Source organism: Lycorma delicatula, chromosome 10, assembly GCF_047948215.1.
Source record: "Lycorma delicatula isolate Av1 chromosome 10, ASM4794821v1, whole genome shotgun sequence".
NCBI classification, from domain to species: Eukaryota; Metazoa; Arthropoda; class Insecta; order Hemiptera; family Fulgoridae; genus Lycorma; species Lycorma delicatula.
This window is the reverse complement of record NC_134464.1, coordinates 9,428,578-10,541,492: the sequence shown is the minus strand read 5'-3', so window position 1 is coordinate 10,541,492 and position 1,112,915 is coordinate 9,428,578. Positions and strand designations below refer to the sequence as shown.

The following is a 1,112,915-nucleotide window of genomic DNA, read 5'->3' as shown; positions in this document are numbered from 1 at the left end:
GAACCGAATGAACAGCACACGAACGAATATTCTAAAGATTATAATCCTTTTTCAGTTACATTAAACTGTAATTTAGATTTTGGATCCATCATACATAACCACTTCCTCGCGAAGAAATGTATCAGATTCTAGAAAGTTTAATGCTTGCAACTGACTAGAAAGGTATTAGCCAGTATTATACATTTATTATAGATTAACATGGTTTGCTCTATCCAATAAACACTTGCCGATAATATTTTTGTAAAGAGAAATGTCCTTTCATTGGACTACAGGCAACCCTTACCATATACCCATATAGTCCATATCGGCACATTCTTGGGTCTTATATACCCTGTAAGACTAAAAATGAGGAAGAAGAAATGAATATTAAAAGAAGTTTGCCCAGTGATAAAGAATAGACCCACGAAGGTGTAGTAGCAAGAAATATAAAACTGCACAAATAGAACTAGGTTTCTATTGACTATGCAGTACCAATGAGAAGTATTGCAAAAGTTGACTGATTTGCACAGTGCTGGTACTTGTATCCGTGTTGTATGCATCTTAAGCAAAATGTAGTATTAAGTTTAATTTGAATACTGTTTTGCACCATAATAAAACCTTAAGAATGTCATCATTAAATATTTACTATGCCTACTCAAAATCCTATAACTATAAAATCACCTATTAAGGTTCCCCCCAAAAAAATCAGAATGAGTTTTCAGAATACAACAATGGGCAGTTAAATCATTGTTTGGCACCCATAATTGTGAGTCATGTAGATAAATATTTATTAATTAAAATTGTTAACTTATGCATGTGTTTATATTTATGAATATGCAATCTTTGCTAAAAAGAGAATGGTCACTAATTCTTAAAAAATAACAATATTCACCTTTACCAAACCAGTAAACAGGACGTTTTCATGTAACCCACCATAATTATTTGGCTTATAAGAAAGATCCTTATCATGCCTCCATTGTTATTTTTGTAATAAATTACAGAACCATTTAGAACATCTTACTGTAATTTATTTTAAAATAAAACAAAAAGAATTTTCTTTGCAGAAGCAATAATATTATTCTGTTGATGAATTTTTAAATAATACTAATTAAAAAAGTTGTAAAAATCCTGAATTTTTGGCTTTTTATTTGACATGTACATAACTATTTGCTCAAACAATTTGTCATTAACATCAGAACTGAAATTTATTTTGCTGTTATTTTATATGACTAGTATCTTCATGAATTTACTTCAATATTAAAGTTTGCATATACTAATTATAAAAATTATAAAATTGTTTATAAAAATTACTATAAAAGATAAATAGAAGTAGGATTAATTGTTATAAATTAGAAGTAGGATTAATCATTATGACTGTAATTTAAATAAACCAAATAGTACAGAATATTGGGAAAAGACGTATCTTACCATAATTTTTCATGAAATTACTTTCATAGGATCCAGCATGATTGACATTCATGAGTGAGGATGGGGGATCCTGCAAAAGTACTTTAATGAAAAATTAAGGTAAGATTTGTTATCTCAATATTCTTTACATTGTTGTTTATTTAATAGAATTTAAATATAGTTTAGCAGTACAGAGGACAATATGAATCTTAAAAAGATTAATTTCACCAAAATAAAATGTATTTTATAGTATTTACATTGAATTTTGTTTAATTTTTCATTATGGATTGCATTTTTTCTCATTTATTTCTCTGTTTATTAATATATATCAGTACAAATGATCAACATTGTTGTTATGATTTATGAAACCAGTTCTGTACAAGAAGATCCTACAAAATATTGATCTCTGAAAAAAGGGCTTCAACATACTTTATTAAAAACTAAATTTTGTAACTTTGAACAAACTTTAGAATATTGTTTTAGGCATTAATTTCGTTAGAAAAGATAAAACTTCTAGTTCATTAACCACAGTTTTTGTAAATATTTGAAATTGTTTTTGGTGGATAATTTGAATATTTCAGTGAACAATATCTCAAAATAAGATATTTCTGTATATGCCCTTTTTACAACTATCTCTTCATTTGATGTATAATTCCTAGATAGTTCACATTGTTATTCTAATACACAGTGGCAGCTCGCATATAGGCACTGTGGAACTGCAGCATCCCCTATTTCCAATTGATATTATCGATAACGTGAGTCCTTTTGTATTTAGTTCTTTCTTTATACTTGTACAAAATATAATCCTTAAGCTTAATGTCAGTAGTCATCCCCCAGTTTACAAAAAAATACTTTGTATGGAACTGTGCGCCTCACAGTTCCAGCAGTGTGGTGTTTGGCTGTTGTGCACATGTGCACATAGGAAGCTGCACACAAGGCTACGAGGGAGAGAGAGCACTGTCGCTTCTGCAGTGCTAACCTTGGGATGCTGGTGGAAGTTATTTCTTTTACTCTGCAAGTGTATGGAACATTTCTTGTTTGTTTCCTTTTCTAGTTTAGTTGGTGGAAGGAATGTGGAAGTGGTTTAGTCATTTATTCAGTAGTGATAAGATGGCAGAAAACAAGAGCTCTTTGATTGCCCAATCTGTCCAAAAACACATGCTGGAAGGGCGAAAAAAAAGGTAATTAATAAAAACTAATTATGCATTTGTTTCTGTGTACATAGAGATTTAAATTAAGCACTACTGGACTGTAGTGTTTTTAAGGAGACATTTTATTAAGTTATTATCTAATAATGCTAAAAAATAGTATTGGCATTTTATTATTTATTTGGTTAAACTGTGCACCATATTGTTAAATGTTACAAAGTGTAGAATTAGACTATTATCCTGCTTACAGCTATTCTATTTGATTCATTTTTTTCTTTTCAGTTCTTTTATTTTACAGAAACTTCAACCATGGCCTTGAAAAGGCCCAGAAAAAAATTTTCTGGAGGAGCTGCGCTAATTTTAGCTATGAGCTATCACTGCTAATGATTAACTCTGAGCTTGTATTTAGACTTCTCTATCTTTCCTGGATGGCAATAATGATTTTTTTTTGGTCTCTCTATTTTTATTAAAATTGAACCCACTTATAAGAGACTATAAGTAAATTTAACAATATTCACATGAAGAAAGGTTCCCATCAAGATCCTTCAAAAAAATAAATGCAAGTCAAATAGTTCACATATCATAAGAAAACCATATAAAAAATTGGGGTCCAATAATATGAATAACTTAATAAGAAACAAAATTATATCACAATCAAAAGAAAATGAAAAACAAAACAGTACCGCAGTAATATGTCAAAGAGAAAATAATAAAAGTAGGCTTTCCATGAAGTAATCGAGATGATGCTCACCACTCAGGGATCCAACCCAAGAAACACGTAGACTCTCCCAGGTCTAGCACATGAAGTTGTTTCAGATGCCTTACATCCTTACTATTATTGAGAAGATTCAGAGCTAGATAGTTCGCATGATTGCTTAATCTCTGCTTGTATTTAGAGCTGAACCTTTCAATTTCTTCTCAAACATTAGGTAATCCTAGATAATCATGACTTCCCATGTTTCTCCATGGTGCCAATGATATGGTTCTCACCAACTTACTCTGTAAACATTCCTTCATTTCGATTTTGCTACTGTTTGTTGTGCCCTGTAATTGAATGCAGTATATCCAAATCAGTTTAAGAATAAATTTCTACATTAATAGTTTGTTGGATAAGAATAACTGCTAACTCTTGCCTACCAGCCAGTATAGCTCCTTAAACCTGATGTCTAGCTATTTTCCTTTTTCCCTCTTCCACATAAGACGACGATCAAGGTGTAGCCCAAGGTATCATACAGGGTTTGTGAGTGGAATGAAAATGCCATCTAGGTGGATTCATGAATCACCTCTCCTTACTGTAAATGCTACATAACTCAATTTGGTTCGATTTACTGTCATTCTCCATTTAGTCAGCCACATGCTGATTAGGTCTAACACTGATTGGTGCTTAGCCAAGGCTTGATTTGGGTCTTCATCTTCAGCCAGGATCATCAGCAAACAAACAGTGTTGTGGTCCAGAACCAGAAGGTCTTCAGTGAACACTGAGTATAATATGGTTTCCAAAACAGAGTCTTGAGGAACCTTGGGTTTAATATCAAAGAATTCTTGATTGTACTCAACCTGGGAAAAACATCCATCCAGGTAGCCATTCAGGACTAGGTAGACCGGTTGAGGAAAGCTATTTTTTAGCTTATGAAACTGACTAGGCAGCCACACCTTGTCAAAGGCCTGCTGAATATTCAAAAAAGTTGCTAAGCAGAACTTCTCCTCCTTTAGGCACTTGGTGATGATATAATAGCCTTGTGGATTTGTTCAATAGTAGAATGTCCACTTCTGAAGTCAAACAAATGATATGGAATCATTTTTTATTTCTCTAAAATAGACTACAGTCTCCAAAGAAACAGATTTTCAGACAGAATTGGTAGAAGGCTTACAGGCTTGTAGGAAGATACATTGTGTGTAGGTTTACCTGGTTTCAGATCATCACCATTTGTGATACCTTCCACTCTGATGGGACGCACATTGTACGAAGGATGCCATTGAAGAGGTATGTTATGTACTGGATCTCCATGAATGGAAGCATAACTACCATTTTATTAGTAATCAAGTAAAATCCTGGAGTTTCTTTTTATATTGCCCCCTCTTGATAACCTGCAGTACCTCCAATGAGGAGAAAGGCCAAATTGGAAGACTTAATGGAATTGAGCTGTCCAAGAATTCAATTATTTGCTCCTCATCAGGACCTTGTACTTCAAATGGGAAAAACATTACTCAGACATTCAGAAAAAAATACATTGGTCTTTCTATCTGTCGCTCCTACAAGCCATTCATGGGAATGAAAGCTTTTCATGGCTTTCCACATTGACTACACCTTTATCTGAGGAGGAAAGATTCTGACGATAGTTTTTGAAAGTCTCATTTTTAATGGGCTTCAGCAATTTTTTAACCTGCATGCAGTTCTGCTAAGAGATGTTCTATCTAGGCTTTCTGCAGCATTGCCACCTCTTCCTAAGTTGCCTCTTTGCAGTAATAAGGTCTATCAGCTCCCTTGAATAATCCATGCCTATCCTTCCTCCATATCTTTCCTCAGGTGTCAAGCGCCAGGCACTTTCTTTCATGAAAAAGGTTAGGTGTTGTGTCGCATAATCAATATCCCCTGAACACTGCAATGGGACAGGTAGTACTTGCTCCTCTTCCTTCCAGTTTTGATACAGGTCCCACTTGATCTTGTTATTATGAAAGGCAGGCGACTTCCTCTTTTTTATCACCATTGTGCTTATGGTGAGTAGAACAGGAATGGACTGAGATTTATTAACAACTATTCTCAACCGATGTCTAAGAGCGATTTGCCCGAGGTGATTTAAAAGTTTAGTGAGTATGGCACCTTCGTTTTGTCCGATGGCCAATACATAGGTTGCAACCCCTGAGATTACATTTAAGTGGAGATTGAGAATGCAACTCTTCAATATCCTTCCTCGAGTGGTTGAAAGTCGAGTGCCCCATAGAACATGCTGTACGTTCTATTCTCCCGCAATAAAACGTGGATCTAACGTAGCGGAACTCTGTAAATAAATCATTTGTGATTACATTTCGAGGTGGACAGTTGATGTCCCTATAGCAACCTTGAGGAATCTTCTCATCAGCAGAGTTTGGTTACTCAACTTGGTGAGTAAGCTATCGTCCATCTGCTGTACCACGAATTCTATGTTTTTGGATAGTTTCCCTAGTTTATCCTAAGTATCCCACAGCAGCATAGGACCGGGAAGATTACTTGAATCGGCACCAAGTAACTAACTCTTGTCCTAGTGCTGGAAAATTACAATAATATTTTTTTAAATTTTTTCCATTAAGTCTAGTACACACCGTTTAACATAGTTTGCGGTATCGTTGCAAACAAGTAAATAATAAAACAATAAGTGAAAAACAAGGGTAATTTAACTTATTATTTGCAATATCAGTTAAAAGTATAATTAAATTAAATAATTACACGTTCATATACATATTTTTTAAAAAAATGAATGCCTTTTTTATTAATCTAATCATTAAACTGCACGCATTTAGCTTGTTGGCTGCTAAGAAATACTGAGGTAAATATTTTTTCATCATGATGTTGGCATTCTGGTAGTGATTAACGAAGAACACCTGATCGCTTCGGGGATTATTATTGTGTCATGATGGCTGTTGATAGCTGGTTTCGGTTTTTTATTTTTATAAATTTTGTTTTGTATTGCGCTGCTGTACGAACTGCGATTTCATCAAATACTTTATTCATCAAGGAAGATGATATTGCAACAAGATCTCCAGCGGTGTTTAATATTGGTTCACAGGACATAAAAACTGATTCGGCTGATCATCATTTAAATAAGAGAGATGCTTACTTACCAGTGCAATCGCATAACAATATCACCGTACAGGTAATTGTAATTAAAGTTTTAGTAGATTTATTTTATTGTTGTTCGTGTACAAATTGTATTTCTTATATATATTAGATGAAATATAACTGCGCAAATGTTAGACTTTTATTGATTTTTACATCGTTCATTAAAGAGATGTTTTAATATTGCGTAAGATAGATAGTAAATAATTATTTAAATGATTTTTGAAAGCGTGCTATTAGTTCTAGACCATTTTTTAAAATTATTTAATGTATTTTTATTTAGAATTGTTTGTTTATGAAAGTTGCCTTTTACGTTTGCAGTCAGTCGAATAAGAGGTACATAGAGTGCTTTTAGTCTGTTTTATAGTTTTACATTGTGTAATCCTTCAGGAGCAAGGATAGATAGTTTATTGAAAATTAGTATCTTCTTGTTTCTGTACACAGTTAATTTAGTATATTCTTGTTGCTGTGCACTGTTGAAAATTAGTATATTCTTGTTGCTGTTCACTGAGTAGGTGCTTAATCAATAATTTTAAAACTACTGAAACGTTAATAGTAAATTAAAATTGAGTTTTATCAAATTTGTAATGAAGTAGTGAAATAGGTTTACCATTTCATGTATAATATGATTCAATTGAATATTCATGATTATTTAAATATGTGTTCAATTCTGGCAATCAGACCCATCTCCAATTTCATATCAAGAATGTCATCTAGTATTTGACATTTCATCTGGTGTTCTGTTTCAGTTTATTTATTTGCTGTAAAATAATTCAAGTTTTATGTATATTAATATGGTAAAAAATATGGAGATTGATCACAGAGGGGTCATTTCCTCAACTTACATCATTAGGTATGAGGCTGCTTAAGTATTAAATAAATACACAGGGTTACAATATATGAAATGTTATAATAACTAAAACATTGTAGAAGTAATCGATCATTTACTATTAAATGATTTTTTAAAATCTTAGCTAGGAGACAGTAGCTACTCAAAAATTTTTATTCAGTAGGCTTCTCATTTTAGTATTATTTTCATTAGGACAATATCTATGTAACTATCAAACTCCCAATAGTGACCAAAACAAAAATGGAGTAAGAATATTAAATTATTTATCTTCTGTAATTTACGTGATATATATTAAGCTGTAACTTGTCAAGTTAATAAATAATGGTTATATTTCTGTATTAATCAAAATTTGACAGAAAATAGCTTACTCATTTAAATAATTATGGGGTATTCCATTTTAATTAAACAAATGATCAGTGCATCACTATTTTTGATTTTGATAATATTTGGATATGGTAACTACCTCCTTGTAGTGTCCAAAAAATATTTAAAATAAACTTTTTTCTTGGGTAATAGACTATTTTCTAACAGGTAAAAACATTCATTTTTGTCACTTTTTCCATGAGCTGTAGCATTCTTATTTTACATCGTACAGAGGGTCAAAAAGGACTTTTTGGAAAGAGAAAAGATGGAACTTCGTCTTGATGTACTCAAAATTCATTTTATTACATACCAAATCCTGTAATGTTTACTGAAGTTAGGTTTAAAAATTGTTTTTTTCAAATTTTGGGCTCAAAATAAATAATGAAGGGTGTAGGTTAACAACACGCCTGCTTTCTATTATTTATTAGGTATTAGTAGTAGTACTTATAAAAAAAATTGGACTGTTACCAAGTGTCTTTCATTAAAAAAAATGGCCACCAAATCATAAGATTTTGAAAACGTCTCATTTTTGGGGTCCAAAAACCACATGTGAGAGAGATGGCAAAAATCTGAAATGTTTACAGCAGTAAAAGTACCTTAAAACCAGCAGTTTATACTTTAAAATCATATAAAATATTTTGTTATTTGAAGAGGTTTAAAAGTAATAAAGCCAACAAAACTGCTAAAAACACCATGCCTTTTGACTGTAAATATGGTATCCAAAAATACTGATATTATGTATTTTTTCAGATTATAAAAATTACAGCTAAACTCATTAGAATGAATAAATTGTAAATTAATAAATAGACAATTACAGAATGATAATTCAAATACATTAACAAGTTGTACAATTCACTTTTATTTTATTTTACTCCTGCTAATGAAAGTTATGAGTATCTTGCACTATCTTATCTAATCTTGCACTTTTTGATAACAAACTTAACTAACATAACTTAGTGCTCCTGCTGTTATTTTATTGAGTAGAACTGATAAGTCCTCATTCATCTTTGGTGTAATGTTGTGTCCTCTTCCAGTAGTTGATATAAAAAGCTGTGAAGGCGTAAGAATCTTTAAAATATTTTCCAGTTGAACCCACGTTTGATTATCCCTCAATGATTTCTTGAATGAAGTACCAGGACCCTGCAGATGGAAAAAGTGTATTCGATATTCCTCTTCATTTTCATGTATTTTGACTTAAATGACTTTACCTAACCACCACTCGCCATCTTATACACAGCAGACGTAATTTTTAGTTTTGGTAAACCTATAAAGCATCAGAAACACTAATTTCCTTGTGTACCGATACTCATGTAAATATTTCTGGTTCAGAGGTTGCCTGGATTTGGTTCAGAATACATTTCTGACTTGTTAGAACATAACTGTGAAACGTTCTTGTTTCTGGGACTGATGTGATTACCTGGTAATATATTCTTAAGTCTCTTGAACATATTTATTAGAGCAGAAAATAAGTGTTATATTTTTAATATTATTTTTGCAATAATTGTAGATTTCAGAAGGCATAACCATTTGATTGTTGACTGTCTGTTTAAGGCTTGCTTTAATCACAGTCCTTCCACACATGGTCCTTTTCCATGGTATGAGGCAAAAAATGCCATTCAGCTGCGATTTCAAAATCTTCTTGATGGTAGCACAAATTTATGAAATTTTATTTGTTTTTATAATGGGCTGAGAAGCCATTAGAAAAAAAATTGTTAACTTGTGGTAACAGTGTTTTTACTTAATTTATAACTTGCTTTTGGAAGCAGAATGATGTAGTATTGTGCTTGCTAATCACATAGTAGCTTTGACTTTGTAATTTTCCTTCTTTTTTAAAATATATGTGAGAAATGGATGAACTGTGGCATAAGATTTTGATCACTGATATGACTGGATTTCATCCTGTATCACAAAAGGAAAATTTTGAGAGAAGTCTCATTACAATACATTCATGCTCCAACAAGTTTTCCTTTTTAATGTTTAGGAAATTAGCTTGTTTCTTTGCAACAAAATGATGTCTTTTTAGATTATTTAAATTTTCAGTAAGTTTATCTAAGTACTCTTGAAATGGAAGAATTTGAGTAGTTAGTTCACAACGGTCAACAGAAACTCAATGTTTGAAGTTAGTTTCAGTATCAAAATCATCCCAGCTCTGTTTCAGTAACCTGAGCAATTCATTAGTACTTGGACATTTTTCACATTGTGACAGCATGCACGTTTCATTTTATAATATCACATGCCATGGTTGAAAGAAGAATTTTATAATCAAATTTAATTTTTACAGCAGATAATAACATGAGTTTTACAGTTTGGTGGGTGACACACACACCAAACACACACAGAGAGAGAGAGAGATAGAGTGAGTGAGTACCTTACTCACTAGCAGAACACAAAATTTAGGTCTTAAATCAGCAAATTCTGCTGTGCTCATAATTCTGGTAAAAATCTTTGTTTACTAATTAGATTATGTAATTGCATTAAGCTTGTTGTCGGCGGCTGGGTTGTCTGGGCCTACACATTTTTGTGTGTGAGTCACTGTGCTGTTGCCTTGGCAATGCAGCTGCTGATAAGCAACTCTAATTACCATTCTAGAGTGCAAGTTAATGTTTCACAAAGATCAGACGTATGCACTCCACAAGGAAGTTTTTTCATTGTTCAATAAGTTAAGGTGTTTTCTTTTTTGTATAATTAAACATTGTGAATTTCACATTCTCTTTTCATTGTGTACCAATATCTTATTCCGTAGATTCGGTCGGGATTAACTAGCAATTTACAGTCCACTTAATTTAATTTACTATTTTTAAACATTCTTAGGTTAACAATTTTGGGCACATTTAATAACATTTTCATCAGTTATATAATTGGGTTTCTTTTTGCCAATTTGTGGCAAAATTCCACTTGTTTTAACTAATTGTTTGGATTGACGGACGAAATACTGACTAACTAAACTCTTTTTGAATGCTCCAGCTGCTTGGTAATAAACTTAAAATATTAATTTTTTCCTGGGTTGATGTAACTGTTTACTGTTAATGATTAATTCTTAATATACTTACCTAAGTCAGCATAATTTGGTGGTACTAAACTGGTTTCTTCTGTAGAAATATTTAAATCAAAGGAATCATTTAATTTACTGGTAATTGACTCGGCCATTTTTGTAACTTTATATTTTAAAATTGGTTCCTTTGCACTGTTCGATAATTTTAATGCCAAGTGCTGAACGACCTTTTTTCACAGACTTGACTATAACACATTGAGGCTCAAATATATCTTGACATTCCAGTTCGCTTTCTGTATAATCTTGTGTTTTTGTATTTTGTTTTGTGTAAGTATTTTGTACGCAGTGCTCTGCGAATTAATTTTAAATTTGGATTGCTTGTGTTGAAAGTATTAGATATTTCCAAAAGAGATTTCTTAACCAGTTCAGTGTGATAGCTAAATGGGTCAGAGCGACTTCTCCAATTAATATGAAAATATTTATCTAAATGTTTGATTTTTTGAAGAGTACAGATAATTTTTGTTTCAGTACATCCACTTCTTAAAATATCAATGTTATTTACTGTTTAGTAAACTCTAAAATATCATGCAGTATTGAAGTTATATTGTAACTGATATAAGATATATTGTATTGTCAATTTGTGACTTACTGTTTCAGTGTGAATGTCAATTAAAACTCCATAATCTGTTTTTATAAAATGCAAGGATTCTTACAATAATTGTACACTTAGTATAAATTATAATACTACGATATGCACTTCACTTTGCCTTATCCCAGTTTCTACAGCTAAATAAAAATTTACCTAATTAATAAAATAAAAAATAAAAGATATCACGTAAAAGAGAAGTTCACTGCTAATAAAATTACTTTATAAACAAGTGTACATTACCTAACCACAGTATTAACACTAGCAACAGTACAACATATCACATTGAAATCAAAAACAGTATCTGAGCCTTAAGTAATGTTTAGATTCAGGATTACACAAACATTCATGTCCATGCATGTCTATTCATTTTCATGTTTAAACATGAGTTTGTCTGTATTAGTCATACTTAAGTAACAAACTATCTAGAATATAAGCTTTCTCATTATAGACATATCATCAAAATATATTGTATAGTAGGCCTACATTATCATTTGAAAAAATACATGCTGTGAATTTTTTGGATACATTGTTCACTGTTAGAAGGAACAGTGTTTATTTTTTTTTAGTGGGTTTGATGGCACATTACTTGTTAACCCCATTGAGTAACAAAATAAATTTTATATGGTTTTAAAGTATATAAATAGAACTTACTGCTGTAAACATTTTAGATTTTTGCCAGCTAACCCACATGTAATTTTTGGGCCCCAAAAGTGAGACATTTTCAAAATCTTATGATTTGGTGGCCATTTTTTAATGAAGGACACTTGGTAACAGTCCAATTTTTTTTGTAATGGTACTACTAGTACCTAAGAGTTAAAAGGTAAAAAACAGGCATGTTACCATAAGCCCTTCATTATTTTTTTGGACCCAGAATTTGAAAAACAATTTTTAAATGTAACTTCAGTAACCATTACAAGATTTGGTTGTATAAGAAAATGAATTTTGAGTACACCAAGATGAATTTCCAAATTTACTCTTTCCAAAAAGCTGTTTTTGACCCTCTGTACGATGTAAAATAAGAATGCTCATGGAAAAAGTGATCAAGAATGCTAAAGAAAAATTTTTTTTTAAATATAAAAATGTTTGCCCACTATAAGGTGGGTATTTATCATATACTAAATATTATCAAAATCAAAAATAGTGTTTGCAAAAAATTGATTTCGTTTACTATTACCATTTTCAACATCCTACCTTTGAAACTGGATTTTCTGCGGTGGCTGCTTTGAAGACAAAATATAGATCTCAACTAAATATAGAAAAAGATCTCAGTTCTAATATTAAACCTTCCTTCGAAAAACATTGCTCTGCAAGACAGGCCCAAGGGAGTCACTGATAATACTGGTAGACAAAAAACATTTTTTTATTTCTCTAAGTTTGATACCATTTCTTGAATTGATTTTTTGCGTACATTACAGATCTGTAAATACAATTTTTCTATCACTCATAGTTTTTATTTAAATTACGCTTCAAGAAAAATAAGGGAAAGTATAGTTAAAATCTGTGAAATTAAAAATTTGCATGGCCATACCTATGTTAGAATGATTTTGCTGATGCTTTTCTTTTATAAATAGCCTCAGGCACATCCTGAATTGATGTCAAACAGTAATCAAGTAGCATGTTAGTATTCCGTTTCCCTTTATAGCGGCTTTCCAACACTGAAATGTCTTGGTGGAAACTTTCACCATGTTCGTCACTTATGTCTCCGAGGTTGCCCGGGAAAAAATGCAGATGTGAGTTGAGGAAATGTATTTTCAAAGACATTACATCCCACAGCCCTGTATGAAGTAAGAAGTTGATTAACAATATCGTGGTAATTGTCGGATTTTTGTTTGCCGAGAAAGTTTTTGCAAACTTCTTTAAATGAAGGCCCAAGCTGTAGTTTCTATATTATTTAGCATCGAGTTAAATACATCATCTTTGACCAACTCTGTTATTTGAGAATCAACAAATGTTTTTTCTTTAATTTTTCCTTCACTTACATTTGGAAATTTATGCCTGATGTACAAAAATCCTGGACTGTCCTTCTTCATTGCTTTTAACAAATTTTTCATTAGTTCTAACTTGATATGGAGAGGGGTAAAAATATTTTTTTGGATTCAACTAAGGGCTCATGAATAATATTTTTCCCATTTGAAGTTGTCTTGTTTCTTCCACTCTTTGGTAACATAATATTTATCCCTTGCTCGGCTGTCCCATTCACAAAGAAAACACATGTACGTAGAATAGCCTAACTGCATGCCTAACAAAATAGCTATAACTTTCGAATCACTACATATGTTCCAGCTATGTTTTTTATAATTTATTTTTCAAGAATGTCTTTCATCACATTGTATGTCTCTTTCAAATTAATACCATAAGCGATTGGTATCAAAGGATATTTGTTAGTATTGTGTAGTAGAACCGTATCGGCTACTGCAGAGGGTTGGAAAATTATTATTGAGACTGAAAAAGGCACGCAAACATGATTTAACATTCTTTTTTGACATTAAAAGCACAGTTCACCGTTTGCAACTGCAGGGCAAGCAGGCGACCACTTAATTCTTAAATTCATCAGATTTTTCTGAAATATGTGAGAAAGAAGAAATTTGTTTTTTGTTTGCGGTTTCTTCACCATAACAATGTGCTAACCCATAGTCACCGCTAATCCATGAGTTTTGTGTAAAACATATGCCCACCATCATGTTTGACTACCATCATATCATCTGACCTAGCTCCTGCTGAACTTTTTTAATTTTTGTCTACTTCCAAAAGTGAAAGTGTTATTAACAGGACAATATATTTTAGACAGTAGAGTCCATAAAATAAATTTCATTCGTGAAAGAAAATTCAAAATAGCTTCCAGAACGCCTCAAAAGCTATTCCAGAACTGTTCATTCCACAACTCCTAGAAGTTGAAGGGATGTTAGTTGTATTTTTGTATACAGCGGGAAGGTGATTAATTATATAATGCTATAAATATTCAGTAAATTTTTTTTAGAAAACCGGTTATTTTTTTGAACAGATGTTATGTGTAAGCGCATATATGTTGCACGTTTGCAAGTAATTGTGTTCAATTTCAATCTTAAAAATAATTTATTGAAGAATACTGTAGCTTATCTTTAATTGTTATTGAAACTGTTTGCTTTTTATGAATATAATGATTATAGGTTTGTATTTATATAATGCTTGGAAAACATCTATTATCATTTTATACAATGTTCTTATCATTATATTTAATATGCGCGTTATTTTCTTTATGTTTTAATGTGTATTTTAACTTTCTATCTCTTTGTTACATCATTAGTTTATTGTCAGAAACGTTTTGTTTCTCATCGATCCTAATAAAATTTACATACTGTGATTTCTAAACATTGAAATGTTGTTATGGTTGATGTAACTGTACATGGGGAAAATTATTTTGATTCTTATCTTTAAAATAGGTTTATGAAGTAATCTGTTAAATTTTTTTTATATAATACTATTTTATGTAGACTTTTCACACTTGAATTTCACTTACCTCTCAAAACACTTATGAAGATATATTGACTGGGTTATATTATCCTTATGGGAACAGAATATTTAATTGTATGTTTGATTTTGTACATCTTAATTTAATTTTTTATATGCAAAATTTCAGCTTTGGGTTTGAGAGAGTGAAAAATGTGAAAAATATTGCAATATAGTGACGCTTCATGGATTTAGCTTTTAAAATTAATTTTCTTTTACTCTTGTTTACAGTATATTAAATATGTACTCAGATATTTGTTGGTTTGCATAAATCTATTTTCATTGAAATTTTATACTTGTGGTTCTCCTTTACTTTATATTTGCAATATTTCTTGTGATTATTACTTTCATGTATTAATATTAATTGAAAATGTGTGCAATATTCAAATTTAATATTAATTGACACTGCTGTAATCAAGGCTTTTCTGATTTTATTTGAGTCCTCCAGGAGCAGCAGTTCATTGTTTTTAAATGGAAACAATCTTACACGATAAAATTTACTTTATGACTTAAATTTTCATGGATATTGGCAATCTTCCAGAAGATCTTTTTGGAGTTACCAATTATGGCTTAGTTTTTATTATATTGTTGGTAGCTCTGTTATTAACAGTTAGGAAATTGTTAGTTTATTTTTAAATAATATATTTGAACTCTATTGTTATTATTTTTGTGTAATTGGTGATTTCTTACGGTTTTTGACCTGAAAAATTGAATAAAATTGGGCCCAGAACAGTAACTAAAGTAATTTTGGAGAAACCTGGGGTGACCAATAAATTAGAGTAAAAAATTCTGTACAAAACTTGTAGAAAATTTAATTCTGAAAAAAAATAGGTCTAACATAAGTTGAATAAAACAAAGAAAACTTAGAAAAATTTTATTTAGGAACTGTACACTAGACCAAAGTGCATTATATGTACCGGTTAATAATAAATGTTAAAAAATGAACCTGCCATTTTTAACACATTTCTTGGCATGCTTATGTACTGCTTTTGCTTCCCTTTGTAGTACTTCAGGGCTATCCTTAAGTTGCCCAGCCGCACCCATAATGCAGACAGTTAATTCCTCACAAGTATGTATTCTTGTTTTATATAAATACTTTTCATCCATTTCTAGACACAAAAATCGAAAGAGTTACGTTAGGCGCTCTTGGTGGCCAGGAATGTGAATCTCCATGACCAATCCATTTCTCAGGGAAATAATGATACATATGCTGCACCATACATTGACGCTAAATTGTTGTTGAAAATGTCTTCTACCTTTTCATGAGGATTTACTTCTGCCCTTGTATGCTCATCGCATAAGTTGTTGAGCCATTTTGAGTGAAATTTATCTCTTCAGAAAACTAAATGTACTTTTACAGTTGTCGATTTGTATTCCACCAGTTGCAGAACACCAAGCGAAGCGGACTGTCTGCTTGGTGTAGATGTTGAACCGGCTGCTTATGATAAGGATAAAAAACTTGTTTTAAGTTTCTTCCAAACCATTGAATGCAAAACTTTGATCCTCTTAAAAAGTCATTGTGTACTGATGCCTGACTGTGCTGAACTACATCGATGTTAATTTAATCGATAACAGCATCGTGTTAGACTGATCGCTTGTAGCTGGCATTACCATTATACACAACTAAAATGAATACCGTATCAACCTATTCATGTATAGTAAATAAGTACTGCATTGCTTCAGTAGCAAACCGATCATGTTCAAACTAAAATTCAAAGAAAACCTTTGCTAATGACAACACAGTTAACAGTACCTGATATACGTTTTTACTCTACGTACCTTACAGAATGATTTAAACACTAATACAGTATTGCACATTGTTGATCGGTTATTTTATTTCCAAGTTTGAAGTAATAATTTTTCAAATAATTTATCGTGTTTCTGTTCAAATTTAGTTTTTGTGTATTGAGACATTAAATAAGTACTTATCTTAGAAATTTAGTAATGTACAGTTTCTAAATAAAATTCAATTTTTTCTAAGTTTTCTTTATTTTATTCAGCTCATCTTACATAATTTTGTTCATTATTGATTTCTCTACAAGTTTTGTTTAAAAGTTGTAGATGTTTATTACCCATTTAATACGATTATTTATGTCAAACATAAAAAGAAACAGGATTTTTTAGCCAAATTTATTGATTTTCACTCAGATTTCTCAAAAAACTACTGCAGATACAGTGTGTGACCTTTTTATTTGATTTTTCAGGCAAGAAATCGTTAGAGATCATTAATTATGTCTTGAGTAACATCCTAAAAATGTTAGTACGACCTCATTTCATTGGGGTAACTGAAATCGGAGTGAAATCTTTCAGTAGACGTAACTTGCAAATTAATCATTTTAGGATATATGTTTATATAAACTTACGGAAAAGCGTATACTTTTTCCTTTATTTTTAACTGTAGAATAGGTTATGAAAGTCCTGGGAAGAACTTCGTGATACATTCTGGAGATAACATTTGCTATGAAAAATTCACTGAATACACCTCTACTGATTTGAAGCAAAGCGTGTAAAATACAGTTTCATATAATGGCAGGAGTACTTTAATTTGCTGTTTTACACTTTCTGTTTCAATCTTGTTACGATTATGACTCGTGTAAAGGAAGTTAGTTATAAGAGCCACTCTCTTTGAGCTTAATCGTGTTCACTATACAACCGGTTATTCTGATGAACCGAGTGAAGATGTAATGTTTGGTACCGAATATAAACTTTTTTTTTTGGGTGCTGATATATGTATGCAACAGTATATTTGGTTTAGTGTTGAAGACAATGGGAAATCACCTTCCTAGAAAGCCTGACATGGCATAATTGTTCTTAGAAATGTGTACGCGCGCGTGCTAGATGTTTTTAAGCAATTAATATTATTTTTATTGTGATTTTTTATATATTTACTAACGACAACAGTGTTATTTTATTTAATCTCATAACATTTGAGTTGTTGAAATCCTGTTTTCAGTATCTTTATTTAATGAATTTAAATTTTAACCGTGAATTGCAAATTGATTTTCAGTCTATTAAAAATGTCTCTTGCCATCTGCAATTTTTTTCGCTTGAAAAATTTTTATTTTATATCCATGTTCCACGTATCGGTGAAGTAGGTACAAATCGGAAGTTATTTAAAACCGGTTCAGCTTGTGTGGAATTACACTGTTAATAACTCATTCATGCTTATCGATAAAAAACATTCTTTTAAAAAAATAACAAAACTGTTGTTTAAAAATGAATTACTCTTAAGATATAATTAGATTATTATACTAATTAATTTTTTCTTGATAATACATTGAAATTATCTGAATCATTTTTTAATTTATAATTGTTTGGAAATATGATTCCTCGGTGACATTGATTATTGTGAGTAGAATTATCTTTGAATTTGTGGTTACTTGTTTTTTGTTATTTTTATATTTAAAAAAGATTTGTGGTTTAAATTTCTCTGTTATAAAATGACTTGTGGTTTTTTCTTCTTAAAGTAATTATGATTTCATTAGAAATTCATCAAACCATTGTTTATGATTCATGAAACTATACTTTTAAAAGTTTTGCCGTGCAGTATTTTTAAAATTGTCCTTGGATAATTACACTGGTGTTTTGTTAAGTTTTTTTTTTTAATATTATTTTAAATGATTACTTATATTATTGTTGTTTTAATAATAGTCTAATGTTACTATTATAATATACTTGACTGTTATTTTATATTATCAGATACTGATAATTTACTATCTAATATGTTTATGGTTGTCAATAATTAATTGAGTTATACATACAGGAAAACATGAAATATAATTATTTAATAAATAATTTTTTTTAAATATTGTATTGCAGTGAATTTATGATTATTTTATCTAAGGAAACATGAGATTTTCTTTGTATTAAAAAAAAAAAAAATAATAAAAATGTTAAAAGTGGTAATATTGTTATTACTCTTAATTTTTTCTCAGTTAATGTATTGACAATGCAAGATTGCACATTTTTCTGCCTTTTTTCAATAAAATATTAGCAATTTTGTAAAATTTCCTTGGTTTTTTTTGAATGACTTCCTCTAATTTATAATTGGTTTATTGTAACAATTCACATAGTATTTTTAACTTTAAAATTTGTAAAAACACTCTGTATTTAACGGTTTATGGTATTTTTATCATTTTTCCTATCAGACCAACCAGCATTTTGCTTATTGTATATTAAATACCCACGTATATTTATATGACATAGAGCCCCCACAAGCATATGTGCTTCATCACAAGTATTATTTATTCGTGTTTATTAAACAGAATTTACATGTGTTTTTATAAATGTTCACTTAAAACTTAGTAATCGCTATGTCATTCTGAGTAATTCTTTTACTGCTGTATTTACTGAATTATGAAGTTTAAGGTATTGTTTTTACAGACTATAATCCAATAAATAAAATAAAAATATTATTTACTGCTTTTTCCTTTAAAAAAATTCTCTCGGCGCTTTCGCAGTGCTTCTCTGCTTTTTTATATTTAAAAAAAAAATCTTTTTTTTTATTTATGTGATGAAGCGGTGAGTACCACGAAAGAGCTAATGTGAAAGAATTTTGAAAGAAATAAGTAGTAAGTGATATTTTTATCTTATTTATTTGATAATAATCATTACGTAATGATAGGATGGTAAACTACACATTAATTAAAATTTTTACCGACAATTCTGTTACCGAGTAAGAAGTAAGTCTAAAAACCAATATTTCATATTTTACAGCTTCATCTTAGTATTTTGAGTCGACAAATCATGTCAGTCAGTAAGTCAATAGAGTCAGTCGGTGAATAGTTGTGAATTAAATTTATAAATAGGCAGAATTTGATTTTAATATTTCATTTATTAAAATCTTGAGATATCAGAGATTTAATAAAAATTTGTTAATCATTTTTCATTTATCCCAGTTACATAATTTTTCAAGGTAATTTTAAATACAAAAACTGTTACGGTTGTAGACGACTTGGTGTGACGCGAATCATAAGTCTCAAAGCAAAGCGGTTCTCAAAAACAAGTACCGTGTCAGGTTTTCTAGAGAAAGCGAAGAGTGAAGTTACATTTAACTTCTTCACCTTGCTGTATATACTGCACGCATATCAACATGTGACATCCAAAAGTTCTATATTCCTTACGTGTATTTTCTGGGAGTAGGATTGCAGCACGGAAAACTAATTCCCAGTTATGAAATTTAATTTTGTCATCCGAGGAGATTTGAAATGAAACTGAAAGACGAATTAGAAATTCCAAGTAAAAAGAGGATATTAACTGTCCAGATGGATTTTTTGAAAAGTTGTCACATTTACAGTAGCGTGCGAGAAACAAGGGATTACAAACAGGTTAGATGAGTCTGGGAATATTATGCGGGATATTGAAAGAATATAAAATTATACGGCCATTTGTGAAGGATAAATGGAAGTAAATGTCCTAATGAAATGTTAAGTAGAATTTCATCGGAAAGAAGACTAGAATGCCCTAAGAAATTTTGTGAAGGCCATGAAGAAAGAGTTTTAAAAGAGAATAATCGTAAAGATAAACAAAAAGGCATTTAAGGTACGAGAAGTGGCACGATTGAACTGTACAACTTGCAAAGAAAAAAAAATTTTCCAATGTATGGCGTTAAGAAATTCAAATTAAATCCATTTTCAACAATAAAAGGAAATATTGTATTTATTCTTCCTGTTGAAAAACAGTGTTACAAAAGATACTGTCTGCTCAAATATTCATCCTGTTGTATTTTTCTGTTTTCTTTTCCACGTAGTAATTTTTAGAATTGTCGTTGTAGTCTTTTGTCGCTATATAAATTCTATTATTTTCATTTGATTTTCTTTTTTTCAAGTACTAAGTTTTACGCGTTAATTTATTTTATTAAAATATTTTCCCCTATATTTATCATACTTTAGTAAAAAATTTATTTGTAAGAACAAAAGAGAAATAAATATTGATAGAGAAATACAGAAAGAGGGACAGGTGGGATCGGAAGATATTAAAGAAAAATTTATGATGTATAGTTAACTATTCATACTATAATTTTTTTCTATACGATTTACTTTTTTATTATTTTTAAATTGATTATATTCTAGGAAGCTCTACATTCCCTAATCGGTAAGTGGAAAACTACATTGTGTACTAACAAACAAAAATAACAATGACTGTATCATTAAATTTTTTAATAACATTTTGATAAAATTGGTTTGCTTTACTTATTTAATGATTTTTATTGTGAAACAAATTCTGTTTATATATATATGTATATATTTACTTTTGGATCTATTATTATTCAACCGATTTAAAACTAAAATGTTTGAATAAGTTTAATTAATTTTTATTTGTTTATTCCGTATCGTTTTCGATTATTTAATACGGATTATTATTTGTATACAATTTTGCTTATTTACCCTACTGTGGAGGAACGTAGGTAGGAATATTTTTTTATTGTAATATGTATATTTTATTTTTTACGTTTATCATCAAAAATTCCTGACGATGTTTATTCATAAATCATGAAACAGGACCCATTTGTTTGTATGCTTCCCTCTCTCCGTGTGTGTGTGTGTTTTTTTTCTTAATTTCATGATTATAACCAAGCTGACATTATTTAGTTACCTGTAGATATTAATGACAATAAAGAAATTAATAAATTTTTGTTTACACTTGCCTGTCTTTTTACCGGTGAATGTAAAAATGTAGAAAAAAGGAATTAAAAAAAGCATAAAGTTTGAGTTTTTATTCGTGTAAAAAGCGCTGTCTATTTTGCTATTTTTTTCTGTTTTATACGTAATCGACAGGTCTTTAATGCTTTTTGTCGTTAGACATTTGACTGTATTTGTTTTTCTGTACAGTTTTTCATAGATTTCAAGCAACGGTGGTTTTCAAGTGAACTCTTATTATTTTTTTAACCAAATGGACTAATAGTACTCGCTTTTGTGTTTCTCGGTAGTAGCTTGTTTTCATAGGGCAATATCCATATTGTTGGCTTATCCGTATTTTAAATAATTCTAAAAACTTTTCAAGTCGATCTCCATGACAACCGGTAGCGTCTCGACCTTATATTTGGAAAATCTTGTTGGAATTTTTTATACTCTATAAAATGTGTCTATTCCGTATTTCCACACACAAGCTTGTCGTGAACCGATTAAAGAAAAAAAATCTAGTAGTTGTAATTTGTTACGATATGGTGCTGACTTCTGAATATTGAAATTAAAATATCGAACAAGATAATTTTTTACTTTCTTCCAGTGATTTTTTTAAATTGTAATTTTTTTTAAAAGTTTATTTTATTACATTCTATCCTTATTTTCTTCAAACCAAATTAATTAAAACAAAACCCTGAATGTCTGAATATGTGTTCTGCTGTACTTGCTCATTTTACAAGATATTACCACAAATATCTCTATTTTCTAATTAGCCTTAAAAACCTCTAATTTTCACTAATCACGTCCTTACATCATGCAGAGAAATTGTACAAAAAATATTGTTTATATAGTTTTATTATAGTTGTACAAATATAGTCTTGCTTACTTCATCTATGGGAACTGCTTTATTAAATATGACGTCAGTCTTTTGTTTCTTTTCTATTTTCAGGTTGTCGTTCCCTAAAATATTTTACCCGACTGCTTTATTACTTAGCTTAATCAGAAATAGCTTAACTATGCTTTATTATTAACTTAACACTATTTTGAAGTATTACCAAAATAAGCAGATCGTATACTACTTGACAGATTTTAGCTATTATTATTATTAAATTCATTGTTAAATTGATTTCTACTGAATTCAGTCGTGGTAGTCAGGATAGGTTGTAAATACAGTATGTTTTTATACCTTTCATATTTGAAGATTGTCTTTATGTGCTCATTATAAAACTGTGTGATTTTTTCCTGCATATTTATATTTTATTTGTAGATTGTTATTCTACCTGCAGTTGGCTTTTGTCATCGGTTGTTAGGAATAGATGTTTCATACTCTTTACCAGTAATTAATCTTTTTACAATTACAAGTTTAAAAAATTATTTTTTTTTTGTCTGTAGAATCTGTTATGTGCTGTTCAGGGATTAGTAGTTGTATTTCCATGTCTGTCTGCCACCCCCCCCCCCTTCTCTCTCTATCAGTGTGTGTGTGTGTTTCACTCTTTCACACTATAATAGTTCTTGTTGGCAGATCTTTGATTATTCTTTAACCTTAGTTTCTGAAATTAAAATAAAAGTGTTGCATTATGAAGTTCTTCCAGTAAATACTTTGAGTGTGGGAGCTATTATAATTGATACGATACCCCGAACAGTGATTTTTTGTTATAAATTCCCTATAACTACCGGAAAATATCTTTAAGAAGTTTGTATTTCAGATTCAGATTTAAATAAATATATTTTGCTTACATCAAAGACTATTATGGTTGTTTTGTAATGTAAAATCTGAAAGTTTGATTTTATTTTTTTTAACTTATAGAAATTAGATCGTTTATTCAACTTTATATAAAATTATCTGACTAATTTTTCTCTCTGTCTCTCTCTCTCTCTATATATATATATATATATATGCGTGTGTGTGTGTGTGTATGTGTTTGCCCACACGCGCATATTTTCATCAATTTTGATTAACATCTCTAAAAACAAAAACAAAAATGTTTAATACCCATGGCTATATGCCGATCGTAAAAAAACTAAATAGATTTAAATGTTAACGGTTTTTAAATTTTTTGTCAAAATCGAGTAGAGTGAAAAAACTTAGCGATAGCACAATAAATAATAATAACAATAATTCGTTTTGAATTTTTTCAACTGTTCACCCCAGTGATTAACTTCAAGAAAGTCAGCTTTGTCATCGGTGTAAGAGATTACTTCACATTCATCGTAAAGATTATTAATTTGCAGCGTAAATAAAAAAGGGCTCAGTATACCACCTTGGAGGACACTACTTTCTACTGTCATTTCGGTGCTGAAATTTTTACCGATTGTTGTTTTCTGTGTTCTTTTAGAGAGGTAGGTTTTAAGCAACTTATGGCCATCGCCTCTAAAACCTAATCCCTGCTGTGTTTTTTATATGATACGATCTAATGTTTCAAACGGCTTAGTGAGATCACTAAAATTATCAGTGAAAATGATGCGTTTGCATATTCCATTAACTTTGCCAAGGTGTCTGTTATTGAAGAATTTTGTCTAAATCCAAATTTTCTTTTATTTAAAATAGTGTATTTATCTATAAATTCTAACATCCTATTTTTTATGCGACTTCAACTATTTTAGTGAGGTTTTTTATCCGTTTAAATATTTACAGTGTCCCATATAGTTTTGCTGATGTTTTTCCCTATCGATAGTTTTTTATTGCAAAATTTGAGTCCAGCTGGTTTTATTATTCCAATTAATTTATTTTTGTATTTTCCTCCGTTCGTTAATTTGTTTATTCAGTATCGTTATTTTTTATTGCCCTTTTATACATATCATCTCTTATTTTAATAGAGTTGCAAATACAATTTGTTTTCCGGTTTATTTTTATCATATTGTTACATTGTACCTTCACCCTGGGATCTCTGTTAGTGAACATTTTCCTTATATAAACTACCATCGTTAGTAATTTACTAATAACCGGGAAACGATCGCTCAAGAGTATTACAGAAATGTACTTACGTTAGTTTTTGGGAAGATAAAATTCAGTTTTAAAATGAAAAAAAAATTCGTAAAGTAAAATCACCGATAATTTTTACCATTATTATGAAGACAATTAACTTGTTAACTTGTTGACCTGTACTGTTAACTTGTCGGCTTCCATGGCGCGAGTGATAGCATCTCATCTGGAGGTCCCAGGTTCAAATCCCGCTTAGGCATGCCATTTTCACACGCTATAAAATTGCCATTTCATCTCATCCTCTGAAGGAATATCTAACTGTGGTGCTGGAGGCTAAAAAAACACTTTATTAATAATTACACCATCGATAACAAAAACAATCTGTTACTATGTTGAAATTATTTATTTTATGCCGTGTAAGTTATGTAATCGGCAAACAAAAACCAGAGCTGATGTAAATAAATTGAAACGAATAATTTATTTCATAAATAAATCGTATTATTGAATTTGATGTGTTAGTCTGTCGGATGAATTTTACATATTACCCGTTAAAGAATTATTTGGAATTAATATGCAAATTTAAATTTGTATTATAAGTATTATTTACAATTTATATGAATAGATTTAAGTTTTTAGCTGAATTAGGCCTCCCTATAATTTCTTAAATCTATTGCGATCTTTTTTATTGGAGATGTAATACTTCTAATAACACTAGAAAAAAATTAACTTTCTCTTACAATAGGGTTTTTTTTTGTCTTGCGATAGGATGCAATTTTTGTTTTTACTTGTAGGATGTGGAATATATATTATACATAGATGAAATCGATATAATGTTATTTGCAATACTGTAAACAAGAAGGAATGTGTACATTTCACAGAAAAACTATGTGCGCCGAAAGTGTTCTGACTAAACTATTACACAAAATAGGCTAATATTTACAAAAGAATGGCGTATAACTTATGTTATCTAAAACGTATTTGTAAGTATGCCGTTCGACTTGTACAATTTAAAAAAAAATTTAGTTATATATTGTAGTATTCATGATACTCTAAAATACACATATCTAACTAAGATACACAAAAATCTTGAGAACTTTTCTTTTCTGGAATTTTTTTATAGTATTTAAAACTGATAATTTGAAAATTTTGATAAATAACTTTCGTAGGAGATAATGAGAATTTGTTAGTTTTTTGCACGATTTAAAACTCGTCTATATTAGTAGTACGAAAATGGGGGTACGGCCACCGGAAATGACGTCATCCAAGATGGCTACAGTCCGCCATCTTTGAAGATGGTGGTGGTCGGCCATCTTGGATTGTGACGTCGGTGGCACCGTAGCCCGCAGTCTTTCCAACCTGTTTTTTAAGACGTTCCTCGAGGCGACGAGAACCTTGTCGTCGTCTTCGCCTCGACGCGGACGTTCCTCGAGGAAGATCTGAGCCGTCGTAGTCGTTGCACCACGAGGCGTCGCCCGCCCCGCTCGAGGTCTTCGTTGCGGCTCGTGCACCGGGAGGAGGTGTCTGCTGCGCGTGTGTTTCCGCGCATGCGTCAGCGGAGCGACGTTAAGAGAGATGTTTACCGTGCGGGATGCGGCGCTCGACTGACGAACCGTCCGGCCTACGCGTGACTTTTTTCCTTATGAACAGGAAAACAGAAATGAATTGCGGAAACACCTGCTTATCAACAGCACGAACTTGTTTTGACATCCTTATGACCCCTCACATCCGCTCGACTCCGATTAAAAAAAAAATCTTTTCTTTATAAAACAGGAAAACACCTGCTTATCTATTGTCCACACACATCCGCTCAATTTTTTAACAACTATTTTTCCTTATACATATTATCGGTTCACACATACACACATACTTCCTTATCTGTAAATAAAAGAAAAATAAATAGTTGCATTTCCACACCACCCACGAGGTAGCAACCGCGGCGCATTGAGATTTTTTTTAACGAGTAATCTCTCCCCTAGAGGTCTATAAAACACTCAACTATATATCTTAAGAAATGTCTTCATGATACTTCTTTAAAGACCGGGATGTTATGAACGACAAATTCAGATGATGAGTAATGATAAACTTGCACAAGAAAGCACATCTATATGAAACAAAAAATCCCATTTAATAAAGATAACTCTAATTTATGTATGCGATACCCGCCTTCTTATGCAAGCTTATCATTACTCATCATCTGCGTTTGTCGTTTATAGCATCACGCTCTTGTAAAGAAGTAAAGAAATAATGTTTCGCATACATAAACGTAATATTAGAAACTTGCACGCATATGTCTATCGTACCACTCCCCGTTTTTTTTAAAATACCTAAAATTTGTAAAACACTCTCCTCACCATTTATAACACAATTGATAGTGGATAAATCCAATATCATATCGTGTCACGGGCCTTGGAACCACTACATTCAATAAGTGCAATTAAATATTGTTTTAAAACAATAGTTATTTACAACTTATTGTATGGGGGTTTAAAGTGTTTCTGTTTTGTGTGTAGTTTGTGTTAAGTGTTGTAGTCGTTAAAAGGACTATTTACACATTACATGTCCACTACGATCACGTATTCTGCCAATCCACCAAATATATAATTATCTAATGCCATCGACAATTCAAATACATCTTCTTCTTCAATATTCGGATAAGTCCAAACACAAATGACATAAAACTTTTGCGGTACCAACGCACTATATCGTTTTAAAAATTGATACGTTTGATCTTTCTTTATGGTGCTTTCATCCGAATAATAGTAAATTTCTCTATTATGCGTTAGAATAGTATTAAGAGTTGTTTGCCAGCTTATTGCTTGTAACGACTGAACACCAGTAGTATAATTCCCGCACTTTTCTTTTCTTGATAGACATAACAAACGCTAGTAGTGAACACTGTAAGGTCTGATAAGTGAATGAAAGTTACAATTTCCACACCACCCATGAGGTATGTTACATGGCGCGTTGAGATTTTTTTAACGAGTGATAGCTCTCCCCGAGAGGCCTATAAACACTCGACGTATAGTTTTACAAACTTACTTTTAAATCTTCAGTAAAGCCGTTTTCTTTCATTCCGTAATAAGTTAATTTCATCGAATGATATCTTACAATGATCATTTCGTCATCGGTAAATCTATTTGTATATTTCAGTGGTAAATAGATTCGAAAGCAACAAAGTTCATCCGCTTCGGTGTCGTACAATATAGCGCAAATACGATACTCATATAAAGGTGTAAATACCTTTCTCATATCCAGCTGTACGTAGTCTACTCCGACATGAAGATCGGACAACTTTTTCCACGGTATTTTCTTGAGAAAACAATCTTCATCGTTGAAAGCGTTAACAAATGATATGGCATCCATCATCACACCCGCAGAGCTTACACTCAAATGACTGGTTAACGATAATTCCATGTAGAAATTTATGTCCCCTCCACACCCCTCAGCAATTTTGCAATGTAATCGGTAGAGTTCGTTACCATCGATAACTCTACAGGCAAACGGATTTTTCCATAACACTTCGTATTTATTTGCACGTACCATAGCGTACATTCTTTTTACGTTTTCAATAATCAAATCGCACGAACACAAGTATTCTGATAGTCCACGTCCGGAATAGTCGAATTTCTTACAATCGATAGCATGTGTTTTATCATCACCACCACCACAGTGAACAGAGTGAGTGACAAGCATCATAAAACTGTATTTACAAATATACGATGCAATAAACTTCAATTCGTTAACCGAATCGGTAAAAGTCTTCTCCATCGCTAATACAAATCCGATAATTTTTTACAGAAAAACAATATCTCATTGTAATCGTTCAAGTTACAATTGGTCTTTGCGATTCTTTCGTTAAGTTTTTTTATTTCTTTTGTCAAAAATATGTAATATCACACTCGCTCACCACAATCCAATCAATCATATCTGTCAGTTCATTTTCAATATCTTTAATGTGTGTATTGACCGGTATTCCTAAAACTACAGTATTTGGTAAAGTCTCAGTTTCTGTAATTATTGAAATCGGAAATCAACCCTAGTATATCCTTTAAATGCGTCAGATTTGTTATCGGACTAATCGGTAAGAAAGTCACCATCCATGTGGACACTTCCATCGTTAAGGCTTGAATGATTGTCTACTGCTTTGTGGTTTTGTATTATACCTTACCCCTTACCACAACCACTATAACGAATATAATGTCTACACATTCCGTCTACGGTATCGATTTTTAAACTGTCTAAATATTCTTTTAATCTGTTGTAAAGTTCAGCGTAAGTAGCATCGTAATTAAAACCACTCTAACGGTATTGAAACGGTGTACGTCTGCGGTTATACTTGTTGCGTGTAGAAACGCAGCGGTTGTAAGTTTCATAAGATGACGCAACGTTCTTACGCGTCGATTCGGAAAAAATCTAATCGTCCACACCGATGCGGCTATATTGACATCCATCGCTAAACTGCGGATGGAATTGTACATCGGGAGGTCTTTAAATCTGGTTACGTTTCCACACCACCCACGAGGTAGTAACTGTGGCGCGGTAAGATTTTTTTTTACATGAGTGAAATCTCTCCCCAGTAGGCCTACTGTAAAACACTAGAATCTTTTTTTTATATTTTTTTAATATTTGTTTTGCAATTTTTTGTAACTGATTGAGTGCAAGCATAAATAATATTCCTGGCATAAAACCAAGATTGAAGGCTATAACTATAAATGAGATCTCTAACCAAAGATGTTGATTCATCAACATCTTGCAGCAGACTGAGCTCTACAGCGGTTCTCGACATAGAACATGTTCAAACAAAATCGGTACGTTTTCCCTGATGTAGTCTTGACAACGAGTTGAGTGGTGATGCACATCCATCCTTTCGTTACACCAACAACATTTTACACACAATTAGTTAAAGAATAGTAATAACCGTTTTTTGCCAATTCTTTTTTTTCTGCGTTTGTGTTCACAAACGAACGCAATCGATCGGCTTCCCTCACAAGATCCATTGACTTTTTACACAACTTCAACCACTCCATGTAGAAACAACCGGAGTGTAGCGCACATTTTCCACTCGCCTTGTGCGCGGTGTGGTACAGACAATTTACGATAAAGTTTAATTTCGGTTTCGGTGCGTCGTCCGGTATCTGACGAACATCGTTATGAAACCGACGCAAAAATTCCACTTTCTCCAGCCCTTTGGTGTATATTGTGGCAAACTGCGAACATAACCCCTTCATGATATCGTCGTTGTATACGACTTCGCCGTAATTCCAATCGATTTTGTGAAAATTATATCATCGCTGCTGCATCCACAATCTTCCATCACCGCGTCACTGCATCTTCAAAACTTGAAGGACACGCAGGATTCCGGTGGTGATACTTCTCGACGTCCGAAATGCCTTTAATTCCCTCAGCTGGGACTCCATTTTCTGGGCGCTGAGGGGTTGGGGTGTGAGCGGCTATCTTAGGAGGATGTTGGAAGACTATCTTAACGATAGGAAGCTGGTATACAAGCTAGGTGACTCTGATCTCTGGTTCCGGTCCACGTGTGGGATGCCCAGAGCCCCAGATATGGAATATCGTGTACGATTAATTCCTCCGGTTGCGATACCCACAGGGTGTCACCCCTATCGTCTACGCTGATGCTTTAGCTCTGGTTGTGTTAAGAAAGACCGAAGAGGAGGTGACACGTGCCGCGAATGTCTCTCGCAATGGTCGGTGAGAGTGAATGGCCGAGGTGGGACTCCATCTGTCCTGCGATAAATCTCTCAATGGCGGGAAGGCGGCGACTGGATGCCTTTCCCGATTTCGATGGAGGGAGCGATGGTCCAATCACGAGAGGCCGCCAGATATCTTGGAGTGTGGCTGGACCGTAGGCGGTCATTCACTCGTCACATCGAGGCGGTGATGAGAAAGCTGGATAGACTGTCAAGAATTTGGTTAAGTTACTATCGAACGTTGGACGGCCTCGTTTCTCGAAGAGGAGGCTGTACGCGCAAGTGGCGAACTCAGTTCTTTATGGTGCGCCAGTGTGGAAGATAGCTGTGGAGATAGGGCGTAACAGTAGACTGTTGGAGGAAGTATAGCGCCGTGGCGTCGGCATACGCCTGTGTCTCGGACGGTGCTGGTGGTGACTGGGATGCCGCCACTGCAGCAGCTGGTGGCGGCTCGTGCGCAAATTTATCAGGATGTGTCTAAGAACAATGCCAACACAGCTGTCTACCGGGATTGGCGAGCCAGGCGAGATGCATCCACGAAAGGGAGGTGGACGCATTGTTTGATCGCGCACATTGAGCCGAGAGGAAGTTTGGTGAACTGGGATTCTGGCTAACACAATTCCTGACCGGCCATGGGGTCTTTTTTCATACCACTGGCGACGAAGAAGAGCTGAAGACCCCTACTGCCGAGACTTAGACACGCGAGAACACGTGATATTCCAGTAGCCGCAGTGTGACGAGGAACGCCACGCCTGTACTGCCGTAAATGAACATCTCAAGGTGGGGACCATCGTTGGAATGATGTTACGAAGTTCGGTGGACGTCGACACTGTGACGGGGTTTATGTCGGAAATACTACAATTGAAATATCGGGAAGCGAGGGGGTGAGGGACAGCTACGTACGGAACTGCCGTTCGCCCGTGCTTTCATGCGGGTCGGTGGTGATGAAGTGCGGGGACTCTGGAGCCCCTGAGCTAAAAGACAGTCCCGCCGGGGCCGTCCCTCCGGAGGTGTCCCCGTTAGAGGCGAAGCACAAAGGACCGAGTCCTGGTTGCTGGGTGATGGAGGCCGGGAACGGCCTAGCCGGCCCCGACATTTCCCTCGTCTGGCGACTAGAGGTAAAGGCACCTCCCAGAACCGTGTTCATGCTGAATTGGGGGTCTGGTTCCAGGAGGTAGGGGGGGAAAAGCATTAGTTATGCGGATAACATGTTGATGACAGCTAATGGTATTTTGAGATTGACAAAAATTGATGGAGAAGCTGAGTGTAGTTACTCAAAAATGTGGTTTAATAATTAACGAAAAAAAACAGAGTTTAACATGGTCGGTAAAAAGAATATCAAATATGGTGGTAGATTTAATGATAATACTGTTTGAAGAGAGTGCTGCAAATAACTAATATGTGTAATAATGATTAGCAAGAAATAAGAACACAGATAGAAATGGCGAGGGCTGTATTTGCTGAAGTGAAGAACTTACTATGGGATAGAAATTTAAAATAGATACGCCTAATACATTTTGAGAAATTGTTTATTATTTTCCCAGTTCTAGTTCATAGGATAAAGAAACCATAAAGGAATAATATAAACCTTGAAGGAGTAATATGTTGATGGTATACATGTTGTCTGTTTGAATTATGGATCTACTGGCACATGAGGAAAATATCAGGGACCAACAGTAAGGAACTGTCCCAGATGAATAAGGAATTTGAATAGATTATAATGTTAAAAAGGAAGAGATTTGAATACTTTGGACGTACTGTGCGAAGAGAAAACTATGATGTGCTACACTGATTGCACTAGGGAAAATATTTAGTGTTTGGAGTGCGGACAAATTTTGTAGTCGCATAATCTGCTTGAACGGTTTAATTTTAATTTTTTTCCATAGATCTATTTAGAGCAGCTGTTTCCAAAAAAAGAATTACCATTTATGTTGGACAACCTGCATTAGAAGATGACACTGAATGAAAGATATATTAGTTAAGACATAGAACAGAAGGGTCTAATGCAATGATTCTCAATCTTTTTAGCTCCATGATCCCCAAAAAGTAAAAAAAAAAAAAATTATGAATATTTTTCTAACCCCAACCCCAACTTAATGAAGCTTAGTTAGTTACTAAACTTATGGACTTACTGATTGGACTAAGCTTATACTTGATCGATAGATGCAGAACGATAGATTAATTCTTTCTTATTGAACGATGGATCATACACATTTGTATCATCATCAGGACATCTTCGTGCATCAATCTATTGTTGTGTTTATCATTCCTACCTCTACATCTTAACTGGCACATTTCCAAAAACATATTTTTTAAGTGATCACAGACTGGTTGTTATCTTGGTTGGTAATAGTGATTTGCTTCAGAGTCAGCTAGACAGATGGGTGGTTGGGAAGGCAGACTGGAATTTGTACAAAGACTCTTTTAGCCAATATGGTGAAACTGGCTATGCAATTCACTGACTTTGCAAGTTTGCACATCTGATACTCAACAGTGCAAGTAAATATATCCCTCTAACCATCTGGAAAAACCAAGGCGGCCTACAGTTCCTTGGTGGAATGAAGAATGCAGGAGGGCATTAAGGGATTGTCACAGGGCTTTGTGTAATTTCAGTCGTAGGCCTACAACAGGAATATGTTGCGCCTACTGCAATGCAGGAGCTGTGTGCCGTTGAGTGTTTCTGTGTGCTAAGTTGAAATCATGGCTAAACTATGTCAATAATGTTTCTTGGCCAACTGCATCATTGGTTGTTTGGAGAAGAGTACAGAGCATGTGTGGATAGGACAATCACCACCATCAATTGGACTAGAAAGCTTCCTCGGTACCACAATTGATGTAACAAACTCGTTTGGTTACACTTTTAGGTCAGTTTCATTAACATCATACTACTGTCCTGAATTCATGAGGTATAAGTTGTAGATAGAAAATGTGCCTTTTGTTCTTGGAGATTTGTAAAATGAATTAGGCATTCCTTTTTCTTTTGATGAACTAAGGTATGCCTTAAAAAAATAGCCGTGACACTTCCCTTGGAAATGTTAATATCAGGTTCAGTATGTTACCTCACCTCTGTAGTAGTGCATTACATCTTTTGTCTATTTACAACAAAATATTTTGTGACGAGGTGTTTCCAGATTTTTGGTCAGAAGCATTGGCGACTCCCATCACCAGTATTTTTACCATGCCCATCAAGTTATCTTATATCTGTGACTAGTACTCTGTGCAAGTTGATGGAATGAATGATAAACCGTCTTCTAGTGTAGTGCCTTGAGAGAAATGCTCTAATTGTCCCCAAACAAAGCAGTTTCCGCCAAGGTAGATCGGCTATCAATCATATAGTTGTTCTGAAATCTGAAATTTAAACTTCCTATTTTGCTGACGCTTGGTTATGGTATTTTTTGATATGCAAAAGGCATACGATATGGCTTGAAGAAAAAAGAAATCCTATATACACTGCATGAATGGAGTGTATAAGAAAATATTGCATTAATCAGGGGTTTCTTCAGTAGTCAGCTCTTTCAAGTTCGAGTGGATTGACGATATCCAAAAGTTTCACTCTAGAAAATGAAATGCCACACGGAAGTGCCCAAAGTGTTACCTTATTTGTTATAGCCATAAATAGTATAACAAACTGCATGCGAAAACCTGTGATGGGTTCTTTATTTGTTGATTTTTTAATTTACGTCACATCTAGAACTTAAGCTACTTCAAAATACAATAACCCATTTAGAATTATGGTTAAAACGACTGGATTCATATTCTTTGGAGAAAACAAAATGCATCTGCTTTTCATGCTTGAGGGAAGATACTGACCCTCTACTGTTGTTTACATGGTGATCCAGTTGAACCATGCACACAGGTTAGATTTTTAGGAGTTTGGTTTGACCAATGATTATCGTGGTTAACACATTCAAAGGAACTGAAGGTAAAATGTTTGAAAATGCTGGACATGCTGAGAGTTTTATCTGACTCTCGGGGATCTGATCAAGTGCGCATGTTGGGCTTCTACTGAGCTCCAGTCTGTTCCCACTTGGACTACGGCTGCATGGCTTATTCATCTGCTTGGTCCACCACTTTTAGAATGTTGGATGAATGAATTTAAGTCTGCTGGTGGAAAGTGGGGAGCCATCCCTTTGGAATCAACGCAGTCAAGTGATCTGCACTTACATAGCTCATATTAATGCACAACGAAATCATCCATTTAATATAATTGATGGATAATACAAATAATATTAAATTTAATTAGTAACATTTAGACATTTACTTGCTCAGATTCCATGAATGCCTTACAAGTGATTAGTGACATGTACTCCAGACACCCTATTGTCTGTAAGGTTCAGTGTGTTATTTCCCAAATGACTCAACATAAAATTGTGAGCTTCTGCTGTATCCCCAGCCATATTAGAATTTAAGGCAATGAGCACACTGATGGTGCGGCAAAAGAGACTTGCTTCCAGCCTCCTTTCACCAGTTGGATTGTTTTGAACGGTTTTGTGAGGAGGGTGGTTCATGATGAGTGATAAAGTGAATGGAATGCTACCATAAGCAATAAAATCACCCAATTAAGAACACTTTGTCACCATGTAGCTCCTCATGCATAAATAACCGTGTAGGAGGTTATTATTTGCTGTTTGCGAATAGGGCACACTAGACTCGCTCATGGATATTTGATGACTCAAACAGATGCACCTGTTTGTGCTTGCTGTGACTGCCAACTAACGGTGCACCACATCCTTGTGGATTGTATTTGTTATGTGGCATTGCATTGCAAGTTTAAACTGGGGGCTAACATGTGAACTATGCTAGGGAATCTTTGTTATATTAAAAATATGCACCTGAGTTATGATATCTTCATTATAGTTGTTTGTCGAACTTATATATACAAAATTTTTCTATTATAAGGTATAAGTCTTTACAATTACCTAAAGTCTCTATTAAAAAAGAAAAACCATGTGTACACATCTGTTATATATTTCAATAAACCTCTGAATACTTTTAAAATTTTGATATCAAGAAATGATAGAAAAAATAGAGAATTGGCTCAGAATTAATAAATTACTTGAAGACTTCAGGTTTTTTTTTGTAAATTGGTAGTAGATAGTTCTCACATACAATTGTAAAGTGAACTAGAAAATTCTATTTCGATAGATTCACTTAGTATATAGATTAAGTATTAATAGTTAAGTTGCTAGAATTGTTTGTGATATTAAGTTTTTTATAAATCGTGCTGCATACAGATGTCCATGTGATCTTTGCAGGATAAATATGTAATTTATATATATATATATATATATATATATATATATATAACCTGGTTTAATAAATAAATAATTGAATTGAAAAAGAAGCTGTTGTGGTATTGCCCAATGTTCTTGTTGATCATGTACATGTTAAAATTTAACCCCCAGCAATTAAATTTTTAATTTAATATTAGCCTTACCACCTTAATTTTTCAAAAGTAAATTATTGAATATTTTATATTGAATTTTCTATTGTAAAAGCCGTATGAAATTTACCTCTTTCAAACAGCATTATTTTGGGCTACTTGAATAAAATGTTTACTTTTTTAAAATTTATAAATACCGCTTTAATAAAATTGAAAATTGTAGTTTCCCTCATGGTGTTTCATTTATAAATTATTAATTTAAAAAAGTTTAAAAAATAAAAATGTTTATACTTTTAAATAATATCTCTGATAATTATTTAAAGCTGATTGGTTCTGATGCATTCTCATCAGCGAAAATTAATAAAATGAATTTAAGATGAATCGAAACAAAAGTTTGAAAAGCTCTAAAAGTTTTTTTGATTATATTCTTTTAAAAAATAAAATCATAATACCATAACTAATTATCCAACCTGCTCGAAGATAAAGCACCCCTCCTATATCTCCCTATCTTCTTAAATTGATTTTTTATTTAAATTTCATTGAAACAATCTTCTTAATACGTAGATTAATGCATTATAATTTTTGTGTAAGCAATTGAAGTATAGAACAGATCGCTGATGATACTTTTAAATATGTGATTGGTACTTAGAATATTTTGTGATGAAAGTAGAAAGTCGCAAAATATGGAGGTACTTTTTTACTAATAGCAATACATTTTCTTTGTTGTGAGTGAGAGGGAGGTGGGGAGAGAATGTATAGCTTGTTGAATTACAGAAATATTAAAAAAAAAGATTTTCATATTGTTAAGTTTTAGTTGGAAATACAAGTATTTTCATGTATTAAACATTTGCTCTATTTATGTAGGTCAAAGTGTTCAGTTCAGATTTATTGAAGTTATTTTTTCTCTACTTAATGAATATTCTTTCCTGATTGTATTATTCAGTTACTCAGCTTTGTCTTCCTTTTGTTTTATAGGCATAACATTGCAATTTTTGGAAACTCATTTCTTGCAGTTAAACTATTATGTAATTTTCTAAAATAAAAGTATTATTTTCCTTTTTTTCATGATATGTAATTTTTGTTTGTAGAAGTAAATTTTGAACTGTTCCAGTAAAAAAATGTTAATTTTTCTACTTGTACAGATGATTAGTATTTTAGTAATCACCTTTTAGTTTATAAACTACACTGACACTGTTATTATGTATTATGTTTTGCCATAATTTTTTTTTCAATTGTAGCTTATCTATATGTATTGGTGCCCTTTAAAAAGCAAAATAAATAAAACCATTTTAAAAATTTTCTTCAATATTATTAATCCATCCTTATGTATAATAAATAATACCGAGAAAAAAATTTTAAATTTATTTTATTTCTTTTTTGATTTTTAAAGGGCATTACAAATAGACATGTTATATAGTTATTTATAAACTGACATTGAAAAGCATATAATGCCTGTTGAACTAGTGAAGCAGTAATAGATAAAGACAGCTGTGATCAGTGTGGGTGTGTTTGTGGAGATTGCTTGTCATCTGTAACAGTTATTTAATTAAGTAATCTGTTCCCTCACACTCATGTACTTTGATCCTCTCCCGTTTTTATTCTATTATAAAGCATTTTAGTATTAAGAGGATTTTCATTGTAATACTGTATGTTTTTTGTACTATATTTAGTTTTGATGGGAAAGAAAGAATCTCAATATCTGTTTAATAAAAAAAAAAGTCTGACAAGAAAGTTGTTTTACATGAAAAAAGTTAAAAAAAAATTCAAAAACTTGATAAAAAAATTTTTTGTAGAGGTGGGAGGGAGATGGAAATGCATTTACGCACAAACTGTTGGGCTCCCACTGATTGTCTAGTCAAACTGTCATCAGTAGATTACTGGCTGAAACCACCTCCCTTTCTACCAGGACTCGACCTGGAACCGTTCTACACATTACTTAGGTCAAACCCTCCTATCCTAACCTGAGAAGGTCCTAGTTTTCACTTGGCTCAGACTGTTGATGCTGCCCTTCTTGATCCTGAGAATGCCCCCGATGAATCGGGCCACATTCACCCAGCTGCTCAGGTTATGAAGCATCATCGCAACCATGTTGTGGGGGCCCAGTGCTCTAAGATCAGCCTCTAGTGTCCCTCGATCTGTCACCCACTGAAATAATTATAATCAAAAAAATCTATTTTTAGGGAAGAGGAGAATTTTTTAAAGCGGTAAGGTAAGCATGTACACATGCACTGAGCTTAATATAAAGTGGAATTATGTTTGTAAAATTTTGAGAAAATTGATCCCAAATAAGCTCTTCTCCATCCCCTGGAGACGCTGACTCCAAACTTTTAACAACAAATTGCCTTATATACATGAATGTTCCAAATTTCATCAAAATCGCTTATCCAGTCAAAAGTCATTAAGCTTCAAACACACGTACATATGAACATTTCCCTCACTTTTTTGGGGGGGGTCTGTGGGTCATTAAATGTTGAGAAATGCAAAAAACCCATATCCCATTTTTGATTAATTACTATACTTTACTTCTTGCAGTATACTCTAGAGCTATGATGCCAGGAAAATATAAATGATTTTGTGTGTGCATACGCACATGTATTTTAAACAAAGTAAATAATTGTTTAGAATCTTAAGCTACAACCTCAACAGTTCTTTTTCTCTTAGGTTTTTTATTTTTTTGTAGTACTACCTCACGACTGCTGTCCTGGTAAAAATTCAGCGATTGATTTCATCTCAGGCTGACCATATCTGAGAGCACAATTTAATCAGATATTGATAAAAAAAGTATATTAACTTATAAATAATAATAATTATTTGCCATGTATTAGGAATATCGTTGTATGTGTGATAGCTTCCCAACTCCGGGTCGGTTATTTTATATTGGGATAGCACTAATTGGAGGTGCTATATACTAATTGAAATTCTTTCTTGGATAGTAAACCATATCCTTGATTCTGTGATGAAGTAACAATTACTCCCCTGTTAAACTGCACAAGTACCAAGGATGTAGTAACTCTACTGTTCCTCACATCCTTAGCACAGTTCCAGTATCTGGACAAAAACTGCAGGATACTTCTCAGAGGAAGAAGATAAAGAGAAAAGTGGAATGTGTATATAGTGAGGTTGAAAATAAAAATTTTCTATTCACTTTTTTACTGTGAAGTTATTTCTTTCTTTTTTAGTTGTCATCAGTAAATCATGCATCTGGAATGTATTACCTGTAAGTAAATAAAACATATAATTGTACTTGTTATTCTGCAGATGATTACTTGTTTGAAAATTGTTTATGAAGATAATTTAATGAGCTACAATTAGTCCATTTTTTTTTTTATATATTAATAAATCATGTCAAGAACAGGAAGATACCATATAGATAAAAAAGGGGTAACTTTACTTCCCTTATTATACTGACTATTCATTCCTAACTTTATCTTTTCACTTCCACTTTATCTTCTTGTTTGTTATTATAAATATTGATCTTTGTAATTTTTATTTCAGGTGTACCAACTTAATGATACTCATCAACAGTTGATGGTACATTGGGCCGGTGAAGGTTCAAAAGTAATAATATGTTTAGCAAGAGATCCTATGGCAGAAGAAACTCGTAAATCTTCTGCAGTTTATATATCGTACGATTATGGGGACACATTCATCAATAAAACAGAGACATTTAAATTATCATCATCTGGAAGCGATCAGTCAAAAACATCATCTGGTCATGAAAGTGGTGGTAACCCTGTTTATGCTACAGTTAATAAATTTTATAATCATCCAAAATTTAATAGCCATGTAAGTGATTTAATTTGTATGTTTATGTATAAGCTTTTTCTCATAGCATGTGTATTTTTACTTAGGTACAAGGGTAATTAAATAAGTAAACAGATAAGTACATGTGGGTGTGAAACATGTTTTATTAGTTAAGTGTGAAGATCAGTAAAATTAGTAGTACAAAGCTGAACCCACCGGGTTGGTTTAGTGGTGAACGCGTCTTCCCAAATCATCTGATTTGGAAATTGAGAGTTCCAGCATTCAAGTCCTAGTAAAGCCAGTTATTTTTACACGGATTTGAATACTAGATCGTGGATACCGGTGTTCTTTGGTGGTTGGGTTTCAATTAACTAAAAATTTCAGGAATGGTCGAACTGAGAATGTACAAGTCTACACTTCATTTACACTCATACATATCATCCTCATTCATCCCCTGAGGAATTGTCTAAACGGTAGTTACTGGAGGCTAAACAGGAAAAAGAAAGTATATATTTAAGAAGGTAGTACAAAGCTGTGCACACAGTCACAGTGCATTTCAGTAGATGAAATTGTAAATTGGAAGTTATAAAAATAGTGATGTTTCACTGAACAAACATTCCAAATGGTATGAATTGCATGAACAAGTTGAGTTTTTACATATAGGTAAACAGTTTTTAAAATTGTTGATGAAGCGTTTATCAGATAGAGGGTGTTAACAGAAATTTTTGAAAACAATATGGAACAAATGATTTTAAACAGTTGCTGACTTTTTTTAGAAGAATTGATATGAGAATACACTATTAATGTTTGTGGAGGATGTGAAATTATCTATCATTATAAGAGGAGTTAAACTGATTGAATCCTGTATGATTTGTGCAACAAATGTCGCTGCAATACTTGTCAAACAGTCAACGAGTGGACTTATCTGGGCTCTGTTAAGATTCTGTTGGATTTTCCAAAAGTTGCATTTGCATCTTTTTTTAAATACTGCTTTTTCCAACCTGTTAGCCAGTAAATGTAAGAGCTAAGACTTGCCTTGTAAAAAATTTAAAACCGTGAAGTTTTACTGCTGTTGTCATTCCTTTTTAGCACTGTAAGCAGTGAATTTTAAAACATTAAGAATACCAGAGCAAAAGTTAAAATAGAACACTGTGAAAAATTTGAAGTGGAAATATATATTTTGTTTTATAATTTCAAAGTAACAGAAAAAATTCTAGAACAAAATATTACTTAGTTTATTATAGTCTTTACAACCGGTATTTTTCAGCTCCATAATGTCAATATCATTATTTTTATACTCCATTGTCTGTTTCATTAAAGTCTAATTCATTATTTTAAATGTATTCCTATACTTCCCCAGCAGAAAAATTCTGAAATATTGACATAATAAAATAAAAAGAAAGAATTGAATATAGAAAATTTTATAACGCATGTTCACAACCACAAATTATTCTTTGCACTTGTGTAAATTGTGAAGTGGATATGGCAGCATCTTATATTTAAAGTTACTGTTTATTTTTAACACTTGTATGGTTTTAATTTATGCACAAAAATAATTATTTCAATAACTTAGGTCTATTGAATAAAGCAACTTTAAAATATTGGACTTGTTTCAGCTGTAATATTTATCATGCTCTTAGGCAGACCACAGCTGAAATAAAAAAATAATACATTGATTAATTTTACACAAAAAATTTTAAATATTGTTTTAAAGAAAATTAATTAAATTATATATCTGGGTTCTCTTGCCTATATTAATGTTTAATACAAGTTATGTAAATATAATTTAATACTGTTTTGTTATTTTTTAATTATTTATATTAATTAAGTATGTATCTTAAAATATTTATGATTCTTTATTAATTTATTGTCTTGTAATTTCTTTCTTCTTGTAATAAAAACTAATGAATCATAAGTGCAAAAAGTAATGCATATGCTATTTTCTAAATTTATTACCATATTCTTTGATGATTAGATAAAATTTAAGATTAAATAAAAATAATATAAATTAAAACATAAATGTTTATGTAAGTTTGGTTTAAAATTATCCCTAAATAAATACTAGTTTATTTTTTTATGATTAGATAATGATAAAAATGTTAATATTATTACTATAAAAATTATTATTATTATTATTATTATCATCATCTCATTTCGGCCTCTGGCCCCAGACACAGACTGTCTTGTTCTGAGTTATTTCTATTCTTGGGTTGAGAAGTTCTGAAAGTAATAATAATAATAATTTTCCATTTCCCATTTAGGTAGATTTATTTTCTACTCTATTTAATATATTGCCATCTTTTTGACCTATTTTTGGTGCTGCTTCTGTACTTGGCCATTTTCAGTCTAACAGTCTGTGGTGTCCTACCTCGAAACTCGTCTGGTAGCTCATTGCTATCTCAGCCAGTCTGGGGCCTGACTATGTGCTGTGTAGGAATAGTCTGGTTTTTCTTTTGCAGTACAGCTAAAAGGACAATTTCTTAGAGTTTGACCTAATCATCCCTAAATTTTTTGTTGGATAGTTTCACCTTTCCCTGTTGGTTTATAACATCCCCATTAAGTTGTGAGGTCAAACCTGTTTTTCAATGCTCTGGCAGGTCAGCGAAGTAACCTTTTTATTTCTACTGGCATTTGGCCAAAAGTTAGATTTTTTGATTTTAAAATTTTTTATGCCAATTTTAGTTTAGTTCTTAGCTTAGATTTTTGGATTTTGACATTATGGCTCCAATGAGTTTAAGGTGTCCAGAATGAGATAAAGGACTTTTATGGAAAGCAGAATTAGCTTCCTTGCAAGAACTGCAATGAAATGTTTCATGAGCCTTGCATTGGTGTCAGGAATGAATAGCTTGAATTTTTTTTTTGGTGAAGGTGGCAAGACGAAGTGCATGTGTATGGATGATTGCAAAAATGAGCCCAAAAATGCTGGAATCTCTATATCAGGAAATAGGTTGAAAAAAACTGTTGAAGAGATTGAGAATGAAGGAAGTAGTTGTTCCATTTTAATGAAGTGCAGTTGTATTGACATTTGCCTTTGTTTGTTAGCTTAAAAGAAGAGTTAAATAGAAAAATTTAGTTATATAGAATTATAGCTATATAAGAGTTAAATAGAAAAGTTTGACTACACTTCCCTCTCTGACAGTAGTAATTGAATAGTTCATTAAAGAGAAAAGAAGTTTGAAAGATAAAATGACTCAGCTGATGGAAAGTAAATCAGCTATGAATGGTAATCAAGAGACTGGGCATATGATAGGAGATAATGGAAGAGATGGGGAATGGAAGGCCAAGAGGAAAGAAAGAGTTGAATTACCAGACTAATGAGGTAGACTGATGTGTCTGATGAATAAAAAGACAAAATTCCAGGTCACTCTTGACATAAATAATGAGTTAATACTCGCATTGAGGAAAATACATCAATGATAGAGAATAAAGTGTGGACTAAGATTCTTGGCCAAAAGTTAAAAGACTAAAACTCATTCTCCAAAATCAAAAAGTAGGAAGAAGGCAATTGTAGGAAAAGGTGTGATGAATGACTACTAGTAAAGCCCCATGAGAAAACTTTGTACAAGATTTGGGCTAGATGTTACACATGACAAGGAATTAGTTGAGACAGACGCTGAGGTTGAGCCTGTGACCTGCATGAAACTAAAAACTAAGCATGTGGAATACAGCTCATTCCACGAATTACTCTCCATGGATAATTATGATAAGGAGGCTTCTGCTGTCATTTGGCAGCAGAAGAGGAGTTCTGGGGCTTCCTTACAGCAAGTTAGCACCAGAGTATTTATCAGAATGATAATATGAAGGGTTTTCCAGGAGGATGTTGAGGAAAGTCACATTAACGGACCATGAAGACTTAAGGATGATATATCAGAAAGTGTGTGGGCTTCGAATTAAACAGGAGTTTCTTGCATTGGTATTTGGAGCTTTGTACGATGTAATAGCCATGATTGAGTTAGCATTTAATGAAAATTTGCTTACATCTGAGTATTTTCCTAGTAGATGGAGTTTATATCGTGCAGACAAGGATTATGTGAGAACCATTAAAAAAACATGATGGCAGCGCTTTGCTGGCAGTTAGGTTGTCGGTTCTGAGTTGTAGAAGGAAGGACTTAGAACTTATTGCAGAATGTGTGGAGTGAAAATTAAAGCTAAGGACAGCTGTAATTTTTTATTAGGAAATCACTACTTCAGCCTAGATACCCTTCCAGATGTATTATCAAAATATTTTGATTTGCTGAAAGAAGCAGTATAGCTAACACAAGCTGTTGAATTTTAATCATGGGTGATTTTATTGTTTCAAATGTATTGGTAATTACTGAAGTACATCCTCTAATGCACATTACTACATTCGGAGAAAAGCAGTAGTAATGTTGATTTTATGGATGATCTGAGCTTGTGCCAGTATAATGTCTCCAAACCAAGAAGAGGAAAATTGTTTCTTTTTCTTGTCCTTTCAATTATAGCTGTCTCTAAGGATCTTGAAGATGATGGATGATAGCTTTTGATGCTCCATATGATTCTCTTGTGATTGTTGTACAATTTGAAGAAGTTGTAACCGATAGTGCAAGAGAAATGTGGATTGGATTATAAGAGAGGAAACTATTATGGGTTATGTTTGACTGTGAAATATCTTGACTTGCTTGTGATTTATGTTGCTGTTTTTGTAAATGAAACTGCAGATATTTTTTTTAGTATTGCTTGGTAATAATTTACAGATGCATATATTCCCTGGAGAAAGGTTTGAATAGGTAAATACCCTTCCTGCTTCCCTGTAGAATTGATTAACTGGTTGAAGAAGAAAAAAGAATGTACTTATGAAATAAAAGAGAATTGGAAGGGAAAATGGTTTATGCAGTCTTCATGAAGTTGAGAAAGAAACTTAAGAAGTTGCTAAATACTGATCTTCAGAGGCATATTGATGAAGTAGAAAATGAAGTTTCTATGAAGCCATCTAATTTTTTTCAAGTGTCAACTCCTTGAAAGAAGCGAGATGCACTTGACCGATAAGAATAAACCATGGAATAGTAACAGACAAGAAGAAAATAAATAATGAATTAGGAAGATTTTTTGAATTGGTTCACCAAGCTGAGACATTGGCTATTAACCCTGAGGTTGAAGGAATGCAATGGGATATTGAGTTACCGAAAGTCAATGTGAACAGTGTGATTAAGACAATTGGCAAGTTGGGACTGCTTGCAGCCACCAGTTAATATTCAGTCTTATACAATTAAAGGTTTATGCGAGTTTGAATTTGTAGCACCTGTTCTTATACTTATAATATTATATGAGTTTAGAGAAAGGTATCTTTTTGAAAAGCTGGAAGTTAGCATTAGTTTCTCCTGTGCCAAAGAAAACTGATTTGCACAGTGTTAATAATTATCGGCCAGTATCTGTACTGTGCATTGTACTTCTAAAATATTTGAGAAGATTGTCCACAGACATTTGTATGACAAACTCAGTGGTGCCATTGACAACAGACAACAAAGATTTATGGAAAAGAGGTCTACTGTAACTAATTTGAATCATTTGTTGCCTATAAACTTACGAACAGAAAACAGCAGATGCATTTTATTTTGATTTCCATAAGGCCTTTGATCCAGTTCTGTGTATAATATTGCTTAGAAAACTTGCTGGAGAAGTGCTAGAATGGATAAGGTCTTATTTGGAAAGGAGAATGTTCAGAATCAAGGTGCCCAGAGAGCTATCTGATGAATAGAGTGCTGTCTCTGTAGTCCCATAAGAGTCCAATTTGGGACCATTATTTTTTATTTTATTTATCAGTGACGGTTACTTTGAATATTAAGAATAATATACTTTTGTTTGCTGATGATTTTAAGATTTACAGTAGCGTGAATAATACTGCAGACAAAAAAATATTACAGGAAGATGTAGATCGAGTTTATAAACGGTCAATTGATAACAAGATGCCCTTAAACCCCAATAAAACAGTTGCGATGACATACGGTAGGAAGGTACTGATTGTTGAATATCGGTACTGGATTACTAGTAAAAATATTAGGTGAGCGACCAGTATCCACAATCTGGATGTGCTTTTTGATACCAAATTATTATTGTTTATTGGCCATGTTGATAATACTGTCCCTGAGGCACTAGGAATTTAGGACTACTTTTTTGAGTGGCAATACAATTTTGAATGGCAGATACTCTATTAAGATTATATTAAACCATTGTGAGATCCATTATAGAGTATTGCACCACAATGTGAAATTAATTACAAGCTTGACTGTGCTACAAATAAGAAACGATTGCTATCAGCACTGTATTATTGAGGTTTGTATGAAAGGAGTCCATCATAGAAGAAGATTGTCAAACGTTGGCCATCTTCACTGTACAAAAGGAAAGGGTTGCATATAACATAATATTTATATATAAAATGTTTAATGGTTATGTCATTGTTGATATTTTGAAGATTGGAATTTGGATCCAAAACATAAATGGAAGAAAAAGGGACTCACTCCTCCATCCATGAAGATACTGGAGAACTGAGCCCACTTGAGAAATGTCTCTGAAATTAATGTAATGTACATAGACAGAGTGGATATATTTAATTCAAGATTCATGAGTTCAAGAGTAGGCTGCTTGACAAAATTAAAAAAGAAAATTGAATAGTAGTAGCATAGAATAATTTATTTTTCACTATTTTTGTTTCTTTAGGTAAGTGATTTTTTTTTTGAGTATAGTTTTTTTCTAGTATAATTTTGTTGCTAGTATCCCAATAGGTCAAATGTAGTAGTTAAGGTTTTCAAGTGCTCTACTGCACTTGCTTCTTCATTAGTTAGGCACGTCACTTTAGGTACTCTTTCATGGATGTTGGGATAACTATAATAAGGGTGATGTGGAGACCATCCAAAATACAATTTTTTTTTTCTTGTGGGGTTTTGGGTATCAATTGCTGTGGTCATTAGCACTTTTCCCAAACAAAAGAAAACGTTTTTCCTCATCCAGAAAACCCCAAAAGAACACAAGATGAAAAGAGTGTATAGGGCCTTGCCACTCAAAAGCACATATCCATTTCTAATGAAATGTTGTCAAGACTAACAAAACAGCTGCAAAATTATATAATTATTAAAAAAAAACTCATCTTTCATTAAATTCTTCAAAATCTTGTAGAACTATTTACATTCTTATATTCTATCATCTAAGTTTACACTTGACCATATTTTTTTCTTCTTTTTTCAATCTGCTTGAAGGCTTCGACATCAAAATTCCAAGGAATTTGTGAGGCCTTGAAGAAAAACTCTTATAATATCAAAATTATAAACATGTATTTTTTTCTCAAAACATATCTATATTACATTACATGTACTTTAAATCATTGAGGAATATATTTATATAAGTATTTAATTATTTATGGTAAGAATTAAAATTTACTTTAAAAAAAAAACCTTTTTACAAAATTCCATAATTTTTTCTTACAAAATAGTATACAGTTATTTTTTACAAAAAAATTAAATTACAACAAAAAAAAAACTAAAAATTTATTCTTTAACAAACAACTTATCTAACTTCAACCGAACATTGGTAGCTTCCTCTCATTTGTGATTTTATAATAACAATCAATTTGCTTATCTTGCCCATGCTTTAATCTTCATTTGGGTCAATCTCTAAAGTGAGATCTTTCACTTCTTCAATTGTTTTGAGCAATTCCTCAAGTTTTTTGACTAAATCTTTTCTTTGAGTGTGATTTCCGTTTCTTCTACTTCCTTTGCATCTTCTTCCTCATATGCCTGTTGATTTTCAATTTCAAGATCATCTTTGCTTAGTTCTTCTGAATGTGATTCCAATAATTCTCTAAATCGTGAATCTCCTTCTTCAAAGCCGAGGTTTCTTTGTAATGTAGCAAGTTCATCAATAACGTCACCGACTGGAATATTGAAATCACCGAAGTTGTTTGCACATTCAGGCAAAAAATTTGGCCAGACTGCTGTCATGCAGCTGTCTGTAACTTCTTCCCAAGGCTCGTGAATGTTTTTAACTACTTGTTTAATTTCAAGATTTTTTCCAAAATCTTCTAGAGTGATTGCATTATCTTCAGTTATAACTTGAATTGCTCGGGTAAAAGTTCTTCGCATGTAGTATACTGTTGCCGAATTTCTTCGACAGCACGTGGCACCTTAAAACCTCATGGCAGCCCTGAAAAGTGATGTTTGATATTGAAGTGATAGCCCTGAAAAGGGCCATTTGTATATTTTATGAGGTACCCCTGAGAAGGGCTACCAGAGTCCGGATGCTGGTCTCCAATGATGTCGGCTTGGCTGTAGTTGGGGAGTTGCAGCTCATCTGTTGGAATCGGACCCTCAGCTGCAACTGGGTCCCCATTATAGCATGGCAGTGGTGGCCCCTAGAGCAACCCATTTTCAATAAGTATACCCGTTTTCTTGAATTATTTTCTTTAACGTTTCAGGATATTTGGCTGCTGCAACTTTTCAGCACCTGCTGCTACGCCTGTAAGCTTAACATTTTTTAAGTCTGATCAACCTTTAAAATTTTGCAGTCAGCCCTTACTTGCATTAAGTATTGCAGTATTCCCTTGTTGTTTATTTTCTGTAAGTAAAGAAAAAAGGCTCAAAGCTTTGATTTTTATATTGTGTCCATCAATAGGAATCTCCTTTTGATTACAATCTGCTAACCAAACAATTAGCAAATTTTCCATTTCAATTATTAATGGGCTGCTAATTTCTGGTGTATTGCATACATAAAGATAAAGATGCAATTCTGTGTTTTTCTTGGTAAACGCTAGCTCTGTTTAAAACTGCACATCTTGTGGATTATCAAAGCCTAATGCTCTGCATATGTTTCCTTTGGATTCCCCATTATCAAATCGTTTAAAAATTTCAAGTTTTGTATCCATCTGATGAGTTATTATTTATTAATTTTTTTCATGTCCATTTCTGTAAAGGGTAATTCTTAAATATAAACCTTATTGATGGGTTGTTGTTAAGCAGAAGTAAGAGTGACATACGTCTGCAGACATAGAGTACTGGAGAGGAACTGAAGGCAAAGCTGACTGTATGTAAAATAAAAAAATATTTGTGAAATCTATAAGAAAAGTCTCCAGAAAAATCTGTTATATAATTTTTTAATAACAAAAAAATATAATTTTCAAATATGTAGTGATAAATATATTGCGTATAATTTTAAAAGTAAACAAAATTATTGCTAAATATGTAATAGTAAAGACTGGAAGTACTCTCTCCTCCACTGATTATTGTTAATGAAATCATAGATAAGAAATTATTACAGTATCTGTTGGGTCGTGTCTTTTATATTGTTTAAATTATTATTATCTTTATGTTTTCGTTATTTAAAATGTTATCTATATATGTTATGCTATATATCTATTTTCATAAGATATTATTTAAAATGATGCATTTAATACTTTCATAGAAAATATAATTTAACATGGTTTAAAATTATAAAATTTTGTGAAATCTTTCATTTTCATTATTTTATTAATTTTTAAAACTTGTTGGCTTATAAAGCATACGTAAAGCTTCCCGACTACATAATCAGAAAAATAAAATACAATATTAAAAATTGAGTATGCTCAAAAAAAGAAATTACTATTAGAAATTTCCTTAATACCAGTTGGCATATAACACATTTGCTAAGTTACCCATTATTTAATCAAATAATATATATGATACTGTAATATGGCTATCACATATTTAGGTAGTTGCTACTCACACCAAATTTATTGATAAATAAAAATTACAAACGAATTAAAAATATAACAATTAGATGATGAATGTTGTTAACAGAATTAAAAAATAATAAATTTATTGCAGTACTGTAATCGTAGACTACAATTCCTGAGATTCAGTTGCCAATGCTTCAGAGGGTTTGCAAAAAAGATTTTAACTTGTTGAAGCACACTAAACAAATTTAGTATTACATATATTAAAGATGGTTTCAAATTTTCTTTTTGTGCATTAATAAAGGGATTCCTTTAGTACACGTTATTAATCAGAATGAATTAGATTTTTAGAATTTATTTTGGAAATAAAGAAACAAGGATGCCAAAAATAATTATGAAAGAAAGCTATGTAATAGGAGAAAGAAGAAAGGAAGAAAGAAAAAAGAATGACCCAAGATCAGATGAATGGTCCATGTATCCAAAGACTTGGGCCAGAATGGCTGTGCATAGGTGGGAGGAGATTGGCTAACAACCAGGAGAAAATGTCAGAAAGTGGGCAGAGATTCATCAAGGGTGGTATTGCCAATAAGAAGAATAAAAAAAAGAAAAAGCTGTAGAATGTAATTTTTGTAAAACAAATGGCTGTCGGTAAAAGAATTTCAGTTTGCTTTTTGTTTGGTTTTTAAATCGTACCAACTTGACTTAAAAATTCACCAATTTTTTTTTACGAATATACAACTTTGAAAACAATATTATCCTCAAAAACCATTGAAAAAATTTTACTTAAAATTTAAATTTAAATGGTCATTTTAATTGTAAAACAAATATGATCTTGCAACAAAAGTATGTATAAAAAAATAATTATGTTGTTGAATAAACTGTAATTAAACAAGTACTTTTACAGAGGGTTTTAAAATAGAATAAAAACAGTAAAAAAGTACTAACAGCTGTTTTTGTTTTAGGTGACCCAAATAAAAACTTAAAATTTATTTAAAAACATCTAAACTTGAGTTCAAATGAATTTCAATCAAAATGGCCATATGTGTTTAAATTTTCAGTAAAATTTATGTTAAGTGTTTTTTTCCAGTTTATGAATTGTTTAAATTCTTTATTTATAATTTTGTAAATAGGCAATGGCTGCTGGAGTCAGCTGACAGTCGCAGTTAATTTATTGAACTAATCGTTGCAATTTAACTATTTCTGTATCTAGTGACCACATTAATGTTTAAACCTACCTAATGAAAAAGAAAATGACTAATTTAATTATGAATCGCATATTGTAATTGCATACTGGACATGCAATCTAGGTAAAAGCTTAAAATATGTAACAAGTATTGATTATAATATAATAATTGTAATTGTACATTCTGTATGTTTTAATATAATTATTGAGATTAAATATTATTTGTTACAGTGTGTTTTTGTTGATAAAATCCACAATGCTATTTTTACAACATCAGATTATGGTAAAACAATTCAGCAGATCAGTCTTCAGTTTTCACCTGTAGAAATACTTTTTCATCCTGAAAGTCCTTTACAGTTTCTTATACCTGATAATTCTAAAACTGTGAGTATGTTCTTATTATTTTACATAAATTTTATTATATAATCTAATACTTTAAAAAGTGGTTTTTTGTATCGCTAATAATAATGTTTGAGTATATAATGAATTTCTTTTATTAGATCAACCAAAGTACAGAATAAATAAAGAAGGATGATTTACCTTATTCCATTATATATGCGGGAGCGCTTTTGCAATTTACTCGCATTATCAGCTACGTTATATATTCATCTCAAATTGCATTACTTACTTATATTTACTTGTATTACATACTTATATTATATTTTACTTCATAAAATATAATAAATATCTTGCATTTATTTATTTTATATAAAATTTAAATCCTTTAATCTTTTTATTATTTTTTTTTATTTTATACTTTTATTCAATTAAATTGTAAAAATTTTACATATGTAAAAATATGACAGCAACACATAAATCAAAGAATAATTTTAAGTAAAGCAGTTATGCATGTTTTTAACCTAGTGAAGGATGTGTCTGAGGTCCTGGAAGAACTGCAGGACAAGAAGGAAATGCCTAGACAAATATATCCAGACTGCTAGAATGGACTTGACTACACTTCAGGGGATCCTCAAGACAGGGACTTTTGAGGATGTTAAAGAGGTGTTACTTAATCGGTGGCCAATCAGATATTTGAACAGACTACTGAAGAGACAGGCTTCCCAGATGAGGAATATACTAGGGCCAAGGTATATATTCTGGATTCAAGTTGTGATACAACCAGCCCTTTTGCGGCCCAGGTGTGTTCGGTGTCCCCTGGAACTAGGATAAAGCTCAAGCAGGGTGCATTCAGCTCTTGCACAGTAGTAAGAAATGTCTGCTGTTGAGATTCTTGGAGAATGCGAGCTTTTGGATACTGGCAACACTTATGTTCTTGTCGTTGAAGGAGATGATCTTGAGATAGCTGATTGCCTTTTGCAGAGGTTGGATAAGACATATCTGGCTGAGAACCATAGTCTGGTATCCACTACAACCAACGGCAAGCTTGGGATTATAGCCAAGAATATAATAAAATTTTGGGCCCATCGTAAGTAGTTGATTGTGCAGTATATCTCTCTGGTGAAGCACGTGGACCTACTGTACGGTCCAGCCAAAGTCCTCTACAGTGATAGTTAGACAGCAGGGGGTGACCCATGCCGAACTACTGTGCAGTGTCAAGATGTCGGTGGGTGAGGATATGGCCAAAAGCATTCTCTCCATCACACATGGCCAGGGGGAAGACATGGAGGTACAACTCTTGGGGGGACTAAGGTGTCTGAGAGCCTTAAAGAGCGCATTATGTTGCAGACACATAGTATAGTATAGTATAGTATAGTATGGTTATAGAGAAAGGGCCATATCCAGGAGGGCAATATTACATATAAAAAGATTTGGATGCCGAAGTTTGTGATAAAGTCTTGTGTGCTGTTAAGACGGCCTTGGGGGACAAGCTTGCTGCTAGAGTCAACTCCCTGAGGCCAGCATATGGCATGAGTCAGAATGCCACAGTGGTGATGACATTGCCGAAGCAAACAAACTGGCTGCTGCTCGCTGTATTTTGGTGGGTTGGCAGTCTTGTCGAGTTGATTTAAAAAACCAAATCCTTACTGTTATTGTTAAATTGTCTTTTTTTTCTAGACATTTACTAGAAATTGGCTCAAATTAAAGGTAGAACTAGGTGTGGGGTTCATGCTTCCGCGAACTTGGTTAGCTAGTTCAGAGGGCAATGATCTAGGACATTCAAGATGTCCGGATAAGACCTACAGAGAAGGCAAAAGCTGAGTTTAAAAATCACTGATGTAAATGTCAACCGAGACATTTACATCGATGGCATTTCGAGGCGTGACTTATTATTATGAGATGTAAAAAGTTAGAGGGTGAAAGACAATTCCTGTTGTTAAAGTCCATCAGGGCTTTGAACGTGGGGGGGGGGGAATGGTGGCGACCAGAAGCATCACAAGGTGGGTGTCTTCCCCTATGGGGTTGAGATGTAAGGGCACAGCATAGCTAGATCTCACGGGGTCACCTTGGGAGTTAGCCATGGCACCCGCTGAAGCTGCGCAATGCTCTGGCACAGGACCAGCCTCAGTAGAAAGGGTAGGGGAAAAAAGTTAAATGGACAACACGCATAATTTTTTTTACTTGAAATTATATTTATTTGATTTTGATTTGAATTTTTAATTTTAATTTGATTTTATGCCTTGACATAAACTTTTTACTATTTAATTTAATGATTATAATTAATTTTTAAGTATTGTTTTAATTTTTAATTTAACTGAATAAAAGTATAAAATAAAAAGATTAAAGGTTTAAATTTTAAATTAAATAAATAAATGCATGATGTGTTATTATATTTTACGAAGTTTTTAATGTAATTTGAGATAAATTTTTAATGCAGCTGATGATGCGAGTAAATCGCAAAAGTTCTCCTGCATTTATACTGGAATAAGGTGGTAAGTCATCCTATTTTATTTATTCTGTACTTCGGTTGATCTAATAAAATAAATATATTTGTACAGGTGATTCAAAGAAACGGGAAATTTTGAAAGTTGTGTTGATAGTAGTGGGCAATTGGTACCACTTGATAAGTGGCGCCAGCCTCTCTAACCTAACCTGCCATTTAGTTGTCATGTACCCTTGGAGTGGTGCGCAATGTGTATTTGCTATCAAAGCGTTTTACAAAAACAATTACAGTGGATAATTTCACCGTCATTTTAATCTGGGACGGCACGACCGTGTTCCATCAGCACATGCAATTAAAACATGGATATCTAATTTTGAGGAAATTCAGCAATGAAAAAGTTCATTGAAGTTCAATGAAAAAGTTCAGCAATGAAGTTCGGCAATGAAAAAGAAACCTCCAGGCCGTGAGCCGTACACCACAGAATGTTCAAGCTTTACAAGATGCTGTCACACGAAGTCCATATCAGTCAATCCGTTGTCTCTCAGCATCTTTACAATTGCATAGTTCAAGTGTTCGAAGAATGTTAGTGAAGGACTTGGAATACCATCCATACAAGTTGCAGATCGTCCAGGAACTGAAACCAAACGATGCAGTTGTGCGAGCAAAATTCTGTAATGTAATGCTTCAGAAGATAAATGATAAAGAGTTTGTTTACGAACTGTGGATGTCAGACAAAGCGCATTTCCACCTCAGTGGATTTGTTAACAAGCAAAATTTCAGATACTGGCCACAAGAAAATCCTACGCAGCTACACCAGCGTCCGTTGAACAGCAGAAAGTGACCGTGTGGTGTGCTATGTCATCTTATGGTGTTATAGGCCCTTATTTTTTCGAGGATGACAACGGTCTTGCGATTACAGTGACGTCGGCTCGCTACGTAGCCGTGCTTGAAACCTTTGTTGTGGAACAACAAAAGAGATTTCCACCAATTCTTAACACAGCCTGGTTTCAACAAGATGGAGCAACGCCACATACTGCACGAATATCGATGGCAGCTGTACGCCGATTGTTTAGACAACATGTCATTTCACGAAATGATGACATTAGATGGCCTCCCAGATCGCCTGATCTCTCAGCTTGCGATTACTTTTTGTGGGGTCACCTTAAAAGCAAAGTGTTCCACAGTAGACCTGCTACAACGGAAGAACTGAAGGCAAAGATCCAAGAAGCAATTGCGGAAATTCCAGTTGAGATGTTACGTCAAATCATGAACAATTTAACGAAGAGACTTCGTGAGTGTTTACGTAGAAGAGGAGGTCATCTGGAAGATATCATCTTTAAAAAATAAACTAAAATGTATGTATCCTAAAATGGCAATATTTGTACAATTACATGAAATAAAATTCATTCTCTAAAAAAATTGTTCATTGTTATTCAATTTTTAAAATTTCCCGTTTCTTTGAATCACCTGTATATAGTACAGAGGATTCTTAAAAGAATTGATTTAAAAATAATAATAATAATGAATTTCAGAGTATTTTTGTGAAATGTGTTAAAATTAGTAATATTCCAATAAACCAATTACATAAAATTATGAATGAGTGGTGATAATTACAGTTAATGAATTTATAAAATTTTAAGTTTAAAGTTCATAAATTGTTTGTTATATTTGTTACTTGTGTTATCTTGGTTATTCCCACTATTATTAATTTATTAATCATGAATATTATTTCCATGTTTCATTGTTTATGTATGACTCATTCTGTGTAAAGTTCTAATTATGTAATAAATTGATTTTGTTCCATATAATTCTTTAACTTCTTATCTAAATCAAACCTTAATGAATACCTTTTTAAATTTGTATATATATATATAATTCTTTATTTTGAATAGTTGTTACTTATATTTTTTTTAAATTTAGTGTCATTTCATACATGTTATATAAAATATAATCTTATCTTTTATTATTAATAAATTTATTAATGTAATAATAAATATCATATCTTATCTTTTATTAATGTAATATGCTTTCTTCTATGTAACTGAATAACAGAAGCTCGTATTATATATTTATTCTCTTTGTAATTAAAACACTGTGGCTATTTAATAAAATTAATTTAATGTTGATATGCTACCAAGGCAGTTAATAATAATCGTAAAAAATATTAAATTCAAACATTTTCCATATTTTAATATTTACACTTTTTCCCCTCTACTTTCCCATATTCCTGTTTATGCTTTGAGGCATTGAAAGAAATTTCAATATTTCACTGGGAATGTTGTCTGTGTCTGCACGCGCACATAGTTGTGTTACTTAATATTCAACATAACAGAGGAGAGAGAACTATTAAAAAATTAACATAAATTTTTTGAAAGCAGTATATTTTACTTAAAATTTGTGATCTTTGTCTTTCTTTTAACATTTTATTATACAGGGCGTTTCATAATGTTCTTCGGAGTTTTGAAAATTCATTAACAAAAAACTATTTCACTCATAAGAATAAAATAAGTACTGTACAAAAGAGTACTTAAAATAGTTTTTTCCACATATACTAGTCAGTTAGTAAACCATTTGCTCACTAGACATCAACAGTAGAGAAAATGGCTGCCACGGGAAGCGAGAAGTCGTTATGTTTGTTAGAATTTCACTTGTCAAAGTCAGTAATTTCTGTGCAACGTGCGTTCGGTTGAAATTTCATAAGGAGCCACCAAGTGACAATTCAATTCGTGCATGGTATAAAAAATTCAGTGAAACTGGTTGCTTGTGCAAGCGAAAATCAACTGGTCGTCCATCAGCCTCAGAAGTCAATGTCAAATGTGTGCGTGCAAGTTTCATTCGCAGCCCATCAAAATCGACTGCGATTGCAGGCAGAGAATTAGGAATTCCGAAAACAACAGTGTGGAGAGTTCTCCGTAAACGTTTATTATGCAAACCGTACCATCTTCAGTTAATCCAGTGCCCTTCTGATGGAGATAAAACACGTAGGCTTGATTTTTGTTTACAGTTACAGGAAAAAATGTTGTTAGATGAAGGTTTTGTAAACAAGATAATTTTCAGCGATGAAGCTACTTTCCATATTAGCGGCAAAGTAAACCGTCATAACGTGCGAGTTTGGGGAACTGAAAACCCACACGCTTATGTGAAACACATTCGGGATTCTCTGAAAGTAAACGGTTTTTGTGCGATCTCTAGTGAGGCAGTGTATGGGCCGTTCTTTTTTATGGAAATAACAGCAACCGGCATGATATACCAGGATATGTTACAATTATGGCTTATGCCTCAGCTATTCAACAACTTCATTTTCCAGCAAGATGGTTGTCCTGTCCATTTTCATCATGAGGTTTGACAGTACCTTAACACAACATTACCTCGGCGCTGGATAGAACATGCATCTGAAGAAGACCAACACATTATGCTGTGGTCACCAAGATCACCAGACCTCATGCCATGTGATTTCTTTCTCTGGGGTTACATGAAAGGTAAGGTGTTTATCCCACCAGTGCCGCACGATATCGCTGAGCTAAAGGATCGCATAATCAATGCAATCAACTCTATCAAAAATGACATGTTAGAATGAGTTTGGCAAGAGCTAGACTTTCTTGTTGATGTGTGCCGTGTGTCACCAGAGGAGCACATATTGAACATTTATAGATTTTAACAAAAACTGTTTGAGTCCCTGCATCACCTCGTACAACTTTCATTTAGGTAAGTGAAATACTTTTTTTGTACTGAATTTTTGTAACTCCTAAGAACATTATGAAACACTCTGTATAAAACATATAGAGAGTGGTACAAAAGTCACTTGCCACCTGTTTATAAAAGTAATGAATTTATTTTATTTTATTTATTACAGACACTACTTACAATTATATTTTATGTTGAAATGTTTTCCATCTTCATTAATACATTTTTGTAGTCTTTTGGGAACACTGTTACACACTATGGCAAAGTTCTCTATTTGTACCCAAATCATTTATGAGTCCCGGTACCGCGTAATTTTTGAGCATGTTCAAGTATTTATCTCCTGTCACTGTTCCTTCAAAAAAGTGTGGTCCAAGTATGCTAAAAGTTATCGCCCCCCCCCCCAAACACTCACACCTGAGTTTTTTCTAACAAAAGATGTTGGTTTTCAGTATGCCAGTAAGTGCAGTTATGTCTATTAACTTGTCCACTTAACTTAAAATTGGTCTCATCAGACCACTCACTTTGAATGAATAACTCCGGATCTTGTTTCTGTTTGTTGTTAAGCATCAATTCACAAAACTGAAGATGTCAATCTGGGTCATCCTCAAGTAGCCCATAAAGTTAACGTGGAATGTAAACTTTACATTTATGTTCATGTAACATTCTTTGTAAGGACCTTCATGATAACTCTAGATCAGAATCTAATCATCTTTCTTGTTCATTTTCATGGACTTTAGTCATTGCTAAACATTTGTAGTCATCGCACAATTAATTTTCCTCTGTTGTGACTGTCATTGGGTGGCCAGATCTTGGTGGATCCATAATGTTGTTCAAATTTATCTTGTATGTCATACACTGTGTGTCTAGAGGGAGGGTTTGATGTAAAATGTTACCACACTCATTAATAACTGTAGTAGCATCACTTTTATAAAAAGTTTTTAAAGCGAAAATCCTTTCTTTGTTCATTAACATCGTTCACAGAAAACGAAATCGGTCACTACAGCTCACTTCAGTACACTGAAATACAGATCTAGACAGTTAGTTGTGTTTGTCATTGTATTGCCAACTTGACTGCTGAATTATCAACATTTTGTAATACCAACATCATGGACTCAAATTAGTTATTATTATTTTACTATTGTTAATTTTTTGCTATTTGTAATTATTTTTTAGCTAGTGTCAAGTGACTTTTGCGCCACTCTGTATGTGTAATATATATATATATATAGTGTCGCCGATTGGCTTTGACGGCACATGGCACTTAATAACCTTATAGTAGCCCTGAGAAGGGCTGTTGTCATAAAATGGGTTCAACAGCTTGTAATTCATAACCATGTGGTGGCCCTGAAAAGGGCTGTTTTCTGCGTTAGCTCTGAGAAGAGCTGTTGGGTCTGGAAGCTGGTCTTCGGTGAAGTCAGGGAGTTGCAGCTTGTCTATTGAAGTCAGACCAAGCTTCCCCTCAGCAGCAGTTGGGTCCTCACTACAGTGTGGCAGTGGTGGCTCCCAGAGCCCTGTAATGTCGGGTCGGCATTGGTCATCCTTTGCCAGCACGACTGAGGCAGTTATCCTCGAGCTATCCCACGCTGGGCCAGCTTCTGCTGCTGAGTCCGCCGGCCAGGGCGATTGAAGCTTGGTGAGCTAGAGCAGTAAGGTAGTGTCTGCATCCGCCGGTTCCCTTGGTGGGCTGGACAGGTCTCCTGTTTCGGCGGGGATGTTGGCATCAGCAGGGAGGTCCCACATTGAGGTGGCCAAGGAACTTCTTCTGTCTTCTTCCATCTTCTTCTTCTTGGTCTTCTCCAGGTGGTGGTCGACAATGAATTGAAAATTCACTCTCATGCACGCTCTTTTATTGGAGCTTGGGAGTGATAGGGCCGCTATTGTGGGAGAACTGCGCAGTTATCTGTGTGGTGGTAGTTGACGCTTGTATCAGCGCATACGTATACTGTGCACCAGCTCACATCTGAGCTGCTACCATGTTCATCCACCAATATTAAATTAGGCTTATCTGTGGTAACTATATACATACATTTTATTTATTATGTATATTTTATTTTATTTTCTATGTTTTTGTTTTTTTTTAAATTTATTAATATAAAAATCTATTAACACAGTTTTCTTTGGTCGGTAGGGTTTAGTTAACAGGACTATCTGAGAAGTTGTCAATAAGGAACAAGACAAACTCCAATAGTGATTGATTGTACAATGACAGAATGTACTCTTAAAAATAAAATAGAGTAGTTTACAACTTAAAGTATTACACCGTTAAATTTATGTTACATATTTTTAAATCTTTATATTATTAGTAACGTATATAATTTTTTTTTTATGTATAGTTAATTTCAGTATTATTTAGTAAATTTAAAGTTGCGTAAACTGATGAAAAACAGATCCTGTATGGTTTAATGTCCCCTTCCATTACCATTTCTGTATACTCCATCCATTTTCCGTAGATAGGTACCTTGAGAATTGTATCTGCCACTATCCTGAGATAATGGCTTTGACTATGGGACTCTCTGAAGAATCTTCTATTTGGTGGGTTACACAAAAAGCTAAAATAATGTTTGATTGGTTTTCAGGTAAATTTGTTGCTTTTAACCCCTAAAATCTAATCTGATTTATACAGTATTGTATACCGAGAGAGTACTACAAGCAAGTACTTTGATATTGTTAAAATGCGCAGAATTGTAACAGTATTTCATAATTATGAAGAATACTTCAAGTTAACATTGTGACTTTATTTACTGTGAATTCACTTGCAACATTTTAATTGTATCTACTTCTGTTGAAACTAACAAAACTTCACCAAAATAGTTTACATGTTGTCGAGTCAGTGTTTGATTCAAGGTATATGTAAAATGTTTTTGTTAAATGTTTTACATTTTTTTTTTTTTTTGTAATTTAAAGAAATTAGAAAAGCCTTGAATATTTTAAACACTTTTTTCTAGTTTGGTCCAAAAACGATAAAACAATGCAGTATGATAAAATGTAGAGTGCATTTCAAAAGAATAAAAATATTCCAGCTATTGAAGATTATCATTTTGTGTTTTTTTTTTGTTTATAGTTATGGTCGACACAAGATTTTGGGAGATCATGGGATCAAGTGGAAATGAATGTTAAGTCGTATTTTTGGGTAATGATGAGCGACGGTGATAAAACTATACCGAAGCTCGTTGTAGAAAGACAAGAACCATCTAATGAAAGCACTGTTATAGTTGTATCAGATAGCAGGGAATTTGAACATACTAGACCGCTAGTTCTGATCGATAAGGTTCAAGATTTTCAGGTTAAAGGGAACTTCATGTTTGCTACAAAAAAAGCCGATGAGGTAACTCCAATTGCTTTTATATTTTTATAGTTATTAGTAACCTTTATAACAGTTTTGTTTCTCAGATTGATATTTGTTGCAGTTGAGTCATATACAAATCATTTTCTTTTTTTTGGTTTTGATGTTGGCTTTGCATAGACTGTTATGGCCATTAGCTACTAATAAAATGTCTTAGTAAGTATAGAAATGACACTTGTCATTATTTTATAATTAGTGATTTTCAGAGACTGATTTGTTTTGTATGGTTTTGGCAGTTAAATCTTTAATCATGATTACGTTCTCTTTAGTTTTCTAGAACATTTTTCCTTTAAATGTTAGACTTATTGTAGAATAATTAAATTATGTACTAGGGATGCAGGTTTTTTTTTAACATCGCATTCGCAATAACTTTTCTAATTTATAATTGTACTTTTTTAATTTATGCTTAACTTTATTTGTTAGCATTTTTCAGAACCTAAATATTCTGGTTTATTTATAATAAAAAATGTAAAAAGTAACCACAACTCGTTTTCTAAATAACTGCAAATGCCCTTCTGTAGTAACATCTTTTCAAAACCATGAGCATTCATTCTCATCCTTTATTAACGTCACAGTTCTTGGTTATTGCTGTTGATAGTGCTCATCTTAAACCAATTGGAAATCTGTTTAATATGTGATAATTTAAATTTTTTCGATGCTATGATTGTTCATCAGTATACTGTTCTTATCAGATTTAGAGTGTGTGTATTTTTATATTGTTTTAGCGTATACGAATATATATAGTTAGCATACAGCACGTAACTTGTGGTTTACAAGCTATATGTAAAGTTTTTGTGTGCAGTACGACTTTGCGATGACACGGTTAAAAATAATGCGATTACGATTATAGTGCAGATAGAAGAAGGATGTTTCCTAAAAAAAGGAGTTATCAGATTAAAAAAAAATTTCTGCATTTTAGTTGATATATAGAAATGCATTTTAACTACGTATAGATATTTAGTAATAAATTAGAACAGAATGTATTGACATGTATGCCAATACATTTAACTTAGTGAAATTACATTTAGCTGTAAAAAAAAATATGAACTCCAAGTAAACAGAAATAACTTCCTACTTTTTCAAAGAACTTTCTTAAATCTAAGTGTTAAGTTATATATTGAAATGTGTAATGTTAATGTAGTAATGTGTTCTAATAAAGTATTATTGTTTATTACTTTACGGTATTTTAAATTAAAATTATCTACTGGAGTATTGTATTTTCAATTAAGGTATAAAGGAAAGTGCTTAAAAGTCTAAAATTACCATAGTTTACTGTTTCAAAAAAAAAAAAAACTAAAAATGAAATCCAGTTACAGAAATGTAAGTAGTGTACAGTGCATACTTGGTATTGTATTTTTATTTCTCTTCATTTTATTTTATCCCGTAATATTCCCATGTGTAACATTCAGTAATTTTTTAACTGTGTTAACAATAGTAAATCAGTTGGTATTATTTTTTTAAATTTATCTCTTTATCTTCAAAATAATGCACTTGGCCTATAATGCAGGTATAACAATTGCCTACAGATAGCCGCATTATAGCAGGGTTGTACTATATTTGGATTTGTTCTGTTTGTGTGAGATGATTTGTAAGATTGATTTTCTTGTCTGAATTGCTTGTATGTATATATATTGTGTCTGTGGTATCTGACTGAATGTACATTTGAGTTACACAATATTATATAAATATTGCACTTTAGTTTGTACTAAAGTGCGTAGTCCATTCAGTTCAGTTTAATTTCTACGACCTACAATATTTATTGTTATTTACTTGTTATCTTATTTATGGTTTTAAAAGAATATAATAACCTTGTATATAATATTGGAAATTGTTGTATGAATTCTTGTAGATATAGATATATGTTATTATATATAGATAGATGTAAATTATTTAGTACATTTTAGGGGTTAATGAAAAGTGAAGAAAACAGTATAGTGCACATTGATATTTTTCAAACGAATAGGTATTAACAGTTACTGATCTAATGATAGTACAGTTAATGATGTATAACAGGGGGGGGGGGAGATTGTCAGTTGAGCAATGGTTGCCGTGCAGGAGAAAGTGATGTGTTACAATCATTTTCATACGATAGTTCATGAGAAATTAAAATTTTCAACTAAATGCATGAATTTAGTGTAGGGGTAGCGCATGGGGGTAGGTCATATCAAATTCTGACACTGTAGTGCTGTATTGTCATCGAAGTTACATACGTGTACCAAATTTCATTGATTTTCATACGACAGATCAAAAGATATAGCAGTTGCAAGATTTGATTGTAACTAAAGCAAGTTAAATAAAAGCATATAATAAACATGTTAATAGAAAGTTAATTGGACTATTCTTCTTCGCTGAGCCAACAGTTACTAGTGCTAGTTATCTAGACATGTTTCGGGAGTATGCAGTACTACAAATTGAACATCGGCAACCCAACGTTTACTTCTAACAAGATGGCATACATGCTAAGGACTGTCTTCATGAACAATTTCCTCAATGTTGGATCAACCATGATGGACTGATTCCCTGGCCACCCTCAATCCCCTGATGTTATGCCAATCGATTTCTTTTCTTGGTGGTTTGTGAGGCAGGATGTATGCAACAAAGGTTGTTAGTATCAATGAACTGAAAAGAAGAATTGAAGGTGCAATTAATGGAATAACTCCAGATGTTCTTTGTAATGTGTGGCATGAAATTGAAGTGTTGTTGAACATTTTACGCTCGCATAAGGTTTATAAGGCTCATTTGGAACTTGCTTAAAGTTAATAAGTGTTTTAAATAAAACTGTTTGAAATGTCTTGTTCAACAATAAAACTCGCATGTAGGTTGTTATTTTTTTTATTATTTTTTTATTAACACCTAAGATGCGCTGAATAATTTATGAATCTGTGACACTCTTCTGAATAAATAATTATTGCATAATATAATGCGTTTAATTGTCAGATAATGAGGTGTTATAATAGAGATTTTTTTGTGATTAATTCACTACATAATCTGAAGCTTTTTTGTATTGTATGAAAAATACCATCCCTGACAGATGCTGCTTTTCTGTCATGGAGACCAGTAGATTATTGCAATACTTCACAATAAAGATAAGCTTGGTAAAAATAATTATGAATGTCTAAAGTTATCAATCCATTGTGTATGAGAGTCAGATGAGAAGCACTCTAGTATATGGCTGATGCTACATTAGGTTAATCAGGATCTTTGATTTTTATTTTTCTACCTTCCTTATACAATTATCATTGTACTTAACAAATGTTCAGTACTTTTAAAATACATCCATAAAATGTGTATAAAATTTCAGACGTCTTATTAATTTTTGGTCCTGCTGTGAACTTCTGAAACTTTGTTGTCTGGTATTTTCACACGTTTAATGGTAATGTAAGTTTTATGAATAATTCAATGTTTCCATTATTATTCGTACATTGGTATATAAATTTATTACATTTGAATACTTTACTTTTTCAGCATTTCATCATACTTAATAACAACTTTGGATGTAGTAAACTCCAATTATTACATATTTACAGAGAAAATATATAAAAATATTTAAACTCATTAGATTGGTATCAGTTGTTATTCAGGTAGATAACGATTAAAAATCCCACCAACTTCTCTTTACCATGATTAATGTAAAATATTAAATATATTAAAAATAGACAATATAAAAATGTCATTAGTATTGAAGAGTTGATTGCGAACTTTTGTAATCATAATGATTAAGTCTTTGATTATATAGAACTGAATATAAAATAAAAGTAAGTGGTAAAATTTCAGTCTATTATTAATAGGTAACTATTAATCTGTTATTAATCAGTAAATGTTTAAAAAGTATATTTTTTTGTAGTACAGAAAAATTACTTAGATTATTGATCAGGATAAAAAATAAAATAAACAAGTGAATGCTTGAGGCAGATATGCTACCTCACTTGTGAAACGGTTAGACCATGTAGCAGGGGCATATAAATCCCTTGGCAGAAAGTGAGTTAACAGATATTTTGGAGATTATATACTTAATAGAATTTCTATGCCCGAGTTTGTTTCGCTATATTGTTTAAATGTTCATTTTGATTTCTTCATTAAATCTTTTTTGTCTATTTATTATTATTCTTTTTTTATATTTCAATGAGCTTTTTTATCCAGTATGTTAAATATTTTTGTTTTAGAAAAATTTGGATCTGTATGTTCGTTACAAGGATGGTCCATTCACACGAGCAATATTTCAGTCTGAATTAGATAGACGTGGTTTTCATATTGTAGATGCAACCGATTCTAGATTGTTTGTTGCTGTGAGTCATACCGAAAAGTTAGCTAATTTATATGTAAGTAAAATGGACTCTACAAATGATATTAAATTTGGATTATCCCTTGAACGGATCTTTTGTTATTTTCATGAAAAAATGTGGAAAAATACTTGGCTCAGGTAAATCTCCATTTATTAAAATTATCTTTATCATTATATCAAAACCTATTTTGGTGTAGAATTTTTCAATTATTTAAATATATTTAAAACCGCATCTACTACATTTTTAAGATTTTAAATGATGTAGCATTAAGTATTTTGATGTCTTTAATGAAAATTCTGCATTATTTAAAACATAACTTGACATGAAATACTTCAGTTTTGATTTTCTTAATTTATATTAAATTTTTTTCTGTTTTTGTCTAGGCTTTATTTTTATTTAGAGATATTTTTAGTTTTAATATATATTCTAATCCATAATTTTTATGCAATCAGAAGAATTTAATCGGATTAGGTACAACATATTAAAAATCAAAGGCCCACTCTGTTATTCATATTTTCTCTACTCTGATTAACGATTGCAATGGTCAAGTAGTAGTGGGGTTTGTAGAGGAGAGTTGGGAGCCTTACAGAAAAAATCTTCACGTATTGTTAGGAAAATAGTACAGGTATTTTAGTAGGATATTAACAGAAAATTGCAAAAGTAAAAATGAAATAAAAAGTAGAATAGTGATGGCTGGGAATGACTTGTTTATAAACAATTTTAAAAAAAAATTGTTTATAAAGTATCTTTGAATTAGATTGAAGAAGCATCTTGTGGTTTTATGTTTAGAATGTGTTTCTGCATGGATTTTCAGATTGTATTCTGCATGTATCTAGGTAGACATTAAGAAAAAGGACAAGAAAGACACTAAGACATCAAAGTAGAAAGACAGGAGATGTTTAAAATATAATCTTATGAAGGTTGTTGGAGAAGATTAAATGGATGAACAGTGAAAATTGAGATGTCGTGAAAGTAAATAGAATAGAATGAACGTTTCAGTGTAGGAAATCTAATAGGTACATGTCATGAGGAGGATTGATTAAAAAAAAGCGCTAGAAGAATCACAAAAGGTGCAGTATAGAGACTGGAAGAGTAAATATACTGATGATCTAAAAGAAAATGGGAATGGGAATGTAGCCTCTTGATCATAGACCCTCTGATTGTAAATTGTGATGATTATTATGTCATCTTGCTCAGTAAAAATCAGTAATGGGTTTTATATTACACACCGCATTATTGTTAAAATCATCATTGTGCTTTAGAGTGCACAATTTATCTTAAAATATGTAACGTATGTGAGGTGTAAGAAAAAATTTAATAAATCATATTTCCACATATGAATCACTGAGTAAGCGACTTCAAACAGAACTGAGCCACTTGAACTGCAGTAATTTGAGTGTCACATTGAATCTTGATACTATTAGTGCCTCTATTGGTCATGTATGTTACTACTTTTGTCTGTAGCTGCTGAATACAATCTGTTCATATTTCAGTGCAGTATAGTTCTTTGCAGTTGTATTTTTCTCAAATACTCCATTTGATTGATGTAGGGTTACTATGCTGGAAGCTGTATTCTGGTATGAATGTTGCTGGTATTGAAGCTGTATGCTGGAATGCTGGTGCATTCTGTATTCTTTCAAGAAACTTGCCAAATATTTGCAGAATAATTACCAAATACTAGTATTCCAACAGTAGCATATATGATTTGGTTAAAAAATGGTGTATATTGGGACTAGTTATAAATACAAAATGAATAGGCTACCTTCCATTAGGATCCTATAGGCCATAGCTGATATTCAAAGAAGAATATCTGCCAGTCAAAAGAAATCTACACACAAGTTATCACAACAAATTTATTTAAAATACACATCTTGCTATAAGATTCTTCATGATTTAAATTTTAAATTGTATTGTATAACAACTGTGCAACAATTTAAGAAAACAGGCAAACTGAATGTCTTAATTTTTGTGAATAGCTTCTCAAAAACATTGTCATTGGACAGTTAAACCCGATGCTATATTTCATGTCAGATGAGATACAGTTTCATTTATCTGAGCGTTTAACTTTCACAACACCGTGTATTGGATGACTGAAAGTTCTCTCCAGATGTTGAGTATCCACTTCATGATGAGAAAATCAGTGTATGGTGTGCTGTTTTTGGTAACCGTATAGCAAAACCAACATTTTTTTACTAATCAATACAGATGAGTATTGTACAGTTTTCAAAATATTCTGCACTCGGTTAATAGATCATAAAAAAGAGTGTGGCTCCAAGTCATAACAACATGTCGCACAAAAGTGCATCACTGTGCAGTGTTCTTGCATTGAAAACATCATTTCAAAAATATTGGAATCTAAATATTAAAATTTTTTTATATATATACTTTTTTCAAACATTTACTACTGTACCATAATGTAATTTAAACAAGTATAATATTGCAGCCATTTGTTATAGTCAGAATATAAAGGTAAGAAAACTCTTACCTAATTAGTGCTTTCAGAGTTTACTCTGTCTTCAGCAGTCAAATATAAAAAAAGACTCATATTTTTATTAATTGTTTTAAACAATTATATAACACCAGATACAGTCAGAATAAAAAAAAAATATATATATATATATATAAAATTCTGCTATCGAAAAGTGTTTTTAGAAAAAAAAATTAATATTTATATTAGAAACAGTTCAAGAACATAAAAATTGTCACAAATTTTAATCCTCTAGCTTATACATTTTTTTTTATTATTTCAGTGATGTTGTAGAAAACTCATTTACTGATTTACATAAGGTTAATGGACTTAAAGGAATATATATAGCATCACAAGTCGTAGCTAATTTTCAAGAATACAATGGTCATAGTCACGAATACAGTACTAATATCAGTCCTGAACATTTAACAACGCTGATAACATTTGATTGGGGTGGAGAATGGCATACATTAAACCCACCAAAATATGATCACAAAGGCCAGCCTATTGACTGCAAAAAAGTAAGAGTAAAATTTATTAATTTTAATTCAATTTCATTTGAAATGTTGGAAAATTAATTTTTTTCTATATCCATGCTTATTTTGTTATTAATGAAACTGATTGAGTTCTACTTATGGCTTACTGTTATTGGGTTTGAAATTTGTTTGCTCACGTTTTATTTGATTGACTTATCAAAGTTAAGAAATTCAGATAAAGAATAATTTTGAGTATTTTTGCTTAATAGTAAAAAATTTTAAATAAACAACATTACTTTTTGTTTGTAATAATTAGTATTTTATTAATAAATTAGTAATGAATAAAGACAATACCTCACAGTGATACAAAATAAAGTTGTATGTGGTTGTAAGTGCATTGGTAGAATGGATAACTATTTAGGATTATTTACTAAAATGCAAGATTTGCAAGCGGTGAGAATGTAAAGAAAAATGATTTCTAAGCATTGAATGGCTGGCTTGAATGCTTGAATATACAACACATCAAATTGAATAGCGTTTGTATGTGGCCAATAACAATGACAATAGTAACGTCTTTGTAATTGAAGGTATGGTTTGAAAGACATGTATAAGTAATGAAACTGGGTTATTTTATAGCTAAACTCTGTTAAATGAATTTGATAATTTAATAACCCGTTTATATTTTTTTGAAATTTATGTTATTTTTCAATTCACTAGATTTTTTTAAATGGTTGTGTTTTTTAGTTTTTGGTAATAAATTCTTATTTACTTTTTAGCACTGAATCCAAAAATAACTTTCATTTTTACTTACTTGTACAAAGTAAAGGAAGTACTGATCATGTGATCATAAAAAATTTTGGTTTTCAGATTTCAATGGAAATATCCATTTTGACCATCCCTGAATCCATTTTGAATAGTTTTGGCATGACATTTGTACATACTAACATGGGTGTACATAGGTATCTCGCATAACTCGAGAATGATTAGCCGTAGGATGTTGAAATTTTAGATTTAGGAGTGTTATAACATCTAGTTCTGCACCTCCCATTTTGATTGCAATCAACCTGGACCAAAAGTGTCCAAAAACGCCCAAAATCCAAAACATTTGGATTTGAAACATTGAGAGCTTTTCAGCGATGTATCATAAGTGGTACTTAATTCTCATTGGTTCCAAAGTTATAGTCAAATAAAATTTTAATTAATGAAATATTTGGTTCTTAGCAGGAAAAGGCATTTCGGTTCAATCCGACTTCAGCTCCTTTTTTTTAAATTTAAATGTATTGATTTATTAATACTGTGATTATAAAAATTATAAAATATAATTGTATTTTATAAGATATAAAATATTATTAACCTGTGATTGTAAAAAGATTTTTACAATAAATAATTCAATAATAACAATTAAAAAAAAAATAATGAAAAAATATCAGAAGTTTTTAATGAAATAAAACTTTACATACTTTTCATTTTTTTTAAATGTGTATATGTAATTTAATAGGCATTCAAGGAAGTCATGTTGTGTCCACATCAGATTTTTTTGCATCACATCAGGATTTTTTGCAAATTGCAAACACAAGATACAATAAAATAGATATAAAATGTTTTTTTTTTTTTTTTTTAATATAATAAATTAATATTATATATTCACTTTTTTTACTTATGCTATGCATTCTTATAGCTAAACAGTCGATTGGTCTGAAGAGGTGGTCAGGGAGGGTATTTGATCCATTAATTTCTAATGAAAATTGCCACAAAATAAGCCTAATTTCTATTATAGTGCATTTTTAAATTAATTTATTTAATTCATTTTTATGATGTATGTCGTCATGTCTTGGGAAACCACTCCCCTTCTTTATTTAACTTAATGGCAAAGTATGTAAAATACTTAGTTTTATTCCACGTGTTGAAGTTTCTTTGGACAGCTTATTCTTTGCTTCATGCTTTTCCTTCTACGTTCTCTATAGCGTTCATTTCAGTATAACATCCAGCAGTAGTAGTCCATTTTCCTTAATACCTCCTATCCATTTCTTTCAAACCTGATGAAATCTCTCACCATCTCTTCGCTAATGGCACCCAGATTTTCAGGAAAATAGTTTGCATGTGAACTCAGGAAGTGAACCTCCAAGCTTATGGAACAACCTAAATTTTTGTACTTCTGCAGCATGTTTTCAATGATGGATTTGAATTTCAGATCCTTCTTATCGCCCAGAAACTCTCAAAATCACATCTTTGAGAAGTTTTCTAATTTCAGGACCAGTAAAGACATACTCTTTTAGTTTGGCAATTGATAAAACTGGAAATCGGTCACAGATGTATTTAAAACATTTACCTTCTTTTGGTAAGTCTTTGACAAATTGCTTCATCAAGCCTAACTTCACATGCAGAGAGGTAGAAGGAGAACTTTTATTCAGATCTATGAGAGCTTTTTTGAAGCACATTTTTGGTTCCAGGTTCTAATGAAGCTGTTTTTGGCCAATCCTTCCTTATTCAATGATTTTCTGTTTCTGCTATCCCATTTACACAAAAACAAGAAAACTTTGTTTGTATGGCCTCCTTGATGTCCTAGGAGCATCTTTATTACTTTGAGGTTGCCACACATAATTCACTGATGTATTTAATTTTATTGAGATTATATTGAGATAATTTCAAATTATTGTAACTTTCTTTTAAATGGACAGAATGTCCGAAATGTATTGACAGATAAGTATTCCCATTATGAAAAAAGGGCAACTTTGAGGCTTCTTTTCTGATGAATTTATTAACAGTCCAATTGGTACTTTCATATGGAATGTTAAATCGAGTCAAAAGTTCTTGTAGATCAGTGCAGAAAACTAATTCTCCTTCTTCAAAAAAATGTAAAAAATCTCACGAGTTTTATACATTTTTCAGATGGAAACTATTAAAATTGAAATAGGTGCCAAAATTGTGTATATCCCTTCAGGAAAGTGTTGATGTAAAATCTAAAATAGAGGTACAACGCACTACATCTGTTGTACCTTCCATTGACATAAAAAAGGTTAGTGAAACGTTTAGGATAAAAACTTTAATATCTTCTAGATCTTTTGCACTTCAGTTCATAATACCTTTAAGAAGAGACGTTACAGTCCAATCCATCCCTAGAAGACACATAGTTATAAAGGAGGAGGAGAAGGAAGATTTGGCGTGGACAATATTGTAGAGAAGATTTGATAACTTTGGTGTGAAGAAAACCCTTCTCTCTGTACCTGAACTGGGAAAATGAGGTGCCAGCTGCTAGCAGTTTCTTCTCTTTAAGCTCTCTCTGAATCAAAATTCTGAATTAATTTTAGGCAGATATAAGTCTAAACCAAATCGTTCACTTCAGATTGTGAATAAAACTCTGCTGCATAGCTATCTTCAGGTTTTTACTCCTTTATGTTATCTTCATTTAAATCACTTGTGGAACCGTCAATTTCAGGTAAATTTTGTGATGGAATTTACGCCTGGACCATGAGAAACCGGACATAAAGTGGATGGCATATTTGGATCTCTTTTTTTATTCTTCAAATTGAAACCATGAACACCAGTTGAACAAAAGCAGCAATCATTGGTGTGATTTCGTGGCTCTTGCCACACCATTGGAACTCCAAATTTGAACCCTTCTTGTTCATCCTTTGACCACCATCTAAGTCCTTTAACACATTCATAGCAAACATAGCAGGGTGCCTAAGTTTTGTCTTGATCTCCTATTTTTACTCCAAAATACATAAGGTACACTTGTCGAATGAAACATGTTATATTTCTTTTTTGCCTTTCCACCATTGACTCACCACATGTAACAAAAATAATCTGCAGAGTTTTTGCAGCCTCTTGAAGCCATTTTGAAAACATCAAGTTTGCTTTATGGTCTGAAAATTTATTTTCCACTGACACAAACATGTATGATTACAGAGGACAGAAAAATACTCGATTTACACCAGCTGATGGTTGAAACAACTTTAATAGTATTTGCATGGTGCATGAGTGGTGCAGATAGCTGCCAATAAGCATGTTACATCTTGTTTAGTCTGGTCATAATCTATTGGCCAAGCTGTCGACTCCATGCATTCACTGAGCAATGGATAGCCAACTCTCCCACCCTCATCATCTTCAACTCGCTCTTCTCTTCAGATCACTCATCTGTTTAGCTATAAGAATGCATAGTATAAGCGAAAAAAGTAAATATATTATATTTATTATAAAAAATGTTTTATGTATATTTTATAGTAATACATTTTTGCAATTTTTTACAAATTTTGAAATTTGCAATTTACAAAACAGCCTGACATGATGTAAACAAATTAAGGTTATTTTTGAATTTAGTAATAAAAAATAAATAGGAATTAATTATCAAAATTTAAAAAACATTCCACAACCCAAATTTTTCAACCTATGTTATTTTAACAGGTGATTTCTATTAACAATTGATTAAAGTACAGTTTTGCTTATTTGTTTTTACAATCCCATTTATATAAGGCTATTTAAAATAGAAACCTCCTAAATTGAAATTTTTCTTTTAATATTGATTTCCATTTTAGAAAGACTTTTCTGTTGAATCGTTTAACCAGACCTTTTGTTAATGAAAAGGTCCATTTACTATTGGTTTACTTTTACTATTAGTTTACTTATTATTAAGTGTATGATAAGATTGTTTCTTTATATTTCATAAAATATGAAATTACATCATATTTCATTTGAAAATCAAGAAAAGTTGTGAACTTATAATTTTTTTTATTTTCAGGAAGAAGGTTGTTCGCTACATTTATCACAGGATTTTGCAAAACTATTTCCTGTTACAAAATCTGTACCGATATTGTCATCAAAATCAGCACCAGGTTTAATTATGGCTACTGGAGTTATCGGTAAATCTCTAAAAGGGCACGCAGGAGTGTTTCTAAGTAGAGATGCTGGTCTTACCTGGCATCAGGTAATCAAAAATTGTTTTTTGAAAGAAAAAATTTATTTCTTCAAGTATATTATAATTATTCAATTATAATAAATTCTGTGTACAATTTTAATATACATTCATGTTAGTTTAATTGTAAGAATTGTTGTGGATAAATGATATCAGAAAAGAACTTTGCTTTAGTACTTTTAAATTAAATACCAACACTATTTACTAGGAGCTCCTGAAACTAATCCATAATATTAGGGCAAGTCAAAAAGTAAATCGAAATTCAGAAAAATCAATATATGTATTTGTACTTACATAAAAGATATATGCATTATTTTTCAACATAATCCCCTCCAACTTTTGTGCACTTAATTAGTCTTTTTATGAGCTTTTGAATTCCTTCCTGAATAAAAGTTTTTGGTTTGGTGTGCAGAAAATTTTTCACCGCTTCTATGGTCCTCTTTGTCAGATCGATAATGATTTCCTCACAACTCTTCTTTTTTAATGAGCCAAAAAGATGAGAATCGCCTGGAGCCAGGTTCAGATTGTATGGAGGGTGGTCCAGCAGCTCAAAACAGAGATATTGAAGGAAAAGGACTGTTTTTTTGGTCATCTGAGATCAAGTGTTATCCTGAAGCAAGATCACACCTTTAGAAAGTTTACTAAATTTTTTGGATTTGATTTTTTGCATTAATAAACGCAGCAGCTTACAGTAGTTGTCACTATTTATTGATTGACCTTTAGGTGTGAAGTTGACCATAAGTGAACCTTCCATATCCCAGAATATCGCCATCATCACCTTTCCTGCAGACATTTGAGTTTAGAACTTTTTTGAAATGAAGGATGTCTCCACACTAAACTTTGTTGCTTACTGTCAGGTTGGTTGCTGTCAGTGATGGACACATGTCTCATCAGTGGTTATTATTCACTTTAGAAATGAGTCTCCACCTTTGTAATGTTTCAAAAGCTTCTGGGAAATTTTCAAATGATTCTCTTTGTGGATGCTGATCAATTGATGTGGAACCCAGAGAGCACAGAATTTCAAAAGTTTAAAGTATCGTGGATGATTGTAAATGCTGAGCCGTGGCTTAAATTCAACTCACTTGCAATGTCATCAACTGTAATTCGTCGATTACTGAGAATCAACTGCTTAAATGTTATTAGTCTTTGAGATGAAAGTCCTACCGCCGCTGTTCATCACAGAGAGAAATTCTACCTTTTTTTAAAGTGATCAATCCATTTGTAGATCTTGCTTCCACTCAAACAACTCTCTCCATGTTGCTGCTGCATTTGACAAATAGTCTCTGTTGGTTTCACCCCTTCTGAACTGAGGAAACATATAACTGCTAGAATTTCTTTCGTGGAGCAATCAGAAAAAGGATCACTCATTTTAAACACAATCACAAATAGCCAACAATGAAAAAAAAAGTAAAGTAAAAGTATTGACTTTTAATGAACAGCTGAGATTATGAGTTATAGCAGAATAATCATTGCTGCCACATATGTGATTGGGAGGGAAATCAAGATTTCCCTTTACTTTTTGACTTATCCTTGTACTATGAATCCATTATCCGTCATAATCTAATCACAATATAAATGTTTTTCTTTCACTATTAAATTTCTTTAGCTAACATATTAGTTCTGCAGCTTATTTGTTACAGTGAAGTTAATTTTGACTTACTTTACAGCCGATGGGTGATTAACTTATGTCTTCCCTCATTAAAAATTTTTTCATAAAAACCGTTAGGATATATTTCTTTCAACAAAGATTAAGATTTCAGATTTATTATGTAGAATTTCATTGGTAATTTATTACAGTAGGAATGTTGGGTTATTAATGCTATAAAAATGTAACAAATATAGATATTTGTATATACTTGCATATATATAAACACAATGAAGCATATGATGTTATACTAATATTCAGTTCACAAATATTAATAGTAATAGAAAAATATTAACAAATATTTTTAGTTTACAAATATTAATAGTAATTAGAAATAATTTTTTCTGTAAAACATTTTTATTCGACAGCATTTTCAAATAATAAAGAATTATATATTGATCAATTAATCTGATGAATCTATAGATTATTGTCTGTTTAGCAGTTATATAAAATAGAAATGCTGAGATAAATGAGTTTAAAGTCTTTTAATTTCTATGAATTAGTATATATAAATTTCATTTGGATGGTAATTTATCTTTTTCCGGTTACTTTCCTTAAAAAAAAAAAGTCGATAACCATTATTGTAATAAATGTAATCTTCATGTACTCTTGTGTAAAAAAATGTTCATTTCCTAGAAATTTTCAGAATTATTTGTAAAATAGCTTTTCATTGAAATTTTGTTATACAACGAAAGTTATTCATTAACTACAGAAATAAGCTTTTATGTCTGCTCCAAAAACATTGACTTTAGACTGAAAGTAAATTATGTCAGTCGCAAATAAAAGGTATGCTTATAAAAAGGTAGCTGATTATAATAAAATAACAGTGGTCTTTGTGTTATAAAGTAATAAAATTCAGTTTTAATACTAAAGCTTATAATTCCTCTACAAAGAACATTCTTAAGAATGTTTCCACCTATGCATCCACATTAGAATGTTTTCAGATACTTTTTTACTTCCTTGTATGAAGTAAAGGGAAGTATTGTGACTGCAAACAATTTCAGATTTCAATGGAAATATCCATTTTGATTATCTCTGAATCCATTCTGAGTAGTTTTAGTGTAAAGTCAGTACATACGTATGTATACATCATACATACGTATCTCACTTAACTCAAAAACAATTAGCCGTAGGATGTTGAAATTTTGGATTTAGGACTGTTATAACATCTATTTGTGCATTTCCCTTTGATTGCAATTGACTGTACCAAAAAAAAGCCCAAAATCCAAAACATTTGGATTTTGGACTTTTTCTTAACTGCAGTAATAAGCCCTCATTGAGAGATTTTCAACTATATATAGTAAGTGGTACTTATTTTCATTGGTTCCAGAGTTATAGAAATATTTGGATCTTACTAGGGGAAGGCACATTGGTTCAATTTGACTTCTTCTCCTTCTCCTTTCTTTTTTTTAACTTTTCTTTTTTTTTCGTTTAAATATATTGGTTTATTAATAATTATTAACCTCTGATTGTAAAAAAAAATTGCCATAAATAATAACTCTATAACAAAAGAAAAAAATAAATAAATAAAACATATCAGAAGTTTTTAATGAAATAAAATGTTATGTACTCTTCATTTAAAAAAAATGTGTATGTAAATAGGCATATAAGGAAGTCTTGTGGTGTCCACATCAGATTTTTGTATTTTTGAAATATCTTTAAAAAAATATAGTATTCCGCTAGGTACAATGTTTATTTTAAAATGTTTGTTTTTCAATTAAATTGAAGAAAATTCTATTCTGAATTTTGTGTAGAATTTATATAGAAATATTCTGAATAATATTTCATGTGGAAATTGTTTCAAATTTTATTTGCTTTATTTCTTCCCTCCTAAAATTTTTGACTAAAATTAATCTACATCATGTAAATAAAAAGCTGTCCACACACAAGGGTATGCCCTTCATACCCTTTTCAATGCAAAGTTCAAAATATGCTTCATCTGACATCATTTGACAAATTACATCCTGTTTCTTCTGCACTAGGGATGAAGTTGCTTGCAGATAGGTTTTCTTGTAATAAAATCTCAATCTGACTTCTCCAGCAACAGTTGGATTTTTTATAGATGATAACTTAGTTGCGTGCCAAACATCTTGGACTAAAATCAGCAGCACTCCTTACATTCTTAGAATTCTTTGTTATATACATACTGCACACTTTCTTAGCTTTTATGTAAAAGCTGTTGTGAGAAATTTCTCCTGCTACGTGATGGTATGGTGAACAGATACCATCTCTTTCAGTATTGATGTGTCAGCTAAGCAATTGTTGTTGTATGACAACAGATTTAACATTTTTGAAAACCGTTAATCAGGTTAATCCACCAGAAGAACAATCGCATTATATAATTTTGAAACAATTCTCAGTCCATCTTCTTTTGTATCTTTATAAATACTTTATTGTTAACTGTGAAAATTATATTCCTGTAATGAGGTAATGTTGGAAAGATCATTAATTAAAAAATAAGTGCAAAATAGGGATAAAAGTTGGATCCTCGTGGAACACTTGAGAAGCTGTGATGATAATAATCATATTCATTATATCCCCTTTGAAATATGTATTGATTGCGATACTGCAATTAGTTTTAGACAGATTGAAGGCTATTTGGACAGAAAATTATTTTACAAAGTTTATTAGTTAAAATTCTATGGGAAACAGTACTGAAGGCTTTTAGATGTTAGTACAGGCTACTAATTTGACTTTATTCCTGCGGTTAAGGATCTCAGACGACACTTCAAAAGAGATTTATGAGGTTAGTTAATACTGGCTGATAAAATTTAAATCTATGTGTATTGATTCATTTTTAGCTTTAAACAGTTTTAAGTGTTTTTTCATTTATATTTCAGTTTTTTTTTAATCTAAATTTTCAGGTTTTGAATGAATACTATCTTTTTAATTTTGGTGACCATGGTGGTGTATTGACAGCAGTAAAATATTTTAAATCGTTTGGTGAAACAAATCGTATGTACTATTCAACTGATGAAGGAGAAATGTGGAAACCATTAACACTTACAGATGAAGATTTAAGAATATACGGTTTAATGACTGAACCTGGTGAAAATACAACTATATTTACTCTTTTTGGTTCAGCTCTTAATGAACATCGTTGGTTGATTATTAAAGTCGATCTGGTTAATGCTTTTGGTAAGATTTGTTAAATTTTAATAAAAAATATATATAAATGTACTTATATTGTCTTGTGTTCTTAGAAAAATTTAAGCGATTCTGAGTTTGTTTTATAAGAAAGAATCTAGGATTTTGATGGGTTCCATCAAGATGAGACTCATCACCAGTGGGGATATAAGAAAGTACATGGTTTTTATGAGTCTGTACTTTCTTATGATGTTTGTATTTTCATTTGCACTTGTCAAATTTAAAAAAAATGGATAACCTAAAAATTATCATTCAGAATACTTCATTTTATTCATTGCGCTTTTCTCTTCTTAATATTTCCGGTAGATCTGTGGTTCAAAACGATGTATATCTAAAGAATGACATGACATGATTTCATGTTTGTTAATTGCTGGTATGTTCTGTAAAAGATTTTTTTTTTTGTTACGCTTTATTGTTAATTGAAAATAATGAGGCAAAATGTTACTCGGCTTCTAATAATATGTAACGATTATTTCAAGTATTTAATTGTTAACATTTATTATTAACAGTATTGTACATCTTGATGTACAGTAATATTTGAAATACATTTAAGAAACTGTCTAGGAGAAATTTGAAAAGTGTACTTTTAATATAGTATTTGCCAAGTCATATTCCAAATCTGTCTGTGTAGAGCTGTTCTGTTGACATAACTGGAAGAAAATTCATTTTCTCCCAGAAAATTTTCATTTCTGGGAGAAATGAATTTTCATTTCGTAATTCTATGGCTGCTAAGTAGGATAGGAATAGAGAAATTTAGCTAGGTTTCAATAATTTATTCTTCCAAACTACTGCACAAATGACAGATCAAATCTCCATCTTCGAAAGGAAAAAAATAGATCCTGCACGCTATTCAGCTAATTTGCAAACTTCAAGAAGTCATCACGGAATTACTGACTTCTAAAAGTATCACAACTCTCTTACCTCCACAGCTATTTTTTTGCCTCCATAGCTATTTTGGTTTTTAATTAATGAATGATTCTTATTAAAATATTACATTGTTAGCATAAGTTTTTGTTTTAACCTGGCCATTTTACAGAGTGCATACAAATAGCATAATATGTAATAATGTGGGTGCCGAGTTTATTTTCATCTACTATTTTTTTATTTTGTTCTCAAAATTCTTTGCTTTACTTTTTTTTTGAATAAAAAATTGTTTAATGTCTGTATTTTTCAGCCAATCAAAAATGAAGGTTTTACTTGCGTTGTGTTTAAGTCTTGCTTTATTATTGTTAATTTTTATTAAAAGTATGTGGCAGATAATTGTAAATAAAGATATAATAATGAATAAATAATTAAGATAATTGTGCTACTTTAAGAAATATGCACTGCATGTATTTGTTGTAATTGGTTGAGGTTACTGCTATGCCACTGCCACAGCCCTTAATTCATTCATTGCATTAATTCAAATTCTGTTTGACAAATTTCTCATTAATCATCAATAATATCTTACAAATTAAAGCTAATGTATGTGCTTTTATGTGCATACATGTTTGCCTTGAAAAATAAAATTAATTTTTTATATAAAATTTACATACTAATAGCGTGAGTAAAAATTGGAAATTGTAATATTAATTTTTAATATCTTTTAACGTTTTCAGCTTACAATTGTAGTAAAGATGATTATAAGTTTTGGTCACCTAGTAGTGCCACTGGTCCAAGGATGCCTTGTATTATGGGTAGAAAAGAAACGTATGAAAGACGGAATCCACATTCTAATTGTTATAATGGTTTAGATTATGATAGACCGATTAAAATGGAAATATGTCAGTGTGATTTTGAAGACTATGAATGGTAAAAATTTATGTATTATGTATATTTTATTTATTAGATTTTTTCATAAATTATTTTCATATCTAATTTTGTACCTGTTGTATATTGATTATAGATACAAGTTCTATATGTATAAAGTTAATATAAATCAATTTTCCTTTATGGATCTCCTTTTTTGTGTGATTAACTCTGACAGGAAATAACTGTTACAGATAGGATTAATAAACATATATAAGTATTTCAGTTAATTCCAGGAAAACTATGCAGCAGATATAAAGAGCCTAATTACTTAAAAAAGTGTAAATAGTGATTCAGTAATGCACAACCTTACAATACACATTAGGCACTTTTTCAAAGCAAATCACACAATGTCATTATTTGTTGTACATGATGTACCTCTTGGTTTTCATATGTGTTATACATCCATCCAAGTATTTGTCTTAATTATTTTATTGTATGGAGTCCTTGACTCCATGAGTGTGCTATACAGTATTTAAATATATATATATATTCTCTGTAGATTCATAGAATGCTATTTACTTAATATAGTAGGTAAAACTGTAAAACAGACAGTTTTAAAATTGTAATAATTTGTTTTACCTTCACACTTAAAAAGTAATTTTTATCACAGATTGTCAGTTTGTTTAACAGCATTTAGCTGTACCTTAAGACAATCTAAGTTTGAACAATATTTCCGAAAGTAGCTACCTTTTTGATTCATATGTTTTTCAGATTGATTATTTGTTCTCTTTTACCATATTGTTATGTCCACAAGAATTCCAATAACTTTTTGACAATTTTTTAAGTCCTTCATTGTTTTGCAGAGTTGGGTCAATAAATACTTTTCACTTTAAATATCATTGTAAGAAATAATTGCATGCTGTGGAATGCAATGATCTTCCAGGCCAAGGAATATTGCCTTTTCTAGAAATAACTTTGTAACAGAAATAATCATTTAACTGCACTCATTGATCACCTAACTATCTGATCCTGTTGAAACCATGAGAGTTTGATTGATTTCAAGTTTCTTCGCTTTTTAAAGAGACCAAAATTCTTTAAAAATTTAGACATATCACTCTGGCATGACAGTAGTTTCATTCTCCTCAAAGAAATATAAATAGATTATTCCATAGGATGATGTACTCATTTCCATAGGGAAATGCTTTGCCGAAAAGTGACTTTAGCACTGTGTAATGGTTCTTGAACATTTCATTAGGGTTGTTTGACACCCGATACTGTAAGTTTAGTTTATTTACATATTAATGTAATGGAAATGTGGTGACTCTTCACTCATAAGCATTTAGTGAATACCATATTTGTTAATGCAAAATTGAAAGGTTGGTGGCAAAAAATCACATGATTAGAATAATTTAATGCCTTCACTACTTAAATTGTATTTATTACACATTTAAATCCTTAGGAATCTTTCAAACATTGATGTTTAACAAATGGAGTGAAATCAGCTGATGACAGACAGGCTTCATGTCTTTATATCTTGTAACCATTATAAATTTTGACTTAAATTAAGCTCATAAGGCTTAATTAAATTGGTTAATGTATTTGTATTTTGTACATTTTATTTTATAAATTTCATAATACGTTGATGGACGATTTCTAAACGCAAAAGTTAAATTGATTTATTCAAAGACAGACTGTGGATAATTGCGGCATGATTCATTACTTATCACAAATTCTTTCTTAAAATAAAATTTTATCATAGTATGACATCATGCTTGGAAATAAAAGAAACGTTTTCCATGGAAAGCATTACGTTAGTGTGCATACACGTACTCACACAGACTGTATAATTCTGAGAAATGGTGGTGGGCTTAGACCAGTGAGACCATCAGAAAGACGCAGTTATGTGTTGGAATTCATCGCGATGATGAGTGCAGTGACTATGTTAAAGAAAAACTGTTTTTGAGATTTATAATCTATATTTTATATGGTATACAGGTATGAGAAACTAATATTAAAAGCCTCTCCATAAAAACATTTCATGGATCCATTAGAAAATTGCTTATCCGTTGACTTTTAAAAGAAATTTTTTTTTAAATTATTAAAATTGTAACATGTTACAATGAAAATTACATTCAAAATTATAATTAGAATTATTTTTGAATTGGCCAATTCCTTAGTACTAAAGTATTAATAAGATATTTTGTAAAATTCTGGTATGTACAAGTAGGTAAGTAATAGTGGTTCTAAGAATTCAAGTAGACTAATTATGGGTATTCTAAGTCAAACGTGTTTATTGTTTGTCATTTTTTTTATTTTTATAAATAATGTATAATTATTCATTGCTGTTAGTAACATTTTTTGATGTGTTGAGTTATTGTAACAGAGCAACCTAAACAGTATAGTCTTTAGTACATTGTTTCACAAATCCCAACAATAGTAAGTTCATTTTTTATTCATTAAAAATTAATTCTTTAAAAATTTTATTTATGTGTATAATTTAAATTTGATGTTTTATAAGAAGCTTACAAAATGGTGTCTGAATTGGGACCAGAAGCTTACAATTTCTTCTTACATTCCTCTGTTTATCTGGAGGTTTCTTGTTTGGTGCTGTACTAGCTTATTCAGAATTCTGTACCTAGACTTTATTTGCACGGGCTACAGCACCAAATGTTTGCGATGGGTATTTCAAAATGATGACAAAATAACCTTTTATAACTTTAAAACTATTGTTATTTTTTTAACAATGTTTTAATTGCAAACACCCATCCAATGCTTCATCATAATTAAATGCTTTTATAAAAGGATTTCTGCAGTTTTTGATGATAGGAGTATTAAATGTATTAAAAGGGTTTCTGCAGTTTTTGATGATAATATAAATATATTTATATAGGGAAAAATTATTATTCTGTTCATTATTTTTTAATAATATTAATTAAAACCAAACAATGAAACTCACTTTATCTTTATCCTGATCAACATGTATATAAATATGTGCTCAAAATAATTTTCGTTAGCAGTTTCTGAACTTTAAATTATTTTATAGTAATTTCTTAGATTATTTTGATATTTATTATTTATATATTATTTATTATTTTTATAGTTATTTCTTAGATTATTTCATGTGTTGGTGTTTAAATAATTAATATATAGGCGTTAAACAATTTTTTTTTTATTTTATGTAATTAAATATACTAATTTATAAATCTTATATTGATGTAATCCATGTAATATATTTTTATGCACTGAACAGAGTAAAGATTTATTTACAAAACTTTTTTAGGAAATAGTTTTTGAGATTGTGAATTCAGTAATGATAGATGATTTAGTGGAAAAATTAAATTAAAGAATTTTTAAAAACCATTTTTTTGCTGTGCCAGAATTACCTTACAAACATTTTTAAATTCCTGTACTTCTCAATAATTATTTATGAAATTTTGACTTTGGTTAACAAAAATTGTGTGGTGAATGCTGTAAATAATAATAGTTATACTTAAATAAAAATGTTAGCTTCAGTCGAAATGTTTTGCAGTGCGATCAAAATGGAGATAAATTTCTTTACCAGATTGTTATTGGAGATGCGGCCTGTGTATCATATTCTAATGTTGAATATTATCTAATTTAGAGAGGTAAATCACTAACATGGTGTCAGCTTTGACCAAACCCAACCACCTTGTCTTGTGTCATATCTTGGCTACTTGCCGTAGCAGTAGTCATCCCTCTCTTATTACAATTTTTATGACTAATGAATGATGTAAAAAATTTCACATTGAACTTAAATTTTTTGTAAAACTTTTATTTTAAAATTCAGAAATGATGCAGCTAAAATGAGATACAGTTACTTAATGTGAAGATTAAACTGATGTTTTTGTCGAAGAAGTTTTACATTCATTCTGCAAACACAGTAGACTTCTTTACATAGCGTTTAATAAGTATTGCTTTTTAGCTAATTTATAATAAATATTTTACCTTCTTTACTTTTTAATATATTAATGATAATTTTTTAACAATTTAAACATCTAGTTTAAATTATTACTTCCAGATATTTTTGGACTTTTATATACATATATTTTCTTTTTTACAGTGATTTTAGATTTTATCGTAAAGTAGCATCTCCAATATGTATCCATAATAAATCAATGGATGATCCTTATGCTGTACCATCTACTTGTAAACCTGGTGAATTTTATAATCGTACCAAGGGTTATAGACCAATAGAGGAGGATGTTTGTCAAGGTGGAGATGAAAGAAAATTTCTTCCTGATAGACTTCCATGTCCATATGGGTAATTTTCCTTGGCAATTTTTAATGTCAGATTATTTTATTAAGCAGTGGATAAATTCTAATAGTGTGTTCTGAATGGAGTTATAATTTGATTGATTAACTTTGCTAATTAAAAATTACTGAAGAATCGCATATATTTTATTGTTATTAAATATCTGTTTATTGTTTTTGTACAAACACGTTCGAAAATAAATTTCTGTGTAACTCTACTTGAATGTTCAGGTAACTTAAATGTGATAATTCATCTGATTTTTTTTGTTAATAATAATGATGATGATGATGACTTAACTTTTGACCCTGTTTTTTCAACCTTTAACCAAAATAATTTATTTAATTTGTTTACATTATCTTTTTGTATGTATTTTAATTACAATAATTGAAAAAAAATTTTGGTTATTTCTGATGACAACTTTTACTCCTTTTATCAAAATAACTGATCTTTTTTTGGTTAATTAAAGAAAAATCATAAAATTAGATTTTTAAGAATGTAATTTATTAATAGGAAAAATATGATCTTCAGCTAGAGTATTCTATCATAAGATATTAAAGCCTTTTTAAAAGGTAAAAAAATATGTTCTTTAAAAGAATTAAAATAAATTTAAGTAAAATTATTTTTAATTTTAATTGTTAAAATTCTTCTTGAAGAAATTAATCCTACCTTGTGTTGACATGGATGAATTGTGAAACATATTATATGATGATGGAAACCTTGGTGCTGGCAAATCTCCGGAGCTGAGCATCTGTCCCTTTCATCGAAAGGTTCTAGGTTCAAATCTAAGTCAAACGTAGTTTTTTTTTTATATACCATAAAATTCATCTTCTATACATAATTGTAATTGTGTAGTCACCCAAAACCAAATAAAATAATAGATGATATAACAATAATACATACTTTAATAAATTAGAGTAAATAAACAATGAAGCATTATATTTACATTTGTTTCTAAATATACCAGTAACACATCCTTTATTTACAATCTTATTATTTTGTATATATATATATATATATATATATTATTAATATATATATAAATATTTGAATATTATATAAATATAAATATATTTGACCCAGCCAATGTACGAGCTTGTGATGTCACGAGTAGACAGAATATTACTACTCAGCCTGAAAACATCAACTCCGCATATCAAATCGAAGTATTACTTTTTAACATATTGTAAGCGGTAATAACTAACATATTTACATTTACTAATTATAAACAATATGTAATTAATTCTTTTATAATCTTTATTGGTACTAAATTATTAATTTTTAATAATAAACAAAAGTTGTCTTGTATTTTCTTCGTGGATCTAATTCAAACTTCTAGCAAGTTCACCATCCTCGTAAAAAAATCACTGTGAATTTCATTTTCACTTCACTTTGAGTCTACACGTACAATATAATGTTTTATCATTTCATCTATCAGTGGTTCCAGCTTTTCATACTCATTTTCAATATTTTTTTTTTTTCACAATAGGGTTTCCAGTCATTTTCATTCATGGAATTAATTTTCAACGTAGTTAATTTTTCAACATTTCTGAAAGAAAATGTTGAAAATTTTGCCACATGTTTTTTTATGGCTGACCATAACTTCTCAATCAGATTCAAATCATGATGGTTGGTACAGTGGGAGTCTAAGATCACAATGCCATATTTTTTCAAAAGTACTTCCAAGTGATATTTTTGTACTTTAGTTTCATGTAACTTTACTAATTCATATAACTGGTTTCAGCATATTTGAACTACACGGAATATGGGTTTTCTCCAGCCAATCGATCGTATCTTTTCTTCCCAAGTTAGAATTTGGCACTTTATCAATACCTGTATTATGGTAAGGGGTGTTATCAACAATTACTATTGTCATTGGTAGAAGATTTGGAATCAATTTTTCATGTGTCCATTTCATGAAATGTTGTCATGGTAGCCACTTTTCAAACTGGCTTTCCAAGTTAACTAATGCGTTCGGAATTAAACCAGTTTGTCCTCCAGCATGAGTTACCACTAAACGGTCACCTTTATTAATCAGCACATGAAGTCCTTCAGCAATACCATCAGACCACGACTTTGTCAACAATGCAAACTTAAAACTTACGTTTCATCCAAATAAACAATTCTAACATTGCCTTGTCTGTACTTAGCCATTGCCTGCAAATATTCAATTCTCTTCCACCTGATATTGGATTTTTTCAATTGAAAGTTTTCTTTTATTTTCAGTTTTACGCCATTTGAAACCTAACTCTTTCAAAATAACAGCTAAAGTTGATTCACTGCCTTTAAAATCAATAGATGACTGAAGTTCTTGACTTATTTTTTTAAAAGTAGTTAATTCATTCTTCTTTGAATGAAATTCATTAACTGTTCTTTTTAGTACACCTAAATCAAAACTGTTCAATCCACTGACACGTTTCGAACATCGTTCATACTTTTTTGGCGTGCTGAAAGAAAACGATTGGGATGTTGATTAAAGAATCATGTCTTTTTTTCTCTTCTGAGGTTTTGAACCTGTGTTCTTGATATCTCACCACCAGCAGCAGCAGTTCTTTCTTCTCGTTTTTGAATGCCAATTATATATTTGTCGTCAGTTAATTTATCTACTTTAAGAGCTTTTTTCATAAAATCATGATAGCCAACAAGTTCTGTAAATAAAGTAATAAAACTTGTTCAGAAAAACATTTTATTTGCAATCCAATTATACATGGACTCAATTATACCTTGGGTAGCTACGCAACGCTTTTTCTACTCTTCATAGCAATGTTGGAATTCAGAAACCGGAATATCCTTCAGATGGTTGGTTCCTTTTTTTTATATTTTCTGCAGTTTCAAAATGGTGTCCTTTGAGGTGTTTTTTTAAAAACTCAGGAACAGGAAAAAGTCACAGGGACGGGTAAGGTGGTTGAGGAACTACAGAAATGTTTTGCTTTGGCAGAAACTCATTAGTTGAGAGTGCAGTGTGACAAGGTGCATTTTCATGATGCAGCATTTAGTTGTCTTTAATGGCTGATCCCACTTGGGTAACACTTTTCCGCAGTCTTTCAAGAATTTCTCAGTAAACATATTAATTTACAATCTGTCCTATAGGCAAAAACTCCTTATGGACAATGCCATTATTACCGAAGAAACAAATAAGGATGGTTCTGATTTTTGATTTGCTCATTTTTGCTTTTTTGAGACGTGTTGAATTTGAAGTGCACCACTCCTTGCTCTGGCATTTTGTTTCTGGGTCATACTCAAATATCCAACATTCATCACCAGTAATAACATTTTTTTAGAAAATCAGGATTAGATTCAGTTTGCCCTAGAAATTTGCAGGACACTTCCACCTTGTTGTTTTTCTGTTCAACAGTGAGGTTTTTAGAACCAATCTTGCAGAAACTTTTTTCATGTCCAATTCATTTTTCAAAATTTGATGGACTATGGTATGGTTCAAATTCAATTGTTCTGCAGGCATTCTGACAATTAGTCGCCGGTCGTAACATATCAGGTCTCTGGTTCGCTCAATACTTTACTGTGAACCCGGAGGTTAAAAAAAAAAACTCTACTAGTTAACTGAATGTTTGTAAGACATGTACACAGAAAATCAGTGTGTTTTCTGACTGCAAAATAGTGATGGTATCAGAATTTTTAACTTATTACTGATTTTATTGTTAGTATATTAAAATTATTTTTTTATTATTTTTATTTGTATATAGTTTTATTTTAATTTGCTTCTTAATTTATTTCTGTTTCTTATTTATTTCTTAATTCGCTTTCTCAGTAAAATTTTAGATTAAAATGAGTTTATATATTTAAAAATGGAAATACACATAGCTTGAAGCATCATTCTCTTATTAATAGAATTTTCTTCAAAATTTAAAAAAATAAATACTACGACTGATCCTATTAATAGATTTGATAACGATGAATTTGATCATTGATGATCAATCTTTACTTTGCAACATTATATCCTATTTTTGTAAATCATTCTGATCAGTAAAGGATCTAAACCTCATAAAAAATATGTTTATCTTATTACAAAAAGAAATACTGCACATAATGGTGCTCTGACTGCCAGGTGTGACTTTACGTAGAACGATATTTTAAAATCTAAATCCAATTTTCTTCTTTTTTTTTATAGAGATTATTCAAAATAAAGAAAACGTTTTTAAATTTTGGCCCTGAAGATCTTATTTACGTAATAATAAATTGACACGTATGACATTACTAATTAATCAATATTAATACTGCTAGACAGTATTTATACTGAAATTGTTTTTCAATAGTATTCAAATACCAATGAAATCCAACTGAAAAATTGTAGGAAAAATAGCGCAGTACTAAATTGTTTTATTTAATCAATTAACTGAATCATAAGGGAAATTGAGAATCTTAATGAGAATGGCATTATCAATTTCAATCATTGGTGTGAATGACAGTATGTGCAAGCTCACTTATCAGTTTAATATCTCATTTTTACCCAAAAATCAATTGCTGAAACTAACGGGCTGAAATTTAAGAAAAACTTGTTATTTTTATTTGGATTTGAATACTGAAATTATTAATACGCATTAGTGCTTAGAATTCACTTAAATCTTATCACCTGGTTGACCTGAGCAGAATTTGACAACCCGTTTAAATATAATCGATTGCTGCTTGTCATGAGGCAGTGTAATCATTAAAAATAAAAATGATTGTATCTTAGAAGCCAAAACACTGGATATTCAAAACACTAGATGACAAAATGCAATATTAAAAAGAATGTTGAACAGTTAGAAGTGACAGAGATGTAAATACACTTATTTACATGTACAAAAAAAAGAAGGAAAGAGTTGAATACATAAAACAATACAGAGACTTATAAAATTTGTTAAGAGATGATTAAAAAAGAGAAAAGGAAATAAAAAATTGTTGTAAAATAATATGGAGTTTGAACTGAAAAAGCATTTTGTGAAGTGTTAAGTTTGATTATGTGTGTTATGTTTTGTGTGGATGCAAAATTTTATACTAAGGAAGAGGGTCAAAAAAGACTGGAATTCAGATTTTAAATTTATTGTGAAAATCAAGTCAATAAATATGATGAAAAATTAAGAAGTTACAACAGAAACTTTCAGAACAATTCTGAATATGAAAGTCATATCGACCCAAACTTAGCTTGAATGGAGAAGGATTAATTAAAACAATTCGAGAAGGATCGATAGAAAGTGCAAACAATAGAAGATAAAAAAGAGCTGAAACTGTAAACAATCTAAAACAAAATATTTCTTATATTTTCTTGTATTCTAAAATATATTCTTATATTTACCTGAAAATAGAAAAGAGTAGAAATGAGCATAGGATTTGGCTGAAGGCAGATCAACATATGATTGACAATAAATGAAGAACACATGAAAAAAGAAAAGCAATAAGTTCTTGTTAATTTAATTTTCTTTTTACGTGCATTATGTTGAATACTTAAATTCAAAAAAATTTAATTTATTTAAAACTAAGAATAACCATTGCATAACTTCATTTAGTGGATGTAAGGATAACATATAAGATCTCTCTTGAAATAAGACCATTGATCATTTATTGTTCCTGAATTTTAAATTTATGGTCACTGTTTCCTGTTGCATTCAAATTGAAATATACTAAAATATTACTTGAATGTTGTGGCAGTGCTTACTACGCACATCTGAGACTAGCATATTAATTCACAAAAATGTTTTCAAAAATCTTGTGCTGTTTATATATTGTGAGCTTAGTAGTCAATTTTAGAAATTACTGCATTAAGAGATTCATATGTAAGATAGCACATTTCATCTTGGTACCATTATATTATTTTTTTTTAATAATATGAATTTCTTTTCTTTTTCAGCGAAAAGAAAGAATTTATGCTTGTCGCTCAGAAAAATAGAATCATCCGTTTTGATTTAGCAAATCCTATAATGGAAGTTCTACCATTACCCAAACTAAAGAATGTTGTTGCTATTGAATTTGATATGAGAAATAATTGTGTATATTGGGCAGATATTGGTAATAGTACTATTCAGGTGAGTGAACTTTTTGACATTCTTAAGTGTAATTCATTTTGTTTTAGAAAGTTATAATAATTATTATATAACAAACTTAGATAAATATCACTCACACTTATATACTTGCATAAATTTTGTTCAAAAGATATCCGACTGCATAATCGGGAAATGGCTTAACTGTTGGTTTCCAATCAACTGCCAGCTAAAGGTACTGCTACATCTTTGAGGTGCAACAATGAATTCTGGTTCTAGGAATAAGGGTCCTGCTAAAACCGGGAAATAACACAATTGACCAATAATTTTTCGAATGTAAGGAGTGTTTTTCATTGTCACGGTGCAATTACTAATTGTCAGACTCTCATATGATCGGTCGTTCATACAAGACTATCTCAAAAATCTGCAGAACCTCATTATAATAGCATTTGTCAGTTAAAGTTTTAGCAGTAACAAATTATTAAAGTCCATACCTTGTTAACACATTCACTGCAGTACAGTGCATATATGTGCTGTAATAGGGAGATGCCATGTGCTTGCCTTTGCGTAATTCAAGTACAATGTGGAACGGTAAGTTATGTAACTTAACTCTCGTGCTGTATGGACCTCATTATTGCGATATTGTACTTGACAACTGTGCATTATGGCACATAATGTGCTATATGTAATGAATATTCTATTTTTCTTTATAACTAAAAAATTTTAAACGATTTTATAGTCTTAAGGTACCTCTCAGAAGATATGCACCGTAATGCATAGTGGGTAATTACTGTACGGCATCATTGTTACCTGTACAGCAAGATGGTTAGGCTCCCCATTTTATTTGCTGCAGCAAACATGTTAATATATCCAGACTTTTAGCTTGTTGATTGTGTGTAGCCACTGTGATCAACAGTTTCATGATTTTGTAAGCCAATAAACCGATTTTTAATTTGTATAACCTCTACTTCATCGTTGCCAAAATCCTGGCAAATTTTATGATTTATTTCATGTGGAATAGAACCAAGGTTTTAACAAACTTGAGGTAATATTATTCATTGTTGCACACAAAGTAAAAATTAGACTTGCACATATTAACCCTTCAGGCAGGGAGCATGTGAATGTCATGCACATGTTAAGTTGTATGTATTGGCGGGTGGACATGACAGTCTCGCAGCGCGCAGTGCTTGCTTCAAAACTTCATAACACTGCCATCTCATAATGTGTATTTGAACAACTGGCTCTGTGTTATCACGAGGCTTCGTTCTTCCCCTCCATGTTTTTATAGCTGCATAGGATTGCATATCGGTGATGAAATAACGATTTTGTTATTGTACAAAGTTGGATGCTCTTCTTTCAGTCAGTTGCGTCAGCTGTGAGTAAATGAAAATGGTCGGGTCAAGCACATCGCGTAATCTTACATCGGAACAAATTATTGAATGTTTAGATGAGATGTGTGACAGTAACATTAGAATATCTGATAGTGACGAAAGTGATGAAGATTTGTGTGTAATGAAAATAAAGAAGATTCTGAACAGAGTAGTGGTGATTTTTTTTTGTCTTCAGTCATTTGACTGGTTTGATCCAGCTCTCCAAGATTCCCTATCTAGTGCTAGTCGTTTCATTTCAGTATACCCTCTACATCCTACATCCCTAACAATTTGTTTTACATATTCCAAACGTGGCCTGCCTACACAATTTTTTCCTTCTACCTGTCCTTCCAATATTAAAGCGACTATTCCACGATGCCTTAGTATGTGGCCTATAAGTCTGTCTCTTCTTTTAACTATATTTTTCCAAATGCTTCTTTCTTCATCTATTTGCCGCAATACTTCTTCATTTGTCACTTTATCCACCCATCTGATTTTTAACATTCTCCTATAGCACCGCATTTCAAAAGCTTCTAATCTTTTCTTCTCAGATACTCCGATTGTCCAAGTTTCACTTCCATATAGGCTCATGTCATCAGGTATTCTTAGATGCTAAGAGGAAGTCATGGGCAATATATGTAAACAGTCTCATGCACTACTGTGTCTACTGTGTGGAAAAAGATCTGAGCAGTTTGCAGATCACCAAAACATCTTTCTCAGAATCATTCATGAAGGAGAACTCCTTTCATCATCTTCTGCAATGGCAATTACCTTAGCAGATTCTTTCCACTCGGTGTCTCTCGCTTCATCATACACTAATGAATTTCAGAGGTACAAGATACACATGGAAGTATTATCTTTAAACATTGGTGATTTGGTTGGTTAATTAAATGCTCCATTCACATTCAGTGAATTGTCACACGCACTTAAAAATATCATGTAACTTCTTCACTGGACCTGACAACATTAGTCTCTGTATGCTCACATATCTTCCCAATGCAGTGCTAAAACACCTATTGTGTATTTATAATGGTTTATTCTCCGCACGTGTCTTCCCATCTGTCTGTTCAGAAACCATTGTTGTACCAATACTGAAATCTGGTAAAGATAAAGCATGCTCCTCAAGCTACCACCCAGTCTCCTTGACAAGCATTTTATGCAAAGCGATGGAGAGAATGCTGAACCATAGGCTTACAGGTACTTAGATATGGACTTTTATCTTTAGAACAATGTGGTTTCTACCACGGACAATGTTCCAGTGACCATTTAGTGTCACTGAAAACAGCTATTCAAAACGCTTTCCTACTCCTCCAGCATCTCATCGCTATCTTCTTTGATATTAGGATACTGCTGGCTATGTGCTATTCTTAACACCCATAAGAATGGGGAATCAAGAGCAATATGTTTGCTTTTATTAGGGGTTTGTTAAAGGACTGAACTTTCTTGTACAGTCTTTTCTCACCTGCAGGACCCTTTTATTCCGAGAGCAAATCACTATCTCCTGATTTTAAGTTTCTAGGTTTATTTTTTTGATAGCCATTTTACATGGATCAAACACATCAAACAATTAAAAACAAAATATTAAAAACTTCTATATATGCTGCATGTCCTGAGCAACACCAATTGGGGAGTTGATTGGTCAATTACGTTAGCGTTTTTATTATTCCTTAGTTCGTTCCCATTTAGATTATGCTTGTGTTGCATGCTCTTCAGCGTGTCATACTGTGCTTAAAATGCTGGATACTGTACATCATGCTTTCCTCTGTCTTGCTACAGGTGCCGTTAGTTCAAGCCCTGTCATAAGCATACTTGTTGACTATGGTGAGCCATCACTTTTGAATAGACGGGACCAGCTTTTAGCATCTTAAAGCACATCCGAATCTCCCAAATTTTAATGCAGTCCTTGCAAATCCTTATTTACATAGGTATGAGGACCATCCACATTATACAACACGTATGGGAATTCATACCCAGCATTTACTACACCTTTTAAATTTTAACATACTTTCTATTTTTCAATTTATCTTTGTTCATATCCTCTGTGGATGATCAACCCTATAGAATTTAATTTTGACCTTAGCATACATAATAAAAAATCAACAGTTCTGCTTGTCTTTCAGCAAATATTTTGTCATTCATTTTCTCTCTTAAGACAAATCCACATGCAGTGGTCTTCACAGATAGATGAAAACAGAATACCATAGGATGCACATTCGTAGTTAAAGACCAAACCTGTATGTATGGTCTACCTGTTATTACAATTGTCTTTACTTCTGAACTGTACGCTATCAATAAGGCTTTGAATATCATTAATCCAAAATACTGACATATCCTTTTTTATAGTGACTCGTGTAGTGCACTCCAAGCTTTAGAAGATTTGTACTCAGAACATTCTATTGTCACCAAAATTAATAATGCAGTTGCTGAATTGAATTATTGCAACACACAAGTGAGTTTCTGCTGGATTCCTATCCACGTGGGTATTCTAGGTAATGCAACTTGCAGATTCCGCTATTAAAGACACATGTAGTCGACCTCCCTTTACCACTTGTGTTGCTACTTCTGACTTTATTAGTTGTATAAAACACTTCTAGCAAAGCGGGCAAGGTGATTGGATAGAGTAGATAACAAACTAAACTCTGGCACATTAAAGATTCTGTGTTGTCATGGGTCTCCTCATAACAAAAAAATTTGTCAATTTTATGGTCTGCTGTCAATTGCGGTTAGGACATACCATAATCATACACGGATATCTCATGTCAGCAGAAAACTGCCTCTGCAGAAAAACTGCAACTGCCTCTTGACTGTAAGCACATCCTTGTGGATTGTATATGTTATGCAGCCTTGCATCGTACATTTAAATGTCCAGAACATTCATTGAATCCTGGGCAATAATAAGGAAATTTTAGACTGGGTGTTGCTGTTTTCAGAAAGTATTAAGTGTATACAAAATTTAATATTATGATATTTTTTTTTTTCTATTGATGAAAAATTTATCTTAACGTATTTGTTTTTCATTTTTCAGTTAATTGTTATGATTTATATATATATATATATTTTATTCTGTTATCCTAGAAGGGACTTTACACCTTTCTTGGACTTGTTAAATTTTATATATGTTTATTAAGATTTTATATCTATATTTTTGTTTTTTTATCTTTCCTTTTAAATAAATTTACCTTATTAAGGGATTCCTACTGTGATGTTAGTTTTTAGTGATAATTTATGTTTGTTATTAGTTGTAAGTTTTAGTTTTTATTTATTGCTTTAGTTTTTAACATAGTTTCAGTTTTTATATTAGTTCTTAGTCTTCTAAGAAGGGGCCCTTTACACATCTCTCAGACTTTGTTAAATTATATTTATTTTTAGTTAAACTATTTTTTTATGTTTACGCTTATTTTTAATTTTATGTTTACAGTTGTGATATTAATTTTAAATGTGTTTTAAAAAAATTTTTAGCTGTGATATTAGTCATAAGTTTTTAATTTTGTAGTTTTTAGGCTAGTTCTAGTTTTTGTAATTTTTTTGTAAAATATTTTTACAAATTAATCATTAATAATCATTACTAAATTATTGATTTTGTGTGTATCGATCGTAGTCTTTTCATATTTAAAACTGAAATAGTTCCTTATCTTTGTTTTGAAGTTCTGCTATTTTACAATGCAGAAAGTCAAACACATATGCATAATAAAAAAAAAAAAACATGTTACATGGTGATAACTTACATTACTATGTCGACCTATATCTACTTTCACATATTATTTATAAAAATATCTGATAAAAATTAAACCGTGATTTTTAAAAAAAATGTATTTATGTTGTTTTATTTTTCTTATCTCAGAGACAATGTTTATCAGATGGTGAAAGTTCGGTTGAAACTTTAGTCAGATATGGTTTAATGTCAATTGAAGGAATGTCATTCGACTGGATTACAAACATGTTATATTTTGTCGATGGACTTAGAGCTAGAATTGAAGTGATTCGCACTGATATTAATCACTCAGGTCGTTTTAGACGTACTGTTCTCAGTAATGATGTTCTGCAAAAACCTCGTGGGATAGCTGTACACCCGATGGCAGGGTAAGTTTTTTTTATAATAAAGAATTTTAATCAACAAAAAAATTACTTACTGTGGTTTGTTTGTTATGAAACTTTGTCAGTTAGTGAGCTTGCTTGCTTTTATAAACTACAAAGCATAGTCTAGATTCTTACATGGCTTGTTGGTTACCACTGAATATACCATATTAAGGAATGATTCTTGAAATGGGCCAGCATCTAATTAGTTGGAAGTCCCTAAATGATTGATAATAACCCGAACAGCAGAAACTAACATATTGCTTGTTGCGTTTTGACTACTAATGTGTAGTTGAAAAACAGTCCGTGCTAATAATAATTCTGTCTCCTATTTTTTTTTTTTTGTAGTGACATATTCGACTATCCTCTCGAGTAAAATATATTTGAGGCAGAGTTATCCAGCTACCAGAATTTCCAGTGGAGGGCTTCTGAAAAATAAATAATAAGAAATATGACATGTTTTTTATATCAGAATGTATTTAAGTAAAAGTAGTAACCTAATAGTTCAATAGTGTTTGCACTAGCGACCAGTCAGAGTGTAATTAACGTAAAAAAATAATAAATAATTATATAGAAATAGTAATGACTTGAAAGATAAAATAGTAATGCTCCAATAACACAGCAAGAGAATTATTTTAGTTGGGATAAATTTAAAGCCCTAGGTTTGAATAATACTAAACTTATAATATCTCAGCTTTATTAGCAGAAGATGAAGATATAAAGAAGTATATATATATATATATATATATATATTTGAAAAAAACAGATCTTATAATAAGGTAAAAGATAATGAAAATTTTTTTATAATGGGGTGTACATACAACATTGTGATTTTTCCCTTAGTATGTGACCACATCAAAGAAACAAAGGAGAAAAACTACAGCTTCTAATTACAAACTTATAGTTTCAAATACCTTTTTTAAAAATTATAAAAATTACTGATCAGGAGTTACAACATTTTATTAGACTTTTTTCTTAGAATAGTTGGTAGTCTGACTGATTTTTTGCTGTTCTTTATTTTCATTTAACCTCAACAGAATTATTACTACATCCTAAACTACCTGGTTTTTAAATTTTATTGTCTTAATTTATAACCCGTTGATGTTGTTAGCATCTACAAGACTATATTATACTTAATTCTCTCTTAGTTATTTGTACAGTAATAGGCCAAATTATATACTGCCAACCGTACCCACTAGACATAATAACAGTTTCATTTTAAGATATAACTTGAAGTTTGACAAAAAAAATTGGAATGTAGACAAAGTAAAAGAAAATAATATTTTTTGAAGTAAAGGAAAAGGATGTGAAGTATAGTGCTGATTGTAAAGACTGTATGTACATAACAGCTGTCAAAGCATCCTATTTTTGTTGGTTATTGTTATACTTGTTTTTAAACAGTGTTGATAGAATAATATTGTTTTTACAGTCAAAATAATTATTACACCATCATGCAATATGCTCTCTCTATTGGCCTGAAAATAATGAGTCTCTTGTTTACTACAGGGTGATTCAAAGAAACGGGAAATTTTGAAAGTTGTGTTGATAGCCGTGGGCGATTGGTACCACTTGATAAGTGGCGCCAGCCTCTCTAACCTAACCTGCCATTTAGTTGTCATGGATCCTTGGAGTGGTGCGCAATGTGCATTGCTATCAAAGCGTTTTACAAAAACAATGACAGTGTGGAGGGAGCGCGTAGAGAATTTCGCCGTCATTTTAATCTGGGACGGCATGACCGTGTTCCATCGGCACATGCAATTAAAACATGGATATCTAATTTTGAGAAAACCGGTTCGACAATGAAAAAGAAACCTCCAGGCCGTGAGCAAACCATCCGTACACCACAGAATGTTCAAGCTTTACAAGATGCTGTCACACGAGGTCCACATCGGTCAATCTGTCGTCTCTCAGCATCTTTACAATCGCATAGTTCAATTGTTCGAAGAATGTTAGTGAAGTACTTGCAATACCATCCGTACAAGTTGCAGATCGTCCAGGAACTGAAACCGAACGATGCAGTTGTGCGAGCACAATTCTGTAATGTAATGCTTCAGAAGATAAATGATAACGAAGTTATAACGAGTTTGTTCAGGAACTGTGGATGTCAGATGAAATGCATTTCCACCTCAGTGGATTTGTTAACGAGCAAAATTTCAGATACTGGGCACAAGAAAATCCTACGCAGCTACACCAGCATCCGTTGAACAGCCAGAAAGTGACCGTGTGGTGGGCTATGTCATCTTACAGTGTTGTAGGCCCTTATTTTTTTGAGGATGACAACGGTCTTGCGATTACAGTGACGTCGGCTCTTTACGTAGCCATGCTTGTTGAAACCTTTGTTGTGGAACAACAAAAGAGATTTCCACAGATTCTTAACACAACCTGATTTCAACAAGACGGAGCAACGTCACTTACTGCACGAATATCAATGGCAGCTGTACGCCAATTGTTTGGACAACATGTCATTTCACGAAATGGTGACATTAGATGGCCTCCCAGATCGGCTGATCTCTCAGCTTGCGATTACTTTTTGCGGAGTCACCTTAAAAGCAAAGTGTTCCACAGTAGACCTGCTACAACGGAAGAACTGAAGACAAAGATCCGAGAAGCAATTGCGGAAATTCCAGTTGAGATGTTAGTCAAACCATGAACAATTTAACGAAGAGACTTCGTGAGTGTTTACATAGAAGAGGAGGTCACCTGGAAGATGTCATCTTCAAAAAATAAACTAAAATGTATGTATCCTAAAATGGCAACATTTGACTACTACATGAAATAAAATTTTTCTAAAAAAAATGTTCATTAACGTTATTTAATTTTTTAAATTTCCCGTTTCTTTGAATCACCCTGTATTATTATGAACCGTAAAATGTAGACAATCAACATGAATTCATGTTTTGACTTTATTTTTATTTATTATGAATGTTTTTGTTTAGTAAAAATAACAATTTTATTATACGCTAAATTAACGATAGATAAGAAAATGATAAAAACTTACTGTGACAGTTTGTCAAAAAGTGATTTTGACACTGATAGGAATGTGTGGATACTTCTCTTGAAGAACAAACTTCATCAATTTTCGAGTTGCAAATTAAACTGAAATTTTGTCTAATGTTCACTTCTAAAGCAGGAAGGATACTGAAAATGAGATCAGTCAAACATTAAAACGGGATAAAGTAGCCAATATTAGTGAGAAGTAATTCATGCAATGTAACTTAGTGTAATGTTTAGTATTCAGTTTTTAAAAAAATTGTAATATTGAAAGTATTCACAGAGATCACCAAATTAAAAATTGTTGAGTAGTTTTTTTTGCAAATAGCATGCATAAAGTGACCCTAGTATTGAGTGACTGACACAAATCATTTAGTGTAAATTGTATTTCTTTATGTGTGTAATAAAATTGATACAAAAAAAATAATAAATATTACTATTACTTTTCAGATTATTATTTTGGACCGATTGGTCAGTATCAAACCCAAGCTTAAGTCGATCTAATTTAGATGGAACAAATGTTAAACGATTGTTTACCAGTCCAACTGTTATGTGGCCTAATGGAGTGACAATTGATTTTATTGCTGAACGTATATATTGGGTGGATGCTCGTGAAGATTACATTGCCAGTGCCGATTTAGATGGAAGACACTTTCATAAAATTATTTCCAATGATGTAAGTTACTCAGTTTTGTTTATTTACTTAGTTTTACAAACTTTATTTAGAAATTATTAGTTTATATTCTGTATGTATAGTTTTGATTTATTAATTCTGGGTCTTACTACGTCTTATGACAGTTGACAATGGCTTAAACAAATTTTGTAATTACCAAATTTATAAGGTGGGGCAGAAACAATTGGATGATTTAAAACTTGAAAGTAAATGTTAATTGCAAACAAAATACTAAATATGTACACCTTGTAAAAAACAAGGACAAGCATTTAATTTTCAACGTAAGTTTTAAAGATAACCATTCAATTGACCACCATTAGCAATAAGGCACACATCTCTGCACGTTGTTCATGACTTTCTTCAGCTAATCCGCTGGAATTTTACATGAATTTATGCTCAGGTGAAATCTTTCATTCCTTTATGCGTAAGATAGGTTGCTATAAATCCTCTCTTTTAAATGACCTTGTAGGAAAAAATCACATGCTGATAAATCAGGTGAACGGGGAGGCCAATGCAACTTCTCCGAAACACGAGATTACATGTTGGGGAAACATTTCTCTGATGACTGCCATGGAATTTCAGCTGTGTGTGCAGTAGCACCGTCCTATTCGAACCGCACCAAGCATATGTCAACATGATGCCAACAGAAGTTTGTTATGGAGAAACATTTCTAACAGCACCACATCTGATGTAATCATAACAGACTGATCATTAGCAGTCTCAAAAAAGTATGGCCCAGTCACTCCAAATGCACTAACATCACACCACACTTGTTTAACTTTCTGCACTGAACAATGGCTTCTCAGGCAACGTGCAAGAATTTTTTTTTGGCCAATATCTGAAATTCTGCTTGTTAGCACATTAATTTAAATGAAAGAGTGCTTCATCAGACATTAGCTAGTGGTCCGACAATTGCAGAATTTCTTTTCAATTAATTGCAGAAATAGCCTAAAAAAGTCAATCTGATGATTCAAATTGTGCAGATGGAGTTGTTATACTACTTGCATTTTATAGGGATGGCATTAAATCCACATGTAAGATGCGTCCAACAGTTCTACGGGTTGAGTGTAAGACAGTTAAATGGTGACAAGTAGAACACTGAGGAGTATGCTGAAACACTTCTGCCATTCTCCTTACATTTTCTGGGCTGCGCACACTTTGAGGGTGACCAGGCGGCTTCTTGTTGACAATGGATGCATTAGATCTGAATTGCCTGACTTTATTCAATGTAAAATCAGATGTACAAGATGTACGATCATACAAATATTCATGTACACTGCCTGATCATTATCCACTTTTGCTGACAATAAAGAAAGTGCAGGAAACTTGGAAAGAAAATCAAGGAAAGATTTCTTATATAAATTACAAATAATCTAGTAAACAAGGATAATATCTTGATTGGAGTAAAATTCTTTATGAACTGAAATAACTTTAAATAACCTTATAGATAAAATTACAAGTAATCAAATTTTCAACCAAAGAAAAAGGAGAAGAATAAAGAAACAAAAACCTAGGAATAAGTTGATTAATAGTGCAACTGTGAAATCACATTCAGCTATAGAGATGCTATACATAATAATTGAAAAAAAATCCAAAAAATAATATATTGAAAAATGAATATAAAAAAATACTAAAATTTTGATTGAAGTTATTGAAAAAGCTAGGGCAGCTTATGAACAAAAACAGGTTTCTGAAAAGTGTTCAAATAAAAAATATTCATAGAATTTTATAAAGGAAAAGTGAAATGGAACTGATTGTAATAAAATCCTTAATGAAACACCTGATTATTTTATTGAAAACAATGATAAATTAATTGGGGAAAAACCTTTAGCTGATCACATAAATAGGTTTTTACAAATATTGGAAAATAATTACGAGCTATTTCATAACTTGTAACTAAAATAACAATTATTATATATTATATAATAATTGTTATTATTATAACTAAAAAAAATAAATATTATAATTGTATAATATGAGTATAATAAATATTATACGTAAAAATGTAAATGAGGGACATCCATGTAGAGCCACTTTTCTAGATCTGGCCAAGGCTTTCAATATGGTGGATCACAAAATACTCTCAGATAAATTATATTGCTATGGTATAAGAGGTATAGCGCTAGAATTGATTAGGAATTATGTCGCAAGTAGAAAACAATGTTCCAAATTTGAAGATTCAGGTAACTTCTACTTTAGAAATAATTGGTCTATTTCAAGGCTCCATTCGTGACCTTTACTTTAAATATATAGGTAAAACTATATTTGATTTTGGTATATATGAAAAATAATATTCCAGTCAACATATATGTACATATTAAAAATGAAAGACTGCAAAGGGTAGTAAGTTGTAAATATTTAGGATAATTGTAGAATGTAATATGAGATTGAATAGTCAAATAGATAATCTATAAAAGAAAATGGAATGCTTATTATTTAATGCAAAATTAAAAATTTATCTCTGCGCATTCATTATTAATGATGTGTGATGCTTTTATTGATAGCGTAGTATCTTATAGCATAATTGCATGGGTGGAGCTTATTAAATTGTTTTTTCTCCTTTATTGCACTTGCAAAAAAGTTACTTAAATTCGTTTTATCTAAAAGTAAAGAAGGAGAATTAATTACCTTTAAATATATAAAAAATTAAATTAGAATGTTTAGTGCATTATTTTAACGAGTTGAAGCAAAAATATATTGAGTGAACTTGTATTACTAGAAATAAACTGTCTTAATTTCTCTATAATAATTAATAGAGTATATATTTTAAAAGTAGTTACATTAAATCAGAGATTAATCAATCAACTTCCAGCTTACTTAAAGAAATCGTAAGTGTACAAGACAAATGATGATCAGTAAGATTAAAGAATGGTGAAAATAATTTAAAAAATAAAATCTTCACAGAGGAAATGAATTTTTGTGTAACCTGGATGACTGCTTAGTAAATTATAAATAATTTTCTTAGTTTATAATTATTTTATTTTATATTTTAGTTTTAGTTACTGTATTACCAACTTACATAAAGGTTACAGTTACATAAAGGTAAACAGTTACATAAAGGTAAACTTACATAAAGGTACAGTTACCTCTTTAGGATTTTATACTACTATAAAATATATAAAATTTTTGAGAATAAATAAAATAATATCCCATTTAGCAAGTTTAAAACTGTATGTGAGGTTTAAACTGCTCGTCTTTGATAAATAACATTGTTGATATGTCACAAAACACGCGGATGATGAGATGACACTGTTATAAGATTGTACAAATTATCTAAATAATCCTAATCTCATACAAAGAGTTCATATAAAGCAGATTTCTTGATTTACTTCATCTTACTAATGAGTAGATTTCTAACTAATCAGTTGCTCACGAATCATGAGACTTAAAAATTTTCTACATAAACTGCTCTGTTATTTGGTTGCTGTTGTAATGAATGTGATATGGTATTACAGAAAAACAAAATAAAATTTATTGATTACAATACTATTTGTACATCAGTTTGACCAATTTGTTTATTTAAGTTTATTGAAGATTATAATTGCCTTTTTCAAATTACATGAATATTGTTCTTCCATTTTTTGAATCTAAGAGCTAATGATGTGCAGCTCCTTATTCAGTGTAGTTTACGTTGGCATTGTCTTAAAAAGATTAGGAAACCTGTGAGAAGAAAGACAGTTTAATAAATGTAAAGTATAACAAAAATGTGTTTTTATTTCTGTTTCCAATTAAACAGTCCTCCTTTTTCTTTTTTTTTTACAAATCTTGTTTCTTAACAGTGTTTATATTGTTTTCAAATCTTTATTCTTATTTCAGGAGAGAGTTGCACATCCTTTTGGTGTTGCTGTATTTAAAGATAATATGTACTGGGATGATTGGAAACTGCAGTCTGTATTTGTTGGTGATAAAGATCATGGTGTAAGCATTGAAATTATCGCCAATTCTTTACAGAGTTTGATGGATATCAAGGTATGATTATATTGACAGTGATTTATACTTGCACATTTATTTTTTTAAGCATTAATCTCTTTTTGTCCATAATTTTAATTAAATATATATATATATGCAGATTAAAGTAATTAATTTAGTTATTTTTTAGATTTTCATTTACATTATATTAATTTCATGTTTTTCTTATCTAGGTATATGCTCATAGTGTTCAAGAAGGTAATAATACATGTGGTAACAAACACAATGCTTGTTCACATTTGTGTTTTGCTTTACCAGATAATAAGCATAGATGTTTGTGCCCAGATGATATGGTACAAAGTGGTAATTCATGTTTATGTGAAGGAAACGTTAAGCCATTTGCAAACAATACTTGCCCATTAGGTGAGTAGAAACTTGCCTTTTGTTCTCATATTAAATTAAATTTATTAAATTTTTTTTAACTGTGTAAAGAGTAGTTGTTTAAGGTTTTAAACTGTTTTTTCTCATCGTTTTTCTTTAACTAATAATGTTAATGCCCTTGAGAAACTGAACATAGAGATAGGGAAACTGCAACAGATGTTTTTAGATTTAAATAATCATCTATGGGAACAGTTTTATTAAATGTGCATTAGCTATTGGTTTATACCCTTACTTTACATCCTTTAATTTTCAGAATCTGCTCTTTAAAATATTCTATAGTGTTTTATATAATTTCTTTTGCTTCACATTGCAAAAATAATAGGCAGGTAGCGTCTGTTTTGGTATTTTATCAGTTCAAAGTGACCCTTATTTCTTCAACCATTTAGTAATGTAGTGTGGAAAGAACTATTATGTTTGTAAAAGTTTTTTTTGATCAATTTTTTCTCTTCTGCATTCTTTCGATTTTGCGATTCTTTCGATCTATTATACTTTATTGATATTTTTTTTTTTTACTCAACTTCTAATTCTTAAATTCTTTATAATTTTATTTACAGTAATAAATCAAAAATAAAGTGAAAGAGTAACTCTTAAGTTTTTCTCTAAACGTATTCAATTCGAGCAAGTTTTGCCATGTAGCAATCATTTAACCGATATAAAAGTTCATCACTGGCATGTCTGGAGTAATAGAAGCAACAACTGCTTCAATCCTGTGTCTCAAATCAGGTAGATCAGTAGGTTGCATAGGCATACACAGGATCTTTTGTAAAACCCCAAAGGAGAAAATCGTTTTTTGTTCAGATCAGGTGACCTTGAAGAACACCATAAAAAAGCTTGTCATTGTATCCATGCTGACTGATCTTTTGGTAGGGGAAAACCTCATTCAAACAATTGCATAAGAGTTATGCTGGTGAGGACTTGCATCATCTTTTTACCTGATAAAATTCTCTTGTAGATCTTACATTCTAGGAAAGAGCCTGTGAGCTGCATATCCAAGAAACTCCTATTATACTTGCTTCAGTGAAAAATAACAGCCCTTAAAATCGCCTTCGTTATATCGCACTTAAAACATTTAATTTTTGGAATCCCTTTTGCATTGTTATATTTCGCTGAGATTTTCTGATCCCAGATAGGAACATTATGCTTGTTAACTTTTATATAGTGTCAACTCATCATTAAAGAAATTTGGTATGTGTAACACAGTCGACTGCTTCAAAGCCTGTAATAGTAGTAAATAGTACGGAAACATATGTTAACATTTCCTTAAAACTTTTCACTCTCTCATTGCTGGAATTACTAGTTCACAGCTGACTTCCTTAACTGATTTTTTAGGACTTTGCAGGCAAGATGCCCTATTAATTCACCATTTTCTTCAGACATCACAGTTGTCCTGTACTTTTCCCTTTTCTCAGACATCCGGTCATTTCAGACAGATTATGTCATTGAAGAATGTTATCACCATTAAATTTTCCACAGAGCAACATTTAGCAAACTGGAAAGCACAAAAGGCTTTCTGTTCAGAAGTCACAATATTTGCTAGTGATGCTGTCATTGGTTTGCTTGGCATTTCTCTTGCCACCACCCCAATCAGTCGTCCTAAAGCATAAGAAAGCATGCTTGCCACGAATGGCAACTGAGCCTCAAACAGTTTAGTAACCTGTATCCTAACATAGCTCCTAGAGCTTACCTAATAGCGTGGTGCCATACACCATCGGTTTATGTGTTCTCACCAGTCACGTGTCATATATTTGCTAAAATGGGTAGGCGCACTTCATCAACTACTAACAATATATATGACATCCGTAATAAAATTTATTTTGTTTAGGCAGCAATTTACTGTCACGCCTAGGTCACCAAGTACCTGTCCACCATTTTATAGCGATTGGAGCTATAATAATTGGCTGGTGGTCAGCCATACTCTTGGTTAGCTTCCCAAGGCAATGGAGTCTTTTCCTTAAGAAAACTAAGGATGCCGGTTGAAGAAAGTAACTGCATCTAGGAACTCCCACACGGTCTGACAATGCGGGTGTTGCCAATTGACTCGCTGCTTGTGAGTGGCCAATTTTTCCCTTTACCTGTAAGTTTCACAATGGCCCAGTCTCTGCCCCCCCCCCCCCAAGAGCAGGGTAGTCAAACATCAGATGTTCATTTGACTGAACCTCTCCACAGATGCACAGCTCATCAGTTGCCAGGCAGAACTGAAACAGATATTGGTTCAAGTTAGCATGGTTGGTGAGCACCCAGGCACATGTTGCCCTTAAAAATGAGCTTGAGGCATACCATCCCCCCAAATCCTGTATAAACTTGTACAAGGATCTTCCCTTAGTTGTGGTGTCCCACTCCAGCTGTCATGCTTCCATCGCAAGTTTCTGCAGCCTCTTCCGCAGGTGGGAGATGGGCAACTGAACGAAATTTAGATTCAGTGCATTGTTATCACCATTCCGCCCCAGTACTGGCCCGTCTCATAACCACATCCCAAATACCTCAGACAATGGGTTTCCTAGAGTCATTCCACAACCAGCCTATCAAGCAACTTTCCAATTACCAGCAAGAGGCTGATGGGTCGATAACTGCCCACCTCTCTAGGATCCTTTCCTAGTTTTTAGATCACTCTCACAAAAGCCACTTTCCAACAAGTCGGGAAGCAACCCCAGCTTAGGCACCCCAAGAACAGCCTGCCAAGTGGCTCTCTTATGACAGATGGCAGATAGAATAGTATATCCAGGTCAAGTTGGTTAATCCCCAGTGCCTTTTTCAAGTGCCATTCAAGAAACCACTCGGTCTGTGTCAACGGGATCCGCAGTCTGTACGCCAGGAAGGCCATAGGCCCCGACCTCTGCTTCACCCTCTGGAGCATCTGGAAACAGAGTATCCAGGAATGTTGCCACAGATGTTAAAGTGTGGTCACGACCATCAAACACTGGACAGCACGTGTAATGGCTTTGGCCGATAACATGATTTTGCGAGCTGCCAGGGGTTGCACTGCAACTCGCGAATGGAGTCTGGCTTCCTTGATTGCATGAACATACTCATTACGGGCGTGTCAGTAGATCCACAGACCCTCAGCGCACAGGGGCCCCCCCTGTTAATCCCCTAATATGTATTATTAACATGTCATCCCTTAACAGGGGTTAAGGGGTGACACTGGTATCGTCTCCTAGCAGACCTAACTCTTGTGTGCAGCATGCTAAGGTCAGAGGACCAGCACTTTTTCCCGGGTTTCCACCTGTATTTAACAGATGGCTCCCCGGAAGCAGTGGTCATGACGGCTCCAGGCACTCTTCGATCGGCAGACTGGTCACTACGTAAGGGTGCGTCCACTGCCAGAGGCCACCGTAGACTCTCTCTCTCTCTCTCTCTCTCTCTCTCTATATATATATATATATTATTCAATTAAATATTAACCACCTAAAACTCAGTATATTTAACTCAGTATATTAGCACAGTGGTCAATATGTCAGTGTTAAAATATTAATATATGTAAATCTATTTTATTGAAATCAATATTTTTAAGATTTACATTATTTCTCTGTATTGTTAAATTATATTTAAATTTGAGTTAATAAAATAAACCGCTTATTACAGAATATTGACATAGGACTCATCTTACGTTAATTTTTCATGATAATACTTTTGTAAGATCATGCATCCACAGTCATGATTGAAATAATTCTGTGTTTCTTATTAAAAATGTAAAAATTAAAATACTAGAATATGAAAATTGCTAATTAATTTACATGAGTGTAGCTATCTGTTGCAGTTTTTATAAGATTGTCTCACTCAAACATTCTTTGATGGTTTATTAAATTGAAATTTTGTTTGTATTTACATATATAATATTTTTGTAATATATTATTTTTATGTCATCTTTATTATTTTCTAAATTTGTATTAATATCAGAAATAGAAAGTTTATAGTTTATTAAATAGTCGTAATACAGTATCTAATAATACAAGTGAGTCCATAAAATAATAGTGGGATTTTAAATGGTTATATCTCTGGAACAAAGCATTGTATAGAGATGAACTGTACGTTAAATGAAAGAAAAACACTCCAAGTTTATGTGTGTGAAAGCTAGTACGTGTGCATTATGTTCCCAGTATGTGCAAGCAGCACATGCACCTTTGTCATCATGTTTGCGGTGCAGAGAAAGGTTCAGTGTGTTGTGCCTTACTATGTTTAAGTCATTTACACATCGTAGGTGTGAGTTCCGAGTTGTGTACAGTGAAATAACATTTAGCAAATTGGACTAACAACTCAGGAACAGGCAGCCTACTGAGGCAAACATGTCTATCCAAGACATATCACTTCATCAGACGGCGATGGCCATCCTGGGCATTGGTGTTTGATAAAGTGACTAAACCAGTGCTAACAAGTTTCATGCATAGCCCAAAGAATCCATGTGGACGTGTTCTGGGTAGTTGGGCATTCCTAAAACAACTGTTCATAATGTATTAAAAAGACAGTTACGTTTCACTGCATATAAAATTCAGATGTTACAACAACTTTATCCAAAAGACACAGTGAAACAATTTGGTTTTGCTGTATATATTTTGACTAGGTTAAAGCAGGGTGATGATATTTTAGACTAGTTTATTTTCAGTGATGAAACAGTGTTTCGTGTTTCTGGACGATTACATAGGCAGGGAATGTTCATGTGTGGGCTACTGAACCTCCACTTGCCATTATTGAACATCAGCGTGACAGTGAAAAAGTAAATGTGTGGTGCACTATTGGACAATATAGACTTATTGACCCCTTCTTTTTTTCTGAAAAAGACAAAGAGGGAACATCTTCCTGGATATGCTAGAAGGGTATACAGCACCCCAAATATTGGAAAATTCTATTTTCTGGTTAGACGTAGCTCCTCCACATTTTGCCGCAATTGTGCAGGATATTCTTAATGAAAAATTTCCTCAGACTGAATATTGTCTTCACGTCTGCAGGGCAACTAAGGGAGATCAAAATCTACCAATCACGTAAATAACTTAGAGCTGTTTCTCTTTTATTTAACATACAGTTCATCACTCAACAATGCTATGTTCTGAAGCTATAACAATTTAAAACCCCAATATTATTTTATGGGCACACTGTATAACAATTTATAAAAAAATCAAATTACCCTTGGTCTCATAAAATTAACACACAAATATGATTAATAGATCAATCAAATACACACATATTATCAAAGAAAAGTTAAATAATAGAATAAGCATCATAAAACATAAAGCATAATGCAGTAAAAATATATGCATAAAGTATTTATACATTAATAATATCATTGAAAACATTACTAAAACTTACAATAAAGAAATATTTAAACCAGCATCTAAACATAATAATTGTGTAATAAAATGTTCAAAAAACAAAAATAATAAAATAAACAATCTATGTGGAATTTATAAAATTAAATTAATGATTATGATGCTATTTATATAGGGAAAACAAATAGATACTTTAAAACTAGATTTCTTGAACATTATTAAAATTACAATAATAATAAAAAATTAGTTTTATCTAACATGGCAGACCACCTAATAAGCTATAAAAATTATATTTCTGATATAAACATAAATTTAGAAATATAGTATAAATTAATAAAGATGATATAACATTAAATTTACTAGAAAAATATTACATACATGTAATAGAGACAAAATTTCAATTTGATAAACAATCAGACAGAGTTTGAGGGAGATGGTCTTTTAAAAAACTGCAACAAGTAGCAGCACTCATTTAAATTAATATGCAGTTTTCATTATTTTAGTATTTTTATTATGCAATAACTGAATTATTTTAGTCGTAACTGAGGATGCAGAATTACGCAAAAGTCCTGTCATGGAAAATTAAGGTAAAATGTGTCTTATCTCAATATTCTGTACTAGGTGATTTATTTTATTTATTTATTTCACTCCTTTTGGTTTTTGGGCAGTGGGAGACAACTCAAAAATTTCAAATGAAACAATTGGTCATTTGATATATCATTTTAAAGAGCTCAAAGGGATGAGAAAAATGATACAACTAAGATTAAATTCTGATTTCCCAATCCAAAATGTGACCAACAATATTTGTTAAAGAGAGCTAGAGAGCTATATTTTGTTATATGCGCTACTTGAATTTTTTTTTTGGGGTGAATTTTCTCTTTGGAAATCTTCTCCGATAAGAGAGGCTAACCCAGTAAACCCTTATTTTATAGTGTTCGGCCTTCAGGCACGAGGGGGCAGGGGCGATTAAAAAATTTTAAATGGGACATATGGTCAAATGATACCTTGCTTTAAAGGTCTTAGCGAGACAAGCAAAACTATATCAAAGAAACTAAATTCTGACAACCATAAATGTCAATATGTTAATTAAAAACTGAAAAAATTAATTATTAAAATTTTTTTAAATACTTCTTTTAATTAAACTTACAATCTTGAATTTTTTTGGGATAAGCTCTCCCAAAAAAAATCTCATCTGCCTACACAAATAGCAGTGTTGAGCACACACTGACTAAAAATCCCCTCCCCCTCAGCAATACGCGAAGACTTCACCCTCTGTAAAGCATATCTTGATCTCTGATGGTGGAGTCCCACAAGAATCAACAGGAAATACTCATCCATTTAAAAAAAATTAATTTACTAATTTTTAACATTTAATTTTATTCCATAAGAAACTTTTAAAAAAGTAATTTTTATTTCATAAGTTGGCAATGTCTTGCAACAGCTGATTGACAATTAAACAAAGTTAGGTTACATTTCTCATCTAAAATGTGACCAGTGTATTGAAATTTTTCTATTAAATTTGTGACTGCATTCCTGGAAATTGTATAACAATGCAGTGCAGTAAATGAATTAGCTGTTCTTTTGTATGTTTTTATTTCCCCAAATAAAAATACTATTTCTACTCTTCCTTGAATTGAAAAAAACCATTGTTTTTAAGGTAATCAAGAGTTCTAAAGTTGAAATCCTAGTAAAGGCAGTTACTTTTATACTTATTTGAATACTAGATCATGGACACCAGAGTTCTCTGATGGTTGGGTTTCAACTAACCACACACCTCAGGAATGGTCGACCTGAGACTGTACAAGACTACGCTTCATTTACATTCATACATATCATCCTCTGAAGGTTGTTCATACATATCATACCTTATGCTGGTTCCAGAGGTTCAGAAAAAGAGAGGTTACATATTTCAAAATTTATATTGTAGATTTTGTGATGTAGCATACGGATGTTAAAGTGTAACTGCATTAGTGTTATTTTTAGATGAAATTTTGTATTTTTTATTAGCAAGCTTAAAAAAGTTTAAATTACAAAAAAGAGAAATAAAGAGAAAGGTCAAAAAAGGAAGAGTAGAAATTGTATTTTTATTTGGAAAAATAAAAACATACAAAGGAACAGCTAATTCATTTAATGCGCGGCAACCTTGTACAATTTCCAGGAATGCAGTCAGAAATTTAATAGAAACATTCCAACGTTTTAGTAGCATTTTAGATAATAAAAAGCCTGGCCGACTCAGTATAAATGAAGTTATTGAAGATGGTATGTTAATGGTATGAAGTTATTGAAGATGGTATGATAAGATGGTATTGGAGAAATTTCTGTTAATAATAAAAAATCGACAGTAGTGATTACAAAAAAAAATAATTTTTTGTGGTGGTCAGAGCATAAGTATTAAAAAACATAAATACCATCCATATAATATTTAATTAGTACAAGAATTTATTGAAGATGATTTTGATAGGAGTGTTGAATTCAGTAAAATTTTGACATTAACAGCAAGAACTATTTCTTGCTTTTAACATATCATTCATTGATGAAGACTCTTTTACTTTTTATGAGGTATGTTAACAGGAATAATAGTAGGTATTAGTCCAAAATAACCTTTACTGTTATTGCAAAAGTCATACCCACAATCAAGAGCAGTTAAATATATGGGTTGAAATAATAGGCTACACACATCTCGTACCATTTGTCATTAATGGTAACTTAGATGCTGTTATGTACTATGCTTAGCTGAACAAACAGATAATTCCAGCTCTTGACAATTTGATTGAGATAGCTTGTAGACTAAACAGACAACCTTTATTCATTAGGGAAGATGTGTTTTTTTCAGTTAGATGGTGCTCCTTCACACTGCTTGCAGTGAGAAGTGCATTGAACCAGCAGTTTAAAAATCATTGGGTGGGTCAACATAGTATTGAATGGCCAGCCAGGTCACCTGACCTGAATCCACTTGATTTTTTTCCTGTGGGGGCATTTAATGTTGTTTATAGTTCAGCCAATTTCTCTTGAAGAATTACGGGAATGCATTGAGGTAGAATGTAGGAAGATTTCACCAGACATTTTTCTGAATGCAAAAGAAGCGTTTGAGCGGCATCTGTATTACTGCATGGAGAAATAGGGAGGGCAAAGTTTGAACATTTAATATGAGAGAAGAAGCAATAATAGTTTTTAACTGGAATAATTTTATTATGCAATATTTTTAATTCATGAGATTATGGGACTTCTTTTTAAATAAAAGATAAAATTAATTACACATGAAAAAGTAATTAAATTGCAAACTGTTATTTACTTAAATTAAATAAAATTCTTCAAGACTGTAAGCTTAATTAAAAGAAGTATTTGAAAAAGTTTAATAGTTCATTTTTTCAATATTTAGTTAACGTAGTGACATTTATGGTCACCAGTTTTGTTTAAATAGTCAGAATTTAATTCTTTCATATGGTTTTGCTTGTCTCACAAATACCTTTAAAACAACTTATCATATCACATGACCATAGTCCCATGTAAAACTTTTGAGCCACCCACCCCTGAAAGCTGAAACTCTAATTATGGCTTACCGAGTTAACCTCTCTTATCAGAGAAGATCTCCAAAGAAAGAATCGGGATACCTTAAGCAACAATAAAACTGAAGTGAATCGTACAATAACCGTAATTCTAGCTATCTGAAACAGACACATTGTTGGTCGCCATTTTGGATTGACGGCCAACAATTTAGTTTTAATTGTATCATTTTTCTCGTCTCGTTGAGCTCTTTAAAGTGATATACCATTGGTCCACTTAAAATTTTTGAGTCGCCTACCACGAGAAGAAGTGAAATTTACATTCATTATAGTAGCCCCCTGGTACAAGGAAGAATTCCACGTCCAGTTATTTCATTTATAAAAATGGTTGGACAGGTGGTTTAAATTACTTTTCAGCCACCAGTATATATTTTAAATGCTCATTGTATTATTTTCTTTTATTCCAGTTGATATAACCTGTCCATCAATTCATTTTAAATGCCATAACAGCTTATGTATACCTAAGGATTGGAAATGCGATGGAGATAACGACTGCGGTGATGGATCTGATGAAGTAAGTTCAATTACATTTATGCTTTGATGCTGGAGGGACAGGTAGATGGGAAAAATCGTGCAGGCAGGCAATGTTTGGAATATGTAAAACAAATTGTTAAGGACGTAGGATGTAGGGGGTATACTGAAATGTAACAACTAGCACTAGATATTCAGCTTCATTTGTTTTCTTTGTCCTCTTACTTAATGAAATCATCTCCTGTCATCATCTTTCTTCTTATTTGTTATTGAACCAGCTGATCTAATTATTGTTAGAATTAATTATATTGAATTTACTTTCCTTTAAGATGTATTAGCAACAACATTACTAAATCTTTATTGTTCTAGCTATACATATTCAATATATCTTTAAAATTTGAATAAATGTGAACTTAACAAACATAAATTATTATAACACATTGCATTGTTTAATTAATGAAGTGTAAATTTTGAAAATAAACAAAGGAGGTGATTATTAATAACTGGTTATGTGGCATTACTTATGGTAAACAGTTTACATAACCAACGATTTGCCGCATGGCTGAAATTGTTGTACATTAGATAGAGAATCTTGGAGAGTTGCATCAAACCAGTCAAATGATTGAAGACAAGAAAAATTAATTTAAATGATTTATCAGGTTAATGTGTTATTTAATTTCATAATGTTAAGGAATTTACTATTATATCTTCCTATTCTAGATTTTCTTTTTATTTCATACATAATATCAACATGGTCATTGAAAAGTATCGGTAAGAAAAAAAATATTGAAAATTAACTATATCATCAACTGTATTTAGTCTTATTCCTTTCCCATAACAATTTTTGTTTTCTTTGCATCGGGTTTCAAGGCACTTTTATCCCAGTATGTGTCATTATAATGTTGTAGTGAAGTTACATTAAATTTTTAACATCATTGTTATCATATTTTTACATCATAAAGATATAATGATGACCATAATTTAAAAAATGACTATATGAGTAGTATGAAAATAATTAATTTATATTTGTAATTTTAAAAAAAATATATATATGTGTGTGTGTGTGTGTGTGTGTGTGTGTGTGTGTGTGTGTGTACATAATAATAAATTATTTAACTATAAAATAAAATTTGAAGAAAATAAGCTTAAAAAGAAGGAGAATCAGCTTACAGTATAGCCACTTCATCAAACAAATGTTTGGTGAATTCTCCAATATGCTTTTGAGAGCCTACAGCCACTCATATGGTAAACACAAGTACCTAATTGATGGGCTCTGTTCTCTAATCTTTAATTTACTGATGAATAAGCTTAAATTTGAATTTAAATTTAAAAAAATTAATTTCATTTTTTTAAATTAATCATTTGTTCTGTCTACATGTATTTTATGATGCTATACTTACTTAAAATTAAAATATCAGACTAAAATTATGAAAGAAATGGATTTTGAAGGTTTTTAAGAAGAATATATCTATTTGTATTATGTTGATGCTAAATTAGTCCAAATGCGCTGAATCTCAGTAAATGGAATTGTACTGAATATATATTTTAAAAAACCATAAATTCGCTTGGTATTAAATTATTAATATTTTATTAAAAATAAAATAAACCAAGCGAATTTATGGTTTTCAGGGTTTTGATATATTTATGGTTATATAATTTATGGTTTTCAATTTGATAAATATTTATGTTCCAAGAGTAGTTTAAACATAATTTCCTATTAAAGTAAATAATGTAATTAATACCTAAATCATGTCTTGATCTAAATTGAAGTTAACTATGGAGATTTTATACAATAAGCTTAGATAAAGACATTTACTTGGCTGATAATTGACACATTCAAATTTATAATATGTTTTAGATGTATTCTTTTTTTGCTAATATTTCATTAGCACTGTAACTTAACATCTGCACATTTTCACAAATGAATTTACTATTATTTTTCTACAATAAATTATTTGCTAGCATATCTTGTGTGGAGAGATCAGCAATATTAGTGTTTTATTGTTTTCCTGAGGGCAAAATATGTATGTGTTCTTATTTCGTATGAAATAAGAACACATTAGGTATTTATCTTGTTTACATTGTGTAACTAATGAAAAGATTGAAGTATAAATATTCTGCATCTATTTTAATACGCATTATCAGAGTGAAATAGTTAATTTATCTTAAATGAAAATTAAAATCTTACAATAACAGAAATACTTATATTTAAAATCTTATTTTCAATTCGGGTGAGATCGGATAAAAAAATTTCACGATCATATACTATAATGAACATGTGATTGAATTTTTAACAGCAGAAATAGTTTATTGATATTCATTATCATCTAAAAACCATTACGATGATGAAATTGTTGATCAAAGTACTGCAAGTAGGCAGGTGATAAAATTTTGCGTTAAAGAACCCAATAAAGGAAATCTCAAGGATGAAACTCACAACCATCATTGGTTTCTATGACCGATGAGAAACACTTCCCCTTTAGTGGTTATTGATTATATCTCTTAAGAAATTGTATTTCTTAAATTTTGCATATGCTTATTTTCTTAATATGCACTATTACCTATCTGTTTTCACTGATTATTTAACAAGCAAAATGGGCATATAGTTAAGAGATTTTAAGTAAAGGTTTTGTAGATGGTTTTTGAATGTCTTCCTATTTTCCATTTTGTGTTATAGTTTTGAGGTTTTTTTATAGAACCGACAAAAAGTGTTTGTAAATTTAAAAAAAAATCATTTATAGATTTTATTACATTACCTTATACCTATTAAACAAATAGAATTTTATTAAAAGTTAATAACAGATAAATATGCTCCAGGTTTTTACTTTTTTAATCCTATAGAACTGACCCCGACCATTCCTTTCAACACATTAATAAAAATACAGACTTAGTAATTAAATGTTGAGAACCATATTTGGTACTCTGGTAGAATATCAAAGAATCTTGATTAAAATAAAATTAAAAAAAATACATTTTTCAATAATATTAAATTTTCTTAAGGGACTGTTATACTCTAGATTAAAACAAAATAACTTATGAAATGATTGAAGTATTTTTTTTATTTAAACAAACATCCAGTTTAGCTTTTACCAGATTTTCTTTCTTTTAGATGACTTGATCAAATATGGGAGGATGAATTTTCCACACTAAGATAAGGCTTTTAAAAATATGAACTATTAAAAAATTAAAATGGCAACCAAAACATAAAACTTTCTTAATCCACAGTACGTTAGATGAGATTAAGCTAACGTAACTTATGTCTGTTTATATGTTACATTTTATTTCTGTATTAAATTTAAAGTTTTCTAATTATTTTTAGTTCATTATTTCTTACTTATTTGTGATTTTAATTTTTTTAGTTGAATTGCCAAATCACAACATGTTCACCAGAACAGTTCCAATGCAAAGCTGGTACGTGTATACCGCAATATTGGCGATGCGATATTGATCTGGATTGTCCTGATGGAAGCGATGAAGTTAATTGCAGTAAGTTTTTAGTTATTTTCCAATAAATATATAAATGTTATTAACATTGTATTAGTTTTAGAATATTTAGTTATAAGATTTTTTTCTTTTTCTTCTAATTCGATTAGTTGCTCGTATGCTGATGAGTTAGTTCCTGTTTCTGCTCGTTAGTAAAGAAAAAATAAGTTAGACATTTGAAAGGAATTAAAGAAAAATAAATATAGTAAGCTAAAATTATATTTAATTTATTAATTAAAATTTATTCATTTTTATAGAAGTTCGTGTATAATATTAAAATTATGAAATTCACGCCTAGTTTAAAAATAAACAATCATCCTTGATCGACAGTCCAACATAAGAGAAAGTCTGGCATTTGCCAATAGATATCTCAAATGCTAATTAGATTTTTATAAAACCTTGTATGAGATACAGTCTGCTGTAACGTGTACAGTTCACGAGAGTAATAGTGTAGTACAAAGCAAGTCCAGCATCTGATGTTAATACTCATGATCTTTGCGCAAGATATAAAGGAGGAGAATATAGAGAGGGTGATCAACCCGAGTTTTAGCACATTGAAAAACCAGTGATATTAGTGTTTTATTGTTTTCCTGAGGGCAAAGTATATATCCCTTAATAATATTTTTAATTTATTTGTTTACCTAGTTTGCTTTACTCGTGTGTATATTATTATTTATCTGAATAAGCATCAGTTTTTAATTTTGATTTTTACAGCATATCCTACTTGTACTAATCTTCAATTCCAGTGTAATAATAAAAGGTGTATATCAAAACGTTGGGTGTGTGATGGCGAAGATGATTGCAGGGATGGTTCGGATGAATTAAATTGTACAACTCCTCAAACATCAAAAGAAACTTGTAAAAGTAGTATGTATACAAATTATATTAAATTATATTGTACAATTTATGTTAGATTTGTATGCACACAATGTGCAGAATGCTGCACTTTTTTTTCTTTTTTTTTTTAGTTCAAGATTCCATCACTAAATTTGGTTTATTGATTTTGTTGACCGAGTTAATTGCAGTTCTTAAGTCTTTAAAAAAATAATAAAAAAATTCTTATTATGGTAATATTATTTTACCATAAAAATTTATGTATTTAATGATTATTTAACAGTTCTTAGACAGCTGGAAAGTTAAGAAATGATTTAGGTTTGAATGATGTAAGAAAATTTAAAAAATTAGTGACATGTTACTTTACAACTAAATACAAAGTATTTAAATTAAATTGCACGTCATAATGAACAGAAATTTGCTAATTTTATTGCAAACATAAATAAAATTACAAAAAGGAAGTTTTTAAAATACTTCAAATTTCATTAAAACTGATATAAATCAAGGTTTTCAGTTAAGACATGTTGAAATTAGAACAAATTCAGTCGTGTCTTAAACTTAAGATTAAAGAAATTGCAGTTGTAAGATAAAAATCTTTATTAAATGTCTAGAATGGGTTTACCAGTAACCAGTCATGCATATTTTTAGCAATGGCTTCTCTGGCTTTTAGTAAAAATTTATAAAAAATTCTTACTAAGCCATTACTTTTTAAATAAGTGTATGGCAGATAGGATCAGATCTTGTCTATATATGTTGTAAGTTGAGTTACCCCAATTCCTCCTGGTACCAAATAAATTAGTGTTTTACTGTTTTCCTGAGGGCAAAATGTGTAACCCTTAATAATATTTTTAATCTGTTTATTTACCTACAATTTGCTTTACTTGTGTGTATATTATTTATCTGAATAAACATCAGTTTTATTCCAAATTTTATTTATTCTCAAGGTATCCTCCATCCAAAATAAAAAAATAATTGTGCAAAGGTTGTTTAAAAATTTTGAGCTTTAACTCATTTTTCCCTTAAGTCATATCTAAAAGTCATCACAGTTGTAAATTATAAAACATTTTTCCTTCAAGATGAGAAAAGAACATATAAAATTTGAAATAAGCTCCTGTATATACATAATATGTTCAAAAATTATTAAACTTTTTCTAAAAAAAATTTGATTAAATAATTACTGCATAGTCTTCTTCATCAAAGTATTTTCATATCCGTTAAGCACACTGTTCCTAATATCCTTTCCGCTTTCAGAAACTGTTCAGGAATGCACTTTTCAAAAGAGCTTTCAAGATGTTTGCCTATTTTTTTATGGAGTCTATTTTCTCAAATCTGTTCTTTTAATGGCAATGTTAATTTTTGAAATAAAAAAGTAGGTCAGTTTTCCAGACCAGGTGAAGGATGACACTGAATGAATTTTTGTACAAAACTCGCAAATAGACAAACAGACAAGGCCTTGCAGATGGTGAAAGTTTCAGATTTTTTTCCTTTCATTCCTATGGAGATGCCTTACAACTTTTAGAATAGAAATGGAAACTGGATTGTCTGTACTGAAGATAGAAACTCATAAGAAACAATTCCTTTGGTGTCAAAAACTGACTGAACGTCACTGTTCAAATGATATTTGCACGCCTTTTTCAGTCTCTGTAACGATTTTCCTTCTTGTATCAAAAGTTGTTTTTGGATTACTCCATGTCAAATCAACACAGTTTTATTACTTTTTTTTTACCTCACCATCTCAGTATGTAATGAAATTTTGTACATAGGTAGTTCCCATATAGACTAAGAAAAATGCTAAATTTTATTCTATTATACCCACCTGAATAAAAAATATGAATATGTAAAGTTTTCAGAAATTGCTTAAAATCGCACAACAGCAAATTCGTTAAATATTAATTAATAGCTTCTCTCCTAATTAAATTAAAGACATGTGAATGGTGTCATTTTGTAGCTTTTTATTGCTTTTTCTATGACATGTAACATATTATAGGTTTCATGAAAAATATTTCCAATAAGAAATTTTAATTTCAGATTTTGGAAAAACACATTCTCAAAATTTTTAATTAAATTATGGTAAATAGGCTTACATTATTGTTAAATAATATACAAAATTTGAATGTGGGAGGATAATGGGTTCATTGTCAAAATAATTTAAAACGAATAAGACAAAATTTCAACTTTTATATAAATTACACTCGGCAGGAAAAAAATATTTTATAATAATATTAAATAAAAATTTGTAAAGAGGATTAAAATTATTTTCAGTTAATCTTAGTAATTGTATTTGCATAGTGCTTTAAAATTTAAAATACAACTAGGTCTACAGCAATTGTAACTGTACAAGACTACACTTCATTTACATACATACATATCATCCTCACTCATCCTCTGAAAATACTATCTTACGGTGGTTCCGGAGGCTAAACAGAAAAAGAAAATATACCTGAGAAGAGTTGATAGCTTCTGAAAGCAGTTTCACTGTCAGTGGCGATAGCTGAAATCCGAGCAAAATCTTTCATTAGCTGTAACTCGCAAACAAAGCACTTTAGGACATATGTTTATGTGAACTTATTCCATTATTTTTATGAGTAGAATAGTTTATGTAAGTCCCAGGAGAACTTAATGATACACCTTGCATAAATAGAGTGTGAGAGAGAAAATGTAAATTTAACATAGTAATATCTTTTCATTAATTAACATATTTAACTAGTATTAAGACACACACACACACACACTAAAAAAAATTAGATTTTTAAAACTTATACTTAGGTGGGAGGAGAATAGCCAAATTATATTTTTAGCTATTTTCATTCAGTTCTAACTACAAATTTTCTACCATAAACTTTTTAAAGAAGTTGATTACAGAGAGAAGTTAGTGTTACTTTAAAATGTGCTAAAAAGAATTTCAAGCATGCCAAATGAACATTTTTATTATATCTATTGAAACTTGCACATTCATCACACAATTATCAGTTAATAGATTTTGTTAACACACTCAAAGCTAAAGCACTTATTTTGAAATGTTTTGCTACACTTTTTATATATACATAACCATGTAGGCAAGAATTTGTAAGTAAAACCATTCGATCATTCTGCATCACTGCAACACAAAAAATGAAATTAACATTTTAAGTAAAAGAATCGGCCTGTAATTTTTAATAAATTTTCATTGCTAAAATAGGTGATACATTCCGTTGTGATACTGGTGAGTGTATACCAATGACATGGCAATGTGATGGTGAAAAAGATTGCCCAGATAACTCCGATGAGAAAAGTTGTGCTACTACATCTTGTCAGTCATGGCAGTTCAAGGTATTTATTTATATTTAAAATAATTTAGGTGTTGTTAATATTTACTAACGTAATTTATTCTTATTTTTAGTTCGGATTAAAAATAAAACCGGTAGTAGTGATCTTCCTTCTAAATTTAAGCCCTCTTCCAGTTATGAAATTTAAAAGTAAATTTATCCTTACACCTTAATTATTCGCCTATGTAATGAAAGTAATTTTAAAATGTTCTGAACAGTTTTGTTAAACCTGTAACAAGTTTGTAAAATTTGATGTGTTCCCAAGAGCATTGTTATGATATAAAATGTAGTTAAAAACATTTCATGTGGCAATATAAATAATATTGTATAGTATTTTAAGCAACAACAAAATTTGTGAACTTCCTAGTACTTTGATAAAGGTTGAAGATCATCTCATCTTGGTAATAACTCATCGATACAACAAGCACAAATGTGAAATCTCCATACCGTTTAAGTTTGGATCAGTGACAAAAGGAAAAACCATCTTTTTTCTGGGTAAAATCAAAATACTCCTTGATTTTTAATATTAAAATTTGTAGAATTTTTCTAAATGAACCAAGCCACCAGATTTTTATTGAATCAATGAAAACAAGATTTTTCAGTTTCAAAAATCATTCAGGCCATTATTTTTACTCCATTATATAGGTGAAATTGTGAACGATAGGAAGAGGTTTATTAAAAGCCCACTTATAACTTTCTGAAGCAGGCCCAAACTTTTTATATCGTTTGACTGGAGGTTCTATTGTACTATACTCATAAATCACTATCGCTAAAATTATCTTCATCAGATATTTCAGTATCACTATCGGCTAATTCTGAATTGAAATCAAATAAAAATATTTGTGTTTACCGAGAAAAGAGATCGGTCAGATTAGAGAACAACAAGCAACAACCGCTTGAGTTCATTGACAAAAAATTACTTTATTCAACTGTAACTACATTTTAATAATAGAATACAGTTGGCAACTCATCTTGGCAGGAATTCAAACAGATAATGTGTGTATAATAAGTGTACTTGTGTTTATACAGTGTTTTGAAAGTTTTATCCCAGTAAACTCATGTTCAATGTGTGGTCAGCCAAGTTGGCTTTTTTTAAGTATACTTGGGTTTGGTAGTTAAAGGTTTAAATAAAAAAACTAACAATTTATTAGCAGAAACAAGGAGTAAAATGTCAATGAAGGTCCTTTAGAAAGAAAGTTTTACACGGTCTATCTGTGAGGTAAGTTTATTTATAAAAAAACAATATCATACTACTAAATTCCGTCATATAAAATCCTACCTGTGATTCCATTCATATTCTCAAACTAGATTGTAACTCCTGATCATCAAAGCAGAATCAAGATGGAAGCCGTTTCTCTTCATGAAGTGGTTATTACTGAAGGTGTTAGGTCAGGGCTGTAAGGAGGATGATCAGCTGCTTGAATTGTCTTAATATTACTTTTGAACATTTTCCTTTTTTACATTTTTAATTTCTTATTAGATGCTATAGAATTGATTGTGATGTTATTTTCCAAGAAATTCCTATATTGTTCCAAAAGACATTGGCGTGGTTTTCCATCGTTATCTCCACTTCTCGTCATTTAAATCATAAGTTATTTATGGAATAAACTAGCTCTACCCGCCACGCTTCGCTGTGGCACATTGTGGTTGCATGGATGAGAAATGAGATACAAAACAAAGCATACGTTTCATAGAAGTTTAATTTTGCAATACTTGTGGATATACAATATTTTTTGTTTTTCCACTGTCTGCGTAGATATAAAGGCTATCTGGTTTGCCGATTCAGGAACACGCAACATACAGTTGCCCATGTGAGAAGCAATCTGCATCTAAACCACACAATTCTAAAGATTGACCTTGAGCTTTATTGATTGTGATTGCAAATGCCAATCGAATTGGGAATTGCAATCTTTTAAATTAAAATGGTGTATCGGTCGGGATTATGGGTATTCGAGGAATGAGAACATCTTCACCTTTGAAAGGCCCCATTAAAATCGTTGCTTCCACTACATTATTCATCAATTTCTTAACTGCAAGTCGCGTGCTGTTGCAGTTTTGGCTGATTAATATTCCGCAACAGGATAATTGTCATTTTTTGATCGAACCGTTGCTAGAATCAATCTGAGGAATGTTTTCTCAGTTCCTCCTGGCGCATCCAAGAAGAAGGTCCCCCCAACTCCATCATCTTTCTGTTTACTTTCTGTTTACGCGTTAATTTGGGAATGTTTAATTGACTGAACAATTAATAATTTGGGAATGTTTAATTGGGATTGGACATATGACTGAAGATCACCAATGTTGTAACTCTGTTCACGGCGTAAATCTACATCAAATGAAGCAATCGCAGCTCGGGTGGGTGCTGGCATTCCCAATTGACTAAGAACTTTATTTGCAATAGTTAAGCACTTGTCTTCAATATTTATCAATGCTTCGTTGTAAATGCCTTCTGTAAATTCCATGGTCATATTGGTATTTTCTAGGCGTACTTTATGCAAAATATCCTCACCCATATGCGATCGATATCTTTCCCATAACTCTGTGGGAGATGAAGGGAAGCAAGCGGTCAATATAATTGCAAATAATGCGCGAATTTGGTGTGTATGTGCAGTGTTGCACGCGTCATTAATACATATATCCCACTGTTGGTCGTTTTCTAATAAATTCAGAGCTTGGTGAAAGGCGCAGCTCAATCACGACACGATCACACAAAAGTACCTCGATTAAAGTGAATATTTAATTCAGATTGTATAATAATCTGAATCAGATGCAAGTGGATACGTTTCTTTTTTTTTTTTGTTAATAAACAATGTAATTAGGAACAGATATTGTTTCACATGTGACTGCGGTTGTCGTTAGCTAGTATGGTGAGTGTTCCCCTCACTTCTGGCAGATGGGGCGGTCACTGATACACAGCTGACCGTTAAAATAACTGTTTTCTCGCGGTCGTGGGTATGTGACTGATGCGAAAAATAGATAAAAACAATCTTTGATGCTGGTTATATATTGTGCTAAAATTTGAGCTCAATCGGTGCAGAACATTTTGAGTTTTTGAAGCATACACAAACGAACTTAACATTTTTATATATAAAGATTTGTGGGCTACAAAAAAAAGCCCTTAATTCGTGCAAAAAATACATCATTTAAATGCTTACAAAAGCAGAGTAATGTTTACAAATTACAGAATAATCAAACAGCATTGATTTCAGATGTTAAACTGCTAACGTAAGTAGAAGTTGTGCTGCTTCAGTGTACAATGTGATTCTCGAGTATGAATCTACTAATGAATTACGGTCTCCAAAGAAAACAAAACCCCGCAGGTCAATTGAGAAAAAGGTGAGATTTTGATAGAAACGCGATTCGTAAAAATATTACACGAATTTGAATTATTTAGAAATAGTTTAGCGGTGTATTATGTCCTTTGGAAGAGAATTCGGTTATTGTCTTCGACAACGCTTCTTATCATTAAACGAAAAGAATTCCAGCCGTGTTATATTAAAACAATGATATCAAAATGTGGCTTAGTTCAAAAGGAATAATTTTTGAAGAGGTTTAAGTTAATGTTCAATCATTACAAAGGGTTTCGTGTATTAAAAGTAATTAAAGTCTGTATAAAATTGGTTTGACACACAACGCCATATTGGTAAGTCGTGTTTTTATTCGGCTCTTAAGGAATATGTTTGCCGGCCTCCATGGCGCGAGTGGTAACGTCTCGGACTTTAATCCGGTGGTTTCGAGTTGGAATCCTGGTCAGGCATGGCATTTTCATAAGCTATAAATCATTCATATCATCATCTGAAGCAATGCATAACGGTGGTTTCGGAGGTTAGAAAAAACAAAAAAAAACGAATACTTAGTTGTGTGGTTTCAGTGTTACTATTTGTGAATTTTGTTCTTTGCTTTTACATAGCAAAGAACGCTAAATGACCAAAAAACGATTGTTTGGTCATATATATATATATATATATATATATATATATATATGTAAAAAAATAACCTAACAAAAAATTTTTGGTCATTATGTAGGGATATTATTTTCTGTGTATTTGGTTATTTCGACTTTTTTTATTTGCATAGTCTTAAGTCTATCTGGGATATAAGAAAGTTAGGTGTTTTAATTTACTTACTTACTATAAGTCATCCTTCTTGGTGGCTTTTCTTTTTGTTTTGGTGTTTTTTTTTTTTAATAAAATACAGATGTTTTAGCTGTTAAATATAATTCAAAGAAATTTGTTACTTAATCAGTTGTGATTTTTTTTACATTGGCAACGGCCATACGGGCTCTTTGTGATTGGTCGTTGTGTTTGACAGCAGCCATCTTGCATTGATCTGATTGGTTTTCCTTTGTTTACATTTCCATCTGATTTATTAGTCTCTTATTTATTAAAAAAAAGTACAAATTAAAAATAGATAGATAGATTTATTAAAAATAAATGAAAACAATCTTTGATGGGGGTTATATATCGTGCTAAAATTTGAGCTCAATCGGTGCAGAACATTTTGAGTTTTTGAAGCCGTACACAAATGAACTTAACATTTTTATATATATAGATTATATTGTGTTCTTGGTGTGTTGATTTAATTATAAGTTTGATTAAAGCTAAATTTTTAGTGTTAGTCAATTTCAATCTATATATAAAGTGTGCATGTTATTAATAAAAATAATTTTAATTTTGTTTTCTTTTATAGTGTAAAAAAAATAACCGATGTATATTTGATTCATGGGTTTGTGATGGTGAATCAGACTGTGGTCCTGATGATAATAGTGATGAGGACAATTGTACAACTCCTCCACCTCCATCTACACGGCCACCACCTGGACCATTTGATCATATTGGGGTTTGTTATTTATTACTAAATATAATTATAAGTAAGATAGTTTTAATCTCATCTTGTGGTTTTTTTTTTAATCGATGTTTCACCTGCTGTTACATTTTAGATCCAGTTAAAATCTAAAATGGATTTAAATGTAATTTAATAAATCTAATAATTTTGATTTTTCATTTATATCTTTATGGACTAATGACTTGGAGGCAAACGTCAGAATCTAAAAGAGTATGTTGTTGAGTATTTTAAATAAAAGGGAGATCTGCGTAATAGGTATATATTTTTAATAATATTTAATATGTTTTCAAGAAACTTATTTTCTAAAATGAACTCTATTTATATGTTTACTTATTTCAATTGGATTATTGTAATTAACTCTTTTTGTACTATAATATTATTGTGACCTTTTTTCTACACTAAACTTGAATTACATGTTTTAATTATTTAATGTTAAGTTTGATGATGTTCATAATTCAGAAATGGCCAGTGCCAATAATAAGATTTACTGTAGTTTATTGTCTAAGTTAATGACATTTGTTCATTGCTAATTTTTCAATATTACAGCATATGTCAGTAATGCAATAGTTTACCAGTCATACTATGTTTATTGATTTTATGTTTTTCTAAGTATATAATTGTAAATAAGGTGTTTTATGTTCTCTTGTTTTCAGGCTTTGTTAAATTGTAGATTTTAAAAATGTGTATTTGAAAAATGTAAATTCATGTATTTTCTCATTTAATATCATTACTGATATGCTGTTTTCAGCTGATATTTCTTATATAGAATTAAGTTAAGTTTATTTCATAATTTCTTTTAATTTTTTAAGGTTATGATTTATCATAAGTTCAGTTGTTTTCTTTCTAATTAAAGTCCAATTTCTTTTGGCAAATACAAGCTGTGTGTTCTTTTATTTTTTGTTAACTTTACCCAACAGTTTATGTTGTCTTAATTTTTTTTTTTTTGTAGTTATTTAGTTTACATAACGTGTAAGTTATGTTTAATATTTACACAACTTTTGCATTTTGTTTTGCTAATTTTTTTCAATCTTTCAGTTTTAGTTCATTTTTGTCGTGTTCTAATTTGCGTATTTTTGTTCTGTTTTTCTTGGAAGCTGTAGATTTTGTATTTTTGTATCTAAACATTTCTTTTCTATCTAGTTCTTTTAGTTTTTCTTACATTTCTTTAAACTGATTAGGTTTCCTTTTAAGTTTTTGGAAGTAGTTAAATATTTTCTTGATTAATCTATTTTTACTTATTCTTTTTAAAGAAGCATAATTTCTTTTCTAAACAAAATGTAATTTGCTTTTTGCTATGATTATATAGTTTCTAGGATTTGGTAAAAGTAGATCAATATTCATGCAGTAAATTCTTTTTATGTATTTTAAAATTTATTAGTTTAATTTTGCAATCTAATTATTAACATAGGAGGCGATCACAAAATTCTACAATCTACAGCAGAAAGCGATGTTATGTTCTTGTTTCATTAGTATTTTTGTAGAGAGAAAAATAAAACAATTAAAATATTAAATAGATATATATTATCGAAAACACAATATTAACTATTGCTGTAAAAAATATTTAATATTTTTTTCTTCTGTATAATAACAATTTTTATAATATTTAGTGTTAATTTATTGATTATATTTTTTCATACAGTCTTGTAATAGCAACTTTACGTTTAAATGTGAAGATGGAACATGTATACCATTATGGTGGAAATGTGATGATGTAAAAGACTGTAATGATGGATCTGATGAATTTGGTTGTGAAAAACCAAGTGAGGATAAAGGACAAAAAAGTAACAACAGTTCAACAGTTCTACTAATATGTCAAGCAAGACAATTCCAGTGTAATAGTGGTATGATAATTTATTTTTTATTTATGAATTTATTAACTCAATAATTTTTTTTTATTATTAAGGAGCATTCAAATCTAAATATAGTTCATTATATATTCAAAAAGTAATTTAAAATAAGTAAATTACACACAGTTACTTTTCAGCATATTCTCCCTCCTTTTCAATGCACGGAAGGTATTTTTAAGATTGTTTCTGATTCTTTCAGAAAAGATTTCTGTGTCTGCTGACAGGCCCACTCTTGATGAACAGCTTTAGTGACTTCACTGGAAAAAAGCTTTTTACCCCCTTGAGCCTTTTATGCGTCCACATGTGAAGGACAGTGGGTGCGAGGTCTGTATTATAGTGCAGATTTTGTTGATTAGTCCACTTTAATTCACAGATTGTAGCCATTGTATAAACAGCACATGAGGGCATACATTATCTTATAAAAAAACAGATGGAATGTTGACTTTTTTACATTAGTTTTGGATAGCTATTTTTACTGACCATTCTGTAAATTTCTGTAATACTCTGTTTTTGTAGAACACTGCTCTATTAGGAAAATGGATGTATGTAATAGCCTGCATATTCCAAAAGAATGAAGCCATAATTTTTCCTACTGAAAAAGTGGTTTCTGTTTTTTTCAGTTTCAGAGATGAAAGATGTCACCATAATCTTTTACTTTTTAGAGCAAAATAGTGAATTCGGGTTTCATCAGTAGTGGCAGTACACTGTAAAAACTCATTGCACTATTCTTCATATGGTTCTTGTTTACGCCGTTTGGAGTAAAGTTGTTTTTATTTTCAGTAATGTTTTTTGTATTTATCTTATCTGCTGTGGTCGCAATGTTTCATAAAAGCAATTTCTATTTAACCACGTTAATTTTTAACTGTTTTTTGTTAGCTCATTTTAATATTGTCAAGTTCCTAGAAATATACATTTCTTTGTCTGCGATCATTTCCTGTACTTGTTCATATTTCAGTATCTTTACTGAAATATATAAATAGCTTACATAACTCTTTTAATGGTCTGTTTGCTTATAATATTAATTTTTCGATATGTTGTTTCTTACCCAAACTTCCCGTCTATGCTAATTTTCTTTGTCTTACCAATACCAGCACACTAGCTCTTGTTATCAACACATACACTCTCGTCGGTTTATTGCCTTCTTTGTTACCCCCTCTACTCTTCACGCCATCATTTTCTTCAGTCCAGACCAGACTTTTACTTTTGTAATGTGCGGACCCAGGACTCGGTCTTTTCTCTATCTCTTAATGTTGCAGTTCAAATTTGACTCTCACCATTTGTGGACCGTTCTCTTTCCCTCTCGTACAACGCTGTCCAGATTAGACTTTCGTAGTATGCTGACCCAGGACTCGGTCTTCTCTCTATCTTCGTACAGTTGCTGTCCAGAACAGACTTTCTTGGTGTGTTGACCTATGGACTTACTTCACTTCTTTACTTCGTACAACGCAGTCCAGAATAGACCAGTTATTCTTCAAATTCACTATATTTCGTTTTTCCTGAAAGTGCTTCAATTACTACAAGCTGTCAATTCTGTCAACGCCGAATTTTCTCCAGCTTCTTATTACAATTTCAGCGAAGCAGAATTTCTTCAAACTCGTTTCTACACATTTCAGACGCCCAGTCTTGCTCAACCTCGAAGCCACACTCTCACCACTGTATTTCTGATACACCACGGCGGACCACGCCCAGGAATTTACTGTATGTATTAGTTTTACCTTCATTTACGAGTTCGTCGTTTACTAATATTGGTGTGCTACAGGCAAGTTTAATTTTCATCATTTATTACGTTAAACAGTTATTTTATCATTAATATTTGTGGAACATTCCGTTCATCGTGCATTACGCATTTCAATTTCATGTTTAATTTAAAAAACCATTTATTCACTTAAGTACAGTCACGACAGGTTACTTACATAAGATTGTGTCATTGTTCAGCTGCAACCTTATATCTTGTTAATCGCCGAGATTAATCCATTTCTATTCATGAACTGTGTTCATTACTGCTGTAAAATTAACCTAAAACAATTTGTTCCTTATGTGCAATTATGTTTTAGGACTTTGTAATTTATATTTTTCAAGGAAGCTTACTAGCAAAGGAACTCTATTTATATGTTTATTAATTTCAATTGGATTATTGTAATTAACTCTTTTTGTACTAGAATATTATTGTGTCCTTTTTTTACATTAAACTAGAATTACATGTATTAATTATTTAACATTAAGTTTGTTGATGTTCTTAATTCAGAAAAGGCCAGTGCTAATTAAGATTTATTGCAATTTATTTTTTGTAAGCTAATCACATCTGTTCACTGCTAATTTTCGTATTACAGTATATGTTAGTAGTGCTACTGTTTTCCAGTTCCACTTTCTATTGATGTTATGTTTTAAGTATCTAATTTGAAAATAAGGTTTTTTTATGTTCTCTTGTTTTCAGGCTTTGTTAAATTGTGTATTTAAAAAATGTATATTCATGTATTTTTGCATTTAACATCATTGTTCATATGTTGATTCAGCTGATATTTTAAGTATCATTAAATTATGTCAATTTCATAATTTCTTTTTAGTTTTTAAGGTTATAATTTAACATAAGTTCAGTTGTTTTCTTTCTCAATTAAAATCCAATTTCTTTTGGCAAATACGAGCTGTGTTTTTTTAGTTAACTTTACCCAACAGTTCTAACAATATGTTAGCCACATGCAGGCATGTCTGCTTGCATTCATCCTTTAGCATTCATAGAATCCAACATCCGCATAAATTAATTTTTCATTAATTAAGTTGATTTCTGATACAGCTTTCGATACTGCTGACACTGACATTGTAGAAGCAATATTCCGCATTGTAATTCGACAATCATTTTGAATAAATGTGTTAATCTTGTCAGCCATTTTTTTCTGTTGATGACATTTTCAGATACCAAGACTGTGCGGTGATTCATTCTTGATATATCAGCCATCTTCAAAAAAAGTTTCATTTATAAATCTTTATGTTTACGTTTGTCAAAATTTTCTTTTGTAAGAAGTTTTATATTAATAGTATATTATTATAGTGTCCACACTTGGATGCACTTCTTTTTTACTCACACTCGTAGACAAACAGCATATAACAACTGGATGCTGATAGGTTTGCTTGTTTCTGCTTATCAGATAGAGCTAACAGCTACTACTTCTGTTTATTTTATTTGACACCAAATTGAAATTTGAGCATTCCTCGTATAATATTGTTAATAAATAAACCAACTAATATAATAAAATGAAGCTCACTATTTCTGACATAGTATTCCATTCCTTTAGATGGTTTTAAGTCTTTGAAAAAAAAATAGTTTGATTTTTAATTATTATTAATGCAGTAATTATATTTAACGTAAAAAAATTAGTAAATAATTTTTTTTTAATCTCATTAATTATTAAATTTGTAATTTGTTTCTTTAATTATTATTTTTATCATGTTACTGGTATTACAGTTACTTTATTAATAATTAAATGTTAATTATAAAATATAAAATTAAAAAATTTTTAATATAAAAATAAATCTAGACTGAAAAAATAAGGTCTTTCTCAGTGTTCTGTTTAATACTTGTTTAGATGGTTCATATTTCAATGCCAATATTTATAATTATTAGAATGGAGTGAATTCGTGTTAATTAAAAATATAATGCAAATGTATTTTTTTATGTTCTCTATTTAAAAAAAAAAAAAGTTGCTTTTAATGCTTAAATTACATATTTAGACACTAGTAATTGTTATTTTTTCTTTTGTTGTTTAACCTCTGGGACCACCGTTTGGTATTGTTTCAGAGAATTAGATGAATTATTTGTAGTGTGTGTGAAAATGCCATGCCTGACTGGGATTCGAACCCAGGACCTCCAGATGAAAGGCCAAGACACTATCACTCACGTCACAGAGCCTGGCTAAGTAATTAGCCGGCCTCAGTTACTTGCTGAAAATGTACTCACCATGTGGCTAGGAGCAGGAGCATTTTTCTCTTATGTTTTTTCAATTGCTGGAATCATTTTTGGGATTCTCCTATGTGATTGTTGTCCAAGCCAAGCAGCAGTTTTTATTTCATTTAATGCTTGTTACAGAAAAGCCTTCTTTTGAGTTATTTTTCATAAATGGGGAAAAAGGAAAAGTACACAGAGTGAGATCAGGCTAGAAGGGAAGGCAAGAAACAACTCCTATCTTTTATTTTTTTTGACAAATCCTGTTGCAGATTGAGATAAGAGTGTTGTGGTGTAGAAATCAATCGCTGCACATTTTTTTTGGGTGTCTTTTTCACACATTCTTAACACCCTCTAACAGATCCAGGTAGTAGAAGTGCTGGCTTACTATCAATCCAGGAAGAATTAATTATCTGTTAAAAAACAATCCTTTTCTATTAAAAAAAAATCAACATTGTCTTCACATTTGGTCAAACTTGCTCTCCTTTTTTTATCTCAGCAAAAATTCAGTTATTTTCACAGATTTGATTTTTGTTTGACTTCAGGGTCATAACTATAGCACCATTTCTCATCCCTGGTACTTTTTTTTTTTAATTTTCTGTTATAATTTTCTAGCACGAATTAATTCCTAAGGTACATAAATCAATTCAGAAATTTTTTTAATCGGCTGATAATCTTCATAGCTTGTAATGCGATTATTCAGGTGACATTCTCTATCCTATTTTAAAAATGAAAGCCACTCACAGAATTGTTTTTAACTTAAACATTTTTACTTAAAAGCAGCTTGAAGCATTAGTGCTTTTTCAACAGTGAAATACTTTCCATATTTTTCTGATAGTGTTCTTAAGAATAAAAAAATTAAATCTAAGTTATGTTGTTCGTTATGAAGAGATATAAAAAAAATCACAGATTTTCAAGCACCAAGAAAGACCAGTGCTGAATACTTCATGAACTACTGTACATAGAGCAACACTTGTAGTCAGATGAGAGCAGAATACTGTAGGCTTTCTACTTCTAGTGGTGGTATCTTTAATTGTGTCTAGATTGCTTCCCAATTATACATTCTAGCTTTTTTGATGTCCTTGTACGTGTGCGCACATGCATGTGTGTATGTATGTATGTAATATTTAAGTTTAATAACTCAAACGATATTGTGTTTCTTATCTAATTGTGTTCTATTTCATATTTAAGGTATTTGTATACCAGATTCATGGGTTTGTGATGGAATTAAAGACTGTGATAAAGGTGAAGATGAAGCACATTGTTCCAAAAAACTAGAATGTCGTCCTGATCAAAGTAAATTTCGTTGCAGAAAAGATGGCTCTTGTATTTCACTATCATTAGTATGCGATGGAATTAAGCAATGTCCTGATGGATCTGATGAACTATTATGTGGTACTAGAGCACCTCCTGTCAGTAAGTATAGTTTTTAGTTTTTCTTTATTTAAGTTTATTTTTATTACTATTTTAGGAAACTTTTATTTAAGAGTTGTTTTAACTCAAAAGAGCAAAAAAGAAAAAAATATTCTATTTGTATAAAATTCAAAATTAGAAAATGTTTATATTGTTTAATTATCACTATCACTCCAGAAGTTCTTCAGAGTAGTAACATTGACATTGTTTCTGCTCGGAAACATTTAAATTTAATTGTTCTGAACCTCAAATTATTGTTAGGTCTACTAAATATCCTGAATAAAAAAAGGCTTTAATATCATTACTCTATTATGAAGCAGTAATATCTGATGTACGTAGGAAAACTTAACAAATTCACAAAAAGTACACATTAACAGGTTAATACTTTATGATAAATAAATAAATACACCCTTCAAATCAACTTAATTATACATTATAAAGATCATGTTAGGAATTGTTGGTTTGCTATTCCACAAGTAAAAAGAACTGCTTCAACATTTCTGTTTGGTCAAGAGAACCATGGCAAAAATTTCAGAACAGTATTTCAAAATATAAAAAAATAAATAAATAAAAATGAGAAGTTATGTTTGTATTATATATAACAATAATTATTTTATTAAATAGATCAGTGATATAACTATAGATGATAAATAAATGGAATCAGTACATAAAAAAATAAAATTAATTACTAAATGTTGAGTATGTATTTAAGTATGTATGAGGCCCTGAGCAAGAAGGTTTCTACCTTTTTTACCCCGCTCTCCCCAATTACTTTAACTTTTTCCTGATTTCTACATTAACATCTTAACTAAAATTCTATACAGAAGAATTGAGAGGAGAGTGGAAGAAGTGTTAGGAGAAGACCAATTTGGTTTCAGGAAAAGTATAGGGACAAGGGAAGCAATTTTAGGCATCAGATTAATAGTAGAAGGAAGATTAAAGAAAAACAAACCAACATTCTTGGCATTTATAGACATAGAAAAGGCATTCGATAACGTAGACTGGAATAAAATGTTCAGAATTTTAAAAAAATTAGGGTTCAAATACAGAGATAGAAGAACAATTGCTGACGTTTACAGGAACCAAACGGCAACATAAGAAGAACATAAGAATGTTCTTCAATTGAAGAACATAAGAAAGAAGCCGTAATAAGAAAGGGAGTCCGACAAGGATGTTCCCTATCCCCGTTGCTTTTTAATCTTTACATAGAACTAGCAGTTAATGATGTTAAAGAAAAATGTAGATTCAGAGTAACAGTACAAGGTGAAAAGATAATGTTGCTACGATTTGCTGATGATATAGTAATTCTAGCTAAGAGTAAAAAGGATTTAGAAGGAAAAAATTGTGTAGGCAGGCCACGTTTGGAATATGTAGAACAAATTGTTAGGGATGTAGGATGTAGGGGGTATACTAAAATGAAACGACTAGCACTAGATAGGGAATCTTGGAGAGCTGCATCAAACCAGTCGAATGACTGAAGACAAAAAAAAAACATTATTAGTTCTTTGGGTTCAGCTTACCTTGCTGATTTCTATCTGAAATCAGTGTAGATTTTCTTTTCTTTTCTAATGATATCAGTATGAAGCCAGTGTATACTTTGTATCTAATGGGGGAGCTGCCTACAGACCGAATGTGGGTTTTTGTTCCTGTTTGTGTTTGCTGTACAATAAGCCTAATTGCTAACTTCCTGCTGGGTAAAGCCACTCTTCAAAGTCCCCCATCCACCCAATAGATTCAAGTTTATATAATCAGTAAAAACCACATTACCAGAATAATATTGTGTCTACATAAAAAATCTTTTAATTTTATTGTTAATAAATAATTTATTGATGTGTAGGTTTAAATATTATTCTGTATAACTCAAAAATAGTTGTTTTATTTAATTAGATTCAATTGTTTTTTCTATAATTGATCATTCGTAAATAAATAATCAGTTTTTATGTCTGTGAATATGTGCTTACAGGTTCACACACAACATGTACATTTACTAATTGATTATGGTTCCTATATTTATTTTATCTTCATTTTGTGTTAAAACAGGTCCTGCTAATCCAAGTTGTAGTGTTGGAATGTTCCCTTGTGATGGTAATCATTGTCTACCTTTGTCTCAACTGTGTGATGGACAAACTGACTGTTTTGATGAAAGTGATGAAAAGAACTGCCAGAATAGTACAAGAATTTACCAGGTAATTGTTAGTAATAGTACATTATACACTGAGCCTAAATGATAGCCACTAATGCACAAGTGCTAAGTAATTACCTCACTCGCAAGGCTAGTGTCATAAACTTCATGAGTGCATAATAGAGAATTGCGTACCAGTTTTTTTTTATATGTCTTAGGAAATATTGGGATTACTGATTTAAATCTATGTTTATGTAAATCATTGTTTATGGAATATCTAATTTTTCAAAAAATATAGAATTTAATATATTTCTCCTCTTATTTATTTATTATGTAAAATATTGCAACATACACAGCTATAGAATATCAGGATTGGTCTTTTGATCCATGTAAATATTACGTATTGTGCAATCGTTAAAATTTATTTGTGGAAATAATCCTCCTTGCATACTAGTTGATGTAGACTGTGCATGTACATTAAAGTTATTTCTTTTTTTTGACAAAATCAAATATTTTATTCAATACTTCAATTTTATTTTTAATTGACGTCTATATGCCCTTCAACCACTGTTGTTCATTTAACTAACCAGTAACAATTAACATTTAACTGACATTTTACTGACCAGTAACATTATAGTTGCAAAGCTTCCTTAAAAACAATGACCTGTGTATGTGTTTGCGTCTGGAAGACTCAGATATATACGTATTTACTTACCTGTATTTCAAATTTTATTAATGCCAACATTTTGCACAGTGCATTTTCCTTCCGTGTTTAAAAAGAAGGCAGAACTGTTACACTCCTTAGGACATAAGTTTAAGTACTTCGTACACATATTTTAATAATTCCCTGTGGCGACATTTAATTTTTGTATTCAGCACAGTAATTAGAAGTGCTGATCCAAGATCCTTTATATCATTAAATTTTATTGTGCAATACTTGTCTTCAACACGCTCCCATTATCCTAAAGTCCTGGAAAAAAGTAAATAGAATTCAAATCTTTTGTGAAATTACCAGATTAGAAAGAATCTATGGATATATTTAATAAATATTTAGTAAGTTTGTGTTAAATTAAAAATAAAAAAGTTTCATCAGCTTGATTTGAACCTCTGCGTCTGACCTGAGCTAACATCGAAAGCAGGATGGTAGCGGTCCAGCGTCTTAACCAACCATTCAGACAACTTGACCGCTGGCATCTGCTCCATAAAACAGACTTTATATTATAAATCAATGATAGCCTCCACTAGAGAATTTCAGCCTAATTGAAGAATAGAATTGTAGCCTAATTATAACATTTTTCAGACAAAGAAATTTAAAATAATTATAATTCATTACCTGAGTACTACAAACAAATATTAAAATTACTAAATAAATAAGTAAACCGTTTATAAGCATGTAATTAAAACATTTCTGTAAAAAAAATACAATGTGTTTAAAATAACAGAAGTATTGAATGTCTTAAAGTTCTGTTTGGTAATGACACTCATGATACAGGTTCCAGCCGCATAATTCAAATGTTATAATACAGATGTAGAAAAAACAATTTAAATTGTAAAATTTAATCTGTTATAGTAAGAGTCGTGCTCAACAGTTCTTCAAAGTAGATTTTAAACCATAGAATATGCAAAAACTGTTTACGAAAATTTATAATTATATAACTTCAGTTAAATAAAGTTTACTAGATTTCCATTACAGTAATGTTGAACGTAGATGTCATTTTCAGATTTTGTTATAATTATAACCATTCTAAAAATATCTTTTAGATAATCCCAATCTAAAATAGAAAGTTATTAAAAAGTATAAATCTGTGAATTTACCAATCTGAGATTTCCCTCGATGATCTGTGATCATCGTGGGCAATCTGATTGTTATTAGACTTACTTGCTGAAAACATTTTAACACATTCGCTGCTGCTGATAAAATAGGGAACTTGACCATCTTGCTGTACATGCAACTATGATGGCTGTATATTAATTACCCGCTGTGCATTAGAACACATATTGGCCCTTCCTGAGGTTTTGTACTGTGCGTGCAGTTTTTATACGGATTTACTCTATATGCTGAACTATTTGACCTTGAATTTTCATTCTATATACATTTGTGCAATATCACATGTTACACTGTTTTTTAATCTCTTTCTGACAATTTTATTTCCTTTTCAATTATTTTTATCATAAGTTGTTCAGTAAATTATTCAATAAAACATTCATAATATTAATTAATCTTATAAATGCTGGTTTTTATTTATAAATTAAATTAATTATATTATGTCACCTAATCCATTACTCTCTGTTTTAATTTGTTATCTTATTATTTCTAAATGAAATGTGTAGAAATTTTTCTTTTAAAAAAACATCCATTCAAATGTATATATTAATAGTATAAACACTAGACATTAAATTTGTTTCCAGATAATTGGGTCTGAATCACTTCACATAATATGCTTGCTTGTAAACATCATCCAAATCATTAAATATAATAAATTGATATATTTTCAACTTGATTATAAATAGACATAAATAAGAATATGTATATAAGAACTGTTTCAACTAGTTAGTTCACATGTTTTCTGAGAGACATCGTAGACTATAAAGTCGTTTTAAAATATTTTTAGTTAAAAAGAAAAAGAAAATATTCATTACAAACGGCACATTATGGGCCATAGTGCACAGTCGTCAAGTACAATATGGCAACAATGGGGCCTGTATAGCAGAGAGCTAAGTTAAATACTTAACATTTTGCACTGAACTGGAATTACACAAAAGAAGACAAACACACAGCAACTCCCTGTTATGGCATATATATGCGCCGTACCACAGTGAATGTGTTAATAATTTTTTCCCCTTTGTTATTTGTAATAAATATAGTTATACACATTCATTTTTTATTGTTTCATATTGTTTACTTAAATCCTTTTTTTCAATTTTTCATTATTTTTTTTTTTAATACTAATTCCCTCAGTATCTACTGGTGATTGAATAACAATCGAAATGATCATGTAGTGTTACATTTAAAATAAATTTTTATAATTGCTTTTATAGTATTTTCTTGTTTCAAATATATTTGTTTTGTTGTATTATTGATACCGATTACATCTTACAATTTTATTGTGACTAAAATTTTATTTTATATGTTAAGTTATTATTTATATATTTTTATGCGCATCTGTTGTATTGAATTACAAGGTAATTTTAACCACAGAATTAAATCACAATATTATTTGTGTTCAAAGAATGAGGTATACTAAACAGTTAATAGAATAAAATAATTGAGAATGCTCAAGAACCATTGATGCAAAGTAAAAATTTAACATTATAAGTTCAACCCCGCCGGGTTGGTCTAGTGGTGAACGCATTTTCCCAAATCAGCTGATTTGGAAAGTCGAGAGTTCCAGTGTTTAAGTCCTAGTTAAGTCAGATATTTTTACACGGATTTGAATACTAGATCCTGGATACCGGTGTTCTTTAGCGGTTGGGTTTCAATTAACCACACATCTCAGGAATAGTTGAACTGAGACTGTACAAGACTTGCACTTCATTTACACTCATACATATCATCCTCTGAAGTATTATCTGAACGGTAGTTACCGGAGGCTAAACAGGAAAAAGAAAAAGCATTATAAGTTCATTTTGATCGTTGATAATAGTCATCATCATTAAGTTATAAAGCAAGTAATAAATGTAGGTTTCATAATACCCTTAATAAAGCAATACATCTAAATATTCATCTATTTATAATTATTAGTTTACTTTATGCTTTCAGTTAAATCTGCCTATAGAAAAATTGTATAATTTATTCGTTTTCAATATTTATATTATATAAACCAAGAAATGTTTTTTTTTTCAATTGCTTTCAATTTACCTATTTACTTATTAAATAAATAATATTTATTTTGTGTTTTATGTGTATTTATATTTTTTTCTACTAATCTTATAACTATTGATGATAATTTGTAACAATTAAAGTTCACATTTTTATTGTTTTAGTTTTTATATAATCAGTTGTTGAGTGATCTCTTTTATTTGTTTGTAATTTTTGGGATTTTTAAATCAAATTTTATGTTCAAAATTATTAATATCTAGGCCATGTATACTTTCTGAAATAAATTACTTCAGTTCACTGAAGTTTAATGTACAAATCTGAATGAAGTAAATCTGATAAGAATAATAATTGATGTATATTTCAAAATGCAATTTACAGTTAAAATATTACAGTACCAATAAACATGAACCAGTTCTGATATAAGTGGCTTATGTCTTGAACCTCAGAATTATTTTTGAAAAATTTTCTACATTTAGAAGTATTTGATTTATGTCCTATTAGATATTTGATTCATTCATAAACAGTATATTATGGTTAAATAGTAGAATGTATTTTGCATTGTTTCTGTCTCAATCTTTATATGTTGGGTATGTTGGCTTAAAACGCTCAAAGTAAAATAGAATCTGACAGAGTTACTATCTTTTTAAATAACATGCCTATTAAACAGCTAACCCCTTTTACAATAAAATTAAGATATTGCTTGCAAGGTCGAACATCACTTGGATCTCAGCAGGTTTGGTGTAGCAATAGGCAGCATTATATTAGGCTATGTAAATTTTATTAGATTATATATTATACTTGCTGATAACAATATGAACAATGTAAGAAATACTTGATTTTTTTAAACTATTTTTTTATACAAAATTATTGTTACATTATTTATATTTGTAAAAAACTATGTAACTTTTCTATTTTATTAATTCATTTCTTTTAATTAATAACAGGTTCAAAGTATCGGTGTCGATCAGCCAAGCATTACATCGACAAGTCTGAGAGTATTTTGGTGGATCCAGTCACCACAAACCATTAAGTTTGAATTTTTGCCATCATATAGTCTAGCACCTCCTGCTCATGAAAAGTGGACCAATCATACGTCTTGGATAAATGATACCAATTTCCAATTCACTGGATTAAATCCATACACCAAGTACAATGTTACTGTTTATTCAAGAGTAATTGGTGAAAATGTTGTTCACCCTCCAGCTAAATATATCATTGTTTCTACCGGTGAAGGAAGTAAGTTACTGATATTATTTTTTATTATTAAATTACTAGGCTATTTGGGTTGCTCAGGCGCTTGTTCCTGGACCTCCAAGTTTCTGACCTTAACTCTACACTTGCATATAACTTGATAATAATGATCTGAATAATATTTGGCTTTTATTCTGTTATTTATCTGCCTGCCCAAGTAAAAAAAAAAAAAAAAAATGGAAATTAAATACATGTAATTTAATTTTAATTGACGAGGTGATTACAAAATGGCTACCCTTCTTTCATGAAAATGCCAAATATTAAAAAATGTAATGACAAAAGACTTTAAAATTTTACGTAGTTTTTTCTTTAGTACAATTCATTTTTAGCAAGAAAAGAATTTTTTTCTGTTGTGACTAGGAGTAGGACCCTAGGTAAAATTTTAGAATAAACTATGAGTGCTATCCTTCTCTGAGATAAAACATATTCCCTCTTGTAAAATTTAGTTTAATTCCCTTTGTCATTTTGATGGAGTACATGTTTATGTATGTATTTTGAAGGAGCTCCTAAAAAGTAACATGCACTTACTAATAATTCACAAGTAGAAAAAGGTATTTAAATGAAACACAAAAGGAATGTAGTTTTCAACATAGTCACTGTTTTCAATTATATATTTCTCCTGATGATCAGTTTTCTCATACCATCAATGAAGAATTGTAATGATCTTTCCTTGATCTGTGACCTCACTCCATCTTAATTTCAACATCTGTAGAATAATAAATATCCTTAAAGTCCTATTTGAGATGCAAGAAGTGAAAATCACAATATGCCAAATCCATTGTTTTTATGAAGGTTCAGATTTCAGTTTTACAATTTCAGCAGCAGCATGCAATTTATAGGCAGTTAATCATTGTCATATTGAAGGATTATTAACACAGTAGATTATTTAACATGACATCTCCAGTGTTTTAATATCTTTGTGGAAATTTAGTAGCTTTCAGCTACTTCATCATAATGTGTTAGACTCCCAGAACGCATAGAATTTTACAAAGGATCTAGTTCTGAATTGCTTGATCATCCACCTGTTCACAAGAGTTTCATCCCGCTTGAACAATAAAAAGTTCACTTTTTCGGCTATTTAAAATTTAATTACCACACATCATTTTAAATGGATTGACATAGGAGGTACACTCCACGACAAAAGCTATGAAAACTATGGAACAAGTTCATGGCAAACAAAAAGTAAATGGAGTTCAACAGGGAATGTAACTACAAAATGGCATCATGGTCTACACTGAACAATGTGTTGTTACATGTTACTTTGAATTACTTACAGACCGTCCCTAGTATTTAGCAGGGCTTCAATTACAAATTATGGCTTTATCTGATTAGCATCTTAACCCCTATCTGGGCTAGGTTATTTTGATACACCTAGTATAATTTTTGTATATTGTTTTATTGAAAATGCGACTTAATTACTGTTGTTGAATGTTAATTGTGATTTGTTCAAAATTGAAATATTCTAGAAGATTTTTTTAACAAAATGTTTTATTTTTCTGTAGTTTTTGTAGTTTTTTTTTCAGGTTACAAATTCTTTACACTACCAATTTTTCAAAATTCTGTTTATAAAGTTACAAACAGAATTTAAATCACAAATTTTAAATCATAAATTTAGTCTTACGTGTGTAAGTGTACAGTTGTACTGTTTTAGCTTTAAGGAAAAAATGAGGGAAAATATTAGGCTAGTTATAACTTGAAAACAACAGATTCTGGGCAGTTATATAAATCTTATATTTTTTTTTAAGCAGAGGAATATTACTGTAGTTTAGCATGAATTTCATGTTGTATATAGTCTGATACAGTGTTCAGAAAATGTTCTGTAACATGCAATATGTTACTTTTGCTCCTTGTAAAATTCATGCATAGTCTTGAAAATAAGGATTTATTCACTTTTAAAGATGAACATTTAAAAATTATTTATTATTTAAAAATTTTTGATAACTTAAAAGAATCTTTTAATCATTGTTATAAGAAATAATTTTGCTAACTAATGACCATAGCAGTTGATGCCAGATTTTTTTGTTGATCTACAATATCTTAAAAATAATTGAATGTTGGATTGCTCTCACTTAAGTATATAATTGATTTTTTTATCAATCTATTGTTTAGCCAGTACTTAATCTAAACAGTTACATGCAACAGTGATAATAAAGCAGCATCTGAAAGAAATCACTTCATATATTGTCACATTCGCTGATCTGATAGTTTATTTTAAATTATCTGTAATAACAATTTATAAATTTAAATAAATCAATTTTACAAAACAAACAAGTATAGGTTCAACTGAAACATTACACGGTTTGGCTTGATGTAATTTCAGTATTCACTAAGTGAAGAGCTAACAAAACAAACTTCATAAACTTTGTAATTATGTTCTAGTGCAACAAAAAAACAGGAGCGTTCTTGTAGAGCATTTGAACAAGGTTTGAGTATTCAGGCAAGGTACTGTTACACTTTTATATTACAATTATACAAGGTACTATTGCACAATTATATATTCTTACACTGTAGTCAAATAAAGCAACTAATTAGCCAAACAAAAGTTATTTCTAATAGAACTCTGTTATTTGTGATATATATTATTATACCATCAAAGTGAATATGATTATCATAAGTTTTTGTGAATAAAGTAATCATAAAGTACATTTTGTTATCATTTAACTTCTTCCTTTCTTTATCCACGAAATACTTATTGTATTTGTAATACTTTGATATATTTTTTTATAGAACCAGATGCTCCATGGAATGTGACTGTAACACAGAAAACTGATAAACAAGTTGAAGTTTCTTGGAGACCACCTCATCAAACAAACGGTGAAATAAAAGAGTACATAATTTTTGTTTTACCTCCTATACCTCCAATACAAAGAACTGTTGACGGTTCAAAAACATCAGCTGTTATAGGGTCTTATTTTGTTGCTAATATGACATACTCTTTCTGGGTAAGTTTTCATTTTATTTTTTTTAATTTTATCCTAATGTTTCTTTACTGATGTTTTTTTTTAAATTTGAGGATGCTTTTAGATGTACATTTATCCATTTAAATTTTTAAATAGTAGTTGCTAAAAATCATTTTACCTTCATATTTGTGTTCTATAAAAATTTGAAGCAAAAAAGTTTTCACTTCAACGGCTTGCTTTTTTATTAATTTCAGTAAAAATTGATTTTTGTCTTTTACTATTTATATTTACAATTGCATGTAATTTCATCAGAAACTTTTTTTTTTTGGAAATTCCTTGCTTCATCTTGCGAGGATGAATAGGTTCTTGTGATTTACAAACAGTAGATAAAAAAGAAATGATAAAAGTTTTAGTAAACGATTTAAATATTCAGGTGAGGTAATTATATTCTATTACACTGTAGTCAAATAAAACAACTAATTAGCCAAACAAAAATTACTTTAACAGAACTCTGTGTTATATGTGTATGAAGTTTGTTCCAAAAGTAAGTGTACTGATTTTTTACTTAATTATCTATTTGACTAACCTGAAATTACAAGTTATATTCTTCAAAGTATGACCCTTGGGAAGTTGCAAGTGTTTCCAGCGTATCTTCAACTGTTCTTAGCAGTAACTGAAGACATTTTCCTTAAGTGTGTGTAGCTCATTGGTTACAGTTTATTTTTTTTTATGTTTTCCATCGTCCTGAAATGATGACCGTTCAACTTCAGTTTCAACATAAGGAAGAGTTAGAAATTACATGGAGGTAGATCTGGGCTGTGGAGTTAGGAGATTGTTTTTCTTTGTCAGAAATTCTGGAACCGAAAGCAAAGTGTGAGCTGGTGTGTTATCATGGTGCAGCACCCAATCATGTGCAATGTCTTCCAGACTTGCTGGACCTGTTTTTGAAGTTTTCCAAGACATCTTTGTAAAAGGCGCTATTAACTCTCTGTCCTGGCAGTACAAATTCTTTGTGCACAATGCACAGCTCGCACCACTTTCACATTTTCATCATTTGTTGACGAGGGTTGTCTTCCAACGTTTTCTCAGCCCTCTTTGAAAGATTTGTGCCACTCAAAAACCATAGTTCTCAATAGAGTGACATCTCCATAAGCTTTGGTTAAAGAATCAGATGTTTCTGTGGCAGATTTGTTGAGTTTCACAAAAAATTTGATAGCGTAACATTGTTCAGTATTTTCCTCTATCGCAAATGTAATGAGGTTATAATACACAAACAGCGGTAGTGTGCAACTGACTCAACCGATCCAGTTGGAACAAGTATGCACCTGCAGCCAAGTTCACTACCATCGCGCTGTTATACATCAAGGACGTTTTACATAACCTGTTCATACATAGGAAAATCAATACACTTCTGGGGCAAACCTTGTGTGTGTGTGTTTATGTATGTTTGTGTGTGTGTGTATATATATATATATATATATCGCCAAAGAGAATGTGATTATCATAATAAGTTTTTGTGAATAAAGTAATCATAGTACATTTTAATTACTTCTTTTCCAAATACTATATATATTTACTATATAATACTATAAATACTATATAATACTATATTTCTTTTAGAATCAGATTCTTTTCTTTCTTTTTCCTGTTTAGCCTCCGGTAACTACCGTTTAGATAATTCTTCAGTTGATGCATGAGGATGATATGTATGAGTGTAAATGAAGTGTAGTCTTGTACATTCACAGTTCGACCACTCCTGAGATGTGTAGTTAATTGAAACCCAGCCACCAAAGAACACCGGTATCCACGATCTAGTTATTCAAATCCGTGTAAAAATAACTGGCTTTACTAGGACTTGAACGCTGGAACTCCCGACTTCCAAATCAGCTGATTTGGGAAGACGCGTTAACCACTAGATCAACCCGGTGGGTTAGAATCAGATGTCCTATGGAATGCAGTTGTAACATAAACTGATAAAAAAGTTGAAGTATCTTGGAAAACACTTCATCAAATAAACGGTGAAATAAAAGACGGATAATCAATGTAGGAAACTGGCATAAGTGCTCTATGCATAATGCTGGGCTCAATGTATAGACCTTAGGGGTGATTATATTGAAAAATAAATCAAAATGTATCAGAAAAGTGTTGTTGTCTTATCCAGGCCTGAAACTTTTAACCCTGCCATCATATTTTATTGTCTATAATATTTTCTTCACAGATTAAAGCTGTTGTGTTAAGACAGAAAGAAACTTGATCTTTAGAATGCCAGTTATATTTAATGATCGTTAGATTTATTTAGATTATAACTTAAAGAAAATTTATAATTTTGTATCGCTACGTGACAGGCTCTTCCTGTATCTCTGTACTGCAAAATTCCATTGACAATAACAGACTTCAGCTATGCTTTGGGTTCTGTCTACATCAGTTTCTATATAAGTAAACAATATTGTAACAAACAGTTTATCCTCATATGTAAAAATAAACTACGCCAAAACATTAAAAGTTTTAAATCTTTATGGGTTGATCATCCCTTTCCTCGAATAGTCTGTTTTTTATCCTTAATTCCTCCTATCCTGAATAGTTATTGTAGAAATCAGATTGGCTACTGTATCTGCTACATCTGTGAGGCTGAAAAGAACAGTATCTAATGGACCATGTGTGTCTTTAGTGAGATGACAAATCTATAAAAATAGAATATGGTTTGGGGGAAAATCTTCCAAAAAAAAAGAAGATATCCTATCCATGGGTCATACAGAGTCCAACTAATAATTCAGATGCTGATCCAGTAAAGCCAGGCTTATTCGTTTTACAGTGTATTAATTAAATTAAATGAAACAGCTGTTCATTAAATGTTGTCAAAAATTAAACATTGATGATTACACTTGTGTTAAAATTATTCCTCATACGTTTTTTATTATTTATTGCATTACTCATTAATATTTCTATTGTATGATCAAAAAAGAAAATGCTTACCACAGATTTTTTTTTCAAATAAATTGTAACTCACAACAATAATAGGAAAGAACAAGGTTTAATGATTCAAATTTTTTTTCTATTAAGTGGTTTTTAAAGTATATAATCATTGAAATTCAGATGTAATAATTAGGAATTTATATTGTTTTAACAGGTTGTTGCTAAGAATAGTCAGTTTACATCAAACAATTCACAATTGACTACTTTAATATTTGACAGCATTATTAATGGCGTCAGTGATCTTGTAGCTGATGAAATCAAGGAAAATGAAGTTACACTGTCATGGCAGCCGATTAAAAATATTGATGGTTATAATGTTAAACCAGTTGTGCTACTTCCATATCCACAGCATCTTGGTAATATGACTACAAAGAATACAATTAAAGGTATTGTATATTAATATTGTTAAATAAAATTTTAAAATTTATTTAATATAACATGAGATAACTTCACCTTCTCCCTGAACCTTCTGTTTGAATTAGTGATGATAAGATAATTATTCTCTATTTGGTAATGTTTATGACATCACATTCTTATCTTTTTCAACAATAGTAACAGCAGTGTGTTTGTATTACATCATTGTAGTTAAAATGTCCATTATTGAACCACATACAAATGTCACACTTACTTTAAAAATTACCATTAAAAGATATTGTCGCTTGAAAAATCCAAATAGTGGTAGTGAAATTCCATTGAATAAAACACAGTTATTTCAATGAAGATAATAATTTGAATGATGATTTTATAGTAGATACCCATCTACCACAAAGTATGACAACATTAAGCATGCGCAAAGGAATAGAAAGAAATCTGTTAAGGAACAAGAATATTAGAAGTTTCATACCAGTAGAAAGTTTCTACATTATTCCTCTTCCATAACGATCTGAAAATCCAATGTGTTTAATACATTGTTCTAAAAGTGCTTTGTGAACAAGTACGTGACATAATGTAATATTTACAAGCGTCCACTATATCTCCTGACTCAACACCAGGTAATTTTTAGTTGTGTCCTTCCTTGAAATTGGCTTTAAAAGTAAAATAATGCAAGGATGTCATGCCATGTATATCATCACAGAAACTACAAAGTAACTGAAGGATTTTCTTATAATATGTATTATACAAGGTTTGATAAAAATAACGTTGAATTTTAGTTTCTCTCAAAAAATCTTTATTTATTCATCAATACTTATTTTGTCACCTTCAAAGTACTCCCCTTCAGATATAATAAATTTGTACCGGCACTTTTCCAATCTTGAACCACTTCTGGAACACAATTTTTGGTATGGTGTTTAGCTTCTTTAGCGATTCTGTCTTTATCTCTTCAATATTGGCAAACTGTCCTTTCATGGTTCTTTTCAACTTTGGGAATAGGAAGTCATAAGGGATCATGTCCAGCAAATTCAGAAGCTTAGGCATTGTAATGGTGTTGTTTTAGGCTAAATATTCATAAAAAAGCTGTGAAGTGTGATCAGGTATATTGTGGTGCAATTGCCATGAATTGTTTTGCTACAAATTCGGGCGTTTTCTTTTGACTGCTTCATGCAAAAGGTGTAGAACTTCCAGTTAGTACTCATTGACCGTGGCAAGAACTCATGATACACTAAGCCATTAAAATCGAGGAACACAGTGATCACAGGTTCTGATCCAGCACCTTCACATTCGATCAAACTTAACAAGCTTTTTTTTCAGTCTTGACCCTTCAGGAAGCTTCCATTAGGAAGATTGAACCTTAGTTTTGTCATCATACCCATACACCTATGTTTCACCACCAGTTATGATCCATTTGAGTAGTTCTGGTTTGTTGTTCACTCCTGAGCAGTATTTATTCAGCATTGCTTTTGGTCGAAATTCAACAGTTTTGGAACAAATTTTGCTGCCATTTGTTTTACATCCAAAACATCTGAAAAAATTACTTGGCATGAGCCAAATGATGTGCCAACATCAGCAACCTCTCTGATAGTGATTTGGCAATTGTCCATAATAATTTTCTTCACTTTTTCAACATTATCAGTGGTTGTTGATGTGCTGGGATGTTCAGGATGCTCATCATCTTCAATGTCTTCACGGTCCTCTTGGAAATGTTTTTACCACTTGTAAATGCTTGTTTTATTCATAGAAGAATCACCAAAAACAACATTTTCAATGTGGTGCTGCACTTTATTCCATTCTTAAAACAAAGTGTAATACAAATTCTTTGTTCAAACTCCCTTTTTCCCCAAGTTAAATATCACCAGCCATACTAAAATGCTTGTAGCCTTTTCGAAAGTCAACAATAAACTAAGCATTCAATACGATTACCAATGTGAATATAAGTTAGAGACAAGTATACAAACACAAAAAAAACTTTAATTCCATTTATTTTTCATAAATATGTATTTTTCTCGTAAATGTTTTTTAAACCTTAATTAATGATGAAAAAAGTGTGTAGCTACCAAAGAGAATGACTAAAGGAAATGTTATAGAAAAATCTTTACTTCATTTTTTGTTAATAGTATAAAATTTGTTCTTTTATCCATTCTTAACTAAAATCTTTGGTAGGCTTGACATTTTTCACACATTTCAAAATTCATCTTAATAAAGTGACTGATCAAGCATTAAGGTTATTGCTACTTAGAAAGTAAATATTGTATACCAGTCTTATAAAATTACTGTCAGGAATTTTTTGAAGTTACCTCTTGACTTTATAAAACTTCATACAGTAAAAACTCCTCAAAACATGGTTTGATTGGACCAAATAAGAAATCTGTTTTGAAGAGGTTTCTGTTGTGCAGGTTTTATTAAAAATCAAGCTAATTTGTAGCGAGATCATGTGGAAAGAATTATTTAAATATAAAATGAAATTAGACAATAATGTATGTTAGGAATATTCCTAAAAACTTATGTACGGTATATAGACTACATTATTCACTAGTTTTTAAAAATTGTAAAACTGTAATAGGTAGTTACATATTATACCGTTTAAATTTTGACTTAGCAGAATAGTACTGAAAACTGTTTTCATTCACAGATATTTCACAATTATAAATTATAGAACACATATTTATATCTTCAAGTTAGTTATATTTCACTTGAAAGTTATAGTAAAAAAATTAAAAATATACTTAGCCTATAATACCGTATGATTTATTCTAAAATAAAATAATTTTCTAAAATGTTTTAAAACTAATCTAGCCCTATATTTCAAAATCGAACAATCAAAACACGAAACTAGAACTAACAATTAATGCTCATGACAAAATGAAAACTGCTTCCAATGACAGTGTTCACAGCACTTAATAAAATTATCCTCATTGGTATATGTACAAATACTAAGAAACAATTAACTTGTTGACAAAATACAGCCCATGGATTGTTTATATAAGCTGTCACCTGCTTTTATACTTTATTAATGACAGTTGGCTTATAGGCTGGAAGTAGGAGCCATAAGTGTGTTAACATATTTGTGCTAAACAAAAATTAGTCATTTCCTGCTTTTATTATTTCACTAATCATGGTTTGTGTGTGCACAAACTGTGTTTTAATCACTATTTTATTACAGGCTGTTGTGTTTTTTATTTCCTTGACATCTTATGGGATAAATTTAATATGTGAAATTAAAAGTAAAATCCATGTTTCTTTTTCACTTCCCTATTACAAAATTTTCCATCTTTAGTTCATTTCTATTAGAATAAATTGGGACTTGGAAAACTGTATGTTTTGAGAAGGTTTCACTGTTAAAATATTGTGAAATTAGTTATCTTAAAAGCTTGTAATATGTTTATTTTTTAAGATAGTAAAATGAATAAATAAATTAGTTAATAGTTTTAAAGAAATAACATTCTTATCATATATATCCATAAGACTTTAAGTCCATCTGGCACGATAACATCGGACACTCCAAGTGACATGTACTGTTGTACTATCAAAAAATTATGTTTTTTAACTAATAGTTTTTCAGTACAAAGAAAGAGCTAAAATAAAAATATCACAACAGTTGTGTAAGAAGTTATATAGTATTCTGGGAAAAGTATTCTGTGAAAGTTGAAACAGAAAGTTAGCCAAAAGAATTAAAACTACTACTCACTTAGAACTGGCTGACACTTGAAATTATAGATATCAGGAGTGGAAAGGAAATCATGTGTTGGTGGCTTGGCAATGGAATTTCCTCTCCATCATTCTTGTATTATAAACAGCAGCCTTTAATTTTGGGGAAACTATAAAAAAATTCTATGAGAAATTTAAATTGTGAGTGGATGGATGGGTGTGTGTGTGTGTGTGTTGTTTCACTTAATAGCAAAGAATTTATTTAAATTGCTGAAGAATTTTTCAAAAATTGAAAACATCTTTAACTATAGTAAAACACATAAGAAACGAACAAAATGTTGAAAGATTGCATTTTTTTCAGTTTTGAAGGCTCTATTTGATCAGTTACCTGGAGCGATTACATTGTTCAGAGATGAGACACCTGAGATCGGTAACAGGCTGTAATCATTAGTAAAGTGTAATATTTATATTACATTTTATATATATTTTATATTATATATTTATGTATGGAGATATATATCCTACAGACCACTGAGCCTTCTCAATACCATGGGGAAGGCAGTAGAAAAAATGTTGGCCAGCCGCATCATCAGAGAAGTGGAAGAGGGTGTAGGTATTAGCAATAATCAGTTCGGTTTCTGGAAGGGGCGATCCACAATACATGCAATTCAAAAAGTAATGGACTGGGCACTAGAGAAAGGAGAGGATGCTATGGTGCAGAAGAGTATAAGCCCATATTTGCAAAGACAAGTAAGGGAGTACCTCTCGAACAGAAGCTGTCTGGTGGAAGCACAGGAAGAGATATTAAGATTTGATTTGTATGGCAGGGTGCCACAGAGCTCAATATTGGGTCCATTATTATGGGTCCTGGCGTTTGACAGGATATTACAAATGAGGTGTCCATGTGGAGTGCAGGTATTGGCCTACGCCGATGATTTGGCAATTATCGTAGAGGGTAAGACAATCAATGAGGTTCAGGAGAAGGCGAATATAACATTAGGGATCATCAGTAGTTGGATAGCAGAACGTGGTTTAGAGATAGCTACGGATAAAATCAGATTCTTAATGTTTACAGGGAGAAGACAATTAGAATCTCCGCTCATTACTTTAAATGGACAGGCGATAGCAGAAACCCATGCAGGTTAATACTTGGGCATTACCCTAGATAAAAGCTGCCGTTTTACGCAACATATCATAAATGTTTGTAATAAAGCAGAGATAATGACAAAGAGCCTTAATGTCATTATGTCTAATAAGAGAGCTCCTAGGCCATCAAAGAGGAGAGTTATCGCATCTACAGTGGTATCATCAATATTGTATGCGGTGCCAGTGTGGTGGCCATCGGTGGAAATAAAGAGAAATCTTTGCAGACTTACTGGGGTGCATAGGAGACTGTTGCTGGGGGTGGGGTTTCAGCCTACAGAACGGTCTCATATGATGCGCTGTGTGTTTTGTCTGGGGTCCCCCCTATAGACTTAATGGCATTAAGTAGGGTAGAGAGAATGCAGAGGATAGAAGTACATGAAACTAAAAATAGACTAAGGACAAGGTGGCAAAATAGATGAAGGGAGCAGGGGACCGCCAAGCGAATGGTTTTTAGGGATAGTGATAGGGAAGGGCGGACAGCCCCAGTGGTGAGGGTCGGCATGCTGAGGTGTGCCGGCTTCTAGGATCCATTGGGGACTCCATGGGAAATTAGGATTAGATGAAATAAATTTAAAATAAAAGAGAAAAGACCCGACACCACATCAAGACAAATCAAGGTATGGCGTGGTGTCAGAAAAGAGGACAAAAAACAAGATAAGCACTCAAAAGAGCTGACTGGTGAGCCGACCTGCCATGCCGGACATACAGCCGGTAGACAGGAAGGCTCGTTAGAGTATAGCAGACACTCCCCTAGGAGGCGTTATACCAACCAGTCGGACCGGCCCAGGGGAGTAGAGTGAAAAAAAAAAACAATTTATATTTGTGAAGAACTTTAATATACATTATTTGAATGAGAAAATGAAAGAGTATTGGAGGCAGTAGTTCAGTCACAATTATGAATGGTATACCAGATGTTGTACCTTATATTTGATGGAAAAGATGACCATTGAATTAGGGGAGTAAAATTAAAAATCTATCGATTTTGATAATCCTTTTTTATTAAAATAAAAAAGTAAGCATAAAAGTTAATTGGATAAAAATAATTATTATCCTTAAAATACTTAATGCTCTGTTTTTATGAAAATGCTTGGACAGTTCAGCAGCATCACCAGCTTTTTTTATTATTCCAATTGGTAAAAAAAACTATTTTGTATCTGTTTTCAGTTACCAACTTAGCATCTGGAACGCAGTATGTATTTGAAGTTAGTGCATTCCGAAAGAAATACGAAGGTAGAGCTACTACACTAGTTCTAAGAACCAAAGGTAATTTAAGAATCCTTTTTTAGAGTATTTTATTTATTCTTTTGAAAATAAATATATCAAATGACTTTATGGGGTTGAAATTTTTTTAAGTTATTCTATTTCAAGTTTTTAGCGGCTTGAAATATGATGAAAGTCCAATAACAGATTAGCAGTTTGAAATCGTGTCTTCTTTAAGATCGACTATTTTCAACCGTGTATAATTGAGAATCCCAGATACCGAATTAAAAATGGATAATTTGGATGTTAACATGTTGTAACTAAGGGATGCTCAAATCTAATTTAAAAAGGCTTTAATTAGATCATATTAAAGGGCTTAACACAGATGATCGGTAATAATAGTAACCGATCCAATACTTTATAAATAAAAATAAATGTGTATATATATTTAATATTATTCAAAATATAAACCACCAAAACACAGTAATTAAGTTTCCAGCAGTTGTTTTTCAAAGTTTCAAATGAACTTTCATGACAATTCTTTGCTGTAATAAAACATCGTTTTTTTGGCAAAACAAAAAAAAAAGATGTTATCCAAACAAAGGCCACAGCCAGACTAATATGTCTAAAGAAACTGGAGTGGCAACAATGGAAAGAGAAGGCTTCATGCTACATACCTGTTGGTCACATAAATTTGGTGCATGTGCACTTCTTCTGTAGCAGCATTAGTCTCGTTATTTAATAGCCACACCTCGTATGTTTATATGATGATTTAAATATTTCTTTATTGTAAGTTTTAGTAATGCTTACAATGATATTATTAGAATATAAATACGTTACATATATGTTTTCACTTTTTGTGTCGTATTGGTTGTAAGATTCCAATAGTGATTTCACTTTTTTTGTAAATTGTTGTATTATTAGATGTAGGTTCTCTATTTACTGATATATTTCAATTTGGTTGTCCTTGTTTATTTCAATATTGACATCTAAATAATTTAATATTCTATTGTCTATTTCAAATGTGAATTTCATATATACAGTATGATTACAAATTGCACAGCAATCTCTCAGGAGATTATTCTATAGCCAAAAATAAGAAGAAGTTCATATAAAACATAGGTCAGAAAACAGTTTGTTAGTGGGTTTCAGCTCACAAAATATTTAGTCCTGCTTTCTGCTCACTCCCGTGAAATTAATCCGTACTAAAACTCTACAGATATAAATTGATTGATAAATTTGATGCTTCCTTGTGGGTTTTGATCCAAGAAATTGAATAAAAGTTATCCCAGACTTCTATTTCATATAAGTTTTTAAAAAAGTGGGGTATACCGTGAAAACATTTTGTCATAAAGTACACTTTTTTTAATTTTGAAGTAAAATAACTGTTAATCTACCGATAAACAAATAAAAATTTCTAGTTCACTTCGTAGAGAATTTAATTCTGAGAAAATGGAAATAAATAACGTTTATTAAAATTAAACACAAATTTGAGAAGTTCAAAACACATAAACTGAATTGGAAAAGTAATATTTTAAATAGAACAATTTTCATCAATGTTTGAATAAGATAATGTAAATAAAAACAAATAGAGAACTTATCAATAACAAAAAAATGGATAAAAAGTAGATTAAGAAAAAAATTATATTGGGTTTTTTTCTAAAAATGATTAAATATTAAAATGGTTTCTTGATAAAGCTGCTAACATTTCTTCAAAGCAGTTGCTCAGTGTGGCCGTCATTCTGTTTAATGCATATTTCAGCTGGAATATATATATATTGTTGGTATAATAAATATATATATATATATATATATATGGTGTATCACTAAGTTCTCCTGAGACTTTGATATAACCTATTCTACTCGTAAAAATAATTGAAAAAGTTCATATAAACATATGTCTTAAAATGCAAGTTACGGCTAGTGAAAGATTGCACTTTGGTTTGTAAGCTTCTGACCAAAACGATCCCAGTTCGGGCACCATTTTGTAAGCTTCTATTTCTACACAAAAAAATAAACACATATAAAACAAACTCTTTTGCTTAGTAGATGTTTGACTCAGAACACCCATTATTAATCTACTTGAAACTAGTAAGAACCCTTATCATTTATCTACTTGAACTTTGATATTTGCATATCAGAATTTTACAAATCATCTTATTAGTACTTATACTAATATGGAATTGGCCAATCAGAAATTAATTCTAGTTATAATTTTGAGTATAATTTATCATTTTAACAAGTATCATTTTTAATAGTTCTTTATTGAATAGTCTACGGATTAGTACTGTTTTAATGGATCCATTGAAGTATTTTTGCGGAGAAGCCTTTAATAATAATTTCTTATACCTGTATCCAGAATAAAACATAAATTGCAAATCTCCTGAACAGTTTACCAAACAAAGTCGCTGCACTCAAGCTCACACCGATGAATCTGAACATAAACTTCATCTTATCGATGGTCTTCCAGTCTAACCCCACCACCATTCCTGAGCATTACTCAGTCTATGTGAATGCGTGTAGCACACTAACATAACGCTTTCTTTGGGAAAAGTTTGTTCCCTTTGCGAGCATGATGTCATACTACGATAAATTTTATTTTTAGCAAGAATGTGCGATAAGAATTCAATCATCAAAGAATAATTTATTCTTATCAAATTATCCCGTGATTATCCACAATCAGCCTTCTCTTAATAAAAACATTTAAACCTCACATTTTAAATCATCCATCAACGTAATACAACATTTTTAAATAAAAAGTATATAATACAAACAAAGTAACCAACTTCATTAAGCCCTATGCGCCTATTTTAGTCTTAATTTATAGTGGTTACAGATTTCAGCTAATTTATAGTGGTTACAGATTTCAGCTGTCCTGGTGAATCTGGTTGTACTGAAATTTTAGGACATTAATTAACGATCAGAATTAGGGATTTTTATTTCTTATAGTTTTTGATCTGAAAAATCGAATAAATAGGTCCCAGAACCATATCTGCAGCAGGTTTTGAGAAATGTGGAGTGAAAACCAATAAATTGGGTAAAACTTTGTTTTTTATGTTAGACATGCAATAACTTTATTATGGGTAGTAAATACTTACTTTCAATAACTTTATCACGAGTATTTATGGGTAGTAAACATATAAAACTTTAAAACAGAAAACTTGATTTAATTCTGAACAAAAAGACGTAAGATAGGTTGAGTAAAACAAAGAAAAGTTAGAAAAATATGAATTTATTTATAAACTGTAAATTACTACATTTGTAAGAAACTACTTATTAAAAAATACACTAAATAAACAAAAATCAAATTCTTTTTTGGTGATGTGAAAATTCTTTTAAAACAAGATTTACTGATAAATATTGCTGTTAAATTTTTTTTTAAATCTGGAAATTACAATAAAATTGTAAAATAAATAAATAAAAGATACTTTTAGTTTTATCCTTATCATAAATAGCCAGTTCAACATCTACACCTAGGAGACAGTCTGCTTTGCTTGGAGTACTGCAACTGGTGGAATACAAATCAACAACTCTGCAAGTATGTTCTTGTTGCTGAGGCAAATTTCACTTGAGATTGTGTTAACAACTTATACAATGAGCATACATAGACAGATAGATCCTCATGAAATGGTATAAGGCAATTTTCAATACCAATTTAGCATCAATATATGGTGTGGCCTTCTTCACAATCAGCTGTTTCCACTGTTTATATTACTTGGCTGCTTGAAGATGTTCCTCTCTAGTGCTGGTTTGTAAGCTTCTGACCAAAAAGATCCCGGTTCGGGCACCATTTTGTAAGCTATTTCTACACAAAAAAATTTACAAAAATAAAATACTAATTTTTCAAGACTTTAAAAGAAAAAATGAATTTTACTAATGTTGGGATTTGCGAAGCAATGTACTTAAGACTATGCTGCTTGCGACAAAGTATACTTCCAGCACGATATGATGCACTTCTCCATTTCTCCTGTGCTGTTTCCACTCATTTAAATCATCATTTCTCTACGAAATGGATTGGTTGTGGAGGGGCCGACATTCCTGGCTATCAAGACCACCTTGTTTTAATTTTTGTTATTCTATTAGGTTTTGTATTTTATATTCATGTTTTCCAGGCATTTTTATTTAATTTTTAATTCTGGATTTCTAAAGTTTAGTTTTTTTGAAACTTGAACATACATTGTGTTGGGATGATGATAACGCCAAAGCGTTTTTCACCCAGAAAAAAGTCAAGTAAAAAAAATTAAGATCATCTGATCTAATACATTTAGATTTTTTCATCTGGATATGGAGGAAAAATATTGTATACAAAACAAATATACATTCTCTTGAGGAATAAATTATAGATGCGGCTTAAACATACAGCATACACCTTATGGATGCAGCTGAGCAACTTAAGGACAACCTTAGAGAACTAAAAAGAGCAACAAAACCAGCACAGAACCATGTCAAGAAATGTTTTGAAAATGGCTGGCAGACTCATCTTTGAACATTTATTGTAAACTGATACGTATAATGCGCTTTAGTCTAAAGTACTGTTTTAAATAAAATTTAAATTCTAACTTTACTTTTTTTTCTTTTCTTTTATGTGTTTAATGCCCATTTATCAAAGTTATTGAACATCAATCATAAAAACTGGTTTTTATCCCAATTTATTGGTTTTCACCCCATATTTCTCAAAAGTTACTGCAGATACAGTTATGAGATATATTTTATTCTATTTTTCAGTTCAAAAACCATAAGAAATCTTTAATTCGATTGCTTAATTAACGCTCAAAAAATGTTCAGTGTGACCATTTCATCGGGGTAGCTGAAATTTGAGTGAAATCTTTCACTAGCCGTAACCCACAAATGAGACATTTTAGGATGTGTATTATATGTACTTTTTCCATTATTTTCACAAGTAGTATAGGTTATAAAAGTCCCAGTAGAACTTTATGATACTCTGTTATATGTAATTAAATTAGACTAAAAGTAAATCTTTTCAATTCACCATAGTACAGAATCTCATAATATTTCTTACCTTATTATTACTTCTTCATTTGTACAACAAAAGCGCTTTTGAGGATTTTCCCTCATCGTCAGTTTATTAAAAACTTTAAAACTACACATTAAAAATTAAGATTAAGATTGAGATTACATTAAATTAAGATGAAGATTACCATTATTAAAATTAAGTTAAATTAAAAACTTTAAAATTACACATTAAAAATTAGGATAATTATGCATTCAAAAATTAAACATACAATAACATAAAATATTTTCAAATGTCACATGCCTGTGGCCAGCCATTACATACAGTACTGTACTCAAGAGTACAGTCTTTATGTAGTGGCTTAAAAAGTGTTATGTTATTAGGAATGTTTAATATTTAATTTTAATTTTTGACTGCATGTTTTACACTATTATGCAATAATTTTAATTTTTAATGTGTAATTTTAAAGTTTTTAGTCAACTGACGATGAGGTAAGATATGAACAACAATAAAGGAAGAATTGATTTTATGATTTTACTAAATTAATATATACAAATATATAGTTATATTTTTAATTGAAAATATTTTTTGTAGGTGAGCAGTTACCTACAGTTCCTGGACTTCAATTACAACTACTAAAAGACCATGGCACTTGGGTTAAACTTGCCTGGAATCCTCCAGTACTACCAAGTAATTTTAATAAAAAAGATGTACAATGGAAATATGGAGTTTATTATAATGTTAATTTTAAAGACTTATTTTCTGGTAATTATTATTTTAATTTTACCTTGAGTGTATTAACCTATCTTTATTGTAGTGATAATTAAGGAAAAGTATCAGAGGAAGAATATTAAATGGATGGCATACATTTTTTATTGTAATTTGCAACATGGTATTATAACGTATTTTCTTTTAATTTATCTATCTATATTTCTTATTAATACATATGAATGGAAAGTAGGCTTTATGATAAACGGCAGATGATAAAAATGATGTCTATAAATAAATATTTTATGATTTAGAATTACAGAATAGCAACTGGTAAATCACCAAAATGTTATATTTAAAATCATTCACCATGAATCAAATCTGTATGCGTTTGCTTACTGTGCTGTTATTATCTGTTTGTTGGCATAAAAAATATTAATGGTCAGTCTTACACTACCTTTTTCTATGTAAATCTGTCTCTCTCTCTCTCTCTCTCTCTCTCTCTCTTTATCTCTCTCTCTCTCTCTCTCTCTCTCTCTCTCTCTCTCTCTCTCTCTCTCTCGCTCTCTCTCGCTCTCTCTCTCTCTCTCTCTCTCTATCTCTCTCTCTCACTCTCTCTCTCTCTCTCTCTCTCTCTCTCTCTCTGCTCCCCCCCCTCCCTTTTTTTTTAATAAATAAATCAAAGCATTCATATACATTTCTTTTTCTTAAGTTTCAATACGTGCATTTTGTTAATAAGCTATCACTTCTTAGCTAGAATAGTGAAAGATGAGTCCTTCAAATCGGAAGCTGTTTTAGAAATTTTACTTAATATTTCTCTCTTGAGGTAGCAGCTTGAAAAGCAGATTGTTCATAGTCTTTAAATTTACTGGTCCTGCAGCGCTTCCTACAGTTCCATGAATATTTATATGTATTATATTTACAATGGGACTAAAAAGAAGGCTTGGGACACAGAAATGTATGGAGACAGTGATGACATACAGGACCTGCCACCATGCAGATCACCAGATGATAATGGCCATAACTAATCATATAAAAATAAAAATGCCATCCATTTTTATCTTTGTACAGATTTAATTAATTATTAATTTGAAGCCCAGCAAAAATGTTTGACTTTGAATTCTATTACTGGATTCAAATTTTAATAAAACCCATTTGACTAACTTATTCAAAATGTGTTTATATCAGAAAGTAATCTAGCTATAAAATTTCACCAAAATCCTCCCTCAAGCTCAGAAACACCAGTTAAAAAATACAAAAACGTAATTGAGCCTTCTGATGATTCCTTTATAAAATCAGTAAATAAAAGAAGTATTTAATTTAAGTAACTCATTACTTTCTTTTTTCTTTTTGAATTTCTTTAGAACTTTTCACTGAAAAAAGAAATTGAATTTAAATTTGGATTTTATTTGGATTGTAAATAAAATGTTATTATGTAATACAATCACATGAAGATTAAAATATTGGGATTCTTTCTCTGAAAATACTGTTCGTTTGGTCTTATGCTCTCAAAAATATAAATATTAAATTAAAATCATATATGTGTTTCTCACCCGGTCTCTTTTTTTTTTGCACTTTTCTGAAAAATTATTAAGGAAGATTCAACTCTGGCAAAAGTAATGTGATGCATTCACGCAAAACAACAACATTTGTAAAATAAGGATTTGACCAGAAAAACATCTTTTTGTTGTTCTTTTTGTTTTTTTTTCAATTTCAATACATAATCTGTAGTGTCTTGTTGATTAATCTGTAGTGTCTTGCTGGGTCAGCTAACCGACCCTGCCATCAAATTGGGACTATGATCCATTAAAAATGTAGTAGAGTTGGGATTTGTCCCAAATATTTAATCACAAGCAGACGATCATATTTCATAATAGACATCACAGGGAATTTTAGCTCAATATATATGAAGAATTTTTTTAAATCTCTATCTATAGGCATAACTACGAGAGTGAATCAAATATAAACTGTAATTTTTTTTTAAAGATTTATTGATTAATAATATACACAATGCATACTTCATCATTTCTCTATATAGTCTCCTGCACGATCAACACACTTTTGCCAATGATTTGGAACTTGAAGATCAGTCATCACAATTGGTAGTCATCACACGCTTCTCAACATCTTCATTGTTTTCGAATCATTCCCCTCCAAGCAATTCTTTCAAGGGCACAAACAAAAAATAGCGACAGGAAGACAAATCTGAACTGTAGGGTGGGTGGGTGAGGGTTTCCCATTGCATTTTTTTTTTTCAATTTATCCCTTGTCAAAATCACAGTGTGTAGCCTGCCATTGTCATGGAGAAGGATGACATTTCTGATGGGCATACACTGTCTTTTGTGTTTTGGTAGGCAGCTTTTGTTGACTGTAGCAGCTGGTAATAGTAAGCCGCATTCACCATTTGTTGATTATGGAGAAAATCAATGAGTAGAACTCCCCTTGAGTAAAATCATTACAAGAATGTTTCCGGCTGACAGATTGGTTTTGGCCTTCATTGGGCAGCCCTCATCCTTCCTTCACCACTCCTTATACTCCGGAATCACCATTTTTGAGATTATAATGATGGACTCATGTCTCATCACATATGACGATGCGCCTCAAAAAAACATCCCCTTGCCAAAATCGATTCGGAAGTCTTCATAGAGTGACGATTCCGGTCACCACACCACCACCCCCATTCCTAGCCCTAATGAGCTTTAACGGAGGTTGTCTTTTGACCCTCTAACTTTTTACACCTCATAGTAATAAGCCAGGCCTCGTTGGGATGCCACCAATCTAAATGCCTCGATAGATATTTACATCAGTGAATTATGACTCGGCCTTTGCCTTCGCTGTAGACTTCTTTCGGACATCATGACTGTTCTACTTCACTGCCCTCTGAACTAGCTAACCGAGTACACAGAAGCACGAACCCCGTGCCTAGTTCTACATTTTAATTGAGCTATTGTGAATGAATGTCTCATAATACAAGACAATCAGTAAATACACACAATAAGAAATGTTCGCAACAACAGAATTTATTCCTAGTTCCCTTAGTGAACTCAACTTTATAGTTCAAACCTCTAGTTAATTACAACTATGGACTCCGGTCTGGTCCACCAAGGAGAGGAGGACAGATCTCCTACTCCCACTAGCCAAGATGATCAGTGATAATGGATTGAGAACTCCCATAGCTGTGATACCCGCTTCTGACACGATTTCTTCAACAGTGAACCTGCTATCATCTTTGATAAGCTATCAAATGACACAGATGTTGTCAGCTGTGAGACTTGACCTTGGGTGTCGATCATGACTCATTTTTTACATCACCCACCCTTAAATTGTCTGGCCTGCATATACACTCAGTTTAGGGCCGGGGTAGCATCCCAAACTGAGTACCTTTAAATGAGTTAAAATTTTTACGGGTTTAATGCCTTCATTAGTTAAAAACTTTATGATTATACGTTGTGCAACAGATGACAAAACCTCTTAATCATTCATGGCCGTACCGATGACAGAACAGAGTGGAGGAGCTAACCAGGTGGGTTCCCCCTCTCTAACACATCGAACATTAACCTCCCAACTCATCATCCAGTTCGGAACTGCTTGCTGCATAGAATAGCAAAATTACCATTTAAATTTGATTCACTCTTATATGTTTTCAAAATAAGAGGTATTTCAATGTCGTCACATATTTATACTTTTGAAACAAATAGCACATGCAAGCATGTTTATTAGTATCTATAGTCATCTTTTTCAACAATAATAAAGTCATGTGTTACTGTGCAAAACCTAATTGAAATGAGTGCTAAAATGAGAAGTTAGTGCGGGAAGCAATTTATTAACAAAAAAAGTAAATCTGCTGTTGAAATTCATAACGGAGTTGCTATATTTACAAATCTAATTTTAAGCACGAAGTTAAAATTAGAAAATTGTATCATAAGTTTTGTTAAGGTAGAACTTTTATCACAATAATGAATGTAGCAATCTTCATCTGCGATTACAAATAAATTTATAGAAAAGCGAACAAAACAAAAACTGGCAAAAAGTAATGATTTATAGTATTACAATTATCAAATGAATTTTTTAATGTTTCACATCCAGATATTTGTAAAGTTTTAATGAAAAACTGGATTACAGAACGTTGTGTGTCAGATGAGTGCCAAAAATGTTGACAGATACGAACAAGGAAAAATGTCTTCTTGCAGCATTACCAGAATGAAAGGATGAACTGCTTAACTAACTATATTGTAATCGTATATTGTAATATGAGACTTGGATATCACTCGCTAATGTTTAAACAAACCATTAATTGATGTAATGATACAGCATTCATCATCTCCGAGATCCAAGAAGCTTAAACAAGAATATTCACATAGGAAGCTTATAGGTACCTAAGTTTTGGGTAACTAAGAGTTACTGTTTTTTCGTTTCTTTGTAATACTATACTGTAAATGGCCATTTATATAGTGAAAATCTTTGCAGACTTTGAAATGCTATTCAGAAAAAAAAACATGAGAAAACAGTACATACAATTTTGTTTCTACATAACAAAATAGTTCAAGAATTATAATGAGTTTGCTGGGAAATCTTTTTGGGAAACATTCATCTTACATTCCCAGCCTTGCACCTAGCAGTTCCCACTTGCTTGCAGGAAAATTTTACAAAAATAGAGTAATAAAACTAGAAGAATGATGTGAAATTGTGTTTAGTTAAAGATGACTTTGTGGAGAAATAGTACACACATATAATTTTATTTTAGTGTAATACTTTTTCTGTCACTCACTTTTATATTAATATTAAAATGTGACCCTTATTTTAAAAAACCTTGCTTCCTGTAATGTGTTTGGCAAATGAGGTGAAAAAACCATTCTGTTGAGGCCAAGCCTAAGGGAAATAAATTACCAAAATTAACTAAAGTAATTTTTAAAACATTTGAGAAGCTTCAGAACAGACAAATTAAAAATGGAAAATGTTTGTGCATAATTTGTAATTACTGTATTTATTCAAGTACCACCCGCACTTTTTTCTTGGAATTGGAGAGAAAAAATAAGGCTGCGGGCTTACTTGAAACATAGCCTTTAGCCAGGATAATTTATGTAAAGTAAATGTTTTCTTAGAAGTACCTAAATTCAATCACATAAATATAGTTACATTAGGCTTTCATTTATCAATACCGGATGCCGCTTATACAGAATACATCCTTAATTATTATCATCCTATTCATATTATCGATAGGAACGAAGTTACAGTATTTTTATAAAACTGATTCATTCTGTATAGGCTGCATCCGGTTCTAATGACACTACATTACGGTATCAGTTTCCCATCATCGTCTTGTCTATTCGCCACAGTCATTGTACTGTTTGTATATGTGGACGGTTATGTGCATTTTATCTGTTTAGTTTATCTTGTAAAGTTTAATACGGTGATTTATTTTAATTACGGCATTAAAATGAGTACAAAAGGACAGCGTCTACAATCTTTTACAGTAAATGAAAAACTGCGCATTATAGTAGAGGCTGAAAAAATTGGAAATTGTGTGGAAGGAAAAAAATTTGACATAGATGAAAGCCGCATTCGAGACTGGTGTAAGAAGAAACAACTTGTGTGAAAGGCACTGGTAATAAAAGGGCTTTTTGAGGCTAAAACCAAAATACACAGACATAGAAATAAAAATTGTATGACTGTTATGGAAAAAAGGAAATGCAATTATGCTGTCACAACAGAAATGTGTCAATCATATGCTCGTGAAATCGCTAAATCATTGAATAAAGTTGATTTTAAAGATGAAAGACAACCATTTCTCAACGACTTCCAGACGCTTATGAACAAAAAATATTACATTTTCACAAATATATAATAAATCTTAAAAAACATAGAGGCTATTTGCCTTCTCAAATAGGAAATGCTGATCAAACTCCCATATATTTTGAAATGCCATTTGACAAAACTGTAAACAAAAAAGGTGAAAAAGTGTTACAATTCGCACTGGTGGTAATGAAAAACAAAGGTGTAGTGTTATGCTTTGCATTACTTCTGATGGATCAAAATTACCTCCGTATATTGTTTTTAAAAGAAAAACTCTTTCTACCTACAGGTAAATGAAGTTATTATCAGGGCACAGTTATTATCAGGTTGGATGGACGAAACCATAATTTTAGATTGGATCAGGTGTGTATGGCAAAAGCGATCAAGAGATTTACTTAAAAAAAATACCGATTTGCTAGTAATGGATAGTTGTCGGGGGCATACTACTGATAAAGTGAAAGATATTTTAAAAAAGGCTATGACAGATAAAGTAATAATTCCAGGCAGATTGACATCTCTATTGCAACCACTAGATGTCTGCATTAATAAACCATTCAAATCTGCATTAAAACAACTGTGCAGTAAATGGATGGCTGATGAAAATTTCTTTCTCACACCTACAGGAAGAGTCAAACGCCCAGATTTGTGTTTGGATAAAAGATGCTTGGGAAGGTATTTCCACGGAATTAGTAAGGAAAAGTTTAAAAAAATGAGGTATATCTAATAACTAGATGGTAGTGAAGACGATCACCTTTGGCAGAGCGACGTGGAGACTACCTGTAACTCTTCTACAGACATTGACAGCGACAGTGACTAATTAAAAATAAAATCCCATATTAAAAAGTGTATTGAAATGATCCTTTTCAACATGATACTTTCTTTTCGTTTTACTGGCCTACTGATTGTGAACTAAACTAGTACTTACGGTAATTAATTATTAATGTAATATTAATATTGTAATTTAAATGAATGAATTAAATGCTTTACTTTCTGAATATTTTTGTATTTACGTATTTTTTTGTCATATCTGTTGCACTTTAAAATACCGGTATATACTCGATTTTTTTTTTTTTTTTTTTAGATTTTCGGTCCAGAAAATCGAGGTGCGGGGCTTATTCGGAGGTGGGGGGTAGTCGAATAAATACGGTATTTGATTTCAGATTTTTTTGTAGTTTAAATTTTCCTTTTTGTTAAACTTTTATTTAATATTATCAATTAATTTTAATTTATAGGTCCTGGTTTAACTACAACAAATTTATCAACTACAGTAAAAGATTTGGCTGCTTGTGAAGAATACATATTTGATGTCGGTCTGGTTGGTCCATACGGACCTGGCCCATTATCATCTGAACCATTTGTTGTTATGACACAATTTAGTACCAAAGCAGCACCTAAAAACTTAACAGTATACACACCCTCATGGAATGTTTCTTTGATGGAAATAAGTTGGTCATCTTCATGTAAAGTTATGCAGGATGCTGTGTCGTACATTGTAAGTTGTTAATCAGTTTATTGTATTAGAGTTTAATATTTGTTGTTTTTTTTTTCAAAATGTACCATATGTTGGATGTTTTGATAATTGTGATTTAAATGAGGCTACTTTGGTATTTGTGAGTTTAAATCTGCATTTATTTTTACCACATATTTTGTTCATTATAACTTTGAAAATATTGTATTTATTTAATAATAATAATAAATTTTAATAGAAATATTATATGAAAGCTTTTTATGAAATATTATATCTATATATACTTGCACTAGTTCAAATATATATTAGCATAAAATTAAGTTTTTTCAAACATTATTTTTTGTTATCAATATAAAACTGAAAACAATACACAAACAAAACATAAGCTAGTATATGCACTTAATGTAATAACTTCTGTAATGTTATGTAGCACTTAAAATATTTGATTCAGTACAGTCACGAGCAAATATTTGAATTTTGAATAAATATAATAAAATATTTGTTTACAACTTTTCATTTAAATTTCTAAACTAATGCCATTTCAGTTGAAATAATGAGCATTAAAAGTGAAAAGATCAGGACAATCTGAGTTAGATATTTCACTGATTTAGATATTTTTAAGTTAACTATCTGGTTTCAATTTTGATTGCTGCCTATCTGTTACCAAAAGATGTATGCATTTTACAGTTGTAGTGATTTTAACTCACTATTTTTAAAATATATATACTATCTTTAAAATCACTATTAAAAATACTAATTTTGTATACTTTAAAGTTCATTTATTTGTCAATTAATATTGTTATGGTTGTTATTTCTTCATTTATTATGTATCAGCTTATTATATATACGCTGTTTCTCCGATAACTACTGATAATGATGAATCAAATAACCATCTAGTTTTAGATTTTAAGTAAAAATTTGTAAAATTATCGAACTGTTGTTTTTTTTTAAATTTATTTCAATAACCTTTTGGCATAACTTTTTATATTTATATAAATCAAAGGTATTGAAAATTGAACACAATGTTTGGGCGTTATTTCACATTACCCGTTCAACACGTGTTGTTAGTTCAGTTGTTTAATTATAACTCGATTGTAAATGGTAATCTTGAGTCGATGCTGATGAACCGATCATTAAAATTTACATATTGTGACCGAGTCGTGATCTCTCAACCCGCTTCACAGAAAGTACCACCCTAATGACATCAGCACGATTTTATGGCTTTCATATATTTTATATTTGTGGGTGGGAAAACATATTAAAACTACTTAATTTTTTTTGTAGATTACCGTGACTGAAATGAATTTAGGTTTCGAGTCTTCTGTTACACTTCATCCGACCAAAAATATAACCATGACGCATAGAATGGAAACGCATCCGGGTGGACAATATAAAATATGTGTATCGACAGATGTTGAAGGAGCACAGACTGGACCATGTGTGGAACATTATGCTATTCAGTTACCAATACCTCATCAGCTACAAGTATTGCCGGAAAAGAATGGAAATTACTTTTTCATCTGGAAAGAACCAGATTTACCTGCTAGTTTACAATCAAAGAAGTAGGTTATGTTCTTTCTTCAACTTTTTATTGTTAGGGAATGTATTAAGATAGTTGATTTTATTCTGTTTTCTTCATATTATATTTTTATAAAGATAAATTAAAAAAATATATTTTGGACTCTTAATTGATTGTCTAGTAAATAATATTGTGCTTTATTATGTGCTAATGCAGTATTTTTCATTCTATTATTTACCTCTATTCTCAGTGCTTAGATAAGTTTTTACTTTTGCTTATTAGTAGTTTTAAAGTAATGAAATAAAGTTAAAATTTTGTTATAATTTAATAGATTAGTTTTTTAAAATATTTTATGAGACTGAAATAAGCTTTGTATTTAAGTTTAATAAAAGATAGTAAAATTCTGTATTTATTACTGTAAATTAAGTAATAAGATTTATTAAGTAAATAAGTTGATTAGTTTAACAATTATTTTAATTAAAATAATATTTATATCTTTATTTAGCATTCAAACCCACTCTTCATATTTTATATTAATTTTAATAAAAATGTGATGCTCAGGTGAGAGTTATTAATTTTTCCTTTCATTTATTAATGAAAATAAGGTTTTCTGCTAGTTCCCCTAACATTCTTTGTATTGATTAGGCGTTTCAGATTAACAGTGTAATAACTTTATCTCTTGAGTATTTTCTGGGGACAGATCACTGAATACCTTACTCGTCAAACCGCTCCTCAAAAATTATTGCCACGTCTGGAAATAAATCATGTCACTGAACTCACCAATCTCCTAGCTGTGTAACTGAGTCACCCTATCGTTTGTTTTAATTGATTGAGGTTTCTCCACTGTTTGAGCAGGGGAGAAATTCTTTATTCATTTGAAATCATTTGATGAGATGTTAACAGCATTCTCATCAATCCTTTTAGCTTGCTGTTGAATTTTGTTAGTTCTGTTTGTCACCAGTACTTGTTTATCCATATAGTAGAAATAAGATTCATACTCCTAATCATATTGAGAAATCTAAATAAGAGAATTCTAAATTGAGATATCATTCTCAATTCTAAAATGAGAAATCTAAATTGAGAATATCTTGTTTTAAGATTTAAAATTCAACTTACTTAACTTAATCAACATCATTTGATGCTTATTCCGCTTGAGTTTTATGAGAATCCATATGTAAATCCGTATGAAGAAACTTGTAACGCTGGTATCCAGCAAGCCGAGTGAACTAAACAACAATAGACATCCCATTGGGGCTACATAGCATCGCAGCTCTTAGGTTGTCTTATGTTCAAGTGTTATATTCCTTTATTTAGACTTTTTGTTCACTAATTAACATTTCTTCAGAATTCTGCAACTAAACTTGAATAGCTGGAACTAATGGAATTATATTATTCTTACAGTTATTGAACTGCCTGAAAACAGCTGTTGTACATCTGTACACTTTCATCATTTTGTTTAACCCTTTAATTTCAAACGCATCCTATTCACCTATGTAATGTTCCTTCATAACTAAATGCCATAATAAAAATTTATTGTTTCCAAATATTACCATACCCAATGTTACTAGAAAAAACTATATTTGTGGAATGGCCGGTTTCAATGAGTTAGCTAAACATTACTTTACTTAACTGCTAAATAAATCGTTACTTCTCAGTTAAGCCTTGAAAGCCTAACAAATCTCGCAACAGCATTTATATAAATAGTTGTCTTTTTTTACTATTTATTGAGCTTATAGAACCGCTCAACCTCTAGAACTGTATATTTCATTAACTACTAGTGTAATTATTATAACTGTTTTTAGTTTAATATCAATCTGTCTTAAAATTAATTATTAGCCTTACACATTTAAGAGAAGCCATTTAACTTAAAAATATTTACCCGTGCCAGTAGACCATTATTAGAGATACTGGTACCTAGTATTTGATTTTATTTTATTTGATTTAGTTTTGTCATTATTACTTAGATCATTTAAAGTATTACAACTATTGCAGAGTTAAAATATTTTGAAGTATCTGTCTTTTGAAGTAACAGTCAACTATTCAGGGCTATCCATCTGTAGCTTTGCTTGGAGCAGTTGGCATTTAATTTTGGCAGTAACAATTTATACTACTTAAAATTGTAATTAAAGAAAAATAACACTACACTGAATTTAAACATTAAATTTTACTTTGTGCTGTATGCTTTAGCATTTATTAACGGTTGTTCTGTAATAGTCAACACAATTTTAAATCAAAAAAGCACAAATTTATTTATGAATACAGAATATGCCAAATCAGATATAATTTTGAATTTTTCTGATTAAAAATACAACTATACAACTGTATTCATACTGTAAGTGCACATGAGAAAACATGTAGCATGATGTACTGACTAATTACTCTGTTAACACATTTTCATTTTCTAATGGCCACCACTTTTCCATCTCATGCTTCATTCAGTCAAATAGACCATTCTGTCTACCAACTGCCACCGCATTAATTTTCTTAACCAAAATTTCTTAAATTTTATTCAGACTGTTAAACATACTTATTTATGTATTTTTAATAAAATGAATGATGTTAACTGAATTATGTTGCAGTTCAGTGTTATATAATTTTCTAACGTTAAAAACATATAAAAACTTGCTTTAAGCTGTAATATAATTGTATTTTTAACCTTGTAGTGACCAATATAACGAATAAAGAATAGTCTTGTCAAACGATTATACGTGTGTATTTTAATGATGATGTATGAAATATAAAAATATCTTTATGTTTTGTATTAGAAATATTTTCAGTATTTAGGAGGAGCTTAGTTAGTTCCTCTGCTTTGTTCTGTCAGTACTGCCATGAGTGAGTAAGAGGTTTGTCATCTGTTGCACAAAGAATAAAGTTTTTAACTAATGAAGGTATTAAATCCAAAGAAATTTTAACTTGTTCAAAGGTACAGTTTGGGAATGCTACACTGTCCCAGAACTGAGTGTATATGTGGGCCAGACAATTTAAGGGCAGGCGAGAAAATGTAAAGAACGAAACTCATGATTGACGCCCGAGATCAAGTCTCACAGCTGACAACATCCATGCCTTTTAAGAGCTTATCAAAGGTGATCAGTATATTGTTGAAGAAATCATGTCAGAAGTGGGTGTTAGTTGTGGGAGAGCTCAATCCATTATCACTAATCATCTTGACTTTAGAAAAATTAGTGCTTGATGGATTGTGAGGTTGTTGACTGAAAATCAAAAACAAGTCAGGTTGGAGTTCTGTGCGAGACTTCTGAATCGATTTTGGCAAGAAGGGGATGATTTTTTGAGATGCATTGTCACATGTGATGAGACATGGGTCTATCATTACAATCAAAAATGGTGAGTAAGGAGTGGTGAAGGAAAGATTATGACCGCTGCCCAGTAAAGGCCAAAACTCACCTGTCAGCCGAAAAAGTTCTTGCAACGATTTTTTTTTGAGTCAAGGGGAGATTTACTCATTGATTTTTCTTTAAAATTAACGAACAGTGAATGTGACTTACTATTGCCAGGAGCTACAGTCAACAACAGCCCCCTACCAAAACAAAAGATAGAGTATGCTCACCAGAGATGTTGTCCTTCTCCATGAACCGCACAAGGGATAAATTGGAAAAAATGCACTGGGAACCCTTACCCACTCTCCCTATAGTCCAGATTTGTCCTTCTGTGACTATTTTCTGTTTGCTCCCTTGAAAGATTCTCTTGGAGGGGAACGATTAGAAAACAATGAATACATTGAGAAGCGTAGTGCAATTGGTTGATGACTCATCCTCAAAATTTTTATGAACAAGGAATATTCAAACTTCCAAATTGTTGGAAAAAGTGTTTTTACTTGAATGATTCAGCCAATTGAATACATCATTTTTTAAAGCAACTGTTTAAATAAAATAGGATCGGCTTCTTCATTTGTTTTGTCATTATCATTATTGCATTCTCCCCCTACCAATTGTAAACATTCTTAATTTCAGCATCATCTAGCAGTAGTTTGTTTCTCGTTCACTTTTAAATAAAAAATGAAAACTTCTGAAACAATTTTACTAATTTGGTTATCTTTTCACGATGTGCTTTCAACAATGGAAATTTCTCCTCTTTTAATAGCTTCTGGCTGTAATTTTCTCCAACAGTAATGTAATGTTTTAAACTGCATTTGTCTACACCCTACAGAGATTATTTTATGTTCACATTGCTATCTGCAATTGAAAAATTGTTTCTTCATCCACATATATTTGTTTATCATGTGTTATATATCAAATATTCTTTATGAACACAAAAATGAAATATATTGAACCATCAGTACAGTAAAAGTAAAAGATTTATTTGCTTATTAATATTAATAAAAAAGATTTATAGAATATTTTTCCTACTGTAAAGGAATTTTCTTTTCATGTATATTTAACACATTCACCCTAACCACATAAGTTAAGGAAATGTTTGAAATAATTTTGTTGAAAAAAATATAATCTGGATTTAGTAACGCAAAAATCACGTTCTCTAAATTTTGGAAGTTAATAGTTACTCCAGATCTGAGTGCAGCTATACTTTTTTTTTGTCAAATTTTTTTGTATTTTGTAAAAATATGCATTCATATTAAATACAATCTATATTAGATTGTAAGGATTACAATAGGTAATTTATTTTTAAGCCACTCTATTGTTTATTAAAATTTTTTTAAATTTGGTGATTTATTGCCTGGAGTTAAAACTGGAAGTGGTGTTCAAAATCTGTTTGTCTTTTGGTGTTTCTTATATCAGTTAATGTTTATCAAAAGTTAAAATCACATGATATATTGTGATGTAGCTTTTTATTTTTTGAAAGGAATGATTTCAAGACCATAGAACTTATGTAATTCTTTAATTCAATGACCTTTTAAAACAGTTTACATCAGCCTTTGAACGATATTTTTACCAGTATAATATACCTATTGTAATTAAGGAATTAGTATACCAGAACTTAGAAATGTCTTATCATGTTGATGTTACCAGATATTTACTTACCGGATGCTATATAGTTTTAATTAAATAAAAACCATTTACGCATTCTAAAATATTAAATTCATATTTATTTTGTTTAAATGTGCAGTATATATTTGCTCAGACTATTTGGATTCTTACAATTTCATGGAATCTTTGTATGTTTTTTATGTTCTAAAGGTATTTTCTTTTAACAGGATTCATTATGTTCTGCTGGTGTCTGACGGGCTAGATGTTGATAAAGATACTGCTACAAAATATCAGACAAATGCTTCACAATTCTTCTTAAATAATTTAAGTCCAGGTATCCACTCATTTGCCTTACAACTCGTATCGAATAACTATACATCAGCTTTATCTGAAATAGTCTCTTTGGATGTTTCTCAAGGTATGTGTATTCGTTTTAATTTATCTTAATAGAATATCAAATGTTAATAATAAAAAACAGATGAAAAATAGATTCACAGAAACATTCTGTTCAAATAAAATAACTTCAGAAAACTAGAACTGTTTACAAAAAGTAAAAATAATCACAGCAGTACAGGATAGTTAAGTATATCTTTTGGCATTTCACAACACTATCAGCAATTGAAAAATTTTTTCTTCATCCACATAATGTTTTATTTTTATATCATGTTTTCTATATCATCAAGTATGTTATATGAACACAAAAATAATATAATGAAAAGGAGGTCAGCTCGACCTCCTTTTGTAGGGGTTAGTAGTTTGAGGTTTGGTCAAACCAGTTAAGATATAACTGGTAGTCACTTGTAGTCATATAATATTCTCCATTATGTTTTCATGTCTAACAACACAAACTGGCCTGGTGATCCGTAGAAGTAACAAGCTGTAACTCATTACATGAATTAGGATTGTGATTTCCTAATTGTCTCGTATCAAGTTAGCTGCATTAAATATCTAGATAATGATGTATAACCTATCAGTTAGTGATTATAAATAAATTTAAAAACAAAGCTGGATGAAGATCAGTGTACCCAATATTCTTAACTTGAGTATTATATATAAAGATGTTCATTCATTGAATGTGGTTTTGGCCTTTAACCTTTTATCTTATTTCACAGTACATCTTGAGAATATTGAGGTGGTGTTGAACCATCAGCTTGCAGGAGTACAAAAAAAAAAGAAAAATAATCATTAAAAATCATACTTCACATAAAGCAAGATGCCTGATTAAAGGATTACTTTGGTATTGGTACAGTTTATTTTCTTATCCAGAACCTTGTAATTGTTAATATTTTCTTTTTGTATTTATATTTACTTTTATTAATTCTTATATTACAAGATGATTGTTTATTAATCAAGAAGTTAAAAAAAAAAGTGTAGCAGGGAAGCATCTGTCTCCTTCCACAGTTAATAAGTATTTTTTATTTATATCTATAACTGTAGTATTATACTGGTGGTATAGCATGTATTTGAAAAGATTAGAACTACTGATAAAGTTATTTAAACTTAAATTATTAAATTTAGCCTGAAAGAAAAGAAATTTAATTAAATGTATACTATTTAAGTTAAATTAGGCTGCAGATAATCAGTTTTATTAAATGACTCGAAAGAGAAAGGAAGGAATTTACATCCCTACATTTTAAAATTTATAAATGTTGGATTCATTTTTATTAACGTATTTGGCTGATGAAGTAGCAATTGCTACAAAAGCACCATAAAGATATTTCTTAAATAAATGTGTTTACTAAAAATTTTTTTTTCTAAATTTTGCAGATGCATGGGGATCTTCAATATTGAAAGACAAAAATGTCGTTTCATTGGGAATACCTGTAATGCTGATTATGGCAGCATTAGGTTCTGCACTTCTGTTTTACATTTACAGACATCGTAGACTGCAGAATAATTTTACAAATTTCGCTAATAGCCATTACAATTCACGTTCAGGTTCTGCTACTTTTACACAGAGTGACCCACTTGGTAAGTAGTGTCAATTTGTACTCTTTTTTCTTTCATGTCAGTTTTCTAAATATATTTTATACTTTCTTAAATTATGTTTTAACACAATATTGTTTCAATGCATATTTAAATCTTTTAAAATTTTATTTCGTTTCCGTAGGTATTTGAAAGTATGTTATAGCTTCTGTTAAGGGTATGTTGTAATTTGTCGTATTCAAAATTTAAAATTCATTAATTCAAACTATTGAAAAGTAATGTCTATGTTCATTATTTTGTGTCGTATTATTTGTGCAAAATGTTTTTCTGTTGTATGTAATATTTTATTATCCCATTGGATTTTGTATTTTTTTTTTTACAAAATTGCCCCTGAATGATTAAGGACATAGGATAAATAACCCAGGAATATTTAATTTTAAATAAATCATATCCTGAAAATCATCAGTGTTTTAAGAACTTGTGATCCTCCATATTGCTTTACATTATTTATTACCTTGTCCCAATACTTTTATATTAACATTATCAGTTTTTGTTTGACTTTACCACAAAATATAAAACACAACATAAATCCATTCTGATCTCCCTGTGTCTACTGATGAAAGAATTTGTACAGTGTAAGAAGGTTCTTCTTTTTAGGGACATGTTTCAGTTTATTCCAACAGAAGAATGAATATTCTGATGCATAAAATATTAAATGGTGATTTAGTAGCTGGTTTTCGAATTCTACAAATTAAAATTTTCTAAAATATGATTTCTAAAAGAACAAAAATGAAAGAGGAGTTATTCATTCTTTTTAACTTTTCATATTCTGTTGATCATATTATTAAGCAAGAAGGAAGATAGTTTTTTTTCTTATGCATATATATTTGGTGAGATTAGTAAGAGTGGTTTACTTTCCAAGAGCTTTGAAAAACTCGATCTCTATTTTGTACAAAGACATTTTATAAATCCATAATAATACAAAGGTTCTTAGAAAACTCAGATGAATTACTTAATACATCTGAGTTGAAAAATCAGGGTTGTGAGGTCTCTAAAACAGTAATGGCCGTCTAATTTTTTGTAAAATTTTCTATACAGTTTTTGTGTTTGGCAGTATTGCAGTGCTTATACATCAGAGTTGTTTCCCACACTTACGATAAGAGTTCTTTGAACATCTTGAAACAACACCGATGTATTCAATAAGAGAAAAAATTCAATAAATAGTAAAGGGGCAGCTGTTTATTCTTACAGTAGTTTATATAACTGGATTCTTTGATTACGAAATAGTTGAATATCATATATCAAGCCCATCTTGCTCTTTAAGCACTGAAGATCCCCAATGCAAAACATATGAGGGCTATTTGGAAATTTCTTGGACTGACATAGAAAACACAAGATTTTACTGAAATTTTTTATTATTTTTCAACATAGCCACCTAGCAATATGATACATTTTGACTAGTGATTTTTCAACTTTATAATACCCTCAGTGTAATACAATTCATCCAACTCTGAAAAATGAGCAGTTGTCTTGATTTGACTTCATCATTTGAATTGCTTTTACATACCTCAAAGCATGATACAAAATATAGTGGACAGTCTAACAAGATGTTTGCAATGTCAGCAAGCTCATGTACCTTCAGTCGGCGATCATTTAATATGACATTGTGCTTTTTTGTGGCTATTTCATTGGGCATAGCGGTTTTTGGGCATCCCAAGCGTTTATTTTGTATGGATGTATGACATTTAAATTCAGCAACCTGATTTTTTACCGCCAGAAACAACTGAGAAAACTCCTTTAAAGGCGAATCTAACATTTTTCTATTTTTTTGTTTTTGCAATATTTCATTATAGATTATAATCATCTCTTTATAAAGCTTAATGTCATTTGCTTTTTAAATAGCATACAATACAACATACTATCGTATACGTACAACTTTCATCTAATAAATCTCCTAGTAACATGGCATTATATAATGGGGATTTTTTAACCTTGATCTCCGACTTGTACAGAACTTTCTTAATTCCCCATAGTATTACTTTCATTTTACAATTATTTATGTAACTTTACATAATTTCAGATGAAGAAGATTCTCCGGTAATTCGTGGATTTTCTGATGATGAACCATTGGTTATCGCTTAAACTGAACGAAGGCTTTATTTCATCTAGAGATGCTGCCTCATTGTTGCTGTGATATGTTTATGAAACAAACAATGTTTCCTCTATTATTATTTCCTAGTAATATTGATCTTTTTTTTTAATTTTTTAGAGACTTTATTTTATAGAACTGAGATAACATTTATAAATTACAAATCGCACGACATTTAACTTTTTTTTTTTTATTTTACTAAATGTATTTTGTGCTTTTTTATTATCAAAAAATGTTTTGCTAAATAATTTTTATAGGTTTAAAAAATACAATAAAAGCTAAATAAATGAATAGTTCTATTTTATACACATTTTTTTAGCTTTGTGTTTTATTCTCATCATAATGAAAACGTTGTTAAATTTATATATGATAAAATGTAAATTATTTAGGAAAAAAAGGAAGGAAAAACATTTTTTGTTCTAGTGAAAATTTTCGTAGAACATTATTTTACAATAAACCTTACAACAACACCTTTTGAGTATTTAATAGAAACGTATTTGACTTAATGTGTAAGCTTTTTTTTTTTTTATTATTATTATTATTAAATAACTATTTTTTGTACTGATGTTTATAAGAAAAATATTGTTTATATTATTATTTGGTTTCTTTTAATATTATGACCTAATTTATCATTTCAAGAAAGAAAATGTTTAATTAGCATTAATTAAAGAGTTGTGTTGTACTCTTGTAAAGACATTTATTTTTCGTAAGTTATTTCTATTCAATATTTATAAATTTGACCCGCCGGGTTGGTCTAGTGGTTAACGCGTCTTCCAAAATCAGCTGATTTGGGAGTCGAGAGTTACAGCGTTCAAGTCCTAGTAAAGCCAGTTATTTTTACACGGATTTGAATACTAGATCGTGGATACCGGTGTTCTTTGGTGGTTGGGTTTCAATTAACCACACATCTCAGGAATGGTCGAACTGAGAATGTACAAGACTACACTTCATTTACACTCATACATATCATCCTCATTCATCCTCTGAAGAATTATCTAAACGGTAGTTACCGGAGGCTAAACAGGAAAAAGAAAGGTTAGAATATTTATAAATTTAGAATATAAACTTTTTTTTTGTTACGGATATCTTTATTTTAGTTATGAACAATGCGTAATATAAAAGTTCCTGGACCGATTAAATAAAATTAAGTTTTCCTTTGGTCACATAGTTTCCATCTTTTGTCAAAAATATTAGCCATCTTTTAAATTGGATATACCAATCGATTATGTTTTTGTTATGATTGAAATTATAGTCATTCATTGTAATTCAAGTTATCAATGTATACTTGCATTTACAGTAATATCATCTTCATCTTGATGAAGTTATAAGAGTAAATATTGTCTAGACTGGAGAATTTTTTCTAGTATCAAAAACCGCTCTACTTTCAGCTCGGTTTAAACAGAAGTGTTGTTATATAATAAAATCCATCTTGCTACTTTGGAATTACATTGTTCTTAAGTATGTCAAATGTTGCTGTAAAATTATGTACCTACTAACCTACCCGATAAAATAAATTGTCTTCAGATATTACCCTCTATTATCAAAAATATATAATAAACTACCATCGACTTCTTGTTTGTTGTATTAACTCTATATCTGTTTATATGACAACAGATATGTGTGGTGCGATGATAATTATTCGTTTAACCAGAATCAAATCTGAGACCAATAAGCCAGCATAATTTTTAAATTAACTGTACCTCATATTTTTTCTGTTGTAGAGTAATTTGTATCGCGATAAAAATGCTTAATCACTTGCTTTTGAAGTGCGTAATTCAATTAAAATGTATGCCTATAGTTTTATTTCTTGATTCTTTTTTAAAATATTTCAGTCTCATATTTTTTGCAAAATTTAATGGCTATAATTACAGGTATCTTCAAGACTAAAAAAAACATGGTTATTGCTTTTCCGAAGCAATCTGTTGTTAAAATACTTTGCGATATCAACAGACCTGAAATTTTTTATTATACTTTGTAATTGTTATTAGTAATGTTAATATGATATTAGAATTGAATATAAATGGTTAACTATGGATTACACTGTACATTAGTACATATTATATAAAGTTATAGATCCGTTGGATATTTATATTAAATTTTGTATTATTAAAAGATTGTGTTTAAATTTTTAGCTGTATATTGAGGACTTGTTTAGTATTTTTTATTATATTTATTTAATATTTTATTTTCATATTTAGTAAAATTTATACAGTTTAGTATTGTTAACTCATTCAAGATATGCGATTATAACGTAGCATTATTTAACGGTAATTATTTATTATTTTAACAATACATTTGTCGGTCGCTGTTAGTATAATTAATTTATATTTATTTAGATTCTTAGATTAATATAGTATAATTCCAAAGAGTTAATTCTTTTATGTAACATTGTTATTTATCTTTTATTAATTATTCAGGTGGAATAAATTTTTAAGATTTTTTAATATGTTAACCAATTTTATGGGAAAAATAATTATAATAATTATATTATTTACCTACCCTTTGTTGAGTATCATGTAAATTTTTTTATACCCCCTTACGTATTCATTAATTAAATATTTTTATTCTGAAATGATATAATTTATTTCTCATCGTTAAAATAATATTTATAATTTATATTCATCATCATGTCGGATGCTACTTTTAATAATTCATTCCTAAATAAAAAATATTCTTACTTAGTTTACCTGATCTCCACTATTTTCTTCAGAATAGCCTGTTTTGATTTAGGCATAATGTTTAGAATATTTTTCCTTTATTTTCATGTTCTGGAAGAGAAAACTGTAAGAGTAACAGGTATTTTAGAGGCAGATTTTCATGATTTTAACCAAAGTTTTTTTTCAAATTGATAGTTGATTAACAAAGTACAGCAGTAAACCAGTTCATTCGTTAAATTATTACTATCTTTTTAATTCTTTTGGATTTTAAATCCAAAAGTACATTATTTGGTTCAAAAAATTGCAAATCGGCACTAGCAGGAAAAATTTATCAAAAATACTTCCCTCTGTCCAGGTCATTTTCTCCACAATATACTTATAACCCAAATTTTAACACAAGTGATGACAAAGTAAGAAGGTCTGGATCGTCAAGGACTCTACTGTAATTTAATATATTACATTTTGTAATTTAGTAGGCTCCAACTATCAGCATTCTGTAATATGTTGAGATTGTACCAGTTAGTACTGCAATATCTGAAACATTATTTGAATTATTCTTACACATTTCTCAATTATTTTTATCTCTATATTAAATTTTCCGTTGCATTCTTATTTTAAACCTGCTCTAACATTACTTGTTTTTTACATAAAGTACTTTTCATCTGTCCAGAAATCAGTCTTGCCGATCTAAAAAAAAAATTATTTACATTCTTAATTTTTTAACATTCATTATTTTATATTCGAATTATAAGCAAATAAAGTATAGTCCACTTAACATCTAAAAATAAGCTTATTTTAAAATGTTTGTTATTGTAATTTAATTCTGACACAATTCCTGCCAAGCATATGTAATTTTTACATCATTTTATTAATGTCATCTTTCTCTTTAAAAATCCTTGTGGGAATAAATTCAAGGTTGTAATAGTTTACAATAATTCTTTTATGCACATAAAATCCGATTATCCGTCTGTGTTATAAAATAACTGTATATATAATATTCCATATTTACAAAATAAATTGGTCAAGAAATAATATTGGTAAATTATAAATCTGTTTTTGATTAAAAAATAATTGTGTATGTATCTTTAAAAATTGTTTTTTATATTTAAGCGGTATTAATACTCTTGTTTTCTATCTTTGATTAAAAACATTCTATCCTTGATAGCAGTAATAAATACTACATTTAAAATATAAATCAATATGTTTGTTTTTTTTTTTAATTAGTTTTTCTTAATTTTTATAAATGTAATTCTGTAGTACGTATTACAAGAAATTTTTAATAAAATAAATAACATGAAAGTATTTTTTTAAATATATTTTATGTGTATACTAAGTCATATGATGTCGGTTCTTTTTAGATTAAAATCTATTGTAATTTATGTAATATTTAGTTTGTTATTGGTTACAAATTTATGTGAATATAAATATTATGTATTAATTTTGTTAATAGTAGAAAATAATATGGTTTAAATGATTACCATTCCGTGCTATTTTTTGTGTTATGAATTTTAATTGTTTATTATTGTTCTCAATTTTAATTAGTTTTATGATTAAAAAAAAATGAATAATATTTTTTTTTGTTTTCTGCTTTCATTTGTCTTTTAATCTTCATTAATAGTTCTCTACCTCGAGGCTGTTCTCTTGCCATTTGATTTCTTCTCAATTCTCTTTTTTTTCCATTAAAGTGTATTAGTTGCTGGTAGCTCTGATTTCCGTAATATGTTAATTCTCTAATCCTACATAAATTTGTTGTCAGATACTTTCACACACTGTACAATTCTAGGGATGGTTTAAAGTTTTCTTTAAGGAAGCGTGGCTGTTCAGGAGATTAGTGTTGGGAAGAAAAGCAATTTTTTGCATTATGTTTATGCTGATAAACTTAAAATTGCTAGTTAGTAATGCACTGCTACTCCAGTAGATAAAAATACCCTGTCTCCTGAGTATTGTTAGCAGGATAGATTGATCTTTTAAGTATTCCTTTGGATGAGATTATCCATCTTGCAGTCCCTCTGTGGGTAGATTACCCCCTTTTTCTTAACCTTGATTTTTTGTTAGATCAGCCCATCATGCTAAAGATGTACCCTTTAAAGTTAAATTATGCTTGAAAAAATCCAGCTGAGATGCTTGTCAGTTAAAACCATGCGTCCTAATCCTTCCTTATCACCTACAGCACCACTGAAGTTGCAAGTTAACCTGTACCGCTAGCTCTCCCATTACTATGATTTTGCAAGGTGTGTACAAAAGCACCTGATAGGTTGTGAAAAAAACTCTTTTTTCACAACCTGTCAGGTTGTGAAGCCACTTATCGAGTGGTTTCTAAGAATCCGAGTAGTCTGCTTGTGACATTGTGCACTTAACACAGCAATCGTCCCTACTGGACATTTTACATGTCCTCTTTAGGAGTGGCTATAAGATGCGCTGGTACCCGAATTGGTACCCTTTCAGCTTATGGAACATCCTCAAAACCTGGTGAATGTGAGGAAACTGTGCTTGACCAATAAATCCTGGACTAGATACAATGAATGAGTCAAAAAAGAAGTCAACATCACTTTAATTTTACCTCATTCTTGTTTTAGTTTCTCTGGTTTTGGAGATTATAATTAAGACAGCTTTGGTTTTCTGCATCATTATAGTACACAAAAAATTCATTAACACTTATTACGGTTGATCCTCCCCAGCATGTTCAGAGCAGTACCTAAATGAATCTTTCTGTTCAAAACAAAATAACTTTGCACAAATGTCTTGCCGAACCCATCCATTAAAATCATGTGACTGGAATGAAAATCTGGGGGGTTAACTCCAGTATTGTTGCAGTTGCTTTTTTGTTCAGCCAACAATTTTCCATTATCAAATTGTGTAGGTATAAACAAAATTTAAACTTTGAATTGCAACCAGACACTGGTCACTCAAATGATGTTCTGTCATTCAGTATTACTGTTATATTGATAAGTATTTGTAATTGACAAGATTTTAACTGAATTTCATCAGGAAAGTTGTTCAATGCATTCTTTCATTATGCACAAAATGAAAATGCGTCAGCAAACATCTATAACATTAACACATAATTACTGACATGCTCTATGAGTTTACAAAACAAAAATCATGCATGCACACAAGACGCTAATGCTGTATACTATGAAGTTTTACCACTCACATTCAAATATTTTTCTAGAAGAAAAATATGATCAGATACTTTTTGAACAAACCTTAAATTGTACTAGCTTTTACTCTATTGTACTACTCACTTATTTACTCATATATATTGTACGTGCACTTAATTTAAAATAAATCATTTGAATTAATTAATATATATATATATATATATATATATATACATAAAATTATGCAACCATCATACTGGTATAATTAGTGATGATCATGTTAATTTTAAAAAACTTTCAAATCTTCCACCATGAACATTGGGCCTCCTCAACCATGAGGTGAGGAAAAATATGATTCCCTCTACATCAAATAACCCAGGCCCATCTGAGTTTTCAGTTGAAAGAATAATAAATCATGTGATCTGTTATTATTCTATGTTGGAAAGATGTAATATTTTGCGGATCAAAGAATAACTAAAACCTTATAAAATTTATGAAATATTAATGCAGACATATGGACCAGATGGCTTTAAAATCAAGATTTTTCTAATACATTGGCATGCTATAAAAGCATAACAACTTTGTTTGATGTTTAGGAATTTTACTCTGAAGAAAATATTCATCTCAGTGAACAATAGCATTTTGTACTGGTATTGTTCTCATCAGTTGTTTAGCGAGCAACTGTTACTGCTGATTGTTTTACGGAAACTGTGAAATCTTCATATATCACTCAAAAAAACAAAATATCCAGTTTACACGTTCATATGGAATCATTCGTAGCTTTATTTTTAAATAATGAAATATGTGCGTGCACTCAAAATGTTATAATCTGTAACTTAGGAATAGTATTTTAATAACAAAAGATAAATATAATTGTAGAATATATTGTTAACTTTAGATTAAATTTTTTTATGGTCCATTTTATTTTCCTTTGTATGTTAAGCAACTAATTAATATAATTTAATATTTTTTCAGCCTCTGCAAAGTACAGAATTTAGAGAACACTTACCTTTACTTTTTTATGTTCATCAAAATGTTTTGATGAACATAAAAAAGTAAAGTTAAGAGTGTTCTCTAATTCTGTACTTTGCAGAGGTTGAAAAAAAAAATTATATATAGAATATATTGCATCTTTAAATTTGTATATATAGAAGCAAATTTGTAGCAAACTTATATTAACTTGTATTTTGGTGTACTTTTAGATGGTTTTTATTGATTAATAAATATAGCACATCAGCCAATATGTACAATACAAAATTATACTTTTATATACAATAAGTAAAACTTTATTGTTATATTTAACCCAAAACCGTCATATACAAAATTACTTGATGAAATATGTAAGGAAACACTTCCATAATAGGCAAGCCATTCTCTATAATAACAAGCATTTTGTGTTTATTCTCTTCAGTAAGCTAAACATACTGTTGCACATCAGCATGTACAATAATAATAGCCATAAGTAACAAATTAATACACTGCTTCCCCTTCTGCTGAAACTGAAGAGATTAATTATTCAACCTCCATTGAGAAGAGAAAGTTAAGAATATTTTTCATGTATTGTGAATCTAAAATTCTTTTAATTCTTGTTCTATTGATCACCACTCTGAATGGCTAATAAAGCTGATTTTAATGTATTCTTGTAAAACACAGTTTTTAAAAAAATAATATATTAAATTTTAAACAGGCTATTTTATACTTTTATTATATACTAATGAAAATGACAAGTAGAGCATATAAAAATTTTTCACAGTCTCAGAATTACCTGGTACAAGGTACAGGGAATGGTCCTAATTTGCTCATTTAGCACTGAATGTGATACTCAAGTTAAAATAACAGCTTGCAAGTTACTGAATAAATAAATAATAACTCTGGTCAATAAGGGTTTTGATATAATTTTGGTTTATTCTGATGTATTTTTTGATGCTGAAAACAAATATAATCTCAGAATTTGTCCTAGGGCTTAATTTTTTTTATTACTCAAATATTGAATGTAATGAAAGAAATTTTATTTTTTCCATGAAGACTAAAGGCTTGTAAAGATTAGGTGTGAGACAATGTTTGTATTAATAAATTAATATGACTAAACGTTAAGATAAACAACTTGCAGTAGAATAATTTGGAGTGACTAATAGGTTTTACATCATACAGTGACATTAATACTAACTGCTTATTATAACTCATTCTTTCTAGAAGAAATAAATTTATTACAGTAATTTGATTTAATTAATAATTGTTTGTTAATTACAACATAATCAATAAAGCCATTTAATAAGCATTTTTAACATGGATTACCGTGATCAAAGAATCTGTTCTGGCTTTTATGTCAGTACCATCACAAGTTTTTTGGCCTTTTTTATAGACTATATTATTTATCTTGAGAATCATACATAATTTTTTTGTATTGTTAATAATTCATATAAAAATATGTTACTGTACAGGGTGTAATATTTAAAAGAGGGGCCACATCACTTAGTTTAATCTATAAATAGTTAGATGTACTCTGTCTATTTCCTGAATGTCATTGTTAATGTTTGTCTTCAATTCTTGCAGCATGTGGTGGATGGCTCCTATAAACAATTTCTTTAGCCCTCACAGAACAAAATCTTGTCTAGTAAGATCGAGGTATCCTTGTGGCCACAATCCTTCAGAAATGATTCTTCTGCCAAAAGTCCTGTAGCATCTCAATAGTACTGCGAGCTGTATAGCAAGTGGCGCTGTTACCTCTAATTAAGTTCTTGAACTGTTGACAGTAATGAACTCTTTCAGCATTAGTTAGTTCATGGAAAACCTCCAAATGATATGGATATCATTTCAGCATTCTCCTCATTGCAGTGTGGCCTGAACGTAGTAAAATGTTCCTTTTCCAGCTTAGTCTGTGCAGAGATTTATGAGATCTCGTAATTGCTGCTTTAATGTCCTAAACGGCCTGCGTCGTTAAAACTAGACCTTTAATCTAACACCAAACCTGTTTCACGAAATTTTTTAACTAACTTCTGAATAACATTTTTCACTGTACATCCTTTTCAAATTTCTCCCTAAATTTTCCCCAACACAAGATGAGATTTCATCTCTAAATAAGTTTCCATCATGAATACACATTCTTCAACAGTTAACTGCATTTTTACAAATAGCAACACATAATTGTGCAACCTTGTTCAAGAACCAATACTCAAACCTGCAGGCAATAAACAGTCTTCCCCACTTCAGCTTCAGTCATACTAACATCTTCCACATTATTTTACCTACCTCATACCAATTTTTGCATTTAAATATAAACTACTGAGTGATGGGGGCCCTTTTTAAGTATAACACCTGTATAAATCTTGCTAACAATTTTTTCTATGTGTATATATTTTTTCTATATATGTGGGTAAATTACTTTAAATTTCAAAGAAGAAATATTACTACTTCATTTAAAAAATCATATGAACTCTATTTTGGGTGTAAATTAAGAGATTACAACAAATCTTGACCCCTCATACCTACCTGATTTTACTAATCAAGCTAGCCAAGTGGAGACCCACAACATATGCCTTCTGCGCTCTTCCTATTGTACAGAGAGGCCTAAAGACTACTCAACAAACTGTTATTCTTGTACAAGAAAAATTAAAGGTTTCATAAGTAGAGTCAAAAGATCTGTTATATATATTCCTACCTTCAGCCGTAAGACCTAAGCTACACGGTAAAGAGTTACCTCTTCCAGTTCCACCAAAAACATTGAAGAAAATGTTGACGATGAAAAGATTATGGTAATTTAGAAAGTAATCTGATACAGATTTCCAAGATGGGAACACAGAACCCTAAAAAATCAAAAGAAGAATTTTCTGTTGGACCCAGACATACAAGTTAAAAATGAAGCAGACTTTAAAAGAAGTTTAAATGAATCTGAGAAAGCATCATGGGTGAATGAACTTCTCGGAAATTATAAAAAGTAAGGATGCAATTTGCCTCAAAAAATACACATGTTGCATTAATATTTGAACTTTTTTTACCTAACTTGGTGATGAATATTGTGATGCTTTCACCAGAATTTATCAATGATTAACACAAATTACCAGGGAAAACTGCGCCTGAATATGCTTACCAGTTACTGCAAAATACTAAACAGTCATTCCATATGCTGAATACAAGTGAAAATTAAGGAAAATCAAATATTAGGATACATAATTCCCAAAAAAATCAGGCCTCCTTTAAATCTTTATTACTAAAAAAAATCCCTGCCTTCCATGCAATTTTGATTTCCAGATTTGAAATTGGCGCAAAAAAATACTTAGACATACCTTATTGAATGTACATAATAGAAAAGCAATTTTTTTTTTTGTAATCCAGTGTAACTTTTACATCATTTATGCGTAGTTTATCACTGTCATGATGAAAGTGCAATCAGGAAACTGGAAAAAATTTTAAAACAAGAGTAAATACAGTATATAAAACTATAACTTATTTTAACAAGTTTGATCCGATTTTGAGTATATATCAAATATTAAGGTTGTTTATATCATTGAATATGTTGATTCTATTTTGTTGTGAAAGGCTTTTAAGTCCTCATTGTATCATTTGCATTGCATCCTATATTAATAATGTAGAACATTGTGCAATCTGAAAGTATGTATATATATTACGGGGATATTGTATCTAGTCCTCACAGAAAAATTTCAGGTTGTGTATAATCTTAATTTTGAAATGTGAAGAAATTTTGCTTTTGTAATAAAATTTGGTTTGTTTATAATTTCTGAAATGTAATACTTTCATATGTGTTAGTCTTTAAAAAAGGAGTGTGTTTCTGTTTCTTAATAATAATATTGTATAGATTTATTATGTCGAGCATTTTGGTAATTTATGATGAAGCGTATAGGAATGTTAGACCGGCTTGATAAACAGTGATTCAAGAAGACATGCTTAAACAACCATTTTTGCCGTTTTTGTAGAATGTTTTGAATATTGGTGTTTTGTGTAGTTTGGATCTTTTCTTAATGCTATTATGATATTTTTGGGAATGTAATCAAATACGTTATTACTTAACGTCAAAGTGTTAATAATGATTTGTGTTATTTTTTTTGGTGACAAGAGTGATATAATTTGTTTTTTTGTTAAAAGTTTTTGGTTTTATGAGTTCTAGTAGTTTGGGTGACTTTTTGTATAGTTATGATGGATGTATCTTATTTTGTCAGGTGCTAATGAATTTTAACACCTGTACTTGTGAGGCCATTAATGAATCGATGGCAATTTTCCTAAAAATCTGATTATTTCCTGATTAGTTAAATCATTATATTAAAATTATATTTTTTGAAATGAAAAACTGAATAAATTTTTAAATGAAACATTTTTTAATTAATTATTTCCAAATGTTTAAGGCTATCTTGTAACCATCTCTAGTAACTGGTGTTATTACTGTTCTCAGTTTTACGTCATTCCATTTATGACAAAAATTCTTGAAGTGATTCACTCCAGCTTAAAAACCCTGTTTCATTTCCTCCCGAATAAAATTAAATAACACGACACGATCTCAAGTGGAATAATTTTATTAATGTTTCATGTAATAAATTGTAATTTAATAGTATTGAAAATTTTACAATAAAATAAAATATTAAAATCATGGAAATATAATTTTTTTTTTTACTTGAGTTATTTGACTGGCTTGATGCAGCTCTCCAAGATTCCCTATCTAGCTAGTCATTTCATTTCGGTATACCCCCCTACATCCTACATCCCTAAAAATTTGTTTTACATATTCCAAACATTGCCTGCCTACACAATTTCTTCCTTCTACCTGTCCCTGCAATATTAAAACGACAATTCCGGGATGCCTTAATATGTGGCCTATAAATCTGTCTCTTCTTTTAGCTATGTTTTTCCAAATGCTTCTTTCTTCATCTATTTGCCACAACACCACTTCATTTGTCACTTTATCCACCCGTCTGATTTTTATCATTCTCCTGTAGCACTGCATTTCAAAAGCTTTCTAATCTTTTCTTCTCAGATACTCCGATCTTCCAAGTTTCACTTCCATATAAAGCGACACTCCGAACATTACTTTCAAAAATCTTTACCTGACATTTAAATTAATTTTTGATGTAAAGAAATTATATTTCTGACTGAAGGCTCGTTTCGCCTGTGCTATTCGGCACTTTATATCGCTCCTGCTTCGTCCTCTTTAGTAATTCTAATTCCCAAATAACAAAATTCTTTTACCTCCATAATCTTTTCTCCTCCTATTTTCACATTCAGTGGACCATCTTTGTTATTTCTACTACATTTCATTACTTTCGTTTTGTTCTTATTTATTTTCATGCATTAGTTTTTGCGTAGGACTTCATCCATGCCATTCATTATTTCATTTAAATTGTTTTTACTCTCAGTTAGATTTTATCATCAGCAAATCATAGCATCTTTATCTTTTCACCTTGTACTGTTACTCCGGATCTAAATTGTTCTTTAACATCATTAACTGCTAGTTCTATGTAAAGATGAAAAAGCAACAGGTATAGAGAACATCCTTGTCGGACTCCCTTTATTATTACGGCTTCTTTCTTATGTTCTTCAATTATTCCTGTCGCTGCAATTGTTCTTCTATCTCTGTATTTGAACCCTAATTTTTTTAAAATGCTGAACATTTTATTCCAGTCTACGTTATCGAATGCCTTTTCTAGGTCTATAAATGCCAAGTATATTGGTTTGTTTTTCTTTAATCTTCCTTCTACTATTAATCTGAGCCCTAAAATTGCTTCCATTGTCCCTATATTTTTTCTGAAACCAAATTGGTCTTCCCCTAACACTTCTTCCACTCTCCTCTGAATTCTTCTGTACAGAATTCTAGTTAAGATTTTTTATGCTGACTAATTAAGCTAGTTGTTCTATACTCTTCACATGTATCTGCTCCTGCTCTCTTTGGTATCATGACTATAACACTTTTTTTGAAGTCTGACAGAACTTCCCCTTTTTCATAAATATTACACACCGGTTTGTATAATCTATCAATTGCGTTCTCACCTGCACTGCACAGTAATTCTGCAGGTATTCTGTCTATTTTGATACCTTACAGTATCGCCTGCCTTTTTCCAAGTGTATATTCTTCTATTATGAATTTTAAATTGGGTGTTGACAATTTCTAAATTATACTTCATGCAAAACTCTATAAGTCGCTGCCCTCTTTCATTCCTTTTGCTCAGCCCGTATTCACCCACCATAATTCCTTCCTTGGCTTTTCCAATGCTTGCATTCCAATCTCCAACTATTATTAAACTTTCATCTCCTTTTATGTGTTTAATTGCTTCATCAATTTCTTCGTATACACACTCTACCTCATCATCATCATGGGCGCTTGTAGGGATATAGATGTTTACAATGGTTGTCTGTTTAGGTTTTGATTTTATCCTTATTACAATGATTCTGTCATTATGCATTTTGAAATACTCTACTCTCTTCCCTATCTACTTGTTCATTACGAAACCTACTCCTGCCTGCTTGTTATTTGAAGCCGAGTTAATTATTCTAAAATCACCTGACCAAAAGTCATTTTCCTCTTCCCATCAAACCTCACTAATTCCTATTACATCTACATTTATCCTATCCATTTCCCTCTTTAAATTTTCTAACCTACCAACCTTTTTTAAACTTCTAACATTCCACGCTCTGACTTGTAGAATGTTATTTTTTAATTTTCTCGTGACCCCTTCCTTAGTAGTTCTCACCTGGAGATCCAAACAGGGGACTATTTTACCAAGGAAGGTGCCTCCATCATTGCTATATGAAAATGCAGAGAGCAACATTTTCTTGGAAAAGAAAGCAACTGTAGTTTTCCATTGCTTTCAGCTGCGCAGTACTCAGAGGACTGAGTGATGATGTTGTGGCCGTTTAAGTCGTTCTGACCTACATACGCCCTTAACAACTACTGAAAGAGCTTCTGCCCTCTTTCAGGAATCATTCCTTAGTCTGGCTCTCAACAGATACCTCTCCGATATGGTTGCACCTTCGGTACAGCTACTTGGTATCATTGAGCAATCAAGTCCCCTCACCAACAGCAAGGTCTCATGATTCATAGAGGGAGGAAAATATAATAAATAATATTGGAAAATAATTTTTATATTAAAACAGATATTGTAATTAACTAGTCATTGTTGTAAATGTAAATAAAAACTAATACCCAATTTGTCTTTTGCTATTGACCAAGTGAATACATCGATCTGTGCTGTACAAGTTAATTATTTTGTACCATTATCTTATTCACTATGGCAGTTAATGTAAATCATAATAATACTTACTTAGAAGTGGTTGATGATTGATATGCATTTAATGTATGGTTTTACATGTAAAATCCTTGAGGCGAGATGGTTATAACAAAAACATTTTCCCAATCAAGTGATTACTTCTCACACAATGTTTCCAACCATTCATAGATAGCTCAGAGACACAAGAAGCTTAAAACCTGGAAAATCAAGATGATCACATTTAATACCTGCATTCAAGGAGGATGTGTTAGATGAAATATCTAACAATCTCAAAAAAATTACAGAGAGCTGGCTTTGGAGTTCAGTGTTAGTAATGCAACAATTTGAAGGTTTTGAACAAGCAGTAACTCAATTTCTATCACTTAACATTGAGTATAAGCTATTTTACCTCAAGATTTTGCCATCTTCGGCTATGCCAGTGTGGCTTATCCGGAACTGTACTAATCTGAATTTTTTGAGGGATGTTTTCTTTACCGATGAAGCTGAATTTACAAGTTCGGACCATTCTTAACATGGACATGTGGTGAATTGAATACCCTCATGTAATTTCATGGAACTGTCACCAATATCAGTTTTATGTAAACATTTGGGCTGGTATTCTGTGTGGTTTGTCTGTTTTTTACCTAAAGCGCTTAATAGTAAAAGATATTTACATTTCTTGATGGCTCATCTTCCACTTTTACATGAAGATTTGTCACTAAACATACAACAAAATGAGGTTCATAATGGATGGGGCTCCAGCTCATTACAGATTGCAAGTTCAAGATCACCTAAATGAAGCATATTCATGCCCAGTAGCAAGGTCTCCTGATCTCAATCCTCTTGACTTTTCTTATAGGGCCATTTAAAGACATTCATATAAAACTACCCTGTAGGTACCATAGAAGAATTGGGAATGGCATTGAGAGGATTTGTCAGACACCTTGGCATCTTTGAAAAAGAGTCCAGCAGTTGATGAAAAAACACCTGGATGGATATATTTTGAATGAGGACTATCACTTTGAACAGCTACCTTAGTTTCTTTTATTAATACTTTATTATCAGTTACAATTTATTGTTGTTAAATAAATTTTAAATGGAAAAAACAGTTTGTATAAAAACCAGTGTCTGTTCATTAAATAAAAGTAAAAATACAAATTATTTTTCAATATTAATATTATTATTATATTTTCATATTTCAATAATATTTTATTTTATGCATTATTATCATTATTAAATTATTATAATTTAATTTTATTCAGGAGGAAATGAAAACTGGATTTTTAATCTAGAGTGGCTCACTTCAAGAATTTTTGCCGTAACTTTGTTATGTATGAACAGAATTGAATAAATAAGATGTCATTTCCTGTCATAAAACGCTTATCAGTTTTTGAATAATATATCTTTGCAACCACTGGTTTATTAAATTGTTAATAATTAAAAAGTTGACATGGCCGCCATTTTGAAAAGAAATGAGAGAGATCAGGTTCATTGCTTTTAAACAAGTAACATTCTAGGTACTGTAGTAAAATAAAAATACAAAATAATAGATAGCCCATGAACTAAGTGTTTCTGGACATATTTTGATATAAGTTTTTAATTTATTTGATTTTTTTTATGTGGGAGACCATTTTCAGAATTCTTGAAACAGTTTTTATAAACAGTACTAATCACTGATCCAGTATAAAAATAGTTTTTAAAAGTCTGCAAATTGTTTTTGTAACAAAGTAACAGTTTTGTTAAAAAAATATTTTATAAGTTATCTGGATAGTCTTACAAGAGGTAAAACTTTCTCTATAACAAATTAAAATTAATAAATAACCATAAGAAAAGTAAGGCTTGAAGTATACAACATAAAATGAATGCATATGGAGCGAATTAAAAACCATATCCTTTTTTAATCGGTTTAAACAAGTACTTTTTCAGAGACCCTCTCAAAACCTACTTCATTGAGACTTTTCAAGACCAAAGTATCTAAAATTCTTTTTTAGCTTTTGTTTTCTTAAATTAAAATGTAAAAAAAGAACTTTCAAACTTATTTTTTTTAAACTTTTCTATTTGAAATTATAGATTCAGATAGATGTGTATGTCAATATTGTGGGGCTATAGACATGCCTGTACGTGTGAAATTTCAATACATTCGATGGAAGAAGGAGAGACGGCTCTGCTGCAACATCACTGAGCCACTCGACAAGGGATACATTTGTGGGGTGGGTGCTCCTCTCAGAGTCCGGTTGGAATGCTCTGTCCATGATGTGTTACATTCTAAGAGGGAAGAAGATCGGTATGGATGTGTCTCCACTTGAGGGAGGTGGACAGCTGAGGCATTGGGGGTCCTTTGGGGTTGCCTCTGTCAAAGAAGCTGTCAGGACTCCACTGAACTCGGACAGAGAACAACCACAGTGTAGATGGGTGTGCAAGTGTGAGTGAAGCAAGTAATGTTTGAATGCAGTCGAGCCTTACTGTTCATTATTCTTTCAGGAAACAGGCTTCTAAGTTGCGTGAGGCTTTGGACTACTTAAGTTCAACGCCTGAAATGGAATACAGGTTCGTTCAAGTCTAGTGGCTAAGACATCTACGCTCTTTAAGTCTTGTCTTATGTCTGAGTAGTAGATTGCCTGGTCACCGGGCTGGGAATCATTGTGGTTTACATTCTGTGCGGCATGGCTTTTCATCTCCTAACGTCTGGCGGCATGTTACGAGTGATGCCGAAAATGGCTTATCGATCCGGGTCGGTTTGTCTGCAACCCGACATAATCACGTATGTTGTGGTATCTGCGAGCAGATTTTTTGGCCACCGCCTACGTAAAACCAAAAAAAGAAAGATTTGATATTCCTTACTATTTGTATCGATTTAAAAGTAATGTTGAAGTAGCAATCTATCGACTTATCGAACTGTTAACGCTAATTTCAATATCGATTGAGTGAGATTATTTGTTAGTAATTCAGTTGCTGCACTTGTTTGCTATATTGACGTTAATAATTTAAAATTCATTTAATTTGAGAAGTAATGCCGCCTTGAACATATTGTGCCGTGAATTATTAGACATGTTATCATATATCGTGTCGTATCACCCATACAGTGATACTTGAAAAACTAATTATCTTAGGCGTAAGTAATGTTTGTGTAATGTTAAAAGAAGGATATTACTAGTAGTGTTGAAGTAAATAACCGTTTAGAAAAAGAATTTTACCAATCGTGTTGTTACTTGAGGAAAATCAATTTGTTTTGATGGATAAAACTGATCTTAACTCGATATTTCTAGGAGAGGTTAGTAACGTAACTGTTAATTGTAAGCTGATATAAACATTTTTCGACTTTATTTATGGTTGATCTGATGTAAAATCCATACACACTGTTTGATTGGTGATTGTGTTTTAGTGTAATGATTGCATTGTTTGTTGTTCTCAAAACTAAATATATCAGATTTTTAACATTTTTTAGCTATATTCTGTATTGATGTATTTGGTTTTTATTTTTTTTATGGTGTGTGTACATATACAAATTTAGTGTTGAGTATTCTATAGTGTGTGGTTTTCTCGTAAAATGGGTGTGTTGAATAGGCTGTGGTTAATACTGATGAAAGCAGATAATTGATGTGAGGTTGGGTAATTTGAGGTTTTATGAATGAGAATTACTGTATTTGTCATTTCTGATTTTCTGTATATTTTGTTGAAAATTCTTTATGGTGAGCTCAAGAAAATTTATATGTTTATTGTGTTCATAAAACTCTTTTTTTTATTGTTGAACAATAAAATTCAATTTGTAGGCTGTTTTGTTTATTTAACTATAAGCAAGACACACCAAACCTAATACAAAGTAGTAGTGTAGTTTTAAATAAAAATTCAGTGAGAATTTCAAAAACCTCTTCAGAAAAATATTGTCAACATTTATAAATCGCCACACAAATCAGAAATCTACTAACATTAACAAACTTGATGTTACATACACATATACAGAGAGAGTGGGGAGACTTCATTTTAGCATACTTGAACATTATGTTGTATATAAACAAACAAAAAAACAAATATACCAAATGTACAATCAATTTAAATCACACACACACACACACTTCATCCTCATTCTTAATACATAACTAGCCTTCAATGCCTTCTTCTAAGTCATCATCTTCTGATTCACTTTTTTGAGAGGGTTGCCATTGCAATGAACTACATTCCGTCAATTAACTCTTTAGCTGCGCAGTTTGACTCTTAGGAGACTGGATTAAATAAATGAGCTGTGAAGTGAATTGGACGCACACATGTCTTAATTCTTTCACAAAAATATTTTTGAAAAATGGTTTTGTTACACACTTGAGGAAAGCTGTTTAGTAAAAAACCAATAAAATCTTTTTATACATTCTTTAAAATACTATACAATTTGTGAATTAACTATTTCTCACCATCCAGAAAAAGAATTTCATTGCTTATTGGTTTTAACAATAAAGTTATTTTTTCTACACGAACCCATTTTACCAGGAAGCTTTAATGATATGTAGTTTTTGTTTATACTTCCCAAAGTAGCTTTGACCCTTTCTGCTTTCCTGCTAGTTAAATGTAAAGTATGATCAAGGGACACATTAAAATGCTGTGCATTTTTCTCTTGAGCAATTTCAAAAGCTTTTTCTAAATTTCTGGCATTACCTCTCATCAATACCAAAAATTTTATGGACTTGTCTAGGATGTCTTGAATATGAGAACTGAGGTAGTTGGAATTGTGCCTTCTGTTTTCTTCTGCATTCACCAACTTACTGAAGACAGGCTTCAGACATACTGATGTGGAAATCTTGAAATTGAAAATACCTTCATTATGAATGTTGCTCCAATCAATTCTTCTAGCAATTCTTCAGATGTGTCGATGACATTCTGAACATCAACCCAACCCATCATACATTTGCACTGCGCATCTAAGAGAATAGTAGATAATGACTTCCTTTTTGGTGGTATGAATGAAGGCCTCAAATACTGAAAACATTTCCTTAAATAGCTTGTGCTCAAAAGTTTCTAATGGTGTTCCAGTAATGTATATAACTTGTGGCCATCATAATGTTTGCTTTCACCTGAAACTAATAATTTATATTAGTAAACTGACTACTCTAGAGCATGGTGCCTTCACGATAAACAATATTAATTTGGGACCCCAAAAACCTCACACTTTGGCAAGAAATATTAACTTCCCTCTTTGTTAGGTGGATATACAAGAGTGTAAGAATAAATATAAATTTAGTGGTGGACCCATGTCACAAGTGAATAAAAGGATAGGGGACTTCTGCTCCTTGATGTAGATAGAGTTATGTCCTTAGGTTCCTCGACATCCGCATCTTCCTTACTGAGTGCAGGTGATTTTAAATGTTTATTCATATATATAAAAATTGTTGTTTTGAATCTATTCTTATTTAGAAACATTTTCAAACGAGTGTTTTTTCGAAGCATTCTTCTGAAGGTAACATATGCCCGCAGTACCTTAAAAGATACCAAAATAAGTTAGCATAACATTGTTTAGCATAAATGTTGTTGAATATGTGATAAATGAATCATATGTTGTGTTTGGTAAATTTGTGTTTATGTTGTCTATGCCATATGTATATATAATTTTAGTCTTCATAAAATAATCAAAAGGTACACAGTAACGCATCAATAACTGGATATTAACTATTATAATTTGATTAACTATTTTAATGTAATAATTTAAAAAAATTAATTCCAGTGGTTATTCATACAACTACTCTAACAGATATAACATTCAAACCATAAATTAACCTTTATGGTGGATGAATTACCAATTCATCAATTACATCAATTAAAAATTTAGGATTGTTCACTATATTTGTAACTTGCCTACACTGTTGGGTAAAATTAACCATTAATAATGATATATGAAGTTCTTACCTGCATATAAACACCTCTTTTTTGTTCATTACTATTGTTTTGAAGTATTCCCATACAGATTTCTTAAAAAAATGTGGAGCAAAGAACTGTTGAGCACAAATTTAAAGACAATATACATGAAACTACTAATCGCACTTGAATTTAAACAACCAAGTTATCTGTATGAGGCAACCTGCTAACCAGCAAAGATACTGACATCGCATCTTGATAAACGCCTCAATTTTGGAAGCGACTCAATTTACTGACAAAAATGTATGAAATTATAAATTACTGACTGAACTGGTGTAGTTATGCAATCATCGTATTGATCACTAGTACCGTTTAAGTAGTAGAATGATACAAGGGGTAAGGGTTTGGGGTTGACACTGGCAGGTGTAGGATTCAGACAGCAGGACTTATTTACATGTTTACCTAAGGGGATGGTACCTGGATTGGTTACTACATTTTTATGAATGGCTCTAAACAATAATCCTACCCTGTTTTCAATCTAAGTGCATTTTCACTTTTTATTGTCAATTCATTTTCATTCATTTATCTAGATGGTCAGAGTTGTATTCTTTATGTCTGGGTAGATAGGACCTGAAAATCATATCATAAGTGAAAGATATACGTATATAAGCTATGTGTACATAGCTTAAGTAAATTTATTGAAACTAACATCAATGTGCATCTAGGCTAAAAAAATTATAAAAACAATTCCCAATTTTTTTTTGAGAATATTCCCAATAAATAGATTCCTTCTCAGGAATATTCCTTATACATGTCAGGTACCAGAATGCCCTCGTTCTACCTTGGAAAAAGATTACCAATGCAGTGACACTAATCAACATGGCTGTCACTAAATAAACTAATTGGCGCTTGAAAACTCGAAAACCTGCATGGGATCTGGCTCGAAAGCTTATAAAGGAGGATCTGAATGTCAAACAACAATGGCAGATCGCATGGGATGAAAACTATAATTGCTACTGGATAGAGGCAGGCCATGTGCAAATGCCAATCAAAAAATTTAGTGTACCGAGATGATAATGATACAGACTTAATTGCATAAGAACTGGGCACGGTTGATATAATTACCGTATGAACAAATGGGGTTTGTCACCTACGGTTAGTTGTGAGTACGGTAAGTCACTCCAAACTGTTGAACATCTAATTAAGTACTATTCATAGCAAGCATCAGGGAGATCCACAAGATGTTTATTGTGTTACCCCACCTGGAGTCAAGTGGATGAAAATATTAAATGTCAGTTTGTAGCTATACTGAAATCTGTAATTATATATATATGATGTATACTTTCCTATTATAATTTTGTTTGAATGTTTACTTATAATATTTTGGACACAGCACATCTACGTATCATATGATAAATAAATAATGATCTGACAGCCCATCTTTGTATGTTAAAAACTCATTCTGACTTAAAGGAACCCCTAAGAGAAATTATACTTTAGACAGAATATATATATAAAAAAATAGATATTTAATAATGATGAGAAGCCTAATATTTTAATAAGGTGTTTAAAAAAAACAGTTTGGTTTAGTGTTGCTTCAAAGTAATCAGTTTATTAATCAAACAAGACTTATCAATCACCCCTCATATGACCATTGATTGTTTTTGTGTTTATAATTTCCTAATGTCATATCTAATTATAAAAGCAATGTCAATTTTTCTAACATTACAGATTATAAACATTGTGCTAATTGTTAATAAATTTATGATTAATAGTTGTAAATGGAAATTTACAATCCTATTTTATTACATTCACTTTTACTTTTTTTGTTGCATTTTAAAGTTGTAATTTAATTATTTAATAAATAAATAAAAACTATTAGTTAATGCTCATTTCCTTAGTTCCTAAGGCAAATAGATGGAGTTGTATAATCAATTTATTTTCCCTACAGCTACACAAAAAAAAAGATAATTTATATTTAATACCTAAGTATAAATACAGTTAAGCATTTATTTTTTAAATATTAACTGCTAAAGTAAATAACCAATATTAGGTACAACATTACATTAGGTTTCAACATTAGGTACTTTGGTATAATAATAGATGCTTTACGCAGCATATTTTAACTTTGTGATCTAGAAGAACCAATTAGTTTAATATGGTGATAAATGTTGGTTGTTATTCTACAACATAAATATTAGCTACATTTAACAGCTATGTTTTATTTCAGCAGTTTATTTTTTCCAGATTCAGGTTGACTATTCATATACAGTTCCATTAATTAAACCCAAATGAGTAAATTATATTGTTAACATGTTCGTTTAAATCCAGATCAATGTAAATATTAATTTACTGTAATTTTAGTTTTGAAATTAGTGCTGTAAATCAGCTATTGTACTAGTCAAGACATTACTTGAGGATTGCAGATGTTTTGAAACCATCAGGTTGTTACAAGTGCAGTTATCTTGTTGTCTTGGACTCCATGTTACTATTAGTAGTTTAGTAAGTATATTATATGGTTTTTATGAAAAATAAAAGGTATGTTCAGATAATTATTTTTTCTGGATGTAAGCTACTCTTGACTTTTGATTTAGTTTTCTGTTTTGTTAATAAATTAATTTGCATTTCTAATTAATTTTTTTTTTAATATTATTTCCAAAAATGTTAAACAAAAATTAAATAAATAACAAAGATACAAAACTTTACTAAGCTTTAACTATCAACTTAAGAAATAATAAATAAAACAATATAAACTAAAAGTAAATAAATTGATAAACAGTATTTTTCTTAACTCTTTTGATTCCTATTCTCTGTAGAAAATATAGTTAGAAAGTACTTACTCGAAAAAGCCTTTGCGCAGAAAAGAAATTTTTCCTTGTTAGTTTGATAATTTATTTAACACTGAAGTTATCCTCATAACTCTGTAATATAATTCAAGTCTTCAATTTCTTATACTGATAGTGTTTTCCGTATTGTAATATTGAAATGATAATTTTATGAATTAATTGATGCGTTTTGTTCATTTGCGTGAACAATAATTAACAAACATATTTTTCGTTTACTTACAGATAAAAAAATTAATAAAGCTTAATGATTTATTTTGTTTGACCTTTAAGTGGAATTCTATCTTTTATAAAAATATAGATAAGATTGTTTTTTGTTAATTATAAACAAGATTGTTTATAATCTTAATTATAAGATTGTTTTATGTTATTATCGCGATTGCGTTCTGTGAATGGAGTGATGCTCTAATTTCTAATTACCACAATATTTTTATTACTATTTTTTTACATAATGAATCTTTGTTCATTGTTATAAAATATTATTTCATCCACAAGGAAAAGAACGTACAGCTATTTCAAAATAATCATAATCCAGAGTTACATTTTTTGGACACTTTTACAAATGTTCTGTTTGGTTTTTAGACCCAAAGAGTCATTTCATTTATGTGTTTTGACTGTTTTATTTCAAAATTTATTTTAATCTTTTGTTTACCACTTGTAAAAAACAACTAACTCCTGTCCTAAGATTGAGAGCCTAGCTGCTGGCAACAGTGTCTGTCTCCGGGTTGTGGTTAGGGAAGAGGCCATTAGTATGATGGTCAGCTGTGAATAAAGGGATAATCTGATTAAGCAGTTACAATTGCGACAGTCAAGGATAGTATCTGAGGCATGGTGAGATACTGCTCAAGGAGGATGACCAGTGCACCTACAAAATACTGTATGTTAAAAAGGATGCCATGACAGGGCAAGTATCAATTTCTGGGTGCCTTGTTTAGCTGGACAGTATGATAATAAGACACGTTTTCTAGTACAATGAAACAATTGTTTGGCTGGTTAGGTATTAATTTTTCTTGCAGCCACTTTTCAAAATTTTCAGTATTCATCTGGCCATGATAATCCCCAGATGCTTTTTCTGCCTGAAAAACGAGTTCTGCTTCGGTTATGAAGCCACTTTTTGTGCCAACATGAACAATTAGTTTGTTTGCACAACTATGATTTGCAGTTATGCCCACGACTCCATTAGTTTACCAACATTTTCCAAACATAAGGTTGTTGTCCACCCATGTTTCATCAATGTTGACAATAGTTCTTCTGAGTTCTCTTTGACATTTAATGGACTGGAGATACCAAGCGTGCCAGTTCACAGTATCTGGTATTTCTATCAAAATCTATCTCATATTTTGACACCTTTTACATTTGAACCCCATTTTTCTACAATTCTTCTGAATGTATCCATACTCCAAGGAAAATTAATCACTTCACGAACAAATGACCACAATTTTTGTGCTGTAGGAACTATTTTTTTGTTTGTGTAGAAATTTACTATTAAATTACGAATTACATTTCTATCGAATTCATCGATGGATGATGATGTTTATATTTTGGTCTCTTTTTCCCTGGAGTTGTAAGAACACTTTCTCCTGCTTCTAAATCTTCCTTCCATATCTTGCATATTGTTCGCTCATGAACTCCAGTATATGTTGATGCTCTCAGAATTCTCTGAATGGGATGCTCAATTTTACACTCGCTATACTCCTCATCGCACTTATATATAACCCTACAGATTATTTCTCGAGCTTCACTATGTACTGTTTGTCCTCATTTCCGTTTGGAATTCATTTTTTTTAAAAAGCAATAATTTAAAGAATTGCTAGTTATGAAAAAATGTGTTTTTGTAGCTATTAACTAAAATATTTATACAACATAAATAAAGATATACAATAAAACTTTACTATTTAAGAAAAAATAACTTTATTAAAATAACACTATGCAGAACTAAATGAATAAAAACTGCCGGAGTAAAAACATCTCAATGAACAATATATGGCTGCAATCCTATAAATAAACTGTTGGTAAGAAACATTCTTGTATTGAATTTTAAAAAAATCAACAAACCACAGTATTAAGCCTAACCTCTCTTCTGGTGGAATGCACCGCCCCCATTTAGTGTTTTGCTTTGTAAGTTCTGGTCTTAGATTAGGTTAGGTTAGGCTAGGTAATTCCACTAAAAATTCAAATTCACGGACACTCGTTCAAAAATAGTTGATGAACTTAATTGAATCTTTCAATTTATTAAGTATTGTATGGACTTCTCCTTCCTCTTCTTTACACCTGTATAAATTATGAACATGGTTTTTCTGTTTTAAAAAACCTTTTCACAATAGGTTTTTACTTTTTTTGTTTTCTTCTGTTGTTCTTCTTTTACGACCTCATAAGCAACAGGCAATAATTACGTCCTCTTCGTCTTTATCCATGACACTATGTTTCTGTCTAGAAACGAGAGAGTACTAGTGAGCTAAAAGAAAATCAAGATGGAAGGAATATGTGCACAGTGTTTCAATAACAGAAATCGGAGTTCAGTACAAGCACATTATATGTGTAAATTGGGACAGTCAAAGACAGTTACGACACATTAGCGGTACAGTACACACACAGTACTACATGTTTAAATACAGCTTTAAGGAGTGGTACGTCACTGTAGTCCAGCAAACTGAAATCAGAAGTTGTTTATTTTCTCAACGCATGGAGTAAGAAATATACCATTTTTATGTGTTTTAACAAAGAATTTGGTATGGGTAATGCCGCTACAACTGATTGGAAAATTTCTGTGAGGGAACTGTTTGCGGACATGTTACTCTATAAACCAGTAATAATAGGCAGGAATGAGCTGAACGTGGAAATAGACAGTTTTTTTTTCAAGGCAAAAATATAGTGTGGGTACGGTTTTACTTTACCAGTTGTTTTTTGTAGGAATTTGCAGAGAAACAAAAGATTGTTTCGAGTATGTTCACAATCAAATGAAAAACACATTACTAACTGTTATAAAGGAGTGTATTAGACTTGAGATAATTATAATTTGTGATTGTTGGCTGAGTTACGATGATATTATTAATCGTGGTCCATTGGTATTGATATAAATTAATTATATAATAATTTCCACATACCAACATTTTTATTATTATGTCTGAGCACTTTCAGATATTAATCCATCATCAGGAACATTTATATGTTATGGATTATAATTATTTCCTTCACAAATTAATATATTAAATGAATTTTGAATTTTTTAAATACAACAATTGAAAGCTTCATACCGACATGACGGACAACATTAACATTATTTTTACCTTTTGACGGTCAATTGCATTTATAATTTTTGTTTTTAAAAAATTCAAAATTCATTTAATATATTAATTTGTGAAGGATGTAATTATAATCCATAACGCATAAATGTTCCTGATGATGGCTTAATATCCAAAAGTGCTCGGACATAATAATAAAAATAAGTCGGTAAGTGGAAATTATATAATTAATTAGCAATGATAAACCTAATCTAAAAGGTTTCAATTTTTTTAAATTAAACTCTTAATCACTCAATTATCTTTTGGAAACCAATTACTAGAGCGTATATAACTTGTGCAGAGTTTATGGACAGTAGCAAAAATGCAGAATCACAAGGAGTGCGGTACATCGAGATCTACACTAGACTCTTATGTATACGATTTCATTTAGCACCAACAGAACATCAACAGGGATCAGTTTAATGAAATTTTTCAGGATATCATCCTGTTTTTGGTCTGTAACAGAGAATGTAAGTAAGACTTATTTTTTTAGTATAAGTCGGTTATTAACTATACTTTTGTTTTAGAATAATGCAGCCTTTTTTTTTTGGACAAATTGTAACTTTTTGAGATCTGTTTTTGTTAGAAGCATAGAATGATTATTGCATAATTTTTATATTATATGATTTGCAGGTTTCAAATGTTCATAATTATGGTGCATTCATTAAAATTCCTGGTAAATCTGTACAAGGAATGGTACACAAGAGTCAGCTGTCTAGTGTGATGGTTAATGATGCGACTGATGTTCTTCAGAAAGGTGACAGAGTCTGGTGTAAAATAATTAGCATCTCGGTAAGTGTTGTCATATTTTCATTGAAATCTATTTAATGAATTTATTTTATTCATTTAAATTTATTTCATCAGTTAGAGTGAAAAAGGACCCTAAAATACTGCTAAAAATTAATTACTTAATCAGAATAAAAAGAGCCCCTAAAAGTAATATAGGATAGACCATTTCCTCTAGTAGGGGTCTAACTGTATGAAAAATTTATGTATACATAAAACAAGGTCTTTAAATCGAATTTAAAAAAATATCCCAAATATTATTAAAATTCTTATTTTTAAAATTGTTGAGCTCCTTCTCCCCCTGCAGCTCTTAGAAACCAAGGAGATGATTATTGAGTGAAAAGGTAGTTATAATGGAATAATAAATGCTTACATTTTGCATCAACCGTTAGAAAATTAAGACGGATATAGGAATTTTTTGAACAAACTATGCAGTTTATTATCAATATTCGAGGGAGGTCCAAAAAGTAATGAAACTAATTTTCGCAGGGAAATTTTAATTGTGCAAAGTGGCAATTCAGAATGCATACAAGTATCTAGATCTGTTGATTATGTTCCATACCAACTTCTTATTGATTATTGTAGTATTGAGTGTTAGTAATCGTTCACAGAAACGTTTGTCAGGTTTCTACCATGGAAAAAAAATGATGAAAAGCACAATTCATTTTTGTGTCAGTTTAAAAAAATCAGCTTTTGAAACATGTGAAATGTTGAAAGAAACATTCAGTGAGGAGAGTGTGTACATGTTTTCGTTGGAATACCACATTTTCGGCTTGTTGGGAGAGTGTGAAAGACATGACAAGTGCGGGTTGACCAAGCATGTCAATTAACAACATTATGGCAAACACAGTGAGCTTCATCATCTGAAAAAAACTTTGTATCAGTGTGTGACAGTTGGGGGAACTGCTACACATTTTAAAATGTATCTTAAATTTTAAAAGTATCTAAATAATCTTAAGTGAACAGATACAAATGATACATTGCGTGTCATTGGGTTCCATGGCTCTTAAAGCTTAACCAAATAGAGTACCATGTATTCTCCGAAGAATTGTTGGTTCACTACAAGAAGGAAGGAACACACTTTTTGCATAATGTGGTAACCATTGACAAGTCTTGGATGTTCCATTGTGACCCTGAGATGAAACAACAAAGTTCCCAAAGCTCAACTTCACCACCACCATGAAAAGTGAAAGCTTCACACAGCACAGTTGAAGTGATAATGATCATCTGTTTTGATGATGAAGGATTCATTAATCCTCATGTTCAGATAGTCTGCGAATTTCTGAATGGAAAAGATTAAAACAGTTCCCCGCCCACCATATGCACAGATCTAGTTCCTTGCACCTCTGGCTGTTCCCAGAAATGAAGAAGGACCTGAAAGGGCAAAAATTTGAGATGAATGTAGAGGGCGTGGAGGCAAAATGCAAAGTGGTTTTGAAAGATGGATGTCAAATCTGAAAAGTGGATCCAGCTCTGGAAGTAGTGTGTTGTACTTAAGGGGAGACTATTTTGAAAAGAAATATGTAAATCTAGATTTAGAAAAAGTTTTTCCGGACTCCACATGCTGTCTCATTACTTTTTGGACCACCTGCATTAACATAAGTTTCAGTGTAATAAATCTACATTGCTTAGACAAAGAGGTTAGGAGAAACAATTATTTATTTTACAAAAAATTATACTAAAAAAAGTCTGAATCTTCTACAGTAACAGGTGAGTGAACCATATCTTTTGTAGTCTAAGTGAACCAGGGGAAAATGATTCCAGCAATAGTGAAAAACCAAAAGAAATAATTATAGAGAAAAAAAAATAAAAATCCTAAAAGCAAAAGAGGGAGGCTTAAGTAAAACCGTAGATTTTAATCTGTTTTAGTGATAGTAATTTTAGTATTTTACTAAAAAAATATGATTATTAAACATATTAATTGTTAATAGATTAAACATTTAACATTTTTGTTGAAAAATAATAATGAAAATATCAAAAATTGAGAAAAAGATTATATGAAACATCTTTAATAAGAACTATTGGCGGTAGGCAATCTCATTATTTTTTTATTTTTGTCTTCAGGCATTTGACTGGTTCCATGCAGCTCTCCAAGATTCCCTATCTAGTGCTAGTTGTTTCATTTCAGTATACATCCTATATCCTTAACAATTTTTTTTACATATTCCAAACGTTGCCTGCCTGAACAATTTTTTCCTTCTACCTGTCCCTCCCCCTATGCAACTATTCCAGGATGCCCTAATATGAGGCCTGTAAGTCTGTCTCTTCTTTTAACTATATTTTTCCAAATTCTTCTTTTTCATCGATTTGCCGCAACACCTCTTCATTTGTCACTTTATCCAACCATCTGATTTTTAACATTCTCCTGTAGCACAACATTTCTAAAGCTTCTAATCTTTTCTTTTAATGTACTCCAATCGTCCAAGTTTCACTTCCTTATAAAGCGACACTCCAAACATATACTTTGAAAAATCTCTTCCTGACGTTTAAATTAATTTTTGATGTAAGCAAATTATATTTCTGAATGAAAGCTCCTTTCACCTGTGCTGTTCAGCATTTTATAACACTCCTGCTTCGTCCATCTTTAGTAATTCTACTTCCCAAATAACAAAATTCTACATCCATAATCTTTTCTCTTCCTATGTTTACATTCAATGTAAAAATCTTTGTTATTTCTACTACATTTCATTAATTTCGTTTTGTTCTAGTTTATTTTCATGCGATAGTTCTTGCGTAGGACTTCATCTATGCCATTCATTGTTCCTTCTAAATCCTCTTTACTCTCAGCTAGAATTACTATATCATCAGCAAATCATACCATCTTTATCTTTTCACCTTGTACTGTTACTCCAGACCTAAATTATTCTTAACATCCTTAACTGCTAGTTCTATGTAAAGATTAAAAAGTAACGGGTATAGGGAACATCCTTGTCGAAATCCCTTTCTTACTACGGTTTCTTTCTTATGTTCTTCAATTATTACCCTTGTGTTTGATTCCTGTAAATGTTAGCAATTGTTCTTCTATCTCTGTATTTGAAACCTAATTTTTTTAAAATGCTGAACATTTTATTCCAGTCTATGTTATCGAATGCCTTTTCTAGGTCTATAAATGCCAAGTATATTGGTTTGTTTTTTTTTAATCCTCCTACTATTAACCTGAGCACTAAAATTTCTCCCCTCGTCCCTACACTTTTCCTGAAATCAAATTGGTCTTCCCCTAACACTTCTTCCACTCTCCTCTGAATTCTTCTGTACAGAATTCTAGTTAAGATTCCACATTCACATGTGGAATCTTTTAACATACTGAAGGATGTCTATTTTTCATTTCCAAGCTCTAATGTCCCCAGTTTTTGAGTAACTACTGTTAACTTATGACAGATCTGGGTACGGTAATCTATATTAACAGAATGCATCGGGCCATATTATAATTTCTTTATTAATATTTGCTCAAAAATCCATTCATTCTTCAATTTGTTTTATTTATGTTAATCATGATTTTTAATAAATGATTAGAATCATCTTTTTTTAATAATGATTAATACATACCGCCTAAGTTTGAAGTTTAAGCGTGGGAATTTGGAATGGAAATTTTTAGGGAATAAAAGATGCCATGCCTGACTGGGATTTGAACCCAGCATCTTCCAGATGAAAGGCTAAGTTGCTACCACAAACTTGATCACAAAATATTGAGGTCGGTAGATTATATTAATGTAACGGTGAATAAAAAATTACCTACACCTTTTGTTCTTCAATTTATTTACACAAAGGTAGGGGTTCAACATGTACATCATTTTTCTACATAGTCACCTCCCTTGTCAATGCAAGTCCTCTGGTTCACAAGCATATGTATTCGTTTGAAGAATGTTTTTGGTTGGTTATGAAGCCATTTTTACACTGTTTCCTGAACATCATAAGTCTGTAGAAAATTGACGACCTCGCAAAGCATCCTTGAACAGCCTAAATAGATGAAAGTCAGAGGGAGCAAGATCTGAACTGTAGGGCAGATGTTCCAGTTCCTCAAAATTCAACTTGTAGAAGGTTGGAGAGGTATGGCTGCGGGTATTGCCTTACAACAGCACCTTCTTTGATAATAGACTTTACAGAAGCTGACCTTGTCGTGAATGATTTGATGGGCAAAATCATGACTGATGTTCAAATAATATGCTACCTCATTGAGGTAACTCACCTATTCGTCAGAACCGTACCTTGAGTTTGCTGAATCTTGTCGTCTGGTGGAGGTTGATGGGCACCTTACTCCCTTTTCATGCATCACACTCATCTGAGCATTAAACTTCTCTATCCATGAGAAAACACTTTTTCATGATAAAGCACTGTCCTCATATTGTGATAAAAGTCTATGATGAATTTCATCCCCTTTCACACCCTCCAACTAGAGAAATTGGATCACTGCTCATTGTTCCTCCTTCGTGCAAACTGCTAGTGGAGTGAACATGTTTACACTGTAGTAGTTAGAAGGCAGATAATGCGATCGGGATCAAATTTTACACATGTGATCGCAGTTGTACCAACTCTAAGTTTGCGTGCACAGAAGGCAGTATGAAGCTGTGTTATGGTGAAAATATGGATAATTTTTGATTTGCTCTTGTATTAGTATAAACACATTTTATTCATTTATTTTTAAATAATTAATATGGACGTTAATCACTTCTAGTTTTTTTTTATAATGGTTTCTTTTTTGATACCACTCTGATCAAAATTTTATCACAGTTTCCTTAGGTAAATGCTGAGGCAGTTTCTTTTTTTATTTGTGGAGTAACATGTATTCCTGATCTTGAAATGATCTATATAATCTATATAATTAGTACGGATGAGAATAATAAATTTAATTATTGTATTTTTATTTATATCATAATTTTATCTTTACAAGTAGCTCTTTACGGTTTATTATATTCTTGACTCTTGATGGCTCTAAATACGGCCCAATAATCTAATTAATTTAATAAAAATTTTACTGTTAACCTTTTTTTATTGACTTATTTTTTTAAAACATTGTGATTTAAGTCTTATCAAACTATCCAATTTTTAAAACAGCCTAATACCATATTTTTATTTATGGTTTTCTTGTTATTGATTTTAGTATTAGTGTTATGCCTGAAAAAAGTTTTTTTTAATGAATTTATGAAAATATATTGTATGTTTTATCATATCATAAGAATAATTACACAATTATACAATTTCTTTTAAGTAGCAATTTATAATGATGCAAATAATTTTATTTATGTTTAGGATGATGGGAAAATAGCTTTATCTATGAAGGTTGTTAATCAAGGAACTGGAAAGGATTTGGATCCTACTGGAGTACAAATACAGTGAGTAAAATTTGTTTATAAATTATAATTACAAGTATCTTTCTCTTAATACATGTAAAAATCTTTAGATTTTTGTTATCCCAATACCTGAAAACCGATTCATTGTAAAAAAAATTTATTCTGAAAACTTGATAAATATTTCTTATTTCTCTTAAACTACTTACCTCATTATACTACTTCAATATACCCTCGTCGTATTCTTCTACTGCCAGTCCATTTAGCCACTGATTAACAACATTTTTAAGTTCATCGCCACCCATGAATTGCTTACTGCTCAAAAATTCTTTCAATCTTCCAAACATGGTAATCAGATGGAGCTAAGTCTGGATTATATGATTGGTGATTGTAAATTTCCAATCCAAATGTTCTCAGTAAATCACGTGTTGAACCTGCAACATGTGGATGTGCATTATCATGCAACAAGACCATGCCATCAGTCAGCCACCCTTGTTGGCAATTTTAAATGGCACGCTGTAACTTACGTAGAGTTTTGCAGTAGGCTTCTGCATTTATAGTCGTTCCAAATGGCATGAAATCAATCAGTAGCATGCCAAACCAACCCTAAAAGACTGTGGCCATCAGTTTGCGTCCAAATAGCTGTGGCTGGTCAAGCAACAAAGGTCATTTGTTGGTCTGGTTGGTGATTGAGGATGATACCATTCACTTGACTGCCGTTTTCTTTCTGGTGTATAATACGAAATCCACATTTCATTGTCAGTAACAATTGAATTAAGGAATTCATTACCGTTTTCTGTGTAGTGCATCAAAAATTCCAAAGCAGATCTTATTCAGATTTTTTTTGATGTTCTGTTAAGACATGTGGCATCCAACGTACACAAACCTTTCTGAAGCTTAAATGGTTGTGAACAATGCAACCGATAACAGCTTTTAAAACATCAGGAAAAAGAAGGACCATGTTGGAAATCGTTGAGCGATGATCTTGACTGATTTCATCATAGATACGTTTCAACAAGTCCTCTGTGATTATCGAGGGCCTCCCTGAATGTTCTTCATAATGCACATTAATTCTGTTATTTTTAAACCTTTTACACTATTTTCGGATGTTTCTTTCATTCATTATATTACCACTGTACAAAGCAACCAACTGCCTATGAATTTAAGCCAGCTTAACGTTTTGATGGTTTAAAAAATATATGAATCCATGTATTTCACAGTCGGTGGCAACATTGATTGTCCTATTCATTTTATAACGTAATAACTCACACGTAATCAAAAATACTACAGCACGACAACTTGCAGATAACAATGCAGTGTGTTCATTACTAGCTTGGCCATGAACGACGCAGGTTCGCTAACCTTAAGGAGAGAAATTTCCCAGCGGTCTGTACTTAGAGATATCCCTAGTACATAAATGGAATAAGGTTATGCATTTTTTTTTTGAGACTGGTTTGTCTGGCATTCCTCCCATCACCACCCACCCCATTCGGTCACCCTAAAGCATAAGACCGAATGTCGTGCCACAAATGGCTACTGTGCCTCAAAGCTGTTTAGCAACCAATATCCTAATTGGCTTCTAGAGCTTACCTAACTGCATAAGCGAAATAAGCATGGTGCCCTACACCACTCGCTTGTATGTCCCACCGCTCGATATGAATAGTCACCGCCAAGTAACGGGGAGATTGGAGTGGTGATGATTACTACCTTACATATCATGCTTCATGTTTATGCTGCTAATAGATGACTAATCATGGTGTGCTAATGTTTCAGAGAACAATAGTATAGCAGTAACATGCGGGCTGATCATCCAAGCTTTTCGTGATTCATGAATTTTGGATGGAAATGGAGAATATACTTTTATCAGCAAATTGTAATAGATTTTGTGTGTGTTTCATTAAATGTATTACACTCTGTAAAAAATTGTCAGGTGACTGGAGTAAATTATTCAGATCATCTGCCCATTATCATGATACTTTAAGTTGTGTAAAAATAGACAAAGAAGTCTAATCACTTTTATCAAAGTATATGTGATCAAAAATTGATACCAAATACTATAAAAAAGGTAGGGAGAGGAAGTAGTGGCGGTTCCATATAATGCTATAAACATTTTTTATATGTGATGCAGCTTGTTATAAATGGGTAATGTGATATCATACAGAGGAAAAATGATTTTATGAGTGTAAGAAAACTGTAAGGTTTTCAGATTATGCAATATTTCAGAGAGAATAATAATTTAGTTAAGAAGAAATTTTGGAAGGCGAATAAAGGTATAAAATTTTACTTCAGAAAAACAGAAATCTCATGTTACAATTAACAAAAGAGTTGCAAAATGTAAAGAACTTGTGTAAATCTATATCTGTCTAAAAATCTGATTTAGACACTACATGACTTCCTTGTACGCCTATTAAATCACATACACAATTTTTTTTTTATTTTTTAATGTACATAAAATTTTATTTCATTAATAACTAATGATATTTTTTCACTTTTTTTTTATTGTTATTATTGAATTATTATTGTAAAACATTTTTTATAATCAGAGGTTAATAATTATTAATAAATCAATATATTTAAATTTAAAAAAAAAAAAGTAAAAAAAGGGTCAGATTCGAACTGTGATGTACTTCCCATTGTAAGATTTAAATATTTCATTAATTAAAATTTTATTTGGCTAAAACTCTGGAACCAGTGAAAATACGACTAAGTACTTATGATATATCATTGAAAAGCTTTCAATGAGGGCTTATTGAAATAAGAAAAAGGGCTTATAGTTAAGAAAAAGTCCAAAATCCAATTTTTATTTTGATTTTGGGCTTTTTTTTGACACTTTTGGTTCAGTTGATTGCAATCAAAAGGGGAAGTGCACAACTAGATGTTACAACAGTCCTAATCCAAAATTTCAACATCCTATGGCTAATCATTTTTGAGTTATGCGAGATACATATGTATGTACAGACATCATGTCAAAATTAGTCAAAATGGATATTTCCTTTGAAATCTTAAAACCAAAATTTTTCGAAATCACAATAGTTTCTTTACTTTGTACAAGGAAGTAAAAATATATTTTCTTAGTACTTTTAAAGATTTATGTTTTCTTAGCTACAAAAGTAGTATCTTCTTTTTCTGGATCTTATTTATTGTACTTATTACATATAAAATTAAAAGAACTTAAATTTTGTAATAATTTGAAAGTTGTATTTTTCTGTTTTGTCTGATAAAATAAACACATTTATTATTATTATTTTTTAATTATTTTGTAATTTAAAAGTATGAAACTGATGATTTAGTTGTACTTCTCTGATCAATGTAGATTTTACATTCTATAATTTAGTGTAACATTTACTTACTTTAAATCACTGAAACTGAGAACTTTGGGTTTCAATGTTAAGGAACATTAAACTTCTACATTTAGTTCATCTTTAAATTATTTTTCTATTCATTCGATATAGCAGTTCATGTATTCTTCAAAAGCTCTGAACTGCAGAACTTTCGTAGATAAAACATCAGGGATATCTGAAATATATTTTACATCTTGAGACAAAATAAAAAATTAAATAGAAATTCAATGAGATAATAAGTTTAGATATAAGTTTAGTGACAAAAAAAATAGTAAAAAAGTAATAATAGATAAAATATTTATGTAAAAATAACAAAAAAGTAATAATAGATAAAATATTTATGTAAAAATAACAAAAAAGTAATAATAGATAAAATAGTTATCTAAAAATCATCTTAATTGATAAATACTATGTAAAAAATAATTTAAAAAATACTCCACAGTAATAAAAAAAATGAGCTTGTTGTTCTTTATTTATTTTATTTTTAACTATTTATTCATAATTTTGAAACTTCCACAATATTTTCAAAAATGTGTAAATAATTTTAAAGAAATGTAAAAAACCTCTTAATTACAAATATACATTAAACTGAACTCTGAAAGAACATACATAAACAACTAAAGCTGCCACAAATAACCATTTTGTTAGTCATTTTCAAAGACATATGAAAGATTTTTTTTATCAAAATTGTTCTGTGAATATTCTAAAATGAAAATTAGAATTAGTAGTATCATGCTGAATTATTCATAATCAATATCAATAAAATATTTTTCTTTTTTGTATGGATATATATTTCTGTAAAATGTAATTTTTAGTTTTAAATTTTTTTAAGTCAGGATGAACTAAAAAGAAAGGAGAAACCTAATCAAAATCGTAGAAAAGCGATAGAGTTAGGTGCTATTCTTGATACGACTTGCACCAAATGTGGAACAAGAGGTCACTTATCTAAGGATTGTTTTAAGGTAATTGAACACAGCTTTTTATTTTCATGTTGTTCTGTTTTCTATTTTTTTTTTTGTGTATGTAATATTGTTTATAAATGACATACTCTAGTATATTTTTATTTACAAGAAATCATGTAACCAGTTTTTAAATTATTATTAAACACTTTTACTCCAGTCTTGTGTATTTCAGTTTATTTCTCTGATAGGGCTAGAAAGCTCTTGGAAGTTTTGTTCTTATAATATACCGCTCAGAATCATCTCTACTATGTTATAATAATACTGTTTGTTTCTTGCCTTTTGTATACTTTTTTACCATTTTTTTGTATACTTTTTTACCATTTTTATGTATTTCTTGGAATTGTTTTTTATTTATATTTTATTAATTACTTTTTAATAGTGAAATTTAATTGTTTTTATTAGTTTCTGAGAAATTAAAAATTGCGAATGGAAATTTGAATTAAATAAAATTATACTTATAATTTTTCTAATTGTATTAATTTGTATTATTTGCATATTTTTCTTGGTGGGCATCTTTCTCAGTAAATTTTCTAGTATTTCTAGAAATAACACTTGTTACATAAGTATTTACCAAGTGTACAAAAAAGAATATTGAGGTTTTAATTTGTTATATCTCTTGGATGAGATATAACATTATATGCCTAACATTTACTTTAAATCATTGAAACTGAGAACTTTAGGTTCCAGTACTAAGGAACATCATTAAATTATATATTTAGTTAATCTTTATGTTATACTATTCATTCAATGTAGCAGCAGTCATGTATTTTTCAGAAGCACTGCGAAATGCAGAAAACTTTCAAAGGTAATACGTCAAGGATATCTGAAATATATTTTGCGTTCCAAGTTAAAATAAAAAGTAAAAATTCAGAAGATTAAAGTGACAAAAAAATAATAATAGATTAAATAATTATGTAAAACTCATCTTAATTGATAAATATGAAGTAAAAACGTAACAAAATACTTATCTAAAAAGGTAATAAAATATGGCTTTATTTTTGTGATGTTCTGTCATATGATATTTTTGTTTGTTTTATGTAATACTCTTTATAAATTACATACCTTGGTGTATTTTTATTCATAACCAATTATTAAACACTTTCATTGGTGTGCTTGCAGAACTCTGGGTATGGTATCACTACATCTGCAATCATAATTGTCGGTTTAAGGCTAGAATCAAAGAGTTTGCTAAATGTGAATCCGCATTCCGTAGAAAGTTAAATTGTGATTTTTCCAAGTGACGGTAACATTTCATCTTAGTGAAAAAGTAAACACATAATATCCGTATCTGGGAGGGGTTAGAAAATCCCCATGAACTGTTACGATGTAAAGGGGACTTCCCAAAATTAAATGTTTTTTGTTATATCCTGACAGCAAGCTTACAGGCCATTCTTTTTTGCTTAAGCAACCATAACAGGAGTTGCTTATCGGGACATGCAGCATACCTTTTTTTCTTCAGTTGCAAGATGGACCAAAGAATTTTATTTGATAACAAGGTGGTGCACCTCCTCACTGGCATAACTCTGTATAGAATCGCTTGAATGAAATTTTCCCCGCCCGCTGGGTCGATTACCATGGACTCGATAACAGAACTTGTTTACAGTGACCTCCAAGATCATCTGATTGACCCTATGTGATTTTTTCCTTTGAAGTTTTATAAAGGCTTATGTATGCGCCTTTGCTACCTACTTATCTACCCAATTTGAGGCACAGGATTGAAGCAATTGTTCTTTCCATTACTCAAGATATACCGCTTAAAGTACAGGTGAAATCTCCTATGTAATGAGTGCTGCGAACCAAAGATACTCTCATTGAACACTTGTAGGAAAATACTGTAAGTTATTTTTTTCATTTTATTTGCGATTCATTACAGTAAGAGATTCTGCTTTAAAACCCTGATATTCTTTATTGTACACCCTGTACAATGATAAACATTAACATATGGCTGTGTTTCCTAAACGTTTAAGATACACGATTCTCTTGATTTCTTATTAATTAGTTGCAACTTCCCTCTCTATATATGTACACACATACACAAGAGTTTATGTTAATTTTGTTTGTATGTACATATTTTTATAAAATTTGAGTAAATAAATTTTTAGTAGTTCTCTATTGTCTGTCGCTATCAAACTGGATGAACATAGTCTGCTGATCAAAGTTTTTTATATACAATCACTGAATGCCTAGAACATTTAAGAACAAAAACGCAGAATATTTTAGAACAATCAGTACATATTGAGTATGAAATGTAAGCGGGTATTGTTTTGTCAGAGTATTTTCTTGAAAATACAGACAATCTGCACTGTGCACCAGGAGGTGTGATGATGCTATAATGTGGAATATGTAGCGTGCATTATTGATTATTAAAATTGATATAATACTAATCTCAGACAATGTACAAGAAAAAATGTATAGAGATGCTGCTATTAGAACGTTAATAAAACCACAGTAAATCAAAATTTCTGAGGTGTTTGGATCCTCCAGTGGTCAGTTTGAGAACTACTGATTTTTGGATTAGAATATACCGTGTATATTTTTCTCATTATTCAGCTCAACAGGGGCTGGACTGATGAGCTCATTTTGAAATACATTATTGTTTTATGATTCAACAAAAGTTGGCTTAAGATTGAACTACCTGTAATTAGGCTTATAGTCTGATGCAACTGTAACATTGAATGTAGGTGTAGACTTGAGATAATTAAAAAATTTTGAGTCTCATATTTTATTTTAATGTTTCTTTTAACTGGACAAAAGTAGTGGATTTGTGGAATGTTGTAAAGAATACATGACTGTCATCCTGAAAAACCAATTTTTTTTTGGCATTTATCTTAAAAAATAAATAATAATAGAATCCTGTAATTATTTACTGCCTGCTCTTTTAAAAGTACATTGTAAAAGATGTTAGTTTATATTGAAGCATTTAATGTATATTTATGTTCTTTTTTCTTTTAGACTCCTGATGGTAAAACATATGAACTTATACCGGAGGATGACAATGATTGTGTTATTGATAACAGTGTGACTATTACATCAGATCCTGGTTCTGGAATAGTTAAAGATAAAAAAAGAAAGAAGAAAAAAGATAAAAAATCAAGAGATAAAGATAAAGCTAAAAAGAAAAAGAAAAAATCAAAAAAAAAAAGAAAATACTCATCTTCAAGCGATTCAAGTTCTGAGGTTCAAATCTTTTCATTTCATCTAATAGAATATCTAATAATATCATTATATGAAAGTTCTTTCTGAAACAATCTAATTACTTGTACTTATCTTTTTTTGTGTTTTAATTTAAATTAAAAAGGTAACTGATGTCCTCTGAACTATTTAATTAATTATAGATTTTTTATCTAAGCCTGCCTCGCATCTCAAAACTGAATCTATCTAGAGCATACATCAGACTGATGGTTACTTACAGAGGCAAGGTGTAGACATTAAATACCTAATTACATGAAATAATTGAAGTTACATGTAAAGTAGTGACTATAGCATGTATACCTGAAAACTAGAAATGTAAATATAATTAATGCGATAATATAATTAATGCAATTACTACAAATAATATTAGTGACCAACAGTTTCATATTGCCATGGAAGTGATTCAGCTTCAGAAATAAAATATTCAGAAAATATACCCTTATTGAATTAGTATCTTTGCCTTCCCACCTAGTTCGGTGTGGTTGGTAAATTTCAGATTATTTTTTTCCTAGTTTTGGATAGGAGCTATTCGAATTGAATTTAAAAAAAAATTATTATGTTTATAACAGACACCCATGAAAGTACAGACACTAAAAATAAAGAAGACCAGAAAACGAAGAAAACCACGAAACTGACTGGCAATCATCAATTTTGAAAACGGTTTCATCTGGTGTAACAAAGAAATTGAGGATGTAGCATCCTACATCCTCCATTTACTATGAATTAGATTCTAAAATGATAAAATTCATGGAATCTTTTAACCAAAGCTGAAATTAATATGCAAAATGATCGCCATTTATCATTTTTTATAAACCTTTTGCCTTCCTTATTGTCACTTACTGATGACCAGACCTTGGAATTTCAGTCAGCTGGTTAAACATTTGTTATAAAGAATTAAAAGAAACACAGTGTCACAATCAGACATTTTTCCACCATAAACTTCCGCACAACCCCAACCTTACAACTACAATCTTCTACTTAACAAAATATGAACTATTAATGCAAAATGCAGATCAATTTACTCAGCCAAGTACCCAATGTTTTACTCAGATAAATACTGTAGTTGCTGATAGTCCTAAATCGCTGTCAGTGCCATCACCGATTTCTAGCACAAATCAGGACACTAATTATACACATATTGATTTATCTTCATTGTCATTTTTTTCATACAGTTGATTTACATTTTCCAGTTTATCTAAATGATTATATTTTTCTTGATTTTTATGATTTAAATTAATTTTCTTTTTTCTTATCATAGAGTTGTTCCATTTCAATTATTAAACCTGTAAAGAAAAATAAAATTTATGTTGAAGAGATTAATAAAACAATCTTACCTTAAGGATATTGACAATCTTTCTTCTGTAGATATGCTCCTTCTCATAATTGTATCCTGTCTTGTTAAATCATTCCTCACTCTACTTAACAGGAAATGAAATGAAGCCTGAGACGTTTGGAAATAGTTAAAGAATTCCAACTCATCATTTCTAAGTCTACACATTAATGTTCGGAAAACGCCGAAACTATACCTTTGCTTCAAAATAGGATGTACCTAGTATTTTTTACTTTATTTCTTACATTTTTTGACAACCACAATAGCAATACAAAAGAAAAATGTGTTTATATTATTAACATCCATCTTCCACGATCTCACAACCATGCATGATGAAGAATGTGTGAAGGAAAACCGATTGTGTGTAAACACAGCATTCGATTAGGCAAAATAAATGATATTTGATAAACCTAACTGAAACTGTATTATGTGAATTGACCCATACTTATGATCAGGGAGGAAAGAGGAATTTTTCAATATAATAAAAAACATTTTTCAATTAAAAATAAACCATGGTAAAAAAAAACCAATATATAACCAAGCCAAAGCTCATTCATAAGATTTTTACATTAATTTTTAAAGAACTTACTTAATCAACAATAAACATGATTTTTACACTTCAATGAAAATGCTAAAATATGATTTTTTTTTGCCTTTTATGTACATACTATTTCAGTCTCTAAAACTTCAACAAATTATTTTTTTAGAAAGTGCAATTTATACATGTTAAAATATTGTTCCCTATCTGTACCCTCATAAGGTTTCAGGTCATTCTTCCAATATTTTGGCAAAGGTGATACTTTAAAAAAAAAATTAGTGAATTCATATTCTCTTGCAGTATTGAAATTAATTTTTTTCACATTAATAAACAGTTTTGGTGCAGAAATTCAAAATTTTAATTCTTATAAAACTTTGAGTTGTTAAAAAGAAAAGGGAAGTTAGTTAAAAACAAAATTCACTTCAAAATATTCCTTCGATAGCCTATTCCATACAAGTAAGAGCATGATTTCCACGAGTTGAAGGTAGTCACCAGTGATCAGTACCTTTCATTATATTATCAGAGATATGAAGCTTGTAAATATGCATTAACTTTTTTTAAGAATACTACATCACAATTAAAGTAAGTAATTTTAACTCGTTTTTAATAAATAATCCAATTTTATAAAATAAATAATTTTAAATTATTTCATAGCTCAAGGTTATGTGAAACCCATTTGTTTTGGTGTTGTGGAGAAATACCATTTATGTGCCTCCCACAAGTGGGGGAGAATCGGACTCGCACGGGTTTGGCTAGATGTTATTTAGAGTCTACGTATGCTCGCACCCTATCGACTAAAAACTTCTAGTTCACCGTTTCTCCCCATCCGAGGTCAGATCAGTAGTTAAGCATAGCACAACCTCGGGAGTGCCTTTGAGCTCGGGAGCTCAAGAGTCCCTGTGCCTTATCGCCATCACCCATCTGCACAAGTGCAGATGAACGATGGCTTTGCAGAGGAGGGCTTTCTTTCACCCCTTCCCTCTCCAGTCCAATTCTTCACCTGGTCTCATGACTTTTTTCATGGCATCAGTATATAACCTTTTTTTTATCCCCCTACTCCCCTGGGCCAGACATACAGTTAAGTAAAACTCACCCCAGAGGAGTGTCCTTTACTCTAAGGGGCCTCCCCGCTTATCTAGGTTTTTATCTAGGTCAGATAAAAACTCGTCTCACCAAACCTTCTATTATATCATATTCTTAAATTAGGAATTAATCTCCTCATCCATCCAGCCTTGATACCCAAGTTCCATCTGTCTTGGCATACTCCTAATGTTTCATTTCTACCTTCAGCACTGTCACTGCCTTCATACTTACGGGCTCACTCAGAACCAAAAGGTGTATGGGAGGAGTCCTGGCCAGTACATATCCCGCGTCATAAGAAGCCGTACGATATGCTGCCACCACACCTAACAAGGCTGTTGGATGAATTCTCTCTAGTCTGACTCAGTCCCTCTGTATACCAACTACATCCTTCCAAACAGGGATGGCATATAACATAATGGAAGAAACCGTTGACATAATGGCTTGACATTTAGACACCTGCGGTGCAACCTGTGAAGTCATCAGATGACTTATTGCCTTAAGAGTCCTTTCAGCCCTTTCACAGCACTCCAAAACGTATTCGCTGAACCATAGTGACTTGTCAATTGTCACACACCAAGATATACTTCACCTTAAAGCTTTCTTGTATGCTGTAATTCCTGATCACCAACCTGATGAGATCAACTCTACTTTTCCCTGTTATGGAAACATACCGACACTTATCAAGAGTAAGTTCCAGACCGTGGTCTCAACCATAAATGGATCAAGTCAAGTGCAGCATTGCCCCTGTGCAGGATCTTCTGCTCCGTCCTCCCACTAATCATAAGGACTAAATCGTCCGCATAAGCAATTGACTTCGTATGCTGCAGCAACCAAACACCCAACATGTCGTCAAAAACAATGTCCCAAAGGAGGGGGCCCAACACTGATCCCTGTGGGACTCCCCAACATCTGGAAACTGAAAAACCCTTCCAAAGTATCCGTCTTGATCCATCTGTCATTTAAATAATCACAGACTTGCTTAATCAGTGCTAATCAGACTTGCTTAATTTATTAATGCCCTTATTTACCAGGGCAGACATTATAACATCCCAAGGTACGTAACACGTTCCGAATATCCAAGAACACCAAAACAGGGATACCCCTCGTCCTCCATGTGCCTTGTCTAACATTCTTAGCGCAGTGCACCACTCGTGATACAGCTTGAATCTGCCTGGCACAAAACCATATTGATTTTCATGTATACCACCTTCTCTGTTGAGCTCCTCCATGATTCTTGACGCCAACAACCTCTCAGCAACTTTACCCAAATTTTTAAGGAGACATAACGGTCTGAACCCTCCGGCCATGTCATCAGCATCACCTTTGAGAAGGAAGACAAGCCTTCCAAGAGGCTGGTAAAGTTCCACCTTCCAGTTCTTTATTGAAAATGTCTACTATGGCCCATGGTACCCTATTGATTAGGCCCTTTAGAACCTTGGCTGGGATTCCGTCCGGCCCCAGACTTTTCACATTCCCCAGCCTATTTATCGCCATGATAACTTCATCAACAGTATATCTTCTCTCAAAAACTGGAGGGCCAACTATTCTTCGTTCGACACAAGGGAAGAGTTTCCACCTCACACTTCGCCCTATTCATCGTCAATATAGGGAGGCGCCTACCAAATCTCTTCATCACAATCTGATAGGCCCCCCCCCCCCCGGGGATCCCTATCCAAATCCTCGCACAGATATGCATCCATTTTTTGCGCTTTACTGTCTTAATCTCGTAATTGAGGGCACTTCTGCGATCTCTATAATCTCAAGCAGCCTCAACATACTTCGCCCTATCGACACAACCACTGCATACGTCTCCGGTTGGATTGTAACTCCCTTCGCATCTGCGCAATTCTTGGGGTCCACCAATATACCAGCTTGAAACCCTTGATTCTTCATCTTGAACCGTGCAATCTCATCTTTGATAATCTCTTGAAGTCCCTCTGGAGTTAAATTCAATTGAAAAATCACTCTCTCTGCTACTCTGTTTACAACCATGTCCACCTGCCAGTTGGACAGACGGAACAGCAGGCCACCAACCCTCACTTTCAGTGACATCTTGCAACTCAATTGACATGGCTAGATGATCGCTAGCAATATCCTCCGTTAGCACCTTCAAGGAGCAAAGCTCCCGATCCCACCAACCATCCAAAATAACGAGATCAAGGACTGAAGAGTGTCCCCTAGCCATGTACGTGGGAATACCATCGTTTAAGCAATATAATCCATGCACATGCATCAAATCCGTAAGGATCTCTACCCGCCTGTTAGTGACAGTGCAGCTGTCACTATTATCTTGCAATTGAAGTCACCCAATATTATGACCTTTCTTCTTGCTCGAGCGACCAGTTCATGTAATCTATTCATGAACTCCGCATAACAGGGAATGTCACAATTTGGACTAATGTACACCCTGACAAGTATAGCCGGACCTGACTCCAAGGCTATCAAGCCGTCTCCTCTCTCTGCCAGTCTCCAACAAACTCTACCACCAACATCATGGATGGCAACATCACCATTTCTATCTGCACACCAGCCATTGCCAGACGCAACATACTTGTTCGGCTCAGACGTGATGATAAAATCAACATCCATCCATTTAGCCAGCTCCTAGGTCAAATCATGCGAGAGAGGGCTAAGATTAGCATTCGTTAAAAGTAATTAATCATCTTTTCCTGACTGGCAGCCTAAGCCTCTGCTGCGAAGACCAACACCTCTAACATTCACACGACAGTCGACCTTAAAATGACCGTCCTTGCCACATTCAAAACAGGCCCTGTGGCTCACCAACCAACATCTATGACATATTTCTATATCTTCACTGAGGGCAATTCTACATGAAACCCATCCAATCTTCAGTCTCAGTTTCTGCGCTAAGTGATCTGCCAGCTTAGCAGGAACTAACATAGAGGCCACCTTGGTGCTGCCAAATACAGGCCTTATAGTGAACTGCTGGAGTTGCACCAGCTCCGGACCTGCAGCTGCCCTGACAGCCGTAGTAATGTCCTCCATGGAGAGCTCATCGATGACCCGATTAATTATTTTCTTTGTGTGCACCCTATTCGTACAGTTCACCTTGACACCTTCAATCCCAGCAACTATCTTCCTCTACAGATCCTTCGCAATCCGTATATGACCTGGTCTCAGTCTTCTCTGATCCTAAATCTCCCCCGGTGACGCCGATTGCTCATAAGAGACTGCCCACATCAGCAAGCTGAAGTAATCGTTCCAAAAGCGTTACGAACATCCAGTAATATCATTATGGATATTCTCCTCATCCACTGCATCTCTTGTTTAACAAAGATGGCTCAAGTCACAAATTTCTGCAGAGCTTGCAGCATTGACCTGCCTCGTCAAAACCCATACTGATTTTCTTGTATTCCAGTCCCTGTTCCAAGTTCTTCTATAATATGGGATGCAAGTATTCCCTCGACTGCCTTGGCCATATTATTTATAAGACAAAGCAACCAGTAATCAGTATTGTCTTCATCTCCTGTATGTTTTGGTAAAAAGACCAATCTCGAGTCTTTCCAACATCTTGGAAAACATTTATGCTCTAGCTCATAGTTAGCAATGTCAGTCATTTCCCATGGAACTTTCTTAACAATACCTTATTAACACCATTGAAGGTATCCCGTTGGGTCCGAGGCTCTCCTTATCTCTAAGTTTTAAAATGGCTGCCATAACCTCATCTTGTGTGAAACTTTTACGCTCACAATCAATTATTTCAGACAAACCACTGTCGTGAGGACAGGAAAGCACCTGCCAAGCCTTTTTGTGACTATTTTTATTTTAAATTACAGGCAGTCACGTAAAAGTAAAATTGTTAAGAATGTACTTAATGTGTTGTAAAATTTTCATACTTAGTAATAATGTTTTTGTTAGTTTTTTTGGTGGATAATATGTATGATGGATTTAGTGATTTGACAAACTTTCAAAATTCCTTGTCCTCCACTATTGTAAAGGTTAGAAATCTAAAATGAATAAATCAAGTAAATGATTTCAGTGATTTTTTTAGCAGATACCTTTTGAAATAACTGCAGATGACGCCCAATTACAGGGTTTTCTTTTCTACTTTTTTTACGGTTACTACATCCTTGCATTTCGGTTATTATTACCATCAAAATGGAGTTAAAAAAGTAATTATATCCCACATAATGACTTCCCACATTCATAAACACAGTATTCTTTTCTTGTTTCTCCATGCTTCTTTTTGTTATTATTTTTTTTAATTTTTCTATTCAAATTTTAAATTAAAATAACTAACTTCAAAAATCTATACTACAAAATAAAAAATTAATTTTTCACTGCTTTGTTTTTTGTAATTTTTGTGTATGTGTACAATTAAATGTTAATAAAAATGTTGACAATTATTTTTTAATTTGATATCAGCTTCTAAATATAACTATTAATAGAAAAAGATATTGCTTTTTTCTTCACATTGCAGTTTTTTTTATGTTTCTATCAAAATTTTCTAACTATTTTAGAGCCATCTTTCAAGCCTTATGTTTCCATAAAACTACAGATGTACAATTTCTTTTTTTTTTTAGATTACTTTGTTTCTTATATACAAACCAAAAAATATTTCTTTAATGTTTTATAACATTTAGTAATAGTTTCCACCATAATTTATTGAATTTTTTTATATCAACATTACTTATTGAATTGAAATAGTTATTATTTAAAACTTTATTATTCATGTAATATATTTATGTTTTTTTTTGTTAATTTTTTGTAAAAATATAATTTTATTAAATTAATTATGTATCAAGATATCTCTTTGGTGTGATTACAGTTCAGTTGCTCTATTTAGAAATTCGTTTATGAATGCTGTTAGCATGAGAATAGAGTAGCAGTACCCTTCATCAGTATGTCTCTCTTACACACACATATGTAATCTCTCACACACACACACTTACTCATTCTCTCTCACTCACTCACTCACTGCTACTCTACTGCTACTGCATTCTTTAGAACTCTATTCTCTTTGTGGGCAAACAGTATTGATATTTCTATATTATTGATATGTTGATTATGTTTAATTTATATGATTTTAGTTGTAATGCAATTTTTGTTTATGTGTAATATTTACTTTGTTACAGGACTCTAGTTCAGAACAATCTTCAAAAAAACAAAAATTAGTTGAAAAATTAAAAGCAAATAAAAAACGTTAATAAATAAAGTATTTTAAGTAAGTACTTGCAGAGTTTTATTGTATATTTTTTCTGTTGTTGATACTCTTAACATGCTTTTTAAGCAAAGTACTTTATACAAAATCAATTTGTGTCCATACAGACATTATGTAGTCTTTGTAAAAGTTATAGGAAATTTTAAAGCTAGTTTTTGATTTGATGAAAGAATACGATGTCAGATTCATCTAAAAAAACAATGTGTCTGCTTCCAGATCATCTGACTTATTATGAAACGTATTGCATACTGGTATGTAACAGAAACAAATGTCATAAAAGCACTGGGTGCTTTTTTCTTGTCTCATTCCCCTACTACCAACATTCCAAAATTCATTGACCCACTCTTATTTTGTCAGTCGCCTTTGTTATAGAATCAAATACATTTGCTACATCAATGCATAGGTGTGCAGCGATTGAATTTTTATTTAATAGCAGAACAAGCGAACGCTAGTAACATTCAGTCATTTAAAAGCCATTTATGATAATGAAAAATGGCAGAGCATGCAGTGCCAGAGCTGCTGTGGTTTGCCAGAATCAAAAAAAATTTGGTTGAGCATACAAACTGTATCCTCAAAACTGTAACATCAATGTGTACAATACTTGACAAGATTTGAAATTCACATGATATAAAATTCATGACTCAGCAACCATGGATATCCTATGACACATAATTTTTGAATAGGCATAGTTAAAATAATGAATTTTAAAAACTAGCAATTTAAAAGAATCACAACGTTAAACTTACTTTTGCCTGCTACTATTTCAAACATGCTTCTAATATTTCTATTTTTCAAATGCTAATTTCTTACCATATTAAAGGTTTTGAAAACCTTCAGGCAGTTGTGGGGGGATGCTTGAAATAAATTTTAACTTTAATCCACTTTGTATACAAAGTAGCAGGTACAAACACTCTGAAAGATTGTTAACATCAAAATTGTCCTCAGGCAATTTTGAGCAAATCAGATGTGGTACAACTGGCGATTAACTGTCAGAATGATTGCAGAACAATTGAATTTGAACCATACCACAGTCCATCAAATTTTGACAAACGAATTGGACATGAAAAATGTTTGTGCAACATTGGTCCCAGAAAATCCTCACTGTTGGAAAAGAAAAACAACAGGGTGGAAGTGTGCCACGATCTTCTAGGGCAAATTGAAACTGATCTTGATTTTCTAAAAAATGTTATTACTGGTGCTGAATCTTGGATATTTGAGTACGACCCAGAAACAAAACGCCAGAGCAAGCAGGTAGCACACTTCAAACTCACCACATCCCAAAAAAGCAAAAATGAGCAAATCAAAACCACGCTAATTTGTTTCTTTAATAGTAATGGCATTGTCTATAAGCAGTTTTTTTGCCTCCAGTACGGACTGTAAATCAATATGTTTACCAAAAAATTCTTGAAAGACTGTGGAAAAGAGTTCTCCACGTGACCAGCCATCAAATATTACAGGATGCTGCATCATGAAAATGCACCTTGTCACACTGCACTCTTAATTAATGAGGTTTTGGCAAAGAAAAACATTCCTGTAGTTCCTCAACCACCTTATTCTTCTGACCTGTGTCCTGCAACGTTTCCCATTCCCGACTAAAAAATTACCTCAAAGAACACCATTTTAGAACAGTAAAAAACAAAAAAAACAAAAATGTAACCGACCATCTGAGCTAGTGACAAATAAAAAAATTAATACATATTAATAATGCTGAATTCAAATTTTTTGACTGCAGTAGTTTGCTATGGAAAACATAAAATGCCATTACTCTCAGAGAAATCTACTCTGACTGAAGTCTCTTGTACCTCAGCTGCATTACTTACACAAAGCCTAAGAAAAACTGGTGATGGATAGAATACTAACAAATTAATATATACCTGCTTCATTTGTGAAACAATGTTATAAACACTGCTTCAACTTGACGATGGAAGATTATTTTTTTAATTAATATAATTTTATTTCTTTTTCAAATATATTTTCACTACCAGTGTATTTATAAGCTGTGTTTATCATATATTGATAAATATTATTTTTGCTAGACCATAAATAGATAGAATTTCTATGTATATTGAGTGATTTTTTTTTTGTGCATACGTCTTGTTTTACTAACATTATAGTTAAAATCTTTTAAGGAAAGGGAAAAGAAGAAGACATATTTCACGTGTTAAATACAAAATAAAATGTGATAGTTTGTGAATAATATATCTAGAGAAAACAAACAGTAATTTTAATTTATATATTAATTTAATTACATATTAATTTAAATAAATACATTTTTTATTCTGATCAATACATAATAATACATTACATACAGTATGTATATTGTCACATGTTCACAGCTTGATTAGGATTTTGAGAGACTGGCAATTTAGAATGTTAGTATTTAGTTAGTTATTTTAATTTATTGGTTTAAAATGTTCATAATTAAAACCAGACAAATTAAAAATAATATCAATAATGATAATAATAAGTGACAATTAATGAACACAAGTACTAATATAGTAATTATAATCACAATAATCATCAGGATAATAGTACTAATAATAGTAATAAATGATAATATTCCATGTTGATAATAACAAATCAAACAAATAATGAATAATATAGTACATGACATAATACATAACATAATCAAAACATTAAACATGACAAAAACATAGCATAATACATAACATAATTAACAAAGAATAAGAATCAAGATATTACACATCAAATAGGTGATAAATGTCAATAGTAAATAATAAATATAGATTTCACACAAGACAGAGTTCAAAATAAATAATTGCTTGGAATTTATTCCAGGTAGATAAATAGAAAACTAGAATTCAGGCCCATTAACAAAAGAAACCGCTAGTCTTAACCCTATTTAACCACTAGTTTTATATTAACAAACAATCGTATAAAATTCACTTGCAGATACCTTTGCTATCTACCCTAACAGTTTATGAATGAAATTTATTACATTATTTGTTTCACTTATAGTTTTATAGTAACTTACTCGTGGTATCACCATAGTCGTTTTGAACTTAATTCAAGGCTCTCCTCACCGGACTGATGTCTCAGACTCACACCTGTGACTCTTCTTGCTGTACTGGTTTGCAGAATTCTGCTGAACTCACTGAACTGACATCGTAACATCTCACAGGACAAAACTGAAGTTAAGTAATAGCTTTCACAGCTATTTATACTTCTAGCCTCTACCTGCCAGACTGGACCCAACTTGTAGCATGAGAACGATGGCTTTTATTCCCAGGAATTCCATAATCAGATCCGGTAGCTTTTCTTATGGTACAGCAAGGGTTTACTGTTTATCAGTGGGCAGTAAAACAAAGACAATTGTTAAACAGACCTATTCTTTACAAAAAGGGTTCTCCTTTTTATCCCTTTCTGGATTTCTCCAATTATATTTTCTATTACTTTCATAATAATTGGTAGAAATCTTTTTCTAAGGCCTGCTATACCGATTTGTTACAATATTATATCAGGTACGGGGAGATATGCTACTCCATAGATAAAAAAAAACAGCCGCAACATTTACTGGATGAATCTAGCTTTGAAGATAAAACCTTTAAAACTAAATTAGCCTCCTAATTAATTAATTAATTAGCCATCTAAGGGAATTCAGTTATAAAAACTTGGAAAATTATATTACAGGTGGGTATTTTAATCAACAATTGGATCTGTAACCATGATTATATCCAGTTTTATTTTCTATTAAGTTTCCATGAAATAATTTGGAAACTGATTCTAATGTTTAAAATAAGGAAAAAAGTTCATACAAACAAACATATGTCCAAAAATGCTTTGTTACTGAGTTACAGCTAGCGAAATATTTTGCCCAGATTTCAGTTCCCCTGGTGAAATTAGGTCATACTGAAATTTTTAAGGCATTATATGATGGGAAAACTTGATAAAACAGGCCCCAGCACTGTATCCCCTGTAGTTTTTCATAGTAGCTAATGTAAAACAGAAAACTTCAGTGACAAAAAATTCGTGACAAATTGACTAATAAATGCTATCAAAACTTTTAGAGAATATAATTCTGAGAAAATTTTTGTAATAAAGCTTATGAAAAACAAATCAACTTTTATTAATAAACACAAAACTTAACAGAAAAATGTTATGAAATTGTAAAAATTAAAACAGCTGATTTTAGTGCTAGTAGTTCCAAACTGTTAAATATTTTGTGGAATTTTTAATAATTTTTAAGAAAATGGTACCTTTCTGCCCTCATATTTCATCTGAAAGTCATCCAATACATTGTAATGAATGGGAAAACATTCTTCAGATAATACAGTGTAGTTCTATGACCACATGAAGAATTTCAATTTTCCATGAATGATTTTCAATGAACTTTTGGAGTAACATGTTCAACAATCATTTAATAATAGGCCCTTTCATACTAGAAAAATGTCGCAATAAGAAATTTTCTGGAATTTTTAAACAATGAATTTCTCACAATGCTAGAAAATTTCGCTGGCAAAATGAATTGAAATGTATTATCAGTTTCATTTAGACCAACAAATTTAGACAGTTCACCAAAATAAGACATTTCTTAGATGAAAAATTTACTGTTTAATGGATTGTATGTAGAGGGCTGGAATTGGCTTCTGGATCTTACTCACTTGGATTACTGTTTATGGGGATGGAGGAAATGCGAAGTGTACAAGCAGAAAATAAACACACGAGATAAACTGATCGTACACATTCTCAATGCTGTTGCCCTCATCAAGGAATACAAAGAAATTATTAAGTTGGCAACAGAAAATGTAAGGAAATGAGTTGAAAAGTGCATTGATGTGATTGGTGGAATTTTCAAACATTTATTGTAAATCGATACAGTAAAAACATTACAGGTAGTATTTTTTTAAAAGTAAATTAAAAGTATTATAATTTTTCAAAGGCCTAAATTTATTGTGTTGAAAACATGTTTTTAATTTTTACAAATTCATAACATTTTTCTGTTACGGGAGTACAGTTCTGGGATTTTATTAGATTCTTCAGGTGAAAAAACATAAGAAACCAGCAAATAAAGCCTTATTTGAAACTGAAATCTGGGCAAAATTATTACATTTTTCTTCTGAATCACTGTATTATTTTTTTTTTTTTAATTTAACAGTGATATAAGAAGGAAAGTGCTATCTGCATGGATGAAGTATTTTACTGGTTTGGTTATTTATAGAATTTATAGAAAAACATAACAGTATATTTTAATTAAAAAATTGTATTAAAACATGGTCTTGAGCAATTCAGTACAATACTGAGCCAAGAAATAATCCTTTGGATTGACTCTTCTTTGTTTTTACTCTCCTCTTATCCTAAATTCTTTCTGTTTTGATTAAATACAAAAGAATTGCGTTATCCAGTCATAGCTGCTCCATTTTTATTTAAGCTTCACAAGACCCAGTGACTCTGCATGTCTGCAGAACAGTCCAAGGACTCCAGATATATTTGGATAGGATGTTTCCTATCAGGGGTTATGCAGAAGGCCAAAACAGTGGCTGAGGTGCCTCCTGATATATATTAGTATTTCTAATTAAAAAAAAGAATGAAATAATTACACATAATTTAGCATATATTACGATAATAATATTAAGAAAAAACACATATTCGCGTATTTTATTAAAACACTACATTTACAATAACAAAATTTTTTTCTGTAAATTTGGAAATATTGTAAATTCTGCAAATGTTAAAATTGTAATAGTTTTTATTCGGACATATTACCAATTAGAATTATGTGCTACAACATCCATTGTAAATATGCCAACTGTCCAATTAGGTATTTCTCCATCAGAATAATTTCGATGAAATCTGAAATTTTGGATACGGATAATTTTAATTAAATTTCATTAATTACAATATTACTAATTTTAATTTACAAATTGTATTATTTATTTAAGAACATTTTTAATAACTCATAACTAGAAATATAGTTTGGTTTTGTAAAAAAGTTCAACTTTAGTTTTCATACAAGCATTTTTAGCAAACTGTGATGGAATTGCCTCTTTTCCAATTGTGTATAAATGCTCTCAATTGCGAGCCAATGGTGTTGTGTAATGACAAGGTTTCTTTTTTTAAATGATTACTTTAGGATTTTTGATTTTTCAGTTGCAGTAGGTATTCTGAAATCAAACAAATGTTCAAATGAACAAAGTTCTAGACAGTTTTCTCTTCAACACTCCAGCTCATTGCTTGACAACATTTTTATAAGGGCCGTGAGCAATTAAATGGATGAATTACCTAATGTAAATGGTGTGGGACTTACGGGTATTGGAGATGGTTCACTCACAAAATGAGGGAAAGAGAAGGTAATCACAACATTTTTGTTTTGAACCTGAAGGTAGGAAGTACTTGCCATAGTACTTACTCTTTTAGCAGAAGATTCTATTTTCTACAATCTTCAGATTTTGCTTCTTTCCAGATTGTAAATATTACTTACTAACACTGAAACACGACCAACATTTAACTCGCCATATTTTGAGAAACTACTACTAGGTAAATGCTACATAAGACTTATTACCTTTTAATCAATTATTATTAATATTACACCGGTTGTTGCACAGATAATTTTGGCTTATTCTTATGTATTTTTTGTTGCTTAAAATGAATGTGACCTCAAAATTTGCCCTGAGGGCTTAATTCTTTTAAAATTGTTATTCTTAAATAATTAGCAGATAAAATTTATTTTCTCTATTAAGACTAAATGCTTGTAAAGATTTACTACATTGTTTATGTTAATAATTAAATATGAATGTTTGAAAATAATTTGGAGGCAGAACGCATATGACTAATATGGTACTACGTCATAGAATGATACTAACTATTATGGCTCTTCCTTCTAGGAAAAAAAATTTATCACAGTGATTTGATTTAATTAATAATAGCCTTTATCAATGACATAAGAATTGGTATAGACATTTTGATCACTATTTTTAGTGTGGAATAACTAATTAGAGAATTTGTTTTGTGGAAATGCCTCACAAGTTTGGTCTTTTGTCTTATTCCTAATTGATTTAGACTAATATTATTTTTCATGTGCTTCATCATATATTTTTTTGTATATTGTTAGTAATTTATATAAAAATACCCCATAGTTGTATAATTCAACCTAATAATTTTCACTATATGTGTGGTGAATTAACTTTTAAATCTCAAAGAAATATTATTCCTTTGGTTAAAAAAAAATCATTAAACTATTTTGGGTGTAAAATAGGAGACCAGCTTAAGTCTTGGTTCCCTCATATCTTCTTTAATTCATGTATAACTTTACTAAGCACCTGGCTAAGTAAGAAGCCACAACCTATGCCTTTTGCTGTTCCTATTTTATGAAGAGAGCCTAAGGACCGCTTGTGGCTTACTGTTATTTTTGTATCATAAAAATAAAAGGCATCATAAGTAATTTCAGAAATATGTTGCATATTCTTGTCTTTCGTCAGCCATAAGAATTATTCCACGCAGTGAAGAGTTACCTGTTAGTATTCCATCATACATATGGAGCACAGAAGAAAATGTTAACAATGAAGAAGGCTATGATGATGATTTAGAAAGTAATTATGAAGAGTATCCAGATTTCCAAGGTGAGAGCACTGAACCTTGCAATATTACTTGAGCAGAATTTAATGAACTACTTTTTGATCTTAATTGTCTAAAATCCAGTCAAGTTTACTGTCTTCAATGTTAAAAGGCAGAAAAATGGCACTAAAATATGTTTTTTCTGTGTTAGGGAGCAAGAATTTCAGCACCTGTTCTTACAAGATATAATATACTGCAGTAATGTAAATTCTTTATTGCATTTGCTAGGACAGCATCACAATCCTATGGAATGGAGACTGCTTACAATCTCTAAAATAGGTTTGAAAATCATTCTCCTTCTTAATGAAAATGAGAAACCATCAATTCCTTGTGCTTTTGCACTACAAATGAAGGAGACATGATAATATATTTTTGCTGACCATAAAACAGTATGGAAAGTATTCTTAACCCATATGGTATACTGTTTCCTACGCAGGTGGGAGAGTACAAGCAGGATAAAACACATTAAAGAAGACTGAACAAAGAGAGAAGCACTCATAACAAAGAAAAAATGTAATTGTCAAGTTCTTGTGAATCCAAAGATTGTATATTTTCCAACATTACTCATAAAACTTGGTTTGAAAAAAATTGTCAAAACAATGGATCATTATGGTCGTTTCTTTAAGAAAAAGTTGCCTGTTCAACGAGTCGAAAATCAAAGATTTGAACCACAGATATACAAGCTAATGAAGGATTCGGACTTGAGAGAAGTTTGATAAATCTGCATTTCAAAATATTATTAATCATTCATTCCTGAGCAAAAAGAATACTAAGAATTATATAAAATTAGTGAATTAATTTATTAAAAAGCATCAAAAACTGAGATACAATTTGCCTCTAAAAATACACACACATATTGCATTTACAGACTTTTTCCCACCATTGTGATGAGACTTTTGTGATGTAATTGAAAAGCACAGTGAATGCTTTCACCAGAATATATCGATGATGGAAACATGCCACCATGAAAAATGGAGCCCAAATATGCTTGCAGATTATTACTGGAAACTAAAAAGGGACATTTGAGAAGGCTGAATACAGGAGAGGACTAAAACATAAATATTGGGTAAGGTAATATACTGTAGGCTATCAATTCCTTAAAAATGAAGGTTTTCTTTAAATCCAATGTTACTAAAAAAAGCCCTGCTATTCATTCAATTTTTGTTTGTAGATTTGAAATTGATGAAAAAATACTATAACACCTTAATAAATGCATGTAACAAAAAAAAATTTTTCATAGACCTATTAGTTTTTTTTTAATGCCAAATTACCATTATATCATTTTTTTAAACAAAAGTTTATACTTTGGTTCAATATTCAATCAATTTAATGGGTCAAGTGAATAAACATAACTAGTAGTTATTAGGACTGGTTAGAGCTTGAATTTTTCTGGATGTCTAGTTATTATTTAAGAGAGTCTTGAATAAAGAGAAGAAACTTCTTCTTGGTAGTAGTAATTCTGTAAAGTAGTTTCCTGTATGGAAACTATCCTTAACAAAGACCTATAAGCATTTAAAAAAGTGAAAAAGTGCAAAAAGATTTGAAAGCCAGTGTTAAGTTTTCAGCCATCGTGTTTTTACTGGAAATAATACATTGTAGGTCTCTACCTCAAAAAACAAGGTTGAGATTTTGTTCATTTCGTAGGCAATTCTGGCACCAGGATCAAAATAGTGGAGAATGTTGATATTCACCAACCTACTGCGTGTAAAACTATGGACTTTATGATAGAGCAGATCATTGCAAAATCACACAAGCAGGAATAAACAATACTAAGATTTTATGTTAGAGACGCTCCCATTTGAAAACAGTAATCAGGGCTTTAGATTGTACTCACAGGTAGAATTCTTGAAGCTACAATTATTCAGAGAGAGAATCCATTAGTATACAAACTATGGGGATCGTTCAATAATAAAGAGAAATGGCAACAGCAGAAAAGCAATTTAATAGAATAATCTGCTATGTGTTGTTCAAGTTGCCTTAAAAATACCAGTTGTTTCATAGAATTTTCATTATTATAACCTCTTTTGTTTATTTCAAAATGTCATCTACTATGAATGTGTACCATGGAGGAACAGCACACTGTAATAATATTTTTATTTTCTAGAGTTGTAAAATTGTTTGAAATGCTTTCTCTATATTAAAATATTATGGTTAAAAGAGTGTATTAATCCACCATTTTTACAAGTGGATTTAATAGTTTAAATCAGGCAGAAGAAGAAGACTAATTGATTTTTATCACAGCAGAAGCCCAGTAGAAGTTTTGATGATGCTTTGCAAAATTGCCTTAATGATATTATTATCAAGAACAGACAAATAAAAATTTTGGAAATTCTTGAAATTTGTTATGCAAATATAGCCATTATTCATTCCATAAAAAAAAATTATTGAAAAACGTTTTCAAGGTGGATTCTAAGAGGTTCAATCGACTCGAAATTACAGACACCACAGTTCACATTTGTACAGAATTTGAACTTTGGTTATTTAGTGAAAGGTAATGCTTTTTAAATCATATTATTCATCAGTTTGAGCCAGAATCCGAGCATCATATTGAATGGATCTGTCTGACCCACCAGAAAAAATTCAAAACCTACACTTCAACTGGTAAAGTATTGTTAATAGTGTTTTGGCACTGTAAAGGCCCAGTTTATTGTGATTATTTGATAGAATTCTTGACAAATAAAATTATTAAAACTACTTTTTTTTATGGTATGAATTTGTTTAATTATGTTCTTTATCATGAACTTTTGCAGCTTCTGCTCTTGTGTTTTACAGCTGAACTAAAATAATGAAAAAAATATTGCAAATTAAACTGGCAAAAAACAAAATAAACCCTAACATTTGTCAAACAAATACAATACTCCAGAAATACACAAGCTAAACTGTTCAGGTAGTACACAAAGTTTTATGAATTTTCAGTGAATCACAACCACCAACCAGTGAAGCCAACAATCTTTCATAAAATTAAAATACATATGTAAAAAAGAATCAAATTTGAGTAATATAAAATAAATAATAAAATATAACACTGATTTCCAGCAGACTGATTCTGTACGGGTACTCTCATTATATCTGAGAAAGGCCCTTTTAATTACTTATGCCGGAACTAAAATTCAGTGTGCTATTGCTGTTAGGGAAAGTTACCCAAAGAGAGCTAGAAAATAATATTTCACTCGCTAAAAATATTTATTTTGATTTAGTCTGTTTTATTGAGTTATGATTTTTTATAAAAAAAAGTAATTTTTCACCTTTTATTTACCTTGTTAGTATGTTAAATACTAAAATTCTATTTAATTTTCTTTTTTCTTTGTGCATTATCCTCTTCAATGCAATGTACAGTATGTCGACATCACAAAACCTTTTTTCTGGAATATTAAAAGAAAATTAAAAGTATTTTACACGATAAATTAAATGGTATACTCTTAAATAGTAAAAGAGTTAAAAAAGAATAAAGCAGTAGGAATTATGATAACTCACTGGGTTGATGTAGTGGTCAACTCATCATCGCAACCTCCTGATTTTCAAAGTTGAGAGTTCTAAGGCTATGGCCACACAAGTGTTTTTCAAATCCAAACGTGCGTGTTTTTTTAATGCGAGCTCAGTTGTTTGTTTGGTCTCTCCAATACAACATGAATCCACATTCAATAAATAAAAATGCTGTGAATATGTTAAAATGCTTTATTAATTGTTCACCAACAATGTTGTTGACGTCAAAGAATGTACTGGGTACATTCTAAGTGACAGTTCAGTAAAGGGAAAATTTACACTTCTACACAGTAAGGAAAGGAAAGCACTGGAGGAAAGGATACCTAGACAAGTATTTTTGAGTATTATAGAATATCCATATTTCATTTGAAACACTACTATCTAAGGTTGAAGATCAATTAGAAAAACTGATACTGTAATGCGGGACTGTATAAGTACAGAAGAAAAGTTAACAGTAACTTTAAGCTGAGTGTAATTTTTTACAATGCAGTTTATTTTTCATAAAATTACAATTATCGGCTAATTTTGTTGATTAAGAAAGGACAAAACTGAATCATCATGTTCTTCATAAAACTGTTTATCTGCTGTTGATGATGCCATCGACATTGCTAATGACGATGATAGGGTGCTGTTAACAGAGGGTGGGTGGAGTTGATATGGAAGTCTTATCGCATGAATTAGGATTCGGATTACTGTATGTCTGAATAAGTTGCATGAATTGAATTTGAAACTGAAGTTTGTCACGATTTCATATTTTTTTATACGTGACAAGTGTTATATCAAACATTTCATCTGGGTCCACACAGCCAGCTGTGCAAGAGCGGAAGGCAATCGGTGATCAATATGAAAAAAGGGCAAATTTCACTCATTGCTAGTGGACAATTGATGGCAAACAAATTATAAAACCGTGGGGTTCAGGGAGTGAATATTTTTAACTACAAGAAGTTTTTTCTATTGTGTTAATGGCTGAAGTTGATTCTAACGATTGTTTCTGATATATTGATGTAGGATCTTTTGACCATGAAGGAGACTCAAATTTATTGAAAACAATTGAGCTATGTAAAAAAGTTACCAACAAACTTTAAACTTGACTAGACAACCAATGTCCTATGTTTTTGTAGCTGACAAAGTTTTTGCTATGTGTGAATATGTGATGCTGTATCCTGCAAGGAAATTGAATTGGCAGCAAAGAGTTTATAACTATAGGCTGTACAGAGCATGGCATTGCGTTGAATGTGGATTTGGCATATTAGCAAATAAATGGCGCATTCTTCATCGACAAATCAGTGTTAGTATTAATATGGCTCACATCATTATCCAAGCATGCTGTATGCTTCACAATTTTGAAGACATTCTGTCAAGCCCATTACAAAGTATTCCTGCAATTGGAACAAGTGGAAACAACATTGAAGTTGAAACCAGAGACAGTTTCAAAAGTTACTTCTGTTCTGCAGGCTCAATGCCCTGACAAAATTGTTATTGTACCATTGCAGCAGAGAAACTTTATTGAGTCAAGTACACAATACAAGCTACTAACTACTAAAAGGAATAATTTTGGTATCAAATTTTTTAAATTGTGAACTAGTAAGTTTTGTATAATGCCTCTAGTAGATTATAACTACCTCTAATTACAACATAGTTTATGTGATTTGTAACTTAAAAATAAAATTTAATTTGTATTACTACTTATCAACATTAGATCTTGTGTTTTCGTCCATCTAGTCCCATCTCTCACCAATAATATACTTAGTTACAGCCATCCAAGCATATCTTTTCAGTTCACCGTTTTTGAAATCATTATGCCATGTATCATAAAGATATGGGTATTTTTCAATTTCAAATAAGCTCACTATCCAAGTGGTATTCCATGATAGATTTATTTAAAATATCAAAAACTAAAGAAAAGAACATGAATATAGCTAAAATAGAAAATGTGATCTGCAGCGAAGTGTTTTCACGTGTGTATGACCAGCCACTGAGCTTGAAAAATAGGTCTGGTTGTATTCACCAGTGAACAACCTTGAGAACACGACAGTCGAGTCCCACGCCAGCGGAAAAACAAATTACATCTGACCATGTCTATGCTACAACAGCTAGTCTATATTTTGGGTTTGTTTTCACACTGCGTTTTGGTTTGAAAAAACTTGTGTGTCCATAGCCTAAAGTTCAAATCCTAGTAAAGGCAGTTAATTTTGTACAGATTTAAATACTAGTTCGTATATACCAATGTTCTTTGGTGATTGGGTTTCAAATAACCATACATCTCAGGAATGGTCAACCTGAAACTGTGCAAGACTACACTCTTATTCATATTAGAGTACTACCTCTGAAGTAATACCTTATGGTGGTTCCAGAGACTAAATAGAAAAAGAGAGAATAGAAATTATGATGCAGTCTCTGAATTATATGTTTTCTAGAAGTAGGACAGAACAAGCTTTATAGTATGATTAAAACATTAATATGCAAAATGTATGAAACTATAGGAGTCCTTGAGATTTAAAAGAAAAAAAAACAATTAATTGTTTCTATACAAAAGAAGGCAGCAGCATCTAAAACTTAACTATTAATGCCCTATCAGTCTATGGTGATATACAATGAAATGAAAATACAAGTAAGGATAGTTTACAGACGAATAGAAAATGAAGACCAGTTTGGTTTTTGGATACAAGGGAGGCACTCAAACTGATCTTAAGTTTAATAGTCGGTCGTAAAGAAATAAAATTAATTTATACGTCAATAAGACTGTAACGTCATGTACATAAGATGTTTATGACCATTATCTAATAGCATAATAACATAATAATTTTTAATTTAAAAATATGAATATACATTTGAATTTGAGTTAACATCTTATGGGAAATCCCTGATGATGGAGTAATGGCTCCAAAAGTACTCGGATATATATTTTTAAAATTGTTGATAAGTGGAACTTTAATTTTTATAATTGTATTAATACCAACGGTGTCAAATGCATAGTAAATTACTTTACTTTTACTTAATTTACTAATCTTATTAGACAGTATTTTATTTTTACAAACCATTTTTCATATTTGCCATCATACGTATATTTATTGGTGTTATAGCTTTTATGTTGTTGTGATCAAGTGCGATGTGTTGTTTCAATATTTCTGGCCATGTTAATGTGACTTCTTGTCTCAGTTTTTGTAAAGCTTCCTTTGTTAACAATCCTTGAAGTTCATCAAATTTATTTTCAGAAATTAAATGTGTTATTGTGACTACTGCCTGTAATAAAGTTATAAATTTAATTATAAAATTATATTTCATAATTATTTTTATTAATATTACCATTTTTTTTAAAAAGAGATCTTCATAAACAAATTTATATATATATATTGTCAAACCAAATTTCAGGCTTTGAAATTTGGTTCGACTTCACCAGTGTCATAATCAAGTATTTTTTTTACAAAGTCTAGTTAATACAAGTAATCTGGAGACTGTGAAGGTAATTTCTGATAACTACAGGGAACAGAAAAATCTATAGTACTGTATAAATGACCTGACATTAAAACTATCAATATATTTTCAGCGTATCATCACTGTATGTATCCATCACTGTTCAAAGTATATTTTAACTGTGTGGCTCAACCTCCACCCCCACCACAACATTCATAAAAATAATTTATTTATAATTTATTTCCAAACTACATTTTAATTCTTTTAAATTATTCCCAGGCGGTTCAATGGCAACTTTTAATCCCCAGGAAAGCCTAAAGTAATAAAAAAATTAAATATTTGGTTTGTCTGCTAATTGAAGAACTAAAGTAAAGCAAAAATATTTAGTAAATTCTTAAGCACATAATTACCATTAAAGCAAAACTAATATTTTATTAAAAATTAGATGCAATAAACATTTCAGAGATTAAAAAAACAGTAGCATAGAAACTCAAATGTGCCAGAATATTTATTGAAAGATAAATATTACATACATTCCTAATATGAAAATTCTGTAAGATTGTGGTAATAAAATCTGAATAAAACTTTAAAAAATATTTTGTATGTGTGTATATATATATATATATATATTTTCAAATGCGAAATTTGAAAGTGATGAGTCCTGAAATTGGCATCACTATAACACAACTATATGAGGGAATAATTAAATGCCATCATCATTATTCTAATAAAAGTGACAGGATGTTCTTTATTAGTATACTTATTTATATTTGTGAATTATTAATATGTGCACATTAAGTAAGTGCATTTAAAAAGTAACTATACACCTGTCATACATTAATACAACATTACCTAATACTAATTTACCTTACAGTTCCTGGTGGTTGGGATAGTTTTCTCAATAACCATTATTTCGAGAGTCTGGAGAAGTAGGTGGCTGCAAGTCCTTAAAAATGATTAAATTTACAAAAATTTCTTGCAGTAATTTCATGAATTGCCTGGCATTAGTATGGGGTCACAAAGTCGTGTTTGTAATTAATTAATTAATTTCACCCTCGGTTAGCTCTCTCATGAACTGGTGAATGATTTTGCTGTAATGAACTAAATTTATTGTTTCTGAGAGGAATATTGGGTTAATTTCTTTTTTTCTCCTGGATAATGCAATTCATATCCCAATTTCCTGGTCATGTAGAGGAATTGCATATAGCAAATAGGTTGCTGGAAACCATACATCTGAATTCTGTGCATATAAATACCCTGATAAATCGAACCATGCCTTATCGGTAAAGAAAACATTGTTCAAAATATTGTCAGAATTGTCTACTAGAGATGTTAAAAGCATTCAAGTATTGAATTTTCTATCCACAGTCTGTGACAATAACTTTTAATCCAATTTAACTTTACATGAGACCAGACAAAGCTTCTTATGAACTGCCTTTGTGTAGTTGCAACACCAATGTTTTTTTGTCAGGCCACCTTTTGCATGGACTCGCTGAGCCAACATTACATAGCTGCTGATACAGCTTCTTTTTTTTTTTTGAAAGAAGCATTTGGAAAAGTTAAGTTAATAAAAGACTAGTTAGCTTGGCATTTCTCCCACCACTACCCCATTCAGTCGCCCTAAAGCATAAGACCGAATGTCTGTGCTACAAACGGCTACTTAGCCTTGAAACAGTTTAGCGATCAGTGTCCTAACTAGCTCCTAGAGCTAACCTATAAGCATGGTACCATATAACATTCACTTGTGTGTCCCTCCGCCCACTTGTCATATATCACTAGAATGGGTAGGCGCACCCCGTCAACTACTAAAACATATATGACTATCTCAATAATTAAATTTAATAATTAAATTAAATTTATCTCATAAATAAATTTATAATAATAATCAATTAAATTTATCTCATCAAAGACAAGAATTCGCTGCCACGCCTACGCTGCTGAATGCCAGCAAGTACCTGTCCACCATTGAAGAACTTGCAGCCTTAATGTAGCAGGTAGCCAGCCATATCTCTAGGTTAGCTTCCTACAGCAGTGTGGTAGGAGTCTTTCTCCTACCACATTGCTGTAGGAGCTACCAAATCTAACAGAAAATTGATGTTTCACAAATCCTGTCTACTAACCATTCTTACGAAAAACATATTCAACAAGAAATATTTGCCATTCTAAAGTTAACACCATTCTGAATGCACACAAAAAGACAGTTTCAATTGTTCGGAGGCAACGAACAAACAATGAAAAACCAAACACACTTCTCACCTTAAGGTCACCAGTCTGAGTGGCTTGCAGAAGCAAATTGCATACAATGAGGATTACCAACCTTTGCAAAATACATTATTTGCAGCGAATGTACAATATTACATTCCCTCAACATGTAACTGTTTTTTTTTTTTTTTTTAGCCTCTGGGACCACCGTTAGGTATTCCTTCAGAGAATGAGATGAGATGGCAATTTTGTAGTGTGTGAAAATGCCATGCCTGACCAGGATTCGAACTCGGGACCTCTGAATGAAAGTCTGAGATGCTACCACTCACACCATGTAGGCGGCATATAATCGTGTTTATATAGATGTATAGTTACTTTTTGAATGCCCTATATAAACAGCTGATGTTGAGATCCCCATAAAGTGTTAACACTAGCAAGTAAGAAAAATTTACTTTATCTTGCTATTATTAATAATAAAAAAAATGTATGTATGAAAAGTGATTATTTTTTCTCTTTTATTTTATTTTGTAACTGCTTTCTTTTGTTTTTTTTAAAAATGTATTTTAGTCCTGTTACGGCTTCATTAATCTTACTGAAGAGTGTTCTTCACCATCAGCTGTAATAAAAAATTAAAATTAGCTAATAAGAAGATAAAAAGATGACTGGACCTGTCTTATTGCTGTCCAGTTGAATGATGTTATAAATAAGATGCTGTATTTATTGTTATTAGAACTTATTTTGGTGGAGGGTAGCAGCTATCTGAATTAGTTGACTAGCTTTGAAATGCATTCATTTGTTTATGATGTCTTCTTTAAATCTGAATTTGTGAGCATTTATATAAAAGTTTTTTCCTTTATTTTTAAACAGGTTTTATTTTCGTTACTGCTATTATGTGCATTTATTATGTCTTGAAAAATTTAAGTGTATGTTATGATTCTTTTCTGAAACCTGATTAGCGTTATTTGAATGTAAGATTCCATAATTATGTGCTCTCAGATATTCTTCAAATGTTTTTTTCATTTTGTTTTCCTAACCAAAAAACTTTTAAATGTTTTCCTTAAGTTTTGAGTATATAATATAAATTAATGAACACTTCACTCATGTGATATGCTTTGTTTTACAATGATTAATTTTATCTTATCGTGATCTTCCTAATTTTAAATAAAAAATTTAAAGAGCATAACTATTTTGAACAAGTACAATATTCTTACATTAAAACACATGCACAAAACCCATCGGTGTAATAGAAGCAAAGTAGAAATAACATGTATCACTGAGTCAGTAAACAGTAGAATAATAGTATGATCTCCAACTGAAAACACAAGTAATCCAGGGAAAATGTCATAGGAGATAGAATGAAACAAGTAGGTAGCAAAACAAAACAAAAATTCAATTTAATTTTATAAATTACAAAAAAATAAATGTTTCCAACAAGGGAGGTGTGACTTATCCACTGCTGAAAATGAGGCTTGCAGTAGAAAATTTGTTAATCACTAATTTAACTAATTTATTTATGTACATACCTGTTTTGCTCCTCTAATAAATTCTTCTTCACTAAATTCTGGATCCCAAAAGTAGTTCAGTTTTCTGAAACGCCATTTCATTTTGGCCCATAATACTGGATTTGGGAAACGCACTAATAATAATGATTGACTAGGAGAACACTGAATCCTTTGTAATGTAGTAGAAAAGTATTTATTTCCTTTATAGCTGCATATTTGAAATTTGTTTGCATCGATACAGAAACACCTAGTATTTATATGTATATTTAACTGAGGATTATTTAAAATATTATTTTTTACATTATAATAACAAAACTGTTTGTAACATTCTGAGATTAAGTTGCATGTGCTCAAAAATTTGTTTGACTGTGAAGAAACATTTAAAATTTGGGAAATTAAGAATAAAAAACTCATTATTGATTCAACATAATTGTACACTTATTTTTCATGATTAAATTTTTATTGATCATAATTTTGCAATGAATAGTAGTATGGTATGATTCAATAAACGTTTTGAGTTTTTTATTTTGGTTGTTTGTTCTATTAAAATTTTGTTCATAAGAATTTTTATTTAAACACAAGAAGAGATGCGAGTGAACGAGAATTCTAATATCCTAATTATATGTCAAATTTCGTAATTACTTACAAATTTAAAATTCGCGGGTACAAAAGTATATTTTAGAAATCTAATTATTATACTATCCCTCAATTTTGATCTTATGTTTATTAAAATGAATTATTTTTCTAGGTTAAACAGAAGCAGCTGTTAAATTGAGAAAAATTGTATTATTTTGTTTTTCAGTAGTTTCAGTCGAAATGTCAAATTTGTAGTGAATTGTTTGATGTATTTCTTAAAAATACATTGCGTTTTTGTTTTCATTTTTTTTTTTAATTTATAAATTGATCTTGCTAACAAAAAATTTTAAACACGACTAAGTAAAAATTCATTGCACGATTATTTTCGTTTGTTGGTACTACGAAATTTATACTATTCGGCTTGACATGTATGTTTATTGTATGTTTGTTTTTATTTTGTGTTAGGTTTTTTGTTTGTTCTTGTTTAGTGATTTTTCACGGTGTAAAATGATAGACAGTAAAATAAATTAGTAAGCGTTATCTTATAATTGTTGAAAACATTAATTGTGTATGTTATTTTTTTTTTAGTGATAATTAGCAGTTTATTAGGATTGCCTTATTCCCAGGTGTACTGCACGAGTTCTCTACTAGATCTCTTTGGTAACAACTGCATATATTATCACATAAAATATCCTAATTACTATAAAAAATTGATGTAGTTTAATGTACGAATTGCTTCGCATTAAAGTGATCGGAAAGTTGGTACTTGATTTCTCAGTTCGTGAGATTAGCGATTTCATTACTAACGTTAGACGTTAGTAGGAAAAGCGTTTTTTGCTACTGTTTTATCGCTTTAAGTAGAATTTCTGTTTTGAAGTAAATCAATTAATATAATTGCAAATTAATCGTAATAATTGTTTCTAAGCATACTGTAGATCCTAATGCCTTTATTAATTTTGTTTACTTTTTGAGTTAAGTAATTTTAATGAAGTCGATGTAAATTGTTATTATTACATACGAAAAACATGGTAACGTTTAAGGTTTTGTATTTTCATTTATCAAGAATAGTCACTTATAAAGAATTTGATTTAAGTATTTTATAGCTGCTTTGGGTGATGTGTACAAAATCAGATAATCACCATTACAGTGCAGCTTAAGTAAATATAACTCTTAGAATTACAGGAGTTCTCTGGCAAAACTTTGTTGAAAAAAGCCAATTAACTATATTAAAATTACCAGAATAAGTTATAAACTATGTTGAGAAGATGCAATATTATTGGCTGCAGTTATAATTGTTACATTGTCAAAAGATGTTAATGTTGTTAAAATTGAATAAAAAGTTTATATTTCATTGTTGTTTCATAATTTTTCTTAGTTGAAAAATGATTTTGTACAAAACATGATAAATTACCAAAAAAGTCATGCGTGGAGGATTTTAGGTTAGGATATTGTCATAAATTTTCTGCAGGGACATTTGCTAAAAATCTTCAGTTCTCAATTAATAAAAGTTAAATTTAAGTCATACCTTGTTAATAAGGATACCAAATAAATGGATATTATGATAGTGTATTTAAGAAAAGTATTTTAATGTAAAATGAATGTTTGGTTTTGTAGACCATCATATTTTAAAAGTTCTATCTGTCAACACAGTGGTTCATGTTTCAATGATACCATGTTTTTTTTTACCTGTATTTTCTATAAGATTCATTGCACAGTATAAAAATCTTCTCAAAAAATAATTCAGTTTTGCAAAATTGGCATGATTTAACTGTTACATATATTCCATTTATTATTTATTGTATGAGATTCTGCACAAACTTCATTCGGTAGAGTGGTTTTGGGGTTAGCCATTGACTGTTCATTTTATTACTATATTTCTTTCAGTTACCTACATTGTGGATTCTAAGATTAAATTTCATTTTCTAGTTTTGTTTGTATTAAAAAATTAACAGTAAATTAGTCATTTTGTTATGTAGTTATTTTATAATATTAATAATTTGGTTTAATGTCATTTTCCTGTAATCTGTTTTGTTTCCACTTTGAACATTAATGATTTTTTTCTTTACTGGAGTTCCTTTGTTTATTTATTTTTCACTCTTTGTATATTATATTCCAGATTAAATCAATTTTGATTCTTAAGTTTTATAGATATTTTGTTGTTACAGTATTTTACGATCATTGTTTCATACAACATAAATGTCTTTTGTGACTATCTGGGTAGAATAGTGCTTCAACCAGTAACATTACCTACATTTTTGGTGTTTAATTTTGATAGGATATAATTCATATTCATCTATTTTGACTTTTAGAAGGGAATTTAAAGGAAGAATCTGTAAACTTAAGTAATAAATGCAACTTTTTGTATTTCATCCTTCTTCTGTTATGCTAATGTTTATACACATGTTGATGTCTATGTCTGATAGATTGCACCATAAAGATACCAACTTATGATGTAAACATTTAAAATTTAAGATAAGGTTAGGTTGGTTTATGATCTCTTTTTATAAAGAAGTATCTATAATTTGACATCTATTTGCATTTTATAGATGGATTTTTCTTTTGAACAGAGTATTTTTTATAAAATTTTTCATTTTGTTTAATATTTATTCTTGTAATATTTAGATGTGTTACTTTTATAGACGTAAAGTTTCACAGTACTCTTAGATTAAGATCTCCTAACTCAAGTTAGTTGTTTGCGATCAAGTTACGATACAATTTATTATTTAAAAATTTGGATCAATAAGGTTTATCTTAATTCAAACCTAAAATGATAGATTGTTAGCTGCTTGAAGTACATTCTTTTTATATCTGTATGTAGGTATGGAAAAATATATTTTCAATATTAACAGATTCATTAACTATTAATTTTTTTAAATTAATTTAGATGTACAAAAGTCATCTGAAACTGTTTTATTTTAATGTTTAATCGATAAAACTTTTCAAATAAATAACTTTATGACATCGACTGAAAAATAAAGCTGTTTGCTCATGTTTACTGGAAACTAGGATGAATCCCTAGTTTATGGAATATGTTGTGTTGAAATGATCCTCATAATTATTAAATAAGAGGTAACGTTTGAATATTTTTAGAGCTTCAAATGTACCGATCCTATCCTTTATTTTGCCTATATGTCTGTTTATCTGCAATAGCAATGAAATTACAGTATGAAGAGTCATGAGATTGGAATCTAATCTGTCAAATATTTTCATTCACTATACAATGTATTCCGTCATTTTAGGGATGCTCTTGTATGCTAACCGACTTGTAATTGTTTTTTGTTACTGTTACATTAATATAGATGTGTATTGTAAAAAAATATGTATATGTACGTATAAATGTGTATATATATATATATATATATATATATATATATATATATGTGTCACATTATATTCCGAGTGTCATTCATAAGTCATTCGGCCAATTTTCACTGGCGATTGCTTGCTTTGTTCTTTGTAACATTAAATTTAAAAGGTCTCCAAATTGTAAGCAAAATAATATAAGATCACTTACTACTTCTAATTGTTTCCAGACAATATTTTTAAATGTTTATCATACGGAGGTAAAAATAGAGTTTTTGATGTAACAGATAACAAATTAAAACCCTTTTGTTCTTTCTTATTTTGTGTGTTAATTAAACATAAAATTCAATTAATAAAATACTATATATTGTAATAAGTATACAGAATTAAAATTTGAGTATAGCGGCGAGGGGGAGGAATCCAACTGTTATGAAAAGAGATGAGTCGAAACAGCAAATTTCTACTTTCTATAAATTCAAAATTAACTTACTGATAATAAAATTTATTTAAAATAAAACAATCTTTCATTAAAATAATATTGATTTTACGACTATTTAATCAAACCAGAAGTGAATAATATTTTGAAATTGACGTTTTAAACATTTCTATTACCTTAATCTTAAAAGTATCATAACTTGTAATACTCACCCAGAATATGTGTTATTTACATGGAAAGAAATACCTCTGCAAAAAATGGAGGTACTTACGTATTAACGCCACCGCAGCTACAGCTTTATTTAAAAACAAAGTAGTCAATCGGATTTCGGTGGATTAACATTAATTGAATTTCGGTGCTATAACATTAAGGTTATATTATTAATAACCATAATGTTGTATATATTATGCATATTTAATGTTAATTATAAAAGGTTAGCGAGCGAAGCGAGCGTAGGTTATATTTAGTTAGGTTATTTTGATATATATACTATTTGTCAGTACACGAAGTCAACAACCTAAAGCTGTAGCTGCGGTGGCGTTAATACGTAAGTACCAAAATGGACCCGTCAGATGGCGCTGGGGTTCAGATTTTTGGAAAAATTGTATTTACGGACCGATTTGGCCCATATTCAGAATATATATTAGTTATGCGAAAATATTTTTACAAAAACTATACCCGCTAGGTGGCGCCGGTGTCGAGATATTTACAAACAGACTTTCTTATAAGGCAATGTATATATATAAAAGGCAATGTTCGTATGTGTCCGCTATAAACTGAAATACTACCGGACCAATTTACGCGCGGGTTTTTGGAAAGCGGTCCGCGTTGTCCGGAGAAGGTTTAAAGCAACTGATATCCTCAATCTGACCAGTAGAAAGAAAGTCAGGATGATTTTGAACCAACTACTGTTTTTAGTGAGTAGTTTGAATTAAATCCGATAGGTAGTGCAGTTTTGACAATTGGATTTATTTACATTCTGAAATTTATGAAGTGAGAGGTTAAATTTTGTGATGTTCCGTAATGTTCAGGTTTTTAATGTTTTATCAAACTTTCAATTGTGCTCATTTAATATATATATATACTCAAATCTAGCAGTAGCGAAGCATTGCCGGGTCTCCTAATTTTATATAAATTACGTATAGTATAATTTATATAATATATAAATGGAAAATCATTTATATATTTTTTAGTCGTTGTTAATACATCAGTTTGTTACCGTTTATTGATATCATCTAATACAGTATTTTAAAACTTTTACATTAAGGTTTTACAGAATCGGTTTTCTTTTTCTTACACGTATTCTCATAATTAAATTTTGTTCGGCACACAAAAATCTGGTATTAGTTTTGAAGATCATACCTCCCTACCGCAGTACAATAATGAAGATGAAAGACTGAACAGAGGCAAAACGTATAAGCTTCAGTGTTTTGAAATTATAAATCCTCTGTAACGCCACAAATATATACATCGTATTTCTAAGCTTACAATTTAAATTGTTAATATGTATGCTCCATCCGTTTAATATTTTTGCTATTTGAAATTCTTAAGTATTTTATTTTTTTAACGCCAAGCGACTGTAAATTTTAATATTATCGCTACTTTCTCTTAGTTCCCTGAGGAATAGAGAATTCACAAGTTTCCGATCTGCCGATGACATTTCTGATCGGTGGCATCTCGCGTACAGGCGCTGTGGAACTGCAACACTCCCTATTTCCACTTGATATTATCGATAACATTTAATATAACGAGTTCTTTTTTTCTTTAATTCTTTCTTTATACTTGTACAATATAATAATCATTAAGCGTAATGTCAGTAGCCATCTCCCAGTTCATGAAAAAGATGCAAAAATCTTTGTACGGAACTGTGCGCTTCGCAGTTCCAGCGGCGTGGTGTTTGGCTGTTGTGCGCATGCGAACATTGGAAGCGGCACACGATGCTGCGAGGGAGAGAGCACTGTCGCTCTCGCAGTGCCGACCCTGGCGTGCTGGTGGAAGATACTCCGCGTGTGTCTGGAACGTTCCTTGTTCGTTGTCTTTTCTAGTTTAGTCGGTGGAAGGAATATGAAAGCGGTTTAGTTGTTTTTTCAATAGCGATCAGAAGGTGGTGGAAAGCAAGGGCTCTTTGATTGCAAAATCTGTCCAAAAACACGCTGGAAGAGCGAAAGAGATGGTAATTAGTAAAAACTAATTATGCATTTGTTTCTGTGTACATAGAAATCTAAATTAAGTTCCGTTGGACTACAGTGTTTTTAAACGGACAGTTTATTAAGTTATTATCTAATAATAATAAAAAATATTATCTATATTGACATTTTATTATTTATTCGGTTAAACCGTGTACCGTATTCTTGAATGTGATAAAGTGTAGAATTAAATTATTATCCTGCTTCCAGCAATTTAATCGAATAGAATTATTTGATTAAATTTTTTTCGGTTCTTTTATTTTACAAACACTTTAACGTAGCCTTGAAAAGGCTTAGAAAAAGTTTTCTGGAGCAGCACCCTTACTGAATTTAGCTACGAGCCGCCACCGTTTCCATTTCGTTCCCATTTCTCAAAAACCCAAATACGGGTAAATTAATGTACGATCCGACCTCTGAATCTCAAGTATTTTAATGTTTACATCATCTCCAAGCAACGCGCTGAGTCGAAAGCCTCGACTCTACGTTCAAGAAACTGCCTATGCCTTCTGCTTTGCGTTCAATATATCGTAATGTAACAATTTAATCGCATTCCGGGTGCTCCCAGCACTTAAACCCTTACTCGTCGCTTGGACCGGTTGAATTTTCTCTTTGTATTCTTTGATTTGTTTCTCAACAATTTTTTCTATTATTTTTGCTATATTAGAAACGCGTCTGTATCTGTGTTTTTTAACTCTTTATTTAGCGTTATTATAACAGACCTCTTTAATATGTTAGGGAATATTCCTGAACTTATCGCATTTAAATATTCCGAAGTTTATTTAGTCGAAGAACTTCACGATGATAAATTCAATTGCAGCTATGTTGTGAAATAAATATTTTGTTTAAATTGTAATAGCCGACGTCCAAGCAGATCCTAATTTAATGAATAAGGTCTTTAAGGTTAATGAATTTGTAAAAGGCGCGATCTCATTTATGCGCAAGGTCAAGGTGAAGCGACATAATTATTCATGTTAGTCGGATATAATTCTACGCTGCTGATATCAGAAAACGTAACAAAATTGTTGTATCGTCTTTTTATGAAGTATTTTTTGTTGTTATCAAAAATAATAACGAATAAGATATTTTTTATTTATAAAAAACTATTCCTAGCGACCGATCTATAATGTTTAACTTTTATTACGGCAGTCGAATTGAATTTACGCGCTACAGTTATCGAATTAGTTTTATCTTGTGATCGAATCGCTAGTAGATTTTGTATCGCGGTTTTTTCTTTTAGTGTTGAGGCTATAGTATTATCGGTGACAATGTTTGTGATTCTCTAACCGCTTTGTTGATTTAGTTTTAGAACTTAATGTAGTCGTGCAGTATTTTAATTATCATCAGCAGCGGCAGATCTTATTCGATAAAAACTCAAATACCGTTTCGGTTTTTATATAAATACCATTCGGGATGTATTCTCTGGACGGTGTTACAGGCACGGTAACCGTTTCAGTCAATCCCGGTAAAGAAGTCGTTGCTCCACCGGTTATTGTAAAGTATCGGCATGGCGATCGGCTATCGATAATGTAGTTGCCCTGAAATCTGTTGTTCAAAACGTCTTCCTACTTCGCCAACGCTAGGTTGGAGAGGAATGCTAAATAAACTGCACGATTGGGCTATACAAGGAAATCCTCTTGCATTTATTATTAAAGCACTCGGTCCTTTTCAGTTGGAACGACGATATCGAAACGTTTCACACTAAAAAACGTAGAATCACATGGAAGTGTCCTAAGCGTTACTTTATTTGCCATAAGTAGTATAACAAACTGCATGCGAAAACTCGTTATGTGTTCTTTATTTGTCGATGGTTTCTCAGTTTACGTAACATCTAGAACTTTTAACTGCTAGTGAGTGGCTGCTCAAAAATACAATAACCCGTTTAGAGTCGTGGTGTAAAACGACTGGAATAACGTTTTCTCCGGAGAAAACGAAACGCATCTGTTTTTTCACGTTTGAGGGAAAATACTGAACTTCAAGTGGTTTTACGTGGTGAACGGGTTGAAGCACGCACAAGGGTTAGATCTTTAGGAATGCGGTTTGACCGACGACTAACGTACGTACGCATTTAAAGGAGCTGAAGGTAAAATGTTTAAAAGTGTCGGACAACTGAGAGTTTTATGTAATACTCGATGGAGAGCTGGTGAGTATGCGTGTTGCGCTTCTACATAGCTCTTGTCCGTTCCCGCTTGGACAGCGGCTGTGCGGCTTATTTCTTCCGCTCGTAGAATGTTAGATTCAATCCATCATTCATACATCCGTCTTGCTACAGGTGCTTTTCGTTCAACCTCTGTGTCTAAGTCTGCCGGTGGAAAGCGGTAAGCAATCCTTTTCGAACAGACGGAATCAAATGATCTGCACTTTGTAGCTCGTATTAAAGCGCAACGAACTCATATAACATTTGATGCACTGTTTTCTAACCAACATCCGATTCGATACCAAGAACAGGCGAGATCTGTTGTTCCACTAGGTATCAGAGCTCACCGCCTTTTCTTAGCTCTAAATGTACAGTTGCCTCAAGTCCTTACTGTGGTTCAATGTTGTTACCCCCCCTTGGCGGCTTTTTCTAGCTAATTACTTCTTTGATTTTTGTCAGTATCATAAAAAGAACACAAATCCGGTTATCTTACAAAACGAATTTTATAATATTATAAATACCGTGATTCTTGAAGCTATAGTTTTTACGGACGGCTCTAGGAAACGTTAATTGTGTCGGTTGTGGTTTTGTGGTTGGCAACAGAACATATGTGTTTGGCTTCCCCAGCATCACCAGTGTTTTCGTTGCAGAACTGTATGCCATTAATACCGGCCTTACATATAATTAGCGTAAAGTTTCGACATGTTTTTGTTTGTTCAAATTCCACGAGTGCCTTACAGGCGATTAATGACGTGTACTCTAGATACCCTATTGTCTGTGAGATTCAGTGTGTTATTTCGCTAATAAATCACCGCATTACCACAATGAGCTTCTGCTGGATCCCAGCCGTATTGGGATTTTAGGCAATGAGCGCGCTGATAGTGCGGCAAAGGTGGCTTGACTTCAGCTTCCTTTCACGATTCGCGTGAAAGGTGTTCTTCAGAGGTTCCTGAAGAACACCTTCTGTTTTCCTGAAGAGGGGAAGGTTCATGATGAGTGGCGAAGTGAATGTGGTGCCATTTCTAACAGTAAACTTCACCCGATTAATCGTGGAACTCCTCGTGCAGAAATAACCGTCCAGAAGTTATTATCTGCTGTTTGCGAATAGGTCACACTAGGCTCACTCATGGATATCTGATGATTTAAACAGATGCACCAGTTCTTGCTCGCCGCGACTGCCGACTAACAGTGCATCACATTCTTGTGGATTGTATCTGATAAGCGGCGTTACTTCGCGAATTTAAACCGGGGGCTAACATGCGATCTATTCTAGGGAACAATGAAATGTTTTTGTATGTTTATGGTTTCTTAGGGCCGTCCGTTTATACTCGAATATTAAAATTATTGTAGTGTGTTTCAGCTATTCTTGCCAATTGACGTATAGCAGTTGGAGATTTTATTATTTTAATTGAGATATAAAACGTGATATATCTTTGTTAATTACAGCAACTATATCGTGTCCAGGCGATGATAACGCGGAAGCTTTTTTCGCTCAGAAAAAACAAAAAAACAAAAAACTGCTGATAGAGGTGGCTGACACAATTTCTACGGTAAGGTTAATCTAAGGTCTATCTAAGGTTAAAAGGATAAACAGTTACGAAAGGGAGCAGGTAGAGGAAAAGGCCGGTTGATTTGAAGACTATCCTTGACTGCGAGGGCCAATATTTGTTAGTGTTTGTGAAATTTAATTTCAGCCGATTGTCTTGTAGGAATCCGAGCTAATTTGAACTGTTAATGTAAGTATTTAATTTTTTATGCGAGTGATTTTACGGTAAGTATTTGCAAATATTATTGAGCGTTTAACATTTTAAAATAAAATTTATTTCCTAAGAAAAAAAACATCGGCAAGAAAACATCAGAGTAGGCGTCTTTAAAAAAAATTTAAATCGTGATCTCAGATGTTTATAAATTTTTTTTTACTGGTTGAAACAATTTTTTCAAAATTAATTTTTTTCACCAAAAATGTAACGTGTAGTAGGGGCTTCAGCTATAAGGAGAACATCACCGAATCGGTTTTATTTGTTCCAGCTTTTCGGCAGGTTCATATAACAGGACCGCTCTATTAAACCGTTTAAGTATTAAACAGTAATTCAAATCCACACTAATAGTACGGGTGTAGCGGTTATCTAGACCCGTAGAATTCCGTGGGTCAAATTAAGACCTGCAAAATTCCGTGGAAGAACGGGCTTAGGAGGAGAGAAAGAAATGGATAATGAAAAAAAATTATTAATATCCACCGGAGAAACATCGTAAAATGAGACAAACAAATCCCTTTCAGAGAAATGATTGATAATAATTCGAATTTATTTAAAAGAAATGATCTTTTTGGTACTCGTTAAAATCGTGTAGAATCCAGTTTTATTATAATTTTCTGATTGTTGTCATTCATATACTGATTTCTCAAGGATTATTTGTTGAAAATGATTTCAATTAAACAGTTTTGATAGTATTCTTTATCAGTTTAATAATACGGCGGTCGCCTTTTAAGCTTTTACAAACGATCACTAGATGGCGCTATTGAGATGTGACATTATTATTGTTGTAAGATTTAACTTTTTTTCGCTGCGACAATGGCAGCTCAGAAAACGGCCGATTGGTTTGTCTACAGTGAGTGTTTAGAAAAAAAGCAGTTTTATGAAAAACTGGAAATTGCACGTGACGTTTTTACAATTCAGTAAGGGCCTAACTCAACAGCATTGCCTAGATTCGCTTCGTTCACCTTTTGGTAGTGAATCACCATCAGAAAAGACTATTTATAATCGGTTTGGAGAATTATGTCGTGTTCGTGGTTCCGTGAGGAATAAATTTCGTGAAGGTCGACCAAAGTCAGTTGTTCCAAAAAACATCGGTGCTGTGCGCAAAATGCTTGAAGAAAATCGGCGTGCGACTTACTTTGAGATAGAGGTTTCCTTATCGAAGACTACGGTACATTCGATTTTGCACGACTATTTAGTTCTGAAAACGATCTGTTCCCGGTGGATTCCGCATAATCTGACCGAAGCTCAAAACAGGTTCGCGTCAACGCTCAAAAAATTATTCCGAGGAAATGTAAAAATCCGTACACGATATCTTAACAGGAGACGAATCTTGGGTATTCGTACGAGCCGGAAACTAAGCGACCGTCAACTGTTTGTTTAGGTGTTTCAAAAGAACCGAATCCGAAAAAATAGGTTCTTTCGCAAAGCAATTCAAAGAAAATGATCGCATGTTTCTTCGGTTATCCCCTGGACGTGTAGCGACTATCGCTTTAGAGGGTCTAAGAACAGTTAATTCTGAACGGTATACGACCATTTGTTTGCGAGAAGTTATCGATGAATTCAGGAAAAACAACCGAAAACGTCGCATCATTCTTCATTATGACAATGCCGCTCTCACACAGCACGTCAAGCAGTTAATTATTTGACGGAGAAAAACACTGAATTAGTGTTTCATTGTCCGTATTCACCTGATTTATCGCCTAACGACTTCTTTTTGTTCCGGAATGTCAAACGAAATACGCGTGGACGGCCATTTTCATCGCCTCAAGAAGGTGTTGAATCCTTCCAACACCGTGTTTGTGAGGTACCGACTTCAGAGTGGTAAAAATATTTCGAGAATTAGTTCGAACGCTAGCGAAAGTGTATAAATCTTAAAGGGAATATTTTAATAAACAGTAAAACAATTTGTACTAAAAACCTTTTGTCTTTCATTGTTTTTGCAAAAACTTAAAAGGTAGCCCTCGTATATTGTGCTCCTAGGCGGTGGACAAGAGCATTTTCCCATTTATTTACTATTATCGTAAAAGCTTACTAAAGTTTTTTGTTGTAATATTTGTTAAACTTTAGTAACGATATTATAATTTAAAATATTAGATCTACAGTTTTCTTTGTTATCATTCAACTAACAGTGTTCGGGAGTTTCTGTTATCAGTGTGACTGAGCAGTTTATCTGCCGATTATGGAATTATCAAGTTAGTAAATAAGTCTATTATTTAAAAAGGAGGTTTTCAAAAAAGATAAAATGTTTTTCGTTTCGTTTATTAGATTTTATTGTTTATTTAAGACATATCTTTTTTTTTGTCTTCAGTCATTTGACTGGTTTGATGCAGCTCTCCAAGATTCCCTATCTAGTGCTAGTCGTTTCATTTCAGTATACCCTCTACATCCTACATCCCCAACAATTTGTTTTACATACTCCAAACGTGGCCTGCCTACACAATTTTTCCCTTCTACCTGTCCTTCCAATATTAAAGCGACTATTCCAGGATGCCTTAGTATGTGGCCTATAAGTCTGTCTCTTCTTTTAACTATATTTTTCCAAATGCTTCTTTCTTCATCTATTTGCCGCAATACCTCTTCATTTGTCACTTTATCCACCCATCTGATTTTTAACATTCTCCTATAGCACCGCATTTCAAAAGCTTCTAATCTTTTCTTCTCAGATACTCCGATCGTCCAAGTTTCACTTCCATATAAAGCGACACTCCAAACATACACTTTCAAAAATCTTTTCCTGACATTTAAATTAATTTTTGATGTAAACAAATTATATTTCTTACTGAAGGCTCGTTTAGCTTGTGCTATTCGGCATTTTATATCGCTCCTGCTTCGTCCATCTTTAGTAATTTTACTTCCCAAATAACAAAATTCTTCTACCTCCATAATCTTTTCTCCTCCTATTTTCACATTCAGCGGTCCATCTTTGTTATTTCTACTACATTTCATTCCTTTTGTTTTGTTCTTGTTTATTTTCATGCGATAGTTCTTGCGTAGGACTTCATCTATGCCGTTAATTGTTTCTTCTAAATCCTTTTTATTCTCGGCTAGAATTACTATATCATCAGCAAATCGTAGCACCTTTATCTTTTCACCTTGTACTGTTACTCCGAATCTAAATTGTTCTTTAACATCATTAACTGCTAGTTCCATGTAAAGATTAAAAAGTAACGGAGATAGGGAACATCCTTGTCGGACTCCCTTTCTTATTAGGGCTTCTTTCTTATGTTCTTCAATTGTTATTGTTGCTGTTTGGTTCCTGTACATGTTAGCAATTGTTCTATCTCTGTATTTGAACCCTAATTTTTTTAAAATGCTGAACATTTTATTCCAGTCTACGTTATCGAAAGCCTTTTCTAGGTCTATAAACGCCAAGTATGTCGGTTTGTTTTTCTTTAATCTTCCTTCTACTATTAATCTGAGGCCTAAAATTGCTTCCCTTGTCCCTATACTTTTCCTGAAACCAAATTGGTCTTCTCCTAACACTTCTTCCACTCTCCTCTCAATTCTTCTGTATAAAATTCTAGTTAAGATTTTTGATGCATGACTAGTTAAACTAATTGTTCTGTATTCTTCACATTTATCTGCCCCTGCTTTCTTTGGTATCATAACTATAACACTTTTTTTGAAGTCTGATGGAAATTCCCCATTTTCATAAATATTACACACCAGTTTGTATAATCTATCAATCGCTTCCTCACCTGCACTGCGCAGTAATTCTACAGGTATTCCGTTTATTCCAGGAGCCTTTCTGCCATTTCAATCTTTTAATGCTCTCTTAAATTCAGATCTCAGTATTGTTTCTCCCATTTCATCCTCCTCAACTTCCTCTTCTTCCTCTATAACACCATTTTCTAATTCATTTCCACCGTATAACTCTTCAATATATTCCACCCATCTATCGACTTTACCAGACATTTAACTTTACTTTATAAGACATATCAGTGAATATAAATTGCTGACAAAATAAGGAATCTGTATCGTCTTACGAAAATTCGACGATTTTTAAACACGAATTGTTATATTTTACTTTATTAACCTGTGAATAAACCGTCATATTTTTAAATGATGATTACCAAAACCGTTCGTGGGCTAAAAATTACTTTATCGTTTATTAATTACAAATTATTTATTACGCTTTTTGTGTATTTTGTTCATTTTTTATCACGGTTTGATAAGTTAAAAGGTTATAGGTAATGTATTTTTTTTTTCTTTTTACGATGAAGTAAAAAAACATTAATATATTTTTTTGCCGGTTTTAAAAATTAAATTAAGCTTATCACTTATCGTGTTTATTCGGAAATAACATAAAATGTGATATCGTCACCTTATTTGGTAAATCTAATTAACGCGTCGAATTATTATCAATCAGACGATAAGGTTTTATTAAATCGTTTATTTATTACATTATTATCTATACGGGCTATAAGTCACTGATACTTTATCGTCGGTATGTTGTACTAAATTTGATTTCATAAGCCACTTTTCAGCTCGTGGAGACTACAGATCAAAAGAGCACAACGTTTTGTAAATAGAGTTCAACATACTACTGGGTTTTTGTTGGATTGTGTTTTAGTATGAAATTTACGGTAAAAATTGTAGTTAACATTCTGATATTCCTTACAGAAAGAAGAAAAAATATTTTGTTATATTTGTTATATTATTGTTTAAATTTTAAATTTATTATTTAATTTGCCAAAATTTATACAGTGTTTATGAATCCATGCGAACCGCAAAATAACTATTAACGAGAAGAGTAATTAAATTATATACAAGAAACTAAGCAGACTATATTTTTTCCCACCCTCATGTCACAATAAATGTTCAAAACGTATTCCTTGAAGCGTCGTTTCGTTTCTTAAGTTCAGTGCAACTTTCCTTATAGTCGGTACACCTATGTTAGGATGGTGTCTTCGATATTTTCTTTCAGTTTGCACAAAGTATATGGGTACTTGAAAACAGTATCTTTCAGACGGCTTCCGTAAATAAAAATCTGTTAGTGACAGATTCGGGACCGTGGAAGCCAGAGTAAGCGGAAAATTGCTCGGTTATCGAAAACTCATTTAACTACATACTCAAATCGGCAGCTTCCAATGTAGCACCGTCTCGATGCTCGGTCTTCGGTTTCAAGCGGGGCGACAAAATTTGTAACGATTTATGAAAACGTTCTGCGGTTAATATTTCTATAAAAAAATCAAACCGACCGTTTGAGAATTCAGTAAGTCTTTCGGAATAAGTGTAAAAAACTCCTTTCTCTATTTTTTGGTATTCTATTTTTTACACATTCTTTTAATGTATCTGGAAAGATGAAACTACGCTTCACTTGAATAAAAAATTGCCCTAACGCATCGCCTCGAATCAAGACACCGAAAGAAAAATATTAGCTTTATTTGGTATTGCGCTACCGGAAAAATTACCCTTGAAAAACATTTGGCATTCGAAGTAAGGCCTAGCAGTTAAATAGCGTCCAATAAATTTTCGTTGGAGTGCTGAAAACGACGCGCTTGCTGTACTGCTGTGACACTACTAATAGTCGGAGGGACGACGGGCCACATGATCTATCGGTTTTGTCAGGTACAGGCTAGTCTAAGCAAAATATCTGCCTTGCACGGAACCCTTTTAACAGCAAACATACAAGTATAGGATCGGCGTCTATTTTCGGTCGCGTGAGTATTTACGCGCTGCAAAACTGTTAATGACGGGTAGAATTACAGGTGTTTTTTTTTTGTACAACAGTCTTGCGAATAAAAAAAAATGTTAAGAGAACATCGGACAAAAGAATAAGAAACGGTGAAAAGACTGTTTACAACGGTTGGACGCAATCGCTTGACAAACAGCGGTGCAAAGTCCCCAGCTCTATTTGCTCGTACATTCCTATGTCGTTTTATGATTTACTTATAAAATGTCTAAAGCGGGAACGCAATAAGATCGTATGCCGAAAGGCTTTATCGAATGAGAATCCGTAGACCGCTTATTTATTTGTAGAAATAAAATTTATTCCTTCATATTTGATCGTAAAAAAATGCCTCCTTCTCTACGGTAAAACAACCGTTGGCACCATCATAAACAAATCACGGTAGCATGTATGATTTTTATTTATTTTTTTTTTTTTTGAAAATTCAGTTCTAATACTTATTGAACCGAAAAACAGAGAATTTTCAACAAAAAAACAATTTTTAATACGACTAAAGAAAGAAATACTGTTGTGAAAAATAGTATCGAATGAAAAACTGAACCGGTATCGATCGATGAGTCCGTTCAGTGTTTTTTTTTTTATTAGTCGATGATCAGTGTTTTTTTTTTTATTAGTCGATAATATTTTTCCTAATTAAATTTTATTCTTACATAAAATTAAAATATAAATAAACAAAAAATAAATATCTGAAATTATATCGATCAAATAAATGAAGTTTATTTTTACACGTCTCATTTTCCTTATTTAAACGTGTGCGTATATCAATATACCGTGTGTTTAAAAAGCGACACAAACTTATGAAAAAATGTTTCCTTCTTTTGTTGTTTAGCAAAAACGGGTTATGCAATACAGCACAGTATATTCATTGTGTCCCGATACATTAGATGTGCCAGTTACGTCTACACCCGGAATGCCTTCACAGCAAAGTACGCTGTGGATGCACCAAGCAAGTCCTCTATGAAGCGGCTGTACGACCAAGGGTGCAGAATACGTCCGAATGCCCGAACGAGGTTGGGGGGAAATTGAGGCTGGGCTAGGGAAATTTTGGCCGGGAAGAAATCCACAAACAATCTTTTCGGTAAGGAAAAAATAATTATTTTGGGGAAAAATTGAAAGGTTTGTCTACTAAGGAACGTTTGCGCGGAGCGCGCAGGTAAGAAATGAATGGGAACAAAGGTCAGCCTAATCGGTTTGTTTACGATATACACGCACAAGGTGTGTTGTCCTCTTTCTGCTGCAAGTCGGGCAAGGATCCTATTTAATCTTCACCGCACTAAATATCATACGGCCAAGCCGCCGATACGATGTTTTTGTGCCGGCTGATGAACGGCAGTTTCTGATTCTTGACTGGCCACAAACAGCTGGTGTTCTGATACTTTCTTTAGGTATTAATAATTATTATCGTACCGGTGTGCAAATTTTGTTAGTTTCATACAAATGATGTTATGCAAGCGATAACAACTAAATCATATTAAACCGTATTATACAAAAGTACTCAATGCATAGGTATTACTACTAATTACTATTCTTAACTAAAACTACTTACCGAAATTCGAAATCGGTCTTTGTCAGTAAAATGCGCACGATGTGATGACTCATTTGTTTGTTTCCATTTTCATTGCGTAGATGTGGGTGGAGCGATGGGGTTATACGTTCGTCTGTCGCGACCTGTCATCTCATACCTCTCGCTTCGACCCCGTCAGTTTATGAGTAGCGAGTGGACTAGGCAAACCCACCGGGTCGGTCTAGTGGTGAACGCGTCTTCCCAAATCAACCGATTTGGAAGTCGAAGAGTTCCAGCGTTCAAGTCCTAGTAAAGCCAGCTATTTTTACACGGATTTGAATACTAGATCGCGGATACCGGTGTTCTTTCGTTGTTGGGTTTCAATTAACCACACATCTCAGGAACGGTCGAACTGAGAACGTACAAGACTACACTTCATTTACACTCATACATATCATCCTCATTCATCCTCTGAAGAATTATCTAAACGGTAGTTACCGGAGGCTAAACAGGAAAAGGAAAGGAGCGGACTAGGCAACTTATTCTTATTTTTCCGTCGCGGTTGTTTATTACTCTGATGTTGAAATTTATGTAGTATGTCGTGTTTCGTAATATTTTGAGTAGTGATTGTGGTAGGTATTTGGAACTAAAACTAATTAAACGTAACATTTAACTTTATAATTACCACTTAAGTATTAGTTTAAGTAATACTTTTGAACATAATGAAAATGGTAATAATCAAGTTTTTTTTTTTTTTTTTAAGTAAGGTGAAATATTATGTTATAAATATTTAGCTTAATCAGGTATTTACCTACGTACCTATATATTTTCAATTTTCACTTCATTGACAGTCTGTGTAATTATGTTGTAATAATATTGTATTATGTTTCTACTAAAATTTTCTTTGCGTAGAAGTTAATAAGAAAGCAGGATGATGGCACGGTTGAATTTCTATAATTCCATTTTATTATCGCATTATTTGTTTATTCACCATCACAAAATATAATATTTGAACGGTCAGGTGCTGCAAAATTTGTATCTTCAACACAACAGTATTTGAAATATCTATATATTTCAGTAGACAATAAACGTGGGTAAATGAGCAGTAGGTGTAGCAAGGGAAGGTGTGAGTAGCCTTTCAGATAAAATCTTAGCGATGTAAAATTTAACAGTTTAGCAACTTGCAATCGTTATTGTAATAATGTTACTGTTTATTAACGAGTTCGAATATTCTTGTACTCTAGTTCTATTGAATTAGAACGTTGAAATAATTTCAAGCGAACTTATAAAGTGACAGCGGTAACAAATTTAGAAAGGATGGAGAATTCTTCGGCTTTGTACAAAGAAGAAAGAAGATTTTTGCCAAACGATTCAAAGAAAAAGACACGATAAGTTGATTTTTTAAAATTAGTATCTATTATGAAATTTAAAGGACGATTATAGGTTACTTTTCGAAATACATTTTAAGAACGACATTGCTCGATCAGATCGGATCAGCAAGCTTAAAATTATAAAATATTTGAAATAATTTTAAAACGATTCGGAAAAATGAGATGCCAACGGATGGTAAAAGCAGTACTATCAATTTCTTGAAATCTGATAGGTATTATTTTATTTACGTCGGTATAAATAAAACGAAACGTTTTTTGTTTTACTCGTTTGTATCGAAGTATTACTCTGTGAAATTGCGGTCGGCATTGTTGCAGTTAACAGACAATTGTAAAATAGTATGTAAATTTCACTTCCAGTAGCTTATTGATGTCGTGTAATATTATGTTATTAAATAATAACAGGATAAGTGTTATTAAATTGCCTTGAAGTGTAGTCCGGTAGAATATATGCGATGTAGCATTACAGATCGTATATGTTGTAATACCGTTTTACTATTGCTAAAATTTGATAAATTAGCTTTGAAACTGTATATTTTCGTCATCGTTTACTTTCGCTTAAAAGAATTCGTGAAATCTCAAGAAAAAAGTTTAACGACCTTCGACCGCTCGTTTTACGATCGATTTATTGTATCGCAAAAACGATCGGACCTGTTACTTTACGGATTACATTTTAGAAGTCAGGCATTACTCGACGTACATTTCACCTCCCGGTTTGGAGTTTTTTGCGATCCCGTTTAGGAAACGTATTCCTGAACGGTTCCGCAAAAAGAAACGCCACCTCAATCGAGTTTTATAACGAAGAGGCGCCGGGCCCCACCGGGATTGAAGAAAAGAGAGGGTAGGCGACGGGGACGATCGACGTACAAAAGGACCGCCTCCTTTTGGGATCGAGTTGTATTATTTGTTACGGTCATGCTTAGCCGTTCAGGGGCACGGTTTATACGAATTTCACGTAATTAATCCGGATTAAATATTTTTTTTTTGTGCCGGCTGTTCAAAAGTCGTGCGATTCAAAACTTTTAAGTCGTACAATCGATTTAAATAAATCGATATGTAAATAACAAAATGTGTTTAATGTAACCTGTTTAATTTAATTTTTTTTTTTAGATCGGAATCTGTAATAATTGTTGAAAAACGTTCACCGTACGCTCCTGTAGAAGCATCCCACTTGGTTATTAATAGCGTTTTTAAATATGTTTTTGCAACTTTTCAAAACGCAGCTGCGGTTTCAAAAAACATAGAAAAATTTGTCGATATGTAATCGAAGACCTGCGAAAGTATTGTTATTTTTCAAATTTGACGGTCATAAAAAATTCACGGTTTAAGCTGCTGTATTTATCTTCAGGCTGTAAAAAACACAAAAAAACAGTAAATTTAATTATATCGTGATAAATATGTTTGTTTACACCGGTGTTTAAAAAACTGTTTCTGTTAAACGTTTTTTGGGAAATCGGCTTTGTATTTGCACCATTTTAAATTCAGGTTTCAGTTTAAATGGAACCCCGCATAATTTTTGCATAAAACTTTATCACGGCACGTTTTCAATGCGACTGAAACCGCTTCAGTCACATAATTTACCTTTTAACCTTTTAACCTCTTGAACGTTACTGATTTTGTACGGTCGTAATTTTCGGTAGCGTTCTCTTGTAACTATTGCTTTAATAAAACCAAAGACTGTACACGATAATTTTGTAGGAAACTGCGACAGCCGATTTATGAACATCGATCGCTTTGGCCGTCGGCAAGAACAAACTTGTGTATTATCTTCTCCAGCTATTTTTGTGAAACCGATCGAGTAAGTGTTTTATATACTAGATTTATTCGGCGAATTATTATCAGGAAACGTATTTCCAGGTGATTCGTTCATCTTTATAAAAAAATTCATTAGAAAAAGATGTTCTAAAAGAAAACTTTATCTGTCTAATAAAAAAAGTCATTTTATACCAGGGGATCGACAAAGGTTGTGTAGTCTGCCGTTAGCGAATATCATGCGGGCGAGATGTCGCACGTTACAAATTTTCCGAGGGCGCTAAACAATGACGGTGGAAAGAGAACGTCTGTGTTAGGTCAAAAAACAACAAAACTCGTTCATTATGATCGTACACAGTAAGTTCTGCCTTTTAACTGCGATGACATTGAAATCCGTAGTACATATATGGACGATAAATTCCCGTCGTATTACAAACATCTATTTTAATTAATTACAAATGTCTGTTTTATTCGAGGATTGTGTGGCACCCGAAGAAAAAATTTCGGCATCGCCTATCGCGTTAAAATAATTTCTTTTCTTATTACTGGAGAGTAGTACATAAATAGCCGCGGTCTACTCTCGGGTATTAGCGAATAACCGTTATCGAAGTTAAGTATTAAATCTATTAACTATATTGTACATCAAAAAGTTATTTTTAATCGAACACGAGAGCTACTTTAACGATATAAGGAAATTACGGGAAGTATCAAAAATTTAAAAGTTTAATTGGAAATAGAAGAAAATGGAAAAGGACACGCTACAAGGGACCCGCCTCAGGACAGATGATGATGATGATGAGGACAGTAGCTGAAATCTGTACGAATTGCTTGACTTACGCTATTGTAATTTTTCTAACGGGAAAGATTAAAACTGAAATGAATTCGGTATTCAACGGTATCGTTTAAAAATTTAATGTAGACGGCGAACGAGATGTATTTACTCGATCGATGTCGTAATACATGTTTAACCTTTGACATCGGTTAACCTAACCTTAAAAGATAACAAAAGGATGAATGTAATGAACCGCGATAATAAATTAGTCCAATTTTACGTTATTTATTATCGGGCTAACCGTAATTTTAATGAATGAAGAATTCAGTTCTCATTCAGCAGTAAGATTATCGCCGGAGTTATAAATTAAAATTTAAAAAAAAAAAGAAACCGTCGTCATATTACAGGAATTAAATTAATAATTATAAATTCTAATGAACACGTGAAACGATGCAGTAAATTCGATTCTAAATATAAAAAAAAAACTACAAAATAATTCACTATTCAGAAGGCGTTAATAAAAATTATTTGAGCACGTTTTTTACTCGTCGAACGGGATGCAGAAAATTGAGATTTTTAAAACTCTTTAATTAATAATATTTAAATATCCTTCGAGATTAATATATTTTCTCTAAACACGATTCATAGTTACGAGTCCCAAACAATGAAAGGCCGTTTATATGTTTAGAAAGTGTTAGCAAATATATGTATGTTATTTTTTTCGCCGATTTTAATGATGTTCTTTATCCTCTTGAGTTTTCTGCTTATCTTTTACCTCGACATGTATCTAAAATATCGTATTTTACATCCTCAATTATTTGTTTGATGTTGTTCTTCTGGCAAAATTTCGCAGATTTTTCCTTTTATTTGTCTCTGTCATTGAATTAACTGCGAGTAAACTTTAATGTCGTCGATATAGAAATCTAGTGAATAGGTTATGAAAGTCCTGGGAGAACTTCGTCATACACACCCTCTGTATATATGCATATGTGTATGTACATGTACACGCATATGTGTATATATATATATACACACAGGTATTTTTCTTGTTACATTCTCTTTATAAAATTTAACTTAATTTATTAATTTTCCATTTGTTTTCATTTTATATTTATTTCATTTTAAATTTTAATTTTATTCGTACTTTCGTTTAGTTGCAATGTTAAAAGAGTTTCTAACCGTTTTATAAATTAGAAATATTTACTTTTGCTACAGCAGTCTCCGGTTATTTACCGATTTATTATCAGATAAAGCGCAAAATCACAGTACGCTAATTCGTTTTGCGGTAGGTGTAGTTGTATTTCGATTCGTGAAACATGTTTGTACGAGTTAATTCGTGCAGTTTCAGTTCAACGGTGCATTTTTCCGAAATTAAATGTATTTAGCACGATTCACGTAAATGCGAAATTTATCACGACATAACGAGGTCGTTGTGTGATAAAGTTGAACGACGGCGCTGTAATAAGAGCAGTTGTGTCGTATCGAGATGAAATTATGAAAGTAAAAGCGGTTGGATAATCGCGGTTTACCGTTAGAGGAAGTAATATTTTGAAGATGAAGCGGGAAAAACGGTTGAAGTTAAGTTTTTTAGCCTGAAATACCAGGTCGACCGCGTTTGCTCGTAGCAATAGATTTTCGGCAATGCCGTGAGAGGGTAAGATTTTTTAAGAATCGCATACAATTGATTAGGTTAAATATCGGCTGGTTTATTAGTTCAGTCGGACTGTGAATGTTATGCATTCGATTCCTCGACTTGTATAATTTATTGCGGGTAAGTACAACGGTTAGCTTGCCGAATTCACGATCGAATCCTGATAAGACTAAATAAAAAATAAATTAAAATTTATAACAACGATGGAAATACGGCTTGCGGGTGGATTCTGTAAAATATCCTAACGATATTGTGTAGTATGAAAACAGAGTTGAAAAAGGCATCGTTTAAAAATTCCTGTGAAGTTTCTTTTTTTGAAAACCGCGTCTTAACTTTGTAATTAATTTTTAAGCGACCTCGCCAACTTAATTTTATCAAATAAATGAACGTTTTATTTTTTTTTTAAATCAATCTTGCTTAAGTTTTTTGATTTTACGATAATTTACTAGTAGTTTCCTCGCCGACTTTATATTAGTTATAAAAACTGCTGGTAAAAATGCTAAAAAATATTAACTATATTTTCTTACGTTTCAAGATAACCTATAGAGTAAAGTTTAAAAAAATAATTATTAACGTTCATTCGTATACTTTGTAAAGATTTTACATCTTAATTCTTTACTCGAAAATAATCCATAAAAAATAATTCTCGTCGTTCGTTTATTTTCAATTCGATTTTTTTTTTCTTTACGGTGACTGACGTTTGTACTACTGGATTAATATAAAATAAATAAATGACGTGTATATATCTACTTTATAAAACTTTTCGAGAATCCTAAAAAAAATATTCTTTTAAATCGAGGGAAAAATCGAAAGAAAAGATATAAGTTATTAGAGACGTGTACATTTTTTTTATATATGAAAAAAAATTTGTGATGAAATTAAAAATTCCACCAAATAATATAGGAATAACTTGCGACATGAACAGCCCATGAGAAAAGAATGTTAGTAGGAGGCGTGTTCGTGTGAAGATTTCTTTTTCGTTAAACGGACTCGACGATGACAACAAACATAACCCAGACGTAGGTAACCGACCGAACCGCTCGTCTCGATTTTGCTAGAGATGTATTTCATAACGTCGTAGTGTAAAATACGTTTGTGGTGGGCGAGCGAGCCGTACGAAGAAGGGGACGGGTGAAGAAGAAATCGGTAGTAAGAACCTCCCTCATCAGAGAACGGAAATAAACTTTGCAATTGATTTCGGCCGGAGAGTAAGATAGAAATAGTTTATATAAAAGACGGAATGAGGATGTAGAAGAGGACGGGTAGAAAATACCGTTAAGGAAGAGAGGAAAGTGCCAGAACGAGTAAACGAGAAAGAGCGAGAGAGTGTTAACGATTCGTGGGGGGAAATGGTAGAAGGAACGTCCTGCCAAGGTAGACATCTGTCCTCGTTTACCGTATGAAAACGCTCCGTTTCTTCTTTTTAACCGACCGTCATCCTTTACCCTCTACTTCATAGCGAAGAGCGATCTAATGTAACCTCGGTATTTTTTTTTTACGTTATCTTTTACTATGTATTCTTTCTTTGTTACTCGTTCGCTTACCTCTGTTCTAAACACGTCTTCTTTCTTAGGGGTTAAGCGTCGAGCGATACTAGATAACTAAATTAATCGGGCTTAGCGACCGCAAAAGATAAATTAACATTATGTAAAAGGAGAGATAAATATTAAAAATTAAAAAACGCGAATACAAAAAAAAATTCTTTGTTCTTTAATATAGGATAATTAAAGAGCGTGCGGGTGAAAATGTTGTATATAATATTTGTACGTATTTTAATTTTGTTTTCAAATTTTTTAGATTTATTTATACATATAAAACATATTTATAGCCTATGACATTCTGGATAACGAGGGATTCCGACGCAGAGTCGTACACTAAATCGATTTAGTGTACGACTAAATCGATTTAGTTCCACCGCAGCCGTTGAGCTGCTGCGGTGGAACAAACGTACAACCTACATACCTTACACTCCTCTTTGGGCGGTCGTGTAATCTATCTATTTTGTTAATAAAAATAAATTTTCCTTTCTTTTTTATTTTTCCGTTTAGATAACGCCATAGCAGAGCTGTAGCTTTAGAAGGGAAAGTATTGTAATCGGTCCGATTTGGGCATATGCGCCTTTCACTGTATCTTCACGTTGTGACGCCTAAGGAACCCAAGAAACCAAAAAACCGGATGGAAATTTTCCGGTCGTTAATTTTTGTATGTACGTATTCGGTGTTGGCCTCTAAATCACCTTGTATCTCCAGAACTACTAGACCGAATTTCACCGAACTTAGTCGTATTACTTCTACATACGGGGCATTGATTCCGTTAAATTTTCAACTTAAAAGGTCAAGGGGGTGAGGCTGTAGAGCATGGTATACAGCAGACACATTTGTTAACGATTAAAAAATAACAATATCTGCAATACGAATTCTATTCCACCGCAAAAAAATGCTATTGTAGTCGTCTGATATGTTGTGACGTCACAGGTGAGCGGTAGCATTAAATAAATGAATTAAAGTCGTGAAATTAAATCAGTTTAGTCAGCGCCGACCGTCGCTGCTAGTGTCGCCGCACCCGCCCAAATTAAAACCCTTAGGAGCGCGCGGGCTTTATTTAGAATCGAATTAATTAAACGAAAAAATTTTGTATTTAAATAAAACGATAAATATTTTAAATTAAGATCAGAAATTACTCACAGTTGTAGGGCTTTCTTGTGACGGGAAAGCGGTGTCGCTTTATTACAACTGTGTTGTCAGCTTTTTTTGGGCAGTAGTAATTTTATTACTACAGTGCGTTCGGAAACTCGCTGTGCAGTATTCTTTAGAACTATGTGGGCATTTGTTCTATCGACGTTAGGTTAGTTGCCGTGCGGGTTCGTTTGGTGTTGCTCGCTAATGAACCAAGACGTCGGTTGTTGAGTTGCGATTGAACGTGCTTCGTTTATCGGAATCAATAGTCGCGAGAAAGGTAAACTGTTCTTTTGGCAGAGACGCATTTTTATCGTCTAACGTCTTTCGTGAATGCGACAGGTATACGTACCGATTTAATGAAGCGCAGGTTTTCTGAAAAGTTTCCGAATACTCCTGTTCCTCGCCGAAATGCAGTTTGAACTCTTATCAAAAAATCTCGGGCGACAGGCTCTGTTGAAGACGCCGATCGAAGCGGAGGACCGCCTAAACTAAACGAACAAAAGTCGCTTGATACTTCGGATGCTGTGGCCGAAAGTCCATCAAAGTCGACGCATAAGTGAGCGCAGCATAAGATATGGGACTTGCTACCGTAAATAAAGCGATACGAAAAGATCTGAAACTTTTCCTCTACAAAGCGATGCGTGTGCAAAACCGAAACGTACATATCGCGCCAAAAGAATAAATTATTGTCAACGGTTTAAACGTTTTATCGACAAACGTTCCGTAGGTACCCTCGACGTTACTTTTTTTACAGATCTGGGAAGATATATTAATTCATGAAATACACGACTGCGGTCGACAACTAACCTCCGTGAATTACACGTACAATCTTTACGCCGAGTGAAAATTTGAGTCCGGATCGGTGCGAGTAGAAATTGCATTGTGGATCCGATCGTTTTTAAAAGTATCTTTTAATAGCGATGCTTATTGTGCTCTTTAACAAACTTTATTATTAGTCGGTTAACATGAATGGAAATCAATCACGGTCGGTTCCAACAAGATGGCGCTACAGCGCACACAGCTATCAGATCGATGACCTTTTTACGAAATTTCTTTGGCGGATGAATCATTTCGAGGGCCCAAACGGACTCACCCAGATTACTTTCTGTGGAGGACAGCGAAACGAGAAGCGTATCGCAGCAGACCACGCACGATTGGCGAACTAAAAACCGCAATAACGGCATACGTACCAGACATTCTACTACATCAGCCGGTTAAAGTGTTTGAAAACTAATTGAATCGTGTACAGTGTTCTATTGTTGTAGGTCTTTTTCAACACCTTTTATAAACTATCCCGGTTATTGTAATTCTGTTTCTATAAAATGATAAAATAAAAATACTAAGTAATAATTAAGAAAGTTTTAAAAGAGAAAATAAGCGATCGCATTGGGACCTCGGTTATTGTGCGCGATGAGAAGATCTGATCGTAAGAAAGGTTTTGAGCGTTTAATATATCTTAAACTGCAGCTGTAAATATCTTAGGACTTTATTCTTTTGCCGGTTAATATTTTTTAACAAAGAACGATTAATCGCATCAAAATTAATACGTCCATTCGACTCGGAAATACTTAGTCGCGTGAGTAACAGTTCAAATTGCGAATGTATACTAGCTATAAAACTCTTAGCGAAAGCGAAAACCAATATGGCGACCGACGGACAACATTTTTTCGATTGGAATTAAAGAATAAAAGATTTTTAAATCTTACTATTATATAGTTACGTAAAAAATATTTCACGGAGTTAAAAATTACATCGGCTTGCGTATTTGTTTTCACCGTGAAAGCCTTGAACGGTTACATTTAGGAAGAAGTACTCGACAATAAAAAGAAAGTCGAAAAAACGGAAGTGAATTAAAAAACGCCGTCGTTGTACTTATAATGCTTAGGGGAAAATAAGTGAAATCCCCTTTTTAAAGTTATTTGTAGCTCTATTGATTTCAGAGATCTTAATGATCACAGTTGAAATTAACCCCTCCGTAATGTACACAGCATCCGAAAAATTAAAGATTAATAAATATTATATATAAAATAAGATGCATTAAACGGTGAGTATTTGTTTTACTGTTTTTCGGGATTTCGTAATCATCTAAGAACAAGTTTTTTCTTCCCTTCCGTTCAGACAGTATCTAATGGCTTACCGGCTCGCCTTTACTACACTTACTTTGTACAATTACGTTATTTTATAAAACAGCGGTATTATTCTACGAAATAAATATTCTTTGTTTGTTATTTTAATTCATTCTGTAGAACTTATTACTACAGAGTTCACTCTTTCTGAATTAAATGGGACGTGAGGATTTTATTAGCCGGTGGTAGTAAAGCGAGTCGATAACTTACGCGAATTCGTAATGCGCTTAATACAGTCACAGAGATTTGTTTAGGCTTGTTTACTTAGTTGTCTCAAAATAAAATACAAATAAATAAAATCGAATATAATGGAAATTAGCCTAATACGGCTAATCTCCTGATACGACTGATTCTAATTTAATATAAACGGTACATAAAACGGTGTAATTTAGTTAAACCTTTGTTTTCCTTATTTCTTTGTACTCTGTGTAATACGTTGCAATTACAATACATACAGCGTCTGGGAAACGTTTAAGGACACCGTGAAAAAAAAATTAAGTTTTCTCCGAGTACTTTTTAAAAAAAAAATTAAATGTCATAAAGAACCGTCTTACAGTCGGTAATCAATGTGGCTTACGTTGACACTTCGGACCACCTTCACACGATCTGACCTCGAGTCGATCGATCTCCTGCATCCGTCGACAGTGACTTCTCGCCACGACGCAGCAATATTCTGCTTCAAATCTTCCTTTGAGATGAGCTTCCTCTTGGCCAGCTCGACTGCCGTAGAGTTCTGTAGGTTCTCTAAGGGATTAAGGTCCGGCGTACGTGCCGGCCACGGTAGCAGTTCAATACTTTTATCTTTTGAACCGGTCTGCCGTAAAGCGACTCCGGCGATAGGAAGCGTTTTCTTGCTGAAAAGATAATTCTCTCCCATCAGCCCGGTCGCTGAAAGAGGAGGAAATAATGGTTTCCTCCGATATTTGCACGTACCTTTGGCTACCGAGTGATCCATCAATAATGTACAGTTTTCCAGCGCCTTCATAGGTAATGCACCCCCAGATCTTTGTCGCTTCACTTCCAGCTTGAACGGCAAGTACTATGCAGGATGGCAGAAACCTTTCTGTTCGAGTGCACCTTTGCCGTCTTTGATGCTATTCTAATGTGCTTTCATATGAAAAAACACATCTTTGCCAGGATTCTTTCATCCGATTACGCATCTCGTAACATCTCATTCGCCTGATCTTAGCTAGTTTATTAAGCATAGGTTTACTAAAGCCTACGTAAGACATCGACCCGGCATCTCTCAGACGACGGCCTAGGGTTTCAGCATGTCAAACTAGCTCTTCGATCTTGTTTACGATTTTACGGTCAATTCTTGTTGAGGTTGGTCTAGGCCTACCCTTACGGGAAGCATCAAGGACGGTACCGGTTGTTTTAAGTTTTTTACCGCCAGTTCCAGGCAGGTTTTCAACATTCCAAGTTTTTCTGCAATCTGTCTATAGTTTGTCACTCTTCCACATCCCCACAATCTGCTACTTAATCGGTATTCGCTGACGTTTGGTCTGTTTTTAGATTTTTAAGCAAAGAAATTAGAAACCTAAAACACGCTTACAGTAAAATTCACAGCAGACAATGAAAAGCGGTGGGAATCAGCTGTTTAGCCAGTTCTACCGACTTCTCAGGTCATGATTGAATTGGTATGGCAGTGTTGACATTAGAACTTAGAACAGCGTTTTTTTTTGTGCAAAAAGAGCTGAAAAAGATACGTTCAGGGTCGTTACCAAGATCTCATACGTGTTTAAAAAATAAGGAGATTGGTCTAAGGTTAAGGTGTCTTTCCTGCAAGCCTGTACACATAACCAAAATCCATTAGTGTAGGTGTACCCGTTCTAGAGTAGTAATTTAAAAAAAATTAGATTTCGGCTTACATTTTACGCACTTAAAACAGACAAATTGCAATGAAATCACTTCTACAAAAGATAAAGAGGTGAATTTGTGGTTAAGAAAAAGTACTTATTTTCACGGTTATTTGACTAATGTCTAGCATTGCAAAAGTATTGTTTTAGCAAAAGTATAAGGACAGGAAGAAGTAATATGTAATTTAGGGGGTTTCCTTAACATTTTGATAGACACTGTATATATATATATATATATATATATATATATATATACACACATTATGTGCGGGTCTTTCAGTCTGTGGTACCTATCAACGGGAAGCGGTTACACATATAGACTATATTGATCTGAGTTCGTGTGCGTACAGGAGTGGAAGGCGATGTAGTAATACCGATTCACAAAATAAGAGTACCAGTAGTCCTACTGGAGCCGCATTAGTGTGTAAATCAATGCCTCTATGAAAATCTTAAACGCAAGTAATTAATTTAACAGATTACTGCCGTTTTCCCGTTCGTGTTTCATGCATCTGAATTTCCTCTCTTTTCGTCTTCTTTTTTCTGTCCCTATGCGTTCCGGATGTTGGCAGCCACCTTGAATTTTTTAGATTCTTTGGATTTTTTAGCGATTCGTCAACTACCGACGCCTCTCTTTCCGGGTATCTTTCCCTGCTGAATTTCCTGCAGTTGATGGTGTCTGCTTCTGTTTCTCATAATACGACCGAGGTATCGGAGCTTTCTTGTTTTCACAGCGCTCAAGACTTTATTCTTTTTCTTGTTGCGAAAGAACTTGCGTTTGTAACGCGATCTGTCCATGGCACCCTCACATCCTTCGATAGAGCTACATCTCAAAGGCTTCTAATTTTTCATTTAGCGATCCTTTCGGTGTTCACGTTTCAACTCCGTAACACAGATCGGAGAACACATAGCAGCGAAGTAATCGCATTTTTGTGGTCGATGTTGTGGTCAGGGATTTCAGGTAGGTTTCCCATTCTGTCGAACAAATTTTTATCTTTTCCAATTCTAGACTTCAATTACTCGGTATCATCCCGCCGGTCGTTAACAACGGTTCGGGGATATTTGTACTAATGTACTCGTTCGACTTACCGGTGACCGTAAGTTTCGTTTTATTTATATTATGTCAGGACCGTATTCGTGACCGGTCGTTGTTTTTCTGTCGATGATTTATTGTACACTCATCCTTTTTAATAGGTAAAAAACACACGCCGTCGGGCACGAATACGGGTGGCTAGTTCTGTTGAAATGTAAGCAGGCCGTCTTATAATATTACGTGTCTTCGTAACTCGTTAACGTCATAATAAAAAGCACAAATTACACGTTTAATGCGGGGTTTCATTGAATCTGGGTTCTGTCGGATACTTATGTACATTCAGATTCCGGGTCGGGCGATGAATTTCTATAAGGAATTTTGACTCTTCCGAATCCGGAGTGAAAAGCACTTACCTGTTACGTTATATATTTCAACCCGTCTTCACAAAATAGTCGATCGGTAACATCGCCTACTCGGATAGAAGTCTACCGATGCTTTGTAGGCCGGATGGACGCTCACCGTTCAAGAGGGGTTTTGAGATGCGCCTTTTCACGGGGTTATTTATCACCTTTGACATCGTTTATCACCTGTATAGATCGTCATTCATCTTCTTTTCCTTTACCCTCGGTCCTTTCCCGGTGGTTTTTTGTGTCTTTACCGGAGATGCTCGTCGTATCCTTATCCTTATAGGTGAAATTTGTCGGATAGAAATTCAGCTTATACGTCTTTTGTCTATATTCAAACCTTTGCCTGCCCCGTTTAAGTTTTTATCATCTGCGCTTCCTACTTAAACGACTTATCCCGATTAAATTATCGACTTAGTTATTTCTGTCATAAGAATTCGCTTCTCGGACGTATTTTCCTCCGAATCTTCATGAAACTATGTCAAACTCGATCCGTTGGATTTTTATTAAACCTCATCTGACACCGATTTTATATGCCGCTCTGTATTTAGTCTTTCCTGTTCACGTTACCTTGTACTTCAACCTGCACCGTAATTCAAAAAAATCTGTTAACCGCTGTTTGTCGCCGGTTAAATTTATTCCGTAAACTTTTAAACGAGGGTAAATTTTACTATTTTAAGAAAGGAATTTCGGTTTTTATTATGACGTAAGAAGTTTTACATTTTTGTGATAACATTTTTTGTATTTCTTTATTTTCCGGTGTAATTATTTTCTTTTTTTTTAAGTCATTTCTCCAACGAGTTAGGCGTAATGTTGTTCCTATCGAATCGACATTAAATGTGCCCCTTTCTTTTTTTTTATCTTTTACTTTACGGTTTTTCACGTGAAAATTACCGTATCTATAACTTTAGCTCATGAATACTATCTCGCATCGTTGTCTCTGTGTCGGCCCTAGGCGACACCCTGTTCAGTCGAGGTACGCTGTAAACTACTGTTCTAGAAAAAGGTAAATGATGATGGAGCTCGGCTGATCTGATAGTATTCGCGGGGTTTTTTTATACGTATGTGTTCGCTAACCTTTATACCTCGGGTTCTTTTATATAATGTTTTGAAAAGAAAATACTTGAAAAAAATGATTCTTTTTTTATCCCTGCGTGAAAAATACTTGCCGATCAAATCTTATTTTCATAGTAAAATATCAGTATTCAAACCGTTGTTATTTTCATCGATGGATTTTGTGTTTTACATAAAGTACGTGAATAAATTATTACCCAATTTTTTTTGAATTTATAAGTCTATTCGTTTTACATTTATTCTCTACGATGGCATTTACATTATGATGAATTACAGTTTTCTCTATTCTCTATGATGGCCGGTTAGGTAATTATTGAAATAAAATTTTTAAATATAATTATTTTTTTTACTTTCCCATCTAGATAGCGCTGTAGCTCACGAAGGAAAAGTTTTGTAATCGGTCCGATTTGGGCATATGCGGTTTTCACCGGTTCTTGACGTTTTGATACCTAAGCGACCCGAAAAAACGGGATGGAAATTTTCTAGATATTTATATTCGTATGTACATATATTTTGGTGTTGGCCTCTAAATAACTGCAGAACTATCGGACCGATTTTTATCAAACTTTGTCAGATTACTTCTGTATATGGGGCATTGATAAATTTTCAACTTAAAAGGTCAAAGGGGTGAGACTGTAGAGTGAGGTCACCCTCGGTATCATGAGATTTCGCCTAATTAAGGTCGTAGTTTTCTTAGACGCATTTGATAACGATTAAAAAATAACTATATTTGCAAAAAATATTTTTTTCAAAATAGCACCCCCACCACAAAAAATGCTTTTGTAGTCGTTTGCTATGTTGTGATATCACATGTGAGCGGTAGAAGTAAATTAATGAATTACATTCAAAGCGTCCTAGAATTGTGTTGTCGGTTTTTTTTAAACAAAGAATTATTTGTCGATTTAAAAAGTTTAATTTACGAATAATCAATTATATGAGAATTTGAGATAAAATTTTATTAAAGAGAAAAAAAATGATCGATAACATTTTCTTAGTGGTTATTGCATTCGCGATTAAGACCGTTTTAAGATAATTTACACGATGAAAGGTGTCAGTTAAAATTGTAACGAGCTTGATTTTACTCCTCTCTCTTTTTCGCGAATTTCATTATTTTCTTCTCAGTTAATACGAATCTCATTTTTAATGTTCTAGTACTTATTAATTTGAAATATTCATTATATTGACTGGGATGATGAAATTTGTGACAGAAGTTTAATATCTCTCCATCTCTCTCTTTCTCTCTCTCTCTCTCTCTCTAACTCTACGCGCGCGTGTGTGTTAAATAGTAAATTTAAAATTTATATTTTGGAAAAATTGTATAATATCGTTTCTTAAGTTCTTACGTTAACAATTTGTTGGGGTAATAGTATTAGGGTGAAAACCATACAACTACTTTGGCTTCAGTTGTTTTTGCCGATGTCCTTTCACACCGTTTTAAAATAATTATTTCAAACGATTATTTTACGTTAACTTAGTTTATCGTCGTATGTTTTCGGTAGCGACATAAAAACAGAGTGAATTTTTTGTAATTTGAAATCTATACGTCTCGGACGAAATACTCATAATTATAGTTATTACTTCTATTTAACTTAAATTAATAAATTTTTCATCTGACGTTGTAATTTCTTGTTTTCCTGTGAATCTCCTTTATTTTTCGGGGTCGTGGGGGTGAAGAAACAGATAGTATGTTGCGTTATATTTTAGGAATGTTTACGAGGCCGGCCGTTACTTGATAAACTTTAGCGTAGGGTTTCTTCTGCTACTACCGGACAAAACATCGCGGGTCGGTTCGTAACAAATAATCCTCCGCTCAATAGATCTAAATCGGACTTCCTCTGACCGACAGATCGCGCTAAAGATGCGCTGACACGGGTCTTTACGTTTACAAATTAGGTCCGTCTGACGATTTCGAAAAAGAAGGGATGAAAATTAAGGAAAAGGGGAAGATCGACGACGAGTAACTCGTTGCACGAGACAAACGACCTACCGTAAGGAAAACTCAAGAGTTGTTTCGAACCGCGGATGTTTATCTCGAAAGATATCGAGTAATTTTTTACTCTAACGGATGGGAGCATCCTGACCCGTAGGGAAAGACACCCCCGCCTCCACCCCGTCCGAACCTAGCCGTTACGGGCTTTACCGGAGATCACCTTCAAAATCTCGGAATTTGGCATTTTAGTCGGCTTCAGCCAGGATGCCACCGATGCGAATGCCGCAAGTTACATTCCCGTCGGCGTACTACTATCTATAAAGAACTCGTAACAAAATACCGAGTCTTAAACAAGACCGAATGGACTAAATTACACGAAAGGAACCGAACTACCTACCCGAAATAGGTATAGTTGAGTCCAGCACGCGACGTCAACGAATGGGAGAAGGCCGTAACCGTTCGACGGTTTTACATCGACCGGCTTGTACTGCGGTGCAATAAAAACTGATGTTTCTCCAAAATTAAAGAGTCAGTCGAGTACGGTATTCTTTGCCGTTATAGCAGACAATCGTCTCGATTTATTTAGATTTCCGATCGAATCGAAAGAAAAAATAAAAAGAATATTGCTCTTTCTTGCGTTTGTTTTTATTCTTTTCGTTTTTGAAAATGACCTTTTCACGCCGGATTTAGCGACAGAAGATGTCGCTAGTATTTTGAAAAGTACCATTCATTATACCTTTTAACTGTTTGGGGCTGTTAGCAAAGTGATTATTTGTCAGCTGATTTTCGTATACTGGTTTGTTGTTTCTCGTTTCGTATTTAAGTGTGCTGTCTATCTCGTGGTTTTGAGTCGATAAAATATTTATTTAAAAAAACAAAATGTATACGTACAAATAAAATCGAAATATAGTGTTTTATTTACGTCTTGACATATTTTACGGCGGTTAGCTGTGGTGTTCACCGAACAAAAAAAAAAACAGTTTAGGTTATGTCTTGTTTCAAAAATCTAAAAAAACATTTTTATATTTAAAATTATTTACGACTGTGTTAACGATGCAAACTTAAACAGAAAACAAGTAGCGATATAAACTTCTGAAACGGGTTTGATTTATATTAATCGCTTTTATTTTTTCATAAATTTTAATCGACAGTTATTTTTGGCTACCGTTATTTACCGCTTAAGTCCCACTAAAATAAAAAAACTTTGCTTCAAAACGGCAAGAAGACTGGAAGAAAACAAAATTAGTGAGTATTTAAAAGAAATTCCTACCGAGTCTGACCGTGGAATGTCGGATGTCAGCGACTAAGATCCATCTTTTTAGCCGCGCAAAAGTCATAAATAAAAAGCATAAACTTTTCTGACATTTTATTTTGTGTTTGTTCAGAAAATAATTCCTTTATTGAAGATATACAAGTTTTTTAATTGTAAGGCCTTCGTCAGAAACGGTTAAATTATCTAAAATTTAGAAGACAGTTGTTTGACGCTCTCGTGGATAAAAAGATAGTTAAATTAGCGGTACGAAAAGACCAAGGAAGTTGTCACAGTAAGGCATCAGAAAGCTTATATAGTCGATATCGGTCTAAAGTCAGCATTACACATGCCTGAATATTCGACAATAAAGCGATGTAGCCCGTTGCAGTACGAAAGCAAAACCTGTACGATCGATTCGGAGTTGTTGTGCGTGTAATGTTGCTTTTGACTTGAAAAAGACAAGTGCTGTTTTCAGTTGATTCATCAGAGTTAAAAATTGTCTTTTTTCATATTTTTACTTAAATTGTTATATTGTTAGAAAGAATTTTCAAGAATAAAATAAATGTCTTTCGATTATTGTCATTTTAATGTGAACATTTCATTTTTTGCTAGTTGTACTAATCTAATGTAGTTACTTATACGGATTTGAATACTGAATGTTGGATACCGGTGTTCTTTGGCGGTCGGATTTCAATTAACCACACATCTCAGGAACGGTCGACCTGAGACTACAGTGCTGCATTTCATTTACGTTCGTACATATCTTCCTCTGAAGTAATACCTTACGGTGGTTTCGGAGGTCAAAACAGAAAAATACATAAAAAAGAGAGAATTATACTAATCTCAGAAGGCGGTTAGCGACACTAAACACCACTCACGTATTTTTACTAAGTTAATATTTGCTTGTTGGTCAGCCAAACCGGCCGCATTTGAAGCTAAAATTTCAGGCCGGCCGGATCGATTGTACTTTTATTTTCAGCGTGAATCGTCTTTTAAATAATTTATAGTAAAAGAGAATTTAAGACTTTTTGAAAAATATGTACTTTGTGCAAATAAGGTCGCTAAAATATATTAGCTCTGCGCCTCAAAGAGTTACGAGCTTCAAGAACTTTTGCATCCGGTTTTAAACTTTTCATTCGTTCACTTCATGCTAATTACAGAATTAGATCGCAGTAAGTATCATCAAGCGTTTGAATAGTCGAAAGAAATTCGACTATATTCGAGGGTATATATTGTAGAAGGGGAAAAAGGAAAAAGGGAAATGTTAAATTTTGTGAAGTTCCGTAATGTCCATTTTGTTAATGTTTATCAAACTTTCAATTGCGTTCATTTAATGTATATATATATATATATATATATATACTCAAATCTAGCAATAGCGAAGAATTGCCAGGTCTGCTAGTATATATATATATATTGCAACTATGCTAGACTGTTAATATAATGAAGAGTAAAGCATAAGGACGTCACGAGAAATCGTGTCTCAAAGGAAAGGCGCTACAGCTATTTTCGTGCCTCTGTGAACTAAAGGCAGCAAAGCGGTTCGGGTCCGACCTCTCTCCTCTTTTTTATCTCCCCTTCTATCAGTTTTCTCATTCCTTTCTATCTCTCCGTCGTATCGTACCCCTTTATTCTCTTTTAAGAAACATACCTTATATTTTTCATAAGAATTTCCCTCCCATTTTTTTAATACACTCTTCGTCTTTCTCTTAACTTTCTATATAATAATTAACCGGCCTCTTTGATATTTTAGTAGATAAAATGGTGGAAAGAGGAACTCTGACGGCCGAGCTCACCTCTAAGAGTTTTTTTTTTTTTATGATAAAAACCGGTTAGTTTAAATCTCTATATAGTTTACATAATAAAAATTTGATTTCAAATTTATTTCTGGATAACTTATATTTAATGTTTCGGTTTTTTTTAAAATCTTTTGCGCATATTAAAATGATGATGATTATAAAAATCATCGTTATTAAATTATTTTAATTTATTATACGATAACATTATTAAAATTATTCCATTTCAAATCGTATCGAGTAAATGAAAACTGTTTTTTTAATCTAGAGTGACTCGCTTCAAGAATTTTGAAACGTATTGAGAGATCAGCTTCATTATTTTTGTCCAAGTTAACCTCTACGTACGCTAGTAGTAAACGAAATTTCACCTCGATCGGATCTGCCATTCCTGAGAAATAAATAGTTATGGATAGACGGTAAATATATATATATACTAGTATTAGTTTATCCGATGTACTCTTATTAGATAAAAACTGCTTTTTTCATTTTCATGAATGTATGGTTACATCTATTTTGATTTTTTCTTTTCGTGGGTTCCTTTACACATCAATAATGGTTCTTTTATTTTTCTTCTTTTTTGTTAACTGCTCCTTTGAAAATTATATTTTGTGTCTTTGTGTTTTGTTTTTTATTAATCGTTTATAATAAGATTTCTTGTTTAAAAGAATGATGTATTTCGTCCATATTATGGTAATAATAATAAGAGTTTTACAAATAGAATCCGAAAAAGTATAGCTAGCCCACCATTTTAGAAACACTCTGTATACGTATCTAAATTTTTTAATATATTTTTTATTTTATAGCGGTAACGAGCATTTATTATTATCATTACCGTTATAGTCTTTAATGTATTTTTCCTTCGGAATTGATGTATAATGCAGTTACTACGATTATTTAGTAATCGTATTTCACAGGAAGTTTTTTGTAAATTGTTTGAAAAATTGCTTCGAGTTAATGTAGAAGAAAATAAGTTTTTGGTTACGGTTCCACAGAACGGTCTTTTCTTCATTATTTATTACACTCCATTTGCAATAAATGGAAATAAGGTGCGTTCAACTTTCTACAATTACGCTTGTTATTACGAGCGAATTAGAAACTCTGACGTAACGCAGTCGAACACGGTCGGACAAATTACATTTTCGTTTCTACGGTAGTTAGTTATCGTCCAACCCGGAGGTTGGGGAGTAGAAGTGCCCCTGCATTTCCTGTGTATAGGCAAATTCTGTACGCATACAATCGTTTATTGCCTAACCTGTAATTGGAAGGGGTTTGACTGAATCCCTAGACGCGTATACGTCGGTTCATATTTCGTAGGATGTTATTTTATTTCTCAAAATATTAGGAAATAAATTTAATTTTTTTTTTTTTACAGTCGAATTAAATTTTATATCGAATAATTCTTTTATCTGTATATCCGTTTTTATTGTCGTATTTTGTATTTCAGTTCCTCTTTTTATTTTCTAATATTATAAAATTATTACATTTTATTTCTAGGGTCATTGTTATCCGATATTGTTCTCTAATATTTCCAAGCGTTGTTTGGTAAATCGTTTCATAATTATTTTAATATTATCTTCACGTTTCTTTTTCTTAATCGTTTCATTGCCGTTATCAATATCACCGTTCGGGTTATTTTTATTTTGAATTATTTAGTACCTCCTCCAAAGAACGGGGTCCCGATGTTAGAAAGACTTGAATATCTTTTCTCCTTGATTTTTAAAATAGCTAATTTTTAAGGAAATGTTTCTGTTATTTAGCGGTTTTTGTTAACGCTCGATGGATTAATTTTGGTTTTTGTTGTTTATATTAATGCTGAGAATCGCGTGATGTTTCGTGAAATACTTTTAGAAGTGTTCTGTTGACTGTCTTTAGAAACAGTTTTTTTTTCAAGTTATAGACGTCATAAAAATTTACTCCATATTTTACAGTTAAAGATCACTTTGGCGAAATTAATGATTTTATCTAAAAATTCGGTTGGAAATTCAGGTAATGTACTAAAAAATTTGCAATTTTCATAATAATAAATAATGTAATGAAAATCTCCTTTGTTGGTACGCGACTGTAATTTAATTCAAATGTCACATTCTACCCTTTACTATTTACGATTGAAAACAAACTAATATTTATAAAAATGCTGCAGACGGCCGTTTGACCGTTCGAAGAGTTGAGATTTAGAAAAAGTATTTATTTTAGCGAAAATAAGACTAAACACTCGAGAATATTTTTCATTAAAATCGTTAAAGTCCTTATCTTAGTAAATAAACTCTTTAACAAAACTACCTGTGGTTCCAAACACACGAACAGGTATGCGGTATCTGTGCCGACCTCCGGGGCGCGAACGGTAGCGTATTGGCCTTTCATACGGAGGTCCCGGGTTCGAATCCCGGTCAGGCACGGTACTTTCACACTCTACAAAGTTGTAATTTCATCTCGTCCTCTGAAGCTATACCTAACGGTGATCTCGGAGGAAACGTCTAAAAGTCTTCCTATAGCGTTTTGTAACTGGAATTCGCTTATAATCGAGAACTTTGACTTTGGAATAAATTGAAGCGCAATGTATTCTTCCCCCGAACGTTAACGTTAAAAGTTACGTCTTATGTGCATAAAGAACATACTTTTTTCTGATCTGAAATCGAAGTAGAGAGCAGTCGATTCGCGCTTTGAAAAACCGCTACACTGTATTTGCCTTCTCGTTTATAAATAGTTATTTTCAGTATAGCTTAATTCCTTATATAAAGTTCTTGTAGTGCCGATCAATAAAATTCTGTTTACAGCGGCTAATCGCGGTATATCAAACGCTTTTTCAGAATCGCTTCGTATTTTATCTAACGGATGAAATATGTCCTACATCTTCGAAGTCGTACATATTATAATTTTTGTCCGTTCGTCGTAGAACTACATTTCCTTTTTAAGCTTTTCTACCGGATAATACGCGGATATCTACCGCAGATATAAGATATTTTCTTATATATTTTGATATACTCGGAAACAGGCAGCAAGATTCCAAATGATTCTGTGTTCAGGTGGGTAATTTGAAAGTCCGAAAACATTTAACCGCAATGGAGATGCTAATAGATGTGTTGTTCTTTGGCGTTCTTATTTTACATATCACGGTTCCGGTTTTTATTAAAGAATTAAGAGAATTATTTTGTAATAAATAAAATCCATTGAAAATATTGTACGAATTATCGAGCGATTTATGTTTTTTTTCTTTGCAGAATAAAAAAAAAATGAATAGACCGTTAATTCAATATTATAAATCGAATGTTTGGTAAATTTTATGATCTTCTGAAAATTTGTTTAAAAGAAAAGAGAAAATTCAGTAGGGATGGAATCGATTTTCAAAGAAGCGATTGAAAATTATTGCTTACTGGTAAATCAAAGCGATTTTGCAGCGCCTTAAAAAATACGAATTCTACTAAAATACATAAATAAAAAAAATATTTCGTGTTATTTGTCGATATTACATTTCAGTCACATTGGTGTAGTTTAAGGTTTTTTTTTCTTCTTAATATAAAAATAGAATTTTATTAAATTAGCTAATCGCCTTGACGTTTCAAGTATAAAAGGTTTTATAAAATATTTGTAAATGTGCATTGAAAACCAAAGTTGCTTTTGATATTCAATAAATTACTGTTTTTTTTTTTGTATTTGGAAAAATTAATAATTAATTATTTTGTCGTAATCTTCGTTTTATTTGTACATTGATCAATCTGTATAGATTACGTCCTTTTGTTTTTTAGGAAACTTGGTTTTTAAATATAATATAAATTTTCGGGTTTTACGTTAAAAAACGTATGAAAATCATAATTTGCAATAGGTGCAATATCTTTCATAATACAATTACGTTTTTATTAGTACATGTGCAATATTTTTTTTATGCCACAGCCATTGAACCGAGTTTGACAGAAGTGCCAAATAATATTTTCGTGTAACATTTTATAATCATAAATAATTTACGAGGCTCTTCAACAGTTAAAGATCTTTCTTTAACTATAGTAATTAATTAATTAATGAAGTAAAATTATAATTTTTCGATGATAATAAAACCAACGCTACCTTTCAATGTAATTCCCGGCTATATTTAGATACTTCCCATCTTAATATGAGCTCTTTCATTACTGTAGTAAAGAATTGTCTATCTCATTATCTGAACCGTTCTTGAACCACCTGTTGTTGCATAGATGCCGCGTAAAAACTCTTGAGACGAACGAACAAAAAACATCTGGCGGTGCGAGATCTTGACCGTAAGGTGGATGCCGGCAACATTTACTCCGCCTACAATTTCATAGCTTTCCGTGTCTTTTGTACGGCGGGCGGGCGTTATGCCTTTTGAGATAGAACCTGGTTGTTTACTCGTTATTGTGGGTTTCACCTTTTTCTCGCAGGTCACAGTAGTACTCGTCGTCGATTGTACGTTACCTTCCAAGTCCTTTCGATTTAAATCGGTTCGTATTTAAAAATTTTATCGCTCGAAATTTTATCGCTCGCTTACAGTTCTGATGTACAATTTCATTACCGTAAACGGCTTTTAGACGACGATGAATATCAGTAGCAATCGCTTTTTCCGCTGTTAAAAATTCAATTACCGCACGTCGTTTTAGACGCATTGACTATAGGCGTATTCGACTTCATATCGTTGGAAAATATCAGAAAATGAGTGGGGGCGGGTCAACGAGTTTTGGAATATTAATATTAGCAGAAATAAACTATAAGATTGCAGCACCGATCGCTTAATGCGACGTTTTGTTCTCCCGTTAAGTTTCAGTATGCGTTTCATTTCAGTCGCTCTTCGTATTTGAATTCTAAACGGTAGTACGCAGAGACGATTTACGTGTACTTAGTACGTACGTGTGTAATACTAATATCTTTTCCTATGAAACATCCGTTGGCTATACAAAATTACAAATCTCTGACGTAAGTGGATATCGGCTAAAAGTTGAGCTTATTAATTTTCCTTAATACTATAATGTAAGCCGTAACGTTATACTTTAATTTTTTGTTAGTTTTTTCTTCTCGCGGGTGATTTTATCGCCTTTCGTAGAACTTAATGTTATGTTGCTCGATTGATCTTTCTCTAGCGGGGTTAGAATCGAATGTTTTATCTCTCCCCGATCTAACTGGGATAATACAACGTAAAATAATATTTAACAGTCGTCCGTTTCATCTTATCAAATTTGTATAGTTATTTAAAATTTATCGATAAATGTATAATAATAATAATATGTGTAAGTATTTTATAGATATTGTTTTCTAAACAAACGTATCGATTTGTAATCGTGTGTTATAAAGTAGTCAATTTCATCGCGTTGGCAACAAGGAATTTATTCCTAAGCGAGAAATCCTCTGAGTTTGAAATATAAACGTACATTTTTTACGAGTTCTTGCTTCCGACTTTGTAGAACGCTTTTTTTAATTTTCTTGGCACTAGTTTCTTTGTAACCTATATATACCGTAATTCTTAGTCAAACCTGGCTGGATTGATCGATCGAGTGACTGGAATCGGTGTAATTCCTAATTCGCTTGGTGAAACATTTTCTTTTGTGATATTTTATAGAGTTCGTTTATCGTGATCTTTCTGAAAGGAAAAGTAAATTAAAGGGAATAAGGGCACAGGATAAAATTATTTTCATTTTTGAAATCGCTTATTCAGTTACGTATATTGGTTGGCAATCGCTCAGTGAATCTGTCTTTTTTTTTTTTTAATTTTTTATCTTCCTGACTCTTTATCCCGCCTCTATCCTATCTGCCTCTTCGTTGACTGCTAGCATATACTCGTACACGCACACGCGTGTTACGTATCTTTGTACTTTTATATAGAAAAACATTTACGTATAATTTTTTGTTTGTAGAAAAAAACTTCGATACGGCGGTTTTGAATTTGTAATTGATTTACTCGTCATGTGAAAAAGAAAGGGTTTTGTCCGATAAATTTAATTACGAACTCACGGTACCGTTTTGTAGCTTTTTATAAAAAGAATACTCTTTAATTGAGTTTAGAAATAATTCAATCTTTCTTCTTTGTACTATACCGTTTGATTTTTTAGGTATATTTTAACTCTGTTTCCCTTTATGTAGAAAACAAGTTTTCTACATGTCTATTATAAGAGTGCAATCTATATTCTTTTGTACTTTACGATCTTGTACGGTGAAACTATTTTTGCATAGCGAGGGCGTGGATCTCGCTCTGTACAAGTTTTTAGGAAACCAGATCGATTGACGAGTGAAACCCTTGATACAAGAAATTGAACCCGAGATTAATCGTTTAATAATCCTAGGTAAAGTTTTTGTTTGTCATATTACTAAAACAAAGCAAAAATATCGATTTAAATGCGATTTTTCATTCTTCTATTAATAAACGAGTGAATATCCGTTTATATCGAGGGTCGTTCGGGAAGTTGTCTCTGACAAACAGAAACATTTTTCAGATTTATTTATCAACGCCTTTACATTTAGATCAACGACTTTCCAACTATTTAATACCTCAGTGTAATACGATTTATTCAGTTCTGCAAAATAAGCGGTCGAATCAGCAGCGACCTGTTTATTTGAACTGAATCTTCGTCCAGCGAGCCATTTCTACAGGTTTGAGAAGAGGAAACGTCGCTGGAAGTCAAATCCGACGAATAAGAACCGCTTCGAAAGGTAGTTGGTGGAGCTTTGCAAACAACCCGATTGTGTAGAGATGCATTATAGTGGTTTAAGAGCCTTCTCTTTTTGGTCAAATGTGGACGTTTAGCCTGAATAGCAATGTTCAATCGGTCCAGTAATGAAGTATAATACTCACCGATGACGGGGTCCTTACTTTTTCCAGATTATCTTTACAAAGCACCAGGAAAGCGTAAAAAACCCGTAGCCTTGACTTTTCGACGGAACAATTTTCGCTTTCTATGTTGTGCTTTCACTCGCTACCACCCGCTATCGGTTCCCCGGCGTGTAATGATGAATCCGTGTTTCATTTACTGCGATAAAATATCGAAGAAACTCGGTGAAATCACTTTCAGTAGCGTATTGGCCTTTCATACGGAGGTCCCGGGTTCGAATCCCGGTCAGGCACGGTACTTTCACACTCTACAAAGTTGTAATTTCATCTCGTCCTCTGAAGCTATACCTAACGGTGATCTCGGAGGAAACGTCTAAAAGTCTTCCTATAGCGTTTTGTAACTGGAATTCGCTTATAATCGAGAACTTTGACTTTGGAATAAATTGAAGCGCAATGTATTCTTCCCCCGAACGTTAACGTTAAAAGTTACGTCTTATGTGCATAAAGAACATACTTTTTTCTGATCTGAAATCGAAGTAGAGAGCAGTCGATTCGCGCTTTGAAAAACCGCTACACTGTATTTGCCTTCTCGTTTATAAATAGTTATTTTCAGTATAGCTTAATTCCTTATATAAAGTTCTTGTAGTGCCGATCAATAAAATTCTGTTTACAGCGGCTAATCGCGGTATATCAAACGCTTTTTCAGAATCGCTTCGTATTTTATCTAACGGATGAAATATGTCCTACATCTTCGAAGTCGTACATATTATAATTTTTGTCCGTTCGTCGTAGAACTACATTTCCTTTTTAAGCTTTTCTACCGGATAATACGCGGATATCTACCGCAGATATAAGATATTTTCTTATATATTTTGATATACTCGGAAACAGGCAGCAAGATTCCAAATGATTCTGTGTTCAGGTGGGTAATTTGAAAGTCCGAAAACATTTAACCGCAATGGAGATGCTAATAGATGTGTTGTTCTTTGGCGTTCTTATTTTACATATCACGGTTCCGGTTTTTATTAAAGAATTAAGAGAATTATTTTGTAATAAATAAAATCCATTGAAAATATTGTACGAATTATCGAGCGATTTATGTTTTTTTTCTTTGCAGAATAAAAAAAAAATGAATAGACCGTTAATTCAATATTATAAATCGAATGTTTGGTAAATTTTATGATCTTCTGAAAATTTGTTTAAAAGAAAAGAGAAAATTCAGTAGGGATGGAATCGATTTTCAAAGAAGCGATTGAAAATTATTGCTTACTGGTAAATCAAAGCGATTTTGCAGCGCCTTAAAAAATACGAATTCTACTAAAATACATAAATAAAAAAAATATTTCGTGTTATTTGTCGATATTACATTTCAGTCACATTGGTGTAGTTTAAGGTTTTTTTTTCTTCTTAATATAAAAATAGAATTTTATTAAATTAGCTAATCGCCTTGACGTTTCAAGTATAAAAGGTTTTATAAAATATTTGTAAATGTGCATTGAAAACCAAAGTTGCTTTTGATATTCAATAAATTACTGTTTTTTTTTTTGTATTTGGAAAAATTAATAATTAATTATTTTGTCGTAATCTTCGTTTTATTTGTACATTGATCAATCTGTATAGATTACGTCCTTTTGTTTTTTAGGAAACTTGGTTTTTAAATATAATATAAATTTTCGGGTTTTACGTTAAAAAACGTATGAAAATCATAATTTGCAATAGGTGCAATATCTTTCATAATACAATTACGTTTTTATTAGTACATGTGCAATATTTTTTTTATGCCACAGCCATTGAACCGAGTTTGACAGAAGTGCCAAATAATATTTTCGTGTAACATTTTATAATCATAAATAATTTACGAGGCTCTTCAACAGTTAAAGATCTTTCTTTAACTATAGTAATTAATTAATTAATGAAGTAAAATTATAATTTTTCGATGATAATAAAACCAACGCTACCTTTCAATGTAATTCCCGGCTATATTTAGATACTTCCCATCTTAATATGAGCTCTTTCATTACTGTAGTAAAGAATTGTCTATCTCATTATCTGAACCGTTCTTGAACCACCTGTTGTTGCATAGATGCCGCGTAAAAACTCTTGAGACGAACGAACAAAAAACATCTGGCGGTGCGAGATCTTGACCGTAAGGTGGATGCCGGCAACATTTACTCCGCCTACAATTTCATAGCTTTCCGTGTCTTTTGTACGGCGGGCGGGCGTTATGCCTTTTGAGATAGAACCTGGTTGTTTACTCGTTATTGTGGGTTTCACCTTTTTCTCGCAGGTCACAGTAGTACTCGTCGTCGATTGTACGTTACCTTCCAAGTCCTTTCGATTTAAATCGGTTCGTATTTAAAAATTTTATCGCTCGAAATTTTATCGCTCGCTTACAGTTCTGATGTACAATTTCATTACCGTAAACGGCTTTTAGACGACGATGAATATCAGTAGCAATCGCTTTTTCCGCTGTTAAAAATTCAATTACCGCACGTCGTTTTAGACGCATTGACTATAGGCGTATTCGACTTCATATCGTTGGAAAATATCAGAAAATGAGTGGGGGCGGGTCAACGAGTTTTGGAATATTAATATTAGCAGAAATAAACTATAAGATTGCAGCACCGATCGCTTAATGCGACGTTTTGTTCTCCCGTTAAGTTTCAGTATGCGTTTCATTTCAGTCGCTCTTCGTATTTGAATTCTAAACGGTAGTACGCAGAGACGATTTACGTGTACTTAGTACGTACGTGTGTAATACTAATATCTTTTCCTATGAAACATCCGTTGGCTATACAAAATTACAAATCTCTGACGTAAGTGGATATCGGCTAAAAGTTGAGCTTATTAATTTTCCTTAATACTATAATGTAAGCCGTAACGTTATACTTTAATTTTTTGTTAGTTTTTTCTTCTCGCGGGTGATTTTATCGCCTTTCGTAGAACTTAATGTTATGTTGCTCGATTGATCTTTCTCTAGCGGGGTTAGAATCGAATGTTTTATCTCTCCCCGATCTAACTGGGATAATACAACGTAAAATAATATTTAACAGTCGTCCGTTTCATCTTATCAAATTTGTATAGTTATTTAAAATTTATCGATAAATGTATAATAATAATAATATGTGTAAGTATTTTATAGATATTGTTTTCTAAACAAACGTATCGATTTGTAATCGTGTGTTATAAAGTAGTCAATTTCATCGCGTTGGCAACAAGGAATTTATTCCTAAGCGAGAAATCCTCTGAGTTTGAAATATAAACGTACATTTTTTACGAGTTCTTGCTTCCGACTTTGTAGAACGCTTTTTTTAATTTTCTTGGCACTAGTTTCTTTGTAACCTATATATACCGTAATTCTTAGTCAAACCTGGCTGGATTGATCGATCGAGTGACTGGAATCGGTGTAATTCCTAATTCGCTTGGTGAAACATTTTCTTTTGTGATATTTTATAGAGTTCGTTTATCGTGATCTTTCTGAAAGGAAAAGTAAATTAAAGGGAATAAGGGCACAGGATAAAATTATTTTCATTTTTGAAATCGCTTATTCAGTTACGTATATTGGTTGGCAATCGCTCAGTGAATCTGTCTTTTTTTTTTTTTAATTTTTTATCTTCCTGACTCTTTATCCCGCCTCTATCCTATCTGCCTCTTCGTTGACTGCTAGCATATACTCGTACACGCACACGCGTGTTACGTATCTTTGTACTTTTATATAGAAAAACATTTACGTATAATTTTTTGTTTGTAGAAAAAAACTTCGATACGGCGGTTTTGAATTTGTAATTGATTTACTCGTCATGTGAAAAAGAAAGGGTTTTGTCCGATAAATTTAATTACGAACTCACGGTACCGTTTTGTAGCTTTTTATAAAAAGAATACTCTTTAATTGAGTTTAGAAATAATTCAATCTTTCTTCTTTGTACTATACCGTTTGATTTTTTAGGTATATTTTAACTCTGTTTCCCTTTATGTAGAAAACAAGTTTTCTACATGTCTATTATAAGAGTGCAATCTATATTCTTTTGTACTTTACGATCTTGTACGGTGAAACTATTTTTGCATAGCGAGGGCGTGGATCTCGCTCTGTACAAGTTTTTAGGAAACCAGATCGATTGACGAGTGAAACCCTTGATACAAGAAATTGAACCCGAGATTAATCGTTTAATAATCCTAGGTAAAGTTTTTGTTTGTCATATTACTAAAACAAAGCAAAAATATCGATTTAAATGCGATTTTTCATTCTTCTATTAATAAACGAGTGAATATCCGTTTATATCGAGGGTCGTTCGGGAAGTTGTCTCTGACAAACAGAAACATTTTTCAGATTTATTTATCAACGCCTTTACATTTAGATCAACGACTTTCCAACTATTTAATACCTCAGTGTAATACGATTTATTCAGTTCTGCAAAATAAGCGGTCGAATCAGCAGCGACCTGTTTATTTGAACTGAATCTTCGTCCAGCGAGCCATTTCTACAGGTTTGAGAAGAGGAAACGTCGCTGGAAGTCAAATCCGACGAATAAGAACCGCTTCGAAAGGTAGTTGGTGGAGCTTTGCAAACAACCCGATTGTGTAGAGATGCATTATAGTGGTTTAAGAGCCTTCTCTTTTTGGTCAAATGTGGACGTTTAGCCTGAATAGCAATGTTCAATCGGTCCAGTAATGAAGTATAATACTCACCGATGACGGGGTCCTTACTTTTTCCAGATTATCTTTACAAAGCACCAGGAAAGCGTAAAAAACCCGTAGCCTTGACTTTTCGACGGAACAATTTTCGCTTTCTATGTTGTGCTTTCACTCGCTACCACCCGCTATCGGTTCCCCGGCGTGTAATGATGAATCCGTGTTTCATTTACTGCGATAAAATATCGAAGAAACTCGGTGAAATCGCGGTTAAAGATAGTACCGCGATCATGTAATACACCATAGTGGATTTGTGTGACGATTTCATCGTTCATAACGAGTTTTTTTGCTTCCTGAGCGTTCTTCATTTGAATGGACGTACGATCGCGTTTAATTTCAGCAGTTCACCTTTTTACCTTCGAAATCGAAGGGGAAGAATCTGTTAAAGTGAGATATTAGGTTTTTTAACGGTTCGAATTTCAGTTTTATCCGTTTTTGAGAAATAATCAAAACTTGTTTGCTTTACTCGATCGCCACAAAATAGCGACGGAATGCACGCGTCTGAAACTTTGCAGCACGCCATTTCAAGGATCATACTCGGCAAATATCGTACTCGTTTGGTCATTCCTGTCCGTCTTTGCACCGGGCCGAGAACATCCCGAACGACCCTGATATTAAACACAACCATGATTTGTTAAAATACCTGACCGGTGTTCAATTTAATGTGACATTAAGTTAATAAAATTAGCTGTAATTATATTCGCTATAAAATTATCACAATATTTGATATTTCCGCTAGGATTATCGTAATTGATTTGAGTGTTATTTTTTTACCCTTCCTAAAAACATTTATAATTGACGCGTTTCGGAATACCGCCATTCTCAAAACTTCGTTTAGCACTGAGTCTTCCTGAGTCGAGATCATCGAATAAATTGCGATGTTAAGCTCCTCTTACTCCTTCTACTCGTAACTACTCGTTGACCTCTGCTCGTAAAATTTCAAGATCTCCAGCCACGTAAAGTCAGTCTATTTAGTTATCATTGTCTTTGATTCGCGGTAAAGATCTAACCGTAACATCTGTCTCACCTCCATCATTAAAACACGTGTATTTTGTATGTTACAATAAAATAAATAGGTTAAAGGGACTTACGAGTATATTAATTGAAAATTCAGTACGCGATCACATATGCCGGTTTGTTGCTTCTTAACTTTACGGTAGTATTGCTAATCGTCAAGAAATGCGTTTTAATAAACCTTTTCCTACGGCTGTATTATAATGTTTGAATTACGCGGCTGGACGTGTATCATAAAGAGGGTCACTGTGAAAAAGAGATTTTCATTACGATTCAGGTGTCCAACCGATCAGGATCTACGAGTCAACTGGAGGACTCGTAGTGAGTGGAAAATAGTTGCTGGCTTCCTTCGCTTCCTCGCCCTGAGCAGGACCGCCGAAGGAATTTAGTAGGTGTTAGGAACCTGGGTGGCTAGGGACCGCCTGGGCAGTTGACTGGCCGAAGGTAGGCGCTTAGGCAGCGTGCCTCGGTTAGAAGGATTGTGGTATGCATTGAATCAGGCTGTCGGCGGAGTTGCGGCCGTTGTCGGTGGGCCGGACTATTCTTGCCCGGCGGGTGCGGTTGCGCTCCGACGAGGGCGTTTTTGAGCCGAAATCACTGTCGTCGGGGCTTCTCTGGGTGCTGCTCAGGCGGTACGTAGGGGAGTCTCGACGGCAATTGCGAAAGATGGTGAATGTCACGCGGGACTCCGCGATGGCGCTGTGCGGGGGTAGGTGTTAAATCTCCTCTTCCGGGCGGACCGGAGCGGAGTCAGATAGTAACTCATTTTGAGTATTAAGCGGGGTTCTTAAGGGAACTAGGTCTAAATTTCGATGTACAAACTTTAGTGGGAAGTTTATAATGAGGTTGTTAGTGCGGATCTGAGACATTCAGAAAGTGGCTCTTTATAGTAGGATCTAGGCGCGGGGTCTTCTTTCCGCGGTTCGGTTTCCTAGCTTAGTTCTTGAGGGCGACGTGGTAGCTGCAGGTGTCCGTTGTCTTCATTCTGAAGGCATAAACACGTAAATCTATCTCGGGGTGAACTTTTACCGATGTAGATGTCCCTCGGGGCATCTGCATCGGTGGCATCTCAGCGGGGCCTAGACTGAAAGCTGTGTGGCACAATCAGTTTGAGGGCGAGAAGAAGTCCTCCGTTAAAGCCACTGCTGGCTAGGAACGGAGGGGGTGGTGTAGCGACCGGACACGCTACGAGGTGGATTCTTCTCCCCTCGGGGGGGAATCGAGATGTTCAACCGATCAGATCGGGCGTGGTGGTGCGGCGACCGGATGCGTCTCAAGGCGGATGTCTTCCTATACGGGGTTGGGATGTTAACCGATCAAACGCCTGCTCTTTTCAACCGCTGACCGATCATAAGCGGGTATTGTTTAATGTATTAGCTATTTTTTTTTGTTTTTTTTACTTTGATTTTAATCCTATTTATAGTTAGGAAGCAGAGGATAATTTGAAAGTACGCCGATAAATAACAAAATTTCTATATTATACAGTTTATCGTTTTGTTAATTACGTCAGATTCAGAGGAAGAAATATCTAACAGCGATCGACATTAAGAAAATGCAGAAATATTGTTAGGTCTCATTTCCTCCTTATTTATGATAAACAATGTAACCCTTTCTTCTTACTTGTGTAAGCCATACAAATACGTTAATCTAAGTTGAGTTCAACAGCTGTTATAATATAATTTTTTTTTTACAAATACTGTTAAGTATTACGCTGTGTTTAACGAAGTAAAACAAATGAGTTGTTAAAATATATTAAAAAAAATGTATTTAAAGTGATTTCAATTCTGTTGTAAAATGTAACTTAAAACTGTGAATCTAAGTTTAATATTATTTACATAATAATAATTAACCTAAATAATATAGAAAAGTTACTGATACTATAAGTACCTTAATGTATCTAAATCTGTTATAATAAAAATACCAATTAATCACAGTAACAAGGTGTTTATTGAAAATATTACTGAACCAGCGGCATATGTTTAGAATTCTGGAAAGTGCAGTAAGGCACACGTTCGAACACTTATTGAAAAATATTCCGTAAACAATATTTTCTACCATTGATTTTAATCAATCCCAATATTTTCTGATCCGTGGAAAAATACGGTATGCAACTCTCTATAATGGCCATTAATGATGGTTTTTTTTTTTATATCAGATATTATAAGTTTATTATAAGTAAAGTAAGCTTATTATAAGTTTGTGATCGGAAGCGACTGGGCTCTTTGTTGCTGACAGATGGCCGATATTCCTAGCCGTTTTTGGCGTAAATCAAATTCGTACTTTCTTATTCCTTTGTTTCTTCCTTTCAAAAAAAAAAAAAATTAACTGTCTTTATTGAGAACTGAAACGGGAATATTTTTTGAAGATTGCCTAACAATTAAAAAAATAAATAAGAATAATAAACGACTAATATAATTATGTTGATTAATATACCTGAAAGCTATTCTTTTTTATGTAAATGTTCTATGAACTTTTCAATGTTGAAATTAAACTGCGCAGAAAATAAGCGAAAACGGTTACTGTTAACGCATAAATTACTGTAACCGGTTACAGATTTCATTAAAATAAATTTCTTTTCTTTCCTGACGCGGGTTAAAGTATCGGTAACTCTAAGTGTAATTAGTTCGTCAGCGTTTCAATAGCTTATTCGACTTAAGTCGGCCCGTTTATTAAATTACATTTTTTGAACCGATTATCTAGCAGAAGTACGAAGGCGAAAGGTATCTGAATGTTATACTCGTAATCAATTTTACCCCGACTCGGAATATAGTACAGTATTATTATCGTTGTATTAGATTATTATTATTCAAAGTTCGTTCTACAAATGTCATAATTTCTTAATAGAAATAGAAATTAATTAACGTTTCCGTTATATAGAATTAATTAAAACGCGTAGAATTAATTAATGTAATTTTCCTCGTTCAAGTGATTTAATTTAATATATAACACGGGTAAAACATTACCAGGCGTGCAAAGATCAAATAATTTGCCGATTCGACCTTTTCTCATTCATTCTGTGTGTGTGTATGTGCGCGCGCGGATTTGTTTGAATATAATGATTACATTTTCTGTATGATTTTTCATCCTTTTTCAATCGATTGTTTGTTTAAAAATATTTTTCTTCATTACCTTATAGTATTTTTTAATTACGTTTCTTTTCTTCGTTTCGTTTTTCGTTATACGTGTTTCTTACATTTTCTATTCGTTTTTTTTCTCTTATATTCAGTAATATATTACTACTGTAAGTTTGCATTTGTTTAATTTCTTTTGTTTTCAGTGTATAGCCTTTTTTTTCAAGAATTGAGTCGGTCTTCTTTGTTTTTTTTTCTTTTATATATGCATACATTCTTTTATATTTTTGCTTTTTTTTATAAAATTATCTTCTATTTTAATGTTTTTTAAGTGTATCCCGTTGTTAAAATAAGTAGTTGTTTAAAAAAAATATATCTTATTTTACCTACGGAACAAAAAATATTTTGTAATTTTTACGTTGTAAAGTGAATTGTCCGGAGATAAAATTAAAAAGGGTTGAAGTTAATAAATTGGATGAGGCAACTTTTTTTTTTTTAATATTTCGTTTTATCTGTTCGGCCAGTTTTATCCCCGACAAACTTCCTTCCGTCGTTCTACTAACAATATTTACTTTTTATTCCCATTTCATTGTTATATAAACCGTAATTAGGATTTTTTTACCGCCTCATCAGTTATTTGGATTAAATGGTTCGATCCTTCTTTCCATTCTTTTGGTGTCGGTAACATATTCACTTAGTCGTAAAAAAATCGGTAGTTTTCTCTTTTGTATACGATCGTCTTTGGTATTCTTTGCGGCTTTCATCCGTCTGTAATAAAAAAGAATTACATCGACATGTTTTAATATGTACTTCGCAGATTATTTAACGTGATTCGCTTCTTCTTCTATTCGCCGTAACCCGGTTAACTATTCTTCAGAAGCCTCTGTTGTTTCGCAGAAGCTTTTGTACTTTGTGAAGTTCCTATTACCCGTGTTTCCGTTAAAATAAATTATTACTCTAAAGTTTCAAAGCGTAAATCGATGTATAGCAGTTCTATCGGGATGGCAGAAGTACTAAACTAAAAGGGATAGTATACCGTGATAGAATATCAAACGTAATTAGAAGCCGTTTGCCGATCCAGTAATCCATCCCCACGTTGCCCGTCTGCTGAGCTTTCTAAAATTTAATGAATAGTGAAATAAATACGCTACAATAAAAAAAAATATTTTTAAAAAATTTATTTATTAAAGTTTTATATTTGATTTCTAGCCGGTTTTTTCCTTGTAAATGAAATCGCTGATCGGTTGCAATAATCTATTTTTGACAACTTCCTTGTTTTATTATGACCGAACGTATTTTTGAATTTTTATGAAAGTTTTGCAAACTATTTCTTGCCTTTATTCGGAATGACGAATTATAATGTTTTTTTTGCCGTTTTAAACTTGACTTGTATAATGGAAGAGAAGTTTCCGTCCACAAGCCGCAGTCGATATACATTAAAACGTGACTTATTGCTGACGGTCCCGCACCGTTTTTAGTTTGTCGTTTGGATACTCTACGTTTTACTCGGTCTTTAAGTTTTACCCGGTTCTTATTCCGCTGTGCGACGCGTTGACTTTATGTCTATATTATAAAAAATATTTATATCTGTGTACGTTAGCCTATTTTTAATAATTCTCCTTCCGGACATCTTATTTACTAGCAGTTTGGGATAAAAACCCGTGCGGATTCCTTTTTCCGTCAGTGATATGCAGTGTCCCTGGAAAGAGCGATCTAGATGTCGCTTATAAAGTTAGATTATTTCTGGCATCAGCAAAACCTTCCGCAGTCGATTACCACCGACAATTCCGTTTTATACCATATTTTGAGGTTACGTTAAATAAATTTTGTTACAACCCGATTCCTAAAAGGTCAGTGCGACACGAACGAAGTCGATGTTTATAATATTACTAGATTAGAATTATTTCAGTAAAATTTTAAACGTTCATTATCGAATGCTTTCTTCAGATCTACAAATGCCGTCTTATTTCTTTTCCTGTTTAGAATCCGGTAATTACCTTTCAGATAATACTTCAGAGGATGAATGAGGGTGATATGTATGACTGTAAATGAAGTGTTGTCTTGTATAGTCTCGGTTCGACCGTTCCTGAGTTGTGCGGTTAATTGAAACCGAACCACCTAAGAACCCCGGTATCCACGATCTCGCATTCAAATCCGTATAAAAGTAACTGCCTTTTCTAGGACTTGAACGCCGTAATTCTCGATTTCCAAATCAGCTGATTTGGGAAGACGCGTTCACCGCTAGACCAACCCGATGGCTTACAAATGCGCCTAGATAATTTTATTATTTTGCAATTCTGTACTCTTTGAACGATACGGCAATTAAAATCGCGTCCCCTGTATTCGTGCACTTTCTGAAACCGACCTGTCTTCATCTAATATACAGTTTATTACATTCTAATTATTTCCGTGCAGATAATAAATGTTAACGGTTAATCAACTCTTACAGTATAAGTAAGATCAATCGTACGTACTTGTTGGTAAATAGTTTATTATAATTCTAAATATATTATACTTTACTGACGAGGTTTTTTTTAATCAGGTGTTGGTAAAATACGGCAAACTTTTAAAAGCTTTTCGACCGTTGAACCTGAAAAAAGGAAATTTAACACCCGGTACTACCTCGAAACAGTCTATTTCTTCGTTACGAGCGACCGTTTAACGTTCTTTCCGGCTATTTTCAAAAGCGGTCTACTGCACCTCGTAATTACCTTCTCGGTGGCAGTGAACACTACAAAGATCTATTTTTCGGTATGAGACTACTAGTCGGGGATGTTATCTATGCCATTTTGGAAACTAGGTGCCGGTAATTTAATATTTTTCACACCTAGATCAAAAATGGCCCTCGGTACATCGCCGAGTAATGATCTCGCAGTAAAAAAATAGATGTTTGTGAGTTAAAATCATTTGCTAAATTATATTTTTTTTATTTTTAGTGTTCCATTGTCGAGCTGCTATTTAAGAGGTACTGTAGATCGTATCCGTGAATAATATTAAATTTTGGTATAGAAAATACTGATGGATTTTCATAGCCCGATGTTTTTTACTTTAAAATGTTTGTTTTTTAATGTTTTTTTAAAAATTATTTGCCGCAACTACTTTTATCAAGATTGAATTACTTTCCTTGATAATAACAATTTTTTGATATTTTATTTAGATATTCGCATCTTTAAGCTATTCTGTACTATTATAAATAATACTAGTTTGTGAAGGTAATTAATTTACTTACGTAATTTATGAACGCTTTAGCTAAAAGTTATTAAGCTATAACTTGTATCGAGAGAAATTTCTTGGAACATCGTGAATCAAAATGCTTTAGTACAGCTTTACGATGAATTAAATGTGCATTTGTATGTGTGGGTGTTCTGCATCCGGCTTAGATACACATATTTTATAGCGAGTGTGTGTGTGTGTGTGTTCGGCGTGTACTGTTTTATATCTGCTGGTCGCCTAAGCCAAATTGGTGCGCGAATATTTTGGATGCTTTATCGACTGGATTCACCGACCGCATTCTCTTCCATACCTCTACAAAAGACGGTCAGGTGGTATTGAAGTTTCCCCACAACTAATATTCTGATTTCGCTCTCGTTTATCACTTCCCATATCTGTGTTTGTGGCTGTTTTTAACGTAAAAAATATTTTGTCTATTTACTCATTTTTTTGTTCGAATGAGTTTTTGCCTCGTACATATGATTTTAACAGATTCTAAAAATATTACCTGACATTCATTCGCCTGCGGCACAAAAACATTTAATAAATTAAAATTTGTAGTACGCTTTATTTTTAAACGCGATTATATATTTAATTAGATTTTATTTTTAAAATCCCTTTGGTGGCTGTAACCGATATTGTTCATTTGCTTTTTTCGATTTTCGTCCGTTAAAGGACCGCGTATCCACTTTCATTTCTTCTCTTAATGGTTTTACACATATTTTCATTCTTCCTTGTGGCGTGTTTCTCTTTTTTCTTGTGTTCATTTTGCTTCTTGTTTTTTGGGAGGGGGTTCGTTTTGGAATCCTTTTATGTTTCCGATCATTTTACTGAATGTTTCTCTATTTTTAATATATTCTTTCTTTTTTTTTTTCTTAAACCTTTAGAAGTATCTTTGGGACTAATCCGATTTAGTTCCGACTTTTTATTTGAAAAGCGGTCGAATATTTTCTTTGTTAATTTATTATTACCCAGCGGTGGTCGTTCGGTGGTAAAATCGTCGTCAGCTAATTTTCGAAGTCGAAAGTTCTGAAGTTCAAATCTTAATAAAGGTAAGTTACTACGGATTTGAATACTAAACAGCAGTTAAAGATGTACTTTATCGGTCGGAGTTCAGTTAAACACACATCTCAGTAGAGGTCGGCCTGAATCTGTACAAGACACCTCGTTTACAATTAGCCACTCATAAGCGGCGAGTCAGTGTGGCGTGAGCCGCACTGTCGAACCGTGTAAGAGTTCTTCCTTGATGCATTTTCATTGTTCAACCGTCTTCAATAATAGTTTCCTTAAGGGAGGACTCTAACCGCATTGCTGGAAGAAGCTACCCTTGAGTAATGATCGACCATCGATCTGTAGCTCCAAGCAGCTATAAAGGATTGGCAGGTACTTTCTGGCATACATTGACCAAGGCGCGGCAGCGAATTGCTGTCATTATTTAATTAAATCGACCAGATAATTGTTTTAATTTATGTCGCTTATATCGTATTTTATTATAAGACGGGGTGCGCCTACCAATTTAGAAAATATATGACATATTGGACACAAAAGCAACTGTGTAAAGATCGTGCTTATACCGTTCACGCAATTAGGTTAGCTGCAGGAGCTATTAGGAACTAGGTCGCTTAAACTGTTTCAATGTACTTCGAGACACGGACATTCGGTCTCATGTTTTAGGGCGAGCGGCTGGGGTGCGATGGCGGGAGAAACCCCAGTGCATTGCATCTGTATTCAAATATTTGATTATTATTATTATAATAATGTCTCTCATCCGGTTTTGTTGTTTTAAGTTAGATTTTCAATATTGTTTTTTTATTTTGCTCTTTGCGTACAGAATAGACGTTTTACATTAAGCTAATTTTTAATTGCTTTCGATAGTAATATTGCGTCCGGGCGCTAATAACGACACTTTGTTGTGCCCGCAGGAAAAAATCTTTTTTCCAGCTTAATTAACAGTGATGCACCAGCTGGCGGGGGACGCGAAGACATTTTAACATAACTATAGACTATTTGTATTTTTAATAACAGGAAAATACGCGATTTTTTTTTCAGATTTTGATCGTTTCTTCTTCAATGCTTTTGGATATACTTCATCAGCGGTTCTGTAGCACCCATTAATCGGTAAGTTGATGTTATGTTTTTACTTTTAGTTTTTGAGTTGAAAGTATTTTGCGAGTTCCTTCCGGTGTGTGTTGTTTGTTTTTCCCAGTGATACCGTTGAACTTGGTCTGTGAACCGTTTAGAATCCTGAGCAGATAATTAACCCGATAAACGAAACTCATTTTTCTTTATTTTGCATATACGGTCCGCTGAGGGGTTGAAATTTCTTCCGACACCTGCAACACAATTCTAGGAAGGAAATCCTCTGGCAACAGTTTTCATCAAAGGAAGTACTCGGGTGACATTTTACAGCATTACCTATTACAGTATTAATTTTAGTTCCACGATGCAAAATCATTGATCAGTAATGTCTTGTTTTTTCTCTGGGTAGACATTTCATGATTTCCTGAGGAATTATGAACTGTTCCTAGAGGGGGGGATTTTGGAATACTCACGCATTTCGAGAGGAGTAGTCTAGTTTCGTCGTCTCTCTGCGAATCCTTTTCTGCTGTAGATTTTTTATCTTATCCCAACCCTACGTAAGGGGTATCAGTTTGCTCGTGATGAACAATCTTAGAGTTTTCATCGTTTTGCTTAAGCTACCAAACGCTTTTGATCGGGATCGCCTAAATTAACAACACTTGTTTATATTTTTTTACTTTTCCTCTATAAATGCCGTTAGAAAACTCGTTTTGTATGTTTATTTCATTTGTTTACTTTTTTATATGCCTGTTCCTTCAATATTTATCGATGTGGCCTTCTAGTTTTAGTTTTTAAAGAAAATATTTTGTAAATTCGTTTTCCGATTTACTTAAATAATAGGATATATTAATTTATATTTTGAAATAACGATGTGATTTCTAATCTGTCGCTCCGCATTTCCCCGCTTTTATTTATTTTATTATTAACTACGTGCTAATAATAATAACTATAATAAAAAATCTGGTTGAATTTTGTTTTAATTATGTTGTAAAAGAATGTACCTTACAATAATTTTACATCCCCAAATTTATCGTTTAAAAAGAGTTACTCTCTCTTTTTATATGTATAAAACCTTTTAATTTAAAGTTATTTTCATTTTCTTTCGGTTTAATCGTTTTAATCCGACCTTTTAAAACGCATTAGACTTGTAGTAGTAGTAGTAGTGTTACTAATAAATGTACTCTTTTGTTTCTTCTGTTCGTCTAATGTAAAAAAAACAAAAAAGAAGAAAAAAGTACTAGAGCGCATAAAAAACAGCGAGGCTTCAACTCTTTGGACTACTTAACAGCACGACACAATATTAAAATGTCTTTCTTGTTTCGACGGATTAGGGGCTTTATTTAGTAAAAATAGGATAGTAGTATCGGGTCGCCTTTGAAGACATTTTAAACGAATACAGCCGCGTGAAGCGTAGGACGTGTACTTTATGCTTGTATATACAACAGGGTAAATCGCGTTCTTTAAGTCGGTGTTAACTCGCCTCGTGACTTTGTCGCATTTTAACCGACCTACGAACCGAGCAAATGAAAGGTGGAACGATCGGAAAAGAGCGATGGAGAACGAAGAAAAAGAAGCTCATTTGGCTAAGTGCTTCCCTCAATCGTTCCCGTTCTCTACAGTCTTTAGTCTCTAAACGAAAGAAGAGTAGAAAAAATGAAAGGAAAAAGAAAGCGATAAAGAACGAAAGGGCGACGGAGGAGGGATTTTACGAACTAAGTCGCCAGACAAAATTCTCCTTCTACCCTCGCACCTCGCCCGCGCTGCGAACTCGACTCGTACCCCGGCGCTTTTTCACGATCGAGTGTTATCGAATTAACGACTTAATCGACGGGTCGATAACTTTAATGCGCTCATTCAAAAGATAGAAATGAAGATATATGCCGATAAAAGAGTGAAAAGAGCGAGAAAGAAAGGTTAGGTTCAATAAAATATATTTAACGAAAAACTGCCGTACTTAAGGACATTCCTTATTTTTTATCGTTTTTTAACCTATTCCGAACTGTTACATTAAGCGGTAGCGTGTAAATTATAAATGGGACTAAAAGTGTGACTTATTTCACGATCGCATTGGTAATTTGCGATAATTCTTTTTTTTCAAAATAATTCTAAAAAAAGTAAGGATGCAAATAATATTCTAGGATGTATGCGACATCTGCTCATCAAACTGTGACCTCAAAAACGTCGAGCATTAATCGATTTCTCAGTATTTCGTCTCTTTGTCGCTTACTTTTATTTCTTATATTCCTCCACTTCCGCTTTTAAATTACTCTTATCGCTTTTCAAAAACTCCCTTAATATGGAGTAAATTGTTCAAGAGTCGGCAAATCTATACTGTATAGGAAAAGTAAAGAACGTCGCATATACGAGCCGTTACTGTGGCAAAAACGTTCCTTTTATATCCTTCTCATCAGCAAGGCTAATTTCCAATCAAAGCTAATCCTGAAGATGTGTAAACGTGAGCGCTAACCTATCGTTTAAATGTAACAATTAAAGTTGTATATTATGTTTTCATTGTTCTGGTTTTCCTTATGCAGAATCGTAATATCTATTTATGTTTCGTCCAAAAACCGCCTGTTTTTATTTAAAATCAAATAAATACTGTTCAGCAGACGGTAATATTTAATTTTTTACAAAAAACACTCTATCCTCTTTTCTTCTGGCATTTTTTCTGGAAGATCCTAAAAATCGGTCGACGATTAACAGGAAAGTCGGTTGTTTTATCGCTAAACATTTTAAACAGATTAAAATTTAACGCTGTTCTTAGTGATAAATTTTAATATTATTTTTAACGTTAAGACGTTATTTAACGCAATGTATTTAATTATTTTCTTACCTAAATAAAAAAGGAATTGTATATCGATTTGTTAAACCGGTAAAAAGTTAATAATTTGCAAAAAATCAATATTGTAATAAAGTTTTGTCTGATTTGTTTTAAAGTATCGTAAACTGCAGTATAATATTTCGCGTTAAACTGCCGACCCCTATCCTGTAACCTCTGATATACAAGATTTTATAAAGTTTTTTTTTTTTTAATTTTAAACGCCTGATTGTGTAATTTCAGAGGAAAGACAATTTAACACCGACTAAATAGAGTACGAATCTGAAAGAATGTATATTTAATTAATTTTGCACGATCTTGACAAAAATATCGCTAATTCTGTATAATAATTTAAATCGCCGACAATAATATACTAAGCCAAATAAAGATTTGATTAAGCGTTATACGGCAGCTACCGGATCCCTTAAGGAATTTTCGACCGACTGGTGTCCTCTAAACGCAGACGGCAAATGAAGTTTCTCACGGAGATGTGCCTTACTGATTTCTTCTGCAACGCAGAATTTTTAACTTAAAGAAGCTCGTTTTTTAAAACTGTCACCCTTCGTTCTTCCACGCTGTCCTTTAACGAATTTTAACGAGGAAACGTGTACGATTCGAATCGATAACATGCCGAAGATCGGCTGAAACCAAGCCTCGTTTGTTACCGGGATTCATACCCGGTAGGAGTACAGAAGCCGAAAGATATGATTACAGCATTTTAAAGCTGTAATTGAACGATTTTTAATAAATATTACTATTAATATTAATATTTAATATATATAATATAAGGTTAACCGTTATAGGTCCTTTGTGTACAGCTTAGAAGCAGAAGACTTCCGTTATATAGGTCGACTGCAGCCTACACTACCGTACCTAGGATCGATCACAGGATATCGCTTCAAATTTCACGATTATGTATGAACTGTTTCGGTGTGGTCGCTCGTAAAAAATTATTATCAGCGCTCGTGATGATAAGTAATAAAAATAAATTACGCGATTGTGTAATAAATTAAATAAATATATTGTGTAATATCTTGATAACGACTGTGTAATTTCACTAGCCACCATTGGTTTCCGCGTACGAAAAATATTCGACATCGTGTAGAATATAAATTGTGAAATCAAATCGCATACCCGCGGTGTATCGCCGGAAGTATTTTATCTTAACGTATATTATCAGAATTGATGAATTTTTACGTAAATTGTATTTATGAATATATTCTAAGTACTGGAAATTTCATTAACCGATGTGCTTCAGGGTGTCTGGTACGCGTCACAGTACGAAAAACATTGTACTATTTTTACTTCCTTGTACGAAGTAAAGGACGTATTGGGATCGCGAAAAATTTCGGTTTTCAGATTTCAATGGAAATATCCATTTTGACTAGTTGCGGCGTGATGTCTGTGCGTATGAATCTATCTCGCATAACTCAAAAACGATTAGCCGTAGACTGGTGAAATTTTGGATTTAGGACTGTTTTAAGATCTAGTTTTGCACCTGCCCCTTTGATTCCAATCGACTGAGCCAAAAGCATCCAAAATAATTTAGATTTTTTACTTTTTCTTAACTGCAGTAATAAGCCCTCATCGAAAGCTTTTCAACGATATATCATAAGCGGTATTTATTTTCATCGGTTCCACAGTTATAGCCAAATTAAATTTTAATTTACGAAATATTTGGATCTTACAAGGGAAAAGCACATCGGTTCGAATCAGACTTCATCTCTTTTTTTCTTTTTTAATCTAAACATATTGATTTATTAATAATTATTAACCTGTGATTGTAAAAAAACTTTTACGATAAATAATAATTCAGTAATAATAATAAAAATAACAAAAAATGAAATAATTGTTTTAGTACATGAAATAAATTCTATGTACTTTTTATTTTTAAAAATGTATGTAATTTAGTAGGCGTACAAAGAAGTCATGTGGTGTCTTTATCAGATTTTTCCTTTTCTTCAAAAATTTGTGAAAAGTTGTTTTCTAAAAAATATATATAGGAAATTTCATTGTTAAAGTGAGTATATACATATATATATATATATATATATATATATATATATATATATATATATAATTATATAATTTATACATATATAAATTACATTAAATACATTTTATAATTTATACATATATATATATATATATATATATATATATATATATAATTTTTTTTTTTTTTTAAGCGGTCGATAAATCTGTTAACGCGAACGATTTGTCATATATTTGTTATTAGTAATTCCAACCACGAGTGTGAAATTTTTTTTACAAATTCTTATTAAAACGTTGTAAGAATATAATAAGCTGTTACCCGTCGATCTGATTTGTTATTTTTAACTTGCTCGAGTAATACAAAGAATCGGTAACTGATCATTCGGTTATGCAGCTTCAACTGTGTTTGGAATTTTAATTTCGAGAATTATGTATGTGCAGTATAATATGTATTTTCTTTCTTTACGATTAACGAAACTATATTCTGAACGATAACAAATACGTATTCTACGATATTGTAAATTTTCAAGTAAGAAGTTATTTAGTCGGTCATGTTTATTATTAAAAGAGTGCCGCGCGCTTCTTTTGTTTACCGTAAAATTCAAACTTCGAGTACGTTCTTATCTTTTTAGTCGTAATTTATTAATTTTTAACACGGGGTATCGTATTTATAATTATTTATTTGTAAGCGACAAACATCGAACGCGTGATAGTACCGTAAACCCTATTTACGAAACGTTTTTCTATGCGAGTAACGTACTGTTATTCTTAATCGTTCTTCGTCGGCTTGTCTTAGTTTTAAGATGGTGTTACTTAAACTCGGTTTTTGTTGAGGTATCTTATTTTCGTAATTAATTACCCCTAGTATAATATCAAATAAATCCTTCTCCCCCGCTTTTCATTTCTTTCGTTTTACGTACACGGTACCCTTAGCGTTTTAATTCTATTTATATTTCGTATACCGTTATAATTTATCTCGGTGTAATTGAAAATTTATCGAACCTTCATTTTATTTACTAATAACCGACTGCCATTTTTTCGTAGGGGATTCAGGGTAGGTGCGATGAAGGGGAAGTTTGCCGCTAGCGGTCTGAAGTGCGCTCTTGTCGCTCACTGTCACTGTAAGTCGCTATACATTAGATGCTTCAGTCTATTACGTTTTACAATATCTGTAAATCTAACGTTCATCTCGGTGACACCGTTCTCCTTCTCAAACGCTATCGCTTACTTCACGCTACGTTCGTTTTCAGTAACGTATTTTATCATTTTCTCAACGGCTACTTTTTTTACGTAAATCTATTAAGTAGATTATTAAAGAAAAAAAAAGGACATAGCGAAAGGATTATGCCGGTTATATCTACGCGTAATGAGGTCTAGGTCCGTTGCACCTGAACTCGGTGTTTATGGTATAGCTATTGGTATACGACAACATAATTTTTGTTAACACCTAAACCTACTTCGGTTAATTATGATAAAAAGAAATTCCGTTTTACAGTTTAATTTTCTCTTTATTAATTAAGTTACGTTTTAAAGCTGTACTTACTAAATTCAGTTCGAAGCGATCGAGGTCTTATCGTTTTAAAACTAATCGTTTATTTTTATTGTATTCGGATGTTATGTATTTCTGTTCTTTTTATCGTCGTATCGTTCATGTTTATGAAACTATTTTTGGACAGCATTCAACCGAATGTCCTGCGTTCTTAACATCGATCCTTATCGTCTTTAATTTCGTTATGTCTTCTTTCTTGTCTTTTGTTTTTCTCTGCGTCGTCATCGGCTGAAAATAATTTTATCTACGGTACGTCTCAACAGTATCGTTTTCATCTTCCCATTTCCCTCTTTAACACGTTCTGCTTCTCTCTATTCTTCTCGGTTTGTCCTGGATTCTAATTTTGTGCATCGCGTTTTCTGTTCTGCTTTTTTACAACATTCCAAAACGTTTTAAGTGTTACGGTACGATAAAAGTTTCAACTCGCTGTAGAGGCACAAGTTGAATTTAGGGTTTTCTAATTGCTCTTTAAACGGATCGATGTTTCTGCGAGAAAATCTTACGTCCCGTTAAGGTGATTGTTGGTATTCCGATCATCGATGACAAATTGTAACCGGAATGTGAAAAAACAAAAAAATTCTTAACAGGTTAAATATTGTGCACGGATTGTATTTTTTGTGTAGGTTGATATTTAAAATAGTATATACACAAATAAGACATCGGATGTTCCGACTGAAACCCTGCAGTATTTACAGACATTTAATTTATTATATTACGCAAATAAATGATAGAAACTTACTTTTATTTACACAATGCTTGAATACGTTTCAACAAATTTGAAACGGCACGCCGAATAAGAACCGAAAGAGCGATCGCGTTTGCAAATTCAGTTCTAGGATATGAGATTGTTTTTGGGAACGGATCCTTACATTACAGCCCACAAATAAAAATTTATCGCTTTAAGATATATTTATTTGATCGTACATGTAGCCGCCTAGATGAGTAAGATCTCTCTGTAATGTTCCTGCTCCCGAAAATTTTACGCAACAACGTTAGCGAAACGTTAACGGTGTGCGCCGTTCGGTACATTTTTGTTACGCTCCAGCAATTTCTTCCTCTTAAAGACGGCCGATGAAAGGATAAACGATTTCATCGGAGTAACTTTCTAAGTTAACGTTATTCCAGTGAACTATATACTCTGAGATTTGTGTTTGTTGACCGGTTTTTTTAACTCCGTACTAAACGATCGGTAACTTCATTCGACTTTTCTTTCGACCGGGTCGATGATCTTCCGGATTCGGATACGTCTTTGACAGATTCGGAACTTACCTACGGAGTTTCGCACGGCGTCGCGTTGTGAAACATCGATGTCCGGAAATATATGCCGATACATTTCCTTCGCCTACTTTGTTTACTCAGCGCCACAACGAAGCACGCTTTCGACCAAAAAAAATAAATAATTAAAAATACGACGTTTAAGTGTTAAAATTATCGGCGCACATTAGGAAAAAAACTAAAAATAAGCCCCGACGGTGTTACGTCAGTGAAACACGGAAAACTGCTTTCAAGAGTAAGCGTACTGTAATCGATAGACAAGTTAAATCGTATTTTATCGATCGAAATCCGAATGCTTTTGTTTAGGTGCTTGGCTAGGGATGCAGAAATGTTTAAACAGTTAAACCGTTTTCAATCGTTAACGCTTTTAGATCCCCAACGAAAGTAAAATCCAAAAAAATAATCGATTTATAAGAAAGGAGACGGTCCTTAATAAAAATAAGTACATGGGTTCGATTTTCAGTTTACGAGTATAGTTTAGTAGAAATAGCCCTGAACAGGATGGAAATGTTGATAGAAAGTCAAGGTTAACGGAGTTTTTTTAAGTTTCCGGATACGTAATGTAAATTTAGGAATTTTAGAAAATACGTATCACGTTTAATTTACACATATGGTGTAGAAAAATAACATATTGATTTTAATTTTTATATATATATATATATTGTTCAATGCATATTAAATGCTCAGAATCCCATAAAAAATTTAAAAGCAAGTAGAACCATAGTTAGTTATTTTCACTGTGTGTAAAAATTCTTTTTTTTTAGAGAATAACATTTTTTTACATTACACTTAATAACATCCTCTATCTTTTTTATTTCCCGTATAACAAATTTATTAAGCTGAATGATTTTCTATCGCGTTGTTATGATACTTCTAATATATACATGTATATATTCACGTCAATGCATTTATTTTCAATACTCTGTTTATGCAATATAAATATTGTAAAAAAAAAGTCATTAGATATACTAATAAAGCAGACATGCTACATTAAAGAAAAAATAAAAATTCGTACTTATGTCGATGAAGGTAAAATTTGATGGTATGATCGATAAATAAATTACAAATATAAAATTTAAAAGATTTTATTAACTACTTGAAAACTGAAACGAAGGTATTTTCAAAGAAAAGTACGACATTTCTTTCAATCCCACTGTGTTATTGGGTGGAAGAAAAGGAATTTACTTTACGTTTTGAGACATAACGAGTAAGAAAATACAATTCACTTAAAATATAATTTCCATATATATATATATATATATATATATATATATATATATATATATATACCGGATGACATGTAAATATGAAAACCGTTTTATACTGCGTATCTGGAAGGTATTTGGAAGCAGAATAAAATGGGGTTCTACATAGTTTAAAAAAGTCTGCATTATGGTCGGTTTTTAATGTTTTTAAACAAGATGGTGGATATGATACGTATTTCAAAATTTTGCGAGAAAAACAATGGTGAAACCCATCTTTCTTTGCCTTTGCTGCTTTCTTTCTTTAGGCTTCTTTAATGCCTTTGTTAACGAGTTATAATTCAAAGTTGCAATGACGGAAAAATCTTGTTAACAATAAAACGAGGTAAAACGCGCTCCATGAACAATTTTATTGCGTTTTACATTGCAACACCGAACTTGAATGCAATGAAACGCCGAACTTGAAACAGTGCTATAATGTTGATAATAATGAACAATTACTAATAACACTGATAAAAAAAAAAATTGGAACGGAAATTCAAGTAGGTGAATTTAGAATGTACTTTTTATGCCGAATCGTATTCTTCATCATTCTCAGATTTTTAGTTAAGGCCCTTTAAAATATTGGGAAACTTCTTAAATAATGGAATACAAAAAAATATAATAATGATTACAATTAAAATTCCTACCTTTATTTTGCAGACATTTACGTTTATCTCTATTCCCTTTTTCTTATTTTCCTTTTGCGTTCGGTGAAGTCATCTCTTTATCATCCAGCAGTAGTCGTCGTAAATTCATCCCGTTTGCCTTGATAACGTTGTTCCGTCTGCAATATATCTTGGTGAAACCTTTCTTCTTGTTCGTCGCTGATGTCACCCGTTTAAAGGGGAAAAGTCCAAATCAGAATGTAAAAAATGAATTTTGAAACGCATTCTGCAGCCTAAATTTTTGTACTTCACCAAGTGTTCGTTTGTAAGCCGATCGTGGTTTTGAGCTTTTGTTGTTTCCAAGAAAGCCAGTAACGACATATTTGAATGACTTCCGGCTGCTAGTTCATTAGGATTCAGTTTGCTGTCGATTGTATTTTCACGAATTAATTTTTCTTATTTGTGGCCCGATGAATATTCCCTCTTTTAATTTGGTTTCGCTAAATCGTGATAAACCTCAGCTAAATATTTAAAGCCGTCTCCCGTCTTCGTATACCGGTCTAGTTTTACGGATAGAGATGATAAAATAATATGATCTGCTTCGACAAGGGGAATACTGACAACATTTTCCTTTCCTGGGGTAAACTGATTTCTTTTTGGCCAGTCTTTTATAGTGTTTATCTGTAGCCTGACTATCCCGCAACCACGAGAAAGACATATATTTTGTAAAGCCACTCTGGAGACTGAGAAGAAGCTCTATTGCTTTCAGGTCAGCAATGATTCACCATGAGTGTTCATCATAATAATAGCTTTTAACATTTTTTACATTTTTTCTTTGTTGCTTTTATTTCTACAGCATGTGCTACCGGTATAGAAGAAAACTTATTCGAGTTATTCAACTGCACTGCCTTTAACTTATTTTTGACGAGCTCTCTAAATAAACCCCCATCGTGAATAACATATTCAATGTCTGATCCGGTTCAGACATTAGCCCTCTAACATCGTGGCAGAAATAAATTAAACCATCTCTTCTAAATTATTTGAGTAAATTTTCGTTTCGATTTCTGTACACTGGAATTATAGTATCCTCTTTTAATAAATTGCATTCTCTCCTGCGTGTTGTTTCGACAATTCATCGATCGAGCCTTGTGGGGAATCAGAAATTTCTTTCCGATAAGTTGGAACAATTGAAATAGGTAAATGAACACCGTGAAGTACCGGTCTTATAGATGAACGAACATTCGGTTATGCGATACTGCTTTTATTGTTTGAATTGAAACCGGTAACGTTTGTTAACCAAAAATAATATTGATCATAATGATTAGTAGGCTTTCGCCAAATCATAGGTCTCTTTTTTCCCCCGTTAACCACCGGGTTAAACATGGTAGCACTTGATGCTTGCTATACGTGGAGCCCAGGATATATCTTGGTCTTCTAAGGGACGGTCAAAATAATGTTTGTCGGCAGTTTTCGGCAGATTCGATACTGGATTTCGTGGTGAATTTTCCTCAGACGTAACAAAAAATATTTGGAGAATTTTTACAAGACCGATTTTTATTCACTGAAAAATTCTGAACGATTTATTCGATGAAGTAAACTGAAATATTACACAAATACTAACTTAATTATAAAAATAATTAAATTTTAATTTATAAATATTTAATTACGTAAAATACTTCATAAAATTATTTCACCGTGGAGTGCAATAAAACACAGTGCGAAACACACACACACACACACACACACACACACACACACACACACACACACACACACACACACACACACACACACACACACACACACACACACACACACACACACACACACACACACACACACACACACACACACACACACACACACACACACACACACACACACACACACACACACACACACACACACACACACACACACACTGTTCTGTAAGAAAAATCTTTTTGTTTTTATGACAGTTGTGGTATAAAAATATTTCACTAAATTTACGGCATCGCTTATGAAATAATCTTTTATATGCGTATGATAAACCACTACCGCAACTAAAGAACACAGCAAGTCATACCAAGAACTGAACTGATACTGAAGAAAATTTTATCTCGTTGAATTACACGCTGACACGTGTGTATATGTCTGGCTTGACATGAAATGACATCGTTCGACTGCTGTGTATCAAATATAGCTATTCAGCACGCATCGCAATATAAATCAGATGTGAATAAGCAATCGTACAGACGTACTAACTTATTTGTAGTGTTTGTTCTGCGAATGATGGAACAAATAAATTTAAGGCGTTGTAACTTAAGAACGTTACGTGATGGCTTGTTTCGTAATACATATTGAGATTCACCATCAGAATACTATATAGAAGACCTATACTCCCTTTTCAAATTTTATGTTGACCGATGTAATTAAACAAATTAAACGGCTACATCAACCGATATTATTTTTTAAATAAAAATTATCTTCCGGTGTTAATATCAGTCTACCAGAATTCCAGACTTGTCCCCTCTGGATTACTCTTTTTTGGGTACCTGAAACATAATGTTTACAAAAAAAACCTGCAGACATTGACGAATCTGCGCGTGTCACGAATCAAACACGATACAAGTTATAAACGGATATTACTTGAGGTTATCATACTGCCGAGCTGGGAACGGAACGGAACGCTAAAGTGGCGGGAATATCACCATTTCTCCCTACGAATCGCAGAACCTGGACAATGTCCCTTGCTGCTGCATGATTCTGTAATCGGGCGTGTTTCAAGGGTTTTCTTTTAATGTCGGTTACAGGTTTTAAATTTTATTTCTGGACGGATTTGGTGATTTCCGTTCTTATCCGTTTGGACCAGCATTCTCAATTTATTATGGGAGATTAAGCTTTTGAGCCTGATGCTCCCGGCGTGATTCTCCTTCAGACCGTCCGCTGAAGTCCTTTCGGTACTAGCACTTTATGGGCTAGCAGGAATACGCCAAATCGGAGCCCTAGTTGATTGGAGGGAGCAATGCGGCGCCCCCTTCTCCGGAGGGAATCGCATATGCTGGTTTAATTAAATTGTAAGTTTTTAAGGAGTGTGGATAAAGGGTTATAGATCTTCATCTTCGTCTTCTGCGGCCGCCCTTCACGTTGCTACTCTGCCGGGCTCTTCTTCCGGACTCGTCCGTCTGCCGAGCTGTAGAGGGGAAGCATTTTGAACATTTATTTAAAATTTAAAAATAACTATTGTAATATCTGAAGTAATTATCGGTTGTATAATATTAATTACAATAATTTAATTTTCTTATAAACAGAAAATATATTTCAATATTTTAAATAAATAAAAAGGTTATACTCTTTTATTTTTCTCATAATATGTAGTTCAAATGCCGATTGACTTGTTAGAATAATCGTGTACTATTTGGAAATACGACTCGTTTCTTAAATAGCTATGTATATCGTTAAATTAAATTATATCCCAAAAAACGGATGAAAGTTTAACATTTTGATGTTTGTCTGTGTTTGAGCCTCAGCAGCATTAAAGAACACTAATCACTCGGCCAAAACAGCTGGCAAAGTATTAATATTGCATTCATATATAAAGATAATAACAGTATAAGTTCATGTATACTCGTATAAGTTAATACAGTGCATTTCTACAAAACCGTGAATAAATTTCACGTGCGTTTTTAATTTATAGCTTTTTCAACGACCTTGAAGTGCTGTGACACGGTAAAATTCTTACTATTAAATAAATAGTAACGTCAATATTCAAGATTCATGGAACCGCACACGTAGTAATCGTAAAAATTTTTATTTTATTTGTAACGCTGCCTTTTCCCGATAGCTTTAGAAACTCGCTTCATAATAACGGTAAAAAATAGTGAACGGGTTTATTTTACTCCCTCTATCGTTTTTCTCTTATGCTATACGTTTCAGTGAAATGAAGTCTGAAAAACTTATCCGTTTTTAACTTTTAAATCTATTTCCTGACTTCCTTTAATTTGTCTCATTTTAACTAAATTATATACCTAACGTTTTGTTAATTTCTCAATTTCTTTAACATTTTATAGGTATTTTTTAAAAATACTTTTCGATGCTGATATAATTTCTACATTTTTAAAGCCTGTTTTAACGAGGAGTTTTTTAATTGTACGGTTCAATTATTAGATTCATTCTTTATTAAATTTTGTATTTTTCTATTTCTGTTTGATATATTTCTATTTTTCTTTATATTTAATGTATATTTGTATACAACAAATTTTCTATTGTATTTTTTTTTTTGTAAATTTTGTTTAAATTTTGTATTGTTTAAAGTTCCATGTTCTTCTCTTATCCGGTTATAGAATTTTAATATACCTTTTCGATTTGTTTTTTATAATCAAGATTTATCACGAAGTTCCCCTGGGACATTCATAACCTATTCTACTCGTAAAAATAATGGAAAAACATATATCGTAAAAGGCTTCGTTTGCTAGTTACGGTTAGTGAAAGATTTCGCTCGGATTTCAGCTACCCCCGGGGAAATAATAACCCCCTGGGTCATAGTAAAATTTTTAGAGCGTTAATTAAGGGGCCGAATTAATGATTTCTCATGGTGTTTTACCTGAAAAATTGAATAGAATAGATCCCAGAACAGTTTTATTAGGTTTTGAGAAATGCGGGGTAAAACCCTGTTTTCGATGTTTGTTGGGCAATAACTTTGTTAAATGCGTTATAAACACGTAAAACTTTTACACAAAACTGTAGAGAATTTAATTTTGAACAAAATGTTAAATTGAATAAAACAAAGAAACGTTGCCCAAATTTGAATTTTATTTAGAAACTGTACACTTGACAAAAGTGCATTGTACGTACGAATTTGTAATAAATGTTCAAAAATGATCCGCCGTTTTCAACAAATTTCTAGACACGCTTCTGTACTGCTTTTGTTGCTCTTTTTAGTTCATGAGGGTCCTTAAGTTGCTCAGCCGCATCCATAATGCGTACAATAAATTCCTCACGAGAATGTATTTTTGTTTCGTATATATTATTTTTTACCCGTCCCCAGAAGCAAAAAAATGTAAAGGTGTTAGATCAGGTGATCTTGGCGGCCAGGAATGTGGACCTCCACGACCGATCCGTTTCTCAGGGAAATGATGATTTAAGTGCGAGTGGGAATGGCACAAGAGAAGCGGAGAGGCGCGCCATCTTGCTAGAAATATACTTTGCGTCTCATTACTATAGGAATATCTTCAATCGACTGCGGCAATTCTTTTTGAAGAAAGTGCAAGTAGACTTCAACATTTAAGCGGCCAGGTAATACGAACGGTCCAAACGGCCGATTGCGTAAAAAGGTCGCACCGTACGTTGACGGTAAATCGGTATTGAGAAGTTGACAGTTCTCATCACCACCGTTTCACGAGAATTTACTTCTACCCGTGTATGCTTATTGCGTAAGTTGTTGACGCTATCTCGAATGAAATTTGCCTCGTCGGTAGACAAAACGTATTTGTAGAGTAGTCGATTTGTATTTCACTAGTTGCAGGACTCCAAGAGAAGCGGACCGTCTCCCGGGTGTAGATGTTGAACTGGCTGTTTACGATAAGGATAAAATTTGTTTTAAGTATCCTCCAAACCGTAGAAAGACGTCGTGTACTGACACCTAGACTTCGCTAAACCGCATCGATAATAATTTATACAATAACAGCGTCGTGTTGGACAGATCGTTCGTAGCCGGTACGAATACTAGGTAGTGAACCTGTTTCCCGAAGATTGCGAAAAGTCGCCTAATTGTTTTCGGATCTGAAATGCTACGATTCGGAAAAGGTATTTCATATTCTACTGCAGTAACTGTTGCATTACCATTACACACACCCAAAATGAATAACGTATCAGCGTATTCCTCTGTTGTAAATAAGTACGGGATTACTTCAATGGTAAACCGTTCACGTTCAAACTAAAATTCACAAGCTACTGTAGATACGGTTCTGGGACCTATTAATTACGGCCCTTTAATTAACGTCCTAAAAATTACTGTACGACCACATTTCGCGGGGGTAGCGGGGGTATTGAAATATTTCATTAGCCGTAACTCGTAAACGAAGCATTTATGGACATATGTTTATATGAACTTTATACATTATTTTCACGAGTAGAATAGATTATGAAAGTCTTTGGAGAACTTCGTGATACACCTGTATATCGGTCCTACAATTTATTTTTTATCTACTTTTCTAAGAAAATTACGTTATTACTTTCGGTTGCATGGTTTGATAAGGGGTGGGGGTGAAAAAAATTAATTTTCTCTACTTTTCGAAGTATGAGGAATACCAAAATACCATTCGCTTAAATTTTGGTTTCCTTATATATATATATATATATTTGTAGTAGATATGATGAAGTAGTGTATCTGAGTTGTGCATGTGAAAATTTGATGAAAATTTTTTTCGTTAGTACACAGGTTGATAAATGAAGATACGAATCAAATGTCAGGACATGTTTTTGAAATGAAAATAAAAAAAACGTTCGTGTAAACATTGGTCAGAAAGCGCTTACTTTTTGAGTTATAGCTTCGCGGGAAAATTTCGCTGTGATCCTTCGACGGTAAAATAAGATAGTACTCAATTTATTTCAAGTTAAATTAAGGGGTAAATTTGACGGTTTCACATATGGTTTTTAACTAAACGATTGAATAAAACAGGTCCTACAGCTGTATTCTGTATTTCTAGTAATTTGTGAAAAAATGATTGTGTTTTGTCTAGTAATTTTTGGGAAAATTATTGTAAAATTACTAAGCAAAATTACTACAAAATTATTTTTTTAGAAATGTAAGTAACGTCAACTTAACGTGATAGAATATTTAAGAAACTCTTTTTATTAAAAACAAAACAGACCGAAACATGGCAGAAAAATATCGCACTATAATTTTAAACCGAAATAAGAATCGTTTCAATATCGGACAATATGTAAAAACGCGCGTATATAAAAAATAAATAAATAGAATCCTATTACAAACTAACTGTTACGAGTACATTAATTGTTCAAAATATCTTCCAGAGTTTATTGAATATTCGGCTGCATTTAAAATTCCTCGGGCGATTCTTCTTAATGTATCAGGATTGTTTCGTATAATTTAAACATTCCATTCCTGATTTAACTTACGAGCTGTTGAAAACGAAGCGTTTCCGGACCCACGTTTATATGAATGTTTCTATTTGTTTTCGCTCTTAGAACACGTCCTCAAATTCTTTCGTTTCTTCGTGAGACGCCTGGTATCAGTTACTGTTGTAACGAGTGCGAAAGCTAGTAAAAATACCCTACAAAGAAATAAAAAAAATGTTATGACTATTATATATAAAATGAAAACAACATTATTTAAAAGTAAGATCTCGAAGACGACTACCGTAGGAACACGAATTTGAGCCAGCTCTTCTCGAATCTGTTGTGTTAGAGCCTGGAGGGTGCGTGTTGGTGATATTTCAAAAAAGGTGTGATTTCAAGTAACCTAAAAAAAGTCATATCCAGACATATGTAGTGATCTTCCGGGCCAAGGAATGTCCATTTCTTTGAGATGACAAGATTAAGAAACGGTTCTCTCACAGCTGCCGTGGAAGCTGTTGAAATACGGTTGTAGTACAATTTTATTGAATTAATGCGTTTCGATCTACACGAGTACGAGTTAATTAGGGTCGAAGAAAGTTTTCTAACGCTAACGTAGCTTTGCAAATTTACCGAAACCACACGCCAGTTGCCGTCCTCAAAGAAATCTAATCCTTAATTTTAAACGATCAGATGGCACACCAGAGACTGCCCCTTCGTCACTACGGTGTGGATATTCGTTTAGACTTAGGGAATCTTTACCTACCAAAGAAGCCCGAAAGTTAAAAATGAGGCTCGGTTTTCATCAAAAGATCGTTAGAAACTGTACGTTCAACGTCGTTAAGTGCGTGCACGATCTGAATCTAATACGGATGGGTCTACAGATCTTGGCGTAAAATTCTCCTTACGCTGAATTCAGAAGTACCTAGTGACACTGCGTGCCGTCGCCATCGACCCGCTTCGTCTAGAGCATCCTCCACTCTCGCAACGTTACGCTTTGAGTTCTAATTTTCAGTGTAGAACCCTTATCGTCGAATTTTTTATCGAGTTATCAGAAAACGCCTGAAACACTCGCTCCGCGGCCAAGAAATCGTTACTATTTTTATAATAGAAAAACAACAAAACCATATGCGCATCGCTTCACGATTCATTCACGACCGTACGATAAAACAAGATACGACAGGCCGTAACCGGTATCGCCGAATAACCTGATTCACCTCCTCGCTTATTAAATTCGAGTTTTTAGTCTTGTATTTGACCGACAAACAAGAAAAATTATAAAATATACCCTGTTACTGTCCGATTATTAATACTTTTTCATTGTTTTTGCCAATTTTGACCGATTTTTCATGTAATGCGTTTTGAAGTAGCGCTGACGGGTAAGGTTTACCTTCCCGTGCGGTAAAGTGATGGTTCGAAACCCGATCGAACCGGTTATACTTATAACAGTAACCGCTCCCGTATATTGTCCCCGGCCGCAACCGCACTTTGGATTTTAATTAACAACGCATCTGGCTCGGATCAACGAGTTACAAGCTTACTCATCGCACGAATAAGGGAAGGAAGGCAGTCGCTTACCGGCTCCCGAAACGAGAAAGCACATTTGATATCTGGAGACTTTCAGACTGTTATACGAATCGAATAAAAAATAAAGGCGTTTGTATTACGAACGGTCATTTTTAAACATAAAAAAATAAACGAGTATGAAAATGTAAATAGTAATGAAAGATAATTATTACTACGTAGTGGACGATTAAATCAGATCGGGAGATGTACAGTAATTCAAGCGAGTATATAATTCATCTGTATTTTACCGTATCAGCAAAGGTCCATATCGTTATCTTTGTTATCTGGTTTTTTTGTAACGTTAGTTCTTCTTGCGTTTCTGTAATAGTTCATTTGAACGGATTTTTCCTTTCGAATACCATTTTATTCCCGTCGATTTAAAGGTCGCTTTTAATTACTGTTCGTATTATCTTTTTTAACTTTAACTCTCGAACACGCAAGTGAGTTTCTGCTGGATCCCTAGCCACGTGGGAATTCCGGGTAATGAACGTGCGGATTCCGCTGCTAAAGACGCATGTAGCCGACCGTCTTTCATCGCTCGTGTTACTTACGAGAAAGATGGAAAGGTGACTGCGAATAAACTGCGATACATCGAGGGTACTGTGCTGGCACACAGCTCTTCAATCCAGAATAACCGTCCAGAGGAGGGTTATTATTTGCCGTTTGCGAATAGGGCATACTTAATCTTGCACATGGACGCCTAATGAGTCAGACCGATGCACCCGTTTGTGTTCGCTGCTATTGCCGACTAACGATTCACCTCATCCTTGTGGACTGTTTGTTTCGCGGTATTGTGCCGTAAAATTAGGAGCTAACATCCAAGGTATTCTAGGAAACAATACGATGATGCTATCTTAAGGTCGTGCAACTGGATTCGACTATTTAATAACTATTGAAATATATTTTGTAATATTTTATTATCTTTGTTCCGGGCGATGACGACGCGAAAGCGTTTTTCGCCCTCCTAAAAAAAAAATTTAACTTATCTGAACGAGCTAGTTTTTTGTTTGTTTATTTTTTTAAATTCTTAAACGAATTAGTTACGTCTTAGAAAACGATTGAAACTTGGAAAATCGTTCGTTCAGACGCATTAATCAGGCAAAGATAAGGAAAAGCGGTTTCTATAATTATTAGGAAGGTTTTTCGTTTTTGCAGGGATGTAAAATAATGTTAAGTTAAATACTAGTAAACGTTTATTTTGTTTAATTATTTGTTTTTTTAAAGCCGCTGGCGAAATGAAAATCACCGGTTAACAGAAAAGTAATCGGGAGTAAAGTAAAGGCGATCTGATGTTTTGTACCGTTAATCGAAGCGAATTCTAAGTTTCGAACTCATCGCAAAGGTACAATTCCACTTCTTAATTTTGCGATAGTTTATTTAAACGTAGTTTAAAAAATCATTTTTTACGCTTTCATTGTGATTTATCGGGTATACCTCGTAAATACGTCCCTTATCCGTAAAACGGAACCGTATCGTTTGACGTATTCGCACCTGCGTATGCTGTCGCAAGATTTTGGATTTACGACGTAAATCTTATATTATCGTTTATGACGTTACGGACTTCAGTTTTTTTGTTTCTGTTTGTCGACTGTTTTATCTTTTTCCTTACACGACTATTTACTTTAGCTTCTCCGTAACGCGTATAGAAAAGAAATTTCATTGTAAATATCGAACAGGTACCCCGTACCCGCCCGTCGCGGTTTCAAATATCTTTCTTGAAATTTATGCGTTTGTACCGAGTAACAACAGTAGCGGGCTAACAAAACGACACATCGATTCCACCTTATCCCTCCCCCTTTTCAATAGTATTTGTATGTTTTTCTATCTTTGTACACTTCTCTCTCTCCTTTTTATCTTCGTATCCCATTCCTTTCGCGATATCTCTTTCTCTGTACCTTGACAGCAGCTACCGGCGCCCTGGAATCTTTTTTATCCGGTGCCTCGCTGCTGTTACTTCTGCTTCTGAATTCGACGACTCCTTTCGTTTCGTGCAGGAAAAATAACGTTGAACCTTTTACGTTAGAGTTTTAAGACTTGCTGAATTTACGACTCGTTTTCCTCGTTGTATTTTGTAACAAGAGCGTGTTTCATCTCTTCGGTTCTCCGTAACATAACAAACGTTCCCGTCGCTCTTCTTCTGATAGATATTATATATTTCTTCATCGATATATTTTTTTTATTTTTGTCGTTTTTATTGTATTTCATTTTTTCTTTATTCTTTCGCCTTCTGCTATCTTAGTCGTGTAAAAACGTTTCGCTCTATATAATTGTATCGGTTATAAGAAATACTTTCTTTGGAGATTTCAAGCCGAATTCATTTTTTAGTTTAAATTTAACGTGTACGCTATTTTTATGCTTTGCAATCGTCAAATTTCGATCGTTCTCAAATTTTATTACACCATCGTTACGGGTTTAAAATTTTCTTAAAAAATTTTTTGTCGCTATTTTGTTATTTATTAATTTAAAAAAAAAGATATATACTCTGGACCTTCATTATAACGACCTAACAATTTCTAGAGAACGAGCCTTATCATTTCACAGCCGTATTTTTGCATATAGATCGGGTAGTTTGGGATTCGATTCCCGGCTTGGGCCTGACATTTTTTTCCCTCGTTTAATCTTTCTCGTTATAGTTTATAGTGTAAAAGGAAAATTCTCCTTAATTGAATTTTTTTTTAGGTGAAGTTAAACGAGTCTGCAAGTTCCAGACGGTCGTACGATTATTCGGTTTTCACCGGATAAATTTTTCTTTTTTGGGTTTATACGTTCTCTATAGTTTCTGTTACCAGTAGAGACCTGCTACGTAGACGTCGAATATCAGACGAGGTGGTTTTTCGCTTTCCTTTTGTAGTTTAATATTTTAGGTCCGATCGACGGCCGAAATGTATATGCGCTTGCGACTTCATCTAACGTTTGGATTTCTTGTAATCCGACTCGACTTCTAAATCAATTAACCGTCCTTCGCTAACGTAGAACATCTTCGGTTTCAGTTCGCCGTTATTTCTACGCTTCGACGACGATTTACAGAAATAGTTCATCGGTCGTGACGTACTTACAAGCAGACGGTGTGCATAGATAATTCGCTCGGGTGAAATTTGTTTTTACTTCCGGTCTACAAATTTTTATTTATTCCACCGAAGTTAGTAATTTACCAAGAAGCTAAAGCCACGTAAAAACCTATAAAAATAATTGCAGATCATTTATCGCTGTGGATAATGACGATACGAGAAATCTTTGCCTAATTTGCGTCGAGATAAAAACTTTTGGAACGACTCAGGCGACATAATAAACAGTTTTTTATATTCGCTCATAAATTACATTCTTAGCTTGTCGGGCGTAGGTCGTAATTCTGCTTGACCGATGTTCACATTAAAGATAAACGTTTCAAAATCGATAGCGTACTAATTGATTCTATTTAAACGATAAATTCGCCATAAGAGCTAAGGAAATTTAACAGTTTTTTAATCGATCTTATTAATTCGGTGATATTTTTTATAAAGTAACGTAGATTAGGCTGTACGAGACGTAGAAAATCCAAGAAATAGGGTTTCCTTAACGCCGTTCCGGCGCATTCCGTTACAAATTAAAATAATTTATCATATTTTTACTTGCTTTATTTTAACTCGCAATATGTTTGTCCTGAAATCTTGCATCCTTAATTTAACATACTTGCTGACATTGCCGATCGATGAAATTTTTCATAGTTGCTAAGGTCGGGTGACAATACAATATTCTATTATTTCTTTTGCAAACATCTTCCCGGACGGGGGTAAATTTGTAAAATGTATATAAGCGACAAAAAAAGTTTTGTTAATTTACAATTGTATTAAATTTTCACTATTTCGTTACTTTGTTCGGTAGATTTTCGACTGAAAATTGGTTTGATATTTTTTTAAATTTCAATATATGATGTTATCTTTTGAAACCCAGATTAACCTACTGATTAAACCCGTGCAATGTATGATAATAATTTGATTAAAGTATAATGCAAGTTTATAAAAATGTTTTAATATTTAAATTTATTTAGATTATTAACGTCGAGAAAGTTTTAATTTTATTTTAGCGGCAGTTATTACTAGAAGTTATTTGATGCTATTTTTAACTGAAACAGCCCGAATTTACTGATTATAAATAATTTCTCATCGACCGTTTTTTTTAGTTTAATTTTTCGTTCGATGTTTGCGACATTGGTCGCTGATATCTCAAAAACCAGAATATAAAAACCGGTTGGTTTTTTTTTTATTTATCTCGCCCGGTTTTTATTAAAATTGTGTAACATGATCGTATTGCCGTTTACGAAATTCAAAATCGGACTTAAGATGGCGGACTGAAATTTAAAACCTTTTGTAAAATAGTATTTTTCTAGTCGCGCGTATAAAATATACGTCAGCATCTTTTTTTATCATCCTGTTGTATCTTCGATTTTGCAATATGAAGGTGATTCAGATTTTTTTTAAACGCTATGTAGTTGTAATAATTTGTTTAAATTTTTTTTCGGTAATCCTACCCTACTAAACGGCACTTGTATATATTTCTGTGTGTGCGCCCCCCTTACCTTAGCACTGGAATCTACCGATCGCTAGCGGAAAATCCGGATTCGTTAGTATCAGTTTCTATAGTTAAATTTCTAATTTAATTTTCGTTATAACAGTTTTCATCATTCAAAGAAAAACATTTTTACACAAGAGGTAATCGGTTTTGGCCATCTAATAATCCCATTCCGAGACGCCGCCCGCCATGGCAATCCGCGCGGAGGGGCTAGTTGCGGAGGCGTGCCGTAGGCACGCCCTGCAGCTAGTAACTTCTGATAAAGTATCTGTCAGAGTTTAGAAAGCTGTAAATACATAGATGCCCGGTAGTTCTACCTGGGTTGTACGAAGTAGCGTTGGCACTGCAAATAGTACGGTAGAGGGGATAGTGTACCGCGACACTATATTAGTATTAAATAATAAAAGCCGGTCACCGGCGAACCGCACCCACCCTACGTGTCGATTGAGCTTTATAAACATTAGCGAACAATACGCGTAGATGTATGTTGACGACCCGACGCTTGATTTTTCATTATGCTTCTCTTACGGTGTTAATTGTCGAGTTACTTAAATATTCCTTTGAAACGTTCTAAATGTAATAACACGGTCTGTTTCATCTATTTTTCTGAAATAAATGTACCGATAATTTGTAAAGATCATTTTTCAAAAAGTCATTCCGTTATTAATCGAAATATTAATACCGGATCGGACCCGAGGTGAAATAACAGCGTATATATGGTTTTTTGTTTTATTTAACTTTTTTACGTGTAGGTAGTACCGTATTTGAATAGAAGTGTTTTTAAAAAAATCTATCGAGTCTTATTAAATTACATAAGTTATTAAATTCGATGAGTTTTGTTAAAGCGTATTTACGATGTAAAAATTATAATTTAATTTTAAAATTAAATTCAAAAAACGTAATCTTTGTGTGTAAATCAAATTAAATAAAACGAGCCTACATTCTTTCATATTTTTCCTCGTTAATTATGAAACGTTTTTTGCATTTTTAAATATTTGTGCGTATTAAAAGTCGTCTTAACTGTATTTTATAAATTGAAAACTACCGGTTTTTTTTGACGGTGGATAACGTTTACCGATGATCGCCACATCGTTCGATCATCGCGAAAGATGTCCTTCGGCTAAAAGGTGTGGCGATGTACATATATCGTCGTTTTAGTGCAGAAAGGGAGAACATTAGTCTGTTAATTTATATAATATCTGTCCCGGATTTTGTTATGATGGTGAAATCGAAATCGGTAAAGCGCCTACGGTAGACGACAAGAGCCACTTTCGTCGAGAGTAAGGAGTGCGAAGGTGTCACTTGTAGAGCCGAATACGGTTCGCGTTTCAATCGGTTTGGCGTACGGATATGCGACCGTATGTTTATGCCCGTGACAGCGAAGACGACAGGAAACCGTTTCGCTTCTCGTTTTTCTTAGTCGCCTGACTCGGGTCGTCTGTTTTCCTGAAAACTGTTATTTAATTTTCGGGAACGATTACACGTCAGGTTGCTAAAACCGATACGTTTACGGTAGTTAACGTACAATATTTGATGATTAACGCGTGTAGGAAATAATTAATTGTTTTACGGGCGCCGCCAAGTAACGGCGAGCTTGGAGTGGCGACGATTAGTAACCGACTTACATGCATCTTGTTTACGCTACTAAGAGACGACTAATTATGGTGTGTCGTTGTTTCAGAGAACGATAGTACAGCAGTAAACGTGCGGACCGATCATCCAAGCTCGCCGTTACACGGTGGCTACTGCATGTCTGTTCTGTTTTAGAGCGGGTAAATAACATTTATATTTATTTTCGTTTATTATATTCGCTGTACAGCGAAGCTACCGTATATCTTTTTATAGCAAATATATTTCCCCTAAAACTATGGATCATCAGTTTGAGTAGCGGCTCGCGTATAGGCACTGTGGAACTGCAGCACCCCCTATTTCCACTTGATGTTATCGGTAACATTTAAGATAACGAGTCGGTTTTTATTTAATTCTTTCTTTATGCTTGTACAATAAGTAATCCTTAAGCTTAATGTCAGTAGCCATCACCGGTAAAAAAAGATACATAAACCTTGCATGAAACTGTGCGCTTCACAGTCCCAGCGCCGTGGTGTTTGGTGTTGTACGCATGCGCACATAGGAAGCTGCACGTAAGGCTGCAAAAGAGCACTGTCGCTTCCGCAGGACTGACCCTGACGTGCTGGTGGAAGATAGTTTTTTTTTACTCCGCGTGTGTATGGAACGTTGCTTGCTCGTTCTCTTTTCTAGTTTAGTCGGTTGAAAGAATATGAAAGCGGTTTAGTTGTTTTATCAGTAGCGATCAGAAGATGGCGGAAACAAAGGGAAACAAACTCTTTAATTGCCAAATCTGTCCAAAAACACGCTGGAAGAGCGAAAGAGAAGGTAATTAGTAAAAACCAATTACGTATTTGTTTCTGTGTACATTGAAATTTAAAATAAACACCGTTGGACTATAGTGTTTTTAAGCGGAAATTTTATTAAGTTATTATCTAATAATACCAAAAAATATTATCTGTGTTGACATTTTATTATTTATTCGGTTAAACCGAATACGATTTTTAAGCACAATTGCTTAAAAATCGCATACCGTATTGTTGAATGCGATAAAGTGTAGAATTAGATTCTTATCCTGCTTCTAGCTATTTCATTTGATTAATTTTTTCGGTTCTTTTATTTTACAGAAAACTTTAACCGTGGCCTTGAAAAGGCCCAGAAAAAAATTTTGTGGAGGAGCACTCCGACTAATTTTAGCTACGAGCCGCCACTGATCGTTTTTTAAATGATGTAAAACCCCAAACTCTTTTCGATCGATTGATATTCGGTTCCCGGTTTTGGAAACGTGAAAGTTTATTTGTTTATTTCATACAAAGACAATAATAGTAATCGATTAAATACATGAAATAAACTTTATGTGTGCTACTTTAACTGGGAATCTGTTTTTGGTCGTTTAATGGAGCGAATAAAATTTTCAATGTAACAGGTCGAGATAGAACTTGCCGGTCGTAACGCGTGGTACGTCTAACGATCGCTTTTGAAAACGTTTATTAAATTTTGATAAATTTTGTTAAAAACGTTAGACGAATTAAAAGACCAAATATAATAACAGCGGTAAAGTGAAAAATTTTTACGATGACGATTAAGTCCTTTTCGTATATAAATATTTTTCCTCGTAAAACTTTACTAAAATCCGGTTTAAACAAACGAGATATCGTTATGTATTTTGAGCTAACTCTTATTTGGCAAATTTTCAACGTGTACTTGTTTCACAGAGTTGTACAGAACCTGTGCGGCTGGTGATGTCAACGTACTTGGTTGTATTCCTCCCTTCCAAAGTATTACCGCTGACTTTAGCCGTATTGTTCCTTTTTTATTCTAGCAATGTTAACTAATAAAAAATATATATAAATTAGTATTAGTAGTAATCTGAGCGCAAAGCGCAAAACAAAAATTATATTTAAAATTTTCATAAATGTGAATTCAGATAACCGTTGATCAGAACTATTGTCTATCCGGCCCCCTGAGATGTCGACGTAACGTCATAACCTTGGTGAGACAGTATCTTGAAAATACAAAATTCTCGAATTAATTTTTTTTTTAAATTTATCGCAAAATATTTTCAAATTTTAAAAAACATGCCTGTTTGTTGTACCAGATATTATGGTAGACCTAACATTTTGTGTCGTTTTCTTTCTACTTTCATCAGTTAAAGAGGCAGTATTTATAATTCTTATATTAAGCTGCGTACCTTTGTTTGTACTTTTTCGTATTATGAAATTCATCGTAATCGTTAAAAAACTACAGTTTTTCTACTAACTTTTTACAAAAACAAATGAACCTAATATTAAAAAAGTATTAATTTTTAAGATAACGGGTTTAATTTGAATATTGTTAAATTAAGCTCTTGTAGAATTAGAGAGAGAAATTAAACTTAATTTTAAGGTCGCGGTTGTTAGATCATCGATTCGTTTTACTAACGATACTAGTAACTCAGTTTAACGCATGTAGCACAGCTGTAGACATATTTTACTCAGGACATTTAGAAAGAATTCGTGCTCTGCGGCTACCTTTTCTTACTTTTACCGATTAACATTACTCGTGTGTTAATTCCTAAAGTAAACTTTAAAGAAATAGTTTTTAACTATATCTTTTTTATTCCTCGAGAAAATTTATAAATATGTGGTTTAATCTAAGAAAATTAAATTGTGTTCTTAATCGATAAAAATACAACGAATCGACTGCGTAGTAAATTATCGGACGTACGACTGTCGTTCACTAATTAAAGTGACAAACAGCGTAAAAACTATTAAATAGAATAACTGAAACAGTGTTACGTCCAAGTCGACACCCGTAGCATAGAAAATATCAGCTGTTGGAAAAGATTTCCGTTATTATAACATTTATTTTCTGAAGATGTAAAACCGGCCGAAATACACTCCCGAATGTTAAGTCGGTAAAAATAATCGTTAAAAAATGTACTATCCGTGCGTATGTTTACACGAATCGAACGATTTAAGTCGGGCAGAATAAAGTGATATCGATTTTCATCGTCCCCGAAAACCGGTGGAAGTTTCTATTTACGCTTTGCAAAATCACATTAAAGAACTTATTCTGCGTAAAAGTGTTGCAGTACCCGTCTTACATTTGCGATTCCTCTTAATCAGATTTTTTTTTAGTCTTCTGAAAGAGTTTGTACGTGGCACCGTATTCGGAAATAATGAGCGGTTCAAGAACGGCTCATAGTCTGAGGTCCGATTCTTTACTACCGGAATAAGAAAGCTCACAGAAAACTTGGAAGAAGTGCGTAAATGTAACACTCCTGTAGAAAAGTTTCGTTGTTATTGAATAAATTATAATTTTTGTACAGTCTTTGGGTCTCTAATTATCGAACGACCTTGTTATTACGTACGGAGCGTGTCGTAAACGCGCATTTAATCGTCCAGAAATTTTATTACAAATTAATTTTTTTTTTAAAATAAGATATAATTCAGCTTTTTAACAGGTTATTACGTAAAACTATTACCTATTAATATTTCTTATTTATCTTTAAAAGGATTTAAATATTATCAAAACTGAGTACGTACACATTTCTAGAGCGCGTTTCTTCTTACGTCGTTATTTATTATCTAACAACCGTTGGAGTTCCCATACACGATCAGTTCCGATCGTGTATGTACGAGGTGTGATCAAAAAATACGGTGAATAATTTTTTATTAAAAAAAAGTAATAAGGTTACATAGAATTCGATTTAATCTCCTTCAAAGTACTGTCCTTGGCTAGCAATGCAATTATCCCAACGTTGACTCCATGACTGGAGGCATTTCTGGAAGGCGTCTTTCAGAAGGGCTTTCAGCTGCTCGGACGTGGCTCTCTCAATGTCAGCAACGGTGTCAAAACGTTTTCCTTTAAGCACAGTATTCATTTTTGGGAAGAGCCAAAAGTCGCACGGTGCCAAATCCGGTGAGTATGGCGAATGTGGACAGACAGGAACAATTTTTCGGCCAAAAACTCGCGAACGAGAAGCGAGTGCACATTTTCAACTGTTTTTGAGGTTACTGGACGTCCCGCACGCTGCTCGTCTTCAACAGACTCATATCCGTTTTTAAATCGGTCATACCGCTTGTACACAGTCTTCAAACTTACCGCATTGTCGCCGTACACCGATTCTAACATTTCGTGAGCTTCTTTTGCAACTTAAAACAAAACTTAATGTTAATGCGTCGTTCAAAATCCATGTTGCGCGACAGACACGATAAACACAACCTCACTCTAGCGGCTCTGGCAGCTGACTGACAAGCTCGAACGTGTTACAACTTGTCCCTGCCTGTCTCAGTCGATCACGCTGTAGGACAAATTACAGTATATGGATCTAGCATCGGCAGTTGCCGCTATAAAAATTCATTCACCGTATTTTTTTATCACACCTCGTATGTTGTGCTTCTAACGAGCTCTAGTCCGTTCCCGATTAAACTACGGCTGTGTGATTTATTATTTGTCGGCGCGGGTCATCCCATCGCACTAAAAATGCTCGACGCAGTCCATCTTATTCATCCGTCTTGCCACGGGTGCTTTTCGCTCTAGCCCCGTCGTAAGTCTGCTGGTGGACGGTGGTGGGCCATTTCTTTGGAACAGACGGAAGCAAACGATACGCTTCTACATGGCTCGTCTTAAAGCACAACCAATTCATCAGACCTTTGATGCGGTATTCTTGAAGCAGCGTGCTAATCGATTCCAGGAACAGCCGAGATCTACTGCTCCGCTACGCGTCAGAGCTCAACGACGGTCTTTACTGTCGGTCCATGTTATATTTCCCTCCTTTGCAGCCTTCTCTCGTTAATTACCGGTTCGATCTTTGTCGGTACGATAAAAAGAACCCCGATCCGGTTATCTTGCAAAACGAATTATACGGTATTATAAATAGCGTGAATCCTGATATTACAGGTTTGTCTGTATAACAGGCAACTCTAGAAACATTAATTCTGTCGGTTGTGGTTTTGTGGTTGGTAACAGAACATACGTATTTGGTCTTCCCAGCATCACCGGTATTTTCGTTGCAGAGCTGTATGACATTACCAAGGACTTACATTTGGTTGGGCCAAAATTTCCACGTGTTCTTGTTTCCTCAGGTTCCATAAGCGACTTACAGGCAATAATTGATGTACCCTGTTGTTTGTGAGATTCAGTGTGTCATTTCGCAAATAACTAGACGTAACACAACAGAAACCTTCTGCTGGATCCCCAGCCATATAGGAATTTCAGGCGATGAGCGCGCGGACAGTGCGACAAAAGAGGCTTGTTTGCAACCTACGTTTACCAATCGCGTCGCTTAAAACGATCTTGTTGTTTCCTGAAGAGGGTAGTTCATAATAAGCGATAAAGCTAGTGACAGTAAACTTCACCCGTTAACAACAGTGTTTTACCGTGGAGCTCCTTGTGCAGAAATAACCGTCGGGAGGAGCTTATGATCTGCCGTTTGCGAATGGAGCATACTAGGCTCACTCGTGGATATCTGATGACTCAAACAGATGCACCAGTTTGTGCTCGCTGTGACTGCCAACTAAGAGCGCACCGCATCCTTGTGAATTGTATCTGTAATGCGGCATTGCCTCGCAAATTTAAACAAGGGGCTAGCATGCCAACTATTCTAGGAGTAATGAAACGAAGTTAGCTTATGTTTTAGGATTCGTTAGGGCCGTCATTTTATATTCATTTTTGGAATTACTGTGTTTCAGCTATTTATATCATTTGCAGTAAAGCAGATGGTAATTTTATTATCTTAATCAGATATGTAGCGCGATATATCTTTGTGTTTTTATTTTGATCTTAGCATACGCTACAGTTCTTTTCATTTTAAGATGTATTTTAGTTGTTTTTCAAGACGTTTTTGTTTTTAATTAATTTTCAACCGTGAAGTTTTAATATTTAGTTTTTTAAAACGCATACATCGTCTTCAATTACTTTGACAAAGCGACTATTGGGTTTGAAGTTTTCCATCCGATCCCTAATCTGTGCGTATATAGCGTGAAGAGCGGATCGAAGCCGTTCCGATATATCATACAGGTACGATAAGTTTTAGTATATCGGAAAAAACAGTTGCGACACGTAAATCAAAATGTTTGCAGTTCTGAAGCGATAAAAAAAAATTATAAATCGTTTGTCAGACAACATTTTAATCAAGTAGTTAACGGCTTTCCTTGAGAACAGTAACGTTCAGTATTCTTCTAGTTTCTTTTTTTACGAGTAATTTGTGGAGAAACTTGTCGCTTGCGTTTTCGTGGGCTGCTGAGCCGATATACAATAACAGGTTAAGTAAACGTTTTGAAGCGGTAAAACTTAAAACATGTTCTATCGTAAATTATAAATTATAAAATACCAAAACGAGTAGCTTTTAGCGACGGTTCGATCGAGCTTCATGTCGTTGTGACGGGCAATAATATTCCGCGGTTACGCCCAAATCGTATCTATTAATCCGGATAGCTTGTATTTGATCCGTTACAAAGTCAGATTTTCGCGTATTATTAGTTTAGTAAAATTAGATATCGAATCGAGGGAGTTGACGTTTTTAATTTAGTTTTACTAGCCCGTTAAAATTATAGCGAATCCTAGCGAATAGTTTAACGTTTATAGCATCGATAGAGGATGAAAATTGTAAAAATTACAACGTATAAACATCGTAACTCGGTTTTATCGTATCGTCGTATATAATAAACCCTGACTAAATCTGTAAGGATTCTGTAAGCTTTGAGATTTAACAAAAATGTTTTCCGACAGTAGTTATACTGCCCTTCCACTCCCTCACCCTTTTTAGATTAACCTTCGAGTTGGAACCCTAGAATTTTAATCAGCGAGTAGGACTAAACATATTAAACGAAATTCAACGGCTCTTAATTACTCCGTTTTGCATCCTTTTTTGTTCTATTTTCATCGTTCTATACGGCTTCTTAATAAAAATATCCCGTTGGGAAAAGTCAAACTACGAGGTAGTTCTGGCTTAATAGAGATCTTCGCCGAGGAAAGTATCCGTTTTCTTTTTACTTTTATCGGATAACATTCTAGAATAACGGGCTCTTTCGTGAAGCTCCTATATAATCGTATAATCATCTTCGGGTGTACTGAAGTTTAGAATCGTGTATTTGTTAAACGCCACAACCGAACGGTTGTAGACGAGTCGCTAGTCGTTTGTGTTCGTAGATTTTTTGAAAGTAACGAACTTCCGTTTCACGCTTACTAGAAAAGCTAGAAAAACCTCGTTCCCCTTCTTCTTTATCGATCCAATTGTATATTTATATTTACCACATTATACCGGTGACATTCATCTCTACATGAGACACAAGCGGTTATATACTGAATAAGCGTTATTATTCTTAGAAGTAATAACACCGTATGCGACCTTTGTATATATATATATATATATATATATATATATATATATGTCGGAGAATAAAGTACAGTGGAGTATCTTCCGACAAAACGATGAGAATATCCTTTAGAATATCTGTATTTTTAGTAGTTTTAAGAAATGTACTATTATTTGTAATATTTTGTAAAATAAGGTTTAAATTGTTTTATTGCGGTAGGCTTAGGCCTAGGTAGGCACACGGTTGTCAACGTAGTCGGGATCCCAGGACGATAGGGGTATCATAAAATTAATAAGGAAAAGGAAATATGCAGTAGGCATATTATTTGAGAATATTGAGAAAAGGCAGTCTTGCTTTGGAACCCAGATCGAACAGACGTCCTGGTGATCGCGAATTCGTTATTTCCCTGAGCCTCGGTCTATCGCAAGTTGTTTTAATATTATTTGAATTCTAAATTAAATTAATCTTATATTATAATTCGTGTACTACTGAGTTATTGATAAGTGATAATTATCATTTGTAATTATTTCATTGTACGAGTTATCTACTCATTTTTATTAATTGAACTTTATTTTAATCTTATATATTCTCCACTTGTAATAATAAAAATGAGTGAAACACAAAACGTTGAATCCCTGACAAATCTCCTCGCCTCTCCGACATATATATAAAACTTGGTGTTTTGTATGTTACAACCGTAAGAAATATACGTAATCGTAAACATCGATAATCTTCAAGCGTTCTTCATTACCGGGTGTTAAACGACTATTATTTTTTGGACGTATAGGTAATCTAAGATTTGGAAAGCGACTGCAAAAAAAAAATCATTTACTTTAATCGAACGTAAGCGCCCGAATTAAATTATAAATACCATCCGACGGTGGATTTGATTTAAAATTCGAGCCGATATCAGACTAGAATTCAACTTTGCAAAGCGGTGTTCGTTAAATAAATATTAAATGTCCGGTGCGCCTTTTCGTTCACGTTTCTTAAATTATGAAATACGTGACGAAGATGAACGATTCGAATAATGAAAATCGTAATAAATAAGTCGTATATTTAAAAAAAGCATTAATTTTGTTTATTAGTAATTATATAGCGACTCGAAGCGGACGGATAACGTAGGCCTAATGTATAAGATTATTATTTTGACCCGACCTCAAAACATGCCGTCTCTTATTTAATTTCTCGTTTAAACTAGATATCCTTATAACATATTGTAACCGTTAACGTTAATCAAACGATTAATTTTAAAATAAAGAACGCTTCACAAAATAGAAAGTGACACAGAGAGAGATAGAACGCTGCTAGGAGAATGATAAAATACACGTAAGGCACGCGCGCGCGCGTGTATACACACAGAGTGAATGAATAAGAAAGTGACATCGAGAATAACTAAATGAGAAAGGAAGGGGAATTCGAGCGAGATATACAAAACGAAAGGAAAAACATACAAAGATAATAAACCACGAAAGGGGAAAAAAGAGGCTGTTCAATTTCAACCGCTATCTTCCTATTTTAATATATATTTTTACTATTAAGACGGTGATAAAATATATTAGACAGCGCGCATAGATGAAAACACAGCCCGACCTAAAACTTGGTTATCAATTTTAACGGGAAAGCTTATAAAACTCGCGCCGGTTCGATTCTAAGTCCTTTTTTATTCGCACAGGCGGTTTTTTGAAAGAGAATTAAATTCTTTAGTCGAATTAAATCGCAGTATTTTAACCGATTCTGTTTAACTCTCATAGTTCCCGGTAATTACAATCTGCCGGTTTCAGAAAAAAAAATCGGTTTCATTTTTTACATTTAGTTTTACGGATAGTAACGGCGTTCAGTTTATTACAACGAAATTAAATTAGCAAAAGCGGGAAAGCGAGGTTCATCATCTTACGATTTATCTGCCCGGAAATAGATTTCTTGTTTTCCACTCTCTCTATTTCCAACAAAAATCGTAAGATCCTGATCGCTTCCGTTTTTTTTTCAAAATTCCCTTTAATTAAAGTACAGAACGGAATTTACGATCATAATTTAGTGTCGTTAGGTTTAACCGATGTCAAAGACGATCTTAAAATATCGGCATTGAATATATTAGCGTTAGCGTAATTAGCGATATTACAATGTTAGTAATATTTATCGAATATTAAGTTTTTCGATAATGTTAATAATATACGCTTAATGTAATAACGCGTAACGTATTACCATTATCACAGACGATGAATCGTGATCGTAATTTCCGTTCTGTAGTTTAATTAAAGGTGGTTTGAAAGGAAACGGAAGCGATCAGGATCTTACGAATTTTGTTTATTTTTATTTCCGGGCAGATAAATCGTAAGATGATGAACCTCGCTTTTCCGCTTTTGCTAATTTAATCTCGTTGAATATCTCAATTTCTTAGATTCGTAATAAAATTTCGAGGATATACTTCCAATATATTCCCCCATTTCCCCCTTTTTTAAAATTGAAGAGGAAAACAGACTGTAAAAGTAATCTTATCGAAAATCAACCTAACATTATTTAATATTGTTGTGAGAAAGACACGATGCTGTACGGTAGTAGAACGATCTAAAAAAAAAAACGGTAGGCTTAAAAAAGAGTAAACTGAAAGCGTTAGGTATTTAACGAGCAATCGCTGACAAACTAAATATGATTATGACGTAAGGAGCGACGGGTGTTGTGTGTTTAACTGCACAGCAGCGGTACGGTAAAAGAAAATTTCCCCTCCGGTTGCACCTCTCCATCACGCTTGTCAAAGAAAGCAGTCGCCTTTCAGATACGGAAAATTAAAAAAAAAAAAACGGTTCACCGTGCCTTTCTTAGTAATAGCAAGTAACCTTAATAAAGAATTTCATAAAAATTTGAAAACTGTTATGCCGTACCGAATCGTATGCGCAAACGGATGAACGCGAAAAAGTCGAATTACAACAGAACTTTGCTTCGCTCGTTCGTTTATATTTAGTAAATCCTAACTGATTTTTCCATTTATTTTAAGAAGATGAATTACGAAATATAAAGTGCGTCTTGCGATTTAAAAGAAAAAAAGAAATCGGTTTGTAATATTATATTTAAAAAAAAAAAAAATCAGAAGGCCCGACTTTTCCCGATAAGCATCTTTAGGGCTATTTATACAGCCGCCATAAATGCAACAAGAATTCCCGGATCGTTCCGTTGCCGGATCCGCTGTGACCGATCTAAACGTATTAAGGATTCCGTAGATGCCAAAACCCATATATAATATAAAATTATATATATACCAAGGAGAAGATTGTATTTTGAGAAACCCCCGAATCAAAATAGATATGCCGGCCGCAGAAGTGCTTGACTGCTTCATTTCGTTGATGCCAATTTTGTTCAAAGTTTTGCATATCTCGAAGCATTTTTACTTGAATGACGAGCGTTCAGTACGCCTGTAAAACTCACAAAATAAAAACCAATTTTTAAAAAATACGATGTATTTGATTTATTTGCAAATCGAATGAATAAAATCATCCTTTGGTTAATTTAATTATCGATTTATTCTTTTTTAATAGGCATTTTGACTTTTCATTATTTGATCGATTTTTGACTTTTGTATACCAGAGTTGTTCGGAAAGTTGTCTGCCTGACACAGACTTGGGGAGAGTATGACCAAATGACTGTTATTTATATGTATTGTCCTTTAAAGGGCGGCATACTGCGAAGTTTCAGACGCGTGCGTTTAGTGGCGATAGAAATACGAGTAAAGCAAATAAGGTTTGATAATTTTTTAAAAATGGATAAAATTGAAATTCGACCTGTTATAAATCTTAATTTTTTGAATGGTTTAACCCCGTCGGACGTAGAAAAAGAATGAGATTTCAATTTAACAGATTCTTTCCCTTCGATTTAGACGTAAAAAAAAGCAAGCTGATGAATTTAAATGCGGTCGGATATCCGTTAACGACGATGAACGCTCAGGACGCTCAAAAACCGCTATGATTGACGAAATCGTCACAAAGAGTCACGATGCCGTTTTAATTAATCGCCGACCGAAGGTTCAGGAGTCTGCCGTTACGTCAGATATCACGTAGACCGTGCTACTATATTTTTCACAATGTTTTGGATATAAAAATCTTTCCGTTTGATGGGTGCCGCGTCTTTCAACAGTCGACTCGAAATGAATTCGATTGAACACTTTTCGAGGGTGTTTAGACTTAAACGCGATTCCGCTTAGATTCTTCGACGAATTTATAACAGTAGATGAACCACGCGTTCACAATTATACGCCAGTGCCGTATAAAAGAAAAGCATAAAAAATTGATAGTTAGATGTTTTAATGAAGTCGCTATCTTGTTTTTCAGATTATTTTATAATTTTCCAGTTCGTAATATACTGCCAACGGCCATACCAAGTTGTATACACCGGTTCTCGTCTGAGCTCCTAATATATGATTTTCAACTTTTATACACTACTTGGCAAAAGAAAGGATTGCCGAGGGTATTTAGGGTGCCACTTGAGCGTTCCCGCTTTTCTTCTGTACTTGGTAAGTTTTAAGTTTTGTTGTTGGTTTGTTTTGTTGTAATTGTCTGTTAAACTCACTCTTTTGCCGCCGGGTAGGTAGTGGATTTCAGTTCCTTTTCATAATTTGTTTACTCCGTCTTGTTCGAGACTAGCGTGAGATTTTTTTTCTGTTAGGGATAGTAGTACACCGATGGGAATTTCACATGCTGCATTCGCATCGGTGGCATCCTGACTGAGGCAGGAACAAGGCTGAGAGATACCTTTTGCGGAGGTTTTGGAGATGACCTCCGGTAAAGCCCATAAGGGCTAGGTACGGTGGCGTGGCGATCGCAACTGTCACATGGTGGGTGTCTTCCCCTGCGGGATCAGCTCCTAATAAATCGGGTGATGGATGACGCCTTTTACATATCGTATGAAGAATGATTTGAAACGTACGGTGGTTATTTGCAGGCTTGATGTTATCGGGTCGACCTTTGATTTACGAGAAAACTGGAAAACCAGGCCTAGCGGAGTACAGCAGAGGAGTTTATAACGTTTTTGGGTTTGGAGAGAATTGCTGAGACGGGCGTTTAGGATATTCTGACTCCCGTTTGGGCTTTTCCTCCTTTTATGATTTTGCGTTTATCTGTTTTAGATTTGTTTTCGTTCGTGGGATTTTTGTGGTGTTCGGTAGGGCTATTGTTTCGTTTTTATTATTTTGGTCTTTTTGAATCACGATTCGTCACAAGTTTTGAATCACAAGTTCGTTTTTTGGGTTTTGTTCGTTTATTTTGTGTATAAAGTGATTTATCGGTCTATGACGCCGGTGGAAATGATATTGCGGCATTTGCATCGATGGCATCCTTACAGAGGCCGCGCTAATAAATGAGAGATGTCAGTCGGTGTGAGGGTCTGAAGATGAATTCCGGTAAAGCCCATCAGGGCTAGTTACGGAGGGGGTGGCGTGGCGACCGGAATCGTCACATGGCGGATCCAGTCAGCTCCTAATAAATATATTTATTTATGATTTGAAAAACCTGTGTATACTTAATCTCCAAGGTAAGAGTAATTTATAAAAATCGTAATCGTTCTGTTAACTTATTCTGGATAATAATTCAGGGATTTGGTTAGCTTTCATTAATATATCTGTAATTCTTCGAAAACGACTCAAATATTTTCTGTGTATGCGGGTCATTTGATGGTATTAAATTTTGTAAAAAATTGTAAAGGTGTAATTTTTCCCCCATTTTTGTAATTTTTGTTTAGCGGTCGTAAAAAATTGAGCTTTTTTATACGATGGAAGTAGTTAAGCTATTTAAAATTTTTAAGTCATCCGAATCTAGGAACGGGGTTCTTCATTATTAATTCTAAATAACTTTTTCTGTCCTATCTCGAAAACCTGACGACCTGAAGATTTGAAATTCAACAGAAATATTTGGCTATATGTATAATAGCTTTGACCTGATTTTCAACCCCATCGTGCAAGGAGGAATCACGGTATCCATTTTCATTATTCGTTTTTAATTCTTTTATAGTAAACTATATATTTTTTTTTTTTTTTTTTTTTTTTTAATAACTACGCGACAAATCAAGCTGACTTATTGATCTAAATAATTACTTAAAAATATTAGGTTTATAAAACTTTAATTTTCAAGATCGAAAGTCCAACTGAATCTTGTATTTATGTGGACGAAACGAAAACTTTTTTTTTAATTACTTAAACAATTAAAAATTTTCTAATAATTTTGAACTCTTTATAATTTCGTAATACTTTTTATTCTTTTTTCAAGTTGTCCCTCCTATTAAGCTGTCGAACAAGGAGGACAGCGGAACTCAATTTTTTTGTTAAAAGATATAATTTTTACACGATTGTTTAAAAAGGAGTGTAATGTTTCTAGGGTGTATATATGTTTGTATGTTTGTACCACCGTAGCAGCCCAACGGCCAAACCGATTTAGATGTATGAACGCGCGATGGAATCCTGGACGTTACTGGAAGTATCATAGTCTACATAAATTTATTTATGTTTATGTTTAGAGATTTTAAAAATTTCAAGAAAAATTTGCACAAAATTGTCACACGCACGCTCTTCAAGTATCCTACGAGGTGCGACAATAAAGTAATGAGACTGAGTTTTCTTTGCAAGATATGGCAACCCTGCAGCTTGCGTAGGCACACTATCTTTGACCTTGGTCTATAAGCTACTTCTAGTCCAAGCGGCACATTGATGCAACTGCTCAGTCGTGAGTTATGCTGTAATAAGTAAACACGTGTTTGTGTCCCTCGTCACAGCTTTTTGGACATCTTGTGTTGTTTGAAAATGGTATCCCTAAACCGCCATTTTGACTCTTGGAAATAGAAAAAATTCGCACGGAGCGATGTCTGGTGAATAAGGTGGCTGTGATAGTACTGAAATTTGTTTTGAGGTTAAAAATTGCTGTACTGACAGAGCAGTATGGGATTGCGCATTATCGTGATGCAGAATCCAATTATCAGCAATGTCGGCACGGACACGAAGAACTCGTTTACGAAGTCTTTCTAAAATTTCTTTGTAGAAATATCGGTTAACTGTTTGTCCAGAAGGCACCCGCTCTTTATGAACAATTCTCTTGGAATCGAAGAAGCACACAAGCATGCATTTCACTTTTGACTTTGATATGCGAGCCTTTTTTTGGTCTGGATGATCCCTTTGAGCTCCATTCCGAACTTTGGCGTTTTGTCTCTGGATCGTATTGAAAAAACCAACCTTCATCACCAGTGATAACACGGCTCAACAAATCCGGATTGATTTCCGTTTGCTTTAACAGATCGGCTGCCACATTTTTCCGTGTTTCTCGCTGTTGTTGTGTGAGATTTTTGGGGACCATTTTTGCACAAATCTTTCTCATACCAATGTCATACCATCTTCAGTTAATATTAGACGAACCGTTTATCGATTGATGTTGAGTTCTTCTGCAATCATTTTCACGGATAATCTTCGATTAGATCGTACGATTGCACGCACCCTGGTCAAGTTGACATCTGTCCGTGAGGTTGATGGTCGTCCACTGCGGTCTTCAACTTCAACATTCGTTCTGCCTTCACTAAAAATTTTATGCCGCCGAAAAACTTGAGCTCTTGACATAACTTCCTCTCCAAAAGCCTTCTGAAGCTTACCGTAAGTTGTCGTCGCGTTTTCACCCGATTTAACGCAAAAAGAGATGGCATACCGTTGCGCAATATTTTGCGGTTTCATTTCTGTGACGAGAGACACAAACACGTGTTCACTTATTACAGCACAACTCATGACTGAGCAGTTGCATCAATGTGCCGCTTGGACTAGAAGTAGCTTATAGATCAAGGCCAAAGATGGTATGCCTACGCAAGCTGCAGGGTTGCCACATCTTGCAAAGAAAAATCAGTCTCATTACTTTATTGTCGCACCTCGTATATTAAAGTGCAATATTTGTCAGCAATGTTTTTTCGGCAGTCGTGTTCTTTAATTTTCAATATTTATCCCTTGTTTTTAGAAATTACGCTATAATAAATACAGTATTATTATGATGATAAAAAATTTAAAAAGTTGGGAACCAACTTTAATTAGAGTTGTTTTTCTCTCCATTATACTTCTAATATTTTATAATTTTTGAGTTAAAACGACATTTGATCAGTGGGGTCAAGCCGAACCCACATTTTTTTAATGAAAATTAAAATTTTTCGGATTGATCTCTGTATAAATAAGTTAATATTAAAAAATGTTACGGCGTATTCAAAATAAAAATCGGTCGAGGGCAGAACCGGGGAAGTTATGCGATCCTTTACCGGATGTTTCTTTAGATCTGTTGCGTTACAACCCGACAAACGTACGAGTATTTCCTATATAAAAAAATCTCCTTAAAGATGTAAAAAAATACGAAATAGTTATTTAGATTTGCATAAAAAATCCTTTTAACTTTTTTTGTGCGGATTGTTTTATTTTATATACTATCTTCTGCATCACTTCTCTTTCTCCGACAATAATCGTAATTGATATCTCAAACTGTATTGTATTTTAAAGTATAATGATTTAACTTTTAACTTTTCTGTGTACAAATAGAAAAACGGAATAGAGATTATAGTTCGAAATCGATTTCGGTCGATAAATCTTTTAACCGTATTTGCCGCATTACGTAAAACGAATTCTAAGCGAAACTTCCGATCCCGGTAAAAGATATATTTTATCTGTGTAATACGATTTATTAGTTTGTGAGTACGGAACGGGAAAGACGAACTACTTTCATTTCTGAAAACGTCCTTAACAAAAACTATTTCCTTGGTACACAACGAACCAAATTTTCAAATTCCTCTACGTATGATAGCGTTCATCAAATCTCTTTTCCCCGATCCTTCTTAGCATTTTATACTTTGTTGCGATTTTCGACTAGTAGTTGACGTTTAGAATTTCCCGTTAAATCTCCATTTCTATGTTTACCGTGTATTTATCATTTTTCTTTCGTATATTCTTACGGCATTTTTCAAATAGGCCCTTAAAAATACAGTTGAAAATTGCAAAACTTTAATAAATTTTGTACACGATTTAAACATATTGATTTCACAATCATATCACAGTCGCTCAAATAGAAACATTATTTAATTTTAACCACAACGATTCAAAAATTTACAAACAAAAATGGAAATTTTATTTAGTACTGAAAAATTGTTGTCCTAAATCACGGGTGTATTAAAAGGTTACAGCGCTATTTGGTGAGCGGAACATCATCTTCGTTTTGGGGAGCGTGACTTACCGATGGGGGAATTGTACAAAGGTAACGGGATATCTATAGTTTCATTCTTCATTTCCCGTTTAAACGTGGCGTTGGATGCTTATTATTTTTAATTACGGATAACTTATTTTTGGGAAAATTTTTATATCGGATCGCCGTCTGTTATGTTTCAGGTATGGCGCGTAACTAATAAAATACTTTTTTTTTAAACGATCAATTTACCGCATAAGCTTGAACTTATAATCAGTGCAAATGTTGAATCGTATGAGAAATGACGCGTCTGATCAGGATTCAAACCGGGGATCTTTTGGATGAAAAGCTGAGACGCATCCGCCACAGAAAGTCGGCAGTTCTGTTATTGCTATGTCCTTCATCCACAGTTATCTTTGAGAAGAAGACTTTTGTGTGTCCATTCGCATGTGTGTGTATATAATTTACGATCAGAACAATTCTTTCTTATCTTTAACATTTCTACTAGAAAATTCCTCTCCATTCGAATTTTCTTTAAAGCTCTTAAATTTTTACCTAATTTTATAATTTCAACGTCCATAATGATATGAAAATTACAGTATTACAAGAATAACCGTTTTAATCTGACTTTCTTTCCTAGCAATAAATTTATGTGATTCACAGTTTTTGGCGATACATATTTAGTTTCTACCAAAGAAAATATCAGCGAATTTTAATGTTTTTATTTTTTCATTTTTTTTAGTTAATCCGTTCTTGATTTTATCGTTCGTTCCTTAATTTGAAATTAAGTTATTTTAAGAACACCGTATCTTGTTTCGCTCTCTACAACAAATAAGGTTAACGATTTTCTGAGGTTTTATGCGAGCCCTTAATGTAGGGTGAGCAACATAAAACTGAACCCGTAACGAAACCGTTTCAGAATAGGTAGGTTAGGCGGAGTGAAATTTTATGAACGATACGGATAAATTAAATAAGTAAAATATAAAATTTAAATGGTGCATTTATTTACCTTATCGTTACAAAAGGTGTTCTAAACGTTTACCTTGGGCATCGATGCACTTTTGTACTCGACTGATGTTATTGAGAGTCGTCTGACTCTAAACGTTGTTGTCATTTGCGTTGATTTCTCGTTGAATATTCACCTTCAGTTCATCAGTATTGTGTGGATTAAATTCATAAATTCTATGCTTTAAGTAGCCCCCAAAGGAAAAACTCGCAAGTAGACAATTCTTGGGAACGTGGAGGCCACCGTCCTCTGCTGACAGCTTCTTCATTTGTGAAAGCTGCATGAACGCGATTCAGTGTCACGTTTGATGTGTGATACGTTCCTCCGTGTTGTTGAATTCCGCATAGAATTCTTCAAAAATTGTGAGGTAAACTTATGTATTGACAGTCCTGTCAAAAAGTATTGGTTCCACTATAGGATTACCGGAAGCAGCACACCAAACATCAATTCTCTCATCGTGTAGTGAACGCTCGAATATCTGTGAGGATTCCTCGCCATCCGATACCTGGTGTTCTGCGAATTAATACGGGATAAATGAAAGCGTGCCTCGTCTGACATGAAATACGACATCGTTAATCTGTCCACCAAAATGTTTTCGAGAATCCAGTTGCGATAATGAAGTCGTTTCGATTTGTCTGTCTCCTTCAGTTGATGCACAGTTGTAACGCGGTTTTTGAAAGCCTACCGCGGTTTCTTGAAGAATTTTACGACAAGATGTGTACTTAGCATCAGATTGTTGAGATAAATTTCGTAGTGAATTTTTGGACCGGCAGTAATTCTTTCAATATCGGCAATGGCCTGAGGAGTCCTAACGGAAGGTTGCCTACTTTGTCTTACATTTGAAACCGAACCGGTTATACGCCATTTTTTAACTACTTGACGTGATTTTTCAAACGATCTCAACTATAGCTATCCTCTCCTGAATTGAATAAGGTATTTTACACAAACACAACTTTTTTTTCCTGTTTAGCCTCCGGAACTACCTTTCAGGCATTACTTCAGAGGATGATTGAGGATGATATATATGAGTGTAAATGAGTCTTGTACAGTCTCAATTCGACCGTTCCTGAGATGTGTGTTTAATTGAAACCCGACCACCAAAGAACACCAATATCCACGATGTAGTATTCAAATCCGTATAAAAGTAACTCCCTTTACTAGGACGTGAACGCTGAACTTTCGACTTCCAAATCAGCTGATTTGACGAAACGCGTTCATCACTAAACCAAACCGGTGGGTTTACACCACTCGCAATACTGCACTGACGCGTAACCACCTGACAAACGGCAGCCACAGTCAGTAGTAACATATACATCGACTAGTCGCGCTAATTGTGTGGAGTCTTTCGTAATAGTGTTGGGTAGCGGTTTCATTACGGGTTCGGTTTTATATTATTTACCTTTTATAATAATATACGGTCGTCTACAATCGTTAGCCCCTAATTACAGAATATACTTCTTGATCCGGTAGATAAGAAATTCATTAGGTTTATTTGTCGAGCGTCAGATCTACGATTAGATATCGCTTTACGTAATTAAAATTACCGATTTAAAGTTAGTAAAAAATCAGGAATACGTCGATCGCTATTGTTTTAAAGCCGGATTTAAAAAAAATAAGAAATACACGTTTAACAATAAATTCACACTTTGTTTGACGCGTAGAAATAATAAAACATACATTGTTTTGGGAATGTGGAAACGGATTACAGTTTCCTTTTAGCAGTAAAACTAGTACGTTATATTAGATATACAAAAATGAACAGACAGAAGCGAGAGACATAACGTATAAACTGTACACAGCTTGCGGATTATACGATCTAATCGGTAAAGGCGTGCTCATCGAATAGGAATTTGGCTACATCCAAAATGATCTCCGCGTGATTGTACCGCTCGGTTATTCGGTCTAACCCGATCGTGATGAAAATTTTGATGTGCTAAAATAACCCCTCACGTTTGCAAACTATGTTATACTCTATATTCCGAGTGAAATACATAGTTTGATCGTATTACTTTTACGATACTGTACGGCCAATGATATTGTATTTACCGTTGTAATTTATCTGTCCGACCGATTCTATTAGGATTTTATGTTAACCGACTGTATTAATAATACTTACGTTACATTAAACGTTTGAAATCTGTTTATTTTTTTTATAATACTCGTATATAAAGTTTTCCGATTAATAAATGTAGACAATTATCTAATATTTTAAGATTGATGTTTTTCTTAGTAAAACAATTCGAATGTTTGTTTCTCTTTTCTTACAAGACGAACGACTAAGAAAGTTATTAATAAAACTTATTACTCTCTTTGCTGTAATAAATAAAAAGAAAAGATTACAGTACCTACGATAACAGTATATAATAAAAAAAGAATAGTAATAAGAAAGTATATAATCTATAATTTCATTGTTTTTTAATTAATATTCAGAATAAGCGATTATGAGAGTCGTTCGTTAATTAAAGAAACAAACGATCTCCGTGACGGAGTAGTCGCGTCTCGGCCTTTCATCCGGAGGTTCCTGGTTCGAATCCCGGCCAGGTATGGCATTTTTCACACGCTACAAAATTCCATTTCGATATCCCACGTACAGGCTCCAAGCTTATGAGGCGATAAAAAAGATTAGTAGAATAGACTGAAACTATCTGACGTTAAAATTGGCGCCCCGATGTAGAAAATATCAGCTGTTAGAAAAGGATTTCGTTATTACAACTTCTTTTGTTTATTTCAAAATTTCGGTTCCGCTTTTAACTGCGTCCTGTGATAGATATTTATTTTTTGACGTTGTAAAACGGCTGAAATTCACTTGCGGATGTAAAACATGTATTAACTGTGCGGACAGTCTGAATCGAGCGGAGGAACTGCCACCTTTATTCATCGTAGCGGAAGGCCGGTGGAAGTTTCGATTGACGCTTTTCTAAATCGCATTAATCATCTTACTCGCGAGGACAGACAACGTAAAAATTTGGAAAATTGCATTAAACTTTTAAATTAATATAACTTAGTTTTTTAATCTAATAAATCGATGTACTTTACGGTATTTCACATTTAGTGGAATTTCTTTCTTCCGATGTAGAGATGAAAAGTAGTATCTCTTAAATAACCACCGTTTTCCTGTCTGCAAATCCTGGATCTTTCTACTAGATTTTCCATAACGGCTTGCAGTATCTCTGGCTGTAATCCCTGAATCTCCTGACGAATATTGCTCTTCAATTCGATAATTGTACAAGGCTTACGGGCCAATACTCGGCCCTTATAAATAACTCCAAAAAAAATATGGTGTCATGAGATTGAAGGAACGCTGCTTTCAAGGAAAATCAGTGTCCCTGGAAATGATTCTTTCTGCAAAAATTGCCCTCACCGTTTGCACAGATGCTGACCCCTCAGTGCGCTGCGGTCCTGTCTTCGAGGTATATTTTCACCGCATTCGAGGTATATTCTCCACTGCCGAGAACAAAATCTTTCTCCGCGTTACTCGATATCTATCGCCCGTTACCGATGCAGAGTTACGGCTGATAGATACCCTCACCGTCATCCTCGAAGTACTTTTATTTTCTGAAACGTTACCCTGCACCAAATGGTGAATTAAAACCGATACAGATCCCATTGACGAACGAATCTAGGATTTTCTTAGTGTAAAATCTGGTGTTTTATCGTTTACGAAGTCGTTTCATCCCCGCGAATAGCTTATGAATTAAGTTCAAATGTTCTTCAGCCTGTTCTTCGACACTGGCAGAATAGCTCAGACGTTCCTGATTATCTCTCTGTTTTAGTCGCTATACAAGATCTTGATCGGAAAGAAAATTTAACCGAATTAGTTTGAGAAGGTTTATTGAATTTTTTAAATATAAAGTGACTTTTGACTCTCCCGGTAGTGTTTAGCGCGATATTTGCAGTCGACTCTTGTATTGCGGGTCGCTGTTTTTTTTTTTAAAACGACGCTGTAATCTTCTTTCCAGAAAATGGTAGCGATTTTTAACACTTTTATTAAAATTAATTATTAACACCCACTGCCATTTTTGTTAGTTCTGTAAGTATGTTCACAGAGGAGTTATCTCTTTCTTTAAAACGGAAATTTATTTTAACAAGTCGTTAAATCCTCATAGATATATTTTTACTACACGTAGTCGTGTAAAACGAAATATTCTGCTGGTATTGCAATGTATCGGTAATACCGTATCGGTTATTACCGTATTTGAGTGTATTTAAAAATTTAGATTATACGAGGATAAGTCAATTGTAATCCGCAATGTAGTTATAAATTTTATTGCGATACAAATAGGAAACTTACATGTACATTATTTTTAAACATAGTCTCCTTGCATTTTAACGCACTTGGTCCATCGTTGCACAAGCTTCCTGATGCCCTCATAAAAGAAGGGTTTCTGTTGAGCTGCGAGCCAGGAATGCACCGCTTCTTTAACTGTTTCGTCCGAGGTAAATCGACAGCCCCTTACTGCCTCATTGAGTGGACCAAGCAAGTGGTAGTCAGAAAGGGCAACATCAGGACTATACGAAGGATGTGAGCCGGTACTTTAAAGTTGAGTTTCTGGAACGTTTCAGCAGTGCGGGCAACAGTATGTGGACGGGCATTGTCGTGCAACAACACAACACAACACCTTTTGAAAGCAGTTCTCGGCGTTTGCTTCGAATTGCAGGCTTCAGCTTGGCAGTAAGTATCTCACTGTAACGCGCACTGTTTATTGTCGTGCCCCTTTCCTCATAATGTTCCATTACTGGGCCTTGTGAATCCCAAAAAACCGTTAGCATCAGTTTTCCTGCGGACGGTTGGGTGTGGAACGTTTTTTTTTCACGGCGAATTTGGATGTTTCCATTCCATACTTTGCCGTTTACTCTCCGGCTCGTAATGATGGATCTGTGTTTCGTCACCCGTGATGATTCTATCTAAGAGGATGTGCCGTTCGTTACCGTAGCGATCCAAATGTTTTTGGCAGATGTCCAAGCGCGTTTGTTTATGCGACTGTGCGAGTTGTTTTGAGACCCGTCTTGCACAGACTTTATGAAACCCAAGTCTGTTGTGGATGATTTCGTAGGCAGAACCGTGACTAATTTGTTGACGGTGTGCCACTTCATCGATAGTCCGTCTAAGAAAACCATGTCACGTGCACACTCAATGTTTTCGTTATTTGTAGCGGTAAACGGTCGTCCGGCTCTTTCATCGTGCGTAACACTTTTGAGACCGTTTTTGAATTTTTCAATCCATTCGTATACGCTCTGTTGCGGCAACACACTGTTCCCGTACTGTACCGAAAGTCTTCGATGAATTTCAGCCCCTGATACACCTTCGGATCGCAAAACGGGTCGCTAAAGATTGCTATTCTTTGCTGCAAACAGAAAGCGGAGCAGCCATGGTTAACGGCTGGGCAGTGATAATGGACCTAACCTAGCAGCATCAAACTGCACAGACTTAGCACTTAAACCACGCATGCGTCATCTACGCAACACGACAGTACTACCAACATAAATAAAAATGTAACTACTCGTAAATTGCGGATAATAATTGACTTTCCTTCGTATATTATATTTTAATTATTTAAATTAAATGTATTATTTCCCTAAGCCAACAGTCGGGTTCCAATTTCAGTCGTTCATCAATTATATTTAATTTTTATCGTTTATTGTGTTTTTATTTCCTAGTGGAAGGTACTGATTTTTAATATTAGTAATATATTTTATATTTTTGTAATATTTGTTTATTTTGTTCAGTGTGATCAACATACTTTATTAAATTTTTATTCTTGTAAATTTTCCTGAAAGAATATTTCTTATTTAAGTTTTTGTTTGCCGTGCCTACGTAGAATTTTTTTTGGAATTGTACTCCCGTACTATGTTTTTTTTTTTTTTTTATATCTGCTATATTAGAATAAGATTTGTCGTTATTGAAATTACAAATTTTTTTTTTGTAGTTTTAAACATAATTATAGATTTTATTATTTTTAAAAGAACTTTATATGATATTAGGTTGATTTGTTTCGTTACGTGTACGCATGTCGGTCTTTTTTTTTGAGCCGATAATAATTTACCCTTGGATGAAGAGGTTTCTGCATTTTGAAACAAGTTGTTGAATAATAAAGATTTAAAAATATAATAATATTATTAAAAAGCTGGCTGATAACTTTCTTTCAGCGAAAATAAAAATTATAACGATTACTTGAAGATACGGACTCCTGTTTCCTAGAAAGGGTCTTTACTCTCGATTTTTTTTTGTCTCGGTGTCTTGGTATCTTTTCAGAAAAATCGTACTTTTCTCTAGATTCCTTCTTCGTTTTGCGTTCTTGGATGTAGTTCGGATCTCGAGGATTCCGGAATCCAACGGGCCGGTGCATCTCAGGCGGTATACGCTTACGAAACTGTTTGTATACAATACGGATGGTGAGTTTCACTTCCCGTAGTCGTCGATAAAACCCGCCGATAATGATCGGCGGGGATCTAGCTGAAAACGCTTACTTCAGCCGGGTTACTTCTAAAAATCAAAAAATTTTGAGAATGAAGATGTCCTAAGTGAAAATTAAGGAAAAAGTTGGTCCTTTTCATTACGTATGGAAAATCAGTTTCTCATCGTACTCGTATAATTGAGCGGTCAACGTTAAATCTTTAATCGGTAACGTGCAAATTATATATTATGCAATCCTGGTCGTCGGATGATGTCTGCAGTACGTTCGAATCATTGAATAAGCCTTACGGAATAAACCGCTTAACTCTTCGTTTCCTTTATCCCCTGGAACGGCGAGTTAAGTTAATCTTCTCAGCACAATAATTCCTGAGGATCATTTTACCGTTTACGGAATACTTATATTTAATTGCATGTTATATTCATTAAATGTTATTACATATAAAAGGCGCGTATATTTTTCTTTTTAAATCGCTTGCGCTAAACCTTTCCTCGTGTGAATAGTTCAACATAAACCGATTCAAATTTTATATTATAATCGATGAAGCGTTTTTGAGAAATTCAGTTTAGAATTTTGGAAAAACAGTAGTTGTTTCTGTAAAGGTTTTTTTATTACGAAGAAAATAAGATTGAGGGAAATCGCTATGTTTGTATACTTTTTCTCACATTTTCCGATTCAGTCTTCTGTATAACACCGATTTTTACGATAATTAAAGTAAATTTTTTTTACAGTGGCCGAACTGTATCTGTAGTAATCTGCATCATGTAACGATGATTTCATACGGTCCCTTAAATTCCTTATGAAATCATCAAATTGATCCCTTAAGCTCCAAAAATTTCAGTATCGATAAATTTTACCCTAAAAGCGAAAATTTTTGCGAGCTGTTACTCGAAAACGAAGCGTTTCGGGATTCATAATTGTATGAACCTGTTTTTTTTTACTCGTTAAAATGTCATGAATTTATTCCCCTTTCATTTTGACTGAGACGTTTTGATAAAGTCAAATAATCTTTTAAAATTATTTGTTTACGTTTTTAATAATTTTGTTTTATATTTCATTATCAGATTTTCCTCGTAAGAATTATTGTGACATTATTTTAAATATTACTAAAAATGTTAGTTTTTTTTTTTAATTTAATGAAACTAGGATGTAGGCGTAGAGTATGTTTTTACTGTATATTCATTTTGGTGTATAAGTCGAATAATTTTAATGCGGGAATGCTTTTATGATGTACTGTGCCAGAATTAATAATACAGTAGAGTATAATTATAATAATAATAATAATAAAAACAAAAAAGGAAAAGGAAAAATCCCGTATGTCCATCCCTTTTTTTAATTAAAATGTCTCGAGCTTTTTTTTTAATCGTAATATTTTGTTTTGTATGAAAGTTTTACATTTTTAATTTTTTTTTTTTTGTATCGCTTAGTTGTTGTATCTGTATTAAAGTACATATTCTTCCCTGGTACTCATCCCTATCTCTCTGCTTTCCTACGCGCGTTCACATGCGTATAAGACTGTGTAGTTCTTTCGTGTTTCACATCGTAATTTTTTTTCTATTACTGTTGTCCTTTCGATATTTCAAAATCGTTTTATTATTTTGTTTTATGCTTTGATATTTCCAATCTGATCAAAATTGGATAAATGACTACTTTTCAAATAATTCCCTTTTTTCTTGGAAATGGTAATATCATCATTGTACATTGTGTAAAATAAAAAACGGAAATTGACAATCTGCTTGCGTAAAAACAAATATATATATTTTTTTTTTCAACACACAAAGGATGATATTAAAGTATGGAAACGGCTTCAATTTTAAATCCGAGTGATACCAGGAGGTAGAAACAAGTACGGATTTGTATTGTTAGAAAATTACAACTTTATAAGGTTATGATATTTTTTCCGCTATATTGAATCCGTCACATCGAATCGAACTTCTTTTTAAAGGATGGTGGAGATATGATGCGTGATTTTAATGTAAAGTTTTGCTAGAAAAACGATCGCGAAAACCGTTTCTCGATGAACGCCTTCGTTTTCGAGTTACAAGGAATGAAAGTTGCAAAAACGGAAAAAGTCGGCGTAATAATAAAACCGAGTAAAACGCCCCGTAGTAACTTTTTTATTTGGTATTAGCTACAGAATTACATCCGATAACCATCTGTAAACAGTTAAAATTGGAATTAACGGCCCAAACATTTATAACAGCCTTCAGAATTATAAGCGTTTCTGATAACAGTAATGCACAATTAATTAATAATTTGCAGCATTATTGTAACTTAAATGGCTAGTGGGTAGACTGATATTATGATATTATTTACGTTAATAATTACAGTATTTAATTTTTTAAATCTGTTTAAATGTTTTCAATTTGAAATTACTTAATACGATAAATTTTGGAAAAAATTAAAACCGTTTAATACATTTTGAAATTTACAAAACGTATTACAAATTTATAGCGGTATATCAACTGTTACTTTACGACAATGCAACCTTTATTACGTTCAAACAATGCCTGTTACTAAATTCTCATTTTGTCTTACGTTAATACATTACACGTACCAGTACAGTATTTGATTGTCTCTAAATTAATTACTTATTTATTGTTTGTCGTCCTTACAGAATTAAGTTGTAGCGATCAAAATTTGTCCGGTGCAAATTTTATTATTATTATTTTCGTTTATCCGTTTTAATTTGATCAAATAACAGTGCAGCTTAAAAGTGAAACCGAAAGAATAACTTTATTGATGTTCTGTTGAAACAGTACGTTACCTTTAAAAAAAGATTTTAAAACGGCGAACCAATAAGTAAATCGACTGTAACCAAAAACCAAGATAGTACGATTTGAAGAAACCGTTTATTTTAAGAAATCGTCCTCGCAACTGTATACAAAAAGCCGCCACTAATAATGTAAAATCCACCGAGAAAGGTTTGAGAATACCTTTTAATCGCCCTTCACGATAAATCTGAGGATTCTCGGGAATCGATACTCTACTTCTTTGGTATTAAACGAGTCCAGAAAAATGAAACCGCGCTTATTCTGTCTAAAACAAAATACGGCCCAAAACCCGCATATTATCTTGAATGAAACGTTTGAACCGTCTACAGAAAATTCATTAATTATCTTTATAAAAATGTATTTTTCTGCGCGTGTATAATTATTACCGCAGATATATTTAATTATGTTCTTTTTGTAATTATATATAAATAGTTGAAATCGATCTCATCCGACACGTTCCAGGTTTAAATGTCGGTCAGACACGGCATTCTTCATTCGCTACAAAATGTCCATTCTACGGACTTCGACCTCATCTGGTGAATTTAATCGTAAATTGAAGCGACTCAAAAAAATTGAACAGATCGATTGCACTGAAAAGGAAAAATAATTTTTTCCAGGTCTTCCTCAATACGACTTTTTAAACATATTTATTGAAGTCGACGCCAGATTTCAAGCAAATTTCATAATCCGCATTTGTTGCACTCGTAGGTCATTTAAAAATTCAAACTTGCAGAAAAATATTTTTTCCTTTCCGGTGCGGCTAAAAAAAAAATCATTTTATTTTATTTTTAATTTTTTTAGTCGGGTAAAATTTAAAACAACATTTTATTTTACTCTTTTTGGTTTTGTATCTTTATTAAACATGAAATACGAGTAGGCCTACAAAACGGACTGCTTGTAAGAGAAGAGTGCATTATCATGCACAACAAGTTGGTTTTTTGTTTTTCCATCGGTTGAAAACAACTAAACAGTGAACCGGAGCCGCGGCTGGCAAATCAAAAAAAAAAAAAAAATCATCAAAATTGTACCTGTCATCAAAAGAATTATACCTGGACAAACTTAAATTATATGACATATTTAGTTTCTGTCACGAAGTTCTTCCGGGACGTTTAATAACTATTCTACTCTTGAAAATAATGGACAAAGTTCGTATAAACATATGTCCTAAAGTTCTTCGTTTGTCAATTACGGCTGTGAAAAATTTCGCTCGGACTTCAGCTACCCGGTGAAATGAGGTCGTACCGAAATTTTTAGGACGTTAATAAGAGCCAAAATTAGTGATTTCTTAAGGTTTGTGACCTGAAAATCGAATAAAATAAGTCCTAGAAACGCATCTGCAGCAATTTTTCAGAAATCTGGGGTGAAAACCGATAAATTGGGGTAAAAAACCCCTTTTTTTTTACGTTTGACTGTAACCTGCGACCTTTGACTGCTTTTTATGTTTGATTTTAAATGTAGGTCGTAGAGTTTGCATCGACAACTCGAAAAGTGTGTGCAGGCGTATTATCGCGGTGAAGGAGCATATTCTTATCGGCCGCTGTGGACGTTTAGCCTGAACGGTAGTGAGGCGTAATACTCCCTGATAATGGTCCTTCCTTTTTCCAGATAGTCTATGAGCATCGCACCGTGAGACTCCAGAAAAACCGTCGCCGTGACTTTTCTTGCGCGGAACCATTTTCGCTAACTATGACACTTTTTCACTTGTTTGCTCCTATTTTTTGGACTGCTATCGGTCTCCGGTTTTAATGGTGAATGTACGTTTCATTTTCTGTAATAAAAACGTCGAAGAAACTCGACGGAATCCCGTTGAAATAAATTTAAACACCCTTCAGAAGCGTTTAGTCGAATGCGTTTTCGGAAAAAATTTAACCGAATTTTAAGATTAAATATTTTGATTATTAAAGTAAATAATATCGATCGACTTAGGCGTTTAATTTGTTGCGGTGTTGCAAAACATTAGTTAATTATTAGAGTTCGGGCTATTAATTCCAACATTAATTATTTAAAGTTTGTCATCGGATGTAATTCTGTAGGTAATACGAAATAAAAAAGTTACTAAGGGGCGTTTTACTACCGTTTATCGGTTTTATTATAACCGCGATTTCGTTTTTTCACGTTTGCTTGCTTACAAACGAAGATATACGGTTTACGACATCGTTTCTCGTACAATTTTACATTAAAATCATATCTCCGCCGATGTGATTCGATGCGGCGGAAAAAGTCAAATACAACTTATAAAAGAATAATTTTGTAGCATTGTAGATCCGCACTTGTTTCTACCTCCTAGTATCCCTAAGTTTTGAAATAGGAAGCCGTTTCCAAACTTTAATATCGCTCTGTATAAATTTATATATATATATATATATATATATATATATATATATTAAATGTAATTAATTAAAACTGTAACCTGCTTGTAATTGTTTACGTTGTAGTTCTTTTTTTTCTGTAAATTGAACTTTCTTTCTGTTTTTCTCTTTTGCGAGTTTCACTAGTTCGTTTCTTTTTCTGTTACTCTTAAAAAGCGATTGTATTTACAAGTTTATCCCCTGAGACTTTTCTTCTTAGCGCAGAATGAGATTTTTAAAGCAAATTAAAGACGTTTTGTTCTGAACAGATGCCGTTAAATAGGCGTGTACCTTTAGATTCTTGTCGTAAAATTCGTTTCATACCGTGTACATTTACACCGGTAGCATCGAATTTTAATAATAATTATATTTCTATTGTATCAATAAGAGATCTCGTTTTTAGAGTCTTAGCTCCTGTTTTTTGTAATATTCCATATTATTGAGTTTTATTTTATATATTTTTTGTGGTACTTTAATTAACGATTTAACATTTTTATTATTTTTTTCTTAAATTATGACCGTGTAATGTAGGTAATTAATCGGCTATTCTCGCCTGAATACCTATTATTACTATTATCTATTTTACCGTATTAGATTTTTTTGGTGGGGGAGGAGACAACACTGTCGTTAAACTGAAGGAGTGATCGATAAATAAGTACGACTACGGTGAAATAAATTAAAATAGTACACGATATAAAAAGAATATCAGTCTCTTGCCAATATTTGAAACTTGAGACCGACCGATTAAGACACCGTTTCTGTGAGGTTATTTAAACCTTATGAAAATTCGGGTGTATAACGAAATTTATAGAAAATTATTAACTAAAAACGATCGTTTTGAAGGAAAGCTCATTTGTTGTTTTAATAAATTTGTAATATTTTTCTAAGTTCTACGAACGATCTTATTGATATTTTCTGATTTTTGCGTACAGCTTAAAGCTTACAACTTTTCCCGGCGAGATGTGAAGCGAAATAAATATTAAATTAAAGGATATTTACGTCAAAATTTCATAACCGTATCGGTTGACTATTTGACACGAGTAAAACAAGTCGTTTTCAAATATCGCATAGCTATCCGTAAGAATAACAAATATTCCCTACCAGGGTTACTAGGAGAAACGAAGAGAAACTTGATTTCCGTCTCGCCTTCTTCGATGATCAAGTATCAGCTCGCGATAAGCTCGCAGAAATACGGGCAATTTTCAGCCTATTGGCGATGCTTTCATTCCGGGACTGGATATTTAATTTAAATTACAAAGCCGCTCGAGAATAGTTTTAAACATTGTAAAGCGACAGATCGCTAACCTGTATTATTTTCGGAAATATCCGACCGAACGTTGAGAAAAATCCTACCGTTCGTCGTTTATTGTTCTGTCGAGTTCTATCGGAGGATTTCTTTTTTGATCGATGAACGATCTGTACGAATCTACAGATCATTTTTTATTCTTTATGGAATTAAGTGTGAAATTTACATTATTTTCTATTACTCGGGTTTCTCTGCTTTTATAAAAACATCTGTTGTGGGCACCTGTCTTTTTATTTGTCCGGCGATTTCGTCGTATCCTTTTATTTTATTCCTCGACAAGTTTTCCCGATTTAAAAAAATTCGTCCTCGTTCGAAGGCGATATTGAATTTTTTATACCAATTTTTATTTATTAAAAGTTGCAATGTAGCGAGAATCGATTTAAAATACGATTACATTATGCACGAGTGTTATATATTTTTTTTTTTTTAGAACAGACAGTTTGACCTTTTTCCGTTCTCTTTAATTCTTATTCTTATTCTTTATTCTTGAAACTCTTTAACGACTGCGAAAATCGGAGTGATGACGAGGGAGGAAATGTTGATGAAGAATGGAAGGGTGGGCATGAGTTTTAACCTTTTTTTTTCTGAATAATTTAACATTATTCATACTTCTATTACTGAATATTTTATTTTATTAAAATAGTGAAAAATGATGATTAATATTTCAAATTAAATAGCTTTGTGTACTTGCGCGTGCGCGCGCGATCACACACACACACACACACACACACACACACAGAGAGAGAGAGAGAGAGAGAGAGAGAGAGAGAGAGAGAGAGAGAGAGAGAGAGAGAGAGAGAGAGAGAGAGAGAGAGAGAGAGAGAGAGAGAGAGAGAGAGAGAGAGAGAGAGAGAGAGAGAGAGAGAGAGGGGGAGAGGGAGAGGGAGTGGGAGAGGGAGAGGGAGAGGGAGAGGGAGAGGGAGAGGGAGAGAGAGAGAGAGAGAGAGAGAGAGAGAGTTTGTGTGTGTGTGTGTGTGTGTGTGTGTGTGTGTGTGTGTGTGTGTGTGTGTGTGTGTGTGTGTGTGTGTGTGTGTGTGTCCTGGTAGATTTTGGCCAAATTTAAGGAACTACAAATTAAAATAAACAAAAAAAAGTTTATTTGGACAAAAGCCTTAACTCGCTTCATTTTCCCTCTGAACATTTTGTCAATTTTTATCAATAAAGATTTATATCTTAAGAACAGATCGAGGTATTTTAATCGTTACCTTTGAAAATTCCAAAAAGGCTGTATTTAAATTTTTTAAATTATTAATACATACATAAACGTTACTTTTATTGAATTTCGCACTAATAGACAAAAAGTAAACCAGTTTACCGTAAACAAAATGACGCGCCTTATTTCTTCAAATTTGTTGATAAATCGCTGAGCTTGAAAACAGGGCTCAAAATTGTCAGACCGCCTATATAAAATGTCTTTGTCATTTGGTAAGGGACATGATATCCGTGTCATTTAATCGCGAAGAGGGAATTCTTAATAGATGAATCGTAAAAACGCGAAGGTTCAAGGTTCAGCTAAGGTTCAAATCCTAGTAAAGGTTACTTTTATACGGATTTGAATACTAGATCTTGGATGCCGGTGTTCTTTGGCGGTCGGGTTACAGTTAACCACATATCTCAGGGGAACGGTCGACCTCAGACTGTACAAGACTTCACTTCATTTACACTCATACATATCGTCCTCGTTCATCCTTCAAGTAATACCTTACGGTGGTTCCGGAGGCTAAACAGAAAAAGAGAAAGAAGTCTCTTAAGCGCCTTTTTTCTATTAGCTGCTGCTAGTATATTATGAACGCTTTAAATTAATGAACGGAGTAATTTTAATGTTAGGAAAATTAGATCCAGCCGGTGAATATATTTACAAAAAAAAATCTTCATAATAGTGTGAAAATATCATGTAAATCATTTTTTACGAATAAAATTTTGGAATTTAACTTTGTAAAGAAATGTGAAGTAAGACTGAATATCATGATCTTTTTTGGTAGCGGCGGCAAGCTGGTATACAGTAATATATTTGACTCTGTAAAATAGGCAACTGGAAACAACTTAAATCCTCACTTTCGTCATTAAGCCTGACAGGAAGCTCTCGTTTTTTTACTTTTTTTATCGTTTTCAGGAACGACTTTAGGAGATATGTGAACTCGTTTCGGGTAGACAACTGTTACCCGCTTAATATACGTAGAACAAAAAACTCTTTTCAGTTTTGTATTAACTAATCAAAAATTATTAAAATATGTAATTGTTTTTTATCTTATTACAAGTTAATAAAAATCAGAAGGATCCCTTTAGAGAAATTTGCAAACTTGAAAGACTATGCTAATCGCATTACGTTTTTTTGTTATCGACTTTGAAGAAAGATAAAAAATCAGTAGTCTGTTTACAATGCAATTAGAAATCAGTCGCTTAATTTTGTAATATTTTCCTCATTTTTCTGAAAAATTAATAAGTTTTACGATTAAGCGATTTTCCAGTTTTAGGTAATTCGAAAGAATCTATTTTCAGTTAGAAATTCTTTACTTATAAAAGTTACAAACAAAGGAGAATAGCGGTACGTCCATTGTAATAGATGGATTGGAAAGTCGGATATGATAATCAAAGTAATTAAAGAAATTATTATTTTTTAAATAGTTACTACAGACGTTCAGAGAGGATTTGTATCGTTACAATTAGGTATTGAAGCGACTGTGTAGAACAATGAGGGACTGTGATCGTCGGAAACTATTATCGATAAAATAATTGAATTTCATCTATCATCCGTTTGTTTAGTTAATCATCGGTTCTGATTTATTGAATGAGGATAAAAGTTATTTTACTTTTGTATCGAATGGAACGACCGACTGTTATTGAGATTTTATTGAAACGAACAGATTTAAAATTAATATTCGGTTTATCGATAAATTCTGAAAGTTCAAAGAGGGTTAATGTTATACGAAAATTAAAAGTACGACGATACGCTAACCTACGACTATAAGAGTAATAAATATAATAATAAAGCGTTGCTAAAAACTGAAGGATCATCTTTTAGTTTCTAAAGTAGCAATATTTGCAAATTTCTTGAATTCAAATGCGATCAAAAAAAAAATTTTTGACGTTTTATATTAATCTTCTATCGGATGAACTATATTATAAATACAGTTTAGTAAGTTAGGGTAATAACAGTAAGAGTAACCTCATAATACAGTAAAAGCCGACCACTTCATTGTAAGACTGGATAATAAGGACAGTATTACGTTATTTTTATCGCACGAATACATTCCATTTTTAAAACTAATACAGTCACTTTTTATAGCTTACAAGAAAAGCTAATATTTTTTCCAGTGAAGTGTTAAGTCACCGCGTTGGTTATCCGATTAGAAACTAAAAGAATGTTCAAATTCCATTTCGCAAAAATAAACTATTACAAGGGGGCTACCGTTCTTCAGTTTTTCTGTCTTCTCTCAGGCTTTGTGCGCTTTATCTGTTTGCGGGCACGTGCATATACGTAGCGATTAACGAAAAGTAATACAAACTAGTCGTTTTAACAAAAGAGAAATTATATGTTTACAGAATTTTAATAAATTTTATACTGTAAGTGAATTTCTCAGTAATTTCTAACAGAATTACGGGTTCCTGTTGTAATTAAATCGTAAATACGCCTGCATATCCAGAAAGTGAAATGTGAAACGTTTCTGGCGCTTTTACCTTGACTTCTAGGATCGAAGAACTTTTGTTTTGTGTTCATTCATTCACAGTGTTTTTCCATTAGGGCATGTCCTACCACGGCTGTGCTCCCCACCTTCTTCTATACTTTGCTAAACTCTTTTTTTCAGCATATTTTCGCTTTTCCATAATCCCGTCCGTCGTTTAAAATTTTGTCCTTTTCTCTCATTCACCGAGCCTTTTATCGCATCCAGTAAGAAATACCTTCTTCTACGACGACCTAGCCGGTTCCTTTTCTTATATTCAATCGCATTTAGCGTTTTCCTGTTCTTTCCGATTCTCCTTAATACTTCTTCATTTGTTACGCGGTCTTGCCGTCTAACATTTATCGTTCTGCACCACATCCGCATCACGAAAGCCTTAATTCGTTTTCTATCTGCGTTTCTCAACGTCCATATTTCAGCTCCGTAGAGCATTACACGCCAAGTAAAACGTTTCATTAATCTTAACTTTCCGGACGTATTAAAGTCTTCCCTTATTAAACGGCCGCTTACTTCTTGATTTCTCGTTTTAATTTCTGCCGGGCATGTCAGGCCGTCGGTTATAAAGCTCCCTAAGTAGTAAAATTTCTTCACCCGCTCTAAAATTTCATTTCCTATCTTAATTTCAATCCTCGCCTCTTTTCCACCTAATGCAGTATATTTTGTCGTCTTTTTGTTTATCCTCATACCCCGACTTTCGCAAGATTCATTTTAATCGTCGAGCATTTCTTTTAGTTTACTTGCACTCTTCGCCAGTACCGCCATGTCATCAGCAAAAACATTCTCTTCTTTTCCGATCATTATTCCTCTTTGCCATTCAGACAGCATTTAACTATTTCTTCCAGATATATACTTAACACGGTTGGTGACATGCAGCATTCCTGCCTTACGCCTCTTCCAACCACCGTATTGGCATTTCGTCTCCTACCCTCACTTTTATTCTCTGGTTATATTACAGCTCTTTTATTAGGCGCCTCTCTTTCCAGTAAACCGCGCTTCTCTCCAAAATTAGCAGTAATTTATCCCATCTAACTCTGTCAAACGCATTTTCTAGGTTCAAATCCCGAAAGAGTTTTGAGATTCACGGAATGAAAATACGGTAAAAATATCATTTTGCGAGCGGTAAATTCGTAAAATTCCACGCTTCCTAAACGCTAATTTACAGTTTCTCTCGCCGGTTATAAATTGGAAAAAAGTTGGAAATTCTGATCAAAACAACGACTTAATTAACGAAATCGCTTTTATTTTTGGTACTAAAAAATTGTAAAGAAAAATAAAACACCAAATACGTTGACTTTATAATCTACAAATAAATCTTGCTTGTAACGTTCAGTAAATATTAAATCCCTCTAGTTTCTTATTTCTAAATCCCTCATCTTTCCAAATATTAAAACCAAGTCCTACGTTACGTATACTCGTAATAAATGTCATCGGTTTTGAGTTAAAATGATTATTTATTCTTTTATTTGGAAATCCAATGCGTTGTCGGTTACGGTATCGTGATTTGTCAAAACGCATTGTTCTGTGAAAGGTTTTATGTACGACTCGTTATGACCGATATAAAACGTGTTTTTGTGGTCGGTGTTAACGACGTTCACTACCGCGGTCGTTAAAAACTGGGTGCGTTCAGATAGGTCAGTTTCTTTTTAAATTGTGATCGGTTTCAAAACTGTGAATTGCGATCGGTTGGAATTTAGTAAATTCAGATCGGTCAGTTCGTTTAACTGTAGTAATCGGTGGAAGGCTATTTTCCGATCGACCAAATGTATACGTACATTTTTTAAGAAGGTGCCTCATCATACCGGTTTTTTTTTTGTCTTCAGTCATTTGACTGGTTTGATGCAGCTCTCCAAGATTCCCTATCTAGTGCTAGTCGTTTAGTCGTTTCATTTCAGTATACCCTCTACATCCTACATCCCCAACAATTTGTTTTACATACTCCAAACGTGGCCTGCCTACACAATTTTTCCCTTCTACCTGTCCTTCCAATATTAAAGCGACTATTCCAGGATGCCTTAGTATGTGGCCTATAAGTCTGTCTCTTCTTTTAACTATATTTTTCCAAATGCTTCTTCTTCATCTATTTGCCGCAACACCTCTTCATTTGTCACTTTATCCACCCATCTGATTTTTAACATTCTCCTATAGCACCGCATTTCAAAAGCTTCTAATCTTTTCTTCTCAGATACTCTGCATACCGGTTGGAAACCGGTTTACTCGGATAAGAGTTTCGTGTCGAGAATCGTGAAACCTAAATGATATTTTATTAGATGTGATATTGTATCGGGGTGTGTTTCGTCATCGGTAATAATTTCTCCGTTTAGGTTTATGAGGATCCTCTAATTGTAAGCTTTAAAATTAAAAATTCTAATTGGAGTATTTAGGAATATTACCGTATTTATTTGAGTCGCTTCTAGTTCGCTCCTAGGCTTCAAGGTTCTTGAATATGAAGTGGAAGATTACTAGAAAGTTGTTTGATACGGATTCTTTATAGATCAGAAAGGGGTATAAAGTTTATTACATTTCTCGTGGTTTATTTTATTTAACAATAAAGTCGATTCCATTTTCAGGATGAATCACAAGTTCTCACGAGACTTCTGATAAACTATTCTATTCGTGAAACTAGTGGAAAAAGTTTGTATTAAATTCTTAAATTAAATGTCGTATTAAATATCCTTAAATTCTTCGATTATCAATTACGGCCGGTGAAAGATTTCGCTCGGATTTCGGATACCCCGATGAAATGAGTCGTACTGAGATTTTTAAGCCGTTAATTAAGAAACAGAATTAGTGATTTATTATGGTTTTTGACCTGAAAAATCGAATAAAATAGATCCCAGAACCGTATCTCCAGCAGCTTTTAAGAAATCGGAAAGGAAAACGAATAAATTGGGATGGATAAAAACCCTGTTTTTTGTGTGATGTACAATACCTGTTAAACGGGAAATAAAAACGTAAAATATTTAAACAAAACTTGTAGAAAATTAAATTCAGAACAAAATGGTATAAGGTAATTGAATAAGACAAAAAAAAAATTGGAAACACTTCACTAGACTAAATTGCATTATACGTACCGTTCTACAATAAATGTTCAAAAATAAGCACGCCATTTTCAACACGTTTCTTGGCGTGCATCTGTACTGCTTTTGTTGCCCTTTTTAGTTCCTCAGGGCTGTCCTTAAATTGCTCAGCCGCATCCATAATTCGGACAATCGATTCTTCACGAGAAATTATTTTCGTTTTGTATACGATATTTTTCATCCATCACCAGATGCAAATCTAAAGGTGTCAGTCGTCAATCTTGGTGGCCAGGAACGTGTACATTTTATCAATTTCTCAGGGAAATGAAATTTAAGCGAGTGGAGACGGCAGAAGAGAAGCGGCGAGACGCGCCATCGTCCGGGAAGTATACTTTGCGTCTCAGCACTAGAGTAACATCTTCAAGCAGCTGCCGCAATTCTTTTTGAAGAAAGTGCAAGTAGACGTCGGCATTTAAGCGGTCAGGTTATATGAACGGTCCAGACAGCTGTTTGTGAAAAAGGCCGCGCCATAAATCGACGGTAAATCGGTGTTGAAAATTGTCTTCCACCGTCTCACGAGGATTTGCCCGTATACGCTCATCGCGTTAGTTGTTGTGGACGTCATCTCGAGTGAAATTTGCCTCGTCGGTAAACAAAATATACTTCTAGAGTTTTTTTTTTTTCTTTTTTTTTTTTTATCTTATTAAACACCCCAAGGCAACCAGCCTCCGCCCGTTAGGACATAGCATGGTCGCCTTGCAGTGCCGTGGCAGCAGTCTCTGCCCACCCTATCTGCCTCCTGACGGAGGGTCTCCCGCCGGGGTCCCCAAAGCCTCTTCAGGGTGAGCCAACCGCCTCAACCGGGCAGCCAACTCCCCCCTCTTCAATGGGGCTACCCTCCCCGTCCCTAGCCTACATGTAGCCGGCACGCCTTCCGCGTACCGCTACCCCCACCAATGCCATCATCGGGGAGCTCCGACTCCATCATATGGGGCCAGAACACCCTAGGCAATAAGGCTACCCCTCCCTGGTCCCTAATCGTCGCCACGATTCATCCCCTGCCTCCAGAATTTTTTGAGGCTTTTTTTTTTTTTTTTTTTTTTTACAGTGCTCCCCCAGCACTGTATGAGCACTATGTGACACAATATTACAATGAAATAACACAATTCCAATAATTACAATAATAACACAAATTACAATTTCACACATTCCAACGATTCACAATACCATCCACACTAGTGTTACGGGGCTGAGCCCCGTATCCAGACGTCACCATACCACTGCTTGGCGCCGTTCCGCTCCATACGGCACTGATGTCTTCAATCACTCATAACATTCACGCAGACAAAATTAATCAAAAAACCAAAAACTTAAAACTATCATCCTTGCGACGCCGACCATTTCTCCTCAGAGGCGTGCACGCAGCCGAGGGGGCTCCTCCTTGGCCTTCGTATCCATTATGGCGTGAGCCAGGTCCGCCATCTCTTGCCACTCCTGCCGGCTCCTGATCATCCGCCTGACCGCGTCGTCGGGTGAGAACGCCGTCAGCCTTCTCCTTATACTTCTAGAGTTGTCGATTTGTATCCTAACGCTTGCAGAACTCCAAGCGAAGCGGACCATCCCTTGGATGTAGATGTTGAATTGGCTGTTTACGATAAGCATAAAACTTGTTTAAGTGTCCTCCAAACCGTAGAAACATGTCGTGTACTGACGCCTGGACTGCGTTGAACTGTATCGATATTAATTTCATCAACAACAGACTCGTGTTGGACAGATCGTTCGTAGCCGGTTCGAACACTAGGTAGTGAACCTGTTTTCTGAAGATTGCGAAACGTCTCGCTAACCGTTTTGGGATCTGGAATCCTGCTATTCGTAAAACGTATCTCATATTCTATTGCGGCAGCTGTAGCCTTACCATTACACACACACCCAAAATGAATACCGTAATAGCGTATTCCTTTGTTTTAAATAAATACGGCATTACTTCAATCGCAAACCGATCGCATTCAAATTAAAATTCACAGAAATTCTTCTCTAACGATAGTACTGTTCATCCTACCCGATACACTTAATATACCGCACAGAATGATTTAAACAGTAATACGGTATCGACCGTTGTTGATTAGATGTTATTTTATTGCCATCTGTGTAACAGTAAGTTTTAAAACAGTTTATTTTTGTGATTAATAAAAGAATTATATTATTTTACCATTTTTGTGTAATTTTTATATTTTTTAACAGCAATTTTTAACAGTATATTTTGTTTTTACAAATTTTTTACATCACCAAAAAATAATTTGATTTTTCTTTGCATTAAATAAATACTTTTCTGACAAATGTAGTAATGTACTCTTTCTAAATAAAATTCGAATTTTTCTAACCTTTCTTTGTTTCATTTAAATTATTTTACACCATTTTGTTCAGAATTAAATTCTCCGCAAGTTTTGTTTAAATATTTTATGCGTTTATTACCTATTACCCGCTTAAAAAGTTAGTGTAAGTCAAACATAAAAAGGCATGGTTCTTCACCTCCGTTTATTGGTTTTCACCCGAGATTTCTGAAAACCTACCGCAGATACTGTTCTGGGATCTATTTTATTCGATTTTTCTAGTCAAAATCCTTAAGAAATCACTAATTCTGCCCTTAAATAACGTTCTGAAAATTTCAATTAGACTTCATTTCACCGAGGTTGCTGAAATCCGAGCGATTCTTTCACTAGCCGTAACTCGCAAACGCAGCATTTTAGGACATAAATTTGTAATCAAGTTTTTCCATTATTATCACGAGTATAATAGGTTCTGAAAGCCCCGGGAGAACTTCGTGTTAACCCTACATATTTTCAATACGGCTGTTTTCGGATTTAAAATTTATTTCCTCCTTGAAATTCGTTAGTTGATTATTTATCATCGGTTTATGCGATCCCTCGACTAAATAATTAATATAATATAGTTTTAGATTTATTTTACGACTGTTTTTATCAGTATTTACGATAATTTTCTGAACTTGTCCGGGCCGCTTTGTGAACCTGATTCTTATCGGTATCTAGGTATTTTGTATATTTCCGTGTGATTTTAAATTGAAGCGTAATTAAGCGGCAAATTAAGCTTTGCCGCTTGTTATGTTTACCTTTCTGTTTTACGTCTCGTTTAAAAATATGTAAGACGTGCGTGTGTTAGTACGTAAACTTTTGAACCGGCAACAACTGGGTTAACGCCCGATTATCACCGTTAAAATGAAAGATGAATTTTTTAGCTTATGAAAATGCCTCGTCTGAAAGGGGTGAAAGGCAGAAGCTGCAACCACTCCGCAACGGAGAAAATATTGTTATTATTATTAAAAAAATTATCGCAACTAAATTTTACTTAATGTTATTTGGAATTTCGCGAAGGAACCGAACTCTGGATACGGGAAATCTTACGTCTTCCCATTAATAAATAGATCTCCCAAATATCGTCAGTTCACTTTAAAATTTCTTAACTTAGTTTCGCTATCGATGATCTTAAAAAGGTCGAATTCATTTCAGGCATTTTTCGACATACGTTTCACAAGCTTAAGCCCGGTAAAATCTGAGTTGAGAACGGGAATTTTAATCGATTAAGAATTTATCGTTTGAATCGACTACAAATGTCGTACTGTTAAATATCAAAAAAGCGATAAAAAATTTAGGGAATTCCTTATTCATCCCCAAACGCACGGAAAAACCCCGTTATTTCGGTACTACCTCGAAAACGAATATTTTTTGTTATAAAAAGAATTACGAAATTTCTGTTTATTTGAGAGTGCCGCGTTCAGTTTAGTAGAAAAATTAACCGTCAGAAAAAGGAAACTTTTCACGTAAGCCAGTATTTTTTTTTTATTTAATCGTAAACTAACAATCCTCTCCAAAAAAATACTTGCCGCAAAAATGAAAAGCTTATTATTATTAAATTCAATCGAAAATCCTTTGTAATGCAGTAATGCAGGAGGATTTTTGAAATCAGGTGACCAGTAATGCGTAGAAGAGATAAATTTATTTTTAAATAAGTTTATATTTTATTTAAAATATAAATTAAGAAATATCAAATATGTCTAGGTCATATTTTAAGACGCATCAAAGTTTAAATAAATCGGTTATTTTATGTCTGTTTAAAAGTGTAGGGAAAGGGAAAAATTGGAATAAATAAAACAGACAAATTTACTATGCCGCTTTACTTTTCGGACTGAAATTATTTATATATATTGTAGTATATTATACTTTAAACCGTAATAATCTGCGTACTTGAAAATATCGACGATGGGTAGCGATCGTGTATGAATAAATATAATATTTAGAACCGATAGTCACCGCTTTCAAAACGATGCGGATTTCATCGAAAAAGAATATTGAAATTTTGTTCCTTTAAAAAACGAATTAAATTACTTCGTTTGTAAACAGAACGAAGTACGAAGTTAACCTTGAGGGTTAACCTAAATCGATAAACGATAACCGATGGCGACACGCATTAATCACGAATCACGGATGTCGCTTAGGTTTCCCCCGTCACGAAATTATTGCCGAGCCGATAACACGCGATCTCCCTTGATGCGACTACTCGTGACATCGCCCGAAATCCGCGGCGCGTTTCTCGTAGGAACGGTTAGATAATTAGGTTGTTCACGTTTTACTTCGTCTTCGTGAAACTTTTCCCTAAGTACTGTAACCGTTTTACCTTTCTTATATGTTCTTTACGCTTCGGTCACTAGGTTTATTAAGTCGAGCAGTGGTGAAACAGTGGAATTACCTCGTCGTTCGCTGATCTCCCTGCAAACACCGCTTTGGATATCGGTAATAGAGTTAGATTATTTGTGACGACGCCTAAACGTTTCACGGTCAGTTTAAACTGACGATTCCGTTTTTTATTGTAACCTCCAATTTTATAGTTAAATTTGATTCTCGAGCGCGGTGTGGTATCTTGACATTCGGTGAACGACTAGTGTTAATCTTTAAGTAATTTAATTTAAATTAATCGTCTTTATTCAAACTTCCATCGTAATAAATGGTTTTCTCTGAAAATAAATTTCAACCGTTACCGCGTATGTTCGGTGTTAAATTCTTAATTTTTTTTAAAAGTGGATTGTTTTTAGCTCCAAAATGTATTTTAAAGTACGTTTATAGTATCTAACGCAGAATTTAAAAAAATTAAATAATTTTAATTTTTTAAGTCGTAATATAAGTGGCTCGATACTTTGCGACTTTCTGTTGTGCGATAATTTTTTATATTCAACGTAATTACTAAATCGATATCGTATATGTGTTTTATGTATTTCCATTTTTGTCTTGTACACATCCCCGTACGACTACATCAACTAAACCTGGATATCGTATTAGTTCATCGGGGTAAAAATAATATTCACGTTTTTATTCGCAGAAATCGGATTAAATTTTAACCTCTATACGAATTTTGCAGATATTCGGCTACATTTTTCCCACCTGTTTTATAATCGATGATTGTTTTATTTTACGATTAATTAAACAAATCTAGGAAAATTAATAAAATTTTGATAAGTTTGGCGTTAATAAATCCGTCGAGTTATCGATGCGACAGTGTACTCGATACTTTACACGAGCTTCGTTATCGTAATTAATTTGCTCTTGCGTGTTTTTTTTTTAAAGATAGGATTTATGAAACGGAAGATACATTTTATTAGTTTCTTCTCGTCGCACAAATCCGCCCTACCGACTTCATTCATCTGTTACAACAGTTAACTGTTCTGTTCTATCGTATTAGGCTGTGACGGTAGTCGTTTAAAGGCGTTTATAGGCGATGCAGACGAGTATGTTGTTATTCGGCGATCTAAATATACATCGAACGAAGCCGCTCCTACGACTCCTGATATCGACGTGAAAAATGGACTGCGGTAACGGTTAATACTAATGCTAATGGCCTGGCAGAGATAAGGACCATTCATGCTATAAATCGCTTGTTTATGTGTTGTAATGTTTATTATTGGATAAATACAGTTCTCGGACGGTTTGCGTTCATCGCAGTACGCTTCAGTCTACCCCCTGTTTTCATTACTATCATTATTATTATTATTATACCAGCCTGTGCTGTTATAATATTATTGTTATTATTTTAGCCGGTATAGGTAGTTTTGCGGTAAACCTATTGTACCGCTTAACCGGTGGCGATAAAGTTGTATTAGTCGATGTTGAAAGGAAGTATAACATTTAAATAAATGATACCTTCTAAATAATCGGGATATTTTTTTTTACCTACAGATTTACAAGTCTATTTTCGTTTACAGTCCGTATCGTGTTTTTTCTAACCTTAATTTCGTTATCTGAATTCTATCCTAATTAAAAAAATGTCGTTTTTTTATATTCAGCGAGCGACACGAAAACGTGACGATTTTTAAAATGAAATAAAAAATACAAATTTAATTAACCTAATTACGTTTTAAAATGCACACAGTATAGAAGTAAATAGTCGCATACTGATCGGACTAGAGTACGTGCCGGCCGTGCAAAATGTTTTCCTTTAGAAATCATCTTTTTTTGGTAAACATCTACCTACTGTCTTTGTCCTTTTGGAAATGCGGGCTGTTGCTCCATTCTGCTAAAATCGCGCTACTTAAGGTCGAATACCCGTGACGAAGCGTTTCAGCAGCAAGGAGATTTTCTAACGTCTTTGTGTACCGGTTAGAATTGACCGTCATCGCTTGCCCTTCGTTCCTCTTCAAAAAAATAAAAGCTTACGACACCAAGATTTGCCTGACGGTTATAAGCGGCCTGTGAAGAGGACGCAAGCGAAGCGGCTTACGATTCGTAGCGGGCCGGCAACGAAAATTTTTTCTGTTGACTGCGTCCGATAAATGAAAATACGCTTCCTCGCGTCGGTACACAAGTTAATAATATTTGTTTAAAATGTCACTCGCTTTTCTTTGACGGACTAACTTAGGCGTTGGAACCGTCATATGAATGAAAGTAGAAATCCTTGTGTCGAATTCTTTTGAAATCGCTGCAAGATAAGCGTAGGGCCTCAGCGCGTGCTTTCTGGTCGAGCGCTGAGGGATCCTCAACATCGCCTGCCTGACTGACAATATTTGAACGAATTATCATGGAGCACCCCGGACCTGGTGATTTGTTGTTTTTTTTTTTGGTTTTTTTTGCAGAAGCGGAATTTGAAAATTTGTGAACTACAACTTTACCGTATTGCGGCTAGGAACGGCACCGTGAATATTGAAATGCCGACGGAATAATCGCCGTATAATATCAACCTAATTTCTATTTTAAAAATACGTTTCTGCTACGAACGCGCGGTGTAGAGCAGTTGGTCGCTTTTGTTACCGATACGGCATCTGATATGCAAGGTCATATCCGTTTCAATTCCCGCCTATATGTCAGTGTCGCCAACTTATTTTACTTTGTACCTGCGACTCGTCCTTCAGTTATAGATATTTCGTAATAAGCCGGAATAATTATACGAGTTTGTTAAGCGTAATATTTTTCATGTAGGCTCTCACATTATACTACCGGTCGACGTATATCTTTGCCGATGAGTTTGAAACTTTTTGAGAATACTTTCTTTTTTTTGTAGGGGTAGATATTGCAATGCGGATGAAAATTTTATAGCGTATGAAAAATGACATGATTGACCGGTATTTGTACCCCGAGATCTTAAAGAAATGAAAAGCTTAGACGCTCCTACTCCGCCGCGTTGGTCGACAATATTATTCACTCATAGGTTTGCTTTCAACCTATGTAATTTTATTTCATTATATAATATTACATAATAATAAAATGAAATTTACATTAAATGAAGTAGTCTATCTATATCTATACTAGTATACAGGCTGTCCCATATAAAACGCAACCCAACCTTATATTGATAGGTATTGAAATAATAAAAAGGCATGTGTAAATGTGCCTTATTGTGTAAATGTGTTTATTATTACCATCCATTACTTTACATCTACCTTACCTTACAGTAAATGTTGGAAGTGGCCGCCATCTTCTTGAATACAAGCCTCGATTCTTCTTACAGCGTTTCTTGCAACTTTTTTCAAAGTTTGTGGCTGGATATTTAATACAGCTTGTTCAATATTGACTTTCAATTGTTCAAGTGTTTTTTCTTTGAGGTAACCCCGTAGAAAAAAATCTGCCGAAGATCTGGAGATCTTGGTGGCCACAAGCCTCGACCGATAACACGATTACCAAAGAATTCCTCGACGAAATCAGAAGTTGAACCTGCGTAGTGGGATGTCGCACCGTCATGTTGTAGCCGGCAGTGTCTGTCTTCCTCTTCCAAGAGTGCGATGAACCGAAATAAAATATCCTGATATCGTTCTGCATTAATGGTGTACTCGAAAAAAATAGGACCGATTATTTTCTTCCGCGATATCGCGCACCACACGCCCGACTTCTGCGGGTGTAATTGTTTTTCGTGATAAAAGTGGGGATTTTCGGCGCTCCAAATTTTACTGTTTTGGCTGTTTACGTAGCCGTCCAAATGAAACCGTGTTTCATCTGTGAAAAATAACGAATCCGTAACATTAATTCCCTCGCCCAGAAATCGACGGAACCGTTGACAATATTGTAGCCGTTTTTCTTTGTCGGGCTCAAGAAGTCGATGAACCGTTTGAATTCGATAAGGTCGTAATTGTAATCGTTTGGTCGCCCGATGAACGGTTGATTTAGACAAATTAATTTCAGCTGACAAACGTCTGATAAATTTATTTGGCGAGGCGAGTAATCGGTCTTTGATTTCAGTGACTGTATCTGTATTCAACACTGACGTAGATCTTTTGTGTTCCTTGTTATTAACAGAACCGGTCTCTCTAAATTTTGCGACTAACCTTAATACTGATGTTTTTTTAGGAGCCGGTTTATCTGGGTACTTATTGCGAAACAAATCTTGCACTGCAACCGCTGATTTCGTACTGAACTACGACTCGACAATGAAAACAAGTTCATCTAGCGAAAACACCATCTTGTCTCTAGCGATACACTGAACGTTATGATTGCATTGTTATTACTATCGGTAGTGTTCTACTGCGTCGCCGCGATGTTCATATGTTGAACGAGTCCATCTCAGTAACGAGTAAGGGAGTAAGCTTTACTTTTGAAATTTCATGGATGAGTGATTGATGGGTTGCGTTTTATATGGGACACCTGTATAAAAAGGACCAGGGTTTTTGTTGTTCAGGATAAACAAAAACTGCCCGATCAATCGCAACCAAATTTTTACCCTTGTTTCTTAGCATAAATGAGAAGGTTTATAGATATATTTCATCTCGAAAATTTTCGAAAGAAAAAATATATATAGATATATATTTATATAGCAGTGGAGATTTTCCGGTTGAAGCACAAACTTTAATGAATTGTGCGAGCTGGGTTTGAACTAAATGATTATGAATATCTACAAACCGATTTCTATATTTTTTTAAATTCCGAGTTTCAATGGTTTAAATGGATTTTGGATTTTTTTTTGAAACCCTGTAATTTTTTTAACTTCTCGGTAACAAATGAAGAAATCAACCTGAGTTTTGGTGAGTGTAATCTTCACGTCAGTAAGCCAAATTCTAGATTTTTGAAATTCAATCTTGAAAGCGGATGAGGAAAGGTAAAAAAATTTTGAACAATGATTGTAAATTTTCCCAATCCCGACTACAGTAAATGAGATATTCAGTAGTTTGGGCTTGCAAATACTCTTCAGATAAATATTTAAAAACCGTTTTTGTTCTTTTTAATTCCGATTTGTGTAGGGGTGCGAAGGTGGCTGCCTGGCCGTGGTAACGGCGCTGTGGCTCAGTAACACAGCCGTTACTGTATGTGTGACTTGTGACTGACTGCACCTGCCTCCGGTTACTTGATTAAAAAACAGAAAATAAAAAGATTGACCTCTACGGGAATCACAAGTAACCATATAGCGCAGGCTAAGCTGTTACGGGGAGCTAGTGTTTGTGTGTATATATATATATATATATAATGTACACAACATTCCAACATCCCTGTCGCATCTTCGCCGGCGCTGTATGGTTACTTGCGTTTCCCTTCGCGAACAGGAGATATTTAGCCGGTCAGGACTAGCTTCGCTCGCCTATCCCGTCGGCAAAAATGGAAAAAACAATTTATTTTTTTTACACTTTAAGCTACTAAATTAAAAAAATTTCCGAAAATGGTTTATAGCTATTTATCTGAAGAATATTTGCTGCAAGTCCAGATCGAGTGACTATCTCGTTTAGTATAGTCGGATACGAGGAAAATTAGCGATAATTATTCGAATTTTTTCCTTCTTCATCCCTTTCAAAATAGAATTTAAAAAAATATAGAAATTGATTTTTAGATATTCAAGTGAAGATTACACACGTCGATAATCAAGTTGATATCATCATTTGTTATCGAGAAATTAATAAAATTAGTAAAATAATTCAAAAAATCGTATAATTTAATGTCGCCCTATTTTAACCCTTTAAACGCGAAATTTCAAAAAGATTTTCACGGTGTGCACTTACACCGTAAGAAGAACATGTTTACATATTTTCATCTTTTACTGGGCGTTTTGAAGAGTTTTGCTGAGCGTTGATTTTGAATCGGTCACAACATGTTCTTTTATATATATGTGATGGGGTTATCTACTGAACGATCTTACTTATTATTTTTAATCGTACTACCTGGACCTTATCAACATTGTTCCGCTTGAGCAACATGTTGGCCGTACCTCGCGTTATTCTGTTAGACGTGTTTTGCCCTACGGCCGGAGGAATATTTAACCTTTACAATCGATTAATATCGGCTGTTGAACGCATCCAGTCCGGTCTGGATTACCAATTTGTTAGTCCTTTCTTCACAGGTGATCGCTTAAAAAAGTTTGGGATGACATTTTTCATTACGGCTTTAGTCGATCTTCTTTCATTTCCTCTGTTGCTTATAACGCAAATAAGAACGAGGTATTCTCTTCGGTATTCTTCTACCGTTTACGCAGGACATCACGACTTCGTAGCCGTGAAACAGATACTTTGAAACGAAAGAATACTGTGACCTTCTTTATAGAAAAAAAACGTCTTGCAAGGATTTTACTGGTGTTGAGATCGTACCTGTGATTTGAAGAATTAAGCTGCGTATCGATCATACCGGTACAAACATTAAAGGTGGCTCTTGCGTAACACTAAAGCGAAATTACATTAGCGATACTGTTAGTTCACCTTCCCAGGTCGATTCGGCAAATTTTTAAACTGTGCTTTTTAATTTTATTTTTGCGCGGTTTCATTGTATTTTTTTTTATTCGGTTTTCTACATTCGTAACCGAGGTGAACCGGAAATACTTAGGTTTACGGTTATAATTAAGTAGACTTTCTGATGTTGGGATTTTTCATTTCGTACTTAGAACGGGTTGCTGATAAATTTTAGATTAAAACGGAAGCGAGAACGACGGTTACAAGTAATTTCTGACTAGCCGTCGGCGTAGTATCGCCGATATAAAGATTAAACAAGAGCGATGCAAGTACTGATCCTTGAGAAAACCGTTTTTAATTTTGTCGGTTACTGATTTTTTCAACAAGGTCGTCAGCGAATCGCCTGTTAGATATCGTTTGATATTAATTCCGGCCGATGTCCTATATCGGATAACCCTTAGGATTTTTGGAAGTAAACATGTTATATCGACAGAGGGGTTTATTTTTTTTTTATTTTTTTGTATTCGTTTCAGATCCTAATTTAGCGTCTTGGCGTCGAAGCGTTTTCTATAATCGCTAGACCGACACGGTTTCTCTCCTCTCGAAATGTATTCTATCGATAATTCATCGACTTGACTTCTGCAAATCAAGTAATCTTGCTCGTTGTCCGCGCTTGGTTTTGACGTTTTTCGTCTTACAGATCATTTTTCAAGTAATAGCTGTTACGGTCGGGAACGGTTATTTATTTATTTTATTTTTATTTTTTAAGATAAGCCGGTTACGAGCGTGTGTACGGTTACTGCAAAGAGGATGAGATATTTAAAAAAGAAATAAAAGTAAATAATTGCCGGTTTAAATATTGCGGCAAGATAGCTACTGAAAAGTAATAACTTAATTTTCATTGTTAAAAACGTTTTATCTTTTATTTACATTTTCAAATATCGGATAAGAAGAATGAAAAAAGCTATAACGAGACGCTAAAACGGGTATATTTCTAGAAACTTTTTTTGGATGTTTTACATCGCATAAATTCTGTCTGATTAAAAATTCGTAAAATGCGTTCTTTTTTTCTTTACTATATAGAAATGCTAAAACGGAAATACACGGCTAATCAAAAACGCTGTCTGGAGATAAAATAAAGCCGATCGGTTTTTTTATGTTTAAGATAAGAGTGCAGGCTCATCGAATAACGAAGTTAATATATCGCGTTAAATAACAATCGGTATTATCGTAATCGTCGGTAGTAATTTTCAATATTAGATTTCTTGTAATCTACGCGCGTTTTTTTTATTGAATCCGGTAAAGAGTAAACTAGGTTCTGGTATAATCGGCGTAGTGGATCGTGTAGTGAAGCCGATAAAGAAAAAAAGGATCGAGGAAAAGAGATAGTCGAGGAGATAAGGTAATCTACCCTCGTAGGATCCGCAGTTGGAGGTAAAACAACCCCGACTACAGGAAAACAGTAAATTGATGGGCCGTCGGTTAATTCGCTACATACGGTTAAATTTTTAGAAAATAATTAACGTTTGAATATAATCATCGGGTATTTACGAATATAAATAGTAATTAGTATTTCAGAATTAAAGATTTATCGCGGAATGGAAATTATTGGAGAGTAATCTTTATCCGGTTAAATGACCGACTATAAAGATCATTTAAAACGTTTTTTTTTTTTTTTTTATTGAATATGTAAATCTTACACGATTTTACTTTTTTTACGTAACAAATACTTCCTTTTAAAAAAACGAAAAAGAATTTAAAAAATATATTTAGCCGTAAATATAACCTCGTGTAAAATATTTAAGTCGAGTAGAAAAATGAATATATACTAGCGACAAAGAAGAGTGATAAAAAAAAGCGGCTAAAAAAATGTGCGCACGATAGGAAAAATGATGAGATAGGACAAACAAGTAGCAGCGCAATAAAACATAAAATAAATCAATATAAATATGGTAGGGAGAAAATGTTGGAAAAATATGAGCAGGTATTCGTTTTCCCCTTTTATATCGGGTACGAACTGTAGATGCAACATACATTTTGTTATAAAATACTTGTAGCGTAATATATTGTATGCGAATTCATAAATAAATATATGTCACAGTACGTTTTATGGAAAGAATTTTGATGGCGCTTTTTCAGATATGTTTATACAATATATATTATATATAAAATATTCGATCTTTTATAATACTTTGTTGATAGTTGTGATTGATGAATGCATGAAATGTAGTAAATAGTTAAATATTAAAAAATGTATTATTTCTACTACTCGTTTAATACGAATAAAAATTAATTCTGCGTTTAACTCTTGGGTGGTTATTGAAGTTGCTGTTCTAGCTGTGTTGTTCGAATCCGATTAAATTTATGATAGTAATCTTTTTTTTTTGTTTTATTGCGGATTAGATCCGGACTTACCCGTTAGGTAATTAAGTTGTTAAGATCGATTGTGCATCGATTGGTCAGCGGAAAAGACCAGAGTAGTCGGCCCTACAAAGTGATAAGATGATCAAAACTGCTCGGTCTACAGGTTCCGACGTAGTCGATCTAATATGATTAGACGCACAGGCACGCGTCCCTCGGACGAACAGACAAACAAATAGTGTCGGATAGTAGGTTGAGCATCAAAGGAAGAAGGTAAAAATCGTCTACTCTCGGAGGATCCACAACGGTCAAATGCTACAACCGAAGAAAAATTCCATTCGACGGTTACCCGCTACGCTTACAATCTCTCAAGAGATAAGGATATTTTTACCCAGACGGATCAGCATATTTCTGCTGTGTGACGTGTTCGTCGGCGCGGGTCGCCGTTCGTTTGGCTGCGGGTGCGTTTCGTTCGGGCCTTGTGGTGGGTTTGCTGTAGCCGTCTCTTTCGAGCGGACAAGATCAGGCCATTCTGTCAGTTGTGCTTTTGTGATCGGCGATAGGACATACATGTTTGGCCTTCCCAGTATCGCCACCCGTGTTTTCGTCGCGGACCTTATCGAGATTATCAAGACCTTAAATATACTTAGCTCGATTTTACCTGTTTTCTGAAGAGTGTGGTCGGTGATGAGCGGCAGAGTGAATGGAATGCTACCAGTTAAGGAGACTGTGTTACCCTGGAGCTCTTCATATAGGAATAACCGTTGTGAGGAGGTTATTATTTGCCGTTTGCGAGGCTCACTCGTGGATATCTAATGACCGATGCGCTCGTTTATGTTCATTGCGACCGCCGACTGACGGTACACCGCATACTTGTGGACTGTGTTTGTTATACGACATCACGTCGGTAGTTTAGGGGCTAGAAACATACAAAAAATTTCAGGGGACAATGAATCAATCTCATCTAATGTGTTACGATTTCGTATAGCCGTAAATCTGGTTCGAAAATTTGATTAGAATTAATTTGACTTTGCCTTTTGACGTTCAGCAGTTTCATTGTTTTATGTAAAATTTTTAATAAATTTTTTATTTTGATTTTAAAATGAATGCTTCAGAGGATGAATGAGGATGATATGTATGAGTGTAAATGAACTGTAGTCTTGTACAGTCTCAGTTCGACCATACCTTAGATGTGTGGTTAATTGAAACCCAACCACCAAAGAACACCGGCATCCACGATCTAGTATTCAAGTCCGTGTTAAAAATAGCTGGCTTTACTAGGACTTGAACGCTGGAACTCTCGACTTCCAGATCATCTGATTTGGGAAGACGCGTTCACCACTAGACCAACCCGGCGGGTAGGTTATGTGATCTCTCTCTTTTTCCTGTTTAGCCTCCGGTAACTACCGTTTAGATAATTCTTCAGAGGATGAATGAGGATGATATGTATGAGTGTAAATGAAGTGTAGTCTTGTACATTCCTCAGTTCGACCGTTCCTGAGATGTGTGGTTAATTGAAACCCAACCACCGAAGAACATCGGTATCCACGATCTAGTATTCAAATCCGTGTAAAAATAACTGGCTTTACTAGGACTTGAACGCTGTAACTCTCGACTTCCAAATCAGCTGATTTGGGAAGACGCGTTAACCACTAGACCGATCCGGTGGGTTAGGTTATGTGATCTCTTTTCTTTTTCCTGTTTAGCCTCCGGTAACTACCGTTTTTAGATAATACTTCAGAGGATGAATGAGGATGATATGCATGAGCGTAAATGAAGTGTGGTCTTGTTCGACCAATCCTGAGATGTGTACTCACACTTTTGAGTTTGAGATAGCTCCCGCTTCCTTCACATCGTCTATATTATTTAATCGTCGTATATACATACTAAACAAAGTTTAGGATAAGCAGCGTCCTGTCGTACGCCACATTCTAGGTTAAACCGCTTAATATATGTACTAGTAGTTTATTTTCTTAGCTGTATTCTGATTCAAGTACATAGTCGTTTCTTTGACTTTGTAATATTTCTATCGGTTAATCTTATTTGGAACGGTAAATGTCTATTAAGCGTACGCTGAAATACATACTGAAAGGAGAATGAGATATAAAGAATAATTAATAATGAAAAGGGGATGGATGAGCGGTAAGAAAGGTCGATCTACCCTCAGAAGAACCAGAGTGCGACATAAACAACTCCACCCCTGAGAAAAACTAAAGCGCTTCTCCGGGCGCTAGACACCTGACTTTCATAATCCTTTCATAGTTTTTTTTTGTACGATTTCGACTTATTGATTTGATCTTAAAAGAATTACTTTTCTTTAAAAAAATCATTTTCCGCTCGAGAATAATTTTCAAAGTTTCTGAGATTCAAGAAGTAATATTCTTTACTTAAATTTCGTTAAATCCTTTTAACTTTTTATTTTTTCAGTCGATCGGTTTATATAGTTTTTAGTATATTTTAAATGAGGCATTACGAAGTGAAAATTGTTTTCAACCTTTCCTTTCTCGCTGAGAAAATGTGAAAATTTTAAAGATTTTTTTTTTTTTTTTTTAAACTTATGATTACTTAAAAGCGTATATCTTGAACCTTACTAAAGAAAATCAAACAATAATGTTCTTAATTTTAACCTCTCGCTAAAGGATGGATTAAGTTTCAGCTATATAAAAATTCCGGGCAAGTTAGTAATTTTGCCGGAATTTTTTATTATTATGTCGAGCGCGTGCGCGCTCACACACACACACACACACATATATGTATATATGTATGTGCACTGTATAAAAGTTATGTTACGTACATTATATTTTATACTAGCACACCCAATGCTTCGCTATTGCTAGATTTGAGTATATATATAAAATTAAATGAAGACAATTGAAATTATGGTAAAACATTAACAAAATTTAACCTTTCCCTTTTACCCTTCACTTCTTTTCCCTTTTCCCATTTTCATTTGTACAATATTCTCTTTCACTTTCCCTATATATAAATAGTAGGTATATACAAACACGCGCGTTTTCGAATGCAACGTTTTATCAAAATTTCAAAGCGATCGGTGAAGAACTTTCGGAGATTTAGGATTTTGAAGAAGCGTACATTTACATTTTTATTTTTATACATAAACTATAATCCGATATATACTCGTGTGTGTGTGTGTGTATGTATATATATATATATATTCGTACTTTTACTTTTAACTATCCGTATGTATAAACGATATATGCGTGTAAGTTAGAAATTAAGTAATAAAAGGAATTATGTTGACCGAGTTAAACATTATATTAGTACGTGTGTGTGCCTGCACGCGTGCATGCACATGCTCGTGCGTTTCGTGATCGTGTCCTGAACAAACGGTGCCTTACAACAAGTAGAAGAGGCAAGCTTTACACGGTTCTGTCGGTCGGTAGGAGCTCCTGTAATTGAAAACGTGACGTTAGAAAGAGAAAAACTTACGAAACGATGTTAGACAGACACTGCGGTTCTGTACGTGCGTGAGCGTGTAGTTTGTTTCTGTGTAGAAAAGTGTGTGTGTGTGTGTGTGCGTATTATTGATGTAATTTTACATCAACTAATTTTGCTTGTGTGTGTATGTGAAGTTGATGTTCCATGTTGTTCTGGTCCTCTGATATTATTTACCTTGTCCGTTTCCATTTCGTTTGATCACGCGTGCGAAAGTGCGTACGGAATTTACGACACACGTTACATTGTCTGTGTGTAGTGTACGGTATATTCTACACGGAATGTCATTATTGATTCCGGATAAAATGCCTAGCGCGAAAGACAACACAACCTTTGTGTTCAACTACAAGCCAAAAGACAAATCTTACTGAAGATCGTTGTATTATTTACATTAATGAAGTTCAAAGGTTGGTTTTCACTACTCGCTTTGTATTGTAATGTAGTATTCTGTACAGGGTGGCTTTTACATATGAGAAGCGACAGATCAGTACTACTTGAGTATTGATACTTGAGTATCATCGACCTGTAAAGGAACTGTTTTATTCATACTTATTTGTAGATTCGCTTACAGTAAGGTACATATAACTTGACAGACGTGATTGTTTAAGGAATTATTTGTTAAAATATTGAATAAATATTTTTAAAAAATTAGAATAAACAGTATATTTGATGTATCGGTTATAATCAGTAAAATATAAACCTGTGAAAATATAAAATCACACCAAATACAGCTTTACTTGTGTGAGCGTAATATGTTACGAAATTTTAAATTTGGACATTATAAATACTCTACTTTGTTTTTTAGGTCAGAAAGAAAATATTGCTGTGTCTTGTTAAATAGCAATGCCGAAATGATTTTTGATCGACTAACACGAAACCTACTTGTATATCGTTTTGAAATTAATATTTGTTCTCAAATATGAGCGTCCATTGCCAAATGTGTTCAAGGAAAATTGAGAATTAAAGTGGTTTGTGATCGTCATCTATATTCCTGCACATCAGGATATTACTTAATGGAATACCGATCAGAAATGATGCTTTGATGACCTCAAGTATATATAGTCCGTTCGAAAAGTAACGATATACCTGTCATGCACTAGTACAACAATATTTACGTCGACTTACCTTAGATTAGTTGTTGGAAAAGGTCCCCGCGAACATCCAAACATATCTGCACGCGTCCCGCAGACTCATGTCGATCGTGTGGAATTTCTTCGTGAAATCACGTATAGCAGATGTCATTTCCTGGAGGTTGTGGGAATTTCCTCGATAAACATTTTTTTCAGAAGTTAAACACCGGTGGGCGTAAGCTCGAACAACGAGGTGGCTACAAACCCTTTTCGGAGGCTTTTCGATCTCCTAATCGAAAGACAGGCATTCTATTTCGTAGACTGCCGGGCTGTATTCGCGATAAAACCTCTTGTTGAATCCAAACATTATTTTCGTTCTCGGTTAGCTCTTTCATGAATCTGGGAATGATTTTACATTAACGAGCTGAATTTATATTTCCTGGAAAAATATTGGGCCGAAAAAACCATTCGCAGTCTTGAGAATTCGCTTCCACAGTCTTATATGACATTTGAACCGTTTTCACTTTACATCGGATGAGACTGAACTTCTTACTACTGTTTTTTTTTGAAGTTGCAACACCGATGTTCTGCTGTCGGACCGATTTTCGTAGTCTCGACTTGTCGAGACTACATTTAGAGCAGCTGTTACGTCTTGTATCTTTATATCGAGTTGTGAAGGTTTACCTCTTAACTCGTAGTGTTTTACCGATCTCGTCTAAATTTCTCTTGCACTTTTTCGATTGGGAACCGATGAACCTGGCAATCTAACGGAAAATTGGTCTTTCACCGACTGAGGGTACTCCCCGTACTCAAGGAAGACGAATTTAACGAGAAATATTCGATGTTTTAAATTTAACACCGTCCTGAGCCTGCACGGAAAGGCACGTTCTCAATCGGTCAAAGACAATAAATACGTCTCTAAGTCACCGGCCTGACTGGCTCGCGGAAGCAAACTGCACACAACCCGCGATTATCAGCTTTGCAAAAAACGTTACTCGCAGCACACGGAATAAAATCCCTTTACATATGACCTTATTTATATAGGTGTATTATTGTTACTTTCCGAGAGTACTGAATATACCGCACTCCCAACGCAAGATTATCGTAACTCAAAAATTTACGTTTTCCGGTTCTCTCCTGTATTAGTAATCACACTTCAGTATCTTTTCAGTGCAAGAGTATCGCATTTCTACAATTATTAGAATTCATTAAGAAATAAAGATGCGGAATTATATTTCTTTAACTTAATTGAAATGAACTATACACAACTAAAGTACGGTAAAAATTCAATCCCTTTTTTCTCAAAATTCAGTTTTGTTTAAGAAAGCGATATAAATAAAGGAATTTTCTATCGGGTACATAACAACTACTTTTTTCTTTGAGGGTTGTACTTAAGTTTTCTTTTTATCTTAATAAAATCTTCTCATTTAAAGGATTTTAGGATAAAGTATTTAAAGGATTTTAACGTAAGAAGCAATTCGTTCAGGTTTATCCTTCCGCTTTTTCTATAACCTCTAAAATAAATTACCCTGATATTTTAACTGTATTTGAAGCCGTACTCGACTCTAATATACGTAGATAGACACTTCAGCTGTTAGGCTTATTGCACATTTGTCTTACGAAGTGTGTGAGAAAAGTAATGAGACTGACTTTTTACTTACCAAAGTTTTTATTTTTTTCAAACAACAATATTATCCCCTTCAAAGTAGTTCCCTTGGGCAGCTATACACCGGCGGAGTCGTTGTTCCTACTCCTGATACTAGCGCTGGAAGGCTTTAACTGGTAGGGCTTTTAACCGGTCGGTCACAGTCTTTTGAATGTTTTCCAGAGTTCCAGAATGACGTCCTTTTAAGACACGTTTCAATTTCGGGAAAAGGAACTCAAATCAGGTTAATAGAGGGGGGGTTGAGGAACCGTAGGAATGCGTTTTGAGGTCAAAAATTCCCTGATGGAAATGGCCGTGTGACACGGGGCATTGTCACGATGAAGCATCCACTTGTCTGCAACGTCTGGTCTCACGCGAATCACTCTTTTCCTGAGCCTTTCAAGGACACCTTTGTAAAACACTTGGTTGACGGTTTGTCCTGGTGGAACAAATTCTTTATGCACGATCCTACTGTCAAAAAAGCAAATCAGCACGGTTTTGATCTTTGATTTGCTCATTCGACATTTTTTCGGTCTAGGAGATGACGGAGTATACCACTCTTCGCTTTGCCGCTTTGTTTCAGGATCGTACTCAAATATCCAGGATTCATCAACTGTGATCACACGATTGAAGAATTCTTGGTCATTTTCAATCCTCTCAAGAAGATCAACGCACCCGTTTCTTCGATTGTCCTTCTGTTCCGTTGTGAGGTTTTTCGGCACCAATTTCGCACAAACCTTTCGCATGTACAAATCATCTGTACGGTGTTTAAATTTAACTGTTCACTCGTCATTCTTACTGTTAAACGACGGTCTGATCTTACAAGAACCATCACACGCTCAACGTTTTTGTCAGATTTTGAAGTCGAAGGTCTCCCTGAGCTAGGTTGATCTTCAACGTGTTCTCGGCCTTCCAAAAAGATTTGTGCCAGCGGAAAACTTGCGCTCTTGATAAGCAATGTTCCCCATAGGCTTTTTTGAACTTTTCAGAGGTCACACTCGCGGATTCCCCAAGTTTAACACAAAACTTGATCGCACAACGTCGTTCTAAATTCCGATGCTCCGTTTTCGTAACACACAACAAAAACACAACTTCACTGATGGCGCTGTCAAAAATAACGTGTTCGCTGAACGGAGTTGAAACTCGTACTGAGCATGCGGAAGGGATAAACAAATCGGTCTAGCACAGACCGGTAGACACAGCGTTGCCAGATCGCTCGCAGTGTTACCAATCTCATTACATTTCTCACACACCTCGTACAGTAAAGTATTCGAATCGTCAACAGTCAGTGCCTTCTGACAAGATCACAACGACGATCTACCTACATATTTCGCCATTCTCATCGTTAACGTTGCAGAGTTTGACGTACACTAGCAGAATTCATAACTGAGAAAAAGCGATCAAGGTTAAGGAAAACGGATAACCGGTGAGAAATAAAGATGAGGCAGAGGTACGCAATAAACAGTTCCCGCTTAGCAGGTCTCGTACTGGGAACGTGAATATAGTCCTTTCAGAGTTTCTCCGATGATCGAACCCATCGCAGTGTACATGATATCATCCCGACTTTTCATTACAGAAACGACTGTATAGTGATTATCTTTACTGTCGCATAAAATTTTTAACCGATGCCTTTTGTGTTTAGTCGCTTTATATGCGCCCTAAGCGAGATAAGACGGGAATGTATAACAAGAAATTAATTTGCTTATTTCTTTGATAAATAATTTTATTTTATACATCCTGTCTATTTAATAAAAATAAAAATATTGCTATAATTAATAAAAAAAATGTCGTGGATCTAAATATTCGAATATCTCTTATATAATTTTGTATGCGGTAATGTGTTGTGTCGATGTCCGTTTCTATTTTTTCCGATAAGGGTTGAATCTCGAGTATAAAAATAAGAAAAGAAGAAAGTAATGGAGAAATTAAATACGCTTATAAAAAAGCACGGTTCGTTGGTTTGCTGTGTGTGCTCACAGTTTTAGTTTGAAAAACACGTACAACCTATACAGTAAATAGAAGGGGCGTGAGGCTACTTGCAGAATATTGCTTATCTTTTTTCACAATTAATTTTTGTTTGCATAAACGAAAGGATTGTGTTGAATAAATGCTTCGGATTAATCGTATCAGCTATGCTTCTTCAATATTATTATTTTTAAATTTATTAATATATTTATACATACCGGAAAGGTTTTAATAAAACCTCGCAGACCTTAGAGGCTTGATCACTATCCCGATTTTAATTATGACGATATTCCTAATTGAGGTTAAGATATTAATAAAGAAAAAAAATTATTCCTTTACTTAATTATATTTCAATTACCATATTATATATAATTATTATATTGCCATGGTAACAAAAAAGATCTCCCAGATCTGTACCCAAATCATCTAACCTTATCTGTAAAATCTTTAATATTTTTTAGTTTATTGTTATTATTATTATTATTATTATTATTATTATTATTATTGTAATTAGCTTAAAATAGCATATTTAGCGAACTTTTATGAGTTTTTATCGTTTATTTTGGCTGTAGATACTGGATTGTCGGAAGTTAAAAAATATGCCTTCAAGGGAGAGCACTACCTTTCTTATTTTTCAAAGTATTTTAAAAGAATGAGAATATCTCGGTCCTCTGAAACAGATGAAGTGCGTGATTCTCGATTAGAGCGCTACGCCCAGACTCGAACAGTAGCTTCGTGTACAACAGGAGCATATCAGAGCTTCTACGTCAGGAACGAGGGAAACGTTGGAAAATAATCGTTATTTATCGGTATCATTGTCACAAACGTGAAAAAAAGAACGCAGCGGGGGTCCCAAGGGCGGAGCCCTGACCGGCTAGTTTTTATTAGCGATGCCATATCCGAAGGTGTTGACGCTAATGATTGTTTGACCTGTAACCTATCTATATTATTTTAATCCTTTAAAAATACAGCCGAAAAAAATAACCCGTACCTATCCCCACAATAAATAAAGTTTTTATATACGTATCTTTGTTAATGCCGGGTTATTTTTACTAGCGTTATTCATCATGATCTCGGGTATTTGAATTATCGCTTGCCGTTGCGGTTTCATTCTTTAATTACGATTGAGATTGCGTTTTATTCATTTTTTTGTCTGGGAAAGTATTTATTTTCCTGAGAGTCTTTGTATAATTATTTTATATTATTAATAACCATTTTTACTGTTAGGTTATCAGACGGTAATTTTTTTATTATTTTTTTGTAAAATAAATATTATTAGGACGATAACATTATCTGGAAGGGTAAATATTTACAAAGGGAGTTTTTATTTTTCAGTAATTTTGTAATATTGTCTTTAATGTGCTATAAGGTTCATTTTACGATATCTTTTTGGCGAAGTTGAATTTTCCCGATTACGTTAGTCTTTTTACCGTTTTTATAAATTAACTTAGAACCTTTTCTTTTTAACGAAGCGGTCGGTAACATTAGTACATACTGATTTTGCGATTAATTGTTGACGTTCGGTTTAATGAAAGTGTTATATCAATTTTAGGTACACTTTCATCGATTACCTTTCCTTTGACGGGTCATCAAACGATAGCCTTCTACGAATATCTCTCTCTCTCTATCCGGTATCATTTTCCAAACTTTTTCATGACATGACGTATATTTACCTACATGTTTTACCGTCTGTCACTAGTTCTTTACCTTCTTTCTTTAATGAAATCCTTTGGAAACGGTTGTTTTCATCTGCGTCCAAAACAATTCGTTCCTTCATTCGTCATTCACTCGATTCGTCCACATTTCTGCGCCGACAGTTAATTTCTATAATCGTCCTCTCATTACATTTAATTAAATTTTTATTAATTTTTTTTTCTCTTTTAGGTGAGCGGATGAAATTAAACCAAGCAAACGAAGTTTTATTTGTAAGTAAAGCGATCTACGTAATTGTTTTTATTTTATCAGAATTTGATCGTCATGACTGTTCGATCATTCTAAATTTAATTTTTTGTACGATTTATAGTAACTACTTTTGAACCGAAAAATCGATTTCATCTAAACGTTTACCGGATTTTTGTTTGAACTTTAGCGACTAAGTTAGCAGATTATCGATGAAACGCATAGTCGTAATTAAACCGAGATCTATTCTAAAGCGTTTCCAAAAATTTCCATCTACATTAGTTTTTCTTTCGTCTTCATTTTTGTAGCGACAAACAATTTTTACGGTCGTAATAAAATAAGAAAAAAATTAAACCGGCAAATTTCATTTGCAAAACCGAATATTTCTGCGTCTTTTTAAACCCGATTTCATTTTAAACTGCATTTGAACCGATAAGTTGATGTAAATAGAAGCTATCATAAATTTAATGGAAATAAAGGTACAAGATCGTAAATTTTGTATGTCGGCCAGATTTGTAATTTTTCGCCGCGAGCATTATATATTGTTGCGTTTCGTATAAAAACTGAAGCGAAAATCAGTTATTTCGATTTAGCCTACCGTTTAGATTTACGTCCACCTTATAGTTCTTGCGAGATTATATGAGAGCAACAAAACCTATTTTAAGCAAACTTTAAAAATGAACTTATATTTTAATCAGACTTTATATTTTGATCGATACAAATATTTTTAGAATTTATATATTGAAACGTTGTTCGTAGAAAATTTTTTTTATTTAAAAATTCCCTCTCTATTGTATGAGGTTTTATCGGGAGAAATATGCGAAAGACGTACTATGAAAAGAATGAAAGCAAAAACTACCCGAAACTATATTTATAAAAAACCTTTTTTTTATTTTTGATCGAGAGTTAGTTTAAAAATTGCGAAAGTTTTTTTTTTACTTCTCCACGTAACCTCCTTTTAAGTCTATACAATTAGTCAAGCGGTTTTCTCCGTCGACGTTATAGTACGATTTATCCAAGTCTTCAAAAGAGACAAATGTTTCAGCGATTACTTCATCGTTCCGCGTAAAGCGAAGTCGTTTCGCTTCAACATTGCAACAAGTTATTTCTTCTTATTTGGAAATATGTAAAGATCCGTTGGTGCCGAATCCGACGAATAGGAGGCGGGTTGGAAAAGAAGTTTGTATCGGGATTCGAACGACTTTGCTTTCGCGTTCGTAAAAGGCGAGCCAGCATAACGACCTTATTTTTCGTAAAATGCCCGATCGTTACCTGAACAGCCATCCGGAAAGTTCAGCGTCGTTTGCCTCATACGATCGTTCCGAAAACAACCGAATATTTGTAAACCTTTTTTTCGTAATATATCTGGCTCGACTGTAATTTCCTGAGCGATTTTGCCTTTCAAAAAGTCATGTTCTATAGCTACATAAATTCTGTTTTGTTCATGTTTTTTCACAAACTACAATATTCGATCGATTCTAATAGAATTACGAATTCTATTAATGGGATGACATCAAGTATGCTCCGCTAGGTGAATATACTCCTGGCGGAGACGTGGAAAATTAATAATTACCCGACAGATGATGTACTTCGAACCCCTATCAATCGACTACGCAAGACCTATCGAATCCCTGGAATATATATTGAGTCGATATCGTAAAGTTTTTTTTTAATCAGGTTCTGGCGCGCTTCATTCTTTTTAATGTCCACAATTATTTAATAAAATAATTAGAAAAATCATCCGATTTAAATCGACAAGAGATAATTTTTAGCTGATAATCTTCATTAATTTTATTTTCAAAAAAAAAATTGTTCGACCTCAAAGAATATAAACCTAAAATTATATGCTCTTGCTGTTTAATTCGGTGAGATTCAACCGTTCTATTTGTATAACTAAAATCCATACGTGCTGCGTAACAAGCATATTTAGAGGAAAACGTATACAATATTGAAAGTAATTGAATTTGTGCACCATTAGCCGTTCGGATAAATTTAAATACCCTTTTATTAATGAATTATTTCTGTTACTTCTATTTAAAGAGATTTTGTAATTATATTTTAGTTTTTAATATGTACATTATCTTGTTTGCCGTCACATTGTAACGTTTACATTTGCAGTACTATTTAGTTATAATTACATTTAGTGTCAGATTAATGTCAGATATATTTCGTACTATATTTTGTATGTTTGCATAACTTCTATATTTTAGTTTTTAAATTAAATTATAAATTCGGTTACATGAAGTTTCACAACTCGTAAGTCGATGATTTTATTTTCAGTGGCGTTATTAATAGACCGTACATGTAAATGTAGATTATTAACTATTGTATTAAATATTCTTTCTACAGTCAATTAAAAATTGTATTTTTAATCGTGAGTATATAAAGGTCGGATAATATTAAAAAAATTAAATCACCGGGTTTGTTTATAATGTATGCTGTACTTCCTTTAGCAACCGACATGCTTTGGCGGTTAATGTTAGCTCAATTTGTAAGCCGGTTCAGCATTTCAAGTTGAATCGATTATTCCATCCGCCATAAGATTTCGCAAGCTGGTGAGATCGTTCCTTTAGAGCGATCCTATTCCTTTCCTGAAGTGGCTTTTGAATTTGTAGAGGAATAGCGATTCTCACGACTTACGTTTAAACCGATCGACGATATGCCGTCTTCATTTCGGTAGTAATTCTCCACGTCCCGAAGAATTACGGATATAAGAAACATCTGCTTCTTAAGAAAATAACTCGAAATGTGTGTTTTTTGGACGGGGGCTTGTCATCTTGTGTTGCGGCTTCTCCGCGGATAGTTCGTACTTTCTTTATATCCAACGTTCTTCCGTGAATCCCTCTTTTCTTGTTTCGGGTTCTGCGGGTGTAAATCGGATCCTGTCTCTAGAACGCCTGGATTATTTAGCCGGTGTGTCTTATGTGCGATCGCGGTAGCTAAAGATGTTTGTTTAACGATCCGGCGACATTATTTATTTTTCGATAGATGCACGTTGAACGTAACGATTACGAATCCTCTGAACTCCTCGCAAAAAACAAACCGCATAAGGCAAAATTTTTTCTACACTTGTTTTATAAATTTCTGTATATTTTTTTATTCTAACGCCATTAATAGTTCTACTGGTGTTTTTTTACCCGGTATTTAATCTACACACCATATACCGTTACCGTTCAGTAAATTTTGGAAATTTTGAACTCTCCATCAATATTTCTTCGTGTAAGCTGTTGTAAACTCAAAAACGATTAGCCGTAGTATGTTCAAATTTTGGATTTAGGACTGTTGTAATATCCAGTTGAGCACCTCCCCTTTTCATTGCAATCGCCTGAACCAAAAGTGTCCAAAAAAGCCCAAAATCAAAAAAAAAATTGGATCTTGGACTTTTTCTTAACTGCAGCAATAAGCCCTCATTGAGAGATTTTCAACAATATATCATAAGTGGGTGGTACTTATTTTCATCGGTTCCAGAGTTGTAGCCAAATAAAATTTTAATTAATGAAATATTTGGATCTTAGGGGAAGGCTTATCGGTTCGAATCAGACTTTATCTCCTTTTTTTTATTTAAATATTTTGATTTATTAATAATTATTAACTCGTAATTATAAAAAAATTTACAATAAGTAATCAATTAAAAATAAAACTATATAAAATCTGAAGTTATTAATGAAATAAAATTTTATGTACTTTTAAAAATGTGTATATGTAATAGATTTGGTGAAACTGATTATTTAATATTAATTGAAAATTATAATTTAGATTCTTTTTTTTTTTTTGGATTTTCTAGTTTAATTTCTTTTTAATTTTATTTAATTATTCTGGAATTTCTGTTTAATTTTATGTACATTAAAGTTAACTACGGAGTAACTGAAAAATAGACCTTCACAAGAACATATACACTGAGGCATACATGCCCGATCTTTAACAAATTTCAAAAAAATCTTATTTTCTAGTTTATTCTTATTCCCTGATATTATCGGACAATATTCTCCCTAAGTCGGAGTTGATCATCATTTCGTTTATTTGTTTTTTGTTGCCAATCATTTAATCGCTTTTTGGTGTGATATGATTCTTCTGATTTTAATTTGTGTACACGTTCTTTAGTTTTCAAATTTTCTCTATCTTTATAACGTCATCATCATCTGTTAATCTTTTTATTCTTTCTTTCTTTGCAAAATTTTCTTCCTTTTTTCGTTTTCCTTTAACTTTTTTTTAATTTAAATATATTGATTTATTAATAATTATAAAATTACCTCTGATTGTAAAAAAAATTTGACAATAAATAATAATTCAATAATAACAATTAAAAAAAAATCACAAGTTATTAGTGAAATAACATTTTATGTAATTTTTTCAAAATGTATATGTGTAATTTATAGGCGTACAAGTAAGTCCTGGTGTCCACATCAGATTTTTAATATTTTATTGGTTTTTTGGATAAAAAAATGGTATTCTTCAAAAAATTTATATTTCAAAAATCTCCTTAGTTCAAAGTGAACTAACGACTCCTTCAGTCCTCAAATATAAACTATAGTCCCAGTTTCCAATAGTTTTCTTGGTAGCCACATCCCCAGCGATATCTGGCACCCATCGAGACCTAGCAGCAGAGCATACGTTAGGTTCAGTGGCAACAACAAAGTTGTACTCTCCAGTGTTAGCTGTCTTCTCCACCAAGTCATGGGAGAGGAGGCTTCGATGGTTATTGATTAATAAGACTAGGCATCGCGTTTCATTCCGCGTTCAGTGCCTCCGGTGCGGTGATTTAGGCTACGGCAATCCAGACATTTGGATGCCTCTCTGCATTCCCGGATACTGTGTCTAGCGCCACCGCAGTTATAACAGAGATTGGTTCTGTCCGGGCCCTTACAGTCTCTACTACCGTGTCCGGTGCCCCAATAACGTTAGCAGCGCTCTCCTTCTACGCGAATGTAAGTCCTACAATGGACCCAACCAACTCGTAGTCTTGAAGCCACCGGCTTTGTGGCGCCTCTATGTGTCGTGATGTCGGTGGCGTTTTTAGTGTCACCGTACGCTTTCCTGAAAGAGGTGACCTAGAACGTTTCCTACACACCGACAACTCTGGAGACCGCTTCTCTCACCTCCTTTTCGGTCGTGTCTACGTCGAGGTCCTTAATATGGACCGCAGTCCTTCTGTTACCCCTAGAACGTAGGCCCACCTGAAGTTCTGCCGCCCGATGTCTCAGAAGAGTGGTGAGTTCTCCTGTCTTCTGCGCCCCTTCTATCCTCACCTCTAATTCTTCATTTCGGCCTTTCCGAAGGGAAAGGACCTCGCCTGCCTCTTCCTGGTTGACTTTGTTTTTCATTGTTCTCAACAGGTCGGTGTATGTCTTTCCCTCGACCTTAATAACGATAGTCTTACTATCAGTTACCGATAATGTGCCCCTCCTGGTTGAAGTCGATCTTGAGCGAGCCCGAACCGAGTCCCCCGATCTGGACAGGACTATCTTCGGAAGCTCCTTCTCTTTTCCGGTCAGATATATGATCGGTTTCCTTATAGTTGTAGCCACAGGTCCCGGCGGAAGCACGAAGACCGGAACCCCGGTTTTCACCACGACTCGTTTCAAGTTTAGGTTAGCCCTAGGAGCTAGTTAGGACACCGGTCGCTAAACTGATTCGAGGCTCAGTAGCGCCGTTCGTGGCACAGACATTCGGTCTTACGCTTTAGGGCGACCGAATGGGTTGGTTGCGGGTGAAATGCCAAGCAAACCGATTTACATAAAAATTATTTTTTTTAAATTCTTGAAACTGCATCGTGAAACTTTATCTTAAAAATTAAAAAAATTAAACGGTTCTAATTTTATCTTTATTTAAGAAACTTACTTTTTTATTCGGTTACATGAAGTTATACGTAAATTTTAATGATTTTACACAAATAAAATTATATATTTTAAAATCGATTATTTTATGTTTGTTAAATTCTAACTCAAATTTAATACTCTGGTTTTTTATTTTATTTATCGATTTATTTTTTTTTAGGAAGATTCTCTGGCGGTCGTTTAGTAAATTTCTTTCGGATAACAACAGAATAATATATTTAATAAAGTTATATCGGCACGTACAGGATTTAAAAATATCTTTGTTTCATGGTTTCTTAGTGTATGTATTTATAGTCATTTTTATATTTTAAAATATTCTAATTAAAAAATTTTACGGAAAATTTCAGTTGAATAATTTCTCACGTTCCAGACGCTCGCTAATAGTCTTTCAGTTTCCATTTCTTATTATTCTTCTTCAGATATTGTATTTGAAGGTTATTTGCGTTTCTTGTGAACTGCTCTTTCCATACGGCAATTGTATTTGCAGCCTTACATATATTTTTAATTATAATAGAAATTAAAAAAAAATAAAATAAAACCGTCTTCTTCTCTTTTTAACTTTCGTTCCGAAATTAAGATTTTGGCGCCGATTATAAAAATTGGAGATTTAAGGAAGAATTGATAGTTTTAATTTATTTTGAAGCGGGTATAATTTTTCCTTAGTTTATTTTTCATCTTATCCGTTTCGTTTCATTATTGAATAGGCTATTTATTAATTACCCTCCGGTCAGATGTTATAAAAAGATCTTATTTTATAGCAACGTAGCGTATGCACGTTGCACGATGGAATATTTGCGACCCAGATCCTCCAGCGGCCGTGCACAGTTGTAGGATAATATTGTAACGAGTGATCGAGAGAACGGTGTAAAAAATTCAGTTTAGGGGAACGAATGTGCAAGACGAGAAAGGTAGAGGGCGACGATCCATTACGACGGTTGAAGTCGTTGAAAAAATTGAAGACGCCGTTCGTGGTAAACGCCGCTTGACGATTATTGAAATCTGTGTAAACTTTCCTCAAATTTCAAGGTCTACACTTTACAGAATTTTTACAGACAGATTAGGTTTTCCTAAGTACTGCGCACGACGGGTACCGAAACGGCCTAACAGATGCCCGTAAAAGAAAAAGGATAGGAAATTTACTGACTTTTCTTCAGCGATATCAGAATAAGGGAAGCGAATTTGTTGACCCTAGGAACGAGACATCGATATCGAAACAAAAGAACAGTTCAAACAGTAGAGGCAAACATTTCCTGAACAAGCCAAAAAAATTCGAACAAAATAATGTCGACTATCTTTTTTAAGTACAATAGAGGAATTTTTGTCGGCAGAAGACGGGGTACAATGCAAACGTCAAAATCCTGACAAAGCTTAGAGAGGGAATAAACGGCTAGGGATATTGACGAAGGGGATCGTTACTAAAGATGGGCCTCATACCAAAGATGTGCTAAATAAGTTTAAGCGGAAAATCTTTCACCGTCTCCTTACAGCCCTGATTTGGCTACGCCTGGCTTTCTATCCGGTCATAAAATTAAAGAATTAGCTGGCTACTCGATTCTTCAAAACCGATGATAAACACACGGACGGATACTTTTTCGGCGTTATTCTTTGAAGTGGGGATAGACAAGTCTTATCACGATAAGACACAGACATGAATTTAGTCGGGCACTGTGTCCAGAAATATTTTATAATACATAAGCTATAACGCTTACGTATTGTAAATTCTTTTTAATTATTAATATTGCTCGTGCGAGTTTATGTATATATATTCACAGAATATTTGAAATGTTTTCTACGAATAAACGGATTAATGTTTCACAGTACTAGGTAAAGTATTTATGAATTAGGAAAGATAATTTAATTAAGGGAGAAAGAAATTTAAATTAAATCGGTATTTTCATATACAAAAGGAAGAGATTTTGGAATGAAGGGTTGTTTGCTTGAGGGAGGGTAATGAACTCGTATACTCGTGTCATTTTGATGAGGAAGTCGTTTTAAATACGTTTTGCGTCCGCAACATATATTCTTCTTCCGTCCGGTTGTATTCTATCTTACATGAATACAACTCTGATGAAATTTATCCTCTTCGCTTGCATTAAGTTTTATACGTATTATCAACTACATCAGAGAAACTTTAGCTTTAAATTCTTAAATAAATTCATTACTGAGATTTGAAACAATTTCGGTGTTAAATATATTAAACCGGGATTTCTAATACGTATATATATATATATATATATATATATATATATATATATATATATATATATATATATAGAGAGAGAGAGAGAGAGAGTGATATTGAGAGAGTGTATATCAATTCTACCTGTTTTGCATATTGCACAAAGCTTGCTAGCCAGCTTGCCGTCTGGTTAACATTAAAGTGTTAAGCTTTGTGGGCTGGTTGATGAAGTTGGGTGGATATCCTTTCTCTAATGACACTTTTCTCTTCCCTCTCTCTCGCTAGTTTTACGTCCCTCTTACTTTTCATTCCCTGTTTCTCTTTTTCCCTTTCTCTTAATCCTCTTTGTGATGAGGAATAGCGGCCGGTGACCGTACTGCATTATATGAGCTTCCGTGTACGCATTCGCTTACCGTCGTAGCATTAAATAAATATTTCTATATCTACTGTTACAGTTCCAACTATTTTGGGTTTTTACGTTATGTTCTCAAAATATATTACATTTTATTTATTAGATAATATCCCTTTTTTTCGTTTTTTCCCCTAAAACGATTTACAGATGCCTAAATTTCGCTCGACGCGATAAAAGAACGTATTTATATAAAAAAAAAGATTTCTTCTAAAAAGTTCCCGAGTTATTTCCCTTTCCTCCTGAAATCACCTTGATATAAAAGTTCCTACATACGGACGATTTTAGTTTTCTTTTTACATTATTGGATCGTAATGATAAATAGTGTAATGTTATTGCGATATTTTAATTATTTTGAGGAGTAAATTTAAGAAAATGGTATGCACATTACAGTATTGCAGAGAACTTTAGCTCACGCCCGGTGGCAGTTTTTTTTTACCTTTTTCAGTGCATTACGTTTCTTACATTTACGAATTGTAAGGTTTTTCATTTAAGTTTCTTGCTAACGGTTTTTCATTGCGCAATATTTTTCCTTTTATAGGCTTACACAATTTTAAATAAAAACTAGAAAGAAATAAACAACGTAGATACGTAAAATTAAATTTACATTTTAGAGAAAAAACAATACGCGGCTGGTCTTTAAATGTTAGATGTTTGAAGTCGGCGCAAAAATTAGTGATTAAGAAATTTTATGGGTTTTTTAATTGGCGATAACTTAAAAAATTACGTATGCAGAGAATTGAAAAAAAATATTTAACCTTTCATACTTAGTTGCTTCTTCTGGTAATCTATTATTATTGTATCTAGATTTTGTTTAATGGTAATGCCATTGTCATTCAGAAGCGCTGTTTTGGTCCTAGGACATTTGAATCGGCGATTATTTATAAGATATAGAAGTATAAAATATTTGGGTTTGATTAACCTACTTTAAAAGCACGTAAAAATATATTATTTCGCGTATATAATAAAAAAATATATATATTGTTAATATTTCTAAGAAAATATGACAGCGTAAATAAATCTCCGACTTGCATTATCATTTAAAAACAATATATAAGGTGTTTCTGGTTTCTTTGTTAAGTTTAAGCACTTCAGGATAAGAATAAGCGGCTTTGTATCGTTACCCCTATTTTTCTTCAAGAGTTGAACACATTAGTTCTCTTATTTTTTTTTTTTATAATGTGACTTATATATAATTGTAGAAATTCTTTTAAGGCAAAATCTTTATTTTGTTTTAATATAACTGAAATATATTTTTAATGTAGATTTGATTTTGTTTGCGATTTTTTACACATCTTTTTCATTTAGCCGTATAAAAAAGAAGGTGCCTAATTTGAAATATACATCGTAAAATAAATAAATTCATAATGGCATCGTAATAAAAATATTGCATCTTAATGTTTGTGTCGGTTTGGAACGGTTTTATCGCTGTAAAATGTAATAGGATTGAGTTTATGACAATAAATTTCCATAGCTGTTAAGATAAGTATATTAAAGCCAGTAGTTTACGTTTCTATTAATTTTATTTGTAGAACGTGTTATTTATAAAATTCTTAATTTAACGCGTTAAAAATATTATTAATGATAAAATCGACTGTGGATATTCTCTGTATTCCAAATGATATTAATCGTAAATTTATCAAAGAGTTGTCGTTGAGTGAAGAAAGTGTGCTTCATTCTGTCGTTTCTCGACAGAAAGGACGCATTAATACTGTTGTGTAACGCCACCTATCTATTACAGTCTTTCACGTTTACGACTGTAACTCGTGTAAAGCACCTAACGTACAAGGGACCTAATTTGTGTTTCTTTTTACGAGAGGAATATTAATTATAAAGGTTCTTTCATTTTCAGCGCAAAAAGATGTTCAATATCAACCAATTTTTTTTTTTGAAGCTCATAACTTTGCATTATGTTTGAAAAACAATATCTTTCATACGGCACCCGCTGCTCTTCTTGACATAGCCAAGTCTATCGAGCAAATTTTGCGTGACTTTCGCACAAATCACCTTGAATTCCACTAATAACGCTTCGAATATTTACTTTTAAGTCATCAGTCGTCGGTGATTTGTCGCTATAGACTTGTAACTGAACATTACCTAAGATAAAAAAGTCTTAAGGGAGTCGCACGATCTCGGTAATAGATTGACGTTTTGACATTACCGTATCGTGAAATTATCGAATCGCCAATTTTTGACGCAACAATTGAATTGTTTCAGCAGCTGTATGGGATTTGGCACAACCCTGTTGAAACAACGATAGATTCAAATTAATATTTTCCAAATTTACAAACAAAAGATTACGAATCATAGCCCATCACCGTTCACTACAGCATTTCCTTGCTCATTTTCGAAAACAAAAATGGTCCGATGATGCCACCAATCCATAAACCACACCTAGCAGTGATTATTGCGGTTGTAATAGTCCCTGTTGAATCATTTACGGATCGGAATCATCCCAAATACAGCGATTTTCTTGTTTATAAAGCCGTCGAGCTAATAATGTACCTCATTTGAAAAAAAGATAATTAATTTGTATGAAAATTTGAATTCGCTTCGAGCTGCTGTAGAGTCCGATCAGCAATCCGTCTACGTAATGGACGATGGTTCCGCGGCTTTAATTCTTAAGTTAGTTAAATCTTAAACGGATATAGACTAAGATCTGAATTCCAAAATTCGCCGCGTTGTTGTTGAAGAACGGCCGATTCTTGTGAACGATGTGAAACCGAAAAATTTCGTTTTTAACGAACTCTACTGCAGCAATATTCTCTTGACTCGTTGCATTTCTTTTGCGAATCGGTGTTTCAATATCAAGAGGAGAAAATTGTCTTCAAATCGTTTACCGAACGATGAAATGTGCGTTAGTTTGGCCTATTGTGCTCACCGTGTATTCCGAAGTGCACATGATACGTTGCTGTAACAGATTCCATATTTTGCTAATAAATTTTTATAATTTCTAAACGTTGTTACGCGTGTAGCGTTCCTTGATAATTTATCGTAAACTGAAACAAATGACGCTTGAAAAATATTTTGTTAAAAATCAACGTCGCTACCACAATCTGTAGATTTTTTGCGCTCGATTTGAGAGACTCCTTATAATCGGTTCCTTCGTAACATCTATATCTTTCGTTGGATTTGGCCGGTTCATCCCAAAAATTACCGGTTTCAGCGCGTAATATTCGACATGCTGAAGATTAAATCGGGAAAAGGGGTAAAGTTTTAGAAAAAGTTGTTTGTAATGAGATAGATTGATTTATTTTCGGAGGAACAGGAATACTAATCGAGTAAACTCGCCCGGAAGAGAGCCGAAAAGAGTTTTCCGAGCGGCCGGCGCTTGTTTCACTTATTGTTCTTCGGGAAATCGGGATCTCTTTATGAAATTATTTGAAAAAGTAGATGACTTTACTTAAAAGTTATTGTTCTTTTAGAACCGGAAATCGTACGGTTTTTATACGTATAACATTTTCATCTGTTTCATGTAATATTTGTTTTTAATGCGTTCTGCGTGTTTCTTGTGAAGATTGTTTTCGTCCCTTTTTATTTATCCGAGAAAGGGAAGTACGCTAATCGGATAAAAGTTTGTACTTCGGGTTTTGTTACTGATCTTGATTTTTCCACGATTCCTCTGACCAAAAAAAAAAAAAAAATTCTTTCTGAATAATTTTAAACGACGCGTATGTTTGTGTATTTTGTGTCTTCCTGTTTCTGCTCGATAACAAAATGGACCGATACAGATAAAATTTGGTACGTTGATTTCTACTTACGGAGCAACGATGCGATTAATATTAGTCGTAATCGGTCAAGAGGGCAGGGACATTGTACTCAAATTTTTTCTCGTAATTTAATGCTCCTTACACAGGTAAGATACTTTCTGATGTTATTTGGACTTATTCATCCTTCATAAAGGAACGGATGCAAAATGTTTTTCCTTTTTGTCCGTTTCCGTACTCGGTCAAATTCATGTACCGATAAGATGATTTCATTAGATGAATATATCACTTAAGTTATACGTTCAGGAAAGGGCGATAGTAAGCCTAAGTCGTTTGGTTTTTTTTTCACCCGTTTTAATAAAATGTTGTACTCTGACTTTCAACGTTGCTCGTTGATGCCGTCTAACTTTGGGAAGAGGAGATACGGTCACCGTAAAACGTACGGTTCCAACTTTCTTAGCAGTAGTCTCCTGACCCGCCGGATTGGTCTGGTGGTGAACGTTTTCGCAAATCAGCTGATTTTGAAGTCGAGAGTTCCAACGTTCAAATCCTAGTAAAGACAGTTACTTTTATACGGATTTGAATATTAGATCGTGATACCGGTGTTCTTTGGCGGTTGGGTTTCCGTTAAACACGCATTTCATAAACGGTCGACTTGAGACCGTACAAGACTGCACTTCACTTACAATCGTGCATATTATCCTCGTTCGACCTTCAGGTGATTCCCGGAGGCTAAATAGGAAAAAAAAGTACTCACCCGAGGGTAAAGACCACGGTAGGCAGAATCGCATAACGTTCTCGGTATCGCCGGGAAAGTTATGAAAATCTGCCTGCATTTCTTCACCGTATGTCGTCGGTCTGAGACCGATAAAATAACGTACACCACCGAAACCGTACTCTACAAAAAACACCCGATAATAAATTATAGCGTTCCGATCAGCGATGTCCAATCAAAAAAGAACGATACTAGTTGTTATGGTGAATGTAATAACGTTCCTGTAAAATAATTTCTATATATATATATATATATATAGTAAATATATTTTTATATTTTCTACGTTAAACGATCATTGAAATAAATTGAAAAATAAAATTACGTTCAAAAAACCGTTTAAAAAATTCTTAGGCTACTTAAGATCTCAATTTAAACGGAATGAATTTTTCGTGTAAACGAAAAATAGCTTCTCCTTAAGATGCTTACTTAACTCTTTATGTATTAATCTAAAAAGGCTCTCTTATCATATTACATATATATAAACCTACACACAGAGTGTTCCACGAGGAAACTGACCTACTTCACAGGTGTATTTCTGTCATCTAAATAATGTAAAACGTTCACGTAAACGTAGATCTGGAAACGTTTCCTTAGCGAGTTACGGCTGGCGAAATATTTCGCCCGGAATTCAGCTCTCCCTGGTAAAATGAAGTCGTACTGAAATCTTTAGGATTTTTATTTTCCAGAATTCTATCTCCAGTAGTTTTCATGATATCCAAAGTAAAAATGAAACATTTGTCATCTGAAAACCATTTTTTTAGGTGTGCAATACAATAACTTTGTTAAATGACTAATAAATGCGTAAAATTTATTAACGAAACTTGTAGAGAATTTAATTCTAAAAATAGTGATGTAAATAATTCCGATAAAAATCAAATAAACGATTTAAAAAATCTAATTTTACCGAAGGGGAAACAGAACATAAATTAAATGAAATGACTTATTCTGGAATCCGGTTAATCGGACCATTTATTTTTAAAAATCACCTTGCTGGTATCTTGTACAAAGATTTTTTACAAACTGAATCGCCAGTTCTGCTAGAAGATGTACTTCTTGAAGGAAGGCGACAAATGCTACTTCGACGTAACTGTGCACCATCTCGTTATTCACAAGGCGCTAGACAGTATTTAAACTTAAGTTTTCCGGACAGATTGTTCGGTCGAGATGGGACAATTTATTGGCCTCCGTCTCCCGATTTACATCGCTTGGACTATTACCTTTGGGATCGTTTAAAGGAACTCTTTTACGTAGAAAAAGCTAATTACTAAAAGTTATACTATTGGAAAAGCTCCCGTTGATGTTATACTTGCACTAGATTTTGCATAAACTATCAAGGAGATCGTTTTGAAATGTATCTATAATGTATAAAAATTAAATGCAATAATTTTTTTTTAATATACTGAAATATAAGCCGTTTTCTAGTCATTTCATTTATTTTTTGTTTGCACAAACAGATGCTGCGTAAAGCATAATCGCCTCGCACACCTTTATACAAACTTTTCATCGTATTAAAATTTAGACCCCGGTCGGGATGGACCACCCTTCGAATTCCGAAGAAGGCATCGCACGTCTTCTTAGGGACATTCTGAAAGTACTCCTTGATTCTGAAATTCTCATCAAGGAATACGCCCAAACATCGTGGCGACATAACAAATAGGATGGTCGCTCATCGAAACGGGCTCGCCGTGTAGCGGCCAAACGGCCCTTCAGCAGCGTCATCGTGATGGTGTTTTCAGGGCTAAATACAGTTTTGTGTTGATTTCTTCACACCTCTGGTACTTTACACGCTTGAGTCGCCCGTGTATTCGACCTCGTTCCGCGAGTCTCCTTGACCGGCATAAGCGATGACACGACATCCACTGGGCGACCTCATCCGCACGACAGAGTCAAAATCCACAATCCACAAGCATAGGTACCAGCACACTGCCTTGGGGACATCCCTTGGACAGCAGCATCCTGACCCCCATAGGGGAAGACAACCACCATGTGACGGTTTCGGTCGCCACATCATCCCTTCCGTACGTAGCCCTTACGGCCTTTACCGAAAGTCATCTTCAGTAACTCTGCGATGACATCTTTCAGTCTAGCCTCAACCAGGATGCCGCCTATGCGAATGCCACAAGCGGCATTCCTTATCGGTGTACTACTAAGTAACGTAAACTCCAAACAAAACACATCTAGCCAAGTCTCAAACAAGACCGAATGACTTTCTAAGAACGAAGGAACTGAACTCTCCCTACCCGAAAGGTAAAAACGAGTTCGACTTGCAACGAATCGTAAAACGCAACACAAAAACACTAAGAAAACGTAACAATGAAGATAAATAATAATGTAACTTAACGGTAACGTAAAACATAACTAACGAAAAACAAACAAATTGGTTAACGTTTATTTTTTTGATATGGCGATGAAGATTCAGGGATCTGCAAATTCATGTTATTCCTTTCTAAACAATACTCCACCGACGATAAGCGTGCTCGGTATCTTCTGGACGATCGGGTTTTCAAATATTTCGAAAATATGTACGAATTCTTTCTCTCGTTCTTTAAGTTTGATTTCTTTTTATTTCCTGTAATATTTTTATCGATCTTGCTTTTTACTTTTCCGTTTATAAACTATTCAAAATACTTTTCGGTTTACCGTCCGTTAACGGTTCGCCCGATTTTTTTCACGTTTCGTCTTCGTGACCTTCAACTCATTTTATTTGGCTCCGACAATATCAGTCGATAAAGATTAGTTCGTGATAATTGTACTCGTATTATCGTTTGACGCGTGGATAAGACGCTGCTCGCCTGCATTCTACGACCGGATGGAATTGCGTTTTACTGCGTTAAGTCGATTTCGTCTGACATTTTTAACAATATATATGTGATTCGATAGAAATACACGAGTTATAAGTTGTAAAACGAGACGCAAGTGAAATTCGGTACGATGAACGCAGAACAGGTGATGTATACAGGTAAAGAATTATTTAAAAAGCAAAAACTTATTAAAAACGTTTTCCGATTTGCCTGATACATATTAAAATATGTCAGTATTTATAAAGAAAAAAATATTTAATTACTTTATATATTTAATCCTTTCTGTAATTATCGATCGGTAAATGCACACTTTTATTCACCAAAATATAAGTAAGTAATCGCTATTCCTGTTCGATATTTACTTTACTCATCTAGTTATTACATATCGGTAATTGCTGATTTTTATTCGTAAATTCTATTCTGGAAAGTAATCGGCGTTTTTGACTGAAGGTGGCGCTGGAGAGATCGGTCGGTACGAAATTCGTTATCTGGTGATAAACCAAGGTTGTTCTTGAATCCGGAAATGTTCTCTCCCGGTTCGATCACGCGTTTGTAACAACGTGTGAGCGGGCGCTGTAAATAATGTAAAATATTTAAAGAGTAATCGATCGAGCGTATTTGTACGCTTTAGGCCGATCATCTGGAACGTATTTTTTCAGAAAGTATGTATTTCTGTTATATAGAGTTCAACGAGTAATAGAAAGCGAACGGCAACAACAAACGTAAAGTCGAGTAAAATTTACATTTAAAATTTTTTCAGGTTTTTTGATTTTTGGCGAAATATTAAGAGCAAATTTTTTTTTTTTGTCTTCAGTCATGTGACTGGTTTGATGCAGCTTTCCAAGATTCCCTATCTAGTGCTAGTCGTTTCATTTCAGTATACCCTCTACATCCTACATCCCCAACAATTTGTTTTACATATTCCAATCGTGGCCTGCCTACACAATTTTTCCCTTCTACCTGTCCTTCCAATATTAAAGCGACTATTCCAGGATGCCTTAGTATGTGGCCTATAAGTCTGTCTCTTCTTTTAACTATATTTTTCCAAATGCTACTTTCTTCATCTATTTGCCGCAATACCTCTTCATTTGTCACTTTATCCACCCATCTGATTTTTAACATTCTCCTATAGCACCGCATTTCAAAAGCTTCTAATCTTTTCTTCTCAGATACTCCGATCGTCCAAGTTTCACTTCCATATAAAGCGACACTCCAAACATACACTTTCAAAAATCTTTTCCTGACATTTAAATTCATTTTTGATGTAAACAAATTATATTTCTTACTGAAGGCTCGTTTAGCTTGTGCTATTCGGCATTTTATATCGCTCCTGCTTCGTCCATCTTTAGTAATTTTACTTCCCAAATAACAAAATTCTTCTACCTCCATAATCTTTTCTCCTCCTATTTTCACATTCAGCGGTCCATCTTTGTTATTTCTACTACATTTCATTACTTTTGTTTTGTTCTTGTTTATTTTCATGCGATAGTTTTTGCGTAGGATTCTATGCCGTTCATTGTTTCTTCTAAATCCTTTTTACTCTCGGCTAGAATTACTATATCATCAGCAAATCGTAGCATCTTTATCTTTTCACCTTGTACTGTTACTCCGAATCTAAATTGTTCTTTAACATCATTAACTGCTAGTTCCATGTAAAGATTAAAAAGTAACGGCGATAGGGAACATCCTTGTCGGACTCCATTTCTTATTAGGGCTTCTTTCTTATGTTCTTCAATTGTTATGGTTGCTGTTTGGTTCCTGTACATGTTAGCAATTGTTCTTCTATCTCTGTATTTGAACCCTAATTTTTTTAAAATGCTGAACATTTTATTCCAGTCTACGTTATCGAAAGCCTTTTCTAGGTCTATAAACGCCAAGTATGTTGGTTTGTTTTTCTTTAATCTTCCTTCTACTATTAATCTGAGGCCTAAAATTGCTTCCCTTGTCCCTATACTTTTGCTGAAACCAAATTGGTCTTCTCCTAACACTTCTTCCACTCTCCTCTCAATTCTTCTGTATAGAATTCTAGTTAAGATTTTTGATGCATGACTAGTTAAACTAATTGTTCTGTATTCTTCACATTTATCTGCCCCTGCTTTCTTTGGTATCATAACTATAACACTTTTTTTGAAGTCTGATGGAAATTCCCCATTTTCATAAATATTACTCACCAGTTTGTATAATCTATCAATCGCTTCCTCACCTGCACTGCGCAGTAATTCTACAGGTATTCCGTCTATTCCAGGAGCGTTTCTGCCATTTAAATCTTTTAATGCTCTCTTAAATTCAGATCTCAGTATTGTTTCTCCCATTTCATCCTCCTCAACTTCCTCTTCTTCCTCTATAACACCATTTTCTAATTCATTTCCTCCGTATTAAGAGCAAATATCGGATTGTAAAAACGGCAAAAAAAAATGTTGTTTTTTGTCGTGCGATATGACCTGATTTCCTAACTTTTTTACTTAATTATTCAAAATATAATCAATTTTGTGAAATTGTTTATTTTTCACTCGTTGCATTTTCAGTGTTTTTTTAACTCCGAACATTTAAGAACAAAATTGAAGGATTATAAAACGAAATATTACACTTAAATAAACACCTTGTCTTGTTTTTTTTTCTGTTTATTACGTTACAAGAGTAATTGTAACTGACGTGTAATCTTATTTTTATTTATTAGTTGAAAATTTTTATTTTCCTTCCTTTACGTACGTTTTTTTTAACTGTGCGTGCTACGAGAAACCGAACGTTATAAACTTTTAAGAATATGTTTTTGTGTACGTATTTGCGCGCGTGCGTAATATGAAGCGTACGTAAAAATACTTAACGCTCACCAGCAAGCACCCTGTGATATTTCAAACGGCTACATTTCGGAGTATTTCTTCTTTTTTCGTCTCGCTCCATTACACAAACATTTATTATTCACGCGCTATCTGTTTCATAATGTAAAGTTCTCACCTTTTGTACTTTTAATGATTTTCCAATTACAATTTTACTTCGAAAAATGTCGTTCAGATCGTATTTCCTCGGAACGTGAATTTACATCGGTTAATGCCATTTTCCTTTCTGTTTTAAAACACATAGTGCTCGAATAAGCCATAAATAAAGGCGTACTTTTTTGGAGATATTTTGAAAAATGTTACTTCGGGTAAGGTTTTGCTGCTCGTTCGTATTTTGTTGACAGAGTACCGCTTCAAAACCACGTGTGATGTTATACTTGGTCGAAGATAAAAATAATTAGCGTTCAGTACGTTAATATGTACATAAACAAAATTGAAAACGCGAATAAAGCCAGATAAAATAAAAACGTAGCAAAACATCTAAATAAATTGAAGGCGAAAAATAACAAATTTTAATGAAGTAGAAATTTGCGAGGGTTTATCTGATAGATGATAAAATCAATATTTTCCTTTTTTGTAATTTTCAGAATATTAAAAAATGTTCTGAGAAAGCTTCGTCCAGTTTTTTTTTTTTGTTATTATTATTAATAAAAAAACTAAATTTACTTTAAAATCTGAACTTTAAAAAAAAGCTTTTTTCTCTGTTATAATCGAGATCATAGCCGATCCGAGAACTTTTACTAAACCGTATAACCGTGTATAAAATCTTTTACTTTATTTCTCAATTATTCTTACGGCACGTCTAACGTTGAACGTTATGAACGTTCATTAACGTTGCCGGAATATCATCAGCATATTAGTTGTCTCGCATCGATAATTTCTAAAATAATTTTAAATTATCAAATACTTTTTTTATATAAATTATTACGTAGAATAAGGTAAGAAACACATCGCCGATCTCCGTGGGGGAGCGGTAGCGTCTCAGCCTTTCGTCTGAAGGTCTTGGGTACGAATTCCGGTCAGGCAGAAGTCTTTGTATTGTAAGAATAAAAATTTAAACCCGTAAAATTTTTAACCGGTTTTTTAAGTCTCTTTTCATTTTACAATTAAACGTACGCATAAGCTTATATAAAATTCGTTTGCGTTTTTGTAATAAAATCTAATTTCTCTATGTTCGTGAAAATTTTTCAACGAACATATGTGATATTTAATTAAAACGTTGAAGCTTGTTGAATTATAAAAGACTGTTTATCATCGGCGATACAATTTAAAAACCATAATAACCTATGCGACTTAAAGAAGGTTTACTTATTTATATAAGTAAAATTATCTACCTTATGAATTTGAGGTGATGGTTTAATCGGATAAAAAATATAAATTTTCAAATGATATACTCGTTTTACCTCGACAGTATATTCCTAAAAAAATAATAAATAAAGTATTGAAAGTAATCAGAGTATTTAAAATTCAGTAAGATAATAATATAAAACCCATCGATAAAGTAACGTACTAAAAATACAATTTATTCGTAAAATAAGGTATAATTATAATTAACTGTGAGACAATTATTTGCTCACTGTTCCAGTTATGCCTGTGAAGGAAATGTGTGTTTTTGGGCGCTGCTATCTGTAATTTAATTTAAATTTATATTATAAGACGCGTAACCGCAAAAGCGTGTACGCGGTTTTATATTGTGTTATAATGTATTTAAATACGATACGCCGATGATGATCCTAATTTCCGTCGAAAGGCCTAAGTAAGCCGCATCGATATGCGTGTATAGATTAAAAATATTGAATAATTTTAAGAATTGCTTCGTGTAATTAAAAAATTAATACGAGATTCGTTCGTAAAAATCCATCAGATTTCATTGTAAATATTAAATAAATATATGTATATAAATTTTTTCCCTAATAAAAAATAAATATTTCTCAAGAGCTTTTACTTTTAATTAATTAAATACATTTTTTGTAATAGTAAATTTAAAATATTCGCTTTTATATAAGTATTTCCCTTGAAAACCCCGTTTTCTATAGAAACAACTTTTTTACAACGAATTTTTGTTTTTTACTTATTTGATGAAAATTATAACTTTCGTTCGGATGGGACGATAAAGACAGTTTTTCTATTAAAAATTAATCTTTTCTTCCTAAACGTTTGATAAATAAACTTCTTTTTAAAAAGGTTTTATACGCGGAGATAGATATATATTTTCGAACGGAAAAGATTTTTTTTACGAAAGCGAATTTGTTTTTACGTTTATTCTCAAAAAAAATGTATAAAGTTGTTTACACGGAGAGCTTTACAAAAGTACCTATTTCTTTTTTTAAATCATTAGGACGATCGAAAATATTTATTAAAAAAATTTCATTGTAAAAACGCGATCTGTGCGGTAATCCAGGTTTAGTTTCGTTTATGTAGAATACGCTCCGATTCACTGCAGCAGAACGACGAGGCAAAATCATCAGCCTGAAAATCTTAACAAAAGTATATTCCTATTCCGTAAAAATGCATCTATTTATTGTAAATATTTATTCGTTCAACAAAACCTGCAGTATAAAACAAGGTACACATTCGTGTATTTAAAATATATGAAAAAAGATTTGTTTTCATTGAAATATAAATATTTAATTAATTTTGTTTTCGGTAAGCGGAAGATTTCTTGAATTATTTTCATAAAACTTGTCAAGAATATTTGTTTCTTATTGGAATTTGTACATCTCATCGAAAAAGCAAGAGTTAATTTTAAATAGTTGTTTCTATAGATGTGAAACTTTCAACGGAAACACTTTGTTATATTTAACTAGAACAAATTATTATAATTGAAAACTTATTCTTATTATATTAAAAGGCGATTAAGTCGCTACTTTTAGAAGCGCTTGTCTCTTCCAGAAAGTAGTAAATAATTATTCTCCTCGGTTTCTAAGCCGTTTTTTGTGCGGCCTTGTTGACCCGCTTGTCGTTGCCGGGTGAAAATTCTTCGAAAGGAAAAAAATGTGACGGTACGAGATAGAGACTTTGAGGTAAATGTGACGGAATCTGCCACCCCGGCTTTCGAATATCTTTCCGTGTCTTTTAAACGGTAAGGGTGCGGGCGTTATCGTACAGCTTTGAATTCGGGTGTGTTTATGATTTTGAGTCGAAATTTCGGAACCTTCCTCCGACATGTTTGGCAATAATGCAACTTTCACGGATAACGGAACGGGCCAGTGCCGACACCTGCTCCGTAAATTTTAACGATTATCGAAATTTATATGCGCTTTTCCTTGCGAAGAAGATCATAAATGCGATTTTGGAAAGATCAGTCAAAACTTCCACCGGTCTTCAAATGTTCGATCCGATCACGAACGTTTTCACGGTTAATAAACCTTTCACCGTACCGCTCTTACAACATCTGCGAATAAATTTCGCAGCTAGCTGTTCTTGCACGGTACATGTTTCAAGCGGAACCGACATTTTGGAATAAATAAAATCGGTTATAATAATGGAAATTTTTTCAAACGGCTGACATTTTCTACGTCAAGGATGGGGATTTGCACGGCAGCCCCTTGTAATTTATTCTATTAAATAGTTATTCCGCTGTTGCCGTTTGGTTCTTTTAATTAAACTATTGAACGACCCTCGTAAAAAAAGATAAAATGAGACGAGTGATTTATTTAACTTCTGATAAGGGTTTTTTTGTAGGAATTACATCCGTATTCATTTTTAAATGTAAAAAAAAAAAAATAGTGTAACATTTCCTGTCTCGAACGCATAGACTGGTGTTTAATTTCCTTACACCCTCTTTAATACAAACAAGCAGCAGATACGTCGGCTTGTATACTCACAGTCGCTGTTATTCCTGTGTATTTGCTACGTATTACATTTATAAAGCAATAACGGGTATAAAATAGGAAGTTTGAAACGTTCGTCCGGTTCAGACTCGTACATTATTAAGGATAATTGACAAATATTACGCTTCAAACGTTTAAATAATCGTATAATTAAACCTTCTTCAGCTTTAACTTATATCACGGATTTACATTATAAAAAAGAAGTGTATTTTATTTATAAAATTAAACGTTAAAAAATGTAACGGTTTTATAAAAATTTGTTTTTTAATTTTTTACTTTTTCGCTTTAAGGCGGAGAAAGGATTTCAATAAATCTCATTGTCGACTTCGGTCTCTCATCCGTAAATTCATTTGAACCGATTCTAATGGTCCTTGAATTATTAATAATTGTAAAAACTTATGTACGGAATAAATCAAACGGAAAACACGAAAGGTTTGTTTGTTTCCGCCGGCTAAATATTTTTCTAGACCGAGTAAAACATGACTGCTATGCTAAATAAAGGGTTATTTAATATCGTTATCTGGTGATAGTTTTCATTTCAGAGAATTTGCTTCTGCGTTTGTACGTGCAAGGTGTATAATTAAAACTGAAGCTTTTCGAATATGCAAAAAGTTTATTTTGTGAAGGATAAAAAAAAAATTACGGGAAAAAATGATTAAAAGTGAAAATAATATTTTTCATGATCGATCGCACGCTGCTTTCATTTCTAGTAAAGGTTCTTTGATTTTCTGATACGTCATTCAACCGATCGGGTACAAAGAATCGCTCGACTTGTGCTCCGTGTTACAAGCTTTTCCTTTTTTAATAACCACCTTCCCGTTAATTGTATTCTTGATTTCTCCTTTCCAGATTTAGTTCTACGGATTTCGGTCGATCTTCTAATTTTATGTTGAGCGCACGGGTCTCGTGCGTTTAGTTGCTTTTCCTGTGTAGTTTCGTTTCCTTTTCCCGACAGATTCGGTTAAAGTAAAGAACCTAACGGTTAAAGTACCTCCTAAAATACTGTTTATACAAAATCCCCCTAAAATGTAATACAAAATACAAAGTAAACGTGGAAGAATTATATTTATTCTTTGGAAGTATCCTATTAATATTTCCTTAGTAGTCTTAAAAAACATAAGTTCATATTTAACACCGACGGTTCTTTTTTGGGGGAGGTTATATTATTAACGGTAGAAAAAATCAAAACAAGGATCGCTTACAAAATCGCACACTAACTGGGCGAGTGTTACTGAGGGTGGATTATTTTCAGTGCGCTTAGGCTGAAATTTATTACATCTGTCAAGCGATCGACAGAGAACCGTTCCTGTTGTAATGTGTGATCTGACTACACGGTGACTTCGGTACTGTGCAGCAGGGGTGCAGAATATGTCCGAACGCCCAAACGAAGTTCAGGGAAAATTGAGGCTGGGCTGGGGAAATTTTGGCCGAGGAAAATCCACAAACAACTTTTTTTATAATGAAAAAATAATTATTTGAGGGAAAAATTAAAAGGTTTGTCTACTGAGGGACGTTTAGCTTAGAGCGAGCAGATGAAAAATAAATGAGAACTAAGGTCAATCTAATCGGTTTTTTACGATACACACACACACACACACACACACATACACAAATTGTGTTGTCTGCTTTCTGCTGCAAGTCGAGCAGGGTTCCTATGTAATCTTCCCCGCACAAAATATCATACGGCCGAGCCGCCGGTTGATGAATGGCAGTTTCCTGATTCTTGACTAGCTACAAACAGGTGGTGTTCTAATACTTTCTTTAGGTATTAATAATTATTATGGTACCGGTGTGCAAATTTTGTTAGCTTCATAAAAATGATATTATTCAAGCGATAACAACTAAATCATATTAAACCGTATTATACAAAAGTACTTAATACATAGGTATTACTACGAGGGTAATTTCTTTTCAAGGCCAGATCGATCACGAAATTAAAACCACAGTGAAAATAAAAAATTGTTTATTTGTAACAAGTACTTACATAGTAAGGCTATTTCTCTACATAGTCGCCACTCCGATTTAGGCATTTGTCGTAGCGTGGTACCAACTTTCCATTACCCTCGTCATAGAACGGAGCTGCCTGTGTTTTCAGTATGGTGGGTGAATAAGAATAACCAGAGAGGAATGTTGTCATCAGGCATTGTCTTTCTCCATGAGAATCGTCGGCCGCACACTGCAGCTGTAACAAAGAAGCTCCTGCAACGTTTTCGTCGGGAAGTGTTTGATCACCCACCATACAGCCCGGACTTGGCTCCATCCGATTTTCACCTCTTTGAACACATGAAATGCTGGCTAGGAGGACAACATTTTGGGACAGACATCGAGCTGCAGACCGGCGTAGAAACATGGCTGAAAACACAGGCGGCTCCGTTCTATGACGAGGGTATTGGAAAGTTGGTACCACGCTACCACTAATGTCTAAATCGGAATGGCGACTATGTAGAGAAATAGCCTTACTATGTAAGTACTTGTTACAAATAAAATTTTTTTATTTTCACTGTGGTTTTAATTTCGTGACCGATCGGAACTTGAAAAAAAATAATCCTCGTAATTACTATTCTTAACTTAAAACTATTTACCGAAATTCGAAATCGGTCTTTATCAGTAAAATGCGTACGTTTTGTTGACTCATTTGTTTGTTTCCTTTTTCATTGCGTAGATGTGGGAGGAGGGATGGGGTTATACGTTCGCCTGTCGCGACCTATCATCTCATACCTCTCGCTTAGAACCCGTCAGTTTATGAGTAGCGAGTGGACTTGGTAACTTATTCTTGTTTTTTCCGTCGCGGTTGTTTATTACTGTGACTTTTAAGTTTATGTAGTATATCGTGTTTCTAATATTTTCAGTAGCGATTGTGGTAGGTAATCGGAACTAAAAATAATTAAACGTAACATTTCACTTTATATTTACCACTTAAGTAATAGTTCAAGTAATACTTTTAAATATAATAAAAATAAATATAATAATCAAGTTTTATGTTTTCGTAATTGAGTGGTAAACTACTACTTTAATCAGGTACTTACCTACCTACCTACTATATATTTTCAATTTTCACCTCATTGATTGCGTGTGTAATTATTATCATTTGTATTTATCTATAATTCAGTGTAATTGCCTGTACCGTAGTACTATAAAATATAGTCTGTTTCTTTAAGTGCACAATGTCAACTTTCAAAAAGTAAATAACATGTCAGTTGTGCGTTTTGTGAATGGCGTGGAAGAAGAGACAAACTTTCAGGTCACGTCTCATCGAAACAAATGATCGAGGGAGCATTTCTGGATTTTTCGAACAATTGAATGTGACAAGTGGTATTGAACCTGAACCTGTACCGATAACAGATCCTGAACAATCGGAGGAAGATGTTAAATCTTGTGGATCTGATGATGAGCCATCTAAACGAAAAAAATAAAGTTTGATGAACAATCAGCCAACCATCCTATAGAACTATCAAAACGTTCTTGCTCAGAATCCTCTTATGCGGCTTTTTTTTTAAAGAAGTGAATGCGATTATGAACAGAAGTTATCTGATATAGTATCAGCTTTAACAAGTCTAAATGAAAAGTTTGATGCTGTACTCCCTGTAATTAAGCAGGATAAATCCAAACCAGAACACTACACCTGATGAAAATACTTTCAGAAATTACATATTCCAGAGCACACCATCTTGTCGGAAACACAACTCTGCAGAAAACAGCAAAGTTCTCAATCGCGTCAAAGTAGACTTGTCCTGTCACGTGGACTTCTTGAATAAAAAACGGACCGATAACGTTATTTTTGTGCAATCCTAACCAGTCATTGACTTTCGGTGTGTCCGTTTCATTTTTAATTACTGGATGTGGGTCTTCGATAACCCAAATTCCCGCACATTTGAAAGTTCGCCTCGCCGCTAAATAACAACGAATCATGATAATTTGGATTGTTTCCGACACGGTGCCTTACCTCTGCGGCAAACTGATAACGTAGGCGGCGATCATTTTGTTTAATGTGATGAAAGAGTTTTAACCTTTACGTTCGCAAACGGAGCAGCTTGTGAACAGTGGAAAGAAGAATTTGTAGTTCGTAATTAGGCCGCTTAATCTACTTTCCAGGACTGGCAGCGAATGCATCGTTTAAACGATCCACAGTCACTGAAACTTTTGGATAATTTCCATTTTGTGAAACCGAGCTTCTTCAAGTCTCTCTTAAAATCGTATCCCGCTGACGAATAGACTTGGATGTAGGAGGATCGATAATCCATTCGGTTCTACACGCCGTTGAACACCCGTAACCGATTGAAACTCCGCTGACCAAACCGCACAGTCGTGGATTCCACATCTCGATAGACTTACTGCTGACTACAGTCGTGTTGCGAGTCGGCTTGCTGCGCGTGAGTATTCCGCTGACGTTGAGAGTATACAGAAGAAATCTTGGACATATTTACTGTCGATTGAGCCTACGTTTGAGAAATTACGACGACTTGTTTTATAAAGGTCGTTTCTTTCGGATACGTTTAGCCAGGACATTCTGTATTGGCACGGTTAATACGCTTTTTGCCGTTCTGGTGTAACATTATGTGCGTGAATTTCGACCTGTTTTACACCTTCAGAAAATAAAAATCTTATCGTAACACGCTGTTCTTCCCGCGGTACACGTTTCAAGCGGAACTTAATTTTTGAAATAAACATAAAAAAATTATAATGTATCTATCTTCTAAGAGCTTTTTTTTCGTCAGCGGATACCGACTTGAGCGTCAGACAGTTTCAAATTTAATATTCTGTTAAGTAGCTTTTTGCCCGTTAGTAATTTTATTTCCTTGTACGAAGTAAAGGAAATAATGTGAGGGCGAAAGATTCCGATTTTCAGATTTCAACAGAAATATCCATTTTACCATCCCTGAATCCATTTTGACTAATTTCGGCGTGACGTTTGTACGTACCTATGTAATCTCTCGTAATTAAAAAAACGATTAGCCGTAGGATATTGAAATTTGGATTTAGGACTGTTGTAACATTTAGTTGTGCACCTCCCCTTTTGATTGCAATCGACTGAACCGAAAGTGTCTAAAAAACGCAAAATCCAAAACAATTTGGATTTTGGACTTTTTCTTAACTGCGGTAAGCCCTCATTCAGAGCTTTTCTACGATATATCGTAAGCGGTACTTCTTTTCATCGGTTCCAGAGTTACAGCCGATTAAAATCTTAATAAAATATTTGGATCTTACAAGAAGGCACATCTGTTGGAATCTGACTTCGTCCCCTTATAATTTTTTTAACTTTTTTTAAATTTAAATATATTGATTTATTAATAATTATTAGCCTCCGATTGTAAAAAAAATTACGATAAATAATAATTTAGTAGAACTATAAAAAGAAAAAAATATCAGAAGTTATTATTGAAATAAAATCTTATGTACTTTCCATTTAAAAAAAATGTGTGCATGTAATTTAATAGCCCTGCAAGGAAGTCTGATGTGTGGTGTCCAAATCAGATTTTTTTCGTTAATTTTTAAACTACCCTAGTATATGTGATTTCTCAACGTTTAATAGCGTTAAAGAATAGAAATATAAAATAATTAATATTTGATTATTTAAGGCTAAATTAATAGCTTACTTGTTTTCGTGAAATTAAAAATTAAAAAATAAACTGTAAGCTTAAAATAATTATAATGCGATATGTATTTTTATTATCGAACGATGCGATGAGTTAAAGAATATAATAGCGAGAAAAAAGGTTAACTTTCGGTTACGTGAAAGGATAAATTTAAGGGATAAGGGGATATTTTAAGGATTAAAGAAGAAATAGTCATAATTAATACGATTACTTTCATTAAGTTGCTCCTTGTGTTACCGCCGCTACTTTTACTTGTTTGCCTGCTCTCGTTCGGTTCGGTGCTGCTTACTACCGTTAGATCAGTTTTGAAAGAAAAACCATTAGAGAGCAAAGTTAAAAGTTTATCGTCTTCTCTTTCTTTTCTTTTATACTTCAACAGATGATTAAAAAAGTTTATAATATTAAAGTTTCAGATGGAAACTGTCGCATCCGCATAAGATGATGCCGCTCAAAATTCTTCACTTGTTTGGATTTACAGTGCGTTTTAACTTTTTATATCCCTCAACTGCGAGCGAAACTGTTTGAAACATACATTCTCCTTTCCTATTATATAGCTTCAATAACCCGTACAATACGATACGAACCTTCTCATCATCCGATCTTTTTATTTTCAAGTACTATTGTCTATATATATATATGTTGATTGTATGTATACTTTAATCTCTCTAGTTTAAATTAAACCGTCTTATAAAGTTATAAATCTATCATATTACAGATTGAATTTAATTTATTATACAGCGAATGGAATTCTGTAAATAAATATTTCATTCTGATATATTTTCAAATAATACATTGTACGGATCTGGTTTTAAGAACGAATATGTACGCTTGTGTCACGGACAAAAACATAATTGCTATATTCCAGATCAGTTTCCCTTTAAGTATCAAAAAACAATTTAGAAAATCACGATCGATAACATTTCAAAGTAAAAAATTAATAAATATAAAAAGGTATGTTTTTTATATTAAAAAAATAGCGATGCACTATTTGAAATTAAAAAATCAATGAAATCGGCTACGAATAAAACAAAAGTTTTTGAAAGCGTTAGTACTCTTCACTATATATAATTTGCAGTGTTATTGATAATATCACGTATTTTTTTTATATGTCGCATTTTTATGTATAGGGTAAATAGTGAAGTTTTGTAATAGGGGTTGACAAAGAAGTAATTTCGGGTTTCACAAATAAATAGCTTTATATTTGTTTTGAAGACTTCTGTCAACGTTTAATTTTTTTCTTTTAGCATTTGATATCTTTCTCGTTTAGCATAATTTAAGTAAATTACGCTTAATTTGGTTTTCCCCCTCCAATTTAGGTCAAACATGGAGGGCAAAAAGAACATTTACATCGTATTTGACATTTCCGTGAACGCAAGAAAGGTGTTGTGACTCGTGAAGAGATATGTTAAATCTCTTTGTTGATCTCCTAATAGAACGCGCGTGTCAGAATCGTTTTACAAAATTCCGTTCTCGAGATTTTTCACTCTAGGATGACCGACGTTCAGGTCGATCTTCTGAAGTCGATGAACGCCAAATCAAAGATATAATTGAATCTGGTGGTCGTGTAATTTTGTGAGAGATTACAGACAGATAAAATGACTTGGATTCGTTAAGAAGCTCGATACTTGGGTCGGTGTGAATCGAAACAGATCCGTTTAACACGACTAATCAATATTTGCGATACGCAATCAAAACGCAATGAAGTCGACCGTTTTTGAAACGAATCATCATCGGTGATGAAAACCGGATCGTCTACGATTTCGATCAAAAACGATCACGGTCCAGGGGTGATGAACCGGCACAAGCCGTATCGAAAGCTGAATCGCATAAAAAAAGATCGTGCTGTCAATTCGTTGGGATTGCAAAGGTGTTGCGATTTTCAGCCGCTTCCAAGGAACCAAACGATCGGTTCAGATGTTTACTGTCGACAGGTAGTAAACCTGGAAGAAGGAATCGAAGAAAAACAGCCAAAATATGCAAATCGCTAAGGAATTCTGATTCACCAGGCAAAGCAAGGCCTCACCGGGAAGCGATATCTCATTCCCCATATATCACCATCAGATGACCATTTTATTTCGAAATTTTAACTCTTTGAACGGTAAAACCTTCACTGATAACGATGATGACATGAAACTGTACTCGGTTCAATTTTTTTCTGATAGGGACCAGAGGATTTCTGAGCGCGGAATCATGACTAGATGGCAAAAAGTTATCGGACAAAATGGAAAATATATATCTGATTAAAGTTTATTTTTTTAATAAAAAAGTTGAGTTTTATTTCGCACTACAAGAACGAAATTACTTTCTTGCCAACTCTTAATCTTGTGTAAAAGTCCATTTTTCACGTTGTTATTTTCGTATTGACACGCTGTATATTTTGACTCTAAAACAATTTAAATTTTAATTTTCTCGTAAGGATCCGCTTAATTTCATTTACTTATCACTCCATTCTTAAAATTTATCGGCCGTTAATAATTTATTATATATATATATATATATACACAGGATGTTTATAAAACCACAAGAATTCAGGGGATTATCCCCTGCAACGAAATTTAAAAAAAACTCTATCATCATGTATCCGGAAACGCTTAGATTTTTTTTTTAAACTCCCCCAAGACGACCAGCCCACGCTAAAAACCTTAACACAGTCGCCCTGACAGTTTCATGTCAGCGCAATCTGCTCTCCCTAGCTCGTCAGAACTCGGACATCCCATCGGGGTCTCCCGTGCCTCCTCGAAAACATACTGACCACATCTTCCGGTGGTCAGAATGTTCCGCAGGAGTGCTACCCTTCCCGTCCCTATTATACCTGATCCAGACATACATTTCGCTTGCCCTTCAGTTACGCGTCCCCCCATACACACCTCGAGGGCCCCCCCATGCCATCATCGGGGAACTCCGACCCACCCGCTCTTGCGCGTGAGTAGGCCCGAACACTGTTGGCATAGAGGCTGCCTCCCTGGCCCCTACGCATCAAGGTGGGCTTGTACCTGTCCTCGATCCCCCACGCATTCCCATGACCCCTCATTACTTGTTGCGCCATATCTCCCTCGGCGTCAGCGGTAGAGCACCGCACACAATATCCCCCCACTCCATGTCCATCGGTATATCCGGCAGCATATTCCAACAACAACATGAGCAAAGATACATAATACAATCGTAAATTCCTAACAAAGTACATTAACAACTACAAAAAATAAAACGCATTTCGACGCCTCTGATGACATCGAGGGCCGTCTGCACGTCAAGGGGGTTCCTCCTCCTTCTTCGCTGATAGTACGAGACGAGCCAGTCTCTCTACCTCCCTCCATGCATTCTCACTCTGGAGCATGTGTCTGACAACGTTATCTGGTGTTACGGCCACCGGAATCTGACGTCTCTCGTTCTCCCACCTGACACAGTCGAACCAGGTGTGTTGTTCGGCTGTGTCAGCTGTCGCACAGTACCTGCAACCCGCCGTTGAGTGAGGCAGTATCCAACTTCACCATCCTTACGTCCCATCCAAGCACTCACGTCCGGAATCAGACGCATAGTTCACCGTCCTACCTGGCTCGCCTCCCACCGTTGCTGCCAGATGGCCATGATCTGCGCCCTTGCATTCTCTTTTTTTACTCCTTCAAACCGCAAGCATTGTTCCTCCACCAATAGGTCTATTTGCGGCGTTCCCGTAATGACGCAGATCGCGTCATAGGAGACCGTCCTGTAGGCACATGTCACCCGCAGAAGCAGTCTCCTATGAGTGGCCTCCAGCTTCATCCTGTACTTCTGAACCGCCACTGCCATTTCCATGCAGGGGCCGCATACAATAGGATTGATGTTACGGTTGCAGCTATGACTCGTCGACGTTTCTCTCGTGGTCCTAATGTGTTCGCCATCAGCCTCTAGATAGCCTTAAGCTGCTGTCCTTCTTTATTGCTTCCTCTACATCAGGTCCGAATGAACGGTGCTTGTCCATTCAGACCCCGAGGCATTTGGCCCTCGAGACTTGGCTTACCTCTGCGCCATCTCCCTTAGCTGGCGTCGACCTGCAAGCACCAGCGCCTCCGACTTTTCTGGTGCGATTTGCAGACCGTGCACCATCGCCAAGGCAATGTTTCCCTTGGCCTCCACCAGCCTCTCGTCCCTTCCTTTGATCAGTAAGGCCAGGTCGTCGGCGAACCCGAAGACTTCGACCCCCTCCGGATAAGCCTGGCAAAGAACTCCATCATATGTGATGTTCCACAAAAGAGGGCCTAGCACAGAGTCTTGCGTGACCCCCGCTAGCATCCGTTCGCCGGTATCTGTGAACGTGCACACTTCCCTGTCACTTAAGTAGTTACTAATGATCGCTTGAAGTTGTCCGGAGACTCCTTTCGCCCTCAACGCCTGCACGATGACCTCCCATGGCAGGCTGTTGAAGGTGTTCCGGACATCCAACAGTATCAGGGCCGGGATTGCTCTTGTCTGCCGCGTACCATTTGTTGTTGCGTCGACAGAGTACATCACCTCACGAATTGCGTGGACCGCTGACAAGGCCTTTCGGAATCCAAATTGACGAGGAGAGAGGCAGGCCCCTTTGCTCCTGTAACTCTGCCGAGAGCCGCCTTTCCACGACACGTTCATACATTTTGCCCGGTGTACTGAGTAAGCACACTGGACGGAAGGATCCTGGCTGGTTTGCGTTCCTCCCCGGCTTGGGTAGAAGTACCAAGCGTGCCTTCTTCCAGCATGATGGGAAAGCACCCCGCGTGAAGGCCTGGTTAAAACAGTCCATCACCGTCTACGGGAATGCCCCCACCACCATCTTAGAATTCCCCTGGAATTCTATCCGGTCCCGGACTTTTCTTGGGGTTGAGCGCTGCCGCTGCTCCCTCCAGATCCTGAAGCGAGATCGTCTGCCACTCGACGGCCGGTAGTCTGGGGAAGAGTGATTCCACTATTCCGTCGATCTGCTCACGTGGGATGACTGGCAGTCTCCTTTCCAGCTTTTTGGTGACAAGCTTATACGCTTGTCCCCAAGGATCTTCTTACAGCTGGTCAAGGAGAAACTTCCACGACTCACTCTTCGCCCTCTAAATCTCTCGCCTCAGAGGCTTCTCAGACACCTGTGAAAGAGGACAGCCATTTTGAACAGCTACTGTAGTTTCTTTTATTATCTGATACAATAATTTATTGTTAATAAATTTTAGTTGAAAAAAAATCAGTTTGTTTATTAACCGGTGTCTGTTCGTTAAACGAAAAACATGTAATGCAAGTTATTTTTCAGTATAATAATTTAAAATTTTCATGATTTATTACTCCATAACATTAATAAAATTATTCCGGTTGAAATCGTGTCGAGTTATTAAATTTTATTCGGTTGGAAATGAAAACTGTTTTTTTAATCTAAAGTGATTCGCTTCAAAAAGGTTTGCTATAACTACGTTTTTGAACGGATTTTAATAAATAAGGTGTCATTTTCTTCGTCGTGAAACGCTTAACATTTTTTTAAATAATAATATAACGGTTTAGATAAATCAGGTTAAAAGAGAATAAAAATTAAAAAGTTTACATTGCCGCCATTTTGAAACGGATTGAGATATCAGGTTCATTATTTTTATTCAAATACACCCTCAGGTACCCCTATCAGTAAAGGAAGTTTTCCCCTAGCATTAGGAGAAAAACTTTTAGTACCCTAGCATTATATGAAATTTCAGTGCGATACGATTAACCGTTTCTGAGAAATTAATTTTTTATGTTAAAAATAGAAAATGGCGGTTAGCCGGTAAAGTAAGGGTTTCCGAAGATATGTTAAAGTTTTTTTCTTAATATCGATAATAAAAAAACAAACCCCTTAATTCTTGAAACGGTCTATAAACAACTTGTACATATATATCACGTTGATAGGACTTAATACAACATAAATGTAAGTTAAGTATTAATATAAATTAGCCAGAAAAAGAATAAAAAAAACATTATTACAATTATCCTCTCTCTCTCTCTCTCTCTCTCTCTCCCTCTGGCTCTCTGTATATATATATATTTTTTCTTTATAATAATAAAAATATAATTATGTATATAATTTTTATTTTATTTTTACTAGAAAAAAATAATCCGTATGGATGAAGAAATTTTTAATGGCAAATTATTTTATATTACATAGTTGTTTACAATTCAGTTGCATTCATGAATAAGCAGTGTGTGTATGTGTTCACGCACACACAATAATTATAATTTGCATCTTTCACAACAAAAAGAATATGTTAAGTTATTGTTTTACATTTCCTGTCCCAATCTTTCTTATGACTGTTACATACCCATCTACTGTACCTTTACATATGTAAGTGTAGCGACTGTTATGTGTGGTCTCCGGAGTGGTAAATGTGTCGCTGTAGAATGTCGGTGGGCGTGGTATTTCATATGGAACCGTGCAATTCTTACTTTCCCGGATATAGTTGTGTTGCTGCCATTTTCCCGCCCTAGCTGCAACGGGAAAGTATGTAGATCGGTCCGAAATTTCTGTGCAGGGTTTTTTTTTTGTTAATGTCGACGTTTCATTTCTTGAAACAAAAGAAAAAACAACCCTCATAAAAATATATTTATGGGCATTGACGATATTAAATTTTGGACAAAATTAAAAACGGGGAGTAGTAATTTTCGCCTTTTAAACAGTTTTTGTCCGTATCACAAAAAAATCGTTGACCAAAAAAAATTTTAATTCGATATCAATGTAATACCTATTTATCGCATAAACTCTTCACAGATATTTTTTTTATGATTTCAAATCGAACCAAACTATTTTACTGAACGTTTTGATTTTTTTTGCAGTACTCTTAATACTGCATAATTAATCGATTAATTTTTAAAACCCGTATTTGGCGTATTTGAAATAAAAATCTGCAAAGGGCAAAGCCGGGAAAGTTATGAAACCATTTTCCATTGATTAACCCACCGGGTTTTTTTTTTTTTTTTTTTTTTTTTTTTTTTTTTTTTTTATTCCCACCTACTCCTCTGGAACGGATCTACAATCAAGTCTGACTCGCGCCAGAGGAGTGTCCTTTACTCTAGCTCGCCTCCCCGCCCGCCGGCTGTATGTCCGGCACGGCAGGTGGTCAGTTCACCGGTTAGCTCTTTTATTTCGTAGGTGGAAATTCCACCTACGACAAGCCGTCATCAGCGAGCGGTTTCTTCTTGACGAGCTTCCTCATCTTTCTTCTTTTTTATAACTACGGTTATAAACGACGAGATCACATTAAAGTTATCCTCGTTAAGTAGCATTTTATCCACCACATTCTCCGTATATAATGGCCCTATACGTCTTACACAGGATTGCCTGCTTTCAGTCCAACGGTTACATTCAAATACTACATGTTCAGGGGAATCATATGCCCCACAGTAAGGACAGTTGTTGTTATCTACCCTTAGTCTTGCACATAAATAGGACCTGAACGACCCATGCCCTGTAAAAAATTGCGTTATCCAGTAATTTATGTCCCCGAACTTACTTTCTATCCATGGTCGGATCAAAGGTATCAAACGATGTGTCCATCGTCCCGTCTTGGGTACATCCCAACGATGTTGCCAATTACGCAGCATCTCTTCATATGCTTCTTTAGAAGGTTTTCCAAACCCACCTTTAGAAGGTTTTACTAACCCACCGGGTTGGTTTCAATTAACCACACATCTCAGGAACGGTCGACCTGGACTGTACAAGATTACACTTCATTTACACTCATACATATCATCCTCTGAAGAATTATCTAAACGGTAGTTACCGGAGGCTAAACAGGAAAAATAAAAGCTTTTCATAGATTAATCTATACAAATTATAACTTTTTAATAAAAGCCATTAAAACCATTCAAGTCAAGTGGAACCGTGGCTTTTTTAAAATTCTCAATTAATACGCTTGAGTTTATCGTTCATTTTAAAATATAATTAATGACTAAAAAATATTTATAAAAAATACTTATTTAATTAATAAAATGTTATATATTATTATTAGCCGGTTTGTATCCGATCTATTCTGAGGTGCGGCGTAGGCGTGGTTGTTGATAATTGGTCCAAGTATACGTACTATTTATTATTTTGTTAAATTTTTAATTAAATTTCACCATTTCAATTTCTTTAATCGATATTAATTGTGTTTATTGATAATTTGGGTGAATTTAAATTAATGGAATTTTTAATCTGTGCATAGGTCGCTTATTTCGGTTAATAATAAAAAAAATTATCAAAATTTCCTTTCGTTTCGAATTTTCAATTCCAGAAGATAGTCTTAAAATAATTATTAATTATATGAAGTAACAACTGTAATTACGGGAATTTTCTATATGCCTTAATAAATTATTTGATAATTTTGTTATATGAAGTTGTTCTTGGCTAAAATTGAAACGTTTGGATATTTATAATTCTCTGTCTGTCTGTCTGTGTCTGTCTGTCTGTCTCTGTCTCTGTCTCTGGCTCTGTCTCTGTCTCTCTCTCTCTCTCTCTCTCTCTCTCTCTCTCTCTCTCTCTGCCTCTCTCTCTCTCTCTCTCTCTCTCTCTCTCTCTCTCTCTCTCTCTCTCTCTCTCTCTCTCTCTCTCTCTCTCTCTCTGTGTGTGTGTGTGTGTGTGTGTGTGTGTGTGTGTGTGTGTGTGTGTGTGTGTGTGTGTGTGTGTGTGTGTGTGTGTGTGTGTGTGTGTGTGTGTGTGTGTGTGTGTGTGTGTGTGTGTGTGTGTCGTAATGTGAGAGATATCAACATGTGCTTCAGTAGTTACAACGAAAAATGTTTGCTGAATTTCTTATTTTTTTTAAGCGGTGATGCGTTTGGCCGTTGCCAATGAACCTTTTTAAATAGAAATCCATAAGGTGTTGGAAGTCAGTTCAAGGTCATAGAGTGAATTATGTAATATATTTACGTTTTTTAATATTTCCATTAAGTTATAAAATTTATTAAAATATTATTCTGACATTTTGTATAAGTTTATTACTATTAAAATATAATTTAATTTCGTCTTTTTCCTTTCTCTTTCTTCTTAACTCTCCATTTTATTTTCGAGACGTTAGGATATACCGATAGAATATTTTACCATGTATATTTTTTTTATAATAATATTTCCAAGGTAGTCGATTTTATGTATATTCATATTAGACTGTGCTTCATTTATTATTGTTACTTTTGTAATTTATAACCAGCTTAACTTACTTTTACATGTTTCTTCATATTTTACTTTTATGTTGAATTTTCTTTTTGAAATTCTCTTGTTAAACTGTCATTTCGTTTTAATTTTTTTTTAAACTTCTGTAGAGAAGTATTTTAACAATTTATCTTTCGGTTAAGAAACAAATTATAAATTATCGGTTGACCCTAGCCTAGCCCTGTTAATATAGCGTACTTGCTCGCTCACCAACGCATCGAGTTAGATATATATAACATCGGATTTCATTATTATTAAATGGACGGTAACTTTTATTACTATTATCATTATTATTAATTTGTTTATTTTATAGCATTGTAGTAATTTCGGGCTGGCATTTCCCATACGCTACAAATTTCCATCGAACTAATGACCGTAGAAGTAAAAAAACAAACATATACGATAATAATAGTAATTAATTATTTATATTTTAAATCTGAGATAGTCTACGTTAATTAAATATCGCATTACGTAAGAATAATTCGGTAACTTCAGACTGTGAATAAAAACGTTTATGTGTGTTAATTATTTTTTAGTTTCAGACCGGTTATATTTTACTGCAGGATGACTTTTAGTATGACGCTAGACTGCTAAAGAAAAATTTATAGGGGTGAAAAAATTGATTCCAGACCGTAAAACCTTTAATTGAAAGATTAAGTGTTGTTTGTATTTCAGAAAAGGGACACAATCGGTATCTACTTTTTTTTAAACCGAAATATAAAAGATAAACGATCGATTTAATTAAAATATGTAATATGGAAAATATGTAAGCGGTATTACAACGTTGGTTCTTAAAAGAATTCGGTTATAGAAAACTACGTTAAAATCAATATTTACCAAACGCACATAGATGAAGAATAAATAAAAAATAAAAAAAATTAGTACGTCACTAATGGCGTAGAGAATAACGGTCGGAGGCTTAACAGCCCTCTTCTGACTTATTTCGTCCTTAGCGTCCTCCGTCGAAAGATATACATATCGATTAGATAATAATAAGTTATTAGAAAAAGAAGTACGTGACACTTTTCGTTTTACACAGCTTCGGTACCGTCTACTACGGCAGAGTAGTCGATTGCGAATCCGTGATATCGCTATCAGTCTCGCTCTCTGAAAACATTGCTGGATCGTTGACAATATTAATTCCTAATCGACCTACGGCGCCACATTTTTCTCGGATCTCTGCTCGATTAATTAACAGGCCCTCATTTGCTATTAATTTGTAAACTGTAAAACCGACAGCCGATCCGTAAATACGTATCGCACTGTAGGCTATAGATTTCATTAGGTGTTGCTTTAGAGGAATGAAACGGCAATTTTGTAGCGCGTGAAAATAGGCGCCTGACCGGGATTCGAACCCGGGATGGAGAAACGTGGTGGCCGAAACGCCACTACTCGCGCCACAGAGCCCGGGGTAGGCTATAGGTTACTTCTGAACGATCTGTTATAAAAACGCATGTCTTATAAAACGTAAAATATTATTTGTAATAAAATAACCAGGATGCGGTCGTTTCATATAATAAAATCTACTCTCGACTATTTCTCTTTCAACGAAATAAATATATAATTATACCAAGAGCTTAAAAAAACAACTTAATGGTGCAGCATTAGCTGAAATAAATAATAAATTCTTTTATAAAAAGAAATAAAATAAAACTTAAAAAAAAGGTAAAAACACAAAGGTAATAAACAAGAAATTCTTTTCAAATTTTGACGGTTTTTTCAAGTTGCTCGTAAAAAAAGTTGAAGAATTTTATGATTATGATTATTGCCGTTTTTGCGCTCTGATTTTCTTGTTTATAATAATTTCCTTATAAAAATTATGAAAAAAAGTAAAAGATTTCCGTTGAAAACAAAACCCGTTTATAACAAAAACTAAAGGTTCGAAATATAAGTCTATAAAAACAATAAATATACGAAATCCGGGTCAAATATTTAATACCGGTCGTGAAGAATAGGAGATAATTTTTAATTACCGTGTAAGTTACGTAGAATGTGGAAATATTCTTTTTGAAGGTCGTTCAATAATTAAAAATTATTATTTAATCCGTAACGTGAAATTTAACGCTATTTTTCAACATTATGGTGACTACCGGTTAGGGATTTCATTTTCTGCGAGTTTTCTTTACCGGTAGACAGTATCAACGAAAAAAATCTTGATTTTCCGTGATCGGCATTGTAAGATGGATGCGGGATCACTTCCCTACCCGATTTTGGAATAGCTTCCCGTGTCTTTCGAGCAAAATGAGATCGGGCATTATCAAACAGAAGAATTTCTTTTTTTGAGATAGAACCAGGACATTTCCTCTTTATTGAGCGTGTCACAATAATCGCTGTTGATTGTAAGTTCTTCCAAATAATCGCAATATATTTGGCGTTTATGACACCAAAACACCGGCTGTCTCGTACATTTTGAATTTGTCCTTGGCGGTTAAATTCGGATGTTTCCATTCCGTACTTTGATGTTTGTATTCCGGCTCAAACTGATGAATCCGAGTTTGATCGGAAGTTATTCGTATTATGCGATCTAACAAAGAATTAGTTTCGGTTAAAAAACGTCGGTTAAGTTTAGCAAAAATGCGATTTCGGTTGTCAGCGGTTTTAAGTTGACCGCTCAGAAACCACTTCGAACACGTTTTGCGGTAATTCAGCTTATCGTTGATAATCGAGCGGAGAGTGGCGGTATTCGAACTACAGATTTCCCTTATATCCCAAATTTTTACGCGTCTGTTCTCGCGAATAAGATTTACTAATATGATTTTGAAAAAGCGTCGATCGAAAGTTCCGTCGGTCTTCAACAACGATGAAAATTCGTGACGCTTTCTCTTCTCGATTTAAACGGTTTGATCCTCTTATAAATATTTGCACGATTAATACGCTTTTTACCGAACTTTTAAATTACCCGCGAATGAATTTCGGGCGTTTTACTCTTTCAGAAAATAAAAATCTAACCGCAGAAATAAACGAATTAATTGAATAAACGAATAATTAAACTTTTTTCGAACAGCCGATAGTTTTTCTATCGGTGGTGTCGATTTGAACGTCAGATAATTTCAGTGAATTCTGTTAAATAGCTGCTTATTCCCCGTCGTCATTTATCTCTAATTATAGATGATCCTTGTAATGTGGAGAAAAATTACTTTAAATGTAATATTAGTTCGTTTCAAGTAGCATTAACGGTGACGGTTTACCTCATAAAGTGTACAGAAACAGAGAAACTTTAGTACGGGAGAACAAGATGATTTTTTTTGTACGAAAATATCTTTTTTTTTTAAATCGTTAAAAAAGTATATATCTTTCATTTCGGTAGTAGTGTCTGCCTTTCATCTGGACAGTTTATAATTCAGATCCCGTTAACTACCTTTTTTTTGATAAACTATTAAGTATTTTATAACGTAATTCCAAGTGGAAGTGTTTTACGTTATGTGATAATTTCTCGTTTAAAAAAAAATGTATAACTATCTTTTTTTATGTATGACATTTTATGTTATTTAATTTTTTATATTATTTTGAAATCCGGTTTTTACTCTTTCACTCGTTATCCTTTTTAATAGATATCAAGTAATACTCGATTTTTTTACGAAAGGCAAATGCAATTACCTTCCGCTAATCTGTTCTCTCGTAATCGTTAAGTACGATCCGTTATTTTAGGGGTTATGCGTCAAATAGAAGTAGTGAAAATACCGCGTATATATTTGTGATAATCCAAGGACGTGAGAGGTTTAATTCAAAGACTACGTAAATACCTGGCGATTCAAAACGGACTTCTCAATTTTAAAAACGTATAAAATTTATTTAAATAACCTACAAATTCGTTTGATGTGTCATTTCATAGCAAAATACATCAAGTTTTGACTCGCAAAGTTCATTAGTATCGAATTCGGATACCAGCGCTGTCACCAGTGTTGTTGAAGGACGGATATATTTATTGGTGCGAAACGCGCTTGCTGTGCGTTTTGGTTTCAGATCTGCAGTTCAACGTAATTTTCAACGTAGAGAGTACGGTAGGGAGCCTCGTGGTAGGCATATAATTTACTCTCGGCGCCAAACCTTCTTCGAGAGGGCTTTTATTCCCTTACCAAACGAAGACTGTTCGGTCCGTTCTTCTTCTAAGAGGTAACCGTAAACTGTATCGTTTATCTCGACGCGCTTCAAAATTTTCTAATTCCTCAGTTAGACGGTGATAAGCAAGATGGACGCCATTACTACCGCTTAGAAGTCCGAGATTTTCTTGACACTCGATTTCCAGGTCGGTGAATCGGTCGTGAAGATCCGATCGCTAGACCACCTCGCTCCCCAGATTCGACTCCGCCAATATTTTCTTCCGGGGCTTCATTAAAGACGGGGTTTATTTATCGCTTTTGCCTGTCGATCTTGTTGAGCTAAGTCTTCGAATTAACGTCGCACTGCAGTCGTAACGCCCGACATCCCGGCTGAAATGAAATGGACTTCAGATCGGATGTATGTCGCATTACAAACGGAAGCCATATCGAACCGAAGTGAATAGCGGATGACAGACTTGATGTGTTTTTCTATGAAATGAGATCTCAACCGAATCTGTAACTTAAATCCTAAACGTTTCATTTACTACTAATTAGGTAGGTATTTTTTTAATAAAATATAAAAAATTGAATATTTTATCCGACGGGTGACGTATGACGCGGTATATTTATTTTTAACTCCAATATATATTTCATATATTTATGTAATTCCAGAAATGCCGAACTGAATTTCACGAATAGGTATCGAATGACTTTTACCGAAAACAAAAAAGAGCACTCCCAGGAATCGTTATAATGTCGATCGATTACAGTTTTAATTATTTAGATGGTCTATTCAACGTTCCGTAACAGGCTTAAACGGATTTCATTTTTATTGCCAATTTATTGAACTTTTAATTATGCCGAGCGATTCAAAAAGGACTTCGAAACTTTAAAAGCGTATAAAAATCTATTCCGATAACTTACAGATTCGGTTGAGATCTTTTTAAAGACTGAAACTCGGTAATTCCCTCCACTATCATCGAATAGGTGGGCTAAATTCCACCGTAAGAAACATTTTTGGTCTTCGTTTTTTTACATTAATTACAGCTTTTTTCTTACTTAAAATATCCGGTAACTGCAAATATGAACTGTTTCCACCAGAAAGCGGAACGAATTCGGATACCGAAAGATCCATTCTCAATATTTTATTCATCACCTAGCCACTACCCGTTTGAATAAACCTTTCGAAAGATTCGTTAATTTTATCATACGCTTGCAAAATAAACTGTTCCGTCGATAAATTTACTGTATTTTGTTGCTTTATATGAAATATTTTAGGGGTGGGAATTCCCACCACCTTATTTTGACGCATTAAAGAATCATTAACCCCGAAAATGTTGTTAAAGATTGCGGCTGAAGAATCCCCGACTAATGATGATGACGTCATCAACAGGCTATAAGTATGTCACAATAAAATACATACGTAACAAACTACGATCTGTGATGCAGAACCTAAACGTATATTTTCGATGACGAATATGTGTTTAATGAGGAATTTACATAGTAGAAGAGTGGATTTACTGAAAAATACTGAAAATATATGGAGTAGTGGATACTGAAAATATGTGGTGAAAGAGGGGGTTTAAAAATACGGTCTCCCTTGGATGTGATAGCAAATGATTTTTTTTTATACATTAAATTACGAACTGCGGCAACTGATGCAGAACCTAAACATTTCATACTACTCTAATTGTAGTGTTTTTTATAATTAAAAAAAAAATTGGTATTTTTTCAGCAATTATGTTAAGTGCTATTTTTTAAACGTCATAATTACGGTTTTTTTTTATCTGTGCATTAAGTTATTTATCCACAAAAAATGATATTGAAGTGTTTTTATTTTGTAAAACTTTCTTAGTCATATTACGTCAATTGTTGCAGTATTTTTTTTTCTTTTCCTTTCTTTTTGATAAACATTATATTAACTAATATTATAATTGATGTCTCTAGCGGGGTACATTCAGCAAATAAAAAACGCAATTTTTTTTAGTTAATACTTTTATTTAATTTCTTTTTGAAGCACTCCGTTTCCTAAAAATAGAAATTTACATATATATCCGTCGGAATACTCTAAAATAATTAGTATTACAATAAAATACAGTACAGGAATTATATTAATAAATGAAGAGATTTTGTTATTCCATTTCCTTTGTGTATTTATGTAAAAAGTCATACGTGTCTGTACGCTTATATGACCTATAAAATTCAAGAACTTTGCTCTTACTGAAAGTGTTAGATCTGAAAAAGAGTAAAACTTTATACAGAATTTTGTTTTCTTTACGATTTTGAAGAGACATGTTCTTTCCATTAGAGGCATCATCTGCGTATATGTTTTATTTTGAAACGACGAGAGAGACTGAGATTTTATTTACGAGTTGTAAAGTTTCTTTTATTAGTATTTATTAGTTTGAATGTATAATCTTATGTTATTTTGCATATATATATATACTGTACACTTATATTTTTTTACAAGATGTACATTAAATTATATTTTTTGATTCGTTTATTAAAAAGAGAAATTACTAATTTATTTTCCGATTATGTCGGTAGAATACGGGTTGAAACATTTCAGGTGTCACGTTAATTTTTATCGGGCGTACAAAATGAAACTGTGAACCGGTCTTTACAACATTTAACGTACTATATTGAAATTAAAGTGATTGAAACGGGACTAATATTTACTATAATTAATTTTAATTTACAGGCGGTGTTCGATATGGCCACTGGTGCGCCTGAACACCTTTCATCAAATTTGAAAATACACGGAAATGCGTGAACTTTTTAACAAATTCAGTTATTTTATTAAAAGATAAACAATAAATTTCAGTCTAGTTGTAGCCGCTACAGTTTTATTTTTACTCTACACGTATTAATATTTAAAATTATTTATAATAAAACTTTTATCGATGCTGCTTTTACAAAAGTGTTAGCTGTTTTCGTTCGAGTAAAAAATGGACGCAAAATAATAAAATATTATGCAGAATTTTATTATTGTTACTATTATTATTATTATTTTTAACTTCGTTATTATTACCGCTTTTTCTGGTTACTGCCACCCTTTGCTGTTGTATTTAATGTTTTTAATATGTAAATTATCTTGCTAACTAGTAATTTAACAGTTAACCTCACCCACGGCTTTTCATGTTTCTTTTGTGATGTCGTACAAATAAATTTAACTCCAATAGTAATTGTAGATTATAGGTTAATCGTATTTTATATACATAAATTGCCGTTAATATTAGAAATTTCCGCTTTTTTGAAAATTAATTCTGTAAGCAACAATGACGTAAGAAATTTGACGCTAATTTTCACGTTAAGCTTCAAAAATTAATCTACATCCATTATGTTAACGTTAAGAAATATCGTTTTTCTTATTTTTCTCTCGGCGATCGTCACGAATCGGAAGGATAAATTTATAATAAAAATCTTAAAAATAAATTTATAATCGCAGAAAATAACATTTACTGGGTCAAATACCGATTAAAACTGACCTTTTTAATGAATTTTTTATTCACGTTTTTAATTTTTATATACTTTTGAAAACGGTACGATGATTATGTATGTAGTGACCGCTACGAAAGTGCTCACGGGTAATTTTTTTTTAATCCATCCTATTTTATGCATAATTACAAATCGGTCGAATGAGAAATTACGAAAAAAAATAAACTGTTTTATTACGTAAAATAAACTTATCGCCGACGAGGGTAAGAAGTTTTTGAGAAATAAACTGACGCTGAACTTTCAGCCGATTTCGAATAGCTCATCGTCAGATATCACGTGAACGTAGTCGCCGGCTTGAAAAGGAATCGTGACAAAATAGAGTCTATATTACTTATAAGAGTATTTATCAACAATAGAAAAAGTATTAAATTCGGCATTCGGATGTTAAACCAATAGGTGTGTTTATTAACTTTATTTATTTATTCGTTTCAATTTTACCGCTTAAATTGAAACCTTTGCCGCAATCGAGTTTGACATCTTTGGTTAAAAATTATATTTTTAATGGTATTACGATTCTGAATCGATTGTTAGTTTTTTTTTTGTTTAATTCATGTTTACAAATTTTATTAGTTTGTTTTTTTTTCAGGTACGATGAATATCTTTCTTGTAATTCTTCCTATCGCATTTTTTAAGGTAGGATGAATTTATTATTAATTAATATTGATAATTATTGTAAGATTATTAGAAAATGAGCGTATCATTTTGTTTATTTTTTCCGTCACCTCAAGCGATTTAAAAGTAAACTACATTCGGTATCGCTTCTTACTTGTAACCCTAATGCGAAAACTTCGATCAGAATTCCTAAAAATGATTACCTAAATAATAATTACGAAGATTCTTTGAAGAAATTTTGTATTAAATTTTTTGTTAAAATAACGGGTTATAACCGGTAGATCGCCAAAAAATGTTCCTTTCAAAAAGAAATGAGCTCTGATTTAAAATTTTAGCCGCTGTTCAGAATTTTAGGAGTCGTTTAAAATAGCTTCGGCGGTTCTTCCTTGATGCTCGGACAAAGAAAAAATCGACTCGAGTTAAAAGGTTAATTTTTGTCTCCGTAATAATAATAAGGATATTTTATTATTTTTAAAATAAATAATAAAATAATAAAAATAATGATCTCTCACGAGATATTGATTCCGATATTTTTCAGAAAGTTCCATATATACACGAATCTGCGTACAAAATTTCATCCGAATCGGTTTATTCAGTCAAACGTTATTTAGCTTCAAACACGACGACACATGTACGAACATTGCTCTCTGTGTTTTATTTTTGTTTTTCGGTGTCCCTGGGTCATGAAACGTCGAGGAATGAAAAAAACTTTTACCCCATTTTTTGATTAATTATCATACTTTCTTGCTTGCGGGATAGCTCTATAATTTGTTTCGCGAAAGCATAACGTATGATGATTTAATTTAATTTAGACTCGTTTTCCAAATTTATCGCTATTTTAAGTCAATGATACTTTCACGCAAACTGTTTGCTCGCTTCCCGTGCTTTTTTTCTCGTTTGATTACCCGCTTAAATTAATGTTGTGTTATTACTCCCGATGTAGTCTTTGGCTTGTTCCCGTATCAATTCTATCGGGATAAAATTGCAACGGTATGGAGGAAGACGCAATACGACACATTCTTTTTTTGATTTTATCTTCTTTTTTTTTGTCTTCAGTCATTTGACTGGTTTGATGCAGCTCTCCAAGATTCCCTATCTAGTGCTAGTCGTTTCATTTCAGTATACTCTCTACATCCTACATCCCTAACAATTTGTTTTACATATTCCAAACGTGGCCTGCCTACACAATTTTTCCCTTCTACCTGTCCTTCCAAAATTAAAGCGACTATTCCAGGATGCCTTAGTATGTGGCCTATAAGTCTGTCTCTTCTTTTAACTATATTTTTCCAAATGCTTCTTTCTTCACCTATTTGCCGCAATACCTCTTCATTTGTCACTTTATCCACCCATCTGATTTTTAACATTCTCCTATAGCACCGCATTTCAAAAGCTTCTAATCTTTTCTTCTCAGATACTCCGATCGTCCAAGTTTCACTTCCATATAAAGCGACACTCCAAACATAGACTTTCAAAAATCTTTTCCTGACGTTTAAATTCATTTTTGATGTAAACAAATTATATTTCTTACTGAAGGCTCGTTTAGCTTGTGCTATTCGGCATTTTATATCGCTCCTGCTTCGTCCAGTATATCGATTAGTATACTTACTATCTTACTATCGATTAGTATGCTTCGACGAGTATATCGATTTTTTTGGGAAGTAATTCTACTTCCCAAATAACAAAATTCCTCTACCTCCATAATTCTTCTTCTCCTCCTTTTTTCACATTCAGTGGTCCATCTTTGTTATTTCTACTACATTTCATTACTTTTGTTTTGTTCTTGTTTATTTTCACGCGTTAGTTCTTGGGTAGGACTTCATGTATGCCGTTCATTGTTTCTTCTAAAACCTTTTTACTCTCGGCTAGAATTACTATATCATCAGCAAATCGTAGCATCTTTATCTTTTCACCTTGTACTGTTACTCCGAATCTAAATTGTTCTTTAACATCATTAACTGCTAGTTCCATGTAAAGATTAAAAAGTAACGGAGATAGGGAACATCCTTGTCGGACTCCCTTTCTTATTAGGGCTTCTTTCTTATGTTCTTCAATTGTTATTGTTGCTGTTTGGTTCCTGTACATGTTAGCAATTGTTCTTCTATCTCTGTATTTGAACCCTAATTTTTTTAAAATGCTGAACATTTTATTCCAGTCTACGTTATCGAATGCCTTTTCTAGGTCTATAAACGCCAAGTATGTTGGTTTGTTTTTCTTTAATCTTCCTTCTACTATTAATCTGAGGCCTAAAATTGCTTCCCTTGTCCCTATACTTTTCCTGAAACCATGATTGAAACCGTGATTTTATCTACTTGATGAATATGTTTTTTAACCGATTTTACTATTTTAAAACTTTTACTTTCGACATACCTTCGGTATACGCAATTTACCGAATTAACAATTACGCATACCTTCGGTATACGAAGGTATGCGCTTCCACCCGACAATCATTCAGATTTTCGGGTGGAAGCGTTTGAAATTTATTCACTTTTCAGACAACGGTGCTGCTGCGCATTATCCATTACTATGAAGATCCTTCGGCAACAATTTCGACAATTTTTTTAAACCGCTCCATAAATTAGTCACCGTTCAGTTCATCGCGATATTCTCGGGAAGGTAAGATAAACCACCGTTCAAAAATCCGCTTTCATTTCCAACTTTCGTTACTATTAATCGTTTACCTTTTCCAGCCGGGATGAAGATCCCGGCTGGAAAAGCCTTATGTTCTCCTTATTTCTGTATTCACCCCCCCCCCGTACCTTTTCCTTTACATGTCCCGCATTAACTCAAGCGTGAACTAAATAGTAAATCGTGTTACACTGTTCACGAAACCGCTTAATTTCCCTACGCCGCGAAATAATATGTTCGCGTTCAATCGATAAAGAATTATTTCTTTGTTGACGCGAAACAAAAATTCATCGATTTTAAAAAAGATCTAATGTACTTTTGTACTTTTAGAAAAATACGGCGTTTCAAAATCTGTATTCACGTCATTTAGTAATTTTTTTTAGCCAGGAAGCTCGTTATTGAAATAACACGAATAAACTTTTTTTGGTAGAGGTTTTAATAAAATCGTGTAACTTTCCAATCATTTTCATGTAGTTTTGAGTCTTTTTTTGATTCTTTATTATATTAAAAGTTATTATTTCCCTAACGCCTGTCGTAGTATCTGCTTACCGAGCGGCGTCTCTCGCTACAGTTTTACCTTGTTCTTAGGTTTTACGAGTATATCGATCGTTGTCGATTATTTTTTTTCGGAGATACTTTTAGGGTTTTCCCGGTTTACGTTTCGCTACAGAATCGCTCGTCTTTAAAAGCCGATCGGCATGAAAACACAGGCTAAATTATATAATTAATGAAAATAACGCCGAATAAAACCGTTAATAATAATGAAAGATAAAACTGTCGTACCGTACAGAGTATCACAACGTAGATTGAAATACATTCTTTCGTAGAACCGAATACGGGTAATTTTGTGAAGCGTTATAAATGACGTTATCGTTATTAAACGTCAAACAAAGGCTGAACAAGATTTTTAATCGCTCATCATGACATGTTACGACGCCAGACAAGCGATAGCTTACGGTACATTATTATACGCATAAAGCAGTAATTTCACCTGCAGGTCGGAGCGACACAATGATTCGGTCAAAACTGCTGAGATATTACTCATAAATGCTGAATTCATACATATTTATATATGCAGCACCGTTTCCTGACAAGGACTTCAGTGCTGTGTTGCCGGAACAGTAATACAAGTAAATGTTTTTTTTTTTTCCACCTAAAGAAGTAATCTGTTAATACAACGGTCTCAGTTCCCAACCATAAATGTAACCGTACTATATTTCCGCCAGTGAAACGCGGTTAGGGATAAAAAATTTCTTCATCAGAAACAGAGAAAGATTTTTGTTTCTGTCTCTTTCTGTATATATATATATTGTTATAAACAAAACAAACCATTTACAAACAGCTCCGACAACATACTCCAGTACACATTTTATAGCACAATAATAATCTCGTGGGTGCTGGTGACTGCAACTAGCTGGATTTTTCTTTGCAGGAGTTTATCAATTTTTTTTTTAAATTATAAAGGCGAACCTCTTCAGTTAAGCATTTTTTTCATAATATTTATCCATTGAGAATTTCTTTTTATAGAGATTTATGTAAATCCACAGATGAAAAGGTATAGAATTTATAACTTTAGGAAAAGAAAGTTAACTTTAGTTTTATTTTAAAATGTAAATTTGTTACACGGGATATGTTCATATGAGTTTTGTTGAAGAATCTTTTCTTTGTAGTTAACTCATTATATTGAAATGAGTTATTAAATAAATCTTTATAATAAATGTTCTTATTTTATCCTGTTTCATAACTACTGTTAATTTATCAATTAATAATTAATATGAGAGCGCCCTGTCAGAGGTGTTACGCATTTTAGACATTTGTATATAGTGCTTTCTTATTGCATTATTTTGTTAAAATTATTTATTGACAGCGTAATAAAAATTATCGTTGAATGTTATATTGTACTGTAATTTTCCGGCTGTTGACATATGTCCGGCCGTAAGATGTGTGCGTAATTATTGTTTTTCTCGAAGAATAAACCGTCATTGTCGATTGTTTATTATTTATTTGTTTTTATTTTAGTTAATTTTTCTATATTTTAAGTTTTTCGTAACGTTTACTGATGATGATCGATTTCCACGGGATTTCTCCCGCCACCACCGCATTCGGTCGCCCTAAAGCATAAGCCGAATGTCTGTGCCGCAAACAGCTACTGAGTCACGAATCAGTTTAGCGACCGGTGTCCTAACCAGCTCCTAGAGCCAACCTAATTAATTGCGTGAGCGAACTACTTCGTGTCCCACCGCTCACTTGTCATATGTTTTAAAATGGATAGGCGCACCCCGTCAACTACTAAAATATATGTTACATTCGATAAATTAAATTTATGTCGCAAGACAGCAATTCGCTGCCACGCCTAGGTCGTTGGATGCCAGCAAGTACATGTCCGCCAATATTAAAGCGCTTGGAGATTTAATTGGCCGATGGACAGTCATAACTCTCGGGTAGCTTCCCACAGCAGCGAAATAGGAGGATTCTTTCCCTTAAATAAACTACTGACGCCGGTTGAACAAAGCAACGGCATCAAGGAACACCCACACGGTCCGACAATGCGGCTCACGCCACATTGACTCGTCGCTTGTGAGCGGTCAATTTTCCCCTTGACCTCTAAGTTCCAGGGTGGCCTTAGTTCTGGTCCCCCCCAAGAGCTGGTCAGTCGAACATCAGATATGTTCGTTCGACAGGACTTCCCCGCAGACACACAGCTCATCAGCTGTCAGGCGGAACCGAAACAAATATCGGTTAAAGTACGCGTGGTTGGAGAGCACCTGGGCACCGTTGCCCTTAAAAACGAAGGAGAGGCATATCATCCCCCTAAGCCCTGTATGAATCTATACGTATTACTGATGATGAAACGATCATCATTAGTAGCCATCAAAATCGCTATCCGAGTTAAGATTTTAACCCACCGGGTTGGTCTAGCGGTGAACTCGTCATCGCAAATCAGCTGTTTTGAAGTCGAGAGTTCTAAGATTTAAACCCTTGTAAAAGCAGTGAATTTTATACGGAATAGAACACTAGTTCGTGGATACCGGTGTCGTTTGGCGGTTTGATTTCAATTTACCACAATTCTCAGGAACGTTCGACGCGAGATTGTAGAAGACTACTCTTCATTCACATTCATACATTTCATCCCCTGAAGTAATACCTTTCGTTGGTTCCGGTAACTAAACAGAGAAAAAATTACTCTTCTGTTTATACATATTTTATATATATATATATATATCCTAATAATATTAAAATTTTCGTGTGCATATTTTTTCTGTTTGGTCGGTCAAATATAAACTGGTCTTTTGTTTTAACATTTATTAATACAGAATAAAAAAAAAATATTTATTCCTTTTCACGCAGTCTCCCTGAAGTTATATACCCTTTTCGAACGTGTGAGGGAGATTGTAGATCGCTTCTACATTAAACGTTTGAAGACGTATGACGAGCATATTCCACAAGAACTCTTCTCTTTCGTTGTAGTTTTGGCATCGATCTCCTTATACTACCTATTTGAACGGCCCAAGCAAAAACAAATTACAGGAAGATAAATGTGGAGTGTGCGGGGATGTTCTAAGAAAGTTTCCCGGTATTTTCATCCGGTTTATCCGGAGCCCTGACACTGTGTGAGGCCTGGCTTTATCGTAAAAGAGAATCGCATCGCTGATCTAAAGGCTCCGGCTGACAACGTCTTTTGTTCCTGTAGGCGACTTTCCGTTTGTCCAAGAGCTGATAGCAGTAAGCGTCAGTCACAGTACGAATTTCATGGAGAAAATAGAGGACCGATACACCTTTCTAGTTAGAAAAGACGGTTCCGATGACTTTTTCGGCTGACGGACGTGTTTTCGACTTACAGAAAAAGACTCCTAGCTACTACGCCGTTGTATATTTGCCGATTTCGACTCGAGAGTAAAGCGATGGATCCACGTCCCGTTATATGTTACCGTTTGATGCGAATGATTATTTCCGTCTCGTCGAAATCGATTCGGTAGCCTCTGACAAATTTCCCGTAAAGCACGTTTCTGATTTCAGGCCGAAATTCTTGGAATCTGCCTCGCTCAGACTGCGAATCCCTAAACGCTTTGAGACAAGGAGCGGACAGTTTCACGACCGCTACAAACTTACGAAGCGATTTCATCGAGCGTGAGCTGCCGATCGTCCTCGGCGAAGCAAATGATCTAACGAATGTTGTCATCCGTTATACTTTTCCCGAACGCCGATTGCGGTTCTCATTTTATGTAGCTTCACGTCTACCTTTAAATTTTCTTACCCGGTCGTAGAGTGGGCTGCGTGACGCGTCATATCTCCGTACTACGAACGCAACCCAGAAAAAATTTCAGACGATCTGTTGCCCTCATTCGTGAGAAGCGGTATTGCCGACAATAGACCTCTCTTCGTTTTTACGCGATGCTACCGATCGGAAAGACACAAAAGGGCGAGGCGGCTTAAACGTCCATCCCTTTCCCGCATCTTTTTCGCCGACTTCCCTCCGCACCAACCCGTACGTGTTCGTGCGCGAACCGTGCAGACAAAAGTCCGGTTTAAATTTGACTGTTCCTCGCGTGTACCGATTATCATTTTAAACGATTCTTCTAATAGCTTTTTATAGAATAATAAATATAGTTTTGGGCGTAATTCCATTATCGAGTGACGATTATGGCTTAAAGAGAGGAATTGTCGTAAATTAAATCGTCATTTTTCGAGCGGTGGTAATTCGCGTAGATGACAAAATCACGTGCCGTTAAGATCTGTATGATTCCCCGAAATGAAATCTTTAAAAATTTACTTAATTTGTATTTAATTAAAAAAAAAATTATATACTTTTATAATAATCCGATGGCATTTTGAATATACGGAAGTAATCGTATATAGAAGACTGAAGTATGCGTAATCTTTTGTAGCGTGTGCTAATTATAACGTACCGTATACGTAATTAAAGTTAATGTAATGTTCAGTAGAAAAAACTAAAGCGGATGACTTGTTATCACGAATTAATGTTGTAAATTTACTTGTGTCATCTCGATTGATCTCGAATTATCTTTTTTATTTATCTTATAGGAATCGCGCGTAAACAATAAACTTGAAGAAAAAAATTAACTACGCGTAACAACTTACAAGATTGAAATCTTAATTTTTCTAACTTTTAATCGTTTTGAGTGCATTTTATATTTAGAAATGATTACGAAGTTAAAGATTAAACGCGTTCTTTTGTTTAGACATTTTCTTATAAGCTTTTTATTAGAAGATTTGGCTTTATACTGTCGCATGCCGAGAATGAAATTTAGCAGGTAATGAAAATTAAAACAAATATTATTTACTGTAAACAACGGTGATACTACTGATATTCGACTTCATTCGAGTTGCCTTCCTTAAGTTTCTGGGGAAAGTTTTTTTTTACTATCCGCGCGAGGAATTTCGATAAACGATTTACGGGCGATAAAAGTATTAAAATCTAACATTTGAAATAGTTTTAACGTGAAACGTTTTTTGAAAATTTAAGTAACGGTTAATTTTCAGGATAATAAATAAGATCTGTTTCTTAGAAGAACACTGGATAGTTCGGTTCCTCGATTTATAAATTGTTAAAGCTTCTTTCCCGGGTTAATGGTGAGCGTGAAGGGTCAGAGCGCAATTTATTTTTTTGTCGGATTTTATCTACGCAGATCCTTTTGCGTTTGTTGGTGGAAGTCGATTTGGCGTTTTCAAGATCGCGAAACGGAGAAAAGGTTAAATATTGTTAAAAAATAATTTCAGAATATTTAAATTGTCAACTGCGATTAAAATTTATATAATTTAGTTTTATTATTATTTAATTCACCGTAAAACGAAAAATTGCCGGTAAATAAAAATACCTTCATTTACCGTCTAATTAAATCCCCTAAGTATATCGTTCAATCACACTCGCTACCGTTATTTTCATTTTCTTGATACCAACCCGTTTGGAAATTTGATTCGTTTACATTTCGGATCGTAAAATTAGTATCTGACAGTTTCTTGATGTTATTCTAGATTTTCTATTAAGTTAATAAATAAATTAATAGAAATAAATAAATATTCTTCGTTTAGCTTTTAATTAGTTTACGTGTACATGCATCGAGCGGCTGTAAAATTTAGTCGTATTTCGAGAACGATAACTCGATAAAAGTCTTTCAACAGCCATTACTTTTTAAGTTTTAGCTATCGATCGAACGATCTTATCCGTACGGACACCGACTGTAATTATATCACAAAACGGTTTAAACAACAGCTTAGGTTTCCGTTTCCAAAACACTTTTTATCGTTCCTGAACAGACCGGGTATTCATTTCTACGACCCTTTTTGTAGGTATAACTTCCAAGCGTATATATAAAGCGTTCTCCGGTTAACTGATTTTCACTTATCGATCCTGTCAGTCACACCTTTTTTTATATCTCTTGTATTAGATGTAAATTAAATAAATTTTAATATCTTTTAAATTACTCGCACTCGATTTATTTGAAAGACGGTTTGGGTAAAATTGTTCGCGGATTATTGTAGTGCAAAATTATATTCAGTCGTACGGGATATGCTTGTAATCGATAAAGCGGTCGGTCATTTAGTTATTTTAAACGCGTAGGCGTAATTTTAGTAGGCGTACTACGGTTCGTAGGCGATTGAACAACGTTTAGATGGGGAACGTTGTCCTACCGACTTCTTTTACGAATTAAACCAACTTTAGAATACCGAAAATGCAGAAATTTTGTTTTAAAATGTCTTTTTATTTTATTCGGATAAAAATGTTTTCACGCCGATTATAGATTAATATTATAAAGTTAATATTTTGCTTAACGTATGTAAATTTAATTTTATAATATAATTTTCCATCTTTTCTTGCTTTTAGTTTTAACAAAATGTTCTTCTTTGTTAGTTTCTTGACTGTTTGTTATACATTTATTGTACAGTTCTATCTTCAGTAGGATTATTAAACTTAAAAACCTTTATTTAAAACGAAGTAAATGTAAAAATTATATATATATATTAAACTTTATTGTGATTAAAATCTTTATTATTATTAGTTTTGTTATTATTTAATTCAACATTAAATAAAAGAATGCTGGTAAATATTTTCATAGACTGTCTAATTAAATCGCGTAAGTACGATGTTGAATCGCATCCGTTGTTTTCATTTTCGTGATGAATGTTTTCTTTTTACTCAGTAGTCGATACATATTTACTTGGTAATCTAGTTCACTCTTTTACAGACTCTTAAGATTCGTGGCTCTCTTGATTTTCGAGCAAATAGATGCGACACGCACACGATTGTATTTGGAAGTAAATATAAACGTGAAAGTTCCACCGGATAAACAAGCATTTAACGTTAAATAAATATTAACTTTTTCTGAGAAACCGAATGAAAGAAGTCTGCTATCGAAGCGAATGCATTTTTATCAGCGGACAAGGTTTCACTTTTTTCGTAACGCGCTTATTATATTTACTTGTAACGCGAGTGGTCGATAATAAATTTTAATTTTTTACGCGTTTATTTTTTAAAATATCTATCTTTTATTGATTTTTATTGAAAAATTGAAATCTTTTTATAAATTTATCTCGCGGTTATCGTATTACTGCTCTCTTGTATAACGTGATTTTACTATGCGACTATAGTGATTTTTTTACAGTCAGCGACTCTAAAATATCACTACACGGAAAATTTGGATTTAAAATTGGACACGCTGTCTGTTTAATGTAGATATTTAATGTATCGATACTGTTCGCCGAATCATTATGCGGCCGAGGATGATTCTGTACGATGTATCGAGCACCTTAACAGAAACTCAGCTACTGGAGGCTATACGAGTGCAGAACACGACCCTGTCTGCAGAAGATTTCCAGAAGTCATTGAAGATCGCTTTCCGGACTGGGAAGAACTGACACATTACGTATTGGAATGTGACAAAGCCTTACGGACGGTGTTCCTGGAAACAGGTAGAATTTTCATAGACTATCAGGCCTGTAAGGTCAGGGATTTTGTACGAGCCACTCGATGCTTCAAATGTTCCGGTCTTGGCCATACGGCCAAGCAATGCAAATCAGCAGAATTGTGTACACACTGTGGTGGTGAAGGTCATAAAAGCGCCGACTGTCCGGTCCGGAAATCTAATGGAAAACCGACGTGTATAAACTGTCGGAGACTGAAGAAGCCCGATAGCCACAGCTGCTTAAGCATGGATTGCCCGGCATATAAGCGGGCACGAGAGTTGCTAATAATGCGTACAGATGTTTAAAGTTGGACAGGTCAACCTCGGCCGGTCATACTGTAGTCAGGTGGAGTTAGAGCGTTTGGCAGACGCATTTGGGCTGGATGCCCTATTGGTGCAAGTACCCAATGTTGTGTGTGAGAAGGTCACAGAGTTCACGCGTTCTTGGAACGCTGTATGTGTATCTGGGGCGGTAATGTCAGTGGTATTTGTGCGACGGAAACACCGGACCCTGAGGCTGGATGCCGTTTCCTCTATCCATCACGCCTGTGTGAAGATTTGTTTGTCGGGCTGCGAGTTTATCCTAGTGTCATCATATTTTCAATATGCTGATCCTGTGGAGGACCACCTGCGACGTTGGGATGAGATTCTCAGGGCGTTCCCTACTGAACCGTTACTGATCGGTGCGGATGTAAACGCAAAGTCTGGGCAATGGTACGCACCAGTGACAGACCTTCGAGGTCGTGCAGTGGAAGAATACGTAATGCGGAATGGCCTACAAATTTTGAATAGAGATGGTCAACTACCAACCTACAGAGGGCACGTACGACTATTTCAAAGCACGAATATTGACATCACGCTGGTTCGAGGTGCTTTAAACGTTCAACACTAGAGAGTTTCGGACGAATCATCTAGCGATCACCGCCTGATCATGTTTGAGTAGAAATGCAAGGTGTACATGACACAGCACGTCGATTGGCGGAGCCTGGCCGCTATATTTTGGGGCGTGCTGATTGGACGAGGTACGGGTCACGTTTACGGCGGGGTCTACAGGATTGGAGGAGGCGTTTCCGGGACCTCGACGTGGACGCGGCCGCCCTGGAATTTGGAAGAACGATGGTGACAGCGGCAGATGCAGCAATACCAAGATGCACAGGCGGGGAACGGCTTTCCAAGTGGTGGACGACAGAATTTTCCCAATTGAGATTGGCAGTACGCCGTGCACGGCGCCCGGCCCAGCGGGCGCGTGACCAAGATGAACGGTTGCACCTATTCAACATCTACAGGCGAACGTGTAACAAATATCGGGCCCGAGTGCGTGAAGCACGACAAGATTCTTGGAGGCACTTTGTGTCAGAACAAGGGCAAAGAGATCCTTGGGGTCTGGTTTACAGAATAACCTTCGGTAAAGAGAAGAGGGAGCAAGTCTTTTCTGGACTGCAAACGCCAATCGGCGTAGAAACTAACTTGGAGAAGGTGTTGCGACTGTTTCTCGAGGGCCTACTGCCTGACGATACCTTGGAAGGTGAGACGGCGTACCATGGCCGAATTCGCCAGGAGCTGGCCTCGTTGACTCTTACAGACAGGTCAGAGATGATAACTGAAGAAGAATTACTGGAGGCGTTATATTCCATGCGCCGAGGCAGGGCCCCGGGCTTGATAACATAACGGTTGATTTGTTACAGAAGTCAGTTCCGTATTGTTTGGAAGACCTGCTCTATTTAAATAACGCCGTTCTGAGTGTATCTCGGCTGCCTAAGTGTTGAAAATTAGGAAAGCTGGTAGTCTTATATAAAGGCTCGGGGAAAGACCCCTCGCTAGTAAAGTCATACAGACCACTGACGTTGCTGTCTTCGATCGGGAAGCTTTTCGAACGGATACTGTATTTCCGGGTTTCGGCCCGTTTCTACAGCAATAATAGCCTTAGCAGGCAGCAGTTTGGATTCCGTCGCGGTTCCCGCCTGGGTGCGGAGTCGTGGCTTACGCAGACGATGCGTTATTATTGGTGTCTGGCACTTCTCGTGTGGAGTTGGAAAGAAAGGCTGGAAGAGTGTGCCGTCAATTGGTAGTATGGGCAGAGCAACATAAGCTCGAATTCAATTACGAGAAGTCCACGGCGATGATGCTGAAGGGTAGGTTCCACCCTGGCCGGAGGCCCGTCGACCATCTCGGCGGGCGGCGTTTGCGGTTTGTGGACTGCCAAAGGTACTTGGGTGTGCTCTTGGATGATCGAGGGACTTTTAAAGACCGCTTCCGGTCGGTTGGAAGTAAAGCCTGCGCCGCGTTTAACAGCTTGCGGCGGGTGTCTGGCTCGAAGTGGGGCCTGGATTTTAGAGCTCTGAGGATCCTATATTTGGGCCTATTCGAATCAATTATATTGTACGCCTCGTCAATACGGGCAACCAGACTAGAACTGCAATATTACCGCAGTATGTTGAACCGGTCTCAGCGCTTGGCGCTATCGGCATCGACTAAGGCATATCGCACGGTATCAGGAAAGGCGTTGACGGTGATTGCGGGAGTAAAGCCACTAGACATCAAGGCTTGGGAGAGGACCGAGAAGTACCGCTTAAAGAAAGCAGGAATTTATACAACAGAAGCAGCAAGAGGTGTCGAGCTCGAAGGCTACGAGAGGTGGCAGCAAAGGCGGGATGCCGCAACAGTGGGGCGGCATACCTACAATATCTTTCCTGACGTTCGGCGCCGGTGTGTGAGTTGTAATATGCGACCGGACCGTGAACTGACTCAGGTGCTCTCGGGGCACGGCGACTTCCGAGCGAAGCTTTACTCCTTCCGCTTGGGGGCTGACCCAAATTGTCAGGAATGTGGGCAGCCGGAGACGGTGTCTCACGTTTTACATGACTGTGTGCGATATGCCTACGCCAGGGACAGGTTGCTCCGTGACCTTCAGCGGCTCGAACTCAACTACGATCTTCCGGCTTTGATGTTTTCATCTGCCGGATTAAAGGTGTTTCGAACATTCTTGAAAAGCGTCTTCCAGGATAGGTAGGTCGGACAGCCCGGCTGGTTAGGGTTGTATGGCCCACCTGGGTCATGCCTCCTGCCTGAGCCAGCCGGGACTCCGCACAGGGTAGGGCGGCCCACGATTGAAGATCGTCAACAGAGATTGTGAGCAGAGCATGCAAGGGTTCCGCGGATCGTCGGCGATAGGACGTTTGAGGCTGATTAGAAGCCGATCACGTTGAAAAAGACGACCGGGTTGGCATTTGTGTGCCGGTCCGAGAATCTGCCGATGAAGCCGGAGGGAAACCGAGGAAGGCTGAGGGGGGGACATCTTAGCCTGGAGAATGCCTTTACGGCGTAAAAATTCCGAGGGCTTTTGAGGACTGCAGGCGAAGGCTTCGGCCTAGGAACTGCGGGGGTGGTGAGCTACCGGAATAGCTCAAGGTGGGTGCCTCTTAAACAAAATTAAAGATGTTCGCCGAATCATGTAATGTAGATAAATTTTTCATTCTAAAAAAAAAAAAATCAATAAAAACTCGAGTCGTTCGGGAAGTTCTCCGTCCGACACTAAAAATACGCAAGTATGACGGAACGACTGTGATATTGATCAACTGTGATCCTTTAGATGGTGTGCTACGAAGTTCACACGCCTGCGTTTGGTTGTTTCTTTGCGGCCACCTAGCGAAGCAAAAACGTTTTCACATGTTCTGAAAAACGGGTAAAATTTATTTTCGAACCGTTATAAAGTACTTTTTTTAAGAAGGTTTAATCCTGACGGACGTAGAAAAAGAGGTAGATTCCACGATGAAGGATTCTTCCCGACCAAAACGCATTCGACTGAACGCTTATCGAAGCCGTTTCGATTTATTTAAACGCTTTTACGCCGAGTTTGTGTCGTGTTTTATAATAGCAGATGAAACATTGATTCTCCGCTATACAGTAGAGAACAGGGGTGGGAAAAGGTTTTGGAGAAATCGAAAACGGTTCCTTTGCAGGAAAAATCATGGATGTGGCCTTTTTCTGGGAATCTGGTGGTGCGGTGGTCTCGGACTACCTGCAAAAAGACAGTACCATCACCGGGGAGTATTTACGCTTCTTCACTGGACCCGTTGACGGGCTGAACGTCCACGTCTGACCAAAAAGATAATGCTCCTTCAACACGATAATGCGCCTGCACATACGCCTCGGTTTGTCAGGTCAGAATTTTAGATCGCCGTATTCGTCGGATTTGGATTAATTTCTCTTCCCAAACCTGGAAAAATTACTCCCCGGACGACGGTTCGCTTCAAACGATGAGGTCACAGTCGAGTTAATCGCTTATTTTGTAGAGTTGGATCCGGCATTATCCTGACGGTATTTGCAAGGTATTACGTTTAAAAATTAAAAAAACTAATTTCTGAAAAACGTGTCTTCTTTGTCGGATCGGCCCTCGTGCATACGTAAAATAATCGTTCGAATCGATTCATTATTTTAAGAAAATATCTGTTTATATGAATCGCATGCCCGTTCGTTAAACGTACCGATGGTTTACGTATAAAAATATATTTTTTTATTATCTCGTTCGGATATTTGAAGTTCGGTTTACTGAACTTCAAATTTGTATTTATCTTGATAGACAGTCGTGACTATAGCAGGGCCGGGAATGTAAAGCATTCATCTGAGTATACGACAATAATTTTCATTCAACAAAAAAAAATCTGGAGGGGAAATATTCACAAAATTATCTGTAGGGTATTATAAATATTACTACCATTGTAGTTAATATATTCTCTTATTGTCTAAATAAATGTGCGATTACATCGTCAGTAAAAAGAAGTTATAATTGCGGTAATAAATAATGTTCATGCATTACGAGCGCGCGCGTGTTCTCATACGCGATTACATTGTACGTTTAGAATAAAAGAATAATATCGTCTTGTACTATTAAGAAATAAAAGTATAGCGTGACTTAAGTCATCTCCTATTTATATTCTTTTCTTGTTTGTTAAAATAATAATTTTATTTTTTTTTGTTCTTTGTACAATACTTTGTCGAGAAATACTGTTGTAACTTTTCTTGCGTTTTAATACACTTAAATTTTTACTTCCTTGTACAAACTAAAGTAAGTATTGTCATCGCGAAAAATTTCGGTTTCAAATTTCAACGGAGATATCCATTTTGACCATCCTTGAAGCCATTTTGACTAATTTCGGCGTATCGTCTGTATGTTTCTCGCGTAACTCAAAAACGTTTAGCCGTAGTACGTTGAAATTTTGGATTTAGGACTGTTGCAACATATCTAGTTATGCACCTCCCCTTTTGATTGCAATCGATCAAAAGCGTCCGAAAAAACCTTTTGAACTTTTTGTTAACTGCAGTAATAAGCCCTCATCGAGAGGTTTTCAACAATATATCATAAACGGTACTTATTTTTATCGGTTCCAGAGTTATAGCCAAATAAAATTTTATTTAATGAAATATTTGGATCTTACAAGGGAAGGCACATCGGTTCGAATCAGACTTCATCTCTTTATTTAACGTTTTTTTTTTTTTTTTAATTTAAATATATTGATTTATTAATAATTATTAACCCGTGATTGTAAAAAAATTTTGCAATAAATAATTATTAAATAAAAAAAAATTAAAAAAATCTAGAATTACCAATGAACTAAAATTTACAATAATAAGTAATTCAATAATAATTAAAAAAAAAAAAAAAAAAACCAAATGAAATCTGAAGTTATTAATGAAATAAAATGTTATGTGCTTTTAAAAATGTGTTTAGGTAATTAAATAAAGCTTTATTACATATGTGTATGTGTAATAGATTTGGTGAAACATCTGATCATTTAATATTAATTGAAAATTATAATTTAGAATCGTATTATTTTTGGATTTTTTACTTTAATTTTATCTACATTAAAGTTAATTACGCAGCGACTGAAAAATAGACCCCCACAAGAACAACATTATACACTGAAGCATACGCGCCCGATTTTTGATAAATTCCAAAAAATTCTTATCCTTTAGTTCATTACTTCTCTTATATATTCTCCCTAAGACGTAGTTGATCGTCATTTCGTTTATTTGTTTTTTGTTGCCGTTCATTTAATCCTTGTTTGGTTTGATATAATTCTTCTGATCCTAATTTGTGTACACGTTTTCTCTAGTTTTTAAATTTTCTCTCTCTTTATATTCATCATCCTCTCTTAATCGTTTTGTTCTTTTCTTGGTCTTAACGTTTTCTTCCCCTTTATATTTATAGTCTTCTCTTAATGTTTTTATTCTTTCTTTGTTTGCAACATTTTCTTCTTTTCCTTAAGTTTAATTTTTTTTAAATTTATATATATTGATTTATTAATAATTATTAACCTCTGATTGTAAAAAAAAATATGAAAAAATCAGAAGTTATTAGTGAAATAACAGTTTATGTACTTTTAAAAATGCGCGTATGTAATTTAATAGACGTACAAGGAAGTCATGGTGTCCACATCAGAATTTTTCTTTGTAAATTCTTAGCGATATTGACTTAATCAATTTGAACCTTACCAACCGACCGCCTTTTTGTGTTACCGGTAAAACTATTTTTGTTGTGTATTATAGATCCGATTAAAATTTACTAAAAGAAAGAAATATTTATTAGAATTTGGATGTTTGCATGTCTGATCTACGTTTTGTTTTTTTATCGGTATAGTTTATCGGTTAAATGTGCGCATCAGTTTAGTTTTAAAACGAGTTGTAAATTGCTTTCCGAGTTTTATTATACCGTATCGATCCTATTGTTGGCTGATGAACTGGAAAGTTAAAAACGAATATTTTTATTTCGTTCATCTTAATTTTTTTTTTCATTTCGCTAAACGATTTAATATTAATATTTTATTTAAAAGTTTTTGTTATTATTAAGGAAGCTATTTTCCCGAATGATTTTCATATCGATAATTATTGTAAATAAATTAATACTGCGTTTAACGGTAATGTAGTCTGAAGCGTGTGATTTAATCCGCATAGATTTGTGACATTTATGTCATTTACTCTGTTTTCTTATATTTTTTAATGTTATTATCGAGTTACGTATTTATTTATGTAATTTGAACCGGCATCGTCAAACTTTATCGATATTACTTTCTTGTTGCCGTTTTATTTAATATTAGTGTTTACACCAATGCGTAAAGCAGTTTTAATTCAACTTGGTATTTAACTTATTTTCCTCTAAAATTTAACAGTATTTCGGTGTAATGAATATTTCAATTATAAATAAGAAATTTTTCATACGCTGGGATTTATATATTCCATTCAACATATATATTTATTTACGCTCAGCTGATTTTTTCATTTACGCCTTCAGTATTGATTATTTATTAAGATTTAACTATATCATTTCATGTTTTTATATCTTAAATGGTAATAAGAAGCGCTTTTAATTAAAACAAAAGAAAATCATCTTTTGGATTGTTGTATTGTTTTCTTTTCGCATATTAAAACCGTGTTCTATCAGTACACTTCAGTCTTATGTATAAGACACTACGCGATGTAAAAAACTCTCTTGTTACGTTCTCTCTAAAATTGTTAAGCTTTCTTGTTAAAAAATTATACGTTTCAATTAATTCTGAAGTATCTTATGTTACGTTTTAATACTCGTGAATCTTTTATTGTGTGAACTCTGCTAATATTCTGTCAGGTTATAATCCGTATGAATTATTGTAATATTCTCTGTTATGTTATAATACGTGAATCTAAGTTGTATTTCAAAAATTCTTTAAATATTATGTTTGTGATTTTTCTTCTTTATAATTGTACGCTTCATAAAAATCAAAGGAATTCATGTCGACGTATATAAAATTCACGATTGTGAGATTACATTCTGTGCAAGTTAACAGCAAAATATTAATGTTTTTCGTCCTACAGTAATTGTCATTTCATTCTGTAAAAAATAAAGTCCAATATTCTTTTGGCAAATACGAGCTATGTATAATTTTATTTTATGTAACTTGCCCCAACAATTAGTTTAACCGAAAATTTAGGAACATTTTTAATTAATCACTTTCTTCCGCTTTAATTAGTTTTTGTTTTTTAGTAAAAATATATTTATAATATATAAATATTATAAATATTGGAAGGACAGGTAGAAGGGAAAAATTGTGTAGGCAGGCCACGTTTGGAGTATGTAAAACAAATTGTTGGGGATGTAGGATGTAGAGAGTATACTGAAATGAAACGACTAGCACTAGATAGGGAATCTTGGAGAGCTGCATCAAACCAGTCAAATGACAAGAAGACAAAAAAAAAAAAAAAATATAAGTAAAAGAAAATCTAATATTATCACCGATTATGGTAAGCGGAATATTATTTTATTAAAGAAGATATCTTCCAAAAGATTACGCTAATCCAAGTTCTTTAAACGTATTTTCATTACGATACAGGCGAGCTTGGAGTGGCGATGATTACTACCCGACGTAAAAACATGTTTCTCGCTCTTAGTAATCCCCCTTACCAAATAATTGATTTACTTTTAACAAACGAATGCAACAATTTTGAAATGAAATACAGTCTGCTAATTCTGTACTGTACATTGTAAAATGTAATAACGGATGACAGAATATTATCTATCGCTAATTACACAGTAAATATTGCGGTATACGGTTATTACTGTAACTTTAATTACTAACCGGAAAATGAATTATCCATTTAATTCCTCGGCTAAAACGCTCTCTTCGCTGTTATCACTATCTTCAGTGTAATCGTCCTATTATCGCTGTCACTACATAAAGAGTCGAGAAAGATTCTGTCAGAGATTCTATTAACCAGGCTCCGATATTCACTTACGATTTTTTAACCTTTTCCCGCTAAGATTTCCAGCGTTCTCGACACTCATCGAATTCATTTTATCTTCACACAGTTTCCTGCACTTCTGACATCTTAAACGTTGCGTTGTGGCTGTCGTTTTACCTCTGACTGTACCATCTCTATTGGATTTAATTCGGGATTTTAAGGTGGAAGCCGCAGAATTGATGCCCGCTTCTTTCTAATAATTCGTCAAATCGGTATCGTTTTCTGTAACGTTTGTTCGACTTCTTAACTCGTTCATATAATGTGTTTTAAGCGTTTGAGACGTAAATGGAATATGATGTTTCTGTAGCAAAGTGTCACGTCTTGATTCTTGTTTGATGACGCAGGAAGTTTTTCAGAAACTGTATTATGATACGTAGTTTTATCAATCACTACTACAGACTCGGGAGGGCGGTTAGGAACTAATTTTTCTTCGGTCCATTTCAAATAATTTTTGTTATTCATGCTATTATAGTAATCATCACTTTTTGATTTGGCCGTCCTGGTTAACATTGCGTTTGCAATAAACGCAATCACTTCATCGCCTTCGGTATAAAGTATAGTTAAGCGTTCACCTTTATTTATCGGTAAATCAAGTCCTGCACCGCTGTCGTCAGCCCGTGATTTTGCCGTCGAATGAGAGGATAAAACAGGATTCATCTAAGTATTGTACGATCGCCCGGTTATGTTTTTTTTAAATCGCCGATTGCCTGCAAATATGAAATCCTTTTAATGTCGTGTTTTTCGATTAAAATTTACCCTTCGTTTTCTGTTTTGCGCCGCTTGAAACTTAATTCTTTCAAAATTCTTCTTAAACTAATTTCAATGCCGTAAATTAATTTCAATTTCAATCTTTACAGAATTTGTTAATTGTTGGCAGCTCCCCATCGTCGAGTGAAATTTATTCACAGGCGGCACACCTTTAACAATATCATCTAATCCGGTAAACGGTTAAGTACGTTTCTTTTTCTTTTTCGGATGATGAACGAACATTGTGGGTCCTCGGATCGAAGGGCTATTTTTTTATTTTCTCAGGTTTTGAACCTGAGTCCCGGAAATTCAGCTGCAGTTCTCTCTTCACAATTTTGTCTAGCGATTAAAAGCTTGTAATTTTTTAATTTTCCTACAGCTAAAGATTCTTTCTGCGTGAAATCGCACACGTTGTTTACAATTTCGCGCGTCTGTCTTCGAAGTTTTTTACCTTTTTCGACGGACTTAAATTCAGCCGTAACTATTCACACGTGAACGAACTACTGCATTGATCGATTACGTAAAAAAATACACGTCACACGCCAAAAGAACCGTACCGAGAGGCGCTACCGCAGAACTGAACTTTATATATGTGGAAAAGCGAAAGAGAAACAAAAATAGAATAAAATTAAAATAATTGTTTTTTATTTGAAACATGTTGTCGTTTTTTAATACTGTGAACACACAAAAATGCATCGCTTCGTAATCAAGAGTTGCATTTTTTTATGCTACTGACTAATCGTGGTATGTCGATGATTCAGGGAAAAATAGTACGAGTATATCGCTGACGCGCTGACTGATTGTACAAGGTCGCCGTTACGCGGCGGCTACTGTAAGTTTCTATATTACTCTGTCCTTTTGTTGTATGTAATTTTGTGTATGTAATATATCAAATGCGGATCCGTAGTACGCTATGGCATCCCCTACACCGATCTTAACATCACTCAGCGACTTCTCCTCACCGCAACAGCACACAATCACATAGTTTGCAACGACTTGCACCGTATCTAATTATGACGTCGCTATTATAGTAACGAAATAGTCGGGGTACGTTGTTGTAACAAAATTATTTTGTTCAGGATGTATATGAAATTATTTATTTATTTCTTGAAAGTACATGTTTTTTTTAAGTACGTTAAATTAAGGTGTTGCTATAAATAAGCAGTAACTATGACGTAATACAAAAGTATATGAAACGAGTTGTTTATTTATTATAGGCTATAATGTAAGCGATTTGTATCGAAGGATATTTGTTACCGTTGTGTAGTTGAACCACTTTTAAACTATGCTCGGACGAATCTATGAAAAGGCGCCAGTCATCAGGTTTATGAACTCGTCTTACGTGCAACATGAGCTCATCGATATTTGTGCAATAAACCAACTTATTTTCATCTATAAAGTAGTGAGAAAGTTCTTTTTGTCGGCTTGGAAAGCCCGACATTTTTTTTATTTTTATGAAGTAAATTTTTCAACCTTGCAGTCTTGATCGTAACAGTTCTGCTGGATTTTTTGATAAATTTATATCTTTAACAGAGTCATTTAATTCACCTTGTGATATAAGATGTGGCTTATTGGAAGATAATTTAAAACCAAAATCATTGTTGTCTTCAGTACTGCCTGATTCTTCATCGCTGCTTTCGAAACGTGCATTCACAGGTGACTCAGGAACTGGAATAATTTCACTGTGAGGTACAGGCTTGATTGCAGATTGCAACGAAGGATATTTTACAGTACGTTTAGATATTTTAGAAATTCCAGGCACACTTGTTAAACAAAAGTAACAATCGGTTACATGATCCTTTGGTTCACGCCAAACCGTAGATACACCAAATGTACCTTTCAACCATCCTCTTAAATATACAGAACAATTAGTGCTCACTACATGAGGAGTCCGTGTCTTATCCTGATCACCAATTTTACACAGAAAGTGCAAATGATATACTTTTTTAATTAACGAAGTAATGTTTTTTCTATTTGATTTTACGGTAAACTCGCCAGATACATAACAAAAGGCATCATTTAGACAATTTCGAGGCATTGAAAGACACTGCACTGTTAACAAACTTAAGACGGTAATAAGACTGAACAAAATTATTCATTCCTAACTCCAGTGCTTAATACAAACAACACAGCTGTGTTTTCAGCTACATGTTTTGGCCTGCACAGACATGATTAATCTCCTCCATGAAGGCTCACTCTTCAGTATTAGATATGATGTAGTAATATGTGACTACGATATGATTTAATTTTTTGTCTAGTACTGTTTATTTATAGCTTACAAATTATATTAACAAAGTTAAACGAAAAAAAATGAGCTAACAAAATACAATACAGGAGCTCAAAATGCTAATTATATGTTGAAAAATGAAAAAATAAATCCTTTAATTAAAATTTACATTTTTAAAAAAAATGGCGGGTGATAGAAAGATGCTGAATTCATATTCGTTTTCAGCATAAAAAAAAAAAAATTAAAATTATGTATTGCATATTAGGAAACAAAAATGATGTTTATCACTGTTATTAATAGATTGCCTCTGTGTAGTAAACCTGCAAACTGTTCAAACACATTTTACTTATTATATTAATAAGGGTAAATGTTTACAAAATCACATATTTCCGTATGTTTTTTAACTAAGCCAGTTACTGAATATTGAAAAAGATATTTAAATTTTCTGTGCTGCAAGAAATTAGAACGAAATAAACTAATCAAAATCGTGCGTTTGCTTATCGGATGATTGAATGAATAAAATCTGCTTCTTTTTTTTTGTTTTTACTTAAATCAAGTAGAGTACTGAAATAGTTTTAACTGCCTGCGGTCCACCTTGCTAAATATAGAAATGTTCAATACATATAATAAGGAAATGATAAGTTCGATTAGCAATAAAAATCAATTGCCGTATGAAAATTAATTAAATTACATACCCTTTATTTTTCAGCTTCTGCTAAATACTCTAACCTACGAATTTTAATAACTAATTTACAAATTTCTATTGACTAAAATGACACTCTAGGTTAATTAAATTCACGGTGTTTGTCAATAGACACATTCTGGGCGTTGATTATGGTTAACTGGTATTTCTCCCGCCACCACCCCATTCGGTGGCCCTAAAGCATAGACCAAATGTCAGTGCCAAGATACGGCTACTGCTCCTCTAAAACAGTTTAGCGACCTCGTTACCTAGCGTCAGCGGATTAAGCAGGGTGCTATTAACCATCCGCTTATCTGTCCCTACCGCTCACTTGTCAAACTAAATCTAGATCGGGGAGGCGCACCCCTTGTTATTAATTACTATAAGTCATTAAAGTTAATAATATAAAAGACAGCAATTTAGGCTGTCACGCCTCGGTTGCTGTATGCCAGCTAGTGCCTGTCTATCATTTAAAGCGCTTGGAGCTTGTATCTGGCTGGTGGCCGGCCATTATCTCAGGAAAATCTTCCCACAGCGGCGCTATAGGATTCAGTATAACCCAGATTAATTTAAAAAAACTCTAGCGATGACGGTTGAACTTCGCAACCTCATCGAAGAACTCCCACACGGTCCGACAATGCGGCTCTCGCTACATTGACTCGCCGTTTATGAGCGGGCCAGTTTTCCCCCTGACCTCTAAGTTCCAGGGTGGCCCGGTCTATGCCCCCCCCCCCCAAGAGCAGGGCAGTCGAACATCAAATGCTGGGCGTTGATTAATTTAACTTATATTTATTCAAAATATTCCTGTTTTCTTTTGTCAGATTAGAAAAAACCTTTTCATTGTTAGTGAAAGTAGATCGCATCCGTTATGTTGTGAGATTCTCGGTGGAAAAGTTATGTCGATCGACCGAGCAAGCCGTAGTCTCATTTCGATTTCAGCTTCTGTCATTTTATCTACGAGTATTCTGTATTTATAACCCAAGTTTCAAACGTGTTTTCAATCTTATGCGATTTTCCTTTCTTTGCTATTTAGGCGGAACGGCGAATTCGTAATAATTTTTCATAGGATGTTGGGATTCAAAATGGCGCCTGTTATTTTAATTAGATATACCGTAAACAAATGGGGTATAACACCGCCAAACGTGACGCGGCCGATTTCTGAAGTCAAGATTTTTATTTAGCGTGTATTCGTAAGGTCTTCGCATTTTTTTCGGTCTTGTTGCCTGATCTTCTCTCTGGACTATTTCCTACAAGGCGATGCCAAAAAATTAATTACAGTCCCTTATAATATTAACTAAAAAAAAAATGTTTATAAAATACAAAACCGTTCGGGGTGAAACATCTTGAAACGTTACGTTTGTTTACTTACCTGGACCTACAAAATAATCGACTAGAAGTAATCGACTAGAAGATGCAAGACCCTGTTTTAACTCGACATTTTGGCATTTAGTCTAGTTGTGCGTTTGCGTCTCAGTTACGTCCGAATTGTTTTGTAGTTGTGTTGTGATGTTTGTGTAGTGATTTTTTATAAAAGTTTCGTTTCAAAATGACTGCACCTGTATTTCGTAGAACAGGAAGACGATGGAGAGAATATACGGTCTGTTTTTCCCTTCTGACGTACTTTGCTATTTTCTGTTTGTCTGCAAAGGGTACGCGTTAAATACTTCACTCTTATGTTCTCCTACTATCGTCCGGCGTCGTGACTTCTATCGATGAGTTATTAAATGTTTTACCCCTTACGTTTGTTTTCGATATGGTCTATTTGTAGTTTTCTCATCGACACCTTATTTATTAAGAAGTTAAAAAATATAAAAACTGTAAAAAAACGTGGGGCTCCTCGACGGCCATCGATCGTTGACGTGCACTTATCTTAGAATATTCCGTATGATATCGCTAATAAGATACGATAATTCGTGGCACCGGATAAACCTTCTACGATCGATTAATTATTATCGTCGATGCTTAATTCCGTTTTGTATTTTGTTTTAATTTTCACTTTCGTAGAGTTCGCTGGGCGATTGCAATCTTATTTATTTACAGTTTCTTCGCGAACTTTGTCTCATAATAAAGATCGCTGGCCTTATCCAGCGATTAAAGATCGCTGGCTTCTATTTTCAAGGCGAGCCGTTGGAGATGTTTTTCTAGCAGAATGATAAAATACATTTCTAAACGACCTACGTTTGGGTATCACTGTCGGAATTTCAAAAAAATCGTACTATTAGTTTCTCTCGGTTAACAGTAAAATGTGTAACTCTTTAAAGGCGTTAAATTACAAACTGTAACTTAAATTTGATTAATATATATTTGGTAAATTATTCTACCGTATTGCGTTTGATAAATAAAGTAAGTGGCGCTGGTAAATGTTTCGGTTTATTTTCTGTTGTAAACGTGTTTGCATCCTATTAAAGCTTTATATTGTACGTACTAACACTTGACGTTTGCTTTTATACCATTCGTTTAACTTTTAACGTAAGCTGACTGTTTGTAATTTTGTATATTTATAGTAAGTATATTTATAGTAATTTTGTATATTTGTAATTTTGTATATTAATCTTGTGTAGGCAGTTCTAATTGAATGATGTAAAGTTATAGAAAATGCCACTTTTTATAATTCCATTCTTCTCTCCTTGTGTTATATACGCGCGCGCACACACACACACACACACACACACACACACACACAGACACACAGACAGACACACACACATAGACACACAGACACACACAGATAGACACACATAGACACACAGAGACACACAGACACAGAGAGACACACAGACACACACAGAGACACACAGAGACACAGAGAGACACACAGAGAGATACACATAGAGACACACAGAGAGACACACAGAGAGATACACATAGAGACACACAGAGAGACGCAGAGAGAGACACACACAGAGACACACAGAGAGACACACACACAGAGACTCACACAGAGAGACACACACAGACACACAGAGAGAGACAGAGTAGATTAAATAAAATTCTCTTTTATAATCTCGTTTGATTGACTTAAAAGTAGTTCTAAATAAAAGAAACTTTTTTATTTTTCAATTTGTTACACGTACCTTTTTTATAAGAATTATCATTTGATTGAATTGAATTTTTACCGAATAGTTTTTCGAAAAGTTTTTAATATTATTTATTCCATCGATGGAAAACTAATTTTAAACAGTTTATTCGCGTAAACAATTACTTTTTATATCCGATACGGTTTCTCTTTCCTTGAAAATTTTTCAGCTTATGTTTGAAATTCTATTAAATAAAATGTTTCTGGAAAAAGAATTTCCAATATACTAAGTGTTAAAATTGCGTAATGAAATTTTGTTTTATCTTCTTCGATGTACGTTAACGATACTTTTTTTTTATTTAGTTTTATTAGGATGTAACTTTCTTTATCCACAAATTTCTCTTCTTTATTATAAATAAATAAATATACATATATAAAAAAAAACGGAAGAAAAATATATTTGAAAACTAACAATGTTATTTTAAACTGGCTAAGTTCCAACTAATCTACGTCGAGCTATCGAAGTAGCTGTATTTTAATTCAAATGGAAAAGATTTTCCTTGAATTTAATGAATAACAAAAACCTCTTACTGTGTGCGCGCGCTCACGCGTGTTTGGCGGCAGCTGAAACAGATTTTTCTGCGTATAAAAATCTTAAGCTTCATTCGCACATCTTAAAACGCGCATCTTTGTCTTTAAATTCCGTTATTTTATTTTACCTTTTTTCTTATTTGTTCTTAAGAGGGTTTTTTAAATTTATTATCTTTATGCAATCCCTTCCGATACCGTGCCAACGTATGGAGGATTCAGTTAGTTACGAAGGATTTGGTTTTCCGTATTTTGATTGTATATATTTACTAACAATTTAATAAGCAGCGGGCGGCTGAAGGGGGAGAACTGATATTTCTTCCTTATTGATGTTTTCCTCGATCGATTTTATCGCGACGAATCATTATACGTATTTTTAATCGTAACCGGGAAGCTATTTTTATGAAGAGCTGCGAAAAGGTAACGTACGCTCAAACTGGAAAAAGATATTCAAACGAAACAAAAAAAGACGTGAAATTACATTATGTCGGCTAAAACTTATTTTTACTTTTCCGGTTAAGCCGCAATCTACAGCTATACATTACCTTCCAACGGCGATTCGCTCTTCTCATCCCGGTTGTCTTTTTTTATCCGCGACGTCACTCCGTCGTTCTTCACTTTATCAACGTTGTGAAATTAACGCCGTTACGGTTCCTTGCAGCGCACCAAAATCCGTGAGAACGGTGAATTTGGAGCGGGTGTGAATACCGTGATTTCACAAGGTGGACGATATACAGGCCTACAGCGTTATCTGTTAAATCGATGCGCGATGCGAAAGTCGCTTTGATTCGCTTCGTTTATTTTCTTTCGACGATTCTCATCGGTCGACCGCTGCGAGGTTCATCCTTATTGAGCGCTTTATCAGCTCTGTGAACGAAATTTTATTTCCCGCCTGTTTAAATAGTTCGATGAAAAGTTTCGTCGTCGTAAACGAATGACTGTCGGTAGAGTTTACTTTTTCGGCCGTTAATAATTCGATCGCTGCACGGTAACATCCAACAGAAGCTAACTACGAATAAACTGAATTCAACGAGGCTAGGAATGTTTCTATCTGCGGCGGCCGGGGGAATCAATCTTGCTACAACACGGTAGCAGATGTCGCCCTTACGATATTTTATTCTTCCGTACGCCCGTCCGTTAACGTATCAGCTATACCCCTCATATTTTTACATAGAGAAAGTATATAATTGAAAACAAATTGATCGCGGTTTAAAAGAATATTTTTCTTATTCTGTATCTATTTTCATTTCCTATTTTATGAATTGTTAAAACGTTCATTATAATTACGTATTTTTTAATTAAAAACAATATTTTTTTAAATATTATGTATGTACAGGTGATTCAAAGAAACGGGAAATTTTGAAAGTTGTGTTAGTAGCCGTGGGCGATTGGTACCACTTGATAAGTGGCGCCAGCCTCTCTAACCTAACCTGCCATTTAGTTGTCGTGGATCTTTGGAGCGGTGCGCAACGTGCATTAGCTCTCAAAGCGTTTTACAAAAACAATGACAGTGTGGAGGGAGCGCGTAGAGAATGTCGCCGTCATTTTAATCTGGGACGGCACGACCGTGTTCCATCAGCACGTGCAATTAAAACACGGATATCTAATTTTGAGGAAACCGGTTCGGCAATGAAAAAGAAACGTTTTGTTTCAAGCTTTACAAGATGCTGTCACACGAAGTCCACATCGGTCAATCCGTCGTCTCTCAGCATCTTTACAGTCGCATAGTTGAAGCGTTCGAAGAATGTTAGTGAAGGACTTGCAATACCATCCGTACAAGTTGCAGATCGTTCAGGAACTGAAACCGAACGATGCAGTTGTGCGAGCACAATTCTGTAATGTAATGCTTCAAAAGATAAACGATAACGAAGAGTTTGTTCACGAACTGCGGATGTCAGACGAAGCGCATTTCCACCTCAGTGGATTTGTTAAGGAGCAAAATTTCAGATACCGGGCCCAAGAAACTACGCAGCTACACCAGCGTCCGTTGCACAGCCAGAAAGTGACCGTGTCGTGTTCTATGTCATCTTACGGTGTTATAGGCCCTTATTTTTTTGAGGATGACAACGGTCTTGCGATTACAGCGACGTCGGCTCGTTACGTAGCCGTGGTTGAAACCTTTGTTGTGGAACAACAAAATAGATTTCCACCGATTCTTAAGACAGCCTGGTTTCAACAAGACGGAGCAACGTCACATACTGCACGAATATCGATGGCAGCTGTACGCCGATTGTTTGGACAACGTGTCATTTCACGAAAGGTGACATTAGATGGCCTCCCAGATCGCCCGATCTCTCAGCTTGCGATTACTTTTTGCATGGTCACCTTAAAAGCAATGTGTTCCACAGTAAATCTGCTACAACGGAATAACTGAAGGCAAAGATCCGAGAAGCAATTGCGGAAATTCCAGTCGAGATGTTCCGTCAAACCACGAACAGTTTAACGAAGAGACTTCGTGAGTGTTTACGTAGAAGAGGAGGTCACCTGGAAGATGTCGTCTTTAAAAAATAAACTAAAATGTATGTATCCTAAAATGGCAACATTTGTACAATTACATGAAATAAAATTCATTTTCTAAAAAAAGTTTTCATTGAATTTCCCGTTTCTTTGAATCACTCTGTATTAGTAACGGTAGTGGGGCTTTGTATTCGTACTTACAAGAGCGGTAAATAAAAATGAAAAAAATATTCTATTTTAATAGCTAAGATACTCGTACAATATAAGCGTGGAAGTGAATATAATAGAAATTAAAATGTTATGTGAATAGTTAAAAAAAATGTTTTATCTTTATATAACTATTTATATAAAGGTTAAACAATTTTTTTTACATCCGATCTATTTATAGCTACTTAGTTAAGTTATCGTTGTTATGAAATCATTACAGGCTCCTTTTTAAAACACAGCTAGTTGTATGATTTAAAAGAAATACGAGAAATTTAATATAACATTGTAAATTACGTAAGATCGTTTATCAGTTAGGTTGCGCTCAGTTTTTTCAATAAAAAAAACACCCCGCAAATTTTATAAGCCAAATGGAACAGCCCCATCAAAAAACGGTGACATTCTATTTTAATCGATTATAATAAATTTAAATCGTTATAGATACTTATTAATTAATATATATATATATATTTCTATCGTGTTATTATTTAGAAATTTTAAAACGTTTGAGTTAATAAAGAGAACAACTTTCTCGACTTTATGGATTGAAGTTCCTCTTTCCATCAAAAACGTATTTAAAAAATAAAAAGTTTCAAGTTTTATTTTAAAAAGAAATTCAGAGTTACGACCAATAACTGAAATTCATCACCCTTCCCTTTTCTTTTGATATGCTCATCAAATAAAATCGAGAGACGTAAATGAGATTATATTTAGTGAAAACCGGCTGCGATTGAAATTGGAATAATATGAAAAATCGGAGGAAGGCTTGTTTAAAACAAAAACTTTTTTCAAATATTTTACCTCTACCGAAGAGACGATTTAAATATCCCTTCCACACATTTATAGAGTTTTCGCCGTCCTCTTATCCTCCTTACTTCCTCTGAGCATTAAAAAAATGTAGTAGCGTGAACGTCTCGCGTACAGAAGCCAGGTCTTAATCAAATTTATTACGTATACGTTAACGCGGTTCAAAGATACGACTCTTCTTATGTTTATGTAAAATAAATTATTAGATAGTTAAAATTATTATAAAATGAGACGTAAGCAACCCCAGAATATATTTTATAGATAATTATCAAATCATAATAGAGTTAATGAAAACCAATGTGTCGATTAAATTTTGTATATTTGAAATTAAGAGGTTTTTGTCAAAAAAAATTTTTCTTGCGATTATTACTTATCAAAAATGCAATAAAACACATTACTTCCATATTTTGGGCATTGATGCCGTTAGCTTTTAAACGTAAAAGCCCAAAGGGCTGAGGCTGTAGAGCTAGGTCACCCTCATGGTCATGTTTTTCTAAGGCGCATTTGTTAACGATTAAAAAATAACAATTTTTACAAACTTTCTTATTAAGTAAAATATCGAATTTGTTTAAATTTCTTACTATTCTTTGGATAAGGGCCTAAAACTTATCTAAGTAACGTTTTTTGCTATAACCAAACATTGGCCCGACGGATGAAAAAAATGGTGTTTCGAAGACAAAAAAAACCTTAATAGGCACAGTATCGAATCGGTTTAAGATGGTCGTTAGTCCTCTAAAAATTCCCTAAAACGTTTTTCTTAAACAATTTTTTGTATGACCAACCATTAAGGCAAGGAATGACCAAAATATCGCTGTAATTGTAAGAATATGGCGCTTGTCGTAACCTGAACACGTGAAAATTTTTCACACGCAACCGTTATCGTATTTTGTAAATTTGAAGTTTTTGTTAACTTTAAGGCGGAAATCTTTTTTATCCCCCTACTTAGCACCGGTGAAATCTACCTCCGCCTTCTGGCGTACCGAAAAGGATTTTTTTAATTTTATCGTAATACAATTACTGAAATGTATTAAAAAGTAAAAAATACCGTAAAAAAGTGTTAAAAGAAAGAAAATCACAAACAAATGTTACTTAAGTAAAACATTAAAATTTTGTATAATTATTTTATTTTATTTCGTATTCATATATGCACATTTATTCAATAAAATTTAAATAAAGAAAGAAGTTTTTAAAATTGAAATGGTGTTAAAATCCATAATTTTTCATTAGTAATACGGCATTAAAAAAGAGCATTGTTAAAAATCGAACAAACTAAAGAGGTATTTAAAATTTAAATGGATTAAAATATGTAATTTTTCATTAGTGGTACGGTATTTAAAAAAAATACAGAATTAAAAACTAAGAAGGTATTTAAAATTTAAATGGATTGAAATAATAATATTTCATCGGTGATACGGTATTTAAAAATTAAAGAGACAGAATTAAAAACCAAACAAACTAAGAGGTATTTAAAATTTAAAGTCCACCAACGATTTAATAACTTATAAAAAGATTAAAAAGAGAGACGAAGGTAAATATTTAATTAATAATTTTTATCATATTTTACAATATTTATTTTACATTTTAATTATATTTATTGATAATATCAAAAAAAAATATATAAAAAAATAATAGTTACTATTATTAAATTAAAAATTATTAAAAATAATAAATAAATAAAACGATGTCGTACGTTTAAAAGATACTAGCAGACCCAGCAATGCTTCGCTATTGCTACGTATATATATATATATATATAGTTTTTAAATGAACGCAATTGAAAATTTGATAAAAAAATTAAAAACTGAACATCACAAATTTTACCTTACACTTATTCTCCTTCCCCTTTTCCTTTTCCAACTTCTCTCTTTCATCCTTTTCCCTCAGTTCTCTTCCAGTTTCCTTTTTACCCTTTCCCGTTTTCCCCATTTTCTTTCCACCTTTTCCCCGTTTTCCATTTTTCCCTTTTGCCCGTGCGTAAATAGGTCCATTAGTTTTTTGGTCTTTACCGGACACACATACGAACATCCGTTATATATATATATATATATATATATATATATATATATTAGAATAAAAGTCTGTTTGTATATTTGTTTGTTTGTTTCGTAAATATCTCGACACCGGCCCCACCTGGCGGGTATAGTTTTAAATTGTAGGAGTAGTTTATTTTTACTCTTAGACGTAGATGTTGCTAAAACGTATCGACATTCCGTTGTATTTCTGTATTATTGTTACTTTTATCGATTAAATTAGCGAGTCGAGTTTTTAATATCCGGCTAAAGAAACCCGGTACAGGATCTACCGCTTTTATACGAGTACTTAGGCATTCATTCGTGTTTCTCAGAGTAGACGTGTATCTGAAAAAAAAAACTATGTTTTATATTATGCTATACATCAGCTTTTTGCCCGTTCAATTCTTTCTTTATCTGTTTAGTCTCCGGAACCATCGTAAGGTGCGACTTCATAGGATGATATGTGTGAATGAAGTGTAGTTTTGTACAGTTTCAGGTCGACCGTTCCTGAGATGTGTGGTTAACTGAAACCCGACCGCCAAAGAACACCGGGATCCACGATCTAGTATTCAAATCCGTATAAAAGTAACTGTCTTTCAATTATTATCTATATATTATTTGCGGTGTCCTTCAAATATTTGTTTTTTTGTTTGTTTCCTTAAATGATTTTTTCACAGACTCCTACCTAATTGCGGAACGAAAATTTCCAAAACCCGATTTGGTCGATTTTAACTGGCGAATTTCGCGACTAAATTCCTTCAGATTTTAACGGGTTGTTTGCCGTAGCTATACGTGTAGACTTGCCGAACTTAAAATGTCTCAACTTTTATAGTTTTTAACGGTGTTTTTTATTAAGTCCTGCCGACTCCGCAGTTACAAATCTTGAAAATATGCGATACAGTCAAATCGCTTCGTTTTAAGTTCGATGTAATAAATAAATAGAATATGTTCAGATAAGTTTAGGATGAGTATTTTTTTTAATAGATTGGTCATTTGTTAAATAAGAATCAGGTAGGATGGTCGGTGGTGCGTGAAGGGGACACGACATCGCTAAATTATGCGTGCCACGTGGAATATCGATAAGTTGCAGAGGATACAACTCGCATTAGTACTTCACCTGTTTTTAAAAACAGGTCGTTCTGAAAATCAGCTTAACAGATACAAAAAACCTTCATTGGTTTTTCGTTTTATAACGAAAAACCGCTTTCCTCAACACCCCTAACGCGTGGACAAAAGATCAATCGGTAGGTAAGGATTTTCAAATACAGCCTATTTTGATGAAAAATTTCCTGTACTATATTTTACGTTTATTACCAAGCACCTGAGGCATTCAAAAAATTCAAAATGTGTTTACTGTTAGTCACTATGTAGCCCGTCAATTCAAACAATTAGTTAAAACAAATGGAATTTTGGCACAAATTGGCAAAAAGAAACCCGATCACGTAATCGATAAAAATGTTATTAAATATGCTAGATTTTTACCAGAATGATGCCAGGCAAGAAAGATTGTTTCTGTGTATGACAGGCTGACGGGAAAAAAATTAATATCCAAAAAAGGCTTATCTTATGTAAGAAAGAATTGTACAAGCCTTCAAAGAAAAACACAATCTAAAGTTTGGTTTTTCAAAATTTGCTGATTTAAGACCTAAATTTTGTGTTCTGGCTGGTGGGTAGGTACTCATTGTGTGTGTGTGTGTGTGTGTGTGTGTGTGTGTGTGTGTGTGTGTGTGTGTGTGTGTGTGTGTGTGTGTGTGTGTGTGTGTGTGTGTGTGTGTGTGTGTGTGTGTGTGTGTGTGTGTGTGTGTGTGTGTGTGTGTGTGTGTGTGTGTGTGTGTGTGTGTGTGTGTGTGTGTGTGTGTGTGTGTGTGTGTGTGTGTGTGTGTGTGTGTGTGTGTGTGTGTGTGTGTGTGTGTGTGTGTGTGTGTGTGAAAATCAAAAAATGAAATTTGATTATAAAATTCTCCTTTCAACCACGGAAAGTGCTATAGATTTTGAAGTGTGCATGTTATATCACAGTGTGAAAAATGTCCAGGCAGTAATGAAGTGCTCAGATTACTGCAAGAGAGCTGGGATGATTTTCATATTGAAATTATCTTCAAACAGTCGTTTTCTGAACTTTGTGTACTAACTACTCAAATTCTTCCATCTCAAGAAAAAAAAACAAAACGTGTTTCAGACGGGAAAAAATGAATATTCGGAAACTTGATTTTTTTATTTAAAAAATGTGTGGTTATTTAAGATACAGAAAGGTATACTTTCAGTAAGCTTCGTCAGAGTTAAATTAATTTTACGGAAATGAAAAATAAAAAACAAACGACTTTTCGCATTTTTCTCCGAAATTTTGAGCCTGTTAAAAAGTGACTTCTACGAAAGTTGTAGAATTTTGCACGATCTACAACTTTTATTGGATACTTTTTTTGACGTCAATTTTCGCCGGAAATCGTAATACCATTTTTCACCCTTTTTAACCCTCCACTATCCTCACTCACGCATGTATTTTTTTTACGTTTATTATAAGTTCCTTTACCATTTCCACTTATAAAAGTCCTGGTAACAATTTTTTCCCCCTCTAAATGAGTTATTTCGATCGGTACCGATCGGCTAGTCAATACCGAACGGCTGCATAAAATCTTTATAATATTTATTGAAAAACAAAAAAAAATGGAAATGAAATTTATAAAGTAAACACTAAATATGTAAAACATTTTCTATATTGAAAAAAAAATTTCCGTACTACAATGGGATAATTAACATGAATAACGAACGAATTATAAACGAAAAATAACACAGAAAATTTAGAAGACAGAAAAAAATTTAGCACAGAAAATTTATTCCGTAATTTAGAAGACCTGCCGGGCAGCAAACAAGGTTAATACCGTTTACAGTAACTCTATTTGGGGATTTCATGATTTTTATTTCAGGCTACTTAAATGTTTCATACGATTTCAATAACGAGCAAGATAATTCCAGCCAGAGTTATAGCGGTACAATGGTAACGCAGCGGTACTATTGTTACTGTAGCCGGGGAGATCGGCATTGTTCAGCGGCGACTAGACCGGTTTCGAACACGTGCCCGATTCACAACATTTTCACATTTTCACACTTTCACAAGCTACAGCTCCAAAACGATAAGTCGTACAAGAAAATTGTTTAAATAAAACTCGTCTGTTTTTTTGAGATTAACAACGTTTCCAAATGCAATACAGACGAAAAATAATTTTTTCCGATGAAAAAAACCGAAAAACTCGTTTTTTACAACTTCAGCGCCACCTAGTATTTCAATTTAAAATTATACGGCATTACTTAAAACACATTAATTGTAGAGGAGAATGTCTTCTACATTTTTTGTTTGTAAAAATTTTCTCTAAAATGCATAGATTCAGAGAAAAACGCATTTCAAAAACGTTTAGAGTTTCTCAAAAATCTGTAGGAGGTGGGATGTTAAAAATCTGGGAGTTAAGCTTCCCTCATCACCCCTAACATATGGAAAAAACATCAATCGGTAGGGAAGGATTTTCAAATAAAAATACAAATTGACTGAAGTAATATTAATTTTTTCTGGGTTGATGTAACTGTTTTCATTTTAACTTCTGGTTTCTTATGTAGAAATATTTAAACCAAACGAATCCTTTAATTTACCGGTAACCGAGTCGGTTATTTTTGTAAATTTATATTTTAAAATCGGTTCCTATACACCGTTCGATAATTTTTGAATCTTAACGGGGAAAATGCCAAGTACTGAACAACCTTTTTTCACCGACAAATATATCTTGACATTCCGGTTCGTTTTTTGTATCATATGGTTGTTGTGTTTTGTTTAAGCATTTTGTACACAGCGCTCTGTCTGGAATTAATTTTAATTTGGATTGCTTGTTGAAAGTGTCAAAGATATTTCTCGAAGAGATTTCTTATCCGGTTTAGTGCGACAGCTAAACGGGTCAGACCCCGACCTTTCCCGTTAATATAAAAATATTTATCTAAATATTTGGTTTTATAAGAAGTACAGATATTTTTTGTTTCACTACATCCGCTTCTTAAAGATATCAATGTTATTTGCTGTTCAGTAAACTCAAAAATATCGTGCAATACTGAAGATAAGTCAATTTGTGACATTCCGTTTCAGTGTGAATGCAAATCTAACTTTCCATAACGTGGCTTTTTATAAAATGCAAGGGTTTTAACAGTTATAAAACAATATAAATTATAAAACTACCAATTGTACCTCACGTTTTCTTATTCCACTTCTCTACAGCTGAAATAATCTCTGTAATTAATAAAATTAGATATCGCATAAAAGAGAAGTTCACTGCTAAGAAAATTACTGTATAAACAAGTGTACATACCTAACCACAATATTGACACTAGCAACAGTACGACACATCACATTGAAATCAAAACAGTAACTGTGTCTCCTACAATATTTACATTCAGGATTACGCAAACATTCTTGTCCATGCGTGTCTGTTCACTTTCGTGTTTAAACATGAGTTTTTATCTCATAGACATATAAAAATATTTTTTATACAGGCCTACATTATTATCGGAAAAAATACGCTGTGGTTTTTTCGGATACATTGTTCACGGTTAGAAGGAACATGTTAGCGGTTTTGATGGCTTCATTACTCGTCAACCCCTTCGAGTAACAAAATAGATTTTATGTGGTTTTAAAGTACATAAAACTTCCTTACTGCTGTAAACATTTCAGATTTTTGCCACCCGTCCCACACGTGATTTTTGGGCACCAAAACTGAGACGTTTTTAAAATCTTACGATTTGACAGCCATATTTTTTTTTGACGAAGGACACTCGGCAACAGTCCAATTTTTTTATAAGTACTACTAGTACCTAAGAGTTAAAAGGTAAAAAACAGACTTCTTACTCTAAGTCCTTCGTTATTTATTTTGAGCCCAAAATTTGAAAAAAAAAAAAAAAACAATTTGTAAAGGTAACTTCAGTAAAGAAGATTATTACAACATTTGGTTATGTAACAACATGAATTTTTAGTACACTAAGATGTAGTTTCATCTTTACTCTTTCAAAAAGTCCTTTTTGACCCTCTGTATGATGTAAAATAACAATGCTACAGTTCATGGAAAAAGTGACGAAAATAGCTGTTTTTACCTGTTGGCGAAAATACTCTTCTGAAGAAAAAGTTTTTTAAAAATATAAAAAAATAATTTTTGGCACTAGAAGGCGGGTAGTTATCATATACCAAATATCATCAAAATCAAAAATAGCGATGCGATAAGTTTTGAAAATTTGTTGAATTAAAATGGAATACCTTTTATACGTTATTAAATATTATGGAAAAAAGAAAATTAAAATTACTTTCCCTGAATTGCAGTAATTATTAGTATTTATAATTATGTATAGTGGCAGTTACTTATTATAAAAAAAAAAATTGCATTTGTTATGTACGTATCAGTGTGTATGGCCTATATTTGTTATAAATTTAGACGGGTATTGCACCAGTAAAAATTAACTTTTGTTTTATTTTTAAATAGTATGTTACTAAATATAGCCTATACTTACGTAAGCGGATTTAAAAAAAAAATGTACTTCTATTAGTGTATATACACATTGATTCGGATGGAAAGCGAAAATAATTTGGGAATTCTAGAGCTCGAAATAAGGAAAAATCTCATACAAACATTTGTCCGAAAACGCTTTGTTATCGAGTTCCAGGTGACGAAAGATTTCTGTTTCCCCGTCGAAAGGAGTTTTTACTGAAATTTTTAAGGCGTTATTTAAGGGGTAACTGTTTTGGTCTCTTACGTTGTTCGACTTGAAAAATTGAATAAAAGAGGCCCTAGAACTGTACGTAACGTAGTTTCATATCGACCGTAAAACGGACATTTTTTTAGGTTTGAAGTACATTAACATTGTTAAATTACTAAAAAAAATCTTTTTGAGAATTTAATTTTGAGAAAATCGATGGAATAAGTGTACGACAAAAAATCAACTTTTATTATTAAAAACAAAACAATATATATGACGTATACATGTCGTGAGTGTTCATAATCAACGCCCGGCAAAAACTTCTGAAAATAAATTTAAAGAAAAGTTTAAAGAAAATAAATTCAGAGTTGACAATTTGAAGATAAAGTCAGAGTTTAAAGGGTTAAAATTAATTTTGGAATTTTTTTTGAAACCCGGCTATTTTTTTTGTTTCTTTGTAACAAATGAAGGTATCAACTTGATATTTGTTGTGTGTAATCTTCTTGTAAATATCTACAAACCTATTTTCAGATTTTTCGAAAATTCTACCCTAAAAGGATAAAGAAGGTAAAAAAATGTTGAACAATGATGGAACATTTTGTACATTTCCGATACTAAACAAGATATTCACCCTAAATACTCGATAAATATATATAAAACGGTTTTTTTATTTTATTATTTTTTTTATTTCTTATTAGTACTTCGATGTACGACGCGGCGGCTCAACCGAGACAGCCGCTGCCCCTGTTAACTATATGTGCGACGCGACTGGCTGCACCTACCCCTAATAAACATAAAATAAATAAACTGACCGCGACGGGAAACGCAAGTAACCATAATACCGCGGGCGAAGCTTTGATAGGGATGCTAGTTAATATTTAATCTTTTTTTCCAACACTTTACGAATTTAATTTGTCTGTTAGTGTAGTAAGATACATTAATATAATTAATCGTTAAAATATTCATAATAATTATCAGAATTATGTGCAAGCACGGTGTGCCAAATGCTATAATTATTCAACAAAGAGGGATTAATCAATTTCTTTTCTTTGTCAACAATTAATCGGCGGTTTATTTGTATCACCAGCAGGAAACCCAAATACAATTTTTAAAAAAACACAACATTAAATTTTAAACTTTAAAACAGGACCGACAATAATTTACATATCAAACGAAGTTAAAATACTGAAAATCTTAAAAAATATAACAACTTAATGTATTTATTTTTTATTAAAAAAGTAAAAAATGTAATACTTTTCAACTTTTGTTAAATCTGTACTTTTTAAAATCGACGCCTAATTAAAACCGAGTACCTTTCAATAACCGATTAAATTAGATTTAAAAAAATTAAATAAACGATTAAAGAATTTGTGTATTTTTTTTTACAGTTTTAGGTCGTTTATATTTTTTTAAATATTATTATAAAAAACTGCTTTTATTTAAAAAATAAAAAAGGCAAAATTTGCAAAACCTGCGTATAAATTAAAGCAGTCAAGAAATGGAAGACTTAAAATCGATTCAAAGAGATTGTTACCGAGCGTGAGCTCAGCCTCTTCTACAGAATTCCGTTGCATATAATATTCTTTCATATTTAGTTTTCTTACCGTTATTATTCAAGTTTAGAATGAAAATACTTTTGTTGTCGAGCAGTATGCCATTAATATGCTGCAAAAATTCAAAATTTTGAGCAATTTTGATTTATCTTTCAAAATCGAAAGATAAATCGGAAAATATTTACAATTAGCTACTACTGTACGCAAGATAATTTTTCCGCTTACGTTAACCCGCAGAAACTTACTATAAGATCATCACAGCAAATTACTGAGTAAAAGAAAAATCAAGGAAATCGATGCTTTTAGTCGAGATCAATCCTTGAACGTAGTATAGGCTTACACGGAATCGAACCTCTTCTGTTTTTCGAGGTCGATTTAATAATTAGAATAAAACATTTTGCGCTTTTTATTTATTTTTGTGACATGCTGCACGTCCTGGGAGGAGTCGGCCAAATTTAAGACGCTGATTAGGACGTCAAAATAAACGAAAATGTTCACGCGGGCAAATGACCTATCTCGCGTCATTCTCTCTCTGTCCGTCAATTTGTTTTTTTCCGATAAAAGTTTATTTCCTAAGAACGATTCGAGATACTTTAATGAAGTTTGATATACGAGGGACGATCAGAAAGTAAGTTACATCCCCTCTATGAAACCAGCGCGTATTTATAAGACAATTTTTTATCTATAAGACAATTTTATAAGACCACATATTATCTATTTTTCGACATAATAACCAAGTTTTTCTAAACGCTTTTCATACCTTGCGATAAGTTTTTTATTCCGCTCTCGTTAAAATTTCGTCCAGTTTCTTTCAACCGTTTAAGGAACGCTTCCCAGTTCATCATTCCAGGTCTCCCCTCCCAGGTCTCGCTTCAGAGGACCAAACAGGTGGAAGTCGCAGGGTGCAAGGTCAGGGCTGTAAGGCGGATGAGACCGCACTTACCGCTTGAATTTTTGCAGCTCCTTTGTCGCATTTGTGAACTCGTTTGTCACACGTGCCGAATGAGGAGTAGCATTGTCGCGAAGAAAAACGACCCCGTCGCTGAATCTTTCGGGTCTTCGATCTTTAATGACTTTACGAATTTTTTTTTAACATCTCACAGTAAGATTCGCCGTTGATTGTAGCTCCTCTGAGTATAAATTCACCGTAAACAATTTCCTCAGAATAAAAAAAGGCTGTCGGCGTAACCTTTCGAACGCGCGGGAATGTTTTCACTTGTTTTGGCCGCAGCGAATTTTTGTTTCCGTTCGTGTGATACTCGTTCAGTCTCAGGACTGTAATGAGGCGCCCAGCTCTCATCCACTGTGATGATTTATTTCAAAAGCTGTGGACGGTCCTGGAATAACGTTAAAAAAAAGAGCAGACGCAAAACATTGTTGTTTGTGGTTGTCGGTCTCAGACGTTTGGCACCGTTTTGTGGTCGTGGTGCGTGACGTTGAATTCTCACCGTATACCTCAACAACTTGGCGATAAATTTCAGGATTGTAATTTTTTGCCCGCAAAAATCGGACCGCTGAATGCACTTCTAATCTGGACGAAACTCCTAGAGGACACGCCATATTGACAACGGCACCACACACGTACTGAATTTCATACAGAATTGCTGCTGGGGGATCGTGAAAACAACACAACCGGTCCTGCCGCTTCTAGACATTTAAATATCTCTTTCAGTTCAAGAACACGGGAAGGGTGTAAATTATTTTTTGATCCACCTCTCTTGCGTGTGCCCGACGTCATCTCGTAACAATAAATAAATTAGAAAATTTTCCTTCAAAAATTCCAAAATGGCGGCCGTTAAAATTCTTTAATCGCTGACAGCGCCTTAAATATTAGGTTTATCTAATTATATACAATTTTTAACCTTTTATAGTGAATAAAATGACACCTCGTTTATTATAAACGGCTGAAATCGTTAAACTGGATCGCAAAAATCATGCGAGCTCATAATTTTGCATTCTGTTATAGTAATGAAAATCATTGTAAATTATTTTTAATTCGATTAGTGAAAAGATTGAAAACAGGAACGCACGTGAACGTTTTTGTTTCGATGTACTGAAACGATCTGTTAAATTAGGCCAACTCTTTCGGGACATTCTGTGTACAGGATGTCCCGTATTAGCGTTTTTGATTGCAGCCGGTCGGCCGACTGACTCGTAATAAGGAGTGTCTCCGTTAGGACGACGTTGGACTAAGTCCAACGGCCTCGTGTGAGGAAATGATAGGACGGTATCGCTCTCGTTTGACACCCTTAAGGCCGAAGAACCGCTTAGTCGGTCGACGTCAGTAAAATATACGAGGAATATACTTTCGCGGAGGCCATCCAAAGTACGATGCTAGGACTGACAAGCCGCGCCAGATTTAACGTTAGATCGGCTGTTGACAACGTAAAAATAATGAGGTAGGTAGCCGGTGCGTTAACCGACGATCGATAGCGGTCGTGGCACTAAGAGAATGACAGAGGAGTTTTACGTTATATTTTTCCAGCATCTTTCTGCGATATGCGTAATCGTATTTCCCATAAGCTAAAAGAAACGGGTTCGAGTAAACATTTCTATGAAATCAAACCTTAAATGAATATATCTTGAGCGTAAAAAATTTACGCTGTATCTCTAGAAATGTTTCCATCTCGACATCGCGTACAAAAGTTTTAAACTTTAACTCTTAAATAAGGCTTCATTACCTCCTAACCGTCTAATAAGTTATAAAAATTTATCTTACCCGTATAATTCATGATTTAGAAAATACATACATGCAATTAATAAGAAGTAAATATAAACAATTATATAAGGTTTAAAAATCCTTGAATTACAAAATAGAAACGATTTTGTATTGATTTGAGAAACTTTGTAATGATATAAAATTTTTTTTTCAGTGGTATTTACGCGATAAAATTTGAGATAATATATTTTTTTATAACCTAAAACCTTAATAGAGCTCCAAAGTTATCAGCGAATACAGAATTTCGAAATTATATTTTTATGTTTTTAAAGTTGAGGATCTCAGAAAATTTCTAAAAAATAAAAATTAGGGGTGTTTCATTCTATTTGGCAGTACAGTACTGTTGTATAACGTCTGGGAAAGGAAAATCCGTGGTTTATTTAATGCGTATTATCTTTTTACGTAATTGTTGCTTAGAAATAAATTAAAAAGATAATATTATTCTGTCGCTCAGAAACAATGAAAATCAACAGACTACCGACAAATTTCACGGTCTTTCTATTTTTAAAATGATAATTATATTTTACATCGCTTATTAGTTTAACTGAAATTTTTATAAGCAGGGTTATACTGTATACAAGTAAAACAGATTTAAACTTCCTTTAAATCTTCGTTAATAACGGGTTTAAAATGATTTAAAGATTTTTCTGTTTTCTGTTAACTTATTAAATTTTTCTGATTAATGTAGTTCTGTTTTCAACCGCCCTTGATTAATTTTCCGAGTCGAATAATTATTTTTTTTAGATTTTTAAAATGTAAATAAATTTTTATTTATTATCTTATACTTTATTCGTATTCTGTTGGATTATTATTCCTTTTGTGTCATGTATTCAGTAATTATGCTGATATTTTCACGTAGACCTTGTTCCGATTAATTCTTTTTTTTTGTAGCGTTTTTTAATTAGCAGGAATTTAGAAATATGTTTTTAATTTGGCATCGTAGTCTGAAACGTTAGGAGGGTTTCCTGCTTTTCTGTGATTCATTAGTTTCGTGGTAATACGTCCTATAGTTTGAAATGAGGGTTTATGAGGAAAAGGACGGGGAAGGTACGGTAGGTGTGTTAAAGAGCGGGAGAGACGGTTCGTAGGAGGAGTGATTTGGAGCGGTCTGTGCCTTCCTTCCGCGCCTACTTCGCTTCGTCGCGAAGATAGCGTTAATGGGAGAGAACGGTACGTACGAAACGAGAAAGGTTTTGTTCAGGGGTTAGTAGTATTGTATTGTTGTGATGAAGGGGAGAGCGGTCGGTCGTTCTGGTAAAGGGGTATTTACGGGGAGGGAGATTTTGCTCGATTGTCTGGAGAAGCAATCAACACCATGCGTGTATAAAACTTGTCTCCTCTACCCGCCTGTTCTTCGTCTCACCCTTCGCGGTATTTTTTAATTTTTTATAATCTTTAATTCTTATATATTACCGCCGCGTTTATACGTAGAACGTTTTGTACCGGACTTTCGTTAATAATTGTTTTGCTGCGGTATTTAATGCGTGAAAAAATAAAAATTGATGTGTAAATTATTATACGTTATTTTAATGTCGGGGAATTTTTAACCGGTGCGTTGGCAATCCTGTGAAGAGGGCTTGTGGGAGTTGTCTTCATGCTCTGTGCTATCAGTTCAGTCTGGATCGTTGTAGGTGTGAGTTATTCTCGATGTCTGTTATTTCCTTTCGTGTGTATGTTCATAACGTCTGTACGATGTACATTATTATATAATATTTACTTTTTTTATAGTCTTATTTATAATTTTGTGTATTTTTTAGAGTATACATTGATTGATCGACGAGGTAAGTGTTATTATTTTTTTATTCAGATTGCGTATATTTTTATCCAAATTCTAGTATAAAATGATAAAACTGTAAAATCTATTATGTATTTGTTACGCTTATTTTTAAGAGCGCTACTCAACGACTGTGTTTCTTTAACATTATTATTTTATCTCGTAAGGTGAAATGCGATGTGTTTACCCCTTCATAATATCGACTGATCCGGGCCGGTCGTATGATTTTTCTTATAAACTAATAAGGAACCGGAATAATTAAAAATATTTTTGTTATCGGCGTAATACATCCGATACAGTCTGTTAGAGCCACTGTTAAGAAGCGCGCCGTGACATGTTAAATGTGAAGGTAACGTGATAACATAGGATACTTAAAACGTTCAGTAACTGTTAATTCCTTCTCATTGTAATCGTCATTTTATTCGAGTGTTAGCCTCGATTAAATGTTTTAATTACCTTAAACGTTGTAAAATTTATTTTATATCGTTTAAATTCTTATCGGAATCGTCGGTGAACAGTTCGATGTTGAAAATTCGGTAAATTAAGTTAATTTTGCGCTGCCGTTTTCTGAACTTTTAAGTTATCGCTTAGTAATCTTCTTAACGGGATAGGATGTACGTAATGAAAATAAAATATTATGTTTTTTAACTTTCCAAATAATTACTCCTCATTAGTAAGTTAAAAATCAGATTAATAATAATAATAATAATAATAATAATAATAATAATAATAATAAACAAATAAATAATCCTACAAATACCTTGTTTACAGTACGTGCTGTATTCACGTCGTTCTTGAACGATACAAGTCGAAAAAGAGAAGTTACATAGTCGTACCCGCATATTTTCGTGAATCCAAATCGGCTATTCCCGTTCGGAGACAATTTACGACTAAATATCGCAAGCGACTACCGCAAAGAGTGTCGTTGCACGGTACAATCGTTTCATTGAAACAGGTTGTGTATCGCGTAGAACGTTACGTCAGGTATTCTGAAGCGGCAGATATTCATTCGTATTCCAGGTAAATCGACGGCACGCGCCAACTTAGAATGAAGTATTCCTAGGGTTGCAGTACGGAGGGTTTCGCGTAATCGACTGTCATTTAAATCCTACAAATTACAAGCGACAGAAGGTGTGAATGAAGGCGATAAAGAAAAACGAATTTTGTGTAAACAAAATCGGGTCTGAAGATCTTAGTAAGAGACTGAATATCGTAATAAAACTGTGTTTAGTGAAGATGCTACCTTTCGTACCGGCGGGAAAGTGAATCGACATAATGTTCGGATACTTATCGAATTAAAGATAAAATTTTGCGAGTGTTCATACAGTATTGACAGATACTTAAAATTTTATTTCTTTTGAATACGATGATAAAGTAAATGTACCCTTTGCGACTGCTTTTTAACGTATCCTGAATTTACTTCCGTGTAATACGGTTTTAATAAATGTTATCGGATAATAATGTCGGTTAATAATACGCCTGTTATTGGATATTTAATTAATGTTTTCTCACGTTTCTCGCCTAATTTCGGCAAGGTTTTTATTTATCATCCATTTTCCGTGTAGTAGCTATTTCGGTCATCAGTGGTTTTCCTTTGAAAAAAAAAACAGCTTTTTGGCTTGATAAGCTAAATAAGGAAAACTGTTTAATAATGAAATGTACAATAACACGTCGCGGATGAATTGATTACGGAAAAAAAATCTAATTATATATTACACAAGTGCGAATGATGTTCAGTAATTCTTCCGAGAAAATAAATTAATCTGTACATTTTCTCACCGTAAACACACTAGCTGTTAACAAAGGCTTATGTTATAATAACATTGGTGCAATATTTTACCGTCTACAGTTATTAATTTTGTTATTAAATATTTATATTAAAATAACATTTTGCTCCCGTTATTTTACTAATTACTTTAAATTACCAAATTTAATTTTATTCGGCTTATTAGAATCTATAAATTTTTTATGCAATGGCTGCTACTAGCAAAACGGCATACAACCGAAAAACAGTTCCTCCTCCCCCCCGAAATCGGGCGAGAACAATGGAAGAGTTATATATGTATAAAAATTTTTTGTTTTGTAGGTCGAGTGAAAAACACCTCTTGTAAAATCGAATCTATTAAAAAGTAGTCAAAAAAGAGTCTGTTTTTCTTCGCGTTAAGAATGTAATTTTATCTTTATGTATTTTATCGTTTTTATCGTTTTTCCTCGTACAAAGCGAGTTAAACTCATCGTCAAAGCGGTATCCAGACCGCTAATTTGCACCGATCGTTACGGCATATTTCTTCTTATAATATTTTATCCGAGAAATTTTGTCGAACGCTTCTGTTAACGGTTCGTGTACATTTTAAAAATTAATTAAAGAATCAAATTTTATGATTTTTTTTCAGAAGGAAAGTCGTTTTCGATCGGGGATTAAACTAAACCGTTTTCATTTTTGTCCCCTTATTGACCTTCAAGCATGTCGGTGAAGCTAACAGCGACAGCGTAACCGGAGATAAAAATGATTTTGCTTGTTCGTCCTTAAATTATACCAAGGTTGTTTTTATTTATATAGAGTAGGCGCCTGTCTGATAAAATATCGCCTTCATATTAGATGACTTTGATTTCTTTCTTTTTCTTATTTATTTCTATTTAATGAATGCGAAGTTTGAAGATAAATGCGGCGTCTTATTTTCTGTACACCGTAGTTCATGTCTTCCCGGTTCCATTTCTCATCGTATCCGTAATATATAGTAGGAAATTTTATCGTAGCGCGCTTATCTACGGTATTTAACTTTCCTTCCTCTTTTTAAAAGAGGTGATAATAAGCCCCTTTTATTCTTATCGAACGTTTCTCTTTTTAGATAAATACAGGAAATTTTTAATAAAGCTATTGACAGACGTCGAAAGAACCGACGGGATCGTCTACAGTTTTATTTTTTTTCTTCGGTAAAAAGTTAACGCCAGATTACATCTACCACCCTCCTCGTATATGTACTTCCTTTCATAATGAACGATGGATTTTCGTACCGTGTGATAAACGACAGGCGTGACCGGGATTCGAACGAAGGACGTACCGAATGAAAGACGAGAAGGACACCACCCTAATATGGAGGTCGGCTTTATACTGATGAATCGCTGGAACCCGACGATTTTTAAATTGTAAATTAAAAATAGTTTCTTACGTAATTGCACTAAATTAGTGCCGTTTGATGGCGTAGCGCCATTTTTTAAATAGCATATCTATCAAACGCCCTCCCGTCATTTGTTAAGCGCTTTTGCAGACTGTCAAATCGTTACGCGCACCGTATTGTCGGGCACGGGTCGATATCTTGAGTTCGTTAACTCCTTAGGTTAACAAACGAAGATTGTAGACTCGAGATAACCCAGAGAAAATACTCGCGTACCAAAGGCCTAGAAAACGTGTCGGTCGCTGAACATCTGTGAAAATTACTCGATTTTGGAAACGTATCTCGAACCACCGTTAGGGATGCTTCGGTAGTTCGAGCTGTTGTTCCAGCGCATTGAAGACGATCCCTCTGTGATGCGGTTCAGGCTCTGTAACATCGCCGTATACCGATCAGAAATGACCACACGTCTTGCTCCTCATCTTAAACATAAATTAAGAGCCTCTGATTCCAAAATTTTCAGTGGCGCATCGGACTGTGGAGACTCATATGAAGCCGCTTTGGGGATTCATATCGGATAGAAACAAAAATTTTGAGGGGGTTGTTCGTTTCCGGTGTTCATTACGACGGATAAATGAGATAGCGCTTCTGTACTCGTTATCAAAATCTTTTTACCGGTTAACAAATTAGGATAATTTCTGCAAAATTTCGCCCGATTTGCTTTATCAAGCTCGCGTTGTTGTTTTATACGGGGGAAACTTCAGATCTTTATGAGGCATTCTTTTGATACTAGTGTAAGATAAACGAAGGAATATAGCAGGTGCTTTTTCGTAGAGGTCTGAGGGCTCTTATCGCCTGCCTTAATCTGTTGATATTTAGAGCGGTTCTCACGGTGTAGTTTTTTCCACGCACAATTACAACCGATAACACAATTACACGTTTTATTTTTAATAGTTATAATAATAAAAAATAAAAAAATCAAAAAATCTAAGTACCCTCTGTAGACAAACCCGTGTCGACGGTTAACATTACAGTAATATTTTATAAAGTAAAACAGAAATTCTGAGATACAATGCCAGCCGTTTAAACAACCGTAACGATTTATAAATATTGTAATCCTAAAGTAGTAATTTCTTTATTATTTTCTTCAGTAATTAGAAAAGAATAATAATTTTTCAATTTCATCGATTTCTTGTAACCGTACAAATAACAGAGCATTGTATTTTCCAGTTTCTCGATTCCTTTATATTATCAGGTAACAAATTGTACACCTTCGGACCCACAAACGATTAAAAATGTCTATACAGTTCCAGATTTGGCAAAGTTAACACAAATTCATCGTTCCTACTTAAATTGCTTTTGACATGTGTGTGCGTTACTCTATACATATTACAACTTCTATGAAAGATTTTTAGAACTCTAAAACCATACAAACATCTTTAGGACAATGCATTAAGTTTTTTTAAAAAGTGGAGAATATATTATCTTAACTTATAATATACATTATGTCGGTTCTGTCAAAACGTAGTTGTACAAAAATTCTTTAAGAAATAAAATTTATATATACTTAATGCGATTTCTTTTTTTATTTAATTTATATGTTCCTTCCAAGACGGATTGACATCTAAAGTTACTCCCAGATACTTAACCGAATTTACTTGCTGTATACGAGTAAAGTTTGGCATGTTTGTATTGCAGTTTAATTTGTGATATTTTATGCCGTATAACATTTGTGGCAAACATTTTTATTGAATAATTGTATAAAATTAGTCTTCATTACATTTAAACTTAAGCCGTTTTTTTTATTAACCATCGCCTAATTCTCCTAAGTTGTTCTTCAGATCTTGCCTTATTTCATATACACTTTGTTTCGAAATTTGCAGCAGCGGCCGCATCGGAACTTGTTTTCTCACAAGTTACCTTTCGGGATAGAACGGCACTATGACGTGAATATTGAAATTCCGACGGAATAACCGCTGCCTAATCGCAACCGAAACACCGTTTGAAAAATATTTCCATTGCGTAACGCGACGTACTCCATCGCTATGCATGGTCACGTTCAGGATTGCCGATTGTACACTTCACTGCGAGTGAGGTGTACGCAGTGGTTTTTTGTGATAGTTTATCGTAGTTTGTATTTCTTCGGTTATATCGATATACCGTTACAGATTTTCATTGTAGGTCTTTCCTTTTTTGTAAATATTTTAAATAACAATAAGGTATAAAAAAAATTTAAACGGTTTACAAGTTTTATTATTTAGTACGTTGTCATTAATTCTTTATACATTTAACGTCTTGTTAGTCACAATTAAAAGTTTTTTTGTTGATGTCCTCATACTTGTGTAATGAGAGATCTACATCGATATCGACCGAGTAATACTGTTTGAGTTTTCTATTAACAATAATTGTCCGAAGATTCGTTGTAGGATATTCATCTGAACCGTTAACTTCTAAGGATTGTCATATATATATATATATATATTGTTTTCGGCTAGATAATATAAGGACGGTTGGTCTGTCTTGTAAGATAATAAGATATAATTTGTTCCTTCCTGCACGAAATCAATATTTCATCTTTAATTTGTGGTAACTATGCAGGATTGCCGGCCTCCGTGGCCCGAGTGGTAGCGTCTCGACCTTTCATCCGGAGGTCCGGGATTCGAATCCCGGACAGGCACGGATGACATTTTCATACACGCTACAAAATCGTTCATCTCATCCTGTGAAGCGATACCTAACGGTGGTCCTGGAGGTTAAACAAGAAAAAACTATACAGGACTATTTATGTATTGTTCCTTAACGAAATAATTTTTTAGTTCTCGGTGCATTTAAATATTCCATCGAGATTCTTTCCCTTTTCAATATTTTCAAACGTCTCCAATGCGTATCGCTAAAATATATATAAAACGTAATATCGCTAATATTATATGAGTTGCGTTATATCTGAACCTATTAATTCGAAACATAATAATGGAAATAGAGGTTGATTTTCTTTTATTCCTCAATAAATTATTTTAATTGTGTTATTTTAATTCATTACTTACATTTTCTTAAAAAAAAAAAAATAACATTAAAGAAAAAGAACTCGTTTTCACGCAACACAAATTTTACACCGTAAATGTGAAACGCGTAAAAAATTAAAATAAAAAACTTATTAACTTAGCTTTGCCGTTATTCTCATAAAGTTTCGGCGTTTATCGAAAGTAGATTTTACAGTTGCTGGCTGTTTTTCGTGTAAATAAAAATTTTCACTATGTTATAAGTGCCATAACCTTTGTGTTGTAGGGTATTTGATACGAGCCGCAACTAACTCGCTTAAACTATCTTGAGAATAGCAAGAATCACAAGCCAGGGTTACCGAGGAAAGCGAGAAATTTAGCGGATACCCGTTTACGTGTTTGCTGAACCTAAAGCACCGTGTAGAGGTGCTTTTTTACTGATGAATTAGCAATTTATCGCAGTTCGCGTATCAGAAATATTTTATTTTCGGCAAAACAAAATCCTTATTACGCGACAAAGTCGTAAAGAGATTCATCGCACGTCATGATACGGGCTGGAATGAAAGCTAGTCGTTTGTTTGGTCCTTATTTGTTTCACGGGCCAGTGAGTAAACAAACTTATTTAGAGAGTTGGAAGCACGATTAATACCACAGCTTCAAGTGAAGGATCCCATGGAACAAGCGCGAAGCTTCTTCACGCTTTGCTCTATCAGTCCGCGCGTTTCTGAACGAAAAATTTCCAGGATATTGGTTCGGCCGCGGTACTGCAGCGTCAGCGGCTCCGTTATTACGGCCATACCAGACAATTCATTATGGGAAATTACTAAAGCACACGTAACTGCACATCTACCCCACAAATGAAAAATTGCGTGACGCTGTGAGGGACGCCTTCTGTTACGTAATGCCAGAAATGCTCCGTCGCATGTCACAGAGGACGTGGCGACGTATAGAATTGTGCGTGCAACATGAAGACGAACAGACAGACCCGCTGGACCATTAAAATGTATATTATGTGTAAGTGAATAATAAATAAAATAATAAATAGTAAAATATTTCATTATTATATCGCATTTTTCATTTATATCGTTACAAATTTTTGTACTTTCTGTTATTCCCCCCAATTTTTTTAATATTTTTCATTATGATGCGTTTTGAAAATGCTTAAAATATGATGATATTCCTTCATTTTGGGATGGAGGAACCGTTTTTTATAATCGGGAGAATCACAGAAAAGACCCAGGCGTTGTTTAGAAATACCGATTACTGTATAGTTAAGATTCGAAATATTACAGCATCGATTACTTACATCGTGTTGTCGATCAGTCCACATCATGTTCTCAAGTGACATTAGTTTCTCTTATTATAAAAGCCGATACGAAAGAAAAAGCGATCCGGTTTCATCAAGATAGAGGAATCGTTCGTAAGACCAGAATATATAAGTAGAAACACGAAATGCGTGAAAATTCATGTAAAAAATGATCGTCGGGTATGTAAAAAGCAAAAGCGCCGTGAAGAAAAACCGATCAGAAACATTTCACTGTGATTCATAGCCGGAAATTCGTCGACCCGGATATTGGTGCTGATACCCGACGGATTGAAGAAAGCCTTTGGAAAAACGCGAAGAGTCGCAACAAACGTTAATCGGGTAACCACCGTCCTATGATTCATTCATATTTGTGTGAATTCACGTTGCGTCGTCGTAGATACCGGGATGAGGAATATTGAAAGACGTTTCGATTGTTTTTGAAAATGAATTATTTGCCTGGGTTTTTAAATTATTTAAATAATCAAAACACGATCGTTAATTAGTTGAGGTTAGCGTGCGTAGGTTACATTTGGTTAGATTATATTTATAAAATAAATAAATGGTTACAAAATCGGATTATTTCTCCAACCTGGTTATTATTATTATCAATATTTCCCGCTGCTTGAGTTATTTGTAGGCGAAAGACTTGCAAACTTTTAGGGAGGGAGAAACGAAAAAGTACCTGTTTTTCTGATCGAAAGTTGATTTCTACAATTAAAAATGCGTTTCCCCACCGAAATTGACATCGATAATTAAATTTCGTGCAAATATGGAGGAATTGGATTATTTTTTTTAACCGACTTATCCCAAACGTAACACTTATGAATTATTTTTAGGCTGAATCCAGTGGCGGATGGAAAGTTGAAATTACTGACGGACACAGTAGGTTCGGAAATTTTTTTTCATTCGTGTTCCTTTTCAGCGGCCCTTATATTAGGGCTTTTGGCGGTGGTAAACCTGTATCTGATGACTCTGACACTGGATATCTAACTTATAAATCGATCGAGATAGAAGTTTTAATTTTATACGTTTGATTAATGTAAATTGTAATTTTGCTACGCTCCAGTGAATAAAAGCTTGCTGAAAACTGTTCGGTATTCGACAGCGTCTATTCGTAGTAATATTGTTGGGCGGCGAAACGTTATACGATAGTATGTAATATTAATTGCGTAATAATTAGTAATATGTTGTGTTTGTGTTACATTATTATTTATTTTCAATGAAAGTATCTTAATTAAATTGACCTAGACCCTAATCGCATTATTTCTTAAATACCATTCGATGCTGCGTTATGAACTAAGTGTTTTGTTTATTGTAAACTTTATTATCGCCTTAGTGATAACAATGTAGTTACGATGTAAAAATAATAAAAACGTTAATGTTTCGTGCGGTCTGTATTTTTGTCGGATGTGAACGAAACTTAATAACTTGTTTCGTAAATCGGTTTGTTTATTTTACTCGTAGATAAAATTTTCTGTCGGGTTGCTAGACTGCATTTCATTACTGACAATTTTTCTTCGATAAAATCGAGTAAAATTTTAAAAAGTTCCGGTTTGACCGTTTTTAATTTAGTTGTTTTATTCCTGTGTGAAGTGTGAAAAAAAATCTAAAGTTTTAATATGTTTTTATGCGAATTAAATACCCCGTGTATATATTATTAAACGGGTAAAACTAATCTTTTCTCGTAATCTTTGGCTTAATTTTACAATTTTTGGAAGAACTATGTTCCAGTTACAGATCGTTTTTTTCCCTTAAAGTAACTATGTCGGGCAGACATTTGTTACAATAGTACAAGTTGTACCTGTGACCGCACAAGACTACATTTCATTTACATTCCTACATATCATCCTCTGAAGTAATACTTTACGGTGGTTCCGGAGGCTAAACAGAAAAAAGAGAGTAAGAAAATGTGTAGAGTAATTAAAAGTAAGCGTTTTACAAAGGGGACAAAATGGTACTTTAAAGAAAAAATATATTTTTTAACTATCACATTGTAATGTGCTACTCCTGCTAGTAAGACAAGGTGCCGGCTTATCAGGTTTTATTTCTACATCGTCGCTCTGCGCTCTTCTTCGAAATAGTCATTTTTTATTTTAATGTATCTCTTCATCCACCCTGCTTTCTTAATCAAGAAAGAAAACAAGGAAACGTTTGTTTCCTTATTCACGTTTATTAAATTGTTTAAAATTAAATTGTGTGTGTGTGTGTGTGAGAGAGAGAAGAGAAGAACGAACAGGACTTTGCTTCTTTAGGTTGTACTTTTCGACCTTTCATAGTCCAAAAACGTAGAACTTAGTTTCGGGCTAACACCTTTCCCCCTTATACTATACTGCTGGGCAAGTAAGAAAGCCGTTTTTCTTATTTTTTCCGTTAATTAATTGACTTAATTGTGTATTGAAATTAAATTGCGTAAAGAGAGAGAGAGAGAGAGAGAGAGAGAGATTAAATATAATTGATTTTTAACTTTATCTTAAAACGAGTTATTCAGTTCTGCTTTAAAAGTGTAGACGTAGTAGGTTAGTACTGTATGCTGTAATAGATTTTTTAATATATCAGAAATTTATTTTTATTCTGTTTTAATGCATATTTTATTTTTATTAATAAGAATTCGTTATTTATACAACATACTGCTGTATTTAAGTCATCGTTAACAGTTTCACTTGTAAAACTAGTTACTTTAAAATATAAAATCGTACTAAAGAAATCGCACACTGATCATTTAAACACATAAAAATGACAATAAAAAATTTATTAAAATTATGAAACAGAGCATTCGGAAAGTCGCCGTGCACTATGCTTTAGAATTGTGGTTGCATTCCGTTCTTTCAGCGTTTGGTCGGTTGCTCTGTGGATTCTTTGGGCGTAAGTCAGTAATAAACCAAGACGTCAGTTGTTGAGTTGTGATTGAACGTGCTTCGTTGCGTGTTGTTTCAATATTTGGAGAGAAACGTAATGGTTCTTTGGTAGAAGAACGCGTTTTCACGTTTAAGACGTCTGTCGTGAACGCGACAAGTATTCTGATTTTGTGAAACACTTGTTTCTGAAAAGTTTCCAAATACTCCTTTTCCTCGCCGCAATGCAGTTCGAAATATTATCGGTAGATTTCGGGGAACAGACTCTGTTGAAGACCACCTAAACTAAACGAACAAAAGCCGTTTGATATGGATGCTACGGCCGAAAGTCCATCGAGATGTAAGACTTGCTACCGCACGTAAAGCTGGAAGAAAAGAAAAGAACTGAAACTTTTCCCCTACAAAGTAATGTAATGTGCGTTCAAGAACTGAATCCTACAGATCGTGCCAAAAGACTAAATTATTGTAAATTCCGTTGGTATTCTCGGCATTCGTTGTCTCATACGGGAGGGTATATCGATTCACAAAATACAGGCCTGTGGTCGACAACTTAACTCCCGTGAATTACGCGAACAATCTTTACACGAAGCGAAAATTGGAGTCTTGATGCGATAAGAAGCAAATTGTCGGTCTATCTTTTTTAAAAATATAGTGATCGTCATCGTGCTGTTTTAACAAACTGCATCGGTCGGTCGACAGAAGTGAAAATCAGTCTAGGTTATTTCCAAACAAGATGGCACCACAGCGCACGCAGCTATTAGGTCAGTGACATTTTTACGAAATGTCTTTGGTGAACTAATCACTTCGAAGGTTTTGTGGCCTGCACGATCGCCTGATCTGACTCCCCCAGATTAAGTTTTACGGTGAGGGGGGGAAAATTGCGAAAAAATTGACTAACTAAAAACCGCAATAACAGCGGCATACGTACGAGACATTCCAGTACATCAGCTTGTTAAAGTGTTTGAAAACAAATAGAAATGTGTGTATTGTTGTATAGATGTTGGAGGGGGTCATTTTCATCAGTTTTTATAAACTATTCCAGTCATTATTATATCCGTTTCTATAAAATAATGAAATCTAAATACAAAGTAATAATTGAGAAAGTTTTGTCCTTACACTTCTGTAATTCCAGTGCACAGCAACTTTCTAAACGCTCTGTACATTCAAGTTCACTCGAATTATATATAGTTATCTTAATTTATGTTATTATTCTTGTATAAATTAAATTATGTAATAAACTTTCTGGATCTGTTTTATGCTTTTCCTTAGTTACTCTTAATGCGTAAGTAAGTTACGAGTCAACCGACGAATATAATCGAAATCGATGAATTTGCGTGACGTAATTGGAGGTCATATTAGGTCACCAGGGAAAATCGATGGAGTTTTATTATTTTGTACGTCTGTTAATTCTTAAAACAGATCCATTTACGGTTATTTTAATGAATTATTAGATTTCTTACGCAGTTAAAAATTCTTGCTAATCGCTGAAATATTAATTAAACATTATTTACGGTTTTATTTTGTGACGATTATGTTATCAGAAATCTAGTAACCGTTTCATTTTTGTAAATCTTTGGAGGTTTTATCTGAATTTTTATACATTTTTATATTCACTATTCAATTTTTGTGGAAGTCCTTTATCCTTAAATTACCATCGCGCGCGCAGTAAAAATATATAAGTTATAAATATATAACGTTGTTTCTTTTTAGTTATTTTAAATATTTTTTTATTTCATTTACACTATATATATATATATATATATATATATATATATATTTTAATTTCTTACAATTGGTACATAGATATCTTGTTTGAATTGGTGATTTTTTGATCGGTAAAAATTTATCTGATCTTTGTCCATGAAAAATTAAAAAAAGTTATCAGTTTGTAAACTGTTTGGTGTAATTTTTTTTCCATACCAGACAGAAATAATAGACATAATCTAACTACGTCATAAATCAGAGAATGCGATCGGGATTTACAAACGTTCAAACTGTTGCTGGGATCTTCCGACTAGTTCAAAATATTTTATTTCTATATGTTAAAAACCCGCGTCAAAGTCGAAACTCATATTTTTGTCCTGTTTATGTCGGTTATTTAAAAAACTAAGCCTTAGAAAATACTCAAAACGTAAAAATCCATTTATATTTAACTTTTAAATATTAATAGCGATTAAATTCTGCGACGATAAAATATTTTTTAGATTCTTTGTAGAGTTAATTTTATTTTACGCTTAGGACTTAAATATTCATTTTTATTACGGCAATTTGTGTCTTCAGTTTATTTAAGTAATATTTTATTTTTACTGTGAAGGAAACGAAAAAAAATTATTGTATAACACTTCTGTGAACGTCTTGTAATCTCATTCTCATACTTATGAAATCATATGTAATTTTCCTTAGATAAAATGTTTTAGGTTTTGCCTAATAAAACGTAATTTAATTACAGTTATTAATCGTCCGAAAAAAGTTTCGAAAATTTAAACCGCCTCCTTTTAAAAATTATTAAATCGTTAAAGAAGTTCTGCTAATATCGAAGAAAACGTCAGTTTAAATATATTTACAGAGTATTAGTAGAATATTTAATTCAGTTCGTTAAAAATATATTTCTGTTTAATAAAAATAAAGAAAAAATTGTTGCCGGGTACAAAGATACGCGTTTTTAGCGCTAAGCTTATGGAAAACTTTTACCTATATTAATTACTCCAATCGATTCCTTAATGTTATGCTTTTGTGTTAAACTGTATACTCTAATGTATACGATACCGTGAAAGACTCATTTCTTGCAAATGTCGATATTCTCCGGTGAATGTCGACGCATCGGTAAAAGGCCAAAATACTTGCTTTGCTTATTCGGATCATGTCGACAAACACAGATAAGATCTGGTTGGTGTCAAAACGGTAACTAGAAATTAAGTAAAAATAACTTATACCGATCTCTAAGGTAAACAGATTACGAGAAACCCTCGAAACTTTAAATTTAAGCCAAACATAACCTACGCTCGTCGCAGGTCTCTAACCTCGTCTAATTAGCGTTAAATATACAAATTATATATGTTATTCTGCAACATTGGAGACGATAAATCAAATTCACCGCATTCAACTTGCTCTGATGGTGAAAGTGGAACGAAGATATTTTTATAAAAAAATTGAACAAAGAGCAAATCATCTGACAGCTTTTGTATTGTTATCGTTCATCCTCGGATTAACGTATTCTGTATATCCTGATTGGTCCTTTAAATTTATTAAATGCTGAAAATTTGATTTACTTGTTATAAATGCGATGAATTTGATCAAACGCCTCCGATGTCGGAGATTAACATATAATAGACGATTTTAGCGAGCGTAGGTCATGTTTGGCTGAAATTTAAACTTCCTGTTTTTGACTAGGGTTTCCCGTAATCTATTTGAGATATCGGGTATCGGGTGGTTTGTGTTTTAATTTCTAGTTAATGTTTCTAGCCCCACCGGTGCTTATCTGTGTTCATCGACATATACCGACGAAGGTCCGAATAATCAAATATTTCGGTCTTTTACCGATACGTCGACATTCACCGGACAATATCGACATTTGCCAGATATCTGTCTTTCCGGGTAACATACACACGAACTGTGGCCGAAATGTAATTCACGGTTGTTCATAAGTCCGAAATATAAATATATATATATATATATATATATATATATATATATATATATATATATATATATGATATACTCGTAGTGTGTCAATAGAATTTTTGTTGGAGGCCAAGAAATAATGAAAATAAAATTTTAAGTAATTTTCGTACGAAATATTTTTCGTAATTTTGATTGAAGATTCGTTTCCAATCAGTGGATGACACTTTATAAAAGTTGATGTGGAATCTATAAACAGAATTAGTCAATCGGTGTTTCGTGCAACATAGGCGATATTCTGATAATAATTTGTTCGTCGGTGGTGAGTGAGAATGCGCGAGCCTTGTTTAAACTAGTTTAAATGAACAGGTTAGTTTTAGCTTTGCAGTTATAAAAGTTAACTTATCCGTACTGTGTAATATCCGTATATTGTTAATTTACTATTATTTGCCTGTAATCTACGCTTTATCGTAGAATTTAGAGATTTAACTCTGCGATAGAAGGAATGTTTTAATTAAAGAAGGTACATTTGCATTACGCAGTTCGTATTAACTAGAACTGTTAATCCGGCGATGAAATCCTTTGATGTATGCTTATAATGTACGATATGAATATGATATATATGTTATTTATGTATAACAGCGTTTATTTTCGACTAAATGATATTTTAATTAAAACTTATCCAATTATCAAATTAATCTGATATCGTTCTAATTTTTATTTGCTTTCATGAATCGAATGTTATTCTTTTTTGAAAAAATGAAGTTGTAATTTTTGTTATCTTTTACTTATAATCGTATTTTAATTAAAGCGATACTTTAATAATAAAACAAATTTATATTTATTTGAAAATGATTGCCGGTCGTTATTTTGTGGTAATTTAATTCATTCATTCGAGTTTTAATTAATTTTGTTTTGAATTATACCTGATGAAATTTGTTTAACGTTAAAGTTAATTAATTACGGTGTAATTTTTTTATCGTGAAATGTTAGTTGCCCTAATTTCTCTTCCTCATTTTGATACCGTGTTGCTAAATAATTAAATAAATACGTTTACTCCTAAAAAGATAATCATCCTGAAGTAAATTTTAATTAAATTTTTTCTATGAAAGTAAATAAAAATAGCTTTTTAGTTTTTTATGCGCGCCTTAATGGTTTTTATGTTAAATGAAAAGGAAATCGGAAAATTTGATCGATCTTTTTTTACGTGTGAAATTTCATTTTTCTCTGTAAATAGCTGTTCTTATTTGCCCTGCTGTTATGAAATATAATACAGGGAATTTTTTTTTATCGTTTAAAAAATAATTCTACAAAAATATATATATATATATGCAGGTTAGCGAAAATTTATCCGACCCTGAATAATCCACATAATCGGGAAATTTGCTTTTTATGTCGGCACTAATGAGCGGGTCGGTAACGCTCGACCTCGTAGCAGTAACATGTTTATAACGATCAAGTATTCTATCTATTTTGTATCTGTGCAGGTTCTCTGTAAAAGGCTATCGTGCGTTTATTCTTGAAAGTCATATTAAATCTTTTTTAAATTGCCGGGAATACTTTGCCGTAATTCTTACTCGATCAAACGTACTCTGTAATTCAATATTATTTCAACGGTGTTATTCTTTTTAGAGAAACCGGTGGATGTACGAAAACGGTTCGGCCCACAGTTTTAAATGACGAATTTTTAGAACGTTGTCCTGACATGCTTTTGAACGATCGCCTCAAAAGTCAACGGGAAGGCTGTCTCAGTCGATCGGAATTTCATACGGGAGTGTCTGCAAAATCATAAAGCAACAAAAATTACTTCCGTAAAGTATTCATGTCGTACGAAATAGCAAGAACCCTATGGCGGAAAGACTCGATTATTGCAAAACGGTTTATGCGTTTTGTTCGCGCCGATATTCAGATCTTGGATACATTTTCTTTAGTGACGAAGCAAGGTTTCATCTAAGCGTCTCTGTAAACCGGGAGAACACCAGTGCGGGAGTGCAGAGAACCACGTTGTCACGTTTTCCACGAGACTGTGTTTCGTTCGGGAAAGATCGGGGTTTGGCGCGCAATTTCACGTAATAGGATGGCGGGTACGAAATTTTTCAAACGTTATAACTGTTATAACATCCAAACGTTATAACTGACTTGAAAGCGCCGCTAGAAGAAAGGTAATGCGATCGCGGCAACTCGGTGCAACACCCTGGAAGTTGCTGCTGGTCGGTTACATTTGTAAAAATTGATTCCATTCAAGAAGCTACATTAATCTCTTAAGAAAATAACCGAAGTTTATTTTTTTGGTCTTTTATCATTAATTTTACAAATTATCGGTCCGTGTCCCCTTCAAAGCGCTCCGCTTCCATTCACACACTTTTTCCAACGGAATTTCCACTTCGGGAAGCAGTCCTGGGTATCTTCATTTGGAATGGCTTTTAAAAGTCTGTGACGAATTTACTTTAATGTCATCAAAAGTTTCAAAACGGCGTCCTTTCATCACTGATTTTAATTTCGGAAAAAAAAGAAAATCATAAGAAACCAGGTCTTGCGGGTAGACAGGCCGAGGGAGGAAAGTCGTCTGATTTTTGGCACAAACTGACGAATTGAAAAAATCTGATTGTGAGGGCGTATCATCGTGTTGCAGGAACACGTGGCGAGAAGTTGTCTCGCCACAACTCTGGTCTCTTTTTGCGGATTTTTTCACGTAATCCAAGATGTACAATTCCATAAATCGAAAAAACGGAGAGCATCACTTTGACATCGGATAGATACTGATGTGCTTTCTTCGGGCATGGAGATCCTTCGTATATCCATTGCGATAATTGAACTTTTGTCTCGATGTCGTAGCCGTAATCCCGGATTTCGTCTCCCGTCATGATCCTCGAAATGAATGTTTCATTGTCACGGGCTTGTTGAAAAAGTTGCCGGTAAACGTCCATTCTATGATGTTTCTGCTGTTCGATCAACGACGAACAAATTTTGCTGCGACTCGATGCACGTTCAATTTTTCAGTCAAAATGTCACACGGCATGATCCAATCGAGATGCTAACCTCTTGCGAGTTGTTCTGACAGTCAATCGGCGATTTGCACGCACCAGATCGTCGTTTTATTGAACGTGGGTGTCATCGGTTGAAGTCGAAAGCCTTCTTGGTCGAGGGTCGTATTCGATCGACTGACGACCGCGTTTAAATCGTGAAAACCATCAGTAACATTGATATTTCACCATTTGTAACCCAGAGCATCATTTTCGTGCGCTTGTTTGAAAATCTGAAACGTTCTCCACCGAAACTTCCAAAAGTTGAAATTTTTCGTGTGAAAGTATTCCCCAGATTCACGTAAAACTTTACGTTGTATCGTTGCAACGATCGAAAATCGCACATAACAATTCGCTACTGACACTTAGACACGTTGCACTCAAATAACACGAAAATTAAACGAGATATCAAGTCATTGCTGCCGACCGCACGTCACTAAATCTCCGTTGTCGCGTAATTAAAAATTTTCTTCCCTCGAAGAAGAAAATTCCTCCCTCCAGGTAACGGTTAACCGTGCGTGTTATTAAGGCGTTTTACAACGATTACGTGAAAAAATCCGCAAAAAGAGATCACAGGTGTGGCGAGACAACTCATTGTTCCTGCAACACGACGATGCGTCCCCACACTCAACTTCTTTCGGTTCGTCAGTTTATGCCGAAAATCAGATGATTGTCCTCCCTCAGTCTCCCTACCCACAAGACCATTTTTTTCCGAAATTAAAATCGGTGATGAAAGGTCGCCGTTTTGAACCTTTGAGATGAGATTAAAGTAAATTCTTCACAGACCTTTAAAGGACATTTCAAATGAAGATATTCAGGACTTATTCCCGAAGTGGAAGGGACAAGAAACAATAATTTGTAAAATTAATAATTAAGACTAAAAAAATAAAGTTCAGTTATTTTCTGAACAGACCTCGTAACTATTGTTATCTGCAATGTGACGTACCACTGTACATATAGCACTAGAAACCGTGCTTTTTTTGAAAGCTCACTCCAAATCCGTTAAATTCAATATACGTTTCGATTATTTAATTTTATTTACCGATTTATTTACTATTTTCTGATTAGCATCGCTTTCAAAACGCTCTTCTTTGAATCGTTATGTGCACTTCCCGTCCCGTATAAAGATTTCTCGATGTCAAGAATTTTTGTTGGTTTATTGCGGATTTGTTTTGTTAGACACCTATTTGATCAGCGTTAAGGATATAAGGACTTCTTTTAGCGACTTGAGCCCTTGAAGTATTTCTGTTTGCCTGTAGACTTTTCCGGGGATTCCTATACGCTGGCTAAACCTTGTTTTTAGTAAACGCGGGTTAAGGCGATATTAAATGTAATATAAACATTTTAGCGTGTTTTTTAATTATAATTTATTGTGTACTTCTTTATTTTTCCTGTTTAGCCTCTCCGGTAACTACCGTTTAGATAATTCTTCAGAGGATGAATGAGGATGATATGTACGAGTGTAAATGAAGTGTAGTCTTGTACATTCTCAGTTCGACCGTTCCTGAGATGTGTGGTTAATTGAAACCCGACCGCCAAAGAACACCGGTTTCCACTATCTAGTACTCAAATCCGTGTAAAAATACCTGGCTTTACTTGGACTTGAACGCTGTAACTCTCGACTTCCAAATCAGCTGATTTGGGAAGACGCGTTAACCACTAGACCAACCCGGTGGGTTAATTTATTCTGTACTGCAGGCAGTTATATGCAATGTTAATATCAATTTTTTTGTATGTAGATTTTAAATTAATTAAAGACTAACAAGATTTAAGAATACCTATAGGAAAATTCCTTGATTACCATCAAAATTATCCGGCTATTAACGTTCGTCGCTAGCTTGTAGGTTTTTATGAACCGAAACGTCTTTTAATAATTTTATTTCTCTTTCCTTTTTTTACATTTAGCGACCACAATTATTCTTAATCTATCTTAAACGTAGGACGTGTTCGATGTTACTGAGTATTCGATTATTTTTAATTTAGGTTAAGCTTTTGCGGTAGCTATATGTTTTTTTTATTCAGTTTGTAACAGATTCTATTATTAAAAAGCGTTTCTAAAGTTATAAACATATGATCGGTGCTTAAAACCGTTTTCGTACTTTTGTGACTTACTGGAAGAAAAATCCAAATTAGTGCGATTGCTTAATAATTCTTGCATTTAAGAACGATTATGAATAAAACAAAGGAATTTATTGCGGTTTTAGATAAAATATGAAGTGGTGATTTGTGTTTTTTTTTTTTTTTTAATAAGCTTAGTAATCTTACTAAATGATGAATGGTTTATTTTAAAAGTATATTTTTTAGTTTTATTATTTTCAATTTAGTAATAAATAGTTAACGAATTCATCCGCTACCAAACCGGAAAACCTCGTCTTATAACCGCATTCTTTTGAAATGACGTTGCATCTTTATCCTCCAAGAAACTAATTATAATTTACTACACAGCGAGATACGTTGTGAAGGTAGTCGATTCATCTTTTTTCTTAAGAATTCGTTAATCTTATAACATTGTCAAATTTTTTTTTTTTTTTTGTTAAGATTTTATTGTAAAATCTAATGATCGGAACAATGTATATGTAGTAATTTTATATTGACACCTTGTGAAACTATCAAGTTAAATACGGAATTTATAAATAATTAGGAAAGGAACATTTTGTTTCAATCGGGAAAAATAATCTGCTGTTTAATTTTAAAAGGTCTGCACTTCAAGCTTCGTAACACTGGATTGGATATTCGAGTCCTTATTTTACCGGTGTAGGTTAATTAATTACTAACCCGTTAGCGTTTATTGCGACAGTGAAGCGCGCAATCTTGAAGGAGCGAGCCTGAAGTAGGCACTTGACGTTCGTACCTGTGTGTTGATAACTCTTACGCGTTCATATTGTGTACTTAATAATATAATAAGTTCGGTTATCAGACTCGCGTTCATCGAGTGCGGTTGTAAAAATTAAAAATCGAGTAAATAATAAATAATTTCTGATTATTAGTTAATTAAATTATTTTTAGTAATGTTTTTAAAAATTATTGGCCGATTAAAGTTTTTCAATTAATCTTTTTAGAAGTTATCTTTATAATTAGTTGCAACAGTCGCCTAAATTTACGTATATTTTGTGCTATACGATATGAATAAAGTCGATTAAAGGACCCAGTAGAAACAACGGTTGATAAAACTACGTTTTCTGTTGAAGCCAGGCTTTATTTGACAGCATTTTATATTTTTTTAAATAGTGTATTAATTTGTTTTAAATTATTTAGTGACGGATAGCATTTAGCGACTAAGCGTTCCGGGTAGTTGGACATGAGGAGAATCTATCGACGTCGTTTTGGAAACGTTTGAATTATTTTTCCTTGTCGGTTCCCGTAGCCGAATACCGTGCAGGCTGAATTATTTTTCATAAAGACCCTCGGTCTAAAAGCCGATATTTCTTTCCTTCAGGTCGAGTTCCTTAGGTCTCATTTTTATCGTGTTTTTTCGATCGTAGCCGCTGTCCCCTGTAAGGCGTAGTAGTTGCTGTATTTGAGTGCGGTCTGGTATTAAATATCTGTTTTTTTATAAATACTCTTAGAATAAAAGTATTCTTCTTGTTAAATATTTCGGAAAAATATATTTTTTCACTTTGCCGTGTAAAGCTTTATTTCTGCCCAAACGTTTGGTTGTCGGGGTTTTTTGTAAATGTGAATTTTTAAGACCCTCTTAGTCCTAAAAACGCATAAAATGTTAGAGATTTGTACATACGTACATACTGCATTAAATATAAGACAAACTTAAAAAAATGGGCGTGGTAATTTTTGACTTTCAGTTTTTCAGTCAGTTTTTGACTTTTTATATACTTATCGTAGAAAATTGAGCTTAGTAAGGCGGAAGTATGAAGTTATTTAAAATTCCAAGATTTCAGTAGATTAGATTTACTGTCAGGGGGGGCGATATCAACATTATTTCTGTACAGTTTTTATTTCGTATCTGGAAAATCCTTTTACCCAAAGAGTTGAAATTTGGCACAAATATTTGTCTTTATTTATCCCAGCATCGACCCCATCGGACATGGGAGCTTTACGATAGACATTTGTTGGTTTTTTTTTAAATAGATAGTAAATATAATCTTTTTTTGCCTTCTTGGAAAACATGGCACCAAATCGGGCTGACTTAATTAAAGTAACTATGTACTTTAATAAAAGACTTTTAAGCCGAAAAAAGGTTGCTTAAGTATGATCCGTACTAAAAGTATACATTTTTTAAAGTTAAATTTTCAAGATTAAAAATCCAACTGTTTTTAGTATTATTAATATAGACGACACGGGAACAAGGAGTCTCCTGATTTTGCTTTTTTGTTTCTGGTAACATTAAAATGCGGTTTAAAAGCGGTTTGACTAAGAATTTTTTTAAATTATCTTTTATCCGTATCATCCGATGGATTTGGATTATAGGGCCGTCAGTGAATCTGTGTTTTAATTTTTCTCACTTTTGACTTCTGAGTTTTGACTTTTGATTTCGAGATTTTTTCTATAGAACGACAAATCGAACCGTTATTGAGCGATGAAGTAGCTAGAGAAACGTTTTTTTTTAAATATTCGGCTGTTTCTTTTGATTTAAATGTTGAAGAAACATAGGTCCTTATATTGTAAAAGGAGAGTAAGTAACCTTTAGTCAAGATTTTATACAGAAGGATGCAATTTATTTTTATTCTTTAGTAGGAGTTTTTTTATTCGGCTAAGAGAATTTTTATCAAACTTGAAGATTTACAGCAACCATTTTCAATCTGAACAGTACAGAAAAGGAAGACAGATCGGTCTAGCGTTGGAAGAATACAAATTGAATTATCTGCTAAAAATAATACTCTGTTATAAATTTGAAGGTTATAACGATGTTGAACGGCCCGGAAGTTATACCGAGAGGCCTGATATCAGTTAAAGAAAGATAAAAATTTTAATTTCATTGATTTGTGTTCGTATTAGGGTTAAACGAAATACTGATAAGTATATTAGATCTTTGACTGTGAAACGTTTAAGGCGAAAAAATCGAGACTGTTGATGATTAGTTGTCGGTAAGTTTACTGTCAATATATAAGTAGTGTTCATTTCATTATAATGAACCCGGCAGTGCTTCTCTATTGTCAGAATGTTTACCGCAATCAAACCTCACCTATCTCACCGTATAAATAAATGTCCTGAAACTTCTTTTTCTAAATTTAATGTCGTTGTATATATCGTCTATATCGATTGTCATTATCTATATCGATCGTCGACTATTTCAGTATCGATTTACTCAGACAGTTATATGCGATTAAATTGTTAACATTATGGAACTAATAACACGTTAACGTTCCCGGGACAAATAATAATAATAAATAGTGAAATTTTCAGCGAAATCGGTTAAGTAGTTTTTGAGTTACTAGGGCACACGCAAAACGAAGACAGTCTTTTATTTATATAGATAATTTGTCTTCAAAATAAAAAGAAAGTAACCCTTTCTGACTAATTTTCAATCTTACGTTTACGTCTTTGTGAACAAAAAAATAAATAAAAGTATTCCGATAAAATTTTAATTTCAAGAAAAACCGATAAATAATACAGGAAGAAACTACTCGTTAAATTTCACTTATTTAAAAATATAAGTGTAAAAAAGACTAATAAAAAATACGGTATTACAAATTTAAAAAAACAAAATCATCGGTTTATTTTATAAATAAATCTATTTAAAAACTAATGTATAATATAAAAATCGTACGTAATTTTATACCGTAATAAAATAATACATTAAACAATTCGGTCCCACGCACTCGCACAAACATAACTAACTATCTTACTCTCAGAGAACGCGGTAAAAATAAATGTTCTTATTAAAGATATGTAAAAATAAAACGCAAAAATCACCCAAATAAAAATGTAATTAGACTTTTTTATGTGTATATTTTTAAATAAGTGTAATTTAATGAGAAGTCTTTCTGTATAAATAAAAGTATGTGCCTGAATTACTGCCCTTTTCTCATTTTTCTCGCAAAAGTTTGTTGTTTTGTTTTCCAGTTACCGGGAGAAAAAAAGAAAAAAACCGAACTTATTACACCAAAATTAAAAAAAAAAATTCAATACAAAAGTTCATTTTTTAGTAATAGCTACTTCGCGTCGGTGGGGAGGGGGAGTCGTTAATCTTTTTTAAATTAAAAATTATTATAATGAAAAACTACGATTATTACGTTGAATACTAATTTATAATTCTATATAAAAAATTTAGATTAATTATCTTCCACCGGTATTCAATTGTTATCTTTAACAGCTGTCCAGAATGTTGTGCAAGTGATAATTTCAGTACTTTTCTCAGCGACATTTAATTCCATTGATACATTAAAATATTCCCGAGTTTCGTTTTCATTCCTTCAAAATAACGGTTACTTGTAGATTTATCTTTACGTATTCAGAAAATGTGTAATTTAATATTTTAAATTACGGAAAAACCGTAGCTTAAAAATTCTTAAATCGGGAGAGAGTTCTAATGAGAAAAAAGATATACAATTTTTTAATATTTTTTTGCAAGTTTTCGTTGTGTTAAAGTCAAGTTAGGTTAAAATAGTATTTAAAAAACGTGCTATTTCTTAATTTATTTAAACGAGCTTTAAATTTAATGTAACGAGGTTTTAATGTATTAAACGAGTTGTCTTTTTCTTCATTTGTTTGAGGACGCATTTTAATAGTGAAATGAAATCATATAGGTTATAAAATAAGAAAAATCTTATTATCAAACGAATGATAGAGCGACAAGTATTAAATTACACAGCAGTTATTTGAAAATTCGGTAATGGAATTAAAGTAAGTAGTATGTTGTAAAGGGTAAGAAAGCGTTCTAATCCTACTGATACACGTAATTAATTTTCTTTTGTCGCTTGCTGCGGTTATCGTAGTAACTGCAACGTATTACGATAAATTACCGTTTTATTTGAACGTTTACAAAATTATTCTTACACGAGTTATCCGATTAGATGCCTCGTTATATTGCAGTTTACGGCTTATAATTAGTCATTAATCGGTTTTTAGCTATAAAAAATAGAATAAAAGAAATACTCGGAAGAATTTTCCGTTATTATTATTTTCTCTTTTAAATATTAGTTTTCTTTTAGATCATTTGTATTTTTAAAACCTCGTGTATTTAGATCATTTGTATTTTTATTACATCGTGTTTTTCTTTCGCACCTTCATCTTTTCAAATTAATTTTTTAAAATTATTTTTGATTTTATTTCTTATTTGTCTATTTATAATCGTGACGTGCATATTTTTAATAGTTGTTTATTTGATCGTTGTTGTGTACCTTAGTTTAAAAGTGTCACCGGCATGATGAGCGTTCCATAATAGCCAGCACTCCATTTCGTTGGTTCAGTTAGCGTCGGCCTTAGGGCATTATTTGGACTAATAGATTATATTTTTAAACGAACCGGCTGGGAATAGAACACTTTACTTCTGAGATTATGCGTTCGATCTCTTAATATTCCTATAAATCAATGTACATGACGAGTACACAAAAAATTATACGATATTTCGGAAATTTTTACGTATTGTAGCTTTATTTAAACGATACTTGCGGGGTAGCTGCACTCCTTGTTTGCGTATTTGGTTCTGCTAGCGCTCGATCTGTTGATCGTCCTATTTTATTTAAAAGTCAATTACGCTTTGCTAGTGCACTTCTTCGATACAATTTTTGTTTAATTCGTCTGTTTATTGTCGATTTTTCATTTTATTACGTTATAATTTACCTAAATTTCTGTTATACCATTTATCTTAGTCCATTTCGGTTAATATCAGATGACTTTTGATGGCGGTGATCCTCATCAGATCTTTTGAACACGTAAGGAAATGTATTCGTATTTTTATTTACAATTACGTAGATAGATCCGACGATCTAAGAAGTGCAACCGAATCCTCCAGGAAAGTTCCGACAGATTTTCCGTACCGTGTGTTTCTATTATTGTTCGTTATTTTCAGGAGGGAAAATGGCTACACGTAACAATTATTTAAGACGGTAAAAAACATAGTAGTCGATTAGTAATCTGTAGCGTTTACTCTGGTTAAAAATTCCTCCATCTCCAGGCGATGTAGACGGAATGGGACTACCCGGAGGGAATTTAATTTATAAAACATAGCCTTACTCGTAGACGTTCATACTTTACAGTATTATTACAGCGAAATCGCTCTACTTCTACGAATTGTATTTAGATATAGTTTTATTAATCGATAGCCGTCTTTGTTAGGTAGATTTTCTAGATTCAAGAATGTGGTAACGACCTCGTTAGTCCCCCAAACATTTTTAACGAATGTTTATCCTCACCTCTAGTTAGAATATTGCTTATAAATTCCTACTGTTTGGCCGAGAGAAACAACATACTGTTTTAATTTGACTTTAAGCTTTCCGATTTAAAAAAAAACAAAACAGCAATTAATAATGTTTCTTGCTATGAAGCGGAAAACGAGTTTAAAAAAAAATATTTAGTCGATTCTTCGTTTCAGTTTTCGGCTAATATCTTTGTTACGTGCGGTAGAACGAAGGTTTCCACCGCAAAACCGTCGCTTAGCAGATCGAATATGTGGCCCCTTCCGTTTCTGAGGTCCCTTACAGTTTGCCATCTGTCTCTATGCTGCGGGTTTTAATTCATCTTAAACCCGTCATTGGTCTTTCAAGATCTTTCAGCTGCTTCCTCCTACCGCTTGTTAAAAACAGTTTCCATTCGGACACCTTATTTACAAAAAAAGAGACGAATAAAGGGAAAGAAAAAATAAATGCAAATTTAAATTAAGGATCTTATTGACAGTCGTATATAATCGATGGCCGCATCCCTGAAAACAGTGCTTATCGTAACTAATCCGGTAAGATGTTTTTTTGCGCTGGCTAAACCTTCCAGAATTAATTGCGATCGAAAATACCCGTTTTAAATTTCACATTTTTTCACTTCGTTCGTTTAGAGTGCGCTTTGTTGCTTGTAGTGAATACTTCCGTATCTTCATGTGTTGATCGTCAACCGTCTTCGGAACCGTTTGCGAATCCTAATTTGTAAAGGTCTGCTTTCTAATTTCTTAATAAAAATTCTTTTTTATTGTAGTGTACATTTTAACCGGTAAGTGCAGAATTATTGATAAAGTAATACGCTGCTTCCATCCTAAAAATATTCAAAAATGTACCCCGATATTCCGAAGATTTGCATACGAGAGGAGCGCGTACTGTGTTGACAGGTGAGGATCTTCAGCTTTTTTTTTTTTTTTTATTAGGATGATTTGCTTATTGTTGCGGTTCGTGTATGGAGGTAGATCGTTTTTGTTTTTTACCGTGTAGTTTCTTTCCTTATCGTTAATCCCGTCTTCCTGATTTTTTTTTTTTTTGTTCTGAGAATACGGTTTAGACCCTGTTCCCATTTAGAAGATAAGTATATTTAATATACCTTATGTGTGGCTACGGCTCCGTCTGTCGATCTTTACTATTTGAACAATATGTTAACTATGTAATCGGCGAATCGAAACAATAATTCGCTAAATCTTAAAATTTATCAAACTTCATAAAACGATAAAAAATTTTAAATAAAAAAATAAATATAATTAAATCAAAACGAACTGAAAAAAATATTCTTTTCTATTAAAACGTAAACACAAAGTAATAAGGACACTACCAGCAAAGCAAAAAGCTTGTGCGCTAGCATAGAGTACAATTCAGTCAAATTATAAAAAAAAAAGCGTCACTACAATTAAAATAAGGTAAAATAATAGTAAAGTCAACACCGTTGAATAAGTTAATTATAAAAACGGTGTGACGATACCGCTAAGTATAATATTGAAAAAAACATAATTATAAAAAAGGTGATTATCTTAAACGTAAGAATTATCTAAAAGAGAAATGTAATTTCTTCATTTATTCCCAACCTTAGCAAAATAAAGAAAAAAATATACTGTTATGCTTAATTCACCCCGTAATTTTTTCGAGTCAAAGATCTACTAATATTTAATAGTAGTAATAAACTAAACAGGGGTGAGATTAGTTAAAATGTTACTGCGCACAGAAAGTGCGGGGAACAAATAACTATAGGGCAAACGCAAATTGTATGAAGTAGTATGCGAACAGAAAATATATTTATTATTACTTATAAAAATTATTAAATTTTTCAGATAACGTCGTGAGTTAAATCATTAAAATCATCAAAAAAGTTCATCGCCCGCATATTGCCGCGGTCTACCAAGTGCTGCCGTATTAAAGCTATTTTGTATTATCTAAAGCACCGCCCCAGACTCTTATTCCGCACTGGCGAACGGATCGAGTATATGCAAAATAAGTAGTCTTAATGATGTTAACGTCATTAAGTTTATCGATTTTATATAACTTAACATTTAAATACTTCAAGTTATTACACGTATTATGTATGCGAGTGTTCCGTTTCAGATATAGGTCGATAAAAACTCTTTAAGCGTTTGATTTTTTGTAACAGTTTCCGAAGGATAGCGCCACGATGCACGTCTCAACGCATAAATATTATTTTCAATGAGCTCACGTAGGTGGAAGAGTGAATTTTAATGATATTATCACAGCTATCTGCCCGTAGCGGTTGTCCATTTTTATTCGGTGAGAAGGTAATGCGTACACCTTTTTTATAATTTAGGGTAAGAATTCGTTTAACCCGCGATACTACTTATGTCAGTCCTAATTCTGTATAACGTGTAACCTCTTCCGACGAAGAACTGCAGAAAGTGTGTTCGGCACAGGAAGTAATTTATTTATATAAATTAAAAATTTCTGTCTGTTTAATAAGCTTTACGGCTGAAGCGCCTCTCGCGTAAAGTTGATTTTGTAATTCCTCCTTAGTGAATAGATTAAAAGTCAGACAGAATGGCGTTATCGCTAGTCTGAGAAAGTAAAACGTACATACTTATACCGGAATATAATTAAAGAAAAGTTACATTCCTTTTCGCATCTCGATTTACCGCATTCGCATTTGTGTAAATGAAATGCGTTCGTTCGCAAAAAATATTTTATTTCAAATTTTTACAGTACTTTTACTAACTGTAAATGACATATTATGTTACGTCGGTGAGCGTTATTTTTTCAGTACGTATTATTACATCTATAATTTTTATTAATATTAAAAAAATTCTGCAACCTGAACGGCATTTTTAATTTCAAAATACTTCGTGTAATATATAGACGGTACACGATTAAGTTAGCCCTGTTTTTACCTCTTAAAAATGTAATAAATTCATATTTTATTTAAGAAAAACACAATCGAGTATTAAAAAATGGCCGCGTGTTTTAAATTCACGGAATAATTAAGGTTATTATTAGTTCTCATTTTTTTATTTATTTGTTTCAACAACTGATGTTACTACTGAAAGTGCTTGATTTATTATAAAATTTGTAAATAAATTTGAAAAATAAAAGAGGCGAACGTGTAGTGACAGTTACTCTTGTTATATTATCTTGTTTTACGTGAAATTTTAGACTCGATTTTAAACGTAAAACATGTAAATGTTCTTGTAATATGTAAATTCAAAAGGACACCGGCCGGTTTTGCAGAGTCGTGTTGCGGTTGAAGCTTTTCTCTTTTGAAAATATACGGTGAATGGTTTTGTCAGGAATCAAAATTTAAACTTTTAAATCCGCTGTGAAACTAAACCGCCGGTCTCTCACTTCTTTCCTTTAATCCTTAAATTCCCGTTTCCATTACTATAGCGTGTAATTTTGTAAGCCGTTACTAACTCGATAAATAGATTTGACGGGTAATTCGATATCGCTCTTGCGGTTAAAAGGTTATTTCTTCGTTGAATACGGCGTTTAATTATTATATTCTCTCCCTTTCGTTTAATTAATCCTTTCAGTTTAATTAATCGATACTTTTTCTTTTTTTCGTTGCGGTTATTTTATTTATTTTTTTTCAAGCCGATTTTTTATGAATAAAACATGTAAAATTTAAACGTCTCTAACTTCACGCGTAGACGAATATATATATATATATATATATATATACGATGTATCGATGTGTGCTTGCATTACAGTATATTTTTATTACGTACAAATACCGGTGTTTTAAATCGAATACGATTTATGAACTGTATGAGCTACGGGGTTATGTGAAAACCTACATTCCCGTACGGTGATTAGGGATGAAGAGCTGTATAAATATTACCTACAAATATTTTTATTTGTTTGGATTAGGTTAGGGAAAACGTAATATAAACGATTCTGTTCCTGTTTGGACTCTTATAGCAACAAGATAGCAAAGAGGAACCTCTAACCGTTTCGTAGTCGGATCTTCCTTTAACCGAACCGCACTAATATCTAGGATTCAGTAACTGAAATCGGATCCACAACCGCGATAAGAATTCTTCTAGTCGAAACCCGCAGAACGTCTTGAAGAAGAGATCTAAAACGTATACGAAGTTCGGTAAACAATACTACGGCATACGACTCGGCTGTGCCTTATAGCCGTTCTTGCCGAATTTAACTTACTTTCTATTTCGCTCGTACAGTATCCCTCTAACTATTTGTTGACGGTTTCGGTGGTTCAGGCTGAAAAGCGGTAACGCGTCACGTTCACGAAACGTGAATGCTGCCTACGATTTGACTGCAACGATTGGCGTTTCTTTAAATATCAGTGCGACTCCCAATAAGAAGAGCGATCTACACTATTGTAGACGACTAAGAAGTATCCTCTCCACCTTGTCGCTTGAGTTCGCGCGTTTGTAAATGAACGTTATGAAAATACATCCGGCAACATCGTTATACGTCTGAAGTACGCCTTATTCTTAGTTTGTAGGCGCTGAGGAGCACTACAAGAGGCCCCTCTCCGTAGGATAAGGGAAAGAGGTAGTTGTGAGAGAATTACGATTCGTCTACAGAAGGACAACGAATAAAATCATCTGGCATTTTACCTGTAGATATTTGGCGGTATCTTCATCCAGAATGAAACCAGTACGTTACTGATTATTTTGTATCGGTTCAAATATATTATTCAAAATTTCTTTCCGTTACGCGTATTTGAAAGTCACTCGAGAAAAAGGCTTTCGTTTCGGTAACGAAAACCCACGTTGATATTCATAATTATGTTTCGTGTATCCACGTGAAGGTTGCGCATAAAATATCTATTGTTTTTTTTTTTTATGTAATCGATTAAAGTCCTTTATACGCAGATCGCGTTGTTCATCATTTTTGTGCTTCTTTCGCGTTATGTAGTCAAAAATATTCGAGGTAAACCCTCCCCACCCATCTTCCCCGCCGACCAACTTGTTTATTATTGTTATTGGATAATGGATTAATAAAAAATCCGTTATTATAAAATAGAAACTGAATATCAGTCTCGTGATTGGAAATACAATTATTTGTTAATAAATATTTTCTTCGGTAAGGACAATCAGCTGTATAGTAAAATTGTCTTGTAACAGACAGATTTTTACCCCAAAATAACTAAGGGTTGTATCCGGTTTTAAACGAAGCATTGTATAAATCGATATAATTTGGTCGTCCTATATATATATAAATAAATCGTATTCGTTGTTTTGAGGAATTATCATTTATTTCTGTCTCACTCTCTCATGCCTTCACGAGCACACAACTCACTCGCACACACATAACACACTACTCGCTTAATAAATCAATGTAATAATTTGGCCAGGGCGTAAAACTTGCTCGTTATATAAGGTGTTTGTTATAGGTTTCATCTTTTACACACACACGCGCACACATACACACACACATACATACATACATACATACATACATACATACATACACACATACACACACACACACATACAAAATAAAAAAATTATTTCAAAGAATGAACGAAAATTATTAAATGATTCATGTCAATAAAAAAAAAAATTACGAACCGTTAGTGTAAATTGGTTTTGAGAATATATTTATAAAAATTGAAGGAGATTTTAAAAATTTATTTTCGTAAAAACTCATCGCTAGAGTAGCTAGCTTAATATTGGCTTTAATAAAAGAAGCGTTCATTTATTTTTAAATAAAATAGTGAAGATCTATTTAAGGATTTTTTTAGAAGAACGAAAGTAATTTGCATTTAATTCGACGCAAACTTTATATCCTTAATCTGGCTAAATTTCAATGATTTCTTTTTATTCCTTTTGAAAATTTTAGATAAGGTGGTGGTAAGTTCTTTTTTCGTTTATAATTTTATTTATTTTTTTTTTTCGTATTATTGTCGGATTATTATTGTTTATTGTGTTGTTTGTGCTACTTTTAAAAGTGTATTTTCATTACATTTAATTTTATTTAACTATATTAATACATTTTCCCCTTTTTTTTCAGTCGAGTGTTTACCTAAGATGTTAAAATCAAGTTAATAAAATTTCATATGTAAGTAAAATTATTTTTGTTTAATTACTGCTTGAATAAAAATTAATCGATTCTTTTTTTTAAATCGCTGTATTTTATGAGATCAGACTTTGTCCGTTTAAATTTTAAATATGTTTATTAAAAAAAAAAATTTGCGTTTGAGAACAAATTTAGACATTAATTAACGAATTGCGTATTGAAGTTTAAAAATAATAATAACTAAGGATTTATTTTTACCTCGTTAAATTGTAAACATGTACGTTCCGTACTCGTGCTTTATATAAATATAGTTCAAAATAGTATACCTTATATGCAAGTCTTTTACCTTTCTAAGTTTTTCGTTTTCTTCATGGCGATTTCTAAAAAAGATTGTGACTGTATTTGAATATTATAAACGTTATCGGTAATTTCACTTACCTCCAAAAAACTTGGAACCTTCTGCATCGTCATTAAAACTTTCATTACTCTTTTCGGCTAATCTTCGTGCAAATATTACATTAGAAAATAATTTGTCGGATATTCAAAACGCGTTGCTAAGATAAATTTTCATTCGGGTTAATATTTTTAACTTTTGAGCTCGACGCGATGTTTTAAGTTTTTTAAGCTTCATTGACAGTATTCATTGTGTGCTTCTGCAAGTACCGAGTAATAAAACGGTGGTGGAAGTTTTACCTATTAACATTATTATTATCATAACGCCTTAGGATCTTGTCGGCAGGAATAAAAATTTTAATTTCGAAATCGTTCGATGTTCTGCCGACGTACAGGAAGAAAACGTTAGCGTACGAAACAGAAACCGAATATAGTAAATAAATATATCAAGAAGGCGCTTCATTGATCCCTGAGAAACGCCGCTATGAATTTTTTCCTCGCCTTTAATTCGTATAATCTAAAACCCTTGTTAATAAAAATCACGTGTTCGTATCGTACGAGGATAAAAAGAAAATTAATCTTTTTAATACTTTTATTTAAAATCTTATTAACAGAATTAGAAAAAATCTTGCTACGACACACGCGGTTGCTCTAACGAAAACAATGTTATTCGTAGCGGCTGAAAACATAATTTTTATCCTCTAATTGTAACAAAAATTAAACTTATATTTAATAATATAGTTTTTAATTTCGTGGATGGTAATTTTGACTAGATTTGTTCAAGCGTAAAAGGAGATGAATCTTTTACGCGGTATCTAATTTGAAATTATATATTAATACAGTCTTATCGGCACCTCGTTTGATTATAATCGACTTAGAATTACATCAGTAGTAATAACTGAAAATTAGATTTGTTAAAAAAAAAGAAGAAAACAATTAGATTTTTCAACAGAATACAACTTAATCCCGTTATAATAAATTGTACGCTTTGCTATAGGTTAAAAAATAAAACGATTCTAAAAGACAGAATTTGTTGTAAAAAATTATTTAGGATATTCAATAATTGTTGTATCGTGCGATACAACCGTTGCGTGTCATTCGCGTTAATTGATTTGTGCGATTATATCAACCGCGGTACGATTAGAAATTGTAACGGAAGCGTATTTTCTCGTAGGCCGAGACATTGTGGTGTATTACGTTGAAATAGTTTTCATGTCTGGTTTTGAAGAGCCGGTTTTTTTTTATTGTTGTTATTTGAGGCATTTCATTCGTAAATGTAAAAATACGATTACAATATTTTGGATGTATTATTGGAGGAGATGCGTAATATTTTTAAATAAAAGTTTATATTTTACGTTTAGTATTTTCGGCTTGAGCGATACCGAAGGCTTAATAATATTTATAATTGTGTCTTTTAATTATTAAATATGATCTACTCGATTCGATAATTTTTGAATCGTTAATTAATTTATTTAATTTAATAGACGATATTGATTGTGACGAATTTGTTGTAATTTAACATTTATTAATTTAGTATGGAATCAACAATAATGTTTTATTAATTCGGTTCCGCTTTATATAGTATGGACTGACCCGATTATTTTATAACAGCGGTTCAATAATTTTATTTTTATCGTAGATTTAACGGAAAGTTTAATTATTGTTATACGTAAAATATTTATTCGTATTAACCCGATTTTTGATCCCAGTCTTTATGTTTGTTCGTACACGAACGTTAAACAAATTAGTTTCCGACCGGAACAAAATTAGAGGTTCAGATAATTTGTTTTCATTTTGTATTTACCAACACCTAACGTAAAAAAAAAAAAATAATAAAACGCAAACTTCTACATCGGTGTATGTTATGACAACTAAGATTTTACGTGAGATAGCGGTGAAGGTGCGGAGTCGGCGGCGACTTGAAACGTGTTTTCGTGCGGTTATTTCTCAATGAAACGGTCTCCTGCGTGAACATTTTTCGGGCGTGTTAGGCGATAGTTGTACGTTTTTAATATTACCCTTAAGAGAATTACGAAAGCTATTTTGTTTTTATTTATTTATTCTTTTTATCGATTCACCAAACTCGAAGCTGCGCATGAGGATATGAAATGGAAATTTACGTAGCGTATGAAAAATGACACGCCTGACCGGGACCTGCCGATTAGATATACTAATTATTATTTTCATAAATTTTTAAAACCGTTAATTCATCCGACTTTAAATTATATTACGGAGATTTAATTTGTTAAAGGAGAGCTCCACTAAAATTAAAGATGAGACTGAATATTTTATACGGTTAGCGTTTTATTGTCGGGTTAGTAATAAGTAGCGTACTATGAAACCCACCACCTGGTACGCCCAAGTAGCGTACTCGGACGTCCGGTATAGTGTACCGGCAAATATTACGGATTTCATCTTCTAATTTACCTCCTCGCGGCTGAAAAAGCTGTTTTAATGTTTCTTCTGATATTTTCAAATTTACGTTAGCTTAAAAAAAATACATCGGTACAGATTAAAATTTCCACTAAGTAGAGATCGTTCCCGTTCGGTTTCATCAAACGACGACTGAAATAATTTTTTTTTAAGAGTGTATTTTCGTTTTTTTTTTTACCAAAACGGTAACGGTACAGTCTTACCGATCGTTTTTACAAAATAAGATTTCTACGTAAATAAATTTTCTTTAAAGATTAAGAATTTTTCTACAGCGTATGTCGTTATTCACCTCTTTTGTTAAAGCTAATATTTCGTAACGTAATAGATAAAAGAGTTCTGCTCGAAGAAAAAGAAGTTGGGCGGGGACGGTAACGGTATTTCGCATTGAATTTGAACGTTCAAACGATGGAGAAAGCGGACTGGAGGGTCTCCTATAATTCAATCATTAATCGTTTGATATTGGTGGGATTTTACTTTCGTACAAAAATTTGGTACGCTCCCCTTTTATTAAAAATAATGAAACGGGTATCTTTGCGTTTTCAAAGAAAAGGCTAAATACCAATTTTCATATTCGTAAACTTCTTTCGGTTTCCTATATTTACATGAAAAAATTTACCGTCCCCCGAATCTGATTTCTGAAAAATTGTGAAAGATGTATCGGTTGTTTTTAAAAAAAGAACCTAAATACTAATAATGTTTTTTATAGAATTATATGCTCTTCCCGTTCATCCTCATATACGTGGAGTTTTCCAACACACTTCCTCAGCGGGTACGTACGATGTACCCTTCAAAATTCACCCGTTTAGATAAGGCGGTTCGAGCAGTACATCGATAAGACGGTCAAATGAAACGTATCGGTCGTATTTATACGTTCAAACTTAATATACTACTTTATTTTTTAAATATTGAGGGCGTAATTAAAACAAAAAAAAATGCAATCTGCGGTAATCCAAAATTAAAAGAAATATCGCCCTCAGTTACTGTTACCGTTCTGTTATTTTCGTATGCGGCGGCCACCGTAGTTACAACTTTACTGTTTGCAGATTGCAAAAACGTGCCGTATTTAATAAAAACAGAAACCTTTTGAAGCAGAACTACTTTGTAAAAATTCAAAATATTCTGCCGGAGCCGTTTTTAACTAAACTAATCGCCGAATTCGAAGTTTGGCGTTTAAATTTTATTACCGTTTTGATTTGCTCGTTAATCCTTTATGTAGTATATATATTAATTATTTCAATCGAGTTACGTTAATTAAATTTTAACAATTATTACTCGTATTTATTATTTATGAATTTAGACGTGCGTTATCATTATAACGAAGGGGAGTTGTTAATAATACAATTTTTTAATAGGTCGATGTGTTACGACTGTAGTAATTTAATTATTTTTGACGTTCAGTGTACTCTGCAGTATTTTTATATCCCTTTTGCTATTAGTTTGTCTGTATAAACGGAACGGCTCTTACCGTTTTAATTAAGTTATTTATTGTTATCGATTTAGCGATCGTTATTTTTATAAATTACAGTCGTACGTATAAATAAATATAATACTTTCTATCGGAATACGTATAATGTATATTATAAAAAGGGTGAACGAATCCTACTTTTTTTAAATTTGTTTTCAAATAATTTCCTCTTTTATATATTTTGGAATTTAATTATTAAAATACGCACTAGTAATAGTTTTTACGATAGGTAAGAAATTTAAAAATCCGATAACAAAGTTGTACTCCGCTTTATAATGTTTACTTGTTACCGAATGCGCTTGTAACAAACGGAAAAGCCACTTAGCTAGCCTATAACAGACCGTATAATAAAAATGAATTAGCGGCCAGTAACGGGTCGGACTGAGTTTTTATTTTTAAGAAAAAAGTTCAGTGATAACAGTTAATAGACTTTATTAACGTACATTTTTTATCATTTCTTGCGGGTTTTATTTTTATTTAAAGCCGAAACGTATAATATAATATATATATTTTTAAGAATATATTTTAGTAAAGTAATTTCTTTTTCTGCTTTATTAGCTTCGTTAACTATTTTTATGCAAGTCTTTATTAATCGACTATGGATTTTGTAAAAAAAAGTACATATGTATTTATTTAATTTTAGAAAATATTAAAACTCGCAATTTTTATTTATTATTTAAATTATTGAAAAAAATGAAGTATTCTCTCCGCTATTATTTCACCTCTTCGTTTGTTAAATGTCTTTGAATTAGAGTCGAACGGTGTGAAGTATTTTCTTACTTAATATGTCCTCACGCGTACGGACCGAGTCCCGTTAAACATTACCCTTTTTTTCTTATCGTGTCGTAGATTTTTGTTTTCCACGTAAATTTTTGTGTCGCTTCTTTCTCTTTTCCAATATTTTATATCTCCTTTTATTGTCCGGGGTGAACATCATCTCTGCGTATCGGCATTCCGGTTCGATAACTATTGTAGCGTCTTAATTTTTGTTTTTTATAGACGTCTTTTTTTTATTTTTGTATATATCCTTCGTCGAACGAAATGCTAGTTCCGTTTTTTCTAGTTCTGGTTTTGTTAGTTTCTTTGTCCGGTCGGTTTTTTTTTGTATTATTTCTTTTAGATGGTTAAATTTTTCTACAATTGATCTTTGCGTATATATAGTTCCGTTTACGATACAGGATTATTATTAATACGAGTACTTTTCTATTCGTGCTCGTATTTTTAAGTATAAATTATAATTACCTGATATTTATTATCGCTTTTCTATTGAAAAATTCTGTTTATTTTTTAACCGTATTTAAAAAATGAAGTCGAAGATAATCTTTTGTTAGTCTACCGTATTAAAATCATCCGCCATTAATTCGTTTAAATATCGATGCGATGACAATAATTTCAGATTTTAAATTTATATATTTTTAAGCGTTATTTTTTTGTCTTTTAACCTATTTTATGTCGTAATTTTTTCGACTTCGGTTTCAATAAAAAAGTATTCGTGGATTTAAAATTATTAAAAAAGAGAGTATACGTTATATTACGATGAGCTTTGTAACAAAAAGGTTATAATAATAAATAAATCGATCAAAGAACTTCGAGCACAGTGGAGGCTTACAAAAAAAATTAAATCACGGATGCAACTTTGACTTTTCCGTTTTATTCAATTTGTTTTTATCTCAAAATACGTCGCTAGTTTTTTAAACCGATTACAGTGAAAAAGAAGGTTCTCAATTCTACTTTAATGTGATTTTTTTTTTTTTTTTACGTATTTCAAGCCTATTCTTCATTAAATAGATAAAAAAGAAAGCGGTTTTCACGACCGAAGATATGTTTCCTTTTTTTGTCATCGTCTCTTAGCATCCTGTTATGAGAGGGCAATTGTACTTACCGTGATCTAATTCCTTTATTTAGAGTATGTTTTTGCAAATATTCATAAGAATTAATTACAATTTTAACGGTAACAAAATGTAGAATAATAAAAAATCGGCTATTTTTCAGGATTGTAAAGCAAAAGCGTACGCTCAGTAGCATTCTTCGCCTCGATTTTCTTTTATCGATAGGTAAGTTTATCGTTTTACGTTTCGTACAGTAAGTTTTCATGCGAGCAGCGGTTTTGCATTCTTATTAATATTTATGATACGAATAAAAAATAGAAATGAAATTAAAATCGATTTAAAAAAAAAATTGTGAAGTAATACAAACACTTAAAAAAGAGATTGATTATCAAACTATATTTTTTAAATTCTTAATTAAATTTAAACTTCTGTAATCAGCGAAAGGTCTAGACGCTTTTTTCGTAAACATTAATCCTTTACTTTATTATATTTCTATCACCACGGCAATAGAAATATAATAAGAGATTCGATTTTCCTTTAACGATTACTTCTGTAAAGTATTTAATATTCGCATTATTTTAGTTAGTATTATTCTGTCATTTATTATTTTTTTTCAAGTATACTTCTTCTTCGTAGTTTCCTCTTCTGTTTTATTATTTTTTTTGTACGTAACGTCATCTTTCAGTATTAATTTTCTTCTTCTTCCTTTCATGTAGTTTTTTCAATCTTTTTCTTGACGATGCATTGCCGCTAAGCGTAGCTGGGTTTCACGAGAAAGAAACCGAAGAGCGGGGATCAACGACTGAAGGTTGAAGGAGCATATAAACGCGAAAATTTCTCAAAACCACGAGGATAACGAACGAGTGGGGTTCTAAGGGGCGTTGTTTCCTGCTTAGATGGTCGGGCGAATATATAAATTATAATAATAATTAATCGATTTATTATGTGAAAAATATTATTACTAAATAATAACGTAATCGATTTTGATTCTCATTAGTGCGATTGGTGTTTCGACAATAATTCGTTTGATAGTAAGTAATAGTTATACTTTCTTACAGTTTTTTCTTTATGCCTCCGTTGACGCCTGCTGTCTCAGTATCGTTTATCAGTTTAGTGATGGTGTGGATCAGCCCTTCGATGGAGAGGGTATATCTTGTACGAATCATAGTATACAGCCTATTTCACGTAAATGAATAATTGTTATTCTTGTATCCGTGTGAGGCAAACGAAAGTTTTATTTTCGTATAACGTTATCGTTCGAGTAAAAGTTATTTTATCGAGCGGGTATCGCGTCATCTAATCTGATAATAAAAGAAAAGCAAAGGGGCTGCGATAGTCCTCTATTTTTTCGATAAGAGTCGCATCTGATTCGTACAATATTGTTTGTACTTGTGTTTCTCAAAACGTAAAATATTACAATTATTGAATTAACTCCCGCTAACTAGGCGGGAGGATTCTACTTCTTAAACCGTATAACAGCTGTCCCCGTTCTTCTAACGCTGTTCTCTCGTACTGTTTCACCGCTCGTACGAGAACTTGAGACAGATATGTATGTTTCAGTCAGGTGGAATGTTACTGTTGGTGGCGCGTGGGTTTGGTATGCGACCGGCTCGATCTCTACTATCTTATGTAGCAACTCGTTCTACTATCGAAAACAGGAAAGCCCTTGAGCGGGTTAATGAAATTATCAGCGTGTAATACGCTACGTTTATTCTCCACTTATATTTACGTTAATTTATTAAATTTTAAATAATTTTATTAAATATATCGTAATAATAAACCGTTCTCAGTATATTTATTTTGTTACTTACATACGCGAGTTATTACTTTTTTCGAGATTATTTTCAATTTCCTCTTCTCGTACGTTTTTTCGTACTTAGTTTATAAGAAAGGTTGTCGCTACTAGTAAATATGATCCCCAACTTAGTGACAAATTTTTTACGTAATCCTCCGTGTTCGAGTTCAATTCGGCTTTATATGTCAGGAATCGGAGATATAAATCCTTCAGATAGCTGCTGATGATATAGATTTAACTTTTTATAAAATTTTCTGCGGTTTGTAGTACTTAGGACAGATTCGATTAATTTTGTTGAAAATCTGTTATTGAAAATGGTAATACGTCTATTTATGTTGAAATTTATGGGAATTTTACTCGTGCGCGATTTTTTACGTTATAACTAGTATTTGTAGAGGATTCGATTTAATTCTCAATAATAAGAACGAACGACCAAACAAGCGTATGAAGAAGAGTTAGGAGCGAATCGGTTTTCCCGATGTCTACATCAGCGAGTCGAATATGCTATTACAAATCAGAATTCCAAGACCACCGAATTACAGTTTATGTTCAAATCTTCGCTCTTGTTTTATCCCGTGTAACGGATCGATAATTAACTTAGTAACTCGGAGAAAAAACTCGGAATAGGACCGCTTTTATCTCGTATGCTTTTCATATGATATATGGTTTCAGCCCTAAGAAAGACTGCGAGGAAATATGTAAAACATAAAATTAATGTAATTATTGGGTAAATACGAATATATCTTGAATCACATATTATCCTTAATCTGAAACTATATATATTTTAACGAAAATACCATAACAATAGAATACCTCTACAAAATTGTTTGTTAAAAAAGAATCTCGTTCCTCACACCTCCAATACAAACATTTTACCGTTTTATAAGAATTTCCTTTTCGCTGCTTCAACTTTACTATTTCCCTTTTTTTTATTTTGCGTAAAAAAAGATCGGTTGTACGATGTTAAAGTGTATTAAAATTTACCGCAGATTTTAGAGGAATTCAGAAACTGTAGTAATAGTATCAATATGTTTTAATATAGAAATTTTTTATTTTAAATTTGGAAGTTACTTCGTGAGGATTTATTTAATCGTTCTGTATTTAGCGACATTGTTCGGTTTTTTTTAAATCTGTACTGTAATACTGCAGCAGATTTTTGTAAAAGTAATTAATATTTAAAAAAAAGTTTTTTCAAATTAAATAAATGATAATCATATTTATTACTCTAAAAATATATCAACTCTTAAAATAACTCGCTTTAAAATCTATCTACAATCCATTTTTATTATCAATTCGGTAATGTTTACTTTGCTCGTATATGTTAGGTTATCGATACAAAAAGTTTGTCGATATTTAACTTTTTATAAAATCCAAAAAAATTCATTTCTATTTAAAAGTATTCAGTTGCGTCGCGGCATCGTTACGAAACTGTATTTCCATCTCTATTCGGTAACCGAATATATGCGCACACATACATAATCGGGAGGCATTGGGCAATATGTTGAGAAAATACCCCGTCTCCCTTCATTTTTCTTCTCTTCGCCGTTTTATGTTTTTCCAATAAAAAATTATAAGAATGAATTGTATGAAATTTGGTGTACATGACCGTCAACGTCTTCAAAATGTTACCTTTAAAAATTGGAAATTGTCTGCCATAAACATTTTTTCATCATTAATAGCTCCGTATATATTCACGATTTCAACCGTGTTTCAGCCGTTTAAAAAAGAATTTGAACAAATAGATGTCGTTTTGACGACTATTTATATAGCTAGAACAACGTTATCGGAACGCAGATAACCCTCGTGTTTTCCACGAGACTAATTACGTTTAGAAAAGGGTCGGACTTTAGGGCCCGATTTCTCAAAAGAAAATAGTCGGTCCAACATTTTTTACGCAAACGGTAAAATTTACACCTTAACGGCAGATCGTAAACGACTACATAGTTGCTAGAAGATAAATGCGATTGCCGGTTGCAGCAAGACTGGTACGACAGCCTGTGTAGCGAATAACACAATATTGGGACGCTAGACGAGTGCTTTGATGAGAAATTAATTTCCTGTTGTCTACGCCCACCTAGGTCGCCAGATTTATCTCCCGCGGATGTTTTCTTCAGAGTTATTTAGAAGAAAAGGTTTTAATAATCGTCGCGCAATCGATCGACTCAAACGTTACGCCGAAGTCGAAATATTCCGTATCAGAGTACAACTATTAAAAAAAGAGGATGCTAACATGAAGAAACTTGTTGATGTCTACAAACGGAGAACATTTCGAAGATATATAACAAAATTACTATTATCTATGAAATTATTTAATATTTATTAGAATTTAATATAAAAGTGTTTTTTATATACAGGTTTCCACGTGTTTTTTCCGTACGGGTTGCGTTACTTTTCGTTCGCTTTGTATAAAATTTTATGTAGAATTTAAGAATTTTGATCGGCAAACTCTTAAATGTCATGTAAAATTTAGGTGTTTATGTTTAAAATAACAATTTTGCGACGGGATGTTTTAGCGATCGTAATATTTACTTAACCGTTTTAAATTTAATAACAAAGTTGGAAGTTGTAATCGGTTGCCTTTAGCGCATTAATTTTGGAATGTAATATATTAAAAAAGTTAATAGGTTCGTACGCAATATCAGCGATTTTAGTTTATTTTTTCTGTTACGTTTCCAATAGATTAATTATATTAAATGTAATCGCAGTTATGTAATTATTATTTTCTCTTTGCGTTTCGATATGGATCGGAGTTTAGCTTTGCAGTTACCTCGTAGTACTGCACGGTATATCTATACAGACGGATATGGACGTTGTTGATTTCTGCGGTTTATATCATGCTAATGGATAGAAGGGAGTTTGGAGGTCGGTGGTTTGAGGTTTAACTATTATCATCGGTTTGAACTCGTAGTAACCAGTAACATTTCTCTAATGACAATGTATATCGGTCAGTTTCAGTAGCTTATCGACCAGCTCGCTATACGGGTGGTCATTGATCCGTGCAATTTTAGTTTGTATTTTGTAACGGTTCGCTTTTTACGCTTTTACTTGACCGTATAACTTTTAATTTTAAAGAAAATTTTTATCGGTTACTAAGTGTAGTTTCGTTCTTATTATTTTTATGATTTTATTTAAGCTTTTTCCAAAAGCTTCGAATACCTTGCGTGAAAATAGAGATTCAATATTAGTTAATATAAAATATATGTGTGTATATATGTTACCGAGTTAAATTAACTTTGGTTTAAACTATTTCAAAAATAGAAAATCTTTATCCTACATAAACAGAACAACTTGTAAGATGATAAAAATGAATTCAAAAACTTTTTCCTTAGAAAAGCAAAAAATTAAATTAAAGCATTGAAGTTTTTTTTATGAGTAGGTGCTACTTAAATGCTACCGTTCATACGAAAAATGCGTTTGGATGAAATCCATAATCTAAAACTTGTAATAAAAAAAAAAAAATGAGTGCTGGAATACTTCATCAAGAGTGTTACAGATCGTGGCAAGGCTCTCTGGAACGTTGAATATTTATAATTATTGTTTTAACGTTCTAATTAATTTTCTTAAATTTGCACGTAACAATATCTAAAATATTAGAAATCAATATATTGCTGCAATATCAAGAAGCGACTAGAAAAAAAAGTAATTTTTCATTTAGGAAATCTAAACGAGTTATTTTTGGAAAAATATGTAAGACGGTACCGTGAGATGCAGTTTCCTGGACAGCATAAACAAGAAATCGTCGAAATCGGTACGTCTGATAAAGAATTAGGTTTTTTGAACAAATAAACCGTACGGGTTTAATTTATAACCTCTCCTTCGATTGAAATCATATCGAATTCAGAAGTCTCCTTAGAGAATTTTTTACGTATGCAAAAATTAATTCTCTCGCTGTACGTATAATAGCTGTTAAATTAATGTTTCTTAAACTATTTTTTAAGACTCGTTACTTTACACTGACGGTTGTAATTTTAGTCATTATAAATAAAAAAGGGATTTTTTGTTTAATTACAAAAAAAAAGCTATTAGAAAGGACTTACCATTTTGTAAGGGGTGTAATTAACAAAAAAAGAAAGAAAAAACAACAGAACTTTTCGTTAATCTTATTTATTGCACAATTCTTAAAGTCTAAATTTGTGCAATATTATTAAAGTTTCTTAATTCTGTCTGGAAGAAGTTTTTCTATCGGCTGCGTTCAGCTTTCAACGCCTGTTCGTTAAAAAAAAAAAAAAAAATGTTACCGCTTAAAGTTCCTTCGCCAATCTAAGTAAGTTATTATCGGATAGATCTCTGTCGTTCCTAGTCGACGGTAAGGCCTTATTTTCATTTGAATTGACGGAGAATGGTCGTAAGAGGTTGATTTAATTTCGAACTAAGCTATTATTCTTCCGGTTTAAGAATATCGTACCTTGTTTTCTGAAGAAATAATTTTTCTGTACAGTAAAGAGTAGTCTATATGATTTTATTGCGTACTTGTTTTCTTCGCTTCAGGTATTAAGTATTAATCCGACTAATATTGCCGTTCACGATAATGTTGTTGAATAAAATCTTGAATTAGTCGAGTCGAAGACGCTGAACATTTTTTTCTTGTACTCTAGTCTAATCTAATTATTCTTATCGTATAAAGATAATAAAAATACATTTCAAATGTAGATAATATCCAAATATTACAAATAAATGAAAAAAATACATGCGTGATAAAAAAAAACCACGAAAATATAAATAATTAAGCAGATTTGGAAAATGATAGTTAGGGAATTAGTAAGATAAGATTAAAATTGACGATACCAATAGATATTATCTACCCAAATTATAACAGCAGCACAATACTTCACTTTATCGAGGTTATAAACATTCCTCTATCTGTCTGTCATGTCATCTCGCTACAGTATTTAAGAGATATGTCTTTTTCGTTTGCTCCGATAACCGCGAAAATTACTGAACCGACATTACAAAATTCTAACTAGCTTTCTTATGTCCACCCCCACGGAATGTTGGTCGCATTTCAAACCTTATCGATCTCATTACTGTATAAATCATAATTAATTAACTTGAACTTGCCCTTTGCCTACCATTATCGACTTTTTGAGACATTATACTACACAACTACACCCACTCGCTTGCGTGTCCCACCGCTCACTTGTCATGTATTACTAAAATGGGTAGGCGCACCCCGTCTACGTACTGAAATATATGATTTGTCGATAAATTAAAATTTATTCCGTCAAGGGAAGAATGGATATAAGTAAAGATAAGTTACATTTATACGGATTTGAATACTAGACTGTGGATACCGTGGTATTTTTGTTTTCGGGGGTAAATTAACCGCACATCTCAGAACGGTCGGTCCGAATCTTTATATCTCATTTACGTTATCCTCGTCTCATTGGGCCGTGGAATCTCTTATTCTTCACTAATTGAACAGATTGCAACGTCGTAAAACAGAAAAATACTGAAAATTTCCTATTTGTAAGCCCTTCATTGAAAAAATTGGAGATTGTTAATTACATTTTGTTTTTTTAAACTTATTTCTGTGTTTAACACTGTAAAAATTAAAAGACGATATGGAACTCTGTCATTTTTACTGCTACTGGTTTTGTTGTAAAGTTTATTACCAAAGCGTAACTCTGGTTAAGCTCACGTGATGTGTGATCGAGTAATGTACGAAAATAATTTTTTTTTCTTTTAATATATTGAAGGTAATTTTATTTCACTAATAACTTCTGATAATTTTTGCGTATTTTGTTTTTATTGTTATTGTTGAATTATTTATTGTAAAAACTATTTTACAATCACAGGTTAATAAATCAATATATTTAAATTAATGAAAAAAGAAAATGAAGTTTTATTTGGCTATAACTGTAGAACGACTGAAAATAATAACCGCTTCTGATATATCGTTGTAAAGCTCTCAACGGGGACTTGACATTTTTGGTCAAGTCGATTGCAATTAAAAGGGGAGGTGCAAAACTAGATGTTACAACAATCTTAAATCCAAAATTTCAACATCCTAATCGTTTTTGAGTTATGCGAGATGCATACGTCACGCCGAAATAGTCAAAATGGAGATTTCCTTTGAAATGTGAAAACCGAAATTTTTCACGATCATATTACTTCCTTTACTTCGTACAAGTTAGTAGAATATATATATATATATATATATATATATATATATATATATATATATATATATATATATATATATATATATATAAACAAAATCACATTTTTTTTAAAACAATTAGTCGCTTTAAAAATGTATTTCTATTAGAACTATATTTTAACTCCTTATTATCGTATTTGAATTCAGCAGTTGAAATCTCCCTTTGATAAATTATAATAGACGATTCTATAATAGTCGATCCTACTGTAACGAGGAATACTCATCTTTAGACGGTGGTTGTTTAGGCAAGAGCAGGGCTCAGCTATTGTACTACACGGATTACTACATTACTTTCCAACTTGTGAAACTAAATTTCACCGACTGAAATCTACAGTTTTCTGTATGTATCCGTTAGAGTAAAAGTTTTGATTTGGGATTCGCTTTAATTGCTCTATTAAAGATTTAAACATTTTTAATATATCAAGCCGTATTATTAACGTTTAATTCTAACGTCGAGTACTGTTTATGAAAAGTTTTTAAACTGTTATTGTCCAAAAGAATGTTATCGGACGGTCGGGCCGTTTTGAAATTGTAATTTGACCGAATCTGTATGATATTCGGTCAATAAAATTTACCCAGCCGTTGCGTATAAACAGTGGCGGCCCGTATCTAAATTTAGTGGCGGTGCTGCTGCAGAAAATATTTTTGTGGGTCTTCAAGGCCACTGTTAAAGTTTTCAAAAAATAGAGGAACGGAAAAAATTAATCGAGTAGAATAACCGGAAGCAGGATAATACTCTAATTCTACACTAATCACATTGAAGAATACGGTAAACGGTTTTTAAGCACATTATACTTAAAAGCCGTATTCGATTTAACCGATAAAATAATAAACTGTCAATATAGATAATATTTTTTGGTATATTAGATAATAACTTAATAAAATATCCGCTTAAAAACATTATAGTCCAACGGTGCTTAATTTAAATTTCTATGTACACAGAAACAAATACGAAATTAGATTTTACTAATTACCTTCTCTTTCGCCCTTGTTTTCCGTCATCTTCTGATCGCTAATGAATAAAAAAAAAAACTAATGGCTTCTTATCCCTTTACCGACTAAACTAGAAAAGGTAACGAACAAGGAACGTTCCGTACACACGCGGAGTAAAAAAAAAACTACCTTCCACCAGCAAACGCCAGGGTCGGCGCAATGCGGGAGTGACAGTGGTCTCTCTTCCTCGCAGCCTTGCGTGCAGCTTCCTATTTGCGCATGCGCCAACAGCCAAACACCACGCCGCTGGGACTGTGAAGCGCACAGTTCCGTACAAAGATTTTCGTATCTTTTTCATAAACCGGGGAACGGCTACTGACATTAAGCTTAAGGATTGTATAAGTATAAAGGAATTAAAGAAAAGAGATTCGTATTAGACGTTATCGATAGTAAGTGGAAGTAGGGGATGCTTCAGTTCCAGAGTGCCTGTACGCGAGCCGCTACTGCGTACAAATTCAGCGAGAAGGTCGCATAACATTGTCAGTCGGTAAACTTATGAACCATTCTTTCTCAAAGCGGGCGACAACACCCCCTTGTGGGCACTGGAGGAGACCTTCAGGGGGCGGTAGGAGTCCCACGGAAAATTGGGGACGTTCTGGTAGTTTAAGGAGGCGATGGCCGATTAAAAAAAGGCAAAAATTATGTTTTTCTGTTTTTAAGTGTAAATTCGAGCTTGTTATTAACAAACTCGTTAAAGCGCGACAGATTCATTCTTCACATTAATGTAAGTGTAATGTGTCAGTCGAAAGCTTTGTTTTAATTATCGTGTTATTCTATCGAATACGTTATGACTATCGTCGTTATATAAGTATATAGATACAATTGTAATTTTTTTGAATGTGGGTTTTAGTTGCTCTCACTTAAAATGAAAGTTTCAATTCAAAAATGTGATATGCCGCGTTTAAAAATTTATTGCAGTTGCTGTTTTTAACAGTTGCAATTATTATTTTTAACAGGTGGTAAGATTAAGCCGTTTGCGGGGCGCTAGAAAACGTTTGATTCTCAGTGTGGGCGGTGGAAGAAACGTTAGAGAATCAATGCTATAAACTGTCGCGTAAAATTCCGTAGGGCAGTATAAAAATAATATCTCTACAAGCTGTTAGACCGAATTTACCCAAATTTGATTTTTATTTATTTTTCTCCTTATAAACAGATTTTCGTCGGTTTTGTTTATTGTATTGTCGTTTTATTGTTTTTCGTATTTTTTAAAAATATTGAATACTATTGTTACTTTTAGATATTCTGAAGCATTTATTATATTTTTTACGACGGTATTTTTGTTATCGTTTTATTTTTATTTTTCCTTAATCCCGTCGAACGTTTACTTTTTTGTCATACCGCACCTTCATTATTTTTAGTATTGAATTGTTCTGTTATCTATCGTCGACCAAAAACAATGAATAAGCTTTATTTATGAATAAATAATGGATTTTAATTTTTAAATGAGTAGTATTCATCGTTTTTAAAGATGTGTTATTTACTAAAAGCCGACATTATTTATAAGTCTACTGTCAAAATTTAATTATTTATTTCTTTTCTTCCTGATTCTGTTCCTGTTTCAAACAGGTTGATTGTTACGTAATTTTTCCCTTAAAATCTTTGGGTTTTTAATAACTACATCCAGATTAATGTTTAGTCTACGATAAGACTTGTTGAAAAAATATATATACAAGTCTTATCACGAAGTTCTCTCGGGACTTTCCTAACCTATTCTGCTCGTGAAAATAATGCAAAAGTTCATATATTCGTGTGTCCGAAAACGCTTCGTTTGCGAGGTACGACTAATGAAAAATTTCATTCGGATTTCAGTTTCCGGTGAAATGAGGTCTTACTGAAATTTTTAGGACGTTAATTATGGTGCAAAGTAGCGATTTTTTGTTTGTTTTTGATCTAAAAAATGGAATAAAATAGGTCCGAGAAGCTTATCTGCAATCGTTTTTGAGAAATAGGGTGAAAACCAAAAAATTGGGGTAACAAATCCTTTTTTTTTAATTTTGACGGACAGTAACTTTGTTAAAGGGTAATAAACATGTAAAACGTTTAAACAAAACTTGTAGAGAGTTTAATTCTGAACAAAATGGTATTTTTCTTCTCTTCTCACAAAACGTTCACGACTAGCATCGAATCCTTGTGGATTAAGCATACTGTTTCTTGAATTCGTTTTTACGATCCGGTACTCTTCGATTTGGATAATTTTGCCGATCCATTTTTATTTACTTACTTATTTAACTTTCCAAATGAAAACAAATTTGTGGTATCACAAGTTGAGGGTGATACAACTGAACAATAACAGAACGAACACCGCACAAATGAATTTTCAAAAAAAAATTAAAATTTATACTGTCGCTGAGAAAAAGGTAAAACAATCTTTATTCCGTTGTATTTAGAGAACATAATGAAAAAAGAATAAAATCTATTCGACGGATGGAATAACAGAATTAGATTGATAAATGTTACCCTAAAATTTTGATAAGGATTGAAAAATGTTGTCAGTCTAATAACTCCTAACAAAAAATCGATAGTTCGAAAACAAACGCGTTTTTTAAAAAAGGTTATCCGTTTCTAGTTTGATTGCTTGATAGTTACTTAATGGAACGTTTACTTACTGTTATTGTTCATTTTTCTCATTACTTTTTTTCACTTAGTCGATTGGATTTTCAAAGATCTTCCTCGATGCCGGTATTTCAAATATCTCAATCTTACGGCTTTTACACAACATTTTTACTGTACATTTTCCGCTGCCTATTGCGATCTTATTGTAACAGATGATTTTATATCCTTGCAAATGGTTTTGATTGGCGTCACTTCTATTATTCTTTTCTTATTTTTGGTAAAGGTTCGTTTTGTTAATTTTATTTGGAATGTGAATAATTATTTTATTCATTTTAATATTCACATTATATATAATTAAAAATTGGTCCAAAAATCTTTTCTTTTTTTTCAGCTAATTCTCGCATGTTTGAGTTTTATTATAACTTACTAAAAATCAACCTTTTTTTTACATGTGATTCAATATTTACCCTTATTTTTTTTTAAATTAATTTATTTGCCTCGTAGAGCGATTGCAAATAATAATTTACTACGTAGTGTCTTGTTAAAATTACTTAAGTCGTATGAAGACGCAACTTCTCTATTAACGTAAATGACTAGCGTGTCTTATCCTACTTTCCGACTTGTCTGCTTAAAGTTTATATTAGTTACAACTTGTAACCTACGCTTAAGCCAACGCCGTAAACTAAAATTTTGATTTTATGCCTTTTAATTTTGTAAATTTAATTATTACAGGCCCCGAAACGATATTACTTCTGAAAAAAAAGAAAGAAAATGCTTCTGCAGATGTAGATGGAGCTCTTTGTAGAAATTTAAAAAAAAACTTTTCTGCTAAAGTTATTTTACTATGTTCTTTTAACTAGTTTAACGTAGAATACTTGTCAAATAGACACCGCCAGCTTATCTATATTCTCTTTTCAAAGTACAGCGCCGCCAAATTATACATCCATTTGTTGACTACATTTATGAACTCATCTTTGCGAGGTATCGTGCAGCCAGCCGATTTTTCAGTTTTGTGAGCAATTGAAAATGCAGAATGTGCATTTTCGGTGATTTTTTTTCCGTTCACCTTATAGCCGTTATCAGTGGGACGGTAAAAAATCTGCCTTTTGTACTTGCTTAGTACATCCTTAATATGAGGCTGTACGTTGTCGTAAAAAAAACCCGATCCCTTCGTTAGCACCCATCGTGTTTATTTTGTATATCTATCCTAAAATTTGTCAACGTTTCGCAACAAACTTTACGGTTATTGTCGTAAAAATCCCGATTCACACTGGCCATCTTTTTTTTGGGCGTGCTCGGCGATTGTGCACACATCCACTCGCACGCTTCATTTAAGTCGTTAGTGATGATCGAATATCGTCTGGAATTCATTTTGTCATGAACGTTCGTTTTACCCTTTTAAGAACATTTCACGGTTTTTTTTTGTACGATTCTTTCGTTCGTCGTAGTAGCGATTTTGGTTATTCATTTACATTATCGGTATGAATTTCAGCCGGTATCGCGTTTTGAATGACCGAAAACGTTACTCCTGACAAAATTTCACTGCCGACGACAACATTGATTTAAAAACTTTTCGTGACGCATAATTGATCATAGCGAGGCTTGGAAAGCGGTAGATCGTGGTAAATCGGTCAGTCTTAGACGTGAATATGGAGGGTACGAGAAAGGTCCAAATTTCAGCATCGCTAGATCGTCAGCTATTGCACGCGATGTTTGTTGCCGAGCGATATCATGTTCCTAAAACATCTGGTCTGTGGATCGTCGAATACGGTACGCTCATTTCCTAAACCGGTGGTTCCCAGATTTTTCCGAGCCGCGGCGCCCTTTTTCAGTTAAAATGTTTCCATAGCGTCCCACCCTAATTAAAAGTATGGCAGCTCATAAGTAAGAGATAAACGTAAATAAAACTCGTATACCTTCATTATTTTTTTACTTTATTAACTTTAAATTAATAACGATCAATTTCTTTGTTCAATTAATTATGATGAAGCATTTACAATATTTCGCGGCGGCGTCTGTGTGAAGAAGCCGCGGCGCACAGTTTGTGAATCGCTGTCCTAAGCTATTTTAACGTCTCTATATTCGCACAGAATTTAGTCGACCAGGCTTCCAGCAATCTATGATGTATACGCGATTGGAATTGCAGAACCCTTGTCAAGAGATTTTGTATTGAGGGTTTTGAATTTTTTTCTGTGACGAACCCTTATGTCGTTATTCCGTCTGCTGTTTATATTACGGATAGCAATGATGCACCCTAGTTTCACCCATCTCCCGTCAGAATATCCAAAAGGAAGTCGTGTTTCTCGTCACGATTACGTTTCAGAAGCCTTTCACAACATTTCTTTATTTATGGTTTTTTTCTTTTCTGCGAGTTTGCGTGCAACCGCCGGGAACAGATTTTTTACGGGAAGTTCAGTCGTGCGATAATGTCCTACTCGTTCTTCCGATAGGCCTATCTTGAGGGCAATGTTTTGTCGTGTGACGCGACGATCTTTTCTCGTTTCTTTGAGTTGTTAAAAATTCAGTCATTGTACGTTGTTTCAGACGCTTTGATATAGCACGCGTACTCGATTCCATAACGATTGCTAATGACAGAAAATGAGAGGGCGCGGATCCACCTGTTTTGGAAGTTAGTAGAAAGGTGATTAACATTACGACATTTTATTCTTTTTATTCTTTAAGTTCCTTGTATTTAACAGCAAGACGACAGCCGCTTACCGCTTTGAGACATTTTGTTTCTCCCGTTACGTTCCGGTATTTATTACACTTCAGCCTCGTATAATTAGTGAAAACGACGATTAAAACGGTTTTCTTTTACTTTCTTTATCGATTTTACTGTTATATTAGAGCCCCCGATTCCAAAAGCTTGGTAATCGTAAAAGCTAATAGCGAACGATTCCTTCATTCCGTTTACCTTGAACATCATTACTTTCAGAAAAGGTAACTTGTTACAATCATAGATAAGTCTGCAACGGTCTATCTAAAGCGACCACGTAGCATAACTGTTAATGAGGGAAATCATGCGTTATTAATATATTACTTTAGTAAACCTACGGGAAAATTAAAGCAGTATAATATTAAAAAATAATGGAATAAAATAGTAAAAAAAAATTAATTAAAATATTTATTCCGTTTAACTCTTTGTCCTTTTTGATAAACTATGTTAATTTTTATTTATATTTTTTATATATTTTAGTTTTAATTTGGAATTTTCGGGTAGAACATATTTATTGTAAATTTTATTGTTCGGTTTTTATCGATTTCCATTAAAAAATTTAGGTTGGTCGGTGTGGAAATCTGTGGAAATGTTGTAAAGAATTTTTCAGCGAGCCAAATGGGAGGGGAACTCTGTTTTCCGTGTTTCTTTGTTAATATATGTATAATCCGTATCGTGGATTAGTTTTTTTACTGTCTCACTTGTTTCTTTCACCAACGCTTCTTTCCTTCATCTAATCTTCCTCTTTTCCCTCCCCCCTGGAGGATCTCTCGTGATATTTTTTAAGGTTTAATTAATCTCGGTTTTTTTCTAGGAAACCGGATATCTGTGGCGCGGTTAACGTCTCTGTTAATCTACTTTGAAAATGATGTTTCAGTGTTCTAAGTCGATTATTTATCTGGTGTGTCTGTGCGAGTATTAGGTAGCGTACGCGGGTAAAATACATCTACATTGTTTGTATAAACGTTTGATGTTAGGAAAGGAAATTACTTATAATTTATTAAATTAATGAATTAATTTAACGGTATTAATTGAAATTGAAATGTTTTATTTAAATACATACAGTATAACCAAATTAAACTTTATTAAGTAAGGAAATAATCAAGTATTAATATAAATAAAAGCGTATCGGCAAAGTAAGAAACCCTGTGAGCTGAAGTAATTAAATTTACATTTATTTATGTTTTTTAAAATTTGTAAAATTCTTAAAATTTGACTGCGAAATTGGAAAAACATCGTTTACAACAATAAAGAAAAATAAAACGTAAATATTGATGAATAATTAATATAAAGATCAATAAATAAATTGATTTTTCTACAAACATTAAAAAAGAAAGATTTAATACTACAACAGTTAATAATACTGACTGGCAAAAACTTCAGATATTTTCAATATTTAATATATGTATAAATAATAATAAGACATATTTTACTTAAAAATATTGCCTTTATTAGTTTCTTGGGTTAACCGATCAACTATACAGACTTATAAATTAAATGCAGTACGGTTTCGCTTAGAATTCTCTAAGCTTTCTCAAGTGACAATACACATTCATACTCACACATACAAAATTCTCTTACATACTAATAAATTAACCGGTCTTAATATTTAATATACAAGAAAATGTTGTATGATATGTGGATGAATGTTTATTGTCACCTGAGGAAACCTTAGAGAATTCTAAGTGAAACGTTGTGCATTTAATTTTTAAGTTTGTATAGTTGATCGGTTAACCCAAGTAAAATATTATATATATATAACGAATCTGCAATCTGATTTTTAAACTAAATACATCTTTGGTCGATTAGTTTTTAACTTAAAATTATTTGGCTCATACGGTTGTGAAGCATAAATGGCATTTGACAGAAGTTTGATTTTTTCTAAATATATTGTCGTTTACTTTTTCTAAAAGTGATGATGCTTTATTGATTTTAAACATTACTAGTTCCATAAATATTAATTTTGTACAATTATGTTTTATTTGATAAAATATTAATTTTTTCATTGTGAACAAAATAACCTCATTTGTTCAAATAGTTTGATAAACATCTTTAAAGTGCATCGTAAAAATTAAAAAATATGCAAATAATTTTGTACCTGTTTTGTTATTATTATTATTATGATTATCAACCATAATAATAGCAGAAATCATTATTGATTATATTTATTCGTTAGCGAAGGATGTAAAAACGCACAAAATTCTCAGATCGCTTCATTTTTGCAATTTTCAAATTTTATTTAACAATTTCAGCTTATCAAACGATTTGAACAAATGAAATGAAATTTTGTTCGCAGTAAAAGGCTTTGAAACGTAATTCTGTAAAATATACGAAGCTATTAATGATTAAAATAATTTTTCAAAGGTAAGATTGCGATAGGAATTTATTGTACAGAATATCGGGTATGTATTTGTACACCGAGTTTATTAAAATATCGAAATCCGTTTTTAAGTTATAAACGTTCATTGAAAATATCCATAACGGGCGGAGGGAAATTGAAGCGTGATAGTGTATTTTTCAAATTAACATTTTGTTTATTTTCATGTCCCGAATCAGAACTTTAAGTCTGACCGACACCTCCCCGTGCATTCTGTATAAGTTGAAGGAAAAGGACTTTGTTCTTCAGCGAATCTTTTAAAATTTCGGATTATTGTATTATATTAAATAAATAACGGCGATTTATTTCTGCGGTATGTATATTAAATTTAAAATTAAATCGTATGTTAAATGTACTAGATCTCTTTTTTCTATAGTTTTAATATTTTCAAAAAGAAATGATTAAAACAAAATGAATGATCGAACGACCGAGAATTCATTATTCAAACAAATTTTTTAATAAAGAAATCAATGTACCGTAAAGAAATAAATTACAAAATTGTCCAGTTCTGTTCTGAAATAAAATTAATGATCGAAATTTTCCTTTAACAAAAGGATTAAAAAAATAAGTTATATCGCTAAGATATTAACGAAATTATTGTGCGTGACACTAATATTAGTGTATATTATTATTATTATTTTTACAATCGGAGGTTAATAATTATTAATAAATAAATTATTTAGATTAAAAAAAAGTTAAAAAAAGGAAATTGAAAAAAGGAAGAAAATGTTGCAAAAAAAGAAAGAATAGAAATATTAAGAGAAGATGATAAATATAAAAAAGAGAATGTTAAAACCAAAGAAAGAATAAAAACATTAAGAGAAATTATAAATAAAAAGAGGAAGAAAACGTTAAGACCAGGGAAGGAATAAAAAGATTAAGAGACGATGATGAATATAACCAGAGAGAAAATTTGAATACTAGAGAAAATGTATACAAAAATTAAGATCTGAAGAATTACATCAAACCGAAGAGCGATTAAATGATCGGCAACAAAAAACAAATGAACGAAATGATGATCAACTGTGACTTAGGGAGAATATTAAAAAATAAAATATTAAAACTAAAAAATAAGAATTTTTTACAATTTGTTAAAGATTGGGCATGTATGCTTCAGTGTGTATGTTCTTGTGACGGCTTATTTTTCAATCACTCTAGTTAACTTTAATGTAGATAAAATTAAACAGAAATTCCAGAATGATTAAATAAAATTAAACTAGAAAATCCAAAAATAATACGGTTTTAAACTATAATTTTCAATTAATATTAAATAATCAGATGTCACAAATGCATTACATATAATAATGCCTATTAAATTACACATTTTTTAAAGTACTTAATTTTTTTTTTACAATCACGGGTTAATCTATATAAATAAAAATGTAAAAGTTCGTTTGTTCAAAATCTTAAATCTCCGGAAGTTCTTCACCGATTGCTTTGAAATTTTGACAACGTTGTATTCGAATACGTGCGCGTTTTTATATACCTAAGATGTCATACCTGTGACAGGTAAAAACCAGATTTTTTTTGAAAAACAGCGCTATCTGTTTTGATGTAAAAGCTACACGCGGTATACTAAATATTTTACGATTCAATTTCAGTTTTTCCGATATGTGTGTCCGCTATAGACTAAAAAACTACTGGACCGATTTACGCGCGGGGAAAAAAGGAGAAAGGGAAAAATTTAAAAAGGTAAAAGGGAAGAAGTGGGAAAATGGAAAAAACGGGGAAAGGAGAAAAAAGAAAATGCGGAAGGGAAATAAGGGAAAGAGCGATGGAGGAGAGAAAGGGAAGGAAAGAGGGAAAAGGGAAAGAATAAATTTTGTGAAGTTCCGTAATGTTCATTTTGTTAATGTTTCAAACTTTCAATTGTGTTCATTTAATCTGTTCATTTAAACACAAATATCTAACAAGTATACATATACTCAAATCTAGAAATAGCGAAGCATTGCCGGGTCTGCTTGTTATTAATAAATCAATATATTTAAATGAAAAAAAAAGGAGATGAAGCCTGATTCGAACCGATGTACCTTCTGATAATAGCCAGATATTTCATTAATTACAATTTCATTTGGTTGTAACTCTAGACTAATGAAAATAAGTACCACTTATGACACATCTTTGAAAAGCTTTCAATGAGGAGTTATTACTGCAGTGGAGAAGAAGTCCAAAATCCAAACTGTTTTGAGGTTTTGGGCTGTTTTGGACACTTTTGGTTCAGTTGATTCAATCAAAAGGGGAGGTGCACGTATAGATGTTAAATAGTCCTAAATCCAAAATTTCAACATCGTACGGCTAATAGTTTTTGAGTTATACGAGATACATACGAACGTACAGACGTCATGCCGAAACTACTAAAAATGGATATTTCCGTTGAGATCTGAAAACCGAAATTTTTCGCGTTCACAATACTTCCTTTACTTCGTATAAGGAAATAAAAATCTCTAAAAGTTTAGTCGTTTGAAATCATTAAAAATATTTTTAGAATATTCAAGCCAGTTAAATGGAAGTAAAAAAAAAAACGCTGCTCCAATTTAAATTAAAAAAAAAAAAAAATGGTTATTTGAGGTAAGGTGTTAGGTCCCCGAAATAAATTACACAGGACCGGTTTCATTTTCTACTTGTAACCGGTTTGTTCTCTGACATTTACTTACAGTATATGTAACTTAACGACAGCCAAAGATCGTTAATAGCAAGAAAGATTTGTACGAAAGGGTGTTCTGTGATGCGTTGCACCGATTGCAACTCTGCTAAAGTATGAATCAAGACGATTCCTCGAATTTCCTCAGCGGTACTTATTCGGCCGTTTTGCACCTCAACTTTTCTATTTTTAGATATGCGTACGACTCCCGGTTCTACGTGTGATTGATGTATTCGAAACCGGGTATAGTACTTGTTGTGTTACAATATGTTCGCCGCGAATCGTATTTAATCTTGCATCCTTAGTTGCGTTAAGTTAATCGCGATTATTATCTTCCCGAAGAACGTGTCAGGAATAATACGCGAGCATGACCTTTTTGTCTGTTTGAAAACGTCGCCGAATATCCACTGATATGGATAAAGGCGACCTACGTTACTTTTCCGTTTCGTAAAAAGCGTAGATTCCCTCTATGAACCTGTCGCCGCCAATTTTTGAAAGGGTTGTCGATGTAACGATGATTCGCATATCTCGTATCGTGTAATTCGAGTTGAAACTGTATGCGCGATAATCTCCAGCGGTTTTTTTTTTACCGTTCAGTACCTAATGTATCCTCGTTTCAACATGTAGAATTGGAATTCATTATTTTTTAAACCGGTTCGCTGTTTGTACGTTTAGATTTGTACAACAAGATTACCATTTTAATTCGATTGTTATGGCAAAACCAAGTAACACCTGTTAATGGATATGTACCGAAATAATGTTACTTACAAAGGTTTTTGTAGATATGTTCTACGATTAATTTTCTTGAAAATTTAGATAAATTTCATCCTCGGTAGGAAAATCATTAAAAGAGATTCCATCGGTTTTGGGCAGAACCATCTTAAAAAAAAAATCTCTACAAAAGTTTTTAAGAGTTTCGCGTTCTTTATTTGGCTCGAGAACGGTAAGTTATTTTGTGGGTGTGAGTATCGCCTGAAACGTAGAGATGAAAGAAAAAATATTTCAAATGATATAAACAAAACGTATTTAAATGATCGTTTATCGTTTATTTTTATCGTTATCGTTTATCTCTCTTTGAGCTCGATATTTAATAAAGGGTTCTGTCGTCTTAAGCCTGTTTAAGTTTAAATTTTTTACAATAAAAAGTAAAGGTTATATCCATACAGAAACTAGCCTTATTGTATAATCGGCTGGAATGTAATATAACAGATAATTGAATATTAAATAAGCTCTGTATAGAATATCTATATCCTAATTGCGTTCATGACGGCTATTATTTTATATTCTGTTCAGTAGTCAACAGTGTACAATGTTTCTAAATTTGTTTTTCTTGTGAATTTATATTAAGTTAAGTATTTATTTGTTTTAAGCGACAATTTAATTTTTAAATACAATTATCCTGGCGTGCAAGTAGATTCCGCCCGTAAATGAATAAATACGGCGTAAAAGTACATTTCATTTACTACAAAAATTTACTTTTAATAATTCTCCTACTTACCGTTTACAAATGCACATTCCTTCTGACGGTGAAAAACTTTTTTTCTCATTCCGTCAATGAAGAATGCTGTCGGTTTTCCGTGATAACAACCTCAGTTTGACTCCTAGAGGATTACACCCACCGTGTGACCGGTCAGACCGTCATGCCACCCCCTCCTTACCTAGCCCTTAGGGGCTTTACCGGAGGTCATCTTCATGGTCTCAAGACGCATCTCATCTGGCCGCTCTCAAGATGCCACAAGCGACATTCATATCGGTGTACCGCGCCTAGCTCGGAACCACAATCGTAAGTAATCTTAAACAGGGCCACCTCACTGATCTGATGCAATCGCTGCCCTAACCGGTGTTAGGGATGAGTTCAGCACACGACTCAGGCGTTCAACTTACCCCTAAAATAACAAACTAAATAAACCGAATATACAAATAAAACTTAATCTACCCGTAATACAAAATACTACTTAAAACCGAATAGGTCACAAAGGAGCCTGCCTCCGTGGCGCGAGGAGTGGTAGCGTCTCGGCCTTTCATCCGGAGGTCCCGGGTTCGAATCCCGGTCGGGCGTGGCATTTTCACACACGCAACAAATCATTTAATCTCATCCTCTGAAGCGATGCCTAACGGTGGACCCAGAGTTAAAAAAAAGTCAAAAAGGAAAAAGAAGAAGTGCGGACGGGCATAAACATAAAGTAAACAAATCGCATAAAAACTAAAAACTTATAGTAAAATTACAATAAACTTATAACAAAACACTAAACGCAAAAATTAACTAACCAAAACTAAAGTAACAGCATAAGAAATCTACACTAATACTTATTAAAATCAACTAAACATAACCTTAATACCTAAGCGAAACAAAATAAAAGTAACAGTTATAGCAGAATAATTAAATCTATCAAGACATCAAAAATAACATAACTCGTAAAACATAATCTTAAAAAACAAAACGCAATCGATAAATCAACAAAACGAAACAAATACCCCGAGGCCATGAAAACATTTAACTTTATATATCCTAACCGCCTATATATCTATTCTGCCGCTCAAAAGTTCCCGCTCACGCTTTTACGCGGGACATTTCTCGGAACGGCAATCGCCGGCTTCCGGACTCGGAAGCCGGCGAATCACGAAGCAGTTTATGCAGGTAGTAGGAGGACCACAGTTCTTCCTGACAATTTTTCGCCAGATGCCCGTCTTTACCGCAGAAAGAACAAAGTTCCTTCTCCTTGCAAACCCTGGCTACGTGACCAAGGCCCTGACATCCAAAACATCGACCGACATTTAAATAATCATTAATTTTACACGACTGATATTCTATAAAAAATTACTACCGGTTTCTAGGAATTTTGTTAGCAATTGCTTCTCGCTTTCAACTGCATAATGCACCGCATTACATTCTCTGCGGCCAGCCTGGAATACCACCTTAAAAAGACTCACAAATTGTTCTTTATCCGTATTCTCTTACTGCGTCAACACCGATGTATTCCTACCTTCTCACCGATATCTTGTGGAAAGTCGTATACAATCATCCGTGGCCTCGATACCTTTATCACAGTCGTGATGGGATATTTATTTATCGCTTCGTTATTTCCGATTCCTTTCTCGGTTTCATTATCATTAGCCTCGATTCTTACATCTTTCGGGTTGTCCCGAACACTAACGATCCTCAGTCCTTTTTTCCTAGCTATATACGGCCTATATATACAGCCCTATATTATACAGCTATATATATTTCCTGGCTATATATACAGCCCTATGGCTTTTACGTTAGTATCACTGTCAATATCAATATCATCAGGTTTCTGAGCCTTCATAACTTCTGCTACCGTTCCGTCTGCGCCGTTTTAGTCATCTGTTGTTCTCCCGTACCAGCCCTGAAACCCTCTACGTATAGTCTGTCAACACGCTTGACTGTTAAAAGGTGTAAAAATCGTAGCATCCTCATTCGTATCCTTATATACGTTGCACTCCTCTCCCTAACGTTCTTTTAGTCGCTACGAACTCCTCAACCTCATTACAGAGTGTTGAACATCCCGATCACCTCTATCACCGCGTTTCCCAAGGTCACTTCGGATGAAGACAATCGCGCTTCCAGATCTTTCGCAGCCGCTACTTCAACCTTTCTGGCTTTCATCGGTGATTCTATCTGTTTAGACCGGCTGGTTAGGACAGAATAGTTCCTCCATCAATTCTAGGTCTAAATCTACATCAAGACCCTGTGCGCATTTTTTCTCCTTTTCCCTCGCTTCTGTTTCCTCCTCCTTTTGCCTCATTTCCCTCTCCATTCACCTGCATTGCCTATTATGCTTCGCTTGTATTTTCGACTCTTTTGCAGTTTTTCCGTCTGGGTGTCCTTTCGCCACAAATAGCCAGACGAACGCGGTCCCTCGTCCGATTCTACTTCACTACTCGTACTACTCGTATTAAATAAATATAAACAACTAAATGAAGATCTATCGATCACAAAAAATGAAAACAAATCTTAACAGCCGATCCTATAGAGGTAAACAAAATAATCAACCGATCAAAATGCCAATATGGTTTTATGTTTATTGTAGCAACCGCATTGTTAGGCGGTTGCTACAATAAACAAAAAGATAATAACAAAATCTAAAATACATATTTATAAAACCCAAAAACAAAAACTATCATCAAACAACAAAAGAAACCGATAATAACACGAAACCCAAAATAACCAAGACTGCTTAGGCCGCCTTGGATAAAACGAACAAATCCAAACTAAAAATAACATAAAACACAACGAAAACCAATAACTAACATAAACTATAAACACCCAACAGTGAACAAATAAAACAAGAACCTAAAATAACTAATAACCTACTAAACAAAAATTAACTAATTAGAGCATCCAAAAAACCGTCCACTCTGACCGCAGTTGAGAGTTGAATTCATTAATAATCTCACTTCGTCCTTCAGTTCATCATCCGTGGTGAATTCAATACCCTTAATATCCCTTTCTAGTTGCGGAAAGAAGTGTAAGTTGAAGGGTCCAAAACCGGTGATTATGAATGATGCGGTAAGGGTTCAAATTCATCTTTACAAGAGCTTCTGCATCACCCGCCGCGAACAGATTTTAGGGTAGCTCAGTGGTGAAACAATGTATCCCGCTCCAAGTACCAGACGTACTCGACTTACAGAAAATGGGAGAACGTGAGTAAACAAATTTTGCAATGTCGGTAGCAGGATAATGAAACAAGGTGGCTGCACCAATCGCTTTGTGCGTCATTTTGTTGTATCGTTTATTACATTTCAGCTGCCCCTCATTCACGATTCGGTTAAATTTATCCAAAAAAAAACCACGGAGTCAACATTTTTGGCTATAGCTATACATTTTTTTTTTTTTTTGTTATGCGGTAGGTTAATGGAATCGGGGACAGATTAAATGTAACTTTAAGAAATACGCTTTATTTTATAAGCAGTTTTTATGCAGGATCTTTTTGAATGGATTTCAAAAATAGGTCGTCAGATTTTGTTTTTTTAAAAGCGGTAAAAATAATGTTATCTGAATTCGGTTTACAAATACCGAATTCAAGAAAATTTTATTAACAGAAAAAAAAGTGCTGTTGAGATTATTTAATAATAATAATAATAATACCTTTATTTTTGGAGGCAAAAAACGGGAGATTACACCTTTTCCCATTTCACCAAATTTACCCGCTCCAAAGATCGAGCTGGTTTTCTCATCGTTTAAAATGTGCGCCTTTAAATATGAAAATTTATGCTGATTTTTATCGACCGATGCCTGTGTTTTATTTTGTTTGTTTTTTTATCGCCTGATTTAAAGCATTCCTGAATTCAAAGTCCGTAAAAATCATGTCCAGTTATTACACGGCATTAAATTATATCTGAGAAATATGTGAAAAGGTTTATGAAAGCGCTTTACATTTATTAATAATGATGATAGTCACTACTTTCTTAGAATTATACAATTTAGTTGTCATAACTTAACGTGTTTGTATTTTACATTTATTTGATTATCGATTTATGCGTTAAAATTTAATTTCGTGTAAATATTGGTTCGATTGGATTTAATATTTTAAATGCAATTTTTATGTTTTTCTTACGTTTATTGTAAGGATATTTTTCTGTTACGTAATGAGTTTTTCATTTCTTGTCTATCTGTGTTTTTACTTTTCTATCGTTTCTGTACTTCATTTATATTTTACTCTAGAAAAAAATTAATTAAAATATTTATGTTATTTTTGTTTAGTTTAATAAATAACCGATCTTCGTGGCGGAACGGTCGCGTATCAGTCTTTCATCGAGATTTTGGATTCGATTCCCGGTTTTTTTTTTTTTACCTGCTACAAAAAAAAAGCTTCATTTTATTATCGTCGGCATGCAGCTGTTGCAGGGCATCGGCCAGAAGAAAACGAATTTTAGAAACTTAATCGCCGTTGGGTTTCCGTTTAAGTCGACTATACACATTTAACGTATTAATTCGTTGTTCTGAGAGAACAAATTGTAGATATTTAATTTAAAAAAAAAAAGATTAATAAATAATTTTTAACGTTTCTGACAGTTAATTTCATGTGAATTAGTAATCGGTAAATGTCGATCGCTAGCCTATTAACACAACTATTTTGTAAATATTCCGTAGCGATGCGACATTGTTTCCGGTAAAATAATTTGTTGTTTACTGGCTGCAGTAAATCCGAATCGTGTACGTATCGGTTAGTGTGATCGTTTTTTGGCGACACCCTTCTCGCTAATTGTTCTCCTCCCCCACCCTATAAATAAACTAAAATAAGCATCGGTATTTCACGCACGTAATTTTGGTCCTGTCAAATACCGATGTAGAAACCGTTCGTAAGTTATGTCGCGCTACTAGACGAGAGAATTCGGAACTTAATTATATTTTGTGACAGGTCAGGGAGGGATTTTATTCCTTGTCAACACTTCTGCTCGTGTCGGTTTCTCGAATCCGAAAAACAAAATTACTTGAAACTGGACGAGGTTAATTTAAAAGTATTTAAAATATACGCACGTTCTTTTCACCGACTTCAGTGAATACAGTACGCGTAATTAATTGTTCGTCGAAGAAAAAGAAACATTAAATTCTTACTATAAATCGTTCACAATCATTTTTACCATCGAGATGCCGTAGAGCATCTGCGGTCAAGCGGTTCCAGCCCGTATTGCTTTCTCTGAAAGTAATGCGGAGAAGTTGCGCACTAGCCGTTTCGAAAAATTAGTTCGTAATAATATATCTTTGTGGAATTTTTACGACTAACTGTTGAAAAAGAGTTGTGTGTTCATTAAATAATTCTAAAACGATCGTCTCATTTTTCTGGGATTATTTTCGAGGTAATGTGATTTAATTTAATGTTTTGTTGGAGGATCTGCTACGCGATTTTTTTTTTATAACGAAGCCTTTAATAATGGATGATTAAATTCTGTTAACTCTAGTGTAAGATTCGATGGTTGTTTAGCGTTTAAGTCTGTGTAAATTAAGAATGGTTTTTTATTATGTGCATACTTTCGTGTTCAAGTGAACATCCCGACAGAAAGTGTTCGGTTGAACCGATTAAGTAATATTATTTGCGGAATATTCTTTTCACCCAGAGAGGTTTTACAAGTACAACGTGGAGAAGAATAATTCTGTATTTATATGTTGGAGAAAGTTTTATAAAGCAAATTATGTGCCGCTTACAGACCGATAATAAAGGAAGAATCTTGGCGCCCAGTTTTCAGGGAAGAGTATCAAAAAATTTGACTATTTTCATAATTTTTTATTTATATTTTCTTTTTAGCTTTTACTCTTATTAAGTTAACGTACCGCATCCGAAAACCCTTACCGGATTTCTTTATTACCTTCGGTATTTTAACATCTTCGCAGCGGTTCGGTAATTAAAAATGATTCTGCAGATAAACAGTAATCGTGATACAGAGTTTATAATTTACTTTACAGATTATAAAAGAATATTTTACAGTTTGTGTAGAGAAGAAAACGGGCAATGCCGAGAATTTACTAGGCAAGTAGTCTAAAGATGAAAAATTTGAACAGATCTCGCTTCATGACGGTCGCGTTGTTACAGATTCGTTTGCAGATACATTTACCGATTATTTGATTAACAGCGATCTTATTCGTATAAATATCCTAATACATCGGGAACGATTACTTGTCTAAGACTTAACCTGTACGATTTATCTCGCTGTTGATGGCAATGCAGGTATTTCCATATTAAAATCTTTTTTAAATATATGCAGTATGAGAATCGATTATATTCCGTGTGGTTTTCTTTTAAAGTACACAGAGTTAAAATCCCTTCTGTACGCATTATTGTCAACGGCTCCTTCTGTAAGATTGCGGTCATAAAACCACTATTTAAGAAAGGCGATAAAACAAACCTTTTTAATTACAGACATATTTATGTCAGATAGCGATTTTTTTCAAAGATTGTGAAAAAAGATTTTCTGACACGAGGGTTGAACGTCTTAAACGAGTACAGAACTACAGTTCGCCGACAACTCGGTTTTAAAAAGAACGTTTCACACGTCAGCTTATTTCAGATTTCAATGTAATGTTTTTAGTTGTATTGATGAGGACGACTTTATCGCAGCAGCGTTTTATGACGAGCAAAGGTTTTCGATTTGATGGATCGTTAAATGTTAACCGATAAACTCTAGCCTTGGGATTTTAGGAATTACCACTCTGTATCTGATGTTTTTTTTTTTTGGAAAATCGAAAACGAAAATTAAAGTAAAAATTTAACATCTGTAAAGTTATGCTGATGGTTGCTTAAAACGAAGGTAAAGTGAAGAAATTCGTATGCCGGGGAGTAAAATCGGCTCTATTTTGTTTATTTTATATGCGAACGATTTTATGGCTTCCATATAAGGATAAGGATTGCCGGATTTCTATGTGTGCGAAAAGACATTTCTCCCTAATCGTTGCCGACAAAACTCATATACGATATAAACTTCGGTCAACAAATGAAATAATTTACATTTCGAACCGCCTCTTGTTTAACTAAATAAATCGATTGTCATGATATCTGCGGTAAATTCTAGAAATAATACGATTAAAAAGCTTTCTCAATCTTAATGAAGTAACTTCGTTTTAAGTTTTAGGAATCGTTATCTATTCGTTGTTTTAGTGGAATAACGCGTTGAACAAATAGGACAACATATATATTTATATGTTGTCATTTATATGTTTACATTTACATTTATATTTATTACATATTTATTTTTCAATGTAATCCTCGTTTACACCGACACACTTTTCCCAACGTTTGACAAAGTTTTGCTTTCGGTCACTGAAAATTTCCGGTTGTCTTTCTCGGACCCAAGTGACCACAACTTCCTTCCCTTACTCATCTTACTCATTACACCTGGGGAAAAGTGGAAGTCGCACGGAACCAAATCCGGCTTGTTTGGCGGATGCGGAATAGGCTAAACTTCAGTTTGCGCGGTACCCATCGTGCACAGATTTTACGGTAACCCGATTGCTCGACAATATGGCCTATTAGTTCTTTAGATATGCCTGACTGAATATAGCGATGCGTTTCTGAACGATTCGCCGGTCACTTTGAAGAAAATCGTCTACCTCCTCTTTCGATGTTTCTCGTGAGTCACAGAAACTGGTCGCCCGCTATGAGGTGCGTCCTCAATTGTCGCTTTACCAGCTTCACATTCGCGAAATTTCAACGTCCACCTATTCAGAGTACGCCTGTCAACAGTTTCACAACCGTAAACCGCTTTTAAACGTTGAAAAATATTGGTAGGATTCATACTTTCTGCCATTAAAAATTCGATCACTGCGCGCTGTTTTAACCTTGTAGATATATTGGCCGAACTCGACTCCATTTTAACTGTTACTGAAAACAAACCGGTTAACGGATTTGAACGCATTATCGCAAGTTTGTAGAGGGGGATTGTAGCTATCATGTGCTGCCACGCCCAACTCGATAATACCTTTTCTCTCCGTGTAGCACGCTATTGTGTAAAACCTATCAGCCGACCCTCGTATTTGCTTTGAACATTGCGGTCTAGTTGCAATTTAACTGTTTTAAAGACGATTTATTACTTTCCCGGATATATACTGTAATCACATTTTACAGCTTACAATACACAATATAAGGGAAAGTATACTAATCGGGCCAAATTTTGCACGTCGAAGGTTTTGCAGATCTTGACGTTCATTAGTTCCTCTAATAACATTTACGTATGTATTTTATGTCGATCTGTTTTTCCTTGATTATTTCAGATCGGATGGACCGATCGGGATGAAATTTGTTACGATGATTTCTGTACATCGGATATTAATGTAATTAATTTTAATCATATTAGGTCAAGGGATTACAATTATGGACCTCATCTGTCCTGTATTTTGTAACGTTCCTGAAAGTTATCAAAAATATTTCCTCATAATTAAATCAGGTAGCTATCGTACTTCTGATGGTGTTTGATCTTCCCATAAAGTAGTGGGGGGAAGAACCCTCTTTTCTATTTTGACACTTCGGGATTGAAATTCACATTCTTGTAGTAATCAGCTGTTTCCATTGCGTTAATATATCACTTTGGTTGTCTGGTTTTTTTTTTTGCTACTTTCTATCGCACGTAACGTGTAATCTTTGGAACAATTTATATGAATAATATGGAATTGTGAAACTCCAAAAATGGGCTGCAAGAGGTATGCCGAGTTTGCGTTTTAGTAGGGCCCCTTGCGCTAACCGCTGCATATTTTCACAATGCGTATCCTTTTTACGTATAAATTTTACAACTATTTTATAGTAATAAATCGGTGTTTATGTGTAGCTGTCTTCCACAATTTAATCTGAGTAAATGCAGTAGGCACCGCGATTTCGCAAGAATTTAAAAAAAAAAAACCCTTACCATTTTGGTTTTATATTTATATAATTTTAATAATTGCCGACGGATGCTCACGAGCTACCGCGAAACCTAAGAAAGATTTTTAAAAGTTTCTCAATTGAAATTACTTGATTCGCTTCATATTCCGTGGAACAACTCTTTGGTTGCTCCTGAATCGGTATTTTAAAATAATCTTATGTTAAGCGTTTCTGTCTTGATCGTTATTATTTTAATTAAATGCACTTAAAATTGTTTTTACGCCCCATCATTTCTCGTTGACATTATTTTAAACGGATAAGTAAAATAAAAAAGAAAGAAAATATTACATATTTTTATATAACTATTGACATCGCGGGGGTGATGTTTTAATAAGGTTTGTTATGAATATCGATAAATCCTTATTATTATTACATCACCGTTCATTATACAGCTACACCCTATGCTGTTATGCTATTTTTGGGTGTGACATCATCTCTTTTCAGATAGCCTGGAGCCGCAGTTATGTTAGGTATCTAAAGGTACACAAAAATTTATTAGAAATGACCGTGAAAATATAAGAAAAAAATATTACAAAAAAACTTTACTGTAAACGCTGCAAACTCGCTAAATTCTTTAATAGTAATTGTAAATTATCGAGAGAAAAAATTTTATTAAATAAAATGAAAATGCGCTTTGAAAATATTTTCGCGACATCCTGTAATGCCTGTTTAAAACGTTCGCTTTTAAAACGTTTAAAACGCTTTTCCGGAAGTTCCCTCGCTTTTGTATTTTCCGCATTAGTACTTCCTCTCTAATCCTTTTCATTACTTCCTCCTTATTTAATTTAACCGTTCTTTTCCATATACGAATATCAAAACTCATCGTTCACGCTTCACTCCGATACAACAAGACCTTCCTTACTTAGCATTTGGCTAATCTCTTCCTTAAAGTTAAGTCCAGATTTTTACCGAATATTAATTTCCGCGTTCTTATTGAAGGCTTCCTTTGTTATCGCTATTTTTTCTTTTATTTCTATTCCGCTCTTCCACTCTTCTGTCACCATAGTTCCGGAATATACGTTCTTTTTTCGGTCGTTCTTACCGCTAAATCCTCTTTTTTATTTACTTCCGTTACTTTAGTTTTTTCTCTTATATTTATTTTTATTCCTTCCTCCAGGGTCGTTAAAAATCTTTGAAGCGCGCTCGCGCGTATGCGTTTGTGCGCGCCATCATCTGGAATTACTATAGCGTCAATAAACATAATGCATTTTGTTTTTCGTACTCCTTTATTTATTCCTTTTTCACTTGCAATTTATTTCTTATGAAATCTTCGTTACAAATGTTAAAACAGTGTCGATGACAGGCACATCCTTGCGTGACGTCTCCACTTAATTTTATTCTGTAATAGTCCGGTATGTAAATATAAAATATCTATTTTTAAATAATTATTTTAGTTACAGTGTAGTATCAAATTTTCATAAATAATTTGATCGATGTAAACTCCTTTATCTTTATTGTTATTTTAATTGTTATTCTTTTTATATCGGTTATATATTTTTTTTTACGTTTGATTAATACGAGCTGATCGTATCTGTGCGATAGATGTTTCCTGTTTTTCTTTACTTAGAGTGTACGCACGTCCAATGTGCAAAATTATTATGTTTTACGCGTACGGTTTTATTTTATTAATTTTTTTTACCTGACAAATATGTCATATGAACGCTAATTTTGTATTCAAATCTCATAGAACGTCGTACGTATTATTCTGTCAGCTTATGAACGTGACTAATTTACGTACTCATTACTAGTTTACACGACGGGGTAATAATGAATCTGTGAAACCTCAATTTTCGCTCCTGCGTCTTTCCCTCGCTGTTCTTTCGATTTCTTCTCCTCTCTGATAAAAATTAATCGGTCTTCTTCTTCCTTTTTTTATCTTATATATATAATTTTAGTCACGGTTAGGTTTTTAAAGTTACGAATTGGCATTGAACGATTGATCGACTGAAAAATTATCCGATTAAATTTATCTTATTTTTATTATTCTTTTCGTTCGAAACGGTAATTATATAATTTTTTTATAAAATTATGTATGAATCGCTGACATCTTATCGATATAAAAAAATATCAGTTGAGAAGACAAAAATAATAAATACATAAGAAAGAAAAGAATACGTACAAAGAAAAAAATAGAAAAATAACATTATTTGTACGATTCGGTTATTTAACTGAATTTATGTAGAAGGATGGATTTAAAAAATCAGCGCCAGTAGATAAAAATAGAAAAAGCGTATGGAATAATGAAAAACAAAATTCTGCTTATCAAAAAAACTTGAAAATTGGACATTTTAATACAATAATAAAACGAAAGAGTTTAATGCAAACGAGTCCTGTAACGTGAAAACAAACACGGAAAATTTAGAGAAGGAAAGGAGTATACAAACAAATTTAAATTTACAAACGACAATGACATATCAAAATATATAAAAAACAAAAAACGGACCGTTGGAAAAGCGAAGATTGATATATTTGCTTTACACCTTGTCAGAATGAGTCAAAACAGGTCAACTATCTACACTACATTTCTGTTAACTATCTACATTTTTTTTCTGTTATAGGAAAACAGAAATGAACTAGATTAAAGGAATTAAAAAAAAATATTAAAAATAGAGACTGCTTTAAAACCACGAAATTGTTGTTAGAGTGTTTCTAAGAATAAAAGACCAGGAAAGAAAATCCGAGAAATGAAGCGGTCGGAAGAACCCAAAGAACAACATGCGGAGAGAATGAATTGAAGGAGATCGGAACGTGGTCCTAAAGTGGCCAAAATCAAAAGAGAAAAAGGAACTAAAAGAAGTAGTTTTATAACCAAAATGAAAAAAAAAAAATTAAAAAAAAACTATTAGAAAGAATAAAAGTAATTGAATGAAAGTATTCTCTTTTTTTTAATACAGAGTGGCGCACGAAATGATCAACATTTGGTTTTGTTAAAAAATATTTATTTTAATGACAATATAGAAAAGTAAAATACAAAGTGTTTACAGTAACCTGGAGATGATGTTCTGCTTATCACATGTTCAATATGACATAACGTCTAGTAACTTCTTCACCACGAACTCCTATGTTTTTAATAATTCGACGACACATATCCTCGCTTATCTCTTTGTTTTACGCTTCAGTGATCAGCACTCGCTGTTCCATCACTGTACGAGGATATTTAAGGAAATCGTTTTCCTTTAGAAATCCTTTAGAAAAATTCAAATCAGGACTGTTCGGGGGACAGTTCAGTCCGCACGCAAAACGATTAGGAAATCGGTTTGATATGACATTTCCTTTTAATATTAATATTAATATTGTGCAATATTAATTGTGTGCAGTCAGGCCCATCCTGCATGACCACTCGTTTTCTAATCGAAACCCTTTAGCAAGAAGCTGAGGAACAACATTGTTACGCAGTATGTTTAGATAACGTTCACTGTTCAGTGTCTGTTCAATAAAGAATGGCCCTATTATCCCGTGGCTTGAGATAGCGCCCCGAACGGTATTCATTGAATGTGATGCACCTTTTAAGAAGCGCGTGTAGGTTTTGGTAGTCCTAAAGCACACTTTGTTTATTAACAACCGTCTAGGTGAAAACGTGCCTCGTTTGAAAACCAAACATCGTTCAACAATACGTCTCTGTTTACAGTCCGTTAAGCGAATTGCATTCTTTGATGTTTGTTGTCGACCGTTAATTTAGGCAGTACTGTTATTTTGTACGGATACAAATGCAAATCGATTTTAAAAATTTGCTGCAGAGATCGCATAGAGATCCCGAGTTGTGATGCCGCTTTTCTTGATTTGTCGGGACTCCTCAGCAACGCTGCTCTGACAGCTTCGACATTCTGTGAAGAACGAACATCGGCAGGCCGTTCGCGCTTACTCTCTAACGCTGAACCGCCGCTAAATTTTTCGTAAAGTCTACGTATTGTTTTAAATGAGGGCGACCACCGAGTTTGAAAATTTTCACGAAACCGTCTTATTGTAACCACCACGCTTTTCGTTTCGTTAAAAAACAACACTGTTCAACAGTTCGGTCAGTCTTCCTTTGTTAGCCATCTTGGATACGCAAACGGCGCATTCGGAAAGAGAAGCTAATATTCGTCAACTGCTCTCTTTTCTTCCAACATAAAACGCATTAATTATTAACCTAAAGAATTATTGCCAATAATGCCGGATAATTTCGTGCACCACCCTGTGTTTTATAAAGGATACCGAAAAATTGAGACAAAAGTAGGGCGCGTCTTATATTAGCTTTTAATTCAGTCTTAAAAATATTTATAAGAAAGAAATACAAATCAATTACTTTTTTCAGCGAAGCACAAGTAATATATATATATATATACACAAAAAAAAAACAAATTAATTATACTTATCAGTTAAAGCCAAACGAAATTCGATTTATTAACCCCTGACTTGAAAAAAAAAAATATCAGCCCTGAACTATAGTGTTATTTTGACCCTATCAAGAGTTTACACCATTAAAATCAAGAGAACCATTAAGATATCTACGGTGACATAAAACATTTATTAACGTTACCAAGTTCTCTTAAATAAAATCAATTAATCTCTTTCTTTCTAAGCTACAAAAAGAAGAGAAAAAAATTCCTTCGAGCTATATATATAAAACCTATCCAATATCTAACAAAAATAGACGACTGAATTTCATTTAACAAGGGTTTTTGGAGTGTGTGTGTGTGTGTGTGTGTGTGTGTGTGTGTGTGTGTGTGTGTGTGTGTGTGTGTGTACATTGTGAAAATGCGAGAAGAACTTTTGATGATAAAAAAAAATTATTTAATTATAAATAAATAATTCGTAATAACTTTTTCAGAGAATAAAATAAAAAGCGTTTTCGCATAATCTAGAACGAAATAAGAGTTACATAATTCAATTATATAGAAAAAGGTAACTAACTTATTTAATAAGAGTCGAAACGAAAAGTACGGTACGTAAATAAAATTATTTTTAAAAAGTTTACAAAACGTTATATATCTTTTGCTATTTTTAATTCCGTAAGAAAAGAATAAAGTAAATAATTATTAAATAAATAATGAAATTTTATTAACAGAATTATCGTGAAGAAAATTAGATTACGATCTCTAACGGAATTACGTTCCGCGGTACAATTTACCCCCGATATATTTTTATAAAGGATCAGGTTCGGAATATACAACTCGCACTTAATTTGGAATTTGTATAATAACGTTCTATTATCTTTTCTCTTTCTATCTGAAAAATAAATTGCAAATAATTAGATCAAATTTTATGAATTTATTTTACGATCCGTTTTTTTTAATACGATGAAAATAATGATGTACAAATTTTTAGTAATCTTTCCTTTCTTTTTTTTGTTATATGAATATCGGTCATCGATAGCTCTGATCGTTGGCCCGTTGGAAATCGGTAGCGTATGAAAAGATGCCGTGCCTGACCGGGATTCGAACCGGTACCTCAGCACGGCGCGGCGACAGTCATTTGCACGGCGTAAATATCGATCGGTATCGGTGTAACAAAAATTTACGCGTACGCTGTTAGAATAATACGCAAAGCTATAACTGATTTAACTTTAATACTCGTCGTTAAACACGAAAGAACGTTTTATTATTTACCTGCCTAGCGATTCGTTGTTAGAAATGGAACGATAATTATCGTAGTCGTCTTCAAATATTTCTTTATGATTTGACGATACCAAAAATATTTTGAAAATTTAAAAGCGATAAAAGTTATTCTTAGGTATTATAATAAATAAAATTGCACTTTACTAGTAAAAATCCACTTTATACAGCCATTCATTACGGCGGTTTTTTTTTACCTTAAATATTCTAAGCCGGACTGTAAACTTCACAGAATGATCCTTCTTTATCACCGGTTCTCCTTCCGTTCTCCTGTATCCTTTTTTTTTTGCATTCTGTGAACATAAATCTGACCCGTCTTAGATCTTTGCGAAGGATGCCGTGACTTTTCTAACAGCCGGTACGAGTACAATCTAGGTTTTATCTAGGAGGGTTGTGAACCGACTCGAGGGAATCCGTTTTCTGTTCGACGGTTACAGAATAAGACTAATGACGGGAAAAAAATACGTTACCTCTTTACCAAGTGTCATCATCTATCATTTTTCTAAAAAAATAACCGACTGTGTGAAATAATCAAATAAAGTAAAATAGAATTTATTTTTTCCCGATAATTATAAAATAATGGTTAATATATTTGCCAAAAATGTAGTATTTTACAAAAAATAAATGTATAGAGATTTTATTAAGATTATATAAGTATTTTTTCAAATGTCGATTTGGTAATTAATTTACGATTTAAAAAAAAAAATTGTTTACAGGTGCCAGAAATACGTATCAAAAAAATTATTAAAATTAGGGTGAAACTTTTATCAGAATTACAGATTTATTTTAAATTTAACAAATTCACCGTAAAAATGTTAATATTTTGGTGAAAAGAAAAAAAAATTGATAACGGTATTATCGAATGGTAAAAAAAGTACGCGTATTTTGTTTTCTCAAATCTATTATACTAATTATTATATCTAAAATATGAATTCGTACTCTTCGATTCCAGATCTTCTGAGAAGATATTTGCGAAAGCCAAACGCTTGATTTTAATTCAATTTTCCCCTTCCTAGATTACCGATCCTATATTCTGATTTTGTAGTACTGTGTTCCACAATCTAATTATTTTTTATAAGATACAATTTTTGAATATTGGTGATAGGCCAGTTCCTTTCTGAATCCGGATTTGATTGCCAAAGGTTCCTTTTAATGTAAAATTAAATATACTTGCCTTTTGTAAATTTTTCAGAATGAAATTTTTACGTCGCGTTTATTTAAAATATGGAAGCGAGTTGAGTTGTACGATTTCTTTGGCTAACGAAAGAAAGCTGTGTTTGAGTTGTTAAGAGGCTATTTGACTAATAAATAAATCATATAATGAGGGTCCATTACGATACACGTGTTCAACCGATAAAAAGCCTACTCTTTTCAACCGCTGACCGTGATCAGTTTGTTTGTTGAGCAAGATTTTTAGAATTTTTTGTTCCGTCTGGTTACCGTTAATAATGGATTTTGACAAATTTTGTCTTAAAGTTTTAAATTTGGTCGATGACAATTTAACAAAGTAAATTTACGCTTAACAAATCGTGGTTTTTCCCGACAGTTTGTTTTGTTTTACCGCATTTTTCTAGGTAAATATTGCGGATACAATTCTGGGACTTTTTTCAATTTTTCATAAAATTGCTAATAAAACCTTTAATCTAATTTTGCTTAATAATTTGATTCCGTAAAATGTTAAGTAGTATTATTTGACCTTTAGAGCAGAAATCTGGGCGAGACGTTTCGCCGACGTTAATTCGAAAAGACGTTTTTTAAGCTGTGTTCGTATTGTGTTTTTTTCGTTATTTTCATGAAGAATAATACGCCTACATAGTTTATACGTGGTGTGTGAGAAAAGTAATAAGATTGGTAACACTGCGAGCGATCTGGCAACGCTCTGTCTACCGGTTTGTTCATCCCTTCCACATGCTCAGTACGAGTTTCAACTCTGTTCAGCCGACACATTATTTTTGACAGGGTCATCAGTGAAGTTGTGCGTTACGAAAATGGAGCGTTGGAATTTAGAGAAACGTTGTGCGATCAAGTTTTGCGTTAAACTCGGGAAACATACGTACCTATGGGGAAAAGTTTTCCGCCGGCACAAATCATTTTTGGAAGGCCGAGAACACGTTGAAGATCAACCTCGCTCAGGGAGCCCTTCGACTTCAAAATCTGACGAAAACGTCGAGCGTGTGACGGTTCTTGTGAGATCAGACCGTCGTTTAACAGTAAGGATGATGAGTGAACGGTTAAATTTAAACGCGTTCACCGTACATCAAATTTTGACAGACGATTTGGACAAGCGGAAGGTTTGTGCGAAATCGGTGCCGAAAAACCTCACAACGGAACAGAAAGACAATCGAAGAAACGTATTTTTGTCTTCTCTCTTCTTCCTCGGCGTTCGTTATTGTAAACAGTTTTTACTCTCTTTTGGAACCGGTTGTACTCTAATTTTTTTGGCCGATGTGTTATTTTCAGTATTGATGTGATTTTTATATCTTTTGGACCCTCCTAATCCATCGGTTTCCACTTTTCTTGTTTATTTATCTCCAAAACATTTTTTGATTTATCTCTTCGTAATTTTTCTTTAATTAGTCGCGTATAAGACATGTTTCTCGGTTATTTAGTTCGTTTGTTCGTCGGATCTGATTTTACTCGTATATTCTTTTTTCTATTTCGGTTGTACTATTTTTGTGAGAATTCTTCTTACTTTTGTTTTTAAAACGCTTAATTTAATTTCTTATGAAAATTAGGAACTCAAATTACAAGTAGCGTCTTAACTTTGTATTTTTAGATGAAATTTTTTTGGAGCTGCAGATTTTGCTACAGAGTTTGTAGAGTAATTAGATTTTTATTTTTCTGTTTTCTCTAGCCGGTTTGATTATTTATTATATATTCGATGATTTCATACAGATATTAAAATTTTTAACTCGATTGATTATTGATATTTTTTATGTGCGAAGGGGGGCTATTTTTAGCGGTTATCATACATTTCTTTACTTTGAGAATGTTTGTTATTCCGTTTTCGCGGCAATTTCTTTTTAATTTTCCCTGTGCCATTTCCAGACCGTCAGCAAAAATGTATTCAAGCAAAAAAAATTTTTACATATATATATATATTATTATTATTATGCTTTTACGGCCAACATGGGACCACTTAAGTCAATTTTAGTTGGATCTTTTCTGAGAAAAGCGTGTTATTTTACTCTTTCGAGCTGCCCAGTATTTCTTCATCCGTTCAGATCTTGCTTTCTTTTCTTCATCCGTAAACACCCTCTTCGTTGTATTTTGTCGTTTGTCTGTCTTTTGTTTAAATCTAATGCTTTTATCTTTTAGCTTTGTAATTTTTCCAGTTTTATTCTGTAGGTCGGTCAGGGAAATTCCCAATTCTTTCATATCTTCTCTAATTTCTTTGATCCATCCTACTTCTAGCTTTTGGAACCAGAGCTTTTCAATGATATTTCTTGACGGTCTTGTTTGCGGTGTCCTTATGAGATGACCGAAGAAAGAGATTCTTTTTTTCCGCATAGTATCAGTAACAGGCTCTATTTCTCGATACACCACCTCATTTGGCACAACCCACCATTTGCCTTCTTTTTGGTGTTTTTTATCGATACACGTTCTGACAATTCTCCTCTCTATTTTCAGAATTTTTTCAATTCGGTTTTTCTGAGTGATTTTGAAAAGGGTCTCGCTTCCGTAGGTGACTTCTGGCTGTACTACAGTTTTATAATGTTTAAGTTTTGTTTTAGCAGAAAGGCATTTTTTGTTGTATGTTCACCGAGTTAATTTTTGGGATTTAATCATTTTATTTGTCCTGTTTTGCCATGTCACTTTTTCATTTAAATTATAAGTTATTATTTCCCCTAGATATTTAAATTGTTTTACTATTTTAATTTTCTGATTGTTTACCGTAATGCGCTCTATTACCAGAGGATCTATGGCCATTAGTTCAGTTTTTTCGAAAGAGATATGAAGCCCTATCTTTTGTGCTAGGTTTTGAAGGCTCATGATTTGTGTTTTGGCTTCTTGAATATTATTTGCTAAAAGAGCGAGGTCATCTGCAAATCCTAGGCAATTTAGAGTGATGGAGTTTTTCTTAGTACCCATTTTTATATTTTTGGGATTTATTTCATACCATTTTCTCATGACAAATTCGAGGGCGCAGTTAAAAAGTAGTGGTGAGAGGCCGTCTCCTTGCCTCAATCCAGTTTTTATGTAGAAGGGTTGAGAGAGTTCACCTCTGAATTTCACTCTGGACTGGGTATTGGTTAAAGTTAATTTTATCATGTTTACGAGTTTAGGGTGAAGGCCCAGGTTTCTCAGAATATTCAGCATGGATGGTCGGTGTATACAATCATAGGCCCTTTTAAAGTCGACGAAGGTGATTATTAGTTGTTTTTTCCGTCTTTTATATAAGTCCATCATAAGTTTTACGGATATTATTTGCTCCGGGCAACCTCTCCATGGCCTAAATCCCCCTTGGTATTTCCCAAGTTCCAGTTCAAGTTGGTCTTTGCATCGGTTGTACATATATATATATATATATATATATATATATATATATATATAAAAAAGGTATTTTTTACCTTTTCTCTAGTATAAGTGATTTCAACTTAACTTCGATAAAAAGCTGTATATACTCGTAGAACGATATGTAAAGAGACAATTTAAAATCATGAATTTTTATTTTTTCCTTCAACAAATTTCATGTCGTTTCAGCAGTTATTGCGATGACCTCATTTAAAAAAAAGAAGAAGCAGCAGGTATCTCCGTTACCAGGTATCTGAATTAAAATAATTTTTACAACGTTAATTGTAATTCGCAGATTTTCGTGGTGGAGTGGTAGCGTGTCTCTGCCTTTTATTCGATAGGTAGTGAGTTCGAATCCCCATCAAAATTGGGGTTTTTCACACACAAAAAAAGTTTTTTCATCGTTAGCTGTAATCGGACGGTTACCGTGCAGTTTCTTAAAAAAAAAAGAAACATAAATAATTGTTATTTATTTACATGAAGGTCGACATCGTAAAATAATAATAATAATATTAATAGGGATAAAATGTAAGAATTAAAAATCAGTTTTTTTTTAATTTTCTTAAATAAGGGTTAATTTTATGACTGTAAATACTGTACGATAGTGACGACAAAAAAATTTACAGGTTTTCGAAAAAAATATTTTACATAATTTTTTATTTTTTACACTTTCCAAGTATTAACGCGAGGAAAAAAAAACTTATAGTTTTTTATATACACCTTATACAAACAGCAAATTCGTCCTTATATATATATATAATACATTGCTTTCTGCAAGAAGTTGATATTTATCAGTAATCCGAATGTGTTTTAATTGTAGATTTGCGATTATTTTTATAAAGTAAGGTAAAATTACCCGCGTTACTTCTTATTCGGTATTTTTTTTAACGGATTTCAAAAAACGGGTAAGTTTTCCATTCTATTCGTATTAGATTTTGTGGATCTTTAATACACTTTGTTCAAGCATCACTTTTCACCTGATCAGCCGATTTCAACGGGTTTTTTTTTGTTGAAGTTTTGCAGTTATGGTATGAGGTTTTCCACGTAACTTTAAAATCGGAGTAAAACCGATTATTATATTATAGTGTAGCATCGGGTTAAGCGATACTAAGCGCATAAAGACACGGTAATGTTAGTAGGCTATTTAAAATGATTTATTTAATAACCCGTACGCCTGTGTTCCTAGCCTACTCTTTGTAACGGTAAGGTTTCTTCCGGAACGTTTTTTCGTTACATTGTGAAGCGATAATATCGATAGACTCCGTTTGCCTTGGTCTGTAACCGGATAAACGTGCAAATACATCGTTACATTGTACAAAGAATAGCGACGGATCGAGTAAGTTGGCGCTCTAAGGATTTCCGATCGACGGCTTGCAAATAAATATAGAAACTAAACGATAAATCTTTTATTTTTTTGATAATTTAATTATTTTAGCGCTTATTGTTTTTAAATAGATTATTGTATCGTCTTATCATATAGATACGGAAAAAATCTGCAAATACGGCACTTGATTTACGGTAATTTCCATACCGTTAACGTGCGTTTACCGTCGGCCATATTCAAAGACGATTCGAATGTCCCCGGAAATCCAGATACCATGACGGACCCTCATCTCGTAATCTGAATTGTATTTCGTAATTCTGGGGTTTAAAGTTTCTAAGATATTACTTTTAATTTGGCTACGAAGATTTTTTTGCGTGTAGAAATAAGTTCCACCTAGTTTTTATATAATTATTATTACGTTAACCAAACTTTTCCTTTGTTTTTGTAGGCTACACGATAAGTAAAAACGAGGTGAAATGTAAAATAATGTTATTATTGCTAACGGTTACGTCGGAATTGCGTATTTTAACACAGTATAATATATATATATACTCACTCGGACTGTGGAGAAGAGAGATAGGGGTGCGTTTCGATTGTGTTTATGTTTGAAATGCAATTAACTGTTTTGAGTACGCTCCTAACTTGTTTCGTATGTAAACTGTTAAAACATTGAATAATGTTGTTATGAGTATAGTTAACGATTATTGTGCGCTCTTTATTTAAAATATCCTGCAGTTAGCGCTTATTATTAATACTTTTTTACACGCTTTCAGTAGTGGTTTTTTTTTTGTTTCAATAAACATTAAAGTAAATTACAATATTCGGTTGCGCTTTTAAACGATTAATCGTTTAATATTTTTTTTTTTTTTAGTTCTTTGCAATATTATGTGATTTGTTTGGTACGTGTTTGATTTTTCTCAAATTTACATAAATAATTTGAGAAAAATTATTACTGTTGATTCTTGAGATAAAACCGTCTCGATAGCGGACGTTTTTATCGCGTACGGTAGAGAAGCAATCGTCTTTGTTCCGTAGCGTATTTTGCCGCACGAATTCGGACTGCGGGTCCAAATGATGCCGTGCCGTACGCGGTGAAGCTTTTTCGTCACTTTTCACCGCTCCAAACGCGTTCATTTTTTTAAAATACGGGCTCTAGTCCCGGTATCAATAAAATTATACGTACGACTGACTGTGTGTGCGAATCCCGCTTTAAATAATACGCGTGATTTTTTTAGTAAACGGAATAATACGTTTTATTAATATCGTGATGTTTTTTGGTTTGTATGACCGACCTAACTGATTAATAGGTGACATTTTTTGGGTTTACAGATATTTTGATGCGATAAGTTCGGTCTCATTTCATCAAAAATAATTTGTATTAAAACGTATTTCAAATAATACGGGTTATGATGTTTTTTTTTAAATTCATTTTCTCTACAAGTTAAGATTGTTGACGTGCTTTTTGATTTGGAAAAAAACGCAAGTTTTTAATCGTCATATTCTTTATTATTATTTAGAGAGATAGTTCTGTATTTTTTTTTTAATTACAAGCTAGATTATAATTGGAGGCAACATTCACAGTCATCGGCTCTAGTCCATGACAAGCCACCATTGTCACTCGGCCGGGTGTGGTATTGTTATATTGTCGCGCGTGCGCAATCGTTACTTGCCGTAGCCATCTCACCGATATATTTGGAAACTACATCGTTATTTCTGCTTTGAGTATTTGAATGTGTGATATAAGAGACAATACGTACATGCAGTCCGGCGATCTAGCTCTTCCCTCCCTGCCCGATTATATATATACACACACACACACACATACACACACACACATACACACACACACACACACAATCGCGGGTAAAACAATCAATTACTCGAGTAATCCGTAAAATTACGACAAACGTCGAATCGGTAGTCCATTTCTTCCCACACACGAATCACCGTTTTTGGTTATTAAATTCACTTTAACGATTCGATTTCGCAGATGTTGAAGAGGAGTAGGCGTAGGTGGTAGCACCTCCACAGATAATATTCTAGTGACTTTAGAGGTCACTTAAGATGAACAAGATCCCCTCTTATCCTCCCCCTCCGATCCGTTGTTCTGGAATCGTGACGTTCAGGTACCTGGTGGTGGGCGATTTATTCGGTTTCAGATGCAGATATTTTTTAATACGGTTGTTGTGGAATTCTAACTTCTCTGCTTGGGGATTTCCTAGGGCCGAGTTCGAAAGCGGTTCGGATACCTCAACACTTTCATCTGACGTGCGAGGATGACCGATGCTTTTCGGCTTTGCATATGCAACCGTCTTCTACGAACTTCTTGTATCGATTGTAAATCTGTTTATGACGAGGCGGATGTTTTTTTTACCTTACAATAAAATGCACGCTGCACTGAAACATTGGATTTACTCTTTGCGTACTCCAGCACGCAAAATGACTTTTCCTGCGGCGTCGTCATTTTCTGGTAAACAAACCGCATGGCTGCTGTAGGCATCGGATAGAACTAATTAAAAGTTTGAACTTTCCTTTATTCGGTGATATTATCACACGTGTCTCTATTGTCGTTCGATAGAAATAAATATTTAAAATACGCTCCTTTTTGAATAACCCCATATATATGTAACTTTTTTATTTCATTAACGGTTTTCTTTTTTCAAATTATTATTTTTAGATTGTTATTTAGAATTGCGATTTATATCGCGCTAAGAAGGTATATTTACACGCACAAAAATCGCTTTTACCGATCGGAACTTAAAATGAGTACACGAAATTTTTCACGTGAAGCATTTTTATCCTTCTTTTTCCGAATGTAGCGTTATTTCCCGGGATCCGCTTCTGTTACTTTTCCTCCAGAACGTGAACAGATTTATTTATTTTCCGATTAAACTTTTGGGTTTCGCTTAATGATAGTAGATTTTTATTTGTCTTACACGCTTGCTCCTGAAGATCTTGAAAAAATTCGCTACGGACACTTTATCAGCCGTGTTTATTGTGTCGCTGACCGTAGCGGTATTTTAAATGTTAAAAACAGGTGTTCGTTCGCTGTAATGAGGCGATAAGTACTGCATTGTTTTTGCAACTCCATTGAAGGATACCTTTCGCACGTTTTACTTACAGTTGGAGGAGATTTCAACCGTTACACCATCATTTGTTGATAAAAAACAGTTGATCAATACGACATTTATGTTGTAGCGCACATTTTAATCGATCTTCAACAGAAATAAATCGCGCTACCAAATATCCCTATATAAAATAAAAAATCTTATCAAAATTGTATATAAAATAAACTGTAATTAAGTTGTATTATTTTATTTTAATTGAATGCTTTCCCCAAACTTTTATTCCTTCCTCCAATTTTCTAGTGTAAAGTGTATTATTGAAATTAAAAAAAAAAAAGAAGCTTATTCTACGTAATTAAGTTTATTGTAGTAAATTATGTAATAGTTTCCTCTTACCAACAATGTTTTATAGTAATGTTCGAGCGCTTTCGGATTATTAATCCATCCTCAGGAACAGTCATGTAATATACATTATAACTATTTACTTCACATTAATTAAATTAATTTTATAAAAATATAAATATAAAGGTCGATCGTGAAAAGGTAAAATAAACGTTATTCGTCATGTCAGTACGAAGGTCTCAATCGTTACATTCATTAGTATGAAGCGGTATAACCGACCTAAGAATCAAAATTATTGTTTAATATTTGTTTGAATAATACATCGTTTTCAAATTTCGTTTGTTCGTGTATTTAATTTTTATTATTTAAGAATATATAATATTTTTCAATAATATTGTTTTATAAAGGTGGAAATTGGAATATTCAAGAATATTAATAAAATTATCCGGGTTGTAATTACGATTATTTTCTAAGATATGTCTAGCAAATTTGGATCGTTCTTTTATTTCCTTTATTTATACAATTGATGTGTTCGTTAATTCTATTCGAAAAAGATCGGTTAGTCATACACCGATGTATTCCAGATCGCAATTTGCGCATTTTAAACTTCATACCCCCTGTTATTTATATAGTTAATTATTTTGTTATTCGTTGTGTATGCAGTTTTTAATTCAAAATATTTAAATATTAAATTTTTTGTAATTTATATTGTATTCAGTTTTAGCATCTTTGTATCTGTTATTATTATTATTATTTTATAGTTTCGTATTATTTAATATATAAATATTATTTTTCATTTTAGTATATAATTTATTTATTAGGTTTTCATTTTATCCATTAGTTACGTTTGTTATCATTTATTTCGATGTTTATTTTTTAATATTTTATATATTATAATTTAATGTAATTATTTAACGAGTTCATTCGATTATTTTATCTTCTTCATTAAATTGTTGATCGTATATGATTAATATGTCATCCACACATCTTCTATACGTTAAAATTTTACGTTCATTAAATATACGATGTGGATTATCGTTCTCTAATTCATTCGTGAAAATCTTAGCTAAAATAGCTGAAAGTAGTGATCCCATAACGAGACCTTTCTCTCGCCGGTGTAATTCATTAATATAGAGAGCTGTGATATGCGAAGTAAATAATTATAATGTACATTACATGGTTGTTCCTGAGGATGGATTAATAATCCGAAAGCGCTCGAACATTACTATTAAAGATTGTTGGTAAGTGGAAAACTATTATATACATCATTTATTTATTAATACCGACGGGCCGTGCTTAATAAAATTAATTTATTGTAATTATCCAAAAAAGTTTTGCAAACTTTGATTTATTAGTATTATTTTTGTTTATGATATTTATATGTCTGTTTAAGTGAATATTCCATTCCTTTCGTTATTCCGTGAGTATTGCGAGTGAAAAATTTAGTAGTAGATGCGAGGGGCTCCGATTTTCGTAAATATTGAACATTGTTCTAACAAAAATAAAAATAGGGATTGTAATACCGTTTAATAATACGTTGTGGTGTAATCGTGCGTACCTAATATCTTTTTAATTTTAATAAAACGTTGTGAAGAGCTTTTTCCAAGTAATCTTGTCGACGGTATTCTGTGAAATCAAGCCCCGTGAATTATATAACGGAGGTAAATAATATTGTAACTAGATCATTTTAAATGGTTTATCTCATTTTTTTTTTTATTCTGTAATAGGATTTTCCTTTATAAGTTTCCGTGAGTTGTATATTTCCATTTTTTGTCGAACGATATTTGTTCCTTTAAAGTAACTGAAATAAAGTTCTTTGTTTTTTATGTATAAGAAACAGAAGTATTGTATTTTCTAATACGTCGAAAGCGTGTGTGTTGGACACGAGTAGAAAATAGATATCTATGTAGTAAATTAACAAAGGTAAAACTATATTAAATTTTTGTTTTATAAAAGAATTCGCATAGCTTTGTTATTTGATGTTCATCGATCTGTTAAATCATTTTTGTTAAAAGATTTTATTTCTTCTCGTTGTTAAGGCTAGTATATTATTTTTGTGTGCGTGTGTGTTTTTTTTCTTTCTGAAACGTAATATATACAATGCTACAAAGAGTATGATTATTCCCAGACGACAACGACGTTGGACCGTGTAAGGATAAGCGTTATCTCTACGAGCGTACCTTGGAGTTAGCGTGTGCACGTGTGTTTGTATGTGCCTGAAGCTACCTCTCTGAAACGCCCTTTTCTTTATATCTCGTACTAGTTCTCTTAAACCTTTAAGCAGTAAACTTTATTGTAGATGTGTGTATATATACATATATATATATATATATATATATACACACAAGCACGTGCATTTGTGTGTAGTTTATTTCCTCAAACCTTAGGATAAGAAAGGAAAAATAACGAATAATGTTCTCTTTATTCCAGTATAACAATGTCGACACCTTATTTCTATTTTTAAAAATTATTATTGCTAAAAAGAACAGGCTAGAGAAATAAAATATATTTCCATTAAACTAATATCTTTTAAGAAAAGTATAAAGTAATATTCAAGAACAACAAAAAAAGGAATGCCTTCTTAAATTTAAATAAGTAAGAAAATTGGTAAAAACTGATAGACCGTTTTTGAAATTTAATTATGTAAAATGTACAACCGTGTATTTACTTTGATCGTTAAACATTACTTTTTAATGAAATACCGAGGGATGTATTTTCTAAATACTTAAAGAATGATAATAATTCATACCTCAACAAAAATATCAATCAAACATTACAAACGAGAACGTTTATCTGTGTTAATTTAAAAAAGAAGTAAATAAATAATAAAAATTACGGTTACTAATAATTATGAAGTATCGTTGTTTTAATGTTCGTTGGAAAAAACCGGTCCGTTCTATTTGAATAGTAATATTGTTAATCAAATTTTTTTTTTTTTAATCAAGTATCGTATGAATTTTCGTGGAATAGTGTTGAAACTACGCGTAAGGTCTAATCTATTTGAATCGACCGTTTGCCGGGTAAGTCACGAAAGAAGTTTCTAGATTGTAACAGCGTTCTGGGGGTAGTTTCGGGGTACCGAACGTTATCGTATGACGCACTGTGCGTGCTTTCTTCGGTGCCCCCGATAGAATTGCAAATTAAAGGACGAAAACTAAGGGCGTCCGGTGTAGCCAAAGATGAGGCTAATTCTATAATACGGGAATTATGGAAAGTGGCACGAGCGGGTTCAGCAGTGGCCGCACGGACAAGAAGAATTATCCCGGACCTGGATGCTTGGCTCTCATGGTGAATTAGATTACCGCACAACGCAACTCATGTCGGGACATGGTGCGTTTGAACAATACCTGCACAGGTTTTGCAGGAGAGAGTCACCGATCTGTTGTTACTGCGATGCGGTTGACGATGCCGAACACGCTATTTTTGAGTGCAGACGATGCGAGGAACAACGTATAAATGCAGGACTGATGCGTACCCGACCGGAGCAGCTCTCGTAGTGGCTCTTGGCTATGTCCAGAAACCGGAATAATTTTGCAATATTTGCAAGAACAGTTATCAGAATAAAAGAAGATGAGGCAAGACGACTGGGATACTGAAGGGTGTAGCTTATAGTAGGGCTGGGCGGACAGCCCCGTTCCTGAGGGCTCACATGCCCTGGTGTGCGGGTTCCCGTGTTGGAGCGGGGACTCCTGGGGTCCGTTAGGTGCGAATGAATGAAAAGACCGAGACCCGGCCGGCGGTGTGGGTTCCCGGATACGCTTTGGCGGCTTCGGCTCCTGCGCCGTCGGTTTGAGGCTGGCAAATGGAAAGACCGAGACCCGGTCTCCGGCGGGGGGAGGGCTGGGAACGGCATAGCCGGGCCTGCTTCTTACGTTGGAGATTAGAGGCAGGCGATTAAAAGATCAGGAAAGGACACGTTCCCGAGTCGAGTATACTTAATTGGATGTCCGGCTCGGGGATGTAGGGGGAAAAAAAAAAGATTGTAACAGCGTAGTACTCGAGAGTCTTGCTTCAGTCGTAGCTTTTTACCGATGTTTCTCTATTGTATCGTTACTGGTAATCTGGTCTCGGTGTTTTCGGGATTTTGGTTCATTTTATTTTCGTTCCAAATTCGTAGTAGTTTCATCGTCGCTCATCTTTCAAGTTATACGATACAGTTCGTGTAGCCTAAAACACGATAATAATATTTGATTTATTTTGAGGTTAGTACAGGTACTTTTCGATTGAATCTAAACCGGAATTGATTATTTTGCGAAGAGTTACACTATTACAGTCGGTAAATTGTTTGAATAAGAAAGGCTTATTTCATAGCTTATAATTTTTTTTCTTTTTTGTTGAAAAACGAGCTGTTTATCGGTCGATGAAAAATATTTAAAAGGACGAGTCCTTTTTAAAATTTTACGATAATCGAATAACTGAGAAATTTATATCCTTGAAAATTCAACGTCGATTTCAATACTCTAAAACTATGTTTTTTTAATAATCCATAAATAAGATAAAGCTTCAACGGTGATCTCGAGACAAACGGTCGCGCCTACCGGTTAGGCTTAGTAACGTCGATGTAAAGCCACGATTGGATGGGAAGTTTCCCAGCACCGCCTAATATCACAAGATATTGTCACGAGTTAAAGTACTGTCCGTCTCCGTCTGTATTACATCTCTCTATTACTCTCTCCTTCAGTAACTGATCCGACTCGTTTGTAACTAACAGCGAGCATTTTTCACGCTTTACATTTTTATTATTTTATTTTACACACATTTGTGAATACAGCTAAGCGCCGCATACCAGAGCAATCGCAAGAATAAATAACACCCATTACAGAATAAATATATATATATATATATATATATATATATATATATTCTAACGTGATTGTTTTTATTTTTTTTTTTTTAACTTTCTGATTACTAAAGAAAATTAAATTTACAAAAATTAATAATTTATGAAAAAGAAAGGACGGAACGATCAAAGATTATACATTGGGCGAAAGTATGATAAATGAGAATTCCTAAAGGTATATTCATTCAACCCTAAAACGATACTAGCCCGTCCCGTCAAATATTGTTGTAATAAAAAGAGGATCGTACTTAAAAGAGGTGATACTATCGAAGAACGTAAGAATGAAGCCGTAATAAGAAAGGGAGTCCGACATGGGTGTTCCCTACCCCGTTTACTTTTTAATCTTTACATTGAACTAGCGGTTAATGATTTTAAAGAACAATGTAGGTCCGGAGTAACGGCGGAAAGTGAAGAGATAGATGCTACGATTTCCTGATGATATAGCAATTCTTGCCGAGAGTAAAAAGGATTTAGAAGAAACACCAATCAGCGGCCATGATGTCCTACGCAAGAACTACCGCATGAAAATAAACAAGAACAAAACAAAAGTAATGAAATGCGATATTAATGTAGATGGACCGCTGAATATAAAAATAGGAAAAGAAAAGATTACGGAGGTAGAATTTTCTTATTTGGGAAGTAAAATTACTAAAGATGGACGAAGCAGGTCCGAAATAAAATTCCGAATAGCACAGGCGAAACGAGCTTTCGATCGGATATAATTTGCTTACGTTAAAAGTTAATTTATACGTCAGGAAAACGTTTTGGAAAGTATATGCTAAACTTTGTGCAGGCGTGCAACGTTTGGAATATGTAAAACAAATTCTTAGGGATGTAGGTTGTAGGGGCAATATCGAAATAAAACGACCGGCACTAGATAGGGAATCTTGGAAAGCAGCGTGAAACCGGTCGAATGACTCAAGACCAAAAAAAATAAAGCGGGAAGTTTTTCGTTTTAACCTGTCCTACTCGTTTGTCGATATAATGGAAAACAAGGTCTGGTATTAAAAGAGGCGCATAAGAATTTATATTTATCCTTTGATATGTTTTCGTAGGTTTCACCGTCGATTACTCTTCGCTAAATACAAGGTCATCTGTATTTCAGTAGCTTAGATTAAGGTAATTTTGAGAAATAATGTCTAACGCTGAAAACACCGACCGTATAAGTTTGCGTAAGAGTTACTTTAAGCGCTCTCATCAGTCTCTGTATTGTTTCCGATGCTTGTTTCTTTGTCTGCTATGTTTTCTGTCGGATAAAAAGAGGTGTATTATGTGGAATGCCGAGTTGAAAATAATTCTATTCGACTTGCATTTCGACCTGCGTATGAAAACAGTATATGACGTTTTATCGGATCGAAGAAACAGGATCTGTTCTGAAACAGAAACCGCCAACGAAGGCCACCGATGTCAGAAGAAAGGTTTAAATGAATTAGACGCTCTACAATCAGTAGTCTTCAATTCTAATTATTATCGCTTGTAGAAGCCTGAGTTTTGGAATCTTTAACCGAGGTACAGATTCGTTCGTAAAAGCTTGTATTCGGTCGCTTAATTGTACTTCTATAGGAAATAAAACTACCGTATATATTGCGTTCTTGAAATTTCAGACAAAATTACTGAATTTGAATCGTTTTTACGAACGAGCTATTTTTAACGGGTGAGAAGTTTATGATAGACACGGTTGACGGATACTGCGATCTGAAAACCGACATATAATTTTTGAAAAAACACGCGATAACTTAAATTAATGTTTGATGTGGGTTTAATGAAGTCTCGTGTAATCGGGCCTTTTTTCCTTGAAAAAAAAGAAGTATTATTGAAATCTTTAAAAGTTAAAGTTAAAAAAAATATACGGAGACTCAAATCCGAGACGTCTCCATCGTAAGACCGGATCGGTTGTTGTCGCTGCTGTGACGGTATTTAGTAGTAACTAGAATCGTTCGAAAATCTTTAAATGGAGTTTATTCGGAGACCAAACTTAGTTGAAATTTGACATTTTGAACTTAAAATAGGGACCCTCCTTCTACTACCGTTCAAAAGGGCATCGATAAACTCAGTAGCTCATCCGCCGCCTGCCCTCAACGGTTGTGCTTTAGCGATGTAGGCGGTGTGAGACTCTTCATGCTGTCCTAAATTTTCATAAAATAAAATCTCAACATGTCTTTTTTTAATAAATGTATACTTATCATAAAAAAAAAATAATAATATAATTAGTATTTTTCAGTACTGTAACGTTTTAAAAAATATTTTTATTTCGTTCACAAGTTCCCGTTACAGTATCCAGACGGTTCAAATCTTTTCCGTTTCTTTTGATATATATTTATTTGTGAACGGTAACAAGATGAATTCGCTCCAGACTTTTAAATATGTTTTTAGGTATACTAATATTAAATTTATCGTATCGTTATACTCAGAGAATGAATTTTATTGTACTCTTATACAAGTTACAAAATAATACAGGAGTTTAAAAGATAACGTTTATATCTGGTTTCATCCTTTTTTTAAATACGCAAAATTTAGTACTAATTTAAAGTAAACTCGTTTAATTCAACATTCTTCACTTTGTCTGTTCTTTTCAGAGGAATACTTTAAGAACGATTTGTTGGAATAACCCGTAAAAAGTTTATTACGTTCAAATCCCATTACGAAAAAAACTCCATTTATGCATGCGGTCGATTAATTTCTTAATCGGATTAAATAAATTATTCTACAGACAAGCACTTAACTCTGCCCGTTTACAGTAAATATGCGTTGCAAAAGTTTTAAAGAGTGAAAAAATTTAAGCAGAAATTAAAAATCGTGAATCGTTTCTGAATCCCTTCAAGTAAACCGGCATATTTTGCATAACGAGTATTCCAAATCGTTGTTCTGTACTCAAGCATAGTTCTTCAAATTAAGTATATTGTAAGTAATTCAGTGCGATTCATTTACTAGTGTGTATATATATATATATATATATATATATATATATATCCTCATATTTGTTTTTAAAGGGCGGAAGATTTCATTTTTCAATGCGAGAAACAATAGTAATTTTGGTCGCATTTAATATCCGTTAACATCAGTTAACCAATTCAAGATACGTTTATATATAAAATTCAGGAAAAAATAAACGATTTGGTCGCTTCTGTTAGTCATATAACATAAATATATCGACATTAAACTTCTGACAGTTGTACGCAAGAATAAAACATGCAGATTTAAAAATTAATAGCACGCGATTTAATTTTACGCTTAACAATTAAAAGACTGGCATTTCAAGCTTCTACTCGTATTATGTAATATTTTATCGCGTTTAATTATATTGTACTTAATTGCTGCGCGACGTTATAACTATTTATTTTTATTCTCGTTTGTTTATTTATACTTGGATCAGAAAGCAAGCGGAAAGTATCGCATTGAAATAAGAATAAATACCGACACTTGACAATATATTGTGACAAATTAACAAACGGGATGAATTTAATATGTATACCGAATACACCCATCTACCACGCGCACTCGTGTAAGACGAACACCCAGATTTGGATAATTAAAGAGGTATATTTTTGGCATTTTATTAACATAATCACCGTAAAAGATTGAACGTACAAAAAACAGTATTTGTTATTTGCATAACGTCCGTAAATCGGTCTAGTCTGTATTGTAAATATTTATTTATAGAAATGACAGTAGATATGTATATATATTTTCTGTTATCACTGCTCGAGTTTCCGTCATCCTTAGAATTGCATATCTTTTTGACTTTTTTTAACTAGTTTTTCACTCGTTCTGTTGTGCTGTAGACCAGGGGTCGGCAACGCGATGCCTGCGGGTGCCATGGCGCCCTCGATGAGATTTTTATTCGCCTTCGCTATATTACACAACTACTAAGCCCGATAACCGTATCGGCTTCGCGCGTATATAAGACAATATAATGCCTAAGCTCGGTGTCAACAAATAACAATCAAGGTCGTACATTGACACACTTGCTACTTAGCGCGTAGGAATGTTCTGGCTTGTGATAAATTTGGTAATACGTTACAGTATTCTGAGCGCTTCCTATTTTGTGTGTTATTATTGTCGACTATATTTTATTATTTACGTGTTATTAGTAACATATCACGCAAGATAGTCGCGCTTTTTACTATCAAATACGTATCTTTCTGGTTAAACAGATTTTATAAATAATACATCGTAAATAAAGAAAAAGAATTTATTGTTTTAATGTCGACTGGGAAAAACAGTTTTGTTTCATCGACTTAAAGACAAATGTATCAGCCTGTTGTATAAAAACAATAGTGTGGCGCCCCCAATAACTTTGGAAATTATTTTGCGCCCTTACCGACGAAAAGGTTGCCGACTTCTGCTGTAGACGAAACTTTTACCTAGTGAGCGGTCGTTGTCACAATGAAACTGATCGTAAGTTGACCGCAGAATGATCGGTTAAAATGTTTTCTTATGATATAAGAATAGTCTATCCGTGAGAAAAATGCAAACAGCGCCCAATATGTCTGGCGCCGCCACGTCGTAGATAAGAGTTTAATTTTCTAATGGTCACGGCAAGTTTGTTTTATCAAAATCAGGTTATTTCTCGGGTTGTAGGCTTGTAGGCTTGTAGCCGTAACAAAGTGGTGTGTGTTACAATTCTATATATATATATATATATATATTATTATTATTATTATTATTATGCTTTTACGGCCAACATGGGACCACTTAAGTCAATTTTAGTTGGATCTTTTCTGAGAAAAGCGTGTTATTTTACTCTTTCGAGCTGCCCAGTATTTCTTCATCCGTTCAGATCTTGCTTTCTTTTCTTCATCCGTAAACACCCTCTTCGTTGTATTTTGTCGTTTGTCTGTCTTTTGTTTAAATCTAATGCTTTTATCTTTTAGCTTTGTAATTTTTCCAGTTTTATTCTGTAGGTCGGTCAGGGAAATTCCCAATTCTTTCATATCTTCTCTAATTTCTTTGATCCATCCTACTTCTAGCTTTTGGAACCAGAGCTTTTCAATGATATTTCTTGACAGTCTTGTTTGCGGTGTCCTTATGAGATGACCGAAGAAAGAGATTCTTTTTTCCCGCATAGTATCAGTAACAGGGTCTATTTCTCGATACACCACCTCATTTGGCACAATCCACCATCGGCCTTCTTTTTGGTGTTTTTTATCGATACACGTTCTGACAATTCTCCTCTCTATTTTCAGAATTTTTTCAATTCGGTTTTTCTGAGTGATTTTGAAAAGTGTCTCGCTTCCGTAGGTGACTTCTGGCTGTACTACAGTTTTATAATGTTTAAGTTTTGTTTTAGCAGAAAGGCATTTTTTGTTATATGTTGACCGAGTTAATTTTTGGGATTTAATCATTTTATTTGTCCTGATTTGCCATGTCACTTTTTCATTTAAATTATAAGTTATTATTTCCCCTAGATATTTAAATTGTTTTACTATTTTAATTTTCTGATTGTTTACCGTGATGCGCTCTATTACCAGAGGATCTATGGCCATTAGTTCAGTTTTTTCGAAAGAGATATGAAGCCCTATCTTTTGTGCTAGGTTTTGAAGGCTCATGATTTGTGTTTTGGCTTCTTGAATATTATTTGCTAAAAGAGCGAGGTCATCTGCAAATCCTAGGCAATTTAGAGTGATGGAGTTTTTCTTAGTACCCATTTTTATATTTTTGGGATTTATTTCATACCATTTTCTCATGACAAATTCAAGGGCGCAGTTAAAAAGGAGTGGTGAGAGGCCGTCTCCTTGCCTCAATCCAGTTTTTATGTAGAAGGGTTGAGAGAGTTCACCTCTGAATTTCACTCTGGACTGGGTATTGGTTAAAGTTAATTTTATCATGTTTACGAGTTTAGGGTGAAGGCCCAGGTTTCTCAGAATATTCAGCATGGATGGTCGGTGTATACAATCATAGGCCCTTTTAAAGTCGACGAAGGTGATTATTAGTTGTTTTTTCCGTCTTTTATATAAGTCCATCATAAGTTTTAAGGATATTATTTGCTCCGGGCAACCTCTCCATGGCCTAAATCCCCCTTGGTATTCCCCATATATATATATATATATATATATATATATATATAAAGTTTAATGACTAAACATATATTCATTATCTTTATTGTTTCGTAAGGTTACCGCATATTAGACCGTTAAACGTAAAACGACTAATTTACGCAGCGTTTTGTACTAAATTTATAATGTGAAACATACAAGATAAACAGAAAATTACTAAAAAAAGAAATAAAAATGTTATCCCGGGAAACGGTGAACAAATACGCAACGATTTCATAATGGATGGAAAAGTACGACCAAAAAAAATTCTTTTTCAATTGTTTCTTGTTTGTACAAATAGGTCTTATTCGTATTATCGATTGAATGATTGAATTTATCTTAATAGAATATAATCTATTATCGCTTTATTTTAATGTGTGATTGCATACTGTATTAGGATTAGCCGTAGATTCTATAGTACTGGAGTAGATAGTGCAAGTCGTACGAGCTGCCCAGTTTATAAGACGTCTAATATTATTCAGTTTTATAACCCAAACGTTGATAGAACTTTACTCGCATTTTATCGTGGATTTTTTCTAATATAAATGTGTTTAAATCCCGCTGAACTAAGGAGGCGTATCATTCGTTTAAAATTACTCGTATACAAAAAAACTATTGATTTCGAGTTACGGCTATTAATAAACGCTTAAAAATTTAAATGCACGATACGTTGAATGTAGTTCATTAGGCTAAATTTATGATTTTAGATGCAATTCTACATTAGATATTAAAAAAATCGATTCCGATGTGGTGTAGATAAAAGGTAACGAAACAGATGCTCGCGTAAAAAAGTCGAAATTAGCAAACGTTTTTTCTGGGCGGTTTCTAGATGTCTCGAAAATTACACGATCTGTAATTAAAAGAGGAACTCGGTCGATAATGTTTTACCCGTAAAAACAGTGCTAGGACAAGGCCGGATCGGATTCGTACGCCATTTAGTAGCGGGGATGGAAATAAGTACGATTTAGGATCGACTAAATGAAGAAAAAAAGTATATGGAGAAAATAATCGCCACAAGTTGACAGATTTTTTCTACGGGTCAACAGTTTTCTGGTTTGATGTTATATTCCATTTATTATTTGTTTTCAGCGTGTATATCTTTTAATGCCGTATTTTCAGTAAATTCTACATCCTCGATTATCTCTTTCGTATTTTTGTCTTTCATCTAATTCCATCTTTTTCTTTCTGTACAGGTCTTGTTTCTTTATCTTCTACACATTCCCCTCGAGGGGTCGACGGGAATGTGTAGAACTTACTCTTTAAAACTTTGGGGGTTGATCTTTGTACGGCTCTGTCCTCGGCGGCTTTTCTTTCCCACTGTACACCGAACTTTTGAACGTTTTACACCGTACAGATACGTAACACCAAGAACACTACGCAAATTACGACATATACCCTTATACAACATCCTGCACTGTTTCTTCTTACATTTAAACTCGGTAGTGTTGCGACACCTTACGAAATGCAGTCGTAAACCAAGGTGTGCCGGCGGTTGGACTGCTCTACGTAGAGTCTTGAACGATATCCTCTGGGCCCAACTTAATAGTAAAATATACATAATTTAAATGGTGACAAGTCCCGCCAACAAAATATAAAAACATCAGATTTGTAGTCGTTTGGAATAATCAGAAGGCGGCTCCGTTCATAAGGTCTCGCCTTTCCTTATAGATAAGGTAGTAACGGGTTGAAGTATTTCCCCCGGCAAAGGGAAAATTGACATCGATACGATAGATACTTTTAGTGACTAGCAGAGTCGATCGCTCTTACATCTGACAAGTATAGGCGGTTTAAATATCAGTGCGGTATCCACAAAACCTTGAGTTTGAATACCAGCCGAGGAATAATTTTTGCCGCGATCTTCTGGTGGTTTACATTAATGAGGTTGTCGATGAGCTTGGTCCCGTGGCACTGTACAGGTCAAAAGAATAATGAAACGTTAGAGGGGGGATGAAAAAATGTATTCCTCCCTTATATTAACGTTAAACTTATTTGCCCGTTAGAATACGACAGTTCTTCCTCAAACCACGGCGATGTTTTCAGAGTCAAAGATATGGCCCCGGTATAACTTTTTGCTCGAACTGCAAGATGCGCTCGATACGCGAAAGAAGGTACAATGAGATACGAGTGCCAAGAGGAAGAAAAATATGCTAACTGTGGGAAAACACATTCAGCCTGTTCACGAGACGTATTTTATATATGTATATATGCATACCGTACAAGTGTACAGCCGAGTTAATAAAAATTAGAGAAGTGTACGAAATTAATTACGGGCTAATTAAGTTATTTGTTCCTTTTGTAGAAGAAGTTCTCTTGTTCCTGTAGTAACTTTCTTTCGGATAAAATTTTTGTTTTTTTTAAATAAAAGGACATTTTATTTGTCGCATACACCGTTTGAAAATAGTTTTTGTTATCATTTCTAGCTATTGGATTGTTGCAGCGTAATGGTGTGCGGCGTTAAATTATTCTTATGTTTAAAAAGATTTTCAGTCGTAACGACATCTTTTATTAGCGTTATTCGTACATTTACGATTAGATTAAGTTTTCGTAGACAAAGTATAAGTTTCTCGTGTTTGCGTGAAACTTTTATTATATTTAACTTGTAGTTTTAGTAAACAACACGAAACCGATAAGTTAATTTAAGTTTAAACTAGACAAATTATGTTGATTTTGTACGGTTCTGCTAACACAGTAAACCTCAGAGTACTGAGAACGATTCTCAAAGACAAACCGTACAAAAAGATAGTAAATAAATTTATATATGTATATTTCTATTTTTCATAATTTAATCTAATCTACAACGATAACAGTTAGGTGTTTTATTAATTTAAAGTTTATATATCATAAGCTAATAAATTTACCTGCGGTAATTGTTTTTAGCCGTTTCATAAGTTTAATCGTTTTTTTAGCGTTCATAAATGCATTCAAATAATTATTATGTACTATATTTCGACTTTTTTCTTCCTTGTACGAAGTAGAAGGCGGTATTGTAATCCCGAAAAATTTCGGTTTTCAGATTTCAACGGAAATATCCATTTTGACATCCCTGAGTCCATTTTGATTAGTTTCGGTGCAACGTCAGTACGTACGTACGTATCTCGTATAACTCAAAAACGATTAGCCGTAGAACGTTGAAATTTTGGATTTAGAACTGTTGTAACAAGGGAGTACTTCCTTGTTCTGGCTTACAAGTAAGTCGTGCGGTGTCCCATCAGATTTTTTAAGGCTGTATAATTAAGGATTAGAGTAAGTCGGTTTCTAATTTATTTCGGTCCTCAACAATTTATAACATTTTATTTCGATAGTTTTGCGGGTTTTCTAACATTCGTCTTTTTATTTGAAGGGAAAATTTTAAGCGTTTATTAAGTACAAATTACGTCTCTGTTATTAGTTTTAAAATGGAAAAATTAATTATTTTTATAATTAAAAAATTTGCTGAAGAAGTTTTCTTTCTAAATATTAAATTTAAGATACAAAAATGTATTTAATACATTAATTTATCATTTTATTCCCTTTAATGTTTTATTTGTTTTCATCAAAATTGTACCGACGAATTGCTCGCATTGCAGTTTTATTTATCGGTTAATTCTAAAAATAAAATCCGGTATAAAAAAATATACGTATATAAATTATTCGAACGAATCCTTTGTAACGTTAAAAGAGGATAAGTAAATGCAGAATGTAATTTAACGCGTTTGATTATATCACTTGGTTAACAACACGTGTATTGCATGTGAATGTTATGCAAACGTAGGAATTCGTACGTTAATGCGATGGTAGTCGCTTAGAGATTAATTTTTGATATTTTAATTAAATGTGCTTTGTACTTCATTTTTTGTGCATAATCTGTTGTATTAAATTATGTTTTTTTTCTTTTTTATAGGTGAGTAATTAAAGATTACCCGAGATAATAATATCATACTGTAAGTAAGCTGCACTATGTTATCTTAATATAATGTTGTATTTATTTTTATTCGATAATAATATGACGCCTACGTTTTATTAATTAAACACGAAGGGAAATTTAGTTAAATGTAAAGAAATTAATTCTTTTAAAATATTAATTTGTGTAATTTTTGGTTGAACCTACAGTTTAGTCCGTTAAAAAGATTGGACGAATACCTTCCCCTTTTTTAGAGAACTTGACAAAACTAAAACTGTGCGGGGGGAGGAATTAGATCGATAAAGCTTGCGATTTGTGGCAGTAATGTATGTAATCACGGAATATAACGAACCCGAAGAGAAACATTTCCTCAGTCTAATTTTTTATAATTAAAAAAATTTAAAAACCTGGAAAATAGTTCCACAACTTTCCCGTCTTGCTGTTGACAAATTAAAAAAAAAATACTCTATGGATTTTAAATATTAAACTTAATTATTCATTATTTAGAGATAAGTGCAAAAAGATAAAAACGGTCAGTAAAAAAATTTCTTCCAATTTGACTCCCCTTCATCAATTGGCGTTTTTACCTTAAACATTATGCAGTATTAGAAATATAATTGAGAAAAAAAACTATAATTCGTAGTAAAATATTTTGGTTCCCGTCGACCCCCTTGACCAAATGACGTTATCATCAAAATTATAAAGTATAATTGCTAAAAGTCTTACCCGCTTGTCGGTGCGGGTGGTGGTGTAGACTGAAAATTATGCGGTCTGATAATTTTCTTTCCTACGAAAATTCTGTTTTCACGCATAATGTTTGCGATTCAATTAAACGATTTCAGCTACACCTTAAATGTCTCGACTCTGGTGTCATTTTGTTGATAATAAAAAGCCGAACATTTTTTCTACTAAAACATAACTCGTAAAATTAATATTTACGGACGGAACAGTTGATGATTAAAATATTTAATGACAACTATCTTTTTAATTTCCAAAAGTAAAATATTCAAACTATTTTTTTTTTTTTTTTGTAGATGTTGGATATATGTAGACCAAATTTCATTAAATATATATGTTATCCGTTATTAAATGTACATTTTCATTGATAAAGCATAAAATGGTGGATAGATGGGAAAAGAAACAAGATTTGGGCATTTGTCCGCGTGAAATTGTTAAGCTTATTTTTGATGTCCTGATTCGGTCTCTTACGTGCAGCGAAGGCGGGAACCGTGATGTCCTCACGTCGAAAATCAGGCCAAAGCTGGGATTCTTGTAGCTTTATTTTAACTTTTTTGTTAAAGGGTTTTCGAGGTACAAGATAAAAACCGTTTAGATACAATTTTGATTATTCCCCACCCCTAAATCCGACCGACTTAAAAACTTTGAAATTTTATGTAGCCTAATAAGTACTGACATCTCATTTTGTACGACCGCTCTACAAAATACAAAATGGCAAAAACTACTCTATCCCTTTTCTTAGTTTTATGTAAAATTTAACGCTATCAATACCTATATATAAAACATTTGTGTAGCATTTTCATAGAATTTATGTCCAGGCAATCCAAAATATTAATCAAAATACAGAGCGACACACGTAGGTACGTACTTTCATACATTTGCAGGAAATTTCTACGGTTTTTTTTTGGACATTGGTGTAACGTCGACGTTCGTAAAATCCTGACATCCAAATTTTGAATCGATCTGTATATTTTCGCTTTACAGCTGCTACATAGCGCGAATAGAACTACAACCAGGAAGTTAATGAACGCGGTTTTCTTGCAGGAAGAGAATTTAGTTTCTAAACAAGCAGTATAAAAATCAAAATAATAAAATATGACCGAAAAGAGGATAATGATTAAATAAACAGGAGTACAATATACTAGACGCAAAGAATTTCGTGATTTAGGTGTAATACAGTATGACAAGTGGTAGCTGAAGTTTTAGAAAAAACATTATTATCAAACGCGTATAAACTAAAAAAAGATTTAATGTAAAAAATAAGTCCGCTTGTATCAAATAGATCTTAGTATTAGATAAAAATCTTGACTTTTTTTTTTGTTAATTGTAGTGCGTTACGGTAATGAAACGTGGACGATTGGAAAAGAGAACTTTGAAGTGCTTTTTCATACGATATTGAAAATTAGATGGGTCGATAAAAAATAAGAAATGAATATATTTTAATTGAAAAATTGACTAAGAGAGAAATTTTTAGTCAAATCCTGTAAAGAGATAAACTAAGGTGGAGCACGTATTAAGCTATTTCGGTTTAATTTGGATATGTATAATAAAAAAATGGCGTTGAAGGGCAGCAGTCTGTGCGACGGCGGAATTCATTATCTCCTAGACGGAAGAAGTTCAAACAAGAACGTTCGGTAAAGAAGCTTACGGCTACTGGTTTTTTTTTTTTTGAGGGGCAAAAAGGGTGTTTTACTTGTCGAATTTAGCGATCGCGGAACTATTGTGAGTGGCGATACGTTTTGCGAAACGCTAAAAAATCAGAAAGAAGATCTGTAGAAAAACCCAACCGCTTGGGATGCTATCCGGCGAGAGTTTGCTTTTGCGTGACGATGGTCGGCCTCAGACGGTGAGGCGATTCGAAAAATTTCGTTTAAAAATCTTCAGTAGCCCACCTTATAGGACCTGACTTACTTCCAGGAGATTTTTTTCTTCGCCGTAAACAGCGGCCTTCATCGTAAATGTTTCACGATGACGAGGAATTTCAAAACGGCGTTACTGGGCGGTTTAAGTCTGGCGATGGAATATCTTGACGAGGGATTGGAGAAGCGAGCGAAACGTTATGAAAAATGTGTTTTAGTTAGAGGCAGTTAATTAAAATCGTAGTAAATATAGCTTTTATGTCTTAAATAATTTAAAATTTTTAAATTTTGTTTTTTTTTTCAAAAACGGACTCTACTTTTAAAAAGTCACGCCTGATATATTGAAGAGTAAAAAAATCAGCTGAAAACTGAAAGGTCGGAAAATAATATCGAACACGTCAGTTGATAGAACCGAAAACTAATCGCGTTGCCCTCAATTTTTCACTTTATGATGTCATTTTGCAGCGTTAAATTTGTAAATAATTCGGATGCTATTGAATTTCGTAGACATTTTTGAATGAAATGAAAATTAAACACGATAGAAGAACGAACTGTGAGCGTACAAATTTTAAATGTTACAAATAATTAATACGATAGTGATATTAATTAATTAATTTAATTATAGTCATCGGATGGAAGTATTTGAATATTTTTTACAGAGTTCAGTAGAAATGCTTAACATTATAATGTTTCTTACGTTGTTTTACTAATAGTTTTTTTTTAATTTATAAAAATTGTAAGTAACAAAAGCAGAAACGTGACCGTGTAATGTTATTGAAGTCGTATATTAAAGAGAGATCGAGAGAGAGAGAGAGAGAGAGAAAAATAAATAAATAAAAAATAAATAAATAAAAATAAATAAATAGAGAGAGAGAGAGAGAGAGAGAGAGAGAGAGAGAGAGAGAGAGAGAGAGAGAGAGTTAAATAAAACGTTTTATTCCATTTAGCGTCTAAACAAAAACTATTTCGTACTTTCAAATTAAAATGGAATTGTATATATGCCGTTGACATGTTACGTTTCTTAAATTTCTTGTCGGCTGTTATCGAGGTATAAACTCGCAAACGAAGCCGTTCGTCCGATATCTTATCGTTAAAAATAATATTTAAAGGGAATTCCTTAAATATTATCTCGTACGACAATTTTCTTGGTTTCTAACCAAAACTAAAAAATTTCCACGGGAGTTAGCGATCCATATTTATACTTTTTTTCGCTAATTAAGGAATGTTTATAATAATTATGTATAGTTAAAAGAACGGTTTTCATAGTCGAAATCTAGCTTATGTTAGACTTGAATCGCTAAAAGTGTAGGAAATATCTAGCACCTGTTCAACTTCAGATTAGGGAATACGTTAATTAGAGTGAACTTTTAGTCGCTCTTTTAAAAGATCAATTTAGAAATATTAAGCTTAGTATTAAAGGAGTAGTTATTTAAATGTTGTAATCCTAACTGGAAAGAGATATTACGATAAAAAAAAGTCTTAAGGCATCATTTTATCGATACGTTTTACCTAACCGGAACAGGTATGTTGTGTTTAGATAAGCGAAACATCCCTTTCCGGTTTCCAGCTCTCGACAACTCTCCTTCGACATCTTCAGGAGTTATTCGTCAGTGTTATATTTCCCCCCTTTTTTACTAACGATCCGCTTAGAGAATTTGATTTCAATTTCCTAGCCGTTTGGAAAATCAAGGAATCTGTGATGACCGATTCGTTGATTTTTCTACTTAATCAAGCGTGTCTTACGAACAAAGAGAACTTAAAGACAGGTTTTACGAACGAAAACAAAGAAAAAGTTTCATATAAACATAGGTCCGGAAAAGCCTCTTTTTCTAGTTTACAGCTTGCGTAAAACATTCGATTCTAAAAAAATTGAATAAAACAAGTTTTAGAATTGCGTCTTTAGTACTGTAAAACATAAGAAATTGGTGTCTGCAAATTTTTTCTTTTTAATTTGGCGAAAATAACTTATTAAGTAACCGATAAACAAAATAAATTTTGCTGCAGATTTAGAGAGAACTTAATTTTGAGAAAATTGTGTAATAACGTCAATCGAAATAAAATATCGGTTATAAAAAATAAAAGGTATTAAATACAGATTTTCTTTCCTTCATTGTTCACATTATATTCCTCTCGATTAAGTTACAACTAAAAAACAGTCGTTTTTAAAGAAAATATATTTGCCTTTAACTCTAGTTTCGGATAAGCTATAAGACTAAAACGAACTGTCTGTCGCATTTTACGGTACCCCTTTTCGTGCAATACTTGAACTATTACTTCGGTTTTTGCGATTTAATTTTTTGCCCGAATGACGGGAGAAGAAACTCCTGTTATAATTTTAAAAAGTTTTTTTATGAGTTTTGCTCAGTTTCATTCGCTTTAATTTTCATCTTAAAAACATTTTCGCGAAAAACGGATTCTTATATTGCACACCTTAAAAAACAGCGATTGTGATACGAAGCTGGATTTTTTGAGCAAAGAAAGATTAGAAAAGTTATTTCAAGTGTTTCATTTCCCTCCCTTTCGATTTTTTGCTAAGAATCGTCGGGAGTACAATTTTAACGGGAGTAAAACATTTCTGTCAAAAGAGGAACGGTTTTAATTTTTTTGTCGTTATCGTTTCTTTTCTTTTTGTAACGCGTTTAAATCTAAAAATTTATTTTTCGTCAAGACGATGCGGCGGCTTATCCGCAAGTATTTCAAAGGCAGAGAAGAAAAAACAGTGGACTTTCTAATATTTTATTCGTGTTGTCTAGTTAAAATAATTTTTTTGAATTACGGTGTTAGTGTTATGTAATCCCGTATAAAGACAAAAATACAGATAAAGGAACAGAACAGCAGTCACAGGGCGAGTTAATGGCTTTCGTTTAAGTTTTATGTAAAAGGTTAACGCGAAAATAAAACAGAGTTACTTTAATTTTATAAAATACGCTACGAAAAAATTATGTCGCTTTCCTGCCGACGCAACTGTGGCGCAAAAAGTAACAATAAACAGTCGATATCTCGAGACAGATTTACCCGATTACTCGGGATATCTCGATGACCCGATAAATGAAATACCAAAATAAAATTCGGTTATTTCTAAATTTCACTCTCTGAGACAGCGTGAAACAACACGCTATCGCTCGATAAATGGTACTGAAAAATATGACAGTTCTCCGTTTTAGTCTTATCGCACATCCGAAGTCGGAGTTAAACGGATAAATTTATTCGAACAACCCCGATGATATTTTAATAAAAATACTGAAAAAGGATCAATCAAATCGGTTCAGCAGTTGTTGATTCTAAAACGGAGACGATAGGTACGTAAATTTACATACATTCAAACGTATAACGAAAATTTCGACTTACGTATAAACGATTTTATCAAAAATCGTAAATAATAATAATACTATACTTGACAAAAGGTTATTTATGGAAATTTTGTGTAATTTTGCCTTTGGTTCTTTGAAAAATTTATAATATATAAAAAACTTAGAAAAATGTAACTGTTAATAATTTTTAATAGTTTTAAATGTATCGGTGGGTTCTTAAACGTCTCCTACAAACAGATACAAAAACCTTATTGATCGGATCGTAATTAGAGGAGTGTGAGAAAAGTAATGTGAGACTGACTTGTCACTTACCAAAGTTTTTATTTTTTTAAACAACAATATTATCCCGTTCAAAGTAGTTCCCTTGGGCAGCTATACACCGGCGGAGTCGTTCCTACTCCTGGTAGCAGCACTGAAAGACTTCAACTGGTAGGGCTTTTAACTGGTCGGTCACAGTCTTTTGAATGTTCTCCGGAGTTCCAAAATGACGTCCTTATAAGACGAGTTTCAATTTCGGGAAAAGGAAAAAGTCACAAGGACTCAAATCGGGTGAATGATGAACCGTAGGAATGCGTTTTGAGGTTAAACAATTCCCTGATGGAAATGGCCGTATGACACGGGGCATTGTTACGATGAAGCATCCACTTGTCTGCAACGTCTGGTCTCACGCGAATCACTCTTTCCCTGAGCCATTCAAGGACACCTTTGTAAAACACTTGGTTGACAGTTTGTCCTGGAGGAACAAATTCTTTATGTACGATACTCCTACTGTCAAAAAAGCAAATCGGCACGGATTTGATCTTTGATTTGCTCATTCGACATTTTTTCCGTCGAGGATGTGACGGAGTGTGCCACTCTTCGCTTTGCCGCTTTGTTTCAGGATCATACTCAAATATCCAGGATTCATCCCCTGTGATCACACGATTGAAGAATTCTTGGTCGTTGTCAATCCTCTCAAGAAGATCAACGCACACGTTTCTTCGATTGTTCCGTTGTGAGGTTTTTCGGCACCAACTTCGCACAAACATTCCGCATGTCCAAATCGTCTGTCAACATTTGATGTACGGTAAAAGCGTTTAAATTTAACTGTTCAGTCGTCATCCTTATTGTTAAACGACGGTCTGATCTCACAAAAACCTCACACGCTCAACGTTTTCGTCCAATTTTGAAGTCGAAGGTCTCCCTGAGCGAGGTTGATCTTCAACGTGTTCTCGGCTTTCCAAAAATGATTTGCGCCAGCGGAAAACTTGCGCTCTTGATAAGCAATGTTTCTCATAGGCCTGTTTCAACTTTACAAAGGTCACACTCGTGGTGTTGAAAACTCGTACCGATCATGTGGAAGGGATGAACAAACCGGTCTAGCACAGACCGGTAGTCACAGCGTTGCCAGATCGCTCGCAGTGTTACCCCCATCCCATTAATTTTCTTACACACCTCGTATATAGTACTTCCCCGACCGTATCACCTTTTGGACGAGTAGTTTGCCTCACATGTAAAATATAAATTGTTAAAGTTTAACTGTGGTCTGTTAATGATATAAGCACCATTTCTTGGTAATGTTTACTTTATTATTATTTTTTTTTTTTATTTATATGTTGTCTTTCACGATGGAATTTTAGCTTTTATCAATAATTTTAGTTGTTTTATTATTATTATTGAAAAATATTGTGAAGCGGAATGAAATTAGGATTTAGGAATTTAAATTAATTACAGCCGAGAAAGATTACTTGGGTAAAAATATAGTTAAATATTTACGGGTGTAGAATAATACGTAATATTTTTATTATAAAAACTGTAAGATTTATTTTACAGTTACGAGATATCGTTGTAATTTTTATATTATCTTTATATTTACAAATTATTCGAGTAACATAATTATCATAATTATTATATTACCGACGTCTCGGAATATATCGGATTCACAGAGGACATCCTAATCGATACTCAAATGCCATGAAGAAATTAAACCTCGCTTTTTCGGTCGACTGTTGTCTTAACAGCGTTCATTGGAGTAACGCAGATTCGCATGTAATCGAACAGAAACCCATTAATTTACCGCGCCTAACAGTACGGCGTGATGTATGTTTTTAGAGAGATCGTCGGACCGTTCTTCTTCGAGAGGACTGTCGTCGGGGCATCTCTTATTTAACGAACGCTACAAAATGACATTATTCCTGCTGCACGTAGCTTTTTTTGTCGATGAAGTTGTAATTTCAACAATATGGGACCCCGCTCCGCTATCATCACGACCGAATTTCTTGACTTTTTCCTGAACTATAGATAAGACAAAAAGGAAGCGCTTCGTAATCTAAAACTCCAAATTTGACAAATTTCGCGGATGTCAAATTTGGAAATTTGACATCCGCGGATTTATATCTTCGGAATGTCGCTATGTATTCTACAAAGCCGAGGAACCGCAGCGGCCGAGATGGCAAATCGACAATGCAGTAGTTATCACGCGACAGTTAGCACGTCTCTGTGTATTAAACCGTTGATGTTAACGGCGGTAATTTTGAATATTTTTAGGTTCAAGTTAAAACAACACCGGCTTCACGTATCGGTTTACTGGAAATTAGATATAACTCTTCGAAACCGTGCATATATTTTTTTGAGACGCTTGCGGTTTAATATATCGCCCTTTTCTTGTAAAACGGTACAGCCGACTTGATTATTTGTCATTATTGCGGTCGGTCGGACTTCAGCCGATTGTAAATCGTTATCTGCTTGATATAAAGAACGTATAAAACATTTACGATTTATTTTGTATAGTTATATCGCGAGAGAATGCGTTTGTTTCGCAGTATATTCTCAAATTTTGAATTATTTTCATTATTTTTTACGTGCGGCTTAAAAATGTCCTAGTTTAAAAAAACCCAGATGTTTGTTTATTAAGAATAAAATTCTTATCTTATAATTTTACATTAAAAAAAGGAAACGAATGTTTTTGCGGCATCTGTAATTTTATCGCGTTACTTATATTTTACGACCTGTATTTTTTGTTATTACTCCGCAAGCGCAAAATATGTTTTATATCTTATTAAAAGAAAAATTCTACCGATCGTGCAAAGCCGGACGCTTATTTATAGGTCCCGACTGAATTATTTAGCCGCACGATTTATTTTGCAGAGATACGAATTATCTCCGGTCAATCAGCAGATCGTAAGTAAAAGTTACGAGGTTGTTACTGAGGTACTAGTTTGAGAGAAATTAGCCGAACAAATTTTTTTTTTTAAATAGCTGCACTACTTTTACCGATTTAGGTCGTATTTTGTCAGGCCCATCTTGTGTATTTTACTGTTAAAGAAGAAAATAAAACAGAGTTTTTTTTTAAGGTTTACATTTATCTTATCTAAAAAAAAAAACTTTGCATTAGATTATTTTTACTATTTCAATCGTTTTAATTTTTAAAAACGTTCGTATTTTATTAAAAAATAATTTACTGTAGCGGCCAATGTTTCTGTTGTGTATATATTACTGTGAAATTTCCTCGTAATTGTTGAATGTGTTTTACGTTAATATTAAAACCCTTTTTTACTTAAATCTATTTATATCGGAACTTTAAACAGCGTTTACGTTCGATAAAGCGGTTTTAAAACAGGTCGACGCCCGACTTAAGAAATCTACCGCAAGCAGCCTTCCCGTATTTAAAGTTTCTTCCTATTTAGGTGTCGACGTTCTTAGACGTTGGAATTAAGAATTTTAAGATAAATACACTTAAAAAAATAACGTTTTAAACGCGTTACTAATTAAGAGAGTTGCCGCTTGACTGTTTTATTGTTATATATTAGAAAATAAGATTACGCTCAAAAGCCTTTTACCAAATTTCTAAAATTAAATGGCTATTTTAATCGTTATTCAATTATCGTAACTATATAAGGAAAAAGCGTATAATTTAATAAATAAACGAAAGAGAATAAATAATCGTTTAAAAAGATTAATTAATGAATACGTAGAATTAAAGTAACATAAAAAAGGAGGTCATTTAGCAGTGTTTTTTTTAGAAAAAAGAATAAAAATACAAAAGACTTGTCGTTTTAAATAATTCAAATATGAAGCGTAAAAAAAAAACAATCCTCCGATTAAGACTGCCCAAAACTCGGCTTAATGGTTGCTTTTAATAAAGGTTGAACGGATAAGTTTATCTCGAGCGAGTTTATATCTTTAGACGGATCAAAGAGCGTCCTCGTCTGTGAACAAAATTTAAAGGAGGGGATAATTGTTTAATATTCCTACGATAAGAAATATATTTAAAATTCAAAAAGAAAGTTATATCGTCCCCCGATCCTGGTTTACCGTAAAGTGCCTGCAAAACTATTAAATAATTTTTCCGACCGTCTAATTCCTGTCTATTTGTGTGAGCGTGGGTGTGTCCGTAAACTAATTTCTGGGCGATGCCGCTCTACGGCAGATTTCTGTATTTACAACGAGCTAAATATTCGTTTATCTAGTTTTTTATTTTCTTTTAGTTTGTCTTATCTTAAACTGCTATTGTGCGCGCTGATTTGGAGAGCGTAGTTTCTTCTTTAGCGTCCCAGAGGTCAGAGGCTTATTTTCTAGACGTAGAAAACCGGTCAAGTTAAATTTTTCGAAATATTTTTTACTGTGGAGGGCGATTTGCAATTTTTAAATATCGATCCTTCTTCTCTATTGTCTTGGATTAAAGTTGTTTTACCGCATTGCTAAATTTTTATTTTTTTTTTTGTGAAGTCGATTTTTTTTTTTTTGTCTTCAGTCATTTGACTGGTTTGATGCAGCTCTCCAAGATTCCCTATCTAGTGCTAGTCGTTTCATTTCAGTATACCCTCTACATCCTAGATCCCCAACAATTTGTTTTACATACTCCAAACGTGGCCTGCCTACACAATTTTTCCCTTCTACCTGTCCTTCCAATATTAAAGGGACTATTCCAGGATGCCTTAGTATGTGGCCTATAAATCTGTCTCTTCTTTTAACTATATTTTTCCAAATGCTTCTTTCTTCATCTATTTGCCGCAATACCTCTTCATTTGTCACTTTATCCACCCGTTTGATTTTTAACATTCTCCTATAGCACCGCATTTCAAAAGCTTCTAATCTTTTCTTCTCAGATACTCCGATCGTCCAAGTTTCACTTCCATATAAAGCGACACTCCAAACGTACACTTTCAAAAATCTTTTCCTGACATTTAAATTAATTTTTGATGTAAACAAATTATATTTCTTACTGAAGGCTCGTTTAGCTTGTGCTATTCGGCATTTTATATCGCTCCTGCTTCGTCCATCTTTAGTAATTTTACTTCCCAAATAACAAAATTCTTCTACCTCCATAATCTTTTCTCCTCCTATTTTCACATTCAGCGGTCCATCTTTGTTATTTCTACTACATTTCATTACTTTTGTTTTGTTCTTGTTTATTTTCACGCGATAGTTCTTGCGTAGGACTTCATCTATGCCGTTCATTGTTTCTTCTAAATCCTTTTTACTTTCGAAGTCGATTATCTATCTAGAAAAATCATTGAATTCAGTTCTGTTTTTAATAAAATTAATTTCGCCGCAGTATACTTCTATATCGAGCGGCCATTAAAAACTTCCGGCAACAAAACATAGCCTCAACTAGTCCGTACGGTGGAAATCCAACATTAAATATGTATACCGCCATTAAAAACTAAAACTTCAAAATTTTGACACGTATACCTTTTCTTTGCAATGTGCGATTCTTTTTGGGCGATTCTGTTGGGGTATTTCATTATTAAGTTTAATTTTCGAAGGTTTTATTCCAACTTTGTTATTATTATTATTTACAGTATATTCGATGATGAATATTAAGATAAATTATTGTAATTAATTGTAAAAGTTCAGTAGTATAAATCGGAGAGAGAGAGCTTTAACAAGACTGTTTATCGAGTATTAGTGTCGGTAAGTAAGAGAAAGAAAAATTGTAAGAGATATTTTAAAGGAGAATGACAGAGATCGGTACCGGATTGTTGTTTGATGATATAATGGTTATACGGTTGGTTTATGGTAGTTTTCGGGGGTGTATAGTGGTGGCATAATAGCGATAGCAGGTGCACTAATGAGATGTAATCACCTCGGCTCGTTAGGCGTACAAACGCATCCTCTTATCGTGTCGTTCCTCTCATTCTCTCCTGCCCCCTTTTATAAAACTTACTCTCCACCCTTTTAGCTTGTTATTATCTACCCTTACTTATTTTTACGCTGCTATTCCTGACGGGCGCACCTCTTATTCGTTCTCTTCAACGCTTAAAGCGGAACGACGCGACTAGTAGACTTGGGTGTTTTTCTTCCGACCTGTGTTCTCCTTCGGCTTCCCCTTCCTACTTCCCCCGTCACGGTGTACGCTCGACCTGATCTACTCTCGATGCTGTGTGCCGCTAAACAAAGGGTTCCTTCCTGTATTCTCACACAATAAAATTCAAACTATTCCAGAGATGTTATCCATCCCCTTTTTCTTTGTACGTTCCTCTGTACACAACCTCTGCATACCGTTCAACCTCTTGCATTTCTACTCTTCCTCTGTTCTTAGCGCCGAGACGCAATACTGTTCTGATTTTCTGCTTAACTTCCTTTTACTCTTTAACTCTTTCTCCACTAATTTTCATCGTGTAATATCGACGATGTCTTTTTCTTTCTTTCCTCTGGTTACTCGTTTAAGTACAAAAGGAGGTTGTTGTCTTTATTATTATAAATTCCAACATCGTTGGAATCATTATAAAAGATTTTTGTTTTACTATTGTGTGTCTGTGTGTGTGAGCAAACCGCGCGCGCGCGCGCGCGGTTTGCTCTTGTCAACATTCTTTGTTTATTAATGCATACCTTTCGCTATTAACAGCTATTAATGTGGTTCTTTACTGTGTATTATTTGTCATTTATTGCACTCTTTTAGCTTATTTATCATTTACAGTTACGATTTGTGTTTGGAATATTGTCATTATTTTATAAAGTAAAATTATTTAATCGTTTTATTGTGTTTTACACATTCTGTTGATCCACGGATGTAAAACTCTTAAGATGTAATGACGGTTTACCTTACACAAACGAAGGAAGCAGCTGCCACGATCGAGAAATTCATATTAAATATCTGGAAAAATTCTGGAATATCATTCGAATCGGCGAAGATTATGTAAATCGATTCATTGAAGTTAAATCAATTATTGTTCTATTAATTTCCGCCCTGATTAAGGCGTGAACCATATCTGATTACCTATAAATCCAAACGATCATACTGAATATTTGATAATTAAATAATTTTTTTTTTTCATTTTTTGTTCCTAAATCTTAAAATATACGTTTCATTATATTTTAATTATCTGTCTTTTGAGTTCTTGGTAGACATTTCCTATTAGATCGTCTATATTTTTGTTATTACCGGCCTGACGTTTCTTTGCTTCTCTTACTTCTGATCCTTCTTAGCCCAATTTTAATCGGTTCTTCTCCTTTCACGATTTGTGCCCGCCGTTCAGCTCTTCTGTTCATTACTTTAATTTTTCTTCCCTGCCACCCGGAACCAGACCCCCAATTAATCATGAACACGGTTCCGGGAAGCGCCTTTTGCTCTAGTCGTCAGACGAGGGAAATGCCAGGCCCGGCTATGCCGTACATGCACGGGCGAACGGCAACTCCGTACGGAGCTGTCCCTCACCCCCCTCGCTTCCCGATATTTCATTTGCAGTATTCCCGACACAAACTCTGTCGTAGTGAAGTCCACCGAACTTCATAACATCGTTCCAACGATGGTTCCCATTTCGAGATGCCCAGTTACGGCAGTACAGTCGCGGCGGTCCTCGTCCCACCGCGGGCACTGGAATATCACGTGTTCCGGCGTGTCTAATTCCCGACAGTAGGGGCAGAAGCGGTCTTTCGACCGCAAAGGTATGAACGATTGACGACCCCATGGCCGGTCAGGAATCGTGTCAGCCAGAATCCCATTTCGCTAAACTTCCTCCCGACCCACGGCTCAATGTCCGCGATCAAACGATGCGTCCATCTCCCTTCCGTCGACGCATCCTACCTGGCTTGCCAATCCTTGTAGACAGTTGTGTTGCATCGTTTTAGACACACCCTGTTAAACTTGCGCACGAGCCGTTACCAGCTGCTGAAGTGGCGGCATCCTAATCACCAGTAACACCGCCTCAGTCAAGTCAGAGGCGTATGCCGACGCCACTGTAAGATCCATACGGCGCTGTACTCCCTCCAACAGTCTTCTGTTATGCCCTACCGCCGTGGCTCTCTTCCACATTGGGGCGCCGTAAAGAAGAATTGAGTTCGCCACATGCGCGAACAGCTTCCTCTTCGACGTACCCTCCAACGTTCGATAGCAACTTTATCAAGTTCTTGACAGTCTGCCCGTTTTCTCACTCACCGTCTGCACGTGACGAGCGAACGACCGCCTATGGTCTAACCACTCTCTAACTTACTTGGCGGCCTCTCGAAATTGGACCATCGCTCCCTCCCGCGAAATCGGGAAAGGCAGGAATCGCCGCCTTCGCGCCAGTGGGACAAAGAGATTTATCGCAGGACAGGTGGAGTCCAACCCCGGTCATCCACTCACCGACCATCGCGATAGCGGCATTCGCGGCACTTGTCACCTCCTCTTCGGTCTTTACCACCACCACCAGGGCTAATTATTTTAATTACCTCGATTTTCGTTCACTTTACTTTTTCATTTTTCAAACAGTCTCTTCTTTTAATTTTCTTCATGCCTGTACATTATTAATGGCTTCCAGCTCTTCTTTTTTGCATGCGTACACAAGTACACTCTAAAATGTTACATCTTAACAAGATTCTTTCTTTAATCGACTCCATTTTACTACGTAATAACTGATTATCTGTATTTAACGCTTTCTTATGAAATGCATAATTTAATTTTCATTTCGTTTTTACTTTTCCGGTCAAATGTTCACGCGGTATGTATCGGAAAAAATGGAAGTTTAAGATGGGAAAATAAAGGAATAAATTAAGAAACCAACGATCGGAAAAGAAAGGTAAAAGTTTAAAAATATTAGAAGAAGAAAGGTTAATCGGATTGGATACCGGTTGAGAAGATAATGTGTATTGAAGACTGCGAGAGAAGAGAAAATAAGAAGGAGGTATCAGAAGATTCAATTGAGATTAGAGGAAGGTACGATTAGACTGAAAGATCGGACCAGAATCGTGTAGCATGGAGAATCGCAAAGCGAGAACCTACCAAAAAGATGAACACGATCGAGTCATTAATAAATATTCACATTTCGTTACATATTTTATAAATATGTAATTTTTTCTTTCGCCGATTTTTCAAAAGGTGGCCAATAAATGAAAAACCGTGACTCTAAAATCGTTCAAACTGACGATGAGAATGAGAAAGGTTAGTTATTTCACAATAAGGTTCAGTAGTGAAAAGAAATTATATAATTGTGACCGGGGAGTAAATAATACACTACACCGCACTCGATATCTTATGAAGCAAAGCGATTTAAAGTTCATTGCCAAAGATACAACGCGACAGTCTTGTTACATTTTCATATTCTCTTTTTTAACAGACATAGCTTGTTAAAATTTACTATTTATTAGATCGTTAAATATAAATTAGTATATTTAGAATCTACTCTTATTTGATTAATAATCTGGAAACAAAATCTAATCCTGCCCGGGCGTTTGTATATTAATTTAAAATTACGCTGAGGTTTTTTTTGCAAATGTACTTGTATTTTATTTTACTGTATGTTTACATTTTATTTATAAAACCGATTGAAAATAAAAAAGACTTCATTTTAACATTTAAAAATTTATTGCCTTTACTTTACGTTGGACTTATTGAATAGAAGTAAACTTTGTTTTAAAACTATTGCTTCGTTATACACTGGAGAGTTAAGAGTTAGGTATATCGGATTTAACGATTCGACTACGACAGAAAAGCAACTCTAGAACATATTTATTTAGGTAAAACTTTTCTTTTTTTTTAATAAGATTTACCTGTATGTTTTCTTTTTATTAAAATAAATTTTGTTCGTGTATTGTTTTTTAAATGTAATTACATAATAATCAACAACAGAAGAAAATAAAAATAAAAATTTTAGTAATAAAGTATTATATTAAGTCTTAAAAAAAAGCCGGTATCAGGCGTTACAAGGTAATCAAAACCAGAAGGTCTGTACGCATCAGATGAATGAATCTTCAGTCTGAAATCAAATGAAGTAAATGCTATAAAAAGAATGATAAAGGAAAATCTCCAGAAAAGTCCTAGGACCGATAAAAATAGGTGAAAACGAATACAAATTCAGAAATTATAAAGGTTTTTACAAATACAACGAAACTGAAAAAATATCAGATACTATTACAAAAACAAGAGCGAAATTCTTCGGCCACCTTATGAATACGAATGATAACAGGTTCGCAGAATAAATCTTCAACCGCATTTACAACAAAAAGAACGGAAATCAACGGATATCAGCGGATCTGAAAAGCCTAAATGAAATGAAAAACCCTGAAGAAATAGTATAAGATAGAACGACGTTCAGGTTGAACCTAACATCGATCTATATGCCTTCACCAAAACAGTCTTCGGCTTGGATTTTGCTTGAATATCGTCGCCAAGAGAAGGAGAAAAAGAAAGGAAAGAATGAAGAACTATTGAAAAATCAGGACAGATTATGACCAGAAGAAAGAGAAATGAATGGTAAAAGTTCACTTCACGTGGTCCTCAGTCTGTCAAACCGGGAAAAAAAATATTACATGTGCCAGCCGGCCCGTCTATCCAGAACCTGAATCCTCGGGCTCAGGTCAGCTCAGGCGAATCCCGAAGCCACCTCAAGGGCTTCTCGGGGCAAGGGGCCTATCCCACGGCCGCTTAGGTCGCCATTCCTAATTTTCCAGTGGGATCGGTGCCCTGGACACCCGGAGAGCTTGCTTCGGTCGCTATTCCCATCTACGCATAGGGCTACACTCCCTGGACCCAGCATTATTCTTTATCCTCACGGTTATGAAATTAATACCGATAAATAATAATTATAGTATTCAGGCTTTATAGAAATTTGAAAAAGAAATTAATTACAAAAGATTTATTCCAGCTTTTGTGGATGAAAAAAAGATAGAATTAAACGTGAGGTAACTAAAGTAGATATACACCTTTGGCGACGAAAAATTCATAATTTATTTTTTCGCCATGTTGGCAGAAATATAATGAAGTAAAACGATTAATCTATTTTTCCTTAATGAATATCGTTAATTCATCTTCCTAGGGGCTAAAAACATAATGAATATTTTTAATATCTTAACTTTCAAGGGAACAGGGGCTTGGTCACCCTTACATGGTGCAACACGAATGTATCCTGCAAATTTGAAGTATTCGGTTTGATGGTTCTCGCGTGGTACGATAATAAACAAGCTGTAAAATTTATATATATATATATATTTCCCAGTAACCGTGATCTGTTAGATGGAGAGTATACCTGATTCATGCAAAAGTTAGCCTTAAACCTACTAACAAATACCCCGTTTGAATTTTGAAAATCGGACGATTGTTTGCAGAGATATTATAAGAGCACCCCACTGCACCTACCAAAACAGCCCTTCAGGGGCACCTCGTTTGTTATCGGTTGATTGTGATGATTCGTCTAGCCTCCCACGAGGTGTTCGCATACCTCACCACTAGCTTGCCGTGATTAGTTTATCAGTGTTTACAGATTTGATTATGAAACGGTTTTGCTTTTTTTTAATTTGGTCTTTAAAGTTCATCAGAAATGTAAACGAGAAAGGACTTAATATATAAATGAAAATTTCGTCGAAGTAATTTATTTACTCTCATACAATGCGGTAACTTACGTATTTTTTCTTAATGTCGTCTCTTACTGTGCGAATGTATCTTTATCAGCGCTCAGTAATTTTTTTTGATACCGCAACAGAAAATTGTTTTGCATTCTGAATCCTCCTTAAAGTGTTCACCGATTACCTCCTCGTTAAAATCTGATAGCTTCCCTCTTAGGGAAGCTAAGATTCTCAAGCGGGTCGAACAGGTAATAGTTCGAGGCACGAAACTCAGAAGTGAAATAGCACATCCCACATTAGCCGTCAGCGTTTGTGTCCCTGAAGAGAGAGAGAGAGAGAGCGCGAGCAACGTGATGGAAAATATTGTCCTGCAGGAAACGACTTGAAATGTTGTGGAAGTTGCCCGAAAAAACTGTTAATTCTTTTCCTACGTATGAATTTGATTTTGTTTTATCGGTTAAATTTATAGATTGAATTTCTCCATTACATATTTGCTGGTTTTGAATCAGGAATGAAATAGTATACCCACTTTTATTACTGTTTATTTAAGCCCCCTCTCTCTCTCTCTCTCTCTCTCCCTTGTTCCTTTTCATACCACTACAAAAATCACGTGAGGCAATCGAATCTTTTTTTTGTTTTGGTCAGGCTGTATCAGTCGGTGAACTTGTTTAGGTCTAGCATTCGTAATTGTGAGATCTCTTCTATTATTATAGGTTTTTTTCATAACATTATTTTCCGATTTTCTATAATATGATCTTTACGTCTGTCTTGATTGAGGTTCTATCTCTGATTGAGGTTCTTGCCTATAAGCTTTCAGTTCATTTTCAACTCGCTCAGGATTCTTTAAGTGACGCGAGTCGCTCATCCACTCTAGACTAAGACCCGGCTATTTACATTTATTCCCAAATTAATTTTTTAGTTTTCTACGAATGTGATAGAGTATGATTTAAAATCACACGTTTTGTCTGATATTTTCCGTCGTAAGACAACATTTTTAATACTGTATAAAGAGTAAATCTATGCGTTAGGTTTGACGGTCGCCTATTCGACCGTCAGTCGACAGCTTGAGGTAATTCCTAATTCATTTAATCCCGCGTTATTATAAATTTATCTTTCGGTCATTAATCGCAATTTCTTTTTTAAATCTTACATATTACAGTAAAGGGACGCACGTTGACAGATTATTGATTTTAGCTGACTATTACAGCGACGAGGGAATAGTATTTTGTTGGGTTTTTCTTAATAAATAATAAAATATTGTGCAGCTTATATATTTTTTTTTTTTGTCTTCAGTCATTTGACTGGTTTGATGCAGCTCTCCAAGATTCCCTATCTAGTGCTAGTCGTTTCATTTCAGTATACCCTCTACATCCTACATCCCTAACAATGTGTTTTACATATTCCAAACGTGGCCTGCCTACACAATTTTTCCCTTCTATCTGTCCTTCCAATATTAAAGCAACTATTCCAGGATGCCTTAGTATGTGGCCTATAAGTCTGTCTCTTCTTTTAACTATATTTTTCCGAATGCTTCTTTCTTCATCTATTTGCCGCAATACCTCTTCATTTGTCACTTTATCCACCCATCTGATTTTTAACATTCTCCTATAACACCGCATTTCAAATGTATCTTTTCTTCTCAGATACTCCGATCGTCCAAGTTTCACTTCCATATAAAGCGACACACCAAACATACACTTTCAATAATCTTTTCCTGACATTTAAATTAATTTTTTATAAACAAATTATATTTCTGACTGAAGGCTCGTTTCGCTTGTGCTATTCGGAATTTTATATCGCTCCTGCTTCGTCCATCTTTAGTAATTCTACCTCCCAAATAAGAAAATTCTTCTACCTCTATAATCTTTTCTCCTCCTATTTTCACATTCAGCGGTCCATCTTTGTTATTTCTACTACATTTCATTACTTTTGTTTTGTTCTTGTTTATTTTCATGCGATAGTTCTTGCGTTGGACTTCATCTATGCCGTTCATTGTTTCTTCTAAATCCTTTTTACTCTCGGCTAGAATTACTATATCATCGGCAAATCGTAGCATCCTTATCTTTTCACCTTGTACTGTTACTCCGAATCTAAATTGTTCTTTAACATCATTAACTGCTAGTTCCATGTAAAGATTAAAAAGTAACTGAGATAGGGAACATCCTTGTCGGACTCCCTTTCTTATTACGGCTTCTTTCTTATGTTATTCAATTGTTACTGTTGCTGTTTGGTTCCTGTACATGTTAGCAATTGTTCTTCTATCTCTGTATTTGAACCCTAATTTTTTTTAAATGCTGAACATTTTATTCCAGTCTACGTTATCGAATGCCTTTTCTAGGTCTATAAACGCCAAGTACGTCGGTTTGTTTTTCTTTAATCTTCCTTCTACTATTAATCTGAGGCCTAAAATTGCTTCCCTTGTCCCTATACTTTTCCTGAAACCAAATTGGTCTTCTCCTAACACTTCCTCCACTCTCCTCTCAATTCTTCTGTATAGAATTCTAGTTAAGATTTTTGATGCACGACTAGTTAAACTAATTGTTCTGTATTCTTCACATTTATCTGCCCCTGCTTTCTTTGGTATCATAACTATAACACTTTTTTTGAAGTCTGATGGAAATTCTACATTTTCATAAATATTACACACCAGTTTGTATAATCTATCAATCGCTTCCTCACCTGCACTGCGCAGTAATTCTACAGATATTCCGTCTATTCCAGGAGACTTTCTGCCATTTAAATCTTTTAATGCTCTCTTAAATTCAGATCTCAGTATTGTTTCTCCCACTACATCCTCTTCAACTTCTTCTTCTTCCTCTATAACACCTTCATTTTTTCCGTATAACTCTTCAATATATTCCACCCATCTATCGACTTTACCTTTAGTATTATATATTGGTGTACAAACTTTGTTTAACACATTATTAGATTTTAATTTATGTACCCCAAAATTTTCCTTAACTTTCCTGTATGCTCCGTCTATTTTACCAATGTTCATTTCTCTTTCCACTTCTGAACACTTTTCTTTAATCCACTCTTCTTTCGCCAGTTTGCACTTCCTGTTTATAGCATTTCTTAATTGCCGATAGTTCCTTTTACTTTCTTCATCATTAGCATTCTTATATTTTCTACGTTCATCCATCAGCTGCAATATATCGTCTGAAACCCAAGGTTTTCTACCGATTCTCTTTATTCCGCCTAAGTTTGCTTCTGCTGATTTAAGAATTTCCTTTTTAACATTCTCCCATTCTTCTTCTACATTTTCTACCTTATCTTTTTTACTCAGACCTCTTGCGATGTCCTCCTCAAAAATCTTCTTTACCTCCTCTTCCTCAAGCTTCTCTAAATTCCACCGATTCATCTGACACCTTTTCTTCAGGTTTTTAAACCCCAATCTACATTTCATTATCACCAAATTATGGTCGCTATCAATGTCTGCTCCAGGGTAAGTTTTGCAGTCAACGAGTTGATTTCTAAATCTTTGCTTAACCATGATATAATCTATCTGATACCTTGCAGTATCGCCTGGCTTTTTCCAAGTGTATATTCTTCTATTATGATTTTTAAATTGGGTGTTGGCAATTACTAAATTATACTTCGTGCAAAACTCTATAAGTCGGTCCCCTCTTTCATTCCTTTTGCCCAGCCCGTATTCATCCACTATATTTCCTTCCTTGCCTTTTCCAATGCTTGCATTCCAATCTCCAACTATTATTAAATTTTCATCTCCTTTTATTTGTTTAATTGCTTCATCAATCTCTTCGTATACACACTCTACCTCATCATCATCATACGCGCTTGTAGGCATATAGACGTTAACAACCGTTGTCGGTTTAAGTTTTGATTTTATCCTTATTACAATGATTCTTTCGCTATGCGTCTTGAAATACTCCACTCTCCTCCCTATCTTCTTGTTCATCAGGAAACCTACTCCTGCCTGCCCATTATTTGACGCTGAGTTAATTACTCTAAAATTACCTGCCTAAAAGTCGCCTTCCTCTTCCCACCGAACATCACTAATTCCTACTATTTCCACCATCCTACCCATTTCCCTTTTTAAATTTTCTAGCCTACCAACCTTTTTCAAGCTTCTAACATTCCACGCTCCGACTCGTAGAATGTTATTTTTTAGTTTTCTGGTGACCCCTTCCTTAGTAGTCCCCACCCGGAGATCCGAACGGGGGACTATTTTACCTCCGGAATATTTTACCAAGGAAGGGGCCTCCATTATTGTTGTGTGAAAATGCAGAGCCACATTTTCTTGGAAAAAAAAACAGCTGTAGTTTTCCATTGCTTTCAGCTGCGCAGTACTCAGAGGACTGAGTGATGTTGATATGGTCGTTTAAGTCGTCCTGACTTACGCCCCTAACAACTAGTGAAAGAGCTGCTGCTCTCTTTCAGAAATCATTCCTTAGTCTGGCTCTCAACAGATACCTCTCCGATATGGTTGCACCTTTGGTCCAACTACTCTGTATCCCTGAGCACTCAAGCCCCCTCACCAACGGCAAGGTCTCATGATTCATAGCGGTGGGCAGCTTATATATCTTCAGTAAATTTATAGATATCAGATTTTATATATTGTAAGAAGAGTAATTTTAGGCGACGTAAATTGATTTTGTGAAAGAAAATAATATAAAGATAGTTATTATAAAATCTTAACGGTTAACGTTAAATTAAATTTACATCCAAGTAAATGAGAGCTTGTAGTATCTTGCACCGTTGAATTTTGTACGACGTACGATTCTTAAGAATACCAACTAAAAAGCACGTTAATAGTTTTAAGTGTCAGACAGAGTGTTGCCTATTAAATGAAAAGATCCCGTTTTTAAAAAATGTTAAATCACCACACTACATTTTCTGTTCAGGCGTGTTTGATTACAGCGATCGGTAGGTGAGAAAGAAGAGCTACCGCTTCTGATGACCGGTTCAGATAAGTATTTGTTCAAACAGTCGTGCTTGCTTTTCATTCATTATAAGAGTAGAACGTGAAAATTCTTCTGTTTCTACTCAAACCTCCCTTTCATAACCGTAAATCGCTGGTATTTATCTGTGCTACGAGTTTTATACGTCGGTTTAAAAAAAATATATCGAATTATAAGGTTTTTAAATTTAAGTATTTTGTTGTATGGTTTATCTGTATTTATGCGTTATTTCATGAACCGAGCTTCACGCAAAAGCGCGACCATGTACTACTTTTTAAATACCAAACTTATCCGGTGATTAATACGGTTTTAATGATGTCGATCAAATATTAGTGTTTTATGGTTTTTTTTTTTACATACGGTGTTTATAAAAACAGTTTCAGGAATGCAGGGGTTGGTCTCCCGCATCGAAATAAAGAAAAACATTATTAGGTATATATTTCCGGAAACGCTTAGTTTATCTATCAGCCGTCAGCCATTTTCTATTTTTATCATAAAAATCAGTTTCTCTGGAACATCTAATCGTATCGAGCTGAAATTTCGTATACTGCTAGGGTACCTAGAGGTTTATCCGTATAAAAATTATTAATCTGATCTCTCAGTCCATTTTTTAAAACAGCGTCCATGTAAGATTTCTAATCGTTAAATTTTTGACAACCGCCGGTTTATTTAAATTTTAGTTATTACAAAAAACGTTAAGCGTTGTATGACAAAGAAAATGACGTCTTATTTATCCAAATCGTCGGTAAATAACTAAAGTTACGGCAAAAATTCTCGAGTATTTTTTTTTTTAAAGCGAGTTTATTTTTCGATTTGAGACTACACCAAGCTCACGCGTAATTAAAAAAAAATTAAGGGGAAAGAGTAAAATTGTAACGTTTAATGGATATTGAAAAACAAGAATTACGATGTAAAAAACATTTCACTACAATACTTGACCAAAATGGCGACAATTTAATATATTTTTACCGGTAGTTTTAAAAGCGACCTACAGTAAATTCCACGTAGAGCTCTCGTGCCTAAAAGTCGATCGTTTTGCTATTATAGTTTGTGTTTGATTGTCGTGTAGTTATTTAAGAGTTAATGTAGACCGCTTTTGAAACCAGCTGGGTAAAACAATAAACTACCGCCGTTTTGATTAGGCGCGCAGCCCGATGATTTTTTTACATCAAAATTGTTTTATCGTGTTTGTTAAAGTGATGCGTCAGAGTCCTACCCTTTCTTCCGTTTAAAATTTTTTAATTCCTTCGGAGGGCTTCATAAGGGTTTGAAGTTGTGGTGGTCTCGTACTGAAAAAAGTAAAATTTCACGATAGGAGAATTTGCTAAATTTCATTTTTCTATGTTCAGCGGTCGGATAATTATTTAAGGGCCGTCATATTTTATGATCTACACGCGCGCGCGTACACACACACACACACACACACACACACACACACACATATTCCATTGTTTCTAGACAGTACGTGTAGTACCGTCGGTGTCACTGTAAGTATAAACTGTACCAGAGTTATTTTAACAAAAGTAGTTATATAATCTTCATAAAAAATCCGATCGATCGGAGTTGTGAGCGATGAATTTCTCTGATACGATATTTCGATAGGTTCAGTGCAGTATAATGCTACGCTACTGATTTTATGTTAGTACTGTAAACTCGGCGTGAGATTATTATTATTATTATTCTTTTTAATAGTAAATAATATTAATCGACATGTTTATGTTAAACGGTTTTCTTGCCGCATCTTATACAGAGCGATCCGTACATGAATGCGATGTAGCGTTATGTTTTTATTTTTGTTAGCGGATTAAATGTTTTTAAAATATTATCGCTATAAAACTTTTTTGTACTTTATAATTATTATATATGAAGTATTTACGCGTACTTTTATCTTCAGCAAGTTAACGTACAGAATCATTCTTGTGTTGTTTTTTTACGGATGAGCTAAGTAAAAGTACACAGGAAATTTTTGTGTACTCTACATTTTTTTATTCAAGCCGGGAAAACTTTCTTAAAATGTTTTTTTCTCATTCTTTTATGAAACACTTATTTACGGGTCGGTTATCTCCTTTACGTTATATCGCTTTAGAATACACAAATTTTAGATTTTGTTTTTTTCTTTATTCCATTAACGATGCCCTCGGTTTAATAATCTCATTTAAGTTAAAAAAGATATATATATATATATATATATATATATATAGTATTTACAATGTATTATGAAACATGAAAAACAAAAATAGCTTAGTTAAGGACGCTGTGAATTCTGTTTTAATTTGAATAAACGAATTAAATGTTTAATAATGCGAATAAATCTCGTTTTAAAAGTACAGTAGCCATGTCGGCAGAAAAGTTTAATTTAATCGCTCGCGATTAAAATACCCTATGTAATGTATAAATATGGAAGGAACATCTGCTTCGATAACAATTTGTCCGTATCTTACAAACTGACAGAACGTTATGATTTATGTAACAAATGAGCTTTTAAAATTATTTACGCGGCCGTTTATTTATGTATATTTAGATCCGTACGCGTTTCATATCATCCGATTTTGAGAAAATACTTTTTGTACTTTTGTTTGTATATTTATTTTTTTTTTTAATAAGGGATTGTTAATAAAACGGGAGATAAATGGAAGTGTTGATTACAAATTCTATTTTAATAACGTCAGATATATTTTAATTATAGTTGACATTATAATTACAGTTTATCTTGGCCGTTTATTTTTTTGTTTTGTTTACTTAACTGCAATAATTCATCGCCAGTACTTCCCTAAATAAATATGAAATCTTTATTATTATTGTTTTTTTTTTTAAATTAAGATTAATTTCCTTTTACATTTTGTTAATAAATACGTCTTCTTCTTTTTCCTGTTTAGCCTCCGGTAACTACCGTTTAGATAATACTTCAGAGGATGAATGAGGATGATATGTATGAGTGTAAATGAAGTGTAGTTTTGTACAGGCTCAGGTCGACCATTCCTGAGAGGTGTGGTTAATTGAAACCCGACCGCCAAAGAACACCGGTATTCACGATCTAGTATTCAAATCCATGTAAAAATATCTGGCTTTACTAGGACTTGAACGCTGTAACTTTCGACTTCCAAATCTCAGCTGATTTGGGAAGACGCGTTAACCACTAGACCATGTTAATAAATACTCTCTCTTTTTCCTGTTTAGCCTCCGGTAACTACCGTTTAGATAATACTTCAGAGGATGAATGAGGATGATATGTATGAGTGTAAATGAAGTGTAGTTTTGTACAGGCTCAGGTCGACCATTCCTGAGAGGTGTGGTTAATTGAAACCCGACCGCCAAAGAACACCGGTATTCACGATCTAGTATTCAAATCCATGTAAAAATATCTGGCTTTACTAGGACTTGAACGCTGTAACTTTCGACTTCCAAATCTCAGCTGATTTGGGAAGACGCGTTAACCACTAGACCATGTTAATAAATACTCTCTCTTTTTCCTGTTTAGCCTCCGGTAACTACCGTTTAGATAATACTTCAGAGGATGAATGAGGATGATATGTATGAGTGTAAATGAAGTGTAGTTTTGTACAGGCTCAGGTCGACCATTCCTGAGAGGTGTGGTTAATTGAAACCCGACCGCCAAAGAGCACCGGTATTCACGATCTAGTATTCAAATCCATGTAAAAATATCTGGCTTTACTAGGACTTGAACGCTGTAACTTTCGACTTCCAAATCTCAGCTGATTTGGGAAGACGCGTTAACCACTAGACCATGTTAATAAATACTCTCTCTTTTTCCTGTTTAGCCTCCGGTAACTACCGTTTAGATAATACTTCAGAGGATGAATGAGGATGATATGTATGAGTGTAAATGAAGTGTAGTTTTGTACAGGCTCAGGTCGACCATTCCTGAGAGGTGTGGTTAATTGAAACCCGACCGCCAAAGAACACCGGTATTCACGATCTAGTATTCAAATCCATGTAAAAATATCTGGCTTTACTAGGACTTGAACGCTGTAACTTTCGACTTCCAAATCTCAGCTGATTTGGGAAGACGCGTTAACCACTAGACCATGTTAATAAATACTCTCTCTTTTTCCTGTTTAGCCTCCGGTAACTACCGTTTAGATAATACTTCAGAGGATGAATGAGGATGATATGTATGAGTGTAAATGAAGTGTAGTTTTGTACAGGCTCAGGTCGACCATTCCTGAGAGGTGTGGTTAATTGAAACCCGACCGCCAAAGAACACCGGTATTCACGATCTAGTATTCAAATCCATGTAAAAATATCTGGCTTTACTAGGACTTGAACGCTGTAACTTTCGACTTCCAAATCTCAGCTGATTTGGGAAGACGCGTTAACCACTAGACCATGTTAATAAATACTCTCTCTTTTTCCTGTTTAGCCTCCGGTAACTACCGTTTAGATAATACTTCAGAGGATGAATGAGGATGATATGTATGAGTGTAAATGAAGTGTAGTTTTGTACAGGCTCAGGTCGACCATTCCTGAGAGGTGTGGTTAATTGAAACCCGACCGCCAAAGAACACCGGTATTCACGATCTAGTATTCAAATCCATGTAAAAATATCTGGCTTTACTAGGACTTGAACGCTGTAACTTTCGACTTCCAAATCAGCTGATTTGGGAAGACGCGTTAATCACTAGACCATGTTAATAAATACTCTCTCTTTTTCCTGTTTAGCCTCCGGTAACTACCGTTTAGATAATACTTCAGAGGATGAATGAGGATGATATGTATGAGTGTAAATGAAGTGTAGTTTTGTACAGGCTCAGGTCGACCATTCCTGAGAGGTGTGGTTAATTGAAACCCGACCGCCAAAGAACACCGGTATTCACGATCTAGTATTCAAATCCATGTAAAAATATCTGGCTTTACTAGGACTTGAACGCTGTAACTTTCGACTTCCAAATCTCAGCTGATTTGGGAAGACGCGTTAACCACTAGACCATGTTAATAAATACTCTCTCTTTTTCCTGTTTAGCCTCCGGTAACTACCGTTTAGATAATACTTCAGAGGATGAATGAGGATGATATGTATGAGTGTAAATGAAGTGTAGTTTTGTACAGGCTCAGGTCGACCATTCCTGAGAGGTGTGGTTAATTGAAACCCGACCGCCAAAGAACACCGGTATTCACGATCTAGTATTCAAATCCATGTAAAAATATCTGGCTTTACTAGGACTTGAACGCTGTAACTTTCGACTTCCAAATCTCAGCTGATTTGGGAAGACGCGTTAACCACTAGACCATGTTAATAAATACTCTCTCTTTTTCCTGTTTAGCCTCCGGTAACTACCGTTTAGATAATACTTCAGAGGATGAATGAGGATGATATGTATGAGTGTAAATGAAGTGTAGTTTTGTACAGGCTCAGGTCGACCATTCCTGAGAGGTGTGGTTAATTGAAACCCGACCGCCAAAGAACACCGGTATTCACGATCTAGTATTCAAATCCATGTAAAAATATCTGGCTTTACTAGGACTTGAACGCTGTAACTTTCGACTTCCAAATCTCAGCTGATTTGGGAAGACGCGTTAACCACTAGACCATGTTAATAAATACTCTCTCTTTTTCCTGTTTAGCCTCCGGTAACTACCGTTTAGATAATACTTCAGAGGATGAATGAGGATGATATGTATGAGTGTAAATGAAGTGTAGTTTTGTACAGGCTCAGGTCGACCATTCCTGAGAGGTGTGGTTAATTGAAACCCGACCGCCAAAGAACACCGGTATTCACGATCTAGTATTCAAATCCATGTAAAAATATCTGGCTTTACTAGGACTTGAACGCTGTAACTTTCGACTTCCAAATCAGCTGATTTGGGAAGACGCGTTAATCACTAGACCATGTTAATAAATACTCTCTCTTTTTCCTGTTTAGCCTCCGGTAACTACCGTTTAGATAATACTTCAGAGGATGAATGAGGATGATATGTATGAGTGTAAATGAAGTGTAGTCTTGTACATTCTCAGTTCGACTATTCCTGAGATGTGTGGTTAATTGAAACCCAACCACCAAAGAACACCGGTATCCACGATCTAGTATTCAAATCCGTGTAAAAATAACTGGCTTTACTAGGACTTGAACGGTGGAACTCTCGGCTTCCAAATCAGCTGATTTGGAAAGACGCGTTCACCACTATACCAACCCGGTGGGTTAATAAATACTAAATGTTTCTTAACGTACGTGCACATACCAAGTAAAACTATAGCACAGTCGATAAATAAAGCATCCTCGGTCCGCGCACGCGTTAGAATTTTGTAGAAAAATCTGTTTCCCCTATTTCAAATACAGCCGCAGTGTGAAATGTTGCTCGTATGTGAAGAATTGTTGTAATCTAGTTACTGTTGGCAACGGCCGACTGAGATTTTACATTGAAAAGATATTGCTGGATTATTAGTTTAGCGTTTAATCCGCGTTTCAGTTACTGTTTTTTTTTTTCTTAATTAAAACTCATCTCTTGCTGTCTTTTTCCTCGTTTTACCGTTTGTGAACGTAGTACATTTAAGTGGCGTAGATCGAGAATAAAGCGCAGTTATGGAAGTAGATAAATATTTTAAAGCTAAACGATTTATTAAACTTTGTCATACAGAAAAAATTTCAAGTTATAACTTATGTTTATCGAAAGTAATTCAGTAGTATTTCACAGCCAAACGAATAATGGATTTTTACACTTTGATATTTTTTTAATCGTTCCATCTGTTATACTCACTCGTACATAGTATTAGACGGGTCGATGAACAGTAGAAGCCTGTATATATGTTACCGATGAATTAAGCTTCGATTAGGTTTACTACAGTTCATCAGACGAAGATTTACGCCGTTTTATGATACGTCAATCGATGTAGGCTGCAGAACCGGAATGATTTTCATTTATACTTACAGTCGGATCAAGCCACACCTTAAAGTAAATAATTTTTTTATGGCCTCTCATCCCCTACCTTTCATCCTAGCCGCTGTGAATAAACCTACTATAAGCAAGAAAACGGAACGACCTAACAAAGAGTAGAAGAAGTGCGATAGAACAATCAGAAAAAACTTTAATATGTCGCAGTTTCCTAACAATCGACGTGTAAAACACCCTAACATTTATACTCGTAATTATGAACAAATGTTAGCTAACTAATACAAAAAAATTTAAATATAAATAAAAACATATATTCGGACAAGTAAATTTAAAAACAAGCAGGTAGTTTCAAATAAAAATGTAATAATAATTCTTGTAAGTGTAAATTTCTTGCATATACTTTAAAAACAACATCGTCATTAATAGACAGGCGAAGAAGTATCTTACTACATGCTATCGACGTATTTAACCAAAAATCTGCCGGCACAGGGGATTCCACCAGATGGTCACCTGCTCAGTTCAATGGCTGTCGGCACTTCCGTGACAGCCAATAGGTTATGTCGTATACTGGCAACGTACGATACTATGTAAACTGGCAAAGTCAAATCCACCTCCACGTAATCGTCGATTGCCTTAAACAGGAACAGAATATCCTTAATTTTCTTCTTCTGAAGACGCAGTCGCGATATGCTTGTAATCATCGACTTATGAAGCAAGGCTAGTTCGCGTATTTAATGTAGATTAAATAGGAATCTTTTTTGTACCGCCTGTAACTGTTTATACAAATAGTAGTTATCACCGTTCCTCCCCGCCGAGCAATACTCCAAAATCAGTCTAACTGGTTCTTCATGCAAATGCAATACGGTCTTAACACTTTTGAATCGTCTAGCCGTTCTGTAAAGTAATACTAGGTTCCTTCCTTTAACCCACCGGGTCGGTCTAGTGGTTAACGCGTCTTCCCAAATCAGCTGATTTGGAAGTCGAGAGTTACAGCGTTCAAGTCCTAGTAAAGCCAGATATTTTTACACGGATTTGAATACTAGTTCGTGGATACCGGTGTTCTTTGGCGGTCGGGTTTCAATTAACCACACATCTCAGGAATGGTCGAACTGAGAATGTACAAGACACTTCATTTACACTCATACATATCATCCTCTGAAGAATTATCTAAACGGTAGTTACCGGAGGCAAAACAGGGAAAAGAAAGAAAGAAAGGTTCCTTCGAGCCTTAGAAATGATCTGATCCACGTGTTTTGTGAAATTCAACTTCGAATCAAAGGTAACGCCCATTCCATAAACACAATCGACACGACGAATCACCTTATCTTCTATTTTATAGTTGTATTTCAGACGTAGTTTTTCTAGAAAGGTTGCAATATTTCCTCCTCCTTGGACTTAATATTAACAGAAAGTTCAAATTTCTGCTCGTTCTAAACGCCTAGAACGGCAGAATCAAAAATACCAGAAGACCGTGTATCAGTAGACATTACCTTATCGAAGTGTTTATCTGGGCCGATAAGATGAAAAAACTATACTCTTCTTTCTTGGTTTTCAGCTTAATACAAAAAACCTCAACGCTTAATGATTATCTCATCGGATTTGTAACATCAGATGAAGTAGAAAGGAATTTATATTATTTATATATAAATTCATCAGTTCCCACACGGGATTCAGGGTGAAAGATTTTACCGCATAGGCCTTTACAAGGTAATCTCTGCCGCTTGCCGTAAAACGGTTTACCGCATCTAACTTTACCAAAAAGCGTCTTGGAAAGAGCCATCACGTCTAGGTAATACATAGTCCTATATCTAAGTACTAAACCGATTTAAAACTTAACGTTAAATTAAAACTTAAAAACGAATTGAAATTAAAAATTTCTTGTGGTATTTAGTTTTACCGGTATCTGTATGAGAATAACTCGACCTGCGGCCACAGGTAGAAGAAAGGGATCTCTTCCCTGACCTGCGTCAGATCTATTGCATTTGACCTCACGACCTTCCTGAATACGAGAGCAGATGGTAATAGCTGCTCTTCTTGTTCGTTCTTTGCGGAACCTGTTAGACTCCGACACTTTAGACGGTAATAGCTGGACCAACAAAGTAAGGATGGAGATTTGTAAGAAACGGCTGAACGAAATCAAACCGTGAAACGTTGGTTATTTTAACCGTTTTCTGAAAAAAAAAACAAAAAAAAACAGAGAGCTTGTTTCACTGGCAATATTTCAACCCGCTGCCTAGCCCCATACCGGCTGAGTCTAACCCACCGGGTTGCTTTAGTGGTGAATACGTTTTCGCAAATCAGCCGATTTGGAAGTCGAGAGTTCCAACGTTCAAATCCTAGTAAAGGCGGTTACTTTTATACCGATTTGAATACTAGATCGTGGATACCCGTATTTTTTGATGATTAGGTTTTAATTAACCACACGTCTCAGAAACGGTCGACCCGAAACTGCAAGACTACACTTCACTTACCCTCATACATATCATCCTCTGAAGTAATACCTGACGGTGATTTCCGGAGGCTGCACAGGAAAAACAAGACCGACCGACTCGGTCGGTCTTGTTATCGGATATATCCGCTGACTCAGCGGATAAGTCCACTGCTCAACTCAACAAAGAGGTAGGACGCACTGACATCGGGTGATAAACGGCCTGCTGAGCAGAACTGTCTAATACGGAGAAAAGGATGATAGATGTAACAGAAGTGTGGCGAAAACCTAGCCGACGATTTATCAGGTCTAAAGGTGTTATTAGTATTATTATCTCTATCAACGCTTCTCAAACCAATCAGGCGGTTGAAAAGAACAGTAGTCGGTGCCTGGGGCCAGAAACCGAGAAGCTATAATAATAAGCCTTTATTATAAGTTTTTACACTAACAATTGCCGACAAAATAGATACGTCATTACGTACAAAATAATATAACTAAAACAAAAGTTCTGCTTTTTCTAATAGTAAAAAATATACTTTACGTGAAAAAATTTAGGCCTTCTTCTGAGAAAGTTTTGGTCCTTTGCGGTTACCAGCCGTACCTTGACTTTAGAGTTCACTAGTTTCCACTCCGTCCGCTCACACCTTTTCCTCCGATGTATATTCCGGAAGATGTCCGTCACAATCTCCCCTTATCCGGTCGGGTATTAATGCATGTTGTAAAACATCCTGTTTATCGGGACCAGACGTCCAGTATTCAGGAGGAATCTGTCGCGATTCCATCCAATAAAGCGATTACCATCGCTTTATTCCGAAGAGAAGAAGTGTGTGTTGCTATCGGTCTTCTTAAGCTAAAGAATAATTATCCCTATATATTAGGCTCTTGAAACATACGATTCCGAATCGTCTGGGAGCAGTATTTAGGGAGGTGTGGGTATTGCTGATCGGGATCGGAAGCGTCACTCGTTGGAGAAAGAGGGCCGGATACGACAACCGAGATTTGGGAATGCACAGCAAGTCTTAAAGCGGAAGTTCTCCTGCGGGGTTATCCTGTTCCGTTTTGCGATAAATAAATATCACATACACGCTTAAAAACGAACGGGGATACCGGTTATTCTGTTTTTGACTTTTATCATAATTCTGTTATTTGCTAACTTCCGTGGCGGAGAGGTAGCGTCTTAACCTTTCATCGAATCGGTCCTGGGTTTTAAATCGTGATCGAGCACGGTATTTTTCGTAGGCCACAAAATTAACATTCCGTATTTGCACGCGAACGCTTCGAAATTTATTTGCTGCTTTAATCATCAAAAAAATTTCACGATTTCAAAAAATATCGTGCGGCTTTAATATTTAATTGAATTGTTCGTTTAAGAATTTTCTTTGACCAAACGTTCACGTGCATACACTTTCTCTTTCCTTCTATTAATTTTTAAACGCAAATCTATCGTAATTTAAACTGCGTTGCGGTTGTGAGGTATTTCTCGTTTCGCTTTTTATTAATCGATTTATTGTTTTTAGTTAAACTATTTAAACAAAAATGTAAATGTTCGTTTGTTCAAAATCGTAAATCTCCGATTGTTGTTCGCAGATTGCTTTGAAATTTTGACATAACGTTGCATTCGAATACGCGAGTGGTTTTATATACCTACTATTTATATACTTAAGATATCACACCTGTGATAGGTAAAAAGATGCTTTTTTGAAAAACAGCGCATAAATCAACACACGTTATACTAAATATTTTACGATTCTATTTCAATCTTTCCGATATATAGTTCCCCTATAAACTACAAAACTACTGGACCGATTTATGCGCGGAGAGAAAGGGAAGAAGGGGAAAAGGAAATGGAAAGGGGAAAACAGAAAAAATAAAAGGGGAAAGGGAAATAAGGGAATGAGAAACGGGGGAAGAAAATGGGGGAAAGGGAATATAGTAAAAACGAAAAAGGGGAAAAAAGGAGAAAGGGTAAAAGGGAAAGGTTAAATTTTGTAAAGTTCCGTAATGTTCATTTTGTTAATGTTTTATGAGACTTGTATTCATTTAATCTATATATATATATATATATATATAGCATTTCCGGGTTTGTTAGTCTTTCATAATCTAGGAATTTTATGAACTGTAATAATATGTAATATAATAGGATGTTGTTTACTGCTAACTTGAATTTACAAGGCATCCGAGTATGTAGCTACACAGTTGCACCTTGTAAGTTTATTTTTGTAATTAACATAAAGTATACGTTAATTATTCGGTTCAGAGAATTACATGTTTGCAGTACTCAGAAATTATATCTAATTTAGTGTACCTCGGGTGGTTGTAGTCCAAAGTTCATCGCTATTTCTTTTGACAGTATTATGTGAAATGAGACTGTGGCCGTTTAGTTTATCTAAATTAAGACTCGATAAGTCTTGTTATACCGTTCGTTATGGAGTTAACCAGTATTAAAGTAGTTGTTTGGTTTGAACAGAGTGAATCACGGGGGATACGTTTCAACATTCGTAAAGGCTACGAAACGGTACAGAAGAGCGAAAATGTTTAAAGAAGCTTTACCGAAAGGAAAAAGCCGTGAATATAATCTCCGACGGAAATGCTTACCGAGGCATCCTTATCTGTGAAATGCTTACGTGTGGCATCCTGACAGAGGCCTAGCCGATAACTGCGATATCGGTGTCTGTCGATAAGACGCCCTCCGGTAAAGCCCATCATTGGCTGTTGACGGAGGTGGTGTTAGGGCGAACGGAACGGTCACATCCCCCTGGGCGTAAGGATGATCAGAAGTTGCGTGTACAAAAAAAGAGAAGAAAATCGCGTTTCCCGCGATTGGTTTTTTGCAATGTAAATGACGCGTTACTTGTAATACAAATTAAAAAAAAAAAAACAAAAAAAAAACAATCTAAAACAGAACAGGCATTATTTTTTTTAACGACTTTGTTATAAAGTTGTACCATGTCGGGTGGTTTCTTTCGTCGGCCAGACTATAATGAATAAAACGTACAGTAACTTTGAAAAATAGGTAAACAATGGATGTGTTTATTCTTTGTTTTAATATTAATAATTAAAACTTTAATATTTAAGAAACGAAGTATTTCTATTGCCGTATACGTTGATAAGATCTCGTGTGTAATATTTTTTTAAATTTTAAGCGTGATTGTACAATCTTGTAACAAAAAGCAGAAGCTTAGGGAGGGGAATTAATGTTTTACGGTGGCGAGTCGTATCTTTCGATCGGCATTTAATTCTGTATACAAAAAACCGTTAGCATAGTTGTACTCGACGAAAGATTTTATTAATTCATATGTCGGCGTATGCGCGCGTGTTAATGATTGTAGTGTTCTGTTGGTCTCTGAACGGAGAGAAATCTGGTAGAAAGAGAAGCTGGGGAATGGCGAATGTCGATTTGATTTACTGGCGTTCTGAGATTTTAGCAGGATCACCAATGTTTAGTACATAAAAACGTCGATAAATTATTTTAAAACTACATTTTTTAATTTTATTTCTTTTATTTTCTCCCTCACTTTTCTGTTCTTTTTTTAGTTGTTTATTATCTTGCCGTCCGTTTGCTGCAGTTAATGAACCGGGTTAAAATTATTGCTCTATAGAGGTGAGAATAAGAAAATACTGTTTTGTCTTACCGGCGTAAAACTTCGTTTTGTGGTTTTCCACCGATCGAAGCCAAATATTACGATGAGAAGCTCTCGTATTTAATAGTTTGTGCGAACTCTTTATTGAGCGGGGATGTTAAAGAAACTTTTCGATAATATCTGAAAAACTCCGAAGATGAAATATTTTAAATGATATCCGTTCATCCTAAGCCGCCGTCTATATTCGGCGCGGAACGAAGAAAAAAGGAATGAATGTCACCTACTTTCCCGTGATTATTTTTCGATGATTGTTGGCGGGATTCCATTTTATTTTTACATTTACATTTCCCTGGCGAACACCTTATTAATCGTTTTAATACCGGGTTATATCTATGCCGGTATTTACATATTTTTACTTGCGCTTTTAAAGGGGAGAAAATTGAGGGGTAATCTTAACTCTAAAATCATTTTTTTTTTTTTTTTTTTTTAGTTAACGTTTTGTATGGAAATTTCGTTACTAAAATTTGTATTCAAGAAACTGAAGATAAAGGTAAATACTGTTTGAGTAATTTTTAATCTAGCTGTACTGTACTTTTGCGTGAAGTTTACAAATATTTCCTAACAAATAATCATTTTTTATTGCCGTTATTAAATTTCGATATTTTTAGGCTAACGATTTATGATATATGAGCCTTTTTTTCTTAGAATGATAGATTTTTACTTCCCTGTACGAGGTAAAGGAAATATTGTGATCGCGAAAAATTTAAGTTTTCAGATTTCAACGGAAATATTTATTTTGACCATCCCTGAATCCATTTTGACTAATTTCAGTGTATCTCGCGTAACTCAAAAACGATTAGCTGTGGGATGTTGAAATTTTGGATTTAGGACTGCTGTAACATCTAGTTATGCACCTCCCCTTTTGATTGCAATCGACTGAACCAAAAGCGACCAAAAAAGCCCAAAACCATTGGGTTTTGGACTTTTACTTAACCGCAGTAATAAGCCCTCATTGACAGTTTTTCAACGATATATCGTAATCGGTCATTATTTTCATCGGTTCCAGAGTTATAGCCAAATAACATTTTAATTAATGAATATTTGAATCTTACAAGGGGAAAGCACATCGTTTCAAATCCGACCTCATCACTTTTTTTTTTTTTATTTACATAAAATGATATTTTAATAATTATTAACTTCTGATTGTAATAATTCAATAATAACAATAAAATATTAAAAAATATCAGAATTTATTAGTGAAATAAAATTTTATGTACTTTTCATTTAAAAAAAATGTGGATATGTAATTTAATAGGCGTACAAGGAAGTTCTGTGGTATCCACATTAGATTTGTTTCATTTACAAATAAAAAAAGTTGTTTTATTTTTTAAACGTTTAATGAGAAAGTACGTACACGCAATTATAAACAACGATTAGTTCGTCACTCGTGAAATAAAATGAATTTTCGTTTATTATGTAAAAAAAGGTTTTTATTTTTATTTCATTCATAGTTATGTTATCTATTTTAATTAATAAATGTTACCAACCTATGTTTGTATTTTGTAAAATTTTAATGTTTAATTAAATTAAAAATTTAGTTGTAAATTTGTTTATTACTGTCGTATTTAATCGTTAATACGAGTATATGAATTTAGTTACGGCCCAGCGATCGTATGATCTGTTTAGTTTTATCTGGTAATGTATTTTGTATATTCTATGCTGCAGTAAGGACGCTCTTATATCGTACAATAATACTTGTATATTTACTATTATCTCTATTCTTAGGCTAATAAATTAAAACGTTCATTCGTTAATCAGTAATCGTTTTACAAATTTTGCCAATCTGCAGACGACCGCATGTCATACCATCGTGAACAGTCTTATATTATTTTAATATATATGTCTATTTTATAATATATATTTTTTTGTGTTACTTTTATATATTTTGCGTTATTAAAATCCTTTATTGTTACTAAATAAAAATATATTATTGTTTCGTGTTCTTGATCGTCGTTAATTTGTTACTTTGTTATTATTGTAAAGGGTTGAAATTCGTTAAGCTTTGACATTGATCGGCAAAAGTACGTACGATTAAACAGTGATATTTGTTACCGAGGGAGTAACGAGGTGTTCACGACGTATTATTATTACATTTTAGTCAAGGACAATGACATCACAAATAAATGGTGGTGACGTTCACTTTGCGTGCGCTATGGAAATCGATTGCGGCTTTCATCGATTATTCTATCCTTTTAATCGCTTTTAATATAAATTTGACGTAGTATAATAGCATTTTCTTTATGAAACGTTTACTGAACTATTTTGTCTTTAACTTAGGATTCGATTTACGGTATTAAACTTTTGAAAAGATTAACGTCTTTATAATTAAGAATAACGTCTTATAATTGATACCGAGATGTTAATGCTGCGACGATTTGTAGTAGTGCTGAAATACTGAAGCAGGAGATAATATGTATCGGGTAAAAATTTCACGGTAGAGGGAATATCATGTTTCGAGATTATATACGTTTTTTGTTTTCCGTACTTTATTACTTCCTTGGTTTGTTTCTGTGTCGTTCGTTTATCTTCCTTTATTTTACGTTTTTCCGAGGGTCGTTCAATAATTTAAGAGACAGATGATGTAGAAAAATTATTATTTATTCGTCGACGATGAATGCTACGTTTTGACGTCGTACAAAATTGTGTCCTGCTCACGGTGCCGCGTAAAGATTCTTTGAAAGGACCGAACTAAAAAATGCCCGATGCTTCAAAATCGAGACGTTAAAGTGGATGTGTATTCACATCACGACCCGCATTTCAGTAATTAACCTTTCCTTTTCAGCGTTAAGGAGGCGAATGTTATCTTGCAGAAGAATTACGCGTTTTGAGAGAGAAAAAAGATTTTTCCTCCTTATCGCGAGTTTCACCTCGTTATTTTCTAGTACGTCACAGCAGTACTCGCTGTTGATTGTACGACTGTTTTCCAAATAAACGCGATAAATCGGGCCTTGATAGTCCTAAGACACCTTTAGCATCACATTACCGGGTGACGAGAGTAGGTCTTGAATATTTTCGGACGCGAACTCGGATGTACTCGCTCGATATTCTGAGGCTCGGCACGATGAATTTTAGTGTCGTCACAAATTATACCTCCCGCTAAAACCGTCGTTTAAGTTTTTGACGAATGCGAATGTGTTGAGCGTCTTTGTGACCCACCTCAACACACGTTTTAGCGTATTGCAGGATATAATGAAACGGACAGTGCCGATACTCGCACTGCAATCTCAGTAACTTCCAAACTTTTACGCGCCTTTCCTTGCGATTTTGGAAAGCCTCAGTCCAAACTTCCACCGGTCTTCCGCTAAGTATCTGCGATACTTGTTTTGCGCGATTTAAACTGTTTAATACACTTATAAGAATGTACTCGGTTAATAGGCTTTTTACCGTACCGTTTTAACATCCGTAAAATTTTTTTACACCTTAAGAAAATAAAAATCGTAGCGCAGTTCGTCTTCTCCTCGGTGCGTGTTTAAAGCGGAACCGCCATTTTGAAATAAACAAAAGAGGTTATAATAATGGAGATTCTTCTCGAACAGCCGTATTTTCTACGTCAGCGTTGCCGATTTGAACTCCTGGTTAAAGGTTTCAGTTTATTATTTTAAATATTTTTCTAGTTTCTGTTTGACTTTTTAATCGTTGAACTATCCTGTTGCATTACATTCCTTTTTTTGTTTATTTATCTTTTATTGCTGTACAGAACTTGAAATTCTTATATTTCACGTTAATTTAGACGAATTTCTTTAAATATACTTTCGATTAGGGCTTTATATTATCCGCCGATCGTAGAACTTAAGGAAGTAGTTACTAATTTAACATTTAACACTGTTTTATAGTAGTTTTTTAAATTCAAAATTTTTGTTGCAGAAACCTTGGAACGTAGTAACAAGTTTGCTAAGGCCCATTTAACGCACACTAATTCCTCACTTGCGTGTTTTTATGATCGTATTTTCAAGTCGTTCCATGATAAAAAAAAAAGTGAAGCGTTAAAATGCGATTATTTATTTCATTTGCAAATTAATCCTGTTGAATATTGAATTCTGTAGACCTTACAGAATCATAAAAAAATTCAATCCTCTTGCCTGTCTACGTACCGTATTTCAGAATTTATTTCAGTATTTCAAACTTTGATCGTCTTTTATCGTTTTTTTTTATGTGAGAAATATAGATAGACGTTTATAAAAAAAAAAACGCCTCTTTTTAATTGCTGTAATTTCCCAAACAAATAGAAATAGAAGTTTAAATAAGCCTGACATAACCTTTGTTAAAAAATTGTCTATTGATTTTTTCACAGACTTCAACAAAAAAAAAAAGAACGGCGAGAAGGTTGCAATTCCAACTCGAGATCTTCTTATTGCCTGATGTCGTTGTTACGTTATATGTTTTTTTCACACCAAAATTCAAGATAATTAGTTGTAAAGTAAGAATAAAAAAATGTACATATTAATACATTCCAGAGCCCTTCAGATAGCGTCTGGTAGCGATCGCTTCAAATCGCTTCTCAGCTTTGTTTCGTATTTGTATTAAGACGCAAATTTCTCGCTTTTTGTATTCGTTAGATATTTATTCTTCTAGGGTTTATCCGTATTTAAATTATAATAAAATTAAAAAGTAGAAATATATTTAAAAAATCTTTTTTCAGTCATTTATATAATTTGATAACGATTTTAAATAATAAAATTATTTGCGCTTTCATGATTCTGTACATCTAAAAACACGTTTTAATAGGTGTAATGAATGCATCTGTAAACGCGCGACATAACCATCGATTGGCAGGACAAAATGTCGTTGATTACAATGATTGCCAGGGAGGGTATCGAGGAACCCCTACCGTTAAAATACAAAAAAAAAGTACAAAAAAGAATATCTGGCTTTAAAGCTGTTTAATACAGTATCTTTAAATTTGACTTGCAGTAATTAATCGCAAGTAAAATGAAAGACTAACAGTTTTTCTTTGTAGGTGTCCAATACTTTTTGCGTCTTTTCTCACGCGGCACGCATCCAACCGATAGGAGAATTCGTTCCGTACTTTAACCGGCTATGTTAGTGGCAACTGCTCGATTCGGGTAGATCGGTAGAAATCGGAGATACGTACACAAGATTTTTATAAACCTCAAAGGAAAAAAAAATCACATGCGGTCAGACCGGGTGACGTTGAAGACCGCGATGACAGATGACCTTGCAGCTTGTCCTGATGACAAGCTCTGTCATCAGGACCGTGCCGACTGATCCAGAGATCAGGAAAAACGTCATTCAACCGATTCAGTAGACTTATCTTGATGCCAAATATAATTTTCTGGTCGATTTTCTAGTTGAGGAAAGAGCCGTATACGCAATGTATCCAAATAAGGGACTTCTGTTACGCTCGCTTCAACAAAAAAGAACGCCCAGTGAACTCGCCGTCGGATATCGCGTAGAAAACATAGTAGCATAGAATCTTCAACTCCTGCTGTAATCAACCCCCACCATTTTACAGTAGGAGTTGAGGTTTCTATTCACGAGCGCTGATTGGTCGAGAGCCTCAGGCCTCTTTCACGACATCGACCGCCACTTACCAGTTAAATTCTCACCACGAAAGCGTCTATCAACTACAAAAAACAGACCAAAAGACGACTCTGTTTTCTTCAATAATCGATTCCAATATATTACAGCCGGAGTTTAGGTTTCTATTCACGAGCGCCGATTTGTCGATTCTCCCCCAACCACTTTACACTCATATACGAGTAAATTATTCAATCTATTGAATAAGTTACACGTATACTGGATTAATCTTCTTTAGTATATTTGAATAAGTTACTCAACTTCTAGATAAATCTTTTAATGGGTTGATCCCGCTTTCGCTGAAAGTAATGATGTCCGATTTTTTAAAAAAATAATTAAAAAGTGATTAAAACTGTTAACCGTGTGGTAAAAAGCACATTTTCATTTTATTTCAGCATCAATTTTAAAAATATGTTGTGAAAAGGGCGTAAATTAAGAACGGGTAGACTTGGGCGGATGAAACTACTGCCAATCGATTCAAAAAATTGGGAAGTACCCTTTTGCCTTTCAAAAGCGTTTCAAAATCGCGTTAGAATTGAGCTAGAATGTACCGTTTTCTCGTGAAAAATAACCTGAGGTTCTCGACCAATCGGCGCTCGTGAATAAAAACCTCAACTCCTACTGTAAAATGGTGGGTGGTGATTACAGCAGGAGTTGAGGTTTCTATACTACTAAACATTTAATTTCGGAGAGTCCCTTTCGTATCGTAAGTGTTTACAGGGGTTTTCTGACCTCCAGATAAGAACATTAACTTTTCCACTAAGGTGAAACGTCGACTCGTCGCTTAATACAATACGATCAAGAAATTCGTCGTTTTTATGCTCCAACATTCCGATCGCGACGTGAACACGCACAGCGCAGTCGGTGCATTACACACCGGCATCGCTAGTTCGCGGCCGGATGCGACTAGTTCTGTTTCGTAACAGATTTTTTGGGACCGAGCAGGAAAGACTCCCTGTCACGTTCAACATAACATTTTCTTCTGACACCCTTCGTCGTCCTCCGTACTCCTCTTCACTTTACACACACATCCGGTCGTTTCAAAATCATAACGTCATCGACGAATGTTTTAGTCGCTCGGAGAATAACGATTAAACTTTTTACAAAAAGGAAATCGAACTGTAACTACAGATTCGCATTTAGCGAACTGCAAAACACAGAAGGCTTTTTGTTAAGGGATAGTCATCTTCGGTATCGGGGTTGTGAAGCGGAAAAATAGGGAATCTAACTACGATCGTGCGCACAACTAAAACCGTCCGCTTTGCTCTACGACGATTCTAGCCTTAAATCAACATTGTACACTTCATCCGAGAAATATTATAACGAATTAAAACTCCGAAATTATTTTTTTTTACACCCCATATATGTCCGACAGAGGTTCGAAGTGTATCCTCCTGCACATTTAAAGTTTTTAAAAGGAATATCCCTCGATTTTTTTATTTATTTTGCGAAACGTTTAAATTTAAATCCGACAATTCTTCAGTTAAAAGAGTTAACTGAAAATTTTCGTAGCGTTTATTTTCAATCTTTTTTTTTTTTTACCGACAACAATTTTATAATTTCTGTAGAAATTACGGAATGAAATGACTCGGATGGAAATCCTGTTCTCCACGGTCGTCGATCGGCTGGAATCTATTGTCTCATGTCTCGGTAAAACAGCAGGTAATATTTCCCTTTGTTTTACTGGTCGGCACGATAAATACCGAGTTTTTCACGAAGAAACTGAAAGCGCTTCAGGACGTGTTCTACGACTGAAAAAGAAAAAGATTTACAGAAACTTGATCCAGAAACGCTTAGTTTACAGTCGAAGGTTAGCAAGATATTTCCTCTCATTTTAGCTCCAAGGTAAAATAAAGTCGTACTGAAATTGTTGCTACTTAAATTGATAGGTAAATGCGATGGTTTTTTGACCAAAAAAATTTAATAAAGGAGGTTCTAGAAGTGTACCTCTTGTAACTTTCCAAAACAATTATTGTTAAAAAAGACTGACGTCCTAAATCACACACATATGTCCATGTGATACACATAATGAACGTGTGTGTGTGTGTGTGTGTGTGTGTGTGTGTGTGAGTGTGTAATGAATTTATTCCATAATCGTAATCTGATCATTACTACATTTCAATTTTTCTTCCTTATATTTTGTCAGCTGTTTTTTTATGTATATTTTCAAATAGATAGGTAGGGTATTTAAATCTGTTATCGATTTCTAACATTCAGTTTTCTTTTTTACATTAGACAAAATGCATTTATTTTCTTTAATTTATTTGTGTAATTAATTATTTGTAAATGTTCCTGAAATTTTTATTTTTAAATTTCAGTTTACATTTTATAACTACGTTTTTAATAAAATAAAAATGATTTATTTGTAATAAAACTTGCGCTTGTAATAATAAAACATGGAATTTGTAATAAAACAAGTAAAATGCGGAGAGTGAAATTGTGAAAAAAGCTGTTATAGGAATGGAAAACAGCGATTAAAAGTAGATTATATGAAATGAATGCTGCATTTTTACAAAAAAGAAAACCTTACTTTGAATTAAATTTATGCTATTTTAATTTAAAAAAAAACCTTTTAGCCGCGAACCTCTTCCACTATCTGTCTGTATCATTTACATCGTTCTACTGTGATTTTGTTACGTATAGTTTATATCTCTTTATCGGAGGAACACGTTATTTGTGTAGGATTATATTATATAAAATATTCTGTTGCGTCGTCTTTCACGTGTTTGTAGATCGTGCGGTCTCTTAGTATCTTATCTTCTTACCTTCGCGTGCCTGTCACTTTAGCCGGTAAAATTTATCCTGTGCTTGTAACAAGAGTAGACCTATCTAGTAACTATAATCTTTTGTACACACATGAACCCCGTCCTATGAGAATGTAATAAAATTATAAATAACTTTATAAATTTAGTTATACAGGACTCCTGAAGGATTAAAAAAGCAGCGATAGTATTCTTTAAGACGTCATTCGTTTTTAATGTTACGTAATCGAATCGTATCGTACGATTATACCTCCGTCTTATACGGGTCAGAGAAAATTACTAATTGAATTATTAAATCTATATCGATTATAACATTCTATTATAAAATAAAACGTCAGAAATATATAATACTAAGTAGTCAGTCGATTCTGGAGAAGTGATTTTCGTCGAAGAAAATAAATATTTTATTCGGATCTTTAAATAATAATCGGTTAGGAACAGATAGGTTTTACTTTCTGCAGACAAAAAATGAAGATCTGCCGCAGAATTTGGAGTATGAAGCAAAGGAAACCGTACTAAAAGCTTGATCAAAGTAGCGTTACCAAAAAAAAAAAAAAACAAGTGCATCCATATTAAAAAATAATAAATGCGTTAAATAAGATGAATAACAATTTAATTGAAGGCGTTAATAGAGGAAATTATTGCACACTTTTAACAAAAATGTAGAAAATAAAAATAAATATGTAAAAAGGTTTTTAATATAATTTAAAAAATAATTTAAAACAGAGTAGTTTAAGTTCTGTAAAAAATACACATTTTTATTTCCTTATACGAAGTAAAGGAAGTATTGTGATGGCGAAAAATTTCGGTTTTCAGATTTCAACGGAAATATCCATTTTGACGTCTGTGCGCACCTACGTATGTATTTCGCACAACTGAAAAACGATTAGCCGTGGGATGTTGAAGTTTTGAATTTAGGATCGTTGTAACATCTATTTGTGCACCTCTCCTTTTGTCCAAATAAAAACCCAAAGTCCAAAACAATTTGGATGTTGGACTTTATCTTAACCGCACTCATCGACAGCTTTTTAACGATATATCATAAGCGGCACTTATTTTCATCGGTTTCAGAATTTTGTCCAAATAAAATTTTAATCGACGAGATATTTGGATCTTAACAGGGGAAGGCGCATCGGTTTGAATCAGATTTCATCTCCTTTTTTTTAATTTAAGTATATATTTTATTTTTTTAACCTCCGGGACCACCGTTAGGGATGAGTTGAATAACAATTTTTGTAGCGTGTGATAATGCCGTGTCTGACCCGGATTCGAACCTGGGACCTCCGGATGAAAGGCCGAGACGCTACCACTCGCGCCACGGAGGCCGGTAATTTTAATATATTGATTATTAATAATTATTAATTCTCATTGTAAAAACAAAATTACGATAAATAATAATTTAATAATAACAATAAAAAAAAAAAAAAATATTACAAATTATTAACGAAATAAAATTTTATGTACTTTTCATTAAAAAAAAAATGTGTATATGTAATTTAATAGGCGTACAAGGAAGTGATGCGGTTTCCACATCAGTTTTATTTAAAACTCGGTTATCATCGGTGTGGGAGAACGAGTTTTACAATCTTATAAGGTTGAAATTGAATTCCTACCTTTAAAAATAAATAATACAAAATTTTAAATATACCGGTATATATTTAAAAACTGAAAACGGAAAAATAAAAAAAAGGTTTCATTTTGTGCGCCTAATGTAGCAATGCTTATTACATCCCGTTTTTCTATATTGATAATATTTTGTGACTGTTTAAAGGAGTTCCAAGAGATGGTATTGTTGTACGAGTATTTTAAGTGGGAATTTACGGGGTGCAAATCTTATAATATATTTCTACCTAATTATACATATAATTTTAAAATAGCATCTTTTTATTTCGTTTAACGAATCGTATAAAATTTAAAGTTTTTGCAGTATTTTAAGATTCATTTTTGAAACGTATATATTAATTAATAAAACGCCGTTTAAAATATACGTCTCATTTATATTTTTATTATTTTTTTATTGTACTTCTGTTTTCTGTTTATTGTTTTCTGTTTGTTTTCTGTACTTCTTGTATCGGAAATATTGAAATTTATGCTAAACTGAATCAAAATATCATTACGATTATTATAAATAGCGGTAATAGTCTTTTACTTTATGGAATTTAATTTTACGATACGTTAGTTTTATTCATTCCAGTGTTATTATTTTTCGGTTCTTGTATATTAAACGGAAGGAAATATCGACAAAAGACCGCGTTTGAGGATAGAATGTCTTTTATTTCTCGACGATTACAGATCGTGATTATTTCCCAGAAAATATTTGAATACCTTACCCGGCGATATAAATTTATTTTTATATAATAATTTAACTTAAAATCTACCTACTTTTATTCGTTAATTATTTTATATATGTAAAATATAAATAAATGTTTTATTTATACAGGAAATTATAAAGATCGGTCAAAATTTTGTGTATGGGTTTTTTGTTGTTGTAAATGTCGACGTTTATTGATATTTCAAATTCTTTCGGATGTAGGGATGGGAGACATTCGACGTTATTTTTTAACGGTTTTGCCTCTATCAAGAAAATCAGTTGACCGAAATATTTTTAATTGACTCTGAGATTTGGATTTATATATACCGGTTGTCCCAGGAAGTGGTATTCGCTTTTGATATAGTTTAGTATAGTAGTGCATTCCCCCCGCCGATTCTATTAAAACTTTAGAGACCTATTAACAACGATTTTCAAGGATTAAAACGAGATTATTATTAGAAATTTTATAATTAAAAACAGTTAGATAATAATTAGTCATCGTTATGATTAATTATTAACTTCTTTTATTTAATTTGAACAGCTGTTTACAATACATCATCTGTTTTTAATCATTTTTACCGGCTATTTTGTAATGAATAAAAAGCGTGGTTTATTTGAAAGTTGCCATTGTTTCTGTAAATCCTAGAAGGTTGACATTTTCACAGAACGTTTTTAGAACCTTCGGTAATAGGTCTCTAAAGTTTCAATAGAATCGATGGGAGGGGAAATGAGCGAATGATACTGTGTGTGTGTGTGTGTGTGTGTGTGTGTGTGTGTGTGTGTGTGTGTGTGTGTGTGTGTGTGTGTGTGTGTGTGTGTGTGTGTGTGTGTGTGTGTGTGTGTGTGTGTGTGTGTGTGTGTGTGTGTGTGTGTGTGTGTGTGTGTGTGTGTGTGTGTGTGTGTGTGTGTGTGTGTGTGTGTGTGTGTGTGTGTGTGTGTGTGTGTGTGTGTGTGTGTGTGTGTGTGTGTGTGTGTGTGTGTGTGTGTGTGTGTGTGTGTGTGTGTGTGTGTGTGTGTGTGTGTGTGTGTGTGTGTGTGTGTGTGTGTGTGTGCGCGCGCGCGCGCGTGTGTGTGTGTGTGTGTGTGTGTGTGTGTGTGTGTGTGTGTGTGTGTGTGTGTGTGTGTGTGTGAATCAATAAATTAATAAATAAATCAATAAATTTCATAAAATTAGGTCGATTTATTCAAGTAAATGATTACTCCAATTAGTAAATTTTAATTTTCTGTATTTAGTATTACTGTAGACGATGAGGGAACGTTTTTTAAAAAGGAGTAGTTGAACGTGACTTAGATTTAAAAGATTTTTTGTATTTCTTTTTAATTTATTTGTTTTTCAAGTTGTGGAAATTTTGTTGTACGTGGTAGTAGCTGTCGATCAATTAGGTCAAACAAGAACGAAATTCTTTTTGCTAAAAATTTAACTCGAAAATGTTATACCAATGTTAATATTGAAAAATTTTTAAGGTAGAAATATCAAATCGGACCCAATCCAAATCGTTTTACTGCAAGTTTTCAGTTTTTCGCCAAATTCTTGGTCAAATCAATAAAAATAGTATTTTCACTGATATTATTAATAGTCATTTGTTTTAATAATTATTTTATTTGTTGAAATTAATTTAAATGCGGTTTCATTTTTACGTTTGTAAAAGTCGAACGATAATATTAATATTTTTCAAATTTATTTAGAAATAGATATTAACAATTTTATTTCTATTTTTAAAAATTTGTTGAACGTAAGGAACAGCGCCGGGTAAATTTTTAGTACAGTCTTTTGCTGGTCTTTTATTCCTGTCTGAATTGCACGTGCTTAAATCGTAGTCGTTTCCAAGAATCACTAGCACCGTTACTACGCTTACTAAAAAGCTTTGCTATCATTATTTCGCACCCTCTAAGCCGAAACTGTATTCGAACAAAAACTAAGAAATTAATCGATATTTTTGTTACGTATAAATAAATAAATAGTAGACTATTATAGTACGCGGATATGTTTCATTGTGAAATTATTTAACGCGTAGATTCTTTATCGTATTAGTTTAGTGCGCTTGTTAAAACTAATATTCATCCGTTATAAGTCATTTTAAACTAACGGTTACAGGAACTTCACTATTATACGTTGATTACCTTTATGTACTTCGTTAACGTAGAGGTAATCGCCGGGTGTAATGTTGTACACGAAATTTAATTTAATTTTATATGTATATAGGTCTAGTGGAGGTATATGCATCGTATAACTTAAATAACGACGAGTTGTTTGCTTATTGTGTCGGTAATAACTAAATATATTCATGAAAATTAGATTTTAGAACTCTAAGTAATATATATATATATATGTGTGTGTGTGTATATAAGCTTTTACGTAAAGCTTATAAAGCATTTTTAAAGAGTGCTCTGTCAGAAGTTTGATTACTATGTTGGTAGGTAACGTTTAATTTTAATGTAGTTATTCTAAAGTTTTCGGATAAATAATTAAATACGTTTTAATTTTTACGTTTTACGGGATTGTTATTTAATTTTTTTTGTATTTTGTTTCGGTAAAGCTCTATTAATTAGTTAGAAATTCGTATAATTGTCTCTCTGTACAGTTTATGCGGCTGAAAAATTACTATTAAATTTTTGGTAATTTTTTATGCGTTCGTTGTAATGTTTTCATTACGCTTTAAAGAATAAATCTAATATCTGTGTTTTATAAAATAGTTTTTTGTTGTTATTTCCGATTCGTTTGTCTACATTAAAAGGTGTAACGCTCGGACTTTGATGTTTTTAAGAAGTAGACGTTCTGATTTCACAAAGAGAAGACAAAATTTAAGTGAAAACGACTGGTACAAATATTGAAGCGCTTTATTTTCATCTCCGATGTGAGATTTGTGATTTCATATAGCATAGGGATTGATTAGTCGCTCTGTAAAGAATCCTGTACCTGTTCTAAGAGGACTTTATAATTTGTCGGTAGAGAAACGGTTTTTATGTACCGTATATTCTGATACCAAGAAACGGAAAATCATCGATCGTTAATCTTACCGTCCAGGTAAAATTTCCCCGATCTCCCGAAGCTGTTTTATCCAGTTTGGATATTTAAAAACGATCTTTTTAAATAATCGCTTTATTAACTGTTCGGTATTGTCGTATTTATTTTAGTAAATAAGACCTTATACCCGCTATTGTAGACAGTTCTCATAAGGTAAGGCACTTGCTATAAATTTCTTGCGATATAATTTATTCATCTTTTTATTTACAAAGATCACCGCTTTATCCCTGATGTTATAACGGTTTGGTTTTATTTTCACTTTATAATTTAGCTTTTCAGTATGAACGTAAAAGATTTCTTTTAATTTAGTAACTATTTGTCATTGAAATGTCTTATTATTTGGCAGGAGTACGGCGAAAGCACTTGATTGTAGTTAATAGGATATAATTATAATTAATTCTAGTTAATAGGGAATATTTTTGAAATTTTTGTATTCCATTTTATAAGTTTAGTAAAAAATTGTCACAAGCAAGTACTTCTTTCGGTTTTTTTATAATTACGGATTTTTTGAAAACAAATTTTAATAAGAATTATAAAAACTTTGTTTGTTGCCGGTAAAATGTATTTGTGTAGATTTATTTTGTTAAAGTGAATATTTTTAACGCTTCCTTGCGTTTCTATTTACGAATGTGCAATGTTAACTGTTAAAATACGAGTAAGAAGTAATTTATTCCTAAAAACATCTAAACAATTCGCTTGTTTAAAATCAAGTAGAATAGAACTTGCTTTTTAATCTACTTAAATATCTACTAGAAACGTTTAGTAATTATCACGCTAAACGATTTTTTTTTGTATCTTTGACGGTCGCCGTTTATATTCATTTTAAAAGTTTCGTTTAAATTTAAAAGTTTTAAAATTTTGTTTTGTTACCCGGTAAAATTCTATTTAAATAAAAATGTAAACGTTCGTTTGTTTAAAATCTTAAATCTCCGAAAATTCTTCACCGATTGCTTTGAAATTTTGACACAACGTTGCATTCGAATACGCGCATTTTTATATACGTAAGATGTCACGCCTGCTAAAAGTAAAACATGCGTTTTTTGAAGAACAGCTCTATGTGTAGGACGTAAAAGCAACAGACGGTATGCTAAATATTTTACGATTCCATTTCAGTGTTTCCGATATGTGTGTCCGTTATCGACTAAAAAACTACTGGACCTATTTACGACCGGAGAAAGGGAAGAAAGGGAAAAACGAAAAAGGTAAAAATGGAAAAAAGAAAAGGGGGAAACGGGTAAAATGAAATGGAAAAGTTAAGGATAAAAAAGAGGAAAGAGGAAGGCGGAAGGGAAATAGGGAAAGAAAAATTGTGGAAGGGAAGGGAAAGGGAATATATTAAAAATGAAAATGGAAAAAAGGAAAACGGGAAAAGGGAGAAAGGGTTAAAGGTAAAGGTTAAATTTTGTGAATTTCTATAATGTCCATTTTGTTAATGTTTTATCAAACTTTCAATTGTGTTTATTTAATATATATATATATATATATATATAACTTAGTAAAAAAGATTTTCAATCGCCTGCGACCATCCCCGACGGCAGGTAGTGCAATCGTTACTGCCGGCGGTACTTTTTAATTACGTACGTCTATTTATTTATTTTATTCTAATGTAAACCTCGTAATATCTTGATCCGGTGAGCGATAAGCAACCCTACCGACGGCCCGATGAGGTGAGGATGATACGGACGACGTAAGTGAGGTGTAGTCTTGTACAGATTCAGGCCGATTTCAGAGACGTGTTGTTAGTTAATCCCCGACCACCAAAGTGCACCAGTATCCGCCGTCTTTTATTCAAATCCGTATAAGAGCAACTAACTTTACTTACAAACTTATTAAAAACGAGATCGAAAAGCACTGCTTATTTGAATTTTGTATTCGTTTGCTAGCTGTAAAGACTTAATACGGCTAGAACGAAATATATTTATAATTTAATAAACATTCTAAATAAACCGTCCCTCACCATTTTACATACGCGGTTAAAAACGATCGAACATATGGTCGATTTACACGTAATAGTAAATGAAAGACCCGCGTATTTGTTGAAATAAAACTAATTATAGAGCGTAATAATAATTTAATATGTATATTTTATCAAACCGGTTTAAAAAAAATCTGACCTGCCGTATGCGTAATATTGCAATTGCACAGTAATAAAGCTGTGACCTCGAGCTTGAATCTCGAACAAACCCCTCTCCCTTTTCCCCTTCTAGTATGCAAATTGGCCACGTCCTTTACTTTGCCACTGCCATTGCTATCTATTCCACGTTATAATATATTCTGGTCTATTGCAGAGAGCCAGCCCTCTATTTGTGTGAGTGTGTAGTTAAGTGCATTACTACCCAGTAGCTCTGTGTCTACATAAATATATAGAGGAATCCGGTTTGATGTTTCGGTCATGCCCCAGTATTATTATTCACTGTGGTATTTATACTGCTTTCATGGCGTCATGTTCAAAATATTTGTGTTACATTTCCTTAATTTATTTTGAGATCACATACACACACACACACACACACACACACATATCTATATATATATAATGTTTCTATTGTACTTTTTATTAGCATACATGTACTGATCTATTATCGTTTCAGTTACTTTTATTATCTGTTCCCTCATAGTGTGTAGTCTTGTAAACCGCTTTCCTAGGGGTTTTTTTTGTAAGTGAATGTATTTGTCAGTCTAACATGCTGGAATATTCTCCCTAAGAGATTATTCGATATTAATTGATGTTTTTTACTAAGGGTTACTTTCAGAGAGGAAGAGGTGCCTCTAGTTCGAATGGTACAGATGATTCCCAGTCCTGACTGTTTCGATCCAAAAGAGGATCGAAAGGCAATAATTACAGGTCGGTTGACTTTTATCTTGATTTGATTTCCTCGAGTATAAGATTGTCTAGAAATCCTAGTCGATAGGATGATTTACTGAAGGTTGAAAGGGCAACGTGGCAGGTAAATGAAAAAAAAAAAACAAATATATATATTTACCAAACATTAAATATGTACATACATATATATACAGATGTTAAAAAAATTATATACATTGATTTTATCAAAGACTCTAATTAAACCTTTTTTTGAAGGTTTTTTTTTTAAAACAGAATTTTTTGGAATTTAATCTATCGTTTTACTATTCACGATAAAAAGCAAACATTCCGCTTTTTTCAACCGGCTTTCTCTCTGATGGAATTATTTGTCTTAATCTCAATATTTTATAACGAAGGATCTAAAAAATAAAATTTTATAGAAAGGCTTTATCGGAATTATTTCCCCGATTTTTTTTTCTTTTTCTGTACCGTCAAAATTTACAGTTTTATTTAGAAAGTATGCGAAAAATCAATCTTTCCTCAAAAACATTTTTCGAAGATTACTCGACGGTTATTGGGAGAGCTTTCTTAATAATCTACATAACTATTTTACAGTTTTTATTTTAAAAAAAGCCCGACAAGTTATGTTATCGAATCTCCTTGCGATATGGAATCCATAATGGCTGTATCTTCCTCCCTGTCTCTTTTATCGATTGTAACCGAAATTGGATGACATCGTTGTACAAAATTTCATAAAAATATTTTAATCCGGTATGAAGGTATGAAAACAGTAACTGAAACGTCTTATCGTTCCTCACCGGCGAATGAAATCGCCAAAATATATAACCGAAGAGATACACTAATGTAATGGAATCATCTAATTAGTACAAGAACGTGACTTTGAGAGTACAGAGACGACAGAAAAGAAAAAGCGTTTACGCGGTTTGATTAAGAACTAAAATACCATCTGAAAGTATTTTACTTCACGAGCGTTAAATTACGTGACAAAATTTTGTTGGTACTGCTACTGTAAAGTCCGAAATTCTCTGCCTCCTTGTACGATTGCGACCAAAACAACGTCATCGTTACATCACGTACAGAAATCATCGCCGAATTTCATCGGTGTCGATCCGCCTAGTCTGAAATATTAAGCAAAAAACAGGCGAACATATGTACTTCGTTCACGAATTTTTCCACGCTAACTTGATCTTCTTTCGGATTAGATGGGGATTATGAAATGTCAAGATCTGAAAAATCTGACGTGTAAAATTTGGCCCGATTAGCTAGCGTACTTTCTTTTATATAGTATATTGTGTAGGTAAATAGTAATAAACTACATAGCCAGGGAAGTACACATGCCGTCCCCGGCCTCCGTGGCGCGAGTGGTATCGTCTTGGCCTTTTATCCGGAGGTCCCGGGTTCGAATCCCGGTCAGGCATGGGATTTTCACACACGCTACAGCAAATCATTCATCTCATCCTCTGAAGCGATATCTTACGGCGGTCCCGGAGGTTAAAAAAAGGAAGTAAACATCTGTACGATTGTTTAGTTATTTTTTTAATTTGTAATACCGAAAAGTATTTTTTTATTTTTTAAGAAAAGAGCCGTGACTGTTTTCAAACATGTTAATATAGGTATTTAATATTTGTGAAAGTTTTGTAATTCGTGAAATTTAGGTTATTTGTTAGTAATCTATTAACATAATAGTTTTTATAACCCCCTTTTTTACACTTCAACGTTATTATTCGGTTTATTTTTACATGGAAGTTAAGTAATATATACCATCATTGTTAAATTATTTGGGGACCGTTAATTAACATAACATATTTCTAAGATATCCTTTAGTGTCCTGCGTTTTATCAGAAATACCATTCACGGAAATAATTGTAAATCACAGAAAAAAACTAGCAAAAATCATCAAGAACGGAAAAAATTGTTTTATTTCAGCTATTTATGGAAACGACATCACGGCTGTTTCGATTTATTTTGTGTATTTATTTATTTATATATTTTACATTATTATTATTTATATATCTTTTTCCTCCACCGGTCAGTGTTGGATTATATAGAAAATTTAATTTCTAGCTATCCAATACTTCATTCTTTCACTGTGCCGCTTTCTCCTTTTTCCGACCGCTGTAGATTAGCGCATTCTTTCTTCGCCTTCTGGATCCCTTTGAATTTTTTCCTAAGCACCCTTCTGTCTTTTAAATCCGTCACGTTTACGTTTGCTACCTTTAGGTCGACTTTAACTTGCTTGAACCGTTGAACGTTCGTGTTGTGACCGTTATTATACTTGTCATAAATTCTCTTCGTAACCCTGTTTGAATCCATTCTTGTCAGATGTCAGTAGAATGGCCGGTCTTCGCTTCCGTGATTTCACCTTGGCTTTTCCTTAGTATCAGTCTTTCAGCAAGTACCAGTTTATTCTCCGTGGTTCAGAGCTACGCATTCTGCGGCGTATAAAATTCCTGGTCGGATTACCGTCGTATAGCGCCTGATCGTGCCCATTCTTGACAGCCGATTCTTGATGTGCACGTCCTTCACCAGGCCTTAGAATTTTAGAATCTTATTGTTCTTGACGATGTTTGCTTCTCTTTCCTTTCCATTCGGTCGGATAACTTAATTTATTTATATTTTATGTATTTTTTATATATCTGATTTATTTTTTAAATAGATTTAAAAAAAATTAAAACAACTTAAAAAGAAAAGCCCCAAAATGTAAAAAGAAAAATCGTAAATATTTTTCATATTTTCCTTTAAATTTTAACTTCTAGAAATCGGTTCCAAATTAAAGATCTACTAAAATAACAAAAACATTATCGATATTTATTTTGGATGATTACGTAAAAGGAAAAAAACGAAATTTAAATAGTTTGAAAAATAGTGTAGGATGTTTTGTTTTTCTTTCGAAGTCAGATTTATTATATATATATATTTTTTTTTTAATTTGATAGGTCTACAAAAAACTATGTCTATCGGCAAAGAATTCCTCTTGCAGTAAATACAAACTCTCTCTCGATGAAAATAATTAAAAGAATGCAGCGATACGACGAAAACAAAAGCGTTATTATTGATATTACTTAAGTTTAGAAAGCGTAAACGCATAAATAGTACTGCGACAGGATATTGTAGTTATCGGATACCAATCGCTGATCCGGTAATACACCACCTTTCACGTCAGCTGAATATTACCGAGCCTCAGCTAAGGCTGTCCTGAATACCGGGTGTGTGTGTAGTTTATGAATGTATGTTCAAAAATTCTAATAGTCTGTAAATCTTCATTCTATAATATCCAGTACTACTGCGACAGGATATTGTAGTTACTGGATACCAATCGCTGATCCGGTAATACACCACCTTTCACGTCAGCTGAATATTACCGAGCCTCAGCTAAGGCTGTCCTGAATACCGGGTGTGTGTGTAGTTTATGAATGTATGTTCAAAAATTCTAATAGTCTGTAAATCTTCATTCTATAATATCCAGTACTACGCGATGAAAATTATCTTCATACTGTGTATTTAAACCGTAAAAGTTTTTTTAAAGAAATCTTTTACGTTATCTGCAGCAGTTTACAACCGGCTTTCAGAGAGTACCTTCCTTTACAAAATAGAAATTATAATATCGAAGCCGGTCAATTTTCGTACGATGTTAGGGTTGAAGATGTATAAAAATAAGATACTGTTCGAGTCGAAATCGCGTATCTCTCATTACAGTCGATAAAAACATGGAATAATTTATACTTTTATAAAACGTGGAGCATTTTTTGTTTGGTTTTTAAGAAGTTTCAGTAAAGGTTTTTTTTTAATCTTGGCGTTATTATCTGTCGGTCGTTGCTTTGCTGTAAACCGTAAACAAAGAACGGCTAAAACGAGTACGGTCCGTGACACGTGATATTCAGCAATCTGAACTACAATAAACCTCAAGAACCTAACGGTTTTAACTCGACAAAATGCTCGAGAGATATACTGCGATTTTATATTTTGTGTTTTGCACCCGTTTGTTTTATTTATTCCACATGGTGGAAGTCGCATGGAAGAGATAAATAATTGTGCGCGTCAGTAACATTCCTTCTTTCGTCCAGTAATTTCAACGGCGTTCGTTATTCGATTAAAAATTGTTAATAGTAAATTTGAAATAATTCATTATGTTATTAGGCAGATTTCATAGGAAAGCTACTTATTGTAACTGATACCGTGATTCCACCTCTGGAAAATTTCGACATATCTTCGCGTTTCACATCCCCCAGATCTCAAAACCACCGTCAGTTCAAAAGTTTATATATAATATAAACATATATATATTTACTGCCATATTATATAATTCACTTTTTTGTGGACACGTTTACTGCCGTAATCTTGCGCCAATCACTTTCAAATTGATACATAAAAAATTTTAACGACCTAAAATCTTGATTGAGTTCGTTAATGGACAAAATCGGACCATGTGGACGGAAATGGGAGTGTTTTTCGAAAAAAAAAACAAAATATCGCGCTACCTTTTTTATTAAGTAAAATATCGAATTCGTTTAAAGTTCCTATGATTCTATGGATAAGGACTTAAAAAGTATGTAGGTAAAGTTTTTCGATATCACCAAACATTGGCTCAGGGATTAAAAAAAAAATGGGGTTTTGAAGACAAAAAACATCATATCTCCCTTAATAAGCACAGTATCGAATCGTTTCAAAGTGGTCGTTAGTCCTCTAAACGTTACCTAAAACCTTTGTCTGAAACAATTTTTGGTATGACCAACCCTTATGGCAAGGGACGACCAAAATTTTGCAGGAATTGTAAGAAGATGGGGCTTGCCGTACGCTAAACATTTGAAACTTTTTTCACGTGCAACCAATGACGTATTGAGTAAATTTGAAGTTTTTCTTAACTTTAAGATGGAAATCTTTTTTAGCACCGATAAAATCTCTCTCCGCCTTCTGGTGTGCCGAAAAGGATTTTTTTTTTAATTTTGTTTATTTTCCGTATTTGAAATTTTATTCTGTTTTTGAGAACTATTAGTAAAAAGTTACGTTAAGTTTCCTTGTTAAAGAGAGACCTGGTATTATTATTAATCTTTTATAACGGTAATGGGATCGAATATGCTTTTCGTTTAACATAAGTATTCGCCTAACTATTGTTAAAAAGTTTTTCTTGAAGTGCTAGTTACCCCGTATATTTACTTATAAAGTACTAGTTACACTTCTCCCTTTACTGCAGTCGTGTACTCCCGATATAACCAGGTACCGGATAAGAAAACTGGAATACTCTGTCGAACTCATCCCGTAAGTTTTACTTCCTTTGTTTTAAGTACAGCTTTACTTCGTTTTGCTAAGAGCATTATCGCATAACAGACGAAATATAAACGTTGAAACTTTAATATAATTAGAAATGCGATGTTTCTTTTAATTTTTAAACGACTGTTTTCAGCGAGTTTTATTTTAAATATTTTATGTTAGAAAAATCAACGAAAAATAAAAGAAGTAGAATTTTAATAGATTTTAAATTTTAATAGACCTATATTAATTTTCATCTTTAAATTATTTTAAGACTTGTTCTAAAGGTAATAAACTTTTTATTTCTTTTATTTTAGATTTCCTTCTCGAGTTATAGCTTATGAAAAATTTCACCCGGACGCCTGCTTCAAAAGTAAAATGAAGCTGTCCTGTAATGTTTGCAATTTAAATTAAGCGGTAAGTTCTACAATCGTATGGTTTTTGATCAGAAAATTGAAAGAAACAGGTCCCATAACTGTATCACCAGCAGTAATTATTTTTAGGAGATTATTATAAAACAATGCATCGGGTGGGAAAACAGATTTGTTTTAGGTTTGACGTACGATAACTTGTATTCGTTGAAGGATTTGAGAGAGTTTAATTCTGAGAAAATCTATTAACGTGAAAATTGGTTTAAAAAATTTGACTTTTATTAAAACGAAACGCGACATAAAAATACTGTATTTAATTTTTTAACCGAAGCAGTAATCACTTCAACATTGGAAAATATCTAGAAACAAAATCAGTTATTAAATATGAATACAAATAAAAATTAAATAAGACGATAGCTTAATAGCATCACATTCAAAACCCCAGTTTTTCCACCCCCTCGGCCAATGGTTGGTCACATAAAAAAAATTTACTTACATAATTTTTAGGCCCTTTTTCAAAGAACCATAGATACTTTCGATATTTTACTTAATAAAACAGTTATAGCAATATTTTTATTTTTGTAAAAGCTCCCTTATTTCCACCCCTGTGGTCCGATTTTGGCTGTTAACGAACTCGACCGAGATTGTGAGTCGAATTTTTTATGGAACAAATTGAAAGTCAGTGGCGCAAAATTACTGCAGTTATCATGTCCGCAAGAAAGTGAAATATATATATAAACTTTTGAACTAACGGTGGTTTTGGGGTCTGGGGGATGTGAAACGCGAGGGTATGTTGAGATTTTCGATCTCAACATATCCTCGCGTTTCGTCGATCGAAGTCGATCATTAGTGGTACCCGTTACCATAGGTTACGTTTTTATAAAATCTACCTAACAAACGAGCATTAGTGGGAGAAAAACGAGTATAGGATGTAATTGAAATCATGGATTACAAAAAGTACAAATTTTTAAAATTTGGCGAGCGTAGCAAACAAGAGAGGCATAGTCTCCTAGTTTGTTATTTCATAAAAAAGCTGGAAAAACTCCATTTGTGGTGGCGTGATTCGTAAGCTCGAAGGTGGCAATAATATTAATACGGTAAAACAGCGTTATTCAACCTTGGCGTCGCGAAAATAGCCTACAACTTTACACGGAAACAATAATGAAATCGTTTTATGAGAAAAAATAATCATTTATTATAAACATTTCACTTACATTTATAAATTTACTGTAAAGAAAATAAATTAATGAGATGGTTTCGTTTGTTTTTCGTTTAAAAGTTTCTACCCGCGTGGATATCCAGGTTAGAAATGGACAAAAGGAAATTATTTTCAAATGATAAAATACGATTCTTATGTTTAGTCTAGCGTAACCGTAGACGAAAAATCCGATTAATATTTTCAACGCTTCTATAACTAAATTTCCATATTCACTTAGAAAAGCAAGCCAAAGCGTATCTAAATCTTCAGATGTGAGTTGTAGTTGTCAAAATTTTACCGGCACTCATTTCGATAAGCCGGTCGTGAATCTCAACCGGCCAACGTTTTCACTAATCGGATTCAGTATCCGTCTCTTCGAGAAATCATTTTTATCATCCGGGAAATATTACACCAACTGAATTTTTAGTTCACTCGAATGCATCTTCACGCTATCCGAACTGTGATGAATAAATAGTGTCTTCTTCATCCAAATTTTTCTCATTATAATTGAAAGCGAGTGGAAACGTGTATCAAAAAAGACGAAAAATTCAGATATCAAGCTTCTTAGTGAAAACGTGAACTTTGTGTGTCATTAATAAAATGTTTTTATCACGTCCTTTAAAATCTCATTTAAGTCGTTTAAACGCGAAAATACATCGGCTAAGTAAGCCAACAGCAACATAAGCTGTAAAAATAATGAGAATGGCGTTTATTTTTCCTGAAAAAATATTAATTCATCTCGCGATTCCAATAATCGGGTTAACACTTTCCTTGCAATAACCATCCGTTTCGATCAAAAAACCATACGATTGGAACGATGCAGTTCCCAAGATTCCCTACCTAGTACCAGTCGTTTCATTTAGGTATCCCTCCTACATCTTACACTCCTAACAACTTGCTTAACATATTTCAAACGTTGCCTGCCTGCACAATTTTTCCCATCTACCTGTCTATCACCAATATCAAAGCGCCTATTCCAGGACGCCTTAAGATGCGGCCTGGAGTCTTTCTCTTCTTTTAGCTAAATTTTTCCAATCGCTTCTTTCTTCATGGATTAGCCGCAAACCTCTTCATTTATCACTTTATCCACCCGTCTGACTTTTAAACATTTTCCTGTAGCACCGCATTTCAAAATCTTCTAATCGTTTCTTCTCGGGTAGTCTGAACGTTCCAAGTTTCACTTTCTGTTAATGCTACATATATTATATACTTTCAAAAATACTTTCCAGATGTTTAAATTAACTTTTGATGTAAGCAAATTATATTTCTGACTGAAAGCTCGTATCGTCTGTGCTGTTCGGCATTTTATATCGCTCCTGCTTCGTCCATCTTTAGTAATTCTACTTCCCAAAAACGAAAATTATCCTACCACCGTAAGGTGGTAGAAGAAGAAGATCCGAACAGGGGACTAGTTTGCCTCCGGAATATTTTACCAAGGAAGGCGTCACCATCTGTGTTACATGAAAATGCAGAGGGCTTCCATTTTCTTGGAAAAACACGGCTGTAGTTTTCATTGCTTTCAGCTGCGTAGTACTTGGAAGATTGAGTGATGTTGTTATAGCCGTTTACATCTTCCTGTACGCCCTTAACACCTTAAGAGAGCTGCTGCCCTCTTTCAGGAACCGTTCCTTAGTGTGGCTATCAACAGATTCCACTCCGATATGGATGTACCTTCGGTCCGGCAACTCTGTATCACTGAGGATTCAAGCCCCCTCACCGTCGGCAAAATTAGTGTAGTATATTAAATAGAGTTTTAATCTAATTTATTAATTTCAACAAAAAAATTGTCGATTATCTTTGAGCCACGTTAAGATAAAACTTTATCTTCTGAATTAGGCGGCTAGGGGTCGTGTTAATAAGATTGGTGTTAATATATCTTATTTGCTAGCGTTCGGTGATTATATTAGAAAATAAAATCTTATACTTCTTCAGGCCGCTATTTATAAAGGTACAGACAACATTCCGTATCATCACCTCGAGACTGTTCGTACATCTACTCGTATAAATACATCTTAATAAATCTGTCATATTATCTTTTAGGATTGAATTATTATGTTATTTGTATTTGCTGAATTACTACCGTAACTTCATTATAACCGCAAAGACGAAAGTTTAAAGAGGTCGGTTTGCAAGATCTTGGCGGCCTATTCACATCACCCTTTTGTGACATTACACGTCCAGGGAATCTCGTACGCAGAAAACGCGATGTTTTCTCTTGTTGTCTGGCACGTTGCGCCAACTTGTTGAAAATAAATATCAATAGTTTCAATTTCATTTATTTGAGGCGATCCAATGTCTTTTCATCGCTTGTTGAAAAGTTCAGTCGAAACCGCAGAAAGATTTACGAGCTTTATGATGCTTTTGTTAACGGTCGTTTTAATACTAAATTTTTATGATTTCAAATACGCTTTTCTTGCGAAAGCGGGGTCGTGGTTAGATTTGTACACTATTCAACTTTCTGTATAAAAAGGTTTACCTGAAACAAACAAATAACATTTGTATTTATAGTCGTTTAAAATTCTAAACCCATTTTTTGAACGCCCTGTAACGGTAAAATATTGCGTAGTAAATGTGCAATATTTTTGTTTTTCGAAAATATTTGCATATTTTCGAAAAAGATTTAGTCCATCGTATTTTAATTAATAAACTGAAAGTTTACGGTAACGCAAAATAAAATGTTATAAATGACTTCCCCGCTTCACAAAATTATATTACGGTATTAAGATTCGAGTAGCTCGATTCCTTTTTTTAACGGCAGCAAATAGAAATTGATTTTCGATAAATATATTATGGAAGTTGTTCGTTACAAACACACTTCTCCTATATTGTATGTATATAGAAGATATCTTTGAAAGATGGTGGTAAGATAGCGATGATGAAAAGAGTAGCGTGTAAAAGGGAAAAAAGGGACAAGGTGGGTTAGACGATCTGTCCTTTTCCTTATAAGTGACGACAGGTCCTCCGTCGCCCTTTTCCCAGATTTTTTCAATTATCTCCATCGCTTCTGTTGTTGCTGCCGGGGTTTCTATCCTTTTGTATACTCTTTCTCTCTGATATACTTTCAGTCAACAGTTTCCATTAAGTTTAAAGGTCTTCTTGTTCGTCCTCTTTATCTTCTTCATCGTCTTCTTGTTTTTTTTTTTTTTTTAGTTTTTTTCGTCTCTTCTCGCATTAGGTTTTTATCCTATTGGATCATTTAAAAGCACCGGTTGAATTTCAGTTATTGCCTCTTTCGTAAATCTTTTTATTCTCTTCGGTAAAGACTACAAATTACTTTTACAGATTTAAACATTTTTAGTACTTTATTTCCTATCTCTATTTATATTTTACCATCGATGAATTTAGTAATTTTCTTTCCATCGGATCTGTTTTTTTACCGAAAGATAAGCTAAGAAAAGAAAGAGAAAGGAACGAATACGATAAAATTTGTTTGTGAATAAAAAAAGTAAATAAGTAAATAAATTTCTCGCAATAGATAGATCCACTTCACTCTTTCTACTGATAAATGTATAATGTAGATAACTTTATCTTACAATGTATTAAATAATTTCAGTATGTTCTGAATATACACCGATAATAACATGAATCCAATCGGTCGTTTGGTAAACGATAAATCGAAAAAACGTACGCATCTGTCTTCATAATACCTTTTTCATTACAAAAACTTCCTCTAGTGGTAATTTCAAAACAAGTAGAAGTTTAAGTGAAAAATTAAGTAGTTTTAATAGACGATATGAAAATATCGTCTGTAGTGTATCGATGTACAGCTTAACGTCGGTTTAATATTTAAAGTATTTTCGCATGAAATTTAAATAAAAATAACCTGAAAAATTAAGGTTTGTTCGCTTTTTCAAATTAAATTACCTTAATTTTATCGATTATGAATGGTGGAGTAAAGGAAACGCATGTTTTTCATTACTCAATAACTTCGGGGTTTTTAATTATTGAAAAAAGTTTTACATTAAATAATATTTTTTGTTGCATTTTTGAAATCAACTTAATTAAGTTCGGAAAATAATGTCAGTAAGATGACCTTCTTCTCGGACGTAAATTCGGAGTTTCTCTCCTCAAACCTCTGCGCGGATTCTCCAACATTACATTCTACAGAGCTTCAATTTATTGACGAATGGGAATTTTCAGCTTTTCGATTGCGTGTGGCTTGTTCACGTACGATCTTGATTTCAGGTAGCCCCACAAAAAAAGTCACAAATCGATGGAGAGCGTGTAGGAGTCGAGAAACATCGCCGAATCGTGAAACCATTTGTCCAGGAAACATTTGTCGAACCGCTTTAATCGATTGTCTCACCGTGTGAGCTGTGGCACCATCCTACTGGAACCGCATTTATCTCATGTTCACCCGATGCCTTTCATTTCTGGACTCAGGAAGTTTTTTAACTGTCGATGTAGCTCGCTGATATCACTAACTTCGGTTTTCTTCTCTTCAAAAATGTAAGGACCAGCAATCCCTATCTTGGAGATAGTGTACCGCACCGTTATTTTTGAGCTGTGGAGAGATTTTTGGTGTAGTTCACGCGGGTTTTCCGACGCCCAGTACCGACAGACAGTTCTGTACATTAACGTAGCCATCCAGATGGAAACGGGCTTCATCAATCATAATTTTTGGAGCGTTTGCATATTCCGTAAAAATGGAAAGTCACAAAATAATTCTTTCTATTGCACAAAATTCCTTTCAGTTAGCTGCTGGACGATAATTATACGGATGAAATTTGAGATCACCGTGTAAGATGCGATGAAGCGAACGACGTGATATACCCAGCGCTACAGCCTAGTGGATCGTTTCGGACTAGCAAGAACTGCCGTTCTACGCTGTCTACGTTTACCGGAGTTCCGGACTGAACGGGGAAGGCCAGGTGGTTTTTTCTTCATCACAGATCCAGTACTTCTAAACGCTTCAACCCGTCGGTGCATGGTGTTTCGATCTGGAACTTCACCTCGACATTAAAATTTCGACGGAAAAGACGTTGAACTGTGACCGCAGAATCACGGTTTCAAAAATACCGCTCGACAGCAAACGCGCGATGATCTACGCTCCAATGCTTCATAACGACTGAAACTGCGTAGTCTGAGCTGTCCGCCAGAGGTCGCCGAAGGTCAATATTCCCACATCCCGCTGTGTACTAGCGGTTTCAAATATATGCGTTTCCTCTTCTCCACCCTATGTAAATAATCTAGAATATTTCCACATTCCAGAGATCCTTAACTCACGTTTTTATTAGTAGTCTCATCGTTTCGTTTCTCCGTATTATATTTGCTACTTTCAACAAAATGCAGATTTTTCATATTTACGCTTCTTTTTCTGCTTGTAATTTTGGCTACCGATCAAGAGTGGGAGGAAAATATGAACCTTATGTCAAAATTTTACTTAAAAGGTAGGTAAATTTTCCACATAATTAATTACCACTCGGGTAGTTAAAATATTTTCTGATGGCGTTCGGTCTTATTCAAACCTCCACCAAGCGGTGAAAAAACACATTTATTTTTTTAAACTGTCACATTTTCGTTCCGATCGGGTTATTCCATTACATCGGTTTGTCGGTTTGGTTTTGTATTCGGGCAAATTCAGTCAGCGGTGGGTGTTCATACGCTTACCTTTTTTTACTTGATATCTCAGATATTTCAGATTTTTATGAAATGTTGTAGATGCTTTTTGATCTTGGTTACAATCGGTCAGTAGCGGAAAGATACGGATTTTATGGATTCCCTTTCTCAAAATCATAAAAAACAAAATTTAATTTACCAAAAAGTACGAAAGGTTTTTTTATAATACTGTCTCCTCGTATACCTTTATACAGAATATTCAGATTATAAGCGTGAAGAGAGTTACTCAGAAGTTTGTTAAAAATTTCATCATACGTGTTCGATGTTAGAGTAGAAACGTGTCCGACACAGGTCAGTTTTATTAATGATGCAGGTCGTACAGAACATTAAAGCGGCAGTTTCAAGATCTCGTAAATCTTTGCGGAAACTACGGAGAGAAAAAAACATTCATTAGGTTCAGCCCACACTGCGGTGAGGAAATGCTGAACCGTTATCGTTATCGGATGCAGGTTTTCCACGAGCCAACTAATACCGATCGGGCCACCCGCACGCAAGAGTCGGAACTACCCGATGATGGTACGGGTTACCCTCAAGCTGTTAAGAGGACCGGTCGCGTCGGGTAAACACCGGACGTGCGAAACGCACATCCTGTGCGTTTCGCACGTCCAGCGAAACGCACTGGTGCTTCGTAGGTTAGAGACGGGAAGGGCAACTCTCCAGCCGAGGGATGGCTAGCTGTCCAGAAGGGGAAGTCGGCGTGTCCTGATGACGGTAGGGAGATCCCGGTGGGATGCCTTTACAGGGGTCTTGACAGGGAGGTAGGGCAAGCTTCTGCCAGGACACCCTGAGGTAACCGAGTGATGCCTAATTGCAGGATCGGTTGCCTTAGGGGTGTTTAAATCATAAACAACCAAAAAAACTAATACCGATTATGCTGAAAGAATATACTACTTGAACGGTTCAACAACTTCATTACAGGCAACATCAGTATTTTAGATTGAGTGTTTTCGTAGATGATCGTGGTTTCACCTCTGTATGTTAACAGTCGGAACTACCGGAACTGGAGTACTAAAAACCCGCACAGTTTCTTTGAATTTTCCCTACACCCACGTAAATAGGCGTATGGTGTGCGGGTTGAAGGCGACGAATGTAGGACCTTGTTTTTTTTTAAAAACTGGATGTCGCCGTCTAACAAGAAATTATCCAACAGTTCATACTCCTACTGCAAGCGGATGTGCGTGACTTGATCGCAACGAATGTAGGACCTTGTTTTTTTTTAAAAACTGGATGTCGCCGTCTAACAAGAAATTATCCAACAGTTCATACTCCTACTGCAAGCGGATGTGCGTGACTTGATCGCAACCGGACAGCGCCACTCGCTTTACAGCTCGCACTATTATGGAGATGCTGCAGGATTTTTTCGATAGAAAAATCATTTCTATAGGATTTTGGCCACCAAGATCTCCTGATCGGACTAGTTCAGACGTCTTTCTGTGGGGTTACTTAAAAGAAATCGTTTATAGGAGCGATCCACGCGCCTGCAGGAGTTGACAACAAACATTGCCGATGCCGTCCAGAAAATAGGCAGGATACAGCTAACAGAGTATCCAGGAACACGGTCAATAACCCACCGGGTTGGTCTAGTGGTAAACGCGTCTTCCCAAATCAGCTGATTTGGAAGTCGAAGTTACAGCGTTCAGGTCCTAGTAAAGGCGGTTACTTTTATACGGATTTAAATACTAGAGCGTGGATACCGGTGTTCTTTAGTGGTCGGGTTTCAATCAAACACACATGTCCTGACGCTTCACTGTCAGGAGGACAGTGAAGGCTCCCGGAAATACCTGAACGGTAATTCCCGGAGGCTAAACAGAAAAAAGGAACACGGTCAAACGCGTTGACAAGTGCAAGCGAAAAAGTGGACGGACATCGTTTTCAACCGCCCATAAATTATTACATAAGTGTTCACCGGTAAACTATTATTTATAGACTAAACTAAGTGACGGGGGTCTCTTTTAAGACGAACGCCTGCATTTAGTGTTTTTCTGAATTTTCCGCCCGCTGGTCTGTCGAGGGCGAAGTATTCGGTAATTTGAGTTTTCCGGCAAAGCCTGGAACGCCGAATTATTATTTTTTATTTTTTCATTTACTTATTTTTTTATGTATACCTTTTTAGTATTTTCTGACGATCGATCGAAACGGCGATCAGCTTTATTTTTTAAAGAAAACTTTTATTAAGTTTAACAAGCGGTAATCTTGGTATCCGACAAAATGAAGTTAAATTAAGTAAATTTATACTAACTTTATTCACGTTATTTATAACTTTTTCGCCTAATCGATTTCTTCAAAACAGTATCCGAAATTAAATTTACAATTTATCCTAAGGTTTACAGATTATCGGGGGTTTTTTATTCTAAATTGAAGAATCTTTCTGTCTCTCTCTCTCTCTCTCTCATATATATATATATATATATATATATATATATGGACAGGAAAAGAAGGAGACATGGCTTTGGAATGAGCTTTGGGATTCAAAATCTCGGAGTAGGAAAGAAAAAGATATGACTTTTAGAATATTAAAATGCTTCTAAGAAAAATAAGTTAGGATATTGATCGTAGAAATGTAGGGACATAATGTAATAGATGTAGGGAATCGGGTAGTGAGGTGGGGAAGAATTTGGCGTAGATGAAGATTACGGTTATGGTGGGAGGTTTCAAAGAGTGGATTGAGGTCGGTAAAATTACGATATTGAAGGGCAGAAGGGTAAATGAAAGAAAAGAAATAAGAAAATGCGGTGGTGGTTTAGAGACGGCCTTTAGTTATTCACTTTTTTATTCTATTTTTCTTATTTTCTCTATTAACGAAATCGTGTTAGAAATTACGGGTATACAGTATATTAAAAAAAAATCGTTTGGTTTTTGTAATTTAAAAAAAGAATCGTTTAAAGTTATTCTTTTAAATCGCTTATTATCTTATTTATTACTATTTCTATAAAAACGAGAGAATCATTTTCTTTTAGTGTAATGAAAGTAATTTCGATTAGGATAAAACACAAAATTTACTTTTTACCGGAGTTACCTTTTACTAGTATATTGAATACAGCAAAATGATGTTTGCTAAACTAACGAAAATTTAAGTCATTAGTTATTTGTTTTTCTACGCTCATCGTCTTTGCTACATCGTGTAAAAAATAATAAATGAAAGCTCATTATATTTACTAAAAAAAACAAGTAATATTAAGTGAAAAGAGCACTGAAAAATCTAAAAATCAATATATATCAGAATATTGGAAAAGTGGAAAATTTTAAATATTTATAAGAATGGGTCGGTTGGAAAAGCGTGCGATCGAATGCAGAATATAAAATTCGCGTTTCAATTAACAGGACGCATAAAAAAATTACTCTATTGAAACGCTAAAATTAAACATAACAAAATTGTAAAACTTGCCATGTACGCGGTGAAAAGATAGAAACTTAAAGTAATTCCCAATAAAGATCCGTATAATAAAATAGTAAGACTTCACACGAAGGAAAAAAATTAGGTTCACGGTTATCTCCTCAGAATGAATAACAACAATAGATTTACGCTTCGTAAATTTTAGAAAAAGAAAGAGCAAACAGTTCAAACACTCTGAAGAAAATCTAGCCGAATTAAGCGTAACAGTAGTAACCATTAAGACAGAAACACAAAAAATAATGAAAATAATAAACACAAAATAATGAATACCGAAGATTCTACTATAAACTGAAGTCAAAACGTGGACAAAATTCCAAAACAAAAGAAATTCGTGTCCGAAAAAATGAAATCTTACTGAGGAAAGAAAGCCAGAACGCGTAAGAAACGGACCTTAACTAAGATGGGTGATTCGGGGAAAAAAATAAAAGGTAATATTTTGCTATAAATAAAATTTATAACAATTTTTAAAATTCTTATTTAGCGTATAACAGTCGGTGATTATCTGTATTACATTTGTAAAGGTTTCTAAAAATATCCAACACCGACGACCTAAAATGTTGTTAGAGATTTGACGTAAAAGAGACATTTCTTAAACCCGTATATCGATTGTAGAATTAATAATCATTTCACGTGAGATTCTTTGAAATGCACGAAGTTTACAGCTCTATAATTGATCTTTACTCTGTTCATCGCAGTTTAATAGGCTATTTATTACTGTAAACATTGGCTGGAACTGCTTTTAGCTTGGGTAATTTATATGTATCCATGACCTTAGAAAAAAGTAGGACGTATGGTAGAGTTTAAAAATTAATTTATCCCTTTTATAGAGAAACAGTACATTATATAGAGAGCCGGGAAGTCGCCGTACCCCTATAGTTAACGAAAAATATTCGAGTTAGGATGTGTGTTTAGAACGGTATTTTCGTTGGGATCTGTTGGCAACAGTTTTTTTACAACATCATACACCGAGGAAAATACAGTGGTGCTAAAATCGCTGACACGAGTAGTTTCAGCGTCGAAGAGCGGTTAATGACAAACGTTTGGGTTCATGAAAGACAACATGCGATTCAAACAATGAAGCTAATTAGCGGTATATTTCGGCAACGCTTTAATAAGCCGATCACGTAAAGCAACAATGTCGGCTTGGGAAAGAGGTGCGTTTGAATCGGGCAGTGTTAAAGATACACCGCGGAGCGGAAGAAAGTTAACAGGGTTAGAAACACGTGTTGCTGTTGCAGTTTCCATTGAACAATCGCCGATGAAATCGACTCGTAAACGGCCGGCTGAACTTCGTATACCGCGGACGACGATGCAAAACCGTATGGAAAAGGACTTTGAGTGTTAGGTCGTTTCGTCCGATGTTCATCGATGAACTCTCAGATGCAGACACAGAACGTCGCGCTGCATCCTGCCGGGCTTTATTAGAAAAATTCCTCGTTGCAGCGCAAGTAGATATAGTAGATCGGCACAGGAGCCAATCAGACAGCAGCATTTTGACTGTACATTAAAGAACAGCCAATCAGAGAGCAGCACATGATTTATGCGTGATTCTAGAGAAAAGTCGCATATTATGCCGCCTTTTAAGGCAAATTCACATATTTCGTACCCTTTTGCGAGCATCATTTTCTCACTTATGATTCTTTAATGCATCTAAAACCGACGCTCTAAATCGTAAATTCAGTTTAATTTATATAAAAATAGGAATGAATGACCTACATACAGATAAATTTATCATCAAGGCCGCTGTTAGATAATTTAATTTTTGTTTACATTGACGTTGAAAGTATTTTATTTTTTTGTTAAAGTGCATGTATATGAATTTATTTGTACCGCAAATCTGCAGGAGCAGTAAAGAAATAGATTCTGGGAATCCCCGTCAGATTATTATGTACAATAAAAAATCTTAAGTGAGAGGGAATCCCCATCATATTTAGATACATTAAAGAATCATAAGTGAGAAAATGATACTCCCAAAAGAGCGTGAAATATGTGAATTTGCCTGTAAAAAGCTGCATAATGTGTTACTTTTCTCACGTGCTGCTCTCTATTTGGTTGTTCTTTAATGTACAGTCAAAATATTGATTGCTCTTTGGCGCCTTTGCGTCAATACCCGATCTATATCTACTAGCGTACAGTGGAAAAACACATTTTACTGACGAATGTGTAATCTATCGCAGTTCGCCTGTCAGAAATATGCTATTTTTGGCGAAAGAAAATCATTATTTCGCAAAAGAAACCTACCACTTGTCATAATACGGACCGGAATGACAGTTCGTCATTTGTTTGGTTCTTATTTTTTTGACGGGCCACAAACCTATTTAGAGATATTGGAGGCCCGGTTAATATCACAGCTTCAAGAGAAGGATCTCGTGGAACGAGTACGGCTGCAGCAGGATGGAGCACCTACAAGTTTTACTCTATCAGTCGCACGATTCTGAATGAAAAATTTCCAGGACGTTGGATCGGTCGCGCTACTCCAGCGTCAGCTGTTCCGTTATCACGGCCACCACGAAGTACCGATCTCATCACATCAGACAATTCATTACGTGGAATTATCAAGGCACACGTATCTGCACGTCTACCCCACAAATGAAAAATCGCGAGACGCTGTGAGGGACGCCTTTCGTAACGTAACAGATATAGAATTTTGGGTCCAACATGACAGCGAACACACAGACCCTCTGGATGATTAAAATAATTACTCTGTATCAAGCGAGTAAATAAAATAGTTCATTATTATATCGCATTTTTCATTTATAACTCATTACAAATCTTTGATTTTAACTTTAGAGGGGGGTACGGTGACTTACTAGCCACTCTGTACAATACGAGAAGACTTTTATAATTTTGTTAAATAAATTACGTAACTCATTCATTTTTAGTGGCCAGTAACCTTTGAATTTGTTATTAGATTGTATGTTTTTCAAAAATATAAACCTTGCAAGTAACACGATGGTGGTTATACAAGGGGAGAAGTAATTAAGGCTGATATTACAAAAATGTTATTACACGAAATTTAAAGAAATAAAATCGCTTACTTTATTTCTGATCGGGGTCTTTTTACAACTTGTTTGTGTTACTTCTATACCTTTATTAGCCAGCTACTGCTTGTAATACTTTTTCTTTATATACTACTTTCCGTTACAAAATTAATAACTATATTAAATAACTATCGTTCATAACAGAACAATGAATTTGTACTTTAAACACTTTTAAATATTTTATAATAAATAATCGGATCATATTAATTATTTACAACTCGTCCGATTATCCCTATAATTTATATTATGTGCCCGAGTACTATTTTTTATGGCTATTTGGTGTATTTAATCGTGTTCTAATTAACTCCTTACTTCTGAGCGGATATACATTTTTTTTACTACTTCCTCCCTGCAGCCGACTGGCAGCACGTTTTTCTCGAGCGATATCTATTAAAATGTTTAGAACTTAAATTATCATATCGTATTATATAAATTATCGTAGGGGCTCGGATCACATTTATGGCGTATATGGTTTTGATAGAAATGAATTCTGTCTAACGTTTCTCTACGACGTAATCGGTTATTTAGAATTGTAAATTCAAAATTTTTTGACAAAAATCGTATTTACTAATTCGCCGTATGATAATATCTGTACGATTTTAATTTAAATAAAATTCCTTGAAATGTAACGATAACGATTCCCGTCCACGATATTTCATTTTTTTATATTAATTATTGTTATAGTTTAACATGAAAGTTAACTATTTCAATATACGATTATATTGAATTTTTTTTCTTTTAAATTTAGCTATTTAAAAAGATATAATAATTTTAGACGTCCAGCCGTTGTGGTTTAAGTCGTCGTCGCAAACGGTGGATTTTCGAAATCGAATGTTCTGAAGTTCAAATCCTAGTAAAGGTTAATCGCTTTTATACGGATTTGAATAATAAGCAGTGGATACCGGTGGTTGGGGTTCAATTAACCACACGTCTCAAGGATGTCGGCCTGAGTCTGTAAAACACTACATCTCATTTACATGTCATAATATCTTCATCTTCATCTCACTGGACCACAGGGGGGTTTCCTATAGGTCACAGATTGCAACTTTCACATTAGGAAATTTTTTTTTTATTAGGTATGTATTAAATTTTTGCGTATTAATATTGTGGTACTCGACCGGGCGATCCTTGGATAGTTGTTGCAAAAGTTAGTTTAAAAGGCTGTTATTTATAACGATAACAAAAAATATATTTCAAAAACAGCTAATATCTTGTTCTCGTGTAGCTTTACAGATTGAGTTTTTTTAATATATATATATATATATATATATATATATATGGAATACATCGCCTTCATTCTCTTAGTCTGATGTTGGTTTTCTTTGGGTGTAATATTTGTAAATATTAACTTTGTCGTGTGTATATCGGTATATGAATTACATTCTGCTGTTTAAAAAAAAAACTGTTCAAAATATATTTTAAAACAGGTGGGAACCTACCTCCTCATCAGTGATGTCTGACGTCTCAAGAAATAAAGTTTACAAAACAAAGTTTCGATATTGTTTGCCAGCTACTGCACTAAGATTAATTTTACCGCTGATTAAATCTACAATAAATTACGATCGACTATCCGGTTTGTTACTTTATTCGTTTTTATTTATAAAGCTCAAGTTTAAACTTAAATTTAGTAAAAAGGTTAGCGAGGTTTTCTGTTAACAAAATCACTAATAGTATCATATTGTTAGGCGAATTAAATTTATTCGGATGCCGGTTTGAAGTATCTGTTGCTGTATAGATTGAACGCGTAAAACACGTATATATTTCGTTATCTTTGTTCGTAAGTTTAAAAGAAATCGGACAAAATACGGTATAGCGCATCTTATATTTTATCTCAATTCTCTCCGTCCAGACACAATTATATAAGTGAACGGTTCTTATATATTTAAAATATGCGTATATGAAAAAAATATATAGCATATAACCCGTAAAATTACGTTTATAAGTTATAGTTATGTATAAGGTATATTGCTATTTCAGATAAGACGTACAAATTTGATATTTACGCCTCATTTGCTCGATGTTAGAAGGAAATTGATTTTTAGAAAAAAAGGTGTACCGGTGTCTATCGGGTACGGTAGATCGAGAAAGGGGAAAAATATATATGAAAGGCTGTGGTTTTATACCGGAAAGGAGCGAGAACAGTTTTTTGGCCTTTACCTCCGCCTCAAATTTCTCTCTTTCGTTTCCTACCTCTTCCGGTCGCCAATAAAACGACGACGTTGAAAATTAAGTTATGAATAATAGTTTTTGAACTTTGACTTTTCCCCTTATTTTTTAAGTTCGGTAGGATTAGGGTCGGGATATTAACCATATTATATATATATATATAAAATATATCCACGTTATATCCCGACTTAGAAAGGTTATATAAAAATAAAAAGAAGGAAAAGGAATAATAGTACGTGCATGTCCATATACTGGTATTTTTAATGCGTTCAGATAAGTTTATTTTATACATTGTCCTCGAGAGTGCTCTGTTATTTCAAAATATGTTTAGAAAATGATCAGTTTTATTAATATATTTTATTTCATTTTTAGAAATTTACTTAATATCGATTTTGTTTAGTTCTTTTTTTGTTTTTACAATCTTGCTTAGTATAAGAAAAAATATTACATTAACAGATGGATCGTATACTACGAGTATATGTTTATTTTTTAATATTAATCGATCGGAATACAATATCGTTATCACTAGGGATGAGTTTTTTTTTAACGTATTGCAGGCTATTGTCCTAGAACGATTAGGAAACGTATCCTTACATTAAACTCATTACACCAACCGATCGGTTTTTTTTTTAAACCCCATCGCATAGGAAACAGTCTCAGACCGGTTACATAAAATCTCTGCCTCTATAAAAACCACCCAAATACCAAAGATATTGTAACTAGACTGATTCTCCGCGCTCTTAATACGGATCCGTTGGACATCTTACCGGAAGTGACAGAAAGTGTGTAGCGCAGAAAATCACCAAGGGAATAAAAGGATCAAGAATAAAAGAAAAGAATATATAATGATGAAAGTCGATCTACCCGCAAAGCGAATAAATAATCCTTGCCGAAGAAAAATCCAATCTCCATCCAGTAACCGGCATCTATTCTCCCTGTAATTCTTCGAGAGATTAAAGTATTTTTACCCAAACGGGAAAAGAACGTTGTTAACCTCTTTTGCTTTTAACTATTTAAATGTAATATGTAACGAATTATTTGTATTTTAAATTTTAAACGGTTAGGTTAAAGCGTCGTTAAAGAAGGTCCAGATTTTGTAGAATAGAAATTTTCAAACTAAACTATTTATTCGTCATTATTCAGATGCGAACTGGAAGATATTATGTCGATTACGTTTCAGAAAATCCTTTTTTTTATTTTCCCCCCGTCTGTTTTATTTTTTCAAGAAATTACTTACGATATGCTGAAAGGATGCTAACAACCTTTTTTTATTTTTTCGTTGATTCTTGGTAGTGTTGTTCTGTAAATACCAAAGATAAGAAATTAATTTTATCGAATTAAAAAACTGGATAAACGATTTAATCGTATTTTAAAATGCTACTGTAGCCTCTTTAATCGTTTTACATTTTCTTTTCAGGCCGCCGGTTCAACTATTGTTTTATTCTAACAAAGAGATTAAAACTTTGTTTCTAAAACTATTAGTGAGCAAAAGTAAATTTTCATTGAGGATTTTAACAGATGTCATTGAACTGTTTTACGAATATTTTGACCGGTAGGTATTCAGTATTTGTTTAATGATGTTATGTTACTGTTTTGACAAGTAAAAACAAAAAAAATTGATGTAACTATTATATATGTTTGCTCACTGAATTCATTAACATATATTTTACTGTACTTACTATTTTTTTTTTTTTTTTTTTTTAATTTTGAAGCGCGACATTCGAATTAACCATTTTTCCTTGGAGAACTGAAGCACAATCATTTTTTTTTTTTACGAAAATTTGACTTCCAAAGCAGCTTTGATTTATTATATATTTCTACTATAAATTGCAGAAAGACGTGGTAATTTTATCGGAAAAAGATTCCCCCTGTTTTATTTTCACTTAGAGATAACATCCATATTCAGAAAGAAGGAGCAGATCATAAATATTTATTTTAGACAGATATGATACATTACTGAACGGAAGGAAGTTCAAAGTTTTATTTTATGTTTTCAACACGAGCACCATTTGTTATGCGACAAGCGTCGAATCGATAGTCCATTTCTTGCCACACACGAATTACCCGGTCCGTGGTTATTGAATTCACCGCTGTAACAATTCGATCGTTACAGTGAAGTGTATTCGATCGTTCATATTTGAAGAGTAGCACGTAGACGGTACAAACACGTCTTATTTTATGTACCCTCGCAGATAAAAATCTCAAGGGCTAAGAGCCGGTAACCTTGGAGGCCACTTAAGATGATGAAAATCATGTTGCCCACCTCTTTCAGTCCATCGTCCTGCAGTGCCTGAAGTAACTGCAACTTATATGACTTGCTTCCTCTGCTTGTGGATTTTGTAGGGTTATGTTCGAAAGCTGTTCGGATCCGCTCAACATTATCACCTGACGTACGAGGACGACCGTTGCTTTCCCCTTTGCGTATGCAACCATCTGCAAATTTTTTCTACCGTTAGTTAATCTGTTTACGACAAGGCGGCTCTTTGTTGAATTAACATTGAAATGCACGCTGCACTGAAGCAACGGATTCACTCTTTGCATACTGCAGCACTTTTCCTGTGACGTCGAAGTTTTCTCGTAAACAAACCACAACGCCGCTGTAGGTATCGAATGGAATCGACTTTAAACTTTCCTCTATTCAGCTATATATCATACGTGTCTCTACCTATTGTCGTTCATCGGGAATAAATATTTAAAATCTGTTCCTTCTTTTTGAATAACCCTATATTTAATCCGGAGTATCGAATAGAATTAAGAGGTTTGTGCCTAGCGTTAAGGAAGAGGTAGCCAAATTGGGCTTGATGCGTGGAGTTAAAATACGAACGATGAGGAAGATATTGAGGAACCGGATCGAGGATTTCGAGATGCGGGTATGTAGAAGGATGGAGAAAAAAACGGATAAAGCGAGGAAGTAATAAACCGGATTAAAGAAGAAAATGCACCTATGCGGGAAGTACAAAAAAAGAAAAGGCGTGCGATTAAACGATGCGGTAGGGTGTGTGATTAAAAGGAGTGGAATCATAGCGATTGCACCGGAAGGGTCGGTAGAAGAAGAAAGGAAGCGATGGAGAAAAAGGATGAAATCAATAGGTCAGATGATTATAGGGGGGATGAAGGAGAAGGTTTGGAAAATAAATTTATGGATACAGTGCTGGAGTAATGAACTGCCGCAAGACAAAACACCAGGCGATGATGTTAGAATACAAATTTTCGTAAATTTTCTTTCGGATAGAATTTTATTATCCTATATGTTTCTCTCCGTATCAAAAGAACTTAACCACGTTTTCTTATGCCCGACAGCAGCTCCTGGGTGATTCTGCTGCTTGGCCGTTTCATTCTAAATTTGAGACTGTTTGTAGAAGTTTGAGACTATTCCTGAAAAAATAAAATTCTTGATATTTATTTCCAGACGGTTAATAGCGATTTTTATTCATAAATATAAATAAATAAAATTTTATTCTGATTCTGTGTGATCTAACTTAAGTTTTTTTACCGTTTTAAGATTTTGACTGTTTCGAGCAAAAGTGTGTATTTTGATCGTTTCTTACTTTCAAGTTTAAAATTTGTGTTAATAAGTGATACGCGTAGCTTTATATTGTTTTATTAAGGATATTATAAGTTTATGTGATTGTAGGCAGCTCCCTTGTACTGTGCTTGTCTCCATTCTCTTCTTTTCATAGATCAGATATTAAATTCTTGATCGATCCTATTTCCTTTTAGATTATGTCGAGGGATCGTATGTGTTTTTTAGGTAATTTTATTTTTATGCACGTGTAGATTCTAATTTTACGGTTTCGCGATATTGTATAAAACTTCCATCGCTTTATCATCATTATTGTTTCCGTTTATTTTATCGCCGTTTTACTGTGTCGTATCTTTTGTTATTTGTCGAATGACAGTTTCGAATATATTAGAAGGAAGTAGGAAGAAAGAAAAAAAGATGAAACAAAGATCGCGTAAGGAATTTCGAGAACGTGTGTAGGAAGAGAACGAACGAGTGTGTGAATGCATATATGTTTGTGGTAAACTGCAATTGCGATAGAGAAGCGTTAATTTTTTCCAAGGTTATAGCGATTTGAAAATTATATTTTAACGAAATTTCAAGGTTTACGGTTTACAAAGTCATTTTAAACAGCAAAATGTTTTGCATATTAAACAAGATTGAACGTTTTTACGGTCGTTCTTTTATCCGTTAGCCTTTGGTTATGAGGCGCTTTAACTTTTATATTAAATTTAAATTTTAAAACTTGAATCTTATTTTTTATAGTTAGTTTATTTTCTTAAGATCTGAGGAAACCTTTACCTTATTTTGATCGTAATTAATTAATAGCTTTATTTTTTGACAAAAAGATGTAATATTTTTTGCATATAACTTAGGCTTTTATTTCCAGTTTGCTTGCGTGTAAGAATTTTCTTATCGATCGCCAAAGTAAGATTAACGTCAGTAAAATTTGTTATATTTACTTTGTTTTCGGATTTAACAAATCGTATAAATTCTTACCGTTTTCCGTTATCGCGAGTAACACTTGTACGTCTGTCATTTTTAATAAAAAATATAAATGTTTGAATATTTTTTTTAGCATATCATCGAAACCCTTTCATTTTTTAAGATGTTTTATATTTAACGTATAAATGTTATTATAGGTTAGATGTTATACGTTTCCTGATGAGTAGGGCCTTTTTTTTTTAGTCTGAGGAAAGGCGTAAATCTTTCTCCGTACAATCTCTCTTCTAACTTCTTTTGTATTTATTATGCGTGTAAATAAATTGAATTATAAGCTTGCAATAAACAAAGTTGTTTTCACAAAGAAATTTTTCGTTATTCATTCAGTGTTTCTTGTAGAGCGGAACATCGCCTTCATTTCGGTAGGCGTGACATGCAGATCGACAGTTCGTGGAGATTGCAATAGGAGACCGCTGCTCTCTCCTCATTTTCCTCAGTAAGCCTAACCGTGAGTACCTGGTATTTTTTTTTTGAGATGGCTGTGCCGATTTCGGGAACGATCTGTGGCCTGTAGCCTCACTTTAGATCGCCTACAATACAACATTTTTGGTTGTGGCACCTAGTATTGTACTCTACATCAAGTTCCAAAAGTTAATCTTTTTTTTTTTTTAGATTCTAAACATTATTACTGGATTTTGGATAATTTTCCTAATGTTCTCTTTTTTGTGTTGTTATATAAAATTATAAAGTACCAAAATCGTGCCGAAAGAAAAATGTCTTCTTTGATGGAACAGGTGTTATTATTCATTTTCGTCCAGCTATTATTTTATCGTTACCCGGAACTAACCGGGTGTCCGTAAAATATCCTTACAATTTTAATTGTAAATTGCACAAATTAGCGTCTGGTTTTATTTAAATGTATCAGAAATTTGAACGGATGGGAGTTTTTACATAATTGTACATGACGCGTGAAGCCGCTTGGACGTGATTCACTCGGTAGTCGTGAATCTTGAGGAGACGGCTAAGTCTAAGTAAGTAAGCTAAACGATTTATACAAACGAAATTAAATCCGCTATTCGCACGTAAGATTAGAACTTGATATAACAAACCGTTGCCGTCACGGCCTTTCGCATTCGGGTTTATTATATTAAATTATATGAATGTACACTGGAAGGATTACAGTCGGCCGAGTTCAACCGATGAAAATATATAACGAGTGCGAGTCATTTTTTTCGAAGTCAAAACTAATACGAAAAGTACGGTGCGAGTTAATCGTGTGCTAGCGAAGTTTAATAGGCATTTTTCGAAACTTCAGATTATAATGGAAATCGCATAAGATTGTAGGATTTAATATTAACCATTTTCATCGTTCGGATGACCGTAAGTTTCATTTGAAGAAAACCTTTTGTCTGTCTATCAACCGAGATGAATAAACAAAACGTTCGAATCTCTAGCTTCGAAAAGCTTGCTTATCATGCTGAATAAAAAGTGATATTTTATGCGGTGTTGTTGTTACATGTTAACAGACGGTCGTTTTTCTTTCATGAACAAAATATGCCCCACCACATTGAGCTTTAATAGTACGCGCATTTCTGAATAATAAATTTCCTAATAAATTTTTTGGTTTGCTTGTGTGTGTTGTTGACGTTTAAGTATTTACTAGTTTACTATTCAGGTTGAAAATTTAAAAATGAGAAACATTATTAGATTTGATGTCGAATTATTCGTAATTTTTTAGAAGCGACTGAATACCTTTAAAACGTTATACGCGTTCCCACATTGCGGGAGCGTTTGAAAAACAAATAAAGTGTCAGGAATTATAAAAATATTTTTTTTTTTTTTTTTTTTTTTTTGTCTTCAGTCATTTGACTGGTTTGATGCAGCTCTCCCTATCTAGTGCTAGTCGTTTCATTTCAGTATACCCTCTACATCCTACATCCCCAACAATTTGTTTTACATACTCCAAACGTGGCCTGCCTACACAATTTTTCCCTTCTACCTGTCCTTCCAATATTAAAGCGACTATTCCAGGATGCCTTAATATGTGGCCTATAAGTCTGTCTCTTCTTTTAACTATATTTTTCCAAATGCTTCTTTCTTCATCTATTTGCCGCAATACCTCTTCATTTGTCACTTTATCCACCCATCTGATTTTTAACATTCTCCTATAGCACCACATTTCAAAAGCTTCTAATCTTTTCTTCTCAGATACTCCGATTGTCCAAGTTTCACTTCCATATAAAGCGACACTCCAAACATACACTTTCAAAAATCTTTTCCTGACATTTAAATTAATTTTTGATGTAAACAAATTATATTTCTTACTGAAGGCTTGTTTAGCTTGTGCTATTCGGCATTTTATATCGCTCCTGCTTCGTCCATCTTTAGTAATTTTACTTCCCAAATAACAAAATTCTTCTACCTCCATAATCTTTTCTCCTTCTATTTTCACATTCAGCGGTCCATCTTTGTTATTTCTACTACATTTCATTACTTTTGTTTTGTTCTTGTTTATTTTCATGCGATAGTTCTTGCGTAGGACTTCATCTATGCCGTTCATTGTTTCTTCTAAATCCTTTTTACTCTCGGCTAGAATTACTATATCATCAGCAAATCGTAGCATCTTTATCTTTTCACCTTGTACTGTTACTCCGAATCTAAATCGTTCTTTAACATCATTAACTGCTAGTTCCATGTAAAGATTAAAAAGTAACGGAGATAGGGAACATCCTTGTCGGACTCCCTTTCTTATTAGGGCTTCTTTCTTATGTTCTTCAATTGTTATTGTTGCTGTTTGGTTCCTGTACATGTTAGCAATTGTTCTTCTATCTCTGTATTTGAACCCTGATTTTTTTAAAATGTTGAACATTTTATTCCAGTCTACGTTATCGAAAGCCTTTTCTAGGTCTATAAACGCCAAGTATGTTGGTTTGTTTTTCTTTAATCTTCCTTCTACTATTAATCTGAGGCCTAAAATTGCTTCCCTTGTCCCTATACTTTTCCTGAAACCAAATTGGTCTTCTCCTAACACTTCTTCCACTCTCCTCTCAATTCTTCTGTATAAAATTCTAGTTAAGATTTTTGATGCATGACTAGTTAAACTAATTGTTCTGTATTCTTCACATTTATCTGCCCCTGCTTTCTTTGGTATCATAACTATAACACTTTTTTTGAAGTCTGATGGGAATTCCCCATTTTCATAAATATTACACACCAGTTTGTACAATCTATCAATCGCTTCCTCACCTGCACTGCGCAGTAATTCTACAGGTATTCCGTCTATTCCAGGAGCCTTTCTGCCATTTAAATCTTTTAATGCTCTCTTAAATTCAGATCTCAGTATTGTTTCTCCCATTTCATCCTCCTCAACTTCCTCTTCTTCCTCTATAACACCATTTTCTAATTCATTTCCTCCGTATAACTCTTCAATATATTCCACCCATCTATCGACTTTACCTTTCGTATTATATATTGGTGTACCATCTTTGTTTAACACATTATTCGATTTTAATTTATGTACCCCAAAATTTTCCTTAACTTTCCTGTATGCTCCGTCTATTTTACCAATGTTCATTTCTCTTTCCACTTCTGAACACTTTTCTTTAATCCACTCTTCTTTCACCAGTTTGCACTTCCTGTTTATAGCATTTCTTAATTTCCGATAGTTCCTTTTACTTTCTTCATCACTAGCATTCTTATATTTTCTACGTTCATCCATCAGCTGCAATATATCGTCTGAAACCCAAGGTTTTCTACCGGTTCTCTTTATTCCGCCTAAGTTTGCTTCTGCTGATTTAAGAATTTCCTTTTTAACATTCTCCCATTCTTCTTCTACATTTTCTACCTTATCTTTTTTATTCAGACCTCTTGCGATGTCCTCCTCAAAAATCTTCTTTACCTCCTCTTCCTCAAGCTTCTCTAAATTCCACCGATTCATCTGACACCTTTTCTTCAGGTTTTTAAACCCCAATCTACATTTCATTATCACCAAATTATGGTCGCTATCAATGTCTGCTCCAGGGTAAGTTTTGCAGTCAACGAGTTGATTTCTAAATCTTTGCTTAACCATGATATAATCTATCTGATACCTTCCAGTATCGCCTGGCTTTTTCCAAGTGTATATTCTTCTATTATGATTTTTAAATTGGGTGTTGGCAATTACTAAATTATACTTCGTGCAAAATTCTATAAGTCGGTCCCCTCTTTCATTCCTTTTGCCCAGCCCGTATTCACCCACTATATTTCCTTCCTTGCCTTTTCCAATGCTTGCATTCCAATCTCCAACTATTATTAAATTTTCATCTCCTTTTACGTGTTTAATTGCTTCATCAATCTCTTCGTATACACACTCTACCTCATCATCATCATGGGCGCTTGTAGGCATATAGACGTTAACAATCGTTGTCGGTTTAGGTTTTGATTTTATCCTTATTACAATGATTCTATCGCTATGCGTTTTGAAATACTCCACTCTCCTCCCTATCTTCTTGTTCATCACGAAACCTACTCCTGCCTGCCCATTATTTGACGCTGAGTTAATTACTCTAAAATCACCTGACCAAAAGTCGCCTTCCTCTTCCCACCGAACCTCACTAATTCCTACTATATCCACATTTGTCCTACCCATTTCCCTTTTTAAATTTTCTAGCCTACCAACCTTTTTCAAGCTTCTAACATTCCACGCTCCGACTCGTAAATATATCCGACTCGTAAAAATATTTTAAATTCTCAAATCGGATTAAACTTTTTACAAAAAAAAAATCTCCCTGTTTTCTACATACTAGACAGTTAGATTTACAATCTTGAAAATTAAACTTTATAACAATCGTTATTTTAAGTACGGACCCCGTTTAGCTAGCCCCGTTGTTATTTGGGGCTTTTACGTTTATAAGGCCCGAATAAATTCACCAAAGCTAAAAAAAAATTATAGTTTACTAAAATAAAATATTGGGTTTGCTGATGCCACCTTGTCCTTTGGAGCCGAAAATCAGGGCAAAGTTAAGATATACTATACTAATATATATATCTCCAAAATTTCAACATTTTTGCTCAACAGGTTTTCGAAGATTGAGGCAAAATGTATTTAACTGTAAAAAATCTAACCGCTTAACTCATCGATGTAAATCTTTGGAATTTTAAATACCTTAAGTACTTTCTACTTTCTGGTTCTAAAGATTAATTTTCTACGACCGGTTTACAAAAAGTCAAAAATTGAAAGTAGCGAAAAACTAGCCTTCGCTTTCTTAATTTTATCCAAAATTTAATGTCATCAGTGCCCCGCATATAGAAATTTTTCGAGCCGTCTTCCAAGAAATTATGTCGAACCGTTTTTGCCAGATACTAATCAAAATACACGTTCTTGCGTAATTACAGCTTTCAGAAATTTCCACGACTTTTTTACGCTGTTGCAGCAGCAATAGCCCTATATTCGGGAAGGTAAAAAGACAGACCTGTATTTTATATATCCCGTATTCTAGATTCGTAACACTATACGGGCATCGCGTAACTGACTGTAACAATATTGAGAATCAAACAAAACAAATTACGCTTACCAAAACACTATGTTTAAAATAAACCTAGTTTCTTCTTTTCCAAATTTTGCAGTCGCGTTGTATATTTTATTTAATGCTGTTGCTCGGTTAGTTAAAACATTTTGTGTTTACACGATCTGTTGTTATACGAGTGGTTATTTTGTAGCCGTTGATTAATTTACTAAATTTCAAACACTACGTTTTAGTCGAGCGTTTTATAAACAAACTTTTGTTTTTATGTCAGTGAAAAGCACAAATGTATTACATTTTATTTATGTAAGTACAAGTGGTTATTTAAATATATATGCGTATGCATAAATAAATATATTTTAATTTTCAAGGTTTATTTTGATGTTATTAAATAAATACAGTCAGCTTTCATTAAATTTGAAGTTAAATTACGATCTTGGTTTACTCTGTTTATTTGATTTTAATTCTCGATGATTATTATACAAATATAATAATCTTATACATATCTTTATATATAAAAATGTTAAGTTCGTTTGTGTACGCTTCAAAAACTCAAAATGTTCTGCACCGATTGAGCTCAAATTTTAGCACGATATATAACCCGCATCAAAGATTGTTTTTATCTATTTTTCGCATCGGCCACATACCCGCGACCGCGAGAAAACAGTTTTTTCTAACGGTCAGCTGTGTAACAGTGACTGCGCCATCTGCCGGAAGCGAGGGGAACACTCGCCATACTAGCTAACGACAACCGCAGGTCACATGTGAAAGAAACAATACCTGTTCCCAATTACATTGTTTATTAACAGAAAAAAAACCTATCCACTTGCTTCTGATTCAGATTATTATACAATCTGAATTAAATATTCACTTTAATCGAGGTACTTTTGTGTGATCGTGTCGTAATTGAGCTGCGCCTTTCACCAAATCGTAAGTAGAGTCTATGTTTTATATGAGAGATGGTCAGAAAAAATATTAATTTTTTATAATTATTATTTCATTTAACTAATATTTTGCTTATTTATTTAAATTCATGTATTTAGTTAATATTATTAATTTTTAGCCACTTTTCAATATTGTCTGTCCTGTGTCTCATTGTTGTCGAGCTGCAGCTATGAGAACCATGAGAGATAGGTGAAAAAAGTTTAAATAAATTTTTTTGGCCTTTTCAAAATGAACATTTTTCATTATTAAACTTTTTGTCCTTTCTGTCGTGGTTTTCAACCTAGAGCTGTGGAGCCATAAGAAGTTATAATCTTATCCCTTCCTTCTATTCCAGTGAGAACCGAAATATTGCCTCGCAGAAAATCGAATTTGGGCCGTCGCACTCGCCACACAGAGGGATCAGGCTTTCGAATATGACTGAGGAAGAGCGGGCATCCGTACGAAAGAGGAACAGACTAATCACCATCCAGATACGTAACGTGGAACCGGCAGAAAGACGAGCAGCCAGGCTTGAGGGTGCACGATTGCGAGCCCGTCAGTCGCGTTCTGCAGCAACAGATTTGGTTCGTTCTCAACGGAATGAACGCGACAGGTTGAGGATAGCTGATACACGAACCCAAAGAAGAGCTGATCTGAATCTGCAATACAATCGTCTTGCGTTCCGGTACAATCCAGCTGTTGATTATAGTTCAAGTCGGCATGTTGTCATTGGCCAGATGAGTCATGTCTGTACCTACTGCCAGACTTTAATAATGAAACGAAAGGGATATGTTGCGCCGGCGGAAAAATCAAATCGGCTCAACTTGATGCACCACCAGAGCCATTGAAAACTCTACTTGCTGGATCTACCGCTGAATCGAAGCATTTCCTACCGAACATCAGGAAATATAACTCTTACTTCCAAATGACGAAATCGTGACGACTCAATTCATGCCAACTTTTAAAATCAAAGGGCAAATATATCACAAAGCTGGCTCCCTGCTCCCGTTCTCAGATAGTGACCATAAATAAATTCCTTCAAATGTACTTCATCGGTGATGATAGAGATGAAGTCGACCGATGCACATTGTGGAATACATACCTCGCTAAGAAGATCCATTATTTCGCAGCTACAGAAGCTCCTTCATGAAAGGAACAATTTGGTGCGTTTGTTCAAAACGGCAATTTATATGATGCCATCAGATACCCACAAGATTGTCATTCACGCAGACGAAACGCCCGCTGGAGAACATGTCCGGAGATATAATGCTCCAACTATAGACGAAGTAGCGATTGTCATAGTTGGAGATCAGTTCCAACCTAGAGATATTGTTCTCCATCGAAGAAACGATCAATTGATAAACGTCGCAGAAACTTCGCTGTGACACAGCGAAGCGTGGCAGGGTACAGCTAGTATATATATATATATATATATATATATATATATAGATTAAATGAACGCAATTGAAAGTTTGATAAAATATTAACAAAAAAGAACATTACGAAACTTCACGAAATTTAACCTTTCTCATTTCCCACTTTCATTTTTATCATTTTCCTTTTCGCACCTTTCCCGTTCCTCAACCCATTTTTCTTTCCCATATTTCCCCTTCACCTTTTCTTTTTTTTCTCCTTTCGATTTCCTTTTCCCCGCGCCTAAATCGGTGTAGTAGTTTTTTAGTCTATAGCGGATACACGTATCGGAAACATTGAAATGGAATCGTAAAATATTTAGTGTAGCGTTTGTTGCTTTTACGTCCAACAGATAGCGCTATTTTAAAAAAAAAGGATGTTTCTACCTAAAAGGAAACTAAAAGATGTCACAGGTGTGACATCTTAGCCATATAAATAGTATGTATATAAAAATACGCGCGTATTCGAATGCAACGTTGTGTCAGAATTTCAAAGCAATCTGTGAAGAACTTTCGGAGATTTAAGATTTTGAACGAACATTTACATTTTTATTTATATAAATATATATATTCTCAAAAAAAGCTTTTTTATACACTAATTAAAATTCTTTTAAGTAATAGAGCTGAATTCAAGCAAAGCTTTGAAAATTTTAAGAAATCCATTACTTTTTCACGTTTGATAGAGTAGTCAAAATTGCTAATCGATTTTAATAATTATTTTGTTTGCGCTAATGACAAATTTTTCCTTTTTTATTAAAACTTGTGAAGTATTTTTTAACATTTATAGAATATCTATCAGCCGTTTGATTTTCAAAAATAATTTATCGTTCTTAACATTACGTTTATCGATTGGAAAAGCTATAAAAATCACTTATTGTTTAAAAGAGTTAATACAGGTGGTTTTTTTCTTTCAAAAAAAAAAATATATATATATATATATATATATATAATTAACTTGACACTGATCGGTCTAAAAACATTTATTAATTTTTATTTTCCTAAAAAAATGATTATACCAATTTTTAAACAACAAAAATCAGAAGTGATAAAATTTCTTCTACGCCACTTTTACGCTATATTTTAAAGTGGTGTGATTTTTTTTTTACCAAAATGCTCGAGGTAAATTTATTCTGTAACTCAAAAATTTATTTGTTTCAATAGTACGGTTAATATTCAATTGATGATTTATTTATTTCTAAATAAAATGATGACTGTCTTTTAAAACGTAATTTTATCCGAACGAAAAATTAAAAAGTTATTTCTGACTCGTAAATTGGGATATTATTAATTAAATACAAGCGCTTGAAAAGCAGATTTCAGTAATTTATTTATTATAAATAAAAAAGTCAGTACATAATTTATGATCATTATACAGGGTCATTCACGGGAACCGGATGTTTTTGAAGTGGGTTGTACTCGGGTGTTCGTGGTGGGAGGAGCACGTGGCTGGTGTCTGACGTTTCCTTTGTTCATAGCATTTACATTTTAGTCGTTGAGATGGAGCCGTGGAGCTAGACTAACGCCTGTACGCGTATGACAGTTTTGTGCGAAATGACGAATCCGTAACTGCTGTTCACCGAGATTTCCGCCGTCAGTTTAATATCCATCGTAATGCAAGTGTCCCTTCTCGTAACAGAATATCGCCACGGGTAAACAACCTTCGAACAAGCGGTTCAATTTGAAGAAAAAACCACCGGGTCCCCGACGAACCGCTAGCACTCCGGAGAACATCGAACGAGTAAGGGAAGCCATTGTGAGAAGCCCACGCCGCTCTATTCAGAGGCATTCAGCAGCGCTTCAAATGAGTACAAGTACGGTAAGACGAATTCTGCATACAGACCTGCATTTCCATCCTTACAAGATAGCCGTCGTGCAGCAGTTAAACGAGCAAGATTTCAAGCAGCGATTACAATTTTGTCGACAAATGCTTACCGTTTTTGAAGAAAATGAAAATTTGTTATTGTTAATGAGTGAGGAAGCCCATTTTCGAATGGCGAATGGCGAATGACGAATGGCTTCGTCAACAAACAGAATTGCCGGTATCGGGAAGAAAGAGACCCACATCGGAAAGGTCCAATAGGAAAGGTCGGTGTTATTGGACCATATTTGTTTGAAGAAAATTACGGTGCCGTAACTGTAACAGCCGATCGTTACATTGCGATGTTGAATACGTTTTTCATCCCCGAGTTACGAAACCGGGGAATCGATTTTCAAAATGTGTTATTCCAGCAGGATGGAGCTACAGCGCACACAGCGAGGGCAACGATGGCTGTTCTCCGTAACTTGTTTCCGGGACGGATCGTTTCCAGATTCGGCGACATTCCTTGGCCGCCTCGTTCCCCCGACTTGAGTAGTTGTGATTTTTTTCAGCGGGGGTTTCTGAAATCGCATGTGTACGGCAATAAACCGCGTACATTGGAGGACCTAAAGATCGCAATTCGTCATCACGTCACCCAGATTGATGTAGACATGCTGCAAAGAATTGAGGCCAACTACCGTGAAAGGCTACAACAATGTATTGCCCAAAATGAGCATCACTTGCCGGACATAATTTTTCGTTCACGTGTAAGTAACAAATGCTTTGATGTAACAAGTGTTTCAGTACCAATAAAACTTTTTTAAAATAAATATTCAATTTTTTATGATTATTTAAAAAAAAACATCCGGTTCCCGTGAATGACCCTGTATTAATCACGTCAGGAATGAGTATATTATATATGTATATTTACACACCTGTATGGGCTACCGGGAGTTTGTTTTAAAATGCAAACGAGCAAAAATATTTTTTACAAACGTTATTACAGTAACCTTCCTATTGTGTTTTTATAATCGGCTGATATAACTTTCTATTTCTTTTTTTGTGATCGATCGCTTATTTTTCGTCATCTGTGTTTTTTATTAAAAAGAAACTGTTTTGAACACGGAAGAAAGGATTTTTATCGTGGAAAATTATTTTAAGACTACTAAATTTTTTGTTTTGTGCCTAGAAGCTTTTTTTTGATTGCAGATGCCGGGTAAGAATGTACTACATAAATCTTAAATTCATCGTTTGGTGAAGAAATGTAGAGGGGCCGGTTCCGTTTGCGATCAGAGACGTAGCAGGAAACTACAGTAGTTAATGACAAAACATCGGAAGATGCTGTTGTAAGTTTTTTAAACTCTCCTAACAAATTGTTACCAAAATTTACGCAAGAAAAAGGAATATCTCTGTTTAATTCCTTTAAAGCTACCCGGTTACTTAACTTCAATCCTTACCGAATCGATGTGTCGCGTGAATTACACCGGGTTGATTATGCCGCTGGGCTCCACTACTGTCGACGGTTTAATCGGTTTGTTCGGGAAAGCATTAAAATGTTGGATAATGTATCTTTTTCAGATTACGCGTGGTTAAGAACGATTCGTGGTTTCCACGAGACGGAGCCGCATGTCACACGACAAGAGCGACAACGGACCTTTAGAAAAATTTCTTTGGTGAAAGAATAATATCGAGCGGTTTATGGCCGGCTGGATCACATGATCTTTCCCCTGCAGATTTTTTCTGCGGGATGTCTAAAAGATTGTGTATTCAGAAATAATCGCACGTCGAAGAACTGAAAGCCTACATAACTCGATAATTACGAGAAGTTGGAAGAGGTACGCTTCGAAAGGTCGCACGGAATATAAAAAACAGGGTTATGGCTTGCGTCGATGAAAACGGTGGACACTTTCCATATTTGTTGTAAACCGTTTGATCTCGATATTGTTTCGCATAAATAATTGGAATATTTATGATTAATCTTATTAAATATAGCTCGTTATTTTTTTTTAAATCGGGTCGCGTTTTATAACAACTCCTGTTATGTACTCCGCGGATAAAAAAAGAACCTGGAGAGATCGAGGAAAAAGATCGTAAATGTTTGTAGATTTAGTCGAAAACCGTTCTCTTGTCTGATGTGGTAGTGACGTTTTATATATTTTTTTTTACGCGTTTAACCTCCGGGTCCACCGTTAAGTATTGCTTCAGAGGATGAAATGAATGATTTGTAGCGCGTGTGAAAATGTCATGTGTGACCGGGATTCGAACCCGGAACCTCCGGAAGCCTGGTTATAGCGAAAATTACACATTCTTTAATGAACGGACGAATTAACATTTTTATTTAAATTTCGGTCTACCCGATTCATACTTTTGGGCGCCGAACAACGATCTGGCAGATCAAACTGATATCTTGAGAATTTTTCTGATTTTTTGTGGTAGCAACAAGACATTATATTATTATACAATAGGCCAGAGTAGACCAGAAGTAATCGTAATAAATATTAGATAATGATGAAAAGCTTAGCGTTTCATTAAGGCGCTTCAAAGTAAAACAGTTAGGTTTGATGTAAACGAATTCAATTCCATCATTCGTATACTATCGTTATCGTTAACGGAAATTTTACTTATGCGATTAACAGTGTTACGTGTACCTGAGAAACACATTACAACGATTCTGTTACGGTATATGGTTTTGTAACGATTATTTACGTAAGCTGTTTATAAAAGTTACGATTACAATATCATTTATTAAACATAATCTTCGAAATATATATATACATATATATATATATATTTTTTTAATTAGTTACCATTAGTTTTTAAGTAATTTAAGTTGGATTTTAATTTTAAATACCGAAAATTCTTTAAAAATATAGTTTGAAATAGGTACTGAAATAAAAGGAAAAACTGAAATGTGTTTCAGTAAATGAGTTGAGGAAATGAGTTTCAGTATTGATTTTCCAACGTTTCAAACTTTTAAAGATTTATAGTGTAGAGTAGCAGCACGCATATTTAAATTTTCTGCGACTCGCCGATAAAATATCTACGGCATTCCGATAAACGTAGCGGATATATAATTATTTATTTCACAGTAATTTGTAATATTTAAACCGATATTGTTTTTTCGTATTTCTTAAAGTTAGAATACAGACGACAAACTGTTACAGTGGGTCGACGTTTACACCCATCGTAACAACCTGCAACGTTTGGAGTGAATTAACGGGATTATTTTCTATATTAAAAACTCCCTTTCTGCACGCCGGAAGGCGGAGGAAGATTTCACCGGTGCCAAGTAGGGGATAAAAAAAATTTCCACCTTAAAGTTAAGAAAAACTTCAAATTTACTCGATACAACGGTTGCATGTGAAAAAAGTTTCACTTGTTTAGCGTACGACAAGCCCCATTTTACAATTCCAGAAACTTTTTGGTCATCCCTTGCCGTAAGGGTTGATAATATCAATCATCAATAATATCAAAGTCAAAAGTTTTATGTAAGTTTACAGGATTAACGACAACTTTAAATCTATTCGATACTGTGCCTATTAAGGAAGGTACGATTGTTTTGTGTCCTCGAAACCCCATTTTTCATCCTTTGGGCCAATGGTTGGCGATATACGTTTACTTACGCCCTTATCCAAGGAATAGTAAAAACTTTAAAAGAATTCCATATTTTACTTAATAAGAAAGTTATAGCGATATTGTGGTTTTTTCAAAAAAGGCCCCCATTGCCACCCCCATGGACCGATTTTTCCCATTAACGAACTCGACCGAGATTTTGGGTCGTTATATCTTATGTATCAATTTGAAAGTGATTGGCGCAAAAATAAAGCAGTAATCGTGTCCACAAGAAGGTAAAATATACTCGCGCGTGTGTGTGTGTGTATGTAAACTTTCGAGCTAACGGTGGTTTTAGTGTCTGGGGTATGTGAAACGCGAAGATATGTCGAAATTTTCCGGATGTCGAATCGTGGTACTCATTACAACAGGTAGCTTTCTTATGAAATCTACCTAAAAATAGAACCGTCCAGAAAGTAATAGCTCTTGATATTTTTTTAAAAATTAATAGACATTTTTATTCAAATTTTGGCTGCCGATAAAATATTCCTTCACGACCGACAATTTGAGAAACTGGACTAGAGGTGATACAGTCTGTTTATTAGTAATCTATGGAAAAAAAACTACGTAATAGTATTTTTCAAGTCATTTCCAGAACGATATTCGTTTTATTCGTCTCCGTATTATACTATCGATAATTTAAGAGACAACGACGGGAAAAATTATTTACTCGATGACGATGAAACTAACAATACTTTTCGACATAATCCCCTGCTAAAGTTAGGCATTTTTCCTGTCTTTGTGTTACCTTTCTTATTCCGGCAGAAAATAATTTTTCATTTCGATGTTTGAGCCGTTGTTGTGGCGCCTGCTTGACCCGATGATTCGGCCGGTTTTTTTAACACCGGAAAATAAAATATTATCACGGAACGCTATTCTTCCACGGCGGTCGTTTCAAGCGGAGTTGACATCTTGAAATAATCAAAAGAGATTGTAACAACGGAAATGTTTTTTAACCGCTGATGCGTTCCGTGTGAGAACTGCCTACGTAAACGTCTGAGTTCTAGTTTAATCTATTAATCAGTTTTTGCAGCAGTTGCCATTTATCTCTTGAATTATTGAACTGCTACGCGTCTTTATTTATTTATTTTTTAAGTTATTTATGTAATTAATATTTGGATGTAACTTTATTAGATTGTTTATGTACAGTCGGTCCTGTAATTGTGTGGAATATATGTAACTATACGTCTGCGCTATAACCGATGAAAATGATTTTGTATATCTAGTACATCTTTATTTACTCAGAACTGGTAATGTTCTTGTTACGAGTTGTATTTTAGTTGCGTTTAGTAATTTTATATATATATAAACACTGGAACATATATATATATTTCCTAGGCTCAACAGGTGGGGATGTCTGGTTAATTAAAACACTGTAACAAATGATGACTGAGAGTTACAAAAAAACGCTGAAATTCAACAGTCGGCACGATGTCTAAATCTGTAAAGAGCTCTTAAAACACAAAAGGCAAGCGTTTAATCTTTTTATCGTCCGTACGCAATCTGTTAAATACGTAAAAATATCTGAACCGTATTTATATTTAGTTTAAGTATTGTGAAAAAGTAGTGGGAATTTTTTTTTACGTATATCCTTTGTTAAACCTGTGAAAGTAACGGTGTTACCTAATTATAGATTATCATAATTTTTTTTTAACACCTGTGTGATGTATTCATCTCTTTTCCTTTGTTACAGAATAGGCGCCAGTCAGGTCGGTTCGTCTAGAATCGTCTTCAAACCCGGCATTGTATTACTTCTTTGTTAAAAGTAAGGAAATATGACGTTCACTTTTTCTTATTATGTGTTTGTTTTTCGTGTGCGTCTGTAGGAAAAAAGCGTGTTTGAGGAAGCGAGAGAAATTAAATGTCATTGTGTTATTATAAGATTTTTTTTAAAAGTTTCATTGTATTTCAAAATAAATACGTTTCCTTCGTAAATAGATTTTCCTGTTTCATTTCTTTGTGTTTATATATTTATTATAGCGAATCAGTTGTATTTGCTTTTCTTTTTATTGTCGCCGTCGATCAATGTTATTTATATCTATTTCAGAAAACAAAAAAAATCTTGTTTTTGTACACGAAAATTTGAGTATTTGTTATTCGTATAGGAAATGCCCGTGCTTGTTTAAATTTTATCGATAATAAATTTAATATCAAATATCCGATCGCAAACCCATCGCTTATTCACAATAACACGACTACTGGACTGCCTGGATTACGTTGTACGCGCATAGCTTACTTGTATAAGCTACACCGGGTTTAACCTGTTGAACTCAAAATCATGAAGTATCTTAATTTAAAAATGAAAAAACTTTAGTTAATTTTTTCTTTTAATTTATAAAAATCCTAATAAACTACGAATATTTCTCTTCGTTTCCTACTGCGGAAGGAGTGTTTGAAGATAGCGCATTTGGTCGATGATGTTACTATTATTCTACATTCTTTTATTATTATTATTATTATTATGCTTTTACGGCCAACATGGGACCACTTAAGTCAATTTTAGTTGGATCTTTTCTGAGAAAAGCGTGTTATTTTACTCTTTCGAGCTGCCCAGTATTTCTTCATCCGTTCAGATCTTGCTTTCTTTTCTTCATCCGTAAACACCCTCTTCGTTGTATTTTGTCGTTTGTCTGTCTTTTGTTTAAATCTAATGCTTTGTAATTTTTCCAGTTTTATTCTGTAGGTCGGTCAGGGAAATTCCCAATTCTTTCATATCTTCTCTAATTTCTTTGATCCATCCTACTTCTAGCTTTTGGAACCAGAGCTTTTCAATGATATTTCTTGACGGTCTTGTTTGCGGTGTCCTTATGAGATGACCGAAGAAAGAGATTCTTTTTTTCCGCATAGTATCAGTAAGAGGCTCTATTTCTCGATACACCACCTCATTTGGCACAATCCACCATCGGCCTTCTTTTTGGTGTTTTTTATTGATACACGTTCTGACAATTCTCCTCTCTATTTTCAGAATTTTTTCAATTCGGTTTTTCTGAGTGATTTTGAAAAGAGTCTCGCTTCCGTAGGTGACTTCTGGCTGTACTACAGTTTTATAATGTTTAAGTTTTGTTTTAGCAGAAAGGCATTTTTTGTTATATGTTGACCGAGTTAATTTTTGGGATTTAATCATTTTATTTGTCCTGTTTTGCCATGTCACTTTTTCATTTAAATTATAAGTTATTATTTCCCCTAGATATTTAAATTGTTTTACTATTTTAATTTTCTGATTGTTTACCGTAATGCGCTCTATTACCAGAGGATCTATGGCCATTAGTTCAGTTTTTTCGAAAGAGATATGAAGCCCTATCTTTTGTGCTAGGTTTTGAAGGCTCATGATTTGTGTTTTGGCTTCTTGAATATTATTTGCTAAAAGAGCGAGGTCATCTGCAAATCCTAGGCAATTTAGTGCGATGGAGTTTTTCTTAGTACCCATTTTTATATTTTTGGGATTTATTTCATACCATTTTCTCATGACAAATTCAAGGGCGCAGTTAAAAAGGAGTGGTGAGAGGCCGTCTCCTTGCCTCAATCCAGTTTTTATGTAGAAGGGTTGAGAGAGTTTACCTCTGAATTTCACTCTGGACTGGGTATTGGTTAAAGTTAATTTTATCATGTTTACGAGTTTAGGGTGAAGGCCCAGGTTTCTCAGAATATTCAGCATGGATGGTCGGTGTATACAATCATAGGCCCTTTTAAAGTCGACGAAGGTGATTATTAGTTGTTTTTTCCGTCTTTTATATAAATCCATCATAAGTTTTAGGGATATTATTTGCTCCGGGCAACCTCTCCATGGCCTAAATCCCCCTTGGTATTCCCCAACATTCTTTATATATATGAATATGTATATGTATATATATTTTAATTTTGTAAATTTAAATTAATTTTTAAAAACTTTCTTTTGATTACCTATATTAAGGAAAATAAAAAAACATATTATTAAAAATACCTACTTTACTTTGTCATAAACTACTTGTGTCAAGCAGGGCACGTTTTGATAAATAATCTTTAGAACTACAAATGCAAAAGTGGTATTTTCTATTTTCTTTATTTATATATATAAATATCAGTTACCATTTTCGACGAAGTGTTTATGGTTTTACAATTTGACCTGAAAAATATGGATTAGTTATTTAATTAAAACAAAAACTATTTTTCCAAAATTACAGCAAGAATTTTGTTATGAAATGTTTAAAAACGGGAGTTCTTTTATATATTAATTAATTTAATTTGAGCTTCAAAATTCAAACAAATTATTCCTTTTCTGTTTATGAAAAGTAAATAAATTAACTAAGTAGAGTACACTTCCATCTTCGACGATGGAATCTAAAGATTAAATTAAAGAAAAAAATCAGTTTTAGTCATTTTATTTAACGACTAATGCATACATTTGTATTCATATTATATAACCCGCTATAAATTATTGTTTTAATTATAGGATAATTTTCGGACCTTTTTTCACCGATACACATCCTCCAATTTTCATTTGTTTGTTTTATAAAGTAGAGGAATTTAAAAAAATTCTGTACAAACGGTAATATTAGAATAATTTTAAAATTACGTTTGAGATTCAAGCGCTTAATCGGTTAAAGATTTTGATCCTAATATAAAATATTTGAAGAAGTGATAAAGCGCTTGAGATTATTCGCTTAGATGATTTATACTCCGTTTTTAATAGTAATTCCCTTGAATTTATTTTAAATTTATTGCCGTTAAGTTTTACAATTCATTTAACCGGCTTTTCTCTTTATCTCTTAATAAATGTTCAAAATATTTTAAATTAAAAAAATTACGTTCATTAATTTCTGTACGAGAAATCTTTGTTAGTTATTCTGTAACATTATTTATTTATAAAACTAAATTATAGCGGTAGTAACATCACCTGTAACGGCCTTATATTATAATTATATAATTTAAGTAACTATTATTAACGTAAAAATAACTGGAGGTTTAACTCTACTGTTAGAACAATCCGAACCGAGGTTTAAGCCGCCATTGAGGATAGCTCGAAACTTCTTCCGGCTAATATAAGGAGATCTACCTGTACGAGGTAGAGTAATTTTTTTTCCCTAGAAAGGAAGCGGACAGTATAATACCGCGTTGATTCTCTTGATTATATGATGACGCCTATAATTTTCTGGGTTTCTAAAAGAACGATCTCACGGATTGAGAGTGAGTAGGTGCTTCCGGTGTAACGGTTTAGGGCGTGTGGCTAAGGTGTGTAAAGGAAAGGAACTTTGATCTTGTAGTGATGATGGAGTCGTCAAGTGAAGGATTGCCCATCAGGCAGAGAGGAGGTTTCCGGTCTGTATTAACTATACTAGCGTTGGGAAGTCTGCGTTACACGATTGTAGATCGGATGGATGTCCCGCGTACGTGCGTGCGCGGGATATGTTGCGTAGCAAAATTGATTTTTAGACGTATAGCTACGTGGGTCACAGCCTTGGGCCTCTGCAGTTGTTTCTTGTTGTGCAATTGTTTGTTTTTCGGTTGTTGATTACTTGTTTAAAGATCGTTTAGGTTTCAGTCGGTTTCTGTTCTGATTTGTTTTTGTTGTGGGTTATAGAATAAGCTTTTGGTGTATTAGTGCTTAGTTAGCTGTTTTTGTTGTTTTGTTTGGGTTTATGTTTGTTTTTGTTAATGTGTGGTATTTTTGTAGTTCGTTGTTTTTAGGATTTTGTTGTATCGGTGTAATCGGTGTTGTTTAGTTGTTGCACGCCCGTCGGCATTGCGTGTTTGGGTCGTTTCATCGTAGGGTGGGTTTCGCTGATCGGCTCAATCGGTAAGGTCTTGTTTAAGACTTGTGTTAACAGTAGGATCTGTATAGGCGTCTTACACCGATGGGAATGTCGTGTTTAGGTCATCGGCGATATCATGACTGCTTACATGCCGGTCTTCCTCGACTTTTTCCAGAATATCATTCACTTTTTCTGCGATCGCACTTTTCTGATCCGCTGAGAGGAGCATCTTGGACATCGAAATTTCCAGAATGAAAGCGATCGAATCGTCTTTTGACTTCTGCTTTTATCATACCCTTACGGGTACAAATTTCTTCACAGGCTTCTGCAGCATTATTTGATGTACTATCTATGATCTGACTTAAAAATTTAGTAAAACTTTATAGTATAATTCTGAGGTGCGCTAAATTAATACCTCATCTCCCGTTATTAAGTTATTTTAATGTCATGTTAATTTTTTGAATTTATTTTGTTAATTTGTTTATACCTTTTATAAAAGTTATACTATTTTCTTTATTTATCGTGATGATTTTTAGAGAAATTAATTAAATTAATGGCATGCAGGACCTATAACTGATGTAACCGCTGTTATTTCAATAGAATAAGCGGCTAGTAATCTGCGACTTGACGCGTACCGAAACATATTACGAATGATCTTTGCAAATAACTAAAACTTAACAAAAGAAATCATTCGTCAACTTTAGATTAACTTAACTGAGGTTACCGACACTAAATTAACCGAGTAAATACACAGTATGCTAGTCACGGAGTGAAATAAAAGCGGTGGCCGTATGCATTTATAGAAAATTCTTTTCATAGTGCTTTGGTTTTTCCTTCGTTCCTAAGAAACAAAATTTCACGAGGGGCGTTATGGAATTGCGCATGCGCTTTAATCACGATAACTAAACGATACAATGCACGATAACGATCGGATACAGGCTGTAACAAGGATCTTCTGTTGTGACGTATACTGTTTATTTGGATTCTGTCTGATGTTAATACACCGATCGATGGTATTTTTGATGTAGTTTCTAACGTATACGTATTTTGCCCGCATTCTTATTCGGCCGTCTTATTAGTCCCGCGTTTATGAATTCGGTCTGCATACCTCGTCTTAGATTCGCCCGGTTTTCATCTTCCTGGCGAATTCATATCTTGTATTATGTCGGACCATCGACTATCCTTTATTTCTCCGATCATTATAGTCGGTTCTACCTTAACCGCTGTTTGAACGTGTAAGTTATTTACATATTTGTATCCTTATTATATATTCACCGCCTTATTTATTATGATCTTTTTTTGGTCGATTATCCGGGTGTGGGCAGCGATCCTACGATGATCTGGAATTCTACTAATCTAGGAGAACGTGATCGGATGAATTTAGGACGGGTTCCGTGTATTTCGTCTGATTCACGAACGACATTCGGTAGAGAAGTAACCGATTCCATATCCTCGCCGACTCTCCAGCTCGAATCAATACTCTGGCTTCCGCACCTTAATCGAATTGTAAGCCGTTTATTCACAATGCTTATAGAAAGAGATAAACTTTTCTAAAATTGATCTATCCGATTAGCTTGAGAGAAAATTAAAACATTTTGACGTAGTATTAGATTTGGCATTCCACGTAATCGTCTTTACTATCAAGAAAGTGGATTATTGTAGATAAATTTCCCGTCGTTATTTTTAATTCCGATATTAAACGTGCATAACAATTTCATGGATAACAATAAAATGTAGAAAAAAATTTTAATCGGTCAGCAATTAAAACAAAATGAAGCTGACGAGACGATGATAAAACAATGGCCGTACAACTGTATAGTCAAAACAAACCTTTAATACGTTAATCAGTTTGTAAAAATGCGCTATATATTCCGCACATTTTTCCCAAAATGATAGGTTCTGATAAATTGTAAGCAAGAGTAATAGATATTTTGAAATTTTGTACGATTACTAATTTTAGCAAACCGGGTGGCCGGGATCGTAAAAGTAGATATTTTGATTTAAATTTCTAGCCGTTGTTTATGTCTTTTTTATTATATTATTAAACGCGTTTGACGACATTATTTCGGTACGAAAAGCGTATTTGACCTACCGTATCGATGTAGCGGTGAACGCGTCTTCCCAAATCAGCCGATTTGGAAGTCGTGAGTTCCAGCGTTCAAGTCCTAGTAAAGTCGACTATTTTTATACGGATTTGAATACCAGATCGTGGTTACCGGTGTTGTTTGGTGGTTGGATTTAAATTAACCACACATCTCAGGAACGGTCAAACTGAGACTGTTCAAGACTACACTTCATTTACACTCGTACATATCATCCTCTGAAGGATTATCTGAACTGTAATTACCGGAGGCTAAACAGGAAGATGAAAGAATGAAAAGCGATACGTCGGCACACATTTAATTATTTTATCTCGTTTGCGTTTCAATAATTTAAGTGAAGATGGAAATAATAAATATATGACGTACAGAAATGCGATCTCTACGAATTCCTAGAAAGACATGCCTCTTAATTCGATATATTCTTCTAAATTTATAGACTGTGATTAGTTGCGATAAAATTTTGCGGAATACTGCTCTGTCCCCCCGTAATTGGTTTTTGAGTGCGGTCGTAAATCGAGCCCGCAACCGTGTCGTTGCAGGCTCAACTGCAGGAAAACCCTCCTGCAATATATTTTATAAATTAAATTAAATTACAGTAATTGAATAATCGGATACTGCACTGCGTAAAAAAACACGTGTACTACAGCGTTAATACCACGCGTACGTTTCCTTCTGTAGCTATGTTTAGCTGTAGATAAGTTTCTAGTAGATCTATTTCATCGACATTAATCAAATCAAAGGTGCTGAATTTTCGTCTTCCTTTTTTTGTTTATATAACATTTTAGGGTAATCCGAACGGCTGTAGCGGTAGTACTTGCAGTTTCATCTAATATTTTAACGTTGTATTAGCCGATCCGTGTTTTAAACTTAGATTAAACCTACCTTTAGAACGCTTTGTTTCTTTAACGTTTGAATTTTTAACTTCAAAGAAGTAGTATCTGGTAAAGATAAATACGAGATTATTACGTTTGATAGTTAATCTGTACCGTCAAATTTTGTTTCTACTTCAGGTATTTGATTTTTATAACAATTGTTATTTTTTCGGCAGAATTTTTTCTTTCAAGTATTTGTTTATTTATATAATATTATTACTTACAGTCGAACGAGATAATTCAATTTTCCGATCAGTCTATTTGCTTTTACAGCGAATTCTCTTATTTAAAAATTTCGTGTTACTTTAAAAGGTAATCGCCTTCCTTAAATGGTTCTTTTCGAAGATTTTTTTTTTGTTGTTACATTTATATAATTAAATCCTTATATACCGACAAATATATATATTTATTAATTTAATAATGCCCGTAATTTTTTTATTTACGAAAGTTAATAATTAGGATGAATGCAACAATAACGTAAAATTAAATAACCAAGAGCGATATGATTTTCGTCCACGCTTTATCTAATTGTCGTTTCCTTTTTTCCCCGATTAAGGTTGTTTTGCCGCATCTTTAAATTTATGATTTTTTTCTGTTCGGTATTGCTTTTGGATGTCAACAGTCGGGGACCGTTTGAATTTTACATCTGTTATAATCATTTTGTGGAAGTTTGCAGACGTATGAACATCGTACTGTTATCTTTTCTTTTAAAAGTTTGTTCACGGGCGGGATTATCTATTCCGTTTGTTTAAGCTATCTTTGTCTTTGTTGAGATAAGTTTTATCTACTCGACCTACAGAAGTGGGGTGCATCGATTGCGACGGATTGTCTAAATTAGCTCTTTGATTGATTTAGACGTTTCTCTCTTCTGTTTTACGCTTCTGTTGAAATTATCCGAAATTACTATTTTTTTGTGTGTTTTCTATATGTATTTTTTATTCGTATTCTAAAATCCCGGCCAACAATATCGTTAAGTATATATATATATATATATATATATATATATATATATATATATATACCGTTTATTTTTCAAATTATACTTTATCACGTAGTACATCTTTTTATATTACTACATATTTTATTGTAAATATTTAACTTTTTTCCGTAGGAGCGAATTAGCAGCATCCTTCTTCAGTGGAGAGTTAAGTTAACGGTAGCGCGATTGAAAAAAGTTATCTTGACCGTGTAATCGAATAATTATCTCATTTACGTTGCGTTTGAATCGATTTATTTTGAACGGTTGAACCCCGGTTTTCATAAAATCTTTAATCTTTTTTAATTACGCGATGATAAGATCATATTTTGAAAATTAGTATGAAACAAAACGAAAGTAAAGGTCGGAAATAAATATGACTTTAATGGAAATAAAGTAAATAATTATTAAAAAAAAGTCTTGACAAGTAAATCGTTTAACCCACCGGGTTGGTCTAGTGGTTAACGCGTCTTCCCAAATCAGCTGATTTGGAAGTCGAGAGTTACAGCGTTCAAGTACTAGTAAAGCCAGATATTTTAAGTGGATTTGAATACTAGATCGTGGATACCGGTGTTCTTTGGTGGTTGGGTTTCAATTAACCACAAATCTCAGGAACGGTCGAACTGAGAATGTACAAGACTACACTTCATTTACACTCATACATATCATCCTCATTCATCCTCTGAGAATTATCTAATCGGTAGTTGCCGGAGGTTAAACAGGAAAAAGAAAGGGCAAGTAAATCGAAAAAAATAATATCGGTTTATTTGTGCGATGGCAAACATCTTTTTCAGAAATTTACTTAAAATTTTAACGTAAATGGGCCATTTCGATTTTTAAACATTATCGTATACACTGCAGCACCCTGCGTCGAGTGAATTATTTCCCTTTTGAAGCTATTTTATGTTGTAAACGTTAGATACGAAACGCTAAAATACGAGTATTTTTATCTCTTTTGATAATAACAGTTAAAAATAAAAAAAAAGACAATTCACTGTAATCGTTTGTTTTTTAGGGTATCTCATTAGAAGCGTAAATTTAGTTAGATTATTATTATTTGTATTTATTTTACATTTATTTTTTAATCTTTAACCCCGGCAATGATTTCCAACTACTCGTATTGTGGTGTTTCCAAGTACTGTTTATTTGCCAATTAATACGTTTTATTACCGTTTCCTTGTTTTATATATATACCAGACGATGAAAGAGTTTAGATCTTAGTAACAATTTTTGTAAAAGATTTTAGAATGTTATCTTCCTTTCTATTATATTCTTTAAGGAATATAAAAAAATTACTTATCTAAAGGTTTGATATTAATAGTATATTATATAATCGTTTTAAAATAATATATAGATTAATTCCAATTTTATTGTTGAGAATTTTTTTTATTTCTGTTTGGCCTGTATCAAAAATTTATCTTTTTCATTAGCGAATTACAACGTCATCCGATGATTAAAGACAGAAATGACCGTAGAAAAATGATTTATTCCATAACAACGATTCATAACGCTACTTTTCAACGTAATACCCGGTTACATAGATGCGCCCTTGTGCCGTCTATCCGTTATCTTTATATACTCCAACAAATTTCAGCCTTTTCTCATTCAAACATTTACTTTACATCCTTCGAATAATGCGTCGTTTTTTTGCAAAGCTTCAGTCGAAATATTTACCGGTTTCCGCCGTGAAGAAAATCGATTTAAACTGTTAATCCGATTATAAAATTACGCAAAGTTAAACATATTTCACCATACCGGTGTAACATCTAGGAATGAATTTCGGCTTTTTTATACCTTGACAATATATAAATCTTATCGCATCGCTCTGTTCTGCCCGGTATACGTTTCAAATATAGCAGACATTTTGAAATAAACGTTAAAGATTATAAATAATGGAAATAAGCTTTTCTAGCACTTCATATTTTCTATGTTATAGATGTCGACTTTGATGTCATACTCTTTCAGTTATTCCATTTAGTCGTTTTTCCCCTCTTTCCATTTGTCTGTTTAATTATTGTACCGTTCTCGATTTTCTGTTATGAAGTTGTTATACGTATTTGTGTGTTTTACGATGATATTCTTAATTCGTGCTAGCACGTCTACCTACTTGTATTTAATTAATTTGACTTAAACACAAATGGATATCAATTATTGTTAATAGTTAAAAAATTAATTGCCTTTCTGTGCGTGAAAACTCGCATTTTTTTATATAAATGAGATTTATAATTTTGTTTCACATTTATGTAGACGGTAAAATAGCTTTATTCATAGATTATGATATTTTTCATCGGTTGTAAAATTTTCTCCCGCAGTTTGAAAAACTATATCTGAAATAGTCCAGTAAAACCTTTCTTTCAATTATGAACTCTCTACGTACGTATTAAAATGCTGTTACACAGCGTGCGTCGAAAAGAATGACCGGATTCAAACATATATTTCGTAATAAAAATGTGTTAGAATTACAAGACAAATTACCTGTTATTAAAAAACGTTTAAAATTTCACTTCACGAGTTATAATGTTGTATGTGCCTTCCATCTACTGCACAGGCCATCAAGACGATGTCTGAATTCTTCCGCAACGTGTTGCATACGTTCTGTTGTTCCAGAAGTAGATCCTGGTTTTCAGCTCATCCAAATCGTCAGGTAATGGAAGGACGTATGTGAACATTTTGTTTCACATATCCCCACAAGGAAAAGTCACAAAGTGTAATGTCCGAGAATCATGGGAAATTTCAAGTCGAGTCTTGGTTTCCCGTACGCCCTATCCAGCGTCGAGAAAATATTTCATAAAGAAACCGAGAAACTCGGTTTCACTGATTTTGAGGGGCCCAATTAGTTTTGGAAAAAGCTACTACTGCAGCATCTCAAGATAAGAATGGCCTTTTTACATTATTAAAAAAAAAATCCATAAATTGTAAATGAAACCGCGAAAAAAACACTAACGTTTGGTGAATCTTGCTCCTGCTGTACATCGTCGTGTGGATTATCGAAATTCAATATGCGAATATCTTGACGTGAAATTTTACCGCTTAAATTAAAAGTTGCTTCATCGCTAAAAATTAACCACGATACTAACCTATCGTATTCCATATCGGCCAAGAACGTATTAGAGAAATCTTCACTTTTTTTTTGTCACTTACTTGAAGATTTTGTATCGGCTGTAATCGGTAAATCGGTATGGCCTCTGAAACGCAAGAGTCGTGTTAATACACGTTAAGAAGTCATATGAGACCCACCCGGTTGGTCTAGTGGTGAACGCGTCTTCGCAAATCAGCTTACTTCGAAGTCGAGAGTTTTAAGGTTCCAATCCTAGTAAAGGCAGTTACTTTTACATGGATTTGATTACTAGATAAATCGTGGACACCGGTGTTCTTTGGCGGTTGGGTTTCAATTAACCACACATCTCAGAAACGGTCGACCTGAGACTGTACAAGACTGCACTTCATTTACACTCATACATATCCTCATTCATCCTCTGAAGTAATCGTGACAGTGGTTGTGGAGGTTAAACAAAGAAAGAAACAGTCATATGAGGGATCACAAGTTCTGGGCAAGAGAACGTGTTCTCTTGCCGGCTGAATTCAACAGGCCGAAGAGCCTGTAAACACCCCGATTCTTCAAGTCGTTTATACTAACGACGAGTGTTTTTAGCCGATTTGGATCGATCCTAAACACTTTCGAAACACGCCGAACCGTTATTACGGACTCTGTGTTGCTAAATTGTAAAACACAAAACGCCTTGTGTTGCATAGATGCATGTTATTTGAAACTGTAGAACGCGCACTTTCAAATAGGGTAAATTTCATTCGCCGTCGGCCAGTGGCGTTTGCACAGTTATCTAATGGGTTTTTCATTATTTAGATATTTATAAATTGCGTGCCGTGTTAAGAAAATAATCTCAAACGTTTATAAAATAATTGTTCTATAAGGACATTGACACTAACAGTACAAGTAAGTAGGTAAACTTCGGTCGAAATTTCTCAGACAAACCTTTCTAAATAAAAACCAATACGTATTAAGTTCATAAATTGTCCCGTAATTAAAAAAACCTATGGACCCGGTTTTAGCAACCCCATTCTAGGAGGAGTGTTTAAGTTTAAATTTGAATTTGGCGCCAAATAAAAGAAGCAAAAGCCGATGTCGGTAGGTCTGTGGGATGAACTGTCTGGAGCAGCGCTAACCTGTTCCGGTCGTTCAGCATCCGACTGTTATATGCTATTTATTTACAAATATGAGCCAAAAAAAGCATCCAAACTTGGAACAGGGTATTATTATAATATTTTCTACAAATGAGAACGTAAAACCGTCAAAGACTTGTGAAAGGATTTTAAAGGACAGTTCGATGGAGAAACACTGACAAACATAAGCGTCTATAAATGGGGTGAATCTCTTGAAGTCGGTCGAGAATTTATAAAGAATTAACCGCACTATCGCCGTCTGAAAACATTGAAACAGAAGAAATGACCAGTAGGGTTAACACATTCAAAATAACGTAGAATTATAGTGCGGAATTTTGCTTCTACACTCAAACATCATTGTCGAGGCAGACCGCATTGTCGTATAGGAAATCAACTTAATTACCGGAAGTATGCGCACATTGGATTCCACGAGTGCTAAAGTACGAATCCAAACGGTTAATTTTCTCGTGGCTCACACATTTTCAGCAATATGAAGAAAAGGACGATGAATTTTTACAGTCTATTATCTCTACAAATGAAACTCCGATACGAAATTTTACCCCGGAAAGAAAATCGTTGCGACGGAGACATCTTCGATTTCTGAAACCGAAAATAGCAAAAACAGTTTTATACCGATCGTTCTACTCATGGATTTCCTGCTATAAACGCCGAATATTAATCAAATTTACTGAACGGTTCGGTAAAAACAGCCGTCCGAAACAAGCGGAAACACGTCGACATTCCGCCTGTATTTTGCAGGATAATTTGCGCATCCATACGACCGCTTTTATGACGGCTATAATCCGTGAATTAACTGAACTATCTACGAGGTAAAACGTTTTGTTGCAGTAAAGAAGAAATTAATGCCGTTCGAAAGTGGATTCGTCTCCGACCACAGGAATTTTTTTCCGAAGTGATGTGGAAGCTACCCGAAAAATGCACCTGTGCGTTAAAATTCAACGTAGTTGAAAAATAACCGTGTGTAATTAACATATTTTACGTTACTTTTTCAATAAATAAGAAATTATATTTTAAATTTGAAGGCTGGCTGCTCTAATTTTGTAATCTATTCCATAAAAAAAGAAGTATAGTAAAAACCAATGTGTTACCGGAAATGCTCTTTCGCGTAGGAATTTAAATATAGAATTTAATAAATAGCAAAAGAAGACTGTGATCGCTACCCGTCTTTAAATTGCTCTGAATTGAACTTTCTTTCTTTTTGCTAAAAATGCTAGCGATCGTTACATCTTAATCCTTACCGAATTATTAAATGAACAATACATTTTTTCATATTTAAATTTAAATTGTTACTTCCACGCTAAATAAGGACCTGTATTTTACGAACGATTTGTGCTTATTATAAATGATAGTTTAAGATAAAATAATTAAAGTTCGGTTTTCTCCCGATTATGCTTTCATACAAGCGCCTAACTTTTTCATACTCGTACGGAACGGTTTTTTGTTGGAACTGAATTCATCAATTTTTTTTCCCAGTTTGCCAAGTTATAAGTATTTGAAAAGGATGTTAAAATTTTAGGCTATTTATTTTCAATTTACCTTCTGAGTTTTATTATTAAAGGCGATAAATGTTCGAAAATATGATTTACGGTTACTTTTTGGTAATTAACTTTTAACACCCGACATCGTCAATTAATAAATAATCTTTCGGTTATCGGTTTTATTTACGCTTTTAGTAATTAACGCTTTTAGTGTCTTTTATAGCCGATTATTTTACGATAATGAGAAATGAATATTACGACGTTTTAAACGTTCGTGTCTAAACGCGAATTCTCAACCGGAACCTTCCGAGCGAGAAAGATGAGAGACGCTAGCTTTCCGGCGCGGTCACCAAAGATGTTTGAGGTTATGTTCAGCGTGTGTGCTTTTTTTTTTTGTTGAAACGTTGAAGATGAGATAAGAAGACGCGTATTCGCTCGATAAGAATGTGCGTAGAAAGGTTATGAGCGGTAGGCGTATTACCTAGGCTGTGGTTCCGCGAGCTGTATTTTTACAGTTTGTACGATATAATTTACGGCGAGAAATAGACTCGCTGTCGGTAAGTGGAACTGACTTCACGCGCTGCGTGTTGCAACGGCAGTAACAATAGGCGTAAGACTACCGACATCATACTGCCGCAGAGTAGACGTGTTCCAGGGATAGTTTGTTGCCGAGTCCTGGTTCCAAGCGCTGTAAGTTACTACTGCACTTTCACCTATTCGTGCTCCCGTACGATCCGGTTGGATTATATTTAATTATTTCCATTTGCATAATTAATTAGGATTTGTTGTTTTTTAACCCGGTTTATTGTCGGGTAATAAAGTATAACGTAATTAAAACGATTGCAATCGTATAAATCTGACAGTTTGCTGTAAATATAATTCGATCGCGCAAAAACTACGACACCGAATTTTTTTTATTTTCTTTGTTCTTTTATTAAAAAAAACTTCTTTTTTTAGGCTCCATTGTTACAAGTACGCGTGCGAAGCCGCGGGTAGCTCCTAGTTAATAATTTTTATACACCGATCTGTACAACGACTCTCCTCGATGCGTTGTGTGGTAAATTATTTTTCACGGAACCAAGCATCTAGTAATTCTAGTAGCAAATTACCGCTTGTAGCAAATTAAGCGCTGTGCATGGAGCCATTTCTTTTCAACAGCCAAATCTAGCTGAAGTTTCGCTTGTATGTGCCGTAATTTACAGCTCGTGGAACCCCGACCTTAGACGGCTGATTTTTATTACTTCTAGTTTATGGGCCGTTTGAATAATTTTGATCGTGCTTGACGAATATAAGAAAACAGATGGCGTTTTATCCCGTGTTGAACGCTAACGTAATGTGCTTTCTTAGCGATTATTCGGTCGTGTATATATTAAAAAAGAAAAAAAAACGAGTAACAAATTATCGTGAATTGTTTTCACTCGTGTATAGTAAAAACTTTACTTCGATGTAAATTTTTTGTTGTATTTTTAACATAGTAATAAAGCATATTTATTACATATTTAAGAAGAGTACAAAAAAAAAGAAGCGATTTGTTATTTTATTTTAACGCTTTTCCTGAGTATAAGAACAGACATAAAAATTTAAATAGTTAAACGGAAAGGGTAGACTAGCTTTTGTATGTGACAAGGGTTGACAAATTGTACACAAGAAACGGTAGCGAACTACCAAAAGCGGTTTTTGCTATGCAGTAGTAGACTAAAAGACATAGATAAATGAGAGCACGACGAAAAATCTTTTTATCTTCTTCACGGACCGTATGTGGGAGAATATACACACACAGACACAAATGTGTAAATATACATTTGTAGAAGGGAAAAATCAAAACACAAGCTAAAAAATAGTACCCGAATATACGTGTAGAACGGTAATGTTTGTACATCGATATAATATCTCAATCCCTCGCATCAATATTCAAACACAAACAAACATGCGTGGGTGCACATTGATCATATTTTAACACATACACAAACGTGAACGTAGAGTCTGTCTGTTAGAAATAAAATAAAAATTTATTATTAATAAATCACTCTCTACTTGTCACATAATTTATTATTATTTCTCGTTAAATCCTTTCATTAAAAAAAATAATAAAAAAGCAAAACGAACGTTCGACGTATCTAAGGTGTGATCTTTAAATTTTATTACTACTTTTTCACCTTATATTAAATGTAGAAAAAATTATTTAAAAATAAAAAATATTTGATGCGATAAGCCAAAACAAATCTATAAAATTTCATTTAATTCGTATTTCAAAATTAAATATTTTGAGGTAAATTATTAAAATTTTGTCTATTTAATATGTTTTTTAAAAGGTTTCTAGTTTAATATTGTATTAACCCCGCTTGATTTTAGAGAACATAAAAAATTACAAAAAAACGTTCAAATGTTTTTGTTTTAGCGAATTTTTAACGAGTTTAATAACGATATTAATTTTAACATTTTTGCAATTTTGGTTCATCAGTCTTATCAATTTTCATCTTACAGCAGAAAAACAGAAATAAATCGGAGAAAATTTAATAAGCTTTGGATTTTCACTGACCTGTTTTTCTATATATAATAAATAGCTTTCTCGAAAAAGGGTAGAATTTATTAAACATAAACACTAAAAACTTCTGTCTTCGTTTATCGTTATTACAGACGACAAACAATGATTTTTATAAATCAATATTTTTTTGTTATTTTGTAATAAAAAAGAAATAAAAATAGTCCCGTTTATCATTTACTTTCAGGGAGGTAAATTTATCATATCCTTAAAAAGTAAGAAATATTCTGGTAGAGTTAAGAGTGCAGAATGGTGGTATATGTTACGGTGAAAACTGGAAAGTTGACCGAATTGTTAGGTCATTATGCGACGGCTGCACATACAATACCGTGCGTGTTAATTAATATCTGTGACAATTTCACACATATCGAGTTTAAGTAAACATTGATGTAAAATAAGTTTGGCTTTAAATACCTCGATAAGAATTTACTTAAATGTATGCGATTACGTAAATATCAACTGCCTAAAAAATAATAAAAATCTAAACCGAAACTAAACAATAATCCCCTGTAAATACTTGCTGCTAAAGTTGGAGCGACTAGAAAATTTAACTGTGCGTAATTGTACAGAATACAATCGCCTTGCGGCCGGTTCAGATTCTTCTTTAGTTAATTGAAATTTGAATTCGTATGAGTCGATGATTGTATGACATTGTTTTATAGTTCCTACGTACGCAAAAAAAATTCTGTCGACATTAACATTGCCGATATAAAATTTAGTCCTAATTTTTGCCGGTAGAAAATGCGTATTTTAAAATATTTTCTTCAACTTCAAAAATACGTAAGAATTATCTAAAATTATCGTTGTAACGTAACTCTTGCAGAACGGTGTTGCTTATTATAATGTTTACAATGAGATATTTAAATCGGTGTTACAAACAAATATTTTAACTTTCGCTTAAATTGCTTGTATTTCGTGGAATCAAATACAACAAATCCAAATAAGTTTTTTTTTAAATTGAATTTTTCAAGCGCATAAACAGTTTTTGTAATAAATATTGTAGACGAAATTCACGGCTGAATAAGCTTTAAAACGACGATCCCTATTTCAAATTTGTATTTTCGCGGAATAATCTGTTGAAAAATGACAACGGTCTAAAGTTTTTAGATATTAAACGGTTTAAAATATCGTATCGTTTTCTTCCTTAGTAGGTAATAGCAGCATCTTCTTCGGTTGAGTCAACTACCAGTAGCGCGGTTGAAAAAGGAGTAATCTTAAGCTTATAATTTAATAATATATTCGAATTATGTTGTTTTTTTTGTTGCGGTTATCGTCTTAAATCGATGTAAATGCAAACTCCCCTCTGTTATTTCGGAAAGATTCGGCGAAACCCGATTGTGAGCTTCTGCTCACAATCGGGTATGGGAATGCCCAGACGTATTGGAATTTAAAACAATGTGCGCGCTGAAGCGTGGCAAAAGAAGCTTGTTGCAGCCTCCTTTCACTAATCGCGTTGTTTAGAACGATCTTGTATGTTGGCTGAAGAGGGTGGTTCGTATTAAGCAGCAGAATGAATGCAATGCTACCGTCAACAATAAACTTCGTCCAGTTCAGGACACCGTCACCGAGGAGCTCTTAATGCAGGAATAACCGTCGAGAGGAGGTTACTATTTGCCGTTTGCGAACGGGGCACATGCGTGGAAATCTCATGACTCAGACCGTTGCACCCGTGTTTGTTCGCTGCGACTGCCAGGTAACGGTGTACCGTATCCTTGTGGACTGTGTCTGTTGTGCGGCATTGCGTCGTAAATTTAAATTAGAGGCTGACATCGGAAATATTTAAGGAAACGGTGTGACGATGTTATCGAACGTATTACGGTTTCTTAAGACTTTGCATCTCTTATTTAAATAGAATAGTTTCTATCAAAACCATTACGCTCAGCTGTTTTTTTTTTTTTTTTTTTGTCTTCAGTCATTTGACTGGTTTGATGCAGCTCTCCAAGATTCCCTATCTAGTGCTAGTCGTTTCATTTCAGTATACCCTCTACATCCTACATCCCCAACAATTTGTTTTACATACTCCAAACGTGGCCTGCCTACACAATTTTTCCCTTCTACCTGTCCTTCCGGTATTAAAGCGACTATTCCAGGATGCCTTAGTATGTGGCCTATAAGTCTGTCTCTTCTTTTAACTATATTTTTCCAAACGCTTCTTTCTTCATCTATTTGCCGCAATACCTCTTCATTTGTCACTTTATCCACCCATCTGATTTTTAACATTCTCCTATAGCACCGCATTTCAAAAGCTTCTAATCTTTTCTTCTCAGATACTCCGATCGTCCAAGTTTCACTTCCATATAAAGCGACACTCCAAACATACACTTTCAAAAATCTTTTCCTGACATTTAAATTAATTTTTGATGAAAACAAATTATATTTCTTACTGAAGGCTCGTTTAGCTTGTGCTATTCGGCATTTTATATCGCTCCTGCTTCGTCCATCTTTAGTAATTTTACTTCCCAAATAACAAAATTCTTCTACCTCCATAATCTTTTCTCCTCCTATTTTCACATTCAGCGGTCCATCTTTGTTATTTCTACTACATTTCATTCCTTTTGTTTTGTTCTTGTTTATTTTCATGCGATAGTTCTTGGGTAGGACTTCATCTATGCCGTTCATTGTTTCTTCTAAATCCTTTTTACTCTCGGCTAGAATTACTATATCATCAGCAAATCGTAGCACCTTTATCTTTTCACCTTGTACTGTTACTCCGAATCTAAATTGTTCTTTAACATCATTAACTGCTAGTTCCATGTAAAGATTAAAAAGTAACGGAGATAGGGAACATCCTTGTCGGACTCCCTTTCTTATTAGGGCTTCTTTCTTATGTTCTTCAATTGTTATTGTTGCTGTTTGGTTCCTGTACATGTTAGCAATTGTTCTTCTATCTCTGTATTTGAACCCTAATTTTTTTTAAATGCTGAACATTTTATTCCAGTCTACGTTATCGAAAGCCTTTTCTAGGTCTATAAACGCCAAGTATGTTGGTTTGTTTTTCTTTAATCTTCCTTCTACTATTAATCTGAGGCCTAAAATTGATTCCCTTGTCCCTATACTTTTCCAGAAACCAAATTGGTCTTCTCCTAACACTTCTTCCACTCTCTTCTCAATTCTTCTGTATAAAATTCTAGTTAAGATTTTTGATGCATGGCTAGTTAAACTGATTGTTCTGTATTCTTCACATTTATCTGCCCCTGCTTTCTTTGGCATCATAACTATAACACTTTTTTTGAAGTCTGATGGAAATTCCCCATTTTCATAAATATTACACACCAGTTTGTATAATCTATCGATCGCTTCCTCACCTGCACTGCGCAGTAATTCTACAGGTATTCCGTCTATTCCAGGAGCCTTTCTGCCATTTAAATCTTTTAATGCTCTCTTAAATTCAGATCTCAGTATTGTTTCTCCCATTTCATCCTCCTCAACTTCCTCTTCTTCCTCTATAACACCATTTTCTAATTCATTTATTATTTATTATTTATCATTCATTCATACAGCTCAGCTGTATATTTAATAAAATTCATTCTCTGCTATAAGTCTCCTGATTAAGCGGCACTTGGTTTTGTAAACCGTTCCATAAAAGCCGCCAACTTACGTTGCAGCGAGTAAAAAGGAACGATATTTTATCGTTCGTAATGTCGATATTATATCTGACATCGAGTCTACCTTTTCGGTATATAAGAAGTGTAGTTACGAATTAATTTTAAATTCAAATGTTAGTACGTGTATTTATTTTCCGATTCGTAACTTCTTTGATATTGTTTAATTCTTTTTCACGTTTTCAATACGATAAAAAGTATCGACTTCTTAAAACCAAACTCGTAATTAATATTGAAATTTTCTTCTTATAGCTTTTATTTCAAGATTATCGCGAAAGATTAATCGTTAAGTTGAAAATCGTGTTGTTTTATCTATAAACCTGTTATCTTTATGTAATCCTTTACTTTACTTTCCTGCTTATAATGTCTACTCGTATCAGTTGAAAATTTTACCCAATATTTTCACGTTCAGTTGTACAACTCTAGAAAATAATGTGCGTCGACGTAGACTTTTACAGTTTATCGTGGAATTACGTGAAACAGTTCGGTTTAGTTTCTTGTACAGTAATGAGAAAAAATTAAAACGTTTAAAAAAATCCCACTCTGCCAAGATGTCGGCAGATATGAGTTAGTAGTTTACATTGATGCGTGAAAGAATACTTGCTATTGACGTTCGGCGTTGGCCGGTCGGGGAGCTCTTGCCAAAATTCAATCGCGTGAAAATCTAATCTAAAAGTAGATTACAATTTCGGATATTTAATACCTGAAAACTTTCCTTTTTAAGGAATAACAAATCATTCGGAGAAAATCGCAATCAAATCGGTCAGTTTATTCTAGTCACATGCGAACAAAGAATTCAATTCTGGTCGAAATACGAGGTGCGACAATAAACTAATGAGACTGATCTTTGTTTGCAAGATGTGGCAACCCTGCAGCTTGCGTAGGCACACTATCTTTGACCTTGGTCTAAAAGCTACTTCTAGTCCAAGCGGCACATTGATGCAACTGCTCGGTCGTGAGTTGTGCTGTAATAAGTGAACACGTGTTTGTGTCTCTCGTCACAGAAATGAAACCGCAAAATATTGCGCGACGGTATGCCGTTTCTTTTTGCGTTAAATCGAGTGAAAACGTGACGACAACTTACGGTAATCTTCAGAAGGCTTTTGGAGAGGAGATTATGTCAAGAGCTCCTTATGTCAAGTTTTTCGGTGGCATAAAATTTTTAGTAAAGGCAGAACGAATGTTGAAGATGAAGACCGCAGTGGACGACCGTCAACCTCACGGACAGATGTCAACTTGGCCAGGGTGCCTGAAATCGTACGATCTGATCGAAGATTATCCGTGAAAATGATCGCAGAAGAAGTTACTATTAGACGGTTCGTCTAATATTAACTGAAGATCTTGGTATGAGAAAGATTTGTGCAAAAATGGTCCCCAAAAATCTCAAACAACAGCGAGAAACAGGGAAAAATTTGGCAGCCGATCTGTTAGAGCAAACGGAAATCGATCCAGATTTGTTGAGCCGTGTTATCATTGGCGATGAAGGTTGGTTTTTTCAATACGATCTAGAGACAGAACGCCAAAGTTCGCAATGGTGCTCAAAGGGATCACCCAGACCAAAAAAAGCTCGCATGTCAAAGTCAAAAGTGAAACGCATACTTTTGTGCTTCTTCGATTCCAAGGGAATTGTTCATAAAGAGCGGGTGCCTCCTGGACAAACAGTTAACCGATATTTCTACAAAGAAATTTTAGAAAGACTTCGTAAACGAGTTCTTCGTGTCCGTGCCGACATTGCTGATAATTGGATTCTGCATCACGATAATGCGCAATCCCATACTGCTCTGTCAGTACAGCAATTTTTAACCTCAAAACAAATTTCAGTACTATCACAGCCACCTTATTCACCAGATATCGCTCCGTGCGACTTTTTTCTATTTCCAAGAGTCAAAATGGCGGTTAAGGGACGCCATTTTCAAACAACACAAGATGTCTAAAAAGGTGTGACGAGGGTCTTGGAGGATATTACAGAAGATGAGTTCCAGAAATGTTACCATCAATGGCATAAGCGCTGGAATAAGTATGTGCAATCAGAGGGGAACTACTTTGAAGGAGACAATACTAAACATGACTAAAACGGTAAGCAACATTTGTTTTCACATCAGTCTCATTACTTTATTGTCGAACCTCGTATGTTAAGCAATCTAGCGGTCGGTCATCGAACGTAAAAAATAAAAACCTTTTTTAGATCACTTTAAATCTCTCCGGAGAGAGATTTCATGTAATCCGTAAAGTAAGCTAATCGTTCGTGTAAGTTCTTCGTAAATTTATCATTAAATTTGGTACATTGCTCAATAATTATTGATAAAATTTACAACAAAAAAAAAATTATAGTAATTTAATTGAAAATTATTTTCAAAAATTACAAAAGTTTATTATAATCTTACTACGCCTTATACAAGCTCGCAGACGCGTTCGAATTATTAAAAATAAACACGTTAGTGCTGGGTAATCAATTTTTTATGCTTTAGATTATAATCGCAAATTAAATTTACCGATTTGGCAACAACCGTACGTTTACGGAACCGTTCAGTTCTGTATCAAAACATCGTGTAAATATCCTGAATTTGCGCGTTTTAAATTATTTACTTTGTTACTCGATAATAAAAAAATGAAATGGGATTTAATTACCTGTAATTATATTGTTAATACAATAAAATTTTGATGATAAAAAAACGTCATTTGGTCAAGGGTCGCCTGGGGCCCAAAGAAATGTGGAATTTCGATTTTAATACTGGCATATATTTTAAGGTAAAAACATCATTTGTTTCAAGGGGAGTCAAATTAGACAATAATTTTTACTGAACGTTTAGATTTTTTTGTACCAAGCGCTCTAAATATTGTATAATTAAGTGATTAATATTTAACACCCGTATGGCGTATTTGAAATAAAAATCTGTCAAGGTCAAAGCCGGGAGAGTTATGAAACCTTTGTCGGCTTGTTTTTTTTTTATTTAAGACTAAAAGGAAAAGTCATAAAATTGTGTCTCGGATCTTAATATACACGGTATGGAATTACTTTTCATATTATTATTTTCTGTACAAAGTATGTGATACCCGTTGAACTAAACCGTTCTTAAATATTAAGATTTATCGCCTATATAGCGAGTAAGTTTTACGTGTCAAAGCAGTCGTTAAAAATAATTACTATGTTGTGAAACGATTTACAATTTGAAATGTAATGAATTTTAGGAAAAATTTGAGTTCAGAATATGTCCGATTTTTAATCTGAAGAGCTGGTTTTAATTTGATTTTTAATTTTTTCAAACGAAGTTAATAGGTGCGATTTTAAGCTACGGAGATATATCGGAATTAATAAATAATTTACCGAGAGGAGTTGGTTTTTTCCGTGACGGTTTGCGATGATGGGGAAATGATAAAAGTTAAGAAAAAAAATAGTGCGACGCAATTTACGAACGGCTACAAATCCTCTATTTGTTTATTAATTTAATTATTTATTTAATCTTTATATTTACGTACACACAAACGCGCACGTTTGTTTATATTTATTATAATACTCTATTTGAATAAAACGACTGCGCAATTAAATATGATTTTCAAGAGTTTAAGGTGAATGTGACGTTTATTTTAAGGACGGCTGTATCCACTGTCGTCTGTTAAAGATGTGAGACTGTACTTAATGTTCGTGACAGTTAACCTTATTGTAGACGTAGACGTTATCGTTATTGTTATTATTATTTCTATTACGGACTTGTCTGTCGGATGTTATCTACATTTTGCAGACGACTGATAACTCTGTTCGTTTTGTCTACGTAATCCTTTCTTCTTCGCTGCCATTATAAAGGTTTTATATTATTATAATACGATATTTAATCCCTCTTAAACGTACTTCAATTATAATACGTAGTACTGCAAAGAATTTTACACCGGTCATTTTTTCATTTTTTATTCTTTGTTTTTAAGTTATAAAGCACTATGAGTTTATGACATTAATCCTGCGTTTACCTTTCATAGAAGTGTCGTCAATCCTTAGTTAATTCGGATACGTAGAAGTTGTACATAATTCGACAAAAAAGAATAAAGCTATTGAGAAAAATGAAAACAATTAAAACAAGATAAATATAAGATACTTAATAAATAATTTTTAAATTTTTAATTAAAATATGATGCCGAAACACCGGATAACTTCTCATTTTCACTCTGATTCGTTTTAATATAAATGAGAATAATTTGTTTTTCCCAAAAGATGCGGATGATGTTTTCAAATGCATTACTACACACGGTGCACTAAAGGCTATTAAAACTGTTTACGGGCATAGAATAAATATTTTAGAATATTGTTACCTTGATCCGGGAATTTAAAGAAGTAAACCTTTAAATTGAAACCCTGGTAAAATTCCCTTGGTATTCTGTTTAAAGTTTTACCGAAATACATTTAAAGATTTATAGTATGAAGACGGCCTAAGGATTAAGACAGGAAGCGGTGTTATTAAAAAATATAAAATAGAGTAAATTCAGAAACCCGTTAACTTTAAGATCCGTCGAAAATCGGTGGTAGCAGTTATTATTACTAGTAGTCCGTGTTATAACTTAAATTATTTTTTACGCGGAAAAAGGTATTACTCGTAAAAGTTTAGAAGCGTAAAACATCGATGCGCGGCAACTCTATACGGGTTTTTCAGTGTTGCCACTGAAAATAGTTCAACGGAGGGGAGATAGTATACCTCGACAGAACGACGTACTCTGTGAGAAAGCTAATCAATCGCCGGTCTGGCAATCCATCGCCGCCCTGCGTGTCAGCTGAGCTTTCTAAACTTTGACGATTAAAACAATTCAATTGTGAAGATTTGTCACGTCCTTTTTTTCGTATTAAATATTTTATTTTCGGCCAATGTCATTTTTTTCATCGTTTTTAAATGCGCTTTATTATAGATAGCTTCATTTGAGGAATGTCAACAGGATAATTTTATTTCTTGTTTGTTCGTTCGATGAAATTTTAATCTGTCTCGTTCTAAGCTATATAAACTACCTGTTCAAATACCGTGAAAATTCGATTATTCTTCACGGAGGCAGATGAGAGATTACTATCCGATGTTAATTACAATTACAATTCAAGTTGTTAATTCCTTTTAATCGGTTAAACAAACACATTGCAGGTTAGAAGGTAATAAAATTTACCGTAAAAAAAAATTGTGTATACTTCTAATCATCGGTTTACAATTTTTTTAGTTACGTCGTTTTGCTATACGGCATACAAGAAATATTTGCAAAAAACGAATCGAGCTGCAAAAATTTGTTTTAGCATTTATGAAATATAATTTTGTTTTTTTCTGTAGACTTTTTTTACCCGAAAAATGTGCCGTCAAATTATTCTAGGATCGTACAGTTTGTATTTTACGAGGCATTAAAGAGCTTGATTTAACCAGTTTACAGTTCGATCGTTCGGCTTAGGCTTATCGCGTGCTATCAGCCTTAAGGAAACGACGACCCGTGTCGATTAAAGTCAGATCGCAGGAAGGAATTAATATTTCCATAGGTCCCGTTATCGTTAGCAAGGTCCTTGCTAAAAATTAATTTACAGAAACAAAAGCGGGAAAGTAGAAAGCGGGATAGTTAAGAAACGGGCGATAGTGAGAAACAGCCGTAGGATGAACCGCAGCACGAGACAGAATCCTTACCCAGAAGGTACCTCATAGTCCGCTCAGATAGCCTGCGCCCATCTCATCTCGGGAGATCGAGGTGCCGTACCTGCGATTTTGCTTCGACCAGATTAATTGTTCGTTACGGATTTCCTAATGGAATAACCTTGTCGATGCTTAGAATTATGTGGCGTACGGAAATATCCGACTGCAAACGTTACGGCGTAAACCCCGCTTGGTTGCACGTACCGTTTTTATTTACTTGTACGAAGTAAAGGAAGTATTGTGATGGCGAAATATTTCGGTTTTCAGATTTCAACGGAAATATCCGTTTTGACCATCCCTACCTTTTTGACTAGTTTTGGCGTGACGTGTGTACTTAAGTATGTGCGTATGTATCTCGCATAACTTAAAAACGATTAGGCGTAGGATGTTGAAATTTAAGATTTAGGACTGTTGTAACATCTAGTTGTGCACTTCCCCTTTTGATTGCAATCGACTTCACCAAAAGCGTCCAAAAAAGCCCGAAGTCCAAAAGATTTGGATTTTGGTGTTTTTCTTAAGTGCAGTACTAAGCCCTCATTGAGAGCTTTTCAACAATATATCATAAGCGGTACTTATTTTCATCAGTTCCAGAGTTAAAGCCAGATAAAAGTTCAATTGATGAAATATTTGGATCTTACAAGGGGAAGGCACATGGGTTCGAGTCGGACTTCATCTCATTTTTTTGTTTTTAACTTTTTTTTTAATTTAAATATATTGATTTATTAATAATTATTAACTTCTGATTGTAAACAAATTTTTCCTGAGGTAGATCAGTTGCTCCACGTCCATCTGTATTATTTTCTATTCCAGCTAAAATATTTAAAATCGTGATATATCCCGTTTCATTTTTATATGGAGCGCGTAATTAGTACGCGCTCTCTTTTTTGCACTTTCTTATCTTCCTTTTTTTTTTATATAGTTTTAGTAAATGCTTTTGTAAGTCGGTTAACCTTATTAGTAATTAAGCTTCCTCGATACATTTTATCTCCGTTTAATCGTCTCCAATCTCCTTTATATCAACTAAATAAAAATGTAGTCCTTGTCTCAAATTCATACAGAATCGCAGTCCAAACGTAACATTTCACATCAAAATTTTTCAACTGTAATTGTAACTTAAAAACATAATTTATGATAATAAATTATAAATTTATATAAATTATAATTTTCGATTATAAATTGGAAATGACACGAAAAAAGTTTATGAAATGTTTTACCGTTCTAAAGGTAAGATATTATTTCAAACGTAACCGTACTTCATTCTTTGAAGTGTATAACGAAGTACTGAAGAACTCGATGACGTATTATCGAATTTCTAGCCTGCTTCATTTAAGTTTATACTAATATATACATTATTTTAATGTAATTAATTTAAACTTATTCGGAAGTTTCATTAGACAGAAGTGTCTTGTTTAATTTTAGAGAGGCAAGACATGCCGGGCAAGTTCTCTTCTGGTTAATTTCATTACTTTAGATGCATTCAGTTTTGAACGTTGTAGACTTTAGATTATTGAGACCTTAACGTAGATTTACAGTAAGACTCGCGTACCTTACCGTGTCTGTTTTACTCGTTTGGGAAAATTAATTTTTTTTAGTAATAATTATCCGTACCCTAGGAAACATTTTTTTCATTCAAGTTAACAATGTTAACTTAAATGTAATTTATTTTCCTGTTGGTTGGATAGAATTAAATATAATAAAAATACATATTTTACTTAAAAATAAATTTATTAATCTCTCGGGTCGACCAATTAACTATATAAACTTGTAAATTAAATACACAACGTTTCATTTAGAATTCTCTGAGCTTCCTCAGATGACAATACACATTTATACAAAATTCTCTTACATATTAAGACCGGTTAATTTCTTAGTAGGTAAGCGAATTTTTTATGGTGTGTGTATTATCATCTGAGGAAGCTAACAGACTTCTAAGTGAAACGTTGTGTATTTAATTTATAAGTTTATATAGTTGATTGGTTAACCCAAAAACTAATAAATAATAAAGATAATCTTTTTTATTAAAATATTTTTTTTATTATATATATATTTCCCCCCAGCAATTTATTTGAAGAAAGGTATAGAGAACCTTGTATACTTTGTACAATAAACCTTGTATAATGGAGAAATTTATTTTTAGTAGAAATATTTTAATGAGAACTTTCATTATTAAAAACTAAAAAAACTTATTAAAAACTGTATATAAAAACAATATTTTTGTCAAACGATGTTCGTTCAACCGTTCTAAACGGTTTAAACATTCGCCTTTGATATCCTTTTTCTTTTCATTTATTTGGTTTTCGTTCGATTTTTTCCAAACGTTCTAATTTTTTGGTGATCCATTCTTGGTCGAACCTCTTCATAATTTTATTTTTCATTTGTATTAATATAACGCGATCCGTTCATCGAGGGAGAGAGAAAAATAAGGTGCGTAAAGTTTGCTGACGATACGGTAATTCTTCGTGATGGCACGACGTACAGACGTGCTTCAAAGACACGGAAAAAGAAGAAGAACTAATGAAAATAAATATAGAAGAACGTAAAATATTGTAAATAAACAACAAACAGGATTTAGCGGTAAAAGAACAAGCGAAGGAAGATTGGAAAAAGTAAAAAGTTTACAGGTGTTTGAGGATTATAGTTCAGATTAGGAAATAAAAAGAAAGACAGCGATGGCAAATCTTCATTCGGTAAGAATAGAAGATTACTGTACGGTAATTTGGACCGAGTTAAGGAAGAGCCGATGCTATGTATAGTTTGTCTTGTACAAAAGTGATGTTTGGACGATGAAGAAGACGGAGAACCGGTTGAGGCTTTTGAAATTTAGATAAGGAGTAGGATGAAGAAGGCAAGATGGACGGATAACGTTAGGATTTAATTAATGAAGCGTTACTAAGATTAAAGAAGAAAGAGCATGTATGCCGGATTGTAAACAAAAGAAAAAGGAAGCCTGTGTTAAGACATGTGGTCCGAAGAAATGTAATCTTAATGATGTACTGGACGGATCGGTAGAAGGAGAAAGAAGAAGGATGAAGTTAATAGATCAGATGAAGAATGGAAACCACAAGGGCCGAAGGAAAAAGCTCGAGACAGAAACGGTTGGAGAGAGCGGTGGCGTAAGGGATCTGCCACCGGGCAGAACACCAGATGATGATGAATCGTTCACAAAAAAATAAATTACGAATCAAAACTAGACTTCACATTCATTGAAAAAGCTTTTATTTACGAAGATTTTATAATATCAATAATTTAAACAGTTTTGATTGATAATCAATCAAAACTATCAATAAGTGAACAGTTATTATTATACAGTTATTGATATACTATCAATAACTGAACAGTTTTGATCAATAATTTAAACAAAATGATTGATTATTCCTAAATGTTAACCTTAACATTTGTTTATTAATGTTACGTTTGACAGTTAGTTATTAATAGAAGCATAATTTATCGCGAAAACTTTTTTAGCGATACGTAAAAACAAAAAAAAAACTATAAATGTCAGGATGTTAAGCTATACAAGCCTAACGAAAGTAACTAACGAAAGTGGGAAATGAAATAGTTTTTCCGCTCCACACTTCGCTGAACTTGTATATACTCTTATAACTCCACCGGACATACGACAGGTAACGCTTTTATTCTTTTGCCCTAGATATTTAACATCGGTAGTTTCAAAGAAAGCAACTCTTGATTTATGGCACTTTTGTATTTCAGATACTCTTTTAAGAAATTCTAAGGACACGTAGTGTAAAGCAATAAATTGCTGTAGCCCTTTCTTTAAACAGTGCAGTATAATCCTACATTCAGCAGGGAAGTAGTTCTTTTTATGAAACAAAAACACCGAATGTAAAAAAAAAGATTTTACAACAATGTGGGTAGTATGATTTTGGGAAATAATTTTTTTTTCTTTATGTAATTAAAGATATTTTTTTAAATTATGGAAATATGTGATTTAAGTTTTTGTAACATTATCGGCTTACATTTTAGAAATGTTGATCGTTCGAATTTTCATATTAATGCCACTTCGATTTCTTACTACGTAAAAAAAATTGAATGAATCAATTCCCGTAAGACAAGTTTTTGTAGCGTTCACCTCCGCAGAGTCTGCGTAAGGCGGGTTCCAATAAATTTGGCCCGAAATCAAAAACAGGCTACGGGAAATTTCTCAAGGCTGTTGAATCGATTTCGACGAAAGAGATTATTTGTTTTTGCATTGATAGCCGCACGTATAGTAGTATTCCAGGCTCTAAATCGGCGAGTATGTAGCGGCATAGGAGTGGAGAGTCTGCCCTGTGAAGGCGAGAAAACCTTTTCCTCAGCCGGAACAGTTCTGTAGCCGTCTTCGGGGACGGAAAAGGCACTTCATTCGTCAATTTTCTCACGAATTTCGCACTGTGAATCCTGTTTATTAATGTCCGCTTTTGAAAAAAGTAAAAACCCGCTAATGAAAAAAATGCCGTCAGACAATTAGAGATGTAATTCTCCTTCACGGCAACGTCTGATGTCAATAGCCGTTAGCAGTCGTGATAGCTGGACGAAATTTGCTAAGGGCTCTAAGAACAGCCATCTTACAGTCACCATTTTATTCTTCTGTGATTTTTTTTTTTTTTGTTTTGGTCACCGGTGGCGGATATCGATTCCGGAGTGACAACTAAGAGAGAAGTTCTTGCACAATAGTACGCATTTTGAACGCAATTGAGTTCTTATGTAAATGTATTTCTCACGAATGAGGGCGTCAGACCTTCCGAAATTTTAACTAGACGTGCTCGGTTCGGGGATATGCCGTTTCTACGTACTCGAGTCGATTGGCTCGTGGCACGTCCTCAAACGAAGGAAAAAATGCGCAGAACTTTCAGAGACGATCTGGAAAAGCAATAAATATGTTTTGATTTTTATTCCGTAGTTTTAAATCTGTAATTTTTATTGTGTAAAAACAGAAGACCGTTTATATTTTTGTTGTCCCTTATAAAGGAAAATTGATTATATTAAATTTACGTTTGTAAACGTAAAAATTGTACAAGTTTCAATCGAAAAATTTCAATTTAAAAAAAAAAATCGCACATAAATATAATAATTTAATACAATTTTAATAATTAAGTTGAAATTAAGCGGGGTTTATATCGTACAATGTGGAGAGCAAAAGCATTTAAATAATTCTACATAAGAATGATAAACGGCGAAAAAAATTCTCTTTCTGGGACATTTATCTACACGATTTTAAATAAAATAAACAAAAAAGTCTTATTACGCTGATACCGTTAGGGAAAGTAAACACGTATTTTCAACTCCAGAAAACAAGTCCGTTTTCGAAATCAATAGCGATAAATTTAAATCCCTTACACTAGAAATAAGTACGCCTAATAAAAAAGGGCAACGAAGTAAGTAATAACGAACAAGTAAAATTTGATCGTGGTAATTTTGTTAGAAAACAATGCATATAATTTAAATTATGAATGTAAATATTCAAATTACGGTGAGAAAAACAAAACAATAGTGTCATTAAATTCCGGTGGACTATGCCAGCTACAGTAGTTCATTTTATATCGACGACTGAGATGGTAAATGTAAAATTATACTTAATATTCGATTTTATTTGTGATGATTATATTTTGCTGAACAATATTCCATGAATGGAACGGACTAAAGTGGATATTAAACAAAAACAGCGGGTGAAAAAAATATAGTTTTTTTATTTTATAGATTTTTCTCTATTCCGCTTTCTTGGATCGTCTTAATAGTGGTTAATTTTTTAACCTTTTTAATGTCACCGATATTTGTTAACAAAAATTTTGGTAGTCTCTTAATGTTGGACGTGAATTTAGTTTTTTCTACAGAAATTCTTTTAAATCTGTTTTACTAACTATTCTAAAATATTAATTTGCGTTTCCGCGTCTGTTAAGATTTTTAGAAAGTATGGCAAAATCATCTGCAAATACTAGCAAGTTTTATTTCAGTACATGTATTTTTCCTAGCCAATTTTATCATTCCAAATTCTTGTTATTTTATCCACCACACAATTGAAGAGAAGTGGTGATAAACCATCATCAAACCTTTCGTAACGCTGGTTTATATTTTGTTTATTTTACATTATGACTGTTTTCTTAAAAAAAAGGAAATAAATTTACAGTTCAATTTAATTTGTTTTAGATTTAAATGCCTCATTATATGCCGCTGTGAGAATTATTTTTTTTTTTTATCTTTTGAGGAGCTAAAAGAGTAGAATAAACATAAAACGGGTGAGAAAATGTATTAAAATGTGTAGAAAGCGTAAATAGATGCATATAAATCCTACATTAAGTTGTCAGAAATAGTATTATCGGTACTGTTTAAGAACAGTCGAGAGGATAGTGTACCGCGGCAAGACGATCCGGCAATTCACCTTCACTCTTCACGCAAACTGAGCTTTCTAAACTAGATGGGTAATATTAATTTCGAGTAAAAAAAATCTATAACATTCATAAACGTATAATCGAAGAATCAGCTTTGTAGAGTCTTTTTTAGGGTAACCGTAGTTTTGGATTGATGTCAAAACATTGTAGAAGGAGGACCTAAAGGGTTGTTTTTAAAAATACTGTGCAATTTAGGAGAAATTTTGTAACTTTATTGATCCTGAGAATTGAAAATGAGCCTTTAAGAACGAATCTATTATTTCAATAATTAGTATTACTTTCGTAATGACATATCAAGGTATACGGTTTTTTATACCTTAAAATTTTACGGTCTAAAGTATTTATATCGGCGAGGTTTACGTAATCGCGGTATTTTCATTTTATCAGTTCTTTCTTTTTTAATAGAAAAGATGCGATGCTAGTTATGTTTTTCAAACGTAAAAAAAACCAGCAGCATAACAGGTTTATAATTTTTGATATGATATTTGATTTAAATACAATTTTATATCTCGGTTTTATTGCTATTATTTTTAATATGTTATAGGAATTTTCCGACCTTGGCAAGATGCCACTTTCTGACGAACCACTTTAAACCACTTTTGTTATAGACTAACCCTGTGTTAACTTTTAAAAGTTGCACGCTCAGTATTTATTGAGTTATAAAGATAAATGACATAGACACTTATATAGGTTTCTTTATTAGATGTTTGGATGTATTCAAAAATAAATAAAAATAGAGAAAAAAAGGACTATTATTTTTATTAAAAAAAAAGGATGTATTCGTGTAATATGTTAATAATCAGTAATATATGTCAAAATATTTCAATTATTTGAGGGATAAATATTTATTTAAAATACGGACTACTATAAATTTAAAAGTTCTCATATGATATTTTTTGAAATGTACTGTCGCAATTTTCAAAGTTTTAATTAAATAGTAATTAAAGTTAGCAATTAGAAGAGTAACAGATTGAATCATTACAAAAATGAGGGAACCCTTGTGTTATACTAGTTAGCAGTATATGTGATTTTTTTCCCTGTTTAGCCTCCGGAAATCACCGTCAGGTATTACCTCAGAGGATGAATGAGGGTGATATCTGTGAGTGTACGTGAAATGTAGTCTTGTCCAGTCTCAGGTCGACCGTTTCCGAGATGTATGATTAATTGAAACCCGACCGCCAAAGAACACCGGTATCCACGTTCTAGTATTCAAATCCGTATAAAAGTAACTGCCTTTACTAGGATTTGAACGTTGGAACTCTCGACTTCGAAATCAGCTGATTTTCGGGTGCGGGTAGTATGCAGTATATTAGTTTAACACAATCATACTGCTAGTATTGCGCTTCTGTGTCTCTACCTCTCTCATGTCAGAGTACAAATCTTTGCACTCCACTCTTTAGGCTCTTTAAGAAACAATTGACAAAAATCATAATTTTTTAATTTGAAGCTATGAGTTTCACGTAATTTTAGTTATCACCATCAAAGCTTGTTGTCAAATCCATTCTGAGATTTCGACCTAAGATTATTTTTTTACCTTTTAGAGTGCGTCTAATTTAAGAGTGGAGTTTAACAATTTTTTATTTTCTACTTTTTAGTCTTCGTAAGTTTATACTTTACATAGGATAGGTTCTACGAGGGCTCGAAAATTTTTTTTAGAGCGCTAAAACCGATCGTTTTCTAGATATTTTGGATTTTCGTTTGAAAATTCGGATTCAGTTAAAAAGTACTAAATTTTCCAAAATTTCGGTCGCTACTGTTCAAAATTTCTAGTAGAAACTGTATACGCCAATGTATATATCTCACTTGCTTATAAAACTAATAGGGTATCATTTAGCTCCAGTCTGTTGTTGTGAGAGGCCTGTGTACTTCAAACGTGTGCGAAATTTAGATCCAAACTTACCCAAACAGGCTAGGTTATCTTTCACTAAGAAAATGTACACGTAAACGAGGTTGCATAAGTTCAAGGGGCATTTTTTTTTCACTTAGCAAATTAGGGACATCTTAGCGACTTGGAAATGTTGCTAAAATGTGCTGTCATCAGGAGCAAACCTGTATGAAAATGTTTAACCTAATGGATAAGCGGAAGCGCTTCAAAATTCGACTTACCATGAATCTCACATACATAGTCCAACAGAAGACTGGTAAAAAGGTTGGAGAGTATGAAATAAACGTTTTTAGCCGTAGAAGGCTGTACGTCTGCACGTAATAAACATATATGCACGGCAACATATAAGAAATACTTTGAAATTAAAAAATTAACACAGAACAGAGGGCAACGGAAAATACCATCAAACTACGAGTAGTCAAATGACTGATAAGTAATATGTATTCAGGTGAAAAATAATCTGTTATTCACACGAACAAATTGTTAAAAACCCGTTTTCATATTTATTTACTCTTTCTGGCCGAAGAAAAAACATTTGGTACTTTCAAATCATCATACAAGTTGTGTGTACTCAGGTCTTGAAATCTTGAAATTAATTGCTCATGAACTATGACAGTGTTTATAGAACACTTAGGAATTATAAACTGAAAAATTATCGTAATAAAATTAATTTCACAGTTAAAATTTTAACTAATTTTTTTTTATTGTTCAACGAATTTAGAAAATATTTTCACGCAAAATTGAATAAAAATCTATTATTTCAAAATTTACCCCGTTGTCGTTATTTATATCGACTTTTTTTACCTATAAGGAATTTTGCATAAATTGTAAAATCTGCTTTAATATACAACTTTCTGAATGAATCACGACTAAAATCCTAACTAGCTCATCTTTATTTGAAATTGTACCTGTGTATAGCACCGAAATAAAGTAGTGCAATATTTTTGATGATCCAATTTTTAAATTTACACGCTCGGGATGTTCTTTAACACAATTTGAGGGTTTGGAAAAGAATCGTAACGGTAAAACTGGTTATTTTTTTTAGTATATGCTAGCCTTACATTTACATTGATGATAAATATCGTGCGATAAAAGATTAAAATTAAATAAAATTATAAAAATTACTCGTAAAAAAATGTTCTAAAATTTCAAATTTTCTTTTTTAAATTTACGCGCGGTTTTTGGGATTTACAAATCGGATATGTATTTTAATCATCAATTTTAGGGAACACGAATTAATGAAAATAAAATTTTAACGAATTTTCCGTATAACTTTTTTTTGGTTTTAGTGTCCTACTTTCAGAAGTATTTTCTAATTTAACTTACATATTTTAAAAGAAAAACATGATTTTTTTGAATTACATTTTCGTAATTTAAGGTATTATTTAAACGCTTTATTTATTAGTTTATTTTTATCTTCTTTATTATTTTAAACTATAGAAGAATTAATGCGTTTTTTAAATGGTTTTTTGGAACTCCGTTACAAAAGTTACTTTATTTCGATTTAAAATGTTTTATATTAGAGCTGAATTTATGTAAATAAGGATACAAAGCAAATTCACGAATGGAAACGTACACTTTTATAGTTCTGTAAATAAACGAGAAATAAATAGGCTTATATTTTTTTTCTGTTAAGATTTTATTTTATGTATTTATCTTATCAATCCGTAAAGAGATAAGCGAGCCAATATTTTTTAATAAAACCTAGGTGAATGCAAGTCGTGTTAAAAAACAGATTTTAGTTTCATACGTAGATTGATGGATCGATCGATTGTTATAGAAAAAGGTAGTTATCTCTTATCCTATAAATTTTTTAACACAAAGAGCTTCTTTGACTTGAATATGATAAACAAATTTAGTTGTGTACAAAAAAAATAAAGTTGATAACGAATAATTCTTGGCGTTTCTTTTATGAATAATTTATTAACACGGTTAAATAATTTTCTTTTTACCGTTTAAAAATACTTTACTTTTTTATTTAAACAACTTAAATCCGATTAAGGGTTAAATATAAAAAAATTATCTTCCCGGTAACTGTAACCGAATATAATACAAAACTGAAAGAATAAAAAAATCAAGATTCTACACACGATTGAAGAATTCTTGGTCGTTGTCAATCTTCTTAAGATCAACACACACGTTTCTTCGAGTGTCCTTCTGTTCCGTTGTGAGGTTTTTCGGCACCGATTTCGCACAAACCTTTCGCATGTCCAAATCGTCTGTCAAAATTTGATGTACGGTGTAAGCGTTTAAATTTTACCGTTCACTCGTCATCCTTATTGTTAAACGACGGTCTGATGTCACAAGAACCCTCACACGATCGACGTTTTCGTCAGATTTTGAAGTCTAAGGTCTCCCTGAGCGAGATTGATCTTGAACGTGTTCTCGGCCTTCCAAAAATGATTTGTGCCGGCGGAAAACTTGCGCTCTTGATAAGCAATGTTTCTCATAGGCCTGTTTCAACTTTTCAGGTAACACTCGCGGATTCCCCAAGTTTAACACAAAACTTGATCGCACAACGTCGCTCTAAATTCCGATGTTCCATTTTCGTAGCACAAAAAAACACAACTTCACTGATGGCGCTGTCAAAAACAATGCGTTGGTTGAACGGAGTTGAAACTCGTGCTGAGCATGTTTCCACATGCTCAGCACGGAATGAACAAACCGGTCTAGCACAGACCAGTAGACACAGTGTTGCCTGATCGCTCGCAGTGTTACCGTTCTCATTGCTTTTCTCACACACGATGTATATTAAAAATATAAATATATAAAAAATTTTAATGTTTTATATATATATAGTTTAAATTTTTTTGTAATTTTAACTTTTGTGTTATTATTACTGTTAATTTGAATCGTGTAGTATAGATTCCTGTAGAGCTACGTTAGATGTATTTCGTAGCTATATTCGTTTTATTAAGTTGTTATAAAGAGAGTAATAACCGTTAAAATAATAGTCGGAATGAAAGAAGAGTTTGTATTTACAGCTAAATTATTCTGATACCGGATAAAGCAATCTGTCATTAATCTTGTATGTTTCTTGGTTTTCTGAGGGTCTAACAAGTCGCTTTAAAAAAATTATCGGTAATTAATATACAAATTAAGATAGGAATTTCACTATCCTGAAAGATTTTAGCAAGGATTTTTTATTTATTGCATATCAAGTCCGACGTGGATCGGACGACCCGTGTGTTTTTAGAAGACTGTATTGGCTGTCTGTTAAAGCTAGAAAAATTGGTGCGTTTATCTGTAAACCTGAAAACATTCCTTAAATTATTAGTAATTACAATAATGCAGCTACGCTCAAAGGACTCCATCTTAACTATTTGTTACGCCTAAATCGTTTTAGTGACTCCACCCAAAAATTAACTAGATTGTAAGTCTTAATTTCTAATCGTATTATCGTAAATTATTACGTAAAAGTAATAAGCAAAAGAAAATTCAGGAAGAAGGTTCTGTAAATACTTATTTAAAATGTATTTCTGTTTAACGATGGATAAATACCCAATTTTACATTGAACCGTGACAAACACGTTTACCAAAATTACTCTCTCCTGGTTTTCGGTAGTTAATATTATAGCTTCGTTTCCGTCCGGACATCGTTTACATAAAATCAGTTATAACGTTAATGCTGTTGTTATTTAATAGATTTACGATTAAGATTTTTTTTAATAATATACTATTGAATTCCACATGGTTGTTTTTCTTTTTTTTCCTTCGTTTGTTTATAGGCGCTTCAACGATAAAAGTTATTAGCGATATAAATAAAAATAAGCGATCGTAAATAATTAGACAATAAACAAGCAAACATCGAATAACAAACTGGAACGTAAATAACAAATGGGGTAACAAATATTGGAACACGACCGCTAAATTAAGTTCATCTCGCTATCGCTGAGAAACCGCAACGATCCTTCGATCGTTCCGGTTAAGCAAGCCCTTCGCATCAGCACCCGGGTTTAATTGTCGATGAGCGGTTTACGGACCGTTTTACATCGCACGTCTAACAGTTCTGCTGAGGGCAGTCTAATAGATGGGCGCGGCTTAGTTTTGTGTGCCCGATGATCAGCCGAGTTACGATGACTTAGTCTCTTCTGATGTTTGGGATAAAACGTTTCTCGAAGACTTTCTCCTGGATGCCACGCGAGGGTTCAGCAACCAGAACTTAAATAAATAAATAATCCTTTTATCTTGTAAAAAACAATATAAAATTGCATCGCAATCGTGAACAATCAATAACTAGGAAAATGCGGTTAAAAGTCTACAGAAATGATTTAAATTTAAACGTCCTTTCTATCCCTTCAGTCGCCCCGTTCAAACAAAAAAACGTATCGTTCACGCACAATTCACATCTTTATGACTTCAGGCTCTGTCCTTAAAAAATTATGATTAATTTCAACTTAATGTCCTTTTTCATTTTATTTGAATTTTGACTTATTTCATCGAATACGTAGTTTCATAAACGGGTTAGATGTAAGGACGGGTTACGGCCTAGCCAGCTATTTTAAAAACTATAAATACTCACCGGCCCCAAAACCGGATTAGTCACATCTCATCATTCATAATACGATTCGTACAATGAAAATAACCCGTTCAAAAAATAGTCAACCGACACGTCGGGCGCACAGCTGACCGATTACGATGAAACTTTTCGCTGTTGGTTTGGAAAGACTACGCGGTAAGGTTTATAAACATATATTTACAATTTTCAGAGTTCTATATTTACGTAAATATTATGATAAAACGATTACAAACTTATATTTGTTGTGTTTTTTCGAGATGAAGCTTCTTTTATATGTTGAATATCGATATTACTAAAAGAATGTACAAAATGTAATCGATATCTAAATTTTGCTGTTTTTAAAACTGCCGGTACAGTAATAGTACATACAGGCCGATTTAATGGCGATGAAAGATTTGTTCAGACTATCGTTACTTAAATTCGCGCTAGTAAATCTTTACCGTATTGATCTGTTCCTGGTGCGATATAAAAAATGTGTTATGTACGATCAAGAGAAATAAGTTATTCCTTTAAAACACAATCTAGCATCGTTTCAAAAATATTTGAACAACTTAATTTTACTTATAATTCAACATTTTTTTTATTTCCCATCTTTTGTTTCTGTATCGTTCCGATATTTATATCGTTTATTTTTTTCTTGTTATTTCTTTTTATAGAATGTACGTTAAATTATCCAGAAAGAAATGGGCTTGTTATTCGATAAAAGACAAACCGCATCCGAGACGATACGATGGCTTACTTCGACTGCAGACAGATAACCGGTATAACAAATTTCTTAAAAATATAATACTATTATTAATTTGTTACTAACGCGCGCAAAATGCCGATCCAGCGTTCTCCTCAACATATAGAATCGCACATCTAAACTTAGCTCCCGTACGCCTTACATGTAAAAACCGTCTTAATTTTAACGATACACAGTAATATAATCGCTGTATTTTATTTGCTATTCTTAACCTGTGAAGTTTTATTTCACGTCTGCTTAAGTCTGCTCAAATCTCTGAACTCAAATGAGTTCCAGCCGGTTAAAATTAATGAATTGACATTTTACAGCGGTAAATAATTTTTCAGTACCCTAATAATTTCATAATATTTACTTCATAGAAGAACATAGTCATTTTATTTCTACTTATTAGCATCCAGATGCTATAAATCTGTCGTATACGTATTTACTTTTTAACAATATTGTAGTAACAAATATAAAAAAAAGTTAACAGAAAACTTAACTTTATCCAATCCAAAATTAAAAAAAAATACTACATTCATAGCCACGATCTTGTATGTGGTCTCGCGCTTGTTTTTACACAGTAGATTCTAAAATTATTGATTTACCTACTCTAAATTCTATTTTTTAATTGCATTTTTAAAATGTAATTTATTTTACTACAGTACAAGTTAATAATAATTATTGAAAAAATACAATAATTTAGATACTTTGTACAATCTTAATGTTATATAATTCTCTGCCATATACTTTTTCTTTTCTTAAATTATTGTATTTTTGAATGATTTTTTACATATGGCTTTAACAATCATTTTATGTTTAAATTCTGTTTCAAATTTACGATATTTTTACGATCAACACATTCAATCGACTATTAACTTTTTGTTTTATTAAAATATTGCAACAGTCGGTATTTTGATTTACTATTTCAGAAGAGGTCGGTAAATAAACACGATTTTGCCGTTAACATTTCAGGCGTTAGGCTGTTAAGTCCGTAGGCTGTTTTATTAGATACCAAAAACATTGAACTTGTTTGTTACGGATGCCGACATCCTTAGCATTGAGGATTCAGCAGAGTTAAACCTACATTTATAACCCACCGGGTCGGTCTAGTGGTGAATGCGTCTTTCCAAATCATCTGATTTGGAAGTGAAAGTTCCAGCGTTCAAGTCCTAGTAAAGTCAGTTATTTTTATACGGATTTGAATACTAGATCGTGGTTACCGGTGTTCTTTGGCGGTTGGGTTTCAACTAACCACACATCTCAGGAACGGTCGAACTGAGACTGTACAAGACTACACTTCATTTACACTCGTACGTTTCATCCTCATTCGTACTCTGAAGTATTATCCGAACGGTAATTACCGGAGGCTAAACAGGAAAAAGAAAAGACCTACATTTATAGAACAGATAATCTGTAAAAAAGGAAAAGGTTACGGGAAACGGGTGTCTGATAGAATGTGTGATTTAATTTCGGTAAAACCAACGTACGTGACAAAACAAACTCGTTTAAACGAAAACCTTCGAAAGATAGGTTACTTTAGTCCATATGTTGGCGTTATTAACGATTGTATGTCGGTCAGCTTAAATATAAATCTTGCGGTAAAGTTGTTTTTTTTCTTCGTAAATTAAAAAGCCATTCGACACACCCAGGCGTACGAAACGCACAATCGATACAGGTTTCCTTAACGTGATCACCGCTTAACCCGAAACAGGAATACTTTGACTACGTCGGTGCAAAAATTTTTCTCCATTTTTTTCTTTTCGATATAAACAGAATTTCATTCTATCGTGTATCCTGTGCGGTTACAATAAAAAAAAGTGAGACGTACATTTTGGTCTCAGAAAAAGATTTATTTAATCATCTGAAATAATGAAATCTAGGAATTTAGGTTTTGGTGCGGTTCGCAACGCGCATGGAGAAATCGTTGCATCCGTTTTTTATATCGCTTAATTTTTTATTTTATCTAACTTTTTGGCAAAACATATTTTAAAAATATTTAATTTTTAAATAAAATATTTTTAATGAAAATGGCAGTTTGTTAACTTATGAAGAATATTCCCAAGTTTTTTTATCTGTAATTAATTCGATGTGTTATTAGTGAAGTAGAAAAAACATAGGTCTAGGCACGCCCCCGATGCTAGGTCTTAACATGTTTACCGATCTAAATAAGTAATTATTCTACAATTAAATTTATTTCATTAAAAAACAGTCTTTATTTTACAACGATATTATACAATTTTATCATTTTTATTAAATAGCTCGTTAATTTTTAACGAGGCGACGCACAAAGAAGTTGTCGTAATTGTTCTCTATTACAGTATGACGTTTTTCTGAAAAAATCGGACGCAATAACAACAATCCTTAGCAATTTGAAATCACTATTACACTTTGACATCCTCAAGAATTGTATGTTTGCTATTATCCAAACGACTGTAAACAAACCGCCTTCCCCACCAAAGTTACATTCGATTACTTCATTAGTACGGTAAAACGTTAATTAATTTTATTTGTAGCCGATTAGATCGCCCGATAAAAAGATAAATAAAACGGAAATACACATTTTAGAGCGTTCTACGTTATCCGTATAATCTTTGTACATTTCTTCAATGTTTCACGCGCGTTTAAAACTGTAGTATATTGCTGGTGGTTATCGCGTCGTGTTTCCCTCCTCTCCTTATACCATTATTACAAACTGTTATAATATAGTCGTATTTTATAAACGGCGGTACTCCGTGTGTTGTGTGCATACGTGTAAACGTAGCCGTATGTGTTGTTTGCCTTTTACGTACGTGTATTTCTGTATATAAATGTACGTGTAACGGGATAGGGTAGGGGATAGATGTTGCTATTTAGAAGTGCGAGTTGAGAGCCGCGCCATCACATTTACCCTGCTATGCTACTACCTTTGTTTAGAAATTACATTCTGCTATAAATATACATCATCCTTTTTTTTGTACCGTCATATTTTACGTATTATCTTTAATCCGTTATTATCTTATCTTTGTTCTATTTATTATTTATGTATAGTATTCATAAATATTAGTAAATGCAAAAAATTTGGAAAATTTAATTTTTTTTTATCTATGATTTATTACACCCTAACTTATAAGAATTAAAAAATTATCGTAAAACCATTTCATTTCTTTGGGACTGTTTTTTTCCTTCTTTTAGTAATTTCATTAAAGAAATTTATGTATCGTTAAAAAATTCGGTTTCTGAAACTAAATTAAGTTTATTTCCCATTTATTGGTCTTTAAATATCGTGGTTTTTTTATTATTTTGCGAATATTTTTTTCTGTAAGAAGCGACTATATTTTCACGTTTATAACAGAAATTATGTATTTCTCTTATTTCGTATTTTGTCACTCGTTAGGATATCTTGACTTTCTTGTATAATTTATTTTTTATAGTGCACGATTGTTATTTCAATCTTTAAAGCAAACACAAAATTATGAAGTTCACAATTCGGCCTTACGTTTTTATATTTTATATCTGTTCAAATCCTATTGATAATTTCTCCATCGGTTTCGTTGAATATTTTTCATTTTAATCGTAAAAAGTATCCGTTTTACAATTTAAAAAAAATATAAATTAATAAAAAGATTTTAATTAAAAATTTTATTGTCGGCCGATACAATAAGGATAACTTTCGTTTTTGATCATCGTCAATCGATTACGTATGTTGATTTGCCCGTAGTGGACGTATCGATGAGTTTACTAGTATCTATATTAACTTCAGTTTTTTCCTCTTGTAGGTGGTTTTCCGATTTCTTTTGTATTCCTTGTACGGGGTGCCGTATTAACCCTTCCCTATTTTGAGTTGTAAGCCGCTTGTGCGGGTTGTGGGAGGGATCGCCGACGTAGGTGTTTAAACTTCTTGTGTCCTTGGATTCGCTAAACGATGGAACGTTGGTCTGTAAAACGGTTCGAATTTTGCGTGAAATAATCTGTTTTAAATGAATAGATCGAATCCTTGTAGCGAGTTTCGTCGGAGATCGGCAACGCGGGGCTGCACCTTAGATGAAAATAACGGGTTAACGGGCCCATCGGTCGGCATGAGGCCTAATTCGTCGAGTATAAAGCCCAGACTCATCAAAATACCGTCCGGTCGCCCGAAGATATCGAACCTTGTGTGAACGGTCTCGGAGAACTGTGCGCGTAGACAGTGCGGCGGCAATCCCGACACTTAAATTTATCGGGCAGAGGTGTGCGACGGGTATTATGTCACGGTGAGTCGCATTATCACCCGTGTAAACTGCAAATCTTCCAGGATATAACTGCTGCGCCCAAAGCGTTGCGCGTCGGTGTTGCCGACATATGGTGCACGCACGATGACCACGAGAGGTTCCCCGTGATGAAATATTGAAGCGATATTCTCGTTCGGCGTTCTTTAAAAACAGGTTCTGTGATATTCGACGTCAACAAATCCCACATCGACTCTACGTGCGGCTACCAAAGCCCCGAGATCGGTATGGTATGCCGTTTCAGCACGGAATTATTCGTTCCGTACTTTTTGAAGGGCGATGAAGTGAAAGCGAACGCTGGTCTTTATAACACGTTGAGGCCGGACCTGCTTTAATTACGAATACGACCGAGGGAAAACGAGAGGGTACTAATTCCTGTACTTCTTCCGTCATCTTTGTAAGGCTAATTGACACCAAACATTCTCGATACCGCTCGCCATGTCCGTTCGTTCTGCAGCATAGTCTCCGTGGTATTATCGTAAGCGTGCCGTGTTCACTTGGCTCGCTTTACCGTGCTATAAAAACCTGTTCTATTCGAACGCGGTGTGTTCTCCGTTACGTAATGACCGCATTCGACGGAGGTCTCGATGCCTGTGCGCACAGGAGTACTTTGAAGCGACCGTGACCATCAGGTTCTAGGTCTGCAATTACTCGTAATTGCGGTCCAGCCGTTTCAGAAGGTCCCAAGATCGGTGCGCGGGTGCAGCTACCCTTCGTCGACAGATCCCATTATAATTATGCGTGTGAAACTCTACCCGAGTTGAGACCTCGCGACTGAATATGGCAGGAGCTAGCTTTAACAGAACGGTGCCGTATACCGTAAGGCACGACTCTCTGTGAACAACCCTACATTTGGTGACGTTCAATGGTCCTTCCGTTCGCAGGACTGTATTGCAGCAGACTTTTTACGGGGGTATTTGAAAGCTGAAGTTTTCTCCCGCACCCTCCCTGACGTTAGCAGCCTTAATTAAAACTACACTTTATTTGGCGATCTCGAATGTCGGGCAGGATACTCCAGGACACGTCTTAGCAAATTTACGCGGGAGAAGTGGCGGCAACGTCTTGACTGTGTTTAAAAACCAAGACGTGTATTTAAGACTTTTTTTCTTAGTAGGGGGATTATTTACGACATAAAATAATTAGTAAATCGTGTTGTTATATTTATTGCCGTTTACAGTAATCAGTCGATTATCCTCACAAAACAAGTAATGTTAAATGGCGTACCTCGAATTTGTGTTCTGTTACATATATCATTTAAAAAATAACGATAAGAGTTTGGTCGTCATTGTATTAAATTAGGTTAATTTTAGTTGAATTTCGTAAAAACATTCTCCAAGAATAGTACACGCGATAAAAATAAGTACAAAAGATAAATGACTTTCATTACCAGAAATGTACTTATAATTACGACAAAAACAGACTATTTCAAAAACAATATATTGTTTATCCTCTTCAGGAAACGAATTTCAACCTCAACGACTAAAATCAATCGTTGAAATCCACATTTTCCCGTAATTTTTTTCCAGATCCTTTGTAGGTTGCGCAGAAGTTTTTTTCAGTTTTTAATCTGATTTTTTTCCCGGATAATTATGAACAAACAGTTTAATATAAATAAAAGTGTGGAAATTTTATTTACAAAATAAACGGTCCCGATTTTTATAATCGGGATGTACGTAAACCGTCATTTATTACGGTTGTTTAGATTAAAGTATTGTATTTTATTAAATTTACTGAAAATAATTATATTTATATTTATTATACGTAAAAAATTATTGTATATATTAGATCTGAAAATTTCTGTTTAATTTAATTTTAATTAATTAGGTCTACATTTTACCGTATAGTTAATGAAACAAATTATTCTTTTACATTTTAACATTTTTGTTTTGCAAAGAGCGTTTTTCCTTTCTTCGTGTGAACGGAACGCTATCGTTTAAATTATATCGGCATGCATCTGGTTTAAGGATACTAAAAAGATCATCTTTTAGCGTTGCAAAAATAATATATGTTGTATTTTAAAGATAATTTTATTTTCGTAACTTGCGGACTGCAATGATAATCATCTAACCTTCCTGTTTTTAATTAATTCTCTTGAAACATTTTTTTTTTTGTTTTAGCTTAAGAATATATTAATAAATTTGTATAGTTATTTATAAGAAGTGAATCTTTTCGTTAGTGATGTTCGGTTTCAAAATATAAGGTTATTATTTGGAGGACCGCTTTTGGTTTCGGTCTTTGAGATCGCGGACGTAGATCGCTCCAATGCGTCGACAAAAAGTAGTATTGTAAAAAAGATTTAATTTTATTAACTAAAAATCTCGGTCGATTTATTTAAATTCTTCTTAATCGTGGCGGGACAGTATGACGTTTTATTATATCAATAAAATTTATCTTTTGAGCTTAAGAGTAAATAGCAAACGTATCGTGGCAGTTAAACGCAATTCAATCGTCAATAGTATAGACTAAACCGGCGTTTTTTAGTACGTGTACCGAGTATCTACAGGATTTTTATTTTTTATTTGCAAATTTTTATCGTATCGTAGTTTATATTTACATTCTACGAATTTGAACGGTAGAGTGAGGTTAAACCTTTTTCATGTGTACGCGAATGTGTGCAGAATTAGTAATATGTTACATTACTAACGAAATAAAGAGAAAAAAAGAAGGAAATATACGATAGTGCCACCAGTTTTTCGGCGAATAATTTGTAAAACGTTTTTCAGCTGTCGACCGAACCCGGGTGCTGTGTACCTTTAGCTGTACTCTGTATCTACATACCAAGTGTATTAATACTTTGTTTTTTTAGACTTGTTTTTTATTAAATTTAATTTAAATTTTTTTAATTAATTTTTTTTTCGGCGTTTCAATCGCTATTTTGTCGCATGTAGAAAAGACAATCTTTAATTACTCCGTAGAGCTCTCCCACCGATTCAAAATGAAGATCCTGTACTTCTACAACTGGGGAGGCGTTCTTTAGCGTAGAATTTACAGGTTTCACCTCGTCGAGCTTGTAATTAGAAAACCCTTGTAAGATCCAAATATTTCATTAATTGAAATTTTATTTGGCTATATCTCTGGAATCGATGAAAATAAGTACCGCTTATATCGTTGAAAACTCTCAGTGAGGGCTTATTACTGCAGATATGAGAGAGTCCAAAATCAAATTTTTGAGTTATGCCAGATACATACGTACGTACTTACAGACGTCACGCTGAAACTAGTCAAAATGGATTCAGGGATGGTCAAAATGTATATTTCCGTTGAAATCTGAAAACCGAAATTTTTCGCTATCACAATACTTCCTTTACTTCGTACAAGCAAGTAAAAATGTGTATATGTAATTTAATAGGCGTACAAGGAAGTCCACAAGGAAGGTGTCCACATCAGATTTTTATAATTTAATCGTTCAAGTTGTAACTATTTAAATTTTTAAATTGATTGTCGTGTGTTATACCGTCTTTAAACCGAAATAATTGTAATTAATTTTTAACTAAATTAAATTTATTTGTGTTACATTTTTGTCATATATTTTTCTGCGTGTTATCAGTAATCTGTGATGCCCGTCTAATAGTTTACGATTATTAAGATTTATATATATATATATATATATATATATATATACTTCTTTTTTTTTTTTACTTCTCTTTTTTTAACTTGAAACTTTTTTAACTTGTTAGCCAAATTGAACATCGACATTCAGTCTTATTCATGTTACAGACCAATCACATTTCTGTGATAGTATCGCTAATTGGACCTCGATGTGTTAATTATTACAAGCCTTTAAATAAGTTTACTCGTTACTGTATCGTTATTTAATTATATGTAAACCATGGTCCTGCTGTTTTCAATACTGCTCATCGACTACCACACTCAAATGGCTGCTCGGGATGGTAGAAAATAACATTAATTTTAAATTTACAAAAATATTTTTGTTAGATTTTTTGAAATATATATACGCGCGCGCGCGCGCGTGTGTGTGTGTGTGTGTTTATCAGTGATTTGTGGTTCCCGTGTGATAGTTTACGATTATTGAAAGATTTATTGGTTTTAGTACGCGCAAATAAATCTCTCTTGCAGCAGTCAATTTGTATTGTTGTTATTTCTGAGCAGTTACCGTTTTAGTTTAACCGTTATTTGTTTAACAGTAAATTGGTTTTCAATGCGCTGAATAAATTTATTACTTATATTTTTGTCCGATTTTCGTGGAATTTACTTATACAAATATATTGTTTAAGCGATCTGTAACCGTGGGACTACGGTAATGATTATATTTGTCTTTTTGAGCGCACCCGTGGGTATCGCGGTTACAAAATGTGCACATAATCGCATGTATTATTTGACATATATATTACCTCGTTAATGTCTTTGAACCCTACTTTAGTTATAAATATTGATTCCTTCCTTACCTAGGGGAGGCCGTGTATATTACGCAATCGGACGCAGTTATTTTAACTAGTATCTGTTGTACTCTTTTTTTTTTACAAAATTAGCATATTAAATTGTTACTTTAAACTAATCTGTCTCGGGTTCTAACGGATGTAAAAAACCTGAGGTAAAGGAATCACCAGTCGCTGTCGCTTTCTCTGAAAATAATGTTAACTCTACGGTCAGCCTCCTCCTTCGAGGAAACGTTTACAATCCGTTACCCGATTCAGGGATAGTTGAAGAAACAGTCTGAGCCCGTTCTCAGCCGGCTCTTTATTGTTTGAAGGAAAAATAATTTGTTACGACGTACATATTTGAGCTTTTCGGTAAAAAACATATATCGGCAGTTTGCTTCAAACCTAAATAATCGTATCCCGATATTACAAGAGATCGTGTGCAGACTCATCCTGCTCGCAGTCTCATCAACGATCGGTGCCTGAAGGGGCCGTTAAGAACTATTTCGGTTAGGTTTGTTTATAGAGTTTCTTTGATCTCTGTAAATAGAGCCTAATTCCCTTTCGCGGTGTGTTCATAGATTTATTATAACCGGCGCTAAAGAGTTTTATTAATTAAGGACGTTACAGATAATGTCTTCGGTAATTGTTTGGTTTGTTTGGCGCGGTTGTGTTGAGAGGATTCTCTTATTCGCGCTCAAATTTGTTAAAAAAATCCTGAACCGAGACGACACTGCCTTTCAGGTAAAACTGCCACCTTAATCCCTAATCCCTTTTAATACTTGGTCACAAACAGCAAGTCCCTTGAATAATCTGAGAGTTTGTCGAGGGTAGCGCTAAATAACACTTAAATTTAATTCGGTTTCATCGCTGTAATATATTTTGTTCATTGAAACTAAGGAAACCTTTTTCATTTATTATTTTTCGTTGTTTCTTGGCCCGGAATACACGTTGTTAGTACGGCTATGCGGTTTTCAGAAGTCCCTCGTCTCTGTTATCCCGATCGTTGCGACCTTTTCAGTAACGGCTATTAATAGTATTTATTTAAATTGTATTTGTCGGGTAGATTCAAAATCTAGACAGAATACTATCTCAAAAATATGTATTTTATATTTCTTTATGTAATGTATGATCTTCTTACACTACCGAATGAAGGAACAGTCTACCAAATCCAATTACAAGTGGTTTTCTCTTGACAGCGAATTGCGGGTAATTGCTTGGTATTTCTCCCGCCAACATCCCATTCGATCGCCCTAAAGCATAAGACCGAATGTCTGTGCCGCAAACGGCTACTGAGCCTCGAACAGTTTAGCGACCGGTATCCTGACATAGCTCCTAGAGCTTACCTAACCCCGTGAGCATACTAAGCGCCCTGCCATACACCATTGGATTACGTGTCCCAATCGCTCACTTGTCATATATTTGCTAAAATGGGTAGGCGCACTCCGTCAACTACTAAAAATATATATGACATCCATAATAAAATTTATTTCGTCTAGGCAGTAATTCGCTGTCACGCCTAGGTCGCTAAATGCCAGCAAGTATCTTTCCACCATTTTATATCGCTGGGAGCCATAACAATCGGCTGGTAGTCAGCCATACCCTGGGTTAGCTCTCCACGGCAATGCGGTAAGAGTCTTTGCCTTAAGCACACTATGGATGCCGGTTGAACAAAGCTTCTAGGAACTTTCACACGGTCCGATAATGCGGCTCTCGCACATCGACTCACCGCTTTTGAGTGGCCAGTTTTCCCCTTGACCCCTCCAAGTTCCAGGTTGGACCGGTCTCTGGCCCTTCCAAGAGCAGGGCAGTCAAACATCAGGCGTTAATTTGACTGGACCTCCCCGCAGACGCACAGCTCATCAGCTGCCAGGCGGAACCGAAACAGATATTGGTTCAAATTAACGTGGTTGGTGAGCACCTGGGCAACCATTGCCAAATCCTGTATAAACTTATACAAGGATCTTCTCTTAATTTTGGTGCCCCATTTCAGCTGCCATGCTTCCATCGGGAGGCTCTACAGCTTCGATCGGGAGAGCCTTTCCCAATACGGTGGTAGCCTTAGGAGGTTGTTTTAAAAACACAGCGAATTGCGGGTAGGTGAATCTACTTATTGCGCCGACTCCGTAGAAAAAACTGGCCCTTCAGTAAATCATGTCGATTTTTATACTCTGTCAAAGCGGCATATATTGCTGAACAATTTTCCTTCGGCTATTTTTAATATACGCTTCAAAGATGTAGCCAAAAGTGGGCTTTAATTTCTTGAATAAAACTGTCGCCCATCCTTGGAATTGTTTAACTTGTATAAGTTATTAAACTAGTAACTTCTCTACAGAAATTATTGTTTTTTAATTTTTTGCATTTTAATTGTAGAGTTTCGCATTAGCATATTTGTCTGTCGAAAGGTAATTTTTGATAGATAATAATTTTTATTTTTAATTACTTTTATTATCAGTTATTTCTAATTTACTTGCATTATTAGATTTTATAGTAATTGTTTAGGAAATTTTAATTCTCAAATTATACATTATTTTAAAAAAAGGCTCATTCTTGCTGTAAAATTTTCGCGATAAAGTACTGCTTTTAAACGAATTGTTGAAACTGATTCGGATGAAACTATGAATATTAGACTGACTTATGAGTATGAATGAGTGTATGTGTGCGCGTGCGTGCGCCATTCATATTCATATACAAGAGGTTATCTCTAAAGTAAATCCTGTTTCTTTGTAAGATTAATTTTGAAAGTTTATAAATATTTTTTAGTATGTAGTTTAAGTTTCTCTTAACTACATACCTAATACTACTTTTTTATATAATCCCCACATGAATTAAGACATTTATCGTAGCGGTACACTAGTTTCAATATATCCTCGTCGTATTCTGCCGCTAGTCCATTTAGCCACTGATTTCTAAGTTCATCGTCACCCGCGAATTTGCTTACCGCTCAAAAAGTTTTTCAATTTCCACGGTAATCAGAAGGAGCTAAGTCCGGACTACAGCGTGGTTGATCGTAAATTTACCATCCGAATGTTCTCAGTAAGAATGTTCCGTGTCGGACCCTCAACTTGTGGACGTGCAGCAGGACGACGCCGTCGATCAGCTGCCCACGTCGCCGATTCTGAATGGCGCGCCGTAACTTACGTAGAGTTTCGCAATAGGCTTCTGAATTTATAGTCGTTCCACGTGGCATGAAATCAATCACCAGTATGCCAAACCGATCCCAAAAGACTGTGGCCAGTCAGTTTGCGTCCAATTGGACTGTGACTTGGCCGTTGTCGGTCTGGTTGGTGATTGAGGATGACGCCATTCAGACTGCCGTTTTATCTCTGGCGTGTGATACGAAATCCGTGTTTCATCGCCGGTAGCAATCGAATTAAGTAACTCATCACCTTTCTCTGTGTAACGCATCAAAAATTCCAAATGAGATCCCATTCGAATTTTTTTGTGACGTTTCGTTAAGACGTCCGGCATCCGACGTGCACAAACCTCTCTAAAGCGTAAACGGTCATGAACAGTGCGACTGATAACAGCTCTTGAAACATCAGGAAAAAGAAGGGCCAGGTCGGAAATCGTTGAGCGACGATCTTTTCTGATTTCTTTCATCATCGACGCGTTTCAACAAGACCTCGGTGATTATCGAGGGCCGTCCCGAACGTTCTTCATCGTGCACATTAATTCTGTTATTTGTAAACCTTTTCCACCATTTTCGGACGTTTCTTCTATTTATTACATTATCACCGTACAACCATCTGCCTATAAATTTCAGCCGGCTTAACGTTTAAACGGTTTAAAAAAATGTATGACTCCACGTATTTAATTGTCGGCGGCAACACCCATTTTTCCTATTCATTTTATAACGTAATAACTCGCACGCAATCAAATATACTGCAACGCGACAACTTACTGACAACAGTGAAGTATGTACATTACTAGCGTGGCGATGAACGACACAGGTTCGCCAACCTTAAGGAGAGAAATTTCCCAGCGTCTTTACTTAGAGATATCCGTCGTATGTATGTATGTATATATATATATATATATAGGTTTGGAAAATGGTTTCTTCCTACTATTTTAATGCACAAGTGAATCGAGGATTTTTTTATATTTCACATGAAGTTTATTAAACCAAGTACGTGCCTTTTTGTTCGTCCACCTTTTGCCATTTTTAAGGAAAAATCGTAATCTCGTTATCGTACAAACATCTGTGCTTTCTGAACGAAAAACTGCGGTATGATTTATTCACAGGCCTCTTTTGAAGCCATCTATATAAAGTTAAGACGTTTCTGTAGAATCTGAAACAAACGGTTGTCTGACGGTGCAGAATCAAGTTTATACGCGGATCTATTAAAACTTCGGCAAGCGGTTTAAAATTGTTTTCTCGTCGATGTTAAGTTCGTTACTGATATCGTGACTGTTAATTTACCAATCTTCCTTGGTTTCTTCAAAGATTTCATCAGCTTTTTCAGACATGAGCTGACCAGAGCGAGATGCTTCATCGATATAAATTTTGATTGAAAACGCTGGAACCAGCTTCGTGCCTCATGTTCTCTTACCGCATCATGTCTACAAACATGACAGATTTTTTTTAGCAGCTCAGTCGCATTTTTTCCATTTTTGTAATAAAATTTTAATATGTATAGAATTCCTTCATTATTTTTCAAGACGCAGTAACTTTTAAATAAATAAACTAATAATATAACTCTTTTTAAAAATACTGAGTGAGCTCGGTCACCTTTCAAAAGCACGCAAGTGTTCCCTGATTTGATTAATATTACTAGAGTTATGCGATCCTAAAGCCTTCTACTTAATTAAGGATTAATTACGGATTGGGATCCTTAATCCCAATATCTAATTCATTTATAAATTTATATACGCGATGATTTTTTTTATTCATCAGGATGAAACTAAGATAGGGACGATAAATATTTAAGTATGTTTTTGCTATACTTCAAATCCATTAGACTACAGCAAAATAGCTGAATAATAAAAATACCGTAATGGAAAAGGAATTAGTAAACAAATTTGCGTCAGTTTAAAAAAAAATACTTTGATGTCAAAAAAAGGGTAAATTTTCGCTATTTTTGTTATTTTAATTTGGAAGCACTGTTTAGTTTGTACGTTTAATGTAAATTAATGTACTTTCGGTTGTCTTTTTTAAATGTTAAAATACAATACACCTTCGTGTTATGGTTTTATAAAATGTTCTACATTTTAATAACGTTGCTGGCGCGCTAACCTTTTTCAAGGGACTTAAATAAATTCGTTCTTTTTTTCCATTCTAAAAGCACAATTCTGTATGTCGGCTACTTCGGCTGATTTATTTATACTGAATGTGAATGTAACAAAAGAGAATATTACAACCCTCTGCCATCCATCAATACTTTCAATATTACAATCGATATTGAACGATACCATTGTAATCGAAGTTAAAACAAAATGCCCTTATGCTTCGGTTTCATCTCTACTCCACACCCCCAAAAAAAAACTGTTTTATGTGCGTTTTATTTTCTGATTTATAAATGTATCAATACGTTCAGCGAACCTGCCCTGATTTGTGAAGCGTTTTTCTTTTCTCGTCACCTGTCCCAGTTTTTCCCTTTGTCTCACAACCTGTTTTCTGTGTGTTTATATATATATATATATATAAATTAGATAATTTACGCTTACACTGGTTTTATTAATGATTATTTAGTACTTTCGGTGGCTTATTATCATCTTAAGAATGTGTTTTTTTATGAAGTTAAAAAGATTAAAATGTTATATGTTTGGTATCGATTCGTCTTTCAGAATATATATGAATAAATTTAAATTTATATCGACCTATATTGTTACTGTTGAATTCAACCTATTTTTGTCGCTTTAATAATTTATTTTTTGAATTATTATAATACGAATAAATAACTTCAAGAAAGTTATGTATTGTATCGACACGGTTTGTTACGATCATCATCATCGTACGTTTATCTGCCCTTATGCAATCCCTTGCATTATTTTTTTCTATTTCCAGCTAAATTTTTTATTCCTCAAATACTTTCGATTCGTTTTATTTAGTCTACAGCTTTTAGAAAGTATTTTAGAGTATTATTTTTTTTTGACATTTCCACTGTTCTTTCTTACTTAATTTTTAATCGGTTCTCTCGTGATCTGACCCAGCCGATTTGCTTTTCCGTTTGGAATTGTTTCTAAGCTTTTATATTCTCTTCTCTGCCCTCATTATTTCTTCATGTATAATTTTCTACGCTAATTTATTCTTTTCCGATCTCCTTCTGCATTACTTTTAATTCAAACGCTTCCTACCGTTTCCTTTTACTACGTGTCCATTTTTCATATTCATATACGGAAGTACAAAATAAGCATAACACTTCATAAGACGCTTCCTAAAGTACAATTTCATCTCGTTAAATTGCAATCGTTTCCGTTTTCCTTCTTATAATTGTTTCCTTAAGTTCGTTCTACTTAATATTCCATTCTTGTTTTTTTTTATTTCGTTTTACTTTTTTTATTTTTCTGTTAACTCGGTATTAAAGCATTTTTTTATTTTAGTTGTCGAATTCTTCTCTTTTTTTGTACAGATATTCGTTGACTATTATGTGCCCTTATTACTTTTATTTTTCCAAAGTTCATTTTCATTAGCGTTATATAATATTGGGTTTTGAAAAAAAAACTTTTTTTTTTTAACTTATTTATTTAAAAATCAGTTTTTGATTTCATTATGAAATCATTTATAGTCGTGAATTTTTATTTTATCCGTTCTGTTTATTTTCCGATTTCCGTGGCGAAACGGTAGCAACGCTTCCTTTCGTCCGGGGATCCCGGGTTCGAATCCCGATCAGACATGTCGTCTTTTATACGCTGCTTGTGTACGATATATTTGCATTTAACCTCGACGGGTTAGTTTACCGGTTAAACTCGTCGTCGTAAAATCAGCCGATTTTCGTAGTAGAAAGTTCTAAGGTTCGAGTCCTTGTAACGGCGGTTGCTTATATATGGATTTGAATGTTAAACTGTGGATGCCGGTGTTCTTTGGCGGTCGACCTGAGTCTGTTGAATACTACATATTTACCGGTTCATTTATACTTACGTTGCAACTGCGTTACGCTTGGTAAGCCGTTAGCGGTAATTGCGTTTTTTGGCAATATACACACCCAGACCCGGCAGCAGCTGGAAAACCGGTTGGTGAAATAAACAAACACTGATATATAGGTTAAGGTTAAAAAAAAGGACTCGAGTGTTTATTTTAAAGATCGACTGATTTATCCGTAGTTTCTTTATCGTTATTATTAAAATCGTTAAGAAAAAGACTTTAAAGTGTTCTTTTCCGTAATTATTTTCTAAATTCATTTGTATGACGGTTTGTTTAATCTTTTAATTTTTTTATTTCGTCTAGAAAGGTTATTTTTGTTACTTAACAATCCGTTATAAAAATATTTAAACGGATTTTTAGCGGATATTATAAATTGTTAATTCAGTTGAAATAATTGCATTCCAGGTTCATATTTTATAAAAAAACTTGAATTCTATTTTATAACTGCGTAATATCAAGAAAATTATTTTTCTTTTCCGTATTAATTTTATGTAGTTATTTAATTTATAAATAGCTTTCTTTTAAAATCGGTTAAAATATGAACAATTTACTTTTATTTATTTTAATTTGCATACTTTTTACCAAATCCGCTCCGTCTCTATTGCTTCTGCAGAAAGATAGAAGGAAAATTTGTCAAAGTTCAACATTTTGGATATATGGATTTTTTACTACAATTAAGAAAGAGTCCAAAAAAATCCCATATAATTTATATAGAGTGTCCCATATAAAACGCAACCCATCAATCACTCATCCATGAAATTTCAAAAGTCAAGATTACTCCCCTACTCGTTACTGAAATGGACTCGCCCAACATCTGAACATCGCGGCGACCCAGTAGAACACTACCGATAGTAACAACAATGCGATCATAACGTTCAGTGTATCGCTAGAGACAAGATGGTGTTTTCGCTAGATGAACGTGTTTTCATTGTTGAGTCGTACTTCAGTACAAAATCAGCGATTGCAGTGCAAGATTTGTTTCGCCATAAGTACCCGGATAAACCGGCTCCTAACAAAACATCAGTATTAAGGTTAGTCGCAAAATTTAGAGAGACCGGTTCCGTTAATAACAAGGAACACAATAGATCTACGTTGGTGTTGAATACAAATACAGTCACTGAAATCAAAGACCGATTACTCGCCTCGCCAAATAAATCGATCAGAAGTTTGTCTGCTGAAATTAATTTGTCTAAATCGACTGTTCATCGGGCGACCAAACGATTACAATTACGACCTTATCGCATTCAAACGGATCATCGATTTCTTGAGCCCGACAAAGAAAAACGGCTACAATATTGTCAACGGTTCCGTCGATTTCTGCGCGAGGGAATTAATCTTATGGATTTGTTATTTTTCACAGACGAAGCACGGTTTCATTTGGACGGCTACGTAAACAGCCAAAACAGTAGAATTTGGAGGGCTGAAAATCCCCATGTTTATCACGAAAAACAATTACACCCGCAGAAGTTGGGCGTGTGGTGCGCGATATCGCGAAAGAAAATAATCGGTCCTATTTTTTTACACCATTAATGCAGATCGATATCAGGATATTTTATTTCAGTTCATCGCACTCTTGGAAGAGGAAGACAGACACTGCTGGCTACAACATGACGGTGCGACATCGCACTACGAGGGCTCAACTTCTGATTTCGTCGAGGAATTCTTTGGTAATCGTGTTATCGGTCGAGGCTTGTGGCCACCAAGATCTCCAGATTTGACTGTGGCGGATTTTTTAGTACGGGGAAAGAAATTTCCCTGATTTTTTTTACTTCAAAGAAAAAGCCTACAGCAACAAACCACGAACACTTGAACGATTGAAAGTCAATATTGAACAAGATGTATTAAATATCCGGTCACAAACTTTGAAAAAAGTTGCAAGAAACGCTGTAAAAAGAATCGAAGCTTGTATTTAAGAAGATGACGGCTACTTCCAACATTTACTCTAAATGTAAGGTAATGGATGGTAATAATAAAAATTACATTTACATTTACACATGCCTTTTTATTATTTCAATACCTACTAATATAAGGTTGGGTTGCGTTTTATATGGGACACTCTGTATATATGTATCGAATTATTTTTTATTTTTAGGTGGCAAAATAAAATTATTTATGAAATTTTATCCGAAGTAATTCGTAGTTTTTTAAAAATTCTGTTTCATTTAATCGATCTCAACTGAAGAAGAAATTCTTAATTGGGTAAATACTTTTTGCCGACTTTTCGAAGGTATTACTTTCGGTCGCTTGGTGGAAGTGCGGGATGAAAATGAACTTTCTTTACGTTTGAGGAATGAGGTATAAGAAATACCTTTCGCTTAAATTGTGAAAATTTGATGAAGATCGGTCGTGTCGTTCTTCAGTTACGCTCAATTTAAGATCGATAATAACGAGGTTATGACTTTGAAGTGGTTTACTTCCTTATACGAAGTAAAGGAAGTATTGTTATGTTCGCGAAAAATTTTTGTTTTTCAGATTTCAACGGAAATATCCATTTTGACCATCCCTGAATCCATTCTGACTGGTTTCGGCGTGCTTTTTGTACGTACGTTTGTACGTATTCCGCATAACTCAAAAACGATTAGCCGTAGGATGTTGAAATATTGGAATTAGACTGTTGTAACATGTAGTTGTCCACTTCCCCTATTGATTGCAGTCGACTGAACCGAAAGTGTCCGAAAAAGCCCAAAATCCCCAAAAATGTGGAATTTGGACTTTTTCTTAATTGCAGTAATAAGTCCGCATTGAGAGTTTTCAACGGTATATCATAAGCGGGACTTATTTTCATCGGTCCCAGAGTTACAGCCAGAAGTAAATTTTAATTAATGAAATATTTGAATATTACAAGGGGAAGGCGCATCGGTTCGAATCTTATTTTACTCCTTTTTTTAATGTATTTTTTTGTAACTTTTTTTAATTTAAGTATATTGGCTCATTTACTAATAATTGTTTACCCGTGATTGTAATAAAGTTTTACATTAATTCAATATAATAATAAAAAAATATAATTTAGAAAATATAAGTCAGAAGTTATTGGTGAAATAAAATTTTATGTACTTTTAAAAATGTGTATATGTAATTTAATAGGCATTATTGCATATGTGAATTTGTAATAGATTTGGTGAAACATCTGATTATTTAATATTAATTGAAAATTATAATTTAGAATCGTATTATTTTTGGATTTTCTAGTTTAATTTCTGTTTAATTTTATTTAGTCATTCTGGAATTTCTGTTTAATTTTATCTACAAAGTTAACTACAGAATGACCGAAAAATAGACCCTCACAAGAACGAAATATACATTGAGGCTTACACGGCCAGTCTTTAATAAATTGCAAAAAATTATCTTTAAGTTCATTACTCGTCTGATATTGTCGGACAATAGTCTCCCTAAGTCGGAGTTGATCTTCATTTCGTTTATTTGTTTCCGATCGTTTAATCGCTTCTTGGTTTGATATAATTCATCTGATCTTAATTTGTGTACACGTTCTCTAGTTTCAGCCGTTGTGTAACTGTCCACTTTATTAAAGAATTGGAGGATCGTATCTCATTTTCAAATGAAATAGATACAAATGAAGCGAAGCAAAAAATGTATATATTAATTTAATAGGCGTACAAGGAAGTCATGTGGTGTCCACGTTAGGTTTTTTTCATACGCGCTTATACAGCGAATCGCAGCGGTGAGCGAGATGAAATTCGATCATTGTTAGTAGGTTCTACTGTTTAATTGATAGTACGTAGTGCGTTGTAGTCTCAAAATCGGTGCGTTTCCGACTGCTAGTTAGTGAGGGAGTCAGAAATTAAAAGTCAAACCTTACATGTTCACGTTCGGGTCTTATTTTCAGACTTTACACACGAAAATTTTGCGGTTTTTAATCCGTAAAAGTTCGTTTACGGGCTTGCGATACGTTTATTAGGGTGAACTTAATCGACAATGTTTTTTTTTTTAATTGGAATATCTTATCGTCTAGGTACACAATTTAAAAATATATATATATATATTTTTTATCGTAATCGGTTATACTGTGATTTTTATATTATAATAATGCATTCAAATTATTTTTACGAGAAATTTAACAAAATTAATTTAAAAAATTACATATGTCTCTTTCCCATTCCATAAAATCGGTTTCTTAAGTAATAGAGTAATTTTAGTTCTTAGGTAATAGTCTTAAGTATTTGTTTGTACAATCTCTTTTTAATCGGGTGAGCATAAATACACGGTTATGTACGTGATGCATATTACCTTACGTTACGCTTATGCGCATAATTTAATTTGATGTCGATTTAATATGAAATCGTAGAAAATAAGATTTCATTAAAAGTCTTTGTTAAATTAAAATTATACTAATTCTTGTAGTTTTAGTTTTCAACCTCGAAAAAAATTTGGTTTTTGTTATTACAGGATCTGTAAGTGGGTTTTTGCTAGTGAACAAAGCAAAATTTTAATCTAGAGGAAAAAGAATAATAAGCTTCTTTTGTACTTTTATTTTATTTAATTTTACTTCAGCGTTTTTTTTTACTCTTACTTTTCTCTCTCGCTTTTGTAGTGAAATACCTTTTATTTTAAATAATTGTTTTACTATAGTTTTATCTCTTTTATTCACTTTTTTTTTTATTTATCCCTGTATTTTTATGAAATCTTCACGTTCTCATTTATTTTTTATTTTTTTTATTTTAGTTTTCTTTTGTATTGTCTTTCACGGTTTCTTTATACTTTAATTTTTTTGTTTGGTTGTTTATCCTTTGTGCGCATTATTTTTTTTGCGTTTTTTCGTCGCATGTTCTCACACGCATTTCCAGTATTTTTTCTCTCTTTTTTTCCGTATAACTAATTTTATTATTTCTCTATTAATACGAGATTATACCGTTCTACCGGATTATCGTAAATATGTATTACCGGCGCTCTTTATTTGAGAATGTTACAATTTTAGAATAATTCTATAATTAATAATCTAAGACTTAAAAATTACAAAGTATATTAGACCGAATGCAGAATGATGTAATAAAATTCTTTTAATTTCGAATTTTTTTCCTTTCTTGTACAAAGTAAAGGAAGTCATATATCTCGCACGAATAGGAAGTATGTGTCTCGCATAACTCAATACGATTAGTCATAGTTTGTTGAATTTTTGGGTTTAGGACTGTCGTGTGTAGTTGTGTCTTTTGACTGGAATCGACTGAACCGAAGGTGTCCAAAAAAGCTCAAAATCCTCAAATATTTGGACTTTTTTAACTGCATTAATAAGCCCGCATTGAGAGTTTTCAACGATATATCATAAGTAGTACTTATTTTTATCGGTTCCAGAGTTATAGCCAAATAAAATTTTAATTAACGAAATATTTGGATCTTACTAGGGCACATCGGTTCGAATCAGACTTCATCTCCTTTTTATTAACTTGTTTTTTTTTTCATTTAAAAATATATTGCTTTATTAATAATTATTAAACTCCGGTTGTAATAAAATTTTACTATGAATAATAATTCAATAATAACTATAAAAAATATATATATATGAAAACATATCAGAAGTTATTATAATAACTTGTTTTTATTTTAATTTAATAGGCGTACAAGGAAATCATGTGGTGTTAATACTGATTTTAACGACCCTTCAAACATAGAGAGCAATTTAAACGTAAATGATTGAATTTAGATATGAAAATTCTATGTACACTCTCTATAATTTTATGTAGAACATAAAGAGATTAAGCTTAATTTTTAATCGTTACCAATAAAACGGAGAGACACCTATTTATTTTGTCGGTTGATTACATCATGGCGCTGTGATAAAGCGATGAAGTTTGGTAAAAAATTCTGATCGGTTAAATTTATTTTACCGATATTTTTATTATTATATCTATTTTCAGGGATATTTTTAGTATTCATACTTAAAATGATAAATTTATTTGGAGCCAGATGATATCCCGGTTACCGTTTTGTAAACCGCTAATTCACGGATGATAGAAAATATTTTTAAAATAAGATCATTTCTTTATTTTCTCTATAAAAATAATAATTTCACTTTATTTTTATGTAGTGATCGGTAAAAAGAGGAATTGCAAGACGGTATTAACTTGCGACTGTTTTGGTCTCGTTATTCGTCCCGGTAAATCGATTAAAAAATATTGTGAAATGATCGATATATTTTTCTACAATGTTTTATCGATCTTATTATTTTTTATACTTTTTTGTAATAACATTGGCAATTAGAACTCATATGAATCGTACGTTAAACGCTCCCTCGAGAAAATACGATTAATTACATCATTTGCCGCCAAACAGTAAAATAAATTTACAAAAAAATGTAATTATTAATTACATAACTTTATTTTTAATTATAAAAATAATATTCGATCGAATAAAGGTAGGAATATAACACAAGAAAGAAACAGTTTATTCTGGAAAGCCGATCGGCTCAAATCGATTGCAACCGTCACTGTAATTATATCGATTATATTAATTCAAATCTATCGGTTGAAAGCATTTTCTTGAATTTTTTCTCTTTTTTTTCACTTTCACACACCAGCATCTCCTTTCGTCCTTCTCTCTTTGTTATATTCCCGTATCCGTATAGAAAATCTTCATACTGTACTTCAGTTAAATTGAAATTAAAATTAAAATTTAGCAAGGAATTCGCCCTCGTTGGTCGTGTTATTTTCGGGTGAAGGAAATACCGTGTCGATTTCATTTTTATCGTTTCGCTTATCAGACGATAATTGTTCACAGCACGGTCGATTGTATTATAAATATTATTATTTTTCATAAAAAGAGGCGATGATCGATGCTCCTTATTTGTCGGTACTTAAAATGACGTATAAGAAAGATCGGGAAAGATATTTTAATACGATAAATTAGCCTATCTATTTCTTTAGAAAACAGTGCGTTATTTTGAGCGATTTTGTCTTCCTTCAATAAGCAAACTCCAGTGGGGTAGGGTTGTCCGTTTAAAAAAAGTTCACAGTGTCACGTTAAAATATTTCCTCATGTTTTTTTAGCTTAAGCGCTCTATACATTTAGGTATATGTATGGAAACGTATATGTACAATTTACGCGATGTATTGCGTTCAGAAAAGTCGATTGCTTCAATGTACGTTAATATTTCGGTATTTTGTCGGCAAAAGTTGGTTATTTGCTCCTTTAGTTACATACATTGTCGCTGAAACAAAGTACATCAGGAAAAAAATTATAGAAAACCAGTCGTTTGTTGCAAAATTGTAATTTTATACGGCTTGTGCCGATTACTTTTAATAAACGATTTAAAATTAGAAGATGGATAGAATTTCAAAAATTGTACACGGTGAGAAATTATTACGTTTTCATCGAATGCATTCGTAATATCTAAAGGAGTTATTTTTTACAGAAGGACTTCTACGCAGCAAAGAGCTGATTATCAAAAAATCATAAAACCAAGATTCAAAGACCATATTATATGTATATACGTAGTATTTAGACTTATACACGGTTAAGTTATATTTTGTTTTAAGATTTTCCATAAGATACACTAGTACCACTTTAAACACTTTTGCGTAAAGTGTATAGAATTGTGATAAGCGTTTCAATAGTACGCCCTAGTTTGTATTGAAATTTACGAATTTTGGATTTATTTTTAGATTTAGCGATGCGATGATCATATCACCCTATATTCTTCAAATATCGCTTTCAGAATCAAGATTGTGTTAGCGGTCTAATTTTAATACGAACCCTCCTAAGTAACAATTATCTGGGAAGATATGGTTAATCTTAACGCTTATTTACCGTATTATAATACCCTTATTAACTCGTATTTACCGTAAACCTTATTTATACTATCTACGCGTATTCCGATATCCCTCTAACCGAAGTTATAAACCGATGATTTGTTGTCCTTTAATACGGGACGTTTACCGGTTAATCATCGCTTATTGTTTGGAAGTTATTCGGCTTGGAAAACAAACCGAGTTAGCGGGTAAATAAAAAACTGGAAAAAAGGTATTTAAAATTAGGTTAAGGATGTATGCCGGCCTCCGTGGCGCGGGTGATCGCGTCTCGGTTTTCATCCGAAGGTCCCGGGTTCGAATCCCGGTCAGGCATAGCGTTTTTCATACACCCGCTACAAATCATTCATCTTATCTTCTGAAGCAATACCTAACGGTGGTCCCGGAGGTTAAACGTGAAAAAAAAAGGTTAAGGTTATATGGAAGTAGTACTGTATAGCGGAAATTAATTTAGACTCTGAAGTTGATGTCTAGGGTTTGAAAGGAGAGAAAAAGAAGAATTCTGGCTTTACGTATTTTGTTTTGAAGTTTTTCTTAATAATTATTTCGAGGTAGTCTTAATAAACTTCAGTTTCTATTAGTACACGGAGGCTAGTTTTATTACATAAACAAAACTGAAAGGTAAATTTGTAAAATAACAAAATGATTTTATTACTATAAGCTAAGTAGTATCTAATTTATTTTTCTACATAATCGCTAAAACGATCGAGGCATTTTTCGTATCGTGACACCAATTTTTCGATGCAATCTTCAAAGAAGTTTGCCGCCAGTGAAGTAAGGTAAGTCTTGACAGCCTTCTGAAGTTCGTTGGTGGCGAAGTGTTGTCCGCCTAACCGTTTCTTCAATTCTCGCAATATGTGAAAATCTCTAGGTGCTAGATCTGGACTATCCGGTGGATGGTCGAAAACTTCCCATCGAGTTGTCTTGCTTCAATTTGGCTCGGTATAGTCGTGTATTGTCGTAGATCAAAACCACCCGCCGGACGAGAGTATGTCTCTTCGTTTATTCTGGATCGCTCTGCGGGGATGATGTAAAGATTCACAAAACACTTCCTTTGTTATTGTTGTCATCTGCTCCACAAAGTCCACCAAGTAGACACTTTTGTGGTTCCCAAAAACTATGGCCATTGTTTTCCTGTTGCTCAGTGTCCGTTTGAACTTTTTCGGCTTTTCGGAGAAGACGTGTGCGTCCGCTTCTCAGACTATTCTTTGGTTTCTGGATTGTCATACTGGATCCAAGTCTCATAGCCGGTAATGATAGACTTTAAAAAACTTCCCTTTCTCTTTTTCTGTTTTGCCTCCGGAACCACCGTAAGGTATTACTTCAGAGGATGAATGAGAATGATATGTATGAATGTAAATGAAGTGTAATCTTGTACAGTCTCAGGTCGGCCATTTCTGAGATGTGTGGTTAATTGAAACTCAATCACCAAAGAACACCGGTATCCACGATCTAGTATTCAAATCCGTATAAAAGTAACTGTCTTTACTAGGATTTGAACCTTAGAACTCGCGACCTCGTAATCAGCTGATTTGCGATGACGAGTTCATCACTAGACCAACTCGGGTTTTTAAAAACTCTTCCTCCTCGTTATCGTAACGCGTGAGAAATATTACGGCTGACACCATTCGTTGTGTTTTGTGATAGTCGCTAACATTTTTGGGACCTAATGTGCTCATTTTCCGGTATCCTAGGTCTTTAGTCGCAATTGTGTACAGAAAAGACCTTGAAATTGTTGGAATTTCTGCAGAAAGTTCACTTTATCGTAAAGTTGTCGATTGTCGACAACTTTATCGCGGACAAAATTATCAACACGCTCTGTCGGGCGTTCAGTAGCGGCAGACTTGCGTCCTTGTCCTCCTTCGTCACGGACATCGTCCGCCCTTTAAATTTCCTACACCGTTCCCGTACACTACCATCACTCATAAAGTTTTCACCGTACTCTCGGCTCATTCTGCGATGGATTTCAGCAGCGTTACATTCTTCTACTTGCAGAAAACGTATTACACTTAGTAACTCGCTCTTGGCGGGAGCATCCAGTCGCTCGGTTCAGGCTGATGCGGTGGAACCGGACTGATGCAAAGGAGAGGTGTTGGTGGGCATGCGGCGCAATCGCATGACGGGCAGACCTTGCTCCCGCCTATCTCTTGTTTACTTAGATGCACGATCGCAGGTTGAAAAAAAAACAGCCCTCGCAGAATTTAAATATTTCTTTTGTCAATCTTTTTTTTTCGTTCTGCATAAATGTTCACAAAACTGTAATCTTTTCCGGATCCCTTACTTTTTCATTATATTTGTAAATTCCATCTTCTCGATTTGGTACATGAATTTTTTAAGATTCTTTTTTCTACTTTTGATATCTCGTTCTGAAAAAAAAAATTAGCTGACATTGCCCCGTACGTGGTTCTGGTAGAACTACCAGAACCTCAAATTGCAGTTGTATGACCGGATTTTTTATAGTAGATGTTCTTTGTGAGGTGATAAGCAGTTTCCATTTTTCTTACTCTATTCATCTCATTTTTTTTTTTTTCAATTATATTCGACGTTATGATTTCTCCCAAATATTTAAATTTTTGCACTCTAGTTATTTCTTTGTTGTTAAAAGTTTTAATGTTTTTAATTCTTTTCACCGTCATTAGAAAACTAGTTGTTGTAATGACTAGTTGTTGTAATGTTGTTCATAAGAAATTTGATGACCAGTTTTGCTTACACATTCGCTTAGTTTTTGAATTTTGATTTAAGCCTCGTCTATATCTCTTGCGAAAATTACAATATCGTCTGCGAGGTCAGAATGTTTGTATTTATGAATTAAGTTTTACCACCCGTTTTAAGTTTTCGTGTGCGTTTAATGTTTTAAGTTCTTCCTCCCATTCTCTTATAACATTTTTCAAGAGCACAATTGAAGAGGATCGGAGACAGTCCATCTCCTTGTCTTACTGCTGTTTTAATTTCGAACGTTTCCTGAAAGTTACCCTAAGAATTTCACTTATGATTTTGTGTTTGTTAATGTTTGTCGTCTTGGGATCTATTTTAAATCGTTCATGGATTTTAAGTAGAGATTCCATGCGGGTGCAGTCTAGGCTTTCCTTAAAGTCTATAAAAATTATAGCTAATTTTGGGTTTTAATTTTTGGTATCGTAAAATTTGTTTTAGATTAAAGATTTGCTCTGAACAACTTCTTCCAGGTGTAAATCCTGTTTGATATTCTCCGATTTCTTTTTCTATTGTCGGTTGTATTTTACTTAACAATATTTTGAACATTATAGATCGTTTCATTAAAGCAATAATTACAATTTAGAATACGTAGGGCGAACTAAAAGAAGAATCGGAATGTAGAATAACGTTTTTGGCTCATTATAAATACACACAGCCAAAAAAATTGGTTGTAAGCATAGTATTGCTTAGATATACTAATTTAACCCTAGGGTTGGTCTAGCGGTGAACGCATCTTCCTAAATCAGCTGATTTGAAAGTCGATAGTTCCAGAGTTCTAGTAAAGTCAGTTATTTTTACACGGATTTTAATACTAGATTGCGGATACCGGTGTTCTTAATTGGTTGGGTTTCAACTAACCAGACATCTCAGGAACGGTCGAACTGAGACTGTACAAGACTACACTCATACATATCATCCTCATTCATCCTCTGAAGAACGGTTATTACCGGAGGCTAAACAGGAAAAAGAAAAATAAGATAAACTAGTTTATTATAATCGATAATTAAATTTAAAAAAAAAAAATATTGTACGTGAACGGGAATTCAATAATTAGGAAAATTACTTCATCAATAAAAAAGCAAAAATAACTTTGTTGTTGAATGAAATAGGACAACAATATGTAATAGATTTCAGGAATTTTTTAAAAAAAGGTTTTCAATGGCGAAACTGTAATTCGAATATTTTCTTTGCCCGTTCTTGAATGATTCACTAAAATTTTCTTTATTACACTACACGTGCGCATAAATATTTTCTTTATTAATATTATCATCTAAACAGAAAGTTTTTTGGTATATTTCGGAATTATTTTTTATTCTAAAATTCTTGCTTCTTTTTTAAATGTTTTATTATTCTTTTAGCGTCTATGTTTACACAATCCTATGCGTCAACAGTTTAGTTTTTTATTGAAAGGTATTTTTTTTACTGTACGATTAGCGATCCCTTTTATTCATTACGCCTATTTCTTTTTCCCGTTTCTTTTATGTATGGCTATTTTTTAAGCCGTTTTGTTATATTGTTTCTTCTAAATATATAAACTTTTAGATTCTTCGGTACTATTTTTTGTTTTTCTCTTGCGATCTAGCCTTCTAAACGGATTCGCAAATATTAATCGAAGGGTTTTTTGGTTTTCCTCTTTCTCCTTTGTCAGTAGACTTTCATCTATTCTGAGAAGTTTTTCCTCATCCGACCAGTGGGGGGTTCCTCTTTGGCGTCTTCTTTCGCTTGCAAAGACTCAAGTGTTTTCTGTGTTCTGGACTGTTGTTGCATAATTCATTCCTAATGTGTACGTTTATTTTTCTTATCTTATTTTTTTTATCTCTACATGTTGATTAATATCAAATTTACGTAAAGTTTTGTTAACGGTTTTTGAAGTATTCTTTTTCTCCAATTAATAGCGACTTAATTATTTTATTTATTTTTTTTACACCTTATTGTTACACATTATTAGTTTTATTCACCTTAAGATAAATAAATCGATAAATAGAATCATGTTAACCTTTTTCTGATATGTTTTTCAAAATGTTTGTATAACTGGATATTTTTACATTAAAAAAAAAAAAAAAACACGTTTTAGCAGTATTTTAATTAATTTTCTATTTTCTTTGTATATATTTATATATAAGTTACATATAATATGTTTTTATAAACATATTATAACTTCACTTGTATGAAGTTATAATCAAAAGGGAATAAACGTAGTTCTGAAAGCGAGATGTAAATAAATAATTAAATTAATCTAGTATTTGTTAATTTCGGTTACTTTCCCATTTAATTTGTATATATCTACATCTACATAAAATTGTACGTTGTACTACATAATATATAATGTACTACGTAATATATTAATTTTATACTCGTTAAACGTAAATTATGTAGTTATATGAGCGTACACTATTCAAATTTTATTAACCGTTTTGTAATAACCGGGATTCCTTCATAATTGTTAATAGTTGCGACCGTAACGTTTTAAACGGGTTTTGTTCGGTTTACGATCGTAGCTGTAATAATACTAGTAGTCATTAAAAGGTACTGTTTATAATTGATTTTTTTTCTTCTTAGTTTTGCAATGCGCATTTCATCGATGTAGTTGAAACCGGCTAGTATGTTATTGTGTACACAAGTAGAACGGTGTTCCATACCGAACCGTACTGTTCAATTAATATGTTAATGAGCGTTCGCCCATCATTGTGTTACGGTCACCTTCCCGCAAAATCTACTCTACAAACCCCCACCTCGTAACCGTTATCTTTTACTCTCTTACGAAGACGCCGCTTGCTGATATTAAACGGTAGTGCGCATGCGCGAAATAATCTATTCTCTTTCCTTTGTTATCGTCATTTTTTTTTCTTTATTAATATAATTTTGTTTTCTTTATTAATTTCTCTTCTTTCATAACTTTACGTAATATTATTTCTACTTACATTTATTATTAAATTTTCTTATTCGACCGAATAATTTAACTTCTGTTCTTTTATTATTACGACGGTCTTCAAATTAAAAGAATAATTTCGAGGCCGAAACCCAAGCAGGTGAACTTATACGTATTTATTATACTGAATCTTAACATCAAACCGATTTTTTCTGTATTGCACTCGCATTTTTCGTTAGATCGTTGAAAAATAACTTTCTTTTTCCTGTTTAGCCTCCGGTAATTACAGTTCAGGTAATACTTTTTCGGCTTTTCGGAGAAGACGTGTGCGTCCGCTTCTCAGACTATTCTTTGGTTTCTGGATTGTCATACTGGATCCAAGTCTCATAGCCGGTAATGATAGACTTTAAAAAACTTCCCTTTCTCTTTTTCTGTTTTGCCTCCGGAACCACCGTAAGGTATTACTTCAGAGGATGAATGAGGATGATATGTATGAGTGTAAATGAAGTAATCTTGTACAGTCAGTTCGACCGTTCCCGAGATGTGTGGTTAGTTAAAACCCAACCACCAAAGACAACACCGGTATCCGCGATCTAGTATTCAAATCCGTATAATAATAAGAACTGTCGACTTCCAAATCGGCTGATTTGGGAAGACGCGTTCACCACTAGACCAACCCGGTGGGTCTTGAAAAATAAGTGGAAAATTTTTAAGTTGGATATTGTTATATAAGTGGAAACATTATGAACTAATTTTTTTTTTTTTTTTTTTTTTGTTACTCGTTTCAGAAGTGACAAAAATAAATAAAGTGTAAATTTGCAGAAATTGGTGTCTTATTTAACCGAAAAACATTTCTTTTTTTCTTTTGTGTACCGAAATTTTGTACTTGTATAATTCTACAGTAGTCACTCGTCACGGATTAATCCCATCCGCCTTGATAACGCTTGTAACATGTAATGAAACCGTTATCCGTTTTCATCCATTCGTAGCTCCCATATTTCGGAGGAAGAAGTCAAGATTTAAAATTATTAATTTTCAGTGACAGCCTAAATCTATGTAGTTCATTAGAATTTCTCTATTAACAGATCGATTTTTTGTTCCAAAAAAAAAACCTTAAACGACGGTTTTTGATTAATTTCTGTGCCGCTTAGCTTTTTAAGATTCTATCTGGTATCAAATCTGCGATCATATACTAATTTTCTGATTTCGAGCCCGATGAATAATCCACTCAATTTATCATCGATTAATAACAGAAAAACCGAATTATATATTTAAAGCCTTCCCCGCGTTTATCTAATGCTTTCACAAGATTCTTCGTAAGTTCTAGTTTTTACGTAAAGGTGGTAAAATAATTCCAGTTTTCTTTTTACAGATGAATAAGTGTAGCTTTTAGACGTTTTAATGTTTCGCTGCCCTGGAATGAAGTAATTTCTATCTCGCCAGTCTTTAACAAAGTAATGTCGATGGGTCATCGTCCCATAAATACAGTAAAAAGTAATACTTTGTAAATCCATCTTGTCGACGGAGAAGAAGACCAATAACTTGTAGGTCAGTACAGATTTGTCGTAATTTTTAATAGCTTATAGCTAATGTGTTTCCTTCATTACTATAGCATGACCTGCCGTAATAATGAAAAGCTTATTTGAATTACGTAACAACACTGTCCTTACTCTTTTTGATGTTCTATAAATAAACACCGACCGTAAAAACCGTGTGAAATATTCAGGTCAGACATCAGCTCGTTAATATCACGGCCGAAACAAATTAAGCTATCTGTAGTGAAGTATCTCACCAAATTTTCATTCCTATTTTTATGCGGTGAAATTTTTAAAAATTCCGCTCCTCGAGTGATAAGTACAACAAAACCCGCTCGCCTGTCCCGCTTAAGCCAGCCGACAGTTCGGTTTACAAGACAGGGAAACCTTTAAAGGTTTCAGACAGGGAAACCTTTAAGACAGGGAAACCTTTAATGAGTTAAAGGCAAACCTTTAACTCATTTAATGTAAAAAATATTGTTATTGTTACACATTAACACCGATCAGAAGAAATTTACAAAGCTTCGTCCTTCTACCCTTATGCGTTCGCGGCAGTGTTTCACCGTTGAATTATACATTATTTCCGATAAAGTTTGTATCGATTTCTTAAAATAATTTTGAATTTTCAATCGATAGCGTTAGTCTGTTCAGATCGTTTGGATTTGAAGACTGTACACGTTTTTGGCGATTACCCCAAAAAAAAAAATCTCAAGGCGTCAGAAAATCAGTTTGGGAAAAAATTGAACGAACCGGTCTCTAATTGAAGACCGTTCCGATGACATTCTTCATCTTTCTGTTAAACATAAGGACGGATGATGTCTTGATAGCTTGAGAGTAAAATCTCGAGATATGAATCGTCTGTTACATTACATTTCAAGAAATAACGGCGCAAAACTGTCGTACATTAAGTTCTTTTTCAATAAGCCGAAAATTTTCATCGAAGCGTTAAAAAACGATAAAGGATTACTAGGACATTAGATTTGGTGTCTGCTTCACGAGACTCTATCACTGAGCTAGAAAAATGAAGATTTGCTTAATAAACTGCTTTTTTTATTCGTTCTTATACTAGTATACAATATCTTCCAAATTAAATATACAAAATCGTACGTAGCAACACGATTAAAGCCGTGGTTACGTTATACGGTTAAAGATTAAGAACAGTTCCTGTTTAAAAGTAGAATAGGTGTTTAATTAAATTTTTATTTTTTTTACGTGATATATATGCACATCTAACGATGCCGATAGATCCATTCTCGGCATACTCGTTTCAGTCTTTCCCATTCTCTTTTATCTCTTGCCGCTCTCTGCCAAGTCGCTTCTCGATACACTCTCATGCCTCTACCGCTTTCCGCATTTCTATTCCTCTTCATATATTGAAAAATCGTGTTTTATTTGCCATTTCTACATCGTAACAGAGATATATGCCTGTACTTGTTACCGAACAAATCGAATTTTTATAGCCTTCTAGCTGGCCTTCTCTTTCGATTCTCTACAGTCTAGCATTTTCTACAAACTGGCAACGTTTTCTGTTTCTTCCCCCTTCACATTACATTTATTGCTCGTTTACAATTGTAATGCGTAATTTTGGTTTTCCTTAAATTCGCCATAAGCTCGTTTTTTCAGTTTACTATTTGTCCCGCGTAAAGGTGTTATTGTTCGTTTTATAGATCTCCCATCATCCGCAGATTTTACTATATTTAGCTTTTCTCTTAAAATGTGGTTTTACCCTGCCTTTCTAAACTCATGAAAGCCTTTTCTAATACTGCGATGAAGATTTTTAGCCGATGTAATATCCCCTTGTCTCAATAGGATTTGCTGTCCGATATCCATATTTAAGAAGCGTATCCAATAATTTTGCACGATAGAACTTTAATTTCTTTAGAACTTGACAAAACTATTTCCGGATAATCGGAAGCCGTTCTTACTTTTATATATCCTTTTACTAATATCTCGCAACCGGTTGTTTTACCCGAACGTTTATCGCTCGGCAATGAAAAATTAGGTATACTTACGTAGAATTCTTCGTAGACGATAGCAAAAATTTATCCTTATTATTTCTCCATCCGCAGCAAAAAAGGGCACTCCCAGGACTATAATGACGATCGGTTACAATTTTAATTATTCAACGTTCCGTAGCAGACTTGAACGGATTTTATTTTTATTGCCGATTTATTGAACTTTTAATTAAAGTAATTGTTAAATCGTTATATATCTTAAAATTATACCGATAATCAAAAAGCTATATTCAAAAAGGACTTCAAAAAGAAGCGTATAAAAATTTAATGAAATAACTTATAGATTCTGTCGAGATCGCGTTACGTAGAAAGACACATCAAGGTTGTCACCCGACATTCACTTCTGTTCGATATTACTTCCATTTTTAATGCGACATACGTCCCACCTGAAGTCGATTTCATTCCAGACTTTAGCCGGCAAGTCGGGCGTCACCTCTGTAGCTGAGGCGTTAATTCGAAGTCGTAGTTCAACAAAATCGGCAGACAAAGGCACCCGATCTTTAATGAAACCCCACAAGGTAAAAAAACTAACGGGGTCAAATCTGGGGAGCGAGATGGCCGTGCACTTGGATGTTCACGACCGATCCACCGACCTGGAAATCGACTATCGAGAAGATTTCGGACTTGTAGGCGGTAAGGTGTGAATACGCTCTGCCTTGCTGACAGTAATGGCGTCCATTTTGGCCATCGTCGTCTAACTTAGGGATTACAAAATTTGAGGCGCGTCCAGATAAACGATACCGTTTTCTGTTGCCTCCTGGAAGAAGAGCGGGCCGTTTAGTCTTTGTTTACTTAGGGCGCAAAAAACATTGCCCTTAGGGCTTCCGTTAATAGCTGCAAAATTTCACGAAGGTTTTCGCTACTCTATATTCGGCAGTTACGGCCGTTCACCCTTCCGGTGACGGGAAACGTACACTCGCCAATAAAAATTACATCGTCTAAAAATGTATCGCCGCCTGCAATTCTATCCATCATTTCCACACAAAACCGCAGCCGAACGACTCTGTCGTCATCTGTAATGCGTTGAACAACGGTTAGTTTGTACGGCTTCCGAGCGCAATCGTTTACGTAATATGCACCAAACAGTATAGGTTGCGGAATGCCAGTCTCACGTGACGCACGTCGAGTCGATTTCTTCGGACTACGCGCAAAGTTCCTCCGAGTCGTTCCACAGCAGCTCCTGGGACGCGTGGGGGCCCTGGTGATTTTATACGTTTTACCGAACAACCTTTCTCGACGAAGGTTTTTAGCGGTGGCCGAATTCGGTGCTGCCGTTAAACTAAGCGAATCAAACTCGATGTGTTTTGCTATGAAACGAGACCTCAACCGAATCTGTAAGTTATCTAAATGAATTTTTGTATGCTTTTGTTCATTTTTAGTCGCTTAGTATATCTTTGACCGAAATACACCGGGGTCCACGGTCGCACTTCCACTGTTGTCACAGACGACGTGTTAAAAAAATTAGAAAAAATAAAGGGAACTCGGTTGAAACTCGTCAAAATGCACATACACTGAAGAAAAATAAGGAACTGAATATTTTAAAGAACATTTAAAGGTAAAGTGGGAACGGGTTTAATAAAGATCATCCATTTGTAAACTTTATTATCGTTCAAATTACTCTTAAACGAATACTTGGTATAATCCTCGATTACACGATCGTTATATTGAAGAGCCGCTTCATTTTATTGTCGAGTTGTAACGTAATTATACGTGATACCATATCCGTTCCAGTTGATACGAACTGATTTAATAATTAGATAAATCGATTGCAGATTCATCCTTGTAGTCTGTATACACGATTATAATGCGCTGTAACAATATTAAAAATGTATTTACTAACACAGTTTTATGATCGTTAGCGGCTTTTATATAAAGGAGTTTGTGTGTCTGTGTCTACGTAGTAATTAATATTTTAGTAAATACAGGTACCGCATATGTGTCCCAGAGAACCGGCGTTGTAAGATTACAGCTTGCTATCCTGTGTGGCAGATTAATTTTCTAAATAAGAGGAAGTAAAATCCAGAAAATGCTCCGTTCCAGTCCATAAACTTAACTCTATTGTCTTCTATATTGTCCCATGTGGAGGAGTTGCTGTTGTTATTATTATTGTTATTTTATAACAATAATATTAATAATAATGCATATACTAAGTCGTTCTGTAAAAAATAATTCCTTTTTGTATCTTTTTTTATCATTACTAATTTCATTTAGTTATTTGAGCCGCATAAATTACTCTACTTATTCGTAATAAAAAACCTTAGATTAGATAGTATTTTTGATGGTTTGATTAAAATGATTGTTTCAATCAAAAGCAGCCGGTGTTATTTGTACGTAATAAATTTTTTTCTCGTATGGATTACTTGTAAATGATTTAAGGATTAATTTTATCGCCTCTTATTCGATCGAGGTTACATCATCTGCTTGCGAACAGAGTGTCTTTCTTTGCACAGCCGGTGGTACATAGGGGATTGATTTGAGTTGCAATATCTTCAGTTTAAGTAATCTTATGACGATACGTATTTTTTATTATAATTGATATTATTACAGCCAGTAAGGATTTCGTTTAACAGTGTACGATTATAAAAGGATTATAAAAAAAGCCTGACCCAAGATTGGGGGGGGGGGATGTTGAGGTGCTTATCCGATACAGCTGAGACTTCTTAATATATACATTTTGATTATAATTTTATTAATAGTCTTTCAATAATAAAAAAGGATACTAATTATTAAAATACTTATTTCATTGAATCTGCTTGTGGCAATATCCGAAGCCTTGAGTGTCGAGTTTCGAGAGGCGCCATCATGAGAGGAAGTATCGTTTAGAAAAACTAAATTTGGTTGTAATTTACTACAGAGTTTGGTTTTTCAAATATATTGTTAAAATAAATAAATATATAAGTCCGCATATCGGGAGATCTTAATTAGGTTCTCGCAGGTATAAGGGGATCTCATGAAGGATTTTAGCATGTAAGGTTTTCATTCCGGTAAGTATAATTATTATCCGTCCCACTGTGGATGTTCACGAACTGCCCACTCGATCGATTACTTTTTACCTTCTGCCGGGTGCACCTGTAGAGCATTATACCTACCTACCGCTGATCATTAAACCGTTATTACCCGATAAATATATATGTATTTTGTTTTTTCCATACGCATCGAACGATTCGATGGGCTTCCGTGTATATATCGCCGACGATATGGGTTATTTTCACGGCCACTTTAGAAAAAAAAATTAATGAACTGTTGCGAGTCGTTTCGTTGACGATTTAAAAAAAGGTTTTGTTATGCCCACCCTTGTATAAATAATTTTGTAAATATTCTTCTAGAATTTCAAACCGTTATCTATATAAAATTGAATAGTGTAAACGAATCTGTTAGAATTAAGGATCCTATCCTCAGATTTCGAAATAGCTTCTTAAAAAACAAAATAAAGAAATATGGTTATTGAGGCTTCCAAGAGAGCGGCAAAGAAACACCTCCGGTTAGAATTAACGTGCGAGAGCGACTTCACGAAGATAGTCCGTGTCAAACTACTACGTACTTAGTGGAATAAGTTTTGATTGCTAACTCCTCCCACGGCCTTCTTGGCATCCGGGGGAATGTGTTCGAGAAACGTTTTATCCTAAACAACAGAAGAGACTAAATCATCGTAAGTAGGCTGAGGATTGGACCCGCAAAGCTAACCCACGCTCATTTGTTTGGCTCTCCTCAGCAGAACTGCGTTGTAAAATGGTCCGTGAACCGCTTGCTCATAGATTGCACGATGTTCGGATCTATTCGATAACAATTAAACCTGGGTTCAGATGTGAAGTTAGATTTAACCGGTGTTAAGTAGGGGATAAAAAAGATTTCCACTTTAAAGTTAAGAAAAACTTCAAATTTATTCAATACAACTACGGTTGCATGTGAAAAAAGTTTCACATGTTTAGCATACGACAAGCCCCATCTTCTTACAATTGCGATCATCCCTTTCAGTAAAGGTTGATCATATCAAAAATTGTTTCAGATAAAAGTTTTAGGAAATGTTTAGAGGACTAACGACCACTTTAAACCGATTTGATGCGTTGCCTATTAAGGGAAGAGTATGATTCTGTTGTCTTCGAAACCCCATTTTTTCCACCCTGTGGGCCGATGGTTGGTGATATCAAAAACTTTTACTTAGATAATTTTTGTTCCTTATCCAAATAATAGTTGGAACTTTAAGCGAATTCGATATTTTACTCAATAAGAAACTTATAGCGATATTTTGTTGTTTTTTTTTTCTCGTAAAAGTCCCCGATTTTACCCATTAACGAACTCGTTTGAGATTTTGGGTCGTTCTATTTTATGTATCAATTTCAAAGTGATTGGCGCAAAATTACGGCAGTTATCGTGTCCACAAGAAAGTGAAATAAACATATATATATATATATATATATATATATATATATATATATAAACTTTTGAACTGACGGTGGTTTTGCAAAACGTGAAGATATGTCGAAATTTTCCGGAAGTCGAATCATGGTACACATTACAATAGGTAGCTTGCTTATGAAACCTACCTAAAAAAGGAAGTTCGGACTGTACAAAACATCAAGTAATTATGTATTAATAATGTTCTTTACTTTTCTGATATAAAAAATAAAATTGCTAAAAAAAAGACTGTTGGAAGTTTTTATTTATTTCTTTTTTTTTTTGATTTCATTTTTTTTTAAATCAGAATTTTTTTGGGTGAATTGAATTGTCATTGTTTAATCAACAGTTATTCAATTATTTGAGAAAAAAAGTAAACAGAGAAGAGGCGTTAAGTTAAAAATTATACAGGCGGTTAACATTTAACTGCAAATCTTTTTGTATTACGTCTAATTTGTCGATAAATGAATTAGCGAAAGTCCATTCCATTTGTTATTGTACGCTCTTCTCTTTTGTTTGCCTATGACCTTGAACCAATTTAATTCGCTTAGCGCGGCGCGGCCCAATATTATTCGATTATATTAGCGAGTAATAGAAGATAATATTGAATTGTTTATTTATCATTTCGTTATCATTATTTGTTGTATTGCTATTGAGTTGTATTGCCTTGTCATATTATGAGACGAGTGATGCATCCAAAAGCTGTCGCTTGCTCTAGGAATATTCCTATCATTACGTTGAAACAAAACACAAGTAATTGAATTGTTGTACCGGATGTAAAATAAAATATCGGGGAGTTTTAATTTATTTTATTTCTCGAATGAAATGTACAAAGTTGATTTGAGGCTAAAATCAAGAAGGAAAGTTTTTGTCGCGCGAACGGCCGTAGATTGATTCCCTATTTTTCCGCTTGTCAACGCTACCGCTAGTAGCAAAGACGGTCTCTTGAATAAAAAGCCTTCTTTGTTTTCTTTTTTGCTAAATGTGAATCTGTAGTTACAGTTGAACTTGCGTTCCGTAAAAAGTTTAATCGTGTGTAATCCTCCCTCACAATAACCTTGGTCGATGACGTAGTCGATTTGAAACTACCGGATGCCTGTGTAAAGGTAAGAGTACGGGACGACCGAGGGTGTCTGTTGTCTGAAGAAAATATTACGTTGAATGTGTCAGGGGAGTTTTCCTGCGTAATTCTAAACAAAATGAAGTGGTACTGACGATAGTGTGGAATGTTTTAAGAAAACCGGTCCGTTTCCGTCCTTCCTTTAAATCTATTACAGACTATAAAGCGTGTATCGCTTTAAAACGCTTCGCGATCGAAATTTTGCAGCACGAAGACGACGACTTGATCGTATTGCGTTTAGTGTTTAGTCAAAATTTTATTTCGGTGGAAAAGTAAAACGTATAATATCCGTATCCGTAAATCAAAAAATCCCCGTGAACGTTTGCAGTGCGAAAGAGATTCCACACAATTAAATGTTTTCTGTGCGATATCCGGGGTGTAACTTTACGGGTCGTATTTTTTCGCCGAAGCAAGCGTTGCAAGATTCGCTTATTTGGACGTGCCGTGTACACGGCCCTTTTCTCAACCGCAAGATGATTTAGAGTATTTTATTCGGCAGCAAGACGGTACGCCTTCTCACCCTCATAACTGCGTAGGATCGGTCGAATGACGTTTTCCTCCACCGCTGAATCGGTCGACGTGAACCCGATGACAACTTGTTTACGGCGATCTCGAAGGTCATTCGATCTGACCCCACGTGATTCTTTTCCTCTGGAGTTTTATAAAGGATCTAGGCCCGCCTCCGCTACCTACCCTACAGATCTACCCGATTTGAAGCGCAGGATCGAAATATCTGTCTCTTCCGTTACTACAGACCGGTCGAATGTATGCCGCAAGTCGAGAGGTGGTCTCATTTAACACTTGTGACGAAAAACTGTAAGAGTAACTGTTTCATTTTATTTGTGTTTTTCATTACTGTAAGCAAAAATTAAGAGATAATTAAACCGCTTTAAAACCTTGTCATTCGTTTTTTTAAACTGTTTTATTATCGTACAGCTGATATTACATTAATTTGGTTTTCGAATCAGAACTTAACGGCCGATCGAATACCGTCCAGCCTCGACTCCCTAACCGATGCTGTATTTACGATGGGATTTTATCGACGACGGTTAAGTCGTAACTTTTATCGGGATTTTAGGGTCATCGTTAACTACTGCCTACTACATTATTATTTATTTTAAAATCTCTTCTACGTCGTGTTTCAAAAGTTGTTTATATATTGTAGCGAAGTTGAGAGTTTTTATGTTTTTAATGAAAAAATTCTGCTATTATGAATATAGTTTTAGTATTTTCTAAAAATCTCAATATTTAATTAAAGGTATGCAATGACGACTTGTCAGCTCTTGCAAAAATTCAAATTTTATTTATTTTTTTATAATAAAACAATAATTAATTGGGTTGTATATATATTTTTGCGTATTTCGTTATAACACCCCGTATTACCTAGAATTAAACGTTGTATTGAAAAACGTTAAATTATAATACAGTAGGTGATAAATGACTGTTTTGATTTATTACTTTTAAAATTAATTTTTTTTTTGGAAGAAATTTATTTTATTTATTTTTTGATGAGGAACTAAGTCTATGTGTTTTTATTACAACTCAGTTATTTGAAAAAGTATAGAAATAATATGGTTAATGTACTTGTGAACTATAGAAAATTACGTGGTTAGATTTCCTGTACTAATATAGATTGATACTCGCCTAAAGTATCGAATTTCAATTGAAGGGAGGTTGTTAAAGGCTTCTTTATTCTTCTTTGTATACTAAAAAAAGAAGAAATACAATAATAATAAATTTTGAAAGTAATAAGGCTTCAGTTTTTATTTATTAACTAAATTAATCTTGATGTAAGAAGTAGTATTTTAATTTTTATATACGTGATTTTTTTTTCTATTTATAATTATTATTAGCCACAGTTTTTTTGTTGCGAAATTTTTACATTTTCGTCGGGATGGTAACTTCTTAAAGGAATGAGAAAGTATGGGTAAGTCCCATTTAAATCTTATTTCTTTTTAAAGTTCAGTTAAATTTTTGTGTGCTTCTTATCAGATATCTTTGTGTAACAAAATATAAAATACAATTTCAAGTTATTAGCCTTCTTGAATTTATGTAAATTGAAGTTTGTATAAGTTTATTAAATATTCTCTCTCTCTCTCTCTCTCTCTCTCTCTCTCTCTCTCAATTTCTGTGTGTGTGTAATCGAGGGATAGCTTTACTGTCGTGTTCAGAAGAACTTCCCGTCATATAGTATTTTGGACAAAAAGACCGTGCACGAAACGACGAAATCCGGCAACCGGCGCTTACAAGGATTTGTGTACTCGCGCGCACGTTGGCCTCTATTTCGATTAATATATCGGGCTTACATAAAAGCTTTAAATTTGCTAGAATGACTTCGTACCTCCTACTTACTGTGAGATACGGATGTGGGAGTTTCATATCTCTATAAGAATATCTGAAAGGTAAATATTTTTTTTAACCTTTGTATTGATTTGCTACTAGTACATATCGGAGAATATTATACTGGTAAAAAATTAATCTCAATTATCTAGAAAACACTTCAGCCTGTATCTTTTTTTACTATTTCTATTATGATTTAATAGTCAATAATATGTATAAAATGTATATACATTTTAGCGATCTTTAAGTATATTATTTTTCGAATGTTTAAAAAATGGGTAAGGTTATGAAATCATAGCTCTGAACTGCGTTATCCTAAATATTTATATATACACCTGTATACAGGGTGTTAATAATATATGGTGTTAATAATATAAAGAAATGAGATTTAAAAAAATGGATGTACATAGGAACGATCTATTTTTCGTATGAGATCAACCCGATCTAGCTTACCACGTCCCACCTGGCTCAACCACGCACGGGAGCAGTTCCGAAATTTTAAATGGAAAGGGTACGTACGATTTTGACACTCATTTTTTCGCATTGAAAAGGAAAATTTTTGGCATAAAAGAATTTCGGATTACGACAACCCTAAACAAAACGGCGGTTATTTCTTTTTTTTTATAGCTAGTTTCAAAATTGGTTTACACTATCTCTTAAATAGCTGCTCAATAAACATTAAAACAGTGAGATACACTAAAAAAAGTAAAATGTAGCCGATGCTTTAATATGTTCGTAACGATCTATTTTATTGGAGATCTGTCTGCGTGTATGTTTCGTTTATTTATGTTATTAAATTTATTTATTTGAAATCTCACATTAAAATTCTACCTTTTTTTATATATAAAATTCTTTATTAAAATGTTATATTATGTATATTTATTAATTTTTTTTTGTAAATCGCCGAAGGGTTCTGGAGGTTATAAAGGATTGGGAAACGTATATCTATTGAAATATTACAGGGTAAAAATCGTTTCTTTTTATATTTACAGTCTCTTGGATGTATCAGAGCTAGTTTTTATTAACCTTGTAGTAATTTAATAGTGTGCCATTTGATTTGCAGGTAGTTAAGTTATAATCGGAAAAAATATATCAAACGAAATCGAGAGAGTAATGAATTTCGTTTGTTGTTCCTATTTTCTTTAACAGATAACTTAAAAATTTGTCAACACGATTACTGTACGTAAGACATCGGTGCTAATAAATATTTTATTTAAAAATAAATTTTTAATGGAGCGGGAAGATTCCTCCACAATGTCGGGAAAAATATGCGACTCTTATTTTTCTTTTTAATTGTTGAAAATGATTTCTGATTTCCTTTTGAAAGGATAGAAATTCAAACGCATACGATGTACATTAGTATTAAAAAAAAATTTTTAAACATTCATTCCTCGTTAAAATAAATATATAATTATTTAATATTTGAGTATTACGTAATTTTTGTAAATTCTATTAGCTTATTTTCTTTGTTACAATATTTTTTTTTTTATATAACTTATAATTATAATTTTTATAATTTTTTATCGTTCTAGTTTTTTTAACTTTACGATTAATTCGTGGTTGAACGAGGATTATCCTAAAGGTAACTGTACTTCGCCTAAGTTGCCGATTCAGTGTTTGGCGGAAAAGTAAATTTATTGCAGCCTAAATTTAAGCTGACTTTCACAAGATTTTTAATTAGTAACGTGCTGTTCCCGTTTGGGGTGAGGTTATCCTGATGTCCCTAGTAATTTAGAATATCGATAACCCCGTTACAAACAAGCAGGCCTAAGATACCGTTTAAAAAATGGGATTTTCACGTTTCCACCTTTCTTTTTGGGTTGATCATCTGTAGTACCGTCCATCCCTTTCAGTTACGCTTGATTTATGTTTTGTAACCGTCGATTCCGTTTTAAGGATATGCACCTCTTATAGAACTGCGCCTTTTTATCGGTTTGATTTCACTGGAGTTTTTTTCGCGAATGTAAACTTAAGAGTCCGGAAACTGTCAGATCCGATCGCTTTACAAATTGTGTATCCGGAAATTATTAAATCGTGATTTATCTTATGCATTTGTTGTTAAAATGCACTGTTCAGTCGAAGAAAAACAATTTTTCACCTTTGCTGTAATTATAAAAAAAAAGTTTTTAAGACGATCCTCTTTATTGAACGTACCTCAGGGAAAATTGTTAAAAATACAAATTAATTAATATTTACTCGGTTCTTAATATTTAAACATTTACATTTTGTATGTAATATCCTCGTAGCAAATTTACTGATCGTTGAAATAGAAATGCCGGGAAAACAGGCATCAAACCGGGAACTTTTGTCGTGTATTATCCACATTTATTTTACGTTTTTTTTTCTTATAAATTGTAACTAACAAAAAAAGGCATCACTTACCTCGTAAAGTATACTTATTATCTCTGTTAAAAGAAACAGAATTTAGATGTTTAGTTACGCACTTTCTAGTATCGTTACCGTGTTGATATTTTTAAACATCGATTAGGTTCTTAATGTGTGCTTCATGAAACGTACAGAGATATTAAAATAAACAGACCTTTATTTCTGTTTAGCGCGTTAAAATATTTCCAAACCGAGCGTCTTCGGACGGTAAGAAAATCGTATTGTATTATTAATATTGAATTGTGTAATCGTCGTTTTATATTTACGTTTTATTTTTTTCTGTTTCAGATGACGTTAATGTTTACTGTGAGTGAATAGTGGTGAGGGGCGCAACGTGATGCGCCCCGCGTGTCGATCGCATTCCCAAAATGGCTGGCAATCCGCCCCCTTTGTGGAAACACACAAAATGGCGCGCCGATTGCAAGATAGACAGATAGTGTTAAGGGTTTTGTGTATTTATTATTAAAATACACGTACACGCACTTTTAATATAATACGTGTGTATTTATTTATAATATATAATAAAAAAGTGTTAACGCGAGTTTTGAATGGTGTGTCGGTTGTGCGTGTGTGTAAATTATTTATATGATAATTATTTCGAGTGAACATTAATAGTGAGCGGATCGTAGTGCCGATGACCGGGGGCGATGGTTCGTATCCCCGATCGTGTATCACTGTTAGAAGTGCGAAGGGGAGGCGGCGGCAACGGTACCGTTTTGCTTTTGGGAAGGCATCAACGTCATAAGGCTTGTTGCCTTTTAAAACAAATTTCCGTCAAACGATGTGTCGCCGGCCTCCTGATACTCAGTTTGCTCTCCATCCTGTATTATACGCATTATCTCAGCTCACCTTTGGCCAGGTAATTTACATTTTATATTTTATAGCGTAGTTTTATTTAATAAATGCCGGTGTTTTTTTTATAAGTCTTTAATATTAAGAAAGAGCATTTGTTGTGTTTTGTTGCTTTCTTTTTTTTTGTGTGTGTTTTGGTCGCCTAACTCCGCTACTTTATTTATTTCCATTCAAATATATAAACACCGCAATGTTTATTTTTTAATCGGATATATTATACCGTCTTAATAACTTGGACACGGGCTATTCTGATGGGCCGGAGTAGTAGCGGTATGAAATTTTTAACGATAGTTTTAAGGAAAACATGATTGAAGAGTATCAATTACTCCCTCGCACGTTGCACGCCCTACTTAAATTAATATTTAAGTACCGTCTATTGTAATGCGTTCCACGAAATTTGATTTAATCTCCCGTAAAGCTTTTTCTTTAATGCAAGATTCCTTTTTAAATTGACAAAATTTTTTAATGCGTTTTCTTGAGCACGACTCGTTAATCATGCGGTCAATAAAATGTCTACCGATGTAAAATCTGATTGAGCTAACGTTAAGAAACAATAAAAAAAAACTAAAAAAAACAGATTGATAATTTCATAGCTAGATAACACTAGCCTTATTGCCTTTACAAAGCTTTTTTTTCCTTTAAGAAACAGAAAATTACATCCTTATATGCGTTGACAATTTGTAGGTAATTTTATTTTTTTCTTATCGTCGATTAGTATTGAATTTTATGGCATAATGTTATACATCATTCTGATATTGCATTTCCGCATTCAGAAAGTTTTAGCTAGTGATTTCGACCGTTTTAAATTGCCGTTTTTACGTAAGCTATTCGACATTTAAAAGAATATTAAACAATATATTCGTATGATAATAGATAAAACCGCAATAAAAAAAATAATAAATAAAATTAAAACTTTTTTATTGTTACCTAAATTACAGAATTTGGCCCCGATTGAAGGATTATTAAGTTGTCGGTTGTTGCTTTTAATTTGTATCGACTTCATGAAATTTAAATTTGAAAAAGGAAGCCTAAGCGTTAGGCTGAACCGTTATTTTTATGCTAAATTGCATGTTAAATTATCTTCCTCGTTCATCCCCTTTATAAATCAGCATGTAAAATTCAGTTACAAAAAAACTGAAAACGCTGCATAAAACGGACCTTCATGACTACGCTGATTATATTTTTTATTCCTTTGTCGTTCTGGTTTTAATTTTTGTCATAATTTTTTCGATTTAAATATTTAATTTCATTAATTTTTTTTTAACATTATCGTTTATTTTCTTATATTTGTGTGTACTTTTGAAGTTAAGGTTTCAAATCTTGTTATTCAAAGAAAAAAAATAGAGCTACTACTAAACAAAATCTCTGTATTTTAAATTGATCGCATCTCGAGGAATCGGTTCTGACTAGAATAAAACCAGAATGGCGATTGTAAATTCGTTTATAAAAATAACGAAACCTGAAAAACTCTTTCGAGGGAGTAATATTAAAAATACGTTTCGGGTTAGTCTGGTGGTGAACTCGTCATCGCAAATCAGGCGATTTTAAAGTCGAGAGTTCTAAGGTTCAAATCCTACTAAAGACGGTTACTTTTATACGGATTTGAATTCTTGAATACTAGATCGTGGATACTGATGTTCTTTAGTATTAGGTTTCAACTAACCATACATATCTGGAACGGTCGACTTGAAACGGTACAATACTAAACTTCATTTACATTCATACATATGGTCGCGTGTTCGTGGCTCGATCAGGATATTGAGAGATTGACAATTGGAAATGTTTATATAATTACAATTTATCAGTTAAAGAACATAACTAAAACAAGACACATCAATAATAATAACAATAGTAATAATAATAAGCGACAATAATAAACAACTCACAATAATAATTACAGTAACAAATAAACAAATATTGATCGTAGTAATCACAACCACAAAAACAATAATAATAATAATAATAAATGTAAATATTAATAAACTGTGATTACATGCAAAACAGAATTTAAAATAATCGTCAGGATTTATTCATAGGTAGATAATTAATGAAAACCAGAATTCAGTCGCATTGACAAAAGACATTAGCATGATCGCTAATAACACTTTTAACCACTAGTCTTGTGTTAACAACAGTAGTACAATAGATAAGTACAGGGTGTCCCATATAAAACGCAACCCATCAATCACTCATCCATGAAATTTCAAAAGTCAAGATTACTCCCATACTCGTTACTGAAATGGACTCGTCCAACATCTGAACATCGCGGCGACGCAGTAGAACACTACCGATAGTAACAACAATGCGATCATAACGTTCAGTGTATCGCTAGAGACAAGATCAAGATGGTGTTTTCGCTAGATGAACGTGTTTTCATTGTCGAGTCGTACTTCAGTACGAAATCAGCGGTTGCAGTGCAAGATTTGTTTCGCCATAAGTACCCGGATAAACCGGCTCCTAACAAAACATCAGTATTAAGGTTAGTCGCAAAATTTAGAGAGACCGGTTCTGTTAATAACAAGGAACACAAAAGATCTGCGTCGGTGTTGAATACAGATACAGTCACTGAAATTAAAGACCGATTACTGGGCTCGCCAAATAAATCGATCAGACGTTTGTGTGCTGAAATTAAATTGTCTAAATCACTGTTCATCGGGCGACCAAACGATTACAATTACGACCTTATCGCATTCGAACGGTTCATCGACTTCTTGAGCCCGCAAAGAAAAACGGCTACAATATTGTTAACGGTTCGGTCGATTTCTGCGCGAGGGAATTAATGTTACGGATTCGTTATTTTTCACAGATGAAACACGGTTTCATTTCTATGGCTACGTAATCAGCCAAAACAGTAGAATTTGGAGCGCTGAAAATCCCCACGTTTATCACGAAAAACAATTACACCCGCAGAATTGGGCGTGTGGTGCGCGATATCGCGGAAGAAAATAATAGGTCCTATTTTTTTACACCATTAATGCAGATCGATATCAGGATATTTTATTTCAGTTCATCGCACTCTTGGAAGAGGAAGACAGACACTGCCGGCTACAACATGACGGTGTGACATCGTACTACGCGGGCTCAACTTCTGATTTCGTCGAGGAATTCTTCGGTAATCGTGTTATCGGTCGAGGCTTGTGGCCACCAAGATCTTCAGATTTGACTGCGGCGGATTTTTTTCTACGGGGTTACTTCAAAGAAAAAGCCTACAGCAACAAACCACGAACACTTGAACGATTGAAAGTCAATATTGAACAAGCCGTATTAAATATCCAGCCACAAACTTTGAAAAAAGTTGCAAGTAAAAAGAATTGAAACTTGTATTGAAGAAGATGGCGGCCACTTCCTACATTTACTCTAAATGTAAGGTAATGGATGGTAATAATAAAAATTACATTTACATTTACACATGCTTTTTTATTATTTCAATACCTACCGATATAAGGTTGGGTTGCGTTTTATATGGGACACCTTGTATAACGTTCTTTCACTGCAGATATCTTTGCTGTTCACAAATAAAACTACCCTAATAGTTTATGAATGAAATTTAGTACATTATGTCTTTCACTTATAATTTTAACAGTAACTCGCCGAACCATTTCCTGTTTTCATGTACTAGAAACTTGTGACGTCACCGACGTGACGTCACTTGTGCGTCGAAGTCTCATAATAACTCGTCTAGCACTCTCGCAGACTCTTCCCGTAGATTGACATCATAACGTCTCGCTTAGATTGACTTCGCAGAAATAATTTCAACTGGTCTTCCCGGAATATTTATACTCTTACCTTGTTTTCCTGCTGGACCAGACCCAATTCGAAGCGTCAGAATGATCGTCCGCCCCCTCATATTTTCCCATGAAAATCGAAATCTTGGTCCGGTAATTCTTCTCGCGGAACAACATCGGTTTAAGCGTATTAGCGGAAAGTATTACATAAGACGATTGTTATCTTTACTAAAAGGGTTTCTTTTTAGCCCCTTTGTGTATTCCTCCCGTTATTATATTTTCCTCTACTTTGATCCGTTACTCGGGGCCGTTTTACCGGTCTTGTTACAATATCATTCTTATTCGTTCTCCGAAATAATACCTTACGGTGGTTCCGGAGGCTAAACAGAAAGAAAAAGGAACTCACAATCGTTTACATCGAAAGAAGCCGCACATTTTCTGTATTATATCAACATTCATAAATGCGACGGCGTCAACGTACATATCTTTTTCCCTCGATACGTTCTTTCAAATCGCTTTGGAAAGAATTGTTCACTTTTTTACGTAATGAATCCTAAAATACACATTTCAAATCGTGTTCCGTGTAAGTCGAGCGACGTTCGTACTCGTAAAACGAGAAAGTTTTATATACTCGATGTAATTTCCAAGCGTCACCGGGCGTGAAATTCTTCCGACTTTGATAGAGTCACTCTTTCGTTTCATTAATTATTGTGAATCGCGGTTATTAATTTCTATATTCGATAAAATGTTTAAAATGAAGCGGTGTGCATAGATTGGTAATTAGTCGCTAATAATTACAAACAGCATGCTGACACTACATTTTGATTTAAATTCAACGTTTCAGGTGTATTAGAGCTTGTATTTTCTTTGTTTTGTTTTTACGACGTTATTGTATGAAACGTTCGTTTCTAATTAATTGTTAACAAAACGTTTCTATATGTGCAACGAAACACCCGAAATGTTAACAATGTTTATCGTGTAGTTTATAAATGATTTATACATCTGTGGTTTATTTTATTTGTTTTCTTTAAAGAAAGACCGTGTATTTATTTCTGTACACAAAATCTCGTTGTTCATTTTATCTCTATGCTTTTAAATTTTTTTGTATCGTTGTTAAATATTACTAATTAACTGAAATTTTTGGAATTTTTTAAAAATTGTTATTTAATTAATAATAAATGTTTATATTAAGAACTATACCGCTTTTCTTAATTACGAGTATCAATATTATTTCCTTATAAATTGTGTGATTCATTTAAAATGAATCTGTAGGGGATTTAATCCGCTGTATTATTGGTATTAATAATATGTTTATTTTTACGAATTAATGATTGTAGATTTTTTTATTCGTTTTTGCAGCGGCCGAAATATTCAGGAAAGTTATCTTTTTAATGCAAATTTTATAAAGTAACAGATATTATTTTTCGCGGACTACTATTAAAGGTTCCAAAATTGATAACGAGTTTTATTTACCTTTTGTAAAATGTAAGTTTAATGCGAGAGTTAAAGTTAAAAGATGTTGTATATTTCAGGCTTAGATTATAATATTCGTTGTAAATTTTTCCAAGCGTTTTGTTTATTCGCGATCTGGTTTTTTTATGTAATAACTGTACACAGTTTTTTTTTTAATATTTTGATATTTTTGCTGGCGGCTTACACATAAAAATACGCTAATCTAATTATATTTTATTTACGAGATAAAAAATATTTTAATATTAAAATCTATTTTAAGAGTTTATTAAATTTGTATAAAAGTCGTTCACTTCTTGATTAATTTTGTTTTCGATTGGTGATTTATACTTTTTAGTATTTCAATTAAAAGCGATCTGATTTAGCTTATCTGCAATTTTTTATTCAAACATTATCCGTTTTTTGCGTAGGTAGTGTCCTGTTATTAACTCCTTTCCATCGGTGACATCATTTAACGCATTGAAAATAAATATGCTGCCGTTTTACATTACATACCTTTGGTTTTCCTGCACGGTATGCAAATATTTCGTTAATATTTTAATTAATATTTGTTACGTAAGCTGTATTTTGAAGCGAACAAATATCATATATTATTTGATAGAATATTTAGCGTTAATAATAGCGACGGAAGGAATTTATAAATTACATTATGTATTTACATTTGAAATTACATTTGTATTTTTATTTCTGCGGAATACACATTTAGCGTAGAATTATAATACTTAACGATTTTAAGAGCGTGTAAGTTCATTTGTGTGCTTGTATGCGCGCCTATATAAGAGGGTCGTCCAATAATTAAAGGGACAAATGACTACAGCGGAAAAGCTATTTAATACAAAAAATGTAACTGCCCGCGTTAAAATTGGCACTCCTGAAATATAAAATATCAGCTGTTCGAAATTAATTTCCATTATAATATCTTTATTTAAAAAAATGTCGGCTCCATTTAAAACGTATACCGTGGAAGAACAGCGAGTTGAGAAAAGATTTTTAATTTTCTGGGAATGTAAAAACATGCAAAATTCACTCCCAGATGTTAAAACTGTATTAAAAAGTACGTAAAACTTTTATAAACTGAAAGGTTTAATTCAAGCAAAACAAGAGTCGCCGATTTTCGTCGTAGCGGAAGACCTGTGAAAATTTCGACTGATGCTGTTAAAAATCGTATTATAAACGTATCGGGGAGGATAGACGCATAAAAAGTTTCTGAAATAGCTGAAATTTGTAATGCGCGTATCGGCACTATCCGTTGTATTTTCCACGATATGCTTAACAACCGTAAAACATGTTCGGGTGAGGTTCCGAGACGGTCGACTCGGAACAAAAAGACAACCGAATTTCCATTTTTATACAACTTAAACGACAGTTTTTAGCGGAAAGTAATGCTTTTAATATAATTTGTTCGAGTAAATTTTAATTTATCATTTTGAGTCGGAATCCAAACGTTAGAGTATGGCATGAGACGTCAGAATTCAACCGCCAGGAAAAAAATCAAAACGCTAGCCGGTAAAGCGATACTAACGGTATTTTGGAACTATGAAGGCCCAATCTGTTACTTTTTTTTTGAAAAATAACAAAATATACAGCGATTACTGTTGTGAAATGTTAGAAAATATAGCTCGCAGTAAGGAGGAAAGTTCCCGGTTATCTCTCAAAAGGCGTAATTTTTCTGCATGAAAACGCCCGCTTTCATACGCTCAAAAAGACGGATAGAGCTGTTCAAAAATCTATTCGGGAAGTGTTGCATCCGCCTTACAGTTACGATCTCCCACTATCTGAGACTTGTTTTTTGATTGGTCTGTTCAAAATATTTACGTGAGATGAGTTCGACGACATTCAGCGGTCAGCAATGCGGTACAAGATCGACTCGATATAGAGTCGAACACTTGTTCGCTACTTTAATAAGAAAATTCACGGGGTGAAGGGACAAGTACCTAAATGTAGCCGGATATTTTGACGAGTACCCTTTTGTTTCATTTCATTGAATAAATAATTTTTCTAGTTATTTATCTTTTTAATTATTTACCGACCCTCGTACGAGTTTGTTAGCAGATTGTCCTTTTAAAAAATTTAACAAAACATATATTATCTATTATTGTCGTTTTTGTTGTCACTTTCACAATTTTTTTTAATTTTTGCAAAAACATTCTGTAAAAAAACCGCATTTGAAAATAAATAATAATGCTGTTTAAATACACTTTAAATTTCAACGTTTTGGAAGTTTGCACCGACTTAAAAAGATATGTGTTTATAGTTAATTTCTTTAATAGTAACTAGCTTGAAATTTTACGAAGAATTTAACATTTTTCTATGTATTTATTTTTCCCCTCCTTCATCAATCAAACGAAAATGGTGTAATGCAAATCGTTTTACAATAATATTTATTATCATATTTTTACGATTTCAATAATACTTTATTTTAATGTAATATTTTCTATATTATTGAATTATTATAATTTATTGCGCTATAACATTTATAAAATTATTCCGGGTGAGATCGTATTTTTAATCTACAGCGATTCCAAGAATCTTTGCAGGAACTTTATTTTCGAACAGATTTGAATAAATAAGGAGCCATTCATTTTCTACGTCGTAAAACGCTTAACATTTTTTGTAATAACATTTAAATAAACTGGTGGTAGCAAAGATATTAACGATTAAAAATTTGACGTGGCCGCCGGTTTCAAATAATTGAAAATAAGAAACGCAGAAATCAGGTTCATTATTATTATACGAGTAAACTGTAGGTACCTTAATAGTATTCGAAATTTCAGCTCTGTACATTGATTAACCGTTCCTGTTAAATAAATTTTTTTATGTTAAACATATAAAATGGCGGATATCCGGCAAACTTGCGGACGCATGTTGATATAAAGGTTTTTCTTTATTTCGATGTGGAACCATCCCTTGAATTCGTGAAACGGTTTTTATAAACACTCTGTATAATGCATCTAAGGTACCAACTGCCTTGCCAGAGTTAGTTTCTCCTGAGATGTCAATATTTACGTTGAGCAGAATGTAGATGGCGCTTTTGGGCTAGGTAATAAAAGTGACAGGAAACCTTTTCAACTTCTCTCCTTTCTTAATAAGTCTGCATGTTTGTTACTCTTTTGTAATATCCTGTGCTGTGCATTCTAATGGTGATTTTTTTTTTTTTTTTTATAAGTCGCCTACAACCTGAACTGTTTTGGAACGTAATATAGCATTATGTGAAACTTACGAGCTACATTTACCAGTATTTCGGTTTTAGGCGCGATAAAAAATATATAGAAAATGAAAAACGTTTTATTTTAGATTGTCATTGGTAAAAAAAAAGTGGTTTGTGGGTTCATATTTAAAATATACCTGTTCTATTCTCCACGACCTAAGTTACAAAAACATGTGTCGATGGCTTATGCTACGTATCATTAATAATTATGATAATTTTTTTTATATTTAAGTAACTGCTAGTCGATTTTTGTATTTATGTAGATTTCATAAGAAAGCTACCTATTGTAATAGGTACGATGATTCGACTTCCGGAAAATTTCGACTTATCTTAGCGTTTCACATTCCCCAGACCCCAAAACCACCGACATTTCAAAAGTTTATATATACATATATATATATATATATTTCACTTTCTTGTGGACATGATAACTGCCGTATCACTTACGCCGATCGCTTTCAAGTTGATACATAAAATATAACGACCCAAAATCTCGGTCGAGTTCGTTAATGGGCAAAATCGGACCATTGATGGGAGGGCGGTTTCGAAAAATTAAAATATCGCTGTAACATTCTTATTAAGTAAAATATCGAATTCGTTTAAAGTTCCTACTGTTCTTTGGATAAGAGCCTAAAAATTTTAAGGGACTAAATCTTTTTTATCCTCTACTTAGCACCGGGAAATGGGGGCCTTTTTTTGAAAAAAATCGCTATAACTTTCTTATTAAGTGAAATATTAAATTCGTTTTAAGTTCCTACTATTCTTTGGTTAACTGCCTAAAATCTATTTAAGTAAAGTTTCTTGTGGCCGAGGGGGTTGAAAAGAGATGTTTCGAAGACAAAAAATAATTCCTCCCTTAATAGGCACAATATCGAATCGGTTTAAAGTGGTTGTGAGTCCTCGTAACATTACCGAAAACCTTTGTAACGATTTTTGATTCAACCATTCCTTAGGGGAAGGGGTGACCAAACTTCTGCTGGAATTGTAAGAAGATGGGGCTTCTCGTATGCTAAACATGTGAAATTTTTTTTCTCAAACGCAACCGTTGTCGTATTGAGTAAATTTAAAGTTTTTCTTAACTTTAAAGTGGAAATATTTTTTATCCCCTACTTAGCACAGGTGAAATCTACCTCCGCCTTCTGGCGTGCCGAAAGGGATTTTTTTTTTGTTTCATTACAGTATACGCTCGATGAAATTCCTTTAGTTTTGTAACTTAAATGCAAGGTAGGTTGGGCCTGTAGTTAACAGAAAATGTATGATGTTTGTGTGTATTGTGGAATTGCGGTCTGTGGACCTGTAAACTTGAAAGAGGTAGATGTCTGTATACCTTTTCGGCTGACCGCTACAAAGGATGAAAATTTGCATACCAGCTCTCAACTGCTTTTATTTTCTTTTGTCTGTAATTGTTGGTAAGAATAAAGGTTTAATTTATTTTAATGTTGCGTCGCGTATTGTATAATAACAACTTCTCTTTTGTGCCGGTTATTTTTTTAATTTAATGTAATTTTTTGGCGATTTTTCGATTAAAAAAATAATATTTTTAAGATTTTTGATAATATAACTAACTTACGAACTACAAAACCGCAAAATGTATTTAGAAAGATAAAAATTAAACGGTTAATCTACTAACCGTATCCTGGTCTCGTCCTCCGAATAGGTGAATTGATCGTCAAGTTTTTCATATGGTACCCAGCCTACGTTTGAACCAGGACCAACAGTTTCTTTCACAATGTTCTTAATCGGATATGCCGTTTATACGTGATGCGATTGCAAAAAGGAATGATTTTAAACATATAGGTTTAGTCTTGATAGATAAGTTGTCAGGCGGAAACACTCTTTATTTTAGTTATATATATTTACATATATTCATTTTTCTCGCACTATAAGTAATAATAACTGAATAATTGGTTTTCTGATGTGCTTTATTATATTTGTCGCCGAAACTAATTCTTTGTTTTCACGTAATGTATGTATTTGTCGGAAAATTTGTTTCCTTTACTAGACGTTCTGTTATTTGTGGTAATGGTGATGTCGTCTCGTTATTTTATATTTCTGTTCGTATTTTCGAATATTTTTATTTTCTTTTCGGTGTTATATTAATATAATATTTTTTCACACCCGAATTCTGGCAAAATACAAGTAGAAATACAATAAATAACGGTATATCATATATGACCATAAATAACAGAACCTCGATACAGCCTGTGACAAAAGCTGTCCGACAGAATATTACGTGAAAAGGACGAAGAAACAAATATGTCAACTATATAAGCAATTATTAAACAATCGAGCAATTTTAAAATAAATGCTGAATATTATTTGTAAAATGAAGTAAAATATTCGTTTCCCTTGTCTTTAATTTAATTCTTTAAGATACCATCCATGTAACATTTAATTTAAAAGATCTTACAGAAAAAAATTGAAATTAAATAAAAATATCGTAAAAATTGGCCTAAAAACGTGAAAAAAGGCTAATGCAGTTTGATTTGCTGCTCACTGTCACCATCCTTTCTCTGTTCCTCTACCCCACCCACATTGTCTCCCCCGTCTCTCTCTCAAGTGTGTGTGTGTGTGTGTGTGTGTGTGTGTGTGTGTGTCTTTGTTTGTATTTGAATGCTAGCGTACGATACTGGTGTTCTTTGAGGTTAGGTTTAATCTAACCACACATCTCATGAGTGGTCGAACTGAGTCTGTTCCATATTACATGTTTACCGGTACATTTATACATTTATACAAACTGGTGTGTAATATTTATGAAAAAGGGGAAATTTCCGTCAGACTTCAAAAAAAGTGTTATAGTAATGATACCAAAGAAATCAGGGGCAGATAAATGTGAAGAATACAGAACAATTAGTTTAACTAGTCATGCATCAAAAATCTTAACTAGAATTCTATACAGAAGAATTGAGAGGAGAGTGGAGGAAGTGTTAGGAGAAGACCAATTTGGTTTCAGGAAAAGTATAGGGACAAGGGAAGCAATTTTAGGCCTCAGATTAATAGTAGAAGGAAGATTAAAGAAAAACAAACCAACATACTTGGCGTTTATAGACCTAGAAAAGGCTTTCGATAACGTAGATTGGAATAAAATGTTCAGCATTTAAAAAAAATTAGGGTTCAAATACAGAGATAGAAGAACAATTGCTAACATGTACAGGAACCAAACAGCAACAGTAGCAATTGAAGAACATAAGAAAGAAGCCATAATAAGAAAGGGAGTCCGACAAGGATGTTCTCTATCTCCGTTACTTTTTAATCTTTACATGGAACTAGCAGTTAATGATGTTAAAGAACAATTTAGATTCGGAGTAACAGTACAAGGTGAAAAGATAAAGATGCTACGATTTGCTGATGATATAGTAATTCTAGCCGAGAATAAAAAGGATTTAGAAGAAACAATGAACGGCATAGATGAAGTCCTACGCAAGAACTATCGCGTGAAAATAAACAAGAACAAAACAAAAGTAATGAAATGTAGTAGAAATAACAAAGATGGACCGCTGAATGTGAAAATAGGAGGAGAAAAGATTATGGAGGTAGAAGAATTTTCTTATTTGGGAAGTAGAATTACTAAAGATGGACAAAGCAGGAGCGATATAAAATGCCGAATAGCACAAGCTAAACGAGCATTCAGTAAGAAATATAAGTTGTTTACATCAAAAATTAATTTAAATGTCAGGAAAAGATTTTTGAAAGTGTATGTTTGGAGTGTCGCTTTATATGGAAGTGAAACTTGGACAATCGGAGTATCTGAGAAGAAAAGATTAGAAGCTTTTGAAATGCGGTGCTATAGGAGAATGTTAAAAATCAGATGGGTGGATAAAGTGACAAATGAGGAGGTATTGCGGCAAATAGATGAAGAAAGTAGCATTTGGAAAAATATAGTTAAAAGAAGAAACAGACTTATAGGCCACATACTAAGGCATCCTGGAATAGTCGCTTTAATTTTGGAAGGACAGGTAGAAGGGAAAAATTGTGTAGGCAGGCCACGTTTGGAATATGTAAAACAAATTGTTAGGGATGTAGGATGTAGAGGGTATACTGAAATGAAACGACTAGCACTAGATAGGGAATCTTGGAGAGCTGCATCAAACCAGTCAAAGGACTGAAGACAAAAAAAAAAACCGGTACATTTATCCTTACATTCTGTAGTACGTGAAGCTATGTCAGGCATGGAAAGTCAATAGCGGTAATTGCATTTGCCTAAACATGTACACACACACACACACACATATATATATATATATATATATATATATATATATATATATAGTATGTCTGAAAAGTTTCCGAACTAAATTAAATAAAAATACAGATTTAAAGATAAACGAATTTACTCACATCAGTCCTCCACATAGAACCCTCCTCTAGTTATACACTCGTTGCAGCGCGGGTAGAGCACGTCAAACGCTCTGGAGATTCACTTTGTGAATTCGCCTTCAACTGTTCGGTGCAAGCCCTTTGGATGGTCGGAACGTCGACCTAAAAGCGGCCTTTCATCTTCAAGTTGAGCTAAGTTGGATGAATAGGGCGGGTGGGATAAGACGGTGATTTGATTTGGGGCGCAATAACGAATTAAAACTATCGCCATGTACGCCGAGGCATTGTCGTGCAACAGAGTCCAACTGCCCGGATCCCGATACTCGGGCCGGATTCGATGATCGGGATACATCAGGCGTTTCATTACTTCCAAATAGAATTCAGAATTCACAGTTTGACCAGTCGGAACAGTTTGACCAGTTCTGCGCGCACTTTCGCAACGTTTTTGTCGTGAACAGATGTTGATTGCCACCCGCTTCGTTTGTCGTCATCCAACCACGGTTAAACAGCTTCCACCACGTGTATGTTGTAGTTGGAGATGCGGTTTCATCACCGAATGCTTGCTGCACCGTAGAAAATAAGTTTCAACGAAAGACTTTTGAAGCGGAACACAAAATCTTATCGCGCTTCTCTGTTCCATGTCGCGAAGACTCCATGATGGAACCGAGTGGTGGTGCGGGATTTTCCGCGGCTCCTGCGCGAACCGAAATGAGGTTACGTTCCCCTTGTTAGGCGACCTAAATTGGTCGACTTACTTGAGTGCAGCTCTGAATTTCTATGTTGCGTAAAACATAATTTTGACTGGTTGAGAGTAGTCACTGATTTAACTTTAAATTCGTTCGTTTTGTGAAGCATTCAGTCACGAACGTTGCTGTCAAATGTCGATTAGGCGTTGGGTTCGCGCTTCCGCGTTTTTGGTCAGTTAGTTTGAGAGAATCATGTTAGGTTGGATGTGAAGATGTCCGTTTGAGGCCTACGTGAAGGCAAAATTTGATATGTATTATTTTACTGATGAAAATGTCTGCCGAGGCATTTACATCGGTGACATCCCGACCGAGGCCTGGCTGATGATTGTGAGATCAGTTAGAGGGTCTAAAGACGAGCTCCGATAAAACCCCTCAGGGCTTGGAAGAGAGGGGGTGGTGTGGCGACCGGTTACGACACAAATGGGTGCCTTCCCCCTACGGGGTTGTGATGTTCCATGTCGCGAGCTCGCACAAGGTCACATGAGCACAACGTATGCGGGTGTATATAACTCGAGACTGGAGTGACGAAACGTGATGAAAGTTTGTACACACGCTCATCAGACATCATACTACATAGTTCCTTGGTTTTCCGAGAGATGGCGGTACTTGCATAGACTTCAGAAATTTAGTTCGGGAACTTTTCAGACATATACACTGCGTATAGATATATATACACGTAGAAATGTAGTGTGGAACGTATGGTTTGACGTATTTTTCTAACTTTGTAATCCAACAAATTCATTCAAATGTAGATGCATTTCATTCTGACTACTGAATCAGGGGGGGGTCGGCTTTACAATTGTTGTTCAGATTAGATTAAACAGTACTTTTTACTGTATGTATTATATATGTTAACGATTTTCTTTCTTTATAGGATCATCCATCGGATTTTATCGCTTAAAATAAGAACTCAAGGGAGATAAAAAAAGAACAGGACGAAGAACTTTTCAATTGAGGTTTGATTTTAGAAAGAATAATTTAGGTCGGCCGGCGGATGACGTAATACTTGAAAATTAAATTATTTTTAGAAGACTTTCTATCGCATAACGGTTTGAGATTCATTTTTAAAACGCGGAATAAAAAATTCAATAAACGAGTGACGTATGATACGATCTCATTCGATTCGTTTTGTTGGATTTTATTCCATTTGCCTTTACATTCGGCACCGTGGTTGTTTGTCAGTATTTTATCACGGTCCGAGTGGCAATTTGTATTTCAGTTTTATTTATTATTAATAGGCGTTAAGTTTTCGTGAAATTTTTAAACTTCCTCGCCTAGAATTTCTGTTTAAAATCGTGTAATTTAGTGGTTAATTTGCGTGTATGTTTTTTACGAAAAAATACGTCACGGTTTACGTTTTATTAGAATCCATTTAGTGAATAAATAAATAGGAAAAACTAACAACATTGGCTATACAAAGACGCTGGCTGCTTACATATAAGCATAAGATTATTTGAAGGGAATAGTAAAAGGAATATGAAGGAGTACTGCGAGTGGGTTTTTCTGAAAAATAATGAGATAACTAGGAGTTACGCGATTATGAAGAGATCAGTGAGAGGACAGGACACACACAGTCTACAACGTTGTGTAGGATAAATGATTTTGTTTCACACGGGATAACTCTAGAAAATGACTGAAAATTTCATTTGCATGTTCGCGTAGCATAAAATAACTGTTTGAATCTTTTCAACTTAACAAGATATTAAAAAAAAAATAAACTTGCATCGAGGTCGTGCGTGGGATAATTACATTTTTCAAAAAAAAAAAGTGCGAGACAAATTTCAATTATCAGCTGTAGAGAATGTACTACTTTATATTACACTCTGCTCTTCACTTGGTTTGTTCCTGTGTGTTTTGTGTAGGCGTCCGTTCGTTGCCGTCAAATTATCCATTGCAACTTCGCTCCCAGAAATGAATATTTCAGATGACACAGTGATGATAGAGCCAGAGTGCAAGTCGTTTTTTTTTTTAAATTTGTAGATAGAATATGTTGTGTGTGTGTATGTATGCGCATGCGCATACATTATTATAACTAAGCGATGTTCTTTAAATACTTCCATCTGAAAACCATAACTCACTTATATTTTATTATTCATCGCTGTAGTCTCTAAAGTAATTTCCTGTAAGTCATCTAAATAATTGTCACTGTTATTTATTATAGTCTTTATTTTACGAGAATCTGCGGCGATAACATTTTACGTCATTCAGACTTTAATTTATTAATCCCGCAAAACTAATTTAACTTACTATTTTACACGCGATGAAAGTACTATGTTAATCGGTTCAAAAAGGCCGGTGTTAGTAAATAATTAATAGTTTATTAACGTAAACAAAATACAACGAAATTAAAAAAGAGAAAAATTTAAGGATTAGAAGATATTCTCGAATTTTTTCAAAGAATTTTTGGTCAGCATTGAAGATATAACCGCGTGATGATGCAATCCTTTTTAAAAAAAATTAAAAATCCTCCAAACAGAATTCAATATTTCACTTTATAAATTGTATTATGCAATTTCATTTCTTTTCTGTTTTCTTAGAATTAAGTTGATCCTCATTTTTATACATAAATCAAGCGTCTCATAAGCGATCTTAACAAAAATCTAATTAAAAATATTTTCTCTATTATATAATACAAAGGTTACTCTTTTGTGTGTAGAGGAGCCCCATTTTCGTCTCACTTAGTCTTGTACTCCTGGCATGTGATGTTTTAAGGATGGTTATATGTAATTTTTGGGAGTGATTTATTACTCGATTCAGTTCGTTATGGAACTTGATACGTAAACGGGTTATTATTGATGAAAATATTTTAAAATATATCTAAATATCGATGTCGTTTGTAAACTTCCAAACGGATGTTTTTTTTTTTTGCCTTAATCTTAATCCGTAATGACCTTGTTATGAAAAATGTTTACTTTTGGATATTAAAAAATTGTTTAACCCGCGTGATCGCCCTTACTTGCGTCAAAAGAGAACAAGAGACTTAAAGATGTTTTTTACGTTTACAGATTATAGATCGTAAATCTTTCTTTTCTCGTTCCGGTTTCGAACATTTTTAATGAAATTTTGTTTTTTGAAATCCTGCTGTAAATTTAAGAATTGTTTTAATGTAAATTTATTTAACTGCCCTCATTTACAAATAAATTATTAATTAAAAGGGGTTTAACTGACAGTTATGTTTTTTTATTATCGCACCGTAATCTAAGTATAATTTTATTTAATTTTTAGGAAAATTTAAAATAGATTTATCAGGAAAAAAATACTGACTCTACGGGGTATGTTTGACCGTTAATTTACAGTCATTCTATTGTACAATGTGGTTATAAAGTGAATGCGTTCCTTTAGAAAATCTGATTTAATTTTTGAAGGCAAAGCTATTTTTTCCGGTCAACCAAAAATTCACCGTTTTAAACCTAGATGTAAGTGCTCCCTCCACAGATTTTCCGAGGAATTTTAGAGGTGATGAATGACCGATGCTTTAAGATATCCTAGAACTCCTACTGATGGAGTTTGAACCTGGTACGATTTCCTCGTCGGTAAATCGACCTTCATCCTTATTTTTTTCTTTGTTTGATCCTTTTTTTCTTCAATTTTAGATTTAGCTGGTGTAGATCAGAACCCGCTTGCTCGGAGCATCTTTTACACCTAAGGAATACTTAGTCCTTCGTCACGAATCTGTCAGATAGACGGTTTATAGGATATATGATCGACCGTTCAGGATTACCTTGCGGCTGCACGGTAATTAACACCTTATTTTCTTTACCGTGTGGTCGACATATAACTCGATATTAATTTATCCGAGACGGAACTAAACTAATAGTCATTTGGCGAGGTACTTTATCGGTGTTTATCAAACTGCCTAACTCAGCCTAGAGTAACTCGAAATCTAAAGACAGTGCAGGGAGTACTGGGACATTTATTTATTTCTCTAGTTAATACGGTTCGTTGATATATATTTAAATATTATAAGGTATAAGGTACTTCTTTTAAGCAAACGTAAAGAAAAGAGCCGCTGCTAGGAAAATTATTTGGTCGTAGATCATAGTTCTGCTAGACTGGGAGAACTACTCACCGGGTTGGTCTATGGTAAACGCGTCTTCCCAAATCAGCCGATGTGGAAGTCGAGGGTTCCAGCGTTTAAGCCCTAGTAAAGGCGGTTACTTTTATACGGATTTGAATACTAGATCGTGGATACCGGTGTTCTTTGGCGGTCGGGTTTCAATTAACCACACATTTCAGGAACGGTCGAACTGAGACTGTACACACTACACTCGTACATATCATCCTCTGATGTAATAACTGAACGGTAATTCCCGGAGGCTAAATAGGAAAAAGAAAGAAGACTAGGAGAGCTGTTGAATGCAGAAATTCTATAGAAAAAGCCGGTAAAGGGTTCCGTATCTTTCCTGGTTTTCCCTTGAGAGATTTTTCTTTCAAAAACGTTATAGGGTGTTTTAAATATTAATGACTAAATTATCTAATATGTAAAAAACAATTTCGAAAAAGACCAAAATCTTTAGTACAAAAACTTTGGTCCGATCTGATTGACTCTCTTGATCAAGTGGCGCTTTTTATTTTAAAATTATGTATTATTACAAGTATCATTGACAAAAAATATTCAAATAATTCTATAACAAACGTTTTTGTCTTAGTTGACCCCCTTTTTCAAATAATTTTTTTTATTAAAATTTAACTGTAGTGTAATTGTAAAAAAAAATGCTAAAAAATTGTTAAAACTTTTAACCGATCGGTATACTTTCCCTTTATAACTGCACTGCTGCAGCAGCAACAGAACAAAAATAGCGAGAAAGTAAAACTGGACTTCCAATATTTTGTTGAAGGACTTAAATAAATAAATCCAGTTTGTTTTCACTGTGTCCATGCGCAGCTATAGTTTTTAAAGATATAATTAATTTATTATAAACTACTGACTGCTATCCACTTTCGTAACGATGAAACTAGTCATTTATCGGTTTAAAGTTGTTGACTGTAAGTAATGAAAAAAAAACTGGTAATTTTTCCGTACTATTTGAGAAAGATTATCTATGTAATGCTGCTCGGTTTCTTTACTAATCAATAAATATCAATATAGCAATTATGACGGTTTATCACAAGTAACGACTGAAAGGTGGGACGAATCGTAAAACCTAAAAAGTAATGTAACTCTGGTTACACTAGCGATGAAGACTCACTTATAAACTACGGATCAGAGAAATGTTCGATGTTTGTTGCGGTAACATAAATAATATGATTTTTCATTCTTTTTATAAGTATAAGTAATAATAAAACGATTCTTCTTTTTTTTCTCTCTTCAACCCGCAGGTTGGTGGGACTGCAGTTCTGTCCTCTCTAGACTCAGTTCCCTGTACGAACATCTATCATCATCCTGTCTCTACTTCATCCGTAAACTGTTGTCTTGGTCTTCCTGTTTCTTTGCGTCCTATTTTTTCCACCAGCTTGAGTGACGTAATACAGATGACCGACCGTACTATTCCTCTTCTTCGCTATTGATCTTAGGAATGTTCTCTTGTCCTCTATTCAGAGTAGTTGCATTCTCCGTCCAAGGTACCTTCAACATCCTTCACCAGCACCGCATCTCAAGGGCCTCAAGTTTCTTCCTTTCTGTTGTCCTTAGTCCCGGTCTCTGAGGCCTAAGTAGCAATGCTTCAGACGAAACTGCTAATAAACTATTTCCTCGTTTTGAGAGACACTTTTGGATGTTGAAGGCTTTTTTTCTTCTTGAAAAAAGTTTCTTTTGCTTTTGCTACTGTACTCTTTATTCCATCCGATGTTGTAGAGGTTCCTAAATACTTGGGGGTCAGTTACCTGCGTTAGTCTTTTCCCTTAAAGCGATACCTGATTCTTCTGTTTGCTCTCTTTTGAGCGCTTCATGATATCTGTTTTTTGTTTATTTATCCGGATACCATATATATCCTTCAGGATAGTGTTCTTATGACTGGTCGCATCTTGTTGTACTCCCCAGGACAGCAATATAATCTGCAAAACGGATGGTTTGAAGTGTTCTCCGTTCACTCGTATTCCGTTTTTGCCGGTTTCTGAGAATTCTTTCATAGCGAATTGTACGTATAGAATTACTATACCTGCGGCCTTGTCTCACACCTTTGAAAATCTATGCCGTCTTGGCCGACGAATTTTTTCTGTTTGTTGAACGATTGCAGAATTATTCTCGGGTCCCTGAAATTCATTCTTGCATTCCGAAGCCATTTCAACGTTACGTTCCAGTCCACGTTACGAGAGGTCTTTTCAACGTCAGTAAAGGCTATACAGCGATAAGGATTAATTCTTATCTTCTAGGATAGAGGTTCGTAGAGATGAATTTACTCTGATAACTTAGACGTATAAAAACAGAAATGATCCGTAATAGGTATTTCGCCTTTCCACTTCAGGAACGCGATAGGCAAAATTAAACGTTAAAAAAAATTAAGTTATAAAATTACAGATTGATTTTTACGGTTTGATAAATTATTTACGTAAAATCGATAGTTTAATTAATTATTATTTATTAGCTTTAGTTAGTTTTATTCGTGCTGCGTTGATCAGTAAGAACGTAGAATTGAATCAAACCGGTCCGATATCTTATAACGGGGAAAAATAATCCGTGTTTTATGTAAGAAGTTTAAGTAATTAAACTGTAATTAAAAAATCCGCGAATAAAATTTATACGTGCGTATTTTATAATCGTATAAATTAACAATGTAAATAGTGAATTTCAAAAATTACGGTGTAATTATTAAACCGTAATAATAATAATAATAATTAAAAGTTATAAAATACACAGTTACATTCGTAAAGGAAGTACATCGATTGAAAGAAAATGTTTAAAGAAGACTTATAAAACGAATAGAAAATCTTTTCTTTTTTCTTCTCTTTCATATCATTCGTACTCGAGTTGCTCATTATTTTGTTCTTAGTGAAAAGAGGGCTCGAGTAAAGATGGAATAGATGAAGGATTTCATTCTTGCTCTCTTTTCTTTTGACTTTAAGGAAAGCGTTTTTCTTTTTTTATTTAAAATGTAGTCCGACGTGTTTACGTTAAATAATGTAATTCATATTCAGTACTTGTATCAATTATTTTTTTCAATGTAGTTTCTCCATTTGAATTGAAAAAAATTCTTTTAATGTCATAATTATATCGCGTACGAGATGATGTTTTTTTTTAATAAACGAGTAATTTATGTATTTAATCATTATTATATTAACGCAAATCGGTTGTTATTTTCAGAAACGTAATCGGTTAGGTTATTATTAAAAAAAGAAAAAGTTTTATAGAAAATACTAGTAACTAAAAATAGTGACGTTATATTTTTATCGATGTATCGCAAGCGGAATTAGTCGCTTCAAGGTAGTGTTAAAAAGAAAAAAAATTCCAAAGGTCTTAGTTTATTCCCTAGTCACGTTTCTGCTAATATGTTCAATCTCATTTCGCTACAAAAATTTCGTCACCAGAAAAGTAAAGAAAGAACAAACTATAAAAGATGTTTTTTCTTCTTTTTTTTTTTTAACACAACTTAACTCGCTGTTGAAGAACCCGTTGAAGTATACTCTTTGCACGATCGGAATAAGAAAATGCGATTAATAAATTACAAATAACTTTTATTGTGATCGGTAGAGGAAGTTGTTTCAAAATGAAAATTATTAAATAACAGTTCTTTTAGCGGCCGGAATGGAAATTTTTTCGATATTTTTATATTTTAATTTTTTCACAAGAAGGAACAGCTGTGGTGTTCTCATTTTATGGGTTTTTAAGAATAATGTAAATGGAAAACTTTTTAAAAATGAATAAATATATTATTTTCTTAACTTAAATTTTTTTTTCATCGTTGCGTTGTGTAGTGTAATTACTGATAGTGATATACGTAATTTTTTTTTTGAAAATCCGTGAAAATTAGTTAGAAACCTAGGTTAAAACTTAGTTCACATTTTTTGTAGCATTCTCTTTATGTAATTTCTCTTTTTTTACTTTTTCCATAATTAAATTGAAGTATATAGTATAATAAAAGAAAAGTACGATAATAGTAACAAACCTTTTTTTTCGTCTTAAGACTTATAAAATGTGAAATTTTTTAAAAACGGAAGGGCGAACTTGTACGAATGTGTTTCGGCATCCGTTTGGATTTATAACTCCCGATTACATTAGACAAATATTTACACGGTTATGCCAAAAGTCTCGGGCATTAATGTTATTAAAGTTAAGAGTCTGTATATCAGAAGTGGAGAGATAAGACAGGGTTGTTTTATCGGGAAAGTTTTAAAAAATCTCTGGACGTTGGAAATAATTTTTTGTTATCAAGCATCAGGTTTTTCGTATGCGGACAGCGGCTTTTTTTTAGGTAGATCCGTATTTGAAATGAAAATCTTACGAAGCGTTATGTTTAAAAACGTAAAATTACTTTTAAAAAATCTGATGTTGACACCACATCACTTCCTTGTACTGCTATTAAATTACATATACACATTTTTTTTAAATGAAAACTACATAAAATTTTATTTCATTAATAACTTCTGATAGTTCTTCATATTTTTTATTTTTTATTGTCGTTATTGAATAATTATTCATCGTAAAGTTTTTTTACAATCAGAGGTTAATAATTATTAACCTCTGATTAAATAATTATTATTAATATTAATAATAATATATAGTATAATATAATAATATTATAATAATTATTGTTTATTTGATTATAAATCAATATATTTAAATTTAAAAAAAGGAAATGAAGTCAGATTCAAACCGATGTGCCTTCCCCTAAGATCCAAATACTTCATTAATTAAAATGTTATTTGGCTATAACTCTGGAACCGATGAAAATAAGTACTACTTACGATATATCGTTGAATAGCTCTCAACGAGCTTATTACTGCAGTTAAAAAAAGTACAAAATTTAAACCGTATTGGATTTTGGGCTTTTTTGGTCCAGTCAGTCGATTGCGTTCAAAAAAGGGGAGGTGCAAAACTAGATGTTACAATAGTCCTATATCCAAAATTTCAACATCCTACGGCTAAACGCTTTCGAGTTATGCGAGATACATACCTACCTACAGATGTCACGCCGAAACTAGCCGATTGGATTCAGGGATGGTCAAAATGGATATTTCTGTTGAAACCTGAAAACAGAAATTTTTTTCGATCACAATACTTTTTTATTTCGTACAAGAAAGAAAAACCCGCTCTAAAAAGTAATTAAAAGAAAATTCCATTTTTTTTAAAGTTTTGACATTTCGAATCGACATAGAATTAAGAACAAACAAACACTAACTACTCGTAGTTATTAATCCTTAATTAGGATTGAGAAAATTAAAAAATAACATTCTACGAGTCGGAGCGTGGAATGTTAGAAGCTTAAAAAAGGTTGGTAGGCTAGAAAATTTAAAAAGGGAAATGGATAGGGTGAATGTGGATATAGTAGGAATTAGTGAGGTTCGGTGGGAAGAGGAAGGCGACTTTTGGTCAGGTGATTTTAGAGTAATTAACTCAGCGTCAAATAATGGGCAGGCAGGAGTAGGTTTCGTGATGAACAAGAAGATAGGGAGGAGAGTGGAGTATTTCAAAACGCATAGCGATAGAATCATTGTAATAAGGATAAAATCAAAACCTAAACCGACAACGATTGTTAACGTTTATATGCCTACAAGCGCCCATGATGATGATGAGGTAGAATGTGTATACGAAGAGATTGATGAAGCAATTAAACACGTAAAAGGAGATGAAAATTTAATAATAGTTGGAGATTGGAATGCAAGCATTGGAAAAGGCAAGGAAGGAAATATAGTGGGTGAATACGGGCTGGGCAAAAGGAATGAAAGAGGGGACCGACTTATAGAGTTTTGCACGAAGTATAATTTAGTAATTGCCAACACCCAATTTAAAAATCATAATAGAAGAATATACACTTGGAAAAAGCCAGGCGATACTGCAAGGTATCAGATAGATTATATCATGGTTAAGCAAAGATTTAGAAATCAACTCGTTGACTGCAAAACTTACCCTGGAGCAGACATTGATAGCGACCATAATTTGGTGATAATGAAATGTAGATTGGGGTTTAAAAACCTGAAGAAAAGTTGTCAGATGAATCGGTGGAATTTAGAGAAGCTTGAGGAAGAGGAGGTAAAGAAGATTTTTGAGAAGGACATCGCAAGAGGTCTGAGTAAAAAAGATAAGGTAGAAAATGTAGAAGAAGAATGGGAGAATGTTAAAAAGGAAATTCTTAAATCAGCAAAAGCAAACTTAGGCGGAATAAAGAGAACTGGTAGAAAACCTTGGGTTTCAGACGATATATTGCAGCTGATGGATGAACGTAGAAAATATAAGAATGCTAATGATGAAGAAAGTAAAAGGAACTATCGGCAATTAAGAAATGCTATAAATAGGAAGTGCAAACTGGCGAAAGAAGAGTGGATTAAAGAAAAGTGTTCAGAAGTGGAAAGAGAAATGAACATTGGTAAAATAGACGGAGCGTACAGGAAAGTTAAGGAAAATTTTGGGGTACATAAATTAAAATATAATAATGTGTTAAACAAAGATGGTACACCAATATATAATACGAAAGGTAAAGTCGATAGATGGGTGGAATATATTGAAGAGTTATACGGAGGAAATGAATTAGAAAATGGTGTTATAGAGGAAGAAGAGGAAGTTGAGGAGGATGAAATGGGAGAAACAATACTGAGATCTGAATTTAAGAGAGCATTAAAAGATTTAAATGGCAGAAAGGCTCCTGAAATAGACGGAATACCTGTAGAATTACTGCGCAGTGCAGGTGAGGAGGCGATTGATAGATTATACAAACTGGTGTGTAATATTTATGAAAAAGGGGAATTTCCGTCAGACTTCAAAAAAAGTGTTATAGTTATGATACCAAAGAAAGCAGGGACTGATAAATGTGAAGAATATAGAACAATTAGTTTAACTAGTCATGCATCAAAAATCTTAACTAGAATTTTATACATAAGAATTGAGAGGAGAGTGGAAGAAGTGTTAGGAGAAGACCAATTTGGTTTCAGGAAAAGTATAGGGACAAGGGAAGCAATTTTAGGCCTCAGATTAATAGTAGAAGGAAGATTAAAGAAAAACAAACCAACATACTTGGCGTTTATAGACCTAGAAAAGGCTTTCGATAACGTAGATTGGAATAAAATGTTCAGCATTTTAAAAAAATTAGGGTTCAAATACAGATATAGAAGAACAATTGCTAACATGTACAGGAACCAAACAGCAGCAATAACAATTGAAGAACATAAGAAAGAAGCCCTAATAAGAAAGGGAGTCCGACAAGGATGTTCCCTATCTCCGTTACTTTTTAATCTTTACATGGAACTAGCAGTTAATGATGTTAAAGAACAATTTACATTCGGAGTAACAGTACAAGGTGAAAAGATAAAGATGCTACGATTTGCCGATGATATAGTAATTCTAGCCGAGAGTAAAAAGGATTTAGAAGAAACAATGAACGGCATAGATGAAGTCCTACGCAAGAACTATCGCGTGAAAATAAACAAGAACAAAACAAAAGTTATGAAATGTATTAGAAATAACAAAGATGGACCGCTGAATGTGAAAAGAGGAGGAGAAAAGATTATGGAGGTAGAAGAATTTTGTTATTTGGGAAGTAGAATTACTAAAGATGGACGAAGCAGGAGCGATATAAAATGCCGAATAGCACAAGCTAAACGAGCCTTCAGTAAGAAATATAATTTGTTTACATCAAAAATTAATTAAAATGTCAGGAAAAGATTTATGAAAGTGTATGTTTGGAGTGTTGCTTTATATGGAAGTGAAACTTGGACAATCGGAGTATCTGAGAAGAAAAGATTAGAAGCTTTTGAAATGCGGTGCTATAGGAGAATGTTAAAAATCAGACGGGTGGATAAAGCGACAAATGAAGAGGTATTGCGGCAAATAGATGAAGAAAGAAGCATTTGGAAAAATATAGTTAAAAGAAGAGACAGACTTATAGGCCACATACTAAGGCATCCTGGAATAGTCGCTTTAATTTTGGAAGGACAGGTAGAAGGGAAAAATTGTGTAGGCAGGCCACTTTTGGAGTATGTAAAACAAATTGTTGGGGATGTAGGATGTAGAGGGTATACTGAAATGAAACGACTAGCACTAGATAGGGAATCTTGGAGAGCATCAAACCAGTCAAATGACTGAAGACCAACAAAAAAAAAAAAAAAAAAAAAATTAGGATTGACTTCAAAACGTAATTTAAAAAGGGATTTTGAAGAACTGTTTATTTCTCTCTAGTGCGGTAACTCTACAAGTGATACTTGTACAGTTAAAACGACAGAATTCCTGCCGGTTTGTCGAATATCGATTTTACAGACATAAAGTGTCAGGCTACGTACTAGTCGTCTCTGGAATCAGACTAACAGTACTCCACTTTTGATAATTTTAGGGTTTTTTAATTTTTTTAAGATAATGCACCGGCTGTTCGTTGTAAAACCCACCTTGGTTGAACGCCGCTCTTATATTATTACTCCTTGAGAGTATGGTGTAAAGAGGTGTCAAAATTGTCTATAGAAAATAATAAAGATTTGTTCCGTGATCTAATAACCCGTAGTTGTCCAACTGCTGCGGTAGCTGTGGCCCACGTTCCGTACTAATTATCGGTACTAACGACCGGCTCTGGTTCAGTCGGGTCGATTAGAATTAACTCCGTTGATGATAAAACACTCGGTTCTACAATATTAAAATTTCGCTGTCGAATCCTTCACCGTAAAATTTTTATCGGAAAATAATTTTAACCGTGTTTTTAAATTTTATACGATTTGTTGTAAGCCAAACGGTGAATATTTTAGTCTTAAGATAAATAAACATATAATTTCCCCCTGCTGTCTAAATAAATATCTCGAACGATAGAATTCCGAAAACATATTTTATAGATAAATCCTTAGTTATTATCGTTTTAAATGGAGTAAATGTATTACCTGTTTGGCGTTAGTAATTCCTTTTATGAACGGATTTGTAGTCGGCTAACTGTTGGTCTTAATTTAGCCTTTTATAAATAAATTAATCGATCGCATACTTACACTTAAGAGCATGTATCGGTTATCTCGTACCAGAGTTCATAAGGTTTCTATAATTGATGTACGGTGATTAATAAAAAAAAAAAAGATGATACGTATGTTTAGTTTTATTTGTTTTTAGCTTTATTTTTTTTTAAACCTGGTCTGTATCTTATTAAAAGAATACCAATGCTATGATCGTTACCGGCATCCTAACTTTTCTTTTTGTTTATAGTTTATCTACATTGACTTAACACAATTCGCACGATATGTCACAGACTCTTTATCTTAGTGTAGCTTTTTGGTCGTTTCGAGAGTCATAAACAACTCCGTCTAACGAAGTACATTTTTTTACGATGGACTTCATTTAATATAATTATCATAAAACTATAAATTATTTTAGTAATGGTGTTTTATTATTATTGAAAATAAGAAACAGAACTTGAGAATTTATTATTTTTAATAATATAATTAAATAATCGAATTAAAATAACAGGTTTATTTTTGTAAAGGATTTTAAACGATTCTTTAAGTTTTTTTTTTTTTTTTAAATGAAAGAATTTTAAACGCAATAATTACTACAACCGGTCCTTTTAATGTATAACGAAACACGATTTATTTTTATCTTTTGCAGTTTGTAGAAAAAAAAGTTCTTATAAAAGTCATATACTTAAGTAAATGCTGTTTTCTGAATTGCTATAAAAATTCATGAAATTAACGAAAATATTCAAATTTTTAGGGAAAATTCAACAAGTTTTTTTAAAAATTACTCGTAATTTTTTTTGTACGTGCAATTTCCAAGCTTCGTAACTCTGACAATATAATTTTGTTAAAATTTTAATTTAAAGTATATAATATTTATCTTTATTATTAAATTTTACGTTGTTCGTCCGATATTTTGACGATGTTTAAAAAATATTTAAAAACGATGGTATCTCGATACCGCCGAAGGCTGTTTGTTCTCTGAACTCCCGTAGTCTACGTGAAGTAGGATTAGACCGGCCGATCTTTTACGAAAAGAACCGTTTTGGTTTTTTGTCGGACGGCGATGTCGAGAGCCTGACGAGGTGGTAGGCTGTTGCTCGGGAACGGAATTCCTTTCCCTCAAGCGACTTCTCGTTATTTCTGGGAACTCTGGTGCTCGCCGTCGATGAAGTAGGCGCAAGAAGTTAAAAGACGTTATTTTATAGCCGGCGGGCTGCAGCGATGGAAAATCCGGGTCGGATGATTCGGCACACGCTATCGGTCGGACTAACGATCGTTATGACCGGTTACTGTGGAGGGATACCTATGGAGGAACACCGTCGTTAAAGTAACGAGTCTTCCGATCGATCGTTTCATAAACGGTCGGTAGCGTTGTAAAAACGTTTGACAACAAAGTTTTTGTAATTCCTGGCATCGGTTTTTTATTGTTATTTGGTTAAAAAATAATAATATATTAAAAAAATCCAAAACATTGATATTTTTAAACTTTGATCGGCTCCCACCTTCAATATCGACCCCAAAGTATTTTTATTTTTTACCCGTAACACTACTACTGTGCTTAGGAAGATGTATAAAAGATTCTATTAAAGAATATGCGATGAATAAAAGGATAACTTTTCCGATTTTTGGCGAAAGGGGGAATTTGGGGGCATTTTTTTTTAAAATAGGATAAACATGTACGCCTACTGAGAGCTTAATGAAACGCGGGGTTATGTTTGCAAAATTTTGAGAAAATTAACCTCAAAGGAACTAGCTACCCCGTTCCTTGGAGATATTGACCCCAAAGTTTTACCGACAAATTGCCTCATATCACGAATCTCTGGGCCAAATTTCAGCAAAATTTGTTTATCCAGTCAAAAGTTATTAATCTTCAAATACTCCTCCTTTATAGGTACGTACGCAAGAGCATTACCTCCTCCTTTTATTGTTTTTGGGGTCCCTGAGTCATGAAACGTCGAGAAACGAAAACAAAGTTAATACTCCATTTTTACTTTCCCGTCGAGATAGCTCTAGAAGGGAAAGTCTTGTAATCGGTCCGATTTGGACATATGCGGTTTTCACCGGATCTTGACGTTTTCACACCTTTGACACCTAAGGAATCCAAAAAACCGAATGGAAATTTTCCGGATGTTAATCGTATGTAGGTATGTATGTGTGTGTGTTTTCGGTCTTGACCTCTAAATCACCTTATATATTCAGAACTACTGGACCGATTTTGACCAAACTCGGTCAGATTACTTCTGTATGTGAATCATTGATACTATTAAATTTTCAACTTTAAAGGTGAATTGGGTGACGCTGTAGAACAAGGTCACCCTCAGTATTTCGAGGTTTCGCATAATTAAGTGGTATTTTTCATAGGCGCATTTGTTGACAATTAAAAAATTAAAATATTTGCGACAAAGAATTCTTTTTAAATTGCATCCTACCACAAGAAATGCTGTTGTGTCTTCTGCTATGTTGTGACGTCAGAAACGAGCGATAAAATTAAGTAAATGAATAATATTAAAAGTGTAAAAAAGTAACTCGGTCTGGCTACGTCTCATACTCGATCTCCTGTTTGACTTGGTACCTGGTGCGTTGAGTCTCGCCGCTACACAGTACCCCGACCGTACAAGCGAAATTTGTTCTATGTAAGGTGTGAAAATACATTAGTTTAGTTAGAGCCGATCGTCGCCGCTAGTACCGCCAAATTAAATACGTATGTAGGATAGAATCACTCGATTGAAAAAACGAAGAAATATTATATTTGTATAAAATGAAGGATATTTTTATATTAAGTTGTGCGTAAAAGCCGTGCATCAGAAACAACCCGTAGTTGTAGAACTTTCTTGACGGGAAAGTCCTACGCTCTGTTGTCAGGTTTTTTTACCGATTACTATACTTTCCTTCTTGCAGTACTTGCAGTATGCTGTAGAGCACTTTTTCTCAACCGGTAGTCCGCAGGAAAATTTGAGTGGTCCGTGAACTTCTTTATATTTATTATATAGTTTTACGACATTTAAATGCATTATTACTCTTTTTTAACGGCAATAATAATGCGTACGACTGAGAAATCCAAGTACTTCTTTACCGTACAACTACGAGTTTACAGTATTGTTTGAACTTTTTAGGTAATTAGTCCGCGAATTATCAAAAAAAAAATCCTGTACTTTCTTCAGTTTGGTATGCAATTTTTTGCGTAGTCTGCAGTAAAACATAAAATTTTTATTGGTCCGCAGTATCGTTTGTGTTGGGAAATACTGCTCTACAGCTATGATGGCGTTATCAAAGTCGTACCAGCACCGTTTTCGAATTATTAGATTTTATTGTTACAAAAATTTCGTTTTATTTTGGTACTTTTAGGCGTATAAAAAATTATTTTAAAACTACTTCCGTGTCGAAATAAGAAATGAAATTATGTAAAATATGAAGAGAGTAATGGTTTACTGTCATTTCTCCCGCCACCATCCCATTCGGTCGCCCTTAAGTAAAGCTTAAGACCGAATCTCTCTGCCACGAAGGGCTACGGTGTCTCGCAACAGTTTTCGCGACCAGACCCCTAACTAGCTCCTACAAATAACCTACTAGCGTGAACGTTATAAATACGCATTCCACCGTTTGCTTTTATGTCAGGCGGTTCACTTGACATATTTACTAAATTGGGTAGGTTCATCCCGTTTGTACTAACATATATGAAAATCATAAACGTAAAATTTATTTCGTCAATTAATTACTAAAAGATAGCAATTCGCTGCCACGCCTGGGTCGCTGAATGCCAGAAAGTGCCTGTCCACTATTTATAGCCGCTTAGAGCTATTGATCGCCGGCCGACCGTGTTTCAAGGGTAACTTCCCACACCAACGCGGTAAGAATCATTCGCTTAGATAAACTGCTGATGCCGATTGAACATCGCAACTGGAATAAGGAACTACCACACGGTCTGACAACGCGGCTCACGCCACACTGCCTCGGCGTTAGCGCCAATTTTTCCCTTGACCTTGAAGTTATAGGGGTGGTCCGAGTTCTGACCCCTCCCAAGAGCGGGGCAGTCGAACATCATATGTTTATTCGACTAGACTTCCCCGCAGACACGCAGCTCATCAGTCGCTAGGCGGAACTTAGATATCGCTTCAGGTTTATATGGTCGGGTGGGTACATGAAGCGGGTAAATATAAACGGTAATATTTTATCTACGAATTTGGTATCTACGTATTACATTTTAAAATTATCTGATATCGAAACTGTAGAGTTTTGGATATCGCATGTAGTAAAATAACGGCAGAATATTTTTTTAAATGTTTTTCTAATCGCGCGTTTCTTGTTATTTAAATAATATCTAAATAAGGTAATGAATACGATAATTATTGTCGTGTATTCAAAATTAATAATTTATCTCTGAGCTTATGTATTCATGTATATTTACATACTAGCCGGTCAGGGGGCTCTGCTCCCTGAATCTTTCTGTATTCATTGAACTCGTGGTTTTTAGAGTAATAATTTTTTTTTTTTTTTTTATCTTCAGTCATTTGACTGGTTTGATGCAGCTCTCCAAGATTCCCTATCTAGTGCTACTCGTTTCATTTCAGTATACCCTCTACATCCTACATCCCCAACAATTTGTTTTACATACTCCAAACGTGGCCTGCCTACACAATTTTTCCCGTCTACCTGTCCTTCCAATATTAAAGCGACTATTCCAGGATGCCTTAGTATGTGGCCTATTAAATCTGTCTCTTCTTTTAATTATATTTTTCCAAATGCTTCTTTCTTCATCTATTTGCCGCAATACCTCTTCATTTGTCATTTTATCCACCCCTCTGATTTTTAACATTCTCCTATAGCACCGCATTTCAAAAGCTTCTAATCTTTTCTTCTCAGATACTCCGATCGTCCGAGTTTCACTTCCATATAAAGCGACACTCCAAACATACACTTTCAAAAATCTTTTCCTGACATTTAAATTAATTTTTGATGTAAACAAATTATATTTCTTACTGAAGGCTCGTTTAGCTTGTGCTATTCGGCATTTTATATCGAGAGTAATAATGATAAATAAAAATTAAAACCTGTTCAATTTATAAAAATTATCACTGTATTGAATTTCTTCAGAACATTGAGTGATTTGGAGAATTCGGGTTTGAAAATAGTCGGCCTCCGTTTAAAATAGTAGTTATAGCCGGTTACCAAGATTTACCCGTACCAAGGACGGGTAAAAATGCATTTTGTTGCCCGGTTCTTGGCGTACCCGACAATCATTACTAGGAGGTGACCGTACTTCGTTTCTCATTAAAAAAAAAAATATTATACAGTGCAGTCGCCGCACCGTACACCATAGCACCTGTTAAACGAACTAAAATTTTTTTTAGATATTCTTCTGAAGAATATTTGTAATCTCAAATCTAGCGAATATCACGTTTAGTACAGACAGAAATGGGAAACATTTTCACAAAAGCAAAGCTTTTTACCTTTCTTCACCCTCTTTCAAACTCGGATTTTTTTTTTTTTTTTTTTTTTTTTGTCTTCAGTCATTTGACTGGTTTGATGCAGCTCTCCAAGATTCCCTATCTAGTGCTAGTCGTTTCATTTCAGTATACCCTCTACATCCTACATCCCCAACAATTTGTTTTACATACTCCAAACGTGGCCTGCCTACACAATTTTTCCCTTCTACCTGTCCTTCCAATATTAAAGCGATTATTCCAGGATGCCTTAGTATGTGGCCTATAAGTCTGTCTCTTCTTTTAACTAAATTTTTCAAATGCTTCTTTCTTCATCTATTTGCCGCAATACCTCTTCATTTGTCACTTTATCCACCCGTCTGATTTTTAACATTCGCCTATAGCACCGCATTTCAAAAGCTTCTAATCTTTTCTTCTCAGATACTCCGATCGTCCAAGTTTCACTTCCATATAAAGCGACACTCCAAACATACACTTTCAAAAATCTTTTCCTGACATTTAAATTAATTTTTGATGTAAACAAATTATATTTCTTACTGAAGGCTCGTTTAGCTTGTGCTATTCGGCATTTTATACCGCTCCTGCTTCGTCCATCTTTAGTAATTCTACTTCCCAAATAACAAAATTCTTCTACCTCCGTAATCTTTTCTCCTCCTATTTTCACATTCAGCGGTCCATCTTTGTTATTTCTACTACATTTCATTACTTTTGTTTTGTTCTTGTTTATTTTCATGCGATAGTTCTTGCATAGGACTTCATCTATGCCGTTCATTGTTTCTTCTAAATCCTTTTTACTCTCGGCTAGAATTACTATATCATCAGCAAATCGTAGCATCTTTATCTTTTCACCTTGTACTGTTACTACGAATCTAAATTGTTCTTTAATATCATTAACTGCTAGTTCCATGTAAAGATTAAAAAGTAACGGAGATAGGGAACATCCTTGTCGGACTCCCTTTCTTATTAGGGCTTCTTTCTTATGTTCTTCAATTGTTATTGTTGCTGTTTGGTTCCTGTACATGTTAGCAATTGTTCTTCTATCTCTGTATTTGAACCCTAATTTTTTTAAAATGCTGAACATTTTATTCTAGTCTACGTTATCGAAAGCCTTTTCTAGGTCTATAAACGCCAAGTATGTCGGTTTGTTTTTCTTTAATCTTCCTTCTACTATTAATCTGAGGCCTAAAATTGCTTCCCTTGTCCCTATACTTTCCTGAAACTAAATTGGTCTTCTCCTAACACTTCTTCCACTCTCCTCTCAATTCTTCTGTATAAAATTCTAGTTAAGATTTTTGATGCATGACTAGTTAAACTAATTGTTCTGTATTCTTCACATTTATCTGCCCCTGCTTTCTTTGGTATCATAACTATAACACTTTTTTTTAAGTCTGATGGAAATTCTCGGAATTTTAAAAAATTCTTTCTTAGTACGCACTTGCACCGCAAGAAGAATGTGTATGCAGATTGTCATCAATTTATTTTCAATTTACTTTTACTGGGCGTTGATTATGAGTCGTTCGAAGCTATATTATTACTTCGTTGATAATATTTTCTCTCCCGTATTTTCATATATTATGGTTTTATTACAAAGGTATATTAGGAAATTATAACCTAAAACTCAGCTGTAATCTTTCGAAAGTCATACTACCGAAAGATAATAAATTTATAAATTCTCACGATATTTTACAAGATAATAAAATATCCGAAAGTTTCGGTTTGAAGCAACAGAAACGTTATAGTTTTTTTTTTATGAGAATTCTGACCAGATCAGTAAATCTTCTCCGAGTAATGCATTGCAGCGGTTTTAACCGTTCATAAAGTTAGATGATAGCAATCCATTTTGTAAACCATTTTTTTGAATTGCTATCGTAAAACTTTTATTTCCTTTTGAATAATTACCTCGGTGAAACAATAATTGTTGAATAAGTAACAGCGGTATGAAATTTTCTAAGCATTTTAGTTAACAACTTACGGGAAACGGCTGGGAATATTCGGTAAAGATTCTTAAAAGAATGACTGACATTAAAAAAAGTTAAATATAAACGTTTCATGTTATGATTTTATGCGTCTGTGGAGTTTAAATATTTGGAAATAAACGTATGAATTGTTTACTGGATAAAAATAATTTAAAAAAATAAATTCCTTTATTTAAAAATAACATTCCATTTTATTCGATGCCATATTTTTCCTTATTTTCTGTTTATCGGTGAATACGTCATCGAATATCTGTATTTTAAAATTAATATGAAACGTTATTTTGGAATTTTTAACGGGGTAGTGTAGTTGTATTCATTACATTTAGATAAATATATTGTTTTTCGATTTAATTAAACACACGTGCAACCGATCTGTATCGGATGACGTTCAATGTAATCTTATTGAAGAACTGTATGTGTCTGTAATTCGATTTACGCGTTATTTATGTACAGTTCGATGAATTTTGCTTAAAACCGATTCTTTAATTGTATTCTGTCGAGATTAAATTACAGCTAACCACCGTGGTCCAGCATTCAAGTGCGGTGTACGTACGCGCATGCGTGGGTATGTTTACATTTGCGATCTTTGTGTTTGTTTGTAAAGTAGAAGTTATCGCGCTTGTGAATATCTGTTAATAGAACGCTGTATTGCAGCTGTTAGAAATTCCTAATTTTACTTGAAATAGCCGATCAGTTGCTTAAAATTCATCTTAGTTTCCGACCCCTTTAATGCTTTTAACAACGAACGCTGTATCTATATTATCCCTTCCCTTTAGGATGTTTACTGTATTATAAAGTCCTTTGTAAAGCCTTTAAGCTCTCGTAATCTTAGCATTCTTCCTGTTGTAAAGTACACAAGATTCTACATATATACATACATATATATATATATATATACAAAACAGTGTTTGCTGTTATCGAAGCAGAAGATGTTTTGAAATGCGTCGATTACTCGGTCTTCTGTGTGTCTTTTTACTAAGAAAAATGTTGTAGTTACGATGGATATTTATTTATTGCAAAATGCGCACTTCGGCGGTAAAGCGGTAACTTACCGCTTTTCAAACATTCGACTGGAAGTTCCTCGGTTGAAATCCTGTTAAAGCTTGTTTTTTTAATACGTAAAAAAAAAATCAACTGTATACTCGCATCCGCAAGTTTGGTATTTTTTTTTTTTTTTGGTGAATTTATTTGAACGGGATGAGCGAATCCTATTATAATGCGACAAATACGAGTAATACATTTGTTTGATACATGTTACTCAAAAATACTGTCAACGTTCATTTGACGCACGGGATACATATGTTACGGTAAAAATACATTATTGGTAATTTCGTGAAGTAATGAAAAATCCATAGAATTGTCAAAAAATTTTTCTAGTATCGTTAACTTGCCGACTTTTTTCCAAAATTTAACTGAAATTTAATTACGTTCTTCTCGCTGTTTTTTTCTCTCAAGATACCTTCTGATAAAAGCTCGATTTGTATAAAACTAAAACAGTACTCTGCCGCACATCTTAACGAATTTCGAATTTCCGGTTATGTGAACGAACTTGGTGTTCCTGTTCGTAGTAGTACCTCGTGTTTCATTGGATTTGAAACGTGTAAAAACCGATTAATCGATTGTTCGTTTCCCACCGCTCACTTATTATATGTTCTAAAATGGGTAGGCGCACACCGTCAACTACTAAAATATATATGACGTTCAATAAATTAAATTAATCTCGTCAAGACAACAATTCGCTGTCACGCCTAGGTCGCTGAATGTCAGCAAGTACCTGTCCACCGATATTAAAACGCTTGGAGCTTTAATTGGACGGTGGTCAGCCATAATTATCGGGTAGCTTCCCTCAACAGCGAATAGGAGGAGTCTTTCCCTTAAATAAACTACTGATGCCGGTTGAACAAAGCAACGTCATCAAGGAACACCCACACGGTCCGACAATGCGGCTCACGCCACATTGATTCGCCGCTTATGAACGGCCAATTTTCCCCTCGATCTCTAAGTTCCAGGGTGGCCTGAGTTCTGGCCCCCGCAAGAGCCGGGCAGTCGAACATCATATGTTCGTTCGACTGGACCTACCCGCAGACGCACAGTTCATCGGCTGCCAGGCGGAACCGAAACAAATGCGGGACAGTCTTCTTTCTATTCGACTCTAAGTGTTTGTTGTTGTAATTAAGGTTAACCTGAAAAATCTTTTAAGCTCTGAAAAGGGAGTCACAGCGGAGAGTGCAGGATTCTTCTTTCTTTCTGTCGGACGGCTGCTGTATTTCTTCTGGGTCTGCTTCTGTTATCCGAGGTGCTTTTTCATTATTAAGGAATGAAAAACCGGGTAGAAAGTTTGGTATCAGTTTGTGCGTGTACAATGTCGCGGGAAATCAAATAATCGAGTTTATGAACCGTATTAAAAGACACATGTTTATCTAGGAAAGGTTAGGGGAGACCGCGAGGCGAAAAGTATCCTCGTCGCTTTAGATGCAGCTATCGCATTTATATAACCTGGAAAAAACTTAAAAAGAAAGCCAAAGTGGTTGTTCCGCGGCGATTTTAATCTCGGACGTTAGCCCGTCCGACGGAAAATTTCCTATCCTTAATAATATTATTCGGATTCAGTTCTCAAATTTATATTCGAAAAAAAATTAAGTTGATCGTATGCGACGATAAATCATAAGTTGATATAAAACTCAGACCGATCGCATGAATTTTTAATTTATATATATAAACGATAAATTTATTTAGGTCTGATCAACGTTACTGAGTAGTCTGTGAATATAAAAAGAGAAGGTGGTCAACCACTCTTTTTACCGGTCATCTTGATAGGTTAAACCGAGGTCAAAAATCTTTAGAGGTAGGGTAAATAATAGAGAATAAGTAGGAGCGGGAAACATAAATAAAAAGAATAATTACCGTTCTACAGGAAGATTTTTCTTATCGCGTCTTGTAATTTTTTTTTTTAAAAAGAAATTCTATTTAATTTTTTTAAGAAACAGAGAATGCACTTTTACTTGATCAGTATGTAAGCAAATTTTCATAGTTAATTATTTATTTAACACTTTAAACGCAATAAAAAAAATTATGGGCTTAAAAATTATAATCTATTGAAGTAACGAGGATGTTTTTTATTTGTAGTTACTGCACTAAAGCGGATTATTAATTATTTAAAAAGCCTTTCATTGTTGCCGGTAATAACGTAATGAAACAAAAGTAAGATTAAAATAATAGTTTTGACATTACTGCTTCTGGTTAATTCCTGTATAGTTGTCCTATAAAAATGAATTTTTATCGTATGAATTTTTATAGTACGCTACCGTTTTATTAGCCAATTTTATTATTACGTTACTGTGTTGTTCAACATGACGTTAAAATTATTATTCGCTCTGTACAACATTTTTATTAATAAGATTATATTTTATAACGTCAGTATTTCCAGTACGATGTGTGTATGCATATATATATATATATATATATATATATATATAGGTAAGGTTCGTTATGTTTCGCGAGACAATGAGAGTCGATTAAATAATCTATGTATGTATATTTGGCAAATACACTTTATTTGTTCGTAGTCTATTTATGCTTCAGCGATTTGCAAACAGAATATTAATTTTGTCCTTGTTAACGACATGTTAAATTTTTAAATCATCATCGTTTTGTTTTCTTTTTTACGTCTATATTTTTGTCAAATCATTCGTTTTATAATTTTATTTTATAAAATTTATCGCTTAACGTTTGAAATAATTTGCATATAAATACAATTTACATTCCATTAATGTTGTTTTTTGTTTATTTATTTATTTTTGTTTTAACAGAAAATTTAGCTATTTCTGTTTTACACGGAACAAATGTTACACGAAGACTGAAAATTTTTATTTATTTTTATTTTTATTTTTTTGAGGGGTTTATTTTATATTACTATTTATTTTTGGGATTCTATTTTCGGTATACATATAATCAAATTTTTACGAATATATTAGCCGGTCGGGGCTCGCTTCGTTAGTTCGACCGTCTAGCCAAGGAGTCGAACTCGGGCTGCTGCATTTTGTTCGTTAGCCTCACGGTTGTGAGAATGATATTGAACAGTTATTCGTGCTTTATAGAAACCTGAAAAAGAAACTAAATTACAAAAGACCTAATAATAGTAACTACGGTAATTAAAGTACTCACACCTTTGACGAGGAAATGCCACAACCTATCTTAGTTGCGACGGTGACAGAAATATAATAATTAATTAAACGGGTTTTTTTTCTTTAATTCACAGCTTCATTCCCGACGGGGCTAGGGCCTTGATGATCTACGGCTTAAAATCTTTCTTGGAATAACAAGAATGTATCCTGCGAATTTGAAAGGGATCGGTCGGTCGGTTTTCGCGTGATGCGATAACAAACAAAAAAACTTACCCGTTTATATATAAGATGAAAATTTTGTCGATTTTTTTTTTATCGTTATAAAATTAATGTTTCTTCATATCTAATTCATTTTTTATTATTACTCTTCCGTTAATTACACGTATGATATTTAAGGTAGGTCAGATCATTCATTATGAAAGTAGAATAAATTTCTCTGCTTGTGTGAAGAAAAACCGGTCGAAGGCAAAACGAAACGGGGACCTTTGTGCTAGCAAGGAGCTACCAAGAACATAAAATGGAGAAATTTTCTCCGATTTTGGAAATCGAAGTGAAATAGGCGCGTTTGAAATTCCGCAATTTTTTCATTACGGTGGCTAACTTATTCTCTTTTTAGATAAAACCCACAATATCTGTAACATTTTCGGATACGAAATTTAATTCTAATATATTTTTATTCTTGTCTATTCTCCCCTAAACGCGACCGTTTAGGGGTTAGGCTTCATCTCCAGTTTTACTTATTGATTGACAACATGTACCTCTGTTTCTTTTTCTGTTTAGCCTCCGGAACCACCGTAAATTAGTATGAATAAGGAATGTTGTCTCCCTTTTAGGGGCACAACACGTACCCCTAACAGTAGAATCTAAACCCACGCGATGTAATCTTAATCGTCTGGTGTTCTGCTTGGTAGCAGGTTTCATTGTCACCGTTCACTCTGTTGTCCCTTTCTAGTTTTCGATCTTCTCTTCGTCTATTAACTTCATTGTTCTTCTTTCTCGTTTCATTTTTTCTTCTACTAATCCTTCCATTACAATTATTAAGATTCCACCTTCTCTAACCGCTACTCCAAACCGGTTTCCTTTGTGCGGTTTCTTGTTTAATCCTGTTCTTTATTTGTTTACGCCTCAGTTCATCTTATTTTCTCCATATCCATATCTCAAAAGCCTGCATGCAATCCGTCTTCCTCTTCCTTATCGTCCACGCTTCACTTCCGAACTACAAGACGCTACGTACATTGCAGTTGGGTAACCTCTTCCTTAATTCTCAAGTCCATCAAAGGAGGAAGAGGGGACTGCTATCCTATCTCTTATTTTTGTAATCTTACTGTAATCGTTTCAATGGAGTTGTGTATTTTAAAACGTAATTACTTTCTTAACTTTTAAAAGAATTCTAAACGTCTTATGCCTTAACGGTTTTAAAAGTTATCCCGTGTTTTGTTCTCCTAAAAACTTTATATATTTATTTCTCCGTATCTTCTAACTTCTCCACATGATGCTAGATTTTATTTTCGTAGTTATTTCATATTTTGATTATATTTTATAAAAATCCTACTCCTATCACTTTTACTATTGTTAACCGTTCGTTTCGAAAATAAAACTAACGCTCGTTTCTATAAAAAGCGTTCTCTTTTTCAAGTTTATTAATTTTTTCCTCGTGCTGCATTTTCTGGTTCAATTTTTTTTTAAAGACGTAATTCACGAGTAGCCTCGTACTTCCAAATCGCGTTATACACTGATTATCATTAATTCCCGTTACAGATGCGGTTTTTCTAACGATGTCTGTTGTTACTAATGATTTATTTTCTATTTCGCTATTTCTTTTCGACGAATATTTATTTTGAACGATTTTCTCTTCGCAGCCGGTTGAATAAATATTGATGAAAGATAAACAAAACAAACGATACAAATCAGGATGTAAATCCGGAACAAATATGAGATGCGAATTTCGTAGAAACGCGAACTAGTTGGTCAAATATCTATCGGCATGACTCGATTAAATCGTAACATATCTAGCCGTTGTAGGAATACACACATCCTATAGGATACGAATGAATTTATTACGTATTATACTGCGATAGACAGCAGAATACTTATTTGTTCTTTTACCGTGTTTCTTCCCATCTTTCTTACGATTACGACGAACGTAAAGCGATTGAGATAGAAGAGGCGCCGATAAAATTTGGTGAAAAGTTGAATTCGATCGGTTTTTAGCCGCTTTTCATTAGTATTTCCCGGGGCTCGATGCGGTGTGCAATTATATATTCGGCTTTGTTGGAAGGCGAATGGGAAATCATTTAAATTCTCACTTTTCCTATTATTTCTATATCGAATGTATAGCATATTGCGGTGAAAGCGAATGTTCCTAGATAGAAAATAGAATGCCGTTTTGTACAGCAGGCTAAATACAGAAGGAGCGGTTAGATGATAGGTAGTGTTGTTCTCTCCTTACGTCTGCACCCTTTGAGTATGTTCCGATGTGTGCGTGTGTAAAGATGAAAGGTACCCAAGTATTACCGTTTTCTGGATTAATCATTACAAAAAATATTTTTATGTATTCGTTTATAAATTGGAGTCGTATTGATTTGACGGATTTTGTTTTTATTTAAATCTCAATTTACAAAGAATAATTTAATTATAATAAACGCGTTAAACTTTAATTAGGTGACTACTAGGACGCGGTTTTGAATCCCTGTCGTATAATAATTGTTTATCATCGGGTTTGAATTAATTACTTATGTGCCGTTTGCGTCTGATTAATGCGCTCCTTTCTTGGGATTTGATGACGTGATTTAGTAGGTAATATATACATTACCTACTTGTTATACGTGGATATACATACACACTCTTGTCTATGTAATTACTGTTTACCTTTGTAAATGGAAATTAGTGGGGGATCGGGAGAAATTATAGTCGTAGTACTAGTGATCATTACCTATTAGTTCGACGTTTTTTTTGTTATATATTTTTTGAAACCTTTTAAATAGCGCTACACATCAGTAACTAAACTAAATTTCCAGTGCGAATAATTCGCACGTTTTATTATCGTAAAAGAACATATTTTATTAGTTTCCCACAGAAGTTTTCTTTTTACACAGAATTTGACGATTCCGTTTATACATTACGTTTTTGATATTATTATTAAACAGATACGTCGGTTATGTAAGGTAGCTCGTGCTACGGGGTTTCCCGGTACTTTATTTTGTACTGTTACACTTAAAGCATCTCCTACGGGAAATTTCCTTTACGTATTAAAATGAAAAAGACGAATGCGAGTCGTTAAATTTTTACGAAACGAGTTATTTTTACGATTTTCTTTGTCCGGTTAGCTTATACGATTGCATCTACATTCTGCTGTTATCCTACGAGTACACACTAGAGGATCTGTCGCATCCTTTTTTACCTGACTGCTCCAGAGAAAGCGTGTAATTTTTATGGTCTTACGTTTTTGTGTGTCTGTAACCTTACAACTAAGAATATAATTTTATAAAATTTACGTATTAACTATCGATCCTGCAGATGAAACCGGGTGTTTGATGTAATAAATAAATGTAATTATAAACTAGTTTTAAATAAATAATAAAAGTAACTTATAAAAAAAAACAAAAAACAATATAGTCGCTTTTTATTTTTTCCGTCCTCGAAGCGTAAACCTTTTACCTTTTTTAAACCTTTTAAACCTTTTACAAGCATCATAAGGTCTCGAACTCCACGGTAATGGAGGAATCTCCCTTTCTACCCGCTAAAACCCCCGGCCTCTACAAACGGAATGCCGGGCCCACAGCATCCTAGGTTTCTTACTTTTTAGTTCAAACAAACACAGCCCCAAGAGCTTGGGGCTCTCGGAGAGAATTATTCGTTCCTGTACTTATTCCGCCGTAACCTAAAGGATTTTGGTACGCTTTGCTACCACCAGTCTTGCTGCTGATAGGTTCGCAGGCCGCGAACTTTTGACCTTCTTTGCACTTTTTTCTTGTGTGCACCCTTGCTACAGTCGAAGCAATGTGCCGAACGGTCGGGGCTTTGCGCTTAAAATACAAGATGTCCCGAATCCCAGGATCTGGATTTAACTTCCTCCTCATCGTCTTTCAGCCTTTTTCTTTTAGGATAAAGCGATTTACAATGCCAACTGCTGTAGCGGTATGATGAATACAGTACCGGAAACAAACTCTTGAAAAAGTTAAACTGATTTTCTTAAAAATTTACGGTAACGCATAAAGAATCGAAAATAATTTCAGGATATTCTACTAGCGAAAATAAAAAAAAAATTTCATATAAATACGGTTACAAAAACGCTTTATTTTCAAGTTATTTTCAGAGAAAACCTTCTCTGATTTCTGCTTCGACAATAAATTTCAGACTGTACTGAAATTCTTAGAACTCAAATTATGAAAGAAAACTTGACGGTTTTATAAAATATGTATTATTTTATTGTTTTTTTTTCTTCTTAAAGCGGTTTCCAAAACTGTATCTCCAAGAAATTGTATTAAATTCCAAAAAAAATTGTTCTCAAAAAATACCTTTTTTAGAATGGACATAAATTTATTTTGTTACTGAATAAAAGAACTCTTTTTAACAAAATTTACAGAAAATTTAATTGTAAGATAAAATATAATTTTTATAAAATAAATAAAGATTTATCTTTCTAGGAAAACTGAAAAACGTACTTACGTTGTGGCATTTGTAGATCTTAAAAATATTTCATAATATAGAAATGAATAGACGACTCTTACAATAACTTAATATACCAGAGGTTTTTTTTTTTTTTTTTTTTTGTCTTCAGTCATTTGACTGGTTTGATGCAGCTCTCCAAGATTCCCTATCTAGTGCTAGTCGTTTCATTTCAGTATACCCTCTACATCCTACATCCCCAACAATTTGTTTTACATACTCCAAATGTGGCCTGCCTACACAATTTTTCCCTTCTACCTGTCCTTCCAATATTAAAGCGACTATTCCAGGATGCCTTAGTATGTGGCCTATAAGTCTGTCTCTTCTTTTAACTATATTTTTCCAAATGCTTCTTTCTTCATCTATTTTCCGCAATACCTCTTCATTTGTCACTTTATCCACCCGTCTGATTTTTAACATTCTCCTATAGCACCGCATTTCAAAAGCTTCTAATCTTTTCTTCTCAGATACTCCGATCGTCCAATTTTCACTTCCATATAAAACGACGCTCCAAACATACACTTTCAAAAATCTTTTCCTGACATTTAAATTAATTTTTGATGTAAACAAATTATATTTCTTACTGAAGGCTCGTTTAGCTTGTGCTATTCGGCATTTTATATCGCTCCTGCTTCGTCCATCTTTAGTAATTCTACTTCCCAAATAACAAAATTCTTCTACCTCCATAATCTTTTCTCCTCCTATTTTCACATTCAGCGGTCCATCTTTGTTATTTCTACTACATTTCATTACTTTTGTTTTGTTCTTGTTTATTTTCATGCGATAGTTCTTGCGTAGGACTTCATCTATGCCGTTCATTGTTTCTTCTAAATCCTTTTTACTCTCGGCTAGAATTACTATATCATCAGCAAATCGTAGCATCTTTATCTTTTCACCTTGTACTGTTACTCCGAATCTAAATTGTTCTTTAACATCATTAACTGCTAGTTCCATGTAAAGATTAAAAAGTAACGGCGATAGGGAACATCCTTGTCGGACTCCCTTTCTTATTAGGGCTTCTTTCTTATGTTCTTCAATTGTTATTGTTGCTGTTTGGTTCCTGTACATGTTAGCAATTGTTCTTCTATCTCTGTATTTGAACCCTAATTTCTTTAAAATGCTGAACATTTTATTCCAGTCTACGTTATCGAAAGCCTTTTCTAGGTCTATAAACGCCAAGTATGTTGGTTTGTTTTTCTTTAATCTTCCTTCTACTATTAATCTGAGGCCTAAAATTGCTTCCCTTGTCCCTATACTTTTCCTGAAACCAAATTGGTCTTCTCCTAACACTTCTTCCACTCTCCTCTCAATTCTTCTGTATAAAATTCTAGTTAAGATTTTTGATGCATGACTAGTTAAACTAATTGTTCTGTATTCTTCACATTTATCTGCCCCTGCTTTCTTTGGTATCATAACTATAACACTTTTTTTGAAGTCTGATGGAAATTCCCCTTTTTCATAAATATTACACACCAGTTTGTATAATCTATCAATCGCTTCCTCACCTGCACTGCGCAGTAATTCTACAGGTATTCCGTCTATTCCAGGAGCCTTTCTGCCATTTAAATCTTTTAATGCTCTCTTAAATTCAGATCTCAGTATTGTTTCTCCCATTTCATCCTCCCCAACTTCCTCTTTTTCCTCTATAACACCATTTTCTAATTCATTTCCTCCGTATAACTCTTCAATATATTCCACCCACATATCGACTTTACCTTTCGTATTATATATTGGTGTACCATCTTTGTTTAACACATTATTACATTTTAATTTATGTACCCCAAAATTTTCCTTAACTTTCCTGTATGCTCCGTCTATTTTACCAATGTTCATTTCTCTTTCCACTTCTGAACATTTTTCTTTAATCCACTCTTCTTTCACCAGTTCGCACTTCCTGTTTATAGCATTTCTTAATTGCCGATAGTTCCTTTTACTTTCTTCATCACTAGCATTCTTATATTTTCTACGTTCATCCATCAGCTGCAATATATGGTCTGAAACCCAAGGTTTTCTACCAGTTCTCTTTATTCCGCCTACGTTTGCTTCTGCTGATTTAAGAATTTCCTTTTTAACATTCTCCCATTCTTCTTCTACATTTTCTACCTTATCTTTTTTACTCAGACCTCTTGCGATGTCCTCCTCAAAAATCTTCTTTACCTCCTCTTCCTCAAGCTTCTCTAAATTCCACCGATTCATCTGACACCTTTTCTTCAGGTTTTTAAACCCCAATCTACATTTCATTATCACCAAATTATGGTCGCTATCAATGTCTGCTCCAGGGTAAGTTTTGCAGTCAACGAGTTGATTTCTAAATCTTTGCTTAACCATGATATAATCTATCTGATACCTTGCAGTATCGCCTGGCTTTTTCCAAGTGTATATTCTTCTATTATGATTTTTAAATTGGGTGTTGGCAATTACTAAATTATACTTCGTGCAAAACTCTATAAGTCGGTCCCCTCTTTCATTCCTTTTGCCCAGCCCGTATTCACCCACTATATTTCCTTCCTTGCCTTCTCCAATGCTTGCATTCCAATCTCCAACTATTATTAAATTTTCATCTCCTTTTACGTGTTTAATTGCTTCATCAATCTCTTCGTATACACACTCTACCTCCTCATCATCATCATGGGCGCTTGTAGGCATATAGACGTTAACAATCGTTGTCGGTTTAGGTTTTGATTTTATCCTTATTACAATGATTCTATCGCTATGCCTTTTGAAATACTCCACTCTCCTCCCTATCTTCTTGTTCATCACGAAACCTACTCCTGCCTGCCCATTCTTTGACGCTGAGTTAATTACTCTAAAATCACCTGACCAAAAGTCGCCTTCCTCTTCCCACCGAACCTCACTAATTCCTACTATATCCACATTTGTCCTACCCATTTCCCTTTTTAAATTTTCTAGCCTACCAACCTTTTTTAAGCTTCTAACATTCCACGCTCCGACTCGTAGAATATTATTTTTTAATTTTCTGGTGACCCCTTCCTTAGTAATCCCCACCCGGAGATCCGAACGGGGGACTATTTTACCTCCGGAATATTTTACCAAGGAAGGCGCCTCCATTATTGCTATGTGAAAATGCAGAGAGCCACATTTTCTTCGAAAAAAAGCAGCTGTAGTTTTCCATTGCTTTCAGCTGCGCAGTACTCAGAGGATTGAGTGATGTTGATACGGCCGTTTAAGTCGTCCTGACTCACGCCCCTAACAACTACTGAAAGAGCTGCTGCCCTCTTTCAGGAAATCATTCCTTAGTCTGGCTCTCAACAGATACCTCTCCGATATGGTTGCACCTTCGGTCCAGCTACTCTGTATCCCTGAGCACTCAAGCCCCCTCACCAACGGCAAGGTCTCATGATTCATAGAGGAGGATACCAGAGGTAGCAGACTTTTATTCGTAATTACAAACAGCTGGTGAATTGTAATTGATATCAAACAGCGAAGAGAGAGAACTTTTATGAAGAAAAGAGATCGGTCATAAATATAAGGATTTAGAAGAAATTATTTTTATCGAGTACATTGCTGTGTATCATCACAACGTAAACAATAGGAAAGAAAAAAATTAAAACATACGGGTTTTTGAAATTTGGTGTTGACGAATTTTAAAAATCAGATACGCGATATCTCTAGGAATTATTAAAACGATCTGAATAAGAGAAAAATTCGTGGCAGAATTTTAATGAATTAAAATGAACAACGGTGGTGGATCGTACATTAAAGCACCTCCTGCGTTTGTGAATTTATTTCTAGATGATAATATCGAAGGAAAAAATAGTAAAGGAAGATACATATTTTGTAATATATTATTATCGAGTAGGATGTAAAGGTGTACTGCGTCCAGGTGGAAGAATTTGCTGTAATAACTGAAGTGAAATTCCATGAAATCGTTTAAACTGTTAATGACCTTTTTCCCCCAAAAAAGCGTTAATATTTTTATTTATTTATTTTTACGTATGAATATTCCGGAACTCTCCAGATTCCAATGCAGCTTTCTGGATTCGGAGCTTGTAGGCAGCTGTGTCCGTTGTTCGTGGCGTATGAGTGAGGTGTAGTCATCACTCATGCCGACCGTATCTGAAATGTGTGCTTAATTGAAACCCTTTCTTTTTTCTTTTTTTTCCTGTTTAGCCTCCGGTAACTACCGTTTGTATAATTCTTCAGAGGATGAATATGTATGAGTGTAAATGAAGTGTAGTCTTGTACATTCTCAGTTCGACCGTTCCTGAGATGTGTGGTTAATTGAAACCCGACCACCAAAGAACACCGGTATCCACGATCTACTATTCAAATCCGTGTAAACATAACTGGCTTTACTAGGACTTGAACGCTGGAACTCTCGATTTCCAAATCAGTTGATTTGGGAAGACGCGTTCACCAGTAGACCAACCCGGTGGGTGCTTAATTGAAACCCGATCACCGAAGGACACGATATGCACGATCTAGTATTCAAATCCGTATAAAGGCAAGACCGAACTAGGCCAAACCGTTAAATAGAGCCTTTATTAGGATTCGAGTCTGAAGACTCTCCGTCTTCGAATTCAGCCGATTACGATGACGAGTTTAACCGCTAGACCGACACAGCCGGTTAATCTTATAATTAATTATTTTAAAAAAAGCAATACATTAGAAGAAGATAGTAATCTGAGTTTAATCGCTAAAAATTTTACTTTTCGGAGAATTATTCTTCACTTTTGAAAAGTGAGAATTAAAAGAGAGGGTCGTCAAAAGTCAGAATACAAAAAAAGGGTAAAATATGCCTGTTGAATCGTTAGGGAGTGCGTGGTTGTTGAAGTCCGTTTGGATTAATAAGCCGATACAACGGTTGAACCGAATATCTTCAACTTTGATGTTAACTTCTTTAAACGCGACATCGATGCTATAAATTTAGCGTTGTTTATGCCTCTTTTTTTATTGTTATGTCCAATTTCATATATCTAAAGAAAAAAAATTCTAGAACGATTTGTTAAATTTGATTACGTAACAAAACCGTATCGAAAATTAATTCTATCGTATTAAAAATTATTGATGGTTTTATTTTTACGATTTTGTACCGGTTTTTGAACGGTTTTTATGGCCAAGATAAGACGAACGAAAATGATATATGAAAAAATCTCTGATTCTTGTCGGTTAATTGAACCCGAAACCATACGGTCGGTTTGCCTGCTAATATGCGCTTATAAATTTAAATAAACTTAACTTTAAAAGACTTGTTTTAAAAAAAATTAATAGTGAACCTGCTATAATCATTTTAGGGATAGGCGTCCTACCTCAGATGTTTGGTAAGTGGTTTTTTTAAAACAATCTTTTTGCACTTGCTAAGATATCTGTTTATACAAAAAGGGTGTTCTGACCGACTGTCTCATCAACGTACAACTGAAACCGCTCGACTTAAGTAGGTGAATTTTGAAGGTACATAGCTTTTTGCGTATTCAAGCAGTACTTTTCAGTTGGTCGCTGTAGTTAGTCAGTTAGTTGTTAGATAGCGCCAAAATTACTATAATAAAATTATAAATAAAATCTAACCAAACTTAAACTTTTTTTCCCTTGTTAAACACCCCCAACATCCCCGGCCTCCGCGTTATGCTATGCGCAGGAATGTAGGAGTGTCGTGGCAGTCGACTGCCCCCCTGTCTTGCCTTTCCTTGGCTTCCCAACGGAGTCCTCCCAGTTTCATCGAGATGCAGTAGCCCTCCCTTCTGGACGACCGCTACACCCCTCCGCTGAGAGGCTACCCTTCCTGTCCCTACACTAGGTTGCCGGCTACGCCTTGCGCGCAGCCGGCAAACCGCCGCGTCCCTCCATCACGTACCTTGAGGGTCCCAGATGCCATCATCGGAAGTACTCCGATCCGTCCACTCTTGCGTGTGTACGGACCAAAGCATCCTAGGCATCCGAGACCAAACTTAACCGACGTTCGCTATTTTTGACTAGCGAGCGTAGGTTAAGTTCGGTTAGATTATATTTATGATTTTGTTTATTTTCTTATTTCAATACAGCCTTTCAGTGGCGCCATCTAACTAACAAACTAACTACATTGACCGACTTGAGTAGCTACTACTCGCCTTCATTTGGCGGGCATCTTTTTCAGGAGTACCGCTTTTTGCACTCGGTAAAGGAGAATTTTCGTGAACCTCGTTTGTAGGAGGAAGGGGAGGAACAATTTTTTTAATAAAGATTCTATATTTCAGGAACCGAAGGTGTTAACAGTCGTAAAAAAATTAGTATTTTATATACGCCTTAGAAAATAAAATAATATTTATTTCACCGGTTTTCAAAAATCTAGTTTGGGGCGATAAAAGTTTTACGGAACCGTATGAAGTGAAAGACGATGCGGAAGTGAAAAACCGATATTTAGTTTCAATTTTTCTTGTAGTTTAGAAGAAAGTTTCCTAGAAAGGAAATTCTTTTCCTTGAAATCATGGAAAAGGAAAATCAAGGAAGCGAACCAAAACTTTGCTTGAAAATTCTAATTCTCATTATGTAATGAATACCGATTATATTCTAGGTGACGACTCCGGTCGTCCGATGTTGACCGGGTGCGACGAAGAGGAGTCTGTGCTAATTCTACAAATACTTCTTATATCGTCCTATCTGTTTGAGTTCAAAAAATGTAATTTTCCGTAATAGTGTGTTTCACCTTGACTATCGAAAAGTACTAGGGGCGAACCCTGAAGGTGGCGGAAATTGACCTACGTGAATATTGCTTCTCTCATCGGCAGTTTTATGCGGTCTGTTCCAGAGTGAGGTCGCTTAACTCGCCGGTCGATCTCGCATCCGAAAGGAAAACCACTAATTTAGTTAATCCAAGAGAACGGAGCCGTGGGCAACAGCTGTTGACATAATTTAGCGTTAAGTTCGATCCGATGAAAGTTTGTTTGTAGTCGGATTAAAAAAAATTAAAATTACGTTCTGTATTTTTGTTGTCGGCGAGGAGGAAGACGTTTGAAGTTAATATCTTTTGGGAAAAATTTTAACACTTTATTTGATTATTAATTTTTTAACATTAACTCGGTGGAAGGTCGATCAAGGCGCCCGAAGAATGAAGTGTAAAACTACAAAATATGAAAAAACTGGTAATCGATTAACCGGAATTTTTCCTGTCGCTTCCTCTTCGGGTTACTTAACAGCTCAGATCCGGAATCATCTGTTCTTACGAATGCTGACTGATTATTTAGCCGTCATTTTATTATTAAAATTAATTTTAAAACTCGCTTTAATTTTTTATGATATTGGTCGATAGGAATAGTCTAATAGCTCTTGTTCAAGTATGCGTCCACCTGCCTCAGGTCGATATTCTGGCCTTGCCGTTATATTTAAATTAGGATTACAATTACATTGGAGTTAACCTGTCCCATTTTTAAGCGGCTATGGCTGATTTTTGGCTACGTAGTCTTTTTTACATCATTAAAAAAAAATCTGGATACCACATAACTTCCTTGTGCGCCTATTAAATTACATATGCACTTCTTTTGAAAATGAAAAGTACATAAAATTTTATTTCATTAATAACTCTTATTTATTATTATTATTATTATTATTATTGATTTATTATTTATCAAAAAAATTTTTACAATCGCAATTTAATAATTATTAAATAATTAAAAAAAAAAAAACAGTTAAAAAAGAAGATGAAGTCTGATTCGAACCTATGTGCATTCTCTTTGTAAGATCCAATTATTTCATTAATTAAAATTTTATTCGGCTATAACTTTGGAACCGATAAAAATAAGTACCGCTTAGATATATTTTTGAAAAGCTCTCAATGAGGGTTTATTACTGCAGTTAACAAAAAGTCGAAAATCCAAATTTTTTTATTTTGGGCTTTTTTGGACTCTTTTGGTTCAGCAGTCGATTGCAGTCAAAAGAGGAGGTGCACAACTAGATGTTAGAACAGTCCTAAATCCAAAATTTCATTATCCTTTGGCTAATCGGTTTTGAATTTTGCGAAATACATACGTACGTACAGACGTCACGCCGAAACTAGTCAAAATGGATATTTCCGTTGAAATCTGAAAACCGATGCACAATACTTACTTTACTTCGTACAAGGAAATAAAAAAAACAATAACCATATATAAGTAAACGGATAAAAAATCAAAACGGTTAAGATTATAGATGTAAATATTGTTTAAATGGGTAAACAATAAAGCGTTACTGTTAATTATTATAACCGTTTGTAATCATCCTCTGCAGCAATACCTAATGGTGGTCCCGGAGGTTAAACAAAAAAAAACCCTTTGTAATCCGTTGAATGAGTAAAAAAAGGGTTTCTCCCGAATATTAAGAGTATTCTCAGAATTAATTCGTTAGAATTTGTAACTTTCCTACGGTTTTTTTTTTTGTATGTCGAGGAGATTTAGTTTCTTGGTCTTATGACAATATAATGTTGTTATTTATAAAATAAATAAAGAAAAAAAACATGTATATGATTAAAAAAGGAATGTACGGTAAACGTCTTGTTCTCAGTTTAGCTTACCTGCTGAGTTAAATCTTATTAAATTGTGAAGAACGCGTAGTTAAAACGTTGGTATGTTTAGGTTGAACCGGGTCGTTGTTGCGGCAGGTTTTTTTTTTATTTTTAACTGACAATGGTGTTACTGAACCAGTCAGTGTAGGCGGTATGGCGCCAAACCTGTCCATCGGGCTGTTCGTAGTTCTTTTTTATTTTTCTCCCTTATATCTTCTCGGTATTCTTACATTTTTTCCCCATTAGATTATTAATAATACGACTTATAAAAGCCGCATTCCTTACTCTGACGGTCATGTGACCCGTTCTGTATCATACTGGCCGGTCGGTCCTTTTGCCCTACATTTGCTTTATAATTACGGTTTATCTCTTTTATTTAACCGACGGCTATTTTTAATCTAATCGCCTTTTTTGTGATAAGTAGTAATTTACTTATTCCGTGTTCAAATAAAAAAAAAAACCATTCGAATAATATAAAAGGAATTATTTTTTAATTTCATCGGTAACACTCTTATATTTGATTCATCGCCAGAAAAACAACTCGCCTTGTACGGTTTTAATACGATATTAATTTTTCCAGCAAGACTGGAATTTAATTTAAATTAATATACATATTTTCGCCTCAGCTTTTAACAGGTCGACTGCTACATCCAAAATAACAATACTTTTGCAGCAGACTTCACTATTACAAGACGTTTTCCCCAATTTTTTTTTCTTTTCATTGTAACATTTTCTATTCAAAATTTTATTCTATCTTAAATTCCGGTTAATTATAATAAAAAAGCGGGACAGATTTTGGTTTCAGGATTGCAGCATGAAAAAAATTCATTCAGCGGAGACGTAATTGGAGGTCTTAAAAGATTGAAATAAATTATAACACATTTTTTGTTTACAGGGATGAATTAAGGAAAAAAGCTATTTAAGTCGTCTGAAATATGAAATAAAAAAATGTAGGTCTCTGTAATTCACAAGGCGCATAAAAATCTTTTACAGTCATTTTTTAACACTTTATTTGTCATTTTGCAAGAGCGTAATTCAAAAGGGACTTTGGCATGAAAAAATAAAATATTTCTTTTGAAATAAGAGATTTTTAAAATCTACGAATAATATTTTCACGTTTTTTTTTTTAATCTATAATTATTTCCCTCTAATAATGATTAGGTTCAGGCACATTGTAGCACATCTCCAACACTGAGTTTTTTAAAATAAAAAAGTTATTCTACAAATTAAATTAATTTTTAAAAATCTGCTATTATTTTATAACAATAATATAAAATTGATAATTATCGGGGAATAGCCGAGTAACTTTTGAACGAGTCTGTGCGTTGAGTATACCGTTGGAATCGTAATTTGCTCTATTACAGTTTGATGATGTTTTTCTCTTGACAAAGAGACTCGGTAGCGATTGGAAAACACTATTATACTGAGACATCAAAACGGGTCTTATAACCCAGCTGCGCATATAATGTAAGACCCAGAATCGGGTCTCATAGTAGTCTGAAAGCGGTTAAAGTATATTCATTAAATGAGAATAACTATTTTTTTTTTCTTTTAAGGACCGGTTATGCGAGGATCACACGATTTATAAAAGATAATCTAATAAACTAACCTATTAAAAACTATTAATAAACTGACCCGGTTAACCTATTAAGGTTTCGTTGTACGTCACCTTTAAAGATAACTTCTTTATAATATATATTTTTTTATCGTTTACTTAAAATTAAAACAACTACTGGGCCGATTTAAGTGATTTTTTAACGATATTTTAATTGAACTTGTTGGTTTAGGCGTATAAATTTATTAAGATAATTATTCCATTATTATTAGATGAACCGTTAAAGTTTAATCCGAAAACCTTTCGTATTTGTACAGCTACGTTATTCGTAGAAGTTGAATTTTTATGTAGCTAAATCACGTTCTGAAAGAGAAATCTGTGCTGTTCTCAACAGTGAAATTTAGAAAAAAAAGCTCAATTTTGTTTCAAGTAAACCTTTTGTTTATTTAATCGTTCTAATTTTCGTTTTTAGACGATTAACGTAATTTTTATTAGCGAGCGCTATCTGTTTAATTATATGCTTTTGCTAAAATATATTTACTCGTATATCTTCCTAAAGGAGTGTAACGTATTTAGGGTGTATATATGTATTTACGTATGTTTGACCCTCCGTATCAGCTCAACAGCTGAAACAAAACTAAAGCGAAAGGGCTTTTGGTTCGGCGACTTTATTTATTTCGATTTTGTGAAATTCTATTCCTTGCGGATTACGTATGAATTCTCCTTAGTAAAGTTGTTTTAACGAGACTTGAATAATGCATTTACGAGAAGTAACAATTTACACGATTTTAACCTTAATTATGTCTGCTGCTTCATCAATTGAACATTTTTTTAGATTTTTGGCGTTTACTTTTTAAGGCTTTTAAAAATAATAATAATATTCGCAATGTTTATTTTTATTTATTTTATTTCTCTCTCTTTCTCTTCCTAGTTTCTCTTTTTTATTACTTTCCTGGCATCCTAGCTCTAGGAGTTACGCTACAAGTAGGAAAGTAGTGGTAATCGGTCGAACAAATCGGGTGTGGTTTTTGCATTTCTGACTTTTCACGACCCAAGGATCCCAAAAAAAGAAAGAAGTGCGGGGTAATGTTCGTACGAAAGTACGTATGTTCGTGTGTTGACGTGTTTGAAATTGAATGACGTTTGACTGGATAAACCGATTTTGATGAAATTTTGTACATGGATTCGTGCATATGGGGCATTTTGTTTGTCGGTAAAATTACCAAACAATTATGGGGTAAATAGGTTTTTGGGGTCAGTTTTTCAAAACTCTGCAAACATAACTCCGCTTTATATAATTGTCAGTTACATTCGCGCATACTTACCTTATCATATAAAAAACATTTCCCACTTCCCCCAAAATCGAAAAAACTATATTTTTATTTATCGCGTATATTTAAATATTAAATATAATTTAACGTAATATTTTATTTTATATTTTAATATTAATAATATTACAATAAAATTTCATCATAATTCACCCCCAACCACCAAAAAAATCTTAAGTAACTTTTTATTTTATTTTTTTAAGCTCCGGGACCACCGTTAGGTATTGTTTCAGAGGATGAGACGAATGACAAATGTAGCGTCTGAAAATGCCATGCCTGACCGGGATTCAAACCCGGTATCTCCGGATGAAAGGCCGAGACGCTATCACTCGCGCTACGGAGGCCGGCAGATAACTTTTTATTGGTTGTACATTTTTACACGACTGCCCAGAAAGGAGTGTAATGTATTTAGGGTGTATATTATTTATGTATGTTTGACCCTCCGTAACAGCTCAACGGCTGAACCGATTTAGATCTATGACCCCGCGTTAACGTAAATACTTACGTTATCGGGCGTAGCATAGGCTGTATATATATTTATAAACCGGGTGATCCATTTAAATTGAGACATCTATATCTCAAAAACTACACGTTGTAGGAAAAATGTTTCCTATTAAAAATTTTCCTTTTGAAGGAGGAAATACGTTCAAAACCTATAATGTCCTTCATAAGGTCAAATAAAGGTAATTTCAAATTCAAATTATTATTTTTTTTTTTTTTAATAGGAACCTATATTTTTTATTGCAGAATCGAATTCTTTAAAAAAAAAATAAAATTTTATTTCCGAGTTTTTTTAAAATCGATTGGTTTTTAGTTATTCATCTTCAAAAATGCTGTAGCAGTATAAATCGGTGTTTTTAGTTTCATTAGGTCTGGCCCAGCTGACAAGTTACATCCAGCTGATGTTAAATTTAAAATAAATCGTTAGTAAGAGGACACATTTACATCTCTGAAACGGTAATTAAATTAATAACATTTTATTTTCGAATATTTCTACATTTTACTTCGCATCTAAATAAGCCAGGAGGAAAAGAGAAAGGTTCCTCTTTTGCAGTGTTCCCTTGATTCTAAAATAAAAGAAAATGAAGAGCCGTTACTATACGTTAAAGAACGAAAGATAATTTTTCCCCGCCGAGCTGTACCTGTCCTCTCTAATAACACGCGAGTGTAGTCCTTTTGCGTCGTTTTTTCAAACGTTCCCCGTTTTCCGATATTAACATTCGTGTACATGAATGTAAAAAAGGGGTTGATAATACTGTCTCCCTTATGAATTTATTCGATTCCTTTTTTCACGGTAACAGCTGGTATCATATGTAGTAGGCGGGAATAAACAAAAAGAGAATGAATAAATGTTTTATGCTTTGTTAAGACGTTGATATTATTCTATTCGAGATTGCGGTGATAAACGGACGAAGTAGTTAAATCAGGCTTCGGCGTTTAGCGCTTTAATATTGCTTATTCTAGCATCTTAAAGGTCGCGTGGCTTTGAAGTTGTTGTATAAAGACTAGTGAGTAAATCTGTCAGCGCGGAGGAAAGTTTAATGTTTTCTGTCTGCATTACGTAAAGACATTTTTTCACGCCTGTACTTTTTTTATGAGGAAGATTTGCCTGAAATCGTTAAGAGTGAAAAGCTCATTAACGTGACTTCACTGTGAGATTACAAGTTTTGCAAGAACTTTGGTTCATGTAAATGTCTTTATAATTGCTAATCGTTTATTACGTAGAGGTGTTACGTTATATCGTATTTCAGTAGTTTGGTGAAACTAAAATTACCATGTAGATGAGCCTTTTGGGTCTCTAATTAGCTTTCTGAACAGCTCTTAAGGTACCTACTTTATGAGAGGCGGTTTCGCCTAATAACGTAAAACAGTTAACGTACGAATAGCGGTAGTGATTTTGAAGTACACCGCATATTATTATTTACGGCTTCGGTTTAATGTTTGTTTATATTTCCTTGGTATACGTAAAAATAATTATCTATAAAACGAACGTGTTTTTTAATTATTTTTTTCTTATAAAGCCCTCACGGCAAGTGATTTGTTCAATGAATTCACGGGAATGATTTTCCTTCGTCTAAACGATTTTTGATTTTATAAATGATTTTGCTGAAGAAATTAAACTAATCGTAATTATTGAATCATCCGATTAAAAATAGTAATTTGGCCGTTATATTATTTTCAAAAAAGATAGTTTTACTGTTTGTGCGTAATATAATAGAACTCGTATATTCTGGACTCGTGAATAATGGAAAGATTCATATAAACATCTCTCCTTAAATGCTTTTATTTGCGAGTTACGCTAGTAAAAGATTTCGGTCGGATTTCAGCTACCGTAGTGAGATGGAATCGTAATGAGATTTTCAGGACGTTAATTAAGGGGCAGAGTTAGTGGTCCCAGAACCGTATCTGGGGTGAAAAAAAATAAATTGGGGTAAAAGATCCTGTTTTTTTATATTTAACTTTCAATAACGTTTTTAGATGAGTAATAAACAAATAAAACTCTTAAAAAAAAGTCATGGAGAATTTAATTTTGGATAGAATGATGAAAGATGAGTTGAATAAAATAAAAAACTGGAGAAAATTTCGAATTTTATTTAGAAACAGTACAGTAGACGTAAGTGAATTATATGTACCGGTTTATAATAAACGTTCAAAATGAGCCCGCATTTTCAACACATCTCTTGGCACACTTCTGTACTGTTTTTATTGCTCGTTTTAACTCTTCAGGGCTGTTCTTAATTTTTTCGGCCGCATCCGTAATGAGTACACTTAATTCCTAATGAGAATGTATTATGGTTTTGTATACAATATTTTTTATTCATCCCCTGACGTATAATTTAAAGATTTTAGATCAGGCGATCTTTGTGGCCAGGATTGTGGATTTTCACGAACGATCCATTTCTCAGGGAAATGATTTAAGTGGAAATCGCACAAGAGAAATGTGTAGGCGCGCCATCTTGCTGAAAGTATACTTTGCGTTTCAGCGCTATAGGAACATCTGCGGCAATTTTATTGAAGAAAGTGCAAGTAGATCTCAGCATTTGAAGGTCGTTCAGGTAATATAAACGGTGCAAACAGCTGATTGTGAAAAAGGCCGCACCATACGTCGATAGTAAATCGGTGTTGAAAATTGCCTTCCACCGTTTCATGAGGATTTACTTCTGCCAATGTATGCTCATCGCATAATTTTCTGACGCCATCTCGAGCGAAATTTGACTCGTCGGTAATCAAAATATACTAGTAGAGTTGTCGATTTGTATTCCGCCAGTTGCAGAACTCCAAGCGAAGCGGACCGTATCCTGGGCGTAGATGTTGAACCGGCTGCTTATGATACGGATAAAATTTGTCCTCCAAACCGTAGAAAGACGTCGCGTACTGACGCCTGGACTGCGCTGAACTGCATCGATAATAATTTCATCAATAACAGCGTCGTGTTGGACAGATCGCTCGTAGCCGGTACGAATACCAAGGTAGTGAACCTGTTTCCCGAAGATTGCGAAAAGGCGCGCTAATTGTTTAGGGATCTGGAATCCTGCGATTCAGGCAACGCGTTTAATATTCTAGTGTAGCAGCTGTCGTATTACACGATTACACACGCCGTAAATGAGCACTGTATAATTGTAATCCTCTGTTGTAACTAAGTACGTCATTACTTAAATGGCAAACGATTACGTTCAAACTAAAATTCACAGAAAACCTTCGCTAACGACAGCATAGTTACAGTAATCCATTTACTTCATGTACCTTAACACAATTATTTAAACGCTAATACAGTATTACGCATTGTTGATCGGCTGTTGTTATTTTATTGCTAACAATTTACCGTATTTCTCTCATTAATAAAAAAATTTTTATCTAAATATTTATTTATTTTTATTTTACAATCGTTGTGTAATTTCCAGTTTTTTTTAGATTTCTTAACATCATTTTTGAACAGTAGATTTTATTTTTACAAATTTTTCACTTCACCAAAAAAGAATTTAGTTTTTGTTTACATTAAATAAGTACTTTTCTGACAGGCGAATGTAGTAGTAATGTACTGTTTCTAAATAAAATTCGAAATTTCCTAACTTTGTTTTATTCAACTTATTTTACATTTTACTTACATAATTTTGATCAAAATTAAATTTTCTACAAGTTTTCTTTAAATGTTTTACATGTTTATTACCCATTTAACAACATTATTGAACGTTAAATATAAAAAATAGGGTTTTTACCCATTTATTAATTTTTACCACAGATTTTTCATGAACTACTATAGATACGGTTCTGGGATCTATTTTATGCAATTTTTCAGGTGAAAAACCGTAATTCTGATCCTTAATTAACATCCTAAAAATATCATTACGACCTCATTTCCCCCGAGGTAGCTGAAATCCAAGGGAAATGTTTCAGTAGCTGTAACTCGCAAACGAAGCATTTTCTGACACATGTTTATGTGAACTTTATCCGTTATTTTCACGAGTAGAATTGATTTTGAAAGTCTCGGGATAACGATGTGATATTTACGAGGTCTGTAAATATCTTCTTTTTTTTGGTAGCGAAAGTGGCAACACTGTAAAGTTACTAGCAAACATATGGTTGTATGAACAGCTGATTTATATTAGGTATTAATATTTTTAGACTATTGTTGCCACGTGAGACGAAACAAATTTTTTGTGAAACGATTTTTTGTTGTGCGTTATAAATATGAATGTTACTAATTACGAGCAACGTTGTGCGATCAAGTTTTGTGTTAAACTCGTTGAGAATGCCGCTGAAACTTTATAAAAATGAAAAGGGGGTATGGAGATAACGGTCTGTCACGAGCCCAATTTTTTAGGTGGTTTTGAAGCATTTTCAGATGGCCGGGAATCACTTGCCGGACGATCCATCCTCTGGAAGACCGTTAATGTCAAAACGTGACGACAGTGTTGAGCGAATCAGAGACTTGATACGGTACGACCGGCGATTAACTGTCAGAATGGGTGCAGAACAATTGAATTTGAAGCGTACCACATTCTATCAAATTTTGACAAACGAATTGAACGTGAAAAAACTTTGTGCGAAATTGGTCCCAAAAATCTTCACTGTTGAACAGAAAAACAACAGGGTGGAAGTGTGCCGCGATCTTCTAGGGCGAATTGAAACCGATCCTGATTTTCTAAAAAAATTACAGGACAGACGGTAAGTCAATATTTTTATCGAAAAATTCTTGAAAGACTGCGGAAAAGAGTTGCCTGCGTGAGACCGGCCGTCGAAGACAACCGGATGGTGCATCGTGACAATGCATCTTGTCACACTGCACTCTCAATTAACGAGTTTTTTCAAAGAAAAACATTCCTGTTCCCGACTTAAAAAACACCTCAAAGGACACCATTTTGGAGCAGTAAAAAGCTTTTTAAAAAATGTAACCGACCATCTGAAGTATATTACGGTTTCTGAGTTTCAATACTGCTATGAAAGTGGAAAAACCGTTTGAAGCGTTGCGTGGCTTCCCAAGGAAACAATTTGAAGTGATAAAAGAGTCCACGTATAATCGTAAATAAAACGGTTTTCTGAACGAGTCATATTACTTTATTTACATACCTCGTATTTGGCCTGTGCCAGATAAATCGTACTTGTATTAGTAGTTTTGCAAATATCATTTACAGCCGTGTCGCTGACACCGGGTGTCACTGATTCTACTTACTTGTTACATCCGTAAAATATCAGCTGCGATTTTTTACTTGAAAGTTTGAAGAAGAATTGTTACACGTGCTTCGGCCCTTCTAATTGTGAGAAAACTTGCATCAAAATTTCATAAATTGAAAAACCCGTTAAAATATCGTGTTAAAACATCTCGCTTCGCTCGGATAAAATAATATAAAGGCGCATAAAATCGATGAGTCGACCGATGCCAATCGATGTATATTTTTACTACAGTGAACTCGTATTTGTACGATAATATTTCTCGAAAACCATTTGTAATTTGTTCATAACGCATGTAAATAAAATTTAAAATACTTAAACGTTTATCAGAGATGGTGATCTTGTTTTAATTTGATTATAACGGGCCGAATATTTTATCAGCCCGTTAAAATTAAAATTTGCGATTTTAATAGCTTTCTGTTGTAAGTATTTTGTATTTATTTATAAATATAAATTTCGGCTACGTTAACAACGCTAATATTTATTGTATTTTATTTTTACGCTTGATATCATATAACATAAAGCCGGCTTAATTTTAATTTCGGTAAAAATCCGGTAAAATCATTTCTGTTTTTAGTAAATGTTATCTACGCATGTAGATAACAATAAATGTTATCTACGCATGTGTCATGTTTTTATGTGTTCAGCTTATTTTTGTATTTATGCTGTACTATAAATGCGAGCCGATATAGATTTTATATCGTTTATCTGCAACAGTTAATGTCAGCCGGTCTGATAACGCGGAAACATAAAAGCCTTACTTTTAAAAAAAAATTATATCGATATATATTAATACAATTGGTATAACTAAAAAAATTGTTCGGTAAAATATTTATATTAAATACAATTTTTTTTTTTTCAGAGGAATATATTTCTGTCGATCTTCATCACAATAATTTCTTCTGACTTTGTAAAACGTCAAAACGCAGTTACTATTTCTTTAATGGTGTTATTTTACAATTTGAATGTCACCATTTTTACGGAGGGTTATTATGTTATTATTATTATTTGCCTCTTCTTTGTTGGACATCGATAATTTAGCGAAAGAAGTATTTCTAATATTGAACTCGACTTGTCGCCGGTTTTGTTCGTTTCAGTAACTTTGTATTGTTGTCTTACTACTGTCTCCTGTACAGTTATAAGGTCGGCGACTCTGTCAGTAAAAATTGGCACCACCTAAGCGACTGGAAGCAACCTTCGTACACTCTATATGTCTAATGCGTGCGTTCTTTTACTACGATTTCTACCTCGCTCGTTTATTTTATATATTATTAGGAAATATATTTTATATATGGATCTAGATATGCGGTAAGGAATCGACCGACATTGTATATTTTTGCAAAAAATATCCTTTTACGACTATTGACATTTATTTACAACTACTTTTTGTACTTGCATATTTTTAACTTAAATCCTTTGAGTTTTAGTTCAAGTATTATTATTATTATTAGTATTGGAATTCCTATTAGATTTAAAATAATTGGTATTAGTGATTCTTTTTTTTTAAATTTTAATTTAAGTTTATTTGATTTGGTTAAAAAAATTTAACCAAAAATCGAAATGATAAATTTAACCAAATAATTTTGGTTTATTTGATTTATTTAATTTGATTTGATTTTTGAATCAAAAGTTATAGATTTAAATAGATTAATTTATTTTTTCTTATTTTAGTATTGTCATCGATAAATTGAAAAGAATGAGATATCTTTAAAAAAAATTTGGTTAACTGCTTAAAAAACGTAATACGGAAGTACAGGAGTTCAGTAAAATAAGTCAAACCGCAATTTATTTGATAGACGTAGGAGATCTACCTTTGTAGTTAGATGGCGCCACTGACGCTATATTGAAAAAGAAAATATAAAAAATGAATAAATGAGCTGATTTAAGAATAAATTAACCTTGCTCATGTTATAATCATAAATATAACCTCACCAAACCAACCAACGTTCGCTTCGCTCGCTAACCTTAACTAGCGAGCGAAGAGAGCGTCGGTTAGATTATATTTATAATTTCGGTATTAAATAAAAATTATTCCTTTTATCAGTAGATTAGTCCATTTATTCACTCTTTTTGTATTAATTTTCTTTTTCAATAGAGCGTTTCAGTTGCGCCATCCAAGAACTAATTGCAGATGTAGATCGCCTACTATATTAATACCGAAACATATTATGATATTTTTATGACTTTTATCGTAGAAATTAATGCAAAACATACTAAAACAAATATTATATATAAATGCGAAAAATTGTGGATCTGTCTGTCTGCGACAGCATCACGCGAAAACAACCGACCGATTGCTTTTAAATTGTCAGGATGCATTCAAATTATCCCGGGAAAGTTTTAATATAGCGCCTTGGGGGTTAAGATATTAAAGAAAAAATTTAAGCTTTTTACTTAAAATTCGTTTTTTTTTTAATGAATAAATTTGTAAATTTAATATTTTCACAACCGTGAGGAGCCCCCCTGACTAGTATTTAAATAGAAGATTACTTACTACCTATTTATGAAAAAATCAAAAATATTTTACTAAGTTTACTAATATTAAACGGTTGGAAATATTTTCAAAATAAACACTACCGTTTTTTTAATCGGTTGAATAATAATAATCTTGAAAATTTAATAAGTTAAAAAATGTAACGTACAAAGAATTTGCAGAAAGTATTTTTAACTAAACCAATGAAATTGAAATAAAACAATATTAAAAAAGTATTTCTTATAACGATTCTTTTAGTTTGAATGAAATAATGATATTAAAAACGTGACATAACCTTTCTTTTGTAAAAAAAAAAATATTAATTTTTAATAATACGCCCACCGGTCTGGTCAAGTCGCAGATCAGTTGTCTAAAAGTTAATTTTCAAAGTTGAAGGTTCTGAGGTTCTAATTCTAGCAAAGGTTAATTGCTTTTATATGCATTTGAATACTAGACAGCGGATACCGATGCACTTTAGTGGTTGTGGTACAATTAACCACACGTCTTAGGAACGGGTCGGCCTGAGTCTATGCAAGACTACATGTGTCATACATATCATCCTGATCTGATTGGGACGTGGAGGGTTGTTGCTTATTGTTCACTGGTTTAACTGATTGCAACGTACACATTAGAAAAATAATATAAAAAAAAAAAAATTGAATAACCGACAGAATTTTCATTCAATTTGTTGCTCGACTTCTTTTTGAATTCCACTAATCGTAGCGTTATTCTTCTGTTAATTAAACTCAAGCGAATGATCATTTTTCAAAACATATTCTTAGAGGTTTTTAAAAACCCTTTTGTTAATTAATAATAGCCGGTTAACTCCTTTTGGATAAACGCAGTATACTAACACTGTAAATGAAGAAACTTTTGAATGGGGTTTTTTTTTAATATTTTTTTTTTATGTGGTAATTTGAATCGCTATTGCAACCGAATTACAAATAGAATAATAAAATAATTTTATATATTTTTAATTTTTTGAGAGGGTTACTCCTTATTGCATTTATACATCTATATTAAATTTATTTTACGGTACATGGCTTTTAAGTACCGTACACTGATATAAAAAAAAACAACCAATTTCTTCTTTTTTTTTTTTTAAATTGTATTCACCCGAAGACCTGCATCTTAATCTACAATTCTACATAATGTCCGCCTACATTAAGGCACATGTTTTACGGTTTGATCAGGTTCTGTACTTCAGGTTCATAGAAATCTGTTGCCTGAGAAGATAACCATTGCTGAACGGTTGTTTTTAGATGGTCGTCGTGGCGCTGATCGCCGAGGTGCAGCTTTAAATGCAGGAACAACTGGTAATCACTGGCCACCGGGTCGGGACTGTACGGTGGATCATCGATTTGTTCTTGGCCAAATGACGAGATTGTGGTTCATTTTTGTGTATATGTTGTGGTGATTGTTAAATTAATTAAATGAAATTCGATTCGGTGTTATAATGGTTAATGGACTTGCAGCTATTTTCGAAAACTGCAAATAAATTTAAAAAAGTGAAGAAAATTTGTTTTGCTGGGTTTTCTTTATAGTTTAAGGATCGTATACTAAATCTTAACGTATTTGTTTGTTGTTATAAAATAAACTTCGATTAATTATACTTGAAACGTTCGGTTTATTTCGATATAAAAAAAACACAGTAAACCGGAAAATGGGAAACTAACATTCGGTTTTCCGATTTCATTTCACGGTTCGCTTCATATTTATTGGCCGTGATCTAGTGGTGGTTTTTTATATCTTCAAATATATTTAAAATTGCTATTTTTGTTTAATAAAAGTTACTAATGATTTTCTAAAAAGAAGTTTTATTGGTGTCTGTTTTTAATATTCTTTTCTCTTATATTTTTAAATTTGAAGTCTTTTTTAAACCCACCGGGTTGGTCTAGTGGTTAACGCGTCTTCCCAAATCAGCTGATTTGGAAATCGAAGTTACAGCGTTCAAGTCCTAGTAAAGCCAGATATTTTTACACGGATTTGAATACTAGATCGTGGATACCGGTGTTCTTTGGCGGTTGGGTTTCAATTAACCACACATCTCAGGAACGGTCGAACTGAGAATGTACAAGACTAACACTTCATTTACACTCATACATAATATCATCCTCATTCATCCTCTGAAGAATTATCTAAACGGTAGTTACCGGAGGCTAAACAGGAAAAAGAAGAAAAAAAGAAGAAGTCTTTTTTAATTCGGTTTATTTTTAATTCCTGTTGTAGAAAAAATAAAAGATTGGTTTTTTGTAGTTATTTTGACAGTGTGACTGACCAAAGAACATCCATCTTTGCTTTTTCATTATGCCCGTTATTAATTTTTTTCTATATTTTGATATGTTTCATTGCCGCTTCTTTTTTTATTTATCTGTTCTTACTTTTTTTTTGTAGGACAGAAGTTTTAAATAAAATACATTTTGTATGGAGCTTGTTATGTAAATTTAGAACATATATTTTCTATTTCTTTGGTTAGGTTTATTTTTTACTACGTTATAAAAAAATTAAAAAAACTTAGTTAAATCTTTCTGATTAAACTGATATTATTGTTGTAAAAAATACAACGGATGTATTTTTTTATATTAGCTATATCGATCGGGGTTGTAAATTAATTACTTAAGAACGAAGGGAAGAGAGGGCTTAACATAATAATCTTACTGTATTTTACGTGCGCAAGAGAGACCTAAGATCGCTTGTAAAAATTTGTAGATTTCGTTTTTTGATAAAAATCTAATCAAAACAAATGATATTTAAACAATTTAATATGCGACTTCTAATTTTTAAATAAATAAAATAATAAATAGTTTGAAATATTAAAGTAATTCGTAATTTTTTTAAAATAATGATATTAAATTTTATTCTTAAATTAAATATTAAGAAACATCTATAGAACATTAAGTACGACTTAGGGGTCTAAGAACCAAAGTTTTACGCTTATGTGACTTGCAGTCGATGTTATATCGCGGCTTTTCACCCGGTATCATTTCTTATTTATTACCTGAAAGGTGAAACCTTAGTAAAAACAAAATTATGATTTCGTTTGGGCAACGAATAAACTACACAAGTTTTCATTTCAGTACTCTGTTTTCATCGGTGGTGATTAGAGAGTCTCTCCGTTAATATTCCAAATAATATTCTCAATACAAGTTACCGCTTTAAATTTACAGAATAAATTTATTGTCAGTCAGTTCCTTAAAAAAAATGCAAAGAAGGTGTTGAAGCGGTAATGAATTCTTTTGAAATAATATAAAAAAAGCTTTTTCACAGTAAGTCGATTAAAAGCCTGAATTTATTTATTTTTTTGTCGGTTGAAATATTTTAATAAAATCTATCTTGCGAATCTAAATCTCTATTAAAATTTAAGTTATTTATTTTCTTTTTCTTTAAAAAAGTTTATTTTAATGAATCCTAAGTTAGAAATTTAAAAAAACATTTTTTTGTCTACTAGAATCTTTTTCTCCTAACTTCTTACATATATTTTAATTAGATGTAATTAAGAGTTCGGTTAAGTTTAAGGTAAATTGATCGGTTTTCTGGTGTTCGTAAATGTAAATAAGATGAGTTGAATATTTTTATTTTTTGTATGAAACGCAAAACTAGCACAATCGAGTGGTAATAAACCATCGGATGAGACGAGTAATTAGAAAATACATAATAGACGTTCTGAGGAGCGATAAGCGTTTATCAAGATGCGGTTAATCAGTCTCTTTTAATTCAGGTGTTTACATGCGTTACAGTTCATTAAATAAACTGGGATTATATAAATTATTAAATTATAAAGACTGTATAAATTGGGTAAAAAGACCGATATATGTAAATTCATTTTATTTTTTTTCTGAGAAATAATTGATTATATATAAGCATATATTCCAAACTTCTTTAAACTTTTGATGTCAAAAAGTTAAATCAATTAAACTTTAAACTAGGTATCAGGTCGGTTTAATAGTTTAGTTGTTGGTTTTTGTGAGTAAAATCACAATTCTGGGAAGTGACAAAAGGATTTTCCTTACGGAATTTTCAGCCTCGTGTCAATCGGCTTTTTACTATTTGAAGGAAAAGCAGATTGACGCGGTGCATTTATCCTGATGTATGCTGAATCGTGGATCGGTTGATGCGCTGTTCCCGTCGAGGGGTTATGATAATGAAATTGTTTTCGATCAGCAGATATTTTCTACGTCAGGGGTATCGTCTTAACATTTAGACGGTTTCAGTTTTAGTAGTTTTTTCGCTGTTCGTCGTTTCTTTTTTTAATTATTGAAAGACCTTCTTAAAAAACCTTCCAAATGTTTGCTCTGCTTCATTCCCAAACTTGACTCCCATAGCTAATTTTTACGCTATAAAAACACAAAAATATAAATTACAAATGCTTTGTTTAATCACATGATAACTCGTGTATATATATATATATATTAAATCTGTGTTTATTGGATTTTTTAAAACTCATGTTCCCTTTTCGTTTTAACATTAGTTCGTGGAGTAATTCTCCGTTGTCGAGACAAATCTTTCCACTTACAGGGCAGATTTTTTAAGAAAATGTCCTTAGCCCAAACAAACCTTTTTTTCTTTGTTTTTCCTGTTTAGTCTCCGGTAACTACCGTTCAGATAATACTTCAGAGGATGATATGAATGCGTGTAAATGAAGTGTAGTCTTGTACATTCTCAGTTCGACCATTCCTGAGACGTGTGGTTAATTGAAACCCAACCGCCAAAGAACACCGGTATCCACGATCTAGTATTCAAATCCGTGTAAAAATAACCGGCTTTACTAGGAACGCTGGAACTCTCGACTTCGAAATCAGCTGATTTGGGAAGACGCGTTCACCACTAGACCAACCTGGTCTTGTTTGGGTCAGCCCAAACAAACCTGGCTGAAGTTAAACCTTCCCGTTAAGTTTTGATCGAGTCGATTCTTTTGTGTTACGGTCAATTTTATGAAACTTAAAAAAAAAATCAGTTCTAGTTTGCGTGCAATGATGCTTTTAAAAACAAAAATTTTCTAAAAGTTCATTGTACGATGAAAAATAATCGTTAGTTCTTGTTTACATCCACGGTTAATTCCTCTTTGTTTGAATCGCTTAATATATTTGTCTGTTGTTGCTAGTAAAAGTTTTTAATTATTTATACTGTAATAGTGTATAATGTTATTTTATTACTTTATTTCTTTAGGTGAAACAAGGTGAAGGAGTTTATTATATTAATGGCCGGGTAGAGGGGATTGTTATTGTTGTACGGTACACGATTGTCGATGTATAATGGCGCCGACGTAATGTCGCCTTCCGGTCGTCTACTACTGGCTTTACTTCTTTTACTTCAGTATCTGTTTGGAGGACAAGACAACTACCGCCGCTATTATTTTTATTATTACGTAACATGAAAGTACTTCCAGGAATAACTTTTATAATAAAAACTTTGTCTTCTTTTCAGCGGCATACTTGACACGAAAATTATTAACTGTTACCATTTACTTATTTAATTTTATTAATTTACACCCTGTCGTTTGAATTATATTCGTTTAGTATTTTGTATACAATAACTCTCTCCGTGTTAAAATTTATTTTTGGTTTATTACGGTACTTCTCTGTGTTTATTAAATTCTATTCTTGCAACTTTTCTTTGTATGTTTGTTTAAAAAAATCATTTATTTTAACGTTTTACCGATCGTTTCATTGTGTTTTCTTTGTATATAATCTCGTACAAGCTTCGTAACAGTAAAGAGTTTTATTTTCTTGTCTGTAATTTTTCTACTAATTTTCGTAATCTCATTTCGTTACTTTTAATCGTTTTAAAAAACCGAAGAAAAATAAATAAACAATAAATCGGCCTTTTTTTTAGCCCCAACACACCTTAGCATCGCTTTATTACCGACGATGCGTAGATTTTTTAATTTTTTCCTGGCGGGCGAATGTATTTTCATTCATTACACTGACGCTTGGATTCCGGCTCAAAATGATGAATGCAAATTTCATCGCTTGCTACTCGTAAAAACGACTAAAAAAAAAAAAACATTTTTTTGCTGAAAACCTTTGTTTACATACAAATGTGAATTCAAGTGTCTTTATGATTTTGAGTCGACCGTCTTGGAACCTACTTCGAACACGTTTTTCACTAATTCACATTTTTTTGGATAACGGATCGGACAATGCCGATACTCTCGCTACAAAATTTCAGCGATTTCCCAAATTTTTATGCGTTTTTTCTAACTATCATTAGTGCGGTTTTGCAGAGCGTCAGTCGAAACATTCACCGGTATTTCTACGATGTAAATCGGACACTTGAACTGTTCGTTTCGCTTGTAAAAGTCGGCTCTGTTAATACTCTTTTCGCTTATCGTTTAACATCTGCGAGTGAAATTCGGCCGGTTTTACACCTTCAGAAAATAAAGAGATTTATCATAGTATCCTGTTTTTCTACGTAGACCTTTCAAGCGAAAACCTACATTTTGAAATAAACAAAATACGTTATAATAATGGAAATTATTTTCGAACAGCTGATATTTTCCACGTCAGGGATACCTACCGCTTCAGATGATACGTAACATGGACATCAGATAGTTTCAATTTATTTTGTTAAAAGGTTTTTCTGCTGTCGGCCATTTCTCTTTTTAATTATTGAACGATCCTCCTACATAAACTGTCGGCAGCTGTCCGTCAATATAATTCCTAATATAACGAATAAAATATTGATGTAATTTATTTGCACCGGTGAAATGAACTCGACATCAGTTGTGATCTTTTGATACGGTGAATAGGTTACAAAAAAAGGCCGTCGTCGCGTACCTCCCGAAATTCAACACGCAGACTTCTAATTTCACAAGATAATTTAAGTTATTCCACTACATGTTTCACGAATCGCTTCAACTATTTACCGTACTTATTATTAAATATAGTGTCGACGTGTCGTGTAATTCTCAACATACCGGCGTTTATCTGATGTCTATTCCATTTATATTTGGAAGATTAAAAAACTTCTACTCATTTATTGGTCTCGTTGAATACGCTGGAAATGATTAACCCGTATTTCTGATGTTTATAATATTAATAAAAATCAAACACACAACTGTGTGTTTATAATTTATTTATCTCGTGTTCTTATCATTACTGATCTCCGGTTGTATATATATATATATAGAAAGAGAGTGAGAGTGATATGTCGGCCAAGTTTTATTTTCTTAACTTTTAGGTTGGAATTTATATTACTTCTAAACACAACTGAAAAATATTATAGTCTTCAACATACACCTGGACATTTTTTTGGCTAAGTTAAATAGACAGATTTACATCTGTCATAATATTCGTAAAATAAATAATTACGTTCTAAAGATTTATTAATATTTTCAAAAATAATGTTTTGATAGACCCTACGCCACACATATCGCACACACAAGAAGTACGCGATAAATATACTATATAGTTTGTGCACGCTCCTTATATTAATTTTATTTATAATTTATTTATTACTTCTAGGGTACATCATAATTATCATTTTCTTTAGCTTATCTCACATCCTTTCTATGTACTCATTTTTGTCGCCGTATTGACTGACGTAATGGTTTTTTTCTTTCATTCTGTTTTACTGTATTTTATTATTTACGAGACGGAACTGATTTTGTTATTTTAAAGGAATGAATGTCTTCGTTTAATTCTGTTCGTTGTACGGCTTTTACGACTTTAGAATCTCATTTAGTAAGTCCGTAACGTTGTAATATTTATTACATACTACAATTATCTTTCGACGTTTTTAATCGTGAGAAAATTGTTTTTATTTGATTACTCTGCTTTTATGCCGGTTATTTATTTATTTTTTATTATTATTTGCTATTTATTAATAAAGAATAATTACGTAGATTTATTAATATATCTAGATGCGTATATTAATATCTAGTTTGCGGATATTTAGCTATATTAATATATGCATTTACTTGGGGATATATATATATATATATATATATATATATGTCGGAGAGGCGAGGAGATTTGTCAGGGATTCAACGTTTTGTGTTTCACTCATTTTTATTATTACAAGTGGAGAATAAATAAGATTATAATAAAGTTCAATTAATAAAAATGAGTAGATAACTCGTACAATGAAATAATTACAAATGATAATTATCACTTATCAATAACTCAGTAGTACACGAATTATAATATAAGATTAATTTAATTTAGAATTCAAATAATATTAAAACAACTTGCGATAGACCGAGGCTCAGGGAAATAACGAATTCGCGATCACCAGGACGTCTGTTCGATCTGGGTTCCAAAGCAAGACTGCCTTTTCTCAATATTCTCAAATAATATGCCTACTGCATATTTCCTTTTCCTTATTAATTTTATGATACCCCTATCGTCCTGGGATCCCGACTACGTTGACAACCGTGTGCCTACCTAGGCCTAAGCCTACCGCAATAAAACAATTTAAACCTTATTTTACAAAATATTACAAGTAATAGTACATTTCTTAAAACTACTAAAAATACAGATATTCTAAAGAATATTCTCATCGTTTTGTCGGAAGATACTCCACTGTACTTTATTCTCCGACATATATATATATATATATATATTTTCTTTAGTTTTTGTTACACATATAACCTTGCGAAGAACAAGGTTTTAAAAAAAAATTAAAATCTAGTACTTGTTGAAAAAAATTAATTAATTTATGAACAAAAAATCGTATGATCTATATAATACAAATCCTACAAGAATAGTATATAAGAATAACTGCTTAGGTACATATATTATCACCAAGTATATATATGTCTTAATATATAACCGCTACCGTGAAATACATGCTTACTATTAAGAGAAAGCGGCTCGACTGAAATTATTCACTATACGCAGTTGACATCTAAATCTTTACTTACCGGCTGTTTAGAAAAATTGGCGCAGTATTTAATCGGTCAACCTACCGGGTTGGTCTAGTGCTGAACGCGTCTTCCCAAATCAGCTGATTTGGAAAGTCGAGAGTTCCAGCGTTCAAGTCCTAGTAAAGCCGGTTATTTTTACACGGATTTGAATACTAGATCGTGGATACCGGTGTTCTTTGGCGGTTGGGTTTCAATTAACCACACATCTCAGGAACGGTCGAAATGAGACTGCACAAGACTACACTTCATTTACACTCAAACGTATCATCCTAATTCATCCTCTGAAGTATTATCTAAACGGTAGTTACCGGAGGCTAAACAGGAAAAAAAGAGAGTATTTAATCGGTCATTTATTTTTAAATTCCCATTTAAATTTCGAGGTTATAATTTTTTAAAAATAAATGCTTTTATCTGGTGAATCGCTTTCAACTCGAACTATAGGTGAAAATATCAGTTCCTTAGGATTAATATTTTCTCAGATATAATGAATAAATGAGTGAAAGAGAAATATTTTGCTTGTATGATACAGCGCGATCGGAAAGTTGCTTGGCACTGGAATCGTGAAAGTGTAATGACGAAACTTTCCTAATTATCGCTTCATATTTTTATTTCATTATTTTATAGAAACGGATATCGGAAGGTGTTGAGAATGACTTCCTCCAACATCAATACAACACTGCACACATTTCGATTTGTGTTCAAACGCTAACCAGCTGATGTGCTGAAATGTCACGTACGCATGCCGTTATTTTAGTTTTTAATTCGTTAATCGTGCGTGGTTTGTTGCGATATAACACTTCTTGTTTCGCTTCCCCCATAGAAAGTAATCGTGGGGGAGTCAGATCGGGTAATCGTGCAGGCTAGTTACCTCTCGAAATCATTCGTTCAAAAAAAATCGACTTGTTAGCCGTGTGCGCTGTAGGAACCTTGTTGGAACCAACCCTGATTGATAACTTACTAATGAAGTTTGTTGCAACTTAAATGAAAAAAAAATAATAAAAATTAATAAACAGTGTTGAGTGTTTTTATAGCCCTGGGGATAGCTCTCTCGTTAGTAAAAAATCTCAACGCGGCGTGATTACTACAAAATGAAATTTACGCGGTAAAGAAATGCAACCGAACAATAACGGTGGATAAAATAAATTCCGTGCTTTCTGAATTTTTTCGTCTAGTGTAGATGTTTTAAAAAAAGTTATTTTCTGAACTACAACACTACACGAACACACCAATGCCGCACATGTACGTACACGCCAACAACAAACACGCTTACAAAAACTTTAATCCCCCCGTACGGTAAAGCGCGGTAATATTGTAAAAGACCTTTTTCTTTCGCTACATTAATCGATGCTTAACCGGTTGAAAGGTCCAAACGCCTGTGCTACAATCTGATGGGGGATCCGTGCTCCAAGAAATTTTAGGACGATTTTGGAATGAAGTATTTGAACACACACACACACACACACACACTTTAACTCTCACTGTAACACAGGCGCATGCGCAGACGTACTTCGATGTGAAAAGCTCATATCCCTCTCCATAAAAAAATATAATTGTGTCATCTTGAACACAATGTACTTTGTCCCGTTGCGCTGCGCCCAACCGTTACCGGGATATTTCGTTTTGAAATTTCTGTTGTTTTTTTTGGGTGGGGCTGTGATCGGGTAATGGCGTGGACACGATGGCGGTTTGATCTGATGAGGGAGGGATGACGAAGGTGTTACGTCACGGGGTCAAAGGTCAATGTTGTTCTTTAATGGCTATTTCTGTGCTACTATTGCATACGAACGACTTTTGAAAAGAGTGCAGTTTTTCGCTTGAAATTTTAACTAGTCCTCCATACTTTTTAAGAGAAATGTCGATTATTACATTTTCTTGCTCAGTATGGGCTTAATAAGAAATAAATGAATAATAATAATAATAACGGATACAAATTTAAACCCGCTTCTTTTTTTGTTAAATATGTTTTAATTTAGCCAAAAAATTCAATCCTTGATCGGTAAACAAAATAGAAATGTATATAAATTCGCAGAATCTTTTTTTTTTTCAAATTGTGTTTCTTAATTATCTTACAGGGACAGGGACAGGTTTTTTTTTAACGAGTTACTTGCGATCGATAAATTTTGTATAAGATCTCAGGGTTCAAGAAATACTGAAAAAATGTTTTATTCGGATAATAAATTAGATCTGATATTCGGAGAAACAGTGTAGAGTTCGGTTCGTAGTGAACAATAAGTACGAGTAAATTTCAAATTATTTATTTAAATTATCGAAGCGGTATGTATTTCCGGTTAGGTATCTATTTTCCGTATATTGAATGCAGACTTTTTGCAAGAATAACGGTTATATTCGTGGTCTGTACATTTACAGTATCGGGAAGATGAGATTAATCAGACTAATCGATTTCATTTCACCGCGTACAAATCGAGTTCAGATCCGATTTGAACAGAAAAGTGAACGCGGTATCAGTTATTTATCGCCGTCAATGTCACGCTCTCTTTCTCATTCGCTCTCGCTTTATCTCTATCTCAGTCGCTACCATATTTTGTTATCGTTTAAAAAGTCCGCAACATCAATCAAAATTGAACAAACCGATCGACTTTTGTCTCATATTTCATCGGTTCTTTTTATATCCGTTTTTCCCTTGTGTTGTGATATAAAATTATCAAGGCTTTGTAACGTATCTGGTTCTTTTTTTCTATTATTCTACTCATTAGATGTGTCGGACGCCCCGATATATGTATATATATATATATATATATATATTTTTTTTTTTTTGTTTAATGAAAAAATGAAACAAAGGATTCTTTCCGCGGTAACTTTTTACATACGGTTTCAAAAATACGTTTTCACGCACTTTTTAATTTACTTCAGGAAATTTTACTAATATTATTGCGTCATCATCACCGTACGTATCTGTCTCGATGCAGGTCGCTCGCTTTATGTTCATTTTTATTTTTCGCTATTCCCGATTAAACTCGTAAGATGTTAACTCCATTTTCTTTTACGCGTATATACTTTTTACTCTTTTTTGCCCTCTATTCCATTATCCTCTATTCTCAATTTTTCCACCTTCTAGCATTTTTTTAATCGATCCTCTTGTTACACTACGTCTCGGTCGGTAAGATATTTTATTAAGCTTCTGTTCTCTCTCTGTTAGCGTACTTCGAGATTTTTTTCTGCTGTCTTCTTCGTGTACACACGTCAAACGTCTGCGGCCTTTGTTTTTCCCTTTGTCTTAGCGTCCGTGCTTCACATCGGTACAGTAGTACACCCTAAACAAAACGCTTCTTCGAGGCTAACTCCTCATTTTGCTACGCGAATACAATTTATTTTTGTTTGCTTCCTAAGAAGAAATTAAAATAAAGCTGTTTGTGTTTTCATTTCGTTTTCGGTTTTAAAATCTTCTGTTAACATTTTATGCGATTATATAATACCGTTTTACTTGTTATTTTTTTACTTTTTTTTGTGTAGACGTTCATCGGCTTAATCGTTTGTTACTTTAGTTTTCGTAACGTTAATCTTCATTCTATACTTTTTCGTATTGTATTTTAATTTTGAAATTAAGTGTTGAATATCTTGTTCTCCAAAAAAAAAACCTTGTAATCCGCAAACCGTATACGATTTATTTTTTCCTCTTTCACCGTTCCTTCGCGTCTTTTAGAGCATTTTAAGTCGTGTCTTCAGCGTACATACGAGTAGTTCGGTGATAGCAGAAATTCTTGCCTCTCTCCTTTTCCTGAATCAAAGAACTCCGTTCGAATATCTTTTACTGCGGATTCTGATTCAGATACCGCTCTAAAATTAATTTTCTATACCGGGGAGACCGGTTTACTTCGATATACGAAATTTGTATAACTCTTTTTGATTATACATTTTATCTTTTATACTTTAAATATTTTATAAATCCTGCAGGAGAATGTTGAAACTTAATCGGCTCGATAAGATACAAAATTAAAAGGTCTTGAAATGAATAGGCGAGACAAATTTACGGCAGAATCTTATAAAGAGACGACTAGTAGGATATATTACACTAAAACATTCAAATTTAGTTAATTTGATAATAGAGCAATGTGTAAAAAGTAAAAAAATATATATATGTTGAGAGAGAGAGAGTGAGAGAGAAAGAATTAAATACATATAACAGATTCTGACGATATATCTTCTTACCGAAATTAAATAAGTATAAAAATTTGTGTAATTTAAGTAAACCAGAGTAAGGTTTTTTCTGCATATTAATATAAGATAAATTCCGTTAAATCGGGTAGACTGTCTCGATAGAAACGAGTAGTCGCTTCAAGTAAACCTAGAATATATTTCAGACCTCGTATTTTATTACTGCAACCGAGTTTATTAAAATGAAATAGTTTATTTTAAACTGGTTATCGAGATTGTTATCCATTTTAATGCACATCTTCGCATTATCTTTTTTCCAACCGGTTATTAATTCAAAATATGAAACGATTTACGGTACTGTATTTATATTAAAATTCGTGGCTAGAATATTTAACGCTAAAAAATACCTGTTTTTAATATATAACGGAACTAATTAGATTATTTTCTTAATAAAAACTCGGTCTGATAAAGAAAAACAAGATTAGTAGTACGGAAATGGTGGTACGGCGCCAAACAGTGACGTCATTCCAAGATGGCGGCTGTCCGCCATCTTGGATTCCAAGATGGCGGTGGTCAGCCATCTTGGATTGTGACGTCATTGGCGCCGGTACCCCGTCAGTGTTGCCAACTTGATTTATTTTATGTCGATGTGAGTCAGTGTTACCAACTTGATTTATTTTTTGTTGACATGTTTATATATTGAAGAAATATTTCAAAGGTTGGTATCACTGTTGTTTGGCGGTCGATTTGAATTAAATAAATGAATAATATTTAAAGTGAAAAAAAATCTGTCGGCTAGAGGATTCGAACCCGGTCATGACGGGACGCGACCGACTGACGCCTTAAACCAATCGGCTGCGGTGACTCCCTGATGTAATGAGTGAAAAATGTTCTACGTAAGCTGTGAATTTTAACGTAACATCAGTCTGTACACACACACACACACAATCACACATGCACACATACATATACACACAAGTGAATATAGACGTACCTCGAGGATGATCCTGGTCGTCCAGGCGATGGCGTCGGGAGGCGTTACAGGTTCTCGTCGTAGATCGTGCACCGGGAGGCGGTGGCGGTAATGTCTGCTACGACACACACACACAAACACACACGCACACACACACGCGCACACACATACATATACACACAAGTGAATATAGACGTACCTCGAGGATGATCCTGGTCGTCCAGGCGATGGCGTCGGGAGGCGTTACCGCGACGGAGAGAGGTTCTCGTCGTGGATCGTGCACCGGGAGGCGGTGGCGGCGATGTCTGCTGCAACACACAAACACACACACACACACACATACATATACACACAAGTGAATATAGACGTACCTCGAGGATGATCCTGGTCGTCCAGGCGATGGCGTCGGGAGGCGTTACCGCGACGGAGAGAGGTTCTCGTCGTGGATCGTGCACCGGGAGGCGGTGGCGGCGGTGTCTGCTGCGCGTGTGTTTGCGTGCGTGCGTCAGCGGAGCGACGCAGACGTGTTTACCGTGCGAGATGCGGCGCTCGACTGAAGAATTGTGGGACCGACGTGGTCTGAAGTTGTCCGATTGACCAATCGCAGCGTTGGAATTCGAATCGGCGCATGCGCACTAGCCGTTAGTGCGTACGTGCGAACTCGAACGTCGTCTCTAATAAGAGCGGAAGCGATAAAGAAATTTTTTTTTTTTTATTATTATTATCGGGTCACTAATACAAAAGTGACTTGAGTTGTTGTAACCGGTTAAATCCGGTTGCGTCTGGATCTGTAAAAAAAAAAAAAAAAGTTATGAAATGAATTTATGTGTTGGAACACTCTCCTCACCTTTACATTACTGTATGGGGGTTTAGAGTGTTGTTGCATTTCCACACCACCCCAGAGGTAGCAACCGCGGTGCGTTGAGATTTTTTTTTAGAGTGATATCTCTCCCCAGTAGGCCTAAAAAACACTCGACTATATATATCTTAAGAAACGTCTTCATGATACTTCTTTACAAGACCGGGATGTTATGAACAACAAATGCAAATAATGAGTAATGATAAACTTATACAAGAAAGCACATCTATGTGAAAACAAAAAAAATCCCAAGATAACTCTCTAATTTATGTATGCGAAACCTACCTTCTTGTGTAAGTTTATCATTATTCATTACTTGCATTTGTTGTTCATAACATCACGCTCTTGTAAAGAAGTAAAGAAATAATGTTTCGCATACATAAACGTAATATTGCAAGCATATGTCTATCGCACCACTTTCTACTATTTTGAAAATACTTAAAAAATGTGTAAAACACTCTCCTCACCATTTGTAACACAATTGATAGTGGATAAATCCAATATCATATCATGTCACGGGCCTTGGAACCATTGCATACAGTAAACGTAAATAAATATCGTTTTTTTTAAAAAAAACAATAGTTAGTTACGATTTATTGTATGGGGGTTTAAAGTGTTTTTTGTTTTGTGTATGTGTGTAATTTTGTGTTGATTGTGTAATGTGTTGTAGTCCTTAAAAGGACTTATTTAAACATCGTAGAAATTAAAATATTCGTTGACGGTTTTCTTTATCCTCTTCTTTGCGTTTCGTATTCTTGTATAAAATAAAATAAAGAGAAGCGATGTGACGTCCTTTCATATATCGATTGGTTTTAACGTAATCGAATTCTGAATTTTCATTTGTGTCGTACGCCACCAACAGCGGTTGGGTATCATCATCATCACAACCATCGGCGAAACAATCTACCTCATCACGACCTCTGAAGAAAAGTCCTCCGTCCGTCGCTACATTAGCTGTTACTCTTCTTCTTTCGTTTGCGGCATACACGTTTACAGCGAGTACGTTATTTTTTCGATGCGACGTATTGAGATTTTTTAACACGGACGCATTCAAATTCATATTCGACGAACGATTTAATTTGAACGCCTTTACATTACCGTCGTCACCGTAGAATCCAGAAAACAGTACTTCTTTGCTGTGAATAAGTGCGATAGCTTGTTCACCGCATTCAAATTCGCAATAATATTTTCGTCCATATCCGAAATCATCATCATTGAAAACCACTCTTATGGTCAAGTTATCACCGTTTTTATCAAAATGATGTTCAGATAAATCGACAATATATACGTAACTGTGTTTTAATTTAAAACACATAGTCGTCAGTTGTTGGTCACCGACGCGCACGCGTACATCTTCTTCACTAAACTGAATCATGTTTATAACTCGAACGTTTCTCAACGAATAAACTGCTTCACTCAGTTACACTGTATTTATAAGCTCCTCCCCACCACCACAACTACCACACCCTGCTATCAACGAATCAGAATGTCACAACCTCCCCTCCACAATTCGAAAAAAATTCATCTGATAGGTATGGTGATATCCTGGCAAGTGCATTTTGTATGATTTGAAGCTACAATTTTTCTATGATACATTTTCAAAGTGTTATTAATAAACTGTTCTGTTATGTTAATTTCGACTATCACCTTTTCGATACCATCAACATCTGGTTGGCATACGAATTCAGGACTCTGACAACAACCCGAACCTATATCACAACGATGTAGAACAACATAAACCGGTCTGAAAATAAATCTTTGAGAATTTAAATCTTTCGAAAGACTCATTACCGGTACGGATCTTTGTTGCGGTACTTTACACCGAAAAGCTAACGTTTGCATATACGTTTCGTAGAATAACGAATGGTGACACTCTACAGTAGTTATAATGTAACACAAAATCTGTACACACAATAAAATATTCATTTTCCCGATGTTCAACCGTTCACACCAAATGCAGAAGTAGGAATAAATTTATTGTCGTTAGCAGACGACTAAGACGCCCCTCGTGAGAAATTTTAAACACTCTCCTCACCATTTGCAACATAATCCGATAGTAGATAAATCTATTACCACATCATGTCGCGGGCCTTGGAACCACTACATTCAATAAATGTAAAAAAATATCGTTTTTTTTTGTTTAAAAAAACAATAATTAGTTACAAATTTATTGATGGGGGTTTAAAGTGTTTTTTGTTTTGTGTATGTATGTGTAATTTTGTGTTGTTTGTTTAATGTGTTGTTGTCCTGAAAAGGACAGTTTGAATAGCTACCTGGTATTACTCGAATACCACATCGAAGGCTTTTCCGATGCGTCCTTTGAAGACGAGTTTCAGCTTCATTTCAGTTATTGTCTCAAATTCGTCCTCTTTTAACGTTTCCGCAAACCTTCTCGGCAAATATACATTGAACATGGTTTCCTCACCATCGCGTAAACGACACACGATACTTTTGCCATACCGCGTTGCAATCTTTCTTAACCATACAACCTCGTACGGTTTCCCAATCGTAAGATCACCAACGCTCTTCGTCTCTAGGTTGGTTGCAACAAGACGCTTATTCAAATTGTGAATAAAATTGTTTCTTCCGTCAGTCATTATAATGTTGTTATTTCTTCAAACGTTAGCTCTAGAATGAGACTAGGACGGTTACGAATGGCTTTTTATACCCACAAATCTGCTTATCAACATCCGCATTCGGTATTCCAAGAATCGACGAATAATATTAATTTTAATTTTTTTATCAAAGCGATAAATAATTCCACGAATTGCATTTATTTTAATTTCTTATCTACTAACCACATCCGGTCGAGCCAATTATTTTTTCTTATCGAAGCGATAAATAATTTTTTATTCTTATCGTCACGATAAATAATTCCACGAATTGTATCTATTTTTAATTTCTTATCTACTACCCACATCCGGTTGAGCCAATTATTTTTTTCCTTATCAACGCGATAATAATTTTTTTCTTTCCATACCACAAGCCAATTATTTTTTTTTGTTCTTATCGACACGATAAATAATTCCACGAATCGTATTTATTTTAATTTCTTATCTATAACTTGCGTTCAGTCGTATCATATAAAAATTACTTTTATCACGTTCACTGAACGCTATTCACAATGGATCTTGTTACCGACGAGCAATTTATATTGTACGACATAGAGTGCGATAATAAAGAAAATATCGATCCAAATATTGGTGAGATTTTTCAGTATTTACAAACTTTAACAAACAATAATAATAATCAATACCGAAGACCTATAAAGAAAAAAAAGAATAAAGCAAAAAAGACTGTTACACAAAATTATAATTATGTACATTTAAGAATTTAATTGATTTAAAGCCTCTCGAGTAAAGGTACATTCGCGTTGTGAGAGGATGAGAGAAATTTTATAAGTCTCTTAAAAACCTTTACCACCACCACAAAAAAAAATAAATTTGTTCGAGTTGCGTTTCCACACCACCCAAGAGGTAGCAACTGCAGCGCGTTGAGATTTTTTTTATGCGAGTGATATCTCTCCCCAATAGGCCTACAAACACTCGTGCAAAATTTTACAAACTTATTTTTATATCCTCGTTGAACTCGTCAACGTCACCGTTGGCGAGTTTTTTCTTTCCATAATAAGTTAATTTCATCGAATGATTTTTTACAACGTTCAATTCATCGTCGGTAAATCTGTTTGTATACGTCTTTGGTAATAAGGTTTGAAAGCTTTCCGGTTCATCCGATTCGCTGTCGTACAATATTACGCAAATACGGAGTTCGCCGTATTGAGTAAATATTTTTCTCATTTCCAACAGTACGTAGCTCACACCGATATCAAGATCGGTCAACCTCCTGAACGGCATCTTCTTTAGAAAACAATATTCATCGTTGAAAACGTTAATAAATGCTACGGCGTCCATCTTAACATTCGCAGTGCTCAAACTCGAATGGCAATTGCAATTGTGATTTACCTTCTTACCCCCTATTTCCACGACAATTTTGAAAAACAACCGATAGAGTTCGTTACTATCGATAACTGTACAGGCGAACGGACTTTCCCATAACACTTCGTATTTATTTGCACGTACCATAGCGTGCATTTTTTTCACGTTTTCAATAATCAGTTCGCACGAACATAAGTATTCTGGTAGACCACGACCGCAATAGTCGAATTTCTTACAATCGAAAGCATGTATTTCATCATTAACATCGTAGTAGGTGGTAAGCATCATAAAACAATATTTGCAAATATACGATGCAATAAACCTCAATTCGTTTACCGAATCGCTAAACGTTTTCATCGCTACTATATCGAGTCGTCACTATAATTAATATAATGTCTACACAAGCCGTCTACAGTATCTATTTTTAAACTGTCTAAATATTCTTGTAAACCGTCGTGAAGTTCAGCGTAAGTGGCGTCGTAATTGAAAACCACTCTAATCGTATTGAAACGGTGTATGTCTGCGGTAATTCTTGTTGCATGAGGAAACGCAGCAATTGTAAGTTTCATAAGATGACGCAACGTTCTTACGCGGCGATTCGGAAAAAATCTAATCGTCCACACCGATGCGGCTATGTCAACGTCCATCGCTAAACTGCGGATGGAATTACACATCGGAAGGACTTTTATGGAGAAAAAATGCAATAGGTTTACTATAAAACACTCTCCTCACCATTTGTAACACAATTGATAGTGGATAAATCCAATATCATATCGTGTCACGGGCCTTGGAACCACTACATTCAATAAATGTAAATAAATATAGTTTTTTCTAAATTAAAAAACAATAATTAGTTACAATTTATTGTATGGGGGTTTAAAGTGTTTTTTGTTTTGTCTACGCGTGTAATTTTGTGTTGTTTGTGTAATGTGTTGTTGTTGTTGTCCTGAAAAGGACAGTTTGGGAAAGACGGAGAGGTGACTAATTGAAATAGATTTTTATATAGCCAGTCACCGCTTGTCTACACATCCCACATGGAAGGTTGTGTTGTATTAAATAGCGTACACAATCTATGCAGAATGTGTGACCGCACGGTAGTATCGTTGCTCCTACACGTGCAATCAGACATATTTTACATCGCAGTGTACTGGTCAAATCTTCATCTCGTATAACACCTCGTTCTACTGCACATTTCACATTTCTTAATACCTCACTAAGCGATTCTAAAAACAGTACATCTGCACCCTTCACACTTGAGATACTGCGCACCAAGTTTCTAATACTGGAAACCACTCTTGCTTTAGCAACTTCGAATGATGTCGATGTTCTCTCACCCATGTTCGTCTGATGTGCAGCTGTGTTGTGAAATGAATGATGTAGTGAGCAGAGCGACAAATATATATACCTTATCAGTGCGACTGTTATGGACTGTACTTCCTGTTATTTCCCGCTTGTTATTTTAAATTTAAAAAAAACGGTTACGTTTCCACACCACCCACGAGGTAGCAACCGTGGCGCGTTGAGATTTTTTTTTTTTTTACATGAGTGAAATCTCTCCCCAATAGGCCTACTGTAAAACACTCGAATCTTTTTTTATATTTTTTTTATTTTTTTTTATTTTTTATTTTTTTTGTAAATGTTTGCAAGTGATTCAGTGCAAGCATAAATAATATTCCAGGCATAAAACCAAGATGGAAGGCAATAACTATAATTGAGATCTCTAACCAAAGATGTTGATTCATCAACATCTTGCAGCAGAATGAGCTCTACAGCGGTACTCGACGTGGAACAACATGTTCAAACGAAAGCGGTACGTTTTCCTTGATGCAGTTTTGACAACGAGTTGAGTGGTGATGCACATCCATCCTTTCGTTACACCAACAACATTTTACACACAATTCGTTGAAGGAATAGTAATAACCGTTTTTTGCCAATTCCTCTTTGTTTTCCGCGTTTGTGTTCGCAAACGATCGCAATCGATCGGCTTCTCTCACCAGATCCAACGGTTTTTTACACATCTTCAACCACTCCATGTAGAAACAACCGGTTTGTAACGCACATTTTCCACTCTCCTTGTGCGTGTGGTACGGACAATTTACGATATAATTTGAATTCGGTTTCGGTGCGCCGTCCGGTATCTGACGAACATCGTTATGAAACCGTCGCAAAAATTCCACTTTCTCCAGCCCTTTGGTGTGTATTGTGGCAAACTGCGAACATAACGCCTTCATGATATCGTCGTTGTAAACGACTTCGCCGTAATTCCAATCGATTTTGTGAAAATTCCTCTCCAACCATCCGGCCATCCGTTTGTATTTAGATGTCAACTCAGACTTTGGGTACGGTGATCGAAAGTGAAGAATCATATAGTTTCCATCACCGACAACAGCAAGTTCTTTAACTATAAACTCACCTCGTTTGCCGAGAAAGCCGTGATACTCGATAACTCCTTCCATGACGATCGCTCATCCGTGTATGAGGATGGCGATATGTAACCACCGACGATGTCTATGAAATCACAATGTTGGTGGGGGATATCCCTTCGTTCCCCTTATCCGCCTTCTTTTTGTCCTTCTTCTTCTTCTGCTTCTTATCGGTCTTGGTCTTTGTGATCGTGTGTTCAACTGAAGAAGGTTTATCATAAGATTTTTTACGCGGATTTCTCCTTTTGCGGATCTTCGTTGGTTTCGATTTAACCTCCTTCTCAGTCGGTTTCGTAACTTCAGGATGGCGATCGATGTTATGCAAAGAATCGTTCATGAATAGAAACGATTGAACGTCGTCTGGCGAATAAACACCACTTCCTTCCATGACGGATGCTCAACAACTACTGATTTGTGTACGCAGTCGGATTAAGCCTTTTTATACTTTCAAAGTAGAAGTGGTGGGGGTTACCCCCTCCACCTGTTCTTCTTCTTCCTCGTTTAGAGGACCATCATAGTCAGCATCATCATGTGCATGTAACGTTATGTTAGGTAATGAGATATTGGTAGCGTTTACCTTTGGTAACACTGTTGTCTTCGCTGAAGGTAATGATGATTTTACATTCACTATGGTTTTCCTCTTCAATGCGGTTTTGTCGATGTTTACCTTTGGTAACACTATTGCTTTTTCTGAAGGTGACGATGTAGTGTTGTTGCTAACTACGCCAGCAGGCACGTTTTTTGAAGATGATGGTGATACTGTAGCGTTGTAAAAAATGGACAAAACCTCCACAGACGATGAATTACACCATACTAACGGTATGTTAACCGGCGATTGTGCAGAAAAAGTCACTCTACACCGTATCGGTTTCATCGTTGTACAAGATTCATGCGAAAAGTCGCCCAGTAACAGTGTTACGATTATTCCAACTGCAATACCCGTTTTAAATACACTAAATGTTATCAGCCATTTCGTAAACTGTCGCCACGTTGACAATATTTGCTTTTTACGTTCCTCTTCCCGTCCACCACCTAATTGATCGATCTCAAATACCTCCCGCATTACATAAGTTTTTTCACTATTCCAGTGAGCGGAGTGTATGTGACGATGCTATCATGTATAATGAGACAGTAGGCAGTCGTATTGGCTGGTATATTGTTTTTGGTATCGAAATCGATACGTACATCTACTGTTCCCGTTTTAAGCGATTCGTTCTGACGGGAACAGTCGATAACAATTAACGGTACACTGGCCTTGAAATCCGCCAAACTGTAAGCGGGACATTCGTCCTCCGGTTTGTTATAATAGGCGGACCGAAAGCTGGCGAACATTTCATACATCATATTCACATCTCCCTGTAGATTGTCGTACGGATAGTACTGCGAATTCAAATACAGACGAACGTTTACCAACTCGCACATATCGAAGAGCGTCAATGATTTTGTAGCTTTATCCTTTCTGTCCGTCTGTAAACCGAATATCACGTATCTCGGTTTCTCCGTTTGCGCACATGTTTTTACCGTCCATGAATGTATGTTTGTTTGTGGTAGAGCCGGATATTCGTGGATCTGCCATGTACGAAAAGCAATCGCTAACGGTCTATCTCGTTCTACGACCTTCAACAATTGCAATCGCATCGTATCGGCAACGTGAACATACGGAATTTTCCACGCTATCTTAGTCACTTTCAACTTGGAATCAGGTGCCTCTTTGGAAGACACTAATGCGTTCACATCGCTGGAAGATCTAAGCAAGACCAATTCTTGTTTGACGTTCAATATTATGTGTTTGTAATCTTCGGCGAAACCCATCAGCATACGCAGCGGAACGTAGAAACAAAATCTTCCAGTGGTTTCATCTAAATCGAACTTATCCGTAGCTTTGAACTTCCACCCGAAGTTTTCCAAAATATTTTCTTCGCTTTTACGCAAGGAAAGAATATTCTTTATCGTTGTCGTTATTCCTAACTTTTGTACGCGACACATTTCCGCGCCGTTTATCTCGTATCGTATCTCCTCGAAGAGAAACGGTATCGCGTTGTTTGTTAAAGTCGATTCCGTTGCCTTTTTATCGCCTGCTTTAGTAGTTAACGCACCTTCGACCATTAAATAGCTTTTATGCGGTAACGTGTACACATCTTGTTGGTGTATCGGAATCCGGATTTCATCGTTGTTGTTGTAAGTCGACGAAGCGTACGGTAGATGGGTATGATATTCGTACTGTGTGATCGTGTTGTCGAACGAAACACTTTCACCGACGTCCAACATATTCGCTCCTATCGCTGCCATTACGATTCACCAAAACTGTAAAACCAAGTTTTCGAAGAAACAACACGTTACGCGATGTTAACGCTTTGGTGTTTGCACGTAGACTGATCGGTTTGCGTGACGTTTCGCTACTAGTACCAGCGCTATTGTATATTAACCCCATTTATCGGCTTTCGTTTTACTTCGTTTTCCTTTGTAAATGCAATCTCACCGTAACGGTTTCACCGCGAAAGTTTATCGGTTTTCCGTCTTGATCGGTAAACTTTATGGCGATCTCGCCTAAGCTCTTCGTATTCACCGGTAGATAGATTATATTCTTCGGCGATTCGATTATTTTGAAACCAGGCGGTACGCTTAGCGTGAATTCGTGCAACACGTGTCCCTCTGATCCGTTCGTATAAGAGCCTCGTATAAGGTTGCATTCGACCCGTACGGTGTTCACGTTGTTAATGGCGACTGGCTTCGATGACTCGTGCCATATATTCGCCGCCAGTTTAATTCTCTCGAACCCCAACAGCGGTGCCATACTATCCTTAGAGGTCAGATCGATCGCAGCACTGCATTTAAGTTCGCATTTTAACGTATTGTTATTCGGACGCATAAGTAAATCTATTTTGCTTTTGTCTTTCAGTTCATCGCTCAAGTGTTTAGCGATATCATCCACTTCATACGATCCTGTCGCCAGTGTCAACTTAATCGGTCTTTGTGGTCTCTTTGGTTCGACAGTAAATGTGTTGTTGATTCCCTCTTCGACATTTGGAATCGAGTTGTATGTGGTTAAGTTTATCAACGCCAATTCCCATTCGCCATCAGACAAATCCAATGACGGAAAGAATGTAGCGTGTAAGAACGACGTATTTCCACTTATGCAGAACATGTTTACCTGTAGACTGACGAATCACGACTGAGAAATTCAAGACATAAATGACCGCAGATAACCGTGTTTATATTCTGTCTGGCGTTATAATTGAAATTTATAATCGAATCGAGTGGAAAATAACGCATCAATTCGTTAGGTGGACGCAAATTACCGAAACTATCGAAATAGTCCACCATCCGTCCACGTTTTCTATAACATACCCAGTGTGTTCCATGACCGGTACTGCGGTCAAGATTAACAATCGCAGTTTCGTTAGTCTTCGGTTGTGTGGGTAATGCGTCCAACATGAAGACTCCTCTAAAATCTGCTATATTTAGTCTTCTCGCGTACCACATTAGTTCTATGTTCGATAGCGGTCGCACTGGTATTCCCTTTATTGGAGACAACGACGACGACGACGACGACGGTGACGACGTTTTTTTTTACCGCCCATCCCCGAACCGGTCAAAGGGTAGGGCTTAAGGTATAATCCCTGCCCTGCAGCGCCCGCTTTTTGTTTCATCATTTCGACAAGGCGTTTTATATTATTCCTTTTTGATCGTCTTCTTCGTCTTCGTACTCTTCCACCGCCGAACTTTGCTTTTAATTTCATCGCGTTTGTAACCGCCAATGCCGTAGCTTTTTCCGCGATACTTGAATCCTTAGCTTTGACTCTTTCCCAAGCGCTATCGGCTAATTTACGATCTGCTACCGCCCTTCTTTCGTTATCGCTGTACGTTGCGTATGCGATATCGTGTTCTTTACAAGCGGCGTCCAACTTGTTTACACCGGGATCGCCTCTCTTTAATCGTTTTTTTAAATTCGTTCCCGGTCCGCAGTACTGATATCCCGGAATATGTAACTCTATCGGTAGTAAATCGATCCCTTTATTTACAACCTTACCCACAACCTTTTTGACGCCTTTTAATGCTTTATCGCCAATATAAGATCCCAACGCTCCTGCAGCTCCTGCTGTTAGAGATGTTAACAGTCCACCGCCTCGTTTAAGACTGGCTATTCGTTTAGATCTTCTCACCTTACCCTTTCGAACAGGAGAAGAACGTTTTGACCTCCTCACTCTTGCCATGTCGGACTGACAATGAGCTTGTTAACTACATTGCACCATCTTACATTGGATCCGTGTTCGGCAATCGTACCATATTTTTATTCACATCATCCGAGACCGGGGGACGTATCATATTTTCATTAACATCGTCATTCTTCAATGTCACATCCTCATTCTTCAATGTCTTATCAGTGATCGGTGGACGCACCATATCTTTTGTCACATCCTCATTCTCCATTGTATCTTTACTACTTAGAACTGTGTTTGCAGAAACATCCTCATTTTTCAATGCCTTATCAGTGATTGGTGGACGTACCATATTTTTTGTCACATCCTCGTTCTCCTTTGTATCTTTACTATTTAGATCTGTGTTTGCAGAATCGCTTTGGTGATGATTGTCAGCGGTTAATATACGCATAAGCGTTTGTTGATTTAAGTTTCTGTTAGCCTTGTCGTTAATTTTTAATAGAAATTTGTAGAACCTAAATAGTGTGTCATCGATATATCCCTTAGTAGCAGTAAGCAATTTTTGTATATGTAATTCCATATCGTCTACGTAGGACTTTGTTGCGACGTCCGTCTTTTCGACAGGATCACCGACTCTACATATTCGCTTGTTTTGATAATTGATTGCGTTGTCATCATCTTTAAAAACCTTCGCTAAGAATACACTATTTAGATCACTATGCATTACGTACTCTTCCACTATCTTTTTCTTCAATTGACCCCTCATTAGATCGACATATCCTTTAGTCGCGAGGTCAGTCAACTCAACAGGTGCCTTGGCGTTTGTTATAACACTTTTTTGGATATCCACAACACCGTCTTTACTCGTAAAAATCCCATTTGTCACTTTGTCTACGTACGACTTTGTAGTGAGATCCGTGCTATTAATTGGTGCACCAGCATTTGCGATAACGCAACCTCTCGCGTTAATTGTCTCATTTTTACCGAAAAGGTTTTTCCGTAAATAGTCGACAGTTACGGCGTCTGTTTTTACAATTGGATCGGCGATATCGCACAATCGCCTCTTTGAAAAGGAGAGTGCGTTGTTGTCCATCGGTGAAACCGTGGGTAAGTATTTATTATTCAACTCGCTTTGCTTTACGAACATTTCCTTAACGTGACCGATTGTTGCACCATCATCATCTTCAACAGGCGGTCCAACGTTGCACAAACGTCTTTTCTTGATATCGAAATCTCCATCGGCGGTTTTGTCAAACGTTTCGACAATCCGAGTTGGTGGTGGTTGGGTGGTTGCGCTTCCAACCCGTGAACGACCGAACTTGTCGATACTCATCTTCAGACTGTTTAAAATAAAAAGTTCCCTGTACTACCCTCCTTTATGTATCCGCCTTCTTGTAGTTCTTCTACGATCGAGACTATTTCGTTATTATGACCGGTATGACCCGCACGTTTCGAAGCCAATAAAAGTCGCAGTCTATCGCACAGTTCGTTCGGATCGTCCCAGTAAACGTAATCCGGTCTAACCGTTTTCTTCGCTCTCATCAACAGACCCGATCCGGTTATTGGACTTTCTTCGTCGTCATGACCGCTTTCCGACGAAAGATGTGTACGAGGAAACAGTCTTTTGATAATATTCTTGTACTTTAACGACCGACTGGAAATTATGCGACCGGTGTTTTGACTTTTATGCGCCTCAGTAGTTTCTAATATTTTCTTATAGTTATTTAAATCTTTGTTTGTGTAATCTACAGGCTCATTCAAAAAAATCAATTCATATAAACCTTTGGAACCGCTATACGTCTTGTTGTCGATAACTATTTTATTTCCTTTGAACTGGAGTGGTTTTGTTCCGATCATCCATTGATCGTCAATGTTTTTAACACCGTAGACGTTGTCTATTTTTTTACCTTTATCTGTTACGGTAAGGTTCAAGAAATGTTTTGCACGAAAACCCATCGTTTTCGGCGTCGACGGGTCTACAGGTTTCACGAATTGTTTTTCCGACGTCGGTGTTTTAAAGAGTCTTCTCATAACCGTCGGTGTCTCTTCCACCACCTCCTCCTTTTTTTCAACCACTCCATTTGCATTCTCTTCTTGTTCTTTTTTAACATCGGACTTTTGTTTAAACGATTGATTAAGTTCTCGGAGCGGTTCGACAATAGGTTTAAATTGTTTTTCAATAACTTGTTCCGATTCTGTTATTCCTTGCGTAATAGCGCGATGTTTTCGTTTAATCGAATCTCGTATTCTATCGATTTCCATTACCAACTTCGCAGACGTCGACGACGATGACATATCGACCTCGTTCTTGTTCGACATCGTGGTTACGAATGATCGGAAACCAGTCGACACATCACCATCCTAGTTCCACCGATCTAAAGAACACTGCATGTTTTTTGGTTCTGCGTAAAAAGCGTATAATATCGATTAACGAAACATTCATTCTTGTCGGACGACGAATGGTATTGCACAATTCGCGGTAATATTGCGTTACACCCTGATCGATAGACGGTATCATGAGTTTCGTGCTTGTGTCTTTAAAGACAACAGCTCTCTTTACATTTCCAACCCACATTGGGATATCCACAACTGTTGAGTGATCGCGTTGTGGGACCTTTGTCAGGTACCGTGTGGAAAGTCGTCTGATCGGATGACGATCACCTTCCGAATGTAAATGCAACAGATAGCTATTGAACAGCCAAAATTCGTCTGGTTTCGCTCCTGCATATTCGCACCATTTTCGCAACAGATCTTCGTTTTGGACTTCAAACAGTTCGCGTCGTTCGTTGTACCTCAATCCGAACACATTGGCGTATAGTCGCAAAGTAGGTATCGCTTCGTTTAGAAATTCACCGGAAAAGAGCGCCTGCGCCCTGTTGTTCACGATGTCGAACGGTAATCCTCCTCGTCTTATCGGTAATGTTTCCGGTACGTCGTCGGTAAATTGTACTCCGTAAGCCGTGTCCACAAAACATTTTCTACCGTATGATAACGCTAAGCGGTACAACGTTTTTGGCGACCTGATCGGAATAGTTCGTTCCGTGATCACTATACAGCATCTCGCTCCTTCTAGACGACTACCGTATTCCAACATGTGCATGTAAACGTTTGTGTAGTCCATAGATGCATGTCGGTTTCGAAGTTCCAATAAAGGTTTTTTGTATACGAGTGGAGAGGGTCTAAATCTTGAAATAAAGTTCCATCCGTGTCGAATTGTGGTGTTGAACATGTTTTTATCGTATATCACCAGTTCGATTGGCATCTCGTATTTGTCACATTCTTCTAAAAATTTTAACCATATACGCTTATTGAAAATCTTACCTTCGCTAGTAATCATCAACAGAACGACCAACGGATAGTCACGATTCATTCTTTTTACATGTCGCCAGCATCGTCGGTCTTTATTTTCACAGTAGTTCACTTTACGACACACGTAGTTACCGCAAAACTTCTGACGGTCGCTAAAATATTTGGAACACAAGTTGTTTTGCGGTTTTTGTCTAAAACGTATGGCGTTAGCGTACGGTGTTCCGTCCTCATAGGTGTGTATGCTTGCCATTGTTACCGACTATCAACTGATCTCTTTTACAAAAACATCGAAGCCTACTCTATATCGTCCAGCATCGATATCGCTCTCCTTATCCACAACCAAAAATCCATGAGGTTTTCTCCATGCAACACCACACAGACTTTTAAACTGATCGAACTTCATATCGGTATTTACGTGATCTTGATATATGTGACGTAAGTTGAGATCGTCTTGTTTGAATATAAGAAGGAGATTTGCGTTGTCTCGTACAAGGTGCTTCCCGGCACTTGAATATGTCTGAGTCAAATAAAAGCTATCGATGTTGTTGTGTCGCCCCATCGCAAAGTACTTGCGAATATTATGTTGCTTTTCGCAAGCTACATCGTCGAAAATCATTATCGAGTTCGGTTCCGCTTCGTCGGGTGCCATCACATGATCGTTTTCTGAGTATGCAAAAAAGCCGATCTCCGGGACACCAGTCATGACTTGTTCTAGAAACTTATATTTCGGTTGGTACAGCGATTTAGAAAACACGTAAATATTTCTGAATCGTAAACCGTCCGGTGAGAACAGCAAGTTGAATAGGACATTTGTTTTTCCGCAATTAGACGGTCCGCAGATAATACATCTGATTGTATTCGGTAGAAGAGGTCCATGACGAGACCTTTTCCCCTCTCCACACCCGGCACCTGTATAATCGTCGAAGTTTTCTAGCGTAATATTACCGACCTGTTGACGTTCCAACTTCATGTTTATGACTGATCGATTCACTACACCAAATCCGCCTTATGTATCCAACTGTTGTGTTTTCCATCGAACCCTTGCCACTTTACAAATAGCCTATCGCCTTTTCTTCGTAAGACTTTCTCGACTAAATACACATTATTTGTAACGTTAGTTTTAGTGAGCTCTTCAGCGTAAAATTTACCGCTCACCACCTCACCGTGAACATCGATCAACGTGTAAGTACACGGACGCGTATTATCATGTACCTTATGTACGATAAATATTTCATTCGTCCAATTCGGTAGATAGCCTTTGGCGAATGTCTTTTTAAATTTGCTTATACGCACTCGATCACCGACATTGTATTTCGGTAAAGTAGGTTTTCGATAGAGTACCGTATTTAACCGCTGTAAAACAGCGGCTTGGTTTCGCTTATTTACATCTTTCGGTTTCATTCCGATAGTACGATGACTAGTGTTGTTGTATTTTGCAATAAGTTTCGGTAGTAATTCTAACCACTTGTAGGTTCCTTGTTCGGTAAACTTTCTCCACATCATCGTTTTCAGTGTTCGATTAAACCGTTCGACTATCGACGCTTTTTTATCCGAATGTGTGGAATAGTGATTTATATTGTACGACTGTAATAGTCGTTTAACCGTCGGATTGTAGAACTCTTTACCCAAATCGGTTTGAAAATGTCGCATCTTGTGTTTATCCAATATGGGTTTGAGGGCTTTAGCGATCTCCGTACCGGTTTTGGTTTTAACCGGTACGGCAAATGCTAGTTTAGAAAAACAATTTATCATCGTCAGTATGTAACGGTAACCTTTGTTCGATTTAGCATACGGTATCATCTCAACAAGGTCAGCTTGATATAGGTCTGAAATACCTTTAAGTTCAACGCGTCTTGTGGGGTAGTTTCGACGCGCCTGTCGATGGAGCTCTTTAGCTATTGACGCCTTGACGTTCATTGTTGTACTGACTGTATTTCGTGTGTGTATGTTTGGATAGGAATAGGAAGAACAAAAAAGGATCTTTATTTCTTTATTTTTTTTTTTACCCGCCTCACCACTCTTATATCCCGGCCTTGGCACCGGCCGTATCGATAACAATGATAAATCATTAATCGATCTGCACATATGTTCAGATCGGTTAAAGATTTAATGTGTGATCGATTCGGGGGGTTTAGGGTGGTCCTGAAAAGGACCGTTTTGCATAAAGTGTCGTTTTACATTTTAAACGGTTACCGAAAAAACGGACAAGATGGCATACGCTGTATATGTTCCACATACGGATTGTCTGTCTCTTCCCATTTAAACAAACGTATACGACAATAGTCACATCTGACCAGATCGTCGATACCTTCGTACCTGAATCCATGCATAGCTAGGATCAGGGGGGAAAGAAACGGATTGTCCATATGTGGCCATAACGGCGTATAAATCTTTTTGTTACCGTTTCTAGTAACCCTATAAAATGTATGGACTCTATCATAAAAAGAACGATCCATTATGATTGAGTGTTAACGCAAGAATGAATAAAGTTTCAAATAATATTTTTTATCTCTTAAAAAATTATCTTGTTTTATTTTCCAATTATTTTTTATCTGAATGCAAGTTCCGAAAATAAAATTTATACAAAGAGTTGACTTTATAACCGCGATTAAATTATCGTATGCAATTTATTTTATTTTCCAATTATTTTTTTTATCTGAATGCAACTTCCGCTGATAAGTTAAATAAAATTTAATTTATTTAATAATTATATTTATTTGTTATAAGAAGTTTTATCAAAACCGCATAGTTGTTATCGCTTACACTGCAGTTAAAATTGTATTTTAATAAAATTAAAAACAGTACATAAACTAAATTGATAAGATTGCAGTTTACTTATTATTTCTTTTTTTTTGTATAAAATTAATTGGTAACCGCGTACTTGTTATCGCTGACACTGCAATTAAAAACAGTACATAAACTAAAATTGATAAGATTGCAGTTTACTTAATATTTCTTTTTGTATATATATAAGTATCATTCTGACTTCAACATTTTACATGTCATCATTACATATTGAGAGTGTGTTCACAATGAGTTATTATACGGTACAGCACGAGATTGATGAGTTGATGAGCGCATTTCAAGATCTGCTTGTCATTAAAGACCGAATAGTAAGAAATGTATATGACCACTCGGAGATCGAACACGCGGCGACTGATTTGTCAAACGCTATATTGAGAGCAAGAAGACGGGCAATGCTATTAGCCGCTCGTTTTGATGGACCGCCTCCACCGTCATCACCATCTCAGCATCATCAACAAGAGGTTGCAGAATCCGATGGGTCCGCGACGGATTTCAATCCACACACCGACAACGATGACAACAATGATGACCAATCACCGTCATCGCAATTACCTGATAATGAATTACACATTATTCAGGAAATTGTCGAAGTTGAAGGTGATAACATTGAACATAGTGCCAATCACCGTGTTCAACGTGGTCATCAATGTCGTCGTCGACGTATTCGGGTATGTCGTCGTCCCGTGATCACAGACGTGGATAGTAGTTCAACACCACGACGACCTCATTGTAGTACTCTAAACAGAGTTCTGCAACAGGTCGTCAACGCTAATCCAAGCCAGTCGGACGAGGGCGATGATGGTAACCCGACAACCGACAGATGTCCGATCTGTTTAACAGAATCGGTTACTGTTGAGTTGTCGGGTTGCGGTCATCGATACTGTGAAGACTGTGTGAGGAAATTAGCGAGATATAGCAGGAATTGTCCCGTCTGTCGACGGGATATGTGTGGATACCATCGGATTAGAGAGGGAGACGACGGCAGTAATTGATGTAAGTAATTATAATTTTTTTTAAAGAAAAGTCATTTATATTATTTCATATTTTTTTTTACATTAAATTTTTTGGAAAAAAGTGATTCATATAATTAGATACATACTTATTTTTTTTTACAAATAATTTCTTTTCACTTAAAATAAAAAAAAAGTCATTTATATTTTTTACATTAAATTTTTTTGAAAAAAAAGTGATTTATATTATTTCATATTTTTTTTTACATTAATTTTTTTGGAAAAAAGTGATTCATATAATTAGATACATACTTATTTTTTTACAAATAATTTCTTTTCACTTAAAATAAAAAAAAAGTCATTTATATTATTAGATATATACTTTATTTCATATTTTTTACATTAAATTTTTTTGAAAAAAAAAGTGATTTATATAATTAGATACATAATTTGTCATATTTTTTTTACAAATAATTTTTTTTCACTTAAAAGAAAAAAAAGTCATTTATATTTTAAATTTTTTTGAAAAAAGTGATTTATGTAATTAGATATATATACTTTGTCCTATTTTTTTTACATATAATTTTTTTCACTTAAAAAAAAAGAAAGGCAATATATATCCGCATGATAAAATAATATTAAAAATAGTTATGATCGTGGTCTATGTGGTCTTCGGTTCTCTGGCTTCTTTGTATGTAGTCATGACCATGGGCTATGAGGACATCGTTTTCGATTCTCGGTCTCTTTCGGGAAGTGTTGTCATTGGCGGGTACTTTTCTTTTTTTTATGCTATAATGACCGTAAGGAATAGTGTCAATTTTGTTTTCTAATATGTAACGTTTATCGTCGTAAGGTGAAAGCGATTTCTTTGACTTGTTAATGGAAAATATATTGTGCAAAGTGCTTATGATTCCGTACGCGCTTGTATACGTAACGGAATCATTAAAAAGACTTTTTTTGTACAGATCGTGTCTAAGATCCTTTGCAATGGATACTCTAGGAATACCCTTTGCTACATTCTTCTCTTTCTTGTCGAATTCGAGAATGCTATACATCTTAGCACGAAGTCCGACAAATTCACGAATAGCTTTTCCATTCATTTCGTCTTTGAATTTACCAAGTCGTTTCTTATTGGTATTACTGAAACATGCGTGATCGCGAGGATAATCTGAAGTATCGAACCGATCGATATCGTGAAGAATATCGTCGTAAACGTTATCGGTCACGATATGATACATCAGACTGTCCGTATCGGTCATTAGAAGATTTATATTATGACCGTACTTTTCTACCATGTAGTCATAGTGGAATTCGTACATGATCATTTTGCTAATGTCCAATACGGTAAATCCAATGTAGATCGGACGATTGAGAAATATCTCCGTTTTCTTCAGACTTACCCCAACGACATCCTTGTTATAGATGTACCAAGCTTTAACTCTCGGTTTTGCAATCACCTTATCCAATTTACGTTCGTTAGTAACCAGTTGGAAGTCTATTCTGTTTCGTACGTTTTCCAAGGACTTGCCGTACACCGCGTTGTTCATCAACTTAAAAAAGTCCTTTTCAAAACTGTTTCGTGCTTGTGCACGCTTTTCAGTATTGAAGTCGATGTACGGTTTCAACCAAGGCGATTGGGAGAATTCCAGAACTCTGTGAACGTTTTTCATTTTCAGTCCTAGTCGAGTATACAACTTTAGGTTTCTGTAATGTAAAACGTATTTTTGTTTGTCGTACAATGTTGTCATTAATTTCTTTACGGGACATCTCTTTATGTCCTTCAAATAGGGGGACAACATATCATCGGTTGGTACTAACCGTTCTGGTGCGAGAGGGTAATCCTTGTGACGATCGTGCAATTCTTGTGGATACTCAAGATCCACTTCCAAGATGTAGCCCTTTTCACCACGATCGTCAACGCTGTTAATATCGAGATTGTCAATCTCTTCAGTACTCAACCACCTAAATTTAGCGTGTGGTAAGGGCTCAACCATGGCTGTTCCGTAAAGGTTGTTGCAATCGTAATATTGAACCCAGGATGTGGGTTCGGATGGGTCATACTGATCTGGAATGTTTGGATTGTTCGCCTTGGCGTGTCTGGTTGAAATCATGGCTACACCGCCTCGTGTACCTTTTTCGACAAACAGATGCATATCTATGTCGGTCAACAGTTCCAATTTTTGTTGGGTAAATTTTAACATGGCATTCCACGTGAAATGAGGGGTGGAGTAAAAGTGACAGGGGTCCAAACCGTAATATTGCATAGACGTACTTCGGAAATTTTCAAAGACGTCTGCCAACAATAATACGTCGCTAAGAAGATAAAGATCGTGGTAATCGCCTAACGTATTGCAGTCAAACGTTTCCCACACGTGTTGAGCGTGGACGTAATCATCGTCCGTTATGTTCTCTCTTCTTAGCGTACTGTAAAATGCCATCTGCGGTGGAAGTTGGGTTTCGAAAAACTTGTTTATATGGGTCATGTACTCGTACGGGTAAACGCCTTTACGGATTAAACAATCTCTTTTCTCGGGTAGCGGGTAACAGTTTGTGAGACGTTTAAATACGGTGTCTTTGTCCTGACAATCTTTTACTAGATTTTCCACAAGTTTTTCGAGCGATGACGAAAGAAATTGTAAAGAGTCCAAGAACCTCAACGGACCGACGGACAGTGACTGTAATCGCTCGGACGTGTTGGCGATACAGTTTATTTTTACATCGTCCTTATATTTTCCCAAAGCTTGAACTATATGATGGCTATCGTAACCGCGGAGGTTATGAAAAAATACTGGGATATGCTCGGTGCGCTTACAATTTAAATTGCACTCGTTATGACATGCACCGAGAAACCGTCCTGTGGTATGCGAGTGATGACGTACACGGTCATCGGTCAACTCACAATGACAAAGAAAACACTCGGTAGCCCTTTGAAATGTTTCAGTGTCTTCGGGAGTCATCACCATCGGTTTTTCGGTGATCATAATTTGGTGCAATCTATCGGCGTGACCGAGCAATTCATCCAGCATCTTTTCAACGATATTTTCACCATCGGTTCTCGCTCGGTAGACTACAGGACCTTCACAAATCTCCCCTTCCTCGTCGACGATTACATAGGCGTAACCGGACGGAAGATGATGGGCTACCTTATCGGTAAAACTAGTGTTGGGTTTAGGGGTGGCAGTGTCCATCGGATGTACAAATGATTCAAAGTCTGCATACACCGTATACGGAACGCGTAGTGTGGACGAGTAGTCCCTAAACTTCATCACGCATTCCTTTTCTTTAGCGGGATCGGGAACTCTTATCCTTTGTGCACCGTGTCGCTTACACTCGATCAAATGTTGGTTTAGGTTTTGTGTAGCGACATGTGGGTCTGATGAACTGAAACGGTGCAAACAGTAAGGGCAATATTGGCTGCTACCGCCATGTTTTGTAAGACCTGAAAGGAGACGAGATAGCCCATTTTTACCTGGTTTGGTATTTATAAGGCAGTAGTGAAATTTATCTCTCGTCTCCCCTGCAAGCAGCAATAGGTGTATGCAGTGGGTACGATCGCGGTTTTCGGTAACACGCACCGGGTACACGCGATCGTTATCTTCTTCATAGCCGTAGACATTGATGCTTATTGTGGGATTCAACACCTCGAAGCGATCAATGTCTTTTACCTTTACTGGGTATGATATCCCGGTCATGTTAATTTCATGTTCAAAGCGTGCATACCAACTCTGACGATAGTGACGTCCTGGTTGGTCATGCAGGTATGCTAGTACGGACCATAGGAAACATTTTTCATCATGCGGATTTTTTACATTAATTATTGCCTCTCTTTTTACAAGTTTTCGTGGTGTTTTTATAAATGAACTAGAGGCGCCATATAACGGACGGTAACGGATAATATTTAAATCAATATATATTATTTTATTCATTACCCATCCGCTGCCGTTGTTGATGAATTTGGTCAGTGTCTCTATAATTTTCTCCACTGATTCTATCCATGATTCTTCAACAACGTCGGTGTTATCGTCCAAATTTATCACCGTTCTAGTTTTTCCATGCAAGTACAAATTTGTGAATGTTGTTTCTACTCCGTCTTCGAGTTGTGTCCGCTTCATCAATTCAACATTTGCTGCAACGTACCTGTAGAAACAGAATAATTTTAGTACATATTGACTACTTTAAAAAAAAAAACAAAAAAAAAAACAGTACATTTACAAAAAAAATATTAACGTTTTTTTTAATTACCATTTTATGTTGCCATCAAAGCGTCTGCCTTCTTCCTTCAAACAGTTCAGGATGTTCTTCTGATACCGTAGAAGGGTTGAAAGGAGATACAACTCCTCAGAGTCAGACAGGTCCCATCGAAGACGGATGACGTTGTTATTTATTGCATGGATAACTACCGGTGATACCATTTCAATTTTTTTTGTAATATCTGAAACAAATTAAAATAACATATATCGTAACATTGTTTTTTTTTGTGTGTTTCAGTGAATAACAGAAGAAGACATTTTTTTCATTATATATATCATTTATTTTATTTGTTTAAAAGTATTTTTTATTGTATTTATTTTAATTGTATAAAGTATTTTTTAATTGTATTTATTTTAATTGTTTAAAAGTATTTTTTTTAAATTTATAAAGTATGTTTTTATCGTATTTATTTTTTTAGATTTAATTAAATAATTTATTTGATTTGATTTGATTGAAAGTTATTTGATAATACCATACTGTTCCATTAGTATTTATTTTTTTTTATTTAATTAAAGTAAAACTTACCTTGCTAATTAAGATGAAAATGTAATGATCTCTCTCCGATCGATGTATTCACTTTCAATAACAGATTGCGAATGATGAAATCACACAAATTTTTTCACTTATATACACGCAACCGGATTTAACCGGTTACAACAACTCAAGTCACTTTTGTATTAGTGACCCGATAATAATAATAAAAAAAAAAAAATTTCTTTATCGCTTCCGCTCTTATTAGAGACGACGTTCGAGTTCGCACGTACGCACTAACGGCTAGTGCGCATGCGCCGATTCGAATTCCAACGCTGCGATTGGTCAATCGGACAACTTCAGACCACGTCGGTCCCACAATTCTTCAGTCGAGCGCCGCATCTCGCACGGTAAACACGTCTGCGTCGCTCCGCTGACGCACGCACGCAAACACACGCGCAGCAGACACCGCCGCCACCGCCTCCCGGTGCACGATCCACGACGAGAACCTCTCTCCGTCGCGGTAACGCCTCCCGACGCCATCGCCTGGACGACCAGGATCATCCTCGAGGTACGTCTATATTCACTTGTGTGTATATGTATGTGTGTGTGTGTGTGTGTTTGTGTGTTGCAGCAGACATCGCCGCCACCGCCTCCCGGTGCACGATCCACGACGAGAACCTCTCTCCGTCGCGGTAACGCCTCCCGACGCCATCGCCTGGACGACCAGGATCATCCTCGAGGTACGTCTATATTCACTTGTGTGTATATGTATGTGTGTGCGCGTGTGTGTGTGCGTGTGTGTTTGTGTGTGTGTGTCGTAGCAGACATTACCGCCACCGCCTCCCGGTGCACGATCTACGACGAGAACCTGTAACGCCTCCCGACGCCATCGCCTGGACGACCAGGATCATCCTCGAGGTACGTCTATATTCACTTGTGTGTATATGTATGTGTGCATGTGTGATTGTGTGTGTGTGTGTGTACAGACTGATGTTACGTTAAAATTCACAGCTTACGTAGAACATTTTTCACTCATTACATCAGGGAGTCACCGCAGCCGATTGGTTTAAGGCGTCAGTCGGTCGCGTCCCGTCATGACCGGGTTCGAATCCTCTAGCCGACAGATTTTTTTTCACTTTAAATATTATTCATTTATTTAATTCAAATCGACCGCCAAACAACAGTGATACCAACCTTTGAAATATTTCTTCAATATATAAACATGTCAACAAAAAATAAATCAAGTTGGTAACACTGACTCACATCGACATAAAATAAATCAAGTTGGCAACATTGACGGGGTACCGGCGCCAATGACGTCACAATCCAAGATGGCTGACCACCGCCATCTTGGAATCCAAGATGGCGGACAGCCGCCATCTTGGAATGACGTCACTGTTTGGCGCCGTACCACCATTTCCGTACTACTAAGATTTTTCAGAATTTCAAAAAAAATTCAACACAATCGCCTACCAATTCGATACGTTTAGACCGACGTCTTTCAAAATTGTTAATACCCTCAGTATAATGCGATTTGTCCGACTCTACAAAATAAGCGCTCGATTCGTCATCGACCTCAACATCTGAAGCATATTTTCTTCCGTCGAGCCATTTCTGCAGGTTTGTGAAGAAAACCTAATCTCTGGAAGTGAAATCCGGTGATTACGGCGCATGCGGAAACATTTCGAAGCGTAGGTCATTAAGTTTTGCGTCGACAATCTGAGACGTGTGTTCAGACCGATAATCTTGGTGAAATAGCAATTTTTAGCCGGATGCGGTCGTTTACCCTGAACGGCCCCCTTCGATCGGTACAGCAGTGAAGCGTAATATTCTTCGGTGAATTTCCTGCTTTTTTCCCGGTATTCTACGAGCAGCACACCACGAGAATTTCAAAAGTCGTAATCGTGACTTTTCCTGTAGATTGAACAGTTTTCCCTTTCTTTAGCGCACTTTCACCGGCTCCATTTACCTTTCGGTCTCTTGCTTGAAATTTGTGTTTCATTTACCGCTATAAAACGCCGAAGAAAATCGACGAATTCGTGTCTAAAAACAGTCGAGAAATGTTCAGTCGAATGCTTTGTCGATCGGTTAACAACTGCGGCACCCGTCGGGCGGAAAGTGTTTTCAGACTTAAAACATCGCGTAAAATGTAGCGGACACGGTCTATCGAGACGTTTGCGAGTTGGCGAGATCCTTCCATTTTATACGGCTTTGTGGATTTTTGTGACGATTACGTCGGTAGTAGTAGTCTTGGTCGACCCGAGAGTTCACCGTCTTGTCCGGATGTTCGACCGCGTTTAAATTTACCAGCCCGCTTTTTTATCGTCGAAAAAAAGAGGAAGGATTTTTTAAAGTCGGATCTAACACTTTTGGTATGTTTGCCCGGGTTAAACCTTAGGATGCAATGGATCATACTTGACAGATTCCGTAGTCGTTTTGTCATTCTTGCGCCATCTATATGCCAGGTCGAGTATTTTCCGAACGATCCTGGTGTACTTTATCGGTAATCGTTTTTATACGATCTTTTAATTAAGATATGAAAATTTTGAAATCGTACTATCGGGAAAAATAACAGGCGAAAAACGGATTACTTTTGATATTTTATTTTAAAAAAAGAAGATATTAAGCTTTTTCCATTAAATTGTTCGTAATATATAATCGTAAAAGACAAGATTTTTCTTTCGCGTCAAGGACTATCAGCGGAACTAATGATTTTATATCGTTTGTCGTGAAAATGAATATAGTAATTAATTTTATTACGCCGTGCTCCGTGTAAATTCTAAAATTTACATTTATTTCGATGTACAGAGGTGATAAATTACAGTAAAAGTTATTATATTAACTAATAATATTTGCTTTTTTGTCGCTAGATAACGATTTGATTATTAAAACTTAATGTGTCCTACAGGTAAAGAGAGTCGGGTCGGATGAATGAGTTAGAGCGAGACGGAAAATTAATTAACGTTGCAAATTTAACAAGACAAGAAATGATGTCGCGGAGGTCGGGCGAAGTGCGAGAAGATTATGATTATAGTAGAAGGAGCTTACTGGATATAATACGAGAAATGAGAGTCGTAAAGGAAACGAACAAGAAGTTCTTTCCGCTTAGCTCGCGGGTATTCCAGTTTCTGCAGCAGTTCCTGTTACGAAAGAGTAAACAAAAGTTTTGAATAGAGAAGAGATAAAGAAAGAAAGATCGGTAGAGAGAGAAGGCGTGTATGTAATGTTACTTTTCTTTTTATATTTACCATCCTCCTGTCGTCTACAATTAGAATTTAGAAATTGTGAATTTACATCGTCTTGAAATATTTAGTAAATATTTCTTATTTTAATGAGAATCGATCGGACTCTTATTATATTAGAAATTTTATTTCATAATAATCGATTTTTACTAAGTAATGTATCGTTTGCCGCAAAAGGGGGTAAACTAATCTGTTATTTTACACGGCCGTTATCCCGTTTCTTCTAATAACTAACGTTGAGATACTAGTGCTACCGATAGAAGAATAGCTTTCTCTGATGTTAATGCTGTTCATTATAAAATCAGTTTCTACAGTCAACAGACCGAAGATGTATCTTATAGGGCCCGATACGATTTAAGTTTCGGATGGGAACGGCTAATGTATTTATCTTATGAAGTGAAACCACCTTATTGCTGTGTCTGCCCGGTATGTTTCATAGGTTTGGGAATGGTTGTTCTATTTGCCGGATCGACAGGGGTCACGCGTCAGGTCGCCTGCAACCGTTTCTTTATGATGCCTCGTATAAGGAAAGATTATCAGTTATATATAATTATTATTTTTCTTAGATTATCGTTTCCAAATTATCAGTAACAAATTATTTGTTTCTATCAAACGCAGATTCGGGTATTTATCGATACGTTCCTCTACTCTTTCCATTAAATTTAGGAATTTTTTATTTTAAAACGAGAGATTCTAAAAATCTAGAAGACGAAATTCTGATGAAGTGTTTTACCATTAATTATAATAAAAGTGCATAACGTTGACGGTATTTACAAAAAATTCAAATTGTTTCAAAAAGTATTAAAAATATTGAATTACCTATTAAATTCTCGTTCTTCTTACTATATTTACTGTTTATTACATAATATAATCCAGCGTATACAGGTGTAACCTTTATTGGCCGGAGTAAAAAGAAATTGCCTTTTAGATGAGGTCGCTTACAAAATCCAATTATCTAAAGCTTTAGTCTTGGGTTCCTTAAAATAAATACTTTCAGGCGATATAGCGCCTTCTTTGATCTCTAACGATAATATAAATTATCTTAAAAATAGAGGTTTCAGTATTCTAGATAATCTAGTCGTTCTATACGTTACGTTTGTAAATCTGTAAACGTTTTTACGATAATGATTTGTAAAATTATATATTTAAATGCAAATTTGGAGGCCCGATCGGTACTTCAACCGTTAGGGTATCCCGTATATTTTGTAGGCAAGGTATATTGCCACAGCCTGCGCCGATATCGGCGCAGGTGGGGTTCGCATTTTGGAGGCAGATTGTAGCCAAAGAAACTGTAATAATTTTTTTATCGATCACGACGATAATGAAAACGATCGACTGATGATAAAAAGGCTTCCGACTGAAGCAAAAACGATAAATCGTTTTTTCTGATTACTTGTAAAAAAAATGTTCCCCTTATTTATAACTGAATACCAAAATATTCCCGAGTCGATGCAGTTTGTATCGGGATGCAAAGGAGTAATTCGTAGGATAATTATTATCGCTAGGTAATCGGAAATATAAAAATTCTGATCGGTTTGTTTCTCGTATATTTGTAGCATCATTTAGATTAATATAATAATATTTATCGTTTAGCGTTAAAGGATTATAATATTTAATATTTTTCATTTTTCTCATATCCTTTTTTACGATATTTATAGTATACTTTTAAGAACGATGCCGATTAAAAAGGTGTGTGCAACAATAAAATATCTGTCTTTACTTACCTTCAACATCACTTGATATTTTCTACTAGCACCCGCCTATTAAAACTCGTTTAAATGAATTTTTTATCCCCTATTTACGATATTCGTAACGGATCGCAAAAATAGAAAAGTAAAATTAAATAAATTTTACGAACAGAATTATCTTAATTTTTTTTTAAATATCGTTAAGAGTAAGTTCGAGGCGTGTTTTTAAAGTAAGGTCCGTTTTGAATTTGCCGCCTACATACGCGATGCGAATAGATGGCGCTTGCTTCGCGTAGCTTTTTAATCGATAGTCAGTTGTTAGCAACAATATTTTAGTCATTTCGTCGTTAGTTTTTCGTAATCGTCCGTTTATAATGAGTGCTACAATTTGTGATCCCTACCGAGTGTTAAGTGCCAGAAGTTAAACCCACCGGGTTGGTCTAGTGGTGGACGCGTCTTCCAAAATCAGCTGATTTGGAAGCCGAGAGTTCCAGCGTTCAAGTCCTAGTAAAGCCAGTTATTTTTACGCGGATTTGAATGCTAGATCGTGGATACCGGTGTTCTTTGGCGGTCGGGTTTCAATTAACCACACATCTCAGGATCGGTCGAACTGAGAATGTACAAGACCACACTTCATTTACACTCATACATATCATCCTCATTCATCCTCTGAAGTATTATCTAAAAACGGTAGTTACCGGAGGCTAAACAGGAAAAAGAAGAAGTGCGAGAAGTAAATCCGATTTTCGACGGCAAAAACAACTTTTCCGCTGAAAGTCAGGCGTTCGTATATAGTCGTCGAGGCAAAGCGGCAGTTATCTTACTATTTTTTTTGGGGGGGGGGGAGACAAAAAGGATATTTTGCTTGTCGAATTTAGTGATCACGGAACTACTGGAGTGACGATAAGTATTGCAATCGTTAAAAAAATCTTAATGATATATAAAATACAAACGACGCGGGATTTGGTTTTTGCACGCGTCTGGCCCGCACACGGGAAATCAGACGCGTAGGTAAATTGCAAAAATTTTGTTGAAAAATCTTCAATCTTCTCCACCTTACAGCCTTCAGCGAATATTAATTTTCTTCATATTAAACAGCGGCTTGCGTCGCAAAGGTTTGACGATGACGAGGAATTAAAAATGACGTTGCTACATGATGGCAGCGAAATCTTTTGAAGAGAGAATAAAGAAGCTAACGAAAAGCTATGAAAAATGTGTTGAATGAATGCTTTATCTCGATACGTTCTCCGAGTCAGATGACCAACACGTCGGCGCTGATCTCTGCTGCCACTGTGAGCGATTTCTTTTAAAAAATTTTTCGCGCTGTCGAAATCCGACTTCTTGTCTGAAATATGCACACAATCCTGGGCTTCTTGCGATGTTATCAAATTAGAACCTCCGAGTCTGTCAAAAGGTATTCTCTCCTGTTACCGATTAATTTCGAGGATACAATGGTATTTACAGATCCGGGCATTATTATCGTAGAACTAGTAGGATTACACAGATCCAAAACTTATAATCGGGAAAGAAAGAATCAAGGAGAAAGAAAACGGGTGAACGGTAGAAAGCGCCTTTCTAGACATACTAGGTACCCGTAAGAATGTTCAAGGATATCCTTCCAGGTAGCGGGCACTCGATCCTTTGGGATTCGTTTACTTGAGAGATCCTTTTACTCGACAACTCATTACCGATTAAAGTTTTTCAGCCATCTGAGAGGTTATTAAAGTGTTCTTAAAGGAAAAACCCAGTTCGTCTCTCTCAAATATTGTATGACGTAAGGAAGTGTATAACTAAACTGGGATCCGCCGGCCTCCGTGGCGCGAGTGGTAGCGTCTCGGCCTTTCATCCGGAGGTCCCGGGCTCGAATCCCGGTCAGGCATGGCATTTTCACCCACGCTACAAATCATTCATCTCATCCTTTTAACGGTGGATCTGGAGGTTAAAAAAAAAACTGATCCAATCATCCCGATCTCCATTGCAAAGTAATGATTTTTATTCGAAAATTAAAAAAAAAAGTTAAAAAATTTCTACGCGAAAGGTAATTTTTTTTAAGGCTAACAACTTTTCCAAGAGGGTATTTTACCTTTATTTTCGGCTGCAATTTTGAAATTTCGAGTTTAAAGGGTTAAAATGAATTTTGAACTTTTTCTGATACCCGTCTATTTTTTTTAGTTCTTCGTTAACAGATGAAAATAACTTTATTTTTGTGGTGTGTAATTTTCATATAAATATCTAAAAACTAATTTCTAGATTTTTCTATATTCAATCTTGAAAGGGGTGAAGAAAGTAAAAAAATTGAACGACGCTTGCAAATTTTCGTCATTTTCGACTGTAATAAACGAGATTATTCACTAGATTGGAGCTTGCAAGTACTCTTCAGATAAATACCTAAAAACCATTTCGGATTTTTTAAGGGGTGCGACGGTGTACTGCGCGGCGGCTCAACGTATACAGACACTGTTATGTGCAGCGTGACTGGCTGCAGCTGCCTCCGGTTACTTGACTAAAAAACAATAAAAAAATTTAAAAAATTTTTTTAAATTGAGAAACGAAGTGCGGTCACCTCCTAGTCGTGTTTGTCGGGTAACGCTAAGAACCGGGAAAAATACAGTTTTTCCCCTACGAAGTACGGGTATTATAATTTGAACAGGCTTTAATTTTTATTTATCATTATTGTAAAAATCATGAATTAAATGAACACAGCGGGGTCCTAGGGGTAACGAGTCGAGTCCTTACCGGTTTAATATCCGCTGACCGCGACGGGAAACGCAAGTAACCATAAAGCGCGGGCTAAGCCGCAACAGGGATGCTAGTATGTAAGGAAAAAATCGTTACGAGTATTAAATATTTTCATTTTTATCCTAATAGCGGTCGTTAAATTTCAAGTTGAGTTTTTTCTGTTTTTTAAGTTCTACTAAATCGGAGGTGCATTTTATATAATCGTTTAATTATTAATAATGAAAATCGTTTCAGAATATTGATTTACTTAAAAAAAATTAAAATCAGAAATATCTCTTTGATGCGCTTTGTAAAATAAAATAAAAATTCATAAGTTAATTTAATTATCCGTTTCTTTTTTGATCGGAAATTTATTTTATTTTAAGGCAGTAATGTAAAGTAATTAAAATGATAGAAAAAAGAAATAATTAAAATTTTTCAGGGATATGAAAATCGCTTTCCGGTACTAAAAATGACTGGATTAAATATAATTCACGTATTAGTTGAAATCGATACGCTAAAATAAAAAAAAGTATTAGAATTTAACGAACCGTTTTTGAAAAAGTTGAGCTTGAAATTTATCGTTTTTATGAAATGTAAAGAAATAAATTATTTTTTTAAATTTCGTTATCGTTTTTTGTATGCGGATGTTAAAAAAAATACATACAGAAGTACAAATTGTACGTAACAATGTAGGTATTAAATGTTTTATTAAAATGTTTAATATTTATTTATTTTCAGAAAGACACGGTATTTTTTTAACATCAAAGTAAAGCGACTTTTAAATTTAGTTTGAGGAGTTACTGTATAACTGAAGTTGTATTCCATAAATACGCATTACTTGAACGTTCGTTTCATTGTTATATCGGTGACCGGATCGGATCGCTTTAATTCCTTATCTAGAACTGCTTTATTATAATTATTTCTCCGAGCAGAATGGCTGTATTTCAGAAGACTGAAGTTTTGATAGAATATGTTTCATTACCTCTCTCAAGATGTTGGAGTTAAATTATATTGTACTACACTACATTACATTTCCGTATGAACCTAGTTATCGTGCGGCACTGTTTATTAGTAAAACGACCCTCTGAACGTATTGTTTATTAGTTAATTTAAGCACACAGCTACTGAAATTATAATTATTTTACAATAATGTATACGATTCGTTCATATTTTCTATGCATTTTAATTACAAATTTTCTCTTCTGATTATTTTTTTCAAATGAATCCTAAAACACTACAGCCAACCTAATTTTTTATACCGGTAGCGGCGATACGCAAAGTGACGTCAAATAACTTGTACGGTTCGTAAATTTACTTTTTACTTCTTTAATTATGAACCGTAATACGGGGGAACATCGGCAGATTTTTATAACATTTTCCATAAAATATATATATATTTTTTAAAATATAGAAATCACGTTCCAAATAATTTCCATATTAATGAAGTTAATATGGATAAGAAGGAAAAAATGATGAAAGTTCGTTTCTTTCTCCATTTCTTTAGAAATATTCATTAAATTAAGATTTTAGCATCCGTAAACCGTATTTAACGCTAATGAATAACCTTTAAATTAACAATAGAATTATGAATATTAGCACCGATTGAAATTCATTTACTTTATATCCAGTGTTAATCTAAAAAAAAAATTGGTAAAAATGACTTATATCGAAGAGGTAATAAATAACTTGGGGAAAAGTTTACCCTCTACTTTTTTTATCGATATAGTATACGGCAGCCTTATTAGATTTCTCCACTGCAGATTTAAAAAATCTGATGTCAACACCGTATGACTTCCTTGTACGCCTATTAAATTACATACACACATTTTTAACAGTACATAAAATTTTATTTCACTAATAACTTCCGATTTTTTTTTATTATTGAATTAATATTTATTGTATAACTTTTTTTTACAATCTCAGGTGAATTATTAATAGACCAATACATTTAACTTATAAAAAAAAAGTTACAAAAGGAAATGAAGTCGATTCGAACCGATGTGCCTTCCCATTGTGAGATCAAAATATTTCAATAATTAAAATTTTATTTGGTTATAACTCTGGAACCGATGAAAATAAATACCGATTATGATATATCGTTGAAAAACTCCTAATGAAGGCTTGTTACTGCAGTTAAGAAAAAATCCAAAATCTAAATTTTCTTGATTTTCGGCTTTATTGGACGTTTTTGGTCAAGTCGATCGCAATCAAAAGGGAAGGTGCACAATTAGATGTTACGCCAGTCCTAAATCCAAAATTTCAACTTCTCACGGCTAATCGTATTTGAGTTATGCAAGATACATACGCACATAAGTCTCGCCGAACTAGTCGAAATGGATTCAGGAATGGTCAAAATGAATATTTCCGTTGAAATCTGAAAACTGAAATTTTTCACGATCACAATACTTCCGTGTACGAAGTGAAAGGAAGTGAAAATAGATAAAAAAAAATAATAACTTAAGATATTTAAAAAAAAAAAATTGTTTTATAAGAAATTTCCGCGGTCCCAATATTGCAACCGTTAATTACACGTTACGCGTTGCATACATTTTGGTCTTTTGAATGATCTTCAGTCGCGAAACATTATTAGATATAATAATGTATTATGAGTAACACTGTTACGTATCGATGTAAATGGCATTTGAGGATCATCGATATCTTCCCGTTCTAATAGTTTCTTGTCAAACGCTATTCTTCGGACTATTTCCTCTTACGCGTCTATTTTTCAGTGTTTTTTCTTCCACTGGTATCTTGAAACGTACCAGCTAACCGGTCGACCGAATTTATTCTAGTACTAATTTTTCCCCGTTCCGTGTATTCGGAAGTTTTTCAAACTTCCGTTTTCAAAAACCACACTTCATTCAGCTGGTTTTTTTTTCAAATACCCTCGCTGCTCTGATCCAGTAGTTTTTTATTAAGCTCTGAATAACTTATTTGGATAAAAATCTAGTAACTCTCCTTTTATTCTTTTTATATATAAAAAGATGTTTGACAGTTTGGTGAAAGAGTTATAATATTGTTTTCTTGTACGGTTTTATTACTTCTGGTGAAACATTGCGGCTGATGTAGGTTACTGATATATATATATATCCCTTACGGTACGATGTAATAAAGTAATGATGTATTATTAATGAAGTAATGCAGAAAATATAATAAATTCTAAAGGCGAGATATGTCACTCGGTATAAGGATGCATTCTTAATTTTGATTTGTTATCTTCATTTTTGTAAAATCTTTTTTAATAGAACTAAAGATGGTGTTGCAGAAAACGTTTGCAAAAGTAAAAGTATGTTACGATCTGTTAAATCGAGTCGTAACTTAAGATGGATAAAGACAACAATGTTTTCAAACGTAAGCTTCAGTTTTAAGCCCGTTTCTGAAACTTATTCGGGTCTCGATAGGCTATAGATTTATCGAAAGATTCGACTCGTAAGTTTAAAAGTTACTTAAAGAACGCGTCAATAAAGTATTATTGACACATGTTGTATTAAATACGCACCAGGTGACACCAATTATATAGCGTTACGATATTCACTGTTTGTCATTTGACATGAAAACAAGTTTATTTTATTTTAATACAGTCGTTGACGTTTTGTAGATTTCCTATTTGAAATTCAAAGCTTTTACGAACTATATATTAAGTTTGGACGTTTATAAAATTGATCGTTCGAAAAATGTATTTGAAAAATTATTTGTAGCTTGGACCGTGAAATTTTATCGTAGAATTGTCATCCTTTGTCAGCACCCGTAAGTTAAATTTGAAAAAAAAACAACTTATCTTTTAAAAACGGAATTCCCCGTATTTAATGTCTGTTGCGTTTGAATAATTATTAAAAGCTTTTTGCCTTTTAATGCTTACATTCCATAATTTTTCTAGAACAAACAGGACGTGTATTTATATATATTGTTTTTTTTTTTTTTTATTTAGATACCGTTACTAAAGCCAGCATATTACAAATTGCCATCGGCCTGTACAGTGTATTTTATATCTTATTACGGATTATCGAGCTCCTTAGGCACTTTACTCGATAAAATTATTGTGAATTTATGAAACCAGAGAGAGAGGTACTGGATTTGATTACGAGTAGTTCACTAATTTTTTTTTTGTCTTCAGTCATTTGACTGGTTTGATGCAGCTCTCCAAGATTCACTATCTAGTGCTAGTCGTTTCATTTCAGTATACCCTCTACATCCTACATCCCCAACAATTTGTTTTACATACTCCAAATGTGGCCTGCCTACACAATTTTTCCCTTCTACCTGTCCTTCCAATATTAAAGCGACTATTCCACGATGCCTTAGTATGTGGCCTATAAGTCTGTCTCTTCTTTTAACTATATTTTTCCAAATGCTTCTTTCTTCATCTATTTGCCGCAATACCTCTTCATTTGTCACTTTATCCACCCGTCTGATTTTTAACATTCTCCTATAGCACCGCATTTCAAAAGCTTCTAATCTTTTCTTCTCAGATACTTCGATCGTCCGAGTTTCACTTCCATATAAAGCGACACTCCAAACATACACTTTCAAAAATCTTTTCCTGACATTTAAATTAATTTTTTATGTAAACAAATTATATTTCTTACTGAAGGCTCGTTTAGCTTGTGCTATTCGGCATTTTATATCGCTCCTGCTTCGTCCATCTTTAGTAATTCTACTTCCCTAATAACAAAATTCTTCTACCTCCATAATCTTTTCTCCTCCTATTTTCACATTCAGCGGTCCATCTTTGTTATTTCTACTAAATTTCATTACTTTTGATTTGTTCTTGTTTATTTTCATGCGATAGTTCTTGCGTAGGACTTCATCTATGCCGTTCATTGTTTCTAATAAATCCTTTTTACTCTCGGCTAGAATTACTATATCATCGGCAAATCGTAGCATCTTTATCTTTTCACCTTGTATTGTTACTCCGAATCTAAATTGTTCTTTAGCATCATTAACCGCTAGTTCCATGTAAAGATTAAAAGGTAACGGAGATAGGGAACATCCTTGTCGGACTCCCTTTCTTATTACGGCTTCTTTCTTATGTTCTTCAATTGTTATTGTTGCTGTTTGGTTCCTGTACATGTTAGCAATTGTTCTTCTATCTCTGTATTTGAACCCTAATTTTTTTTAAATGCTGAACATTTTATTCCAGTCTACGTTATCGAATGCCTTTTCTAGGTCTTTAAACGCCAAGTTTATAGTTCACTATAAACTTGGCGTTTTATAGCTCACTATCACTTGGCGTTTATAGTTCACTAATAGAAAAGATTATTCCCAAATAAAGGTTTTTTTCCCCGTCTTTTACAAGCTTAAATCACCTATTTTAATAAAGAAAGAATTGAATGTAATTAAGGTATAACGGAACTAAAATAGGATGCGTGATTGCTTAATTTAATTTATTTCTATTTATGGTGTAATATTTTAAACGTTTAATATAGCTAAAAAAAAATAATTCTCACTAGACAAACTAGGAATGATGCCGATTAGTTGCTATGGAAACGTTCTTTTTCAGCTCAGCACATTGGTTAGCGCTTTTATTTCCATAGAGACTATCACCTCACCAGGATTAATATCCCGCCTACTCGGAATGCTATCTTACATGTTACTGAACGAATAGAAGTTTTTTCAAATTCAAATGTTAATCGGATTTCGAATGTTTGATAATTTCAGATATACGAATACTTCATTTTTGGTTTTATCTTTCAAATTTTAACTAGTGTATATGTATAAAACTTTTTTAAAATTCAAATAATTCATTGGAACATTGACCACTGTGCTAATTAAATTCAAGAAATAACAGTTTAACCGTCAAATCACAGTTACAGAAAAATTAAAAAAAAACTAATATCAATAGTTGACTTTCGCGGAATTTTGTATCATATGTCCGTACACAGTTCTATAACTACATCAACAAATAATAAAAAATAAAGACTTAAAAATCTAGAAAACAAACATTAAAAACCACAACATTTGTAGCAACAACACAACTCGATAGCCGTTACTGGATTGGAAATGTTCATTCCAGTAATGGAAGTGGAGTTACATACGTACTAGCCGGTCGGGTAGACCTCTGCGGCCGTGGGGGAGGTCTCACGACCGCAGAGCTCGCTTCGCTCGCCATTCCCGTCTAGCCGGAGGACTTCGATCCTAGATCCGCAGTGTTCGTTATCCTCATGGATATGAGAATAATCTGATGAATAAAGCGACTATGATAACTAAAGTAAATACCACCTTTGGCGACAAAAGATTTATAACTTATATCTGTTACCACGGTGACAGAAATATAATAATAAATCAAAAGGATTAATCTTTTTCTTTAATGAATATCTTTTATTCACAACTTCACGCACCGAGGGTTGTGTAGGGTCTCGGTCTATGGCTTAAAACCTTCCCTGGGATGACTAATGTATCCTGCAATTTGAAAGATATCGGTCGATTGGTTCTCGCGTGATGAAAGATTAAACAAACACACTTTCTGCTTCATATATGATATACATTTTCGCAATAATTTTTTTGATTTTGCACTTTAGTATTTATTTCCCAGAGATAAAAATTTATTTATTTTTTAATAAAATTTAATTAAAAACGTTACAATTATAGAAAGGTACATTTACATCTTAGTCGCTGTTATAAAAGAAATTTCTGACTGTGTAAACGATTATTTCTTATACAAAGTAGGTATACACAGAGATCCTATTAGGTAGATTTCATAAGAAAGATACTTCTTGTAATGGGTACCATGATTCGATATCCGGAAAGATTTCGATATGTCGAAATCTCATGGGAGATTGGGGGCGTTTCACATCCCCCAATCTCCCATTCTAAAAAACCACCATCAGCTCAAAAGTTGATGTCTACATTTATATATATATATATATATATATATATATATATATATATTTCACTTCCTTGTGGACACGATAACTGCCATAATTTTGCGGCAATCACTTTCAAATTGATACGTAAAATATAACGACCCAAAATCTCGGTCGAGTTCTTGGGCAAAATCGGACCATGGGGTGGAAATTGGGGGCTTTTTTGAAAAAAAACAAAATATCCCTGTAACTTTCTTTTCAAATAAAATATCGAATTCCTTTAAAGTTCCTACTATGCTTTGCATAAGGGGCTAAAACTTATGTAAGTAACATTTTAAGATATCACCGACTATTGACCTAGAGGGTGGAAAAATGGGGTTTCGAAGATAAAAAATCATACCTCCCTATAAGGCCCAGTATCGAATCTGTTTAAAGTGGTCGTTAGTCCTCTAAACATTACCTAAAACTTTTGTCTGTGTCAAACAATTTTGATATGACCGACCCGTACGGCAAGGGATGACCAAAATGTTATTGGAATTGTAAGAAGATGGGTTTGACGTATGCTAAACATGCGAAACTTTTTTTTACATGCAACCATTGTCGTGTTGACCGAGGTACCTCTTTTTGTGTTAAATATTTTAAATTAATTTTTACAAAAAAAAAGTAAAACCTTCTAATGAAGCAGAAGTTTCTGATAAATTACTTTACTTTTCTGAGAAAATAAAACAAACGTAGTATTGCACAAAAAAATTATAAGCACTTTAAAAAAATACTAATCTGTTTTTCTTCTAAGATGCAATTTGCTTAACTATTTCTTAACTCAAACGCCCTTACGCGTAATATTCAAAAGAAATATCTGTTTAGAGAAACTTGTTTTTTTTTTTAAATCTTGCAAACTGTTTATCTGCCTTTCTAACTGCAATAAAATAATTAAAACAGAATTAATTTTTTTTTATTGCAAATTAAATCGTAGATGTTTAAGAATCACGCGAAATAAAACTACTGACGAATATATGATTAAATATTTTGTAGAAATCATTATTAAACTAAGATACATAATATTATTTCATAGTGTTCGGAAATGTTTTTGATAAAGGCAAATTTATTTGTTTATTTTTTTGTAACGTGTGAATTTCTTCTTATAGAGTATGCTATAATTGGTATATTTACGAATTTTACAATGTAAACTGGCGTTATATTCGAGATATCCAATATATTTTTACTTTCTTGTACGAAATAAAGGAAGGATTGTGATCGCGAAAAATTTCGGTCTTCAGATTTCAACGGAAACATCAGTTTTGACCATCCCGTGCGTCTGTACATACGTATCCAAAAAAATTTTGATGTTGGACATTTTCTTAACTGCAGTAATAAGTTCTCATCGAGAGCTTTTTAACGATATATCATAAGTGGTACTTACGATACTAACTCCAGATAAAAGTACTAACTCCAGAGTTAAAGGCAAATCAAATTTTAATTAATGAAATATTTGTATCTTACAAGGGGATGAGGCATCGGTTCGAATCAGACTTCCATCTCCTTTTTTTTAATTTAAATATATCGATTTATTAGTAATTTATTAACCTCTGATTGTAAAAAAAATATTTACGATGAATAGTAAATTCAATAACGGTAAATAATAAAAAAAAAGTAGAACATATTAATGAAATACAATTTTATGTACTTTTCATTTTAAAAAAAAATGTGTATATGTAATTTAATAGGCGTACAAGGAAATCATGTGGTGTCTTCATTAGATTTTTAGTATTTGAATATCCAACTCGTCAGTAATCGATTCTTAACTCACTTGAAGGGCATTTTAAATTATTAAGAACTGTTAAGTTCTTAGGTTCTTAGGGTTTACGTGAAAAAATATCATATTATTAAGCGAGCAGTATGTAAATTTTAACGAACGAATTTTCAATAAAACGTAAATTATCGGGTTAAAGTGTTCGTGATAAAGGAATTATCTATGATGATAGTGTTGAGGAGATGGAGGCTCGACGGAAGAGAAAGCACAACAAGAAGAAAAAAATAACGGACAACTTAAAAATTACATATTGGAGAGCTAAATGAAATGTAAATAAATGCAGATGTAGGAATACGTATCGTCTTTGAAACCCGCCTAAGGATAGGTAGGTATCCTGTATAATAATGAAATAGCGAATGCGTAGCGCGGTGCACGTATTCCGAAAGTGTTCGTTTGAGTATGCACTTGAAGATTTTTTTTTTGTTAGAAATCAAAACTTATAGTAACAAGAATGAAAATTAATTATCAGTAGACATGTTTAATGAATAAAATAATTGGGCTTACTGTTCAAGTATAGGGGTAAAACAAGAACGTATGCAAAAGTGGGGATCGATAAGTGCTTTTGTTCTCATCATTTTTAAAGAGATGTCTTTATTGATTTTTTTCCTTTATTGCAGTATCATTGTACAAAACCGTATACTAGGGTGGTGCAGTCTGTACGTCTGTGTTTTTTTTTTTTTTTAATATATATACGTACTGCAAAAATTTATTTTTTAAAATAGAATTCACGCCTCGTTATCGATTCTTTACTATTTCTTTATTCTATGAATCGCCGTAATAAAACGTTAAGTTTATCTTCATTATTAAATATTTATTATGCGTCCGTATCAAGTAAAATTTAACTCTGTCAAAAAGTAACAAAGAGTTTTTAAGATACAAAAATCGGCTGGCCGATCGTTCATTTACCTGCAACCCACAAGCGTACTTGTTTTCTTGTTGTATACGATACTTCGCCTTACTAAAAAGAGCTTTATTATGTTAAATAAATTACCGAAACTTAGGAAAAAATTTTTTTAACCGATTTATTTAAAATACAGTAAAAATGATTTTTTCTTACCACAACAATATTACTTTGTCGATGATTTTTTAAACAGTGCTACTAAACCCGAAAACACGATTTATTAGTATCAACGTATTCAAAGATGTATGCTTAAAATAAATTTCAATAGCGCCTTTTGAATGATTTTGTAGTGATTTTTTATATTAATATGTATAAGTTAGTTTTTAAATGTTTAATCAATTTTCGTATACGATCGCTTACCGTGAAGTCTTCAACAAATATCCGGGAAAATGAATTTCCATTTCCTAGCGGATAACTCGGCAGTAATCACTGTGAACGCACTTCTTTAATTCGATGATAATTTAGAATCGCTTTGAACACTTAGCCGTGTAAGTTTGTTTTATCATTCCGGAACGATACGTTAGTTTTTTTATTGGATTTTAACGTACATAGTAACCGGATTTTCATTATACGAGTTTCAGCCGGTTTCACGCTTTAAAATTTCAAAAAATCATATCGCTGCACGATTTTTAAAGTTGATTACAACTTAAGTGTCAACTCGCACGTAAATAATTACAGAAAAATTCAGCGGTTGATGGACTTCCAACAAACAGTGTGAAAAATCGGTTGATCTTGAATCCAGCAACTGTATCGACATGCGCGAGCGAAATCGTTGAATTTTCGTTACTTTTCACGTAGCCCTCCTATTTTTTAAGTAAAAAAAATGTTCTAAACTGAAGTTTTTTTAGGGGAGAAGAAAAGGGCATATTACTTTCTGTTCGGTTTTTTTTTGACCGACACTTAACGGGATTACATTTTATAAATGAAACGATCAAAAACTTTTAATCTTAATATTAAACTACCGTTTAATCTTAAAAAAGAAATAACCTAGCGACTACGAATTACCATCTAACAGATATAGCTTTTTCTGAAATTAAGTCGAGTAAAGTTCTAGCTAGAAAGAACTAAGTTAGTTTAAAAGTATTCGGAAAAACTTAAGAAATTTCTTGGGTTAGCATTTGCTAAGCTTAGCTACAGCTAGGCTTTTGGCTTTCATGTCGTAACTTTTCTCTCCCCGCTCCTCTTCTGTTACCTTTTTTTCTTTTTCCTGTTTAGCCTCCTGTAATTACCTGTCACATAATACTTCTGTAGTGTTACACACATCACATTACTGTATGAGTGTAAATGAGGTGTAAGTCTTGTACAGTCTCAGTTAGACCGTTCCTGAGATGTGTGGTTAATTGAAACCCAACCGGTAAAAGAACACCGGTAACCACGATCTAGTATTCAAATCCGTGTAAAAATATCTGACTTCACGAGGACTTGAACGTTGGAACTCTCGACTTACAATCAGCTGAGTCGGGAAGACGCGTTCACCACCAACCCGGTGGGTTTCTTTCTGTTGTCTGTACACGGCGATTTAAGCTGGCTCATTCATACCGCCTCGTTCTCATCCGGATTGTCCAACGCTTGCTTTGACTATTTTATTGTTATTTGATTTTAGTAGAAGAAACGTCATCTAGTGATGAATACGAAGGCATTAGGAAGTATTTAGATAGGTCATCTCAGAAACGGTCGACCTGAGACTGTACAAGACTACACGTCATTTACAGTCGTACATATCACATCTTCTGATGTAATACCTGACGGTGATTCCCGGAGGATAAATGGGAAAAAGGTCGCTTATTAAACTTTTAAGAGAACATCCAGTAATAATTAAAAAATCCAAGGCTCCGACTTTAGTTAAAACGAAAAAGAAGCTTGTAAAACTATAAGCGAAGAGTTTTCGTCAGCTGTCGGTAAGGAAATTACAACTGTACGACTAAATAAATTTTCTGAGCGATTTGAAGAGTTGTGTCAGAAACAATCGACAAAATTACAAAAGGCAACAATTCTTTCGAACTAAAAAAATGAGAAAAAGAATTTTATGAAATTATCAGCCGAAATAATAATCCGGTATTTTCTGAAGTGCCAGGCAGTCTGTCTGTTGAACGGGATGTAAACCACTCGCTTTGGCTATAAATACAGTAGTGGACAGTTATGATGATCTTATCAGCAATTCGAAAGAACTTAATTATTATGCAAACCAGTCGGGAACTAAAAAAGTGATAAAAAGGTTTCGGCATATGAAAGCGATGAGAAGATTGATCTTTCGACACCGCAGATTCAGCGAATTGTTTTACTGCAGAAAATGCAAATTAACGAGATAAAACTCGAAAGAGAGAAAATTAAAGTTGAAAGTATTAAGAAAACGTCATATGTATCTACTCAAAGCGAATTAGAAAGCCGTTTACCGAAGAGTGTGATAGAACAACATAAAAATTGCAAAACGTAGGCGTACATGTCACTGTTCGTACGCTAACGTGCGTGTTTGGATGTGCGCGTTAGTTTATTTTTTTATTTTACCTTTACTTTTTAATTCGTCGTGAAAAAATGTTATTACAATAATAATAGAATTCAATAAAATCTAAATGAACACAGTTAAATTAAACAAATTAAATATATATATATATATATATATTTCTGTTCTATTTCATTCATTCAAAAACAACATTTCTTGGCGTTTCTGCTGCCCCTTAAGAGTTGTGGCTGCATTTTCATATTGCTCTTCTTCAATTTCCTCCTCGTGAAAGACATTATTGTCGTCATAAAAAACATCATTAAGGAATATTGCGACGCAACATACAAATACCTTGGGCACTTTTTCCAAAGATACGCAGACACAGTTTCCCAAAATCGGGAATCTTTTTTCAGCTGTCCGAAACACCTTTCAATCATGACTCTTTCCTGAAACGGTGCAATTTGAAATTTTTCTCTGCTGCGTTAGCAGGTTATTTGAACGGTGTTATTAACCACGGAGATATTCCGCAGCCGGTCACCGAGTGAACGTGCTGCACCAACAAAACGAGACATAATTCCCCTAACAGGGCTTCTGCGCGATATTCGTGCATCATGAACACTCTCTCGCTATTCTGCTCCCACACTCGTAAATATTGTAAGGGTGTCACAAGTACCCTGGACGTTAATACTAACATATTACTTTCGATTTATATACTTATTCTCATGTAACGTTTTTCTTTTTCTTTTTTTTTAAACCTCCGGGTCCACCGTTAGGTATTGCTTCAGAGGATGAGATTAATGAACGATCAGTAGCGCGTGTGAAAACGCCATGCCTGACCGGGATTCGAACCCGGGACCTCCGGATGGAAGGCCGAGACGCTTCCACTCGCGCCACGGAGGCGGCATCCCCATGTAACTTGGGTTTTGTTATTTTCTCGTGGGTGCAGTCTAGATCATCTATTATATTCGGTAAACGAAAACGTTTTTGCCAGAGAACTTTCGGTTCATCTACTTCTGCTGTTGTTGGTAGAAAGTACATCCATTTAGGAGATGTTTCGAAACATTACCTAATTTATTGTTTTACGAGTACAAGTCGTATATCTGTGTACACCATCGTCTTTGGCAATTCTTCACTGAAATCCTGGGTCGCCAACAAAACATAACAATATCTCGATTTGCTTTCTTCGAGAAAGAGCTTCTCCACGTGTGTCCGTCTCATTTAACAACTCGGCGGCTAAATAATCCACACTGTCAAACTCTAATCTTAACAGTTCTTTAGAATTACGTGTTTCCTGGCGATCAGCGTTCTCCTTTTGTTTCCTCAGACGCATAAACTCCGCCACGGCTCGAATAAAACTAACGACTAGCTTGAAAGCCAGCATGCCCCTGGCCTGACTTAACAATCCCTTAGAAACTGCTAAGAGTAAAAGTTAGAAGTTTCTCTTTATTCACACCATTTTTTAAGCTACAGCTAGAAGCCTGGAAACCCTTGAAATTACTAAGTTTAGTTACATCGGAGCTTTTTATTCACTCAAAACTTAGCGTTTTCTTACAAAAAGGTAAAAGTTATCGACTGCTAGTTTTTATTTACATCACCAAATATCTTTAAACTTCATTCAAAATGTTTCCTTCTTTTAGAGTAAGATCCCGGTTTAAAAAAGTTTTTTTATTAAAGGCAGGGATCTGGTCTTAAAAAAATACTAGATCGAAAATGAGTCTAGTACTACCGTTTTCTCTTTTCTACGAAATCAAATAAATTGTTATTTATAAGGCGGAGGTGTAAAAAGATTAGTAATATTAGTTATGTTTTTCTGAACGTTGAAAAATGTCCTGGATGTGATAGGTTTTTAGAATTTTCTATTTGAATGTTTCTTATTTTTATAACTTAATTTTCCTCTCTCCCTTCTTGAAAATGTTGCTACGGAAATTTTCTTGGTGTTCATTCATTTATTTATTATTTTTTTAAACTAAATTCTATTCTCATCTAAAGTCTTAAGGGACTGAACACATTTTGTTTTAATTTTAGGTTTATTGAAAACAAATTATACATTTTATTGTTAATTTCTATCTTTTTGTCATTTTTATTGATCGGCTTTAGAGTAACTTAATGGAATTTTCAATTTTGAAATCGTATTTCGTTGATCTAAAAACGAAAAATTAATGACCAATCTAATTTTCAAGGTTTGAAAACCAAGGTAAAGATAAGTTTTTTCTATTTCTGTGTTTTTATTTTATATAATGAGGTTACGTTAAAAACTTTTATGAGAGTATAATTTTTTATTTTCAAATTTAAAATAAAAAAGGCTAGGTTAATTTCGTTCGGTTACTGTTTGGAATCACGTTTTTGGGACTAACGTAATTAACCATAATTGTAAGGTAATAAATAAAGTAATTAACCTTAATTGTGACGTCACGACACCTAGGTACCATTTTTTTACTTTACCGAATTTCGAAACAGATTTTTTAAGATCGAAATGTAATTTACCGAAAACTTAACTTCCAACGGTTGTTTGGAGAATTGTTTATTTTTTTAGAAGGCGAATAATTTTACATAGGTACAAATCCGGGGATCGGGGAAGATTTTCTTTAAACATTTTATCTATGGTGATTCCTTAATTCTTGAACGTTTAAAGCATTTTCTGCCTGAATTTTTTTTGTTAACTTAAATCGGTCGACCGAAAATGCCGGATTTTTGGGTAATAGCGCTCTGTTATATCGCGAGCGTCATACGCTTTTGCTCTCAAAATTGGAACGAGATCTTTCCTCTGGTAGGCTTGTTTACCTCGTACTGCGATTCCTTCACGAGTAGATAATTCTTTCACGGCTTTTGTTTTGTCAGTGTAGATGTAACATATTGATTGTGCTGCTGGGTTTGTAGGCCAACGCAACTTTCGGTATTTTCCGGATGCCACTGTGCTTGTACGATTTTGGATCGGGTAAAGTCGAATCTTCGTAACGCTTCCTAAATGTAAATAATTTTAAAACGATTTATTTTTTATCGGTCCTTTGATCGGCTACACCGAAAAATACGCGTAATTTCTGAAATTATCATTTTTATTTTTTTTACGGACTCCTCTCATCCCTTTTAACCATTCTCTGTCACGAATATACCTAATCTGTAAACAGGGAAGCGGGGAAGACCTAATTAAGTGTATGAGAAAGCTTAATGGGCTGCACTATACCATCGGGAGATGACAAAAGTTGACCGACCGACACGGTTAGTCTAATAATCGCAATACACAAATTGCAGGCGGTCAAATTTAACAGCGGTCAATTTTAAACAGCGCATGGAAAACCTATCTAGTCAAATTAAATGCGAAATAAAAAAGTGCCTAGTCGAACTTAATCGTAAAATAACTATTGCCAAAAATAAACTACTAAAGACTGTTGTCAAGTGCGATAGTAAATAATTTAGAACAAAAATTAATTATTTATTGTACCTATTACTTGATAATTAAATACTCGTAAAATGAATTGCACAGAAAAAAGGAAATTATGAAAAATTCACAAATAGGCAGTCATTATTTAAAAATATCTTTCTAATTTCCTTTTAAACGAAATGACATTTTCATTAAACACTTCTACTCTGCGTTAACCTAATTAGTGCTTCAATAAATCTAGTCTACGAATATATGATACCCGTTTAAATATTTAAATAAATAATATTCACGTTAGGAATTCTGATGCTTATAGCAGACAAGTGTCAAGATCAGTAAGCTCGTGAATCGTACTAGTCGGTGAACAAGTCTATACACGCCTACTCTGTGCGTACTCGGTCCTCGTCGCTTAAATTTCAAAGAAACTTCCTGTACACAGCCGCAATTTTTAAAATAGTGAATTCTTTTACGGTTCCAAATTACCGAACAGTATTTTAATTTTGGCGTAACAGTATTTTGTAAAGACGACAGATTACGTTCACTTGTTGAAAGTACTGATTTCTCCTAAAAAGTAGGCCGACTTTCCTTTGCGCTTTAGATGCTATATTGCTTACAAATTTTATTGCATAAATATTAACAAGGTAACGTCTAAATCGCAAATCGTTTCATCACGACATATTTTTTAGGTAGGTATTTTGTAATTGAGTTTTACTAGCATCGTTCTTTCAGTACAGATCTAGCGTAGCTGTTTGACATCGCTCTATCGAACGACGATTTACGGATCTTACTTACATCCTGTTATAATAATAATTAACAAGATTAATTTGGTAAATTTTAAAAATTTACGTGAGGTGTGTTTTTCTTCATCTGAATATCACTTAAGTATCTTAAGTACAATTTTAAAATGTTAATAATAATATTAAAATGTTAATATTTTCGTACGAGTCAATTTTTTTTGTTTTACATTTTATTCTATAAGTACATTGTTACTGATTTAACCGGTCGTTAATATTAACGCATTTGTTTTACGTATTTAATTAAATTTGATGACGTCATTTAGATTCATAGGTCAGGTAATAATCTGTGATGACAAAAATTTTTATTACGTATAATTATGTTTAACAACTTTATATCACGTGAATATCTACGCTGTTTATTATGTAAATACCAGTATATACGCAGATTATCATTTTAATTAATAATTCATAGTATATGTTTTTATTTATTTATCTTTTCATAAGTATATTACGTCTGTAATTTGACTTTAGCATTTTCTTATTATTTAGCTAGAGAGAGAGAGAGAGCGCACACACAAATAATAATGCTAATAATAATAATCTGTATTGTATTATATTATTTTCGGTTCATATTTGGGTTTTTCTTTAGTGTAAGTTTATGTAACCATCAGTCAGTTTTATTTCACGGAGTTTTTTAAAATTATTTGGTTGGTGAAAAAATTCGTTATTAATAAAAAAAAATCTGCTGTGGACAGCACATGAATTCCTTGTACGCCTATTAAATTACATATACACACTTTTTTAAATTGAAACTTAAATAAAATTTTATTTCATTAATAACTTCTGATATTTTCTCAATTTTTTTTAATTGTTATTATTGAATTATTATTTATCGTTGTTTTTACAATCAGATATTAATAATTATTAATAAATCAATATATTTAAAATAAAAAATAAAGTTAAATAAAAGGAGATGAAGTCCGAGTAGAACCGCGAAGTGCCTTCCCCATATAAGATAAAAATATATCGTTAATTAAAATTTCATTCGGTTATAACTGAAACCGATGAAAATAATTACCGCTTATGATATGCTGTTGAAAAGCTCTCAATAAGGGCTTATTACTGCAGTTAAGCAAAAGTCCAAAATACAAGGTTTTTTTTGGTTTTTGAACATTTTTGGACTTTTGGTTCAGTCGATTGCAATGAAAAGGGGAGATGTCAACTAGATGTTACAACAGTCCTAAATCCAAAATTTCAACATCCTACGGCTAATCGTTTTTGAGTTATGCGAGATATATACGCATATACGTACGTACAGACGTCACACCGAAACTAGTGAAAATTGATATTTCCGTTGAAATCTGAAAACCGAAATTTTTCGCTAATACAATACTTCCTTTACTTCTTACAAGGAAGGATATTCTCAAATGTGACTTTTAACATGGCAATATTTTATTCTGGTTTTCTGGTGTGCTGGTTTTTTTAAAAAAATACTATTCAGACTATACGTAAAAAGGAAAGTAAAATGGCGTATAACTAACTACTGCACAAAACATTGAATTAAATACAACAGTACGTATTAATAAGACATTTATTTATCAGAACTTAATTTTGTAATATTTGAAAAACGATTTATCGATGAATTAACTTAATTAATTAACTTATTAACTTAATTAATAACTTGAATTATTTACTATTTTCGTGTTGAACGATAGTTATATTCTGTTTTAGTAGTTATTTCAGTATTTGTTGCATTTTATTGTAACATAACAATCCGCATTCATGAATATGTATATAATCGAGCTTATGACCCATCATAGGGTTTTATCGCTTGTTCTTTAATAGGAGACTTTATCGTTTTATATTATTTGCCGACTAAAACCGCCTTCCAGTCGAGTAACTTCCCGTTTACCATCGTATGACGCAATTCGCTTTTTTCGTCAACTTTTCATTCGCTTTGTTATCATTGGTTTTTTCTTCCGTTTTCCACACGCGATAAACCAGGAAAAATAATTATTTTGTAGGCTTATGTTCGTTTTAAAAATATAAAACCGAATAGATTAAAATACAAACTCTAAAATTACTATATTTTAGCCGATGAAATTATATTTTTCAGTTAGTTTTGAACGTCGAAACGATATCGAATAAAAAACATTTACGATCTTAAATAGAACTTATAATTTTTAATTTAAAAAAAACATCATCATAAATTTTGGTTATTCCAGATAAGATAACTGCGAGACCAGAAGTGTAACTTCTCTAAACAATAAAGAAATAAATTATCGAAATCGATGTAATTGGAAAAGTAAGATTTTTAACATTAATAGACGTCCGATCGGGTAGAATGTATAACTTTTTTTTAAAGTTTATTACAATATAAAACAAGTTTAGGTGTGTTATAAAAAGTAAAGTAAGAAAGAAAACTTATTTATGTATATACGTGAACGAATGGAATGAAATGAATTTTAATTTAAAATCAAATTAAAATAAATGAAGGAGAACAAAACAATATTATTACACTGTATAAGAAATAACAGAAGAAATAAAATAAAAAATAAGACTGTATTATAAATCTCGAGACGTAGTCAGTAGTCAGACTTAATAACATAAAAATATATAAATACAGTGCGTTCGGAAAGTAACTAAGTACAACGATACGCAACATCGACTTTCAGTACTTTATTGGAAATTGTCCCGTGAACATCCAGACATCTCCAAGCATCCCGAAGACTCACAAGTTGTTTACTTGGAATGTTCTTGATGAAATCACTAATATAAGTTAAAGTTAATTAACAAATAAATGTTTTTATGTAAGCGAGAGCAATAAACTGAAATCATATATATATACTCCTAATTTCACTTCCATTAACCGTTGCTGAGAAATAGATTTTTACGTTAACAATATACAATGCCGGATAGCCGGTAAATTAAGCGTTTTCGTACTTATGCTGATAATGTTTTTTTTTCTTTATTTCGATGTGGGGGACCATCCCCTGAATTCTTGAAACGGGTTTTTTTTAATAAAGATTATATCGATATCATTTTTATCGCGTTTTAAAATTTAATGGTACCATCAGTGTATTACATCCGGTAGGTCCTGCGTTTGAATCGCAGTTTCGACATTCTGCAGACGTTACAAATTTTTTTTAATTTTAATTTTATGTGAAACCAAGTTAATAAATCATAATGCCAAATTTCTTAATTCAAAAATTTACCATAAATAATATATACAGAGCGGCCGGGAAGTCACCGTACCCCCTAAAGTTAGAACTAAATATTTGTAAAGAGTTATAAATGAATAATTCGATGTAATAATGAATTATTTTGTTTACGCGCGTGATACATAGTATTAATTTTAATGGTCCAGCGGGTCTGTGTGTTCGCCCGCATGTTTTACGGACAATTCTGTACGTCGCCACGTTCTCTGTGACATGCGACGGAGCGTTTCTGGTGCAATTCCTCATTTGTGGGGTACCGACCTGCAGATACGTGTGCTTTAGTGATTCCCCGTAATGAATCGTCCGGTTTGGTGACATCAGGACTTCGTGGTGGTCATGATAACGGAGCCGATGACGCTGGAGTACCGCGGCCGAGCCAACGTCCTGGAAATGTTTCGATCAGAAAAGCGCGCGGACTGATAAAGTAAAACGTGCAGGTGTTCCGATCTGCTGCAACCGTGCTCGTTCCAAAGGATTCTTCTCTCTTGAAGCTGTGGTAATTATCGTGCCTCCAACATTTCTAAATAAGTTTGTGGCCCGTCAAAAAAATAAGGACCAAACAAAGGAGCTATCATTCCGGTCCGCATCATGACGCGTGGTGGATTTCTTTCCGACTCTGTCGCGTAATAAGGATGTTCTTTCGCCCAAAATAACACATTTTAGGCGCGCGAACTGCGATATATTGCACATTCGTCAGTAAAGAGGACCTTTCCATGGTGCGCTGCAGCGCGACGTTCGGTGTCTGCATCTGAAAGTTCATTGATGAACATCGGGCGCAACGGTCTAACTTTCAAGCCCTTTTTCATACAATCTTTTATTGACGTCCGCGGTATACGAAATTCAACTTATCGTTTACGAGTCGATTTCATCGGGGATTATTCGATGGAAACCGCAATAGCACCACGTGTTTCTAACCGTTTTAACTTTCGTCTAGTCAGCGGTCTATCTTTAACAACTGCCTAATTAAAACGATGTTGGTTTTTCCCAAGCCAACATCGCTTCTTTTCGTGGTGTTGACTTATTAAAGCGTTGCCGAAACATCGCTAATTAGTTTTATTGTTTTATTCGTATGCTGTCGTTCACGAACCCATTCGCCTGTCACTAACCCCTTCTCGACGCTGTTATTAATCGTGTCAGCCATTTTAGTACAACTGCTTTTTACTCAAGAGTGTGTGACGTAAAAAACTATTGCCAACCGACCTCAACGAAAATACAATGTGTTCTAAACACGTATCCTAGCTCATATTTTTCGTTAACTTTACGGGTACGGTGACATCCCTGCTACACTAAAAAGTAATAATAAATACGAGTACAAAACACGCATAACATTTTTGTTTAAAAAATTAATTATAATTAATAACTGAACACTAAATAGAATTGGACTTAGGTTATTTTTTTTTTTTAAATACTCGTATTATAAAACTAAATCCGTTTTTTGTTATGAAATACCTTTAAAATTTCGTATGGATAAAATAAATTATTGAAATAATTAAAGAAACAAAAAGAACAGTGAAGATAAAAGCATAATCAAAGTAATTTAGAAACTGAATTGGAAAAGTTTTATTTTATAAGTGCCTGCAGCTCTTTGGCGGTAAACAATGCAGAACATAGTTTTGAATTGAATACCTGGTGAGAGATTCATTACCTTTACTTTTACAACGAAGACATATATAAAATTGCAATCGTAATTGTAAAGTGAATTATTTAATTAGAAATTCTTACATCGTATGTTAAAAAAGTACGGTAACAATTAAATAACTTTCCAGTACCCGTATATTTTAAATTTACAAAATATAAATCTCATACAAAAAAATAAATAATTTTCTAAATTTGCTATTTTTATTATTTTAATATCTCATTGTTTAGTTTATTTAAAGAAGTGCTGTAAAAGGCACTTTTGAAACTAGCTGTGACATTAAATGACCGCCATTTTACTTAGGTTTGTTGTAGTCCAAAAATGTTTAGTTTCAAAAAATCAGTGCCCTTTAAAATGATGTGTCGCATTTGTACTCTTTCCGTTTAAATGTTTTGCGTTGCCCCTTCCTCTTTTTTGGGGGGACTTAGGGCATGGAGGTCTCCTACTGAAAAATGTATCCTTTGAGGTAGGAGCATTTGCTAAATTTTAGTTTTGTATGTGTAACTGTTGAAAATTTATTTAATGATTGTTTATTAATTCCCGGTGTGTATGTATATGTGTATGTCGTAGGCGAATTGAAAAATAAGGGTAATTGCAATGCGCCCGGCTAATTGGAAAATTACTGGCTAATGGGAAATTATAATATGTAAGCGCGCTTCGATCGCAGTTAGGTTAGCGAGCGAGTTTGGATAGATTATATTTCTATAATATAATCACCCCTTCTAAAATTGAAGGAAGTGATTATTCTGGAAAAAGATTTGATTACCAAGTCGGGGGCGCTGTACCTTTTTTCATATTGCTAACTTCCGGTTTCGACCGGAAGTGTGCTAACTAGTGTAGAAGTTCATTTTTTAAACGGAACGCATATTTTCACCGCGGATTTCGATTCTAGGGACGAATATCCGAAACATTTTTCCATAAAATGCTATCTTTAACCTCTAAATGACCTTAACTAGTCCTGAATTCCTTCCAAAAACTCTTTTAAGCGCCAAAAAACTTGATTTTTACAAAACAGACAAAAATTTACAATAGTAAATCGCTTAGGTTTTCACGTTTGATGATATTATCCGCTTTCGGTTCTGATCGGAAATTGGTTAGCGAGACCGGATCTTTATTTTTCTAAACGGGACGTTCTTTTTTTTAACACGGATTTGCATTATACGCACAAAAGTACCGTAAGTCTTTTGAAATATTTTTCCCAAAAGCTCCTTCTTTGTTCCTCGATTCACTTTTAAACTAACCGGTTCTAATTTTTTTCAAAATCTTCTCAATTCCTTGGTGATGATAAAAAGAAAAGAAAACATTTTTATTGTAAACCACGTGCATCCTATCGAACGGTGAGCTCATTAATTTTAAGTGCCGACCGGAACTAGATTATTTTAACAGGTTCTCTATTTTTTCGATGGAACGTCGTACTTATTGTTACAGAATCGGAAGCTGTAATGTTATAAACTTTTGTTTGTTTTGTAAAAATAAAGTTTTCGGTGCTTAAAAGAGTTTTTGAAAGGAATTGAAGACTAGGTTAAGTTCGAAGGTCATTTAGAGGTCGCACTTTATGGGAAAATATTTCTGAGAAGACGTATTTTTCTTTGTCCGTAGAATCCAAATTGGCGATGATAATATGTGTGATCCATTTTAAAAAATGAACTTCCGGTCGAAACCGGAAGTTTGCAATTCGACCAAAACTAGACGCCCCTGACATCGTGATCAAAGTTTTTTTGCATTTTCCAGAAAAGTCGCTTCCTTCAATTCTAGAAGGGGTGATCTACGACACCCGATTTTTTATATACCGGTGTTTCAGAAAGTTTCTGCCGTACATTATAAATTTGTAATATTTATTGTCATTGAAAACTACATATGCAATTTTATTCAACATATTTATCCTTGACGCAGCTTGCAAAAGAAACCTAAGCGGTAGCTGGGAGTTCATATCATCATAACAGGATGATTAATAAAATAAATAATTAAATACAATATTTAACTAAATAAAAATATATGATTTTTTGTAGCACGAAACATAAATAAAAAAAATTTAAAAAAATTGGCCTTGAAGTTTTATTTTTTATTCAATTTAACGAAGTAGATTTACGTTAAAACTAAAAAAAAAATTGTCGACTCTAATTTCTTGAGTTTTGTCATAATTTTTCGAAAACCACTGGATTTTGTTTAGTAATTTGTGACCGCAAAAGTTTTAATATATGTATCCATTAGAATAAAAAAACTGGACGAAATCTTTCCCCTACCGTAACTTGAAAACGATGCTTTTCCTGAGTTATGTTATATGAAATTTTCATTGTTACGTTGAGTTACACGATTATTCCTGAAACACTCTGTACATATCTATAACCTATATAAATTATTTATTAATACAATAACCTTTTTCTGTTTTGAAATTAGCGATTCCGTTCATAGGGAATCATTGAGATTTTCTCATATCGTGTAACAAAAACCAAAAATATTTATATTTATTAGTTTCTTGAATGGCAAGTCGATCGTCAAGTCGCGTTTATTTAAATAAATTCACGATTTGTTGGTAAGATTCTAAAAACGTTTAAGGGAGTTGATCAGTTCTTTTTTCTTTTTTTAACTTTGAAGAAACGTTATAACACAACGTTAAAAGTTTGCTTTTTGACCGATTTTGAAAAAGTTATCGATATAACTTTTAAAATATAACAGAATATTTTTTTCTGTTGAAACGTTTCTCACAAATATTTACTTCGGTTTTGTTTTTTCTACATGAAGATATCATACGTAATATAATGATAGAGCCTGTTTGGTAAAATAACGGCTGCGTTGGTTAGGCCTCAGCGCCGTATACCACCGTCGCACCCCTTAAAAATCGAAATTCAGAAAAAAGAAAACCCGAAAATGGATTTTAGATATTTGTCTGAAGAGTATTTAGAAGATCAAATCGAGTAAATATCTAGTTTAGTATCATCGGAAATCGGGAATATTTTTAATTACTGTTCAAAATGTATTTCTTTTCTTAACCCCTTTCGACGTCGAATTTCGAAAAAATCTAGAAATTTCCTTTGTAGATATTCACATGGAGATTAGACACACCGAAAAACAAGTTGATATCTTCATTTGTTACCGAGAAATAAAAAAAAAAAGTCAGTGTTACTCCTTTAAACTTATTTTAATTTTAACCCTTTAAACTCGGAATTTCGAAAAATCTTTTCTTATTGTTCACTTAAACCGTAAGAACGTGTATTCAAATTTTCATCAATTTATCTTGAGTAGTTTTTCCCGGGCGTTGATTTTATTCAATTCTGTTGTCTAATTTTTGAGAATAATTAGGTTTTTTTGTCGTTATTATACAAAAATATAAGATTAAAAGAATAATAAATTTTCTGTCGCAATTAATGAGTTCTTTTGTTGAAAAATATATCGTACCGCCAGTTTCAGTTATCTGTTATACTTTTCAGTTTCAATTATACCTTTTAATTATAATTAACACGTTAAATTAATTAAAATAGACCTGTTCATTCTATCCCTTTTTGTTTTATTTTGTTTCATTTTTTCAAAGTGTAATTTATTTATACTGCTAATTAATTGTTTAATTTTAATCCCTTGTTTTTAAAGGTTGTACTTGGTATCATTAATTCCGTTGTTCTCTATGAAGTAATAATTTTTTTATAATAGTGCAGTATTAGAGTACATGGATTTTGTATTATTTATTATTCGTTTGCAGTTTTAATTTCTTTTACAGTTACCGCTCTTAAAGTCCTTTTTTATATTCGTTTAAAATTACTACTAAAATAAATTGCTTTCATCATTGTACTTGAATTTCGTAGTTCGTATCCGTTTTTTATTTCGAATGTTGAATGCATCGATATACTGAACGTAAATGTTGAAAAGGAAAGTAGGCGGGGCGGGGGGGGGAAATTGTTTTACAATTTTCAGTTTAAAAAGCTTGATTTTATATATCTGTTACGGTAAATGATGAGTTAATTATGAATGGCAGAAATTTTTTTGCTTTAAAGAACCGGTTGTGAATATACGAATATACGTAGATCGAGCTGTAAACCCCATCTGTAATGCGGTATTACATTTATTTATATTTGTAACTCTACATGCGAATATGATTTTATTTGATAAAACAAGCCGTATAAATATATTTTGCCCTTTTTAGCAATGTTTTTTCCCTTGTCAGTATTTTTTTTTACGCGAACGAGTTATATACTGTAATGAATATTTTGCTGTGAATATAATTTTCACGCTTTGTGCGTTTGTATTTGCTTGTTTCCTTCTGTCAAATAATAATTCAATATTTCAAGTTGTAAAAACATTTTTTATTGTTTTTACTATTGATATTTCATTATTAAATGCATTTATTTAATTTTAATTACGATCGATTATTTATCGACCGATGACCTATTTATTGGTAGGATGAAGAAGCGACGTTAATCGAATAGTTTCGTTATCTCGATAATTTATACGGTATATTTACGAGTTAAGAAAATATTTCGAGAATTATCTATAAAAAAAAATTTAGAATTTAAACCTATACTGCCCTGCCGTTTCTGTTGTTAAATAATAATTATCGGTAAACGTTAAAAGAAGTTACAAAACATCTGTACCGGGCTAACTGCGGCTACCGAGGCCTTCACCCTCGACAGACTGCTATTTAGAAGGAAAATTAAGCGAAACATTAAAGTTTGTAAGTATGCGACTAAAGAACGGAATAAAATATTATTTCACTTGGAGAAAAGTTTTGAGATACGGGGCCAACGTGACCGTAATTCCCCACCTCGACCGGTTACATGTCCTGTACGATCTTCATCGTTAAAACCGACTTGTGTCGGGCGCTTTTCTGATCTAACATCGAACCTATTTCACGTAATTTTTTAACCGACTTGTGATATTTGTATTTCCTTTTCAAATTTCTCTCTGAACTTTCACCGACGCAACGTGAGATTACATCTCTAAATAAGTTTCCGTTAGGAATACACGTTCTTCAACAGTTAATCGCATTTTAACAAACAACAACCCACGATTACGCAACCTTGTTCAAAACCCGATACTTGACATACACTTTTTTCTTTCTGTTTCCTGTTTAGCCTCCGGTAACTACCGTTCAGAGGATGAATGAGGATGATATGTATGAGTGTAAATGAAGTGTAGTCTTGTACATTCTCAGTTCGACCGTTCCTGAGATGTGTGGTTAATTGAAACCCGACCGCCAAAGAATACCGGTATCCACGATCTAGTATTCAAATCCGTGTAAAAATAACTGGCTTTACTAGGACTTGAACGCTGGAACTCTCGACTTCCAAATCAGCTGATTTGGGAAGACGCGTTCACCACTAGACCGACCCGGTGGGTTTACTTGACATACACTGGCGATATTCAAACGTGCGGGCAATGTGCAGTCCTCCCGCTTCAGCTCCAGTCGTACCGACATTTTCAACATTATTTTAGCCATCTCACACCGATACGTGTGCATTAACAAAAATATACATTTAGTATATAAACTACCGAGTGATAGTCGACTGTTTTAATTTGAACACTGTATAATCAAAACTAAAAGATATCGTCGACCCGTATTCTGTAACGTTGTACAAAATTTCCTAAAAATCGGTTAAATTAGTCTGACGATATAAAGCAAATAACTGACGAAAAATTACCGATAAAATTACGCCTATTATCCCCCACTCCTTGATTGAAACCACCCAAATATATAGCAAAACGATACGTTAATGTAACAAAATCATCTACGAGTAACTAGTACATCGATGTGATTTTGAGTGTAGAAACGACAAAGAAATGAAGAGTTTTTTTACGCTCCTTCTTTACGGTTCTTTGAATATGACAAAATACCATCAGAAAGTATCTTAGTTACCTAAGAAGTATTAAATTACGCGAACACGTTTTTAATAACGTTCAGAAAACATTTAGGAATCGTAACATCCTTTGACCGATCGTGACCAAAATCAATAGGGATCGACGGTACGTATACAGAAATTATCGTGCCGAGTTTTATCCGGTTTGGAGGTATCAAGAAAGAAATAGGGCCCCTATATACATCCTTCCAGAATTTTTCATTGATAAAATTGTGTACTTTGATTAAGATGAGGGTCTCGTGAAACGTCAAAATCTACGAAAACCTCGGCAGGCAAAATTTGACTCGGTACGTTCCTTTTATAATATATTGTACTGGTTTACGGTATAACTGTATAGGAAGAAAGTAAAAATATCTCGAACAGTAAAATGAATGAAAATAAAAATAGACGTAATTAACAATATCGACAAATAATACAGAATTTATAGATCGTTATTAAACAAATATTTTCGTCGTGATTTTGGAATAAGGAAAAAAAAGGAATATAAATAGTAAATACTGTCTTTCTAGGCAATCCCAATAGAAAGCGTAGAATTAATATTAAAATATCTAAATCATTTAAACCTCCAATTCGGATGCCCTCTCTATTTTATTACTTTATTAAATTAATATCGCTTCAGTAAAGTTAGGCAGTATGGATTTTGTGTATTCCCGCCCGTGAACAAAATTTTATATCGCTTATCGCTGTAGAACACTGATAATGTTATTACTTTTAACACTTTGAGAGTATAGGTGCTGATAAAAGAAGCAGGCACTAATTGCTGACGACCAGTCCGAATCGAAGTTTAAATCGTTTAGGCGATTTAAAATGAAATTTGTTTTTTATTGGGAATTACCTTTTGAAAAAAAATTATTTGGTTTTTTGAATTTAAATTTTAGTTTTTTTTCATTTTATTTACTTTTTGTAATTCTTTTACTTTCCCGCCTCGCGCTAAAGCTGCAGAATGGAAAGTACGGTAATCGGTCCGATTTGGCCATATGCAGTTTTCACCGGATCTTTGTACGTGAATCTTAATACCTTTTGTACTTGTGTGTTCGGTGTTAGATGTCGCTCCCTAAATCACCTTATATCTCCAGAAATACTCGACCGTTCTTGACCATACTTGGTCGGATTACTTCTATATATGGTGGGGGGGGGGGGCATTGAGGCAATTCAATTTTCAACTTATAAGATCAAGGGAGTGAGGTTGTAGAGTAAGGTCATCCTGTCTCTCGAAATTTCGCCTAATCTTCTTTTCTTTTTCTTAGGCACATTTATTAACGATTAGAAAATAATATTTCCAAAAAAATGTTTTTGCAAAATCGTACCTCTACCCCAAAAAATGCTGTAAACTAGCGGCTAAGCGGGTATAGTGTGTCAATAGTACCTCTCTCATCACTAGGAGCGCTAGTATAGCATTGACGTACAGCGGCTGTAGTCTTATTTATTTATTTTTTCTGTTTAGCCTCCGGAATCATCGTAAGGTATTATCGCTTCAGAGAATGAATGAGGATGATATGTATGAATGTAAATTAATTGTAATCTTTTACAATCTCAGGTCGTCCATTCCTAAGATGTACGGTTAATTAATGCTGTAGTCATCTGCTATTTTGTAACATCACAGGTGTGCGGTACAATTAAATTATTGAATGATATTTAAAGTGTAAAAAGTATTTAAAGTGGTCGCTAATACCGCCACACCCGCGCGAGTGAAATACGGTATGCGCGCGCGCTTTAGTTAGAATCATTGAATTAAATAAATAAAAATTATGTATTTAAATAGAACGGTAAATATTTTAAATTAAGTTCTACGGATATGTTATGTAAGCCGTGAATCAGAAACAACTGTGTTGTCGGTTTTGTTTTGTAGATATTCTTTTTCTGTGGTTCTACTGATGATTATTTTGTTCAGCCGTCGAAATAGTTTTTAAGTAAACTTTTTCGTCGATTGTTTCTGGAGCGTAATCTTATGTTTCTGTTTATTTCAATCTATATTTTCTAACGTACAGTTAAGAAATATCGACTAAAGATATGTCAATTGATATTTACCTATATGTCATTGACCTAATGACAACTTTTGCTTTTTTCCCCCCCGGTCATCATTCAATTGCTATTTAACAAATAAATTATGATAAGATCCGTAAGTTATGCGACACACTGCTTGCTTTCCACAACTTAATAGATTTTATTTTTTGTAATTTAAAAGAAATAAATAATCTTTATTTTAACTGAATTTTATTACTTGGAATATAGCGAACAATAAACAAAAAAAAAATCGTCGGTCCAATATACCGTTATAAGTTGAAGCAAATCTTCGGGTATGTGTGTAGAATTTTGTATTTCACATTTCACACGAGTGGAAAGGTGTGCAAGGTTAAAAAGTAATAAAAAGAAGTATCTTTACTTAAGTAAAGATAAAACTTAATTTATTGTTAAGTTTTTTTAATAAAATTATTGTAACGAAATGAAAATGTTATAGATCGGCAAAAAACGATTAAGAAATAAAATTAAGTTCACCTTAATTTTTTTCAGGGTTGAGGTGAAGTTTTAAGTTTCGTACAAATCGGCAAATATATAATTTAATACTGATCGGCCTGTAAATGTAACACTGACTTGCAAAGGTTTATTGTTTCCTCCTTTAAAATTTTTTATCGATTCTTTGAAATGATTTTATTCTCGTATCTTTAATTATTTATTTCGTTCGTGTTTATTAGTATTTAGTTGAAAGGTGGTAGTTTATTTTAATTTATAATGCTACAAATTACATTAATAGTTTGTTGAAGTAAACGCGAGGAACTTCACAAAACTTTGTACGCAAAGGAGTTCTGTTCACCTAACTATTAATAAATATCGACCTCATTCTGGTCGTATAGTTAAACATGTTAAGATTTCTTTGCGATATTAAATATTTAAATTACAAAGAAACTTCGCTGTTAGCTTATTGATTTTTGATAGTGGTCGTCCAATACAGACTCTGTAGTCGTTCGTTATTATAGAATAGATATATCTGCAATGATTATTTATAAATGCTTTTATTGTTTATTCAAAAAGTATTCTGTAGGTTGTTTGTATCTGTAATTTTCCGGCCTGTCGTTTTCGTAAAATGAGACCGTTAATCGGAATGTATTTTAGGCCACGTTTGAAACTAGCAGTGAAAAATATTAAATGGAAAGCTAAAATTCTACTTTAGTTAGGGCTGATGTACTGCGATATTTTTTTGATATTAATTTTTTTCTCAGTGCTCTCTGAAATTACGTTCGACGCCACCTTTTCGGTTTAAAATTTTTTGTTGTTTCCTGTCAGGAACTTACGAGATTGTGGTGATCTCATAAGGAACATTTGCTAGGCTTCATTTTTCTACTTGTAACTTTTGAAAAGTTACGTAAGAATTGCAACACTTTGTCGGTCTATTTTAGATTTAGATTCTTATAAGAGCATAGGTTTATGTCGTCCTGTGCATTTCATATGAATGAATGGCTTCGTTTATACGGAAGTTTTTAGTTTTTATCTATCCACATTATGTATATATGTTGAAAACTCCACTTAAAAACTTCGAGTGACATCTCCATACGCCCATTTCAGTTTTGAAAAATTGTCAGTAGCATTCTCACAGAGTTTAACATAAAAATTGATTGTACAACGTTGCTGATAATTAGTACCATTCATTTTTGTAATGCACAACAAAAACTTGTTTCTCGAAAAGTTTGTTTACGTCCACGTGGCCAACAATAGACTAAAAATATTAATACCTAATATAAATCAGCTAATATAACCATAAGTTTACTAGTAACTTTACAGTGTTGCCACTTTGGCTGCCAAAAAAAAACTAGTCTCATTACTTTATTTACAGACCTCGGGTGTGTGTGTGTGTGTGTGTTTATATATATATATATATATATATGTTTGTAGTGTGTGCATTTTTTGTTTTTTAATGATGTAGCTTAGAACTTGACATAAGAAATATTGAAAGATAGAAGTTCATCAAACCATTCACATTACTGAGAAACTCTAAAAAATTAATATGTTATTTGCCCTATGACTAACATAAAATTATTAATCCATTTTTACCATTTTGAAGGTATTATATCGTTATTTATTTGTAATATACTTAGAAGTAATTGGCAAGAGTTGTGAGAAGTTATTTTTTTTTATGATAATGGTATAGAGAATGATATATATATGTGTAGTTAAAATACTTGAAGTAATCTTTATAAATAGGCTATATATAAAGATAATCTTAACGCAAAGAATATAAAGTCGTGCCACATGGCATTTACTTAATAATATATTTGTTAGGAATGCGACATCACCATTAAATAAGTTAAACGATAAGTACTGAGTTAAGGTATTTGTTATTCTCAGTTACACCTTGACTGAACCTTGTCTTCCTCTCCTGTAACTGTTCCTGTTACATTCGTTTCTCTCTCGCTCACTCACTCTCTCTCTCTCTCATTCCCGCCCCCTCTTCACCATCGCAAACATACATACACACGCGCTTATGTTTGTTTGCCTACCATTCTTGCATATCTCATTAATATTTATTCAAATTCCTGCATCAAAAGCAGTTTTTAGTATTTGCACATCATTTGCCGTATTTCTGCTAAACATATTTCTGTGACTTTTTTCTCTCTTTTATTTATTTTTCTTTCCTTTTTTTTACTTCGACTTAATAATTTTGTTATTTTTCCACCATTAGTTATTTAATTTAAATTTATATATATGTTAAAATACGCATTGAATTATTAAAAAAAATCAAATTAATTTTATTTTCATTTAAAAATATAAAATTATTTTAAAGAATAATAAATTTAAAGATATTTTATTAGTAAAATTGCTTATTAAATTTTAATTTAAATTTTTTAATACGTTCATGCTTAAAATGAAGTGGGTTAAATATTAAAAAATTTACTGTTAGAATCTTAAATTAAATTTTAATAACTTCATTTAAGCAAGATGAATTTTAGAATTTTTATTCCCATTCCGGTTTGTCGTTAGTAAATGAAAAACCGTTACCGGTATTGATTCTCTGTCGTAATTTCTGATTGAAGGGAATTGATGATTTGTACTTTTTTTATTTATTTTTTGTTTTTTATTTTGGTTGATGATTTCGGCACACAAGCTTGAAGCTAGTGCGTGGTAAATGGAAATGGAATTTTCTGATCGGTAGTCGAACCAACGACCTCCAGATGAAAGGTGAAGACGCTAATAATCCGCCGCGGAGATGGACTTTTGTATTTATCTCTTCTCTATGTTAACAGCATCATTTAGCGGTTACATGGTTGCAATGTTCTTGGAACCTTCTGTATTACAGATATGTAAGTTATGTGTTGATAATGATAATTTGATTATCCGGTATGATGACAACAAAAATAATTTAGTTATTATGCTTTTGTACATTCTGTTAGAAATACTTATAATATTATGTCTGAAGTCTCATTCAAAAAATCAGAATAATTTTCATGGTACACAAATTAGCTGTCACATTACTGTTTCATCCCATTTGTATGCATATGGACACACCAAACAGTTCTCTCTCTCTCTTTCTGTGTGTGTGTTTGTATATATATATATATGTACCAACACAATTTACTGATGGCAAGAATGAATTTTTTTTACAATGAGGAAAAATACAAAGCCTAACCAGGGATTTGAATTCAGAACCTTCCAGATAAAAAGTAGATTGTACCGCTCATCCACAGAGATCGGCAGGGTGTGTGTTAAAAACCATGTAAAAATTCTAAGTTATCTTTGCATTTCTATTCATGGAAATGTTAACTTTGCAAAAAAAAATCAAACCAAACAACTGAACCGCTTTCTTGTAACTCAGAAAAATGTTTCAGTGGAACAAGTGATTGACTTTATTGGTGCAATTATTATACGTAGGTTCTTAACCTGTTTTTCTAATGGAATTCTATACTAGCATTCATCACTTCCTTAAATAGGAGCAGATAACAGGTCTGTTGTGAGTGTTAGTGCTTTCTAGAAAATCGCTGAAATAATTTTTAATGATTTTTAAAAACCGCGCAGTTATACCCTGTTATTAGATTTTCATTGATATTGAACGACAATAATTGGTCTAAAGACCTCTTTGAAAAGTTTGTCTGTTGTTACCGTAAAGTTCTGATAAGCATCTAAAATCACGATCTGAAGTAACAAGTATATCATGACAAGTGTACTTCATACAGTTAGTTAAGCATAAAAGAGTTCATTTATTATTTATAAAAACGAAAATTTTATACATGTAAAAACAAATATAATATTTTTAATTTTCCATATAGAGAGAGTGTTCGTGCTAAAGGTAACAAAAGGTAGCAGCTTATATGAAGAGAACCAGTTAATATAATTTATTCTTAAATAAATGCACTCATCAAGTTTTAATGTAGATTAGTCGAGTTCGATGTATAGCCTTTTATTGCTCGGCTAACGTCTAGACGATAATCAAACTCTTGCCAGGTGTTTAGGAGGTTTTTCGGGTTATTTGACCAACAGTTTCAACAATTTTCTCTTTTTAATCGCTTAAATCTCGAACTTGTGTTTGGTACATGCAACTTTTAATATATTTCCAAGCAAAATTTTCAAAGGAATGATGATATCTGGAGATTTAGGTAGCTATGCAGTTGGACCTCCACCCCTGGCGACCCTACCTCCTGCGAAACCGCTAATAAAGCATTACTTCAGTAGGGGGTCCACACTCACACATATTCGGTCTCCACAAGCAAACATCAGTCTTACCAGACCACTACACGCACACACTGCACACCACAAATACCTAAAGAGGAAAACATCCAGAAAAAAAAAATAGAACGCCTAACAGGTACTATGACGTACCACAAACATTTATACATTCATACGACCAAGACAAGCGCACAACAATCATGAAGACATGGCCACAATACATTACTTATCCGCCAAAGTACACTCAAAAGTTAATTAAATTCCACAATCTCACCTTGAGTACAAAACACATACAACTCAACTACTTACCAACTTATCACTTACTCACACGTCCGTCAGTCATAATCATTAAAAACGTGACCCTCAGGCACCGGATCGGAGTGTTCACGGCCTCACTGCACCAAAGCGACTCCCAAGCCTGAAGGAATCTAAGGAAAAGCAAAATTCTCAAGCATGTCGAGTTATACTTGTGTCCTGTCACAGTGGGCTCCATGAAAAAAAAAATTGACCGATAACACCTATTTTGTGCAGTCCTAACCGGACATTGACATTTACTTTCGGTGTGTTCCTTTCATTTTTGATTACTGTACGGGAGTTTTCAGTACCCCAAATTCGACAATTTTGTCTTAAATTTCTCGCACGTTTAAAAGGTTGCCTCATTACTAAATAACAACGTACACCAAGTTAATAGGATTGTTTTTGACGCGGTGCCTTACCTCTGCAGGAAATTCTTATCGTAGGCGGCGATCTTTTGGTTTAAGGTGATAAGGAGTTATAACTTGTACGCTCGCAAACGAAGCAGCTTATGTTGTGTTTGGTGATACGAGGAATTTGTCAGCGTAACTAGCCCGCCTGATTGACTTTCTAGGACTGGGAGTGAATGCGTCATGTACACGATCTACTGTCTCGTCACTAACTGAAAGTTTTGGATGATTTCCTATATTCGAAACTAAACTTCCGGGCTCTCTTAAACTTGTATCTCACTTACGATTAGAATTAGATATAGAAAGATCGATATTCCATTCGGTTGCTACACGCCGTTGAAGTAACCGATTGAAACTCCGTTAACCGAAGCATGCAGTGAGTGAACTTAATGTTGTAAGGTTGACATCTCGAGTGACTACAATTACATTGCGAGTCGGTTTGCCTCCACATGCGTATTCCTCTGACCTTGAGAGTATACTGTGCAAATCTCCATTTCCTGTCGATTGAGCCTACGTTATATTACGACGACTGGTTTTTCTAAATATTAGCCATTACTTTGCTGCTTATCTTCACGATCATTTATGCGATTCGAATTAATTTGTTTTTTTATTTATTTTATGAAATTCTGGACAACCGTTCCACAGTTTAAACGCATCAGAAACGTACATATTATTTCGTTTTACAAACACAAAATCAGGTTTATATTATTATATTCTAATCTTTCAATATAACATCTGTTCAAATTTTCCCCACTCGTTGGTAACATGACGGGGTAGTTCATTTTTTCACCGGTAAAGAATACATTTTTTTGCTGTATCTCCATTTCTTTTTGCAGCTGTGAAGCGTGTATAAAACAAATGACATAAGTCAAAATTACTTTCTTTCTATAAGGGGAATATTTTTCATTATACAACAGTCACTGCGATGAACCGAGTGAAAATATCACTTTTGCTGTTAAAAATCAACCAAATTTTAGTAATCTTTGCCGTTACGTTTGCATGCAATTCTATATTCAGTCTAGTGAATACCGTAATGATACACCATTTCAATTCCCTCTTTCATTAGTAAGGCTTGTTATTGGTCGCTTATTATATATGGGAATGCCTATACCATTTTCAGAAGCGATTGATATTATGGAATGTTACCTACAGTAGGTTTAGTTATGGAACCTATCTTATATATATATATATATATACTTTGATTTTAAAACTAATTATTCACCTTTATTTTAACAAAACTACAGAATATTTTCTCGATGTGCAAAATTTAACTGGGAAAAGATGGTTTGTTATGTATTAAATAGTATTAAGAATTATCAAACAAGAAGAAAAAAATCCTGGCCTATTTCAATTTGCCATTTATTCCAAGTAGATATTTGATGCGTTGAGATAGGCAAGCAGTTGTACTTAATAAGAGTAAACACTTTTCCGATAAAATATTGTGATGTAACGTAACATCACTCTGAATTTAACCGCACAATTCGTAATGTGCACGTACAGTATGATCTCTGTGTTTTTACTTCAAACGTTTAAATAATTGCTATTGCAAATTTTTGCCGTAGAACTTGTTGAATCAGACAGGCTTATATTTAATGTTATAAAATCATATAAGGAAACAGATTTACGAAAAACTGTTTTAATCCGTTTTCCGGTGTATTTATTTTTTTGAATGCGTGTAATTTTCGTGCTTTACAAGTCACCCGTTTTCTGGTATTCACATTTCTACTGGTGCGTTTCAGCACAAATGCGTATAAGCTTCTTTTGCCTCTTTTAATACTATCTATCAGTCATCGACAGAACTATTTTTTTAGCAATATTTTGAGCTGTACATATGTCTCTTGTTTAGGCGCCGACTGTACCGATCGTATATTCATTGCATTATAGTGTGACGGTAAATTTTACCTGTTTTCTACCGACTATTTAGGACCTGTACCGTAAGAAGGAAAATCCAGGGGAGAGTAAGACGCCTAATTGTAAATGCTCGTACAGGACATACGTAACCGGTTCTGCAGGCGAATTGTTTTAAGCGTATTAATTTTGTCTGGACAGTATTATTGTGATATATACTTAAAGTGGCGCAATCTCCTTTTATCAATTTTTTTTTCATATCATGTTACCAAGTCGTGTTTTATACAAACGCCCGTTAAACTCTAAGCGCTTAAAATCGGAAAGTAATGCGAATCACAAATACTAGTAGTGATTTTTACTGTACAAAATCGATTTCTTATGTTTTTGTTTCGCATAAGTTTTGAATTGTTGGTGTTCTCCGTATGAGGGGGGGGGGGAGAAAATGGTTGTTATTTTATTATTTTCTAATGAAATAACGTTTGTTTATGTAATTTATCCGTGTACATTCTTACTTCGATTTTCACGTTTCTTTTCGCACAGAAGATTGTGCTGTTGCATTCTTCTTAACCGCGACCTATGTGACACGTTTGAACCGTTTTGGTACGGTTAAAATACTGTTCTTAAATAACTTTCCATATATTATTAGTCTATGCTGTACAGAAACAAGACGAGGATGTTTCGCTGTCTTTGTCACGCTATCTCTTGCTCACCGTGCGCTCGCGTGTGTGAATCTTCCTTCTGTTACATACCCTGTGGCCTAATTTCTTCCCTCCCAATATTGAGGTTAAGTGACAAAGGGAACCAGATTGTTCCTAACTTCCTATCTATATTAAAGGTTACGTCTTTGTACCTTCTCTAAATTATGTTACTTTTTTAATTTATCAGAGCCTATTGTATAATCCGTAAGCATTTATAAAATTCATAAGCGTTTCCCATCGTTTTTCTTGATATTCGTAATTATTTTTTTTTTTTTAATTTGTGTAACTTTAAAAATGAACTATTTATATTGATATCGTATCTCTGAAGCAAAGTTGTCCGTAACGTTATATCCCGATGATGGTAACCGGTATTCTGATTTTTATTTATCACGTTTTGTATCGTTATTAAAGTAGTTGAATTTTCAAAGAAAAAGTTAAATGTAGATAAATAATTAACGATTATGTCAGGAGCTGATACATATCTTGTTTGAAGAAAGGAAATGAAAACCGCTTCAAAACTTGACCCGGCCGATCAGGGAAAACTATAGAAAATTTTTTGACCAGGAAATACTACAAAATACAAAATTAACAAAAAAAGAAAAGTTTATGTAGTTTATGAATAAATGCGTGAAAATAATATTGATTGTAATAGAAAAAATGATTATACACAATCGAGTAACAGTTTTTTGAAGGGGTAAATCGAGAAAAAAAATTACATAAGTTAAATTTTGCATTTCAGGAAGGATTAAGAGAGCTTGCTTTAACCGTTTGGTATTTCAGTCATTAGGTTTATTGTGCTGGGCTACCGGACAAGTACAGTAAGCGACTCAAATCTGTGAGAACAATGGAGATTCACCAAATTAGCCCGCATGCCGTCTCTTCCTACTAGATTAAACATTAAATACGCATAATTTAGCACATTTATAAATATAAAAGCGTGACGATTTTGGAATTTTTAATTTACAAAATATTCGTCTTCATGATTTCAGTATTTTTTGTTTCTATAATAATAATAATAAAAATGTTATATACTTGGATTTTTAATAGTCGTATTTAACTTTTGCAAGTTATTGCTACATAGAAGAAAAAAATTAGTGATTTTATGTACTTTTCTCTTAGGATTTCATTCTTTATTTGGAGTTACCGGTTAGTCGATTATTTTAATATTATTCTTCATTACTTACTGTTCTGTGCTAATTGTCTAACCTCAAAATATTTACTTCATCCTTATACGTATTTCTTCTCTATTTTTCTTTATTCTTTTTTTCTTTTACCCACTCTTTCATTCGGCTCGGATCGGGGGATACTTATATCTCCCTACTAATCGCAGCGCCTGGACTTCAGTCCCTTGCTATCGGGACTTTCTGATTATCGCGCGGGTATTTAATTATTTAATGGAGGTTATATACCCCTTCATTATAAATTAGTTAATAAGGATATCTTAATAAATGGCCTAATGTTGGTTTTGTTACGAATGTTTTTCTGTTCTCTTATTTGTCTTTTCTTTTTTCTTTGTTTCTGTTTAGCCTCCGGAAGGTATTACTTCAGAGGATGATATGTATGAATGTAAATGGAGCGAGTCTTGTGCAGTCTCAGGTCGAACGCTCCTGAGATGTGCGGTTAATTGAAACCGAACCGCCAAAGAGCACCGGTATCCGCGATCTAGTATTCAACCCCGTATAAAAGTAACTTCCATTTACTAGGATTTGAAGCTTAGAACTCTCGACTTCGAAATCAGCCGATTCGCGATGACGAGTTCACCGCTAGACCGACCGGGTGGGTTCTCTTATTTGTGTTGTATAATTCCTTAATTGATCCACGAAATTTTTATATCCTTTTGTAACATCTCATTTCAAAGGTATCTTATTTTTTCCTTTCTGTTTTTCCTACCGTCCATCTGTATTAAGGTTTAAGAATTTTTTCCTAATTATTCAGTTTATAATTTATACTCTAGCGGATGGTTTTTTCCATGAAAGCTCTGCTTATGTCTGTTTGCATTTTTTTTTTTTGTACATCCTTTGTTAATTTTATTACGTAATTAATGAAATTCTTCCATTTTTACATATATGTTCTCATATTTTAATATTTCATCCCCAATTATCCTCTTTCCGCTCACATTTCATTAAATTTGTTTTAGTCGTATTTATTTTCAAATTAAATTATTATCTTTTTAATAAATCTACACCGTTCAGTATTTTATTCAAACTTATTTCTTACTTATGCAACAAAAAAAAAACTTTGTCGTCGGTGACTTTTAAACGGTTTTATTTTTTCTAATCTTTTTTTTACTTCAATGTTAAATTTTTCCTTCGATTCCTGCATTGATTTTCGTATTTTTGAAAAGCAATAACGATCTGTTTAATCTTTATTCGAACTTCCCTTTTTCAGTTTTATTTTTATCACCGCTACCTTGTACAGATTGTAAATGAGTCTTCTTTCCGCGTGTTTATATCTGATTTTCTCCAATATGTAAACATTTTATTATCGGATTTTAATATCGACGTCAAAAAATCAAGATTTAAAATTTTTCGTAGCATCTTGGATAACGATTCATTTTGAGTTTAAAGTAGAGAAAAATTCATATATTACATATAAATTGAATTTCAGACTAATCATTTTTCTTTACTCGATTAAACGGATTATTTTTTAAGCGTTTGAAAAATTCCATGCCGGAGCGGAATCCAAACCTGCGATTTTCCGATGAAAGGCTGAGACGCTACCGCTGTCCCGAGGAGGTTGGCGAAGTATTGTTTATTTATTGTATTGTTGTTTGTCTTACAACAGTATAACTTTAACCGGAATCGGATTCGTGAAACTTAATCGATCTTTTCCCGGTTATTTACAGTCTGTATCAGGTTAAGTTCTTCTCTGAAAGGGAGTGGCCGGTAAAATACTCCCGTAGTGTTTCACCTGTACTGTGAAATACTACGTCGTAAGAGGCAAGTGAAAGGAGAGTAGTTACGATTGAAGATATTTTCTAGACGTATTTTTCTGTCCAGAAAAATAATTAACTGTTTGGTGGTTAGTATAGTGTTGTTTTCGGCTACTATCCTTAGCTTGTCAAACAGGAAAGCTTTTTTAGATATTTAAGGGTTCTCGGCTAATGGCCTTAGCAGCCGATTCCATCCAATCAAAAAAAAAAATTAACTTGCATTTTAATCTTTAGAAGCTAAAACTCACGCCCGAAACCTCAAAAAATTCTTATATTACCTTTATACAGTAGTACTCTTGCGTAATGTAGAACGAGTAGCTGAAAATCAGATTAGGAGCTGGAAATAGTTCCCTATTGGCTATTCGCTAATGAGGACTGAAGCTTAATATCTAATTAGGTATCTCTATTCTATCAAAGAATTTTAAATTAATAATTTAGTTATTAAATGAACGTAGAAGCAAATTTAAATTTTTGGACGAGTATGTATATTGTGTACAGTTACAAGTAGATTTTCACTGTATTTGTCACAGTTTGTAATTAATATTTATAATTAAACTGAAAAATCGAAAACAAATTTTTTGTACTATTAGCATTAATAAAAATGCTCTAATAAAGTCATTACGGACAGATTTATTGCCCGTGTATGGAATTAATTTTCTGTTACTTTATCTACGATCTTTATTTCGCGTTTTTACGACAATTTATATACGCGTCTTTATTTCAGTACATTTGTTTTTAGCAAAATAAAATTATTCATCTTATTTGTTTTGATACTTTTTCAGGATTTTCAGACTTTGTAAAAAAACATTTCACGCAAAGACCCCTTTTAAGTATTTTATGAATAAAATTTAAAAGTAATACCAAAATTAAAATTTGCCTTTCTAATTGAAATATTACAAGAGTTTTAATTTAACTCTCATCAATAATTTACGTATATTTAATTTCCATTGTTTTTATTCGAACAAATTGAAGTATTGACGATTATTTATTGAATAGTTTATAAATATATTACAGAGTAGCCCACCGGGTTGGTCTATTTGAACTCGTCATCGCAAATCAGCCGATTTCGTAGTCGAAAGTTCTAAGGTTCAAATCCTAGTAGGCAGTATTACTAGATCGTGAATACCTGTGTTCGTTAGCGGTTGGGTTTCAGTTAACCGTACCTCTCGGGAACGATCGATCTGAGACTGTACAAGACTACACTTCATTTACATTCATACATACCATCTTCTTAAGTAAAACCTTACGGTGGTTACGGAGACTAGACGGAAAAAAAGAAGTAGAAGTAGCTTATAACGAGGTCGTTTGTAACGAGTAAAAATTAAAAAAAATTGGTTTGTTTCCTTTATTATTAGTGTACGGTAAAATATGTTTTAACGAGCTAATAACGAAATTAGAAGTCGATTATAACCGGCAAATTATTTTCTTTCGAATAATAAATTTGTTCCCTAAGTAGTTAAAAACGTGAACGATTTTAAAATACATACGCACAAATTGAATGTTTCAGTCGTCGATTAAAAAAATCCAGTCTTGCTGCAGTTGAAACTAAAGAAGATTACGAGCCGCAAGACGAATTACCATACTCCGAGTGGATTCGGATCGATCGTTGACTCCAAAAATGGATTTAATACGGATGATTATGCGGATGCTGACGACGATATGTTAATAACCGAAAGTCCAGCAGATGAAGAACAATGAAATGAAACGCAGGTAAATCAGCGATGTATTAAGCGAAAATGAACATGACACAATTACTGAGAATCCAGTCATTTCCGTCCGTGCAGCTCGAGGCAGTATATAATTGCTTACGAAATTTTATGAAACAAATAATTTCAGCGATGAGTTTATAAAACGATTAAGTAGTTTTTGTTTTGATGATTCCAGAAAAATAAAAATCAGGCTACTATAGACAATTATTTTTAAGTTAGGTTAAAAGATAACACTTTTTCTATGTAAGCCTACAGTATTGTGGCATTTTCACACTCTAAAAAATTGTTATTTTATCTCATCCTCTGAAGAAATACCTATCGTTGGTCCAGGAGGTAAAAAAAAAAATAGGCATGTTTACAATTTTGCTTTTTCGTCTAGCGCTATAGCTCTAGAAGGGAAAGTGTTGTAATCGGTCCAATTTAGGCATATACGGTTTTCACCGGATCTTGACGTTTTGACACCTAAGCACCTAAAAACCCAAAAGCCGGATCGAAATTTTCCGGATGTTAATATCTGTATGTCGTTTGTGTGTCGGGTCTTCCACTCCTCATATCTCCATAACTACTGGACCGATTTTGGCCAAAATTGATCAGATTACTTCTATATTTTGGGAATTCATGCCGTTAGATTTTTAACTTAAAATGTCAAACGAGTGAGGCTGTACAGCAAGGTCACCCTCATTATCTTGAGATTTCGCTTAATTAAGATCTTATTTTTATTAGGCACATTTTTTAACGATTAAAGAATAATAATGTTTTCAAAAAAAGTTTTTGAAAAATCGTACCGCATCACAGAATATTCTCTAAATAGTCTAGCGGCTAAGCAGGTATACGTCTCAATAGTACCCCCTCTGACCACAAGGAACGGTATTACAGCACTGACGTACAGCTGCTGTAGTCGCCTGCTATGTTGTGACGTCACAGGTGAGCGGTAGAATTAAATAAATGAATGATATTTAAAGTGGCCGCTAGTACCGCCGCACCCAAATGAATGAAATGCGGTATGATCGCGCGCTTTAGTTAGAATCTCAGAATTAATAAACAAAAAATACTCTATTTAAATAAAATGATAGATATTTTAAATTGTGTGTGTAAGCCGTGCATCATAAAAAAGCCGCGTGACAGGGAAGTCGTACAACTGTGTTGTCAGCTTTTTTTTTATGCGTGTACAGTATGTGCGCTTAGAATTTTATGCAATATGATTTTAATTTTTGTTTTTACGTTCAGGCAAACTTCTTACACGATGTTGTATTCTTAATGTTTAGTGTCGGTTATTTACTTTGTGTTTAGAGGGAAAGATCTTTTTCTGGTACGAATAGGTTCATTCATTTATAACGAACGCATATTGCGTCTCTTGAATCTCGTTGTAAACGACACTTTCACCGAATTTATGAGCAAGTTAATATAAATATTTGATTAAATTCTTATTATTTTAAAGCAACCTGTATGCATTAGAATCCCGGTTGTAATGCTTCGTGTTCCTATGCGTACGGTCTACATGACATAAATTACCCGTTTCTGGAGTCGAGTATATATAGTGTTAAGATGGAAATTTTTGTTTGTGCTTCCTTCTTTAATGTCTGTATAGGATAGTTTCTTATATTTAATACTTATTAAAAAAAAAAAAAAAAAAAAACAGTTTCTGTAATGAGTAAATTCTTATCAGATAACTTATCTTTTGATTGAAATAATAGTAAAGACTGTTTCTTTGTGACATTTATATTCCAAAATCCTTTTTTTAAATCGATTTTATTGAAACTTTATCGATTGCGGTAAGTAAAACATTTCAATTTAAAAACTGAAAATTTTCTTTAATGAAGGGAGAAAGTATAAAACTCATTGTTTCCAAAAGAAAAGAGAATATTAATTTGTTGTTTTTACCGTTTGTCATGATTTTTCTTATGATGTTGATAATTATAAAGCATCTATGATATTGACATTAACGTGAGAGTATTATATTCATCATGTAGTCCTGATGAACAAAGTCATTTTTACAGCTAGATTTCACCTCCATTTCAATCGGCTCGATTGGCATGCCGATATTACAGTAAATACATTTATCTTGATTATGATACCGACTGGAAACTATTTCCTTATCGATACTCCTTAGTATGCCAAAAGTAAGATATGCTTAATATCCTTGGAAATAATTGCGCCATTTTTGTTAATAACTACGTTTGGTGTCTGTTTGCTTATAATTGTACGATAATGACACCTAACATTTGTACAAACAAACTAAAACCCGATTAGGTTGTTGGTACAAAATGACTTCCTGAATGGTAATTTAACATTTTTAAGTCATTGTTTCGATTAGAACTTAAGTTATAAGCGCATAAGTTTTAAAACCGATCAACGGTTTGTGTAAAATCATTTGTTTTTTCCTACAATTTTTTACATCATTTTTTTTTTCAGTTTCTTTGTTTTCATGAAACAATTTTATGTAAATTTTTTTTTTGTCCTAAGTCATTTGACTGGTTTGATGCAGCTCTCCAAGATTCCCTATCTAGTGCTAGTCGTTTCATTTCAGTATACCCTCTACATCCTACATCCCTAACAATTTGTTTTACATATTCCAAACGTGGCCTGCCTACACAATTTTTTCCTTCTACCTGTCCTTCCAATATTAAAGCGACTATTCCAGGATGCCTTAGTATGTGGCCTATAAGTCTGTCTCTTCTTTTAACTATATTTTTCCAAATGCTTCTTTCTTCATCTATTTGCCGCAATACCTCTTCATTTGTCACTTTATCCACCCGTCTGAATTTTAACATTCTCCTACAGCACCGCATTTCAAAAGCTTCTAATCTTTTCTTCTCAGATACTCCGATCGTCCGAGTTTCACTTCCATATAAAGCGACGCTCCAAACATACACTTTCAAAAATCTTTTCCTGACATTTAAATTAAATTTTGATGTAAACAAATTATATTTCTTACTGAAGGCTCGTTTAGCTTGTGCTATTCGGCATTTTATATCGCTCCTGCTTCGTCCATCTTTAGTAATTCTACTTCCCAAATAACAAAATTCTTCTACCTCCATAATCTTTTCTCCTCCTATTTTCACATTCAGTGGTCCATCTTTGTTATTTCTACTACATTTCATTACTTTTGTTTTGTTCTTGTTTATTTTCATGCGATAGTTCTTGTGTAAATTGTATTAACAAAAAGTTCTTGTTCTAGTTTATATTTAGTACACCGGTTTTTGACTTCCTTGTACGTATTGTAATCTGATGTAATATCGAATAGGACTGTTGTAACATTTATTTGTGCTCCTTCCCTTTTGATTGCAATCGGCTGGACCAAAAGTGTCCAAAAAAGCCCGAAATAAAAAAAAATATGGATTTTGGACTTTTTCTTAACTGCAGTAATAAGCTCATCGAGAGGTTTAAACGATATATCATAAGTGCTACTTATTTTTATCGATTCCAGAATTATTGTGAAATAAGATTTCAATTAATGAAATATTTGGATCGTACAAGGGGAAGGCATATCGATTCTAATACAACTTCATCCCCCTTTTTTTTTAATTTAATATATTGATTTATTAATAATTATTTACCTCATATTGTAAATTTTTTTTATAATAAATAATAATCGTTCGGTAATAATAATAAAAAATTACGAAAAAATATTAGAAGTTATTAATGAAATAAAATTTTATATACTTTTAAACATGTGTATATGTAATTTAATAGGCGTTTGAAGAAGTTATGTGGTGTACGCATCAGATTTAATCCTGTTTAATAGTTGGCAAGCACAGGTTAATTTGAACGTTTTTGTATAACACCGTTTACCCTTTTGCTAATTTCGTCGGATTCTGAGTAAAACATGTGTTTAACACCGATATATATTAAAGAAAAGATGAGGAATGTATTGTTTGAAAAATTTAAAAAAATATATTCCGTAAACAATGTATTCTACCTTTGATTTAAATCAATAATCCCAATATTTTAAATATCGGTATGTAACTCTCTATAATGGCCATTAATGTACTCTTGCGAATTTACGGCATTCGCTAAGGCTCGTGTAGGAACTTACTTTACACTCTTGCATCAACGGCTATCACTATAGGCTCTTATTTCCTTTTAAAATTAAAAGAATTTATCTGAATTATAATAATCTACTTGGTAATTGTAATGTAACTTTTCAATAACGTTATCGTCGTGGATGTCATATCTAAGTTAGTTCGGTTTTCTTGTTTAACTTTAGAAATAAAATGAAACGAAATGAAAGTTTTAAGAAAATATTTCCAAATCTATTATGTTTTGGGTTTAGTTATTATTTCACAGGCGTTATGTTACATAGGCGCTCCTCCAAATCGCATTCATAATGTAGATATGGTTATTCCTGCCACGCTTAACATTAGTGTGAATTCATCTTAATTTCAATAAATTATATTATGCGACAAACAATCGCATAATATAATCGATTATATTATGCGATTTTCTCCTTTAAATAACGTTTCTATTTTCTTAAAATATTTTGTTAATTTGGTGTTTTCAATAAAAAGGGAGAGTAGGGATTTCACAAAAAGATTTAAATCGAGATGACGTCAGAATAAGTACCTTTATAATGTAAAGAAATATTTTAGCTTTGAATCCATCGATTAAATTTTTAGAATCGCATTAAACGGTTAAACAACTCGGTATAATTTTTAAAATTATTCTTTTTTGACGAATCTTTGCCTTTTTGACAGATTTCAACCGAACTTCCTCCATTTTTCTTCATTATAAGCGTCTTCTTTTATTCGCTTATCGCTTCTTCCCTTCTTAATGTATGTAAGCATCCCCCGATCCTTTTTCTTTATCGCTCCCTTTCACGTAAAATTTCTAGACGATATTCAATTTCAGGCCACATATTACGAAAAATATCGAAGTTATTCTATTAATACGCCTTCGATTCTTCTTTAAAGTTCATCGTTGTTGAGATTCTTCGTTGCGTACACCCTGTCTTTGAAAAACCCCCGATGAAAGAAATCGATGGCGTAACGTCAGGGGATCGATCCATCACGTTCGATGCACCATCGAGGAAACTAACCGTTCGTGTAAGTAGTTCCTAACATGTAAACCCCGGTGTGGCGGTGCACCATCTTGGAAGAAAACGTCGGGTTACGGGTGTTCAAGCTGTGCTACTGCATACTCCTATAACAAACTGGCGCCGGTAACGGTTGGCTCGATGACAGAACGGTCCGGTCACTTCATAAACATTCACATCAAACGTTTTTCAGGCTATCACGTCGTGTTTTTCGAACGGCATGAGGGTTTTTACCGCTCCAAATTCGACAACTACGACTTAATGCCACCTGAAACGCGGAAGGTAGCTTCGTCAGAGAAGAAGATTACTTTTTGTTAAAACGCATTACCTTAGTTCACTTTTTCAAGAATGTCCGCTGCAAGATTTTAACGGCTTGGTTTTTGTCATCTTCAATCGCACGCACAGAGTGAATTTTATCTGCGTCAAGTTTTTGGCGCTTGTGTAGAATCTTCGGATTGCCGATAGCGGTATCGCCGGTTCTAAGTTCGCACGACGAGTCGATTTACCCGGGTGTTTCTGGAAAATTTCTCTTACCCGATCCACAACTTCTTCAGAGATGATAGGTCTGAAAAAATAAACAGTAAGAAAATGTTGCGAACAAAGAAAGAATAAAAACATTAAGAGAAGATGATGAATATAAAGAAGAAGAAAACGTTAAGACAAGGAAAGAATAAAAATATTAAGAGGGATGATGAATATAGAGAGAAAATTTGAAAAATAGAGAACGTGTACACTAATTAAGAGCGGAAAAATTATATAAAACGATATAGCGATTAAATGATTGGCAACAAAAACAATTAAACGAAATGATGATCAACTGTGACTTATATTAAGAGGAGTAATGAACTAAAAAATAAGAATTTTTTACAATTTGTTAAAGATTGGGCACGCATGCCTCAGTGTATGTGTTGTTCTTGTGAGGGTGTATCTTTCAGTTACTCTGTAGTTAACTTTAATGTAGATAAAATTAAACAGAAATTAAGCAAAAACTTTACGATTCTAAATTATAATTTTCAATTAATATTTAATAATCAGATTTATCACCAAATCTATTACATATACACCACATATGTAATAATGCCTATTAAATTAAATATACAAATTTTTAAAGTTATTATAGAATAATTATTTATTGTAAAACGTTTTTTTACAATCACGGGTTAATAATTATTACATCAATATATTTATATTAAAAAATAAATTTAAAAAAAAAAATTAAAAACAATAGGAAATGAAGTCTATTTCGAACCGATGTGCCTTCCCTTGTAAGATCTAAATATTTCATTAATTAAAGTTTTATTTGGCTATAACTCTGGAACCGATGAAAATAAGCAACACTCATGATATGTCCTTAAAAAGCTCTCGATTAGGGCCTTTTACTGCAGTTAAGAAAACGTAAAACGTATCTAAATTGTTTTGGATTTTGGGCTTTTTTGGACACTTTTGTTTCAGTCGATTGCAATCAAAAGGGAAGGTGCACAATTAGATGTTACAACAGTCCTAAATCCAAAATTTCAACATCCTACGGCTAATCGTTTTTGAGTTATGCGAAATACATAGGTGCGTACGTACAGACGTCACGCCGAAACTAGTCAAAATCGATTCGGAGATGGTCAAAATGGATATTTTCAATGAAATTTGAAAACCGAAATTTTTCGCGTTCACAATACTTCGTACAAGGAAGTTAAATCAAGATTTTTAGTAAAAATATTTATTTGGGTCTTATTTGAACTCCTTGCTGGACGGCTAATTCATTCATTCAACATTTTTACAGCCGTAACTTGAAAAACAGATTAATTGAGGAACTATAGAATATGTGAACAAAAAATTTAATGAGACCCTCTTTTTTTTTAAAAAAAAAGTCTCTGTCGTATGTATTAATATTAGATATAATTATTTTCAATCGTGAAAAATTACGTTTAAAAAAGTAATATTTTAAACGTGGGTCCCAATCATCCAGTCAAAAAGTAAAAATAATATACGTTACCTACATTCACAATTTTAAGCGATGGTAAAACAAAATGGAAAACCGACTTAAAACATTATTGAAAACCTTTATTTTTCGAAATTCATGTTGAGAAATATTACTTTTTTGGTGGTCGCTTCAAGTGTTAATAGTAACGGTAGGCTGTTTTATTAAAATTTTTAGTGCTTGTATGTTTCACGAGGGTAAAAGAAAAGCGTAAGAAAACTTACCTTTTGAATAAATAATTTCATTATTTGATTTGATTTTTTTCTGCGTATCTGAAAATGTGTTTAATATGTTTATGTACAGATTTATTTTATATTTTCCTAATTTTTTTTTTGTTGCAGTTTAATTCGTAGAGATTCTCGCCCGGAGCCTTCAATTAGGTGTGCTGTTTTAAATGGGGTCACGCATTTACCCGCAGCATCACATGATCATAGGTCAGCTGCTCGATTACGTATCGATCCTAAAGTTCTTGTTTTTGTTGAGACTACTTATTCTCGTCTCGGCAAAGAAATTGCGGAATTACTAGTCTATAATCGTATTAAGTAAGTTGATTTTATAATTTCGTTTATGACATATTCTGTGTAAAGCATTTTTTTTTTGTTTGCATTGTTTTTTTTTTTTTTTTTTTTTTTGTCTTCAGTCATTTGACTGGTTTGATGCAGCTCTCCAAGATTCCCTATCTAGTGCTAGTCGTTTCATTTCAGTATACCCTCTACATCCTACATCCCCAACAATTTGTTTTACATACTCCAAACGTGGCCTGCCTACACAATTCTTCCCTTCTACCTGTCCTTCCAATATTAAAGCGACTATTCCAGGATGCCTTAGTATGTGGCCTATAAGTCTGTCTCTTCTTTTAACTATATTCTTCCAAATGCTTCTTTCTTCATCTATTTGCCGCAATACCTCTTCATTTGTCACTTTATCCACCCATCTGATTTTTAACATTCTCCTATAGCACCACATTTCAAAAGCTTCTAATCTTTTCTTCTCAGATACTCCGATTGTCCAAGTTTCACTTCCATATAAAGCGACACTCCAAACATACACTTTCAAAAATCTTTTCCTGAGATTTAAATTAATTTTTGATGTAAACAAATTATATTTCTTACTGAAGGCTCGTTTAGCTTGTGCTATTCGGCATTTTATATCGCTCCTGCTTCGTCCATCTTTAGTAATTTTACTTCCCAAATAACAAAATTCTTCTACCTCCATAATCTTTTCTCCTCCTATTTTCACATTCAGCGGTCCATCTTTGTTATTTCTACTACATTTCATTACTTTTGTTTTGTTCTTGTTTATTTTCATGCGATAGTTCTTGCGTAGGACTTCATCTATGCCGTTCATTGTTTCTTCTAAATCCTTTTTACTCTCGGCTAGAATTACTATATCATCAGCAAATCGTAGCATCTTTATCTTTTCACCTTGTACTGTTACTCCGAATCTAAATTGTTCTTTAACATCATGTGTTTGCATTGTATAAAATCATTACTGTATATTGTATTAATCCGACTTATACATCATTAAGAATAGAAGAATGTAATCGGCATTTCACAGTAACGCCGATTTACATAATAACCTTTGTAGTATTCCTTATTTTATCGTATTAATCTGCAGTAACAGTCGACCGTAAAAATTAAACAAAACAAGAGTTAAATAAAATAAACTAATTTAGTACGGTTTTCCGCCTACAGTATACAGGATGCCCCACGAAAAAACGGAGAAACTTTCTGGACATGTTCTACTGGTTAAAATAATGAAAAACGTTCATATAAACAAACGTAGATATGAAACGCTTTGCTTTGAAGTTACTACTAAAGAAAGATTTTGCCCGGATTTTAGTTGTAATAACAAGCCCTACAGTAATTTTTTTGACCCAAATTGAGGAATAAATTCGGTGGTTTCTTATGTAATTTAAGCCGGAAATAGGATAAAACAGGTTTCAGAACTGTAACTCCAGTAGTTTTTAAAATATCCGACGTAAAACACAAAATTCGGTGTCTTAAAACAAGTTTTTTTTTCAGATTTCTGGTGCAGTAGCTTTATTTAATGACTAGTAAATGCGGAAGATTTAAAAAAAATTTGTAGAGAATTTAATTCTGAGAAAATTAATTTAAATATAGCCGATAAAAAAAATCTTTTAAAAATCGGTCTTTTATTGTAGCAAAACAGACGAAAAATAAATATAAAATCGTATTTTTTATTCTTTCTGTATCAAATAAACATTCTTCGATGTATCGAAAGGGTCATTTCCAACTGTTCGTTTTCTGTTGAACGCCAAGTCGTGTTTATTATGAATATCGTGTGATTCAGCATATTCAGCGTAGCCCAGATAAGGGGATGTCGCACTGGTTTGTCAAAAGAAAGTGTGATGCATCCTACGGAAAGAAAATCTTTGTCCTTTCCGCCTGAACTAGGTTCAAAATTTGCGACGACAGATTACCCTCGTTAGTTAAACTTGTGTCATTTGCTTCTAGACAATGCCGATAAGGTAAATTCAATTTTTTTTTTTTTTTTTACTGATGAAGCCACTTTAACGCGAAAGGTGGAGTCTTCAATTCTAAAAATAGTTATTTATGGAGCGAATTCACATGGTACTGTGGAATTCATCGATATGGTATTCACAGTACCATGCGAATTGTCTTCCATATGATGCAACTAGTTTCCAATTTATGACAAAATTTTGAGACTGTTTGTTTTCAATGAAAACCTTACGGGAGATGGATAAAAATAAAATTAAACGAATAAAATGCATTAATTTCTTGAAAAATAATTTGCGAGCTTTTTTTGGAATATATACCTTTACTGAGTAAATCGCAAACGATTTTCCAGCACGGTGGGGTGCAACGTCACAGTTTTCTTTAGTAAGCTACTAAACGTTTGAATGGTAATTTCTTAAACCGGTTTGGACGTTGTGGACCGATGGATCGGCCTCCACGATCACCTGACTTAACCCCACAACATTTTACTTCATTTGGGTCCGTATGAAAACGATAATGTATCGACAAAAAGTTAATACTACAGAAGAATTGCTCGTTAAAATACGAAATGCTACTGAATTTATACGAAACGATCCTGAGATGATAAAGCAAGCCACCGAAAATATTTTACGTCGGGCAGAGTGCTGTGTACATTGTGAAGGAGGGAATTTCGAATATTTAATGTGAGGTTTATTAATCTGTTACCGTTTATCATTTCACGTATTTTATATTTGCTGTATTAAGAATAACTTTTATTAGGTACACAAAGAATATTACAATTTTCTGTTTGTTTTTCATCTGTTTTGCTTCAATAAAAGACCGATTTTTAAAAGATTTTTTTATCGGCTATATTTAAATTAATTTTCTCAGAATTAAATTCTCTACAAATTTTTTTTTAAATTTAAAAAAAAAAAATTGTTCTTCGACACCGAATTTTGTATTTTACGTCGGATATTTAAAAAGCTACTGGAGTTACGGTTCTGGGATCTGCTCTATCCTATTTCTTAGCTCAAATTACATAAGAAACCACCAACTTTACTGTACCTCTATACTTCTGAAAAGAACAAAAAATAATTACTCTCGTTCGTTATATAATTTTGATAATAATGGACATACTGTTGTTTACTATATATATATATATATACACAAGGTGTGTGAGAAGAGTAATGAGACTGACGTTTTACCTAACAGACATTTCTGTTCTCCTGCAGTAAAATTGACGAGTTTGGTTAATAGCGTTCGTAAAATAGTTTTTTTTGTAAAGGAACATTTTCATTTCGACTTGTCCGTGCAAAGTTAGATCTGTTATATTAATAATTCCATTTTAACACGAAAAAACCCTTAGATTTAAATATAATACCAAAATTTAAATGTTAGAGAAAAAAAAACAGGAAAGATCTTATCAAATTTTTAAAGGTTGAAAATTAAATTTAACCTTATGAAAAGCGCCATTAAACTTTCAGGTCAACTTTATCAATATGAACTCTAAGTTTACAACGCTGTAATCTCTAAGGCATTCTAATCTAAAAGATAATCGATCAAATGTAAACAAATTAAAAGTTTAAACTTTATTTGGAAATTTTTTGTTTAATAATAAAATGTAGATTAAGTTACATAAAATAAAAATTTTAACATCCCTCTTTATTATTCTTAAAAATAATGAATATAAAGTAATAATTAGTAGATCTTAAGTTTCATTTTTTTTTTTAAATATTGAAATTTAATTTCATACGAAACCAATTTAAAATAAAACTCATCGTTTTCGTAGGCTATGTTAAACAAAAACTGCTCTTTCTAACACTCGCCTGTGCGATTAACTTACCCTAATTTTCTGTTTAAAAAAAATTAACAGAAAAAATATATCTTTTAGTGTAATTAACCTTTACAACGCTGTTTTTATCCCTTGAAATATTTTTCTTGTAAACCTATAAAGTATCAAACGATTGCTTCTCCGTATTCGATTTAAGTGTTTCCTTTCGATGCAAATTAATTTTTTTGGAAAGAGAAAAAGAACATCGCGACCGATTTACAATTCTAGAATTAACAGTAAATAAAAATTATTAATATTTAATCAAATTGAACGTAAAGTGGAGGACATGAAAACAGACACAAAATTACAACATCGATTTTCTACCATAATTCGGCTATTTGTCAACAGATTTTAAAAAACAAAATGTAATTTTGTTCAGAATAAAAGACTTAATATTTTAGCAAATAACATATATTTTGATAAAACTTATATTTATGGAGATAAAACGGAATTAAAAAATCCGTTATATCTCCATAAATATATCTATATATTATATCTCGGATTTATAAATCCGGCGGCGATGGCCGCCATTTTGTAATTTGCAAAGGTATATAAGTCCTAACTGTTTTCTAATTTTAAAACTTTATTACCAAATATTAATGTGATTCCTCTCTCCGAACTTGAGATATAAATTTTTATACAAAAATGACAAAATGGCGGACAAAGGGAGAACGAAGAAGAAATTGCCGTTTTTTCTAAGGATATTTTTTGTTTAATTTTACAAGTAGAATCCGAAAAAAAAATAGCCACCCCACCATTTCGAAACATTCTGTATATATTTAGATATTTATATAGCCTTTGATACTCCCGGTAACGTAAGGATTCTAACGCGGGGTCATAAATCTAAATCGGTTCAGCCGTTGAGCTGCCACGGTGAAACAAACATACCTAAATTTATTGCACTCCTTTTTCTGCAATCGTGAATAAAATATACTATAATATAATTGCAAAGATCCATCGAATTTTAAGACGTTAGGTTGTAATTTTCAAATGGAGATCAACTTACTTTACTTTTTCGTTTCCGAGCGATGAGACATTAAAACCTTTGCGACCAGTATTGTGCCACCGAAACACCAGAAGCATTTCCTTGCCACAGATCTTCTAGTGTGCATTTGGTCGGGCAGAGGGTGCATTTTATGAGATGTTCAGAGTCCTGAATCTCACCGCACTCGCAGTTCAGGTCGTTAGGCTCAAAATCGATACTTGATGTTTACATTTCGATTTATTTACTTTTTTTAATATTCCAGTTCTCAAATTTGCGCGGAAACTTTATCGAGTACGAAGAATGATTTAACGCAAAAAATTTGTAAAGAATTTAAAAAATTTATTTTCCAATTTACGTGAAAAAAGAAAATATTTTTTGGGAAGAATTCAGACTACGCATTTACCTACAGGAATCGTGTTGTCGTGATTTATTATCGAGGACGAACAATTTTCCTTCTAATTTATAGAAAGTAATGGGGGGTATGGTAATATTCAACCGAACAATAGCATTTTAAGCAATTTCTGTATGTAATTTATATGTAGTAGAAGATTGGGCTAATCCGGCGCACGGTTCCGGAAAGAGGAACGGTAAAATGAAGTATCTCGATTCGTTGCTTCATATTATACTGAAAATTCAAACGTAAACATTTATTAATATGGAGACAGAACGCAGCAAATAGTAACTGTTATATAAGTTTTTCATTATTTATTTAATTTTTTTAATACTGTTTCTAAAGCAAAAAATTTGTTTATGAAAAATGTAACTATTCCACAGGACGACTGATTATTTTGTAACAGTACAGAGATAATTTACATTTCCTTTCTTTTCAACAAATCTATTTATGGTTTTTAATCTTTGACGATGGTCTATAATTAATTAATATTATGCAAAATTATTTACATTAAATTACTGTGTTTCTAATACCGACAATATTAATTAATTCAAATATTGATTGTTATTAAATTGCCTTTATGATTTGCTTATTTATTTTATGCGATTCGAATCGGTAAGTAATCACATCATTATGAAATACAACCCCTATTTTGTTATATTTATAAAATGATTTTCTGAAATACGACAATCTTTTGATTATAAGTGAAGTTATATTTGATGGTGTTTTGCAAATACCGGGCGATTCAAAAAGAACTTCACAACTTTAAAAAGCATATAAGAATTTATTGAGATAACTTACAAGTATGGTTGAGGACTCATTTCATAGTAAAACACGTCAAGTTTTTTACCCAACATTATATGTCCTACTTGAAGTCGATTTCAATCCAGACTGTAGACAGTAAGTTGAGCGTTGCCTCCGTAGCTGCGGGGTCAATTCGAACACTTAGCTCATCAAGATCAGCAGGTAAAGGCGGGGTACATAAACTTGATCTTTAATGAAACCCCACAAGAAAAAATCTAGTGGGGTCAAATCTGCAGAGAGAGTTGGCCATGCAGTTGGACCTTCATGACCGATCTTGGGAATCAAGTATCAAATTCACAGACGTCTAGGCGGTAGTGAAGTGGTTCCCCGTCTTGTAATAATAGTGCCGATCTTGGTAATTATCATTTAACTGAGGAATTAATAGAAAATTTTGAAGCGTTTCCAGATAAACGATACCATTTACAATTGCTTCCTGGAAGAATAATGGGTTGTACAGTCTTTGTTTGCTAGATGCACAAAAAACATTGACTTTAAGGCTATCACGAATGTGCTGCAAAGATCCGTGAGGGTTTTTACTTCCCCATATTCGGCAGTTATAGGTGTTCACCTTGCCACTGATGTGAAACATTGATCCTCACTAAAAATTACATTGTCTAAAAATGTATCATTATCTTCAATTCTATCCATCATTTCCACACAAAACTGCAGCCGAGCAGCGTTGTCATCAGCTGTAATGTGCTGAACCACGGTTAGTTTGTTTGGTTTCAAGTGCAGTCGTTTATGTATCTAATACGTGCCAAACAGTCGTTTGTGCAAGGCCAGTCTCTTATGGAGTTGATTTCTTCGAACCGTGTGCAAAGTTTTCTCAAAGTCATTCCATAGCAGCTTCAGGGATGTGTGGGTGTCCTGATGATTTTGATGTTTTACAGAAAAACCCGTCTTAATGAAGGTTGGGTTTCAATAGTAAATTGTATGTGTACTAGAAGGTTCCCTACTGTACTCTGTATGAAAATTACTTTGAACTGCAGTTGTTGACTGCAAATTGTGAAACCAAAACACACAGGGAGCATGTTCCGCAACACTAAATGTATCTTTTTTAACAACACTGGTGACAGTTCTAATGGCAGGATTCGGTACTAATGAACCTATGCGAGCAGAAACTTGATGGTTTTTTGCCATGAAATGAGACCTTAACCGAATCTGCAAGTTATATAAATTAATTTTCATATGCATTTAAAGTTGTGAAGTTGTTTTTCAATCACCCAGTGTAGAATTTAAAAAAAAACAAATAGTAAAAGATTTTTAAACATATTTTTAAATTTTAAAAAGCGACAAACGAATTAATTATGGTGTTGAGTTAAAGATTTTAAATATAAAGAATTACAGGAAAAACAAGATAATTATTTTTGGCTCTGTAGAGTGCAGCGATATGTTTTATTTTTCAACCTAATTTTTATTATGAATTTTCACATGAAAATGCTTTGAGTATCAGAATGATATCAGACTGTTAAACATTAAATTATAACAGTTTAATAATAAGCAATGATGAAGAAAATAGATAAAAAGTAACCACATTGCTTGTTCAGATAATGTCATGTGATTAATTTCAAAATATCTTCCAGTTAGCTTTTATGGAAAAAACAGTAATTTAGTGTATGAAAATAACAAAAATATTATTTATACTAAAAATTTTTTAATGTAACACAGTAAATAGAATTTTCTTTTAATATACTCAAAATTCATTATAATTTATTTTTTATTCTGGTGTATAAATGAAAATAAGCTAATCAGGTACGATTTTTTATGTCAGGGTTTTTGCAGATCTTGAAATTTCATGACCAAAAATCAGTTCTAGCATTGAAAAATTCCTAAAGAATATATTTAGTATGTATCTTGGCCTGTTGTTTGCTTAATTCTCCATACCAGCAGACTATTTGTGTCCTTTATTATAACAAGATTTTTTTTTGTTGATATGACTTGGTTTTTTTTTTTTTATGAATATGTTTTTAGCCAGATGATTCATATTTGTGCTGTGATTAATACTTGCTTATTGTTTGAGACCACCCAGTTCCTATGCAAGTTGTATGTTTAGAATGTAGTGTATGTAGGCAGTGAGTTGGATCAATGAATGTTTCTTCAGTTACGTATCAGAAATTGTACATCAATCTGTAGTATATTTGAAATTAATAAATGTTATCGGTGATTTTAAAAAGGCCGATTGATATGTCATATCTCCAATTAAACAAACAATCACAGCATTTGTGTGTTATGTAATCAATTAATCACCGGATTTTTCTCCTCCAGATATAATTTTGTGAGGTATCTTGAAGAGAAAGTGTATTGCAGTAATGCCAAAAAGTGTTAGGATTTGTTGAAAAACATAATTTATTATGTAAATGATAAAGTGTTAGTAAAATGAGTATACTTGTGTCATAAAGTGGATTTGTAGCATCTTTTTTGATTGTAATGTAAAATTTATTTCCAGTGTACAATTTTCTATTTAAAAAATTTGTTTAATAAATTAGATTTTATAGTTGAACTTCATTATTTATTTGAATCTGGAGCTCTATGAAACACTCTTTATAAATATTATCATCAACACAATGCAATAAATAATATAAATACAGATTAAATTATTTTTTCATGAAAATTTATTATATTAAAAAATTATAAAATTGTTAAATAATAGTTAATCAGGTTTAAAACATGTTTTTAAGGCACTTTTATAAAATAAAAACTAAAAAATAATAAATTTACTAAGAATTTAAAAAAAGGTTTGAGCTAAATTTAATGATTCTCTTTATTTATTCGTAAAAAATGAAAGTACAATGAAAATATTACAAGATTTAAAAATAATAAAAGGGTTTACAAAAAAAGGGAAAAATATTATAAATTATTCTATAAAGAAATTAGATAGAAAAGATATAAATATAAAATTAACCAATAAAAATCCAAATATTCTTTGACATTAAAGAAACGATCTAATGGTTTTCTACTAGGTTTAAACTAAGAAGTAACAAAATTATTTTTTCAAAGTAATTGATTTAATTTCACATTCAAAAAGAGTATCGAACCTAATGATAATACAAAGGTGGATTGTCAAGTACAGGTTTAAACATCTACCAGTTACATGTATAATGTAATTCAATGTGGTGGCAAGAGGTGAAGATCAGTAGAAATAATATATGATAATAATATTGCTGATTTAATTCAAGACTACTATATGAAATAGTAATGCATCTTGAATGCAAAATAAAATTAGGAGACTATTAACAAAAACTTTCATTAATCTAGTCGTATAAAAGTAGTATGATAAAGTTACATAAACTATAAAAAATGTGTTGTTAATAGTGAATAAGATAACCTAAATATTTTTTTAAAGTTATAAAAATACTAAATAAATTATATAAATTAAATGCCAAACTCAATTTTTTTTATTACATAAGCTGAGTTAGATTTATTTAAGTCCGTAACCCTGATTTAGTTTAGTAGTATACATTGTAAAATTTTTTATCTAATAATAGATATGTGATGTAAGTTTAGTATTTATTACTAAAGATGGATTATGTCTTTCTGAAAAGACCTTTTTTTTCATTGTTGTTTATAGTAATCCCATATCAATGGTAACTGTCATCAGCGACTAAATAAAACTAAGTGATCATAAATAATAATTAGACAATAAACATCAAACATTAGATAATACACTGAAACAAAAATAACAAATATTGGAACGTCACCACTAGACTATTTTCACTGCGCATGCAGTATTTCATAAGGGATCTCAACATAAACAAAATCACTAAATTAATTTCTTCATCTCACTATCACAAAGCAACGGCAACGGTCTTTTGATGTATTTCTTTCAACTGAGTAAGGCCGTAACATCTAAATCTATGTTTAATTGTTGTCGAATAGACCAAAACATTGGGAAGTCCCTGAATAAGTGGTTTATAGACCATTTACATCGCATAATCTGCTGAGGAGAGCCAAATAGATGGGTGTGAGTTAGCTTTGTGTGCCCAGTGCTCAGCCAGATTAGAATGATTTGGTCTCTTCTGTTTGGAATAAAACGCTTCTTGGAAAATACCTTATTAAATTATTAAGATCATATTTTTGTTTATTTTAGTTTGTTTTGTAGCGATTAATTGATTATTTATTAATGTTATTTATGTAATATAACTACGTAATTTAATATTTCCTTGTATGATTTTGTCTTTAATGCCTTATTGCAGATATAAAGTAGAAGTGGCTGGAAAGTCATTACCAGTACTAACTAATTTAGATAAAGGAAAGTATGGTGTTATAGTTTTTGAAAACCTTTCTAAGTACCTGAACATGGATAAATGGAATAGAGAATTATTAGATAAATATTGTCGTGAATATAGTGTAGGCATAGTGGGATTTATTGCACCTACTGAGGAGACGCTTGTCGGTGCACAGCTTAAAGGATTTCCTCTATTAATACACAATAATCTCAGACTCAAGGTTAGTTAACATTAATTTTTTAATCTCAGTATTATGTAAATTTTTGTGTTCATGTGATTTTTAAAGGACTTTGTTAGTTTCATTTTTAATCTGAAAATTGTATAATTTCTTTTCTCATGTTATATCCATACTGTTTAATTTTGTGTGTTATTCATTATCCAATTTGAATAGAGTTCTAGGTAGAATATAATATTATTTTGATATATATATTTCAGATATTGTTTATTTCATAAAGTTTTTATTGTAAATGTAGCTAGTAAAATTTAAAGAAAAATTTCAGTTGATTTTAATATTTTGTTGAAATTGTATTAGTGTATTTGTACTGATAAATATCTATGTTAATGTCAAACGTTTATAAATGGTTGTGTATAATATACCCAAGCTTAGTAGCAAACCGGCTGTTGGGTGAACTAGACTTATTTCTCAGAATCTAATGACACTAGTACAGTATTTTCTCATGATGCTGGAGAATATTTATACTTATCATCTATATTATTCAGTATTTGTAGTTTATTTATTATTATTTTAAAAAATAGTACAAATTATACCGCATAGTAATTTGAATTGTTCTATGTTTGAATGTAGAAGGCTTATTCAGATACTTTTTCTGTATAAACATTTTTTATATTTAAAATTATTTGTTTTAGAATTTTTTTATTATATACTGCATGTATACATGTACATTCTTTATGAGTTTATATTACATGTGTGTGACATATAATGTGAAATAATATCAAATGATTTTTTATTAATAATTAATTTGACTAAGTAATCAATGTTGCAGTAACAATTTACTATCACAATACATTTGCTGTTGAATTAACAATTTTATATAACAAATAAGGATTTTTATTTATTGTAATAATTTTAGTAATATACAGTGTATAATAACCTAATTATATAACCTAACTTCATAACCTAATTATATAAATTCAGTGTATGTATAAAAATTTATACATACTACATACTCTTATACTACATACTACATACTCTTTACTAAAGTATATCTCTCTGTAGCATTACGTAAAGAAAATACCAATGCTGTTGCCTCATTTCTACATAGTTCATTTTATCAGATTATATGAATGAAATTGTAAATGCATGTTAACTAATTAATTACTATATCTATGTATTTGAAGTTAATTTGAGACGAAAAAAATCACAACATTAATTTCTGTTGGTAGATATATTATAAATTTGTTTTTTTGGTCGCTATATTTGTATAACAAAGGAGCGAAACATCGAAATTCAAAAGTGCTTGTCACACATGTTCTTTTCACGGCAGGTAGGATTAAATAACATGTTTTGTTAAGATATAAGATATTAGATACATAACTGTAATAGTTTTTTTAAAAAAACAGTTAAGCGCTGTAATAAGTTTATTGGGTTAATATATGCCCATCAGTTTACGCCCCTCAGTAGTCTTTGAAAAAAATAGTAATGGTCTTAAGTGTAGTTTATAGAATGTTTTACTGTTTGATTTTCTGTAATTTTGATGCAGGCATGCCAGAAATTGCTCATATTTAGGCAGTATCATCTCCTTTAAATGTTAATATTCTATTCATTTTGTTGATTTATTTATTTACTAACATTCATGTTCCAAGTAATATACACATTACATACATTTGTCAATTTAATTTTTTTTAATAGCATTTCTACTATCGCTAAGATATTATTCGTTTGAATAATTATTTTCTTGGAAAATGTAATAACTTTAGAAACTTATTTGTATTACTGTGAACTATAATAAAAAATTTTGTAATAAAATTTAAAAAGAATTATAGTTAGTATTCACTTTTTCTTTTAAATATCTTTCTGATTGAGAATCATTTTTCATGAAATGGAAAAGACTGTATAAGGAGAATAGGTAGAAAGGATTGCGTGTTACTGTTAATAAAAAAAATTAATTGCCTAAATAATGTTACATATATTTAACTGATTCTCCAACAAATTGTTTACATGCTAGTAATTACCAAGACGTTAAATTATTGTGACCTACATAAACAGATGTGAATTTAATTTTTTAACTCATGTTAGACAGAATTCACTCCAATTAACATTTAATGAAAATTATTTTAGTCTTAAAAAACAAATTATGAGATAATTTAAGATAGTAAAAATTTTTTTAAACATTGTCATCAGATAAACAATTATTTAATCATTGCCTTACACAACTCTCGTCCTCCCTTAACCTATTTACTCTTAATCCTTCTTGATTTTTTTTTTATCTCTTGATAGTTCTACTTCAGCAACTAAATCTCATAAATTCAGATATTTTTTTTCTAAATTTCCCATTTTCTTTTACTAAACTGAAAATATGTGTTAAAAGACTGAACTGTCTTGTGTTGAAAGACTTTCTTTTTGAAATAAGTTTTTCTTAAATGAGCAACCATTTTTTTGTTCAGTGTCTTGTTGCTTATGTTTTATTATCATACTCATTCATTATTTATTCTGAGCGTTTCTTAAAAGTAAAAGTAATGAAGAAGTGTGCAAGGGTAGAAATCTAGACCTGCTAGATTCTCCATGCTGAGGGTGCCAGGACCTGACTAAGGATGCCATGCCATCCTTGATGTATGGTATAGGGATCAACTTTAGTACTGATTACTGTTTGATGGTGTTATATTAAGCTGAACGATTGAAATACCTGCCGGTTAAACTGAGCTCTCTATCACCCCCCCCAAAAAAGAAAAAAAACTCTGTACATAGCGACAAGTTGCTTCTGAATTTCAGTCAGAATCATTGTTAGGAAGTCTAAAACCAAATCAATGCCCGAATTTAATAGTAAATGATAACAATGATTGTCTTATTCATTTTTAAAACTTAATAAATAATTTGTGAATGACTGTAGGGAGATATGGCAAGTAGTAGATGGCAATAAACGAAGTCAACAAATAGGGCGACCTTAATTCCAATAGGTATATCTAACTCTGCAAGAGAAGTTGTTATTTTTAAGTGCCTACTGCGCCTCTAATAAATACAAATAAATTAAAAATAAACTGTAACTCATTACAGTCATACAGAATACTACGGTATACTGATATTGAAAATTTGAATACTACAGATGAGATAGCATTTATGTTTGAATTCAAATTTCTAAATTTAGCATTTGTTATACATTATAATTTCAAATCAAATTTCTGTCAAATTGAATTTATTGTCTTTTTTAATGGTGTTTATTATGATAATAATTTAGGATAGAATTACGTAGCTGGCAGTGAGCATTTTTTATTCATTTAATAGAGAAAGATATGTTTATTCTACTTATGGAACTGAGCGGGTTGTTAGATAATAATTGGACTTTATACCAATGAGTCTACATCCTATAGAAAATCAATCAATTAAATAAAACTTTTTTTTATGTCACTTACATTTCATACAGTGCTTATGAAAACGCTGATGGCTGTGGAAGATTCAGTTAAAAATTGTGTTTTATAATTTTGAGAGAGAGAGAGAATATGTTAAAAACAGCATGATATATTTGTCAACAGTTACTTATAAGTATATGAAAAATTCTAAGATATTGTTGTATTGCATGCAAAAAATAGCATAGTTGTAAAAGAGTAACATTTTTACATTATGACATGTACAGCACAAAAACAATTACTACAAATTTTCTACTTTTTGTAAAGGGGTACATGAAACGAAAGGAAAAGAAAAGAAATAGAATATGTAATGGGGAGGCTGTTTAGAAAAAAAAAACATGGAAGTAATTCATCAAAACTGCCTAAACCTGTGGTGTAGATTTGATAGGATATTTTATGAAAATGTCAAATTAAGAGATAAAGTGAAAAGCGTATGGAATTGATGCAAATAAAAAGAAAATGAACAAGAAAATGGTCGATTAGATTAAAAAAGGAGCAATGAGGCTTTGATATCAAAGAAGCCGGAACAGATAATTTAACTATAAGAATGCATAACATAAGCCAAAAAAGTGAATGTATTATATTAATTATAAAAAAACACTTTTTATATCTATTTTATTATATCACCTTTTTTTCAATTTTTCAACTTATTACAAATTTGGGAATTTGTGAGTTGCGAAAAATCTTGACGTGATGGAAAAAATTAAGGTTATTTTCGGATTCAGCGCTAAAAAAATACGTAGGAATTGATTATAAAAAATTAAAACAACACAACCATTGCAGGTTTGTGTAATTAATAGATTGTAAATGTTGAAAAAGTAATGGTTGTGTTGAAACACATGTTTGCAGTATTAGTATTACTTTCCCGCCTATTGTGACATGCTGCTGTAGTGGTACAGCTGTAACAAGAAAGTAGTATATAGATTAAAAAAAATTTAAATTAATTGTAAGTAATCTACAAAAAAAAATTAATCCATTGCTCCAAAGTCCAAAGAATCAAACGTCAGACAGATGTTTGTGCGTTATGTACATATGTACCTGTATGTATGTTGGCCTGAATTCAGTCTTATAACAATGGAGTTCGTTGACTGATTTTCTTCAAATTTTGTACAGTTACTACTTTCATTGGAGAAAGATTATATTAAATCTTTGGGAAAAGGGTGGTGGTGTTTGAAGGAAATAAAATTTTGAATCTTTACTGGGGCACTTTGAAAAAGATTTTTTTTACAAAAGTTAAAGTTTTTTAATCAGTAACACAAATTACCAAATATTTTTATTTAATATTCACCCCTTCCCCAAAATATTACTTTATATGTTTTTCTTTTCTTTTTTTTTAGCTATTGTTTCAGAAAGGGAGTTAATGGGAGTTTTATATAACTGTATTTTCTACAACAATAGGCTTTCAAACCATTATAAAAATTTTTTGCTCTCCCACTCCAATGGTCTGTGGTAACAAAGAATATATTTTTTTTTAATATATAAAATTTCTTAAAAAATAAATTTAAATCCATCTTGCAAGTTGCATGTAAAATGTAAAAATCTTAATTTTTTGATACTTCCTACTCTTAGTACTTCTTTTAAAAAATTATCCAAAACTTTCCACCCCATCCTAGAAAATGAGATCTTTGTTTATTCAGAATTATCTCTGTATTTTTTAAACAATTTAAAACAAATCCTTTTTTAAATTTATTATCGCCAATTGGGAATTATTTTCTTAAAAATTAATTTTACCTGAATGCTTCTCCTTGAGTATGGTAGCCCCAAAATAAAAATAAACATTTTTTTGCAGTTTCAAATTTTTAATGCACAAATCATATTTTGTTAAGGAAAAGGTCACTAAATTATTTAATAACCCTCCGTGATGGAGAAGGTTCCAAATTTAAAAAAAAAATTAAAAAACCTTTTTTAATTTCAATGTTAATTTATTTAAAATCAATTTTTGTTAATATTTTAATCATTCAAAAAGCCAATAACATATTTTTCAAAATCTTGATGTTATTACACTAATATTAAACATTTTGGTTATTGCTTTATTTTTTTGAGTATCTTTGCTACATTGATTAAAGTTAAAAAAATTTAAATATAATCAAATAAGTAATTTTATATTAAAATTTTAATCGATAACATTAAAATTTATTTCAATTTATTTTTAAATATGTCAGTGAAGAAATAACTGAAGCTGGTTAATTGAACATTTTTGGTTAATATTTTTAGAGCTTAAAATGATAGAATTGAAAAATGAATTGCTTATGTTGACTTTTTTTTTATCTCTGGTTCTGCAGAAACCCATTTATCTGAATTTGGTGAGACCAGTTATTACTCTGATAAACAAAAATGTTGTATGATCGAAAAATGTATAATGTACTATTTTAAATTTGTTTTGAATTCAAGTTTAAAAAAATAATAATAAATGTATGATTGTTGATAAATAATTCCAAAAATTCTTAACATTGCAAATAATTTAAATCTATATTATTTATAATAGGATTAAAATATAATATTAAACAAAAAACAAAAAATAATATTAATTCCTCTTTTAGAAAACATTAGTGGTATAAATTCAACAATTACCCGTATTGATAGAATGTCAAGAATACCTGCCTGCTAAAATTCTGAATTATAGATCAGATGGAAGAAGAGATAAAGGAACACCTTTGAAAAGATGGGTACTGAGGCAGGCTACATAGTCTACCTATGAAGTGGAAAGAAGAAGAGGAAAATAATTATAGGAACAAAAAGTTACTTTTGAAAATGAAAGAATTTTGAAAATGTTTTCTTTAGGTTTGAATAGTTTCTGCGATAAACAGTCTCAAAGCTGTTTGATCTTCAGTTGTTTGACTAGTATGTGTTACCATGTTAATCAAAAGATACTATCCTACTATGTTCTATCGTACTTGTAGAACAAAAAAATATTGTATATAAACAGCATAATTGATCCAAGGAGAATACTGTTTCATGGTTAACACAAAAATGTGTTTTGTTGAAACAAATAACACACTATTTTGTGTTCCACAATAAACTGTTTGTATATTGCAGTATACTTTGTGTACAAATAATTAATTTTGTTTGATTTCTATGAATACTCATCTTTAAAATCTAACAAAAAGGGCAGCCAGATTAATTTTTTTAGAACATTAGTCAGATATTCCTGCTATCTGCATTTCTTTTATCTTAGGTTTGTTGCTCCCAAAGATTATCTGAAAATTTAGATAATTGTAATTCAGTAAATAGGTTTTTGCTTTATTAACAATTCTTGAAATTTGTTTTTAATGCTTTTGTATTTTGAACCGCCATTTTGAAATTATTAAATAATTGAAAATATTCTAAGTTATAAGAATAAATATTATTTAAATACAAATTATTTATTTTTTATTATAGTCTTGGATTTTTGTTTGACAGGATGCAGCTTTGAATGCCGCATCACCAGTTTTAAGATTAACTAGAGCCGGTGAAGTAGCATGGGGCCCATTGCCTGGTTCCGATTGGACTGTGTTCTCACCAAACCATTCAACATACGAGTCATTAGCTTGGGCCAATAATAACTCACAAGATTGGGGTGGAGATGCTGAAGATGGTTCACAGCCATCACCACTCCCTACTGTTATACAGGTAGATTTGTGGTAATAGTTTTCATTTGACATTTTGTACATAGATGAAGACTGTGCTGAAAATTTGTAAATTGGTTTATTATTTTTTTTAATTTATCTCTTTTGTAACATCAATGAGGGTTGAAAAATAATCTTTTGTTGAATCTGATTTAAGTTATCTGATTCAGATGGTTGGAGAATGAACTGCTATATTATAATGCAGCAGATTCCAAGTTCAGTCCAATTAAATGGGAAATTGTCACAAATCCTGATATATAAGATCTGTTCAAAAAAATAACAAACCTTGTGTTTCTTTAGTGCTTATGACATTTTGAGATGAGCAGTTATTATTACTGCATAGCATAGGAACTAAAATTAATTCTCATTAACTCATTTTTGTGTAACATTTATTCAGAAAGGTGTTTTTAATGCAATTTTTGTGATGAGTGACTTAGATGAGCAAAAGTTGCAATAGAATTTTATGTTAAGATTAGCAAAAAAGTTTACTGAAACCCTGTAAGTTTTTCTGAAACTTTTCCTGTAAGCCTGAGGAAGGACTCTAAATCCTACACAAAGCTTTGAATGATTCAGATGTTTTAAAAGTGGCCAAGAATCTACCAAAGACAAAAAATATCTTCTAAGAAGGCCATTGACATTAATGAAGATGTCCTAATTCAGTAAGACCATTGACATCGGTGGATGTATATCAAGTTGCTCAAATGAACGATTTAGTGAGATTAAAATTGCATTTAACAATTATCAAGATAGGAAAAGAGACTGCGATTTTGGATGCAACCAAAAAGTTGAGAATATATGAAGAATTAACACCAAGTTTACTCAAAACTCTAGACCAGCGTTTCTCAATCTGGAGGTCACAGTGATATGAAAGAGGGGTTGCAAAAATAGCCTACAACTTTACACATAAACAATAATGAAATCATTTTATGAGAAAAAAATCATTTACCATAACCACTTTACTTACATTTTTAAGTATATATGTAAAGGAAATAAATTAATGAGATGGTTGCATTTGTTTCTCATTTGAAAGTTCCATCATACATGGATCTATATTAGAAATGCACAAAAGCAATTTTTTCTAAGTGATAAAAAAGATTTCTGCGTTTAGTTTTTAGTACAACCATAGATGGAAAAAAAACAAACCTTTTCCGGATTAATATTTTCAGTGCTTCTGTGACTAAATTTCCTTATTCGCTTCAACCAGCAAGACAAAACATAACTAAATCTTCAGGTGTGAATTGTAGTTGTAATGTTTTATTGGCAGACAAATTGATGAACTGGTCGTGAATCTTAATGTGTCTAAGCAGCTGCAGCAACACTTTCACTGCATGGATTCAGTATCCATCATTTTGGGAAATCTTCCTGGAATACCTCCACTCCAATTGAATTTTTAGCTCATGCAAATGCATCTTTATGCTATGCAAACTGTGGTGAATAATAGTCTTCTTCAACCAATTTTTCTCAATATAATCAGATGTGAGTGGAAACATATCAGAATTTTTGCGTTGAAGACGAATAATTCAGATATGAAGCTTCTTAATGAAAGCATGAACTTTGTCATTATTAAAATGTTTCTATCACATGCTTGTAAATTCATATTTAAGTTGTTTAAATGCATAAATACATCAGCTAAGTAAGCCAAAAGCAACATATACTCAATATTCTGTAAACATATTGAAAATGTCTGTGAAGGAAGCAGTGCATCCATTCCACCATTTGCATATGACAATCTTTTAATTTTTTTAGAAATCCACTGTTCTTTCTTGTTATTGCCTTTGGACCATCATTACATACTGCAATACATTTTGTCCAATCTATGTTATAGTTTTTAGTAGCTTCATAAAAAGACATCAAAAAAATATTGTCCTTTTGCATTACCAGGTATTGATTTGGAAAACAATATATTTTCTTTGATTGATCTACCCCTATTGCATTCATATATCACAAAACATAAGGTCTGAGAAATATTTTCCACATTGTTGATTCATCAAATTGAATACTAAAAACTTCATTTGAACTCACTTGCTGAATTATCGACAGCCATGTCATCGATTTTCCTTGATACTGTGTCGGAAAGTGAAATTTAAAAAATTTTTTTTGCTTCTTCACCTATTAAAACACTGACCATGTCAACTGCAGCAGGCAGTTTGAGGTTTTCTGCAATTGTATGGGGTTTTAGCTACTCCTAATCCTATAAAATCAGATGCTTCAAGTGTAAATTTATCTGTATGCTTATTTTACAAATAGAATCTTGTTGATTTTTCAAAGTATGTAATTTTCATTTGTAAAATTCCAAGGGTTTGCTTTATGATCCAGATGTTTAGTTTCCAAGTGTTGAATTAATTTTGATGGCTTAATGCTTTCATCGTAGGGGACGTGAAAGAAAACAACCACTTTGGCTTTCCTATGGCATCCATTGGCATCCAATGTGGTTAAACTGTAATTTAAATGTCATTATACAATCTTGTCTTTTTACCAATTCACTGAACGTAGATGGCTCATTTGCTTTTTTCACAAATTTATCCATTTCACATAAGAATCTAATTGAAAAAAAAAACAGTTCCACTGTTTGACCGCTCACTAAAAAACCAAAACCTCAATTATTATTATTTTCAATGAAACTATGCCTTTAAATACTTAAATAAAGGTACTAGATGCATACTTTGTATTTGTAACTAAACTGATGTTCTGCAATTCCTTATGCCTCAACATGTTCAAATGTATCACATGCATATTTGAACATGATGCTCTCACAGCGAATATTATGCAAGTAGCCCAAATTACAAGGAGCACATACACATCAAATTGGAACCTGTAAATTGCTCATGTTTATACACTTCATAAATTCATGTTCATATCCATCGCTATCAATGCATTTAAATAGTTTTAACTAGGTTTCACTGAGTTGGGGTTGAGGGTTGCGATTAGTTTCCGTGAAAGTTTCCCTTAGTTTTACACAAAATTTCACATCAACACATTCCTCCAACTCCTCAGTTTTCGCTTTTTTCAGACAACCAATTTTTTCATGACCTCACTCAGATGGTAATTACTTAATAATTAATGCATAAATTGGAACCCTGTAAAAGGCGATATGTTACCATGATATGCCGTTAGGTATGCATGATGGCCAGAGCATATCATCTGCACACTTGGCTTGCAATTTAAAAAGTTAGGTTTTTTTATCGAATGTCATAAGTAATTTACCTTAGAGATTTTGTTGTAATGATTGAAGTACCAAAATAAAGCAATGACTGATATATTTATGTTTTAATTTGAGCTTGGACTTGGGATTTTCATCAGTCACAGTTTATCTTTAGATCTGACATACTAATGTAGTAGATGGCCTCATCGTAACTGTTATAGGCAAAACTATTGTAGGTGACCTGGCATGAGTCACAAATCACTCCTGAAAATGATTGTCATTTTAAAGAATAACAAGATCCCAGTTCACGCTTAATTTATAAAAAAAGAGAAAATGTAAGGAGTGAAGTGGTTACCCATTGTTTTCTTCATTGAGATGAATATGTGATTTGATATCAGTATGCATAACCTTCTTAATTGCAGGTTATAATTAGTCCTGCATTTGATGACTTTATTCTATACACCACAGGAGGGTCAGGTGTTACCTCATGGCTGTTATTTTTCTTGGAGAAAGAAACTTTAATGGTGCCTCTTATACCTCAGGTGCTTTACATGAACATCCATAAGATAGACAGGGACAGGAAGCGTAAAGCAAAAAATTAATGTACTTCTTTTCTTTTTTTTAGCATATTTTATGTAAACTGATTCAAATCGGCAAGGGAATATTATATAATAATACAGTTTGTTAAGAAATTTCTAATTAAAGAAAAAAATTATATGAAATAATTAGAACCATCTAAAAAGCAGTTTTTCAAAAATATTATTTCCTTTTTTTTTAGGACCATGGAGGTTTTGATGGAATTCAGCGAGTATTATTTGGATCTGGCCTTAGATTTTGGTTACATAGATTATTATTCCTTGATGCATTATCTTATTTAAGCCACGGTCAACTCTCAGTCAGTCTAAATCGTTTATTGTTAGTTGATGTTGATGATATTTTTGTGGGAGAACGTGGTACTCGTTTACGTAAAGATGATGTTATGGTAATTATTGTTTAATAATGTATTTATTTTAACTACAAGTAAGTTTTTTGGTGTTAATATTTTTTTGTGTTAATTGTCCTTAAATATATAAAAGAAATTAGGTTTTTTATCTCCATATAAACATAAGTGAAATTTTGTTTGTATTATTATCCTTTACTGAATGAATGATTAAATTACTAAAAAAATATTTTGACCAGTTTGTATAAAATTAAAGTATTTCTTTTTACAAAAATAATATCATTCTACTGATAAGTTTTCATTAAATTCAAATGAAATAAACCTGCATTTTCTATATCTTTGTGTATTTACGTTTTTTAAATTTAAATGAAGTTATTTCTTGAAGTTCTGATTTTATTATTGTCACATATTTACGCCACTCTAATATTTCATGTATCATTTCAATGTATTCAGTTATCAATTACGTATTACAATTATTTATTATCAATTTCATGTATTCAATTATTGTATTGTGTATTTTTACAAAATACATAACCTCTTTTCTGTGTTACTTAACAATTTATATTTTTTGCTGCTTCTTTGATGAAGTTCTTTTTATGATTTAAACTTTTCACTGATTTTTCCAAGAAAATGCTGGAGTAATTCCTTTTGTTACTGTGGGTAACATACTTGTCAGTGATATGATCTACATAGAGTGTAATTTCTTTTGATTTGAATAAAACTTTTTTTTAATTACTTATATTCAGAATACACAATAAACGCTTCCATCTTCTATCCCCCCACTACTAATCATCTGCCAGCTGACTATGTATCCTTCTCACTCCAAACTATTATATAATATCCTTTTTTTTTTTTTTATCATACTGTTGGTTGTGTCATCTGGGCCTTTTTCCATTTATTTCCAGTTTCTATATCACTGTCAATAATTTTTCTCCACTCTTAATTTTTCCATACCGTTGTTACTTCATCTCCAAACCTTTCCTCACACTATTCCACTTTACTACCTCTCTAAAGTCTGCATTCCTCAATTTCTCTTTTTTTTAAATAACCTTTTCCTTTTATTGCTCTGAGAAATTAGTTTCTCCTACATGTATTCATTCTATTTTCTCCATATTCTGCTCGGTCACTTTTCCTCTACTGAAGCTGATGATGAATTACTGCTAAGCAAGTGTGCACTAGCATATGTAGATTCTTAAAACTTATTGTATTATTATTTCATTTCCAAAATCTGTAGATTATCATCACAACACTGAAAACAATACCCTCTCCATAATGCCAAATTTACAGCACTTTTGTTTATAAAATATCTTTGGCAGTGAAATTGTAAACAATTTCCTTTATATGAATATTGTATTTTAACCTGATAGAAAAATACTTTTCAGGTATTACTGTAAATTTAGTTTAATTTTCTTTCACGCTGAAAATTTTTGCCAGGTAGTAATCATTAAACTCTTATATATTGTTTGTAAATTTGTTTATAGTTTGCATTCTTTATGTGATTTAATTTTGTTTTTATCTTTGTTTACAGTTAATTATGCTGTGAATTTATTTGTTTTGTTTTTAGGCTTTGTTGCAGACTCAGGAACGTATACAACAAATGGTACCTGGGTTTAAATTTAATCTGGGATTTTCAGGAAAATATTTTCATCATGGGACAGCTGAGGAAAATCTCGGTGATGATATGATTTTAGGTATGCTGATGTAATCATTAATTGAATTGTAATGCTAGCTGTACTAGTCTGTGGTGCCTTCTCTGAGAGTAAAGATATTCAGTAAATAGCTAATTCCTGTAAATAGGATATTTCTTGTAGGGCTGAATGACATGTGCGTATATGTGAAAGTGTGTTCGGCTCAATAAAGAAGGTAAAAGGAAACTGAATCATTTAACCTTAACTAGTAAGCTTGACTTGATAAATGCTTACTATTCTGGGGTATGGTTGTAAATTTTTTATAAGTAGTTGCTGTCTGAGGTGTAAGTTGCTATAAATGATTTGCTGATTATACATGAACACAGGATTAAGGATTTTATCTATGGATAGTTTTTTTTTGTATATTACTTAAGAGTTGACATTTTATGCTAAAATTTATTTTTAAATATTTCCTTCAAATAATTATCTACATAAAATTGGTGATGTTATTCTGAGTTACATGTCACACAACTAGATAGTTGCAAGCTTTAGTGTATTTTAAACTAAATTAAATAGAAATATTAGTTTTTTTTTATTCCTAGCTGCATTTTTACTTCATAAAATGGCTGACTCGCTGTTGAATGACTTTTTTTATCTCTGGAAGTAGTCATTACACAGTTTTTATTTCATGATGATATTAATATAATACATAATTTCCATTTTATATTTAGAATATCTGTTGTTATTTAATTCTGTAAACATTAATATAATTTTTTAAATGAACTTTTTTCATTACTGAATGTATTATTTCAGTATTCTTTTGATAAATTACATAATGTTATCATCACGGAAATGTTGATTTATAATTGACAAAAAAATAATAATAAATGTAGAAATCTCTAATCGACCTAGGATCAAGTTATGTTTATTTCAAAAAGTGCAAATGGAGTAGGTTTTTCATCTTAAAGAGTTAAGTTAAACATTAAAATAAAATAATTTATTACCTATTTTTAAAATGATTGTTCAGAGTTCTTTTTTATGAAGATTAACCTTTAAAAATAGAATTGAATGTGTCTCAAATTGTGACCAGGTTTTTTTTTTTGTATATTTAATTCTTGACTATATTAAACATGAGTATAAGAAGTAGTACAGTAAACTCTGCTTAATATGCTCACTCATAAAATGATTTTCTGCTTAAAACGTGATTTTTACTAAGTCTCTAATCCAATAAGGCAAAACACACATAGTGAATAATCATTTGAAAAGTTACCACATTTACTGTTCAACAGCTATCAGTCCCATCGTATTTCTGTTTGCAGGCATATCATTCTTGGGAGGAAACCTTTTTAAAACTATTTTCAAAGAGGTGGAACTCTCCCTATCTGCTACACTTACCTCCAACTCAAAAATCTTAAGATGTAGGTACCTTATATTATTGGTTTTTCATATGTTTAAATGATGTTATAATGCTGTGTTTACCAATACATTTTTGCAATGCTGTTGAAAGCTAACCATATTTTTAAGAAGAACAGACAATCTCAGACATAATGCTTTGGGTTAATAACACTGTATCCCAACATAACCTAAAAAAAACATTTTTAATCATAAATTCTATACCAGTGAACCAAGTTTTATTTTATTTGTACCAATTTACGTGTCATTCAAAGGGTCTTTCAATGAGGTGTCACAAGCTACATCGTCTCATTTAAAAAAAATAAGTTTTCAACCCTTGAATATTTAGAAAATATTTAAGGGTGAAATTTTGAGTTGGTAATTTAAAAAATAATTTTCACAGTTTTAATCCACATATTATGATTATTTCAAATGATTTAAAAAGTAATATCACATAATTTTATAGTTACTTTTGTTGGACTGAAATTTAGTAGTATGCCAAATGGTTTTTTGCACCTATGAGCAAAGGGGTGGGCAGATTTTAATTTTCTTTTCACCAAAATTCATTATTTTTTTCGGATTATCAATTATGTAATTAAATGTTACTATTGCCATTGGCAAGATTTTTGCATTGGCAAAGGTGTAGCAGAGAGTGCGGGTTCCACCCCTTTGAAAATAATTTTAAAAAGGTTCCTCCCAGGAGTGGTATACATGTCTGCAAACAGAAATATGATGATATGATGGACTAATAGCTGTTGAATAGTAAATGTGATTATTTCTGCTCAATACGCACTAAATTCTGCCTAATACTCTTTTTGTTTTATATCTGATGAATTGGAATTTAACTGTTACATAAGGCTATTTAGCAATTTATTCATGAAGATAAGATTAAACATGACTCGGAAGTTTGCTGTAAATTTCTCCTTAAACAGTCAGATAACCATTCATCATTACAGCAGTTGTGAATCGTAGAATTCAATTCAGTGATGTATATCAATTCAAGCTGATGTGGTGTTTAATCCTCTTGTTGTTTTGCTGAATAAGAACTGTTAGAATCATTTGTTTTTCTCTTGGAAACATATTTTTTTAGCATTAGTCATGAAATTGGTGTAGAGCAACATGAGTGCCATTAAAGGAAAAGTGTTATCAGTCGATAATAAATAAAAATTAAAAAAAAATATAATCAAAATTATAAAGTATAACCTCAAACTCAAATCACTAAAGATCTTAAAATTCTATTTGACATGAACAATAATTTCAAAAAACCAAAAGAGATTCAGAAAAGTACTGTACAAAGTGAACAAAAAAAATAAAAATCAGTAAAATGAACAGTTAGAAGATGTATTACTGAAATGGTTCTGTAAGTCTGTAGCTTACATCTGCCAATGAATGGGACACTTTTACTGGAAATAGCCACAGAACTCCAAATTGCCAATTTCACTCCCGTCTGTTGGATGGATTAGCAGATTCAAATCACGACACAGAATGTATATCGTCAGATCTGTGGTGGATCAGAGTCGGTGAATGAAAAAGATGTTGCATCATGGAAAAATAATACTTTATCTATCTGCTTAAGGACTACAGCCCATGAGTGAGATGTTCTTAATGCAGATGAATTCAGTCTATTTTTTTAACCGATGCCAAATGAGTCTTTGGTTTACAAAAAAGACAAATGTCACAGTGGCAAAAAAAGTAAAGTAAAATGAAATAGACTTTTAGCGTGTACTAACAGACACACTAGTAGTGTGTACAGACAGTATCAAGAAAATTAAGCTCCTAGTCACAGGAAAGGCAAAATCACCAACGTGTTTTAAAAACATTCCCGCGTGGTTACACTATCCAATGCCAAACACATGGATGACTTGAATAGTTTGCTTTATGGGTTAAAGAACTGAATGGATGTTTCAAAAGCAAACCTGGAAAATTCTTCTTTTTATGGATAACTTTGCAGTGTATCCAATAGATTTCCTACTATCAAACATAAAAATTGTTTTTCTACCTGCCAACAAGATAAGTCATCTACAGCCTATGGACCAGGGTGTAATTAAAGTAGTGAAAGAATAGTATCGTAAGAGACTGGTGCAACTTTATGTCCTATGGATTGGGGTTTAACCGTATAACTGTTGTCAGTATAACCATTTTGGATGCAATGTATTTCATCACTGTGGCGTGGGATGCAGTCACCTCCAAAGTTATAGAAAACTGTTTTACTAAAGCTGGGATAAAGAGGCCAAAAGAAGAAGAACTGACAGTACTGACATTGAAAATGAAATCGAAAAGGATGCTGATATAAGACACTTTCCGGAGTATGCATCAGTGGACGATGATGTACTTACATGAAGGGAAGAACAGTGAAGAAATGATCCAAGAGGTGAGAATTGAGGAAAGTGGGTGATGATGATGAAGAAGAAGAAGAAGAGCCTGCACCACCAGTGATGACAGTTCCCACAGTAAAAGCACAGACAGTATAGCATAAGACTATGAAGGGAGGCAATCAGATACCAACATATTTTCGCAGAGCGCTAATCAACCGCGGATCATTGTGATGGGAAAAGGTTAAGTGGAGTTTACTGTAGTATATTATAAATAGATATGCAGCATCTTTCTTAAAAAGTTATAAATTAAAACAAGGTAGAGCATTTTGATTAGTTTTGTGTCATATAAACAGATTAATAGCATTTTGTGACTGAGAATGAAGACTGTGGATATTGTAGTGAATTGAATAAAGCAGTACCAGAAAATAGGATTTATTAAAAACAAAATTTTGAATTGGGAAGCTGAGAGCAACTAATTTAATAATATATGTTTTATATTTTTATCATCCTGTAGAAATTAAAAGAGAAAAAATATGTTTAATGCAATATGTATTCACTGTTTACTTTTTCTATTGAATGCTTATTACTTGTAGTAGGTATGTGTTTAACTTTTTCCAGACAAAAGGTGAGGAAAAATGTATGAGATAGAAGGTTAATTCTTGGAACTATGAATGTTACTCATATGGTGACCAGTTGAAACATATGAGCAATCATGTTTGTACACATTGTTGACTAATTTGTATGCAAACCACAAATAGATTTTGTCATTTGTTGATTGATTGGCTGTTGCAAAAACAATAAAAGTATGTGTGTAGACTCCCATAGAAATTTTATGTAAAAACTGGCAAATCAGCTAATGGAATATTGAAGCTTACAAAAGTGGTACATGGTATGGATTTTCTGAAAAAGTTTTGTTTTAAAGAGGTGTGTAAAAATGGCATAAGAGATTCAGAGATGGATAAGAAGTTGTGAACATCGAATTCTAAAAGCGGGCAGCCCAGAACAAAAATTCAAATATGAACTGTGTGCAAGTTTAGATACGGTCTGGCAGATATTTAAGTTTACAATTAATGTATAATAAAATGACCAGCAGAAATTTTGTTTGCAGAAAAGACCTGAATTGTGGCCTCACAAGTGAATCATTCACTGTAAAAATGTGTCGAGCCATGGTGTATTCATCATGAGAGTTCTAGGTATTAGGTCATCCTGTTTTTTCACATGACTTTACCGTGTGATTTCTGACTGTTACCAAAATTAAAGACTGTGCTAACAGATTATGATTTTCCAGTATTAGCATAATGTGGTAGTGGAACTCAAGAATACTAAAAAAAGTGTTCTGGTCGGTTTCTAGGAATGGAAATACAATTTAAACAGCTGAATAGGTAAATAAGTGGAGCACTTTCAAGGTGATACTAGCCATTAATGTAAAGTTTCAAATGTATCTTTTTCACTAGTATATTCTGGAAATTAAATTATTATTCCTTATAGAGTCTTGAGTCAAATTATGTTTATTGAATGAATGTTTTACATTTTATATATATTTATATTTTCGTATTTTTTACAGAAAATGTTCATAAATTTATATGGTTTAGTCATATGTGGAATCATCAGCAACCACATCTTTATGAAAATCAAACACAACTCGAGGCAGATATGTCTTTAAATAGGAAATTTGCCAAGGTATTGATTTTATTATTAAAAATATCCTTTAGTTTTATATTAATGAACTATGAGGGCAAGAATATTACTATTCTCGCTGCCAGCATGAAATTCTGCATATATGTTAAGAAATGTAACTTAATACGCAAACTTTGTTCATTGTATGTTTAACAGTTATTTTGGAAAATTACAACCAAAAATCATGTCTTGTAGTAATTCAAAAATAGTGAAAGATAGGGAAAAAAAAGGTTAAGTAATAGAGCTAAATTTTTTTTTATAATAGTTTTTCATTAAATAAAAAATAGAACCATATTTTTTATTTATATGGTGGGATTTATTCTTGTTTCATCAAAAAAAAAAATTGAAAATTGTTACTGCATTACCTACATTATAAGAAAATACTATTACCTAGTTTCTATATCTTAGTTTTAAAGGTTAAATAACGGTCACTGCTTATAAAATCATTTTTATGAAAGATCGGGTTTAAAAAACTTACCAATGATACTAAAAACAATATTAAGCCAAAGTGGTGTGGTTTATAACTTTGAGGAGGAACATGCTCACATTAAAGTACATTACCTCAATCAGCAATCCTACATTTAGCTATTTGACCGTAATGTTAGTTCTTTGTATATTTTGTTTCCTTGCAGTTTTAAGCTATATATGCTGATTATAGATAGATTCCTTGGGTCATAATGTGTATTCATTGCCACAAAACTGGAAAATAGGAACAGATTCGGTAATGGTTTTGGAGTAAAAATTAGGTGACATTTTTTGCTAATCTTTTGTTAAAAAGCAAAGCATTTTTAGACTTACGTTATGTTTCACTTTTTTCTGTTATTTTTAGCTGTAGAATCAATTTCAGAAGTATGGATCTTTTTCATAAAACATTCTGCAGAATTGTAAAATGTTTTTGCATCATGAGAATTATGTTTCATGTAAATTTTTTTTTTGTTGTAATTTTTAAGGACCACGGTATACCAGTAGATTCAGGATATTCAGTGGCACCACATCATTCAGGTGTATACCCTGTACATGAAGCACTTTATTCAGCATGGAAGCGTGTGTGGAACGTAAGAGTTACTTCAACAGAGGAGTATCCTCATTTGAGGCCTGCTCGCCTTCGTCGTGGATTTATACATCGTAACATAATGGTATATAAAATTTCAAATTACAATTTAGGTAACTTGTTTGTTGTTTTTTAGTATCTATTTTTAATGATAAAGAATATAAAATATTGTTGTTTGATTAAACATACTCTTTATTTATTTAGATTATATGTTTCATGTCTTAGTTTAAAGATATTGTTCTTTAATGTCAATGATGGATCTTGGATTGGGAAAAAGTAGTAAAGTACCACTTTTCCCCAAGTACTTTCTGATTAGTGCACTGACCAGAAGTGATCCTCTGAGGGTTGATCATTTCCTTCCTCTTTTCTGATTCATCATTCCATTTCCTTGAATAAATACAATAGGGATCTGGTAAGTCACCATCCTGGTTCCATTTGGGTCACCATTTTGGCCCCTTCTAATGATCGGTAAGGCAGCTGCTTTTATAAGGCTCAACGAATATGATAACTTTTTTGTGGGTCTTCTTCCAAACTGGGGATTGTGCAAAGGTGCATTTAACGAGGTGCCTATTGGATAAATGCCATGAAGCCAAAGCCTTTACTTATTCTATTATCTGAATCTATTAATGCACTTTAATTTTGAAAGCATGATCATACTCAAATTATTTTTAAGAAAACAATTTTTAAAATACGTATACTACATAATTTTTTTAAAGGATTTTTAAATGTCTATATTTCTATATTTAATTCTTTCATCATCAGTATTTTAAAGAAAAAATATTAACAGTTCTTTAGTATGTGTTTACATTTGTTTTTTGTTTTTTTTTAATATTACCTATGTGTAGGCCTATTATAAATTTATTAGTAAAGCATAATATATGCTATAGAGTAAATCTTTATTCTGATTGGAATATAATAATTCATTACGTAAATCATATCAGTAATATATAAAATCATAGTTTGCTTTTATTATCATCTGGCATTAGTTATAGAACTTGGTCCCATAAATTTTGATAATTTCTGTTATTTTACTCCTAGTTTTATTCAGTGTAGTGTATAATAGCTGTGGTGGCTGGCTAGTGTAAGTCTATTTATTTATTTTTGGAGCACAAAGCTCTAAATATTTTTAAAATTCATTTAAGGGTGAAATGTATTGTCATAAAAACTAAAGAAAGTGAAAGATTATAGATGATAAACCATTGCTGCACCACAGACATCAGTCTGACAACTGTGTGTGTAATTAAACTTTCTTCATAATTTAATGTATATTTTTTTCAGGTGCTTCCAAGACAGACATGTGGATTGTTTACTCATACAATATTAATAGAAAGGTATCCTGGTGGTCGAGAAAAGTTAGACGAATCTATACAGGGTGGTGAATTGTTCCAGACAATAGTTTATAACCCAGTAAGTGTTTGTTTATTTGTTGTTTAAATTTATTTACAAATTAATTTTAAAATACATTGTTATTTTAATTTTCATTGATGGAATTAATTATATTATGATAATATCCCAAACCTTTGCAACAGTTTTCTTTCCAAAAACTTTATACTGATAGCATGATCTCAAAATTACAAAATATTTTATGTAATTTTTTGCAATAGACAGCTGATGTAACACGTGAAAATTAAATTGTATAGTATTTATTGAAAGACTGTTAGTCATAATGTTTCACTGAAAACATCAGCTAATGGTATGGTAAATAATATCAAGCGATCAAAATTATATTTTATATTTTGTTTCACATTTGGTCCAGACTTTCATAACATGAATTTGTCTACAGTGTACCACTCTTATAACATCCTACATTATTTCATCTATAGATTTTTATTGCTAAATTTATTTTCTGTTATTCTATTAAATGCATCATAATTTTATTTAAGAAAATTTTCAAAATCAAATTATTCTTCGTTTATAGATTTACAGAGAAGCCATTTTTCTAGTTTAAATAGAATATGTTACCATAGTTTTTGAAGTTCATAGTTTTAAGTTATCGTTCATCTCTGACATTCTTTGTGTATGCACTGACATAAATATTATATTAATTTTTCATGGTTTTGAAAAATAATTAAAGAAATAAAAACTGCTTATGTTTAGAACTTCAGTGCTGCATGCTTTATAACATGTGCTTTCAGCAATATTACAGCCGACCTCTGTGTTTGGAGTACCATGTTTGTCTTTTATCTTGAAGATATTGGGTTTGAATCCTAGTCAGGCTTTGCATTTTTCTTATACTATAAATACTTATAACACACTTCCAATAGACAAGCTAGAGCTTGTGTGAATTATTTATCTGATAAAAAGGTTATGGTATAAGACAGCCTCGGGAGAGATAATATAGATTTGAATTAGATAACAGCTCAGAATAGAATTAGATCTCTATCAACTGGGTACATTCTTCTGATAAGTATGTTCAAAAATGTTTTAAAATATTTTCACAATTGAGAGCCTGGTCTTATTATACAAAATCAACAGGAGATGACTTTAATAATGTTATAAATAATAGATAATTCTAATTTTTGACTTACGAGTTCATTTGGAAGTGTAAAATAGATTTAACTTAGTATATCAATTGCAGAATAGTTTCTTACAATCCAATTGAGAACAGGCAAAAGATAAACACCTCAAATTTATTTAAAAATTAAGTTACATAAATTGAAAGGCACTGAAAATTAAAATATTTGTAATGTTCAAGAACCTGATGATGTAAAACATTGTTAGTGTATCCAGTTTAATAATAATTAAAGTGATTTTTGTAAGGTCAATATTTATAAGATCCATATTCCTCTGTACCAAAACATTGTATTTTTATAATCAAAAACAAACTTGAACAACCCAGGTAATTCTGTACCTCGGTTGTTCAAGTTGGTTTTTTATTATAAAAATACAATAATTAAAGTTTATGCCATTATATCCAAATAAGTCACTCATACGATGAAATTAGCAAGTCAGAGGATGTTAACTCTACGTTCAGACTGTGTTGTTTCAGTCTGAATGTTTAATGAAATATTTTGTGTAATTTTATAATTGTAAGTGAAACTGTTATTTGATATTTTCTACATTATTAAAGAAAGCTGTTTATTGTTTTCTGTTTGCCAACCAAAAGGGTAGTTTGTTTTAATGAGAAGACAGAATTAAAAAAAAAAATAAAAGATGGTATTTTAATTAAGTTGAATGTTAGAATATGAAAAGAATTTTGCAATTTCTTATTCAATCTCTTTGATATACATATAATTATACAAATACAACTTATTATTATGTTTTTTATATCATAAAAAAGATTATTTGTAAGTAATTATGGTTAAAATTATTGAAAATTCTATATAGATGAAGTACAATGAATGACATCGTTTATTTATAATGAAAATAAATAATTTGAATTGATGTAATTAAATTTATTGGTTTGTCCATATGAATCTTTTTATTAATTTTTTTAATAAAAAGTGGTAAAAAACACAGTTTTGTCTTAGTGGGCAGCATAATTAACAAACTGTAATTATAGAAAAGTGTTTATCATTTCTTTTAACAGTCAACAAAAATCTTAAATTACTGTTCCATTTATGTAGTTGATAAGTCTTATAAAGTATGTCAATTTACTCAGAATAGAATATCCTGCAAGATATTTAAAATTAGCTCTTGATTAATTTTCTGTTGAATCCAAAATGTAAGCATTAAACAAAATAAATAAAATTTGTAGGAAAGAAGTTTATTATTGATTACTATTTTTTTTTTTTTTCAACTTTGACTAACTGAAGATCATATGAAGCAACATTTTGCATTCATATCTCCCTTCTGGACGTTTTCTTTCCTGGTCTTCCATTCAATTTGTTCATTCTTTCAATTTATTTTTGCCTTATCTCTTTTGAACAGAAGTTGTTGTTGGTTCCTTTTTTCTCCTTTTCTTGGAAACCCTTGTAATCTTATACCAGTATTCTACAACACTGTTCTCTGCCTTGTACTATTTCTTGTTTCCTTTAGGTCTTCTTGAACCACTGAGGTCAATTGACATGCTATTTATTTAATCAGATGCAAACTTTTTTTCTTGAAACAGAAGCTTTATAATAATTATGTTATACAGAATGTGTTTGCGGATAAATATAAAAAAAGAAAAAGTTTGATATACTAAAAGCAAAGTTACATTTGTTCTTATAAAGTGTAATTTTCAATTAAAATAATTACTATGAGAGTGTCTATTGTAGATACGATAATTATTAATAGTTGAAATGGTTAAACTTCATATCATTAACTGTAAATAATTTTAATTTTGGTGATATTTTATGAAATTTAAAAAATATTAGTAAAAATTATACAGGGAAAAATCTCCTAGTTAAAAGCAGTATTTAATTTTTTTTTTACTTGTATTAATAAAAAGCACGCTTTCATTTTTATAAATATTTAGAACTGATTTAATAGTAATAACTGTTTACCTCACTATTCCTTCAGAATTTAAGTATTTCATGTATGTTATTTCTCTATTTCAGATTAATGTGTTCATGAGTCATATGTCAAACTATGGTAATGATCGATTAGCATTATATACATTTGAATCTGTGATAAAGTTTTTACGTTGTTGGACTAATCTAAAATTATCTAGCGCCCCACCATTACAACTTGCAGAGAAATATTTTCAAATGTATCCAGATGAGGCTGATCCAGTCTGGGGTGTAAGTAAACACTACAAAGAGTTCATTAGTTTTTAAAATTGATTTTATATTTTATTATTTTTATTTTTTAATTGATTATAAACAAAATTATTTTTTAATCTATTGTATTACAGCATAAATATTTTCAGTTTTTAAAATCTCATTGATTGGAGAATATAATTGTTTTGTTGAAACGTTTGTATTTTAATTTTAATTGTAATCTGCTTTTAAAAATTTTACATAGAGAAATATTGTATGTGAAGGTACTTTTTGCAACTTAACCGTTTAACAGAATGATGCAGCATTCACAAAAAATTAAAACTATATCAATAAACGTAGAGATAAATTGTATAAACATTTGTGTTACCAGATAAATTGAAATATCAAACTAAGAAAGCATATACTAAATTTTATATTTATATTATGATTTTGCTTATAAATTGTGATTCAATTGTATCAACAATGGTTTGATCTCCCTGAATTTTGTGGCTACTGTTAGTTTTTCTATGTAATCTCTTCTTATTTTTTTAAAATATTACATGGACACTGGTGTGATAAGCATTCCCCACTCTTATTATATAGCAAGGTTATTACTTAGCGTATAAGAATGCAACCTTATGAATGTTTTATGTTTGTAACTTTTTATCAGCTTTCTGGTGATATTAATCTTTCTTGAAATTAAAACAAGTCCCTCAGTAGAGTTAGGAAAATTTTATATTGATACATCCAATTGTATAACTATTTTTTAACGCATTTTATTTCTCTTTTTAATTAATTAATTGTCTGTTCTTGAAGAATTTATTACATTATATTCTTTTTTGATTTAATTTATTATTTTAAGTTTATTTATTTACCAGTATGAAATAATAGTAAATTATTTCAGCCTGATGAAGAAGACGGTTATTCTAAACCTGAGGGTAAATTTACAGAAAATTTAGATCACTGTAGTGTTCAGGGATGAACCAATTACAGGTCCAAATTTACTTCAAAGCAGTGGTGTATAAAACATACTGAAATCTGTAAATTTCTAGAGCCAAAAGAAATGGAAAAGGTGTAACTAAAGAAGTTTATATATTCAATCAAATGTGGTTCAAACTGAAATGAAAGAATGAGTTATGCGATTTGTTATATTCAGTGGAAAAGAGTTGAAAAAATTTACAAAAGAGAGAAAGTGACAATACACTAATTGCAATGTCAAAAATATTTGTATTTATTAATGCTCTGTTTGATTGGAGTGAAACAAGAAAACCCATACTGATATACGAGAAATTTGGTAAAATGTGGGTTTTACACACTCGTTATTGAGGTTTGCAGTAGTTAGAAAAGATTTTATTTTGCTCATATGTTTAAGATTTGATAACAAAGGTTTCAAATGATATAAAACTAAAATGTAGATTAGCTGATAGCATTTAATTTATTTTTAATTAGTTTATGAAACATTACAAAGGTAGTAGTTATAATGTTAGTAAATACTAACAGAGATGTGGTTATTTTTCTTAGATATTAAGTAAATTAAAGTAAATTGTATTAATTTTTTTAGATACTAAATTAATATTAGATATTAGAATTTTATCCATTATGCATTTAAAAAAAACAACTGACTAGGTATTGAATGCCTGACGTGTATCATTGCTTAAACACTTATTGTTTTCTTTCTGTTTTGATTTATTAAATAAAAAAATTAAAAATTAAGACACAAAATAAAAAATATATAGTAATAACAATTATATAAAAAATTAAAAAAGTAATTAGGTTATATATATGAAATAATGGAAGTATATATGCAGAACACAATACTATGCAGCCTACTATCTTAACAGTTAACATTGTCAGTCTAATATACCATTGGTATGGAGTTACCAGTCTTACATGGATAATACACTTGATATGTATCTTTAATCCAGTTTTGCTGTTGGTACACTGTCTTTACTTTAAATTCATGTGTGATGTTATTTCCAGTTCCTTATATTTATTGGAATTAACAGGTTAAACGACATCCTGTGGCAAATTCTGGTTTATTTTCTTGTCTGAAATTTTTACGGTAAATTATATGACTTAATTTGTACTGTATTGAAGTATAAGTTAAAATAAAGTATCTGATGACATAATGTAGAGATGGTTACTGTGAGTGTCAAAATTCACAAATGTATATTGAGTGATTGAAATAGAAATGAATACCATTATAGTAATGTTTAATCTAAAATTTTATAACAAATCTAAACATTAGAAAATAATACAGTAATTTTGCATATAATTATTTAATTTAAAAGGAAAATATAGATATTCTGTTAAAGCAAAGGTATATTTGTATTAAAATTATGTCTTTTGGTTAATGAACTTTTTTTATGATTTTTGTGAAGAAGTAATAATGGAGTGTATATAGGCTGTTTATAAATTAACCACTGGTTGGATATTACAAACAAACTATAGCGACATGGCCCATGCGCAGTTGTTAAATACCGTAGCACATGTGCAGTAGAATCCAGCTAGACTTAAACATCACATTGTTCGCTACTTCCTTCATTATATGGTAAAATGTGGACGTGATTGTTGTGGCTTACACCATTTCTGAAGTATGTAGCATTATTTGGTTTTTGCAAGCAGAAGGAACATCTGCAACCAAGATCCGCTGTTGGTTGTACATAGTTTACGTTAATAACATAATGGGTGATGGTTTTGAGAGAGTATGGTGAAGGAAATTCAGGGAAGGACAAAATAATGTGCAAGGGAAGAAAAGGGTAACATTTCATCGTCAGGGATGAGCTTGTAGAAAAAATGAATATATCGTTTGCAAAAAATACAGCTTTACAATTACTGAACATAGTGAAAATTTTCCTCAAATTTCAAGGTCAGCTCTTTAAAGAATCATTACAGACAGATTGGGTTTTCATAAGTGCTGTGCACGATGTGTACAGATACTCACAAAAAAGATTGGATGGAATTAACTTTAATTCATCAATATCAAAATAAAGAAAAAAATTTCTTAAGAGTATTATTGTTACTGGGGTAAAGAGACCCGGATTCAGTTCACCAATACAGAGCAGTAAATCTCAACCGGAGAAACATTTAGCCTGCAACTTTACTTATAAACAATAATAAAATCATTTTATGAGAAAAGAAAATAATTTATTATAAACATTTTACTGACATTTAAAACATAAACACATGTATATTTACTTACATAAGAACACATGTAAATAAAATAAATTAATGAGATGGCTACATTTGTTTTTCATTTAAGTTTCTCAATATTATATTAGAAACTCACAAAAGCAAATGTTTTCAAATGTTAAAAGATTATTCATATATATCATTTTTTTGTGCAATCATAGATGAAACACCCTTTTCACAAAGGTAAGACATGGCAAAAGGGATTAATATTTTCATTGCTTTTGTGACTAAATTTCCATATTCAATTTGACAAGTAAGCCAAAAATCTGCAGACATGAATTGTTGTTGTAACATTTTATTGCCAGACATTTCAATGAGATGGTTGTGAATCTTAACTGTTAACTTAGTAACTGCAACATTGTTCTCACTAAATGGGTTCAGTACCCATCATTCTGGAAAATCTTCCAGGAAATTTTCCACCAAATGAATTTTTAGCTCACGAAAATTCATCTTCATGCTATCCAAGCTGTGGTGAATCCACTGTGGTGTTCTTCATCCAAAGTTTTCTCAAAATAATCAGAAATGAGTGGAAATTTATCAGAATTTGTACACTGAAGACGAATAATCCAGATATCAAGGTTCTTAATGAAAGCATGAATTTTGTTGTCTGTCATTAATAAAATGACACGTTTTTATCACGTTCTTGTAAATTCACATTCAACTTGTTTAAATGCAAGTCTGTCATTAATAAAATGACACGTTTTTATCACGTTCTTGTAAATTCACATTCAACTTGTTTAAATGCAAAAATACATCAGCCAAGTAAGCCAACAGCAAGATATACTCATTATTCGGTAAAAACATTTAAAATGGCATTTGTTTGTCCTGAAAAATTATCTTGCATTTATCTTACAATTCCAATAACCATGTTAACACTTTCCCCTGCGATAACCACCTGACTTCTGTAAGAAAAAGAAAGATTTTTTTTTCTATTTGCCCATTTCATTGCATAGTTTAGAAAACAGCCTATTCTGTAATGGTCAGCTTTACAGAAAATTTGTTTGAGATTTTCAAGCATTTTTTTTTTGTGACAAGAGCATGTCCATGAAGGAAGCAGTGCATCCATTCTGCTCTTGGTATAAGACGATCTTTTAATTTTCTTCAGAAATCTACTGTTCTTTCCTGTATCACATTTCCACCATCACTACATACTGCATTAAATTTTTGTCCAGTCTATGTTATAGTTTTTAGTAGCTTCATAAAAAAACATCAAAAAGACCAGGATATCTGCTTTGCAAAACAACATATTTCCTTTGATTGATCTGTCTCTATTGCATTCATATCTCACAAAACATAAGAACTGAGAAATGTTTGCTATATCCATTGAGTGATCAAATTGAATACTAGAAAAATTCACTTGAACTCACTTTCTGAATTATTATCTGATGGTGAACATCGGCAGCCATGCCATTGATTCAGTTTGATACTGTGTCATTGGAAAGCAAAACTATTTTTTTCAATTTTTTGCTTTTTCCAAGCCTATTTAAACACTGACCTTATAAATTACAGCAGGGAATATTAGGTTTTCTGTGATTGTATGGGGTTTGGAAATCTTAGCTTTTCTTAATGCTACGAGATAAGATGCTTCAAATGTACTTTTATCAGTATGCATGTTTTACAAATAGAAGCTTGTTGATTTCTCACAGTATGTAATTATCCGTTAAAAAATTCCAAGGGTTTGTTTTTATGATCTGGATATTTATTTTCCAAGCCTCAAAGTAATTTTGATGGCTTCATGCTTTCACTGAAGAGGACTTGAAAGCAAACAATGAACTTTGGCTTTCCATCCAATTACATAAAACCATACTCTAAATAGCTGTCATTGTGCAATCTTGTTTTACCAATCAATTCACTGAATGTAGATGGCTCACTTTGTTTTTTCACAAATTTATCCATTTTGCATAAGAATCTAATTGAAAAAAAAACAGTTACGCTGTTTTAAAAAACCAAAATCTCAATTATTATTATTTTCAATGAAACTACTCTTTTAGAAACTTAAATAAAAGCACCAAACTCATGTATTACATTTGAAACTAAACTGGCGTTCTGCAATTCCTTAGATCTCTTTTATACTGCTAAGAGCACGATGTGATCAAACATCATATACATATTCAAACATGATGCTCTCACAGCAAATATTATGCAAGCAGATCAAATTACAAGGAGCACATAGACGTCAAGTTGGAACCTGTAAATTGCTCATTTGTACACTTCATATATCCATGTTCATACCCATCACTATCAACGCAGCTAAATAGTTTTAACTAGGTTTCATTGAGTTGGGGTTGAGGATTGGCAAAATATTTCATTATATTTTTTTTTAATTTTTATTTTTTGGTGGTCGTGGGGCTAAAAAGTTCCAAACTGTGGGACATTTTTCATCACTCTCTTACCAGATATACCTTTGTAGAGCCTATATCCTTGAGATTCCATGTGTCCTGATCGGTGTTTCTTATTTCCTGCAGACCCATCATGAGAATTTTATGTTAGTCCATTAGGCCAGTTATTATTTTTAGTGTACCAGTCTGCATGAATGAGTTTACATTTGTGTGGAAATATAAGTGATTTGCTTTGGTTTGATTTTGGACTTTTTACTTTTCTTGTTCATGTGTGTAGTGTTGGGGCATTCCAATGCTTCTGATCACATGTTATCTTTTAGGTGGCAGTTCATTGTTTCCATGTGCTGCCTTCTCTGAACTCTGGTGTTACTTGATTCACCCAGTGGAGTATTTCTTAAAAAACCTTTCATGGTTGGCTGTAGACGGGTCACCTATGGTGGAATTAGTCCCGAGTTACAACTGTAGATGAGATCTAGTGAGTGTGATTTGATGATAAATGAAGCTATGAAGTTTGTTTAGATTCAGTTCACCAGAAAAATTTCTTCTATTTGTACCAGATATATCCAGGCGCACCTTGCAGAGGCTCAATCTAACTTGTTAAAGTTGTTATTTTGCAGAAAAGTTACAAAGTCTGAACCTAAACATTAACTCAATTGTCTGATTTATTGGTATAGATGGATATTATTATTTTTTAGGACTATTGCTTAAACTAATATTGCTTATGTATAATAAATTTTAAACAGACGAGTAAGTTAAATATTTTATGAGGGTAAATCAAAAATATAAACGGGATTTTTACTCCTGAGCATCTACAGTTGGTAGGTCACTACACTCCTCAATCAACAAGTCAGTATGGAGTAGTGGTGGAAAGGGGAGGCAGCTCCAGTGAAAGCCAAGACTCGACTGTCAGCTGACAAGGTTCTTTCAACTGTTTTTTGACCGGTTAGGCATTTTTACTTATTGATCTTTTGCATGAGCAATACACAATCAATGCTGCTTACTACTGCGAGCTGTTGAACAAGGTGAGGTCTGCAAATTGCCACAAAAGACGAGAGAGACCATCCTCGACAACAATGCCAGGCCCCTACTGCAGCTCTAATGGTCTCAAAACTAGGAGAAATGCACTGGACTCAACTTAATCATCCTCCCTACAGCCTGGACCTATTGCCCTGTGATTTTCATTTGTTTGGGCTGCTTAAAGGAACTCTAGGAGGGCAACAATTTGGTGATGATGAGGCATACAAGGATTCGTGCGCAATTGGCTCTTGTTGCAACCAGCTTCATTCTATGATGCTGTGATAAAAAACTTTCCTTCTCGTTGGGAAAAATGTATTTCTAAACCAGGAAACTATGTAGAAAATAAAATTATATTTGTCTTCTATTTTTCAATAAATACTTTTTTTTTAAATAAAATCCCATTTATTTTTGATTTACCCTCATAATCTGTAACTAATGCTCTGCATAATTCATTTCATTTTTATGGGCACAGCAGTGATTTTACTGCTTGGTTTTGTACCTTGAAAACTTGTTCTTACATTTTAAGGGAAATCTGAGAGTTGAGATAATACTTTCTGACAGGAAAAATATATATAAACACAATTCTTATTATATAATATAAGGGGTCCAAAAAAATGTACTCACTGTTTGCTAGTCCATATCTCATGACAGTTTTTGACACTGAAAGAGGGTTATGGTACATGTTCAAAATGACCACCAGCTTCTATACTACACCCATGGCGCCATACTACACACTGAACTAAAGGACCTATTCGTTTTACCAATATATTTTTTTTCGCAATTGTTGAATTTTATTTTATAAATACCAGAAGAATCATATTTATTATTTACTTTTTTAGCATTATAATATTTTAAATGTTTTATTATACAATTATCAGGTTTATAAGCAGGTTTATTATATTTTTTATCATAATATGCGTCAATCAAGTTTTCTATAATTTTATTTGTATTTTATATAAATATTTTCACTATTTTTATTTATGGGTATTAATGTTAGTGTTATTGAAAATTTCTGGATTATATTTCTTTTGTATATTATCAATCAATGGTGTACATTATCCATTTTTATAGCTACATTTTTTTATATTATTTATTTCATTATACAATTTCTGTTTATCGTTTATGTATTTTATTGTTTTATTTATCATATTTTTAAAAATATTAATTTTTTGGGGCCAAGGATGATTAGAATTCTTGTTTATAAAGATTTAATTTGAGGTAGGTTTTTTATATGCTCCAGTTATTGTTTGATTGTTTTTATTTATCCAAGATATTAATAAAGATAATATTTTTAAGTAAAATATGCCTTATTAATGTTTATAATTAATTCTCACCAGTCAAGCGGAAAATAAACTTAAATAAATTACATTTAAGCTTTATTTACACACACACGCACCCATGCACATACACACACACCATATGTGTATGATAGATGATATTATAAATATTAAGTAAACAAGCATTTTATTAAGATTCTTCAAGGCCAAACAGTATGGTTTGAAAACAAACCATGGTAGAAAAACAGAAACAGTTTATTTGTGTATCCCATGATTTTCCATTTGTCAAATTGCCCTTAAATTTTACATTTTGAACACATAAACACTATAATTTAATAACAATGTACATGCTGTTTACATCTAGCTTGGAAGCTCATTGTAGTGGTTTTTATCTGTATTTAAAGTTAGTTACAGTCCATTAAAAGAAATGATTTTAATATTATTAACATAGAAATTAGTGGACTAATCTGAATTGAAGCATAGATTTTCTTGATGATTTTTAGGGATATATGATCGCAAAGAGTGGTTTGTATCATAAGATGCGAGTCTTATGATACAAAACATAATTGCAGAAGAATAGTTTTAAGTTTAGTTCATTAGTGATGTTAATAATTATAACAATTTGTAATATGTTAAAAATATGATATTAATGATTAAAAGGATTTTGAGGGTTAGGTATAAAATATCTACTGAAATTTTTATTTTTTAAGGGAAACTACTCGATTTAGACAGTTAAACAGTTTCCTTTTTATGTTAATAAAATTCAATTAATTTTATTTTTTTTTAGAATCCATGTCATGATACAAGACACATCAAGATATGGTCACATAATAAATCTTGTGAGCAGTTGCCTCGTTTCCTAGTCATTGGCCCACAGAAGACTGGCACAACAGCATTATACGCGTTCCTATCAATGCATCCAAATATATCATCTAACATTCCTAGTCCTGAAACATTTGAGGAAATTCAATTCTTCAATGGCCGTAATTATTATAGGGGTTTATCGTGGTGAGTTCTAATTTAAGATTGAAAGAAATTTCTATTATTAAAAGTTTTATGTGTTAGCTATATTTTTTCTTAAAGAAAAGAAAAAAGTTTTTTAATTTAATTTTTTAGGTTTTTGTTGTTTCATTAAACTGGGAAAACTTGCTTTTAAAGGAAAGAAAAACCTTTTTATATTAATAATTTTATACATTTTTAAAGCTGATTTTTTCTTTTAACTTATTAAATTATGTAATGCAATAGTTTGTATTCATTTTTCTGTTCTACAATTTTTATTTTATTTTAAAAATTTCTATATGTTGTCGCTTGGTGGACAAAACCTCCTTGTGTGTCCTTTTTTTTAAATAGGGTTTTTGTTTTTTCAATTGTTTTGGACTTTCTTTAGTGTTTGGTGAGACCTGTTACAGGCTATTCTGTTTAAAAATTTAAAAAAAATATTTTTCAAAATTTCGCAAGTGCAAGTTTTCTTATTGTTTGTTTGCAAAACAATCTCTCATATGTTGCTGTTAACACATATAAGATTTTTCAGAAAATTCTGACATACAAGTAAAACCATATTTGTGCATCATTATGCACATAGAACGTTTATCTGAATTATTAAATTTAGAAGTGGTAAAATAGCCTATGTGTAGCCATACGCACATGAGGTAATGGAACGTAAGCTAATGTATAAATTCTGTTTAAGAAAAGCACATAGCCGTAGTCTTAATTGATGGGCTAGATAATATTGAGATAATGATTGAGTCAGCGACAGGCATACATGCAGCTGATACTTTAATAGTCACATTGATCACATTTTCAATTAAATAATGAAGCAAACTGTCAAGTAGGTAATGTTGAAAAATGAAGGAAACATATAAAAAAAGGAAACAAAAAAGCAAAGGATTGTATAAGTTTTCTGTTATAAGTTTTCTGTCTCTGTCATTGAGAGATTTTCATTTGTAATTTCCTGAATTTTTAAATATTGACTTATTTATGTAACATATAAAGTACAGTTGTGAAAAAATAGAAATGTTCAGTAAAAAAAAATTTAGTTGTGATTTTGATCCCATTCATCAAATGAATTTTTTGCTTTAAAAATGATCCAATATTAAAAGTGTAGTTCAATCACATTATTTTTTTATCTTGTAATTATGTATTATATGTTAGTGCTCTGATAAAAATTTTACAATGATTTCTCTTTATCTATCTGGATAATGTTGGTGCAGTTTTTTTTTTTTTATTCATTCCTGACATGATTTATATAATGTACTGATCAGAATAAAATATTTATTTTAATTAATTTAAACTTACTGTCATTTTAGTCCATTTAATTTGGCTTTTTGAAGAATTTTTAAAATTAATTTTATTTAAAATAATGAAAAACTACTTTAAAATTTACAAACATTATTGCATATATTTTCTTACTGTTGTATACATTAATCATAATTTTATCCAATATCATTCTAACAATCACTAAGTTTTAATAGTGGAAATTAATATTTTTATTAATTTATTACCAGAAAATAATATATGCCAATAAAAATTATTTATTAATATAAGCGAATAGTTTTATCACCATTTTTAATCAACATCAAAAGTTATTTGACAGTTAGTGCGCCTTAAATAATAATTTACCTCATAATTATTTGTCACTTGAAGAAGTGATACTCCCCGCTATTATTTTCTTTGTAAGATAAATCTTTAGTTAATGCATTTCATCCCTGTGTAGTAGTAGTTGTAGTATTAGATGGCATGCATACATTTTTACATTGTACTCATAATTTGTAAAAGTAAAAAGATGGCTTCATTTTTTATAACTGCATTTTTACCTGAATAGATGAAACAGTAGAATTTGTTATATTTTGTAATATTTAATATACCATATAACAGTCAATTTGATCAAAATTGAATTTATTATTTTTAATAGTAGTAATAACTTTTCCTTTACATGAACATTTTTAATAGCCAGAAGAAAAATGTCATTGAGGTGGAGCCCACCTCCCATCCCATCACTGTCGTTTAACCATTTTTATTATTGTTATTCTTTTGAAGCTAAACTACTTTTTAAGTAATATTTATATAAAAAGTAAAAGATATTTAAGCTTTTATTATTTTCTTACTTTTAAGTTACTGTTTTTTTTTGTTTTTTTCAGTTTTAGTTAACTTCAATTAAAATTTTTTTCTGGTGAAGGTCTTTCCTTCAGATTTCTGCAGTTTTTCGTTTCTAACCCTTTTTTTCTGTGATTTCATCACAGTTCTTCCTTTTTTCTTACTTCCGGTTACGAAGTAGAGTTATGAATATTGGTTAAGCAATAGAAAATTAGATATAACTCTAATGGTGATCCCAATAAATAAGCAAATTTAATAATTATAAGTAATGATGAAGTAAATTAAAGATTAAATAACATTGTGCTATTTCATGAATTCTAAAAAAGTTAATATAATTTAATTTTATTTATAGTAACTTTTTTTTTAAAGGTACATGGACTTTTTTCCATTGGTTAAGAATACCACCGCTCAGTATCTTTTTGAAAAGTCTGCAACTTATTTTGATGGTGAACTAGTACCCAAGAGAGCACATGCATTATTACCACATGCAAAACTGGTATATATTTTTCTAAAATTAATTGAGAACTTTTATTTACTTATAAAGTTTATAAATAAATTATTTATTTATAATATAGAATTTTGCTAATATAAAATATAGATCTAAGAATTTGGTCTAAGACATGGTAGCTATTCTGGTGATCGCACCTTTTCAACACGCAACATCTTTAAAGATCTTGCCAACCTTGTTTAGACAGCTACAAGTTACAGGAAAGGGGTGATTTTTCAGTGGATTCCATCCCATGTGAGTATATACAGAAATGAATAGGCTGATGTCTTGGTAAAAAATTGCAACAAAATTGCCTCAACAACCATCTGTATTAATCTTATCATTCAGCAAAAATCTTTATTAACAACAAATTCAGAGTTTCTACTAGACAATACCTCCTGTCATGTAGTGAAAATAAAAGATGGTCTTCGCTATTATACCTGACAGTTCTAGAAGTGAGAGTCTAACCATGTTCAAGATAGCAACTGGCCATGACTATCTTGGTACCCATCTGTTCTGAATAAATGTACATCGTACATCTAGATGTGTAATTTTTAAGACAGAAAACAGTGTTATGAACTGGGAGCACGTAGTGAATAAATGTGATTATTTAATAAAATTTTAAAGGAATATCTGTTGCAAAGATCTATTGGCGAGTATGGAAATTAATTACTTTGTATCAAAATTAGAGTGTTTTTAATAAATAAATAGATCTAAATATTAGAAAAAAATTCTTAAAAATTTTGTCTAAAGTATTTATGTTGGTGAGATATGAACAATAGGAAAATAGAAAGGAAAGTTTTAGAGGAAGCCCTTTGAAATGTAATATTACAGGAGGACTTTGAAGATTAGATGTACAGTGAAATTTGAAATAATGAGGTCTTAAGTTAAATAGAAGAGGAGAGAAAGTTGCGACAGAATCTTGAAAAGTTGAACAAAGTTATGGCCTATGTATTAAAACATCTAGGGTTAGTTAATTTAGTAATAGGGGCTAAAATACTGTATATGAGAGGGAAATGTATTGCACACATGGAATGTAACAGGAGCACCATTGTCGTCTTCCTGCACAAGACCACGATGGTGCTCAAAGTCCATTTGCCGAAGAGTCGGCGAGTTCGAGTATCGATGTCAGACTATCAAATATAGTACACTCGGGTTCAGAAGGTACCTTAGGGTATATCTTGATGAGAAATTTCAATTCAAGAGACAGCTTCAATACCTTGCTGAAAAGGGGACCCCCTTTTTTGGGATCCGACGTGAAATCAATCTGGATTGGGGTCTCAAGTTTAGGACTCTAAACATCCTGTGCAAGGGCGCGTGCAAAGCGATTATTTTGTGTATTGCGCCAGCTTGGGTGGATAGGATGAAATTCCATAGTTATAGAGATATATTATTGAGGACCCAATGACTATTACTGTTGATGATAACGGGTAGTTAGTAGTTACCGGACGGTTTCACAGGTCTTCGTGATTGTGAGAGTGAAACCAGTTGATATTCTGGCTCTTGAGAGATATTCATTCACATCAATGGCATCCTGGGCCCAGGCAACTGATAGATGTCATATGCCGAAGTATAAGATGACTTCTGGTAAAGTCCATCAGCGCTAGGTATAGATCGGGCGGTTGGAGGGTGTCTTCCCCTAGAGGATCAAGATGGATGGAATATAACAGAACTAAATGTCGCACAAAGTGAATAGCCATCTTGTAGTTATATTCCACTACTGCCAACATTCCAAAACTTGTTGAACCGTGCCCTCTCATTTTCTGTCAGTTGCCATTGTTATGGAGTTAAGTACACTTGCTACGTGATTATGTGATTACACATTTTCATTTAGCAAGTGAATCACATGGTGATTACACGGAAAAGTAAACATAAGTTTCTGTAACAAATAAAATGTACAATTATGTCATATTTGTTTCTTTAACTATCTCTTTTCATTTGCAACTTATGAGCAACTGTGCATTAATTACATTTCAGCCATCCCTCTTAGGAAGACAAACATGGAATTTATGAAACAAAACGGAGGCTGTAGGATAAAATAGATATTTCAAGGTTTAAATATTACCCTAAAACACAAGGGAATGGAGAATAACATTAAACCTGTCTGAGTTTTATTGCTTTGTACAAATCTGGGAACTAAAAGGTTACAAATAACAGTTATATCAAAACAGTTTTGAAAGATTTCATCAGCTACTCTAGACTGTTTACTCTTTGTAAAAAATCTTAGGTTCCAGAATCTTGTTACAGTAGGTGCGGTTCATTATTTCTACATCCAACAATGAAATTCCTAGCTAATTTTTTATTTTATGGTGTAGTAGTAATTGTAGATTTATGAAATAGGCTATCAGATCATTGAAATGTGCTTTTTTTAAAGTGCTATCCGGTACTGTTAATGATCACAGTACCCATTAGTCATCACTAATATTGTTTGCAGAATTCAGTAAAACTGCGTCTGATATTGTTTAACTTAAATCATCTACAGGAAGCTGTTGTATTTTATTCTTATTTTGCAGCTTGCAACTCTTCGAGACATTGTAGATTTTGTGAAACCATTATGTCGTGCTGGTTTTCATTTAACCCAAATATATTTTTATAATGATTTTAAAATTGTTTATACAGGTAACAATTTTGATATCTCCGGCTAAAAGAGCTTATAGCTGGTACCAACATACTAGAGTGCATGGAGATCCTATCGCACTGAATTATACTTTCTATGAAGTAATCTCCGCATCAGACACTGCTCCAAAAGTATTAAGAGATTTAAGAAACAGGTATTTTATTTTAATTTTTTATAATTAATATTATTCCTGTCAGTTGTATGAATGTATCAATATTATAATGATTATATATTTAATTTTGAGTATGGTTTTAAGGAGAAAGAGCACAGTAAAAAAGAGTCACTGATGGATGTAATTGAGGTTAAATTTAATTGCTGTTTTAACATGACATTTATTTTTTGCAAGATAAATTTACCATTTAAAACTTTTATAAGTTTTACCAAAATAATTACACGAAACAGAAAAAAGTAATGGATACACTTTTATTTTACAGGCTATATAATTTCATTATTAATAAAAGTTAAAAATAAATTTTGTAAAATTACATAATAAAATTTGAAGTGTGTGAGCAATTGTTGTCCAAATAAAGGGGTAATTCAACTATAAATATGAAATCAGCCATTAATATAAAATCGCTTGTTCAGCTATTTAATAACTGGTCTCATTTTTGTTCATTGCCTTGTTTTGAAACTTTTCTAAAAATAAATTAAAATTTAGTATATATTTATCATTTTTAATCTGTTTGTTAGTTCTAAATGTTTTGTTGTTCTTCAACTGATTTCTATTTTAACTTTGCTCTTGTTACATGTAAAATACTACCTTGAATATGTAGAAGTAAATTAATAATAAAAAAAACTATGACAGACTACTGCTGTAAGAACTATAGATGTGATTTTGCTAATGTACAAAGATGTAGATGGACTGCATATGGTCAATAAAGTAATGTTGTTAACGGAATTGTATCGTATTGTACACTATATTGGTTACAGATTTCCTTTTTTTTGTTAATAGTTATTATGAAATTATGTTATTATGTACCATACATTGTTATAATTAAAATATGTTATTACGAATTGAATCTGCATACCAGCTTTATGTGAGCTGATTAAATTATTGGTCAAGTTAAAACCACACAGTTCTGTGATTATAATTATATTTTACGGCTGTTCACAGTCTGAATTTTTATTTGATTATTATCAAACTGTATGAGAACTGATTTATTAAATTATTTAGTGAAATCATATATATATATATATATATATATATATACATTGTCATGTGTTCGTGGCTCGATCAGGATATTGAGAGATTGACAATTTAAAATGTTCATATAATTATAATTTATTGGTTTAAAAACATAAATAAAACAAGACAAATCAATAATATTAGACACCAATAAACAACTCCTAATAAAAATAGTAATCACAACCACAATAATAATCAGAATAATAAAGATGACAACAGCAAACAATAATAATATAGTAATAAATTTCTATAATAAACAAATATTAATTATAGTAATCACAACAATAATAATAATAAATGTCAGTAATAATAATAATGAAATCCATACAAAACAGAATTTAAAGTAATCGTCAGGATTTATTCACATGTAGATAAATAATGAAAACCAGAATTCAGTCCCATTGACAAAAGACATTAGCATGACTGCTAGTCTTAACACATTTAACCACAAGTCTTGTATTAACAACAATAGTACAAAACAAGATAATACTAGATAATACAATTATAAAGTTCTTTCACTGCAGATTTGCTGTTCACAAATAAAACTACCCTAACAGTTTATGAATGAAATTAAGTACATTATCTCTTCACTTATAGTCTTACAGTAACTCACTGAACCATTTCTTGTTTTCATGTACTGGAATTACGTGTAATGTCACTGTAATTGTGTTGAACGTGTACGCCTAGAAATTTGCTTCTTCACTGATCTCACAGAATACTGTCACTGACTGATATCGCAGACTTGCATCTCACAGACTGATGTCATAATGTCTCTCTTAGACTGATTTGCAGAACTGATTTTTAACTGGTCTTCTCTGGAATATTTATACTCTTATCCTCTTTACCTTCTGGACCGGACGCAACTTGAAGCATGAGAAAGATCATTCGCCCTGACATTTTCCCATGAAATTCCAAACCTTGGTTCGGTAACTCTTCTCACGGAAGAACACCTGTTTAGGTGTGTCAGTGCAGTATTACAAAAGAAGATTGTTAAATGGACCTGTTATCTTTACTAAAAGATTTTAGCATAGATTCCTTTCATTATTATATTTCTACTAGTTTCTTCTTAGTCGGTAGGAATCCGTTACTCAGGGCCGCTATACTGGTCTTGTTACACCTATATACATATGTATAAGGTAAGATATGTCTTATCTTAATATTCTGTACTAGGTGGTTTATTTAACCCTTAACTCACAAGATGAGGTATGTCATACGGCTCGATTATTTTGAAATGGTGTTCCTCATGCTTAAACTGTTAATTGGATATGCCAATTAACACCAGCCAAGTACCTTTTGCAAATGTTGTCTTCTTTCAATCGCCATTGTTAGTTGTGATCCTTGGTGCTTGTTAGTTTAGTGTTGTAGTCCTGCGATCCCTTGTACTGGCCTTCGTTTGTACCTTTTATATTCTAATCTTTGTTAGTTCTGTGTACCGCACCTCGTAGTGAGTGTATCTTTTTGCAGTCTATTTTTTAATTACATCATTATTTTTAAGTTATGAGTCATTTTTCTTAGTGGTAAAAAACTTTATTATTTCGTAAAAGGTAATTACATTTTTCATTGTGTATTTTGGAACTATCATAATTGTAGATGATGAATACTGATCCTAGTGTTAGTAATGCTTCAACTGATGATTCTGAAGTATAACTACTTGACTGACAATTTGTTTTATGAGACCTTATGATGTAGGTGATCTGGACATTGCTAAAGACTATGTTATAGTGATCACAACACTTCATCTGAATGAAATGAAGATAGTTCAGATGGTGAAATAACTTCTGATCCCTGAGACAATACCGGTTGTTTTTATGATGGCAAAAATGGGCTTAAAAGGTCAGCTGGACATTTCCACAAGAGAAATACCAGAACTTAACAGCGCAATATTATGGTCCAGCTTCCAGAACTAAAACAACGTGAGCGTGCCTTAGGTTTGAAATCAGGACCAACTGAAACTTGAGGTTTAATTATTGATGATGATCCATTGTGCAGAATCATACACTTTACTAATGTAAAACTTCCAATAGTTCAAAATTTGCAAAAAAACTCCAAACGCTACAGATATGCGCAATGTAGACCTTACTGAAATGAAGGCTGTTGTTGGTTTGCTTTTTTACTTGGCAATTTTTAAATGTAATCATGAAGACACACAAGCAAAGTGGGCTACTGATCAAACAGTAGGCGTTATTTTTCATTTGCCTTATGAGTAGAAACAGATTTGAAAATTTATCACATCTTCACTTAGATGATGATCAAATTGACCCTCCTCAATGCATCCAAAAAAATCCAGTGTGTAATTTCTGAAATATTTGAACAATTGTCAGGATTCATATTTTATTGGTGCTTATATTACAGTAGATGAAATGCTTGTGTGCCAAAAAAACCATGCAAATATAGAATAAAAATTCAAGTTCTAGTTGATTCCCAGACTCATTAATTTAGCAACGGTTACACCTATGTTGTTAAAGACAGCAGCAGCGATATACTTGAAGCTGACAATCAGTATTCCAAACTGACCTAGTCTGTCATCCTTCAAGCAAAGAATATAATGTACAGCAACAGGAACATCACGACGATTGACAATTGGTATTCATCAATCGAAATTGCTAATATACCGTATGATAAGGGACTAACATTTGTCGGGACGATGCATCAAAGCAAGCAGGAAATTCCACCCGAGTTCAAATCTCAAAGATGTTGTCCTGTAGGAAGTTCAGTATATGGATTCATAGCTAAAAAAAAAATGTCTTACGTTACAAAAAAAGGTAAAAGTGTAATTTTTCTTTCTACAATTCACAATATACCAGAGAGCTGCAAAAAGACAGGAAAACCTGAAGTAAATATTTTCTATAATTGTACTAAAAGTGGTGTAGACAGTTTAGATGAGAAATGTGCCATCTATTGTTCCAGCCAAAGAATTTGTAGATGGCTGAATTTTAGACATCAGTGCTGTAAATGCTTACATATTGCACTTAACTAGCTAAAAATTTATATATATATATATAATAAAAGGATATTTCTCAGCTGTTTTTGGTTTTCACCGAGCTTATATTATTGTTTTGTATTTATTATTTTGTAATGTCTGATTAAAAATACAATTGAATTTGGAACAATGTTATTTGCCTTCAAATTCCATGTGAAACTCAGCAAAACTGCATTAGAAGTTCTTCTAATGTTGAAGATAGTTTATGGGAAAATTACTCTGTCATTACCAACGTTTTACAATTGGTTACATATCCTTCAAAAAGATCATGATAATTTTGAAGCTGAACATGTTCTGGGTATTCTTCTACACAAAAAATGCAATGAATGTTAGTCTGTATCATAGTCAACTAATAAGCATCAGAATGACTGCAGAAGAGGTAGGATTCCTAAAACAATCATCCATGAAATTGGGACATAGGAATTGCATCTGCAGAAAATTTGTGCAAAATTTGTTTCTAAGATTTGACTCTTGAATAGAAGGAACATGTCTCTAAACTAGCCTGGAAGTGCTGGATCATTTGACAAGTGAATCTGATTTCTATTTCTTAGATCCATTAATCGCAGGAGATGATTCATGGATATTCAAATTGAAAACAAAAAGACAAAGTGTAGATTGATACAGAACTACCTCACCTCACCAAAACAAAGCTTGCATAAGCAAATTGGTGAAATGTTTTATTTACAGCATAGAGTAAAGTACATTCATGAAACAATTTTCATTAGTTGGAAATATATTTTTGTAAAAGAAATAGAATGAAAAAAAAAAATGGCCAGTTTCTGTAAACTTTGGAATTTTGTTCATTGTTCTTTGAATTTTATAAACACTAATGATGTAGTGATCAGTACTATCCTTTTCATAAAATTGATCTGAAGTTCACCAATGTCTCTAGTATTGCATGATCTCATTTTTAATTAGCATTTTACAAAAAAAAATGTTCTATCATTTAATGTCGGTTTGTATTTCTTATTATATAGATAAATAAGAACTGGTGGTGTAAGATTTTGTGCAATCAAATGAGCATTTGAACAAAAATATTTATTCGTTTTTTAACAGTATTTTTTTTTTTTTTTTTTTAATTTTATTGTAGGTGTTTAAATCCTGGAAAGTATTCCCAGCATCTGGAACGTTGGTTGACATACTACACACCGCAACAATTACATATTATTGATGGTGATCAGCTACGATCAAATCCTGTTGAGGTTATGGATCAGCTACAGAAATTTCTAAAAATAACACCTACTTTTGATTATTCTTCACATCTCAGGTGATTTTATATTACCTTTTTTTGTTTATATTGTTATTATAATTATAATGTGTAATAAAATGAAGCTGGTTGTTTAAAGAGTTATTAAATTGTTAAAACCATTAGTTCTATGATTATAATTATATTTATGGCTGTTCACAGTCTGAATTTTTATTTGATTATTATCAAACTATATGAGAACTGTTGTGTTAGATAATTTAGTCATCGTATGTATACATGTTATTCTAATAAGATGTGGAAATATCAGTTTGATCTTGGTTCAAATGAATAATAATAGTAATAATAAAGAAAAGAAATCCTTTTTACTGTGATGCATGTTAACCCACTTGATATAAAAGATACTTAAATTACAATTACTTTTTTTCAAAGTAATGGCAATGCTTAGCACTTTTAATGGTAAGTAGGCTGACGTTATTTGAATGTGGGTAGTAATTTTAGAAGATGGCTGGAACCCTGTTGGGTAATAATGTAATATATTCAGTTCAGTAAAAAAGGCAGAAGGAAACTACTCGCTTCTAATTTTCCCTTATTAGTAAGCCTGGTATGTTGTGTTTGTTTTTCTTGACATTTTCTTCAGTGATTTGGTATTACTCAAGTGTCAGGTTGCCTATAACTATTAAGGTTACAGCACCCGACATATACCATGTTAATTGGTATTTTTGACTTAGGCTGCTAAAATTTGAATGTCTCATAAGGAGACCTTTTTGAAATGCAGATTATTTGATTAATGCTCTTGCCATGTTTATCAGTGTAACTTTTAATAATTAACTAAATTAATAGTTTTATTACAAATATTACTGGATTCAGATTTATAATTTTCATAAAAACTTGTGTGTTTTAAATATTTATAAACGGTTGGGGAAATAATATTTTTGAGTAAAAAATTCTGGCGTCCAAGTCAGAGTGGTTGTTTAATAAATCTTAAAAATTATTATGGAAGATTCTCTTCAAGATTTGTTTTTAAGCCCAGATCTAACTTATTTCGATCCTGCATAACTTACAATATTTGTCTGGTTAAAATTAATTATTAACCTAATTTTATTATTTATTTACAAAAACTGTTTAATTGTAACAAAAGCAGATTTAAATACCTTATTATTTTTTATATTTGTTAATTTCTTTATTCCTTCTTTTTCTGTATGTCATTAGATACATGAGATCATTAAATAAATAAGGAAGCAAATGACTTGAAAAATTATTATTATTCAATGACAATGAAACTAAAGCTTCTTTTCAACATAATCTACGGCTGCATTTAGTCATTTATACCATCTTTCTGTAAGCTTTCTTACTACAGTAATAAAAAAGTGTTCCCCTCTGTGTCTGAAGCCATTCTTGTATTGTATTTTAGACCCACTCATTGTTGTCGAACTCATTGCTGCGTGAAAACTCTTAGAAAGGAGCAAAATAATTTCACATTGTTAAAATTAGATTTCATAAACCCTTAGTAGACTACAGAAACATTGAAATGTTGGTCTATTCAAATTTTTTTTGTTCCTATGCATCAAATCATCTGTCACCAAAGGTGGTCATCTACTTATCTTTTAGCTTTATTACACCTATTTTCTCATCCTTTATTAAACATACATATCCATTTCATAAATGTGAAATCATAAACTTGTGCCATTTTTTTCAATACAACTATTCCTAATATTCAAAAAATTAATTACAGGTCTTACTTTACAACCCAAAGACTATTTGATTATTTATTGAACTCCTGAGTCAAAACTATCAACATAAGTACATTTATATAAAACGTCATATTTCCAGCTTAGCTGTAAACAAAGAAAAGTTACTGTGGCTTGCAGAAAGTGAAATAAAACTTAATTTCTAAACAAACCTCATATTTAATATTAAATAATTAAAAATAAAAAAATTACCATAAACTGTTCCCAAAAATGATTTACCACATTAAACTTTGCTATAAACACTACTAACAGTAATTGTTCTTTGTTATCAAAAATTAAGACACTGTGAAAATTATACCATGCTTTGATATCTTCTAGTATGTTTCTCTGTGCACTCTTAAAAAAGACATGCCCCATTCATTTATTGATTACTATTTGATTGATAATAACTTCTTTATTTTTTGTATTTTCAGGTATGACCCTAAGAAAGGGTTCTTTTGCCAAGTGCTGAATGGGGACCACACTAAATGTCTGGGGAAAAGTAAAGGCCGTTTATATCAACCTATGGAAGAAAAGGCCTACAAAATGCTTCAGGTGAATACTATTTTTTTTTATTTTTAGCACAGATATGACAATTATTCAGTAATTAAAAAGTCAAATTGCAGCAACAGAAAAACTATGTAATAGAAAAGACTAAAATGTTTGCTGTTGAAATTGGTACTCCTGAAGTAGAAAATAGCAGCTGTTCAAAAAGAATTTCAGTTATTACCACCGCTTTTGTTTATTTCAAAATGTTGGCTTAGCTTGAAGTGTGTACCACTGAAGAACACTGTGCTGTGAAAAGATTTTTTATGTTCTAAAGGTGAAAAAACCTGCTGAAATTCATTCACAGATGTAACAGTAGATGAACAGTATGGTAAAGAATATATTATGTGTGCAAATTTTTATAAAGGATTGAACAGTCTGGACAACAAATGTCCACCGACTTTCATTGTAGCAGAAGACTGCTGATGGAAGTCATGATTGACACTTTGCAAAATATCATTAATGATCTTATTAAACTTATTAAATTTCTTAAATTTGTAGAGCAAGTATCAGCACTGTTTGCCCCATTATCATTGATAAAAGCTGAATTACCATAAAACATATTCAATTTGGTTCCAGGACAGTAGACTTAAAATCACAAGTCATCTGAATTTACATTTGTACTGAACTTAAATGACAGTTTTTAGCGAAAGTTAATGGTATTTTAGATTTCTCATTACCGCATGATTAAACTTGAATTCATCATTTTGAACTTGAATCCAAACATCAGAGTACGGAATGGAAATATCAGAGTTTATCCACAAGTATAAAATTCAAAACCTAAGCGTCAGCAAGTGAAAAGATGGTAACAGTGTTTTGGACTAAGATTCCCCATTTTATTGCAATTATTTGGAAGAACAACATACAATTAATATTGAGTTCTATCATGACATTCTAAAAAGTAAAGTGAAACCCATAGTAAGTAGGAAACATCCCAGTTCTCTCTCAAAAGGCATAATTCTTCTGCATGATGATGCCTGTCCTTATGTTGCTCAGAAAATAAAAGAACCTTTTCAAAAGTCAGGTCAAGAGGTGTATCTATAATCTTCCCTAATGTCCTGTTCTTGCACCATCCATTTATTTATTTATTTTTTTTTTTTTTTGTTCGATCCTTTCAAAGAGTTTTTATGTGGCACTGAGTTTGACAACATGGAGCGGGGTCAAGAATGCAGTAAAAGAATGTCTCAGACATCGAAATGAACAATTTTTTTACTACTGGAATAAGAAAGCTCACACAAGATGGGAGAAACGCATAAATATAGTTGGGGATTTTTTGGAAAGTAAGATTAGTTTCATTGTAGTTGAATAAATAACTTTTCTTGTCGTTTTTCTCGACCCTTGTAATTAGATTATGAAATTAATGTTAAGTCTTATATGGTGAGTCTTAATGTTTGAAATTTATTTTGTGTTTTCTGTTATTACATAAATGTTATTGTATTCATGTTATCTGATATCTTAATAAGATGTCACGTGGACCCTTCATACAGTTTGTTCTACTTTTATAGAAGAGCTATGCAAAAGGTAAGAAAAAGTATTTTTTGTTTGAAGTACCAATGATCTTGAGAGAACTACAAAATCACATTGATGATTATACTTTTGTACAAAAGTAAAAGGGTTTAATCTAAAAAATAAGAAAGAAATTTGTATGCAAATTGTTATTTGGCAATACACTCTGTGCCTCATGGCCCTGGTGTACCTGTACTTCATTTGCAGGAAAACTAGAAGATTTGCTGAACAACTCTGAAACAGAGTCGCATGATGATGATGATAATGTAAGATTAATTTATTGTAACAATCTTCCTGGTGTAATGGAACAGTGAATATAAAGTATGAGTGAATGAATGGAGATTGTTTATAGACTCGTCCAAAAGAAGCCTCAAAGCTTCTTCATAATGGCAACAAATATGCTTAAGTACTGGTAGGACATCCTTGTATCTGAAAGAATGCTACAAGAATTTAGAATTAATTCTGTCTAAATTGAAATATTGCGATCATGAATGGATAATATGTGGTGATCTAAAAATAATGTGTGTAGTATGTGTTGATCTAAAAAAATATGTATGCTTTTTGGGCAGCAGGGAGGATATACCAAATATCCCTGCTTCTTGTGTAAATGAGACAGCCAGGACAAGAAAGAACATTGAACCAGAAAAGAATGGCCACGTAAGGTATTATTAAAACTTTAGAGCAAAAATGTAATACGGGAAAGTTTGGCCACGGAAAATCCTCCTACCTCCACTTCACATTAAACTGGGATCGATGAAACAATTTGTAAAGGCTCTATCTAAAGAAGGGGAGAGTATTTTGAATACATATGCCATAAGTTTCCACAACTGTCAGAAGCCAAAGTGAAAGAAGTTGTTTTCACTGGTCCAGATATTCGTAAATTTTTAAAGATGAAGTCTTTCAAACCAAAATGGAGGACATTGAAAAAGAAGCATGGAAAGCATTTAAAGAAGTAAAGAAACTTCATGAGACCAGTGAGGACCTAAATTTTAAGTGTGAACTGGAAAACATGTTAATGAAATTCCAAGACTTGGGTTTGATGAGCTTGTAGGCATATTTTCTGTGCATTCTCATATTGATTACTTCCCTGAAAATCTTGGTGCTGTAAGTAAAGAACAGGGTGAAATATTTCACAAAGTTAAAAAGGAAATGAAACCACAGATATCAGGGGATGTGAATGTGATTGCAGACTACTGTTGGTGCATCCACAGAGACGATCCTAAAGTTGACTACAACAGAAAGTGTGGCCTGAGAAGTGTTGAAAGGAAAAGAAAAAGGCAGTACAAGTCTTCATAGAGGTAAGAAAATGTTCAAAAAATGCTTTCTTTAAATCCTGTTATGTTGTTATAAATAAAAGTTTTCCATGAGGAACATATATACAGTACAGTTTTTCCATTTTTTTTTTTTAGTATTGTGAAAAATTCTTACGTGATAGAAAAAACAGTTGCCACATTTGTAATCAATGCACAAAATAACATAAAAATCAATTATCAGATTAAAAATTCCTTAATTTTGTTGACCTCTGTAATTAATTATAGGTTTTTAAATATAGACCGAATTTTATTGCTGTAGTCATAGATATAATAAAATAAATTGTATGTGAATGAAGATCAACTTAAAATCAACATTTCAAATTAAGGTAAGTTACCACCATATAGGTAGTTGAAATAAGGACCAGGAGAGGGTTAAATTACGTTTTATTGGAGTAATATTTAAAATAGTTTTTAGTAATTAAATAACTTTTTGAATAAAGAAAAAACAGTTTTTATATATTTCTTAGCATTTTATTAACGTGCTATGGTTTGTTATTTCTTAAAAACTTTTCTCTGTTTTAAATTATTAAATTACTTTAATATGAATACAGATCTTTAATATTTTTATTATTTCTAACATTTTAAAAACTTTTTCAGCGGTACTACTTGTCGCACAATACTGCTCTTGTTAAATTATTAAGACGATTGGGATTACGAAGTGTACCACAATGGCTGAAAGATGACCTTAGTGATACTTGATATATTGGAGCTGGTAAGTTAGTTTTATATATTTTTAGTAGTATTTTATAATATATTTTGTGATGAGTGTATAAAAAAAATCATCTGATATTTGAATAATGTATTCCACCTGCATTTGTAAGAAAAAAAGCTGATATAATATATCTAAAACTCTTATTTCCGCTGTACTTCTGTCTTTTTAAATAGAAATTCATATCTCAAGTACATATTGAAATATTTAAAAAAAATTTCAGTGTGCTTGATGAATCTGTCTTAAACAAAAATTAAAATTTTTAAGTTCTCAGATTTCAAAATAGTAACATTTAAAATGTTCATAAATTATGTTTTATTATTAAAAATTATGAAAATTTTATTCTGAAAAAGAGTTTTTTCAAACAGTTCCAAAAATGTATATATTTATGTTGGATTTTGTTATGTAAATAATGCCATTACAATCAAAACTGCTGCAACTTCTGATCACTTACAGAAGTTGATAAAACTTCTGATCACTAAAAGGCTGAAACTTATCTCTTAACCTAAAATATCTCTTAAGGACTTTTTTTTTGTTAGAAATTGATTCCAACAAGAAATTTTTGACATTGATAAAATCTTAAAGAAGATTTACTTGGAAAAAGTAGAACTAAATAGTTTAGTACTTTTTTCTTCATTGGTATATCTGTAAAGAACATAATAAATAATAAAACATTGTATATTCAAAAAAAATAACAAGTTTTTAATCGATGCACTTAATACATTATTATAAATTTGCAGTGATGAGCTATACAATTCTATAACCATTTTTTATCTTTCATTGTACAAACTATATAATTTTTTACTGTCATCTAATACCACTTTTTTCCAAATGAATGGATTAGAATGATTTATTGACACTGTAATTTGTGTAGTTTAATTGCAATCAAAATTAAATGTTTGTTTCATGAAATCTAGACATTAAATGAAAAGTAATAAATTGGTTAGTATGTAAATTGAGATTTTTAAACAAAAAGCAGAATTTAAAAATAAAGATTGGTATGTATTCTGTAACAAAAGAGTTAGATTCTTCTTTTTTAACTTTTTTCTGTAAAAAAATAATTCTCTACTCCATTATATTTATGGATTTGTAACTTTCTGAAAACATTATACTTTAATTGAAAATCCTATAATAAGAAAATAGAATAAGAGTGTCTTATAAAAGTCTATAAAGACTTTTATAGTCTTATAAAATCCTGAGGCCACCAGGTTATAATTAAAAGGCCACCCATTTTGTTATAATCAGATTTATAAAAAATTGTTTATATATATATATTTAATAATATATTAAATATAAACCATCAAAACACAGTAATTAGATAAGTTAAACTTGCCATATTAATTTCCAGTAGACGATTTTCATGAGATCCTGCAACTTCAGTTCTTATTGAATTATATAACTGCATTAAAACATTCATTTTTACAATTTGTCAAAATTGTTTTTTGATTAAAACATTTTTTAATCTATTATGAACATATATGCAAATTCTGCTGTCCAGTACTGGAATGATGTTAATTCTGTTAAAATTAATTATAACACAAAATTTGTATGTTAATATAACACTAATGTGTACTCTAATATACCAGCTGACAAGACAACAGGTAAACACATCATTGGGCAGCAGAGTTTGCTTATATGTTCATAATAAATTTCAAAATCTTTAAAACAAATTGACAAATTATAAAATGAATATGTTTTAATGTAGTTATAGAATTTATTACCAACTGAAGATGTGGATCCCATGAAAATTGATTATTGGAAATTAATATGGTAAATTTAACTTATCTAATTAGTGTGGTTTGATGGTTTATGACATACATAATATTAAATTTTATTGACACTGGTCAATATGTTAATAAATCATTTCAATCTTCAAAAATAGTATATGTATTATTATTTCTGATTATTCTCCTTTAGGAGAGCTCATGAACTTGAGCCAGTCGTGACTTTACTTCCTTCTTCTCTTTTCTTTTCTTCCCAAAACCTCTTCATCCATTCACTATGTTTCTGCTTCTTCTCCACCATCCATTTTCTTCCTGTTGTTTCTCTTTTTTGCTCTTATTCAATTTTCTTATTTCTAATTTCATTCCTAAATTTCCTTCTGTCCTTGATTTCTTCTTCTGAGGTGTTCAGTCATTCCAGGTTGTCTTGTTTCTTTCATCCAAATGGACTTTAATTTACTTGCCTTGACGATGTTGAAAATTTTCTCAGTAAGTCTATCTTCAGCCACCTTGCATAATTGCCCGTAGAATTGTAGACATCTTTTCCTAAACTTGTCTGTGTTTTCATATAATTCCTTTTGGGTCGTTTGATCCAGGAGTCTTGTTGTTTTTCAATGATTTGATTATGTTCACAATTTCTTCTAGTGTGGGTGGAAATGAGTCAGGATTTGGTGTAGGTTTTTACAAACCTTAGTTGTTCTGAGGGCGCTTCGCAGTTGAGGAATGTATTGAAATATTTGGCCAGAATTTCACAGTTATTTTTCATGTTTGTTTCCAGGGACCCATCGGGTTGTTCTAGGAGACTGGTAACCATCAAGATTTTCTCTCAATATCTTGTAGAAAATCTGGGTGTTCTTGATAAAGTCCTGTTTTATTTCTTTAAGCCGATTATTGTTGTAATTGCATTTTTCTTGTCAAATAATTTTGGAGGACTTTTTCCTTACTTTTATGAATTCTTGGCACTTTCCGGTTGTTTTATGACTTGAAATTATTCCAGGCTCTAATCCTATCCTACATAGGTTAATCACATGTGATGTTTCACCACCTGTGTTTTCTCTTTCTCAAAGTTTGACCTAATATTTTTAGGTTTTTTTTGTTCTTAATTTTATGGTTTCTTTGCGAGTTCAGACCAATTCATGATATCCACCTTATGGAGTTCATCAGTGATCTTCTTGTTGAGTTTTAGGTATTCAGGGTCAGTACAGAAAGTCTAGGTATTCTTGTCTGTTTTCTATTAGGCTGAAATTTTACCTTGATTTGGAGTAGGTGGTGGTTAGACTTGAAGAATCCTTTCCTTGTTTTTACATTGAGCACTTCTTTGAAAGTGTGTGTGTGTGTGTGTGTGTGTGTGTGTATGCTCATACATAAGGTCTGTAATTGAAGTAATGAGACTGGTTCAGAAAAACTTTTTATTTACAAACCAATTATACATGGACTCTATCACCTTTGTAATAGTTCCCTTGGGAAGCCATGCAATGCTTCAAACGGTTATCCCACTCTTCATGGGGGTGTTGGAACTCAGAAACTGTAATATCCTTCAGATGGTCGGTTACATTTTTTTAATGTTTTCTACTGTTCCGAAATGGTGTCCTTTGAGATGTTTTTTTAAAGTCTGGAACAGGAAAATGTCACAGGGACTTAAGTCAGGTGAATAAGGTGGTTGAGGAACTATAGGAATTTTTTCTTTGCTAAAAACTCATTAATTGAGAGTGCAGTGTGACAAGGTGCATTGTCATGATGCAGCATCCAGTTGTCTCTGATGGCTGGTCTTTTGTGAGCAACTCTTTTCCTCGGTCTTTCAAGAATTTCTTACCAAACATAATGATTTACAGTCTATCCTGTAGGAAAAACTTCTTATGGACAATGCCATTACTACTGAAGAAACAAATTAGCATGTTTTGATTTTTGATTTGCTGTTGCTTTTTTGGGACGTAACTGATTCCCAGCCATCTGAAAATGCTTTAAACCACCTAAAAACTTGGACTCGTGACAGAGCATCATCTCCATGTGCCCTTTTCAATTTTGAAAAAGTTTCAGTAGCATTCTCACAGAGTTTTAACACAAAACTGATTGCACAACGTTATTTATAATTAGTATCACCCATTTTTGTAATGCAAACAAATACTCGTTTCATGAAAATTTTGTTTACATCTCACATGGCAACAATAGACTAAAAATATTAATACCTAATATAAATCAGCTGTTCATATAACCATATGTTTACTAGTAACTTTACAGTGCTACCATTTTGGCTGCCAAAAAAAAACTAGTCTCATTACTTTATTTACAAACCTCATATAATTTAGTGTATGTATATATTATTTTATTGAAATTAATCTTTTTAAAATTCATATTGTTCCTCTGTACTGTTAAATTATATTTAAATTCTTCTAGATTAAACCACCTAGAACAGAATTTTGAAATAAGTCATTACCTAAATTTATTTAGGTTTGTTTATTTCACAGCAATAGCAACTTGTGTTACCTGTTTAAGGAGTAAAAGAGATTCTTTTTGAAAGTAATCTTGAAGCCAATGTGTGCCGTATTTTAGAAAATCTTTTGTGTTCCCTCGCCATACAGTTTGATGATTTTTCAGTTGTTTTAAAATAAACTGATAGTTCAATAATAATAATAATAAAATTGTTAATTTTGTATAAAAAGTTGTTTAATTACACTGAAATAATTCCTATCGCTACCATATCCCCATTTCTACAAATAGAACAGTGTACAGATTAACAAAAAGTATTTAAAGGAAAATTTGTAATGAATTAACCAAAATGCACACAATATAACATAAAAGGGAACAACGACCGTCACTGCCAGTGGTGTGGAAAGTATCAGGTACTGCAGGCAAAGCAAGATCATACTAGGAGATTTTCAAACTGCCACTATGAAGTAGTGATAATGTGTTCAAAGTTATATACAAGGGGCACAGTTTTAGATTTTAAGTAATTTTTTTTAAGTACTTTCTTGTTTGTCAATTTATTTAGAAAAAATACTATTTAGCATAACTCCCTTTGTTTCTAACTACTCCTTTAATTATTAAATCAGATATTTGTAAATGAATTTTTTTTTTTAAACATAGTAATTTTTTTGTTTATTTAATGTTTCAGGCTCCATTAGTGACACAGTAGTTACTGACTGAAGGTATAATTATGTAATTATAATTTAATATTACTATATTATAATAAATATAAATTATTAATAATAACAATAATAATATTTATTAATCATGTGTTGCGACAATATTTGCGGTGATATTTTATCTTTTAATGGTACTATCACCGTTCCCACCATTGCATCCATATCAGTGTAGATAAGTGTTTATATTTAATAATAATAATGATATTATTTAAAATTAATTGTATATTGATATATAAATCTATTATTATATAATATTATATATTGATGTTAAAGCGTTGATACCAGTTTGTATATGTATATTAATGCTAATATGATTATAATAATGTATTTACTAATAAATAAAAAAATATGTAAAATTGTAATTCTCATATATTAGTATATTTGTAAAGGTATATGTGGGAAAATTTAATTCTATATATTATTTTCATGTTTGATATATAGAGCTGAAATTGTTTTAATATTAAATGACAAAATAAAAGAAATAAAGTATTACATTCCAGTAATTTTTTTTAACATAATTTGTTTCCACTTTAATGTGCGACATTTTTTGATATCGAATAATTAAAAATTGTTATGTTGATTTTTGTTTCAATTGATTCACGTTTAGTTTTAAGCTATATGTGTGCTTTTTTATTTACTTTTTAAGTGGTACTATTACTTTTAAAAATAATACCCAATTCTATTTATGTATAAGTATTCCCTTTTGATCCCAGTGACTAAAAATAGATATTTTTTTTTATCTACTTTCCTAGTCCGTCACAGCTACAGTACATTTATAGATATAAAGTTACCTTTGTTAGTACAGTGTGTTCTGAAATGTGCTAGATCAAGTGTTTATATACATACAATATGTATATATATTGTATTAGGCAGCCATTTTTATTTTTTCCTATGTACTACAAAGAGAGAAAGAATTGCATTACATTTATCAATACGTGTTACTTATGTATTATTATGATGAAAAGGATTTATGTATCAAAATATTGTATATTGTATTATATTTATTTGTTTAATATCTTTTGAACCGGTTTTTATTATTATAAATGATTACTTATGATTTTACACTGTAATTTCCTCGCTAGTATTTAATATTTATATATATACATATGTATGTAATTATATGATATGGTCTTTATAATCCAAACACATAAAACGTTAGACTTAATTAGATTATCGAACAGCTTGGAGTTCAGAATATAAATTGCAAAAATATACTATTAATAGTGAAAATCAATTGTTTACATTTATTATGTTTTTACACATATTATACCATACATTTTTGCAATATATGTTGTAATCATTGCATGATTACATTGATTGCAAAACATCTACTTTTTTTTGTTTACATTTTAATTTTAAATAAAATATTTTAACTCTAAACATTAAAGAAGTAGAATATCCTGTTGGAAGATTAGTTTTATCAATTCATAGTAAACAATATTATGATGAACTAAATGATATTAAATTTGTACTTTTTTCCCGAGCACTTATATCATTTTAATTGTCATTGTTGTGTTCGCTTCTAACATTCGATTAATCATTTGTTAGATATCTTTTTTCTTTTTATAATTAATCTCCTTTTGCTAACATCTACTTCAATTCCATGTATTCTTGTTGATATGAATGACATATACTGAATTCAAATTATGATATTTGTAACATGTAATATCCAGCTTTTTTTTTTACATACCTGGACATAACTTCTTCTATTTCCTATGAATATTACCTTATTAATATATTAAAACTTACTGCATTAAATTAATAACAATAATATTTAGGTTATTGTAAGTTTCTTTTTTTAATTGTAAACTGCAATACTATAAAACAAGTTATAAATGTTTTTGAAGATGGTGCATCTAGCTTAAAAAAAAATTCTATTAAACATAAAGTACTTTTCTTTCTTTACTCCTTTTACTCTAATCATAAACTAATTATTTTAAGATCAGAAATTTTTCTTAAATAATTGTTTTTATAAACTTGGAATTACATCACCTGATGAAAAATTATGAATTAACATAATGATGAAAAACTTGTTTGTTAGCTTTTTTATTTTAAATTTATCAGCAATAAATCAAATGTAACACACAGCTAACTAATGATGATGTCTGACTTAACTTTTATCTAATACCATTCTCTTTTTCTTCATTTTAATAACTATATTTTGAAAAGATTGTAAATAAAAACATGAGCAACCTAAGTAATAATTTATTTGTAACATAGTGACTTCATGAGTGTTACTGTTATTTTTAATTCTATGTTGTTCAGTCTTTTACGTTTTCATTAACTTTTTAACTGCCAGCTTACATTATATTCTCAAATTTTCTCTTTGTCAAGTTAGTAATCTTAAATAGAATTATAATTTTAATTTATAAAACCGCTTACCAATATCAGTAGTAATACACGTTCTAGCGCTTTCAGAAAATTATTTCATCTTCAGGAACATACGGTAGTTAATTATGAATGTAATAATATTTACTTCACATATTAATTATGTTATATAAATAAAGTATTACTTGTATAAATATAACAATTGATCGTCAAAATTATTAAAATTAAGTCATACATAATTTGTCTTGTCATTATGGTGGTCTCAATTGTTACCATAATGACAAGACAAATTACGTATGACTTAATTTTATAAATTTTGTCGATCAGTTGTTACATTTGTACAAGTATTATTACATTAACTAACTATCGTATGTTCCTGAAGATGGAAATAATTTTCTGAAAGCGCTGGAACATGTATTACTACTGATAATTGTTGGTAAGCATTTTTGTAAATTATAATTCTATATATTATACATACCAACTGGCCATGTTAAACAAAATTAATCTAGTAATATTAAATTTTTTTTACATCTTGTAACTTAGAATGAAATGGAATCCCATTATTTCTAATACTTTTGTCATCGAAATTTAAATCTTCTAATACTCAGTATTATATTCTTAGAAATGCACTATTACCTGGTTTAAATGACTAATATTTATTGTAATAAATTTAAGAAAAATTTATTTTATTCCATATAAAAATATCATAATCGATATTGTCATGTTTTACTTAAGGAAAACTGTCATTGTTTTTATAACTTTAACTCTGTAAAAGTTTGATTTATAATTCTTTAGATAAGGTTTAGAATAAATATAAATTTGCATTTTGACATGTTGTGTATTTATGTAGTCAATTGCGACTAAATTATTGTAAATATTAAGTGACAAATAAAATTATTTTTTTATTTTTTATTTTATTAACTGAAGAGTCGCAGTTATAAAAAAACTTATAATTGAAAAATTTTTTCATAAAATATTTTAAAAACATAAACATGGATTATATAAAAATATTATAATTTAAATGTTAACAAAAATCAACTTCAAGGTGGGCAGTTTTAAAAGGTTAAAACAGTCAAACAGTTGTTTTAAATTATATACACAAATTTTAAACCACCGATATAATAATATTGACACATAGAATATATTGTTCACTTATGACTGCTGGTAAAGGAACTTGTTAATTTTATTATTCCTATGTGTAACTGAATAAAAATTATTGAGTTGAATGAAATAAATAAAATAAAATAATTATATTTGTTTGCAGCAGAGAAAGTTGAACACTAGAAACAAGTATACTAGCTAGGTAAGACATATCCTACCAAATATGTTAATTTGTTCACAACGATATAAACTTTAAACTGAACAGAACCATCATATGAATGATGTGATAAGAATCAATTGATTTGAATGTGTTCCTGGTATACTTGGCCCATCAGCCCAATTAATTAATATTGTCTCAAGAATGATCTGCCTGAAATCAATTTCTAAATTGTTGCTGGGCTTGTAGGCTGTTTAGGCAGTCTAATCTTAAAATAAATATAAAAGACGCTTTTTTATTTTGCATAATTCATTAATATATCTTAATAAAATTCTTTTTTTTTTACTTTTTACAGTCATAATTGTCATAAACTACAATATTAAAATAACTTTACATAACTTTTACTCTTTATTGATCAACATACTTTATTCACAATTCATTTTCTTATTGTGTATCCTAAAAATAAATTTTAAGTAAAATATCATTAAATTTAAAAAAAAAAATTGTTGTGGATTATTTTATTATGCTACCATCACTTAACACGCTTTCAAAATATTATAAGTTATTAATCTATGCTTTAAAAAAAAACTGAGTATTATCAGAAAGTTTTTCTATTCATATTTTGTGTCAGTAGTATCATTATTAGTTTTTTATACTGGAAAAATATTATTTTAAGATTAATTATAAACTGCTTTTTTTAATATTTATTTTCATTTTCATAATAATTTCAGCATCTATGTGTCATCATGTCATTTGCCTTTTTATATTATAATTTATAATCAAAATACTTAGAAAATATTATATTGTATTTTAATTTAAATAAAAAGAGTTTATACTTACGATAATAATCATTCCTGCCATTTATATGTGATTTTGATTACCTTTTTTTATTATTATTATTTTTTAACACTTGTTATGGTGGGATTTTATTGTTAGAATTTTATATTTATTACTTTTTTTGTATTAATTTTAAAACTTAGTATGTTTTAAAAATATGTCAAAATTTTGGAAAAAAGATTTTTTAAAACTGTGTATCTGGTGCCGAATGTAATTTTTAGTGCATTTTGTAAGTTATAGTATTTAATTATTTTTTTTTTAAGAAAAAATAAATGTATCCATATTTTAATTGTGTGAATGTATATATGAGCGTGTATGGTCTTCAAAGTTATTGAAAACTGTAAATTTTGTTTTTCTTTGTTTACTATTTTATTAAAAGTTTTTAAAATAATAATTCATACCCAAACATTAGCTATGAGTTTTCAAATTGCTATAATTTTTTCCCTGATAATACTACAATAAATGTAAAGAACACGAATGATTAAGGGAGCTAGATGATGTTAAGCTGTATGTGAAAAATATTTTATTGGGTATATCTTCTTTAATATACAGTGTGTGTCATAAAAAATTAATGGTTTTTGAATAGAAACAATAGTTTAATTACCAAACTTATTTTAAAATGTATTTTTCCAATATGATGTGTAGATGCCATTTCTCAGTTTCACGAAAGATGTGATAAAAATCAACTGTAAATTTGTAAAAAAAACATTATCAAAATGATGTCCATTTTTCACCAAGCTCTCAAAAATATAACCTAATATCACTTGTGTTACGGCAGCAATTTCCTATCTTATGGTTTCCTTATCTAAATTATGTGGTATATTGACTTACACTCTGGATTTAAGAAAACCCCAACAGGTGCACTTACATGCCAATGAGTAGGGCAGGGCAAAGAATGTTTCCGTAATGAGATTTTGCACCCAAAAAATTTTTATTTCAAATAATCATGGTAGTATAACTGTGTGGGCAGTTATCCAATCTTACTGGTACCAAACTTTATTGCAAGCGATACATTTCTTTCAAAGTTTGAGCATCAGGAAACTTTGAACCAGAGACAGGTAGGGGTTAGCTTCCACTACTTGCCCAACATATTCAACATTCTGGCTGGTCTTGGTCATCCAAGATTAGCCAGATTGGCTTACTTTTAAAGCTGAACCTATAGCTCTGAAGTTCACCATAAAAAAATGGTATTAAGGATGGAACATGACCTTTATGACTTGCATTGAAGTTTTGGCGGAACTGGCACTGAGAAATAACACAAGATTCACCATTATTTAAAAAGAGCTACGATGAACCCTTGATTCTCAACCGTGAAGGGGTTGATACTCTCATCCCTTAATATCCATTGCTACTAAAATAGCACCGTGTGGGCAGTTGACTATACTTCTTTTCGTCTCCACTCAGCCACCTGTAGTGTCAGGTGTGCACTAATGAAAACAGTCAAATTTTTTATACTGCATTCTGAATATAAATTAATTTTTTCTTACTTTAATCGTTGGCTCAAATTTTAATTGCTCATTCAAACATTTTAGTTGAATTATATTTTTAATGAGTGCTAGTTATTATGGCAGTTAATTTTTAATAAAGGCTGTTGTTACCTAATTAATTCTCTTATCTTACTGCTATATATTAATTGGATTGGATTTTTGTGCTCATTGTTTCATACTGTTTATTCATCAGTAGGTTATTATTATAAATTTAATAAAATATTTTTAAGTAATGTTGCACTTAAATTAGTTTTAATAGTAAAGTTTTATTAAAAATGTAATGTACATGATCTGACAAAATTTCTCCAACTCATTATAGTGCCACCACTTTGAAACCTATGTTTTGGTTAAAACAAGTGGTTCCCTTGATTTATTATAAAAATATTATTGCTAGAATTCATTATAGAAGAACTCATCAGATTCTCCTTATTCATCAACTTTGAAATGTTAAAGATACTTGAACTTTTCTGAAGATTTTGTTAAGAAAGAAAAATATATGTGTTATCAGTTTAGAAAATATTATTTTCTGTTTTATAATCATACGTGAAATGCATAAAAGGCAGATATCATGGTGAATTATAATTTTTTGGTTAAGTTTATTTAGCTGTTTTGACTAATTTTTTTCTTGGATTGTTTCCAAAGGGTAGGTTTTCTCTGATGATTAGTCAAACAATTATTATAAATAAAGTTGTTAGTATGCTTAATTTCTTAGTAGTATATTAACTTGTTAATGACAATCTAATCTATCAATAACTTCTCCTAGTCTTTGAAGAGAAGAATTTTTTTTTTATAAATGAGTTGATATTATCTTCATAAAATAGAATAATAATGTGCTATTACTAGAAAAATTATGCATCTATATTTCAGTAATAAAATATAACAAACTAATAGGTCAAGTTTTAGTAAAATTATATATGAAATCAATTATACATAGAGAGAACATTTGGGAAAAATCTCTTGGTCAGACGGCCATCTAAGAGGTTGATAATTAAATTAAACAAAAGAGAAAGTATATGTGAAAATGCATGACACACACACACACACACATATATATATATATATATATATATATATATATATATATATATATATATAAAACATAGCAAAATTAAATTATCTCATTAATTTATATATAGATATTTATAGGCCAATTATCAGTAGTATTAAACCCAAGAATAATAATTTAAGTAATAATCTTTCAGTTCGTTCAAATTAAGTCCTTTTATCAAAATATTTTATTTAAATTTGGGCAAATTGCTGTAAAATAAAATAAAATCTGCTGTAAATTCATCTTTTTATCTCTGTTGCAGAGAGCACATTTTTTTTAGTAAAAAAATATACATATAACTACATAAATATAAATAGAATATTTATTTAATTTTATTAATTTGGATGTGTCTTTAAGCAGCCAGCGAATAAGAATTTACTTTCTTTTATTTTATATCTCTTTATAATTAAAATTCAAACAACTGACAAACTGTGCACGTGACTTTACCAGTTATTTTTTATACCTAGCTGTCAATTTCTCTTTTATTTCTTTAAGATAGCATGAATTTTAAACCATCAGTATTAAAACAGGAAGTATATATTTCATTAATTAAGTACTAAAATGTTTCTCTCTCCATCATCCCTCAACAGAAAAATTGGATACTTATTCGGCATCAGCATATGACATATTTATATTTTTTTTAGCAAATGAAGAAAAAACTGTTACAATAAACAAATAATAGTGTGTGTGTGTGTGTAGAGGCAAATAGATGTTCTCTTCAAAAAACAATGCTGTAGGTATTCTCTAACGTCATGGTTTTGTCAATCCCACGCTCAGATTACCATAACAAACATATATAATATTGCTCTACACATTTTGTATAGTTCTTATAGGAATTAAAATTTATATGATGCTTTAATTTGAATTCAGGTTTTCTATTATACCTCCATTATTAAAGAATGGTGATTTACTAGAAACTTAACAGATATATTTTGCTGATTGACGTAACTACAAAACCATTTTTAAAATAATTTTTTTTTTTTTTCATATTTCTTGAGTGAGTCTTACCTACCTTAAATAGGTTAACTTCATTTTAAATTTAATGATGTTTTTCAAAAGATAATTTTTACATGGTTATGCAGTAAATGGTTACAAACTGGAGGACACTTGATGAAATGCACCTGGCTTACCCATTTTTAAGACCTTGTTTTTAATTGAAGTGCTCTGAACCCTAGTAACTGACTGCCTTGAATATTTTTTAGTATTGTTGATAAGTAAACGCTACTTTCTTTTTTTTATAAATAAATAAATTAAGACTCTAATTAATGGCTGGGGTATAAAAAACTTTACAATAAGGGTCGCTAAAAAAATATATAATTAATCTGCTTTTGTAAAGAGGGTTAAAATTTGTAGATTTTGTTATCGGACCTTGTATGCTATTTTTTTTCTCAATCAAGTTTGATGTTATAAAGATATCCATAAATAATGAAAATACATGATAGAATTAGCAGATTACTGCAGAGAATATAAGAGTTATAATAATAAAATATTGCCTGTGTACAATTTAAATACAGCTGTGATTATTTTATTTCAGTGTGTGATAATTTTTTTCATTTTCAATGAGGCTGCTAAATTAAAAGAACTTTTTTTGCAAGCTAAATTGTGATAAACTGTTCTAAATATTTGTTAATATTATCTAACTTTATGAATCTTAAATTAAAATTTGCAATTTGAATTTCAAAGAAAGTTCCAGATAAAGATACTGAACTGTTTCCATTTATCCATTTTATTATTGTTCTTTTTTTTATTGAAAAACAAAATTAAGTTAAATTATCAGTAGTGTACGTGTTATTAATCACATTTAAATATTACTTTTACTTTTTTATATTAATCAAATGGTAAAAATATGAATTAAATAGTTATCTTTAGATGTCAATCTAAAATAATTTAAATTATTTTAACTTGCCGTAAAACATTATTGACCTAGTTTTATATAATTATAGATCCCAGTAATGAAAATTATCAGAGATCTACTTTGGCATTTGACAACTTTTCTACATTTCCTTCAAAACTACACAAATTAAAAATTTGGAGTATTTATTGCACAGTTCTGGTAACCTGGAAAATATTGTGTGACATTCAAAAACCACAGTTAGTTTCTTGATGTTTGCAGTATAATGATGTTAATATTATAATAGTATTATTGTTAATAATGCTATTTCATCTTCATTTATATTCATTTATTTGTTTGGAATAAATATTAGTGAATTACTAGAACGTACAATTGAGGAATGCATTTATATAAATAAATTGGGTACCATATATTTATATATATATATTAATTGTACCGTATATTTATATTCATATATTTTATATGTACTTTTCTTTATACTTTTTTTTTATATATTCTGTTGTGTTTTTTTTTTGTAATAGTTATTTTTTAGTTTGTATCATAAAATTTCATTTAATTTAATCGAGCAACTAAAGTAGAAGAAAATTATTTTTAAATAGCATGTTGTGGAAGATAAAAAAGATTAAATAAATTTTTATGAAAACAGGTTGCAGTGAATACTGTAAAAGTAAATAAGGAAGAAAGGAGATAGATGTTTTTACATGTAAAGAAAATATGATATAAAAAATTTGTGATGTTAATGTAAAAGGTGAAGAGGCAGACCAAGAGAGAAATGATATGTCCAGTTAAGGAAAATTTACATTAAGGAGGTATCTCTGCATTAAGAAAACTGTGGGAGAAGATTAGTTAACAGAAGTAAAACATAAAGCTGCATTTTGAACGTCTGAACTGAATATAATGTAGATCTAGAAAGTAGATTAAGAAACGTTTTTTTAATTTCTAATTTTTAGATTTTTTTAAACTTTTTATTATTATTATTATTATTATTATTATTGATTAGTTATATATATATATATATATATATATATATATATATATATATATTATATATATATAATGATACAATACAAATACTGGTAGTTACTGATACAATAGAATATGTAACAGATGTATGTATTATTATTTTATCTATAAATATATCTGTAAATGCAATATTTACCTCATATTATAATAATAATTATTATTGTTATTGTATTGTTATGTATTATAAGTGAATAAAAAAATATTAAAATTTTAAATATTAAGTTTATTCAACAGAAAATAAGTGCATAATGTTACGTAATAAAATGTGGTGAAATATTATTTAATATATATTTGTAAATACTTCTATGAAAAAAAATGATTGTTATAAATGTTAATGAAATTCACTTTTTGTGTTTTAGAGAAGTATTCTTTATTCTGCTGGTACTATTTTTAGTATTGTTGTAATAATGTTATTATTATTTTATCTTTTAGGCTTTAAACAGATATATTAAGAAGGAACCTACTATTCATAATATTTTGTAATTTCTCATTCATACAATATTGGTAAAATCGTAGTATTTGTTTATTATACAAACACCAATTCAGTTATCTTACTTCAAATAAATGTATATATAATTCTGTGTATACATTCAAAATGAGTAAAAAATCTGTCTTTAATCAGCGAGTTTTAGAACATTTTTTGCCCTTGTATTGGTATATGATGACTTAAAAATTATTTATTAAATTTGAAATATGTTTTTTAGATTGTCAGTTAATTTAAAATACTTGGGACCAAATTATTTATTTCTCATTAAGAATTGTTATTTTATCCCGTAATTGTATACTATTACTGGAGATCATAAGGTTCCAAAACCCCACTATCATCAAAATTTTCACTACTCATAAACTTTTGATATTTACACTTTAACTATCTACTTACAAATAAGATTAATTTTATTTATATCCATATATATTTCTTTGTCAGAAAGATTTTAAAGTGATGCGATAGTAAAAATAAAAATGAGAACTAAACATATTTAACCAAACATAGAGCTCTAAATATAGCTTTTTATATTTCATGATGTTATTCATTTCTTGTAGTTGTATAATTTAAATTAACAAAATCTGTTGACAAAAGATTACAACATTTATTATAATATATGAGTAATATAATTATTAAATTTAAAATTGTAAATGAATAATACGTGTCAAAAGGTACTCCAATCACAGATATGAACCGTATCGATTACCTCTGTTACACAATGAAAAATAATTTTTTAGGGATTTACTAAGAAGAATGCAATATATATACAAGGCATGTTTTTTAATTAAGAGCTATTTTGATGTAAAAATTGAAATAAGCAAAATAGAAAAAACTTCATTATAACAAAATAAACTTACATATATATATTTTTTTTCTACATATTCTCCATTCACTACAATACATTTTTCATACGGGCTTACCAGCTTCATTATACCATTACTGTTGAATTCTCCTGCCTGTGATCTAAACCAATTACTCTGCTTTGTAATTCCTTATCATCTTCAAACTTCTGCAATGTAAGCATTGTTTTAAATGGAGAAAAAGATAATAATCACTTGATGCAAGATCCGGACTGTAAGGCGGATGTTCAAAGATTTCCCGATGAAATCGTCACAGTTGTTCAGTGATTTTGTTTGTCATGTGAGGTCATGTGTTATTATAGAGAAACAAAATCCTGTTGGTTATTTTCTGCGCCTTTTGTTTTGAATTGAACATCTAAGTTTTGTAAGCATTTCACAGTACATATCGGTATTAACAGTTCTTCCACATTCAAGAAATGAAATCACTGATAACCCTTTGGCATCCCAAAAAACCAGCCGTAAGCTTTTTCATTGAACTTTCTTACTTAAAATTTTTTGACTTTGGGGATGATGCTGCTTTGTCTCAACACCGGTCACAGTGTGTTTTTGTAAATCATCTTTCTTTGTATGTTTCTATCAACATTTTTGGTACCCATTTGGAAGACAACTTCCTGTAACCCAGTTTTTCAGTTAAAATGTCGTAAATTATTGATCGTGAAACAAAACAAAATTCAATCAATAATTGAGAAACAGTAAGCCTTCTGTTTTCATGAATTTTTGCATTTGTATTTTCAGTCAATTCATCTGTGATAACAGTCAGGCAATCACTATGTTCTTCGTCGTGAACATTTGTTTTTCCTTCACGAAACAAATGACACCATCTGTGAACTTTATCTTCGCACATAACACTGGGTCTGAAAACATTGACAATTTCTTTATGAATATCAGCAGCAGATGAGTTATTCGCCAATATGTAATGAATTATTGATCACACTTCACAAATCGCAGGATTATTTATTGTGGCACTCATTTCAGCCAGGCTATACACAGCAACTAACGTGAATAACATTAACCTATAGTTTGCAAACAGATGATCGTTGATATAAATAAACATGCTACACTAGTGCCATCAATTTCTAGCACATCTAATGGTGGTAAATTGAAAACGGCCCTTACTTAAAAAACTTGCCTCATATATTTAAAAAAATCAAAAGGTTTACTTAACATAAGCATACAATGGTAAATCAGTAGTTGTCATTAATTTATAGTTTCTTTTTCAATCTCCCTTACAGAGATATTAATCTGTTGGGGTAGGATTTTTACAATGTCTATAAAAAGACTAGTATTTGTTTCAGATTATTTAACATTCTTTGATTTTCTGAATTAGATTTTTCCACTGAAAAATGCAAAAAACACATAAAGTTCACGCTGTTTATTTACTTCTGTAAGTATTTATATGAATTTTTAAATCCTCAGATAGAATCTGTCATTAATAACCCATAAATTGACGAAAACTTATGTTATTAATATCTATAATCTTTTTTGTCCCATGCCTTTTAATTTGATAATAATTGAAGGGAAAAGTGATGAAAAAAATTTTTCTTTTACTTACCCGTGTTATAAGCCTCTCAAAATTTTTTATCTTTTTGAATACATTGCCAGGGATGATGGTGTTTTCTTTTATTATGAGAACTAACGGCAGAGGTGTGCTATAGGCCGCGCCCTTGGGTGGGTTGGCAGCGTCTCGGAATGGAATTATTAGGTGATCAAAATTGATTACCTCTTGTATAAAATTTTTTTTTTTTTTAATGATGAAAATTGATATAACGAAAGTTAAATTAGAAATTGATACTAACAAATCTGGATTTTCCATTAGAGATCGGTACATTCCGGGTCTACTTTTTTGTTATAGTTCATTATTTTATGAAGAAAAACAATCACATAGATAAACAAATATATTATTAATCTATATTTTGTATATGTATTGATATATATGCGATGTACTAACAAATCTGGATTTTCTGCTAGTGATTGGTACATTCTAGTGTTAAGCTAACTTACAGACCCACATATAAATGCCATTTAGTAGGGTAGGATGTGGCCATCCAATAGTGTACATTGATTGTGGATACCAGTGTTTGGTGGTTGGATTTCAGTTAACCATATATTTTAATAATTAAAGAATTACAAATGCATATGGGATTAAAATTTATTCATAGAATATTACTGATAAAAAATTTAAAAAACAAAGTAAAATAGGCTTTCTTTGTATTCATGAATACAATATTGTGATTGAAACAATGATAATGTTTACATTTGAAATTAATAAAGAATAGTCTGTATAAAATACTAATAAAACTATTAACACAAAAATAAGCTTCTTGTATTAATTACATACACAGGACTGTATTGAAATAATGATAATTTTAACTACTAAAATAAATTGCATAAAATCTTATTGAATATAGATTTGATAATATTTTTAAATGATCACAAAACTAAGGTGTTTTGTGGTATTCAAAAAAACAGTTTTTATTGTGTGTAAGGCACAACCATAATTGACATTTGATGCAATTAACACATGATCCATTTCTACAGTACAGACATCTGCCTTTTTTTGTCATTTAAGGGAAATTTTCAAAACCATCATAGTGTAGATCATCATTTGGCGTACTTCATAGATTTTGGATGTCATCCTCTCTTGCCAAAGTTGCTGGTACATACTTCTTCCGTGATTCAAAAGCCAGTTTGCCATCCTTAAACTGAATTGTCTCAGTGCCTATTGTTTCTTGATACCTTCTTTATCACACTGTCTCCTATAGAACAGCCATGCGTTATTTACACACATTCCAGAATTTGGGAAAAAATTGACATGTATCAACTCTTTTCTACTCTTTTCAGCTCTTTTCTACAGAGGGCAACAAACATGTTGGCAAGGTCCACCCAACCCATAAATAAGTTATATGTCAGGACATGGTACATTCTCCTTAGAAAATCTTTTATTGGTAGCTGCTGACTTTGCAATTTGTTCTTTATAAACTTTTTAACAGTCCCCATTGGTTCACCTTCACAAAATGTAATGGCCAAGCAAAATATTTTATCCCATTTTACAATACAGACGTTTTTGTCGTTGCATACTTTAATATCTAAGCTTCCTCTACCCTTTTTATCAGAGCTTTATCTCTTATAGTCTTTAGAGCTTTAGTCTATAGTCTTATAGAGCTTTATAGTATTTAGTGGCAGCCCCTAAGTCTATTATTTCTTATAGTGCCCAAATAAAAAATTCCATTCTTTTGTCTTAATAAAACAAAAAGTTCAAGAGGTGTGAAATAATTATCACAGTACATAAATGAACAACTCTTTTGAATTGTCTGACATAAAACAAGTACTACCTTTGCTCCAAAACCTATATTTCATTTTAACATACTGGCATTTGATTCCCTTGTATGGGATCATCATTTCATGTATTCTAAATTTTCTTTCCACTTCTACCTGAAGAAATTTTTCCTATACACTTTCAAGTAGAGGGCGCACTTTGAACTGTTTGTACCTTTTTCATTGTTATCCACAAAGTGAATATTACATCTAATTGACTGTAAACGCTTCAATGGCATAACTGAAACAATTTGTCCATACCTTGTTCTCACTAGCCCAGTAATCAATATATAAGTAGACATGACAATAATCCCCATGGTAATTAAAATTCCCATAAAGTTCTGCATTTCTACCTATTAATTTTTCCTTCTGTTGACAGAAATACAAATTAGTATCATCAGTAATTAACTGATTAAGATCAGGAGAAAATAGCAGAAGAAAGTATTCATGTTGTTTTAAAATATTAAAACTTGAAATTTTAAAAGACTGAGACAGCCATAATACATCTAAATCAGTAACACTGAACAAACACTTTCTGCCGACCACTTAACTTTCATTTTTCTTTGTTTTTCGTACTGGTTTTTTAACATTATCTGAAGACATAATTTTATGAATCAGGGGTAAGACTAACTAGTGTTTTTCAAGTATGCCTGTACTTTCTGGGTAACGTTTCAGTATTCCCTGATGTGGATGGTAACAATAGTTAATTTTCTATTCTATTTTCCAGAGTTGGGGAAGAAATTGGAGTACTTGTATTGTTTCGATAAAGAATTAGAAAAAGTTCTTTTACTGATTAGCTTTTAGAAGATTGCTAATTAGTGAAGATTGCATCTGAAGAATTATTATTAAAGATGAAAAATTAGCACTCTCACAAAGTAAGATATCATTAATAGGATTTATTGCATCAGAATTACTTGATACTAGAGTTGGATACTTCAATTTGTAGACATACTTCAGATAAATCGATACTACTATTATGAAAATTTAAATTATGTTCTACCTGCATTGAAGATAAGTAATTATACTTATAACTGCACGGTCATAATTTCTTCTTCATCAGACTATGAACTGTAAAATCCTTGAGTAACAAGGTGGTAAGCATAGACAATATTTTATCACGACGGTTGTGAAAGAACTTCTTTGGCAAAGAATATAGCACCTTTTTTTTGGATATTTTTAAAGATGTTCTTTTGTATTTTTCTTCTATTGACGATATTTTTGAAACCTATAACAGTAAAAGGACCTCTTTATTAGGTCACGGATGGCCTAATTGGAAAATGTGTAATTGTATTTAGTAAATAAAAATAAAAAGAGTTATTAGTAATATTATTATTTCAGTAACTTACAGTTAGTACATTTATAGTAATCTAAAAATATCAAATAAATGAATAACTGAATGAATGCAATGAATTCAGTCATTGAAGCTAGTAGTCTTCAAGTAGTTACCTTCAATCAGATCTGGAAATTAAATTTTAATAATTTGTAATATATTACAAGATTATCTAATAAACCACTGCATATTTATTTTTACAGAAAATACCATCTACATGGTATGTTCAATGACAATGTATCCAAAAGTACAGATAACCTAACAATACAATGTTTGTTGCTCTTTTTATTGACTTGAATCAACTGTTAAGTACACTACAATATTAATAACTTGTATTTGTAACAATGCACCCTTTCACAAAGCAAGCACACATGTAACTAATCAGCTGATCATCACCTGTGAACTTCAAACACATATACAAGGATTCTTACACTTTCAAAGAGGTTGCAATAAATTGTGATGTATTTTATAATGTGTATTGGTATCTTCTAAATTGTTACTAAGAAATAGTAATAGTAAAAAAAACAATATTGTAAAAAAATGATTTTGTATCCAAAGGTACACAATGCCAAGTTCAGGGATAACAAATGTTCTATGATAATAATATATAAACTTAAATAGAAAGAGAGTAATAACGTTATTGATTTTAAGTAGAAAAAATTTGAATTGGTGTCTGTATAAAGGTGTAATAAAATTTCTAGTAAATTTTTAAAATGTTTTAATATAAATAGTTATTTTTATATGTATCTTTATATTATTTGAGTTAGGATAAATTTCATAGTAATTTTATTTTTTGCTGTAAATTTTTATTATGTAATTTTGATATAATTTTTATTGTGTAATATGAGATGATTTTCAAAACATAATTATAATTAAAGCAGAAAATACTTAATATATATTTGTAAATACTTCTATGAAAAAAAAAATGATTGTTATAAATGTTAATGAAAATTGCTCTTTTGTGTTTTAGAGAAGTATTCTTTATTCTGGTACTGTTATTTTTAGTATTGTTATAATTATTTTACCAAAATGGATTGTGATCAAATATATGATGTAAACCTGTTTTTTTATCACTATTTGTTTATATTTTCTTTTTTAATGATTAATCACTTGTTTAAAAAAAAGCAATTTCATTGCTGTCTGTTTTAGTAGTTCATATAATTTATATTCTTATATTTATGAAAATTATAAAAAAATATATCAGCTAATTAAATATATGTAAAAAAATGTTTATTATTGAATTAAACATTTGAGTCCCAAATTTTTTTAAATTATGAACTCTTAAAACTTGAAACATTGTTGCCGGCCTCCGTGACGCGAGTGGTAGCATCTCTACCTTTCATCTGGAGGTCCTGGGTTCGAATCCTAGTCAAGCATGGCATTTTTCATACACACTACAAAATACTCATCTCATCCTCTACGAAAAAAAGAATTGCTTGACTGCGAACCCAGTGGTTAAACAAAAAAGAGAAAAAAAAGAATTTAATTGTTAATCTTTTATCAAACTTAATAAGTAAAAAACTACAAGTTTGTTCATGTCAAAGTCTGCATGATAAATTCTCATTTGAAGAACTTTGAATAAAAAAAAGCACAATGTGAAAACGTTTGATTTCAAAACAGACATTTGACCTCAAAACAATAATTTCTTCCAAGTCTTGGTTGAGTTTGGATAAACCCATCCCTATTTAAAACATTTACATTTATGCTTTATGATTTATTATATATATATGTGTGTATAAGATTAGGCAACTACCAAGATGTTTGGTGTCCAGTTGGATTATTTTGTAAAGGGAATAATTATATGAAGTACATTAATTGCACATATTATAGTACTATTTATATAGATAAATTTCATTTTAAAATGATGCTGAATTTTTATAATTGAAGTTCGAAGTGACTGAAGGAATCTAGTATTATATGGCAGCATACATTTTTTCAAATATCTTTTCAGTGATTTCTTAATGAAATACGCCATTTCAGTCTACTGGCAGCAGCAGTGAATGTGTTAAAATGTATTGCCATTTGAAAAGATCTTGATTAAATATATTTAAATATTGGAATAAAAATTAGATCTTATAAAGAGATAATTTTATCATGATGTTAATAACTGCAAAGCAGTCTGATTTTATTAGTGTATTATTTAACTAAAAAAATTACATATCAAAAATGTATATTTTTTCATTCTTGTAATAGTATTAAACTATAAACAAAGATTTATTGAAATTTTTGTTATGATTACACTAGTAGTAACAATAATAATAATAAATGAAATTATTGGCAATAATTAATACATCTCATTACTTTATTAATACTAACAATAATTGTAATTTACTTATTTTAAATATCTATAGAAAAAAGTATAAATTACGAAAGGTAAAGCAATCTATATATACTATTTCATTATCAAACAGAAAAATACTGCTTTTTCAATACTGTGAGTAATTAGTACTAATGAATACATAAACGTTATTAAAATTATTAATCTATTATTTTCATTATGCTCATGTTATCATTTATTTTTAATATTTAAACATTATTACAGACTACAATTAAATGTTGGTATTTTGATCGATAGAAAAAATAAATTATTGAAAACTGTTATAACATTTAAAAATGTTAATTTCCTGACACTGTGTGTGCGTGCAGTAGCACTTGTCTTTCTGTGAAAAATAACAATAGTTAGAAGCCAAACCAAATTATTGTATATACTCTTGTTATACTGAAATTATAACATTATGTGGTTTACAACATTATGGATTTAACATAATAAACATTAACTTTTCCTCTAATGGAATGGCAGCAGTCAGAACATATTCCTTTCCCAAAGGCTAACTTTCCACTTTCAAAAATATAAAATCTTTTCAGTAATTTTTTATTACGATGATTCTTTAATATTCTACAATCCAGTAAAATTATTTTTTGCTGGATTTGGATACCTTTATTAACCGGTGTTGAAGTACTAACATTACCATTGGTTTCATGGCAGTTGACTTCAAATCCATTTCCTCTTTCACACATCGGCTGCATGAGATGAGTTGGTGCTGTTTGAGCCATATATATCTGCAGTGATTCCTGTGTATAGTTTTTCTTTTAAATATATTGCATCTTTGTTATGGCAGTTATTTTGTTTTCTTGTGGCCCCCGGGGAAACAGTTTAGTTTATTCATTTTGATAGGCAGCATATTAAAAATCATGTGTGTTTCTTTGCTCAAACCTTATTTAATGAAATAATGGCAGCTTTTTAATTAAACAAAATAAAAATATTCTTTGATCCAAAGTAGGTCACTGATGATTCTTGTTTCTATTTTACAAGGTTTTCATTGCTTACGATCAAATTATTTTAATTTTAATCCATTTTTATTGTTTGTATAAAAATGTCTTTAGTTATCTAAAAATATTAAAAAATGTTCCTAGTTTGTTTCCTGGTCAGGCTTAGATTTTTTTACCGTTAAAAAAAGATTTTTGTTTATCTTTTTCATCATGTAAAAAATGACAACTTGTAATAACTGCCTACATCAAGAGGAATGTGTGTATAAACATTAATAATGTACTTGATCATTGCTATATATACATCTGTAATAATTACAGATTTGGCCGGCCTCAAATAATATAATAATAATAATATTGATGATTATAAATTTAAAATAAGTGTAGGCTATACATCACTACTAAAAATATGTAAAATGATTTTTTTTGTAATTAAATATTAAAAAAAAAATTGTAATAATAATTTCACTTATAACTAACAATATAGTATTAATTTATTTATATAATTATAATAAAGACAAGTAAAATATAAATAATACATAATGTATTGATATTTTTCAATATGCTCAAAGAGTAAAATATGTAAGTTTATAAAATTATAATTTTCTTTGAACTTTTCATATGGAGAGTTAGTTATGTAAAAGCTATGCATATTTTTAATATTATATTATTTTGTTTGTATATTTTGTAATATATGATTTATTATTTTATATGTATTCCATAATTATAAGTTTATTTTGTATATATATTTGTATATTACACATTATTCTCATACATTATTATAATTTACTAATTTAATATTTTTAGGGAAATTATTATTTTTATATTATAGTAGAAGTTAATAATATTTTATTTAGATTATTTTGTACCTGATAAGATTATTATTTTTTTTTTATTTACAGATTCAATACTGAACAGACTCATGTAATAATATAATAAAAATAAACCAATTCAAATACTTTTTTTAACTATTAAATTTTAATCTCTCTAACCCTTTTAATGCAATATTTTCTTTAAAAACCTTTACAGTAAATTCAATGCATTGTTCTAAAGGTGCTTGCCAAAAGTGTCAGTATGTTTCTTTTGTTAATTTACAGCAATATTTTTAAATAATTATATTTTTGTTATTCATTTATAAATTTCAATATTTATGCACAAATAAAATGTAAACTTTATCCATAAACTTTTGACATCCAGAAAACCTGATTTTGGCACTCAAAGGGTTAATCTTTTAATTATTGTAATTATTAAAAATTAATTAGTTGTGTAAGTTTTACAGTTTTTATGTTGTAAATTATTTATAGCGTAGTAGTTTAAAAACAAAATTGTGTCTTATATAATCTTAGTTTATTTTAATTTTTTTTTTTACTTCACTATTTTTTGTTATTAAAGATTCAAATTATTATGTATTGTTCACATAATAATCAATCAGGTCGGTTAGAAACTGGAATTCATTATTTAACTGAAAAATCTTACCCAATTTAGGGAATTTCTTGTTTTTTGATATTTTTTTTTCTTTAAAGAAAATGAAAACAATTGAAACAGTGTAGTATTATTTCTTTTTATGGACTATAAGTATTATTAAAAATAAGAGAAATAAGAACCTACATTTTGAAATTATACGAATAAACCTCAGTACTTTGGGAACACATGTACGTTCTAAATCTTTGGCTCCTGTGTGATCTGTGGTGCCTTTAGGACTCCACATGTACTTCCCAGGAGTTCCATGGCTGGTCCAGGAAAGTAAATTAAATAGAAATTGAATTAAATTAAAAAATTAGGAATTAAAATCAAAATAAGAAAACTAGAAATTACATTCTGAGAGTATCATCAAAGTTTGGACAGTATCATGTGTTTCTTGGTAGTAGTTAACAATAAATTGAGATTAATAAATTTTGAACTTTTTAAAATTAAATTTCATTGCATGGTAATTGCAAAATCATTTAGATATCTCTTTACATTCTCTTACTACATATATCCTCCCCTCTTCCTCTCCACCATAACACTACTCATTAACTTGTAGACTTAGTAGGCATAAAGGGCTCTGCAGTAGAAATTGATTTTAAAAAGAGCTCCACAAGTCAAAAAGTTGGGAACGCTGTTCTAACTAAATTAACTATTTAAAGATTAATTATGATTAATTTAATTTAAATTAAATCAATTATTTTTATAGTATTTTAAAATCTAAACAAGTACGACGCTTCTAAGACATCATACATTGACTATATTTTCTATCACACATTTACAAGTTTCTTAGAGAATGAAATAATTTTTTTTTACCTTAAACATTTTGAATTCTATATCTAAGTGAGTTATAAATTCAATAGGTTGAAATTCCTTCTCACATCATATTTTTAACTGTAGTGAAAATCTATTAATTTTAATAATTCAACATTTTTATTAAGTGGAAGTTTTTCTACTGGTCTCTTGAATTTCTTATTTAACACTATGTAAATACAATATACATTCCTGATAATTCAGACATTTGTTATTAAAGTTTTTTACAAGATTGTTAAAGCCTGCACAATGTGTTCAAAAAAAATTTTGGTTAATGAATTTCCCCAAGGTATCGCTGCCTAATATTTGAAATTTGTTCAAAAATTTATGGAAGATTAATTTATTTTTATGTCCGTTTACTGCAGATCGGCAGAATATAGGTGGTTCTAATTGTGTTTCCCAAATATTGTAAGCTTATGTTTATAACATTATGGCTAGTAGAATATTATTAAATTTAAAAATATTGTTTCATACTCAATATTGCTTGCTTGCTGTTTTCCTCAACACATAGTTTGGTGAATTTATTAATTATCAGTGAAAAATGTTTACTCTAAAAATTTAGCGATAAGTACAGTAAAACCAAGTAAATTAGCTGAACAGAACAGATATTCACTTTACCAATTACCAAGAAAACACTGATGACTGCGAGAGGATGGTGGATAATTTGTTCCTGTAAATTTCCCTTTCTGTGACAAGTGAATTATCATAGAAATCATTACACTTTGTATCTCACCTTGCTCAGTTTATTTTTTATTTTTTTTATAACTGAAGTGCACAGTTTAAAAATGATTGCAATTGGGGAAATTCCTCTATCAAATTTAATGATCTTTAATCTTAAGGTATCTTGTTAAATCCTGTAAGTATTCCATGTAGAACAAATGCGCATTTCAGTTGTTTATTTTTATTTCAAATATTGTTTTGGATTTATTATTTTCATTGAATCAAAAAATGTAGAATAATGTTGGCTTCAGGTTTTTTTTTTAATTTATGTAATTTTCATGCATCAAGTCCTCATTGTCTGGTATTTACATCTCTTGTAAACTTTTGCCTTTTCTAATGTTATTTGTCAGTTATTGATAGAACAGTTTGTGTTAGGTAGCAATATTATGTACTGTGCAAATATCTACCTTGTTTAGGCTCCAACTGTATCAATCCTTTACATCCAGTATTGCACCAAGGATGGTAAATTTTACAATTTATTACTCAAATTTTATTCACTTTTATGCTCAACTACCTAGGATCTGTACTGGACAGAAGGGAAATTGAGGAGCAGAATAGGACACCTCTTTGTAAATGCTCGTACAATATGTATGTAACCAGTACTGCTGCCAACATGTTAAATTATCAACTTTTCATATTCATTTCACATTCTTTAATATTATCCTTTAGACATTCCATTGTTCAGCCAACACATTATTTTTCATTTTGATGATATGCAGTTAGTCATTGCATGGAATTATTTTGTTTATAAAAAAATAATAGTTTAGTAAAAAATTTAATGACATGGTTTTTTGCTCAAAATTAATATGCTTTTTTTCTAGTAGTTACTAATTTTTATTTTACTTATTTACTAATAATGACATATTATCATAAGTACTTAAACATTTAATGGTAATATATTTACTTCTATTCTTATCTGAACTTTTTTTGAAAATACAAAATGTAATTGTCCAACTGGGGTTTATTTATGGGGTCTGTCAGTATGGTCTTCAAAGTGTTAAGTGACAGTTTTTCTTATAATAAATTATGTTTATGGTGCTTCAGTATAACTTATATATTTTCTTGTCATCATGAATATATATACTTTTTGTTACCTTTAATTCATCAGATATTATACAATAAATAATTGTTTATCTTAATTTCCAGTTCTTTGGATCACCTTTAAATCACCTTTAAAAGTTATTTAACGGTTAATATTTTATATTCTTATGAGAAAGTGTTGGAAAAAGTAAAAGCTAAAAATAAAAAGCCAACGTATGTTTTGAATTTTATTTTTTATAAATGATGTTTTAATTTTGATTTTATGTTATGAATTTCATATTATACATAAGACAGATATAAATATGTAATTATATGGGTAATATATAAGATATTCTTGTAAAAAGTTATTCAAACTTATACTTTGTTTTTATGTTTATTTTTCTCTTTATTTGTTAAAAAAGAATATTTTAGGTATTTAATCTTTGTTATTAAAGCTTTCATTAACAATAATTTAATGTTGTATAATTAAAATAATATTGATTTATAAAACAGATGTTATGGTATTATTATATATAATTTGGAAAAGTGTGTCATAAATACCTAGTCATAAAATATCTTTGTTATTATTATAGCTTACGATATCATTAATTTAAAAGAGGAAAATACTGTCAATATTTTAAAAATAATTTTGTTACGAACTGGTAATGTTTGTACCGTCCCACAAACAGATTGACACTTGAAATTTTTTGGTGTTATGTGTGAATTGTGTTATTCAATTTTATTATTATTCTTAAAAATAAAATTAAAAGTAATAAATTGAATTTTCATTATTTTATCTATTTTACTAATAACCTATATGACATATAGTTCAAAAACCTTTTAAAATCCTTAATCACACAATTATCCTTGCAAGGCAAGGATAATCCATGCTTTTCCCTAACGTAGTTGATATCTTGCAGCACATATTTATAGTACTTTTGTTAAATTTTTTGTTATTTCATTTTAAATCCACATCCTATTTACTCAGATTAACATCAATATTATTTAATATAAAGATGGATCCACATTTATGTCTACATCATATTATTTATAATGTTTCTGTTTAATCTTATATAATCAGTTAGTTACAAATGGAATGGATGCAATAACAATAAAAGTTTGGGTTCAAATGATTAAAAAATGAACCTAGACTACCCACAATATCAAGCTTAAAGTATAAAGAAACTATAAAGTATAAAGAAAAAAGTGTGACATGATGTATACAAATTTAAAAAACATAAAAGTCAAGGACTATGAAGCCTTTTTATTTATTTTCATTAACTTGAATGAGATAAAACAGGCTATTTATAAATGAATCTCTAGTTGAGGGCTAAAACATAGTGCATGTTTCCTTAGTTACATAGTGCATGTGCAGTAAACAACAGCTAACCCACCGGGTTGGTCTAGTGGTGAACGCGTCTTCCCAAATCAGCTGATTTGGAAAGCGAGAGTTCCAGCGTTCAAGTCCTAGTAAAGCCAGTTATTTTTACACGGATTTGAATACTAGATCGTGGATACCATTGTTCTTTGGTGGTTGGGTTTCAATTAACCACACATCTCAGGAATGGTCGAACTGAGAATGTACAAGACTACACTTCATTTACACTCATACATATCATCCTCTGAAGTATTATTTAAACGGTAGTTACTGGAGGCTAAACAGGAAAAAAAAGAAAAGTAGACAACAGCTAAGCTTAAGTATCATTCAGTCACCATTTCATTCTGCACCTTGAGTAGCCAGTGGAGAAATATATGTGATCGTTGTGGCTTCTGAAAGTTGTGAGGACTGTAGAGCCATTCTTTTTTTTTACAAGCAGAAGGAACACCTGCAGCAGAGATCCACTGTTGGTTATACATAATTTACAGTAATAACGTAATGAGTGGTAATTCTGTCAGAGAATGGTGTAAGAAATTCAGGAAAGGGTAAACTAATGTACATGAAAAAGGCGACATTCCATTGTGAGTGATGAACTTTTGGAAAAAATTAAACATGCCATTTATGATAAACACCGCTTCACAATTACTGAATTTAATTAAAATTCTTTTTTAAATTTCAAGTTCCACTCTTTACAGAATTGTTACAGACAGATTGGATTTTATAAGTTTTGTACATATCAGGTTCCAAATGACGTAGATGCTCACAAAACAAAAAGAACACAAGCAGCATTGAATTTTCTTCAGTGATACCAGAATAAATTAATTAAGTGAATTTCTTAACAGTATTATTACTGGAAACAAGACATGGATTTGATCATCAATATAGAAACAAAAGAATACTCCAAACAGCAGATGCACATACACTTGTCAAACAAACCCAAAAAATTATAGCTACTGTGTTTTGGGACCGCAAAAGAATCTTGTTGCAGAATTTATAAAACCAAGTATGACAATATTTGCAGAAAGTGTATTGTAAAACATTGACAAAGCTTAGGAGGTTGATACAGAATAGATAGCACGATATGCTATTGAAGGGGATTGCTGTCTTCATGACAATACATGGCATCATTAACACTAAGGGTAATCAAAAAAGTTTGTGACAGATTTTTTAACATCCCTTAGAGCCCTGATTTTCATCCTCTGGCTACTCAACACTTCAAAAGGCATGATGAACCCAAGGATGGATTCAACAAATAGATGAGTACTTTGTTGGGACTGTTCTTTGAAGCAGCAATTGATAAGTTGGTGTCACGATATAAATGCTTGAATTTGAGTAGTGAATATATTGAGAAGTAATATAGGTATGTACGTAGTAAATTATTTAAATTTATTTATTTACTTTTATTTTATTACTTCACGAGTGTTAATTTATCTATAACCCTCATTCCTGAAAGAGAGCAGCAGCTCTTTCAGTAGTTGTTATGGACGTAAGTCAGAAAGACTTGAATGGCCATGTGAACATCACTTAATCTTCTGAGTACTGCACAGCTGAAAGCAATGGAAAACTACAGCGGCTTTTTTTTCCAAGAAAATGTCGCTCTCTGCATTTTCATGTAACAAAGATGGAGGCGCCTTCCTTGGTAAAATATTCTAGAGGTAAATTAGACCCCTGTTCAGTTCTACAGGTGGGGACTACTAAGGAAGGGGTCACCAGAAAATTAAAAAATAACAGTCTAAAGTCGGAGCATGGAATGTTAGAAGTCTAAAAAAGGATGGTAGGTTAGAAAATTTAAAGAGGGAAATGAATAAGTTAAATGTAGATGTAGTAGGAATTAGTGAGGTTTGGTGTGAAGAGAAAAAAAACTTTTGGTCAGTTGATTTTAACATAATTAACTCGGCGTCAAATAAAGGGCAGGCAGGTTTCTTAATCAAGAAGATAGGGAAAAGAGTAGAGTATTTAAAAAGGCTTAGCAATAGAGTCATTGTAATAAGGATAAAATTAGAACCTAAGCCGACAATGATTCGTCTATATACATGCAAGTGCCCATGATGATGATGAGGTAGTGTGTATATGAAGAAATTGTTGACGCAGCAATTAAACACATAAAAGGGGATGAAAATTTAATAATAGTTGGAGATTGGAATGTAAGCATCAGAAAAGGCAAGGAAGGAAATATTGTGTGTGAATACAGGCTGAGCAAAAGAAATGAAAAAGGGACCGACTTATTGAATTTTACACAAAGTATAATTTAATAATTGCAAACATCCAGTTTAAAAATCATAACAGAAGAATAGATGCATGGAAAAAGCCAGGTGATACTGCAAGGTATCGAATAGATTATGTCATGGTTAAACAAAGATTTAGAAATCAACTTGTCGACTGCAAATCATACCCAGGAGCAGACAATTGATAGCAACCATAATTTAGTGATAATGAAATGTAAATTGGGGGTTTAAAAACCTGAAAAAAGGTATGGTATGAGATGAATTGGTAGAATTTAGAGAAGCTTGAGGAAGAGGAATTTAAGAAGATTTTTTAGGAGAACATCTCAAGAGGTCTGAGTAAAAAAGATAAAGTAGATAATATAGAAGAATAATGGGAGAATGTTAAAAAGGAAATTCTTAAATCAGCAGAAGCAAACTTAGGCGGAACAAAGAGAACTGGTAGAAAACCTTGGATATCACAGGATATATATTGCAGCTGATGAATGAATGTAGAAAGTATAAGAATGCTAGTGATGAAAAATGTAAAAGGAATTATCGACAATTAAAAAATACTGTAAACAGGAAGTACAAATTAGTGAAAGAAGAGTGGATTAAATAAAAGTGTTCAGAAGTGGAAAAAGAAATGATCATTGGTAAAATGGATGGAGCATACAGGAAAGTTAAGGAGAATTTTGTGATACATAAATTAAAATCTAATAATGTGTTAAATAAAGATCGTACACGTATTTATAATACAAAAAAAAAAAGGTTGATAGGTGGGTGGAATATATTGAAGAGTTATAAGGAGGAAATGAATTAAAAACTGGTGTTACAAAAAATGAAGGGGATGAAAAAGGAATACAATGCTGAGATCTGAATTTAATAGAGCATTAAAAGAGTGAATGGCAGAAAGGCTCATGGGATAGACTGGGTACCTACAAAATTACTGTGCAATGCAGGTGAGAAAACAATAAAACAATAGAGAGATTATACAAACTGGTGTAATATTTACGAAAAAGGGGAAGTTCTGTCAGACTTCAATAAGAGTGTTATTGTCATGATACCTAAAAAAGGAGGAGCAGATAATCGTGAAGATTACAGAACAATTAGCTTAACTACTCGTGTATCAAAAATGTTCTAGAATTCTGTACAGAAGAATTGAGAGGAGAGTGAAGAAGTATTAGGAGAAGACCAATTTGGTTTCAGGAGAAGTATAGGGACAAAGAAAGCAATTTTAGCACTCACATTAGTAGTAGAAGGAAGATTAAAGAAAAACAAACCAACATACATGGCATTTATAGACTTAGAAAGGGCATTTGATAACGTAGACTGGAATAAAATGATGAGTGTTTTAAACAATTTAGGGTTCAAGTATACAGATAGAACAATTTCTAACATTTACTGAAACCAAACTGCAACAGTAATAAGTGAAGAACATAAGAAAGAAGCAATAATAAAAAAGGGAGCCTGACAAGGATGTTCCCTTTCAATCTTTACATAGAACTAGCAGTTAATGATGTTAAAGAACAATTTAGATTCTGAGTAACAGTGCAAGGTGAAAAAATAAAGATGCTACAATTTAGTAATTCTAGCTGAGAATAAAAAAGATTTAGAAAAAACAATGAATGGCATGGATGAAGTCCTACGCAAGAACTACTGCATGAAAATAAATAAGAACAAAACGAAAGTAATGGAATGTAATAGAAATAAAGTAGATGGACTACTGAATATAAAAATAGGAAGAGAAAAGATTATGGAGGTAATAAGAATTTTTTGATTTCACAAGTAGAATTACTAAAGATGAATGAAGCAGGAGCAATATAAAATGCTGAATAGCACAGGCAACGTTGGCTTTCAGTCAGAAATATAATTTTTTTACATTAGAAATTAATTTAAATGTCAGGAAAACATTTTTGAAATTATATGTTTGGAGCATAGCTTTATATGGAAGTGAAACTTGGATAATCGGAGTATCTGAAAAGAAAAGATTAGAAGCTTTTGAAATGTGGTGCTATAGAAGAATGTTAAAAAATCAGATGGGTGGATAAAGTGACAAATACGGCAAATTGATAAATTAAAATGCATTTGGAAAAGTATAGTTAAAAGAACAGACTTATACGTCAGATATTAAGGTATTCTGGAATAGTTGCTTACTGGAGAGACAGGTAGATGGGAAAAATTGTGCAGGCAGGCAACATTTGGAATATGTAAAACAAATTTTTAGGGCTGTAGAATGTAGGAGCTTTATCATAATGAAACAACTTGCATTGGATAGAGAATCTTAGAGAGCTGTATCAAACCAGTCAAATATCTAAAGACAGAAAAAAATAACCCTCATAGCAGTACTATAATATTAGAAATGTAAGTAGTTATATATTAAAATACTGCTGGAAAACAAAATTTTGAAAGGAATTCTTTTTAAAATAAAAAACAGGACTTTTGTTTTCCAGCTTGATGGAGTACGTTATCCATCAACTGTAATATCTGGTTGTCTTTTTTTATTAATTATTTTCACTAAAATTTATCCGTGAGTTAGTAATCAAAAAAGGAAGCTTTAAATAATAATAAATTTTATAAGTTGTTTTGTTCATTTTTCAAACAATGGACACTGAAAGCGGTATTACACCAAGCATTTGACAGTATTAAAAATTATTAATATATATATATATACAAAATTAATTCAACTGTATATGATCTGAATGATGAAAAAACGCACTTAAACTGTCCCATTTAAGTATAAAACATTAAGCTAATTATTTTAAAATGTATTGTATAATATACATTACTTTTAAAATTATAACCATAATACAGGCAAAATAATTAACGTATTATTTAAAATAAAAAAGTAGTAAAAAATATTTTAGAAAAAGTTTTGATAAAATGTACTTTTAATAAAACTATGTGCTGCGATCTAGCGTATTTGATTTATACTTAAACGTAGCTTTAGTTTTCATGAAAGTTAGTTTTAGTGCATGATTTAATTCAGTCGACAAAGGGAAGATCCTTTTTACATGCTTTTTAACTCACTTTCATTCCATGGTGTAGTATACATGCGTGGTAGGTAGGTATGCACGAACGATTTATACTTCTTTATACAAACGATCTATCTAAAATTATATTTGTGTTTTGAGGGTAACAAAAAAAACATTTAATTCTTAACAGCGGCAGGCTCAATTTGAAAGTGAACGTCACCGCTATTTAATGCGTAAAGCTAACGAAACACCAGAAGAGCGAGATGTTCGATTGAAAAGTGAACGCAGCACTCTTTGAAACACGGCGAACAAAACTTGAAGTTAACTTACAGAAAAGGCGTCAAAAATATCATGGAAAAAAAAACAATAATTTTTAAAAACATTCTTTTAAACATTTTTGTTTTCAACAAAATAATATGTATAAAGTTGCCTATTTTCGCAAGACCACAATAAAAAGCAGGGGGCGCGCTTTCACATTCAATATCTATATAAATTCTTTAAATATGACAGAGGTTTTGATGCAAAATGGAAATAAGAAATTCAGAATAAAATACGTAGTAAATCTATTTGAATGAACTAAGTTAAGGTGCAAAATTAAACTGAGATCGCGCCACATGGTTTTCATTGTGGTCTAGCGAAAATAGACAACTTTAGACGTATTATTTTGTTGAAAACAAGAATGTTTTTAAAGCATGTTTAAAAAAAAAAATTCAACATTAAATTAAGCGTAACTCAAGAAAGACTCAACAATTTTCATATTCACAACTTCATTTAACTAAAACGAAATAATTACTACGCATATCTAAATTTCTATGAAATTGATTTAGTCGTTTTGGAGATTTTTGAGCCTCAAAATTTATATATAGGCCATATATATATATATAAACTACAATTTAAGTGAATGGTATTTTGTACTACTCATACTTCAAAACGTAAAGAAAATTCATTTCCCCTGTGCAACCGAAAGTAATAGACTAAAAAAATGCAATTACTTCAAAAGCAAAAGGTTAGTTTTGCAATAATCCAAAATGTGATCTGGTATGAATGAAAGGGATTGGTGTCCAAAAAATTCAGTTTTGAAGATTTAATCGTTTTGATCACATGATACTAACATAAGATGAAATAGAAGAGGTAGTAGGAAAATAGAGTAAACTGTTATCAAGTCTAACGGGAAGTCCTTCGCCGACCTCCTGAGGTCAGTTAAGCTGGAGGTCCTCGATAAGGATGCGACAGATATCCTATCCATAAGGAAGGGCAGGAACGACGAAATACATATCCGCGTCAAAAACTCAGGTAACGCTGTCGAGACGATAAAGAAAAAGGTTGTGGGAGCTGATGTGAATTTCAGAGAGTAGGTCGATAAGAAATCTTTCGTCTACGTGAAGGACATAGATGCCGAGACCATGTCCTGAGATGTGCACGATGGCGTCTTGCATGCCCTTGGGAAGGGAACAAAACCTCGGTCACGTCCCTTAAGCCGGCTTTTGGCAATACCCAGAAGGCGACCGTGGCACTGCCTGTGGATGCTGATCGTAAGCTGCACGCTTTGGGCAGGATCCAAATCGGTTGGGTCAGCTGCCACGCCACCAGACGGGAGGAGAAATCCAAAAGTTTTAGATGTTGGGATACATGCCATCTTGCTTCTAAGTGCAAGGTACCTGACCGCTCGGGCTCTCTTTAAATTGTAGCAAGGCCGGCTATCAAAAAGGTCTTAGTGCAATGAAGCACAAAGAAGCTACCGGCCGCAGGACTGGTAGTAAAGAATGCCATAAAAAAAGGAAATCAAAGTCCTTCAAATCAATGCAAACAGTAGCCAGAGGGTCTACGACTTGGTCTCAGGTCGCAAGACGGGAAAAACCCAACTTCATGCTGTGCAGCGAGCCAAATATAGCACTGGCCGCTGAGTCAGGAATCTGCGATTAGATGCTGATAGCAGCGCCGCCGTTATCGAAGTCTCTGGTAACTCATCCGGCAGCGGTCCAGGCTCTGCTTGTCTAGAGACTTTGACAGCCCTGTTGTTTAGTTGCTATATGTTGCTGAACTGTAAATTTGATGCTTCTAGCATTACCTGGACAGTTTTAATTTAAAGTTTACTTTAATTACTGTCCAATAATTAAACCGGTTTTTCATATATATTGAAAACGCCACATGAAAATTTACCAATTTTGTACTCGTAGTTTTGGCACTACCGTATTTACTGTGCTGCAACCTCATGGTAATTGCAGCACTTATCCCTCGGTTCACCTAAGTGTTATAGGTTAACTTAACTTTTCTTGTACGTATCTATTGTACTAAGATTTTCATCGCTGTTGTGGTACATTTGTATATTTTTCTATATACTGTAAGAAGCATTACCTTCATCTTGAGTTTAAACAATGGTAATTACGATATTCTATGCTCGTTATTTGTTATGTGCGTGCATTTCACTTCACCGTTATAGTAGTTTTTTTAACAATATTTTATCAATAAATAGTTATTGCACACAATCTTTTTTTTATATTGATTAACTAATGAAAATATAATACTTTATGGAGCTGAAGTGTTATAACTTTATTAATTCATGTTTATCCAACATAATCTAAAATATTTTGTTAAAACAAAATATTTTAGGTTATGTTGTTTTAGCGAACTATTTTTGTTTTATTTTCTTTAATTTTTATCTTAAACTCTTCAGTCATATCTGGCTTTTGTCTTTTAAAATATATAAGTATGTATCATAATTGTAATATTATTTTTATAGCCAAAGAACAAGAAAAAATTTATTGATAAGAAGCTTGCTGTCACTTTCCATTTGGTTCATAGAAGTCAGCAGGATCCATTGATAGCTGATGAAAAAGCACCTCAACATGTTTTGGTTCCCCAAAAATCAAAGGTAAGTGTTTTGTTATTTTGTAGTACATTTTTTTTGTCCTTTTCAGTTTTATGTATAATTTTAAGACTAACAACCTTGATGAAATAGCTCTCTTGTAAATCAGAGGTGAGCTATATTACAATTCACATGCTCATTACCGTTAAAAGATAAAACTTATTAGATAGAATATTCTTTTTAAAGGCAAATGAATTTTTTTCCTTAAACCAATTTTGATATTATTTCTATTTGCTATTAATATTTATTGACATTAGAAAACATTTAATGTGTTTGATAAGAGAAGATATAGAAACTGTTGAAGTATAATTGTTTGAATTTTTATTGTTATTTATATGGGTAAGAGTAATATTTATGCTAGGTGATTAAGTTATTAAAGTTAAGGATTGTAATAACTTTACTTATTTGGAAAGCCAGGGAAGTTATGCAATTCTGCCTAAGTATTTCCTTTATAATGGTTTGTCTTTAATCTCTTCTATTTTGTAACTCAATTTTCTGACAATCTCCTAATGAGCAGTAATGTAAAATTTAATTTAAAAAAAATTCTTGTATTTTATCTTATGATAAATATAATAACATATGTTTCCTACTTAAGTTTTTCCTTTACATCCTTTATTGTAATAATAACTTTGAAACAGCATGATTATAGATATTTAAATATAATAAAATATTTATAATAGGATCTTTCATGTCAAATCAACAGGTCTCACAACTTGACCATCACCAATTTCAACAAAATTCACAGGATTGATTGTAACTATAAAGTGATGCAAAAAAATTTTTTTCAGATTTTACAGTCACCCAATTTTTTGTGTAGGACCCCGTAAAAAAGTGAAAAAATGTCAAAAAGCAAGGTTCAGGAAATTACAAAAGATTAATTTTCTCAATAAGAGCTAGAGTTCAATTTGGTGTCATATTAAAGGTTTTGGAATGGGTTTTCGTGTGATAACTTGGCAAGATTTTGTGACATTAATAGTTTAAGGAAACCAAAAAAATGATTTGACCTTGAATATATCCAATAGTGCATTTTTTTTAAATGTGAAAAAATCATTTTTTGCTTCCCGTGTTGTACATGTGGTAAACATTTCTTAATGGGATTGCAATGTGATCATTGTATAATAAAATAATGAACTTCTATGTATTCATCGCTTAACTGCAATTCGTATACCTTCTAAAGATATTTACATAATTACACAGTGTACACTTCTTTTTACAGCTTCTGGTTAGCATTATCCACTTCTTGCTTTGAGAGGTTATAAACTCTTCCTGTTGCATTTACCCTGGGATCTACTTTTGAAATAACATCACTGCTATGTACATTAAGAACATCCTCAAAGTCTGGGTAGTGGAAGGAAGGTGAAGGACCATGTGGATGTAAGAACTTCGTCTTCAGTGTTTGATTTTTCTCATTTGTATTATTTGTAGAACACACTGTCCAGATAATATCTGCCTTGGTTTAGTACCTTGGTTAGGGTATTTACTCTGTGTGTTTACCACTGGTTCAAATAATAAATAAATATAAACATTTATCACTTCATAATTAGATATGATCCTTTAATATTTGAATGAATAACAAAATATTATGTATAAGTGAATATAAATGCTTTTAATGATTCCATAAATTATACATTGTTAAAGAATATATATTATATTATATTTTGTATGTTGAGTCTGTTAAATTCCATAGTGGTCTCAACAACTATATTGTTCACCAGCTGTGCACGAGTGGAATGTAGTGCAGACCTGGCTTATGTAGTGTGTATGGAGTCACTGAATTATCAGGAGCCGAGTGTGAACTGAGAGAAAGATCTTTCAATTTTCAAGTCCTTAAAGTTTGATTCATGGTAACAGAGGTTGAGAAAATTGAGTCTGTTTTGTACTGAAAAGCAGCACCATCACTGTAGTAATAGACTGGCTTGGTTTTGTGATAATGAGACTGCATGAAACCAATTAAATGTTTCTGAAAAAGGTGCACTGCTATTATGTCATGTGAGACAGTCAGAAATTATGACAAGAGATGTATGCATGAATGTTTTTGTTGTTGGATCTTGGAAATAGATTGTGAAGGAGTTGAACTGTTGCCTATGCATTGTTCCAGTGGAACCTTGGGCTGCATTCTGGAGAATGAATGAGTAGTTTTCAGCAAAGCTGCAGATTACAAGATATTCACCTTCTTTCAGAGATTACTTCAGATGGGCGAGGTAACTACCAAGCAAGAAATGAGTGTTGAAGAAGTTTTTCAAAAAGTACATTGATGAATTCTTCAGTAGGTTTGACTAATGTATCGAGAGATGTTCTTTTTCAACTTTTATCCACTGTTTGCAGGTGATGTTTACAATACAGTTGAGCTCGAAAACTTCTCAATCTTTCCCTTGACTTCTTCAAACCATGAAAAATTTTTGCAATTTTGAAAGTAGCAAGCTTCAGTTGGATTAGCACACACTACATATGTCAATATCTTTGTAAGACTTAATTGGTCTATTACCTTATATCAATTCTTTCATTTTACAATGCATAACCATAAGTTTTGCATTTGGTGCATTGTACATACACAAACACTGTGGGTTTCACTTGCACGTACAAGAACACAGTTCTTAGTCCTTAGTTCACAGAACTTTGAAAATCCTATTTTCAGCAATGGATACCTCTGTTTAAACAATGCAAAAGCTTTATGGAGATTATACAGAATTAATTTTTTCTGAACTTGCTCTTGTCTTCCATTTATCTTTAGAGAACTAAAATCTTTTTTTCCGGGTATCATTCAACTTACTTCCTCATTCTCATACAGATCAGTTACTTTTTCTGCTGTTTCAAAATCTAAATTTCTACCAGGTTTCGGATCAGGACATGACATGACACCTTTTTATTTAATCAGGCTTTTAGCTTTCCTTGCAGTCTGATACTGCAAATTCATCTTGAATGTCTTTTAAAGTTCAGCTTTTAGGGAACATTGTCAATATTTGCATCCTGATACTGCTGCATCCCTATCATCTGTAGTACTAAATTTTTCTTTCAATTGGTTGATAATTTCATGATCAGAGAAGTAGCATCTTGTTTAGAATCTGAATCCATGTTCAATATTTTGCTTTTGAACACTACTGCTGCTTTCTTAAGCTTTTCCTGAGGTTATTTTCTCTCATATAGTCGTTTTTTTCTTTCTGAATAGGTGATTCATTTAAAATAATCAAACTTTTGTTCAGAGCATTTACAGCTTCATCTTTTTTGGGCAATACAAAGGATCTAATTGTTGAAACTCTTCATCAGAAGTAGGTTCTTCAGCATTATTTTAAGCAGATTACCTTCTAACTGTTTGTGACAATTATCATAAATTTTGTAACCTTTTTTAAGAAAAGTAAATGTTTGCACCAAGTTCTTGCTTACACTTCTCAGGATTTTCTTACAGATGACTTGGCCTTTCAAATAGATTACAACAGTACATCTTCCTTGAAGCAGTAGAATTTGCTGGTTCGATGCTGGTCACTGTGTTCTGGTCCAAGGCTGTGATGAATTAGTAATAAAACTTCAAATCTGTAGAGAAAGGCAAGCTCAATTAACAAAGAGTGATTGAAAAATCTGAAAAAAATGTTTTTTTGTATCATTTAGACAGATATGATCAATCCTCTTGGGGAGTAAGTACACCACTGAACCTTCTGTTCCAAGAGATGAACCAGACTGAATATCATCTGTCTCAACAGGATGAGACATGTACATTTTTTTGCTGGCACTAGGAGTGCATGTCATGACATGCTCTTCTGCCTCACTAATTGACCAAGTTTGAAAGACTGGAAGGGGATGGTTTTCATTGATTGAATCTCAATAAGCAATTGTCATGTGGGTCAACAATTGGAGTATTCTGCTGTACCTAATTATTACAAAATTATTATTTTTTAACATGATCTCATTGCAATCCCATTATGAAATGTTTACCACACATTACATGTACAACACATTTGGAAGCAAGAAATATATTTTTTTCACATTAAAAAAATACACTTTTGGATATGTTCAAGGTCAAGTAATGGTTTTGGTGACCTTGAACTATTAATATCACAAAACCTTGTCAAGTGACATATCATCTGAAACACCATTCCAAGAGCTTTAAAGTGACACCAAATTGAGCTCTCTTTCTCTTATATGAGCTGATAAATTTATTCTTTTGTAATTATCCAAAACTTGCGTTTTACAATTTTTTTACAGGGTCCTACTCAAAAAACTGAGTTACTGAAAAAAATGAAAAAAACATTTTTTTGCATCACTTCATGGGTAGAGCCAAACTGTAAATTTTATTTGAATTACTGGATATGGATCTGAGAAGTGCATTTATTTTATTGATGTGATGTGGAATGAATTAGATATTCAGTCTAATTGTACCATCACATATGTTACAGGAATGTCGTATGAATTACCTGTTCTTTATAAGTATTGTGTTGCCAGTGCAGAACACATACAAGAGTGATTGATTGAATGTGTTAAAGGCCAGTTAAATGTGAACACAAATACTTTTTCTTATTTTAATAATATATATTTATTTTTTTTAGTTCGATCTTAAAAATCGCAAAGAGGAACAGAAGAAATATGGAATATATTACGATGATGATTATGATTATTTGCAACATTTGCGGGAACGAGGTACATCAGTTAATCATTGGGAACAAACAAAAGAAGTGGTAAGTCATTATAAATGTAATTTATTCTTTAACATTACATTTTTTATATATATACTGTGAGCACAAGGAAGTGTGTATTTATGGATATACTATTAGAAAATTCCAAGACTAGGTCTAAAAAATTATAAACTTAATTTTTTCAAAAAATACCTAATACAAGGTGATATCAAAAAGTTCCTAGACAAGTTCTATTTAAGGAAAAGTGCTTTATTTATCTAAGTTTGAAGATCATCTCCTTTGATGTACTTATCCTGCACAATAATGTATCGGTCCCTGTGTTGCAACAACTTCTGGAATGCTCTCTTGAAGTCATCTTGTAAACAAGTCAGAAACAACCTGTGATTCATGCGAATATCAGCATTATTATTCAGTTGTCTAATGAAAATATGGAAAACTCAAATTTCTTTTTTAATCATTTTTTTGGATCTATTTAATAATGTTTAATTTAAACTTTATCTTGATTAACCTAAATAATTTTCTCTATAAAAATTTTAAAAACAATATGATTCAATTATGCATTTTTATATACTTAATACAATTGTACATAGATATGGAAAAAGAAGGCTGAAAGATCCTAAAATTGCATGTTATGATCCTATCTATGTTAGAGTAGTTTAAACTTGTACATAATAAAAATGTTCTGTTTAGTGGACTGATTAATTGACAGTAGAACTGGGAAATTCAATAATTCTGCCATGCTCATTGACTACATGTAGAAAGTTTATCATATTTTTTTAAAACTTCTAATTCTTCATGTAAATTTAAATTCTTACGTTTATGTGACATGGGCTTTGAAATTCACAAAAAATAGACAAACAGACAAAATCACAAACATCACAGTGAAATAATAGTAATGTAAACACTAAAAATTCACAACAGTTGAAACACATGCAAAAAGAAAACGAAAAAATTTAAACAAGCATAAGAATTGAACCATATATACAGTATACACAGTGTAGAATGATGAATGGCTTGAAGTGTACTGTATTGCATATATGCATATTTAGTCTGCCATCTTTTATCGATGGAAGTCTGGTGCCGCACTGGTTTATCTTTAGCCAGTTAAAGGCAATACCATGGTACGATATGACTTATTTCCTTGGAGTAAACAATTTAAACATTAAATACGGATACTACAGTAAAATGAAAACATAAAAAACATAATGCATAAAAACCAAATAATCCATATTGTATTAAAACATATAAACGTAAAATATTAAAATGTTGGTTCAATAAACTGATTGTTTATTCTATTAGACAAAGAAGTTTATACAATTTCCTGTATTTTGGTTTGGGATTTAGAAAAATGATTCAATAATCTGGCTAATTTAATTACCCATTGATTCTATTAAGCGGCATCTACTGTAATATCTTATTTTTACTGTATTTATTTGTTTCAGCCTAAATCTAGATCAAAATTAAAATTACCATCATCAGTGTTTGCTTCTGAAGTTGAAGAAGATGTAGGCCTTCTAAATAAAGCTGCACCTCAAGGTCTGTTCGCACATTTAATTATGATTTACCACTTTTTGCATGATATTTTCTAATTCATTTTTAAATTAATTATGGTTCAATAATATTACTTGAACTTTAGATACTATAGACTTCATTCACTTACACAGCTTGATGATTCAATTTCAATTGTTTATTTCTTTCATTTTTTCTGATCTAAAGATGACTAGTTTGATGCACTATTCCATTATTTTCTTTTCTGTTTTACTCTCTTAGTCTCAACATACCTCTTGCATTATGACTCATATGTTCTAATTTTTGTGTTCATTTAATGTTTTTACTCATATATATATTTTTCTAGAACCTAATTTATTATTCCTGAAGCACTGATTAACATGTGGTCCATAACTGTTCTATATTTTACAAGATTTACTGCAAAACTTCTCTCGTCTCATTTCATCTTATAATATTGCTTTATTTCTAGCTCTTATGAACCTTCCATTTCCAAAGTTCTTGTGAATGAGAAAATTTGATTAGTCCATTCAAAAATAAAGAAGACTCAATTTTTCAACAACGGTAAAGTTTTTCAGTCCCATCCTTATAGTATGATTTCTCAAAGCTTTAAAAATAGACAGATTTTTCAGTAATAACTTAATAATTTCTCATAAATCTGTTACCAACAAGTCACTTCTTCATATATGGAAACAAATAATCATCTGATTATGCTGTCTGGTAAGCAAGGGGATGCAGAAGAATTTTGTTGCAAAAAATAGATTTCTTTTTCATCAAATGTGGTCATTTTTTTTATTTCTTCATTTAGATGACCCGGCAAAGATGTATAATATTGCCCAGCAAAGATCCATAATATTACCCATTTATCTTTTTAACCTGCTCTAGAAAGTTAATCAAAAGCATCCCAAAATAAAAGTGTTCTTCACTTTTCTTGTTGATGGAATGGCGATCTACACTTGTTTTGTTATTATGAGGATAGTGTTTTTGATGTTTAAAGACTCAGCCTAGTAATGATCTGTTTGCATAGTATGATTGAAGTTAGATATGAGAAGAGCTTTTGTGTGAAACCTTTTTTGAGAACCTTTTTTGTGTGAAAGCTTTTTCGTATGGGAAGAGGAAGATGTGGAGTTCACACTTCTGAAAGTCAGTTACTGTGCTAGTGAAGGGTTTTAAGTTGTAATTGGAAGAGACCGTATGAAGACAATAGTAAGTTGTGTAAATAACTGATGGAAATGTCCGCCAAAGTGGCATCCTGACAGACTGTGACTGTGATGTGTTATCAGGTTCAGAGGGTCTAAAAGACAACCTCCAGCAAAGCACATCTGGGCTAGAAATGGCTCTCTGATAGTGTGGCCCCTCACACCAAAAAAAAGAGAAACTGTAGATAAAAATGTAGTTACTGAAAAGTGGATTTAGTACTAAGAAAATAAGAGAAAATGTTGAAGAAACAACCAAAATATTTCAGTGTATGTGATGTAGATGGAAAATTAGTGTTAAGAGATCTTAGAAAGATTTTGTAGATGGTAAGAAAGTATAAAAATATAGTTCAGAAAAATAAAATTACCGTATAAGGTTTTGAAAGAGGAAAGAGAAATTGGTAATGATCATCTCAAAGAAGATTCTACTTTGAAATAAGAAGTTAATAAATTTCTAACATTTATACTGATGTAAGGCGAAATGGTCTCCAAGTCGGTCTATAGGTAGTCTCTCATGTAATGAAGTATGCATTAATAATTTATTAGTTCTTGGTGAGCTTAGGATAAGACTGCACCACAGAACCTGTACACAGGTTCAGTCCAGGACTGTCTATAGAACCTGGGGAAGAAACAATTAAGGCTTTGAAAAACAGTGAGAGAGATGATCGATGACTGTAAGGTTAGGTAGTTTATAATCTTGTCCAGGACCCATACTTCTTTAATTAGTTTTTTAATCTTTATTTTCCACATGTGTTTAACCTTGAAAACCAACCTCTCCTACACTAAAAAGTTACTTATTAGCGTATTTATTTTTATAAAGAAAAAGAAGCCCATTTATTGATGATTACTGTCAAACAGTGTTGATAAATATACTGGCATTGCCTGTTTCCAGTAGTGGATGGTTGTTAGTTTTTTTAATCTAGTAACAAATTTAAGGATGCTGTTACTTTATAGTAACTGATCAAAAGTCTTTATGGTATTCTTAAATTATGATTAGATTTGTTAGCCAGTAAATTACTAAGGTTGGTAATCATTAATCATGATTCATGTGAGCCCTACACTACTATTTTTACACTCATTTTATTAGTAAAAAAATTAGATTCACAGTAATATTTTTTTGGGTTTTTTTTTTACCAGTTAACCCACCAAAATATGTCCCCAAGAACTTTGCTTAGTATAGCTCAATATAAAATTAATCTGTATCATTAAGAATGGCACTTTACTTAATGGATAAGATTATAATGTGGTTTAAATAGATAGTTTGATATTATCTTTAATATAACTATAAAAGCTATATTTTAAGGTATTACATTTCATATCTACAATTTAGGGAAGGCATAGTGATTACATAACTGTAATGTTATTTCTTATAGGTTTGCGGCTTGATCTCGATCCAGATATTGTTGCTGCGATGGATGAAGATTTTGATTATGATAATCCTGATAATATACTTCAAGATGATTTCATTCAAATTGCTGATGGTGTTATTTCTGATGATGAGTCTAATAAAATTTATATGGGTAGCGACAATGAAAATGATTATGGTGAAGTCGATAATCGGTATGAAATATGTCTGTCAAATTGTACTTTTAAAGTCTACTTTCAAAAATTAAGTTCTAAAACTTATACCTTAACAAAATGCAGTCTTAAAAAAAGTAATTTTAAAAAGTCTTAAAATATGTGTGTACATTTAGGGCTTTAAATATATTTTTCTCTCTTGGTTGTGGTCTTTTTGTTTTGTGTGGTCTTTTATCACGTATTATAAAATATCTATGGTAAATGATAGGTCAATAAACGGCTGTAAAATAGAAAAAAACAAGTAAAATTGACTAAAGTTGGTAAATAAGTAAAACAAATTGTGAATTAGTAAAAGTTCAGACACTTAATCTGAAGCTTAAGAAAATATTCTTGCAAAACAATTTGAAAATTATCTTATATAAAAATGTGTAAAACATTCATAAATTATTTAATGATTTTTTTATTTTTTCATTTGGTTACATGTGATTTTTATGATTTGCATGCTATAACACATATTTTGAAAATTTTATCTTTTCTAGTGGTAATTAATAAAAATATATAATAGAAAGTATGAAGATTATAAAAGGTATTTTGTTAGAATTGAAAAGTGAGGTGTATTGGTTAAAACTTTAAATGAACTCTGGATCTTTCTGTATTTCTTTTCAAATTATGTTATTGACTTTATTAGGAGGAATTTCTCAATTCCTGAGTCTAATTTTTATACAGAAAAATAAATGTCTTGATAATGATGATTTTCTTAAGGAATCTTTTTATTTTTTCTGTTGTTCATTGCTTTCTGTTTTCTTCTGATATTTATCTTTGTAATAGTTATTACATAAAAGTAATAGTTATTACATAAAACACTTGTGGTTATGATGAACTCACATATAATCTTTTTCACACATTTTTACATGTTTATTTTATAAGTTTCAGTCTTTCTCCTTCTCTGTATTGATTTTACCATTTACACATCTCTTTGTTAACTGAATTACCTATATCTGGATATCCATGATGATGACTCTCTAACTCAGTTCATCTGTATATGAGATTTTATACATAAAATTTTCATATCTCCTGTTTGCCTTAAGATCTCTTCATTTTATGCTTTATCAACTCATCATATTTTTCAAAATTCTCCAACACCACATATCAAAGGCATTTGTTCTTTTTCTGTGTGTTTTTCGTACTGATTTTGATTCTCAGATCTGTACATGATTCTAGCAGATATTTTTGTGCATGAAAACTCTCCTTGGTAGTGACTGCTTTTAATGTCCGCTTTGACCTTATTCATCCTCATTTTACTGAAAATAGAAAAATTCAGAAAACTTGCATTATACTTTGTTTTGTATTTAAATGTTTAATTCCTCATTTTTCTACTTTCTATAAAATTTTATTATGTTTGTTACTCTAATACTTTTTGAAACTGAATTTTTTCCAAGAAATAAATTTGTACTATTCAGAATTTCTTCCAAAGGATTTCTAATTCTGCTCAAAGAACAGTACCACTGGAAAATAATAAATTTTTTCTTCTTAAATAATTACTTCCCTCTCAGACATTTTTCAATTCCTGTATTGCTTATTCTACATACAAATTTAAAAGCAGTAAACGCTGGTTACATCCTTGTTTTATTCCTTTTTTAATCTGAATCAGAGCTTACCTTCCTTCACCTACTGTTTTTATTACTATTACCTTTTTCTTTTATAAATTGTCTGTAAACCTTCCCTTCCTACATTGCAGTCTAAATTTCCTTAAAACCTTTTTTAGTATAGTTGTATTTGTAGCCTTACTTTGGGTGTTGTCCATCCTCCGCATTGATGTAGTCACCTACTTATACCATTAAGTTTTTCATGAGTTATTCTTTAACTTTTACAGTTATTTTTCTATGTTTATAGATCAGACCAGATGTGGAGTTCTGATGAAGAGGATGAAAGGTATGACGATGTTGGAAGTTTAGATAATGAGGATATGAAATCAACTAAATCAAGATTTACTGAATATTCAATGTCAAGTTCAGTAATTAAAAGAAATAAACAACTTACGTTATTGGATGACAGATTTGAACAGGTATATTTGTGAAATATATGTAATTTGTTAATGTTGTATTCTAAAACCTCTTATCTAGAATATATTAGGGCAAAGTCTAGTACAAATGAGGAAAAATCTGAATTGAAGACTTAAAACTGTGTAAAAATTTCCAAACTGAATTTACAGATTTATAAGTTGAAATTAAAATGTTTTGTCCTGTTGTATTGTTTTTTTTTTAATAACTTCTTGACATATTTATTTGATAATCAAATAGTATTTTTCAAATTCTGGATCAGTGTTAGTTAACATTGCATTGAGACTTTCCCACACCTTAGAAAGAGTAGGTTTTGGTGGAATATTTTCATCATAATATCATCTCAAATTTCTTTCTCATTTGTATTATTTTGACATTTTCTCCCTCAGCTCAGTTGTAGTAGCCAACATCTTCATTCATGAACACCCAACCATTCCTACATTTTTAATGTTGTTAGTTCCAAAACACCTTGTATCTTCATCTTCTAATCCTTATAAGTTAATCCCTGGCACTTTGTATAAAATCTTATTCTATGTGTGATGTAATGTAGATATCTTCATCACACTCCAGCTATTTATATATTTTCATTTTTCTTAAATCGATCTTTTCAGGAATCATATTCCTCTGCACTATATAAACTATATTAATCCGATCAACCCATGTATAGAATTAATAAAATAAAAAAATAAAATAAAATAGGATATCACCTACCTTATTCCATAATTCAAGCAAGAGCGCTTTCCCGAGTACCTCGCATCGTCAGTCGCTATGCAATTTTTCAAATCGTTCGTTGCGAATTACACATTAAAATTAAAAACCCTATACTATACATGAGATTTAAAGTTGTTAAAATATCCTTTTCCTATTCAATCAAAACAGAAATAAAACTAAAATATTATTAAATTTAAAAATTTAAATTGTAAATTAAAATTAAAAATTGCATATATATATAAAATATGAAGTCATTAATAATATTAAGTTAAAAGAAAAAATTAAAATCAATAATAAAACAAAATAGAAATTCATGTAGACTAGCTAGCCAAAGTTATGTGAATGTAACCTATACGTATGTGACTGTTGTTATTATTGATTTTAATTTTGTCTTTTAATTTAATTTTATTAATGACTTCATATTTTATATATTCGCAATTTTTAATTTCATTTTAATTTACAATTAAATTTTTGAATTTAAAAAATTTATTTTATTTCTGTTTTGATTTAACTGGAAAAGGATCTTTTAATAATTTTAAATCTTATGTATAGTATAGGGTTTTTAATTTTAATGTGTAATTTGCAACAAACGATTTGAAAAATTGTATACCAACTGATGATGCAAACTACTCATGAAAGCGCTCTTGCTTGGATTATGGATTAAGGTGGGTGTCATCCTACTTTATTTTATTTTATTAATTCTGTACTTGGGTCGATCGGATTAATATAATTATATAATTTTATGTAGCACTTTTAATATTCTTATTTTGAAGAGTGTTTCACCCCTCTTATTTGTAGATGAGGGTGGATACCATTTAAAATACAAATAATCTTCAACATTACACTACAATTCTTACAGATTTAACACTTAAAAAATAACAAACAATAAAAAAACCAAACTCAACTATAATCATCATTCAATGAATTTTATTATTTTTTAAGGAAGACAAATTTTTGTAAATCTTTAAGTAGAAAAGTCTAAATTAGAGAGGTTCCATTGTATTTGTTAGATGATTGATAAGCAATCAGTACACATTCTGAAATATCTTTAAAATTAACATCCACCATAATCCAAATTATATATTTTAAATTTTATATAAATCTTGTTTATTTTTCCCAAAAGCTTTTGGCATAGGGGTTTTTTCTTTTTTCAGTAGGTGTATTACAAATTCTTTTTACTTTTTCGTTAATGATTAATATATCTCATTAGCTCACTTAAAGCACATGAAATATGCCTAATTTGAACCAAGGATATTACAGATGAAAGACTGGTGGTACTTCTTCTTCCACACAGGTCAGCAAAATATTTTCAATGATATATGCCAACTGGTATAACCCCATTTTTCCCCTCTATTAGTTAATTTAATGTGGGATATAAAAAAAGGAAACTTTTAAAAGCTGGAACTGTTTTAATGGAAGTTAAAGGTTTTCTCATTGTGCATATTTCAGAAATTTATATTTCAACATTATTACACTTAAAAATAAATGCTACAGTCATTTGAATTGTTGTTTGAGTGTGTAGTACTGTCTAGATTAACTGTTGGTCATAGCTGAGCCCACCCTTTCACCTTTTCTCTTTTAATTTGATATAAATGGCCTAGGGGAGTCATATGCTAATCACCAGAGGGATATCCTTCTTTGCAGATGTTTTACTGTTTACATGAGTATCCTACAGTTGAAGACTTTTGTTCTTCTTTTCTATATTTACATAATAAAATGTTATAACATGGTTCTGCTGACTTTCATGGCTCTTATTTCCTTTTTTTCACTTTGTTTTTCCTTTTCACTTGATTGTTATCCCTCCTCTTGCTTTTGCTGCTGACCTTTGTTCCTTTTATTATCTGAGTAGTGCACTGGAGTGTTATTTGTCTCTAAGAAGATGTAATGAAGGGATTCAGGAGGAAGAAAATATGTTCAGCTACTTACTTTGTTAATTGATCTAATTATTTGGTGTTTCATGCATTTAGAAATTACATAGTTCTCTTATTCCTATTTTTTTTTATTCAGTGGTCTCTTTCTTTGTTTAAGTCTCACCTGTAATTTTTTATTTTGCATTTATAAAATGTGTAATGATTGAGATTCCATTCAAGATATTCTTTGCTAATGGGGTTTTTGAGGCTTTGTTAATGGAGTTTCTGTGAATATGCTTTTGATGCATCAAAAGCCTATTCACAGAGAATCAGTTTAATCAGGTGATTAATTATCCCTTTGCAGCACCGTTTTTTAGGATGGTGGCTCCTTCCTTTACTAGGCAATTTTCTTTCTTATCATGGTAAGTCTGCTTCTCTTAGTTTTTCAGGTCCTCCTTTCTTCTGTTTGTTAGTTTTTCATATTTTATCACCTGGCAATCCTTATTTTTAGTATAGACATTTAAATTATATGAATTTTTTGATTACCAAGTAAAATGTTATTTTTCAGATGTTTGCTTCATATGATGAAAATGAAATAGGAGCCCTGGATTGTGATGAAATCGAAGGGGAAATTGATTTAGAATCAGAAATGTTAAAACAGTGTGCTGATGAATTTGAAAAGGAAAGAACAAAGGTAAAAAATTATTTATATATATGTATAAATAATAAACTAATATTTTTTCAGCCTCTGCAAAGTATAGTATTAGAGAACACTCTTACCTTTGGTTTTTTTATGCTCATCAAAACGTTTTTGGGCCCAGGCCCATCTTCAGTGATATTTTTTATTTTAATAAATTCTTCTTTGTTTACGTTTACACATTAATTTTAGCTTTTGACATTTTATTTTGTAAAAATTATTTGTTAATAAAATTTAAAAAATTTAAAAAATTTCAGAACAAATATTTGTTCAGTCAAGAGTATGACCTATTGAATGAACTATTCTATAATAGTTATTGCAGTACTTTTTTATTCTCTTATGTGTATATGTATATATATTTTTTTTTTATTTAAAAAATTAAATTTAATATTTACTTCAATTTTCAATGCTTCATGCTGGTCAAGACATAGCAATGGAGCCAGTAATGCTTCTGTCCCGTGTCCAATCCAGCGACTTAGAAAAATTTCATTGTGGCATCTGCAGACATTAAAAGCAAAATGTGCTGGAGCACCATCTTGCTGAAGTGTATTGATGTCAACGATTCCTTTTTCCGTTAATTCTGGAAGGAACCACTCGTTGATCATTCTCAGATAACTGTGTTGATTAACTGTGCCATCAAAAAAGTAAGGACCAAGGAGGTGTTCAACTGTCATCCAAGCCCAAATCATGATGTTTGATTTCCTCAAAAAAGTGAGGATTGCCTTTCACCCAGAAAAAACATTTCAGTTATGAGAGCTGCAATAAATTGCACACGCTTGAAAACATGATCTTCTTTTTATAGTTTGCTCTTGGAAAGTGTTCAAGTAATAACTGACATTCATAAATGCATCAATCAAGGTCACTGTCACTCAACTCATTAACTGTGGCTGGATGAAAAGATTTAACTTTCAAGTTCTTCCACGTAAGGTCTCGCATTGTCGATCTTGGAATGTCTAACTGCTTAATGTTTGCAAGTTGATTTCATTGGTGATCATTGAATCAGTACCTCCACAGCAGTATACATCTCCTCAGCCTGAGTGCTCGGCCTCCCACTGTGTGGCGCATCAAGAACACTTACCGTTGTAAAAGTCTTCTTTTCCCACATCAGTAACATTTGCTGTGATGGTGGCAATTTCCTAAAATGCACAAAGACGTCATCCATGATGTTCTCCAAAGTTTTACCAGTGTGTGGATGGATGTTCATGGACCCATACACAAGCTAACATACGCTCTTCAACAGTGAATGCACTTGTATTCGCCATCGTTCCACACTCTACTTTTCCTGTTATAATTTTTTTTGCACCGTAGCTTATCCTCCCCACCTCTTCCACCAGCAGCAGAGTTGCTTATAACTTGCAAATAAAAAGAGATGGTCAAAGAAATACAGCATAAAAGTACATTCTTTTGGTATAAAAACTTAACTATTTTTTTCCTTGTAGTTACCAGTTATAACTTCCCATTTTTCTGAACAGTGAACCAGTCTATTATTTTGTCAACAAAGAATGTTGTTGGTGATTTTTCCTTGATCCACGACCGTTCTGCATTCTTCATTTCATCAACCAGGGTGAAAGGAATACCTTTAATATCTCTCATTAATTATGGAAAGAAGTGAAAATTACAGGATGCTGTATCTGGTGAGTAAGGAGGATCTGGAATAAGTTCAGATTTCATTTTCACAAGAACCTCAATGATTGTATTTGACGTGGAGAGAGCATCATTGTACTGCAGAATTATTGGTTTCATGGTGTGTAAAACACGACACACAAATCTAATGTTGATTAATATCTTTATATTTGCAAAGAATTTACGGTTGACCTTGTTTCTGGATAGTCGGTCACATACATGCATTTGGAATTTCAGGACACTCAAAAGAATTTTTTTTGCAGAGATTTAAATTTTTTTAGTTTGTGGTGAACCATTGATCTGGTATTCCATGTTCTGCTGTTTTTCTTGTGAGTCATAATTGTGCACCTGAGTTTCATCTCGTGTCACAGTATTGAGAAGGAAGTCCCATCTCTCATCACGATAATGTTTCTGAAGCTCTTCAACGTTCCTTTTGTTGTTTGTTCTTTGTATGAGTTTGCATGTCACCTACTGTGAACAGCTTTTATGGTAGCCCAGTAGTGCAATAATATGCTTATCTTTATGGTAGCCCAGTTGTGCCTACTTGTTCTTCTGCCTGTCGGGGTGTAAATTTGTATGTGTGAGATGCAGTGGTTATTTTGAATCAATTCATCCCCTTCCTTCTGATTGTTCTTATCAGTCATAGAAACTGGTTGACCACTGCAAGCTTTGTCTTCAGTATTTGTTTTACCAGCTTTTGATGCACAAAATTTTATTGCCCACCTACTCACATTACTTTAATTAACGGTTTCATCACTGTAAACTGCTTTTAAATGATGATGAATTTCACTAGTGTTTACTTTTTTCAGTCGTTACATGTTGTTTTAGACATGTTGACGTAGTAGGTGTACTGTATTCCCAGAACAGTGGGGACTGATAGAAAATATGAGGGCATGGATCCATGAGTTTTGAAAGTTAGCAATAGGGGAATGAAACTATGAGATGGCAGTAATTTTTCTTTTGTGTGACATTTTGTTCTCCTGTTACATTCCAGGCTGTATAACATTTCAGCTGCTCATTGTATAATAGTTTATATGGTGTTACTATTTCTGTTTTTTGTTGTAGGTAAAAAAAGTTATTTATTAGGTTTGAGAATAATATAATTTTTTGTCATCAATTGTGTGACTGGTAAGATGAATTTCTCTGTTCTTATTATCTCTTAGCCTCAATGTACCTCTTCCATCTTACTTCCTTTGTTATTTGTTTCATACATGCTAATCTTTGTGTTTGTTACTTTACTGATTTTACCCTCTACATTTACTTCTAGAAGCAAATTTGTGGATGCCTTGTCTTATCCTTTTCAATATATTTTACTGTTTGCGGCAGTTGTTCTGGTATTTTTTATTACGCTAGAACTGGCTGTCACAAACTCTTTAGTACTATTAATAATATCTGTTGTAATAGCTAAACAAGATTGCTAATTGTATACTTAATTTATTAGTACCAAGTAACATTAGAATACAATATGAAGCTCTATACAATACCATTCTTAAACAACTGCCAAACTGACGCTTGCTCGCCTAACCATGCACAATTGCAGATAATACATTGAACTGTTAGATGGCAGCACACACAAATAAATACAGATTTATCACATATTCAACACACCTTAAATTTTAAATCTTACTTTCCTTAAAAAGAATTTTCTTTTCTTTTTTTTTATTAGATTAACTTTAACATTTCTCTAAATTTTATAAACATTGTTTTACACGATTTAGTAAATATATCTGCAGTATTTTATTTTATTTATTTATGTAATACTAGGTTACATAGTAACAGCACAGTGTCATGATGTCAACAGTACTCTGCAGAGATGCCAAGGCATCTGTTCACAATCTGCCATATAAGTGTGTACCGGTAAATGTGTAGTCTTGAACAGACTCAGGCCGACCACTCCTGAAATATTATTTTCAAATTCTATATTAATTATATCAATATTACCTTTTTTATCATTTTCATTTACAATATTATACTGTACTTCAATATGCTTAGATTTTCTTGTAAAGTTACTATATTTTGTAATAATTAACACTCCCGAGTTATCAGTTACATTTTAACAGGTTTATTTATATTAAATATTTCTTTCAATGTACCATGTAGAAAATTATTATCTGTTACAACCTCAGATAAAACTATATATTCAGCGTACATTGATGATTTAGTTACAGAACTCTGTTTATAAGATTTCAAATATATTACATTATTGAACAATCTTACTAGATACCATGATGTCAATTTCCTATTAATATTATCACTTACCTAGTCATCATCAGCTAAACAATCCTTATTATGCTAGAAAAATATCAACATTTCTGTTGAAAGTTAATTTTAAATCTTTTGTTAAATATAAATATTTTAAAATTGTAAGTGCATATTTAAAATGCATTTTATCATAGTAATTTTGAAACCTGCTTAAATAATTCACACTAAAACCAATATTTGGTCTCATTCCTATACTTGAACTCAAAAGTTCACCTGTTAAATTTCTTTGGTTTGCTGTAATATCTATTTTATTTGCAGGTTGTAATTTTAAATTTACTTCCACTGTTGTATAAGTTTGCATTTTCTAAATTTTTCTTTTTTGTTAATGATTCAGTATAATTTTCTTGATTCAAGAGTCTTAATGTTTTCTCACATCATTATTTATTTACTTAATTGTATTTAATTTGTTACTTTTCTCATGACTTTCATTTTCACTTTAACTTCATTAATCTTAGTCTGATTTTTACTGCACGTGAATAAGTCATCTACAAATATTAAAATATAAATAGGTTCATTTTCTGTGTTATTTGCATATAAACAATAGTCATATTTGCTTCTTTTAAAACCTAAATGTACATGAACTTATTGAAACATTCATACCAAAATCTGGGACTTTCTCTTAAACAGTATGAAGATTTTAATACCTAAAAGTACTCTATTTGAACAATCTTCATAACCTATTGCTTGATAACATAAACTTTGGAGATTATTTTCACATTTAAGAATGCTGTTTCTACACCCATTCGATCAATATTGAAACTGAAAATAATATAATAACATTTTTAAAGTTAGCATTTGTACTATTGGTGAGTAATATTATCTACCTGTTCTTCCTATTAAAATCCTCTGACTACTAACCTCGCTTTAAATACATTTTTCTAAAACTCCATTTTACATTAATAGATGTTTTTCTTTTGGCTTTTCAACTAGTTTCCAAGTTCTATTCTTATTTCACTATTCATAGCTTTCTATTTCACTATTCATAGCTTTTTACAATTTTCAGTTTCACTATTTAGCATTACCTCCTCAAATGTGCAGTTACATATCATTTTGGTGCAGTTACATCACATTTACAAACAAGTGTTTTTAGTGCAGCAAAATTATCATTTACATACATACTATTTGGTTTTCTTTCTCTCACTGTCCATCTAGGTTCTATCACATTATTTTCATCATTTGTTTTATTTTCTTCAGACCCTCTATTTAAATCCGATTCTTCATTCTGGTTTGTTTAATTTTTAACATCAGTTTCATCGCCTTTAAAACATATACCTGTTACATTTTCTTCTATTATGTCAACATATCTTGCATTCATTACTTTGTTATTTACTAGAATTTGATAGCCTATTTCTGCATATCCTAACAATATTTTTAACTTTGCTTTATAATCCCATTTGGATCTTCTTAATTGATCTGGTATTCTCATAAAAACTTGACTTCCATTCAATTTTGAAAACTTGGCACAAAATTTTTCACCTACAAATATTTCATAAGATGTTTCTTAGCTAGAGTTCTATTTTTCTTGTAACCCGCTGTTTTATTCCCTTCTGGCAATAAAATTTCTTATTAAAGTGTCATAACAGGTCCCCTTGATGTTGACTATCAATCTGGTTTGTTCCTCTCTGTTCTGACCACTATGAAAAAGCACTTCTATGCCTTGGATACTGTCCAATCTTTAATTTTGTCTAACAAGGAGGTGTGTCTCCTTCCAACTTCTCTATGCACCCCTTAATCTTCCCTGAAGAACCGATTTCAAAAGTTGATATTGGCTGCCCTTTAAAACATGACTCAAATAAGCCAGCTTCCTGCACTGAATAGTTACCAGGAGCTGTTGTCCAATCGTAGCTCTTCTTCAAACTTCTTTATTAGACCTCCGTTCTATCCATGGAATGCAAAACATTCTTTTATGGAACCACATTTGAAACGCTCCCACTCTCCTAATAGTCACCGCTTTCAGTGTCCAAACCTCACACCCGAACATCTGTGTTGACCAAATGTAACATTTAAGCATTTTTTATCTAAGCTTCAAATTCAGATTCTTATTGCTAAACATGGGCTTCATTCTAAGAAAATTTGTTGTAGAGACAAATTACATCCCTTATCACACGATTGTTCCACATTACCTTGTAAACCTCAGGAAGTAGCATCAAGGAAATTGGAGGATTTGAAGTAACATTTTACAACTAACGGCTGAAACTGCATTTATAAAATAGTTCCCATACATGGGAAAAGTTAAACAGCATTGGGTTCCCTGTATGTAGTACAACTCAAAAATCATTAATTTATAAATAATATTTTATGAATATTATATTATTTATGATATAAGTATGTCAATAATATTTATTAGGTCATCGCATTAGAAAATCATAATTCTGTTATTCTTCAATAATCTCAAAAGTATTGTCTTTGAAATTTTCCAACCGTCAAAGTAACATTTAATAAAATGGTTTTTTTAGATCGTCAATTTAACATTGCTGGGTCCAGTTTCTTTACATGTTGTTGGTACTTTTTAATTAACAACAACCATCATATTTGGTGCCTAGTTAAGAAAAATTATTTGCTTGTAATGACAAATTGTTTTTAGTTATCATTGTTATACATCATATCCAATTCCAACAGTATTTGTTATATTACAGTATTAAAGCTGTTAATGATAATGCTCTAAATTAATTTTTAATCGCTATAATTGTTTTTAAATCTAATTTAGTGTAAATTTGTTTACAGGAAGAATTGAAGCAGGATCATTCAATATTAACTCATTACAATCAAGAATCAGATGATAGCGATGATAATTTTTATGAAGAAATGGATAAAATTGAAGTTAAAGAAAAACAACAATGGGATTGTGAATCTATGTTATCATTACATTCAAATTTATATAATCATCCAAAATTAATTATGGAACCGCCTAAGGTAAATTTATTAAAAATGAATTTTATGTATTTGCAATGAAATAGATGAGTGAAAGAAGATGGGTAATGCACAATGTATGTTGTTTATTATCACAAAATGTTAGCTAAAATATTTGTGTTGGCAACTAACTATTAATGCAAATGGCTAGTTGTGAATTACTATAAATTTTATGCAGTATTATGTACTCATCATAAAGTCAGTCGCCTTTATAATGTTTTTCTCTGAACAAGTTTGGCCAATGTATTTCATAGAGACTGCTAATCATTATTTAGTTTGCAATAAGATTAGTAGATAATGTATACTACCGATAACAAAAAGGAACAGCTCTACCATTTGCCTGGAAGGATCCTTGATCCTTGATCCTTGATCAGTGACATATTACAAAATAAGTATAAAAGTTATGAATTAAAAAAAAAGAGAAATGCTTGTTTATCCATTAAAAATAACTTTATGAAGTAATAGTTGTGCAGGTGTGCGAGGTAATAAATTAATTCAGTAAAGGTTTTATAGGTAATAATTATTTAATATTTTAGTATATATTTAACACTTTCACTCACACCCCTTTCTTGTTATTATCTTGCAACACCCCCGGTGCCAGCTGACACGTAATTTTTGTTTTTTTACATTATCAGATTTTATGTGAAGAATTATATTAACTTTATGCTTGCACCATGAAAAATCAATAATCCACAGCATATGCAGAGATGGTCAAGACAACACACATAACATTGTGTATCACTTCTTACCATATGCCGATACCATAAAATTGTGTTATGCAGGCTAATCATTCATTAACTGTAAATGTATAATTATATAGATATGTAGGTTATGTTTTAACTCTGTACAGAAATGTGCAAGCAAATATTACTCTTAAAGTTTAGAAAGTGTAATCACATAGATATCCAGTAGCTCTACTGGGATATCTGAAGTAGACACCCTAGTCTATTAGCAATAGTTGGTGTTTAATAGTTCACTGGAGGAGATTTTGTACCGTGATAGTACATCATAGGTTCTAAGAAGCCATTTGCATTGTGACTCTTGTTAATTGTGCATTTTTTTTACATTTTACTACAGTATTTTTCATTACTCATCTTTGTTTCCATGTTTTATAGTGTTTTTCAATCGCCAACAATTGTTTTTTTTTATATTACCTTCTCTTTCGTGCTTACTTTCCCAGTATTTTGACTAAGATCTTATTGCAGGTTAGGGCAAGGATTGAGTTAAAGAAATCATAGCAAATGTATAATAATGAACGTTTGCAACAAAATAATAGAAGAAATTATATGTTCAGAAATTCAAACTCGTGTAGTTGTAGCTGACCTTTGCGGCTTGTTTGTCTGTGCGGTACACAAAGTTATAACAGAATCAAATAAACTGGAAGGAAATGAAAATTTCAGTATCTCCAGAAAATTTCTTAAAAGAATGAAAAAGAAAGTTAACTTTGACAAGCTATTGTCAAGAAATATCGTATTAGTTTTCATATATGCCAAATTTTGCTGACATTAAATGCTAAATTTGGCATAAATTAGCGATTTTAAAACAGATCACATCTGTAGATCAATTGCACAAAACATTTACAGATCGTGCAGATAAATTGCACACAGAAAACTTTACAAAACATATGAAGGAATATGGGTTTTAGATGGGAGAAGAGTGAACATAATAGAAAAAATTCAGAAGAAAAATATTTTACAGTGGTTTAAAACTAGTAAATTATTTTTTAGAACTAAAAATTTGCATATGGGAAGAAAGGCCAGATATCTTTTTGCAACATTATGCCAAAAATCCTGTAGAAGAAATTCCAAATACACTTCCGATTTTTAAATCAGGCTGAAAGCAAGGAGAATACCAGAAAAACATTAATGCTGAGAAATATAAAAAAAAGGCTGGAAACAAAATTAATACCAAACCTTATACCTCATTCTGTTATGGTAATTGACAAACTTGCTATCGTAAAGTAAAATTATATAAAGTGCAAAATCCAAATTACAATAAACAAGAACTTTTAGAATGACTGCAAAATGGAAAGTTTCAGTGCTCAGCATATAAATTAATACTGAACTATACAAATTAATGCTATTACATATGCCCTGCTGTGAATAGTACTGTTTTAGCAAAATATTGAGGATTACGGTCACAATGTTTTAAGTCACCATACCACCATGTGTTTGTGTTGATATTCTTCATGCCTTATCCTTCATGTCCAACAATCAATTCCTACTCTGTATCAACTAAATTTCTAAACATAGACAAGCAGTGGCTTTCCTGCCTGTGGAATGTTTCAGGAACTCAGTCTTGTTCAGAGGCTGCTCAGCTAGTCTAACAGCTTAAGTGTCTATTGCTAAAGCCAAACTTCTAATCCCTCCCAAAACATTACTGAATCTAATATGCAGCATTTCATTAACAACACGTACTTTTGTTTTTTATCTCTTAAACAGTATTACTATGTCTAATATGTACTTTGTTGTACTTGGAGAATATGTTGTCCATAATCTATGGACTGCCAGTAGAATCATGGAATTTTGCTATGAAATCCATTTTTAAAAAATTATGTTAGTTTTACAATTGCTCACCATGAATTTCATAGATAGTTCAGTACTCATCATAGTCATATACTGTTGCGATAACTTTATGCTCTCAAGACGGGTTCAACATTTTGAAACTACTGCATTGAAAAAAAACTTTTATACACTGCAAAAGAAAGATGGCAGTAAAAAAAAAATTGTGCGTATACCAAAGAATATGAGGTCTGTAAATAAATTAATTAGACTAGTTTTTTTTGGCAGCCAAAGTGGGAATACTGTAAAGTTACTAGTGAACATATGGTTTTATGAATAGCTGATTTATGTTAGGTATTAATATTTTTAGTCTATTGTTACCACATGAGACAAACAAACTTTTCGTGAAAGAGTTTTTGTTGTGCATTATAAAAATGAATGATACTAATTATGAGCAATGTTGTGCAATCAAGTTTTGTATTAAATGCTGTGAGAATGCTACTGAAACTTTTTCAAAGTTGAAAACGGCATATGGAGATGACGCTCCATATGCCCAAGTTTTTAGGTGGTTTAAAGCATTTTCAGATGGCCAGGAAACTGTTACCGACAATTTAAAAAGTGTAAATCCTAGTAATTTTTAACTTAATTTAAATTCAAATCAATAATCGTTTTTAAATTAAATTGTTATGTTCAAAATAGTCGGTTGTCAAGAATAAAATTAATTCATATGTAATAAGACAGTAACGTCATGTTTGTAAGATGTTTGCAATTATTATGAAGTAGATCTAATATTAAATGAGATGTGTTACCAACCTATTAATAATTAATTATTATTTAATTTGTTTATAAAGAACATCATTATCGAATCTGACCTGTTCATTCATCAATTTATTATTATTTAAATATATATGAAATTATAGTTCTTGCGTAGGACTTCATCTATGCCATTCATTGTTTCTTCTAAATCCTTTTTACTCTCGGCTAGAACTACTATATCATCAGCAAATCGTAGCATCTTTATCTTTTCACCTTGTACTGTTACTCTGAATCCAAATTGTTCTTTAACATCATTAACTGCTAGTTCCATGTAAAGATTAAAAAGTAACGGAGATAGGGAACATCCTTGTCGGACTCCCTTTCTTATTACGACTTCTTTCTTATGTTCTTTGATTATTACTGTTGCTGTTTGGTTCCTGTACATGTTAGCAATTGTTCTTCTATCTCTGTATTTGAACCCTAATTTTTTTTAAATGCAGAACCTTTTATTCCGTCTACGTTATCGAATGCCTTTTCTAGGTCTATAAACACCAAGTATGTTGGTTTGTTTTTCTTTAATCTTCCTTCTACTATTAATCTGAGGCCTAAAATTGCTTTCCTTGTCCCTATACCCTTCCTGAAACCAAATTGGTCTTCTCCTAACACTTCTTCCACTCTCCTCTCAATTCTTCTGTATAGAATTCTAGTTAAGATTTTTGATGCACGACTAGTTAAACTAATTGTTCTGTATTCTTCACATTTATCTGCCCCTGCTTTCTTTGGTATCATAACTATAACTTTTTTTTGAAGTCTGACGGAACTTCCCCTTTTTCATAAATATTACACACCAGTTTGTATAATCTATCAATCGCTTCCTCAGCTGCACTGCGCAGTAATTCTACAGGTATTCTGTCTATTCCTGGAGCGTTTCTGCCATTTAAATCTTTTAATGCTCTCTTAAATTCAGATCTCAGTATTGTTTCTCCCATTTCATCCTCCTCAACTTCCTCTTCTTCCTCTATAACACCATTTTATAATTCATTTCCTCCGTATAACTCTTCAATATATTCCACCCATCTATCGACTTTACCTTTCGTATTATATATTGGTGTACCATCTTTAACACATTATTAGATTTTAATTTATGTACCCCAAAATTTTCCTTAACTTTCCTGTATGCTCCGTCTATTTTACCAATGTTCATTTCTTTTTCCACTTCTGAACACTTTTCTTTAATCCACTCTTCTTTCGCTAGTTTGCACTTCCTGTTTATATCATTTCTTAATTGTCGATAGTTCCTTTTACTTTCTTCATCACTAGCATTCTTATATTTTCTACGTTCATCCATCAGCCGCAATATGTCGTCTGAAACCCAAGGTTTTCTACAAGTTCTCTTTATTCCGCCTAAGTTCGCTTCTGCTGATTTAAGAATTTCCTTTTTAACATTCTCCCATTCTTCTACATTTTCTACCTTATGTTTTTTACTCAGACCTCTTGCGATGCCCTCCTCAAAAATCTTCTTTACCTCCTCTTCCTCAAGCTTCTCTAAATTCCACTGATTCATCTGAAACCTTTTCTTCAGGTTTATAAACCCCAATCTACATTTCATTATCACCAAATTATGGTCGCTATCAATGTCTGCTCCAGGGTAAGTTTTGCAGTCAACGAGTTGATTTCTAAATCTTTGCTTAACCATGATATAATCTATCTGATACCTTCCAGTATCGCCTGGCTTTTTCCAAGTGTATATTCTTGTATTATGATTTTTAAATTGGGTGTTGGCAATTACTAAATTATACTTCGTGCAAAACTCTATAAGTCGGTCCCCTCTTTCATTTCTTTTGCCCAGCCCGTATTCACCCACTATATTTCCTTCCTTGCCTTTTCCAATGCTTGCATTCCAATCTCCAACTGTTATTAAATTTTCATCTCCTTTTACATGTTTAATTGCTTCATCAATCTCTTCGTATACACACTCTACCTCATCATCATCATGGGCGCTTGTAGGCATATAGACAGACGTTAACAATCGTTGTCGGTTTAGGTTTTGATTTTATCCTTATTACAATGATTCTATAGCTATGGGTTTTGAAATACTCTACTCTCTTCCCTATCTTCTTGTTCATTATGAAACCTACTCCTGCCTGCCCATTATTTGAAGCTGAGTTAATTATTCTAAAATCACCTGACCAAAAGTCGCCTTCCTCTTCCCACCGAACCTCACTAATTCCTACTACATCCACATTTATCCTATCCATTTCCCTTTTTAAATTTTCTAGCCTACCAACCTTTTTTAAACTTCTAACATTCCATGCTCCGACTCGTAGAATGTTATTTTTTAATTTTCTGGTGACCCCTTCCTTAGTAGTCCCCACCAGGAGATCTGAACGGGGGACTAGTTTACCTCCGGAATATTTTACCAAGGAAGTCGCCTCCATCATTGCTATATGAAAATGCAGAGAGCCACATTTTCTTGGAAAAAAAGCAGCTGTAGTTTTCCAATTGCTTTCAGCTGCGCAGTACTCAGAGGACTGAGTGATGTTGATATGACCGTTTAAGTCATCCTGACTCACACCCCTAACAACTACTGAAAGAGCTGCTGCCCTCTTTCAGGAATCATTCCTTAGTCTGGCTCTCAACAGATACCTCTCCGATATGGTTGCACCTTCGGTCCAGCTACTCTGTATCACTGAGCACTCAAGCCCCCTCACCTCAAGGTCTCATGATTCATAGAGAAGGCCATGATTTTCATGATGAGTCTCATGATTCATAGAGGAATTAAAATATAAATAATGAAAATTCAACGATTTAAAAATGTTATTAACTAATGGTTCCTTATTTTTAATACAAAAAATTTTACCTTGTAATTAAAAAATAATTATTTAGTCTCATCAAGTTTGTGCGTAGATTTACAATTATCTAAACAATAAGTTTCTAAAAGCAAAAGTAGTTTTTAGGATAAGGGCCTCCAACCCACCCCCATTTAGTCAACATTCCACCCCTATCATTATAGTATTACCATTTCTGTTTATCTTTTCTTTTATATAATTTTACTTATTATTCGTTTAGTATATAAATACCTTTTGATATTACATTTCTTCCTGGTGTTTTAAGTTTTCTATGTTTTTTCTTGATGTTATTTAAAGTTAATATTTTTCCTGTTACCGGTATTCAAGAGTCTTCTCGTTATAAATTTCTTTTTAGGTTTTGTTTCTATTTGTACACTTAAAAGCCTTTCACAGTTTTAACTCTTAAAATAGACATATATACTCATAAGCTTTATTAGATTGAACTTCAATTAAGTTTATAACTGGAGCAAATTTAAAAAATGTACTTGTAACAGAAATCCCAATAGAAGTGCTGTTAAAGTACCAGCCAGTTATGTTACTGATTAAACATAGTTAGAAAAAAATTATTATTTTGTTAAATGTTCTTATTTAATCCTTTCTTAGTAAACACCCATTTGTGTTGTGTATTCATATGCATGTGTGCTTGCAATAATTTATTGTATACAAAAGGTTAATTATAGCATCATTTTTGCCTACTGTGACCATTTATCTCGCCATATAATTTATTTTTGTGTTTATCTACTACACTGCTAATCTGAGTAATTTGTTAAGATATTTTGTTTTTAACTTTCAGACCAAATGTATGTCAGTTTTTTAATGTTCTCTTTGATTATTTATGAGTTTTTAAAGTAATGTTAATTATCTTTTTTTTAGACACTTGTCATTAAACTCAGCTTAATGCTTTCACTTCGCTGTACTGTATTAATCTGACTCAATATCAATATGTATTTTGTGTGTGTGTGTCTGTGTCTGTGTGTGTGTGTGTGTGGTTGTTAATGCGCATGCAATAACAAGCACCTATATAGTTAACCAAACACTGGGTAAGATGAAGAATTACAAAGCAGTGGGAGAAGATCAAACTTTTGTAGATATCTGGAAACATGCAGGAAGTTCAGCAAAAATCGCCCTTCATCAACAGCCTGTCAAAGAAGAACTACCAGAACACTGGATGACAGCCCTCATCCATCCACTACACAAAAAAGGGAATAAAACAAACTCTAACAAGTACAGAGAATCTCACTCCTAGACATAACATACAAAATTCTTTTAAGAATCACCCTCAACAGGATTGGTCCACAACTCGAGAAAGAACTAAAAGAATACCAGGGAGGTTTCAGATCCTGGAGGAGCTGTCCAAATCAGATCATGAGTCTCAAGCTAGTAATAGATTACAATAGGAAAAGAAACAAAGATATGGTGGGACTTATATGGGGGGACTTCTTTGTGCTACATCTTGGGTGGTTTGGTGGTTGTTGAAAACTTGTACTCGGATTCTTATTTTTTAATCTGCTGACTTCAGATAACTCAACTGGAACTGGAAGGCACTTAGACTGGAACTCAACTGAAGACTTAGGAAGACAAAAATTAACTAATCCTTACCAATTTATTAATTTTTTTTTTTTTTAGATACGACTTGATAAAAGAGGTGTTCCAGTTATTCGTCAAAGATTGACTGCCAAAGTGTTAGCACAGCTCGATGATTGTAAACCAAGCACAGGACCTGGCTCATTAGCATCAGCTGTTTCTACGTTATCAATAAGACCTAAAGGTGAAACACCAGAACAACGTAGACAAAGAAAACAAGCTCTCAAACAGCACAGACAGGTATTTATCTATTTAATTTTTTTTTAGCCATATACTCTTATTACTTAATTTTTATTTATGTGGTTTGTTTTTGGGGTACTTGAGAAATATTTTTTTGTTTGCTATATCTGGTCTTATATAGTAGAAATAACAAAGATGGACCACTGAATGTGAAAATAGGAGGAATAAAGATTATGGAGGTAGAAGTATTTTGTTATTTGGGAAGTAGAATTACTAAAGATTGATGAAGCAGGAGCAATATAAAATGCCGAATAGCACAGGCGAAACGAGCCTTCAGTCAGAAATATAATTTGTTTACATCAAAAATTCATTTAAATGTCAGGAAAAGATTTTTGAAAGTATATGTTTGGAGTATCGCTTTATATGGAAGTGAAGCTTGGACGATCGGAGTATCTGAGAAGAAAAGATAAGAAGCTTTTAAAATGTGGTGCTCTAGGAGAATGTTAAAAATCAGATGGGTGGATAAAGTGACAAATGAAGTGGTATTGCGGCAAATAGATGTAGAAAGAAGCATTTGGTAAAATATAGGTAAACAAAGAGATAGACTTATAGGCCACCTATTAAGGCACCTGGAACTTAAGACCTAATAAGGCCTATTAAGGCATCTTGGAATAGTCGCTTTAATATTGGAAGGACAGGTAGAAGGAAAAAATTGTGTAGGCAGGCCACGTTTAGAATATGTAAAACAAATTGTTAGGGATGTAGGATGTAGGGGGTATACTGAAAAAAACGACTAGCACTAGATAGGGAATCTTGGAGAGCAGCATCAGACCATTCAAATGACTGAAGACAAAGAGAAGATCTGGTCTTGTGCTTTGCTTAAAAAACAAACAAATGAACAGAGCTTCTGGTTCTTACTGCACATCCTGTGTGTTAGATTACTGTTTGTCCAAGTGCTATTGATCTGCAATAAATCAACTGGATATGGGTGATTCTCTCAAATCGAGAGTATTAAAATTTGTTTTAGAATAAATTCCTTTTAAAAACTATGAAAAATGTATCCTTACCTAGAAAGTTTAATAAATTGTTAATGGTTGGGAGTGATATTACTTTAGAATTTAAACCTTTGCATTGACAAACTGAACCAAATTGTATAATAAAACAACTTCAAAACATTTTCAATAGTTTTGGAGGCCTTTCTATGTGATTTGAGATTATTAGAAAGAAAAAAAAAACATACACAGCAATGAAGTTCTAAATGAATACGTCATTCAAATCGCACACTTTTTTTTTATCTACTTGAAGTATGTGTCTGACCAATTAAAATGCTGGCTTTGGTACTAGTTCATATGTCCTGTACAATGAAGCCTCCTATTCTCTCCTTGATTTCCTTTTCAGTAATTTTCAGTTATTAGTAGATGAAAAATGCAGATGCATCTACTCTTGTTTATTTCTTATGTTATAATGAGTAATTCTAAATATTAGATTCAAATGTTACAAGGATTGTATCTGTACCAGACCAAGGTGGCACTATTACACAGTTTGAAAATAAAATTCACAAATAGTTGTGTCAATGACTGACAGATATTGTTAAATGAGACAAAGGCTTAAAAGATACAGTCATCCTCTACTGCTCCATTGGAGACACAAATATTGAACAATGAGAGCTTTTAATGTGTGAAAATTTCATGCATTAAAAAATACCACAGCCTGTGTGTTAAAATAGTAAAAATGCCAGCAGTTATATCAGCTTGCACCAGAGTAATCAGATAGCACTAGTTACAGAATATGGCAAAAATGTAAATGTAATGTGTAATAAAGATGTAATGAGTGTGGCTGTGATGCTTTCTTTAACCCTGGCATCGAATAAACAATTGGTCATATCTGTATATTCTTTTCTTTTCATTCCAAGATGAAAAGTTCTTCTGATGATTGTTATACATGTTTTTATTCTGATTTAATTAAGTCTTAGTGTAAATTAATCATAGTAAAGTATGCAGTAAAAACACTGTAACAAATCTATCATGTTATCTATAAAGTTGGTCTTTCATCCAAGAATCCATTCTCACATTAAACATAAATAGAGTTGGATTAGATTTTAGTTGAAATAGAAGGTTCAGCTTTACCAGATACCATCATACAAGGGCAGTTCGTAAAGTTTACAGCCTAAAAAAGAAAATACAAAATTTCTTACCAAATCTTTTTTTATTTTTCAACACAATTTTACCTTTTAAAGTAATACACCTAGTCAATCACTTTTCCACCTTATTTATTCCTTCAGTAAAATACCATTTCTCAAGCTCTGAAAAATAGGCGTCTGTCTCAGCTATGACTTCATCATTTGATGTAAATCTTCGCCCACCAAGCCTCAATTTCTTCAAATTCTGGAACAGGAAATAATCCCTCAGAGCTAAATTTGGCGAATATGATACATGTGGAAGCAATTTGAAGTGTATTTCGAGAATTTTAGCAGCAACAACAGAAGACATTTGTATGGGTGCATTGTCATGGTGAAAAAGTACTTTTTTCTTGTCCAAATGTGGACGTTTGGTATTAATGGCCTCCTTCAGTTGCTCCAACAATGCTGTGTAATATTCTCTGGTGATTTTTTTTTTCTTTTTTCAGATATTCCATGAGCACTATACCATGAACATCCCCAAAAACAGTGACCATGACTTTTCCTGCTGATCGAACACTTTTTGCTTTCTTTAGAGCATTTCCATTGGTTTCAACCCATCATTTGGACTGTTGCTTCGTCTCAGGGCTGTAATAATGAATCCACGTTTCATCAGCAATAATGAAATGTTGCAAAAATTCAGTTGAATTACAGTTGAACATGTCCAAATACTGCTGAGAAATGTTCATTCAAGTGTGTTTCTGGTCAACCATTAACAAACGTGGCATCCATCACACTGTTAGCTTTCTCATACCTAAATGCTCGTGTAAGGTGTTATGAGTACAATCTACTGATATTTTTGCAAATTCGCTTATTTTCAGTCATTATCTTTTAATACCGTGTTGTGGATTTTTGTAACGTTTTCATCAGTCGTGGCAGTTGCAGAGTGTCATGAATACATATCAAAGATGGAGGTTCAACCACGTTTGAATTCAGCTGCTTACTTTTTTACCATCAAAAACGATGGAGAAGATTCATTTAATGTTGAATGTAACTCCTTTTTTATACCTGGCGGGTTTAAACCTTTCACTACAAAATATTTTATTACTGCTCCAATTTTTATTTTATTCATTGTGCACAAAACAACAACACTCATCTACTACCTCTTAATCACAACAATTAAGTAACTGAGAAGACATGTTGGAAACTTTAGTATGCCATGTAACGGATATTACATTAACTAAAAATCACCATTTGGACCTACTAGCAGTATCACTTTACAAGGCCGCGAACTTTCTGAACTGCCCTCATAATCACTAGTTTGCCTTTTTTGCAACTCCCAGATAGGGATCAGTCATCAGGCAATCCCACAACCATAATCACCACCTTAATTAAAAAGTGGCTGTCGAAAGTATCACCATAATACTGGAGATTGTAAGATAACATGGTAGTTGTCACTATTCCCAAAGTGCTTAACCAAGAATTAAGGATTAGGTAAAGGGAGTAAAAATGAAGTGAGAATTAAGCTTGTTAATTATCTGTATCTGATTGTGGTTGTTTTATACCTTGTTGAGGATCAGTCGACACAATTATAATATAGTAATTAGTATTCTTCCAACTTTGTAGATTTTAAATACTTTTTTCTTTATTAGGTTTTCTTTTTTTTTAGGAAAGAAGACAAGAAAGGAAAATGAATTCAATTGCTTTTAAAGAAGAGAAGAAGAAGATGGAGAAAAATATTTTAAATAATAAAGTTAATTTACAGGTTTCAATTGTGTGAATAAATCTGTTGTTATATGTAATCTTGTATAATTTTTTAATTTTCAAAGTTGTTTACATTTTGTATTATAATTGTTTATTATATCTTAGATAAGAAAAATTATACATATATTTATTTATATTTTGGAGGTGTGATTGTGTATACAAAATAAACCAGAGTTGAGCAATTTTTGGAAAGTCATCCAAGGTATCATCTAAGACTAATATGATAAAACAGAGTGGATTTTATTAGGTTGCTTTATTGACGGATGTAGAAAAACATATGTATGTTAAACCTTAATCGTAATGTTTGTTAGCGCCCTGACATGAGACACAAATAATTACAAAAATTCCAACATAACCATTTTCGAGAATAACAAAATCCTACCCCAAGCTTACTTAAGGGAGAGAGAAGTAAAATGGTTTACCATTGCCTTTTTCACTGATCCAAATATATTGTTGCATATCAGTATCCCTAGTCTATTAAAATCTCGATGATGTTCATCCCTATTAGTAACACACCTTCATTCCATTCACTGCAGGAACTGACTATGTAAAGAAGCCGTAGGAAAGACTAGTTCTACTAGTATAAAAAAATAAGAAAAGAAAGGCGATTAAGAAATACATAATACATTTTTTTTTTCAATTATTGAATGGATTTGTTAAATAATTTATGTAAAGCTGAATCAGAAATTACTTGCAATACCGGATGTACAAAAAGAATATCAGAGTTTGAATTTGTTATAATATCAGTTGGATGAGGTGTACAGTGTTGATTTAAGGCTAGAATTAAAGATCAAAAAGGACAGTTATAGTTGCGCTCTTGGCCATAGATTTAGTCCCTATCTTTCTAATTAATAGCGCCACTAGCCAACATGGTGATTTTTAAACAGAAAGCTTTCTGTGTTTTGCAGTTTGCCAATTGTTTATCTGTAGTTACAGTTTAACATGTGTTGTGTAGAAAGTTTAATTGTGATCCTTCAAGTGATAATAACATTTGTCGAAGGCGTAATCTGTTTGAAACGACCAGATATCTGTGTAAAGGGAATAGTATGGAATGACTGAGGGGTGTCTGAAGAAATTATTAAACATGTCAGGAAATCTTTTCTGCATAGTTATTAAAAATCTGTTAGGAAGTCTGGTCGTTAGCTAGTGATGACAGTGTGAAATGTTTTAAGGAAATGCTTACATATATATCCATACTGTTTACAGCTGCTACAGTCTTTGAAGCCATGCTGTGCATGATTTCGGAGTTGAAATCTTCCAGCATAAGATGATGATTTTCTTGATCATATTGTGATCAGAAGTTAAACGCATAATTATAATGTCTGTATCTGGGGGTCAGAAAGCTCCATGAACTTTTACAATATGAGTAGGACTCCCTTAAATTAAATGTTTTCTGTGCAATCCCTCAACAGCAAGTTCTTCACCAGGCCATCCTTTTTTGCGGAAAAAAAATAATTGCCTGTTACAATCGCTTTTAAAGCGATTGTAAGAGGAGTTGCATATTATGTTTGGATGTGCTGCGTACGTAGCACATTTCTTCAACTGCAAGATAATCAGACAACAAGATGATGGACAACATACTGCTCGAATTTTGATTTTATTCATTTTGCACAAAACAACAACACTCATCTACTACCTCTTAAAACAAGATGATGCACCTCCTCCTCAGTGGCATAACAATGTATAGAATCAGTTGAATGACTTACCCAACTTCTGGATCGATTAGCGCAGACCTGATAACTAGTTTCAATGGCCTCCAAGTCATTTGATATGAGCTCATGTTATTTTTTTTCTTACGATCTTTTGTTTGTGCCTCCACTACATATTGATCTACCCAATTTGAGGCACAAGATTACTCCAGACATGCTGCTTAAACTACTGGACCAACTCTCCTATCAGTTGGATGTGTGCTGTGTGATAAAAGGTACTCAGCGAAAAACTGTAAGACTTCATTTTACTAAACTTTAATATTATTTTTTACTATTTCATTTTATTTGTGATTCATTACTGTAACTCAAAGTTAAGAGATATTAAATAGCTTTAAAAGCCCCATATTATTTTTTTTACGTTGTGTAACTATCAACTTCATGTAAATAAAACTAGAGTACTGGTAGAAGTAATGTCAATTTTTAGTGTTGTTATTGCTTTTCAAAACAATTGTTTCATATTTTAGTTTTAGATAGTTTCAAGTACAGCTTTTTTATAACTTCAGAAAAATGTTTTCACTAAACAATCACCTGAATACGTGACACATCATTTCTTTGGTAGTCTAGTAGAATGAGTGTTTAATAGTTGTCAGCAATAAACTGCATCAGATTAAATCATGTATAGGCTTGCTAATCATCAATGAAAGACAGTCACTGTGAATAAGTTATCTGTTTTCTGCATTTGGTATCCACCTTATATTTTTTGGTCTTGCTTTAACATGACTCTTAAGAAACTACCGTGCAGCAGTGTGTCGTGTTATTCTGTTTGATTGTATACTATAGTAAGCACATCCTGTGCTTACTATTGGCGAGTGCGACATTAGCTGGTAGATGTTTGGGAAACTTGCCACCTATGCTCACGCACATGTGCTCCTCCCACCAAGTTAGTTGATAGCACAATACCCCACCATGTGCAGGCGGCTTTATAAAAGCAGCAGCATGGCAATGTGAGAGCTTTCACTAGAACAACCACCAGGAGAAGATTAAGAAGAGGGAAGAAGTCCCCTAGCTGCCCCAATGTGGGATCATGTGGTGGATGCCAATATCCTTGCCAGCCAGTGCAGCAGGTCTGGCTGGCTCAATAAGAAGCCTGCTTGCATCAGGAGACAGGGCCAGACAACTGCCCTTCTCATCAGAACTACCACAAAGTTAGTCTAAGGTGCCATGTGCCATTGGAGCAATTTGGTGACAATAAAAATATTGTCAAAAATTAATTGAAAAACTTTTAAATATTTGTGAGCGCCCTTTACTTTCCCTGTAATGTTAAAATTTTTAATTTTAGAACAATGAAATATGTAATACCTGTTAGTTTTGTAGAAGTTTTACTTTTGTAGATCCTTTCATTAAACATTTATCTTATACATTATTTATACAAATTAGTCATCCATTACAATAAAATAATACAAAATAAATGAATCTATGGGGGTAAGTCAATTATTATCCGCAATTTAGTTATATTTTTGTTTATGTTGGTAGTACTGTCGTGTTGCATAGATGACACATGCGTGGTTTAATTATGTCTGTGCAGGTTTGATGCTGTTAGGTTAGTTCCATTATCGCTGCCCTGCCGTTAATAATCATGGCTGCTCCGCTTTCTGCTTACACCAAAGAAGAGCAATGTTCAGCGATCTGTTTTTTGTGGTCGGAAGGTGTATCAGGTGCCGAAATTTATTGAAGACTTTTGGTACAGTACGAGAACAGTGTGTTGCCACAACGCAGTGTCTACGAATGGATTGAAAAATTCAAAAACGGTCATACAAATGTTACGCACGACGAAAGAGCCGGACAACCATTTCCCGCTACAATGAGGAAAATATTGAGCGTGCACGTGACATGGTTTTCTTAGACAGACGAGTAACTATTGATGAAGTGGCACATCGTCTGAAAATTAGTCACACTTCTGCCTACGAAATCATCCATAACAGACTTAGGTTTCATAAAGTGTGTGCAAGATGGGTCCCAAAACAACTCGCACAGTCGCATAATCAAACGCGCTTGGACATCTGCCAAAAACATTTGGATCGCTATGGTAACGAACGGGACATCTTCTTAGACAGAATCATCACTGGTGATGAAACATGGATCCATCATTACAAGCCGGAGAGTAAACAGCAGAGTATGGAATGGAAACATTTAAATTCGTCCTGAAAAAAAAGTTCCAAGACCCAACCGTCCACAGGAAAACTGATGCTTACGTTTTTTTGGGATTCACAAGGTCCAGTACTGGAACATTATGAAGAAAGGGGCACGACAATAAACAGTGCGCGTTACAGTGAGATGCTTACTGCCAAGCTGAAACCTACAATTGCTGTCGAACGGTGCTGTGTTGTACGACAATGCCCGTCCACATACTGCTGCCCACACTGCTGAAACACTCCAGAAACTAAACTTTGAAGTACCGGCTCATCCTCCCCTTCTGACTACCACCTCTTTGGTTCACTCAAAGAGGCATTAAGGGGCTGTTGATTTACCTTGGACAAAACTGTGAAAGAAGCGGTGCATTCCTGGCTCACAGCTCAATCGAAAACCTTCTTTTATGAGGGCATCAGGAAGCTTGTGCAACGGTGGACCAAGTGCGTTGAAATGCAAGGGGTCTATGTTGAAAAATGATATACATGTAAGTTTCCTATTTGTATTGCAATAAAATTTATAACTACATTGCGGATAATGATTGACTTACCCTTGTAATAGCAATTAAATACACACATTAAACAATGTTTTAATCACTATTTTTATATTCAGCTACTATTACAACTATAATTTTTATCTAAACAAATTTATAATAAAATTTTCAGTTTGAGCTTCAACATATTCTTGAATCTAGTGATACTGGTCTTCATTCAAGTACATATTAAAATTTATAAATTCTATAAATCAGATTCACCGTAATTTAAAAAATATCTTATTTTCCAATTTGTTTGCATCAGGCAATCTGATTTTTTTTAATGTGCAGAAAAGAATCAGACTGGCAGGTTGATAGATATGTGATCCAATTGTGGGTCTTAAGTTGTATATACAGCTGGGCTATGAAGCCCACATTGATATCTCTGTGAAATAGTGATTTCCTACAGCTGTGTCACTTTTGTTTCTATTTTTCAGGGCAAAAATGTCATACTAACATAGAGCAAATAACAATTATTTCAATGGTATATTTAGCTTCTTTGTGTAATGCCTGTTTCAAAAGTTACTAAGTTATTTACCAAAGATTATAAATTTTACATTATTTTTATAAAAGACTGATTTTTACAAAATAAATTTAATTTGTTGAATAATTTTATTATTCCTAATTATTTAAATATGTTGTTTATGTTATATTATTTAATTATTTTGTTATGTCGGCCCAGTTAAGACCTTAAGTTATTTGTAAGTTAAGAACAGATTTCGGCAATGTGTTATAGATGTGTGCATGGACTTAATCGCTATTAGATTGAAATAATTATAGATAAAACCTCATAAATAGTTACATAGATTTGTTTATAATATTTTTAAAAACCGCTCCTTTCATTAGAAATATTGTAATGGCTAGAAAAGCTTCCAGATAAAGGAGAAAATGAAGAAAGAATGTAGAAGAAACAACACAGGGATTCCTAGAAAAGCGTAGATGTGGATAATGGAAAATATTACATTCAACCAATCAAAAGGATGAGTCGAGTATTGGTATTGCAGGTCAGGAAATATAAATAGTGCCAGGTACCAGCAGAGGACAAGTTTTTAAGTTTGAGTTCGGTTCAGTATGCAAAAAATCGATCACCAACTGTGCAAGGGTACTTACAGTAAGTGTTTGGTAATAAATAAGTAAAGAGTATGTCACAAGTATTCCATTTTTATCACTGGTTGTAAACAAGAAGCTGTTCAGCTACTTATTTGTGAACAGGAGTGATATTACTCTATTCATTTATAAATATAGGGTAGTTCTTTAAGTAAAGTAAATAATACTTGCATTAAGTGAATTGTTGATTTTTCATGTTTACTGTTAATTCAATATTAGTTTCTGTTAATTTACAAAGTTTTTAGTAAATTCAAATTGCATTTTGGTATTTGTAACATAATTCTTATTAAATGGAACATAAAATAAAAGGTTGAGTAATATAAAAAAAGTTGGATGTAAAGTTTTTTCCAAGCGTTTTGTGAACCGCACAAACCTACATTCTTGGATTTCATTACTTCAGATGACTGAAATAGTTTTTCCTTTCATTTTAGTTTTCTCATTCATGTAAACAAAACGTTATTGTAATTAATACTATCCCTATTTTTGTCTCATTCACTGGATTTTTCTTTTCTGTAGACACCAAGAGTCTTGCTCATGGAAATGTTGAGGCCAAAATTTATGTATCATATTTTTTTTATTATAATTGCACAAAACTTAAAATAGAATGAAATTTTATATTGATTTAAAAGAAAAAAAACCTGGGTAAAACATTTTTTGTGGCAACGTAATGTAGTATTGCTGCTTTGGGTAAACAGTAACCTGCTAGAAAATTTTTTTTTGGTCTATTATAGGTGCTTTTTTTAGTTATTCATCTAAATCTACAAGTTTTTAAATTTATGTAACATATACTGCAAAATAATTGTTTATATTAAAATAATGTACATAACTATTTACTCTTAATTTATATTTAACAGATAGTTTAAATTACCAATACATCAATTACAACTTTTTTTAATAATGTTAATTTAAACAAAAATATATATATAAAGTTTAATTGATAACTAAAACGTTCGGTGTATAAATTTTGCTGTACATCATATAATATAATCTTGGGCAGACAAATAAGTAAATCAGTTACAAAGTATAATCAAATTATTATACGTTCTGTAATCACAAAGTATAGAATTTGCCCGCATGAGTTTTTTATAAGTAGAGTTGTACTATCTTAACCGTAGACAGACTATTACAATTTTTTGATTCACACAGCATCCACAGAATAATGTAAAACCACAAAATTTTATACAATGTATTACGTCAAAACTAACTAGAATTTCAGTAACCTAAAGCCTAATCACATTTTAACACTAGACTATTATTTTTCTAATTTTACTACGTGTTCGAGTTAGAGAATTTCACAAACTGATGTCTCCGGCTTGGAATATTGGTTAGGATATCATTCTTTGCAATTCCAAAATTCGTTCTTTATAAAAAAAGCAGGTTACTTAGCTATAACGGGGATACGACTGTAGTTTCTAAGTAAATAAATTTAAAAGTCGTACGAGTAAAACGTTTTTTAATCTAAGGTTAAAACAATTTTAATTCTTTTCTTTATTTACTGGGCTTTTTTTTCTAGAGTTGAGATTTTCATTAGTGAATCTATGAAGGCCGGAACTGCTTCGCAACCGCCAATAATTATCTTTCCGCTTCATTACTGCTACTATTGGGGAATCTTTGAACCTTACAATTTTATGTCTCCTGCGTAACAAGTGCTTGATATCAATAATCTTTTTCAGAATTATCGTCCATTTCTTATTTGTTAAAGGACAAAATTTGACTGAATTTTAGAGAAGCAAGTTAATCGCTTCTCTGACATTATTTTCAAGACTTGCTAAACAACGCTGGCTGAACTTAATGAATCTGGCATTTTTTGATCTCTTGTCACCTAACGATTAACAAATTCTAAGAATGTTAGTGTTTATATCCATAAAAAACATTTGAAAATTTATTTCAAATATACTTTTATGCAACTGACGTTTTGTTGAAGAATGCTCATTCACCATTCATGACTAAGGCTGTTATAAACGCATGGTACAGTACAAAAATAACTCGATGAAAAGAAATATTACTTTGCCGGCATATTCTCTCCTTATAAAATTAATTAATTATATATTGTGAGCTATCGCTTTGCGTAAAAACTGCAATCATTATCATTTTTAATACAAAAATAAACTACGGATTGATACTATCAGCAGAGTTTATTTTTAGATAAAACGATTAACGTTACGTTCTGGGTTAAATTTCCAGTACGACTTTGAAATTAATAATTAATTTAAAGATATGTTTAATTTTATAAGAAATGTTACAAAATTATTAAACATTGAAATGTAAATTATCGGGAGTTCGCCGACAGCTTTCTATTTGGTTATTTTTCTTTTTTTATTCTCAGTCCATCGCAGACACAAATGTAATGTGATTGTTGCTGTTAAGATAATAATAATATTATTATTTTTATATTTTCTGTTAAGATCACTGTAATTTCTATGTAGGGTTCTGTTTACCTTTCTTAGCTTCATTCTTTTGTTATATGTTGACGTGTTATAGGTTTTGACAATGGAGTTTCGGAATCGCGTCAACGCATAATAAAAGAATGAAGCTAAGAAAGGTACAGTTATCAACATAGAAATTGTAGCGTGAGATATTGAGAAAAGCATTAACGTAGGTTTAAGCACAAAAAACCTTTTAAATCACTAAATGATTTTGAAAAAAATGAGAATTTCTGAGTTTAAAAATTGCCTTTTTTATTCCATTTGCTGGTTCATTGAAAAGTACAGAAATTCCTAGCGGACTGGAGTTCAATTACGTTAAGGAATGTATAGTTCGTTTTGTTTTTTCCGGCGCCGTCTTGTTGGATACGCTGAACATTTTACACGTTGTGCTAGCAAATGGAATTAATTAAAATTAAGTAGAATTAATTAAGTCCTTTTTCTTTCTTCGATTGCTTGTTTAATTTTTATTTGTGGGTATGTATTTTATTCAACAGGTCTGTAAACATAAAATAATTTTCCAGGTGTATTAGTAATTTTAGTATTAGTGTCGGCGTGAAGCCTTTCTCTATAGTTTATGTCCAATTCTTCCTATCCAGAACATTATTTTAATATCTATAGTAAAAACAAAATATTGCAACTCTAGTTAACTTTTCTGTTATCAAAAATAGAAATATAATAGGTAATATAATGTGGTTTATTTTAAGGTTAAAGGTGGTTAATTAAACAATTGTTTTAACTAGAAGAAATTTGCTTATTCAAATCGTAAGAACAACTATGTAAAGTTTTGGATTATTTTTTAAATCCAATATTGACTTAAGTCCCCACAAATTACACGTTTGGTATGTGTTTATTGCTAGGCCATATCACAGTGCTAGTAAGTACTTAGTTAAATAGCAATAAATTCGAAAACCTAGTTACTGTTGTGTAAAAGTAAAAGTTGTATGGTTTTCTTTGTTTAGTAATGCAAAATTTATTTGAATTGAATTATAGAATTGTTTGTGTGAGATTAAAAAATGTCTGGTTTTGAATATGTAAACTGGAAACATTTTCATCAAAAAGAGAACCCAGATTGATATTGTGTTTTCTAATAATAATACTTTGGATTAACAAAATTTTTACCTGTATTCTTTAAAATTATTCATGATTTTTTCATGTATTTTTGTCCGTTTTAAAGAGCTGAATACATCTTATGAAATCTATTTGCATCTTTTAAGTGCATAATAAAATTTATTGAGTGTTGAAGTTAGTGACTGTTAAATAAATACTTTTTAGAAAAGTATGAATTTTGACAACATTTTTTGCCTATAAACACAAATTATGGTCTTAAAAATATAGCATCACCATAACTTAAAATTAATATAAATTCTTAGCTAGCAATTACCAACATAAGCATGTTTGATTTACTTATAACTCTAAAATTTAAATTAACAATTTTTTGTAAGAATGTTTACCCATGCATCATTATTAGCTTGTTACCCAACAAACAAAATTTAAAAAAATTAACAAAATAGATATGAGGATTTACTAAAGGTGGTGTATAAAATGATCTGGCCACCATTTTGTAAAATTACTAAAAAAATAATTGTTGAAATATTACTTTCTTGATTTATGCAACAGCAGTTTAAAAAAAAAATATTAGCAAGAGCTTTTTCTATTTTCCTATTCTGTAAATATGTATGCAAACTGAATTATTTGATATATCTCCAGATATTAGCCTCTTTTTGTTAACCAAGTTAATTTTCCTTTTTCAGAATCTTAAAATCTGTTTTGTATAAACATTTTGAATTGTTTGTTATTTGCTTTAATTCTTGTTCTGTGAAATCTTCATCAGAGTAATAAATAATGAAACCCCCCTTTAACAAATAAAGTAATAAATTCAATTAAGAAAAAGATTATGATAGAAAAATAAGATTTAAATAGTGTAAAGCATATCTGTCAAAAAAGGTAAATTCATATTACAATTTTTGGAGTATAAAAACGACATGGTATTTGTATGGCTATCATTTTGAGTTATTTTAAATATGTTAATTTCTAATTTTCCATTTATATTGGTTAAATAGTATTGGCTTAGCTCCCATCATAATATATATTATCAGGATTAATAATAAAAAGCCTGTTCATTTTTAAGTCATCCAAAATTGTCTGGATTCACATGTTACAATATGTTCTGGCTCAGATGTTATGCACCATTTTCTGTTATTAATAAGAAATAAATAGCTCAATATGATGTATACACTTTGTTATAGTAAATAATTTATACATAAGTATGCTGAATCATTCTGTACTTTTCTACTGCACTATAGAATAGAATGTCAGATTTTCCAGTATTTATCATTACTTAAAGCAAGTGCATTAGGTAATATTTCTATTGAATCTATTTTACACAATTACTAAAAAAAAGTTACACATTAACTTTCTACAGTAATCGTTCACCTTTTTCTGTTACAAATCAAAATTGTAGTCATAAAATATCTATTTGGAGTGTTAGATGAATTTGAAGTGAAACAAAGTACAAAGTTCTTTACTGTTTTATGTTATGATTACTTGGAGTCTCACCTGTGCCAACTATAGCCCACCCAAACATTCCGTTGAGAACAGCTGTTTTTCATAACAAAAAAATTGTTAGAAGAATAACATGTTAAAGAATATTTTTAGTAATTTTTTTTTTTTTTAGTTTTGAATTTTGTTTTCCTTATCTTGTTCATACATGATTGCCTACAATTATATTGTTCAAGAAAGTTGTTAAATGTGTGTGTAGTATAAAAATGTTACACAAGTCTGATTAACGTGACTTAGAGACTTTTATTTGTTTTTTTTTTCAATGATAGTACCTTTACTATCACAGTTCCATGATTATATTTAACAATACGGCTGTTCACAGTCTGATTTGATTGATGATGTTTGTTGATATGAGAATTGTGATTATTTTTTAAAACTTTTTATTTGAAAAGTGCCCCTGAAGGAATAGGTTAAAGTCTTTTGTTAAATATATTTAATTTCATTAAATAAGTTCAACCTTAAATAGAAACCTAATGTTAAATTAATATTTTTTTAATCCACGTTGCATAGATGCCTGTCTGTTGTTTACTAATAACATGCAAGTGCATTGCCTTGTAATTTTTTTTAATTTGTCTGCCTTTTTGACAGATGTGCTATTTTTGCACACTATTTTGATCATGGCAGTGGTTTTATTTTTAAGTGAATTTATTTTATTTAGCAATATGATTGCTAGCTTTAATTATTTGTTACAGTGATAAAGAGTGGATTTTTCCTCTTAGCAATGTTTAATGAAAAGTATAAGTTCAGTTGTTAGTTTGAAATACATGTAGGTTATAATAATCTTTTCTTAATGTGAATAAAAATAATCTTAAAAAACAGTAGTTAAGTAACTGCAATTTTTGTACATCTTCATATTAAAAAAAAATTTAATTATCAGTTATAATAACAAAGTATTAGTTTAAATTCGTTATATAAAGGGATAATCTTGCAATACAAATGAGTAAAAAATTGTTTCTACTCCAATGTACTTTGTCTTATTTGTTATTTGTCTTTCAGTAACAATTGTTCAGCTGCTAGGAGTGCTAATCTACGTAATATTAGTGGACCGAGTTCCATTTCAAAACATGCTGCAATATACACTTTTATATTAATTAAATAATTATAAGTATATTAGCTGCTCAAGGCTCTCTTGCTTGCACTTCCTGCCTAGCAAGATGTCTCCCCCCTGGACTCGTACTGTGTTTGTTATCCTGTGAGAATAATACTGATAAATAATAATTAAAGCATTCAGATTTTACAAATACTTGAAAAAGAAACTAAATCACAAAAAACAGAGTAGTAGGTAAATATGGTAACTGAAGTACACAGACCTTTGATGAGGAAAATTCACATAATCACCCCCAAGGGGGCTAGGGCCTCAATTTACGGCTTAAAACCTTACATGGGATAACACGAATATATCGTGAAAATTTGAAAGCACCTATAATTTTTTGTAGATTCATCCTTTTTAAAAACTTCTATTTAAATCCTAAATCAGTAATACCTGTAAATCTTTCACAATATAAATAAAATTTTATTACCCGGCATTTGAAAAGGTTTCTGGTAAATCTACATATTATGAAAACTTATGCCTATGTGAATTAATTGCAATAAAAAACTTCAAAAGCATCTTTTTAATTTTCCTTTTTTTGTATGGGTTGCATAACTTTCCCAACCTTGCTCGTGATAGATTTTTATTTTAAATACACCATAGGCTTTTTAAGCATTAATCGCTTATCTGTGCAATATTTTTAGACTTGCAAAAGAAAAAATCAAAATGTTCAGTAAAAACAATTTGGGTTTGATTTCACACCCTCTAATCGTGACTTTTTTATCTTAAAAAATTCTTAAAAACTTAAGAATTCTTTATCTTAAAAACTCTTCTCTACCAAATGACATTTATATCTACAAAATTTTACAACATTTAAATTAAACTCTGATTGACTTAAAGAGTTTTAAATAATTTAATAATTATTTTCCTTGACTTAAGCTCAGTTTTCTGTGACCGCTTAACAATAAAAAAATAAACACCAAAACTGCCCCTCATTTTTAAAAAAATTTTATCCCAAGATTAATCTATCAATGCATATAGAGAATTTTTGAGCTATGTTCAAAGAATTTCCAGAAGTAATCTGGAGATTTAGATAATTTCTGTCGCTATAACAACAAAATTGTTCTACAATTTTTAGACTAAGGATTGATTCTTGAAATGTTGAAATTTGCAAAATCCTGATACCTAAAATTTTGGTAAATTTTAAACTCTCCCTTTTAGATGTGTTATTGAAGAAACTATAGAATTGCGGCTAATAAAATAAAAATATTAATTAATCTCCTTTATAAATGAATGTACACCATTTAATTATATTCATTAAGAGAGTTGTTACTGTACTTAAAATAATTTTTTTTTATTGAAAATTTTAACCCCTATCTAATTTTATAACGCTGTACACATCATTAATGATAAACAGGTAAAAGATTTAAACAATTTAAAAGAAAAATTAAAAGTACTTTCTTAATATTCAAACTATATGCTCAGCTTTTTTATTATTAAAACAAAATATTAGTTCCTTCTTCTTTCTGTTTTTAAAATTGTCATTTTTCTTTAATGAGGAATTCCTTAAGTAAGTAAGGAATCATAAAATGAAGTATTTAATAACTTCATAACAGTCATTTTATTTCAGTTATGAATGAAATGTTATAATACTAATTATGAACTCAATAAGTATACACAGAATAAAATCCAAAAGACTGCTTACTTATCGGTATGAACTGTCATAGAATATTTAGGTGATACATTTTATTTGAAGATGGAAATTTGCCCTTAGACATATTAGGAAATATATCCACAAGAAAAGTCTTAAATGAAAACCTACAGTTCTCAGTTGATATCACATATCATTTTTTCTTTAGTAATGTATAAGTCCATAATATTCTAATTTTTGGAAAATTTATTTTTGAAATTAAAAAATTTCCACTACATTTGCGTTATAAATTAGTAATTTTGAACATTTTAATAGATGTTGGAAGAAATGAAAAAAGTTTAATTTATAATATATAGTGATCATTACTGCTGAAAGATCTTAAGTTAAGACTGGATATATGTGTGCATTTATTTTAAATTCTTGTTCTCCTTTAGATGTATTTATGAAAAACAAAAAAAGGTTCAACAGATGAAATGTTTTTCCAAATTTTTTCTTAAAATAAGTAGATGTGATAATATGCAATTGAAAGACATTCTTGTTTAAAATTGTAACTTATTTTATTTTTGTAAACCATTGAAAAAACAAAATGATAATTTATTAAATTAATAAAATAACCGTGAAATTAAATTTTCTAGTTTCCTGCTTTAATGTATTTCATGAAAAAAAATTTTTTTAGTTGGATTTTTCTCAAAAATTATTGCATTCACAAAAATAAAAAGGGAGTACCTTTTTTTACGTAAAACCTTTTGCTTTTTCACGCATTATTTTCTCTATTTCCTTTTATAATATTAATTTTATTTCTTGAAGTTTTTTTCATCTTTGGATAGAATGATATCTGTATGTAAAAATTCAACTAACTTATCCATAATTTCACTTCAGGGTCTGGACTATACATATACTTTACAATACATTTACATTTATGTGGTTAATTCAGAATCAGGGATATTTAGCCGGTCAGGAGTGGTTACCTGGATTCAGTGGGATGTGTCTCCTGGACTCCTCTGTAATCATTAAACTCATATTTGTGAAAAAAATAATGTTAAATAGAAATTAAAGCCTGTTCAGTTTATAAAAATCATCAGTGTATTGTGATTTTTTTCAGAGTAACAGTTAAGTCAGCCTGCAGGAACCAGTAATTATATTTTTTACAGGGCCCACCGGGTTGGTCTAGTGGTGAACTCATCACAAATCAGCTGATTTTAATGTAGAGAGTTCTAAGTTTCAAATCCTAGGTGGTTGGGTTTCAATTAACCATGCACGTCTCAGGAATGGTCGACCTGAGACTACACTTAATATACATTCATACATATCCTCATTCATCCTCTGAAGTAGTATCTTGCCGTACTAGAAAAATATAAGAAATATAAAAAGGATCAATCTGGATCCTTTTTAAAAAACCGTCTGGTTTTTAGATTTCTGTCGTGACTCCACTATCAGAATTAAAAATATAAATTACTATCACAATATTACCAAATCTTATAATGATTCAATAGTGATAACTTTACAGCAAAAATGTAAAAAAAAAACCACCCCCTTACAATATTAAAATACCCCTTAAAATATTAAAATTCAAAAAACCTGAAAATGTTTATTAGATATTTACCTAAAGCGTATTTATAAGCCCAAATCGAGTGAATATCTCGTCTAGTTGGAAATTGGGAAAATTTACAATCATTGTTCAAAAGTTTTTCCTTTCTTCATCCCTTTCAAGGAAAAATTTTAAAAATCTAGAAATCGGTTTTTGCATATTCACATGAGATTACACATACCAAAAATCAAGTTGATATCTTTTCTGAGATATTCAAAAAATAATAAATTTTATTGTTACTCCATTTTATTCCCTTAAACTCAGAATGTCAAAAAATCCTTTCTTAATGTACACTTTACAGTGTAAGAAGAATGTATACAAATTTTTATTCAATTTATCTACAGTAGTTTTTGTTAGGCGTGGTTATTGATTATCAGTCAGTGGGGCATGTTTATATGTATAGATTAAAATACCGTTTTGTATACATCGTTTGTCGTCCAAGAATTTAGGAACTTCCTGGTCAAACTCTATGATTCTTTTATTACAGTGCAAATCGGCTATAACATGATTCAAGGGAGAGGCACTTTGCGCTCTATTTATACAGAAAAAAAACTTCCCCTCCAAACGCAAAGTAAGTAACTGATATTCAACATTAAAGAATACAAAATTGTATAAGAAATTTGCCTGAACTTAAAAACAAAAGTTAAAATCTTATTGCATAAAATTGAAAGCAAATATGTTGTACTGTACGTGCAAAAAAAATTGAAAGACTTATAAATTTGTGAGAGGTTATTTTCAAACACTGGAACTTATATAATTTAACTTTCATATCGTTCTTAAACACACTTAAGTACGATTGGTACACACAGTACTGTAGGGGTCATTTTCAGATTGAGGGATAATAATATAAACAAAATGTTAAAATATAATTTATTTTAAAACTAACTAATAATTATAGAACAGTGCAATAAAATCAGACACTACAATAGCAGAGCTAAAAAATTATTTCTTGGCATTTTTATAGTCGCTCTTGCCTATGGAGTACATAAAATGCGTCATTTCGGTAACAATTTTTCTGATATGATAAGTGAAGGAAAATAGAAAATAATAAGTAAATAGAAGAAAACAATTTTATTATATGCAATTAAATTATCAAATTTTAAACATTATGAAAAACATTTTTTTACATCATTGCTTTGATTAAATGACAAAAAAGTTTTACTTTTACCATTTTGTGAGTTGTTAAATATGTAATATTCGAAAAATACGGAGCGAGAGCACCGATTTTAAATAAAATTTGATTGATTTTCAAAAACTGTATTCAAGTGATTAATTTCATGATTTTACTGTAGATTAATTTTTATTACTTAACGAGAAATTAAAGTTTGAGACTAGTTACCGAACCGACATAATGCTACTGATCTTACATTCGTGTTGCCGGACTGACAATAAGGTGTGGAAGTTGGAGAAAAGAGTGAAATAAAACAAGATGTTTGGAATATAATTTACAAAAAATATTTAAAAACTTAAAAAATGTCAATAGTACACTGAAATAGGATAACATAAACTATATATGATTACATTATCACATGTTTTATGATCACTTAGACTAATTGCTGAACTAATACAAATGAGCAATATTTTTTAAAACAGTCTGTAAAATAAGGTACTATAAGCGAATTAATAGAAAAAGTTTTCATAATGCACGTTTATATATAATACTATATGCCTAGGAAATAATATTTATCATTCAAAATCAATAACTTGAAACATATCGAATTACAAAATTCAAACAGAAAAAAACACATTACCATCAACAAATACTTTATCAGTCTTTTTACTTCCTTGTATGAAGTAAAGGAAGTATTGTGATTGCAAAACATTTTGGTTTTCATATTTAAACAGAAATATAGTTTATATATAGTTTTGATGTGACTTCTGTACGTACATACATACATACATATGTATGTATGTGCACGTATGTATATACATAACTCAAAACGATTAGCCATAGAATGTTGAAATTTTGGATTTAGCACTGTGGTAACATTTTATTTAAGGAAATATAAATAAATATGGCATTATATTTTTTGCAATATAAATGAAATTTAAATAAATGTTTCAGTTAAATAAAAAAAAAATCTAGAGAAACAATATTTAAAAATAACATCAGTATAATAAAATAAAACGTAACAATTAACTAGATAACAAAATTAACATATATACTAAGCTTCAAAACACATTGAAATAAGTTTTTTGAATACATTTTTCTGACTAATGAAAAAAATAATACAATATTAATTGTTGATGACATATACGTATCATCAACGTGAATTCGACTTTTTGGAACATGAGCCAGTCTTATCATGAAATATTTGCATTATAGCATAATCTTCATAGTATTGACTAACAAAGCAAGCAAAACACAACAACTTTCGCCCAAACATTTTCCTCCAGAAAATGTCACCTGCTTAATTTGCATAATTGTTTTTATCGGAGGAATATTTCCTGGAATTTTATTGCTCATGCTTTCAATGGTTTTATTCAGTATTTCCACAAGAAGTATTTTGCTCTTAAAATAATTTTGAAATGCTTCAACAAAATCCACAGCACACTTGACATCATGACCGCAGTATACATTCATCAGCTCTTCGCTTAAGAGAACCCCTCACCCCATCCAATGGGCCCCTTCCTTTGTCCAGGCCCTGAGAAGTCACATTTTTTAACGAGGGAAAAAATCTAGGAAGTAGTGTTTTGAGGATATACATATTATTTCTGTTACGATATTGTGCCGACAGGCTGTCAAAAAACATGTGGATGGTGTGGGTTTTGGGATATAACCACGCTGAATCTTGAAATATTGGGCTCATGTGAGGAGGCCAAATTGTGTGAATGTGATGATCAAGATGGTCCGATACTGTGCAAAAAGATTTACTAATAATTTTTTTTCTTCCTAACTGTACCTTACACCAGTATGGAATGATATTTGCTTCTTAGATGCGCCGAAGTGCATGAATTGTATTTCTGATGAATAGTTAGCAACATACTTTTCTGAAAAATCTATAATTAATATAAGTTCGCCCTCTTTAAAATTTTTCATTATTTTTTTAGTTCATTCACTTAATGTAACATAAAATAAACGTGTTTTTTAAAGTTAACCATTATTTTGTTGAGCATTATTTTCACATCGGAAACTTGTGCTATTTCTCTAAATTTTACTACCTTTTACAATTTTTTCTTTATTTTTTATTACTTTCTTCTCTGAAACACTTTTTCATTGGAAGCATATCATTTTCAAATCATTCCCATTTTGAAATTCAACAGATTTTTTTTTACAGTTTTGACACTTACCCGTCATGCATGCTTCATTGTATACTGAGCACACAATTGTATTTAAGATTTCGCAGATCCATCCTCTGTTAATCACTCTTAATTTTTTTAAAGCGGTGATTAAAAATTGTATATTACTGTGACAGGCCTCCCTGTCCCCCTTGCATTTGGCGGTGTGATCCAAGATAAAACTAGTAAATGAAAGTTGGCGGTAAAACTAGTGTATGAAATAGTTGATTTTGTTTCTTTTATTTAACGACTGTATAAGGTTTGCATTGAATCAAGAAGTATTCTCTTTTGTTTTCTCTCTCTTCCTCGCCTGGTAACGTCCTTTTCCGGAAACATTCGGGATACTGTATCATCCTGGTAGAAATCGTTAAGTTGTCTGGCTTCTTTTGCAATTACTTTGTCTGTTTGTATTCAAAATCTCTTTTGTTTTCATTTAGTAGTCTGTTTGATTTATAGGAAACAAGGTTTTGAAATGCTTCTGAATGGATTATTTTTGTAATGTTTGTGACCCTATTACTTTATTAACCTGTTGCCGCTCTTTAGCCTTTGGATTTATTTTTACAACTTGATGCTCAAGCCTCTTTTCTACACCATACCCAATAAACAGCCTCTTTTTTACAGTGGAAGATACCTTTTCTGTTCCAATCAGTTTTTACATTTTTTATTTAGGTGACTGAGAAAATAACTTTTCTTAATTTTTTCTTCCTTACGCTGTAGCCTTTTACGGCATTTACGAAGGTGTCTTTCCAGGTTTTTTTATTTTTTCTTCCTGTTTTTTTATGGTAAGATAAGCTTTGGCTCTATCATGCCTAACGGCTGTCCTACCTCTTGCCTTCTACCCTGAATCTAACCAAATTTTTTCAGCGTTGTTTTCCTCGTCTGATCCCTAGGAGTGTCTTGTAACACCACACATTAATTTTTTTTATTCCTGTACTTCTGGGAATACTTCCCCCAATTCTTTCTTCTCATTCTTTGTTTCCTTGGGGGCGAATTGTTGACTGACTAAAGTTTTCTTCCTTTAGTTTCTTATATCTTTCCCTATCCTTCTCTGTTTTTCTTCTAAAGCTGCTTGCTTCATTTTGGTCCTAAACTTCCTCACTCTCTCTGCAGTTAATTTGTTTGTCATATTTGTCAGCCTTGCTATGATTTTTAGAATTTGTCGTTTTTGATTTGACTGGGAATTTTCTGATTGAAACACACAAGGAAACCCAACAACCTGTTTTAAAAGTTCATAAAATATCACAAAAATATAACTAAGAAACTTACCAGAAAGAATCAGAATGATAATATAATCATATATTATAATATTATCATTATAATTATAAAAATTAAGTATTTAAAAAATATTATTATAAAAATAATTATACAATTATTATAACCGATTAATTAATTAAGTATATTAATATTTTAACATTAGATAACAGACTTTAATCAGTCATGAAATTAAAATTCAAACTAAGAAAATACAATAAAAAAACATTAATTATTATTGCTCTTAAGACATTAATAATATTAGTTTTTTAAAGCTATCCTAGAGAGAACACTAGTTTTCAACAGCTCGGTAATGCTACTGCAACAGGCAATCAGAATTGTAACGTTTCCGAACTGATTGTTACTGCACTGAGTTATTACATATAAAATAAATGGTTGAGTGGTGAGGTAAAGATAGGTTTAATAGATAGTTTTGTGTGCTGGGTTATCCGTAATATAAAGTTAATGTTAATGTTTAAAATGTATACGTTATGGAGCTGTTCAATTAATGTACAGCTAATATCTTACCTGCTTTATTGCGATTTAATTATGAAAAACCTTCAAGAAAGCACGAATACAACACACACTTGTTTATTAAACACTTCTCCTTTTAATAATACAACTTCTTACCCAATTTCGCACGCTTTTATTCTACCTGGCGAAAAGTTTTAAAACTCTCCTGCCCACATTCATAACCAATGACGTATTATTTTTACATTCTCGGTTACGTTAAATAAAGTTTAATCTTTCAGTTCTGGTATAGAAATTTAATAACAGGGTTAGGAAACACTATTATCAAGTTTTGGTTTGATAAATTATTTTTTATGGTTATATATTTGTTACCGACCCACAAGACAGCTTTACGAAGAATAATTTGTAATGAAAAAATTTGAAAATATCTTCTTTGAAGATTACAGACAATGCACAATGTAATCTTCAAAGAAGATTATAGACAATGCACATGTTATATAACATGCAAGTTATACAATGCAAGTAGGGTGCTGTGCCAGCTGAATGCAGATCTGAAGAATGCCATGTTGATAGCTTTGAGGAACTTCTGTGGGATTTGAAAGTAGAAGAAGAAGGCATTGTAAGAAGTATATTTACTAGAGATGAAACCTAATCTCTGCTTCTACCTACCGAAAACTAAGAAAGTTAGCAAGGAATAGTGCTACAGCTTCTCACTAAAAACAAAAAGTTTCATACTGTCATTGGTGGGAAAAGTTATACTTTTTTGATTAATTAGGAGTAATTTTAGATTGCTATGTGGGATAATGCCACCGATTGTATGCAGATGTTTTCAAGAATCATCTGGACCTGTATTCGAGTCTAAACAAAGTGGATTTCTGATGTGGGTGTTGCAACTTGAAAAACTGAGTCTTTCACGTCCATTGAATTTGCCAAATTTAATACTTTAATATTAAATTATCTTATCTTTATTGAATTATCTTAATACTTTTTCATCTTTGACTGCAGTAGGAGTCTTTTAGATTTATTATTATTATTATTACTTTAAAGTAATAAAGTAGGTGGTGTATGAATTGCTATGTTGTCAGCTAAAAGAATTTCTGGAGTTGTCTGAAACATCGGAATACTTCTATTCATGCCACATAGATCCTGTAAATTATGATAGAAACTGTAGGTTTTAATTTACTACTATTTGTATCTTGTAATTTAGTTTCTTTTTCAGTATTTGTAAAGTCTGACTACTTTAACTGTTATTTATCAGTATTATTCTCCCAACTACGAGGATAATGATGAACCCAGTTGGGGGTCAATATGGGAAGGGTGACCGAAGTGAGCTCCGAGTAGTTAGTTATATTATATGATACAGTACAAGACTACAATTCATTCGCATTCTTATACATATTATCCTCTGAAGTAATACCTTATGGTGGTTCTGGAGGTTAAACAGAAAAAGAAAGTTATATGATAATTCTAATTTAGGATGGTGTTTCCGCATTTAAGTACAAGTTTCATTTACTGATGCAAATGGTAACCTATACATTACACATCTATGCCGGTATCGTATAAGGGCTAGCACCTGCTTTCCCATGAGGGAAGTATCTGCCTGATGGGCAGTTACATTTTTAATGCTAACAGCATCTCGGTATTGTCTCTACCATTCTGTTTATCGTATCATATTAGTTCTGATGTACAAGGTTGTGCTCAATTTTTATCGCATTTTAAAATTGGATATCGTTAAAAAACATCTAAATGTAAATGAGTGACAAGTATACGTAGAAGAGTGATAGATTTAAAAATTACCCTCCTTTTTTATTGCGTGCTGATATTTGTTCTTTACCTGAGGCAGCCTTATAACCATTTATGTTATTCGATTTAAAAATTTAATCGAAAAGTTTTTACTTATGCATGCAGATAGTGTGTTAAAAAATTGGGTTGATATCTCAGAATTATTTATATCTTACCCGTTCTTGTTTCTATATTTAAATTATTAAATCGGTAGTTGACAATTTGCTTATCTCAAATTTGTAAACCATTGGGGCTTAATGTGTCATGATATGTCAGTCCTATTTTTTTATATCTAATAGTATTAAAATTTATATCAATTTTATCATTTAATACCTGTTTTACAAATATGTGATAACATTTCCTATGTACAAATTATTAATATCTATTTATCTCTACTAACTACTTGAAAATAATATTTGCTTATTTGATCTGCCATCCGTAACGGTTCCAAATCTTTATTGACATTTATGCACTCGGCTTATAGCTTATTGTTATTTATTTATTCATTTCTATTTTACTCGTAAACTTAAAAGGCATATGATAAAGCTGATAAAATTAACTGTAACTCTACATTTCAATTAGGAAAATAAAGTGTATTGTAAAAATTGTGTGTACTTCTCCAAGAAACTTGCTAAGCATTTTTCAAAGTTGTTAATACTTAATTAAATTAAACATTAAAACAGATTCATAAATTTATATTTTGCTAAATTTTCATAGTAATAATAGTAATAAAAAAATAGTAATTATAGAAAACAATTATTTTACATACAATCTGTCGCTGGGAATATCTCTTGTACAGATGAAGTTGCCAGATATATTTTTACTGAAATTGGCCATAATTGACAAAAATTAAATCGGTTTTAAATTTACAGATATGACTGTTTTATGTCTTTACATAATAAAATTATCAATTTCTGTATAACCGACAAAGTAATATCAAAACAATATTTAAATGAAAATTTCATATTACTTCCTTGTACGAAGTAAAGAAAATATTGTGATTGTGAAAAAGTCATATTTCAACAGAAATATAAATTTTGACTAGTTTCGGTGTGACGTCTTTATGTACGTACATGCGAGATATGTACGTTTAACTCAAAAACATTTAACCGTAGGATGTTGAAATTTTCGATTTAGGACTGTTGTAACATGTAGTTGTGCACCTCCCCGTTTGATTGGACTTTTTCTTAATTGCAGTAATGCCCTTATTGAAAGTGTTTCAACGATATATCATAAGCGGTACTTATTTTCATCGGTTTCAGAGTTATAGCCAAATGAAATTTTAATTAATGAAATATTTGATCTCACAAGGGGAAGGCACATCAGTTTGAATCAGACTTCATCTTTTTTTTAACCTCTTTTTAAATTTAAATATATTGATTTATTCATAATTATTAACCTCTGTAAAAAAAAAAAATTATGATAAATAATTCAATAATAACAATAACAAAATTTATATGAAAAAATATCAGAAGTTATTAGTGAAATAAAATTTTATATACTTTTCATTCAAAAAAAAAAAAATTTGTATATCTAATTTAATAGGCGTATAAGAAAGTCATGGGGTGTTTTATCAGATTTTTATTATTAGAATTAGTTTTAATAGTTTATTTCTTACTGATCATTATCAAACAAAATAATTTTATTATACAATTATCCTGGTGCAAACATGATGCATTTTTACGTATAAAGTATTTTTAAAGTTATCTACCATATTTTTAAGGCTGGCGCCACAATACATAGATAGCACTCAGGAGATCATCAATGGTGTAATGTTGGTACTCCAACTGCCATATAAAATGGCTGGTGTTGTCACACTAAGCTCCTCCGTTAAAGCCACTACTGGCTAGGAACGGAGGGGGTGGTGTAGCGACCGGACACGCTACGAGGTGGGATCTTCTCCCCTCGGGGGGGACTCGAGATGTCACACTAAGCTTGGTTGGTCTTGGTTGCCACAGGTTGGTCTTTAAAACGGGTAGGTGTGATAACCAGAAATATCATGGAGTCTTTGAGGTAAGTTCTGCTCTTTCAAAAATTTACGTCTGCAGGCAGACTATCGATTTAGGTCCCGCCGAGTAAAGAATACGTGATCGTCCAAAGATGTTGATGTGAAAGTGCTGCAGATATGGTCACAGCGCTAAATTTTGTAAGTTTGCTTTGGTATGTGCCCATTGTGGCGAGGAAGGTCACAAGTGTGACGATTGTTCGCATAGGTCCGAGGCTCCGGCCTATGCTAACTGTAAGAGGTTGCACAAGAATCATGAGCACCCAGTTAGGAATGTGGCTGTTACGTAAGGGCAGTTACGTGTACTTTAATTCCTTATATGTTTAGGTTCGGTCAGCTAAATGCTCAGGGTGCTTATGTAGTCCTGGTTGAGTTAAGTGAGGTTGTAGGTGACGGAGTCTCGATATTGTCCTTATATACCATATATATTGTCCATACCTGTATGTCTGCTATTCTATGCAGAAAGTCGCTTGATAGTGTCTTCATACGGCAGGTTTCAGACGCGCATCATGTTGTGGTCAGACCTGCCATTCGCGGACAGAACCTTACAGTTGTTAGTTCATATTTCCAATACAAACAGTAATATTTGTATTGCTATTTACCCAATATTGGGTAAATAGTCCAATCCTTATTGGTACCGATGTTAATGCAAAGTCGCTTTTCTGGCACAGTAGGATCACTGATCATGGCGGTGGCATAATTGACAGTTTCATCGCGCAGCACAATTTCGAGGTCTTTAATGTTGCAGACCAGTTGGTCACTTACGTCGGTGCGGTTAACGGACGAAGGGTCTTTTCAGATACAAATATTGACATCACCATTGGTAGGGACATTCCTGGCAGAGTCCTTGACTGGTCTGTAGTCTCTGACTCTTCTAGCGATCATCGGTTGATACTATTTGAAATAGCGGATGAGCTGCGCGATGGCCATGAGGGATACTTTCCTGTTTACCGGGGACGCTTGCTGCCTAGGAGGGCGGACTGGCCGAAATTCTTCAATATCAATATGTATTAGGGATTTTTCTGGACATATCCGGGGCATTTAACAACTTATGGTGGCCCTCTGCCCTGTATCAGATGCAGAAGCGTGGTGTACACGAAATGAACTAGAAGTGCTCTCAAGTTATTTCAGCCTGCATGATGGCGGCTCGGTTGTTCGCAAGACCTTAACTAAAGGATGCCCTCAGGGCAGTGTTCCGAGTCCCCTTCTTTGGATCATAGAATTCGATTCGATGTTGAGTTTAAGGTTGCCATGTGATTTTCGTGTCGTCGCTTACGCCGACAACGCGCTGCTACTGATTGAAGGGGATTTGCGTAACGAAGTAGAGTTCCGGGACGCCTGTGCTTGTTAGACACTCCGACTCTGGAGTCTCCAACATAAGATGATTTTCAGTCCAGAGAAAACCACTATGATGTTGCTTAAGGGTCGTTTGGCTGCTACCCGACGAATGCGGGTCCGGATGGCTGGTCTCCCCATTCGGTACGTTACAACTCAAAAATACCTGGGTGTTATCCTTGATGAATTTCAGTTCAAGGAACATCTGCAGTATGTAACAAAAAAGGCCGTTGATGCTTTTTATGGAATACGCAGTCATTCATCCTGATTGGGGGTTGAATTACCGTACCATGCGTATCCTTATACCTGTCTGGGCCCACCGCATGGCGTTTAAGTACTACGCGGACATTTTGCTGCGGGCCCAGCGACTCCTCTTGCTGGTGGTTATAGAATATTCTCGCGGGAGGCAGTCGGTGTTATAGCCGGAGTCAAACCAATAGATATCTTGGCTAATGAGCGTAAGGAACGCAAGATTTCTAAGGTAAATAACCAGTTGACGTCAGAACGATTGCAGGAGATTGAAGACCGGGACCTTGCGTCTTGGCAGGTCAGGTGAGACGAATCCCCCACAGGTCTCTACACGCATGGTATATTTCCTATAGTGTCTGATTTAGGCGCGATTGGATGGGTCTCCCCCAATCGGTATATCGTACAGTTTCTTTCCGGGCATGGTGCCTTTCGGGCGGTTTGGCTATATTTCGTTTGGTGGATTCGAGTCAATACCCGGATTGCGGGACTGATGTTACAGTGGACCACGTCCTCTACGTCTGTCTCCGATACGAGGTCGAACGTAGACGAGCTGTTAGGGAAGTTGAGAGAATATATTCCTTTCTGTATCTCCATATAAACTGGATGATCCGTGAGGAGTGGTCTATGTGGCTGGTTTACTTCGCGCTCTTGTGGCATGCAGGTCTGCAGAGAGAGTTTAATCGAGGTACTCGATCGTGGTAGGATCCCTGGTGGCTAGGGTTCCGACTTAGGCATTGGAATGGTAGGAGGTAGGCGCATTGGCATCGTCCCACGGTTATATTGGTATTGTTTGTGATTCCGCTGGTGGGGGTGGCCGCGACGCCGGGGTATGTTAGCTCGTGCTCCGGGGGCGTGGCTTCCTCCGCCGGTGGTGGTCATGATCGTGACTTGGCAATACCACGCGAGACACCATGATGGGACCGGATGGGGGTTCGGGGGTTTGTCCCCGGCTCCTGCGTGGACCGGAATGAGGTTGCGTTCCCCTTTTAGGTGACCTTAATTGGTCAACTTAATTGGGTGTAGGTCTGAATTTCTATGTTGCGTAAAACATCATTTTCATTGGTATCATTGTAGCACTGATTTAACTTTAAACTCGTTCATTTTCTGAGGCATTCATAGTCACAAACGGTGTTGTCAAATGTTTACTAGGCGCGGGGTTCGCAGTTCCGGTCAGTTAATTTGAGGGATTCATGTTAGGTTGGATGTGAAGATGTCTGTTTGAAGCTTACGTGAAGGTGAAATTTGATCTGTATTTTACTGATGCAAATGCCTGCCGAAGCATTTACATCAGTGGCATCCTGACCGAGGCGTGGCTGATGACTGTGAGATGTAATCAGTTAAGAGGGTCTAAAGATGACCTCCGGTAAAGCCCCTCAGGGCTTGGAACAGAGGGGGTGGTATGGTGACTGGTAATGTCATATGGTGGGTGTCTTCCCCGTAGGGGAAGAGACCCACCTCCCATTGGGGTTGGGATGCCACACTAAACTAATGATGCGTCAGTTTGTTGAGCGCAACTTCCAACTATGTCGTTGAAGGTTCTTGTTTGGTTTTGGCCCAAAAGGATGTTTGTTCTGATGGCACGTTGGCAAAAATACCAACTCATGGTTTTGTTCAGGAATGCGCCATACTGTACTGAACAGTTGGTGCACATAGTTGTGATTTCCAATGTTGTTTGTTGTAAATAAAATTTTATGTAATATTTTACTAAAATTGCTTATTTTTTAATTATTAATCTATTTGCAGTTATTAAAAATATTTTTTTAATATTAAACTGAAACATTCTGAAATGATTGACACACGGAAAGATTTATTGTAGAAGCGCAAAGTAGAGTTTGTTTGTGAGTTATCTCAGAAAAATCTTATAGTGATAGAATGGTGAAGAGGCAGTTGTGTGTTGAAATTGCTGAAGTAATGAATGAGAATTGAAATAAATTTTCAGAAAAAAAGGGAAGAAACAAGTGAGTATTGTTATAATTTAAACCTTTATATTTTATGATATATTATTATTTATGGTATTTGTTACATATTTATTTATTTGTTAGCGTTACTGTAAGTAGTCTTTGTAACATATTAAACCACTTAACTATTCATTATTGCCAAGCTATATCTATATCATGCCATGGAACCTTGTCTTCTTTCATGAAATAATTTTTTAATTTATCTCGTGTTCATGGCTCTGGCATGTCTGGAGGTGCTTCCAAGTTACACGAGGACAGTTCATCTTTAAAATTATGACCATCTTGCCTTTGAATATAGTTATGAAGAATGCAGGTTGGTTTTACTATATTAATTGTAAAATTGGATTCCATGATAATAGCAGCATGCAGAGTTCTCAATTTATTGCACAATGCACCAAATTTTTATTCAACATACCTTTGTGCTCTGGAATTACGGTACTTGAAAATGTGTTTTTCCTTATTCTTGTTGTGAAAGGTTGAATCAGATTTCTGATGTGAGACCAAAGGCTTTGTCACTGATCATAATGAATGGCAAAGGTTGATCACTGGTGTTTGGTAGATTTTTATTAAATGGAAGATTCAGTTGTTGCCGATATATTTTTTCCCCACACTTGAGTTTCTGAAGAGGCAGTCAGGTTCCCTACTGTAAGAGCCAATGTCGATTGCAATAAAACAAGATTAGGGTCTAGCCAGACCCAACAGATCAATGAAAAAAACTTTTTGTAGTTTGAATGATTAGATCCACTATGCTGGGAGCATGTGGTTGGCAATCCATATGTGTTTACCATCAACACTGTCAATGCAATGTGGGAAATTTGTTTTTTTAAAAATAATTCCCTGCAATATCGAGCCAAAGTGATATTGTAGGCTGTGGCATTTCATTTTGCTGTAGGGCATTCCATAAAATGACAAAACTACGCATCTTTCTCCAATTATATATGCTACCATTGATTTCCCGACTAAAATAATCATGTGATAAAGTATTAAAATTCATTCCATAACCCTGGCTAAATACCTGGAAAAATAGGCATAAATTATGATAAAAAATTGAAATTCCAGTGATATGCTTATAATAAATTTAACATTTATATTTTATTTCTTATATTTGAAACCAGATAAATGTTACTTTCTTTTCTTTATAGTCAACTTACTGAAGAAATGGATACAGTTAAGTGATAACTATGTAGGAGAGGAAAGACAAGGAGTAATAAAGACTGGAAGTGCAGTTCTGAAAAAAGGAAAACCCCCTTACATCGAGATGCTAATGTTTTTAAACAAACAAAAGAAGGTTGTCCCATTTTAAGCAACATTCAGGAGCCTGAAGATTCTAGTGAAATAAGCTTACCAATGGATGCTGATAATAATGATAACATCAGTTTGCTTTTGCTAGCTGAATCGCTCATAACAGATAGTAACATATAATTACATCAGAATTATATATAGTTAGTCAGAATTACTAACAGACTCCTACAATGAGGTACAAGGAATGAGCGTAACAATCACAAACGGTCACTAATGTCTCAAAAGAAGTAAACCTAAATTGACAGTTTTCCAGGAGGCTTTGATTAACTCTGTGAATGACTAAAACACACTCGCTGACGATCGCAACAAAAATTTTCTTCTATCATTAAAACTGGAAATGAGAACTATGTCTGAAAGGCAGAATTTCAAATTACAAATTTATTGAGTTTCTCAATAGCAAACTCTCCGTACATGCAGAATGTGCCCCACCAATACATCCAAATCCACGTGCTTACACTACAGTAAGCTCTTGTACTATCAGTACATATGAACAAAATAATGCTTATTATCCCATTGTTCAAGAAGGAGATTCAAGTAATAGACGATCAAGCGAATCAGTCCACACTGAGCAAGAAGAAATAAATGATGTTTTTAATTAAACAAGTACCAACATGTTTTGTATAAGTAAAAGAAAATTATTACTAAAATTTCAATATTATGTATAAAACATTCATTTTATGTATAAAAAATTATTGTTTATTTGTTTTTTGTTAATAAATAATTTGCTTTACTTCTTGTGTTCATTTCTTACCTTAAAGTAACTGATATTCCCTCCTCTGGTCATGTAGCGCTTCTAAATTTTGTTTCTTAGCATTATGGTATTTTATCTGATATAGAAGTCCTTCAAGAGACATTCTATAATTCTGAAAGAATTTATCTGGTTGTGACCTTAGTTCTCCATATAAGGTATGGAATTGAGCAATTTTTAGCCTTCTGTTATTTTAAGGGTGAACCCAATATTTTCTTTTCATTTGATATCACTGCAAAGCATCACAAATGCATATGATATGAATAACATCCATTTCAATAAGTTGCAACAACATTAAATAATTGTTTGGAACAAAAACACAAACAAAATGAACACTATTGGTAGTGACTGATGATATCAGTTGTATGTGTCATTGTTGGTTACTTGTTGGATGATCAGTTGTAGTACGCCACCAGTAATCAGCCGCATTAAATTATCTCTCTAATGTGCTGCAGGCTTAACCTTTAGATTCGTTTTGCCATACTATTACGAAAATTCAGTCCCACTGTGTTTTCCCGTAATAGTATGCTTCATGTTTTGCTGTGTAAAATGACTTACTCAGTTTATTTTGTAATATAAGGGAATTGCATCATTAGGCTATAAAATGTTACTCATAGGCTTAATTTTTGTAACAATTGCTGAAGAGAAACAGCTGTTTTGAACATTCCTTTACTGTAGCCCGTTCATCTCACCATGCTCCTGTCATTCTGATTTCTGCTGCGTCGTTCAATGTTGTTCAGTTTACATACATTTTCACAATTTTTGTTATAAAAAAATTGTGTTTACAGCATGTTTTCTTTTGGTAATGTAATTTATTTTGTTTTTTTAGTAATGTTGTGTTTATGTAATGTTTTCTTTTTCCAAATGTGATTTTAAAAACATCGTTTAGAATATGAGTTTTCTTTCTTTACCGTATTTTTTTTGTGTTTGTAGTTTTTAATTTGTGTTTTAGGGATATTTTTTGTAGAAAGTAAATAGTTCATACATGGCAGAAAATAGTGCTTATGTGATTGTTAATGAAGTAGCAAGGTTATTAGATGACTTAGCATCAGACTCTGATTTCTTTAGAGAAATGTGCTGAACATTTAGATATTGTTACATTAGATGAGACTGATGATGAGGATGAATTTGGTAGTATAATGCATAATGGTTCTGGTGATGCAGTAGACCTACAAGATGAAATCTTTAATAGAATGACCGATTTATTCTGTGGGAATGCATTACAAGTCACTGGTAATAATAACTTGGGGTTTAAGTTTGCTGGGTTGTATATGGATCCAGGTTTTGAGATCTATCATACTAACATAACCTTTGAAGCTAACTGTATTTTTCATGCTAAAACATTTATTAATCAATATTCTAGAATGTTTACTATTTAAGTTTGAACTATTATACACATATCTGTAGTAGAAGTTAAATAAAGTAAATTCAACTAACATGCTTATTTCTGTACTTTTATTTAAACAAAATCCACACAAGTAGGGGTCACAGTTACCTGCATAACCAAACCGTTAAAAGGGTTAAATTGCACCATTAAAACAAACAATATTTTTATCTGTATTCATCACTATTAACATTTTTACATTGTGCTAATAAATTTCATTTGAACATGGAATTCATAAAACAAAATTGGGAAAAAGTCATGTCACAGTATTTGGTGGAACTCTGACTTTGGCCCACAGTGTAAGTTTTATATTTTGGTAGATGCGGAAGAGTATGGCTAGTTTTACCCAGTGGTTATCTCAGCTGCTAGTTTAAGTTTTTGTTCCATTTGCTGATGAGTAATGGTTTAGAGCTGTTTCCAACTAGTAGAATAAGGCAGCATAAGAACAATGCAGACTCAATTCCTATTGTACCTGAACAAAGATGAAAGATAAAAAAAGTAAAAGGAACCATTTAATCCAAACTTTGATTGGAGTAGTTTACCTGCTCATAAGGAATCTGCTACCTATCAGATTTTTGTTGGAAGTGGACCAAGTTTGGACCTACCATAGGTTTTGAGCACGATCAACCCTATGTTTCCTGATACTAGCCGATTCACTGTGCAAAGCAGGACTGTTCTATCATTGACCAATTGACCACAGGGGTGTAAGCCAACATAGGATTGTCTGTTACAGGGTATAAAAGCCTAAATTTTGCCTGTAGAGAAAACCACTCGCAAAGTATGAATGAAACACGAGATGACCCATAAAGAGCCTGCCCAGGGTTTGAAACTACAACCTTCTTGCATGTCCTAAATGGTGAAGCTATCACTACCCCTATCATTTCAAAGTATTTTTATGATTTCCCATAACATTCAAGATTACAGCTATCTACATATGTTGTCAGATGTTGCCCGTGGACATACAGAGCTGTGTCTCTAATTCCTTGAATTTAGTTTCCTCCTTGAGACTAGGGCTTAGTTGTAGATGAACAACAATATACACACTTTTAATCTGATCTTATTATTTACCTATTTCTACCATCATAGCCGTTTTTATTAAAGACTTACTAATAAGAATTAGCCATAAATTGCTAATTTGCAGTATTATTGACGGTCCAGTGTTTGACAGTAAAAATAGTATTACCTCAGAATTCTTTCGCACAACATCAGTTTTCATGAAAAATCATAAAAATTTGTAATTAAGCTTATCAAATCCTCTGCTTCAAAAGTTATATGTGTGCTTTTTGTTTTTTTGGGGTGAAAACTACCCCTTGTTAAAAATAAATTCAAAAACCTGATTTAAACGTTTCATAGATGGAAATCATGTTTACATATGTAGAATAAACATTCTTTTATGTTGCGGAATATAATTTATGATTTACTACGTTTCAGTCCTTAGAAACCACCCCTTATGATGAAATTTAAAAAAAAAAAATTTTCAATAGATTGAAATGTTTTAATGGTGCGTTTACAATGCATCCCTTTATTGTCTATAATATAATTTATGATTTATTGCATTGTTTCAACACTTAACCACCCCTTATGAAAAAATGGTTAAAATTATAGATGTAAGTGTTTTGTAGTCTTTTCAAGTACTCTACTCAAGTACTTTTCAAGTACTCTACTCAAGTACTTTTCAAGTATTGACCCTACAAAAAACTTTTATAGAACATTTTTTGCTTAGAAATATATTTCTCCATCGATTTCTGTGGTTATTTTAAATGTAATAATTTCCACACCCAGGGTAAACGCACACATCAGCGCTATATAACTTTTGTTTCTTGAGCTATTTCTTAATTACTGTCCAAATTTCACATCAATTGGTTTTGTCTGAAAGAATTCTGAGCGAAAAACCGTCAAACACTGGACTATGAATTGTACTGTCACAAACTCATTTACCTACATTAGTGAGGTTGCATCAGTTTTTTCTAAAAAATTCTAGGATAAAATTTAGTTTATCAGATATATTTTTAGTACTGATTTAATGAATTTTATTTTTACAAACCATAGGCTGCAGGAAGTTTTTTAGTCTCACTTGTATGTTCTTATAATATACTTGACAAAATAAAAAATTTTCCCCAAAAATGAAAAAAATACATTTTCCACTATACAGATTCCAGTGTATGGGTACTTTAGCGGTTGGGGTTAAATTAACCACACATTTCAGGAATGGTCGGTCTGAGTATGTTCATGATTACACTTCATTTACATGTTGTACATTTCATCCTCCATCTCATTGGGCCAGGGGGTCACTTATTGTTCACAAGTTGAAGTGATTGCAACATATATGTTATTTAATTGAAAAAAAATTCCACTAAATAAAAAAAAAGTGGTCTCGAAGCTTCCACACTCTTGTGGCTAAGTCTAGATCATTAGCTTTGTGTAACTGCTGCATCATACAGTTTGATCTTTCAATATTTCAGTTTACTATAATCTTGTGTTTAAAATCATAATTTTGTTTAATTCTTTTGTTGATATTGAAAAGTTAATGAAAGTTTTTACAAGCACTCCGTAGCAGATTGGATAAAAACTATTCTAAATATTTATATTTGTTGCAAATTTAAAAATTTTTAGTTATTAAAATAAAAAATTTAGAATGAAGTTTAAATATAGTTTTAATTAATTTTTCTTTTTTGTTGCTTGAGAATAATACTCCTCTGATTTGTTCTTCAAATTATACATCATTAGAATTTAATAACTCTAATTTTTTATTTCTTAAAATTGTTTAGCTTTCTTAAAGGACTTTCTCAAGAAACAATATCAGAATTCTCTTTTATGTTTTCTTCAAATACTGCATTGTATACTTTATTTTTATACTAGTTGAAAATGAGAAAATAGTAGCCTGTCATCTCTGATGACAGGTTTTCTATATGGTAGAAGTAGAAGAATAAAATTCTTTTATATTTGAATTTTTAGAATTATTTAGTGTTTATAGACATATTGAAGTTTTAACAACTGCACTGCTCAATCCTTTAAGAAATTTATTATACTAAAGGCAAAATATTTTTTGAGCAAAACTTAAATGTCATTTATAACTTCACAATTATAGTTAGTTGCTGACTGACAAAGTTAATATCTTCAGAATGTGAAAACAAGTTATGATATGTTCCCTTAAGTTATACTGGAATACACTTGAAAAATAAGTGATGTGTAAATGAATAAATATCTTGTGATGTAACAGTATAAACATAAACATGAAAGAAGATGACACTGTCTTCTTGGACATAAGGACCGTTTATATTGAATTTTCATCCAAAGAAATACCATAAATGCTGATATTACCCTTGAGACTCAGAAAAACTGCATTGAGTGATACAAAGTAAATAGTAAGGAATGCTAATCCAAGAAATCTTGTCTGCTATATATTAATGGTATTTTCATATATATAAAAACTTATTACAGATCTGCAGTAGCAGCGCGTCCTTCACATGTCCTGTGTCTTTTACAAAATGATTTGTTGTGAAAGGACTTATCATGGTAAAAACATTTCAGGTGTAAACTTGAGTGAATTATTGGTAGTTTCTGTTACCACAAATTCATTCTATTTTCATTTTATTATTGAGTGCAGGGTTTAACATTTAAAAAATTTCTGTTCACAGCTTTTTATTTACATATACAAATTTGTTTGTATCTATATTGTAATTTAGACATTCATTTAATATAATAGATTCATAGATGTTGGATGTTATTTACCTTTATTAGATTAGAAATCATGTTTCTTTTGTATCTTTACTTTCTTAATACCATCATCATTACCATCTGTTATTCTTTGTGTCAGTATTATTTACTTTCTTGAAATTTAGTTTTAATGTTAAAATGTAGTAATTGTGGCGGTTAAAAGTAATTTAAAAATTGTAAAAAAATTACAGGTTAGATATAATTTGTAAATATGGGACCAAAAAAGAAGAAACAACCACCACGTAATGGATATTACTTTTTAATGCTTGAACATAGAAGACAAGAAGAAGAAAGAGGACGGAACATTACTATGAAACAAGCTTCAGATGAAGTTAAAGAATTATGGGCTGTATGTATTTACTTTTGATTTATTTAGTATTATGCATTATTAGAAAATAGGATGAAATTAAGGTTTATTTTTATTGTGTTTTCATGGTGTGCATACTGAAAATATGTATGGAACTATTTTTATGTGTATTATATGATTTAAATTAAATACAGTAAAACTTGTTAATGTAATCTTACAATCTTGCTAAAGCAACTAACTGTTCTTTTGTTTGGGCCAAAAACATAATAAACATTGTTATGAAATATAAAGGAGTGACAACATTTTTTTTTCACATACAAAATTTGTTTAATATTATTAATAAATGGTTATTTGAGGTTAAATAACAAAAGCTGGGAATCAAATAAGGAAAAATTGAAAAAAGAAATTTGCAGTGAATAATGTATGTATTTACGTAGTTTGTATATAAAATACTAAAGTGACCTTTTCATTACTTCCATTTTGGTCTGTACAGAGGTTCTTTATGTTTATATCTGAAGATAATATGTAAATCTGAAAACACTTTCTTATTTAACAAACGCAGTTTATAACATGCAATATCATATTTTGTTTTTATTGGTGGTTAATTTACATCGTGAAATGTCAGTTGAAAGTCTATATGTGAATAGGATTGAGTCATTAATAATTTTGCCGGTTTGTTAGTTTTATTCTATGATTCTTTGTTCCTTTTATTCTGTATTAATCTTTTATCCTCAACATAATTATTAAGCTGTATAATTTCAGCTCTCTGTTGGATATATTCCAGACATTTCTTATGCACAGTTTTTGTGCTCTGCACTTTTCCCTGACGTGAAATATTTAAATATTTACTAAGTGTGGTCACCTTAATATTTAACCTGCCAACCTAGATTATCTCTTCCATGAACTGTACTATTCATCGTAAGACTTCTTAATTTTGTATTTTATCAATCCGTCTGATTTTTAACATCCTCATGTAACATCACATTGTAATGGCCTCTGTTCTTTTCCTTTTGCATTTCCTAACTTGTTACGCTACCATTAAGTATTATATCCTTTGCAGATTTTTTTAGAAAATCTTTTTAATCTTATGCGTTAGATTACAGTTGACTGCCACAAAATATCACCTTGGTTGTGCCAGTTTGCTTTTGATACCTACATTCATCCTTTCTAATTTTTTCCTAAATAGCAAAATTCTATAACCTGTGGTAAGTCGCATTATATTGACCTATTTTAAATTTGAATTACTTATTATTCTCCAGTTTGTCACATTTCATCATGTAATTTTACCTTTAATTATTTTCAAACTAAATTTCTTTCCTTGCAATGAATTCATGTAATTCAGAATCATTGTTCATCAGATGTAATGCATTTAATGCAAAGTTTTCATATAATACGTCAAAAAAAAGCCAAATAAATTAAATAATCATCAATGAATTAGAACCAGTGTTGCCCAGGAAGTAATATGGATGTGAAGTAAAGATAATTGCTTTAACAGCAATGTTTAAGTATAATAAATAATAGCATTGTTTAAGTTTCCTTTAATGGGGTACTGGTATTTATCGGCTTTTGATAATAGCTTGACGATTCAGTGAAGATTTTTATTTTTTTAACTTTGATTTTAGTTTTTAAGTTTAGCACATGAGTTCTGTGATTATACTTATATTTTACGGCTGTTCACAGTCTGAATTGTTTTGTTTTGATTGTACCACACTTTATGAGAACTTTGTGATTTTTAATTTGCCAGTTATTACATTACATAATAAAAGAAAAAGACACCCTTCTTACCTACTTGTAGGAATTTTTATATTACTTGAGAAAATAAAACACATGAAAATCTCTTATGAGTATAACATTTGTTTCATCTATATTCCACAAATAAGTTTAACTCCGTAATAGTCTCTTAAGGAGAATAATACTATTAAATTTAAACTAATAAATTAATTGTTATTTTAAATTATATAAAACTTGAAAAAATTATAGGTAGTAAATTATATTTTTGAAAAAAAATTCTTTGATTTAAATTTTACATTGAATAATTTTTTTAAATTTATATTAAAAATAATTTATTACTATCTTAATAATAATAATAATTTTATTACTTTATCATCCTGTAGTATATTATCCATTAATTTCATTTTGGTTTTTAAATAATTTTCTGTTTGATTAAATTCATGTCAAATTTATGGTTAAATATCTTTGAAATGAATTGTCAAAATTTCAATGAAATATACATAAAAAATTATGCAACCTCAGTTTAACATTTAATGATTGCCTTAAAAACATATTGTCAGCTTTATTTCAGTTAGAGATAAATTTTGAAAAAGTTTGTCTTTAGTGTTCCGATTCCAAAATTTTTGACCAATTATCTCATAAAACCTACAACCAGAATGTTTCAAATTTTGGAGGATCATTGTATATTAAATGGATTTACTAAAAATCAAATTCAGGTGTTATAATTGTTAATTTTTTATTTTTTTTATAAAAACAAAGTCTGCAACTACAACTTGCAGAGATATGAGTAATGGTATTTATATCAAATTCAGTATTACAAATTAAATATTACAGTAGTTGTTAAGTAGAATATTTGTTAGAAGTTATTTTAATTTATTATTATTATTACATAATGGGGAAGGGAGCGTAACAGTTGGCAGATTCTTTTCAGGCAACTAACTTACAAGGGTCGTTATAATTAACCAGACAGTTGACTGTAGAAAAATTATTATTTGCTCAATGGCAATGAAACTTATGCTACTTTTCAACATAATTCCATACTATATTTAAGCACTTGCCTTGTCTTGTCTTTCTGTGAGCTTTCTTATTCCAGTAGTAAAGAATTGTTCACCTTGGTGTTTGAGCTGTTCTTGTACTGCATTCTTGATCTGCTTGTTGTTGCCAGATTTAGTTTCATGTAAAAATTCTTTTGAGTGGATCAAATAAAAAAAAATTCGGATGGTGTGAAGTTGGATTGTGAGGTGGATTGAAAACACCTCTTGATCCAACTTTTGAATGGCATTTAGATTGGTGTTATCATGCAGAAGAATTATGCTTTTTGAGAGCTAATTGGGAAGTTTCCTCCTTTGTTGCAGGTTTCACTTTATTTTCTATTATGTCACAATGTACTTGCTATTGATTATGCACTGTTCTTCCAAATAATTGTAATAAATTGGGGGTTAATAGTCCCAGAACACTGTTAACATCATTTAACTGGTTGACATGTAGATGTTAAATTTTTCCTGTGGTTGAACTCTGATGTTTGATTTTAGAGACAAAATAATGAATCTGATCATCACAAGTTATTAGGTGATTTGAAAAAGCATTACCTGACACTGAAAACCATTAAATTCCATACAAATGTGAATTCGGGTGTCTAATTTTGAGTCTGCTGTCTCTGAATCCATCTTGAACACTTTTTTCAGTAATTCATCTTATAGATAATTGAGTGGACAGTGACGATACTTTCACTAAAATTTCAGAAATTTTCCAAGTTTTCTTTGTCTTAAAAAGAATCATTATGATTTTGCAAAGTGTCAGTTAGAACTCTTCCACCGATATTCCACTAGGATGAAAATTGGTGACACTTGTTTTTGCCTAGTTAACTGTTAGATTCCCTTATAAAAGTTCACACATTTAATACGCTTTTTACCATATTGTTTTTAACATTTGCAAGTGTATTTTCAATTTTACACTTCCAGAAAATAAATATCACAGAATGCTGTTCTGCAGTAGGCTTTTCAAGCTGACTTGACATTTCGATATTATCAAAAGAGATTATAATGGAACTTCTCTTTGAACAGCCAATATTTTCTACATCAGGGGTGCCAACTTGAACATGACAGTTTCAGTTTATTCTATTTAATAATTTTTCTGCTGTTGCCATTTGTCTCTTTAATTATTGAATAATTTTCATATTTACATGCTACGAATCTATTTACTTTTATACTAAAAAAAAAAATTGGTTATGTTCTCTAACTTGTATTTTTCATCCTTCATGTTTGAATAAATATAAAAAATTTTGAAATGTCATAATTTCATTTGATGATCTTTGGACAGCGATCTTTTTCAACTGTTGAAAATGGTATTTATTTTTATTACGTTTTACTGGATTTACATTGAAGTATAAAATTTTTCTTTTTTATAAATATGGTGAATAAATTGGTTAAAAATGAATTAATATGAAGAAATAATGATTTGCAACTCTGTTATTTAAGGGAGGTGATAAATTGTTAATTTCTATGCTAATTTTAGAAAAATAAACTTTGTATGCTACTTTCTGATTAATTAATTTTTTTCCTAACATGCTGTTCTATGAATATATTAATTTTTATAGTGGTTCACAGGCTGAATTCTGTTTTGGTTATATCACAATTAATGAGAACTACAGTATGTAAGATATTTCTATAAAACATTAATTACAGAGGTCAGCAAAAAAAATAAAAATAATTTTGAAGTAGGTGAATTAGAATTTATTTTTTATCTGAATCTTAAAATGAAATCAGTTTTTCTTCATCACCTCAAATTTTTAGTTATGACCCTTTAAAATATTGAGAAACGTCTTAAATTTAGAAATACAAAAATAATAATAATAATTACAGTTAAAATTCCTACCATTATTTTGCAAATATTTACGTTATCTTAATTTATTTTTTCTTATTTTCCTTTTGTGCTCATTGAAGTTTTCTCTTTTTATCATCCAGTAGTAGTCACCCATTGTAGATTCATCCCATCTGCCTTTATAACATTGTACCATCTGCAATATGTCTCGGTGGAACCTTTCTCCTTGTTCGTCGCTGATGTCACCTGAGGGTAAAGGGAAAAAGTCCAAATGAGAATGTAAAAAAGAATTTTCAATGACATTCTGCAGCCTAAATTTTTGTAGTTCACTAAAAGTTCATTTATAAGCTGATCATGGTTTTCATCTTTTTTGTTTCCAAGAAAACCAGTAATGACATCTTCCATGTTGCTAGTTCTTTGGTTTTCAGTTTAATGTCAAATATATTTTCACAAATTTATTTTCTTACTTGTGGCCTGATGAATATTCCCCCTTTTAATTTGGCTTCACTTGTGAAAAAAACTTCAGCTAAATATTTAAAGCCGTTTCCATCTTTATCTAATACTTTTACAAAATTCTTCATCAGGCCTAGTTTTATGTGTAGAGGTGGTAAAATAATAGATCTGCTTCAACAAGGGGAATATTGACAACATTTTCATTTCCTGGGGTAAACTGATTTCTTTTTGGCCAGTCTTTTATAGTATTTATCTGTACCCTGACTATCCCGCAAACACAAGAAAGACATATATTTTGTAAAGCCACTCTGGAGACTGAGAAGAAGCTCTATTGCTTTCAGGTCAGCAATGATTCACCATGAGTATTCATCATACTAATAGCTTTTAACATTTTTTCTTTGTTGCTTTAATTTCTACACCATGTGCTACCGGTATAGAAGAAAACTTATTCGAGTTATGCAACTGCACTGCCTTTAAGCTTCTTTTCTATGAGTATAATATACACCGATCATGAGTAACGCATTCGATGTCCAATTCAGATATCAGCCCCCTAACATCATTAAACAGGAACAAATTAAACCATCTCTTCTGAAGTATATCAGTAAATTTTTGTTTGGATTTCTTTATATTGAAATTTTAATATCCTTGTTTAATAAATTCCATTCTTTAAAAATGAACCTAGTAGTTCTGCATGTTTCAACAAATACAGATCACGAATTAGGTCGCTTAGTTCTGCTTGTGTGATGAGATAAGGTTCAGTATTTGATTCTTCTGGAATGCAATTAATATCTACTGAAGTTGAGGATTCATCGGTTGAGCCTTCTGGGAATCAGAAATTTCTTTCTAAGAAGTTGGAGTGATTGGAATCTTTAAATCAACACCATTAATTACTGGTCTCATAGCTGAATGAACATTTGGATATGCGATACTGCTTTTATTGTTTGAATTGAAACCGGTAAGTTTTGTTAAGCAAAAATAATAGTCATCATAATGGTTAGTAGGCTCTCGCCAAATCATAGGTATGTCAAAAGGCAAATGCTCTTTTCTACCTTTTAACCTCTGGGTTAGTTTAACATAGCACTCGTTGCATGCTACATGTGGAGCTCAGAATTAATCTTGGTCTCCCAACGGACAGTTAAAATAATATTTGTAAGCAGTGTTCAGCAGATTTGATATTGGTTTTCGTAAACTATTTCTTGGTGAATTCTGTGCAAACGCAACAAAAAATATTTAGAGAATTTTTACAAGCCCAATTTTTATTCATTGTAAAATTCAAAATGTTTTAATGACTGAAAGTAAACTGAAATATTACAGAAATACTTAATTATAAAAATAATTAAGTTTTTATTTATAAATACCTAATTACTTAAAATACTTCATAAAATTGTTTCACCATGGAGCGCAATAAAACACAGCGTGAAACATAGATACACATAACTTACCAAATCTTGATGTTGATTAAAATAATACCAAAAGTTGTTCTGTCATAAAAATCGTTCACTAAATATATGGCATCGCTTTTGAAACAATCTTTATATGTGTATGATAAAACCACTACCACAACTAAAAAATACGGCAAGTCATTCAAAGAGCTGAACTCATACTGATGAAAATTTCATCACGTTTAATTACTCATTACTTGACCTCAGTGACATGTCTGGCTTGACATGAAATGACATCATTCGACTGTTATATGTCAAATATAAATCTATAGCATGCACCACAATATGAATCTAATGTGAAAAAGCAAGCATGAAGATGTACTAACTTATTTGTATTGTTTGTTCCACAAATGATGGAAAAAATAAATTTAAAGGAATTGTAACTTAAGAAACTTATGTGATGGGTTGTTTCAGAATACACATTCAGATTCAGCATATAAAACACTATATAGAACACCTACTTCCTTTTCAGTTTCAAATTTTATGTTGACCAGTGTTATTGGTCGGTTAAATATTCATCTTACTAATACTACATATTAAGTTATTTTGATTGGAGGGAAACTACATACAAACTATAATTGCGGTTCACTCTAGCACTTAGTGATGATTGGTCTGCTTTGTAGAGCTGCACTCACCATATCTGTTACATTTTTTTTCTGATTTGTTAATTCCTTACTTAAAATTAAAAAAAATTGAATGTTGGAGTGAGTTCCAAGGCCATACCTTCTCCTCCACAGTTAAATTTAAAAATTTCTTTTTAAACATTGTGTTGGTCTTGCAGGAATATTTAATGTATAAATAAGAAACTTTTGGTACTAGTTTGCATGATTAATAATTATGAAATCTGAGGAATACAGAGTTACTGATAACAATAGATTGTGCTGCTTTTCAGTAATAAATATTATAAATGCATATTAAAAGTGTTTGAAACAGTCCTTATTATCTGCAGGCAGTGGGACAGTCCATTGTGTGTGATACAATATAGTTAACATATAGATCAGACAGGTTTTCTTAACCACTGATTGAGTATTACATAAGGAACAATACAGTTTTAACTAAGTGTTTAAATGAAAATTTTCTGAGAGTTATTAAATGCTAAATGAAACCTTAACCTAGTAATTTATTAACTGTTTACTAGAAAAATAGTCAATGATAGTACAACCCAAAATTGAATAATAAAATAAAATAATATTTGACTACGTTAAAACATAAAAAAATACGATATGAATATGAAAATAAACTGAAAAATTAAAAGCCTTTTGCTCTTAAACATAAAAAACATTAAAAAAAGATATTTAACATTAAAGATTCAGTAAGACAGTCTACTATCTTCTTGTCGTGTACAAATTATAAGAAAATAAGCCTCTTTATTCTTCACCTACACACTGCTAGCTTTGATTAAAAAGAAAATCGGTAGTACATTATACTATGTAATTCTATTACAGTGAGACGTTGACTTAAATGAGGGATACGTTCTTGGGTTTTTTGGCTTAACCTTAAACACCTGGTAAATACATAAAAATTGAATGTAATGTGTGTACAGTACAATACTATAACATGGAAGGAAGATCTAAATATAAGTGAATTAATAAGTCTTAAAAATATAAAACTAATAAAATAAAAACTTGCTTTTAATTGTTAATGCTGCAGCACTTGTAAGCCCTAATACATACTGTACATACTTAACAATATAATATAATTAGTGAAAAGAATAACTTGTGTCATTATGATTTAAATTTAAAAAACACTTATCACCAGTTTATTCAACTATTTCTTCTGTTAAATCATTCACGTATTTATCTGTCACACTCACGGGCTTCGATGTTGGCTTGAAGAAAAAATTTAAAAGTCTTCTGATTTGCACAGCGTTGTTTCTCGTTTAAAATTTCATCTTAACAAGCATTTGCCTCCTTCATTAGCCTTAAAACTTTTGCACTTCTTTCTTCGTCGGCATTGTTTTCAACAAAATACGATAAGAAACCTTCCAAATTTTCAAAGGCTGCAGCCATTCTGCTAATAGTCAATGTTTTTTCTCTTGCTCAGCTACCAGAGTGTCGTCTTCTGATTTTTCACTATTAAGCTGCTCTGCAAGATCTTCATTAGTTAATTCTTGAGCATGGGATTCAATTAGTTTATCAACATTTTCTTGATCTACTTCATCAAACCCAAGCAATCTGGGTAATCCAACAATTTCATTAAGAACTGGATTTGTTGTACATTCACATTGTGATTGTGTTAGCGCTGCTTCAGGCCAAATTTTTTTCCAAACTCCATTCAAGGAACTCTTCATACCTTATCCCAGGATTCTGCTGTAGTATCAAGTCATATATGTTAAAAGTTTTTCAGAAATGTGTAACATCTTTTTCCTTTGAATCAAGTTCTTGGATAATTTTCTTAAATGTTCTACGAAGGTAATAACTTTTAAAGGCTTTAATAACACCCTGATTTAAAGTTTGGATTAGAGTTGTAGTGTTGGGGGACAAGAACAATATCTTAACATTATCATTGATATTTTTGAATGTTTGTGGATGACCAGGTGCATTATCAATTAAAATTAATATTGTGAAGGGTATTTGTTCTCTCTTACAATATGCTTTCAATTCAGGAATGAGTAAATTAGTGAAATAATCCTGAAATGGAACACTTGTAACCCATCCTTTTTTATTTGATTTCCATTAAACTGGCAGTTCTGTTTATGATATCCCTTTAAATGTACTTGAAGTTTCAGAATGTTAAATAATAATTAAAGGTTTTAATTTTAAGTCACGAGCAGCATTAGAGCCTATTAAAATCATACACTGATATTTTGCTGCTTTGAAACCTGAAGCAGATATTTCTTCAACTGAAACAAATTACGGCTGGGCATATGTTTCCAAAAGAGCCTAGTTTCATCTAGATTAAATACTTGTCTGGGTTTGTAATTTTTTCATTAACAATTTCCTTTAAAATGATCAGAAAATTTTCAGCAGCTGTGACTTCCCCAGTCAGTTTCAAACTGTGGAAACCATGACGATTCTTGAATTTTTGGAACCATCTATTGCTGGCAATAAACGTTTTTGCTTCTCCATCAAATTTTAACATGTTATCAATTTTAATAGCCTTTTCTTCAATTACCTGCATAGAAATGGGTACATTCTCTTGATTTTGATGTTCAATACATTGTGCTTAACATCCTTTCCATTTTCTCCATAATCGCAGGTCGAATCACTGAAAGTTTTGCAGTTTTCATTCGCATAGCACTTTTACAGGCTTCTTTTATTTTTTCAGAATTGTCCTAATTTAAGTTGCTTTGCTAAGCCCAGTTTGTTTAAGTCCTGAATCTTTTCACACCCTTTAGTATCTCTTAACATCTAACTTTTCTTCTAGAGTAATTGCTTACCTTTTATTTTTTTTGTTTTATTCGAACTTATTTGTACGCACCGAAAAAACAAAAAATAAGAAATAAAAGACCGACAAATTATAATTTTGTAATACAATTAAACTTTATGAAGCAACCTTCCAGTGTAAAATTAGGGAGAGGAATTGGTGTTTCAAGAGCAATGAGTAAGACTGTGTTATGTAAACATCCTTAAGACAAGTGATAGAAGTGATTATTCTTGAAATCATTGATTGCGTAACAATATGTACAGTAGTAATAGTAATAAACTGAACCCCAATTCCTAGAAGTACAGTAACCGTACATACATATTAGTGCTGCATGTAGTAGAAATAGATTTGGCAATCGTATAGTAGATCTACAGTACACGTATACATCAAAATCATGCTAACATGAATTTGCTTAAGTCGAGATCTTACTCTACATGTGTGCGGTAAACTTATGATGAAAATCCATTGCCAAGAGAATTTGAGCCACATCTAGAATGTCTTTTTTGTACCAAAATCCTAAATAATTCTAACCCCATGGCTATCAAAAGAGTTTATGTATTTTTATGGTTGTCAATAAACAGAAAAAAATATGATAGAAATTGATGTTTGTTGTATAACACTTTGTGACTTTACAACTAACTGCTATACTATTTAAATAGGATGTAGGATTCTAAATTTATTTTACATTTAAGAAATGATGTTTTAGAATTTGTTTTGGTTTTTATAATATTTTTTTTTAGGGAATGGCTAAAACTGAAAAAGACTATTATAACAAAATGGCTGATGAACATAAAAGATTACAAAATGAAGAAAAGTATAATACTCTAGGAATGTCTTTCTCAGAATTAGGAAAGATGCAACTGGAAAGGGAAAGAGATAAACGTATCATGGATGAAATTATTCGTGATACAATTAGACATCTCGATAAAAACACAAGTATGTTTTTCCTTCATTATTAATTTGTAAAGATACTGTATGATTTGTGATTAACAGTTTTTTTATTTTTTTAAAAATCTGTATTTAAATTTGTATTTTCTAGATTCTACATATTTTATTGACATTGAAATATTCCAAAGTATGTTCCGGCATTAATTGTTAGCATTAATAAAAATTACCATCAGCCTAAGACCTGGTCTGAATTGATCCAGTTTCTTTCAGTACCATTTTGTAGAGAAATAGAAATTAGTTTTAAAATGATGTCTAATATTTTAATACAGATATACAGGTAAGTAACTTATGATCTGTTTTTTTTTTTTAAAAAAAACACCAATTGATAAAAAAACTATTTATTGTATACACATCAAAGTATTTACATCTTTTAGCTACTTTTCTACATAATTGTCCTCCAAATTAATGCACTTGACATATCTGTAAACAAGTTTTTGAATACCCCCTCATTATAAAACTCTGCCGCCTGTGAATTACACCAGGTAGTAACATTGTTTTTCAATTCCTCTTCATTTTCAAAACGTTGCATCGCTAACAATTTCTTCATTTTTGGGAAAAGGTGATAATCACTGGGAGCCAGATCAGGGCTGTGTGGAGGATGATTAAACAACTCTAATTGAAACTGTTAATTTGGCATCGAGTGCATACTGCAGTACATGGATGAGGATTATCATGAAAAATCACTGAACTCAGCACGCTACATCATTTTGTATGATCCTTCAATGTTTTACAGTTAATTTTTGTTCCTTTCTATAAAATCGATCAAGATCATATCTTTACAGTCCCAAAAATCCGTAGCCATCAGCTTTTTTGAGGAAAGTGTGTGTTTGATGAGCCTTTACGGGTTTTCAAAGAAAATTGGTGTGCTACTGCATTGATAGAGCTTTTGTTTCCAGATTAACAAATTGAACCCATTTCTCATCTTCTGTTATGATGCGGTCAAGGATTTCATCCTTCTCATTACGGTAACAGCGAAGAAAGGTTAGTGCTGACCTCATTCTCTTTTTTGTGTATTTGTCAAAAAGAAGCTTAGGCACCAAAGAAGCAAAAATTAGTGGAAATCGATTACGATTTTATACAGCACTGTTCATTATGTGTGGAAAAAATTTGGATAATTCTGTTATCATGAATCGATGATTTTCTTAAAATTTTCACCTTAATGCTTTCAAGAAGTTTATCTGTGATGATTGACGGTTGAGCACATCTTTCATTGTCATGAATGTTTGTTTGACCTTCCCAAAACATGCAGCACTATTGTCTGGCTGCACTGTCATTCATGTTATTCTCTCTGTATACTGCACAAAGTTCATGATGAATTTCAGCAGCTGACAAGTTTTTTGCATGAAGGAAACGAATGATGGCACCTACTTTACAGTTGGCAGGATTTTCTATAACAGCAGCCATCTTGAACAAAAGTTTTACATTAACAAACAAGAAAGTGATGTTTTCAGTAACACTACTAGAAATGTACTGAACTGGGTTATTCAACTGTGTGCAAATATAGAATTGTCGCCTCCGCTCCTTACCAGAACTTAATTTCTGAATAGCTCTCATATTAATGTAAGCATAAGCATGGTCAAAACTGGTTAAATTAAGTTTATTTTTATTATTATTGAGAACACTTATTTTTTTTAATAAGTACATTGTAAATAGATAGGTTTATATATATTATATATATATAGATCAACCCTAAGTGCAGAATAATTGAGATAGGATGACTTACCTTATTTCATTACGCAAACAGAAGTGCTTTTGCAAACTTTATTCCCATCATCAGCTGCATACATTTATATATACATTACAAAAAACATCATAACTTGCAATCCATGATAACATACCAATATTCACTTATAAATTTATGTTACAAATATTTTCAAACCAATTCAATTTTATTAAAAATCTTTAAATTAAATTAAATTTATCATACTTCAAAATCTTATAAAATTTTTTTTAAAATTATTATCAAAACAAGAAATAAAAAACAAAATATAATTTTTTTTTTTGTATTTAGAAAGTTTTAATTTTTATTTAATCTTAACAGTTTAAACAATTTTTTATATTTTATGCTTTTTATCTTTTGTTTTTATCATAATTTTAAAACTTCTGCCTCTGTTCTTGACTTGCCTTGCAATCTTACCAGTCACTTCCAAGATCATGACATCACCTTCTGTGTCCGCAGATCACCCTGATCGGGCCGCTACATATTTGTTGGGCTCCATTATAACTAGCATATCTGCTCCTTTATCTCTGACAACCTCCCACTAATCATGTGAGAGAGTACTTCGATTAAAGTTTGCTAGTACTACGAGGGTTATTTTTTTTCAAGATCTGAAATTTTTTATTTGTAACAAGTACTTAAATAGTTACGCTATTTCTCTACATAGTCGCCACTCTGATTTAGACATTTGTCATAGCGTGGTACCAACTTTCCTCATCATAGAACGGAGCCGCCTGTGTTTTCAGCCATGTTTCTACGCCGGTCTGCAGCTCGATGTCTGTGGCAAAATGTTGTCCTCTTAGCCAGCGTTTCATGTGAGCAAAGAGGTGAAAATCATATGGAGCCAAGTCCGGGCTATATGGTGGGTGATCAAACACTTCCCAACGAAAATGCTGCACGAGCTTCTTTGTTACAGCTGCAGTGTGTGGCCGAGCATTGTCATGGAGAAAGACAATGCCTGTTGACAACATTCCTCTCTGCTTATTCTGAATCGCCCTTCGTAGACGTTGAAGAGTCACGCTGCATGAGGCTACAGTGATGGTCGTGCCACGTTCCGTGAATTCCATCAAGAGAACTCCATTCTGGTCCCAGAACACAGTAGCCATACACTTTCTGTTGGAGAAGGTTCGCTTGAACTTCTTCGGTTTACTGGGAGAATGAGAATCCATCCACTGTTTGGATTGTTCTTTTGTTTCTTCAGTTTCGAAATGGACCTGTGTCTCGACCCCTGTGACAATTTTGTTCAAAAAATCTTCTCCTTCATCATTGTGGTAGCGCTGGAGAAACGTTAGGGAGGCATCCATTCTCATTGTTTTGTGATGGTCGGACATCATCTTGGGAACCCATCTCGCACACAGTTTGCGGTACTGAAGTCTCTCACTGACAATGGTGTAGAGAGTTGACCTTGAAATTTCAGGAAACGAGTCAGTCAATACAGAAATTGTGAACAGACGATTTTCTCGAGTCGCCTCATCCACTCGCTCAACGAGATCATCGGTTGACACTTGCTTCCTTCCCTGACCGCCTGCATCATGAACATCTGCACGTCCTGCTTTAAAGTTCCTGCACCATTGTCGCACTTTGCTGTCACTCATTGAAGTTTCACCGTACGCATTACTTTTAGTCGATGAATTTCAGCTGCATTACACCCCTCAGCCTGAAAAAATCGAATTACCGCAGGCATTTCACACTTGGCGGGAGATGCTATTGTTGTAGACATATTTACGTGCTAGTTGCGTGTTCAAAACTAAACGAAGTGATGCGGCGTAATTGAAGACCATACTAGAGTCGCTGCGCAACACATATGCGCAAAGGTTCATCCGATTTTTGTGCGGGATTTTATTTCGTGACCAATCTGACCTTAAAAAAAAATAACCCTCGTATTTTAAGCATTGCCAGATTGTCCACACATTCAACCTCCAGTGCGGTGGTGATCTTTCTTACTACAGTTTAAGCATTTGTTTGGCTCTACAAATTGCGAACTTGTGACCTTTGCCACCACAATTGTAACATAAATCTGAACCGTCTGGTCCCTTGCATTCAAACCTCCTATGACCCGCTCCCCAACACTTGAAGCATTGTTCTTCCTCCTCTCTTATGTAAGCTCGACAGTTCACCCAGCCTACTTTGATACATTGTTCTACAATTTTACATGCAGCCCTGTAACTGAAACATTTTGTATTTCACCAAAGCCTCGTCTAATAGAAGAGATATTATAGTCTTCATTTTCTCTAATCCGATTAGTGACAGTGGCTCTTATTTCTTCTTTAGAAGTTTCAACTTCTACATCCCTACTGTGGACTACTGTATGTCTACTAGCTCTGGTTTTTAAATCTACATGCAATTCTGTTGCCTTATCCCTAAGTGTGTCAATAAAATCTGCCACTTTTTGAGCTCTCTATATTCTAACATGGAGCTTTTCATTTCTGCCTTTTCTCAATGAGATTTGGGCTGGGATGAAAGGGAAAGGAATTACAGCCGGGAAAAGATTCCGTATAAGCCAACTTAAGTTCTTTTTTACATCTTTCAGATTGACATCACAGACCAGTATTGTCCTGCGAGTTTAACTTAGAAAGAAAATTTTCACTCTTATAATGTTCATACGTATTATCTCACTTAACTAAAACATTAAAAAGACTACTACCTTTGATATAACTTACTACAGCGTACTTCAAAACACTTCTTTACTCAATCTGGTAACACTGGCGACCATCAGCATTCTAAAGTTCTTCACAAATCATTATAATTTTAAGTTTTAATTAAACTATAGCTCAAAAGAAACTTTTAACAAAAAACCTTAATAGCTTTTATAGTCTGTCACCAAAAATCTTAAAACTTTGTGTCTGTGTCCATAAGAGTTCCATCAACAATTTCCTGTTGGAAATTGTATCCGATAAAATCAATCAAAAAACCACACAAAATTAACAAAAACGAAGAGCGACAAACAACACGTGTGACCACTATGAAGCCTTCAACTCGACCACCAAAGAACACCTGGCACAAAAGACCACAAAAACATCAAAGAGAACCTGACCGGCATATTGTAATGACTCTGAAGCATCCATCATGCTTTCCTGATTTGGCACCAGCTGATTTTATTGGTAGTTTCATTTGAAAAATGCTCTGAAGGAAAAAGATACAAGAAACACGATGATGTGATGGCCAATGCAGTGAAATGACAGCACAATATCTGAAAGTGGGTTCCAGGAATAATTCCATAGTTTAAATTTTGGCAAAATGTGTAACTGGCAAAATAAACTATAAAAAAAAAATAAAGGAAGTATACATCAAGTATTTTTCATTGAAACTGTTCTTAAAAAATAAACTAATTGTGGGAATTTTGAACTTACCTTGTAGTAATGTAGTTGTAATTGTGATCTTGAACACTATTGCTCATAAACTATATTCAGTTTATCATTTAGTTTACCTTTTATTATAATATTCATCTTTTCTTTTTTTTATTCACCGCATAAGCTCAAAGCTTGTACTTAGGGATATGAAATTGTATTTTGTATCGTATGAAAATGTCATGCCTGACCAGGATTACCTAGTACTTCCGGTTAAACTAGGATGCTACCATTCTCCCATGGAGATCAGTGCAAAATTTGCTATAAAGTGTATGTAATAATAAAGTTTATAATAATTTTATTAAAGTTAAGTATTTTTTTATTATCAAAAGTTGAGTAGGAAGTTGTTTTAAATCTTTATTAATTTCAAGTATCTTTTCAGCTTTACGCACAAAAGTTTTTCATGTGATTCATATTAATTATTACTGTGAAACTGATACACGTCATTTTATTCCTGCTGAGATTGCCATAGCTAAGTTTAATTTAGAGGATGGTATTATTGATACTCTTCACAGATATGTTAGTCCAGGTATGTATCTATGCTATTAAACGAATAAAAATTTTATTTATAAAATTTATGGGAGAATGTATATAAATGATGTTAAAAACTGCTTTCTTTTCAATTTTTTATAAGAGGAAAGAAAGTCTTCTGTACAAAGTGATATATTAATTATTTCTATTTTGCATCGGAAAAGAAATAAAATAGAGCAACATCAATAGTTTCTTCTATAAAAAATTGTTGTTTTGTTAAGAATATTAAATGAAATTTAAACCACCAAAACAGGAAATAGATAAGTTAAACTTGCCATATTAATTCCAAGAATCAATTTTCATGGGATTCTGCTTCTTCAGTTTGTTTATAATTCTATAATTACATTAAAATAAATTGTTTTTATAATTTGTGAATTTTGAATTTGTTGAAAATTGTAGTACTGGACAATGTCAATATTCTGGTACTGAACAGCAGAATTTGCGTATTTGTCCGTAATAAATTTCAAAATTTATAAAATAATAAAAATTTTGACAGATTTGAAATTTAAAAATTCTAAAAACAATTTATTTTTATGTAATTTAGAATTAAAATATCAACTGAAGCAGCAACCTGCGAAAATTGATTCTTGGAATTAATATGGTAAGTTTAACTTATTTTTAACTTATTTTTTATTATATTTACTGTGTTTTGGTGGTTTAAATTTAATATTAAATGTTATTAGCACAGTGGTCAATATATTTATGAATTATTCTTATTTTCAAAAAAAAAAAAAAATATATATATATATACACATGATTCTCCATTGCCAATCTTTACATATTACTGTTACCATCTTTTATGACTGCATAATAGGATCACTTTAGTCAGTCCAATATCCAAGTCTCTTTGATGGGACTGATTAGGCCTTACTGTCCTTCCAGTACTTTTTTATACGTTGTGATCTTTGTGCTTTCTATTGCTGAAAATGCTTGTGTTGTGAGATTTTTCTTGTAAATATGAAGCGAGTGTTATGTTCTTGATTTTCTTGTTTAATTTTATTTTATTTGGGGTGTCTACTAGTGTAAGGCCAATTTCCTTCAGATCCGCTCTTATTTTTGTGATCTATCTGCATCCTCTTGGTGTTTTTCGTCGAGATTGTACTGTACTAGCTGTTTCAAAGAATCCTAGTCACCTTTTACACATGGTTGTTGGGCAGAATCTACCACTGCCTGTCTTTCTGGTACTTTTTATTGATGTAGGTTCTTCCAATTCCTTCAATTTTTCGGAGTCTGTCTTTGATTGTTTGTTTAGATGGAAGAGTGTTTCTGCTGCATAAGTAGCTTTGGTGTTATAAATGTATTGTGTCTTATTTTTGTGTTTATTGATAGGCAATTTTTATTGTAAGTGTACCAGATTAATTTTTGAGCATTAGTTAGTTAGTTTTTTCTTATTTGGATCAAAGTTTTTTGTTTAGGTTGTTTGTTACTATTTCTCTGAGGTATTTAAATCGGGTTACTATTTTGATTTATTACCGTTTAAGTTTACTTCTTTTAATTGTGTTGGTTTTTGGGGCATAATGTTTTGAAGTTCTAATATGTGTGATTTAGCTTTGTCGATGTTGTTTGTTACCAGTGCCAAGTTGTTGGTGAAAACAAGACAGTTTTTTTTTATTTTTTGGCCTATTTTTACTTTTGGAACAATTTTTTGAGCAGTTTCTTCATTACCATTTCTAGAATGCTGTTCAATAGCGGTGAGAACCCATCGCCTTGGTGCAATCCTGTTTTGATCTCAAAAGGTTCTGAGAGCTCACCTCTGAACTTTACCTTTGACTCGGTGTTTATGAGGGTCAGTTTTATCATGTTTGTAATCTGAGTTTTTCGGTAAGGGTTCTGTGTGGATGCAGTCATAAGCTTTCTTGAAATCTTCAAATGCATGTCGCTATTTCTTTTCCTGTTGTAATCCATTATTAGCTTGGGACTCATAATCTGGTCTGGACAGCTCCTCCAGGGTCTAAAACCTCCCTGGTATTCTAGTTCTTTCTCGAGTTGTGGGCCGATCCTGTTGAGGATGATTCTTGAAAGAATTTTCGGCTTTGAAATTCTTCATCTCACCCAGTGTTTGGTAGACTTCTTTTATTTTGGGAGGGTTGATTTTTTCTGGTGGTGTTGTTATTGGGGTTTGTGTTGAAGTTTAGGAATTCTGTCAGTTCTTCACAATTTAGGAGTTTGTTGAAGTAATTAGCTTGGATTTCCATGTTATCTTTATTGTTATGAGCCGGTTAACTATTTTCATTCTTTATTAGTAGGGTTGGGGTTTCATTTTTTTGGAGCTGATTTTATAAGGTTTTGTAATAGTCTCTTGACTGTGTTTTATTGAATTCTTCTTCTGTTGACTTCAGTGTGTCTTTCTGTGCCTAGTTGAGCATTGTAGTCTCCAATTAATTGTTTAACAACACATGAACACGTGTGCGGGGCAAATAAATGAAACCCTTGTACTTAAGATTGAAGCAATCTAATTAGGCAAAACATAATTTTGTCATAGAAATTGCAACAACTGAATATAAATTTGAATCTTCTACTATTTTATCTGTCACAGAAAAGAGAGGAATTCTAGATGAACAAAATTGTGTAGGCAAGGAAATAGGATTAGAAGAAAATGGCTGTGCATTCAGCTTTGTAGAGGATGTAAAAAACCGGGTGAAAAATCTGAAGATGGAAGAAGCAATAAAAAAGTAGGAGTTTATGTATTTGGAATAATATGTAATCTCATGTTTTATACATTGATGGAAAAGAAAATACTATGGTTTGATGTAATATATTTCATTCATTTATTTGGTGATTATTATTTTCACTTTTGTTGGAAAAAAAAATTGATTTAATCTATGTTCATCGCATTAAAAGGTTATGTTTCCTTTAATTTAAGAATACTTTATGTAACAGGATATTGTACAACTAAATTATAGTAACTGAAAGTGTATTTTCACCCTTGTCCTGATGTTAATGGATGGGGATAAATTGTATTATAATTTCTGTTCAGTATATAATAAAAGCAGTAAGTTATATTAGAAGTATAAAAGATTTTTCGTTATGTTGTGAAAATTACTTTGCATTACAGTAAATCTTTTCTTTATGTTCTATTTCACAGGAAATTTACCATTGGGTTATAGATTTATTGCAACAGAACACATCAATAATACTCATAAGACGCCTATAGATTGGGATAAAGGAGAAACAGATATGAATAAACTTTTTAATAGCATAAAATCTTTTATTAAGGTAAATATATTAAAATAAAAGTTTAAAATAATAAGGTTTTTTAAAATTAAAATAATTTTTTGAAAAATTTTATCTTCTCTAGATTAATGAAAACATTTTATAAAAAATTAAGTTTTCTTTACATTCATTACTTTTGTATCGCTAGCAAGTTTGATCTTTTTGTCCCCTAGATTTTAAATAGAATTAGAACTTTCGTTCAGGTAAATATGAGTGTGTGTGTGTGTGTGTGTGTGTGTGTGTGTGTGTGTGTGTGTGTGTGTGTGTGTGTGTTTATAATTCTATTTAAAAAAAAAAAGTTATAAAACATTAATAGAAAAAACTATATGAGGAGTGGTTGAAATGTAATGTTCATAACTTACAAATGAAAAAAGAGAGAGTCAATTGAAACAAATATAGCATAAAAGTACTTTCTATTTACTATAAAAACTTATATTTATTTATCTTTTTTACATAGTTCCATTTACAGATCCACATTTTTGTTGAACACAGTGAACCAGTTTTCTTATTGTCAGTAAAGAATGATGGTGGTCTTTCTTGATAGATGACCTCATTTGCATTCTTCAGTACAGCATCCGTAATAAAATGAATAACCTTATAAATTGTATTATCCGACTATGATGTGAACTTTATATATGGTATCTGCTTACTTTTAACATGTTTTGGAACTTTGATCCTTAATATCCCTCTTTAATTATGAAAAGAAGTGAAAATTGTAGGTCACCAAATCTGGTGAGTGTGGAAGATGTGGAATAGGCACACCAAAATATGGTTTGCTAGACCCAAAATCTATGGTTGGTGGTTCCTAAATGAATCTATCTTCTGGAGAACATCTGTCATCTTGGTAGAATTCCACTGGAATTGAAGAGGTTTGATTATTAATCCACTATCCATTTTCAATTGAGAATCAAACGTCTTCAATTCCAGTGGAATTTTAGAGATAGCTGGGATGCCAATAGATGATAGATGAACAATTCCAGATCTTGTACCACAACCTTTGTAAATGCAGATAGGAGGGTAGCTAGCAATCTACAGAAGTGACTTCTGTCACTTTAGGCATCGTTTCTGCAACTATTAGGAGTTTGGATGACCACACTTAGCAGTAGACATGTGTTAGGAATACAAACAATGTACCATACATGTCCTAATAGAGCCCCATAGGACTAGATGCTGGCTTATAGTTGTTGATTTGCTTCTTGTCAGTGCAGTCCACAGAGAAACCTGGTAGGGAGGTGTGCGTTCAGCTGTACTGAAAATGAACCATTAATACATTCTGAACAGAAATAGATTTGATTCCTGCAGATTAACATAGCTTGTTTGGTTGAGTATATGTGTTGGATATATGTTTTTAAATAGATTTTAGTTTCTTGGATATTTTTAATTTTATACAGACTTAAAAAAATGTGTTGTACGTGTCTTCTGCAATTTTTTCATAGGTTGTTATTTTTTCAGCCATCTTTGTTTCATGAATTATTCACCTTATTATGTTACTTATATGCACATTTCTTTTCTATTTTACAGCCTGAAGGAATGACTGGTGAACTTCCACCTCTTTATACTATGCCTGAAAATGTTAATACAAATTCAAGTGATAAAGCTGTAAAAGGTGTTCTGAAAGAGCTCTGTGAAAATCATGGTAAAAATTATGTTTTAGTTAAGCACCATTTTCTTCTCTTTTTTTTATAAGACATTAAGCAGTCTGTTAGTTGTGTTATTCTTTCATCGATTAGTAGTTTGGCTGCCAGATATGAAGAACTAGTCCAGCAGCTTGAATTTATACTAGGATGAGAGAAAAATCTAAAATGTTGTATATCATTCTTAAAATATAATTTTATCAAAAATTGAAGCAATATATACCTAATTTTTACATTTCTGATCCCAGAAAACAGAAGTGGACTTATATAGAAGGTAAAACTGCCATTTTACAAATTTTGAAAATTATCTACTACTTAAGAGTATTATGATTTTTCTATTAATAAGAGAGACTTAGTATTCATGAATGTTAACTTTTTACTACAACTGTTAGTGAACGTATAATTGTATAAAATCAATTATATAAATCAACATCAGTTTTGATTGAACTGCTACAGTAATGGTTATATATGTACACATGCAAATGCATCCATCCACACATATATATATATATATATATATACACACACACATACATATAGACATACACACATGCACATAGAGAGTGAGAGGGGATGGCAGTGAAACATATAGATTTATATTATTGTGTTCAAGTTAGGTTCCAATCTCTTTGAATTTGTTTTTTGACTTTTCCAGAAACTTCAATTTTTAGGACTCCCCTCATTTTTGTAGATAGTCATGATAAAAAACTAAATAAATTTTTCTTGTTAAAAGTTAATTTGTTTTTTTTCCAGGTGAAGAACCAGATTTGTTTAGAGTATATATGTTAGGTAAATTATTCTATGAATTACGAAATGCCTGTAATTCAGATGGTAAAAATATGTTTCCTACTCAGTCAATTGCTGAAAGTGAATTAGAGAAAGATGTGTTTAATTATACCAGAGGTATAGCGTGCAAGGTAAGTAATACGTTTTCATTACTTATAAAGTATTTTAATGGATTTAGTCATGCTATTTTATCCCCTGCAGATGTCTTGGCTAAACCCCTCTCCACAGATAGGAAATGGTATTTTCAGATTATACCATTATGAGTTAACCCATTATGAGTTAAGCAGTTCCCATCCCCATTATGAGGCTACTACTAGGTGTAAGCATGGTGCCACAGATTGAGATCTGTCGGTGCTATCTAAGGACGAAAGATGATTGGAGAGTAAAAGAAGGAGATGATTCTTGAAGGGCTGCTTCTGATTAGAATAATTTACTTTTTTTGCCTCTGACCAAATTTATAGTGTACTTCAAACTGAAAAAAAATATTTTTGTGAAATTTTAAAATAAATATGTGTTGTAGTTTTATCAAACCAGTCACACTTAATTTATTTAATGAAATACAAAAACAGAATAAAAGATAATTTGGTTTCATGTTATAAATAACAATATCAAACAGTACTTAAGTTGGAATTATAGAAACTATTATTTACACCATTAAAATTTGTCAGAAGATGTAGGCAGTGAATGTTCATTAAAAAATGTTATGAAATTGAAATATATTGTAAATTTGATATTTTTATATATTTTCTTTGGATGGCTAGACCAACTTTTTTTATAAATTATTTGAATTTGTGGTTTTTTTTTATAAATGCCATTTTTTAAGCAAATGAATTACATTATTTGATATCCACAGATCATTAAACATGAACCGTTTCAAAAGTTTAAAAGTTTTCAAAAGACATTCATCATAAAAATTTTGATTTTGATCTAAAGCACCAAGCTTTTACACAACAGTGTAACTCCCACATGCTGCAGGTAGAACATGTCCAAATATTGAATAAGTGGATTAGGAATTGCGTGAACATTTTTATTTCAGTGCTGACATTGCACCTTGTGACCTTTTTTCTTAGGGAGTTTTTACATCTGATAAAGAAACAGAAAATGAGCAATAACTTGGCTGACTGATTGTTTGCAAACTTAATACAATAGGTATTTTGATACTAGTGTCAACTTAAGACAAATGTTTACACCTACTCAGAAATTTTGTTTAAAAAAATTAGTAATTTTGAATTTATTGAATAATTGTTAACAGAAATAAAATTTCTTTTAGTTTTCAAAATTTCCTTACTTTTAAACTACTTGTATCAATGTTATTAACGGCAGTAATTGTATTATGAGTTTTTTATTTGTAGCTGTATTGTTTTCATTTATAAGATATAAGCATTTAGTATGTTTAATATTTGTTTGAGAAATAATTTTTTTTTCTTTTGTAAATTAAAAAAATACTCTTGTTTAGTAAACATATTTTACTGTCCTCTTGGTTGTTTGCTATAAAAATCCTTGCACATTTACTTTTTCACTGTAAGCCATGTTCATCAGTTGTTGTCTTCAACATTGTACGTTCTGATACTTATGTCTTTCACTATTCCATATAAACAGCTATCCACTGTGATTTTTACTGAATTTTTTTTTTTTTTTTTAGTTTCATGAAGATGAGGATGTAGTGCAGTTTTGTAGTTTGTCTACTGTTCAAGCTTGGATATTCTTGATTTGTGATCACTGTTGTCATGATCTCAATATAAACATGAGACCTGGTTTTCATTGTCCTAAATCAGCTGATGTACATGGAAAGTATAGAACTGCTTGGCGATCTCGTAAAAATTCAACAAAGTTTGTACGTTAAGCTAAATTTCTTTTAATATATATTATACTATTAATGATATTTGTCATTAAAAAAACTGTTTAAAATAGAGCAACAGCTTAATTAATATATTAATGTAGAACTGTCAAATGTGTTAACCGTATCAGAAGAGCGACTTAAAGCCAAACCGAGCTCAAACTGTAGTTATTTGAGTGTCATCTTCAACCCTCCTATTACTAGTGCTGCTGTTGGTCGTGTATGTTATTGTGATTAATTTTCTTCAGTGCAGTTTAATTTTATTCTTTGCAGTTGTTTTTTTTTTAAAATACCTTATTCAATCAAGGTAAGACTTGTTATAGTGGAAGCTTTTTGCGGTTCTGGATCCTTTCAAAAAATGATCAAATATTTGTAAAAAAATTTCCTGATTCTAGTATCCCAGTAAATAGTAGCGTACACAGTTAAGTTAAAAAATTTTGTATACTGGGTCGGTTTCAAATTGAAAACTATATAAGTGAGGCCATAGCTGATATTCAAAGAAGAATTTCTGCTGGTTTGAAAAAATCTATATTAAATTATCACAACAAAACTGTGTAAAATACATATTTTAAGATTCTTCACGATTTAAATTTGAAACCATTTTGCGTACAATTGTGCAACAATTTAAGAGAACACACAAATCAAAACATCTTACTATTGCGACTGGCTTCTTAAAAACATTGTCGATGGACAGATTACCATGATGATTACCAGACTATCATGTTAATTCGCATAGCTCCACGACTGAAAATCCTGAAAGTGTCCTCTTCAAAAACAAAATAGTTTTTGATGTGCTGTTTGGGGTAATCATATAGAGGCCGATATAAAGGGTCTGGCAGAAAATCTCCCTTATCTGAAACATAAATAAAATAGACATTACGACAAGATTATAAAAAATTAAATATATTTTGAAAGAAGAGTGTTTGCCATTTATTTTCACTACCTTTTATTAATTTTAAAAAATTATATCGTTTATATGCCACCCTTCATTATCTATACAGGTCTTTAATTTGAATCTGAAATTTTTTATTATTTTTTTTTGCCATTTCATAAGGTATTGCAATGGTTTGTTGATGGATAGCAGCTTTTAAATGATCGAGGGTTCTTGGAAGTTACTGTAACCAACTGCCTTTCTTCCTCAAAATAGTATGACCCTATTATTCAAAATTCAGGAATCGTGCACCAAACTGTAACATGCTCAGAGTACTGAGAGCACTCATGAAATTTTAAGGGATTATTTTCTTCCCAATATTGAAAGTTTTGTTGTTCACACAACCCGATAAATGAAAATGGGCTTCATTACATGATAGCACAATCAAGTTCATCGGAATGTTTTCCAGAATAGCCTGGCAAGAAGCAATACTGCTAATACAGTCACATTCATTTAGCTGCTGCATGACCATCATTTTATAAGGATGAAACTGTAAGTCGCATGTAAAATTCTTCTTATAATCCGATCAGAAATTTGTAACAAAGAATCGTATTTAAGAGTTGAGTAATATGGAGATTGTGTAACTGCTTGTCTCACTGCTTCAATATTTTCGGGTGTTTGAACGCTTCGTGGCCTACCTGGTGGTTTCTTCTTCAAAGCTGAACCAGTATCTGTAAAACTGGATACCCATAAATGAATTGTTTCATCAAATACTATGGCATGTCAATGTAGCTGAAAGCGTGAATGAAATAATCACTGCATGTTGATAACAATCACCATTTTTAAATACATTTCAATAATGAAACGTGATGCTCACCACCCTACTAACTAAAATGTAACTAAAATGGCAAGATATCTGCTACAAAATGGCGTGCCGACACCATACCCTGTGCTATTAGCACTCCACCAGCAGCAGTGGAAAATCAGGGAGTTGTTTCTGTCAAACCCTGGATCGTCTGTATAGAAGTGTATGTATCATTTTCAAAGCCTTATATGCTGTTAACATATTACACATCAGATAACTCACTGTTATATATTCATATGATATTTACAAAGTGAACTCTCAGGAGAGGGCGGCAACCTCCGCATTCTCCAGATTTGTCTAGTTACAACTTTTTCTTCAGGACTATTTGAAGGATAGAGTTTATGAATTAAATCAGCACACCATCGATGAACCGGGTAAAAGTTCAACAAGAAATCTATGACATTGACATTCTATGCCAGGTGACTGTATAAAAAAAAAGTGCATCGCTCAATAGGGCTCTCACTTCAAACGCCTTTTGTAAAAATATGGTAAAAATGTAAACTTTGTTAATGTAATAACAGAAATCACCCATGTACAATATACATAGGTACATATGTGATACCTGTCAGTAGTACATGGATAATCCTTAAGTAGTGTATGTCTTGTAGGAATTATACATTCTTGTCATTTGTTTTATCCTTTAGATACTGAGGAAGGTCATTATGTACATGAAGGCTATTTTAAAACTGCCCTTTATTTTTAGTATTATAGATTTGGAGGTGGCTAGAATTTCTTCTTTCAAAGAATTTAAAAAAAAAAGAGAAACCAAAATAAGTGAGGTGCTGAATGTTTATTTATATTTAATATTAAATTTTTCTACGAAAACCATTTTCTCATGATGATGAGACGGTCTCTTTTCCTTTCTAGATGTCCATTTTTCCTCTCATATCCAGTTGTAAAAATATTTTGCTGTACAATAACTGCTACACTTAACACACATTTTTTAAAATAATTTCTTTCTAATTCATAGTATTTATTTGATATTAGCTAATGTTTTTTCATGAAGGTTGTCCTTGTTTAAACCACTCTGTTTATGAGTTCTATTTTATTCCATGTATTTGAAATTGTATTATGTAACTATCAGAATTCTATAACTTCTGACGTATGACTTTTCCTTTCCTCTTAACATGAATTTCTTCATTATCTCCAAAATTGTCATTGACCTTCATTTGGTTAAGGTAGAAAAAAGATATGGGAGTAGTTATTTTTTAACTGTAAAAGTAAATAATTAAAAAAATAATCAAATTTAAATGAAATTTTTCATGTAATTTATATTTCTCCGGATGTATAATCCAACTTTTTTTTGTCATGTCTCAGGCATTACCCCCTTTTACTTAAACCCAAAAAGAGATATTTACTTTGGTTTCATAAGCGGTTTTTTTGTGAGCATTCATTTGAGTGTAAATTACTTATTATTGAACTACTCCAGTGCAAAACATGTATGATAAAAGTTTCATATTGATCTTGAACTAGTAAGGTACTATTTTGTGTATGTACTTAGCAAACTTTACAACCTGTTCTTTATAAACTTAAATCCCTCAGCATCAGATGATCATGCATGAAACATTATTAAAGTTAGTTTTCCTGCCGTTGTAAGTTGTACCGTTGTACCAAATTTATGCAACAAGTAAAAATTATGAGGGTGGTACTAATACTGTCTTGTAATACCTTCATTAATGCAGGATGAAAACTGTGTTCAGTGCTTCAACAATCTTTCAATTTGAGCTCTATGAAATATGAGAAAATATTGCTAAAATAAATAATTTTTTATTGAATATAATTTTTATTCACAAATTGTTAAAAAAAAAAACTTAAGAAAAACAAACTAAAATGCAAATAATTAAGTTTTGTACTGTATGTGTGTGTGTACGCGTGCGCGTGCGTGTAAGAATATTAGTTCACAGCAAAATTTTTTTTAATTTCCCAGTTGTAGCTTATTGGAAATGTAACAGAATAGCTATGAAGGGAAAGTATATCATTCTGTCAAAATTTTGGATATCAGATTTCTGCAAATGTTGACATTTCAGGATTCCCTTAGTCCAAAAAAAAAAAGCCCAAAAAGCTGGAGAAATTTCCAGATGTATGTATATACAGAGTACATGTGTTGGCCTCTGCTTTGATTAATACCTCCAGATTGGCTCATAGTAATTTTTTTTTAAATTTCTATGTTTTAAATTTCTATGTATGGGGAATTAATGGCAATAAATTTTGAGCAAAATTAGAAAAAGGATAGGGATAATTTTCACCATTTTGAATTTTCATTTTTTTGTTTAATTTTCATAATATGCAATTCTACCAGATTTTTTTGAAAATAAACTTATTACTGTAGAATTCATATAACATGAAATTTAAGAAGAAACACTTCATTTTAAAAAGTTCTACACTATACTTAGATACACTTCTCATCTGTGTAGAGTATATTTTGGCTGTAGTTAGAATTAGTGCCAAACTACACATAATTAGAATTTATTTACATCAAAAAATTTTTTAAATGTATAAATAATATTCTGTTGTTTTTATTACCACCATTATTGGGTAACATCGTTTATAGTTGTGCTAATAGTACACAAGAAACATCAGCGGTAAATATTTTAAATGATCAATTAACTAATATTGTACTGTTATTCTTTTCCCTTTTTATATAGTATGAAAATCAAGACGTTGCATCATCATCATCTGCTGCATCTAGTATTCATCAGAAAGTAGTTGATGGTTTCTCAGAATTAAAATTACGAGAGGTAGATAATTTTTTTTTTTTGTTAAGATATTATCTTTTATTTTGAAAATTCTATATATATACATCTCATACTTATATATAATATGAGGCATATATAGTATAGTATATTGTATATGCCTCATACTTGTATGTATATAAGTATGAGGCATGTTTTCAAAGTAAGATCTATTTTGAAATAAAAACAAAACTGAAAAATACAAATAAACTTAATTACACATAAAAATGTACTTTTATTTACTATTTTTCTACATAGCTGCTTTCAACTTCAAACACATTTTTCACGGCATTCACTAGCTTCATCATTTCCTTTTCAAGAAATTCCATCTCCAGTAACTTAAACTACATAGTAATACCACTTTTCAATTTGTCATGTTGTTAAACCTCAAGCCACTGTTTATGGTCACAAAAAAGAAAATAACCACTGGAAGCTAAATCAGGGCATAGGGTAGATGAAAAAATTTCAACAAAACTTTTCCAATTATAGACGGCAAATTCAAAACAGATCTTACTTTAAAAGTTATGCAAAGTATATATACTAGGTGCGACTGGAAAGTTTTAAGACTGGGCTTGTAATTTCAAAATGGCAGTACTTACAGGCTGTTGTTATGGATCTCTTTCAAAGTAGTCCGCTTCTGACTGAACACACTGACACCAAAAGGTATTTCCACTTTTGGAAGCATTCCTGGAAATTTTCTTTCTTAAGGAAGTTAAGAACCCTCTCTGTATTTGCTTGGATGTCCTCATTGAGTCAAGTGGTTTCCTTTCAGTGAAAGTTTCAATTTAGGAAACTGGTAGAAGTTATCAGGAGATAGAGGGGTTGTAAAGCACAGGGAATTTGGCCAAAAATTCTGTGATCAAGTATGCATGATGAGCCATTACGTTGTCACGGTGGGGGACCCGGTTCTTATCTTACCAGAATGCAGGCTTTTCTTCCACACATTTTGAACAAACATTGAAAGACACTTGTAATATTACTTGTTGACTGCCGCCTAACTAAGGGCAAATTCATGACGCACATACCTGCAGAATTGAAGGAAACCACCAACATTGTGTTCACATTCAAACAACTTTGTTGCGTTTTTTTCGGTCATAGAGCTTGGGCCCTTCCACTGTGATGATTGTGCCTTTGTTTCTGGATCATAACCGTAAACCCATGATTTGTCACCTGTACAAATCTGGGTCAGTTTTGGTCTCATTAATCGGTTCTTGGGACACTTCAAGTGGGTGTTATTTCTACTGGTCTGATAACAATTTTGAATTTGATTTCATGTATTCTTGTGCATGTTTAAATCTTCTGTTAAAATTGACTGAAGTGTGCAGAAATTCAAATTTAGTTCATCAACCGTCTCCCTAATTGTAAGTCTATTGTCAGAGCGCACTAAATCGCAAACTTTCTTAATGTTTTCATCGTGTTTGAAATGGAAGGCTGGTCAGACTGGGGTCATCTTTGACTGATTTGCGGCCATCTCTAAATCTATTGAACCAGATGAAAACATTTGACCAACTCAGACACTATCTATGAAAGCTGTTTTTTTAAGAGTTCATATGTCTTCGAAGTTGATTTCCCAGTTTTGTCAAAATTTGACAAAAACTTGTTCCATTTTTTCATCCATTTTGTGAAATCGATAATCCACTGAGAACTGAAAACACATCTTCACTCACCAAGAGCCCACTGTCACTCTCTTCTGAACAATGATATTGTGGTGATCTTTTCAGGACATTTCAAGGATAAAACGAGCTTCTCTTTTCATAAAGGCAAACCTACCCCAATCCTGGGCAATAATAAAGAAGTTTTGGTTCGGGTATTTTTATTTCTCCAAAGTATTAGTGTTTTACTTACTTTTTAATAGTGTTCTTGAAATTTTCTTTTTTGTATGGTAGTTGTATATTTTTATATTTAAATATATTAGTTTTTTTTATTTTGTCTTTGTTTTGAATTATTTTAGTTTGTGTTTTAATTTTGGTTTTAAATTTCTACTTTACATTTTTATTTTATTGTCTTATTAGATTTTATATTTTATTTTTATATTTCACATTTTTAATTTCCAGGTGATGATAACACGAAAATGTTTTTCGCCCAAAAAAAATATACACACACTCATTCTCAAATTTTTATCATCAAGAAAAGATAATGAAACATTTTTGGATAAAATATAATTGCTAGAGTCTTAGCAATGTTATTTATAAAATCCATTAACTTTAGCATACTTAAACAATTGCTGATTATTAAAACATACGTAGTAGCTTTGTAGTAGTACCCTCATAGAAATTAAGGTTAATTTAGCTCATAGCAAATCAATACTAACTAACTCTTCTTCTAGCTCAGACTGCCAAGTTGAGCAGTCTGAGCTAGAAGGGTCAGTTGCTTTCATGCCTACATCAATCTAGGTTAGTTATTGTTCATTGCTTATAGAATTATAGACTTATTTTCATGTTAAAATCTGAAAAATTTATAATTGTGTAAAATAATGTATACCAGTTAATAGAGGAGCATTATTTATAACGTGTCAATCAAACATAACCAATTTTTTAATTCTTTTGCTATTTTACTTATTTTAATAAAGTATATACAATCAAAATTGTGTTTCATGAAGTCGAATTATTACTAATTTGATGTCAGCCATTTTTCTTTACTGTTTTATTGGTGAAATTATGCACTGTTACTTGAAACTTGTTATTATATGCCAAATAAAATTTCATAAGTTATATACTGTATTTGCACCCTACTGACTAATCATGTAACATGTTTTAATGGGTATATCTTGTACCCTTTTAATCATGTACTCGTGTAAAAGTTTTATGAAATCCATCATTGAAAATTCTCTTTCACAAGTGAATAGTAACTGTAGTGTATTTTAGTATAGTACTTTTTCACTTACTTGTTTGCATAAAGTTGTGAAAGATTTTAAATTACTGATCTTATAAAAATATAGAAACAGATTATTTTTTATTAAAGATACATAAGTACTTTTTGAACTTAGCTTTAATACTTATTTAATTCAGAACTCCCATCACATTATTATTTTTATAAATTTTCCATTTTTAAAGTAAAAATATTTGTCTTTTTTTTAATTAGTCAGTCAATTTTTTCTTTTATTAAATATAATTCTTTGAACTTTAATTTAATAAAAACATGATAGCTCACAACTCAAAGTTACAAAGTTTGTAACTCAGATCATATCATCTTTCCCTAAGTTTCAGTTGTAGTTAATTCATGGAGTTCTAAAAGTAGGCAGATTTACACGAGATTAAACACTGATTTGCTGCTCTAATTTATTAGATAAAGATTGTATGCATTATTCATATAAATATAGAAGAGTACAAGGTTTTAATTTTCTAATTGGAGCAAACAATTTCTAAGTAGTTAAGACTGGCAGATGAGAAGGACAGTCAATCCTTCGTGCCCAGATAGGTATTCTTAAGTAACTTTAAAGTGGCCTATAATAGGTTGGAAGTTTTCTCTTGATCTGTAGCATTACTTGATGATCTATTTATAAATTATTTCAGCCTTACAAGAATACTGTGTCAAAGGGATTACTTCGAGCAGCCCCTCCTGGGTTTGATGATTTCAATTCTGGGGAAACTGGTGGATATGTGTGTGCTGAGGAACCTAAAATTTCTGGTATTTAACAAAAATTTAAAACTTTTAAATTTAATACAAACATCTTGTTCAAATTTTACTTGTTCATTAATTACACCTTCATTGGTGTATTTTATTACGCGTATTTTCAGAAGAGTTAGAGATTAAATTTATTCCTACTGTTTCTAAAATTAATGTATTTTCTAGACTAGAAGCTATGTCTTTATTTTCCCAATTATTATGATAAGAAAAGTTAGAATTTTGTTTCTTATATTTATATACTTGAAAAAATATACATGAAAGCGTGCTTTTTAAAGTTTGAATCTGTCATTCCTATGAAGAATTTTGCTCTCCACATTTTAAAGTAGAGAAGTAATAAATTTCAAATTATTCAGAATGAATCGTTTAAATTTAGTGTAAAAACAATAATTATTTATCAGATTCTAATATTAACAATTCATTTTATTTCATTGACAGACAGCAAATTTCTATTTATAATTTTAACTTACATGTTTGTTTGCTTAATCTTTCATAAAAAATCCATTGTGAAGAAGCAAAACTGCTAAATGGAGATTATAAAGAAGGAAAGGTGTAAGTGGAAAAATTAAAATTATAACAAAATATTCTGGAATAACGTACGAGGTATGGTAAATGCTGTTGCCGAGTGCCATCTAACTGTTAGGAAAATGGGAAGTGACATGTCAAACCTTACTAATGTTTTCTGATGAAATTCAAGATGTTTAGATGCCCAATCAGTTGTGAGTTACAGTTAAGAGAAGATGTGCCTAAAGTGTCGTAAATCATGGATCGCAATTGTCACATATACATTAAATATTGTTTCAAGTTCAAAGAAAGTTCTAAATAATTGTGAATTGTTGAAGTTGGAAGTGACCATGAAGCGGGTTTAAGAATAGTTTAAGAGATTTCATAATGATTGTAAATTGATTGAAGACTAGAAGAGATCATCAATATGTCCTTCCTCTAAAGTGTGAAGATAATGTTGAAAGAGTTAGCAGATTGATTTTATCATACGGCAATTGGCTATTAAGGAAATTCTTGAGTTTAATTACATATTAATGTTTAAAAATTGTATGTGTTGAAAATAACTTAGAAATGGCCAAACAGTTTCATCCTCCATCTTGATAATGCTGTGTGTCACTCATCGCATCTGATAACAGCAATTTTTATCAAATAAAAACATTACAGTGTGTTCTCATTTATCTTAATCACCAGATTTGGCACTGTGCAATTTCTAGCTCTTGTCCAAGTCAAAATAGCCTTAAAGGTAAACGTTTTGAATCGATTCAGAGCATTGAGAAGGCTACGACTAATATCTAAAGACACTTATAAAGGTGAACTTGCAGAACTGTTAATGAAAGTGGCAAGAACAATCAAATAAGTATATTAAAAGTGAGTGAGAAAGTTTTTAGGTAGATGTTATTGAATCATTTACTATATTAATTTTTTTTTCTTTAAACATAGTTTTTTTCACACCTATACTTAGCATTTTTCATTTTACATTGTGTCAAGAAAGTACTACAAAATTGTATTTTAAAAGGGCCGCACTAATAATTTTTTAAAAATATTTTTTTTGTGTAACGTGGTAGCACTGTAATTAATTGTAATATTCGCCTACCATTTTGTTTGCATCACAATTTTCACAGTGAACAAAGATTTTGCTTTAAATTTTGTGTTGCGAATGGAATGTGCAACGATTCGCTAAAAATGTTAAAAAAGGCTTATGGTGAATTAGTTTTATCAAAAACACCTGCTTACAAGTGGTACAAAGTATTGAAGGAGGGCAGAGAGATCATCGAAGACATGCCTCATTCTGAACAACCTTCAACTGATGAAAACATCAAAAAGGTGAAGGAAATTGTGCTCGATAATCACCATTCCAGTCTAAGAGAGATAATTCATGACCTCAACATCTTTCACGAGTCTGCACATTTGATTTTGGTGGATATTTTGGGCATGAGATGCATCATTGCATGGCTTGTTCCAAAAGAGCTCAATTTTCTTCAAAAACAGTTATGTGAGCAGATCTCTTTAGACATACTGGATTGCGCCAATACTGATCCCACGTTCATCATAACAGGTGACGAGACATGGGTCTACAATTTTGACATGCAAACAAGTCAACAGTCATCAGAGTCGAGGACAAAAGACGACAAAACTGAAAAAAACATGTTAAAGTTTTTCAAAAGTCTTGGTGATGCCTATTATTTTCTTCGATATTTGTGGTTTGGTGCATCACGAATCATTTCAGAGAGACAGACGGTTAGTAAAGAGTACTCTTTGCCCATATTGAAGTATTTGCATGAGAAAATCCATCAGAAACAGGCAGATTTGTGTAAGAAAAATTTGTGGATTTTACATGACGATAATGCACCATCACATAGAGCAACAATTGTGACCGAATTTAAAACCAAAACTGCAATAAATACCATTAATCAACTGTCATATTCACCAGATCAGGTCCTGTGTGACTTCTGTCTGTTCCTGAAGTTAAATTGATAAACGTTTTGACTCAATTGAAGCCATAAAGCAAAATTTGTGAAAGGAGCTGAAGGCCACACTGGTAAGCGCATATAAAAAGTGTTTCAAAGACTAGAAAAGATGCTGGTGTATGTGTGTTGCATCAAATTGAGCCTACTTTGAAGGCGACAAAATAAATATTGATGAATAAATAAAAATTGTGCATTTTATTTAAAAATTCCTGGTTCTTTTTTGACAGTGCAGTATATGAGGTTTGTAAATAAAGTAATGAGACTAGTTTTTTTTTTGGCAGCCAAAGTGGCAACACTGTAAAGTTACCAGTAAACATGTGGTTATATGAACAGCTAATTTATATTAGGTATTAATATTTTTAGTCTATTGTTGCCACATGAAATGTAAACAAACTTTTCGTAAAATGAGTTTTTGTTGTACGTTACAAAAATGAGTGATACTAATTATGAGCAACATTGTGCAATAAAGTTTTGTGTAAATTCTGTGAGAATGCTACTGAAACTTTTTCAAAATTGAAAAGGGCCTATGGAGATGATGCTCTGTCACGAGTCCAAGTTTTTAGGTGTTTTAAAGCATTTTCAGATGGCCAGGAATCAGTTGCAGACAATTCTGGAAGATTGTTAGTGTTAAAAGTGACGACAATGTTGAGCGAATCAGAGACTTGTTATGGTATGATCAGCGATTAACTGTCAGTATTATTACAGAACAATTGAATCTGAACCATACCACAGTCCATCAAATTTTGACAAACGAATTGCACGTGAAAAAAGTTTGTGCAAAATTGGTCCCAAAAAACCTCACTGTTGAACAGAAAAACAACAGGGTGGAAGTGTGCCGTAATCTTCTAGGGTGAATTGAAACTGATCCTGATTTTCTAAAAAAATGTTATTACTGGTGATGAATCTTGGATTTGAGTATGACCCAGAAACAGAACACCAAAGGAGTGGCACACTTCAAACTCACTACATCCCAAAAAATAAAAAATGAGCAAATCGGTAATCAAAACCATGCTAATTTGTTCGATAGTAATGCCATTGTCCATAAGGAGTTTTTGTATATGGGACAGACTGTAAATCAATATGTTTACTGAGAAATTCTTGAAGGACTGCGGAAAAGAGTTGCCTGCGTGAAACCAGCCATGAAAGACAACTGGATGCTGCATCATGACAATGCACTTTATCACACTGCACTCTCAATTAATGAGATTTTGGCAAAGAAAAACATTCCTGTAGTTCCTCAACCAACTTATTCACCTGACTTGAGTCCCTGTGACTTTTTTTGACTTACATTCACATAAGCAATAAAAAGCGGTTATGGGTAGAGAAAATGTGTATACAGTGATATAGGACATTTTATCAAGGTAGTTCACTGTCTCACTTGGGACCTAGTCAAGCAGTAATAGAGCTTGAGGTACAATTTTAAAAGATGCCTTCAAAAATAAGATTTCAAGTTGCGGATAAAGTCCTGGGTTTAGTTTTTATCAGAAGGAAACTATAAATTTCAAAATTGCCGACAAAGGTTTTTTTTTTGTATGAATGAGAATAATATGTTTAGCTCAGTTTTAACATATATATTTTTTTTCAATTATGTTTATTTCTCAGTTGGGATTTTAATTTCAGTTTTGATGCTATATTTGTTTTTTGTTCAACATGTATGTAGGTTAGCTGCTTAAACAAGTGGTTACAGATGGCTTGATGCAAGATCTCAAAAAAATAGTGTGGCAAGCTAAGAAAACATTCCATACCAAGCCCTTTAGGGCAAGAAGATCTTAACGCCTTTTCTCTGAAGTGAATGTATTGTTGAATATCAGTACGTGAAGTCTGCAGATGTTCTTCAACCCTATACTCTGGCACCTTTAATCCTGTTTATCAGAGGATCTGGCTGTGTAATAAATATCATCGTTATTCTTGGAAAAATCCAATGTGCTTAGTACTGCGAATACCACAGATGCTAAATGGTTGAAATGTATGTTACAACCGTAAGAAAGACAAGGGTAGCTAATGTAAAGCAACAGTGCTCTGAATTATTCTGAACCTCCTCTATTAGCTTTACTTTTTATTTTATAAAATGTAAACTATTTTAGTTAGTTAATTGTTATTTTCAGGTAATGTTGATCCTCCAGAGAGATCACCAGCAAATTGTTGGAGTTCAATAACTGAGAGATCAAAATTAACAACAACCCTTCCTCCTGCTTTAAATGAAGATAATTATCCTTCAATTTCTGGTGAGTGATCAGTTTATATATTTGTTTATTAATAATATTCTAATTTTGTATGTTTTATTTAGATAAATATGTAGATGTCAATGCACGAGGTATGTTTTTTAAAGTAAGGTCTGTTTTAGATTTGCCACCTACATATGTGATGTAAACAGATGGTGCTTGGGTAGTTCAGTTATGTCAATCCATAGTCGGGCTGTTAGCAACTGTAGTTAACCGTTTTGTTGTTTATATTCATTCATTTATATTGAGTGCTACAATTGGTGATCCTGTCATATGTGAATACAAGGAAAAATCCGATTTATATTAAAAACAAATTATGTTGAATTCACAGACAAATTTGTGACATCTATGGCCTGATATAAAGTATTACAAAATGAATGGTGCCATTCATTTTGAGAAGGGCGAGTGAACATTCATGATGAAACATGTAGTGGCCATCCATTGATGAAACAGATGAATTGCCAAATAAAAGTTGAGGAATCGACTATGTACGAATTGATGTATCAAGTATTGTTTATATTCATGTATTGATTATTCATTGTTGTATGAACTTTTGGCTGAAAAATTGGCCTATAAAGATTGGGTGCGGAAGATGTTAACTGACACATACAAGAAAAAATGTCTTACTGCAATGCATGAACCGTTGTGGCGTTATGAGAAAGTGATGAAGTGTTTGATGACATTATTATTGGAGATGTAACCTAGATTTCTTATGTGAAGTCAAACAAAGCAGCAATTAGTGCAATGGTGGTATTCGTTATCTCCTAGATCAAAGAAGTTCAAATGAAAATGTTTAGTTAGGAAGCTGATTTATGACTACTGTTTTTTGGGACAAAACAGTCTTGCTTCTCAAGTTAGTGATTGCAGAACTACTGTGAATGCTGATATGTGTACTATTGGCAGGATTTGGTTTTGCTTGACAATGCCTGGTCATAAACTTTGTTGAAAAATCTACAACCACTCACCCCATAGCCCTGACTTAGCTCCCAGTGATTATTTTCTTTTTCTTCACTTTTAACAAAGGTTTGACAATGACAAAAAGTTGAGAAATTGCTTTACTGCATGGTTTAATTCACTGGCGACAGAATTTCTTGAAGAGTAGATGAAGAAGCTCGTGAAACACAGAAAAAGTTGAAGGCAACTGTGGAACTGTAAAAAAATATTAAATAAATGTAGTTTATGTGTGCAAGAAATAAAGTTTGTTCATATTTTTCAATTTTGTTTTTATTTCTAAACGGACCTTACTTTAAAAACATGCCTCATAAGAAGATAATCAACCTACGAGTATTTTCAACTGATATGTAACATTTTTATTATAGTTTTTTGAATGTGATAAAGAGCATTTTTTTCAATATCTTAACTATTTTGCTGTAATTATTTTAGTACAGCGATCAGTACCTTGACAGTGATTAATTCTTTTTTCCATTCCTTGTCTAGGTGGCCGTGGTATTTCTTCAGGCAGTACTGCACAGTTTAATGCTTGGTCTGGAAGAGGGAGATCAGTAAGAGGTATTGTAATAATTTATATAAAGTATTACGCTGAAAGATTGTCGTATTGGGTATACATTGTCATAATGCAAAAAAAGTATTCATTATTCTTCTGTAATCCAACCTGTATTGTGTAGCAGTTCCCCCAACTACCACACCAATATGACAATTTTTTCAAAGTAAAAACATGAAAACATTTTGCTTGTTATACACACACACACACACTTCATTAAATGCTTCTTTCAGTATTTTGTACGATTCAGAGCCGATTTTTTTTAAACTGATACAAAACTGAATCGCATAATGCGATTGATTTTTTTTTCTGTAATAGGCAATTACCCATTACACTTGACGCAAACAATCTCTGACACTCAATGACTACAACAATCAACTTGAAATTGACACAGGAATTAGGCAACACAACTTCGTATTTGTATGCTTGCAGGACTGCCACTTTGTGTGCTTTAAATTTCTCTCTGAAAATCAGTCTCATTACTGTCCTCATATTGATGCTGAACAGGTGCAACAACCTGACTTAGATCTTTGTCTGGTATTGATTAAGAACTTAAACTTCACTGTACTCATTATTGGCTGATGATTCTTCAATGACTAGAATGTCTTAAGGAGTAGCAGTATGAAAATCTAATGGTTTAATTAACGACAGAATATTTAAAACATATTTAATAAAGCAGTTTGTATAGATGACTGAAGTTAATGACAGGTATGTTTTACTGCCTTCTGTTTGGCACTTATTTGGGGCTATGAATAGCTGTTGAATGATACTTGAAGTTTATGTTAAGAAGAGATTGCAGTTCTAAATGAGTTAGTGATACCTATCGTGTGATTTGTGAGAGGACAAATAAACAAGTACAAATGAAACAGTAAACAAATGAAAGAAGATACTTGTTCTTTGATTTATTCATGTTAACTAATTATCATGATCATGCTGGCGTTTCTGGAATGAGGAACATTTATAGTATTTATTTTGTTTGAAAAGTGTGTTGATTAAAGTGTTTGTTTAAAGAAAGCTTGAAAAAATTTCTCTATTAATTTTTTAATCATTCTGTTAGATAGTATTTCAGTGATTTATAAATTATGGATTCTATTGCAAAACTTGAAAGATATTCCCATGTAAATTGTTATTCAAATTATCAGTAAATAGTACAGTAATATCCATTATTACAATTAATAATAAGAAAAATACTGTATAATTCCTATAGGCTTTATAGCTCAGAAATATCTTTAAAAATTACTTTGATTAAATGTTTAGGCAAATCTGCTGTTCTACAAATGATGAGAAAAGGCGGTGAGCTCTGATGCCTAGTGGAACAGTAGATCTTGGCTGTTCTTGGTATCAAACCAGATGTTGGTTGATTTCGTTGCGCTTTAATACGAGCTACATAAGTGCAGATCATTTGATTTTGTCTATTTGAAAGGGCTTGCTCACCGCTTTCCACCGGTAAATTTTCCACAGGGCTTGAACAAAAAGCACATGCAGTAAGACAGATGAATGAATGATGGATGTTATCTAGCATTGTAAGAGTGGTGGACCAAGCGGATGAATAAGCCCCACAGCCATAGTCCAAGCAGGAATGGACTAGAGCTTGGTAGAAGCGCAACATGCATGCTTGATCAGCTCCCCCCATCAAGTATTAAATAAAACTCTCAGCATGTCCAACATTTTACCTTCAGCTCCTTTGAGTGTGTTACCCGCATTAGTCGTTGGTCAAACCGCATTTCTAAAAATCTAACCCGTGTGATATCTATGATATTTGTCAAGTATGATCCTTAAGATGTTGTGCTGTGAAGTTTCAGATGTATGTATTTAGTTGCTTGTTTGTGGTGATCGAGTAAAGCAAACGAAGACAGTAAATAAGTTTTAAAATTGAAGTTTGAGCTATTATAAAGTACTTTGTTTAGATGATTTAACCGTGATGGACTTACAAAAGAGTTAAGATTCCAGTTTAAAGGATTTTTCCCTTTTGTTTTTGATGGTAGTGACTACAAATTTAAATGCGGTTGTACATCCAGTTAAGATAATGAATGCTTAGGATGTCCAAAAACTATTACCTTTGGTGAAAATGTATTAAAAATCCACTTTGCCGTATCAAATGATCGCAGACTGGAGATGTACAAGCTTGCCGATATTGCAAACATCTCAATTGATTGTAGTCATTACATTTTATGTAATATTTTTAATATGAATAGGGTTTCTGTTGTATGGATTCGCTTGTGTCAAGACAACTGAAAACTCATTAGACTGAACATTTCTTGAAGGTGTTCAGATTTTCTTAAAGCAGTTCTGCTGAGTTTCTTTAACATTCTACAAGAGCAGATGAAATGTGGATTCACTATACATATCAGAGAGTAAACAGTAGGTGAAGCCAAGTGAAAGTGTGCCAGAGAAAGCAAAACTAATTCCATCCACAGGAAAATTCATAGTTATAGATTTTTTTGGATTCTCATGGTGCGATGCTCATAGACTGATTACCTGTAAAAAGGCAGTACTATCTTTAAGTGGGGGGAGAAGTATTCCATGGTAACATGCTTCTCTGGTTGTTAAGAGAAGTGTGCTGCTATATTTGTTGGGTTTACCTCGCTTCAAATTATGAGGTAAAAGCTGAGATAACCATTTATTTTCCTTAGAAGGACAAATCATATTATACTTAGAGTTTAAAAAGTAGGAAAGTTGGAAGTTAGTCCGAACTTTTTGAATTGCAAGGTGAGAACATTGAAAAAAGATTTCTGAGAAATCTTGTTCTTTTTTCAGGTCTAAAACTTTCCGAGTTGCCTTCATATTTGATGTGTGTGCATGTAAAACTGAAAAATTTATCCCTCATGTACCGAGGTAAATTTACTCTGTATGTTAAAATGTTAATTTTTTTGCACTAATAAACATGCAGACTCTGGGAATGCTGGATTAAAAGTCCCAATCATTAAAAAAAAACCACTTGTTTGAAGGTTTTATAAGCTATTAATAAATTAAATCTATTCTTATTGTGAAGCTTAAGATATTTTATAATGGACTAGAAAAAGATTGGAAAATATGTTATTGGTGAAGAGTTTCGGTATTAAACTTAAGCTTTATTTAGACCCATGTACGACCATCGTGGAACTATATAAAGTATAAAAAATGTCTCTTTTATTAATACACCTAATTTTTTTTTTTAATTTATTGGTTACAGGGAGAGGTTTAACTGCATCAATGAAAGATTTTTACCAGATTGATTAATAGTCTTGAAATGTTAATCTTTATTGAAGCTGTTTTGTGGCAATAACAACAATCATGGAAGCAAATCAAATACCCACAAATATATATATATATATGTATGTATATATATACATATATATATATATTTATAGAGAAAATTGTGATAATTTAACTTGTGATCTAACCATTACGGTAATATTTATCTATTTTTACTCTGTTTTTTCCATTTTAGATGACAGATTTTTTTTTAATTTATCTGATTTTTTTCATTTTATATATTTCATATATGTGTTATATATGACTTATATTAATGAGTTTTTGTTTGATCCAGAAATGACACTGGTTTACTTAAATCACATGTTTATAATTACTAAATGTTTTTGACAGCACATTCAACTTCAATTTATGTTTAAGTATTTTTGATGCTGTAATTTTTCTTCTGAATTTAAAATTTTGAAACTTAAAAATGAATGTGCTCACTTACGAATATTTTATAATTTAACATTCAAACTATGTGTAATTTTTTTCTTGAATATTTTTTTACGGTTTTAAACAAAATAATTTTTTACTGTAAAACTAAATTACATTTGTATAGTGAAACGATAAGAGAACATTAAGCTCTTTAATGTGTATTAAACATTTTTTATTCTTAATATGTAATAAATTAAAACTACTTACCTTTTTTTTGTTCAGCACTGCTATTTTTTTGAAACTATATGAAAATGCAGTGCTCGCACTTTTGTTGTGATGTCAATCATTGTTGCAATTTTATAAATTTTTTTGTGTCTTGTATTTATTAAAATAAATAAATAAAATTTTAATTAAATTACAGGTTTTTTTAAGTCGATTATAATAATCATATTATTACTTAACTGTTTGAACATGCAAATGTCCAGTTCAACTTCCTTACTAAAAATAAGTTTTTGAATAAATAAACAAAGAACATTAAAATTAAAGATTTGTTTGTATTTCTTCCAAAGATGATATAATGTGACTTTTATTTTTCTGTTTACTAACATTAATCGGTCCAGTTTTATTTTATTAATAAATTTTTATTCAAAGGCTTGTCGGTGGCTAAAGTTTATTAGTAATTTTTTGTTTCTCCTGAATGACATAAATACACAGACTTGGAAAAAATCCAAAAATCAAAATAGCCTGCTACTTTTTCTTTTTTTTTTTGTTAAAATCATTTTTAAATATAATACTAGTATACCTGTCTTTTAGCAGCAGCTATTTTGTTCTGTGCTCAGAATGTTGCATGTAAGTTCAAGTTTACTGCTTAGAGCTACCCCCAAGTGCCTGCAGTGGCTTGACTGTGTGTTTCCTGCACTTAGTAAAATATTTTTATAGCCATCTTCGATTTCTATTAAATTTTCAGATATATTTTCCATCCATTAACAAGTCTTATGCATTATTAAAGAATTTCGATGGTCGGTTTGCATAGAATAAAAGAAATATGAAAATTAAAACTTTTGTAAGGTTTTGTATTACATTTTCATGTTAATTAAATCAATAAAAAAGGGTTTTTGTTTTATTCAATATCTTTTTATATGCTTCATCTGTATGACTGAAAAAAAATGTAGTTCACGAAGTAAAAAACAGAGACGAGTCATGGTAATTTATTTAATTTAATGTAAGGTTTTAATTAATCGATACCTTAAGTGAGAAGATTGCCTAATAATAGCTCGTAATTCACATTTTATTAACTACAGTATTTGCTTAACTGATTAGAAAAACTTAATGAAAATTGCTCAGATATATTTTAAGTTTTATTCTGTTCTGTTTATTATTGTATCGGTTGATTTTGTAGGTTAGTTACTAGAAATTTATTAAAGAAAATAATTCAATTTTTGAATCTTAACAGATTATTTTTAAGTAAATATACATTACTGTTTTTAATAAAAGCTTATCTTAAAAAGTTAATTAAATTTCTATCTAATTAAATTTATAAGTCTGTAAGTAAATGGGGAAAAAGGTTTAAAATTGCACTTTTGGTTGTTTAATGTAGAATATGTTGTATAAAAATGAAATTTTAAGTTACTTTTTGTGTTAATTTTTTTTTTTTTAATTTGCTTGTGCGTATTATTTGGATTAATTATATTGATACCACCAGATATAGACAATTAAAAGCAAAAAACGCTTATCTACTGATTGCTTTTGAAGTAGTATTCACTTCATGAGATAATATTTACTTCTAGATTTACTTGTATAATGTTTTTCAAATATATCAATTTCAGTTTTGTTATTTATTTTTAAATTACTGTATTACATGTAATTGTCTGTTTATTTTTTGTAAGGTGATCTTATGTATTTGAAAACTTATTATTTCCACTTTTATAATTATTAAAGTATTCTGAAAACCTCTTAATGAAAAATCTGGTACGTACCAGATCAGCGTTCAAGGGAATTTTCTGACCCCCAGCTATGAACATTATATGTGTTAACTTCTTTATGATGAAATTTTTACTCATCACTAAGCACAATAAGATAAAGAGAATTGTAATCTTCATGCTGCAACATTTTGATTGCAAAGTTGGCATTCACAATACAGTCTGTAGGCTTCAAAACCTAGTATGGACGCACATGTATTTTCTTAAAACATTTCATATCGGCATTGTTAGTGTACGGCTGCCCGTAACATATTTTTTTTTAGGATTATACAGGAAAGACATATGTTTAACATTGAATTTGATACGTAAGGTAAGTTTTTCTTACCTCAATAGTCAATTTTTTAATTGATTATCTGGTGGTCTCATTATGATAATTAATTAAATTATATTATTCGATAAAGTGGCTGGTAAAATGTTTGAAACAAAAATATATATTTTTTAATCTTTATTTTAAAGATGAAAAATTATATATGAAATTAGCGGTAATACAACTATAATATATATATATATATATATATATATATAAAATTGAAGAAATTCACTTTCCCTCAGACAAGATTTCATTAACCCTTAAAGAAAGAAGTTAATCCAGTAAGAATTTTCCAGTGCAAAGTGATTTATCTAAAATATAATATTAATTTAAGTCGTAGTTATGTCACTTTTTTTTATAATCAATCTTATTACCATTAAATCAGTACCTTTGTTTATTATTTTCTATTTTGTGATGTTTCTTATCATCAGCATACTTCTACATTTACAAAATTGTCCATTTTATATAATCCAGTGTTTATTTTTTAATTTTTTTTTTACTTTTTATATTAGTATGTTGAATTATTTATAATCTTTAATATAGAATGGCTTAACTTTATTTGTTCTTTATGTAAGCTTCTATGCCAAACTTGTCTTTTTATATTTTTCTTAAAGCCTCATTTTACGTTTTTCTTAAAACCTCATCATTCCACCTAATTTTTAACATTCTTCTGTGATCTGCATTGTTGATAATAGCAAGTTTCCCTGATAGCCAATGTAAAAAATTGTACTGAACATGCTGAAAGGCTTGAAGTGAATGCAGACATAAAATTTGTAAATTTCTACATGCAAACAAATTTACCCAAATAATTTTCATAAATAACATGTGTGTCAGATAATGTATCCTGTTATGTTTTTTGATAGTTTCTTGCTGTTTACATTTGCCTTTTATCATCATATTACTTACTTCAGTTCTGAAATTAATGCGAAATTAGTGGCAAAAAAAATATCTTATTAAGGTGATGAAATCAAATGTGATATGTAGAACTCAGGATCCTTACAAACATGATCTTGAAATAATTTTGTATTAATGAGCATTAATATTATTCTTGTTATTGAAGATTTCTTAATGCATGAGATAGTTCTCATAACTACATTTAATTAGTAATATTTGAATCAGAGACATTTGTTTAATTAGGGAGAAATGAGTCTGATGTTTACTTTAATTTTTATTTAATTTGAGTTTGATGTTTAATTTTGTTTTTACAGTCATTAACTGAAGTAGCTTAGTAGTTCACACGCTTCAGTTAGAATTACATTTGAATTATCGGTAATCCGCTATTGCATTAAACAATTTTCCTTCTTTAATACCAGTTTGATCAGTTTGTTCATATTAATTGTAACACAGAATTTTCTTATCTCATTCTAAGATATTATGTCCAAAACCGCCCTAGTTTCATTTTGTTAAAAATGCTGTACTGTGATTGTTGAGTATATTATTTTCATATAATTAATCCATTCTCAACATTTATATATAAAGTGTTTTGCTTGACATCCTTAATTACAATTTCATTTTTCTCAGCTTGGTCTAGTAATAATAATAATGCTTTAAAATCAAGGCTGACAATCATAAATAAGAATAAAATACTTGTATCTTCTGTTCTTGCTCGGCTACTTCACAGTCCTCATTTGAACATAAGATATTGCGCAATATGAGGTCATCTCTAGAAAGCGGTCAATAATAATAGATGTAAGCATTATTTATGATCGTCAGTGAGTCATCTTTTCAAATCATTGAATAACAGGTTGAATTAGAAAAGATGTTACAAAGCAGTATGCTGAGTGTGATTTATTACAGATTATTGTAATAAATAATGCTATTACATTGAAAAATTACAGATGCAGATTTAATGAGGAAAAAAATTAAATTGGTGTGACTTGATCATGGAGATTTTTAAAATCTACTAAGAAAATTTGCAGTAATGATAAAAATCAATTAAATATTAAAGAGTGTCACTTATTTAATACAACTAACATATTCACATTTCACAGAACTCTAGTATTACTATTTGTGCTATTATAGAAAAAAATTACTGACCATCTAAGTATTGTTTACATTTTTATCGGTTTGTAAATAAAATATTTCCCATTTGGTGATGGCACATTCTTATATTGCAGATATGTTGAGAGATAAAATCTTTAAAGCACTTCAAATCTTAAGTTGTCGATTCTATGAAATGTTCTTAACAACAGTTAAAGTAAATTGAATATATATAGATTGCCAAACGATAATATTTACAGAAATTTTACGAATTATAATAGCAAAGTATTTAGTACTTGTTGCTTTCTGACCTGTAGTTATACAGTTATACCCTGACTGTGTAGACCTCACTTTTTTCTTTTTTTTTGTTACTGATTTCAGTTAATTTTGTATTTACATTGTTTAATTATTAATAAATTTATGGGTATTTTATTAATTATCTTAAGAAAATATAACAGAAACGTATCTTTCTCAATATAATGAATTAAAAGAATATTTTTTTAAGTTTTGTTAATTGTGATTATTTTAAAAATTTTCAACAATTTTAAAAGTAAATGTGATACATTTTAAAAAGATTTTTAATTATTATAAACGATTGCTAATATTTGGTTGGAATAATATAAAACCTGTTAAAAAATTGAAGTATATGACATTAATTATAAATTCTGTTCATCTCAATCGGCATAACAGCTAATAGGCAACATAAAGGTAGGATTCAATGTGTTATATGACTTTAAAATATAGAAAATTATTTGAAAATTAAAATAATATTCTGTAAGTCATTATTAAAAACAACAGTTGTGAGCACGCTTGCATCCAAGTAACCTCATGTAGCAAAGTTCATTGCGATGTCACAGTTCATTGGAAACATTTAATGTTTAGTAGAACATATAATGATTAAAACATACATTTTAGCTATGGTTTTCTAATTTATCAGTCGCTAAGTTATATGATCATTAAGTTATTTTCTTATATAGGTTGCTGCTCGGTTAAAAACTGATGATTAATCGCATTCCATATGTAATTCAGTTTTATTCGGTATTAATTAAATTTTGTTTATTACTATGTATATTGTTAAAAATTTGTACAAAAATAATAAAATGAATTAATACTGTTGCCGGTGACTAAAAACAAATAATAAAAAATTTGATTTTTAAGAGCTTGCATTTTACTGACTTATTTTAATTACCTAAAAATAATTTTATAAGAAAGGTATGTAAAAAAAAATCAAGATTTTAAAACTATTTAACATTCTTAATTTTGAGTTACAGTAATAAATTACAAAAAAATGAAAGAGTACCTCTTAGTTTTTCCTCACAACTTTTTGATGTGAGCACCTTTCATCACACAGCTTACAGCCAACCAACAGGAGAGTTCATATCTTACTTTTGCCAGCATATCTGAAGGAATGGAAATAATAGCTACTTCAGTTCTGTGCCCTAAATCAGGTAGATCAGTAGGTAATGTAGGCGCATATATACAACATCTTTTATAAAATCCAAATGAAAAAATCATATGGGCTCAGATCAGGTGACGTTTGCCGCAGACAAGCTTTGTCTTCCGGCCCATACTGACCAATCCAATAGTTGGGGAAAACATTATTCAACCAATACCACATAGAATTATGACAATGAGGAGATGCACCTTTTTGTCATATAAAATTCTCTGGTTCATTTTGCAGTTGAGGAAAGAGCAATGTTAGCAGCATATCCATTTCCAAATAAGCAACTCCTGCTATGCTTGCTTCACTGAAAAAGAACAGCCCATCAACTTGTCATCAGGTTATTGCTAAGAAAACATTTAATTTTTAGGAGTCCTTAACCCATTGTAAGTGTTCATGGGGATTTTCTAACCTCCAGCTATAAGCATTATGTGTGTTAACCTTTCCAGTAAAATGAAATGTTGGTTCATCGATAAACATAATACAATCCAGAAAGTTGTCATCGTCATGCTACGAAATCTTGATTGCAGAATTGTTACTCATAGTGTAGTCTGTAGGTTTCAAAACTTACAATAGCTGTAAATAGTATGGACATGTATGTTTGTATTTCCATAGAACATTCCACACTGGCATTGCTAGTTCACAACTGCCCTTCCTAACTTATTTTTTTTAGGACTATGCAGAAAAGACTTACATCCCTGTTTCATTCAACATTTTTCAAACACCCTTGGATGTTCTATAGTTCATCCCTTTACATAGACTTATGGTTGTATCGATCTGGTTATGCTATTGACAATTGTCACTTGGAGGATCACAATTAAATATTCTACAGAGCGCACGCTGAACTGTAACTGCAGATTTACATTTAGCAAACTGCAAAACAGAAGGCTTTTTATTCAGGAGTTGCCATCTTTGCTTGTAGCGCTGTCAAACAAAAAGATATTGAATCAATCTATGATCATGCATGCTACTAAAAACTGTTCTTTGAATAGTCGTAAATCAACACTAAACACCTCATCCTACAGGTATTACAAATTAAAAATACGATATTCTTTTTGTTCATCTGGTATTATTACAGAAATTTTTTTTTTTTTTTTTGTCTTCAGTCATTTGACTGGTTTGATGCAGCTCTCCAAGATTCCCTATCTAGTGCTAGTCGTTTCATTTCAGTATACCCTCTACATCCTACATCCCCAACAATTTGTTTTACATACTCCAAACGTGGCCTGCCTACACAATTTTTCCCTTCTACCTGTCCTTCCAATATTAAAGCGACTATTCCAGGATGCCTTAGTATGTGGCCTATAAGTCTGTCTCTTCTTTTAACTATATTTTTCCAAATGCTTCTTTCTTCATCTATTTGCCGCAATACCTCTTCATTTGTCACTTTATCCACCCGTCTGATTTTTAACATCCTCCTATAGCACCACATTTCAAAAGCTTCTAATCTTTTCTTCTCAGATACTCCGATCGTCCAAGTTTCACTTCCATATAAAGCGACACTCCAAACATACACTTTCAAAAATCTTTTTCTGAGATTTAAATTAATTTTTGATGTAAACAAATTATATTTCTTACTGAAGGCTCGTTTAGCTTGTGCTATTCGGCATTTTATATCGCTCCTGCTTCATCCATCTTTAGTAATTTTACTTCCCAAATAACAAAATTCTTCTACCTCCATAATCTTTTCTCCTCCTATTTTCACATTCAGTGGTCCATCTTTGTTATTTCTACTACATTTCATTACTTTTGTTTTGTTCTTGTTTATTTTCATGCGATAGTTCTTGTGTAGGACTTCATCTATGCCGTTCATTGTTTCTTCTAATTCCTTTTTAGTCTCGGCTAGAATAACTATATCATCAGCAAATCGTAGCATCTTTATCTTTTCACCTTGTACTGTTACTCCGAATCTAAATTGTTCTTTAACATCATTAACTGCTAGTTCCATGTAAAGATTAAAAAGTAACGGAGATAGGGAACATCCTTGTCGGACTCCCTTTCTTATTAGGACATCTTTCTTATGTTCTTCAATTGTTATTGTTGCTGTTTGGTTCCTGTACATGTTAGCAATTGTTCTTCTATCTCTGTATTTGAACCCTAATTTTTTTAAAATGCTGAACATTTTATTCCAATCTACGTTATCGAAAGCCTTTTCTAGGTCTATAAACGCCAAGTATGTTGGTTTGTTTTTCTTTAATCTTCCTTCTACTATTAATCTGAGGCCTAAAATTGCTTCCCTTGTCCCTATACTTTTCCTGAAACCAAATTGGTCTTCTCCTAACACTTCTTCCACTCTCCTCTCAATTCTTCTGTATAAAATTCTAGTTAAGATTTTTGATGCATGACTAGTTAAACTAATTGTTCTATATTCTTCACATTTATCTAGAAATTGTGATTTCATTAAATCAGATTTCAGCATAAAACCATAAAAATTTTCTGTTCTCAAATTTTTTACTGTTTTTATTCAATCTTTTAAA

At 32.8% G+C, this 1,112,915-nt stretch overlaps 6 protein-coding genes and 1 long non-coding RNA gene across 18 annotated transcripts; 5 read left to right on the top strand and 2 right to left on the bottom strand.

Annotated features, from left to right (window-relative positions):
• The first annotated feature begins 6,109 nt into the window (after positions 1–6,109).
• On the top strand, positions 6,110–178,171 carry LOC142331119 (sortilin-related receptor-like). Its single transcript, XM_075376801.1, has 33 exons — positions 6,110–6,385; positions 38,821–39,111; positions 50,142–50,294; positions 59,438–59,701; positions 63,883–64,139; positions 66,753–66,990; positions 71,684–71,869; positions 76,367–76,640; positions 78,248–78,440; positions 82,462–82,662; positions 88,493–88,667; positions 93,834–94,072; positions 97,508–97,733; positions 101,547–101,699; positions 101,873–102,062; positions 111,312–111,418; positions 114,735–114,861; positions 115,573–115,725; positions 118,871–119,001; positions 123,684–123,833; positions 125,479–125,680; positions 130,815–131,039; positions 133,077–133,222; positions 137,923–138,214; positions 140,957–141,171; positions 144,257–144,488; positions 150,436–150,534; positions 156,038–156,208; positions 163,177–163,436; positions 164,697–164,974; positions 170,099–170,289; positions 171,639–171,842; positions 173,878–178,171. Exons 1-33 carry the CDS (start codon positions 6,143–6,145, stop codon positions 173,937–173,939), a joined length of 6,528 nt encoding a protein of 2,175 aa, XP_075232916.1. The 5' UTR covers positions 6,110–6,142; the 3' UTR covers positions 173,940–178,171.
• A 5,727-nt stretch (positions 178,172–183,898) lies between these two features.
• On the bottom strand, positions 183,899–196,774 carry LOC142331563 (uncharacterized). Its single transcript, XR_012758043.1, has 3 exons — positions 196,593–196,774; positions 187,969–188,132; positions 183,899–184,098 (listed from the first exon to the last, which is right to left on the bottom strand). It is a non-coding gene; the product is annotated as an uncharacterized LOC142331563 (long non-coding RNA).
• LOC142331562 (zinc finger CCHC domain-containing protein 17-like) lies at positions 190,824–221,585 on the top strand. Of its 3 annotated transcripts, none has more exons than XM_075377549.1 (6): positions 190,824–191,185; positions 200,510–200,668; positions 205,910–205,992; positions 210,121–210,250; positions 213,203–213,427; positions 221,490–221,585. In XM_075377549.1, the coding sequence occupies exons 1-6, from the start codon at positions 191,147–191,149 to the stop codon at positions 221,559–221,561; spliced, it is 708 nt and encodes a 235-aa protein (XP_075233664.1). In that variant the 5' UTR covers positions 190,824–191,146; the 3' UTR covers positions 221,562–221,585. The 3 variants fall into 3 exon arrangements, with proteins under 3 accessions (XP_075233664.1, XP_075233665.1, XP_075233667.1); XM_075377550.1 differs by lacking the exon at positions 190,824–191,185 and adding an exon at positions 196,102–196,254; XM_075377552.1 differs by lacking the exon at positions 190,824–191,185 and adding an exon at positions 196,231–196,290.
• Positions 221,586–223,860: 2,275 nt separating this feature from the next.
• Positions 223,861–240,459, bottom strand: LOC142331601 (m-AAA protease-interacting protein 1, mitochondrial-like). 4 transcript variants are annotated; one of them, XM_075377612.1, is made up of 5 exons: positions 239,770–240,459; positions 235,669–235,873; positions 232,404–232,509; positions 227,300–227,386; positions 223,861–224,876 (listed from the first exon to the last, which is right to left on the bottom strand). In XM_075377612.1, the coding sequence occupies exons 1-5, from the start codon at positions 240,160–240,162 to the stop codon at positions 224,837–224,839; spliced, it is 831 nt and encodes a 276-aa protein (XP_075233727.1). In that variant the 5' UTR covers positions 240,163–240,459; the 3' UTR covers positions 223,861–224,836. The 4 variants fall into 4 exon arrangements, with proteins under 4 accessions (XP_075233727.1, XP_075233730.1, XP_075233728.1 ...); XM_075377615.1 differs by having other exon boundaries at positions 223,861–227,386; positions 232,393–232,509; XM_075377613.1 differs by having other exon boundaries at positions 223,861–227,386.
• A 303-nt stretch (positions 240,460–240,762) lies between these two features.
• sfl (N-deacetylase and N-sulfotransferase sfl) lies at positions 240,763–963,673 on the top strand. Of its 5 annotated transcripts, XM_075377447.1 has the most exons (23): positions 240,763–240,984; positions 297,845–297,913; positions 382,633–382,673; positions 427,880–427,926; positions 502,928–502,975; positions 660,624–660,695; positions 742,717–743,287; positions 898,889–899,089; positions 909,211–909,463; positions 916,225–916,434; positions 920,351–920,554; positions 922,077–922,203; positions 927,412–927,527; positions 928,475–928,660; positions 929,854–929,982; positions 933,057–933,239; positions 941,810–942,030; positions 944,485–944,611; positions 947,222–947,373; positions 952,476–952,652; positions 954,754–954,874; positions 958,282–958,396; positions 963,227–963,673. In XM_075377447.1, the coding sequence occupies exons 7-22, from the start codon at positions 743,076–743,078 to the stop codon at positions 958,381–958,383; spliced, it is 2,721 nt and encodes a 906-aa protein (XP_075233562.1). In that variant the 5' UTR covers positions 240,763–240,984; positions 297,845–297,913; positions 382,633–382,673; positions 427,880–427,926; positions 502,928–502,975; positions 660,624–660,695; positions 742,717–743,075; the 3' UTR covers positions 958,384–958,396; positions 963,227–963,673. The 5 variants fall into 5 exon arrangements, with proteins under 5 accessions (XP_075233562.1, XP_075233563.1, XP_075233561.1 ...); XM_075377448.1 differs by lacking the exons at positions 382,633–382,673; positions 427,880–427,926; XM_075377446.1 differs by lacking the exons at positions 240,763–240,984; positions 297,845–297,913; positions 382,633–382,673; positions 427,880–427,926 and adding an exon at positions 471,589–471,735.
• Positions 963,674–995,128: 31,455 nt separating this feature from the next.
• LTV1 (LTV1 ribosome biogenesis factor) lies at positions 995,129–1,028,627 on the top strand. Its single transcript, XM_075377155.1, has 10 exons — positions 995,129–995,295; positions 995,658–995,789; positions 1,000,322–1,000,450; positions 1,001,851–1,001,944; positions 1,004,484–1,004,670; positions 1,006,522–1,006,693; positions 1,009,818–1,009,943; positions 1,016,556–1,016,744; positions 1,024,474–1,024,671; positions 1,028,397–1,028,627. Exons 1-10 carry the CDS (start codon positions 995,293–995,295, stop codon positions 1,028,505–1,028,507), a joined length of 1,341 nt encoding a protein of 446 aa, XP_075233270.1. The 5' UTR covers positions 995,129–995,292; the 3' UTR covers positions 1,028,508–1,028,627.
• Positions 1,028,628–1,036,437: 7,810 nt separating this feature from the next.
• mael (germ-plasm component protein maelstrom) lies at positions 1,036,438–1,110,154 on the top strand. 3 transcript variants are annotated; one of them, XM_075377544.1, is made up of 14 exons: positions 1,036,701–1,036,866; positions 1,055,336–1,055,550; positions 1,062,893–1,063,050; positions 1,073,561–1,073,756; positions 1,079,215–1,079,361; positions 1,082,449–1,082,579; positions 1,084,098–1,084,212; positions 1,084,964–1,085,127; positions 1,086,639–1,086,830; positions 1,091,215–1,091,307; positions 1,094,814–1,094,928; positions 1,099,502–1,099,621; positions 1,101,056–1,101,127; positions 1,104,292–1,110,154. In XM_075377544.1, the coding sequence occupies exons 3-14, from the start codon at positions 1,062,913–1,062,915 to the stop codon at positions 1,104,336–1,104,338; spliced, it is 1,530 nt and encodes a 509-aa protein (XP_075233659.1). In that variant the 5' UTR covers positions 1,036,701–1,036,866; positions 1,055,336–1,055,550; positions 1,062,893–1,062,912; the 3' UTR covers positions 1,104,339–1,110,154. The 3 variants fall into 3 exon arrangements, with proteins under 3 accessions (XP_075233658.1, XP_075233659.1, XP_075233657.1); XM_075377543.1 differs by lacking the exons at positions 1,036,701–1,036,866; positions 1,055,336–1,055,550 and adding an exon at positions 1,036,438–1,036,508; XM_075377542.1 differs by lacking the exon at positions 1,055,336–1,055,550 and having other exon boundaries at positions 1,036,702–1,036,866.
• The last annotated feature ends 2,761 nt before the right edge of the window (positions 1,110,155–1,112,915 follow it).

Coding starts and splice junctions, on each gene's coding strand:
- LOC142331562 (XM_075377549.1), top strand. CDS start 191,147: ATGGATAAAACTGATCTTAACTCGATATTTCTAGGAGAG. Junction 205,993..210,120: donor CCTACTGGAGTACAAATACA/GTGAGTAAAATT, acceptor AATTTTTTTAAG/TCAGGATGAACTAAAAAGAA. Junction 210,251..213,202: donor TATCTAAGGATTGTTTTAAG/GTAATTGAACAC, acceptor TTTTTCTTTTAG/ACTCCTGATGGTAAAACATA.
- LOC142331119 (XM_075376801.1), top strand. CDS start 6,143: ATGATGGCTGTTGATAGCTGGTTTCGGTTTTTTATTTTTATAAATTTT. Junction 144,489..150,435: donor TACAAAGAATACAATTAAAG/GTATTGTATATT, acceptor ATCTGTTTTCAG/TTACCAACTTAGCATCTGGA. Junction 163,437..164,696: donor AGGATGCTGTGTCGTACATT/GTAAGTTGTTAA, acceptor TTTTTTTTGTAG/ATTACCGTGACTGAAATGAA.
- LOC142331601 (XM_075377612.1), bottom strand. CDS start 240,162: ATGAGTTTTTTATTCTTAATTTCCCAAATTTTAAATGTTTCTTCACAG. Junction 232,510..235,668: donor GATGGCAAATATGAAAAATG/GTTTGTAAAAAT, acceptor TTAATATTCCAG/AAAAAAGGTTTTGTGATGTC. Junction 227,387..232,403: donor GTATTTAACATACTAACAAG/GTAAATAAAAGG, acceptor CCAAAATTTCAG/ATTTCATCGAAATTATTCTG.
- sfl (XM_075377448.1), top strand. CDS start 743,076: ATGGTTCGTATCCCCGATCGTGTATCACTGTTAGAAGTGCGAAGGGGA. Junction 920,555..922,076: donor TACGTAAAGATGATGTTATG/GTAATTATTGTT, acceptor TTTTGTTTTTAG/GCTTTGTTGCAGACTCAGGA. Junction 942,031..944,484: donor TATTATAGGGGTTTATCGTG/GTGAGTTCTAAT, acceptor TTTTTTTTAAAG/GTACATGGACTTTTTTCCAT.
- mael (XM_075377543.1), top strand. CDS start 1,062,913: ATGGGACCAAAAAAGAAGAAACAACCACCACGTAATGGATATTACTTT. Junction 1,091,308..1,094,813: donor CAGAATTAAAATTACGAGAG/GTAGATAATTTT, acceptor AAATTATTTCAG/CCTTACAAGAATACTGTGTC. Junction 1,094,929..1,099,501: donor TGAGGAACCTAAAATTTCTG/GTATTTAACAAA, acceptor TGTTATTTTCAG/GTAATGTTGATCCTCCAGAG.
- LTV1 (XM_075377155.1), top strand. Junction 1,000,451..1,001,850: donor GGGAACAAACAAAAGAAGTG/GTAAGTCATTAT, acceptor TATTTGTTTCAG/CCTAAATCTAGATCAAAATT. Junction 1,004,671..1,006,521: donor TATGGTGAAGTCGATAATCG/GTATGAAATATG, acceptor CTATGTTTATAG/ATCAGACCAGATGTGGAGTT.